General features: G+C 41.6%; 48 protein-coding genes, 2 long non-coding RNA genes and 1 pseudogene across 115 annotated transcripts; 21 read left to right on the forward strand and 30 right to left on the reverse strand.

The window, feature by feature from the left end:
• The first annotated feature begins 14,176 nt into the window (after positions 1-14,176).
• hnrnpa3 (heterogeneous nuclear ribonucleoprotein A3) lies at positions 14,177-20,113 on the forward strand. 2 transcript variants are annotated; one of them, XM_035174174.2, is made up of 11 exons: positions 14,177-14,334; positions 15,085-15,207; positions 15,305-15,451; positions 15,529-15,739; positions 15,835-15,924; positions 16,007-16,084; positions 16,459-16,506; positions 16,650-16,787; positions 16,898-17,014; positions 17,095-17,165; positions 18,610-20,113. In XM_035174174.2, the coding sequence occupies exons 1-10, from the start codon at positions 14,329-14,331 to the stop codon at positions 17,148-17,150; spliced, it is 1,014 nt and encodes a 337-aa protein (XP_035030065.2). In that variant the 5' UTR covers positions 14,177-14,328; the 3' UTR covers positions 17,151-17,165; positions 18,610-20,113. The 2 variants fall into 2 exon arrangements, with proteins under 2 accessions (XP_035030065.2, XP_035030063.2); XM_035174172.2 differs by lacking the exon at positions 18,610-20,113 and adding an exon at positions 17,267-17,920.
• A 670-nt stretch (positions 20,114-20,783) lies between these two features.
• nfe2l2a (nfe2 like bZIP transcription factor 2a) lies at positions 20,784-27,718 on the reverse strand. Its single transcript, XM_035174171.2, has 5 exons — positions 27,470-27,718; positions 24,231-24,500; positions 23,918-24,010; positions 23,633-23,830; positions 20,784-22,429 (listed from the first exon to the last, which is right to left on the reverse strand). Exons 1-5 carry the CDS (start codon positions 27,506-27,508, stop codon positions 21,164-21,166), a joined length of 1,866 nt encoding a protein of 621 aa, XP_035030062.1. The 5' UTR covers positions 27,509-27,718; the 3' UTR covers positions 20,784-21,163.
• A 1,777-nt stretch (positions 27,719-29,495) lies between these two features.
• Positions 29,496-30,889, forward strand: LOC118120178. Its single transcript, XR_004698186.2, has 2 exons — positions 29,496-29,815; positions 30,595-30,889. It is a non-coding gene; the product is annotated as an uncharacterized LOC118120178 (long non-coding RNA).
• A 1,378-nt stretch (positions 30,890-32,267) lies between these two features.
• agps (alkylglycerone phosphate synthase) lies at positions 32,268-60,091 on the forward strand. Its single transcript, XM_035174658.2, has 20 exons — positions 32,268-32,531; positions 35,856-35,945; positions 37,119-37,209; positions 37,307-37,427; positions 37,596-37,670; positions 38,625-38,696; positions 39,333-39,412; positions 40,821-40,901; positions 41,895-42,020; positions 42,315-42,423; positions 46,301-46,428; positions 46,948-46,999; positions 48,559-48,635; positions 48,728-48,840; positions 50,927-50,996; positions 51,753-51,814; positions 52,661-52,750; positions 54,518-54,617; positions 54,787-54,844; positions 58,416-60,091. The coding sequence occupies exons 1-20, from the start codon at positions 32,344-32,346 to the stop codon at positions 58,535-58,537; spliced, it is 1,905 nt and encodes a 634-aa protein (XP_035030549.1). The 5' UTR covers positions 32,268-32,343; the 3' UTR covers positions 58,538-60,091.
• Positions 60,092-61,441: 1,350 nt separating this feature from the next.
• Positions 61,442-103,775, reverse strand: pde11a (phosphodiesterase 11a). The gene is made up of 20 exons (XM_035175243.2): positions 102,546-103,775; positions 101,509-101,667; positions 91,034-91,123; positions 90,352-90,492; positions 90,143-90,207; positions 88,506-88,638; positions 87,552-87,627; positions 83,543-83,610; positions 83,351-83,443; positions 80,737-80,787; positions 78,375-78,521; positions 78,153-78,260; positions 76,300-76,409; positions 75,059-75,149; positions 72,011-72,111; positions 71,776-71,853; positions 71,609-71,672; positions 71,209-71,283; positions 69,408-69,491; positions 61,442-64,306 (listed from the first exon to the last, which is right to left on the reverse strand). The coding sequence occupies exons 1-20, from the start codon at positions 103,350-103,352 to the stop codon at positions 64,070-64,072; spliced, it is 2,778 nt and encodes a 925-aa protein (XP_035031134.1). The 5' UTR covers positions 103,353-103,775; the 3' UTR covers positions 61,442-64,069.
• Positions 103,776-105,424: 1,649 nt separating this feature from the next.
• LOC118120387 (cytochrome c) lies at positions 105,425-107,056 on the reverse strand. The gene is made up of 3 exons (XM_035175244.1): positions 106,909-107,056; positions 106,113-106,289; positions 105,425-106,013 (listed from the first exon to the last, which is right to left on the reverse strand). Exons 2-3 carry the CDS (start codon positions 106,282-106,284, stop codon positions 105,868-105,870), a joined length of 318 nt encoding a protein of 105 aa, XP_035031135.1. The 5' UTR covers positions 106,285-106,289; positions 106,909-107,056; the 3' UTR covers positions 105,425-105,867.
• A 3,449-nt stretch (positions 107,057-110,505) lies between these two features.
• Positions 110,506-149,140, forward strand: osbpl6 (oxysterol binding protein-like 6). 2 transcript variants are annotated; one of them, XM_035175508.2, is made up of 23 exons: positions 110,507-110,897; positions 119,688-119,938; positions 127,630-127,752; positions 128,147-128,200; positions 128,739-128,852; positions 128,940-129,110; positions 131,511-131,655; positions 131,835-131,938; positions 132,476-132,568; positions 134,040-134,208; positions 134,983-135,113; positions 137,189-137,296; positions 137,681-137,812; positions 138,892-138,979; positions 140,015-140,268; positions 140,583-140,720; positions 141,815-141,878; positions 142,090-142,168; positions 143,158-143,302; positions 143,855-143,999; positions 144,168-144,294; positions 144,459-144,581; positions 145,860-149,140. In XM_035175508.2, the coding sequence occupies exons 2-23, from the start codon at positions 119,792-119,794 to the stop codon at positions 145,969-145,971; spliced, it is 2,766 nt and encodes a 921-aa protein (XP_035031399.1). In that variant the 5' UTR covers positions 110,507-110,897; positions 119,688-119,791; the 3' UTR covers positions 145,972-149,140. The 2 variants fall into 2 exon arrangements, with proteins under 2 accessions (XP_035031401.1, XP_035031399.1); XM_035175510.2 differs by lacking the exon at positions 132,476-132,568 and having other exon boundaries at positions 110,506-110,897.
• A 1,091-nt stretch (positions 149,141-150,231) lies between these two features.
• prkra (protein kinase, interferon-inducible double stranded RNA dependent activator) lies at positions 150,232-179,240 on the reverse strand. Of its 8 annotated transcripts, XM_035175513.2 has the most exons (10): positions 164,532-164,785; positions 162,760-162,935; positions 161,334-161,616; positions 160,676-160,781; positions 159,708-159,843; positions 159,014-159,079; positions 158,824-158,903; positions 157,603-157,717; positions 157,006-157,498; positions 156,093-156,781 (listed from the first exon to the last, which is right to left on the reverse strand). In XM_035175513.2, exons 1-10 carry the CDS (start codon positions 164,582-164,584, stop codon positions 156,616-156,618), a joined length of 1,674 nt encoding a protein of 557 aa, XP_035031404.2. In that variant the 5' UTR covers positions 164,585-164,785; the 3' UTR covers positions 156,093-156,615. The 8 variants fall into 8 exon arrangements, with proteins under 8 accessions (XP_047198679.1, XP_035031412.2, XP_035031404.2 ...); XM_047342723.1 differs by lacking the exons at positions 156,093-156,781; positions 157,006-157,498; positions 157,603-157,717; ... (4 more) ...; positions 161,334-161,616; positions 162,760-162,935 and adding exons at positions 150,232-151,200; positions 152,690-152,852; positions 152,947-153,041; ... (3 more) ...; positions 154,892-155,067; positions 162,072-162,077; XM_047342719.1 differs by lacking the exons at positions 162,760-162,935; positions 164,532-164,785 and adding an exon at positions 179,015-179,240 and having other exon boundaries at positions 161,334-162,043.
• Positions 165,131-179,565, reverse strand: LOC118120505 (caspase-8). Of its 3 annotated transcripts, none has more exons than XM_035175520.2 (9): positions 179,435-179,565; positions 177,827-178,109; positions 177,166-177,271; positions 176,150-176,285; positions 168,065-168,109; positions 167,875-167,954; positions 166,653-166,767; positions 166,058-166,550; positions 165,131-165,833 (listed from the first exon to the last, which is right to left on the reverse strand). In XM_035175520.2, the coding sequence occupies exons 2-9, from the start codon at positions 178,099-178,101 to the stop codon at positions 165,668-165,670; spliced, it is 1,416 nt and encodes a 471-aa protein (XP_035031411.1). In that variant the 5' UTR covers positions 178,102-178,109; positions 179,435-179,565; the 3' UTR covers positions 165,131-165,667. The 3 variants fall into 3 exon arrangements, with proteins under 3 accessions (XP_035031411.1, XP_035031410.1, XP_035031409.1); XM_035175519.2 differs by having other exon boundaries at positions 168,065-168,130; XM_035175518.2 differs by having other exon boundaries at positions 168,065-168,142.
• Positions 179,566-181,649: 2,084 nt separating this feature from the next.
• LOC118120228 (protein FAM237A-like) lies at positions 181,650-183,344 on the reverse strand. The gene is made up of 2 exons (XM_035174998.1): positions 182,978-183,344; positions 181,650-181,774 (listed from the first exon to the last, which is right to left on the reverse strand). Exons 1-2 carry the CDS (start codon positions 183,342-183,344, stop codon positions 181,650-181,652), a joined length of 492 nt encoding a protein of 163 aa, XP_035030889.1.
• Positions 183,345-186,364: 3,020 nt separating this feature from the next.
• Positions 186,365-209,937, reverse strand: LOC118120484 (disintegrin and metalloproteinase domain-containing protein 23). 8 transcript variants are annotated; one of them, XR_004698216.2, is made up of 27 exons: positions 209,571-209,936; positions 208,657-208,874; positions 208,180-208,256; positions 204,515-204,578; positions 203,098-203,180; positions 202,902-202,965; positions 202,127-202,199; positions 200,031-200,098; positions 199,811-199,876; positions 199,492-199,560; positions 199,119-199,285; positions 197,896-197,980; positions 197,723-197,810; positions 196,550-196,601; positions 195,556-195,655; positions 195,391-195,462; positions 195,214-195,300; positions 195,043-195,123; positions 194,877-194,927; positions 194,688-194,751; positions 194,489-194,594; positions 193,151-193,270; positions 192,874-193,042; positions 191,717-191,828; positions 190,269-190,359; positions 189,188-189,419; positions 188,117-188,253 (listed from the first exon to the last, which is right to left on the reverse strand). XR_004698216.2 is itself a non-coding variant. In XM_035175472.2 (26 exons), exons 1-26 carry the CDS (start codon positions 209,644-209,646, stop codon positions 188,208-188,210), a joined length of 2,349 nt encoding a protein of 782 aa, XP_035031363.1. In that variant the 5' UTR covers positions 209,647-209,937; the 3' UTR covers positions 188,072-188,207. The 8 variants fall into 8 exon arrangements, 6 of the variants coding, with proteins under 6 accessions (XP_035031367.1, XP_035031363.1, XP_035031362.1 ...); XR_004698217.2 differs by lacking the exon at positions 189,188-189,419 and adding an exon at positions 191,492-191,582 and having other exon boundaries at positions 188,203-188,253; positions 209,571-209,934; XM_035175472.2 differs by lacking the exons at positions 189,188-189,419; positions 190,269-190,359 and adding an exon at positions 191,172-191,262 and having other exon boundaries at positions 188,072-188,253; positions 209,571-209,937.
• Positions 209,938-213,320: 3,383 nt separating this feature from the next.
• Positions 213,321-216,733, forward strand: cmklr2 (chemerin chemokine-like receptor 2). Of its 2 annotated transcripts, none has more exons than XM_035174114.2 (3): positions 213,321-213,601; positions 214,582-214,765; positions 214,851-216,733. In XM_035174114.2, exon 3 carries the CDS (start codon positions 214,870-214,872, stop codon positions 215,947-215,949), a length of 1,080 nt encoding a protein of 359 aa, XP_035030005.1. In that variant the 5' UTR covers positions 213,321-213,601; positions 214,582-214,765; positions 214,851-214,869; the 3' UTR covers positions 215,950-216,733. The 2 variants fall into 2 exon arrangements, with proteins under 2 accessions (XP_035030005.1, XP_035030006.1); XM_035174115.2 differs by having other exon boundaries at positions 214,649-214,765.
• On the reverse strand, positions 213,971-218,097 carry LOC118119801. 2 transcript variants are annotated; one of them, XR_004698131.1, is made up of 4 exons: positions 217,957-218,097; positions 216,774-217,006; positions 214,580-214,691; positions 213,971-214,453 (listed from the first exon to the last, which is right to left on the reverse strand). It is a non-coding gene; the product is annotated as an uncharacterized LOC118119801 (long non-coding RNA). The 2 variants fall into 2 exon arrangements; XR_004698130.2 differs by having other exon boundaries at positions 217,733-218,097.
• On the forward strand, positions 217,214-224,060 carry LOC118119797 (NADH-ubiquinone oxidoreductase 75 kDa subunit, mitochondrial-like). The gene is made up of 19 exons (XM_035174112.2): positions 217,214-217,421; positions 218,044-218,123; positions 218,472-218,566; positions 218,665-218,772; positions 218,927-219,003; positions 219,272-219,353; positions 219,472-219,602; positions 219,694-219,879; positions 219,970-220,104; positions 220,191-220,305; positions 220,388-220,533; positions 220,621-220,749; positions 220,871-221,000; positions 221,076-221,236; positions 221,339-221,493; positions 221,854-222,029; positions 222,111-222,245; positions 222,391-222,463; positions 223,548-224,060. The coding sequence occupies exons 1-19, from the start codon at positions 217,237-217,239 to the stop codon at positions 223,637-223,639; spliced, it is 2,391 nt and encodes a 796-aa protein (XP_035030003.2). The 5' UTR covers positions 217,214-217,236; the 3' UTR covers positions 223,640-224,060.
• Positions 224,061-224,168: 108 nt separating this feature from the next.
• LOC118119796 (INO80 complex subunit D) lies at positions 224,169-233,368 on the forward strand. 2 transcript variants are annotated; one of them, XM_035174111.2, is made up of 10 exons: positions 224,169-224,478; positions 226,400-226,646; positions 226,731-227,542; positions 227,640-227,739; positions 227,828-228,052; positions 228,210-228,319; positions 228,524-228,657; positions 229,219-229,442; positions 229,594-229,751; positions 229,868-233,368. In XM_035174111.2, exons 2-10 carry the CDS (start codon positions 226,429-226,431, stop codon positions 230,899-230,901), a joined length of 3,015 nt encoding a protein of 1,004 aa, XP_035030002.1. In that variant the 5' UTR covers positions 224,169-224,478; positions 226,400-226,428; the 3' UTR covers positions 230,902-233,368. The 2 variants fall into 2 exon arrangements, with proteins under 2 accessions (XP_035030002.1, XP_035030001.1); XM_035174110.2 differs by lacking the exon at positions 224,169-224,478 and adding an exon at positions 224,489-224,779.
• Positions 233,369-234,705: 1,337 nt separating this feature from the next.
• On the reverse strand, positions 234,706-248,429 carry LOC118119798 (serine/threonine-protein kinase 24). The gene is made up of 11 exons (XM_035174113.1): positions 247,875-248,429; positions 245,020-245,250; positions 241,969-242,025; positions 241,708-241,816; positions 240,827-240,984; positions 239,854-240,039; positions 239,611-239,756; positions 239,354-239,486; positions 239,161-239,229; positions 238,835-238,971; positions 234,706-237,664 (listed from the first exon to the last, which is right to left on the reverse strand). The coding sequence occupies exons 1-11, from the start codon at positions 247,914-247,916 to the stop codon at positions 237,631-237,633; spliced, it is 1,302 nt and encodes a 433-aa protein (XP_035030004.1). The 5' UTR covers positions 247,917-248,429; the 3' UTR covers positions 234,706-237,630.
• Positions 248,430-249,506: 1,077 nt separating this feature from the next.
• slc15a1a (solute carrier family 15 member 1a) lies at positions 249,507-258,085 on the reverse strand. Its single transcript, XM_047342673.1, has 23 exons — positions 258,079-258,085; positions 257,939-257,976; positions 257,160-257,247; positions 256,147-256,288; positions 255,183-255,302; positions 254,980-255,079; positions 254,567-254,695; positions 254,386-254,437; positions 254,190-254,272; positions 254,004-254,090; positions 253,824-253,913; positions 253,704-253,748; positions 253,583-253,615; positions 253,403-253,491; positions 252,857-252,938; positions 252,586-252,705; positions 252,281-252,418; positions 252,145-252,191; positions 251,894-252,001; positions 251,677-251,788; positions 250,504-250,641; positions 250,224-250,331; positions 249,507-250,066 (listed from the first exon to the last, which is right to left on the reverse strand). The coding sequence occupies exons 1-23, from the start codon at positions 258,083-258,085 to the stop codon at positions 249,824-249,826; spliced, it is 2,199 nt and encodes a 732-aa protein (XP_047198629.1). The 3' UTR covers positions 249,507-249,823.
• A 367-nt stretch (positions 258,086-258,452) lies between these two features.
• LOC118119795 (dedicator of cytokinesis protein 9) lies at positions 258,453-335,453 on the reverse strand. 9 transcript variants are annotated; one of them, XM_035174100.2, is made up of 55 exons: positions 335,017-335,453; positions 299,883-299,999; positions 294,210-294,299; positions 292,517-292,599; positions 291,159-291,228; positions 289,579-289,674; positions 288,517-288,651; positions 285,509-285,683; positions 284,043-284,095; positions 282,881-282,955; positions 282,642-282,782; positions 281,439-281,651; positions 281,199-281,321; positions 280,919-281,001; positions 280,358-280,480; positions 280,035-280,114; positions 279,752-279,939; positions 279,131-279,196; positions 278,946-279,038; positions 278,641-278,764; positions 278,357-278,475; positions 277,664-277,753; positions 277,427-277,516; positions 276,709-276,824; positions 276,157-276,226; positions 275,801-275,926; positions 275,627-275,698; positions 275,046-275,192; positions 274,807-274,890; positions 274,534-274,645; positions 273,219-273,397; positions 272,983-273,099; positions 272,375-272,486; positions 272,143-272,276; positions 269,716-269,830; positions 269,539-269,605; positions 269,396-269,443; positions 268,234-268,370; positions 267,152-267,267; positions 266,723-266,860; positions 266,450-266,632; positions 266,237-266,350; positions 265,903-266,118; positions 265,598-265,655; positions 265,309-265,415; positions 264,876-264,998; positions 264,660-264,773; positions 264,409-264,414; positions 263,591-263,620; positions 262,865-263,011; positions 262,567-262,777; positions 261,677-261,867; positions 261,480-261,580; positions 261,129-261,267; positions 258,453-259,587 (listed from the first exon to the last, which is right to left on the reverse strand). In XM_035174100.2, the coding sequence occupies exons 1-55, from the start codon at positions 335,134-335,136 to the stop codon at positions 259,462-259,464; spliced, it is 6,303 nt and encodes a 2,100-aa protein (XP_035029991.1). In that variant the 5' UTR covers positions 335,137-335,453; the 3' UTR covers positions 258,453-259,461. The 9 variants fall into 9 exon arrangements, with proteins under 9 accessions (XP_035029991.1, XP_035029986.1, XP_047198459.1 ...); XM_035174095.2 differs by lacking the exon at positions 335,017-335,453 and adding an exon at positions 313,439-313,949; XM_047342503.1 differs by lacking the exon at positions 263,591-263,620.
• A 1,263-nt stretch (positions 335,454-336,716) lies between these two features.
• LOC118119957 (FERM, ARHGEF and pleckstrin domain-containing protein 1) lies at positions 336,717-392,705 on the reverse strand. Its single transcript, XM_035174459.2, is given in 28 exon segments — positions 336,717-337,957; positions 338,442-338,593; positions 339,374-339,481; positions 341,800-341,966; positions 342,212-342,324; positions 343,394-343,476; positions 343,843-343,932; positions 344,246-344,314; positions 344,914-345,044; positions 345,140-345,377; positions 345,481-345,562; positions 346,977-347,110; positions 349,210-349,299; positions 349,587-349,644; positions 349,646-349,772; positions 355,453-355,663; positions 356,619-356,694; positions 356,778-356,846; positions 356,965-357,128; positions 357,220-357,315; positions 357,462-357,609; positions 359,918-360,032; positions 360,493-360,590; positions 362,342-362,420; positions 362,551-362,593; positions 362,686-362,790; positions 388,779-388,996; positions 392,213-392,705. Coding segments are annotated over 27 exon segments (3,108 nt in total). The 5' UTR covers positions 388,959-388,996; positions 392,213-392,705; the 3' UTR covers positions 336,717-337,875.
• Positions 392,706-399,921: 7,216 nt separating this feature from the next.
• On the reverse strand, positions 399,922-411,187 carry LOC118119659 (ras-related protein Rap-2a). The gene is made up of 2 exons (XM_035173786.2): positions 410,189-411,187; positions 399,922-401,527 (listed from the first exon to the last, which is right to left on the reverse strand). Exons 1-2 carry the CDS (start codon positions 410,500-410,502, stop codon positions 401,290-401,292), a joined length of 552 nt encoding a protein of 183 aa, XP_035029677.1. The 5' UTR covers positions 410,503-411,187; the 3' UTR covers positions 399,922-401,289.
• Positions 411,188-412,709: 1,522 nt separating this feature from the next.
• LOC118119658 (muscleblind-like protein 2a) lies at positions 412,710-430,729 on the reverse strand. Of its 9 annotated transcripts, none has more exons than XM_035173779.2 (10): positions 430,481-430,729; positions 427,222-427,283; positions 426,618-426,923; positions 422,138-422,302; positions 421,634-421,831; positions 421,249-421,509; positions 419,775-419,828; positions 419,251-419,416; positions 417,790-417,825; positions 412,710-415,753 (listed from the first exon to the last, which is right to left on the reverse strand). In XM_035173779.2, exons 3-10 carry the CDS (start codon positions 426,789-426,791, stop codon positions 415,629-415,631), a joined length of 1,179 nt encoding a protein of 392 aa, XP_035029670.1. In that variant the 5' UTR covers positions 426,792-426,923; positions 427,222-427,283; positions 430,481-430,729; the 3' UTR covers positions 412,710-415,628. The 9 variants fall into 9 exon arrangements, with proteins under 9 accessions (XP_035029670.1, XP_035029673.1, XP_035029672.1 ...); XM_035173782.2 differs by adding an exon at positions 417,020-417,114 and having other exon boundaries at positions 426,618-427,283; positions 430,481-430,728; XM_035173781.2 differs by lacking the exon at positions 430,481-430,729 and adding an exon at positions 428,842-429,758.
• A 4,810-nt stretch (positions 430,730-435,539) lies between these two features.
• On the reverse strand, positions 435,540-498,803 carry hs6st3b (heparan sulfate 6-O-sulfotransferase 3b). Its single transcript, XM_035173820.2, has 2 exons — positions 497,713-498,803; positions 435,540-441,173 (listed from the first exon to the last, which is right to left on the reverse strand). Exons 1-2 carry the CDS (start codon positions 498,255-498,257, stop codon positions 440,405-440,407), a joined length of 1,314 nt encoding a protein of 437 aa, XP_035029711.1. The 5' UTR covers positions 498,258-498,803; the 3' UTR covers positions 435,540-440,404.
• Positions 498,804-501,184: 2,381 nt separating this feature from the next.
• Positions 501,185-538,019, forward strand: uggt2 (UDP-glucose glycoprotein glucosyltransferase 2). Of its 5 annotated transcripts, none has more exons than XM_035174056.2 (41): positions 501,185-501,300; positions 501,689-501,839; positions 502,901-502,983; positions 503,106-503,236; positions 504,654-504,766; positions 504,906-505,083; positions 505,731-505,827; positions 505,906-505,975; positions 506,113-506,213; positions 506,428-506,527; positions 506,981-507,041; positions 507,330-507,421; positions 507,598-507,748; positions 508,694-508,813; positions 509,093-509,178; positions 509,310-509,445; positions 510,009-510,140; positions 510,235-510,399; positions 510,998-511,121; positions 511,209-511,307; positions 512,170-512,264; positions 512,693-512,899; positions 515,764-515,895; positions 516,454-516,584; positions 518,241-518,336; positions 518,542-518,644; positions 519,403-519,482; positions 521,735-521,924; positions 522,042-522,200; positions 522,331-522,416; positions 525,302-525,386; positions 525,574-525,656; positions 525,803-525,883; positions 531,489-531,593; positions 531,722-531,806; positions 532,730-532,912; positions 533,143-533,303; positions 534,528-534,642; positions 534,774-534,890; positions 535,943-536,108; positions 536,277-538,019. In XM_035174056.2, exons 2-41 carry the CDS (start codon positions 501,715-501,717, stop codon positions 536,300-536,302), a joined length of 4,650 nt encoding a protein of 1,549 aa, XP_035029947.1. In that variant the 5' UTR covers positions 501,185-501,300; positions 501,689-501,714; the 3' UTR covers positions 536,303-538,019. The 5 variants fall into 5 exon arrangements, 4 of the variants coding, with proteins under 4 accessions (XP_035029947.1, XP_035029950.1, XP_035029951.1 ...); XM_035174059.2 differs by lacking the exon at positions 525,803-525,883 and adding an exon at positions 525,977-526,000; XM_035174058.2 differs by lacking the exon at positions 501,185-501,300 and adding an exon at positions 501,319-501,532.
• A 200-nt stretch (positions 538,020-538,219) lies between these two features.
• On the reverse strand, positions 538,220-547,844 carry dnajc3a (DnaJ (Hsp40) homolog, subfamily C, member 3a). Its single transcript, XM_035174061.2, has 12 exons — positions 547,562-547,844; positions 546,894-547,004; positions 546,661-546,785; positions 546,121-546,195; positions 544,574-544,726; positions 544,283-544,464; positions 543,773-543,892; positions 543,407-543,512; positions 543,197-543,317; positions 539,403-539,535; positions 539,179-539,327; positions 538,220-538,762 (listed from the first exon to the last, which is right to left on the reverse strand). The coding sequence occupies exons 1-12, from the start codon at positions 547,641-547,643 to the stop codon at positions 538,620-538,622; spliced, it is 1,500 nt and encodes a 499-aa protein (XP_035029952.1). The 5' UTR covers positions 547,644-547,844; the 3' UTR covers positions 538,220-538,619.
• Positions 547,845-551,358: 3,514 nt separating this feature from the next.
• LOC118120107 (claudin-10) lies at positions 551,359-553,343 on the reverse strand. 3 transcript variants are annotated; one of them, XM_035174814.2, is made up of 5 exons: positions 552,991-553,343; positions 552,739-552,837; positions 552,564-552,645; positions 552,350-552,457; positions 551,359-552,245 (listed from the first exon to the last, which is right to left on the reverse strand). In XM_035174814.2, exons 1-5 carry the CDS (start codon positions 553,220-553,222, stop codon positions 552,011-552,013), a joined length of 756 nt encoding a protein of 251 aa, XP_035030705.1. In that variant the 5' UTR covers positions 553,223-553,343; the 3' UTR covers positions 551,359-552,010. The 3 variants fall into 3 exon arrangements, with proteins under 3 accessions (XP_035030705.1, XP_035030704.1, XP_035030703.1); XM_035174813.2 differs by having other exon boundaries at positions 552,564-552,594; positions 552,739-552,900; positions 552,991-553,341; XM_035174812.2 differs by having other exon boundaries at positions 552,739-552,900; positions 552,991-553,339.
• Positions 553,344-554,913: 1,570 nt separating this feature from the next.
• LOC118120236 lies at positions 554,914-556,326 on the reverse strand (annotated as a pseudogene).
• A 1,109-nt stretch (positions 556,327-557,435) lies between these two features.
• Positions 557,436-560,229, reverse strand: LOC118120117 (claudin-10). The gene is made up of 5 exons (XM_035174827.1): positions 559,845-560,229; positions 558,404-558,565; positions 558,214-558,301; positions 558,031-558,138; positions 557,436-557,948 (listed from the first exon to the last, which is right to left on the reverse strand). The coding sequence occupies exons 1-5, from the start codon at positions 560,074-560,076 to the stop codon at positions 557,756-557,758; spliced, it is 783 nt and encodes a 260-aa protein (XP_035030718.1). The 5' UTR covers positions 560,077-560,229; the 3' UTR covers positions 557,436-557,755.
• A 1,084-nt stretch (positions 560,230-561,313) lies between these two features.
• On the reverse strand, positions 561,314-565,116 carry LOC118120191 (claudin-10). Of its 4 annotated transcripts, none has more exons than XM_035174950.1 (5): positions 564,903-565,116; positions 561,946-562,107; positions 561,782-561,863; positions 561,591-561,695; positions 561,314-561,482 (listed from the first exon to the last, which is right to left on the reverse strand). In XM_035174950.1, the coding sequence occupies exons 1-5, from the start codon at positions 565,114-565,116 to the stop codon at positions 561,326-561,328; spliced, it is 720 nt and encodes a 239-aa protein (XP_035030841.1). In that variant the 3' UTR covers positions 561,314-561,325. The 4 variants fall into 4 exon arrangements, with proteins under 4 accessions (XP_035030841.1, XP_035030843.1, XP_035030840.1 ...); XM_035174952.2 differs by lacking the exon at positions 564,903-565,116 and adding an exon at positions 562,757-562,976 and having other exon boundaries at positions 561,314-561,476; XM_035174949.2 differs by lacking the exon at positions 564,903-565,116 and adding an exon at positions 562,757-562,976.
• Positions 565,117-569,341: 4,225 nt separating this feature from the next.
• On the forward strand, positions 569,342-608,493 carry LOC118119815 (ATP-binding cassette sub-family C member 4). Of its 2 annotated transcripts, XM_035174137.2 has the most exons (31): positions 569,344-569,676; positions 570,561-570,671; positions 572,732-572,852; positions 572,942-573,166; positions 573,235-573,324; positions 573,422-573,585; positions 573,840-573,965; positions 574,152-574,401; positions 574,496-574,603; positions 574,807-574,896; positions 576,352-576,543; positions 576,703-576,797; positions 576,895-576,981; positions 577,063-577,159; positions 578,077-578,307; positions 578,539-578,670; positions 578,801-578,838; positions 579,159-579,253; positions 579,666-579,812; positions 585,434-585,513; positions 592,577-592,727; positions 593,318-593,437; positions 593,545-593,655; positions 593,779-593,879; positions 594,390-594,581; positions 597,993-598,148; positions 602,648-602,737; positions 603,196-603,368; positions 604,098-604,203; positions 605,928-606,062; positions 607,528-608,493. In XM_035174137.2, exons 1-31 carry the CDS (start codon positions 569,603-569,605, stop codon positions 607,603-607,605), a joined length of 3,966 nt encoding a protein of 1,321 aa, XP_035030028.2. In that variant the 5' UTR covers positions 569,344-569,602; the 3' UTR covers positions 607,606-608,493. The 2 variants fall into 2 exon arrangements, with proteins under 2 accessions (XP_035030030.2, XP_035030028.2); XM_035174139.2 differs by lacking the exon at positions 602,648-602,737 and having other exon boundaries at positions 569,342-569,676.
• Positions 608,494-632,784: 24,291 nt separating this feature from the next.
• On the forward strand, positions 632,785-636,606 carry sox21b (SRY-box transcription factor 21b). The gene is made up of 2 exons (XM_035173649.2): positions 632,785-633,948; positions 634,107-636,606. Exon 2 carries the CDS (start codon positions 634,125-634,127, stop codon positions 634,863-634,865), a length of 741 nt encoding a protein of 246 aa, XP_035029540.1. The 5' UTR covers positions 632,785-633,948; positions 634,107-634,124; the 3' UTR covers positions 634,866-636,606.
• A 16,154-nt stretch (positions 636,607-652,760) lies between these two features.
• Positions 652,761-657,554, forward strand: dct (dopachrome tautomerase). Its single transcript, XM_035175286.2, has 8 exons — positions 652,761-653,269; positions 653,367-653,666; positions 654,084-654,184; positions 654,882-655,048; positions 655,182-655,361; positions 655,452-655,587; positions 655,982-656,180; positions 657,041-657,554. Exons 1-8 carry the CDS (start codon positions 652,894-652,896, stop codon positions 657,214-657,216), a joined length of 1,635 nt encoding a protein of 544 aa, XP_035031177.1. The 5' UTR covers positions 652,761-652,893; the 3' UTR covers positions 657,217-657,554.
• gpc6b (glypican 6b) lies at positions 657,541-740,187 on the reverse strand. Of its 2 annotated transcripts, XM_035175283.2 has the most exons (10): positions 739,656-740,187; positions 718,937-719,095; positions 708,745-709,136; positions 703,675-703,840; positions 687,769-687,899; positions 686,950-687,093; positions 685,898-685,927; positions 662,295-662,431; positions 661,083-661,258; positions 657,541-660,053 (listed from the first exon to the last, which is right to left on the reverse strand). In XM_035175283.2, the coding sequence occupies exons 1-10, from the start codon at positions 739,804-739,806 to the stop codon at positions 659,848-659,850; spliced, it is 1,692 nt and encodes a 563-aa protein (XP_035031174.1). In that variant the 5' UTR covers positions 739,807-740,187; the 3' UTR covers positions 657,541-659,847. The 2 variants fall into 2 exon arrangements, with proteins under 2 accessions (XP_035031174.1, XP_035031176.1); XM_035175285.2 differs by lacking the exon at positions 685,898-685,927 and having other exon boundaries at positions 739,656-740,186.
• A 37,310-nt stretch (positions 740,188-777,497) lies between these two features.
• On the forward strand, positions 777,498-781,643 carry LOC118120558 (FAST kinase domain-containing protein 5, mitochondrial). The gene is made up of 2 exons (XM_035175642.2): positions 777,498-777,588; positions 778,961-781,643. Exon 2 carries the CDS (start codon positions 778,973-778,975, stop codon positions 781,406-781,408), a length of 2,436 nt encoding a protein of 811 aa, XP_035031533.2. The 5' UTR covers positions 777,498-777,588; positions 778,961-778,972; the 3' UTR covers positions 781,409-781,643.
• Positions 781,644-798,924: 17,281 nt separating this feature from the next.
• Positions 798,925-805,699, reverse strand: slitrk5b (SLIT and NTRK-like family, member 5b). The gene is made up of 2 exons (XM_035173726.2): positions 805,443-805,699; positions 798,925-805,037 (listed from the first exon to the last, which is right to left on the reverse strand). Exon 2 carries the CDS (start codon positions 804,973-804,975, stop codon positions 802,372-802,374), a length of 2,604 nt encoding a protein of 867 aa, XP_035029617.2. The 5' UTR covers positions 804,976-805,037; positions 805,443-805,699; the 3' UTR covers positions 798,925-802,371.
• A 24,356-nt stretch (positions 805,700-830,055) lies between these two features.
• On the reverse strand, positions 830,056-843,801 carry LOC118119628 (protocadherin-17). Its single transcript, XM_035173739.2, has 4 exons — positions 840,148-843,801; positions 838,922-838,980; positions 838,608-838,777; positions 830,056-831,374 (listed from the first exon to the last, which is right to left on the reverse strand). The coding sequence occupies exons 1-4, from the start codon at positions 842,614-842,616 to the stop codon at positions 830,797-830,799; spliced, it is 3,276 nt and encodes a 1,091-aa protein (XP_035029630.1). The 5' UTR covers positions 842,617-843,801; the 3' UTR covers positions 830,056-830,796.
• A 14,693-nt stretch (positions 843,802-858,494) lies between these two features.
• On the reverse strand, positions 858,495-862,276 carry pcdh8 (protocadherin 8). Its single transcript, XM_035173845.2, has 4 exons — positions 859,776-862,276; positions 859,574-859,644; positions 859,187-859,320; positions 858,495-859,029 (listed from the first exon to the last, which is right to left on the reverse strand). The coding sequence occupies exons 1-4, from the start codon at positions 862,134-862,136 to the stop codon at positions 858,680-858,682; spliced, it is 2,916 nt and encodes a 971-aa protein (XP_035029736.2). The 5' UTR covers positions 862,137-862,276; the 3' UTR covers positions 858,495-858,679.
• Positions 862,277-886,182: 23,906 nt separating this feature from the next.
• si:ch211-199f5.1 (protocadherin-8) lies at positions 886,183-890,077 on the forward strand. Of its 2 annotated transcripts, none has more exons than XM_035174799.2 (3): positions 886,183-888,938; positions 889,047-889,248; positions 889,394-890,077. In XM_035174799.2, exons 1-3 carry the CDS (start codon positions 886,473-886,475, stop codon positions 889,705-889,707), a joined length of 2,982 nt encoding a protein of 993 aa, XP_035030690.1. In that variant the 5' UTR covers positions 886,183-886,472; the 3' UTR covers positions 889,708-890,077. The 2 variants fall into 2 exon arrangements, with proteins under 2 accessions (XP_035030690.1, XP_035030691.1); XM_035174800.2 differs by having other exon boundaries at positions 889,050-889,248.
• A 1,071-nt stretch (positions 890,078-891,148) lies between these two features.
• Positions 891,149-893,985, forward strand: cnmd (chondromodulin). Its single transcript, XM_035175012.1, has 7 exons — positions 891,149-891,220; positions 891,386-891,523; positions 892,003-892,143; positions 892,270-892,383; positions 892,482-892,635; positions 893,028-893,221; positions 893,758-893,985. Exons 1-7 carry the CDS (start codon positions 891,149-891,151, stop codon positions 893,983-893,985), a joined length of 1,041 nt encoding a protein of 346 aa, XP_035030903.1.
• Positions 893,986-900,894: 6,909 nt separating this feature from the next.
• LOC118120045 (endothelin receptor type B-like) lies at positions 900,895-904,574 on the reverse strand. The gene is made up of 7 exons (XM_035174653.2): positions 904,155-904,574; positions 903,916-904,028; positions 903,561-903,765; positions 903,165-903,305; positions 902,932-903,065; positions 901,917-902,025; positions 900,895-901,065 (listed from the first exon to the last, which is right to left on the reverse strand). Exons 1-7 carry the CDS (start codon positions 904,572-904,574, stop codon positions 900,895-900,897), a joined length of 1,293 nt encoding a protein of 430 aa, XP_035030544.2.
• Positions 904,575-917,529: 12,955 nt separating this feature from the next.
• Positions 917,530-932,076, reverse strand: cog3 (component of oligomeric golgi complex 3). The gene is made up of 23 exons (XM_035174003.2): positions 931,858-932,076; positions 931,446-931,592; positions 931,278-931,339; positions 929,882-930,047; positions 926,622-926,696; positions 926,092-926,184; positions 925,468-925,593; positions 925,276-925,356; positions 925,142-925,185; positions 924,912-925,038; positions 924,145-924,236; positions 923,670-923,809; positions 922,928-923,088; positions 922,374-922,482; positions 922,164-922,282; positions 921,949-922,038; positions 921,236-921,356; positions 920,851-920,939; positions 920,602-920,736; positions 919,752-919,827; positions 919,496-919,623; positions 918,749-918,847; positions 917,530-918,637 (listed from the first exon to the last, which is right to left on the reverse strand). Exons 1-23 carry the CDS (start codon positions 932,023-932,025, stop codon positions 918,608-918,610), a joined length of 2,478 nt encoding a protein of 825 aa, XP_035029894.1. The 5' UTR covers positions 932,026-932,076; the 3' UTR covers positions 917,530-918,607.
• Positions 932,077-934,173: 2,097 nt separating this feature from the next.
• On the reverse strand, positions 934,174-964,138 carry mid1 (midline 1). 6 transcript variants are annotated; one of them, XM_035174006.2, is made up of 11 exons: positions 964,026-964,138; positions 947,339-948,060; positions 944,454-944,513; positions 940,579-940,674; positions 939,911-940,018; positions 938,144-938,292; positions 937,931-938,058; positions 937,213-937,356; positions 936,379-936,540; positions 936,085-936,292; positions 934,174-935,283 (listed from the first exon to the last, which is right to left on the reverse strand). In XM_035174006.2, the coding sequence occupies exons 2-11, from the start codon at positions 948,002-948,004 to the stop codon at positions 934,935-934,937; spliced, it is 2,070 nt and encodes a 689-aa protein (XP_035029897.1). In that variant the 5' UTR covers positions 948,005-948,060; positions 964,026-964,138; the 3' UTR covers positions 934,174-934,934. The 6 variants fall into 6 exon arrangements, with proteins under 6 accessions (XP_035029897.1, XP_035029898.1, XP_035029899.1 ...); XM_035174007.2 differs by lacking the exon at positions 964,026-964,138 and adding an exon at positions 959,753-959,884; XM_035174008.2 differs by lacking the exon at positions 964,026-964,138 and adding an exon at positions 957,219-957,342.
• A 7,670-nt stretch (positions 964,139-971,808) lies between these two features.
• LOC118120529 (rho GTPase-activating protein 6) lies at positions 971,809-990,526 on the reverse strand. 2 transcript variants are annotated; one of them, XM_035175571.2, is made up of 13 exons: positions 990,261-990,526; positions 980,159-980,318; positions 979,606-979,674; positions 978,171-978,433; positions 977,807-978,002; positions 977,611-977,666; positions 977,377-977,527; positions 977,114-977,262; positions 974,669-974,845; positions 974,099-974,196; positions 973,778-973,995; positions 973,201-973,287; positions 971,809-973,112 (listed from the first exon to the last, which is right to left on the reverse strand). In XM_035175571.2, the coding sequence occupies exons 1-13, from the start codon at positions 990,405-990,407 to the stop codon at positions 972,553-972,555; spliced, it is 2,331 nt and encodes a 776-aa protein (XP_035031462.1). In that variant the 5' UTR covers positions 990,408-990,526; the 3' UTR covers positions 971,809-972,552. The 2 variants fall into 2 exon arrangements, with proteins under 2 accessions (XP_035031462.1, XP_035031463.1); XM_035175572.2 differs by lacking the exon at positions 990,261-990,526 and adding an exon at positions 984,072-984,288.
• Positions 990,527-997,431: 6,905 nt separating this feature from the next.
• On the forward strand, positions 997,432-1,029,492 carry frmpd4 (FERM and PDZ domain containing 4). 5 transcript variants are annotated; one of them, XM_035175600.2, is made up of 17 exons: positions 997,432-997,647; positions 1,009,929-1,010,045; positions 1,016,075-1,016,235; positions 1,016,530-1,016,650; positions 1,018,102-1,018,147; positions 1,019,069-1,019,173; positions 1,020,163-1,020,270; positions 1,020,641-1,020,772; positions 1,022,219-1,022,338; positions 1,022,448-1,022,584; positions 1,022,916-1,023,042; positions 1,023,277-1,023,366; positions 1,023,497-1,023,679; positions 1,023,827-1,023,959; positions 1,024,047-1,025,024; positions 1,025,553-1,026,704; positions 1,027,743-1,029,492. In XM_035175600.2, the coding sequence occupies exons 1-17, from the start codon at positions 997,604-997,606 to the stop codon at positions 1,028,978-1,028,980; spliced, it is 4,992 nt and encodes a 1,663-aa protein (XP_035031491.1). In that variant the 5' UTR covers positions 997,432-997,603; the 3' UTR covers positions 1,028,981-1,029,492. The 5 variants fall into 5 exon arrangements, with proteins under 5 accessions (XP_035031491.1, XP_035031493.1, XP_035031492.1 ...); XM_035175602.2 differs by having other exon boundaries at positions 1,016,530-1,016,632; XM_035175601.2 differs by lacking the exon at positions 997,432-997,647 and adding an exon at positions 1,002,567-1,003,043.
• Positions 1,029,493-1,031,207: 1,715 nt separating this feature from the next.
• On the forward strand, positions 1,031,208-1,034,844 carry tlr7 (toll-like receptor 7). Its single transcript, XM_035175370.2, has 2 exons — positions 1,031,208-1,031,454; positions 1,031,705-1,034,844. Exons 1-2 carry the CDS (start codon positions 1,031,440-1,031,442, stop codon positions 1,034,840-1,034,842), a joined length of 3,153 nt encoding a protein of 1,050 aa, XP_035031261.1. The 5' UTR covers positions 1,031,208-1,031,439; the 3' UTR covers positions 1,034,843-1,034,844.
• Positions 1,034,845-1,034,915: 71 nt separating this feature from the next.
• LOC118120442 (toll-like receptor 8) lies at positions 1,034,916-1,040,330 on the forward strand. The gene is made up of 2 exons (XM_035175371.2): positions 1,034,916-1,035,265; positions 1,036,989-1,040,330. The coding sequence occupies exons 1-2, from the start codon at positions 1,035,263-1,035,265 to the stop codon at positions 1,040,061-1,040,063; spliced, it is 3,078 nt and encodes a 1,025-aa protein (XP_035031262.2). The 5' UTR covers positions 1,034,916-1,035,262; the 3' UTR covers positions 1,040,064-1,040,330.
• Positions 1,040,331-1,041,369: 1,039 nt separating this feature from the next.
• tmsb4x (thymosin beta 4 X-linked) lies at positions 1,041,370-1,042,813 on the forward strand. The gene is made up of 3 exons (XM_035175551.2): positions 1,041,370-1,041,523; positions 1,042,234-1,042,345; positions 1,042,441-1,042,813. Exons 2-3 carry the CDS (start codon positions 1,042,246-1,042,248, stop codon positions 1,042,464-1,042,466), a joined length of 126 nt encoding a protein of 41 aa, XP_035031442.1. The 5' UTR covers positions 1,041,370-1,041,523; positions 1,042,234-1,042,245; the 3' UTR covers positions 1,042,467-1,042,813.
• Positions 1,042,814-1,056,841: 14,028 nt separating this feature from the next.
• Positions 1,056,842-1,066,712, forward strand: egfl6 (EGF-like-domain, multiple 6). Of its 2 annotated transcripts, XM_035175126.1 has the most exons (13): positions 1,056,842-1,057,248; positions 1,058,523-1,058,629; positions 1,058,974-1,059,066; positions 1,059,279-1,059,398; positions 1,059,510-1,059,629; positions 1,060,884-1,061,018; positions 1,061,107-1,061,229; positions 1,061,654-1,061,716; positions 1,063,269-1,063,532; positions 1,064,891-1,064,965; positions 1,065,056-1,065,151; positions 1,065,253-1,065,515; positions 1,066,033-1,066,712. In XM_035175126.1, the coding sequence occupies exons 1-13, from the start codon at positions 1,057,175-1,057,177 to the stop codon at positions 1,066,138-1,066,140; spliced, it is 1,641 nt and encodes a 546-aa protein (XP_035031017.1). In that variant the 5' UTR covers positions 1,056,842-1,057,174; the 3' UTR covers positions 1,066,141-1,066,712. The 2 variants fall into 2 exon arrangements, with proteins under 2 accessions (XP_035031017.1, XP_035031018.1); XM_035175127.1 differs by lacking the exons at positions 1,061,107-1,061,229; positions 1,061,654-1,061,716.
• A 1,409-nt stretch (positions 1,066,713-1,068,121) lies between these two features.
• On the forward strand, positions 1,068,122-1,070,841 carry rab9a (RAB9A, member RAS oncogene family). 2 transcript variants are annotated; one of them, XM_035175433.1, is made up of 3 exons: positions 1,068,122-1,068,529; positions 1,068,860-1,069,018; positions 1,069,104-1,070,841. In XM_035175433.1, the coding sequence occupies exon 3, from the start codon at positions 1,069,143-1,069,145 to the stop codon at positions 1,069,749-1,069,751; it is 609 nt and encodes a 202-aa protein (XP_035031324.1). In that variant the 5' UTR covers positions 1,068,122-1,068,529; positions 1,068,860-1,069,018; positions 1,069,104-1,069,142; the 3' UTR covers positions 1,069,752-1,070,841. The 2 variants fall into 2 exon arrangements, with proteins under 2 accessions (XP_035031324.1, XP_035031323.1); XM_035175432.1 differs by having other exon boundaries at positions 1,068,132-1,068,529; positions 1,068,860-1,068,980.
• A 72-nt stretch (positions 1,070,842-1,070,913) lies between these two features.
• On the reverse strand, positions 1,070,914-1,072,854 carry trappc2 (trafficking protein particle complex subunit 2). Its single transcript, XM_035175434.2, has 5 exons — positions 1,072,637-1,072,854; positions 1,072,255-1,072,362; positions 1,071,873-1,072,017; positions 1,071,244-1,071,329; positions 1,070,914-1,071,160 (listed from the first exon to the last, which is right to left on the reverse strand). Exons 2-5 carry the CDS (start codon positions 1,072,345-1,072,347, stop codon positions 1,071,062-1,071,064), a joined length of 423 nt encoding a protein of 140 aa, XP_035031325.2. The 5' UTR covers positions 1,072,348-1,072,362; positions 1,072,637-1,072,854; the 3' UTR covers positions 1,070,914-1,071,061.
• Positions 1,072,855-1,073,068: 214 nt separating this feature from the next.
• On the forward strand, positions 1,073,069-1,081,344 carry ofd1 (OFD1 centriole and centriolar satellite protein). Of its 3 annotated transcripts, none has more exons than XM_035175425.2 (23): positions 1,073,069-1,073,230; positions 1,073,329-1,073,468; positions 1,073,564-1,073,767; positions 1,073,853-1,073,921; positions 1,074,001-1,074,028; positions 1,074,125-1,074,232; positions 1,074,321-1,074,457; positions 1,074,635-1,074,808; positions 1,074,962-1,075,068; positions 1,075,148-1,075,267; positions 1,075,631-1,075,704; positions 1,075,792-1,075,883; positions 1,076,502-1,076,691; positions 1,077,383-1,077,513; positions 1,077,655-1,077,766; positions 1,078,182-1,078,901; positions 1,079,116-1,079,272; positions 1,079,379-1,079,470; positions 1,079,862-1,079,990; positions 1,080,190-1,080,356; positions 1,080,476-1,080,646; positions 1,080,738-1,080,808; positions 1,081,131-1,081,344. In XM_035175425.2, the coding sequence occupies exons 2-23, from the start codon at positions 1,073,373-1,073,375 to the stop codon at positions 1,081,174-1,081,176; spliced, it is 3,195 nt and encodes a 1,064-aa protein (XP_035031316.1). In that variant the 5' UTR covers positions 1,073,069-1,073,230; positions 1,073,329-1,073,372; the 3' UTR covers positions 1,081,177-1,081,344. The 3 variants fall into 3 exon arrangements, with proteins under 3 accessions (XP_035031316.1, XP_035031318.1, XP_047198662.1); XM_035175427.2 differs by having other exon boundaries at positions 1,073,371-1,073,468; XM_047342706.1 differs by having other exon boundaries at positions 1,073,069-1,073,468.
• Positions 1,081,345-1,081,391: 47 nt separating this feature from the next.
• gpm6bb (glycoprotein M6Bb) lies at positions 1,081,392-1,115,010 on the reverse strand. 3 transcript variants are annotated; one of them, XM_035175429.2, is made up of 7 exons: positions 1,114,858-1,115,010; positions 1,089,780-1,089,966; positions 1,088,739-1,088,895; positions 1,088,347-1,088,515; positions 1,086,467-1,086,540; positions 1,086,313-1,086,378; positions 1,081,392-1,083,524 (listed from the first exon to the last, which is right to left on the reverse strand). In XM_035175429.2, the coding sequence occupies exons 1-7, from the start codon at positions 1,114,859-1,114,861 to the stop codon at positions 1,083,375-1,083,377; spliced, it is 807 nt and encodes a 268-aa protein (XP_035031320.1). In that variant the 5' UTR covers positions 1,114,862-1,115,010; the 3' UTR covers positions 1,081,392-1,083,374. The 3 variants fall into 3 exon arrangements, with proteins under 3 accessions (XP_035031320.1, XP_035031321.1, XP_035031322.1); XM_035175430.2 differs by lacking the exon at positions 1,114,858-1,115,010 and adding an exon at positions 1,098,172-1,098,311; XM_035175431.2 differs by lacking the exons at positions 1,081,392-1,083,524; positions 1,114,858-1,115,010 and adding exons at positions 1,083,902-1,085,858; positions 1,098,172-1,098,307.
• Positions 1,115,011-1,130,919: the final 15,909 nt, after the last annotated feature.

Consider the following 1,130,919-nt stretch of genomic DNA (forward strand, 5'->3'; position numbering starts at 1 on the left):
ATTACAGCACAGAGAACAGATAACACAGCTCTGATCATGAAGTAGTCCATTAGATTTGTTCTTGCTTACCATCACGGGTGATATTTAAATTGTGCTGATATTCAAGGGGAGCGCGCAGATTGTGTAACAACAATGCAGTGGAACTAGTTATTCGACTCATTAATAATACACCTTAACTAAATCATAGCCAGCAGTTCAGTCTATTGTTTGGTTTTCAACATTCCAACAACAGTGATGATGAATAATGATTCATTCTAACCTCCTGGATTTTCTAAGAACCTATGGCATGCCTTATTAAAGACAAAATAGGTAGAAGACTAATTAAGCAGACCAAATAGGAATGACGGCATGCCCAACTGCCAGAGCCAAGTAAGAGCTTGAAAAATGGCTCCTCTGCAATTTCAATTAATCAGTTGTATTTTGCTTAATTTTGTTTGACGTTGGCAGAGGAAACGTCCTCTGGGAGTATCTGTCCTTTGACCACTAATGCTTTAGTAATTCTTCCATCAGTACAAGCCATGATTGAAACAATCAAGTGTGTGTGTGTGTGTGTGTGTGTGGGTGTGTGGGTGTGGGTGTGGGTGTGTGTGTGTGTGGTCCAAGTATTACTCATGTTGTGGGGAACGTGAATATGTTTACTTACACAGTCACATTTTGGGGACTTATCTTCCGTGTGGGGACGAAAAACAAGTCCCCTTCACGTAAATTATACAATTTTAAGGTGAAGACATGTTTTGAGGAAGGGTTAGGGTTAGGGTTAGGGTCAGACTCCAGGAAATCAATGTAATATCCTCTGAAGTCATGACACACGACATGTTTGTGTGTGTGTGTGTGTGTGTGTGTGTGTGTGTGTGTGTCCGTGTGCGTGCGTGTGGTCCAAGTGTTACTCATGTTGTTGGGACATAAATCTATTTACACAGTCACATTATGGGGACTTGTCACCCTTGTGGAGACAAAAGAAACAAATCTCTGGTACATAAATCATTCCATTTTAAGGTGAAGATGGATATGGTTATGGTTGCCTAAGTCTCCAGTAAATTACTGAAAGGCCCTGTCCCAATTCCTCTCCTTTGGCCCTACTCCACTGGGAGTGTCTCCCTCCAAACTGAGCCCCTGCAAGAAAATCTTCCCCTAGGAATTGGGACACCACTCGCTACGTCATCAGCAGCCAACCTACGTTACTACAGTGACAAACAATACAAACAAAGTTTTTTTCAAGCTTCATAAACAGGACACAGGAGTAAGGAACGATTTTCCTGAAACTCTTGTCACAGTGTTTCAATAACATTTTCATTTGCTACTGGATTTAAACAAGATATTCCACTGGATTAAGAAATACTTTAATAATATTTTTAATTTATTTTACAAGATTCTATAATCACATTTATGAGCACTTTACCGGCAGTGGTCGCCATCTTGTTTCACTTCACCCGTTCGTAAAGCATTCAGGAATTTCCGTCTACCCCTTCATTTATAGGGTGATTCTGAATCCCCGATTTGACGGGGTGTTTGGAGGGTTAGATGGCCACTTCCCCTACATAGAGAAATGGGACACTACCCCTTCAGTTGGGCCAATTAATTTGTAATTTTCTCTAAAGCAATGCAACCATGTGTGTGTGTGGCCAGATTTTGTCTGCATATCCCTGTATGACTGTATTTTGACCTACATACCGTGAATACTACAGATGTGAAGAGCAGAGCAGTATTCATCATCCATCTGCCTTTCAATCATTTACCGTGTGTTTTTCATTTCTCTTCCTCTGCAGGTTGATTGCAAAGCCCACACAACTGAGAGTAGAACCTGATTAACCTTACAGTGACTCCACAAGCATGTGACCACCGCTGTTTCCCTCCTCTCCAACCCATATAGCCCAGGAAGGAGATGTTGAACTTAACCTCTGCCACAGTGATGAATTAACAATAGAACAATTCAGTGCCCCAGTAATTACCAAACACTTTGGACACGGCAACATTTTTCAGCTCTGCCACACAGGTTTGTCGGCATTGGTGGCTTTCACCTGGAATCCTGGGGCTCTTTGCTCTTCCTAACTTTGTTTTCTCTGACGCAGATTAGATCTGCCACCCCATTACAGATTCATTTTCCTAATTTTTCATGTCTGCGCCGCGCCCCATCTGCACAGGGCTGATAATTGTGGGGACCAGCCCTGGTGATTAACATCAGCAGAATTAATTACGCCCGCCATTAAGGCTCCAGGTTGCACACAATGATCAAGAGAAATTAACTTTCTCCCAGGCCCCTAAATCATCTCACCTTCAAGTGGAGTGATGGCAAAGAGACAGGCCTGGAGTCCTGGACCCCGCTCGCCACCTTCTTAACCAAACACGAACTGCGCATCCTGCACCCGCGCCGCTTCCCACCGAGGAGATTACAGCCACAGCTGATGGGTATCAATTACGCTACCTTATGTGGTGGGATGAGCGAGAGGTGTCCAGGGTCTGGTGACTAATGGACCTGGGTTGGAGCCACCCTGCAGCTGCAGACCAGGGAGCTGATGGCTTCTCTGGCCAGGGACGACCCGCCAGATGCTGAGGGGCGCGGTTCACCGGCCTGACACACACAGGTATATATCTGCACAGCACATTTGCCTGCACACTGTGGAGCAGGGTGGCTGTGTGATTGCAGAATAGCCAGAAGCTGAAAAGAAAAAAATACTTGGTCAGTTAAGTCATGCAGAACTGCTGGATTAGTTTATCTGTTTGGTTTCCTGTGTGGAATATTAGTTATAGCTCAAGAGGAGGCCCAATTATAAAATTATAAGAGACGAGAAAGTCTTTTTTTTAAAAGCCTTTTAAGATGTTATATTGTTATTGTGTTGGGGCGTTAAGGCATCCACAGACGAGTGTGGCTCCTCAGAGGGAGAGAGTGATGTGTTTGTAAGCTATGCTAATGGAGCAGGCCCCATGCCCCCGCAGCAGGGAGAGCAGTGGTAATGTCAGGAGGAGATAAGCAAATTGCGTCTGTATCATATTGACTTGTCAAGGTTAAGCAGTGTGAGCGAGGGGAGGAGTGAAGAGGGGAGAAAACTCTCCATCCTCCTCACTTCCCTTTTCTCCTGAAAAAGATGCATGGGAGGCAGCGGAGGAGGGTGAAGAAGTGAACGCGAGCAGACAGAAAGGTGGCTTTACTTTGAAGCAACACCGGCACAACATCCAAAAGATAGCGATCGCACGGAGCAGACAACAGACACGCGTTTGTGCGGGGAGGGTTTGGCTCGCCGCTCTCGTTTAGACTGATTTGATTTAGCTCCACGGGATCTAATTAAGCTCAGACCCAAACCTCTTTGGATTTTCAGCAGCCATATTGTGAATGTCAGGCTCTGAGAAATGTCCACGAGCGATCAAACCCTGTGTATGTGTGTTTTTATGAACACGCATCAACAGTGAAGGAATAATGGCCGTCAATGGATTTATGCTCATAAAAAGTGACGATCATTATGCATAAGGAGCCGTATAAATTTTGATGACGGCAAATGCAACGTGTTGTAAAAATTATAACCAAAGCACTAACAATGATGGTGCTGCCAAGTTAACTTGCACAAAACAAGAGAAAAATTGCAGTGAGAAAAAAAAAAATCCACCGCCTGAGGTCCGTCCCATGGTGATTGTCACCGTGCTTCCCTCTCCCTCTAATTAGCTGTTGCAGTTTTGCTTGAATTCGGTGTATAATCCCCTGGACGAGGTGCAGTCAGCATCTTTCCTGTTCCTAAAAGCACGAGAGGTGCAGTATCATCAACTCCATCTTCACTCCAACACTGCCTCTGGATGATTTAATAAGGTTAAAAGACTAGTCAGCAATTACCCCCCGCTCAGTGGAGGAAAACTCGGAAACACAATCGCATTACAGCCGTAGACAAGACACCACATCCGCACAGAAAGTGGCTATCTCTGCTTTTTACAGTCCAGGCATGTAAGACTTTTTTTTATTTTAGTTAGGGTTTTGTTAACAAGTCATTTTACTTTTGTGTTGTTGTTGTTTGTTTTTTTTGCCGCGTGCGTTTGTGAATCCCAGAGCCTTGTAATGGTCAGGGTGAGACAGTCCAGAGAGTGTCATGGGGTGACATTTACTGCTTGTGCTGTGGGGAAACAGGTAAGCAGAGCACACCATCTACAAAGTAAGTCCCCTTTGACACCGGCACTCCACAAATCAGGGCTGAAGGGCAGGCCAGAACGGGGGGCACTGACACAGAGGTCCTTTAGAGTTCTATCGCGGCCCAGGAATGTGGCAAAGCGAAGGCAGCTGGGACAGAACAACCAGACGTCTGGGATTCGTCTGGCACCATGTTTGCTTTTACGAAACCCAAAATGAGACAACTCAAGAGGAGAGAAGAGTCTGGTCAGGGTTTGTCCTACTAAACTCTGTAGTTGCTTTCTAATTATAGTAGTTCCTAACTGGGTTATCCTCTCTACCACTAGAGGCTCAAGCTCTGCTCGTGGGAGGTAACAGCTCTATTGAAATTAGTCCTCCTTGTTGCTCTTATTAGATAATACTTCCTGTATTAGTGGGGCGGCTGTGATAGCAGGCAGATTTACAGCCCTCTGCAGCAGGCCGCTCACTTTTAACATGGGCCGTGTTAACTCTGCTCATTAAACAGAGGATGTCATCACTCCACGCCACCGCTGCATGTTACATGTCACACGTATCCTCCACAGGCCAGCCTCTGTCCACCGCCGTCCACAACATCCTCTAAATCTGTCATTGCCACCTGGACAACGAGTTCCAACGTTTGACCACAACGGACAACGGCTTCAGCTTCGCTGTGTGCATGTGTTGGGCACATGTGGAGTGAGACACACAGGTGTTTGTGTGTCTGACAGAGCATTGCACCCCCTCCCCACCGACGCCCCCTCCAGCTATTGTATGTGTGGACGGACGTGTGGGACAGCGCTCGGTCCGTCCACATGGGGAGAGGTGTAGGCGTGACGTTCATTACAGAGCCAACTCTGTACACAGGCCAGATAAGCAGAACAGGACAAGATAAGGAAGCGTGACTGGCCACAGCGGAGCGCAGCCAGATATTCGGATGCCACCACTAGATGAAACTGCACCCAGTACATTTACCGTGTTGTTTATCCATGACAACACTATTTTAGTTACAGCTTCCTTTTTGTCCCTGCACTCAGAAGCTACTTGCACGTTGATGAATCTGCATGCTTTGCTTACAACGTTTTTTACTCCTAGAAAAAAGTATGAGATTAAAGAAAATACACACAAAGATATCTCTGGATATCTCGCAATTCTCCCAATCAGCATTTATATAAAGTACATGAATACACAGCATTTTAATCTCATTACTGTGCATATTTTATTCTATTTTAGAAAACATCATTAAATTCTTAATTGTTTATTTTTAATATCAACATAATATCAAGAAGGAACATTCCATCGATATCTTTTTCTTTTTAATACCATTATTTGCCTAAGAGAAAGAGAGAGAGGCTAATAGCATGTGGGCGTTCAGTTTGGGTTCAGCCTCATGCTTCAGGCTCCCTCCAAAGTTGTGTCTAAGCATTGCATGGGATTTTATTCATGGCTTCCTCATCCAGTTTGTGGTTCCTAAACTGTTCCTGGCATGGCCCCTACCTATAACCCCACCTCACAATTTTTTTATCAATCATTAACAATGATACGAAAAGCAACCAATAACAGATACAAGTTGAATTTCAGTGAAATAAAGGTCAGTGCGATTTCATCAGCCCAACTTTATTTTTCCAACATAAATCACATTCATTGGACTTAGTTCCACTCTATACTTATTTTCCGCTGTCCTTTCTTTGCACAACACAAAATGTTCTGCAATGAAAAAAGTCACATTTGTGAAAGTTAAACCTCATCATTGAATCAAAGTTGCATTCCACGGGTGGAAAAAAATAAATCTTAATTTAATTCAGTTCAGTAAATAAAAGTATTAAAACATTTGCCTGAAGTGAGGACAAACATATCACACTTCAAAAGAATCTTTGGCATTATTGGGGTTTGATTATTTGCCATATTACTGTGACAGCTGTTTCAAAAGTTTCCTACAACACAATTTTTCCATCTTCAGGATATAATTTGATTAAATAATTTGTTGAACAGTCATTTTTCTAACTGGATAACAGACCATAGAGGATTTGCCTGGGTCGACTTGCAGAATGACCCGTGCCAGCACCAGCTATTATACAACATTAGTCATCGACTCCCGGGACCACGAAGACCTTATGGTTATTCTTGTTTTAAATGGAGAATCGTCCGATTCCAAACATTACAACATGTTTGCCTGTGTGTGCATGACAATGTTATTTTGTGTGTGTGTTCATGTGTGTGCGAGTGAGTTTGTGTAAATGCCTATTTTGAGGTTTATATGTTTGTATTTTTGCTTGTACATGTATGTACATGCTTGTATTTGCCTCTGTGTGTGTTTGTGTGTGTGTGTGTGAGAGTGTGAGTGTGTGCGATCACCAGGTGCGGAGGTCATAATTCAGCTGCTTCATAGTGATGCAGATAGTGTTTACTGTGTGCAAGTGGAGCCATTAGACATCATGTCTCCAGAAATTTAGCCATTGCCTCTCATCCAATAAATTGCTCCTCTCATCATCAACAGTGCAATCATTCTCAGTGATGGTAAAGCACAGGGGAGGGACGAGGAGCCGGCCCTCCAAGATGGATGTGTGTTATTGTTTGTGGGATGACAGTGTGTTTCAATCAGGTCCTCTGTGCTCTAATCCCAGGTAGAGCTCTTGAAGTGCTGAGTCAGTTACTGCTTCATCGATCCATCACAGTGGGTTAGTAGTGGGCAGGTGTACTCCTCGGCTCCCGGGAGACAGAGGAAACACCTGCCCCGCACTGCTCGGGACTTCATCATCCCGCCATTCCTTTGTCTCGTTCTGCCGGGAGCTCAACGTCTGGCCACAGAAAACTGTGAAAGCAGCACTTTTGTGGTCGTTTGTTGCCTGTACACAAAAATTAGGGGAAAGGAGAGATGGTTTTCCCTTGACTCCCACACCTGCCCCCACCCTCCCCTTTAGTTCTCACCCAGGAAGAGGGGACATGCTCTGAATGGACCGCACACAACTGCCTTCGGAGCTGCTGCACAGATTACTACGAGCTCTTTTAGCAGAGAGCAGACATGCACAGAAACACGTTCCCCAAATCTTCTATTTATTATTACTCAGTCAAAATGAATACTCCTTTACAATGGATGTGGAGAACAATGACATTGGAAGTACATTGAGAGAAAGCCTAGTGGTTATTATTACATCTGAGAGTAGTGCACCAGCGAGGGGTGAGAGTCTATGTTTCTCCTGCTGCAGGCAGTCAATTAGTGCCAGAGGGAAACAGCTCTCCTCTGTTGCTCTCCGCTGAGGAGCTGTAAATAAAGGTTTTTATTACACCATACTATCTGCGTCTCTTCTCTGGACATCAATAGGCCAATGCATTGGACTGTCCCCCGGCATAATCCCACCTCCTCCTTCCATTTTACCTGAAAAGGCAAGAGGGAAGTTCACTCTCGCGATATTAAAATCACAAGAATTAGACAATTTTTGTGATTTATTTCACACAAATGTCTTGAATCCCAGCAGAATGCATTATCCATTTAGAAAAGGATTGACAAAGCATATAGAGCCGAGCGCACTTTATTGCTCCCATAGAGCATTCGGAGGGAACGTGTAATTATTTGTCCATGTACAGGAGAAGGGGAGAGGTGCTCCGAGCTCATCCTGACCTGTGGCTCATTTAAAAGGCTCTGTCAGTATCAATACACAGTGTGATGGCCACCATGTATCAGACAAGAGCAACACGTCGATATTAAAACGCAAACAAAGTGCATCCGTTTTCTTAGAAACTAATGTGTGTCGTGTCAGGCAAAACAAATAACTGAGTAAAGGTGAAGAGGGATTAAGTATCAACAGCCATTCCTTTATATAAAGTTATTTATCTCTCATTTATATTAAGTGTAAAAACTAAAAACTCCAAAACTCTAACATTAACTTCTATCTTGATCTCATGGTGTAATTTCATCATTCTCATATCTACAGTACAGGTTAAAACACAAGCATCATCTTAAAATGGTTTTCTTAATTGTTAATTTCATTGAATATGTCCCAGGAAATTAAATATAATGCGATTACAAGGTAATAAGTAGAATATTTCATGGCCAAGACAATCTTTCTAAAATTCAGAAGCATTATATCAATATTATAGTGACACATATTTTATGACCAGCTATGCCAAGAAAAATATATTTTTGCATTTATTCAAGTTTACGATGTTGGGATGATATAGCGAATCCAGATCCCTTATTTAATTTACCTCATAGGATTTATATTAAAATGCTACACAACTCTAAAACCCTCTTTTAATCATAATGCTGGAGGCTGCTGTTTATTTGGACTTTAGGGGTTATTCTAGAAGATATAGTTATCATCCTTATAAAAATGTGTGATATATAACATTTTGTGCAATATTCCTGCAGAACATGTCGTTCTGGGCTAAGGAACACAAACTATTCTTGCTGTATTTAATTAGTAACATTATTGTCATGTCACGCATTTGAATTCAGTTATCGCCTTTATGTCCTCTATCAACTCTCAAATATTCTCGCAAATATTACAACATGTCATTGAGGGCGAGGAGCAAAAAGCAAGGCCACAGTGACCAACTTTAGCTCCTGTAAATTGAATGCTGATTCTATTTATATTTGGTGTGATTTACACCCGGTTTCCTCCATGAGAGTGAACAGGAAACAGATGCTCGGAATTGTTCTCTCCCCAAATTCCTCAGAGAGAGATTCTCGTCAACACCAGCATCTGAGATTGGCTTTGTACTTGCATGTGAAAAGGTAGTAGACAGTGACTAAATTGACTCCCTGGTTTCCCTGCTCCGAATCTCCATTTCCTCAGAGTTTCCATTTGCGTATGTCCGTCTGCCCAAACCCAGGTTATGGCAGGCGGGCTTCCCTAATGGAGTCCTGGAGCCAAGTCTACGCTTTCTGTGGACAAGGTCAACCTCGACACCCGGGCTCCGTGGGCAGTGGAGGGCTGGGGTTTGTGAGGAGCGATTGGGCCATTAAAAATATTTCACGTGATAAATGTTAAGACAAAGCAAACGTATATGACTTGTGTCTCAAAAAATAAGAAAAACAAACTGCTGCAGTGTGATCGTCTGATACGTTTCTCAAAGTCACAAACTTATGCCTAAATAAATCAGTAAGTTTTCCTCAGTCTGCCTCTTGAAGTATATTTTTGTGATGCAACAGCTGATGGGCCAATAACAAAAAAATCCATTCACCATAATTGCATCAATTATGTGAACAAATAGAAACAAATATAATTACGTCTTTTCGGTGATTGTTTATAATCAAGGAGGCAGACATGTGACACATGGGAAAAATAATAATTTAGTTTTGGGGAATATTGTTTGACATTTACAAGGTGAGATAATTTGGTAGTAAAATGCTCTTCTTCTCGTGGACCATGGTGCCATCTAGAGGACACACTGGAAACAAGAGGACAATGAGGCAAAACAAAAAAGGCCCTTATTATTAGAGGTTCTTTGTGTAAGTAATCCTAATGCAGATATTTGCTATGTGCAAATTGCAAAAAAACTGTTTCAAGGCATGTGTGTGATTATTATCCAGAGGAAAATTGTTATTTTATTTTAGTTAAAGTGGATTAAAAGGTCGATTAGCAGTTCTTGTGTCTGATCCTTGACTCTGGCACATGTGGAGCATTGTGATGTGGTGCCACCTACTGTTGGATCACTTCCTCTATAACCTCAGTGATGAAGAATACAAACAGGGGCAGTAATCAGATTAATATCCTCAAATTAAAGTAATACAAAGGTCAAAAGTCTTTACAGTTATATAAATGAGTGTGTATAAATGAGTGTGTTTGTGAGTGTTTTTCCATACTGTGTGTTTTCATCCGTGCCACCTGATCAGAACGTGGGGGGGGGGGAGGTTATATTCATGTCACCCCCTCACCTCGCGACCATGATTTGCAGCCGCTGGCTCCTCCCTCGCAAAGATTTACTGTACATTACATTTTTGCTGACACGGTTCTCCTCAGTGGCTGTTTCCCAGATATATGGCGAACCATAATTTGGAAGTGTAAAATGGGTATAAAACCTGTATTAATTATTTAATCACGGTTCTAAGTGCTTCCTTTTAGTCCACACCAGGAACGACATCCCCCTCTATTTCAGGGGGTCGTTATATCACTCACTTGTCGCGGGGAAAAATTACAATCAAGGCCGAGATTGTGTAAATCACAGCAAACCAAGACGTCTTTACGAGTGTCATTAACTAATAATTTAATTCATCTTTTAATCCATTTGATGTAAATGAATTTCTAATTGCATTTAAATCTCCGTCTTCTTGCACCGGACCTACAGTTGAAGGCCTTACCAGCATATGCAGCTGTGATACATACCTCAAACATACAATGACAAAACAGATGCTGATACTGACTTAGAAATAAAACCCCTTTTTTCCCACCGGTGTTGGCAGAGCAGTCACCAAAAGTGTACAAAATAGAAATGTCCCTGGCAGGTAGCGGTGTGTGGGACCTGTGATAGATCTTTGTGTCAGGGGGCAGTTTGGTACAAAGACCAGGGGATGTGATCAACAACCAAACAAACATGTTGTCCTGAGGTTGGGGCGTGGGGGGTGTACACAGAGCATCCGTCAAACTCCGCCTGCGAGAGGCTGATACTGCACCGTTTACTCTCAGCTCAGCTTCTCCATCTTCGACCATGAGATTCTTCGTCAGCTTCTCAGTGGAGATCACAGGGCTTCGGTTCATAATTACAAGTGTGTTTGGGATGTAAGAATGAAAAACATGGGGCTTAAGTGTCCTGTGTTTTGTCCTTTTTGTGTATTTGTATACTGTCTGTATTTGTTAATTGTACTGCATCAGTCTTACTTTCTTTATTTATCTTGCTTTTTGTAATTTTATAATTAATTATATTGTTCATTAAAGTGCTCTATCCCCATCAAATAAACAAATACATTTAAAAAAACAACACAAAATTAGGTACAATTGTCAAGTGTCTAGTTACGTTATTTACTTATACGGTTGTTTGATGATGTTGATCAACATTACTTTGCATTTTGAACCATGCTGTTCTTCAAATGTCACTGATTCTTGACCATAAGTCTAAAAACTGCAATTTCATTACATGTGTTTCATTACAAATAAAAGTGTTGTATATTTTAAAACCTATTCACAGTGCATTAAGTATTTAGACCCCTTCATTGTTTTCACATTTTCTTATTTTGTAGCCTGATGAATCAGTTGTCAGAGCAACACTGGAGTAAAATCACATCATCTCTCGAGAATGTAATGGAAGTAGCTACACAGAGAAACTAAAAACTCAAGAAATAACTGTACGTAATTACATTCCACCACTGACTTTTGCTAATAGATTTTAAGTTACTGTAATTATTCAAAAAATTTAAATTACAAAGTGTGAAATAAATTAAAATACATAATTATATTGACATAAATATGTGTTTTATGGCTTTTTGCTTCAGGACAACCGCCGGCAGTGGTCAAATGTGTGCATCATAATGATAATATAGGAGGTAAATATTAGGTTACTGGAGCAAAAAAATGTGTTTCTATCCATTCATCCATCCATCCATCTGTTATCTATACCGCTTATTCTTTGGGGGTCACAGGGGGAGTTGGAGCCGAACTCAGCTGACATTGGGTGAAAGGCACAAACCTATATGATCACTTTAGAGTTAGTTTATATGTGATAATAAATAATAATTAGATTAAAGAATAAAATAAAATTTATCTCAGTAACAAAGTTTCAGTTTCTGAAGCATGCAGGTAAAGACGTGATTTATTTTACGGCACAACTGTTATATAATGTTTCCTAAGGCTTGTTGGGATTGTAACTCCTGTTTATTCCAAAACAAACAAGGGAAAAAAACTATCACGACATTTGGACCATATTCTCCACCATCTGCTCCAGTTGAACATCGGAGGCGCTCACAGGCTCCACGTGCCAAGTGTGACAACGGTCTTGCAGAACAGGTGTCGACTGCAAATGCACAGATAAAATACGGCTTTTTATCGTCAGCAGAACCATCAGCGTTCCTCAAACGGTCCAACAGGGTCCAATTTTCAGAGCAGAAGATGGTTTTCTCATGATCACACATGGCGGGACAGCGAATATAAATTAATAAAACAATAAAAATAGGACAGTGGTGATATTACTGCTTTAAATAATCTCCACTGAGCAAGGCTGGCCTACTGTATATGCTCTGAAGTGAAAACCATGTTACCATTACACTTAGTGGGAGGTAATACTGCACTGTAAAAGCTATAACATGTCTATTATCTCCAAGCAAATACAGTTACTGCAGCGGAATAAAAAGGTGCAAAACACAAATTGGCTCTTGAATGTGAACTATGGTCCGATCATAAATACTCATCAATATTATTGTCAGAAAAACATTACCCTTTTATTGGGGCTGCATTTCCCCTCACACACACGACAATAAAGTTAATGACAGACATTGTCTCAACCATAAAACAGTCATATATTTGGAGATGCTGGTCAGCCTCAACAAGGCTCAGTCGCACGGACCATAGATCATACTTCCGTCCGATGAAGTATTCTTGTCAGCAAGATCTGACTCGGACTGAAAACGCAGATGTGGGCCACATTTCCACAATTACAGCTGACGGCTGAGGCTAAATCTGTAGCGCCACAACAGTTTACAATACAAGGATGGAAAGTTAACAATGTGGGAGCTACTTAAGATGATGAACAAAGCAATAAGTCAAACAATTCACGTCTGTCTGCAGTGAAAATACACTTTCATGACATCACCCAGATTTATTGAGTTCTTTATTCCATTCCCTGTTGATAGTTGTTTGACTTAAAAAAAATTGTGTTGCATCTCTTTTAGTCAGTGTTTTTGACAAGCGTGTTTGCAGTGTCGGTAACTGATGCATAAAGCAGGCCAGCTAGACTTGTCTTGTAGAGGGGCCCGGTGTTGAAATTCACTAAAAGAGATATATTATTTTTGTTTGAGCTATGTTTTCAAGTTGCACATTTCTATAAACATGTCCCGTTAAGTCTAATAAATTCAAATGGCCACAAGCTATGTATCATTCCAGCACAAGAGCAGCATTTTCACTTAATTTAATGGGAACTTTGAGGGAGCGGTGTTAATTTGTTTGTAGTTTTATACGTCACTTTTAGGCTTTTGTCACAATGTTCATCTGGCTCACATCTGAACCTGTCACATGATATTTGTTTTCTACAGCCAGGTTTTTTTTTTTTTAATGTTTGTTGGCTTTGACAATAAACCACATAAAATTCATTCAAATTAAGTTAGATTATTAGAGCAGCTTCTTTTCCCTTCTGCTGTTTACTTAAGGCCCAAGGGATAAGCAACCAAAACCGGACAGGATTATTTGCTTCCTGCAAAACCAGTAATAAATGATTATCATCTCAATCCAGCTGTCTCCAAGTTTTTGACTCATGTGGGGGGGAAAAATGCATCGAAGTGAAGATGGTTTCAAACATCTTTTTCATACATGAACTTCATACAGTGTGCAATAAATCCACATTTTCTTGCCCCTGAAACAGTATAATTTTTCCTTGGGACACATGTGAACCTTTTTTCAAGGTATACTTTTCATGTAGGTCGTTCCATGTATTTTGCCACTATTCTGTTGTGTCTCAGTGTCTTCTCGTGTAATCCCAGACTGACTTGTGGGACCAGGGCTCTGTGGGGCTCACTCATCTGTTGCAGGACTCCTTGTTCTTCTTGTCCCTGAAGACGAGCCTTTATGTCTGTGGCTGCAGACTCGAAGTCGTCCTCGTGCTCCAGAATGAATTTTGGACCAATAAGACAAATACCAGATGATGCTATTGCACGGGAGAAATATTAAAAACGCTTTGAACAGTATTGTGTATTTTCTTCTTGGAGACAAGCAGCGTAACGTTTACTCTTTTGAATGAAAAGCTGTAGCCATGAAGGGCTGAGGTCTGCCCCAACAGATCAGGGTCTGATGAGGAGTCTTTGTTTTTCTTTTAACCAGTAGATGGCACAAATTTTCGCTTTTTTTGTACTAACGTATAGCTAAATAAGATTGAACCGTAGAATAAAAAGTCTCATATGAGTAGAATAAGACGTTAGAGTTCGTACACGTGCGCCACAGAAGCTAGTCTGTGCTGTATTTGTACTGAAAGGTCCAGGTTGGACAGAGCAGACATTCTGCAGCAGCATCCTCATCATCATCGCTCTCCTCGTCACATGACCCGCTCACGTCTGCGCCTGCGAAACCACGGACATCAGCGAAATGGAGGTGAGTTGCTCGCAAATGTTGCAAATTAAACCAACGTGCATGTACAAATGGTGCAACCCCACTGGTGTACTGTGACACACGTGCAAAACCGGTGAAGGACTGTGCGGTGTTGCGGTTTCGTGTGCGGGTGTTCTGCAGCTGAAACGCAGCTCAAGAGCTAGCTTACAGCCCCAGCTAAGCTAAGCTAAGCTAAGGGCTGTCAAAAATGCTACAAGCTAAGTGGGCGGTGTTGGCACCTGACGGCTCTCCGTTGGGTTTTGGATAGTTGTCATGATTCTCCCTTATCACAGTTAATGTATTAATGCTGCTATTTGTTGTAGTGTATATATATATATTAATTATGTAATAGCACAGTAGTGGATCTGCGGCTATCCCGGAGAAGGCTAGCTTGTTGCTAAAGCTAACTAGGCCTCTCAGTTGGTTTTACGCACCGTTAGCTTCGCCCTGGTGATTTTCTGCTTCGATATCACATGATTTATTTGATGAAGAAGATAAAATGTCGGTCTGTTGCCTCAAATAAAATTTAAGTTGACCTTTTACAAGCGCAGTTAGCTTGGCCTGGTGCCACCGCTGGAATAACCTCAACGTATCGGCTGTCAAGGATATAGTGACGGATACAAGCACATTTTCTACTGTAATAGTGAAGTAACGTTATGTAACCATGGTTATGACGTATGTGGTGCTATTCTGTAACAGCATTTACGATATAACTTAATTTCTTCTCTTGTTTTGCTTCTTCTTTTTTTTTAGGACTGTGAATCTAAGGAGCCTGAGCAGCTCAGGAAACTCTTCATTGGAGGGCTGAGCTTTGAAACCACGGAGGAGAGTTTACGGGCCCATTTTGAGCAATGGGGAAGCCTCACGGACTGTGTGGTACGTATCTGTAACTTCTGAGAATACACACAGGACATTAAAAACATAGCCACACGCCCCTCCAGCTGTTGACATGAGCCAGTGTGTCGTTTTCCAGGTGATGAGGGACCCCAGCAGCAAGCGGTCGAGGGGGTTCGGCTTTGTAACGTATTCCTCCGTAATTGAAGTCGACGAAGCCATGAAAGCGAGGCCGCACAAAGTAGACGGCCGCGTCGTTGAACCCAAGAGGGCTGTGTCCAGAGAGGTAAACGAGTCCCAGACCAGACGCCAGATTCCAACAGTTAATATTTAATGTGCGCTCACTGATGCACTCGGTTTCAGGACTCCAACAAACCTGGTGCCCATATGACGGTGAAAAAGATCTTTGTTGGGGGAATCAAGGAGGACACCGAGGAGTACCACATCCGGGAGCATTTTGAGAACTACGGGAAGATCGAATGCATCGACATCATGGAGGAACGCTCCACTGGGAAGAAGAGAGGGTTCTGCTTCGTCTCCTTTGATGACCACGACACTGTAGATAAAATTGTTGGTATGTGGTTGTTAAGACTTCAGAGATATCTTGGCTGTTAGGAAATGTTAAGCAATGGTGTAGAGCTACATTCTTTCTCTTCTTTGTCCTTGCAGCTCAGAAGTTCCACTCGATCAACTCCCACAATTGTGAGGTCAGGAAAGCTCTGTCAAAACAGGAAATGTGCGCCATGTCCAACAACAGAGGTAAGTGCACATCACATTACACTATTATATATTTTTAAGTATCTAATCTTGTTTTAAAAATTGGCAACCTTGTTCATATCAGACAGGAGTGGAGGATCTGGAAACTTCATGGGCAGAGGGAGTAATTTTGGAGGTGGTGGCAACTTCAGTGGCGGCAGAGGTGAGTCGTATTCACTTATCTGATGAAAGTGTCTGGTCTCAAAAATGTAAGCAAATTAATGGGCACGGTCATAACCAACTAAACCAGGTACTCAACTTGGCCTGCCCAGACTACAGTTCTATTCTGTGCCTGTGAACTCTCCCTTCGTGTGTTCAAGTGGTTACAGAGCCAGAAGCGATGGATGTTTGTCTTGGTTATATTTTTGAAATGTTAATGATCAACATATGTCAGCATTTTATAAATACTACTACCCTGCAGAACCTCAACACAACAGTGGCCTTATCATATTTACCTGGTCTCATCTGTGACAAGACTTGAAGAATAAACAAAGAAATCACTGTTGTTATAATAAATGTTACCATCCTCATTTTCAGGTGGCTATGGCGGAGGCAGAGGGGGTTACGGTGATGATTTTGACAATGGTGAGTTGTTAATAAATCTTTAGGATGTATAAAATGTATAAATGTCTTCCGAAAGGGTTTTACAACTATGTTATGTAAATACCACACATGAGTTGATTATGTCACGTTAATAAATAAGGTTTGCATGTTTTTCACCATTTTAGGACCAGGAGGAAATTATGGAGGAGGTCAAGGTTATGGAGGAGGCCGAGGGGGCTACGGAGGTGGTGGCCCAGGGTACGGCAACCAGGGAGGAGGATTTGGTGGCGGCTGCGATGGAGGCTATGGAGGCAATGGTGGAGGTAAAAATGAAATTGAAACTAGAATTCTGCATGTTACATTTAGTGCTATGCACGAGCATGAGACAGCTGGAATCAAGTCTGGCCATAATATGGACATTTGGCATCTTCAGGTTATGGAGGAGGTGGAAATTACAACGATTTTGGAAATTATAGTGGACAGCAGTCCAGCTATGGGCCCATGAAGGGAAACAACTTTGGTGGCAGAAACTCGGGAGGACCGTATGGAGGTGAGATTTACCCTCCTAACTCTTCGTGTCACACACGGATCTCAAAACGACACATCCAGTGACCAAATCCTTCCCTGCAGGTGGCTACAACTCTGGTGGCGGTGGTGGTGGTAGCTACGGCTCGCGGCGGTATTAAATATTTCATGTTTTGGTAAGTAGCGTTCAGTTTCACATCTCCCTCTTAGCACAGTACAGAGTGAGCTCATGAAAGTGCAGAATAACTATTTGTTCTATCCTGTATCCATTCAACAGGCTTCAGTTCTTAGCAGGAGAGGCGAGGAGGTGAGCAAAGGAATGGTCAGGAAAGCTGCAGGTTACTTTGAGGCAGTCATCTGAAAGCATTAGAGGAACACACAAGTCAGACTTTACTGAAGCAAGAAGGACTGTATACACAAGACATGAGTGCAGATGATACCCTTCCCTAATTGTGATAGATGTTTCCCGACGAAGACATTTTCCTTTTGTGCGCTGAAGTGTGTGTATATTGTGCCTATGGTATCAGGAGTGAAGATTAAATTGTTGTATTTTTTTTATTTTTTTTTTAAGTCCGATCTTAAACATCATGGAAAGTTTTCTGCTGGGCAATTAATTTTGTCTTTTAATTTGGTTTTTGTCAAATAACATAGTTGCATCAGGCCCTCAGATGAGCTAGAATTACACCACTTTGCTTTCTCACGTTATTATGAGTGCTCAATTCCAAGTGTCAAGTGTATTTTTGATTTTTTTTTTTTGTATGTGAAGCACAGTATGTAAATGGTTCATAGTACCAATGTCAAACTCATGAGGAATCTGGATTAGAATTAAGGGAATCCCTCACTCTTCTTGTTCCTAGCAAACCGAATTCTAGATTTGTTCAAATATTTTGATTAGTAGAAAAAGAGTGAATAAAACTGTATAGTAAAGTAACACGAGGTTCAGTGCGTCATTGGTTCAGAAAAAAAAGATGAAATGAGTTGTTATCTGTTGTCTTCTCTTTTATCAATGTGAAGTTTAGCAAACCAGCCTGTCCAAAACTTTCTTCACCTTCCGGGAGTTTTATTTCAGACGTAATGTGGGTGAATGCAGTGTGTTCATATTCAATGTATTTACTTGAATGAAGGTCAATGACAAGGGAGTCTTGGGTAGTCCTAGTGCAAGGGCCCATACACCACATATGCCAGTGTTGAGCAAGTAGGAGTTTAACAGCCACAAGCACCTGCAGTGTGGCCCTCAGCATCGCTAGTGTGGAAGATTGCAGATGACTGTCAGACAGGACGTCTTCAGCCCCCAGCACAGTGGACCAGTCAGCATTTTGAGAGAGAAAGGAGAAGGCAGCATCGACGCCCATGGAGGAAGCTTGCAGTGTCGGGCCTGGTAGTGAGCATCAATCATCATTGTTTTCCAGGCTAGCTAAACCCTTCAGCAGCCGGTGCTAGCGAAGAAAGACTAGTTCCCGGACACATTGGAGATCCACTCTTTAAGTCAGAGATACTTCAGTTTTGCCAGCCAATGCTAGAGTTGAGACATTAACGAGGAAAGGGAGTGAGTATATTTCACAAAAAGCTGACTTTAAGAAGATGGAGCAGGTAAGAGTAACCACTTTGCTTGATTTACAGATATGGAAAGAGTCTCTTCTTGCTGAAAATCTGTAAAGACCTGATAACATGGAAGGTTCTGGATGGGTAAGACTTTTTCAAAATATTATCCAAGGCTGCTCATATTGTTATATCAACAGTGCATATGTTATAAGGTCTTCTAAGGTAAACTGAGCAGGATGACCCCCAGTATACTTCCATCTAACCAGAATCGGCCTGAGACCTTGACCATACTGCTTGGTTTACCTGTAGTGATGTTATTATCATTTTATTCTCAGCCAATTCTGATCAATTTGATGGTGATGAATCACTCCAATTAACAATCCAAGAGCTAAAAGCTTTGAATCTATTATAGAAAAGAAAAGATTTTTAAAAAGCAGCAAATTTTAATATTAGACAATGTGGAACTATTAAATGGCTTTTTTCTTGGAAAAAAAATTGAAGGGTCAACCAAATCAGTGGTTGTCAAAACAATTTCTTTTAACGAGCAAACAAGTTAATTTATTCATTTCGACTAATAGCAAGTTATCAGTCAAGACATAAAACTGTCTATATAAATCAAGTCATGTAAGTCACAAGGTCCTTGTCATCGCCTCTGATCACTGAGTGGTAAAGAGAAAAGAAAAAGGCCGCACGAAGAAACACTTATTGCTCAAGAGGCATCTCGATCAATGATTAGACTGCTCATAGCAATATAATAAACTAGTGTTTCATACATTTAAGAGTTGGAGCACTTACATGAGCTGCTTGTTAAGGCAACAGTCAAACAGAGTCAGAAAGAGAAGTCAGATCACCCGAAAAGCTGAACCGAAAACATGTCCAATGTGTGAAGACATCTGCCTCAACTGAGAGCAACTTCAATCACAAGTTCAACTGCTGGTAAGAAACAGGAACATGGCAGGGAATAATAACTGGTTATAAAGTAATCAGCATTCTGTACAGGAAGTGTTAGCTATACATTTTACTCTGGCACATTTGATTGACCTCCTGATAATTCTAAATAAGTTCAAATGTCAAGGGTAGTTTACTCTTAAAAATGCGAACTACTGATTAGCTTTTGCTGAAGTATTTAAGGATAAAGCAATAATATCCCTATTATGTCTATAAATTATTTAGATTTGTATAATTTTTGCCTTTTAAAATGAATACGCCTCAAAAACGATTTTCAACCTTCAATAAACTGAGAATGAGTGAGATATGTTTTGTTTCTGTTGTAGAAATAAAATCCACAAATGTGCTGCTTTAAAGTTTCTTTTTTTTTTAGCATTTTGTATTTGAAAGGATTCACACAGAGGCAGGTCACGTTAGTCTCACAGGGGAAAAGACAAAGACATGTTTTGCAACCAGTTACAGGGTAAGATTTCAACTGAGGAATGTAGAATGATGACTTAATTACACATAAAAGTGTAATGAACGTGAGCTTGGTGAAAGCTCACCAGTGTCAGTGAACAGCTGTTGGTTTAAATGATGTGAATGGAAATGTATTGTCTGTTATATGTTCTTAAATAAAAACTTTTTTTCTTGATGTGAGTATTTATTTTTCCGAAAATCCCTTGAAAGCGACACAATGTTTGTATGATACTTGTATGTTGTCGATCTCAAAAGGTTTTGTTAGATTTTCTTGATTCAGACGACCTGCCTTTGTCCCACTTCAGTTCGACACACACTCTGAGGTTTGAAGTGCAGAACACGCCTGTTGTTCAAAGGGCGGTGTTTGTATGTGAAAGTGCACGTAGAGTGCACGCGGTGATTGCGAAAGGCCCTACCTTTGACTACGCTTGGCCAGTGGGCCATTGTGAAGTTGTCATGCACGGTTCACACTGAGCATGCTCCACCGTGGCTCAACAGTCATGCTCTTTGTTGTGTAGCACAATGAGTGCAGTGGGTGTGATCTTTTATTTTTTTACGAAGGGACTTTTACAGCATTAAAAGATTTGGTTTGCTGTACAAACAAGCTTTGCTCCAATAAAAAGAAAGCAGATTGGGAAAAGTGGATTAAACCTGTGACGAGTTTCATTTTATTCTTGCTTCAATGCTCCTATATGGTAAAGCCTTCGAGTCGAAAACCTCACTTAAACATGTGGTAAGTTATGTAATCATTTCTTATGCTATACATCCATCTGGCATCAATCTGTTACAGGCTGTGGTTGCAGTTCAAAACACAATGTTCTCTTCTCAGGAAACTGGAGACCATATAGCGATGGAATAGTTTATTGAAAAGCAGAGAAATAAAAAAGAAAAAAACCTGGGCAGCAAATCATGAAGTGGAAAGTTATAAAATATAGGTAGCAATGATTGAAACAATCATTAGCATACAGGAATATAATATATATATATATACAATATATATACACACAAATACCACGTAACAGTTAATCTCAAATGCGAGTAAGTGTATATTTACATACAATATTGGATCTGTGAGCGTATCAGAGTACAAAAGTAAAATATCAAAAATATTACACATTCAAGAGGAGTAAACGAAAACTATACAATAGTTCTGAGCTACTGATACTTTAAAGCTGAGCGACTACAAGGTTATTGCATAGTATTACTATGTTAACGCAGTACCATATTACATGGGAGACAAGTAGTTGTCCTCGCCCTTGATGAGAGTCTTTTTAACGCGAGGGACGAGGAAGACGCTGCCGTCGGTCGACTGTTGGAGGGAGTATTCGGACGGCGAGTAGGGATTCCCCTTCTCGTCCCGCAGCATGCTGAAGACCTCCAGGTACAAGCTGTTGACTTGCTGCTTCATCTCCTTCAGGTTTGTGATGTTCTGACTCTTCTCGCTCAGCAGACGCTCCTTCTCATCCTTCAGTGAGTCCAGCTCGCCCTCCAGGCCCACTATGTTCTCCATCTTGCGTTTGCGGCAGTTCTGGGCTGCCACTTTGTTCTTGCCGCGGCGGCGTATGTCTCGGACCAGGGCCAGCTGGGCGTCATTCATTGGGTGCTTTGACATCATCTCGTTGAAGTCGTCAACTGGCATATTGATAATCATGCTCACGCTCATAGGGATTTTGAGGGCCTTGGCCCTCTGCTCGTCTCTGGGGAGACGCACATCCGAGTACATCCTCTGCTTGTCTTTGGTGAAAGGCACGTTGTTGTGGCCACTCTCCTCCGCCAGGTTTGTCTTGTATAGTTTGGGTTTCTTCTCATGACGCAGGTGTGGCTGCCCTATCGGTGCGGATAGAGAAATTACTGTCTGAAGATCATCTGGTTGGAAATTTAGCGAGAGCATCTCTGAGTAGTCGGACTCTGCGCTTCCAGGGTTGTGGTCCATCTCCTCCATGTCGGAATCACTGTAATCATAGGACCCATCTCCGAATGCAGATTTTGCCGGTGAACTAGCATTTGGACTTGTGTTTGAGGAGATGCCTGAATCTGAGTCTGGCATTTCAGCCAATAGATTTTGTTTGCCTCTGTCAAATGCATCTCCGGGCGAGAGGCTGTAAAGGTCCATGGGTGTGAAGGAAGGCTTGTTTGGAATATCAGACATGGTTGAACTTTCATTTCCTTCAAGGCCTTGCTGACTGCTGCTTTCTTCCAGGATGGGGTTGGGGTAAAATATGTCACTGAAACTTTCTGCGCCAAAGTTAGTATTTAACTCAGGAGCTTTCACCTCAATTTGGCTAAGACTGTCCGGTGGAGCCACAGTGGGAACAGGTCCATCGAATGTATTGATGAACTCTGCAGGACAAGCATTTAAACTGTTTGTTTCCCCCTCTGCGAGATTGGTCATGGGGTAAAAAGTGAAGTTTGGATTCTGTACTTCGGGGCTGTTTGGAAGAGAATAAGTGGTCGTCTCCAGTGTGTCCTCCATTTGCATGTTCAGGCATTGCTAGAAGAAAGAGATGAAGAATCTTTTGAATACAATCAACATATGACAGTACAAGTTTGCTGTGATTAGTGGGATACAAGGACTTTAACATGAAGCTGTGTGTGTTACATGTGTTGTGGTTGCATGTACACTGCTCTTTTTGCTTTTCATGATCTGACACAAAAACTTAACTTCTTGTGTAACAGGCTTTCAGACTGACCCCATTATCCACGTGCCAAACTTAAGAAGTGCCATTAATCTCATTCAGAACCAAATATTATAATCTGGGATTTACCGTTTGTGTTGAAATTGCCTTATTCCATTTCAAGCAAGCTTAAACAATAAAGATGTGGTCAGTGAGATCCAGGGTATTTTTAGCTGTGTACTTTTTCCAGCTGACAGATCAGTCAAATTATCATGATACACATGGTATTCTGTGTTGACATGGTAAAAATATATTTTGTAAACATGTGTATTATCTTTCGAAGACGTTTCTCTTGTTGTTATTTCACATAACTAAGTGTAAAAAGATAGGCTGTGTCAAATTATTTTAAGGGACAGACATCTGACAGAACCTCTGATTTATTGTGTGATTTCCACGACAAACTAAAATATCCATTTGATGAAATAGCTCAGTAATCACTTATACCAGTCTCCTAGCTTAGTGTTGTTGTGAAGTTAACCGACCACCTTATCTCCACAAAGCAGCTTCTAAAAACAGAAACTTGTTTGTATGACATGTGTCTTATCAGCAGCCTGCCAGAAGAACTAACGCAGGGCCGCTTGATGGTCATATTTGAGGTTTATTCTCCCTAACGCAGTGAGAGGTCAAGGCTACAAATGGCATAAACACTCCACCCACCGGCTAATGCAAATACGAGCTACCTTGAAACGAAACTGATAAGGCAGCGAATGAAAAACCACCACGAACAAACCTCCACCTTTCTGCCTTCACCTAGCTCTGCTAAATGAAGCTACGGCTACTAACCATAAACACCGGATCATACCTTGAGCACCCACCTCCCTAATGCTCTAGAAGGTCTCAACAATGAAACATAATCACAGTGGTATGAGCTCCACATATGTGAGACCTCGTTCTCATAGGTCACACAAAAACATGTTTGTCCCCTGCTGCAGGGCTCCTGCCGTTGATGCATTCTTTGGGTATTTGTCCAACAACACAAACCACTGTGCCATTGAGGCAATAGAATCCATGTATTATACCTGCAGCTCAGGGAGGGACAAAAGCTCCATCCAGGCCTGCTCCAAATCCAGGGACATCCTCTGTGGTGGTGGCGGCGCCGGTATCGGACCTGGGGAGAGGGTGGCTGGTGGCAGAGGGGGCTGCTCCGGGGACATCATCACGCTGCTCCTGCTGCTGGGCACTGACACAGCAGCTGTGTCCAGGCAAACTGAAGTGTCCTGCGAGAGTGTGAGAGTGTTCAGTTCCAACTCAAAAGTGCGTTAACAGCTAGAAATGTGTGGAAATGACTTGGTCAATATTCTTACCTCAGCTTCCTCTACAGGAAACGTCTCTGCCAGTAGCTGTAAACATTCATCAAACGACATGGCATCACCATTCTCCTCTGTGAAGCTGACATTCTGCAAAACAGGTTAAGGCAAATAATATTAATATACCACAGATTGATTTTATATTTATAGAGCTCAGGTCTCTTCTGCTGCAGAATACACAGATGCAAATACAGACTCACCTGTGTGCCGTCACAGGATATTGTGGTAACCTAGCTACAACACAGCCACAGCCTATCACATGTGGTGGGAGCGGACCACCTCTGAGTAATGAAGCAATAAATGTGCGTACCTGTGTAACCTCTAAAGGTGTGACAGCCGACTGCAGCGGGGTGCCGGGAGGCAGCGGGCGGGGTATGTACTCTCCCGTCTCCTCATCGAGCTGTAGCTGAGCGAGCAGGGCCTTCTCCTGCTCCCGGAGCAGATGCAGCCTCTTCTCTTCCTCCAGCTCCCGCTGCCTCTGCAGCTCATGCTCTTTCTGCCGGTGGTTGTAGTCAAACACCTCTCGCCTGGCTCCGAGATCAATGTCCTGCTTCCACAGTATGTCGATCAGGTCCATGTCCTGGGGAGAGAGAACCACGGATCAGTTGAGGGGAGTTCAGAGCTGCAGCCATGCTGCCCTGCAGCGAGAGTGCGAGCGGCACTGGAGTGAGGGAGAGCGTCCCTGCTGTGAAGCGTGGCTGCTGCACCTGCCACACCCTGTCCCTCAGTGTCTGTTAACTGACAACAGCACTAGCACTAATGTCAACAGGGAGAAGCTGCATGAATAATAGATCAACATCTCTGTTTCCCCTGTTGCCACCTCACACCAGCAAGTAGCCTCACTTGATACCCTTTACCAAAGAGATCATTGCCCATCTGATTACACCGAGGTGTGAGTTTGTTCATCACAATCCAACTAATTTGCCCAAGTGCCTTGGTGTTACAGATAAGTTATCTTAAGGAAGAAAAGTTAAACCCCAAACACTCATATCATATTATAAGACATTTATAAAACCAGGAAGTTATAGGTTTATTAGCTTCGAAATGGAGGTTATGTTTTCATCTGAGTTTGTTTGTTAGTTAGCAGGATTACGCACAAGATTTTGTGAAAGATTTTTATTTTTCTCCCCCTTTCTTTAATATTGTGAGATAAGGCATTTTTCAACATTTCCGTTGGTTTATCAGAGAATAATTGATGAAGGAAAAAATCTGGCATGTTTAGGGGACTGATATTTAGTGTGCAATTTGATATTTAGTGTGCAATCCACATAGAAATCCAGATCTAGTGAATTTAAATGTGGTTCCATTAGGGAACTGTTGGGCCATGGCAGAGGCGTTATAGTTTACGACAGTTTTGTTTTTCATTATTCTGCGATGCTTCGATGCTTTATTATTTAAAGTCATATCTGTTGCTGGGTGGAATTACAAACCTTGTTTCCTTATATTTATCTGTATTGTTATTGTATTCCTTGCTTTGTCCTCAAAGTAAATAAGTCACATTTAGTGTTTACACTTATAATTGAGAGCCCCCTCCATAACAGAATGTTAATACACAGCAAACTTAACAACTCTGACAATATTCTAATAACATGTCCTGTTTATTTTCCCTCCCGGGCCGAATGTTATTGTCATGTTATTTTTGTCTTTAAACCAAGAATGTCTAAGACAAACTGTGTCGGTCTCTTCCTCTGCTCTTTTAATTATTTACAGAAGGAAACCATTTCACAAGGCCCTGGGATGTTGCATAAACCCGGGACACTGGTTCATCAGAATATGTCTGAGCATGTGACTTGTTTGTTCCTCAGGTTTTTTGGTAAATGGCCTCAACTTCATCATGCCTCAAGCAGTCATATGGCTAGTAACAGACGTGCGCTGTGGGAGGCAAGACACAGTAAAAAAGGATGTGAAACAGAGGGGAAGTTTTCCACCCCAGAAAAGCAGTGCGAGTGGTAAACCTTGACGATCTATAATAATAATGATGATAACAGCAAACAGTATGTATTTTAAGACACTGTTGACAGTTTTTGTGACGTCTACTGTGTCACTGGAAAATAAGAACCCACTAACCCTCTTTGCCTCTGTGTTGCATCAGAGGCATGACCGCTGAGGGATTATGCGTTACTAAGGCCGCCTGCAATAAATCACACCCACGGACAGAGGTGAGGACAAAGCCAGACACTGTGGCTTCTGCCGGAATGAGGAAGTGCCCTGAAATGTCCGTGCGGGATATCTGAGCACCACACACCACAAACGTGTCACCTGTGTTTTCACGAATGAAAAAACACTCTTATTGCCTGTTTGGTTTGGTCACGCCTCATAAGCTCATCAGACCAGTCATACGAGTCAACGATCTAAAAATGGTCCTTCACCAGCCCAGGGAAAGTTCAATCACACCCTTTCACTTGTCATTGATTGAGCCGTTATACAACGATGTCACGTAACCAAAATTATACTTTTGCTAATGTTCAGTATCAACAGCACACAGGTTGTGTAAATGTGGGTGTGTCTATGAGATCAGGTTATCAGTATGGTATCTGTGATGCGGATGTCACAAGACCTGTGCACTGGCAGCAAAACAAGGAAACAAGCTCAGAATATCACTTGGAATTCCGAGACCTCTGGAAAAGGCAACAAACAGCCATATATGTAAAAGGGAAAAAACACAGAGACACAGAACATGTTGAAAACAAGCCAACCTCTGGGTGTGATAGAGGAGTGATACAAAAGTGTGTTTGCTTTCAAGTGTGGGTTGTTCATTTACCTCTCCTTCAGCTAAAATGAAGAAAGGGCCTCAAGTGGGGCTTGAGTTTATTACACCTTCACCCAGCCATGACCACAGGTGATGAAACACATGTTCCAAAACAACCCCCTCAGGGTCTCCTCAGTCCACTAGGTACGTCCATTTCTCAGATCAGATTCCAGTAAAGGAAGAATCATCAACACCTCATTCGGTTTGTACGAACACTGCGATTACAAGGTTCTTCGACGGGACATGTGATAAAATACATAACTTCAAAACAAACAGCGAGGACAGAGGAAACAGTGCGGTCTTTACAAGAAATCATTCACAATGCACTGGCTTGTGTGTATTAGACATGGGGTCACATGCTGGGAAGAGGAAGGAGGGGAAGGAAGGGGGGGGCATTTACGAGAAAAACCCAGAGAGTTTTCTTTGAGTTTACCCAACTTGTCAGGATGAAAGAAATAATCAGTCATGTTTGTTTTGTTTTTCATTCTAACAGGACTTTTAGTTACTGAGTTACTGATGACTAGCAGAACAGAAAGAGGCGCAAACTAGATATATCTTCATTTAACCCTGTAATACAAGGTGTTATTATGGTGTTGTCTATATCAGAGCTGTTATTGTTATATAATAATGTCTGATCTGGGCTATAACCAGGCTGTCACTTTATACTGGTGAGAGATATTTAAGAATACAACTTTTACCTGAGCTGTCTCCCTATCAGATCACATTATGAGACAGTCAGCAGGTCCGTGTCAGCCACTTCACCTCCTCTCATGACCCCTTATGACAAACTGCGCGTTTACCTGTTGGCTGGGATGCATCACTTCCATTTCCAGCATCATGGAGATCTGTCCCGCCGCGAAGAGACGCCTTCTGGCCGGTAAACGTGTGCGTGTTATTCCCCAAACGCTAGATTAAAAATGGCGAGCGGTCCCGGGTCTGTCTACAGAGTCCGTCGCAGCAGCTGAGCTGAGGGAAATATTGCTTCCTCTTAATCTAATGAACATCACGGAAGCCGAGGCCCTGCCCACCGAGCTGCGCAGCCGGGATCGTCCCCCTCTCTCCGGCCTATGAGGCTGGAGATGAGGGCGGTGTGTGCATGTGTTGTGGAGCCCGCTGGGCCGAGCGCACACGGCAGCCAGGAAGCAGGCTTCTTACCAAATAAAAACACTACACAACATATTTACATAATTTGTATATATATACATGTTTATATATCGACCCCTAAACATGAACGCACAGGTGATTACAAATAAAGTGAAATGATAAAACAAAGTAGTCCTGGTTGTTACTCTAAGTGAAAACTATTGTTGTCTGCATTTTATATGAGAAGCAGTATTAAGTCTCTATCTGCCAATAAACGAGCTCATGAATCGTAATAAATCTAAAGCTACGTTTCCATTTAAATTTCAACTCCGTCATCTTTAGGGTTTCGTTTGGTGCATAGCGCCCCCTGCTGGTGACCAAGACCAGTGTGGAGCTGGAGGCCCCTGGGGCCCTAATGCCCCGTGAAAAGTCACAAGTCACTCAGGGGGGGAAGTAGTACGAGAAGTACGAGAAGTACAAGTACCACAGTGTGACAATACTCAATAACAATACGGTAGTACTTTTTTGCAGATCGGCCCTCTGTAATTATTATCATATTTAGGATCATTATTATTGATTAATTTACTTGTAAGAGCACTTCAATGTTGTAGTTAATGGAGATGGAGCTAATTTTAACTGCTCTTTAGTTTATTGTATACATATGCACCATGTTATTTTCAGTTATTGATCATATGTATATTGTTTTATATATAAAATCTTAACATGGGCAATAACAAATAAGAGTGCGGCTGTGAAATAAAAGTAGAAAAGTAAAAAGTACAGTTTTCCCAGAAAGTAGTGACAGTATTTAAGTATTTAAAGTACCTCGAAACTGCGCTTAAGAATAAGATATGTCATTTCTATCAAGCACCGTCTTTGATAGCTGTATATTTTAATAGTTTATTTGATTGAGGTACTTTCCTTTACATTTCAGAAGGAGATGTTTGACATTTTACTTAATAATCTACATTTATTTGACAACATACCGTTAAGTTAATGCAGGTGAGTTTTAGATTTTACAGACAAAACACATGATGGGTTTATCAAATGATCCAAACCGACAAACTATGACAATAAAATGATTCGTAGTAAGAATACTACTAAATTGAAGCTATACAAACACGGATGTATCAGGAAACAACAATTTAGTTATATCTTGTAAAGTGATAATAATAACTTTATTTATTTAACACTTTTCTTAACAGTGTTACTTAGTGCTATAGTGGGCCTATACGTTTCACTAACACTTGATGAATATTTCAAATTTTGGTACTTTCAGGACATTTTGTTGATTGCACTTCAGTTCTTTGAATGCTGGGGGCCTTTGCTTGCAACATCTCTATTGTGGTACTGTTGCTTTTGCTGGAGGGAAGGTATTCCGAATACGTTGAACACTGGTGGACAGGCCAGTTGTAAACTTTAAATGGCCTCGCTTTCAGTCATTCACAGATCAGGCTGCAGTTATTTGAGAGAATCTTGGGAAGTTGATCAAACCTGGTCCACTGTGACACCTCGTGCGTCAGATCCAGCTGCAGTTTAAAGTGTGTTCGGAGAGGCTGAGTCTGTCATAACACGTATGTGTGGAGAGCCTCACACTGAAGTGCAGCTCGACTGTGCCACTGCGTGAAATTACACCAAAAAAGCCTCGACTCTACTCCCCTCCCATTCCCCCTTCCTCCCTCCCTCCTCCCTCCCTCCCTCCGTCTCCCCCGTGCGCGCTCACGATCACGCGTTCACGTTTGGCAGCTCCACGTCGACATTCTTCCAGCTGCATATAGTGAACTGCACAGGACCGAGGGGGGGAAGAAGAAGAAGAAGAAAAAGGTGGAAGCGGCGGCGGCGGCAGCGGCAGCAGTGAACCACCTCACCGACCAGAGCAGCTCTGCAAGTCCCGCACCACCGACACGATCCGGGCGGTTTGCACCATGAACCCAGCCATGGTGGATCAGCAGCAGATCAAGCTCCTCTGCTTTTTGCATTTTTTTTTTTAAATCCTCCAGACTGTTTGCCCCCCTCGTGTTGGCTTGCAGCTGCTCCCCCTTACGCGTCCATACCTCCCCCAGGTACAGTATGACTTGCACAACTTACTTTTCCTGCTTCATATCACCTCTGCTGCACGATCACTGTGACCCTCATGTTCGTAATGGGGTGTCATTTTATTCCCTTGTGCTGCACTCACAAAGTTGACTGCTGTTGAAGAGCAGCTGCCTTCAAAAGGTGACAGAAGTGAGGAGCTCATCTGGCCCTCAGCACTTTTCCACATTGCGATCATATCCATCTGCATTGTTTCATGCTGAGCTCACTCACCCTCCATGCAGGGCCTGTTCAATTCACAAAGTTGACTAAGCTCAACAGGTAGAATGGATGACACGCTGGTAGAAAAGTGAAATAAAACCCCCTTTAAAGTAGGATCATCCAAACTGGACACTTCACTCATGTCAGCTCGAGTAGAGATTGGTTAATATGTTAACTTTGCAACCATCCAGATGGTCGTGCTTACTGAGGTAAGTGGATATATTTTAGGATGTTTTTCCACTGCAGGATTTATTATTGAACAATCACAAATGGTATCAAGTCGTTGGATAATTGCTGTAGTGAGTTGACACACGTGTAAAAAGTCTCCATATGGTCTGCTTTACCTGCTCTACAGCGAGCCTCCCTGTAGGCCCACTCACAAGCCAAGCATTCAAGTCTCGGCTACATTTAGCACTCTGCTCTAACCGGTCTCATTCTATAGGGGGAATGTCTTCTTGCACAATTGTGCAGTACATTTTGTGTTAAAGTCAAGTAAAGAAAGAAGATAATCCAAAATGGATGTCCTGTTTCCCCTTTCTTACTGCAGGTTAAAGGAGCACCCGGTCAGGAGGAGGATAAGTGTCTCGACACAAGGACAAACCTATGAGGTGGCACTGTGGCTTTCCAAATAAAGTTCTGTGATACACTCAGACTCTAGCTGCCTGCAGTCAGTGCATTACAGAACTTTGTTTTGGGAGTTAATGCTTTGAACCAGTGGAAAATAAGATCCGTCAAACATCGGGACTTTTCAATTTACAGCATGATTGTTGATGAATTTTGTTTGCAAATGCCTTTTTTTTTTATTTTCAAATAAAGTTTCCTCCCTGTTTTTAAGCATTTTATCACAGTCTCTGTCTTTTTTTGATAATCCAACCACACATCATTTGTATTCTACAGTTTAGCAGCACTGTTTCTCATCATTTGTGCACTGCGACTCTGAGTGAAATCTCACTTTAAGAGCATTGCTGTGTGCCATATGGAAGAAGTAGACATGCGTGTCAGGTGACTCCCTGGAGGTGAGGCAGGAAGGTAAACAGTGAAGTCCCATTGAATCACTTTACTCTCAATTCTCTTTATGAATGTACCCATAAATGAAAACAAACACGTGATGAATTTTGACACTTTGATGATGTTGCTTTTAAGTGACTCAGACCAATTATGGCTTAAATATGTGGCAGACATAAGGGGATTAGTCTTAAACAATAGATATGTTATTACCTGAGGTTAAGCTCATGTTAACTTAAATATACAAGATAATACTTAAATATACAATACACAGGGTGGACACTTAGCAAAAATGTAAAACTGATTAAATTAATAATGTACTTTTTATCTGTTTAAATCTATTTTGTGCACTGGACTTGCTTTCCTGTAGAGCAGCTCAAGTGTTAACACTAGAAGAGTTGAATTTCTACTTTCTCCACTTTACAACTCTACAAACTGGCTTTAAATTCCTTACTCAATGAAAAATATGCAACCAGCCCTTTTTATAACGTCTGTGACCCAGCCGCACGCCGCAAAGCATCCTGGGAAACAGGTAAACTGGTGCATTCAGGAGCTGCTCGTTTTTTGTCTTGGCAGTTGTTTTCTTATGTTTAAAGCTCTTTTTAGAATGAAACGAAGATAATGCATTAGCATATTTAACATAGAAAGATGTGAAAAATATGTTATTATATACATATGAAAATATACAGCGACAATAATATGTGTCCTCACTACAAGTTGAAAAAACTAAAACCAGGAATTGTTGGCATTATTCATGGTGAGATTTTCGAATGAGTTGACCTTTTATTTAATAGTTATCGTCTGAGGGTTTAATCAACCAATAATTTTATCAGCCAACAATTTCAGATCTAGTCCTTATCTAATCTAATGCATACCAGCCTTTTAACATCTGTGTAATTATTATTTTTATTAAGCAACAAAGATGGTTACAGATGAAGACTTTGTATGGAACTTTTCATTGTATAAAATGCAGCTCAAAGTGCAAAGAGCATATTAAGACAGGAAAAGATGTAAACACAATGAGAACTATGAATAAAAATGATCCAAACAAGGCTTCGATCACAATAAAATAAACTCCATGTTTGAATTAATAATATATTGTATTATAATGTATAAATGTAAAACCCAGAGTTGGCAAAGGAGAAACAATCCAGATTATAGGTCTATAAAAACAGCGGTGGTCATTCGAAGCTGATATTTCCGACGGGCCCTGAACGCGGGGCACTTTCCCTGTGCTGACCTCTGACAGGCTCATGGATCCGCTCCCCCCATTCACAAACACGGAAGCAGCATGGCGGCCAACGGCAGCGGCGGCGGCGGCTCCGACAGGCAGCGGGTGGCCCAGCAGAGACTGAGGATCATCGCCGGACATTTACGGAGGCCGGCGGACGACGACTCGGACGTCCGGGCCGCGGAGTGCAAAGCCCCGCAGAGCGAGTCAGACGCCTCCGCTGAGGGGAAGACGGTGCCCCGGAGAAGGTACACGGCTGTGATGGAGCGGCGGATACGAGTCCACTCTCTGTGGCCTTAGCTCGTTAATAAGTCAAACAGCTGCCGGCTCCACGCTGAACAAACACACCGGGGATGACACACACTGACACACCGGCTTCCTCCATCTTCAAAACACACACATAACACAGGGAGACACGGCTAAGGCAGCTAGCCTGCTAGCTAACCTAACAGAGGAGCCATTCATTTCGGTGGGTGCGGCTGGGTTTACCCTCAGTTTAACGTTGGCGTGGTCGACTTTTCTCCAAGTTGTCTCAGCCGCAACCTTCTTTATGTGGCTCATAACTCACCATTTTATTTGTCCTGTGCTATTTGTCAGCGTCAGTGATGATTTAGTTGCTACAACAGAAGCGTCGCCTCCCTGGTTCCAGCACTTTCTGTTGCTTTCAGACAAGAAAGTGGCTGAATCGAAATTTGGCGACATTTTACGTACGAGACGTTGCAGAATACCCCCTTACGTGTTAATGTGACGTACAGCTGTCACTCGTACGTTAATTTGTAAGTGTAAATTATATTACGTGCAACTGTTGCTGTGAATGTCAGTGTTACGTCCAGCTCTTACCGTAAATGTCACGCACAGGCCTTACTGTAATCGTTACTGCAATTACTACTACTAATGGTGATGTCACGGTAACAGCTTATTATAGTAGTTCATGCCACGTACAAATGTACGTCTGTTACGGCCGTTACGTCACTAGCTTCAATACTCAATAGCTGTACATTGGCTGCTTGGGCTGTTGCACCTGATGCATTTGGTAGTAGTAGTTACATGTTATTACGGAAGTCATCATTTCAAGATGTGTGTGAGGAGTGAAACTTCTGTCTTCTCTGGTGATGTAACTGTCCAGGACTCTACGACACTGGGCTGGTGTGTCAGTCTGAAACAACAAGCGCAATAGTTTGGGGGTTTTGGCCTTGTGAAAGACATCTTGTTCTTTTCTGGTCTCAACAACACATTGGTTATATCTTGGCCCTGTCTTCTCCCCCCCCCAGATGACGAGCTGGACTATAGTCATTTTTTTTTATATCAGCAACAGTTGGATAGTTCAGGAAAACAGTGAATAGTTCAGTGCTGCATGGCGCACCCGCCTTTTCTTTCAAAACAAATAAAAAAACAAAGATCCTTGTAGGTTGGTGGATCCTTAAAAACAATCCATACATTTGTTTTCTTTTTCTTTTTTATGCTTTAATTCCTGCTACTTGTTTGGGAAAGTACCAAGAGACTTCCTCACTCAAAGTCTTCTCTAGTGACACATTTTTTGCATAGTTAGAATGGTTTCAGTTCCAGTTTGACAAGCTTTTTGGTCAAGATAATATCACATTTATTGAAACCACCACTGATGCATTGGATAAGTGGTCTCCATATTGTTTTCATTTGGATTACTTATATAATATTAACATGTTATTATATACAGTTTGCTTAAACTTGCTACAGTCTTGTATATATCCTACATTTAGTGACTGTTAAAAATATTGCATGTTTTTTCTTAGACGTGTTGTAAAGACCTTTTTGGAGGCTGTTGAGGTTTTGTTGAATTGTATTCCATTTTACTGAGAGGTATGTTGAATTTTTATCAAGTGTAATAACACATAAAAGCAATTAAGATATGAACTATATATGTATACTTCTCAGCTAATATCAAGATTGATTGACATTATGTACAACTTTTCAAGTCTTTCTGTCCAAAGAAGATCATATGTATCAATTTATGTTTTCACAATTTACGCGTGAAATGCACCTTTCACACATTATGGGTGTCACACTTTACAAAGGTAGTGCAAAATATACATAACAATGTTGGGAATACAATCGTTTTTAGTATTGATTGAAAAAATTAATCAAAAAAGGTTTTCCCTAGCTGTATAGCTTAATACACCCTCTGTGCTTAGACCTGCAATTCAGACAAGGAAAACCTCCCTTCAAAACATCTTTATGGTGAAAAAGTCAAGATGCATGCTGATTGTGAAAAGCTCATTTTATCAGGACAGATTCATTTAGCGCAACTGTTGTGTTTTTAATCAGAACCTCTCTAATGGCCTGAAATTGTCCCTCGGTAATGGCTGTCCGTACCCGCTGACCTTGCCAAGTACTTGGCCCATTTATTGATTCATTTTTAGTCAGTATGTTCTACACCTATGACAGCACATCAGTGGTGGTGAGGATTCATTAAAGTGTGACTCGGTGTGTCACTCTCATTTCTGTTCCCACTCTAAATTTATTGGAAACTCAATTTTGGCAGGTATTAATCTTAATTATGGCTTTTACGCCACTGTGTTAGCATCCCATCCCGAGCGACTCATGATGAGTTATGGCTGCTCTGAGTGGTGGTCGAGCTGCAGCGGGTCCAAGCACAGTGTGCAAGCTCTGTACAGTGTCACAGCACAGACAGTGCAGCCACATCTTTGGTTATGCTGCTGGTCGTTACCTTGGAATATCCCTCACTAATGGCATAGTAGCATTTGTGTGAGAAATTCCACGTCTTTGGATAGTGAGCTCAGCCATTTTGGGGGAACACCTTTTAGTCACTGCTGGCTGCATTCCAATGTGTTTATTGCTTTCACAGCTAAGACCTGATGCGTGTGTGCTATTTAAGTGGATTTCTGTGCTAAATGATTAGCTGGAGTTTCTAAGACCAGGGCATACGATGGGACCCGATCATAAACACTGAGCGGTATTCAAAGCAGCTTTGGCTAAGACGGCCTGCCAGGTGTCATAAATGTGAAATATTTTAGTGCGTTAAATGGGAAAAGGCACGGGGAGAGTTTGTAGCTTCCTCTGTTGATTGATATGCTGTTTGAATGTGTCCCTTCTGCTTCTCCATGGCTATGTCAACGAGCCGTTTGTTTGCGAGCCTTCCTGCAGATTGTAGTTTAGTCGTAAGCACCACAGGGAATATTGTAGGTGTGCCCGTCTGCTGCCTTTCCTACTGTAAATTTGCCAACTGATAGCAAGCCCTGCCTTATACGAATCAAATGGTTGTGAATGAAACAACAAATGAATGAAACATTTTCTCAATGCCATTGGTCGGTTTGTTCCAATATCAGCATGAAGTATCAGATTGCTAGGAAAGACTGTCTCTTATTTTATCTCTGGGGAAATTGCTTATACTATCTCATAACAGCCCAGAGGGACTGTGGTGCAAATTACGAATTTGAGCGGGTTGCCGCCCCAAGGAATAACCTTCACATGTGTTTTTGTAACTACCTCTCATGATATTTCATGTCATGTCTTAACTTTAATGTAAGGCATGTGAGTTCTAAAGTCAACCTGTGCCAATATTTACCTTTCCACAGGCAGGAGATTATGAAATGGAATGGCTGGGGATATAACGATACAAGATTCCTCTTCAATAAGAAAGGTCAAACAGAATTTACTGGCAAAAGGTACAGTATACTGTTACACCACACTCTACATTTCATATTTAAAGACATCAATTAATAACAGACTCTGATTTAATTTTAGCACAGCCGTGTTAAGCTTCAGCATTCACACTTGGTGTGATTTGAGTCTGTAGTTCTGCTTTGAACAAAATTGACAGCCCATACTGTGAACCCAGCATTTTGAAATCCAGTTGCTGTCTCCTTCCTACGCTTACAGCAATGTGGTGCTACTGCCACCTTGTGGCTGGCATTTGAACTGTTAATTGTCATCTGAGAAGGTCACTGGATGGGATTTTCAGCTTTCCCAAACTCTGTTGCTCATTAACAGAAAACTCTCTCCAATCTGTTCAAAAATGGAACATATTATGTTTGTAATTATTGACGTGTCCCTGGGCAGTTTTGGGTAAACACAGTTTTTTTCACTAAGAGTTTGAAAAAAAAACAATTAAGTTTGAATGTCTGTGGGTGTGCAGAAACAAAGCCATATGCCCTCAAACTCACCGAATATAACAAAGAATATCTCTCTCTGCTCCTTTATCCTCGTCTATCATGACAAGAGCAGAATTAGAAAGGGTCTTTATATTTTAATCATGACATACGACTGTGCCTTTCCTGTCAAATTGTACACACAGAGACATGGCACAGGGTACATGAGGATGTATTTTGACTAATGACTGGAGCTGAACAGGATGTTGCACAGCAAATGGTTTCCTCCTGTTCGAGCAGTCGCCACAAACTGCCCCGCTCCCCCCTCCAACTGAAAAGCTACCTTCGGTGGTGTACAGTGACTGAGGCTGGGGCACAGTTGAGTGAATGTCAAAGATGGTACTCTCCTCCTCTGCGCTCAATGTGACAGAGGCTTTTTTCATTCTGGGGTGTGTTTCATGGTCTCTTGGACAAAGGCACACCACAGTCCTCTGATAGGCTGGCCCAGGCCGTGCCAGCAGCTCAATTATGCAAGGGATGGCGAGAGCGGTCACATGGACAGCACTGTCACTATTGCTCTGCTTGCCTAATAACCTCGCTGGTCCCAACTGTCACACTCTATTCTTATTAGACACAGGTTTGGTTTTCCAAGTAAAAATGACCAGTCAAGCAATAAAATATATCTTCAGTTCAGGATTTGGACTTAAAGTTGAGTATCCTCACCGACCTGTCTTATTTTACACAATCCAGGTATAGGCTAAGTGGTATGATCCTCCCTGGTCTGCAAGATTGGTTTGAAAACACATTTGGAGCCAGTGTGCATCATAAATCCCCCGCAACAGTGAGTAAATGTCCTGTTTATTTATTGTGTCCTCAGTGAACGGTAAAGAAGAGCACTCAGTCAGAGTTCATGACCACAATGGCTTGTTTTGTTTCAGACCATTCTGAATAGCAGTGCTGTGCAGCCTCCCACTCTTAATGAGGCCTTCGTCGAAGAGCTGAAATCCACAGGTGTTCCCTTCTCTCACGATGCAGAGGACAGAGTGTTTCGCGCTAACGGTAAGTCACGCTCTTCACCCCCCCGACCCAAAAACAAATTTAAAAAATCACATTGCAACCTTTTATTGTTCGTACACGGCAACCTGTGTAACTCTAGATTTTTTTATTTAACAATATTCACATTCATTTGTGATGAACTTGATGTCTCATTCGTTTGTTTTCTTTCAGGCCATTGCTTACACGAGATCTTTCCCCTCCGAGAAGGGAAAATTGGTCGAGTTCCAGATACGGTGGTATGGCCAAGTGAGTTCAGAATCTGTGTTATCTGTTTTTTGTTTCTCTTTTTTTTTTTTATTCTCCTCCCACATAGCATCACTGATCCCCCTGACTGGCTGAGGTGATTTAAAGGGTTAATCTCAGCAGAGGAAGCGATATTAAAATGTATGAGTGAAAGCTTAATAAGAAGTGTCAGGGGGAGGATGGTTGACACCCAATACTCCACAGTCTGCTCCCTGCACAGTTCGCCCATGAATTATGATTCTGAGATTGGTTTTCTGTTGTTATGGCTGGCACTATTTTATCATGCAAATGAGTGTTGACTGATGGTTGAAACTTGATTAGCAGCCTCCCAAATGGGCAGCAAATCACCAAGCAACTGTAGACTGTTTCCCCCCGCTATGGCACCAAATCTTTATCTTACTGACCTCGCAAATGCTCTCTCATTTATGATAGTTTGTTGAACTGTAATCCGTAAGCCAACGCTGTGTGTTTAATTGGATGGCAAAATGTATTAGAACACGGGCATTTCTCACTGCCTCCAAAAGCACTTGAGGCCAGTCATGCACATCCATGTAGGTGGGTATTGCTACTCCTCCCACTCACTCACCACTCCGCTGTGAATGGAAGCGGGCTTCGTGATTGGCTGAAGCGTGCTCGTATTGATCCTGCACATCTCACCCCAGAGAGCGTAGCTTCATGCAGTCTGACTCCGCCTAAGGAAAGCCCCGGGCAAATCACAACCATCAGGCAAATCAAAATGCGCCCTGCCTCTCCCCTAGTCCCCTGCTCTAATGGCCCAGCCCATATAAATTTGTTTATTGTCTTCTGTATATATTTAGCATTTTGTGCCATATTTTATATCCTTTACAATGTGTCGACTCTTGCTATTATGAGCACACGTAATTTATGAACGCAATAAAGGACAATAAATGGCAAAATTCCCCTTCTAATTTCAAAATGATGTTGTTTTTTTTTCAGACTGCCACAATGATGTAGTGAAAATTGTGGAACTGGCGTGCAAACATAATGTGTGTTTGATACCATTTGGAGGTGAGTCGTGACATTAAAGTTTCTAACCAGCATAATAACATATCATTAATAAGACCCTAGATGTTTATTTACATTTAATGCTCTTGAAGACATTATGTTTGCCAATCCCCTGCTCGTGAAATAAATTTTTCTGTTAATGAAACCACATATGAATGAACCAGGTATATAATGCACTGATGCTGCCCCTCACTGTCTCTTATCTTTTACTGCAAAATTTAAGCTTATATGGTATTAGAGGAGTTTGTGAACTGGTTCATGATTAGCAATAAAAGGCAGTCCCACAAAGTGTCCTTGTCATTTCTGTCAAAGAATAATTTTATCCAAACGACTGTTTACACTGCACAAACTGTGTTTTTTAACACTCAATGCTACAGGCATATTTCTGTCTATAAGCAGGAAGTATTTAGGTTTGGTACCCAGACATAGCTTTACATATACATATATAGATATGTGATGCCAGAGCCTCTGCTTGTGCAGGATATAGAAGGTAGTTGCGTGTACATATACTGAATACAGTATACTCTATGTGTGTGTTTAAATATCTGAAACCAGGAAACCGTCCAATATATTCAAATGGTCCGTATGAAGGCTTCTCGACCATTAACTCCTCCTCATACTGCTGTTTTTCTCTTTCAGGAGGGACGAGTGTCTCTAGCGCTCTAGAGTGCCCCCCTGAGGAAACTCGCTCCATTGTTTCTCTGGATACCTCACAGATGGTACGTAAACGCTTGTGTCTGCTATATGTCACAAGTGTTGATCTGCACTAATGATGAGAAAACCTGAAATAAAATGAAATGCAATCTGATATATAAGTTTAACAAAAACTATCTCTGGGAAAGAGAGATCATTATTCTGGCTTACATTAAATGAAAGATGATACATTTTCAGTCTCCCATGAATGTAAATGAAGAGTGACAAACAATTTAAATCATATGCCATCGATATATAATGTAATGTTACATACCACTATCATAAAGTAGCCTCAAAATCCATCATAGTATAGCACTAATTCAACATGCTTTGACACCATCTTAACTGGGATTAAATCGTTTTTCAAAGCAGGTAACTGAAGGGCTCATGTTTTAACTTGTATTACACTGGTGCAACTGGTTTTATAATGGTCTGAAGAAAGACTCATTCAGTTTCACTATTCTTACTCAGACACACCAGGCCATGAATTAAGAGGGATATTTTGTCATAACATGAAAAAACATGCATATTTAAACATGTATTTTTTTTCTGAATATCTTTTTATATATTAGGAATGCATTACTAATTTTGAAAGCAAAAAAATGTCTCCAGTGTGTATTTAATGTGCAGTTTAGGCACATTTATGATTCTTCGACATCAGCCATTAATCTTATGTGGATACCACTGCCCTCACAGTGAACATGATAACGTTTCATTGGTTATAACATAAAATGGTGACTATTGTCACCAGTACAGTACGGCCCTTTGATCCACGCGCACACAGAGGTGATATATAAGCTGTCTGGATGCCGCGAGCCCACCAGTCATTGAGTTTGGAGCCACAGACACCAGTGACCAGTGTTCTGTGTCAGGGGTCAGAGGTGGGGTGGCTCCAGTGGAAGCACATGAAAGGAGCAGTATGGTAGGAACATAAAGTTTATTACCTCTGGAGAATAATTGATGGCAGGTGTGAAATGGCCTCCTGCAGGTAGGGGTAGGCCAAGTGCCCAACGGCCCAAATAAGTGGCATATATAGAATTAGATGTTAAATTGAGTTTAACCTTGAGGAAACCGACCCTTTCCTCTGTCCCCTAGCCCCTCTGCACACATTTATCCTCAAGACATGTGACCGTCAGACTGGAAGGACACACTGCTGCGAAACTTTCAGTATTGTGAGCAAACGGCCAAGGGACTGTCTGCGTGGACTGCTGTTGAGGGCAGTGTTTATATCAGAGATATTTTAAGTCAACATAACAGATGTCGGCAGGTTTAGAGTTCAGATGACCGACATGGTGATAAACAAAAAAAAATCTTTTAATCCTGTAACCTACGTCAAATGAATGGTGTGATTTTCATGTTTGCAAATGATACAAACAACATTACATTGTATTTTTTTAATATTGTAATGACAGAATGTTTTATTTTTTATGGCAGAACCGCATTCTGTGGATTGATGAGAAAAATTTAACTGCCCATGTGGAAGCTGGCATCATCGGTCAGGATCTGGAGAGACTAGTAAGTACCGCTCATATATATTCATGTTCATCACCCGAAAGAGCTTTGCGTTACTGTAGAATGTGCCAGCAGTCGAGCTGTGTGACCATTCACATGCAGGTTGTCCGTGCTCAGTCACCTTGGTACTCTTTGCTCAGAGGATGGAACAGGGCTTAGGCAGGAGTTTGAGACGGGAGCAGAGTGCTGAAGGGGGGAGATTAGAGAGTGAGGCTGTGGTCATGAGCAGATGGCACCATCAAGCTAATTCAGAAAAATGGAGAAGGAGCGGGCGTTTGATGTAGAGGAATGCGTGAGCTGCATCTAAAGCAGACTCCACCTCTGCATTTAGACCGGGCCATTTTGATGGAGCAGATGGGTCTGCATTATAAACTGCCTTCCAGGGGAGTGCTGTGATAAAACAGGGCCTGATTTCACCCCCATATTGTGCTTCTGGTGGGGGTTGTTGTACTTTAAGATCCTTATTATTATTATTATTATGACTATTGAATGTTTCTGTGGGCAGAAACAATCCTTCGGGGGCTGGACTGCCTTGAGGAGAACGTGTGGGGTTCTGAATGACCCCTGAGGAATAATTGTCATTTTATTTGAATGAATAAAAAAGGCTGAAACGTGTCCTCTGGAAGTGTGCAGCCATCATTTTTCATGTGACATCAGTGCTCCAGTCAGGCAGTGGAATTTGACACAGCTCAAAACCGCACTGATCTCTCTTCCTTGTCTTTTCATGCTCTGTTTTTCCGCGCCGTTTATTTTAGGCTTTTGTAAAAAAAAAAAACTTCAATGCCATAAAATCTGGGGTTTAGCATTGCAGCATAACAAGAGCAGTGAAATTCAGCTGCAGAGTAGCAATTATATTTTTTTCTCTATTGCTTGCTGTTTCTTTTCAGCTGTTATTAAAACATTCTTGTGGGTTTACAATGAGATTGTTTTCCAAACATTTAAGGCTCATGTTTATTGTAACTACGAAAGCACTTTTTTTCCCCTTTCTTTTCACAGCTTAATGAGAGTGGCTACTGTACAGGGCATGAGCCCGACTCCATGGAGTTCAGCTCCTTGGGGGGTTGGGTCGCAACCAGAGCATCGGGCATGAAGAAGAACATCTACGGCAACATAGAGGACCTGGTAAGTGTCCCACCCTCACCTTTACCTTCCTGCTCATGTTTGTTCCAGAGAACAGTCAGGACACAGCCGTTACTGTACAGCAATTAGGAAGAACATTATTAGCGAGAGTGTTTTGGACTTTACCCTCACCTCTAAATGCAGTGGTCACAGTATCAGTCATTAAATATGTTGAAACCTGTGGCACACATTACAATATCCAAATTCAGTTTTCAACTTTTGTAGAACTGAAAGAAAATTTTGCTTCACTTGAATATTTGGTAAAAAATTGTTTCTTGCTGTTTTCTGCCTGAATAGGTCGTCCACCTAAAGATGGTGACCCCTCAAGGTGTAATTGAAAAGAGTTGTCAGGGCCCACGCATGTCCACAGGCCCAGATATTCACCACTTCATCCTGGGCTCAGAAGGTTTGCCACCTCTCTCATGTGATTTCAGTACACCGGAGCACGTGTTTGAGGTTGTGTGTTAACGTGGGTCTGTCAAATCTTTGCGATAAAACGGTAACATCAGGACGGTTCTCATGCTACTGGGTTTCTTACACATTAACCAGCTTTCGTCAAGACGTGATCCTGAGGGGTGTTAGTTAGGAACCAGCCAGTGTCCTCCCCACCCCATCTGCAGTGCCCTGTCCTTGTGAACGCCCACAGAGAATACTGCCATATGCCAGGTTCCCCCCTACATAATGAGGAGGTTCAGAGACTCTTGGCATCGTTATGTTAAACAGCTGTGGATACAAACTTTATATTCGCCCTACAAAGCTCAGCAATCTGCTCCCTGACTGGGCTTGGATCAGAGCAGAAGTCTCCATTTGTACCCATTAGAAATGATTCCAGTACCATGAGAACACCAGTGTCAGATCAAAATCAAATGTGTTTTAAAGAATGTTGTTATTTATTGCTAAATTACTAGTAATACTATTTCAGAAGAGCAACATTTTAAGATGTTGCTCACGACTCTTGTGGTTAACTCTGAGTTATACAGTATAAGCCACTCTGTGAGTCAACCTAGACCTGTGTAAACTGGTCTTAGTCAGACATCTCATTTTGACTGACCTTTGTTATGTTTCGGTTGTTTTATGTTAAGTCAGCCACATTTATTTTTCATTTTGATTCAGTCAGCACACACTAAATAAGCTTATGAATAGAATTTTGTATATGCCTGAAATATTTTCATGTGGTTATATAACGTTTATGTAGTTTCCCTTTATCTTACTTCTCTGAAATGAAGATTTAAAGGACAGTGACAGCAGTGAACACAGGACTGTACATCAGGGCTCTGCATCTGCCTCCTTATATAAAATCCTAAAATATGAAGAGTGTTATGAATGGGTGAGTCTAATGTCAGATTCTCAAGTGTTAAAACTTTGTAGTTTATTAATTAGGGCCCGAGCACCGACAGTGGGAGGCCGTATTGAATTTGTAAGGATTATTTATAATTTATAATCATAGTAATAATGATATATTAATTTTGCTACACATAAGAGTATGTATAATAGAACCTTTGATGTTGATTTTGCTGCTGGGGATTGGTGCATATGTAGAGATGGGAGAGGACCACACAACTGTGGGAGGGCATGTTCTTCTGGGAGGCTGAACACTGGAGCTGAGAGGTCATACCAACGCTCGGCTTCATTAAAATTATCTATCTCCTCACCCCAGAAATCCCATCCTGCATTCTGACAGTAGGCCACAGCAACAACAACAACAACTGAGCAGCACTCTAAAACCCTCACATCCGCTCTGCATGTTAAGTGGAACGCATCCATTTAGTTAGAAATGACTGTGAAACCTCCAGTTTTTAATTCACCGCACAACAACAGGGTCTCTCTATCTCTCTGACCTCAAAGTAGCCGGAATGCAAAGTATTTTCTTCTCCCTCGCTGCAACCAGTGTAATGGATGATTAGAATAATCAATGCTAATCCCTTTGTCCTCTATACTCCTCAAACATGGAGGATGAAATGTTTGTTTGTGAAGCCAATTCATGTCTTGTCCATTTTTTGATTGTAAATTGGTGGTTTCACATTGGTCAACGTTGCCTTCAGAGCTTTTCTATCTCAAGTTTTTTATATTCCTTTTCCACAAATACTAATCGTGTAAAATGAGTTTGGTTTAATACCATCAGTCATGGATAAAAATGCTTAAGTTGCACCACAGCATTTCTTGCATTTCATTCACCCAAGGGACAATGTTTTTCTGACCTTGCTGTTCTTTTTACCTCCTTTTACCTCCACCCCTTTTCTCTCTCTCTCTCTCTCTCTCTCTCTCTCTCTCTCTCTCTCTCTCTCTCTCTCTCTCTCTCTCTCTCTCTCTCTCTCTCTCTCTCTCTCTCTCTTTGACTCCTCCTTTCCATTATCAAAACCTAATTAAGTCACATGTTTTCTAGTGGACCACTAGGGAGCAGCATGTGGCATGTAGTGTCACATTTAACAACATTCAGGCTGAGGGGAAATGTTTGATACAATTCACTGTGATATATTTTGTTTGTTTATTCATTAACATAATTGATGAATCCCTGAGCCAACTAAATGTCCTAAATGCCCATCACAAGTTGCAACAGTCCAAAACCCAAATATATTCAATTTGTTGTAATACAAAACTGAAAAAAACTGATTTGAGATTATCAAAACATTTATTTACTGTCAGTCGACAAATTGTTCCTGCACTACTTGAAATGACTGCAGTGCAGTGTTAATACATCATAAAGTTTGCATCTATGCAAGTTAAAAAATGTGAGCAAAGGTATTGTGACAATTATTTTGTCCAGTAGCTTGAAAACTGTGATTCAAAGTTGGCTGATTAGTTGTATTGTTCCTCGTGCTGGAAGGAAACAAAGTTTCATCAATGCAATAAAAACATTAAGTAAAGCATAGTCATAAATCAGCAAATAAAGAATAGAAAAGAGTAAAATACATATTCACCATATGTCCCACATAATGGGATACATAGTCTCAGGTGGATACTATCATGACGAGCTTGTTTAGCAACAATTTAAACTTTTTTAATTTTTAACGACCACAATGAAAACAAACCTTCAGGCGTCATAGTCTTTTTATCTTCTGTGATTTTAATGTCTATAATAATGTGTTTTTAATCATCAAATAACTTGATTCACTACGCTAGTAAAGCTAGTTAAAATAAATGGATTTCCCTCAGGTGTTGGTTTTTGTGTGAATATTTATGTGGTCTCACAAACACAGCAGAGGCAACGTCAGTTTTACTGTTATGGAAGTTGCCATTAGCAGTTGCTACTAGCCACTGATATTACTACTGAGCTGCTGGTGTCAGGATAAGCAGTAAATTTAAGATGACATATGCTTAAACGTATCATCTCTTTAAAATCTCTCACGTTCTGTCGGCTGTTCTATTGTTCTCTGTTGTTGTCTATGATGATGATTCACACTGTGTTTACTGAGACATTTGTCATTTTTAATGAAAGTAGTTAATTATTGTAGTTGGGTCGGATGTTATGACATAGTCTCTATTTAGTGTTTTCTCATCAAGATGAAAATCTGACTAGAGTTCTTGTTGTTGAGATTTATCGTGGTCCAAACTGAGTTGTGCATTTTCTTCTACCGTGCTCTGGGTGCGTGTCTTTTTTCTGCGTGGCGTTTATGTCCACTTTTCATCCACTCCTTGTTGAGGATTTTCCACTTTGTTTATTATGCAAATGTTTAAAAGAACAATCTTGTATTAGTCTCCATTGTGTCAAAGCTTATGAAACCGTGGGTGCTGGAAAATAACTTTTGACACAACCTAAATTGTTTTGGTGTTTATAATAAATAGTATTAATGGTGCAGGCTTAGGGGATGGCGAATGGCGCTCCCTAGCTACAGTTTACTTTCATCTTGGATACTTGTATAAGAAGAATGAAACTCAGACACATTTGCAGTGTGAGTGGGGAGTTGTTTCGGGTATTCAATATGACTCCTTCCGCAGCAGCAGCTAACGACCGACAGTTTTGCGGGTCTTAAGGTCAGCCAGGGTTCCCTTGTACCTGTGCATGTGCTGCTGCTGTTGCCTCTCGCTGCCTTTGATAGAGCACTGCTTTATTTCCTCGTGCTCTTAAAGCTGATAAATCTTAGTTGCTCCCCAGTGTGTGGTAGAAAACCAGATCTGCTTGGTGAAATGTGAGACAAAGGTCACCTCCAAAAAACCCTTGGGACGTGTACGAGAGCCCTGTAAAACAGCCTTAAGTTCCGCTAAGGGTGGGGGTTAGGCCATGTAAATTATGGGAACTGATTTACTTCTCTCTACTTAAAATCTCTCACTGTGATTTTCCACAGGAACCTTGGGCGTGGTCACTGAGGTAACCATGAAGATTCGTCCAGTGCCAGAGTATCAGAAATACGGCTCTGTTGTTTTCCCAGATTTTGAGCAGGGGGTTGCCTGTCTCCGAGAGGTCGCCAGACAGGTATCAAGTTCATCTATCCTTTAACATGTTGTGCTTTGTTTCTGCTTTCACACTGAGAAGGTAAAACACAAAAATGTGTCTATAAAATATTTTGCTCCACAACATTCACTCAGGAGCAAAAATATGCCAATTATTTCAACTTTAAAGAAATAATGTGACATTTATCATGTTAATTATCAATAGTTAATGCTTAATTGATAATTATTAAATTCAACATTTTTATCTTGATATATGCTGAATTTCTTTACTGCCAAGACACTACATGTTGTCTTTTTATTAACAACCTATCAAAAGTATCTTTTATTGCTTTACTTGTGGGTAGGGTTAGAGTTAGGGTTGGGGTTAAGTATTTACCACTGTTGCCTTAAGACCCTGACTCACCAAACCCACTTGGGCAATGTCCTACATCCCTGGTTCTCCTCAACATAAATTCTTGATGTCAGTAAATTCACACATGTAGATCCTTCTCTGTTATTTAGCAGGAACTATGATTCTGACAAACTAATCTTTTTTCCCCAGAGGTGTGCTCCAGCATCTATACGACTCATGGATAATAAACAGTTTCAATTTGGTAAGTTTCGTTAGATTGTTCATGTTATATCCATATCACTGCTGTCATTACATCTTGTGTGCAAACATAACTCTCATTTAAGGCCTGAATGTTTTGTGGTAACTCTTCACTACACGAGTCCGCTTCTTATTTGACCTGAATTCTTTTCAGCCCCAACACAACCTCTGGCTTTAATCAGAAAGCTTCGCAACATGTGGCACATGACAGGCTTTTAACCAACAGCAAAAGAGTTATCGAGTTTATTTAGAGTCACATTTTGTTTCACGTTCTTATTTTCTTTCCAATGTTTGGGCTGGTGTTACATTGATGTACTGTGTACCTCAGGCTCTGACAGGAGAACAATGAATGGGATTGGTACAGAATGCATTGATTTTACATTCTACAGAACTGAATTGTTAAATTGATTATTATTTCTGTGGCAAAATAGCTGCAGACACACACACACACACACACACACACACACACTCACGCGCGCAGAACAAATTGAACGAGATAAAAAAATGACCCTGGCCAAAATTAAGTAGTTGTTCCATTGAAGTTTTATAATGTTGTTTCTTAAGGTTTAGTTGGATGCATCGGGCATAACCAGAGATCTCTGTAAAGTTCCCCAGTCTCCAGGGATCTCATTATCTCCACTATATTTCCACTTTTCACAGAGTAGGCACTTCTTAGCATTAAGTAGGGAAGATGAAGCGAGCAGGTTTTTCACTAATAACTAAAACTCATGGCTCTGTGATACCTTCTTGGGCTTATTAGTGGCTTGTCCTCTCTTTTAATCATGTTGGCTGTTGAGTAAGGAGAGTTGATGTATTCACAGGTCTTTTTTCAGATTGGGACTACAAGTACAATTTAGCACTGCCTGTCTTGATACACAAGATGAAAAATGAGAACATTGTAGTAAGTAGCAGGGTGTGTTGATATGCAAAAAAAAGAAACTAACCAAACCACTGAGGGGAGAGTTAAAAGTGAAAAGTATGCACAGTGTAGGTGTAATTTTCTCTCTCTGGATGTTCAGTATTTAATTAACGAGTATGATGGCTGTGAGAGACCTAAAGACCTGCAATCAAATTTTGGAATGGAAACAATTAGGACACTAAGTGATGAAGAGACTTGAGCATGGAGGGAAATAAATGAACTGTTAAGTCTCGGCGACATCACCCGTGACTTCCCCGCTGTGATTGATAACCATCCCATTGGCCCCAGCCCCTCATTTTCGCTTGTCCACAGGCGCTTTTGTGCGTCCGATCAGGAATAAATCAAAAAGTGTGGGTGAGGAAGACGGATATCACTGTGTCAACCCCACTTCCCTTCGGAAACCTTCTGATTTATAGTCGCTGTCGCTGGCAGCCACTGGCCAGTTGTAAAGTTATTCAAATGCTACCATTTGTTTTTCCTCCTTTTGTTTGAAACCCCCAAATAAATCTGACTGACTTGCCCTCCTCAGAACGCTGAGGGACGCAGGCAGGAGCGGGGTATGACTAATGTGTGAAAAATATTCTGTTTTTAATCTCACTTGTTGTTGAATAAACAGAGCTGATTTTTATCTGACATTTTCTCAGGTCACGCCCTGAAGCCTCAAGTGTCTTCGATTTTCACATCTTTTTTGGACGGCTTGAAGAAATTTTACATCACCAAGGTAAAAAATGAAGTAATTAGAAGTGAACTTCACACCGTTTTCTTGCCGCAGGTGTTTTTCATGAAAAATGTATCCAACTCTTTAATCGCCAGTTCAAAGGGTTCGACCCCAACCGCTTGTGTGTGGCCACCCTGCTGTTCGAGGGAGACCGTGAGAAGGTCCTGCAGCATGAAAAGCAAGTTTATGACATTGCTGCCAAATTTGGGTGAGTAGTTCTCCCGCCTCCTCCCTGTTTTTAGAACGATGCATTGCTCACAGATCACGCCCGTGTACGAGAACAGAAATGAAAAGGTGCAGTTGGGTGGGATTTTGAACATGATTGGGAGCTGCCTCAGGCGTCCACGTCACTTTATTTAACCAGCCATTAGAGTGAAAAAGGATGGAGAAGCACAGTTACACACTTCAGACTTGGTCTTCCACTCAGTAGTTTGTCTCTGTGTGGATTGATGGATCACCCGTGGACGTCCTCGTGTCAGCTTTTATGTTAAAGTAGGTGTGGTGTGGGCGGTGATAGCGGGACACAGGTCCCCTCAGGCAGCGCAGGGCGAGAGGACACAGCCTGGAAGTGCTTCCTTTCGCTGTTGTCATTGATCATGAAACGGATCAATGAGGACTTTTTGGTGGAGATCAGTTACCTGTCAGCCTGAGAGCACTGTTCTCTCTATCCTGAGCCTGTTTTAAAAACCCTTAACAGGAGCATCACAGATGGGTTCATCCAAACATTCATTAACCTTTGTGCCATTCAACTGCTTATAATGATCAATTATGTTTTTTATTGGTTATGGCTGTGAATTCATTATTCAACACATTGTTGCAGTGAAGTGTTTTATTTAATCTTTAACAAATAGCAGTAATTTCTAGATAGCTGTCCTTTAAGAGAATTGATGTGTGAGAATGTTTGGTCTCTTTCCTTTATGCTTCTGCTGTTTTCTTTCTTTCTATGAGAATCTAATTTTGAAGTCATTATCTGCAGTGTTACCTCTCTGTTGTACAATTATTTCTTGTTTCTTTTGTGCTGATTTTCATTTTCCAGTTTTCTCTTTTCATTGTTTTATTACACCAGAAGATGTTTTCTTAACTTTACAGGTCTTCTTTTGCTCAAAACTGTTTGGGCAGCTCCTTCTCAAAGAAAGAAATTAGCCAATTGTTGTACCTTGTGATACAAAATCCACCTGAAAATCACAATTATGCTTATTTACAGAAATCTGAGAATTGTATCTCTTGAAAGTTAGAATAAAAAAAAGATCTATATTAAGAGATGATATATAAATTAAGTTTCCATTTAAATATAAAAATAAAAGTTTGCTTCAACGGAAGTATGGATGCAAATCGATCAGTCAGACTTTATTTGTATAGCCCATATACAAATAACCATTTTCCTCATAAGGCTTAACAATCTGTACAAGGTGCAACATCCTCTGCCTTATACTCTTGAATAGGCTGAGGAATATCGACTAAAACCCTTTTAACAGGAGGATTACTGCAGAAATAAGAAACAAGTGAGGGATCCCTCTCCCTGGACAAACAATGATGTTGTGTGTAACAGAGCATAACATAACAATATTTAAAACATTTTAGAGAAAAGACAGTCTAACATAAATATGAAAATATAACTGTTTTTCTTTCATTGTTTCAAATATGAACACTTAATTCTTTATACATTTAAACTATTACGGTATTGAATGTGACCTTAATCAGTCAGAAATCAGCAGTTCATTACAGCTTCACTTTAATCAGGGATCCTCAGTCCTCCTCACTGGACGATGTCCCTGATTTCTTCCTGGGGGATTCGGACTGATTATGTATTACTGTTGTTAGCCTCACTGTTTGGCTCTGCACCCAGATTTGCAGGTAGCTGGAGCACTGCCCTGGCAATGGCCAGCAATTAAATCATAAGAAACTTGTCAGTTACATGCAGCAGCCTCTGCTTTATTGCATTATTTCAAATAAATCGTGATCACCCATCAGATCAAGTGCCAGTGATGGATTAGTGCGGTTCTGTGCGGAATTTTTTCTTCTGGTGTTTGGAAACAGGAAGAAGGGCAAAAATCAATATAGTGATTTTCTAATGAGCTTGGCCTGATTAGTTTGGGTGGTAGATGAAAATCTGATTACCCACTGCAGGTGATGGATGTGTGGCTGACCTGTGGCGATGCATGGAGCATAGCTTCATTGATCTGTACAATGTCGGAGTGACAGGCTCCCAGGCAGCTGTTGTGAGAGGGAGCAGTCGGACCAACAAAGCTAAGAGAAAAGAGCTGTTAAATATTAACCCTGTTATCTGCTTCTAGGGGCCTGGCAGCTGGAGAGGACAATGGTCAAAGGGGTTACATGCTGACCTTCGTCATCGCTTACCTCCGGGTGGGTCACTCCTCTGGGGTTTTTTTTTCAGCCCGAGCTGATGGGCAGGTGGGGTGGGCGGGGTGACACGGTCTGACAGCAGATAGGATAGCAAGCAACACAGAGAAGCAGCAGAATGTGACCTCGGGAGATCTTTGATTTGATCTGGTCACAGTGGTTGTCAGGGGGTCTAACACCGAGGTGTCTGCATCATGAGGACAGCATAGTGGCTGCAGCCACAATGACAATGGAGAGTTCTCTGAGGTCACTTCTGTCAGAGGCCTGTCGAATAACCACCGACATGTATAACTGGACTTCTTAAAGCTCTGTGATGTGACTGTTGTGACACTATTCATACAAAAGCTTTTATGTTATCAGTGGAGGGTATTTCTCCTGGTGGATTTGTCCAGAAGAAAGTTGTCTTCAGACAGAAAATATCCCATTGACAGCAGCAGAATAAATCATTACAGATATAAAATAATCTAATTCAAAGGCTTCTAACACTCTTCAACCTCTTCCTACTGCTACAACTAAGAAAACAGTTTTCTGTCAATGATGCCGTTGAAATCAATAAGCCTCATTTGCAAAATAAGGTTGGGGATGATTACTAGCCAGAAAATTTGCCAGCACCTGGATTTTATAGTGACATGGTTACAGTGCATGTAAGTGTTATCCAGTTGCCTATACAACCCCAGTATACTGACTTTTTATGTGCAGGTATACATAACTGATTGACCACTTATCATCATTATAATGCTAATATTGTATTGCTCGCAGGACTTGGGGTTGGACTACTATGTGATTGCGGAGTCCTTTGAAACCTCTGTGCCTTGGGACAGGTAAACACACTGATTAGATCTTTTAAATTTCAATTGATATTAACATTTTTCTTTAGTCACCTCCCACCCATTCAGTCCTGAGACTCTGCTGTAATAACTCATGCTTTTCCCTTCTTTCTTCTATTTCTCATCGCTCCTGTCTTTGACGTTCACCTTCATGCCTTTTCTCCCCCTATTAACCAGCTCTGTGTTGGCGGAAGCTTTGCTTCCTCAGCCTATAAACCCGCCATTATAGATGCGCACACACACACACACACACACACACACACACACACACACACACACACACACACACACACACACACACACACACACACACACACACACACACAAACACACAAACTCACACATGCAGAGGATCTGTGTGTGTTCAGTGTGGGGATATGTTGGCACCAGATTCATCTCCTATTCACATGTGGTCTTTTCTGCATGTTTTCATCGTTGTTTTTTCTTTACACACACGCAACAAACGAGAGCACACACAGAGCTCCGTGTCGTGTAACATGCCTGACGGCAGGGACCAAGAGATCAGGCACTGAAGCGAGCATATGTGCCTGGCTCATTACCCACCCTCCTTCCCCATCCTCCACATTCCACACACGGCTGCACATGCTTAGGACTGGCGGCCATTTCCACACCACAATGGTCATCATGTTAGTCACTCACTCCTCTTCACTGGCCCTTTTCTATGTAATACTTTTACAGTACTAATTGATTCATATTGCTTTTTTAATAGACAAATATCACAGTTCGGAGTTGTGACATGACAAAGTCTCATTTTGCTTCTGTTTTTTCTTATTCAGACGTGACTTTTTTAATCTGCCATTTATTGCACTTTATTTGCAGGGTGTTGGACGTTTGCCGGAATGTAAAGGCACGCATTGTCCGAGAGTGTAAAGAGAAAGGAGTGCAGTTTTCACCATTATCCACATGCAGGTACAGTTAAGAATAACAGTTTAAACACAAGTTGAGCCTGAAGATTTTGCAGACTCACAATATTCAATGGGTCTCCAACACATCTACTAGTACAGATAATACCTAATTTTCCATTCACACTCCAAAACAGCAAATCTTCTCTAACCGGGCTGCGAATTGTGATTTCTTCTTTTATGAATTAATCTATTGATTAATTATCACCAATGAATCAATTTATATTAAATTGTCAGAAATTTTGGGAAATTATGCCTCGACTTGCTCATTCTGTCCAACCAACTGGAAAAACTAGCAAATGTGATATATTTTTTTCTCAAAAAATTACTAAAACAATAAATTAGATTTTATTTATTTTTTTATCAACAAATCAATTATTTAAACTATAATATGTTTTTATCTGCAAACCCCCTTTTACCAAAAATGCTTTCAAATGTTTTTAAGGGTCAAGGCTTCCACTCGGCCCGATGCCTGTTCATCCAAACCAAAGATATGAACTTTGTCTTTAGCTAACAGGGAGTTGTAGGTTTTAGCAAACTTAAACTATAAATAGTGTTTTTGTTGGGGGTTGCTTTCGCATTAAATGCTTCCCTAGAGTGTTAGCATGTATTTACAGCAGCATTTAGGGGTATGTGGCACTCATTCCTAATAAACTACAATAGTGTGAAGGATCATTTCATCTTGTAGCAGTGTGGCTCACTGATGTCTTTTTAATAGTTCTCGGACAATGATGGAGGTCTGAGGAAGAGCATGTGCAAGGCTTTGATCTACAGGAAAACTTGATGTTCAAAATGTCTAAACAAAAAACTGAAACCCTACAGTCAATGAAATAATTGTCTACTGCAATTCAGGATAAGAATGGTCTAATGAATCTGACCGTTCATTGCTAACTTTCAATATTGAGGTTGCATGCCCAGGCCTCCCCCCACACCCCCAGTGAGTTAGCAAAGCCACGCGGACAGACAGACAGACGGCGAGCCGGTTGAGGAGCAGCAGGCTGCCGCTCGCCGATTGAGGAGCGATTAGGCCTCAGCCTGATTATGCTACAGCCATTCATTTCCCGGCTGCGGTCTGTCACATGATTGATTTGTCCATTTAACCTCTAGAACAGTCAGTGTGCCAGGTGATGGGCCATGTCAAATGAACAAGGGCTCTGCACCCTGCTCCTCCACGGGGAACAAGGCCATAGAGGAGACATGCAAACTGAAGAAGCATTTTATTCTCAACAAAAAGAGCATAACACACGTTCAGGCTGCATTCTTGTTTAGAGGCAGCCACATGAAGTAAAATGAAGATTGTTTTGGTCTTTAGAAAACAACAAACTGATCTTCTGTTCCACATCAGAGGGACAGTTGAGTCATCCTGTTACCTGCAGTACAAATAGTTATTATTCACTTTTAATCATCCAGTATTTATCCACTTTCTTATAACTCAGTTTTCACAGCCGTTAACCGGTTCACCGTCCTTTTACAGTTATAAAGACTACTTTTACTTTAGAATTTTAGAATACTGCACAGATTTTCATCTGTCTGTGGATATTGCACTGATGTCATTATTGTGTTCTTTCTTGTTTTTACTTGTTGTCTTGACATTCTCTCTGTGCCTTAGAATTGCCCTCTGGGGACAAATCTTTTTTTTAAATTTTTTTTTTATTGAATTGATAAAAGAACTTAATGTCTGATAATGTTATGTTATTAAAGGTGACAGTGCCTCCACACAGCCTCCGCTGTCTGGAAAACATGTCTTTGTTTAACATTTAAACGTTTCTCACAGGGTGACTCAGACATACGACGCTGGTGCCTGTGTCTACTTTTACTTTGCCTTCAACTACAGAGGACTCAGTGATCCAATACATGTGTTCGAACAAGTGGAGGTAGGTCCAGCTGTATTTTTATCAACATGATACCACCGTTCAGTCTTTTCATAGAAAATAATTACATCTGATGTGATGATGGTTTGTCTCTGCTGCACCAAATGTCAGATTATTATATTATGTAACATGACAGAAATGAGTGTGGTTATATTTTGTTTTTATCTCCCAGCATGCAGCTAGAGAAGAAATCCTTGCCAATGGAGGAAGCTTGTCACATCACCATGGAGGTACTAAGAACTAAGAATCTCGTGTTAAAAATATCAAGTCTGTTCTAACACATTATTCACGTGTAGCACTGTGACAGTTTTGTAACGGGAGCATTTATATTTGCACCTTCTCCTAAATTACAATTTGTGAAAAGCGGTTGTTCTGAGTGGCAGCGACAGCACCGCGAGCGATCCCAGCGTGCTCTTCCATGCTGCCGAGCAAGAGGCCAGTTCTGCTGCATATGTGCATTTGGTCAGGCGTCTTTCATTGGCTGTACAAAATATCTTCCTGCAGCGTGGATGAACGCCTCTGACTCTGCTATTTGTTCATTTCACCAGCGACCAAATGAAACGTGAGCAGGGGAGCGGAGGAGGGGGGGTGGAACAACTCTCCGGGCCCCATCAGGGCTAACCGAAATGGCTGCCTTATCTATATTGCCATCCGCCTCGCTGTTTTCATACATCACTTCAGGCTATTCATCAAACCTGTCAAAAACAGTATGCAGTGAATCAGCTGTGATATTAAATCACAATTTTTCCTGAAGGCGGGGACAGGTTCAAAATTAAAAGATTGCTAATAAAAAGGAGGCGGCGGGTCGGGGTAAATGATGCAGCCGTTATCACCGGCTGTATACTGACCTCCAAACGGTGGCCCGGCCACCCCGAGCAGCGCGGGGAGGTGACAGGGGGGAGAGGAGGGGATATTGATGCAGCTCCCGTGTGCGAGGCCCACTCTGTAATTGTGATTAATAACAGTGGGGCTCGCTATCTGGGCGCAGACAGGCCGGTTTGTCTGCCCACAATCAGCGCTTGACAAATGGAGCTAGTTTCACTGTTTTTGTGTATCAAACAAAACAGATGTAGTCAAGGATGGTGAGGTGGGAGGGCACCGGAGGAAATATACATTTGTGTGGCCCTGTGTTTACAGCAGGTCAGCGCTGTGCTGCGTTGGCGTAGGTACGAGAATCTGGGTGTGTAGAGCTCTTTCTCTGCAGGACATAATACTCAGCTCACCTCGCCATGTGTTGACTGCTTCACCTTCGCATCATGGTGAGTGTATAATCAGAGCGACTGATATTTCTCACACTTACTCACAGACAAAACACGTGTTACACGTTCTAATATTCTTTGGTTCAGAAAGCCAGGATCCTGGGAGAAATGTTCTCTTTAACTAGGTCACCAATGTCGCCGCGGTGAAGAGTTGTTGAACATCCATCACCGGGAGAGTCATCCATCTATCAGCCCTGCACCTCCTCAGCCAATACTCTGCCTCGACCATATCACAGGAGCGCAGGGCCACTGCCTTACCCCGTCTTTCTTGTCCCGACCTCCATTTGTCAGGGAAAGCCGCTGAGGTTGAGAACAGCGTGTCACCGGGGTGAAGCTCATCCTCACCCTCTACAATATCTCCTCTGTATTGGGGCCACCCCTGGGTGCCAGGCATTGTCCCCCCACCTTGTGGCTCCACAGAGCTCCAATCTCTCTAAGTCTATATCTCCACAGAGGTCATTGCACTCAGGAGACAGAAAATATGACCTGATTTGGTGAAGTTCCCCTCGTGCCATCCGCCCTGTACTTTCCCACACAAGAGAATTATGCCACCTTAAAAAAAAAAAATACTGTCATTTAAAATAACTACCTGCACTTCTTTGCATGTCTCAGCTGCACAGACCAAGCACGGGGAGATTGATTGCAATAGCAAGCAAAAAAGAGAGACTATGACAAGATAGATGTGTAAATTATCACAGTGATGGAGGCAATGATGCAGTCCCAGCACCTTCTGTTTTCCCTCCTCGGAGGAGGGAGGGATGGAGGTGGAACAAGGGGGAAGGACTAAGGCGGAGGAGGTGGTGGAGAGCAGGCGACTTCTTTTAGTTATTGGGCAGCAGCTGATTGGTCCCTCTGTCACCATCTGGAGGTCTGTGTGGTGTGAGAGTCTCTGGTGACCCCGCTGTCTGCCCTGTTTTGTCAGGAGACGGGCCTCACTAGCCTCATGGCCGATCCCCATCTGGGTTTCCTGGCTTTGCTCTGATAACACGGCGCTCCGACGCGTCAGGGTGGCCACCTCCCTCACATGCCCTACTAACACAGGGGCATCACACGCCTGCCTATATTTTCAGGTCTCCGTATCTAATCTCATGCGATTACGCTGCTGGTTGTAAGTGTTTACCCAGCGAGCAGCAGCTGTTCCAGGCTGGTCTGTTCTCAAATTTATCTTTTGGAGGTTTGGAGGAAAGATAAAGTGTAAAGTTACTTCAGACTGACTTTTAGTTATTATATTTGTATTTAGTCAGGTTTGTTTCTTTCTTAATCTAACCAATGTAGAGTCCTCTTATAAAAAGCCTCTGTTTTATTCAACCACATTAAACCGTCTGATAATTTTTTATTGTTTTTAAACTGATTTTCTCTGAGACATTATAATAATATGAGCTCCGGGTCATAAAATATGCATCAGCCTTAGATGATATTGTTCCTCAGTAATTCAGATTCCTTAAAAAAATGTACAGGTAATTCATTTATTTCTTGGGCCCCTTGGTAGTTGTTGGTTTAGCCCAGTTGTTAATCCAGCTTCGCTACTTTCTTATTCTCTGCCCACATTTTGTGTTTCTGTCTAAACCATCAAATATAACAAAATGCCAGCAAATATATACAACCCTTAAAGAAATACATTTAAAAACTCAACATCTTTGTGTGACTGCATTTCCTCTGCTGCATTCTTCAGGTTAAAAAGTCAAAATATAAACGCTCACAGATTGCGCCTGAGTTTACACATTGTGCAGCTTAATTCGCTCGTAGAAAACCAAAGTTTCTATTTCGCTTGAAGTTTCCCTTGGAGTTTGGCTGCAGTGCCGTCCCCCAGTCCTCCGCAGTCACCAGACCTCTCACTGGCTCCAGACTCTCCGCAAAGAACCTGTCGGGTGCAGGCGCTGTGGAGTGTGTCGGACTGGACAGCTGGCGAAGCTATGGGCACCCTCACTAGGCTTCATGCCACGCTCGCTCCTCAGGTTGGGAGGGTTTGGGGGAGGGTACAGAGCAGCCGAGAGCCAAAGTCCTGCTGACAGAGGACCATTGTGTGGGCGCTCCACGGTTGGCTTTGGCACCCTGTTGGCGATCAGGCCAGTGTCGGAGGGCGCAGAGCGACGTTCAAGACAAGCAAGCCCCGCCACCCTCACAGGTCAGCTGGAGGAGCGCGCTCGTGTGCACAATGAGACAGAAAACGTGCACAGAAAAGGCCCCGGTGACTCTGGAGGGGGGGGGGGACTGGAGGGGACTGCTGGCTCAAACAGTGAGGCAGTCGGGGACGGCCCGCTCCAACCGCCAGCCGGCCTCCTCCTCTGGGAACACACAGAGCCTAATGAGTTTGATAGTCTGCTGAGCTCCATAAATCATGCCATGCAAAACATTTCTCCTCTCTGAATAAAAGCATTTATCACCCTCTGTTTATTCACTCACTCTCACAAGATTGATTGGCTCCCAGCAGCCCGCTGAGCAATCAGCCGTGCCGATTCCTCTATTTCTCCCCCTTCGGTCTTTTTCCTTGAGTTTAGTATATCTATTTATTTATTTTTTTCCTCTCCCGTGTGTCATTCAGTGGGGAAACTTCGGAAGCAGTGGATGAGAGACACCGTCTCCAATGTCGGCATCGGAATGCTCAAGTCCGTCAAGGACTACCTGGACCCCAATAACATCTTTGGCAACAGGAACCTCTATTGATTCCCCGCTCCTGTCCATCTTTAGCTCACCTTTTTCTAAAAAAAATGTGTGTTTTGGATTAATCAAAACTAAATGTAAATTTAAAATTGACAGTGCCATTTATTGATTCACCCAAACCTTTTTCTTTGGCTTTATATTGCACTTAATATGCTGTAACAATCATTGTCGGTCATGTTGAAGCTCATTTTTGCTGTTGTGTCGTGTCCTCAGCTTGTCAGAGCCACGGACACGATGCATCACGACATCATGCAACAAAACCTTGATATTTGTTTTTGTCATATTTGCTCTTGTTTAACATTTTCCTACATATCCTTGCCAATATAGTTGACCATTAAATTTGTTTTTATTTTACTCTTTTTGTGTGTGTGCGTGTGTGTGTGGCACTTCTTTAGTGGTAAGTTCTAGACGAATAAGCTTTCTAAAGCTCTGTGCCTTTCTAAAGCTTGTCTCTGCCTTCCCCTTCTCGTGCACACCACTCGTGCACAGTGAGTCCCTATGTGAAGCAAAACAAACTCAGACATGATGTTTTCACTGTCTCCTGTTTGTCTTTTTCATTCCCTCAGGCCTTTTGTTGTACTGAACTATTGCCATAAGACACTTTGTCGAGTGTGTGTCTGTGTGTGTGCGTGCGTGTGCGTGTGCGTGTGTGTGTGTGTGTGCCTCTCCTGACTAAACTGAAAAGCCCACACCTTCAGCCACCCACCAAAATTGAACCCTCCGAGAAGTACAATATGATTACAAAGAGAGAAATTCCTTGTGTGTTATGTTTTTGTACTAAAATTACTTTTGTTTGCATGGTTTGTTAGTGAGAATTTGACGTGGGGGGGTGGGGGGGAGCCATTGTGTGTTTGGAATCCCGTCTGCTTCAGTGTGACCGCGTTTGCAGTTTGAAAGGTCTCCTGTATCCCGGCGCTCACGTTGTACCAAAGACTCAAACACGTCAGACCATGCAGACAAAGTGTAAACATCTGTTTGACTATATTTGATCACATCATGCACAGCTAACCCACATTTCTTTTAAAATCTACATCAATATGCAAAGGTAACCTCTGAAAGCCGTGAAGTGTAGATATTTGTTACTGTTACATGTGCTGAAACTTTGTATTAAAGTCGATGAAGTTCATGTTTGCTCTCTTCAAGACACTGTACTTGTTTCTGCTCCATTCTAATTGGTGTTGCCCAGAGATTCCTCAGCTCCCGAGGTGGTTGAACTTGTTAACCGCCCCCTTTGTTATCTGTATTGTATTAAAGGTTTTTGGAATGGTAACATACTGCAATTTGATATCTGACATTTAACTAATGGTTTTGAAGCCAAGTTTTGCTTTTTTTTCCTTCTGATGTGTGCTTCACTTTCCCGGACCACCACATCCTTTTTTATTCTCAATATTCCCCAATTTTAACCCCTGTGTCAAAAAACATGTGAGAGCTTTTGAATGTTATGGATGTACCTTTATATTTTGTTATTTTCCACTTAACAATGTAGTAACATCCATGTACATTCTGTCCACGCTGTTTGTGCAATAAATTGAATAAAATTCAACTAAAAACCTCCCAGTTGCTGGTTTTTCATTGAGAGCACATTGAGTGCAGACCACCCCCCACCACCTTTTCTCTTCTCAGAGATCATTTCCTATTCAGCTCGTCAATAGTGGCCTTTATTTCTGCTGTCAGGCAGAGCTGGGAGGGTCAACTAGTCCTGGGAGCTGCTTTTTATTTGCTCTCCCCCTCGACCTCGTGTTGCCGCACTGAGCTCACGGTAATCCTGCACAGAGGAGTTTAGCAGAGCTCGTCTTCTGCTCCTTGACTTATTTATTTATTATACACACAGGCTCATTTGGGAATCGTCTTCACCCACACAGCCACCCACACACTGACGTCAGCGCCACCTATCAACAGCAATAGAGCTCAGCTTTGGCCAGTGAAACACACACTGGCTGTAACACTCCTCACTCTGCAGTTCATTACCCAGGACTGTGAATGAATATGTTGCATATTAATATGAAGGATTTAGACTTTAATGTTATTTCTTATTCATCACTGATGAGCTGTCATCGTTGCATAATATACCCTTGTTTTTTCAGCTATAGCTCTTATTTCCTGCTTAAATGTTTATAGCTTCCTTATCTGACTGCATCATTCTTTTTTTTCTTTTTTCTTAATGGCTTTGAATGTGTCTCAATGAAATCCTCTTACCACCAGCGTTTCATTGAGGGATACAGCTTGTGTGTAAAGATACATTTGTCCACATGAGGGCAGCACTGCACTGGGAGAAATACTGTGTAAACTGAATCAGCAGAGGAGGAAGAGTCAAGGCTATTTAATAATTTAGAAAGTAAAAGTGGCAGAACTGGGAAATACAAATCCTCCATGAGAAGTAAAATTATCAATGTAAAATGCCCCTGTCAGTGTTTAGTGTTATATAATGTATTAAAAGTTTATATGCTTCTATATACATTTGAGTAAATCATATGTTATGAACTCATCATATGTGCCATTTTAATCCATAAGTGAACTTGACAGATTAATGTAATGGAGTAAAAAGTACAATATAACATGTCATTGAGTTTTATAAAGTAACAAAATAGAAATACATGAGAACAAGTACCTGAAACTTGCACTTGAGTAAATGTACTTAGTTCCAGTGGAGTTACACCACTTATATTCTACACCCTACCTGTCTACGTAGGTGATTGCTATTTTTATATTTCATTATCTTTATATTGCATGATGACGTGTTTATTACTTTATTACCGACGCTTCTTTTTAACTGTCCCCTTTGCTCCTGCAATATAGGAAATGTCCCCATTTTGTGACTAATAAAAGAATAAAGTAATTAAAAATAAAAATGAATAATGGAATACATCATCTGCTATTGGTTGATGTCAGAATAAACTGGAGCACACGTAGCAGCATCTTTTTATTTAAACTCTGAACAGAAACATTGCACATTTGCCTTTTCATGCCTTAAAGATTCCTTCAGTTTAGCCCGCCGTAAATAAATCCAGAGTCCAAACTGAGAGGGGAGAAGAAATACAAGAAGCACGTTACATTGCAAAAAAGACGAGTAGAAGTCGGCCACGTCTGGAGACCTAATAGAAAAATAGAACAACGATATCCATAATTCACGTAACATGATGCAATAGAATTTAAGTCATGCATTTCTCCCGATGAGATAGTGTGTTTTACTGGTGAAGTTCAAAGTACGAGGTATTTGTCGGCTCACATGTTTGCTACATTAGCAAGTGGTTGGATTTAATACTGCATAAAACATGCAATTCATAATTCTTCTGGTTGACTTCAATTCAGCTCTTCAACTAAAATACAGTAGAGCACACAGATCCATGCCACACGATGACACAGTCCAATTAACACAATTCCAATTAACAAAGGTACAACACAATTCATAAGGCATACAAACCCCCATTTAAAAAATACTTAGAATAATAATCATCAAAGGAAAATAACAGTTTGTGACTACATGGGCACTTCAGTACTACAGGTCTTCAGTCTTCTATTAAATTAGGGAGCTTTGAGAAAAGACACAAAAAGAAATTTAAGGAAAAGTCTTAGGAAATTCACATATTCGCTTTCTGAGTAAAGGTTGAACGAGGGGATATAAGTCTCATATCTGTCCGTTGAATAATGCTACAGTGAGCAAACTAGCCTGGTCCTGTACAACCATAAACTGTATATAAAGATGGACGACATGACCGCTTCCCTGAAGTGAAGCCAAAGCGTCTCGATCGCCTCCTGCTGGCTGGCTGCGGTATGGATCATAAACCCTGCCTCCTCCATGTTAAGGCTTGTTTATGCTGCCCATGTGTATAAATAGAGATTTGTCCGTTTCAAACGATGTTACCATCACTGCCCACATACTTCCATGTGTCTTTTACAATGGCATGGTTGTTAAGTCATACATCCACTAGAGGGCAGCGCAGAGTGGAGAGTTTCTGACAACAAACGGTGGAGGAGTATGTGATAATGTTCCTGGACGATGAATTCTTTGTTAAAATGTCTTCGTCGAGTCCTATGGCTGTCTCTCTTGAACTATTGGCTGCAGTGCCCCCCCACAATTGCTGGTGGTACTGCATGCTTTAAGGTACTTCCTCTCACACTGATTGTTCAAGTGTTTGGATTTCCATTTTTGGATGGGACCTCGTGGCTGTGGCTTTATTGGCCGATCGAGACTGCGCAGACTCTGGCCTGAAATGACGTGATCTGTGCAAGATGGCAGCATTCGGGATGCTTCGGCTTCATTTCGGAATAGTGGGAGGAAAAGGGGATGCGTCGTCCATCTTTATTTGCGGCCTGTGAAACAGAATCCGTCTACCAACACCTCTAAAGCTCATTAATTAACACGTTGAATCTACTTTATTTAAAAAGTATAAAACAAAATGTGTGAAAAGGACAATTTGCTGGCTAGCTGTTTCCCTTTATTTCCAGTCTTTATGCTAAGCTAAGTGGCTGTTAGCACATTTGAGTGCGACTGACCTTATCTGACTCCAACAGAAAGCGACTAAGTGTATTCCTGAGAACTTTGGTGTACTTCTGTTGCATTAGGAACTACTGTGTGTTACTGTATGTTTGAGCTGTCAGTGTTTAATCAGTAGATGGGTAGAAATTTATTTATCTATGATTCCAGAATATCTTCATCAAGGCACATTGTGTGTGTATGTGTTTGTGTGACAAGTGAGACCCTGCATTTATAAAACTGGGCAAAATAGATTTTCCATACGTATATATAATGTCAGTGCGTTGTGGCTAACATGGGGTCGAGACAAAACTGCAGTCATTGGTTTTACAAATTCCGGCAAAAGAAACACAACGTCATGGTTCAACATGGATTTCCATACTATCTAAGAATCTAGGTGAGGAGGCCATGCATTTCCATTAGGATCTTAAAACAAGGCACAGGAAGGGGGGGGCGGAGCACTCAATTTGCATTGCAAGCATTGTCACAGGTCCTGCTGTTCCTGCACCGCTTTATCCTTCAGAGACTCTACAGCCATACAATCCAGAGCCTTTTCAAACAGCACTTAACTCAACTGCCTATGTACAAATTTACAAAAACAGATCTCTGTCACCCCGGACAAAATGTGAGCAACAAGGAGGTACCGGGAGCGAGAAAACCAACCACAGCAGAGGCGAATGTTCCTCTGCGATATTCTTCATGCCTTTTTGTGCAGAAAATGTGTGCAATGCCCAGAATAGTTGGAGTTAGCTCACTGGTTGACATGTTGACACAGTGCTTTGAGTTTCCTTTCTGACATGGTGTCATCAGCTGATTCGTGGCAGCTCCGACAAGCGTGCCAAACACAGCTCTGTCAGCCCTCAGCACACGGGAAGACTGAAGGGAGCAGAAAAACCTCTACGATAGCGCCGCACTCAAGTCTAAAGCTCATCTCTAGTAGCAAAAGCGAAGAGGAGCAGAGCCCAACAACCTCTGCATGCACTGCACTGCACTGCCTCTGTTGCAGGCTGCATTTAAGAGGAAAGAAGCCTAAGACATCAACTCGCAGGTGGCGACAGAAGCTAACTAACAGGTTTGGATGTTGTGCCGTCGGCATCGCCACCGCTGCAGCAGGGTGAGCTGCCGGTTTTGGCCACGGTGCAGCCGCTGGTCTCTGTGCCGTCGACGCTGCACGGGCTGGAGGGCGCAGACACGCTCTGGCCACGTTGTCTCTTCTTGTTCAGTTCCTCCCATTTGTCCCTGTTCGCTCTGATCATGTCGAGCATTGGCTGGAGTTTGGGATTCAACTTGACCAAAGTCTGGAGAGAGAAAGAGGGAGAGAGGAGAACACTTAATGTCTATAGTGTTATAGTGTAGTATATAGTCTTAAAAACCTCATCTACCTCCATCGAGGAGGTCATTTGTTAGGATTACACAAAAACTACGGGACGGATTATAACGGAACTTGGAACTCAGGCAAGAAACCGTTACATTTTGGTGCAGACTCTTTAACATTGTGAGATCGGGCATTTTTTAAAACATTTTCTTCAATTTTTCAGAGAATAATTCATGGATGTTGATGAAAAAAATCAGGATCTAGTGAATTTAAATGTTGTTTGATAAGGAGACTGTTGGACCCTGGCGGCAGTATCATCTCTCTTGAGTGCCATTCTAGTTATATACTGGTTTTAAAACATGGACGTGTGCATGGACTTAAATTGAACTGGAAAAAGCAAAAGCACCACTAGCATAAAAAGGAGCAGAATCTGTGACTCATAAATTACAATCACATTATATTCACAGACCTAAAGCATTGTTTTTCTTAAAATTAAATGCTTTGTGATGCTAGCAATGCTAATTTGGTAATGGTAACCTACTACAAACACAAGCTTCAGCTAATGCTATGGGTAATGTGATTGGATATTGAAGTATTAAGGTAATTAACCTAAGTATTGGACAAGCTAAAAAAATCTGACCTGATGATGGCGCTAGTCAGGAGATCGTGAAAATGACCACATATTATCCTGAGGGCAACATCAAGTATCTGATATGATTTCCGTGTCAGTATTTCATTCAAAGCTGCAAATGTATACCTCATGGTGGCGCTAGAGGAAATATCAGGGATCACCAACGTCACTAATTTTACAATTTGAGAATTGGAATTTAAAAAATCTTCTTCGAGAATGTGACGCTCAGCTCAAAGACTTGAATGTACATGAGCGGCACACACCAGTGTATGTAAACTAGAGAAGCAGCACATTGTTCATCAAACGCAGCATTCAGTATATGTGCAAAGCAAATTAAACAAAAACACACAAGGCCCGGCAACACACAGTCGCTTGATAGCAGCGTTCCATTAAATGGCTGCTCTTTAAAGATTAGACGCACATGTATGACTGAGATTAGCTGCATTTGTCTTTTTTTTTTCTGCGCCAAAACTGTAAATGACAGATAAGTAAAATAAATTACCTGCAGGTAATTTATTAAAATGACAGGAGGGATTGTGTTCCCTCTGTTCTGCTAACACTGTCGCCTGCTGGATTTCCAGGGACGCCTGTGTGATAACTTATTGTTTCATTAACCCCGTTTCATGTGGAAATATAACACATGGGCCTGGGTCCCACATTAGAAACAATACAGTCTTTCATTTATTCACACACATGTATAGGAGGAGAATGGACAGCCATTGTATAAATGAGTAAAATAAATAGGTGCATCTACTGGAGGTTGTTTTTTTTGCATGAAAAAGGGAAAATCAAATCTGCAGCTGCCATTTAACTGAAGTATAAATGAAGGCCGACAGTTTGCATTTATCGTCAGAGAGAGTGTTTTCACTATGTAAGAACAATACGATGAAAAAAAAAAGATGTTGGCGATCAACTAGAATTAAACTCTAGAACGTGGCCAAGTTAAGAAATCAAGAACACATTCTTTTATTGATGGAAAATTCATAATTTCTACTCAGGTGTGACGTAATAATTCATAATGTAGTAACTGCAGGAATGTGTGTGCTACTAATCATGAAGCCGTTCATCTGTGATCAACATTAGAGCGCAGGATGGATTTCCATTTCTACGATTTGAGATAAAGCCGATGCACATTTCTGGAGTCAGGCTGCCTCTGCTCCGCTTCCTGCTCCTGATGTATGTATGTGTCATGTGTCTGTGCACCAATGTAGAACTGAAATGATTCATTAAACATCTGGATCAACAGAAAATGAATCCACAGCTTTTTTGGTGAATAATTCTTTCGGTAATGTTTTTGGTTTTAGCAAAAAAGGTCAAATGTCTGATTTCCGGTCCTGAAATGAAAGGATTTGATGCTTAATGAGATTGTAAATCAGTGATTTGGGGGTTTGGACCATCGATCGAAGAAAATAAGATATATATTATCTCTCTCCTCCTGATCTCCCACCCAGCTCTCCTCTCACCCACACCGGTCGAGGCAGCCAGCCGCCCACACTGGTTCGGTTGTTCTCTCCATAGTCGCTCGCATATGTTTGCTTGTTGTGGGAACTGTTGGGTTTCTCTATCATTTTGAATGGTCTTGATCTAACTATGTAAAATGCCTTGAGATAATGTATGTTGTGATTTGGTGCAATACAAATAAAATTGAATAGAATTATCTAAACACATCAACAAGACATGGGCTTTAGGAAACTGGCATTTTCCACTATTATCCGACATTTGCTGTGGTGGGTTAATTAATTAATCATTCATTTTTCTATTATTATTACTGTTATTATTATTAACTCAGAACAGATAATCAGTAAGAGTTACATTTTTATCAGATTCACTTTAAGAATGTTTGTTAACCTCCATGTTTAGTGTTTATACTAATCAAGAAAACCATCAACAGATTAAACTATATTAAAACAAAATGTAATACATCAGTATACAAACATGCAATAAAGGATTTATAACATATTACAATGTAGTTGTATGCAAATGTAGGGACGTTTTTTTAAGTGTCAATGCAAAATACATATCAGTAATCATGAAATATTTATATTATATATAACGTATGATGATATAATTATACATCAGCAACGACTCATGGAGTAGTACAGGAAGATTTATGGTTGTCAACAAATAATGAATAAATACTTATATCTACTTATAACTGTGTCATAGGGTAAAATAAACCATCTGTTACACCTTTGTGTTGAGTTTAAGTTGTGTCTCATGTGCATCAGTGAAGGCACATTTGAACTTTTGAAGGCATCATCACACTGCGATGGCATGTGGCCTACATCCATCAACAAACTACAAAACACGAAGTCACTGATTCTTTACAGATTTGTCTCGTCTGCGGGTTAAAAGAACATGATCCTCTGGAGGAGAACAGTTCCACCTCTCTCTCTCTCTCTCTCTCTCTCTCTCTCTCTCTCTCTGCAGAACACGTCCCCTCTGTGGGACACTGTCACTGGTTTGCAAAGCATTATTATTCCACTGATGTAGGAAGGAGAGAGGAAGCGAGAGAGACTGTCATATTCTGGGGTGTGGAGATGGAAGGTTATATAATGGGGGGGATTAATATTCCACAAAGTAGCGAGCCACCACCAGGAGGAGGAGATCAGTGAGATCAAGAACGAGATCTCTTCCGCCCACGGACAAAAAACCCTGTCGCCTCCGAACTTCCTCTCCTCTCCCCCTTGCAAGTTTAATTGGCAGCAGCAGCGTGATCGTAAGCTTCCATATCTGCATTCTCCAAACATCACATGGAGCAGTGTGGAGACAACCCCCCACACACACACACACACACACACACACACACACACACACACACACACACATGCAGACAACACACACCACTTTGAAGCCTTTTTATCTGCACTACACAGACAGCAACAATGGTGAAAGCAGAGCACAGATCACAGTCTGCTCCAACTTTACACCCTGATTCTGAGATAATTCAATAGACGTGAGGATGATCTATTGTTTGTTGACTAAAACTAATGTGTGTTTTAATATGACAGCACAAAGGAGGAGGAGGTCTGATGCTACAAAAGCAGACAAATCGCCCTGTTGCTCAGAGAATGAATGAACTATTTCATCCTCGACTTCTTTCACGACTCCTCCTCGTGTTTGACTTTCATGAATTTGCCTTCGACGCTCCTCAGCTCTTAACAGACCTCATCTCCTCAGTGAAGTCGGCCTTCTTCCTCCCACACAGCCACCGCTGCCGGCAAGAGGGAGGGGCAGGTGAGCGCTCTTGACGTCATTCAGTAGCACAGGCGCACGCATTGCTATACCAGCAAGGACTGCTGTATAGATTTCCATTATCTGTGCAGGGTATAATTCCCTCAAAGATAATCTCTAGCTCTCACTCTGCTGGCTTCTTACAATAAAATCAGTTTGTTTTTCTTTATACGTCTCAAAAGAAAAGCATGCAGTCAAGAGCGAGTCCTTATTTCATTACTGTGCAGGGAAGCTGTTTTGGGCCCAGATTTGGCCCACATCCGGCCCACATCCGGCCCACATCCGGCCCACATAAACAACAAGAGGTGCCAAAGATGGCCCGAATTAGTTTTGTGCTATTTGGGCCATGTTCACCATTCAGCACATGGGCCACTTTGGGTTCACATCCAAATTACAGCCTGCCTAGAGCACCACGTTTGCCAAAAAAGGCTCAGATTTGTTTTGGGATATTTGGGCCACATTTTGTATTTTACAAATGGGCCACTTTAGGCTCACATCCATTTTGTCCAGGCCAAAAGAAGGCCAGAAGTGCCGCATCATTGCCAGGGATGGCCCACATCCATATACTGTCTTACAGGAATTAACTAGACTAACATCAAAGCTCTTTTCACACACTCTACTACCTTAGAGCTAACGTTGCAAAGTTAGTTTGGCCCAGATTTGGCATTAAACACTACCATCCGGCCCACATACCCCGTGGAATGATGGCACTTGGGCGGTCCACTTCTGTTTGCCAGATCTGGGCCACAAGTAAGCCATAGCAATACCGCGCATTACACAAAGGAGCCAAAGGTGGCCAGAATTAGTTTTGAGCTATTTGGACTGTATTCACCATTAACCACATGGGCCAATTTAGGCGCACACCTATTTTCTCGGGGCCAGAAGTGCAGCATCATTGCCTGAATTGGCCCACATCCATACGCTATTTTACCGCCGAGCGATTTAACCCGACTAAAATCACAGCTCTGTTCACACAAGAGTTTTTTTTCTGCAGTTGGAAAGTGCGCACTCATTCTGCTAGGATGAGACCTTGGAGTTGTTTCAATGAGAAATCTGTGGCTGCAAAGAAAAGCTGAATAGCTGTTAGTGACAGTTTCATTGCTGGCGTCAATCGAGGGGGGACAATAACCCAGGAAGGACGGCAGCTCAGCACTATAGTCCGAGGCTGATGTGTGTGTCAAGTGCGACACAAAGGAGGCCCGAGAGCGTCAAGTGTTACCTCGTACAGCGGCGCGCAAATTCCGTCAATCCACTCCAGTTGTAGCCCCGGCAACTCGTCCTTCCGGTTCCGATCAAAGATGGCCTGAAACACAGCAGACAAGAAAATTTAAGTTGCACCTACATTTGTGCTCACACTGGAGAAACAAAGGGGAAATGTGGTTCCTATGTTTACTATGAAATCAGGCTCATGCTCCCTAATGTGCCGCTTTGGTTAAAGACAACTGAGTTTATTTCATGTGATGTATTTTTCTATTCTTCTTCATTCTCCTGCAGCCGAAAACTTAAAGAGGCTCCACCGAGGCTGCGCTTTAGAGATAGTTACTGGGCTACGACTTTAGAAGTTAATATTTAATTTCCAACGCCCACACACGGAGTGTTTAAGGTTTGACACAAGCGGCGGACCGGAGGCTACTGCATTAGTTATTTCAGAGGGGAAGCAATGTGGCCTGGCTCGATTAGTCAACAGCCATTAATTGCAAACAGAAAGGCTGCTGGTTTTTTTCCCTCCCCTTTAAGAACTTGCAACACAGTTGAGCCTTCAAAGCTCCTCAATCAAACAGACAGTGGGCTACTCTGCTCCTGTGCTGTGGCTTTGAGGATGATATGAATAAGTCATGAATTAAGACAAACATCTTCATTAGGGCCAAAGTCTCTTTCTGTTTTTATTATTATTATTATTACTCTGGATGAGAAAATAAATGTATTTATTACCTCTGCAAAGGACATCATGTGTTCACCCCTGTCTGTTTGTTTGTAAGTTGGTTTGTGTGTTTGTGAGCAGGATTACACAAAAACTACTGAACAGATTACCACAAAATTTGGTGAAAGGATGTAGTATGGGTCAGGGAGGAGCCCATTCAATTTAGGTGCGAATCCGGATCAGGGGGTGGATCCATGATTTTTTTTCCTTCTTTTGCGAGATAAGGCATTTTTAAAAATGTTCGCCATTTTCCCAAGAAATGATTCATGGATATTGATGGAAAAAAATTAGGCACATTTAGGGAACTGACATTTCTGAGTGAATGCAGCTTGATTAAATTGTAGGGACTGTTGGGGTTTGGCGGAGGTGTGCGCTCTACTCAGTACGATTCTAGTGTTTTCATTTGGGTTTGTTTGTTAGTTTGCAGAATTATGCAAAAATCACTTAACTGAATTCAATGTCACTTGGTGGAAGGATGCTTTATGGGAGAACCGGTAATTTTTTACTGCAAATCCAGGATTTTGTTTCACTTTCTTCAACATCACGAGGTGTTTTTCAACATCTACCTTGATTTCTCTGAGAATAATTCATGGATGTCCATGAAAAAATCTGGCATATTTGGGGAACTGGTATTTATGAGTGTGTGCAATTTGGTGAAAATCCAAATAAAAATCGGGATCTAGTAATTTAAATGTTTCATAAGGCTGTGGACTGCTGGGCCTTGGCGGAGTGTAGAAGAGCTTCAATACAACAAAAAGCCTCCTGTGTTTACAGCTAAATGAATAGAAAGGTCAGTGTTTGTTGTGAATCCTATGCAGAAGGTTTTTTATTGTTTGTTTTTTTTAAAGAATGATTGTCCGCAGTTTTGCTCTGGGCACAGCAGAGAGGCAGTGGAGCGGTCAAGCTGACAATACACTTTTCTCACACAGAGACACAAGCGCTCATGTCTCCTACGCAGTCAGTGTATATATATATTTATATACAAATGTATAGAACTGCAAGAAAATATATCTCCAGCACCATCAGCCTGCAGGTCACAGAGGTGAGACAAACTGCAAAAAGCACTAAGCTGCAGAAGGAGACGGCTCGGTGCACTCACCGAGGGTGTGAGCTTCAGCTCAGATCTCTCTCTGTCGCCCTGCTCGAAGAACTCGCTGGTCACCAACTCTGCCACCTGAAAACACAGAGGCAGGACAGCAACTGTTTTCATGGTCCTGTAGTCTGTCAGCTGAATGCTGAAAGATGAATGAGCTCAATGCATCACATCACCCTGGTCTGTAAACTTTGCCCTCACAGTTTTCTAAAGCCCAAATATACCACATTGCTTGTTTTGCCCAAACAACAGTCCACACAAAAACATTTGTTTCTAATTACACAAGACAAAGAAAAGCAGCAGTTCCTCACAATTAGATTCTGGAACAAGGACAATATCTGATGTTTTGTCATGAAAAATTATCATTTATAGCTGAGTAGACCGATTTTATATTTATATTTCCCACCTTGCGTGATATTTCCCAAGGTTTAGTGACAGCACCGAGATCACACGCCGTCATCATCATGGACCTGAGGGAATCAGACACACAGGTTTATTTCATTTGGTTTATATCAGACTCTTTTTATTCTTAAGAAGACAAAGTTGTTGTTATCTCTGTGTGCAGGATGTTACCTGCACATGTCTCTATGAGCCTTTACATTCCAGTTGTATTCTCCTTTGCTGACCAGCTCAAAGAACGTGTTTCTGTTCCTGCAGGGAAACACAATGTCCACTCATGAAGGTGTACATTACACAATATCCACAAGGGGGCGGTACTAGCTAAAAGAAGCCTACAACAAACAGCATGAAGGAACTGGGCAGTTTATTGTGAAAGTGGAGATTTAACAGTTTAATAAGCAGAACATACTCAAAGTAGAGTGTGAGGTCTGTGGCCAGAATGGACTGTTTGAGCAGCTGCATGAGGTCCCCGTACTCCGTGGAGGACAGGTTGGAGAAGATGTTGTGACCCTGTGGAGAAAAACACTGCATGTCACTTTTCTGCCTGGACACAAAGGGCCTGAAATAACAGGTTACAGCTCCCATTTCTGTTCCCTTTTTTGCAATTAATTAATAATATAAATAACATAATTCAACAACAACTTGTCTGTTGTATCAAGCTGATCTGTCATAGTCTAGTCTATCATAGATTATTATTCTGTTTCTGCCACAATGTTTTTGACGCAATTATTGCTAAATGTGTAAATCTTTAGGATTTAGGAATATTCTTTTTTTATTATTAGACTTAATATTTATAATCAATTATCATCTCCAAATAATCCAGTTGTTACCCAGATTTGCTCACTGTTTGCTTCGTACAGGGATTTTGGATTAACGGGTAAATGTCTACTACAAATTACCATCTGTGTCAACAACAGATGTATCACAGAGATAAAGAAAACTTTATCTCAGATTGTCTTTGTTGAAAGTTTTAAATGGTTTTGTATTTGTGCAGCTCAGTTTAAGCTACAGCCTGGTTCCACACCTCTTAATTCTGCAAAGCAATTCAGTAATTTAATTATTCAAATTAATAAAATCAGTATGATAATAGTTTTAGCACAATGGTCAAATCATTAAGATTATCAAGATGTACTTGATTTACTCACTCCTGCTTTGGTCAAAGTCAACTTTTCCGTTGGTTAAATTACATCACAAATGCAGTATATCGACCTTAGTAGACATTTTGGTCTGTTATATAAAGGAAAGCACATTACTAACAACATGAAGAATGGTTCTGGTGTTCGAAGACAACAGGGAGCCAACATGCACAAACGTACATTCCACTGATTTATTTGTGTATATAGTGTGAGTATATATATATATATATATATATTGGTGTATATTGATCCCTACAATGGAGTGAAAGAAAATGGCATCACTAATCTCTGAAAGCAATCCCACAATGCAATGTGTCACATTTAATAGATGTGAAAATTACAGTTGTGCAACCCCACAGCTGTCAGTGGTAATGACACGATGACAGTGATTCATAATCTCAATGTACTTCGCACTGTAGAGTAAAGTGTTGAGTGTTTATGAATGGAATAATGAATCGGTGAGCGAGGGAGGCGATTCCGCTTTTCTACTTTGACTCTTTCATTAATAAAGAAAGTTTGCACAAGGTACAAACATATGAATGGATCTGTGGTGGACAGTAGGGATTCCAGCAGCTCGGCTCTTAATAAGTGAGCAGCATCTCTCACTGGAGACTCTACGATTAAAACAGGCCTCTCCCTGCTATGTATTATACATTCATTCACTACTTAGACACTTCCCTCTGGAGGATGAAGAGCATCTGTGGAGAGCATGGAGGATGAAGAGGTGATGACAGTGAAGGGCCAGAATGAGACGATTGATAATGAGCCATAAAAATAAAATAAAATAATATCTTTTAAACTGACTGCTTTCTTTCAAAAGCTGACAATTCCAGTATGAAGCCTGTCTCAGCACCCCCACCCCCGTGAATCCCTTTCATCAGCTCGTGTGCTCACATGAAATATTGAACCAGGCAACAGCAGAGACACATCACACTTCTCTCGTTCTGTCACAACTGGAGCCGGTGGAGGAGGGTGGCGAGTGAAATAGGAAGTGGAACCGGCGAGAGGAAAGTGATGGGTACAAAAGGGAGCGGGTGACGTTCAAAGGTTTACATTTTAATTAGTGGTTGGAGAGGGCCGGCCGATTGAATCTCGAGCTTTCTCCTCGACTTGAGTTAGCCCCGCTATTCATTTATATGCTAATAGGACAGTGGTAGTTCAGACCCAGTATCAACGGAAACCATTATGATGTTCCGAGCAAACATTTGTCAGCTTATACTGTGTTGTCAGCACCAGGATAATGAAGACGCTGGAACCTAAGCCTCATGTGAGCTGCTCCCGCCAAACATCTTTAATTACAAGCGCATGCAAACCCAGTCACCTGGTAAAATGTCTCTCTCAGCCAATTACCACCAAATCTATCGCTTCTGTAATTACATTGATTTGAGGGCAGAGCGAACGATTTTTTACTCGCTCACATACAACAGACATGGAGCCACCATGTGGTTACCTTCAGGCTCACAAACTCTTCATCTTTCTAAGGAAAGGTGGACTTCAACTTTTTGATTTATGTACATGCTTCTAGAGAGTAAAGAGAAAGATATAGTATGTAAGAAAACTTTGAAACTTTGATACTAGGCAGCAGAAAATCCAAACTTGTCCATTTAAAAAAAGATTTATACTAATTTATCAACCCATCGAGTTCATGGTAGCTGGATAGAACCTTAGGACAGAACAAGGCTAGCTGTTTCCCCTTGTTTCCAGCCTTTATGCTAAGCTAAGCTAACCTTACACTGTGTTACAAGCCATGTTCAATCAATAAATGTAGATTTTTTAAAATAAATTTGTTGCGAATTGTGATTTTGTTTCATCAGAGAACAGTAATTTAATTTAGTTTACAGCTTAAAAACAACATTTAGGTGCATATAGTTTCTCTTTAAGTGCTTTTCATGTAGAGAAAAAAAAACAAATTCTATCAATGTGTTAACCGGAGTTCTGACTGTGTCTCACTGAACTGAAACACGATTCAACTATGGATATTACCCATGATCCCCGGCTCCCTGAACAAGAAGAGCTGCTGCGGTAACAAATACTCCAAACTCTGTTCAGAAATCTTACTTGTTCATACTGAATATTGGAGATAAACTCTGGTTTTTAATGACTTCAGAGTCTTTTTAACCGATTCACAGTTCAGCATTACTCTTGAAGACCAAACTTAGACCTTAAAAATATGTCTTCTCCACAGGTGGAACAGTGTTAAAGGGTTTAATACTCAGTGGTAAATGCTGTTTGAAAATCATAACACAAAGTGTATCGCACCATTACAACATGCAGTTATGGAACGCAATTATGGCAGAAGCTTCATGAAAACGTTAGCGCACCTCACTCTGCAGGATCATAACAGCGTGGTTGAAGTGGTGGTGCTCCAGTGTAGCAGAGGTCCCATAAAGCAGAGCGAGGGCTGAGCCCGTCCTGACACACACACACACACACACACACACACACACACACACACACACACACACACACACACACACACACACACACACACACAGGGATCAAGAAGAGGGATAACATCATCAGCATTCAACACATACTGAGAAGCAACGTCTGCTGTTGAGTCTGTTGTAATTCCCTCAACCAATTCACTCTGCACGCTGTCGCCAACTTATGGCTCAGTAATAACAGAGTCATAAACCTAAACTGCAGTTGAATTTCAACTCATCAACATTGACTATGATCATAATTTCAATTGGAGTAGAAATACTGAGGCTTGTATAGTCAGTCAATAGAGCCAAGGTGTTTAAGTTTGGGAAATGCTGTGTTTTTGTAATATTCATTCAGCATTCTTTCATTTTTCATTTTGATATAAATTCCACAGTTAAAAAAACAGTGAAATGCTCCCAATGAAAATTTAAAAAGAGAACAAACAACACCTCAAACTACAAGAACTGAAGATGGCTGCAGTAGGTCAGAGAGAACATCACAAAAAAGATGTTCAATGTGAACATCAAAGTGAAAAGACGAGAGCTTTATTATTTGTTCCTTTGTCTTTTGTCTCCAGAAGCAAATTTTGAACTCAACAGTCGTCTATATTCAGATCATTTATATCAATATAATGATCAAACTCTATTTCTCACAGCTGATGTGATGAAACTGGCAACAGAAGCATTTCACCAGTTAGACGAGTCCTCATGGAGCCAAATAAATCAGTCAATTGGGACGTGATCAACAAAATTAAAAAAGATTCTGTGTCTGTGGATAAAAATATCTAAACTATTTCCATTAAAATTTCTAATTGAGCTCATGATTATGTGTCCACCTGGTTTTCCTCTTGCTTTCAGATTCATTATTACCATAATAACCTCAGTGAGGGAAGAGAATACAAACTTTGAGCAACAGTTTTAGCTGCTGATCTAAATGTGCTCAGAGTCTGCAGTGTTTACTGGCTCTTCGTTAGGCAGGCCCTTATATAAGCCTTACACAACTTCCCTCTTGACTCTTGCTGATCTGGGCTGAACTGACAGCTGCAGGTGGGAAAACACACGGTAAACTGTGTGTGGGAGGGAGCGTGTTTACGTGTGTGTTTGACACCGAAGGACAGGAAGTGGGGAACACTCACTTTGCCTGAAAAGCGTTGTTGGTGCCCCTGTGGTCCAAGTCGTGGCACACACAACCGACTATAAGCGCTAAGATCTCCACCTCTGTCAGAGTCTCCTGGAAGCCCGCCGTCTGATTGGCACAGATGAGAAAACACACACACACTATGAGGAACACAGCCGCATCTCTTCGTCTCTTATTCTGCGAAGCTGTGAGGAGAACATTGAATAAAAATGGAAAACACTCCAACAGCAGCAGCAGCATCCTAAAGAAGAAAAAACAGTATCTCCCTAAAATGCCAGTGGGACTGCGGTAACGCAGTCACACTGGGAGATTTATGGCTTGGATGAATGGGTTCTGGAGGCCATGTGCTGAGTGAGTCACTATAGGTCATTGTCGGGGTAGAGGCAAAGATAGCACAGCCCTCTCTCTCATTAAAACACATGGCAGGAGAGTGCAGGGCTCCAGAACAGCTTACACACTACTATTTCATTTTCCTCTGCCAATAATCAATTCAGATGGGACACCGTGTATTAATGCAGCGCTTGATTTAATGAACTACACCGTGCTGTTTGTGTTAAAGTGTGTGTTATAGTGTGTTGCCCCAAGGACCGTGATAAAATGCATGAAGTCATTCTCCTGGGGTCTCTATTTAAATAAACACCTCTGTTTGGCTCTGCACAGAATGGGCTGTCTGTGCCATTAGCAATGCAAAGAAGTCGCTGTTTAACTCGCTGTTTAACTCGCTGTTTAACTGATTCAGAAATGAATCATCAGCCGTCTCACCTTGACATAACAGGGCATCGATAAGCACTGAAGTGGTGCATCATAACCGGACACTTGATTAACCTTAACTCCATTTGCTGCAGCTCCCTCCGCCTCACTGACCTCCAGTGGTCGAACAAGTATTAAGCTTGTTTATTTGAATAGAAGCAGAGCTAAGATAATGTCAGGGAAAGAAAAGCTGTGATACACAGATTTTTATTCCATCATCGGAGTTTTATGAAATATTTGCAAAATATAGCAGGTTTAGAGGGGATACTTGTTAAATTTGACAAGATGCTGCGTTTAACCTCAGCCAAGCAGGTTATGTTTTCACCCCTGTCCGTTTGTTTGTCAGTTGGTTTGTTTGTAAACAAGATTACGCATGAAATTTGTTGGAAGGATCACTCAGCCATTGTCACAACGAATTAGTTTGTATCTCTGCTTTTGCTGAGGGCGTCATTTGAGTGGGCGGCCCATCATTGTAGCTCAGGAAACCATTAAGATACACACTGGCAAAGTAATGTGGCCACATGTCTCCCAGACCACCTCTGATGGTCTTCTGAGTGATGCATCTTGGGTGTGTTCACGCCGGGAATTATAATACTTTAACGTGTAACAATTTGGAAAAATGACCTCCGGACTGGAAAGCCACCTCAAGTTGGAACAACAACGCAGACAGCTGACTTAAGTTTTGGTATGAGTTGCTGGTGTCGTCACTTATAAACCAATCAACATCATTTTACAGTCAGCTTTAAAAAGTAGCTTCCAATGTGAATGTGTTAATGTTAAATTTAGGTCAGTTCCATCTCTCTGAAGCGCTAAACACCAAACTTTTGAGCACAATACTGATGTTTTTATGATTCATTTGAACATGTTTTAGATTATATCCTTTTTCTTTGGGCATCGTAATCATGCACATATTGGAAAGAGGTGTCAAGGTGTTGTTTAAATAAAACACATTTTGTCCCACCAACATATGTTTTTTCCACATTTTGACTTCACAGCAAATGAAGACCCCGAAGTCGGACCAATGACTTCACAACTGTGGAAATGAAGAGCATGTGAACGTGTCTGACTCATATACTGATCTGGAGTTAGTATGATCTTTACCGTTAACATGGCAAACATGCACTGGCAGACGTTGAAGGCGTGTCTCCAGTTGTGGTAAAGGACCATTCTGTAGTTTTTTCTGACAGTCAGCAGCCATCTGCACAGCGTCTGGAGGGGAAGACCGAAGAAAGAGACGAGCACAGCGGTCAGCAGTCGAGTTCTGGGGGGAAATTCTGTCAAGTATGCAAAGGAAATAGACAAAGAAAGTCGGTGGTCTTATACCTCGTAGTCAATCTTGAATTTCTGCACCATTCCCAGCTCCATGAACATCCTCAGAGCGGCTGTTATCATGGCGTCGACGTCCAGAGAGAAATCGTCAAAGGACAGCTTGTCGATGCCCAGCTCGCAAACCAGGGGGATGTTAGCAGCCTGTTTCGTCATGTTAGGATATGAAAAAAATACATAGAGGAAAAAGAGAATGGGAGTTCAGAGAGGTCAGAGGATGCTCTGCCATTTTCTCATGATACGTGGAAATATGGAGACATGCTAATTAAGACTCCGAGGACTCATTTGGTGAGGGTTAAGATTAATGAGGGAGGATTTCACTGTTATTTTCATTTCAGAGCTCATTGACACACACACACAGTAATACAGTAGTGCGGCAGTAATCAACAGCTCCCCCGCCCCCCCCACAATTAAACAAACAAAAACAAAAACACACAACACATACGTGATTCCAATTAACCCGAAGCAACCATGTCTCCTCTCTTCAAAGTGGTCTAATGAGGACGACGCACAGATATTTCCTCTATGGCTCTTGTCAGCATTTATATCATGTCGTGACGTAACCTGGATTTCATAACAAGGAGTCAAAGCTGTCTGAGAAAAATCGGTGTTACACTTTCAGTCCACTCTGTTCCCTGCCCGTGTGACAGCCACCAGAGCCGCGGTGTTTCCCTCTCAAACGTTTGCCTGTCAGGTCAGCATGTCTTCTCCTCTCTCTTAATTCACGGCCCCAGGTTAAAAAAAAATGTGTCAGCCAGGTCTGTGTGCCGGCGCTTAGGCTCGACTCCGAATGTAGAGCAGTTACGAAAGAAAGTGGGGGGGGGGAAGGCAGGAGGCAGAGCTCGACGCTGGATGAGGGGGCTGGGAGATCACACAATCACACTGGAAAGCAGGGTTCCTACTTCACGGTAATGGCCACAGGGGAAAATCCTACACATGAAAGTGCAGGAAAATAGGTCATATCTATATTTCAGAAATGTCACGCCAATTAAAAATGTAGATATTTTCATTTTTCATCTGTGTAAATAATGCATTGGGAATGATTGCCTGTTGATTGGAGTAATCCATTTCAAATAGCACAATTAGTTTATTTTCACTGGGGAATTCTTGGCCCATATTTATGCTTTACGTGCCTGCCGCGGTTCTTTGGAGGAACCCGAGAATGAAGTCTGGATGACAGGCTGTCAATAATTCCTCTGTGTTGCCATAGATTTTTTTTCTTCCCCATTAAAGTTAATGAGATATTGTTATTTAATTAGAAAGTATATCTTAATTAAAAGGCCCATGAGCAACACAAATGCATTGTGGGCTAAATGTCCGAGAGTTTACCTTCCTGTAAACCATTACATTTAAACATCAGATAAATCTATTTTACTGCAGTTGTTTTTGTTTCACACTTTAATAAAACATAGGGGTTCAGTCAAATTATGATGCACCTTTAATACTGTTATTGTCTGTAATATGTCTTAATTGATATACCAAAACTACATATAAGGGAACACAGTGAGAAGGAGAACAATGAAATTATATTACTGCAATTATCTGCACCACCAGAGAAAACCTGATAATCATAAATTGTAATCCACACCAGGAGTAAACACACACTGCAGACTACAGGAGACGCCGTCCGCAGCAGAAAGCAGGCAATGACGTATGCAACCTATTTTGTCAAAGGATGTGTTGGATTACTCCAGGTCACTAGGGTGTAAGAAAAGAGTCCAAATCATCCCTCTTCCTCTGCTTTGTGGGAGAAGAGTCTTTGTGTACAGTTACTCAGCTGCAATTTCCCTTTTAGCAACATTAAGGGAAAATACACTAAAAGGAGGTCAGTAGTTAATCAGAGAACAGCATATAAACCCCATTGAAATTCATGGATACTCGTGGACATAGAGGTACGTTTCTCCTTGAAAATGCACCAGAATATCTTAGTTGCAGATAGGGGGTGTAATGGAAATAAGCGAACAAAGAGAACCTGTGCTCACTGGAGTTTTACTCTCTTACTCCCTCTAAAATTACAACTTTATTTTTGTAACATCACAACATTATTCTATTTTCGTAATATTATGACTTTATTCTCACAATATTACGACTTTACTCTCATTATAATGTGACTTTGTACTCATAACATTAGAATAGCAATTTTACAATATTATGAGCTCACAATGCAGGAATGAGATACTTAAGGCTCTAGTTAAACAGACAAAGGCTTCAGAACAACAGTGTCATGAAATGTGACTTTAATATCTGTGCTGAGCACAGAGTTTGAAAAACGAATCCCCCAGACCACTGTAAATATTGAGAGAAACAAATAGGATTTGCTGAGACAAATGTAATAAAGGCAAATGTGAATATCTGTTACCTTGAATTTGTCAACTTCAGTCTTGGAGCAAGTGGCATGGTAAGACAGCACCTGCAAAAATAATGACACGGTGTCACTCAGGATATTTTTCAGTTTATTAAAAATAACCAGTAGGGCTCCAGGAGCAGGACTGTGGCCACGGATGAGACTGCTGCACATTTGTATCCCTGCATTTCGGCAGATCTTCCAGAAAAGGAAGCTAACACTCGCCTCTAGAACAGTCTACAAGAGCAGAAGCGCCATCCCGGATTCCATCGCCATGTTCCATCGCCATGTTCCCTTCATTTCCTGAGAGAAATATCTCGCACAGACCTGCAGTTGCTTATTTGATCATAAACGCTCATGTTTATTCAGTGCTGCCAGGAGCGATGCATCTACATATTAGTGCATTCTGTTTCCCTCCTTTGACTGCTCTATATCTCTCTGTTCTCCACGTCTTCTATCTTGAAACAGAGCAGTGCTAACTAACTATAATGCACCCGAAAGCTCCCTATTTTAATCTAAGGACAAACTGTTGGGCCAGTGTGCTGGACGGCCACATACTGCAGGGCAGATGAGGGATTGCTTTTCACCGCCTCTCATTAATTTTCAATAAAACCTTTGTGGGGAAGGTTATGTGCAAAAAGAGATCAGCACTTTTTTTCAGGCGCACATTCTTGTAGAAATATGAGACTAAGAAGTGGAGCCAAGCACGAGGACCCCCTGAGAGAGAATAAGTCAGATCTTATATTAGCCCTATACAGCAGCCATTGTTTCCTGTGAGTTCTGGGTAAATGTTTCAGCGCGAAGCGTATGTTGACAGGGAAGGAAAAATAAGATAATGAAATAGAAGAACAAATAAGATGAGCAGCGAAAAAATCCTCTGAGTGAGGGCATGAGGCTAACATAAACACAATGAACATACAGGCATGGCAAATGGAGACTGAAGAAGACTAACAAATTATACAGCAGTCAAAATAATATATAATAATATATTTTGATTTTATATTTGTGTATAATGTTTTTAGAATTACACAAAATCTGTGTAAATAGTTATTACATCTATGACATGTATATGTGATGGATTGATTTTATTGAGAATTAAAAACAGCCATTGGGACAAAATGGAATTGATTTATAAACAGGTGAGAATGTAAAATGTCTCATAAAATCAAAGTTTCATTAAAAAAGTGTCTAAATTCAGTAAAGAGGTTAAAATATATTTTAAAAAAAGGATGAATAGGGTTAAAACCTTAAAAAGAAAACAATACCTGAGAAGAGTTACCTATAATCTGTGGTAGTCTGTGATCTACCTGTTCAGCCTTTGCTCGTGATTGATTGGTGATGCCTGCAGAGTCCGGAAGGGGGAGCTCTCGGTGACGCGCCCTCAGAGGAAGTGTCGTATTTACATTTGCACCTTTTCCAGGTACGTTACTAGCACGTTAGCTCTTGAACTTTTTAATATGTTCACTGTGTTGTTTCCTCTGTGTTTTGTTGACTCACTGACCGAACGATGAGTGGGGTTTTGAAGCAGGATTTTTCTTTGTAATGAGTTAATTGACATATTCTTCAGCAGTTAGCTAAAACTCATGACGTTAGCATGACTGCTACACATATTGTATGTTGATGGTGCACAGCCCAGTGATAAGGTAATTGACATACGCTATGTTTGTGTGTGATAAATTAGTAATGAATCTGTGTGTTCATTTCTTAAGTCATTGTCCATTTTAAGAAACAGCTAATTCAGCGACAAATGTTATATACGTTAGTTTTTAAAATTTGCAATGCTTTGTAGTTTGGCAATTTAATTGGGTTTATTAATTCATAGACCATTTTCATGTGTAGCTGTCACATTAGATTTTACCTGCTTAAGAGAAATATTTTATTATATCGAATGGAAATGCACTTTATTGTGTAAACGCTTAAGGAACCTAAAGTTATTGTGTAATTATGTTGTTTAAATTGTGTAGGTGCTTCACTTATGACCGCAGTTGAGCGGAGGATTTTGTGTTTAAATGGCCTGTTGCCCTTTTTGCTGTTGTACTCCATGGGAGAGCTTATGTAAAAATGTAGTTGTAGAAATTTCCATATTTTAGTCTGTTATTACGTTAATACGTTTACTTGCATATTTCTGTTGTTTGTTTTGTGTAGGGGCTTTACTCACGTATACAATTGACCAGAGGACTTTGTTATTTGGCTCTTTTCGTCAGGTATGTTTTATGGGTTTCAATGTCCTGTTTTACTCCACTGCAGAGGTATGTGACATTTTTTGTCATAGAAATGTCTGTATTTTAGCCTCTGTTAGTACATTTGTGGGTTTACTTACTATCTTAAAGTTAGTGTGTAGCATGCTAACATATTTCTCTTGTTTAATTTGCGAGGGGGTTGTGTAGGGGCATGAGAATAAATGAGATCGCCTCCAAAGATATTTGATCTAATCAGAATGCACACACTGCTAGACTCCGTCGGTTGTAGTAGGGAGCAGGAGCAGTACAGAATCCACTGAAGTCAACTCTCTGAAGCAGCATTACAGTTTGCATGGTAATGTTTTCATGCAATTTGAAGGAGAGATGATGATTTGTTTTTAATAACTTGGAAGGCAGGCAGGAAGTCAAATGAGATGTTGTGTTCTTACATCCAAAGCCACGGACTGTTTGGCCCAAGACTTCTTCACCTGGTCGTACATGATAGTGTTGTTGATGCCCAGTCCACAAAAGATCACAAACGCCTAAGAACAGAATTAAAAACACAAACACTTTACCACAACCATTTCTACTACGGCCACATAATACTTTACATAGAAAATGTACAAATACAGGTATAATACCTCAAAGAGACGCTGGTCTGCATCATAAAATGGTTTCCTGTCAAGCCTGTTCAGAACTTGAGCGACACCTGGTACACAAAGTGAGTTTATTCATACAATAGGAACTTAACAATCAAGTTTTAAAGCTTGGTATTTGCAAGGCTCTGGTGCATATATCCTGCCTCCAATTAAAAGAGGATCAGACCCACACACTCTATGCCATTGACTAACATGCATTATTAATGGCAATTAAGCACAGAAACAACATCCCCTCACATAAATAGCAATGGTGGTATCTGTTGTGTCAAACTATATTAAAAATACCAGGAGGCTTGGTGAAAACAGTTATAGTGATGAGCACACCACTACATATAAATTAACACTGACACATGGTTATGACAAACTAAATGCTGGATGTGTAATTCAATCAATGATCTTTTTGAAAGGAATTCAGTCACGGTGCTGCCAAGCCTCTTTATGTGACAGCAGTATTCCTTGTTTAGATGACTTCTCTTATCATCTAAGTGAAAACAGAAAAAGGTTTCGGTTGATAAAGCACACATGTATAATTAGTATGATGAAACTGACATTTCTTGTCACACAAAAATAATTATGGCTCCATTCTAAAACTTTATTTCAAAACTCAGTTTTAAAATGATCTCTGTCTAGACTAGCAGTTAGGCTGTGTATCAGAAGTAGTCTGCCTCCATACCAACACACCTGAAAATGCATATCATTATGCATATACACTGGGAACAGGAAGCAGGAAGTAAACAGAAAGCAGATAGTCTATTTACTGTTGCTTGCAGCAAACACTGAGAACAAGAAACAGCAATGGTGAGAAGAAAAACCAGGGGTCTCTTTTCTTGGACCAACAGCTGGTTAGCGAGCTGTGATTGATAAGAATGAGACGATGCGTCATTTTTTTCCAAATATGTTTCTGCCAGTTTCTGTCCCGTTTTCAAACTATGACGGGACCGGCAGCGATTCCAAAGTTCCCCGTTTCAGGGGCTCAAAAACTCCCGGAGTAGTGTGGATGGCAGACGTAAACAAAGGAACAGTAATGCATTAAAAAGAAGAATTAGTGTGGATGTAGCCTATACTAAAAATTACAGATGAGTGTTAAGGCCATAAGTAAGCATGTCAAGCATTATAATGTGGAAATGTTGGGAATAAAGTTGAACTAAATCCATCTTTTTCTTTTATTTGTCAAATTGAGAATAAAGTCAAAATGATGGGAACAAACTTAAACTTTCAAGATCAAAGTCAACTTTTAAGATTAAATTAAACTACCTAGTTTTGTAGATGAATTGGTGAAGTTGTGCTTTGTCTTAGTAACAAGGACATTCTTTCTCTTTTATCAGTGTTCTTCGAAGAGATTGTGCCGAAAGCTGCGTCTGTTCAGAAGAAGAAACCAGGCAAACTTGGAGGAGGTGGCCACATTTGTGCAAGAAATAAGTGATAATTGACAAATGCAAGGTAATCGATAGTTACACCTTTACACTCTGAGGATGTAATGTTCCTACAGATTGCAGTCACTCCTGTAAGGACTAATGAACCAATTGACTTTATTCACAACATTTCTACTTTTTCCCAAAATGAAAAAAAAAAGCCTTAACACCCTTCCATATAAAAAGCAATTGCTCAAAAATGTCTATTTTATTAATCTCCAGGAGGTCAGACAAACCTGCCACAGAAACATTTTCTACAGAGGTGAACAGATTAGTAAGAACAATTTTCATCGTGGTGTCATTAAATTTAAAGTACAGGGTTGATGTTGTCTCTCATCAATTATTGCCGTCTCTGTAATTAGCATGTAGTTTGTGACGAGTTAAAGCGTAGGTGGCCCCAAGCATTTAAGCAAATGAAATGGCTGCTTCGAGCCCTGTGGCCATCACATAATCTTTAACTACACCACATTCCCACTGTCACAAGTGTTGTTTTCCATTATCATGAAAGATAATCAAAAACCATAACATGATAATTACTCACAGCTCCATTATTAGTTTTTATGCAAACCCACAGTGTTTGTGTAGCTGTACAACGCTGTTTATCTATTGGGTGGTTTTCTGCTTACTACATTAAAACTCTCGAGGGAACACACCACATTACAAACAACTAAACTGACCCTAACCAAACTCAACTCACAGTAATCTTAATAAAGTAGCTGTTTATTATAATGGAACATGCAATGAATGCTTTTTCCATATTGTGGAACAACAAACAGAGTTGTATAAAATACCCTCTGTCTCTCAGGGACAAATTTAGTTTAAGATCCTTGTGAAGTGTGAGGCGGCTCAGCATCACATATCGAATATGCTAATCGTGATCATAATCTGATCCATCCATTCCTGGTGCACCCTTAGTTTATCAGAGGGCTGCCAATAACCATCTGTTACCATTGACATCTTTAATGTGATGAAAATGCTGATTTGATGCTAATTGTGCATCACATAATAATCTGACAAACGTCTGTGGTGATCTGCTCTGTTTTGAGTGTTGAGTATGATCTCGATAATTCGTCATAATCAAACTGGAGTTACCAAAATACTAAGTCAATTTAGCAAAATAATTAATTTACTTATTTAAATGTTACCTTGTTGTGACGTAATGAATTTATGACAAAAATTGATCTGTGATTCTCTGACTCGCCTTATCTCCAATTTTGATAGAAACAAAAAGGAAATGGCTATTTAATCTGATTGTTTGATATTTTAAGAGAACCAGCTCCATTTATGTCAGTGAATTTTGCTACATGTTGCTAAAAAAAAGTGCTAAAATGGATTTTCCTCACATTTGATATTTGACAATAAACCTCATTCTTTTGGTTTAATCATAACAGTATTTCTTGCCATCACATTCTGAAGGAGTTGGCTGAGACCTTGGCAGATGACACAAGGACATTTGTTTTCTAACTGAATGAATCCTTGACTTGAGAATTTCATCCCCTGCTGCTGTGTTTGTATAATGGTTTTTCACTCCGGATCCTCAGGTGCCGCCCACACACACACGCCATTTCTTTCCCCCTTCACTGCTTCTTCTCTCTCCCCTCCCCGACAAATGCACTTACACCTACGCAAAAAAATGTGTATACATGGACATAATACACACACACATACACACACACAGGTTTTAACCAACCAGCTAAAAAAAATATGCTGATCACTTTCCGATTAAATAAAAACCTAACATTCAGCTGCTGTCATTGCTCCTCCCTGCAATATCAAGCACGCAAACCAGATGAGAGATCAATGATTTATCAGAGTGTCAGTGTGGTGTTGGCCCGGGGGCTGATTCACAAACACAAAGCACACAGCCAGGAGAGGGGAACTCCACCTCCAGTGATGGTGCAGCATGGATCTAATCACACACATGCAGCTTCAGCTGATCGCACGCTCAGGCTCCGCATCCCCTATTGTCTGCTATGCAGCAATAATGGAAGAAAAGACATTTAAAACCTACATTATAGAGCATGTAAGTGCAGCACAATGTCAGTGCTGAATATGAATCTGAAACATAGAAACGTGTGGCCACAAGTATGTGAGCACTTTTGTTTTTTGCGTTATTTTTTTTTGCATTCCCAATCAAAAAAGCGTTTATTGCTACAACATACAGTGACATTTTAGATAATTATGTACTTCCAAAATCCTAGCAACAGTTTGTAGAAGGTCCTTCACTGTTTGTACATGACCATGCCCATGTAAGGAGAGGTCTAAGAGATGTTTTTCCCAGTTTGGTGTGGAAGAACTGTCGTGGACCACACACAGCCATGACTTCAGCACCATCTGACACCTTTGATAAGAGCCAGAAGGCCGACTGCGAGCCTCGCAATCAGTGACAACATCACTAATGCTCCTGTGGCTTCAAATGAAAACAAATCCCTGTGGCTCTGTACGTAGCCACATTCTTTGGCCACAAAGTGTATTAGACTTCTCCAAATTTAATCACCTCATACCAACATAAATATCTATTTTTATATTCATCTATCAAGTAAGATCAGCAACGAAGGAAGCCCTGTTTGTTAACTTACCAATGATTTGGTGATTGCTGTTCCATATCGGAACACAAAGCACAGAGCGGATGTGGAAGTCCGAGAACTGGTCTGCCTAGAATTAAAGGGTGTAAATACAGTGATAGTATGAAGACTAACATTCATCCTCATAAAAAACACATTTCCATGAACATTATACTGAGAAAGGTAATCGAACTTCAATAAAAATCTCCATAATCACCCAAAAAGAAATTAGAAGACATCACCTTGGGTTTCAGGAAACAGTGATGGACCTGTTTCAGTATTTTCCTAACTTTTATGGACCAATTTATTAATCAAGGTGATGAGTGGTTAAATTAATTAATCATAACAAAAATTCTAATAGTTTACATGTTTTCAATCTGCTTTTTTCCAAATAAGTCCCATTTTTTCACTTTTAATTTTATTTAGAGAAAACTGCTTCCAATACGTTTGCTCTGCTACAGCATTAAAAACTAAAATAAGTTAATATTCCTAAAAGTAGGGTACTCAAATCTTTACCAATTCATAAACACAAGACGTGTGTCGGCACACATAGTGAAAGTCCCACAGCGGACTGCTGTGCTGTACCTATGCAGCATCATCAACGGCTGGGGTGGTTATCGTTTCCTGGTCTGAAAGGGTCTTTACCCTACAGAGATCAATAGTGCTCCTATCCAGAATATTTTGGCTTCATTTCTGTGTAGTGGGAGGAAGTGGAGACGCTTCGTCCACATTTCTATACAGTCTATGGTGTAAACAACACCGATATAGGTTCAAAGCACCACAGCAGCCAGTGGAACTAAACAGGCCTCTTTGACGAAAGGTGAAATGTCCTCATCACCAAGCGGTAAGTCTAGTTATGATGTCATACTCAAAGATATTAATTATAAATGTGTAACTGTGACTTGTACTCAGATAAAATCCCTTTGACGTCAACTCTGAAAAAGAGCATATATGTGTGTGTGTGTTCACCTCAGCATCAAAGCGTGGATCCTGATAGGCGTCGCTAATGTTCACAGGGAGTCCTGTGGAGGCTACCAGCTCCGCAATGCTGTTGTTGATGAGCCAGTCTGAGTAAGAGGATTTCTCCATACTGTCTTTAAAACTGGGGTCAGGGAATAAGAGGGAAAGAAGACACAACAAATAGAAAAGGGGAAACTGTTAAACCAAATGTGTTCACTTGCTTTTACCCAGAAGAGGTTAAAATATTTTTCCAACACACAACATTCACTGATGAAAATAAAGAATACCCCTTTTATTTCTTCCAAAGTAAAAAAAAACCTTATTCTCTATCACATCTAAACTGCAAGCTTGCAGAAGGCCTCTGTTATTCCCCCTTGTGGACCCTGTTTCTTTACGTCGACTTTCATTTAATGAAGTTCTCCTACAGTAGATATCGGTGAGCTTCTCCTGCAGCTTATGAAGTAATGAAAAGTTAATTGTGTGATTGTCTTCCTCATTGCCAGACGCCCCCACACTCTGCCACAGAAACACCTGCAGCCCTGCTCAGGCTTCCCATTTACATTTATTGCAGCAGGCTGTCACTGACTTCATACCTTCAAACACAACATGGTAAATGTTCAGTGCGGCTCATTAGAATAAACACGGAGAGACGCTGATGTCAGATCTTTCGAATCCTTTTGATCTAGTGACGCAGCTTTGAATCTGAAACCCACGGTGAATGAACCTCATGAGTGAGATGGCAAGATACCTCACCCCTCCTCTTTTTCTGTCTTTCTTTCCTCCTCTCTCCATTCTCGAGTCATTTAGCTACCTCAGACACACGAGCAGCACGTTACACTCGCTCAACATTATCCTGCCCAGGGGGGCGGCGGGGGATTGTGAGGCACATTAGAAAAACCTACAGTTCGCTGCTCGCCTTTTGACACCAAATTCATTCACCTAATTACACACATGAATCCTGCACAGCCGCTTTTGTTATTCAGATGAACCTTTGGGAAGACTGTGGGTCATCGCAGAGAAGCTGTGCTTTTTGTAATTTCAGCTTTATATCAAGCGCCGTGTAGTTTTATCACTTGAAATCACAAACTGGCTGTTTATTAAATTATGTGTCACCAGAAACACAGACCACTAGGGAGCATGTTTAGCCAGTCGGACTAAATTGGCCGGTCAAGCAAACTTGACATTTCTTTGACTACCACTCATCTCTTATGATTCTTGTCTTATGATGGTTGTTGTGGCCGTCACTTCTGACTCGAAGTGACCATCAGATATGGCAAGTGCAGGGCTTGGGAGATAATTTGTCTTCCTTTCAGCGTTTGGTTTTCATCCATAAACATCCCACACAATATTAAGCCTCTCCTCCTCCACTCAGCCATGCCTTGCAGAGGAGAGCAGCAGCGAAAACCCAATTAATTAGGGCTCCTACAGTATGCCTTCTATTCAGAATCAGCATCTTACTCCCACAACACTACGGTGTATTCAATTTGTATACTTCCCTTACTTTTTGTCCTTGATGGAGGCTTTACAGATTCAGACAAAGCTATGAGCAGAATTTACAGGTGCTGTGGTTCCAAAAGCAAATAAAGGCGAAGGCATGCTTATTTAGTACGAAGGTTACATCAGGGCAGATGTTACACCATACATACCTGTTTTCAGTGTCTGCACTACACTTAGGAGACAGCAGCTCAAACGACTTGGTGAACTTCACCACCTGAGAAATTTGAAACAGAACGATTTACTAAAGATCTTGAGAAAATGCTTATAACTAATACACACAGAAAGCACAGAAATGCCCATGCACAAATGTTCAGAAAGACGGATATACACAGTTGGACAGCAGAGATAAAATCAGTACCGGTGACTCGATATCCTCCAGCAATTGAACAGAGCAGCGCTCGCACTTTAGCAATGTCTGGGCACGGTGCATGATCTTCCTGACAATCTTCTCCAGGTCAGTCTGCTCCTCAAACAGGTCATTGACGACCTCCAAGAGTGACTGGACACATGCAACAGAAAAAACACTGGCATTGAAAGTCGTAATGGGGACCTTTTAAATAAAACTCTGCCTTGCCATTATTATTATTATTAGTATTATTTCTTTCAAACCATAAACCAAGAGGATGATATATCAGGATCATTTCCCCAATAAAAGTAAATTGGGCCCTATATCTAGGGCACTGCCAATACAACTTAAAAGACATCAAAATCATATGGTGTCTCCTCATTTCTCCCTCAGTTCTCTGGAACTGTGTTCTCATTATGTTATCTTCCATCATAAATCAATTTATGACATGAATTAGTGCATCTCTTAACATTCCCTGGGAGATTGAGATTAGGGAGGAGGCCCTCATCTGGATACAGGCCCATCCCCCTCCGCTACACATCCAGAGAAAAGGTCCATGCTGGGCTGCTCCGCAAAACCAAGTGGGCTGCACCTGATCAATATTCAGCCGCAATGGCAGCGTCAGGGGGAGGAAGTAATGATCCCAGGGATCTGGGGTGGGTCTGTGGGGGGGTAGGCTTGTTCGTGGGCTTACCCGACTCCTGTCATACTCCTTCCTTGAGGCTGCGAAGAGTTGGGCATTGGAGATTGCGATACCACAAAATGGCAGGTACATCTGCAGCACCTGTAGACATATTGAACAGAGTCATTACTGAGCTACGTACAGAAACTACAATTACCAGCTCTATGTGTGATCCTGAGCTATGGCGCTTGAATACTGGCCAGAAAAGTGTTTTTGCAGAACATAATGATGTAACATGGAAGTTGAGCTTAGGGCGACGTTCGTACGTAAAATGTTTGTATATAAAAATCACTTCTCGGTTTTATCCAATCGACATTTTTGTTCTATTTTGTTTGTTAAATTTCATAATCACCATATGAATCTTGGGTTATAGCCAGAAGTGAGTTTTGTGAAGTGACAGTGATTAAGTTTACATGGACTCCAGTATTTTGACGATTGGCCTTATTCAGAATAAGACATTACTCAGATTATGATGTTTGCATTAGTTGCTAATAGACAATCCCATTCATATTCCAGTTTACAGGTTATAAAGCATAGTGTGATTATGACTCATATCATCATTACGTCCACTAGGCCATACGATGTTCCTGCAAACTTTTATAAAATATTGCCAATGTGATGTTTGCGCCTAAACACTTGAAAGTATCAATTTCCCTTAAAATAAGTAGCTTAACCACGGTTTCTCCTTCACCCGGTTTCTTGTCATCAGTATCGTCTAAGTTTACATGGACTTTAATGATCCAATATTAACCTCATCAAGATAATCGTCTGGATAAGACACTGCCAAGTAAAAGGCATTTTATGATTGTCTAACTAAAGTCATACTTGTAATAAGCAAATGAAGACGTGGAATAATCTGATTTTAGTTGCATTTTGTAGACATCTTCATCACATTATAATTGAGGTAAGTTTTTCACATAATTTCGCAACATCGACAAGCTACAACCGCTTGACGTCATAATCAGAATATGCTTTGTAAAATAAGATGGAATATGAAATATTCTATTAGCAACTCGTGCAATCGTCATATTTGAAATAATGTTTTTTTTTTTCAGAATAAGGTCAGTAGTCAGAGTACTGGGTATGTCATCCAATATTGATACAGTACCTCCTGGAACATTTCTGCCAAATTTGAAGGAATTCCCTCAAGACAATTCTGAGATTTCACATTCACAAGAACAAACCAGGAATGTGCAAAGGGCAAACAAAAAAGGCTGCAAAGATCAAGAATGATGGCTGTTAAACTCGATTATTAACATTGTTGAAATTTAAAACACATACCGACATGAAACATTTACTAATGTGTAATGAGGAAGCATTCAACAAGGTCTCAGAAGTTAGAGCGGGTTGTACAACAACCAGAAAGTCGGTGGTTTGATCCCCAGCTCCTCCAGTATGCATTTTTCAAGTGTCCTTGGGCAAGATACTGAAACCCCAATTTCCCCGCATGGCTGTGAATGGTGTCACCATTTTCCTTTGCTAAAAAAGTTTGTAATGTTATATTTTTGAACCGTCAATATAATTAAAGCTGTTAGAAGAAAAAAAACGGGTTCTATTTGCATCCGAGAAAACTTAAGCTTTTCAACTGGAACAAATAAGAAATGGCCTTTCATTGGCATCATTACTCGCTAGGACAAATAAATCAATCTAACTGACATTTTACCATTTGACTGAATAGTCATACACACTTACGCCTTGGGCTGATTCTATAAATACATTTTTTTCACTCATATTTTCTTCACATAAATAATGTAATCACTTGATGTGGCCTAATGACTATAGTTAATATGTGTCCTGAAATCGATTCAGCGTCTCACTTGTTTGGAATCAAACTACATTTCTTTCCTTCCTCAGCGCTGTTGATGCATAATGAACAACAATATGCACGGACGTCTGCAGAAGACGCAAAGAGGTGGCTGCAGTGCATACAATACACAGGTTGAATTCTACACAACTGCAATTACTCCGCAATGTGGCCTTATCTGGGAGACACTCGGGACCCGGTAACATGGAATCAATAGGATTTAGGGTTGTGTGCTTCCTTACTCTGCCTCTTTGTTTGGATATCTATATTTAGCATCTGTGCTGCTGTGTAAACAATACAATCAGTGCAACAAACCCACTTATATTTACCAGCCCTCAGTGCGACCTGAGGGTAGGGACACTACGACAATAAATGAATGGGAAGTTACTCAGCTGTGGCTGCTGATACAGGGATATATCTCTTTTCACCTTTCAGAAAAGATAATGTATCACTTACTCATCAGCCCCAAATGACCATGTAAGGGGCGCAATCTTATCGCACTGTGATGAAAATGTGAAGCGTGTACCTCTGACCGCTCAAAATATTTTTTAGGTAGTCCACAGGTTCACAGGCTTGAGTTCTAGGCCTACGTGAGGATTTAGATCATGAACATTTGAACAAATCAATACATGGTTTCCACTGGGTCAAAAAATGGTCTTAAATTGAATTATCTGAATTTTAGGCCTTAAATTAGACTAGGTCTTGAATACGTTTAGGTTAGTCTAAATTATGTTAATTTCCATTCAACAGTACTTCTGTTGCACTTTAGATCTGTTTTTCATGAGGAACGTTTTGGCAGCATGCATAGTTTGTAATGTCTCCATGTATTTTAGGTCTTTCCTAGCAGTACATAATTAGAATGCTGCAATAATACTACTAACTAAGAATTTTTCGCAGTATAACAATCTTAAATCATGGGGTAAGTTATTCTGGTACTCAGATAATGTGTCAAACTTAATATAGTTCCAAAATTTCATTCATTGAGGTCTTCAAAATTCATTAATTTAACTAGTTGAAACCTGCAGGAACCCATAGTCCAATATGGGTTATTTATATTTTTGTGATATACTTGAGTAAAAGTAAATACAAAACGTGCATTAGTATTTAAGTATCATACATGTGGAGCTTACTCTGCTTTCACTGTTGATAAAAACCACATGTCGACTTTTCAACTCCTAATTGCAGGGTTCACGATCATCGCAGACGTAAAATGGCACCGCAGACATAAAAAGGCTGTGAAACCTTGGCTCTAATTGCCACAGTTTCTCTTTACAATCAAACAGGTCTCCTGGGTTAGCGACATGAATTTAATTTATCACTCTATATTTCAATGGTGGTACCGCTATCTGAATTTAAAAAGCATGTTGGCCACCACAAGAAATAATTGTTGAAGCAAAGGTATACATGCAAACGTGGATAAGGAAAAACATACATGATTGTATATAAATCCTGCTCCAAACCCTCAGTAATGTGTAAAGCAGATCTTATAATGAGAGGAAAACATCACATCTGTTATTCTCTTGTTGAAAGAACACATGTTTAACTGGTTTTATAGTTTTGTTTTGTTGAACTTTGAAGCACCACAATGAAGTTACCCATTTGGCTTTATTGTGTTTTTATCCTGAATGATTCTAACTATGAAGATGAAAGATATAGTATTGTGCTTATTTCAAAAACAAATTCAATAGAATTCCTCTGCTCTAACATGACACACTGATGTGCATATTATGACACTGTTAATTAAATCACTAAATCAAAATCCTTTCTAATCATAACATAAGAAATATTAGTCTGTCACTCTAATGAGTAAATTAAATTTATGCACTTAATTCAGTCATTATACATAATCAAGTGCCTCGTGCAATTGTTTTCAGACACGGAAAACAGATGACGCGGAGCGATAAGCTCTGACATAATGCTATTTCAGCTGTCCTTTGGAATTGTCTAATAATGATCTTCCAGAGAGGCAGTGGCCATCAATAGCCCCAGCAGGAGCAGATTCATTAGCGAGCTGGACTTTGGGGATCTGGCTATGGATCTGCCCGCGGAACTAACAGGCAAACCCGAGAAAAGCACTGCTTCCTCTAATTACATTCTGTCAGCCAGGCCATTATACAAGGTTGCATTACAAACAAGACGTTTTTGCCCGTGGACTGACCAGTAAAGAGTGGTTTAATAACCAAAGAAACTGACCGAGTCATTAAGCTCAGGCGGCTCCTGAAACTTCAACAACTTCCTTTGGCACAACTGGAATTTCATACGAGGCAAACCAAGATAAATTGCGACTCCAACACTTTCCTTGTCCACTTACTCCTGCAAACTACAACTACCAGTTCATTTAAAAAGCTGTGCTCACTTTGCACATGGGGTAAGATGAAGCCATTGTTGCTTTGCCAAGAATTGCTCTCAGGAAAAAAAAAAAGAAGGAAAAAGGTCTCCATTTTCTCCAATCTCATATGGACCCCCCGCTGGTGTCAGCAGAGCAAACAGCAGTTTTACAAATCCACTAAGCAATGATTGCTTCTTTTGAAGGTAACATCAAATATTTATGCAACAGGAATACACACCTCATTAAATTTCACAAAAATGAAGTCACTGTTTCAGAACATGAATATCTACATAAACAGCAGCATGAATAACATTAATCAATCAAGCAAATTTTATTTGTATAGCCCATATTCAGAAGTCACAATTTTTCTCATAGGGGTTGACAAGGTGCGACATCCTCTGTCCTTAACCCTCAACAGGAGTAAGGAAAAACTACCAAAAAACCCACGACAATCAGATGCCCCTACGATCCACAATCCACCATCACGATCCATGATCCGCCATCACTATCTCTGATTCTCGATCCATCATCATGATCTATGGTCCATGATCATGCAACATGCAATATAAGGTATGTCACAGAGCAGGTGGAAAAGAACGATTTGCAACCCCTAATTTCATACAACCAAACATTTACAATATTGTGCATGGTCTGGTTGAGATCAAGGGGCTTTTTTTTTATTTAATTTTTTTTACAAGACATCAAATAAACACTGTACAACACCTGCAGTGCTGCTATATTCATTATTATAAAATAGTTCTACACATGTATGCAGGTATACATGAAAAAAAAAGCTAGGAGCAAAGGAGAGGTCACAATAACTGAACAGCAGATGTTGCATCAGTTCAGTAACATTGGTCAGGTTTTGTAAACGTTTATGGCTCCTCAGGTGAATCTCCCTGTGGCCAATGAGAAAACTTTTCTACCGAGTTAAAGAGACTTTTCCAACTACAGCATCTCTTTTGAGGTTTTCTTGCACTTTGTAAAACGGTCTGCACACAACCTAAAAAGAAATATATCCTTTCTGTGTAAACTGTGAAATAATTGGTGATTTACAACAATCATGTCTTCCAGCCTACTCGTTATCTAAACCTCAGTTATTGACTGTAAGATAACAATGCAGTGTGGCAAAGCACCACAGGGCAATGTTCAGTTCTAAAAAAAAAATCCTCTGTTCATTTAAATTATCGATTAAAAATGCAATTTGAAAACTGTACATGGAATATTTGTTTTCTTTAATTACTAAACAGGTAACTCGTTGAAACTAGAGTGCAGTGCCGGAGTCTGCTTCTCAGTTCCCCTCAGACCTCGTCTCCCGCCTGTGCTCATGGTTCCTAGAACACGTTATGTTATGAACACGTTATGAACACGTTATGAACCTCCCCTCAGCTCCTCAGACCTGCCATGCTCCTTTCACCCATCAGGCGTCCTCAGTCCTGCCTCTTCTGTTCCCATTCTCCTCCTGTGATCTCCCCTTTTCTCACACCTGTTTCCACCCTCCTCTGCTACCTTCTTGTGCATGTTGCATCCTGTTTTCTGTTCCTGTCATCTCTCCTGCCTGTTCACCCATTCACCTGTAAGGCTGTTAATTCAATTCAAAAGCCACTGTACCAGTAAAACATACTGCATATAAACATATTCTGTATTTTCTGCAATTACAGCCGCCTACCTATATCTACCCACAGACTGAATTAGCTGTTATTGATATATCAGTAAAGCTAATATGGGCCAATAACAACACTGCAATGTATTGATCAGGCTTTGATCCAGAGAAAAGGGTGGAGACGGAACATAATGCCTTCTCCTCAAACAATGTCAATATTCCATCCAGCTGTTGGTTTTGAGGGGAACTTGGACATCATTATTTGAGTTTGTCTTAAATTTTTGGACACCTGTGTTTGGATGACTCAGGGGCATTGAGCTGCATTGGTATGAATCATGTTAGAAATAGGTTTTCATTCTAAATGTTCTGCACTTCCTAAATTGATTGGTTAAAGTAAACATGCAGTTGCACAGTCACACACATCCTTGATTCAAAAAACACACAAACATTTTGAACTTGCCCTATTGAAGGCAAACAATAATCCCTATCTGCCTGACACATGGCTGCATCTTTTCTTACTCTGCATCACTTCATGTTTTACTTGTTTTGAGAGCTGTCCACTCAAATATCACTATTTGTTGCAGATGACTACAATGTCCTAATCTGGCATCCCCAAGGCACAGTTGTAGGTCCACAAATAAGTTTTTTCTCTGACTAATTTGCAAACAAAAAATAACTTTGGTAGGGCTATATTAAAAAATGAATACCCAATAAGAAGTCTGTATTGAAGTCCAGACCATAACCTTAAGGCTCTTAATCATAATAATAATAAAGATTTAAAAAAACTTTTTATGGTCATATATATATTAATGAATTAAACACATGCGATATCAGAAGAAATTGTGTTCTCTCCTTTAGCTGTAGATTTACATTGGGGATGTGTGTGAAAGTAGTTATTACAGATTTGCTTTGAGACAATTTGACAGCGAGTCTGGAAGCCAGAGGGAGCACAGCGGTGAGGGGAAAATGCTATTTTCCAATCAACACACACAGATGTTAAACTGGTTTGGCAGATGGAACCTACATGGTGCAACTTTCATCTTATTAAAGGGAAATTGATCAAAATGCCAACCTGTGAATAATACATTTTACATGTAAAATGATAAAAGGTGTGCAAAGTGAAAGACCAGTTAAATTGTGATAACACTGCAAGATATAGAAACAACAGGAGGAGATCAGCTTATACACTTAAATTAAGTCAATCAGTATATTCCTCCATAGAAGATAATGAGACAGTGCAATTATGCATGGGCTGAACCATTATCCAAGCTCCCCATCAGATTGCAATACTGCAGGGTATATACAATTAAGGCAGCGTGGGATGTAAAACCAGCCCTAAAATGTGCTTAAATATCCTGTAAGGTTTCAGTATACGGCGAATATCATTTATTTTAATAAAGATACACTAAAGTCTCTAATGACTTCTGCTGTTGCAGCATCATTTAATGCTTTTAAAATTCTGATATATTTTCCTATTACATTACATTCCCTATAAAAGCAGAGCTGCAGCTGTGCTGTGCTGGGAGCTCACTGTGATGCTAGCATTGCATTTCATTACTAATTCAGCTGTAGCCATCTCACGCATTAGTGTGATGTTAATGCAATGTGAAACATACTCAAAACAAGGGAAAGAAAGAGGAATTCCTGATCTGCTATGAACAATGGATGGAATCTAGGGATGGAATTTTGACAGTAGAGCTCCAATGGAGAAAGAAAAAAAAATATGATGGATTAAAAAAACTGCAGCCATTTGCTTCAGTGGAAACTTAACTATAAAATAAAGGCACAGCAAGATTTGTGCTTTCATGTTCCATCTTTTCCACCCTTCGGGGGCTCGTAGCTGCAATAACAGAACAAGTCAGTGTGTGTGCTTGTCACAGCCCTTCTGCTACATCTATTTAAAGTGTGCTGATGGACAAACACATGCTCTGCGTGTATTTCTGATGATATTAAAAAGTCAAATAAAAGACATATTAGATTTGTACAATACACCATACAAAGTTGTTATTCTTGGTGGTATCACATCAGGGCCCTGGCCCTTTGGAAGATACTGCCTTTGGAAAACTGGACGATGCTGAGAGACGGCCTATGATCCAGCAAGGAACTGAGACTGTGTTTGAGGGCAAATATGCTATTTTTAAATAAAAAATACTAGTTACATTCAGACAGGACAAAGAAACTGAGAAATAATAAAACCATCTGTCACTACAAGATGTTTGTGATATATTCAGTTTCCAAAAAAGAGGAGGTAAGAGGTAAAGACAGATGTGACTGCAGAGCAGGAGCTAAATTCAAACCCTGAGGACAATATGTGATGTGGATATCATCCCAGGTAATGGTGCTTATCTGTTCAAAAGTGGGTATTGTTTTTTCATTGTGTTTCATTATACTCTGTCGTCGCAGAATATTGTTACCAACACAACACATAAAAATCTGAATCAAATGTAAAATTAATCAACAACCAACATCTCCAGAGCCAACTCTATAAAGACACTCAACAAAACAGGTTTCATATTTTTTCTGACTGTGATGATGAACTTTTTCATGTTTCAGGAAAACAAACGTGTGCCAACTGTTTTTGCATATCCCCAACTGGGCAGCTATATTGAATGTATAAATAAATACAGTCTAAAGTAATGCCACTTAATCAATACGCCTTTGAATTATTAACCATGACTTTTCTGAAAAGAAAATATATCACTCCTCCACCTACACTCTGCAGTGATGTCCTCTCGGTGCCAATTTGGAAACAAATTTTGAAATACTCACTTTGAGTTGTTGTTTTGTTCTATTATTATTAATATAAACTTAATATGGTAACCTTTTCTCCTTGTGTTTATTCCATTATTATGCTCTGTGTTTGAGCCATGCAGCCATAACATCTGTTAATGTGAAACCGGATACAGAATATAGGCTTCAATAGATTATTGAGCAAAACATACAATCTAGTAATAATTCAAAATTCCTGGGCTAAACAGAGGAAAGCATCTACATTTAGGACAAGCATGAAACAGAAATTATAGAAAGAAACAGTCATCTTCAACTCATAATAAACTGCAATGACAGAAATCTTCCATAGTATGTTCCATAGTCAGGCCACAATGCAACTTACAACATGCAAATGGCCTAAATATGAGAAAAGTCCCCTTTTCACTCAGAGAAGTCCATCTTTACTTTAATATACCTACTGTTGCAAAAATGTATAAGAACAGGGACATAAAATTTGACAGCTCTGATACACTTGTGCACCACTAACACTTTGAAAAAGTATTCCCTTTAAAAGAAACGGAGCACCATCTTTGAAATGCCACACATGAATCACGAAGAAACTGAGCATTTACTTCAGGCCTCTGCTCTTTCCCTCTGCTCCTCACTTCTCTGTGCTGCAACAATAACAAGACTACAAGAGTCGGAAGCCACGCTAGCAGCTCTGCAAAGCTGCACCACTGCACCTATAGTGCTAATGTCAGCAGAACAACATGCTTACAATGATGTTTCTTACATGCTGATGGTGAGCAGGTAATGTTGACCATGTTCACTGTCTTTGTTTGGTGCGTTAGGATTTGCAATTAATTTTCTATTCCTGCAGATGGAGATGTCGCTAATTAACCACCTAGTAGTCGAAAACTTCCCATTAACCTAATGGTGGCGCCAGAGGAAAAGTCAGGCAATCATCAAAGTGATTGTCAGGGAACCATGAAGGTCTGAACCAGATTTTGAGCCAATCAACAAGGCAGATGTGGAGCTATTTCACATTTCACCACCATTGCTATCCCTATATCCCTGCTGTGTGAGGATAAAAGCTGTAACCAAATTATCATTTTGCCATTTGAACCAAGTGGAAATATAGTTATTTGTGTTTAACGAAAGTTTGATACAAAGTCCCCAAAAAAATCCTTATCTTGTTTTCTCATTTGCTATCCCATTACATGAAATAGTGTATACATCAATCTTTCCCTCCGCTAAGGGGTGATGTTTTCGTCTGCGTTCATTTGTTTGTCTGTTTGACAAAAAAGAAATACTGTACAGATTACCATGAAACTTGGTTGGAGGATGAGGTATGGGTCGGGGAAGAATCTATATCATTTTTGGTGCGGATCAGGATCAGGATTGGATCTAGGAGGTTTTTTTCACTTTCTTCAAAATTTTGAGATACACTGTAGGTTTGGAAAAAAAGATGTTAAAACACTTGAGAGACTGCTGTTTGGAATGTGTGGAAACAACATTCTGAGACACAGTGTTTTTCAACATATTCAGTGATTTTTCAGAGAATAATTCATGGATCTTGATGGGGAAAAAAATGTGCATTGTTAAGGGGACTGCTATTTGTGATTGTGTGCAATTTGTTGCATATCCAACTAAATATCTGGATCTACTCACTGTAAATGTGGTTTCATGAGGGGACTGTTGTGGATTGGTGCCATTCTGGTTTCATTAATTTATTCAAAAAGCTAAACACAAAAGCATAAGGATATACAACTGTTGAGCTACATTACCAAACCAGTGTCATTAACAGTCCATTTAGTGCCTCTTTAGATGAATGATAAAGCTGATTGATTCAGACATACAAAAACTCTGGGGGGTTTCGAGAAGATGGACGTTTACCTTTAACATGTGAGGAGAACATGTAGACTAATGCACAAGGACTGGTGGGATCACACATGTTATAATCCCGTATATAGGCCAAGCAGGCAGCAGGATACATATCCATCCATTGTTTTCACTCACAGCCACAATGATGAAGAAATTACCTTTTCATTATCTTCGGTGAAGAGTTCTCCACAGGAGTTCTTGTTGATGGCCTGAGCGACTCCAATGATCTCTCCGTCGCTGTTGTGAATGGGCATGCAGAGGAGCGACCTGGTTTTATAGCCTGTCAGCTTGTCGATTTCCTCACTGAACCGACGATCCTGCAATAATCCAGGAGGTACGGTGTGAAACAGGTGTCGCACAGATTGCAAAAAGTTAAGATTTCCCTTTTTTAAATTTTCAGATGTCAGTGCAGTTAGATGGACATAAATTGACCAGTAACATGGTTGAGGATTGTTCTGGAAACTGTTGCCTGTGTCAAAGTGTCATACCTGAGGTTTTGCTGAGGCAGCTGCTGTTGTGTTTCGACAGTAAAGCAACAAAACTCTACATTTGCACTGTAATTGTCTGGACAGCAAATAACAGGTCTGCTGTTGGCTTTCCTTCTACTCTAATAAGGGGCTTTTGGTATAACTTATCTAGTATAACTTTTTTAAACTCAAGACAAACACAGTGGAAGTGTTAAATCTTCAAGAGAATAACACGGGGCCCCAACCCTCTAAAGTAGTTTCCCTGAGGAACTCCTACTTGAAACTATCACTGTAATCCCTTGAAACATACTTTTACCGAATGGCTTTTACTTTTGCCAAAACTTGTGTTTTGTTTATGCTTTTCTTTTCTCATTACTTTTAAGAGATGTATTATTTTGTCTGCTGCCTTTGATTTTAAATGACATGTTATTTTGCCTGTGGCCTTTGATGTTTTGTATTTGTGTTTTTATTTGTCCTCCACTTTGTAAAGATGCTACATAAATAAAGTTATTATTATCATTATGGCCTGTGTCAGTGATGATTTGTGTGAACCTGTAGTTCTGACTGTTGGTGGTGATTCCCATGCATCAACTCATGTTGCACAGTTTGCCTGATGACTGACTGTGACAGATACAACCACAGACTTGATCTGTCTGTCTTTCTGTGACTCATGCGAAATTGCACAAACTAGCACGCACGCGCACGCATGCACGAGGAGGAGCGGGCACCTGGTAAGCGTCAGGGATGTTCACGGTCTCTCCGTGCTCGGCCACGTATCCAATGATCCCTTTCCCCCACGGCACCTGAACTTCGCCAGAATTCATCGAGGGCAAAACTGTGGTTCCTGCGTGCACGTCAAAGAATTTGGACACCAGTGCCTTCTTGTTGCCGGTCCCCTCCACCAAGAACAAGGAGCACCGGTCCGCGTCCACCATAATACAAACAAACACGAGGATTTTGTAGCTGAGGCTCGTTAGATCCAGGTCGTTGGATATGTCCTTTACAAGCTCCAGGAAAAACTCCCTCTCGTTGTGTTCCTTGAGGTAATATTTGAAATCCACGGCTGTGGACGGGTACTGGGGGATGTTGACTCTGGACTCCAGCAGTGCGCTCAGGATGTGCGCAGTGGTCGGGGGCAAGGAGCTCGCCTTCCTCAGCAGAGCTCTCCTCCTCATGCTCGTCAGCGGCTCCTGGGCCCTGGAGTTGACGTGCTCGTCGTATGTCCGGTTCACGTTCATGGCCTTGGACCTGGCGAAAGTTTTGCGCAGCTCCTTCTGCGAGGCTCTCCGCTTCAGCCCGTCGCATTTGCTCGCCCAGCTGCTGTCCTTACCCACGCCGCTCTTGTCCTCCCTCGTCTCGGCGCCAGGAGCCGCAGCCGCCACCGCCACCGGACTTTTGCTCGCCTGGTGGTGGTTCTTGAGCCATTTCTCCACCATGCTATAATTCCCCTTTCTGTTCAGGTATTCCTCGAATAACTCGGGATGCGAGTCCAAGAAACTTTCCACGTCGGAGAACACCATATTCGGCACTGCCATGTCTCTTCTTCTGGTGGCCCTCAGTGAACCAAACCCACGAAGGCGCGCAGAGAAATCGCATCTGCCAGGCTTTTACTGAGGGTTAAAGTGGAGAACTGTTTGAATGCCACAACTTCCGAGACGCAGACGCTGAGAACACCCCCCGGAGCTCCGGCTGCATGTCCAGTTTCCACTCTGTGGGGAGAAGGACGGAGAATCCCTTTGCGCACCAGCAGCGCAGCCCTCCACAGCATCTCCACACCGTGCGCTTAATTCAAAACAGTCAAATCCCATCTAGTAAAAAAAATTAAAAAAAACAGAAACATGGAAGCAAATTCATGCTCGTGTAGGGCAAATGAGAAAAATCCAACACAGAGCCACTACCGAGCATCACCGTCGTTGGGGTCTTCTTGTGCGCAAATGACGCTGGCTGTGGTTGGCTCTGTCCCGCTGACGCTCGCCTCGTCACACAGACAGGAGCGCAGACTTGCCTCAGCATCAGCCTGTGGCCATCTGAACCGCTTGCCCTCCTCAGAGAGGCGCTCCGAGTGTGATGATGACGAAGATGATGATGGTGATGATGATGGTGATGATAACTGGGGTAAATCCATCCATCATCTCCTCACCATGCACAACATCACATGTTAAATGTAAAATATACTTCAAAATAGTGGATTAGTGGTGCATGTGTTTGCTATTTGATTATTATTACACTTAGCAATAATCCACTGGTATTCCTTCATAAAAGCTTAAGACCAAAGGTGGCTGCATTATAATTTAATGACAATATGCTTCAGTGTCGTCCACATAATGGATTCCCATGAGGGCTTTGGTGACGGTGCTGCAGAGCCGACAAGTGTATTCAAAGTGAGTGACTGTCGCCTGAGCGAGCCTGTGTTTCAGAGCATCAATAATAGATTGATGCAACCCGACATTGCATTTATCTCACATCTCAGCCCAACTTTGGAGGAAACGTGGGAATCTGCAGAGGTCCGTGTTGTCTAGTTGTGTAACAGCGACGGTTGTTGGCGGAGGGAGGTCTTCCCGAAAATCAAATTCCTTCAGATGCGATTCGTGAATATGTGCGGCATCTGGACGCTAGAGGGAGCAACACTCCACAACTTGGAATGGAAATACAGACGCTCAGGTCAATTCTGCAGTCATTGTTAGTAACCTACGATAGAGGTTGTGGTATTTACTGTAAGCAGCTCATGACACCAAGACAAACTCATACCGGCTTTTATCAGCTTGATCCAACAAATTCACCCATAAACTGTCACAATCAGCATCGAGCATTACCTGCTCTAACTTTGTTTGAGGCCAAACAACCTAACAACATCCTAAAAAATATAGAGCCATTTAAGATAAGATATGACTTACACGCCATTTTCCAACATGTAACACTTTTTTTTAATTAAGAAAATGCATGCAAATAGAAAAAACACATGCAAACTAAGAAAACAACTTCCATCAATTTGACGTCACATGCAGTGCAAGAAGTCACACCACATTGAAATACAGAAACGCGCTGCAAATACCAAAAATGACAACGGAAATGTTTCAGGGGACCTGAAAAGTGATGAACCTGGCTGTAGTTCAATGCTTTGTGATGTAATTGAAGTCTGCTACTCATCAGTGGAGATGGAACTTCCCAAAGCATTGAACTACAGCCAGGTTCATCACTTTTTTGGGTACCCTGGAAACATTTCAGATGTCGTTTTCACTTAATTTGTACGTGTTTTTTCTATTTGCATGCATTGAGCTCTATCGGCCCCCGTAGAAAAGGGGGATAAAACTCTCCTCTGTAAAAGAACCACACATGTGTACAGTAAGGGCTGTATCTCTCTGTGTGTGTATGTCACATGATACATATGAAAGCAGCACCGAGTCACACCAATAGTATTCCAGTCTTGCAGTCTGGCATATATCACGTAGCATTTTAGCTTGATTCACAAATCTGCTACATTACCTAAGTATAGTAAAAATAAGGGGGAAAAATACTTTGAAAGCTGCCATTATCCCCCAAAGCATGTATTTAGTCTGACAGTTATATATTCACTTTCAGGGACATAACCTCTCAAACACGTTCCAACAAACTTTTAGTCTTACTTTTATTCAACTTGAATATTCAAAATGGACACATTAAAAGACTGTAGAGGAAATCCAAAACAGACCGGCATTATTATTCTTGGAACAAATTAAGACAACTTCAGTACAATCTATGAATCTATGGAGAAACAACTAGATGACAGTCAATCAGCGAACTTAATACACAGCGTTCAGTCCCTACATTCAGAATACAACAGTATATGGTTTGATAATTTATGTTAGAAAAGGAACCTGTTAAAACCAGGGGATATAGTTTGCTCCACGTCAGAGAACGGAGGTACAATGGTGACAAAGATTGGCCACGAGTGCCAACATCTCTCAGACTGCTGGCTGCTCTCCCTGATTTTGAAAGAACGACAAGTCCTGGCATCTTGAGCAGTTTGTCCTGACACAACACAGACGGCACCGTGTGACAAAGTAGAGTTCTTTATGAAGTCGCAGACTTGAGATATGCTATGAGATCGGCACGCTCGTTCTTCTTTTTGATGCCGGCGAAGATCATCTTTGTTCCTGGGATGTATTTCTTGGGGTTTTCCAAATAAACCGTCAGGGTGTCCTCGCCCCAGATGATACCTGGAAATAAAGTGAATAGACACAGAGGAGAAACATGTTTTAGCCAAACAGCACGATTTCTGCTTAAAATACCTTGAATTCACACATACAAGTTCTTACCTTTGCTTTTGTTGGCATCAGTGTAGGAGTAGCCCTCTCCCTGGCCTGTTTTGCGGCCGAACAGACCCCAAAGGTTGGGTCCAACCTTGTGCTTTCCACCATTCTCCACAGTATGGCACTGGGCACACTTCTGGACAAATGCCTTCTTGCCTTTGTTAATGTCTACTGGCATATTGTCTATTCAGAGAAAGACAGGACAATTGCACTTAATTGCCTTACTAGAATTACATTTATAACAATCACAATGATAAACGATTATAACAATCAAGTATTCAAGGTTACTTTCATCAATCAAATTTCTGCTTGTGTAAGACTATAAAAAGTATTTTCTCCTTCAGCCGCTGGGGGGCGTTCCAGCATAGCCTTGGTATTGTTAACAAACTGTTTTAGTTACATCACTTTTAACATTTTTACACAATAAAAGGAAACATTCTTGAGTATCACTGTTTATGTATGTTTCTACTATTAAGATTAACGGGAAAACATAATGTACACCGGGCCTATTCTATACAGGCAAATCATGTTGGTATATAAAAAGAGGAAAAACACGTTTGTGAGTTATAAAGAGAAAGTATCATAAACTAGTGTGAATAAAATGGAGGGATGTTTAAAGTGAAAACGAGGCTGAGATAATCAAATGAAAAGAGAAGGGACAGTCTCCGGAAACACCGGCCGGCGTTAGACCACGTTGCACATGAATGAAACCGGCAAAGACGGATTGAAGTCGCATTAAAAAGACCCTAAGCCTGGTGAAAACAAAGAGAAGAGCCTTTTAAATAAAAGTTAAGGGTCTTACCTTTTCTTTGGGTCTTCAGACGACTTACTGAGATGTTTTAACTCCGGGAGGTGTCCTCTGCTGCCTCGGTCACTACTACAGACTGTGTGACTCACTAACGTACGGTTTCCTCTGTGTAGAGGTACACCCTCTGACGTCATCTGTCAGCTGACCTGTGTCATCACGCCGTTCACTGGGAGCTGTTGTGAAACTGGGCAATGTCAAACTACCACTAACGCCTCTACTTGTCTGAGTATCACTCTCAACCGGATTCATAGGACTGATCTCGAGTCAGTGCATAGAAACTTAGAAAGACATAAAAAGATCTTGTTGGTAGGTACTAATGAAAGGCTGTGGAGGAAAAATTACTCAAACACTCTACTTCAGTGAAAGTACAAATATAGGCAACTAGAATGACACTAACTAGAGCACATACCTCCACCGAGGCCAAACTGTCCCCTTATGAAACCACCACAAATGTGCACCAGATTGCACACACACATAAACATCAGTCCCCTAAACATGTCAGATTTAATTTTTTCATTAAGATCCATGAATTATTTCCAGTCCCTGTCAAAAAGGGGAATCTTTTCTTTTCATTATATTTTTTATCGCTGTGTAACACACATTGACACAATGTTTGAATATTTTGGTCCTGAGTTTCATACATGTCCTTTAATGACACATTGAAAAGCAAAGATCTTGTCAAATGGGGGGGGGGTCCGTGGTCTAGTTTGTGTCTGCTAAGGGGTCCTCGAAGAGAAACAGTTTGAGAACGACTACTCTAAGAAATCAATGAAAATGTTGCTAAATGCCCTATGTCTGTTAAATAAAGTCATGCCCCACCCCTCCACACAATTCATGGAAATCAGTTGAGTAGTTTTTGTATAATCCTGCTAAAAAAACAAGTTAGCAGTATAAGTATAAACAGTTAAACTAAGTATAAACTTGCTCCTAAATATACTTAGAAGCATTTGCCGAGTGTCTCCTATTTTATTCCCTAATGCAATTGTCTACCAAATCATTATCGTCAAGTCTTATTATGGCAGTGGCCTTTTCCAAATCCATTTGAGGTGTTTCTATACATGTGACGGCTGTAGACTCTCAAAATGACTCACCTTCATCTTCCTGGTTCCTGTTTTAAAATGGGATCATTGACACATAACATGTAAACACCAATAACACAACAGTTGTCGCTGACCCATCTTAGGTCATATGTTACCAAACGGGAGCCTATGCACATATTACACAGTGTGATGTGATTTACGTCACAGTGTTACATTGTAACATATTTAGTTTTTCCTATTATTAGATATTGAAAAAACAATCTTTCAGATGTGATTTTATTTAAATTACATTGGCTGGGATTATTCATCTCTTTACCAACAGAACAGTAAACTGCACAGAGTGTGTTATGTCATCCTGCAGGAGCCGACAACAGCAAAGGTATTGTCACCAAAAGTAAACTTACAGACTTGTAATTCATGCTCTGTCTTTTGCCTTCCCACCCACTCAGTCTCACTGATTCCTGCCCACACAGGATTCATGCAGTTCCCCCTCCTCTCCTACAATAGAACGCCATAACATGGAAACGGTCAGTCGTGACCAGGACTATTCTGGTAACAACAAGCTTTTGGGCAGGGGAGGGGAAAGCTCAAATTGGTGCATGTCAAGAGTTCAGAGCGCCAGCCGTGAAATCTGATATCCAACCATTTTTGAGACTGGCACAGACAGATGAGAAGAGTTTATTGCTCAACTTGCCAACAGGCGACTTCTCAAGTTACTTTTACACATACAACCCTCTCTCCGTAAACTGCACAGGTTTCCAAGAAAAAATGCCACTGCTGCATAAAAAGTCACTTTAACCAGCTAAATGTATTTAAAGGCCTTACCCACCCACACATGTATTTCCATTTACTCTCTTAAACCTTAACACAGGCCGATGTTTTTGTGTGACCGAACACTATATCCTAATAAGAATAGGAGTGTAAAAGTTTCTGCCCCAAAAACTCAACTAACATTATCATGAGGGACTTTTAATAAATCACACTCTGTATCTTATACTTCCACAAAGTCTTGAGAGGACGTCTTACCAAGCGACACAAGATTGGGTGAAATATAAGTGTGTATGGGCTTAAATTAAAGTACTCATATATGCATGAATGTCCCTTTTCATCATGTGAATGGGTGTTAATTATTATTTATTTGATACATTACTGGTGCATTGATGTGTAGTCAGCATTTGTTGTCATTTTATCATGTTTAACAGGCTTTTCACTGAATTACAGGATAATCAATAATTGAATTATGTTGGAAATATTCATTCAATCCCGCTGACCACAAGATACAACATCACATCAAATGCATGAATGTGCACGTCCACGTCGTCACTCTGCATCACGGGATCTGACAGAGCGCATGTTTGCAGCTCATTAACTCTAAGGATAGGTTGGTGAGAGCCGTTGCCAGGCAACCATACATTCTATGGTTATACATGGCATAGATAAAACGAAAAGGTTAGAGCAGCAAAAAGCCTCGGATTTTTGTACAGAAAAAACATTCACATTCCCTATAGTCCCTAGTGTGCCTGCAGTGGCAGCATTGCACCATGTTTGACCTCAGAGCTGCTTATGTAATCTGTGACGTATGGAGGGTTGAGTTCATCACTGGAGGTATCATAGTCTGTGCCATAATAATTCCTGATAAGGAATTTCAAGTGGCGGTCTGATAAGCACAATACCTGGAGGTAAAGGCAGATTTCTAGGGATCTTCCCATGGCCGGATTACCCCCGGGCAAAAATATTAATTATCAACCCCCATTTCAACATCAGTCAATCAAATTGGATTTGAAAAATCCATATTTGCTAATCACAATTTCCTGCATAGGGTTTAAAAAATATGTACAAGATCAACCCTCGACTATAGGGTGAGGAAAAAACAGGGGGGCACCCTAAAACTGACCAGTGCTCATGAGCTCATTAGTTGATCATATTTGTTCTTGCTAAAATGTCACTGGTACCAGCTTTACAATAGTGAATATTTCTGCAGTTTTCTACGATCGTTAAAACTCAATATTTTGTATGTCAGTCAAAATGAACAAGTTTTGTTGACTGAACAATCAGTTGGTGAGCCTAAATGTCTGCTACTGGAAGCACACCCGCGTGCGCCCTTGGGCGAGTAGCTTGTGTGCGGTGTTAATGTGTGAACATGAACCAACTCCAGAGAAGGGTATCAGAGGACATTAAGGCTAATCATGGTTTAAATGATGTCGTTTTGAGTCTAATTTGAATGCCGGGGCTTACGGACACTTGGGTGACATTTTGTGTTTTTTCCTGTCGTTTTGATACGTTTGAAGAATCGCTCCCCCACTTCAATTGTATTGGATTTGGCTGCAACACTGTTTTTCCCTGAAACTCCAGAAGTGTTTTGTGGACTCAAACACTTTTCACCCACCACCTCCATCGGCAGAGTGGTGAGTAGACAATGGGTGGATTTCCCTTTTCCGGTGAACTCTCCCTTTAAGACGCTGCGCAGCCTCTGTTTAGCAGCCGATCCCCTTTTGGCACCAGAGTGTGTCCGCTCCGAGTCCGAGGACTTTGTGCGCGTCCGCCTCCACGTTTTGCGACCCGCCGCCGGCCGCCTGCCTCGGATCCACTCCGGTGATTAGTTCCCGCTCAAAGCCGATCTTGCTGCAGGGAGGAGCGAGCGGAGGAGGAGTGAAGCGGAGCCGAGCATCACAGCTCCGCATTCAAGGAAACACCAACACGGCACTTTTGTATTTCCACCCTCCACCATGATCCAGCCTCCGTGCGCCCATCGTCTCCGGTGAGAAGCGGCGGATAGAAGCGGACGCGGGCCCCCGCTGAGGCCGCTTGTCTCTGAGGAGCTGGGGAATCTCTGGCCGGCCAAAGGAAGGGAGACCCCCCCACCCCCACCCCCACCACCTCCTCCCCAATTGTTTCCTGCGCCAAGAAGAACTGTAAAGACATGGTCATCACCCCGCGGCTGTGGTAAGGACATACTGAGCTTTATCCCTCCTCTCTGTGTCCACACAACCTCTACAGCTCATACAGAGGAAACCATGAGAAGAAAAGGGGCGGGGGGCAGGGTTCATTCATCGACGTTCATTCAATACCCCCCCCCTTCACCAGCAGTATTTGCATCCGAGGACCAGTCAGACATGAGCACATAGCCCGAGCTAGCTAGAGATGGAGACCCACACATCATCACAATTACAGGGGCATCATCCTCATCCAGGACCCCCACCCTCCTCCTCCTCCTCCTCCTTCCTCATCTCCCAACTAACACAGGCCTCCTCCAAAGAAACATGGATGCTGTATGTTGGGGGTGGATGGGTGGGTGGGGGGGTTGGTGTAGGGTTGGTGTAAACCAGCCAACTCTAAATTTGAACATGTAACCATGATGCGTCACTGGCACATTTTCACCCTGTTTTCGTGGCTTCTCCCATCTTCCCATTCAACCCAGCTGTCATCACAGATCAGGAGACTATTCACGAGCACGATCTCCCCCCGTTACCCTCTGTTTCCCCACCCATCGTGTCGTCAGGGTTGAGAACCCGCTGAAAGTTGGCCAACTTCCTCTCCGTCACTCTTCTCGCCTGCTCTTGCAAACTGAAGGTCAGACAGTGACTTTGCAGAGGTTTAAAATTGCACCGATTTCACATAAATTACAGAGCAAGACCGAAGAGGAGGACTTGGGGGGTTGTCATTCGTCAATGCTCTCGTGGAATTGATCAGCAGTGGGGGATTGATTTTCTGATGGGCTTTAATAATTCTTGGCCTGGCCTGAGGGGATCTCCGGCTGAAGGTGTCCTCGTCCCATTAGATGAGCTTTGAAAGTGAGAGGAGATCAAGCCGAGGCCAACTTCCCTGTGATGCTGTAGATTCACCCTTGTCTTTTTACCCCCACAGGTTTTTGATATTAACAGTGAGGACTAACACACTCAATTGTGGATTTTACAAATTTAATTAGCTGCCATGTTCAACTAATACTACTACTACTAATAAACTAATAGCTAATACATGGTGTTAAAGCCCATGACTCATCTATAACAGTCCGTTTTGTTTGGGTTAATCAGCAGCATTACACATGTTCACTCTGTTATTAGCCTGATTAGTTTTGGGTTCTTTTGTTGCGCTGGGCATCATTAAAAATGTATAGACAACCGTCTACAACATGATGCCTGATACTTAGTTGCAATAGCAAAACAATTCTTTCTGTTATGTTTTTGTGAGAGGCCGACCAATATGGCAATACTGATATTAGGGAGTAAAATATGTCCTAAACCGATATACTGGCTAATATATATTCTCAAAATGTCCTTATCAAACCCTTATGATGAAGAAATTTAATTGAGGCTTCATATTTTACAGTCTACCCTTAAACTTTATTGTAAATAGCTAAATATAAAGAAGACACAAACACATATAGATATCATTTGAATTAAGAAAATAAACATAATTTTTTTATGTAAACTCTAAACATGAATGCACACCTTTTCTGTATTGTTTATTCTGTAAAAACAAAAGTTTTCTTGTCGACACACGTGAGCAAACATACCCCGATGTCTGTGAAAGGCTCAAATTGGCAGATTCTATTGTCCAACTAATACATTTATGTGCAGAGTGTAAACAAAAACTCTTCTATGCCATTTAACAAAGTAAACCAAACATCTACAGCTAAAGATTGTGTTGTCTGGACAGAAACACAAGATACAGTATAAAGTGAATGACTTGGAATAAACTGCCCACAGAATTGGTGTCAGCTTTCACCTCCTGAGAGTTTCCAATGTGGGCCCAGGTCAGGCAGAATTAAAAAAGTCTTGCAGTGTGATACCCAGCTCTACCTCGATGATGTAATGTTTGCAGCGCAGGATAAACTGGCTCTGTCCAGTTGGTGTTGTTTAAAAAAAAAAAAAAAAAGAAAGGGAAAAAGAGACAGGCCTATTTTAAAGAGATGTGCTCACTGCCTCCAGATGTCACGCACGATCAGCTTGATCCATTTAGCCTGATACCGTATACCCAGGTAAATGGTGAAAGCCCCGCTGTGCTGATCGATACGCATTATTAGTCAGTTGTACATCCAGACAACGGCTGTCCTCAAAGTCCCCTGTAATATAATCTTGGGACATGAGTCTGTTTTTGTTGGCCCACTTTAATTATGCAACAGAGAGGGGGGGATCAGCAAACTTGGTGGAGACGGCCGGTCGATAATGTGTTATTGTGGCTGCTTTGGATGTGTTGACAACACAAACATAAAGGTTTTTCCTCACTCCTACTAACGCACAGTCACCATCCTGCTTCATGGTATTACATATTTGCGATGCCATTAACATTTTTGTGGTTTTATGTGCACTAACAGCAACCAACCTCCAAATCATACAATATGAAGTGATCAGCGATTCACCATTTCCTCCTCTTACCCTTCATATGTTTATTAATGAGGCCAAAGAGGTTACATTTTCACCCCTGTCCGTTTGTTTGTTTGTTTGTGTGTTTGTGAGCAAGATTATGCAAAAGCCACTGGATGGATTACCTCAAAACTTGGTGGAGGGATGGGACACTGGAATCTTGCACGTACAGATTTTGATTAAACGAAATCAGGTATCACACTTAGGGGACTGATAGCTATGAGTGTGTGCAATTTGGTGCGGATCCAAATACTAATCCAGATCTTGTAGATTTAAATGTGGGGCCATAAGGGGTCTCTTGGGCCTTGGTGGAGGTATGTGATCTACTGAGTACCATTCTAGTTGGACTTTGGGTCTTGCAGTGCTGCTTGACACATTGAGTGCTGGAATCTGAAGTTTATTTTCTTCATCGCCGTGAGATCTCTTAGAGCATTGCACAGGGATAGAGGGGATTTCTTTGGTCCTTTAAACCTCTTCAGACCGCTCTGCTTTGCTCCTCTTGCCTCGACCCACATGATGACCGATGATACTCACTGCTTTATTTGTGACACGCTATTGATCCCTCATCCCTCAGAAATGTGACTTTTCACTTGCCACCACCACTAAAGTCACAGCACATATTTAGCCATAAAACAGCCCTGGAGAGGAATTTTAACATCTTGTTTCAAGACATTTCACTGGTGCAGGTGAATAAGCCACACTGTTCGAGCTTCATTTAGAGTCTCACCACTTTATAGTTGAAAGTAGAATAATTCACCAAAATTAAAACATGATCACAGCCGCCGCAAATGTATTAGCTGGACCATAAAAAGTACTCACCAATACTACATTCCTGTGTTCCAGTGACACAAATATTAGGAACTAATAAACTATCTAACACTTGAACGCCAACACTTTATTAAGATGTGTTAATAAACAATCAGAGCAATTTTTGGTTTATCTAAAATTACAGATTACAGAAGTATGCAATACTACCATTAATCTGTTTGTTTGCGTAGTAGCTCTCCAAGGGAGACTTGGACACTTTACAAATATTTATTTGCTGCAGAATCAGTTGACTAACACAGCAAGAACAGAATAAAGTGGATCTGCTCCACCAGGTCTCACATGCTCTTCTCTAATAGGAACAAATAACAAACATTTTCTTTTGTTACCTTTAATTCACCACTTCAACACTAGAAATCGTTCTACAGTCATTTAATATTGATACATTATTCAACAATAAACATACTGGGTAAATGTTGCTGATATGCTGCCAGTGCAGACAACACACTAGTCACAAGTGAGGCCTTGTCTCCTGCTAATGGAAACTCATTGAGCTGTTTACTCAGCTTGTTTTAAGAGTCTCCAGAGTCTAATTTAATAAACCTTGTGTAAATCTCTGACCCGGAATCTCAATAATAATCAGATGACAGCACCGGACAGAGGTCAGAACATCTCTGACAGTTTTCATCATTACCTTTTGGTTTCTGAAAATCCCTCTTCCTAAATGATGTTGTTTTTTTGTCGCGCATGAAATGAGACGGAGACGATTAATGGATGTGACCGAGCTGAGGGTGCATTCTGGGGGGAAACGAGAGACGGGAAAGGGAAGTGAACGTTTTTTTCTTGCCTATCGAGACACTTCATGGAGGTGGAGCCAAACAACTGTGGGCCTTAAGCGGTTTTGAGGAAATTAGACAGAGGGAAGGCTCATTTTCATAAAGAAATCTTTGTAGTGTGTAAAGCATCAGCATAAAAAAGAGGCTGCATGTTGCAGAAATTAATTATTTAAAATCAGTGTGAAAATTGAGATCAGTAGTAGAGCTTTTCACACATCCTCCTTTCAACTATTGCGAGCAGTTAACTTTTTATAATTTTTATTCCATCACCATTGATGTAAACATACATATTGTTTTCTGTAATGATGTGTCATTATATTACTTGTGTTGCACAATTACTTTTGCAGTAAGTAAATTGGTGGTGATTGCATGTTAAGACTACAACTCACTGAAGCAGTGAATGTGGGGAAGTTGTTGGAGGTGGTGGAATTTTACTCCAACTTGAGGCATTGAAAGAATTTCGACAGAAGGGTCTTTTCCTCTGACTCTTACATACTAGTGTCATTGTTGCTTCTCGCCACTGAAGGCTCGTCTTTGTCTAGATATGTATTGAAACTCTGCCGCCACAGTCGACTATCTGATCCTCAGACTCTCAGAAAATGAGTTTGAGCGTAAAGTGTGTCAAGAGAAATGATCTCTGCTATGTGCATGAGTCTAGAGAATATTGGAGTAATCTGTCTGACTTATTACTCTAAAAAAACATTTGAAAGATAGATAGAATCATTTTCTGACCTAGGTTTCTCATACATATCATATATCACATTTTGAATATTCCATTTTAGTGGTCCCAGCTTCAGTAGCACCAGGCAAAATATTTTAACGATATCAAATCTGTAAAAAATTAGTTCTGCATTCTTCAGAGTGAATGTTGAAGCAATAACTTCTCACTAGAACGGTTTTTACAATGCATTTCATCTAAAAAAATGAATCAGACCATAACACCATGTTATATTCACAACAAAACACACATTATCATCTAATAACTACAGCGTTATGAGGACAGTGTTTGGTTTGCCACTGGCCAGGGTGTTTGAGAAGTGTCGCAGTAGTATCCACGTGGCAGCGCCGGCCTCCTGCTTAGAGCTCCATAATCATGGTTACTGGATTTAGAAGATTAAGCTCATGACTAATCAAGTCCTGTGCGGACGCTCCCCCCAACATGGCAACTGGGTTCATGTGGAGCAATGTCGCTGAGCTCTGTGTTTGTTTGACTGCGCTGGAGCCAAACACACTGTTCACAGAGGTTTGTCAAATTTTTCAGAAAGTGGCAGGTTTACTCTGTGGAAGTTTACGTCGGTTTACACTACAGATCACATAAGTTGCATGTAGATTGGTTTGGTTTAGTTGTTTTGATTCTATTTACAGTGTCACAACATAAGAATTGCATTATTAGGGAAGTAATATGTTCTGCAAAACTGAAAGGTTGTAATTTCAATAGCCATACTTGTAAGTTGTCAGCCCCACTTTTACTTACAGCAGCTTTATGTCTGTTTTAGTATCTTTCTGTCATTTTCATCTGTTGTTGTTACCTGTTTATGTTTTTAAATGTACAGTAAAAATGTCGCAGTAAATTTGAGCTCACATAGTACAGGAAATCTCCTGCAGTCAGAGGTTAACAGTGTGGTTAAAACAGGAGGTTTACCCTGAAAGTACTCCTTGCTCGTGCTTCCTTATTAGGTCAAGGAGTGGGGATGCATTAAATAGGCTAAGTGGCACACACTATCTGAACGGACTTAGCACATAGTCTCGCAGTAGCTTAGCTCCTCATAGGCTTAAGACGGGGCGGGGACTGGGATGTTGTCAAAGGATCTGAAATATAGATGATTTAGTGTGTGTGAGTATACTGCACCATCGCATGTGAACTTGCCTACCGCTGGAATGTGCAGAGCTGCTCAGTGGAGTTTCCCAGGCCTGTGGGGGAGCCTATATCGCAAACGTGTAGTTGAAACCACAGGAGGCTCCAGAGTCGTATACAATGCACGTGAACAGAAACAGTCTGTGGTGAGATGTCGAAACTCTGCACTGCTGTACAGTTTTATGTTCCAGTATCATATTGTGTCCTGACCTGAGACCTGATGTCTGATTTGCTGACCATAACTGGGACTACAACTAATGATTAATTACCTCCGCCAGTTTTCACCCTGTCCACTTGTTTGTCAGAAAAATATCAGATTAATGAAGCAGCTCCACGATCAATCATGCATGGAAGAAGCATTGTTTTAACTGATGCTGCATTTCATGTTGGGAAAAGCAGTATTTTCAGTCTTTTTGTCATTACTCTGCGATTCAGGCTCACATTCACACTTATGGTCATTTTAAAGTCTGCAATTAACATAACCCCAATCTGCATGTCTTTGGAATGTGGGAGGAAGCAAGAGTACCTTAGAAAACACACAGAGAACATGCAAACGTCCAAACCAGAATCGTTGAACAATTGATAAGTTTATTGACATAAATCAAAACAAAATGTTTTATCAAATGTTTTAAGTGATATTTTCAATTAGAAATTTGAAACGTACCCTGTTTACAGCATCTTAATTGTGATCATTTGCTGCTGTTTTGTCTCATATGATACTAAACTAAATATTTTTAGACTCAAAAGCAAAAGCAGTTGGATGAAGTAACCTAGACTTGGGCTTTTGGACATTTTGACGAGAATTTTATCATCTTTTCTGACAATTTATATTGCTGATTAATAAATAAAATAAACTAGAATGTCACTTGATAGAGCAGATACCTCCATCAAGGCCCAACAGTCCCCTTAAATTATATCAAACCTAGTTTCACATACTCACAGTTCCCTAAATAGGTCAGATGTCTTTCTCATCAAGATGCGTGAAAAACTCCCTGAGAAAATGGTGAAAATGTCAAAAAAATGCTCCATCTAGCAATGTTAAAGAAAATGAACCATGAATGTCTCTCACCATGTGTTGATTACATCCACATTATTCATATCTGTTTCCCAACTCGTGTGTAAATTCTGCATCCTCTGAATCTTGGAGGTATTCAATTAGAAATAGAAATATTCTGTTATTTGTGCTCGTACGGGTCCACTAGCATCCTCATCATTTCACCAAGCTGAACAGAGTTTGTTTATCTGTTTGTTTCCTACGCTCTTGGCATTGATGTATGTTTTATCAGTGCTGGGAGCTCCTGAGAGCTCAGTTCTTCTGCAGGAAGTGTTATTGGTGTCAGCGTCGAGCAACACGGTGCCGTCACTAATGATGAGGAAGAGCTCTCCCAGTTACTGCCTCAACAGTAATCTTTACCAGACATTTAATATCTAGTATGTTTATTTAAACTATGACTCTATACCAGAGGATATTATTGTCATCCTCAATGTTTTGTATAAGTTTTCATATATATATTCTGCTATCCTCACTTATTACCGTCATTATCTTAGTGGTAATTAGATGTTTAAGGATTTATGTCACATAAGCAGTTCTTTGGGACGATCTCCATCTTCCGCAGTGAAGGCAGTGACACTCAACAGTCATGAATTTACCACATTTCTCTAATTGTACAAAGATCTACTGTTTTCCGTTAAGCCGAAGTAAATGGGTGGACACAGTTAGAGGCTCAGGTCAATATAGGTTATGGACTGCGTTTTTATAGTGCTTTTCTTGTCTTAACAGGCAATCACATGGGTGGAGCGAGTCGTCCGCTAACCAGAGGGTTTGTGGTTCAATCCTTTGTGGCTCCAGTCTACATTCTGAAGTGTCTTTGAGCAAGATACCGAGCCCCAAATTGCGCCGTGTAAAGCTGTGTGTGTGTGTAAATGGATGAATAGATGAGTTGTAGTGAAAAGTGCTTTGAGTGGTTGATAATCGCTATAGAACTGCAGGCCATTACCATTTACTCAAAGTGTTATTCACTACCAGTCACTTTCAAACACGCATTCACCCAGCGTTTTAAATGTCATGCTTTTGTATCACACGTCATTCCCATTCTGACGAAACAGCTGTTCAAGGACACTTAGGCATTCGGACTGGAGGAGCCAGGGATGGAACCACTGACTCTCTGTTTAGTGGACGACGTGCTCTACCTCAGGAACCACGGCCACTTAGAGATTAGAGATGGCAGGGCTGTAACAATTGGTCGGTTATTTGAGGTATTGATCGACAAAAATAACTGGAAACTATTTTGAATATCAACTTATGGTTTCGGCAGTTAAATAAGCAACTATCGTAAAAACGTGCCATAATTTCTCAGGTTTCCGCTTCTCTAACAGGATTATTTCTTGCTCAGATCTTAGTAAAGTGAATATCTCTGGGTTTTGAACCACTGGACAGAAGAAAAAAAAAGAAGAAGACGTCACTGTGGGCTCATGAAAGTTGTGATCGTGGAATTTTTCCAATATTTCTGACATTTCATTTATCAATAATCAACATTATTAGGTTCAGTTTGGGTTTGAAATCATTTGGTGCATACCTCTGCTAAATGCAGTGTGTTGAGTAATCCTGAGTGGCAGCAACCGCACAGCCACCATATTGAAAGGCTTATTCAGAAATGCATGTGTAATGAAAAGAATCTTAAACCCCCCCATGCTTCAAAGAAAAGCTCCAGGTGTCTGAGCATCTGTGAGTCAGGTGAACTCACTGAAACTGGTTCTGAAAGTACAGGAGACGCCCACACACTCGTCTCTAATGGGGACAAAGTGGCGTTTGACCAGTGACAGTGTGGCTCAGTGTTTGGTGTAAACGATAGACTGAGGAAGTGATAATTTTTTGCCTAAATATAAATTCCTTTGTTATATCTTTGTTTTTCAGATGAACAGTGAGCAGTGAGAGTGAGGACGTGTCAGACGATGCTCCTGATCTGCTGGGCCCAGTGCTGAGGGAGATCCACAGAGCCAAACTGGTCGGTGCCCACCATGTCTTACCACCAACACTACCAGCGTGGCCCCCACGGCCGCACCATGAGCTCTGAGGATAGGAGCGCCACGCCGGTCAACAAGTCCTGCACGCCAGTTCACAAGAGCGCCTCCTCCTCTTCTTCTTCCCAGCGCGACAGCCGGCAGGTAATTTTCAGGCCGCGCGAGGAGACGTTTTCCATCAGGAAAAAACTGTAAAACAACATCAAAGCAGAAAATGGCTCTGAACAAGAGAATACAAAGATGGTTTTGGTTGGTTAGGAAGAACCCAGTCTGGTTCTGACATGTTAACCACATAACAGTGTACTTTTTAACCAACACATCCCCCAATCAGCGATTTAAAAACTTTAAAAGGATTTACAAGAAATCAAAAAGAAAAAGGGGTTTTAAAATATGTATTTACATATTTTAAAACCCCTTTTTTCTGTGGAGAGCGGCATTTTGAATGAAGTAGCCGAGGTAATATAAGTAGGAGTGAACATTATTTTGAGGCAGGCAGATAGAAAGGAAATCATGAAGATATTTATTCAGCAGACTAAGTGTGTTAAACAGTAATGGCCATTGTGATGTGACGACCAAGACAGTTTGAAAAAAACTAAACCAGCTTTAAAATATCAGCTTTCATTTCCCATCTGAACGAGAACCATGTGAACTAGACGGTTTAATCTCTTTGTTCCCTAAACACGTCTTTAAATGAAACCATCAGAATAATTTAAAGGGCAGGGGAACGGAAATATATTTTCACCAGAAAATGGAAGTACAGTACATATAAGTACATATACTGTATATTTACAGTACTGAGTAAATATACAGTACTGTCATGATGTGGGTGAAAGTAAACACAGAACCACTGATTGATTTGGTTCACTGACAATTTCTGTAAATTTCAAACAGTGCAACTCTATCCTCATGTTGACAAACACAAAAAGCAATATTACCTCCACCAATGACGTTATGTTTTCACCCCTGCTTGTTTGTTGGTTGGTTTCTGTGAGTGAAATTTGGCGCAGCTTGATTGAATGTAAGGGGACTGTTGGGACTTGGTGGAGGGATGTGCTCTCACCGTGCCACTCTAGTTTCGTTCTTAATTTTACCGTTAATGGAAAGCAAGGACAAATATTGGCAGATGGATGGGAAGGTTCAGATTTCGGCTACAGCAGCCGCACCGTGTAGAACAGCACCGAACACAATCGTGCAGCAACAATCGATGTGGCAGAAATGTGCAATTTTGAAATTAGCCAGGAGCATTTGCTTTGACCGTGTTTAGTAGAATCCGTCAAGTGTTTCTGTATTTACGATTCAGAGATGATTCTGTGAAAATGTCCATTGAAAGAAAACAAAAAACTAACCGTCATCTCTGAAAGACGTTATCGACTGATTGGGTGACTAAGAGAGAGCATTCCTAAATCCCTGGTTAGTAAGTAAAAACCTTGCAGAGACATGGTAAACAATAAGATGAGCTCTTATTTCACGGTTCACGGGACAAGTATTTAAAGTTAACTCCCACAGAAAGCCACCTGAAGCCCCCCCGGTCCTCCTTACCTCACCAAGCTGCTGCTGTGTCACTGTGGCCGCACAGAAACTGGACACCGAAAACTGCAGTCTCTGACATCACAGCTTTTCCGTCGGCACCGGGTCATGAATATTTCATGAGGCACAGGCGGAGGCTTGGTGCTCCACTGAACATGTGGCACGCTCTGGTATGCCGTGTGGGAGCCCAGCTTGTGTCCGCGGGAGACGGCTCTCCGAGGAGAAAAGGGAGCTGGTCTTAAGAAACGGGGACAGTTTGAAAAGCGTAGTCGAAGCCTGCTGCTTGATCAGGATGACAGTTAACCGCACAGACAGACGCTTCGGTTCATTGTTCCCTTCCTTAATGTCGCCTACCTCCTTTTGATAACAAGGCCCTCAGGGGTAAAAGGGTTCGACCTTTTCATTTTCTGACGCTTCTTAATCTTACAGCCAAGTTAATCTCAAAGCACCTATTAGCACTTTTTTTCGTATTCATCCCTTTTCGTTCGGTTAATGATGTCAGGTACTTGCCAAAGACGTAGCTGCAGAGATAGCAACCAATTAAGTGTTTGACTGGTAGATTCCCTTAGTTTTATGCACCTGCTCGGCCAATACCTCCAGATAAGTCAACGCCGAATAGAGGGAATCAGCAGAAAGACCAGAATGTAATTGGGAGTTCGTTCTTGATCTTTGCAGCTGTTTGGTTTCACGGTTTGAAGTGGTTGTGTCTGTGGATGATACAGACAAGTTATTTAGTATAACAGTGGCAGGTGTATCATTCAAAAACAGTTCCTGAAACCTCATTGTTTTGTAGTGATTGTGGAAGATGATGTGGGAAGGAGATTCATATTCCTACATTGTATATTCTGTAAGCGAGTATATTTCTAAGAGACACTGACTTTAAAATAAGTGAAAGTGTCTGTAGTCGATATAATGTGATGTATTTCTGAGTGAAATTGAGTATGTATGGCATAGGGTGTAGCTAGGATTCCTCAGATTTCATTAGATCGCTCCAAACTGGATGTTATTCTATGTCGACAAAACAGTCTCACCAAAAGCTCCTTTTAGTGTCTGTTCTGGAGCTTTTGATTGCATGACATGTTTTTCCTGTACATGTGTGGTCTAACCCAGTTGACATCAAATTTCCATTTTACTTTGCACTTAAGGTAATTCTCACCCATAACCATGACTGCGGATACATTTTTGAACGGATATTTCCCCCCGTCCACACAACCTTTGTTTTAAGAAATATCTCCATCCAGACGAGATCACAAAAACTACTACAAACACGCAACCAAGCATGCCGGGCCAGTAGGTGGCAATAAAGTGTACATCAACGATCCGTCAAATTAGGACACTGTCAGCATGCTCAGTGACCTTGTTCTACTTTGGTGGTAAAAACTGAAAAACCAGCACAAGCACTTTTACATGTACACACAGAAACTGGATTTTTTTTTTTTTAAATCAACACTTTGCAAGGCGATTGTGAAAATCTGCATTTAAGTGACGTTAAACAGCATTTGTGTGGCCCGAACACAGAGGAAAAGTTTGTTTAGCAAAATACCTGCATTAGGCTTGAATTGTGTGGGTGGTCTCCATGCAGAGATAAGTTTCTTTGAACTCAATTCACATTATGCAAAGTTATGCATAACTCTTAGTTGTGTATTATGGCAGCATTATGCTGCGTCACTGTCTGTGAGTTTCCAGTGTAAAGAACACACAGCACAGTGCATCAGTCCTGAGGGATAACCTGAGGAAGCACAGCAGACGCTGAGAAAGACCTGAGCTGGCTTTGGCTGAGCCTCAGTTTTTGAGGAAAAATGAGAGTGTGGCATTTTGTCGGGGGGGAAAGCCTTAATGAGATCCAGCCCCCATTTTCAAATCAATACGTGTCACTTTCTCCTCTGCTGTTCACTCTGGAGACCCACATGAGAGCAATTAGAGGCACAACCTGCAGTCAGCACATGCACACACACTCACAGACACACAGTTTGTAGATCAAGACATTGCATGATGATTCAAGATGTTTCTACAAATATCCACTTTGTTATTTCATGCTTGGGTGTGACATTTTGGCTGAGATATAGTACGAGGGATACATCAGTGGTAAGTATTTGTGAAATATCTCTTTGATAAATGCGAGTAGTGAAATCGGTGATGTGATTATCGGTTGCTATAAAACGATATAGTGGCTGTTTTCAGGGTCTCAACACAACATATATGTTACTATAGATATTAACTTTTGCAGCCGGTCTGCCATATTCACGTCAGTGCACGTGAGTCTCTCCCTGTAAACATGAAACGTGATTAGAGACGACAGATCCATTTTAGCAGTAGCTCCTCTGTACACAGGTTAATTTATTCTCTTCTGCCTCTGGCTGTGTGTTTATGGGCAACTTTCACGGGGCTTCACGACGCTCATAGATTGTGTTTAGTCAACATCGTGCTGCGGGTGGGGCCGATGAAAGGTTTGTTGGGGTCAGGGATACTGGTGCCAGTGCGACATCTGGAGGCAGTGAATATCATATATAACCTTTAACTTGCCATCCATGTGGCAGCCCCCCGTCCTACTCTAAGATATACTGATGAGCCAACTAGACACTGGCTCAGCAGAGTCAGGTTGAAATATCAATAGTTCCTGAAACCTCATTGTTTTGTAGTGATTGTGGAAGATGATGTGAGCAGGAGTTTTATATTCTTATACTGTATATTCTATAAGCATTCAGGACATATCCTACTCTATGCTGAATGTGTTTTGTATTGTGTTTTGTATAGAACAAATTAGTGTGCTCCTAATATATCATGCACTGTTGGTTTTGTATACAGTTAAGTCCCCTATAAAACTCTATAATGGTTGCTCTTGGATGGTGTTTTCAGAACCGTTAAAAAGTCATCATGGGCTTTTATATGTGTGTATGCTTTATGTTTGTGTCATGGTTTTTATTGCTGATTTCCATCTTTAGAAGACGTAGTACCAGACATTCTAATTTATCCCTGATATCGACATCACAAGTTGATTGTTCCGTTATCTTGAGATCACAATATCTCGCTTATGATATTGTTAATTATTATCAGTTAGTCTGCTGGATATTTTCTAGATTATTCAATTAATAATTTGGAATATTAAAAGTAAAAAAATTAGAAAAAACACCTCTGATTATATCTTGTGCTTATCTGTCTAAAAGCGGATTATAATAAATCTGCAATTAAATAAAGAAAAGCAGCAAATAATAAGTTATAAGAATAGTTACAGATACATTTTCTGATTAATTTTCATTCAATAATCATGAATTTAAAAGAAATTTGAATAGTCATTATCACATGTAAACAACCTTTTATCCAACAATCTCTAGCAACCAAGCTGTTGTTTCTCTGAGATAAGTGAAAACGAGCTTGTTATTATCCCAGAGATAATTAACAAGGTAATTAACTTGCTAACTAAAGATAATGGGAGAAAATAAACCGACTGCAAATACGACTATGTTCTTCTGTAGCCATCCTCTGTGAACTGTGACTGGATGTTGTTCAATGTAACAAGGACATTTTCTAGCCTTTTGTATTTTGTGTGTTTAATGATTGTGTAACTCCAATGAAAACGTAACGGACTTTGTTTATTTCACTACGCATCATTATATCTCTCTGGGGTCTAAGTACAAAAAGCATTAAGGATGTGGTTGAGTTGGCCAGAGTCAGTCCTGTTACTCTACCTGTACATCAGTGTCTATGGGAGATGAAGGATGTGCCGGACACACTCGTCGTCAGAAGTCGTCTGTTGTACTGATATTTATAGAGCTGATTTAGCCCTTAAGTGTCTCCGTGGAGTGTTTGTCCTTCCTCTTACTCAGGTAGACCTTAACTGTAAGAGTTTGATTCATGGCAGCATTAAAAGGTCTCTTGTGCTACACTGCTGAGTGTCGATGCAGGTGGTGGATCCCGTAACACTTGGCCTATGAAACCCACACAGGTACAGGTTGACTGTTTAATTTAGTTGATGATCAGGATGAAACAAATCCTTTCGCTGTTCAGTGTCTTTTCTTCATGCCTCCACGCCGGCGACTGCCAGTGGCCAGAGGCATTATGTATTCAGGTTGTCTGTCCGTCCAACTGTCCAATCTTTGTGAACATGAAAGCTCAAGAACACCTTGAGGGAATATCTTCACATTTTGTACAAACATTTGCTTGCTCTGATTAGAATTTGTCTGCCTTGAAGGAATTTCTTTAACTTTTGACCAGTTGTCACTTGGAATCAAAGATGAACTGATTAGATTTCAGTGGTTAAAGGTCACGGTGTCCTAATATGAGTCCGGGAAAGAAAAAATGTTGTAGATTGAAACTGCACTGGTTGGCAGAGGCATACAACCACCGGCAATTCTAGTTTAATATACTGACATCTCATTAATACTGACAACTGACTGAGATTCTTCCCGGGGAAAAAGCCTTCAGTAAATCAAGTTAATCTTATCTCCATATCAAACAAACAGGCTCAACACAAGAGCGGATTGTTTATAGCTGAGTGTGCCACAAGATCCTTCATTATGGAAGGAAGCTCAATGAGAAGGACCCGCTCATTCAGCTTTAAATTATTCTGCATCGAGATCAATGAATGTGAGCAGAGTGCAGGAAATCACTTTGGCTCACTTCCATTCTGTTTCCAGGGTCAGATAACAAAAGCACATTCTCTGACTGTAGCAATAAACTCCATACATACCCACATTTGTTATATACTTAGATTTTTACTATATACATGGAACCAGAGGCTGTGTGGACTGTTCCACATGAGCAATCAGTGGATTCGTATTGTTGATTAGTTCGGAGCTTAAAACGATATAGAGGAAATTGATTGAATTGGAATATTTGCCGCACGAGCCGTTCTTTATTTAGTGCAGAATTGATTTATCAATTTAGAGCCAGTTAAAGTCTGTAATGGTTCAGATAAGACGCAGGAAGTCTGCCTGGAGGGTTGCTGCCGGTTTGAGAGGCTGCTCATCATCTTAAAGGTTGTTATGAAAAGTGTTGAAGTATTGATCATTTCACAGGCAACTTTTTACAGTTGAGTTTTTCAAATGGCAAAGACCTAATCGCTCTGAGTATAATGAGCAGCCCGCTGGCTTTTTACGATATGATTGCTCTGAACTGTGAGGTACTCTTTGTTAATGAAGTTGATCTCCTCTTCCCTATAGTTGCTCCGGGCCACTGAGAGGAGGGGCTGCCGTCGGCGGCGGAGAAACTCGACCTTATAACCAGACAGATCCATTTGCGTGCTCATTAGATTAAACAAACTGTTGTCTCCTTTTGTTAAATGTCCTGCGAACCAAGGTCGGGTGTCGTCATGCTGTCTTAAAGATTGCAGCGTCACATGGAGCAGTGAATAGACAGGCTGTTGCTTGTTTTGGCAGAGCAGCTTGCGCATGTTAATTTGTAGATTTTGCCTTAAAGGCTGCGCTCTCTAATGATTCAAGTATAAAATTACAAATCTACAACATTACTTGCAAATGAATAGTGATTCTGATGTACTCAGCCTCCCTGGGAGGATAGATGGATGATACAAAACTTCCCAAAATCAAATAGGGTGAAACCAATCCCATCTGACATTGGGCAAGAGTCGTGGTACAGCCTAAACAGGTTGCCAGCGTATCGCAGGACAGATTACTGTAGCTGTGTTCAGACATGAATTCTGGATAATCAGGACATATGGTTCAAGACGTTATCTGGACTTTGCCTTTTTCTTTATTTCCTTTTAGAAACAAATGGAACACTCATAACAATAAACAAGCATAAATACAATAAAATAAACATTAGGGAGAAAATAAAATAGATACAAATAAAATAATTAAAAATAAAAAGAGCTAAAGAGATCATTTACCTAGTAGGGATACATTTTTTTGAATTAAAGATGACATTACATTACATTACATATCATTTAGATGACGCTTTTATCCAAAGCGGCAAGAACAACAGGACTTTCTTCCATCACCCATTATTTGGTGATGTGGAGGTGGGGGGCAGGGTCAGACAGGGTCAGGTAGGGGCCTTACCTGACCTTGCCGTCGCTCTGCTCCAGAGGTGTCACTTTGATTTACAGGCCCACGAGAAGCAGGAAGAGCACAGACAGGAGAAACTAATGGAGTGAAAATGCTGAGAGAGCAGGTGGAATGTGAATGGGGCAGTATTTCTTTAAATGTGTATCCCTGTTGTTTTCCTCTATCTGTAGACTGTCTGCATGACAGCAGTTTTTTTTTATACAGCAGGCGTATTCCCTGTATTCTTAATCTTTTGGCGTTGTAAGTGAATTAGTTCTGACACAGCGCTGTACGTCTTTCCGTTTCTAGGAGGCCGACAGCTGGGAAATCATCGAAGGGTTGAAAATCGGTCAGAGCAACGTCCAGAGGCCAGATAAACACGAGGGTTTCATGTTGAAGAAGCGGAAATGGCCCCTGAAAGGCTGGCACAAGGTAAGATACACAGGAAAAGCTCATGGAAACAAAACAGACGTTCGTTCCCTGAATGTTAAACAGTTTGTTTTCCAGTGAAGTGATGTTACTGGTAAGAAGTTCCCCCTTTTCCTCCACCTCGCTTCACCCTCGCTGGGCCTCTCTTCCACAAGCTTAGTGGAATTTTGCCACCGTCAGCATCGGCTTCACTGTTGTTTTCTCAAAACACGTGAATACTGGTGGAAACCTGTTCTTGTTGTGACCATATTTGAACCCACAACATGAATGTCCTACAGACACAGTGGACCAATTTGTATTCAACCTACAATCTGAACAGGTCCATTGTGTCCTATATTGAATGTTCGCCCTTCCTCTTATTTAACAACCTTTTTTTCTGTGCTCATTTTCTCTGCAGCGGTTTTTTGTTCTGGACAATGGTATCCTGAAGTACTCAAAATCCCCCATTGATGTAAGTAATCCTGACTATAACCCACAGGCACACGCAGGGCAGGCTGGCCTGACATCAGCTCGGCTTAGCAATGACTCAGCAGAAACATCTGCAGCATGGACCATGATATTCAGTTGGTTTCAGGACACAATGTCGCTTAAATGATAAAATGTGAATACCTTGAAGAAGCTAAAGAAAACCTAGACACCGTCTTGCACCCATTGGTAATCTTATTTGTGTGTTTTCCTCAAATCATATTTTATGAGCTACTTAACAATATTCCCATATTCCTTCAGGCCAGAGTCTTGCACGTCCATTTTTACAAATTTGCAACAGCCTGCACACGCTCCGTACTGGACCCAACCCGTTGACCACAATTATCTCCAAGTCAAATCCGGATCCGCCCGCACCCATTCACATATGTCCCAGGACTCAACCTGTCACCCGTGATTAAACACAGTCGCTCACATCAAATGGGTTCTGGCCTCCTCAGCCTCCTGTTTTGGTGAGTTTTGTTTGAAAAGTAAACTGAAAACTATTTGTCTTTCACTTATCTCAGATCCAGAGAGGCAAACTTCATGGCAGCATCGATGTCGGCCTCTCCGTCATGTCGATCAAAAAACGGGCCCGTCGCATCGACCTGGACACCGAGGAGCATATCTATCACCTGAAGGTAACACTGATGAGAGGAGTCAACACTGTCACTTCAGGGTCAGCGGATGACAGAGATTAACACTCTCCTCCGCCTGCTCCTCTTTAGGTCAAATCTCAAGAAATCTTTGATGTCTGGTTTTCCAAGTTGCGTCATCACAGACTCTACAGACAGAATGAGATTGTGCGATCTCCCCGAGACGCCACCATTCGAACATTTCCGCCCCCAGCTGCCATGGAGTCTCCCCAACCTGCCGCGAGCGTGGTCAATGAAGCAAAGGTGAGTCCTTAAAGCCCCCGATACTATCTTAACTGTTCTTACCCACCTGTCAGCGGCCCAATGGGCGGCTGTGGCTGAGGGGTAGAGCGGTCGTCCTCCAACCAGAAGGTCGGCGGTTTGATCCTCAGTCCCCATCTGCATGCCGAAGTGTCCTTGGGCAAGATACTGAACCACCTAAATGGCCCCTCGTAGATGTTGAATGCACTAATTGTAAGTCGCTTTGGATAAAAGTGTCCGCCAAATGACATGTGATGATGTGAAGCGGAAACAGAACAAGCTCCCCATCCGTCTTCATGTCTCTCCTCCATAGTCAGACTGACTGGGACAAATCTTTCTGGGCTGTCAAACGGCCGTTACAATGTTGGACCTCCAAAACACTTAATTAATCAGCACAGCTTTTCTCTTAAGTCAGGTGTATGAGCATGACCGCTTCCTGGTGCTGATTGGTTGTAATAATATTGTGTGGCTCAGTCCCTGCCACAGCCAGAGCTGTGTAGATTCTTTGGTCTGGGCAGCTAGTGGGCCGTGAGGAGTTATTAACTGAATCCTACAAAAAGTGCATTGAATTAGAATCACATTCTCTACCTTTAACAGTCAAGTCAGTGTTTTTCATACCTCTCCTGTATTTCAGGCATAAAATGAGTTTCTGGCTGTGCTCCGAGCAGAGTCCAATTACTTATTCAAGAGGGGTATGTCATGGGGAATGAGAGATCGCCTTACTCTATTTTTTTTTTTTTAACTAGGATAGTCTACCAAAATATCATCCAGAAGAGAGGAAGTAAAATTCACTCTATGCTCAGACAAGATTGTGTCTGTTTGTTGTTCTTCCCGGTGTGGAAGCCACTGTTCTACCAGGGGTGATTTTAGCACTTGTTTTTGTTTCCATGCCTCAGATCTGTCCACTGTGGCTAATTATCAGACTAATGAATGTGAACATGTAGACAGACATCTGCCTGATGCAGTAAAGCAGACTGGACAGGTAATTGTATCCAGATCATTAGAAAAACAAAAAGGCTTGTTGGTCTAGACTGTTTCCAGTTCAGTCTGAATCTCTAGTCCTTGGCAACGTGGCTGATTTGCTAACGCGGGTTCTCCTGGGAGTGACACTCCGTGCTTCAAACAGGCCATTAGAGGTGATCACATGGATGTGGAGTCACAGAAGCTGCCGCCTGATGAGCTCTCTCAGAAAAAAAAAGATTAAATGAAAGTCACAAACACACAAATTGATTGTTACGTCAGAGACATAGGAGGAAGATATTCAAGATCTGCTGCACAAACCAAGGAAAGCTTCTACTGGTTAACTGACCTGTTCAAGGACAAATCACATAAAGAATCTTTACAGATTTGCTCTAAAATGAGTGTAATTTTGTAATTTATCAAACAAAAATGCTAAATATTTGATTCTTTTGGGTTCTCAAATATGAGCATTTGCTTCATTTAACGAGTGACTGTGTGTGTGTGTGTGTGTGTGTGTGTGTGTGTGTGTGTGTGTGTGTGTGTGTGTTATAGATGAAGAACAGAGGAAACAGTGTGGTAAAGAGATGTATTTCACAAACTAGTTTACTTACCACTAGTCTGACTCAGCACCACTGTCTGCTCAGCTGTGACGTGCACTAGACAGATGTGCTGCAGACATCGCTGACTGAGAGAATTATAAACAATGAAGTCGGAGGGCGCTCTACCGGACAAACTACGTGATGATAGCACTTTTAAATTACCTTAAGCGTCTTTTATTGTATTATGCTATGTAAAGAAAAGTTTTCATATATTAATACATATCAGTCAACACATACACTGATACCAATGTGTCTGTGATAGGCCAATATCATCAAGTAAAATCAGATCACTGATATTTGGTCTGGCTCTACTTTTCTCTTCATTTTATCATTTTACATGCTGCAAATCGACATTGTTTTTGGGACTGTATCTGTTTGTATCTGACTGTTTGTGCTTTGACTGACAGATTTACTCAATGAGCATCACCTCCTCTATAATACACTGTCAAAAACGCTGCTGAAAACCGGCAACTAACCTGAACTCTGATTATGTTGCATCTCAGAAATCTTGTTTGGTTATTGACTGATTTGGCTTCTGTGGACCAGTAGGTAGAACAGGTTTTCGGTTACCAGGAGGTCAGTGGTTCGATCCCCTTTTTCCTAAAGTGTACTTTGGCAAGATACTGAACCCCAAATTGTCCCTGGCGGCTGGGCTGGCAGTGTGTGACTAAGGTGTGATAGAGAATGTGCTGCAAGTTGATTCATTATTTGTGTGAATGGCAAAACTGCACTGAAAAGCTTTTGGTCATAAAGTCTAGAAAAACGCTGTGTAAATACAGACCATTCACCATTTACATTAATTCCACACATTGTTGATTCTGTGTCTGCTCCTGTATCACCACAGCAGGCCAAGCCGGGCAGCCTGCCTTGGCAGCCGGTGGCCACCAGCAACAACAGCAATAGCAACCTGCCTGCCTCCTACAGTAACGGCCAGAGCAAGGTGGTTGCTTGGCTGCAGGAATCAGAGGAGATGGACAAGTGTGCAGAGGGTGAGAGCAAGATCCTGTTTTAATGCTGGCAACAAATCAGATTTGACAAAGGAGTGGATTAGATCAAGCCTGAGGCCTTTACGATAAGTCCGTCGAAAAAACCCTCAGAGGAGGATTGATCACCATTTCATGACATGCAACACTGAATGTGTCTGTGTGGGTGTGAATTTCATTTTCAGAGCTCGCTCGATGCCACTCGAACCTGACCGAGCTGAGCCGGTTACTGCAGAGCCTGGAGATTCTGCAAAGGACTCAGTCAGCACCCAACTTCACAGATATGCAGGTAAAACCCACACACTCACTCTCACACACACACAAACAACGAAGAGTAGGCGAAGCAATCTCATTTAGCAGTTTCTTTCAATACTGTATTGTGGACACTGTGTGTGTGCGTGCGTGCGTGCGTGCGTGCGTGGGCGCGGCGTGCGGGCGCGGCGTGCGCGCGCGCGTGCGCGTATGTGCGTGCGTGCGTGGCGTGTGTGTGTGTTGCTCAGAAGCCCATTTATACTCAGTTAATGACTTAGATGTGTCATTCTAAGAAAAGCTACTAACTTTAAAACCTCAGGCTTCATTACCTGAAGACTGGATTCAGTTGTGCTCACTGAACAGCTACCTGCTTCTATTTAATTTATATTTTTTATTATATTTTTTGGCTGAAATGCATCTTTTAACACCACACTTTGCATTCGCCTCTTAATTTTAGTTTGCTGCCCATTTGTGGGAGTGTTGTCCTTTTTTTGTGTGTAAAGATTGCTTTCTTTGTGATGTGTTTGTCCTATTAACCGCACTTTGCATATTTTGCTCCATGTGTGCCACAAAGTCCAATTGTGTAGAATTGTCAAAGAAAGAAAAGCGCTTGAACAGAAGATGGAGAACAAAAAGTGTCGGCAAAGATGCAAAATTCCAGCTTCAGGTACCTCTCTTCAGATTTCTGCTCCGTCTCTATTATGTACAGACCATAGACTATATAATAATAAAACTATATAAAGATGGACAACGGGTCTCCACTTCCAAAAAAAACACTACAGAAATGAAGCCAAAATTCCCCACATATGAACACTGCATGAAAGATTTTCATGTCATTTGGAGCCAGAGTAGTAGTAGTAGTAGAAGTAGTAGTAGTAGTAGTGATCTTAAAGTGGAGCTGCAGTATCAAGTTCCCACCACTACTCTTCAACAAAATTAATTTGAAGTGTAGTACTTCTACTTTTTAGTTTGGTCCGTGTCCCATCTATTTACATGAAGGATACCGGGTAAATGACCTATACTGCAGCCTGCCACCAGGTGGCGATCAATAGGCTTTGGCTTCACCCTTGGGAGCTGTCGACCATCTTTATATCAAATCTATTTGTACAGACACAAACACACAGACAGGATTTTGATCATAAGAGGGTTTTATTATGCATTAATGAATGAGTCAGGGCACAGAAATCTGATCATTAACAACTGAACTTATTTATGGAATCTTTCCAGGACAAACGGCAAAGATTCACAACATTAAGCTGCTCGAATCTGAAAATCTGCAGCTTCTCTCTGTTTAACTATCATTTAAGATTTAATGTGTTTGAGTTTGAAGAATCTGAACAACAGAATACTTAGTCAAGATAACGACAGCTAAACTGCATTCATTGAAAATTGTGCTTCGTTGAAGAAGATGCTTTTAATTTTTTTTTTATGCTTTTGTTCTTTTTTGTTGTTTAATCACTCTGCTCTACAACTGACACTTATTGGTGTGGTGTGTCGAGGCCTGAATAATGATTTCTCCATCTTTGCTAATTCACCCTGATTTTGCGTAATATATTAATCTGTGCTTCTAAATATGCCTAAATTTACACCAGAGCCTGAATGATATAGATTATTGTGTAGTGACGCTGATGCCGATATCTAAAAAAAAATTGGCAACAATTCCCAAGATGTTGTTCTCAAATCATGTAAATCATGAAATGTAACTGAGGTTTGATATTTTAAACCTTATCATGAATGGAAAATACAAATAAAACCAAATATATACAGAGCTTGAATTAGGAAACTGTTTTTTAATGTGAAATATAAACATAGATGTTCATCTTTTCTGTAAAAGACTAATATCGTTAAATTTTTAATGGCAAATCCAATAATCTGTCAGGCTCTATTTCACAATGGTTTTTCACAGTGAAGGGAGATTTAAATCATTCTTTTTCCTGAACATATTAGTGATGAATAAAGCCTCTTTAGTAGTTCACTATATACATTTCTTAAACTTAAACAAGCCATTCAAAGACAACCAGACATGCTGTTTGGCCGGTGGTTTGCCCTGTTCTGGCTCTCAGTCACACACCACATGACCATTTGTGAGCCTCGTGCTGGATTGACAGTGGTTCTCTCTGGTCTTCATTTCCCTCCAGGTCCCTCTGTCTACCAGCATGTCCCCTGTCCGCCTCCACTCATCCAATCCCAACCTGTGCGCCGAGCTGGTGGACTTTCAGCCCCCTGTCTCCCGGCTGACAGACAGCGTCGAGTGTGCCAGCGACTACATTAAACTTCAGGAGGAATTCTGCACCATCGCACAGAAAGGTAAGCAGGCAGTGTACATGGCTGCAGCACCAGAGTGGTTATCAGGTGAGAGACGTCGCAGAAAATGTACGTCATCTTAAAGGTTTATTCTGGTTTACGACAATCTAGATCTTTTATTCGCAGAGGCCTTCTGTTGATGTTATGATAATGTACCTCCAAAAGTCACTGTTGAGATTTCAGAACACTGCAACGTCTGTCATGAGCATCAAACACAAGCAGTCCAACGTTTAGCCAGTTTTTAAACAAAACTGCACATTAGATAAACATAGTTGGTGGATAAAATAAATACGAACAGTACATTTTTTTAACCATCACCTGTCACAGACGACTTGTTGGTTCAACGCTGACCCTCCATACTGTCAGTAGTGATGTGCAAAGAGTGTAATTGTGCAGAGAGGGAGGACATTTTGGGTGAATAGTGCACAAAGTTCACAGAAATGCTGACCTGTATGATGATCTGAAAACGTGACTTTCACCAGTTAGACTTTGTTTTACTGTAGCTACATCACAGCAGGATTCACACAACATCATCTTAACAAAACTCAAGAGTGGAGTGCATTTAAAGGCAATCAAGACCAGTTAAATAAAAGAAGAAAACCCACTACCGTTTTTGAAGACTGTGAAAGTTACAGGAAATATATGTAGAAATATGTACACGGAAACTTCACTGGTTGGCGGAGACACACAGCCGCAGTGTGGTAATTCTAGTTAGGATTGTCTCTGTGTAAGGATGCAGAGGATAAACATCTTTCCTTTTGCTCTATCCCTGTACAGTCCACTCTCTGTTGAAGTCGGCCTTCAACACTGTGGCCATAGAGAAAGAGAAGATCAAACAGATCCTGTCTGACCAGGAGCAGCCGGATCAGTCGACGCAGATCAACTCTCTCAGGAAGTCTCTGTCACAGGTAATGAGCCGTGTTTACCCCCCGATTGCTCTTCAGTAAATCTGAACCTTTGTCCCACTTAAGCCCCTTTCAGACATGAACTTAGGAAAATGTCCCAAAAATTGGGTAGAGCCTACAGGAGGCGGGACATGACGTATAAATTCAGCTGCAGAAATCTGTGTTTTTGTTTACATCACATCGACACTGGTGTCTGCCCTTATCACCAATCTCTTGACTCTACCTTTATCTTTCAAAGTCGACATCTTCGTCTGCAGCTTCTACTTGTACGGCACCTTTCTGCCATGAGATATTTGTGTTCTTCTAGTTTTGCGTCTGTACCGTGATAGAAAAGCCCACTCCCCTGCTGCTCTTACGATGCTTACGATTTTCCTGCTGTACTCTCACATGAGCTCACTCTGACATTTTCCAAACATTTCACCAGGGAACTGGCAAGAAAAGTTCCGGAGAATGGAGCAACTCGAACATTTGCATAATTCTAGAAGAATGTCCGGGATTTAATCCATGTCTGAAAGCATTAATACAGCATTTGGTTACTTTATATTGATATGCTCTGGTGCCTTTTTATCATCGCATTACTCAAGAAATTACTGCAGTAATTTGAGCAATGTCTCTTTGGTGTCTTTAAAAACAAATCTTTGTAGTTGTCATGTTTTAAGATACGCTCATGACGACAGGCTGTCAGATAAAACACACAAGCTGCAGTTTATTCCGAGCAGTCAAGACAATCTAAATAATTGAAAATGATGATGAGAGCAGTGGTAAGTGAGTCGAGAAAGCCCAATCATTTTTTCCCCATATTAATTGGTGACAGAGAGAAATGTAAACTCCAGTTCATTAGCTCTGCTCCTCAGGGCCGCTTCTCAACCCCACTGATTTAATTGGCCTGGAGCTCTGCTAACAGTTGACATCATTTCAGTGAAATGTTTCTGCTGCTTTATCTCTTCTTTGTGCCTAATTGGATGCTTGTGTGACAAAGTTGGCAAAGGCAGGAAGACTGGTTTTTTATGACAAAGTTTATGGTCAGGAGCTGAGGTTGTTGTAGCTGCAGCCGCTGATGTGACCTATTTTAATCCCTGCAGGGAGGTACTGAGGGATGTTGTCTTCCTTTTGAATTTCTTTATTTAACACATACAAACGTACTTGAACCGATTAGTTTGGTCTGTTAGTGGCAACAGAAACAAGCTCTTAAGACAACTTGTTGACATAAATCACCTCAGCTTAAAGGGATAGTTCACAGAAAAATTCAGTCATTATCTACTCAGCACTGAGCCGATGGAGGGCTGGGTGAAGTGTCTGAGTCCACAAAACACTTTTGTAGTCTCAGGGGTAAACAGTGTTGCAGCCAAATCCAATACAATTGAAGTAAACAGGACTTCTTCTTCAGACGTAAAAAAAACAACTGAAAAAAAACCATGCCTCCATACGGCTCCTGTGGATTCATCCATGTGTCAGCAAGCACCGACATTCATATTTGACTCGAAACTGTGTCATTTACACCGTGTTTTAGGCCTAAATGTCCCCTGATATCCTCCTCAGAGGCGTGTTCACATTCTCATGGACACACCGGAAAACTGCACACACTCTCATGTTCGCATCGCTGCGACCATTAGCATCACCACTTCCGGTATTACACTGACTTTTACACTTATGAATGTCGGGGATTGCGGACACTTGGATGACACGTCTGATTCACGTCTGAAGAAGGAGTCACCAGTTACTTCAATTGTATTTCGGTGAACTATCCCTTTAACATTGATAGGGCTCATGTTTTAACAACGAGCAGTTAAGAGGCTAAGTTATTATTCATTTCGGTCATTTCTGTGGACAGAATAACGACTGTGGATTTTGTCCCCCATCTCTTCCTGTTTAGTTTCTTTAGTAAGCGATAGTGATCTGTTCTTAGCTGGTATGGTACGAAGAAGCAACCAAAGAAAAACTTTCCGTGAGTTCTCTGTATTGATAGGAATATCAGCTCAACCCTAAATGAAACAACCATTGAAAACCTATTGTCCTGTGGCGAGATATCAGCGTATAGTTTCATATCAAATTTAGAAAAATTGTTTTTTGTCATCCAGGCCCTGTCCCAAAACGCAGAGCTTCGAACTCGACTCAGCCGCATCCACTCTGAATCTGTCCTGGGTGAACAAGTTGTCAGTGTGAACATCATCTCCACGCCTGATGAGGTACGTCACTTGGAACATCTGTCACTGATGAAGCTCATTTCTGACTCCCTGTTTTACAGAAACTCCAGGTAGTTTGTTTGGTTGCTTCCTGTATTTGTTGATTGCATTAGTGATTCCAGTCCTTATAGACTGATGGTCTTTCCAGGTCGCCCTGGCAGGTAAGCTAATAGATCATCATTCTATGCAGAACCGGACATCAAGGTTAATGGCAAAAAATTACAAATTAGTAATGGATGGGAGCTTGCCCTCTGGCAAGGATACACATGCTGCGAGATGAAGTCTGTGCTGTCATCTGAAGGTGTTTGTGTTTGTTCAGGGCTGTTTTTGGTTCTGAGCTGTCACCACAGCCAGGGAACAGTGAACGTCTCGTGTGTTTGCCTGCAGGCCGTGGAACAGATGGGGATCCCTCTGACTCAGCAGGCCTCTAATGAGAGCCGACTCTCCATGTCAGAGTCAGTCTCTGAGTTCTTTGACGCCCAGGAAGTGCTTCTGTCAGCCAGCTCGTCGGAGAATGAGGTAAAACAGGGGACGGTTGAGACGGGAATAAGAACTATAAGGAGCAGAATTGGATCAAAGATAGCGGGGGGCTGAATTTGTCCTGCTGCTGGGAAAATAGAGCTACATCCACACATCGTCAGGATCCTATCACATGACCCCCTTCACTTTCAGTTACAGCTCCTCCTCGTAATCGTTCCAAGCTAATAAACCCCTGCTCATGCTTTTAGCCATTGCTGATCCTCGTTGGCTGCTTAGCTCTTTCTGCGACTAACAAGAAAATGTTTCCTGCATACACTGGCACGCGCATGCCTAGTTTACATAAGAGGTCACGAGTATGGACATGGATTAAAACTGATTCAGACAGAGATTGTTTTCAAATGTAGTCGTGTGGATGTACCCCAGATAAAAGCTGGAGTTAGCCTGCAGTTAATGAGGGCAGAAAGTAAAGCAGAAATAGCTTATAACGAAATCTCGGGCACTCAGGAGGGCTATTTTTTGTGTCTGAGAATAATAACTCTCCTCTTCTGTCGGTTTCTCTTGATTTGCAGCGTCTGGCTTTGTTAAAAAGGACGTTTGTTCCATCACTTGAAACAATCATTTCCCCTTGTCTCCCCTTTTAACTCCTGTGAACACCCTGCTCCAAATATAGTGGTCTCTGCGGAGCCATTAAGCATCGGAGCTCTCCAGGCCTTACACTGAGCCATGTTGAAGGATTGAATCATCAACCCTCCGCTCCACACACACACACAGTCCTGTAGCTCAAACAGCAGACCCACTCAGACCGGTGGTACACTGCCAGCTGAATGTTCCCCAGCAGCAGGCGACTGTAGTAGAGTGGTGACAATATGCTCCTCTTCAGCAACGTCAATGGCCTTATGGTGTTTATATATATATATATATATAGTATGAAAATGCTGCAGTGTCTTGTCTCATGATTACTGCAGTGGGACAGATAGCCGGCGACTGCTGCAGTTTGTTCGCCACTGGCAACGTTGAGTGTGTGTGTGTGTGTGTGTGTGTGTGTGTGTGTGTGTGTGTGGCTGAGGCAGTTCTGCTGTTCTGATTCTGACTCCGCTCTGTACCTGTTCCCCTCAAAGGGCTCAGACGATGAGTCATATGTCAGCGATGTGAGCGATAACATTTCCGAGGACAACGCCAGTGTGACTGATAACGTCTCCAGACAAAGTAAGTCTAATTCTGCACTGTCACCGGCCTTCGCGCCTCCACTTCTACAGTACTGTGGCCAAAAGCATGAACAAAAGCAGTAACAAAGGAGAGGATCCCGCTCAGTGCTCCTCACACACACAGACACAAACTCATTTATCTGAGCGGCCGAGGAGGTTGACCTTGCAGTGTTGCTCTGTGCCAAGGATTCCTCCTCCTCGACTTATTAAAAGCAACAGCTCTGTGTAAGGGGAGATGGGATCTCCCTCCTACATCTTTGTCACATACCACACAGGGATATAAAACCTGATATTTCTAAATATGTGATGTTTGGAACTATGACCCTACAGCTGTCAGACCACGTCACACTGGTTGACCTCCCTACACTGGCCCTCTGACCTCCCTATACTGGCCCTCAGTTTGTCTTTTAGGGTCTGATTTTAAAATCGTATTGATTAGTGCAAAGCCTCTTAGTGACCTGGCTCCTCGCTGTATCTCAGAACTTCAAGTCCAATTCGATTCAGTATGAAGCTTCTTGAGAACCTCAGGCAGACGAAGAGTATTATATCCCACAGTCTGCATCGTACCAGGCTAACAAGCTGAGGACACAGCCTTTCCTGTTCTAATCCTGCAACTCTGGAACAACCTGTCCTCAGGAAGCTGAGTGACTGAGTCCACCTCAACTTTTAAATCTCTTGGAAAAAACATTGTTTTAACAGGAGCTCAGCCTGATGTAGCTTGAGTTTTCTCTTTTACCTGATATTATTTGAATTGTCTTTAATTCTTAAATAGGTTGAAAAATACCAGAATCCCCCTTCAAACAGATTTTCTTGCCATGAATAAAAATATCTCATTTTAGCTGCTGGAATTAAAGAATTTATTTGGCATTTGTACATAAAAGTGACAATGAATAAATCGTGAAAATATTTGCTGATAAATTTTCTGTCGATCAACTAAACTCATTAAATAAATTCCTCTTATTCTATAAATATTTCAGAGCATGTTGTCATCGACTGCCCTGGCAGGTGTAAATGTTGTAACCTCTTGTTTTCCCAGTGGCCAACGGAGACTTTGCTGGCAGCGCCTTCCGCAATGGGCGACGCACCTGCCTGCCGGCGCCGTGTCCCGACACCAGCAACATCAACCTCTGGAACATCTTGAGAAACAACATCGGCAAAGATCTGTCCAAAGTGTCCATGCCAGTGGAGCTCAACGAGCCCCTCAATACCCTGCAGCGCATGTGTGAAGAGCTGGAGTACAGCGAGCTGCTGGACAAGGCTGCGGAGACCGAGGACCCCTTCGAACGCATGGTAAAGTGTCACATACGTCATAAACGAGTACTTTGTACGGAGAACATGGTAACTATCCCCTATCTAATGTTTTATTTTTCTCTGTAGATGTTTCTACTCACATCTTAAGTTTCTCCTGTTTGTCAGTCACAAGCCAACGCACAATTTCTCATTCATGTCTGAGACGTGACAGCACGCTCTGATGTAGCTGTTCACCTCAGATCCTCCTACTTTCATCTGTCTTTATCTTTTTAGTGGAATCAAATGAATCCTGATGTTCAGTTTGTTAATATGAGCTGGTTCATCTCATCTTTGTCTTGTTTTGACTCCCACAGGTTATTGTTGCCGCTTTTGCCATCTCAGGCTACTCATCCACTTACTATAGAGCAGGAAGTAAGCCATTCAACCCTCTACTCGGAGAGACCTATGAATGTATTCGTGAAGACAAGGGCTTCTGTTTTTTCTCGGAACAGGTACGTTTGTTCACAGATTTCTGAAACAGTGGTTTCAAAACTGTCTGGCTACTTAAAACAAAACCAATCTTTACTTGCATTTTATTTCTTAAAATCTGCTGATGAGATCAACGAAAGACAGTTCATTGCCTTTATTTCTAAGAATTTTAGCCCTGAAAACATGAAATTATTGATTCAATAAATACAAACTTTTAACTTAAAAAAAAAAAGGAAATTAAAAAAATAAGGACAACTTAACGCTGCATAAACCATAAAGACAATTTTCATTTTCTGTTAATAATCCCACAACCATCCGGTTAATCCCCAAGTTTAGATATACTGGAATAAAAAATGCTATTTGAGCTTCGGAGTTCTTTTTTGAAACAGCGACCACTAAAACAATTTCAGCACCAGGTCCAGTTAACAGCTGTTTTATCATATGGAAATAGAATCTGTACAGTTGTCATGGAAATTGTGGACATTTCCCCATCAACAGTTTTTGTATTGGCGATGATGTCACATCTCGTTCATTTTAGGTAAAATTTGAGCTTCAAATATGAGCTTCAAAATTCTCTTCTGAACTTGGGAACAGTCGTATTTAATTACCATGTATTTATCTCCTTTATGATGGTGTAGCTGTGGGTATTGTGTTGGTCAAACCATTATGTTTACATACTTTATTTCTGCTGTCATAGGCACCATCACTTAGATGTAGTCACACAAATCTTGACACATGCTCTGATATGTATTGTATTGTATTCATACTGTACATATATTCTTCACATTTCACTGAACTTCTTAAGGTTGCTCTCTTAATACTTTAGGTATATAGTAAACCCAGGCTCTAATTAATAGTTATATTAATTATGGATTAGTCGGATTCTTTTCTTGAATAATCAAGTAATTTTCAATGTCCTTGACAGGTTCCTCAGTTGCCAGGGCAACAAAGAGATCCAAACAATGTTCTGTTTACTGGCACATATAAGACAAAGAAAAGATGAAAATCTTCAGCCTTTTCCCAGATCATTCAAACCAGCTACTGTATATGATGTGTAATCTAAACAACAACAACAACAACAGCTGTCAGACTGTATCTATTTAATCTTCTCTCAAAGGTGAGCCACCACCCTCCCATCTCCACCTGTCACTGTGAGTCCAAGAACTTCACCTTATGGCAAGGTACGTTACCTTTCTAATTAGTGAGGGATTTTACTCATGGGGAACTGAGGCTTAGCAGATGACACAGAACGACTAATTTAACCTCTTTAATATCCAGATTAATCTTTACAGAAGAAACAGATTCCGTTCCTTAAATTTTCAGAAAAATATACAGAAATTGGGAAGTATGCTGTTCTTTCTTTTCTGATGTTTTTACTATTTTGCTTTTCAGATGTGAGATGGAAAAACAAATTCTGGGGCAAGTCGATGGAGATTTTGCCGATAGGGAGCGTGAACCTCACGATTCCCAGGTAACTGATCCAGATAGTTTGTTTCTTGGTTTAAACCTGAAGTCCGAAGCTTCATGTCAACAATTAAGCCATTAAATCATCTTAGCTACTGAGCTGATTCATGTCATCTGTGTTCTTATAATTACCAGTTTATAACTTTTAAATTGCGCTCACATCAACATCCAAATTATAATTATGACTCTGAGGGATTGATTTTTTTCTGGAAACTGAGTTTGCACTAAACCAGCTGTTTGGAGTTTGGTACACACCCATATGGCTCAGTGGTAATTAAACCCCTTAAACCTGAAAACAAATAGTTTTATCAGTGCTACCGGCTCCCTGACAGCTCTGAATAATACATACCTGTAACTGAAAACCAAATAATTAGATACTTCTCACCAACTAAAAGTACATGTCAATACAAATGTGTGGCTCAGAGGAATCCACAAGAGGATGCAGCTCATGAATAAACTTGACTGGGACGTTTGAGGAGGCGTGCACTGATATTTTTATCACTCAAATCATTTAGACATGAATACTGAAAATGCTATTAGATAAGCTGCATGATCAAACTAGATCAAGGTTTTCTTCTTTAGCGATCAACATGTGTCTTTCCAAGAAAAGAAACCAGACTAATCTGGAATAAAACCAAGAAAAACAAGTAGGGTGCTCAGCCACTAAATATCCCTGCCAAGGCTGATTGGCCTCTTTATCACCTCATATTGAGAAGGTGAAAGATAATTCCTGGATCCGCTTCAACAAACACTGTCAACAAACGCCCTAATAATAATAAATCCCCCTGATCTGGATCTGCAACAAAATTAAATGGGTTGTTTCCTGACCCATACCACATCCTTCCATCAAGTTTCATGTGAAGCCATCCTGCGGCTTTTGTGTAATGCTGCTAAATTACAAATGCAGATGAAAACATAGGTAGTAAGGTTTTTATTGAGTTCCTGCTCATATTGTTTAGCAGCTCGAGGGGATCACCTGCTGTTGTGTCTCTCTAGGTTTGGCGATCACTACGAGTGGAACAAAGTCACCACCTGCGTACACAACATCCTAAGCGGACGACGGTGGATCGAACACTACGGAGAGATCACCATCAGAAACACAAAGAGCAGCGCCTGCCTCTGCAAACTCACATTTGTCAAGGTACAGAGATGTTCCTGTCAGTTATCACGGGGCTTCTGCCGCGTATCACTCATATAATATATTTATTTCCCTTTTCACTGTTACACTGGCCAAAGAAGATGGAAAACCAGTAGGATATATAAGGCAGGGAATTATTTTTTAAGTACATTAACATTTATATCCCATTTTTGTCTGTAATACACAGCTTAAAAAGTACAGTATAATTAATCAGTTCATGTGACCTGGACCCAGGAAAATGGCAAATAATGTTTAAATGGATAAACCAAATAAAAATGAATTGTCCTTTATCAAATGTTCTGATAATGAAGCGATGAAACAGGTCTGATGCTGCAGACTGAAACTTAAACACTCTTAAACAATCCACTGCTGAACTAGTGTTGCTTGTAGTTTATAGATGAATAATGTCTCAGCGCTGCACATACAAATATTATAACTAATGTTTCTGCCCACAACAGGCAAAAAGAAAATATTCACTATATAAGTTTTAATATAAGATTCTCTCTGAACTTTTGTTTTTAAATCTAAGCTGATGGAGTTGGATTTGTCTTTCAGGGAAACTACTGGAGTTCTAATGTGAATGAGGTTCAAGGATTTGTGATGGATCAAGAAGGGAAAGTGATTCACAGGCTTTTTGGGAAATGGCACGAGGGCCTTTACTGCGGCGTCCCGCCTTCTGCCAAATGCGTCTGGAGGCCAGGTAGACATCACTTCTTCACCCACACTCATATCTGGATGTTTAACCGGTCGTTTAAAATGCACTGGAAGTTTTTAGGGCCAAAGAAATTTGATCTTGCACCTGACACAAGCCAGTGGATGTTGTTCCAGTGATTTTAAGATGATGTTCATGTCGCTCTCTCCTCGTCAGGCTCCATGCCCACAGACTATGAGCTGTACTACGGCTTCACCAGGTTCGCTATTGAACTGAATGAGCTTTGCCCCGAGTTAAAGGATGTTTTGCCGCGTACTGATGCCAGATTCAGGCCCGATCAAAGGTACAGCATTTCCCCAAAATTAGACTGTAACATCAGCGAATTGTTTTTGTTTGATGATGTCCTAGCTCAATATTGAGTCTCGAGACCTTTTGTGAAGGAACCTCATGTGGCCGTCTGATTCTCTGTATGCGTTCGCTGAGACATTTCCTTTTTCGGTCACGCAGGCATCTTGAAGAAGGGAACTTGGAGATGGCGTCCTCAGAGAAGCAGCGTATAGAGGACATGCAGAGAGCCCGGAGGAAGTGGAGCGATGAGAACGACATCAAACAGGAGCCGCGCTTCTTCAAGTAAGAACAGAGGGCAGTGAGCAGATGTGTGAGGCTCTTACCTGAAACTGTGTGAACGCTCATAGACTGAAATATACAGATTCATGTTTCCGTCACGTTTATAGAACAGCACACACATCGTTCAGTAGTTGTCAGAAAAGACACACAAGGCTTGATCTTTACTCCCATTGTTATTTGTCAAGAATTCTGCCTGTGAATGAAAAGTAACTCAGTCGTGTCATTTAACTGATTGTGTCACATTTGCAACACTAGTACCTGTTTTTATCATTAATTCACTAAATGTGCCTGTAAACCATCATCAGCTTTTATATCTCATTATATTTCTTCATCATTAAACTTTAGAATCATAGTGATCAGTGATTTGTTGCTATTTGAGTCTATCATTAAACAGGATGAACGGAATAAGGTGCAAACAGTGAAATGAAATCATGCTTACTGTTTAAATACATTATACCAATTATTAAAATGAATCACAGTAGTTAATCAAAATGTATTATTTCTAATAATAATAATATTAAAAGTGAATAATTATACATCACCTTGTTTTTCCACCTGAATCTTATCATAGCATCACCTCAGTGTTCTCTTAGTGCAGTGTGTAACTGTGGTGTGTAAACTCTGGCCATATATAGTTTTTTATGAAAACAAGGTAAAGGTGAAATTGACTGTCTTTGTTTTCCACACACAATACTCAGTATACAGGAGAATGTATTTGTGTTCCTTCTGTGCCAAACATTCTCACCTCACAAATAAGCTTATTTTTCTTAGTTTCAAATGCCAGCTTTATATTTGAATGTGAACAAGTTAAACAGTGTGAGGTTGATGGGGACTTTCTGTCAAGCTGAATATCAGTTTATGTTCAGGAGATACTGTAGGTTTTTGGGGTTATTAGTTATTTGCTGGCCAGGATAACTTCAGCCTGATCGTTCCTCCGTATGTTTGTGAATAACATTTTTACGCCTCAGTGCTAATTAGTATTTGGCGGCCAAAGTGTGTTGTGAAAGCGATTTTTGCCATGTGAGCGTGTTATCTTCAGAACCCCTTGAGAGAATCCTTTGAAATTTGGCACAAATGTTCACGTAGTGTCACAAGTGAACTGATTCGATTTCAGTGATCAAAGGTCAAAGTGACCTCATATTATTGTGATGCAATAAGTCAGGAATACCTGGATGGGCTGAAACTACACTGCTCTGCGGGGGGCCTACAATGACAGGGCGATAATTCTAGTTTGGTTTCAGCTTTATCACTTACAACTGTCACTTGTGTGTTTTCTTCCAGGAAAGTGGTTGATGCCAATCACAGGGAGAGGTGGGTCTCCAACAACATGTACTGGGAGCTGCGCAAGAACCCCGGCTTCATCAACATGGAATCCACAGTGAACCTGTGGTAGCAAACGGATAATATGGTCCATCGTATCATCATCACACACAGGAAGGCTGTTACCTATGCACAATAAGGTGTGAAGAGAAACGTGTGAAGGATAAAACATCAGTGTGCATGGAGAGGAGCGGCTGCAGAGCTGAATGATGGCCTGCTGACCAGCGGCCCTGTCGGGGGTTCTGTGGCACCGTCCCACGGTCATCCACCCATGGAAACATCCAGTAGGATCACCTTCATCGTGCTTCTCCGAGCTGGGTTGTCAGGGCAACAATCGTAACACTCCTATGTAGATCTTTTCCTCAGCTCCTTGGTTGTCTGAGTATGTCCTTGCCTTAAAACGACACGTCACACGATTTAGCGCGTTTTAGTTGAAGCCATTGGATTTCCGACAAGCCGTTTGGGTTAGACTAGTCTCTGAAGTAGACGTTTTGATTACCTACAATACTGTGCATGTTTAGAGAGCAGCTTTCACTGGCATAAAGCCGCATTTACTGTATCATCAATTATTGTAGAAAAAAAAGAGGTATTTTTATAAAATATCTTGGACTCAGAATTTAGTGGAAAAGGACTATGTGAATTGGCAGATTTGATTTATTCTTGCCTTTTAATACTGTTGAATCTGTGTGATAGCAGTACTGTCTCTCGGGAAGCAGCTCATTTACATTCTGAAACCCCCCCCTTCCCCAACTGGGCCTTGCCTCGCTTCGGTCATCACTCCTTGCCCTCCCCTGTCCCACGGCCTAATTAAAAAACACAGTCACATGAAACCATCGTATGGTTACATAATTACATACATACATCAGTGTGTCTTCTGAACGTGGTGCAGTAAATGTTTCAGTGAAATAACATAAGACGCTCTTAGATGTTCAATCGTCTCAGTACCAAGGACGTAAGAAAAGATGGTGCTGTAGCCTGTACATATTCTAATCCATCTGAGACACTCTGTGCTTTTAAGAGAAATCACAGAGAAACACTCACATGAAACATGACTAATTCTTATAGTGGAGCTAGAAAGACACTCAGTAGAATGCATACTGCGCATCCACCAACTGTCCCCTTATAAAAAACACATTTAAATTCACTAGATCCAGATTTATGTCTGATTTGACCTTACAATGTTCAAGAAAGTAAATAAGAATTATTGATCCCTGATCCAGATCTGCACCAAAATGTAAAGGAATCTTCCGTGACTTATACTGCATCCTTCCATCAGGTTTTAGTGGAAATCCGTTCAGAATTTTGTGTAACCCTTCAAACTAACAGCCAAACAAACGAAAGCAGGCGTAAACACAACCTCCTTGACGGTAATTAGGAGGGCGACTGGAGAGTGCATTCCTCTGCCAAGGCTAATGCCCTCTCTCTGTATATAAATACATATCTCGGTAATGTTATTTGCAACTGCGTAATCCTACCAACGAATAAACAGTCAAACAAATGCAGATGAAAACATGATGAATATAAAGAAAAAAAGAAAGAATTTAAAATTATTTATTTGTGATAAAACATTGTCCTTAATAGTGGAAAATTAAGGTATGTGCATTATTCCTTGAAAAAATAACAAACATGTTGAAAAATGCCCTGTGTTGTGATGTTGAAAAGAAAACTGAATCCGAGATCTGCCCCTTAATCCACATCAGAACCAAAAATATAATGTTCTGAAACAAAGAAAAGTAGTAAATCCTACCAGCAAATATTCTATTTGCAAAATCGCCTACATTATTATTTAGTTATCAAAACAATGATTGTGATTGATTAATTAATCGCCTGCATACAGCAATGAAACACCAGAGACACCTAGAGGTCATCTTATGAAAATGCAGCTTCAGGAAACTAGGATATTTAAACAAACACTCTGTACAGTATTAATGAAAATACTGTACAAGCTTTAAAGCTTTTAACTTAATGTGTCTGATTCCCCAGAGACTCGACTGCTATGATGATTCTGCAAAGCACCAGTTACTTATTTCTGTATTTATTGCAAAGCAGATTAGCTTTAACACTTTTGTGTTATAGAGTAAGAAAATATAACGCAGGGTTTCAGATTGAAATCAACCCTGACACCCGCGAGCGGCCACACGTTGTCCACGTGTCCGGGAGCACACGTCCTCGCTCAGGACGGCAGGCTGACGGCGTGAATATATAAATATGTAGAGTGAAAACTATGTGAAGCAACTCCATCCTGTGTGCACTGTTCACATGGTACTGTAGATTACAAAACCAAAAACATGTTACTGCTTTGCATCCATAGACTCTTTTCTTTACGTATGAATATGTGCTTTTAATTTGATCCCAGGTCACAAACTCCAATGCTACGACTCGTCAGTTTCACTCGCTGTGCCTTAACGCATTTTATTAATGCCTCACAAACACACTGCTGATGAGAAGCCCCCCCCCACACACACACACACACACACACGCCAAGAAGAAGGTACGCCATTAACAAATCCGACTCAGCACATTCTCCAGTCTCCACCTGCCTGCACATGATCCAGTATATCAAGGAGTTAGCTGTTGATTCGTTTGGGAGAGGTTATTGATGTTGTAGGTGGGAAAAAAAAGGTTTTATGTGACGCTCGCCGTGTTCACAGATTGTGTCCCACTGCTCCGCTACTCCAACATGTAATCAGTACTGTTTTGGGGCGATCACTGTAAATACAGCACATTTTAAAGGAAGATGGGCGGTTCCTCCTACATCAACTGAATTCTTTTTAATGAGACTGAATCTCAGCAGTTGTGAGTGGAGGAGAAGGGCGATGATTAGTAGTGTTTGGAATCATAGTGTCAGACTGTAGTGAAAAAGAAAAGAAAAAAAAAAAAAGAAATCATGAAATCCTTCCATGCTTTCTTTGTCCATTATTCAACCTGCATGTCAACACAACTTAGCCTGCCAATGAATGTTGCAGATGCCTTAGAAAAAAGACGTTTTTCTTTTTCAATTGGACTCTCATGGGTTTTTTTTGGTTTTGTTTCGGACTGACATGTATCACAATTTTTTTTTCAATCCTTTAAATCCTAATGGGTACCTTCTAAAGTGCAATTTTAACAAAGTACATATCTTTCCATGAACACCGTACACTGCTGCTACATAGTGCTTGTTCTAATAAAACTGTAAAACAATTGACAAACACGTGGTTTGTATGTAAAAGATATGGTCATAAAAGTTCATGTTCAATAAGGAAGACTTTCTCTATGTCCCGTTCATTCACAATTCTCTCTCCCTCCTTCACAGCCTCTTTCAATCAGCTGCGATCAGTAATCCAATCAGATTTTGCCATGATCTCGATCAGCCAATCATGTTGTTGTTGTTAAACTTTAAATCTGTTCTCCTCTATGTCGTCAGCTGATATTCTGTGTAAAATCACTCAAAACAGTGCAAAGCGACAAATATTCCAGATTTGAAGCGAAAACTACGATTGTTGCGCAAAGATTTTAATGATTGATCAGTTGCTGTTCCTTTGTCACTGCATCGACAAATTTTTATTCTAATTGTAAAAACTCCATAAATCTAAACCGCTTGTTTGAGTTTCTAGTCATGTAGAAGCAAGAACTAGAATTACAACACTGCAGTTGTATGCCAACAGCAATCCATAAATTTATATAAGGTCACTGTGACCTTTGACCACTTTATCTTTGAGTCCAAGTCACAACTGATTTCCTCAAGCGCTCTCCAGAGATCAAAAACATGTCTTTTGAGGCCGCCTTGACGTTTGACCTCCGAAATCTAATCAGTGAGTCCAAGTGAATTGTACCAGATGTAATGACATTTCCTATGGACAGTCCTTATATGTCAAATTCGCTGGGATTTGAGGTCACTGTGACCTTGACCTTTGACCTCCAGGCACCAAAATCTAATCAGTTCACCTTTGGGTCCAAGTGAACATTTGTACCAGATCTGAAGACATTCCCTGGAGGCATATCGTGTTCGTGAGATTGGGACGGACAGACAACCCTGAAAATATAATGCTTCCGCCCACTGGCTCTTGCCGCCGTGGAGGCATGAAAATGTGTAATTTTTCTCAGTATTAATGTATCTTATTAAATACAACACAGACCACAAATACAGGTCAAGTTACATTTTGTGCATTTAATAAAAAATAATATATTACCCCAATTAGAATTACAATTGCAAAACTAATCCGAAAAATCTTAATTTTCCTCACATTTGCGCTGCCTTCGTGAATTGATGACCAACAAGTGGTCGGTTCCCACAAGCAATCTGCTCTCTCTCAATACCTTCTGTTGTATGACCACTGACAGAAAACAACACGTGTTATCGTTTAGAGTTTGGATTTATTTTCTGGATTTTTACACGTCGTTGCAGCTTTTTTCTCCCAACAATGTCCATACAGCTGAGGACACCATCAGTTACTGTATTAATACATCACAGGTTTTACGTCTAGGTTCTATGATGCACAATGCAGACCAACAGACCAACAGGAACAGCAAACAGTAAAATAAAGAGGTTGTATCTTTTGTGAGTGTCGACGAGGTAACGACAGTGGGGGTCTGTACTGTAGACTGCACGGCAGAAGGAAAAGGGATAATCTCTCCTCATCAATTCCCTTTCATATTCAGCTCACTTCCGTTTGTTTAAGTTAAACCTAAAGGGATCTTTATTTAAATTGAAAGTTCGTGGTCTTCTATTGGCTGGCATAAAACTTAATACACCACTGCAGAGGAAAATCTAAGTCACATAAAAAAATCCACTGGAATGTAAATAAAAGCATCTCTACTAAAAAAAGGCTAAATACTTGTAATATGTAATATGGAGGATAAATAATCAATAAAACAGCTATACCGAGGCATGTAGAAACATCAAGAGGAAGTGCTTTATAAAATTCATTGTTGTGTTCTCACTTGTCTCACCTTAAATATGTGGAACTTCCTGTGTAATACATGATTGATTTTGATCTTATTATTAAGTTATTGCGGACCATGATCTGATTTGTGATATATATTATTATAAAAAAATAAACCTTAACCTCATCTTGACCTCGAGCAGGAAGAACATGACATGGACATCAGCAGATATACGGTATGTGACAACGTGGGTGAAGCGGCAGTTGCGACCGCTGAGGCGTTTACTTGGAGGAGGCCATGATCTTGATGTACTGGAGGGCGCTGTGTGCCGCGTCGTTGTGCGCGTTGCTACAGGAAATGCCCGTGCCGTGGCAGACGGTGACCGGGGACGTGGACAGCTCTGCCAGACACTGGTACTGGCCGTTCACCGTCAGCTCAGCTGCCAAAGACACACACACAGTTTACAAAGCGACACAGCAGACAAAAATGAATATAAAACAGTGATTAATTTCTCTTGGGTGCCTTATCCCCAGCCTGTGACCTGAAGGTCCATGGAGAAATCGCCATTGTTAAGGATTTTCCAATTCCTTAAATGTGCAATATGTTACTTTAGCCACTAGGGGTCTCTCAATCAAAAATAATAACAAAAGACCAAGAAAAGATGAAAACCTACCTGACATGACTGATCGTCTTCATGGATGAGTAAATGTATTAAAGTCATATTCATGTTGCCCAGCAAACGGGAATGAATAATTGTGATCCATTACGAGTGACATGAAGTTAAAGCAGATATGGGTAAAGTGGATATTCAATCCAAAGAGGTTTTGGTTATGTTTGGTTGAGTTCAACTTGTGTTCTTTATTGCTTAGTTGGCCTCTTTTTGAGTTAGTGCCCTTAATGTTGTAGCTCTTTATTTGTTTCTTTTGTTACATAGAATTTACTTACTTACCAATTGTCAGGGACCATTCAAAAAGGCACAAGGGCAAGAAGTAAATAGTACAATTTCTCCTTTAATATCGAAAGTTGCTAGCAAGTCACAAAAGTAAGTCAATTCTATGTAACAAAAGAAACTAATAAAGAGTTACACAATTAAGGGCACTAACTCAAAAAGAGGCCAACTAAGCAATAAAGAACACAAGTTTAACTGAACCAAAACAAGCTAAACTGACCTCCTCCCACATGACCCAGGGATCTTATAGAGACATGGACTAATCCCAGACAAACACAAGTACTGTACTATGTACTAATCTTAGTTAACTAACAAACTTAAGATGTGCAAACATACAATATATCAAAAGAAACCAATCTACAAGGAAATTTGAGTGTAAAGCAAATGATAAAGAGAGCAGCGGTGGACAAAAGACGGACATCAGACTGGAAGGTCGCTGGTTCGAGGCCACGGATGGACCAGACCTGGACCTGTTCAAGTCCAAGAGGACTCTCCCCCCCCACTGTCTAAGTGCCCCTGTGTGTGCTGTGTTCACACAGATGGGTCAAAAAGCAGAGGACAAATTTCCCCCATTGCATGTAGTGTGTGCAGGACCAATAAAGGGATCGTAATCTTAAATGCAATGTGCAATTAAAAGGCGACCAAAATGAAACACCCCAATAACTTGAATAAAATTGTGGATTTCTCTGGGTTTGAACACTGTTGGAAACAAGTCAACAAAGTAAATATCATTGATCTAGTTGTTTTTAGACATTTTATGAAGAATTGTAACATATTTTATCTTTAGCCTGCAACTATTTTTGTTGTTGTTGCAGAGATTCACCCAAAACTTTCTAGAAATGTCTAGAACAGACACCTAAATGAGCTGCTACAGTCAATATTTCAATAAAAATATTGACGCCGTTTTAAAGTTACACTCTTTAAGATTGCCATGAAATCTGATCAGATAGAAACACAGATGAAGTGTGGTCTGTCTCACCGATGTCGAAGTACGTGACCTCAAAGCCTTGCTCGTTGGACAGCTCTAACATCATCTGGATGTAATCAGTGTTAGGAATGCTCAGAGGGTTTCTTCTCAGTAAACACATCTTCTCTGTTGAGGAGTTCTTCAAGTTCTCAAATCGGACACTTGGTGTAGGCATCTGGAAATGAAAAATGTAATGTTAAAACAGAACACTCAATGTGTTGACGCAGTGGTGACACAAAAACCCCAAACATAAGAAATATGCAACATACCCATGTGATTTCAGAACAGCCTGACAGATTTAGTAGCTTTGCAAACATTTTTTCCGCAGCTGCCTTTTTAGCCACCTTTTTTGAATTTCCTACAGCTTCAAAGCACAACACAGAGACGAAGAACAGGATGAACAAAGACTAATGAACGTCACTTTAAAGGATTTTACATGAAGGTCACTCGAACCTTTCTCTGACAGGGACTCCAGCCGGCAGGTAACAGTGAACTCTCTCTTGTGTGGTGGACCACACTCCATTAAAACTGAGTATTCAGGTAGACGCCATCCTCGGTGCAACGCTAGCTCCTATTAAAAGCCAAAAAGAAAACTGAATGAGAGGGAGAAAAACAGAGTTGGTATTTTATTCATTTTGTGACAATCACGCATGTGAAAACACACACAAACATGCATCCACAAACAATGAAAGAACATAAAAACAGCACAGCCATGATTCACACACCTGCAGTATCCCCACTGAGTTTGGATGAGTGTGAGTTTCTGCTGCGACACCATTAACCTCAGACTTCGCAGAAATGATCCTGGTGGGAAATAGAGCAAAGTGTTTACCACAGCTGCAACACACCAACATTCACATCAGGCTGTCAGATGTATATGCAACAGTGTGGGCGTCAACTGAATATTGTTTTCCTCATTGATTTATTTTCCAATGACTTTCTCAATTAATTGCTTTGGAAAAAAATAATAAGAAAATAATTAATTCTATTTCGTGGTTTCAAAATACCCATGGACATCTTACAATACACCATAAGTAACACAAAAGGTTGAAATCAAATTAGAGAGGGCTGGACAAGATAAGATGAGGTTATGTTAAGTAAGCTGATCTCAACAGTTGTGTTTAGATTTGTGAGTCTAATAGAATATAGCTGATGGATAAGAGATGGCAGAGACTTGAAGAGTCACGGTGCAGAGCAGCTGAAGGCCCCGGCACTTATTGTGCTGAGTTTAACAGACCAACAAACCGAGGAGCCGACAAGGAAGAGCTTTGGGCTCAGGGGGGGGTGTAGGGATGGAGAGGGTCTGGAAGGAGCCAGGGTCTAGAGAGCTTCAAAGGCCATTTGTGTTGCACTGGAAGCCAGTGAAGCTGGACGAAGATGGATGTGATCACTGGATTTTGTGCGGATGATGATCTTAGCAGCAGAGTTTTGGATGATTTGTCGTAGGAGTATGAGTTTATTGAGTATACCTAAAGAAATATTACAGTTACAGTAATCAAATTACCAATGGTAATGTACCAAAGCCCAAGTTAATGTCCTGAAGTTCATGACATTTTCACCCAATAAATGTATGAAACCCAAAACAACAATGACTCACACTTCTACATTGTCTTTTTGCAGAATAATCAGGGCAGCTTCTGCAGCCTGGTGTTTAGCAGACTTTTTACTCAAACCTTGACCTGCAATACAACACAAATAAACACAGTTACAGATAATGTAACACACTATTTTTTAAAGCACAGACAATCTCAAAAGACAAGTTAGATGACAAAATAAATAAATCCCCTGTTTTAAACTCTGGAAGCCCACAAGGACACTTTATTCAATTTAGTATTGATGTAACACCCAAGAAACAATAAAACAAAGATTGAAATTTGAATGAAAATAATTGAACTTGTAGGTGTTTAAAGGTGTCAATCAGAGGACTGGATTGTTTCTTAGCAACTCAACACTGAGAGCTTTGAAAATGTCAAACTCTTGTTGGGATCTGCACTGCTCTACATCTGAAGTGAGACACCTTTGTTAACAAAAAAAAAAATTCGAGGACATATTTAAGAGTGAGCTGCAGCAACAGACAGGAGTGACAAGAAGGCAGAAGAGAAAAATAATGTATTGCACAGTGAAAAGAGGAATGTATGATTTTCAAGTCAAATGAAAGGCTTGATTGAGCGTCAGGCAGCGATCAGCACAGCAGGGGTGGGACTGCTAATGTACCTGTGCTGCTCACGTCTCCGATCGTCACGCTGAAGACGAAGCTGGGCTGGTGAGCCTCTCCCTCGGCCTTCTCCATCACATACACAGGAAGACTTCCCGTTTTGGTGCCATATTCATGCAGGATTTGTATCGGTGTTTTCCCAGGAATGTTCCTCTGCGTTTCAACTGGGCTCAAGCTGCGTGTATTAATGAAACCAGTTAAATTAACCAGAAGCACAATAATAACTGTGCTGTTGCCATAAATCTCTTACCAAAAATAGTGAAAGCAAATGATATGACCTATTTACAGGAGGGAATAACTAATGCAGCATAAACCTAACAATTTTCCCAACAGGTTTCGGAAGTTTATTAGATAATGAAACAAAAAAAATCTGTCTAGTATTTAATGGAAGTATTTTTTTTTACTTTTCATGATTCTGGTTTGTAGCGTTACTGTTTATAACAAAAATACTGATTTAGATCAATATTTTTTATTATACATAAATGAGAGAAACCAGTAAGGATGGAATAATTAACCGATTATTCCCACTGTGTATTTAATGGTTGATTCGTCAAACCACTCGAACACTTTAGATAATGAAAGTGATTTTAAAAACAACGTACCCGGAGTCTGCGGTGGTTTTCACAGCTGCTGACGGAAATCCCTCTTGCGCCATGGTTGTTTATGTTTTTGACTTCCTGTTTTCAGCTGGGAAATATCTCACAACACTTCAACATATATTTGAACTGTTCTTCAGGTTGTTATGTGACTGTGAAGAAAATGAAAACATGCATCTTCGTTGTGGCCTGACCGGGGAAATCACCTTCTTTAACAGCATATCAACATCCGGGTCAGCCGCGGGTCAACTAATGTGACTGGCGATAAATTTCTCTACCGCCACCTGCTGGCGATGGAAGGTCACAGAGGGCGTTTCATTCATTGGCGATTTCACGGCGGAAAAAAACACAGGAGAAGTGCAAACAGCAAATCTAAGTAATAATACATGCAGGATAACTGGAATCAGCAAAAGATTGGAAATAAGGTTTAAATTAAAGATGAACCTCCATATAACACTGGAGCAAACTCCATATAGCGCTATAATCAACCGCTGTATACTGATATACCTTTGATGCTCGTGCCAACCAGTGCAGTTCATGTGTACATACATTTTTTTCCAGACTCATATGACCTTAAAACACTGAATGTAATGGACGAACAGAGTAGAGTTTGAAGAGTCCCAGTTTAATACAAACACACAGAATGAATGGATGTTCAATTGACAAAATATTTTCACAATAGCATTGTGTGTATTCTGCTTAAGCAAATATTTGCATATTTTAAATGACAATGGTTGACAAAAAATATTTGAAGAATAAAACTTTGGTAGTTGCCCCAGGAACAATTGGTCCACAGTGTCAGTGTAATTTAAAAGTGCATGTAAAATAAAATGATAATGAAATAAAATAAAGGCTGAGAGCGAGATGATTCATAGATTCGCTACAGCAGACAGTACAAATACTTAGCTTTGAAAATGCTACAACTAGAGGAGCGGGGCTGGTACTTGTGTGTAAACAAACCAGTAAGACTGTGTCATTGAAAAAAAAAAAAAATCATCTCAACTACAGGTTGACTTTCAAGTGTCCAACTACATCGTTGAATAGTAGATGGCCCAGGAGTTATAAGAAAGTATGAACACATTTGGATGAAGCTTCCCTTCGTCCTTGGGGGATCGTTTTAATGTCAATCAAACAGAAGGCAGGCGGGGGGAAGGGGTCTTAGGCACCGGGAAGACCACATTCTTCCTGAGCGTGGAGGCTTGCTGAGGCATTTGCTTTTTTTCACCTTCGGTTTTGGTCTTGAGGCTCACATCATCATTCACTTTGGTCAGGATGGACAAGAGGTCCAAGCCCCTGGAAAAGGAAAAGAGAGGAGAGTGAAATAACCCAAAGCACAACACAGACACCTATGAAAAAGTAAAAAGTTAAATATTTCACTCAGACATAAAATAAATACTATGAAATATAAAGAAATATAAAATGTAGATTGAGAGGTACTTCAGTATTTCTGTACATTTTAAGACACTGAAAAACAAAAATCCATCATCCAACAATATCAGATATTTTGTTTTTCTCACCCTGGCACCAACTCGACGAGGTTTTTGCACAATGACTGAATAAACCAGGTGCCCTTCTTCTTATCTCTGAAAGAGACAAAGGAAGGAACGGTGGCCATCGACATCAGGAAATCAGCCTCTGTTGGGATGGAATCTTTAAGAGCATCATTACAAACAAGACTTGGTTCGGGGCCATCGGCCTCGATGTACACAGCATCCTGCTCCTTTTGGCCCTGGCAAGCCTGGACGAAGAACAGTTTGGGTTTTTCTGCTAAAGTCGGGCAGTTAAGTGCATTCAAAGGCTCCTTCAGATCTTTGATGTCGACAGTTTGAGTGTCTACACCGTAAACTCTTCCCTCCAGGCCGTGGCTGAGAACACAGCACGCCACGCAGTCCATCTGCCTGTGGTCTCTCCCACCGAGCTCCCGCAACACAGACAGCATCTTCTCACTCGTGCAGTCTAGATGTACCTCAACGTCAAAGCCCAGCCACTTAAACACATGGCTCAGACACTCTGGAGGATATAGAGATAGATGGACACACACACATGCAAAAACATGCAGCAGCAGTATCACAGTGGCACAAAGAGATAAATCAGTTCAATAAACATAAGCTCACGTTCATCAACCTTGGTGCCCTCACGATGTTTGAGGCTGGGCCGAGAGAAATTGCAGTTGTTGATAATCAAGCAGATACCTCTCTTTGCTTGAGTCATGGAATATCTTCTCAAAGCCTACAAACATAAATCCACAACCCAGATTAAACAATCAGATTATTACTGTCCATGTTTTGCGAAAAAGCTACAATTCAGAGTATAGTGTTTGGGCGTTTCACACCAGAGTCTGAACCATGGTCCAAATCAAGGTTCATGATGTTTAAATGTGATCTGTTAATTTCAGTTTCACATTGCAATTTAGGGAGCAGACTAAAGACTTTTGTATGACATATGTATGTCCTGTCATCATACCTACATTGGTTTGTAGGTTTGATTGGTTTGTATACGGGCGTGTGTCTGACGTTGGCGTGTTGTCAGTTATTTTCAGTTCTTTTGTCAGCACAATATTTCAGTCTTTCCATTTGAAATGAGGAAATGAATGAAGCTGTCCATATCTTTGTTTCGTTGCCGTTATAATATCATTATTAGTACCAGCATCTCCAACTTCAGACTCAGTACCCCACACTAGTTCAAATGAACGTCCTCGTCATTCAATCATTATACTGTCGGCAGTGAAGACTACAAATCATCCTCTTATTCTTCGTCTTCTATTGTTAAATGCTTTCTCAACTTCCTGCAATTGGTCTAAAAGTCTGAACTGTCCCCAACAAAATTTCCACACTGCAAATGATCCAAACCACGGTTTCGTTTAATCCAGACCGAGACCACCTCTTCGGTCCAGACCAAATTTTGGTCCATTGTTCTGGATCGGTGTCCGAGGCACCTTTCACACCTGTTATTTTGGTTAAGACTAAAACTTCCAGACCAAACAAGGTAGGTGTGAAAGCGCCCCTTACGTTAAAATGAGCAGTGGGGCCCATATCCATTCTAGTAATCTAGATCTTCTTATTCCCACAGTGTGAAATATGTGAAATATGAATCAAACACAGATTTTCACAGAGCCCCTCAACAAGAAAGGGCCTCAATATAAACTGACAATGCAGGAGCCAGTTTATTTTCTACATTAGCTTTTTTGACCAAACATAATCAACGTGAATCATGTGATGACAGGGGTTTTAGAGCCCCTAAGGGTCCATGACTGGGGCAGTTGACCATTTTACTATGGAAGTAATTCAGCCTTGAACACATGAACTTGTATAACTGAGAGGAAATAAATCACACACCTTACTGTTTGTAGATGTCTGATTTTCAGAGAAGGTCCTGTTTTCTTGAGAACCCGAAACGTCTACAGTATCACTGCACACTGTGAGACAGACGATCGAAGGGTGGAAGATCAGTGTCGTCATTTTCCACAAAGATAATTTAACAGTCTGTCGTGTTCTTTTAATACAGCTCACTGTGGAAAATACTTACAATAACTTAGTGAGCAGGCACTGTTGCTTGCTTCAGTGCTTAAAGGTAAAGTCGTAAAAGAGGATTCTGAAAAGATGAATGCATATGAAATGAAAAAAGTTTCATTTGTTAAACATCAAATCTGACTCAGAACTCACGCAGAACGGTGGTGTGTGAATCATTGGAAGACTGCAGGGCACGAGAGAAATTAAAAATAAAATAAACCACAAGACAAAATAAATCTGTTTCATCGTCATATAAGTGACTCTGTATTTTCTTACTAGAGTCAATGACTGGAGGGCTTGTAAGAAGAAGGAGAACTAATGATTTTGCATTATAATTTTACATAAATTGATTGAAATGAAACAGCAGATGTTTACATATGTATCAAATTTACAGCAATATAATTAGACATGTTCGGGAGTGGGAAAAAGTATAGAAGCTTGTGTGGACAAAATAAAAGTCCCCTCACTGTAAATATCTATTAGGGTTAAGACAAAGCTTTAGGTTAAGGCTGAAATGGTTTTAGGCGTGTAGGTGTAAGGTGACCTAATGGAAGCCATGTCATTTCCTGTGCTTTAATGTGCCTGACTTCAGAACCAGCCCAGTTAATCACTGAAATAAACTCTTTGAAAGTAAACCTGCTGTCTCTAACTTTTGCTTTTGTGTTGTCAGTTGTTGATGACATTTGGAGAGAGAGTTTTCTGTAGCTTACCCTGCTGTGCCTTGAACTGGGTGATCTGTACTTTCAGCCTGGGACAGACTGGGTGAATGATATTCTCCAGTTTGTTTAAGTTATTGTCACCCAGGAGGTTCATCTGCTCCATCCTCAGGAAGACTTCCAGCAAAGACTGAAAAGTTGAGCAAATTTACACTTACACTTAACTTATCATAAGATAGTGTGATACAGGCTTAACAGCAGAAGCAAAGTCAGGCAACAGATATTGTTGAATTTTATTGATGATTTAAAAAATATATATATTTCCGTCAAGAAGACTATGTTTTCACCCCTGTCCTGTTTGTTAGATCTTAGGCAAGATTACGCAAAAACTACTCAACAGATTCGGACCAGGGGGCAGAAAGAGGATTTTTTTTGTCTTTGTTTAACATTGTGAGATTTTTGAGGTGTTTTGTGACAGTATCACTGATTTTCCAGAGAGTAACTCATGGACTAGATGAAAATAAACTGGCAAAATTATGGTACTGATATCGATGAGTGTGTGAAATTTGGGGCCACTTGAAGGAATTTAAGGGGACTGTTGGGACTTGGCGGAGGAATGTGCCCTACTGAGTGCCATTCTAGTTTTATAGAAATTGAATGAACTGTATTTATACAGGACTTTCAAGCCAAGCTACAAGCCACATTCACCCATATTCTTACAGCGCTTACAGTGTTTTAGGCTTATTCTTTCAGGCACCATTTCAGGGAAATTTGGGGTTCAGTATTTTACCCAAGGACACTCTGGCATACATAAAGGAGGAGCCGTGGACTGAACAACCGACCACCTGGCTAGTGGATGTCCTGCTCCACCTCCTGAGCCAATGCCGACCCTGTATTATTAGCCAATCAATGCAAAAAGTTGTAGAACTATTTATAGTTTGCATGTTTATAACTATGGCTGATTGTCTCTTGTCTCCTCAAACACGGGATTCAAATGTTGACAATCAGAAGAACCAACTCACAGTTTTTTCATCCAGTATTCTTTTTGGGAGCTCATCGTTCAACAAGAACTTCACATTACTCGAGTCGTCAGTAGTCAACTCCTCGGACAGGTTGTAGAGGAGCTTCCTGGAATGAGAGACAGTACAACTGTAGTTGGCCTGTTGCTTGACTGGACATGCTAGAGGGTCACCGTTGTATGTTAGTATTCTGAGACCATTCTAAGCAATGAGCAATTGCACTTTTCCATAGATATCAATGATATATATGATACATTTATGATATATATGACTGTTGTTTGGACAAAACAAGACAGGAGTGACCCCGGACTCCAATAAATTGCTATGGGATATTTCTTGTATGTCTATTTTGTGACTTTTCAGAGACCACTGATATAAATCTTATTCAAACAACCGATTTAAATTACATATCCCAAATTTGTATTTCTTCTATATAATGAAGTTCACAGTTGAAAACATTTCTAAACATGTCATCAATGTTCATCAAGTTCCTACCCAATCCATTAATAAGCCTTGCACTGTCTCTGATACTGATCCTATGCTTTATATGTATTATATGTAGAAGGTGTATCCCTATTAAGCGTGAGTGTTTTCAAATACTTTCCTGTAACCATAATTATTGAATGATTTACTTAAAAGCAGCAAAATGTGAGCAGCCCACCTGTAGGGAGAGATGAGGCTTGTAGGTTCTCCGTCGTTGAGATGGAATTTTCTGACTAGGTCGATGCGTTGTATGGTGCGCAGAAGCTCAGTCAGCAGGTATGGTCGCTCTTGCGAGAGATGGTCTTGTTCCACCAGACGAGAGAAGAGGTCATTGGCTGACTTCACAGATTCCGTGTTTCGGTTCAGGATGTTGGTGCAAAGAAATGCTAGAGCTTTTACATTGTCCGTACTCAGGGCCTTCCCCACTTCCAACAGCAGCTGCTGGAACTCCATTCCCTGCACTAAAAACAAGGTAAACTCACTCAGATGTCTGTTTTTTTCTGGTATAACATAATGCCTGGTGGTCCCTAACATCTGCTGGTGGTCACTAACATCTGCTGGTCGTTGGCAACCTATCATCAAACTAGTAGGGAAGGCCCAAACATCTGATGCGGACCAGTAACATCTGCTGGTGGTCCCCGACATTATCTATTGATCCCTGATATCCTCTGGTGATCCCTGACATCTGCTGGTTATCCTTGACATCTGCTGGTGGTCCCTGACATCTGCTGGTGGTCCCTGACATCTGCTGGTGGTCCCTGACATCTGCTGGTGGTCCCTAACATCTGCTGCTGCTCCCTAACATCTGCTGGTGCTCCCTAACATCTGCTGGTGGTCCCAGACATCTGCTGGTCATTGGCAACCTATCATCAAACTAGTAGGGAAGACCTTCAATCTTATAACTTATATTTACCACCTTGTCCTATGTTATAGAACTTATTGTAGTTGGTAATCAACACCCCAGAAGAATATTATCTGACTTTCACTCCCACATAAATCAATATGACAGCCTTCTTCCACTTGCATACAAATGAGAAACACCCTGACTTTAACCGATATATAGAAACACGAGTCTGTGCATTTGTCACCTTCAGAGAACAGTAGTGACTTAACTCTGTGATCTATTGATCCAAAATACTGCAGTGTGAATCCGGATAAATAAATAAATAAATCCCCTGTTTTAAACTCTGGAAGCCCACAAGGACACTTTACTCAATTTAGTTTTGATATAACACCCAAGAAACAATAAAACAAAGATTGAAATTTGAATGAAAATAATTGAACTTGTAGGTGTTTAAAGGTGTCAATCATAAGACTGGATTGTTTCTTAGCAACTCAACACTGAGAGCTTTGAAAATGTCAAACTCTTGTTGGGATCTGCACTGCTCTACGTCTGAAGTGAGGCACCTTTGTTAACAAAAAAAAAAACTCGAGGACATATTTAAGAGTGAGCTGCAGCAACAGACAGGAGTGACAAGAAGGCAGAAGAGAAAAATAATGTATTGCACAGTGAAAAGAGGAATGTATGATTTTCAAGTCAAATAAAAGGCTTGATTGAGCGTCAGGCAGCGATCAGCACAGCAGGGGTGGGACTGCTAATGTACCTGTGCTGCTCACGTCTCCGATCGTCACGCTGGAGACGAAGCTGGGCTGGTGAGCCTCTCCCTCGGCCTTCTCCATCACATACACAGGAAGACTTCCCGTTTTGGTGCCATATTCATGCAGGATTTGTATCGGTGTTTTCCCAGGAATGTTCCTCTGCGTTTCAACTGGGCTCAAGCTGCGTGTATTAATGAAACCAGTTAAATTAACCAGAAGCACAATAATAACTGTGCTGTTGCCATAAATCTCTTACCAAAAATAGTGAAAGCAAATGATATGACCTATTTACAGGAGGGAATAACGAATGCAGCATAAACCTAACAATTTTCCCAAAAGGTGATGGAAGTTTATTAGATAATGAAACATATGAACCATCAAAAAAATTCTGTCTAGTATTTAATGGAAGTATTTTTTTTTTTTCTTTTCAGGATTCTGGTTTGTAGCGTTACTGTTTATAACAGATCCAAAAATACTGATTTAGAGCGATATTTTTTTACTATCAATAAATGAGAGATTCATTACAAATCAAACAACAGAAACAAGCTGTTGATTTTCACATGTGAGAAGCTGAAACCTGTAAGAATTGAATAATTAACCGATTATCCCCACTGTGTATTTAATGGTTGATTCGTCAAACCTGAACGTCACTCAGTAGAGCTCACATTTTCGCCATAGACCAACACAATCCCCTCAAATTAAAAACTCCACTTTTTACCTTTAGTTTAACACTCAAACACTTTAGATCAGGGGTATTCAACTAAAATGTAAAGAGGTCCAGTTAGAGAAAATTTCTTGAAGCAAAGGTCCGGAAGATCATAATGTCTAACTATTTAGTGTGATATATATTTAAGTAGCCTAGTAGTTGTATCAACATCTGCATGTACTAAATACCTGACTGTCAAATCAAATGAATTCAGTACGATTCAAAAACTTTGACATAGAACGTAACATAGAACTGAACATATATGTATGATTGCAGATATGTATAATGTTCTCTCATTAACTAAATAAAAGTAGGGCTGCATTTCAAAATATGAGAAAATGAATAAAATGTGAAAATTGTGCATGTTCAAATAAAGGGCTTAACTTCAGAAAAATTAAATAAAGGGAGCAAAAGCTTGAATTTCCCTTTTTCTGTTTCACATCTTGACTCAAAAGTCTCAACCAATTTTACAGATAATAAATCTCAACACATCTCAACAATTGAACAGTTTTAGAATCACTTTCTTCCCCTCTTATATCCCACTCCCCCACTTTGTTCGTCTATTTCTCTCCCTTTCTCCGTCTCACTCCTGTTTCTCCACTTTCTCCGTCTCACTCCTGTTTCTCTCCCTTTCTCCGTCTCACTCCTGTTTCTCTCCCTTTCTCCGTCTCACTCCTCTGTATCTCTCCCTTTGTTTTCTCTACCTGTATCTCTATTTTTCTACCGTCTTTTCATGTGTAACTTGCCTCTAACTCTCTCATCTGTCTGCACTGTAGAGTCGCAATGTTTACCGTCTGGAATGCACAGACTTGATTGGCTGAGTGGTATCACGTGGGATGGCTTAACTCGCATGCAATTGGTCTGTGCGTTTCTCATCCGCTAAACCACTACCGTGAAGACTACAGAAGCTGCGCTGATTACAAATAGAAGCGCCCCGTCAGGTTTTAAATCATAACCTTCTGTTTTGGCTGTAGGTCCGGGTCCGTACGGGACGGCTTCTGGGTCCGGACCGCGGTCCGCCTGTTAGTGACCCCTGCTTTAGATAATGAAAGTGATTTAAAAACAACGTACCCGGAGTCTGCGGTGGTTTTCACAGCTGCTGACGGAAATCCCTCTTGCGCCATGGTTGTTTATGTTTTTGACTTCCTGTTTTCAGCTGGGAAATATCTCACAACACTTCAACATATATTTGAACTGTGCGTCAGGTTGTTATGTGACTGTGAAGAAAATGAAAACATACATCTTCGTTGTGGCCTGACCGGGGAAATCACCTTCTTTAACAACATATCAACATCCGGGTCAGCCGCGGGTCAACTAATTTGACTGGCGTTAAATTTCTCTACCGCCACCTGCTGGCGATAGAAGGTCACAGAGGGCGTTTCATTCATTGGTGATTTCACTGCGGAAAAAAACACAGGAGAAGTGCAAACAGTAAATCTAAGTAATAATACATGCAGGATATCTGGAATCAGCAAAAGATTGGAAATAAGGTTTAAATTAAAGATGAACCTCCATATAAACACTGGAGCAAACTCCATATAGCGCTATAATCAACCGCTGTATACTGATATACTTTTGATGCTCGTGCCAACCAGTGCAGTTCGTGTGTACATACATTTTTTTCCAGACTCATATGACCTTAAAACACTGAATGTAATGGACGAACAGAGTAGAGTTTGAAGAGTCCCAGTTTAATACAAACACACAGAATGAATGGATGTTCAATTGACAAAATATTTTCACAATAGCATTAAAGATTTCCTGGATTTATGATGTGGGACAACCTTGTGGACCGTATTTGCATATTTTAAATGACAATGGTTGACAAAAAACATTTGAAGAATAAAACTTTGGTAGTTGCCCCAGGAACAATTGGTCCACAGTGTCAGTGTAATTTAAAAGTGCATGTAAAATAAAATGATAATGAAATAAAATAAAGGCTGAGAGCGAGATGATTCATAGATTCGCTACAGCAGACAGTACAAATACTTAGCTTTGAAAATGCTACAACTAGAGGAGCAGGGCTGGTACTTGTGTGTAAACAAACCAGTAAGACTGTGTCATTGAAAAAAAATCATCTCAACTACAGGTTGACTTTCAAGTGTCCAACTACATCGTTGAATAGTAGATGGCCCAGGAGTTATAAGAAGTATGAACACATTTGGATGAAGCTTCCCTTCGTCCTTGGGGGATCGTTTTAATGTCAATCAAACAGAAGGCAGGTGGGGGGAAGGGGTCTTAGGCACCGGGAAGACCACATTCTTCCTGAGCGTGGAGGCTTGCTGAGGCATCTGCTTTTTTTCACCTTCGGTTTTGGTCTTGAGGCTCACATCATCATTCACTTTGGTCAGGATGGACAAGAGGTCCAAGCCCCTGGAAAAGGAAAAGAGAGGAGAGTGAAATAACCCAAAGCACAACACAGACACCTATGAAAAAGTAAAAAGTTAAATATTTCACTCAGACATAAAATAAATACTATGAAATATAAAGAAATATAAAATGTAGATTGAGAGGTACTTCAGTATTTCTGTACATTTTAAGACACTGAAAAACAAAAATCCATCATCCAACAATATCAGATATTTAGTTTTTCTCACCCTGGCACCAACTCGACGAGGTTTTTGCACAATGACTGAATAAACCAGGTGCCCTTCTTCTTATCTCTGAAAGAGACAAAGGAAGGAACGGTGGCCATCGACATCAGGAAATCAGCCTCTGCTGGGATGGAATCTTTAAGAGCATCACTACAAACAAGACTTGGTTCGGGGCCATCGGCCTCGATGTACACAGCATCCTGCTCCTTTTGGCCCTGGCAAGCCTGGACGAAGAACAGTTTGGGTTTTTCTGCTAAAGTCGGGCAGTTAAGTGCATTCAAAGGCTCCTTCAGAACTTTGATGTCGACAGTTTGAGTGTCTACACCGTAAACGCTTCCCTCCTGGCCGTGGCTGAGAACACAGCACGCCACGCAGTCCATCTGCCTGTGGTCTCTCCCACCGAGCTCCCGCAACACAGACAGCATCTTCTCACTCGTGCAGTCTAGATGTACCTCAACGTCAAAGCCCAGCCACTTAAACACATGGCTCAGACACTCTGGAGGATATAGAGATAGATGGACACACACATGCAAAAAAATGCATCAGCAGTATCACAGTGGCACAAAGAGATAAATCAGTTCAATAAACATAAGCTCACGTTCATCAACCATGGTGCCCGCACGATATTTGAGGCTGGACCGAGAGAAATTGCAGTTGTTGATAATCAAGCAGATACCTCTCTTTGCTTGAGTCATGGAATATCTTCTCAAAGCCTACAAACATAAATCCACAACCCAGATTAAACAATCAGATTATTACTGTCCATGTTTTGCGAAAAAGCTACAAGTTCAGAGTATAGTGTTTGGGCGTTTCACACCAGAGTCTGAACCATGGTCCAAATCAAGGTTCATGATGTTTAAATGTGATCTGTTAATTTCAGTTTCACATTGCAATTTAGGGAGCAGACTAAAGACTTTTGTATGACATATGTATGTCCTGTCATCATACCTACATTGGTTTGTAAGTTTGATTGGTTTGTATACGGGCGTGTGTCTGACGTTGGCGTGTTGTCAGTTATTTTCAGTTCTTTTGTAAGCGCAATATTTCAGTCTTTCCGTTTGAAATGAGGAAATGAATGAACCTGTCCATATCTTTGTTTCGTTGCCGTTATAATATCATTATTAGTACCAGCATCTCCAACTTCAGACTCAGTACCCCACACTAGTTCAAATGAACGTCCTCGTCATTCAATCATTATACTGTCGGCAGTGAAGACTACAAATCATCCTCTTATTCTTCGTCTTCTATTGTTAAATGCTTTCTCAACTTCCTGCAATTGGTCTAAAAGTCTGAACTGTCCCCAACAAAATTTCCACACTGCAAATGATCCAAACCACGGTTTCGTTTAATCCAGACCGAGACCACCTCTTCGGTCCAGACCAAATTTTGGTCCATTGTTCTGGATCGGTGTCCGAGGCACCTTTCACACCTGTTATTTTGGTTAAGACTAAAACTTCCAGACCAAACAAGGTAGGTGTGAAAGCGCCCCTTACGTTAAAATGAGCAGTGGGGCCCATATCCATTCTAGTAATCTAGATCTTCTTATTCCCACAGTGTGAAATATGTGAAATATGAATCAAACACAGATTTTCACAGAGCCCCTCAACAAGAAAGGGCCTCAATATAAACTGACAATGCAGGAGCCAGTTTATTTTCTACATTAGCTTTTTTGACCAAACATAATCAACGTGAATCATGTGATGACAGGGGTTTTAGAGCCCCTAAGGGTCCATGACTGGGGCAGTTGACCATTTTACTATGGAAGTAATTCAGCCTTGAACACATGAACTTGTATAACTGAGAGGAAATAAATCACACACCTTACTGTTTGTAGATGTCTGATTTTCAGAGAAGGTCCTGTTTTCTTGAGAACCCGAAACGTCTACAGTATCACTGCACACTGTGAGACAGACGATCGAAGGGTGGAAGATCAGTGTCGTCATTTTCCACAAAGATAATTTAACAGTCTGTCGTGTTCTTTTAATACAGCTCACTGTGGAAAATACTTACAATAACCTGGTGAGCAGGCACTGTTGCTTGCTTCAGTGCTTAAACCTATAGTCGTAAAAGAGGATTCTGAAAAGATGACTGCATATGAAATGAAAAAAGTTTCATTTGTTAAACATCAAATCCGACTCAGAACTCACGCAGAACGGTGGTGAGAGAATCATTGGAAGACTGCAGGGCACGAGAGAAATTAAAAATAAAATAAACCACAAGACAAAATAAATCCGTTTCATCGTCATATAAGTTACTCGGTATTTTCTTACTAGAGTCAATGACTGGAGGGCTTGTAAGAAGAAGGAGAACTAATGATTTTGCATTATAATTTTACATAAATTGATTGAAATGAAACAGCAGATGTTTACATATGTATCAAATTTACAGCAATATAATTAGACATGTTCGGGAGTGGGAAATAGTATAGAAGCTTGTGTGGACAAAATAAAAGTCCCCTCACTGTAAATATCTATTAGGGTAAAGACAAAGCTTTAGGTTAAGGCTGAAATGGTTTTAGGTGTGTAGGTGTAAGGTGACCTAATGGAAGCCATGTCATTTCCTGTGCTTTAATGTGCCTGACTTCAGAACCAGCCCAGTTAATCACTGAAATAAACTCTTTGAAAGTTGTCGTGGCAATTTCTGCAATCCCACCTTAACAACGAGGAACGAGACACAATTCTCTTACAGTATTGTCACACTTTAATGCTCAGAGCATGGTGCATACGACAAAGGTTAGTTTGTAATATGCACACCGATGGGAAACAGTTCTTTGTCTTTATACATTTGGCTCATCCCTCCCACTCTGGTTGGGTTTGTTACAAAGTCAAAGGTCAGGATCTTCTGATGACATCAAGGCAACAATGCCTTAGTTAAAGCAATCAGGCCAAGATTCATTCAGTTGTACAGGATACAGCATGATCAAGGTTACATTGTATGAGATTCAATCATGATCAATCAAAGGGGAAATTAACATGATCATATTGTGGTCAAAATGTTACATTTCCTTACAATCCCCCTTTTGATCATGTTGGATCAACGCTAAAGTAAACACTTTATAAGGTGGGGAATACCACTGTCAGGGGTTGACCGATTGAGGTTACTTCAGTTGTGTGCCAAGATCATCAACATTAGATGGTGGAATCCAGTCTGGGATAGGGTAGAGGTCAATTTGCATAGCAGTAACAATGGCCTTAGTGCATTGTTTGTGTATCAGACCAATCATACAAGTGATAACAGAAATAGCACTCAAAAACATGACAATGCTTACAATCAATGTGCGAAAGAACGATGTACCCATGGATGACAGGGGCCAAACACCTTCGAAAAGGGTCCCACCCATGCACATCATGCAGATCTTTATCCTTTGTTCAGTATTCTGTTTTAGCTTAGTTATCTCTGTCATTACTAGCAATATAGGAACAACATTCAGTATGAATAACTTGACATACACCACCCTGAGAGGCCAGCAAAAGGTCCAAGGCCATTCTGTTTTCTGTTGCTACCCGTGCTACATCGTCTAAGCGCCTTGATGTAGCTGTTATGGTGACTGTAGAAAGATTCATGTGACGTTCTAACACTGTGGATAGTGACTGAATCTCTTCTTGGGACATAAACACCCCATATGAGGGTATTAGGAGTCCTAATACACGTTGGGTGGTTGTTATTGTGCGTCTGGCCCTGCGGTGGAGTGATGATAGCTCTGCTGCAGATACTTCTCTGATTAGGGTACTAAACTGGACTGTCTGTTAAAAGAAACAGTCTTTGTTTGATTACAATAAGTAATATTTGCTGTAATTATGTGGCTAGGATCCTGTACACATAAAGAAACATTTGACAGAGGATGCACTCGCAGAGGAGGCCAAGCGACTGAACAGTTGCGGGCTGAGGATTTAGCTGAAAATATAGGCTTTGAACAATTACGTACATTTAAATCCTAAGAACATTATTTGGGTTTGAGTTTTCCACGGGGCTATCCACACTCCTGCCATGATGCTATAAGTATATTCTGTATTGCTTACTGGCCAGCATTCTGTCTCATTGCAGCTAGCAGGCACAGCTAGGAATTCTACACGATGTTGGACCATTGCATGCACAATGGTCTCGAACTTGGATATTTTCCACAGTACTGCAGTTTTTAACTCACTTGGTCTGTAGCGCTCTGTTAAATTCTGATAAGATAAAATAAATGATGTCCATTTCACTCAGGTCGGTTATGATGAGTTAGCCCTGGAATATAACAGTCTGAGAAGGTCTCTGTAATTTTTGCAACTTTAAATACTTTAAGGTCTGCTACTGATAATGGTACAGGCATTACCATAGGTGTCTGTGATAATGTAGGTAAATGTTGGCAGATCCAGCAATCAGAAATGTTTCGGCAGTAAACCCATACTTGCATCATAGTGATGACTAAATTGTCTTTATCAATTATGTATCGTCTCATTCGCTTGTATTGTTGATTTGCAGGAGGTGTGGACTTTGTTGTGTTTTTACAAATTTGTGACTGGTGGCCAATCGCGTCCATACGGCATGTAGGTCGTTCCTTGTGTTTTTGACACCAGATTACAGATTGTTTCAGATATTTAGCTGTGTTGAGCTCATTGTACGGCAACATGTTGTTCGTTCAAGATCACGGACTGTCTCCCCAAAGGGGTGCTGGAGTCTATAGTCAGGCATTGATATTTAGCCCTAACCCTCCCCCTTTTTCTTTTTTCTTTTTTTTTTTTTTGTTCCTTCTGTCTTCTTTTGCTGTTTCTTCCTTGGTCTGCAACAGCTGTTGGTTGTTGGTAGGTTTTTACACCCCAGTGAGAGCAGCCGTCTTTCTTCTGCTTCTGTTCCTTGTCTGTGAGTGGAGCGGGACTCTCTCCTGGGCCTCCGTCTCAAGTGGCGGCACCTTTCTGCAATGGCTGGCATGTGTCCCGGTGGTTCTTTCTTTCACATTAACTGCTGTAGGTTATCAGCACCCAGTCTCCTGGTTTCAGGTTATGCAACTGGCCCTCTGCTGGTTGCGGTAGTGTTGCTTTTACCTGTGTGTATAAGGCTCAACATTTTGGTTAAGTGCACACAGTAACTAAGCATCACATCTTCTAGGAGTTCTGAGTTGAGGACTTGATTTTCTTGGGGGAGGGCCATCTCGGTATTCATAGGTCTGCCTGGAAGAATTTCAAATGGTGACAGACCTGTTCTGGCCCTTCCCCTCCCTCTCATGGCCATTAACACTACCGGTAGTGCTTTTATCCATGAGAGTCCTGTGTCATCACAGCATTTGACCAGTTTGTTTTTAATTGTTCCATTTTCTCTTTCAACTGCTCCACCACTCTGTGGATGATAGGTGCAATGCTGTTTCAGATTGATACCTAAAAATGTTGAAAGTTGATTATTTGCATTATTTACAAAAGTTCCGTTATCACTGTTGATTTTATGTGGGATTCCCAATGGGGGAATGATTTCTCGCACTAACACCTTTGCCACTGCAGAGGCATCTGCTTTACCTGTAGGGAAAACTTCAACCCATTTAGAAAACATGTCAACAGCCACAAGACAATATTTCTTTCCTTCACATGGTGTTAGTTCAATGAAATCCATTTGCAAGTGATCAAACGGTTGGCCAGGGGCTTGTATGTCCTGGCCTCTTGTAGTGTTGCTTGTCAGACAAATTAAACATTTTGGAAAAAACATTGTGAGTAATTTGTGAAACCCGACAATTTTCAAAAAACAAAAAACAAACAAACAACAAATAAACATTTAAACAGACATGGACGGCCGTCCTCAGATTGACATACATTGTTAACATATGTACATTCAGCCCTTTTACAGGCTGCTTTCTCTATGTTGTTAGCATGGCTCTGTGCTTCTGCTAAATCTGTGAGAGAAAGGCAAGAGGAGTATCAATCAATTGTGACATTTACAGTATGTTGGTTAGTTGTGCCGCTTCCTTTGCTGCTGTATCTGCTTGAGCATTACCTGTTGAAACAGAATCACTTTTAGTGTGAGCCTCACACTTACAGACAGATATCGCTGTAGGGAGTAAAATGGCTGTTAATAGAATTAGGTTGTTGCTCTAGCAGAATAGAAGATACAGAATATGGCACTAACAATGTGACCTCTTGATATCCTTTCTGCTTAGACAGAGAGGCTGACCCAATGCCAAGCTATCAAATTTTTTAAAAATTTTTTTTTTAGGAGAAATACGCCACTGGTCGTTGTACTCTACTGTTGTCATGAAACCCCCTTTCTCATTTACAGTCTGTGTAAATGATCTGTTTTGATCCGGTAGTCCCAGTGTAGGTGTAGAAGTCAGTCTGTTGTAGCTGGGTAAATGCTGTGTCAGCGTCTGTCGTCCACGTCAGGTTGTCTGTTGGTCTCAGTCCTTGGCCATGCATAACATACAAGAGTGGAGCCTCAGGGATGCATAATCACAGATCCACTGTCTACAGTAGCCTGTCATCCCTAAAAATGACATTAATTGTCTTTGGTACGCGGTTTTGGAATCTTGAGGATGGCTTCCACTCGTTTTGAGCTCAATGTTTTACCGCTGCTAGAAATTTCGTGTCCTAGGAAAGTTACACTTTTCTGGACAAATTGCAGCTTAGCCAGGCTGGCCTTGTGGCCCTGGTCTGCAAGATATTTTAGCAATGCTACTGTGTCGACTTTTACAGGCCTGTTTTGTTGGTGAACAAATCATCAACTCATCAACATATTGTATCAGCGCTTCCCGCTGGGTAACTACAAGTCCTCAAGACTTGCATATAACACCTGTGAGTCGACTGCAGGGATTCCACAAAACCTTGGGACATACATCTAAATGTATATGATTTGCCCTGGAATGTGAAAGCAAACCAATACTGAGAGTCCGGATGAACTGGGACACTGAAAATGCATTAGCCAAATCAACAATTGAAAAAAACAAAAAAACACGTGCTTTCTGGTGGAACTAGAGAAACTTGTATATTATCTTTCTCTCTTTTTTAAATTTTAATTCATTTAATAGGCATTCTTACTGGTGAGTGTGCACATGGAATGATGACTGCGGTTTTACCAGGTTTTTAAATACTGGTGTTATCCCTGCTAATGCTTCTGGTTTGAGTGGATGTTGTGCTTGACATAAACGGTATGTGCTTTTTGGTGTCACATTGAGAGGTTCAGTCTCTTTAACTAATCCCAGATCATACTTATCATTAGCCCATAACTTTTGTTGCACTTCTTGTAACTCTGAAGAGTCAATGGTTAACTGAGAAAAATGTATCCAAACCTTTAGTTTAAATTTAGCAGTTTGTGCTAAATGCACAGTTTGTTTTCCCCAGAAAAGTGCTCTGAAATGGGCATCTGTATGTTTGCATTCGGGGTGAATATTGAATTCCTTCTCCCTATCCTCCCATGTACAATCTCGTGAACACCGAGTGACCCAGGGTGCCAAATTTTCCCACTGCACATCATTTGCTTTAGCTAGAGACACATGTGGTGATGAGTTATGTATATTAAAGAATTTGGCTACTGCGGGGGTCAACACAACAGTCAATGCGCACATTCTATTATTGTAATACACCCAATCACTAGTAATAAAATTGCTTTCTTTATCTTCCTGGAACCAGCTTTTTCAAACTCTGTGTCTGGTCCTTCACTAACTGTGGCTGTGCAATGTAAATCAGGTGCTTGCATGACGTCGTGTGTGTGTGCTATTTCAAGCAGATCTTAGGTTATGTACCTGGGCCCCGGGGTAACAGGTCCCATTGGTATATGTACAGTGGCTTACCATGATCTGGTTGTACATATTCACCTGGGATATCTCATGTTCTGGTGACTTTAACCCCTTCCTCTGTACAATGCAAAATCAAGCCTAAAACACACATTAGGTCTCTTGCTAACAAATTTACAAGTCAACATTTACTTTTATATCCCCATCTGTTTTGGTAACAGACAGTGGTGTGGTATATGATTATTTAATTGTGGTGCCTGATGCCCCAACAGTGAAAATATATATACCACTCAATTTTGGAAGATAATTTTTGTTTTATGGCCCCAGAATCAACCAGAAATGTGATATTTTTCCTGCTACCTGTAGAGTTATTTCAGGTAAAACTTCAGATCCACTTGTTTTTTTGTCATGTTAAACAATTCTTTGTAATGTTTGTACGTGTATGTGGTGTTGGGGGTGCGTTCACCTGAATCTGGAGTCTCCTCTGCCTCTGCCGCAAGCCATGCCTCATCCTCTGTGCAGTCTCCGGGATAAGTGAAAAAGAAGTCCAGTGGATCCCCTTTTCAGCCTTGTTCTGTTACAGTCTCTCGCACAGTGCTCAGGGTCTTCTGGTGGCAACATTCAGCTGTTTTCTTTGAAGACTTTCATCAATCTGACCACCTATTCAGCAGGCTGTTCTCATAAAGTCTCTCCACATGTCCGCGATACACAGCATCTGTTCTCCAGTCATAGCGCATGTCTGTCTCTGGCCAGTCTCCTTATACTTTGCCCCATTTCAGTTTCATGCTGTGGAGCAAGAGACTTCTGGTTTCTCTCAAATTCTGCCTTTACTGTTGTACAATTTGGGCCAGTACTTCAACAACTGCAGCCCATCCTTGTGTGGCTATGTCTGGCAGTTCACTGGAAATTCAGCGCATCTCCTCTGGTGTCCAGGCTCTGTAGACATACATCACTGCATCGGCGTCTGCTCTTGGATTAGGCACCTCAATCATTGGGAGATTGTGGACATCTCGTGCTCTTGTTCTTGTGGATATGGGACTTGTGCCGCGATGGTTGCAGCGGCCTCACTATGGGGTTGGAGCGGATGCTGCGCCTGATTTGGTGTTCTGTTGCGGCCGACTGTACTTGGATGTCTCGGTATGAGATAGCAGGCTGTTGGTTCAGGTGACTCTGATGTGCGGCTGAGGCAGGAGGAGATCCAGTTCTTTCTGTGAATGTGAGAGCTGAGGACATTGATTAGTTTCCTCCCCTCCTCTTGCGCCCTGCTCACTACTTTGTTGTCGGTGTCTTTTTCTTTTTTTTTCCTGATTCACACATCATAAATGCTCTCTGATTTATTTTGGTTTTACCCTTTATTTTGTCATATTGTCCCAATTTATTTTGGAGCGTCTGTATATGATTTATACTAAAACTACCATTCTCAGAAAATTCAAACTTTCCTACCCACAACAGAAGCTGTTTACAGGAGTCATCACCATGTTTCTCACACATAATTTTTGCACATCCCATTAGATCAGAAACTTCAGTAAAGGTTTGCTACTAAGTTTCCCCATTTCGATATTAATTCGCAGTCACTCACTTACCAGCAAACAGAGATCTCTCTCAGACATGACATTCATTGATATTATTCATTATTTCCTTTATCAATGGGTCGTCACCCTAAGTAATGTCACTCTACCTCAGACGTCACCCGTGGTCTTCAATACTGTATCCTCCTTAAAAAATTTTAGATGCCGTATCGAACTATCTTCATTCCAAGATCTCACAAGCAGCCTCTTCTCACCCTGGGAGTCGATTACGACTTGCCCTCAGGAGAGAAAGACTTCTGGTTCTTGGGCAATTTAGAATCCCCTCACCGACTGCCGCAGATTTATACTTGGTCTTGAAAGTGGTTTGAAGCGTGAATGAGTTAGGCATCCCGGACGAGCCCCCAAATTGTCGTGGCAATTTCTGCAATCCCACCTTAACAACGAGGAACAGACACAATTCTCTTACAGTATTGTCACACTTTAATGCTCAGAGCATGGTGCATACGACAAAGGTTAGTTTGTAATATGCACACCGATGGGAAACAGTTCTTTGTCTTTATACATTTGGCTCATCCCTCCCACTCTGGTTGGGTTTGTTACAAAGTCAAAGGTCAGGATCTTCTGATGACATCAAGGCAACAATGCCTTAGTTAAAGCAATCAGGCCAAGATTCATTCAGTTGTACAGGATACAGCATGATCAAGGTTACATTGTATGAGATTCAATCATGATCAATCAAAGGGGAAATTAACATGATCATATTGTGGTCAAAATGTTACATTTCCCTTACAAAGTAAACCTGCTGTCTCTAACTTTTGCTTTTGTGTTGTCAGTTGTTGATGACATTTGGAGACAGAGTTTTCTGTAGCTTACCCTGCTGTGCCTTGAACTGGGTGATCTGTACTTTTAGCCTGGGACAGACTCGCTCAATCTTATCCTCCAGTAGGTTTAAGTTATTGTCACCCAGGAGGTCCCTCTGCTCCATACACAGGAAGACTTCCAGCAAAGACTGAAAAGTTGAGCAAATTTACACTTACACTTAACTTATCATAAGATAGTGTGATACAGGCTTAACAGCAGAAGCAAAGTCAAAGTCAGGCAACAGATATTGTTGAATTTTATTGATGATTTAAAAATGTTTTTACTTCCGTCAAGGAGACTATGTTTTCACCCCTGTCCATTTGTTTGTTGGTTGGTTTGTATGTTTGTTAGTTCTTAGGCAAGATTACGCAAAAACTACTCAACAGATTCGGACCAGGGGGCAGATAGAGGATTTCTTTTCTCTTTGTTTAACATTGTGAGATTTTTTGAGGTGTTTTTTGACAGTATCACTGATTTTCCAGAGAGTAAGTCATGGACTAGATGAAAAAAAACTGGCAAAATTATGGTACTGATATCGATGAGTGTGTGAAATTTGGTGCCACTTGAAGGAATTTAAGGGGACTGTTGGGACTTGGCGGAGGAAAGTGCTCTACTGAGTGCCATTCTAGTTTTATAGAAATTGAATGAACTGTATTTATACAGGACCTTCAAGCCAAGCTACAAGCCACATTCACCCATTCACACACATTCTTACAGCGTTTACAGTGTTTTAGGCTTATTCTTTCAGGCACCATTTCAGGCATCGCAGGGGGAAATTTGGGGTTCAGTATTTTACCCAAGGACACTTTGGCATACATAAAGGAGGAGCCGTGGACTGAACAACCGACCATCTGGCTAGTGGATGTCCTGCTCCACCTCCTGAGCCAATGCCGACCCTGTATTATTAGCCAATCAATGCATAAAGTTGTAGAACTATTTATAGTTTGCATGTTTATAACTATGGCTGATTGTCTCTTGTCTCCTCAAACACAGGATTCAACCGTTGACAATCAGAAGAACCAACTCACAGTATTTTCCTCCACTGCTTTGCTTGGGAGCATCTTGTTCAACAAGAACTTCATTTCCTTCAAGTGGTCAGTAGTCAACTCCTCGGACAGGTTGTAGAGGAGCTTCCTGGAATGAGAGACAGTACAACTGTAGTTGGCCTGTTGCTTGACTGGACATGCTAGAGGGTCACCGTTGTATGTTAGGATTCTGAGACCATTCTAAGCAATGAGCAATTGCACTTTTCCATAGATGTCAATGATATATATGATACATTTATGATATATATGACTGTTGTTTGGACAAAACAAGACAGGAGTGACCCCGGACTCCAATAAATTGCTATGGGATATTTCTTGTATGTCTATTTTGTGACTTTTCAGAGACCACTGATATAAATCTTATTCAAACAACCGATTTAAATTACATATCCCAAATTTTTATTTCTTCTATATAATGAAGTTCACAGTTGAAAACATTTCTAAACATCATGTCATCAATGTTCATCAAGTTCCTACCCAATCCATTAATAAGCCTTGCACTGTCTCTGATACTGATCCTATGCTTTATATGTATTATATGTAGAAGGTGTATCCCTATTAAGCGTGAGTGTTTTCAAATACTTTCCTGTAACCATAATTATTGAATGATTTACTTAAAAGCAGCAAAATGTGAGCAGCCCACCTGTAGGGAGAGATGAGGCTTGTAGGTTCTCTGTTGTTGAGATGGAATTCTCTGACTAGGTCGATGCGTTGTATGGTGCGCAGAAGCTCAGTCAGCAGGTATGGTCGCTCTTGCGAGAGATGGTCTTGTTGCATCAGACGAGTGAAGAGGTCAGTGGGTGACTTCACAGATTCCGTGTTTCGTTTCAGGATGTCGGTGCAAAGAAATGCTAGAGCTTTTACATTGTCCGTAGTCAGGGCCTTCCCCACGTTATGCAGCAGCTGCTGGAACTCCATTCCCTGCACTAAAAACAAGGTAAACGCACTCAGATGTCTGTTTTTTTCTGGTATAACATGATGCCTGTCATTATTACCGTTTGGTGTGGTGAAATTGATCAGATAATAACAATAACATTTGATGGCATTCTGGAGGAGGTTGTGTGAATTCATTATAGCTTTCACGCCAGATTGAGATAAAGGCCGGGATTACCTGTTGATCTTTTTACCCAATCACACTAGGTACCCAACTGATGATATGTCACCAACATCTGCTGGTGATCCCTAACATCTGCTGGTGGTCCCTAACATCCTCTGGTTGTCCCTAACATCTGCTTTGGATCAGTAACATCTGCTGGTGGTCCCCGACATTCTCTGGTGATCCCTGACATCTGCTGGTGATCCCTAACATCTGCTGGTGATCCCTGACAACTGCTGATGATTCCTAACATCTGCTGGTGATCCCAGACATCCGCTGGTGATCCCTAACATCTGCTGGTGATCCCTGACAACTGCTGGTGGTCCTTAACATCGGCTGGTGATCCCTGAAGTCTGCTGGTGATCCCTAACATCTGCTGGTGGTCCCTAACATCTGCTGGTGGTCACTAACATCTGCTGGTCGTTGGCAACCTATCATCAAACTAGTAGGGAAGACCCAAACATCTGATGCGGACCAGTAACATCTGCTGGTGGTCCCCGACATTATCTATTGATCCCTGATATCCTCTGGTGATCCCTGACATAATTTGGTGATCCCTGACATCTGCTGGTTATCCCTAACATCTGCTGGTGATCCCTAACATCTGCTGGTGGTCCCTAACATCTGCTGGTTATCCCTGACATCTGCTGGTGATCCTTGACATCTGCTGGTGGTCCCTAACATCTGCTGGTGATCCCTAACATCTGCTGGTGGTCCCTAACTAGTAGGGAAGACCTTCAATCTTATAACTTATATTTACCACCTTGTCCTATGTTATAGAACTTATTGTAGTTGGTAATCAACACCCCAGAAGAATATTATCTGACTTTCACTCCCACATAAATTAATATGACAGCGTTCTTCCACTTGTATACAAATGAGAAACACCCTGACTTTAACCGATATAGAAACACGAGTCTGTGCATTTGTCACCTTCAGAGAACAGTAGTGACTTAACTCTGTGATCTATTGATCCAAAATACTGCAGTGTGAATCCGGAAGTAGAAAAAGAGCTGAGTAACAGGAGCTTACTATTACTGCTACACACCTCACAACTCTCTAAGTGTCAATAAAGTTTGATTAAATGAGAATTTCTTTATAATTTAACGATAGAAATATGATCTTAACACGAACATGTCGCTCAGTGTTACCCACCTGTCTGGAGGAGTTTTCACTAAGTCTGATGAAGCCTTGTAGAAGTAGAAAACTTCTATATTACTTCCCAAACACGGACCTGGGCGCACCTCGTCAAACCAGAGGAGCAAGTACAAACCGAAAGTAAAAAAAAGTTACCAGATGAACGCTTATTATCGTTATTTTAAGATAATTTCATTTTGTATTTGTATTTTTTATTTATTGTTATTGTTTTCTCAGATGTGAATCGTGTACGATCTTTTTATCATTTTAAATACTCGGGTACGATATTTGAACATTTCCTGTCTGGCAGCCTGACAACCAATCACGGAGCCTGGATCATGTTTCACGGGGGGGGGGCATGTGCATTACACGACACCTGTGTGATGCGCATGCCCTTATTTGGACATGAGTCAGCAGCGCGCAGAATCCGGAGCAGGCCGTGACGTCAGGATCAGGAACATCAGGTGATACTTCCTGTCAAAAATCCAGGTTCAACTATGAGCTCAGTTTCAGACAATCAGCTTTAACTTCCCAAACTAACAGTTGATATTTGACTGGATTTGTATTTTCCCCAGTGACCCAGCAGGTAGATGCTGAATGTTCTGTGTTCATAAAGTGCTTCTCTAGTCTTGATGACCACTCAAAGCGCGGTAGAGTACACAATCTTACAGTGCAGCACTTTCTCTATCACACATCACTCACACACTGTCAGCAGTTCAGTATCTTGCCCATGGACACTTCGGCACGCAGCATGGGGGAGATTGGGATCAAACCACCAACCCTCTAGTTAGAGGACGACCCGCTCTACCTTCTGATTTCTAATTTACACAAATATTAAAATAACCATTCGACTATATTTAGTTGAATATAGAATGGCCACTGTGAGCCAGAATGTATTGACAGCATATTAAGGGTCAAACAGGGGTCAAGATGTGATTTATTTAGTCTTAGTTCAAACTAATGTGGCACTCATTTGGATTTGCACCAAATTGCACACACCCATAAATATCAGTCCCCTCAACATGCCTGATTTTATTCATCAAGATCGATGCATTATTTTGTAATCTGGATCTGTGCCAAAATTACAGTTTTAATTCAATCACCAGCAGATGTTGGTAGATAATTTAATCAATAATTAAATAATATTATTTTATAAAATGTTTCTATTTGAATTAAATATTGTTTATTATATATAATTTCATAAAATAAAAAGAATGAGTCAAGGATAAACCACCTACAATTATGATACATTCTTTTATTGCACATAAAATGCACATAAATTAACTAACAAACATTTAATGACAGTTTTGACAAGAATCCACTATTGTTCATACACTGTTGCATTGATTCTGATTGGGGTAAATCACAAGAACATATGAAAAAAAAGCTTTCAAATAAAGCACAAAAAATAAAAAGTTGGGTACAGTGGTGTGCAATGTGTATTAAGCTGCAGGTAACCATAGCAACAATGCATTTATTCGTGGAGTATCACTATTAATACACAGAAACGAGAGGATTAGAACTACATAAACACAAACTATAAAAAAGGACAACATTATGAAAACTTAACTTACTTTTTACGTTTTCCTAATGCAGTATAAAGTGATAATAGTCTTCAAGATGTGCTGATTCAAAACCCTAAGGTGGTCAATTGATGTTTGAGTCCAATATTTTCATTTATCATGGCACGTAATTGTGCAGTAACATAATGAAAATATGATAGTGTGTCAACAAATCACAATTGTATACAATGTTAAGCTAAAAAAATGCATGGGGGGAGCATGGATGTATTAAAAAATGTGTTAACTATAATTTAAAACATTTAGATTTGTGTAATTTCATTTTCCACTTTAGTCAAAGTTAACTACTGCTACTTTTCTAGGTTAGACAATAATGGATTTAGCTGCTGCCTAATTTCTACAGGACAAACTTCATCATCAATATATGTATTCATTAAAACTGATATATTTCAATATCAGGAAACAGCTGGGGAGGAATTAAACTTGCGAGCTTAAATTGGTTTGGTTTTAAGTTGGATTTTGTTGTTTATGACAACCACTTTAAGAAAATTATACATGAAATAAAAATTTATAGGGGAAAAAATTAATTTCAAAACTACCTTTCAACTGTAAACATGTAGTGATGTCCCCTCAGGGATAGATGATAATGGTGACATGTTTTGTTCAGAAGGAAAAAAATATTGATGAAGATTGTGAAGTAAAAACCTGGTGAATTATTTGTGGTAATGTTTGTTTGATTTGGGTTTGGTCTTCAGGGTCTTCATGTGTCCTCTGCGTCTCACTCTGACGCTGAGCCACGACTGAGAGTTCAAGCCGGAGCTGTTGAACCTGAAGGACTCTATGGAGGACACAAGCACGCACACAGAGAAGAAGGCAAAGCACGAAACATCATTTATTGGAAAACAGCATTTTTCCAGTCAGCCACATCTGCAAAAACCCTTTTTGATATAGGCTATACGTCATATATCCAGGCCAGATAACTTTTACTGCACCGTGGTCAAACTGTTCTGTCACCTTTCATGCAACACCACAGCTGTAGCACCATCATGAGTCATGACCCCAACTCTGAATCAAAGCTAACATGAAACCGACGTAACTCATATTCACAAAAGGCAATTAGGTTTAGGGTCAAAGCGGGTTTCCGTCCTGCTCAGGGCTCACAAGGTCGACAGTGTGCGGAGAGAGCGCACCGATACTTCAGGGATGAATTCTTCAGCTAATGAGATCCACCGTGTCACCGGAGGACTCATCAATGTTGATAATAATTCCCCCTCCTCAGCCCTTTTGAGCATCAGACTAAGAGAGCAGCCCCAGACCCACAGTTGTAAGAGAACTGAAGTATACATTTAACCGCAAGGCAACAGGACTTGTTGTGCTTTAGTCTCTTGACCCAAAGCAAGGTTTATGTCTACCCTCAGTGCGACTGCGTGGGTAAATACAGGTTATCTGACTGGCTGGTAGGTATTCCCACCTTTTCTTCTTGTTTGCAGCAAGAGTGAAAGCAGGATTTAAAATTGTATAACATTAAATACATCATTTAAAAAGGTTTCATGGCTGACACTTGGTTTTAAAATATTCATATTTAAGATCAAATAGATCTGTATGAATAGGTATACAATGTCTTTTACAGGTGTAAATCTGAAAGTTTGATTGTAGAATTTGTGATGTAAAGAATGTGCAGCAAATATAATATTACAAATATTTATTTTAGATGCAAGATTTGAGAAACTCCAAGTAGGGGTTTGAGACGGTGTGTATCAACGAGGATTCACAGTTATTAGGATTGAAGAATATGGAAGTAATCAGCAAAATATTTACTTTCTTCACCATAAACAAAGAATGGCCATTTTGACTTATAGGTATTGAGAAAGATTAAAAAACAAAAATAAATAAAGATTTAAACGACTTTACTTTATACATTTGGCAACTTACTGAACCAAATGATCTCCCTTGTATTCTTGCCACAAACATGAGAGACCAGGTCCCACTGTTAAGTACAAATATTTAGGTGTAGTACAAAGTGTGTGTATTTGTCACTCACTGTCAGTGATGAGGGAGTGTACGGCGGTGACGTGTCTCCGGCCCAGGCCGTGGCTCCTGGACAGCACACAGTCCACGTACATGTCCCAGAAGACCCGGGCCAGGTCCCAGAAGAGATCCGTGTGTTTGCTGTTGTCTGACGCCCTGAGGAAAACCATCAGGTCCCAGAAGGCGGGCACCGTGTCTGCGATCCTCGGGGAGCGCATCTCCAGCAGCAGCGCCGAGGAGGAGTCCCAGCACTTCGGGTTGGAGCGCTGGGCCGCCAGGGGGTCCACCTGACCCGGCTTCTGGCCCCGGAGCGGCACGGCACACATGGAGCTCAGTATAAACACTGCGGCCAACGGTGCGTTCAGGAGCACAGGGACCATCTGCACAGGACACAACGCAGAAAGTTCACTTTAATATTGAGCAGCATGCAGACTATTGATCAGGTTTGATTCTTCACAAAACACATAAAATATCACATACATCACTTACAAATAGTTATATATATATATATATATATATATATATATAACATATATCCTAACATTGAGCTTAAACATTTCTCAATCTTAATTCTTTTTTAAGGCAATATTGTGCAGATCATACCTAAATACAAACTATAAAATATTAAAATATGAACCTAGATAAAAAGCAGTCAGACTAGTTTTTATAATCAAATAATGCACTTACCACTAAAGCTGGGCGCACTGACCACACTCTAATGTTTATTGGAGTTTGGTAAATATCTGTTGGCTGTTAATTGACGTCAGTGCCTCCCTCCTTTGCGCAGAGTTAGTGTAACCGTGCTGCTTCATGCTTTCACTCACTGGTTTGATAAGCGACTGCACTTATATTACGTCTCAGTTTTTGTCGTGTTTTGGTTGCATTTCATTTACAGGTAGAATAGACCGATTAATGACAGGCTCGGTATTGTTAATATTCCATCTCATATATATTGTTGTACACTGAGCAAAATGTTCAACATCTGCTGGAGCTGGAGCAAATCTAACTGTTGAATGACACATTATTATTAAATGGGAAAAATATATAGTTTTTTGTGAGCACTTTTCATCGATAAAGGGAATTCTAGTTTAAGATCCTGCTCAACAAGAGAAATTGTGTTTAACTTTCATGTCTGGACTGATTTTGATGCCACAAAGAAAAGCTATTGATTCAAAGGATTACATATTTTCATTATTATTTTGCTGGTTATTTTCTTCATTAATCTATTTGTTGTTCTTTACAATGTCAGAAAATAATGCAAATGTGAATCACTATTCACTGTAGCCCAATTGGACATCTTCAGGTTTCTTTTTATTACCGACCAAGAGTCTGAATCCCAAAGAAATTCAATTTATCATGTAAAAAAAGGACAATCAGTAAGTGGTCACTTTTTGGACACTTGTAGATGATTTATATGATTGATCAATTTTTTTAAAAAGTTGCCATTTAATTTGCTGTTATCGATTAATCATCTAACCAGTTAATCCACCTTATTGTGCAAAATGCTTTCTAAAATTCAGATTTAAGTCTTCTCCAGTCTGTGGTAGTCAAATTTAATTTTGCTCAAATTAAAAACAAATGTAATTTTTCTGACCGTATCCTCCACCAAAATCTATTTTTCTTTTTAAATAATATTACAGAGTCTTTATTCAGAGGTTTAATGCAATGTGGTATGTTGAGCTTAATGCAAATCTAGGACTTACATTTTCAGTTCAGGATGAAGAGCAAGCACGTAACATAAGCAGTCTGACCCCAGAAACTTGCACAGGTCTCCTGTCTGTAAAAACAGGCTCAGTGATGAATGGTGTTCCAGAGAACAGTGCACGAGTTACATTTCTATGCTTTTACTGAAATGTCACATGCATACTTGATCTCAAATATAATTACTTTAGCAGTGGGAGGCAGACGCTAAATGTACAGGGTGGTTTTCTTACGCAGTCATTCACACTTTCCGCTACAAGGCCTAAATTATAACTTTCAAAGAAATACCATTTTCATATTGAGACACAAAATTTAATGCTAGGATGTCTCTGGAACAGAAGTGCGGCATTAAGGTACAAATTATTATCATTAAATGAGAAAAATTCGAAATTATTATTGGTCAGCGGATGTTATGGATGAAAAAACATTTCAAAGATGGGTGATCTTTTCTCTACACTCTAATCAACCCATGGTTATATCAGTGATTTACCAACCAGTGGTATTTGTTCTGGGGGGGAGGGGGGGCACTACTATTACAGCTGCCAGCGGGTATGTGGATTGAGGAGTGGCTCAATTAATAGGAAAAAAATTGAATGCACAGTTTGATTAAAAAAAACAACTATATACTATAAACTATAATAATAATTTTTAAGTTTGCTTAATATAAAAATAACTCAATAACCGTTATCTAAACATACATAATTATCAGTTGAAATAAAATAACCAATACAAAGTTTCAATAGGCTGCTTAAGTTTATAGCTAAATTGTTGAAATAATAATCCCTCAGAAAACATACAGCAATATTTGTGTCAATAGTGTTTAAGTCAATCTGATGAGACCAATATTCCCTTTCCTTTTATCACTGGTTTGGTCTCCTCCACTTTTTGATATACCTGCCATTTTATCTGCAAATGATCAGTTGATGAATTCTCTACTGGGGCTATGACAGTGCCTCTGTGGATAAAAGGCTTAAAGGTAATGGCCCTGACTGAAACAAGAACAATGCAGTAATATATCCTGTGGTCAAATAATGTAGTCTACTAATATGTTTAAGATGTAAATCAGGCTTATTTTATTTTGGTAATTGTTGGGGAATACAACTCAAATACACATGTTAATACATAAAATATTCACTTAATAGTCTTTTTAATTAGTCTTGGTTATAAGTCCTTTTGGTTTTGGAAGCAAAGAAAGGGTGAAGAGCAAAGTCTCTATTGATTAAATCCATTGATATATAGTTATATTGCTGTGTATTATACCCTCTTAACAAAATTCATACACATAACGTGTTTATATCTCAGATATTTATTTATTAAACATCTTACATTTTTTAAATTCGAAAGCAATTTTATTTTTTCTTTTGTAAAACTGTAATATATCACTTTTTAAAAATGTTATTTTGAAAACTATTCCACAAATTCACCCGTTTAATTGATCATCTTTACTTTGCATTTGTTACAATCTTTGTTTAGCCTGCAGGCACCTTATTGTTTATGTTATTATACAATAACTGAGCTTTTGAAGTCATCTTTAAATCTAAGAGAAAAGGAGTTCATAAATACAGTAATAAACTTAATGTTGACCTTTGCAAAGATCATTAATTGTACAAATTCTGCTGCATGTTTCTGCAGCAGTGTGACTCCAGGAGATGAAATCAGGTCAGTGGGAATTTGACGGAGAAAGAAAGCGAAGCACAGATAAAATTTGTCAGTCGTTTATTCATCGGTCCAACTGTACATGATGCAGTGAGAGAGGGACACCAGACGATGAGTAACATGGAGGATTACAACGATGCCAGTGCTATGGCAGCACCTGGAACACACCAACTATCAGCTGGACGGGAAATAATAGCCCTGCACAAGGAAACTGTTCAGGCCTCGATATGTACAGGCACCATACAGTGTGTTGTGTGTGTGTGTGTGTACACGTGTGTGATTAAAAACATCAGACTCAATGAAAAACACACAAAAATGATTTTTCAGTCCCACAAATGTAAAAGGGTGCTCTCATGTTTATCATTTGAAATATTAATCCAGTGTTGTTGTTTTCTTAATGTTATTTCTCCATTCGTAATTTGAGTACGTTGAAGCGAAATAAAACAAGACGTGTAGGAGTGGCCAGATACAAAAGATAGTAGCTGATAAGCAGACGTTTTCTTGTAATTCCATGTCTACATCGATATCATTATTACCCATACTTTTTGTGCAATATCTCTCTTTGCATAGTAAATAAAAGTTAAATGTTTTCTGTTGTTGACATGCACCTACCTTTTTGTAGCATATTTTTGTTGCAGATTTTGGGGACTCCCATATAGAATTATAAGCCCACTATAGTGATTGCATGCAGCGTTACCAGTAGAGCGGATCTTGATCTTCTATTAAGAGGTAATGAGAGCGAAAGGCTAAGCCAGTATAGTGGGTGTTGATGAGGACTGTTAAGTAAGACCTGGCTGGACAGGTGAGTGCCTGCGTGGAAAGACTTCATGCCCTCAGCAGTAGGAGAGGCACCGCTGGCTGCAGACAGAGAGGGGAAAGTGCTCTGTGTGCAACAACATCCATATGTTCAGGTGATTGGATCTTTGGCTTTTGAGTCACTGTTGAAGATACTCGAGGGGGGGGGGGGGGGATCTCGTGATTGCGATCTCAGTCCGAATCCCTCTAGAACTGACATGCTTCTCCTCGACACCACAGCCGCTTTGTCCGCTGAGGTGTGATCTGACCTTTGACCTCAGCCCCGACAATCCCAGCCGGCTGTGCAGCGTGCGGCGAAAACTTTAGGCCCAAATCATAAGTGCAGTTTTTTTCTTTTTCCTTTTTTTCCCGTAACATTGCCAAAAACACCCGCTATACAACATGCTAAGATAAAAACAGAAGCAATTGATGTCCTTTGAAAATATGCTGATAATTCCAAACCTGAACTCCTTATTTATGTACAATTGTGTGTGTGTGGGTGTGCATTCACTATGTGGTCTGCACTGCCCTTGTAGGTCCTCACATGCAGCCTCCTTTATTCATCTACAGCACCTAAAAGTGAACTATAGGAGCTTCGACCAGCTTTCCACTGAGTTTGTTTTTTAACGAGGCTATCTCCTCTGTTGGATTTTTTTCTCTTTGTATGTTTTTTTGTTGGGTTTTTTTGCGGTATATTCATAGCTTTCGTAGCCATGCAGAGCCCTGTAAAGAGGACTCTTCATGCCGGGGGGGCCAGCAAGCAGCACGCTTTGTGCGGATAGTCATGCCAGGTGAGAGAGTGGTGTGGATTCCGCCTGAACGCCTGTGCACTGGCACTAAAAGGATTAAAGAGGAGCTCTGTCAGATCAGGGTGAGTGGGTGGGCGGGTGGGGTCGTTACATGAGTGAGGTGATGTCGAAAAAGGCTGCGTTTCTTATGTCACTACGATGGAATTTGTTAAAATGTCCACTATGTCTGGTTCAAGTAAATCTAATGCCAAAGATCAGCAGCAGTAAGTGCAGTCCAGCTGTCAGGTAGCCAACTAAGGAAGCCTTGGAGGAGTCCGTCTGTGATTGCCATCTCTCCCTGGGTTAAATGGCTGAGGCGTTGGGGTCGTACCGCCGTTTCTTCACATTTCTTATTGGGAGACAAGAAACAAGAGTCAGTGCGTGCGATGGTCACATCTGTCAACACAGCTAGTGCAACCTGGACAAGCATCTGCACTCATCTCTTCAGTTCACAGTCATACTCACAAGCAAATGCTTTAAACATTTCTGTTGTATTCAGTGAAATGAGATGACAACATTCACTGTTGTTATCTATGCAATTTCTTTTTTTGAGGACTTCCAAGATCAAGATGCTGAAGACACTGAAGTGAGGAAAGGCTGGCCCACGTTGACCAGTTCGACCTTGACTGCAGAGACGGTCAAAGGTATTTATATTCACAAGCTTTGTACGGTTTTCTCTTTATATTGCAAAACCACGCTGAAGACCAAGAGATTATTTTGGTCTAGGATCCAATCTGCTTCCAATTATTCTGTGTAAACACAAGAGGACTGGATAGAAGTGACCTACATAAAAACGTCCACTCAATTTAGTGAGATAAAATTGAATTTGACCTTTGAATATTGAAGCTGTGTGAAGATAAATATCCTTTGTTGCCCTCTGGCAGACAAGTGCTGCCTGGCTTGTGCGTGCAACATCAGTTTACAAGGTGAGAAAGTGTCGGCGACATGTCTCATCACCAGTTTTGATGGGAAAGACATTAGTTCCACGCAAAAAACATAACCATCTGGGAGGATAGAGCTAACATAAAATATACTCTATAAAAGGAGGGAAAGAGGAGACAACCACATAAACGACAACCACAGCAGCAGAAGCAACAATAACTACTACCACAACAGTGGAACGACAACGAATACGACAACAGGAGTGATGTATAACCTCCCCGTACTGTGGCTTGTTGTGGGGCTTCTATCACTCTGTCATGCACCAGTTCCAATAGTAGGCCAGTTGAGGGTGGCACTATTGCTGTGCGTGGTTCATGCAGTGCGATGCGCTGTGTCTGTACCAGGTCTGTGAAGCAGGCAGCAATGGCAGCCGGTGTGGGCGGGTCCGAGAGAGGTCCTGCTCTGCTCTAGGGGTGCAGCCTGGCCCTCCAGGTGGGTGTGGCTAGCCATGGCACAAAGGCTGCGACCAACAAAAACGTCCTGGCTTCTCTCTGTGTGAGTGTCTCTCTCTCTCTCTCTCTCTCTGTCGCTCTCACCACTCCATTTAAAGTCTCACCCTCAAACAGTAACGGACTGAGGAAAAGATCATGGAAGTGGTGAGAGCAGGACAACCCTGGACCAAATCACTGTGGGTTTGGCTCAGCCTTTGTGCAATGAACTGACCTCCTCCGAGTCAACAAGTCAACATGCAGAAATGTTTTGTTTCTTCGTCTTTTTTTTTTTCTGTCTTTTTTTTGTTTTGGTGACAAACATGATGCTTTGCTACCTGGCATGCTTTGGTGGCTGCAGGATTATATTTCTCTTTGACTCCTTTGGCCTTTTTATCATTAAAATGTGTAACACCCCTGTTGCTCAAGACATCAGGCTAATAATTGGTAGATTGGAACTTATTGAACATAATCTATTGTACAATCAAGTACATATCCTGGCTACACAGAGATATGTTAGGCCTATTGTTGCATTTAAGAGGGGAAGTAAAACTTTAACTTATTAATACTCTCAAACACAATATTTTTTAAACCATTAGCTGTTAACAATATTAATCCCCCTCTATCTCTGTTATTAGGTCCTTCACTGAACATGCACGTCAAGCATTGAGCTCTGCCCGTCCAATCAGTTTGAGGTTCTGCTACTGACGCACAGACGACACCTAGTGTCTCTCCAAATGTACACGTCGATACCCCGCCCTCTTCAGGAAAACCACCAGGAGTGTACGCTGGATGAAGAAACATGATCAGAAACATGTCAAACATGTTCGTCTCAGTGCTCTCACACTTTTAAGAAAAACATTATTCAATATGAAAAGCTTTTGCATTGTCCACCCGGGTGTCCGTATTCGATAGCAGAAGCTCAAACCCTGGTGTCTAGAAGCAGCAGGGATGCTAGAGTTAGAGCAGGAGAGGCATGCGGCGTGTTGCTTACTTAAAGCCCCATCCAGTCCCCCCCAGCACTATGGCAGCCACAAGGATGGCTCCGGCGATGGAGCCTATTATTAGATTGGTGGCACTAGGACCTGTAAAAGGTTATGGGGAAAAAGACATGAGTTTCTGCACTCACTTACTGTATCAATAACACGTAACTGTACAATGACGATTTCACATGGAACAGAAAACATAACCAGAAGTATACTATCACAGTAACATGACTTGAGTCTGAAGAGATGTTTTTTGCATGCTTTTCAGCCCCCTTTAATCTTGAAGATAATGAAGTTAGAGGCGCTGGGATTATTTACATTTATCAGGTGTCAGTTGACATAGGGATTATCAGTGGTCTGTTTGTGCACGAGACTAGACCCTGGGTATCCATCACTGTAGAGGTGTATTTAAGCAGAGATCGGCAGGTGCTGTGTATATGTGGCAGTAGAAAAATGTTTTTAGGGGTCCCAGTCACCACACAGCCTACCACTGACTTACAAGCCAGGTCACTAACTGGACACTTCTCAGGACTGTTTTCCATCTAAATGCCCCACATGCCCCAGAAAGGAGAGGATCACAGGAGCAACCACATAACGACTAAGAAGAAGAGAAAGAAACGGGATAAGAAGAGGAGGAAGGAGGATGAGAGAGAGGCTGGTAGTAATGGGGAACGACAGGAAGTGGCAGGAGAGGAGGAGGAGGAGGAGGAGGCAGGAAGGGGAATCCATCAATCAATCACACAACATTGAAAACATCCAATAACATGACAATTATATGTTCATCACCAACACACAAGAAAAACACAAAGCCACCGGGACGCACACACGGGCTCAGGCCGGCTCACGAGACCGCCCGCACACTGAGGCACCACTATGAGAGGAAGAGCTGTGAAAGGGTTAAAGATGCTTACTCTATTCCCCACCCTGTGCCTCCAAAAATCACCCCCAGGGCCAGAATGGTCCCTGCTACTGCCCCTATCAGCCTGTTAGTGGCCACGCTCACTGTGCAGAGGGGAAAAGGAGCAATTATTACCACCCTGTCAAAAACAAACAGCAGGCTTCTGCTTCAGAGGCAAGGATGAAGTGAAACGGTTCCCCTCTGTGACACTCCCGCCCCCTTAGCCACCTCCCCGTCTCCCCTATAGGCAAACCATCAGGTGTACAGCTGAATAGTGTGTTTTGTCATCATCTGGATCAAACTAATCAAATGCAACACTGCTTTCATATTCACCTTCGGCTGCTACGTTACATGTAAAGTCTCGAGTTCACCTGAGAAACTCACACATCTAGGAATCTGTGCTGACTCGGCTCTAGCCGTGTGACTGAGGAGGACAAAATATACAGTATTTACTCATATGTCAGGGTGAATCTTGGCTGAATTTAACCAGTGCATATGAACTTGTGTGTTATTCATTATTCTATCAGATGTCAGAGGTTGAAAGAGGTGGAAACCGACCCTTGGGCCCTTCGTCCTGAGTGGCCTCAGGCTCTTTAGGCGGGTCAGGCATGCTACAGTCTGTCCCTGCCCAGGTGGTGTCGCACGTGCATGTGGCTTCATTGTTGCACACCTGTACGAATGAAACAGAAACAGATGAGGTGATGACGGGCACGCGAGAGCTTTAAATAAAGTTGCTGACACACAACAACCCCAGAAGCTGTCTCAACACTGGACATGTTTAGGTTTTTGTTCATCCACAGATAACACATGCCTCCACATAAACACTTATACCATAGACTGTATATAAAGATGGACAACATGTCGGCCCCCCCAAAAGTAAAGCCTAGTGGCTGCAGTATAGGTCATAAACCTACACTCTTGGTTTGAATTCGTTATTTGATGCTATACAAACACGGTGGACGACACCTGAGACTGACTCTCAATTGTCGAGTGCAGGACCTCAATACTACGCAGAAAAGATGGCAGCCTTCGTATCTGGGATATTTTGGCTTCGTTTCTGGATAGTGCGAGGAAGTGGAGATGTGTCGTCCATTTTTATATAAAGTCCATGGTCTTAACGAACAGTTAAAGATCAAGATGTGTGGCGAGTTGGCCAACTGAGAGCTACTATGGAGTCATTACCTTTCACTAGGGTTAGAGTTAGGGTTGCTGTATTTGACCTCTCCTGAGAACTGCATGTACAAACTGTGATTGGCTGTCAGGGTGCGGAAACTCAGTCTGTACAGGAAGTCGCAGTAATCTGAACATCCTGTTTAATTAAATGTTAAAATGTCAGCTGTGAACAAGGACGATACAGATGAACTGTAGCAGGTTATGAGCAAATCAGGCTTAGTTAGATACGAGCTGACTGATGATGGGACAAATTATTTGCCTCATCACAGCCCTTGTGAACAACTACAATCTACAAAAGCATTGTTGAGCAAATGCACAAACAAGTTTGCCAATACTTTATTTGGAAGATGACTTTGGTGTGGTTTAGATTAAATTTGGCATCTGCAGAACAGCTGCCATGTTTGTTTGTTTTCAGTTTGAGAATCTGAAGAATCATAGAGAATCATCTTTTCTCCAGATGTGTTGTTTCCGTTTCTCGTCAATTTACGTTGCACCTCAGTGGGTGCAGCGTAAATTGTGGGTCAGTGTGAACTGGGACTCACCCCATGGGCAGAGCACACCTGTCCATTAGGTCCACTGGGGCAGGTGCTCATGTTGAGTGACTGGATGGGCAGACACTTGTGGTCAAGGCACATCATTGACGGCCCACAGGGAGACCCATCCTCCACGTAGCCTAAATCAGTATCATCGTCCAAAAGGACGTGGCCCCCACTGAGGAGAGGAGGGAGGGAAGGAAATGGGGAGAACGACAGAGGAGAGGTGAGGAAGGGAATTTCAAGTACATGAACAGCTTAAGTGATAAAGTAAACATAAATTTACCTGCAATCTATCTGCCCATGTTTCTGGGTAAAGAAAATGGTGGTTAATTCCCCTTTCATCATTCCGATGCGTGGGTTGCGGCCAATGTTCGTACACAAAAGGTAACCGCAGAACACGTCACTGGAAAAGACAAGCAGACATTCATCTGTACTGAAAACGGTGTTTTACTTAGTATAAATTATAACTGGTCAGGTTTTTATCCTTCTGTTGCCACTTAAAATTCTGTGTTAAGGCCCATCTTTTTACAACCAGCCCTCTCATTAAAAAACATCTAGCTATGCTTTATTTTTATGGTTCTCTGTTTTTACTGAAATATTTCTCGTCTTCTTTTTTACATTTTTATCATTTGTTTTTATGAATAAAAAAAATTAACTTATTTACTTTTCATTTTATACTTATATTTTATTATTATTATTATTATATGTTTTTTAAATTTCTGATCATTTCTGATTTTATTCACCTTCATCTCATGTGTTTCATCTTGTGTATCTTTACTTTTCATCCTAAAGTACTATGCCTGTCATATGAAACATGCAATATAAATAAACTTGACTTTTTTAACGACATTATTATATTTAACTTTGATACAGCTATTTATTTTCATTTTAATAATTTAATTTAAAGTTACACTTCTTTGTATTTCAACATTTGCTGTAAGTTAATATGCTACATGTACAAAATTGACTAGTTTTACTGGATGGTCCCTTCACAGTTAACCGAACTGGAATCACTTCTGCTGGCAAAATTATAATATGGCAACAAAAAACTGAAATAAAGTTGTTGACAGGAAACTCATAATTGAAAACATAGTCGAATACTTCTCCAATACTGCTCTAAAACAGCTGCAGTTTCATGTTTGTAAAGAAATAAAAATGTAAACTCTGTGGTCCAGGCCTATTGAAATTTAATTCAAAAATGTTTAAGAAGTAAGTATTACAAGAAATAATAATAATAATAATCATATTTAAAAAAATACAATAATATAAAATAAGAATGCTCAATATGAGGACATAACAATATTGTACATAATACAGTAAATATAAGACATAATAAGGACAAATATATATGTAATAACAGTGAGAGGCTGCATTTTTGTGAGTATTGCACAGTGGGCTACGTAACATTAAAACAAAACTGCAGGAGGAAAAGCTTTTCGATGAACATCTTTCATTCTCTCTGTTGCCCTCTACTGGTTGAATTCAAAACTTCTCTCCTCACTTGTCACAAATAAAAGATCATAGGGAACGGCCTCCATGCAGAAACAGACAGTCCTACCTCTCTGACCTGTATGGGTGAAAAAACATTGTTAATGTAATTTGATCTTTCTTTAGAACTCACTGTTTACTACACTGGGTCCATTTCTCTCCATCTTTCCCACAGTTGCCCTTCTCTGTGCCCTCCGTGTTGAGCTTCTCGTAGCAGAACTTCTCGGAGCCTCCGGCCTCTGAAGAACAGAGAGCAGGGCTGAAATGCTGCGCGGCCCCCGGCCACACCAGTGACACTCTGATACTGTGCTAATGTGAAGTGTTAATCTTACTTGACCCCCAGATGTATTTACACTGGTTCTCTCTGGTCTTGCACTCTCCATTGTAGCAGCGACCCTTCAGACGGTTGAAGGAGAAATGAAATGAATTATTTACATTTTCTGTCTGCTGCCTCCAAACTGCTATTCTGGTACATGGGTGCTCTTGTTTGGAGAAGTAAAAAGATCCATCAGTCTGCGTACCTGGTTGACCTGGCAGAGGTAACCATCCTGTTTATGTAGGTTGGGAGGGCACTGGAATGAAAGTGATTAACATGTGACTTTATAACCATGCGCATTAATGTAAAAAAGCAAAGAATGACAGAGATAAGCTGAAATAAAGAAATGTTGCAGTGCTACACAAAAACACCTGTCCAGAGTCTCCAGAGCAGGTCTCTGAGATATCACAGTCGTTCACAGCGTAGCGGCAACTGTAACCTCGTGGATAGAACTGGCAAGAAAAGATAAGAGAAGTCAAAATTCATGTTTCACAAATGCAAATTTTGTGCTCTAGATCTTTAAGATAATGCAAAGCTCCTACCAGACATGTGTTATTGCAGCAGGGGCCGTCGCTGCAGTGCGCCCCGTTGGAGAGGGAACACTTCTTGCAGCATTCCTTGTAGCACTCCTGCAAACAAACAGGGAACAAGCTTCACCCATCTGAGCAAACACGACGACAGCAAACAGACGTGACTCGCTGAAGTAAAAAGACACTCACCGCTCTCCCTCCGCAGTCACACTCCTCTCCCACCTCGACAAATCCATTCCCACACTCTGTTGTCTCGAACAGCTGCACAAGAGAGGACGAGAGCGTTTGGAGGATAAGGTGAGATTTATGACATGTGACACGTGAGGAAAGGGGCAGAGTGGCGCAGCCTCTAACCTTGGTCGGCCTGTTAAACAGACAAGAGCCTCCACCTTTCAAGAGGAACTCCTTGTAGTCCGAGATGCTGCATTTGGAGAATTTCCGTGGTCGTTGGACACTGAGGAGAAAGAATATCAGGTGATAATTAACCAGAACTGGAAGCAGACAAAAACAAAACAGTGTGTGTGTGTACAGAGGAAACAAATTCATTAAATACAATTTTGGGTCAGACAGATCCTATCTATACCTGGCGTTAACATAAGCTGCTTTCAGACATGCACTGATAATCTCCGGACATTCTCCAGAGGACGTGTATGTGTGAACGCAAATGTCTGAGAGGCTCTGGACCTTCTCCGGACTTTCTCCAGCCAGCCCCCTGGTAAAAACTCTGCAGAAAGTCCAAAGAAGCCGATGTGAGAAAACAGCAGGAGATCCTCCGCAGGGTTCACGGCAAGTGGGTGGGCGTGTTGATGACGTTTCTTACCCGCGACGGGGGCAAAAAATTAAATAAAATAAAAATCTCAGAATGAAAGAGCTGTGCCTTACTCGTAGAAGACACCTACGAAGATCAAGAGAGCTGTTGGTGACAAGGGCAGGCGCCATTGCTGAAATGCAGCGAAATGTGCACGTTTATCCTGCCTGATGCACCACCCCTCACCTGAATGCTCCAGATCTGTTGTGAACGTGTCTGAACGGGGAATGTGTGATGGGCAAACTCTGCAGAAAGTCCGGACCGGAGTTCATGTCTTAAAACAGCGATACTGTACATATCATCTCACTGGTTTACATGTACTTTTGCTGACCAGATACCTAGACTACTTAAACTGTTTATAACACTGCAAAAACAACAAGGGTATAGTGTTTCTGAAAGATGAAAAATATGTCAGCACATCTATCTACCACATCTTCAGATTAAAAGTCTGATAACATCATTTCCACACTCCCTACTACATTAATGAATGTATGTGTGTGTGTGTGTGTGTGTGTCTCAAAGGGACATGTTGGACATTACCCAGTATCCTCCATTATGCAGCCCGTCCACGTGTCAGCACAACCACATTCCTCTGCGAATAAGAACGAGAGAACAGTTAAAACCACAGAGATTAAGCGAGATGTAACACTGTGCAGAAAAAAGAAATTACATTCAAGATTGAATATTTAAATAAAGTATATTCATATGATTATATTTCCACTAATAGAGAATCAGAGTGAACTGAATTCAGCACCTGATTTGCGCAGCTTTCTGTAAAGATCATTTCTTTTCTCACACTTTCCAATCAAGCATCTCCTACATGGCATCTGTTTGACGACACTGCCTCAATAAGCACTGTGATATTAAACGCTGACGGCATATATCCTGACTCTACATCATCTAACTCTTGGACAACTTCTTCAAGGACAATCTGTGCATCTCTCCATCTGTCACTCCTGGCATTCAGCTGCAGAGGCACCTTTTATGTTTTACAGGCGCCATCTGCTGTTGTGAATGATTTAAGACATTGAAATGTTTGGACTTTAAATATCTATCAACCCCGCATTTTTCAAATATAATTAAGAGGGAAAAGCTGCTTTCATCTAAGTGAGACGTTCGGCCCTTGCTAATGGTATGTAGCTAACCACGCCAGCAATTTGGGTGTATTTGCTGAAGTTTTGAGATATTTGCTGTCACACCGATACAATGGAAGCTAATCTAATGAACAGACTAGAGCTGATAAATTCTGAAGAAACATTCCTCTTTAAACAACCATGTCTCCAATTAAACAGATCGAACCACAAACCTCTTATGGACAATTAGAGAAATACTTTATACTGGACATTTAAAAAAATATGGGGGGAAAAACACAATAGAGACCTCAGAGACGTTTATCTCAAAACCTCAGGGAATTATATAACAGTCAATTGGCAGACAAATTTGGCCAAAACAACTTCAAATAAGTGAATTCAAGAACTAGATGTTATCAAGGACTAATAGAGGACTAGAGTTCCTTCCACCACAGTGGATCTAGGAGAAAGACGAGCATCGCCTAACCATGGCTCCTGAATGAAACTAAAATGACATGAATATCACATGGGTGAGGGGATTTTTGGGGGAATGTGAAGGACCTGAACCTTGTTATTTTGGCTCTAAACAGAACACCCTCCCTGGCTATCTTATACTAGATAAGAGTGTCTATTTCATGTATACTTCTCCTGGATGCTGGGTCCCACTGGATGCCCAGATTCTGCGCCAGGCTCTGGCACAGAGACACTGCCATGGACACGGTGGTGCCGTACTGTGGACACACACAACAGAGACCTGGAGATTATTCACTCGCAATCACACGCTGTGACACTAGACGTTAAGACAGCAAATCTGACCTCATTGACGCCGACCCCACGGCTCATAGAGCACGTGCCCCCGAAGTACGCCGCGCTGCTTCTGCGATAGTGGAAAGTCACATTTCTGCAAGAATAACAGGAGACAAAGAAGAAGGTGTGAACAACAGATGCAAGATAGAAAAACATCATAGAGAATCAGATCAGTTGAAAAAAGCCTAAACCATGATGTAACATAACTAAATGGGAACTTAGAGGGTGGCTATTTTATCCCCATATTGTATATACATATATTATATATACCGTGGACACAGACGTTTTCCTTAAACTGTTTACATTAAATCCAGAAAAAATGTCCACTCTCTGATATAGTTGAAAGGAAATTTTGTTACAGTAACTGAATAGAAATAATGCCCCTAAAAATACTGGATCAACAAATTTCACCTGTTTATTGACAGTTTTTTTTCACATTAAGATCTCTGCATTATTTTCAGAGTAATTCACCAAAATGATGAAAAATGATCATCCTGCAATGTTAAAGAAAGTGAAAAAAAATTATCCCGCTTCCACCCCCCTTAATCGAATCTGCTCCAAGAGTTAAAGTGTCCTTCCTTTGCTCATACCCCTCTGTTCCACCAAGTTTCAAGATAAGCGGTTCAGTAGTTTCAGACAAACGGTGATGAAAACATAACCTCCTTGGCAGAGGTAAATATCCATGCATGCACACACAGCACTGTTTGTTGTACACGTAGCTGCAGTGAGCACAGATGTGATGAGAGCACTGTGAACTTACAAAGACAAACAAAGAGAATAATATGTGATCAAATGTGGATCAGGCCATGTTACACAAAGAGTGAAGTACAAAGAATACAAACAGTACAACTATGACAAGACAATGTTGCCCAGCAGGAATAAAGTACAACAGAAATGACTTCAACAGAGCAAAAACATCAACCTCCTTCATAACAAGGAGGTTCGAACCCTGGTAGGTTCCTGGGTCTTATTGTGTGGAGTTTGCATGTTCTCCTCTTGTCTGCGTGGGTTTTTGATGGATGGATGGATGGATGGATGGATGGATGGATGGATGGATGGCTTAAACAGTTCTTTGCCAAGTATTTTTTCCAATTATTCCATTTACATGCCTTTTTTATAATTAAACTAAATACACATCCAGAGAAAAATAAATACTATGTAAATCGTTAAGTCTGCTAACGTCAACTTTTTTTTTTACGCACATGAAGAAATGAGAGTTTTGTTTCGCTTACGAGAAAAGGTGCACAGCGTCTGCGTGATGCTTGATGCTCTGCTGCCGGTACTTGGAGAAATCCCGCAGCATTTCCAGCGGCCTCACGCTGATGGGGATCTGATCCTTGTCGGTCCAGATCTCCACGGCAACGAGCACCACACGTGTATGTAGCTGCTCTTTGAAGATCTGCCAATGGAAGGAAAAAAAAAAGACAGAGAGGGAGGCAGAGAGAGACAGAGGAAGCACAGGAAGAGGATGAGAATTTGGAGCAGGACAGATGCAGGATGCAGGACCAAGTGGGGATTGTTGATCTGTACATTCTGAAATGGATCTAGATCTGTATTAAAGAACGGAAACACATTTTACAAGATGTAACTTAAGCATTTACTCACAGCATCCACAAGATTCACCACAGACTTGGCAAAATTCCTCGTGTGCTGCTTGGTCTTGTGTCGTTTATACTGCAGACACAAACAACAAGAACAAAAGAGGAGATGAGGAAGAGATAAGTGAGTGATTTGTAAATGCAAACATGACACATTCACTGACACTGCTCCCTGTTGTGGGACAAAAGCAGAGATGATCTAAAATATGAATTAATTTTGACAAATATATATAATAAACTAACATATATATAGAGTCAGAAAGGATAAAAGAAAATCAAAGCAGGCATTTCATATTGTTGTTATTGCATTTAATGGTAATACGTACCATACTGTGGTCACTGACAATCATGATCTCTAAATATTTGATCTCCTCAAACACACTGCGAGGCATCTGCAAATCAAAACCAGAGACAATCAGCAATAACTAGTATATTTCAAGCATAAGCATACATATTGTAAAGTTTGTTTTATTGTAAACTCGCTGTGCAGCAAGTCAAGGGTGGTGGAACTAACATTTGTTGCATTAAGTGAGATCGGAGACTTACAGCTCGCTTTTTCCTGCGCTTCAGCCAGGACAAGTCATCGAGCACCGAGAAGAGCTGCCCCTCCTCATCTGCGAACACACACACACACACACAAAAGGAAAGAGTGACAACTCACATATTAAGAATTTTTACAAGTTTGGACGTTCAAGCCGAGAGCAACCTGTTTTTTCCTGATTTCACTCCTGAGAATTTCAAAAAAATTGTTTCTCTGAATTTCCAATTGAGCACTACGGATGCTCACCGCGAGTAGAGATATGAAACTTGGTGTAATGGTAAAAGCAGGAGCAACATAACATCTAATGCTTAAATCAGCTGGTCTGATTTTTAACAACATCAATTTCTAACACTTTCAGGTGTTATCACTTTTGTACTATATATGGATGGTGAGTTTCTGACTGGTTTCTATACACCTACTGGTTCTGGGCATGTATGTGTGTTTGCCTTGTCGCCGTATTGCCTCCTCTCCCTGTCAGTGCCCCATCTGCTTATCCACACCACCCCTGACTGCAGTACATAACGTCTGGTTGGATCACTACCCCCTTGCCAGAATATCGTGGTACTTGGTTCGTGTCGGAATAATTGGACAAATTAGTCCCAGACTGGGATAATTCATGTGATCTGCATTTTAAGTCGGAAAACAACAACTCAGAGAGTCTGCAAAAATGTTGGCACATGAATTGCTGTTTTCCTAACTTAGAAACCAATTAACATAATTGTACTTACAGCTTCAAATAGTAGATTCTCATGTGAACCATTGTCACTTAAACTGCACGTCCATCTCTCAAAAGCACGTGACACGAGGCTTTTTAGACAATACAGACGTGTTTATGATTAATGTGCAAAGGTTTTAAATTATTAATCAGGCGGTCACACCTGATCCTTTTTCTTTGTTCTTTGTTTTCATGCAAATATTAAAAAGATGTGTCAAGGTGTTGTTTAAACGCCCTAAACACATAAATACAACACATTAAGTTTACAGGAAACATGTTTTTCCACATTCTGGCACATGAGAACACAAAAAGTCGGAACAAAAATCTCTCAGCAAGGGAAATGGGACCTTCCGAGAAGCATGTGAACCATAGATGTGAACGCACAGTCACTCTTTGGCAAGCTCTTGCTTGCTAGTATGATAATTGAATGCACTGCCTTCTTTCTGTGCCTGCCTGCTTGGCGCGAACCCTGTCTTGTCCGTCTGCCAGGATGACCTACTCACGCTCGGTTCCAGGCACGCTCAGCCACCTCCCCAGCTAAACCACCCTTCTGGATTCTCTGGAAATCCCCTGGATCCCTTCGAACTCACTCTGCTCTGTGCCCCCTTGACTCTCCCTGTTCCTTCCCCACCCTTGCTTTGATAGTTTCCCTTTGTTATGGGTCAGGCCTTCCCTGTGCACATTTTTCTGTTCAGCACATTTGTCATTGTCATTGATCTATTCAGCTTGTGTTTCTGAGTCCAGCCATACCACCATACCACTAATCATAACAGACTAAAAAAAACTAGGATTACCGGCCTTAGATTGCACTGCTTCAGCCACCACTGCAGTTTCAGTCTACATACATTTTTGTCCAGAGTCATGAGGTCACCATGACCTTTGACCACTGAAATCTAATCTTTAATCTTTAAATCCAGGTGACAGCTGGTCAGAAAAGAAATTCCCTACAGGCAAACGTGAGATATCATGTTCAAGTCGCCAAAAACATGTTTTGTCAGGCCACATGACCTCGAACTTTGACCTTTGACCACCAAAATCATATCAGTTCATTTTTGCTTCCAAGTGAACATTTGTACAAATCTTGAAACAATTCAACTCAAGACATTCTTGAGCTATTATGTTCAAAAAGCAAAGAAATTGATTTTTGAGGTTACAATGACCTTGACGTTTGACCTTGGACCAACGAAACCTAACCAGACTTTCTTGAGAAACCATATTCACAAGCATGGCTCATACAGATGAAAGGACTTCTCGAAAATGCATGTTGTGTTCTGAACACTGACTTTCCAAGGGAAAGGTAACAACAGGATGGAGCAGAGGTGTGGTGATAGTTAAAGTTGTGGATGTTTAATGGTGGAGGTGAAGGAGAGTGATGAAAACCCTTACCCTGCTCCTCTCGATCATTGTTCCAGTGAAGGGAGGCTGCTCTTCTTAAACTGTGAGCCCTTGCAGCTGTATCCTGCAGGGGTGAGGCACACAAGTGTTAAAAGATTGAAGAGGTGCTGGAGAGGGAAAGGGTTATGGACACTGTTAAGGAAGATTCAACTTCAAACCTAGTGTAGCAAATGAATATGTAAAACAAACATAAACTGTGTGCCATACATGATGAGGTAGAAATAGTGATGACAGCAACACTGCTAATGAGGCCTGAAGGCTAATTCAACAATATTGTTAAAATCAACCGTGCTTCCTCCATGTTAGTGGATGGGAGATGGACCACAAAAAAAAAATCACAGTACACATTAAATTCCTTTTCTGATGATTTCTGTTATTTTAAGTAGTTCCAATAAAGTATAAAAGGTTTGGTCATTTGATGCGATTAAAAACAGGGTGAAAAGTTATAATTGACAGCCGAGGCTCAATTAAGGGAACTGATATTTAGATGGTGTGCAAGTTGGGGAAGCTTGATTGAATTTAAGATGGGCTGTTGGGCCTTGGCAGAGGTATGTGCTGTGCTGAGTTCCACTCGATACTTATCTCAAGTGTCTCAGCTCCTTCCTTTAAAAAAAAGGAATGTCCTTGGAGTGTTGAGGATATCCTCAGATACAAATGTAAAAGCGGAGCGTGTGGTGCATTGTGTGCTGACGCTACATGAGCAGAAAGCAACAAAAAAACATCTGAGTGATACATATTTGGGTTCTAGGCGAAGGGAATAACTTACGATCGAATGAGTCTGTTCTATGGGCTCAATTAGATACACATAGACTCCATCGTCAAACATCCCGCTGCCGGCCAGAGAGAGAAGAAAAGGGAGAGAAGCCATTCGATACTGAGTCAATAGGACGCTGAGACGAGTGCATCCACAGATATTCTGACACACACAGCGAGGAGTGCACACAACCCTGCTGTTCACTTACTGCAGCCCGTTGCAGGTAGATAAGGCCACGTGGGAGTTATCGTTCCCTCTCAACTGGCCGTGGTAGTAACAGTGCTCACCGCCCTGAGGGGAAGACAACACAGCGCTAAAGAAACATCATAGCAAACCAGGGCTATAAATAAAGCAGCAATACAACGCACAAAACTGTGTGTACCGTTCATTCCATGGTGAATGTGTCACTTTTGTACTTAATTATCTTGAGCATTTCTGACGATGGAACAGCCTGTCTCACAGATGTTGGGTTTGGCTTTTATGCGGTTCATTCCTGCATTTCCGTCGATGCTTGTTAACATGTGTGTGTGTTAAGACGTTAAGGTGGGTCCTGGTACTGTCTGTGACTCAGCTGTCAGACCCGGGGTGAACAGAGGACAGCCCCCCACCCCCACCCCCAACCTCTCCCTCCCTCCTCCTCTCTCACACTTCATCCATCCCACGCTGCACTGCTACTGCAGAGTGCTCTCTCTCCCTGGTCACATGACCAGAGCTCCAGCAGGAGGCTGCAGGGGAGCGAAACCCTGCTGATTCAGCTTCAGTACGCCCAGCCCAGCCCTCTGCCTGAATCAGCAGCAGCTGCAGCAGCAGGAGCCAGCTCTCATTCCTAACCTGTTTTCTTCTCTACCTCTGTCTATATGCTCTTATCTATCTTTTTACTTTTTTTACCTTTCTATCTATCTGCCTTTTATTTCTGTCTTGTAAAAATCATGCACTTCCCAAATCTATCTATCTATCTATCTATCTATCTATCTATCTATCTATCTATCTATCTATCTATCTATCTATCTATCTATCTATCTATCTATCTATCTATCTACCTATCTTTTCATTCCTTCTGTTTTATTAAATGATAAACTTCCACGTTCCTCTGTCCATCTATCCATCCATCTATCCACTCTCCTTCGATTTTATAAACATCATGTACTCCCATGTTCCACTATCTATTATCCATCCATCTATGTGCATTGATCCATCCATCCATCCACATGCTGTCCTTCTGTTTCATGTTCCAATATCTATCTATCTATCTATCTATCTATCTATCTATCTATCTATCTATCTATCTATCTATCTATCTATCTATCTATCTATCTATCTATCTATCTATCTATCTATCTCAGTCTTCATCTTGTACATTTTGTTCTTTTCCTCAGTCTAAATATATCTGCAGTTTTTTGTTTGACAGCTGCTGTGTTAATTTGGTGACAGATTTGCAGAAGTAATACAAGACAAAAGCAAACCGATTCACAGGCCGTCAACACACATCTGTCTTTAATTTAAAAAAGTTGTGCCTTTAGCTTTACCAACGATGTACAAGACTGTCTAGAGGAAACAGAAAACCACACTCCAGCAACAAAAGAAGATATTTTAACATTCTTTGTTAAAACTACAGAAGATGTTACCTTTGATAGAACAGGTTTGCCCCCTTCATAATGGATCTCAACATAATCTGAAGACAGCAAGCCGCTGAAAAGGGAAAAACAGGGATTGAAGTTGGTTAAATCGAAAGGATATGATGCAGCGACAGTAAAAACAACACAACAGTCTGTCTGTGTTTGCTTTCTCTGACTCACATAGTAGTGTGGTTTCAAATGAGCGGTGAGCACTGCTTTGGTTGGAGTTTAAACAAGAACACTCATAACCACAGTGCCTGGATTAGTCTGCACAAACATGACATGGCTCATGGCATCTCAAAAGAGCACCGCAGATGGTAAATGTCCCCCGCCCTCGGGAAAAAATTTGAATTCACTTTACTTGTGAGATGCTGCACAAACAAGACTGTATTGGAAAAAATGATAAATCTTTCAAAAACATACACATTCTGTCATAATAAGATGCTAAATAGAGACTCACACACAGTTACGCACTCATTCTAAAAGTAGATTTACAGTAATTCAAGTTATTTAAAAGAAATTGTAAAACATTACTCTCAAACTTCTTTTTACAAAACATCGTCTTCCTCAATTTCCCCAAAATTAAATCAGTGGTTGAGAAACAGCACGAGTAACAGGAACCGAAACAAGTAACTACGTCTGAAATCTGCGTAATAAATGATTGGGAGCCATCGGCTTCACCTTGAACACAGCGGTCAACTTCCCTCTGTTTGAGTCAGCGTCCCTCACCGTTACACACACTCAATCTGTTAGCTGACAGCTGATTTCAAGAGGTTGCCATTTTTGCCACAACTGCGTTTTTTTTCCTTCTGAGTAATCTTGCAAATAAAAAAAAAACACACCCTCCTATCTATAGAGATGTGGAGGTGTTGCGGCAGAAAATAAAATAAAATTGAAAATAAAAAGCGAGGAATTCGTCTTGTGACACCGGCAGCGTGAAGCCGTCGTTGAGTGATGCTCGGCAGCATGTGAGCAGGAAGTGCACTCGGATGAGGGGAAGTGTCGAGGCAGGGTCAGCGTGTGAGAGAGATTCCTGAGTGAGGGCCCTATTTTTAGTTGGACATAAGAGAGTAAGAGTGTATACCGGTGTGTTAGTGTGTGTGTGGGTGGTGGGGAGCACCGCCAAGCATGGAGGGGTAAAGCATTAGTGTTTCGAGATGTGTGTGTGTGTGTGTGTGTGTGTGTGTGTGTTTGAGTCAGAGAGAACTATGAATCTGTGTGTGGAGGCAGCACTGTCCTGCCCTGAGGTTACTGTAGTCCAGAGGCAACTGAGTGCCTCAATGCAGCAGCAGGAGCAGCAGCAGCAGAGGAAAGCGAGACAGAAGCAAGGCAGAGATAAAAAATCTAAAAACTGCAAGGGGGGTGTTCTCCTGTCTGGCACCACATGAAATGCAGCTCTGAATCCTGTCGCGACACACAACGCCGTCATATCACAATGTTTAAACTCTTAACAAATAGAAATAATCTTATATTTTATATATTCAACTCCAAGGAAGAGTTAGCAGCGAAAAAGATATTCACAGCAGGATATCTTAAAAATAACTAAGGGTCCTTTACAGGGGAAGCTACTGGTCCTATTCATGATACACTACATGAAAAGGGATGTGCTTTCAATCAATATATATGTCCTCCAGTGGGAAAACCTGCTTCCCCAGTTAACAATCCCAGGTACAGTGAGAGGTGAGGAGATAAAGAAGCGCCCATTGGCAGGTTGCAGACCCATCTATATTTAGATCCGTACTGTCGCAGCTACAACACCAAGCAGAATTCAAACCCCTGTTCTCACATGAAAAGAGAGGAACACAGGAAGAGTGAAGTTGGCTCATGTATCTCACAGATGACCTACAGTGCAGGCACACAGCTGGGAACCAAGGTCACACTCCCGTCCCCCGTTGGGCCTCGAGCAGTAGCCGCTCACTTCACATATGTGGCTTCTACAAAACAAATTCAACATTGCCGGAGTCTGTACCACGTACATTTTTATTCATACAGCAATTTTCAAGTCTAACCCTAACCCTTTCTTATCCACCACTCGAAGCACTTTAAGTCACGAGCCATATTCATCCATTCACACAAACATTCATACAGCGCTACTACATACTGCGCTTTTTCTATCACACAGCATTCGCGCACGGCTGTGAATTTGGGGTTCAGCATTTTGCCCAAGTACACTTCAGAATGCAGACCGGAGAATCCAGGGATCGAACCACCGACTATCTGGTTAGATGACCCACTCTACCTCCTGAGCTACAGCCGCCCCATCAATGTCATCTGACCCAAAGAAAAAAAAACTATTTGATATAACACTATTCAGAAAGCTGCGCGATACCAGCTTCTATGTTGGCACTGAAATATTCTAATTACTGTGTGTCAGCAGCTATCATACAAAATGAAAATGTAATAAAAAAAAATGTAAGCTTAAATTGTAAAATTATGCATTGAAGGTGGAATTGCAGCATTTTAGCAATAACTAGACAGTAAGATCAACATCTAACGACACTCAGACGTACACAATATAAAATTTCAACATTTCACAGCAGAATCCAGAATCCAGCTTCAAATCCAATAAAAGGGACCGAAATCCAATCAGCATTTCTAAGTCCCTGTACACATGCACATTAAGCCTTCACATATGTAGACCAGCTACTTTGTGAGGGGGGTAAATCAATATCATTGAGTGTCCAGAGCCTTGTGTCTCTGAATGGGACAGTGATCACAGAGCATAGCCGCTCTGCTCCTTTATGATGGAAACCAATTAAAGATATGGACTCTTTTCAAGATCTTTTTCCAAAAAAACTGTTTGTCCTTGTGTGTAAACTGGCAGCTGAACTAAGATTTCTCTAAACATTTGCAGGATTCTGGCAACCAGTACTCTGCCCTATTTAGTTACAGCTTCCCTGAATACATTCCCTTAGACTGACGCTGAAATAATGACTAATCTGACATATAATAACACATATCAGTTACAAACAGCAGTCAGCCACAGACAGGAATCCCATGCTTGCTCATAAGTATCCTGCCCAGAAACACCCAAGGACGATCTTGGTCGTGTTGGCGCCCAAGGTCAGACAACCACTGTCGCCTCTACGGGATTTGATCTTCACAATAAAACAAGTTTGTTGTTAAGATAAACTTTTTAAAATCTCGCTGTACTTCTGCTTTGTGTCATGGGGTTCATCCATGCACATGTCTACATGCATATTAGTGTGCTGATTTTGAATCTTACTCTGATTTCAATCATATTTTTTCAGGATTATAAATCCAATATTTATTTTTATTGGAGAATATTTAAAAGCCCTGAATTTCAAAAATAAAAAAAAATTCTATATCATAGCTTATCATAGAAATGTTTTCTATAACATCTACAGTATCAGTGTGGGTCTGCTGTAGAATGGATGTTCAGACAGCGTTTGCTGTCTTAACACTAAGATGAATATAGCTGCTGATGTTGTGCCATTTTCTACCATCTGCACAATAAAACATTACACCACAACCCTGACAGGAGACACTGCTGAACTGCACATCCAAATCCCTATCACAGGAAGTTAAACCACAGCCAAACAGTCTGTTACAATTAACGACCACAGCGGCCGGCTTTCATCTCTAAAATCAATCGTTTTAGCTTTAATGAATTACTGTAGTTGGTTAGTTAGATGAGGCGAAGAAGGACCTACTTGTTCAACTTTAGATCCAGGACAAATCTGGAGCCAAACGCCTCTAACTGGAAACTGGCCTGGGCAAGGTGGACTGCCTGTTAATGGAGAAGAGAGTGGTCACTGCAGAGGATGATGGCGACCTCAGGGTAGAGGATTGATTAAGTCAGTCTACAGAGCAAAAGTCCACATCATCTACAGAACAGCGAGCAAAGAGCAGAAGTGGTGGATAAAGGACAGATGGTAAAGTACAGTGGGAGAAATGCTTCCTTCAGCATGGTCGCTCTGACGTGATGCACACAAAGCATGTCTGTGAATGTGCTGCGTGTGTCTGTGGCTATCTTTGTTATACCAGAAGCTGTGCAGCAAAATGGCATCAAAGACAGAATTACACAGGCTATAATACGGACTTACAACTTCAAAACCTGTACCAGGTGGCCGGACTCTTGATATAAAATATCTTCCCACCACACCCCGGTATCACCTGCCCCGGCTTACCTGGCCCTCCACGGCCTGGCTCTGGACTCGCGTGTCCAGGTCATGGTAGGTGCTCTCCGAGTCCTCGTTCAGGTAGTAGATCAGCCGCGAGGGGTAGGTGATCTCATGCTCTGCTGCATGGTGGGTTGTGTTGTCTGTGGCAGGTGCTGCAGTCGCCTGTTGCTTCAGCAGCACTGGCACCGCATGCCTCTCAACCTTGTCCTCTACTCCTTGAGAAACTGCAAAGAGAATCCCCATTGCACCGCCGTGAGAAAAACACACACACACACACAGGAACACACACATAGAGTATTCAAAGGGCCAGCTGTCATCCTTTATTCATGAAACGCATTGATAACACTGAGGCAAGTAGCCACAGCTTCATTGCGATTCTTCAGGACCCACTTCGGCAAGGTTGCACATAGAATAATAACATACTGACAACCACAAACGGCTGTTAGGGCGACTGAGAATAAAGAAAATATGATGCTTTAATTCGCTGAAATCTACTTTTGATGTGCTTATCGCTAGAAGTGGAAAACTCTGCACCAGACGGATGAATGCAGTTCCTGTTATGCAATATGAATCCAAACAGCCCCAGACAGTAACAGCAGGTTAGATTATGCACGTCAGGAAAAATCAGGTTTGCAGTGGTTGTTCGTTCAAATGTGGAGATCATACATAATGAAGAGCACTGTTTCATATCAGGCTGAACAAAAGCTGCCGGGATGCTGTGGTGTGCCTCAATGCACCATCATGTTCGAGAACACCGCATATTCAACACAACACATCCCTGCGTTTTATCGCGGAGAGGAAACACAGAGCGATGCACCTGCAGTCCACCGCCAGTCAGCGTTTAAGTCAAAGTGGAGGGTGGAGGCTATTTCCTGACATCAAAGTGACAAAAAAGGCAGCAGGACGCGGCCAATACGTACCGGATGACGCTAGAGATGGATGAAGCCAGGGCGAGAGGACGCTGACGAGCAAAGTGGCCAGAAATATCAAATGCATGATTCATATTTGAATAAGTGGAATATCTCGATATCAACACAGCAACGCAGTGGAAGGCTTGCGGCCCATCGCGGCGGGGAGGGAGCCGTGCGGGAGGGAGTTCTTCATGGATCCGGGAGGCACCGCGATGCTGCTGCTGCAGTAGCTGCTGAGGAAGAGGAGGAGGAGGAGGAGGAGGATGGATGGTTGATGGGTGGGGGAAGAGGCAGAGAGAAGGCGGCGGCCAGTCACAGCTACTGGAAGTCAAGCTGCAGGCTCCTCCTCGAAACATAGCAAACATGTCCTCCCTCCCCTCCAGGTGACTTCCACAGGCATGGGCTGCAGATCCCAACAACCTGACAGGAGCTCTCTCTCTCTCACACACACACACACTAGAAAAACATATGGCACTCAGGGATGATAAATAAATAAATAAATAATGTATATAATAAATAAAACATTGTTTTGCATTGTTTTCATCATATAGCATAATATAGGGCTGGGGGGATATGGCCAAAAAATGATATCAAGACGACATCGATAATTACCACAATAAATATAAATGTCACATTATTATTTATTTTATTTTTAATGGGATAGTTCACCCAAAAATGAAAATTCACTCATTATCTACTAACCACTATGCCGATGGAGGTGGAGGGTGAAGTGCTTGAGTCCACAAAACACTTTTGGAGTGTCAGGGGTAAACGACGTTGCAGCCAAATTCAATACAATTGAAGAAAATGAGGAGCACCTCTTCAAACGTAAAGGAACAACAGAAAATTGCCTCCATACTGCTCCTGTGGTGTCATCCAAGTGTCTGTAAGCCCCGACATTCACATTTGACTCGAAACAAGGTCATTTACACACATTTTCTGGGCTAAATGTCCGCTGTGACCGGAGGAGGATAAGAGCAGACATTAAAAAGATGCCTTGATACCTGCACAATGCTTAAGAAATGTATTGATATGTATTGGAACGTTGTTACATTTTTTATGAAAACTGTATTGCTATTATTATAATATTTTGTATCACCAAGCCCTATAGCACAATATTTAATATACATAGTCTCTATTTAGTGACCGCTTTGAACCGTAAAGGTCTTTAGATTTAGTTTTAAATACATGTCTTTTTCACTTACTAAAACCCATATGACATTTTACAGTTTTATATGATCCTTTTTAGTTGTAGAATCACTTTTAGCAAAACCATATTGGAAAAAAACTCCACAAATAAAACTGCGGCAATCATTATTTTTATGCAGTAGATTAAAATATGTAATGTTACAGGAGGTCATTATCTATTGATCAGATTAATAGTTAAGCATCAGCAGTTTAACTGATAACAATGTATAGAAGCGGATCATTTTTTGATACTCGCACAAAAATAGTTTTTTAAAATTTATTACAAAAACATGGGAAAAAACACATCTTAGGTGTCACTGAGGAAGCATAATGAAAAGGAAACTAGAGCAGTTAAACGCAATTCACCCATCATTAATTTTATTATTGGCCTCTGTGCTGACGTCTGTGAAAAAGACCTTCATAGTATATCTGGTCAATGTGGACCTATTGACCTTTATCCTTCAGGACGTCATCCACCTCAGAATATGAGATCTCTCATAAATCACATAAAAGCTGCACAAAATCTGCATTTATGTTTTTATTTATGTGATGCATATAGTTTAGTGTTTGTGTGCTAAAAAAGGCCAACTCCATCCCAGAGTTTCTCCTATTATTGTGACGGTAAGGTAAGGTTCGTGAATGTTATGTGTGATCAATTGTTGTATGAAGAATGGCAGTAACACAATGTTCTACATTACAATTTCTTGACTGTTCCAATTTGAAAATAATGCCTTCATAAGGGGAACAGACATGTTAAATCATTGGTAATGTTGCCTTGGCACAAATCAGAGTGTCATATGGACAATGTGGACTTTTCTAGTGTTGACTGGAGCATCAGTAGTGGATAGAACTGAAAGCATTGATTAATTGATAAATGTTGAAATGACATTTTAAAAAGAAAACAATTGGTGATTAGTTTCAGCCTCCAGGTTTTTGGGGTCTTAAATAATTGTCCATTTAGTAAACTGAAATGTTTTGGGTTTTGAACAACTGGTGAGACAAAGCAAACAAGTTTAACCTGTCGGGTGACTCCTCAGATACAGTGATAGGCATTTTACACAATTGAGACACGTGGATTAAGTGATGTGACTAAGTGTTAAATAGAAAAAGGAAGTGAGTGATTGGATTGGAAGATAGTGTGTTCAGACAGTACGTTCGGAAAAGCATGAACGCTGTTGTGTAAGTGAAGATGATTGCTCCCAGTGGTTTGGTGAAAAGTCCCAGTGGGGACTGACGGAAGACACTGTTCGTGTCATTTTGAGGAAGCAGCATATCTCCAAGGGAGACTGCGTCACAGCGGCGACAGATTATAATCAGTGCTTGTCATGACTTGTCGTCTTGATTATAAGGCTACGCAGAACACACAGACAGACATGTGCACACTCAGCGGAGCTATTAAAGGATTTGACAGCCCCCAGGGCTGAATGATCCACAGAAGGATAGGATGGTCACTATGAGGTCGCTGGAGATTGAGACGAGATGAGTGAGCAGCAGTGTCCACATGAGTCTTTCTTACATCAACCTGCATCAGTTTGAAAAAAAAAAGCATCTGACTTCATTAAAATTGATGGATTGAATATGAACACATCAAAGACCGTATATAAAGATGGACGGCATGACAGCTCCCCAAAAGTGAAGCCAAAGTGCATTGTCAATGTAATTAACTTCTTGTTCAGAGTATAAAAGATGTAATTCCCCAATGAACTGCAACACAGAAAGTTGAAAAGTTCAACCCATAGAGAAGAAGTCTCCATCAGGGACGTGACAGCAAGAGTCTGGTGTTGAGTGGGGTGTGTTCAGAAGAGCAACACTAAATGTTCAAATTTACACCCAGAGAGAGCAGTGTGGCAACAATGATGACAGACTTATTCTTGATTAACAGTAAACCTGTTTCACACACCTTTTGTTTGGACATTTGGCAGGTAGAGAGGGGTCTAATTTAGGAGTCAATTGAGGGGCATTATGGGACTAGTAGGATGAAGCCTTTTGGATCAAGACTCATTCAATGGCCTAAAAGTTTAGATATTTCAATATCTATTTTGAAAATTCTTTTATTTATCCGTGATGACAAGAAAGTCACTTACAGTTACATAATCTCTGTTTTAACCAAACATTAAATGCTGTGTCAATGTTTTAATCTGCATTCTAAAAGTCAACCAAGGTTATGGGAATCCACTGAGTAAATGCACTGGTGTTCCCCTTATTAAACTCTTAGCCCTGTGGCTTTAATGGTCCGGTATCTGGAGACATGGTGGAAATATAGTAAATCCAGCAAACGTTTTATAGTGTAATCAAGTTAGTCTGCACATCCACATTCAAAGCACGGAGGCCTGCCACGAGTTTACTCTGTTTTAATGAGCAGCAAAGTGCTGAATGAACGAGTTCAGCAAGTGGCTGGTGGGAAGGAAGCAGATGCAAAAGCAGTTTGCTGAACAGGAAGTTTCTGTGTTTCTGTTGTTTGGGAGAAAAAAAAAAATCCCTGCCTATCAACAACAAAATCGGCAACATTAAAAAAAACGTTCCCCTTTACTCACAGAGCAGGGAATTGGTTTTTGCTCGGCAGCTTCTCTGAATGAAAGCTTTCTTCTTCTGCTCCGAGCCGAGGACCAATAACCTCTCTCAGTTCATGTCTGACGCGTCAGCCTGGCGCGCCCACGGCACCTCGCCGCTCCTCCAGCCCTGGAACCACAGTTCCCAGCTTAGTTTGGATGAGGACTGCACATGCAACACAGAGACCGAGAGGAGAAGTCACGGATAAGACCAGGCCCCGCACACCGGAGCTAACCGAGGCTAAGCAGCCGTGTGTTGACCCAGAAAGTGTTTTTTAGAAAACGGGGCGCTCCGACTTTTAGGTGAGAAGCCTCTTCATGTTTATTCCATTAGTATTCAAACAGTGCCTATGTGGCACTGAGTGAATGGTGAACTATGACCGTTTCTGTAATGTTAACTGATGATTGTATATAGATGTTGTTTCAATAGTGTAGGCTCTACTTTTCTATTTGTTTATTAGTTTTAAAGTCTCTAAAGTTTTTTTTTCTGTCCAGTCTAATGTTTCCATTTACCATAAATGTGTTGTTGTTTACATTCTCTTTTAAGAGTGTTTCCTCCTATTGATCAGTTTTACATTTTACAATATATAAGTCAATTTGATCTATATAGATGTATAGAAATTGAGTAGAGTACAATAGAATAGAAAGTCTTTATTGTCATTGTACAAAAGAAAGCAGTACAACAGATTTAGAGATGCTTCTACAGAAAAATTGGGACAATAAATACTGTTATCTTATGTTATTTAAATCCTATTCTTATTGTTGTTCTAATAGTTCTCATAATTACTTATAATCTGATTCGGGATTGTTTAGTGCTTGTCTTTTTTCCTTATTTACGGACATCTTCATTATTATTTGTGGATTGCACTGATTCTTGCATTTAGCATTTTGTCCATGTAGTCTTTAACAGTTTGTCAGTTTTTATCTTTTCACAAACAAATTTGGGCAAAGTTGCAGCTATTCCTCTGCATTTGAAGACGTTCTTTTCATGACATTCCTTTACAGTGTAATTGTAGTGTAGAGTAGAGATAGAAGATAAACACTGGAATCAAATTGTGGCGGTGATGAGTTCCGTTTTGGCCTTGATGACGATACCAATATTTCAGATATGTGCAAAAGTAGGACTCTTCTCGCAGTTTATTTCTGATTTCGTCCCTGGAGAAGATAAACAATGACATAAAGGTTTTTTTTATTTCTATCAGCCAGACAATATCATTGTGCCTCCACATTCATAAATTATGTCACAATACAGTATGTGTCAGCTCTTCCATGTTTACTTACAGAACAAACAACATGAATCACACTACGAGGGATCTGTTGATCTAGATGGATGTTGACACTGTGTTCCAGGGTTTCTCGGGACACACCCTTTCCCAGCCTCAACACGCCGGAGCTGAGTGATTGGAAAAGAGGGGCGGGATACACAATTGGGTCCTTTTGAGGAGCATACGTCATAAAGGGTGTGAGGTAAGAACAAACAGGGATTCTTTAAGATACTGCATCACCATATTGAGAATAAATCTTATCATGACATTTTTTTGTCTTCTCACAGAATAACAATCCTTGCAGTAATGGATGAGTCCATCGATGACTATGGAAACTACACTTATGATTATTACCTGGAGTATGGCGACTTGGAAGATCTTAAAGTAGAACACAGGCAAGGGGAGACTATGCACATCATCTCAGTGGTGATCTATATTATTTCCTTTGTGCTTGGGCTGATCGGAAACGGGACTGTTATTTGGGTGACGGCGTTCAAAAGCAAAAAGACTGTCAACAGCGTGTGGCTGCTCAATCTTGCCATTGCGGACTTTGTGTTTGTGCTTTTCCTGCCCTTCTACATCGATTACATTCTGCGGGACTTCCACTGGGACTTTGGTTTGGCCATGTGTAAGCTCAACTCATTTGTGTCCGTGATGAACATGTACGCCAGCGTGCTCTTCCTCACGGTGCTCAGCATAGACAGGTACGTGTCACTGGTCCACCTCAACTGGTCTCAGAGGCATCGAACTGTAAAGAGAGCCTGGGTCACGTGTGGCTGCATATGGGCACTAGCCGGCACTATGAGCTGCCCTGCGCTGATTTTCCGTGAGACCATGCGCTTGCACGACAAGGTGGTGTGCTTCAACAACTTCCACACACAGGATGCACACACAGCAGCCTTGAGACACATTGTAATAGTGGTCATCCGCACCACTGTGGGCTTCTTCCTGCCGTTTACCGCTATATGTGTGACAGGCATACTTCTCACAATCAAAGCTAATCGATCTCAGGGCTCGTTTCGCCTGTCTAGCTTCTCCAAAACAGTCACGGCTGTAATCCTGGCCTTCTTTTTATGCTGGGCACCTTTTCATACCTTCAGCTTAATGGAGTTATCAATACATTCCTCACTGTACCTACACGACATACTGAAAGCTGGGTTTCCCCTTGCCACCAGCTTAGGTTTTTTCAACAGCTGCATTAACCCCCTGCTGTATATGCTCTTGGGTAAAAAGGTTCGTCACATCCTGAAGCGTGCATGTCTGAACATTACCAAGAGTTCACTAAGAGAGCTCAGCCAGTCAGTGTCTGCCACTGAGATGGAGTCTGTGCCAGGACATTATCAGGACAGTGTCCCAGAGGAGCCTGTGGAGTCATCAATTCTATGATCGCAATCGTCCTCAGACTCTTGTAGCAGTCCATGAAAAACATGAGGGTGGCTGACTGTTACTTAAATGAAATGGGGGAGGATCACACGCCCATTCTTTCCAGCTGTAATGTTCAGATTTTCCCTGTTGTGTTTCATTTGGATGGAGTTACACCTACTTCAGCTATTAGTCTCAATGGAAAAACTGAGGGAAACGGTATTATGTGCACAGAGTTAGTATCTTTGCATATATTTTTCATTTGCAAGTGATCTCTCGAGAAACAGGCAAGATCAAAATATAGCTGAAACTATCCTGATCATTAATTTTGTCAATTTACAAATAAAAAACCCTGCCTTTCTCTGGGTCCAGCTTCTCCACTGTGAGGATTTGCTGCTTTCCCTTGTCTTCTGCAATACTAAACTGCATATCTCCGGGTGTTGGACAGCTGGTCCGAAAAACAAGCAATTTGCAGATGTGTCTTCAGGCGGTGGAAAATGTGCTGGAAATTATTTGTTAAACTATTTTGGGGGAAATCATGAGACATGCATCTTTCACATTTGGATTGTACTCCTTTGAATCAAGGGCATCTGCTCATCCATGCTCGATCGGCTGTTTAGATCCTTACAAATGTGCATATATCTGATAGTAGCTTAATATGATTATGTTTTTATACAGTTTGATACTACAGTCATCTATTAATGTATTGGTTTTATAATTAGTTGAGAGTTGTACAAATGTTTTATTTTAATATATTACAAGTAAATAGCCTATATGTTAATAAAATAGCTCCTCTGAGCACACACTGTACTGTCTTATATTATTTGACTTGATGTCATCGTGGTTACCTCATGATGGGGAAGGCTTTTGAAGTTTAACACACACACACCAGGTTTCCAGCAGGATTTACACACTCCTCACAACTATGCACAAGCCCGAGGAGCGTCCAGATGCTGCATTTCCTTCTCCCTTTTCCTGAGGGTCTGTTTACAAATCGAGCCGCGTCCTGTTATTCATCTCTGGTGAACTCTGACTTGTGAGGATTACATCACTGTTGGATTAGAGACACACTGACATCCTGCTGTGGAGACACATGTGAAAAATTACACAGGAAGCATATTTGACCCCGATCTTCAACGAGGAAGCAAAGGTCATTCGCACCTCTGACCCACTTTGTTGTTACTGTGAATAAATGGCACATTAAAAAGATTGAGAATAATCCACCTTTGTATCCAAAGCAAATAGTGAATCAGAGAGAAAATCCCTGCAGTTGCTGCCACATCACCGCAGACTGTCACAGTTAGGGTGCAGATGAGAATCTACTACGGAGATGCTACATTACTTCACCTGCTCAGTACTAATAGTGGAGTACTCAGGGTGACGCAGCCCTCCTGTGTGGATTATAGCACACTGGATTACTTAATCCGTGACGCAGCACAACAGCAACACACAGTGCGCAATCTGCGTAGCAAACAGTCTCCCGAGGACACCGGCAAGTAAGTGACACCGCAATAATCTCTATCTGCTGCAGAACGTGCATAACTTGGATGCTACCACCGCAACGTCTTACATTGTTTTTGTAGCATGGGTTAGCCAGTGAGGTTAGCCTATTGACGTCTGTCACTTTAGCTTGTTTTTAGCCACCATGCTAAGTAGTGGGTTTAACGTCTATAGTAGTTATAACAGATTCACGCACACTCAATAAGTAACGTTATGAAAGCGGCTAAAGCAACATTTGCTAACGTTAACACACAAGTTGGCGAGTGACGTTACGCAGTTTCTGTTGATATTTAACGAACTGTACAACCTTTTACGCGCTGTCAACACCCGACACAGTCATGTATACATGTAGAGCGTTTATATACAGAGCCCAGTGGGTAGTGTCTATATGTTGTTTTTAGTAATTAGCCGCTCCCTTAGCCAACAGCTACAAGTAAGCTAGCTTGCTAACAGCTATTCTGCTGTGTGTTGGTGTTGGAGAGCATGTGTGGGTGAGCAGCACGCTTCTCCATGTTTTACATCATCACGCACCAACTTTGAATGTGTTGTCGACACTCGGGAGAATGTGCCTGTCAGACCAGCTAGAGCTCACACGTGATGTCGCCCCTCTTCCTCCAGCATGCTGCGTTTGCCTGCTGTGAGTCGGAGTCTCTTTCCAGCAGCTGTAGCCAAAGGAGGTGCGGTCGCAGCCAATAATGGTAAGTAACCTTATTTATATACATGTGCTACTCCATCGTCTTATTAACGGATCGGTTTGTGGCACGTCTCTTGCATTTATACAGAATAGCCATTTTGTTTGTTTTGTGTCCGAATGTCCATGTAACCTTGTTCCACTGGTGGATTATGGGCAGGATTACAGATTTGCCAGGTAATAGGTTTGGTGCCAGGCTGCTGCCTCTGATTAGCAAATAATGATCAGTGTCACTACTTTGCCACCACGATGAAATATCAGGATTTCCTTATTGTAGCACAAGGGATTCATTGTGTGGGGGATTTCTCATTTAATGACAACAGTAATCATCCCTGTTTTCTGTCATTGCTTGAAGCTCGTACTGCAGCAACAGCAGCTGCCAGCAGCTTCCTGGAGGTGTTTGTGGATGGGAAGCCTGTCATGGTGGAGCCAGGAACCACTGTGCTGCAGGTAACATGATGGATTCCTGTTGCCATTTACATACAGCAATTCCCTGACATCTTGAGTCATAATATTATATTTTACATTGTGGCTGTATTCTATCGCAGGCGTGTGAGAAGGCAGGCATGCAAATTCCTCGCTTCTGCTACCATGAACGTCTGTCAGTGGCGGGAAACTGTCGCATGTGTCTTGTGGAGATAGAGAAAGTTCCCAAGGTAAAGGTTTAAGTTGCACGTTTGTTTTATTTCTACTCCAGAAATCAATGCATATCTGTCAGTCTTGTGTTTCTTCTTCATAATTTTACTGGGACTAAGAGATGCCTTCTTAAAGTAATAATATGTAATATTTTTGCATGTACCTACCTTCTAGCCTGTGGCAGCATGTGCTATGCCTGTTATGAAGGGCTGGAACATTTTAACCAACTCTGACAAAACAAAGAAGGCAAGGTAGGATCAAACTCACAACTAGCATCATTGTAGACTTAGAGATGATATACATTTTATTTAAATAATGCTCTTTAATTATATCCAATTGTCTGATAGGTGGTGTTTAAGATTTTATGATTATAAAGCCCACTTTCATATTTGTGTTATTATGGGTTACCTATATTTATATTATATCAGCTTTCTCCCAAGGAAAAAACAACGTGTATATTCTCTCATATGAAAGTAACCTGACCCGATGTAATTAAAAATGGTTGTTTAATTTTCACAGAGAGGGAGTGATGGAGTTTCTGCTGGCTAACCACCCATTAGATTGTCCAATCTGTGACCAAGGAGGGGAGTGTGATCTGCAGGTAAATAAAAGATGACTGTGTTTTCATTAGTCTGTAACTGGGCCTGTACTGTGTACGACAGAGTCTCACTGTTATTTGTAAGACTGATTAACCGAGTTGAATATGATTTTGTGTGAAGGACCAGTCCATGCAATTTGGCAGCGACAGGAGTCGTTTCACAGAGGGCAAAAGAGCTGTGGAAGACAAGAATATTGGTCCACTCATCAAAACCATTATGACTCGCTGTATCCAGTGCACCCGCTGCGTGCGGTGAGTCACTCCTGAATATCTTGAGTAAGCTGAGTTGTTGTGCAAATTAAGAATATTAAAAATCCCTTTTTGGACTTTTTACTTACTACAGCTTTGCCAGTGAGATAGCAGGGGTGGAGGACCTGGGCACCACCGGCAGAGGCAATGACCTGCAGATTGGGACCTATGTGGAGAAGATGTTCATGTCTGAGTTGTCTGGGAATGTGATTGATATATGCCCAGTGGGAGCCCTGACTTCTAAACCATATGCATTCACTGCTCGTCCTTGGGAGACAAGGTTTATTGATTGTTCTCTATATTTTTATTAACTTACTAAGATCTAAATTTTGTTCTCCTCATATATCCTAATTTTTCTCGCTTTCTACAGGAAGACTGAATCCATTGACGTTCTGGATGCTGTGGGTAGTAACATTGTGGTGACCACTCGTGGTGGTGAGGTGATGAGAATCCTCCCTCGTCTTAATGAGGACATAAATGAGGAGTGGATCTCAGACAAAACCAGGTTCCTTTCATATCACACAACACAGACCTATATTTGTGTCTGATGTTGGCATGTTGTTGACCTGTTCTTTGCTTCCATCCTGACAGGTTTGCTTATGATGGACTCAAGAGACAGAGGCTTACTCAGCCGATGGTGAAAAATGAGTCTGGGCAGTTGGTTCCCACAACCTGGGAAGATGCGCTGACTCAAGTTGCAGGAGCAGTAAGTGATTTATAATGAAGCCTCCTTCTGTAACAGTGTATGAAAACTTGGCCAGTCCTGAAAAACATCTGTTATTTGACAGTTGCAAGGAGTTGAGGCAAATGATCTTGCTGCTGTCGTTGGAGGGATGGTGGATGCAGAGGCTCTAATTTCACTGAAAGATTTGCTGAACTGTTTGAATAGTGACAACCTGTGCACTGAGGAGGTGTTCCCAATGAGTGGAGCTGGGTAAGACAAGACAGAGACAAACTAAATATGCTGCAAAACTAGTTGAACTAGAGCTGATAGTAGGTTTCTGTTTTGAACTTGACTTAGATCTGACCTGCGTTCCAACTATCTTCTGAATACTGGGATTGCTGGTATTGAAGAAGCTGACCTGCTAGTTCTGGTAGGCACCAACCCACGCTATGAGGCTCCTCTTTTCAATGCACGAATCAGAAAAGGGTATGTTTGATGTTGTTAAAACAGTGTTTCTGTTTATTTAACGATGTTGAAGTTGGAAATCTGAGGGACCTTAAATTTATAAAGCATGTTTTTTTTAATATAAATGTTGACTCTTTTTTAGCTGGCTGCACAATGAGTTGCAAGTGGCTCTTGTGGGAAAGGAAGTGGACTTAGGTTACACCTATGACCATCTTGGGGATTCTGCCATGGTTCTTCAAGAACTTGCATCAGGAACTCACCCGTTCTCACAGGTAATTCTCGCTTATGTAAATGTTATCAGTCAACTCAAATGTCTCTCTTATTTGTGTATTTATCTCCTATTGCAGGTCTTGGCTGAAGCAAAACATCCTGTTGTTGTGATTGGTAGCGGTTGCCTGCAGAGAGAGGATGGAGCTGCTATAATGGCGGCTGTGTCAACCATTGCTCAGAACGCTCGTGTCAGTAGTGGTGTGGAGGAAACCTGGAAGGTTCTCAATGTGCTGCACAGGTAATTGTCTCGGGAAAATTTGAGGAAACGCTTCCTGTAGCAGGGCAGTGTTCATGAGGGATTTTTTCATTTTAAAACATTCTGTTTTGCCTGTGTGCTCAGGGTTGCCAGTCAAGTGGCTGCACTTGATCTTGGGTACAAGCCGGGAGTGGAAACTATCAGGAAGAATCCGCCCAAAGTACTGTTCCTCCTTGGGGCTGATGCAGGCTGCATTACTCGCCAAGACCTCCCTAAGGATAGTTTCATAATTTATCAAGGTCAGCTGTCTTACTGCACAGCAGCAGAAGGCTTGTTCACAGCATCTCTCATTTACATCAATGCATGTAGTGAGGCAGTCTTAATTCCTGACATACAGTTATTCGCAGGCACAGAAGAGTTACAGAGAAAAACCTGAGTAAATAAGAAACACATTGAATGCAGAGTGCACAAGGGTTTACTTTAAGGTTTGATGAGTAATCACAACAGATAAGCATTTAAACACCAACAGTAGACGGTGTAGGTTAACTTGAAAATACCTCACCAAGATAGTTAATGTCAAATTTTCATTAAATTGGTCACCACTCTGTATATATTCATGTGAGGGTTACATTTCAATTCTCTGTGCCCTAACTGCCCAGGTCACCATGGCGATGTTGGTGCACCCATGGCTGATGTCATTCTCCCCGGAGCTGCATACACTGAGAAATGTGGCACCTATGTGAACACTGAGGGCCGTGCCCAGCAGACCAAGGTGGCAGTGACTGCTCCGGGCATGGCCAGGGAGGACTGGAGGATCATCAGAGCAATTTCTGAGGTGAACTCCAACTCAAGATTTATGTCATATAAAGCAGTAAGAAATAAGATTAAATGCTGTGAAATCTCTATTCTGATTTAGCTTGCCGGAGTGTCTCTGCCCTATGATACTCTTGACGAAGTGCGAGAGAGACTGGCAGATGTTTCCCCAAATCTGGTGCGATATGATGAAGTTGAGGAGGCCAACTATTTCAAGCAGGCCAATGAACTGTCTAAGGTCAGCTGTTGATTTTTTTAGTGTGTGTTTAGTTAATTGTAGAGAATTGCGTAATTAAGTGTTATTAAAATGTTTTCTTGTACAGTTTATCTCAGTTTATTTCCAGCTGTCTTGTTGATGTTAATGTGTGGCTTATTTATTTCAGGCAGGGAACCTGGCTTTCCTAACGGAACCATTAGTCCCTCAACAGCTTACAGTGAAGGACTTTTATATGACAGGTGAGTCACTGGTACTTAATTCAAGTGTTTCTTCTCTCACAAAACAAAATCTCCATCTTCCTCATCTGTTTTATTTTTTTTCAATTTCAAAATCATCCATTCTCCTTACTATATCAACATTTGTAAGTAGACATTATTATGTATCAATACTTATAATGCCACATTAAGTATTTATAGTCTAAGCTCATTTGCAATGTGCCCGTCTTTGCATTTGCTGACTGCTGTTGAGTTTTTTTTCCCCAAATCAATACAAAATTCTTGCAAAACAAATAATTATTGCTTAATTAAGTAACAATTTGATATGTCATTTTTTATACTCATAAGGAAGGAGGTTTCTATAGAGTACAATGCCAAATCCAGCTCTACATGTAGAAAAAACTTGACAAACATGAAACTGATTTAACTGCTTTTTCCCTTCTATATATTAATATTCCTATTTAATTTATATTATTATAAGTCTATTACATAGACAAGCACAGGCTGTACATGATCTGGGTGTTTATTATATGACCATTTTATACAGTCATCATTTTGAAGAAATCTTCAGAATGATTTCTCTATACGCTGATGAAGCTTTTACTCAAATTAACTAAGGATTAAAAGGCTCCTTTTAAATGCAGTTATTGTGATACCATAGTCTGTGTGGATACTATAGTATCCACATTTTAATTGCCCTAATTTTCAGAGTGGCAGAAGTATTTTGACATCATATGCTTAATCTGTAGTTGGAGAAAACAAAGATAACTGGTCATTTAGCTATTCTCAGAGCACCACAAATAAATCGTGCTGTGTTGTGGGGTAACATGGTCATTAAATCAATAATTTACTTCATGTGGATTTTAATTTGTGGTCGGCAGTTTTAGTTGCATGATACATTGTGTTTTGACACAAAAGCAAAATCACAAATTACAGAAAAAATCTATTACTTTAAGAGAAATATTTAATATTTATAACATATCATTTCGTATATGTTTTCAAATTAATATTCTTATGTAGCATTAAATGTGTAATTAATACTTATTTTTAACAAACACCCAGTAATTTCATTGCAAATTTGAAATCTGCTTTCCGTCTTCACCCACAGATCCAATAAGCAGAGCCTCGCAGACGATGGCCAAGTGTGTGAAAGCCGTCACAGAGGGAGCGCAAGCTGTCGACGAGCCAGCCATATGCTAATGGTCACAATGGATAGCCATCCAGTTCTTTAAAAAAATATATACGCACAACTACTCTATTTGCACATTCCCAGGAACATATTTATTTGCACTTGTGGTTGACTGTAGCAGATGTGTTACTATAGTTTATCCTGCACTTTACTAACCTGCAGTAACATGTTTTATGCCTAGTGAAAATTTAAGCTTACGTTTGACAAATCTCCAGATATGCAGTTTATGTTTGCACATGTGTGGAAATTCTCACTTAAGTAGTTGCGAGCAAAGGTTCAAAAATATTTATCTTCCAAAGATAAATTTAGAGACTTGTCTTCCTTTTAAATTTAAAAGTGTTACATTTATATTTTTCTAAAAGGTACAATGAGTTTTAGTATTGCAAATGTAGCTTATTGTAAATGTGATATTTAATAAATCCGTTTTCTGTAGTAAGCCTAATTAATCTTTGCCAACCCCCTATTTAACTGTATGCTCTTATTTAAAATGAATGTAAAAGTATTAAAAATGTTGCACCGCTACCATAGGTGATATTTTCATGTTTCGACACTTCTCAAGTGGGGAGCTCCGGGATGTGAGTGGCACGTGGTCCATCACCAGTGAACAGCAACAGTGTGGCGGCAGCAGCTGATAAGTCCCTCATATGGAGGATGATAGCCGGGGTCCAGGTGGATTTCACACCGCAACACATCCCTGGACCTCTCCCTCAATGTTTTACACCCAGAGGTTCAAAGTGTGGCCCATCCAAACTGCAGCACCCTTCACACAAACTGCCATTCCTCCCGTAACGCGACGAACAGGACTGTTGTAGTCTGCGGAGGCGTTTAACAAAGTTGAATTTCCAATATGGTAGGAGAGGTTGTTGTTGTCGAGCGGCTTGTTGTCATGTCCCCGCGGTGCCTGTAGTGGTGCTGTGAGGAGTCTGCTGTGGCTCCAGCTAAAATCCTCAGCAGCCTACCTACTGCTTGTAATTCGCTCCGGATAGCTTCTATTTCCATGCATCCTTATTTCAAGATACACCGAGCTCGATGAAGATAACTGTTCCTCTCCTGTCGCGAATATCGATGCACGGAATAGCCTAGCTGATTCGAATAGACATTTCGGCCGTCTATCTGGAGCGAATACCTTACACAGCCCATACCAATTCAAGGTAAGCGAAATCCTATCCAGCCTCGGCCTCGATTTCTGCTGCTACCGTTTCGCAGAGGCTTCAGTCGGCCAGCAGTTCTACGAGAGGCCGCTGTGCTGTCCAAGCTAACAGGCCTCTCGCATATGACTTCATTATTTTAAAAGTTGTGGTCAAACCAAACGACCCAGTGCCTTAAGAGGATGCGTGGACTGGTGCAATGGTGGCAGTTTTAAGTATTTTAGCCATTTAATGTAATATTATGTGACTATAGTTGATATCGATTATTACCGAGGCCTTCGATGACAGGCCTGAAGCCTATGAAGACCCTTTGTTTGAAAGTATTTTACTATAATGTTTGCGTACATTAAAATCCCACGATTTATGGCGACAGTGTATTGTTTCCATCTGATGATTCCACCCTCAGTTTTTAAATAAATCATGACAGAGAATTGTCCTTTACAGTGTTACTATTTGCTTATGTTTCCGTTTCCTGGTTAGCTACCGCCTACTAATTTATGTTTTTAGCTTCGCTAGCGTGTTAGCTAACAGGGATCATTTGGCTTTTAGCGGATGTTGTGTGTCGACAACAACTTATTTCTGCCTGGAGATGGATCCAGTTGTGTTTTATGGACTCATATATATGTTGCACGTAGATGTGTTTATATTATTATACTACAAAGTTGAGCATGTCTATCGGCTCCAAGCTAAAGCTAGCAAGCTAGCTCCCCAGACTCAATCGGTAGTCACGCTAGCGGGCGTTAGTCACCGTATGTTGCCCGTCCGGTTCTCCTTATTTAGCCAAAGGTGTTAATTTAAGCTAATCGGGTCATTATGATCGACTTAAATGTGACCAACATGCAGCTGAGCAGTCAGCGCCGCAGCTGTTTGGGAACCAACTTAAAAGCACAAAGTTATGAGGCAGCAGCAACTAAGCTACAACTGGAGCTGAGCAGCTAAAGCTACAACTATGATCACGGTGTGTTGTGATAAACCAGCAGCAGTCGGACTGTACGGCTGTTTATTATGACGTGAAAACAGATAGTGTGTTCCTCGTTGGTTCACTGGAGAAAGGAGACTTTTAGAGCAACGCCTGTGTTCAGCTGAGCTGCAGTGATGCCTGCACACCAGCCAGTGGTTTGTTTTTGGTTCTTAACTTTGTCCGGCAGACTGATGTCATACAAACTGTTTCAACCCTGACATGTGGTCCTGTAGGTGCTAGGATCCAAACCCTCTCTGTTTACTAGCAGTTTCACAATAAGAGACTTTGACACAGGAAAGTTATACAGTCTGGGAGCACTTATGCTTTGCTCTCAAACGAGTATCTTTATTCATTCACTTTGTCAGAGTTTACTGAACTAGCAACAATGAATTAAACCAGCCTTAAGTCTTTGAATGTCATTTAAGTTCTGACTTTACACAACATGTTTAAGCAGCAAATCATATTTCACAACTATCTTTGCTTTCTGAACTTTTAATCTCATTAAAGAACTATATAAATCATCAATTTATCGAGACAGCAATCACCTGCAGAGGTGATGATATCCCTGCCTCATAACCTCGTAACAATGCAAGCATGGTTACCTCTTTGGTGTGAAATGTTTGTGATGTAATTCTTGGTTTTCTCTGACTTTATCCCATCAGCTGATGTTGTCAAGGACAAGAGTCACGTGATGTACGAAGGCAAACACATACACTTCTCAGAGGTGGACAATAAGCCGTTGTGCTCGTACAGCCCAAAGCTCTGCAAGCAGCGCAGACTGAACGGCTATGCTTTCTGTATACGGCACGTTCTGGAGGACAAGACGGCCCCCTTCAAGCAATGTGAATATGTGGCTAAGTACAATAGCCAGCGATGTACCAACCCCATCCCCAAGTCTGAGGACCGCAGGTCTGTATGATTGTCTGTATATGTGAGAGATTCCATATGTTACATGTGTGCACTGTGTGCTGAGGATGTGTTCTGGTTTTCCAGGTACTGCAACAGTCACCTGCAGGTCCTCGGTTTTATCCCCAAGAAGGAGCGGAAAAAGAAACACGATGCTTTGGAGGAAATGCGCTCACGGGCTCACCTGGAGTCCGTGGCTCTCAACATAACTGTGCCCTCTCTAGCTCTGAAAGCTCCCAATGGCCTAGATGAACTTCCACCATCTCCCCCCTGTTCACGTCTGTTACCCCTCCCTGATGGGGAACTCCCGGACCCTTTTGCCTTTTATGAGGACGACACTGATGGGGAGGAGGTGGGTACTCCTCGGAAGAGCAACGCCATCAAGAAGAAATTACAGAGTCGGCTGGTGCTCAACCAGAAACTCTGCCACGACACGGACCTTTTCCAGCCACCTCCTGAGCACTTTAGTCCCTCCCCTGTCCCCCGGGTCCACCCTTCCTCACCGCTCAACACTCATCTCCCACGGCAGCCGTCAGGTCTTCTCCAGCCACCCCAGCACTCCAGCGCAACATCCTTCATCTTCCCAGGACAGCAGCAGGGTTTATTATGCAATCCACCACCACCTCAGTCAGTCAACTTTCTGCCTCCAGGGATGCCCGCAAATGCAGCACCCAGTCCAGTGCAACTGTCTGGGCCATCACTTAGCAGGAAAACGCCTTTCGCTGCTACTCACTTGCCGGTCAGTTGCAAGGACAGTGGCAGTAGCAATCAGCGGCAAGTGGTTGTCATGCGTCCCACTGCCTTCTCACCATCTGCCAGCTGTTTAGCCAGGTTGCAACATCTGGTGCAGCTCTGTGCCAAGAGACACCGGGAGCATGGAGACCTCTTTCCACATCTAGGTATACATTTTAATGTATTTAACAACAGTTTTCAATCTCTGTCTGTTCGTCCTTATAAAACAAATGGATGAGTTGCTCTAACAAGTTGCTCCTTCAGGTTTGGACTGGTCAGAAGATAGTGCGGATGAAGATGATGATGAGGAAGAGGAGGCAGAGAGATTTGTTCCTTTTCAGACCTCATGGAGACCACAGAACAGGTTGGTATCAATACTTCACCTCGCAGCATGAACTTTAACCTGGCATCTCTTTTTTTGTACTGACTGCTTTCAATCGTTTCCCAAACAGGTTGGAAGACGACTGCGGTTCCTCTCGGAGAACACGGTTACTTAGGCTTTGCTCGTACCTCCGGGAGAAATACAAGCACATGTGCAGGCAGGAGAGGGCGAGTATCCGCCAGAAGAGATACCGCTATGCCTTCCGCAAAGCCTTGCTGCATGCCGCCAGTAACAACCCAGACTGTGCTGGGCAGCTGATCCAGGACTTTGGTGGTGCCTCTCGATGCTCTTCAAGGTATTAATGTCATATTAGTCATTTTGCTATCTCTAATAGGAATACTGTCAGATTAACAGATGAACTATTTATTGCATCCTTGATTTCCTTATTTGAAAAGCACAAAACACGACAAATGTGGAGTCAGTTTTCTCAGTGCGGCTGTCTGTCTTCACAGTGTGGCTCCAGTAAAGCAGGAGAACACGAACACGGGGACCTGCACGGGCAGCACTAAGGGCCAGGCCTGCAACAACAGAGCGCTGCCTTTCACTCAACACTGCTTTCAGCGTATCCTTCCATGAGCCACCAACAGCTGGTCCCTACAAGTGCAGCACCATGGCTGTGACTCTGTTATCTCTCTTTTTTGAAATGTCAGTTTTACATGCTTTCTTTGTGTATACTGTTATGTACAATGTCCAGGCTTGATGGAGTGGCATGATCACATGCCCTCTCTCTAGTATATTATTTAATTTCCTTCACTGTTCTCTGTAGACATTCTATTGAATCGTTCCCAGCAGCTCTTTGCTAGTTGCACAGCCAAATTTGCAGACGGTCAGCAGTGCTCCATCCCGGTGTTCGATATCACGCACCAGACGCCCCTCTGTGAAGAACATGCCAAAAAGATGGTGAGCTCAGTGTTTACAGGAAAAATTCAGCACTTTGGGCCTTTTCACTTAATTGCTGAAAGTTAGATGAGAAGATTAATGGATTTCGCTAACTTAGCTCAGTATTAAGACTGGAAACAGGGGAAAACAGATGGCTCTGTCCAAAGGTAACAAAATCTGTCCACCAGCATATGTAAAGCTCACTGATAAACACGTTTCTAGTATTCAGTAATTCAGCAAACAGCTCAGACTCCAGGAAGTTACTGGTATTAAACAAGAAATAGTCTGACCCATAACCCTGTGTAGAAAGTAGGATTTTTAGTTTTTATACACAAATTTTTGTTCAGATTAAACTAATGATATACAAGATGTTAATGGAGGAGTTACAGAGATACGGGGAGGTGCTAATAAGCTAAAGGCTTCTGCTAAAACAATTTAATTACACTACATACATGAGAGGGATTTTAGTCATCTCAACTAACTCTAGAATGAAAACGAGTGAGCTTATATCCCTTAATGTCTTGATTTAATAATGTCTCATGTCAAGATGACTCACCGTGCCCCTCCGTTCATTCCGCACAGGATAACTTCCTGCGTGGAGATGGAAACCGACGAGTGCAGCACCACGCGCAGCAACAGCGAAAGCCACGTAAAAAGACCAAACCCGCGGCGCTCACCAAAAAACACAAGAAGAAGAGGAGGAGAGGGCCGCGGAGGCCTCAGAAACCCATCCCTCCAGCGTTGCCACAGGGGAACCTGGGAATGCCTTCTACAAGCCTAGCGATGCCCTCACAGGCCAGCATCAGGTGCGCTTCAGCTGTTGAGTCAAAGATCAAGATCCACATTCCAGTAGAATATCCTCACTCACAGGCTCTCGTGTCACACACCTTCACTACGGTGCTTTGTTGTGTATATATATATATATATATATTTCATCACCTCTCCTTGTTGTTGCAGGAGCCCTTCAACTCCAGACTTAAGTACAGAGGAGCTTCCTGATGACATCACCAATGAAATGGCAGACATTCCAAATGACCTTGAGCTGAACCAGGAGGATTTCTCCGACGTGTTACCCAGACTACCTGAAGACCTGCAGGACTTTGACTTGTTCGAAGGTTCCTACAGCTTATACTTGTGCACCACTCTGCTTATTATGTGTATAATAACAAGTCCCCTTCTCTGTGATTTCAAATCATAATTGTAGCATGTGTGTTTGTGTGTTTGTGTGTAGGTAAGAACGGGGAGCTCCTGCCCACCACAGAGGAGGCTGAGGAGCTGGTGCGTGCACTGCAGGCTATGGGGTCCTATCCAGACTCTTTAGTGTGCCTGACCTCCCTGGGAGACCTGGCCCCATCTGAAGGAGTGGACCATCGAGCCATGACCGTGTTCCCAGGTCCGGTCCAGACGGGGACCATGGGGGATCTGCTCAGCAGCCGCATCCCTACAGAGAATTTCACCAGTCTTGAGTTGGAGGAAAACATACTGCAGTCGACTGGGGGACACTTTCCGCCCTCGCCGCCGTCTCAGCCTGCTAACCAGCCCCCAAGGTCATGCTCCAACCTGACCTCATCTTCCTCCACCGTAGCCCCCGCCACCACCTCACTGCTCACTCAGACCTCGATAGCAGAGCGAACGTTTTCTCGGACACACACATCCCACGTCCTGGCCAAGTCGGACGCGCCCACGTCGTCTCCCCAAGGCAGCCACTACAGCAGTGAGCATGTGCCATCCCCATACAGTGACCACATATCCTCCCCCCATACCACCTCTTATCAGACTGACTCCCCTCTGCTGCTGGAAGTCCCTCTCAGCGGGGTACCGGGACCCCCGCGCTCATCATGGAATAATCTCCCTCTTCCCCTCACTGACCCCACACAGTTTGGCAATCTCATAGGATCGGAGACTCATCTCATATCCACCTCCCTGTCCACTCCCCCCGCCACCACCACCCACTCTGTGACGCTGCAGCCAATGGCTGCGCTCTCAGCGATGCCTCAGAGCGGTTTGACGGGTCTAACAACGCCCCCCGCCCCCTCGTCCTCCCTCCCATCGTCCTCACACGATCTTCTGACCTCCACACAGCCCAAGCAACAGCTCCCTCAGTTCAGCGCGGCCTTCGGTCATCAATTGGCCTCCCACAGTGGCATCCCGAAAGACGTGCAGCCCAGCCACAGCTCCACAGCGCCTCCTGCTGGCTTCTCCATAGTTAGTGCCACTGCTGCAAGTGCCAACAGCGCCACACCACCCTTCACGCAAAGTAAATGAGAGCAGGCGGCCCGCAGCTGCAGGACGATGGTCTGTGGACTCAGCCACTTACAATCCAGCCGACTGGCTTCAGATTGCCCCCTCTTCATCTGCTACATGTGTGCAATGTGGTTCTAGTGCACTATTTGATAATGAATTTGCACAACCTCAGATTTTCCTCTATTTTCATTCTTTTGCTCTGTAGCCAGACGGTTCCTTCGGATTTGAAGTCAGTGTGAGTCCACTCGTTTGATGCCTTGTGGTCTCGTAAGCAGCAGGTTAGAGTCAGATTGTGATTAATATAAACGGGTGAAAATTGGCAGAAGGACCTGAGAAGAGATTATCTGTGTCACAGTGCTCAGAATCATTGAAGCTTCAGTCGGTGGTCAGTTTCGTTTTGCTTTGCCAGTTTAAGTCCTGTCTTAAGATGATAATCAACTGTACCCTGCCTTGCTCAGATGGCCATTGCTTTGTTTTTAATTTCTCCACCTTTTTCATACACTGCTTCTGCCCCCGAGAACCAGTACAAGTTGTGACATTTGTGACCCATTACGTTTCAAGCTATTTAACTGTTATCATGATATAGAATCTTACTGAGTCAGATTTCACAGTCATGTGAATTTACCAAAAATACTTTTAAACAGCTGTTTTTATATTGTGTATACTATATATGTGCTCATTTATTTGTTTGCTCAGACGTCAAAATCTCTGACCTCACCGTTGGTTGTGGGACTCCGAGTGGCCTAGTAGACACTTGAACATAGTTTCTTAAAGCAATAAACACATTAACATAACTCTAGCATTGTAAGATATTTTATTGGTCTCATTACATGTAGCTTCACTCGCTAAATCCGGACTGCATCGAGAACCTTTGGCCTCTGGACACAGACCCACGATCAGGTCGGCCTAACGTCTTGTGGATTTGTGAGGCTAATAAATGAGTTTCAGTGTTATAGCATGGGTAATGACGGGTAATCCAGGGATTTAAGTGTCTACTATCGAAGGTGCTCTCTGATCCACACACACAATGGTCTTTAGTGACTTGCATGTCTCGTAAAAGGACTCCCACTATTAAAACGTCGAGGCCGCGAATTGGCACTGGAAATTGACATTTTACCCATTAGCTCGGTGTAGTGTGATGATATACACAGATGTGTTGTCGAGCAAATCTGGAGCAAAGCACCGTCTGTTTTACTCAAGTCACACGAGGATTTTTAAACTAAATGATGCAAACCCACGGTCTGGATTGGATTTTTGGAGAAGGACACAGCAGTACAACCATGGCGTTTGATGGTATATTAGACATTTGACAGAACAGTCAGACATTGTTGAGTATTAAGTATATAGAGTAGCAGTCTCTATCTTCGGGTTTGTTGGTGAATTATTGAGTAGCAATGGATTGAAATTGTATTTTTGCAACGTATCCAGTGGAATCTGTCTTGTAGAATGAGTCTCTTGTTTTTTAATGGCTATCAAAATGGTGGTAAGTTCAGTTTTAAGTCCGAGGGATCAACGTTTCTATGCTGTGTACGCCGTCATTACGCGTTTTTAAATAATGTTCCGATGGAGACTGTTTTTTTTGATAGCTATTAAACTCCAGGATGAAGTTTGAGATTGCACGGGGCTGTGACATTTAGTGTGAGAGGATTATAATATCAATATTGGATCATGGTCATTTGGTTGTATGAAACATTGGAATATATGCATCGCCTTTTCACGTCATTATGTGGAGATCAACGTACAATATGTTGCTTTTTTCTATATAGATTTGCACAGGAGTGGATGAGGCCGGTGGTTGTTTCACATGTCCCGTGTTCGTCTTTTCCTCTTTTTCCTTTTCTTCCTCCTCCGCTTGGACGCTCATTAAACAAACAGGTGCCATCATTACCAGCTTTTAGCCTGCACCACACCGCCCCCCCCCCCCACCTGTTTCCAGCTGTGAGAAGGCCCAGTTCTGTCTCTTCCCTTCCAAAGAGAAAAACACACGTTACCAAGTGTAAACCTGTAGCTTCACCAGAGACGACGGGGCTTCTTAGTGACTGCAGTGTTTCTCACAATCAGGTTGGAAGGAAAAAACAAAATCTTTGCAAGGCAATACTGTTGTATCCACATTACATGAGATTAGTCGCTACACCAGTTTACTCTCCCAACAACCACGTAGAACAAAATTCACAGGGCTCATAGGCACATGTAACTGCTTGAATTCAGAGATGGCTGACAAATTCCTATACTCATTGAATGTACTGTATTACTGTTTTTAAAGATAGGATGAGCTAATCTAGTCACCTTTTGTTATTGGTCCTTGTTTAATTTGTCTAAGGTATTTTTTGTATACAAAGGTTTACATTTTTATGTATATTTTTCTTGTGTACAAATTATGTAATATGTGTACAAACACTGTATGTAATATCTGTATATAGTGTGAGAAATTTGATCTTTTGTTTTTGGATGTATAAATAAAACTTGCTGTGAGGTATTTGCTGACACAGTTTAATGTGTTTTCTTTATTTGTTTTCTTACCAGACACAAATCATTTCCACTATACGTTGACAATGTTGATTCCCAGTGTCCCGTTTATCCCACAAAAATCCAAACCCGGTTTTAACGTCACAACTGTTATGCTGCAATATTTAATCAGTCACTTTTTTTCACTAACTTCTGGTATTTTACAGACGAAACAAGATGATTGAGAAAATAAGTCAGCAGATGATTTAATAATTAAAATAATTGTTAGATACAGGCCTGAAACACTGAACCTTAACACCGTAACGAACGTAGAAGAGGTAAGTTTTAAGTGCTCAGAAATGAATGGAAAATTCCATCTGTTTCAATGGCTACCATCAAATTCTGCTGATGAAAATCCTGTCATCAAAAGCTCCAGAGCAGCTACTAAATGGACCTTTCTGTAAGATCAGTTAGTGCCAGCTAGCTTGGTGTAGTCTACAGCAAAACTGCCAGTACTAACTAAATGCAAACAAATATTTTGGCATCAATCTTTGGTGTAAAGAGGCAATTAACCAGATTACATCCCACAGAAATACTGACGGTTCCTGGACTAAACCTTACAAATCATGTTTGTTGTTGTGATGTGTGTGAGGATGGTTCACATGGAATTTAAAACCGCTGTCTGAGCCTCAAATATAATACAACACCCTCTAAAAAAAGACATTGAGCTGCAAGATAATTAGTTATTTTAACACCTCGGAATTCATATTAAATAGAAACTATACTTTTCAGCAATTGTTCCCTCTGAACCATGATTTGTCTGTCCACTTAATTATAATCCAGAAATTATTTGTTATTCTACTGACTTAACCCATCATAGAAAGAACTGACAGCTGTTCAAATCTTGCAGTTTTTCTACTCTACTTGAAGCCGTTTGGTTTTCTGCTCCTTTGTTGTACTTGAAGATAGTTGCAAAGTAATTTGGTTGCATGTCTCTAACAGCTGTTACATCTGTCCTTAAATCCAAAGAGAAGAGAACTCAGACATTCAAAAAGAGTTTGGAGCGTTCAGTTTGTGCAGTGTCACTGGGACTAGACTAAATCATTTACTCAGTAAGTAATATATCTCTAAATATTTAATAATAAATAAACTAAATAACCTTGATTAACTTGTGCATTTCAAAACCATACCACCATCACAGGCTACAAGTTAATTACAACTAAAAGTGTAATAAGGTAGAGGAATCAGCGAGGGTGATATTTCCAAGACACTGCAGGTTGACGTGTACATTGACATTTAACCAGCTCTGAATCACAGGCAAACACATTTTAAATAAGGTCATGTGAAGATGTAGGACTTGGTCAAATAAAGGCAAAACTGTTCAGATTTGTATTGAATTTTTATTTTTATTTTCCTTAACCATTTGACAACTTCCAATAAAACCCAACAGCACTGGCCTGATTAGCATGAACACGTATACTGGATTATAAACGGTCAGCAGAGTCACACAGAATGAAATGTACCTTTTAAGTGATTGCTATCCAGTGTTTAGTGAAACTCGAACACATCACAGAACCTAACGTCGACTCCCTCTATTACATAATACTGCTTCTCTTGGGTTATAAAAATAGTTCAATAGAATATATGCCTACTTGTGCCAAGAAGAAATGACTTCTCACCATCACACCGCTTTCAAACTGCCATACGACAAACGAGGAGGGGGAGGAGGAGGTGTTACTGCGACATACTGAAGCCTTGTTAAGTACCATAATAAAGAAGAGTTGTACAAAGTGCAACACAAAAGATGAGTCATTTCGGACCACGAAACGTTAAAGGTGCAAACGATGGTGATTTTGTGTCTCAGTTTGGGGAGGAGGGCAAACACGGCACACTTCATATGAGAAGTTTGAATAAAGAGTCATTTAAAAGTCAAATATAGAACAGGTACGAAAATGATCGCGATTACTTATTTGACCGTTACTCATTTAACTGTAATTCCATAATAAGCAGACAGAACAGAACAATTTATATGTACTTGGACATTCATTGGAAGAATGGCTATCCACACGTTGATTCGTCAAGTTTCTGGGGGCTGAGAGTGAGATGAGACGGACTTCACAGTAAATATCAAACTAAAGAGAGCAGCCAGTTATCTTAACTTAGCATAATACTGGGATGGAGGAAAGAGCGAGTCTTACTCTGTCCAATCAGCTCTTATTGAGCAGTTGCCAGGCCACCAGCAGAAAGTCAGTCATGTTAATGAATACAACAGCACTGCCATAAAATCCTCAGGTTTTGTTGACGTGATTGGAAATTCAATTATACGTTTATCATTATTATATACAACAGCAGGACTGTTGTATTGAATTGCATTAGATTGTACAGGTGACCATTGAGTATATATTTAATGGAAAGCTGTGACAGTGGGGTAAATATTCTCATCTAATTCTCAGCTTGAAAGTGAATACATGCGTTTCCTATTGATGTCTAAAGCTCCTTGAACTTGTGCCATGTGGAAAAAAATAATTATATATCTGACCCCACAAGATGCATCTCTCTTCTGAGAAGTTTTGATCTTTTCTCATTTGTCATTTTAAGTATCGCCACATGTGCATTTTAATACCGGAGGGAGGGAGGGAGTGGGGGGGAGGGAATCACAACAAAAACATTTGCTCTAACATTTTAAAGCTGACACTATTCATTCCATTCACAACAAATACTCTAAGGCTGCGTCAACTCTGTTCAGGAATCAACATTACTCCAGTGCTGTAGAAGTATGCTACAACGCATACTGCTCAGGCCGACCAACGGGCTCCGTCATGCACATTCATTTTTAACGAGTCAGAAGTAGTAGCAGTGCCGCTGGTCTCTGAGCACCTCCTGGCTTTAATATGTACATCTGAGAGCAGTGTCGTCTACTGTGTGAGAAGTCTGCGTCTATATGCATCTACTGTACAGCTGAAAAAACTCTCACACGTCCCAAATGGAAAGATACAGCCAGGCAAATGTTACACTGCATCACCAACTCCAGAGTCCAAGCTGTGAGACTTCAGGTGGACCTTTTTGTCCCAGGTAGTTTGGTGCATACCTGCAAAATACTCTAAGTCTCCTGCTACTGTTTTTATGGCTACTTTGTTTATAGTAAAAGGCATTTTATACTTGAAGTGCAATTAAAGATGTAGGTACGCTGAGGAGATAGTACCACTGCAGCTCCTAGGAAGACCAACAGAGTCTTTATGAGTGATAAAATACATGATGGCGTCGCCCTGTAAATGGAATGAATGGACGAAACCTCAGTCTATCTGATCAATCAAAAGCGCACAGCAAAAAAGATGGGAATGAGGCAAAGTCCAAAAAACCCCAACACCAACTCAAGGCCTTGTGGAATCAGGACTGGAAACAGAGCATCCAGTGTTAAAAACTGGTGTGGGCTTACATGATCCAGCCACTTACATTCTCATACATTATTACAGCCACAGACAGAGTGTGAAACCAAAAAATTAAAGAGAATTAAGAAATATATAATAAATCTAAACATGATAGAGGGCAGCCATTTTCATTCACTGGATGAGTACTTAGAAATCAAAGATCGATACACAAAAGAACAAGTACAAAGGCAAGGCAATCTCATTTATGGCCATTTTAGTCTCTCAAAATATTTACCTCACAACCATTATCTACAGTCGCATTTGGCCATTTGTACACAGTGGTTCCATTACAAACGCTCCATTGTTTTTTCATGAATCTGTAGAAATTTGCTTATATACAAGTTTGTACAACCACCCTATAGAGCTCTTTCCATCTCCCAGAGGACCCAATCCACTTAAAGCAGGATACCTGAGTTTTCAATAGAACGCGTCAGCCCACTCCACACTCTTCACTGCAGGATATCTCGCACAGCCACACACACATGCACAAGATTAATTAAGCAAGGAACTTTCTCCAGAGTGTAAACCTTTGTGAAAAAAAAACCAAACTCACCAAAAACCCAAGTCCTTGCAGAAAAGATATGGAACACCACCCTTAAAATAAAGCCTTCGTGAAGGAGGTATTGAGAAAGGACATCTTACAGCAGTTGGCAGTCATGGTGGCAGCTCACAGGCTGGCCACTGACTGTCCTGAATGGGACCCACTGGTGGTGCGCTAGCCTAAAAACAGACATTAAGTAGGGCCAGGATTTGCTTCAAGCAAATGAGCGATGGAGACCTTCCTGGGAGACTTCATCCTGGCTGTGGAGGTCAGAGGAAAAGATCTGACTGCGGCCACCAGGGTGGAGAAACAGAGCGGAGCTGGATGTAGCTCCTCTCACTGAGCGGCAGCTGCATGTGGCACAGAAAACCTGACAAAAAGGAAAGAAAAAATGTACCTACTGAAACGGCCACAGTTTAAAACAAGACTAAACATCTATGGTAACAGAAGTGACTGTAACACATACACTGCTGGCAGGATAATGGCCTCATCACTATTCCTTTGTCCATGTGGCAAAACATATTGTCCTGTACTGAAGGTGGAAGAAAGTTTATCTCCTATACAGTTCCCATTTAAAAACTTTTGTTGGTGAGGCTCAAATCTATATGGCCCGACCTGACTAAACTTTTATCTGTCCGAGATTAGCTTCCTGCTGAAAGACCACATTAGCATGCTAACACACTTACAGCTAACATCCAAACATTTAGAATGTTGCTAACTATGTTTTGAGGTATATAGTCATAAACAAGTGTTTGCTGTTGGTCACACTAAATGAAAATTCATGCAATCACTGCAAGTTATTCAAGTCTACACTCTAAGAACCATGAATAACCAGTATGAATGTACAGATTTTTAGCCATGCTAGTGACATGGCTGTCGGGTTGATGTCGGTTTGTTATCCTGTCGACGAATCACCATTGACCTATCTCAAAACCTATTGGATAGATAACTTCTCAAGTTTGTCCACACATTCATGGTCCCCAGATGAGCACGACTAACTCTTACCACTAGGAGCACCATAATGTTCAAATAAGTGGTTCTGAAAAAAACATCTGTACAGCTGCTGGATGGATCGCCATTGACATCTGATTCAGACAGGAATATAATCACATGGTGATGCATCCATACACACACAGTTTAATGAGGACAAACTTTTAATCTGACGTTCCCATCAGCCTCTGTTGTAAATAGGGCTCATTTGCTAAACATCAGCACCGTGAGCATGCTTGCATGCAGAAGTTAGCATTAAGTTTACCACCGTGCTCCTCACAGAGCCACAAACCTTGGCTGTGCACAGGTTTGACAGGTAATCAATGCAATCCACTTAATTCTGAGGAGACATTTCCCGGTGGAACAAAGTCTCAGACTGATGGACCAATAGACTATGGATATCCCTTGATGCTGTTAAATATGGCTTTAAATGGGGAATTAAACCTTAACAGCCTCACCTTAACAACCTGTTTCAATCTCAAACCATTTTTTTTACTTATCCATGAGAAATAACAGTATAATGTGATGTAATGATATGAACTTGAATTACCTCTGAAGTCTCTGCACTAGTTCAGCCACCAGCGAGTCACAGATGCCAGGGTGTGTTTCTTCTGCCAGGAAAATAGCCTTCCGTAGCTCCTCTGCAACCTCTGGCTTCCCATTACTTGTCTCACTCTTTTCTTTCAGCTGTAACCATGACAACTTTTAGATAACATTGTAATGGGATGGTCTGCACAAATATTGTATCTGTTGAGTATTTTCCAACAAAGATTGGATAGATTTAATACTGGCAGAGCAACAAATAACTTATTTACATGTACTTTGATAGTTTTGTTTGCAATTACCCATGCAGCAAAGAATAGTTAGTAACATTACCTCAGAAAACAATGGAGAAAATATTGATGATAAGCTTTGTGACAAAGGCCTCTTTGGACTCTCCTCCACCTGGAAAGGAAGATGGGTGAAAAGGGAAATCTGAGTGAGTTCTGACACAAAGGAAACTTACCAAGTAGGGATGCTCCACTACAAATAAATTATATTCTTCCTCTACAATGTTGTAGAATCTCACCTCTGTCCTCTCTGGCTCAGCAGGCTGTGCTGCCCCATTCAGAATCTTTTTCCGGTCCTTCTTCGTGATGGTGTTGAAAATCCAGTCATCATTGGTGGCGTCGTTGCCTCCAGATGCTTGGTCTTCTGGCTCGCTATAGTGACACATGATTTTAGGAACCTCATTAATGCAAGCAGCTGCAAGTTTTTCCTTCAGGCTGTAAACTTGCTGTGTCCTGATATTCACTGAGCTGGATAATGACGGTGCAGACAACTTACTCATCAGATCCCTCAGAGCTGGATTCATCTCGAGACTGCTCCGATTTCCACCTCTTGTATCTGTCGATCAGCTCGGTCAGATAGGAATTTTTTTTGGCGTGCCTTACTATGTACTTGTGCTTTAACAGCTCTTTGGCAGTTGGCCTCTAAAGAAAACACATAACACAGACATGGCCGTGAATATCAAAATTAGAGTTTTCTTTGCATTGTTTAACAGAGTGTACAAGAGACTTTTTAACTTACAAAACTAGGCTCCTTATTTAAACAGGCTTCAACAAATTCCTTCAGTGGTTTACTGTAGCTTCCTTCCAGTGTCGGGGGATTGTTCTTTGGGATGAGGAATAAAACCTTCATAGGGTGAAGCTCAGAGTGGGGCGGCTCTCCTTTAGCCATCTCTATTGCAGTTATTCCTAATGACCAGATGTCGGCCTATAAAACAAAGAGACGAGCGACAAAAAAAACAATGCTTTTATCAGTGCAACAGAATCTCACACACTTTTTCACACACACACACACACACACAGACACAATGCTGTAAAGTGACATTTAAACTGGCTGATTTTAGCTGCATTGGTGTGTTTGAGGAAGCTCAAACTAAAGATGGTGACATTGTGGTTGTGTTGACGAGCCACTCTGACTCATTTTGTGGCTATTCCAAAAATATGTTCACAGTCATTTAGGACCAATCATCTTGAAAATGTTCCACACAGCCAGTACATTTCTCAAATCTCATATTGATACTAAGAGTCAGAACAGTTGCTTTATCACCTGGGTATTTTCTTATGACCATCAGTCAACATAACCTCATTCATACAGAAGATATAAGCATATTATCTCAACTGATTTGCAGTATCCTGTACGGAACCTATTCATACAAAAAAAATGTGCCTACATATTCTGCATATTAACATGTATAATCTGTTTAGGACATTATTATTATTGTATAACCTCAAATGTTTCTCAACTGTGTAAACGTTGGAAATACTTTTAGGGGATTGGTATGAATAGTGAATTCCACCATTTTCCTGATAACAACTAGTCTAACAGTTCTTGAATACAAAAGTATATAAAACGATTCCTGGTTTCTTTCTCCTGCCCCCCCCCCACACAACATTACTCACAGATGACATCATACATTTGAACATGTTCAGACCACATCATTAATAAAGCACTGAACTTGACTGTGATCACAGGAAACATTGAGAGAATTTTTAACCTTTGAATCGTAGGCAGATTGCTTTATAACTTCAGGTGCCATCCAAAAAGGTGTTCCGACAAATGTGTTCCTCTTTATCTGTGTGTCTGTCAACTGGCCAGCGACTCCGAAGTCTGCCAGCTTCACTTCGCCTTGTTCGGACAGCAAGACGTTGGCAGCTAAAAGCAAGACACACCAGAAGATGACATGATTTTAGTGCATATATACACATTCAGATCTTTAAAAAGACAAAGCACCAACCACTTTGGTAATATAATAGTTCCAAACATCTGGCAGTAACCTTGTTTCTAGAATGGAAGATCAATGTCTTTATTATCTGGCAAAGTAAAGTGTTAACCATGTTGCCTAGTGTTTTTATTTGCAACACAAAGAGGACATTGAAAATAGACAAGAGAACTGAAGTGGGCTAGACGACGACAGTTGAGCGGGTGCTCCATCAATGAGGCCCAGGTCGCATTTGTGATCTCAAATGCTTTCACACAAGTCTAAACAGAGCTGATGAAGCATTGCACAAAAAAAGCTGTATAAACTAAGCTCCTATCTACACAACTCTTAACACAGCAACATATGTTTGCTTCAGTGCTGTAAATGTCAACGAATAAAATGTCTTCCTCTATTACCCATCACTGTTATACACAACGTTTATTTGATCCTACAAAAAGACACATCAAAGACAGACTGCTGCATTTACACACAATATACATTTAAAAGTGAATTGTGGGCAAACGTTATTCAAATGACTTGTGTTTGGATCTGATGAAAAACAATGCACTGAAACAAGGTTTACTGATAATCATACATTCTCTGAAATTGAGAAAAAAACTAAACACAGATGCCAGAGCACAAAAAGTTGGATCTGCTCGTGGCTAAGACAAGGTTACCTTTGATATCTCTGTGGATTTTCTTTTCAGAGTGAAGATACTCAAGACCCTTGAGGATTTCTCTCAGGATCGTGGCAATCTGCGTCTCATCCAGAGCACCTGGTTCCAACTAGAAGATATGACAACTGGTAAATGTGGGACGACTCCAAAAGATGGCACAAATGTTACATTGTATTTGAACATAATGAAACTGTAATAATTGTCAACAAATGGAAAAAAAGGAAAATCAAATTGTAAAAAATTTTTTTGAGATCAACTTACCAAATCAAGGGCTGATCCTCCACCCAAATATTCCATAATAATCCATAATTTTGTACCCTGAAAAGTAAAACAGATATTAGCTACTCAGTCTAGATTGTGTTCATAGCTTCAGCTGTAATTACGACAGATTGAAATTTTATATTCACCATTTTCACTATTACAAAACTATATTAAAATAAATTAATGACAAATTCCCAGTAGATTAAAGTTGCACTAGCTTTGTTTTGTGGTTATATAAACTTCACCGATAACATGAAGGAACTATTATGACAAATATTAAATATTTGGTCATGCCATTTTTTACTATATGCTACCCGCTTGCCTTAGAAAAATACATGTATGTGAATATGATAGCAACTAGGCATAATGACATTCAACATATGCTAAATTATGTATGCAGTAACACAGCATACTACTTGTTCTGTACATGGCTGAATTGGCAATGATTAGTCCAGTGTGTTCAGTCTGTTAGAGAAACCGACACTTCATAATAAGAAGTCGGTTGATAATTGACCAACATAAGTCTTATTTTTGCCTCATCAGTCATTTGTGAAGCACTTTGTACTGCACTGTATGAAAGGTGCTGTAAAAATAAAGTTTGATTGATTGATATCATTATCTGTTTATCGACCAACACTCCCACTATTAATAATTAAATATCTCATTAGAACAGGCTGGTGTAAGCTTTTCCAGCAGCTGAGTCTACTCCTCATTAATCTGTCACATGCATTTACACTGAACAGGCAAAGCAGGTAGGTTAAAATTCAACCTAATGAAAAAGGAAACTATTACAGGAAACCAGATGTACAAACAATCTTTCATCTCAATACTCAAAAAACATTTTTCAAAGTCTTATCTTCAGTGGGCAGGAGCACTGAGGTAAAATCCTCAGTATAATATGATCATAGATTATGAAAAATGTTTTTAAAAAGTAAGACCACATCCTCTGTAGGTGAATCCTGCGTGTGTCGGAAACACCAGATGCATCTCAGCTGTCTGATCCAGTTGTGCTCAGGAGTCTTGTGTAATACCATCACTGCAACTCTAAATCTATGGATATGACATCTGAGTTTATGTGCTGTGATTTCCAGGTGCACTCAGTCGACTTAGGATGTCAAACTTACTCAGACTATCTCGGCTGCTGCTGCTGCCCACACTGACAGGAGCAGTGACATCTTTATGAGCCTTCCACAGATATACCGGTATCTGTTTTTGTTTCTTGATATAAAAAACTTTTATTTTACAGAGTAAACCATGCAGAAAAGATTGTATTCATGTTACATTCAGAAATGTGTTTGTTTTCATAATTCAAATGTCTTATTTGGTTGTATTGGGTTTTCTTTTTATTTAGTTATATATATAATAAAGTTTAGGTTAAACTGTAAAATATCATGGCTAAATTATATGGAATTGTAATAAGGGATGATAAGACCATCTTAGGAATCACTGCCTATTTTTTTATGTATATATCTAATACATCAGTTTCTGAAATTTGGTAGTCTCTAACATGTCTTGCATCTTTTCAGGGACAATTAATGCTCTGCGTTTGGGAATAGCTGCTTCTGGGAGAAGGAATTTAAAGCTGCTGTGGATTCAGTGAGGAATATGTTGTGGGCTACAACTTTTTGAGCCTAAAACACAAAAACAGATTTATGAACTTTGTAGTGGACATTGGAAATACAAGTCTAGATTGATGTTAAAATATTTGTATTGTGTATGTGTTGAGATTTGGCTGAGATCATGACTTTCGACACAAATTAAAAGATTCAGGCACTAAGACTTTTAAAGCATCTTAATTGCCTCCATGAGCAGTGTGTTACCAACCACTGCTGCTCCAACTGCTTTAGTAGAGAGTAAGCAGAGGAAAATCAGCAGGTCAAACTAAAGTAACTAACTTGTTGTTGGTTTAGAGGACCAGCATGCACCTTGTTGTTAGAGTTTTTTGGGGGAATAAATGAAACTGCCATTAACATGATCAATGGTTGCCACCACTACTACTAACCAGGCAAGAAGAATATGATCTAAATCCCCACAGAAAACTCCTATGGATCAAATGGCTACCAACATGTACTAAAGTTTGTTTAATAAACATATACATAACACACAAAACAAATGCCATGTTTGTACACACAAATAAAACTTAATTCTCCATTTCAGCCAGCAGCAAGTAATGGACCACCACGTCTCCTTACTGCTGCCAAGTACCACAGTAAATGATGTGAGAGGCTTTCTTAGCACAGTCACATGTGAAGTGAAAGTCTACTGTAATTAGAAAACATGTTTTACCACAGAGTGATGCTGTTAATACATTTCTCACAGACACTGACCTGATACATTTGCATTTTCTTTTTTTGTCCTATGCTGACTTGAGTCGTGTACAGAGCAGCTGTAAGGCTCTAAGGGTTGTTAAGGTAGTTTACATTCACAGCAGACGAATATTGCAGGGCCTGTACACTTGTAGGCCATGCTGCACTTTTCTATGCAATAAAGGGCTGGAATTCATTCATTGTTCACCCTATATGCCAGGGTTTTTCCTGCATCGGTCGGTTTGGCTTGATTTGGACACAGAGAGGAGCAGTGAATTACTGACAGAGCTAGTAAAAACTATTAAAAATTCCACTTTTTAACAGTCCAAATGAATGAAAAGACCCAAAATGAACACTGTAAGCGGACTTAGTGGAGCTGTGCACGGCTCCCTGGGTGTCTGCCCTGGGCTTGGTGGCGCCAGTAAAAACCCTGTATGCATGTGATACCTGATATTAAAGCTGAAAGTCAGCACATGAACCTCATAGTCATTGCAAATCCAATCTGAGTACAGAGCAAAAGGTACAAAACATTTCAATGTCCAAATGGTCATAATCCAACAGGTATATATGTTAGCAATGTTGGCCCTTTTCTGGTTGTTCTACTGTCAATCGTGCCATATTACACAGGCAATACTTTTCCCTTTAGCCATAGCTATTGTCTATTGACCTTCTTTGCAAATTAGAGCATTATGTCAATAAGGAGCTATGACAAGTTCACAAAATGATTCCTAAGGTTAAAGCTTACCTTGAGATAAGATCCAAAATACTTGGTGATAAATGGACTGTCACACTGGCTGAGAACAGTGATTTCCTGTTGAATGTCCTCTATGTCGTCCTCTGCTTCTTCCAGATCAATGATTTTAATAGCTACAACTTTCTGAGTCCGATTGTCGATGCCTTTAAAAACTTCTCCAAAAGAGCCTTTTCCTATTCTCTCCAGCTTGGTAAATAGCTCCTCCGGGTTGGCTCTGAAATTCTGTGTGACAGAGAGATAATGCATTTTAGTGCTTTTTAAATAATGCAGAACACATCCTGTTTGCTTGGTTTGTCCAACCAACAGTCTAAAACTTTAATATACAGTACTCAATTACATGACAAGGAGAAGCAGCATTATATTCTTATATTTGAGACACTGGACCCAGAGAATGTTTAGCATTTTTGCTTATAAAAATTATTAAAACAATTAAGCTATTATCAGAATGGTTCCCAATTAATTTTGAGTCATTATCTTGGCTACACTCACCATAGCAGTTTTTGATAAGGTTAATAAACCTCACAGTCTGGCAGCTGCTTACTTTGCCTCCATAATATACAAAGTCAATGCAAACACAGATAGTGGGTTAATACATCAGCACACGTATATAATGTTTTGCCAAAAATGTAGCCTGGTTGTGTTGCGAAACCCTGTCAGCAACATTCTCCTGACTTGTACATTACAACTTCTGTACTTTGCAGTTTATCTCAGACCAATTTTGAGGGTTAGAGTAACACTTAAATCATTAGACAGCAAAACACAGACATAAATAAGGCTTGATGACCTCTCCCATAGAGGCCAAACAGAATCTGAAGCACTACACCCTGCTTATTGACTGAACTAAATGGCTTATTTCCCTGTGGAACACCAAAGGAGGGAATAATGGTCTTCTAGTTGGCCACTTCAATTTCCCTTTGTGAGTCATTAGCCTAAACTGCTTGAGTAGTGTTTGCAGTGCCATACATTTTATGATAAAGGTTGTGCAAAAATTAGTCTATCTTGAAAAAGTAGCATTTTTATTAAACATTTCCCAAAAATTTGACATGCAAGAAATTGCATTTTTGCATTAGATTTAATAAGAAAGAATTTAGGCAATTAAGCTTGATGCCTAAGTTACCAGGTAACCCTGCCATTAGAGGATGATCTGTTGGCTCAGGCTGCACATTGCTTTAGAGTCCCCTCAGAGAATCGTTTCCTGTAAAAGAGCTAATGCATGGTGTGGTCAAGCCAATATGGAAGGGGAGAGATGAGCAGCTGCACTTTGAAAAACTGGCAAAGAGGGGGCTGCAGAATAATCGGACAGCAAAGGGAATTTACATCAAAGACAAAGAGGCAGAGCAGTGCAGAATAAAGCAGAGTAGAAACAACACGGCCAAATTACTATCATAACACTGGTGTGGTCAGTCATCCAGGTGAAAATTAAAATGTCGAGGCCGACCTCTGTAAAAACAATGGGAAAATCAACAAGGGCACTGTGACCACAGACTACACAAGATGGGAATGTACTTGCCATAGCCACAGTCAGCAGGTTTACAGCAACAAACTAAAGCTGCCTGAACCTCGCTCTAAAAGCATGTGTTTGATGCCCTCCCATCTGCAGCACACAACTGTGTAGTCTAGTGTCAACCACACACCACAACCCTGAAAACTGAAGGCTTGCTGCCAGGTCTCCATCTGCTAACACCGCTCTGCAAAGTAACCTGTGGTTTCAGATCTGCTGCTTTCCCTCTAAACCTGTATTTGTCTGTGAATATACTAATGAAGCATTCATAGTTCAAGATAAAATAGCCATATAAACGTGCTGTCAAAGGAATAATCATGCATGTTCTGGGCAGGTTGTCAGCACAGGGACTGTAGTGTGACCTACTTTGTACAAACTCTTCAACCAGGACATGTGGTGACAGACAGCCAGTGGCATTGGCAGCCAATAAAAATGCACTTCACTGATAATGAAATAATGACAAAAAATGTGTCAACATAGCTGAAGTCATTGATATTGTTGATGGAAGAAAGATTTTGATGAAAGTGCTAAAACAATTAGTAAACTCATTAGCTCTGGTCTCAGCTTTCAATACATAAAGATGGACTGCCTTTCTCAATTTGAATTACAATATTTGGAATATTTTTCCTGTTGTTCACAAGATAAACACCTTAAGGACAGATCAGAAAATTCTGACAAGGATTTCTGGATTTTCTGACATTTTATAGAGTGACCCATCAAATAAATGATTGAATGATTGACAACATATTTGCCATATTATTTGCTTGGCTAAGTGACTGCCGAGCCAATTTTAGCAAAAACGAGAAATATGAGACATGTTTCCATCTTGTCACATTTGAGAATTGGCAGCTTCTTCCTATTTGACATCGCATTACAGTGTGTATCTCTGAGTTGGTCACTGTTGGACACACAACACCACAACTTGTGAATGATTGTGAGGAAACTGTGACGTGCATTTTTAGTCTATAATGGCTGCATGGATGTCTATGAATTATGTTCAGTCTCAGTCAGAAAAAGGGCATTGTGGTTACACGGGCTGTCTGTCATTTAGAGGCATTATATTTCCCAACAGAGAGACACAATGAGATGACAGCAGTGTTTATTGATAGCTTAGATCACAGTCATTCTGGACTTTGACAAATAAGAGCATTTATCACTGCAAAGCAAAGGTTGGTAGCGATGCAGTGGCCCTTGTGAGGTCAAGATAAAGTTATTAACAGGCTGATTCTTCAGGTTCCGAGCTACAGGCGAGGGGGGACATTAAAGTAAACAAGTGTTGTGGCTCTAAACTAAAAGAACTTGCCTCTGAAAGTTGGCTTTTTGAGTGATAACATCATGTATTTACCTGAATCCCCGGCAGTCCAATCTGAATAGGAGAGTGAGCCATGGCGTCAGGTCGGCAAAGATGACGCCTTTCCTCGGCTTTTCAGTTTGTCTTATCAGCGGTTAAACGTTGATTTCCCCCGCGGGCCGCCGGCTCGAATGACCCGGTCCGTGTTACAAGCTGGTTACTGTCTCGAACGGAGATGTCGGCAGCTTCTAAAAAAGATAAGCTCGACTTGTCAGCTCGCACTTTGAGCTGCCTGCCCGCTCCCCACTCGCCTTCCGCAGTTAGCTAGCCTTCGCTGTGCTAGCTACTTTAGCAGCTAGTTAGCAAACAGTTAGCTGAACGATTTTATCTCCCGCTGCGGTCTCTCTCGGCGGGTGGTCAGCGGTTTCCCGACGCTGGGCTGGAGGTCTGGTCTGAAATAGTCGCACACGGTCAATGAATGCGCACTGCTGTGTAGATTATATCGCTTGTTGTTCTATTATCTTCTTACTTTTCTCCGTCGCCCGCCGCCATCTTGGCTAATGTTATTTTCATTTTCCGCAGGGCCAATCACAGGAGGACGTGCACGTTTCGTCATTCGTAAACTGACTAACGTCACAGGAAGAAGGACGTTCTCACAGGTGCCAGACACACGTGGTCTAACACTGTTCAAGCTGAATTAGCAGTTTTGCAAAGTAACTAAGTACATTTACTAAAGTAAAATGCTGAAGCTCACCGTTCAGGTACTAATGTATTTTTGCTACGCATTTGGTCACCACCATTCAGAGGAAAACAGTGCATGCTTTTTATGTGTGGCCCAAATCTGATCTGTTTAATGACAATGTGAACAGCACAAATCACATGGAATCTGATCTTTTCAAATCAAATTTGAGACCACTTTCGTATATGTGGTTCTAAATCAGATACAGATCAGATTTTTTGAAAGTCTGAACAGCCATGTGACCTGTATCAGAATTCAATGTGACTTTTACGTCACCCTATATCGACATTCCTCATAATTTTGCACAGGAGAAAGGGTGGGTGGGTGTCACCCGGTGAAAAAACCAAGACAGCTGCGACAGAAGGAGTCAGTGAAAGGACAGTGAGGTGAAGTATTTGGGGGGACATGTCTGTACAAGCATAACTTGAGGGGTCGTATCTTGACCGGTCAGTGTCTGAAAGCATCAAGAGAAAAATGAAACCGTAAACGCTCACATCTGTGGCCTCCATGTTTATCACAGACTTCTTCTCCTTGTTTACTTCCGTACCCAGCGTGTTGCGTGTGACGTCTTGTTGTTCTTCAAACCGGCGGGTCACATCAGGGCCATGACTAGTTCACATTGGAGTCTGATATTGGCCACATTTCACTAGGTAGTGCATCTTCCCAAATTGTTGTTAATTTCTCAAGAAACAATGCTGAGATCTTGATTTAAAAAAAATCAGGTCTACTAAGAGGACTGATATCTATGTTAACAGTATTTTTCTCAATATAGGAAATTCAGGATTAGCCAAGCACACGTACTGCAAAAAAAACCCCACACAGTCTGGAAGTATATGAGCCACATGATATTCACAGCTGGAAGAGTGGCATGAGCAACAATTTATATATTTATATTCATATATATGCTATTTTGGAGGAAGATATCAAGAAAAGCCTCATTAATGATAAAACACAGCAAAAAATTTGTTTTATTTTTTTCTTTGGCACAACTTACACATAAATATAAAAGAGGAGTTACATCCAATGATATGATAATGTTAGGAAACAATAGCATTTACCCGCTCTTGTCGTAATTTACAGCTAACATATTATTTCCTTATTTTTAATACAAAGAGCTCAGCGTGCATTATCATTTTACTATTTGAATATAAAACATTTCACACACACACACAAAATACTGGCAAAATTACTGTACATTTTCCCTCGTGTTGATGTTAAACTTTGAATATAAGCCAATTATGGGCATTATGGATAACTTGACTGTTCACATTTGGGTCCGTTTGTCTTTATTGCTGTCATCATCGCTATCATCATGACTGTCATCCGAGTCTTTCCTGACCATCTCAACCTCTGTCTTTTTTTTATCGTCATCGTCATCGTCGATAATGCTCTTCTTGAACTGGGCCTCAATTTCTGTGGGGTCGATGTAGGTGTAGAAATAGGCCATGATGGAGAAGATGATGCACACTGCAACCAGGAGGGAGGCAAAGAGGATGTACTCTGCCCACTTAAAAAGAGCAGGTAAGAGACAAAGGGACATATTAATGCATCATCATGTGTTATTGTCATTACATGACACTAAAATACACACATGTCTGATATATATACTAGAAATATTGAGTCACTGATAATTAGTTTAATAAGTGAAAGTATTTTTTGTTTACCTGTTTGGGAAGCTTTGCAAGCTCGGCCACAATCAGTACGATGAAGTTACCGATAGCAACAGTGAACAACCAGCCGGCTTGCAGCACGGCTTTCATGTTACTGGGCGCCTTTCAAATAGAAACGTACATAAAATAAAACAAGACAGCAAACAAAGGACATTAACGAGAACTATTATTTGGAAATAGATAAAATTAAATATTCTAATCGATGTGTCCTTTACTTTCTGGAGGAAGTTGCAGTATTGGAATCAATTTGTGAAAACCGCTCTAACACAATTACCTGTGAGTAGGAGAACGCCAGACCAGTAACAGAAAACATCACTTCACCAGCAGTAATAAAGAAGTACTGTGGGATCTGCAGGGCCATGGAAACCGAGTTGGGCTTGATGTCTTCTGCTGCAGTAATGGACTCCTGGCACTAAAATAAGAAATAATCTTAATAGCAGTAGTTATAATGACTGCCGGAGCACACACATTTCTCCATACGTTGCCTGTTTGTACAATTAAAGTCTGTGTTGGACCTTTTCTGTCACTTTAAGAAAACTATGATTTGACATTTTCGCTCCCACTTCAAGCTGTGATTGTCCAGCTGTGCAGAGGTGAGAGAGGTACCTTTGCACTCCATTATCCTCATATTTAAATTATTATACGCCTCTGCCCAGCTATGTCAACAAGCTTTTAACCCTGTTTTCCAGTGTGGGAGTTTTCAACAGCTATGAACATTTTGGATTTGGATTTGAATGTGTTTAGGCAACATCTCATACAAACTAGACTTTTAGAGCTAATACTTCATGCCTTCTCAACACTGCCCGTGGCCACCCCAGCCCCATTCATACCCTCATGAGATATACATCTTGAAAAATGGGTCAAAACATTGAAGCTATAAGGTTTTATGACTGCCTAAAACAACTGGGCATTGAACTTGTTTTAATCAAATTATACTTAAATATAGGAGTAAGGATTACATTTGTTGGTGACAATTTTCAGCAGTGGATTAATGCTCATTAAGGAATATCTATAAAACCAGGACAGTGTATGGGAGTGACTTATAATAAACTGCAGTTCCCTTGTTGATTAAGTTACACATTGGAGAAAACTGAACATGTTTTTAAAGGCATTTGAACAACAATGGAGCTGTGGGGTGCAGAGGAATACTGAGTAAAAATACAACACGATAGGACAAAAATGGAAAATCAGCTTACTTATCCTTGAAGCATAAGATTTTTTTTACCTATATTAATTCAGTTTTCAAATATATTACAGATAAAATGTATGAATGAAGTAAGATTTAACTCAACTGTTCTTAATAAATTGGCAAAAATAATAAATAGAATACAAGAAGTATTTTGCATGAAGGTTTAGCGAACTATGTTGCAATGACATTTAACACAGTAGGATGTCACTGCACAGCCGGCTGTAATTCATGACATCAGGAATCATATGCAACACTTACAGTGGGTCCAAAGACCAAAGTGCTGGGGATAAAGAAAGTGTATGAACTTCCATATCCAAACTCTTTGCTATATTCACACGACTGTGAACCACTCCATATTTCGAACAGGATCCTGAAATAAGAAAAAGATCATTTGTCTAGTAAAGTGTATTGTGGTTTGAAAAAAAGAAAAAGATTTTTGGGGAAATCAGTGAAGATGAAAAAAACCGATCCTTACTTTCCGTTTTTTATATTGGAGTAGTTTGAGTAGTATGATGGCTCAATTGGTTCAAATTTGGCCGCAGATGTCGATATATTCACTGTTATATTCATTCCATTTATAAATCTAAAAGTGTGAGACAACGAAAATATTAAAAACAGAACATTTTAGAAAAAACATGGAACACCATACATGTAATCCTTTTCAACAATTTTCTTTTGGTCAACTTATCAATTCATTGTACATTTATTTTAGATTAAATACTTTACCGAATTGCATTGTTGCCCTCTTGTGGTTTGGAAGTCAAACCACCAGACTGAAAAAAAGCACGATTTTGATTAATTAAATCATTATTAAAAGATATCCTTGTGTCTTTATTTTCATTGTTTTGTGAGTCACACTAACCAGTAGCCATTCCTCAGAGATGTTTGAGGGAATGAGAAGAGTTTGTCGTGCTCCATTTGCCAAAGCAATATTTTTTGTCACTTCTCCAATTGAAACACTGATGTCTCCTGCTTCAAATGTGAAGAATTCCTCACTGGTCTGCAACACAAAGAGCTTACTGTAAATGTGCAAACACCAGGGACAGTGTCCAGTGGGGATATGGGTTCATGCAACTGATTTTCTTTTAACTTATAACTTAAAAAAAAAAGTTTAAACCCCGCTTTTAATCAAAGTTTCATGTTACAGGTGATGATAAGAAGACATACCTGAGCTGCGGGAAGAGTCAGTGCATCGTTCCCAGGCAACTTAACTGAGACTGGATTAGAGCCCATGTTGAGTAATTTCACCTGACTCTGGGAGGTTGATGGGAAGGTGGGTAACGTTTTCTGAAAACGAGTAAAGAAGTCCTTGTTATAATCTCTAGAAGTAATACTTGTTACTTGTAATCCTAATTATAAATTCAAAATAAATTAATTGCTGAGCTGGTGTGTATTTTACAGTACATATAGAGATGAGTAGTAATTGGTATGTACTTACATCGATTTCAATCTGAACCAGAGCAGCGCAGACAAAAGCTATAGCTGCCATAAGCATCCCCACTGTCATTCTCCTCAGAGGTCTGTTGAATTAACATGAAGTTCCCTCTTTGGTCATTACATAATCACTGTGAAATCAGCATTTTCAACATTGTTGTGGCTGTTGTGGCTCGGCTTGATCACCGTTTGAACCTCAACTGTCTGATGACGCTACTTTTTCTACTATGCTCCATTATGTAGTTTTCTTGGTTAGTTCAAGGGATAGTGTGACACACTTATTTACCGTCTTTCTGCAAATTTGCATATCTTAACAATAAGACTGAAGAATGGGAAAACAGCTGACTTTTTTCTTGTTTTTTTATTCACCAAAAGAGTAAAAGTGACAATTTGCTGTAACGTGGAGATATCCAATCACATTTTCCCAAGTTGTTGAACTAAAAGTAAATGCTATCAAATAATCCCATCAATGTTAAATAATCCCTATGACATAATGAAGAGCACTGTATTGTGACTTGTGGCTGTCTGACTCAGTTTCAGGAAAACTTACGTGAAGTTCAGGCCACATTTTTTGATCAGAGGGTAGATGAGACTGTCCATGATGGGCACCAGAGTCAGGATCAGGATGGGGTTGACAGTCTTTTAAACACATACATCGCACAATGACAATTTTCTCCGATAAAATCCAGCACCTCAGTTCAAGCAAACATGATAAAGACTCTTAACTTACCTGCATCTGATCAGGCTGTATCACCAGTAACCCCTGCAGACACAACAAAATCATTAGAACAGGATCACTTTGCTATAGTTAATAAGAATATATTAAGATTTGGGTTTATCTCCATACGTACAAAGTTTCCATCCATGTTGGTGGCTTGCAGAGTCCATCTAGAACCCTTTAAGAGAGATGCAAAATTTAGCATAGTTTCCACAATGACACTGCCTTTTAGGAAGTAAAATAACTGAGGTACCTTTTGGTCAAACAGGGTCCAGAACATTGGCAGTGGGATGTATAAAAACAGGACCTTCAGCACCATTTTGATTTGAGCAATAAGGAGTTTCTACATCACAGAAAGACAGAATATGAACAGTTATTTCTTTTTGACACAGCGCTTTAGTCACTTTATAGAATTAACTTAAATAAAACATACGCTATATTTAGCCTCAGCCCAGTCCATCCAGTGCTGCTTCTTTGGGTATTGTTGGCTTCTGTGCCTGTAGCGGTTTTTAATGGCAAACTGCTCAGGAATAAGTGAAAGAAAAACATGTTTTTAGAAACGCTAAGAACCGCTGATGGTTCACACTAATATAAATGTGTTGGTGTAAACCAGACTCACCCCAATGCATTTACACACATCCAGCATGATGTTTCCCTCTGGTTCAGCTTTGTAGTACATACCGCTCCCACTGATAAACACCACTGTTAGGGGCATCACAGGCAAAACATTGGTATTAATGTAGAGTAGCTGTTCCAAACCTTTATATTTTTAAATTATGAAAATAATTCCAGTGTCTACATGTGTTAAAGCGTACACAGTGCAACCAACATCAGTGCTGCAGGGACGCCGAAGGCCAGAGAGTAACACTTCTCCTGACTGTAGATGCCACAGTTCTGAGCTGCAGATGGAGACATTGGTAACTCAGTCACAATCTCAATTTCACTCACATTCAAGCACTGATATCAACGATAATTACATACACTCGTGTTTATGGCACTGTTTGTTGTCAACTTTATATCCTGCTTATATCTACCTCTGAGGATTGGAGTGATTATGGTCGACAGGAGACTTCCACCATTGATGCACAGGTAGAAAACGGAGAAGAAAGTTCTCCTTTGCTTTTCCTGCACATAGACATATGTCAGTGAACTGTCATGTGCAAACATGTTATGCAATGCAATGCTGGATATTATGTCAATCTGAACTACTTTGGTCCCATAACATAGGTAAGCTATTCATGGTTCCCAGAGGATGAATTTATACCTGCTATACACCACCACACTGTCACTGTCATTGTGAGCATGCAGAGGTTTTTGAGACTATTTCTATAGCTTAGGTATTATAGCATTCCTGCCTATATTCGGATGGTGGAATAAGCGTCAGCTCAAGATTGGAGTAATCTTCTAACCTGGTTGTCATTGAATTGGTCTCCACCAAAGGCAGCCACACAGGGTTTGATGCCACCTGTGCCCAGAGCGATGAGGAAGAGACCCAACATAGACAACACACTGAATGGAAAGAGGAATATCTGCATGAGCAAGGAAGTTGATCGAAATACGTGAAGAAAACTGCTTATCCAAATGCTATGTCCTTGTTATCACAGCAACTCACACGTGAAAGGTCATGTTGTTTGGTGTCCCATCTCTGTCTGTGTCAGTGATGTCATGGACCGCACTGACAGCCATCGTAACCTGACCAATCGCATAGACAACGGACAAGTAGATGATAGTCCTGAGGGAGAGAGAGGAAAAATATAGCAATGGTGGATGAAGTACTATCTTATCCTTATGCCAAAGTACCACTATACTAATGAAGTATTGCAGCTTTTTGAAAAAGGCACTACTTGGACTGTCGGAGGAACCGGGAGTCCTCGGACACAGACACGAGGAGAACATGTAAACTCCTTACAGTAAGGCCCCGGCCAAAATGTAACCAGGAAACGTCTCCATGGGAGGCAACAGTGCTGACCACTGCATCAATAGCATCTCATACTCTAATTTGCAAGAAAAAAAGCCCACAGTGAAACCTGAATATCCTATTGAGTTTGAATATCTGCTTAAAGCACTTGGTGACAGGTTAAGGACATGAAAAGTTAAAAAAATGGAACTAAAGATATTTGCTAAACTGCTTAATAGGGAGAAAGCTAATGTGTCTGACAACCTACAATAGGAAATCGTTGAGCTGCAAAGCAACGGCAAGCTCAAAGCAACAGTACAACAACCTTCCTCTCTGCTCGAGTTCTATAAACCGGATTTTCCATTCTGAGAACTCATGCTCTGAGGTTTGACACAAATACTACTGTATTCAGTTCTTTACAAATCTGACTCTTGCAAAGACTCGGTGCCACTCAAAACGGACCGACCCAAACCTGGAAAACCAAGTGTGAGTAGCATCATCATCACTACCATTTGACATCAGATGTCTCGTCCCAGCCATCACCTTAGAAAGGTTAGTGTAATATATGTGTTCAATAATTTAGCTTGACCCTCAAAGGTTGTTATTGAAAGTAAAATGACCCTTGAAAGTAAAGCGAGCATTCATTTAAATTTGAAAAGAACATGAGACAATAACTCACTTAAACTTTCCCAGCCAGGAGTCGGCCACAATGGCCCCGAGGATTGGGGTGAGGTAGCAGAGAGCCACAAAGGTGTGGTAGATGGAAGTGGCCAGGTCATCGTCCCAGTGCAAGAAGTACTTGAAGTACAGCACAAGCACAGCTGTGGACAGGCAGAGAAAAAGTAGGTTTCTTCTAGTTTTTATGAATATAATTGTCAATCTAACACACAGTATCAACTCTCAAAAGATTTAGTGTTGTACATGAAATATCAAACAAGCTTTACAAATCAGACAACAAAATTCTCTTTTTTCCAGTTAATTTAGTTCATATTACCTTCATAAAAATTATAAAATTCATTTCATTTTGAAACAGGTTAGAGAAGTTAATATAACGATGATGCAAGTATATATATTGATATGACTATGATCATCTTGGACACTGCAGTTTGTTAAAGGACGTGTATTATACAAAGAGGTATTTGTGTTATTTACCCTGCCCTATTGTGGCCAAACTAATAGAAACTAATAGAAACACCTGCCAGTATAACACAATAAAATTGGACAGTGCCATAAACAGTCCCCAAATTGATAAAGTTAAATGAATACAAAATTGAACCATATAACCTTGCAGGTAGCTTAGTACCGTAATGTTGAGTTAGATTGAGTTCTAGTTGGGTCTAATATAGTGTGGGTCTTTGTTTCCTCTTGGATTGTGCTTTTTCTCACAATAACCTGAACTTGAACTTGTCCTTAACCCCAGCCTTATCTCTGCCTTCTTTACAACCTTTGCATATATTGTTTCCTGTGTGTCTTTGACAACACATAGACATTTTCTGATCTAGTGCCCCTATCTGCAGGATGACATGTTTTGTCTTTGCCTTGCAAAACCATTAATTTGTTTTATTATGTGACTTTGCCATATTTATCTAGGGATCATGAAACTGTTGTTAATTAAGGCGAGAGACGAGAGTTTTGTCATCATGGTTATATAATAAATCACATGGTTTAGTTTGTAGAAGGAAATATTCTCACCTCGCATTCCATAGTATGAGAACCTCTCACAGAACTCATTCACAACGATAAAGAAGATGCTGAGTGGGTAGCCGCACACCTCTTTGCTCTGGTGGAGAAATCAAACGGCAGCATTGTGTTAAACGGTGCTAAAGTAGAAATACTGAAGTAAAAATATAAAGTGAGTTGTCTTGAATTCAAAACTCTAAAAGGTATTTACACCAAAATTCAAAATGGTAAATTTCAGAATAATGTATATAATATTAATCAGTGGTGAGTACTGCTGCATTCATTTGGAACTTAAATGCTGCAGTTGGTAAAGTTTTTATAAATTCAATTAGGTCTATTTTACTGCTGAGTAGTTTGTGACTCCTCCTTCAGATCAATAAAGTTTTATTGTGACTCATATTATTACATTATTAATTATTATTGATTATATTTTGATAAGTTATTAAATAATTGTAGTGGCTTAACCTCAAAAAACTACAGCACCGCTCAGTAAAACATCCTGTTTTATATAATTAACATATTTTTGATTTAAAATCTTTATCTGCAAAGTAAACAGTAACTATAGCTGTAAGATAAATGTAATAAAAAGGTAAAAAGTACATTTCCCTTTGAAACGCAATGGATCAGCATGTGGAAATACACAAGTCAAATTCAAGCCCCTCAAAATCATGTATACTAGTATTAAAGTAAGTGGCATATTGAGGCTGGTTGCTTAGTTGTTACGATTATCATTTCATGTCACTGAGCAAATAAAAACGACATAGACATCATTAGATGAATCAGTACTTTACCGTTCCTCTGCTCTGCTTCCCCTTCTTGGGATCCTCATCTGCGCACAAGATAAAACACATTTAAATAATAATAAAAAGAGACGATACGTGTATATTTTCCTCACGCTCAAGCTGCTTAGTATTTGTACACACAAACTCACCCGCCATGGTGTCTTAGTGAGAATGCAGCTGCTTTACGCTGCAGTTGTAGAAGTAGATATTCCTTGAGACTCCTGCAGGGAGCAGCTGATAGTTTATCCTTCACTCTTCACCAGTGGCAGTGGGAGTGTTTCTTGTATTATTGCTTCTTATTAGCACCTTGATCTGTCTTTCACACTGCTGACTGTGTTGCTTTTACGATGGGTGGGAACACGTGATGCAGCAGATAGGAAGTCTGCTCTAGTCTGTCCCTGACATCTCATTAAAAGAAAAGTATGAATTCCCAAGAACTTTAGACCTGAAGTAGATGTAAGAGTGAGCTCAAGAACAACACATTTAATAAAGCAGTAAATCAATAAGGACTCATGAGTACAAGTGCAGAGAAATGAGTGCATTTTATTTAAAAGAAAAGCATAAAGGAACATCTGTTTACAGCAGAACAGTGAATTTGTGTTAAATAAAATTTTTATAAAACCATCGTCGCCCAAATATAAAACAATTTATTGAACATTTGAACACTACAATGGTAAAAGCTTCATATCACTCCCACAGTAGGCAAAGTTTTTGGTTCCCCACCTCATTGCTTTGGCAAGAAGGTGAACATGTCTTTACAGTGTATAAGCCCCACACAGCAAGAAACTTTGCAAATATTGCACACACTCCTTTTTTTATATACATTAATAACAACTTGGAATATACTTTTTTTTGTATGCAATGGCTTTAAATATTTAAAAACTCTTGCCGCTCTAAGACATTGTAGTGATTTAAGGTTGAATAATAAACACAGGAGGCCCTTTTTCAAACTTGCACACCGGTAGAAACAGAGCTTCATGTGCAGGTAGATGAGCGTCGATGTATGCAGCGTATACTGTTCATCAAGACATCAATACAGTGGCTTATAAAAGTGGAATACTGCACATAAAAAACACAATGTGTAACATTATCAAAATAAACAAAACAATGGGCTGTTGAGAGGGTGTATTGTAATGACATGCATATGAAAGAGCCCAACGTGAATTTCTCTGTAGAAAAACTGCCCAGTCTTCTCATGTGAAGGAGACAACAGGTTTGTGATGTGTGGCGATGGCGCGGGGGGTTTCCTGCTCAGCCGCCTCAGGGCTCATGCCTCAACCGCAATGTTTGTCGAGGAAAATAAAATTGGCCACACCGAGCACATCCAGTTTCCACACATACTGTATTAATTAAAAAGGTCCAGTGCCTTGGTCATGGTCCACTGAGAAGAGTTGGATTTGTATGTGCCCTCGTCGGTTTCTCTTTTGAGCCGACAGAAGTGAAGCAGGATTCAGGTTTAGAAGTGACCGCATGGATTCACAGGCATGTCCGGTGTGGGGGGGCGCTGAGGTCAAGGTTAACCCAGCTCAGCATCACACCACAGAGGAAGAGCTGGGGATGCCCTGGATGGTGGCACTGGTTGGCGTGCCACTGATAGCATTAAAGATGTGAAGCGAGTCTGGAAGAACGCTCTTCATGCCATCTTCCACAGGACTGATCTGAAAGAAAAAGGAGGAGGAATGAGAGATTCGTTTGGATCCACGAGAACGTTAATTACTGTAAAACCAGGCCCATATTTAAAAGGAATAGTTTGACATTTTTAGATTTCTTGCAGAAAGTTAGATAAGAAGATAAATACCACTTTTACATTTTAAGGATAAAAAAAGAAACTCCACCTTTCAGTGCCTCGAAGACTCATTTACATAAAATGTTTTTGTTTATCTGTACAAAAAATGTGTCGATGACTTGCCTGTGTTGGCCGGGATTACTAACTTGCCTGGTAAATTGTCTTTTCTGTTAACTGCTTTCAGCCAAGAAATACAAAATCCCCACTCCTGGTAAAACCACTCTTTGTTGTTCTTTCACTCCACCTGAAAATGTGCCAGTAGGCTATTTTCGTCACCTTTGCACAGTCAGCCAAGCTCTTCCCCCTGCTGTCATTATTTGTGCTAAGCTAAGTCGCTGCAGGCTGTGTACCTTCATATTTACGCACAGATACAGTTTGAGAGTAGAGTCAACTTTCTCATCTGACTCTCTGCAAGAAAGTGAAGAATCTGAATAAGTTGGGAATTTAGAAACCCTTAAAAACTGAAAACAAATAAATAAAAACCACCATTACGTATAGAAAACCATCAATACATCTGTGTAAGTCACGTACACGAAAACAAAAGTAAATGCTCAAACACACACATTCAGATGCAAGTACATACAGTATTCTGTCCATACAAGTACAAATGTACTATATGCACATGCACACAGAGTGAACACTGTAAACACATGCAAAAACATACATTTACGTAAAGAGATAAGTGCAGAAGTAAATGTTGGTCTAGCCAGTTAGATTCCGATTGTTAGTGGTAGAGAAAGGTGTTGTTTTCCTGACAGAGAGTGGACATGTCGGCTATGACGTGTCAGAATACTTAACTTGTAGCTGATCTCTTATTTATTGCTGCTGTGAAAAGATAAGGCCGGTGATCTCTGATCTAATCTGGTAACTGTCATATATTTTCAGTCTTATTTCAGGTCAAGGGAGGGACTTTAGAATTAGCTTGAGATCAAGTGGTATCATATGATTACTTACTATTACCAAGTTTTAATACAACAATAAATGAAAGTATTAAGGTTTCTGCTTTAACCAGGTACAAAAGGTCAGATTAAAGATATGTTGCCGAAATCTAAAAGTGTTGCTCTAATTGAAGGGTCAAGAAGTACTTAAACATCAAGATCTGTTTGAAATGAAAAGTCAACTGTCGTCAGTGTATCAAATAATATCTGAGATCATGTGTCTGTGTCTGGCTGGACCAACAATCAACAGTTTCATTCTAATGCTTCTTGTATTACCATTCAATCTGCTCATGTCAGCAAAGGGGAAAAACAGAGAACGGTGTTATCAAAAAAACATGAGATATCTCATTATCAAACACTTCACTTGCTAAAACCCGTCTCAGAGGCAGATTACAGCGGTGACATTAGTGATGCAGACAGTAATTACAGCCGTACTTGTGCTAAGTAACAGTGGCCAGAGCAATAATGTACTTACTTGCTCATGCATGATGATGGACAGCTCTCTGGCAAGGTCTCTATAGTTGGCTTTCATCTCATCATGATACTCCTGTTGGTCCTCTTTGATTAGCCGCTCGTTAATGCCTAAGCCATGGCCACACGCCTCCACAAAATGCCTGCTCGGGAATTCATGTAAACAGGTGTTAAAAGGAACCAGGAAATTGACACCAACCTGATCAAACTTCTCTCTCACACACACACACACACACACACACACACACACACACACACACACACACACACACACACACACACACACACACACACACACACACACACACACACACACACACACACACACACACACACAACACCATTGACATCTCACCTGAAGACCTCTTTCAACTGTTTGACCTTGTTGTCAGGATTCTTTTTGGCGCTCGCGTCGTCCAGAAAAGCTCGGGCATATGCAAGCGGCCCTGCATTTACCTGAAGGAGGATGTAGTAGCCATGTTACATATTTTTTTTGTCATGATAATTTCATAAGGTATTTCCTGTTTGTGTAAGTGTTTTCCAAGCAGGCACCTGAACACTGATGCTGCCCTGCAGTTTGAGCTGCAGGCGGATCATGTCCACCTCACTGGAGGAGCAGAGCTGCTGGATCTCAGCCACCTTCTTGCTCATCTCATCGATGGCCACCTCGATGGGGCTCAGGTCAGTGTGGTGTTGATACATCACTGCAATACGTTTCTTTACATATGGGAAGCAATGTGTGGCTGCGGGACAGAAACACAGTGAGGAGAGGAGTTAACAGTTTGCTTCTCAGCTCAGGAAACTTTATGCATGTTTTACAACTCAGGATCCACTCAAATGTACTGGACATCCTTTCAAAGCTCTCAGATAATGACGATAAGAAGATAAGGTTGGACCTTTGGATGTGTAGCACCGTAAAACAATAAAACTGTGATTAAAAAGGTCCTTGACAAACGGCTGACATGTCGAGAATCTAATCAAGATCCACTCGTGCACAGGAAGGCGCACGACATCAGATTGTCATGTGTGACAATCTGATGCACATGTGACAGGATTCTACACATTGGCTCTTTTGAGAGGAAAATCTGAAAAACACTTCGGTAAATAATGTTTTTCACTTTTTAGATTATTGACATTATTTGATGAGGAAGTTACCAACATGTTGTTTTACAGCTATGTTTTATCAGAAGGGTTAAAGAGTAACACAACAACATAATTACTTTTTGAACTCTGATAAAATATCCCTGATAACCTAAACAGTAATCTTAGCTGTAGTAATGGAAAGACACAGGAAAGGTCAGACAAACAAAATCTTAGCAGCAAAATAATTAAATTGATTTTTTTTATTATGTCCCTCGCACGTCTACAATTTTGTTGTACAACAGTTATCAGTGTTTCCCCTCTTATGTTCCACTGCCACACCTACATACAGGGTTACGTACTGGTTAGTATGGTCCTGCGTTTGCACTGCTCCTCCACGCCGCCTTGCTTTTTGCCCGATATGGTGAAAGGCATCTCAAACACGAAGCGACGGATGTTGTGGCTCTTTTCAAAGTCAGTCTTCCTGTCCACCAGCTCCTTCTCCTCCAGGTAAGGGGTCACATGTGTCACTTGGATGTATGCATACTTTGAATCCAAGTCTTTGGGGTTAATCTGCAAAATTACAAGTTGTCATTACAAGAGGTCAATAACAGGTTGTGGAAACGTCCGTGGCACAAATTAATATCGAGAAAGTCTCACCCTTCCAGAGTCTTGAATCATCTTCACGTTCTCCTGACCGAACTTGTCGGAGTAGAGTTTGAGCAGCCGCTGAGATGTTTCAGCCAGGGGGGTGAATTTGGGCTCTTTGTAGATGTACTCTTTACCGTCTTCATCCTCGAAGAAGCCCTGAAAAAACATCAAACAGACCATGAATGCATAAACAATTGTGTGTTTATCTAAAAAGAAGCAAACAGTGCCACGTCAAACCACACAAGGGTTGTGAGCGGGAGTCATTATGACGGTTTGTTAAATAAAATGGTGAAAAGTTCTGGTCTGAAAAGTTGTGTCAGACTCCACAAATACACAATCCTCTATCTAAGGGCCAAGCACAAAGAAAACAGAAAACTACAACTAGTGTCAGTTCAATGAGATGTGAGACGAAACCAGAGGACAGAGAGAGGGGGGCATGGACTTCACACCATCAGTGGGAACACTTGAGATTAATCCATTTCTTGTACGTGAACGGTAAAAAGTCCCATGAACCGATGAGGTGAAGCCATGCATTCACACAGTGAGAGATGAATTCTGCTATTAGCCCATTAGAGGGGTTTCATCCTATGATTAGGAACAGCACTGACACTAGAGTAGAGGAGGAGTTAAAGGGCCGCACGATAAGCAACACAGCGACTGCATTAGCGAAGGAGCACAAACATCACAGCCTAAAACATCACTGCAGACTGTCCAGCTGCTTTCACACTGATTTACCTCAGCATCTGAGTCAGTAAACTGGTACTGCTACAAGGTGTGTGGACAACAGAAAGTAAAATCATTATTTCATGCATAAATTATAAATGTAACACTTAGACTACCCTTTTAAGACAGACATGGATCTGTGGATCTCTAGAGCTGCTTTCAGACATGCACTGAAGGGGCTGTTTGTGAAAACACAAACGTCCGAGTGAGGAGCTCCAGACTTTCTGCGGAGTTTCTTCTGCCAGCCCCTTAATGAAATGTAATGTAATGGGAACTTCGAAGAATGTACAAATGAGCCAATGTGAGAACACAGCAGGAGATCCTCTGGAGGAGTCACCGCAAGCAAGTGGGCGTGTTGATGATGGTTCTAACGAGACACTTGGAAGGATTTATACTCTACGTCCTGCCTCTGCGCCACCCCTCGCCTGAACACTTTGTCAAGGTAACCTCCAGAGAAAGTCTGGACACAATAATGCCGACATCCTCCGGAGTTCATGTCTGAAACGGCTTACCAGAGTACACAGGAAGAGGTAACCACACCCAATGAATCATTTCTAAAATTTCTAATAAAAATAAGAGTCACTACTAAACTCTTACACACTTAGATCTGTAACACGAAAGCAGAAACAGCGATATGAGTGGAGAAGTGGACAGGTGCCATGCAACGCAGTCCCAAAAACATCAAGCGGAAGAGGGGACTTGATTGTTACTGTAACTCGAAGCAGCAAACTATGATCGAGGAGACAAAGTGCAATGGATTACAGCAGCACCGACACCACACAGACTCAGGCTGCTGGAGAAAAGCAAGCGAGGGCTACTGCACAACTTACCGCTGCCTTCAAAGAGGATGGGAAGCAGAGAGGGGAATTAGAAATGCCACAGCATGTGGTCATGCTCTTAAAGATAAAAACAGCCCCTGTGTGGAACGTGAATTACTTTGCCAAACCAGCGACAGCAATTTAATGGCTGTGCTCTTTTGTTAACACATAAAATAGATAATCGTGAGGCTTAGGAAAATGTATTTATCTAACACACCATGTTAAGTTCACACATTCTAGTGTAGCTTGAGATTTGAACTCACCTGTCCAAAGAAAGCCACTCTGAAATAGGTGCCCAGCAGCCTCTTGCCCGTGTGCATGACCTCTGTAACTTTGCTGTATGCACGATGCAGCGTGTCATACAGGTGCGCCAGTTTCTGTACAAAAATAACCCGGTTAGAATCTGTACATGCTAATGGTTACTGGCCGAGGCAACATTAGAGGGGAAAATAAAATTTCCAGATGACAGAATTTCGCACCTCAAAGTCCCTGCGCTTCTCATAAATGGGAATTATGAGCTTGTAGATGTCGGAGATGAGCTCGTAACGCTCGGCTTTCCACAGTCCGTCCGCACACTCCTCCAAAAGCTCCATTAGGACATCCTGAGGGAACAAGAGCAGGGACGAATGGGAATTTAGCTTTAAAAAAGTGTCTGATTTGAAAATTCCTCCTCTATCATGACCAAATGTGAAGACTAGAAGTTTTGGATAAAACTGCACATCTACGTGTACAGACAGAAAATATAGATGATTTTTTTGAGGATAGCAATATGTGCCTAAACATAAATTCAAACAAGTTAAACAACTACATCATACTTAATAATAAAATCAATACATTGATGGCCTCTTCTCAGGATTTACATTTTTTTACAAGAAATATACTTCAAATATGTCCTATTTCAAAATTAAGTACTTCATTGAAATGGACATCCTGCATGCCGACGTCCTCCATCATCGCTGCTTCTTCATCGATGTTTGGAGTCACCACACGGAAAGCTGAGCAGCCCTGCTTGAACATGCCTGCACGAGACGAGACAGGGTTTTAACGTATGAGCTCAAAACCTTTCTTAGGACAAAATAAAAAAACATTTGTACAATTTCTAGAAACAGTACATCAAATGTCAATGTTTTCCATACAGATAAAATGCTGCACATGCTGCTGCAGCTGTGCGGCATTTAAGAGGAATGGATTATTTCAGCACCTTTTCTCCGCAGGTATTCTGCCACGAGCGCTGCAACGTGCACGTAGCACATGGCCGCCTGAAAACAAGGAGAGCATTTAAGGTCAGATAAGCAAAGTTGTGTTGATATTACTAATTATGCAACATGACAGTATCAACCACAACATCAATGCATAAGAAACCGGATTAAAATTAAGTCAGTACTTGATATTTGAAAACAGAGAAACAGAATATAAGACACAAATCAAAAGCTACTTTATCCCACGTTAAAATAAAAGCTCAACCTATTCAACCACACAGACCGAGCAGCGTCTCTCATCACACACCTCTGACAGGTCTCCATTCTTCACGTGGATTCGGGCCATGCTGTCCAGCCAGGTCTTGCGTAGCTCGGGCGTGCTGGCGTAGGACTTGGCCAGGCTGTACTGCAGGTCCACCAGCATCTCCGGGTCCCTCTCGTGCTCCTTCATCTGAGCCGTGGCCATCAGAACCGTCCTGATGCGCTTGGTCAGGTCCTTCACATCCGACGGGAACGCCGTGTTCTGTTGTGGAGCAATTAGAGCAGCCAGTTGTGGTGTTGCTTGATGAAGCACTTATTTATTTAAGTGTTTATTTAAGAATATGAGGTGGAATCATTATGAACACAAATGACTCGCTGACCTTAATAGTCTTGTCACTGTTGGCGCAGGTGTTGATGACTGACAGAGACTGCTGGAAGCGGGTACTTCCAATCCCAATGACGTCAGCGATCAGCTGACTGACAGCGATCACCACCTACAGAAAAGGAAAGAAGAATGATCAAATATTCTTGTGTTGACGGCTTTAATTTCTTCATCATTGTTTTGAATCTGTTGCTTTATTCGTCTATCTTACCTGTAAGTGCGTCCGGACGAAGGATTTGCGACCCGTGTAGTCAAAGTTGCTCTTCATGAGGAAGTACAGCAGATGGGCTGCGTCGCTGCGGATGGAGCTCAGCTTGGAGTTACAACACTTCAAGATCTCGTAGCAGAACGCGGCACACATGTCAGCACGGCCTTCGAAGAATGTGCAGGGAAACTAGAGGGTAGAAGAAGACAAGTTAAGTCATAGGCTACTGTGTAGGGCTGATAGAGTTTTGTTAAATAAGACATCAAAGGTGTGTCTAACCTTGTAGATGAAGGTGCGCAGGGAGGTGAAGACCTGCTTGAGGGCCGTTTCTGACTGGTTGATTCGCAGGAAACAGAGGTGGACTTCAAACACCTTCTTCATCAGTGGACTGTGGCCGTGGTCCGAGCACAGCTGAGTCTGAAGAGACAGAGAGCATCAGCTTGAAAACAGAGTCTCATTTAGAAACCAATGGAGGATAGTTCATATTAATTTGCCCTGAAATTATCATTACATAACCTAGATATAGTATTTTTGGGGCATTTCGCCTTTATTGAAAGGACAGTTCAAGTGTAAAATGGGGGGAGAGAAAGGGGGAAGGAGCAAAGGGCTGAGTCCGAACCTGCAGGGGGACTCAAGCCTTCGTATGCAGGGTACCCACAAAAAAGTTTAGTAATAACATAAGTATTATTCTATATAACAGAAAGTTACCTTGAAACCCATGATGAAGATACTGAGGGTGTCCAGGACAGTCAGGCACACTTCAGTGGCGATGTTGGCCTCCAGCAACGACTGATTCAACACGTCAGCATCCGAGTGACTGTAAGCTGAGAAGAGACATCATATCATATCACATCATATCAAATATGAGACCTTAGTGTTAAAAGCAAAGCTGTTGCTAAAAGGATGAACATTTTCATTAAGTTGAAATGATAAAGTTTTATTCCAAACTTTTTTTTTCATTCTTTTACCTCTGCCGAGATGTTAATCTTTTTAAATTTTCTTGAACATTGCTAGATTTTGCAGCATTTTCCTGGAAAATGATGTGTGGATCTTCAGAAATATTTAGCGGGGGTTATCGATGAGTGTTTGCAACCTCAAATAAAATTTTTTATGTGGTTTCATAGTGGTGGAGACTTTTTTCAGCCGCTGTATGGTAACAGATAGGGTTAGAAACCCGGCTGGGTCTTGGTGGAAGTAGAGTGCCATTCGAATACTTATGAATGAATTGTAAGCTAGATTTGTCTGAAATGCACATGTTGTATTTTGGAATAAAACCTTTATTATTTTACACAGATTCTTTCTGAAATGTAAAATGAAGTTCAGAGCAGATGAGCTGAGCAGAGGGATGAGAAGGTTTTAGAGGCTGATGTTCAGTTAAAACAGTCATGCTCTCAATTCCACCAAATGAACAGAGCTCAGTCGGACTATAAAACTGACGCTGCACATTCTTACCAGGTTCTACAGATATTCCAAGAATACTTGAAATCTTTCTTACACTGAAAACACAGAGACACTTTATTAAATGATGCTGTTAACAGACTCATCACACAGTTTAGGTTAAACCAGTGTAAAGCGACCCACAGCGACTTTGGCCCCAATTTTATTCGATTAACTGATGGCGCCCTCGTGTCTCCTGCAGCACTTCCTGCTTTAAAGTGGGCTGGGTTTAAACAGAGGATGAGGAGGAGGATGATGCTGATGATATTGAAAAGCATGAGGAGTCAAGACTACGGCGGAGGAGGACGGGTTGGGGGTCGTTTGCTGATGCCGTACAGTATGGGGACACTTACTGTGGTTAAAAGTGTATGAGTTATCCAGGCTGCTGAGCTGCTGTAAGCGGGCATGCATCATTCCTGCCCTGTTACGGGACACGGGCAGAGTCTGAGACTTCCGCTCATGAGCTACGGGTCCTGCCCCATCCTGGTTCCTGACGAGGAAACAGGACAATGTTAGATGAACGGCTGATGACCAGCGGAGTTAGTGAAGCGCAGGTGAATAACACACTGTTTTTACACACGTGTGTTTCACCACACACACACACACACACACACACACAAATGTCCTTAGAGCTACAGTAGATTTATAATAATTGAGGTAAAACGGAAATATCTACTGGAAAATATAATACATGAACATTTTGGGATTTATGCATGTACCTACTGTATGTAGAAGAGCAAAGATTGTAATTGTAATTAATGCAGATTGCTTGTTTGGCATGCAACATGATATAAAATTATTAAAGTGGCACAGCAGCATCAAAGCAGTGAGTTACAGCCCAAGCCATGCATGTCAGAAAGAGGCTGCATGGGAGTTTAGAGAGAATTATTTCATGCAGCTGGTTTGAGAAAGTCAGTTCCACCTTCAGGCTTACCCAAGCAGGAGGGGGCAGGAGCCAGGTTTTATTTCATTATGTTAAACTTGCCAGCATTTAGGTGAATAGAGATAGAAACAGTGGTGACAGGTTAGAGTGAGTGGACACCCAAAGACCCCCGGGAGCCGAGGCCAGAGCTCCCAACACATCAGAGACAGACTAAACTATGCGTGTTGGGATACGTTTTAATTACTGAAAGAAATAACTGTGCTGAAAAATACAATCACACTCTTCAACAATCACATATCATATTTTACTCTTGACAAAAAAAAGTCAACAAGTAGCTACAGTCCTGTCATATACAGCTTCAGGTTTAATCGACAATTAATGTACAGTGGGAAAAAGAATAACTTTGTCTTTCATGTATATAATTGACAACACTGTGAGACCATTTGTGGTGTCAATAGAGAGTTACTTGTGTTCGTCTGTTACGGGGAGTTTGGGGAAAAAAAGTTTGGAAACCACTGAACCAGAGGCCGGAAATCTCTGATCAAAAAATTCAACCACATATAAAATAAAAATAAAAAGAGTATAAACAATTGTAACCATGCAGCAGATCGAAACACTGACACCAGTATTACCTTGCGATGTATCGCTTCCCCATGTATCTGAACTGATGGAGGCAAACTCTGAGAGGGAAGACAAGTGAGGAATCAGTCAGGATACATTTTTCATCGTCACTCACGATGTCACCGTGCACGATGGAAATGTCAAGACGTCTTACTCGACTAGAGTGAAGAAGTCCATTAGCTCAGCAGATGAGGCCTTGTTCCAGTAAGTGAACAGAGCATCTGGAGGAGACAGTGGTTGACATTGTAAGGACAGGGAGTTTTCTTGGCTGTGAGTGAACACAGTGTTTAAGTCTCACGCAGACAGCTGAGAGAAAGATGGTGGTTTTTACCCTCAGACATGCTTTTAAGCACATGTAAGAAACACATGAGGAGGCTCTTGATCTCCGCCTGGTCCAGTTTGTCACATCGCAGCAGGGGGCTTCCCAGGGTGGAGGGAGTCTGGTTCTGAGGGACAGAGAAGGACGGCCAGACACAGACATGATCAAAACATACATAATGCTGTCAAGCTCATTCTGCCTTGAAATAAACCCAAGTACAGAAAAGACAAGGGGCATTTAGCACAACAATTTCTGTGTGCTATACTTTATTATGTTCAGATTAGGTTTCTTTTAATGCACTATAGGCACTTAAATACTATTCTCTCTCTATGTCATTATTCTATTTTTGTATATACATCTTTCTATTTATTTCTCGTCTCTTTTATTTTGCCATTTGAATTCAAGTCTTTTTAAAAACTCTGCCTCCAGTGTTTCCTCATTGGTATGTTCGGGAGTTGTGCGGCTGGGCTTGCTTGCACTTTGTGTTACTTTTTGTTCATATGAAAAGTGCTTTATTAATAAAGTCGTATTGATTTATTGATTGATTGATATGTGTTAGTGGTCATTGATCAAAGCCCTCATTCAGACCTGGTATTAAAGTCAATCCTGAGTGATCAGATCAGAAGTGGTCAGCGCTAAGTACAGGTCTGAACGCACCCATTAGTGTCCTCAATGCGTCCTGAGATCTGATCACTTCTACATCGGTGGTCTGGGACACATGTGGCCACATGACCACACTGAAGGACCTCGGACATCCTCTGACCCGCTACCGTTTCACAGTGAAACAAAAGTGTTTCGAGGCTTCTCAGTGACCATGTGTTGATTTATTAGCATCAACATGATCACCACATGATGATTTCAACTTTTTTTTCAGTGTAATGCTCATTGATTAATTTAGTCCCTCCTGACTCAGCCTGCTCTCTTTCTCTCTCTTGCTCACACACATTCACAAACACTGTCATCGGACATATCTGTAAACTCACACTGGGTGAACAGAACATCATTTGGTCAAATGACACATGTGAGTATTTTGATATAGAGCGGGGAAGTGCGATCTGATCACAAGTGGTCACAGGAGACACATTCAGGAGTGAACAGACTTTACACTGTCCACTTGTGATCGGATCTCTCAGGACGGATGTTAATACCAGGTCTGAACAGGGCCTAAGTCAAGAAAAGTGAGTCTTGATATGTGTTGGAGACGCTGTGTTAGATGATTTACAGTACAGAGTATTTATGACGTGATTAGCGTGAGTTCTCTGAAGATCTGAAATTACAGCGGCGAAGCTACGCGCAGCCACGCACGCTCTATTTGTGGTGCACAGACTGCAAGTGGTAATTCCTCTGCAGTGGAGTAACACCACAGCAAAGGGGTTGGCTATATACCAAGCATTTTCCTCTGCCAGCACTTAGTCTAGACCATGAAAGTTGCTTGGGATGACTTCATGGAAAGCACAAGGCCGTGGCTTAGGCTTTTTATTGGGTGTTTTGGCCTTGAGGCTAAAGTTAGTTTTTCCAAAAAGCTGGACAGAAATTGTGAAGCTGTAGTTCAGTTAATTTTTGTATTTTCATTTGTGTCTTTTTAACGTCTAAAATAGAGAGATTTTCGTGTTTGTACCATGTGTAATTTACACCACTTTACATTCCCCATTTCTTGTTATATATGTTGTGATAAATGCCACCTCGCATCACAAATCAAAACAGAAGATTAAACAAACGGCAGCAGGGACAGAGAAAATACAATCCTTTGTGTTAATGGGCTTCTTCACAGATTTAGCTCGAGGCTGTTTATCTGTGGAGGTGAAAAATGACACTGCACACATGAGAGGAGCTGAAAAGTGAGAAGTCCCTTACGCATGCATGCTCGACATTAACATCTGGAAACTGAGCAGAGACAAACCCTGTGAGGCCCTGTGTCGCAGCGCGTCTGATTTATGGCACCAGAGAACAAACAAGCAAAAAGCCTGAGAACCATCGGGTAGAGGCAGGGCTCAGAGTTGAGGACACTCTCACACACACACTTTCACAAGCCCAGAGGAGAGAATCCGAGGAGGGAGCGTGACTGGGTGAAGGAAGGTGGCGTTTTTGTACTTGGAGTGAAATGCTGGGGTGCATGGTGCTGTGTAAAACACAGGGGACAGAGAGCAGGGAGAAGTCCACGGTGGCACGCTTTGTGTTCAGGGAGAGCTCCTCCGTAAAGAAACGCAGGAGGCTGACAGAGTGTCTCCGTACGAACTTCTCCGTCTGCCACGACCAGCCGTACAGAGAAGGTGGAGGGAGTTAATGGTACAAGTTAACAAGGAGTGACTCTCTGTGGCACTTTGGTTATGACAGGGGGAGGTGTGGTGTAAGCCTCAGGCACAGTGAAAAGGAAAAATATAAATGCATGTTTCAGGAAATTTAATATTCAGGCACCTTGCAGCCTTTTCTGAGATGTACCTTTTCCAGAGAGTTTCCCTTTTCCATGTTCTTCTCATGCAGGCTGCTGGTCGAGTCGGTGCTGATGAGGGAGCCGCGAGAGTCCGCGTGGCGCACAGAACTGATGTTGGGGGTAGATGACGTGTGAGGGGAAGCTGTAAAAAAAAAAGTAAATAAATAAAAAATATAATTTTATATTAATATGAAAACAAAAGTATATTTATTTTCAGCCCCATTTCTCCTCCTCCCTCACCGGTGCCTGAGATGACTCCAAACACATCTTTGTGTAAGCTGGTGTCCAGGAAGGTGCTGGACCTGGGAGGTGTCATCAACACGTTGGTATAGAGTGAATCTTCTCTCCCGTTCTGAATGAAAAACAGGGAAAGATATTAATGGACACAGATCCCCATTAAACACTGACTGTTTTTATAAAAAGTCCAGTGTGTTCAGGACTTATTGGGGGGGGGTGTCCCCTGACCTAAAATCTAAAAGTCCTGATCGCAGGTTTTCCAGTGTTATTGGGACATTTACGATGCAATTAACCCGTAATCCATAACTTGTTATCTTAGGTTGGTAAATGTTTATATATAATAAAACATTAATTTTTACTATAAATACGCTAAAACGTATATAAAATATGCTAAAACGTTTTTTATTATTTTTTAAAAGATATTTTTTGGGCTTCAGGCCTTTATTTGACAGGACAGAATTGAGCGTGAAAGGGGGATACTATATTTATCTTTCTCTTATTATATTGTAAATATTGTATTTCACTTTTCTAAAGGTGTAGATGTTTCGGTGTGGGCCTTGTGTAGCTTGGATGGTTTTCATTCAGAAGAAGCCACTAGGTGGCGCCCTTACATTGTTGGAGTGGTTGATGGTGAAAGGAGTTACTTCCTTCACATTCAGCCTGTTCACGTTCTCTTGGAGAAGACCAAACAAGGGCAAGTACAGGGTAGCCATCCTGGCCTGTTGGCTCTGGAAAACAAACCAAACCAAACCAGTCAGCATAATATCTCAACATCACACACACACACACAGAGACAGACACACACACAGAGAGACAGACAGACTTACAGTACGAAGGCACCACTTACCTTGGAGGTGTAGCGGTCATCAAACGTGTGTTTGACCATCAGGTTCTTCAACACCTGGATGGAAACCTGACGAACCTCCCTGAACTCCTGCAGAGCTGCACCGACCTCTTTGAGCAGCAGCCCGACCAGGAAGTGGTTCTTACAGAAGTCGTCTGTCAGCGAGTAATCCAGCTGAAGGTCTGAGGAAGAGGAGGAAGAAGAGATTAGAACAGGCTAACTGAAAACTGAGTTGAGATGTTAGAGGAGTCACAGACGGCACTAAATAATGAGAGCAGTGTAAATTGATCATATATTAGAACCCTCACAAGAAAAGTAGCCAGGATTAAAAATCAACTCTTCAAAAACTTCTAAGATCATCTTTAAAGTGAGAGGAGATTCAAATTTTCAAACTTAAAGCACACACTTCTTTGAAAAATGTTTTATAATAATAAATTCACTGCATTTTTAATCTATTTTAGTGTTTTCAGAGTCAATCATTTCCAACCAATTGTATTCCATGTAAACAATCATTGGAAATAATGATTTTCACGTCAACACTTGTTACACTGTTTTGATTTCAATGTAACTATATGAGGGAAAAGAAATACAGAAATACAGAGAAGCTTAGAGTCTCGTGTCGAACACATGAAGGCTGCTCCTCCACATCACAAGTGATCAGTGTGGAGAAGACAAACAGGATTAAAGGGAGTGATTGAACGGCAGCAGCTGTTCACAGATCGTTTCCAACAGCATCGAAGACCAGTAAGGCAATCCCATAATCACACACACACACACACACACACACGCACACGCACACACACACACACACACACACACAACACACACAACACACACACACACACACACACACACACACACACACACAGATCAAATCAAAGGCTGTTTCAAACCTTCATTTCAAGCATGCACGTACTGAAAAGAATCTCATCACTGGTCGCAGACATCACACTAAAAAATCACCCAAACCTACACAAACAGCCAAGTCTTATCTAACAGTTTAATGTTTCTGTGCCATGTAAATCATTCCACATCAACCAGTTCCCATTAGAGATGGAAGACGACTGATTAAATCTGATTTCAGAAGGGATTTGCAACTTTCTGCTCATGGCTTAAATTGGTTCTTTTTGGAGAAGACATACAAGCAGCACAACTTGCACCTACCTACTGGAGTATCGTATGACTCCACTGTATCATATGGAGATAATAAAGCTAGTTGAGGAACACACAAAAAAAGAAGCAGTACCTGCTGTAAAATCAAAGACGGCAACAATAGACTTTGTACTTGACTCTCAGATAAATGGGATCATCTTCTCACCTTGAAATCTCAGTATCCTTCCCTTTCCAAATGGCATGGGCAGGTTTAAGGGGACGTAGTGCTCGTGGTTGCACACCACACGCAGGAACTCAAACTTGAACTCAAAGAGCGTCTGCATTGACAAACAGCAGAAACGAGTGAGGCAGCTTTAACACAACATTTCCTGCACTGGGATGCAGGCGGATTTTAAGTCTTTCCTTTATCAGTCATCTTAAAAACAAGCCGTCGCATGATTTGTTTCTATGAATTTTGTAACTGGTTGTATTGTCGTACTTTTGTGTCTCCAGGCATAAAACCGTTGATGTAGTTGTTGATCTGCTTGAACACAAAGCCTCTGTCCATCAGGTTGAAACAACGCTGCAGAGGGAAGGAGAAGGATTCTTTCATTATTTATAGCAAACAAGAAAATCTATATATTTACATAAACCAGGACTGACTGCACTGTAAAAACCTTCTCTAGCTTTAACTTGAAATCACGCTGTTTTCCTGAAGACGTAACTGTGGATCCTGACCTTGATGAAGACGGCCAGACTGTGGTTGGCGTTCCTGGCGGCATCCAGGTTGTCTTTGTACTTCTGTGTGATGTGTGGCATCATCATGTTGACCAATGTCTCCACCGTGTGATGGAAAGATGCAGAGAAGCGCTGATTCCTGGACAACTGAGAGATATAACCAGAATGTTGAGTAGAGACGGATTAAAGTATAATTGTTTTTGCTCTTTCAATGGAATTTGTTGATATTAACAGAAAATGATAAAGAATATCGCCAGCCTAGTAATGAAACTAGAACCTCACAGAACATGGAGGTTCATGCAGTTTTTCCAGACTGGAGTGACCGACTCATCTGGAGCTTCCGCTGTGGCCTCCACATGATGCCAGTGGAGGTTAAACACAGGGATGTGGTTGTTTATGGGGTACGAACAAATGCAGCCAATTAAACTGCACAGCTGTGTGGGACAGGCCGCGGATACACGATACGCTGACTGTGGTGCTGTGGCTGTCCACAAGACTTGGCATGTCGGGAGCCACAAGTGAGGAAGCTAAGCTGTGATGAGACACTTGTGAGTCAAACGCACATGTTGGGGCAGACGTACCTTCACTTTACAGCTCTCAATCAAGTACTGAGCCATGGACTTCCCTAAGGCTTCAAAGAAATACCAGGAGTACTGCAGGGCACACAAACATCAATCAGAGAATGAGACAGACGATATAGACGTCAAATATAATTACACACCGTGTCATCCTTTAACACTGTACAAAGATGTTACCTTCAGCAGTTTGTTACTCGTGAGGAAGTCAGTGGAAGGCTTCAGGATGGCGGTCATGGCTTTGGCCAGCTCCTCGTGCACTAATCGGGCGGTGGACGACGTGTACGGCTCAGTCTTGAATACAAACTGTAAGAGACACAGCGAGGGACGTGTTAATCCTCCACTGCAAACATGACACATATAATGTATATAAAGATGGACGACATGACAGCTCCCAAAAGTGAAGCTTAAGTGTTTTGACCTTAAACACCCCCCTCCATGTTAGTGGATGGGATATGGACCAAACAAAGAACAGGTCAAATACATTTTTCTCAAAGATGCTGTCTGTCATTTTCGTAGTAGCATGACATTTTTACCTTCACGTATGATCTCAGATAATGTTCCAACCCTTCCTCATGGCACTGGGCAACAATGTGAATCATGACTCTAAAAGGAAACAACAGCAAAGGAAAGCACGAGTGAGGACGTGGTCATAAATGGACTAAATTAGAGCTTTGCACTTATATTCTCAGTTCACAACACTATCCACGTTTTGTTTTATATTAAGATCATTATAACAAAGATCTTGGGCACCAGAAAATCTAATTGAGAGATGTGTTGGATCAACTGAACTGTGAAAAAACGTAATATCTGTAACTGTAAGAAAACTACGTTTTTGTTCTTAGATATTGATCAGGAAAATTATAACCATCTTTTTGGTGTTTTTTCTATTTTAAATGTCCTTTTTTCCTTTCTATTCATGCACACGTTACATCACACGTACAACATACAAAGTAAATGATATAAAAAACAACAGAACAAATAAATTAATTGTATAATTTGATATTTCGAATTCTTTATCAATTTGTTTATCGATATTGACATGAAATGACTCATTTGAAGCCGTTGTTGGTTTCAGAGACACTTGCCTGGTGACGTTGACTGCCACGTCCTCTTGGGTGGCACTGGTGAGCACCCTGAACAGCTGATTCAGGGTGGTGGGCAGGAACTTGATCATCACATGACTCTCCATGGCGTGCAGACTCTGACGACGCAAACGTCAAAAGCACATGTTTACGAAGAGTTCAGTGACACAGCTAATGCACAGTTAGAAGAATACATGTGTAATGTCTTCTTTTATTGCCTTTAAGAAGAGAACAGAAGCTGGACAAAAAATTACATGACAGGAAACTAATCAGGACACGAGTGAACAACATTGTGTTAATCTCCCTCACTATCTGCTCCAGTGTAAGTGGAACATGGCAGAAAGTAGGTACCCGTGCATCCCTGCCTGTGTGCAGGAAACTAACACAAGCCCAGCCAAAGTCATTTGGCGAGCGTCCATTCGACACGGCTGACCTGCTGTTTCACCCTCCAGCTATTGTTCATGTTCACTGCTGTGTTTTCACTAGAACCCAAGAGATACACTGGAACAAGTGTGGCTTTCCATGTCAACGTCCACCAGGGGAACAGTGAACTGAGATTCCCATGGACCGGAAAAAGTAATAACCGAGCTACTGCTGCAGCAGAATACAAAATAAATGGAAAAGGAATCACGCCAGCTATGAAAAGACTTCTGAAAGGCTTACTGGTATCAAACTAATATTTGGTCCCGAGGGAAATGTAATCTTATTCTCATTGTTTTACCTTCAGGTATTTGACCAGCTCTCCTCCTGACGCCTGGGCTTCAGACGTGACCATCTCACAGTGATGAAAGAAATTGTGTAAATGTTGATCCTGAAACGTTGAGATACAAACAAATAAAGGTTATACGCAGAAGGTTATTCATAATGAAATCACAGCACAAGTTCAGACGTGATGCATTCGATTTCATAGGACGTACACAAATCAAGAGACTTTTGCAGCGTGTATGTTAAAACCAACCTGAGTGTAGACAGTGGAAACAAGGTGAGCAGACACCTTGAACAAAGGCTTCCCTCCATCCACCCACTTGACTTCAGGACCTGACCCATGCTGTAAGAAAACAGATAAACAATCCTTGGGTGAGTAACACAGTAAATATTAGGCACTATATCATTATACCATCATCTCGAAAGATATGTTAGACTCAATATTTTATTAGGTTTATATAAAGTAGGCTGTGATGCGTTTTTTCCACCTAAAATTGTCACCTCCTCCAAGAAGGTTATATTTTCACCTTTGACCATTTTGTTTGAATTTAAGCATGAATACACAATAACTACTGGACACGTTACCATGAAACTTGGTGGGAGGTTGTTTTATGGGTCAGGGAGGACGCATTCAACTTTGCAGATCTGGATCAGAGGGGGAATCTAGGGATCTTTTATCACATTCTTTAAATGTGAGAGAGGGTGTTGTTTTCCCAAAGAGTAGGTCATTGATCTTGATGAAAAAACAATTAGGTATATTCAGGGGACAGATATCTGTGTGTGGGTGTAATTTGGTGCAGCTTGATTTAATTTGAGGGGAGTATTGGGCCTTGGAGGAGGTAAGCGCTCGACTCTACTAGGAGAGATTCAAAAAGAAAGAAACACTTAAACTCTGAGTAGATGAAGCCAAGTCATTACTGCTCCACAACTTGACGATGCACTCTACCTTGCCAGCTCCCTCCTGACTGCTGAGGTATCCAGCCGGCAGGTTGGCAGCCACCGGGATCTGACTCTCATTCATGATCACCCGGCCGTCCTTCAGCAAGGGGAGCCAGGCGTAGCCCACTGAGAGGAGACAGAGGAGAGGCTAGTCAGCTAACAGTCTGACGCTTCAAGCCAGAAACATCAATAACACACCCAACTGTATTCGCAGCAGTCAAATGGAAAAAAACAATGAATTTAGCAAAGGGGTTTTGAACTGTGAAGACTCAGTGCTGCAGTTTTTTTTACCTTGTGTCTCAACCAGTTCTCTCTTTTTGGTGCTGGCCTTGCTGTTGCTGTCACAGCCGACGTGGTAGAGGGTGAAGAGCAGGTGGTGTTTCTCATGGAGCTGCGTCGGCAGCTCAATCTTGAACTAATGGATATGAGGCAAGGCAAGATGAATTTATTTATATAGCACATTATCGAACATAGAGGTCATTCAATGTGCGTAACAGGAATAAAAGATGCCAAAAAAGAAGCATATACACACATTTAGAAAAAGTATAAAGAGCACAAATCAACATCCCAATAACATCCTGCACACAGTGTCCTACCTCATCATAAAATTCAGGGTTTTGCTGGTGATGCAGGACGGCAGCAAAGGCATTCTTGGTAAACAATGGTCCTCCAGGTCGACCATAGATGCACTGTAGAAAACAATAGTTGATTAGTTCCTATGGCGGGTGGGGTTTTCCTTCTGGGTTTTTAGAGCTCCTCCAGGACACATTTGCGTGTTTACCTTCAGTGAAACAGCCTCTTCTTCATCGGAGTCCTTGAACTCAATGCAGACAGCGATGTTTCGAGCCTAAAGACAACGAGTCGATACAGTTAGTCACACTGAGGAAATGCAGAAATACCATGCCTCTGCAAACATGTGTAGTTTCCAGTTATATACGAGGTTACCATCACCTTTGAACACTGAAAATCTAAAACAATTAATAAATCTGAGTCTAAGTGAACATTTGTGCTAAATTTGAAAGGATTCTTTCAAGGCGTTCTGAAGATAACAGGTTCACAGGGCTGTTTCGTGAGGTCATGGTAGCCTTGACCTTTGACCTCCAATTGCTACTATGAGTTTCTGATATATATCAATGTTCACAAGAACATGAGGTCATCATGACCTTGACCCTTGACCTTCAACAACTAAAAACTAATCAGTTCATTTTTGAGTCCAAGTGAACATTTGAACCAAATTTAAAGAAATAATATCGTGTTCACAAGAATGGGATGGACGGATAACCAGCAAACATGCGTCTGGCCACCGGGTGTCGCCGACATGGGAGTATAAAAAATGAAATCAAATGAAACAACAATGGAAATTCCTGCTCCGATGACAACGTGCAGTAGTCATGTGATGTACCTTTGCGAATGACTTCTGGCTGTCGTACTTCAAGTGCTTCGGGTAGACGTAGAGGTGATTGTTGTAGATGGTGAAAGGCTGAGAACATTTGGCTATATACGGCACAAACTCCTCCACTTCGAAGAAGACGCTGCTCTTCTCGCCGAATTCAAACTGCTTCACAGGAATGTAGGATGAGGTAACACAATCTACACACAGAAGCAGGAGGGAGAGAGACCAAATAAACAGCCTGCTGCAGAAAACATAGACGATCGGGTCTGATTGGCTGCTCCGAGCGACTTACTTGTCAAGTCAGGGGCTACGCTGTCGATGGTAACATCAAGGTTTCCGAGGATAACAGGCAGCTTGGCCATCTTCTCTGGCCTGAGGGAAGGAAAAATAAACTCTGGTTAAGCCTTTGCTATCATCTACCAAAGGCAGACAGCCTGGACGTGGACAAACGGTTAATGACCACATTCACAGATGTGAGCAAAGCATCTTTACTTTCAAAAATGACAGGCGGTTTCCAAGCTATAGGAACATATTTTCCATACTTTCATTTCCAGGAAATCTGCAAGATTACTCAAGCTCTTTATAACAGAGTGCACTCATAGAAACATTACTAACTTTCTGAAGTCAGCCAGCAGCTTGAGCATATCGTCGTTGGACAGCTTGTTGCTGTCCTGTCTGTACAGAGCTGAGAAACGTGCACTTTTGTCAAGCGTCCCTGAAGCGTCTTTGAACAAAGGCCTGTGAGGAAAAAAAAGACAATTCAGGAACATTTCTCTTCAGCAGCACACAAATACACCCAAGATTATGTTTTATCAGACGAAAGAAAGAATATTTAGAGTCGAGGGCTGCAACTCACAAATATTTCCATTACTGTACTCAAAATAATCCTTACATTGCTTTATAAATACAGCATATTTAATCTAAACTGATAGTTGTAAAAACACAGAAAATGTTCAGTATTTTTGTTTGATGAAGAACTTTACAGGTTAACTGAATATCAAAATTACTACAAATTAAAAACTGTTATTTTCTATATGGAATATACTGATTGGGAAGTTTAAATAGGTTGCTATGTTGAATCACTTTCGTACAGTTCAGACAAAATGGTAAATGTGACTTTTCATCATGGCACAATGACAACTGCTATTTTGGGGACAGAACACAAAGCCTCATTACCTTGCTGCCCAGGCAAAAGGCATCTTGTACTGGCCTAACCGGCTACATGCCAGCTTGGCATTTTTCAGGACCTTCTGTGCCACCTGGTGGAAAACAGGAGCACACACTTGGAGCTTCAACAGAGACACGTGCACTGTAACATCGAGTATTCAGCATGTTCCCAGTCTTAACACGGGTACACACACGCTTGAAATATACACAGAGATACTCCGAAAAACCCTCAGTCCTGCCACCACTGTGTTTGTTTGCAAGCGATGAAAATTCGTAGGTTGGTCAGTACCTTGGTGGAGTCTGAACTCTTCATGTACGGCTCAGCACAGTGGTTGATTGCCCCCTGAAGCACCTTCTCTATACGAGCCACCAGGAAGATATCTGGGTGAGGACATGTTACTGAGAACACCCCCTGCAGACAGATTTAAATATGTTTTGGTAGACATTAACATAGTGCTGTTGTGGAACTGCAAAAAAAGCAAACAATTTATTATTTCGATGCTTTAGTGACTTAAAAAACATAGTTCACCTGTTTGGGATACTGCATGGCTGCCTCCGGCACCCCATGGACCAACCGGGGCCCCTCAGGGTGGGTGTCCCCTCCTCCGTTCATGTACTGGCTGGTGTTACTGGGCACCAAGCCCCGCACAGACGGGTGGTTCAAGTCCACCTGGAAGTCAGAGGAGATCTTCCTCCCATTCTGGATATCAAACAGTGAGAGAGTGACGTAGAAGGGCTCCACCTAGAGAGCAAACAGAAGAATGATTCTGTATTAAGACAGATGAAGAGGATGATGATATTTAGACTTGTGCATTAAAAAAAAAATAATAATCACATTTTGTCAACTAGTGTGAATGACACCACCATAACAGCGTGTAATGTCTGTTATTCAGTTCAACGTTAGCTGTTAACTGTAAACTGTTGCATTACAACAGCTTTTGGGACTTAAAGTAAAAATCCACTTTCATAAAATAAAACTGGTGCATTGAAAATCCACCTTGGTAAAGTAAAACTCGACTTCGGAAAATAAAAATCTACAAATGAATATAGGTAAATTAAAACTTTACTTTGCTAAAGTAAAAATTCACTATGGTGAAGTAAATCTTTCTCTTTGGTAAAGTAAAGATTTCCCTCTGAACGCGGCTCAGCAGTCAAAGCAATGCACTGGCCCATCACTCTGTCATCTTAAACAATGAGGCACACTACAGACAATGTTTCTTCTTGATCCCCATCTAAACAAAACTAAGGACATTTTTAACTACACTTGTTTTGTGGATAAGTTACTTTACAAAAAAAATTACTCAAATTATTTCCACACAGTGGTGCACGAAATCGGTGCACGACCGTTTTCTGCATAACGAGAGGCAGTTGCAAGTAAATTGTGGTGAAAGAAGCTGAGTGAACATTCACAGTATCTGCCCTGTGTGTGTGTGTGTGTGTGTGTGTGTGTGTGTGTGTGTGTGTGTGTGTGTGTGTGTGTGTGTGTGTGTGTGTGTGTGTGTGTGGAGACAGAGCATGTTTAGCCTTTAACAGACAGCTTCTGCTGGGCGGGACAGCAGGACATCGGACTCCATTACTGAGTCTTTAGCAGGTTGCTATGTCAACAGGAGTCCTCCTGCATCTCAAATAATGAGTCCATCCGGTCTGCCCTTTACAAACTGTTTCCTCCGTGCTTAATCCTGCAAATAATGATATTTCTGTTATTCAGGGCCAGAAAAAGATTTAGTCTTACGTTGGTCGTCGGCCCTTCTTCGTTTTCGGCCACGCAGCTTTGCAGATTGAACGAGAGGTCGTTGCAGTTCACCAGAACACGTTTGCCAAACTTCTCCTCAAACGTCTTCACATCCGGTTCTATTCCTGAGAAATCTAGCTTCTAACAGACGGCACAAAAGATTTTATTATGCGGTGGTAAGTTGGCTCCTGCTACCACCTGGGAATGAGTGAACTTAAATTCACTTTAGGTTTAATTACCTGTGTGTCAGGGTCCAGGGTGAACAGCTTCAATCTGGTCTCGTTCCTCATCCTGGACTCTATCTCTCTGGTGCTCTGCGGAGAGGAGAGGCATTTCCTAAATCCATTTAAACCAAAAACCTGTCTGAAGGCCAGAGCTGCTGTGTGAGAGATTTGCACTCAGTTGGTTTTATCATTAGGACATTTTTGTCTTTTGCGCCCATCTGGAAATGAAGCTTGATATTTTATTGGCTCGGCGGGGAGAGTCAGGTGGTACCAGTATACATTTCTGCACACTGGAACCTGTCAAGCTGTTTTCCAGCGAACAGTTACCACCAGTTTCCATCCACATATGGCTTTACTATATTGCGTACCACTCAGCGCTTGAGCTTTTTTCCTGAAACATCAAATATCCATTCAGGGAGGAAGGAAAACTCCTCTGGAGTTTGTAAGTCAACAGTTTGTAAATAAAGAAACGCAGATTATATATGACAGTTTCGATCATCAAGTTTTATTACTCTTGATGCAGGTGTCGTTATGTACATATATTATGGCCATATTGAAGCTCTTGAGATTTTGAGAATAGAGTATTTTGTTATTTGTGAAACAAAACCAAAGTATAACCGAACAAGATGCTCCACATACCAAATTCTAACACAGGAGACAGGCTGATCCTCTAACACAACACATAACCAAATACTCCGACTTTATTCTCGTTTTTATTGACGTAAAATTACGACTTCTTTCTTATTAAACTTTATTTTCAAAACGTCAGAATCTTTTTTCCCCTTTAACTGGCCCTAATACTCCATTGTAGTTATGTAATTTTCTTTGGATGTTGTTGGATGAATGTTTAACAGCCAGATGTTTAATTTGCTGGGTTGGTTTTTTGGATGAAACCCAAAGTTAAACTGAATGCAAAACGTCATATTGTAGAAATGCAGTTTAGTTTTAGTTAATCGCATGACGACAGGTCTGTGTTCAATTTCAGATCTGAGCTGCAATAACAAATGGATGCCGGAGAAATTAGGTGTGTAACCAGTGACTTTGAAACCCAAATTCAAGCCAAATGTTAAGAGGCCGTCGTACTTACAGCCTCAGTGAGGAAGAGGGGTTTAGTGCTTCGGCTTCGTGTGATGATGTAATGAATGCGTGATCATCGTGCAGAGAGAGCAGGACCTACCTGAAAGCTGTCCATGCTGCCAGAGGAACTGTCGGACTTTCCAAGATCATCATCTGAAAGAAAAACGTAAGAAATCATGGGATCCAGGTCACAAACTATAGATTTAATACCAACACCACCTTTTGTTGTAAAACCTCTTTAATCACTTACTGACACGTGAAAGTTCAGTAAACACTAATTCACCCGTGCAGGACTCAGTCAGGATTGAGAGACAGACACGGCAGGTCTCTGCGGTACATTTTCAGAAATCTACCACATCTCCTCAAGCAGAATCGGATCTTTTCTTTCACATTCACGGCTTGATGAATACAAACTGGAGGGAGCTGGAAAGATTAGTGGAGTATTTTTTTTGTGCAGAGGTATTCAGCCTCTTTCCTCCTCAGCTAAGCCTCCTATGAGACAGTAGGTGAGTATTAAAAGCCTGGGTGGTCCAGTATCAGGTTAACCACACACACAGAGACAGAGAGACAGAGAGAGAGAGAGAGAGAGAGAGAGAGAGAGAGAGACAGAGAGAGTAACAGAGAACTGGGAGGAGACGTTGTTGTGAATGAGCAGTGTCTCTTTAAAAACATCCTCAAGTGCAGAGGGCATCCCAGAATAAATAAACTCGGAACGAGTGGATTTACTAAATCTTATAAGTAGTTGATTATTATTATGGATAAAATAAATGAGGGAAATCTTCAACTTAGAGACTAAGCTTAGATAATAGGCATAATTGATGCCTCTATTATCAGATATATTAATGAAATACTTTCTAGATTACAAATTCAGTTTAAGTTAAATACGAGTATATCAAAGGTTTATTTAACTTTTCGGGTTACAAATTGTTTTAGTCTATGTAAACTGTCTTAAAGTAAAATGTATTATTATAATTGTTATTATACATTTCTTATACATTTGCTGTTATTTCTTTGAGCTATAGAAAGTCAAACGCCTTTGAAAAATGCCCATCGCAAACTCCAAAGGTCATGTCTTCACTTCTGATAAACAGTTCAAAGCCCAAATATATTCAGATTGAAACCAAAGAATATTGAAGAATACGGGAATAAGACAATATTCTAATTCATGGCAATGGAACCACATAAAAAAAGAGAAAGAAATCAAATCACTAAATCAATTATTAAAATAGTCGTACGTAAATTTTCTGGTGTTTGACAAACTGATTAATTGTCACAGAAAAGAATATGTTAGCTGGACTATCACAGTCAACTTTAACATGTGAAAAAAACACTTCATATTCTTCTATAATACTTAAATACCAGAACATTTGTATTATTCACATAATTTGTTCAGACATATTTCAGTCTGCCAAAGATATATTGACTAAATCATGGATATTTCTGCAAGAGAAAAATGATTTCTTATCAGTAAGTGGATAATTATATTTTGACAGGACTAACTCAACAACACATCATTTCACATTAATGTGTCCTTAAAGTGCTGAACACACATAGATTCTCACGCACCATCGTGAACGTCTCCATTCCGCTTTTCCTGCATGGCGATTTCAAAGCTGCTGTGCAGTATCTTGTTGAGGGTGTTGATCCAGTCCTCCATCTCTCCCTCGCTGTCCGAAGCCAGCAGGTAGGTGCTCTTATCCTGCATCTTCAGCTCGAAGGCAAACCTCCGAACCTTGGTGTTCTGCAGAAGAGAGAAGAGAGCGAGGGGAGGAAAATCTTAAGATACAAAACAAAAGTTGCAGATGGACTACGTTTAATTCTTAAATCTAATATCTCTCTGTTGAACTGTAGCAGGACAAAGGAAATGTCACTGAATCATCGCCAGCTGACCAGGAGGTAGCTGATGTAAGGTTTTATGATTTTTTACTTTAATAATGACTTTCTTTATTTGTATTCCTCCCTCATCCCTGCATTTTGCTGTTTGAGTCTGTAAACACAGAATTTACAGCTATCTAAAATCAATATTCAATTCTAAACTCTGAACTAACAGTGACACCACTTGGCGACGAATGGGAGTCATTTCCAAAAGACGGAAAGTTAAACTCAGATTTAATTTAACTGCAGCTGAAAGCGACTGGACAGTGAGTGAAGGCTGGACGGAGTGTTTCCATCTGTGTAACGAAGCCTCCAGCTCTGCCAGGACCACAGCAGAGACTTTACAAAGTGAGATGAAGTCACAGAGAATGAGCTGGATCTGCAGGGATGAACTTTGATCTCCAAAAACCTCCAAAAAGAGCGACGTCACCCTCCCGTTTGGGCTTGAGCTATTTCAGCCCATTCAGAACCCGAAGGTGCTGAATCAGCGGCGGTTCGTGTGTCGATGATTTCCCCACTGACTATCCAGTTTAATAAAATATTCAAGCATTATTTCTTATCGTGGAACAGCGAAGTCGACTCATTATTGTCAGCAGTGAGTGGATTGCGGTGCTGTGGTTATCACAGTGTCCTGCTGGCAGTGTCGAACCAGCAGAGTGGGAGTGGTGGGGAGGGAGAGTGATTATCTGCAGACTGGATGAGTAAACATGGAGAGGGATGTTCAGGACAGAAATAAAACGGGAGTCAGGATAAACCCACTTAATCACCTTAAAGACAAACAGTTTTCCAGACAACACATTGCACTAATCCCCAGGAAAACACCCTCAAAATAGTTTTTCATATTGTTAGTATCCGTGCTCGTGTTTCTGACAGTGAGTAAAGAGAAGAGAAAATAAGAGATTGAAAAAAAAAAAAGGCCAAACCACATTTTAAAGCCATTTTGATCCATTTTAACCTAATGGGACCATGCTCTGTATGTTTAAGGAAACAATATTTTGGCATCTTCTTACGGGTCGAGGCCCAGTGTGATGTCACTCCACAGCTGCAGAGTTAAACATCTGCCGCTCTGCTCATAGAACCCTCACAACCATAGACTGTATATAAAAATGGACGACATGATGGTTTCCCCAAAGTGAAGCCAAAGCATCTCCCCTGGTGGCTGGCTGCAGTATAGGTCATAAATCCCGCCTCCTCAATGTTAGTGGATGGGACATGAGCCAAACTAAAAAGTCAAAGGACACGTCAAATACATTTTCTCCAAGATGTTTTTTGTCTTTTCAGATAGTTCTCATGAGAATGATATTTGTTCAAGACTGACTCATGATGTGCATCAGCGGGACCTTGATACCGATCCCCCCACAAGATGGAAGCATTCATATACAGGATAGTTTAGCTTCATTCCTGGAAAGTGGGAGGAAGTGGAGACGTGCTGTCCATCTGTATATACACTCTATGCTGTATATTATCAAATTATATTGTATATATCAGGGTCTGTGCAATGCAATCAAGTGAATTTAAAACTATGTTGCTGCCCAGAAGACAACTGGAAGCTACGTTCTGACCAAGCCTTTTGCTGCATTGTCTCCCTCACTCTCTCTACCCATTCACACTTACGCTTTCCTATCAATAAAGGCACAAATGGTGAATGTATCTAATGCTTTTCTAGTCTTATCTTACACTTAAAGACGCATTCGCCCATTCACACAGCGCTTCTATACGCAGTGCTTTTTCTATCACACACCTTTCCCACACTGTCTGAGCAAGGGGTAATTAGGGGTTCGGTATCTTGCCCAAGGACACTTTTGGATGACTGAAGGTGCCGGGGATCGAATAACCAACCTTCTGGTAAGTAGACGACCCGCTCTACCTCCTGAGCCACAGCCGCCTTTTTTATGTATCCCTTTGTAAACATAAAAGTGTTAAAAAAGAAGACAGAAGATCTTGCTCTGTGTCTTCCACCACTTAGGAATGTAACAGATGGAAGGTCTGTGGTTAAAAAGCTGGGTGCTGTGGAGGTCGGGGATCTCAATGAACGGCACTGCATTAAAATGTTAGTGCACCTCAATCCTCCTCCACATGATAAGAATCAGGCAGTGCTGTCAAACTTCATGATGCCTGATCTACGTCAGCTGGACGCCTCCTCAGTAACACCAGGTTCTTTCCCTCTTCTGACGTGATGGACAGATAATAATGCACCCTGTGAGTCTCGGGCCGGCATTTAGACACGTGGCATTGATTGTGGGGCCGACGCAAAGTACATGGAAGTGAGGCTTCAGCATTCACCTTGATTCACCAGAGGAGAGTCAGCAGTAAAATGTGACCTCGGGGAGGAGAGAGAGAGCTCAGGTTTCAGGGAAATGCACCAGAGATGGTCTCACGGAGGCTTTTCAGCAGCCGTCCATCACAGTCAGAGTCATTTGTGTTGACGCTGTGCCAGTTATAGTTTACGCTTTAGCCTGCATGTTGGGAAATTAATTTATAGACACAGGAATTGTAAAGAGGAAGTGACTCTGTCCATAGTCATATCCATATTCCTGGTTAATAGCGGTTTAATTTGCACTGGGGCCCTGGCTACACCCTGTGCTAACGGCAACAGGGATATCCCGTCTGGCAAAGCAGGTGACGGATCATCTGGAGTCATTGTAGTTTAACAATCACTGCGTTCGTGCCAGAGATAGCTGGAATATTTTGGAGCGTACCTGAACCACACCCATGCAGGAGTCCAAGAAGATGGTTCCTTTGGGCTCTTTGGAGATCTTCTCATCCTTGTAGAAGTTTAAATTGTACGAGCCGTCCCCGAGCTGGGTTAGGTGGAAATACCTCCTCTTGAATGACTGGAACAAAGGGAAGAAATAATATTTAATTTGAATCATCTACACCCTCAGAATGATACAGCATAAGATTAAGATATTGTTACATGTTACATTAAAACAAATAACTTAAAGTTAATAAGTTACATTAACACAATCGATAAGTTTGATTTGAAATTTTTTTTTGTTTTTTCAGTGCATTCTCTCTTGACTTTATGAGTTTTTCTTAATTTCATACATTTTTCATCAACTAGTACAAATTCAACATATGATGAATTACACAGTTATAAAATCTTGCTTAGGGCCACGACTAACACTTAGTATTCACAGAGGTTATGTTTTCATTACTCAAAACCTACTAAGATGATTTATATTTTGTGGAGAGGTGAGACATGACGCAAGGAAAAAACAATTACATTTCAGATATAGAGCGTTGGACTTTTAGTGTCTTTCTACTTTTTACTTTACATTCATGAATCAATTATTTTCTACATTAATCCATTGATCACCTTTTTCTTCCAATGCCTTCACTACACTGAACTCAGATGAACACCGACAGACTTTGGTTTAATGCAATCCTTCTCCCATCATTCATGTGTAATACCATATCAATGTTATATATACTGTATGGCTATAAATATATATATATACTTATATTATATTATTCATTTTATTAGGTGTTCTTTTTAAATTATTTATATAATTTTTTGAATGCACCAAAGAGGAGAACCAGTCCTAAATTTTATATATGCACCACTTACAATGACAAAGGCTTTTTGATTACTGAAAAATGCCCATCACAAGTTTCGAGACCAAGGTGACACCATGTGTTTGACAAACATAAATTTGCAAGTCATCATATAAAACAAAAAAAAGTAGCAAATTCTCATGTTTGAGGAGCTGGAACAGAAGAATGTCAGAGACTCAAATGATTCATCACCACTATCTCACCCTCATGGTGACGCTGATGGCACTGTTCATGTTGCCTTTATACAGCCAGCCATGTTTGGTGATCCCACCTTTCTGGGACCCTAGGGAGGCCGTGTCCTGCAGGAGACACAAAGACACAAGATCAGGTGATTATAAAACACTGCAAAGGAAAAGAATATCAGCAATTCAGGAGACAATGCACAACAAATAATGGATCAAATCATGAGGACAAGATCACGTCACCTGTTTCAAAGGAGAAAAACAATATACAGTATTTTGGCAGATTCTGTGTTGAGACGACTCAGAATGTGCGGGAAGCCTTTGATGCTGTGGTTTGAGACGACACAGAGGCCGACACCGTGTAGGTCCGTCTCAGTCCAAACAAGCAGACGGAGGAAAATTACACAAACTGAGACTGAAAACCCAAATAAACACCTGGATCTTCACAGCAGATCCACGACACATGGAGCGCATCATCTCGCACTTGTGAGGTGGGTGAGCATGAGATCACGCACTGGCCTTGCACGTATGGCTAAGCTACAATGATCCAGCAGCGATCACGATTTATTCAAATAAACCAATAAGGGAGGGTAATGAAGGAAGAGGATCTGGGGAGGAACTCTGCAGCCCTGCTCTGGTTTGGATCAGCGCTGAATGAACAGAAGACGCGTCGTCTGCAGTTACACTTCCCGACTTTGAAAGTCGACAGAAAGGAACCGTTTCGCACAACGAAACCAGTGAATGGCCTTTCAAGATGTCATCATACTGATCCTGTATCACTTATCCTTCTTCTTCTCCCAGTCTAATAACGCAAAGGGACTTTTCAAAGCGCTGGCAGGAATATACAAGACATTCAATGTGCCTTGCGGAGGGATCTAAAAAGCATCTGGAAAGATTCAGTGCCTGTTTCTCCTCATCAGTGTCTAGACAACATTCACTGGTCCGCAGAGAGGCAGGCAAATCACAGAGTTCATTCTGTGTGAACTCCAGTTTGCGCTAGAAAACTTCGTAAAGGATTTTTTTAAAGTAGCAAACAAACCAAAGTCGGTCAAAGAGAAGATGAAGCAAATCACACAGAAAATGTTGTGTTGTTCAAAATAATAAAAATGAAAACAAAAATGATTAATCCTGGATATTATAGAGGAGAAGTTAAATTCCTTTAATTTCATCTGTAAAAGCATCCTCCCTGTTTGAAAACCCCGAATAACAGCTGCTGTGGCTAGATGGAGGACAGAGGGAGCGGTAGGAGATGAATGAGGGGTCATTTGGATCTTGTCATCTGTTGCTCCTGCCCTGTCAGAGGTGAGGTTGACTGTGAGGCTGAGAAGGACGGACCCTAACCCCTGACCTCCTGGAACCGCCTCAGTCTGAAGAATGCGTTTCGCTCAATCAGCAATAAAACACAGTCTTGTGCAATCTTTTTCTGGGCAGGTTGATATTAATAAAACATAATCTAAAAACAGGATAACTCACTGTTGTGCTCTAAACATGCAACTAATTACTAAGTGCTTTTTAGGCATTTAAGGCAGAATGGAGAAAATAAGCAACAGGTTTTCACACTGTTAAAGTCTTTTGACAGAGGAAGTAGAACGTGAACTCACCTCATCTTTGTCAACGTCCTCGTCCACTTCAAACACATGGACCGCCAGTTTGTCAGGCCGCGATACTTTGCTGGGAAAATATGATCAATACACATTAGCAAGCATCTACAGTGTTAATGAGACACGGTACAAGAGATGATCACAGGAGGAGGTTAATAAACACTCTGAAATGGCTGTATAATTATTACATACTGACACTTTAATGTCTGCATCTTCAAATTTCAATCTCCTAAATTGAATAAAGATAAAGACAGTTGATCCAATGATGATAGCTACTTAGAAGATTAGGATTTTACATGTAAACATACAAGCTCATATAATTTAATGTATTTAAATGTTTGACATTTTAAAAGACAGTTTTTTGTGACTTTTGATATTGAGATACGTTTTAATGCTAATGTAGCACTTTACTTTTAATTGACACTTTATATCTGCTCTGTCTGTCACCAATTTAAGTTCAAATCTAACGTACTTTGTGAATTTCTATTTTGTGATTTTTCCTTATGTTTTTGTCAATTTTTTGCAAGTAATTTTTACCAGCTATGTCAGCATGGCGTGTATGTGTGTGTGCGTCACGACCGTGCAAGATGCAGTCATGAGTGTTAGCAGGTGTTCACTTGGTTCTGAGCCAACCGGTCAGAACTGTGCGCTCGCTCGTAATGACCACTGAGTGCCGATAGGTTGGATGGACAACATGTCGACGGACATCGTGACTGGCGTGATCGCATCATGAGATGGTCTCGTGTGCGTATTTGCAGTTGTTTCAAAGGAGTGAGACATCAGGTTCAAAGCAGATTCCAGCAGTGATGGAAAGCAGCACTCGGCTGCTCATGGAAACACATTACTGTGCCAATTGTAAGAAACACTTGAAATAAGTGTAAAAAATTTTAACAGAGCAATCCACGTCACGGCGTATTGTTTCAACTTCCCCAGATTTACTGTCAAGGTCGCTGTCAACTGGTATTCTGACATATTGTCAGTAAAGCAGATGCTCTCCAGGGAGCAGGCTGGAGCTGATGACACAATCTGCAGACAATGAGGGTGGTTTCCACTCTGGCTGCAGTCGGGAATTATCCAGTGCATCGTGACAAAAAGGAAACACTCTTTTGTTGCGAGGAAATAAGAATTATTTCTCTGCTGTGCGTTTCCTCTTCCTTGTTATTAAGTCACAACATCGTGTGCGAGGCAGGAGACAAAAAGTTCAAACTGCGTGTGATTGTTTTAGTTTCAAATCGGTGGAGTCCATGTATTATGTAGAGCCGCTGTGTTGTTACTTGCCCATCCTAAGAATGTCTTGGCACACGACCACATCACCTCTGTAAACACAGTGGTGCGGAGGTTTTGAACTACAGACTTACTGTGGAAGCTGTCGAAAGTCTCCTGAATAATCCTCATACTTGTAGTTGACCACGTGCCAGTCAGACTTGTAGGTCTTGATGCACTGAGGAGGACACAAGGCAAGAGAATTACAAACCACCATGACATGTCAACACAGTGCAATATACAGAGCAGTTGTACTCAAGGGGTTGTGGTAAAGTATCTGGATGTTTGAAACTAACTGGTTTCTAAGATGAGTCACAATTAATGTAATTTAGAAGAAACGAAAGCCTCTCTGGAGTACAATCCTCCCAGAGAAGAAGAGTGCACTGTGCGGTGACCTCAGTCTGCCCATGCACGGACTCAAACTCAGAGGGAGTGAATCTCTATCAGCCTTTACTGGGAAAGCAGACATCTGTTCATTGTTAGAGTCGGTGATAGGAGCAGCTCCCTGATATCTTTCTACAGAAGTCCGTGCCTTTTACAGTAAACGCCCCGACAGGAAGACGAGATGCAACCTGATCAGGAGAGCGATCGGAAACAGAGACGGCTCTCGCTGGGCTAATCTCCACAGCTGTCCTGGTGACGTCACACAACACGGCACTGGGAGTTTTTGTATCTTTATGACTTCAGATGGAGGCTCGATAAACGTTCACCTTTGACCTAGAAGGTGAACTGTCAGCAACCAGTTGTTCTCTGGCTTAGGGAGACAGTGTGAGCAGTGTGCCTGGGCTGGAGGGTAAAACCACTGCGCTGGTTTAGAGGAAATAAACACACTCCCCCCCTCACACAGTCATAATTCAACATTTTATCAGCACCAACTGAAAATATTATTTCTTTCTTTTCTGTCGAACTGCAACTAAATTCTAAAAAAAGATGAACGAACTGCAGCTGAACCACTGAACAGTCGACATGCTCATGACTCAGCTGACAGAAAATAACCAGAGGTTTGATAAACTTGTGGGTTGTAGAAATTAATTGCACTTTAACATTCCATAGCCCCCTGGTGTAAATAGACTTTTTGGTGAAAAAAATAGTCCAGTTGCCTCCTGCAAAAAGACATAATGAGCCCATTTACTATTCACACAACAATTTCTGGAAGCCACACAAAGCTACATGAATCCTGTGTCGAGCTGCACACATGAAATAAAGAGGTTTCCTAATCCACTGTGAACGTCTTTAGACTCACTGAACCAAAATGGAACTGAACGGTGGATATTACCCATGATCCCCAGCTTCCCGAGCCTGTAGGGATGCCGCTGTAACAAATACACCAGGAATTCTTGATATTTTAAAATTTTGCTGGCTGAAGATTCGAAAAAAAAGTTGTTTTTTAATGACTTCTAAGTAATTTCAACTGATATAAGGTTCAGTATTACTCTTGAACATGCTGGACGTGTTTCACATTTCTCACAGCAGGCCGTACCTACTCACTTCTTACATATAAGAGCAGATGTTCAGGGTGAGGCGTGGGAATAGAAATGTCAGGTATCCTTGTTATATAAATGTACAAAGCCCCTTAAAACCATTTTTTTGTAAAGAGATTCATACTTAAAATTCAACTGTGTGTCTGTGATTGACGTTAGCCTGGTATCAGATTTTGACTAAAATGTTTCTTAAAATGACCCAAACTTTTCTAACTTTGGAAGGGTACTGTGTGGTCATGACTCGATTGCTCAAACCAAAACGTTGATTGAGATAACCACATTTTTCAGGCTGTTTAAATCCGCTCACCTCTTGGACAAACAAACTCTGGGCTCCTCTCTCTGCGTTTTCAGGCACTGTGGGGTAGAGCGTTCTCCCCTGCCTCCTCAGAGTCGAAATCTGCAAAACAAAGAAAGATTTTTACTCAGCATGAGAAACAAAGACTTTACAACCATAAGAAAACAAAACATAGTAAAAGTGAAATTGAAACAAAATGTGGAGGACATTTCTCTTTTTTTCAGTATTACAGTTTGTGGTCACAGCTGGACACTGTTGCCCTGGGTGTTCAGTTAAATATTGTTCTGCACTCGGGAATGAGCTGATGTCTTCCTGAGAGTTCAAAGAGGCAGAGTGTGAGGGAGGCAGGATGCTTATCCATGCTGTTCAGCTCCAGGACCCACGGACACACCCCGAGTCTGGCTCTCTGCCGCTGCACAGACACTGTGGGTAAACAGCGTCCCAGCAACTCAAATGTTTTGTTGAACCCTTTAAAAAGTGACTAACAAGAATTTCACAGCAGAAACAGAAAACAAGGCTCCGCAGCGTAAATCCCCACGATCATATTCAGAAAAAACGCAATTCAACATATAAAGTGAAAAACATCATAGACAAACAATCAATGTGTTTACTTTCAACCTCCGCTAAGGAGATTATGTTTTTACCCCTGTCTGTTGGTTTGTTTGTTTGTTTGTTAGATAGCAGAATTATGCAAAAAAAAAGATTTCCACAAAACTTGTTGGAAGGATTCGGTATGGGTCAGAGAAGAAACCAATTCAATTTTGGTGTGGATCTGGATCAGAGTGGGGGTGGGGGTGGTATCCAGTAACTTTTTTCACTTTCTTTATCATTGTGAGATTTTTCCACCTTTTCGCTGTTTTCTCAGGGAACAATTCATGGATCTTGATGAAAAACATCCGGCATACTTAGGTAACTGATATCTATGAGTGTGTGAAATTTGGTAATTCATTTCCTCAAAGTTTTCTTAACAAAGTCTCAAAGTAATAACATCCACTCTGACCAACTGTAACTGACCTATAAGGAGGAATAATACTGTTTGTGCTCTTATGGATGATGTGAAATTCTCCAGATATAAATGCAACCCACTTTTGAACTTTCAGATGTAGACCCCCTACAAGACAAAAAAGGTTTGGAGATCTGTTCTGTTCTTTTTCATTTACAGAACAAGACACAGATACAAACAGTGTCTTGGAAACCACAATAAATAAATCCAAACACTAATAATCTTTACACTCCCTTCTTACATATTCCATTTGTTATAATTCAGGACCTCTTTAGAGGAGATGTACTTGCGGTGACTAATGCCAGAATAGATTTTGTGATTACAGCCGTACTTCAAAACTGAAATAAGCTTTTCAAAGTTCATAAAATATTACACCGCAGTTTGAAAGCTAGATCTCATTTTAAACTCTGAATGCCCCGAGTGAAAAACTGCAACCAGCCCCATCACCACCATCAGGCCTTGGCAGGAGGATTAGGTCTGACTGTAAAAATAAAGAGCATCTGATCGCACGTTAATCCCTGCCAGTGAAATATAAATACAACCATTAAGTGATCGCAGTGCAGCTGACCGAGTTAGGGGGAAACAACAGCGATCTGGTTTTGTGCAAGTCAAATGCTCGTCAGCTGTAAGTGTGAGCTGCGTTTCTACGACTGTGGGGGATTTAATACAATACCTCCATTATCTTTTATAGATCCTCTTTTTTTCTAACCAAAGGTGCTTAGAGCAGAAATATGTTCCATGTTGTTAGTTTACAGTACAGTCCACCACAGATTCAATCTAGTGAACAGTTTGAACTCTTTGTTTATATTGTTTTTACAATTTCCGAAACAATATAACATCTTAACTACTACTAAAGGGAAAATTGGCACAGGAATCTATAGGAACATAGCATAGGATACGATAACATAGTATGATAACGTAACAAAACACACCACTGCTTAACACAACACAAACATAACTTGGCGTAGCATCATGTAGCATAACCTAATGTAGCATAACACAATGTAGCATAGCATAATGTAGCGTTATGTAACGTAGCATAGAACAGCATAACAAAACATGACTAAATAATATAGCATAACATAAACCATAGCACAGCACAACCTAACATAGCACAGCATAGCAATATAACATTACATAGCATAGCACAGCACAGCACATCATAGCACCTCACATCATCACTCGAAAATATTATTCAAATAAATAAAATGTTCCCATTTTATGATCAAATATATTGTGCAGTAAATTGTCAGAGTTACAGTGTATGTTTCCATCTCTTCCCACATAGAAGTGATAACTTGTCTAACAATAGTTATGTATTTACTTAGTCTTTCTAGTTTGTGCTGTTGATGTTTTAATACTGGACAAAAAGGAATAAAGGAGATATATGACTGAGGTAAGAAAAAACATTAATTTATACAATAATCGTGATCAGTCATAACTGATCAACCTCTGTCTTTCCTGATATCTGGAGTGACACAAAGATAAAAATGCTAAGTTTCTGCCATTATCCCCTGCTCACAATGTCCTTGTATTTGGTGCTGTATACTTATACTTGTATAGTGGTTGTGTCTCGACACATTCCAGCGTGTATTTGTGAGCCAGAGGTCATCTTCTTCCTCTCTGCCAGGTTTCCTGTAGGGACGATGCTAATCTTTACAGTCCAAGCAGGCGAAATAAACAGCCATGGAGGTGAGAGGGAGCCGGGGAGTGGGAAACAGGAAGTGTTTAATTGGGCTTAAAGTCACCGGGGAGATTCTTTCATGAAATAAGTCTTAAATTAGCTTTGATTACAGCGGCACTCAGCACAGCTCCATCAACAACATTTTGGGATCTATTTTAACAATCTATGCACATGGGCTACAGTGCATGGAGCAAGTGCATTTAGGGTGTGTCCAAATCCACTTTTGCTACTTTAATGGTGGAAAAACAGGCTGAAGGGTCCAGTGCATGGTTGAAATGGGTTGTACTTAGTCTTAATGTTTATTTCAAGTAAGGAGCATAAGTGGAAAGGGCAGGGGTTCGCCAAAGTCATTAAGATACATTACGTGCATCTAAAAGTCTTTGAGATATATTAGCCTGGACCAAAACAATGGAGCCATACGAGCATAGCTAATATATATATTTTTGGGACCCATTTTTTATTTTTAGGTTTATAGCGTCAGTAGGAACCAACAGATCTCGGGGCTGAGGGCCACAGACATCAGCATGTTTTGATAGACTCAAAAACACAGAACATTACCAACCTAATATGTTCAAGCCTCACAGCATGTGGTGTATTTCAAAACCCTTTGGAAACTGTGAATTGGTTCAAGAAAAGAAAAAGAAAATACTGTTCTGATCTGATCTGTGGTCTTATGTTGCAGGGATGGGCCTTCACCTCGATTCCACCTCCGAATCGAGGAGAGAAAGGAAATTGGGGCCCCCCTCCTGGAAATCCAGGACAAATTTCTCCAGAACTCTTGCACAGAGAGCACACACAGACCCCAGAGTACCTTGTGCCAACAGCTCCCAGATCCAAAACAGATGGAGATGAACACTGGCTCCACTAAAGAACAGTACCAACACATGACTTTAGAGTTGCCAGTGGGGAAGAGACCTGATAGTTGTTTTTACTACTGAGGAACAGCCAAGGATTCATACAAAAATAACACAGACAAAGACGCTCTCTCAGTCTGTTTTGGCCTTGACTTAGCACCAACTCTTTTCCGTATGAACACACTCACAAAAAGCTCCAACCATCGAAAGCTCCTTGACTGATTAAGCACTTGCTTAAACAGGAGCCTGGCGAGGCAGAAACAGATGTTACGTTCGATCACTGTGCCTCTTGTGTGCGTGTGAGGTTTTTTTGTGTGTTTCTCAGGCAGAATCACCTGTCCGCCCCTGACAACGCACCGTCTTTGTTTGACGCTGGTATGTTGTGTTCATAGCAGCGGGCTGCAGGAGTGTGATACTAGAGAAGACAAAGTCAAGGCTGCCCTTCGCTGTCACTGAGCACCCAGCTGCCAGGCAGGCCCTTCACACTGTTAACAACTGCTTACTTAGAAACAAACTTTGTTTTTATCATTTTCACCTTTACTCTATTCCACACTGCCACTGTTATGTCTCATTAAGGAGAGTTTGTACACTTTACTATGGAATATAGAAAATTTACTGCACTAAAGACAAGATACACAATTAACCAGCATCACTGCCAGGTTTAGTTATCTGGGTTGGATCGTGGTTTTGGTCAACAAACATCCCTTTTACACCTCCCATGTGATAAGACCATCTGATATACTGTAATTCAAATTAGCCTCAGATGCGTTTACAAAATTCTGTTCTATTTTTGTAAAAGTGGTTACATGGTAATACATGAAAAGGCAGCCTGAATATTTCCATATAACCCGTAAATAAACATATAGCTCTTTAAAGCCAGCAACTCACAAAATAACCTTAAAACTATATTGTCCTATATACATATAAACCCTATACAAAAAACTAATAATGTCATTATGAAACACTTATGACAAAGTAAGGTAATTGAGGCTTGATATTATACCCGCATAAATATTAGTATAAATATCTTTTATGTAAAACTTAAACATGAAGACTGAATTGTTTATTCTGTAAAATAAAAGTTGTCTGTCAAAGGCTTCAGTTGATTTTTATCTGCCAACAGATAAACCAATCAGGCTCTAGCCCACACACGTATGATGTATGAGAATGAGTAACAGTTGTAAAAAGAAAAGTGTATTACCAGTGTGTTTTGGGGAATATTGTGTCCAAATTTGAAAGAAAAGACAAAGATGAGATAGATGACAGTCCTGAGCGGATGTTGTAGATGCTGTGGTTACTAGTATCTTTACCTCACAGGGATTTCTAATCTCCAGGGTGTAAACATTCAGACAACGGATGTTTAAGTGATGATGGTTGGTGAAACAAAGACTTTTCTTCCTACAAGGGCAATAATAACAATAAAAGACAAAAAGACCAGACTCAATAAAAGTTCCAGTGGAGCGTGAGACAAGTTGGCAGGGTCAGATCTGAGGATGCACTCTATGTCTCATCGCTGCTGTCGGTATAAACATGTTCCAAAGAGACGTCGTTTCCTGGAGAACCCGCACTGTGGCCAGATTTCCATTCTGGACTTTCCACCCTCAGTGTTGGAGGGAGCGTGCGTCCTGTTCATTGCGGTCCCAGCTAACATTTGCTCAATCACAACATAGGAGACAGAATGAGCCAATTAAACAGATGGCCTCTGACTCCTGTCTCGCTATAGCATGCGAGGACGTAAACAAAAGGAAAGCCTCTGTGAGCGACCCCACCCAGTTTTCACAACAGCGGCCACGCCTGGGTCGAAGGAAAAGACTGCGAAGTCCAAACAAACACAACAAAAGAAAACACGCAAGTGGGTGGGAAAACAATGATGTTGGACGGATAACAATAAATACTTTGACCTTGTATGCTTACATAGCACAGTCTCAAAAAACTTAAATGAGTTACTATGTAGGCAGTTGAACTGATTTCTACCATTATTTATGGGATATCTTTCCCAGAGTAGTTGCATTCCACCACTAAAACCTTATTCCTCACCAGTATAACCCAGCTACATCATCCACAGCCATATTTACTCTAGTATCATTTTTAGAGGATGGATGACGCTTTCCGGGAAACAGGAGGTAATCGGGTGTGAAACTCACCTCGAAGTCCTCATGGGGGAACTGCAGCATGTCTCTGAGGACATCGCTGAGGATCTGTGTCTTTCTTTGCACCAGCACACTTTCATAGTCCAGCGGCTCGATCACCTTGGGTTTCACCTGGAAAATAAAACACAGAGGAAGCACTCAGTTATTCAAGTAATTGTTTGTAAGTTTGTAAATGATTTCCAGTCTAAAATGAACTAATGTGCATCGAAAAATACAGATTTTATGAGGGAACATTTTTTTTGTATGCCTTTCTTATCTACATGAGAGGAAATAAAGGGATAGAAAGATGGGTAATGAAAGAGACAGACTACAATCCTTCATAATCTACTGAATGAGACTGAAATTGGACTTGATCTATGGTGCAAACTTACATAACGTGAGACAGTGGCACACAGTGTGACATGAATTAATTAAAATATAAAAAACTCAGACTAAATTCCACCATTGATGATAATACTTTAACTTTTATTCTGAATTCATTTAAAATCTGCTTTATAGGCTCAGACAAAAAGAAACCATCTCTACTTTATGTTATCTGGCTGAATTTGATATTTGTGAATTATCCAAAGTAAATCCAATAATCCTGGAAAGACCTTTCTGGTTCAAACAACTGGATTTGAACACAACTTTCAATATAGGAGCAAAAAAATAGAAGTTTAAGTGTCAGAGCAATGATGTCTTTAGTCATATCATCACATACATGAGTGCAATAAACTGTATGCTGCAAAAACTATAATAATATAAAAATATGCCATAATATTATAATATTCTTAGTGCAAGCATATACCCATGCATAGAAACAGATATGGTGCAGTGCACAGACTTGACTCTACATTGAGCCCGAGTGACCTAATTGTGCTGTCATAATGGGCGATAGCACAAACACGCCTTCTGTTAGATACAATGTGATAAATCTATCAGGGCGAATACATCAGACTGAGCAGTGAGAAGGTCTGGACGAGCTTATGTCTCCAAGAGAACAAACACGCACGGCACGAAAATGATAAAATAATCACGCTTCACGCTTTACTTTAAACACATACTTGATTATCCTCTGCCGTTTCAAACAAACCCTCATCATCCTCTTTTACTTTAGTGTACTCACAAGAATTCATAATCAGATGATAGTTTGAGTTCATGAACTCGATGTGGTGTTTATAGCTGACTCTCGAGAGCAGATGTGGCTATACGATCCAAGGTGATTATGGATTTCTGGTAAATCAACTCATAGGATCTGCATAATGTTACAGTGTTAACCCACTAAACTCCAGTGGCCAAAGTAAGCTGCGCAGATACTGAGGCCATGGAAAATAAGCTGTCAACACTTGCAGCTGATGGGACAGGAGGATAAATGTCACAGCCGGGGACTCAGCGAAGTAAAGAATAAAAAAATCAACAGTGACAGATCGCTAAACTTGAGGGCTGAGCGACAGCGCGGCTCACGGGCTGCGTCCACATCTGGGACTGATAACACGAGCATGATCTCAGAGGGAGAGTCATGGATATTGACCTGCCTAAATACATGTTTCTAGCAACCTCTGATCATAACAGAGCTCAGCCCACGCCGAGGTCGACAGAGGGGGCAGGAGCTGCTTGTATCAGCTTCAAGGACAAGGAAGAGGATAGCTGAGTGGAGAGGGTGCCACCGTGTCTGCCAGCTGAAGCAGCTCATCACATTATCAGTTGACAGCTCATGTGGGTACAACACGCATGTAGTTACAATTAAATGCAGTCGCACTTCAGTAAAATATTTCACCTCAACCACAGGAGAGATGAATGCAGACAGGACAAGTCGATCAGGAAGAAGTTAAAGATGAGATAGGGTGTATGTTTGTGTCTATGTCTTCCAGGTAAAACATATGACACAAACACACACACACACAACTTATTTTTCCTATTGAGCAATTCCCAAGACACTAGAACAGAGTGCATACCTCTGTCAAGAGTCTCCTTATGAAACCACACTTAAATTCACTAGATCCAGATTTCTATTTGGATCAGCATCAAATTGCTCACACTCATAAATATTTCCATATATTTTTTCATCAAGATCCAGGAAATATTTTCAGAGAATGCAATAACAACTTTGAAAAACACCCCATCTCACAATGTTAAATAAAGTGAAACAAAATTTTTGAATAGTCAGCTAAATCTAATTAGCCCCTTCCTTGTGTCATGTCCATAGACTGTAAAAAAAAGTGTGTTTACATATAAAAAGTCATGTCCCATCCCTCATCAAAATTTCATGGAAATCAGTGGAGCAGGTTTTGCGTAATCCTGCAAACTAACCAACAAATGCAGATGAAAACGAAACCTCTTAGGCGGATGTAAAGCCTAAATAAACCAGGGGAATTACCAAACACCTCCGACAAGTGAGAGTGAGTTTTTGTTACAGAAGTGACAGGAGTTAATAATGAGCAGCCTCGGGGCGTTCGACACCCTCTCACCACAACGATGAGGAGGAGAAAGTAAGAAAACTGCAAAAACTCCTATAGCACAAGTATGTGGAGCTGAAGCTGCAGAACTAAGGCCCTCTGCAATTAAAGTGCTTTCACTATTCAGATCTTTTAAAAACGCAGCTGGTGTAAGATCTGACCTCACTGCAGGGATGGTGCCCTCATCTCACCAGTGATGGAGTGTGTCGTCACTGACTATTGTCCCTTTTCGAGCTCTCTGGGCTCCTCCACTTTGCTTTGTCAGGGGCTCAAGGTGGTCAACCACACGGTAAACTCAGCACCGAGTAAGAAACACAAACATTTACCAGCAAGAGCTCCGTCATTCCCCTCAGACCACAGTGCTGACACACTATAGTCCCGATTTTATATTGTTTTGCTGTTCTGGGAATGGTTTTTATCTTTGTCACTTTGGTCAGAAAATATTGCAACCTTGAATGCAGTAGAGCACGAACCTCCACCATGTCAACAACAGTCCCCTTAAATTTAATCAAGCTGCCCCAAATTTCATACACTCATAGATATCAGTCTCCTTAATGTGCTTGATTTGTTTCCATCAAGATCCATGAGTTTAGTTGGCAAAGTCAGTGTCCTCTTTTATATCACTGCTCAAAACTTGTTTTTACAATTGTTTTTATCTTGACTGTGTGTTATTTCTCACATTGTGTCGCTTTTATATTGAGTGTGAGCTCTGTTTGATTTTGCTCTGAAAAGCACTTTGTTACTGTGTTTTGAAAAGTGTTTATTATTATAAATTACTTCCTTGGAAATTTGTGAAATTGTAAAAAAAAACACCTCGTAATGTTATAGAAATAACATTTTTTTCCCTGATCTGGATCTGCACCAAGATTTAATAGTCTCTTCCCTGACTCCTATTACATCCTTCCACTAAGTTTTTTGGTCATCTGTTTAATAGTTTTTGCACAATCTTGTTCACAAACAAACTGGGGCGACAACATAACCTCCTTGGTAAAGGTGATAAATCAAACCAAAACAATATGAACTGCATGTTTCACTTCTGTATCACTACACTCTGTCATCCCAGGAGGGAGCATAAAACAGAAACTTATGAAACCATCTCCTCCACTCCTTCTTCTCCACAGCAAAGCAGCTGTTAAGCTGCGGCTCCCACTCCGCCCATCACTGCCTGAAACAATGGGGCTGTGTAAAGTTCCTCCCTGAGAACTGCTACATCAAATCTGTTGCTGCCGACTGTCCAGAAGACTGTAAAAACACTGGGCTGACGTTTGAGCCGTATAAAAATGTTTTACAAGCCAAGGTAACCTTTCAGAATAAACTTGAGGAAATGGTGTGCTACGTCCCAAGTGCTGGTAGAGTTCAACATTCCTCTTTGCCGGTGCTCACGCTGCAGATTTCTAATGAGCTGCCACTGTTGTAAAGAGATGAAAAACCACCTGACACCTGCCTCAGGACTTTATGACTGACTTTATGACATTTACAGCACAGTGTAAGATGTGCTTGTTCAGCAGAACAGCCAAAGCCAAAGCAGATACATCAAATACATCTTACACATCTATCCTAAGTGTATATGAAGTCCATGAATGACTTACCACCACCTGCGGCACCGAGTCTACTTCAGCCTCAGCCGCAGTCAAACTCTTGTACTGCTGCGGACTCTCAATGACCAGCTCCTTCTTTGGAGCTTTACCAGCCCTTCCTTGCATTGTCAACGGCCACAGTGAAATATCTCAGAGCTGGATCCCAAAGAGAAGTGGACAGCCAGCATATCCGAAAAGTTTCTCCCCTTTCTCAGACTCACACTCCCCTCCTCACACCGCTCCCTGCTCTGACTGAGAGCAGGGGACTCACTCACACACCCAGGCTGAGGAGGTGGCCCCTCCTACACTCAGCTGTGCTGCCTGGGGGAGTTCAACACACAGACACACAAACACACACACACATGCACACGCACACTAACACACACACTAATACACACATCATAGCTATCTGACCCCACACTACCCACCTGCATGGTGACACAGGGTTGACAAAGGCAAACAAAAGACACACATTCCTCAAGTATTACAGTCTGGTCAGGGACCGTCCACACCTTGTTCAGGGCAGCTGAAACAAGAGCTGGATTCAATTTCATCATCAGCAACGAGGTACGACGGAGCGAGAAAACAATGGGGTAGTTCAATCGCCCGCTTGCAGCCGTGTGTCCGAAATGAAACAGTCAAAGCATCTGCGGAATACACACAGCATGAGGGCGCCTTCAAATTCCACCTACAGATAAGACTGAGCACATCAGATCAGACGACATGGATACATCAACCGTAAAGTTTAAGATCTCTAATCTACGTGTCAGTGAGGAGTGCGGTGTCACAAATTAGCCCCAAACTGTGACGAGCGTGATTCACTACAGATTTTATTGCTGGCCCACTCGCTGCATGACTGCAGCTGAGACAGGAACAGGGCCAATTCTGTGATTACCATCAGTTAAGAGTCTCGCGCCTTGTTGATGCAACTGCTTGAGGGGCATTCCAACATGACGCAGCCCCAGTCAACCCACCTGGGAGTGGGCCCGACCTACAGATTCCTCGGTGGGCCACAGCAGGGGAGGATGTTATTTCTTCTCGCCTGCTTCTGCGCTAAAAGGCAAAAGGGGGGAGGGCAGCTGCTCCTCCCACTGTCACATGCATCTACGGGCCCCACACAGGGATCGGTTATCAATACACTGATTATTAATAACAAGGTTTTCTCACATCATCATATGTCAAAATGAAGCTAATTTAAGCCCAATTACATCAATAATCAAATGGATGTTGGTTGGAAACATTTCTAAATGCAGCAGGATTTGTTTAAATGTGAACAGTAGGCTATAAGATCATTATAGATCGATTTTACAGATCCATTGAAAGTCAGTACATTTTGATATATAGGCTACATATATGTATTAATCTAAATATATTGACAAAATATATTAATGAGTAGACAACCTGAATATAAACAACAAAACAAAAAAAGCTGATTAATTAATATCGATATTAGTCGCAGCCCTAATTAAAATCAGCCCTTAGTCCAAGATGTTTATGAGACCTCAACCACTTTCCAAGGTCCAAATCCCACAGCTGACTTGTTACAGAACTCAGTGGCCTCAGGACATATGAAATATTTAAATACTTAATTTTTGATGTTGGCCTCAATCTATTATAAATTATATCAATTATAAACATGGACAATATGAACAGTCAAGCAGTACAGGGCTCAGGTTTCAGTGGCCTCTGACTCTCACTGTTAACAACTTATTTCAGTACAACACAACACTATAAATAATATTTCTTATCACACTTAACCCTGTCCAGGTTTGTTTTTAATCAGTTATTTGATGCTATAAAAACTGGGTTAAACATAATGATTGACAGCCGAGACTGACTCGCGATTGGTTGAGCTTGCGTATCTGTGGGACCTTGATATCAGGCTCCGCTCCATAATCACCACTGTGCAGAATCTGGCTCCAAATTACGCAAGTAGAAGCTTGCAGCTACTGTATGAGGGATAGACAGTAGCTGCATCCATCTTTATATAAAGTCTATGGACAGCACATATGGCAAAGTTGAAGTTAGATGAAGGCCCAGCTCTAATACTCACACTCCACCACTGGTGTTAATATGGTATGAGGCTTGAAAACCATGCTACATTTCACCTTATCTCAACCTGAACCCTGTGCTACGTGGAAAATGTGGATACTTTGACACACGACCAGGTCAGTTGTGTGTAGTGCATCGTAAAGCCACATCCTGACGACTAAATAAAGCTGCCAGAGCACTGCCCTCCGTCAGAGACCATGATCAGACTGTCTATGTGTGTTTAAGAGAGAGATCAGGTGACAGCAGGCTCCATAGTGGGAATGAACAGCAGGGAGGTGATCATACATTTCCTGCTTCAGTCGGATTCAAGAGCAAATCTTGTAAACAGCAAGCAGATGATATCTAGAAAACCCCAAAAAGCAAGACAAAACATGAATAAAGGATTACATTTACTGTTATTTCAACTTGATATTAGAGTGGGTGTTTACCAGAACCATATATCCAGTTGGGATGCTCCCTTCAGACAATGCTGTGCAATACTCCCCCCTCCAACCACAATCCTGTGGCCACTTTTTATCATCTTTGTAAAAACACACGCTGGTTTACTTTATGACGCTCCCTGATGTGGTTGAACACTGTTTTGATCTCTGTATGTACAGCTGGACTTTCTCCACTGGACATTTCATTGCAGCAGCAATACGAGATAAATACATGTATAAATACACGTACAAATCCTCTCTACACAGCAACCCTGGTACTTTAATCCCAAGTACCAACGTGGAGCTGGTGACTGCACTCGAGTCCGACCTTATGTCGAATATATTCAGATTGTTCAGTGGAAACCGATACAAATGTATTTGTTTGTGGCCAGCTGGCACTTTGGTGTAAGTAGACCCACTGAGTGCCTTTAAGTGACCGAACAAACGTGTGCTGAGCAACAACTGGCTTCAGTTGCCAGCAGCAGACCAACCGGATGCATTGGACAAAAGTGTATTGTCAAATGGTCAAATGCAGTTTTATGTGCCCTCTGCTCAGTGGAAATGGACGTGCAGGACATAAGTACAAAACGTTGATGACCACATGTGCCGTTTCTGTAATAAAATAAACTATTTCTTTTTGGCAACATTTTAAATGAGAGAATAAAGTTATTTCAATGACATGTCCCAATTTTAGGCTACAGGTTTAGGCTTCTAAAGGCAGGTGTAAACCAAGCAGGAAGTCGATATATATATTTAGATATAGTAAATTAAAAGGTTTTGCTGTTGCTCTTTTGAGCCCTTCAAGTTTTATTGGCCATCACTGACTCATTATATTACAGTAATCCGAAGGGAGTTTATTTAGGTTTAGATGATGTTGCACATGACTCACATTATATAAGTCATCCATCTAGCACCTACCCAAAGCTGACATTAGGTGAGAGTTGTCAGCGTATCACAGGGCCAACGTACAGACAAACAACATTCACATTGACACCTACGGACAATTTTGTGTCTCTGAATAACCTAACCCCTATTGGCATGTCTGGACTGTGAAAGGGAGCTGGAGAAAACCCAGGTAGACACGAGGAGAACATGCAAACTCCACACTGAAAGACACTGGCCTGAACTGGGATCTGAACCGGGAACCTTCTTGTTGTCAGTGCTAACCTTTGCCTTCTGCCACCCTACATACAGTCCCTGACAAAAGTCTTGTCACTTATCCATTTTGTAGAAACAACAGCTTATAACCTGACTTTTAATTCATCCATTGGTTTTAGAAATGGCTCATATGAAAGCTAAAACCCTCCCAAATGATGTTTAATATACTAAAATAAATTTGCTTCACTGAAGAAAGATTGATCATTTAATGAACACAGAAAGGTCAGATTTTGGCAAGACAAAAGTTTTGTCGCCTACAGAGAGTAATGTGAAAATTGAACAAATAATTTACTTCAAATACAAAAATATGTTGCATAACATCAGTGAATTAAGTAGTGGTGCTTTGAGATCCATATTTAATACCTTGTATGACTTCCATGAGCTTGAAGGACTGCATCCATGCGGTTCGACAATGATTCATACAATTTATTGATGAAGTCATCAGGAATAGCAAAGAAAGCAGTCTTACATGCCTCCCAGAGTTCATCAAGATTCTTTGGTTTCGTCTTCCATGCTTCCTCTTTCATTCTACCCCAGACATGCTCAATGATGTTCATGTCTGGTGACTGGGCTGGCCAGTCCTGGAGCACCTTGATCTTCTTCGCCTTGAGGAACTTTGATGTAGAGATGGAAGTATGCGATGGAGCACCATCCTGCTGCAAAATTTGACCCCAAAAACATCTCCAGTCTCTTCAAATCTTTTTCTTATTCTTTGTACTTGACACTGAGACACATTGAAGGTGTCAGCCACCTCAGCAGTGGATCTGGTCTTCAGCCTCTTGATAATCAACGCTTTGGTCTCAGGGTGAATCTTAGGCATGTTGTCAGAGGTCAAGTTGCAGTTGATGTGAAGGTCTGGTGTGCTGGGGTTCTTTTTATACACACCCACTAATTGATTGATCAATTATTGATCACAGGTGAGGCTGTAATCTAGGATTGGGTGCATCATATGACAAGGCGACAAGACTTTTGTCTTTGCAAAAACTGACTCAGTGGGCTTTACCAAGCTGTGAACGTTAGAATGCTTTTCAGCAGTTTCGTTTGGCACCAAAACATTATTTCAAAAGCTGTTGGGATTGAAATTAGCCATTTCTTGTAAAAAAAAATTGATTACAAATATATTTGAGGGGCAATTAAGGTCAACTTGTACCCAAGCGACAAGACTTTTGTCAGGGACTGTATATATATATATATATATATATAATATATATATATATATATATATATATAATATATATATATATATATATATATATCATGATACAAAAGATTGATTATATCATTTTAAATGTTGTATTGTCAAAGAGCATACACATTATTTAACCTCTCTGATGCAATGCTGACCAAACTTACTTTGGAGTTGCATTTGTCACAGCTGTATACTGCTGTAACGACTCAATTGTAGTACACATCAGTACTATATTAACATTTTGTTCAGTTTTGGAAAAGTGATAGATCCATTTTTTCTCCCTATTTCAATTTGTCTGTTGTCTCTGCCGTCATTGTGTAACTGTTTGATTTTATCTTGTGTAAAATTGTGATGGCAACCTATACTAAGCAAGAAAAGCTATGAACCACATTTATCAAGTGGCCAGCACAAGACTTTGACTGGACTTCTCAGTTGCATAACAAGGCTTGATGCAATCGGACGACTTTCCCAGCATGAGCCAAAGAAAAAAATAGGGTGTAACGTGGAATGTAACAAAACCACGGCCCCCGCCTCGCCACCCTGCTACAGCAGCAGCACCGGGACCCGCCGTCCTGCAGCCTGATTTTATGTTCACCTCCCCAGAGAGTTTTGAGACTAACATTTTAACATGGAGGTGATTATGACACTATGCTATGGCTACACTCTCTTATAATAACGTCATAGTAGGATGTGGGATACAATAGCATCAAAAATAACAGGATGTAAACAAGCTGCAGACAGTTGTCTCCCATAGCAGAGGTAGAAAATTTAAAATAAGTCATGCACTCAGTATTAAGATCTGAATGTATCATTGACAAAATACTAAAGCCAATTACAGGTCATGAGCAAGACAGTTTTATCAATCAATACAAGCCTTAAGTGTAACTAACAGTATTGAATTTGAAAAATGCCGCCCTGCAATCTGTGGGAAAAATCAAACCCCTGTTGCCAGATTGTCTTTTAAGCACATGGGCCTGAGTGCTGGAGATAATGGTCCCATGTATCATTCAGCAAGTAAGCGCGCACACACACACACACACACACAAGTGCATGCGCAAATGCAACACATCAATGCTGTGATGTCCGAAACCCTGAGAGCAACTTCAGGTTGTTTGAAATATCTCACAAGTACGGAGCAAAGTGTCCTGTTGTTTTAAATCCATCAGGCAAAGACACAGGAGCTGTAGGTGATAACATTAGTTATCTGACATTCTCAAAGATGTGAGGGTGAATGTGGAGTTTACGTAAAACACTTAAATGGAAAATGGAAAGTGGGCCAGGTTAAGAGAGAGAGATATCAAAGAGAAAATTAGCATTGCAGACCAATTTTGAAGCACAGATGTGCACTTAGAATACAGGAATAGATAAATAGATACATTTTCTAATTAACTGAAAAGTGAATAATTCATTTAGAAATATTCCAATTAATAATTAAAAGAAAAAAATGTATATAGATAGATTAATAGATAACCCTAACCCTTTATGGAAATTATACAAAATAAATGCTAATAATAATAATACATATGTAAATTAAACATATGTAAAGAAATTAAATGTAAAAGGACATATTAGCAAGCTGCAAGACCTTTCCCATTGGTAATAAATATAGTCCAAATGTAGAACATATATATATTTTTTAAAAGGTAAATATATACAAATACATGTATCAATAAAATCTAGATGGGAAAACATGTAAAAGTAAATTAAATTCATCTATTTATTTATCGGTGTGTGAATTCGTGGGTCCAAGTTAGAAGCATAACTCCCAAAACATCAATGGATAAAAGTCACTTTCATCTTTGAGCTGCAGGCTGACTTCATCACTTTCTATCTTTCCATGTAACAAAATTCCTCTGATAAAACAAAGTTGTCAGTTTGGCACTTCTGTTCCAGCATCATCGGAGACATTTAATGAAAATAATGGAGGGAAGGTGAACCTCTAAGAAAGCAAAGAATGATGACACATAGCTTTTTTTTCAGAGCAAGAAAGAAACATGACACTGAAGAACTACAACAGTGTGCGACTCGATGTATTATCTCATATCTGGGACTTTCATTGTTAAAGGCAGATCCCCTCCTGAGGAAAATCATGTGTGAGTTCCCATGAGGAAGGAAAAGGCAGAGCTGTTATAATCAGTGAGTGAAGTAACAGAGCAGCCAGAACAGGACATTTAATTACTCTCTCCGTGCCTCGATCAGTGAGCGTGAGCCTGACCTACAACCTCATTCTTTGTTTTCCAGCAATAATGACCTGCTGCAATCAGAAGGAATTAAAATGGCAAACACAATGGGTTGCATCTATTTTTAACAGCAGGCCTAATGGATTAAAAAGGTGAAAATAGTGATGAATAATGAGAAAGACAGAACTATTTCATCCAATAACTATACATTAGAAGCTCTTTAAAAAAAAAAATCTTGTACAAACTAGGGTTGGTGTCCACAAACCAAGATGTTGGATTCCTGACACCAACAATACAAAAGCAATGAATGTTTTCAGACGAGTCAAAATTGTAGCCTTTTTTTTTTTAACATATAACCATCAGGCTGTAAACTTCAATTTAGCCTTAGCCTCGCTAACTGAAGCGCAATGAATCATGGGATATGTTGGGCCGTGAAGGATCTATCCAGTGGAGCCTCCATTGCTCGGCGATGGAAGGACACATCGCAATTGGAGGAGCCTTCGAATTGGGACAGTCTAGTCGCGCCGTTTTGACGCAATAGGTCTACGAATTCAGCTGACGAAGGATGCGGCCCCTAAATTGAGACACAGGTAATACTTCTTGTAGGAAATCTAAAACTAGCGTAACTGTGGTAACAATAGGTGAACCATTTTAGGTAGCAGCTAAAGCTAATCTAAAGTAAATCAAAACTGACTCTTACACTATTGAGCTAAAAAAAATGCGTAATTCAAATGGAAATTGTGGGTTTGTGGTTGTGTTGTATACATGACATTCAAGTGGTTAAATCGTGAGAACCGCGCTGCTGGGCAACAGTGACATGGACGGTAATATTAATAATATTAACATTACTGCTTAAGGCTAAAGATTTCACAAGCTCGCATAAATAGATCCTAATGCAGGAAAGGCAAATTTTTACAGGAGGGAAAAGATAGGACAATTTGGAATATCAACATTTTCCAGATGTATGAAATTCTGAAGAAAAACTTCCACTTTTCATTCAACAAAAAATGAACTTCCATTGCCTCCACCATTTCTGAAAATGTTGGCAAACACATCACAACTGGTAAAGTTTGGAGCTTTCAAAGAATTACTCTCCAGGCAACATGGTGGGAAATTAAACATTGCTCATCTACATATACTATTGATATTGTAAAAATACAAAGCGAGTTGAAAATTGGTGAAGTTCCCATTTAACCGATTGAATTACTTGTTGTTTAGTTATATTTTAAGATATAACCTTTTACTTCCTTATGTCAGTTTCAAAGATCCACACACTTGCACTCCTGCAGAAATGTGTCAAGCAAACGACCGGCAGCTCACAGTTAACAATTGATTTGCAAGACTGCTAAATGCTGACAGAGGATTAATTGACCCTGCCTGAATTATAAGAGCATGCCTGAGCCAAGAGAAGCAACCATGCCCTTGACCTAATTCCCTGCTCTCAGCCTGGACCACTGTCACTCAGCTCTGATGAAGCAGCGACAGGATGGAGAAACCACACACACACATTCACAGAAGTGAGTAAACACAAACAAGAAGAGCAAGACAAGCTGGTACGGGGCAGCAGAAGCCCTGCCAAGCCCGCCGCTTCCCAGATGAAGAGCGGTGATTGATTTCCAGCAGACACAAGGCTCACTGTCCCGTCCCCCCCGCCCACCCCTTGCCCCCATCCCTGCCCACAGAGGCTTTAACCCGTGTGGTGCTTAGCGACAGGCAAGATGCAGCGCTCCCACTGCCCTACATTTTATACTGCCGCCACTCATGGATACATAGTCACATGTCTGAAATGAGAACGCAGATGATTCGTATTGCTCCCGTTGATTTTGCTGAATAAATGAATCTGACAAAACATGAAAAACACGATTACCAGTGCAAAGAAATTCCGGCAGCAGTTGTAGTTTGATGTCAAAATAAGGACGATTCTTTGACGTACTCAGAGAACCTGCACTCACGCACTGTATTCTAATATTTCTACAATCTGAATAATTTACTATAACCATGTCGTGCATTTTACACCATTTAACAGAAGAAATCATGGAAGGAATGCAGTGTAAACATTCAATTAAATGCCCCACTTAAGACAGTATATGTTTATGTTTAAGGAATTTAATACAGGACTCCATACACTGCCCGTACTGTATGTGGTAGTGCTACAGTTACAACCCAACGGAAAATGAATCCACAACAATTTGATCATTCATGCATGAAGCAAAAATGAAAAACACTAGCAGCTTCCCGCTTCTCGTATAAGAGGATTTTCTGCTTTTCTGTTTTCTAATTTGCTGTTACCTTAACCAGAAGTACTTTATACGATTCAGCAGCATTATTCAGCATAAATCAGCCTTTTCACCAAACACGTTTTCTCCCAGAGCTTCTGTTTTATAGACAAAATGATGAATTGATTTCATACAAAAATAAAGAAATTGATCAGTAAATGACTGCACAGTATATTTACATAATTTTGTCTATTTGGATGAAATATTTGAATGAAATATAAACACATAAATAGACATTTTCTCAGCACACGTGCACACACACACCTTAAGTACTCTTGGTGTTGGCAGTGCACGCGACTCTCTCCGACTCAGCGCTCGCTCAGCCTCAGATGGCCCAATGGACTCGGCTGCTCCCTTACAGATGTAGCCACTACAGTTCCTCTCCAACACCGTGCGCAGCCCGTCATACACAACTGTGCTGGTGGTGCACCCCATTCCTCCAGGTCCAAACGGGCATCAGTCAGGAGAGCCTGCCCGTGACCCAGTTTCCTCGATCGTCCTCTACTCGTCCCCGGTCCATGATTTAACTCTGACCCACAAATCCACCGCTTCTGACCCGAGGAGAGAGTGCCAGTCTCCGGGCAAAAAAAGAGAGGAGAGCCAGGGAGGACACTTTGAGAGTGAAATTTATTCACACACACACACAAGAAAAAAAAGAGAGTCACTGTAATTCCAAGCTGCCCCTGTCTGAATACCTCAGTCAGCAGAAGATACAGTGAGTGAGTGAGAAAGGTGGAGCAGAGAACGAGGGATGGGGGGGATGAAGGATGCTGTGCGAGCTCTGCTGCAGCTCCAGCCAATGCTGAGCTTCGCTGCAGCGCAGGCTTGAGTGTGCGCATCTGTCTCTCTCACTCATTCAGTTCACTCCTCTGAGCCCCCACGAGCATTTCCAAATTCCATCCTTTCTTTTATGCTTTTCATTTCCACATTTGCACCCGGTTGTTTTTGACTACACATGAAAGGAATCACCCTCTTTCATTTTAGCCCCGCAAAACGAGACTCCTTTCAGGAGCCGGATGAATAATTGTGAAATAAATGGGTTACAGTAAATGCAGTCCTATATCCAGAGGGAGACTGTGATTCCATGTGTCAGGCAAACAGCAATATGGCTGAATGCTTATTTAGTTCAGCAGAGAAACCAAGGCCAGTGGCAGAATAATCGGATGAATCATATTGAGGAGATGCCATGGAATATGCAGCAGTCTGCAGCCATGTGTTACAATAAAGATGTGAGATCTGAGAGTGTCTATTAAATCAAATCAAATCAAATACACAGAAAAAGAAATTTTCTGAAATAAAATGACATGCCCAAATCTCCTTGGAAACCCAGTGACCTGACTCCAGCGTCAAAGAAATCTCTATTTACAAAACACACCAAGGACACGGGAGGATTTAAACCTTTTAGGTCAAGACATCAAATAGGGAGGTTTTTTCTATAAAAGATTAGCTGCTGCTTGATCACAGCCTGGCTGCTCTGCCAAGTACACAGATAGAAATGGGAGGGGAACGACAAAATGTGATCATACACAGGCTCTTAGAAATCCCAGGGAATTATTCATCCGCTCGTATGGCCTTTGGTAAAAATGTCTCCGGTCTGCGATCAGGAAGAGAAAAGCAGGGAAAAGTGAAATATCATAAATCCTGTTCCTGCTCCTTCATTTGCAAAGGCAGTCAATTTAATTCCAACAAAGTCCTTCTTGGAATAAATTTCCCCGGTTGGTCAAAATTGTGTTAAATCATTCACCAGACCAACACAGACACACACATCCTGGATATGAGGAGAAGATGAGGAAACAGAGCCGCGTCCAGTTTGGTTTATTTATCACCGTCTCTTCCTGCAGCTGCAAGTTTTACATTTAAAAAGACTTCAGAGGGGAAATATCCCAAAAAATACTTCTTGACAGTGGCCTGTAGCTGCCCCCCTGGCATCAGCTGTGTTTGTGTGCAACCGCAGCATACTGGCATCCATCTGGAAACTTCCACTCAGAGATCTACCTTTCTTTAAGTTACACTAAAAGGGGCACACACATACACCCACGCAAACACATTACCACACACGCACGTCTGGAGAAAGCAGAGTGCTCCCTTACATCATGATGGTGCACTAAGCCATAAACGCTTGCACACATTTCTGCTTGCTTGCCTTGTTAATATTTCAGCAGTGCTTGACACACTGAACTACATTCGAGTGTGTGATGAGAAGAAGAGGAGCTGCAGGGGAAGGCAGCTGAGCCCGTGGATGAGGGGGGATTCAGGGGGGAAAAGAGGGAAAGAGAAAGACTGGGCGAAGGAGGGAGACGTCTCTTATTTTTGCCCATTGATCTGTTTGGAAATACACATCCTAAATCTCCCCCTTCTCCCACCTCGGATCCACTCTGCGTCCCTCCGACACTGCAAAGAGGGATTTTAGGCTCAGACTATGTAGAAGAACAAGACGCAATCTGGAGTAAAACTGGTAAAACTGCAAAGTCATAATTCCACTTTTTGTGGATCTGTAAGCCAGCGGCAGCAACACAGATCTTACACTTGAGCATCTTCTCTTTTAGGTCACATTGTGCAATTCTACCATGAGGCTTTTTGAGTTATTGCTGCAACTTAAAACAAAATGAGTACCAACATAAACTGGAGAATGACAACAAGCAGACAATGTTTGAAGTATCACAGCTGGTGATTGTAAATCTTCAGCCATGAGGACACAAATTCTTCTCGTGCATGTAAAGACGTGTGTGCAACAATGTGACGAGGCAGCAGGCTGTGAGGGTGTTGTTGTATGGGATTTCCCCAAACGTGGGGAAAATAATGGCGGTAATTTAAGCTTGCAGCAGTAGAGGTGCATTACAAATTAGGTTTTACACGATATGTGTTTTTTATGTTAAATGTTAATATAGTAGGCACTTAACAACTAAAGCAGAATAACCCCAAAACAGGTGACTAGTTAGCGTGAATGAGTTCCAATGTCAAGGGTCTAACATAAGAAGTGAGGGAGAAAGAGATCAACACAAACTATAGATACATGTCAAGTGAAATATTTAGTATTCTGTGTAACCCAATTAAAATTAAGCCTCCTGGGGCAAATCTTTGGGCAGTAAAAATTGAAATGCCCATGAGGAGCTAAAGCACATTTAATGCATCTTGAGGAGATCAGTCCCTTATTCATTGTATATACATATTTTTTTGACATATCCTATTCTAATATTTTTTATAGTTTCTATTTAGCGGTTTATCCTTTACTTTAAAGTCTCAATTTGTGTGTGTTACCTACTGAGGCATCTACAGGCCTGCTCCACAACATGTCTTTGTACTTGCACAGTAACAATGAAGATCTCTTAAATCTTTTGAATCTTTAATGTTGGATTTGTTACCCATGTAATGAGCACATCCCAGGTTTGAATCACTCCCATATTCAATGGAGAAAGAAGAGGCACAATGCTAAGAAAAGGTTAAATGCCCCAGGTTTCCGTGAGTTGTACTGTACACTGCACTTGGTATGAATTATTAAGATTACATGGAGAGATCGCTGAATCATTAACTGTAGCGGTGTTACTTTCTACTGGCTTTGTGTCAGACGGCACAATCTGGAACAAGCCACCTCACAACTATTAATATTGTTAGAGAAGTAAAAAATATCCTTTACATCAGAAGCTATACATTGACACACTGCCTCGTTATGAGCAATATGAAATAAAATAAATGAGTGCCTGACATGGAACACATTCCAGTGGCCGTGTTCAGCTTGAGGAAGTCTATTCTGTGCATGTCTGACAGATGAAGTGGCGTTGCAGCCTCCAGCAGAACACAGTCGGACTGTGTCAGCCATGCTAAATCATGAGCTGGAGCTGCAGGCATTGCTGCACAGTGACGGGTAGAGTGTTCAAGGAACAGCAAGGGTCAATCTGTGGAAGTTCATGTGTGAGCATCCTCTGTGGGATGTGGAAGCTGCACAGCTCTGCTCCAATCTGCAGCAGCTGCACAGGAGATAAGAGGCGGCCGGGAACAGCGTCGCGTCCGTGGAGCGGCACGGATTAATGTTGCTCTTGTTAGTGGACAGCAAGGCTTCATTCTCTGCAGCGGGCTACACTTCCTGGCATGGTATTAAGCATGACCCCTATAAAGTGCAGATAATGCTGTTGACTGTTGAACCCTTCCGATTACACATCAAGTATCCAGCACATATCAATAAATGACTAAAGGTGTCTGCATTTTTAAATTGTTGTTTTATTTTAGCAGTTGATATTGAAGGAAGGAACTATTTTGAAAGTGGCTTAAACTGTGGCACCACACAGTGGATGAAGGGAGGCCTGCCGGAGGGGCATTTCAGCAGTAAAGATGGGGGATGACCATGACAGCTCCAGAAAAGTGAAGCCAAAGCATCTCCATCTCTACCTGGTGGCTGGTTGCAGTAAAGGTCATAAAGTCCCACCTCCTTCTACATGTTAATGGAAGGGGACCTGGGCCAAACTAAAAAGCCAAAGTACACTTCAAATGATTTTTTTGTCAAGGATGGTTTCGGTCATTTTAGGTAGTTCTTCTATAAGTGTTTTGCCGGAAAATTTGATGCAATAAAAACGGGTTGAAACACACGGCTGAGACTTACTCGCGATTGGTCGAGTATCAGCAGGACCTCGCTACCGCGGCTCCATCTGCCATCTGCTTCGCGCAAAAAGCTCTGTTCCACTAATGTTCACATTACTGTATGAACAATGTGACCACAGACCCAGAGACACTGATGTGTTTGTATGTAACACAGCAGTGATGTCAGGTCACCACACTGACTCTCTCTTATTGGTAAAACAGCAAATTAAATGACTGTTTTCTCTTCTCCACCTGGTCTCACTGACCCCGGTTACAACATCTCCACATATGGACGCCATCACTGGCCTGCAGTGTCCCGCAGAATAACACCACTTGTAGTAATGCAGTAGTTACACGCTGTTAACAGCAAGTGATGGGTGGAGTCAAATTAAAAGACATCAAAGCCGGCACATGTGGATACGGAGGGGTCAACATGTCATGAGTTATATGCTGAGTGGTGGACAATCCGACAAAGCCCGAAATTTCCCTGCGTGGCTTGGAGGAGTGAAGCGGAGTTCAGGAGGAGTTGGAATCTCATCTGAGAAGCCCCCGCTACGATGAAGGTCAGGTCCACAGCTGTTCGTGTTTCCATGCTGTGGGGCTCTGCGGGGAGACGTATGTGCGTCTCTGCAGAGAGAGGCCACAACGTGGTGCACTGCAGTGACATCACCCACATGTGCGGCAGTGCAGGCCCGATAAAACCGGCTGGCTCCCATGTGGAGCTCTCCGGGGACAGCAAAAAGGAAGTGGCTGTTTCCTGCTGATGTGTGTAAACCGTGTCATAACAAAGCCGCCTCTCGCTGCCCACTTTCCTTCAAACTCAATCAAAACTCGGGAGCCGCGGAGAGTTTTGTGGGCATTTGCGGTGAGAGTAATGCTGACCTCCTCCAAGATTCAAAAACACAAATGGGAGGAATAAACTTTTATTATAGGTGCACAAAGCCAGGAGAATCATTAACCCGTGACAGGTTGGAGTAAGAATTTGAATTGGTTTCTCAAGGGTTTTTGTTTAAGAGAGAAAGAGTAAAGAGAGAAGTTATTTGGGGGCCGTCAAACCCTTACACGTGTAGGTGGGCTACATATATAGGCCTGGAATTTCAATAAGCCAAGTACTTCACATTCTAGATACCGAGTCACAAGCCCAAAATACTTGACACACGAGACAAAGGAGTGAGTGTGGAGTCAAATCATTGTCCAAACAGTCTGTTGCATGGATTGCATTGATTAAACTCCAGTCTCTGTTTGACCTGGAGCTGAAACCCAGGTTATCCTGTCCGTCTTTAAATGGTACAAAACAAATACAACAGGGGCCACATCCTCTTCCTTTTGCACTTGGTATTTTTGGTTTGGTTTATTTATCCCAGGAGAAGAAAATGGCCCATTTTTCCTGAGAGGCACCACTTCCTTTGCTTTGTAGTGGTGCAGAATAAGTATACGTTGCACGGAAGACACATGCGCAAATCAGAAAGTATGTACACAAAAATGTGCAAACCATGAATCTGCATCAGTATGCAGTTCTGTGGGGTGTGCAGGGATCGAGTAAAGTTGCTGGAGTGGATTCAGGTTGTCGTTAATAGATGCTGCTAATCAAATTGTGTCTTTCCTCCGCCGCAGCACCAGCTCAGAGGCAGTGCCAAGCCCAGAGGGCCTGCAGTCACACTCAAACTTACCGCTGCCAACTGTGCCTTGGCCTCACTAAACACAACAAAAAGTAATCTCATAAAAAAAAATAAAACCTGCTTTCTCAAACAAGCCAGTGCACCACAAAACTGATCTCGCTGCAAAATTACCTCCGGTCAAAAACACGCTGCTGCCTTGACTTCAGGTTTGTTTTCTTATTGGAAAATAAATGAATAACTGCTGGTCTCTGCAGATCACACAATAAAACAACCACAGGGGAGAATTTGAAATGTAAACAGTGATTGAAACAACTTAATTTCTAATCATGTTTCATCTGAAAGCTTAAAATAACTTTTCAAATACTGTTCACCCACCATGCATGATAAAGTATGGAGCGCTACAGACCCCTCCTGAGAAGTGAAAGGTGGGAAAACAGAGTGTATGAATGATGTTACTGCCACCTGCAGGCAGAGCATGCACACAGGTTTTTACACAATCTAAATCAGATTGAAATAAGACTTGATATTGAGGAATCAAAACATCCCATGATTATGGATTATTCAATAAAAACACTCGGATTCACTGGAGATTCAGAAAGTGATGGTTCTCCCTGCAGCGCCTACACCGCTGCTGTGTGACACCATAGTCTATAGAAACACCCGGCTGCACTTTCCTTCCTGCTCTCATTAGTATAATGCGGACATTGTTTTGTCACATTCGTGATATTTCCAGCAGCCCAGTGTGGAAACAATCACTCCACACACTGGAGCCACTATAGTGGAAGAAGAGGTGACCGTATACAAATTGGACTGTAAAGGAAGAGAGAGTTACAAGAGGCCAGCTAACGGTATTTTCTCAGCTCATTCAGATCACACACACAAACACACACGAGGCAGAGATGACGAGGCCGACACTTTAATCCACTATGTGGCAGGAAATACAAAATATCCAGGTAGCAGGATTTGCACAGAGAGAAAAAATGTTGCCTTCATGACAAGCTGTCATCACTCGTGTGTGTGTGTGTCATCACACATTGTGGTGACAACCGTTTGGTCTAAACAACCCTCACTGGGTCAGTGGCTGGTGCCCAGGTGTGAAGGGGGTGTTTGGAGGCAGTGTGTCATCGTGGTCAGGCGCCAACACGCAGCCAGGAAGCTGGGAGATTAGCGATCGTGAAACAAGCCCACACTGGCCTGACATGAGGCCATCAGCTACATTCTGTTAGTCACAACTGCAGGTCCAGCATTGTTTTAAAAAGTGTGAATGAACCACAGACGTACAGCACTCAGTGAGGTCTCTGTATTCTCAGTGTAGTCCGTGTGCTACTGAAACATACTGAGGTTCAACTTCATAAATTTAACATTATGTAGGGCTCAGGCAATATTCTGTCTATTTTCTAAACTAATAAGGAATCGATTAATTATGAATGATTAATTAGTAACTCATTAAGTTGAACTGTACATGACTCATGACAGCACACTGCTTTTTACAAAGACTTGGGATGAAATAATATTATGCTGTGTCATAAATGAAATACATATTAAGATATGCCTGTCTTGCATGAACATGTATTTAAACTGCAGACCATGTTTTTGCAACTAATCTAAAACCACTACATTAGACTCACAGAGTTATGCCTATACTTTCAGAAAAATAAATACCCAGAAATCTTTGCAAGACCCAGAGGGTTATTTTACATATTTACAGACTCATCTAATGTTCTGGATCAAAATATGTTCCATTTGACCCGCTTTCCAATTTGTGCGTTATCCAGATAAACAGAAATAACAATAGAAAAGCACAGGCAAATTATTTCTTTGACAATACAAAATAAAGTGGAAAGTAATATAAAAATCACATTTTGAATTATGAATCATGCTCCACAGATTTTTGTCTCTGAATGTGGATGGAATATTTTTTATTGGGGCTTAAGCATGTGATTCAAGTGGAATGAGAGGCACAAACAGGGTCTGATGAGTCACTCAACATTTACTGCAGGATGTCAGGTGACATTATGAAAAACCCGTTAATAATAAAAACTTCTTATCAGCCAACAACAGGGAGATGACACATTAAGTGACTTCTTAATAACAAATGGAAGCAATGAGCAGTTAAAGATTAATCCAGGTGCTTTGCTTTCGGTTTGGATCAGATTTAAGATTATATCAATCAGCCTTAGAAGAAGATCTTGTCCAACAGATGGTCCGCACCAAGATTTACTCGAATATCCCACAATGAAAGCCAGTTAGACTGAGCTGATTAAACTGCAGCTCCCTCACTTTCAACACGGCCACACAGGAGCATGATACTGAGCATCTCACTGCTGGAGTGTGTAGAAAGAGTCAGGTGAGGGAAACACAGCAGAACGCTGGGAACTTATCGTTATCCAACCTATAGGGGGTTCTGGGAGGGAAGTGTAAACACAGTCCGAGATGTATAGAGAAGAGAGATTAATCTTTATAGCCTCTAAACCGCAGATCAGCATGAAACAGTATTTAATGTGAAAGTGGAACCAAAGACAAACAGGGTGCGGCACTAGGAGAGCACAACAAAGCAGAAAACAGGTCATTTAGATAAAAGGTTAGATTAACACAAGCTAACTCAAGACAAACAGAGTTTTCTCTGACTTGGCAGCGACTCGACAGTGCCGCGCTGCAGGGAGAAGCGAGTGGGGGGTAATTGGGTGGGGAGGCAGGACTTCGGGAACCCTTCAGGATCAGCTAATCTCACTATAGGCGCTTTGTTTGTAATCAGTGGAAATCCTCTTGAGCCCGGTTCAATGAGCGCTGCTGACAATCAAGGGAAACGGAGGATGGAGGACGGAGATGAACGCATGTCCGTGCACCTGCACCAGTAAAGTGGCAGTGGGTTTAGCAGTAATACGGTGCCACACAGCTCCCCAGAGAGGCCACGGACAGCTGCTACAAGAGGCTGTCGCACGGGACGGCTCCGGTGGACACAGATCATGTTTGCATTGTGCAGATACAGGAAGATGTTTTGTAATCCAAACAGCATCAATATTAGATGTAAAGATAGATAATATATAAAAGGTATTGATAGAATTTTAATATAAGGTGATATTGCAGAGAAAAATCAATAACCAGGACGGTATTACAGCAATACAGTAATGTGATAAATACTAAATATGAATTTTGGATTGTGTTTTGACTTGATTTGGTAGATAAGCCCAAAAAGACATTCTTATCAGGTTATTTAATCCATAAACATTCATTATCCATAATTATCTCAGGATAGGGATTACGGATTCAGATTCCACAGACAAATTATGTATTAATATTGATTACTGTGATTCGCTCCAGTGCTATGGATAATGGATGGTTACCAATTTGTACCTCAAATACCAGTTGCATCCAGTAAATCAGGGAACTCAAATTGTGCATAATACACTGATGCAATAAATGTGCACTTTAGTTTTTAGGATGAATTTAGTCAAACAATGAAAAACTAAATCTGTTGTCATTAGTAATTTATCAGCCGTGTGGTTATTTTTCATTGCTTGACACACGTGGGTCTGGCTTTAAAAAAAATCCAGGAGTGGTTCACTGCCTTCTTCCTGTTGGAGCCACATTTGCTGGTACTGGACCGAGTCACAAGCCACGCCCCGACACCCCCCTCTCAGAGGTCCCCACCCTTCCTGACAGAGGAAACACATGTTATGGGATACATCCCTGTTTTAGAACTGCTCCACTTGGACAGTCAATATTGAACTACACGCTTTGTCTCCGTCACTTTTCACTTTTTTCACAACAGTCCCTCACACACGGTGCAGCAGAACTCTCTCATGGCAAGAAGAAAAAAGAAATCTCATTATTTGCTGCTGATCCGGCCCCTGTAGTTGGCATTTTGTGAGATTTAACTTGCCTCACGGATCAGGCTAATACCTCAATGAGCAGGGTGGCTGCTATGGCAACTAAGATGGATTTGACATTTCTGCGAGTCTTAAGTGAGTCACTTGACAAAGTGTCAAGAAAAGGAAAAAATGAATAATCGCCGCAAATAGAATCCGTCAATCCAAGTTCAAAAATGGCTCAGGAGGTTTATCTGTCGTGCAATACTTTGTATGAAATATTTTTGAAACAACGCAGAAGGGCTGTCAATGGACTTTCTCGTGTTTTCTCTGATTTTGTGACACACAAACGTTGATCGCAGCTAATCAGATGGTTGTAGTAGATTCAGCACACTGCTCTGTGAGTGGGGGTTGGCGTCGAGTGGAGTCTCTAATTGGAGATTAAGTCAAGTCAGGGATATTGGGCTGTTTATCTGCATGGCGGTGTGCACGCTGAAGAACAGGGATGTGATCCTGCGTGTTCAAAGCGCTCACCATCCTGCAGGGCGCCTGTTTTTAGCCACTTCAGTACAACATAACATGAGTGTCAGCGTTGCACTGTTCAGGGTCCAGGATCGCTTTGTTTACCGCCATCACAAACCAGTGTGATTAAAAACAGGCCTTCAGCCGCACCGCCGCCCCTCCATCAACACCACAGCGCTAACTTTATTTATCCCTCCAGGCGAGGGACCTTACGGTAGCACAGAAGCACACTCAGTACAACCCTGCCTCCTCATGTTAAATCCCTGCAAAACAAACAGGGAGCAAACATAAACAGCGTGGAGGAGAGCTCCGTCTCTGCTGTAGCTACAGACCCTGACAGAAAACCCAAACAGTTATCACCGAGGTCACATGACTTCCTCCTGCGTAACACTCCCATTAATGTCCTCAAGCTATTGTCTGGTGTTTCTCCGTCTCGTTTTTCTGAATGTCAGCTAACACAACAGCAGGCGAACCGAATTTGTATGTATAAAAGGCCTCAAACCTCAGTGCAGTTGTCACTCTATACAGAGCTCAGTTGTTTATCGTGGGCTGAGAGCGCACAATGGGCTCGTTTCGGCTTTCAAAGAAAATAAGAGGGAGCTCAGTGTTTCATGTAAATGTTTCTTGAATGGGCAACTCGTGAAAATTCATTTTGCATTGAATAACTTGTCTGAACGTTGTACTGTAACCGTGTTGGACAGAATGTGTCTCAGCTAGTGGAGGAAAGAAGCTGAGCAACTTTACTTATGTGTCAAGTACAGTTATAAGCTGCTTCTACTTTACTGGAGTAATTTAATTTTATGACACATAAAAACGTACATACCTCAACTCATTTAGGAGGAAAATATTGGATTACTGCATTTATCTGATGGCAAGAGTTACTGCCAACTTTTGAAATTAAAAGTTCATATTTAAAAAAAAGCATATCACAATGTTATGAAATACAATTGACTGCTAAAAAGAAACCAGTTTAAATTTTTTTATTTATTAGTATTATTTATACATATATATTAGCATTTTATCTTTGTTGAATTGAATAGCCGGAGGAGAGGCCTTGGAGGTCGGGAGAATTTGTATCAGAACTAAGTTTATATAGAAATTCAAAAGGTGGGATGAAAACCCTGCCTCCAAAACCACGATCTCCTCAGCTCCACCCTCTGTAGGTTGTGCCCCTCCCGCTCCCGCCCTCTCCGGCCTACGGCGTGTGAGAGCGAGGAATGTCAACTATGCGGCCGACACTGGTGAAAAGTCATTACAGTTTATCCCCTCGGGCTGCGGCAGGTCCCATCCACACGCTGCACAAACCCACGAGAGCGAGCGCCGAGGAGTGCAGAGGTTTAAACTTCGGTTTAATTAAGCAAACAGCAGGCACTGTGGGAAACATCACGGGGCAGGGTTAACGCCACGCTGAGGAACCTCTGACTTCTATCTGTTTACATAACGCTGCATTTACCCGCCTCCGCTCGGCTGCCCCGGTGGACTGGAATAAGTGGCCTGAACTTTCAGGGAAATCCCAGATGAACGATAACTGCGTCAATAGTAACTTTCATAGCGGTCAGATCGCAGCACGGAGCAGGAATGTTAAGTAGTTCCTGACAGAAGCCCTCCATCTTCAATGCAGAGGAAAGAAACACTTGACAATCATTTCTATTCCAGTGAAAAACAAACCTAATATCTGCCTCTCCTCTGCCTCCAGCGGCATTTTAACTACAAAACTTTTAATCGGGTCAGTTTTCATGCTATTCATGAATCCTTTATAAAGGTATTAGCTCTAAATCTCAATGGGAAACTGGCTTTTGTGTGGGCTAATTGTATGCTAATCCATCCCTCTGGGTTTCGCCACATCCGACAGCAGCTGATCCTGGTGTGATCTGCATGGAGAGTGTGAAAGGGAGGTCAGCACGATGTCGGAGGGAACAGAAGGAGAGATATAGTGTCCAAAGCAGATCAACCTATAGAGAGTGGGCCTTCAGCCTGACACTAAACCCTGCGAGTCCCATTAGTCACACAGAAGAGACTAAAGAACAAAAGGAGGAAATGTGTTTGTTCATTAAGGGTTATCCCTTTATCCCTTTTAAGCAAAGTGTTAAAGTTTAAAAAATAGAAAGTTTGAACTTGTAAGTTGAAAATTGTATATGTGCTTGATATATTTCAAAAATATTTGCTTTTTCTGAACGTTATGGTAAAAGACAGGGGATCGCCAAAGTCATGAGAGACATTTTCAGACATGAATTCCAGAAAATATCTTGAAAATTGGGTCCGAACACTTTCTGGAGATTGTCTTTCACATTATGAAGAACGCAGCAGTAGATTGTGCAGGTCGGACACGTTCACAAGAACAGGAACATTTCCAGAAGATTGAGACGAGGGTGCTGTGTTTTTGTTTTACAGCAAAACGACACAGGCCCTTATTGCCAAAGTTCTCGAATGTCATTGTCTTTCAAATTGTCTTTTGCAAGTTGAGGAAGTGTGGCACAATTTTTTTATCCTGCGAAATTTCTATTCTTCCCGTTTCATGTCTGAATCTGAATGTCTGTATGTTCCGGGGGGCTGGCAGGAAGGGTTCAAGAAACTCTGCAGTAACCAACTCGCACTTTTGCTTTCTCACATATGTAAAATTTCCTGACTCCAGAGCATGGCTATATTCATCCCTGGGAACATTAACGTCTGTACAAAGTCCCATGACAATAAAGTCAGCAGTTGCTTGGATATTTATAGTGAACCGACAGAATAATGGACTGACATTGCTACACCTATGGAGCTACGCCACTGGCATGGCTAAAAATAACACTTTTAGTACAAGAACTCATGTTCATCAAGGGTATCAGAGTTCAAACAACGCTGGAGTGTAGCATACGGTTACAGCACATCAAAGAATCACGTCAACCCCACACTCATCCAGTAGAAGAGTGATGCTCCGCACGGAGCAGAAAGCAAATCCTATTATTGGCACCGACTCAAAAATGGAGAAAATGCCATCCATCAAGCGAGGAAAAAAAATAATGACAAGGTTACGCGTGTTATTCGGCAGCGCACCCTTCAATCTCCTCTGTTACGGTAGCAGCATATCCCGCCAATTACACGTTAATGGTCAGTTGCAGTGAAGCATGGGAGGGAAACGTTACTTTTATAGACAAATTGAGGAGGCACCTCAGAAAAAAATAACGCACAGACACAAGGACTTAAAAGGAAATGTGCAAGTCGTTAGTCTGCTCTTTCTAGACATTTCTCCACCAGCCAACGTGGATGTGTTGCCCGGTCTCCAGTCAGGAGTGCTGTAGTGCTTTTCAGGGCTTTAATCCGATGAGCTTAATCTGTGGGTCAGGTGCGTGTGGTGCTTTAGGCTCGGCCGGTGTCACCTCATGGCTAATACTCTGGGTGACCGCTCGCAAAATGAATGAATCAGTGATGGCAGGCGGAGCAGTGTCCACCTTCACTTCACATACTGCATTTCTCTTTCATTGAACAAGGTTTTTTTTTTATATGACGCCACAATTATTCCCTGGGAAAATTCCCGAAAATGTTGAAAAATGCCCTAACTCACAATCGAAGGAAAAGTGAAAGCCATTTCCTGGACCTTTCCCCTGATCCAGATCTGCACCAACATGTAATGGATTCTTTCCTGACCCATACCACATCCTTCCACCAAGTTTCGCGGAAATCTGTTCAGTTGTTTTTTGGCAATCTTGCTCACAAACAAACAAACAAACAAACCAACAAACAAAGGGACAAAGTTAATAAACAGCAATTACCTGGGTCTAATTCGGTGTCAACACTTTCCTTAAAGGATGATATTTAGCGCTGAGGAAAAGTCAGGTGATCCAGACAAAGGGGCACATTTTTCCTCACTTTCTATGACATTGTGAGATTTACATTTTTATTGTTTTCCCAGGGAATAATGCATTGATATTGATGAAAAAGAACAGGCATATTTTGGTCAGCAATTTGGTGGAGCTTTATTAAATGTAAGGGGACAAATGGGCCTTGGGGGAGTTATTCGCCCTGCATTGATGACCAATAATCACCACTCATGCTGCCAGCATGGCTACAAACTCTTCTTCAGCCGGACTTCAAAGATACCCGACAGATGTCTTAAAGTCATTTGTGCAACATGTAAACTTCAATCTCTATTCTATTCATTCAAATCCTCTGTTGCTTATTGCATCAGAGATGATGATGATGATGGCAGAGTTGTTATCAGTTTACAGAGAAAGACAAACGAGATTAACCGCATAACAGTCAGAGGAGAATAAAAGCCAGAGGGGTTGAGGATCAGTAAGTCTTGCACAGATGCACGTAGGTAGGTGTGTGTGTGTGTGTGTGTGTGTGTGTGTGTGTGTGTGTGTGTGTGTGTGTGTGTGTGTGTGTGTGTGTGTGTGTGTGTGCCCGGCTGGCTCAAAAATAGCAACGTTAATGGCCTCAAGGATGGAAGCAAACCAATGCCCCACTTTATTGCTAATTTGTTGATGATAATGTACTGCATGCATCCGTGGCTCTGTGGCTCCATAGTTCCTGTACAAGTGTGACAGGAACTTGGATTCGCAGTGATGTGCTAAATGTATGAAGGGAGCTTATCAAAAGCAACGCTGGGATGCTTCTGTAACAGCGACCACCCAGTGGCGCCGCACTAGTCTCCATTTGGATGAATAAGAGAGTGCCAAAGACAAACAAGCCGTCAGAGGTGCAGAGAAATGATTCCTGCCTTCATCAAAACAAACTGCTCCTCAGCAACAAGCCATGACGGGACACAGAGAAACTCCTTCATTGTCATCATTGTTTTAGGAATAATTGAAAACTGGAACAGGCAAGTTGAGACCTGTCGGATTTGGGGAATTTGGGGAATTCACGTGTTCTGTGGAGGTGAGTGTATAACACGTCCAGAGCGCTGCCGCACATACACTCGCTGACAGGAAAACAACCACTGGCCACGCTCCTCGGCAGCCACTTTGTTATGGTAACCTCTCCTGAGCTCCAAAACAGCCGTGCTCCATCAGGCAGAGCGCTCAGACGGAGTGGGCGGTTCAAGAGCGAGCCCTGCCCGAAACTTCTGTTCAGCCCAAATACAGCCAACAGGAAACCTGCTCTATCTAGGAAAAGACAGGCCCCTGCTCTCCCACACGCTGATGAAAGACAGGAAGTTATGGGCACTTCCCGCTCGGGCAGGATGGAAAGAGTTCGGAGACTTAACTCAAGGTGCCAGTGACTATTCCTCTATCCCTCTATTCTGAGAAAAGAAAAAGAAATGTAAAACAACTCTGACATCCATCTTTACATACAATACTCTACCCAAAGCACAGCTGCGGAGTGGAAATGCCAATAAAAAATGAGAACATTATGCAACAACCATGAAATCAGAGCACAGACGTGGATGTCAGTGTGAAGCCACTGAAGCAGAAATCAATGGATTACAGATTACACTGTACACAGATTATATAGAGGACAAAAGCAGCAAAACATTATTTAATATAACATAATCATTCTTATTACTATTTGTAAGATTCTTTGTATTATTATAATAAGACTATTATTATTATAGTTGTAGGTTATTCATATTTAAGATTATTATTATCCACCTATAAAGCCTCAAGAACTTGATGATGCCACATTATGAGAATTGAGTTTTTGTAAAATGGTGTGTTGCCATGGTAGCACGCGAGTTTAGATTTTTCGCCATGGACCAGGAAGTACGTTGTAACTCAAGCATATTTCGTCCAGTCTGCTCGAAACTTTATGTGTTTGCTAAAAGTGTCTGCCTGAAATCATCTACATAGCAATATTCAGTTATAGCGCCACCTACTGGCTACAAGAACTACGGCTCATGTCACAATCATCATTCCATTTAAATAAAATGTTCATAGTCTGGTCTATATGTTATACACGACAACAAAATGCATGTTTGGTGCATGCTCTTACTCATCCGCGCAGTGTTTGATGGTAGCGATAGCATGTAGCCGTGTCCACCTGCGTCCTGCCCGTACCTCCCACCTGTGTTCACGGTTCCGGTCCCCCTTGTGTTGTTTTGTCAATGTCAAGGTTAAATTTAAAAGAAAGAAAAACGAATTATTACATTATTTCCCGAACCCAGCAAAGAAAATGTTAAATAATCTCCTGATGTGAGCACAAACCAATTATTTGGATTCAGTCTTTGATTGACGTTCACATTAAACTCTTTATTTTGAACGTGTTGAAATATATTCTGGCACAATGAGGCAATTGACCAACAGCTGTCCCACGGAGATAAGCCAAGTGCTCTTCATGTCCATGATGTTTAATCAGTATTCATTTGCACTGGAACCAAATCTGTCTGTCTGGCCACCGGATCATTTGCGTTGGCTTGGTTACCGCAGGATTTATGTGCGCCAACCAGACTCGGTCCGAGCTGGACGGAGGAAAACTTTTCGGTTTCTGACAGAGTGCTCTACATTATCCCGATACGTGCTCAGCTGAGGAGTTCTCTCCAGTTTCCCACTCTGGCTGAGAGAGTGGCGAATCTGGTTTAGATTAAAACCACAACTGCCAAGAGGCATGCCCGAACCCAAGCAGACAAATTTTATAGTGAGTTTGATGGGTGTGTTTCATTTCTCACTTTCCCTGAAGCCTTCGCCCCACAAACAATGTGTCACTGCTCAGTACTTGGGTCTCGCAGAGTTGAAATTTTTCCACCTCGGTTACTGTGGGATGCATTTACACATTCGGAGCGTTCACTTAAAAACATTTAGAGACCATAAACTCTCTAACAGCTGGTGTGTCTCGTCTCCATGGTTGTTAGGTAGAAGGGAGTCTGCCCAAGTTTCCACATGACAACAAGTCATCTGACGTACCACACCAGGACTTCTCCTTCTCCGAAAACTGAAAAAAACAAAATCTTTCAGTCATCGATCTTATAATCTGTCTGTGGCTCAAATATCTCGAGAACCGTTCATATTATCGGCTTCACAGGCGGCATGTGTATTTTTTAAAAAGGGCCTGAGGAAGTGCAGGGTTGAATGTTCTGATTTGGACACTTGGAATAAACAAGAGACCAGAGCTCTATAGCATTAGCGGCTGGGATCGATTACTAGTCGAGCACTTTAACTGGTGTGTTCACGACAACTGATTCACCAGTTCGGAGTTCTGCATACTGAGTGGAGGTGCAGCTTCGGGATTCTGCGGACTGAGTCCTGCAGCCGGTCTCCACTTACTGCAATTCCTTTTCTGCAGGTCACTGACAGTTTCACAAAGCTGCCACCACAGGCCAAACAACCTGTTCCAAACAGGCAGGTTTAGAACAGGCACTGCTCTAGTTTTCAATGGTTTAGCCATCAAAATTGGCAAAAACATATACAGGAAGTGAACTTTGCATCAATGCTGCTGTTGCTGCAATCGTGTCGATTAGTACAATGAATAACTTCCTGTTATTTTCAGATCACCTGCTTACACCGGTCCCTTTCACCTCATGCAGTTTCTTTGCATCTCTCCCCACGCCTTCCTTTGAAAACCTGGGGAACTTTTCTTGAGTAGAAACCGCCCTGATAGGACGAAAAGTAACATTCCAATTTCTGAACGAGGAGATTTACACAAGACACATTGAGAGGCTGGGAAAGTTTAGTTTGGAATTTTAAACCCAGTGTTATCAAAGTTTTGTTCTCGTACAATCCTCAGCAGAGGAAAGAGAGAGCGTTTTAATGGGTGCACTGGTTACAAGAGCAGCCTCATGTATTATTGACCCATTCGGGGAACTCGCTCGCATCTCTACCCCCCTGGGTTTGTTGTTCAGCATTTACTGTCACACTAACAAAAGGCAACTCATGCAGCCTGTTAGTCTGATACCAACATACTGAGACCGAGGAGTACAGAGGGTGGTCGAGCTGCTTCGGCCTCACACCATCGACAGGCCCGTAATCTTATGACCGCTTCGATATAACATCCGCTTTAGTTTCTTGCAATTAGGTAGAACCAATGATACACGATGAGAGGTTATCAAACTTTTACCATTATAGTCACTCAACTAATTCCGGTTCTTCCAGGTGAATCTTGAAATCTACCAAACACATTGTTTGTTGAATGACATGAAGAACAAACCCAAGCTTTCAGGTCATGAGAGAACATGACTTTACCTCTGCTAACGATCAGCACAGACATGTTCAGGCAGAACTAGGAGTTGAAAAAAGTCTGTGACACACTTACTGAAAATTAGGTAATCCTGGGGGGAAAAAAGTGCGATCAAGAGCGTACTGTAGTTTAACTTGCAAAGCAGCAGACGAGGCCGTGATTCGTAATGTTAACCTCAGAAAATCTAACACTCTCTTCAAAGCACTGCAGGAATGTTTGACTGGAGCAAACAAAATGTAACGTCACGCGATGCAGGAAGACGTCGCTCAGGTAAGAGCAGGTAAAAGAGATTGGAAATGGGGCGTTTACATGCATCAAGTGAGGATGAACGACCTCGGCTTCTCAACGTTTTGATTGGGAGGAAACATAAGACAGGAACAATGCTGTACACCTGCCAAAGAGATTAAAAAGCATCTAAAATGTCCATCGGCCATCTACAGAAACACAAAACGCTTCCATGAGGCACAGAGAATCCTGTCAGAGCAGCTCAGCCTGCAAATGGGACTTTTCCCACAAAGTTTTAATGCCTAACAACGGGGCTAAGTAGCAACATGTGTACTCTGTTGATGGTTTGTCTGCATTGCAACATTGTAATGTTTGTTTCTCTCACACACACACGTACACACACACCAGAGCTCCACTTTCCCTCACGGTCGCAAAGTGTGTCAGTTATGTGTGTGTGTTGCCGTGGACACTTAATGGCATCACTCTTACATAATAACGCCCATCTGGTGGGCACCTCCACATGTGTGGGTCAGCCACACGGCAGGAACACTCAGGATCTCAGTGCGTCACCAGTAGGTGGCACGCAGTTAAGACTATCGATTACAATTACACAACTGCTCCCCAGCTGCTTCATACAATGTGCACACAACATAAACATCAACCAACTGTCATTGATTTGTCATATGCCCATACAGCCGATACATTACTGACGTCTAAAGGCCGTGGAGGGCGGACAGTTGAAGAAAGTCCCAGCAGAACACTACACACTGGGATTGGTAATCCTGGAAAAGCTACGAAGGGCAGGCTACACTTACAAATGCAACCGATACATCCTCACAAGCTGCAAACTGAAAACACACAAAGCTACACTGCCTGACAACTGCTAGGAGACGACTTTTCCGTGTGCCACTCTATTATTACAGCAGTGTGAAGGCCACAGGCACCAACTTTTTTTTCTTCTTTTTTAGGCAACTTAATTTACTAATGGTTATCGGGACATGAAGAGGATTTCAACAAATAAGTGTTTCAGGAATAAATTACCTTTAACACGTTACTCTAAATAATGTAGAGGTAGCAGGGAAGTGTCTTGTGTTGCAACTAAGCGTTGAAAACAAATTCAAAGCCGATGACAGCTGTCATGGAGCTGACAGTGTTCTCAGGCTGAAGTGGGGGGGGACACAGAGGGACGGCTCAGCTGAGCGCTCTGGCCTGTTACACGTCTCTCTGCTCTCCACTCAAACAATAAACAAAGAGGCTCTGGCCAGTGTGAGTCTTGGTGAAAATGCACAAGCAGCACTGTGCACTTGACTTGAAATGTCTGCATGATACGTAGATATGGCTGTACGATCTTCTGAAGTTGCTTCTCTCTGGATGCTTTCAAAGACAGAAACATTTGTGTTTCAAGTCAAAAAAACATTATCATAGGAATCAGACCGGGTGACGATGGCCACAATCTTCCCTTTATTGTCCCTGCATCCCTCCACTGCTGTGTACACTTTTCATGCAGGAATTAATTATAAACCGCATGGACAGAGGTCTTGTGTGTGCAGAAACATTCTTGTCCCACTGAGAAGCTTCAGCAAACACTTGAACTCAACAACACGTCCGTCCATATGCTCCATCCCTATAGCTCACATATCCAGGGGCGGGGCCAGACAAATGACGAAAAGGTGGCACGGGCCCCACGGACCAGAACCAGTGGATGGAGTGTGGATATTTCTTGTTGGAAAGTCACAAAAACGACCACAAAGACAGAGAAAATGGACACATTGTCGCACAATATAATTACAAAGAGAGACAACACAACCACCACCACCACAAAGAAATGCGAAACGATCACAGAGACGAGAAACTACAACAAAGAAATGAAAAACGAACAGTGAGACATGAACAAGAATCCCCAAACCCAACCAAAGGACGTAAAATGACAACAAATATTTGCAAGAAGACCACCATGCAAAATGAAAAAAATTCATTCAAAAGTTTCTGCCAACAAGTTTACCAAACGAATGATCTGCTCAACTCCTGCTGATACAAACACAAAAGCAAAGTCCCAGAACTTCAAGTTTGCTCAGCGCTCCTTCAGCCTGCTGATTTCTCAACATGCATTCTTGGATCCATCCCTGCTCTCTTCCCTCGGGCGTCTGGCAGTGCACCAGGGACAGAATGAATAAATAATACGAAGGTGTGGTTGGATGTCTGGAATCCTGACTCAGGATTCCATTTCCCTGACAGAGGGGCCTGGCCGGTGTACGTTTCAGTCACCTAGCAACTTCTTCCTGAAAATACTGGAGCAATCAGACGGAGAAGGAGCAAACACCCAAACACACTCGGACACAACAAAGGGCTCGGCTCCTTTCTTCCTCTGTGGAAAGCTGATACCGAGGAGGTACGGTGCAGGTCCTCGTCACCCAGATGTTCTCAGAGTGGACGGTCCAATTCAGCATTATGTCAGTGTCACTGGACACGGCCTGGAGCGTGAAATCCAAGACACATGCTTTCCCCTGTGAGGAGGTAATGTGGCATCTCAGTGCCTCCCGGAGACACAGAGTACAAAACACCTCGATCATGCACTGATTCTTTATGGCCTCTGAGGGAAATAAGACACTTGGGCTGAATGGCAGAAGTGAGGATGAAAGTGAAGGTGTGGAGTGACTTTGTGGCTTTGGATCAAAGAGTATCAAATGTTCTGTATACGCTACAAAGAAAAGTATTTTGAAAATTGTGCCATATAGGCAAAATTCCACATGGAAAACTCCACTAACTCCATTCTTCAGTCCCATATAAACACTAGTCTCACATGTGCAGGTCAGAGTCACTCCCTCATACTTTGACCTGTACTTGTCCACCCATGGAGCCCACATGTGTTCCCACCTGGCTGGTCCAAACTCAGCTGCCTCTTCAACGTGCGCGAGAACTCAGGTGACCTCCTGCCGCACAGCGGTTTAGGCAGACATTATAACACAGTGTTAAGGAGGAGGAAGAGGAGGAGGTGTGGACTTACAATCAGCACGGACGTCCTCACCACCTCCGAGACGCTCTGCCTGAGCTCGGCCGCGGTGCCGGGTTTACCCAGACCACGCGTAAATCTCCTGGTCTCCGGGTGCGCAGGAGTCGTCGCCATCGCTGCGCGCAACACTTTGCATCAATGACACGTCCGAAATCCCGAGTTGAAGGAAGCAGGCTTTACAGGAGGGTCATCCCCGGTTTGTTACCCGTCTCTCGGATCCACACAAGTACTGCGCACAGCTAGTTTGAGGCTGACTCATGTTGTGGCGCGGCGGTCGCCTCGCTCCAACCTCCGGGTCTCATGGTTGTCGTCTCTAAAAAGTGAACGCGTTCAGCTCGGTCTTCTCCCGCGTGTTGTCATGTTACGAGTCTCCTCTCCACGAGAGTTGTCCCGCACGTTCAGCGCCAAACAGAAACACAGGAGGTGTTTAATCTGCTGGTTGCCTCCTCGGCGCGCTCCGCCCCTTACCGGCGTAAAGGCCCGCCCACTGGCGTGCTTGTGTGTGTGTTTGTGCGTGTGCGTGCGTGCGTGCGTGCTGAGCCTGGACTTTGGACAGTGAGTATTTAACCGCATGAATGACTGAATCAATATTTTCCTATGACGACAAAAAAATCCCAACACTGGAGAACAGGGTCATTGTTAAAACATGTTTAGTTGAGTTTCTGTTGGTGTCTCTGATTATAACCGCTTGTAACTTACACCAAAGGATATAGTCACTGAATAACAAGAGAATAAAAGTGGGTAAATAGCATCTAATCAAGCTGGTTGATAGAAGCAGAACAGATTAGATTTACTATACAAGACTTTTATGTGATTGATTAACACCAAATATGAGCTTTAGTGCTATAAGTTGTAAGTTGGAGGAAGACAAGTCCCCATAATGTGACTTTGTAAACAGGTTTAGATCCCCACAACATGAGTAATACCCAGACCACACACACAAACACACCTTATATTTCTATCTTGGTGATGACACTCACTGGTATAATTTATCCCCCTAGCTCAGAACCCTAACCTCAACCTTATTCTAACCTCATACCTAAAAGCACGTCTTAAAACGCCCTCAGAAACTGGTCTGGTCACTTTCCAGTAATGTCCTCAGGCTTAGGTTCTAGGCTCAAAATGGTCCTCACAAAGATTTCTGTAAAAGTACGTACACATGTGTACACGCGGACAGGCAGTAGATTAGAGGATATTGTGCCTGAAACCGCATTGCAATATTGTATGTTGCTTAAAACATTATCTTTTGAAATTACCTTATTCCTTTAACAAAACATCTTTATGTCATCTATTAGAGTTATAAGGTTACACACACACACTGGTACTTCATCAAGATTTCATATCTGAGCTTTCTAAAATCATAATGTAGTTCCGGTGTGTCTCGATGCTGGGATACACATTAGTCTCTGTTTCAACATGAAAACCTTGTGCAGGTTTAGATGGTTTGAAAATAAAAAAGATTTTTTAATTTTGAGCCAGACAGCATTCACTGTACAGAACAAAAACAAGGCTCTGCACATTGCTTGTCATTGTTTGCATTGCTATAGAACACCACACTATACAATGCTATAGCAGTGTGGCTGAAGCGAACTTCTTGATGAATGACGCCATCTGTAGGTCACAGCTGTAAACACACTCGCACAAATAAGTCTCCTGCCTGTGGAGCTGCAACACAAAACACAAGCGAACACAAATCAAAGTGTGAATATGTGTTTTATTGCTTTCATTTCCACAGAGCTCTCTGACGTCTGGAAAAACGCTGCGATTCCAAAGCAGAACAGAGGTTTTTTCCGTCTCATTCACTTCACTGCAAAACCCTGTCGAATGCACATTTCCATTCATTTATACCCATAAAAATATGTGGGCGTCTTCGTTCAGGAGGCAGCCTGTAGTTCAGTGAGGGCGACAGCACTTAGAACTGAAAGTTTCTATTTTGTCTCACACATAATCTTTAAAGCTTTCACTGACACACGTCTTCATAATACGATGATTATGAACATTTCTCACATTTTGTCATTTCACTGCTGAAGGGAAACGGAAGATTTCAAAAGAAGATAAACAGTCTTGAGACCTATTCGTACAACAAACATCAGCAGATAGAATATTTACTTGAAATGGAGTTAGTGGTGATGGCAGCTACCTCTGGCCACATCGTGATCAATCCTAGGATTATGTTGAATAATACAACAAAAATAATTTCATATTTTCATCACTTTCTTTTTTTTTTAAACAAGAACACATTGTGCCGGTCCAGGTGCGAACACAGCGTTGACCTTTAAAAGGTGGCCTGTTTTACATGATTTTAAATGACATGGTTTGTAGCATAGGAGACACTCCTTTATCCCCAGTGTAACAAAATACCGTTAAAAAGTCCAGGATGTCGCTATAAACCAGTTTTGGCACCAAGTTGGCAAGACAGTTTTCAAAGCAGCTGTTTTCAATAAAATGAACCAAGTAGACAAAAGTGTTGTGACAATGTAGTGATAGTTTAACCATCTATGAAAGAATGCTGAGCTTCTATATCAACATGTTCCTGCTGATGGCAAAAATGTTAAAACCAGAAAGATAAGAAGTGGTTGAGACCATTAGAAAACAGTATAAAATGACATCCGTAAAAAGAGGTTTCAGAGTTGAGAGTAAAAATGCCAAAAAAATGCAGTCTCTGATGCAGTCTAAACCAGCGGACATGTCACCATTAAAGCATTAAAAAGCACCAAATGTGCATGGACACGTGTACAAATGTCCCGGATATACTGTATGTAGACAAGAAAAAAGCAAAGAGTCCAGGAGGGGGGGTGGGGGAGGAAGAGCGGACGCCACCCGAAGGAGACAAGTGTGTGGAAGCGAGTCGACTCAGTGAAGATGAGACTCCTTGTTGTTCAGGAAGCGAGCGCGGCCGGAGGGGACCGTGGCGCTGCGGATGACCTCCATCCACCTGTGGGCAGAGAGAGATGTTTCATGAGTCCTCTGACGTCTGGAGTGCCACAAAACGGCAAAAGCTGCTTTCAGACATGCACTGAACTCTGGACAGTTTTATTTGAAATTTCCTGCTTGGGCTGTATGTAAAAACGCAAATGTCTGAGTCAGTTGCTCCGGACATTTTCCAAGTGAGCCCATGTGAGAAAGCCGCAGGAAAATGTTGATGTGTGATGATGTTTCTAACATAGACGGATGCAAAACTGGAATAATACAAATATCTCAGGGTGAAAAAGAGGAGCCATAAATGTAGAAGAAGTTGCCGAAGATGTCAACTTGGAGAGTCAACGAGATTAGAGAGCTTTCGGTGGTAAGACCGTCCTCAATGTGTTGTAAAAAAACATTTGAAACTCCAGAAAATGTTTGGACCTAATTTTCCTGATATTTCCCTGAGTTCATGTCTGAGAGCAGCTTTAGCAAATGCGAGTGTGGACAATAAATACCTCTCAAAAGTATATTCACTCTCCGTTCGGAAGTAATAGACGTGGGACTTGAAATGCAGTTTGAAGACGTAGTCCTTGTGAATGTTTTCGGAGTCTGAGGGGACGGTGACAGAGTAACCCAGCAGAGGAAGGCTGGCCAGTGGATAATCATCCTGAGGAGACAGAGACATGATAAAGGACACTGAATTAAAAGTGACATGTAAATAAAAGGCTCACTGGCATAAAAGAAAAATAGCTCAAATAAGGACCAACAGTGGATGACATATTCAAAAGATGTTTTCTGAATAGTTTTACAGCTTTTTAATTGTTATTTAAAAAGAGGAAATGTCTCATTGGTGGAACTGCTTAGAACTAATAGACAACTAAAATGTCACAATCCCCAACTAGACTCAGGGTTTAAGATTCCTCTACTGATACATCTTGTATAAGAAAGTAAAAAATATTGGGTTTCAGCTCCTCAACATTGCAGCAATAAATGATAATAGTATGTGTTGGGCTCATCTTGTGTTTACAGTTAATGGCCACTGGCTTAATCATTAAACTTGTTATTTATAAGCAAATTATAATATGTAAAGCAGGACGAGCTGTCTGGTTGATGCTTCTTTTTATAAAAGAAGTATAAAAATATTATTTTTTATTGATTACAGAATTTAAAACTTGCTTATGCTGAAAAACTCACAGGATGTGTTGCACAAAGAGCAACGCAATGTTTTCTGGGGTAAAAAGCGAGGTGACAAACTGCATGGGAAAGTGTGTTCACCACTAATATGACACAGAGATTTGACATTCAATACAAAGGTGTGATGCTTCTCCAGAGGAGAAACAACCCTTTGACAGGCTCAGAACGAGGAGGAGGAGGAGGAGGAGGAGGAGGAGGAGGAGGAGGAGGAGGAATGACTCTGGTGTGTTCTCTGTGTTCACTGGACAATCACCTGGTGAGATTTGTAGAAAAACAGGCTGAAGTTGGTGAAGACCACCCAGAGCTTCTGCCAGCCGTTACTGTTCTTGAACTTCCTCAGTAAATTTCCTGACAGTTGATTCTGGAAATAAGGAAAAAAGGACAAGTTTGAAATTAACAACAAAACCAAGTCATAGACATTTAGGCTCTTAAACATTCTCTCTTTTATTCTATTCTATTCTATTCTGGACTCTAAATCTACTGTTAGCACCATAACATGAACCATTACAGTCTAACAATTAAAAAACAGATACAATATATCCACACAGCTCTAGCAAGAGACAGTGTAATCACCAATTCATCAACACTACCTCTCATGTTCTAATTGTTTTCACTTAATTAATTAACTTAAATATCTTTAATTTTTTGTGTTTATTTTACTATGCACAAATATGTAGATATATAATATACACGTAGATATATGTTTGTTTAAGTGAACTATAAATAACTATTTTCCTATTGGGACAATACCCCCTGAGTAGAAATGGTTGGGAATCACTGTTCAGAACTATAACTATAAAACTGTATTCTTCCGTTTCTTCTCAGTCAGATTCTGTTTTATGATCATGGTGTTTTTACCAGCAATTTCATTTTGAATCTTCAGCTGTCAAATTCCTATTAAAGGAATTGATGGATTACTATACTAAATACAACACGAGGCACCACAGCTAGTTCTATTCTATTTTTGTTCCTGTGAAGCCTTTGGTAACATTGCCTGATGGAGCAGTGGAATTAAACACACACACACACACACACACACACACACACACACACACACACACACACACACACACACACACACACACACACACACACACACACACACACACACACACACACACACACACACACACACACACACACACACACACACACACACACAGGGCCTCTCCTGTCTGCCTGGCTCCTTTACCTCTAGACTCCTGCAGGATTCACTAAAGGAGAGGCTCTGAACACGGTACCAGCAGATAACAGACAGAGGCACCGGTCCCTGGCCACTGGGGGGCCCCACCGAGGGGGCCATATTCCCACTGACTGGACTAGGGTCCTCTACCATGGAGGAACGCACAGACGCATGGGGAAGAGAGACAGAGAGAGAAAAAACAGACAGGGAGGGAAGGACAGAAACACAGAGACTGAGTCGGTGAAACACAGGCATGCAGTGGCAGGGGTTAACACATCAGTCACATGGTGAGTGTCCAGGCAAGGCTGTGAAGAGGACGCGGTTACAGAGGAAGAGCAGAGCTAGACCCGGACACAGCTGGGTTGTAAGGAGGCTACATCCCAAAACAGGATCCCATCTGTGAGTGCGAGATCAGGAACGTTTAGCAGATCTAGGTGCTGCTCTCTCTCTATTTATAGACATTCAGACATTTCAAGTGCCAGGAGGGGAGAGAGAGGACAGAGCCACACAGGAAAAGCCACAGTTTAGAGTTTGGATAAAGGAAAATTGGCTACGCTGAGCCACAGGAGGGAACAGGTGGGAACGGTATTTTCACTGAGGCTGCAAATAAATCGTCTTTAACACACAGTGACTGGAAATGAGCATTTATCAGATGTAAGAATAGCTCAAATATTGAGTTGTAAGGCTCATTGTTTTCAGTTTTTAAAACTAAAATTACCTGATTTTTAAAGAGCACATTAAAAACGTGACCTCTGGAGTTTTTGTAGACTAGTAGCACCACAGAGCATCTCTTCTACATGAGGACGTCCCATTTTGTTTGTATTGTTGATTAAGCACCATGTATGTGGGTGGCGTGATTCACATCCCGTCATTGGTTTCATGCTATTCTGCTGATCGACAGTTGGTGGCGGTAACGTGCAAAGAAAAACTAGCAGGAGAGAAGAGGAAAGCAGAGGTCGCTCTGCATTCTTCTTCTTCAAAGGGCTCACTAGCTCGATATTTTTGTATTGAATATGTAAAAATAATGTGACAACAGGCACAGCGTAGAAAATCAGTTATGCAAAAAAGGATAAATGTAAACAAACTGTTGATCATCTATCTTAGATTTTTTTAGAAGAAAAATGTTATTAGAGTTCTTGCATTGTAAATTTCAGTTATCGAACAAATTTGTAACACCAATGTTTCGGTGATTAGGTCTCAGATTCTTAACCAATATTTTATTTTTTTTAGGTATTTAGGTGTTTTGTAATTGGGAAAACTAAAAAGTGAAAAGAATGAGCCTTAAAATTAATCAAATATATTAAAATTATATCCTTAAGCATAGTTAAGGTGATGCAGTGCAGCACAGGAGGATACTGTTACCACGGAGACATAATCACAGTGTATTCAGATACAGACACACACTCAGAAACAGTCAGAAGGAAGAAAACAGCGAGGCAGGAGGTGGGAGGAGGGAGGAGCAGGTCTGAGGTTGAGTGCTGAGGTTTGGCCGGTACCTCCACAGCTATGCTAAAGTCCACCATGGACACACTGGTGTTCCTGTGCCAGCACACGTGCACCATGGTGTTACCACGGTGAGGGGTGGGCCTCTCCGGCGCGGCGTGCTGCAGGGCGGTCATATCGTCCTCGGACTCCACCTCCGCCGGGGAGTCCTCAGGGCATTCTGGGAAAGTCAGGAGGTTGTTACTGCTAGAAGACGAGTGGGGCGGTGAGGGGAGATGGGCTCAAACACAGACAGAGTCAGATTATTCACAAAGCAAAGGGAGTCCTGGATTTCAGACGGTGTACTCATAGTATTTTGTGACAGCGACTGATGATGCACTGTTTGTTTTTCACTCCTCGATGGATCAACTCTGGAGACTGAATCATACGTTTCATATTGAACTGCATGTTTATGTCGTAACTTACTGTTGTCGGTCAGATTGCAGGTCCCCAGGTCAGACGAAGTCCCGTTGCTGGTTTTTGTCATTTCTACCGCCATCTTTATGTCCTCCATCCACTTCTCCATCTCCGTCACTGAACTAGAGTAAAAACACACACATTTTAAAAAGTGTTTGTTGGTCAGGAAAAGTGTTTAAAAATATCTCACAATCAAAGAAATATTGTGTTAAAACAAATTAGTAAATAAAAACCGATGAAAATACATGAAAAAAACTACACACATTGTGATATTATTGATAGTTTAACAACAATTATCAGATGAATTCAGCATATGTTTTTGAGAATATTAACATAAATAAAAACTATGTATTCAATCCGCCCAAAATGTGCTTCTTTGGTACGCTTTCATCTGTCATCTCTTGAATTTGATGGGACTGTTGAGCCTTAGTGAAGTTATGAACTTCACCTTCTGGTTAAAACTGTGATTAAAAACATTGTAATGCAATTTTGCAAGTAAAAGTGAAAGTAACATTGAAAAATAATGTTTTAAAGAAATGTAAAGAGAAGTTTTCAGTCCCACATTTACACACAGCTCCTCCTGTCAGGCAGGTAAGGCCGAGGACTGAGCCTGAGAGGCAGAACGCAGGGAATAGAAAGAGGCTCTGCCCATGAATCTTAATTGCTGTGAGCTCACTGTAATTAAAAGTGATGAGCACACACATACACAACTGTAAACATCAGGGGAACCATATCAGGATTTTGAAAACTATGGAAACACACCCCCGCCATCCCCAATGGAAATTCCACCGTAATGGATCAACTCCTGAGGCTGAATCAATAATAAAAAAATAATAATAATGTGCCTATTATAGTTTAATATATTTGCGAGAACTCAGCTGTGCATGTCTAGTGATTCCCAGACAGCTCCATATATAAACTCTCCACACTCCAGAAAAAGAAACACACACACACAAGGGTTAGTTTTAGGTCTAGGTACAAGGTGTCTGTGGTGGACAGACACACACACACACACACACACACACACACACACACACACACACACACACACACACACACACACACACACACACACACACACACACACACACACACACACACACACACACACACACACACACACACACACACACACACACACACACACTCACCACCACTCACACTCACTCACTCACTCACTCACCCCATCACCTTGCTGCCACCACCACCGACTGTCGCTCTCCAACCAGCGTGAAGGCGTGAGGAACGCCCCACTCGTCTTCACTCTCCCTGATCTGGCAGAAGAACGCACGAAAAAAACCCCAGACACAGATAAAACATTAGAGGAGAGCGGTATCTGGGACAGAACGGACCGAAATAGACAGAACAGCAGAGAAGGAGGAGTGAGAGAGAAGGATTTGTGAAGATGTCCTGAGAGTGTGTGTGAGTGCGACTGTATGAATATGAATATGTATGTGTGTGTGTGTGTGTGTGTGTGTGTGTGTGTGTGTGTGTGTGTGTGTGTGTGTGTGTGTGGAGGCAATCCCTGAAAGAGCAGCGGCAGCCGCTCAGCCGTTAAAAGCAGTTTATTCGCAGTAATGACAAACTGGTGACAGCTGTTTGCAGCACTTTGTGTTCAGTGAAAGTAACACAGCTCTTACTTTCATGCCATGTAGCGGCAGCTGTCCGTGCACTTTGAACTGATTGGTCGTCGTCATCCCCCGACTCGTGTACAAAATGACGTCGTTGAACTACAGCCAGAAAGAGGGAAAAGAGAAAAGGGGCATTTACAGTCTTTTAAATCAAAACAAAAATAAATTCCAACAGTTAATTACTTTTCTTCACCACAATGTTCCACTGTACAAATATACTCCAACATTTTTATTGCTCTGTTTACAAGTTACATTTCGAACCATAACGACAGAGCCTGAACAACTTGTTATGCTTCCCTGCCAACACCATCTGATTTATGTATAGGTGGGAAGATAAAAGTCAAATTATTTTTCCGCTGAGCTCACTCAACTAAATAATTAGATCAGTAATTTCTCAGAAAGTGGGCGTTACCAGGAAGAACATTCGTTGCTGTAGGCCTTTTCCAGACAGTTTGCTGAGGCAGCCTAACCTGATGAACTCCTGAGAAAGAGAACATGGAAAAATAACACGCACATTATTTATTAGATACAAACTACAAAGGAAGTAAAAAAACAAACAAACTTACAAGCCGTTTTTTTGGGCATTTTTACCTCCACCGAGCAAGTTACTTTTGTTGTTGTGAGCACGATTACGCAAAAAGTACTGAACAGGATTTCAAGAAACTTGGTGGAAGGGTGGGAATTTGGCCGAGAAAGAACCCATTTGATTTTGGCACAGATCTGGACAAAGGGGCGGATTCAGGAATGTTTTAAAATCCCTTTCTTTAATATTACTGGATTTTTAAAAATATTTTCACCAATTTCCCAAGGCACTAATTCATGGATCTTGGTCGGAAAAAATTCTGGTGTATTAAGGGGACTGATTTCTATGAGTGTGTGAAATTTGGTGAGGATCAAAATAACAATTCAGCGTGTGGTTTGGTGACGGTTGGGTTAATCGTCTGAACCAACGAGAAGTCGAGCCACCTGCTGCTCAAGGCACATTCGTCCATATGATATGTGCCCACAAGGTCGTCCTGTCTCTAAAAACGTAGGTAGATGTTTGAAAGTCTGACACAGAATCAAATTTCCTCAACTCACCCGACCAGGAACAACAAGATTGTCAATGCCAATCAAATCCTTCTTCAACTCCAGAAGCTTCTGGAAGTTCTCCATCTTGATTAAACTTCCCTGGAGCAGCTCCACCACCTCAGACACATCAGCCAGAGCAGCTGCAGAAAAAAACCACAGGTAATTCGTCACTGAATATCATCTGTTGGATTATTCTGCTGCTCCAGACCTATCAACATAGGTGTGAGTGTCACACCTCTGCAGTCCCTGAAGTCCACGTGAGTAGCGGCGTAGTGTTTGCACAGGCGCTCCAGGATCTGCTTGTAGTGAGCGAGGCGATGCAGCGGCCGCAGGATGAAGACGTTCAGGGGGACGTAGCAGACCTTCTGCAGCTCAAAGTCCCTGCAGAGACCCTCTAACTTGCGGGACGCCCTGCACGCCTTCTCCAGCTCTAACAGGACTTCAGACTGCTTGTGCAGGTTTGCCGTCAGCGGCTGGGGACACATTTAAGTTGGGAAAATGCCAAAAACACATGAGTGTGGATGCATTTCAGTTTTTACAGATATGCAAGAGTTTTAAAACCAATCTGTGCTTCACCTTCAAACCTTGCAGATTCTTCAACATAACATCTCCAATGCGCTGATAGTCTCCTTTAATGTGAGCGTTGGAGCGTCCTTCCCTACAACAGATACACAGCAGCTTCATTAGGTTAAGATTTTTAGTTTTTGCTTTTAAAACACCTCAACTTTAGAACGACTAGACTGAGGAACCAAGATACTGTGGAAGCATATTTATATCAAAAAGCTTACTCTTCTGTCTTCTGTCTGTTTGTATTTTGCTTCTGAAAATGTGTTTTTTTAAATAACCTTTATCAATTTGGATTCAATCCTCCTTGCAAAGCAAATTTTACTTCAGCTTCAAGGAGGTTATGGTTTCAGCCCTGGCCACTTGTTTGTTGGTAGGTTAGTTTGTAAGCAAGGTTACGCAAAAACTACTCAAATGATTATCATGAAACCTGGAAGGATGTGATTTGGATCAAGAAAAAAACCACTCAAATTTTGGTACAGATCCAAATCAGGGGGGAAATCCAGGATTTTTGTTATCACTTTCTTAAACAGGGTGATAGGGTGTTTGAAACATCTGCTTTTGACAGCTGCCTTCTCCTTAAACTTAGTTATTATGGTTATTACTGTTGAGAGTGGAGTAACTGACACAACAGCACTTCCTGCTTATTGATTATTCACATGCGTTTCACCTCATCTCAAGTTGGAGAGAACTTTGAGAGGGACCCACCAGCAGGTGTCTCCCTTGAGCATGACTCTCCCCACATAGGGAGTAATTTGCTGCCACTGTATTCACTCAGAATATGTATTTTTAACAGTGCATTTAAGGAAACATCTCTCAGTCTGTAAAACACACTCATCTTCATCTGTGACAGACTGATCTATAATGTTGGTCACAATGACAGAGGTACATACATCTACTGGAATGTTTGAATATGCAAAGAGAATAGAGAGACACGTGTAGTGCTGGATAATTTACATTCACATTTGAATCTGGTTCTTTATCAGCAGCTTTGACTAATTCTTACTTCCGGCTTTAATTTGAAGCTCTAACAAAGATTTGCTATAATAGGCACGTAAGTAAACATATATTACTGCACGTCTGCAGTTAATGGTCATACATTTTACAGTCTGACAGGCTTTATGAATCACTGTCTGCACATCTGAATGTGTGTGTGTGTGTGTGTGTGTGTGTGTGTGTGTGTGTGTGTGTGTGTGTGTGTTGTGTGTGTGTGTGTCTGTGTGATTCAGTGTAAGTTCGATAAAGCACAACATCATTAAGGAGGTCAGACAGCAGAAACCCACAGGCAAAAAAAAAGGCCGGCGACAGTGTAGAGCGACTGTTGCTATGGAGACGATAGCTCCTCAGGTCAACTAAAGGGACCAGTGTCGCCCCCCCCCTCTCTCAAACTAAATGCCAATGAAACTCATTAAAAATGGTGGAAGTTGAAGTAGATCTGGAAAAACAAACCGACACATCACTGGAAGAGTTCTTGACCCTGCACGGAAACATCGGGGGACGACACTCACCACATCGCCAGCCGCTGCTCCACCTCCCTGAGAAAACCTGCATGAAACTTGTGCAGAGGCTCGAAGGTGGAGTGGACGGTGCTCTTCAAAGAGTCTGGAGTCGCCTCGTCTTCACCCACTGCACTCTGAAAAGACTGCCATCAAAACACACACACACACACACACAGTTAGAGAAAAGGTCCGCCAGTGCCATCATTGGTACTTTTGCTTAATGTGGTGTTGGAGTAGCTTCAAATGCTTCATAACTCTACAATCTGTGTAACCTAAGCTAAAAGGTTAAATTGTCAATAAACCATAATAAATAATGAAAAGTATTAAAATTGTATTTGAAATGTAAAAATACAAAAATCTGATATATTCTTTCATTGAATTTTGCTCAAATAAACACAGAAAACATATTGATCCAAAAGATTTCCAAATATAGAAACATTAACCAAATATTTCTAAACAACCCATAAGTTATTTGAACGATATACATTTTTTAGTTGTTGAGAGCACATAAAGAAGCATAACAACGTTAGCATGAGCGTACAACGTTACAAGGACAGAGGTCTGGGCTTTCTGCTGCAGAAAGAATGAATGTTATAGCTATTGTTTTTATTTTCGATCGATTCCAACACAATCACGCAAACGACAATCTCCCATAGTGAGTCAGGGGGCCACCAGCAGGAGGGTTAAGGGAAATCTATAATTATACATATTTTACACCCAGTAATGAGGGTTTATGTTGTAAAGTTAGAAACCTGTGGTGAAACCCCTCATACTGTGATGAATTTGGGGGGGTTAACTTTCTACACTTTGAAAACAACACAACAAAAAAAAACCTTTCCTATCTGAATCGAAAGTCTACAAATAGAGGATGTGGTGTGCTGCACAGATTGCAAAGCCCTTCAAGGCAGATTTGTGACTCGAGATAAGAAAAAAGTACTTGGCTCATCTACAGCACCACAACTACCAAGAGAGACACCACACGGGGTTTTCCAGAGGGGGTTTTCTTGTTCAGAACAAATAAATCCAAGACATTTAATAAACCTGGATGCAGCAGGTATAAAAAAGTAAGTAATGTGCTTTGTCCCATGTATTTCTTGAGTCCGTTTGGGGTTTTTGTGTCAAGGCCCTTCTACTCTGTTCCAATTCGTACTCAGCACTGAAAGATGTTGCGTTAAAGCAGCTTTTCACTGGACGCTTCCAGGAGCCGTCTGTCTGTGCCGTTGCCCGTCAGCTCAGTGACGTCTTTAATCCTTTCATCGCCTGAGGACGAGCGCAGGAATCAGAAGCCAATCACTCTTAACACATATAGCTTCATTAAGTCAAATGTTGCATGTGTGTGTGTGTCAGGTGATAGCGGACACAGCTTTATTTAGCTGACGGGATGGGAAAGGGAAGTGGCTTTTAGGAAACCTGAGTGTTTCGAGAAGAGTTTGTGAGAGATAAAAAAAAAAAGCACCGGCTGTTGCTCTGATGACTTCACCCCAAAAAGTGGTCTTACCAACTAGTGTGTGGAAGGACACACACACACACACACACACACACACACACACACACACACACACACACACACACACACACACACACACACACACACACACACACACACACACACACACACACACACACACACACACACACACACACACACACACACACACACACACACACAGCTGAAACAAGAACGAGGACACGAGCCAACCCAAATATTTATGAGATGCCTGAGAGGCTTCTCTGAAAATTACAAGACAAGAAAAGATGCAGCCTTTGAACCCGCCAGTGAAAAGAAGTGATGCTTTTTCTCCGCGTGCGTGTCGAGAATCAGACGAGCGGCTTCAATAAGAACATCCCTCCTTGTTTTCAGCAGAACGAGCTGCACCGCACATTTAATATCCTGTTTTCGCGACGCTTTGTCCTTTGCAATGTTATCAAATGAAATGGTGTCCGTGTGCTCGAAGCGAGCCGGCGAAATCTGAAGGAACAGGCTGAAACAGGAAGTCGCACGCTGCTAAATCCATCCATCTCTTTAAACACAAACACAGTTTAGTATTCACAGCCTTCAGTGAGACAGATAAATGTGTTTTCAGGGCACAGAGTGTGTTGAATGAATAAAAAATGGATTCACATCTGCCAAAATATCCCCGTATCACCGCCTGACGCCGTGTTTTTTAGCGGAATAATCGATGTTTTCTACCCGGAGGACAGCGAATGGGAAAACAAACGGCGGACTTGGACTTGGTCTTACCACAGTTATCACCTCCAGGTCCTTCAGATAGGTTCGCTCTGTGGTCAGCAGCTCCTTGGCGATGAAATAGGCCCGATCTGTTGGAAACCTCTGCGAAGACAACACAACAGAGAGAGGATGCTGAGCAGGGGAGACTGAGCCATCTAACTGTGAGCAGGTCCAACAGTATTTGGTGCCTCATCAGTTGTTTTACTCGTCTAACCCATTTCTCTGGTGAATATTCTCAGCCTCAGCCCCAGTGGAGGTTTATTTAGGACATGTAATCTAGGTCCACTGCTATTTTCAGTATCTCACGATGGCTTTGCAGCACAACTTTAGGGAAGACAATCTTAATTACTGATGGAACAAAGTTATGAAAGCGCTCCTTGGTGACCGACCTTCCTCCGAGCCTCGTCTTCGTCGTCGGTGCGAACGCTGCCGGCGTCGTTGAGCAGCGCTGGTGAGTGGGGAGGGCAGCCGGTCGTCGGGACTGTGGCCGCACAGCTCCAGTGACTTCTGACCGTTGACCATGCCGTGGGAGTGAGCGGAGGACGCGGACAGGTGGGGACTGTTGGATGCCACAGCTGCCCGGTGTCCCGTGGTGGTGAGCAGCAAGACGAGAGAAGATCAAAGTTAGAGTGAGGCAAATATGAATAAAACAACAATAAACTTTTGCTTTCACCTACTTTAACTCACAGATGAGTAGATTTGGGTTTCTAGTATAAATATTTCAAATAAGAAAAATCTCCAAATGTGTCTTTGTGCCAATTTCTCAATTGTGAGGATTTGATGCGTTTGTGCGTTTTCTATCACGGTGAAATGTATCTCTTTGGTTTAAAGGTGTCACCATGTACACCTTGTAGAGATCTTTTTTTTTTAAATGGATTAAGAGAAAATGATCTGCAGATTAGTGATAAAGAAAATAATCATTACTCACAGCTCCACTAAATCCAGAGACACTGTGACATTTCGATACTAATTAAAGTTTCCGGCATTCATTTCATCATCCGACACTGCTAACACCATCCACTGGGAAGCTACACCAGACTACTTTAGTCCTTATTTACAGTCAGTCTTACAGGATCAGAGTCTTCCTCACAGGAAACACTATCACGTCTAACTGGGAGAATCTGCCGGGAAAAAAGTGAAAAGTCAGCCGTGACTCACTTGACAGTCCAGACGGCTCTGGCAGCCTTTTGTGCCCATGTCAATCAATACACAAGCTGAGACACGTACTGCAGGATGATTAAGCGGAATGAGTTACTTACTGTCGTCTACATGGACGATCTTCACTCAGCTATACTTACTATATTACAGCTGCAACCTACCCCCCCTTTCTCTGCTGCCCTGTGGTGTGTCAGCACAAACACAACAGTGATGCACACAGAACAGTGCAACCCATGACTGCAATTAGATCAACGTGCCTGGGGAAAGAGTCTCAAACAACTACGGAAGGGATCGACTCAGACAGACTGCAACAAGTGAGTAAAGAAATAAACACATGCACCAAACAACACCACAAAACTACAGGGAGGAAGATGAGGAAAGTCCAACGTCTAAAATCAAACACCAGACACTGACTTACTGAAAGAAGATTCAGAGGTCTCTCTTCATTAAGGTCATTTTTATTGACTCTAAAGTGACATATAAACACTCCAGTGAAGTTATGTAGCAGCATAAAAAGGTCAGTGAAAGACAGAGTTAAGGGGAAAGATGTGTGAACTCATACCAAGACTTCTAGTGTGTTACCTATCATTAAAATTAAGTTTTTTTTCCTGTCTTTATTCACGATTTATTCCTTGTGGGTGCGTTCCCTTTACTTCTTTAAGAGTCCCGTACAGGTGGTTACTTTAACCCGGTTCCTGCTCTTCCATCCTCAACGGCTTTAGTACATGCATTTAGCTTGCTTCATCTACACACCCATTACAAGGGCGGGACTATTTCATCTGTCAACGGCAAACCTGGCATTCTATTGTTTGGGACATTTTGACAGACTTGTTGCACAAAACAATCCAACGGCATGAGCTCGAGGAGAGGAGCTGAAGCTGGAGCGCAGGGAATCGGTCCGAGCAACGAAATATCTGAGTGCAAGAGCACAGTTTGAGCACAAGCGGAGCAAATCTAAGCACAAGCAGAGGCTATTTGAGTGCAAGCATTACAAAATCTGAACGTGAAATGAAGCCCTACTCTCAAATGGAAAGACCCTGCTCTCGAATAAAGATAGGAAAAAACAAACAAATGAAATATAAAAAATATATTTTAGAATGTAAAGGATTCCTATAAACAACCACAGTTGTGACACAATCCGTGTTGCATCCATATTACTCATTAAAGTGACAGTGAATCATAAAAATACTGAATATAAATATGCTATTTTAAATTTACTCACTGAAATATTGCATAATTCCCTTTGTTTTAAAACCTGCTATAACAACAGAGTCTTTAATCTGTAGGATAATGACAGTGTGGTGACTGTGATCACTACCTGTATGTTACAGTACATTCAGTTCAGCACATGCAGAGAGCAGCCAGGGCAGCGCAGTACAATGCGCACCAGAACTCTTCTGTTCTGGTTTAGCACAGCATGCATTGGAAACAAAATCCTAAAGGACATCAGTGGTTAGAATACACACACAGGTTTCACCTACAGACCTGAGACGCAGAGCCGAACAAACACGTGTTAAAGGGTTTGGAGTTTAAAGAGTCAATTTACATCCGCTCCAAATTATTCAGTTGTTGTGCAGCACTGTTTCTCCTGGTCTGTGGCAGAGCTGTGTGCACCAGGGAGGCTTCCCCTCCCGCTGCAGCGATCCAGCAACCCCCACAAAAAACAAATATGTATTCCCTCTTCATAATTTTGCATTAATGCATGTCGACGACGATGTTGAAACACCAAATAATTTAGAAATCTAGATTCATAAATATTCAAACACAGCTTCGGTTTTTGATGTAGATGCTAAAATAACATTTGGGAGCAGTCGACTGTGACGGATGAGCCAAGAGCCTGTGTACTTTGAGGAGTTGCCTTTAAACTGCCTATCACATGCACAGTTCACACACACACGCACACAAACACACACATTTACAAAATCCCCTCTTCTATTTGCCCGTATATTCCCAAGCTCCTGTCATCCTTAACCCAAACGCTCTCTCTCACTGTCCTCTGGAATAATGACGTGTTATCTGGATCACTGCAGAGAAAGGAAACCCACATACTGCTGATCTTGATTTACACAGACACTGGTGAGTGACAGAACAGGTTGTCATGCAGTAACAGAAAAGATACAACAGTTTCATGCTGACAGACAAGTGCATACACTGGACAAAGAAAAAAAAAAAAAAGCAGGAATGTGACATAAAAATCATTATTTTAACAGAACTAAACATGAAGACGGAAGTGAAAGCAAGAAACTGGAAAAGAAAAAGAATAAAAGTGCAGCTGCATTTTGTTATGAAGATTGCAAAATTGCTGGCAGCCACCACAGCTGTCGGAGGAGTTTGTGAAACCAAATTATTGGGCAGAGACACTCGAGCGTGAGTCAAGTGCAGAGGGAGATGTCGGCGGTGAACATAAGAGCTATAAACTGTAGTGAAGTGGCAAAACTGCCAGTGCAACAGACATTTACTCTCAACTCAGCCTAAACAAGCCACCACTGGTCTCTAATGCTATTAGACAACAGACACTAAAATACCCTGAGGTTATATTCAGACCTGTGGCTGCATTTCTTGTCAATAACAACAACTTTAGTGACTAAAAAAGCTAATTTCACATTAGAATCATTCCAAGGTCAAATCATCACACTTTTGTTTTGCACCTTTACAGATCTTAATATAATTTTGTGTGTTGATTTGGTCAAATGACAAACCTACGGAACCGACATGTCATATGTGCAACAAATCAAACACCAAAAGCCGAACTTCCTGGAGGATTTGATGAAATTAAAAAAACATCTTTGGTAAAAATCTGACAAATTTCTAAATATATACGTTTTGAAATTGAACAGTTATAATCACTCAGAATGCTGTTATTTACAGCCTGAAAAGTGTCAATAACAAAAGTGTGATGATTTGACACGGAATGACTCTTTAGTAAAGTTGTAGCAGGGGGAGCTGTTTACATAAACAATAGTTGGAATCGGTATTTGCAGCATATTCATCAGTTTCCACACTGACACTGAACACACAACAGATGTTTCATAAATAGTATTCATTACACAAAGAGATGTAAAGATAATCCACGATATTCAACACAGCTTAGAAACTTTCACTGTCCACAGACATTTTAGACCTCAAAGTCTGTTTTGCAGAAATCTGCACAAAGTTTGACAACAACAATCGTCAAATCATCCGGTACAAAATAGATCTGACTACAGACAATACTGTTTGTGTATTTCCCTACGGGAGATCATAAGGCAACAGAAACTGAACTGAGCGTTCAACAACTCCACAAAACACTGACTGAACAATGACGTCTACGACAAAGTCGAGTAAAGTCAAAAGTGTGCAACTGGAACATCTTTGAGTTCATCTTTGAGTTTAAAACCCACATAAACAGAGACAACAATAGTTTTTATCCATTAGTGTTAAATCCTAAATTGGCACTTGTTAACACAAGAGGCAGAATGATAACGATGAACTCCCTCCATGCAGCAAACAAGAAAACACTGATACACCCCTTCCATCCCTCAGTCTTACAAAGGAAACAACTTCTCAATAAACGAAAGAGAGGGTTTAAAAGTGCTCTGAGTAGGAAGTAGAATACTTAAACTGAGATTAGAGTAGACTTGAGAAAAATCATCTGACACCGCTTTCCTCAAAAGAATCACCTCTTTTTCTTATTTGGTCCGCAAAAGTTTGACAATAAATCAAAACCAAAAAGAACACTTTGCATAATAACACAAGAGATTTCGAGCTTGGTGTTTTGCTCTGTTGCTGCATTGTGTTTATTATTTTATTTGCAGCGTGTTTGCTCGTCCTTGTTATTGTCATCATCCATAAAGTTTTTACCCTCCATGCAGTCAGACCTCATAGTTGCAGCTGCAGTTGTGCATGTACCCACAATCAGCATGCGATGTAGTTCTCTCACTCTCGCGCAATAACTTATCTTCCACTTTTTAGTCTCAGTACCTGTCACTCGGAATCTGTCGCGCGTAAGACAACGTTCATCATTGTGTACGTGCACCCAGATGATCACCAAACGCCAAACGCTGGCTTTCCCTACACCATCTGAACCCAAACTAAACCCTTCAAACCATCCTGTGCATGTTCTGAAGCTCTCTCTGCGCTAGCAGCTGAAAATCTGTCCACTATCGTCATCGCTGAAGACATTATTGTCCTCATCTGCCTCCTCGTCCAGCTGGAGGCTGCCAAAGGAGAACTTGTTTCTGGGTAAAGGGGAATTGGAGCCGGCCTCCGCAGCGTTACCAAACATCAGGGGGCTGCTGCAGTTGCCCCTGTTTGTCTCCACCTCAGACTCACTGGACTCTGAGCCACTGGTATTGGAGCATTCGTTCATCTGAACCGCCCCCACGTGTGTGGCACCAGCCTGCCCCAAGCGTTTCTTCCCGGGGCCGGCCCTGGATCTGCCCGGTGCCGAGAGCCCATTGGCCACCATGCGGCGCTCGAGAGCAGCCATACGCTCGGCCCGAGACAGGACGGGATGCGACTCCTGCCCTGTCAAGGACGCTCCCTGGTCTGGGTCTGTGTCAATGTGTTGCATTTTGTGGAGCTTCTGTAAGTGCGAAGAGCGACTGGGCATGGGGGAGTGCCCCCCCTCGTCAAAGTGAGGGTGAGCAGAGCTGTAGCCATTCTGCTCAGCATGATTGAGGGAAGGTGCCGGATGAGAAGCGTCCGGGGCAGGAGGGGTGACGCCGCTCCTCGAGCCCATCATATGTGGGACTGTGAGAGGGCTGCAGCTCTGCCTCTCTCTGCTCTGAGCACTGATGTCTGCCATGGTGCCATAGACAAGGCTTTGGTCAGACCTTTCGTATGACCGAGACTGATCTAACTCGTGACTCGGTGTGAGCGGTGGTTTAGAAGGTGAAGCAGACTCCCTGTGCTGCATCCTACCCGTAAAGTTTTCCTGCTGAGCCTGAACATCACCATTCATGTTCTCAAACCCAGACGCCTGGTGGAGCACGGCCTTCTCCCTGTGATTCATCCTAATGTCCTGATCCCTGCACGTGTTATAGTCATAATCTATATCATTCCAGCCAATGTAGTGGAGGGAAGAGCTGCTGGCTGTAGCAGCACGAGGTGGCAGACCTGTACTCTGATGTTCTTGGTGGGTCTGTCGCGTCGGGCCTCTTGTCTCCTCCGTCCTGGACACAGACCCCGTTCTCTCCTCGTGGCCGTTCTCCTGGTGGGAGGGGCTCGCCCTGGTTGTGCGTGAGGCGTTTTCTGCGCTCACCAACACCGACTCTTTCCAGTGACGCTGAGGAGGAGAGTCGACTCTGTCCATGGGAGGAGGACCCCTCTGACAGAGACACACAGACGCAGAGAGTTAAAGCATTTCAAGACTTTTGTGTTTTATCTATCTATTAAAATAACCAAAAACTGTTTATAATTCTGTATGACTTGATGGTAGAGTTGTTTTGATGATTAAGTTTGTACATAAGGTGGCAAAAGAGACATTTCTGCTGTTGGCTTTGCTGATCTGTGATGTTAATGTGCCACTAAATGTTACACAAAGCCAGAAGACATATCCCAGCTGATGTAAATGTGTGTGTCACCTGTCTGAATAGATCCTAAACGTTTGGTCTTTTGTTCATTTGGATAAGCACACAGACAAGTGGAGTGTGACGCACTTAAAACCATCTATATACCGCTTATCCTGAAAGGGTCGCTGGAGCCAATCGCTGCTGACATTGGGGCGAAGGGCGGGGTAAACTCTGGACAGGTTGCCAGAGTATCACACAACTATTCACACACAATTTAGACTCTCCAATCAAGTGAACCCTGAGGAGGCCCGAGTGCCCGATAAGACCCACGCAGACACAGGGAGAACATGCAAAGTCCACACAGAAAAGCCCCTTGCCAAAACCCGAGTTCGAACCAAGACCCTGCTAGCTGTGAGGCTAACCACTGCACCACCATGCCTCCCTACATACTTAATAGGCAAAAATGAAAAGGAACATAGCAACATTTTTTTTCAATATTATACATTATATATAGTATTATGTAGTGTGACATATAGGAAAATTATGTGATCTGGAATAACTTAAAAGATTGTTTAGTGTTGATTGTATTGAACAATGCAAGTTTTGAAACATTGACATGACAATGACAATGTAACGCAACTGTGAGAAAACTCCACAGGGGACGATAAAGGCTTTCTTTGTATAAATAGAAGCATAATAATGAGATTCATTGATATGACACAGACTTCATGCGACCCGCTACAGATGCACTTCAGAGGCTAAGACACTCACTTCTGTTGGCACTTCATGGTGACGCGGAGAAGGCAACGGCGACAGGCGGCTGTTGTGTTGGACCCGACTGTGTTTCCTGGCAGAGAGAGGGTTGACTGTCAGTGTTAAGCACTCACACAGAACCAATGAGTCAAACATACACGCGTCTGCAGCCTTTACCTTTCAAACGGGATCTTTTTAAACTCGGACTCCCTCACATGATCAATCACCTGCTTCTGTGTGCGACCGCTGCAGAGAAGAAGCACAGCGGAGACGATGATAATGAGCTGCAGTCGACTGTTTAAGTGATGAGACATTGGGACATTGGGACTGGAGACAGAGACACAGACACAGAGACTCCCTCTACCTGAATCTGAAGGAGGAACCTCGTGTGAAGAGCACAGGCTTGGGTTTGGCCTTCGGTTCCTCAAAGAGGCGGAAGAAGGCGTGGTACTCGACACAGATCTTCCAGAAGACTTTACAACAGTCTCTGCTCGCCATCAGGAACTCCAGAGTGTCCTGGTATGAACTCTGGTGCAACGCAGAACATTTATTACATTTAGTGGATTCGATTTGTTACGTTATTTAATTATACACAGTAGAGCCTAGCAACACAACTTACATTTAAATCTGGCCTCAGCTTGATGAGGAAACGTTTCCTCTTGAAGCTCAGTTTACGAACTTTAGACCAGTTGAAGGCGTTGATCCTTGTGTGTCCCTGCAGCGACAAAAACAATGAACCGACTTTTAATCAGGCTTTTACAAGAAATACCACTTAACACAACCCAATTTATCTCAATCGCACCCCCATGGTTTGCACATTCACCTCTTAAATCATTGACCTTACAAACCAGCAGCACTGACCTGAATGACCAGGACGCCGGTGTGCGCCGCAGTCAAGCCTAAATCCGTGCCCTCACGATCCTTGGCAGGGTGAAGGCGGATCCCGTACATCTCCAGCCGACGCGCCACTTCTAGTAACTGATAGTCTGATTCTGAAGGTGTTTGACCTCTGCAACAGAAAACACGACAACAAGGTTAAATCACAACAAGAAGAAGTTCAAGAATGAGGCTGGGAATATTCTGTTTCCCTTATTGTTGACAAATCTACTAATAATTAGTTGATTCTAATAAGAAGTGTTGCATATGTAGCCAAAGACTGATAGAGATGATGATTCTGCTGTAAGGGTTTAATATCATTGTAGCAAAAAATTTCACCAGGTTTAATCTGCAGGGGAAAATGTGAAATAATGCACATGTCCATCCACTACAGTTATGAGAATATTGTGATTGACATAAACAGCTGGCGGCACAAGTTTTCACTCTGGTTGTGATTAAAGATGATGATGGAATTAAATGGTAAATGGACTGTATTCATATAACACTTCTCTAGTCTTTATACAGCACTGGAGCAATTTGAGTGGTTCAGTGTCTTGCCCGCCGACACTTCCTCATGCGACATTTGAACCACCGACCTTCTGCTTAGTGGATGACCCGCTCTACCTCCTGTGCATGGAAAGCAGTGTGTAAAAAGGTGATGGAAATGTTGTATTAATCACGGAACGTTACTGTTTGCTACTTGGCCCACAAATATCTGATGTTTCCTTTTTTCTTATTTATGAGTACGACATAATCAGCCAAGTGCAAAAACATTTCCTGCAATACTTCAACTTAATAAACTTAATTTACTTGTATTACCTCGGCCAAGGAGGTTATGTTTTCTCCCACGTCTGTTTTTTATTTATTTTTTTATTTAGCAGGATTATGCAAAAAGCAAACATAACAGCATTAGTTGTACTTGCAGGTTTTAATACTTGGATTTAACAAGAGCAAACCACAGCATTCATTATCCTTTCAGAACATTTTGGGAAATAAATGAAACCCTGGCTTATCCTCCTGCTGTGAGTCTCTTTAATTGAGGTGAAAGAACGAGTCCAAGTGGATCCAGTTTCCCTCGTGTTTATCTGAGTTTTTGGAGCAGCGGTGGTGGGAGGTTGGGGAGGGGCTGCGCACGCTAACTAACTTTCCTAATTCGTATCAGCGGACCCGTTTCCTGCGTGTGGTACTTAATAAGAGATTTAACTCGGCGTGGCATCCGAGCAGAAGGAGTGCAGTTACAGTTATCAACGGAGAAAGCCTCGGGGGGAAAAGAAGAAAAAGCGAGTCAAAGAGGGCAGTCAAATCTAATCTAGCTGCTTTCATGTAGCAGGAGCCGCCCACTGTGAGTCCATCTCTGACACAGCTCACTGTAACACAGAGGTGAGACGAGGGTTGGCAAAGATTTGGCTCGTACTCAAACGTGTGCACGGATGATTTTGACATTTTGTGGCAGGATGGTGGGAGGAGATCTGGAAGGTTTCCAGTGATATACTCCCAGCAGCTTGTCGCTCTTAAACTTGAGGCAGAAAAATACTGGAAAGAGCCAAGTTCAATAACCATCTCCGCTTGGTATAAGCTTCACATTAGACATCTGAGTATACGCTCTGAGAATGTGCGTTTTTAACCTTCGAAGCCAGCTGACAAAAGCTGTGCGAGTCATGTGGTGGGATGAAGGAAGCTTCCAGGCCTCTTTTGTTGTTGTTGGAGAAATACTGAAACTCCAGAAGCTGTAAAACAACTTACAAAAGACGGGCTCTTCTGAGCTGATCTACGATAAAGAGCTGCACGGAGCGCTCCTGAGAAAGAACCCATTTATTCAGCAGCTGCTTTCCTGAAGGTGTCACCTGTATAATAAAATTTCCCCTACAGGACGTGCACAAGGCCTGACGCAACTTTTACTGTTCACGGGCGAACAGAATAATTTGTGTTTAGCGATGGCTTCAGTGACTTTAAGAGCAGAGTTAAAAACACTGGATCCATTGAGTGTCTCAGTTTAATGTTGTGTACACCTCATAGTTCTTCCTGGGTTTCTTCATGCGAGGACCTATTGCCAAGTAGAACGATATGAAGGAATATCTGAGTCCCAGAATTACTTACACTTCCCCATAACTGAGGATAAGGTGAAGTAGCTGAGTAGAGAATAACCCTTGAAACGCCACATTATCTCACAAACAACAGACAGAGACAGTCGCTATCCATCCAGTGTTCTGAGACAAATTCTAACTGGGGTGTTTGTAGACTCAGTTATCAGTTCCATGTTGGTCTGGTTTGTAGTAAAGCATCATTTTAAACTATGCATACCAGCAAAAAATGTATCTTAAAAAACTAATTTTAAAGCTCGACAGAAGGATCGTTAAATGAATGCAAACATGATTAAACTCATACGTAATAAGTCAAACAATTTTAAGACATTTAAAGGCCTAAAACTTCCAGAAACTCACATATTCTTTGAGTGAAACTCCATGATCTTGTCGATCAGGGGCATCTGATCTGGGATGTAGTTGTTGTTGAGGAGGTGCGACCGGCACTGACTCTCCTCAAAGTCCCCAATCTCAGCTGAAAAGAAAAGAAAAAAAAGACGTTATTGTAGAAATACTTGCTACAAGATACTGGCCGGTTATAAAAACACACTTCAGCGCTGCTTGGCACAGAATGAAACGCCATTCGTCCACTAGATATTCCCTCATAAGAACATAGCTGTGGTAAATTGTGTCAACATGATTTTGTGCGTATGCAAGTTGAACTGATTTCCATCCTTGCTCGTGTTGTTTTTGATCACTACTGAATAACGGGCTGAGAAACGCCAGGTTGAGAAAATGCTCAGTATTTCCTGGCGTGGCACCGTGAGGCTGCTCTGAATCAGTTCTGCAAGATTATGTCCAGGCAGCTTGACTGAAAGGTATCCATAGAAACGCACACAAGATCCTGTTAGCAATGGTATACAGTGTGCTACACGACAGCGTTTGTCGTGGTTTTGGAGTCTCTTGAGCTAAATGAGGAGCCGTGAGGGACTTACACTGGATAATGTGGGAGACAATCAGTGCCGCGCTGCTGTCGTTGCAGGTCAGTCGTCCAGAGGAAAGGTCCTGTTTGATCTGGAGGGCAAACAGGTACCTGGACACAGACACAAACTGCTTTAACAAGGTAGAACAGGGCAGATGTGGTGGTGGTTTCCAGCAAGAGAACAAGACAAATACAAAAACCTCAGGATCAGCTCAGAAACAACATCTACCCCTGAATCTAAATGAGCTGCTGCAGCTAAACGTCTGAATAAACACAATGTACTCCGGCTCTTTTTATTTTGCACAAGACTTTTAGTCAAATAGAGTTGGCAAAGTGCACATTTTGGATTCAGTAAGTAATGACGCTGCACCGCTGCTTCTCTTGGATGAGAGCCAGAGCGAGGACCAATAAAGTCGGGAATAACAGGCTTAGAATTTGTTAAAATGATAAAAGATAAAGTAGGAGTATATACTTGAGAATTTTGCCTTTGTTGGAGGGTGAAGATGCAGACAGGAAACAGGCTGAGAGAGAGATGAGGTATGACATGAGACAAAGGTTCCTCACTGGACTCAAACTGTGTACGTCATGGTTATGTGGCATGTGTTGTAACAATTTGGCAAGCTCGATAATCTGTGTCCCCATCTCAATGCGTCAAATACATAGTCTGCTTTGGAGGATGGTTTGTGCCGTAGTGACCCTGAACAAAATGTGTAGACATATGGAGATGGAGCATACCAATACTAATATTAGGGTGTAAAAAAAGTCCAATATATCAGTCAATATATGTACATGTATAAAATGTTTTTATTATCCAACCCATATGACAAAGACATTTATATGAGGCTTGGTATTTTACAGTTAACAAGTTAAACTGCATTATAAATAACTAAAGAGAAAACCAAAGCTGCTTTGTTTATTCAGTAAAATGAAAGTTTTCATATCGCTTCATGTCAGCAAACATAAACGCCGAAACAGATGCGTCTGTGAAAGGCTCATATTCAGCTGATATCATCGGTCAACCATTAAATGGGTCAGGCTCATATATTTCTAGATATTTAAGCGTGTGTACAGTATGCAAGTATATGAGGGGTTATCTGTAGCGGGATGTATTTGTGCTTTTGGGGCAGTAAATTGATTTTCATTATTTAATGATCTATCACTGATTGTTTTGTCTATAAAAAAGTCAGAAAACCATGAAAAATGGAATTCCAGTTTCCCTGAGCCCAAGGCGAAATCTTCGCATGTCTTATTGGACCAACAAAAAAATCCACAAACAAAATATATTCAATTTAAAACGACATAAAACAGAGAAACCAAATAAATCCACACACCCAAGAGGAATTAAATATCCTCCTGGGACATTGAGACAGCTGCACTATTCACATACTACACATACAATAAAAATATTGATCGATAATTATCATTATCAAACACCATGTATATCAGTGTAAAGATCAGAGAGCTACCATATATAAGTATACCTAGAGTATATTTATCTATACTAATATCATAAAGAATCATTCAACACAGTTGCCTAATATTTCTCCTCTCTGCCTCTGAAAACATGTCATGACACAGCTCTACAAAAAGCCCACAGACACCAGGAAGTCATTAGTGCCACGCTCATCTGCAGAGAGCTAAATCAGAAACATGGCAGCCATGACATGACAATTACAAAGCCGAGGAGGGAATAAATCTTATAAGAAGCGGAGCGCATGTTTGCTTGTGCGCTTCCACAATCGCTTCCACTCACAGCTGAAGTCATTTACTCTGACATGTCCTACGTAAATGGTTTTCAATAAATGCCAACAGGAAGATGGGTGTACAATGTGGAGATTTATTCAGGTAAAAGAGGAGCTCACCTTGTCAACTCCTCCAGTAGCTGTGCGTGGTCTGGAGGGAAGAACTTCACGGCAAACCTCAGGATCGTGTGCTTCGGTCCTAGTGTTGTAATAACGCCACAAAAATATATTACTTTTTGATTGGTTGCGAAAAACCCAGCACATTTCCATTCTCATCACAAAAAAAAGATTCCTTGAAAGAAGATGTGACAGCATTTTGACACACTTACGTCTGAGCTGCTTGATAATGGGCTTGATGTGATCCAACCAAACCTGTAGAAAAGAGGAGAGAAATATGCAGTGTTCTGAATTCTGGGATGTATCAGAAGAGGCTCCATTTCACTTTCATTTTCCTCCTCACTCACCATCATCTTTTGATGGTTCTGAAACTCCAAGCCAAAGTAGTCGCCCTCGATGAGGTTCATGTGGGAACACACCAGGTCAAACAGCACTTTGCCCGAGGCTTTTTGCTGTGAACAAGAGGAAAGAACGGCAAAGAATTCTGGTTAAAATAAAGTTTTTTATGACCATGTACAATAACCACATCTATTTTTAAAGTGAACTTTTGTTCCAGTGAAATGGCTCGGTGACATTTAATACTCTTTATTTAAAAGAAAGACGACCAGACTTCAGGAAACAGAGGAGCTGCCAGAAACAAAAGAGGGTTGGGCTTTGTGGACCTGTCAATCTCTGCGGTCGCTGATTTCAACCAGATACATGACGGCTCCTGTGTCCTCCCTCCTTCTGTCCTGACATTCCAAAGCTCAGTTGGCTAAAATCTGCTGCAGCTGGAGGGAGGGGGGGGGCCCTGTACTGTATTTGATCTGTCTTTTCAGTGTCACTGATGATGGACCAGCAGGCTTTAGAGGATGATACAGCATCAGGGATAAAGAGGGAGTCTCCCCACCACCTCTGTCCTCGCTTACCCCACAAGCAAGCACACGCAAACACTTGGAAGTACGATTAATCCGCAAACTTTTTTAACAAACAACAACAATGTGACAACACATTAAAACCCCCATAGGAACCACCTCAGAAACGTTTCCCATGTAAGGTCACGTAAATGTCAGGGATTTCCACAGAAACAACCTCTGTTCCCCTCTCCCTGAGGAAACACAGAGTTCTGTCAGCCACACAGCGGGAGAATTTCTGCCTGGCTGCACCCCCCCTGCTCCCCCCGTGACTGGTCTGCACCAGCGCAGAGCGTAACACGGGAGTGTTTAGAGTCGCAGTTTCCGCCTGGTTTGGTTAATGAACCAGTGCTGAGTCTGAGAGGGTTTCAAGGAAGCAGCTTCTGCCTTAATACAAACGGAGAGTCAGTTTCTTTGGCACAGACACTAATACCACATGTCTCCTCACGCAGCTGAACTGTGCTGACATCCGAGTGTAAATCTGTGTAGTTTTAAAGAACCACACTGTCTGTGTTCCTATTAATGCTGAACGAATACAAAGTTAATCTCCACCAGCTTAGTGAGGGGGTTTTACACTTCCACAACCGAATCCATAATCTTCCCTAAACATGCCTCCCCACTCTCGCTGCTCCTCCCCGTGCGAGGCGCTGCAGAGAGTGTCCAACCACCGAGGAGCAGCTGTTTCCATATGGTGACGGAACGGAGCTGGTGAGGGAGGCCACAAAAAGGCTGGGGGGGGGGTCAAAGAGGTCATCAGCCAAAAAAGACCCTTCAAATACACACTCACACACACATGGCTTTCTAATGAGGTGCTGCAACAAGTGGGCGAAACGACCAGCTGAATGAATTTCTACAGTGCGAGCAAAGCAAGTCGGGCAAAGAAAACAAAGCTGAATGCAGTGGAGGCTGCAGATTGTTTCTGTCTCGCCGGAGCACGCTCACATGCAGCCCCATAAATCTGCAGAGTGAAATGACCACGAGCCGGAGCAGAGATGGGTATAAGGCTGATTAGAGCCAGGCAGCGCTTGATTAAACACAGCTGTTGCAGGCCGGAGTTGTGGGGCTGGCGTTTGACGCCGCCGCAGCCGACACGACGAGACGGCTGGTTTTCATGGAGCACGAGTCAGAGAGAGAGCGCCGGCCATCATGACACACCCAATCAGACGACAGAATAAAACACAGAAATCGCTCTATAATTTCTTTCTTTTTATTAACGATGAAACCTGGAGTAACGTTCTTTTACGTGGATAAAACTAGAGAGTGCATTCCTCCGCCAAGGCCCAACAGCCCCCTTAATGAAACTATTTATTATTATTTGCATCTCCACCAAATTGCACAAACTCATGAATATCATTTCCATCTGGATCTGCACCAAATTTCCCTGACCCATACCGCGTCCTTCCACTAATTTCGTGGTAATCCACCATGTAGTTTTTCCCCTAATCCTGCTGACTAACAAACAAACACAGATAACCATCAGCGTTAATCTGCTGCTAGAACAGCCCCTGCTCTTCTGGAAAGGCTTTCCAAGATTTTGCAAACAGGCTGCAGGGGGCTTCATCCCAACAAACCCCTTTCTTTATGGACCTGGATTTGTGCACATGTGGAACATTCATGTTGAAACAGTCGAAGCTATTCCACAAAACCATTCTTTATTGAAAGATCATTGTCTGCTGCAGGATTATCCCAAAGCTGTCCGCCTCCCGAACACTTTTGCATGCGGGTCGCAGCTGCTGATCGCCCGACAGGTGCTAGTGTCTTATCTAAACATTTCATACTATGAGGTTTCATTTATTTAAAAATCAAGATGTATTATTCTATTCTGTTTAAGGGCTTTTCTCACATTTTCCTCACGGGTTAATACATACTGACACATTTGATCTAAGGCTATAGGCTCTTTTCACAGCAGAGTAGTAACAGGTATTTCTAATAACTCTTAACTGTAGAATATTCGTTCTGTCTGGGCAATACAATGGTTCATGTGCAATCCATTCACTGTACATATTCTCACAAGTATTATTATCCTTACACTTAAGTATTGCATGTTACTTATTGTTTACTGATGCCTACTTTTGCTGCTGTGATATTGCAAATTCCCCCATTGTGGGACTAATGCCTCTGTTCTAGTCATTGGTCCAATTAAGCCATGATGACAGAAGACACATTTACATGGACACCAATATTCTGATATTAACCAGGTTTAACCAATCGTCTGAATAAGACACTGAAAACAGTATTTTCTGAGTACCTTAACCTGAGTAAGGTAATACTATTTACACCTGTACTTTTCCTTCTGTGACTTGTCAAAAGGTTTCCTGTGACAAAAGGTCCATTGAGTCTTTTCATAACGGCATCATGTTGTGGCTGCACAGATAAGTGCAGCCACAACGTCTCCTCGGGGGGGCCTCCACTGAACGGTTAACACATCAGGACTCACACAATAGCACATTTTATTGATAGCTGGTAATAGCTGCCAAATGGGACTGGTGAATGTTTTCAAACACAATAGAAAGGATCTCGAGCCAGACCAGCAGACGTGTGAGGCCCTGCACTGAGATAAATGCTGGTGTCAGCGTGCTGTCAAGATCAAACTCACTTTACAGCCACGTAAACCTGTGGGGAGCATTTCACGTTGTTGTGGCCACTTCAATACATCCCACTTATTTAAATGTTGTCCTGATAGTGGCACTAAATGAATGTTAAGAGAGGTATCACCAAAGTTATTAACATTCATCCAGAGGGGAAGATTAAACTCTGCACAAAATTTTATAGCAAGCCATAAAATAATTATTGGGATTTTTCAAACTGAACCAAATTCCAGAAAACTGTTTTTCTAATTACATTACAACTTTATTCTTGTAATATTATGACCATCTTCTCAACCACAAATTTAATCTTGTAATAAACCTCAACAGATAGTTTTACAAATGTTACCTTATTGAACAGTTCATTTTTATATATTATATATTATAGCACCGGCAGTGAGACTGTGTGATTTCCCCGCTCATCTAGACTATAAAATACACTGCAGTGTTCACTGTAACAACTGTGCGTAAATGGAGACACTGTAAAAGCTGACTATATTTATCAGCAAGTGGACAGTTGAACTTTAAATTTAAATTAAAAACAGGAGTCCCACAATCGCACAGAGCAGACGTGAGGCCTCTCCCTCGGCGGAAAGGTCACAGCAGCTGGCATTTCTTCCATCACGTACGATGCCAATAAAATACCACCAATCTACCACCAGGCCATACATCCTGACGCATGGGGAGTGTCTGTCTTGTCTCATTCGGTTTCGACGTAGGCCCCTAGACAGCTACTTCAGTACACACGTCTATGTGCACTAGCACTGTTGCCCTGACCTCTACATGCTGTGACAGGACAAGGCTAAATAAAGATGACAGCGACGTCTGCACACATGTACGCGTAGGTTTCCACTCGAGGGTATAGAACGAGTGACCACCCCCACTCTTATCCTCCCCTCAACCCCCGTCCCTTGTTAGCAGGCTCCTGTCAGCAACCAAAACATAAAGGTCAGGCGCAAAGCAGCTTTGTGTTCCCTCGACTGCTCCCCCTCCAGGAGTTGTTGGTATGGTCCACTTCACTTGCGGTAAGCCAGGCGAGGCGGTGCTCACCAAACTTCTCCGGGGGCAGTGTCGAGGGTGGGTGTGGGTGGTAACGGTGGTGAACAGGCTGGCACTGGCTTTGGAACAAAGGGAATGGCTTCTGATAAAGTACTAGAGAAGTCAATGATTGATTTCGAGCAGAGTGGTCAGCCATTTTTAAAAAAGGGGCATGACGACTTTTTTTTTTCTCGTGAGCTGGTTGCTTTCGGGTCCAGTGCAGATTCTCTTATACATTATATATGGAGCAGTCAGTGCACGCCGGGAGGTTTTCAGCTGTGACATTCAGCCACATCACAGGAGGCTGATCAAGGTCTGAAGATGAAAGAGGCTGTGATTTAAAGGAAGGGAAAAGAAAATGGAGAAGTGGGGGAAAGGTCACTTTCAGGAATCAAACTATCAGAAGTGCTCATCAGATAAGACGGCCAAAATTGGCTTGGGCAAAAGAAAAGAAAAAGAACGTTCTTGAACTGACTTCAGGGGATGAAGTTTCATGAGTCACAACTCCCACATAGATCATGTGAAGAAGAAGTTGCAGTGGAAAATACCAGGAATGATTTCAGATTCTTTTAAGTGAACCACGGCTCTTATGACCCCAGTGGCAAGTTGATATACAATCTCGCATTGAATCCTCACAACGCTGTCATTGAAAACACATGTGCAGCCACCGCTGTGTGTTTCTGTGGCTTCTGTGGCAATTTAGCAAGAGCAAAGCTGATCGAGGTACCTCAGAACATACAAACATACATGTATTTGTTTTATTTCCCTGTCTGTCCCCTAATTGACAAACATGTACATCTTCTTCTGGTATTACCAGTAGCTGGTAGGAGGGATGAGAGGGGCTGCAGTCCCTTTAAACCAAAGACCAAAAATCATCCCCCTTTAATAATCTGCCATTCCCTCTCAGCCACCCTATGAGAGCGAGTGCTACATGCGCAGATAGAGAATTTGTGTGTGCAGGTGAGCAACCTATAGTTTGTGCAGGTAATTAAATCAGAGGATGTGCAGTTCATTTTAAAAGATGACACAATGGCATTGAAAAGAACAGTAAGACAGCGCTCTGTGCCTCGCTCCATCACACAAACACACTGAACGTCTTGTCAGAGTCAGATTAACCATCAGCAGTACTGGCAAAAAACTATTAAAGTTAAAACATCCATAAAGAGGTTATAGTCTTCTGCAGGCAGGTAGGATTCAGCATAAACACACAAAAAAAGGAAAATGAAATGATCACATACATAACTTTACCAAATCATCTATAAAATGATTTGATATAGACCTTATTTTTCTTCTGCTCGGCTTTCTCCAGGTAGCTATATTTTATGAACTTACAACACACAGCATCATGCAGTTCACAATGAAAATGGCCCGTTCAAAAACAAAATGAAACTAACTTCCAACATGATTTACACAACACATTGGACATTGGACAGATACACTTTTCTTCCTCTAAAATAATGTCATAATATCGTCCAGTTTCCACAGTCAAAGCACATGTGGAAATCTGCGGATGTGCTGCAGATGCGCAGGCGTGTATGCGCGTGTGTGCATGAGCATATATAATGTGCACTGTAAGGGAAGCATAAGACAGAGAGGTCAGTGGCAGCTGAAGCTCATTGAGATTCAGGTCATGTGCTGCAGAGGTTCCCAGGGTGACTCGACTACAGCGGGAGGCTGACAAAGAGAGAACAGCGGAGGGCGGCAAACAAACTGATAATCCTGTCAAATTACCTGCATGCCATGTGTGACCATGCATATGTTCGCAGCATAATTAGGACAACTTTAATGCCACTGTGCCTTAAATTAAACATGAAATGAAAGAACACACACACACACACACAAACACACAGAGGCAGTGTTTTGATTAAAGGAAATCTGTTAGTGGTGAAACTGTTTCAGGATTCAAGATTCCGCCGCTTTCTTTGTTTTTTCCTCTGAAACGTTCCGAGCAGCAGAGGAAAAATATGAAAGCAAAAGTGATGATTGGGCTGCCACAGCTGTCAGAGCCATTCTGTCACAGTAGGACAGCCTCTAGGCCCCGAGAGGACAACCGTGGAAATAATGTCCCCCGGATTCAATAGAGGGTTGAGAGAGAGAGAGAGAGAGATGAAGGTGTAGCTGCCCAACACCCTCCTCCTCTTGTAAAAATGTCCCTCCACTTTCCTTGCCTAATCTCCTCCTACAAGCAACATATTGATTTTACATAAATAATAATCAAGCGTCCTGTTGTGACTGTTGTGCTGCTGAATACAGAACATTGCGGAGCGCTGTTCATTAATGCAGGGACGTCCCTCTGCTTGTCAGAGCCCCATAAATCAGAAGAGACATCTAATAGGTTTCATCATTAGCGCAGATAGTAAAAAAAGCAGCAGCACAGACCGGACCAACATGCTTTCTAAATATGAAGCCATGATATAATGTTAAACATGCGCTGATGCAACACACCACATCATTCTGTCACGTCTGCATGAGCCTAACTAGAGACTATCATTAAAATAAGCAGAGGGCTGGAAGGGGGGTTTAAGGCAGCTGGAATTACCACAAAGATTGGCCTCTTTTTTTTCCTTCATCTGCCTGAATCTCTTTCACAGCGTCTGAAACTCCGGACCCATGCTGGTTAGTCCCCACTCGCACCCCCCCCCCACTGAACCGAGGATTACAGTCACTCAGGGGGAGGATGCGTCACTTCACATTTAGGCACGAAACTCCATGTTAGGTTTCGTTAAGCAAGATAAAGGCCCGAATGAAGAACTGCATAATACATTCTAAACTGCTGATATCACATAAGCATGAGGAATATCAAGAGTAAAACAACATGAAAAGACCCTTGTTCCAAAATTAAATATTCATTGTTAAGGAAATATATTCTCAAATCACAACTAATGTCAAGATATTTTTTTGAAATGATTTTTCAATGTATCATTTTTTTAAGTGAAAATGCTAAAAATTAGCTGGTTCCAGATTTCATTGTGAGCGTCTGATGTTTTTCTTTTTCGTGTATGATATTAAAATTCAAATATCACTGGGTAGGATATTATTATTGAATTATGCAAACTATCTGAACCCATCCCCTCAGGCTGTGAGAAATTATCATGCACATTTTTCAATATTTTCTGACATTTTATAGAAGAAAGATGAATCAGTTAATTGGGGAATTAATTGATAATGAAAGTAATTAGTTTCAGCCTTAATATACATGATTTTGGATTAAGCAGCAACCAAGACCAAGTACATGTAATTACAGTTGTCTTCCGCTTGTGACTTATTTTCTACCACCTGCAAAATTAAGACACAGTGTGCTCCCCTCATGTAGCTGTGAATACTGTAGAGCCCTGTAACTGTGAAAGTACAGGAAATCAATAGGTTAATTAAGAGATTAATTAAGTGTAACTGTGAGAGACCACTACAAAAGGTCAGGCCAAGAAAAAGACACAAGCCTTTCATATAATCTGAACACAAAATGGTGTCATGGAGGTGATTCTTAATGATTTGGATTGATTAAACAGTCTGTAGGCTCCAGCCATGACCTACTTAACCTGCAGGTCACATGGTGTTGTTACACAACACACCAGAGAGCCGCAGATTATCACGTGAACCATCCAGTTTGATTAAACTCCTGATAACACACTATATCAGGAGCATTCACATTGTGCGAAAAGATTAAAAATCAAACAAAATAAATGCAGCATGAAGTAAATTCGGAAAAAATCAGGAGCTGGAGGAAAAACCCAGTCATCCAGAATGGCACTAATTCTCCATCAGTCATCTGCATAACAAGCTGGAAAAACCGCAACCCCGAAAAAAATCCCATTCAATCCACCGTCTGTCACAGTCGACCAAGCTCAAGCACAAACCAGGCAGGGCTACCTTCCAGCTTCATGCATCTATTCCCAGTAAAACAACCCAGTGCAAACCAGGAGCCTCTAAATCCTCACTGAGCACACTGCATGCTACTCAGTTGCGGGACAGTAAAGCAGAAATGTACGACAGTGCCTGTTTCTTAGTTTCCTGATTTCAAGTACAGACACTGCTGGGAAAGAAAGACAAGATCAGACGTCTCAAATTAGCGTCAGAGTGCGTTTAAGAGGAAGTCAAACAGCTATCGAATTAGAAATCTGGGCATTGGCTCGGGCTGGAGCCGAGACGGGCCAGCTACACTTCACCAAACTCAAGCCCGCACAAATCTACCAGATACAAAACAGATGGGAAACATTCTTGTGGAAGAATTAAAATCCAAAGTATGTTAATTAAATATAAGTAAATGTGCCACCGTGCCTGTATAAACAGCCGCCTGCTAATATTGGAGCAGACAGGCTGATCTACATAATCACTGTGATGTCTGATGAGGTGCTGTGTGTGTGTGTGTTGGACGGATCAAGAGTGAGCACAGTAATAATATAGGACGCCATTAAACCACAGCGCATAAGCATAGGAGCATAATTACTATGTAGATCCTGGCTTGGCAAAACTTCATAGCCCAGTACATTAATAATCATAACGCATACAAATTCAAAGACGGTAACAACTGACTGTAGAATCGAAACAATCTATACTTAGACAGCAAGTCAGGATGCATAGATATATAAATATTGATATTGTGAACATTAATGTATTATTAACACATCTTGAGCTGGCACGGTGACGTATGGTCGAAGGGGATGTGAACAGTTCCAAACTCTTGGAAACGCCACTGGCAGCTGATGGTGGAATGATGGATATTTAGATCTGGAAGTGACAATGATCGGGTTAACAATCCTGTCATGTTCTGAAGCTGTACAACTGGACATAAGCAACTGGAAAAGCAAAGCCTATGCACATTTGTACAACTTGCGAAGATACAATTACTTGGACGACTGAGAAAATTGCATGATCGCTCATAGCTCAAGAGACATTGTGACGTTTGACAGAATTTGACATCTTGTAGTGGCCTTTTATTGCGACCAGTCCAAGACAAACACTGACAAACCTGTGCAATAGTCAGGCTGTGTGATCAGCATCTGGATAAGCAGATCTGTCAGGTGGATGAATTACCTCGGCAAAGGGGGGAGTGCTCACTAACATTGATTTAAAGAGTTTGAGAACAGAACTGGAAGGATATAGGCCTTTTGTTAGCTTAGAAAAAGTCTTTACATCATTCATTTTAACTCATGAAATAGTATTGAGTTTATGTATTTGTTCAGTATTTTATATGCTGGTCGTTGTCATCTATACAATAGACGTCTGTATATACTTTCCCATTCACTTGGACGATCTCAGACTTTTAAATATATATGATATATACGATGAAGTTAGCTTGAATAAAACATTTCTCTCTGCTTATTTTATCATTATTTAATATTATTTTTAAATCACACATGCAATCACAATAAAAACTGAAAATATTCTATGAACCAACATCAAACAGATCAGAGAAATAACTCACAGGACACAACGTGTGTACAATGTAAATGTGTCGGTCAGTTGCTTCGGTGCCAAAGAAAAAGATGTCACTATGGCATCTAAATGTCGTCTGGAGACGAAGTGTAGCTGCACCACTGATCAACTTCAGGCTGGAGAGCAGTTCCCTGCCTCACTACGACTTCAGACCACCACAGACTTTGTGAGGAGGACACACTGGGAGAAAGATGAGATTTGGGAGCTTGTGTGGGGTTAAAGAGATTCTTTCCGGAGGATGGAGGAGACAAGTTTCAGGTCTTGAGGGAAGCTGTGGGTTGATGGTACTGTCCTGCTGCACGCTCCCTCCACACATAATCTCCACCCGTAATAAATAATGACAGCGGCACATGCTGCTTTACTCCTGAGGCCAATCAATTGGCCTCCTCGAGATTAGCCTTAAACCACTTAGCCCTGTGTGCCGCAAATCCAGAGCCCCTCTGCCCCGTGATGTGTTTGAGTCACTGTATTGATAACAACTGTCGTGAGCTGACGTCACAGAAACAAGGTCAGACGAGGAGGAACGTCTGACCTTGGGCACACGCACGCACGTACACGCACGAACGAACGCACGCACGAATGCACGCACACAAGCTAGCAGTCCATAAGATGCAAACACACTGTCTGCACGGATACTCAGGCCACAAAAACCACATTATATTTAATGTATTCATTTTGGAATCTATACAAGGCTTTTTACAATGAACCTCAAATGATCACCCGGTCAGTCTGCTGGGATTTCCCTGTCAGAATATAGTTGACCTTAGATCACGCAGATGTAGAGACAAAAGCCTGAGACCAAGGCTGCGCTTCCTGTGGATGAGGATTAAGGTCAACTGCCAAGAAAGAACTCCGGGCTTAAAAAAGCAACAGGCGTATAGTAAGATACCTGCTGAGTGGCCCTGCTCACAACTGGCATTAACCTGCGTCCTGAGTGATCACAAGTGGACAGCTCTCAGGCTACAGCCAGACCAGAGAGAACGATCTCTGTCCACACGAGCATTTGAGCTCCAGATGTGTAGTAATCCAACACACCTGAAAAAACCCATCACATGATCATCCACGTACACTGGGCATGTGGGTATCGGTGTAAACAGGAAGCAGGAAGCCAATGCTAGTGACTATGCCATCGTTTTTAAACTTCTCCGCTTCTTGCCGGAGTTTTCAAACTAAAAAGGACCCTGCAGTGTTTCTAAACTTCTCTGTTTTAGACCCTGTCCACCCTAATGCAGATATTTTACTAAAATAAAATAAAATAAAAATCTCTGTTTCGGCCTCTCATTCACATGCAAGCAGCGCTTTAAGTCGCTAAAATGGCGTCTACGGGAGTGCAGATTTTCAAAAACTCTGAACTTTAAAGCGCTTGAAATTGGCCACGAATTCTATTTAAAAAGAACCACAATGCTAACAGGGTGAATAATGCTTCACTGCATGGATTGTTTTTGGAATTGATGTGATTGAGATAAAAGAGCTGACAATGTGTATGTGCATCTGAAAAGCTAAGTTAAGTGGGATACCTGCTTTGATGAATGCAGTTGTGATTTAGAAAGATTCTGAGGCACCAACCTGAACGGTTTTGTTCCAGGGGTCGAGTCATTTAAACACATGATATTCAGTGCAGCATTACACCGCTCATGTTAATGGAGCACAGTTTTAAACCTTCAGCCCTCTGCGTGAACCACCCTGTGGCGGGAGCATTACCGCTCGCTCTCCACGGCGTGACAAATGTGGACGCCGTCGGTGAAATCCCACAGTTGGGGCCAGTGGTGGAGAAACTCGGGCACGTACGGCGACGAGCCAGGAAATAAACTCGAGAGCGCACACAGGCTCGGCAAAAGAATGCAGCTGTTGCTCTGCATCTGCAGGTCACTGGGTCCGGCAGTTATTAAGGCCCGTGCTACAGAATACCAATTCCTCTCCACTGGAAGACAGAGCAAGACCAGTAACCATGGCAACATAAAGAAAATGGTGATTCATGATCTCTAGGAGAAACAAAAACCCATAGAGAGAAATCATCTACAGATGTAGGGAATCTTGTGGTTAAGGTTAAAACACATTTAATCATCTTTATCTACAAAGATACCATTTTAATCCTTCTAGGCGTAACGTGTGCTCTACTTTTAGAGTTCAGCTGTATTCGACTGTGTTATAAAGTCATTACTGCGACCATAAGCATGGTGGTGGTGGAAGCCAAAACACAGAGGGTGGAAAACACCACACCCTGCTCTGCTTCTCCTGCTTCGCAAAGCACACCCAAAAAACCGTGTCTATCTGCTGCTGGGATCAGTGGGACTGTGGAAATGTGAACACTGGTCTCAGTGGCTGAATGGTTCTCAGAGATTGAAACAACCCCACTCGGACTCATTTAAACAATAGGTAAGATGTGACTGAGACTAACAGGTTGAATACAACACAAGTGTTTTTAGGATTGAACGCAGGCCTGGTTTGTTTCACCCGGTGAGGTTAGAGAGCAAACACTGGGCGGTCATTCACTCTCACAAGTCTGGCTCATTTTCTAACGGAGGAGGATCTCCATGGTAACCTGACAGTATGCAGCATGGCTACCCTGCGCTGGGGAGGGTCTTTTTCTTTTTTAGAGGAATGGATCAAAACTGTGCAAAGAGGCGTTCGACTAACTAATCATGACACGGCTAAAGCTGAGGGGAAAATGTGCGTGAATAAAAGCAAAATGTGACGTGCATGAAGATCTGTATGGAGCAATGAGGAAACTGTAAAAAAACTCAAATTCATGTATTAAATGAACAGAAATGCCGTATTTACATCTCTTTGTTTTCCATTGTTTGAGATGTGACTGCATCTTTTTCAAACTACATCACCATCATCATGTCCTCTTCTTCTATAATTTTTAATAGCACCTGACTAGAGGGTCACCAGCTGTTTTCATGATGTGCTGAACTCCAATAATGGATAGAAACAAATGTATCTGCATTGTGTTCATTTATGGGAAATTCCCTGTAACACTGCATTTAAATGAAAACATGGCCCAACAACTCACATCAACATCTGATACTAGACAGCAAGTTAAGGATTTAATCAATTAAAAAGAAAACAGGAAAATATTAATTCTATAGCTCATGTTATGTTATCTGGACTGAAATTAAACTGAAATTGAAAATATATATTACTAGGCTTTATACTAGCTGCATGTTTACCCTTTGCTGTTGTAATGAACCACTTGTATTGCTTTTCTACACTGTATCACACTTTAGTGGATCAGTTGGTCTTGTATGTTTTGTGTTTGAACCCAGCCTCTTTTTATGTTTAGCATAATGTGCTGGTTTGATGAATCTCGGGTTAACTCCCTGAAATATTAAACAAATGGTGACTCAGCCTTCACACTTTGAATGCACTGCTGGTAGAAACATTCTATTCAAACAGTGAAGGTCACATTTGACTCGGCAGCGTCACCACTTCTCTTACGTCACAGTCACTCAAGTGTAATTTTACTAACCCAATTCATCTTTATTAGGCTAAATGCTTCCATGCTGCCTTTCTGTTTAAAGACGACTAACTGAGCTTACATGAACGAGCACCCACACAACATCACTATGTAATGGACATAAATTAAATCAACAGAGTGTGTCGTAACAAAACCACAAGACCAGCAGAAACAAGATTAGCCAGTTTGCCTCGAAACTAAAAATGAGCAAATATCTGCAGATTATGCATCTAATCACAAAAATACAAAGTATAATACGACAATCATGAACAGTTTTTCCACCCTAACTCCGGAAAATGCCCAGAACGTTGGATTCAGACATTTCTCTGAATTTATTTTTCACATATGAAGAACACAGCAGAAGATTATTCTGGTCAGGCCGGTTCAAAACAACAGGAATGCATCCGGAACATTCCGGTGAAGAGTGGTATCTGGGTAGAGCAGGGTCAGCAAATCAACACCGACGTCTGCCCCTTATCAACAAAATCTCTCGAAACACGTCGTCTTTTCAAGTTAATTTACGTCCCCCAGGTACATGGCACATCTTTTTCATCCTGAGATATTTGTAATGTTTTTTTCAGTTTTGTGTCTGCTGCTCGCTGTGAATTTCCTGCTGTATTCTCGCATTGGGCTCACTCTGACAGCTTACAATCGGGCTGGCAGGAGAAAATGTCCGGACCAACTGGCTCGGACATTTGCCTTCTCACAATGTTATAAATCAGGAAAATGTCTGGACTTCAGCGCATGTCAGAAAACAGCGATATAGTGCATTAAAATGACATAAAGGATTTTTAACTGCAGCATTATTAAAACAGAACGCAACCATCTCTTAACATGGCTGACTCTGCCATTCAAATTCTGCAGCTCACAAAGACCCACAACAGGAAGGATTCATTTTATGATCTGCTAAAGCGAGCTATTCTTCAAGCCCTTGCAGTGACAAACACGCCGAGGGAGTCATTTGCCAACGTTGAGACCCTCCGGAGACCTGAAATATCTATAACCGACCATCCCCCGCTGGTTTACGTGAAAGCCAACGTCCGCTGGGACAAATTCTTTGATGACTATTAAGGGGCATTCCCACACGGACACCGGGCCTCAGTGACAGAGCTTTGATTCTTTGAGAGCCAGACTTCCGCTCATCACTTATCAATAAAGAAAAGCTGAAGAGTGGAGTCTGAAGCTCAAAATGACCCAACACGCCTAAAGAGAGTGGAAACGGAAAAGTGGGGGAACCTGAGCAAAGCTGTGTGAGTTTGGATGTGTTGCTCCAGGACATATTCCGGGGGAATCTAATGCAACAGTTCTATGTTGGAGTGAAGTGTTGTCCCTGTTAATACCTCTCCAGCAGGCATGTGCACAGCTCGGGCTATGGTTTGAGATTTCACACTTCTTCTTCTCTGACACCCACACACACACGCACACGCACACGCACTGAGGTCCCTCCCTCAATATTTGCTCCATTCATCCCGACTCTCCCTCCCACACGTCTCCCCTATCTGCCCAAGAGACCCCAAATTCAATTACTGCCCGGCTGCAGCGGGGAGGTGGGCTCAGCTGCACAGGTAGAGCTGAGAGGAATTCTGATATGCAACATGTCAAGCAAATGCATCAAGGGAAAGACTTCTACTGCGGGCGGAGCTGCAACACTGACAAAAAAAAACACAGCCAGGGTGAAAATGCTGCAATTTCTGTTTTAATTACCAATGAAGCATGGCAGAAAATATCATGAGAGCAGTGTACATGTGGTGCAGCGACACATTTCTTTCTCACTGATGAGACCATTTGAGGAGATGAGGGCAGGAAAGGTGAGGCCAGAGCAGCTGGGTTAAAATAAAGGTACCACAGGAAGAGGATAATCCAGTGAAATCACCCTGCTAGTCCCGAATGACATGTTAATTATCCCCCTGAATCTAAATGAGAAATTCATAATTCATTGAGGAGGTTTGGTGCTGCTGTGAAGCCTCAGAGGCAAAGCGGCTCCCATGAGGATTTAACTCTTTATTCCAGACCAGGAAGGACATCACAGAGCCAAGAGCAGCGCTGCCGCCACACCCATCGTGTGCCGTGACGTCTACCTACCCTGCTGCCGCTCAGTCAGATTCAGAGCCACAGTTCAAGAGCTTAATGAAAGGATCTGAACGCCGTCATCAAAGGGCTAAGCTCGGTGGAATAATGTATGTGCACGGGCATGAAATGTCAGATGATCCACCTTCATGCCTCCGTCACAAAGGGATCACAGGTGACGTTTGCATTCATTGGCCTTGTCTCTCCTTTGTGAAGTGATGAAGGCAAAGAGTCGCACAAACAGACACAGTCGACTTCGCTGCCGTCTGAGCCAAACAAACGTGAGCCTGTTCCACAAAGACACATCCGTCTTGGTTACCATAGGAACAAGACTTATTATAAAGGCACGTCTTCTTCCAAAGCACCTGTGCACAGTATAGAAAGCAGTGCAGCAGAATGCTGTCAGACATAAGCTTCGATCGTTTTTGTCTGTGCAGGATTGTCTCACTATGACCTGCACCACTATGTGTTCACAGCTTTAGTGCTTTATAGAAAACGAAGAGCTGACATATGATTAAAGTTAAAAATTCATACCGATGTCACTTGCTCATGTAGAAGACATGACCACACACATTCCCACCAGATTCCTGATGGATATCTAATCTAGCATGCGGTTAGGAATATCTTCACAGTGTGGGAGTCTGCTTTCATCGGGTTTTGTCAACTGGACATCAGTCTCGGAGCCCATCGACGATAGTCTGAGGACGAATTAGCCTCTGGGCTTCAGGTGTAGACAGCGAACGGATCGAACGTTTCTTCAAAAAAACAAAAGCAATGATACTTTTTATAGATGTTTTAGGTCCAGATGACGTTTTGTCTAATCTCTATTAAAACCTATCTGCATTGAATAAAGATAAATTTAAAAGCAGATAGTTGCCTTGGAGAGCCTCCTTTGCTCTCCAAGGCAACCAAAGCTTGCTCAAACGTGATTGGTCAAACTATAAACGGAAACCAGAAGGCTTCCTGCTCAAAACCTCGTCCCTCCACGTCTCCAAACTCTGGATATTGACATGCAGAATCTGTTCATAGAGATTAATGGACTTTAACAGAACCAGAAACACTTTAAAGATGTATGCGTTGCTTTTTGTTATCTATTTAGGTTAAACTTAAATCCTCACACTCTACATTGTGACACTTTATTAAGACACAGGTTGGTTGGACAGTGGTGCATGTTGTGTAGTATGTCTATCACGGCTGGAAGGTTACTGGTTGCCCTGACAACAGATTCTTGCAATCTCACTGCTGTACTGATTCCGATGTAACTCTTTCTGATGAGGACAATTCAATGAAACATATCTTTGTCTTTACGTCTCAGATCAAGCTGTGTGGGGTTCCAGACTCCTCTAACGTGTTTGTATTCTTAACCATCAGCCTCGAGATAAATTCCCCCTGTTGCTCCTCTCCTGTGGCTCCCAAGACCCGATTACATTTCAGGATGCGGAGGGAGGAAGATGGCTGTATGTGGGAAATCAACCAACCAACTCAACCCCTCCACCCCCACATCCTGCTGCGGGATTTCAATTTCGTGCCACGAGAGAAGAGCCAACCGAGGGGTTCAGAGTTCATGTGAGGAAAAGCATGAGAATGCCGTCAGTCAGTCAGTGCAAGAATGATGTAAGACACATGAATAGCGTTGGTCACATTACCCAACACTTTGAACATTTTCAAGCTCCAACGTGTTTTATTCACCAGTGGAAAATCTGAAAAAAAAGGGGGGTCTTTGTGATGCTCTTGTGAGCCCTCGAAACCACAGCACTGCCTCTGCAGTCGCACACAAATCTTCCATTTATGCTTTAATGATGACACTAAGCATATGACCCAACCCCCTCAAAAAAAATCCCCAATCCCTGCCACCTCCAACACAATGCCATCTTTCAAGGGAAACTGGGTCAACCAGCGGTGACACCTACAAGAGCTAATATTTCTTTTTAAAAAATGAATATCTGTCATATTTTTAGTCGTGGTATTTGTATGCAAAAAGGCAGACGTACCCGCAGCACACAGCGAGCTGGGCTGCGTCTCCTGAATACGTTAGTCATAATTGGTGTGCAGCAGCGAATCCCTACGCTGGCGCACTACACTCACATTAATGCTCTGCATGGAGACCACCCCCTGCGCCTCCCCCCTACTCCTCCGTGGCAGATATCAGTGGAAGACAGAACTCTGCAGCACAGCAACCGAGCTCCGACGCTCCTCGTCCTCCTCCATGTGTAGCCATGGCAACTCACACACAGGCCAGCGTGTGGCCTTTCAAAGATTAACTTGTATAGGGTTGAAATTCACAGCAGTCAATGTATGTTAATGGCAACGGCATCGTGCAAGGATCCAAACCACCACCTCAGAGGTAGTAGACTGTATGCTGCAGCTCAAAGGTCATGGCAGTTGCCCCGATGTAGAGCTTCCAGCAGCGGAGAGAGGGATGAGAAATGACAGGTAATTCCTTTCAATGGCAGGAGGCCACGTTAAGTAGCTGCATGGAGAATAAGCACAGATTTAAGTGGGCTGAATCAATACAATCGGGACATCAGGGTTTATTAAGAGAAATAAGAAATCTTTCTCTGATTCCGAGGCTCCCAAAAGTGAACAAATGTGACATGTGAGAAGAACAGACGCCAGTGACAAACATTAGACGACTAGATGTTGGCAATTCCCGTCTCTGACTGTCTCCCCAGTCAGGGGAACATGGGAAACAAAAACACACAGTCACTATTTATTACCTCTGCTATGGAAGTTATGCTTTCATCTGTTTATTAGTCTGTATTTTTAGCAGGATTACGCAAAATCTACAAAACTAATTAACCTTACTTAATTAACACAACGAAACTTGGTGGAAGGACTTGGTATGGGTCAACGGAGAAGCCATTCGATTTTGGTGCAGTTCCGGGATGGGTTTCATTTTCGTTGATTTCTCAGAATAATTCATGAGTCTTAATGGAAAAAAAATCATCTAAATTCAAATGTAGCAGATGTATATGCATTCTAATGTAATTCTAGTTTTTACATCGTCTCTAACAATCCTTTCATTCACCACTGTCTTTCAAGACCAGCTAAATCTTCAGCAGAGGGGATATTGCCATGGTCACCATCTTGCATGGTTCTCCTACATAGCTCCTTTAAAATCCATTCTCCACAACAGAAGCGCACTTGGGCTGAAAACAACCATCTGCGGTAGAGGAGCCACAGCACTGTTAATCTAAATAGATCTCACTGTCACCCATGCATGACTCATATTAGTGAAAGGATATAGTGACAGTAATGGATTTAGAAAACTCACTGACATGGTCCAAAATGGGTGAGAGTCGGATTCGTTGCTCTGGGCCGCGCAGCTCCTGCCCCGTTCTCCCGAATGCTCTAAACAGCCAATCAAATCCCATTTGTATTCATTTTTTGGCCAATGACAGCTCATCAAGCAGTGCTGGTGCCAAATTATCCTCTGTGCCCAATTTATTCAAGCACCACCTCAGTTCTCCAACCTAAAAACGCTGTGAGGCTGGGGAAGCAGACCGTGTCCCCACCACAGTGCCGACTCTAACAGGATTTAGCACAGAGCTTGGAGACCTCTCTCTGTGCTCTGCCTTCCCTTACAGTCCACGTGTCATATTTTTCAAACACACAACATGAAACATTATAGTGGGAATGTTTGGTGGACTGTAATGTGTGTTGAATTTCAATTATTTTAACCTGTCTCACGGTGCAGCGGCAATTTAGCCGCTAGTGGAAATCCACGAGAGTCTCTTCACATTTGTACAAGTGAGCTAGAACTCCATGGTTTTATTGTTTGTGCTCATGTATCTATTCTTTGTCCTATTAATAGTTTCTAATAAAAGCTACAATAACAAAGAAATCTGATGTGAAATAAATCAAGGAATATGGTTAAGGCCAGAAATAATCGTTATTTTCATTAGCATTAAATCTGCTTAATCATTCGGTCAATAAAATGTCAGAAAGCTAATTAAAAACTTGACGTTGGGTCATCAACTTATTTTTTATGGTCAGCCTGGAGTCCAAAGAAGAAAGATATTCAGATTATTATAAAATGAGAGAAGCACATCAATTATAGCTGAGATTCTGGCACGACAGAATGTTTGGCACATATACTTGAAATGTGACTTAAATGAGTTGCTGAATAATTTTTCAATTCACGGACTCATTATTTCAGCTCAAGTCTGTAGCAGACAGACTGGTTCTGGCTGTGGCGCTCCTCTGTGTCTAACCCTGTTTAAATCAGTGTCAGGGAACCTTTTACTAATGTTTCTGCAGTGAGGAAAACTATGATAATCCACATCCACAATCTTATATCATGAATGTTTTAACTAATGTAAAAAAAACAAGATTTTTAATTTCAAACTAACACTATAACACAAAATCTGTATTCTATTTAAAATTAGCGCAAGAAGTGTATTTTATGAATATTACACTTTGCATCCAGTTGTCTTCAAACTGCATATGTCACTTGAATATTTTGGTGGTCAGGGGTGTGGTATAAATTAGGCTAATAAGCTCAGATGGATAATAACCATGAGATTGTGGAACCTCCGGGCACATTCAAGTCAGCAGCAACATAGCCGAGGTATGAACTGAACCGTGAATAAAATTGAGGTCTGAACCAAAACATGGATTTGGAGAATCGTTAACTCCCTGTTATTCAGATTGGTGTTATCCATCCGTGCACTTTTACTACCCAGACTCTCCATGTGTATCTGATCATTGATCCACAGGAGACAACAAAGCAGAAAAATCCCAGTTCCCCTCTGAACTGCTGGTCACTCGGTCGCCGAAGAACCACACAGCCTCCGCTGAAGACAGAGCTGAAAGAAGCCCTTCATCATGTTTCTACTCATTAAGTCAGGACCTCATTGCCATTCAGCGGAAAGCGAGGCACTCTGGAGCCGCTCTAATTGTTTGCCATCACAATGAATGGCTGACAGCAGAATACGGGGAAAAGAGCAGCGAGTGGAGGGTTGATGTTAAGCCCTCTGGACTGGTGTGAGAGTCTTGCTCTAAAGCAGGAAGGTCCTTCCTCTTGTGACCTTGCCCCCTTTAGTCTGGGTGGTCCCTGCTGTAAACGCTGGCTGTAAACCTGCTTTACAGTTAGTTATGGGGATGGGGAATCTTCCTTGTGCATCAGATCTTATTTTGTGTGGTCACAATTTGGTTAAATTTAACTGGTTACGAGCATTGGAAGCCAAGTAAGTAGCTGCTGCATGTCATATCTCACTCTGTGCACGCCTGTATCTTCTCTTCTGTGACCAATGTTGATATGGGAGTGATAAACTGTGGGCTCCCACCATGAGAATGATGCACTGAGATCATGGGCAGCACGGCCAGCTTCTCAGTAAGAGATAAATTACACCCTGACACATGAAGTCTGCAGCTAATACTGTGACTCAGAGGGTCCACCTCAAACCTGAGTATTGCATGGGCATGTGTATTAAGTAATCGAGGATTATGGGCTTCCATGTTTTCTCGTATCTGCAGAGTATTTTATGTTAAAATGATGGATTATTACAGGGCAACACTGACTAAGTACAAACGGGGTGTCCAAAAACATGTTTGTGATCTGAACTCGCTAATCAAAAGCTGATGCTCAGTGTATCAGCCCCACATGCAGCACCGATGCTCCCCACCGGCTGCGTGCCGTGTTCAGAAAACAATGCAAGAACATTTCCCTCTTTGTTCTGGTGTTATTAACATACAGTCTCGTGGCTTTGCAGGGAAATTGAAACAAGACTATTTTACAATCTAAAGCACATGGAGCGAAGCGCATTCAGGGCATCGTACAACAGCCCTGTCCACGCTAATGTGGATATTTTCCAAAATAAACCTACCTCTGCGTTTGACGTAACTGAAACAGAGAATTTCACAAACACCTTCCAAAGTGCAGATTTTCAAAAACTCTGGTTTCTGCTTGTTTGAGCGTTTTTCATCGTTTTGGAATTATTGTCTTGACGGAGATATTTTGTAAAGACAAGACAGAGATTGTTTTGAAAACCAGGGGGGAAATATTAACTCCAATAATATCTGCAGGAGTGTAGACAAGGCCTTAATTAATCATCGGTGTGTTTGAAGCATGGCATGCAATGAACCAATCAGAGTGCCATCTCCCATTCCATTTAAAATCCAAGTGCGTTTGCACCTTGGTGAATTATTGCGGATTTGCCAGGTAGTAAGACCGAACGGTTCTCTGCAGAGGAAACAGGTCTGTTTGGTTTAAATACCTTTGTGTATTGCCATGGCTGTTCAAATAATTATCCAATTTCATTCATCATTACTGCTGCACGGCCCTGTGTGTGTGTGTGTGTGTGTGTGTGTGTGTGTGTGTGTGTGTGTGTGTGTGTGTGTGTGTGTGTGTAGAAGCAAAATGTACGAGTGCTGTGTACCTGCCTTGGCGCACGTTACTATGAAGATAAAGCTCCATTAAAATAACAGTTAAAATAGTGATGTCTTCTGCTTCAGTCCGGGTTTTTGTCAATCGTTTTCTGCTGCCTCAAGATACCAGGAATCAACAATACTCCCTCACTTTAAGAGCTCTACACTGGGGTGCATTTGCTACTTAAACATGATTGATATACAGACAATTTTTTAGAGCATCGGTCTGAAACTAGCAAAGATGCCTGTTTTGTGCTTGGCGCTGGGTGTAAGGGCCCAAACAAGAGTCCAGCGCCATGTTTCACTTAATTACAGTGGTGCTTTGAGCTAAATGTTCACAATGGCAATGCTTAAATGCTGATATTTACCATTGTACTCACCTTAGAACTAAACACAATGCACAGTGACATTTTTGATTAAGTTACTTTTATCGTGAGTGAACAAAACTCTCGAGCCATGCATCCAGCAGCTGCTGGGACATTTTCTAATGGGAAAAAATTCATGGGAACAAGGGAATCATCCAAATCATTAGGGTTCATCCTCCGAGGACCATGAATGGGCATAATTTCATGACAATCCACTATATTTCAGTTTCAATCAGATTAGCTTTATTTGTGCCTGTATATTCATTTGCTGGTGACTGTATTGGTGAGTATGAAAGTCAAACTAATTCAGAGTGGTCTAACGAGACAGACCATTCTCATATGGAAAGCATATGGGTTTGCTATTAATGAATTTCTTTTCACAGTAGCCTTTTACTGGGGCTGAACCGTGACTGTAATGGATAAAGCGATGGCTGGGGAGGACAGACGGCAGTCCTCAGTGGCTCGTTATGGAGAGAGAGGTCGAATCGGAGCAGAAGTGTTAAGTGAGAAACACAGTGTGTGTCTGAATTCCTAATGTTAGAGTCTTTGCTGCTCGTGTCAGGACTGAATGAGAATACCGGACATTCCATATTAGGTTGTATTTGTTGGTCTTTTACCAATAAGGTTTGGCTTGATTCACAGGAATGAGCATGACTCCCCTCCCTCTCTCCCTCCCTCTGCTCTGTCATCATCACCCCATCCCCCTTCTTCTAACCCCGAAATCCATGCTACAGTCACTCTCTTCACAGGCAACTTCTGCAGAGCGCCCACCAGCCATCAGCAAACATAAGCATCAAAACATCGGCGCAGACATTGCTGGTGTGTGTTAGCCTGAGGACTGCGAGACAGACGGGCGGCTGCAGTTCGGGATTTCCTGCTCTACTGAACTCTGCACGAGTAATGTAGGCAGAAGCAAGCGTCCGATGTCGACTTGAAAATAATTCCTTAAAAAATCAATAATAAATAGGTGCAATCAGAGAGGCTTTTTTCTGAGCTTTCTGAAATCATTGCCAGTCCAGCGTCCTCCAGGTTTGTGGAGCCAGACATCGTCAGCATCAACACAAGTGTGTTCACAGCCACAGTGCTAAGTAGGCCACAGCATGGTATGTGACCCACGAGATGGCTCGATGGCCCCTTTTTGTTTCTCAACCATCTGATACTCTGCCCGCTGAGGTGGAAACTTACCCCTCTGAACCAGAGGAACCGAGCTGAAGCCTCCAGTATCGGTGACAGTGTGAGGGCGGGACGTTTTATCTTTTTTCTTAAAGAGAAAACCGAGAAGAAAAGTCCTGCCTCCTCACTTTGACTATAAAAACATGGGAGATTAACTACTTCTTGAACAACGGCGTATGTTCTGGCTGCTAAAAGCAAAGACTGGATAATTGCTTGACAGTTGTGTGTTGTAGACCGTGCAGTTATCTCACCCCACCGCTGCAGGGGGAGAGATTAAGAGATCAGATGCAGGATCTGAGCTATGTTGATGTATGTTTTTTTTGTGTCTTCTCTCTCAGGTGCCCCAAGACAAGATGAGATTTGTGGGATAATACTGGGTTAATAAAAATAAACTCCTAGGATCCATACGCCCTTGCCAAGTCAAACTCTTGAGAGGCGTCTATGCCTTCAAAAGGGTCACGTCTTTATCAACACCATACGTTTGGAATATTATAAACCCATTTTGCCTTGACTTTTACTTTGTACTTTAATTCAATGCGAGAAAGGATTCAACCGTAGCACTGAGCTAAAAAAAAACTTGACCATGTTTCATGTTTTGCACTGATTTTCTTTTACGATAACTGATTTTTCCACCTTGGAATGTGAGCTCATGAGTGAGGAAAATGTGTCCTTGGATACCTCTGGGCAGAAACAATATCAAGCCCACTGAGATTTATATCTCAAATGCTGACTTTGGGATAGATAGCGGATAAAATGTGTGTTAAATTGAGCATGAATAAAGCTCTGTGTTACCGCAGGGTTTTTGTTACCCTCTCCTGAGCAGCATCTTGCCTGATGAAGTGCCAGAAATTGTATCTAGTATAATCTCTACAGCACCAAACCATTATGGCATGTTTGAGGTCCACCCAAAGCTCAGCGAGGCATGAGAGCCAGGGTCACATATGTGTCACATTTCTGCTGCGGCATTTGTTCGTAAAAAGTTTCACTGTGTTTATCCCAGTGTCAGAGCTGCTGTTCGGTTGACTGATTCCGAGGGGGCTTTCACACCTGAAAGTCCAGAGCAAGGTCCAATCCAATGTTAGTGTCTTTGTTACATTGTTAATATTTGATCCGGTTAGTTTTGGTTTCCCATTGCAGTTTAGGGAGCAAGCTAAAGAGTTTTGTATGACTAACTGGTTTGTAGACGAGCATCAGCTGACGTAGGCGTGTTGTCAATTCGTCGAGTAGCAGTCATGAATGATCCACTTCATTTGATTGATTTTGTTGCCACTGTAATATCATTTTGGTATTACAACCAGCATCACCCACTTCAGGCGCAGTACTCAACACTAGTTTGAATTGGCCTCATCATTCCAATATCATATCATCAGAGGCGAAGCTGCAAGCAAAACCTGAGAGCCTGTGCAACTCCGTTTAATGCTGCAATTGTTCTGCAAATCGGTCGGAATTATTCAAAAGCGTGTTTTCACTCTGCAAATGAACCAAAGCATGGTTCAGTTGGATCTGGACTGAGACCACCTCTTTTACTTAATTTTGGTCCATTCGTCCCGACAGTGGTCCGAGGCACCTTTCACACCTGATATTTGGGTTTGAACCAAACTGAAAAGTCAAACCAGGTAGGTGTGAAAGCGTCACACAACTTTATAAAAAGCTACTGTATGCTAACGAAACTCAGCTTGAGCACTGTATTTGACTACAGGCTTGATTCCCTTCTCCATCTGCTCTACCTGGTATCAGATGTAGGCATCACTGGCTGGATGATAATCTGTTTTTAAAGACGAGAATTGACGAGAGGCAGCACGTAAGCTTACTGTCTTTCAAACACTTGAGCGCACATTCCCAAGAATTTTGTCTTGTTAAACAAAAACAAATTAGGCTTTAATGCCTCACCTAACCCGGAGCATACACAAAACAGTGTCGTCTAAATGAGGCCAATCAAATGGGATCTCAATGTGAGAATCTAGCGAGCCTTAAGTATTTAGTACAACACATGATACCACTAGAAAGATTAGCAGTCATGCACGGGGAGCTCCGCCGCCAGCTTTGAACAACATTTACCCATACTGCCTTGGGAAACAGCCAGAAGGGCACATCTACTACCCTACACTTCACACTCTCTAACTGGCAGTAAAGCTGCGGAGCTTTACTGCCAAACCCCATTCATACACATTAAATGAGTCCCCTGTGACTGCTGCTGAATCCGTTTCACCAACCCACCTCCACGGTCCTCTACCTCATCTCGCTCACGTGTGGGCTGGACAGATTGTGGTCAGAGAATATGGCTCGTTCTTTTATTTTAAAACAAATGACTGTCTTTTCACATGCTCCACCCGGTGTTTCTGCCCAAGTGTGCAGTTGTATCTTATCATCTTCTGTTATTTCATGTATTTTTCCTGCCTTTTTACAATTTCCACAGAGTCCAGAAACAATATTCAGTTTCTAGGGCTTTGAGACATCTCTAATTTCAGATTTTAGGTTTCACGCTAATAAAATAATAGGTAATTAACAATCAGTATCTATTTTTAGCTCCATTTACATAATCCATCGTCACATAATCTGTGCAAGTGGATTAGACCAGTGTCTATATTTGGGTGTCTGTGATGAGAAAGTTAATCCTCGGTATTCTGACAGTATGAATGGAATTCAAAAAGCAAACCGACTTCTTCAAAAGATATTTTAAGAATTGTTGTGGGTCTTGTCCAAGGTTTCCAAGGAAAATCTTTCCAAGGTTTTCAGGAGGTCACAGGGGAAGAAAACTTGAGTTGCAATAGCAGAGGCACAAGTTTAAGATTGTTTGGGATATTTAAATGCAATTATCAGAATATACAACCACAATAAACTGGAAGAACCTCGATATTATGAGAAAGATTCTATTCTCATCCATGTATTCACCATCATGCAGTTGCCATGCCAACCTGTTACCAGACTGCTTCTGCTGCTGCTATGACGAAAATGGGAAAAGCTTCTTGGCCATTGTGCAATAATGAAAAGTCACCTTCTGGCATTAGTATTCCCACTGAGATAACAGGCTTGGCCGAGAAAGCAATAACAACTCACCGAGATGTCAAAGAGCTCCTCTGTGTCGTCCAGCATACGGACCCTGATGGTAACGTGTCGTCCGGCGGGCATGGCCGGGGGTCTGTGCCCGGGGTCCAACGTGCTGATGCCAAGGGTCTCTGGGGCTCCGAGACGCTGCCCTGCTCCAGACGCCATTTGTTCTGGGTCAGGCTCTACCATGGTACACTGCACTGCTCACTGCCCGGCCTGCAGAGAAGCTGAGACAACATAAAGTCAGAGATACAGAAATGTGTTCACACACTCAATCACCTGCACAAGAAGACACAAAAATGCAGTAAAAATGAACCCAGTAGTAAGAAACCTCCTCTAACAGAGCATCAATGGTGCAGAAGGTGAAATACAATGAATCCATCGGGGCCCAGAGGACAAGGCTGCACCACCCTGTGTGTCACACCAACAGAGTAATTGCAAACGCAGTATTTGCACGTTCCCCACTAATGGCTGATAATTCCTGCCTGTGGGAGAACCAATTACTGTAAAAAAAAAAAAGAAAGAAAGATCCAAGCGTGTTCTTGGTTTCAAAGCAGAAATCGGGGAGGCATAATTTGATTTGACAAACGAGTCACGGGGCCAGAGTGTAAAATCAAAGAGTCAATACGATCACAATTGATTTGGGAAGTCGTAAAAGCAAGGCATTAGGGCCAAAGACGCACAGTGTCACAGACATATTTAGTTTTAACAGGTCTCAAGGGGAAATGTCAAATTTCTAATGTGAACTGACTGAGCGGTAAATTGGACTAATTAAAGACCACGTGTAAAATGCATTAACAGAGAATACGAACTACTGTATTTAGATTCCTCTGTGACTTGAGCCCACCTACATTTATTTTACTTGTATCCACATATTGATTTACATTCAGACTGACAGGTCTATACAGTTGGCTAGACAGAATGGATAATGGTTGAAATAGAAAGCTGACGGATATTGATCAGAGTTAACCAAAGGACAAACAGTAGCTTTAAACTAAGGGATACATGGAATAAACAGTTTGACAGAAGATCCAAAATCCCAAAGATAATGGATACATGGTTTAAAAAGCTCTCTTAAAGAAGGCCATCATTTAAATAATTCACTAAAATTAAAATATAGCTAAATGGTAAATGTTGCTATCTACAGCTAAAACTAATACAAAAACTACTGAAATTGTTTGCTTTGAGTAATAGATAATGTAAATCAGCTCAAAGTAATGGATTGATGTTAGAAATAAATAAATAAATAAAAGGTTTATCTGACACAACTGTAGGTATACATCTGATAAAAGATATAGGGAATCACTGCCCTTTCACTTCCAGCTATGGACAGTCCCATCTAATATTCCATTAGAGGCCAAGGTGGACCGATCTGCACAGTCACACAGCGCCTGTGTTTGTCTCAGGTGGAGGACTGTTGGGACAGAGTCAAGGACTCATTCGTTGTGGGTTGACACGTGAGCAGGACACTCTCCACTCCCCCCCATGTATCCACAGCCAGATCCCTCCAGGCCGTGCTGTCCTGCTTAATTCTCTTTTCATTGCACATTCCAGCAGGGCTGATGTCATCCTGAGACCTCACCAAGTGGTTCATCGGGGTAGTGGAGCCAGTGGGCAGTTGTTCAGCCACCGCAGAGGTGAGTGACTGCTGCCAAGTTTAAGCTGAGAGCTGAATAAGGCATTTGGAGAAGGAGTGGATAATGCAATCCGTCTAAGTGCACGGGGAAAATAGGCCGAGGACAGTTAGTGTGATGATGGTTTGTCTGATGCTCGTAGGAGAGGCTCCCTGAAAGGTTCCAGTAAAACACTGCAGCTGGAGTGGGGTTGCAATGAATGATCATTTTCATTCATTCGTCAATTAGTCTTGCAAACAAAAAAAAATGCATATGTTTGGCATTTTCCCTTGATTATCAAAATGATTCTCCTTCAATCAACTCACAAATGAACGGACAATCTGTCATTTAACTAATCATGAAATGTGTAATACGAGTTTTAATTACACGAATGGTTGAACGTTTTACTTTCAGTTTTTGTGATCTCCTTTGTAACTTTAGAAGTTGTTCGACCCCGACCGTAAAGCCGCTGAGCTCAGAGAGCATATTTCACTATTTGCACCTGCCTGAGCACTGTCATCACGGCGCGGTGGGTGCGAGATGTTGGAGTTTTCCAGCTGAAGTGCACACTCACACTCCCTTGGGTTGATGGAAACCAGACCTCGATGCTGTCACCGGGGGCGTGAGTGGAAAAGAGGCTGATTTTTCAATTCACGGCCCAGTCGTTTGCGACATTTGATCCCGACACAGTCATCACTCCGTGGCCCTTGATTATTGGCAAGTGTCTCTTGTGCAGGCTGTAAACCCATGCCTTATATGACCTGCACGCCACGTAACTGGACACCCTTCAAACAAAGCAGCAGTGAAACAGAGGCCGGTGAAAGAGTAGACAGTGATTATTTCAGCCCACATGTCCCCTCCCCTGCACCAGGGGATCGTGAATCAACTAGTCAAGAGCCTGGGTCTGCGTGCACCTCTGAATAGGTAGCTCTGGTGCAAACAAACACACAAATAAGGCACCAGTCGTACAGCTGGCACCTTGTTCACTGGGTGTGACATACAACATAGCAGCCTCCCCCCCAGCATGGCTGCAATACCAGGAGGGACAGTTACAGACCCCTGAGTGTTCCTCCTGGTAAACCTGCCCTGCTTTTGAACTTGTTTGCTTGAAATTCCCCACAAGAGTGCAACAAGGGGCTGGGACTGCTGGGTCACAGGCTCGCAACAGTGGCTCCTCTGTGTGCACGGGGCACACAGGGCCCCCTCAATGAAGGCCCAGTGCTGCAGCAGCTGGAATCCTTTAGTGACAGCTGAAGGGCCAGAGGCTGGGCTGGGGGGGGGGGGGCTGATCCAGGCAGCTGTCTCTCTACCTGCAGGCAAACCTCCAAAAACTAAATCTGATTTCCCTCTGCAGCCCACAGACACTGACACCTGGGTGTGGCTGGCGTTGCGTGAATCAATACAGGTTCCCAGTGGATTGTTGGCAGCGTGACATGTGTGCATGGGAGGGAAGAGGAATGACAGCCACCAGGGTTCAGCCTCTGGGGAACATGCCTGGGGTGAAAATGGGTGAATCCTCGCCTCACACAGTGGCTGGGCACCGAGGTGCTCTCGCCACTCGTATAATGTAGGTTAATAGAGCAGGCTGCTGTAATCCTGCAGGACATTACCAGCCGGAACAGGAGACGTGACATTAACGCACTGATGCATGCACTCACCTGAGCAGCCTCTGGAAACCACACTGTCACATATATGTAAATATTTTATTTTTAAATGCACGTTTCCTGACGACATTAAAGCTTTTTTCAACCAACCACCGCAGCGCGCACATCCACCGCCTGTGTGAGATCAGTCATGTGCAATGCAAGGACACACAGGACACTTACTTACTGCACAATGTAGATGTCTCCACACACTCACACACACACAGGGTGATAGTTGTGTCCCCCTCCTTCGAAATCCACAGGATCACAAGAAACAACAGGGCAAAGATACTCCCGGGACTTATCCCTAATCTCCTCAAACAAGTTGAATCACTTCCCCGTCAGGAGCACACGAGCAGGGGCGAGAGAGAGGAGGACTTGGCTGCGCGATTCTTCAACACTCTTCTCCTCAAATGCGGCTTTTTTTCTTTTAATATCCACGCGTTTGTGCGTCCGAGCTGCGGGAAGAAGTCACATCCACGTCCAGAGAAGAGAGGAGGAGGAATGAAGGATCCCGGAGGAGTTTTTCAGATGGTGCAGGAGAGGAGGAGGAGGAGGAGGAGGAGGCTTTCTGCGGTCGCCATGGCGGACGACTGAGCGTGTGAGCCGTGCAGAGAGACGGGATTAGAGTGAGGCGAGCGGCGGATCCACTCCCGGTGCCTCCGCTCAGACAATGAAGGAGGTGCAGCACCTCCACCTTCTGCTCAGCTGCACCGGGGAGACACATGGAGCAACAGCACCATCCAGCGGCGGCTGCAGGAACAACTCTAGTCCCAATAATAATAATAATAATAATAATAATAATAATAATAATAACAACAACAATAATAATCACCTTCATAATCTTAACAATAAAAATAATTATGATCGTAATAATAATAGTAATGCTCATAATAGTAATAATTACAACAAGAATAATGTTCATAATACTACTAATAAAAATGATCATTATTTTTATTATTATTATCATTACTACTACTATTATTAGTAGTATTAGTATTAATATTATTACTACTAGTATTATTATTAAAATCCTGCTTAAATAAAAGTTACAATACCACATTGTAGAACTAGAATGTCCCTCAGGGGAGGCACCCCCACCAAGGCCCAACAGTCCTCTTATGAAACCATATTTAAAGTCCAATCTGCATGAGTTTGGCCTGTGGGAGGAAAAGAAAACCTATGCAGATAAAATGGGATTCGCACGAATATCCAATGAATCAATCAATCAATCTTAAATGTTTGTGTGTAGGTGAATTGCTGGATAATTACTTTTATTATTTGTCCCAAACAATTGTTTAATTAAACCATCTGGGGAGTTTAGAGAATAAACTGCTGCTAACATCTCATACAGACTCCAATTAGACACTGATTTTATCTGAAGAATTGGAAACCACTGGTTTAAACTTCAACAATATGTTGTGTTTTATTAGAGTAACAAATGTATTTACGTAAAATTGTATGAAAAAAATACTATCATGTTAAAAGGTGTCAAGTAAACGTGGTGCTGTAAAAAGAACAGTGTTTCCACTGATATGTATTGGGGTAGAATAGAATGAAAACACTCAAGTAATGTACAAGTATTTCAAATCATACAGTTCTTAAGTGAATGTACTAATCTATATTCCAGGGAGGCAAACTGATTTTTGGGGGGATATGTCAGAGCTGGCCACCCCCCTGCAGGCACCAATCCTGGATTGATCAATTGATATTTGAACTGTTTTAGTCTGAATTATGTAACCATACAGATGTACAGCTCATCTCCTCCTGTGGCTCAGTTGCTATTCCCTGGTTGTGCTTTTTCATGGCTGGTGGCCTGGGGCTCTGGCTGTGACTGGCGCCTCCACATCGCCCACTCCTCCATGTAAGTAGCTGCATGAAGGGACGGGGATGAAAGACGAGCTGTGTGGTGGAAAGCTGGAGCTTTTCTTTTTCCCCTTGTCTCTATTTCATGTCTTCTGCCTGTCCACCTTCTTTCTCACCGACAGGAAGAGAAGTCTCCTCCACCTTCGTGATGTGGGACTGGAGGAGCAGAACTCACACTCTGTGTCCTGGCAGCTTCGGAGGCCTGCGGGGGGCGCTGACTTGGGACTGAGGCAAAGAGAGAAAAAGGAAACAAGCAAGAGACAATTCTGTTTTAGATCAGTTATGTATGTATTTAAGATTTTGTGCCACGTTCTCAGTGACCCCTCATCCAGTTATGTAATAAGGTCAGTGTGAAGAGTCACCATGGACACCATTCATTTACACTACATCTTTTAGATTTTTTACATTTATCTCATTCATTCAATCATCATGTGAAATGAAAGGTCGGACATATACAGTCTTCAGTGAAGGTCTTTTAGATTTAGGTGTCCAGGACGGATACTTGACCGTGTTTGGCAGCAGAGGTGAACTCATCCCTGGAAACATGCAGTAACTGACATGTAGAGGAGGGTGGATGTTATATCTGATCAAACAGAGGGAGGGAAGCTGTTTCTCTACAAAGAGAACGTCCAAGATTCAGGAAAGAAAATTTCCTCCGCTTTGACATGAGCGCTGTGGAGCTCCTGCTGAGACCCCCTCCTCAACTAGAGGAGGAAACCAGCAGGGGGGACTCATCACATGCTCCATTAAAGAAAGACAGAAAGAAAAATAGAACAGGAAAAGATAAACTGTTCTCATCCATTGCCCCAATGAAAGATGTGTAGGTTTGTATAAGCTGGGATAGATATGGTTTCCTCCAGGGAAACACACAGTGGGGATTCCTTGTTATCAAACATGTACACTACTGTATATTTGGTTGTGTTTCTCAAACACTACTTTATCTTTTATTTTGATGTATTAATAGCTCAGTCACATGTTTTTTTTCTTGTTGTCAGCTTGTGAGTATTTTCTCTGATCCCGTGTACAGGAATACACAAAATCCTTTCGCTGTTGTCTAAATCCATCTAATTAGTATTTCACTTCATAGCGTCAGATGACTTCGTAATAGACACAGATGGTAAAGCTTGGGGCCTCGAGTCTGTGAGAACAATTCCACCACAATTACCAAGATGTAAGTGCAACAAACAAATACCCATCAGAGACGTTTTTACACAAAACTGTGAATTACTCCCTCACAGCTTTTCTGCCTTCCTGAGGGTTTCTTATTAAACAGGGTTTTCTCCAATTCAGGTTGGAGAACAGAACATAGGAAACGAGGGAGTGGAGATTTTTAATTAAACTGTACAACCTTACAAAAGAAGAAGTTTGACCACTAAACATTTTACAATAAGCACAAGGGATGTAGGAGGGAGTCATCGATGAACACACAATAACATGAGGAGTCCTTAAAGGTTCAGTGTGTAAGATTTAGGTGAAAGGGATCTATTGGCAGAAAGTGAAATAAAATAATCCTAGTGATGTTTTCTCTAGTGTATTTCATCTAAATTGTGTGAATTATTGTTTTCTTCACCCTAGAATGGCCTATTTATATTTAAATACTTTATATTTACATCAGGAGTGGGTCCTCTCTACGGAGGCCTTCATGTTTTTTACAGTAGCCCAAACTGAACAGACTAAACACCTTTTGAGTTGTTATGACAACTGAAGGCTACCACAGGTTCTCTTTCATGTTTGGAAAGGGGGGGTGAGGTGAGGGGTATTGAGCTGCAACATGCAGCTTCACCACTAGATGTCACTAAATTTTACACACTGAACCTCTAAAATTGGATTTAGCGCACAGATGAACTACATTATAACCTCTGCGAAGAAGAATATGTTTCGATTGATGTCTGTTCATTTATGGTCCGATTTCTAGCAGGATTTTGCAACACAAAAGCTAGCGAACTGATTTCCTTGTAACTTGATGGAGTGGTGGGGGACGGGCAAGAAAATAACCCATTAAATTTTGGGGCAGATCCAAATAAACAGACAGATCCAGGAATTTTCTATATCACTTATCTTTAACATTGTGACATTTTTGCCAATTTCTAGTGAATAAATCATGGATCTTGATGAAAACCATCAGGCTTATTAAGGAGACTGATACCTATGAGTGAGAACACTTCAGTGCAGCTTGATTGAATTCAAGGGGACTGTTGGGCCTTGGCGGAGGTATGTGCTTTACTACCATTCTAATTTGTATGGGCTGTTTCCTGTTCCCTTTATACCCAGTGCATTCCCTTTGTAGCTTGTGATTTCTCTAAAACATTGAGCAGAGATTTCAGTTTTACAACCTTAATGTGGCTACAACACATTTACAAGACCTAAAGGGTCAGTAAAAAAAAACTACTATATTTTTTCCAGCTTACTTAAAAAAAAAAGTGTGTGTGTGTGTGTGTGCGTGTGTGTGTGTGTTACTGTGTTACTGTGTTACTCTGTTACAGCCGCAAATTGGACTGTGAAATTGACAACTCATGTTGCCATCAGGTTGCCATGACACCCAGTTATTAGGCTTTCTGACGGCCGTCCTGTTTGTTCAAGCCTCAGAGGGGGGTTGAGCGTGTGGGCTGATAACAGTTCGGCTTTCTTCAGTGTTGGTGACTTCCAGCGAAGGTACAGCACAGGAAATAAATACTGTTGTCCCTCTCTGCGTTCTGCCACAAGCACGTCGTCTTGTGTTGCCAACTCCTATAGGCAGACATGAACATTATCACAGTGACAATACCTTAAACATGACGATATAATGTGTGAAAACATTCGCCTCTTCACATTCCACTCTATTGATTTCCACATTATCTCTCTGCTGCAAAGGTACAAAGGCCTTTGTCCTCCACATTTCAGCCTCCGTCTGGACCATTGAGACTTTAATGCTCCACTGATCAATGAGAGGATTAAAGTAATTTAAAGGCTCCTTTGTTTGGTTTGTGCACTGGAATCCCCTTCATCCCCGAACCCCCTGGGACGCCAGGTTCCTCCAGTCCTCAGGACGACGGCCTCGTGGTCTTTCGTCTCCTGGAGTAAAAGTGCACAAGGTTGACATGCACCCTTTTGTCATGGGCTCCCTCATGGACACCCCCAGGCTGCAGTCTGTAGCACTGTGGGTGAGGGTGTTGTTGTGATTCATGCAGCTCCCACTTTCCTCTTGACATTTGACATATTGAAGTAGAGGATCTCGGCTGGAACAAACACGATGTGTTGTGTCACGGCCGCAACGTCTGCCTCTGAGTCGAGAACAGGTAACGATGAGTCAGCCCCTATTTTATTCATATACTGGCACTGTGGAACCCCCAGGGGTTGTTTTCAAGCTGACTTTCTTTCTATTTTACAGCCTGTTCCCTGCTGAGGATTCAGAATCTCACGATGCTACCTAGCATGGCATTCTTTGAAAGTTGTTCTTGATATGACTTTGCAAGGACTTCAGGAAAGAGGGGAAGTGAAGAGCACATAAAAAAAAAGAGGAGAAACAGCCCAGGAGATAAGGCTGCACAGCTATTAGGCTGATTCCTGTAAAGCATCTGGTAATCCATTCTCATTAAATCTCTCTCACTGGTCAACAAGGTGCCACATTTACCACAAACACATTATGCTGCTCAAGACTGAGTGATGCCACAGGGATGCTGGCTCCTAATGAACCCCACTGAGACCCCTCACCATCGGGTTCTGTCTCATCAGGGTGGATAAAGCACCTCAGCGAGCAGGAAAGCATGAGCATAAACACACCACACACACACACACACACACACACACACACACACACACACACACACACACACACACACACACACACACACACACACACACACACACGCTCTTCACCAGTCCGCTCTCATCAGGTGGCTGGAGGTTGATGTTGACAGGCGCCTCAGAGGAGAAGCTGGCACACACATCTCCGGATCTATTAACTGACTTTTTTTTTTTACCCCCAATCAGGCCATTTCCACTCTGCATCAGCGATTCAAAACTATCTCTAAAACTAGTCCAAAGGCAAACCAGAGAAAAAGAAACAAAACATAGAGACTCCAACTTTTTTTTTAAATAATCTCCGAAAATGATTTTGTCTTTGAATCTAATTTTTGGTTTCCTCACCCTCCCTGACATGAGGGATTAACTCCAAATCCATGATACATTCACTAAATATGCTTTATGTTCTCCCATTTCTGGATAGCACAGAGTTAGTGTGTTCTGTGTTTCATCAGATTCAGCGATCTAACTTTAAATTACAGGCTGAGAGAGTTAAAAGTTTGGTACAAATATTCTGTCTTAAAAAAAAAAAGCTCGTAGGGTGAGGTTGATAAAAAATACACTTTTGCAAATGCAGTTTGCACTTCACTTAAAAAAATGCATCAATAAATGATAAGCTTGAGTTGATTTAGAGTTATTTTATGTGTGTTTAAGCCCCTTCTTTATTTTTAATGTTTGTGACATCGCCTGCACTTTACCAGCACTTGATTGAATTATTCTGTTTATGTGTTTATAACATTTAAAAATAGCTCAAAAGCAGTTACCAAATTCAAGCAAACAGCTCCAAGGAATTCTATCTATCCTCAAACAATCTGTATCTACAACATCCATTATATAAACAATTAGTCTATTGCGATAATTCATGATATATCAATAAATTTGTTTCTATCCTGGTCATAAAACTGTGGTCTCAATAGTTTTCATTCATTAGTATATTCAGGTGCATCGGCAAAACTTATCTACACAACATTCAGCTCTTTGAAACTTAAGTTTAAAATCATGATGCGTAGAAAACAAGATACAAGGCTGTACTGGACGGAAATTAACAAACTCTCAAGGCCGACATTTTGTTTTATGCCATTATGTCTTATGACATTTATAAGTAGCATAGATATATTTGATAGATGGTTTATAACACACTAGAATGTAGTTGTAAGCAGATGAGACAGTGTGCAGGAATGTAAATAATCAGAGTATAATAACAACCCTAAACTGGAGTCATATGTATAAACAGCTATTGAATGATAAAATAGTAAAACACAGTTGTATTAATATAAAATATGGATTCAAAGGAGGAATTATAACTGCTGATAATTTGTGTATATTACATATAATGAAACAACAGTGTTTCTATGTGCTATGTGCAATTATATAAAAAATTATTATGTCTTTATTTGGAGATTCTAAACAGAAGTCAAGTGTTACCATATTCCCTGCTCTAATATATTAATCTGGACATGGGTTAAAACAGTGAATACACAAAGCAACAGAAAATCCTGTCCAATCTTACTGGACACAGTACAGTTCATTTAAAGTCCGTTGATGAAGCTGTTCCTGATTTTTTGGGTGAAAACATTGTTCAGATAGAAGTGCACTGTTAACAGAAAGTATATCAATTGAAAGTCAAGATAAAATTTGCATTGCTGTGTCAGTTTTCCCATCCCCCCCCTTTCCAAGCTGTTCCTGTGACGTCCACAATCTATTTCCTCAGAGGATTTTTGTCTTTAAGTGTATTTTCTAAAAAAGGAGAAAAGAACCAGGATGTTTGTTCATATTCTAGTGGACAGTAAATCTGGATTTTCATGGCCTCTCCCATGAGTTTTAGTCACTTTAAGAGTCTCACAGGAGCTGTGGTCTATTAGCTGAAAACAGATGAGTTATCTTTAGCACAGATGATTAATCGTTTCCTGAGACGTTTGTAACATCTGGGTGCAAAATCTGAAAAGCTAGAATAGAAACCCCTCTGGATTCTCACTGTAATAAAAACCTAATAGAACAGACAACCATAGGAACTTCCTTTTTATTTTTTTTAATTCTGACTTTGTAATTGTTGTTGCTGTTCTCCTTTTCCCTCGGCAGATACGTCTTTTGTCCAAATGTAAATTTCTTTTCACTGAAAAAGCTACAAACAAATCTGGTAAAGCCTCTGTGAAATATAAAAGAAATGTCCACATAATTAGTGTGTAGTGTAGAGAAAGAGCAGCGGAAAATAATCAGTTTGAGTCACAGAACATAGAGATGAACCAATCCTTCACTTTAAGCCTGGCAGGCTTGGTTGAGTGTTGAACGCACTTTTATTGTTTAGGTGTCAAATGTAACAGTGTCACCATTCAGAGAGGGAATAAAGAGTAAATGGTCACATAAAAAAATATAAAATCAACAATGAAAATGGCCACACGGGGAGAGTCAGGTTCCCGCGGCAACGTAGATGTACAGTTGAGACAATGTCCAGATCCAGACGTGTATGTGTTTGGTTTGCACGTTTCCACAGCCTATGTTAATCTCAAACGATTAGAGTCCTTTTTTTTTGTTTTGTTTACTAGCCATGCATACAGTTGACAATTCCACGTGTTGAGTCAGTGTCTTCACAGGAGCTGGCACTTTCAATACAAAATATTTACACTACCATTTATTATTCTCAGGATCACGGCCTTTGTCGTCACTAGTTCTTACTATGGACTGGAATACTCTGAGCACGTAAAGAATGAAACTCTTCAGCAGCTCAGCTCATACTGACACTGGAGGAGAAACAAAAAGAAATATGTTACGTATGGCAAGTGTTGGCAGCTTCACTTTAAATGCTGTGAAAGGAGTTTGGAGAGATCGTCCGTAGAGAGAATCAAACACTGACAAGATGAACTCTTTGTTGCAATCTGCTGGAAGAGACGTCCTAGAGTCCTACTATTAAATCTCAAAAGTGAGAAAAAAAAAGGAAAGAATTTAATGTTTCAAGAAAGACACTGACTCATCTACCTTTTTCTCTCCATTTCCTTTTTTTTTTAACGGCTGAGGAAGAAAAAATATATATATAAGACAGTGGAGGTGCTTTCATTTCACCTCTTTGGTTCAGCCCTATGATGAATAGAAACTCATATTTTACATACTGCAAATTAAAAACACTCCTCCGTATTTGAAAAACATCCCAGAAATCTGTTATAGGGTCAGTTTACAGTAGCTACTCATGGTCACAAAAAGAAAATGCATCTTGGTGTTTTGTGCGAAACAGACGAAACCTGGGAAAAAAAAACTCATTCTTATCACATTGTTTAAGTGCAGAGATCCTGACAGGGGATTCTTTGCTGATGAAAGGGTAAAAACAAACAACTAAAGAGAGTAAAATAAGGCGAGGGCATGTTCCTTTTTGTTGTTTGTCAATTTCTCTTGCAGCATTCCTCATTCAAAACATATTCATTACTCACATGTCGTCATTATTAATCATGTCACTGCAGATTGTACGCTCCGTAGAGTTAACCTCCATTGCGTTCAACCATGGATTCAACTTCCGTTTAATTGGCATGTGCATGTCTGAGCGTGTGTGTCTCTCTGCTGCGTTGTCGTAGCAGCTTCCTCTAAGTAGACTTTTTTTCCCTGGCCCTTTTTTCCTCGAGGCCCCCGGGGCTATTGTATATTGCAAGAGGAGCAGCAGGGGTCATCCTTGTCCGGCTGGGCAGCGTAGTCCATCTGCCGAACAATCTCAGCGAACAGTTCGTCTACCATGGTTTTGCTCTTGGCCGACGTCTCCATGAACGGGCAGCCCCACTCCTCGGCCAGCGCCTGGCCCTCGCTGGACGAGACCTCCCTCTCGCTCTCCAGGTCCACCTTGTTCCCCACCAGGATGACGGGGACCTTCTCGTACCTGGGGGCAGAAACAGAAGCGTGAATACGACAGAATTAAAAGCTGGTGCTGAGGAGCAGTAATGGAATCAATCAGCGCGTTTCTTTTCATGCCTTCACAGTTAAACAGGCAATTACTCTTTCAGAACTTGGCAACAATGACACTCGCTTCATGCTTCAGAAGGTTTTAATTGCACTGCTGCACGAACCTTTACTATTTGCATGAGGAAATCCTTTAGTTAATGATATTATTTCATTATCCGTAATTTTCACTTTGTATTAAAACCGACTGAAAAAGGACGACACTGCTAAAACACACAGCATAACCTCATTTCAGAATTTTCTTGACCTGCTTTCCTTTGTTTAGGTGAGCCGGGCATTTTGGGGCTAGAAGGCAGGGAGGCAACCTGACCGGGTCCCGATCATTACAGGTTAGACATTAATTCCCCTTAATCTGAGCAACCATCCATCTACTGTGTACCGCTCATCCTCTGAGGATCGCAGAGGGACTAGAGCCAATCCCAGCTGACATTGGGTGAGAGGCGGGGTGCACCCTGGACAGGTCGCCAGCGTATGACAGGACCAACGCACAGAGACTATGGTCAGTTTAGAATCACCAACTAACCCGACCTCAATCTAAATGTCTTTGGACTGCAGGAGGAAGGCCCCCCCCCTTATTTGCGAAACTCAAAGTGTTGAGAATAGACAAATAAGTAACCACAGAGAGAATTGGCAGTGAAATTGCTGTTCTTAGCAAAGGTTGACAATCACATCCCAGCGTTGTTTCCTCTGCTGTTTCACACCATGAAATCAGCCCCGGCTGTTTCAAAAATCACCCGCTTGGTAAAGTATTTCCAAAAAGCTCAGCTGGGTGCAAAATGTGGGCTCCCTGTGGGTGGATCCATGTCCAAAACGGAAATAAATGTTTCTATTTTGACTGGTCTCTGACTGTGGGAGGCAGCTTTCCACATAAAGAACCAGGACGGCACCTTCTTGCTGCGAGGCACTTAGTGCTGAGCCTTCAAACCACCCACCCTGCCTCGTGTATACACCAGAGCTGTTTTTAGATATGCACTGAAGTCCTGAAATCTTCTGGTGGGGCAGTATGTGAGATCGTATATGTTCAAGTCAGTTTGTTCTGGACATTTCCCAGAACCTTTCCTGCCAGCCCCCTAGTAAAACGTCTGAGTGAGCCCACAGTGAGAATACAGCGGGACAATGTTGGATGCGAAACTGGAAGGATAAAAATATGTCAGTTATACACGTAGAAGACGCAGACAAAGGTGTCAACTTGTAAAAAGATTCAAGAGCTTTTGGTGACAAAGTACCAACAAGTTGCAGGGACGACAAAAGACTCGGTCTGAGTGGTCTGAAGATTTTCCTGTTGTGCAGAATCTCCTGCTGAGTTCTTCATCGGTGAAAGGCAAAGGCCCAGACCCAATTCTCCGGACATTTTCCTGAGTCTGTGTCTGAAAACGGCTTAAGTCTAAACCTTGACCTCGCAGACAACAGGAATGAGTAGTATAATATAACCTTGAGCCCCCGGAGGGTCAGAGCGCAGGAAGTGACCATAATCTTTTGAGCTTTGAGCTCCGTGCTGTGGAGCTGGGTCACAACATATCTCTGAGGAACTGCAGCCACAGCAGACGGTCAGTTGAACTCAATAGACTTCTGCACTCTAATTATTTAGAGGAACAACTGGGATGTTGTTTCACTGATATAATCGCGACATCGGTTTTTATATCAGGGAACATGGTTAGCCTCTGAGGCCGTTTGTACATATCAGAGGAGAAACAAAGATCAAACACATCACAGAGATAACACACTGTGCGTATTCACATCCTTTGGTGAACAACAGGTTATTTCTTTCATCCTTATCGGTATGAGGTGAGCGAGGGAGCGGGTTCCATCTGTGGGAGCCATCGTTTGAGTTTAAATGTCTCTGACCACGACACCGAGCCACGTTGTCACATCTAACCAGTTATTGCCCCCCCGAACACCCACCAACATCATTAGGGGTTTTAAAATACTGTCCTTACTCTTTGATACATGCTCCTAATTATTTATAGAGGGGATCCTAAATCGCTATGGTAACAGGTATACATGGGGAATGAGTAACACTGGAGAGAAGACGTAAGTTTCATACTTCATACTTGAGCCCTGCTTACAGGCCAGGGGCTGCAGGTTTCAGCATTAAATAAGCTTAAACTTGCCCGAGAATAGGAAGCCAACTTTGATCTAGTCATGAATATATTATACAGAGTGAACTTTAATCACAATCCCGTCCTGCTCCCAGGATTGGCTCACCAGCCGAGAAGGAGCAACCAGGATTTAGGAGATGATCTCAGAGGTTCCTCTGTGTGTTGCCCTTGAGCTTCAAAGATAACTTGTATGAGAAAGTACAGCAGCCAAGTCTCATTCACTGCATTCCTGGGGTCAATAAAAAACAGTAAGGACGTGATTTTCCCGACTATTTTCGGACCACTTCTAGCTGGTGGTAGGCAGCTCTCGCCCAGAACTTTATATTCCCTTTCCACCGTCACTGAAAAAAACCTTAAACATAGATGTCGGTGAGCAGATTGAAAGCCAGAACCTTCACTTTTATAGCTGTTCCCATTCAGGAGACGCCACAGGGGGCTCTGGGTTTAGGTGGGGTAATGGTACCATTTGGTTTCTGTCTTTCCTGCCCCACAAAGTGGTTTTAACTCAAATCTCCCACTTTAAATCTCTTGCGGAAGCCGGTGGTCAACTAACTACCTCATGTATTATCTACCATCACATGCTGTTTCATAGCAGCTTTCACTTTCCTGCCCCAAATGTCTCTTGTTATAGGAAAAAACCCAGTTCAAGTTGGTTAGTACCTGAACTCTGTGTATGGAGCACGGGCTAAAAAGTGAATCATCATTATTAGCATAAATTTAACAAGGGGCTGACACCAAATATGAGTTTCTTCATTAATGAATCTGCCATCTTCTTCTCTATTATTAGTTTGGTCTGCAGAATTTGTAGAACCAATTAGTTTAGTACAAAGTAGTAAAAAATCCAAATACATTCAGTTTGTGAAGATAAAACCAGTGAATTTTTGACATTTTTAACAGAAAAAATCCTCCTAATGATTAACTAGTCATCAAAATACCCGGTGATAATTTTCTGTCTATTGACTAACCAATACATTTTCCGCTAAGGAGATTATGCCCCCCTACCCTCGTCAATTTGTGTTTTGGATGGTTGGGTTTTTGTTTGTGAGCAAGATTACGCAAAAAAAGATATTCACAAAACTTGGTGGGAGGACGTCGTATGGGTCAAATTGTGGTGCAGTTCCAAAGAAATCACTTCCTTCAATATTGCGAGACTTTAAACATTTACATAATTTGCCTAGGCAATAATTCATAGATGTTAAAGCCAAATACATTCCATTTTTGAAGCTAGAACTTGTGAATTTTAATTTTTTTTGTTATAATCATTCCAGTGATTAACCAATCATCAAAATACTTGATGATGCTAATTGTCTCTCTACTGACTAATCAATTAATTGACTAATTGCTCACAGCAGGAGGAATTCCAGTAAAGTCAGTCCAGACACTCTTTTGGTTTGGTCGGCTGTAGTTGAGTTAAGCTGCTCATTCAGGCCTCATCATAGCAGGAGCAGAAGCACAAAGACATCTGGTAGCAAAGGCGAGTTTCTATATATAGTCATAATAACAGAGGAGGAAACCGGCAGTCCCACGAGGTGTGAGATGGTGGCTGCCACAGATACCGAGGCTCCCCTGGCCTCGGTGATAGAGGGTGTCGGCCACACTGTGTCTGGACCCAACGGTGGCTGATGCAAGCGGGCCGGGCTCGTCCGTAACACAGAACACACACAGAGCAGGTTATGTGGTCGTAGACACCAGCCGCAAAACGACAAAATGAATAACCGAGTCGGGTCGTGTTAGTGCCGTGACACAAACAGCTCAAGCAACGTGTCACGCTTTAGCCCTCGGCTCGTGAGCCTGACGGAGACGGCGCTGGAGCACTCTGAGTGCAAACACCCATCTGAGCTCACCCAGATACACCTTATCTATAATGCATGATGCATCAACTCACTGAGGCCTTGCTGACGGACGGCCGAGCCCGGCGGCCCACGAGTCTCTGAATTTGACTCCAGCCAACGTCGTCAGGACGAGGGAGGGAGCGAATGGGCCTTTTCCCAACGGCCCTTTTGAGGGAGGTCTTCAGTTCAGCCAGAGGAAAGAATTCAGCTGAGTCAGAGAGCAGAAAGAAAAACTCGGAAAGATCAGAAAGGGACTTCTGGGTAGTCTTTTAGAAACAGGCTACGACAACCACATAAAGATTTCTGCTATTTAAAATTAAACTTCAAGTCTCTTTTAGATTCTCTGAAGGTTATAAGAACTAATTCCCTACTTCACGTTACCCTCAAACCGTGATGCTATTCACCGGCCATGAAATGTCAAAATGGACGAGATAGATGAGAACTGAACCCGACACACTGTACAGTCATCCTTGGATCAAATGTATTACAGCAACAATACAGCCGGCTGCCATCTCCCTGGGGGTAATTATGCTGTCTGAAACAAATTCCTCCCCTTACTGAACAAAGTCCAAGGCTGAAAATCTGAAATTCAAAGTGCACACTGCATCAAAAATGAGTTCAGACTCCCTTTCCATAAGACGGTGGTGAGAAAGGAGTGGAATAAGCTTTTAACAGTTCACAGACTCATTCACAAGTTCAATAGAGAAATGTGGCCCGAGTGACTCGTTCCACATCCTCCACTGAAAATAAAACTTTACACTGAGGATCTTATTCCAGTATTGACACTAGTCTGACCACCAGCCTAATATCAGAGAGACTAGGATTTCAATTTAAATTAGACCACCATACAGTGCAATGTTTCAGTTTGTTGTCTTCAGCATTTACACTCACTGAGCACTTTATTAGGAACACCACGGTTCTACTGGGTAGTCCCCCCCCCTGTCTAAACAGCCTCAGTTCTTCCTGTCATGGATTTCACAAGATGTTTGAGTCATTCCTTTGAGATTTTGCTTCATGTTGACTCGATTGCAATTTTCTTCGGATTTGTCAGCTTGACATTCATACTGGGAATCTCCCATTCTACCACATCACTTTGTTTTTTTATTGGACTCAGATCTGGTGACTGGGGAGGACACTGAAGTTCACTGAACTCTTGCTTTGTGGCTTTAACAAGCTGAAAGTAGCCACTTTGCACGAAAGGAATAGTTCAACAAATTGGTATTTTCAAACTTGTCAAGGAAGGACACGAGGGCACAAACCCGAAAGTAAAACTGTCATTGTTCAAACAAGTGAGCAAAAATATAGGCAATAGATATTTTAGCAGACAACAATCGTCATCAGTTGCCATCATCATTTTTGCTTCCTTCAAATAGAATGGGGCCGTTAGAAACATCAACAAGTTCTTAAAAGGTATGAAGCTAGAGACGCAGAGTGCTAAACGCTAACGCTTCCATGGCAACTTGTTCACTGTGACAATCATAATACATCAAAGGTGATGTTTGACTTGTTCACCGGCTTTATTTAGCAGTTTAGCTAAATATAATGAAACAAATCAGGCAGACCCACCGTGGACTCTCTTCATGGACATTCTGACGGAGTACATGAGTACACGGTCGAAATCCACACACTACATCAGTGGGAACACTGTGTACATGCTATAAGACAAATACGTGTACTAACTGAGGTTTCTGATTTGAGTCACTGAACTTCAGCTCAGTTCTTCTGTCCAGTTTTCACAACAGGCAAAGAAACAGATGAAAGAGGATCTGTTTGGGTGAATTGCTGCTCCTCCAGTTAGTGATCTTAATCTCTTCAGCCATTTGGCACATGAAAAAGCCCTGAATGAAATCTCCACAGTTTGGCACAACATTGACATTAGTACATAAGAGATGCTGACAACATCAGCACAACATCAATTGTAAAATCTTGGTATTATTTCCCCTCCTTCTTCGTCTGTTAACCTCCCACCATGGTGCTTGTATCGAAAAGGCTTCTGAATTCACCAATCACAACGTATCCCTGGCGTACAGTTACCGGCAGCTGAACTGGGGAGTGACGAGGTCGCCGGCAGACAACAGGCAGGCCAGGGTGTAACCGTGTGCACCCATGGCCTCTGTGCCGAAGCCCGTCTCTGCCACTCACAGCAGGTACTGATAGATGCTGACAGGAGTCAGAGTGAGAGTGACGCACCGCAGTGCCTTTGACCGGGGCGCATGCCGATACGGACATGATGGGTCACCAGTGTTTTTGCCGCGAGGACGGACGAACAGGCAAGACAAGCAATAACAAGGGATTAAGGTAAACGAACAGTCTGACTGCTGAGGGTTCACATGGAAAAAATCCCATTTTAAAAATAAAGGGACCGAACTCAGCCATTTGTAACTGCTAGAGCTGCAGTTCAAACATATTAAAGGAAAATTCCACCCTGTTACAAGTGATCGTTTGTGTGATTTTGTGGCTATTCTGACCTTTAGCAATAAATTAAATTATGGATTGTCACGGTAAAGGGCTGTCAAATGTATTGTCTCCTGTGTTGATCTTTGATGGTTATAGAAAGAAGAGAATAGACTTACAATACGTGGTCTGTAAATTGTCTTTTGACCTAAAATCTTTCGCTCTGTGTCAGATTTGTTGTCCCATTTTCAGCCTCCTGCTTCTTTGTCGGCGTGAGGGAATTTTTCCTATTTCTAGTCAATCCTTGTCTCTATTGTTGTTGCCGTGTGAGTTGAGTTTACTATGTACAGCCTCTCAGGACGTCCCCTGCAGTCAACAGAAGCTTTTAGTGACTGAAAACTTACATGTATGTATGAAAAGGCTAAAACAAACAACAGAATAAAGCTAAGTTTTTCCTATCTTGGAACAAAAAGGATCAATGAAATGTTTTTGATGCCAGGCTGGTCGGTCAACTGATGTTAGATGGAGGATGCTGGGGTATTTTACACATCAGCTCTTAGAAATACTTTGATTTGTCGCCTCTTTGAAAATGTAATACAGCAGCAGGAGACACAGTGTTCGGTGTGAAATTACATAACAGCCCGGCTGCATCTGCTGTGTGAGCACACATGTAAACATGTACATATAAAAACATGTCTACTTCGACACACACTATCCCCAGGGGGGCGCTCTATATGAGGCAGTCCCTTGTCCCCTAACCCTAACCATCACATCCGAACTCAATTCAACCCTACCCCGTACGAAAACTGAATCTTTATCGTCAAAAAACAGTTTGTACCCGTTGGGGCCTCAATTTTCATCCCTACGGGTTTGTGTGTTTTCAGGATGAAGGCCCCATTGGGACTTCAACACACACACACAAACACACACACACACACACACACACAGACACACACTGTAGACTGGAAGTACCTCTCCACATTCTCAACCCATACGGGGGAAACATGTTGACCTCATTCTTTCATCCACAGATTTATAGGATTGTTTGTAAGGTGCATGTGGAAAAGGGAAAAACTGAAATTGTATTTTTAGACGACAGAAACTTGCGAAAACAGCAAAACGTGCTACACCTTGATCACACTCCGTATGCTGGGCTTCACCTGAAGTCGTTACCTGCGCCTGTAAACAGTGTGTGTGTGTGTAAACTGACTTTAATATGCTTCATCATCACACTGCTTTGTGTCCCCGGAGCCCACTGGACTCCCTGAATTGACTGCAACACATCGACTGACACCTACCATGACTGATGAACCCACACAGTCACAGCTCAGTGCACGCTGCCCGCACAATATAACAGGAACTAACCGATCGCCGATGATTATCCAACCACCATGACACTGTGTATTTAGGGTTTTATACAATCGTGCCGGGTCATCAGGTGAAAATACAATACAGTGTATCCGCGCAGTACATTGGCCCCGAGCTACAGGAACACCAATATCATGACGGCAGAAGCCCAGCAGCAGCCTCGGCTAACCTCCTGTATCAATCAGCCGCTCGCTCCGGTGACCTCACATCGGGATCGTCCGTGTAGCAGACATCAGACGATCTCACACTTTCAGTTGTGCTGCTCTTCCTAAAGAGCTTGGGCAGCTTGTTAATTAAAAAACATGGCCTCCCGTTCAGCAGAAGCCGGGCTCAAGCCAGTGAGCTGCCTCTCTCCCTGCCTCCAGCCCCTACAGGGTTTTTTGAGCTGTGCCTCCTTGAAGCTCTCGCTGCAGTGAATCCCGGGTATCCCCCCGGTCGGGTGTTTCACTGAGGTTGCAGCATCTGGCTCTAGGAAGACACTGACAGATCACAGGCGGCGTCTAGCACGTTGTGGCTGGAGGACACACTGGTGCCGGCGGGTCAGCACTGCTGGTGTCTGTCCTCCCTAAGATGTAGCCGTCTAGACTGGGACATTAGAAAGTCTTACAGGAGACTTGAGGACGCTCTGGAGACCACACATGACTTCTAAAGATGCTGGGGCTGCAGATTTGCCTACCAACAACCACTGAGGCTGAGACCTGGCACACCAAAATAGAACAGGCGTGCGGTGTTGCCCTGAAGACACACAGCATCTCCATCCAAGCACAGTCCTCACAGCAGGGCCGAGGCCCATCTCTCAACTACAGGGCCCCGGAGAACAAGCTCCAGCATCCAATACACTCCACTACTTGGCCACAATAGGTTTTCCTGCTGATTTTTTAAACCAACCTTTTCACTCTTATGATCTGATCCCTCATCGGCTTTATGTCCTGGAAGCTCTGCTGGTTGACAAGGCTGTAGACCAGTATGAACCCCTGGCCGTTTTTGATGTAGAGGTCCCGCATGGAGGCGAACTGCTCGGTGCCGGCGGTGTCCAGGATCTCCAGCACCGACGGCGAGGAGTCCACCTCGATCTCCTTGCGGTAGAAATCCTCGATGGTCGGGTCGTACTTCTCGATGAACGTCCCGGTGACGAACTGCACGGTGAGGGCGGACTTCCCGACCCCGCCGCTGCCCAGGACCACCACTTTGTACTCGCGCATCGTGGATTTTGAATTCGAGTCGTTAAGGTGCCAAGAGTCCGCGCGTCATTGAAATGAACCCAAAACAATCACCGCCCGTGTGCCATGTCGGACGGGCTGTCAAGAAACGCGCGCTACGGTCCCGCTCGCCTTGCTGCTTGGCTACGGCAGAGCACAAAGACTCGGTGCCCCCAACACGGGTCTCATTGTAGAAATTACCCCACGCAGGCCAGACACTGACCGCTGTACGAGCATCCGAGCGCCGCGATCGTCCCAAACGTGCACCGGGGGAGGCGGAGGAGAATATCGGCCGAGGATGTGGACCGGACCGGTTCTCATCTGCTTAGCCTCACTCCTCTCTGGGCATCAGGAGAGAAAAATGTCACAAACTTGCTCCATCGAGGGGGAGAAAGGACGCTGGGCTTCGACCCGACAATGAACCGCAGCCGGTGAGGCCTCCGCGGGAACAACAAGTCAAAGTCTCTGGACACCTGCTCGGAACAACTTGCGTTTTTCTTTGTTTCTCCTTTCACCATCGCGAGCATGTCTCCGTCTCTCCCCCGCTCTCCTGCGCGATCCCAGCCGCCATACTCTCGGGTGGAGACCCACGGCCGCTGCGTAACCAGCCGGTCCCCACTCGGCTCCCGTACTGAGGCTGAAAGAAGAAAAAAAAAAAGAAAACACCACCACCCTCCCTCCTCGGGCGGACGGATGTGCGAGCTGTCCAATGGCAGCCCCCCCGCTCCCCGCTGCCTTGAATGGGAGCAGAGACGCTGACGTTCAGCGGCTGCGTTTCCGTTCATGTGTTAAAATTCCCATCATTCGGTTGCCCCAGTGACATCCAAAGAGAGCTCGTCCAATCACAGCGGCGCCTCCAGAATGCACATCCAAGAAGAGGATAATGCGCCGGATGATGTTGCCATGGTAACGCAGCATTTTCTGTGTGTGTTGCTGCTGCTGCTGTTCGAATGAGTCCAAAAGATCTGTCTGGGGTTTATTATTTATTGATGACACAGACAGTACGTGTGTTTGTCGTCTGGATAATGTTTAAAAATACTTTCACTTATAATTAGAGTCACACAGGACCTGAATGTGATCACTTATCTAAATTTATGAAGCAATTTATAAAAGATAAATATGATCTGCCAGCATTTTTCTTTGTTTTCTTCTCCTTTTATTATTTCCAAAAGTTTACAATAGCCAAGATCAAAAGAGCATTTCTTATGACTTTTATGGGTTATATTTGTCTCTACAAATAAGTACTAAAGTTATAATCAGCTAAATAGAGTTTATTTGTACAAGGATTGACTCAGATTGAATTTTGCCCCTTTTTTTGTTTTTTTTCCAAACAAAAAAATTCATAGAATATGCAAATCTCTTTTTGGGGTCTGAGAATGCGTCTGGCATTAAATGTATTCAAAATAAATACACAATACAAAATAAAAAAACATAACTGACAGCATTGAATGTACATGACATTTATTTATTTATTTATTTGTTTGCAATATTAGATTTTACACAATTTTGAATTTACATGAACAAAACTATCCACATGAAATGCTTAATTATGCACAAATAAAATTATTTTCACAATAATTTTCAAAAGCATAAAAAAAAAAAGAGGGAAAGTTTATATTCAGGCCAGAATGTAATCAAATAACACGGGCTTCATCAGAAATCTGTTAAATTTGAAAATAACCTTAAAGCAATTTAGTCTTATTAGCATCAAGCTTCAGGCTAGTGTTAAGGTTTGTTTTTACAATCTTTCATTGTGGCCTTAAATAAAAAATAAAAAAAACACGTAGCGACAATTTCACAAATTGGTTTTAGTTACTCAACAATATTGAACTCACAATTACTGAACAAATGCAAACTTAGGAACAGGTTCTAAGATAAGGCAAAGTTCACAAAAAGCATGTCTTCTCAGTCATCTGACTGTCGACAAAGTGCTTAAGACAAATGTTTCTGTCAGTCAGTCAGACCAAACATTCTTACTGTCCATTTAATTTAGACTAGGTGATCAAAATATCATAACAACCTCCATATGCAGGTGTATAGTGACATTCAAGCTTTTTGCCAAAACATGAAACAAACATTCAGAAATATGCCTTTTATATAATAAATTAGGGAAACTATCTGTCTAATGACAACCTAAACTTTGAAAGTAATCATATATATATATATATATATATATATATATATATATATATATATATATATATATATATATATATATATATATATATATATATATATATTTATAGAAAAAAAGTTTAAAACAATGTAGTTCAATCTGCTGTGGATTATTTTTTTAAGATGTTCACATACAGAGGAAACTATGTAAAACAAATAAATTCGGATTATTTCTTTATGCACTGGCTCACTTACAGTGTTTCACCATGGCTTAATAAAGTCAAATATCTGACAGTACAATCTAATGTGTTATTGTGAGGAGTGAACAAACAGAGAACAAGTTTGTCAAATGTGGTACGAACGATACACTCTTGTACATAAAAACTATTCCATTGCCTCGATCGTACAAAGGTTGGTTTTCCCTCACAGGTGACAAGGCAGTGACAAGGATGAAACGTCTGAAGCTACTCTTTGCTCCAACATCTCATCCCTCAACAGAGACGACTTTTCAAAGGCTAAAACAACAGATCACGGCCCTTTGAGGAACCTGCGGCAGCGCTAACGTCACTTTAATAAATTACATTCATCGTAAAATAGAAGTGAATACATTTTAAATGTGTTCTTAGCTAAGGTTAAACTAGTAAAATACTGTATGCAAGTATACTCCATATATTCATATCCAATAATGTGTACATTTTCACAATGAAAATACATAATGAAAAATGTCAACAAATGCAGTTTCTCTTGGTGGATTGTCTGAGTTAATCACACGTGTACACACACATTTAAACTTGAAAAGACGTCGGATAGCATTAAAATAAAGGTTGATATTTTCACACACGGCAAAACAGGGAGCTAAAACTTATATAAAAGATGTTCAAGAGAACATACATATATGAGTGAAAACTATTTTTAACATCAGTTTTGTTTTTCACTTAACCAGACATGACGCCACCTCGGTTTGCTCTGAGTTTTAAACAAAGACAGCCAATTGCATATTGTGGTTCCACTCATACACAACTACGCGTCACCAAAATGTTTACTCACTTAAATTCTACTTTACTACATAAAGTATTTTACTGTGTGCATTTAACTAGTTCAACAGTACTTAATCATCTTAAATGTGAAACAAAATAAAAGGTAAGCTGAATATTCATTCGTATACATTGTACATACAGTACATACACATTGGAGTGAATTTCACAAAAGTGAAAATGATTTGAAAGACTAAATCTAAACAGGTGCACACACAACATACTAATGCACTGACATGGCATCGCTAAATATTTCTTCCTAACTGTGAGTTACGTTGAGTAGATTTAATTGAACAGTTTTTCCACACAAACCCTTTTTAAATATGCTTTGATGTAATTGCATGCAGAATTCATTAGGCACTTGTAAATTTCAAATAATACAGTACTGACAGCTGACTGTCATATTAAGACTAACAGCTCACACACACCATTCAACTCAAACGTTATAGGATCACAGGAGTCACACAGTACTCACACACCCCGTTACTGAGTTAACTATAATGGCTGTGGAGGCTCGTCTTCAAGCCAGGGGCTGGTTTCACAAAGATCTATCAGACTGGTTTGTAGCATGAGTTATATTTTGTGTCACGCACATACAAGGTCCCAGCCCACATGAGCTTAATGACACTGAAACCTTTGTCAGGACAAAAATTTGAGGTTTTCTTGTAATGTTGTGGAGTAATAAGAAGGGTTTTGCTCATGGAAGCTTTTCTAAACCCGAGGGATAAGTTAACAGAGGTTCTGAATCCGTTAAGGAGCCACAGTAGCTCATCTCTGCTGCGCTGCATTGACATGTTATACTATTATACGTGTCTTTGTTCACTTAGTGTTACAGTCTTCACTGAACATTCCCGGTAAAATGTCCCGTAACTGAGAAAGTCTTTCACAAAACAAAAGATTTTCAAGCTGAACAGAACAATACAGGAACCTCATGAAAGATCTTAATTTGCCCAATTAGTCCCACTTCCTACAGCAAATAACCAAACAGCTTTGTACAACAAAGAATCAAGGATCAATCTGAAGTCTGAATATATTAAGTTATAAGTTTGATCTAATTGAGACAGAGTCAAAGACTATCTTTGTGAGACCTGCCCGAGAAGAGAAAACCACCACCCGGATACATCAATGAGTCGACCATCACGTTGCCCAATAATCCACAAAGTTTTTTCTTTTTTTTGGATAACAAAAGGTGGGGGAAATTAACAGTTTGAATTACTGCTGCTTTACTTCCTACCAACAAATATTATGTACAGTATATGCAATGCAAAGGCACACCAGGAGGTGGAGCACTGATCCTGCTTTCTGGGGATAACTAGGGAAAAAACACAGACCGACTACCCCCACAGCCTGCTGTCCAATGAAATTTGTACATTTGAGTTTAAAGTTAAAATAAGTGCTTTTTATGAGTAAGCTTAGAATAATGAAATCTGGCACTAGATAAACAATCATTTATGTGAAAAAACTTAGGTTATATGAGACATTCAAATAAGAAATATATGTTGATAGAATTTAAACAAGCTCCAATATAGGTCCCCATTACACCTGGCATTAACATGTTCTGTGGACACACTGAAAACTGATCTCAGATTAGATGTGCAATGCTCAACTCGTACACTCTTAGTGTAACTTACACTTGTGAGTGAAATAAATTTTGGTCTGGTTTCCATCTGTTTCCTGTTTGACTTAGTCAAGAAAAGCTCATTTTTATTCATGAGGCTGTGATAAGAGAATTTGAGACACGGTGGATTCAGCTCATTAAGAGGCTGAACGCCCCTCTGACCATGTCAGAATTGGTTTGGGAAATAGGAACCAGGATGTTCTGCACATTACTGAGGATGCATGTTAATTCAGGTGCAAAGGCATGCACATACAATAATCTTCTGTGACATTTATCTAGCAGAGTATAATCCTAGTAATCCTTACGTCATTTATTACCATAGATTAAAGTTGAGTCTACAAGTTTTCCACCAGTGATGTTTATCAGCATGCAGCTTGTTGTGTGTGGTGTGTGGCGTTCACAGAGTATTTACAGATCGGCTGTTTGGGACCTTTAACAGCAGCAACATGGCACTGACTCCTGTTTCTGGTGGTTACTTGAGGATGATCTGTTTCAAGGGAAAAAGACAAACATTATCAGTTTCACACAATAAACACAGACCTGGGCCAAATGGCTACATGGTTACATGACAAGGATCATAAAGTTCTCATCATGATTTCCTGTCAGAATGGATAGAAAATGATAAGATTAGATGAAATTAAAACCTACACACCTTAAACTTGAGGTATTTGTCCTAAATCCCCCTTAACTTTACTTTAAATTGAAACTCTTTTTGACTTTATTTCTTTTATGGCTGCATTATTAATTCAAAACAAAATATTCGTACCATTGTCATTATATAGTTTTTTTCTTCTTGAGTTACGCTCAGCTCCACAACATACATTTTTGTACATGTTATGAAACTACATGCACAATAACAAAAATATAAGTTGAGGAAGCAAGGTGATCAACAAAATAAAGATGATTGTTTTTGAAGACCAAATATTTTACAATAGATACGTTTACATGGACATCAATATTCAGATATTAACCAGATTACGAGAATACTATAACCTTATTCACATTATGTAGAAATGTATACGTCTCAAATCACTGTATAACATCATACACTAGGTTTGAGTGTAAACAAGTAGTAGGACATAATGTTGACAAGAGTCATAATCAGACTGTGCTCTCTAACATGTAAATAGGAATATGAATGGAATATTCTATTAGCAATGAATGCATGTAAACATCATGATTGAAATAACCTCTTATTCAGAAAGAGGTCATTAGTTGGAATATTGGAGTCCATGTAAACGTATAGTAACTGACTCCGCTACAAACTCTTCCATCAAAACCATCAAATACTTTACTCTGAGCAGCCGAGGCCAAAACATAAAATCTAAATAATGTCGCACCACAATACTGAAAAGGTTTCTCATTGTGAAACTCCAGATTAACTAATTAATAAAACTAGTGTAACAGGACCCTACTTCAATTGTGTTGTAAGCATTTGCCGTTCACTTAATATTATCACAGCAATGAAAAAGACACCAATAACCAACAAAGCAAAAAACATGCAGTAAAGAAGATGTGCAAAAAAACAGTATTTGCAGATGGAAGACCTTTATATAAGAGCTGTTTGTCGTGAGGGGAGAGGGTGAGATGCAGCCTAGTAGTTCTACTGAAGGTCCACAGGTAAATGAAGCTTAATGACAGGCGATGCAAGCAGGGCAGCGCTATGGCGACGAAGCAACTCCCTTGATTCAAAGATGAAGCGCTTATTCAGAGCTCAAGGTTTTATGAAAGAAAGCTTTAAAAAGGAGCAAACCTGATTGGCTGTTGCTGTTGCTGCGTAGGGGACACTTGTGGCGGGAGTAGTTGCTGCAGAGACAGTAGCAGGCGTAGCACTGTACATCATGGGGACTTTTTCAGGAAGGGAACCATGAAAGCAATGAAAAGGGAGGTGGAGCATTATGGTAACCATAGCAATGTTTTTCACTCTCTCTTGCCAAGCATATATAAAATGAAATTAGCAGCAAGCCATCATTGGGTTAGACCAGCAGATGGCATACGATCAAACAGAAAAAGCGAGACAGCAGGGGAGAACACAAAAGGAGGGCCGATAAAAGATACAATTAGGAAATCTGTCCATACTAAGACAGCCCGAAAGAAAGCGTGTACTGCGATGCCACCAAACAGGAGCAAAGTGGGTTTTATATAACATTTAGAAGGTTTAAATGATGAAAAACATTATAGAGTATGAAAAGAAATCATTAAATTGAATCTCAGGGATGCTGATCAAATTTCCTAATCCATGAGTGGAAATTCTCCCCCAAAAAATCCACTGAAATGCTTAAATTTGCAAACTGCTTTCAAAATTTGGAATAACTGGGATTCATTTTACAAGCAAACATTTATTAGAAATATTTACAGAGAGAAAGTCAAATTTTTAAATGTGGGCTCCTGATAGTTGAATCCTGATTTAATCTTTTTCTTTTCCTATAATATAACAACAAGAACATCTTTCGCAAACAGTAACTGTGCTTGTTTCCCATTGACTGTGAGACATAGTTTATGAAAATGAGGGAAGGCACCTACCCATGCTGTTATGTGGAGCCATGCAAAAGACAGACCCTGTGTGAGAATGAAATGGAGAGAGAAGATTTACTTTAGTGAGATAAACACATATCAATATGATAGAAAGTCACATAGAGTCCACATAAATACATCTTAGTTTAGTGAAGGACAATAATGTTTTCAGAAAGTCGCAGGTGAAATCAAACAGACAGTATTTGCATCACGAAGTCTACATTTGAAGCTGAAGACCTGATACATTTAAATTTTTTCAACTTACTCCAAGAATAGTAGGATTTTTTTCTAGAAATGCAATTGATTACTTCATTGTATAGTATAAGAAATATTTCACCAAGAGCCTTTTTACAGCAGACATTTGTATTTGTCATAACAATATGGCTGAATTTACTTTTCAGGTTCCTGTTTTTGTGCGTGTTGATTCACCGTATGCGCCTGGATACACCAGGATTTAAACCCAATCAATGCAAAATCTAATTCTGCCAAAAGAGTTTGAAGGGCGGAAATGAATCATCAGGAACATTTAGTGATCTTTGACATGCAAATTTGTGCCATCGATCAATGGCAAGCTATCTTGACAGTGCTGACCTAAAGCGGACCGAGGGTCCAAAATAGAGTAAGCTATCATATCTTATTGGCGGTGTTGCACCAGTGACATTTACCTTTTCCACAGTGGAAAAATGATTTGGAGACAGATTGAAGTCAATGATTAAACTTTGTGTGTGAAGTTATCGTCATGTTTGCGAATAACCTAATGAGCTGACATGTTAACTAACCGACTGCTTGTTCAGAGAGCTTTTGTTACCCTCTTCAATCAAATTTTAGTAATGACATAGGTGTACAGTGGTGAACAAAGTGGAAGAGGAAAAGTAAAAAACCTGAGAGAGAAAATTGAAAGAAATTCTCTCAGACTAGCTGGGCTAGCGAGTTAACAGTTGGCCCTTCAGCCACAGCAGTTCACCAGTACCCTACAAGTACTCGCAAAATCACCAAGCATCTGGTCTCAACTATTTCACATGGATGAGTGACTTTGTGGTGTGACTGCTGCATGCACTGCTAAAGCTTACTGGGACAGAGCCTTTTCTCAATGTAAGTTACACCTCTTCTTTTTATGCTATGACAAGCCAAAATGTCTGCTGTGAAAAAGTTCTATAGCATTAGGCTGAAGTTAATTTATTTTTGGATATGGCTCTGGTTTATTTAGGTAAAGTGCCAGTGGATCAATAGATGAAATACTGTAATATATACATTTAGCTTTATAAGGTCATTTTCATCTGTTGTCCCTTGCCAGTTTTTACAAGGCAACCTGAAGTGAAATAAAATAAAATTACCCGTCTTATATAATTACAAATATCTATGGATAATAATGTGTTCCACCTCCTTATGAGCAGTGTCCTTCTGCAGCATGGATATAGATGTAATTTAAAATGGAAGGTTGTATGAATCCATGACCTGTGTAACAATTACCTGTGGGGTAAAATGCTGTCGTAGGCTGCTGCATCTGCTGCATCTGCGCATTGGCCAGAGCCTGATGGTAGTGCAAAAAACTGGGGCTAAGGAGAGAGCTGACCCAGCCGCTCTTCTCTAGGGCTTGTCTCTTTGGTAGGGATTGCAGGATACTGTGGGGAAAGGCCTGAAAAGGGACAAGAGCAGACTTCAAACACCAAAATCTCCCACAATTCCAGTCTCTCTCTATTCAGCTACATTTTACACACCCTTAATATTTAGTATTCACAAATACAACTACATGAATAAACAATAAAGGTGGCTGTTATTACAAGATGGAAAAAATAATAAGGCATAGTTGTAGAATACAGAATATGAATGGAATAATGTATTCACCAAGATTTAACAACTTAAGCACTTAAAGATACTGATGTTGACTGTCTACACAAAGACTACATGAAACTTGAAGAGGCCACAGTGACAAAAATTAAAAGTTTTTTTACAGTACAATTAACAGCTACATGCAAAGCAAAAGGTGAAAATACCAGGTCTACAGTTGCCTCGAGGGGTCGCTTCATTGCTTTGGCAGTCGACTGAGTCTTTTAATAGCAGGCAGCGAGCACATGATGGCAGTGGGCCAATGGGATTCAAGCGTATTAACATACAGGTAACAGCAAGCAGAGGTGCATCATGGGGGACAGCATTGTGGATAGGTGAGAAGGGGAAAACAAAACAAAATAATCTGAATGTAGTATACCACATAAAACACAATATGCATGCACAGTAAACAAAATAATCAATTAAAGGAAACACTAACTTAAGATTTCTGAATTAGTAGTTGAGCAGAATTGGCAGCTATGGCAACCAACACTTACAATGATATGGTACAGTCCTGTACACTGTTTACATTGTATATTGATCAACTTCTTACACTTGATCAGGACTTTATATTATAATCAAAACACTATGACTACCATGATGCAATTACAGCCTGACTGATTTATCGGTTGGATGTTGAAATTTGAAATATAAATATAAAAAAATATGATATATTTTCTTAATTCAAGTTCTATATATTTGGTTGAATTTGGGTTTTCTTTCTTTTTGTATTTGGTTAAACTGTGAGATATCAAGCCTCAATAGAAATGTCTTTGTCATAAGGATTTGATAACATCATCTTAGGAATCTTAGAAAATCCATATCGGTCAGGCTCTAGATGCAATCAGGTCAACAATGCACACAATCATGATTTTAAAATACATAAATTGTTTTTTTAAACCTTATAGGAAGAATGTAATACAATTGTATTCATTGTTAAATGAAAAATGTCCTGGTTTTATGAGAGTTAGTCACAAGGATCAATAATCTTACTGGCAGAGGCTTCCTCTATGTCTATACAAAACCTATTATACATACTGTATAGTACAGTATAAAAATGTTCATCAATACTTTTCTCTATTAACTACAATGATCTGCTTTCAATGGGCCTGTTTAAAGACACAATCATTGAAATGTAAATCAAAACGACGTCTCCACTACAAAAACTAAACAATGCAAGCCTGCTACTGGTTTCAATTTGATTGACGGGTCTTTTAATAAAGGGACAAAGCCCATCATTAATCTGAATTTCAACTAATCCCATCCTTAATATTAATGTGTTGCGATTTACATTTGTAGCGTTTGTAAACACCGGATTAAAACAGCCGTATGTTCTTAAATATTCAATGAGAGAGAGATAAAGTGAAGGTTTTCCATTTATTACTAAAATATATAAATATACCCTAAAATTGATCTGGTCTTCAGATTTCTTCAGTATTAAATTAATTCAGTAGTAGATATTCATCTAACTGCTGATAGCAAATTTAGTTAACATTTTGCCAAAGAAAACATGTTATCACAGTAGGAAAGGCACAATACTAATGTTATCACTGTGGCAAGAGATAATGTCTGCTATGAAAAATGGTCATTGTATTTCTTTCAAATGAAAAGACTTTTCAGAGGGAAAATTCGGTGTCTTACCGCGGCTGCTGCAGCTGCGGCCTGGGCTGCGACGGCTGACTGACTGACTTGTTGTTGTTGACTGGACTTGATTTTGGCCTGCAAGTGTGCAGGCGGGTGAAAATACTTGCACTTCTCCCGGGAGCAGCGGCTCTTGATATAGTCCATGCAAACAGTGACAGTGTTGTCAGTGGTGTCAATCATGGGACTGTCGCTGGGGTGAGCAAAGCGGCAATCTGTCTCCCCTCTCGCACAGTTCCCCCGCTGAAACTCGCGACAGACCTGAGAGGAGCAGTTATAAAGACAGCGAGAGGAATTCAACTCTCAAGATTAGGCCAGATAAGGTTATTACCTGGATAAGTACTGATATCTTTAATTAGGAATTTCATATGGTGCTTAATTTTACCTCTAGTTTGTCTGAACGCTGCAGCTTCTGTGAGGGAGAGGAAGAGGAGGAAGAAGAGGAACTGTGGACTGTCAAAGGTTGACTCCCGGGAACAAGAACTGAGGTGTTTTGGAGGATGTCTGAGGGAACCAGGCTCATTCCATGGCTCAATGGTGTCATGTATGAACCATAACCAAGACCGGAATTTGTGCCAAGTCCCTGTGTAACAGGAAAAAAAAACAGGCTTTCAGGGAAGATTTAATATATTACAAGTGAGATGTTCATTGACCTTCAGGGCGTTAAGGCTTAAAAAGCCATGATGTTTGTGTACTTGTTGTTTTTTACATCTTGGGAACGAGCAATCTTTTCTTCATATCCTGCAAGATGCCACAAATGTGCTAAAAAACAAAAAGGAAAACTCCTCTACTAGCAATGGGAAAGGAGTCAATTGCCCTTTTTTAGGGGTTTTACGCATGTTTAAAACATTTGCATATACCTGGTAAAATTGGTGCATTAGGACCTTACCACAGGCTGCAGACTAGGTCCAGGCATCACAAGCTGCATCTGTTGGGCGAGTACAGCAGCTGCAGTCTTCTGCTGGATTAAATTGTTGCGCCCATTTATCTCTAACTGGGTTTTTAAGTGCGAAGGTGGATGAAGGTACTTGCAGTTTTCTCTTGAGCATCGGCCCTGGATTCAGAGCAAATACAAAAGCATTAGGAAGACTCAAGATCGAGACGGACATAATGTTACAGTGACTCCTTGAAACAGAGGGGAAAAAAAACTTTTTATCAACTTAACCAAAAAAGTCACAGAGTCATAAAAAGTGTCTCGTTACATGGTTCAAAAGGATTTTTTTTATGGGACAACAGAACTGTTGGAAGCTAAAGGCTGCTCCAGCACCAGGAACACCGAGAAGAGCTTCAAGGCAAAATTTCTCCTGCAGTATTAATCATCATGGTCTTTTTTTCCTGCACTCCACTCCCACTCAGATTCCTCGCACACATCTACAGTGTCAGTGGAGTCATCAATGTGCTTATCTACATGATGCGATTGCGCTAGAATAAAATCCTTCTGCACAGCACTGAATGCTGCGGCTAGAAAAGCTGCATCAAGCATGCACACAACTTTGCTTATAGTGTGGCTTGTCTGAAAACACCTCCAGTGGATTTCCTTCAGTTTTTATACATGTTACTATCTTATAAATTTACTTTTAAATAGATGAAATCACATTTTCTACTTTTCATAAGCCTTATTGACAAAGCAAAGAGACACTTCCAAAAATGTTTTAGCTATTTAATGAAAATCTAAAACCGGAATCTTTCATTAACAGAAGACCATTAAATCAATACTCTTTGGCTGCAATCACCGCTTTAAGTCTTCTTGGGTAAGTCTCTACAAGCTTTGCACACCTGGATTTGAGCAGTTTATCTCTCATTCTTTCTGGCAGATCGTCTCAAGCTCTGTCAGATTGGATGCGAAGAGTCTCTGAGCTGCCATAATCAGGTCCCTCCTCAGATGTTCTGTGGGGCTTAAGCCTTTGGCACTGTTGTTCAAGGACAGTCGGAGATTTGTCCCCAAGCCACTCCAGCTCTGTCTTGTATGTAAGCGTCACGATGTTTTGGTTCTAAAATGTGAACCATTGCACAGATCTGAGGTTGTGTGCACTTTGGAGCAGGTTTCCCACATGGACTTGTTACGGTTAGTCAATATTCGTCTGTTTGTTTATATTTAGCAGGATTACACGTAAACTACTAGGCGATCTTCCGTGAAATTTTGTGGAAGGGTTTGTGCATGACTGAAGAAAGAACCAATTCAATTTGGAGCAAATCTCGATAAAAAGGCAGATTCAGGAATTTGTTTTTCACTTTAATGTGCTCTCCCAGCCCTTCTAGTTTCTATTTTGCTTCATTAATCTTGCCCTCAGTTTACCTGTCCCTGCCAACAAGAAGCCCCCCACAGCATAATGCTTCCACCACCATGTTTCACTGCAGGGATGGTATTAGCCAGCACATAAACAGTGCCAAATGTTTTCAGACAGTGCTTTTGAGTTCTGCATGTCATGTCATGTCATGTCATGGTGGTTCCAAACTTCTACTAATTTGATTATTGGGGTCACTGAGCTGGTCAAAGCTTAAGGGATGGTTTTATACCCTCACCCTGACCTGTGCCTTACCACAATTCTATAACAGAGGTCTGCAGAGAGTTTCTTTGACTTCATTGCTTGATTTTTGGTGCTTTTCTAAACTGTCCAATGCATTTGATTTGCCATAGGCGGACTCAAGTTTAGGGCACATCTTAAGGAGAATTATTATTGCATATGACCACATATTGAAGTGCCCCAGCAAATTGTCTATTTTTGTAAATAAGAAATCAATATCTGCACTTTCAAAAATATTTAGGACTGAAAAATATAATGTTTATGGCAAATTAATTATAGTACAGGTAACTTGGGTTAAAGTATGTTTAGGGTGTTATTTTAGTGTAGTTATATACTATATCATTTTATATATTGGCAGCAAATGTTTTGGTCTTTAAAGAGCATGACTGAGATGAGGACCAGTCACTTATCGATTCCCTGTGCCATCTTTATGACTACACTGTGGCTGTAATGAGAGAAGTTAATGACTGGCTACATAAGACATCCCTGAGGTTGTCAGCTGTGAGAATCCATTGTTGGTTTGTTTGATACTTCAATAATCTGATGATTAAACCTAACTCGTTCTATCTCTTTTTAGACTTTAAAATGAAGATACCAACATTATTAGCCTAATGAGTGGTCAACTTCCTTCAGCCTACATATTCAAATCCTTTAAGTCAACTCATTTAATTTCATCTCATTTGCATTTGTCCCAAGAGATTCATCTTAATTATCTTCAGCCAATGTGGCTTTGACTGTTATCAATATCTCATTACTCTTTATGAGAAAATACACTGTCAACAGAAACCATTTCTAATGTACATACTGGCAATGGCTTCATATGTCACATGGTATGGAGACTGTGTTTTCTCAGTTTTTAATATAATTAGTTTTGTGAAGTGGAGCTAAAAGGGCAACCTGTACAGAGTGTAACCCCTTTAAAAGAAAGCAGAGGAAACAGCTCCACTTTAAAAAAAAAAGGAGCTGTCAACATACTTCGCGTGTGCCTTCCCGTCTCAGCTGATTTTTTTTCTTGAGTCATGAGATACTTGTTACAACAGCATGTGCACATACTTTGCTATAATAAAATTAACTCTAAAGCTAATGTCATCAATGGAGAAGCCAAAACAGCAAAGTAAGAGGAAAACAACAATTGTTTAGAATGCACAATTTGGCCAATGAGCTCAATTTGTCTTTTAATACTGTACATAAAGAATAATGCCGAGTTAGTAGCTGACAGGATAAAAGTAGATTTGACAAAAACCTGTTCTTTAAGAAGACCTGGGACACAACAGCTTCTCATTAGGTTGCTGACCTATTCTTTCCACTTCCAATATGTGATTCTAGGTAGTTGTTTAATTGATTTGTCAGTCAACATAAAAATAATCCAAAACTATTTTGTTAATCGATTTATCATTAAAATGACTTTAAGACTTAAAATGGCTAATCGTACACAGATCTGCTGCTTTTTTTGTCATATGTGGCAATACATTTAATAATTCAGCATGATTACTGATCCAACACCCAATAAATGGAACCATCTTATGTACAGTATGAGCTTTATTTATGACCAAAGCAATGCAGTGCATGGTACCACTATGGATTAAAATACTGTAGATGTCAGAAGTAAAAATGTCTGTAGTGAAACACTGTTTCACTTTCTTTAACATGGAGAGTCAGAGTGTTTTGTGATCTCCAGGTCTAGTTAACATCTGAAATGACCCGCAGACAGGTGACAAATTAAAGGAAAAACCAGCATGAAGTGTCTTAGTAAGGTTTTGGACCATCACATGCTACCAGCTCGAGTGCACCCTGAAATAGATTCTCTGGATTCTACTGGAGGCACAAACACCGTTCTGAAAGATATTCTTTCATGAGATTTGGTATCGGTGATGAATTAGGTTGGGATCTGGTGACTGCACAAGATACAGCACGTAATTTATATTTTCATACAGCAGTCTGTGCTAAAACTTTAGCCTTAAACGTATTGCTTCTTCTCAATAATCTACTGAACAACATGCAAGATGAATGATAAATGTTGTTTTTTGATAACGGAATACGGATGCTCTTCGTGTTGATACTTCCAGGCTCTTGACCACTGGGGCACAGACAAGCTGTGTTTTAACTGCCAACAGTGAGGAGACAAGACAATGACTCAGCATGACAACAATCCTGGGGGCAAAGCTGTATTGTGTTGTGATGGTGAATGTGTGAGAGTGGATTAAGTCAACCCTGGCCTCACACAGGACGACTGAGCAAACAGGCTAATAAACTGGCTGAAATCCAAGTGGAAGCCGGATCTACTTTTACTAGCTAGTTAAAAATGTGCCTGTCCGTGCGAACAGATCGCTCACTGGTTTCTTAAGTATCTCCATAAAACGTTGCGCTTGACACTGGACTTGAATTGGTCCTGAGCAATACATCTGAACTGACATAATTCAGTTCCACCTTTCTTAAAACACTGGTTTGTGTGTGCTGTAAATTGTCTGGGTGTAGCGTCTGCCTTTTTCTTCACATAAAGTAACATGTAGAAAAGCAATGTCTGAAGTTCCCTCTCTCTCTCTCTCTCTCTCTCTCTCTCTCTCTCTCTCTCTCTCTCTCTCTCTCTCTCTCTCTCTCTCTCTCTCTCTCTCTCTCTCTCTCTCTCTCTCTCTCTCTCTCTCTCTCTCTCTCTCTCTCTCTCTCTCTCTCTCTCACTTCAAGGGCAATTTAGGTCACAGTACCTTTCCCATCATGTAAAATTACGTTCTTCATTTTACAGGGTTTGTAAAGTTTCCTACTCCTTTATATATGGGCAACATTTTCATACATTCAGTAAAGGATCATTAAGCTGTCACAGATAATCACATGTGCAATATTTCTTACCTTCAGCGAGTCAAAGCAGGCGATAACTCGACCATTTTCAACTTGGCAGCTCTTCGGCGGGTGAGCAAATTTGCATTCGTCATCCCTACGAGAACAGTTTCCCCGCTGAAACTGCCGACACACCTCCAGAGTTAGCCATTTTGTGTCTCTTACTGAAGAGAGGTTCAACGCCATGTCCAAAGGTTTTACTAGTGCATTAAATTTTAAAAGTCAATCTTGTTGTTGTGCGCCTCATGCACTGAAAGCTGTAGGTTGACCGTATGAACAAAGTCCTGTTTTAAGACAACCTGGTGAGTCCTCCATCAGCTGGAACAGAAAGATGAGATAGCCGAGAAATCACCCATCAATGGGAAATAATGGTAGTTGTGTTTTCTTTTTTTTATGTCAACTTCAAGTGTGTATTGCCCATAAATATCAGTCAAGTGAGTGAAATTGAATGTAGACTTGTTCCTTTAGTCATTCTCAGGTCATAATTCACAATTATGGCTCTATTTTAGCTAAATATCAGGTGCTAAAACTGTGCAAAGTGGTGGTGAAGTGCTTGCAGCTGAGGTATCCTGTGCTGGTGCTTGAGTCTGGTCTTAAAAACAGCATAGACACAGACCAATGTACACAGATCAACTTCAAGTTGGGGATATCTTCTCAAAGGCACTTTCTATTGGTGATCTGAAAGACAAAAACATACATATTACAAAGATTGTACCAAAATCAACAGTATCATTTAAGTATTATTATTCTGCTGTTGGACTTTTCATTCTTTAACACATGTGACTGTGGAATTAGTCAAGTTATACGTAGTCATTTCAGACTCTCAAGAGACAAACGCATAACCACTTAGAGAGCAACAGTAATAAAGCTATAGTAGTTTTATTCAGCCTGTCCCTGGAAATTATAATTTCCTTTATAAAATCAGTAATTTACCAAGTCACTGGACTTAAGTTGCAACAAATCATCTAACATCTCATTAAAGAAATTCTTCTCTACTTCAAAATAGCAGTTGTGCTGTACTGCCACTAGCAAGTATCATACTGTTTTTTAAGAGGCAAAGAAGAAGTGATTTCTGGTGGTGTCGCGTTAGCCAGAGCTAGCTAATGTCAGCCAATATGTCATGCTAATTAAAAGGAAGTAATTGTTGTGTATTCCTAGATTTATTTATTTTGTGTTACTTTTATCACTGAAACTAGAAAGTAAAAGAAGGTCAAAGCATTTAACTTGAGCCAGGACATACAACAATGATATTATTCATCACTTCCATACAGGGTAAGTAGCATATAGCTGTTAAAATACAAGTTATTTTCTTTAAATGCATCATTATCAGATCGATAATTTGTATTAGCTGATACAAAAAGTCCAGAATCGGTATCGCGCAGGGAAAAATGGTATCAGAACAACTCTACTGATAATTATGAATTGTGTAAAAATAGTGCTGGTTGCAGCCTAACAATAAATTTAACACTAGTTTGAATCAGCACAAAAAATAATAGTATTTTTCCAAGCCTTGCTTCAATAAAAATGCCTGACACAAACAAAGCAACTGTGCTGCTGGTTGGGGAGGTGTGGCTGGGGGGGTGTCATGGTAATCAATTAAATCAATAAGAGGAAATTAACATTTCCACAGCTCAAATCCATAGAACAATTAGATGTGGGTTATGCTAACAACATTGGTTGATCAGTATTCACTAAAATAGAATGCCAGGCAAAACTATATTCAATCTTAATATTTTATTCTATTAATTATGTACTTCCTCTCACCACTGTCTATTCTCAAATACACTGCGACCCTCAGTTTGCAAACAGCATGACATGAACACTTGGTGCTAAAGTGCTACGGTAACACACACATGTAGGTTGTGTGAAGCACAGCCAAGCTTAAACACACAGTGTTGGGAGTTGAACACAGGACAGGACACTCAGACATGTATACTAAGTGGGAAAACACACAGGAAGTTGCTGAGCAGGCAGAAAAGGTAGTAAACCCATGAGCTGGATAAACCTCTGTGTGTGTGTGTGTGTCTGTGAGCTGAAATGTGTCTCAAATGAGAGCAATAAGCAAAGCCTACGAATGTACAAGAAGTCAAAAGGCACAGATTTAGAATAAACTCTGCTTTTGTTGACCCAGATCGCCCACTGTAGCAGCCTCAGAGCCTTGCTGCATGCTATCCCGTGGCATTACTGCAGCAAATTCCTTTAGGCGCAAGCAAGGAAACGGAGCAGGAAAACCTACCTCTCCCACGACATGCAGCACTAAAGAAGTTCTGTTCCACACCGAGGATCTACGACAGAGCTACAACTTTAAAGGAAGCTCGTTTGGGAAGATGTTGACAGCAAGAACAGCCTGTATCCTCCTATCTGTCCCGAGGATTCAGTTCGCAAAGATCTTCTCTTCACAACAGTGAAAAACAGTCTGTCCAACTGTGGCTGAAACATTTCCAGCCACCCCCCTTCCTGCCTGGGTGCCGGCCTCCGGGAGGACCCTCCCTGTCAGAAACTGGCCAATAGAAAACCAGAGGCTGTTGTACTCAGTGAATGCTGGCTGCACTGCTTGGAGAAAGTCATGGCTGGTGTCAGTGAAGAGAAATGTGTAGTAAAATGGAGAAATATGTTGTAGTAACATGTAGTACAATTTTCTAAATTCAGCTCAGACGATAGCCTCCTGTTGCAGAGCTTAGTTTATGTTGCTTGAGGTGGAAAAGATTTACTAGTACTAGAAATATAGTTGAAAGCAGTTTATTTCATTATATTGACAGATGCACATGCTTAAGACTTTAAAAGGACGATAGGGGATGTGGAAAGGAAAATTTTAATTTTGCATGACCGGTAATAGATACAATATCCACAAAACATTATTGTTGTATTCTATATGTTTCTGATATAAAACTAATTTAGTACTTTGATTATTTAGTACAAAATTAAGATACTTACTTTACTTGAGTATTTTCTTTCAATATTTCTACTCTTTACTCCACGACATTTATCTAATAGCTACTAGTTACTTTACTTTTGCATTAAAACCAGATAAAGACTAAATATGAAGCTTGATTACAGATACAACTACCCAACAGTACATACAAATACAGGAACATTTTTAAAAATAAACTAATTTAGTACTCTAATTATTTAGTACAAATTTAAGGTACTTTCACTTTACTTGAGTATTTTTCTTTCAATACCACTTTATATTTCTACTCAGATAAAACTACCCAACAGTACATACAAATAAAGAAAGAATGAAGTCTTCTGACAGAAAATAATAAATAAAAACAATAAATATAAATTGACAAATGCCTTGATGACATTTTTAAATAACTTTTCACCAACCAGATAATGAATCTAGAAGATAATCCACAGCGTGCATAACCATTACTTTGTAATTACACATAAACTAACTGGGTATAAATCCCCACCTGAATCCATGGCAACAGTAAAATGCCTCATTTAATGATAGAGTAACAATAAAATAATGACATTAAAATGTAAAAGTCCCAGGAGACTTTTATTTTCTTGAGTACTTTTACTTCTGACACAGTACTTTTACTTGTAATGGAGCCTCTTCCCAGACCAGCACGAGATCTTCTCTGTAGGCACATCATGAATACTTGCTGCACCAATGCTAATGAACTACGACAGTGTGTGTACCTGGCACTTTAGCTTGATGGTAGCTGGTACAGTCGCTCGGGTTTTCAGTCCCTTATTTCGCCTTCTCATCGCCGGGCTACCTCGGCTAGGCTAACCCACGACCACGCAGCTAGCTAGCGCGGCCGGACGCACGCAGCTGTCACGGGCTAACATCTGACCGTACGCGAACGGTAACGTTTATTAGCCCGTGTTAGCATGACTGTTAGCCGAGGAGTGCACCTGCTTACCTCATCATCCCGGAGGAGACGGCGATCACGCAGCAGCAGCAGCAGCTCGGGCAGGGACGACGCGGCGGCGGCGGCGGCACCGCACTGGAGCTGCGGACAACGGGGTGTCAAGTGTCCCCGGGAGAGATGGACTCAACCGCACTTTAGTTTCCACTCGTTCACAGATTTAACGCTGGTTGTTTCCTCCGGACTTTGTGTCACTGCACAGATTTAAGCAACAAGCTTCTGACAGCTTACTGTACCTCCGTCAGTCGGATGCGACGAGGGGGTGCACCTGGGTCGACCGAGCACCGTAAGACTGTCAATAATCAGAAACACCACAATTATACTAACATTTATTGATTATCACTCAAATATTAGACTGATTAAATAGAGATGAACGTCCCAGTGACTAAAAAACGAGGTTTTATAATGGTATCTCCTAACGCCCCACCCCCCTCCGACAGACGCAAAGTGGTACGATCCACACGAATGCCAGTAGGCTAAGAGGGCAAGGGTTTGCTTGTTACCAAGGGAACAGCAATAAAAGCGTGTGAGATTTTCTGGATTATTTTAATGACAACACGCTTTCACACACAAATGTAAACATCGGATGAGATAAATCAAATGTGTTAAAATAGATTCGACACAGATAAGTCCATTTTCAGCCCAGGCATTTGCAGTATAGATGAGGAAATATGCCACATATATGGCATAAAAATGCAACTGTCTGTATGAGAAATAATGATCGTGGAATAATTTGTGAGGGTAAAAACGTTTGATGTGTGTGATATAAGAATCGAACAGACTAACGATGGCCGAGTGTCATCGCTGCTCAAGGTCAAGTAAGAGGGATGCTGCTAACCCAGGTAACGTCAGGCAGAGGACAGAGAGGAAAGGAGAGGGAGGAGGAAAAAAGAGGGATATGTTTAATAACATTCATCTGAATATAAAGATGAAAAATAACACAATGTCAAAGTGCCTTACATTACAGAGTATCCTGCGTCAGTTGCATGGCTAGCAGTTTTTTTCCATGTCCTTTATTTGCCCTAATGGATAATCTTTTCCCTGTGGCAACATAATATCCCAATTCCATCTTGTTAAACAAGTTTAATTTAATGTAAATTAATTTGACATCTTATTATATTCTATTTTGGATAACAACATTATACATCCATGTATCAATGTATGGTTTGGTGTTAAAGCTGTCTGATTTTAGGAAATAACTTTGTGTATAAGCTTGTTTGTGTTTAAAAGTGCTATATAAATACACTTACCACTGTCATATTATATTGTATTATTATTATTTTGTGCAAAATTGGTACAGGGAGAGCATTTACATACATATAACATCAAAACCACACATCAAAGCAGAGAAAAGGATAAGAAGCCTGTCAATGAATTCTGTTGTTGTGATGGTCATACTCCACCTAAATAGCAAACAAACCTCATACAAAGATTTCTTTGTGCTGAGGATGGTGGCAGCAGCTCTTTCTAGCTCCAGCAGAGAAAAGTGAAAGCTTCCACACACATTCAAAAACGTGAATACTTTGGATGTTTATTCAGCAGGAAATGTGCAGTACATTAGTCATTTAGTTGAGTAATTTAGTAAATAAACAACGTTGTGACCGTTGTGTTCAGCAACTGGCAAATAATCAAAAATATCGATGAAGTTTAAAAAAAATAAACAAAACACACACACGTGCACACACACACACACACACACACAGTTTTGACTAATTGATTCAGTGCCTCTTCTAAGTTTCTCGTGGTTTCTTCCAACAACAGACGAGATTCATCTGACCTGTCAGACCGGAGACGTGGCATCGAGGGCCACATGGAAAGGTCACCATTTGAATCCCTTTGAGGGAAATGTCACTGTCAGACTGAATCAGATATAAGAACAAAGAGAAGGCTTTCATTCCGTTGACCTTCATGCTGTTTGTTGTTCCCACAGTTTGTTATTTACTGTCCATTTAAGTGGCATCGCTCCCCAACTGGGCATCTTTAGTCAATGTCTGCGTTCTTTATATTGCGATGCCTCACACAATCATCTAAATCTTCAAAACCATCTCTTGGACTAAACTGTGTATTTTATATCAATAAGAAAAGCTTTCAATATTTACTGCTGTGCTTTTCCTTGTCACTTGTTTTGGGAAGTCATTTTAAGTTCAATTTAAAGTTTGTCACTCTATAAATAACAAAGAATTATGAACTGAACTTTTCCTTTTCATAATTATAAAACAAAAATGTTGAAACTTTTTGGAATTACTGGAATTCTAAAACTGTATCTTGTATTATATACAACACACAGCACCAATAGCACAATTAATTATTATCATGATTAATTATTAATTATTGAGAGCAACATAAAGTGGTGAAAAATTACAAAAGATTTGAATGAGATTTTCTTAGACCATCTACAAAATGTAACTGTTTAAACAGGAAACAGTTTAACCAGTTTAACCAGATTAACCAGGTGAGACAAGAAAAGTAGCAACTCTATCTTACCTCCAGTAGATGTCAGTGTTCTCTAAATTATGACGTTCACAATCTCACAAATGTCAACATGATGGAGTTGTCGGCAACTTTTCTGATTCAAGCACTATCACGTCCTGACCTCACCCCAGGCGTGCATTGTGGGTAAGTAGACGACCTGCATGAGAATCCATACACTTCATTATTGATTCCAGAGTCCTGCTTTAATATTCTCTGATCTGACCTCTCCACTGTGGCAGAGGAGACGTTCGACCGAGCCAGATTCATTGAATGCAGTGAACATCAGTAAAAGCAAACCACATACTTTTGCTTTTTATTATCTATTAAAAGTCACACAATTGTACTAACATTATTGTGATCCAAAAATAAATAGATATGATCTAGTGATGTCTTTATACCCCTTTCATCTTTTGGGGTTGTTTTATTGAAGACTAAAAACATCATAATTCTTATCCCTTCATATCTGAATAGTGCAGTCCTGAATCACTGCTGAAAACGACGTTGGTACTAAATGTTTTAAATCACATTTTCCTTTTGTGTACCAGTGTTTGGTATCAGGCCCCAGATCTTGTGCTGACAATAGAAGCTCAGAAAGTGGAGCACTGTCTTCGAGCAGTGCGGCTGTTTTATTTTCTTTAAATCAAGTCATTACACACATCCTGCGGTTAAATATCGCAGATAATAGTCTGCGTACCATCTGGAAAGGATTTTCTGCAGTCGCCGACTGAAATGCTGAGCCAGCCATCCATACTGTACAACCTGAGGGGGAACAGACGGCTCTGTGTGTCAGAAGATACCGAGCTGTAATGTTAACTGTGTCTCACAAAACACCAAATTGTCTTCATGATGAGCACTGGACCACTTAGGTTTAATCGTGAAAGGGTGTTAATGTTACTTTCTGGCAATATTGTGGCACTTGTTTAAGCCCAAATCAATGATCTCATAACAATAACATTTAGTTTGCTACATTTCATTGCTTTTCAGGGCGAAAGAACAATATGTGTGACATGAAAGGTTTAGCTAATCGACAGTAAACGTCTTTTTACGATTTTACTGCCCCATGTTACTTTCTCTCAAGAAATCGTTGGCGATTAGAGCGAATGTCTTGAATGTCATCACAAAGAAGCTTACCGTGGTAATACTAGTGCGGGTAAAGATATCAGATATAGACTTTGTCTCAATAGGGAGGAAACAGACGCAAAAAGCTGGTCCAGAGGGAATCATTCTGGTTGTATACACTGAGCAACGCAATACCCTGGTTTACATGGGGAACTTGATTTCTCTCCTTTTCTGTAATTGTGTTTTAGGCATCTGATCCTTTCGAAAACTTTTTTTTTTATCAGTATGTATTAGGTATCTCAGTAATCATAAGATGTAAGATGATGTGCATGTATTGATTTATTTGCATATGATCCATCATGTGACTGTCTGCACTGATCATGTGACTGCTTACGTGTCTGCATTGATCATATGATGATTCAGAGGCCATGAGACTACAAAGGTTTTTTAACTAACCACCTTCTTGGGTGCCTCAGATCCCTTCCGATTGTCCATAGTGAATTTGTGTTTATTGATTATTATCGTTTACATGAATTGAAATAGGTGAAAATATCTGTGTAAAAGGCCCATATACCATCTAACCTTCTTCACATGAGAAGAAGTTATATTATTCAGATGAATGTGCGCCAGAGTTTGCTATTTCTGAGTGAACATACGTTGTGTTAATTACTTCTTGACCTTTTACGAGATGAAAAATTAAAAGCAAAGTAGTGTTATAGAGGATTAATTTTCTTTTAATTGGCTGGCAGATGAAACAGAAAGTTTATTACACTGTACAGGACTATTGATTAAATCTTTCCTTGTATAGATCGCACATGGTCTAAAATATGGTGAAAGTCAGAATATTACACGATCTACTCAGTTGATACTGTCATTGAGTAACTTTGAAAACTTTTTGTATGATTCTAAAAGCACTTTTGTCTGTGTTTGAAATATCTCATAGGGGGGAGATAAATTCATCCCTGCTAATTCATCAGTGGCTTTTTTGCTTGCTATTAAAACTTTAAATTAAATTAAATTAAATTATTTATTGCCATGTCAACATAGACAAGAAGAAAATGCACACACACTCCAAACACCATAGATTATGACACCCAGAAATAAAATCGGAGCTCTTAAAAAGAAGGGAATAATTAGAATAACTATAAACCAAAATATTTTAAATAAATAAAACAAAGATCAATACAGCATTAATATTCTGACCAGTTGAATCTATATATACGCCTAAATGTTTTGGTTAAAAATATGTATGTATATGTATATATATATATATATACCTTAGTGTAATATTTACCAGATGTATTGATAGACTGATGTCCTCCCCTGTGTTTTTCCCAATGAATGCTGGGACAGATTCCATCCTCCCCCTCCCAGATAAGCGGACAGAGCAGATAGATCTATCTTGACTATCTTCCAACAGAATCTAGTCCAGCATGTGAGCATTTGCTTCTTTTTTTAATCGAACTGTCTATATACAGTAAATAACTTGACTGAGAAAATAAAAGCAACACACATCAGGATGTCATGACCATTCAATGCTTTTATTTCTGATATCTTAAGCAGAATTCACTCTTTTTTTTATCAGGTCAAACAAGAAAAATGGCAGATTAAATATTACAGGCCAAAAGGCCTTTTTCATTTCATCACAAGACTTTTAACATGTACATAGAAATTCTTACACCAAGAAAGCTCTCTTCCACTTATTATCACTGAGGTGTTGGTAATACTGGTAGTTTCCATCAGGCAAAGCCATTCTATAGCAACAGTTAAAATCATAGGAATAAAGAAATGAATACAGATAAATCAGCTTCACAGAGAGACGCGCTTTCATGGAGTGGCAGTAGATATTTATTAAATTGCTCCTTTGCCACAGTTTCCCGGGAATGGCAGTATAAGTACGCGTGAGAATGCATGTTTGTTTTTATTCATTGTATTATTTACACCACAATCGGAGAGTTTGTACTTGGTAGAAAGCCTTTTAGGTGAAGCAAATATTTTTGAAATCACAGAAATAAAAAAAGCCTGGATTTTGAAAGAATGCTCTCATTTTATTTGTAATTTTTTTTGGAGCAGTTTAAATGTATTTTCTGTGCTCAGATATGCAATAAGCAGAAAGGGATGACAGGTAAAGCAAAGGTGGGAAATAGACCCTGACCTCTACAAATTAATTATTCACAAGCACCCTTAAAATGAGTGAGTTTAAAGTGAGTTTCCTATCTGCACATCGTTGTTGATGCAAAGGCAATGAATTAATGCACAGTCAATGATTTTAATAACACAATGATCCCACATGCAACATTTTATTCATCCCTTCATTTACACAACATTTAAACTTTGTTAGTGCTCACGACACACACACACACACACACACACACACACACACACACAACGCGCGCACACACACACACACACTGTATAACACATTTACAACACAAGAAGAAGTGTTTCATTAGTAGCCATACAGCTCTTGTACTGCTCATGGCATCTGTCACAGAGGAGCTTATCACACAGTTATTTAAAGAAATGTCCAAAAACAAGTGGCCTTAGGCGACTGCCATTTTAAAATAGAAATCGAATTAGCAGTACATTCAAAACACTGCATATCTGATTATAGAAGTATTCAGATTATTTGGCTAAGAAAAAGTAGCAGTATAATAACAGGCAGACATATTACTAGTTATTAAAGCAAAGGTTTTTAGTAATAACATTAATTATGGCTCTGTTCTGCTCCCTTTTGGCCAAGACACCAATACCAATTCAATTCAATTCCATACATTTAATCACGTAGGCTACGTTAAATTTCGAATCCACTACATTTAAAGAAGATTTTTTCTTTTTACCTCACTACGTTTACACTTTGATGAGATTTAACCAGTGGTTCCCAATATGTTTTGGCTTGTTATTTAAAGAAAAATTGTTTCACATTAGTTGATTACAATGCTTCTATATCTCTACAGTGGTAATACAGAACATTTACCCATAACAGCATTAGCATTTATATATTTCTGTCAGGATCTGCTCCAATGCTGGACTTCATGTCGGGCCTTGTTTTTGCAATTTCACGGGCTTTGAACTTTCATTTCATTTTGTTGGACTTTATATTTCCTTGAGTTTGAGGGTTTGGATTTGTGGATTTATAGTTCAGCTTGGATTTGTCAGTTCCTGTTCTACTTTGAAGTTTCTTTCCTTATGTGTCGATCTGTTGCTTTACTTCCTGTCTTTGTCTGGTTTCCGTCCTGTGTGATTGCCTGCCCAGCCCTCATGTGTTCTACCTGTGTTTAATTATCTTCAGCATCATTGAGCATTAAGTGTCTGCGGAGCTCCTCAGTTGTCTTTGTCGGTTTTTATATTTGTTTCTTGTTCAGCTCAGTGGCTCAGTGTAGTCGTTCCCTGGAGTTTCTTTACGTTTCAGTTTATTACCCATTCCTGTTATTTGCCCTCTGAGTTTGGATGATTGTTCTTTGGGTTTCCAGCTCCCTCCCACCCTGCTATGAAACACTAAAAGTAAGTACATTTAATGACATTTCTTCACTGCTATTATCTGCCTCCATTACTGCAAACCCCACAGTTGTTGTTCTGGTGCTTTTGCTTAACTAAAGGATCTGAGTAGGTTGTGCACCACTGAACAGCTCTGATTAAACCCCACCCACACAGTCCTGATAATATGAAGGTTTTTTTAAGGTTAAATTCTTAATTAAAATGCTCAGGAATGTAGTTTAACCACACTTAAAAGACGATGTTGCATGAATAGCATGTGAACCGTACGACAAATTATTAGGGCCATATTGAAGACAACTTTTTGGAGATGTCCAGAATAAAGTCGTAATTGAGAATAAAGTCCTAATTTAATGAAAATAAGTCATAATAACTTAAAAAATAAAATCTTAATTTAACTAGAAAAAAACTCAAGAGTATGAGAATACCCTCATGTTTTAATGAGAAAAATCATAATTTACGAGGATGAACTCTTCACTCAATAAGAAACTCAGTGCAAGATTAAAGTCATAATTTAATTAGGAAAAAGTCTTAATAGTCATAATCTCCCGATTAAGTGGCACTAATACTCTAGAAACCTCTATTGTATAACTGCAGTGAAATTTAATAACATTTTAAATCTATTGGATAGAGAATAATAAAATTGCATAAACATAATCTTATTGCAAAAGTTACATATAATGTTTTCCGGGTAAAATTGCAAATATCCCAAATGTACCTATTTGAGATGACAGTAAATCAGATTTTGTTGTTATTTCAGTCTTACATCACAAACTGCATGACGATGGATTTAGTTCAGATTCAACCTCCCAGACTGATTCAGTATTCAGAGCTGTAGCTGGCACCTACGTGTGAAACACTTGATCGAGTGTCATCGATGTGATGAACACAACTCACCTTTGTTCCGCCCCATCTATCCACACTGAAGTGCACCAATACAGCTCAAACAATCAAACCTTGCGTTCATTCAACTCATTCACTGCATCAGTGCGTAAATCATCCGAACACGACAAAACACGAGTGAGTCCTGAAAATTTAAGAAAAACACGTCATCTGAGGTATTTGAAGAAACATGAGAAATGAACAGCAGCAGGTAAATGACTTCAGTGTTGACATCTAGTGAACATTTAATTTGATAAGCAGGGATTTTGACTGAGAGAGATGAGGCATAAAACGCATCACTGAGGCCTATTTAACCATATGAAAGCAGGAACCTCTCTCATCCTCGTGTGTTGCTCCGCTGATTGGATTTGAGGGACTGGAAATGATCGGGCAGGAGAAATGACAGAGTGTTTTATTTCTCCACTGTCTGCTTTGAGGCTGGTCTTTGTAGGCTGGCACTCATGCTGGCATGAGAGCGCCCTGGCTGCCCACGGTGCGGCTGCAGTCAGCTCTACAAACATGTAAAAGCAGACAGTGTGACGGGGAGGGGCATGAGCACTGAATGCTGATCATCTCATTTACAGTCGAGCCACACACCAGCCATGCTGACACATTTCATCACCTGGACTATTTACTAACTTCTTATCCGCAACCCACCACTTCAGAAAACGTGTGTGCTCGTCTCATTGCACGGTACTTGTTTCCATTTCTGATATTAAAAGAAAAAAACACAAAGTTCTTGCAAAGGTACTGGGAGACACATTTTTCTCAGCAGGATGTCCCCATTGTGACAAGCTTTATGTGCACACCGTGATGTCTTTGGGAGAAGTGTTCTCCTGCCAAGTATTGCACTTTGAAAATAATACTGTTTATGTTGCACTGCAACAAAAATATTAGCATCAGTATTGTAAAATTTGGTTTAAAAAGTGGGTACTGCATGCATAATAACGCTGGACTGACACGTGTGCGTTGGGAGGCGTCAACCACAATGCGGCTCATTGACTTTGAACGGGGTGACGTCATGCGTTGCCGAACTGCATTCTGGTTCAGTTGCATCACGTTGCTCAGAGATCAACTTTTCATGTACCAGCCAATCAAATTGTGTTTAAACAAATATTCAAGCATCTATCAGATCACATAGTGCGGATGAGGCAGCTGGTGCGTGTTCATCCGATTGTGGAATTACTTCGCTTTAGCATTGTATAGATAGCTAGCATGACACATTAGCACGAAAACCGGCTATGTTGTGTGTCCCAAGCGTGAAACATGTGATTGTTGTCGTTATGGCGATTCCTGCCGGCACCAAACGTCGGACACACCCACCGCCGAGCGTAAACACAACGCACCCTTGTGAGTCCAGCGTTAGAGAGGGTTTCATTGGCATTAAATTAAAAGCAAATATATTCTGTATATTGTTTATTCCTTTTGGTTTACAGTACTGTATATCTTTTGGAAAAGGATTATCCCCAATTAGAAGTAAAACATGTGACATGCAACCATCAGTTCTACAACTACAACTTTCAAATGGAAAATGTTTTCTACCAGTTGCAACAAAGACAATGACTTCAGTGACCTTATTTAATTTTGCACTTCATGTCAAAATTGAAAGCATTGCAGTCTATGGCAGGTTCTTTTGATTGTGTTTTTCCTTTCACCTCAGTTTACTGTCTTTTTCCCCCCCAACAAATGATAAACAACAAAGGCAAAAATTAATGACAACAAAATATATAAACGGCATTTAAAGATTTAAGACACCAAAAGGCAGTCCAAGGCAGAGCTGCTGTGAGACTCACAGACTTGGCAGTTTTCGTAAAGAAACAGCAGAGCGCTTGGATCACACTGAAGCTGAGAGACGGATAGATGCAGGAGACAGATTAATGGTGAGACGGGAAGAGAGAGACATAGGATGTGCAAGAGAGCGTCAAAGGAAATGTTTGATGTAGTCTGTGAGGAATCTCCATCGGCTGCTCTCTCTCTCTTTTGCTCCTCTCTCTTTATGGGACCAAAGCTTCACCAGCGGGCCACTTGGCTTGTGTAGTCCTCAGTAGTGGTCGGAAAGTCACCATCAGTCCCTTTCTCAAAACCTCCTCCCGCTCTCTCGCCTCTGTCTCCACCTCCTCTGTATTTGGGTTGCCACGGCCTGCCCTGCTCCCTCTGCTCCCTCAGCCAACGCCTCTCCTCGCGCCTCTTCAAGCGCACCTCCTGGTGCTCCCTCTGGCGGGTGAACTGGAATCGCTGGAGGAACAAGTCCTTCGCGTACTCGTACAACTGCACGTCCAAGAAGTTGAGCTCCTCGATGTGTCTGCGCACGGGCTCGCTCAGGTCCACGTTGGCGGCTCGCGTGCTGTTGATCTGCGTGAACGCGGAGATGAAACGCAGGCTGAACGTCCGCTCAAACAGGTACTGCGTCTTGCGCTGAAACTCCGTCAGGCCGTAGAAGGCCATGTTCTTCAAGTTGCTCATGGCGCTGCTCAACAGGATGTGGTTCCGCTGGCTCTCGTTCATCGAGGACAGGTTGTAGCAGCCCACCAGGCTCAGGTCAGCCAGCATGCGGACCTGCCGGTTATTGGCCAAGTTGGACGGGCAGTTCATGAACTCCGTCAGGGTGACACCAGACCAGTCATCCCCGCTGTAGCAGGTGGGCAGCTCATCCTGGGTGGGTGAGCGTCCGTCACACATATGGAGGGCGGTCTTCCATGTGGCGCCACGCTGAACATGCTTCCACTCGCTCAGGTAGCGGGAGACTGGGTCGCGCAGCATGGTGATGTAGTAGAAGTTTCTGCAGCCAAAACAAACAGTTAGAGAGCTGTGAGCACATCATCATCATCACCACAGAGGGCGGCCCCACAATATGCTGACAGATGGTGACTTTTGTCTGTGCATGAAACTTCAAGGTTGAAAGCTAACTGGCAAACTAAAACTCTCCCTAATGATATTGTTATGAGTTTCTATATATTGCCCTTGCATCAGAGCAACTATTTGAACAAATATTGGGCAACTACAGTTTCCATTCTGCAGATGTCCCACCTGCCATCATTGAGAATAAATTGGAATATAGCTACGATAATAACCATTGGACATAGTGAGAGTGAATAAAGCTGACCCAACTGAATCCCAAACATGTCACTGCGACAAAATAATGAGGAAATACTTTTTGTACCTCGAATCAGCGTCACCTTTAACTGGGTAATCTACCCATCCTTTGTCAGGCAACTGCAGCAGAGCATTTTTACAGAGAAAAAAAACTGGTAAATGAGCACTATTATTTTTTAAAAACCTGTTTCTCCAGTGAATATGCCAATGGGAGCAGACTGAAACAATAATTCAGGCTGGGAATTACACATCCATTCTAGGCCACCTATGCAAACCACAGATAATTAATTTTGATGGATAAAAAATGATAAATTTAGCCACTATATGTGTTTTTGAGTCACATGTGACTTGTACTACAAAGCAGAATTTAAGGTTATTGAGGTGACTTCAGGTTTAGTTCAAGTTTGTCAGTGCGATGAAGCTGGTTCACTTCTTACTTGGGTAAATCACCATGGGAACTTATGCTGAACCGGTATAACCTGATTTGGAGCAGATTAAGTTTGTGGGTTAAGTGAAGTCAGATAATGAAATGATATCCTGGGTATGATGAACTTGTTTCGTAGTACAGGCCACTGGTCTCTTACTGGCGGACATGTTTATTTTTACCTAAAAATGCGGCAAGGGCCAGAGGAACCTCAAGACACCCATGGTACATGGTGCCAGACATTAACTGAACATTGAAGACAAATGTCGAAGCTTAACTTTGATAAATCAGTTTTCTGCAGAGGAGTCTGATAAAGCCCTTTGGCCAAGACATCCAGGAAAGCAGACAGTCCTGACAATAAAATTATGTATAATACATTTTTTAAATCATATAACTGCATGGGTAAGAATAATGGATGATTGATGACAATTTGTTTGAGAGGGAAACTATCTGCCCTTGATGCCAAGGTTGAAGACCTTCAAGGACATCTCCTCTGCTGAGACACGTCTTCATATGTCAAAGCGCATTCTGATGGAAAACAAAGAATCCGACAGGTGTTGGCCAGGTAAACCTCTCCGAAGATGAAGTCCTGTGAGTGCCGTGTGAATATTTAATGGCACAAACCCCTCTCTGGAGGACGGTCTGGGCAGATAAAGTGGAATGTGGCGCTGAGCTTTCACACAGACGCCAAGGCTGCTCTCAATGCTGCTTCAGTTGATTCCACACAGAAAGCCTTGACTAAGACTCACCCAGAAGTGGAAAATAAAACAGACGCCTGTGCTTATACTTGCTTGTCCTTCAGAGTTGCAGCCATTGCGGATGATAGGCTAAAAGCTAATCTGAAATTGTGCAGTCAGTAGAATATTTTGACCAAACCTCATTCAGGCTGTTGATAGCGGTAAATTTACTTTTTGGTCTGTTTCCTTTCTTCTTTTAACTATAACTTGATAAATCATCTAAATGTTCTCGATAATAAAAACTAGATTATATTATGGTATCATTAGATATCAAGCAGAAAGGAGATAAGTTTTAGACCTAAAAAAGTTATTTAAACAACTACTTGATAAAGAGAAATACAATTATTTTGATCACTGATTAATCACTTTGGCCAGTTTCTAAGCAAAACCTCTAAGATTCTCTGTCTCAAGCATTTTCAATATGAGGATTTGCTGCTTTTGTCTAAATCCATATCCATGTCTGCACATCCATATGTTAGGGTTTTGGATTTGGAGACTAAATAACATGGATCATTTAAAGATGGACGACATGACTGCTCCCCAGTCAAAGTGTATCAATCCCCACCTGTTGGCTGGCTGCAGTGTAGGCCTCCTCTATTTTAATGGATGGGATATCGACCAAAATATAAAGTCAAATAAAGTTTTCTCAAAGAAGGCGTCAGTCAGTTTAGGTTATTCTTATCAGAGAGATGTATGTTGGGATGTTTAGCTTTAATTAGTTATTTGATGGCTTAAATATGGGTTGAAATGTCATGATTGACAGCGGAGACTGACTTGCGATTTGTCAGGCGGTTTTATAAGCAAGCATTGACAGGTCCTCGATACCTCGGCTCCATCCCCCGATCACTACTGTGCAGACTCTGGCTCTAAATGCGCAAGATGTCCGCGTTAGTCGTCCATCTTTATTCACAGCCTATGGTTTTAGACTGTTGGTTTGACAAAACAAGACATTGAAGGATATTGTTTTGGACTCTGGCAAACTGATGGACATCTCTCACTGTTTTCTAACCTTTTAAGGACAAACAATGAAGAGATTTGAAAGAAGGAAATTCTAGTATTCTTGCACTTGAAACCCAAACTTGGTCTAGTGAGTACAATATGGCTGCGGTATGTCTCCGAGCACCCGCAGGAATCGTATGAATCAAACATTTTCTTTGATATCACTCAGATATGTTTTTTAATGAGCACACACACTATGATACGCTTTGAGTGTATCTGTGTGCACTAATAGTAATATTATTTGACATCATTTTGAACACACCACAAGATTGCCAATAATACGTCTTGAGAGTATCCGGGAGAGATTTGTCCTAACTTTGCTGCTAGAATGCCTCCTCCGTGACAACGTTACCCGAAATGAGTCACTCAAGAAGCCGTGTGATTAGAGCCCTGGTGACAGCAGCTGTATCCTAGCACTTGCTCCTGCAGTTGGCTGGCTGGCAGATACATCCTCATTAGACTGTCTCTGGGACATAAACACATGCAGCAAGTGTTGTTTGAGTGCACTCGACAGCCCAAAGGTCAGTTGTGTGCACCATCAGTGTCAAAATGCATCAGGATCAACGGGTCTGTGGAGCTGTCTCGAGGAGGCTTTCCCTGAGTGATGCAGATGGCTGTTGAAGAGGGAGGGGGTGAGCTTTCAGGCTTCTCTTACCTCTGGCCTCTGTTATCATCAATACCACCCCTCCCATAATTTCACACTCACTATCAAAAACCACTGTGAGAAGTTGACACTGTGCCGCCGCTTTCCAGTAGATGTTTTAGCAAAGAGCGCAGGAGGCAGCTTTGATGCAACATTTTAATATTGTACTATTTTGCATGGCAAAGCTGTGACACAGCCGCATCGCTTCAACAGCCTCCTTCAGTGTGTGGAAGTCGAGAACCCAGCTAAACTCTTGGTAATCATGGATCAATAATGGATAGGAGGCGCATCGCAACTCATCCTGCCCCCAAATTCTCATCTCCACAGCAGCAGCGCCAGCAGCCAGTCTTCAGTGGAGCACAAACTAAATAGGGGTCATTAAATAGAGATGGAGGAGGAATTCAAAAGTATGTATAAAATGGAATGATGAGGAGAGCAGATGAAGGAGCCGCCGCAGACAGGAATACTAAAGCTTAGTGTAATCTAAATATATGTGGTTAATGGATGTGGAAAGCGTTTGATAAATACATGCATGAAAGCTGTCTGTTCTGTCTCTGGTTCGACTGCTTTTTCAATTATAAGCTCAACGCTGGTAACGAATTATTAAAGAGTTACTTTGAGAATGAAGAAAACAGGATATACTCAGACATATCACAATCCACACCTATTCTACGCAGGTTATAGTGTGATAACACTGGAAAACTGCCAAAAAGGTACATTCAGCGTTCACAGCAAAAAGCCCTGAATTCTCAATTGTGCTGTTGATTGACACTTTCCTCCAACAATGCAATGGATGGTGAAAAGACCTAATGTGTCAAAAGAACACTGTTCACTTTCTGTCTCTTTGGCAGGTTTAACAGGCAGAAGCTTTCTTCCATCACCTTTGCACGTCCTACAAATTGCACATTTCCTCTTTGCAGTTTAGTAAGTCAGTACCCTGCGCTATCCTAAAGGAAAGTATAGTGCAGTATTTGTATATATACTGTATACAATTAATGCTACTACACTTAGCATAGACTGTATACAAAGATGGATGACGCGTCTCCACGTCCTCCCATTATCCAGAAATGAAGCCAAAATATCCCGGATACGAACGCCGCTATCTTTCAGAGTCTGTGCAGTAGCAATTGGGGGATGGAGCCTTGAGTCCCAACTGTCAATAATGACGTCTCACCCCATTTCTTATAGCATCACATAACCAATTAAAACTAAACTTACCACAAAAAGTGTTCGGACATATAATAACTAACAAAAATAACAAACCATTTTTGAGAAATATTTATTTGATGTGTACTTTGACTCAGTTTGGCCCATGTCCCATCCACTAACACGGAGGAGGCGGCATTTATGGCTCATACTGCAGCGGGCCACCAGGCACTTTGGCTTTACTTTTGGGGAGCTGTCATGTCCAGCCATGCAAACAGCTCTGTGAGGCACAGCTGTGGTGCTTGGCGCTGAATCAGCATCCTTACATGCTAACACGAAGCCCGGGCTTATCTGGCTAATTATCTGGTATAATGTTGACCAGGTTCACCATCTCAGTGTGTTAGCATGCAACAGATGTGCTTTGGCGACCTGTCCAAGGTGTTTCCTGCCTATCGCCCAATATCAGCTCCCACACGACCCTCAAAGGATAAGCACTGTAGCTGATGGATGATTGATATTCCCTAAAAAACTAAATCTTAGCTTGATGTTGCTGCTAGATAAAAAAAACAAGTCAGAGAAATCACCAAATTCACCCTCTGTACATTTGCCACATCAGTAGCCTAAAAAAGCTCCATGTGACATTTTCTGTGATTTGATTGGAGAGCAAAGTAAATAAATAAGCTCAAGTGAACAGTTGGTGCAACACGTTTTACATCAGTGCAACAGGCAACTGGCTTTTAATTGCCCATTATTAGCCTCACTGACATTCAGCCCACTGCCTCAAACTGATTACAGGCTGCTAGAATAAAGGGGACATCACACGTTGAGCCTGGGCACACAGTGTTTGGGAGTGGATGAAGTGAATTGTCTCATTAGGACCTTCATGTGTGGGAGTGGGACGTTGCTGCAGGTGCTCGAGGGGGGGGAAAGACAACAGGAAAGAGCAACACAATACGTCTCTGTGAGCGGGGCGGAACATAGAATGGAGCAAAGGCTGTAACACAAAGAGCAGTAAATAAGTAAAGAGTACCTGTGTACGACAGTGGGACTCACTGATGTTGTTGATGTAACGTGGTCGATTCTGGTTTTCTAGAGACTAAGCAACTACGTGAAGACCTTTAAATCTCACATGTGTGAAAGAGCCGTAGAGACTATAGGTTAACATATCACATTTAATGCCTATTTCATTATGTTCTGTTTCTTTCAATAGTATCAATTACATTTTTATATTAGTTACTCAAATCAGTGAATCGTTTTTCAGCAACAGGTCTGATGTTTTAACATGGATGAGCTGGGCACATCATTGACAGTTTCCACAGGTTGGAGTGAATGAATCAGAATTTAACAGGTGGAAAAAAGAATGGAGAGACCATCTTCCTGCACAGCTACCCAGCAAAATACAGTTCCCCCCCATAGCAGCTGTTCAATTTGCAGAAAGTTGATAAAAGCTGCTTTTCAGACATCTGACCCAGACAATCTCCATGTGTTCTTCACTTGTGAAATTCTGGATATGTCTGAAAACCTAATTAAAGTATTATACATTTTTTACTGCGACTAACTTCGTGCTCTTTGAGTAACAGATATTGAATGATATTGACAAATTCGTATGATTTGAAACAACCATATCTGATAAATAAAAATACTGCTTTCAGTGATTTACTTTAGGTTTCCAGAGCTAATTTGAATCTTTAACACAGTATTTTTTCACATTGCTCTGAATAAGTGACGAAGCCATAATGCTACAATACATACTACACACACACACACACACACACACACACACACACACACACACACACACATATATATACTTTACTATACAGCATTATTCTGCAGTATTGCCCTTTCAAAGATTAGTTCAGAGGGCATATTTTCTGTTGCTTTAACACTGAGTCAGTGTTATTCAAATGATGTTGGAAAAGGCCAGTGTGTCAGTTATAACATTCAGTGCCATTACCCCTGATGTAAAACACACCACATCATTGAGAGGACGTTTCCCTGAGCACTTTCCTGGTGACACAGGCCAGGTTACAGTAAACCTCCCCATCGAAAACAGGGCATTCCTGTAACTTTGCAGCTCACTTGACTCCTGCCCTTTTATCCACTCTGCTTCTCCTCCATGTCCTACAGACATTAGCGTTCCCCGCGGATCCATAACCTTTTCTTAAAGGTTGTCACATTAATCACGCCACTGATTTCACCCGTCAGTCTCCCTGTGCATCGCTGGTGTTTATCTCTCGCTATGCTGTGCATCTTCTCTCTTCGCTGCCCTCCACTTGAGGCACTGCATATAAAACAAGCATCACTCTCCTCTCCTCTCCTCTCCTGTCCACCCGCTTTATTTTATCGTCCCTTTCATTCAGGTAAATCATGGTAATGATAAGAGTTGATGAGAGAGGAAGGCAACATGGTGATAGTTAGATGGATTCAATCTCAGCAAATGACTTCAGTCTGCTAGTTCATTCATTTTATTTTAAGATTTGAAATCAACCTGTGGAACGTAAGAACTCTTGCGACCCGCTTCGGAGGAAATGAGATTTTATGAAAAACCATGGTGACCACGGAGCGCATTATAAAACAGGTTTTCTGAGTGCACACAGACTTTTTATATCATGTTATAAACTCTGTTTTAGAGAAACTACATTTATATGCCAAGAAATATCATATCCTCGGAAGAAAAACGCAGACCAGATTATATTCTCAATAAAACATGATGAAATTTTACATGATGAAAGTCGCAAAAACTATCATAATTAACTTAATTGCAAAAACAGTCTATTGTTATATACAGTACAAATTTTACTTCCAATAATCAGTTTTGAACATTGAAAAGATGACTAAGACGTCTCAACAGGTCATATCTGGTTGAGTTGTTCCACAGCCCATCTGATCACACTCGGTTGTCAGCAGTGGCACTGAATGGGATTGTGGGTACGCCTGTGGCACGGCCCTCAGCTAAACAACCTCAGCTCTCAGTGAGATGGTCCCAGCATTCCCCCTAAAACCAATACACAGCAGTGGGGTTGCAACACGAGCACTTCAAACACACACAGGTATGCATGGATACACTGGCAGTACGTGTGACAGTGCAGAGTTGATGAAAAGCTTGGCTTCATGCAGAGGCTTTAAAAAAGTGTTTGCGTCCTTAATGCAGTTTGAATCATGAGAAAGAAATTTGTTCAGCGGCAAGTGTGACAGCGTGATTTTGCAGTATGACTCATCTATAGAGCCTTTGTGTTAGAAGTACACAACACAGAAGTAAAGGCTAACAACACGGCTGCAGCTGCAGGGGTTTTTTCCTCTCTGCCAGGAGTGGATGTGTACATGAGACACTCTCAATATTGGTGAAGAATGCATGTTTTACTTTACTTGTTTTTCTGCCTCACAAATATGAATGAGATGAATCAAACATGCGGTCTACGTTTTAAAATTCCACATAAATGCGGTGAAGACTCGGATGCATGGATTTTCCAAAAGCATTTTCAGTGAACCCAGAATGAATTTTGTGGAGAGTGAAGAGGGCGTCAAAACTCCAAAGTCAAATGGAAAGCAATTCGTACATGTCAGGCGATTTGTGCGCACACGTGATAATCTGTGCAGCTGCAAAATATCCACAAAGCGTGTGTGAACATCACCAGTGACTCACAAAATCACGCCCAATTATAAATCTTTGTTTTTTTATTCGTGGTTGATAAAAAACGACACTGAGACTAATATCGCTTAAGATATCCCAGTTAGTGTGCTCTTGAGTATCGAATGGTAAAACATTATGGTGTAGTTTTAGTAAATACACCCCCACTCATACTCAAATATCCTCTGACACTGATATTTTTGACATTTTTATGTGAAAATAGAGTGAAAATCCTAATATCCATGGTACTGTGTCTATTAATCTACAGGGAAAACAATACCAGTCCGACCAGAGAGATCAGATTACAGCCGTCAAAAGAAGTCTGAATTTAGCTTAGAAAGAAACAGAGATCGAAAGAAAAGAAAGGGACAAAAGATAGAACCCTTAAAGTGATGTGTCCTTCCAGAATCTGCTCTTCTTTATTGCATTTTATCAGCGTCGTCCCTCTGTAGTGTCAAGGACGAACAATGTCAGACTGAACCGCTTATCTTTTTTTGTTCAGTGTTAAAAAACGATTTCACTTGGCAAAAAAAGAGACCTTTATTTTACCTGCAATTCCTAATATTCAGTGTTTTGTATAAGCAGGAGCGGTTCAAGGAGTTTAAAACTATCAAGCTTTTGGCAGAAAGGGGGTTTTCACAAAATTGTTGTTGCTGTGGATTTGCCGCTGTCGGGGGGGCTCCCTTCTCAGCTGAGGCCCAAGGTAATTGCCTGATTTACCTACTCTGTGGTGAGACATCCTGACAAATGTCTAATTTAGGCTATTAACACAATGACATAAACTAATTGTTTGCCTGTAAATCTGGAAACTAGATTCACCTCCTCCTGTTATTTAATAAAGACAACCCAGTGACTGGTGTCTCCTGGTTTCCTAGAGCTCCTAATTTATCAGGTAGTGAAAAAACTCTCACATCATGAAGATTGTTATAGTACATTTGGCAGAATGTAATTGAAAGCGAAAATAAACCTTATGCCAAACTGACCTCGGTTTCTTAAAAGTTACACATTGACAGAAGTGGCCCCGGCTCACTGGAATTACAGGAAGAGGAGAAAAGAAAACACTTAAGCAGACAAATGTTTCTAATCTAGTTAGCAGCTCATTATGACAGAGTGTTTAGTGAGAAAATGTAGTTTTAGGAGCTGTTGTTTTATACGAGTGTGAGACTGAAGGGCCTCGGAAACCTACCAAACAGATATTTTACTCTTAACTACATGTACCTGGTCAAGAGAAATACAATTTAAACAGTATTATAGGGTTTTATATCCACATCAAATTGTACACGCTCAGACATTGGCACACTAAATATGTTAGACTTTTAAATTAAGACATATGAAGAAATAACAAAAATATTGAAAAATGCTCAATGTGGCAATTTTAAAGAAAGTGAACAAAATTTCTGGATGGGCTCATTAATCTGCATCGGCTCCACAACTTAATGGGTTCGTCCCAGGCCCCATCCCTCCACCAAAGTTTAGAGGAAATCAATTTAGTTGGTTTTGCATCTGATAAAAAATAAACCAATACCTAGAACAAACCATTTTGCCATGTTATAGAAATTGGAAAAACAAAAAGACATAATTTATCTGGTTCCAAAATTTGTCTCGGCTTATGCCCAGACCCTAACATACTATGCCACAGTATAATGATTTAACCTCTTAAAAAGGGAGATTCTCCATATTCAACACTTTTACTTTTTGATACTCGAAGTACATTCTGCTGACAAATCACATTCTCATACTCATGTTCAGCGAAATGTCAAATACACGACTTTCACATCTGTGAAAAAGGAGCTCGGACAAGAGACTGAGTGACGCCGCAGAGCGTGAGCAGCAGCTGCCTGCGAACATCTGTCAGAGCGTCAACTGGGAAAAGGTCAAGAGTCATCAACTGGGAGTCGGAGTGAACGTTCAGAGAAATGTCAAGTGGGACATTTGCATGTTCTCAGTGACGGACAGGAGTTATGATCTCCTCCCACACAGGACCACCAAATTGTCACGTGATCCCATTTTGCGCTCGTATAGATCACATGAAGACAAGTGAGCCATCTCCATGACAACTGCACTATTCTGCGGACCTTGCTTTAACATCATTAACACGATAAGGTGAGAACATTTTGTGCTGTTTTTTTTTTTTTTAGTTTCAGTGCTGCTGTAGCTGTCAAACCACAGAACGAGGAAAGAGTGGAGAGGTGCTTTGCTCTTAGGAGAAAAAGAAAAAGATATTAAAAACGTGATACCCTGCGCTGTTGCTGTCACAGACCTGGCTGTTTCTGAGGATGTTTTAGATGTTACTTCCACCAAAGGAATCATCTCCTGCACAATACCAGGGCCTAGTCACTCTCCATCAAAAGGATACAGCGGGTTGCGCTGTTGCGTGGGAGCCTGGCAGTTTGTGACATGCACTGTAATGAAACTGTTGTGGCTCTGGTATAAAATCTGCATTTTGTTCATCACTTTTTTGAAACATTTCCCAGCAGAGAGTAGAGCACCGCTCGCTCGCTCGCTTGCTCGGCACGTTTCGTCACGTGGTCGTCGGTGTGAATCCTGATGCAGCTGCCCGTGGCCCACAATGTGCCAAGGAACATTTAGCTGTCTGGTTTACATACTCTGCAAAGCTTTCATTTGCACAAAAATCATAGCGTAAGAAGTCAATTTGGCTCTCTCATTAAAAAGACATAAACGCCTCTGAACTTAATGGCATCTCACAGTAAATGAGTGAGCCTTTGGAGTTTCGAGATTACATTTTTAGGATTGTCACGCGAATAGAAAAATTAATAAAAGCAAAAGGGGCGTTTTACCTTTGGTTATCTGCACCTTTCTCTATGAGAGCTTTCACACGGGGGATCAGGCAAAGCAGAGGAGCTAAGACTTTTCTGCACGTGTTCGGTTTCCACGGTGCAGAACAAGAATTTAAAAATGCATTTGAGAATGATTCATCTTGATTAGTGCTATCTTTTACCACTTTAAAAATGTTACAGTACGTGATGTGTGCTCAACCTTGTGAGGCGGAAAAAAAAAAACAGGCACAGCACTGCACTGTGAGCAAAGACGCTTAAAGAGAAATTACTTCTCTAGGTAATGACTTCCTCCGTCCCTGAGGTCTTTAATTTTGGCAGTCATGAATTGATAATACCAGCAGTGAGGTGATGACGGAGACTGATGGGGACTCCATACTTTATCAGTCCATTTTATGAACTGTACCATTACGAATATTCCTGACTCAGGACAATAAAGATATTCACAATCTGCCGTTACAAGTGAAGGATGCAAATGTGTTTCTGCAGCTTTGTTGCAGTTGTTCATACGGTTGTTAAACGGCTTTCGAGAGGGTTTATATGGCGGGTTGTCTCCCTCGCCACTTCTCTGGTGAGGAGATGTCCTTGGTCTGTGAGAGCGCGTGCGTTATTCAACATGCGAGGTCTCTGCGGTGCATCTGTACATCCCCACGCTGTCCTGTTTTTTCTCTCAGACAAGACGAGAATGAGACCGGAGACATGCATTATTTGTAACCGATACCACTCCGTAATGGTGTCTGCGCTCCCCCCTGGCAGCCTATAATGGACCGTTTTTGAGGATCTCGGCGTCTTGTTTGGCTTTTTGATGGTGACGGAATGGGGACAGTGGGTGTCACCTGGGGAGGAAACAAGAAGAACGATGGGACCCTTCATTTACTTGTCATGAAACTGGCACTTGACATGGTGTGCATACAGAGGAGTGCTCGTTCGAGGAGTGGCAGATAAAAACAAGGGGGATTGCCCTTCAAAGGAGAAACATGTCATTCTTTATTGTAAAATAAAGAAACAAAGGACAAATGTGACATATCTAAAGGAGGAAATCATGGTTCATTCATCAAATAACTGTCGGCACTAATAACTATAACAGACCCTTTGTAATGGTTTGTAAGAAAAAAGATTTTCAAGAATTGCTAATTTTTTGATAGCATTCATAATTTATTTTTGCAGCAAAATTCATTTTATTATTACCCCTTTGACGTAGTTTCCTTTGTTTGGGGCTGTGTCTCTAATTCCTCATGCAAATTCATCTACAAAAGAAGACAATATCCTTTGTAGGCTCCAGGCTGCACACCTCACACTGCAACAAACCCGACTGAGGCCTGCTGTTGAGTGGAAAACTTATCCAGCTGTGTGCAGCACCAAATCACAGTGACAATTATTTTTGACAGACTTTTGAGCGACACTAAAACAACGTGAGTTTGTTTGGCGGCGCTATAAACAGAGCTTCCTCTTCTCATGATTGACAAAATAGCTGCTCTGTTGTATTAAACTTCCTTTGCCGTTGCCGCCGGTGACGCTGGGTGTCGCTGCGTGGACTGGGGACGAAACACCAGGCGCTAAAACTTTCAACCCCTGCTTTTAACCAGCAGATTCCTACATCCGATTCTCAGACAGTTGGTATTACGGCACGGCGGCTCCGAATGTAATGTCGATGTAGGTGAAATCAGACATGAAATACACTGCGAGCCGGGCAATCACACGCCTCTCTGGCTGAAAGCTCTTTGTGATTTCCATGCACCCCGCAGTCTGACACAAAGGGGCCTGATTCACAGACACAAAACGTAACCTTGCCTCAACGAGCAGCAGCATATAAGAGCAGGGAGGGAAAATCTTTACCGGGGGCAAGACCTAAATTACAAGCTGTATACTCGGCTTGTAAGATGAATGAATAGACCTCTGGAGGGATCATCTGAGGACACAGCTAAGAGATTTAACCATCTTCTCTAAAACCTGAATGGCTGCGGACCTCCACTGAGATCTGTCATTTCAATTTAGCTACCGGGACGACACCCATGTGCTCATCAGGCTGCAGATAACACAGGTTGAAGTGGAATAAAGCAGCACTGATACCGGTGTCATTATAATAGTTCCTGATGACTTGTTGTAATGCACAAATAGAACTATTTACTGCCATGTAAGGACCTCTAAGTGGGGTACTCTACATGGAAAATGACCGTAAGGGGTTTTCAGACAATTCCAGACACTGAATAAATATCTTCAGAAGAAAAAGAGGGCCCATACATGTAGAAGACACCAATGAAGATATCTGTGAAGATTCTCAGCCATCCATGGTGTCCACGAGCTGGTGGGGGGTTTCAATGACTGTTCAACATAAGGACTCTCAAAAAGACCCAGAGAGGCTAAATACCTGAAAGCTCCCATTAGTGAGTTAGAGCTGAAGAAGCCTTTTGGATAAGAGTTGAAATGTTTTCAATAAACTGCGTACTCTCACACAACTTCTGTAGACACCATGAAGACGTCAACTTGGAAAGACAATGAGATTCAGAAGCTTTAGGTGATCAGGTCCAACGTCGCTGTCGATGTGCGGCAAACAAGACACGGTGGACTTTATATTCTGTCCACCTACACGCTCTACCCGGGCCACAGCCCTCGCCTGAATGTGCCGGGCATATTCCTGTTGTTGTGAACACGTCTGACGTCCTCATATGAATAAAGGAAATGTCACAGAGTTCATGTCTGACAATGACAGTAAGAGACAATGAGTTGCACATAAAAGACGACACAATAACAGGACAAGATGTGAGATAAAACATACAGGTTGGACAGGAACTCTGACCGTCCCTTTACATTGAAAAGCTCACTGGCGCTAACTGCTTCGCCGTTGTTTGAAACCAATTAGACGCTGTTATATGACGGCTTGGCTTCAATTACCATGATAGTGGAAAATCCCTCTGTCTAATTATGCCCTGCTTTTAATCTTTCTCTTTCAAAGATCTCTTGAAGAGACAGCGGGGGAGGAGACGAGGCATGTACTCACATGGTCCCTGAATTAATAATACAGCCGGCGAAGAGGCACAAGTCGACTGGCAGTGGGAACCACAGGACGTGTCACATCACATAATGCAGCACTGAGGAAACTGAGAGCTGCGCCTGCTGACATGAGAGTCTCACGTGAGAGTCTCCACGATGCTCACACAACTTCAGCATTTCCTCCTCTCAGTGGTTCAACATGCACAGTTTAATGTCCCAAAATATAACTCAACCTCAGCAGCAGTGATTAACCTCATCATGGAATTTCATTATCATCTCAGGACCATGACCATCATCATCACCGGGATGGTTTGAGTAATACGGTGAATGCTGAGGCGGCAATCTCTGGGCGTTGAGGAGGGATGGGGAAATATTAATGATATCAGCAACTATCCACAGGCGCTGACATAAAAATACTGTCTAGTGATACTCCTCTTTGGAAGCTTACTGTTGCTGTATCTCTATACACAGTTCTGGACATGGTTTAGGAGTGGAAATATCCTTCTGTTCTCCACTTTGAGCTCAAAAGAAAGATTGCAACGACTTTCAGATGTCTAAAGCTACAGGCTCACTGAAGATGAATTCCATCAAATTACTTTTTTTCTAGCGCCACCATGAGGTTGGCATTTTTCAATTTAAGTGAAATGTTAATAGGTGAAACTTTAGGATCGATTACCATGAAATCCATGTGCGAGTTGGCATGGATTCCAAGAGAAATGCTCCAGTCAGACACAAACTTCGGAAAAAATGTCCCGAAAATGGGTTCCTGGGATTTGAGTTTGCCTTTCACATATGAAAAATGCAACAATAGGAAAATATTCAGAACATTCAGACGAGGGGTGGCAGGACATGTCGTAGGAATTCTGTTTTGTGCGTGTTTTTGCTTACAGTACATTGACAACAATACTAGAAGCATTAGGACGTATCTGCAAAATCAATAAAAGAGTTACAAAATAATATACAAACAGTTCTGCATTTGTTGCATGTTGGAAACTTCATCAAATGTTCCTGCTGTATTCTCACATATAGGCTCACTCGGACATTTCACTTGTGGGGCTGGCAGGAAAACTTACAAGTAACTGACGAGACATTCACATTCTCAGACAGACAATACGGACAATTTTCGATTTGTGGCCACAGAGCAACACTCAAATGTTATCGCTCTGGTTAATAATACAGAGCAACATTAGCATTCGTGCGGAGTTGTGTTTTTGGCCACCCGATAAAAGTCCAACATTGACTCCATTATAGCTCCTTTTCTAAACTCTTGTTTAAAGACTCTACAGCTGTGAAATACTCAGTTATATTTATATTGCAGTCTCTACTTTGGTCCTTCTATTGTTTGGTGCTGAGCAGGTTGAATACAGTGGGTTTATCTAAGGTTTTTCATTGAGGATAGCAGCAAAATCAAATGAAGTGCAGCTTCAAAGGAATAGTTTGACATTTGGGGATATTTATTCGTTAGCATTCTTACCAGGAGTTAGATGAGAAGATGATATGAACCTAGGGACTGTAAACAGGGTGAAACAGCCTTGCTCAGTCCAGAGCAAATGGAATCTGCCTGCTGGCAAATCTAAAGCTCACTATGAGTGACATCTCAGGGTCTCACAGCCTCCACCAGTTGCCTGGAAACCTCCAGGAAGTCAATCTGCCCGTCCAAGAAATACTCAGACAACAGGCGTCATTCTATATTTGCACGTAGTATTATTTTTTGGGGTTGAGAGTCTTTAATAATAAGAGAATAAGAACATTGCATAGTGAATTAACTTTAAGTAACTCAAATACACTCATGCTTCTCTAAGTCAACTGCACTGTGTCCACTACTCAGAGTTAATAATCTTTAAATCCCATAAAGTGGACAGGGACAGTCTCCAGATAATTCATACAATAACTTCCTGTCTGAAGTGCTTTTATGGTTCCTGCCCATCGAGCCAGACAAAGTAATGATGAATACATTTAATCAAGAACAGTGGAGCTGACGCTGATTTTATGACCGTATGATTTTACCGTAACTGACTGGGTGGTCCGCAGCACTTTGGCTTTATTTGAACTGCATCGGCCGAGAGCTGAAATTAGCTCTGTGAGAAGGAGACTGTAATATTTTCATGCTATTCTCACTACTTACCATTACACTATATGGTCGACATAACTTGTTCTTTTAATAATTACTTCATTTAGCTTTTCCAGAGTGTGTAGCAGCTGTAATCATGATATATACATTTTAATTTAAATGGACTGACTCCTCTGCCAATTCAGCTGTCAGCCATGTTGGATAAACAGACGGAGGAACTTTTACTGAATTAGCGTTACTTTAGTTTGATTGTTACTTTATGCTGCAATCGATACCTCACAAGTTGCTACTTTTGGACCAGAAATGTGTCTTCTCAGTGTTTGAACTAATTGGCGTCCAACCAGGTGGGACTTGAGGATTTAAAGTAAACGAGTGCCTCATAAATATTAGTGTGGCTGAGAGAGAGAGTCATGTAGATGTATGCAGATTATCGCTGTTTTGGCACAGAGGGTCGAGCCAGAAGCCTTGGACTATAATCTCTGCCCTGCTCTTCGTGTGTTCATGCAAGATTGAGAAAAAATGCTAGGAGGCTAGAGAAGAAAAAAACTAGAAAACTAGTAAACTAGTAAAACTAGTAAAAAAAATAGATACAACAAGAGAAGATATAGTAAACATGTATTGTTTAATTCATGCACATATATGTGGAGCTGAAACAGTCCGTTGATCAGTCAGTTGGTTAATGGCCATGATATTACATTAATTTGAGAATGCATTAAGACATTAATAAACTAAAATGCTAAAGATTGTTATCAATTGATTGTATTTAATGGGATCAGTAATGAGCTTGTGTGCAATGACCATCCATAGAAGGACCTTTATAATACACAAAACAAAAAATTATTTATACATTAAAGCGCAAAACACAAAAAAACATTATATGGATCCAGCTTCTTAAAGCTTCAGCTTGTGTTTGCCTATGATACAAAACTGATGATATGTTAAATATTCATTTTGGTCAATGAGCAAGTTGAACACATCCCCTTCGGTGTCTCAGATGTTGTGATGAGCTTTTTGTGGTTACTGGGATTATTAACGACTGAATTAATGTATTGACAACACAAGTTGCTTTTAAGTAATTAAATAAGGTTTTATTGAATTAGTGTGTAGAGCTTAATGACACTTTCCTCAAGATAAACTACTCAAAACGCCTCTTCTCAATTATTAGACCATCCCTCCATCCATCCATGGAGCCAATCCTAGCTGACACTGAGCGAGAGGTGGGGTGCACCCTGGACCGGTCGCCACATACGTTCAATTTAGAGTCAATCAATAATCACACAAATTTTTAACATAAATTATCGTTTTTAGCAATTATCACAATAATACAAAATTCCTGGGCAACATTTCACTTTCCCAACACAACCAGCGGTGAATTCAAACACGATTGTATACGACACAATAACGCAAGAATGAAAAGCTCAGTAACACAAACGCAAAACCTACAATAGTTTGAATGTGGCGCGGTGCCCAGCTGCCGTCTGTAATGAGTCTGGCTCTGTGTGAGCAGGATGTGCAAGATGAGACTCTGCTGTGCCAAGCAGCGACCAAACACTTGTATTTACAGACAGCAGACCGAAAAAAAATAAAAAAATCCCACTGGCTCCGACAGATCAGCAGGTTAATCAAACAACAGACAGTTTTGGGATCCGAGATTTCGAAGAATAAATTATTCACAACAGTTACAGACTTTCGGAGAGACGGGCTGGGGATGGAGTTGGCGATGTGGTGCATGTGTCTGCCTGTGAGATGCAGTGTGTCGCTTCAGTGGGTAAAATAGTCTCGGTTTGGAATGTTATATCAGGAACAGTCTATTCTTAGAGAGCAATAAAAGAACAGTAGGAAAAAAAAGTCCTTTATGACAAAGTATTAAATATGATGAGAACACCCCCAGGACTACCAGATCATTGCAATATGCAAAGTAGTGAATACAATGAAAGTGTAAGAAGATCCCAAGTGGAAATACCTGCTTGTTATCTAATGAAATATTCAACAGGTTGATTTCGGTGAGATCCAAGAAGAAAAAAGTTTATTCTATGCACTTGGCCTCTGACTGTGAGTCAAATAAAAACAGTACATTTGTGCATGAGGCAGGACTTTGCTTTGGTCGATGATCTGTTTAAGCGATGCTGGTAAAGCCAAAGCGCTGATCTTGTCTGGAAGACAACGTGTTTGTCAGAGGCACAGTTCTGCCACATTAGGCAATTATTCATACAGACTTTGATGTACGGCATCATACTGACAGCCGGGCAGACGGAAAAGGCTCCTCTTTGCTCCACTTACTCCATCAGCCCCCAAAAAAGACAAACCACAGAGCTTCAGTGGGCCACAGCTCTGTATGAGTTCACAGCTCAGTCCTGTCAATCTTTCTGCAGCCAACAGGTCCACTGACAAAGCTCTGATGCTTCACTTTCCTAATCACATGGGAAAAAGGCAAATATCCCCACTTTTTAATGGTCTAGGGACACTGACTCGCCATTGATCCGTATGCATGTACCCAAAGAAGGTCACAGGTCCATGCCTCCACCTGGACACCAAAATCGACTAAAGCGATTATTTTAAGAGACGGACATAACATCCAATATCGACAATATTTGATTTATTCATGACCGCAAAAAGTTGTGCAGTGTGTCGACTGCGTTGGTCACATTGGATGAGTCCTACTGAGCTTGACGATTCACTAACTTCTCCTATAGCGCCACCGAGAGGTTGACATTTTGGTTGATTGTCTCAATAACTGTTCAATGTATTTAATTCCATGTCCCCCTCAGGATGAACTCTGACCACTTTGGAGATGCGCTGACTTCCCTTCTACCAATCAGGTCAAAATTTTAATTAGCAGAACACTTATTTATGGATAAATACCAGAGGCCGACTGAAATGGATTTTTGGGGCTGATATCGATATAAGGGAGTTAAAAAATGTCAGATACTGACAAATCGATTGGTATTTATAGAAAGAAATATGGAGATGATTCCAAAGACGTCATTGTCAAACCCTTATTACAAAGAAATGTAATTGAGGCTTGATATTTTACAGTTTAACCATAAACTTTATTATAGATAACTATAAATAAAGAAAAAAATTAAATACATTTTTTACTATGAATACCGTGTTTTTAGTACGAATACCGTGTTTTTCGTGAACATGGTAAACATGCCTACTTCCCATCAACATGTCAGTGTTGCTCTTATGCACGCTGACATTGAGGCTGCAGAGTGAAAACTACATCGACATAAAAGTACCAAGACTCTTGTCGTTTCAGTAATGTTAAAGTGGGATTCTGCGTTTGTCTTTAAAACTATAGCAAAGGGAAGACTAGTTTGGCCTGGGGACATTTCTGCATCTTTAATGAGTCTTGTCCCCTGCAGTGCAGCTTGCTTCATTTATGGTGGGAAGAGTGCATTGTTAGAAATGAAAAGAACAGTTTCAGACAGTTAAAGCGGCTTCTTATATAAATAACAGCTCCAGCTCCCTGCTAACAGTAATCTGCGACTTTGTGCAATGCCCTACTCCACACTTTCATTCTGCTTCCTTTCTGTTTGCTGGCTTTGGTTTATAATTAATACTGCACGAATCAACACAGTCTCAATGATCTGTGTTACCAACTTGCTAATACTATTTTCAAACAGAGGCATAATTGAGGATTTTTTTTGGTTGTGTGATTGGATGTGTGATGTGCATGCAAATGTGCATGGAATTCGATCTAAAGCTCATGTTTTCCTCTTCAGGTATTATAAGCACACAGGTTGATTTAGTAATGTTGGCTGTCAACTTAAGATGGGATTTTCATGATGAAATTAACTGGGACACCGGTGTCTTGTTTAGTAAATGGAATTCTATTGATTGTATGAAGAGCGTCATCAGGGCTTTAAATGGCTTTGTCTGTTTCTCACCCTCACAGCTTCGGGAAGACACTGCAATTGTGAGACGAAGCCTCTGAAATCAATATCTGCAGTGGCACATTGTAGTGGCGTCATTAACACTCAAGATCTCTACAAATACGAGCGCCCGTCGTGGAGACGAGAGTAAATGAAAGGGAATGGAGTAAATCTGTCATGTCGATGTTGCCTTATTCAGAAGACATCCCATAATCTTCATCTGCAGCCATAGAATTCTTCTGTTTCAGATTTGTGAAAAGAGCCTGACCGATAAGGAATTTTAAGGGTTTAAGAGTTTTCATATCGACAAACAAACTCTGATGCTAAAAGGTCCGTGAAAGGCTCATAAACTAAATTGGTCCGGCTCTATTTGTAAATATAAACTTTCTTTTCCAAGAATAATAAAGATGTGAGACAATAGTTTGACAGACAAACCCCAAATTAGTCCAATCCTATTTTCAAACCTAAAATTGCAAACATAACAAAAAAGAATAATTCAATTTTGAAAATGCAAATGCAATAATTTTTCCAAAGATAAGGCCTCTGTTATTTCACTGAAAATGCTGTCAACAGTTTTAAAAGGAGACGTTTCTTTAGTGAGAAAATGAGCAATTCTGATTAAAATGAAAATCGACTGAGTGTAATTTTACAATGTTGCGAGCATCACAAACTAAATTCTCTCCAACACCTCTCTTGTGTTAAGGTGCAGGCAGTGAAGTCAAGGACAGATTCCTCAAACCTGGACAAATACAATGGGAAGAATCTGCGTGGCCAGACAGACACCAGGAGAGATAAGTGAGAAAATATGTTTTTGTCATTTGGGTGAACAGATGCTTTGAATGCAGATGAGATGCAGCCAGCATGTGTGTGTATGTATGAGACTGTTTCAGCACAAACACTGTGTGTGTGTGTGTGTGTGTGTGTGTGTGTGTGTGTGTGTGTGTGTGTGTGTATACACACATAGAGATACACAATCTATAACCTTGGTAGGTAGCTTTTGACAGACTGCAGATTTTAATGGTCAGGAACTGTAAAAAATCTGAAAACAGACATTACAAATAGGCCGTGGGAAACTGTTCAGTCCAGATCCAGACATTTCTTTGTGCGACAAATTTACTTATGTTAGTAAAACAATTGCCACAATTGTTGGAATGTTTGTTGTGTGGTATTTTTTGCATTTAATAACACCTAAGCTCTAGTCTCTTAATATTCTATTTTACTAGTGCAGTGGTGGTTCTAAACCTGCCTGTCTGGAATGGGCTGTTTGCTTGTCCTGTTGCGTTGCTGGTTGCAGCTTTCTTTCTGAACTGTAAATGCGATCTTCAGTAATTGAACAGCGGAAAGTAAAGACCAGCCCTTGGACTGATTCCCCAGAGCCCTGAAGCTGTGCCCCCGCTGCTGCACAAACAGCTGTTCACCTGTGTGCAGTTTTTTCAAGCTCAACTCAGTACACAGATCCCTGAACTGGAAAATCTGTTGTAATTATCTGTGTTTTGAACGCACTGTTTTCGCTATTGACAACATTACTTGCGATAAGTCCCAGCGACCACTGCTAAAGAGTGCTGGTCACCTGTTTATTTGTATTTTACTAATTTTGGACATATCTGGTGACCAACTTCGACACTGCACTTCCTTGGGCCCTTAACAATACACATACCTAAAGTGAAGTGGATAACATAAACGGTTCTCGAGATATGCGGACAGAGATTTCTGTTTTTTTGAGTACAGGACAAGATGTTAACTTTCCCCCTTATGTTTGAAGATCTCTCTTCCTCTAGACATACGGTCTGTGGTCTCTGAAGATGTTTTTAAAAAGCAACTGTAGACCCATCTTATTAAAGTGGCCTTTGTTTCACCATAAGATGCCCCTTAATTGTTCTTATGTGTGTTTTTATTTGGAGTCCCCTGTTGCCTGTTTGGATGTTTCTTTTTAGGTATTTTATTAAAAATTGTCTTTTTACCATGTGGCTTTTGTTTTTATTGCTTGTTTGTTTTTATGTTATAATAAATACATTATTATTATTATCTTCTGCATAGTTAGTAGGTGTTAGCGGCCACCTGCGGATGTTAGGGACATATCTTCAGTTGTGCACCTTAGCGTCATCAACTGTTTTGGCCTTGTAATCAATGATACAGGCCGTATTTGAGGGTACACTGAGCCTACAGGTAAATCTGAAAATTATTAGATAACTAAAACACATTTATCATTTGGTAACATTTTAGAATGTGCTCGACAACATCAACCCCTGATGTAGCTTAAGAAATAACACGAGAAAAAAAAAGCTTCACTCATCCAGTTTTGTTTTTTGTGTTACAAATGTTTTATTGTGTTACTGGAGTTGGTCTTTGAATCAGGCTATAAAACTCTAAACCCCTGTATTGGGTCTTTCTCGTCATCCTTGTGGTGAGTCTGCCGTCACATCAACAAAGCAAAGCCAAGGTTACGACCCCTTGGTCTCGCTGGTTTTTCTTTCTTTTTTTTTTACAAGGCTGCCAGCTCAGGTCAGGATGAAGGGGGACAAGGCTGCAGGAGTGGAAAAACCTATCAACCTGCTCCGTCTGTGAGACCTTCAACATCTCGACACAGTGGTCTTGGACAGAAAGTACTACTTTATATGTTATAGGGGAAGCATTCACAAAAAAAGCTTTAAGAGCTGCTGGCTGCAATGCGTTGAGAAATATAGATGTGTTTTATGACTTGACAGCAGATGCAATCTAAAGCTCTGTTAAACAGAAAAGCAGAACAGAGAAGAACAACTCCTGCATAAATCTGTATCTAACACAGTAAATTGTGTTGCATCTCATCAAATTACTTTAAAACTTTGAAAACTTTCACGCATGTCATCCAAATATATCACAGTGGCTGTGGAAAAATAAGACAGAGGGAGCAACCTTGGTACACGATTTTCTATTACATCCCCGTATCAAAGTTAATGAGTTCAATAAGCCTTTGAGGACCTGTTTCCAGCCGTATTACTAATGTTACAAATATAGCCCTGCCATGCTGTCAGTTAACAAGAGATGTGAGCTATCTGTCACAGCACATTTCCCAAAGTTGAATTCAGAAAGCAGAAGATTGATACAAATACCCACTGTTTCAATAATTTAGGCTCATCATGGCCAGATGAAGACGGTTCTGTCATTATTGCATTGCAGTGAGACTGATTAGCTTGGGTGAATGTCAGAATGCATATTTAATGTCTGTAGATAATATTTTCCATTCCAGCTTTCTACCTTAAGTCATGTTCAAGGATATGCTCCCCTCTGCTCCCTATAATGGAATACATCATTAAATAAACAGCTGCATTATGGGTAGATTCTTTTATGCTCTTTGGAAACTATTACTCAGCTCATATACTCGACAGGGAACTTGTTTACTGGGTGGTGGCTCTTAGAACTTGGCCACCATGAATGGCAAAGTATCCTTGAGCAAGGCACCAAACTACTTCTGGGCAAAGCACAGCCACACTTTGATATTGTGTTTGTGGAAGACAGAGCAGAGAAGTGACATGCAAACACAAGGATCACAGACATTAAGGAAGCGATGCATACCCTTGGGATGTATTGTATATAGGCCACTTTATACACTATATATATACACACTATATGCCAGAGTTTTATAACTAAAGTAAATGTTTTTACACAACATAAAATGTGTCATACCTAGTGTTTTGCACCATTGCTTCATCCTAGAGCAGTGTGCGGTGTTGCTCTCTCTCTCTCTCTCTCTCTCTCTCTCTCTCTCTCTCTCTCTCTCTCTCTCTCACACACACACACACACAATCCGACCATAGGCTGCACTGGGAGATATCCCGCCCCTAGACTGTGGTTTTCGAAATAGCCATAAAGTTTTTACCATCCTTTGCAGACAGGCAGGATTCAGCATTAACTCAGTAGCAGGCAGACTTAACAACTTAACAGCCCTGCTCTTGAAAAGTGTATTATGTGTATGTAATGTCCCCCCCCCATAACCGATCCCCTCCAAGAGTTAAGCATACCAATCAATTATTCATACCCTCCCAAGTAATATTCCACTAAGTTTGGTAAAAATCTGTCATTGCGTTTTTGAGTTATTTTGCGCGCGCACACACACACACACACACACACACACACACACACACACACACACACACACACACACACACACACACACACACACACACACACACACACACACACACACACACACACATTTTACACAAGTGCAAACACTAGGCCTTTTTTAAACTTTTTTAAAGTGATCTATAGAAAACTTTCTCGAGCTTTAACCAAATGAAAAGAAACAAAGACCTCCTGTGTCAGCTCATTGAAGGTGTTAAAGATATAGAGGTAGCAAACATTTGACTCTGAAAAGTGTGAAGTCACACGGGAAGAGACACACCTGGAGTGCAACCGGGGATGTGCCGAAATGGAAGCAAGACATACAGCTGTGATGTACATGTGTGAATGCGAGGTGGGAAAGTCTGCAAAGGCAACAATGGTGCATTATACACAGAACATCAGTGATTTTTCCTCTGATATTACATTACTTTAGATAATTTAGTGGTGATAAACCTAAGTGAAGAAATAGACAGGCTGGTCATATATCAGAATCTTTAGTGATATCCACATACTCGTCAGACATCCCAGATAAAAGAAAAGCTTTGTTTGACAAATTCAGCCACTTCCTGTCCTCAGTGAGTTTGACCTAGACATGGTTCTACACCTCTCTTCATCCCCACTTATATGAATGGAAAGATAGAAATTTGATTTTCTTGGATGAGTGTCTCATGAACCTGCTGCACAATAGTATACTGAAACCTCATATTTTCCCCAGATATAACACTACAACCTAATTTGAAAGCTGTTGCCCTCCATCAATTTTTCCAACCTGATATTCACACATGCCCACACCTCACAGCTGCATCTCTTCTCTCTCTCCGCTTATATTTTATGATACAGCGATGCCAGCCTTGTGTGTCTGTTCACATGTGACTTCATCCTGATTATAGAGTCTCCTGCATATTTTTGCACAGTGAACGAGCAGGAGCAGATTTCTCTTCATTAGGAACAAGAGCAAGAACAGCAGACGGAATCTTCAACTGTCGTACAGTAAATGTTTTCCAATTTAAGTGCAGAAAACCAGAAATCATTAAAAGTGGAGGGAGAGTTTCACTGCTTTGCAGTTTAAAGGACTGTTGCCATGAGAACATATTTGAATTAATTATTAATTTAAAAGCACTTCTTAATTGAGCTTGACAGTTTATCCTTAAAAGAGTAGTTCCACAGCCACCAGACAACTTTTGTATAGTAAAAATATTGGCAGCTCCCCTAAAGAGAAGCCAAAGCGTAATTTTGGTATTGAAACGGGTAAAATTAATGATGGTGGAGCATGTGCATCAACGGGACCTGGATAACACGGCTCCATTCCCTGACCGCTACTGCGCAGACTCTGGCTCCAAATGACATCATTGGCATCAGATGGTAGCATTCGTATGCAAGATATTTTTGCTTTATTTTCGGATAATAGTAGGAAGTGGAAATGCGTCGTCCATCTTTATAAACAGTCTATGTTTTATCATAATTCATCTGAAGAGGAGAAAAGAAAATATTTTTGTACAACATAGCCTGTAGCGTAAAGGGGATAGTTCACCCAAAAATGAAAATTCACTCATTATCTACTCACCACTATGACTATGGAGGGGTGGGTGAAGTGTTTGAGTCCACAAAACACTTCTAGATTTTCAGGGGTTAACAGCGTTGCAGCCAAATCTAATACGATTGAAGTAAATGGCGACCGCTTCTTAAAACGTAAAAAAGACAACAACAAAACAACATAAAATGCCTCCATACTGCGTGTCCGTAAGCCGACTCAACTCGAAACGGCGTCATTTATACCATGTTTTTAGCCTAAATGTCCGCTGTGGTCCTCCTTCTAGTTATAACAAATTTTCGCAATACTTGTGAGTTCTCGCGAGACGAGGTCAGCGAGAACTCACGATAGCTGCAGTTTCTGCTGCAGTATGGAATCAATTAGCGGTGAATTCTGGTCGACAGTCATATTTTCAGATGTTAACATGTTAAATTATTCAGTTTAACTTTTTACATGTTGACGTCATTAGACCGGAGGAGAATGAGATTGGAATGATAGCTCTGGCTTATTACCACGTTCGTCTAATTGTGCCGCCGCCATCACTGTTAGGATGTGAGGCCCCAGCCAGCAGCAGGATGACAAGGTTTTCTTGTATAAGCGAACATCCAGCTAATCCATCTCCTCATGCCTCATCTTCCGCTCAGTACGTGCAGGTTCAAAGAGGCGAATGCTCGGTCCTATTAGAGCAGTCCTCCAAGGACCCGATGCAAAATGAGACAAATTCAGATGGATCCCTATTTGATGTATGTGCTGCACACTGTATCTCAACACATCTTTCCTGGCGAAAGAAGTTGTCGCCGGATTCATTAAAATGCATGAATTTCTTCACATTAATCTTACACTATCTCGCTTGGTTTTTCTGTGTTCTGCCTCAAAAGCCATCTCAGCATGTGCTTTGAATATGTATATAGAGCAAAATGGGATCCAAGGAGGACTGTGGTGAAGGATGAAATGTCCTCGGCTACTGTAATGTATCACTTATTTCCTCCGTGCTGCAGTGGAGACAGATCCAGTGCGGACTGGATGGAGCGTTCAGATAAAAATCAAAGAATGAAGCTCCATTTCACAACACCGTCCCCCCAGGCAATGTTCATGGAGAGCAAAAGGAGGGGTTTGCAAAAGGTGCAGCGGCGAGCTGGTTGCACTCTGAGTGCAGTGTCCTTGAGCTACGCTGGGTTAGTAGCCCTCCATCGCTAATTACCACACAGAGACCATGCTGCTTAGTTTGACACCTCACTCTGCACAATGCTGAGATCTCAACATGAACACTGACACATGAACACCACTATAATCACAAAATCCTGGAAGAACAAAACAAAAAAATATGTACTTACAATGTAGTATAGGGCCAACTACAACTATGTTCTTGTGAAATTTCAACTTTATTCACGTAATATTACAACTTTAATCTTGTAAAATCATGACTTGATTCTCGCAGTTATAACTTAATGCTCGTATAGCTACGACTGTTCTTGTGAAGTTATAGTTTTTTCTACTTGATCTAACCACAGGAGAATCAGGAAGAAAAACCCCTTGTCTGCTGTCAATGTCTTGTACTTTGTATGCATGTTAACATTAATTCATAATTAGCAAACAATATGTAATCAAGTATAACTGAGACTGTTGAGACTGATGGGCATGTCACATTAATTGTGTCGATACTTAATTTGTAGGAGACAGAGCATCAATTTCACTTCTTTGTGAAGTATTCTGTCTCTTTTACTAACATTTGCGCTATAAAGGGAAACAGTAACACTGTTGAAGTGTGAAACTACTTTTTGCTCTGGCATAGAGTGTAAAACCCCAGAGCCCAGTGGGATGAGTGGCACAGAAGGCTGGATATCTCTGATTCAGTCTCTCTCTGTATCAGCTGAACCCCACAGCTTTCCTAAAGCTCCACTTTGCCACGAATTAAGCCTTAATGCGACTCCTCTGTCTATTGATTTGTTAGCCATGCATTTCCTGTCCTGCTTTGATGTCATTGTGGTGTCAGTGTATGGAAGATCCCAGATAAAATTATGGAGGGTTTTAGCTTTTAAGCTTGTTATTTCAGGGGATTATTCGGCCGCAGTTGAATTAACATTTTTTATTCATTTTTTTTTTTTGGGGCCACAATTATTATTCGACTCTTTTCTGCAGAGGCGATATCGAATGCCCATCACTGATACGCTGCTGCCATGAACCCCCTCCACGGCGGAGGAGACCAGTGCTGATTGGGTCTGGGGAGAGCGATGTGTAGAGGATTTTAGCAGCTTGGCCTACAAGCTCTGCAGCACAGTACAGAGCGAAACTGGGCCGCAGAGTCAGGGATCTGAGCGAAATAAAACACATTCACCAAATGTAGCACAAAGAGATCATTATGTATTACAGTGGAATTATTCACTGCTGCAGCGGCTCTGTTGTTATATTATTATTATTTCTAAGCTCTGGCATTATTATTTCTTATTGACTGAACTAACCCAAAGTCTACCGCTGTTTTGGTTCAACGTTAGTGAAATTGAAAAAAAAAAAAAAATCATTCTTGCTTTCTGTTGACCTGCAGGGACCCTATCACAACTATGCTGGGAAAGAGCTGAACTTCTGCAGGAAAATAACCCCCGCCTGTGTTCGGCGGACTGGATGTGGTCCACTGGTCCCTCCGCAGAGCCCAAATGCACTCTGCATGGGAACAGAGCGAGCAACAGTGCAAAGCACCAAAATACAATACAAACAAAAGGCAGATTAATGGCCAGGATAATCACAACCCAGAGATTTGTCCCCGTTTGTGTTTGTATTTTCTGACTCAACAGTTTCTGCCCAGAATAGAACTGAAAGTCAGAATCGCAGACACAGCTGGGCTTCGGAGTCTCGTCCCTGTCCTTATGTGAGGCAGCAGATGCAACTAACGTCGCCGTTAAAGCACCAGTGAGCTGCAAAAATGGCATTCACCACCAATCTTATCAGGAGAAAGTGGCATTCTTTTCTGGCAGCACAAAAGGGACTATATGGAAGTTATTAGAGTAAGAGAGGGGATCAGAAGAAAGGGGAAGGGTACTGTCATTTTTCTTTTGGCTGAGATTATCTTTTGGAGAAAAGGGAAGGGTCTTTTTTTCCCTCACCCTAAAATGTAATTTATTTTAACATTTCAACATTATTTTAACAAAGATAGTCAATTATTACACCGGAAGAGATTTGTGTCTGTGCTGGGGTTTTATTAAAATGTATTAACAAACTATGCAAACTATTCACTTCCCAGCTATCCAAACAATGATCGTCTAAAAACAAATTACTTGAGGAAGAAATTGAATACTGAATAATTTAATTGAAATACACACATACAGATGTTCTACTAACATATAAAGGTTTAATGATAAATTATTTAAGATGCAATGACTAAATGTTTTTATTTTCGGGCCAATGGGGATTAGTGGAGACAAGTTGTGAATTGAATATTGACATACAGTAACAGTTGAGGATTTACACAGTTGAGTCATGCTAGTGGCCGTCAACTTAATGAGAGTCAATAGTTACTCTTTTTAAGCTCTGGTTTTGGTCTCCACCAACTCCTGATGGAAATATCTGGCTCCTGAGCTGATAAATGCTCCACTTTCCACCAGCTCGTATCTGTCTGGTGTCCGGAGCAGGTGGTCTACACTGAGTTTTCCTTATTTTTCACTCTAAACTGCTTCCTGCTGCTCCTGAAAGGCTACGAGAGGCACAAGACCAGCACAATAAAGTTGTCGGGTCAGAAGTCAAAACAATGAGCTGAAACTCCCAATAACTCTCTGTGTGATATTTTGACTTTTATTCATATTACATTATTGTTATGGTGAAGGTTTTACTGTTTTTTATTCTTAAGTCAGGAGAAGGGTTTTTTTACGCAGTCTTTAAAACAGTAAAAATCACAGGGAGTGTGTCTGCTTACAGTCCAGCAGATTTAATTGTACTGAACCACAGTGGACCACGCACATATTTGATTACTGAGAGAACACTTTTTATGGCAACCCAATTATGTTTAATTCCATTTCTGACCTTTTATAAATGAACATAATTATTATCAGCTTCCCCATTATAAGCACAATGGTTCTTGGCACCATGTCACACCTTTATAACAGCTCATTATCTGCTTTAAATGCCTATTTATAAAACACAGCGTTTTTATATTTAGCTGCTGTTCAGTGGTTTTACTAGATGTGTTTTTATTAACATCATGAGTTATCGGGTTTAGGTCTGTGGAGGGAGGTGAGCGAGAAGCTGGATCAACAAACAGTATAATGGTGTTAGGTCTATATAGCTGGATATCAATAGACCTTTACTCCACTTTAAGGAGTCAATGAGCTGCCATGAATGTGTTATAGCCTTATAAAAAGCTCATTTCCCCTTCATTACAGCAACAGAAAGCACCATTACTGATATAACTCCTTATGGCCTCTGATGCTAAATGGGTAGAGTTATCAAAGTGCACTTGGCAATGTGATGTTCAATTATAATTTATAACTTGTGATAAGAGATGAATTATTACTCACATAGACTCAGAGTCACACCTGAATTTACAGGCCATGGTCTGAACCAAGGTTTATGGCTTTGTTACATTGTTTTACATTCGATCCAGTTAGTCTTGGTTCCACTTTGCTATTCAGGGAGCAGACTAAACACTGTTTGTTTAACATTCATCTATACACCTATAGGTATCTAAAGTAGGTGTTAAAGCACCATTAAATAAAGTTTCTTTTACGCTTTGGAACCTAATAAATAATCGATTTTCATTATAATTAAAATTCACTGGATGCTTCTTGTCTGCAGGTCTCCAATTAAATCCATTTTGTCTTAAAGAAGCGTTAAAATAAATGAATACAGTCATACAGCGTGACTGCTGAGTCATCCCCAGGAATCTCCTGAGATCTTCCCATGGAGGGTTTGATTTGGGTTGAAATCACTTTGAATTGGATATTGCTTTTGTGTAGCTGCTATTTTTTTTTCTTTTCTTCATTCACATCATGCAAATTAGGTCTTTTTTACCACGAGTTGAATGAATAAAAGTTTAATAATGAAAAAACACAAAAGGGAGAAAATGAAATGTAATGGAATCAGGGAAATGAAAAGCACTGATGAATAGGAAAATAATTTCCTTGGGGCAGTGAATAGAGTTCCTGCCGTCACCTATAAAACAGACTTATACTTCATAATAAAGTGGTTAGCAATGAGAATGTAAGATGTGATTTCTTATCGCACAGGTAAACTGGTCATAGGTGACGGCTTTATTCAGAGAAGTCACATGTGGTAGTGATAGACCTGCTGTCAAGGCCTTAGAGGCAATCAAATAACATTAACTAGTTGAAGAAATCACTTAAAATCGTATTTTACCGGGTACAATCCTCAATGATGAAAACTAAGGTTCCACCTCTTTGGTCCAGACTGAAATATCTCAACAGAGTATTAATGATCTCCTGAAGTTTACCATTACGTAGACATGTATACGTCTTATATTACATTATAACGTCCTAGTGGAGTTTTTCACAAAATCGGCATATGGCAGTTACCAACTGATTTACGATGCATGGTCTGGGTTTGAGGGTAAACAAGTAAGTAGGACGTAATAATGTCACGAGTCATAATCAGGCTATGCTCTGTAAAATGAAAACAGGAATATGAATGGAATATTCTATTAACACATGTAAAGTCTTAATCAGGTTAAGGTTAATAGTCAGAATATTGGTGTCCGTGTAAACATAGTCATTGTGAGCATGGTTGGATGATAACTTTTCTTAACTCTTCTGCTGTAAATATATAATCCAGTTTCCAACATGACACTTTATGTCCAGTTTAATGTACACAGCACTGTAATGATAATGCAATTATATACAGTATATCTACATACATGTCAGTCATATTATAATCTCTGCACATATGATATATATATATATGTACCGGACAGGTTTTAGTAATATGAGTGATACTAAATGCAATCATGCCTTTCAACCACTAAAAAGTAATTGACATTGCTTCCTGCCTGCTACACCTTCACTCAAGCCCAACATGCCCACTGCCATTGTCCTGTGAAAAAAATCCAGAAACAAGCGAGGACCCAAAGCAATAAGACAAAACAGGTTTGAGAGAAAAAAAAAAGGCAAAGGAATCCAGAAAACAGAGGCAGGACGAAAAGGTCAAAAAACATAGATTGGTAATAAACAAACCAGGGAGAGCACAAGGAAACGGCTGGAACTCTCACACTAACAAGACGAACTGCCGATGAGGTCAAGGAAACACAAGATTAAAAACATGAGCCAACAAGACACAGGTGAAACTAATAAGGGCGGAGCAGGTCATCGGCTAAGAAGGGAAACAGGAAACAGGAAATAACGAACTCAAGGTGCAAAAAACACAACAGAGACACAAATCCCCCAAAAACGAACGCAAGGAAAACAACAAGGCAAGAGTCCAGAAATAAAAACAAGAATTCAAACAAAAGATCCACAAAGAAATCAGACATAAGTCTAAAAGTTTCACCAAAAGCTGAACAGACCATTTAATGTGTGTCTCTCTGCTGTATTTATCAAAAAATAAAGGCAAAATGACAAATGATGTGCTAAGAAAAACAACCTTTTCAGAGAAACTGTTGGGTTTTACATGTTTTTCAACTTAAGAGGAAAGTGAACTTTTCAATATTCATAAAGGAAAACTAAATTCTTTAGTTTAGTTCTAAAAATACATATGGTATTTTATGAAATATAGTTCATATTTGCTTTTGGAGAATGATTTAAATCTGGCAAACATACGCACATTTTTCTTATCTTGATTGGAATACAAAGATATGTCAGGAGTAGAACATTTTACAGTTGAAAAATAAATGTGTGGATGCCAACTAGTGGACAATTCATGTATTGTAGCATAACTGGTGAAAGCCATAGACTGTATATAAAGAGAAGAACACTAACTCAAACATACTGCAGTTGATCTATATTTATATCTATATATATCTATGTACTAATTTACAATAAAGTAATATATCTTCAGTGAGCCATTACTGGTTAATACATCAGGACAATCTACAGGTCGCCAGCTATTGTAGGACATTTGTTTCAGAAACAGTGTTAATTTTGTTGCATGAAAAGTGTAACAGATCACACCTGCTCTCTAGACACCTGCTGTTTGGTTCTTCATGTCTGTGTTAGAGGTGAAGTGACCTTCGCTTCTATAACACTTTTAATTTTGTGCTTGTTCACGCATAGATCCAACCAATAAAAACTGCTGCTTTAACATCTCGTGTTGTTATCACTGCGGCGGCGTCTGATACCCACAACCATCAGTTCCTGGCCTCGGACTTGAACGAGATCGTCATTATGTTCTCGCCCTGGCTGCGCGACGATTTGTTCTCCGGCTCGTGCGCCACACTGTGCGAGGGGATTCAGTAAAAATATGAAACTGTCGAAATGACCTTTTCCCAGGACTCACCGGGACTGCTCTAATTGGCACATTTTAATGTTTTCAACAGAGGCAAACAAAAAAAAACTTCTCTCTGCAACGCTAGGCTGCCGTTTCACAAAAGATGAAAAAAGGAAATTCAGAAACGTCTGGTTTAAAATGAAATATAATATTGTATTCGGGTCTTTATCGATCCATGTAATGTCTCACAGATAAAAATCCTTACGGCGGTTTATTTCACTGCTTGGCCTCAAAATGGTACAAGATCAATACCAGAGGAGGAAAATAAACGGTGTGCTTCATGGATATAATGTGTATAGCTATAATCGATCTCATCATGCAACACTATAGGAAAGGTCATACCTCAAAAACAGTGAGGCTTCTCCGCAATCGTTCAATCAATACTGACATTTTATCCACAGAAATAGAGTTGGGAGACATTTGGCTGCGGTGCGACACTGTAGTTAGCCGGGCGTTTAACCTTTAACTGGACACACGCTGACACACATACAGAAACCACAACTGTCCAAAGACGCCCACTCACAAATTCGAAGCACACAGGATCACAAAGTCGGACTCTGACCTTCCCTCTGTTCATCCCAGAGACTAACTTGCTTCCTCCGCCCTCGAAATGCTTCCTGTCACATTTCCAGCGTAGCAACTCAATCGTGTGCCGCTCTGCGTTATCTCATGTTGGGTCATGTCGTGAGCATAATCTTGATTTTGGGTTCGGTGTCCTCAATTAGACAGCCGCTCTCAGCGCTGCGTTCCCTTCACATCGCACCAGATGGACCCACAGATGGACACAGCGACGCTCATATTCCATCGGCTCAGTCGGCAGCCAGCGCGTCATAATTCGGTCTATCATGTCTCTGGGTCCAAATCCCTGAATTAGATTTTCATTTGCCTGTAAATCACAGAGACAAACAATAAAAGCGAAAGAGGCAGAATGTGTTGGGACACCCAGCAGATGTCTGACACCTCCGGCACGGCACCCGCCAGCAACAAATGGATCCCGTTTTGTTTTGAGGGCAATGCTTCAGATGCTTGTTAGTGTAGTGGAGCTGTGGAGTATGTCAGGGGCTCTGACAAGGTCAGGTGAAACTCGTACTGTTTGGAGAGATGCTGGTGTCAGATCCCGCTCCTGCCTCCCACTCTGCTGTGCACAGTTGGCATCTGCCGAGAACGACTGGAGAGATAGGAGTTTCTGACCATCATTATCAGACAAATATAGCAAGCGCTCAGTCTTGCATTGTGGGATTTGATAGCTTCTCTCGCTTGGTGCTCAATAGCAGTAATAGCTATCAGCTTGGGGCATCTCTGAAGAGCAGAGCTATTCAGCTTCCCCGATCACCTACAGAGCAAAAGGGCACGAGCGTGGCCCCCGGATCTTAACCTGATAACATCCATGATTTATCTTCTTCATGTCCTGCTGCTGTAACACAGTCTGGTGGGAGACAGCAGCCGGGCCCTGGGCTGAGAGGCCTCACAGCTCCTTGGGCTTTTGTTGCAGCCCAATCAGCTCAGATTACAGGATGAGCCTCAAAAAGGATCCCAGGCATGTAACTTAAACTACTCTACTGTCAAAAAGAGAGGATAGCATGAAGGGGGATGATCGGGGGCAGTTACATGTAAATCTTATCCAATCTATAGTTAAATCTCAGAGAGAAAGAAAAAAAGAGAAATATGCAGGCTTGTACCCTCGACAGGTCACTAGAGTATCGCAGAGTTGACTTAAACCCTCTAACATCTGGCTTTTGTCTGGAGTGGGAATGGATACTATCAACATTAACTCCCCGGTCAAATGACTCTGCAGTAGAATCTCGTTTTTATTGTCTGGAAACACCCGGGTGAATGCGCTAATCTGGCCAGACAGCGAGGTGAGAGCGCTTCTCGAGTTTTGGTGCATTTGTGACGTCGAGCATGAAGCACATGGGGTAAAAACAGAGAGGCAAACTCCTCTAGTGGCAGTGAGAAAGGAGTTAATCACCTTTTTTAACGGCTTTACCCACATTTGAAAAACCTGCGTGTACCTATTAACTTTGGTGTAAAAGACGTACAGACGGAAGAGAACATGCAAACTCCTCACAGAAATTATTAATATTATAAATATTAATATACTGGGCTGACCATTAGAGTTTTATGCCGATCCGAGATGTAGAAGTGTTTCTAGACTGATGTGCAACAATGTCCTATAACCGCAGGGGTAGCTGGAATAAAAGCCTCATTCTTCACTCCTTACATAGGGACAATGCAAACATTAAGATGTAGGAGGCATAATACAGCCGTTAGCTGAGGCTGATGGGAAAATCTGGAGTGTCAGTAGGATTCATCCTGTGGGGATGACTGCTATCTGAACAAAATTTAAACAATCCATTGAGTTGATGTTGAGATATTTCAATCCAAAATAAAGTGGTGGAACACTTTCTCTTTGGCGTGTATTTCAGTTCTGCTTATACCCATCGGCCCGTAGTTTTACCTGCAGTTTAATTATATCTTATTCCTTGATATCTGCTACTTCAGTGCTGCTTCACTTTTTTCTACTTAAATCAATATCAGTTATAGTAATAACCAAATCCCTGCTGCATTTCCAGTTCAATTAACGCCGCCGCAGACGAAAGAAAAAGTACAACTTAATCTGTGAGCATATATTATCAACACGGCTGGTTCAATCACAGTCCAGGTCAAAATGCACGTCCAAATATATGTATTGCTCCACCTGCTCAATAGACATCAAATATTTCTCAATGAATTACTCCTGACTTGTAGAAAAGGCAGCTGCGGAAAGAGGATCCTTCTCCAGCCTCGCTATTATCAGAAGGCAGAGCGTAACTGCTGTGTCTGACAGATGAGTGGGACTTTGAGTGCTTAACTGGTTCGCAGACACAAAGTTTCATTGACACTCCGAGTACAACGGCTCGCTCAGCGAACAAGGCTTCGGCGGCGCTGACAGGCTGATCAAGGGCTGCGGGGAGAAGTAAAAGACAGGCAGAGGCGCGATGGAGAACGAGACAAAGAGGGAGAGAGTGAGGGACAGAAAGAAAGAGGAGACTGACGTGTTTGTGTAATATCTTTGTTGCTCTCTCGCTTCTGATCCTGTCGCTGCCGCTCTGCAGATGATGAAACTTCGTCGGCGTCATCAACACAAGTTACTGCAGCGCTCGGAGCAACAGGGGAACACTGACAAGTCTGGTTATATCCCTATGAGGAAAACCCCTCCTCTCCATCACGCCAGCGTCTCAACGATGCCGCACGCGCCACCTCTGAAAACCTTCAGTTCTCATGGAGCAAAAAGCCGCTCAAAGTCTGCTGTGTGCCGAGTCGTAACGGTTCAAGAGGGCTGAACAAACAGCCGGGCTGATAGATATAACGCTGTGAAGGGTGCATGAAATAATCTTTGTGGCTGTTCTCGTGACGCTGCACACCACAGAAGTGACTCAGAGGTTGAGCTCCTTTGAGAAACCATAAGTCAGGAGCTTTTTCCTCCACATTACTCCTTGTTTATGTCTCCTATAGAGAGATCTCTTTCCTGGGGTTGATTAACTTTGGCTTCCAACTGTAGAAAAGCTATGGAATACACTCACACTTCATCGACTCTGCACCTTTATGGCTCCCATTGGGTCATATGAAGTTGTGTTTTGCAGCTCGGCAGAAACTTTCCTACGTTTTACTGCCCGCTATATGCCTTTAATCCATAGGTACCGGGGATGTGTCAGCGAAATACTGATACACTCAGGTTATACTCAAACAGCAGTTTTTAAAAACGATTATAAAGATTGGTGAAAGTACAATAAATCCACAACTATTTTGCTCATCACATTATTGTATTTTTTCAAGCAAAAACTGCAAACACTCTTCAATTCCATTATCTCCTATATGAGAATTTACTGCTCTTGTTGTTTCCTATGAACAGAATATCTCTGGGTTTTGGACAGATACTGTACCCGTGAAATATGCCCATCACAATTTCTTTAATCCTAAAATGATGTTATCCAACAGCGTAATTTCCCTGACCCAAAATGATATGAGATATGAGATATTCAGTTAACTAGGATGAAAGTAAGATATGATAATAAGAATAAGAAAACAAACATTTGATAGGCTGGAACAACAGAATTTTTTGCCTTTTCATTTGCAAATTACTATTTTAAGCACACAGCCTTATCCTGTGTGTGTCCACATATATGAAAATGAATCAGAGAGCTAAGAACCTGCATCCATGCATGCTATGATAATCATCATCATAAAATGCTATGGCCATCTTCTCAGTCTAATACTTTGAAGTTCTGTTATTATTCTTTGTCTGGTTTGTTTCACCTGTGCCAGAGGCTCACCTGCTACACTCCACCCGCCTCTCTCTATTGGAAGCCCTTTAGTTTGGATACCGCTCTGCTCCGTCAGTTCGATTCGGTCCGGGATGTGAAACTCTGACAATCGGAAAACTCTCTTGCCCTGCAACCTGCCCTTCCACTTACCTGTTCACGTTCAATTTCCTGCTGCAAGTTTTATAATCAATCCTCTGAAACTGAGTTTGTGTCTGACCTCGTGCTCCGAGCGAAGCCAATTCTCTAACCCTCACAGAACTGTGAAATCTCACAGCTGGCACAAACGGCTGTGTTTCCGTGTACTGTATAATTTCATTGTTAATTGTATAAAAGTGAGACTAAGTGAACTGATTTGCTGCATCACTGTTGGCTGACCACGATGCATATTGCAGGCTATTCTAATCAGAGATATTTATATGCTTAAAACATCCGAAGGAAGAAAAAAAAATCTGTAATATTGGAGCAACTGCCCTGAAAGCAGCTCATGAGCTCTGCCAACATACAGAAGCCACGCTGCAGGCACAATATGCCAGAATAAAGCCGCGCCAAATTGTTTGTCTAAACTGATTTCAGGAAGAAAATGGAGGTTAACAGAAGAAGAAAAAAAGGGCTGTTACTTTCTGACCTCAAGTCAAAAAAAGGAAAAAGGTCTTGCCAATTAAGTGGCCCTGGCAAATGAGGATTTGAGAACAATGTCTTTGCAGTTTCTCCCCGTTGGCGTATCGCACAAAACACACTTCCGAACACATTGATCTCGCCTCACAGGGGAGACTTTACAGTACCTGCTTCCCAATTACTTGCATAGGCTTATTCCTCCGACACATTCTCTGGGAAAATCACACTGGATTGGCTGCTCGTCATGACAGAAAAGCTTAGTGGAGGCAAATTTGCGGGCAGGGTGGGAGCGCTGCCAGCCTCCGATGCCACGGCTGCACCGCTCTGCACTCTGAGAGGCAGATTTACCGACTGCCGGCCTCTGTGTGTTTGTCCTGTCTCCAGCGGCTGACTGAGGACCTTGCTCGCTCAACAAAAACACTGTCAGAGATAGCTCAGCCAGGCATGAAATTGATTTTGTATTAACAAACAAGGGGATCTGTTTCTCCTATGCTGTTAATCAAATCATTTCGAGGAATGAGGGGAAGATGAGAGTAAAATCATTAACTTCCAACAGTAAATCAGGTTCACTGCCAACCTGTTGTCCCATTAACCCTGAAACCTGTTCAATAGCTAATTAAGGCAATTACTTCAGGCATGACACGCCAGTTAATCATGAGCGACTAGCCCATTTATAGTGGTGGCTTCATTACCATTGGCAGCGCTAACTTATGGCCCCCCTCATTCGCCACACACGGAGAAAATACTCAGGATAAACGTGACTGCTGGTCCCTCTCCCACCCATTCCCCATTTGCAGGGCTGTTACTAAAATGGATGGAGGAATGAAAGAAGCGTGCTTGGCGAGTTGTGCGCTAAAGATTCGAGAAGCTCCGGCTGCCATCAATATCCATCTTTTATACTGAGCTTCAAGGTTTTTAAATGTCGATTTTTTTATGTTTGTGGATATTTTATGTTTTCAGTTGTCAGTAAGAAAGGAAGTGAATGGAGAGAATGGCAATGTGTGCAACCAAGGTCTCTGCTTAGACATGAACTGAGGACAATGAGGTTTATGGCTGAAAAAAAAGGCTTTCAAAATCATTCTTTCGAAAAAATTATAAATTAAAACATTTTAATCATTTAAATATTAAGCAAAACAATTATAAATAGAAATCAATATGTATACTAGATACTGTAGATGTAGTTTTAAATAAAATCCAATAACTTAAAGTCCAATATGTGCTAATGGTGGTGTTAAAATGAGTAATTGCCTGCCACACACACACACACGCACGCACACACACACACACACACACACACACAGGTTTGCGCATCGACATTTGCATCGACTTCCATTCATTGCCAAACCTAAACTTTATCCCCAACCTTAACCATGAACAATTCATGACTAACCCTAACTTTATCTAAACCACAATTCACATCTTACTCCAAAGCTTAACCAGGAGCTCAGAAATGACATTTTGCCTCATTAGGATCCGGCTTCGGTCCCCATGAGGTCTGCTGGTTCTGACAAGGTAAGAGTTTATACTGAAAAATTTCCTAAATGAGAACACACACACACACACACACACACACACACACACACACACACACACACACACACACACACACACACACACTAATTTCATGCTCCTAGGAACCTAATGAGAATGTATATGTGATGCAAAAAAGGAGGCAGATAAGCTTTGGGCGAACAGAGTTCTGTGTCTCTGGTGTTCCGGATCTGTCCGTGAACAAGACTTTACTTGTGTGATCAGTGTGCTCTGACACCTACTGTGTCAGCAGTTCCTTCCCATCTCGCTTGAGGGACTGACTCTGACAGACAGGGGCGCTGAGGGAGGCCCTTGTAGTGAACTGTCCTGAGTGGGAGTATTGATTTTCCTGTTTGTCTCCCCTGACTGGAGGCAAGGTGGAGGCTGGCTGAAATAACTCCCTCAGCTCGGTGGACCATTCCTCTCAGCCCCCCTGAGCGCCCTGTAAAGACCAGCTGAACACTGTAAGTATCGCTGGTTTTTATAGGGTCGTGCACCTTGTATATGTGCGAGGGTGTTTGCTGCATTCAAGCCAGTCAGACACTCTTCCTCCCCTCCGCTGCACATCAGTGAGTGGTACTGCAGGACACCCCTTGTGCTTGCTCCATTTCTATTTGCAGCCGTGAATACAAATTTCTGAATGACCTACCGCTCTTGTGGAGACAGTGAGATTTTCCTTTTCTGCTGTTCCATTGAGCTGAGGCCTCAAAATGTTGGCGGACATTAAAAAAGCTGCATATTCCCATAGCGGCTCTCATATATATATATAGAGGAGAAAATTCAAGACAGCCCAAAGCTCATCTCAGTTGCACAGTGCTGGGATGTCTTTGACTTTCTACTTTCACCACATGACAAGTTTATTGCTGTGATTGTGAGTGTGGTGCGTTAATTAAAAACAGCAGTGGTTGAGCCCTCGCTTCGAGGTTGTTTGTCTTCTTAACGTGACAAAACATGGCCGCTCGACAAAGCTGGGGGCATCTGTTTGCTCTAAGTCATCGAGCATCACGGCGAAGGTCCCACAGGACTGCGCCTTGCGCCTTCACTTTAAAACAATTACACCAGGAGTCGGACAAGTAGCCACGCTCGGTCACACTTTACATTTCAGTGTAAATGTCAGACAGATACATCTTGTGCTATAAGACTCCCCCCGGGGAAAAAAACTTGTTGTCTCTGGTTCAGCTTTTGAACACAATAGCAACAGATTACACGCAAAGAGAGTTTGTGAGATGTGATGGTAACTCATAGCCTACAGAGATAATTGATTAACTATCTAATGGGTCCATCCGAGAGGAGACAGACGCATCAATTCCAAATTACACAAAGGTGCAATCAAGGATGAAACTGTAAGTCAATGTCAACCACAACAAAAAAATTGTTTAAATGAGTTCTTTTCTCACTGTTACAGCCAAATATAAAAATCTCATAAGCTGCAGACCATAAAAAAAAAGATCATCATAACCTTTTTTTTTTTATATTCTCTGCTCTTTTTTTAATCAATTTTTATGTAAAGCACTTTAACTGCCTGTGTGTATGAGATGTACAGTTAAAATAAACTTGCTTTGCCTTACAACAATAATTATAGACAGAACATGTGTCCCAATGGAAGACTTAACATCACCCCTGCAGGTGTAGCTTTTAAAGGGATAGTTCCCAGAAAAAAATGAAAATTCACTCATTATCTACTCACCACTGTGCCGATGGAGGTGGTGGGTGAAGTGTTTGAGTCCTGAAAACACTTTAGGAGTCTCAGGGGTAAACAGCGTTGCAGCCAAGGTGACCTTCTCTTCAGACATAATAAAACAACAGAAAAAACACAACATGCCTCCATACTGCTCATGTGGTGTCATCCAAGTGTCCGTGAGAACATGAACGCGCCTCCGAAGAGGATATCAGAGGAAATGGTGTAAATGACGCCGTTTCGAGTTGAATCTGAATGTCGGGGCTTGCTGACACTTGGATGACACCACACGCGCAGTATGGAGGCATGTTACGTTTATTTTCTGTTGTTTCTTATGTCCGGAGAAGAGGTCCCATTTACTTCAATTGTATTGGATTTGGCTGCAACGTTGTTTATCCCCGAGACTCCAAAAGTGATTTGTGGACTCAGACACTTCACCCACCCCTCCATCGGCAGAGTGGTGAGTAGATAATGAGTGAAATTACATTTTTCGGTTACCTATCCTTTTAAGGTGTAATAACAGAAGGTTGTAAAGACTCTCCAAATTTTTTGTTTGGTTCAATTGTTCGTTTTTTTATTGCATTCTAGTTTTAATTATTTTTAATTTTAATTCAAACATTTTTTTGTAAAGTGAACTCAACAGGTTTTGCTGTATCATGGTTCTGTTATCATGTCTTGTGATTCGAGGTTGTGGACATTTGCATTGCGGTTACAGTCGTGGTTTCAGAACGGGTTGCACTCCCGGCTGCTGTAGTTCTTTACATCAAAGCACTTCCTCCTGGGACAACACCACCAGAGAGCCGTGACATTGGTCCAGGTAAAAAAAATAAAAAATACTACTGAGGATATTCCAAGGACTTATCCGAAAGTCTCTTTAAACCCCTGTTCTTTGCTTCTCACTTTTTCTTTGGAACATCCCCCTCTTACACAGAAAATGAATGTGGTGGCGCTCTGCACGGCTGCTTTTTCGTGGACCTGGATGGATTGCATGCAAGCGATGAGATTGGTTTCAGTGTTCCCCGTGGACTCAAGCCTTTGGTGTTTGGTGATAAATGCCTCCTGTGTGGTAATACAGTGTGATTAACGGACACAGCCCAAAGCCTGATCCCTCCTCTCCCTCCTCGCCGCACCTGAATCAATCATCTACATGGAAAGACCCCAGTCTTGTGCAGGAACAGCTGCTCGGAGCGCCGCTCTCTCCTCTCTCACTTTGGTCGAGCAGGGATGGCTGCAGGACTCACTCTGAGATGGAGTAGATACGAATAGATCAAGCACACGCAGCCGTTTGCGGTGGTGACTGTTTGCTCGTGCTTGTGTTGCATGCATTTTTAAAGACACATTCAATCCATAGTCCGATAATCACGAATAAAGATGTTTATGTTCAGCTGAATGTGTTTTTTTTTACCAGAGCCATGTTTTAATCACATGATTTCCTTGCACCCAAGCCCTGGGTAAGTCTTTTAAATCTCTTTTCATTCTGTGAGTCATGAAGAAGTCCTATGAAAAAACCAAAATAAACCAGTGATATTTAAAAAGAAAAGAATAAAAGTTGTCACAGCAAAACAGCTTGGAAAATTGCTTATCTGCTTTTCTCTGGCCTTGATTTTTTTCCTGGCTTTAATCTAAACTAGTGCAGCACCCAATATAAACCTGATTGTTTGGAATGGGCTGTTTGTTTGGTTTGTGGTGATGGTTGCTTCTTTCTTTCTGAATGTGTAAAAGTGACCTGCAAGGAAAGACCGGCTGAGGGGGGGCTCTGAAGCTGCACCACCGCTGCTGCAGAAAGAACTGTTCACCTGTTTATTCAAACTTCAGTGAAGCTTGTTCAGTATACAGAACCACGATCTGGAGAATCGTTGCCGTTGCCGTAATCGACCATGTCCCTTGCATCGATGAGTCACAGCTGCTATAGAGCGCTGGTCACCTGTTTATTCAAAAATGATTTATATTGAACGTATTGCGTGTTCAAATTGCACCTAATTCGACACAGCGCCTCTTTGGGCCGTTAACAATACGCATACTTCTGAAATTATTAGATAGATGTTTTGCAATGCTTCTTTCGTTTTCACTTTACATAAGATATTTTAAAAGCATACAAAAAAATAATCTTACAACCCTTTGTGCCACCTACTCTGAACATCCACATAATGGATACATCCACATTCTTTGGATGCGGAGGTGACACGGTGGGTTGAATTGAAAAGAGTTACTCCACACATGGCTCCTCTCTGAGCAGCCAGCGTGATCAAATTTGAGATTACAAGTGACATTAAAAAAAAGGCTGCAGCAGCAGTTTTACAAATAGCCATGAAACCACATCATTGGGTGGGAGATTATGGCAGTGGCATAAGCAGTCAAATCAATCCCTGAGTATTTCTGTGCGAGTCGATAGGGGATCCAGGTTTGGCCCATTAGTCATGTTGGCACCTCGCATTGCATTCCCAGGCCTGATACAACCCTGCAACTTCTCTGCACAATGGTGTTGCTGAAGGCTCCAATATAATATAATACACTGACTTTTATAGGTGTGTGAGAACTGGAATCAATGCTAATTTATGTCATGTGGCATTAATATGTATGGGTTTGTTCTCCATCTTGAAATATTTAACACAGGCGTAATCACCTTCTTTATGGCATTGGGCAGGAACAAGCCATTTGCTGAAAATTCACGTGTATTGCTCAAAATGAGGCACTCAAAGACACTTAATACTGTTCCTTCCTCTGTACGTTATTATTATTCACAGACATGCCTGGCATCACAAGTGGAGCAAATGCCTCCAGTGTTAAGACAATTTCCTTTCACCACACTCGAAGAGAAAGTAAATAAATTCACAGCTCAGTTTCCAAACATGAGAACGGAGGCACGCGCAGAATGATGAATGAGGCAAAGTTCACCCTCCGTTGCAGAATGAGGCCTGATGAGAAGTTAACTGATCCCCGGATTTGTGAGTGGGATTTACAGCTCTGTTTTGTAGCCGCTCATCCGGCACCTCGAGAGGACCGCCTCACATTGAGGGACATCGTATTCCTATGATGAGGTTGATGTGCTGTATCACAACATGCGCTGCGACATAATGCTATTTGTTCCACACCAGCACTCTGCGATGCCGCAAGATGTTCCTCGACTCTCCAGTGCCGTACTGTTGTTAGGACGGATTTTCAATCCATACTTATTATACTGTGGCCTGGGATCCAATTTAAGCTGCAATATCGTTGGTGGGTGTGAACAGAAATTGATCAAAAGGTGGAAATTCTGCTCCTTCGGGATATAAACTACTGATTAGTCACCATAACATACAACAAAAAAACACCATATCTGAAGCTTCTGTATAGAAAACATTACACTTGCGTAAATGTCAAATCAGACAATTACAGATAGTTGGGAATTTCTAGATTATAAAAACTTGTTTTAATATGTGACAAGTAGAGCGCTTACCTCAGCCAAGAGCCTAACAGACCCCTCGAATTGAATCAAGCTGCACCAAACACACTCATAGATATCAGCTCTCTAAACATGACGGAATTTTTTCATCAAGATCCATGAAATATTCTCAGAGAATTTAACGAAAATGCTGCAAAACGCCCTCTCTCCTAATGATAAAGAAAGTGAAAAACAATGTCTGGATCCACACCAAAATTGTAATGGATTCCTGCCCGTCATTCCGCCAAGTTTCATGAAAATCTGTTCACAAACCAACCCACAAACAAGAGGACGGGGTAAAAACATAACCTCATTGGTGAACGTGATTAAAAGGTGCTCTTGCTTTACATGCTGGCTTTATGTTAAATTCTAAATTGAACAGTAATGAAGACAAGTATCTGTCTTTAACTAAGTGCACTGCCGCTCGAATATCCGTAATCATTTCCCAAAACAAACAAGGAACAAGCACCTATTTATAAATGCAGGAATTTAGGAGGCAATCTGGACTGCAATCTGTTCAGTGAGATTATTCCAATCTCTCCCGCAGCACGGCTGACTGATGCAGCGGCACAAGGAAGACGCAGGAGACATCAGCGGTAAAGATGTTATACAGTCAACATCTTTTATTGATTACTATTTTATTGCATATGTGCCAGAAGATGTTGGATCGCCAGCACAATGTAAAGGTGACTCTACCTGTGCTCACACTGTGAATGTGCTAGGTGCTCAGTCAACCATTGAGTCCAAATTGGGGGAGCAGTCAGAGCGAAGCAGGCGGCCCGAGCTAACCTCCCCACAGTATAACTTACCTGTCACCAGCTTGGCCCACATAAGGACAGATGACTTCTCCCCGGGTTGTTATAATAAATCAACTACAGAGGTGGTTATTCCTGGCACTGCCCCCTCGTCCGCTCTTACAGGTATCAGTCGAGAAACAACACCGCTCTGCTGGAGTTTTCCCGTGTCACTGTTCACTGGTACGTCAATGCTTCAAGTAAACGACATACACGGCCAGTCGCCCACACACAGGCAAGAAAAATTCCTCTGTGAATTAAAAAGGAAGCTCACCAGGTCTGCCTTCTTGATGTGATTGCAGAACATTTTGTTTTGCTCTTCTTTTCTGTGATTCTTGGAATTACAAAAATACCAAAAATACAAACTGAGCGCTAATTAAAACATAAGGTTTGCCTCTTTACTTTGACTCTTGAGTCTAAAAGTGGTGACACAACCGGTGGAAAATACTGAGTCTGAGGCCAAATATTTGTAGAACACAGCATAAAAGAAGCACCAGCCAATTGTCTTCAAAGCAGTTTCAGGAACTTGCTGATCAGGCAGCTCCTGATCAACAAACACTTAAGAATTTATGGTAGAAGAAATATTCAAGTTTCTCACAATTACCTTTTTATGGACTGTTTAAAGCACAGAGGTAGAATGTTCTTTTCTCAATTAAGGGGAAAAGAGAGCCAAAGTTAATTGCCCCTCTGATAACAGGAGCACTTGCGCGGCACAGACACCAAACAGGCCTCATGGGGACATTAAACACAGGATCTTTGAATTGCTGCACCAGCTGACTCATTCTCATCACACTGATGACTGCATTTAACTAGATCAGTATGAGGTGCTTTGCTTCTCTTCTTTTTTACTCCAGTCTAGGGGGTGATCACAGCCTGATCACAAGCTGACTGGGAAGTGGGAGTTAAGATCCATGACAGCACATCTGGGATCCGAGCGTCGTGATGTCACATGGTTCAGAACTAGCACAGGGTATTTATCACGTGTAATGATAAAGATCAAAAATGAGAAAACAGCCAAGTCTTCATAGTGTCATTGGTTTAAGAGAGAAAACTGAGGCACAAAGAATGCTCTACATTTCGGTTCCTGTTACGACAATGTCAGTTCTTACAAGATCTAAAGGCTCATTTATGCTGCCTTTATGCATGAAAAGATGAAATAATGTAATGTCACTTTCGAAACATAAATTAATCCGTTGCATTGGCATGGTTGTGAAGCAATACATAAACTAGAGGGTAGCGCACGGTTGAGAGTGTCTGACATAAAAAACATGGCAGCATTGGAGGAGGTTATGATAATTTATATCTTAAGAAAGAAGCAAAAGTGGATGCGTTGTAAACAATGATCCAACCACAGAGTCGCAGTCTCTCCTGAAAGATCTTTCATTGTGGAAATTTATTTCCCATGTCATATGGTCTTCTTGCTTAAGCTATCAGCTACACTGCCCCCCAGAATTTCTGGTGGTACTGCTCCATTTGGTCGGTTTCATCCGTTTCCGGAAGACTTAACGAGATGTGCACAGATACCGACAAAATGAACGTTTTGTCCGTATGAATGGACAAAATGAAAGTGTAAAGGTGAGTATGGACAGAAAGCTCCGTCCATTTCCGTAAACGTATCTCGAGTATAAATGAGCCTCAAGTCTCCCCAAGTCAGCTCCCAGAAAACTGTGGATCACAAAGGTCGGAGCCAACCTCTTGACCAAATGTCACACTTTAATCACACTATAAAAGCTGAATCAGGCAATTGGAGACTCATATTTGCCAGACCAGCAAGTATTTGACAGCGGCAGCAAAGCTACAAGAATGCTCTGGCGAGCCGCATGGCTTTCATTAACTAGAGTGGCTTTTAGAGGAGGACACTAACTTCCATCCATACTACATCTCAAACAGTCCCAAGCCAAATGGACAAAGACAAATATTCATTATAACTCATACACATGCAAAGCTTATTCATCTTTCCCAAATGGTAATACTGCAATGGCCTATAAGGGCTTACAGTTATTCAATCAATGTGCCCTGAGCAGTAATGCGTGAAGACAACTCAGGGCTCCCTGTTTGGTGCATCATGCATCAAGCAGCAGATTTCTGTGTGGAACTGGGGCAGCAACGGAAGACAGACATTACATGGCAAAAAAAAGAAATCTTCCTGATTTAAATTTCTGAAAACTGGGTACACACTCACATAAAGTAATACACATCTTTACTCAGCAAAGCATTGTGTGAGAAAACAAGGATTACCCTGGAGATTCTAGTCAGGGGAAAAGATTATTCTGACTCATAGCTCTTAAAGTTTGTCTCATCATCTGAGCACAATTTCCTCCAGTTTTTCTGCAGTATGAAACTATTGTATTACTTCCTATTTTTAAGTGCTCTGACAAAATGTTTAATGAAACCTGCACGCGTCAGGATTCATCTGGAGTTGCGCCTGATAATTGTAAATCCAATATTCACTTTGTTCAAACATTCACTCTGTTTTTGGTCTCTACCGCCTCTTCAATTAAATATCTAGTCTTTCAGCTTCTGAACACTCCACTGTCTGTACGGCTGCGCTGGGCAGGTCTTGGTTTTTTTTGACCTTTTTTGATTGTGTCTGGAAACAAGGTTAAGAAGCACAGAGTGAAATAAAACAAAAGTTGTGTGCTGAGCAGAACTGAGGAGAGCTGCAAAGCTGGGTGATAAAACCGTTTATTCATTACCACAAGCAGTCCCTTGTCCATTATACTTGATCATTGCATCTATTATTGTCAAAAATATTAATTAGAGCAGCTCTTACGTTTTTAACATAAATAAATGAATCTGCCCCATTTAACCCAGGCCTTATAGCCTTTCTTGTAAAGTTGACTTTAAATGTGAAACACGTAAGTAGTGTATGTTTAAACAGCCAATGTGATGGAGGGAAGATGGTTGAAGCAAAGAGGTACAGGAACCACTTTAGGAATTTCATTTCATAGTTCTTACCCCTGAGAGTCCATCTGTTTGATATAGTATCAAACCTCTTATCAAATATTAATGTCCGAGCCCAAACCAACAGTCGGACAAGGTTAAGTTAAGCATGAGCTCTTCTTCTCAACCTCCGCTGGAATATCGGCTTCAAACTATTCTCTTTCTGCAAGCAAGTTCTGTTCCTCTTGAAAAATGAAAAATAGCACTCCACAATTTGTCTGCCATTGTCTAATTGGGACAACACTGACTTCCTTCACAGCTTCATTTTCTGTTTAACAATGGTGAACAAATGACTGGTATATGCTGTCGCACTCTCTCTAGAGGTAACACTTACAGTAATTATCAAACCAACTGCGACTACCGCTCAGGCCTGCCAGCGATGACGACTTGAATTAATGACACATGAAAAGCAATATCAGCGCCCTGGAAGTTCAAGGCCTGCAAGGGCACTCTCAGCCTCCACACATAATAAACATCCCATCATTGTGGTGAGCACTTTGCCTCCCACATCTAAGAATATGACCAGAACTGTAAATCTGCTCAACTTTCCTCCCTCGGGTTCATCTGCGTCTGTGGGGGCTTCCATTACCCTGCTGCTTCACTTTGTCTCTTTGAGGTCTTTCAGTGTCACTCTCACACGAAGAAAGAGAAGAAAAGTCCATAAAATGTAACGAGAGAATCTATCAATTTACTGATCTTAATGTTTTTAATTAAATGTTCAAATTTGGGCTTTTCTGTCCTGCCTCACACATCCAACCGATATTCTCAACCATAGACTGTGTGAAGACAGACGACATGACGTGAAGCCAAATCATCTCGAACAACCCCTGGTGGCTGGCTGCTGTATAGGATATAAACAAACAACTCCTCCATGTTAGTAGATGGGACATGTGCCAAACTTAGTCAAACTCCATGTTAAATAAACATTTCTCAAAGATGGTGTCTGTCATTTTAGGTAGTTGTTTTCACATCGATGTATATGCTCAGGTGTTAATTTTTCTGGTATGTTTGGTCTTATGATTAACAGCTGAGATGGACTCGCGGTTGGTTGAGTGCCTGTATCCAGGATATTTTTATACGGGAGGAAGGGGAGACGCGCCATCCAACTTAATGTACAGTCTATGTTCCCAATACAGGTTGGATATTTTAAGTAAGCTATGAATTAATACTTATTTTACCTTTATATCTTGAGGAGCTCAGAGGAAAATGGAAATATTACACTGTAGAGTTGAATGACAACAAGGCAAACTCAGTCTGATGAGAAGCCCACCATGTAATAATAGAACAGTTAGAGTGAAAAATTGTTTTCTGAACTGATATTTCCAAGAGAAGAGATATATAAGTTGTATGAAGTCAAATATACAGACAAGATATTGACTGTGTAGTTACCAAAGAATCTATGTGAGTGTCGGCAAATGTAAAATACAACAGCTCTCAGCATTCAAGTTCATTTGGGTCAGCTTAGTAATGAGTCCCTCCCACAAGCTGGTTCAGGGAGAAGCGCTGCAGTGGTACATGTCATGCACAGGTAGCAGACAGAGTGAGAGAAGCATGGTTTAGTGCTCAGAGCTGTAAGTATTAATGACCACACAGTAATTGCAGCTCTCTCTGCATCACTTGTTATGAATAAAATATGATGTGAAGTGTTTTTTCAGCCAAGGATCAGGCCGTGTCATCAGTGCGCCATGTAAATAATAACAATGTATTACTGCTCCTGCTGGACCGTTGGAGGAAAGATAGAGAATGTGAATAGGTTATTGTGGTGACTGGTGGCGGGGGGGGGGACCTTACTTCATAGATTTGCGGTTCTACGAAATAAGTAGATGAGATACACATAGTTTCAGATACTTATAAAGTTGCATAATTAAAGCAAGGAAACATGATTAATAAAGCATGATCTCAGCCAAGCAGATAATTCCTTTAAAGTAATGCTATCCATCATTCAAACTCTGAGCTGGAGTGACTATTAACACGCTGCTTTGAGACATGCACTGAACTCCGGATATTCTCCTGAAATTATCTGGAGGGGCCGTGTATGATAATAAAAATGTCCGAGTCAGTTGCCAAGGACATTCTATGCAGACTTTTTCCGGCCAGCTCCCCAGTAAAGACGTTGGCGAATGTTACAATACAGCAGGATATTGTCCTGAGAATAAACAGAGAGTGAGTGGGCATGTTGATGACGTTTCTAACATGCAACACATGAAAAAACAACAAAACAAAAGAAATATATCTCATCAAAATATCTCCATATGTTCCATACACGTATGTCAAAGTCTGGGTTGTCTCACCCGCAGACACACACACTGACACCAACTCAGCTGACGTCTCTGAGACGCTACAGTTTAAATGTCCATTTGTTTGAAATGACCGCCACAATATCACGATGGCACCGTCCATCAGCCCAACTACTTCCAATAAAAGCGTTTGAAAGAATCTGAAAAGGAATTGAGATAAGAACAAAACCAAAATCAATGCAATCTTCATAATCAAGAGTGATACTTAAATGTCCTATTTTCTAATTCTTCTGTCTTTTTATTCTGATTCACACTGCAGACACCCTTGGTAACACCGTTCTCCCAGTCTACGTAACATCAACCTTAGAGGAGACTGCGACGCAAACATCCAGAATCACAGCGGACGACATCTTCCTCTGCCGCTGCTTAATAGGCACATCTCTCGCTCTCTGCGTTTCATCAAAGAGGGGCATCGAGTGTCCGTATTTTACCCGTGTTCTGGCTCGGGTCTCTTTGTACTTCTAAACCGAGCATTCATTATGCATAAGCAACAAGAAAGTTGCTAATGAAGATTTTTTTAATTGATAAAAACTGCAACATCAGCATCTGCATGGAATTACCATGAGGCCACAGTTAAAAGGGAGGGAACTAAGACGAACTGAAAAGGGGGACAAAGGCAGACTGTCCAATGAGGGTCGACTCTCAAACGTATTTATATTGATGCAGCTGCTCTGAATATTGTCCACATCCTCCGTGTGGATGTTTATGGTCTAAACAAATCATAAATTGATGCACCTGCCAAACAGGTAGGAAATGGATGAAGCAGGATAAAATAAAACAGACCGGTTTGCTTCTGAAAAGCAAACAACTATAAAAACCAATCAATTGTTAATTTGGTGTCTCTACATTTATTGAAATTTCTCTTGATTGTATTTTCAAACCAAACTCCCATTTTCAACGACACGTAGTGACAAAAATGTCTTCATGAATTGAAATGTAGGCAGGAGATAATTTACTTGTTTGTAATTACTAGCTCGACAATTAAAAGGTGTGCACTGTGCAAACACTGCTGCGCACCACTGACTATATTAGTTACTGAAAAAATACCTCCTCAATATCTTCAATTTCCATGTGAGCATCTTTTAATCTTGCTGGGGTTGATTGGGAGGATGTAGCTGTGTTTGTCTGATACCACTCATACTAATTTAAAAAAGAATTATAATACATTTATTATAATATAATAATACAGGATGGTTTGATAAGCATCTGATTGTTCATGAAAACACAGAGAGAGAGAATACTATGGCTTTGTACAAGGATGAGTCATTTACATCTGTCCGCGTGTGACAGCTTTATCTAATGTCGACTTAAATTTGTACCTATTTTTTGTTTTTGTTTATTTTTATAATTTCTATTAATGTTTAACAATAGTGTCTCTTTTGATTTGCGAGCAGCAGGAACAGCGCGACCTGTCGTACAAATGTTTATACGAGCAGGAAAGAGAATCACAGCATAAACTACTGAAAACAAGTTTATTTCTACATTTTAATATGGTTATTCAACATGTTTTTGACCTCAAAGTATTGATACTAAATGGAGAATAAATATTTAGTATTAAACTGTGAAAATTAATTGCAGGATTTTCCACCGGCCGACGTTGCTGTTTCACGTCATACCCATAACCCTAACCCATTTACGTTGTTATGGACACAAAGAAAATACACCGCGCCTTTTTTTCTTTTCCTGATGATCTCACTAGTCCTCTACATAGTAAAGTAGGGGTTAGTAGTTAGGACGCGTGTTCCTGTTACCTTCCCTGCTACCTGCTTCAAGGTACCTGTTACTTGTCTGCTTATATACCTGTTCTTCTTCATTTATTTTTATTAAAGTAGCTTCACTGCATCTGTGAACTACCTGTTTGACGGTTTGACAGCGCTGGGCTGCTCCTTGGCTGAGCTCCTACCACCCGCTGTGATTTTTGTATGAATGGTGTTGTCATGCATGAATGTTTTTGTGTTCTGGTCCAATGACCTTGGCACTACACGGAAGCTGCCTCTTCTCAGTGTCTCTGATTCATGTGTCTCTTCCACCATTAATGACATGACTGCTGCAGAAATATCTTAAATTGTTTTTTTTTCTAAATCATGATCAGATGGGAGAGTTTGACAGAACTGTGAGATAAACAAATGTACTATTATTGTCTATCATCCACAGGGGACATTTAAAATGAATGTGGCTGATATTTGCTCATGTACAATTCTGTGGACATTAAACTTAGATGATAATAAAGATATTTATACATGGAAGATTGGACAGCCCTACGTCTTATACAGCTGATTTATTCAAGGTGTATATTGTAAGCTTCACTGGAGACTTCCGGCTGTATGTTTGATAATCACATTTCCTCACCTCAGACCTGCAGCTGTATCAATAAAACTGTGGTTGTTGTTTTTTTTCTAATCTCAATGACATATTCTGACGGTACAAGGATGGAAACCGAGGGTAAAATATTGCAGAAACTGAATAAGGTTGCTCTCAATTCAATAGAAGACAACATCAAATGTTTCTCTGATATTGACCTGCAACCTTTTACTACACATGCAAATACTCTTCAGAAGACATGGTTTACTCAGACCTTGCGTTATGCATTGGTATATATATTGGTAAAAACAAATTCTTCCTTGTTTTGTGATCTGGTGTCATACTGAATAAAGTGCATTTGGAAACTATGCAGACTCCTTTACTCTTTTTTTATTCCAGCCTTAAAGCAAAATAGATTTTTAGACATTTAGTCATTTAAAATTGAAAAAGAATCATTTATATGGACACAAAACTTAATTTATATGGACACAATATTCCAATATTAACCCAATCATACAATAGCATTGTAAATTACATTGTTTCAAGTTGGGGTTTGAAAACTGGCGGAATATCGCTGGACGTAATGACATAGTGGAAGCAATCATGATATGATGAGTCATAATCAGACTATGCTTTGTAACATGTTAACGGGAATAGGAATGGAATATTCCATTACCAACACATGTAAAGACCATGACCAAAATAAAGTCTTATTCTAAATAAGATCAATGGTTGGATTATTGGTGTATATGTATATGTAGTATAGTTGGTGACATAAGTATTCAGAACCTTTGCTCTGACAAGCACTTGACTGGAGTCCACCTGTGTTAGAGTCAATTGATTGGGTATGATTTAAATAGTCCCACATGTCTATCTCACGTCTCACAGATGATCATGCATGTCAGAGCAAGCTATAACGTTGAATGAACGGCTGTGGGGCTCAGAGACAGGATTGCGTCAATGGAGTAATGAATGTAAATTGGTGAGGGATTATTTTTAGGGCTGCAACAAAACAATGTGGAAAAAGTAAATGGATCTGAATACTTAGAAATGTAAGTCAGAAAGGATTTCAGCCCTCCACAATGCCGGCCTCTGAAATGACATGGTAGGAAGGCAATCTGCTCAACAAGCCCGGCTTCATCCAGCTGAACATGGCTGAAACCATGATTCTCTCTCCCCACGCAGAGAGCAACTTCAGACGACATCACTTAGAAGTATGTTTCTCCAGAAAACACCCCTGAAGAAACCCAGCCTAGCTGTACCTGCTCCACTTCTGCCGCTCACTGACTGACGGCACACTCCAGAGGAACCACGCTGCAGGACACACACACTGATCCGGGCTGACGCGGCTGACCTTTCTGCGCGGCTGGTTCGCTGTGCTGCGCTCCCTAGCCCGGCTGAAAAGGCCATGCAGTGCCATGCAGGCAGGGCCATCGCAGCCCACCACGCCCCACCTCCACCTCTCGGTGCCACCTCAGGAGCTGGCAAGGTGAATGGCTGAGACTGCAGAAAAGACAGCCACTCAATCTGAGAGCCTTTCAACCAGATAACAAGGGCATGCCATCTGAATTTGGCAGTGATGTATGATTGGTATTCCCCATTGCACCCTTAGGTGGCATAAAGATTTTTCTAGAAGTGGATTATTTTAGTTTCCATTACAAATTATGTATTTTGCAGTGCAAAGGAGTAAATGCTTTTCTGTATTGCTTTGGCCTTATATCATTTAGTATATTTTAATTAAGGCATCGCTTATACACAAAATGATGATGAAGATGAAATTTGCATAATGCTTTTAGTCATCCCTCTTAGGAAATGTGCCGCGTGCAGTGGATGCTTAGCGAGGGGTCTAACGGGTGCGTCTGCCAACAGTCATGGTCGAGGCAGAATCATCTCAGAATAGATGCAGCGGGAGCCCACTAAAGAACAAGGGGCGAGGGGACGGTAAGTGCAGAATAGATGCTGCAGCTGTGAAATGAAGAGCTGTCACATCCAGTGAGCACTTTCCAGAGTAAAGGAAATACTTGGCACAGCAGAAATAAATCATGTGCTCTTGTAGTTTCAGTGTGTGATTGTATTTTTCCAAACAGAGAAGGAAATTGTTCGATGTTCAAAAATGCAGCGTGTGCCTGGAAAGATATTCTGTTTACTTGTGAGAGAATCTTTGAGGATTTATGACCGACTGATGGATGTTTAACATTTGGATTCATGGACAGATGTGATGCTATCAAAAGTTAGTGACTCCAAAAACAATCACTGCATTGAAAAATACATACGTGCATCCACTCAGCTGAGTGAGGACATGCACAAACTGTATACAATGCATGCAATGAAATGTATTTCCATCTGCAATTACTGCTGAAAAACAGCTAATGCATTGCACATGAAGTGGTTCTTAGCTTTTCCTCTCAGATAACTTCATCATCTTGCAATAATTCGAACTCCTGAGATGATGCGGCATCAAATATCAAGCCTGAATGTGGTGCGATAGTAGCGACTACAATATTTTCTGGCCATTTTCCATAGCTGCAATTAGAGCTTTGATCCAGCGACAATGAAACCACCACAGGGTTGTGGAACATTTGAACCGTGTAATTTCTTCCATGAAAGGTGAGTTCTGTAGACGGCTCTGAACTATTGGTAAATGACAGTCAGGGGGAATAACGGCAGCAGCTGGGCAGGAACAAGTTCACTGTGTGTGAAGGGCTGATGTGAGCACAAAGGACAAACATGGGTGATTTATACGATGGTCGAGCAAACAAAAGGTTATCCGGAATGCTGTTTTGGTGTTTTCTATCACTGTGTGATGCACAGTGCAATGCAAATGTAAAGAATCCGATGCTGGGTGATTGGACTTGTTTTACAGTATCTGTTTGTGGAAACTTACAGTAGTCACTGATATAGACTGCTGATAGAAAGTTATGGCTCTATTGTTCCACACTTCCTGACTTAACTACAATATATCTCTTCCGGTGGAGATTGTGAGTGAGCACCCATTCCATCCTGGGCCATGTTCCATCGCCGCTCACTTCAAGGCTCAAGACTGAAGTCTGGATTAGAGGTTAAGGACGCATATTAACGCCAGGTGTGAACAGGGTCAAAGTTACGTGTGGAATGAATCATGAGGCCCCTGTGGTTTTGGGGCCACAAAGCATGAGTATTACAGATTTGTGACCCTGGGAGTACAGTGTGGGGACCACAGTGACTTTAGAGGACATTACCATGACTTGCATTGATTTCCTGTAGACTTACTCAAACCTTAACTATAGTTACGGAAACCTAACCTCAACCAAAACATTATTTTTGCCCCTATAATGTGACTGGGCCACTACTTGGACCACACACACACACACACACACACACACACACACACACACACACACACACACACACACACACACACACACACACACACACACACACACACACACACACACACACACAGTTGTGTATCCATTACTTTGAAGGACCTTATATTTCCTTCAGTGATTTTCTGGAGACTTAACCTTAACCATAACCTTAACCACCTTAACCATAGTTACTACTTGTCTAAACCCTACCCTTATCCCTGCTCTTTGCCCGAGACTTAACCTAAACCTAAACTTCACTTACCCTTAAAACCCTAGCATTTAATGGTTTACATTATGGGCACTCTCTTTTTGTCCCATAGGAAAGACAAGTCCCCACAGTGTTGCTGTTTAAACAGATTTACTCAACATGAATACCGGGACACCACACACACACACACACATACGGACTCATCGTGACTTTGAAGGACGTTATATTTACTTACAGTGATTTCCTGGACACTTACTCTAACCTTACTACTTGTCTTAAACCCTTAACCTAACCTTAACTTAGGGTCAATGTGCCTTCATTTAAATATTTAATAGTTTAAACAGATTTACTCAACATGACTAATACCTGGACCACACACACACACACACACACACACACACACACACGCACTCTGTACCTCTTGTTCCTCTGGGCCTCCTTCTTATCCATAATGACGGGCACACAGTTCGTCAGCTCGGTCCAGTCTGCGTGCAGCCCGCAGCTCCAGCCCGTGGAGAAGCGGGAGAAGAGCCAGGACTCGTCTCTGCCCGGCCGGTGACATGTGCACTTCTTCTGGCCCGGCTTGCAGTCGCACGGCTGCTCCAGGCGAATATTCCTCACCAGGTGCCTCCCGAAAGTGGTGCCCCCGGTCTTCTGGATGTGCAGGAACGCGATCACGTCGTCCCCTTTGATGTTGAACTCCACGTGTCTGTCCAGGTCCCGCTCGGTGAAGTTGAATTTGGAGGGCAGCTTCGCGGGGCTGTCGTCCTCCAGGTCCTGGTCCCTGTAGAAATCGTCCGTGTCCTGGTCCGGGCTGGAGAGCAGGCTCACCCCCTTCAGCTTCTCCCCGGGCTTGAAGTGGCACGAATTGCTGCCTGCGGGACATATATACTGGTAACCAATCATAACAAACAGCACCGCCAGGATAGGGACCAACATGAGCTTACTGGATCTATCATCCATTGTATCGAGGAGAGTGTCTTCATTCCATTACTGTGAATCAGAAGCGTGCATTTCTCCTCTGGATCAATACCCCTCCATGCCTCAAGGCACATTAAAGGTGCATTTTATTTAAGTGCATCATGTTCATGAAATATCCAGAGACACATAATCTGCACACAAAAGCACGGGTCCGCCTATTTGCTCTGTTCTTCTGCACTGCGCTGTAAATCTTGTCCAAAGTCCACATTCATGGCATTGAAAATGTTTGTCTGTCCAACTTCTGCAGCCGACTCCCATGCTCCGGTGTCAAGTTGAAAATTGATGCAATAAAGAGGAGTTTTTTTCTCACGAATAGTTTTGTTTTAAATCGCAGCGGCAGCAGGATTCGGACTCATTCCTGCAGAGACGTCGCACGGCTCGTCTCGCGGTGACGGGCTGGATCCGGCAGCATCCTGCACATCAGCATCCGCTGACCGCCTGTGCAGACTGAAGCAGTGACTGTGAGAGGATGCTGCATCCCATCCGACAGACCAGGCTATATGCGTTATATGCTCTCATCGTGCTGCTGGTGGTTGGGGGATGCGAAAAGCCCCCCCACACACATCCCATATCCCGTCTAGCCCGTAATCTCGTTCAACACGCAGCAAAGCCAGAAAGTGACACTGAACTGAGACAACACGGAGATTTAAGCACTTATAAATACTAAATCCGGCTGTAACTTTTTTTCTTTTTTTTCGTTGAGGCGCATTCATTCGAGTGTGACCTCTGGTGATTAAAGAGAAAGCACTGCCCTCTGATTACAGCCTGCACGGTTGCCAGTTTTAAGAGTACAGACTTATTTAATAGTCCAATAATGTCCAGTATCTGCTGAAAACGCAGTAGTGTTAGGAAAAGCAATTAAAAGTGAATAAGCCACTTCCTCTGCAGCAGTAAGTCATAATAAAAGAATAATCTATCTATCTATCTATCTATCTATCTATCTATCTATCTATCTATCTATCTATCTATCTATCTATCTATCTATCTATCTATCTATCTATCTATCTATCTATCTATCTATCTATCTATCTATCCATCTACCTATCCATCCATCCATCCATCCATCCATCCAAATGTTTTTATTTGAATTATGTGTAATTTAGTAGCCTAATTAGTATTCCTCTTTCATTAAGTCACCTAATCTTGGATTTAATTAAGCACTACGGCAAATGCTGCATGTGCTATGAGTTCATTAGTATTTAAAATGTCACCAGTGGCCAACTGCCAAAACATGAAATGGAGAAAGGTAGCAGAAACTCGAACCTTTGAAATTATGCCAAAATTGGGATTAAATGGACAGCCCACCCATTTTATACAGGAGTGTTAGTTCACTGGGGGAAGTACAACTCAAGCCACAGAAATGCCATCTGCAGATGGGAGGAACTATGCAGAAAATCCCCCTGAGAATGTCATCAAGGCTTATTTAGGTATTGAAACTGTAATTTTTCTTTTAACAGAAAAGCTTTAAAAGACAGTTGCTTGCAGTCACAAAGAAGTGAATATTTGCTATGGTTGCCAGGTAGTCATAAACAATAAGGTTGTTATCCTTGCATCTTCTGCAATAGTTGATTTCGATAATGCTTTTCAAAATGTGTTTCGCATAAATTCACCAACTTTATGAAAGTCAAGCCCAATATCACAAATCATAAAATTGACTATACGGAACTTTTCCAAGTCTAATGCACATGCCATTCTTTATCCTTGACTCTCACGTTGGAATAAGGACAAAATTCCCCATCGTGGATGAAAAGAACCTCCCCTCCATGGCAGATGTACAATAAATGTAGTGTGTTATAAAACTCTTAAAACTCATATGCAGACGTAATGGTCTACGTCTTGACATTAGCTCATAGTAAAACTTATGTTACTTTATCTGTGACTACATGATACCTGAGAACATGCAAAGAGTGGAGTAAAAATCGTGCAAAAATTTTACAAGCTAGTGGAGTGAGTAACTCCATTCAATAACATTAATATCAAATTTTACATACTTTTGAAAACAGGCCTACTATAAGTATTTAAGGTGAACTGTTTGAGATCAGAAAGGTAAAATTATGAAAGCAGAGGTTCAAACCAGTTCGTTATAGATTAATGTATGCGAAATTCACCAAGAATGATCAAAGACGGGACTAAGTATGAAATCTCAGCACAGATTCATCACATCAAAACCAATCTACACATTAATTCTCATTTTCGTACTAATAATACACTTTTTTTCCCGAAAAAAATCTGAATTAAAAGGCGCCTGCTAAAATTGATGCTGAAACTTTGTAAGATACTTCTTTAAACAACATTTCTATTGTATGTTGAACAAAAGGAAGCCTTTTCTCCCTGTATATCACCGACAATAGCAGACCAGTCTGTTACTGAAGTTCCTTCAAAATATCCATACTTTTAATTTACATGAGCTAAAATGTTTATTCTGAAATTACAATCCCTAACAATATAAGGAGGACCAGTGGAAACCACCATAAAAAGAAAATCTAACTATTTTTGTGTTTTTAGTGGCTCAACAAATTTTTGAAGGGATTCTGAATTAACCAAAACAACCAAAATCATTAGTAATGACACTGATTTCCTTTTTAATATAATGTGATCCTTATTACAGATAAATTATGTGTGTAGACTAAAATTGTGTTAATACTAATTAGCAGGTTGTTAAAAAAGTTGACCAACTCAACATTTCATTTTTTGAGACACAGTCACTACAGCTTCAGCGTCTGTCTCTTTAGCTGTCTGCCGTTGTGCCAGATTAAAATCCCTCTATAGCATCATGTTTTATTTAATTTGACACACGTTTATATTTACTCTGAACGTGAATATAATGTTAAAAGCTGTGCCTGAAAACAATTACACACAATGCGTGGTTTTTCACCGTGAGGTTTTTCCAGACGTGAGTAGCGGCCAGCTTCAGCCACCCGGATACCCAGGCAGCTTGCTAGCTGCACCGGTTAGCCAGCTAGCTTTCCCAAAATACCTACCTGGAGCTTTTGCTTTGTATGGAAGCGGCTAGCATCAGTTGGTGGTGAGGGATATATTATTGGAAACTTGCTATGTGCTACTACTCCCACTGTTATTTAACACAAGCGGTATTTGTTCGGGTTAAATCCCGCTAGCGTATCGTAACGTTTTCATTCACGGTTAAAGTTAACTTTGATCTGAACGCTACTCAACGTTAATCACGTCTTGTCACCTCGACGTGTTTTTCTCCCGCAGCTTCCTCAGCAACGTTGAATTTGTGAGGTTTTTAAACAGTTGTACGTTATTTTCTTTACATACATGTTGACCTAAGCGTCATTGTTTAGCAGTGTTGTGTTTTTCTGACAATAAGTCCCAGTAACTACGTGGCAGTGGCTCTCAAAGGGCACAGAGGAGCCGTGCTGACCCCCCCAGTGTGCTCCTTCTCTCCGCAGGCTCATGACACGTCGCCCCGGACATCATGAGGACTGTTATCGTGCTGTCACTGCTGCTGCTGAACATACATCATGTCACCGGGGCACCCAAAGGAGTCACTGCCAGCCTGAGAGCCAAATGGAGCATGACGCCTTTCCTCCTGGAGACGAGGTAACTCACCGTCCCCCTGGACCCGCTTTCAAACACATCTGCCCTGAACAGGGCTGTGTGGGGGCCCCTGTTCAATGTAGCTCCAATGGGAACTTTAGATCTTAGTAATTGGATGGGGAATATCCAGAGAAATAACGGTATTGTTTCTGGATAGAGGTGCTGCTGTTTCAGTTAGAGGTTATTATACCCTAATTACTAATCCGTGTTTCTAGTATTATTCAATTCAACTCATCAACAGATGATATGCACAAGGTTTCTGCTGGGTCTTAAACAGTCTAAAATTCAGCAATCTGAATGTTTAAATTGACCTAGATATGTTTAAATCTATTTTACCTAGATTTCTTGTGTCTTTGTGTATTTTTCTGTTTCTATGTTTATGCAGCACTTTATAAACTTGTTTTTGAAAAGTGCAGTGTAAATAAAGTTGTATTATTATTAAATATTTTGCACTAGGTCTTCAATACATTCAGGTATTAATCATGTTAAAGGTCATTTAACATTTCTTCTGTTGTGCTTTAGAGCAAGTTTTCTTTTTGCAAGAAATGTTTCCGTGGCGTGCACATTTTGTTATTGTTCTTTCTCAATGGTACGGATATTATTATACAACTACAAATAAGATCAACGTGGAACTGATAATCTACTACCGCCTTGGTCAGAATCTGTCTCGGTACAGTCAGCTTGACTGTGGGAAAGATGGATGCCTGTTGTCTCTGTCTGTAGTTTGTGAGATAATGTGGACGTTTCAAGGGTTATTCTCTAGTAGACTACTTCACCACAACTTCAATTAAGGGGAAGTGTAAGTAATTCCGGGACTCTGATCTTTCCTTCCAATGTGTTGTACTTGGCCTACGTCCTCAATTTCATTCATTATGGTCTTAAAAAAGTCTTAAATTATTCTTGATGAAACCCTGCTGTAAGGTCAGTGTGGTACTTCACATAGACACTATGGAGCCGACAAGATGGGCATAATTATTGCTAGAAAATCTAATATGATTATGTGGTCGGGCAGTCAGTTACTTTCTTATGCTGACTAATATCATCATTTTCTCATTTTCTTGCAGCGAATTTATTGCAGAAGACGGGAATGAAAAATTCTGGCAGTTTGTCGACACTGTGAAAGAACTCACTGTCTACAAGCAAGGAGGTATGTTTTTGGAAACCAAGACTTCAGAAGTATGCTAACAAATGATATATAATTTTGCACCACAAGAGGTGTTCTTCTCTTCTAAAAAGCCTCACTATTACAAATGTTGATGTATCTTGCAGAGTCTGTGCGCTCCTACTATAACTTGGTCATAAAGAAGGCTGGCCAGTTCCTCACGGATCTTCAAGTGAATCTTCTCAAATTTGCCCTGGCTCTACGGTGTCACTCACCAGCTGTTCATGCATCCCAGCAGGTATGTTATGATCAAATTCTTCCTACAAGCAGCTTCAGAATAAAGGAGAAGAGCAATTCTCCATCTCTTGTTATGGATGATTATATTGTCTCAAGCCAGGTTGCTCCGCAGGCCTTACTTTAGGTTTTTTCTCGACCACTTTGGGGCACAGCCATTAATGACGATAATTATAGTCGGACCACTGTGTTGAATCCTCCTCATCAATAACTTATTTTCTCACAACAATGCTCGGGTGTCTCTGTGGTTTCTTCCAGAATGTGTAATGATAATTATCTATAATTTATTCAGTGACAAGCAGAGTCATCCATGGTTCCCTTTGGATTACTCTCAGATGCCTTCATTTACATGCTCATTTATTAAAACGAATGAATGTGACTTTCAGCCTTTTTAGTTTAGCTTATTTCATGTTGTCATATGTAGCTTACAGGTTTCTCAAAATCCTTCATACTGCAGTTTTAGGCACCACAATTCTAGAATATGGACCCTGTAGATATAGGAGAGGACGACATCCTGCTCATACCAGGGAGAGAGGGTGGTCTTAAAAACGCATGATGGTTTGAAGGCAGGGAGAGGTGGACAGAGAGGACAGAGAATCGATGCTTATTTTCAATCCATAACCTCAGGGGCCCACTGTTTCCCACAGTGGACAAATATGAGACCTTAAAATCTCTGTTGTTAGGAAAAGCATAGTTGTGGAAGTTACTTACATTCTGGATTTTTGTAATACTTCCTGATTTACTTTACATTAATGTATTGTGTGGGACATTTATCTTTACTGTATATTTGATATTACTGTTTAAGGTGTAATTTAAGAATGATTTAAGTACATGCTGAGAAACCTGTAAAAATGAATGTAAGCTTTTTATTTGACATGAGATTGTTCTTAGTTTGTTCTTGACTAAATTTGACTATTTAGTAGTTACATATAATTCCAGTGCTTCCTATGTCCACAACTTCTTAGTATTTTGATTGTGTAGGTTTCAGCAGTGATAAGGAGAAACTTCATCTTTATGACAGTGATGCACTGCGATGATGAATTTCCCTCATTTAAAAATGTGTTAAATATTTGAGTGAGTAATGGCCTTTTTGCGGGTGAAATTAAGTTTTGTGCCACACAATGTAAATCGGTGTGATGATTGCTGGAGAGTACTGGGAATAAATCAATCAGGCTTCAGATTTAACTGATTAACTTTGGCCCATGTTAAAGAGTGGGAGGGTGGCAGTGCTGGACTTTGTAATTAAAGACTTGCCATGATGCATTTGTCTTTTATGCAAACTGAATCGCATCTCTGTGGTCACATGCATTTTAATGTGTGTAGCCCTTTATGAGAACAAAACCACCAGGTCCTGGCAGCATGAGCATCATGTGTGTAGACAGTGTGTTAGAAAACATTTCTCTCCCTCCTGCCCTGAACAGATAGCCAGTGATGAACCGCCACCTGAGGCTTGTCCTGCCTTTGTCTCCATCCATGGACAACTTAGCTGCAGCACCAAGGACATCAAGAAGCTCCTGAAGGCAGCTGCAGGCAGGTAACATATACTGTCTTCCTTTTGTAGACGCCCTAACATTTAGTTTGCATAATGAACTTGTTATAAATCGTATTGCTTGATGCTTTCACTCACTGTAATTAACCTGTGGTGATGTTTTTCCATTTCTAAATGTTTTCAGGCCAAAGCCATTTTTGTACAAGAGTGATCACACATATCCCGGACTCAATAAAACAGATGTGCCAGTTGTGATCCTCTATGCTGAGATTGGAACCAAGAAGTTCACGTCTTTTCACAAGGCGCTCTCCGAGAAAGCCCAAGAGGGCACACTCATGTATGTGCTCCGGCATTTTGTAGCGGTGAGTAGCAATGGTATTACAGCCATTTTGAAGTGGTGTCCCAAAGATTACACTGACTGACGTTTTAGTGGATAAGCTATTTATTGATCTGACCCGATGAATATTTTTATCCCTCTGAGAAGTAAAGCCTAATATAACTTATATTTAAATTTAGACCTCCATGGTTTCATCTTTTTATAGAAGTGGGTTTGGAACCTCTGACCTCCAGGTCATATACGGCCCATCAGAAAGTTACCCTCTTTGACAGAGTTAGGGTGCCTGACCAGCCGCTTTTATGAAACCACATTCCAACAGATACAATGTTATGTTGGAAAGTTTCATGGTGAGCTAGCTTTGATGAAACTTGTAGGTTGAATTTATGTCAAAAATTTTAGACTCATTGTGATTCAAATGGTTATCATTGAAAAGTACATTTTTTCATGAGTTTTCATGAGTTTAGGCTTGTTAGCAATGGGTGCGGCTGAAACTGTTGAACCCACTAATTAGTGACCTATAATTTTGGCCATATAGTATATATAGATATTGGGCAAAAACGTCTCCTCTTGGGTGGATCTCAGTTGATAATTGTTTGTAATTGACGTCTGGTACATAAATAAACCTCTACTTTGTTTGCGTTTAATTCATCACTCTGCTTCTCACTGCTGCAGGATCCTAAACCTCAAAAGATGCTTTTATCAGGCTACAGTGTTGAGCTGGCTATCAAAAGCACAGAATACAAAGCTGTGGATGACACCAAAGTAAAAGGTCAGTAGTTGACTAATCGAACGTGTGCTGGACCTCACTGTGGCCAAAGAAATGAAACACACATCTTTTGCTTTATAGATCCAAAGACATCTTTAAATACAGAGGAGGAGGAAAATGATGTACAAGGATTCTTTTTTGGAAAATTAAAGTAAGTAGCTTAACCACAACATGCTAATTTCTTGTATTCCTGGTTTTGCTGCATTGCATCCTGTCCTGTGTGAGACTTTATTAAGAAAGGATTTGCCTTATAATTGAAATGTAATCTCTTCTTTTACCTCTTCTAAGAAAATCTCATCCAGAACTGCAGGAAGAACTCGTTGAGCTTCGCAAACATCTTCTGGAGAGCACCAATGACATGGCCCCTCTCAAAGTGTGGGAAATGCAAGGTATCAATTCTATATTTCATATATTCAGTGATTGTAAGAAAAACTGTTCATCAATATACATGGTTATTATATTATTACCCTATTGTGGCATCTCACTTAATATAGTTCCCTTTGTTGCCTCGTGTAGATTCATGTTGTGTAAACGTTATGTGAATTTGTGTGTGTGTGTGTGCACATATATGTACATTTGATTTTGTTTTCGTGATCTCTACAGATCTAAGTTTCCAAGCAGCTGACAGAATCATGTCTGTGCCAAAGTATGATGCTTTGAAGCTCCTGCGAGACCTCAGTCAGAATTTTCCAAGCAAAGCCAGGTAAGTAAATCCATCTTTTTTTCTCTCGATCTGCCTGAGTGGCTTACACATTCGGTGCTGTTTCAAAATTTAGTTTTTTTTAGCCCTACTCTGTGTTTAAATGTGTGAACCATCCACAGCAAATGCTGTTATTTAATTGCACAGGAAATATGCTCTTTAAAAACCCGTGTGTTTGAGCATTATTACTTTCCCTGTGACACCTATTACTTCCACAATAAATACTTCTATTGCACAGATCTAATCAGCCTTTTTTGAAGCTCGCTTATTTTGGCTCAGGCAGCTTGTAATAACACCAAAAAGCGCTGAGTAAGAGTTGTGTGTACACAGGGAATTGACTGCAAATGTACCATCTTGAAGCCCACAGGTTTTTGGAGATTAAAACTGGCATTTTACAGCCGGCTGGGGATATGGTAAAAGCTGATGGTGACTGGACATGTTTTACTGTTCCCACAGATCACTGACAAGAGTGGCCGTAAAGCAGGAAATGAGAAAAGAAATTGAGGAGAACCAAAAGGTACGATATCATAAGCAGCATTCCCACATGAAAGTGCTGGAGGTTTTCTTTGATAACATCCATTAACCGCTGCGCAAGTTTTGTATTAGAGAATGGGTTTCTAATCTATATCTGAAATAAATCCACTAACAACATCAAATGCAACATTTTATTCCGGCTTTTCTCTTATTCTCCACACTTTGTGTTTTATGCTTCCTGCTGCAGTCTCCGTGCAAATTCTTTCTTGTAGAGAGATCAGACATAAAAGGGCTTTGGCATTCGATTAACACTTTGAGTTTGTTCTTTCAGCATCTCAGTGAGACCGTTGGTGTTCACCCGGGAGATGGGGAGCTCTTCATCAATGGACTGCACATTGATCTGGACGTCCACAACCCTTTCAGGTAGAAACTCAGCAGGAGGGGCCAGCCGTCTGCTTCCCAGCCCCCCCCAAAAAACCTCAGACCTTCATCAGCTCAGTAATCCCTTTTATAGCAAGATCAGAGGTGGCTGCATTTCAAAGCCACTGCTGCACGGCTAATATTTGTTTAGGAAATAACCTGTGGTCTTAATTTTACAGCATTTTGGACATCCTCAGAGGAGAGGCCAGGGTCTTGGAGGGGCTTCATAACCTAGGCATAAAGGGAGAACATCAGGGCAAGCTTTTGAAGTTACCTGTGAATGCTGTGGATGACAACTACGCCTTAGATATCAGACATCCAGCCATAATGGTGAGTTATGTCCAGAATAATTATTCATCTGGCCCAGATCAATACTGAAGATGTTTTTTCTTCATTGTGTACTTGCACCAGGGTGTGAATTAGTGGATCGGTCATCAGGCTATTGCCACCGTCTCGATCCTACCAGAAACCCCAATTATTAACTTGGAAGTCAACCAATCAAATTAAAAACTAGCAAGTTTTCATTTTAGCCCCTCTGGCCATTTTAAAATTCATGTCATTTCAACTTTCATCCCTACCCTCCAGAGACGATGTACTACCTATAATATGTAAAATATAAGTGTCTGAGAGAGAGAGAGACAATGAAGGAGAGAGAAGACAGTGTATAATAGCTTTATAACAAGTGAAAATGTTAAATGTATACACATCAGCTTGCAATATATGTCTTTCCATAAAACTGTACAGTGATACAACATCATACTGGTGTCTACTGAGCAGGCTGGTTACTCTAGTTAAAATATATATGTCAGTTGATTCCATACACCTTCTACTTTCTTCCATCCATCATCTATACCGCCTATCCTTTGATGCTTGAGAGGTGTACACCCTGAACAGGCCTCCAGCATATCGCCTACACACAGAGACACACCATTCAATCTCACATTTCACACCTTGGGTCAATCTAGATGTCTCCAATCAACCTAAGGCTCCAGTCAAGCTGGGTTTTGAACTGGGAACATTCTTTCTCTGAGGCTAACTACTGCACCTACGGCTTTTTCAGACTTCCTACTCAACTGACCTCAGTTTCATCATGAACCAAATATATTTTTATTCTTCTCAGTGTTTCCCATACATTGATTTATTTGTGGCGGCCCACCACAATATCAACATGTACCACCACATATTGATTTTCTTCTTTTTTTTAACGTTGCAAATGGCCAAAATGTCATTTCATTGTAGAGCTCTTGAATAATATAATTTTCCTTTGCTTTCCAGTGGATAAATGACATAGAGAATGACCCAATGTACCGCAGCTGGCCAACCGGTATACAGGAACTGCTCAGAGCCACCTTTCCTGGCGTGATCCGGCAGATCCGACGCAATTTCTTCAACCTGGTGAGTTGACAGCAGGAGATATAGGAATTAAGGACAGTGCTCATTGTAGTGGAGTTGTTATGTTGAATCAGCTGAACACTTTGAAATTCTTTGGATACGTCTGACTCTATTAGATACCTTTTGTCAGGTTTTGGTCATTTACTATTATAACATCTCATACATGACATAAATGAGCATACAGAGTACATTTGGAATGCTTCAGATTGGTTTTGATTATCAAGATAGTCTGAGACGGGGTGTACTGTTCTGTCGTCTCTCTGATTATACCGTTGTTGTTAGGTGCTGTTCCTGGATCCCGTACAAGAAGAAAGTGTCGAACTGGTGAAACTAGCCGAGCTTTTCTACAAGCATAAGATCCCCCTGAGGTCGGTGCTGTTATTTCTCACACATCCACAGCTGTTTATGTGATCAACTCTTTGTATTTATATCTTTACCAGGTAGTGATTCTCATTTCACCTGCAAATTGAATACTTGTTTTTGTCCCCCTTTCTTATAGAATTGGATTTGTGTTTGTTGTCAACACCAAGGACGAGATTGATGGCTTCTCAGATGCAGGGGTTGGATTCTACCGACTGCTGAATTACATTGCAGACGAGTATGATTTATCCCAGGCTCTGATGTCCATGGTCTCAGTAAGTAAATCACATATATAAATCTGTTTTTTTAGCGAGCACTTATTGAAGAATAACGAAAGCTGTTTCCTCATTTTAACTCTTGAGAATCAGGTCCAGATATCGACCGGAGTTGCCCTTTCACACAGACAGGAGACTGTTTATGTGGAATACTTGTTTGGTTCTGGTGGGGGGGGGGGTCGCGGCCGTGGCTGGGTAGAGCATGTAGGGGGCAGGAAATTATGAAAAAGGCTGCTGCGTTGACCCTTCTTCTTTACTCTTGAATGCTTGAATTCTTCCGGTTACACACCAGTGACATGATGAAACTTCATCAACACAACATACAGCTCCTCCACTCAATGTCGTGATAAGATTAGCGTTCCAGAACTTGTTTTGAAAGCATGATGATGCTCACCCCACGTTCGCTCATATCTCTTTGTGCCTCAGAAGTCAGTTGTTTAATTGTACCCTGTGTTATCCTATTATTGGACTACATGAGTCAGTTGGATTTTTCTCCCGGGATCAGCTCTTGGAACAGAACTTATAAATGGTTAAATCTCATTCCACTGTCCAATTTCTTGCAGATGTACAACCAAGTAGATGTTGGGAAGTCGCTTTCTGTCGATACAATCTCTTCTTACATGAAGAGGAAATTTCCTAGCGCCAATGCTGAGAGGATTCTAGGTTTAGAATCTGAGTATGATTACAAAAGAAACGTAAGTTATTTAAATTGTTCATTCTTTTGTCTTTGTTTTCATTGGAATTGATGATTAGGACTTAATGTTTGATTCCATGTTTTGTTTGCTTCAGGAGGGGGCCCTCTTCTACAAACAGAGCGGCCTGGGTGCTCTACCTCTGGCTTTATTTAACGGAGTCCCTCTGAGCTCTGATGAGATGGACCCAGATGAGCTGGAGACTATCCTCCTGCAGCGCATAATGGACACGACCACCGCTTTCCAGAGAGCTGCCTTTATGGTACGACACACCTTTATGCTTAGGGAGACACTCATCTTCTCCCTTCCAGAGTTTGTTTTTGTACAATGAAGAACCATTTATATAATACACATGCATGAGTCTGGGTAAACAGACTTAAGAACTCTACCAGTTTATTTGTTCTTATAGCATGCACACAAGAAATATTTCACATACTAGCCGGGGGTTCCTGTTCAGTGGATTAGCAAGTAGTTACCATTGACACTCCTTGATAAATAAAGAAGCATATGCAGTATATTACATGGCTCTGTTCTGTGAAGTATCAAACGTAGATTTGGATGAAATTTGAATGATCACTGGTTCATTGCAGCAGCCGCGTATAGAATATAGGCTCAGCTGATACTGTGTGTAGTAATGTGGTAAATAATTAAAAGCATAATAAGTAATTGATCAATAGCCAACTTTTCTTTCTGCTAGATTTGCAAGATAGCAGGACAGTAAGCACTTAAATATCCCTCCACATTATTGTATTCATAGATACGGTTACAATGTTAACTGTTCAGTCACAAGATCCAATTCATCCTGGTGGATTGATGCTCTAAGCATTGTAACTCTATTCCTTTTTCTCCCTCGCCTACAGGGTCAGTTAACTGAGGGCTCAGATGTGGTGGACTATCTAATGGAGCAGGCCAATGTGGTTCCGAGGATGAACCCTCTCATTCTGAGCACCGACCGAAAGTACCTCGACTTCACTTCCACGCCAGGTGACCTGCACTACTCGTCGTACACCATCTACCACCATGTACTGTATGCCTTGCACGTTTTTTAACTTCTCCTCTCTTGCTTTGTAGTTGTGGACGATTGGGAGGACACAACTATGTTTTCATTCCTGGAAGGCAGAGACAAAACGGCTGTGGTGGCTCAGAGAATGAAGTACTTTAGAAATAACGGTAAGCTATTACCTGAAATTTCATGCCTTGCTTTTCCAATGAACACCATTACAGAGGAATGCTCACCGTGTCATTTCCAGTTACACGTGACTTGCAACAGTATAAATAACTTAGTTAAGCATTTGCATCTTGTCCTCTAAAGTGGAACAGCTATTGTACATTTGCTTGTTGAAATGAATAAAAAAAGGGAAATGAGGCCTGCATTGCTTTACTGATCTATTAAAGTGTGAAATTGACCTTTGTTAAGGCAGACAGGTTCTGCCTCCAATAAGATATTTACTGGGCCTGCTGTCGGGCGTTCAGCCATAAGAGCTGCATTTCACAGCTCAGGCCCAGAGTGTAGGTGTCTCATTGAGGCTGAGGTGGCTGATTGCCATCCCTCCTCTGTGGACTAGCTGGCCAGCAGCTATTCCGACTGTTTAAGAGAAGGTATTATAACAATGACTGGTGGCACAGCTCTCCTCTAATATCCTCATCCCTCTTCTGCCAGATGTCGCATCCTCTTTTACCTCTCACACTCAAACTGAACATTCACTGTAACGTCTGCGCCTCATTTTCCTTCCTACTTTCATCTGATTGTCAGTGTTATAACCAGGGTGAGGACTCTCTAAAATCTACATAAGAATTAAAGTTGACATTGGAGCTCAAAAATACATTTGCCCTCCACTCTTGTTGTGATTATATATTCAGTATTGAGTACACCTGTACTCCAGCTTCTTAATATCTAGGAAGCTTCAACCATCTGCAGGGTAGCAGCTTTTTTTAACCATAATCTTCCAGTCACTGGTTATAATAGGATGTTTAAATTGAAAGCAGTGTGATATGTACTCTATGTAATTGATTTTTTGCTCTTCTGTCTTAGATGAGGATGGGATGAGCACTGTGACCATGTGGATAGCCGGAGATTTTGAGACGGTCTCAGGAAGAAAGCTGTTACTCAATGCTCTGAAACATGTGGTGAGTATTGTCACCACTTCTCCCCATTCTGTCCTCTCATGACTTAGCTTGTGTAATCTTGTAATTATATAACAAGCCATACAAATTTAGAAGGATTGGTAAAGTTACCCTAAAAATTATATTTATTTCCTCCTCTGTGCTTTCTCAGAAATCATCCATACAGATATCTTTAAAATTGAATATTCTCTGTAAATACAGATTACTTTGTTGTAACACAGAAAGCAAATATTTTCTGCTTTTGATGGAGGACAAAATATATTTTCTGGTATATTAAGTGAAATTCAAGAAACTATAACTGTAAAGCACTCTACACTCCTTCCTCTCTGCCTCAGTCAAACCTGCATTTTCTGGAAATATGAGAATGTGTGATATTTGTCTGTGAATTATATCACTGCTGTTTGTGTGTGTGTGTGTGCATGTGCAAGCAGAAGGCCAGCCGTGGAGTGCGAGTGGGGGTGATAGATAACCCCAGCGGAAAGCCCACTGAAGATAACACTGTGCTGTACAGGGCTATCTGGGCCTCCTTCCTCACCCAGAAGAATAAGGCTACAGTCGAGTTTGTGCAAAAGCTCCTGAAAGAGGAAAGCAGCCGGCTCCTCCAGCAGGGGAGCAAGATGAAGGACTTACTGATGCAGGTAAAGAAGGGATTAAGAAATGCTGTTCTGTATTTTTTTTTTTTGGTCACGTCAGATTCCAAACATTTCATTTGCATTTCTTTTATGTTTCAATAACAAATGGGACCCTTTTATATCTCTTGCCATCACCTGAAGGTACTGTAGAACTGAGATTCAGGAACAGCATGGCAATTATTTGCTGAAGATATTTTTATATGATATTTACATGAAGTAAATTTGTACATGTGCAGAATATCTCCTGTCTGCTGAAGTGTGTCTAGATTGGCAGTAAACATATAAATCTTGTGATGCCGTTAGTCGATACTTATTAATTAAAATGTATTATCTGCTGAATGCATTTGAGCTGATGTGGCAAAAATCATATTTCTTGCTTCCTTTTGACATGACAAGAATTTGTCAGAAGATCCATGCCCATCCAAGTAAACTAGGAAGCATAGAATCAATGCAAGAATAGTGTTCGTGTGATAATATATCAAAATATATCAATATATATCACAAAATATATCAAATCAGCAAGTGAGACACCATCAAAAAAATACACAATGCATATGTTGTGGAGCTTACATGTCTCAGTGAAAGTAAAGCATAATAATAAATAATCAAGATAAAAAGAAATCATGGAATTTAAATCCTAAATTTTGTCTAAATTCAGTCAGTTAATTCAGCAGCCCACCACCGTCATCAGGTTGTTTTCGTTTCTACATTAGAAATTACATATTATTTGGAAAGTTCATCCTAACACTGTAGCAGAAGTTCCCAGAAATGTGTTGCACTTGTAGTTTGCTTTGCTTTCGCCATCCGTCCAGTCTATACTGAACCAGCTCTGTGGGATTTAAGTCTGGAGACTGTGCTGCTCCTCTATCATGTGAAGCCACCGTCTGGTTCTTCTCTTCTAACGGTTTGGATCGTTATCTTGCTGTAGGATGAACCCCTGACCAACCAGTCTGTCTTCCTTTCGTTACTTTTTCTCACCTTAGGTTTTTCCTTGCCATTCTGATAGTTATATACAGTACTACTTCCTGCAGTGCAGTGTTGTCCTAATAATGCATCAGAGAGTGTAATGACACAGTTTGTTCCATTACTGCCTGAAGACACACAGAGGCTTTGAAAGTAATTAACAAAAGTTGGGACAACTTAAGGAATTGTTTGCATTAACTTTTATTTAAATCCATTGTTGCAGGAAAGAAACCAATTAAGTTAACCAATTCAATAATTGTCTTATAAAATTAACATGATTTTGTTTATTAACTTTGTACCATTTAAGGTCATTCACTGGACTCTTTTTACTCTCGTCTGATTACATTTTTATAAAAATTGGGAGTAAAAAGAAGGCGTTCCAAAACTCTGAATCAGTAGTGTATGAAGTCCCTGACAAATAAAGTACTTCATCTTTTTTATGCATAATCTTATAAATTGAAAACTGCCATTAAACAGTCTGACTGATTGATTTGCAACACTTCATGCGATAGACTAATACAAGTAGAGATACTAAAGAAATACCTGCATGAATATAAATAGTGTAGCTAAAGCTCCCAGAGCTGATAGATTTATATTGTCTCGTGGTATTGTGTCATATATTCCATACCCTGAAAGTTACACAAGTCTACAGTGGGAGAGTTAGTGCTTAGAAAAGAAGGTAAATCGTTTTTTGACTGATTATTTGATTTTAGCTTGGTCGTCTTGATTGAAAGGTGTCTCTTTGAGAAAGGGATAATGAGCACGATGGTAAAAAGTAGGAAAATGAAGGTTGTCTATAACCACTTGCAGAGATTTGTCTGCCCCTGCTTTCTTGATTTAAGTGCACAGTCGGGGAAAATGGTGATTGATGAGCCCAACTTCTCGTTCCTCTCATGCACGATGCTCCACACTCTGTGGATACCAAGGCAAGCGGTCTACTCACTTAAGGTTCCACATGATCTGTCACAGGGACCAACACAAAGCAGGCTCCACACTGAATCTTTAAGTTAAAAAGCACTGGGGGAAATCTGGTCTCTAGGACCTGATGAATAGTTCCCGCACACTATTTGTGATTGTGTGAGCGACGTGTGTTCAGCCAAGCCTGACTATCACTGTGCTGCTGTAAGCAGTCTACAGCCGCTCGTGTTCTCTGCGCTGTAGCGTGCAGAATCCACCCACGCAGCGTTGCACATAAGAAAACAAATTCACAGGCACTAATCAGCTGACGGGAGAGCTTGTTTCTCCCCCGTCAGGATAAGTCATATAGCACAGGTTACATATGGGACCATCCATAACAAACCGGCCTGCAGGTATACCAGCCTTAACAATGAGGAGACAATGGGTTGGAAATAGCAGTGGAACGAGAGGAAGGATGTGGCTGTGTGAGTTGAGACCCAGAGTCGAGGGATAGGAGTTTATTATTGGCTGCCAGACAGACTTGCTGACTGGATTGTGCTGACATTATTGGTATTTCACCTGTTCTCCCGAGGAGTGAAATGTTAGAGAAACTAATAACTTGACTCCGCAAACCTCCAAACTCCCACCCCCTAATTTGTTATAGACAAAAATGGCAGAGGCTTAATTAAGAGTTTGTTGTATTAATTACAAATTGATTAATCTCATTTTCACACATGTGCATTTCTGACAGCTTGCTCCTCCGGAGCTGCAGTGATTACACTGATGAAAGGCATCGATGATATTGTGAATAATTGTTTTTGCCTCATACATCATTCCTCATGCCAATACATCACTCAGATTTTGTTTTGGACAGACTGTAAAAGCAGAAAGGTCCTTGAGCTAGTCTACTGGATCATTCAGTACATCAGAATTTTTTTGGGGAATGTTTGTGTTAACAGAGCAATCAATGTATCTAACACCCTGAACAAACTTTTGTTTTTCTGCTATAGGGCATGGACGCAGATGCCTTCGAGAAAAAGTTCAACACACTGGAAGTGGATTTCATCCTCAGTCAGCAGCTGTTCTGTAGAGAGGTCATGAAACTGAGGCCTGGAGAGCGTGCAGTGATCAGCAACGGCAGGGTCAGTGGACTTCACCTGTGTTAGAAGAGACTAATTTATATAGTAAGCGAGACAAATAATCGGTCAAATGTTGTTGTTATTGTTTGCTACAGAGAAGCAGGATCCTTTAAGATGCTGCACTTTGGAAGTTTTTCCCTCCAGTGACTTCAGAGCGCTTCCTTAGTACTGTCAAATCAGCATGATGTCTGTTTCTTAAAGGTCACAGGTGGCACCAACAGCACCACGCGTGTTTGTTTGTTTGAGTGTCTCTGTATCTGCTGACTGTAGGTGTGCACTGTCTCAGCAGCAGCAGCAGCAGCAGCGATGCTGACAGTAATGGATGAAGAGGCCAGCCTCTGAGATGGCAGTAACAATTAATATCATTTTACATTCCTCTGCTGCAGTGGCAGTGCCCTACTCCAAAAATAGAAAGGAGGCAAACACATCACTTTAAGTGGATAAAACACTATGTTACGATCACATTATATTTAACACCCCCCCGGGTGAGTAGTAAATAATACATGCTGGGATATGAATTGGAAAAGTTTTGTTCTGACCGACTTATTTTCTCCATGTTAGATCCTTGGCCCGTTTGAGGAGCAGGAGGAATTCACTGTGGAAGATTTCCAATTGCTGGAGAAGATTACACTGAGTGGTTCTGCAGAGAAAGTCAAAGCCAAAGTTAAACAGATGCAGATGAAGCCAAAGCAGTAAGTTTGGGTTTAGTTTCAAACTCGTTATTTGACACAAAAAGTTATTTTTTGACATATTTGTGTCCTTATAATCTATTTCTCTATTATTACATTTGATTGAAAGGATCTAAAAACAAGGAGTCCTCTTACTTACAGTGGTTTTAGAAAGTATTCACACTCCCTCACTGTCTCCACACTTCACTTCATTGTAAATTTAATTTAATTTAATTTGTAAATTGATCTAATTGCCATTTTCCCCGTCAGTCTACTCTGAATAATTCCTACAACAAAGTGAAAAATACACTTTTAGAAGGTTTTGCATATTTGTTAATATTGAAAAAGTATATTCTCATTTATAAAAGTATTTCGACTCTTTGCTGTGACACTTCAAATTATGATCTTTCATTTTCTTTGAGATGTGTCAAAGATCACACATAGTTTAAAAAAGACAGAATAGTGTATACAAGGTCCCACACTGCATGTCAAAACAAAAACCCAGCCATGAAGTTCAGAGGAACTCTGTAGACCTCTGATACAATTGTTGTGAGGCACAGGTCAGGGCGAGGGTGTAAAACCATCTCTGAAGTTCTGAGTGTTTCCAGTAGCTCAGTGACCTCAATAATTGTCAAATAAAAAGAAGTTTTGAAGAATTAGTCGTGTGGCCAAACTGAGCAAAAGGGCAAGAAGGGCCTTGGTGAGGGAGGTGACATGAAAACCCAACAATCCCTTTAACTTAGCTTCAGAAGTCCACTGCAAATATCAGAGAACCTGCCAAAGAAACAAAACTAGTTTGTTGAGACAGAAATGGAACTCTTTGGATGTCTGGCGAAAACCAGGCATGGCTTGTTAAGTGGCTAAATGCATCTCTATGGAGAAGCATGGCGATGGTAGCATCATACTATGGGGGGGCTTCTTTGCGATACAGGGGAGAGTTGGGAGAATGAATGAAGCCAAGTACTTCAAAGTACTGAGAGTTCCTTGAAGAAAAACCTGCCCCAGAGAGCACTCAACGTCAGACTGACACGCCGGGTCACCTTTCAGTTCAGCAATAGCCCCAAGCAAACAACACTGGAGTGGCTTCGGGACAAGTCTCTGACTGTCCTTGAGTGACCCAACCAGGAGAGACCTAAGTATGGCAGCTCACAGATGCTTTCCATCCAATCTGACAGATGTTGAGATGATATGTCAGGAAGAATGAGATAAACTGCTCAAATTCAGGTGTTTCAAACCTTCTCGAGGGTTTACCCAAGAAGACTTAAAGCTTTAAGTGCTGCCAAAGAGACTTCTCCCAAAGAGTGCTGATTGAAAGGTGTGAATACTTCAATAAACTCCAGATTTCGGTCTTTGGCTTCTAAAGAATGTCATAAAAATATATTGTAACACCTTTTTATTGAAGGTAGATAGGGCAAAAACTTTAGTTTCATCTATTTAAAATTAAATCTACAATACAAAATGTGGGAAAAGTGAGTGTGTCTGAATACTTATTATTTAAAAACCAGTCATTCTGAAATTAAGACGGTATGATTTCCTCTGTTTGAAGTTAGGCTTCACTGATTTATGAAGCTACCTTGTTAACAGCTTGACATCACAGTACATGAGCTGTGTTTGACATCTCTGCTAACACGTACCATTAATAAATGATGGAGTGACCCTGCTACACCTCTTTTCCCTCAGCGCCAGCGACTTAGTCATGAAAGTTGATGCCCTCCTAAGTGCAGCCCCGAAAGGAGAGGTCAGGAGGGATGTTCACTTTATCAAAGACAGCCACAGGTGGGCAATGTTTTCTTTTCTCCTGTTTACTGTCCTGTCGGCTCTGCAGTTTCATTCTCTTTTGTTATATTACATCTGAAAATCGCCACACCATCGTTTCAAGCAGCCCAGAAAGGCAAATCTTTGGATTTTCAGTTCTGCTGAATAAGTGTTGTATAACCTTTGTTGCTGAATTCACTTTGATGTGCTTTTTCCTCCTCCTCAGTATTCTCCGTCTCTCACCGCGGGAAAACGAGGTGTTCTACGATGTGGTGGCCATCGTTGACCCCCTCACTAGAGTGGCACAGAAGATGTCCTCTCTGCTGATGGTAAGCTGCATTCTTCTCCCTTTGCTTCTCCTCTTTTCTGCATCGATTCCTAACAAAGCAAGGATTCCCTAAAATAACTACAAGTGAGAACACAGGAGCAAAAAGTTCAGATTTGTTTATAATCATCAAAAGTTCCATTGTTGTATTCCTCTATGCACTTTATTTCCCTTTGTTGAAGGTATGGCTTTGTGTGCTAAAACAAGTCTGCTTATATTTCATTTGACCTGATGAGGTTATTTTGAAGCTTTTTTCTTTAGTGGCTTAGTTTCACTGAATCCCACTTGCTGTCTGCAGCTGTCTTGCTGGAGGCTTGCTGTGCTGGAGAATTCGACTTGGGGAGGATATAAAAATATGACTCACCATGTCTTTACAGAGCAGCCAGCGAGACTGCCACCTTCAGTAGCCGTTGTTTGCAGTGTGCGCTTTTCAGAAGTCTACTGCTGCATACAGTAGAAAGTATGATGCCGGCATATCAACATCATAGCTGGTCGTGAGGGAGGCAGCTCACTGTGCCTGTATCCACTTGCTCATTATTTTTTTGACTGCTGTTATATCATAAAAGTTTGTTACGTTAGAATGTCTGTGTTCAGTTATTTGAGAACCCTGTTAAACTGAGTATAATAAGAATAATGTGCAGTGAAACTACAAGGTACCTGCCTTCCCTTTGTGTGTGTCCTGTGCTCGTTTCTCATCTGTTGGTCTATTATCTGCTTTTCTCCTGATTTCTGGCCGGGTCTCGTCTTCTGTCCCTCCTGCAGGTGCTCAGTCAAGTGGTCAATGTGAGACTGCAGGTGTTTATGAATTGCAGGGCCAAGTTGTCCGAGATGCCCCTCAAGAGGTAAGCTCGAGCTCCAACAGTAATTAAATGTTCCTGTTTGGCTTGTTTGTGTATCCTCTGTCCGCTGCAGACTTAGCATCTCTGCCTCGCTCCTTCCCTTTGTTAAATTATACTGCACAGATGCAATCTGCTTAATAACACCACCTTATTGCTTTGGGCCTCCCCTCGCATCTCTTGTAAATTGCTTACAGCTTGCACCTTTGCAGCTCAAGTCATGCAGTAAAAACAACCAAATAAAAATAAAAAAAAAACCACCAACAACAAATAAAAGGTTAAAATTGTCCATTATAAACACACCACTTCCCAAATGTTAGTCATTATGTAATTTGAGGTGTTTTCTCTTTTAATTTGTCCCACAACGGGTTGAGTCATGTGTAGTGCAAGTAAACTGAAAAAGCTCAAATGTTATTGTCTCTGCATGAAATGGCAGGAAATGTCATGGACGTTTGTGCTCACCTTGAATGAACTATATACATCATAACCTTTACTAACCTCTGTTAGAGATCAGCTGGAAATAAACCTCCCCCCTACAAATGACTCACATGCACCACCCACCCACCCTCCCATCACTCTTCCCGTCCCCCTGAGTGATAATTGCATATAATTAACGCAGATGGCTATATTATATTTTCACATGAGAGATAACTAAGCTGGAAGTCTGCAATCAAGCTGCTACTAGTAGCCAGTCCAGTATATCACAGTGCAGACATGTCTCTGTTATTTGCCTTTGTTAATCAAATGTCTTGTGTTGCTGGTCGATTTCCTAAAGCCCCTTACTCCTCTTCAGCCATTGACAACTTGAGAACCTGAGGATAATACAGGAGATAGACAGAAATGCTAACACTTTGTCAGCCCTATGAAATTTCTGTTTGAGGAAATTAAAAGGCCCAAAAGTCTGCTTTAATTAAATCAAGCTGCACTCAATTCCTCACACTCTTAGATATGAGTTCTCTAAATGTGCCTACTTCTTTTCTTCAAGATCCATGAATTATTCCCTTGGAAATGGGGAATCTCTCTATGTTAAAGAAAGTGGAAAAAATATGGCCCAGAATTTAATGGGCTCTTGACTGACCTATTCTGCATCCTTCCACTAAGGTTCATAGTAATCCGTCCAGTTGTTTTTGTGTATTCTTGCTAACAAACAAACATACAAATCAACCTACAAACAAACAGATACGGGTGAAAACATAACCTCATTGGCGGAGTTCAACATTTTAACTAAAATCTAAGGCAATGGAGCTTTATTCCGTTTTTTGGCTTTCATCATTAGAATCCTGAGAATAACGATGTCTAGTTTAAAACGGCAGACGAGTTTTGCAATGACAAAGCTCGTCTGCTTCATGTCCCTTTTTAGAGTCATATTTTAACCTTGGTAATCTTATAGCCCACCCTTAGCGATACGGCTGTCAGCGGGTGCACATGAATCCTGTTCTGAGTCAGTGGGTTCATTTTGTTAACTGTTATACGTCTCATAGTGGAAGTGAGGCCGCAGGGCTGCTCATCTCCTTGCTCTCACTTTTCTTCTCGCGGTGAATTGTATTTCTCCACCTTAACTACACCCTTCCCCTCACCGCTTTCCTGTGCGATGGTAGCAGCTCCTTCACCCCACGGTTCATCAGACACTATTTAAGTGCCCTGCTCTGGTCCTCAGGAACACGGCTGCTGTGGTGGGAATTAAGTTTTGAGAAATGTCCCTGTGAATAGAGAATGTGTTGACGCACATTTGAGGGTCAGAAGGCATTCTAAATAAAACTGATTAGCATTGGTAATGTTTATCATTTTCCATGTTATCTGCACTCATTATGACTCCTCCGTGTCAGAGGGCGCGCTGAGTAAAAGCGATTAGCATAAACATTAGCCCAAAGCTGGCCTCCGTGAAAACTCCAGGTAATAAAGTGGAAAGAGAACAATTCTGTTGCACATATCTCTGCTACTGGCTGAGCAGGAACACTGGCAGTAATAGTATTAGATCCCTCACTTTGAAGAGATTGTATATACCCAACTGTCACAATAGAGCACATCTCTCCTGTCCTAGAAAGGAGAGTGTTGCACAACATGTCATCATTTTAGTGCTTGCTGAGGAGCACAGAGCATCTGTTTGATGGAATTGTTGTTTCGAACCGGTGACAAAACGTCCTGCAACATACCCGCCATGTTCAGGCTCACTACGCTGTTGTTGGATATTGTGTCAATTTGCAGTTAATTGTAAAGCACCTAAACTTTTGATCATTTCTTTTTATGTATCTTTGCAGCTTTTACCGCTTTGTCTTGGAGTCTGATGTGGCTTTCTTGGCCAATGACACAGTGTCACCAGGACCAGTTGCCCGCTTCCTGGAGCTCCCAGAATCTCCCCTCCTCACCCTCAATATGATCACACCAGAGAGCTGGATGGTGCAGGCAGTGCGCAGCCCCCATGACTTGGATAACATCCACCTGCAGGAGGTATCCCACACCATAGTCGCTTCTCCCCAGCAATCTTATCCATCCCACCCTCTTGGTAGGGTTGAGATATTCCCATGAATAACTGCCCCATGATTTGTCATCTCTTCTTTGCTCCAGGTTAATGGGATAGTGACGGCAGAGTATGAACTTGAGCACCTTCTGCTGGAGGGCCACTGCTTTGACCTGTCAACTGGCCAGCCTCCCCGTGGACTCCAGTTTACCCTCGGCACGAGTCGGGACCCGCTCATGTATGACACCATTGTCATGGCTAACCTGGTCAGCAGTCTTTCTCTTCAATACTAGAGTTACCAAGACAGTTTTCTTGCACTGTAGATATCATAGTAGTCAATTGACTTGTATTCTTACCATTGATACTTGAGACTCTCCCTTTTTTTAACCACAACAGGGATATTTCCAGCTGAAAGCCAATCCCGGTGCCTGGATCCTAAAATTACGTAAAGGGAGATCAGAGGATATCTATCAGGTCCTCACGTGAGTATTAACCAGTACATATAGACTTTTCTTTAATGCCAGTGTAGTCTATCCTATCCTGTCCTTCCCTAACCTTCCCTGCCCTGTCATGTCCTACTTTGTTCTATTCCATCCCACCCCATCCTGTCATATCATATCCTATCCTATATTCTATCCCATCCCATTCCCTGCTGATATTGGGGTAAAAGTTAGATAATGATGCTAATTAGAAGACTTCATCAGTAGCTCAGCATCAAGGTTGTTCACAGCCACCTCTCTATTTCCTACTGGTATCTGTGAAAATCATCACTATGGTAACATGGAGAGCTGCTGACACTAGCAGCTCAAGGTTTTGATGAATGCAGGGAGTTCTGCTCAGCGCAGAGGGGAGAGAGACAGGTAGGAGGAAAGGGATGCTATTATAGAGAAGACAGAGTGTTGGGATGATTCAGCTGGTCACCTTCCATTCCATCCACCTCAGACTGCAGAATACCAGCAGCAGCAGCATGTGTTTTAGTTAGGATGGCGTATGTGTCAAAGGCTGCGTGTACTAGACAGAGTGAGTTGGTGTTGTTTAATTTCCCTGGATGAATAGAAACAGTGTTGTGCTTTGGTTGGTTTGATACATTTTCTTAAAAAATGCAATATCTGTTTTTGTGTTTTGGCATTTTACCTTTATTTGGCAGTCAGTACAGAGACAGACAGGAAACAATTAGAAAGAAAGGGGTAATGACATGCAACAGTTTTACTGTGGTTACAATGTACTCTGACACGTTCTGCTTGGCACAAGTCAAATTCCTATTTTTCAATGGAACTTTTCCCTGTATATTCCCAATAATTTCTATGTGACATAACAGAGAACAATATCCCTCACATTCAATTTGCAATAATCCCAACCATGTACGTGAGTCTGCACAGGCAGCTGTAGTGCACCATACTAGATGTCCCTACAATCACAGATATTGTCCTCTCTAGCTATCCATAAGATTTAGGACACATACAGCCCTCGGTTCCCCTGAAATCATATCAGACAACCAAGATTTATTCCCCAATCCTCCAGGTGAAGCTAAGAGGTGATGTCATTTTTCACCTTGGCAGTGTCATTATTCTTGTGGTTAGCGGCACTCTGCTCTGGTTAGGTGGCCGATCAGAGCCTAGTGGGAGTGTCTGTGCTCTCCGGTCCCCAAGCCTGCATTTTCCTCATGCACCCTGTGCCACTGCGCCTCGCCCTGACAGCGATGAATGAGATGGCCAGCTCTCCTCTCCTCAGAGCAGGGATACAGATTGATCTCTGGCGCTTTCTAACACAAGCCCTAAGGGCTGAGTTGCACCAGTGACAGCAGAGCGGACAAAGCACGAGCAACACTTGAGCAAAGGGGGATGCACTTATGGCCAAATGAGGAGGGGGCATTTATCATAGTGATAAGGTTACTTTTTTTGCCTTTAGTAAGCATTGTGGTCGTAATGGCTAGCAGTGCATCATGGCCTATTGCTCATCTCTGGCTGAAGTTTGCTCTCTGGTGTTTTACCATCAGACCCCTGCAGATCCTGGCTGCCAAAACAAATTCGCAGCCGGACAAATCAGTCCTAAAACAATTACAGTGAAAGGCCAGTGTTATGCAGTCAATACCGTACAGACTTTCTCATTAAATCTACCACTATATACGGCATGCCTGGGAACTAGTGATGGATAAAATAATGGTAAGGTGATTTCTAATGTTGATGGAGGGTAATGAATTTGGTCAGAGTGTGACCCTGGCCGCTTTCCCAGTTTCTGCTTTTATGTGTGTGCTCTCACTCTCTATCAGTGGTCTGTCTGTTAGCTGCTGTTGTCTCCCTCATAGTGCAGACTGTACTGTGTATGCTGTGTTTTTTTATTTTAAGCTCCTTCTATGGCTAAAACATGTCAGCCAGACACAAAAAATTGAATTAATTAAAATGTGTGCTGAATGACACTATTAGCATGTAAATCAAAGTCAAATTGATTAGTTGAGTTGTTCTATGAATGCTAATATATACATACATTATACAGATATACATTCAGTGGTTCAAGTAAACTTACCTGCAAATAACAACGTTGTTTTATTGAGATGGTAAATGTTCTGGCCCTTATTCTTCAAATCCACCGATACATTTTAGTTTTAAGACCAAGCTACAGTTACTGGCGTTTGTTTTCATTGAATCTCTGCCCCTGCCTCCTCGTCAACTGCAAACAAACCTTTACGCTAAAGGAGGCTTTAAAGGAGAATTTCCTGTAAATCACCAAAGATCTATTTTTTTTACAGCGTTTATATTTGGTGCAACAACAATTATTTTAAGAGGACTGTTGGGCAGGCGCTCTATCGAGTGACATTTAAGTTAGTTTCCTTTATAAATAAAAAGTATTCATATCAGTAAATGTATTGATTGCAAAATGCGATCATTCTGGGGGTTTCGGTTAAACTTTAAGATCGGCAAAAAGGCTTTTTGATAACCTATAAAACTGAATGTTGTATGTGTGATAGCAGAGTCAACTGGACTTTTTTCTGCACTAGAAAAATTAGGATCCTTACCCCAACCCAAATGCTTAAACAGATTTAATCTATTACTGATTTCTAGTTCAGAACTTTGTGTCTAGGTTATTTATTGATATGGATGTATTATTTATGTAGTACTCAAATGGGTAGATTGCTTAAAAGTATCAAACAAATTAGGTTTTCAGTTATATTGAATTGCTGTTATTTTGTGAATTACGTAATTTTTCCATTTTGATACATTTTATCCCCCAGTCGGATAAGTTTCAGTCTCCAGGCGGGGCCTTCCCTGTGTTAGTCTAACCAGCTGCTGATCCATTGCTGAGATTTCATAATAATTGATTTTTACTCAGCGATGGTAATCAATGTCTCGCTCTTTATCCACTTTTTCAGGCACGATGGAACCGACTCCCCTGCAGATGCTGGTGATGTTATTGTTATGCTGAACAGTTTCCACAGTAAGATTATCAAAGTCAGAGTGAGTGTGTTTCATATGTACGTTAAACGCTTCATAGCTCTGAACATTATTGAACTTACAGTAAAATGTTTTAACAGTTTTTATGACGCGTTTGTCTTTCACAGGTCATAAATGAATTATTTTACACAGTCACACATCAGACATCAGAAAAAAATAGCATCGCTTTGTGTCTCTTTTGTCGTTGTAGGTGCAGAAAAGAGCAGAGAAAATCCACGAAGATCTTCTTAGTGAAGCAAGTGAAAGCAAAGGCATATGGGACTCCATAGCAAGGTTGGTAATCTATTCTCACAAACAGCTCAAATTTGGTTGTTTTCAGTTGGTTTAAAATCTTCCCGCAGCAGTAACAACTGTTTGCTCATTGACTGGTGGGTTTGTTGACGTGCCTTCTGTTTGTCAATTATACATTGCGGTTCCAGGAGATCTTATTCCTCCCCTGGATCCAGACTGCGATATTATGCTGTAAGATCTAGTCTTGCAAAAAATATGTGCTTCTGTAGGTATGTGTGTGTGTGTGCGTTTGTGTGTGTTTTTCCCCCAACGCTTCCTAACTGTGTGATCCTGTCTCCTCACTTAATGCTTGCTGTATGAAGTGTTTGGAGCACTTTTGAGAAAAGGTAGGCAGTGTTGCTGCAACCCATTTAACACCTATAACTTCTATATCATACTCATTAGCATGCAGTGTTTATTGGTTGCTTTCAACTGCTGTGCTACTCTTTAGTTTTGTAACGAATCCAAATGACTTATTATTTTGAAACACAATATAGTAACATTGTAAAGCTATGTTTATATAAGATATTCACATGTTCATGTTTTCGTCATCATTTTTTTATTTGTTTATTCATCATTGTGGTCCTTTTACAACATTACAGGATTTGTCGTATACATGTATGTATTCATGCAAAAGTGCATAATCTATAATGCACAGTTACATACAACCATACATCTACAGAGTTTTTTGATGCAATGTGAATTCCTATTCATCATCAACTAAGGTGTCACTGATCAGATCTGAGTGTGGTTTGTCACCTGTCAGGTGGAGAAAGAGCCTTAAGAAGGGAAGAAGATAAAACATTATCATGAAATAAATCTGTAGTCATCTTAATGCAGAGTAGAAGCTCTGGAACCACAATCTTGGGTAGGGGCCGGACAGTTTGTCTCTCTGGAGTTGAATATGGTGAGATGGGTCACTTTGATGCAGGGTTGCTTTTGAGCCGCTGGCTGAAACAACTCAGTGTAGGCGTTTTCCCAAGAGAAAAGGATGACCACTTGTGTGAGGTCTGTGCCTCTGCGCTGAATAACAATTCAGAGCACTTTGCCTTATTGGAGTCTTTATTTGAGACCCTGGTGAAGGCACCACATAGGAACTCCAAAGTTCTGCAGACCTTTGTTCTCATATGGATAACCCCGGACAGGGTTTGTATGGGAAGCACAGCCTATATATATACCTGACATTAGAGAAATCTTAGACCAAATATGAATGATTAACTCAGTAGTTTCATTGGCAGCTGTTGCCATATGTCTTGGACACTAAAATGAATAGAGGACACCAGTAGTGCAGGAAGCCTTGACATAACGTTAAAGGAGACAGATTGAACCTCACATTCAGTCGGTTCAGTCATGGAAACATGGACCAGCTTCTCACTCTCCTGAAACCTAACCCCAATCTGCATTTCTTTGGGAGGTAGCTTGGGTACCCAGAGAAAATCTATGCAGAAAGAGAGAACATGCAAAGTCCACAAAAAAGGGTTTGAACCAGGATTTGAACCGAGAACCTTCTTGCTGTGGGACAACAGTGCTACCCACTACAATTGGAAGGGTTGTGCTCATGTAAATTAGGAGTATCTTGCTGTTGCAATGAGCCATCTGGTCCTTGGATAATTGAAGTGAAAGCTGGGTCTGTATCATGAAATAAAGCGCAAACTCAAAGTTCAATCACTGCCCTTTACATTGAAAAAAGCTAATTCAGGTGGTTGGGCTCCCTGATCAGGAAGCTTCCTGGACACGTCCTGTAGAAGTATTCTTGTCCCCTCCGACTGGGAGCATATGCCAAGGCACACCCAGAACAAGCTGAGAAGATTACAAATCCCTCCTGGTCTTGGCATCTGTTAATTAGGTGTTTCACTGGGGAAAACAAAACTTGGGTTACCCTTTGTAGCCTAATCCTGCCTTGACCAGGAGAAGATTAAAAGCGGAAAGTGGCCGGATAGATGGACCAATACATTTAAAGTTGAATGTAATTTTTAGACCATTTCCCATGGTATGCTTACATTTGAATAATGCAAGTACTCAACAACATTAAGAGGTTAAAAAAAAAAGATCAAATAAGATTAATAAGCTTTAACACAATTGCCCCGTAAGTGCTAGAGATGAACGGATCTAAAATTAACTTGCATTTGACTGCATTTGGAGAGAGTAGAGTACTTTCATCTGGCAAGATTCCAGTATATCTTCCTTCCGAAATGAGAGTTCATAAATCTTAAGATGTAGAAGCCACTCATCACATTAAGCAGAAAATCTAACCATATATGCTACATTGTGCTTGTAGCTACTATCCAGAATAAATAATGATGCTATGGAGAGTCTAACCTCAGCATCCTACGTTGTTACAAACCACCAAACACAATTTCTTTTCCAGTAACAAATGATACAAAATGCTGAGACAATATTAAATAGTTTGACAGTTAAACCCTAACAAGAAAATATGTTTCTCTAAAAGAACGCAATGACAGTCCCAGAGAAATAAACATTGGAATAAAAGGTTTTCAAATGTGCTGAATATTTCAACAAAGACGTTGTGCGTAGACCTTGACCCTCAAAATATTGTTGTTTGAAAAGTTAAGACATTTTTCTTTCGTTCCGCACATTGCTTTGTTTTTTTATACTGAATGCTTTGAGAGATTCGTCGTTGAGGGCGGGACTGAAGGCCACGCATTGATCTAACACCTCTAAAGAATTAGTGAGGTGGATCCATCCATCAGCAAGCATCAGTAAGTCTAAGTGACACAGTTGTTACAAGTTCTCTCTCTGTTTAGAGGGAGCTTTATTTCTATTGAGCCATAATGAGCCTGACTGAAAATAGATGCTTTCTTACATCTTGGCTTCTTACTCCTGCTTTGTTTCTCCATTTCTTCCCTTTTTGTGCTCTCTCTCTTTGTCTTTGTTTGAAGGAAAGTTGTCCTTTCTTGCTACGCTCAGCCTGGGGAACTCTTGATGGTTTTATGTCCTTTATGCTGCTTTTAGAAATCCGAAACATCAGGGCCACACAGAATGTTGGTGGTGAAAGAGTAACTCGGGGGTGGGGTGTAGAAGCTTCCTCTTGCTAAGCAGTCGTCAGACCTTCAGTGGAGTGAGGCGGGCTCTTGGCCATTCATGTTCTTTTGTTTCCCAAACTTAATCCGGAGAATAGAAAGAGATGCGCTGTATCTTTTAATTCCAATGTTTTTAATGTCTGAGATTTGTGTAAAGAATCAAGTGGTTTTGTCTGAGGCTTAATTATATGTGCTGGGCAAAAGCAAGAAGTGTTTGCACACCATATAACGGATAAAGTGAACCACAGTATTAGGTTGCTGTGATGAGGATGCTGCCCATGGTTGTGGTTTTATCCGTCATGGTTGAAATATTTTGCCATCATGCTGCTCATTAATGACCTGTTCTTACTATCTATTTTTGTACTACTTTACACATTTAACTGGATGCCACGACCAGACTTTATTTTCTAAAAGTGGTTTTACTCTTGCAGGATTTTTCTGCTTTGTTAGGGTTTCTGAAGTTTTTACAGGACATGATTTTTAGACCAATCATTGGTCAGCATGACAAATAGCTCATCATGCTTGTAGTCACAAATACAGCAACATCTATGGCGCTCTCTCACCTCACTGTCTTGCCAAAATAAGGATGTTCACCCGGGGATCTCATTTCCACCACTGCTGATTGGAGTCAGAGCCCATTTAGACCCGTGTCTACTGCAGAGTTGTTTGACCTGGGAGTGAATGCCGATTTATCCATTCCCATTGCAGACAAAAGCCAGATGTTAGCGTGGTTTTTGGACACTTCAGTGTCACGGTTTTGCACATGGACAATCTGCCTTTTGGTCTTTTATCTAACTACAGTTTTGTCTGGTTAGTGCTGTCAACTGTAGCCTTGTGGATCCTTCCAGAGGTCCAGATTATTATGGGGGCATCAGCCAAGTGGGCTCTCACCTGACCCACGAAAGCTGCTTTATCTGAGCTGGGCCCCACTGTGGTGCTGGAGGCCCTTCAAAAGGCTGACTTAGTTGTGGCAGACAGGAGTTATTCCCACGTGTGTGTAGCGACTCCTCAGAAGCAAATGAAAAATGTGTTGTATTGCAGGTAGAGAAATGAATTAAATGTTGTGTGTGTGTGCGCGTGCGTGCGTGCGTGTGTGTGTGTGTGTGAGTTGGTTTTAGAGGACGTGTTGAGAAAAACATTATGCTCCCTCACCTCCCTCTCACTCACTGGTGTCCTCCTGGAGCCTCGGGCCGTGGCAGTGCTTGTGATTGAATGTGGGAGAGAGACTCTTTCCTCATCAGCAGTCTGTTTTAGACAAGGACACACAGTTTGACTGCAGACACATCTACCCTGCAGCACAAGTCCTGATTTCTGTCCGCTAAATGTGCCGCGCATCATGAACCACTGCTCTTTAATAGCGGTCGGGGAGGTAGCGGTGCGTTCACAAATGAGAGGATTGTCCTTTTATTCTGATACATTTTCTGACTTACTCTATAACTCAGTCTGAAAAGTAAAAGACTGACCTAATGGGCTCTATCTTTGTGTGGAAAGAGATGTTTTGCACCGTTTTTTTTTCTAAGGCACAATTGAGTATATTTTGTTGCTTTGTGGTTTGGTAAATATTTAGCTTGGCATAAATCACATTGGACTTTCAGGCATCTGCCACGTACAGGGTGGACTCTTCAAAATCACACAACAGCACAACACGCCAGAAATTATGAGCAACAACTTTTGTGTGAAAAATTAATAAATGTATTAGTTGTAATAACTTTTAAGACATTGTCTGAAAATATACTAATCACTTAAATAGCTGCTAACACCACTACTTTATGCAGTGTAAATAAACAGTGTGAACAGGGAGTGTTGCATCTACAGGGCAACTTAAACTTCTCTCTCTTCTCATCACTAAACTCCATCAGGACCATCCATTTTCACAAGTTCTTTAGCTTCATTCCCATCCCAACTCCATTAGGTCGCCGGGGGAACAGCCATGTGTCTCTATCTATCCGGAGTCTTTTAGAAAAAACATCTGCCCTCCGCACAATAGGCTGCTGTACATTTACTTACGTTCCACAGCAGGATTATGTGTCTCTTCTCAGGTTCCTCACTACGAGTTATTGTTGGGCTTGATTTTTACAGACCATTGACCCAAGTACATATAACGTATCGTATGTATCTGTCTCCTGCACCAAAATTGAATGGGTTCTGTCTTGGGTCAAGTCCCTCCCCTCCACAAAGTTGCATGTGAATCGGTGTAGTAGTTTTTGCGTAATCCTGCTATCAAACAAACAAATGCAGTTGAAAACAGAACCTTCTTGGCTGAGGTTTTATATCCTGTTTACTGCTGCAGTGATGTAGGCATCCAATTAGGAATGCAACACAAAAATACTTTTCATTTTTATGTTGCTTTTACAAAAAAATGTAGATCCCATGACATTTGTCTCCAATTTAAAACTTAAAAGACCATATTTGTCTCTTATTCTTTACCTCATGCAGTGAGTTGTTTTAGTGTCACAGCTGCCTTCACCGCATCTGTTATGATGTTGATTATTTCCGCTCCGAGTGTCAGCACACGAACTGAACCGCTGTTGAAACCATCCGAGAACCTAATCTTTTCCAGAGCATCGTCATCGCCTATATCACGGCTCCATTTAAATAAAACACCTCCAGTTTGCTGCACAGTGATGCATGGTTTGTTTGAAAATGTTTTCTGCTGGGAGGTATAACCATTATTACCCCCCTGCTTTACGAAGGCATGGTGGCGACTGGCTTAGTCCTGATTTACTGTCAGTGTGTGAAAAAACAGGCATCAATCACTACACAACAACCTCATGTATTATGGTGTCGTTTACAGCATCACAGGTGGCGGCTCCAAGAAGGATGATGGAGAGAAGAAGAAAGAAGATGTTCTAAACATATTTTCTGTTGCCTCAGGCCACCTGTATGAACGCTTTCTCAGGTCGGTCTTTTTTACTTCACACTAACACACACACACACAAGAAGTTATTTTCCTGGTCCGACACGGATTACATTCCTTTCAGCCCTGATCCTGAGACTCACCTCTCAATCTTTCTATCTCCATCTCAGAATAATGATGCTGTCCGTCCTTCGGCATACCAAAACACCTGTCAAGTTCTGGTTCCTCAAGAATTACCTCTCTCCGTCTTTCAAGGTACTGCCCTGATTTCATGATTTCTTTATTTGCATTATTTCCACTGCTTTTTCAAAGTAACGTGACCCGCAGTTCTTCAGACATTCAATTCTTCTCAATGGAGAAAATACCAGTGGATGGCTCCTTCCTTTGTGATGGCATGTGCTTAATCTCAAGGTTTTCGCAAATGAAATTGCCTAAAGGAGTTGCATTTTTTATTTTAATGGCATCTTCAGTGAATTCATCTTCATTTATCTAGTGTTTTAAAATGGCTTACACAATATATTATTCCACTGTTAATGAAATAAAGCTCATGATTTGTCTTACCAGCATTTCCTATGTCAAAAGGATGCTAATGTCTCAGAATACAGTCGCCTAAGTGCATGTCCTCAGTAATCGGATCGAACCTTATCCTTAAAATTGTCTATGTCATACTATAATTGTCTCAACAGCTAATTTGAGCCCAACTGATAAATTGCTTGGACTTTAATATTGGCCGATATGAGCCTTTTCACAGACATATCCATATTCGTTTCTGCTGATATGAACCCCCATGACAATATTTACTTTACAGAATAAACTATTTAGAAAGCATGTGCATTTATGATACATTTTACATAACATTTAAAAATGTAACTTTATGTTTATTTTCTTAGTTGAAGTACTATGTATTTGTATTTATGTTTTCTTTTTTTTATCTGTAGTCATTTATACAATAGTTTATGGTTAAACTGTAAAATATGAATTCGATTTCTTGGTCATAAGGGTTGGTCGGGCCCTACAGCTAACCATAAATTGTAATGAAAACAAATATTCCATTGTATAGTTCTCGGTTGCATGTAAATAAATGTATGTGTGGTATAGTGGAATGGATTTAGATAAGAAAACATGCTCTTGTACTTGATTGACTTTGACCTTTGGTGTTTTGTTCCCGGTGCGGTTAGGAGACCATCTCTTTCATGGCCGAGTCGTACGGCTTTCAGTATGAATTAGTGCAGTACAAGTGGCCGCGGTGGCTCCACCAGCAGACTGAGAAGCAGCGTATCATCTGGGGACACAAGATCCTGTTCTTGGACGTTCTGTTCCCCTTGGCGGTAGACAAGATCATCTTTGTGGACGCCGACCAGGTGAGGATCCAATTGCACTGAGAGGAAAGAGAAAAGTGTGCGGCTGAAAGTGAGAGACTCCTCTGGAACTGTTTCAGAGCTGTGTGTGACATTTGGATGAGATTCCGAACACCCCTGCGGAGTCGTCAGTCGTTCTCAGTCCTCACAGATGTTCTCTCTCTCTCTCTCTCTCTCTCTCTCTCTCTCTCTCTCTCTCTCTCTCTCTCTCTCTCTCTCTCTCTCTCTCACAGATCGTCCGGGCTGATCTGAAGGACCTGAGGGATTTAGACCTGGAGGGCGCTCCCTATGGCTACACACCGTTCTGTGATAGCCGCAGAGAGATGGATGGCTATCGCTTCTGGAAAACCGGCTATTGGGCCTCACATCTGGGACACAGAAAATACCACATCAGGTATTTTTCAACAGCAAACTGTTGGAGATTAAAGCCGCATATATAGAAATTCTGACATTTAAAAAATGAAACAATAACACAATAATCACTCCCTGTAACATATGCAGCAGAATTAATCCATGCATTTTAAAATAGTAACATTCAGAACACTGTGTTTCTACAGACACGTTCTTCCCTGTGGGCTATTCAGCCAGTTTATTTAGTCAGGGACATTCGTGAGTTGCTTTTGCACTTTGCAGAGCAGAATGAAAAGAGTCTAAAAACATCTGTCACTATTACATTTATTTTCCTTTACATTAGCTTGGATTCAGTAATTCATCAGGAATCCTTCATTATTCTGCAAGAGTTTTCTTTAATTCTTCTTAACTCAAAAATATGAAGAAAAGAACTAAACAATGTATTTTTATATGTAGAGGCTCAAGATGCTATTCTTGTTTTTGTTGTTCTTTATCTTTCAATTTAATTGTTAAATTTAGGGGAAAGCTAAAACTTTCATTAGGTTTTTAAAACATTATTTTACTCAGGCAATTCTTTTCATTTAAACAATCCACCAGAGATTGGCTCTATAAGAAATGTGCGTGATTGTTAGAGAATTAAAATGATTTCCCCCAGATTCCTTTGCACAAGCTGAAATCAACAAATCCATATTGGATCTAAACTAATTTAACTTCTCTTTCAAATAAAAAATAAGCATGATACAGATTAAATTAATCTTGATATTAAAAAATGTTAAATAGTTCAGCTCCTTGCTGGACGTAAGGACTTGTACTTCTGTCAGTGTGATGACTAATCAGGTGGCAGCTAGCAGGCGAACACAGCTGCCATGATAGCGTCTCTCTTTTTGGCCAATGAAGACTGAAAAAGACGAGTCCGAAACTATAGTGATTCGATGGGATGTCGGCGTGCCGCTCCGCTCTGTGGTACGTCATCCGGAAAGCAGAGAGATGATCCATATCATGAGCCCAGGGAAACATAAGGTCGTGAATTTCCTCTGGCAGTCTTACATCTAATAAGTGAGAAGTGAAAATGCAGAGTTCACACCTTCAGGTTTATTAATATGCCAAGTTGGGTACAATTATCCAAATGTGCCTGGGGTATTTATCTTGAGTCATTTCTATTAAGTCCCTCCTCCAGGGCTTCTTCCTTTAGGAAATGGTTTTGTCACACCTCTCTCTCTCTTTCTCTCTCTCTCTCTCCCTCTCTCCTCTCCCATATTTCACCCAGTGCTCTGTATGTCGTCGATTTAAAGAAGTTTCGTAAGATTGCAGCCGGGGACCGATTACGAGGCCAGTACCAAGCCCTGAGCCAAGACCCTAACAGCCTGTCCAACCTGGACCAGGTACATATATCAGAGAACAACACAATTACTTTATATGATACAGAGTTTCTTCTTGTAGCACTACTACTACTATTACTATAACTTTGTTCATGTATCATATTTTTAATACACCTTAAATATTTTGTTTCTAGGACCTTCCTAACAACATGATCCACCAGGTGGCCATCAAGTCTCTTCCTCAGGAGTGGCTGTGGTGTGAGACGTGGTGCGACAACGCCTCCAAAGTCACAGCGAAGACGATAGACCTGGTGAGTCCCGGAGCAGTTGGCTCAGTCTATAGCCGGTTTAAGACATGAACTCTGGAAAACATCCGTAAAAATTGGGTCAGGACATCTTCTGGAGTTTGTCGTTCTCATATGAACAACGTAGCAGGAGAATGTAGACGCGTTCACAGCAACAGGAAAATGTCCGGAGATAGCAGGAGGCGGGACATGATGTATAAATTCTGCTCCAGAAATCACGTTATTGTTCACAGCACATCGACACCAGCGCCGGTCCTTATCTCTAAAAGCTCTCGAATCTCGTTTTCTTTCCAAGATGACAACTTCATCTGTGTCTTCTGCATGTACGACTTTTCCTCTGGAGACACAGTATGTGTCACCAATGTCACCAACATGCTTGCTGTGATTTTCTTGAAATTTTCCTGCTGTCTTCTCACATTGTACATTTACCGGACATTTTATTTCGGGGGCTGGAAGAAACATTTTTTTTAAAGATTCTGTAAAATGTCTCCTCAGATACAGCCCCACTGGAAAATGTAACAAAAATGTGCAGATTTCAGTGCAGGTCTGAAAGCAGCTTGCGTAATATGTGGAGTTACACCAGAAAACTAACCAGGATTACTGAATAATTCATCATCAAATCGAATTATTCAGTTTTAATAGTGAAGTCCTTCCGTATTATTTATTCAGATCATTATATTGCTTGTGTAAACAGGCGGATAAGAGGAATAATATTGTTGCTATGTATTTTTACCAGAGCATTTTTCCAGTCACTAATGTCCATGAGACGCTCTACATTTAGGAGACAACTGAAGAGCAATCCCGTAGCCTCCTAAACTAATTTAGAGAATTACAGTGCAGGCTCCATTCCACTGAATTAGGAAGCATTGTCTCATTGTGGTATAGGACACCACTTGGTAATTCAGACAGTAGACATGGCCTAACATCCTTTTAACGGAATTGGAAATCAAATTAGGTTCAAATGCTGCCACAGACAGTGCTGGCAATGACCATCTGACTTGTCGGGAGAAAGTGGCTCTGGTGGCGTGAGTGATGCTTTGTCTGCTTTTCTGCCGCAGTGTAATAACCCCAAGACCAAGGAGCCCAAGCTGACGGCCGCGGCCAGGATTGTGCCTGAGTGGGTCGAGTATGACAATGAGATAAAACGGCTGCTGAGACGAGTCGAGGAACAGGGAGACGCAGAGAAAGAAGAACACAGTCCCTCTGCCTCACAGCATAAAAAAGGTTGATGGAGAAAAAAAGAATATTGCCTGTGCCTACAATATGTGCTTATTTTTAGCCGACTGAGAATTCAAACTGTAACACCTACCTATTCAACCTTGTGATCAAATTTCTTTTTCCCAGTGCGCTCACTTTCCTAATTTCCGTCCAATGTTTCTTCCCCCTGCACAGACGACAACCTGCGTGATGAACTTTAGTGTCTGCCAGCGCCCTGCTGGAGAGGAGGGAGGCAGCACCTTCCGCACGCAGGCCACCTGCTGAAGCCTGAAGACAGACCGTTCCATCTAAACATAGCCATGCAGGACAAGGATGTTGTAGAGATCTCAGAGATGCCATAACTGCTGCTGCTGCTGCAGTCGAATACGTCGTGATGTAAGTGTGAGCTGCCAGCTGTGAACTCCTGGTGCACCACCAGCACCAGGCAGGCCTCGGTTGGTACGTTGTTACTGGAAAAATGAAGCGAGGGTCAGTCAAACCATTCAATTCAGTGTGCGTGAGGGAGAAATAGTTGGCGTTTGTGGCACTGTTGACTTATGCAAAGAATCTTAAAAGGCACATCTCTCAGCCTACGTCCACATTGCTATGTTTTAGTTTATTTTGTTGCTACGTTTACGCCCGCTGTCCAAACTACTCCAGTTTGAGTGCCTAAGGCTGAAGTTTGGAAACGCTGCTTCTCCTGTTTTAGTTTGAAAACTCTGGGGCTGCGTTTTAGTCTGAACAGGCGGAAACGGAGATGTTTGAAAACGATGATGCAGTCATCCGCCTTTCCTTCCTCATTCTTACAGTTCCATCTCATTGTTGGTAAAGAAATCTCTTGTCTTACTTTTCATCATTGCTGTTCCTTCATTCATTGTATTTTCTATAACCAAGCAACCAACCACAGAGTAAACAATGTGCTTCCTGATTATGATGTTCAAATGTTTTCTGCTGTGTTAGTATGGACGGGTATTATTATCATGTGGAAGTCTTAAAATTAAAGCGTACTAGTGTGGATGTAGCCTGAGAACCTAATCTTAAATCAAATTTGTATGTTCTTTGTTCAAAGCTTTTTCAGAAAGGCATTATTTTTACATTTCTCTTCATTTGACTTTGCAAACTTGGACTTTGATCACATTTTGACTGAAATGCCAAAACCAAAGTTGTAACTGTTGTATTTTGAAATTTTACTTAAATTAAATGCAAAGTTGTTACAGTGGAGCAGCAGTTAGCGCTGTCAGCTTTACAGTTTGCTAAGTCCCGCCCCCATGAGTTGTGTTAAAATGAATAACATTTATTTCGGTGTGGTGCAAAAACACCAGGAATACTTGAGCAGAGCTTCTCCTTCATTTCAATATGGATCATCCACTGGTGACCATGCAAATGTTGCATCAGAATCATATCTCGCTGCTCATAGAGCCGTCATGTCCACACGTTAGACACGTCGCTGGTGGAGATGAGAAGCCTGCACTGCCTTTTTACAAGCTCATAAGAAGATACCTTCAGGGGGCGGGGCCTAGCGAACAGTCACCTGTCTGTTTACCTTTGGCTCAGCAGAGCAGGCTGAGCTGCTTTTGTTGCCAAGATGTGGATGGAAGAATCCTCATTTGCACTCTACAGGTCATGGTCTATGTGAAGAATATAGGATTTTAACTTATTTCACTATGTTTATTTCTTATGTGCGTTCACCTTTCACTGTTTCACATGTTAAGAAAGAACATTTCAATATTTAAATTCCCCAGTGACCCAGTGTTTTGTCTCAGGAATTAGACGAGTGCTGCTGCTTGATGAAGCCAGGAGCAGGTTTTTTTCTTCTGTATCATAAATAAAAATGGGTGTAGGACGTCTGGGCACCCATCTGTCAATGCGCTGTGTCACAGAAATGTTTATACTACTATGTGATGGAATAAATAAATAAACCTTTGATACAAAACCGTAGCTACAAAAAGCGGTTTGTGGATTTTCTTTCCCTGTGGATGTGGAGGGGTTCGTTCTTCACTCTGAACCACTTCATTGTGTGAAAATACACATGTGGAAGAAGCTGTGAGGATATCTGCCGTCAGGGGGAAGTTTAGATGTAATGAGTGTCATTTCTCAAACTGTTGCTTCAGTCTGTCAATGTAGTAAATTACTCCACATTTTAACTTCCTCGTTTTAATGTACATAAATAGCTCTTTATTTACACTTCAGAAAAGCTCCATATAAAAATAGCACTGTACCTATGTACAAACTGAAAGGATGTGAATTGTACAGCGTACAATACATGGAGAGGATGGAGAATGATCATTTGGTCTTGACAGATAAAAGCTGCTTCGCACTCGGCAGTGATTTGTTAGCATAGCAACAGTCCTTCCCCAAACGGAATCTGAAGTTGTATTATTCAACAACGAAGATGTGTCTTAAATTAATGTCGCTGAATTTAAGTGACGATTGGCTCCACATTGGAATGCGCTGGCACGCCTGGTGTCAGCGATCTCCCTTTTAAATAGGGAGGAAAATACAAACAATCCCCTCAGGCAGTGCTGGACCGGAGCCTCCTCAGTTGAAGTTGAATTTAAAGTTAAAGGGTCCAGAACCGAAGGGATTGAAACCAGAGTGACCTCCATGGAAGTTCTGATGGTGACTCTGCTGGCTCTCTGGATCCATGGGGTCCTCTCCGTGGTCGAACTTGGTTCTCATCTCTGCAAAACACAAATTGAAATGTGGGTGCAATGCTTTGAAAAGACTAAAGTGGAAGCCTGTCAACGGTTGACATGGAGGAGTTGTGCACTTGGCTCATACGGGTTTAGTTCATTTCACCTGATACTAAATTTGATGCATTTTTGCTGGAAAATGTATTTAATTAATCATTTCTGTGCACTTTTCTAATTTAGTTTGGTCAGTTAAGTTTACAAATTGCACCAAACTAGAGAGGATTGTGTTGATATAGTGGAAAGCATTAATACAAATTCTTGGAGGAAAGGCTGTGTGTACTGCAGACCCTAAAAATCGGTATATCAGTAATGTTTGCTGACATGAAAAGTTTATTTTACAGAATAAACAATGCAGAAGAGATTTTTGTTTACATATTTGTAAAGTAGACAGGACTCCTCGTTACCTGGGTCAGTGAGAACCTCTTTGGCCTGAGCGATGTCTATGAACCTCTTCTCCGCCTTCTTCTTTTCCTCCGGATTTTGGAAGTTGTCCGGATGCCACTGTTGTGCCAGTTTCCTGTAGGCTTTGATGATCTCCTTTTTCTGGGCATTTCTGTGACCAGGGGGGAGACGATGATCAGCACATTTAGCCCAGAGTTCTTTTGAGATTCCAGTGATCAGTGCTCACCTCTTCACGCCCAGGATCTTATAATAATCCCTCCGCAGCGACTGCTTGAGGAGTCGCTGAGCTTTGTCCATGCCTTCTTTAATCTGACGGTCATTCTCACTGTGTTTAGCCGCCGTCTCATAGTCACGGATAGCTGCAAAACAAAAAGCAAATAGGGCGGGTTAGGAACAGCCAATGGGAGTGAATTACAGTATCAACAGGACACGACAGGCTCTAAGTCCTCGAGCATTGAGTGATAAAGTTTCTTTGAGCAAGGCACCGAGCAGGTTGTGGGGTTAATGTTTTGTGTGGGAGACTCCACTCAGATGATGAACCTTCTGAACTTAAAATAACTGTCTGAGGCTGATAGGTTAAAGATTTCCTTTTGTACAGAAGTTTGGGATGAAGTGTTTAATAGAATAAAAAAAAGGAGTAAATAAAAAAGGACAACGTGCCGCCATCTTGTGCTTCTGGATCCAGAGTCTGTGCAGTAGTGATCGTGGTGAGGAGCCGCGGTATCGAGCCGATACTCACTCCACCAAACATGAGTCAGTCTCACCTGTCAATCAGGACGTTTTTAAAACAGTAAATAATTAAAACCAAGAACTACCTAAAAAGACAGAAAATGTATTTTAACCTGTAATTTAACTTCTTAGTTTGGACCATGTCCCATCTGGAGGAGGCGGGGTTCATGACCTATACTGCAGCCAGTCACCAGGGGGCGTTTAAAAGAATTTGGCTTGCCTTTTTGATTTCAAAAAATCTATTTGTTTGTAGAATCATTGACAATGTCCTCACTTTTACAAACTCCACATGACCAAACATCTGAAAGTGACTGATCTTGTACTGTGGTCATGATGTGAACCACTTTATCCAGAAAGCCCCATCACATGCGGATAATGTTGCAGCAGCTCCAGGCCGTGTGTGTGTGTGAGTGTGAGTGAGCTCATGCGTGTGTGTGTGTGTGCGTGTGTGTGTGTGTGTGAGCTCATGTGTGTGTGCGTGTGCGTGTGTGCGTGTGTGTGTGTGCGTACACGTCTGGGTGCTCAGAGGCTTGTTTACCCTGTGAGATGTACTGAGGTGAATTTAAAACCCACGGGTTCTGACAGTTTAAAAGCCCACATGAGGTCGGCAGTTCCCACCTGCTGATGTGCTCGTGGTCAGACAGCGTCTCCTGCGGTTGCAGAACTGATGGGGTCTTGGTAAACGATGTTATTACTCTGGCTCTGACCTGCCTGCAGGGTCGCCGCTGTTAATTGTGGATTTAATTGGATTTACATGCGTGTGTGTGTGTGTGTTTGTGAGAGAGATAGTGAATGTTCTTTTCTCTTTTTGAATTTTACATGACTTGTTTTGTCCTCTCGGCGTAAAATAGAAGTTAAATTCACATTTGTGGAAGTGACACTATAGATGGACAATATATGAACTCAATGAAAGCTGACAGGGCTTTAATCTGACTGATTTCTTTCCTCTACTAAACCACTTGGACGATTATTATTGTACTTATAGAGGATACGCATCTAATTCTTACCACCCACCCACCCACAGCCTGTACCACCCAGCGCTGTATAACTACAGCCTCTCCTTCCAGCTGATCCTCTGCCTGTCCAGCTCCCTGAGGTGTGAGGAAGGTTGTCTATAATGTAAATGACGTACGTTGTCAACAGATCCAATGGCGTTCTGAGTTCGATTCAGGCGTCAACCTACAGCCGACTGTTCTAAAAAATACACTCCTCCTGAATGTATCATCCTGGTCGGTTATGAGTCATTACTTTAGGTTTTATTTTAGTCTATGCAGCTCAAATCAATAGGAGTGTTGGAGACGGACGCACTGGAATCAGCTGAAAACGTCATAAAAACTGTTAAGATAGAAAATGAGAGTGTTGGCTCGGCCCAGGTTTTCAGTTCTGCACCTCAACACTGAATAACTACCAATACTGATACCAATCCTGTACTTACTTATCCTATTACGCACACTGCAGCACTATGACGAACTTTCAGGGGATATTTCTAATTGTTTGTATTGAATTTACAGCTTGTATAAAAAGAAGAACAAACACTTCCATAACCTTTCTGGCAACTCTACAAACACTCGTAGTGAGAATAAGAGAGTTTCAAGTTCTTATACAAAGAACAGCTGATGTAAAAATGATTCTATAGGAACCAGGGTTTGGATGTTGCACTGAAAATCTACACAAACACACTGAAGGGAGATGAATGGTTTAGAATTGATTTCAAACCTAATTGTAAGATAAATGTGAGGGATTCTGACGATCTCGGAGCCAATCGGTTGACGTCTGACCACGAATTAACCTCTGGGGGCAACGGCCAATATTTTGTCGGCAAATTGGAACCCAAACTCTGTTCGGCGCACTCGTTTACATTCTGATGAGTCCACACCAATCGAACGTTTCTCCACACAAACAGCGATCCTTTTTGTTGGTGTTTTAGGTCCAGACAACACTGTGTCTAATCTCTATTAGCAGCTATCGGCATATGAAGACAGCTAAATTAAAGCGCTGGTAGCTGATGCACTTCGGTCAATGTGTTCTGCCTCTTTTGCTCTCCATACAGACTGTGTACCTGCGGACAAGCAAACCCTGCTCAAATGTGATCGGTCGAGCTAGAAAACAGAAAGCCTCCTGTTGTCCCCCACCTACAGATTCAGCATATTCACGAGGAGAATCTGTTCATAAAGAATAGCATGGTAACAGCAGACCAGGTGACAGGCATCACGACGGCTGGGAGGTGATTTAACGACACGTCGAGGAAAGTGTTGTTTCGTGCTAATCCTGCCTCTGCCTCCACGGGCTTAATGAGGATACTCAAAGCTGCAACTTCTGCATGATGTCAGCTCTTCATCTTGTAGACTACACTTACTTCTAACACACTGATGATGAGGATCTTTGAGTTTTTTTCGGGCTTTAGAAATAGTTAAGTGCTCGTTGTGTTTATTGACATTTAGGCTTTAATTTGCTTTTTTCAAATTCACAGTCACAAGAGATTTACTTCGTAGCGACTGTGTTGAATGAGACAGAATTTAATGATCAGGTTAAAGAAGCTGATGAGCCATTACTTTACTTCACTGTGCATAGTGTTACAGGGACCCCTTGTGGTAAGCTATTGACATGACATCAAATAGTTAGGCCTCTCAAGTGAAGTAGAGGTTATTGCAACATACACTCAGTGATATGGATTGCATTAAATTAAAAGTGGTCAGAAATTTCAGAGCCACTCAAGCTGCTTTCAGACATTTACTGAACTCCAGATAATCTCCTGAAATCTGATGGGGCTGTGAACACAAATGTCCGAGTCAGTTACTGCGGAGATTCTCCTGAGTTTCTCCTGCCAGCCCCTAGTAAAAACTCTGGATAGTGTATGAATGAGCCCATATGAGAGAACAGAAGGAAATTATCTGGAGTAAGACATTTCTAACATGCAACAGATGCATAAAATATCGGATTTCTGTGTTGTTGTGAGCGTGTCTGACCAGCACAATCTCCTGCTGTGTTCTTTATTTGTGAAAGGCAAACGCCGGAGAATGTCTGGACCCCGGTGTGTGGACATTTTCCGGAGTTCATGTCTAAAAAGTCTTTAAAGGCAGATAAAATTGTGTGAAGCGAGCACATTTAATTGTGGTTGTTGAGTAAAGTTACAACAATCTGCACAACAGCTGTGTCACAGGTGAGTCCTTCTTTAACAAAAAACATGTCCAAGGACATTCACTGCTGAAATCAATGAATTCCCAGCAGAGAGTGTGAGACCGACTCCACTAAACTGCAAAAATAAGACACGGCTACATCTGACAGTCTTACCTTCCTCATACTGCTCGTCCTGGATAAACGCCTCAGCTCTGTCCTTCAGCACGTTTACATTCTCTGGGTCCGACTCGAGGACTTCACTACACACCGAGATAGCCTTGCTACCGTGCTGGCCCTGGTCACAGCACGTAGAAAACGCGATGGTCAGATACAGTGTATCACGGGTGAGTTACTACATCATGTGGCAGCAGGGAGAGGTCTTACCTGTGCCAGCGCATGGCAGATGCGCCCCTTGGCAAGGAGAGAGAACTGGTGAACTTTGGGCTCAGTCTTCATCACCGTCTCGTATTTACTCACAGCTTCTTCATATCTAAAAGAACAAGAGGCACTCTGTCATTCTCTCCATTTAGTCTCGGGAACATATCTTGGGTGTGTCAAGTATAATGTGACATCCATTCACATTTAAATGTGTTTTCCATGCCTGCCTGTCAGAGCAGAAAAATGCCGGAGGATGAGGACACAGTCATTCTACAGCTAACACAATCCATGGAATTCAGAGGGGATGTTATTTTGATTATTTACACAGATACACAACTGCCTGAACACATACAGACATACACCCACACACACCTCTGCTCTTGGATGAGCTCCTCTGCAGACTGGATCTGTTTGTTGAGCTTCTTGACCTGCTTGTAATGGCTGTAACACTGCTTGTGATCAGGATCCAGCTTCAGGCACTCGCGCACTTCACTGCAGATCAGAGGAGGAAGAAAAGGGAGTGTGGTTACAACAGGCGCATGTTTGATGTTACTGCATGTGCTTTACACACGCACACACAACAGTCCAGCAGGAACATAAGTTTGGGTGAAGCTCAAGCTGATATGATTTTATTTTTGAAGCCACACTTTGCATTGTTTTTTTGTTTTTCCTTGTGGCCCTCGTTCTGCTTTGGCTTCTGATCTTAGCTGTTGTGCTCCAGATGTTTTCTTTTCTCACTTTTTTGCTTCACACCACATAATGAAATATCGATGGTTGACGTGTATTCTATTATTTGAGACAGCTTAGTAATTAGGAGGGTCTCTCATAGTGACACTTTTACCCTGGTCCTGCAAAATATTGTAGTCTGCAAGTTGTTCTTACTTGAGGGACATCTCATGGTCTCCCAGGTTATAGTAGATGTTGCTGAGTTTGTAGAAAGCCTGGGTGTTGTCATTCTTTAACTTAGACGCAGCTTTAAGGTCGCTGATGGCCTTCCCCATCTCTCCCATTTGGATAAAACACTCGGCTCGCATCTCACGAGAAGTCACATCCCATACGCAAGTCTGTCACAGGAGGACGGGAACTCTTACAAACTGCAGGACTGATTATAACGACTACACCAATGCTTGCAGGAAAAAAAATCAGGCAATGCTGACGAGGTACGTCGCTCACCTCGATGATTGTGTCGAGCTGGACAGTGGCTGTCACGTAATCCTGGCTGCTGTAGCTGCTGCGTGCCTGAGCCACCAGCCGCTGAATTTCATCCGACTTTGTCAGCTGACTCTGGGCTTCTCTCTCGTCTTTGTCGCTGGGGTGGGACTTCAGCTGGAAGATTGCAAGGTAAGACATTACATCAGCTACTTATAAACAAAATTAAGTGTGTGGAGTAAGAGATGGTATAACTATAGACTCTGTGTGCTTAAGTGAATTTTGTTCTCTCCCTCCCCAATGTGTTCCAATATGAGCTCTTATATTTCTGAAGAGATCCCTGTGCCAATTACAGCAGTGCTTACCATACCTGACACCCATTACATTACTATCATCTCCATCAAAGAGGTCATCATATTCACAAGAGCAATCTCAGCTAATGATACATCCTTTACGAGGAGACCTGGCAACCCCATGAGTGTTTCCTGCTGGCTCAGCTAAAGAAAGAGTGTAGAGCATAAATGTGAAGCATTACACCAGGCCGGTGTGGTGGACTGCTGAAGCAGCAGGACAACATGCAGCTCAGGTCAGATTCTTTGACATTATACTCGCAGAATATTGTCCATATAAATCTTTACAAGCTCAAATGCCAATAGGCCTCAACGGGGAATGTAAGTCCTTGCTATCTTGAAGCAGGAGGAAGTTGAAGCTGATTGCAAGTGTAAAACTTTCTAGGCTTTGCACCGTGACTGTTTAACCTCTGACTGTTTAACTTAATAGTAGATATAAAAAGGGCATTTGTGTCTTCTGGGGTCTAACATGGTAAATCCAATGAAAAATGCATTAGCGAGTCGTAATCCTTAATAAGCACCTACAAATGGTCCCTGAAGGCCCGAATGAGAGCCCACTCAATTTAATCTTGTAAGATGGCTTATGGATGCAGCATGTTTCATATTGTATTATGTGTATTTTGTGTATCCCTTAACTCCCAACTCGAGTTTTGTTAACGGTTGAGTAAGCAAATCTAATCCAATAAACATTAATTGCAAATCAGTTGAAGGAGAGGGACCGTTCAACCTTTCCATCACTGAAAGACCATGTGTCTGCAGACAAGAGACCGCCAGAAGGAAAGTGAATGGAAGGAGTGTTTACCAGTGATGCTGGGATGGCGTGTGGAGCGTGTAAAAACTTACAAAAAACAATATGGATCCCTGGATGGTCCAGTGTTGGAGCAGCTCACTTGATTTCTTCTTTCGTAAAAACAATCTAAACAACTGACTCAGGCTGTTTTTTTACTCCATAGTGTTTTGGATGCTGTGTTTGTCTGCATGTCATTTGCTTGACAAAGTTTAATATTATGAAGTTTGTCTTGCGACAGCTTTCAGAAAGTATTCAAATCCGCACAGACGTAAGACGCTCTGGATTCCGTCGTTGTGTTGTTGTCTTAGCGATGTGCATATATGAACGTGGGAGATGGAGCACTGAAGACAGGGGATTATTGCTTCTGAACTGATTCCTCCTGGTGTCTATTATGACCTCTTCTCAGTCACATTAACCTGGATGTTACTCACCACCTTCTTGAAGTCACTCTCTGCTTCGTCGAGTCTCCCCTGCTTCAGAAGGAGGTTTCCTCTCTGAAGTCGTGCCTGTGGGGAGAGTGAGAGAGCAAGCAGAGTCAGGACAGACTGAATGAATGATTGTGCAGCTCTATTAAGAAGAAAGGTTTTAACAGTTTAGAGAAGTATCATTATGAAGAGCTTGGTGTTGATATTGTGGTGGTGGCTACAAACAAATCAATGTTAAATCACTGAGAAGCATAAAGACACTTTCGATTCATTGTGAAACTGGGTCAGCTGGACGTCAGCTGTGTAGGTGATCCTTCATATGTGGAACAGGAGGCGTTAGTGTTCACACGGTGAAAAGAGTGTGGCCACATGCATCCCACACCCTCTTCAGAGTGATCGGATCTCAGGACACAGCGAGGACGCATTGAGAGTGCATTCAGACAGATACCAGGTCTGAACTGGGTCACAGTTTATATCTCTGGTGAGGGTGCAGTACGACACATGGAAATAAGATTCAAGACAAATCGATGAGCAGCAGAAATGTACCGATGTGAAGTCCGGCTTGAGCTCTATGACTCTGCTCAAATCTGGCAGCGCCGACTTTGACTTCCCCATTGCCAGAAACACCGTCGCTCTCCTGTAGAAGGCCATGTAGTTCTTGGGATCTCCGTCTGACGACACACAATGGAGACAAATGAGTGCAAAAACCTTTGCACTGCAATTTCTAATGTCACAAAAAAATGTAAACACCGCTAACTCTGCATGTTGACGACACTTACCCACAGCAGCGTGGAAATGAGAGAGGGCATCAGCTAACTGTCCAGCAGCCAGCAGCTTCTTCCCCATCTCCATGTGATTGTCCACACTCCCATCCCGACCACAGGTCACCCCTGAAACACACACACACACACACACACACACACACACACACACACACACACACACACACACACACACACACACACACACACACACACACACACACACACACACACACACACACACACACACACAACTGAGCATATCCTGCCACACTACAGTGACGTGTTCTCGCTTGACAGGCAGCACTGACAGGCAGCACTGACAGACCACTGACACGCTGGACATGACTTTGACATGTAGCTAGCTTGACGTTGTTCAAGTTAACAACTAGTTAGCTTACACCTAAGGGTGGCTAGCGTTAGCATGGGGGCAGTTGTGGTAGTTTTGAAATCTCCCGTGGGCAAAAACAACCTGAACACTGTAACTAATAATAAGCAGATAAAGGGTTACTTTCAAAACAGTGATTAGCTAGCTTAGCGTTAGCCAACACTGTAGTGGAGCTGTTGACATTAGCATTAAAGCTAATAACAGGCGGTTTCGACTAGGCTAACATTGTTGTACGGATAACCTGTGTTACTGTCAGTTTGTCTAGTAAAGTTCGGTTTAAGTTAACTCAGCCTCTTACCTTCGTATCTCATGTCAACCAGGACAAGAACATATGGGATGTAAGTCAGTATTTTGTGAGCTACATGCTCAATGGACACCATGGTTCAGTTCGTGTCCGACGAGTCCTCGTGCTCCCGATGTCCCACAGAAACGAGCCCGCGTGGTTTCAGCTGTAGTTTGTCTCGTTGAGTGTCCACAGTCCCATCACAGGAGAGTCCCGCAGCATGGTCTCTGTCTCGGTCTCTGTCCCACTCAGGACAGCAACCCACCCGATCGTGGGGGACACTGATTGGCTGGATGCGCCGGCCAGCCCCGCCCACCTCCGCTGGTTCAACTGAGAGGAGCCACGGCAGCATAAAGAGAGAGAGAGAGAGGAGAGAGGGAGGGGGCAGGGAGAGAGAGGAGGAGAGAGAGAGGGAGGGAGAGAGGGAGAGGGAGAGGGGGCAGGGAGAGCGAGAGGAAGGAGAGAGAGAGAGAGGGAGGGGGCAGAGAGAGCGAGAGGGAGGGAGAGAGGGAGAGAGGGGGGGGAGAGAGAGAGAGAGAGAGAGAGAGAGAGAGAGAGGGAGAGAGGGGGAAGAGACATAGAGAGAGAGGGGAGGGAGAGAGAGGGAGAGGGGGCAGAGAGAGAGAGAGGGAGGAGAGAGAGGGAGGGAGAGAGAGGGGGAGGGGGGTCAGAGAGAGAGAGAGGTGGGAGAGAGAGAGAGAGACAGAGAGATAGAGAGTTAGAGAGAGAGAGGGAGAGAGGGAGAGAGGGAAGGAGAGGGGGGGGAGAGTGTCACAATGTTTAAATCATGATGTTTAACTAATATTTAAATATCAACATGAAAGGAAATATATATGACATGCAAGGTAACAAAATGTAAAAAAAAGGGCTTTGATCTAATTGGCTATGAAAGCATATAATACACATAAAACTCCACAAAGTTCACTTTCCCTGGATCAACCCTCTGTGAGTTGAATAGTTTCCACCTGACACTTGTTGAATTAAGCAGATTAAGTATCTTATTACAATTATTACAAAGTGTGTAGTTACAATTTGAGCTTGGTGGGAGTAAAAGGTTGAGAAATAATATTTTTATGTGTCATTAATAGTTTTATCTTCACATATATTTTACTTAGTAGACTAATTTTTAATTGTTTACACTAGATATGTACATGTCATAGGAGTAGTATTAGTGATAGAAGCACACACTATTTATTGGTTTGTAATGTATCTTTGATTGAAGCAGTAGTTTTAGTTATAAAATGACTGAGCTTGATGCATTGTCTAAATTCCTTCTTTTCTATTCTCCTGAGAGATTATTGAAATCAACAGCAGAATCGTTCTGTCACCATGTCTCAAAAAAGGGGGTTAAAAATCAAAAAAGGGGATTTGATCCCCTCCCCCACTACACAGTACCAGGTGCAGAAGTACCTGGGCTGTGGCGCCTACGGAATCGTCGTCCGATGCAGGGATGTGAGCACAAATGAAAAGGTGGCTTTAAAAATGATTAAAAGCACGGCATGCACTCAGTGTGAGGCGGAAGAGGTGGTCACCCTTCAAACCTTGAAGGAGCTCCACTCAGACATGTTCAACATCGTCAGATTGAACGACTCCTTCACCTACATGGAAAATCACTACTTCGTATTTGAGCACCTGGATATAGATCTGCACAAATTCATGAAGACCAACCCGGGTCGACATCTTGAGCTGAAGCAGATCCGCCCCATTCTGCAGCAGGTTTGTTTCTTAGACTAACTGCTTTGTAGGGTGAAGGGTGAACTTTGAAATGTGTCTGTTACAGTTTTTGTCAAAATCCCTGTTCCAATAAAATGCAGTTTTTTTGTTTCAGTAACAGCTAATAAAAGATGCTTGCACTATGTTAAGTAAAATAATGTCCTTAAAAACTAGAGATACCTTCAGTTCTTCCAATCATCCTATTTAGTGTGTGCAATCACCAGTGCTGTGTATGTTGGTCTATCTCCAAACTATCTTGTTAACCTGTTCCTATAGTCGACAGTGCGAGTTTGTAATATCTGACTAATACTCAGTTGTTTCAGTTTTTTCTGTCATCAATGAGTGTTTTTGTAAATTAGTTTTTCATGATTTCAGCTTGGTACATCCCTGGAATTCCTGAAAAGTGCAGGGATTATTCATGCAGATTTGAAGCCACAAAATATTATGATGGTGGATCACATCAGAAAGCCGCTGAAAGTAAAAGTCATTGACTTTGGCTCAGCCTGCAACAATCCTGAGGAGCAGATAGGTGACATCCTCCAGAGTTTGTGGTACAGGTAAGTAGCTGAAAGCACATCTGTATACCTGGGACAGCTGTGTTTGCTGTGATGAATTAAATTAAATTAAATATGTTTGTGTTTCTCTTCTTCTTCTAAGATCTCCCGAGATTCTGCAGAAAACTGCTTTCAACGAGGCCATCGACGTATGGTCTCTAGGCTGCATTGCTGCCGAGCTGTTTATGGGCAAACCACTGTTCAGCGCCTGGAATGAGACTGGCATGGTCATTATCACACGTACTGCACTGAAAACACTAGAAACATGCCTGCCGTGATTTCATTTGTATTTGTAAATCCAAATTTAAGTTCACTGATTTCTACAATTGTATTGATGAGACTACAAACTAGAGACACTTCATCCAAATGTCTCAGTAATAGAAGTGCACCTGATCAACATATGATGAGTTTGCATACTTGACGTTAACTAACTCTTACTACACAGAAAAGGCAAATTTATTTTGCAACTGGAAAGCCACTGCATGAAGGAGACTATAATCCATATTGGTTCTGGCCAAAATACTGGATGGAAACCAGATTTATGGTAAGAAATTAGTTAACCATCGCATAGCTGTGTTTATAGCTCACTAATTATGGTTCCTTCAGTCTGTGTTTCTTTCCCCTGTGCCATCCACTGCCTTGGGAGCAAACTATGAGACAATTCTTCATTTCAGTCAATAGTTTAAATTCTTTTTTGTGATCAACAGCCTGGATGAATATAATGGAACAACATATCTTTACCAAACAATATTTTTTTCTCATCTTGTTAAAGACGATTCCTCGGCTCTGGGGAGATGATGACCAGGTCGAAGTATCTGACCTGGAGTGCTTTGTCGGCCTACTGGAACAGATGCTGATGATGAATCAGTTTGAAAGGATTACCCCCAGACAAATTCTCCAGCATCCGTACGTCACGATGAGCCACTTTGAGGGTCCATTCAGAAACAGCTCCTAGTAAGTGTGTGCTTAGATGGTCTGTGTACATCTGTGCTGATAGATATGGGAACAAACTATATGAGATATAAGGAGATGAAGGTGTTTGGCTCAGCAGTTTAATTTGTCTTCCAGTGTCAAATTGTGTCAGGATCTGATGGACGTCTGCCAGGACCAGAGCTCTCAGACCGGTTTTATGCTCACTAGAGGAGGACGGTTCACTGGTCCTTCATTTTAAAACTCCATGTGTGTATGTGAGACATGTAGTTTTATTTTGTAAACTATTATCTGATTGAAGTGTTATTTATTACTTTTTGCTGATGCCATTATTGGAAAGATCTTGAAATGATCTAAATAAAGGTTAATCTTAAAAGTCAAAAGTCTCTCTCTCTCTCTCTCTCTCTCTCTCTCTCTCTCTCTCTCTCTCTCTCTCTTCTTTCTCTGTGTTTTGCCCCCAAAGGTAGCCAATAAGAAAAAAACACACACACATACATCCTTGTATCCTTTTCTTTGTAGGGACTGGTTTAAAGGGGGGCATAAGGGGAAAGTGAGGACCTTTTGGATGGTCCTCACAACGTAAGAGGGCTGTATGAGAATTAAGACTCGGTTAGGTTTAGGTTACAATTAGGTTTATTTTAATATTAAATCCGGGTTAGGGTTAGACAATTTATCAGTGGTTAAATTTGAAAGATTTCCATAAATATTTGTTTTAAGTCACTGGATTCAGTCATTAAGCAGCATTTCCACTAATGCCCATGAATATTCTCATGCTCACGTCAAACAAATCTTTTCTTTTATGAATCAATATCAAAGGTTTGTTTTATTTTACATTTCAAAAATATCTTACAACATCTAACAATGTCTCGTGACAGCATTCTGTGTTCATGCATGATATTGCAGTTTATTTCTACTCCTAAAATAAACAATGATTTTTAACATAACCATGAAACTATATATATATTATAAATGTCATCATACTGAACGATTATTCTACCTACAGAGAAAATATGCATAACGCATGGGAGAAAACAGATCTTCTACAAAGCACACATTTTATAATACAGTTGAAAAATCACCTGTGAATATTAAAATGTTTATTTAGCACAATTAGTTCAGCGTTTTTTTATTGTTATTGTGCTTTTTCTCCTATGAAAAGTCCAAATGTCAGTTATGAACAGGCCAACATTTTGAAGGCTACCATTAAAGCTCAAGTGTGGACTTACTAATGTTAATTTACGTTTAAAAATAAATCCACCCGTTGTTTTTACACGTATGCGTTGGTTGCTGTCGTCTTGGTGATGCTGCTGACCCCGGATGCATTACTCAATGTCGTCTTGGTGACACTAGTGACGCCAGAGATACTGCTGACTCCGCTTTCACTGGTGTTCCTGGATTTCCTGCTGTCGCTCATCTCTGTGCGGGCCAATGACGCCGGGGCCCTTTTCGTCGGGACGACTGCGTAGGCGTCAGGGAACTGGTATGGTGGGTAGCGTTCGGAGCTGTGGAGATGAAACCCAAGAGATGTATGGTTATGTATGTTTGTTTTTCCTCTGGGTGGAAGGGTGGGTGGAACCACACATTGGATCTTGCTGGAACATTTTACCTTGATCGACATCCTTCCCTCCCGGCAAAGATACTGTAAATAAGCCCTCCAACAACAAGTAAGGTGGAGCCTCCCCAGCCGATAAAGACACCAACACCTATTTCAAACCTGGCATTAAATAAAATAAGAAGTCATTAAGGTGCAGTTTTTCCCCTCATAGATTATTATGATGGATGTTGGTTAGTTTGTCATTTTAATTTTCTATTGTACTTACTTCTGAGCTTTGTAATTTGGGTCTTGAAATTCTGAAATAATTTTGTTTCCATAATAAGAGAAAGCGACCATAGAACACATCCCTGTAACAACACACGTTCTTATTAATGATTAATCGCACAGTGACTATTCTTATTGTTTTTTTTCAAATAACCCTCTACCAAATAACACTTTACCTCCGATGAAGTAGTTCATCCCCCCAGCAAAGGTTACTCTTGCATTAGCAATCTCCGATCCCCCAATCTTAGTGCACTTCATCCCCACTAAGACCAGGACTGATCCAAAGAAAGACAGAATGATGGAGATGATGATGAGAGCTCTGCACATGTGAATGTCCCCTGTCCAGAAGCAGCACACACAATGTTTAGTACGCACACTACAAAATGCTCGTTGGAATGCTGCATTAAATCAATCATTGTTTTACTCACAGTTGAGTGCCAGCATGGATGGAATTCCCTTGCAGTCAGATACTCCAGTCGAATCAGATATACAATCCTTCCACAGGTTGGAGAAATAGTTGGAAGTGGTCAGGACGATGCTGTCCACCTCGGACCACGTCCAGATTTCTGTTGGCATCGTTGAACACACCAGGATCCAGCCGGACACACAGACGACAAAGCAGCCGATCTCCATGTACATCACCACAGTCCTGTAACCCATTTTTGTATTGAAGTTTAACCAGAGAAAAGACAATTCACAGGCTCGACACCAGCTCCTGAGCACAAACTGTGGGACACGTGTCCGTCACCATCACCCACACAGGACAAACAAGGTCTGTGTACACCATCACATGTTTTGCCTTGGACTTTTTCCAAGTCATTTTGTGAAGGTCAATTTGATGATGTGTTTGTTGTCGGTACCCAGGAGCCTGACAAGCATGGCTTCAGCTTTGTGCACCACTGATGCATGTCACATACAGTATATAAATGGTAAAAGATTTGAAGATCCCACTTATCCAAGATATATGGGAGGTACTTGATCATACCTGAATATTTAAATAATACATATATACCAGATTTGTACTGTGTTATTATGAAATTAAAGGTGGCCGTTTTTACATTTAAAGCTTAATGGTATGCAGTGGCCTACTATGGATAAATTAAAAAATAAAATTCCACTTCTCTGGCAGCAAAGGTTACTGCGGCGATCCTGTTGATGTATAAGCAGGTGGAGGCAATATCCTTGTGAAGATTTGTTTATTTCGATATTCTTTATTCTTTATTCGTTCAAAGGCGCTTACATTAGCTTTAATAGATACAGTTGTGTTTTCACCTGAACAACAACAGTCATTTTAAACAGGTCTGCGATGAAAACTCTTTTAAAGCTTGTGTGCTTCTCTCAGTCTAAAAAAACCTGTACTTATAATATTTTGAGGTGCGTAAAATAATATCACATGCTATGAAAAGTGTATCTTAAAGGAATAGTTCACCCAAAAATAAAAATTCACTCATTATCCACTCACCACCATACACATCCACATAAGACTGGTGTTTTCTGGGGTGTTTTATTATTAATAAATGAATATTATACTCCTGATTGGGTACAGCTTCCCTGTCAACAAATATTTCGATTAGATAAAAAATCTAAATATCAGGTCAGGTCTACCCTCCCTCCCTCCACGACTCCTGCACAGTGGTGAGCAATAGAGCTGTGGACATTTCTTGATTCTGCATCGACGCAGTGACAGAACATAATCGATTCATGTTGTTTTTAGTGATGTCCCACCGCTGAATAATTATAACCATCGCTGCTCCAGGATCAGGACAGACGCTCATTAAAGGTCCGGTCTGTGTCAGAGTCTCTGTCGGAGTCTGTTTCCTCCTCGCTCCTCCTCTGACCTGCGCTCACTTTGAACTTTAACAATAAACACTATCACTCATCACAAGTTATTAGGACACATACAGGACTGACGTTTACCTTGTGTATGTTTGATTCTCTAGAGTTTATGAGGAATGTTTAAACCTGCTACACAACACGAGACGTAAGGTGACGCACATTAAAATTCTGTTTGAAGCGTTGTTTTTAGCCATAACAGATAAGAAAGTGAAGCTGTACATTATTTACTACACACTTTTTTAAACACAAAGACAAGATGCAGCAGTTTTTTTTCAACTTTAAATTTACTTATTACAAAATGGTACTTGATGGTCAAATAATTACAAACAAGAAATCTGTGTCCGACACAGTTTACAGATTAACAGCATGTACAGATTTTTTACAGTTAAAGATACAACCAACAGATCAATTGTTGCAATATACAGCTGATAAAATAGAATCAATTTAAATGTATTCAAGACAGAAACCACCAATATTCATTTATCTTTCTGTGTATTACGGAAGTAGTACATCTTCTAGGACCTGCCAGTGGCTTCAACTAAAAGTCTTTTACATCCACATTCCTCAAAAATATAAGGCACATTCTTATCAAAGTGCTGAATCCAGCAGGTTTGCAGGTTTGCATTGCTTGCCCGCCCTCTTGGGTTCGAGGAGATATGAAAACGTCAGGCTGCATCTTTGTAGATAGAGTTTTCCTGACTGTGACCGTGAAGTGAAAAAAAACACAGATTTACAGTTTCTTCACAAATCAGACACCCACAGTATACGACTCATCAAAATTGATAAACACAGCAGGTTATTTGCAACAAGTGTCTTCTATAAAAATGTTAACATAGCATGTTTTACTCACACAAACCTTTTGGTGAAGGAATGTGTGATGGAGAAACAGAGCATGCTGCCTCCAATGATACAGAGGACTGAGCCTCCGAAGCCAATATATAGAGCAGCTCCCAGTTAATACCTATACAGACAAAGAGCAAAGCAGCAATGTCACTGAATTCTTTTTTTTTTTTAATACATTATGGATATACTGTATTGCCACAATGTTCTTACTTTTGTCCAAAAAACTTTGGGTCAAAAAACTCTGATGTGATCTGATTTGCGTAAATGGAGAACGCTGACAGTGAGCAGAGGCCTGAGACCAACAAGAAGAAGTCAAAGTAGAAAATAAATAAATTTAATATAAAATGCTATTACATAAATAATTCCACCAGCCCACTTATACTCACCACTTAGAATGAAATCAACACCAGCAACGCAGGTGATCCTCCCGTTGGTTCTTTCACTTCCTCCGATTTTGGTGCATTTCATTCCAAACAGGGCAAATGCAGAACCAAAGAAACCCAAACAGACGGCAGCAATCATCAGTCCCCTGCATGTGTGGATGTAACCTGCAAACATAAAACAGAGCTCAGTGCACGAGCAGTTAAAAATAACTCCTTCTACTGTTTGTGTTTGGCTTCTAACTCACATATGCACGCGCAAATGTCAATGAGTTCAAGGGATTTTGACTGATTTACACATCAGGCAAAGAAATACAATAAACGTCAAATATTACCACATGCTCCTTTGCTAAGAAACAAACACTGATGAAGTGCACAGTTAAACAAGTCAAGAAATAAGCATGGCAGGAAAACCAAACGTTCAACCAAGCATTCAATCAACATAAAAAAGAGCCAACCATCCAACGCCAGCAAGGAGGGAAAGCCTTTGCAGTCGGAGACTCCTGTCAAATCGGTGACACAGGTCTTCCACAGATTGGACCAGTAGGTAGCAGTGGCTAAAACTGTTCCATCTAGTGAGTACACCTTCCAGTAGTCCGTCGGCAAGGTGGAGCACACCAGCACCCACCCAGAAATGTTTAATATGAAGGCCACGATCTCCACATAAATGTTGCTCATGCTGCACAGAAGAGTTCTCCACACAACAGAGGCTGGCTCCTATGTTGATCGTTGGACTCAAAATTGATCAATGGTTCCCTGGCCGGTAAAGTTTGTTAAAATTAGGCTCGGCACTGCACGAGCAAGTTCAATGAAAAGCTTATGATTTATAGTTACTGGGCTGTGGACTGTCATATACACTTGGGAGGAGTTTCTTCCATCGTTAACCTCAGCCAATGGTCTATTAAAGTATCTTCCAACCCCTCACACAGTTCACACCACTGTGAAACACACATAATAATAATAATAATAATAATAATAATAATAATAATAATAATAATAATAATAATAATAATAATAATAATAATAATAGTAATAATTATAATAATTATAATAATAACAATAATAACAATAATAATAACACTTATGATCATTGTTATAATTTTTGTTATCATTATTATGATAATATATCAACTAATAATAAACATTATTTTATAGCACCTTTCAATACCAGTTTCAAAGTAAAGAACAACATTAAAACGTAAAAAGTACAATATTAGTTGTATATAATATATAATACGAGTTTGGCACAATTGTCCTCTGTCCAAAAACAGCTAAGCACACGCAACAAAATGCAGGTACATTCATTTAATCATCATGCCTTGTGCTGAAATAGATTTTACTTAATGCAAGCATTGATGGTATGCCACCGGCAGTCATATAATCCAATTAACACATGTCAGGCACTGTTGGCCTGAAAGAGCCTCCTCAGGTACTGGATGCAAAAGGAAACACACACTTACACACACACATACACACACACACACACGCACACAACAGGGTTTGTGTACATCATCACATGTTATGCCTTGTTTAGTGAAGGTCACTTTGATGATGTGTTTGAAATGTGTTTGTTGTTGGTAGTCAGGAGTCTGGCCGTTTTATGTAACTTTTTAGTTTTTAATTACAAATGGCATGTTCCACTATAACAATGATGCTGATATAATTTGTATTTAATACACAATGCAGAGTGATGAAATAACTTGCATTTTTTCGAAAACTGAGGGTACACTGGTGTAACATAGGTTCTGCCATGAGCAATATCTTTATGTAATACACTACATTTTAATCAAAGAAATAATTGTGAAGGCTCATTGTTAGGTGCAAAGTTCATTTTTAATTACATATTAATGCATAGCGATCCCAGTGATGTTCCCAGTTGTACATGTTGTTGATTAAATGACAACAAAGTTAATGAATGCAGCGTAAACACAGTTTATTTACTACAGAATGTGACCAGCTTTATGAAAACAAACATCACAAGTGAATAACAACAACACAAACTTAAAAATATACATATGCTGCTCTGAAGAGAAGGCTGAAGGAAATTAATCCACAATATGCTCATTGTCATCAGAACTGCTGCTTTGTGCTCGTCTCTTGGATAAAATATACACAACAAAATAGATTGGAGATATTAAACAAATGCATCTCTTTCTGAGATTTTAGTCGGTGTTGTTTGAGAGAGCTTTGAGATCTTGGAGCTGTTGGACCGTCCTGAGCCAAGGTAAGATCCGTATTGCAACGAGGGTCTGTAGTATCCAGTGTACGTTTGTCCTCTGGAGCGAGGGACCATGTATGTGCCTCCTTGATAGACATAAACCCCTTTACTGTAAAACATCGACAAATGTAGTTAGGCACTATGACTTTTGCAAGTACAGAAAAAAGGATAAAGGTGGATGGTTTAGATACCTTTTAGGCCATATTGCTCTGCAGACTGTCACAGCATAAAACATTGCACCCAACAGGATTAAGAAACATCCCATCAATCCAAGAAATATGGGAGTTCCTAGGTCATACCTGGAGGGCACAACAAAGTCCTCTGAAGTTCAAAGTTAACACTTGTAAAAATATTGCGGAAGTGTAAAAAAGTACCGTAAGACTCCTGGTCCTATACTGTCCGCAAAGGTTGTTCTGGCAACCCTGTTGATGTATAAGCAGTAGCCAGCAATATCCGCTACACCTGTGTGCAGAGGTTTCGTTGAAACCAAGAAACAATGAGGGTTAAAAGTTTCCGTCATTCACAAAGACAAACACACACACGCACGCAATGATCTGTACTCACTCCCAACCACGTGGAATACTGCACCGGCGAAAACCATTTTGTCCTTGGTTTTATCAGCTCCACCGATAAAAGTGCACTCCATCCCAAGAAAGCAAAGCACCACAGCAAAGGATCCAAACGTTAACCCGAACATCAGCAATCCTCGAACTCCCTGGACGAAAGCTGAGGGAAACAGGAAGAGTTTGGTTTTGACAAAATACAAAAAATGATTCAGCAGAAAAGGTTAAATTTCCAGAGTTCGCTTTCTGTCAGACTGAAAAGAGGCTGATGTGAGACTGAAATCAAATCTCTCCCTCCCTCCGGCCATCCTTCCATCCATCCATCCATCCATCCATGCGTCCATCCTTATCAGATGTCTCAACAACCTGGATATTGGAAGCCCCTTAACCTACCGCTTAGGCTGTGTCTGGCCAACCGATTGAGGAAAATCATTGTATTTGCAATCTTGCTCTTTCAGTTACAATCCAAAGCTCATGAAGGTGAAGTTTGATATGAAGATCAACCGCCTTTCGGCTTAGATCCTACTTTCCTTCAACAGTCTGGTACAGCACCTGAATGTTCTGCACCTCTCTTCACCCGTGTGTCCAATACATACGGCCGAGATCAGATGATACCGCCACAAAGTTGTTCATTGATCTTAGGCCTATAGGGTGTGCTGGTACCAAATATATTTAACAACCACCTCATGCTCAATCATGGTGTTATGTCCAGTATCTGTTAAGGTTTAACTGGTGTAAACTAAATGCTGCTGAGGCCCAGTTTAAACCTGGTATGAACATTCCCCCTGAGAGATCCAATCACAATTCGACAGCTCCGAGCACACGTTTATTCACTCAGCCCCTGTTGATGCTGATCCCTCCCTCTATCTCCGACACACAAACATTTTGACCACGGAAACAGTTTGCCCACAGAAATGACATATATGTGTATCTACATATAGAGGAGGAAAGTGAGATTCGATCACAAGTCATCACAGGAGTCGTTCATTCAGGACACATTTTATTGGGTTGAACAGAGGAACTTTGAGCTGTTGACTTCTTTGGACGGATGTTAATACCAGGTCTGAACAGGGTCTAAGAGAACGTTTTTACCTAAAAACATTATTACCAGGCAATTGATTGTAACTTAAGCTATTATTCTGAAGTTATGAGGTATAATATTTCCATGAATTTCCATAGATTCTCACAAAACATGTTAGATTACCATAATGCTTTATGTAGAATTTAAACCAATATCTAAGGTCTACTATTCAAATTTTGAGAAAATGTTAATGTTTTCTTGCCTATTGTGAATTAGTCAAAGGCTTAAAAGATAACCAGACGTATTACTCTACTATCATTAAATTTAACTTTGTTAGAAATTGCAGATTAAAACCTTTGTCAAACTGAAGCAGAATTGGACAAACTTGTTGTGAGGTATATCAAACACATAGAGCACTTACGGGTGACGGTCCAGAGCACAGGGAAGTCTCTGCAGTTGGTGATAGCGGTGGAATCAGTAAAACAGTCCTTCCACAGGTTGGACCAGTACCAGGCCACTCTGATGATGAAGGAGCCCCCTTGTCCTCCCAACTGTGTGATCCTCCAGTAGTCCATGGCCATAGTGCACAGCACAAACAACCATCCCAGGGACGAAATCAAGAAGCCAAGTATTTGTACCAGTCGTTTCTTCATGTCTGGAGTCGCTCAGTTAAAGCAGGTAGCGTCCACTGAGCTGGGTAATTACGCTTTTTCACATAAGTGCAATGCAGAAAGTGCATTAAGGTTTAATCTCCTGCTCAGCGGTCAGCAGAAGCAAGAGGTAAGATGATGCTGGAGTGAGGCGTGGAGGGTGTGACAGTGTGCTGTTAGTGTTGATGAGGGCGCTGCACCACTGTGTGAGATGTTTACTGTAAACTCCCTGGAGTGTGCCTCCTTCTTTCGATATTTCACATCACTTTTCAGGTTTACATCCCTTTTACACTGTGGTACGAAGCGACAACACATTTAATATCCACTTATAGTAAAAATAGGCATATAGGCTTGCACCCTCCTATACATGTTTGATCATTCTTATCTACCACCTTTACACATTAAAGTAAAGAGATTCTGATGGAGCATCTCAGTATAAAGTGTAAACAATGACGTGCAGGTGAAACATCATCTGTTGACAAAACGAGACACAAAGTCAACTCTGCTGCATTACTTTTATTTTAATCAGTTTTGTTCCTATTTCTTTGAGACTGCTCATAATTCTCTACACGCTTCTGAACTCACAGAAACAATAACTTTACTTAATATAAAATCATACAAAAAACAATTTTGCATTTACAGCTACAAGGTCCAACCACCAAAGGAAATGTCTACAAAACTACTACAATAGAAAATGATGCAGGCATTACAAGTGCTTTGGATTATTTGCCATGTAATTATAAGACACATCTTTTTCATTTATCTCTGCCAAAGAAGTTGTTTGTCAGTTTGTTTGAATGTTACGAGGATTGCGTGAGAACTACTGAACGGATTTACTCTACAATTTTATGTTTTGGGGGCGGATCCAGACAATGGGGTGGATCCAGGACTTGTTTTTCACTTTGGTTAACATTGCAAAATAGACATTTTTAATTAATGTGGCACACTACTAAGTGCCATATTAATAAAAAAAATATTTAATGTACAGCAATATGTAGAACTGGTAAATACAGACATGCAGAAATGTTATGGAAAATATCAATTCCCAGCAAAGTAAAATGTCATATACCTTTGAACTAACATACACCTGGAAGAAACACAAATGTGTTTAACTTAATTCCTGGTGGGTCATAGATGAATATCAGCAAATGTTGCTGATGGTAGACAAACCAACTTTCGTTCATGTCTCAAAGACTTATCTATATTAGACTCACCAGTGGCTTCAACTAATAGTGTTTCATATTCACATTCTTCAAACATATGCATTCTTATCAAAGTGCTGACTCCCAGGGGAGCTGCTGTAGTCTGGAGGCAGCCTCTGGTTTACAGAGGTCGCCTGCCCTCTTGGGTGCGACGAGATATGAGAGTGTGAGGTTGCACCTCTGTAGATATATTTGGCCTGACTGCGGCTGTGGAGAGAGGGAGAGAACACAGATTCATCTTCATCAGACAGAATATATGACACAACAAAAAACATTCACTCAGGAGGTTATTTATAACATATATCTCATACAAACCTTTTGGTGCAGGAATCTGTGATGGAGAAACAGAAAATGCTGCCTCCAATGATACAGAGGACTGAACCTGCCCATCCGATAAAAAGAGCAGCTCCCAGTTCGTACCTAGGGACAAAGACGGATGCATTAATGTCACTGAGTTGGTTGAGTTACATTTAAACATTATGGATATACAGATACATGGTGCTTACTTCTGTGCAATATACATTGGGTCGAAAAACTCTTGTGTTATCCGATGTGCGTAAAGGGAACACGCCGACAACGAGCAGAGGCCTGAGACGAATATGAAAAAGTGAAATTAGATCAACAGAAAAATGCTGTAACACAAATAGTTCCACAGGTCTGCTGTACTTACCACTAAGAATGAAATTAACTCCAGCAAAGCAGGCGATCTTGGCTTTGACTTTGTCCGTTCCTCCAATTTTGGTGCATTTCATTCCAACGAGGGCAAATATGGAACCGAAGAAACCCAGACAGATGGCCGCGATCATCAGCCCCCTGCAGGCCTGGATGAAACCTGCAAACACAAAACAGAGCTCAGTGCACGTGCCGTCTGAATTATTCTCTGTGCTTGTGCTCTCTGGTGTCCCTCACTTCCGCCCACAACAAGGTCAATGAGTCATTGACCTTCTGGCCGATTTACACATGAAACACAATTTGTCACGAGTGACCATAATTATCTTTAAGCACTCCTGCTAGTGTGGTGTCTGCCCTGGTATGAAATGTCCCATTCAGATGTGATGTTGGGGTAAATATTACCTCGGCGGTTAACCTGCTGAAACCATTCAGCCGTGGTAGAAACTGCCTCAGGTTCCCAGTAAATCTCCTTCACAGCTTTCAGGCTCAGAGAGCTGAGGCTAAACATTGACACATTTGGAGGTAAATGAGCCGTTCCTCTGGGACTTGAATTCAACTGTAGGATTTATAATTGGCTTGCAATAAGCTTTAACCTGAATTTTTCAAGCAAATTTTAGAGAATCAGCGATAGAACAGAAAAGTGTGATAAAAGAAATATGAAAATATCAGATATTACCATGTGCTCTTCAGCTGGAAATAAACAGAAGCTTAAGTCAACACGATCGATCGAAACCATTAAAAACTTGAAGTAATGAGCTGAGTCACAGGCAGGAAAAATAAGCATTCAACCAACATGAAAAAGAGCTGACCATCCAGTGCCAGCAAGGAGGGAAAGTCTTTGCAGTTGGAGACTCCTGTTGAATCGGTGACACAAGCCTTCCACAGATTGGACCAGTAGGTAGCAGTGGTGATGACTGTTCCATCAAGTGAAGACACCTTCCAGTAGTCCGTCGGCAGAGTGGAGGAAACCAGCACCCACCCTGAGGTGCTGAATATGAAGGCCACGATCTCCTGAAACATGCTGCTCATACCGCAAAGAGGAGGTTTTCTGCGCTCCAGTTGCTGTTGGACTTAGAATTGATCAGCGGTCCCCTGGCTGGTAAAGCTTGTTGAAAATGTGGCTCGGCTCCGCACAAGCAAGTTCAATGGAGAGGCTGTGATTGATGGTTAATGTGTTGCGAAGACTCGAATTCTGAAGGGAGGAGTTTGGCCCGGACCATCAACAAGTAGCCAATAGTGTATAGCGACTTCCACCCCCTCAACCAGTACACGTGACACACAGAGAGATGATTGGGACTGAAGCAACACAGAAAAGTATTGTTGTGGTGGCATCGTGTCCAGTACTATTACAATCATTTGATTAATATGTTACAATAATACCATAACGGGAAAGTACTTCAGTAATTTTTGCTTTTGTAATATTTTTAAAACTGTCTATATCGTCTGAAAGCTAGTACAACAGGACAAAAGCAATTAACAAGGCATTCAGAATGCATACACAATGTATATTAGAGCTTCGCACCTACCTATAATGATCAATAAATAACTAAACTATTCTATATATTTCATTTTTCATTTTTCTACATATTTAATTATTGAATTCTACATTTATTTATTTCTGCATAATTGACACCGTGAAAAAAGAGTCAAGATTCTCAGCTCTATCTGATGGGGGCAGTAGTGTGATGACAGGAACGACAGTGTGTACTGTGGAGGATTTAAACATATACACGCACCAAGTTAAATGTAGATAAATGTAGAGATGAATAAGCAACTCAATAATATACAACTCAATAGAATAAATACAATGAACCTTACATTATATTTGTCTCCTAATTCATTGATGAGACGGTTAATGCACTCAGGTGTGTTAAAAATTAAGATGACAACAACAATAACCTGTTTGGTAAATGTTTTTAGAAAATGCAAAGAAAACAAAATGTAAAAATCCAAGACTAAATGGACAACGTAATGTCGAACTGATCAACTGAACTGGTAAACTGATAGATAAAAAAAGTTAATAAATACAGTAACAAAAGGAAAATCATGAACAAAATGCCAAAATAAATATTAAGTATAAATGCTGCAATGACAAAACAAAAAAAATAACGATTTGACAACACATTTCATTAAATATTGTAATTTGTCTTTGTCTCTTGCTGACCCAATACTGTTGTTTACTTCCTGTTTACTTGACCTCTGCTGAACCTTCTGTGACTCAGACACTCTCAGTTGGATATTTCCAACAAAAGATTACACATTTACACAAACCCAAAATGAGGGCAATCATCTGGAACATAAATTACATTAACAAATGCTTTGATTATTTCTTTTTTCAGTTTACCTTTACAAAGTTAGTTATCAGAATATATCATGACCATTTACCCTTTTTAGAACAAAGACAATTTAAGTCTATTCCTGACAATACACTGTCAGACAGAATCCTAAAATAGAGATATTTATGTAAGAACAATAAGCTTCCTTTGCAAAACAGACATAAATCCGCCAATAATCTTCAAGAGTCATTATAAATTATACATTAAATCCGTATTCAGAGTGGTAATGTGTATTGTAGTAAGATGTTTAAATGTCTTCTACACCAGAATATGCTGTGAATTTACCCTTCGAATTTTGAGTTTTGAAAGAATTGGCAGCAGTTTAATTACTTTACACATCATCAATAAGCTTTTGGAAACAAGGTGATTCATGTCTTTTTGTAGGGAATAGTTTTTAGTGCCTTACACTGAAAACTATTCAAAAACTATTAGGGATATTTCATAAAGCATCTCCCCTGAATGTACACAGTGTTACCATAACTTTATATGTATGTGCACACACTAGACAAATAACATAATTTACTCATCAAGGTATTTAACGATGAATGTTTTCAGGAAAGACTGAACAGATTTTGTGTGTGTGTGTGTGTGTGTGGCAGTCGAGACACTCTGAACTTACCCTCCAGCCCAAAGATGGTGTGATGTGGTCTGCAATGCAGAGCTCCAATTGCATTTCCAGCACAGTTTTTCCACAGACCCTGAAGGATCCAGGTCGCTGTGATGACCGAGGACGCCCGGCTGGTGACCCTCCATTCATTGGACACTGTGGCACCAATAGTGGCCCCCAGCCCGGCAAGGCCGCTGAGAAAAGCCACGATCTGCAAACCTGCCATGTGGCGGGTTAGAATGTGTATAATGGCCTTTTAGTAGATTCAAGAAAAAAAAAGAGAGGAAATAAAATCACCCCAGGCAGGGAAATTACACGGTGGACATGTGTTTCACTGAGATGATTTACAGACAACATATCTTGTCTTCATCTCTAGTGGTGAGGGAGAGACACAGGTCTCTGAGAGTGATGAGGTAAAGAACACATGAGCTGGCAGTTAGTCATTACGTTTTGGCGAGAAGCATTTGAAAGGCTTCCTTTGTGTGCCCGTGTTATAGTGTGAAAAAAGAGACCGGGTATGACATTAACATCAAAAATAATAAAGGAGTAATGAGTAATCCTAAAAAAAAGAGGCGATGTGACAAAGTCCGGTTACTAGTTCATCTATTTGGGCAAATGACTAATGATTACCAGTTCATACGTGAACATATATGTTGTTTTTCATGTCCACTATTCTCATCCATCGGAGTTTTCCATCGAAAAAAAAAAAACAGAGTCACTTATAATGCAGCGATAATGAATCAGCCCACTGACCAACTGAGTTTAAAACATTCCTGCTCTAAATCTTTTTAGGTAGTCAGGCCACATGGCGTTAATAATGGGAGACAACAGATTTTATCAAAAAACATCATGTCCGCAATGAGCAGGGACACAGGAAGTCAGTCAGACCTGGGGTTCCTGAGACAAAGTGTAATCAATGACGTCATATTAAATGCAGCAACGCAGCAGTACAACATTTCTGTCTTGACTTGAATGGTTAACAACATTTTATACCAGTTATTAGAACATTTTAAACTACAACAGACAGCAAACTTTAATGGCTTTAGGGCTTCTAAAGAAAACCTCTTGGTTGCTACCTAACATTATCTAAGTCATGTTCTATGTTTCATTGTATCAGGGTATACACAAAAGTGTATTTTGTCTAAAACAAAATCAGATATAAAAAAAATCTGAATGGCTTTATTTTTGGCCTGATGCTCATCTAAAAATGTTTCTCACAGTTCCAGTCTGTCGCCTGTAGAGGGTGCTGCAGCCCCCTCAGCACTGCTACTTCCAGCGTCCCTGGCCATAAGCTACTCTTACATGCTGAGTCAGGTATACTTCAGATGAAACCTCTTCCCAAAGGTCGTCACAGTTGACTTGGGTGATAATCAATGGAGTTGAATTATATGGGACAGTATCCAGACAGTCATATCCAATGATAGATTCTGTTCCTACCATCTGCAGCCTCAGCAGAAATCCAGATCATCAGGCCGGGCTACGTTTTTTTCAGTCTTCATCTGTCCAGGTTTTGTGAGCCTGTGTCCACGGCAGCCTCAGATTTCTGTTCTCGATCCTGATGGCTCCTGTAGCTCGTTCCCCTCAGGCTTCCATGTGTCATTCTTTCCTGCTCACCTCCGTTGTAAAAACGTGGTGACCTGAGTTAGCCCTTCTGTCGTCTCGAGCCGAGTCCGGCCATTCTTCTCCTGACGTTGAGTAACTTGACAGACTCACTGTCGTGTGTGAAAATCTCAGGAGATCAGCAGTTTCAGAAATACTCAAACCAATCATGGTCAAAGTCGCTGAGATCCCATCTTCCCCCCATTCTCAGGGTTGATGTGAACATTAACTGCAGCTCCTGACCCGTATCTGTATGATTTTATTCATTGCACTTCTGCCACATGATTAGTAACTGCAGATATAAATAGGTGTACAGGTTTCTAATAGAGTGCTTGGTGAGTGTATAACATGTAGACCACAGCAAGTACCCAACACATATATAACTGAAACAGATTGAGTGAACGAGGCCTCACGTTACTGTTGGACAGAAATCCAGAAAACTAAAAAATCTAAAATAACTACTTAGGTATTTATTATTTTTTTCAGAATCAGGGAAAGTTGGAAAAAATAATTAAATTTACCATATATATGAATCTGCTTAACTTTTTAATCTACATGATCACCTTTTGATAACTAATATTATTTCACTCTCATTCACTGAGCCTCACCTGAAACTGTCTGGAGCCACTTTGAAAACCTGTGGCCGACAATCATGGACGTGTTATAAGAACATTCTGTGTGTATGTGTACTTATAGTAACCTTATATATTATACCCTATACTACTTTATACTTAGAAAGTATGTATTACCTTAGAATACATTTTATTAGACTTAAGACATAAAATCATCATTAAATATAATTGTTGTATATTATGTTTGACTATATGATAATTTTGTATGAACATTAATGAAAATTAGTTTTCTCATTTACATTCCTGTTGTTTTAGTTTTCTACCTTTTTTCTTTTATTACATTTTTTAGCCACACCTTACCACACCTGTGACCACGCCTACTCATCGTTCTGCCAATGAGATTGTGCCCTGCTCTGGACTGGCCCCGCCTTTCTAACTGAAAATACGGAAGAGTAAAACTCGTGATAGCGCCTCCCTCTGGAGAGGAGTGTGTCTCATTGATCATCTGTTCCAGCAGCAGTGACACCTGCAGGTTTGTCTCTGAACCAACACTGGATCTCAGGCTCTTCTCTCCTGTGAGTATGAAGACATGAGGTCAGTCCTGCACACGCTCAGCTTCTCACTCTCCTCATCGGACATCTTCTGTGGCTCTGTTTGGTTCACTAATGGAGAACTGAAACATTCACAGAGATATTTTATTGTTTGGGCCTCACTCAGCGTGAATTCAAGATACCAAATGATTTGAAGTGGGTTTTTGTGTTTGTTGTTGTTCATTCCATGTTTGGTTGTTGATCTCTGAACTCTTGACTTGTCTGAAAGGTTGTTAATTCAACATGAAATAAAAAAGTTTCTCCAACAGTCACAATTTAAATGTTGAAATAAAAACCACTGAATCCTTAAGGGTCATGTTTTTAAGGGTCTTTAATCCTTATTGTCTCAGTAGGCCGGCAGCCTACTTTCCCTCCTAAAGATTTTAAAGTCGACAAGGATATGTAACAACCACTGTTGGAGAAGGGACATGTGCGTTTTACATAAAACACAATTTCACTGTGATGCATTTAGCTTCTCTGGATTTAGATGAATACAAAAAAGTAAGTTTTGATGAAAAGAGGAAGTGAATTTTGGAGGCAAACTGCAAATGGGAGAAGGGTTTGGATTCGACCTCAATAATGAGGAGGAGGAGACACAAACTGGCAGACAAGAATTTTCACGTTCTGTCACTGCACAGAGGAGTCCAACTTTAAGGTAAATTTTAAATGCTTTTTTATTTTTGAATGGGATTAAATTTGACTTTTACTTTTTTTGTCACAAACACAAAGTTGTGTTAAATACAACCACTGTAAATGTATTATATACTGGACAGATGATAATTTAAGGTGAATCAAATGTTGTAATTGAGCAAGGAAAGTATTGTTAGGATGGTATTTCACTCACTGTTTAATATACTGTATTTCTCCTTTTATATGTTTGATATTTTAAGACACATTTAATGAGTTTGTTAGTTGCTGTTTGTTAATCTTCGACTTTCACTTTTCCAAATGAAAACAAGTACTTTTTATAAATTTAGGGGATTAGGAAAATGTATGAAAGACATTTCAAAGGTCTGGATTCTGGTTGATGAATGTAATATATTAAAGTCAAAATCAACTGAAATGTAATCTGTGGCATCCTTGACGGGAATGAATGAATCAGTGTAGATCCAGGGGGTTTAAATTACTGATTAAATGATTGAAAGTCTTGTGTTTATTCATTGAATAACATGACATCCTGTCTCCCTGTGCTTATTATGCAGGTATGACTCAGATGTTGCCTGATCCAGACCGGCCACTAAATTGTGGTTTACATACGCTGATAAATGAAAGGATATATTGGTCCTATCGATTACAGCAGAAGATGTAAGAAGAGTCAGTCACTTCTTTGGTGTTTTGACTTCGAGTCTATATCAGCAACTGTATGACATCAAATAAGACCTCAAGCCTCATTTACCTTTACTTTGAAGATCTTATTATAATATTATTATTAAGTTATTGATACAGTTTCTGGATTTCCTTGTCCAATTTTCCTCTCTCGGGTCTGATAAAGGAACAAGTTTCAAGTCTTTTCATTTGAATTTTAAAAGTATTTGCACGGTGTGGACTTGATTTTCATTTAAGCATCTTTCTACTTTCACCACGGGTCCAAAGGTCTTCTAGTTTGTGTGCAAATCCCAAACAAATCTACCAGTGTTTCCCTAAAAGAAGTAAAACTAAATACGATTGGATGAAGACGGGATGGAGTCCATGTGGTGGGAAATGATGGACACTCGTGTCGGCCAATCCAGAGGCGGTGGGCGGGATTACGCAGCGCCGTGTTCACTTGACAGTGGAGTGTTTCTGCTGGAATAATCCCTGAGTCCTGAGAGGTGAAGTACTGACAGACTGTTGGAGTTTACAGACGCTGCTCTATCACTGTTTTCTTCTCTGAGTCTTTAGTCGATATCCCTCCTGCCACACAGCCTGCAGACTAACTCCTCAGGTTGTGTTTTTGGACGTCCTGGTGCGGATGGAACCTCCGCCGAAGGAGGCGAAGGATAATCCGTCGGCCTCAGCTAATCTTCTCTCCAAGATTTTCTTCTGGTAAGAAAAGGTGGCAGCCGTGTTTGACATGAGTTGAATGGAGAGAGCTCTCCTGTGTGACGGGCTGTGGAGAGGCTGTCCCCTGGGTGTGAAGTGGCAGGTAGCTGCGGAGCATCCGTCCATGCGTAAACAACATCATGACCCACACACACTGGAGAGGAGAGAGCTCAGGCCGCACTATGGCTTGAATTAAGTCCAGCAGAAATGTGCAGACAAACCAAAATTAGTAAAACTATTCAAATACCTTTGTCTAACACATGGTTACAAACATGTTTTAAACCCCCAAAATCTCAGTAAATTAACTAAGCTGTGTCAATACATTTCATGGTATTTTAATGTGGCAGCTTGTTCAGGTGATTCCACATCCACATTGTTGTCTCAATGTGAAAGTTGATTTTAATTTTCTCTGGTCGAACAATGTTAAGAAAGTTTCAGATATTTTATTTATCCTGTATATCCATTAATGTAATGAGGGTATATAACATGAAGAACTTAGTAAGCAGGAAAACAAAAGTGGCCCACAGGATTTACATCGGAATTAGGGCTGGGGACACATGGCCAAAAATTCTGTTGATAAGAATTTTGAATGACAAACACTTTACATCTTTTCTAAGTATGCCTCTTTACTGTGGTTGCAGAATGAATAAGCATTATATCATTATATGTCATATTGTCGATTGTTGTTGATTAAAATTTGATTGTGACAAGAATTGACATCGTTTTACTGTTCAGCCCTAATCTGAGTCATACTGCAGTAAAAAGTAGCCTACTGCTGTCTGATTTTAAAACTGTACATATTTACTTCAATACATGTACTTACTACCCATGAATGTCTGTCATTTCAGTAATTATTTTCACTACTATATGTTTTTTTTTATCTCCAGTTGGCTGAATCCCTTGTTCAGAATCGGCTACAAGAAGAAATTGGAGGAAGATGACATGTATAAAGTTCTACCCGAGGATGCGTCCCATAGACTTGGGGAGGAACTACAGGGGTATGACATTAAATACTTTAGTTTTTTTGCTATTTGCATGTGTTTCAGTGTCATCTAATAGTATTGAGATGCACATTTCCAGCTTTCTTCTTTGACAGGATAGACACCACAGTAATCTGCATTTTACAGAAAGTCGACCTTTGATATCAAGCAGTATAATCTACTGTTCAAACATGGTCAGGAGCTATAATGCTTGTCCTCTCTATACAACTCCCACAATGAGAATATGGGCTTTGTAACCCCTGCACATGCAAGTTTGCGGCCTGCCAGTACCAGCCAGGCCCTTTACGAGCTGGTTACCATGACTGCAGCTCTCCCCCCACTTCACAGGTTTTCAGGAGGACATGCAAAAATACCGACTGACCTTTTCCCAGTATCGACTTTCATGATGGAGGGTCTACCTCAGTACATTTTATGGTACCAGAAACTGAACCAACCACCTCCATAGTAACACCTTCTTTACTATTATCCGCACAATAGTGCTCGGGCGGAATTTTTCTGTCAGAACTCGCCCGAACCCGAGACAAAGATTCTTTGTTCGTTAAAGGTGGATCACTGTAACTTAAGGTCTCACTTTGCTTTTCCTCCAGTCGCACAGAATTAACCGACCCTGACTGGACGGGCACGTTTTTTGTGTCAGAACCTAACCAGAGCCTGATGCAGTTAATATGAGCTCCACTGTGTAATCCTGTCCCTGACACGTATGGTTATTGCTTGTTTTCCTAGATTGTAGGCGGTGTAAAAAAGCTCAGTCAAATGTGACTGATCCAAACTCAAATTTCATGTTTTTTGGGGCCTGTCAGGACTGCCACGGGTCAGGTAGCCACACCTTATTGTGAATGTAGACTAACAACACAGGACTCAGGTTTAGATGGGAGAGGCCTCTCTTGACATCCAGCCCACAACAAGGTTTCTAGTCATCAACGATAACTTAAAGTGCCTCTGAAGGAAAATAGTAAGAAGAAAGCTCTGGCACTCTCACCCGTATGTAAACCACACTCATAGCTTTACTCCCAGAAATAACTTATAAATATTAAAATGACCACTTCTCCTCAAGGAGAATATAGCCAGAATTGTAGCCAACCAGAGACTCTAGTGTCTCCACCACCTCCTGACTCTCCTCAGCCTGGACCCTCCCTAAATAGCAGAGTGACCACGACCTGTGACATCAGACTTGTTCTGTGTGGAGAGGAACCTACTTATATATAAATAGTACTGTCCGACCTGTCACATGAGAGGGGGCTCTTCCCCCACACTGACCTTGAGTCAGGAGAAGCCATATGCTACTTTAAATCTGTGTGTGAACACAACGCGAGTCTGGCAGGAGGCCTTTGAGTTGAGAGCTTAATTGTGGATTTAAGTGCAGTTGGCTCGTAGCAGATACAGTTTTCTTACTGAAATGTCACCATTATTAAACACTGCAGCAATTTACAACTTGGTGTGTCTTCACCAAAATGGAGGAACACATACCTTATGGATGATAACATTTTCCAAAAAATAGATATGCTGGCTACACTAAAATAAACTAATTAATTAATTAACCAAATGAATGGAAGAACATTTTTATTATTATTAAATGACATGATTTAAAAGAACCAATTAATTAATGTAATTTAAAAAATAATAATAATTGAATTAACTTTATCAATCAATCAAATTTTATTTGTATAGCTCATATTCACAAATTACAATGTCTCATGGGGCTTAACAAAGTGCGACATCCTCTGTTCTTAACCCTCAACAAAGGACATTTCAACAAATTAATTAGTTTAAAATTCAAAATAGAGTTTTGATAATATTTTCTCATTATGTTGGTCTCAGAAATATTTATATACATATTCAATTTTGAAGTTGTACTAGAATTGATCCCATGCAGGTAACATCCTCACAAGCTGTATATTGACGGTTATGCTACTTAATGAAGCGATTCCTTACGAGAAGCTTTCAGTAGCATTGCTTTCTTGGGAATAACCCGCATTGTGTTAATTTGACTAAGTTTGCTTTGTTAAAGAATAGTGACTAAATGTAACTGTGGCTTTTCTTGTCACTTCTTTTCAAAGGTACTGGAATCGCGAAGTTCAACAGGCAGCGAAAGAAATGCGCCCGCCGAAGCTTTCCAAAGTTCTTGTTCGGTGCTACTGGAAATCGTACTCGCTAATTGGAATATTCATCTTCATAGAGGTACAGTGTTGTCACAAAGTGAAACCCAACATTAAGATGTGTTTTAATGCAGCACATTAATGTCTGCCTTGCCTCCCACTCTCTATCAGGAAGTGATCATAGTGATTCAGCCGTTGCTCCTCGGGAAGCTGATCGAATACTTTGAGAGGAGTGAGCCGATCGACACAGCTGCAGTCCATGAGGCCTACATGTGTGCTGCAGGCATCTCACTGTCAGCCATGCTCCTGGCTGTCCTTCATCATCTCTATTTCTACCATGTCCAGCGAGCAGGCATGAAGATCCGTGTGGCCATGTGCCACATGATCTATCGGAAGGTCCGTCACTGTGTATAAATAATTCCCGTTGTTTTTATAACTTGATAGAACTCTTTTGTTCTGCACAGGCTCTGCATCTTAGCAACAAGGCATTTGCCAAAACTACCACAGGACAAATTGTCAACCTTGTTTCCAATGACGTCAACAAATTTGATGAGGTGATTATCTGAAATTTTACATTTGACTTATTAGTTCAACATTCCAGATCTTACATTCGCATTTATATATATATCATTTTTTTATTTTATTTTACAGGTAACCTTGTACTTGCATTTTTTGTGGGTGGCCCCCCTACAAGCAGCTACTGTGGTATTACTGTTGATGTATACGATCGGCCCATCATGCCTTGCGGGAATGGCCGTCTTCTTCTTCCTGATGCCAGTACAAACCATGTTCGGACGTCTGTTCTCTAGACTAAGGTCTGTAGTCATGCACCCGATTAATCAAAGATTTTCCTGATTTATAAAGTTGAATTAATTTAATTGAGTAAATTCAAATGAATGAACAAAATTTAATTGACCATCTAATTTTATTGTTTTATTTAAAGAAATAGATTTAATTGAAATAAAAACCCAATTAAATATCATGAATGAACTTTTTCAATTCTTCCTGCTATTGTAAGTTGCTGTTGCACTGGCGCCAACACTACTGTTGTTCTCTGTCGCTGTTGCAGGGCTGAAACAGCAGTGTTAACAGACGAGAGAATACGCACGATGAATGAAGTCGTCACTGGGATCCGTGTGATAAAGATGTACGGGTGGGAGAAGCCTTTCGTTGCATTGGTGGATGAGATCAGAAGGTAATTGATGATATTTTTCTGTTTTCTTTTCTTTCAGGGAACTTGCTAAAAAGAAAAGTAGCAAGTCTCTCTCATTAACAAACATATAAACAAACAACTAGTCGTATATGATGCGAAAAATAAACAATACTAATATACATACAGTAAATCAGCATTTTCTGATGGACGTGTCTCGTCATTGCACAGAATGGAAATCTCCAAGATCATGAAAAGCTCCTACCTGCGTGGCCTGAACATGGCGTCTTTCTTCGTCGCCAGCAAGATCATCATCTTCAACACCGTGTGCGTTTACGTACTCACAGGGAACACGTTGTCCTCGAGCAGAGTGTTCATGGCTGTTTCCTTCTACGGGGCCGTCAGACTCACCATCACACTCTTCTTCCCCTTCGCCATAGAGAAGGTCTCGGAGTCTCTCATCAGCATCCGAAGGATTCAGGTAAATGCGCCACGTCAGGAGACATATTTACGTAAAGTGTGTGTTAATTATCGTCTGTGAAAACTGAAGCTCCGAATGTGACTCTTCCTCAAAGAATTTTTTGCTGTTGGATGAAGTAGCTACTCAACATCGGGGACTTCCTGGGGCAGATAAGAAGGACTGTGTGGTGAAGATTCAGGATTTAATATGCTACTGGGATAAAGTAAGGAGCATTGTGGAAAATGGGTCACACTCTTTTATCTTAAATATGTATCACATGAAGTAATCCTTAGATGCCTCGATGGTCTAAGCTTAGATGGTGTCACATGCTACACAGATTGTTAAATCCATGGGAAAACCAGACTTTAACATATTGCATAGTCAGGACATGGCCGTGTTTAAGTTCATTTCCTTTTTTTTTTACAGATGATAGAGAATCCAACTTTACAGAATGTGTCTTTCACTGTGAGGCCCGAGCAGCTCTTGGCAGTAATTGGACCTGTCGGTGCTGGAAAGGTCAGGTCTGTTCCCTAGTCACACGTTTATTTTCATGCACACACGTGATTCAAACCTGAGACGCATCGTCTGAACAGTTCATATTGTAAAATCAACTTTATTTACCATGAATGACATTAACGTTCTCAGCTTAAATGCCGTATCAAATGCAACTGAGGCAAAGTTGACTGATACAAAGAGACATTCAATATTTTCAGTGAATTCAAGTTACATAACATATTGTTTACCTGACGCTTTTATCCAAAGGGAATTACAATAAGTGCATTAAAAAGTTTATTAACTGAACTAGAAATTATACTTATCTTTGCAATTGCTTGTTCATCATTGGTGTGCATTAGGAATGGATCTATAACTGGGAGATGATGCTTAGTGAGCAGTAATTCGTTTTCTGTTATGTATGTGTTTGATGGGAGAAGTTTCAGGAAAACCCAGTTGTCTTAAAATCTGCAGTGCTTTTGTCTCCCCCTTCTGGCAGTGAGAGTAATAACAGTCATCATGACCTTACCTCATACTTCTAATTTAGTCTGTAATCTTTACTCGTCAAGTTCATTTTATCTTTTAGCATCAGAAACTTTTCTTGGACCTTTCCTAGCCTTTATTCCATCATCGCCGCCACCATGCTGCTATTTGCTGTTGCTTACTCCCCCCTCCGTCGCTATGGTTACTCCCTAATACTCTACTACCAGTGTGTCAACACAGACTTGTTGCCACAGAAACCAAATTTAAAACAACCGTGTATTCCTAAATAAAAAGAGAATTACCAGGTGGTGATTGGCTTCACCAGAGTTGTGTGAACCAGATGTCAACATGAGTTTATTCTTCATTGAACCACATCACACCCACCTGTGAAGCAATATCTTACCTAGGTCATACTGTAAATTCTCAAATTCTGTCCTGTTTAGAGCAGCATTGTGTCACTTATTGACCCTGAGACAGTTTGTTATGGCTGTTTACCTCCTCCACTGGACACTCTATTGTAACTGTGGTTGTTATGGCAACTGCCAGTAGATTTTGGACAGCCGTGTCTTCAGAGCCATGCTGAAAGTGAGCATAGCTTTTTGTTCAGGCCGGTCACGACGTCAAGCTCAGCCCCGATCCAGCACATCAGCTGACGGCAGCAGATCCTTGTGCCTGCTCACATCAGCTGACGGCTCAGCTGATCCCCTCCTATTTCATTCGGTTGGTAAAGCTCACATTGCGCCCTGTATTTAAGCTGCTTTAGCTTCCTTCTCTTCCTGGAAGTGTGCTCTCTCTAACTTGGGATTTTCATGGAAGAGCAGGGGGATCCCAGAACTTGTTGCGGTTTTTTAAATCCAATACATTGGTACATACAAAATTGTTTCTGACTGAAGGGCAGTTTTTATAAAGTGACATCGGCATCAACCTGTGCTGAAACATTGCTTCAATAACGTCAAAGACACTAATGATGTGTGTTTGTGTGTTGGTACATGTCAGTCCTCACTTCTCAGTGCCATCCTGGGAGAACTGAGTAAGGAGAGTGGTGTGGTCAAAGTCAAAGGAGAGCTCACCTACACTTCTCAGCAGCCCTGGATTTTACCCGGAACGATTCGAAGCAACATCCTTTTTGGAAAAGAGCTCAACCCCAAGAAGTATGATCGAGTTCTGAGAGCCTGCGCCCTCAAGAGAGTGAGAATCACTTTGAGTCATGTTCCCAAATAATCCCATTTCCCGTTGTACTTTCACGCTATGCCGGCCAGTTATCTGCACAGTTTTAGCACGTGTAACCTGCAGTGACCTCGGTGTGAATGTGAATAACTGGTAAAGTTGCACTTGGACCCTGCTCAGGACATAGACCTGATGCCAGGTGGTGACCTGGCGATGGTCGGGGACAGAGGGGCCAACCTTAGTGGAGGACAGAAGGCCAGGATTAGTTTAGCCAGGTGTGTTGAATAACTTTCCAGTAATTTGTATCTGTGGTGTGACTCACAAAGCTAACCTTCATATACGTGTGTGTGTGTGTGTGTTTGTGTGTTTCAGAGCAGTGTATCAGGATGCAGATATCTACCTGCTGGACGACCCACTCAGTGCTGTGGATGCTGAGGTTGGCCGGCACCTCTTTGAAGAGTAAGTCTGGTTCAACACGTTTCCCCCCTTGTTTTCATTCACGGTTTGTCATTTCCTCTCAAAATGACTTGTTTCACTCAGGTGCATCTGTGGACTTTTGAGGAAGAAGCCTCGCATCTTGGTTACGCACCAACTGCAGTATCTGAAGGCTGCGGATCATATAGTGGTCTTAAAGGAGGTTTGTTCTTAATTGTGTTTGTATCAAGTAAAGTTTTCATGTCCAAGAGAATTGCTCACAATGACACTAGGGATGAAACGGTTACTAGTCACTAAGACACAGGCGCAATAAGCAATGTGCGGTTGTAGTAAAAAACACAGTGTCAGAGCTACAGATTTATTTCAGTTGTCTAAGCGGACAACGTCGGAAGTGTTCTCTAATTTGCTGTCTTCAGCATTTAAAAATTTGAAATTACCACTATTCCTCCTTTTTAATGTTGCACATTTTATATGGTACTTCATATATGCTATGTTATTTTATTTCTAAGGAATTTTTGTTTTGAGCATTTAGCACAGTTTAAAAATACCTTGACAATACTGATAACCATACTGGTTATGACGCTTTAAGTATTCAAAGTATTTTCTATAAAAAATATTTTAAACACAGCACACGTTAGCATTGTTTGATTCTACTGTACAGTCTCTGCCTCATAGCATCATTTTTAGTTATTCAACACCCAAAGTCTGCATCATGAGAATCACACATTCTCTCTTGAAGACTTGAAGGTTTCTTTTTAAAGGTTGGTAGTTACCTGAGTTCTGCAGCTGCAGTCAGAATAGTACATAATAGCTATAGCAGATTTAACAGATCTGATCAATCCACGTCCACATCACCCTGATTATCAGTAAATAAATAAAGGAAAAACACCACTATTTTACAGGGCCGCTAAAACTCTGTGAAGGATTTTACCCTTGTACTTAATTAATATATATTATCTATAAAGATTACATCAATTTGTTATTTTAATTACTAATAGAGAAGCCTCTATTAGGATATCAGATTATGAGATGAGTGTAAATCGATATCATCAATACTGGCAGCGATACATGTTCTTCAGGTTGAATATCACGTCAGTTTCTCTTCTCTGTCGTGGTCAGGGCCAGATGGTGGCACAAGGGACCTACAGGGAGCTGCAGAGCTGTGGACTGGACTTCACCTCCCTGCTTAAGGAGGAGGAGAACCAGGAGGAGGAGAGACAAGGAACAACTCCCATCCCGGGGACTGTCTCCCGCTTCTCCCATACACTGTCTGACAACTCCATGTCCTCCATGTCCTCCCTTTCCTCCTCTCGTTACTCCCTGATCGAAGGAGGAGAGCCACCTTCAGCGGTAGGTACATTTCAGACCTTTGAGTAAATCATTTAATTGCGTAGTTTTGAGTTTGAGAAGCTCAAATCAGTTGTCATCTATACTTTTTAGCATCTCGTGGTGGAGGGAAAAAGGCCAGTTGTGCATCCGTTCGACCACTAGAGAGCAGAAGATACTCACATTTTCTCTGTCGGTTGTAGCTTGATGTTGTGCGGTGCTGAGTGACTGGTTGACACGAGCGTCTATCTGCAGGTCGTGCGACCAACAGAGGAGGAGACGCGCTCAGAGGGAAACGTCGGCCTGCGTCTGTATGTGCAATATTTCATGGCAGGTGCTAACATCCTGGTCCTCTTGGTGCTCCTTTTACTCAATGCCTTAGCACATGTGAGTTTTTCTTCACTTGATTTTGGTCTGTATTTGATATAATACTGAATAATTGCCAAGATAAGAAGTTTAATGTGATTTTATTTTTGTTTTTCTCTGTTTCTCAAAATTTGTTGTCATTTTTGTGTAGATCACATTCGTGCTGCAGGACTGGTGGCTTGCTTGCTGGTGAGATTTTGTTTCTTTTACACCCTGGACCAAAATAAATAAAAAAAATCTTGCAAAAGAAAAACGATGGATAACAGGTCCTGTGAGCCAAACTGACATATTTCCACAGACTGGAAGTGGTTGATATTTTAATAGAAGACAACTGAACAAAAACTGTTTTTCTTGGCATTATCTGTCACTTGTTGAAACTGACCTTGTACTTTAGGATGGGAGGAATGTGTTTTGTCTCTTTTGCCTTCATGTTGCAGCTTTATTTTGTTCCTTGTGTTTACTTGTCCTTGTGGATTTTTTTGTTTGTGTCTTTTGTGGCCGACTCGCAGGGCCTCTGAACAGAAGCACGTCAATGTGACAGAGCACCTCAATGGCAGCCTCCCTCGGCAGCTGGACCTTGACCTGTACCTAGGTGTTTACGCAGGTGAAGCCCACGAAGCGCACATACCTTTTTATGTACTGTGAGGCTCTCAATTCGCCGCCATTCAGTGAACAGACCCACAGTTCTTTGGCTGTGGCCCAAGGCCTTCAAGGCCCAGTGTATGTGTACATGGGCCTCAGCTGTACAGGGAGATAGCAGCGCCTTTCTTGTTAGCTGCTGTTGGATTGCTCCGATTATCTTCCTGTGTGACTCCCACCCTTTTCCCTCGTTCAGCCTTTGTATCCACAGTGATGGATCAGCATTCAAGTCAAAAAATCATGATTGAGAGACCCCGAAGTGGAAGACATATGTTTTGGCTTAATAATGTCACCTTAATTGTGGAAGCTAATATTGGAACAGGTGCATGTGTAGCGTTGTGGTGTGCTGATGCATTATCTCCCTCTGCTTTCCTCAGGTCTAACAGCCTCTTCAGTTGTTTTCGGCTTCCTCCGCAGCTTGGTTTTCTTTAATGTCCTGGTGAGCTCGTCCCAAACCCTGCACAACAGCATGTTCACCGCCATCTTGCGGACCCCGGTGCACTTCTTCGACATCAATCCAATCGGTAAGCCGCTCTCCACCTCATCAGGTATTCATCTGAATAACTGATAACCGATTTGTAGCATTTGTCAGGGTTGTATGAGCGATGAGCCGATTGTGACGTCTAGTTTGCACTTGTTGTGGAAGTTATTGTTTTGACATCTCACCACTAGAGAGCAGACTGTTACTTGATTTTGTGGCGTCGTGATCCACTTAACAAACATCCGTGTGCCTGCCCTTTAACTCTAGTGTTTGTCATTTCTATCAAGTTGTGTATCTTACAACAAGAAATGGCACATTAAAATGTAAAATTCACATAAAATGATAGATATTATTTTATATTATGCACATTTAAAAATTAAATAAATATAATAAAATGTTGTTGATTTTAATTAAATTACAAAATATATAATGATATTGAATTTTTTTATTTGGCTTAATGCTTTTCTCGGGTTTTAGATCTAATTGTTAACGAACTGGCATCATATAAGTTGCATTTGGGAAGTAAAGCATTTTTTGTCAAAAACAAAAACACTTGTAACGTGACTTTATATTACCCATAATGCGTTTTAAAATGAGCAGAGGGAGTGTTATCGTCCTTATTAAGAGCCCATACAAATAAAGCAAACAGTCATGCAGAATAAATACTGTTTGCAGTAGATCTTGGACAGTGTTGTGTTTGGATAAGAGAGCCGTGCAAATACAGACGTATTTGTCTTGTGCACTGTATCAGAAATCTTTGATTATTTCATTAGCTTTGTAGGCCGTAGCCGCCCGCTCAATGGAGTGGACAGATGGACACGATATTAAAAGTGAGCAAACACTTCAAATATGTCTGTCTTTACTCAGGGAGGACTGCTGTTTCTTTTTTTGTTTTGTATTTCTGCAGGTGTGTTTTCACGTCACCTCAAATAACAAGCGATTAAAACTGCGAGAATAATTCAAGTTATGTTTGAATCCTTTGTGAAACCTTCTGCTCCTCTTGATTTAACATGATTTTCTTGGTATTAATTAAAAAACGCTCTTTTAATCAGGTGAAATCATGTCAGCACTGTCTGTCGTTCGTATCCACAGTCAACTGTCGAGTGGCCCACTTCGATAACTTAAATTTTTCTGCAGCATTGTTCACCTGTCAACAGATAATTACTCAGCCTAATCTTTTCATAGTGGAGGTGCATGTACGACACAATCAGCTCGGGTGGGAATTCTCAGCAAGTAGGGAACCTGACTCTGTATAATGACTCATAATAAGCTGGTAACACAAGTCTAAATATGATTTGTGGGTGTTGAGGAGCTTGCGGTTTCCACTGGCATTAGCAGTGGGTGTAGCAACAAAGCTTTCCTTTGCGAAGCAGTGTTTGGTGCAAACACCACAGGTCTTAATCTTTGGGCTTTTGTTTTTACTGCCGCCGTTGTGTTGCGTATTTGACTACCTGGCAGCTTATCTGGGTGTGCCCCTGCCCGGTAATCTACACACAGGAGGAGAACAAACACTTTGAATAATGTAATAATCTGTTTAATAGTGCAGCAAAGGAGAGGCTTAACAGACACTGCTATCTGATTGCTGTTGTGCCGCTATCAGTAACTATTGTATGACCAGTCCAGTCATTACAGCTCGGCCTCTAGGCTGGCAAACAGCACGGTGTGTCTGACTGGATTTATAGACAACTGCCCCACACACCGTTTCTTTTATCCTGTCAACACTAGATTAAGAATGAACCTGACCTCTTTCTTTTTAGAACTTTCACTGAATTGTGTTCCTTTTATTCTCCTGCTCTGTATTTTTGGGTGATTCATTCACTTTATCAAACCTCAAGACAGAGACAGCTGTTGTCAACTCTGCCGTTTTCTCTTCTTTCCTCCTTGTTGTCCCCCTTCTGTCTAAAGTACTTTTACTCTCCCTTTTTTAAAAATAACTGTCACCACCTTGTCACTGCTGCTTCCACGTCCACTCTTGTATTGCCGTGAGTGCGAGTAATTCCTACTGTGTGCCGATGTGTTGTTAAGGATTTGACAAATGTTTACATGTGTCTCAGGGATGTGTGTGCTGCCGCTGAATGGGCCCCAGTGTGTGTGTGTGTGTGTGTGTGTGTGTGTGTGTGTGTGTGTGTGTGTGTGTGTGTGTGTGTGTGTGTGTGTGTGTGTGTGTGTGTGTGTGTGTGTGTGTGTGTGTGTGTGTGTGTGCGAGGGCGTGTTGTGTGTGAGTGATAGCTGTCCTCAGAGTTAAAGGTTACCATTTCAGGCCTCGCTGCACAAAGGTCTTATTTGTTATTCTGTGAATGTGGTTTGTAACAATAGAGTACAGCAGTGGTGAATTATGATTGACGGAGAGCCACTGTAGCTCCTCTGTATCAGCCGCTGAATGCCTCTGCGCCGTTTGAATCGTGTTTCTGTGTTATCTTTTGTGCTGTGTGGAGATAGTTGATTTCCAAGTTGGGGCTTTTTGGTGATTAAAACCTTTATATGTTGCGACAATACTATTCGATAACTTGTATGATAGCGAGAAGCCTGTCGATCCCAATGCAAGGCTGAAATTACCTCCATTATGTGGATTTGCCCGACTTAATATATTCGCGTTGCTCAATTTTGCTAATAAGTACAGACTTATTACAGCTGTTCATCCAAATTTGATCCAGTTAGAGCAGCACAGACAGTGGTGGATGTGTTGAGCTGATGTTGATCCCTGTAATTTAGTGTCATTGAGTGGGCTAATCCCCTCAGAGACTGCAGGCCAGGGCTTCAGCTCATCAGCACAGTGAAGGAGTGGAGTTTCAGACAACACACACACACACACACACACACACACACACACACACACACACACACGCCTCTACCATCCCTCCGTTCACGTCGGCATAGTGGGGCCATCTCAGCGCCTGGTGTCACTCAGCTGCCGTCGACACTGGGAACTTTAGATTTTCTGTCGCCGGTGATGTGAGATTCTAATTGTGTTTACAGAGGCAGTGTTTTTAATGTCTGTATTTCAGCTCTGGCTGGTGTCGAGAGCAAAGTGGAGGGAGTAGTGCAGAGAGGATGATGATATCGAAGTGTGTAAATTGAATGTGGAGATGGAGCCGTGTGTGTGTGTGCAGTGTGGCTGATAGGGCTCCCCCTCGCTCGGCACTTCCACTATTTAATTGCATGAAAGGGAAGGAGAGGAGATTGCAGGAGCCTGGCGGTGTGAGCGGAGAGAATGGATTTAGAATGTATTAGTATTGGCAGCAAGGTGCCGGCGGTGGGAGGCTGCCCCGGGCTGCTGCGGGCCCTTCATGGAAGTGCAGGTGAGCTGTGCCACCTCCAGCCTTGGCAGCCCCCTCCCCTGTCTTCCTTCATTATCGTGCTCGCTTCACTGAAAGGCCCCTCCAACTGCACCGGGGCCCACACATGGAGCGGCTCTGAGTTGTCCCCTTATCTTGATGTTTACAGGGAACAGCGATTTGCCACACGCCCCGCTCTAGCCGGACCCCACTGTTCCACTTCTTTAAGTGTGATTGGGGGCCCTGCTCAACTAATATCTCCACCTGAAGGGGCCACCTTAGTTGGGAGGGCTTGATATTTCCCAATCTGAAAAAAGTGGTGCAAATCACCCCTGGAGTCTTAAACCATGAGAAATTGTTTGATACTAATGCTGCTGATATCCTGAAACGTCTATACCCCTCTCTGCACAATAGGTGATATTGTTGACAACCACCCATAGTGATTGAAGCCATTGTCCCACACCGATCTTACCTCATAGGCATTGCCATGCAGTGAATGTCTTTGTGTAACTGCATCACTGTAATGTATCCCCTCTATAGTCTGTGCAGGATGGAGAAAGGCCTTTACTTCATCCCCTCTGATACTCTCTGTTAACTGAGCCGCTTGTCAAACAGCTGATAGCTGAGTGATGTGCTCTGCTCCAACACCCTCCAACCATGGTATGATGTAACCCGCAGAAACCTAGCCTTTTCTTATTGGCATTGTTTGCCAAATATGCATGGATTTGGGTCATCTATGGCTTAGACAGTGAAATTACATAAAATATTATTGGATCTTGCACAAACACAGTTTGACAAGCACTCCCCCTATTCCCCAGACTACAGAAGTGATATTCTTCTCTCGTACAGCGCAGCAGCTCTGCCCCCTTGCTTGAACCTTCCCCTCAGGATGTCTGTATGCTAAAGGGGCACTCACACTGTGAATAAGATTAGTCTGCCTCCGAGTGTACAACATGCTTATGCCACTTGACTTTGAATCAGCGCTGATTTGGAGCATTGCTAGGTTGTTGTGGGGAATAATGCTCTGGCTGGGTTTATGCAATGGCTGTTATGGGGAGCCCGGCCTCGTCTGCATGCATGTTTTTAGGCGGGTGCAACATTTTGGATAAAGCTGTAAGCTGCTTACGGCCGTGGAGAGAGGTGATTACAGGGCCCACCTCCGTAGGACCGAGCAGGAGGCTGGGAGGCAACTTTTAGGTCAGTGATGCTATGGCTGCACAACGCCTCGAGTGTGCAATACCGTCACGTTTTGCCAACGTGCCTCTCCGCCATCCCTCCCTGTTTCACGGCCTTTTCTGTGAGCCTGGATAAACTCATCGACATGCCCGTTTGGTTTCACTTAATCAGGGGTTGTAGCCTAAATGTGCTGCTTTATTTACCCTATCCTCTGACAGATATTATTGTCTGCTTGGCGATATGTCACTGTGTGAAACAATTGGTTTATTTAGTACATTATGAAACGTGACGCCATTTTGTAGTAACGTTGACACAGAATAAACACTTACTACAAGCAGCTTATTGTCTTCTAACTGAAGCTCGAGCTGTATCACTGCTGCCACGGCTCTGGTTCTTGTGTGACTCCGAGAGTCTGGGGGCTTCCTTCACGGACCGAGATAGAAAAATCCTTTCTGTCTTGCCTCTCCCTTGCGCGTTGTCTTGTAAGTGGATTGGCTATCACTGACCCTGCAGTAAATAGTGTGTGAACCCAGCCAGGATGTAATCTTATGTGCTGTGGGATCCAAAATAGAGGGAGGGGGCAAAGTTACTAAAGGAGTGACAATAGAGGGCCGCCACAGCACCTGCCGAGCCACTAGCCAAAATAATGAACACCTGAGCAGATTGGAGGCAACTCAATTAACGTCACTGACACTGGCAGTCGGAAAATAAAGGCAGGTACGCGGCTTCTGTTGCCCTTTTGTTCCCGCACAAAAGGTTCCCTTACGTATTCAGCCGAGCAGGGCAGTCTCTACGTAACGCTAGATAAATAATGATTCATTGTTTGATCTAGATTGGCCTGTGTTTTTCATCTGTTATCACACTCTGTGTATAAGCTCCGTTCTAATAAGTCGAAAGGTACTTTGGTAACAGTTGCTTGGTAATAGTAAATTAAAGCAAATAAAATTGTTTTTATAGGGTGTGGAGAAGCTTAAGAATATAAAGCTTTATAAATCTTTATTTGATTTAGATTTAATAAATATAATAAATACCCAATGTGTAATCTCACACTGAACAATTAAACATCACCTTTTTCAGCGGATTTTCCTGCATCAATTCTGATGGAATACTTGGTATCCAATAGAAAATCTGCTGTGTAATATGTGCTTCTATCATGCCCAGATCCACTCTGATCTCATCTGATCTGCTCATTTGTGTCTGTGTTGTTTCCCAGGAAGAATCCTCAACAGGTTTTCAAAGGACATCGGTTACCTGGACTCTCTGCTCCCGTGGACGTTTGTGGACTTTATCCAGGTGAGTCTCACCTCGGCAGGTTTGGTCGCTGGCGCTGCGGCATGGGGAGGCCATTTCATGCCTGGCTAAACCTGCTTTGTGGTCTGGGCCCCCTAATCTGGAAACAATTACTGTAGGATTACCCGGCAGCGCGGCCCAGCGCCTGCACAGATTTAATAAAAGTGTGCACATAGGCTGAGGGCGTGGCCCCCTCAATGTGACACAACAGAAACGGCATCTTCTGAGAACACGTATGGAGACTACGGAGCAAGAGAAAAGGAGCCAAAGAGGAAAATGAAGGCCACGGGATGATGGGTCAGATGTGGAGGAAAACAGTGGGGAGGAGGAGCAGCGGGCGGGGGGTGACAAGGATGATGTGTTGAGTGTCAAAGAGAAAAAGTGTGATCAGCAGGCGTACAGTAGTGGAACTGGGTGCGTGGTGGTGGAGGGGGAAGGGGACGGGTCAGGTGGATCACATCCAGAGTGGGACTTGCCTACTCTCAGCGCAATTCACCTCTAAGGTTCTACGGTCTTACAGGCCCGGTAGCCAAGGGCCACCCTGGTGCGTAACCAGGTTAGGTTACCAAATGCCACCCTGCCACTGTGACAGCCATCTCCCACGAAAGCCTGCGGAGATGAGCCAGCTCATGCACCTATAGCGCCACAAAGAAGGGAATGTTCGCTGCACAATTCGAGGTAGAGGAGCAGGCGTGGCTCCTTGGTTCGGGCCAAAGAATAGAACAAAGGCGCGCTGAAAAAGAATCCCCCCCTCACAATGCCTGAGTGATGTTTGTGGCAGATACCCATCTCACGCTAGACAAAAGCCATCTTAAATGCTGAAAGCACAAAAGATCATTCGCACAAAAGCTTTTTGTCTGCTATAGTTCCCCTCATTTTGATAATAAGGTGAATAATGGCTGGAGTAAAATAATAACTTTGTAGACGGCCCATAAGGTCCAACAAAACACAGGGGAAAGTAGAATAGGTCATGACTGAAAACAGACTTGCGTTGCACATACTTTACTTCATACATGACGTACAATCCGACATATTAATACATACTGGGTCTTCTACTTACTGATTACAAAGGTAAGGATAAAGTCCGTATAATAAGCAAACAGTGTTAAAAAAAGACTAAATGTTTCCTGTGGATGTTGTTTCTGGGTGTTTTCGCTGCACTAGAAAGTGGGAGGTGATTGTGACGGTGGACAAAGGTGGCATCTTTTTGGACAAAACACTTTTGTGTGCGCTCTTTTCTTGCTCTTGTTTGCAGGTGTCTTTCACAGGGCAGCCTTTAATGCTTTCAGGAAGGAAGATTTTCCCCCTTTTTATTCTATCCAAGTATCAGAAAGGCAGAAAAGCCACTGATCCCGACTATTGTTGCTCACTCGCGGAGGGACATTTTCCTATAGTCATTGTTTAAATGGTTGTCAGTGGGGGAATAAAGTGAAACTTCATAAACAATTGCCCTAACTGGTTTATCTCTCCCTATGGGGAGAGGCTGCTTCTGTGCGGGGATTTGCACTGGAGCTTCCTCCTTTATGGTGGAGTAAGCACTTCACAGCCTCTCAGCACTGCCCCCATACCCGCCTAACAAGGGGATTCCCTCAAGCTGGGTGAACCTGGTTAAACCCCAGAGCCTGATTTCTTCCACAGGTCTCATTTAGTAGTAATTTAGTATATTGGGAAAAAAGGGCTCTTTCTCTCTGCTCTTTATGGATGGGGGACAAAGACAGAAATGTCAATTAAAAACACCTCAGGCTTTCGGGACCGTCGGCTTTTGTGCGGACTTGACCTTTAAATCCCGGGTTGCCTCTATTTTCACAGAGGGCGTAGAGGAGGAGGGCAAGACAATGAGGGGTGAGCACGGGGGTCTGTCAGCGGAGGATTTTGTGTGAAGGCTCTTGACCAAGTCACACCACTAACTGTGGGGTCCGTGGCCACATTCACAGGTCTTCTTAACCACCCATGCAAATTCAGAATGTCAGGATGTTTATGCTGAGACTCCACCTGCTCACGCCCGTGTTAATGTCATATAAGCGCACATAAACATTTGCTCGTCAATCATTACAGCAGTAACACCCATACAAACATCTGGAGGGGGTAAATATTTTTTTGTGTGGGTGTGCAGGTCTATTCAGACACCAACCCAGCACAGGAGCGCACACACACACTTAGCAATGATGGCTATTATCTAAGAACAGTGGCGGGTGGATTGTGTGAGTCTGTATATTGTAGCACATTGTGTGTCCGGCCTCTTCAGTGGCTTTGTGGGATATGAGAACTGCTGACGTAACTGTGAGCGCTGTGGGATGGGATTTCACCGGCTTTCTCTGCTCCTTTACTGCGCTGGTGACAGAGGAGGTGAGGAATGCACTGGCTCCAGGCGTTACACAGGTTCACCTGAGAAACACAGGGGATGGTCCTCTGTGGAAATATATAGGCTGTGCCATAAATCCCCCTCTGACCATTGTTTTATGACAGTGCCATTGTGTCCTCCAACAAGGTGGAAAAACACAAGTGACACACAAAGGTGAGAAACCTAAAGACGAATTTATACCAATATCTATCAACACTTGTTCAGTGCATCAGTGCAAATCTAAACCAGAACACAAAAAAAATGGGTTTGTCCGTCCAGGTATTACTCATGTTGCGGGGACCTAAATCTGGGGGACAAAAAGCTAGTCCCCTATAATGTAAATAGTCAAATTCTAAGGTTTGGCGAATAGTAACCATGGTTTAAAGATTCAGTGTATAAGATTTAGGTAAAAGGGGATCTATTCGCAGAAATTGAATATAAAATAATCCTAGTGATGTTTCACTAGTGTGTTTCATCCAAATTATACAAATTGTTGTTTTCTTCACCCTTTTATATTTAAATACTTTATATTTACATCAGGAGCAGGTCCTCTCTATGGAGGCCGCCATGTTTTTTACAGTAGCCCAGACTGGACAAACTAAACACCTTTTGAGTTTTTATGACAACTGGAGGCTACCACAGGTTCTCCTTCATGTTTGGAAAGGGAGGGTGAGGTGAGGGGTATTCAGCTGCAATGTGAAAATACACCTCTAGATGTCACTAAATTCTACACACTGAACCTTTAAGTTAAAGTTGGTCTACAGGAAATTGATGTAAGACAATGTAATGTCCTCAGAAGTTACGGAGACACGTGTGTGTGTGTGTGTGTGTGTGTGTGTGTGTGTGTGTGTGTGTGTGTGTGTGTGTGTGTGTGTGTGTGTGTGTGTGTGTGTGTTGTCTTAACTGGCCACTCAGCAATACCAGTCATGGTCATTTGATGGCGAGCACTGGCCAGCAAAAGCTTCCTCTGTGTGGGTTTGTGTGTGTGGTCTTCCTTGATGCTGATGCGGTCCAGCACCTCAGCCGCCGCTCTGACTCAGACTACAGGCCGGGTCTGGGGTCGTTTTTAGGGAACTTACATAACAAAGTCGCAATCTCATCTCCAATCTCACCTCATGTCAGTATGATGAGGATAATGAGTTCTGTGCTTTCTGTGAGTGACTTTTGTTTGTGTTGAATGGCTGGTTTTTGTGTATTTGAAAAGTTTTTGTTGTTATCACAAGGAAGAGAAAGGAGCAATGATTGAATGAATGAATTTGCCGGACACTAGTGATTTATAGTGAGGGAGGGAGAGTGTTTGTGAGAGCGAGACTGCATTTCAAAGCCTTTCTCTTATTTCCAAAATGGGGTTGGAAATCAGCAGCTTGACTGAGCCCAAATAAGTGACTTCTTTTACCTTTTCACTCCACACAAAGGCCTAATCCTAGGACTACTTGAGCCACCAATGTAGACAGCGACTGAGACCACCGCAGTATGTGTCAGACCCTCCTCACCGCACACAAAACACATTGACTGCAGCTTTATGAAGTGAAAATGGCCAAGAAAGGGGAAAATGTGAAGGAGGTGTCCACAGTCATTTCTCCCAAAGAAAAGCCACAGCATCTTGGCATTTAATGCTAAAATAAAGCGGAGAATGGTTTGGGTCACTTCCATTGTTCCAGGGCCCGAGTGGAACGGCCCTGTTTTTGTTTCAGTACCACTGACCCTTGCAACTTATTGTGTGGCTCTGTCATGGAAAGTGTGGAATAAGAGGGAAAAAAAGAAAATTCCAGCAGTGACAGAGGACTTCTTTTGAGGAATTTCCTTTACGAATACAATTTTCCTCATTTCCTGTTTTGTTTGCACGTCTTTCCTCGTGGCAAAATACTGCACAGTGACAGTAAATAAAGGGAGGATGAAAAAGGGGCTTGTTAAAAAAAAAAGCGTACTGCTTCCTCATGTCCAGAGGGATGTTTAATTAAAGGGAAGTGTTTATGTTCTGCTGCGGAACAACAGTCGCTATCATTGCCGAACACAAATATGGCAATTAACTTCAATTTTCTACGTTTATTTGGACATCAAAGAGATGATAGGATCATTGAGAAAATAAAGCAATTAGGGTCAGCAGAGATCTGAATGGTCTTTGGACACAGCAGCGCGCCCAGTTTGCTTGAGCGATTGAATCACATGCGTGCGGTAGCTTTCTTTTCTTGCTAAAGAGCAATTAGCGGTAATTCTTTATTTAAACTGTTTGTATACAGAGCCTTTCATCCTTTTCTCCACTTTTATGTGCAGTGGGATGTGGCTGTGGGAGTTTTCGGTTCCTGTGTGGTTTCAGAGGAGATATGGATGTGGTCCGGGCAGGGTGAAGAGTAAGCTTGTAGGACGGGTTTATCGGAGTCATCTTGTGTGTAGTGTGGGTGGGGGGCCACGGTGTTCCCGATGCTGACATGATAAGCGCCAAATGGATCACATCAAACGGGGGCCATGGCGACAGAGGCCCTTGGGAGCAGGAGGAGGCAAGACTCCTATCTAATGGTTCCTGCTCCTCCTCCGTCCCCTCAGACGACCCCGCTGTCAGATAAGCCGGCCTCGGCCCGGACCTGCGCGGCCCCCGCTGAAATGGGCCCAATTAGAATTCAAATTAACCAACCAGCAAACATGAATGGGCAGTGTCACTGTGTCACCAACCAGCAGCGGCAGAGTGAAAGAAAAACAGCACGATAAGACATTTGTTCAGTTAATATTTGCTCCCCTCAAGGGAAGGATGGATAACACGCTGTAATGGACCATGTGCCACCATCTCACTTTGCAGTCTGGTAGCCTTCCATCAAGACTAAGATTGAAACTTATGTACTGTGAAATTCTCGGGATCAGTTGTGCTCAGCAGCTCCCACTTACTGTTTGATTGTGGTGGCTCCTCTATGGCAATGGTTAGACTCGTAATACCCTCTTATCTGAACGGCAAATGGGATTGAGTGGCTTTTCATCGTAAAACTACGACTGAAAGTGATCAAGCTTAAATGTGTGCTTAAGTGGCAGATAGCATCTGTAATTAAGGTGCTAAATTAAATTTTCATCTCTCTGGGCTAGTGTGAGACCACTGAAGGTAACCTCACGATCCTAATCTCCACGTCTTATACGATTCGTCTCTTAGGATGTGTCTAATTTCAGGGTGCGAGGCTTCAATTTTATCATGTGCCAATCGAACATGAAATGTGTAACACAGTTAAGCTTTCAGTTTCGAACGATTGGCCTCAAGCGTAGTACTTAATGAATTTATTTGGTTACTTTAATTTCAGCTATTGGTCAGAGCAAGGTAGTTTTTATATTCAGGCATGGCTGCAGACCTAACTTGTCATTACCTCCACCAAGGAGGCTATGTTTTTTTTGTATCTGTGTTTGTTTGTCTCTTAGTTAGCAGCATTACCAAAACATAACTGGACATATTACCACACATTGGTGGAAGGATGCATTATGGGTCAGGGAAGAAGCCGATATATTTTGATCTGGATCAGGGGGCGGATACAGGATATCTTTCCTCCACTTTCTTTAATGTCGTGAGTGAACGTTTTTGGTAATTTTTGTGAATTTCTCAAGTAATAATGCAGATTTCTTTATGAGAAAAATCAGGCATTTGCAAAATGCTAATATCTGTGAACAGGTGAAAGTTGGTGCAGATCTGGATCATGATCCAGATTTTGTGGATCAAAATGAGTATTTTTAGGGGGATGATCTCAGTTGCCGTACAGTAACAAATATTCCTTTTGACTGTATCAGAGAATGGATATATTTGCCTGCGTTTAGAAGTTTGCAGAAAATCCTTTGTACAATATGGTATGTTACTTGAATGAAACTACAAAGTGAGATAATTTTTGAAAAAATGTAAAGTGCAGAAATTGCAGAATAGTGTGATTATGAAATCACCTTTACATTATAGTTTAGTCTATAAGGAGTCATCATAAGTCTTATCATATATTTTGAAAACAGAAATCTTAATCTGCAAAGTCACCTGTCAGATAAATGTGCTGGAGTAAAAAGTGTGTTTCCCTCTTAAATGTATTGAAGTAGAAGTACAACATTGCGTACCTCAAACTTGTCGGTCATTACAGTCTTTACTATCAAGTAGGCTTTGTGTAAAATCAGTCAATCTTTAATATTAATGGCCACGACGATCCTTTGTCAGATGCTCATTGTTCTAAACACGGTGCATGTGTGGGTGCTTTGCTGTTGTCACACTCGCTGCCTCCAATCCTGTTTAGGCAGCTCTGGTATCCTGGTCTGTGTGTGTGTGTGTCACGGAGCCACTAAGACAGGTGATGAGTCACCGTGTTGTTGAGGGCTGTGTGGTTTCAGTGTGATGTATCAGACACCCACAGTGTGGTTCCCAGCGCTCTCTGCCAGTCACTGTGGCCATGCCCGTTGGCTGGCTGCTCTGCCAGGGAGGCTTACCGGGCCAGAAGTGTTGAAGGGAAAGCCCAGGGGAGCCGGGGATATGAGCTGCAATGGCCAAGTGGTAAATTCTCACCTGTTACTAAGTGAGAATTAGTGCCGTGATCGTTTTCCTTTCACACTGTGAGTCACATAAGCTCAGTCCCACAACCTGCTGTTACCTTTCTCTGTGTCCATTTTGGTCTCGCACAAATAGAGCTGAAAGACTTTCTCTTGTTCCCACACAGCAGCAGCGGAGCTTTCGATTCTGCTTTTTAATTAATATTGTGCTCACATCCTCTCCCTCCGTCCCAGGTTTTTCTCCAAGTCATCGGAGTGATCGTGGTGGCCGCCGTCATCATCCCCTGGATCCTCATTCCTATCGTCCCTCTTCTCACCGTTTTCCTGTTTCTGAGATGCTACTTCCTGCGAACCTCCAGGGACATCAAGCGCCTCGAGTCTACCAGTAAATGTTTCTTTTCCGTGTGGGTTGGGGGGGGGCGTGGACATGTCCATTTGAGCCAAAAGACAAAAAGGGACCACAGGAATGCTAATAGACCATTGAAGAAAGCCCTGGTCATTAGCATAAAGGCCAAAGGTGGTGGCGGCCTATGGCTCGGCCACACGCAGTTTCCTCTAGAGACGGGAGTTCATGACATCACATACAATGGGGGAAAAATGCCAAGTGTGTATGACTAGGCCAGTGCAGGCTTTAGTTTATCTTTTTTATTCTGGGCCGAGCGCTCAAATGCACTTTGATAAAAGTGTTGTTCTTTATCACGAGGGAACCAGTCTGCCAAAGAGCTCAGAGGAAACATTTAGGTTTTTATTTGTTTTTTGTAAAATGAACAAATACAAATTTAGGACCAGTTAATCAGAAACTTAGAGCTAAAGTGCATATACTGCTGATTACCAAATTACCCATTTCAGGCAGAACACCTCAAAACATTAGTCCTGAATAGTTTATAATGATTTCTGGCTCACTTAGATAGACAGCTGACTTTACAGTTGAATGTGATCAGATGGTTGACGCTGGTCTGTATCCTTGTCTTTCAGCTCGGAGTCCCGTCTTCTCCCACCTCTCCTCCTCTCTCCAAGGCCTGAGCACAATCCGAGCCTTCAAGGTTCAGGAGAGGTTCCAGCAAATGTTTGATGAATATCAAGATCTTCACTCAGGTGAAAGAAAAATGAATACTTTAACATACACATTTAAACTAATGTTACACTTTTTAATTTCATGTAATTAATATTGTGTGTATTATCTAAACTCTGGTTGTTTACAGAGGCCTGGTTCTTGTTCCTGACTACTTCTCGTTGGTTGGCTGTGCGCCTTGATGGAATCTGCTCCATTTTTGTCACCATCACTGCTTTTGGCTGCATTTACCTCAGGGATGGTACTGTATGTTATTTATTTTTTTGGGGGAAAAACATATAACACTTTATTGACATGTGACACCATAATAGTGAGCTCATAACTGTGGGACTGTATGTTTTTACATGTGTTTCTGATATTACAGGGTTGGAGCCAGGTGCGGTGGGTCTGATTCTGTCTTATGCTGTTACGCTCACCGGCATGTTTCAGTGGGGGGTCAGACAGAGCGCAGAGATCGAGAACATGGTGGGGATATTCACGTTCGAACACTTAACTCATATTGACCAAACCTACAATTTGTGTAAATCATATCATGATTTCCTCTCTGAAATGTTTCAATAAATGTTAAATATATTTCAGTCTCACCAAGATGCACCACAGGAAGTCATTCCCTCCTGTCGTCATCAGACTTATCAATTCCTCTCTGGGAGTGTTAGACACTCTGAGTCAATAGACCAGTCCTGGACGTATTTCACCCTGTCAGCACATGACACCCTATTTATGATATGTTATCTTCTGTTCTGTAAAGACTGTATTATTGTATATACTGCATATTTTATTGTTTTGGCGTCTGTTTATATGTTGTAATATAATGCACATATGTTTTCACAATCTCTTAATTTTATACTCTTACCTATATTGTGTATTTCTATTTATTGTTATTGTCTTGGTCTCTACATATTTCTATTCCGATCCCCCCGGGGATGTAATATTTTGTTATTCTAGTTTTTCAGTAAATCGTTGTATTTTCCGTAGATGACGTCGGTGGAGAGGGTGGTTGAGTATGCAGAGCTGGAGAGTGAAGCACCATGGGAGACGGACAAACAGCTTCCACATGACTGGCCGAGGAGAGGCTCCATCACCTTCGACAGAGTCGCCTTCTCTTACAGTGCCACTGAGCCTTTGGTCCTGAAGAACCTGACTGTTGTCTTCACATCCAGAGAAAAGGTTCTTGTCTTTATTCCCACCTGTGCATGCTCACTGGTGTGCACAGCCCATGACCCGGGTTGATATGCAGCCAGTGTAGAAGGTGTGGTGCGATTCTTTTTTTTTTATGTGGCATTATTTTTCAAATCAATTATTAAAGGGACAGGATATTGTGCTGCTGAATCTTGAGGACTATACCATTTGTGATTCATGGAATACATATCATGTAATTAAGACTGTTCAAGTGGATCCATTTGTTCCCAATTTGCATTTTGAGCTACCTGATGGTGACAACAGTTTATTCACTCCAGAGGGAGAAGAGGCCAAGGTAGAGGGGCGAGGAAAGAGAGAGTGGAAGGCAGAGGGAGATGGTTGAGGATGATTGAAATTGTGTTTAATGCTGGGGGTGTATTTTGCATGGCTATGGTTGGCCAGGGCGGCTGATTTCACAATGGATGGGTTGATAAGTGTAGAGCCCCTGGCTCTGACAGCCCCTGGGAGGGATCTCTGCCGGATGCCATGGGGGTGAAAGGCTTTGTGCATCCTGACAGTTCCCCTGACACCCTTTCACAAGGAAAACTGCACCTACCACCTACAGTACAAGATGCATTCACTGTGTCCCTCACTCTACAGTCATATGCTTCACATAATCATATAAAAGCACTCGACTGTCCACAACATCTCAGCTGACCTTCTGTTGTTTGGAGAGAAATATCTCGCTAAAGGATTACTATTTATCTCTAGACTCAGAAAATCAAGATCACCAGTTATCATGCTACACATGAACTGTGTGTGTTTTTATGTTCATTGTTTGTCAGAAATAAGAGGAAAAGGTAGAATATTTTCATCTTTGAATAATGATCACCAATGAAAGTGAGACTCATCCACCCCGACAACTGTTTAAAATGTTCGTTCTTTTTCATGGCTGAGAGTGACCTTGTTCGCATTCACTGCCAATCGGGAAACATAGTGGCATTGAGGTGAATAGACGATATCTATACAAAGGCTCTGGGTTCACATCATTTATCCTGCTCACAGTCAATGCTCAGTCCTTTTCCTGTAAAGATGAGATCAGAAATCACTAAAAGGGATAGTTCACCCAAAAATGAAAATTCACTCATTATCTACTCCCCACTATGCCGACGGAGGGTTGGGTGAAGTGTGTCCACAAAACATTTTTGGAGTTTCAGGGGTAAACAGCTTTGCAGCTAAATCCAATACAATTGAGGTAAATGGTGACCACAAAAATTTATAAAAATGAAACCCCTCAAAGATGGTTTCTGTCATTTTAGACAGGTGAATGTCCAAGTGCTCATTTTACCGATAGGTTTGTTAGTTCTTTCACGCTTTATGAACAGGGGTTAAATGTCATGAGTGACAACAGGGACTGACGTGTGATTGGTCGCGTGTATGTATCGGTTGGACCTCACTCTGTGCAGACTCTGGCTCCAAATGCAAAAGACGGTGGCCTTCATATCCAGGATATTTTGGCTTCATTCCTGGGTATGGGGCAGCGCATTGCCAATCTTTGGTGTATGTTTGTCACTTTGTGTGTGTTTTTAAACTGGTGTAAGTTGCTGGTCTAGGCTTATGTATTCTCTTACACACTCCTATAGCCTTTGCCCTTAGGTCCCACATGAGAGGGTGATGTGTTTTGGGTTAGTAACTGTATTTTTACCACAGGTAGTCAACCTTTTGGACAGTCCTCCTTTCGGGATTGGTTTGCCAGAGTTGGCGTTGTGGCCAGGCCAGGATAGGTGGGACTAACTCAAGCCTAGTTGAAATTTATGGTGTGATATTAAAGGTCCCCACGTTTTCTGTCCTTGGGCTTCAGGTTGTTAAGGGCAAGGTCCTTATACTTGCAACTGAGAACATTTTCTTCTAAAGCACTTTTCCAAACAAAGATGCTTTACAGTCAGAAAGCATACAAGACTGAATACTGTACATATTCTGAATAGGGGAAGTCTAGACAATTGAACCACTTGTTGACTAGCATAGGTCTAAGTGATGTTTGCTGGAGAGGGACGACCCTTTGTCTGTAATAACTGTTCAATAGCGCTTTTAGTGTGAGGATCTTTTTATAAGGAACATGTAAACATTCTCAACTTTGCTACCACCTGAGTGGAATGTCTATAGATCAGTCCTGAGAGGAGCAGCTTTAGTCATAGCTGTGCACTCACACAGCAGCTTATGCAGAATGATACTAGTCACATTTCATTGCTGGTATTTCTGCTCTTGGTTTTGTGACAAGATTGTTTCTTACTAGAACTAGATGGAGATACCCAGTGGTTTGTCATGTGATTATCACCAGTGTTGGCTTTTTTTTTTAGAGGAATTGATTTTATCCCATTCTATCTAAGTTTACTGTCATTTCAAATAACTCACTCAGAAACAAACCCAGTCATAAACATCTTGATCCTTTCCACTCCAAAAGTTAGTGGGCAGAAGGGGACAAAACTGTGTGCGAGAGGTGTGTTGCACCTTCTGTTTGTGTTGGCATGTTATGAGCAAAACGGTTCTTTGTTATGCAAGCAATGTGGTTGGTAATCTACTGTCTAAACAAAGGTTTTCCCATTGACTGTGTCGTGGCATATAAAAGGCCTACATGTTGACACGTAGCCGTGTGTGCCATCAGCAGCTCAATTGAACAAGTGACAAATATCGAGACCATTCCTATTCATTGGGTTCGACCAACAGAGTTTTGCTTATTGTCAGTACTCTGGACTGGTCATAGTTTCTAATACATGAAATTAAATATAAATTGTCATCTTTGAAGGAGCCTGACTTTCAAGTTTTCCCATTTAGCCACATGAAACGGTCCCTTAGTGTCAGGACCATTGACTGTATATAAAGATGAATGGCGCGTCTCCACCTCGTCCCACTATCCAGACACAAAGACAGAATGTCCCATATACTGAAAATACGCTGCCATCTTGGGCCGATGACATCATTTGGAGCCAGAGCCTGCGCAGTAGCCAACAGGGGATGGAGGTCCTGTGTCAAACACTTGAACAAACATCAGTGTGATTAAAAACAACTTAAAATGACAGAAACTATCATTAAAAAAATATATTTAACTGCTAAAATGGTGGAGGCAGGGTTTATGGCCTATGATGCAGCCAGCCACCAGGGGACAAACGAGACGCTTTGGCTTCACTTTTAGGGAGCTGTTGTGTTGTCTGTTTTTATATACAGGCTATGATCATGACTAAGATGGCAGCGTTCATTTACAAGATATGTTTGGCTTCATTTCTGGATAGTGGGAGGAAGCGTAGACAATGCAACCATCTTTATTGACAGTCTATGGTCATGATACTTAAAAAGCACTAGTGTCATTAATAATCTGAAAGAGCTCAACAATAATATTTCCTCTTTTTGTAACCTGATGTATTTTTTTTAGAGATTTTAAAATAACTCATCTCCTCACTGCAGGTGGGCATCGTCGGACGCACTGGTGCCGGTAAAAGCTCCCTGATCTCTGCCTTGTTCCGGCTGGCAGAACCTGAGGGAAGAATAAGGATTGATGGCGTTCTGACCTCCTCAATCGGTCTGCACACTCTGCGCCAGAAAATGTCCATAATACCACAGGTGACTCTTTTTTAAATGCTACAGTCTCAGCTGATAGATATCATCATTTATTCAGAAATGAAGTTCTGCAATCACTCTTTTGTACCTTTTCTGAAACTACTGGACTTTTCCCTTGACATCTGTGAGCCTCTGTTATGTCTCACGCTTGAGAAATGTCGGCGATGTCAGATGAACACTGGTGACAGAAACCTTCATGCTCCGGCTCTCTTTTTATACGCCTGGCTTTTAAAAAGCTAAAACAAGTGAGGAGAATTACAGTCATCACTCAGGGGATTTCGGAAAGTGAGACAAACGGATGCCTTGAGACAGTTTAACTTTATTTCCGCTTGTTGAAACTGATACGGCATTAAGAAAATGCCAGCCTGCGGGTGAGTGTCAGCCGAGTGGAGGGAAGGGAGAAGACTCCCACGGCCTGTAATGTGAAGAGAGCAGTTCCCCCATCCCTGACAGAGGATTAGCCCTCTACCCCCCAAACATGGGAAAGCTGCTTAGACGAAGTCTCCCCCATCCTCACAGTCAGAGTCCCCTTGTACGCCGTCACTTAGTCCAAGTCTCAAACATTTCTAGGGTGACGCCAAGATGCCCAAAAACGGTTTCATTAAGGCTGCTGCTTTGGATTTGATGGGTTTCTGGCATTGCTACTACTTAAGATAAACTTTAACTTCCTGGTCCAAACTAGTTCGAGATGGATGTGATGTGTGTTTGATGTGATTTTGTTTACTCCTACTGTGTCTCCTTGAGGGGGAGACTCGCACAAAGTGGCGGGTTACAAGTCAGAGCTTCAGCTGCGTGCCAGTCTCTGTCACATACTGGATTTCCATGACACAGTCTCACAGCATTCGGAAGAGTCAAGTTTCTCTGCACTGTGCTCTTAGTTTTTACAAACTTATATAGAGAGAAGTCTCTTGCATTTATACACATTCACCTGAAAGCCTTTTATTCTTCTGCCAGACGTCAGAGATAAAGCGATATTCATTCAGCCTTTCACTCGGAGAAAAAAAAATCTCTATAAATTGCCAGTTGCTTTACTATTTCACGAGGAGTGTGATATGTATGCTATACATCGCCAGTGAGGAGTTCCATTATGTGCCACCCACAGATTTGATTATGATAAGCTTTTATTAACATATGGCATTAAAAAAGGATCCATTTCATTTTCTATTGAATCCTCAGGAATGACTTACTAAAAAATGAATTCTGCGGCAAACAGAGGGCTTAGAATTGCTGGAGCACATAATCGGTCTATGGAAAGCTGTGCTTGAAAGCAGTTTTTTTCCCCCGACCTAACATTGAATCCTCAATTAAAGTGTGTCACAAAACTAGTTTGAATTGGGACTTCAGCTGGCTTAATGACAAGGCGGTATTTCTGTGACAGAGGGAAAAGCTCATTGGAAGTAAGGAGGCGGAACATTTTCACAGACACAGGTAGCAGGGATGAAGTCCTGAAATCTGAATGCATTTTTTTTTTTTTGTTGGAAACAGAGCAGTTGGTCCTGAGTCCTCTGACCTACACGAAGGTTTGTTGAGACATGATGTTTTGTATTTGAGGTGTGTATTATAAATTTGTGTGCTCCACACTTCCGGTGAATTGCCGTCACAGCCCTGGCTTTCAGCTGAGCTGTACACCTGCTTTCAGCCATGCACTAAACTCTCCGGACATTCACTGGACATTCTCCAGATAGGCCGTATGTGAGCCTGCTGACCTTTTCCAGAGTTTCTAAGGCCAGCTACCTAGAAAAAACAAAAGACAGTGTCTGAATGAGTCAATGTGAGAACATAGCAGGAAGATCGCTGTAGGATTCGCCGCGAGCGAGTGGGTGTGTTTCTAACACGCGTCGGACAACATTCCCAATTCTGCGGACATTCTCCGAAGTTCATGTCTGAAACCCACTCAAGAGAGCAGAGGCGAAGGTGTCTGCTCCGCGTCCCTGATCGGCACCTGGTGGCTTGCTGCGGTATAGATCATAAATCTTGCCTCCTCCATGTTAGCAGGTGGGACCAAACTGGACTTAAGTCTATTGGACAAAAGTCAAAGTACACGTCACATAAACTTTTCTCAAGGACAGTTTCTGTCATTTGAGGAAGTTGTTATCATACTGTTGTTTGTTCATTTTCGTTTTATTTTTTATTTGATGCTATAAAAACATGAAGGTTTATTGAGACATGATTTTTCTATTTGAGGTGTTTGTATTATAAATGTGTGTCTGTATTTATAAAGCACTTTTCTAGTGTTTATGACCACTCAGTGTTTTACAGTGCAGTTTTGCCATTCACCCATACATACACACATTCATACAGTGCATCTATGAGCAGGGGGGCATCTAACCACCGACCTTTCTGGTTAGTGGACGACCCGCTCCACCTCCTGAGTCAAGCCATAACGTAAACGCAGTCTTCCACTGTATCGCTGTCACAACCCTGGCTTCGAGTTGACCTGTACGAGAGCAGAGATGAAGGTGTGGATAGTGAGTCACACTCAGACTAGTAGCTCCGTAATCTTAATGCAGGACGCTGAACCTTTTAGAGCCATTGTACACTTTACTCTTTTACTGCTGGTCTAATCTCACAGGTGCCAGGTGAACATTTACTATCATGATTTTGAGGTCAGATTCATATCTTGAGTAAGCTGGAGTCATCACATTGCCTTGACTGTGATGAGGATACAATGGAAGCCTATCGATTTTTGTTGAGGCAGAGCTGCTTGCTGCTTTGAGTCACCTCTTTTGCTTTGATATACGCTGTCACACCTCATAAAACATTTTATTCAAGTGGTCATTATAACCATTTAGCAGTTGTAAATGTTTCAAAGGTAGGTCCAGCTGTATTTGTTCGCAGATAAAACAATGTGAAAGTGATGCCGTATGAAAACCTTATCTGCCGCAGCTCTGTACAATATGACAACACAAGATAGTGTCTTTAGAACCACCTGCAGTAAATGTTCAGTCAATCAACATCGGAACAGGATTAACAAATAAATATCCCGACATGATAATCACGTTTACCACAAACAAGAGTGGCGTGTTGGAACGGTGCCCGTCGACTCGCGGCCTCGTTCCTCTGCACTGTAATAAAGAGCTTAACGCGCTTGCTTAAAGATGGCTGTGCGGCTGAAGCCTGATGCAGGTGTGTGGCTCGCCATAAATACATATCTGTAAAAGTCCAAGCTGTCTCGGATCTGAGGCTGGCCTTTCATGAGGGTAAATCAAATGGTGTGGTTACTAGAGATGAAATGGTGTGAACGTTTGGTGTCACGATTGTGGTGACCAAAACGAAAGTATTATTGCGGTATCGTTAAAAGAAAGTACTGATACACAAACTGGTGCTGTAGATAAATATATTATCTACTTAAACTTGGTGAAATTACTTCAATTTGTCTACCATGTAAAAGCACAAAGTTTGTCTTGTTGCTGCAATGTTTTATATCCAGTTAAAGCAAATGTGGACTTGGGTCTGAAGATTGTGTCGATTGCGTAGCAGACCTCTGAAATAGCTGACATGGAATAAATGACAACACCAGTTGAATCAATCATTTATATGAGCCACACATTTGAACAATAATGAAGCCAATTCATTATCCTTTAATTTCATGAAAACTAGAGAATCGGTGCTTCACTGAAGATAAACCAGGCAGCACAAACACAAAGATTTCTAACTTTTCTCTGCACTATAGACTGTACATAAAAAGCTCTGCACACAATGTCTAGAACACAGATAATAAAAAAGTGACAGTACATGTTAGAATTGTTTGAAAAGGACTCACTAATGAAGATTTCTGAACTAGTCCAAGGAAACGGCTCATTCCAAACAGCCATGTTTAAAACGGGCACGGCACTAGTATGTGAACAAATCCGATGTTAGGTGTTGATGACATATTGTGTAACAACACAAAACAGGCAAAGTGAAGGTTGACGGCGACTCTGAAGTGCAGACGTCGACCCAAAATGTTTGAGAATCAGGACAAATAGCCGGTTGTTAAGCGCACACAATTTGGTGACAGTGGATTCTAACAGTTGCTAACTATGGCCAGAGCCCAGGCAGCTCATGCCGTTACAGTGCCAATCAAATCACCACGATAATCACCGTAGTTAAAGATAAAGAAACAACTAACTGTCAGGAACCATTTCATCACCAGTGGTGACCCCTGTTGACTTATCTCAGCACACATTTTGAGATGATCATTTTCTAATACAGCCACTGTATGAAATCAGATGCCACGTTTTTTGTGGCAGATATTCAGACGAACCTCGCTCGGCTATTCACCGCCAACACCGGTGCACAAGCTTTTGGTTTTCCAAGTAAAAAGATCAACTTATTCAAGAAAAGTTGCACCGAGCACTGAATAGATCTCCTGAGTGTAGCAAGCCCTTTGTGAACATCTTCCCCTCACACATTGCCCAACGGCGCTCTATGAAGCCTGTCTTAACCCTTTCATACATCTTCCCCCTTGTCATTATCTTAACTGGCTACGGCCATCTCTTTCGATATCCATTTATCCACAGGACCCAGTTCTCTTCACGGGGACCATGAGGAAGAATCTGGACCCTTTCAGGCAGCACACAGATGAGGACCTGTGGAATGCACTCCAAGAGGTACTCCAGCGTGGCTCTGAATGATTCCCCCTCGCCAGCCCAGGGGGGATCCCTCTGTCCCCCTGTACAATGCTGCCATTCAGCCTCCCTGCTCGCCACAAGTCATGGGGGGAAATCCCATTAGGGCCATGGGGCCCAGCTCAATGTGCGGCTTGTAACTGGGAACCATTGAAAGTGCTGGGGGAGATGTGTTTGGGCAGTCAGGCCAACCAGGATGAAGGCTCCCCCCACAGTGAAGGGCTTCAGCTCCTGGTCCTGCCTCTGAATGGGTTTGGTGGCCTGGATTAAAGCTAGAGGCTGGCCACAAGAGAGCACTGGCCAAGGTCATCAGTGGACCTGGCCCTGCATTGTGCCAGGCGGTTAATGGGTGTGTTTGGATGGCTCTTTAAAGACATCCCCACAGGAAGCCTTTATTCAGGAGTAATGAAGGGTTGGGGCTCTGCTCTCCCTCTCCACAGGTGCAGATGAAGGCTGTGGTAGAGGAGCTGCCCAATAAGCTGGAGACGCTGCTGATGGAGTCGGGCTCGAACTTCAGTGTGGGCCAGAGGCAGCTGGTGTGTTTGGCGCGGGCCATCCTCCGCAAGAACCGCATCCTCATCATTGATGAGGCCACAGCCAATGTGGACCCAAGGTCAGGGGACGCTGGAGTGTATTAGAAAAACATTTTACGTCGATGTTACATGTCAAGTCCTTGTGTTGTTTGTTTACTGTAAAGTAGTCACTTCATGACCTGTGCTTTTATCTGGATTTAATAAAGCAGCACCATTACCACTACGTCCCTGTAGAGTCATTCAAACAAACTAGTCGTAAAACTAGACTGAGCATCTGCGTAAATATATCGGTGAAATGAAACACTTCATGAAAGGTTGCAAACACACATTAAGTGTAATGTACTTTGCTTGGTGTAAACTGAGTATATAAAAGAATTATTTCCACTTAATGTTAATGCGTGGTTGAATTATAAAAGCAGAACAATCACTTCTCAGAGTGCACATCTTACCAGTGCTCTTCAGTGACTGATGGATGAACATCCATGTGTTAAATTCTGTTGTAACATGGACATTAAACAATAACGCCATTATTACGACTTCCGAAAAATGGAAATATGGTCATCAACATGGGAGATAATCAGAACTAGTTATAATACATATGTAAAACACAAGTCAAAACAAACCCGAATCCATCTTTGTAAATTTGTGGACCTGTCATATCCTTTATTTGTGTGCGTACTGCTGCACATACCTCAGCGCTGATGAGCCATTGTTCTGTGCAGAGTAAAATCCCTGCCCAAGGCTCTATAGGAAGAGAGTTTGTTCTTTTTGTTTAGTGCTGAGGTGTTGTGTTCCCTTCTCCCTTTTAGAACTGACAGCCTCATCCAGCAGACGATCCGGGACAAGTTTCAGGAGTGTACGGTGCTCACCATTGCTCACAGGCTCAACACGATCATTGACTGTGACAGAATACTGGTAAGTAAGGAAATTTCCACTGCACGACAGCCGGTGTTATAAAATGAGACCACTCACCTTTGGTACTGTGGAAAGTTTTCCCCAATGACAGACAGAAAACAGAAACAACGTCCCCCTAGCTACTTCCTAATTGTTTGAGAAGACCTGCAATGAACTCCGGATAATCATTCTTCGGAGAGGGGCTGTATGTGAAAACAGAAACGTTTGAGTCAGTTGCCCTCTGAATTTCTCCTGCCAGGCCCCTAGTAAAAACTCTGGATAATGTCCGAATGAGCCCATGTGAGAATACAGCAGGATATCCTCTGGAGGAGGCTTAAAACGCACCTAAAAACTGAAAGAAAACCCCACAAATATCTCAATGTCAATTTAGAAAGATGATGAGATTAGACGCTGGTGTTGATGATCTCTCGCCTGAAAGTTCCGGAGATTGCTCTGTTCCTGTGAACGTGTCTGAGCGGAGAATCTCCTGCTGCGTCGCTCGTACGTGAAAGGAAAACACATTCTCTGGGCATACGTGTCTGATAACGTCCTTGTAAAACCCCCTCATGACAAGCTGAGCTTCTACTTATTGAATTTGCGGCGTAATGTGAAGTAGCTTGCAAAGATGTGTTCCCTTGTATTCACTTACACCACCGCACATTCAACACACCTGAGCTCCAGAGCTTACAAACACCTCTTTTTATAACCGTCGGAGGCTTTCTACGCCGCGCTTACAGGATTTTAATTCACTCGCCCATTTTAGCAACAGCTGGGCTGAGTTCTCCCTCACAGCGTTCGCCCCTCGTTGAGCCTGCGCTAGTGCCACTTGATCTTTGGCCCTTTCCTGCCGCTGCCTGCAGAGGTGCCAATTAGTGCCATTTGTGGCAGCATTTGTTAAGCGTCTGCGGCGGACAGGGGCACGACCTGGCGGCTTTCCCGTCACCAAGAGGGTTGCTGAGGAAAGTCAAATATCAACACAGCGGGGCCTGTTTCACACCTACACTCGTGTTAAACGCCCCCGGATTGACTCTGGGCGGACAAAACTGGAAGAGTCGCCCTCTCCAAGTTTTAAGCTGTGCCACATTCAGACGTTTTTTCCAAGATGCAAACTTTTATCTCCTCGTATCCTGTTCCTCAACTGTTGATTATGACAACAGCTGCAGAAGTTCCCACTGAACACTCCCTCAAACCGTGCGTTAATGATAACAAACTGCTCATCTCGCTGTTAAAGGGATCGAGTTTGTTAAAATTTGTCTGTGATATAATTGCAGTCTTTTTCCAAACTGCTTGAACTGGCACTATTCTTTGTGTGGTTGGCACAGCGCGCGATGACACTGAAATGATGGTTATTTTCTACAGTGTCTTAAAGGTGTGATTGTTGGATTTGACTGAGGACCACCCCTGAGCCGCTGAAATGCCAGGATAAGTACACGGCTAAATCACAGCTGATCTTCAGTCTGTCGGAGTCAGCGCAGTCGACTTCCCCGCTGCTCACGGGCTACGCTCATTGTCCGCGAGCAGAGAAAGGCACCGGTGTTTGCTGTTGTATGAGTCACGTTAAAATGGATGGTTCAGGGGTGCAGAGAGCTGCTGTTTCCCCCCCCCATTCATCTTGCACCGTCTGCATGCATCACTCAGCAGAGAAACAGCTGAAATGTCTGTTTTCTCAGAAGTAAAGTATACAGGTGGTGTGCCTCACACAGGCACACACACACACACACCCAGCATTGTTGGTATGATTGCAGGTTCTGGACGCCGGCAGGATCCGGGAGTATGACGAGCCCTATGTGCTGCTGCAGAACCAGGATGGGCTCTTTTACCAGATGGTCCAACAGACTGGCCGAGCTGAGGCCGCCTCGCTGCTGCACACAGCCAAACAGGTAACCACACCCACCTTTTGTCCCCGGGACGAGCTGCTGTGGCTAAATAAGAGCCCAGTGGAGGCACACTAATCCCAGACTCTCCCTCTAACCCCAGACTTCATTGCTCACCTCCAAAATAACACAGTACGGCAACAGAAGATGTGCATAGCCCTGACAATGCAAAGACACTTGATTACCATTTTAATTTAAAGTGCCTACTCGGAGCAATGCGACGACATAACATTAATTTCAAGAGGGAGATTGTCCCCTTTGTAGATTCACATCCGTCGATTTTATCGCCCAAACTCTCTGTATAATCTTCCTTCCTCATAATGTAATTTCGAGATCATTTTGGAGATGATTCTAGAAAAGCAGCTTTCTTTTTGCGCAATATCTATTTTGAAATATTGGGTTTAACTTCATCGCGATTTGGGATAAACTTTCTATGGGGATTACTGTAATGGAGAATGTCCATATTTCTTCCCTGTGAAATTCATTTGTGATGTATTTCCCCTTCAGACACTGCACAGATAAGAGGCGGCTATTCATTGTTCAATTCCATTTTATGTGCATCTGTCTGGGACTACAGATACCATATTGCAACTTCAAACAGGTCTTTGTGAAATAAGAAAAAGTGGGCATCATTTCATTTTCTCTCTGTCCCTCGCACAAATTTATCAGCGGAACTGTATCTGCTCAGCCAGAGGAGTGAAATGAGTAAAATACTGATTTCAAAGACTCAGCACACTGTGGTATTATTTGGTATCGTCTTACCCTGCACACTGGCGGATTGGTAGTGACATTGTTCGAGCCCTTACGTTTCTCCTTTCTTTATTGTACGCTGCTCTCCTTGGATCAGATTACCGCGGCATCCATAACTGTCTAGCACCACTTATTAAATACTGAGATGGTCCACATGTTGTGTGTCAAGTTTCTATAGTTGTCCGTCAAGGTTTAAATACATTCAATAATCTGATATCAACCTCTGGCTCCTTTGTCCACGTTGAAAGGGAATCTCGGAGAAGACAGTATAGCTGTGGCCAACCTGGTTTTCTTTCTTTTTTTAACACGTTTCGCCTCTTTTTTCCTCCAACTTTCCCTTATTGAAATCGTTGGTTTGTCTGAGCTGCTTTGTGTAAATAAATCAAGCATTTTGTCGACACTTAAAGCAAACATTGATATCTCTGAGGACCGTTTTCCTTTCCAAATATGATCACGCAGCTCGGCTCAGAAGCCACTGTTGGGGAAAATTAACTCCAATAAAACAAATAATTTTCGGTGATTATCTCTGATATTTTCTCCCCGGAATTTCACAGTTGTTTATGAGGCTAAATAAGCCACTTTTGCACGCCTCGACGAGTGACAAATCCCCTCGCCTGCCTCTGACTGGATCTGTCATAAAACACAGCGTAACAGATCGTAGCTTAAGATTGGACCGTGTGCTTGTATTCTGTGACACTTGCTTCCCCTGATACACTTCCAGGTTTACGCGAACAAAAAGCGGCTGACAGATGTGTGCCGTGCCAAGGACATCTGTGTCATCTTCGAGACGTCTCTGTGACGGTTTGGAGAGGCGCTGTGGCCATCACTGACCAGAAATCCTTTACCAGACACACTCAAGTTCCTTTCACTGTGCAGTCACACATTCAAATGTGCTCAGACTTCCAGCAGACGTAGTGCAGTGTGTGCCGCGTTCGATTGTCATAGTGTGGAGCCGAAAAGAGGCGAGTATCCGAGGCAGGCTGTGCCTTTTATTGACAGCATATCACCGCATGGCTGTTTATCGATCACACTCCACAATGTTTATTTATGTGCGCTCTGGCCTCTTGGGTAACTTCACTCCTGCACTGGTGCAGACTAGAGTGCAGATGTCGGGTGTGTTTACCCTGGTGCAATAAATTATTAGTGGCTTAAATTATTCGTGTGAAGAACTAGGGTCTATTTTTTATCATTGGGGCAAAACAGCTTGACAAGACAAGGAGAAACTGAGCGGAGACAGCCGTGTTTCCAGTCATTATCATTGTGCCTTAATCAGACTATTGATTCTCTGTAATTGCACTGTCTTCCTGCACTTTGACCACAGTGGTTTTCTGTCTACCTCAGGAAAGAACAGCAAAGTAAAAATGTCTTTTATTGGCACACAAGGAAACGTGGGGTCAGAAGTTTTAATTTGTGTGCAGATTTAATTTTTTTGTTTAAGCGTAAAATCAACTTTCTCACGCAAGCTTTTAATGAATTAGCTGTGAAAATGTCGCACTTTCTACTTTGGCAATAATGTGAAGTTCAGTATGACCATTTATAGTTGTGTATTTAATTAATGACATATTTGTGTATGTTTTTTAAGCACATATTGTGTTGTTAAAGGTCATTGCCCTTGTTTAGTCATAAATATGTGGTTACAGAAGATGAAAATTGAAATGACTTCTAATAAAAGAGTATTTCCAATGTTTCCGTGCTGTCTTCATTTTACTTTTACAACATTGTTGTCTCCTTTTTTACGCTGACTCACTGACCATTTCCTCCCACTGCTGCTCATCCTGTGTTCGGTTGTCTGAATGGTGTGTGTTTGCCTCAGGTCGGTGATTACAACTGGACCACTCGACCACGATGCTACAAATTGGCGAGTGGTTGAGAAAAACAACCCGGTGATTATTGTGTTGAGTCAAGTGATTTATTTATATATTTTCTAATTTAGTTTGACGGTGGAGAGACTGTGCCGCTATTTACTCCATTATTCTAACAGGTTGGTGTCATGCGACATGACCATTAAATCCTAATTACAATGTAATTTTTTGTATTCACCGCCAGCTCAAACAGACAAGAGCTGTTTAATTTGCGCTCATACAGACAAGAGCAGAGCAGGTGATTACACACTCGGAGATGGCTGTCAGCGAACACTTAGCCGGGTGTGAAAGGCAGCATTTAACCAGGCCTGGATTTGGGTTGTGAACTGCAGGACACCAGTTCCTTTAAAAGCTGAGTGATTTACACAATTCATTAAAGCCAGTGAATCTTCAGCCAGCGTCATATTAAATGGTTACTTACTCTCAAATAGCCCCTCGGGAGTTGAATTGTTGGCTTGCGAATAGATTAAAGTTTACATTGAAAAGAGAAATTGAATTCAGGGGTAATCAATAGCATAATGGGCCAGTGAGAGGAGCCGGCTGCCTGAAATGAAATTACCATATTTTTAATCTTAATTTTCCACTCTGTTTATCTGACAGTGTGGATGTGCAATCCAAACAGATAATGAGAGAGTGGGATATTGACAGTGGGGTCCTCTGGAGTGCTTGTTTCAGTGATTAAACGCTGTGATCTGTGATTACTTTGTGTCGGGTGTCAGGCTGGCGGCCAGGGCCCATGGAGACGCAGGCACAGAGCAGCTGGAGCATCATGGGTCTCCGAGGTGCTAATGCACCTGACACAGCATTGACAGCACACGAAACCCTATCAGGGACCGCACCGCACGGCAGCTGCCACAATAGGAATACTCGTGGCACTATCTACATCAGAGTCAGCATATATCCTCTCAGCTCTCCCCCTCGATAACAGCCCACGCAAGAATGGCGACAACAAAGTTTACACAATAAGTATTATTAACCAGATACCTTCCTGCGTTGCCCAATAATGCTGCCATTTTAAGACATATCTGAATAGGTGTGTAAATAGCAATGCGGCATAGTGCTGATATGGCTTTAATAAATATTGTGTCTGAGAAAACCTGGCTGCCCACACAATGAAGTTTCATCCCAAAGAAATAAAACACAAAATAACAGTCAGCACAATGTGGCGGCGGTGAATGAAATGATGAATTCAAGCTGTAGCATCCACACTTTAAGAGAAAAGTGATACGTCGGTGCTGATTTGAGGACACGATACAAGCTCCATTCAGTTGTCTCGTCAGTTTAGAGAAGAACAATGCGAAAAGTATTTATAACAGCTGAAAGTGGTGTAAATTGTTTAAGGTGGTTTTGTCACGGGCCAATAAATAAGTAGTCCCGGGGCCTTTTTTTTTTTATTTTCTCCGCTCGAGGAGACAAATGTTTTTTCACAAACTTTCTGTCGTGCCAGCGATTCCTTTTGTGATGGATATACTGCTGTTTGACAAATGGAAACAAATTGCATGGTGCGGGCGTCTGAATGGCAGGGAGTTGGGGAGTGTCACACCCGGCGCTGAAAGACGATGAAGCGAGAGCCTCAGGTTTTTTTGTGGGGCGACTCAGACCTGACTGATCCCGGCATAAAGTACTTGTTGAAGAGAAGGAGAAAAGGAGAACGGGATTTCGACAGGCTGCAGTGAAATTAGGAGAATTGACTATGGCGGCTTTGTTCGCGGCTGGTGACACGGGGTGGGGGGGTAGACAGGGGGAAGACTGCAGCAATTCCCCAGAGACTCTGCGCTCAGCCTTTCTACAAGCGAACTACAAACTGAATATCTGACAAGTTCCCAAGACCTGACACGACTGTGTGTAGAGCTGAGAAAAACAAACATGGATACATTCTTCACGACACATGTGCCGACAGTGGATGCAGTGTAATAGAAAATGGCTTTTTATCTCGTTAAAAATAGGCTCTCAATTTGGAATATGTTGTTGCTATATTTTCTTTTTTTTTCAAGCGACGCGACAACCTAGTTAGAACCAAGTTTCTCCTGTGACTTTATGAAAGTGGAAAGTGTTGAAGCTCCAACTTCTCACTTGTTCGTCTTTGGTGCAGCATCACAACACAACCACAGACAGGGACAGAAAGTTGTTTCCTCCCAGTGAGCAAGTTTTAATAAGCCGCACTGTCTCATGGTGCCTCAGCAGTTTGGTGACCACCCCGGCCCTGGCAGACTAACACTGCTGCAAACAGTAATTATGGTCATGTAATGGATGATGCTTCATAAACTCTCCTGGTTGTGGTGTTTCCTTCTAACTCTGTTGAGTGTGATTTGTATTTAAAATTCAGTGGGTGAGTAAGTCCATCTGTTGAAATGGAAAACCCCCCCCCCAAAAAAAAGCCGTACTCTTTGGTCTCAAAGGGAGCTTGGGTTTTCGTAATTGTACCTGACCCTTGCTACTTTGAACTAAACTGGCTAATGTGGCCCTTTTGAAAAGCCACCAAATAGGAAACCTCTTTGCATGCTTCAGCCTTAAATCCCGGGCATGCTCCGTCACCTTCCAAAAGTGCCGTTTGATTCTTCGACTGCGAGAAGAAGAAGCAAAGTGGAGGGCGAGACAATGGCACGGGGCTTATCTCATCAGTAAATAAGGCTTATTGCTTAAAGCTATAAAAGGCTATGCTTATTGGTGATGTCATGCCTTTGTGGAAGATTGATGAACCTTGTGGCAGGGGGCATAATGTGAGGGGGAATGTGTGTGTGTGTCAGTGTGTGTGTGTGTGTGTCAGTGTTCAGTGTCTGTGTGTGTGTGTGTGTGTGTGTGTGTGTGTGTGTGTCAGTGTGTGGAAGAAGAGGCCTGGTGAACCAAACTCAAGACTTCCTAACTTTACCCCGCAGAGTTTGATATAATTTAAAATGTATGACATATACTTTAAGTTCTGCTGCACTAAAATTGCCATCTTTGGTGGTAAACGAACCCAAATGTACTTCAAAGTTCCATCTGGCCAGGGGGCTTTTATCCTTGGCCATGAGAGCGGTTGATGTTCTGTGCATGTAAACGTGCAGCTTTGGGTAAAGGTGGGGACAGCTTGTGTCCCCCCATTATTGTCTGGTTGCATTTACGTGGGTCCAAGGGCCCACTGTGTCTTTTCGGGTTACTTTCTCATCATTTCTCCTAATGTAGAGACCCACAGGGTTGGTGGCAAGCGCACAATGCGGCTGTTGTATGGTTACTGTCAGCCCTCTCAAATAAGGCTTCCTGTTCATTAGACTTCTTTTCACCTCCGCACAATGCGCCGGCTTTGCAGCAATAGTGAGTCGACGCCCATCTCTTCAATGCCATGTGAATAGTTCTAAATAGTGTTTATGCAAGCCATTGTTGTCCTTTGTGTGTTCGGTCTTAATGCACAGTGATTTGCCTGCTTTTGTAGCCTGGGATACATTATCTTGCTTATGTGGCTTCAGATGCATGCCTGGCCTTTGAGCCAGTAAACAGTCTAAAAGTTAACTCCCTATTGACAATGCTGGAGATGCCTGATAAATTGGGAAAGAACTGGCCCACTTCATTTCCCTACAATTACTCAAATGGCTTCTTCCTATCTTTTATAAACCTTGTCGTTCCATAATTTCTTTCCACGGGAAAAAAGTCAGTCACCTCTCACATTTCAACGACTTGTGTTTTGTCTCCCTATGAAATGAAGCAATTAAAAGAAAGTTTCGAAAAGAGAGTTAAAGTTTTCTATGAACACCATTCAATTTTTTAAATTAATACCCGGTGAAGTTGATGCTGTTGCTTTCAGAGATTAGACAGACGTTATCTGTGGCACATCTGGTGAAGAATGTCTATTCAGGGCGGGAGATGTATTTAAACCCTGTGTCTTTATTCTCCAAACCATCAGTGTGAAAATGAAAGGGTAACACAGACAGACAGCCGGCTGGTTTAATCTGACATACGTCACAGTCACAGAATAAAAACTTTTATATCTCACAGATAATGTCACACTGATGTGTCTCGTAATGGAAATTGTATGTCTCATGACAGTTAGTTACTTTCATATGGATTTTCTGTTGTTGCCATAGAGGTTGTGTTTTAATCCTTTTCTGTTTGTTTGTTTGTTTGGTTTGTGTGTTTGTTTGTTACCAAGATTACACAAAAACAACTGAACGGATTAACATGGAAATTGGTGTGAGCTTGTGGAATGGGTCAGGGAAGAACCCATTAAATTCTGGTGGGGATCCGGATTCTTTAACATTGTGAGATGTGGGTGTTTTTCAACATTTTCATTGTTTTCAAGGAATAATTCATGGGTTTAGATGGGTAATATCAGACACTTTTTGGGGAACTGATATCTATGAGTGTGTGTGTGGGGGGGTTGTTGGGTCTTGGCAGAGCTATGTGCTATAATGAGTGCCATTCTAGTTACATGTGTGTTTACACTACAGCTTTATTTCAGTTTACGCACATTTGACTTTTGAAATATATTTCCTGTTTGTGTTACTATTAAAAAATAAAATGGTTCCTGTTCTGTTTTTCTGGCTAATAAGTGTTAAAAATGTAATTTATTAAGTTTGATTCAAACATGAGCGTTTACCTCTTTCTCTAAAGTATCAAATAATAGTTGGTGGCACCTAAAGTGTTTTTCCAAAACAAAATAACCCTGAAAAACGAGAGTAGGAATGAGAAGCATATTATAGCCTTCATCTGTTTGTGGCATTGTTCTAGAGAGAGTATACATCACCTCCAGAGAGTAACTGATAGGCCCGGCCATTCACTGCTTGGATAGATGCACAAAAGCAGAAGATATCTGCGGCACATATTACATTATACTCATTTCAAAAGCATTCACAGTCGAGTATGCAGAGCAGAAAAAAAAGATGCTTTTAATGCCGGCCAATGATTACAGGTGAGAGATGTAACTGATAGTTGGCCCATTATTGTTCGCAGATTTGGTGTGCTTGACCCCCTAAAGCATTCTGCTGCCAAGGGAATCTCAAACAAGCCCGGGACTCGGAGGGGAAAGGAATGTTATGATTGCTTTTCAGTGACACTGATACAACACTGTCACGACTCCAGATGACGGAGAGAAGTCTTCGCTGTGACGGTGCCGCGTCTCACCACACCAGCACTTAGCAGCAGGCATTTCATTAACCTGTCAGAGAGAGCCTATGGTGCTGCTTTGTCTCCCATCGCCACATCACCTTACACTCACGCTGCTGCCTATAGGTTTGACCTCCATTAGCCCACCAGGTGTGCTTCACATTTGATTTAATGAACTCTAGTCGTGAGGTAATTCCCGCACTGCAACAATACTCCTCCGAGCAAGTTTTTTCTTTTTTTTTGTTTCTTTTCGCACCAAAGTGGAGATGTTGACTCGCGTCGCTCCTGGGCAGAAATGTTCATTAAAGGCATTCTTATCAAATAATGAAATAAAGAAATCTGTTGCTAGCCCACTGCTATTACCTCCCACAACTCAAAAGGTTTCCAGTGTAACGTCTTGCTTCCCATGCTAGGTAATTAGGTAGCTTTGTCCTACATACTAATGCTACTTTCATGAGAATAATCTGAGACAATAAACCTGTCTCTTTTGTGTCCTTTCGCAAGCCCTCTTAATTAATACCAGCAAACACACACCAAAGTTAATTGAAATTTGACCATCCTATCTTTACAGTTTACAATAACACAATCGCTATAGCTGGTATCATATCTCTATTTAGTATTGCATCGATCGCACTTGGGGATGCAGCGGAAATATAAAAGAAAGAAATGTCTTAACTATGAGTAAACACAGGAGGCAATGTATGCAACCCCCGGCATTGATTTAGAGCGACACATTAATATTCACACTCTTCCAGATAATCACAAGCGAGGTCGGACATGATTTGTTTTCATTGATTAAGTGACATTTTCGCAGCTTCTCCCGCCGTGGTTATTAATATAGTTTGCATTGATATTATTCCGGCATTAACAACAATTTCAACCAAGTGGAGGAGATTACAGGTCTGATGCAAAAGAGTAGCGTCTCGGCGGCAGGATGGCTTTAATCAGAGCCCCTTCTGATGCAAAATCTTTACAACTCTAATCAATCTTTATGGACGAGCTTTTCAAACTGTATATGCAAGTTTGAATAGCGCCGTTTCAAAGAGGCCTGTGCCCTCCTGTCAGATATCTGATGCGTTTTGCAAATTACAAATCCTTCAAGGAATATGAATTAGGCTGCGCGACCTGAGTGCTCCTCTCCATTCATGGTGAGACACTCAAGATTTCACTTGGTTTTGCGTGAACTCTTGGTAGCAGCGAATGTAATGAGGCCAACAATCCCCATCCAGCGTGGGACTGTAGTGTACACAACCCTCAACAAAGCGTAATCTGGCACGCTACTATTTCAGTAGGGTTTTTTTTTTCTTCTTGTGAGCACACTTCTTTTGTCGTATTGGCCCGTGCACAGAAATAGCTAAACAAAATAAATAAATAGATAAACAGTGGGTTGCCTTTATAGTCTTTATGCATTGGTATGTCTGAGCCAAGGACATTTCTGAAGTTAACAGTATTTATGTTCCGGTAGCGTTGGTCACAGTCTGTCACACATTATTTGCATCTGCATGTCCGATTAACAAATATGACATATTCCTAAGATCAGGCTCCTAGCACTCTAACCACCCACCATGGCAATTAACTGTCTACTAAGCTAACAGGCGTAACACACATGCCTGATGCAAGCCACTCTCCGCACGAAACGTACCCCCGGTTTACCCTGTCGATCCACTGCGAACACATGTGCAGGCTAATTCGTTTCAAATGCTAATTAACTCGGGGCTCTGGACGGAGGAGCTTTGCTCTCACTGGTATCAATACGGGGTTTATGCTGGAGTGCGACTGGCATCTGAAATCAACTACACCGATTGAGAGAGCTGTCACCCACATAAGGGACTGGGGAGGAGAAGAACTCGCAGATGAATTCTCTGAGTCTTGAGGACTGTGAATATGATCAGCCTCTGACGTGCTTAAATCTGGCTGATTTGTCCCCCGCGCAGGCTTATCGCTGCTAATGCAAATGGCAAAAAAAGGAGCTCACAGTAATGAAGAAAGAATACTGTTCAGTAAACAGTTCTGTATTCATATTGCTCTTTTCTAGTCTTGATGACCACTCAAAGAGCTTCAGTTTCGCCATTCACACAGTGCATCTACAGTATGTGCAACACATTCTCTATCCCAGATCACTCATTCGCTGCTGGCACAGTCATCGGGGGCAATTGAGGGTTTAGCATCGTGCTCAAAGGAAACTTCAACACGCAGAATGGGATATCGAACCGCCAACCTTCTGGTTAGTGGACAACCTGCTCTCCCCTCCTGAGCCACAGCCGCCCCCACTCTCAGGCCTTGTTATTGTGAGCCAAGTTAAAGCGGCTAGATTTACAAGAGGCCACTTACACCAGTACATGCTGTTCATCACAGGACAGAAATAAAATTAAGTACAAACCCACATTATGTTTGTTCCACATAATGTTCCACTCCATTCCACATTTGGTTGTTCAACACTGACATCACTGCAGAATTAGATCACAGATGTCATTTCACTTCGGGTTCAATGCCTTTATCGAACGTAGCATCTGAATCTGAAGGTAGACGGGTTTTGTAAATACAGATCGTTTTTCATCGCCACCAAACCAAACTATCTGTTCTACTTATTTCTAAAAAAGCATTGACCGTTGGGGCATAGCCAATATGGAGGTTAATCCATTCTAGTGTCTATACTATGGGATGCTTATGGAAGCATATTCGCTTAGGGCAGCCATGCAAATTATTACTTACTGCCCTGTAAGCTGATAACACAAATTAGATACCCATTAAAGTTGAACAATGTATATAGAATGTGGAGAGATCGCAAGTGATACCTGAAGGGGCGCTTAAGTCGTATGGCACTAAAATATGCCTCATGCTTGCAAACTTCAAAAGTGGGGAGATGTTTATCCTTGGGATTGGAAGATGCATAATAGTAATCTCATATGCACAGAGGCAGCTGCCAGGTGGAGGATAGCACACTGCATGTTTATGAATAGAAAATCATTACAGGGACTGGGGAGCATGCCGCCATGAACCAGTGACACAGAACTTTTTTTTATCGTCTACCCAACGCACACCACAGCTCTTAAAAGTTCATGTGATGAAAGGTTTAGTGTGGCATTATTTTTTTTTAGCTGTGGTCATTTTGGCCGATTGTCTCTCGAAACTTTTAAGTCCTGACCTTAACGCTGTTTGCACCTGGGAACAACCAAGCTGTCGATTTGATCCTGTCCCCTGAGGGACCTGAGGCCACATCCATACTACTACATTTCTGTTTGCTATGGATACGCCCGGCAGCCACTATGAACAGAGACATATTCAAGCTAAAACGGGGTCAGTGGCGTTTTCAAAATCCAGGGTACTGTTTTTTTTTTTTTGTCTGGACCGACAGAAACCGAGATGTTTGGAAACGATGACGTAGACACTCAGCAGCCGCTTGCTGATTGGGTCTTTTCGGTCACGATGTAGCTTTTGTTTGATTTGTCAGGCTCCTGTCACATGACCCCCTCTGGAAGAAAACAACCGGCCTTGACTAACAGTGTAGAACACAACATGGATAATTAATTACAAGGGTTGCTGACCCTGTTGTCTTTGCTAACAGCTGCTGTGCAGTTATATTTAGCATCTTACTATGATACAACCGCTTACATACGTAGTAGACAAGCTTTTATTTGAGCTATCTTCAAAAATGCCTGTGTGGAGCGGGACGCGCGTGCCTGGAGCGATATGAGCATTTTCAGGCGTGTTAGTATGGACGGAAATTAAAACTGATATGGAGCCAAAGCACTGGTGTGGACAATGCAGTGAAAATGCGGTTTTCTAAGGAAAATGTAGTATTATGGATATAACCGGAGAAATTTACAAACATTCAATTTTTAACTCCAGCGGGTCTTTATCCTCTGCTCTTATCAGATGAGCCCCTTTAATTCAGTGCAAACACAAATGTTCAGCAGCTTTTAAGAGGTGGAAGCACTGTTTTTTTTTTGTTGTTGTGAAGAGAGAGGAAGTGCTTCAGGCCTGTTTGGGAACCCAGGCTAATTCTACCTTTGACTTGCCCGTTGTTGTCTTTGAGCCCCTTTCCCTTTCTGCTCCTCTGGCCGGCTGATAGTTAGGGATTCATCTTAAACCCCCCTCCCTTTGTCTGACGGACCGCGGAGTCAGCAGTTATTCTTCAACTGACAACTTTCAATGCTCTGGCGTTGAAAGAGATGAAGCTGAAACACAAAGGCAAATTAAGGGTACAAAAACACTCGCCATTGTCCCATTGTCGAGGGTCACAAATCGTCAAGTAAAAGCAACACAGCGTGGTTGAAATGTATTCGCCTCTATCCCTCTCTCCCCCCTCCCTCCCCCTCCTCTCTTTATATTCATTAGATTCATTATAGGCCACAAAGGATTGCCAACAAAACAGCTTGTGATTTTAGTTGAATTCATCCCCCTCTGAGGCCTGCAGGGAAATTAAAGTAGGTGACTATCACTGGAGGGGGAGCGGGCTTGACACATCTGAAGCTTTCAGTGATGCTAATAGCCAAGCGTATCCAAAATACACAGGAGCTGACCTCAAACAGATTGTGGAGGTTTAAAATCATTAGTTTGCAAATGAAGCGAAAGTACATTGCTTCTATGGCGGAATCATCCCACTCTGAACCTTTGATTAGTGTTTGTCAACTCCCCTTTCTCTTCATAGTCCCCCGCCCACTTGCGATCCAGAAATTAATAAAGGAGACATAGCGACACTTTGGAGGGGAGCGCTTGCATCTGCAGCACCTGTTAAACAAATGCACTTTAGGCAGGAAACAAATTGCAGGCAGGTTTAAATTGGTGTAAAATCTTCATTTAGATGATGTCCCCGGGGCCCGCTTATTACTTGAGATTTATATAGCATTAGTTCTGCCTCGCAAATGTGGTGCACCATTCCACCTCAGTGAAATATGAAGAGGTTTGATAAAAAAGCTACAACAGATTCTCTCATTAAAAAAAAAAACCTAAACCCTTTAAAAGATTCATTAATTTAACTTGTGGCACGCAGCTCTGACATGCACACAGATCTGTGCCTGTGCCCCTGAGCGCTGTATGTTACACGGTGTGTGCAAGATGTTGTCGTGTCTCGTCTGCATACGTCTCAGAGAAGAAGTGCGCTGACAAATTAGGCTACCTGCAACGCCGCATACGTCTCATTGCATTGCCGATGTTCATTTTAAAGCATGAAATAACGCTAGGATGAGTTAAATGTGAGGAATTTTGTCGGAGGCTTTGCACCTGTTCCGTTTTTTTTTTGGGCCAAATGTGATGTCGCTATCACATGTCACGTTTGTGAGTGACATACATCATAGTGAAAGATGGTAGGAAATGACCACAAAGCCATTTCATTTGTAGCAGTGCCCCCATTGAGTATGTCTGTTTCACTCACCAATCTGTTTTGTTCTCCGTCCCTTTCAATTTGTTTACATTTGGCCCCTACTGGAGAGGGACAGTCTATTGATTTATTGTCCCCGCTTCCTGAGAGTGGCGTTAAGAGTGCACAAGGCCCCCCCGTCTTCAGGCCCTGCTCTCACATTGTGTCGCCCGGTTGCTGGCTTCTGTTACAGAGACGGGCCGGGGAAAGGCCCTCCCAGAGCATCACAAGGACCTCACAAGGAAGAAAAAAAAGCCTCAGCCGTGCAAGGCCTGAGAGACAGCACCGCAGCACAATGTGGTTCAGAGTGAATAGCAGACGCTGTGGGACATTTGCCTCCCACAGAGTTTTCTTCTTCTTCTATTTTCCACCAAAACTGTTCAGGTTTAGGTGATACATCCACCTAATAATAATATTATAATTCTAATAGATAGTAATGTAAAATGTACATTTCATGTATATGATAAATACATAAACATTAAATATATATGTATATACACATATTAAATATATATGTATACACATACACATGCACATTTACATAGAAACATATTTTTATACACATATGTATTTATCTTAAATGGTGTGTGTGTGTGTGTGTGTGTGTGTGTGTGTGTGTGTATATATGTATGAATATATACACACACATATGGTTTATAAGTATGTGTGCTTGTGTGTGTGTATATAGGCTATACATATTTTTTTTCTACTCGGTGGCTTCTATTCATGTGACAACTCTTTTCTGCAGATTGAAATTTTTTATGAAAAGCATCTGTCTGAAATTCTACAGAACAATTTATATGAGTGAAAAGAATCATTTCAGATGAAAGTAGAAATGCTATTGTAGAATGGCCTTTCTCTCCTTTCGCTTGAAGATAAACAATTTCCCATGAATATATGGCCGGGGCCCCTATCTATCACAAAAATCAGAATGTGTCCCATACTGAGCCTATTGTAGTCTATTAAAAGAAATCCTTCCCTGTGGCAACCATTTTGCAGGTTTCAAGTAGATAAATGCCTTCCAAGAGGGATAAGAATGCATTTCTACAAAACTGCATTAAAGAGTAATGTTTGTCAACTACTCCGATAAAAACTTCACAGTCACAATTCTGTTTGGAGGCGCCAAATGCATTGGCAATGTGTAAAGCTGATTGGTCTGGGGAGGCTGCCTACAGGTTAGCAGGCCTCATTTCCAATCTCTGACAGCAATATGTGTCGCCGCGCGCTTCATCCCGATTGCTCATGTTGAACACAAACCATGGTCACTCTATATATGGAAATCTCTGTCTTCGGGGCGAAAAAAAATTAAAAAGGTGAGATTGGCACTTTAACCTCCGTGCCCCCCTCAAAATATGTTTTAGTCTGATACATTATACTACTGCGAATTATTTATCAAGAAGATACAAGCTTGATATTCCAGAAAAATAATGAGATGTTGAGGTGGCAGCTGGAATGTTCCGGTCCAGTGAGCAGCATCTATGAATCGGGGGAAATGAAGTAAATATGGCGGGCAGCAGGGACACACCATGTGCTGAATGTGAAAGAGCGGAGCATTGTGTTCAGGTGGCACTGACCAAAAAAAGAAAAACTTCAAATCTTTTCTCTCTCGCTCAGTGAAACCAAATGTTTGCTGCACCGGTTAATAGAACAATCACATAATTCTGAATTTAAGTTTTAAAAAGGAATATAAATATTTTTTTTTAACTAACTGATTAAAACGTCTATCTATTCCACGAATAACGTTGCCTGTTTGGGGTTATCGGACGGCTCAGAAGACGTGAAGCCTGGAGTCTGCCAGGCAAACGCGAAAACAATAGTTGTGCTAGGCTGAGTTGAAAGAGCCCACCTGTCGACACGCTGCGCTCGGAGAACAAGTCATCCAGTTGTTGCAGGTCATACAAAGCGAGTGGAGGGAAGAAAACCATTCACACACTCTGAATACAGTTGGAGTGTGTCTCTCCTCTCACTGTTATTTGAAAGGGCAGGGAAAAAAAGAGAAAGGATGTGTATTAATTCACCATTTGACGATAATGCGGTAATCGAGGTGAACCGACGGTGACTCGCATATTTTGCTTTAGAGATGATTTTAGGGAGATGATTGTTCTCTAAAGTCATTTATGAGATCATTCCCTTTTTTGTGCCGTTCGTGTAAGACTCAAATGTGACTGCGTTTACATTATATTTATTGTTAATGTGTACAAAACATTAATATTAGGCCTATATTGAGACTGAGTTAGTCAAATCGTATAACAAGAAAATAAATTGGTTAGTGTCGGAGTGTCCCCTCTCCCCACCCCAAACTCTCGCCTTTGTTTTGATTTATTTCATCCTCTCGGAGCATCCCGTCGCTTTTCAGGGCCCCTTTTGTTCTTGGTGAAGGGATCTTTTATTTGGGAGAAATCTCCCATCTCAGACCAGCGCTTTGCCTTGATGCAGATCTTCATTAATCTCCAGGGCTGCGGCGGGCTCTGCAGCAGCCTGCATGCCCCGTTTTGATGGGAATTGAATTTGATACCGTATTGTGGCTCGCACCGAGGCTGACAATGGCCTGTGTTCCTTCCTGTGTCTGTGCACAATCAGAGAGACCCAATTAAATAATTTGGTACAATAAAGGGGGACAAAAGGATACCCGGGCATAAAGTGAGGGGCTCCAACATTTGCATTCTACCTATTTCTGTATCGTGTTAATTAATTCGCTTTGAAACCACAGGGGGAGGCACAATGAGGAACAGTGCAGCTCATTTCAAAGTAGGACAGAGGATGCTTTATATTCAGGTGACGTGCTAAATCAACACTTTACAATGGGAAATTAATTTTTCTGTGGAGCAGCAGACAGCCGAAAAGTGACTTTTCTTTATTTCAATATAGCTCCTTTACATAGGTTTTAACTTTATTCTAGACAGAAATTCTTTCAGATTTACACTCTTCCTATTTGTCCATGTTTTTTCTTGTAAATTATAAAATGATGTCTGTGGCTCAGAGGAATAATCCCACCTCTGTTTGAATGGTTTCAAGATAACATTCTCTTGGTGAACAATGTGTGAATTGTGTAATGTATAACAGCCTTTGTTGTTGGTAATATATCATATTCAATTAAGGGTAAATGAATTATCCACAAGTGGGCCAGTGATAAGCGGTGATGGGACCCATATGGATCTGTCAGTGGACTGCTGGTGGGCTCTCTCCGTCCAGCCGCTGTAATTGAAAGAAATGAGCCATGGAGCTGACACATTAGCAGTCTCCCCAGAGATGGACCAACACACACAGACACACACACACACACTTTTCCCTCACACCCCCACTTTTTTTTTTTTTTATACATCATCTGCACAAACTCTCTCACTGAAAGCAAAACCCAGACAATGTTAGGCTGCCTTGCGCAGGCCAGCGCCCCTACTGTAAGCGAGACGGGGTGTAAGATTGGGTAGGTCTCCGTCTGGGTTAACGGGATAATGAGAAACTGCCCTGCAGTGAGTTAATCAGCTCATCGCTCTCCCAGCACTGCCATTTATTTGCTGTTTATTCCCCAGCACAGAGGCCCCAGGGGGGAGGCCTGTCTGTGAGGCAGCACCTGCAGCTTCCCCCGTGCTTGATTTAGTGCTGTAAATGCTTGCGGGCCAGATTACGCTGGACAGTGATCAAACCTTATTTGCACTCTGATTAGACGAACTGCTCCCTGCACTGACCAGGCTAAAGCAATTCTCCTTTAGCAATTTGATACTGCTGCCCTGCGTGAAAATGATTAACACTGCCTGGATGGATGTGGCAGCCATATTCCTGCCTATGGCCCTGAGTATCAGCTTTACTGCTCTACGCCCATTGTTGGAATCATAACCATGCATTTGATTTTCATCCCAACCACCGGGAATTATCATAGAGGTTACATGCTGCTGCTCAAATTGATCACAACAGAGTGAGCAAGGAGGCATTAGTGTCAGTGCATGTTTGATTATGTCAACTTGATCTTATCGCGCAGTTTATTGTCTTGAGTTGATATAAATGATCAAAATGAATATCTGTAATAAAAACAACATTTCATTTGAATTAAATCACATAGATTTTATGTATGTCTTAAATAATTGTCCAAGATGATTCCTTTTGTAATTACAAATTTACATACAATATTATGAAATACTGCATCTCACACACACACACACACACATACAGAGCACAGGTATCATCATATAAACCTCAAAATAAGCATTTACACACACGCATACAGACAATAACATTTTCATGCACACAGAGGCAAACATGTTGTAATGTTTGTAATCGGACGATTCTCCATTTAAAACAAGAATAACCATAAGGTCTTCGTGGTCCCAGCAGTCGATGACTAATATTGTATCATAGCTGGTGCTGGCACGGGTCATTCTGCAAGTCGACCCAGGCAAATCCTCTATGGTCTGTTAACCAGTTAGAAAGTGATTGTTCAACAAATTATTTAATCAACTTATATCCTGAAGATGGAAAAATTGTGTTGTAGGAAAGTTGTCATTGTAATATGGCAAATAATCAAACCCCAATATTGCCAAAAATATCGTACACAAACACAGTTGTGTTTTCATGACTTCAGAAGATATCACATTGACATACATTGGTTTCCTGGAGACCTATGCTCACCTTAACCATAGTTACTACTTAATTACTCTTAGTTACCCTTAACCTGACCTTAACATAACCTTAAAACATGTCTTCTCCTTAAAATCTAATGATTTACGTTATGGGAACTTGCTTTTTGTCCCCATACTGTGTCTTTCTAAACAGATTTAGGTCCCCACAACATAAATTATATAAATATTATATTTATATCATAAATTTTAAATATCCGGAGCTCAGAAAGCCTCAAAGAAAAATATTGCTAAAAAGGGTGAGTTGTACTATATTAAAAGCCAATTTGCAGAACTTATCAGCTGGACCCCAGGTCCACAGTGTCACAGCACATGGACCTGTTCACATCTAACAGCCCTTCAAGAACCACTTTTAATGCATTTGTCAGAAACTGCTCAATCATACAACATATAAAGAGTGAAGTCCGGAAAATCACCACAAAGCCAGTGCTACATATGCTTGTGCTCGACAAATTACATGTAAGTGACGTATATGCTAATAGGGCCCACCTTCATATCAATGTTTGCCATCTTGTTCCCTCCAGGCTCAAGCAGTTGTTAAGCAGCTGTTCGGTCATGCTAAGAGGCCAAAACCTTTTTAAAATGCTCCACAATACAATAAGACTCAGGTATCTTCTTAACATTGTTTACATTATTCTGTCCACCTCCGATGTACAACCTCTGCACATGCATGCCAGACGCGCACACGCATTCGCACACATGTACACACTCCCCAAGAGCAGACAATAACAATAACCTTCAAATGTATTGTGTTGAGGGAAGGTCCCATACTGCATTCAGAGTGGAAGGCACTCCAGCTTGGTCATTGTACAACAGATTTTCATGCTTAGGTGCTACACAAAGCAAAGGCACCTGAGACTGAATAGGTATGTATGTAGTGCACTGGCAAGGTCTCTTTTCTTTCATCTACTTCTGTGCAGAGGCTAGCAAAGTACTAATGAAGCCGTTTTCTGATCTGCTATTTTCTTCACTGTGATCCTCCCTCCGAATGCCTCTCCATCATTTTTGTAGTATTTACTGTATTACCGTAACCCTGATGCAAGGCCCATTTAGATTTGTGCTCCAGCGACCGGCAAGCATATTAAGGCGAAAAGGAATTATTGTGAAGGAAATGTACAGCATAAAAAGCTGAAAAGAGTAGAGGGCAATGCTCATAATGGAATCTGAAAGCTTTCATTTTTCCCCTCATTGTCTCTCCCTCCTTCTCTAAACAACCTTCCTTTTTTCAGCTATCAGAGCAAAGTTCTCAGAGAGAAAATGAAGTGCATTCATGCATCCTGAAAGACGCTTTTAAGCTTGAGTACCGCACAAACAAAAAGGGTGAGCCTGAGCACGATTCCGCATCTATAACCTTGCCATGCAGAATTTAAGAAGGCTGAGGAAGTGAATGGAGTTGGCGATGAAGCACATCTGAGCCTCAAACCTGGAGACGCGCTGATCGTCTCTAGCGCGTTTGTCTGGGCTGCTGAACTGATGTGGACGTGCTGCAGGTTTTGTGAGGTTTCTCTGGATAGTTAAACTCAAGCATTCAAAGAAAACTGTTGATGATTTTGAGTTGAAGAATGGATATCTTTTCCCTCCCTGAAAGAAATCATTCTTGGAATCATGTCATTGTCTTCTTATTGATTTAGAGCACTAGAATGATATGCATCTCCAAGATGAATGTATGGTTACGATAAGACACAAAGAGCATTTCTCTTTGCTGTCACACCCCCTCCCATTGCTCCCAGCCCCTTTCTCTCTTCATTTTGCTAACCGGTGCTCAAAGCCTCTCCTCCGCTGACCAAGCATCAGTTTCCCTGTGCTGATAAATGGGCTTCTTTGAATTGATGGCAGGCTGGAGGAAAAAGAGATACTCCTAGATAATGTGGACACAGTTTTCATTTCTTGTCACCCAATTAAACTGCAATTATCCCAAGTGCAGGAGAGGAGCAAAGTGGAAAGAATGGCCAAAGAATGGGGGAGCGGGGCTCCCTGGGACACTCTCTACCAGACACATTAGCCCAGATTTGCTCCGTCCTGATAAAAGAGACTCATTTCTTACACTTGACAGTGCACAGCGAGTGGCAGACCAGCTGCATCCTGGGGTTCAGAGAAGAATGCCTGCACGATGTTTGTGCCATGCCTCAAAAAGAAGAAAAAAGATCAAAATGTATACAGGTTGTCGCCCTATTAAAGCAGCGTGGTGTTTGTGTGGTGCTCCATGTGTCTTTAGCTGAGTACATCAAGGTTTTATCCCTTAATAGCCCATATAGGTTTTTTATATTATTATTATGCTAATGCCCTACATTGTCACAGGGAACAAAAGTGCATATTCCGCGAAACCTTTGTGATCATTGACCAGTGTAAGAACCCTGGAGTTGACTACACGGGAACCTTCAAACAAAACCTTTAGCATATCCAAAAGTGCTTTGACCGGGGGCTTGTGTGCACCTACTGTTCCTTAAAAGAATCGACTGCTGCTTTGAAAAAAAAGAGGACGCTTCCTCTGTGAATTGTTTGCCTCCAGATGAATTAGGGCTGCGGGTGAAACCCTTTCCCCCTGGCACAGAATCTAAGAAGTAAATTAATGTCTTTTGTAATTACTGTTCCTCTCTGTAATTATCACACGGGACAATTTATGGATTAACATATTGATTTCACTTGACCCTTGGCGAGGCTTAATTTGGACAGAGGAGATACTTTTGGCTTGTGCTGCCAAACGCAAACAGCCCCCGGGGCCCCTGCTGGAGCTCGGCTCTTTAGGCGTGTCACAGCAAATGTCCCACGGGAGGGTGATCTGACTCTCGCAGGGTCCTGGCCTTTGGGTTATAGCTATCTCTCTAGTGTGCAGCTCTGCGTAGGTATTGATTTGAGCCAAACTGCACAAGTGAAAAACTGAGCCGAGCGTTCGTTAAGAGTAATTCATTAATCTTCACGCAGGCGATTAGTGCTTTGAAGTGTTTAATTTTGAAAAGCCGTGTTCCCTTGGTTTACTATCCCTCCCCTCTCAGGCTGTTTAGATAAACACTGCGAGTAAACAGATTAGCTGAAAAATTGTTAGGCAAACATCTCCACACACAGGCTGTCTGCTTTGGAATGCTGATAAGTGTAACCCTTCTGCAATGGCATCTAATGATGCTTAGCACAGGTATCAGCGGCGGGTGTGTAAAGCATTGCTGACTATGGATGGGGGATACTCTGTCAAAATATGATCAATATTTCCTATAAGTGCCTTTCGCCGCTCTGCATGAGTAATGGCCTGATTAAGTGAGCGACACGAGAGAGGCCAGTGTGAGCGCGGCCTCTCCTACTGCGGTGTCCATCAAATAATGAGATCACCTGAGACAGCCACCGTCAGACCCCCCCACCTCCACCACCTCCACCTCCACCTCAGCGAACAGGACGTGCTGACAGGACACTTGCCCTCCCATTGATCATATTGTCATTCAAACCGGCGCTTATAGGAGGACACGCACGTCCACGCCCGAGCGCGGCACGGTCCAGGATGCAGTGCGACCATCACCAGTCCTTCTCCGTCTGCAAAATGAACTCATCCAGTTGTTGGAATGGACACATGTCTTGTCCCCCGAGGTGTGTAAGACAACACTGCCGCAAACTGCAGCGACGAGCCATCTGCAGGAACTCAGTCATTTCACTCTTTTCAGAAGTGTAGGACTTTTTCTTTTTTTTTGTCCTCTCTCAATTACATGGTTATTATCCTGGTCAGTTAATCTCCTCACATAAGATTGATTTCTCTTTTCAGCCTGCGTTGGAGTGCCTCTGTCAGAATGAGCCCAGGCCATGGGAACCATAGAGCTCCAATGCATCCTCACAATTTTCCCATTTGATGGAGGTCACAGTCACTATAAGGCTGTTTCTTTGACATACTGATGAGTAGAGGCACAAAGGCCCTTTCATTGTTACAAGTGATGGAGAAGAGCAGGGGCCGCTCGCACAATGCATGACAGGAAAAGATGCAGGATGGCGATTGTGACATACAAATGCAAACGCACACTCTGTATTGTCAGACAATTATACGCTCGGAAAATAAAAAACCAAGTGGCAGGAGAGGTGCGATCATTCTTTTGTCCTGTCAGCAAGTCAAAGAACGTCAACATTTTATTTATTTCCCTTTATCTCAAAGGTTTTTCGGAAAACTCTATGAAAGTTAATTAATATCGCTTCCATAGATCTCATTTCACTTGTTGCAATTGGACATACTCCTCACCACACATCATTTCACAACATTTAAAGTCACGTTCTCTGAAAGAAAGAAGTAATTTTATTTATGCTTTTGCCTTGGCTGTTTCATCCGACAATGGGCGACGATTTCTGCGGAGGAGAAAAAAAAAAAGAAATCACAAAGGTCACCTTTAATAGCAGAGCTGTGAATAATTTGAGTTTGATTTTTATCATATTTAACTTTCACTTGTCATTTTTGCAGACGTGTGTCTACAAAAGACTGAATCTGAATAAATCTTGACCTTTCATCTCAACTTTTCAGCGCATTCACCAGCGTTCATTCAGCCCAGATGAACACAAATCCATAGATTCACTGCTTCATTTCCTATTCATAACGCCGCGGAAACTTGCGAGAAGGGTTAAAGGTGGTTAATAAGCTGGAAGCACTATACTGTCAACTTTTATGCAAGTGTCTTTCCTGTTGTGCAGTGTTAAAGATGAACAAGTCACCCTCTGGATTGTTTCCCCCCCCTCTTTCTCTCAAGGACGATGGCACACTATGAAAAGCCCAAATAGCATGTTACTGCCCTGCCATGGGTTCAAGGAGATTGGATCACTTTTTGTTTGTGGAGCAGCCTCAATTCAGCCTCCACATAAAGAGCGGGAGACTGGGAGAGGACTGAGAGAGAGCAGTCTTTGTGGGGGTTGAAGGGAAGGGGTGGATAAAAAAATTGCCTTGGTGCATCAGTTTTCTCTGATCCCAACTGCAACTATAAATGTATCTGAGATGAGCTATCTGTTGCAGGCTGTGCCACAAGCAGGCCTTTTCTTCCCTCTGTCCCTGTGATGAGTTAGCAGGACCTGGAGTGATAAAGCTGATAGAAGGGCCGCTATCAGGTGGCAGTCTGGGTAATTACAACTCTCTATTTGGGGGCTTTGCAGCGATGCTGCGGCGATAAGGGGAATATAATGAGGAAGAAAGGCTAGCGATAATGTATCTGCTAAATGGTTCAAAATAGTCTATCATGGGAAAAGTCATCTCAGCGCCTGGAGGAAAACAAGTATCTGTGGATTTGAACCACAGGACTCGTGCAACGGAGAAGATGCGGCAGGTTTAAGCTAAACACACACGCCCCGTGGGGGGTAGCGGCAGTCAGAGTTCAAAAATCAGACTTCTGCACAGGGTAGGGTAGGTCGTTTTTTTCCCTCTTCTTTTCTTTAATGATCCAGGGAGTCGTGTGATTGCAGCTGCTATTTTGTTTGCCCCTCGGGGTCTGGAGATATTCTGCAGTGTGAGATTACACATAATACTTTGACAAGCGGCGGTTTAAAGATGAAGGTCTTATCAACCTCACGGACTCCACATCCTTCTGTGTAGCCATTCTCCCTCCATAATGTGCTTTCAAAGTTTGTTGTATCTGTCAGTTCAGGTCCTCCAAGATCGAACTGACAATCACTCCTCTTTCCTCCCTCTTCACCATCATTCAAGCATTGACACACGCACACACACACACACACACACACACACACACACACACACACACACACACACACACACACACACACACACACACACACACACACACACACACACACACACACACACACACACACACACACACACACACACACACACACACTCTCTCACACTCCTCAGGGCCATTTGCCTGTTCCAGGCCCCAGTCTTTAATACACACTCCAGTGTGTTCTATCTTGTATGGCTGTTTTATTGTGAATCACAGATTCCCTCACTAGGGATCATGACCACTATCAATAGTATTTTGACTAATGTGATTAAGTTAATACTGCGCTCTATGAGGGGATTATTTCTCAATTCCTCTTGATATGCGTAATATTTAGGTTGTGGTTGAGTAAATATTTTGGTTCTTCACCAAAATAATTCCCACTGAGACAAAGACGTGAAAGTCTGCCCTAAGGAGCAATAAAGACTGTATAATTAGAGCGATTAAAGAACTGCACAACTCATTTGGCACTTATTGAATATATTTTCAGAACACAACGTTCAAAATAGGTCACATCTTTAAACCACAAAAACAAATATTAACTTTATTCACATTAATTATGTATTTATTCAGACATTCTGTGTGACTCATTTGAAGTGGCGCTGAAGTCGGGCATTGTCTCCTCACCAATCCGATCATTACATTGCCTTGCACTTAAGCATATTTTCTACATATTGTGGGAGCTCTAAAGAAACCTCATTAGACAAAATGACTTCTAATCTAAATGCAATCATCTTTAAATAGTAATCAATTGGATCCCTTGCAACGCTAAACTGTTTGTCATTAGCACTTTATCAAAGGCTCACTTAAGATAAGATCCTGCAGCTAATGGTGTGTGATAGTGACACATTGACTTTCAATATACCCTCCACATCATGCAGTGAACACTTGTGTCCTTCAGCTTATATTACATGTTTGCTTTGCTGGAAAAAATTCATTCACATCTATTTTATTTTTATTTTTATTTCCTTATTGAAAAATCTCTTTATTAAATGAATTTCTTTGTCCTCATCATCCGCGACTGGAGTCTATTTATATAAATAGGCAACGTGATGAAAGAGAGTTAACAGAAAGTGTACAGTGATTGTAAAAGAAAGTACATTATATTTATTCCCCCTTACATCTCCAGCGTTATATCAGTCATGCTTTTAAATAGGGCTTCAGCTAAATTAATGAAATATTTCGTCCCACATTTGTGCTGCTTATCTGCGGAGTAAATCCTTAATCAGGAGATCATCTGGAAAAAGTGGAGCAATTGGCACGAGCATTAGTGGAAATTACCAGATGGAAACCGAGAGGACTTTCGACTGTGGAGGTGCGTCTGCCTTATTGGGCCCCGGCCTCCGTGCGTGAGAGCAGCCGAGCTGAAAAAGGGGAAGAAAAAAAAAAGAATAAGAAGGGAGGAAGATCCTGGCAGAGCTGTGATCAGACAAGCTGAAAAGGAAACCACATCAGGTACACAATCAGGACCCCTCCCTCTCCCTTTCTTCAGACCTCCTCGGTAATGAGCAAACTTTCATGTGGCAGTAAATACTCTCCACTCTGTGGGGTTTGAAGTGGCAAACAGCAGATATTGTTGTTTACCCATGCTCACAAGGAAAAGCCATCTGATAGCAGGAGGTCAACCTGTGTTCCCTTGAAATCAATTTACTTTAAAACTTGACTCCCCTCCCACCACTTCCAACGGGAGAATAACACTGAACACCTCATAAAGAAAGAGGAGGTGAAGTAGACATCCTGCAATATTCTTTATAGACGGGGCCTCTTTATACAAACTGGGATTATCCAGGGATCCTCATCAACCCTCTCCATAATTTGTTTCTGCTTTATCCCAGAGTTATGTGGAGTGCTGGGGAGCGAATAAACTGTTTGGTGCTGCTATCATGAAGATTCTTGCACCTCCAGGGGCTCCTATTTCAGAGTGATGGCTTTAGCACTTTGGAGTGAACTGTGTGCGATCTCTGCCGGGGTATAGGAATATGTCCCCGTGGGCTTGTTGTTGCTGCTGTCTGCCTTCTATTTGCATGATATTTTTCTATTCAGTCTTATCAACCGTGTGCTGTGAGGTGGGAGTGCTGGCTCCGTCTCAGAGGCTGGACTCAGGTTTTATCGGCAGGTAATTCTCCCACTCTCACTAACTCATCTTGAATTATTTAAGTGTTATTTTCAACACCCAGGCATCTGTAAAAAAAAAGAAAAAGAAAAGAGGGGGCAACACAGACAGGAGGTGTTACTATTATTATTATTACATTAATATTATTTGAGTCTAATCTCAGCTAAATTACTAAATTGGATAAATTAATGTTTTCTCTCCCTGCAAATTTATTTTTGCAATAAATACAACGAATCTTGACATTTTTTTTATGAGTAGGAAATGCACTGGGTGGATTCACCTCCTGTTCATGCTGCAGCCTCAACTACAGGCCCAGGCATCATCATCATCATGTAATAGCCTCAAACACATGTTAATAAAAAACACACTGAGGCAGAAGGTGAGACAGTGAGAAGATGTGATAAAAAAATTTTACTCAATAAAAATAATAGAACAGGGAAAGTGATACGAAATTAAGAAATACCCCAAATAGGCCAGTTTAGATTCTGGCATGTGCGCAAAATTACGCACCTGTGACGGTCCACTCCAGATATGAACTTTTTCGCCGTAACTTATTCACATAATTCACGGCACATATATATATATATATTTTTCTCCCCCCAGGTTTGTGTCATGAGAGGCAGATGCTCCTGCGGAGTGAGAGCACGGAGCGCGTCATTGCAGGAATGTTATCGAGGGGAATGACAAGCCGACAAAGAGGCGCGCACGGTGTCGAGAGATGCTGCGGCTGCAGAGTTTATACAGGCTGCAGCAGCAGGTCTGTCTGTTTTTCTCCATGGCGTGGATCATCCTCACCTTGTCAGGTACTTGAGACAAAAGAATGGTGCCTCACTCAGACAGCTTTATTTTTAAGTTCACAGAAAGAAAAAAAATCCACATTAAACGGGACATTTACGCGCAGCAGGAATTAAGGGCGCTGTTGGAAATTACGCACAATTTCAGTGGAATTGGTCGTCACTCAACTTACACCCCACGTTATTGGGCCTATTATTTATCCAACGTTTATTATTATTCATAATAATAATAATAACTCCATGTTGTGTAAACTCTCCCTAAATAGGCTGAACTGTTAAATAAAAAAGAACAACAGTGCATGAATTGAATTTGACATCCATTTGTATCGACCTACAGCCTAATTCCTCATTTATGATATTGTTCCATGCAGCCTCCTCTCTTATTTCTTTCTTTCTTTTTTTTCCATACACATGCACTGTATATAATTATGTACAACGGGGAAGGTGCGAGAACAAACCACTTAAACCTACAATTTACTCAACAAGTCCTGCAGATAGCTGTAATTGCTTAGTTGAATATTCGACAACCTAATTCCAGTTGTCGATTCGCTGCCCTTGGGAAGGTCCTTTGAAGTGAAAGTGAAAAGGGGGGATTTCAGGAAAGTAATTAATTTCCACCGCGCGCGATTAGAAACACTTCAGACCTCCTCAGCATTTTAGTATTTACGCCAAAATGCCACAATATCTAGAAAATTAAAGAAGACGTTCCTTTACTTTTTCTTGTCTCTCTCTTTCACACACACAAACACACACACTCTCCACTTTTTTTCTTTCTTCCCAATGGCAGTGCCACCCATGGGGAAGGGAAGGGACAGAAGTGACAGCAGCCGATTCAAGCCTGTGAGATTGTCAATTAAACAAATGGAACAGAGAGGAAGTGGTGATTAGGCGTGTAATGACAAGTGTTTTTTTAATAATAAGAGGGGGGGAAAAGAAAGAGGGGGCAACTGCTTTTTAAGAGTTAGATGACTCAGATTCCATCCATGCACCCTGACTGTGCTGCAGCCACCTTCATAAGATGTGTGTGTTAAAGAGGCTCATTCCCTCCTTCATCCATGTGAAGAAGAGCAATTGAATTTTTTTTTTTTAGAAAAAGGCCTAATTCCATTTTGACACGTTCCTCATTAGAATAAACAATAATCCACCAAATTAGACCAATGAGCTCAGGCGGCAGGCGAGGTCACCACTCCGAGTTCAAACGCCCTTAATAAAGATATATAATAATAATAATGAAGAGGTGCCTTTTCTTTTCGAACTCGGGGTGGGATTTGAGGGAGAGAGAAAAAAAAAAAAATCGCTCAACACTGGGATGCGCGTCCTGCTGCTGTTGCGCATGCGCCACCGGCACTTTCACTACCTGCCACACAAATCCTCGTATTTCACATGGGGCGAGCGGGAGTTGTCATCCACTTGCGTAAACGCTGCTGCTGTTGACAGTCTCAGGCGACAGGACCGTGTGTTTTCTCCCTCCCTCCACCCCGCTTTGCTAAAGGCGCACAGGCTTTCGCTGATGGATGCCACCATGGAGCAGAAAACATAAGCTGAGCGCACGCAAGGACGCAGCCACTTGTACTTTTCAGTAGATTGTACAACGGAGGGATGAGGAACTGAACTCTTTCAGTAAGTATAGGCGAAACGCGAGCTGTGGTTGTTGTGGATTGTGGAGTGAATTTGAATGAGCGTCCAGAACTTTTGTTTGGGATTTGCTGTGCGTAAAGTTGTTTAGTCTTTGGGTTTCTTTTATTTTAAACTGCGTTTTTGTCTTTTTTTTTTTCTAGAATCGCTTTTGTGCCAACATGTCTAAACCAATGGATCACGTCAAACGCCCGATGAACGCTTTCATGGTCTGGTCCAGAGCCCAGCGCAGGAAGATGGCCCAGGAGAACCCCAAAATGCACAACTCCGAGATCAGCAAACGACTGGGAGCGGAGTGGAAACTTCTCACCGAGTCCGAGAAGAGGCCGTTCATCGACGAAGCCAAGCGGCTGCGAGCGATGCACATGAAGGAGCATCCAGACTACAAATACAGACCGAGACGGAAGCCCAAGACTCTGATGAAGAAAGATAAGTTTTCCTTCCCCATGCCCTACAACCTCGGGGAGCACGACGCGCTCAAAGTGAGCGGGCTTTCCATGGGAGCGCTTTCCGACTCCGTCATGGGGCACGCGGACAAGGCGGCGGCGGCTGCTGCGGCCGCGGCGGCGAGGGTCTTCTTCAACCCGTCCATGTCCGCGAACCCTTACTCCTTTTTCGACCTGGGATCCAAGATGTCAGAGCTTTCCCAGCCTTCCTTTCAGTACGCGTCCCCGCTGGGCTACCCGCCGGGAGCCGCCGCGGCGTTCGCCGGGAGTGTAGGTGGCGGGACGCACGCCCACACTCACTCACACCCGTCCCCTGGAAACCCGGGCTACATGATCCCCTGTAACTGTTCGGCCTGGCCCTCAGCGGGACTCCAGCCGCCCTTAGCGTACATTCTGCTCCCCGGGATGGGGAAACCTCAACTTGAACCGTACCCGGCGTACGCTGCGGCGTTATGATAGGGCCAGTTTGGACTTCTATAAGAAATTCATTCAAACAAAAAAGTTATCCATGCAAGAGTTTTATTATGCATGCACAAACTTGTACATGTGATGAAGTGCTCGTCGTCTCAGATATCACATGTGTATGTACATTGATTAACGCCTTTATCTAAGGTAATGCTTATTTAGAGAACTCTCTAATCTATTATTACGCAGCCGTCCCCCTGTGTGCGCGCAGAGGGAGGACTGGAGGATGGCACACACACACACACACACACGGCACACGTTGGAGAGGAAGGGGCATCAGAACAATTTGTGAAAACTCATTTTGAAAGGTGGTCGATTTCTACCGTTTTTTTTTGTTTTTGTTTTTGTTTTTGCAAGTTGCACCTGCTTGAGCCCGTTGGAACCGAGGGCTGCAGCCTGTAGCCTCCAATGACACTGTCAATCACGGGACCACCGCGTTTCCTCTCAGATGTCATGTTGTAGGGGTCTAATTCATGGATCAAGGAGGATTGTCACAACACCACCGCTCCATCCTCTCTCTTGAGTGACTGTAAATGTGTACAGATAAAAATGACTCTAGTTTATTTGCCGTTATAGGCTTAGTGTTTGAGACATAGGGCCAGGAAACCTAGAAATCCGGTGTATATTTTGAGTTTTTAAACCGTTTTATAGATGTCTGTAATATTTATTGTTTAGTGGAATCTATGGTGAACCCAGACCTTTTCTTTTTTCTTTTTTTTTCTAAAGAGGACAATACCAGTTCTGTAATATTTGCACATGAGACGGATGTAATTTATTTTGAAGGTGGTATTCAATTTCCAGTGCATTGCAAACTTTCGGGTTTAAAGAAAAGTACAAACATTTTAAAAATGCAAATGGGAGTTTAGCCTTCTCAATTTTATTTTTTTCTTGATCCCTCACTCTACAACTCCTGGTATCGTGTGCAGGAGGAGGAGAAGAAGAAGAAGACGAAGAAGAAGAAGAAGAAAAACATTTTTATCTAACTCTTATGGAATTTGTATGTTTTTTTGTGTTTTCTTTAACCTCCGTTCTGTACTTCAAACCTATTGCTACTGTTCACTTGTTGAGCAAAAAAAGGACTACACAATAAAGCGTCTTCGGATTGATAAAAAAACAAAAAACGGAAGGGGATCGCAGGCTGTAGTTCTTGGTGAGATGAACAAGATTGTTATCTTTTCTCTTTCTCTGCTCCTCGGTCCAGGTGAAGTGTAAGGTATCCTCCAAAGGCCGCTTTTGTCCGCGCTGTGAATGGCATCACTTGTGGTGGTGGGTGGGTGGTGGTGGGGGGGAGGAAATCTAAATCAGCCCATTGTAATCAAGAGCCAAAAAAAAAAAAAAAACCCCTTATTTATCACAATTTTAATCGTGAATGGGGGAAGATAAAACTCTTGAGCTTTCGCTTCCCAGGAAAAAAAAGGAGAGGAAGAAAGAGGGAGTACGAGAGAGAGAGAGAGAGAGAGAGAGAGAGGGATGGAGAGAGGGATGCTTTTGCTGCAGAACACTCGTCTTTGGGGCTTTAAAAAACAACCTGTGCGCTCCCAAGTCGGCACAAAAAAAAAGCGCATTTACTTGGCCTATAATTAAAAATGCTCACCTGTCCTGAGGGGGTGCACGCCCTCACGTGCACGACAGGTGCATGGTGTGTGTGTGTGTGTGTGTTGCTGCGTGCACGTTGACTTTCACCACCATTAGATCTCTCGCGTAATGCGCGTTATTTAAGAACGTTCTCCTTCTCCTCCCTCCTAGATTACACTGAGAGATTAATTCATAAGGATCAGAGCGATTATGCAAAACTAATTTGGACAGTCCAGGGATAATTATCTCCGTCACGGTTAATTACACCCTTTCACCGCTATGTTCTCCATTGTGTCGCCCCGATCACTTCTCTCCACGGAACTTCCTTCTTATTGGGCCCCGAAAATAACGCGCAAGTGACCTTTAGTGCGATTTATTTACAGCCTCATGGAAGTAAAAAAAAAATAAAAAATAAAAAAAACTGGTGGTATTTACACTTCATTTTCTAATATTCAAAAAAATGTTAAGGTTATTTTTCTTTCAGTAATTTTTGTTTTTACGTTAATTCAAATCCTTGGTGTATTTTTGTTTTGTTGAGCCAGAAAATGAAATGGATTTGTGTTAAATTAAAAAAACAAAAAAAACAAAATCCAGATTGTTGAAATGAATTCTAGGTGTCATGAAAGGGGGTGAATCCAGCCTGTGTCTGATTAAAACACAGAGCTCTGCATAAAAGAACTTGCATTATGAGTTCAGTGGCCATTTCTTTCTCTTTCTTTTGGCCCTTTTTTTTTATTATATTTTCTTTTTCCTTGAGGAGAAAGGAAAAAGAAGAGAAAGGAGGTGGGGTGGGTGGGTTGGTTGAGGGGGATGCTGAAAGAACTTTTTTTCAACTCTGGGAGCGTTTAGACGGTCGAGGAGTTTTTGTCTGGGAACAAAACGTGGGTTGGGAGGTTTTGTGAGAGTGTTGTTTGTTGAAGTGGAGCTCAGCAAAAGCGGCTGCTTTCCCTCATTGTGATGAAAGCAATCAGTGGTATTTGGAAAACTGTTAGCATTGTGCACTTCTTCTGTGTCCATTGTGGAGGATTTCTTTTCACAAGGTTTTTTTTTTTTTTCTCAGCCGATCCAGCTGGCCGGAGTGAATAGCACTGCAATGTGTACACGCTTTGTCCCTGCGAGCCCTTCAAGTAGCCCACAGTGAATAGAGTGAGTTGACACTGCATGACAGTGAAACAACATAATAAAAAATACATGAGCGCATGAATGGAAGCAGGCGCATAAATAAATAAAATGGGTGGCCAGAACTGGATAAACTGAATGACAAAACGGTGAAAGGGGAACAAAAAGATATTTAACACGCCAGATTAGCATTAGAATGCAATCTACAAGCCAGAACAATTGATGAATGGGTTTACCGGCCAAGAAAGAAATGGACTAAATGCCTTTTGAATAGATATAGCCTATGTTTTTTTTTTGTTTTCTTCCAAGATGGGAGCTGAGTGGGAAAGGTGGACATGCAACTATGGAGACGAGTGGGGAGGAAACTTTTTCTGATGAAATATTTCTCTCCTTTAATTCCTATATACTCAACACAACAGGGGGGTAAAATCTGAATCGCAGGTTAAGACTGAAGGTTGAAATCATTTTGTAATTCTTGTATAAAAGTTTATTTAAACCAAAACCAAATAAAGACCCTGAACAGAAGTCATGTCTTTTGGTTGTCAGCCTTCACTTTGGCTTTTCTTGAATTCCTTCATCTCATTTCACAAATACGTTTTGCAGGTTTACTTTTTCATATGTACTTGCACATTGGTCCAGAATCTAAATATTCTCATAACAACACATTTACTCAAATGAGAATCAGTGTTATTAATGAGTAGATGATGAGTGACTGTAAATGGTTGTATAGTGATGAGCATCAGGCCCTGGTGTAAAAAATAAATGTTGTGAAGGTGCTGAGCAACTCTTGGAAAACACAAAAAATGTGTTGTTTAAATTAAATAAAGATTTCAATTGAATTGTAAACACTTATAACTTATAAAAAAACCTATATAGCAGCACGCCTGTATCAATTACACTTTCTCTTGTCATCAGGATGATCAGGGATGGGAAAAATAGATTTAATGAGTGATTATGAGCGATAAAGTCTCCTCCTGCAAAACCAGCGTATTTATAATTTAACTACATATTACATGTATGTGTCTTTAATTCAGAAAAAAAGGGAGTGAAGTTGTGAAATGATAATGAAAGTTTTAATAAAAGCTTTATTCATATAGGGAAAATATCACAATATGCAAAAAAGCACAGAAAATGTTGCAGTATTTTAAACTCATAGATGTGATTAAAACAGAAAGCATACATCTTTTAACTGTACTCCAGATGAAATACGAGTTAAGAATGAATTAAGTCTATTTTTTTTAAAGAAAATAAATCCATAGCAATATTTTCCTTTTTTTAAATGTGCATTTTATTTAGTTATATTGACAGTTCATATACAAAGGTTTCACATTTAAAGCCCAGGTTGCCTCATGTTTTCATAAGCTCCCCCCGTCTGATGCCCTGATATCATTATGTCTTAGTGTTAAACCCTTTATGTGCCTGTAAGACATTTGTAGAAGTGAGATTAGGCAAATTAACATACATATGTATCACCGGTTCAACTCATGTTGACCTTAGAGGGACGTACAATGGTTTCCTCATCCCTAATTCGCCCAGGGCTGCCCCACAAGCATGTGGATTATCACCTGGCTTCAATGGCTTGAGATGGATCATTTCGGTATTTTTTTCTCTCTCTCTGACATGAATTATACATCAATATCACCTCTTCTTTGAGGATATTTTCCGCAGTTTGTTTGCAGGAGTCTGTTTCTCGCTCGCCCCGGTTGTCATAGCACGTGTGTGCATGTGTCCAACGCTGCGAGATACAGAGCCAGCGCTGGCCCCTCAGTGAGGAACCTCAAAGAGTCTGATCACCGGCTTCTCCATCTCATTTTAGGCAAATCAAAGTGTGAAAAGTCTCTCCCCGAGCAATATCTGTATGATCAGGCTGGGTCAAGAATGTTTATGAAGGCTGTGTGCCATATTACCTGTAATCTCCAGAGTGGGAGCTGCTGTATTTCTTACTCCTCTATGCTCCCAGGAGGGGTGAAAAAAAAAAAAAGCCAAAATTATCTTGCATTGCACCTTTTCCGCAACACCTGAACGTGGCAAATCAAAGCTTGGAAAAAAAACCCGTACATGTCACTGTGCCCAAGGTCACCAAAAGAAATGAGAAATCTCTGTGTACTGTACAAGTCCATCCCCATAAACATGCCACACAGCCTCTGAAGTCTGACTCTGCTGTTAAGAAGTGCAAGTTTGTTTAATAGTACATAATGCAATAAGTGGATGGACCCCTGCTGGAGTTCAGAGAGGGAACGCTTGAATTAGGTTGGGGGCAGCCGGGCGGTGGTGATGAGCTGAGGGGGGAGTTGAGGTAATCATGAGTTTTGCAGGTGAGACGAGGGAACTGCACTCAGGGTGTCTGCCAGGATGTCTGGCATTAACACATCCATTGTTACAGCAACAATATAATTGTTTATTATTATGTGTTAATATACACGTTAAAGCACTTTTTATATTAGAGGAACAAACGTATTTTATTTCGACACCCTGGCTGAAGATGATGAAATCGTACTCTGTGTGTGGAAACACTTAGGGATGTCACCGTTGATGGGAGAATACAGGATTTTCCGTGTCAACCACATTGTGTTGTTTTTGAGTAGTTAAAAAAATACATTCAGTTTAATACTTCATGAATTAAAACCCTTAAAATTGTAGAGAATGGATTTTTGACACAACGTACTACAAAAATCCATCACAAAAATAAAAAGTCAGTTTTATTTTTGCTTTGAGAGATTCAGGGTTTGTTCATAAAAAAAAAAAGTCTTAACCCTAAATAATGACTTTTGGCAAATAAATTAAATATCTTTCTATAAACCCATAAAATATATAAAGCAGAAAATATGTCTATAATAAGAGTGTTTTATGTTTATTACCTTGTTTCTAAAAGTCCAGTTAAAGGGAAGGGTTACCGCTTCAGTCCTTCTCCACACACACAAGGTCAGAAGAAAAGAAAATATTTAAAGGGAAAAAAAGGGGAATTGATTTTTTGCGCTTTTTTTAGTGTTATTTTTCTTGCACATATGACATTGGGATTTATGGGTCTGCAAACAAAGAGGAAGTAAAGCCAATGTCAACAAAACACAGAAGTTACATTTTCTCATCAGACTCATCTAAGCGGGGGAAAAAAAGGAAAACAAAAAGCCAATATCCATGACCTCCCAAATTTCAAAGATTTCGGTAGATTTTAACCTTCGCCTCTGAATTTTTTTTTAAAGTCTTTCTGAACACCTAAGTGGAAACAGTGTTGAGAGTTGTTCTGAAGACCAACCTGAGGATGTCTGTTCCAAGTCAGTTTAAAGGCAGGAGGGAATTTGCAAAGAGAGAGGCGGTGGAACTCTAAAGCTCCCACTGCTGTCTAAAGGAACTCATTGCACTAATAACTCCACATTCATATCCAGTGTTATTCAATGGGATTATTATTTTACAAGCCACGTTCAGACGTTACAAAGGCTGGTTTGGAAAATATACAAAATGAGAACACTATGTACAAACATAAATACGGAAACTTTTGAGTCAATATGTTGTGCAGTGACACAATCAAATGTTTGGCAATGTTTTAGATCTGCTTAAAAAAAAAATATCCTTTAGCTGTTAGCTGCAAATCATTAAGTTAATAACCCGAAACATGAGGCACCGGATTATTCTATGAATCCATCAATAAATTAGAATAATGCCAGTGAGCAGCCTTAAAATATGTTCTTTAAACTGACATGACATTTTTTGTTCCATTTCCAAATGACCGCTGGCAGAGATTGCTGGCTCTCGTATTAATTCTCAGGTTTTCAAGGAGAAAAAAAAAAATATATATATATATCTATCATAAGTAGAAATAATGAAGTTGAAGAGCTGATGCCCCGGGGAGAAGTCACAAAGAATTATATCTTTCTATAACACAGGACACAGGCAAAAAGATAAGTACCTGTCAGTTGGCATACTCTCTGCTACATGTGCCTATCAATAAAAGAGATTATTTTCCCCAGTTATTACAACAAAGATCTGGGGGGCTCGGAGATTGCACCTTTAATGAGAAGGAATGATTTCCTCATGCACACTCACAACCCCACTTGAAATGAGTGAGCTGTAATGCCATCAATTCCCCCCCTCTCTCCCCTCCATTTTACAAGAACTTATTAAAATGAAATATTGCCAACATTAACTCACAGGGATTATTTATTACATTTTAACAGGATTACGGCGTGCAAAGCTTGATTTGGGATTCACACCCCGCATTGTGATATCGGGGGTTTTAGCAGTCAAATTTCTGCAGACTTGTTGTAATTAACAGTGGCAAAATAGATCATTGCCAAATGATATGTCGCTCCATAACTAATCTTTGTGTACCGAAATGCTGGAGTGCTGGAGAATGCGTTCGGTGGATGGAAACTGGGATTTGGTGGACGGCTTGTCGCTCTGCTCGCCGCACTTTCCTGCTAAAGGGACGCCGGTCCAAACGGCACAGGGGTGATTTCCTCATGGCTGTTATTGAGTTTTAAAGTGTAAGGTGCTTGTTCTAGTAGAGCTGACACTGATCTCATGTCTGTCAGATTATTTTTTTCTTCCCCACACACTTTTTTCGAGCCACGGTGTAATGCACTGGAACAACCATATAGATGCCTTAATAATAACAACACATAAAGAACCACGAATGCATGTAGCTGGATGACAGCAAAGCAATAATTCGTATGACCGCCTTATCATATTCAGCAGCAAATCCAACACTTGCACAACACGTCTTTAATCTGAAAACATGGCCGCCTCGTGAATCGTGCCATTAGTTATACTGATGAAGGAGCATGACTTCATACCTTAATTGGGAGGCAATGTGAAGGTCTTCAGAACAAATCTATTATGAATGGTCCCACGAGATATCACATGCAGGGGTCCTTCAGACATGCCATACTCTTTAGCCACACCATCGCACTTTGCCTATAGTCATATTGTGTCGAGGGAAATTTTCCATCTTCTTTGTTACCACAAATGTGGGCTACACTGAAGGTAATGGCTTTTGAACAGAGCATTTATTCTCGCTTTGTTTGCCTCTGTGCAGGAAGAAAGGGGATCTATGAAAAGATGTGAGACGGGGAAAGCAATCAAAAGTCTGGCCTTCACTCTCACTGTGCTGCAAACAAAAATGTTACAAGGCTAGGAGCCGCTGAAGTACCTGCAGACACAGAGACATCTCTGTCCCTTTACTCTCTCTCTCTCTCTCTCTCTCTCTCTCTCTCTCTCTCTCTCTCTGTGTGTGCTCCCTCTGAGCCACTGAGAGCTTCTCATCTCTAAATGTTTTCCTTAATTATTCCACATGTAAGAGACATGGTTTTTATTCAGGCTGTCTTAGTTACCACTAGCAATTAAAAGTGCGGCGCAAACGAAGAATAGAAGCACATCACATTGAACTGTCGTCTGCTGCTGCTGCTTCTTCTGCTGCTGCTGCTGCTGCTGCTGCTGGTGCTACTGCTGCTGCCATGTATGACACATCCGTGGCAGCAAAGTCTGGAACTTTCAATATGTAAATTCAAGCTCACTGGAGTTGTTTGTCTGAGAACTAAAATGGGTCAAGTGGAACAGTGCCCTTTGACAGTCCTTTTCAAAATGGAATGAAACCTGGGAATGGCACCATGTTTTTTTCTCCCCCTCCTCAAAGAGATGGAACCCATACAAACTCTTCCAGGAGACACAAATGAACTTGAATCTCTAAAAGAAACCCCCTGCACTTTGATATTAGTTCAGACAGGTGTAAAAATATACATCGCTAACACAGAGCAATAATAAGAGATTTATGTATGTGGGGCGCAAAAAAAAAAGAAACGCCAAGCGATGCCTGCTGCTGTCAGGCTCACTTTCCTGTTGCGTCATTCACCGTGCCCGTGCACGACGGAGCCAAATATGGCAGCATCCTCTGTTTTTCTCGTACCACGTGGCTCGTGAGCTCTTGTCAGGCAAAGAGACGTCTGAGCGCCATGAATTGTCGGATGTTTGTATATGTATGTGAGAAATGAGTAAACAAGTTGAAATATTCCCCCCTTAATTTGACGCACAATGCATCTTGACAGCTAATTCAATTCATGCAGATTCAAGCGCCGGTGTCACATGTCAGGTCCTTTCTGCTCAGATAAGTACGTTAGCTCAGCGGCAGCCGGGCTAATAACGCAACATCGCCACTCGACGCGGGGGGATCAGGCGTCTTCTATTTGTCCTGTAATATTATCACTGGGTTTTGACCCTATCTAACCTTTTACCTGTACAGTCAATACACTCAGAGGTGATAAAAGACCACGGGAGAATGAAGTGTGTGTGTGTAATGTTGCAGCCAGCAGCGATAACAGAGGTAACATGAACACTTGGAAGCAACACTGAGACGGGGCTTTTTGTGCCTCCTAAATTGCTGGACAGCTCCGGGGCTGACATTTAAAACACAACATCACCAAACAAAAACACATTAAAAGAGAAAAGCTGAGCAGGGGGCTTTGAGCGAAACCTGAAATTCAACTTTTGGCGACGGCGACTGACCCAAATTTCCTGCCCCTTCTTTTCCTTAACATGCTTCTGCAAGCCCGGGCCCTGGGGTGACGTATCCCTTACACAGGGATTGCCAGTGCATTTACATAGCATGGTTAATGAGAGATCAACACCAGCAAAGCGCCTTGAATATAAAGCTTTCTTGTAAAAATAATGAGCGAGCGATTGATCCATACTCAAACAAGCCGGTTTGCTGGGTTAATACCAAAGGCAGATTATAGCCAGTGCCAAAAGTGCCCTGGCGTGCGACGCCTTTTGCTTAGAGGGTCCCCAAACTTGTCATCACATTAGTACATGGTCAAGGAGTACATCCTACCACTCTCATAATCTGCTTTCCTGCACAATTAGCCTCCTATAATAAGGCAGCTGCCTGAGAGCCGCCAGGGAGAAAAGAGGAAAACCACTGGGTTTCACATAAGATGGATGGATCGCTCGCTGCCGCCGAATTATAGACTCGGAGGTGATTCTCTCTCCAACTCATCACCTTCTACTGGTCCTCATATTAGGTCCTGAATGTTATGACAACATGGAGACTTGCTCCTCTTTATTGTGCCAAGCATCTATTGCACTTTGATGAAGCCAGACAAAGGAGGGAAAGGGAGGAGGGCGAGGGAGAGAGAGAGGCAGAGAATATAAGAGAAAGAGAGAGAGAGTGAGGGCACCGTGGCCGGGGTGGATGTGTTTTAGCCCAGAAAATCTGGGAGAATCAGATGTTGGAGAGGGTAGAATGACGGGGATAGCAATTTTTCAGAATAAAATAATAGATAATTTCATTTTGACAAAGGCGAGGAAACTATGGGCAAGAGAACAAAATAGCAGGAAGGGATGGAGAAGGGAAGGGGTTTGAAAAGAATAAGAAGAATTCAGTGCTGCTTCTTGCAAGGCAAAAGAAAAAAAAAACATTGATGACACCCGGTTCCATTCTTCCGCTCTCCCCTTTCTCTGCTCCTCGCCTCGCAGCACGGCGGGCTAAGCTGGGAGCTGTAATGTCATTAAATTGCAAATGCTTTTTTTTTTCATTTCCGACACACACTGTTTACTTATCTGGCAAAAACATATGTTGGAAGGAATCCGTTAAATTCTGCCCATTGCCTTGGGTGAAAGTGCAATAGAAACGGGCCCACTGAGCTCCTTCTGTCGTCTCCTTTTAGCACTTTGCCTTATCTACAAGGCTGCTTAGCAGCAAACTGGCGAGTTCAATGAAAAATGAAGATACAGTGCAAGATTAGGGAAGAACAGTGAGGGGAGAAATGCTTGGAGAGAGGGTCATCCCATTGCAAATGATTTCACTCCTCTCCATCTGCATAAATGACTATTTTTAAGGCATCTCCAGCGTCTGTATATTTTTCTCACTCTGCCACACATTTAATTTCACGCCCCGTGTTCTGAATATGCTTAAATGCATATCTCTGATGCACCTTTAAGCCAGAGGAAAGAGGATGGGGGGGAGTGGGGAGGGTACGAAAGCAAAATTAAAGATAAAATGGTGTGATTTGCACTACAAGTCTATTACTTTATGGCATTTACATATAGTTTACCTCTGCAATTCCAAGATTTTTTTCCCCCTGCCACCTTCCTATCAGTATTTGGGCTTGTATAAATATGTATAAATCTTTGTTGAGAAGAAATAGAATTCCTAGCACTGCACTGGAAAGTTTGAAGGGTGCACTTTTCTTGCTTCAACTTCGTCTCGCGCTCCCATGAGACTGTCAGCATATCTGTTGGGGGTGTTCTCCCCCAGCTTGCCCCCAACAAAGGCGCAGGCTTCAAGCACTTTGTACCCCACGATGCCCAGATACTCCTCCCCTCGGTGGAACGACTGGGGAGCGGGATCCCCAGGTCAAGGCTTGGCCATGGCTTTTCGAGGAAGGGCCCGATTCAAGTGAGGAGCTGCATCCTTGTCAAACAAGTGGGTGAAAAGCTGTGTGAGAGCACAACACTGACTTTGAGTATGTGTTTGATGATCGTCATATTTACAGACCCTGGCCTCCCACACAGGTCTCTCACAGGTACATGATGAATGGTGCCTACATGTGTGCCGCCACTGTGCGATCAGGTGGATGTGTTGTTCTACAGTGGCGAGGAAGTTTGAGCTGCGAGTGGAGAGCCCGCCCCTAACAGCAGAGAAGAGGAAGGCTGTGGATTGGCCTGGGAATGAAAAGGAGAGAGAGAGGCTATTCAGAGCACGATTCCTTTCCCTCATTGTCTGCCCGCTTAGATTTGAATACGCTCACTCAAAGCAGACGAGGAAAATGCTTCAGCCCCTCGCATTGTTGGCTTTCTCTCTCTTCTTTTCTATTTGCAATTAAATGCATTTCAAATGGAACAACTGTACAGAAAGCATTTGTGATAAGGAGGAATTCCATTGCCTTTAACCTCCTTTGTAATGGCTTTGCAATTTTGGAGCACTCTCATTATGGGCATTGCACAATCAAAACATATCTGTGAATACAAAATGCCATACAACTTAAGTATTGCTTCATTGAAAATTAAATTGCATTTAAAAATCATTTTTAGTCGCCTGTGTGCCTCATTTCCTAAGCCAGTCTCGTGTGTTTCTGTTTTGTGGCTTTGTGTATACAAGCAAACATTGTGCCTTGACAGGACCCTTGTGTCCTGAGCAGCATCACACACACTGGTCCTGAGCATGGGATGAGATCAGTCAATTAGAATTAATGTCATCTGGTCATTTACGGCTAAACACCCTCCGTGCGTATTGTGTTTGCTTTGTGTGCAAAGCATCAACTGCAAAACCAATCTCATCCTCCAGACATGAATTTTTGAAGGATTTGAACGCTGTAAATAACTCCAAACCCTCTCTTACGAGGTTTACCCCTGGAGCACTTTGTAACTTATCAGGGCTGCCTTGTGCCTCCTCTAATGCTTGCATTATGCTCAAATGTAAATCGGTAAGCTGCCAGAGAGGTGGGCGGGAATCACTGAAGAAAGAATCACTGAAGGGTCTAGCCAATATTCTGATTGGGGCATAGCAATATAAACAGTATAGTTTTTTTGTTGTTGTTTGTTTGTTGTTCTTGGGAGCCAGCTGAACAAAAATGTATCACACTGGTCTGTTATATTCGCGAACAATTGTTCTGTTAGTGTCCTGAGATTTGAGCTCGAGCGATAAAAAGTCAGACTCCTGCCGTCGGAATATTAAAGTATTAAAAGTCTCCGGAGTTGTGGGTCGTCACTTTCAAAATGCCAACACTAGTATAACAGGAGAGTGCGATATATTCCGAGTAAATGACGCCCAGGGGTCTGTTTTGTATTTTCTAATTTCCATCTCTAATGGTACAAGAGACTGATTAGTAATTAGGACCGACCCATTTAATTGCATGTAATGAGCATTATAGGTTCGACATATACTTTGCACTTCATACCGATGGATAACAGATAGCATCTCCGTCAATTTGAACGCATGTTGACCTTTAGTGGCGATTAATCTACAACACAGCTCTTCATGCTGCATGTCCTTGAATTGGCTTTAAATAGCGTAATGAGTTTATCCTCGGAATCTCCCAAATAATTGACCTGAAGCGTGTTTTACAGCAGAACTAGGCCTATTAATCTTATTTTCCAGTGAATAATTTGATCAGTTTGCTGGAGAAGTGGGTTACACAAGCACAAACTGGTGCAGCGGGATACGTGGCCCCTAGATATTAATTTGGAGATGGATAGGAGTCTTAAAGAGGATTAAAACTCCATACAGGCTGCTCATTTCACAAGACCACATACCACCCAGTCCACGGTATATACTGTCAGTCACCGCTCGGCATGGTTGAGATTCGAAATGGTGACAGTTAAAGTACAAAGATGTCCAATCCGACACTATTTCATGGCATATTTGGTGGAGCATCCTGAAGGAAATGCAAACGGTTCAGGCCAGTCATCCCGCTGAACCACGGCCAACCAGGAACAGCAAGACTGCCCCCTGCTACTGTCTGCGGATACTGCAGCTCCCTCACACGGTGGCACTTTCTCTTAGACGTGTTCAATACTGTCAAACTGAACAAAAAGGAGAAACACAACAGCAACCATTGCTCATGTTTGCCTTTGTGCACACTGTTCACGTTTTTCATGGGCACAAAATGGATAAAACGTGATGATTTGAAACTTCCAGAGCTAGAAACACTATTACATGACATCTACATTTTAATCAGGAAAAACAGGAGAAAATATAAATAAGACACTGGAAACACATCTGTGGCTATTGTTGGAGATTTACACTGTGATGTTTGGGAATGTGAACAGAGAAAGTCTGTTACATAACAAGGTTATTCAGGCAAAAACGTTATTTTTAAATAGATATAATGCAAATAAACACAAATAAATAAGCGAATACATTTGGCTAATAGAATAATACTCAGTGGTGAGAAGGCTGTGGATTTGGACATGTTCTTGAGAACTGTAAGAAAGGACATCTTAAAATATTTCGAAAAATTTCTCAATGTTGGAATGATTACAATTATTGTGTATTTTGTAAATGAATTTGTTAAATATATGTCATGAAATCGTCACACACATATGATGTACAGGTGGTCATTTGACCTGTTCTACATTTTTAGACTATAGGATCTTTTAATTTGTATCTAAAACAGTGATAATCATAAAACATTATTATAATTAGGATTTAATTTGTATTTGACTGATCTACAACCAGGAATACATTACCTGTTCTCCATTTTTCTTTCAGTCTTGAAGAATATGTGCAATACTTAAGAATTGGTATATGGGCCGATAGATGAATATGGAGAGAAAAGCCCCGAAGCCCTGGAGGATTTGTTAAGTGGCTCCTCACATTACATGCCATTGATAAAAACGTAAAATACAAAACCAGGAAAAACATTTAAAGTGGTCGGTTTTCACCAGTTTCTAGGACACAGAGCTGTGCTCTCTGCAGATGCAGCTGAAGTGGTCTGAATTGAACATTTTAAAAGGCCTCCTATTATTTAGCCAACACATACTCCTATAAAACTTATGCAAAGTGGGAAAGGGGTTGAGTGCAATATTTGCAAAGTTGTCAAGGAAATTGATTCATTTCTCCAGGTACATGGTAACAAGTAGATTACGCCTCCATCTGCGTTGAAAGAGCATTTCTATCGGTCCCACTTCAAAGATGCATTAGGGACCATTATGCTCATCCTTAGGTTGAAGCTGAGAACAGAAACTCATTGTGAAAATAAATAATAGTGAAAGCTCTATAATGAGTAAGTGATATGCAAATCAAATTCACTCCTGCAATATATGAGTTTTCCATGGTCTCTTTCCATGATCGTCTTTGTAATGACAGTAGAAATATATAATAAATTATATCGGCAGTAAGCTGGTTCTGAGTCAGATTTTCTGAAACAGGTCACAAGAAGCTTCCAGTTAGTTTTTTTTATTAACACCTCTAATATCTTATTATAAGACGTATTTTTCGCTCACACAGACAGCGTCTTGCATACCATTAAACAGAATAGCTTATTTCTGCATGGCTCTCTGGCACCATCCTGTGTTTCTTTAGGAAAGATGGATTCTGTTCATCTGCACATGTTGTAGACGTCAGTTCTGGGTCGTTCAAATAACAGAAATCAAAAATATCAATGCCTTCATTGTCAATACACAGTGTAAAATCAAATGAAGTGTCTCAGTGGTGCAGATAATAACATACAGACAAAGTGGACACATTTCAGTCTAATAAATAAATATAAAAAACAAATTAATAGACTGAATTGTCAGGTATTGCACATGATGATAGTCCACAGTTAGAATGATATTGCACTTGGCTCAGTTCACTTGGCAGCGGTGTGAAAAGATGCTGAACTAGGTTGGATGAGTCACCTATGTTTGCTGCAAGCTCTGTGATATTGAGATTTTTCTTCTGTCATCATTTTCAGTACATTACGAAATCTAAAACTGCCACCATAATCCACTGTTAAGTAATCTACTTATCTACTAATTCTGTTTTGTTTGGAATAAAAAAACTTTGGAATAAAGACTATTTGCAGCAAATAAGTTAAAACTGAACTTATCGAGCACATCTCCAAAGACATGACTGTTAAAGGACAAAAGTCGGTGATATGTGTAACGCAATAAGACATATACTCTGTTTGAAGGTGTCCTTTTTCATCTAAATCTGTCTTTAAGTGAGTTTGTTTTTTTCTCTTGGTGCTTTTTGATTTTTATCTCGCCTCGGATTCGTTTTAAGTTCCCGTACTGCCTCGAAATGGATTACGTTACTTTTCCAACGCAGAACATCGCATTTTCCTTCCGGATGACGAGCCATGACCGCGATGAGCAACAATGAAATTAGAAGGTTTGCATTTATCTCTCTCTCACTTGACACGCCCGCAGACTCATTTTATGAAATAAAATGTGAAATTGTTTTTACAGAGACATTCCAGTTGACTTCCAGGAATTCTGCTCACTAATCCTGTTGAGTGCAGTGAACCACACAGGACCCGTTGTGTAAAAGACTCGGTGGTCACACGTGAATTTTCTCACAGGGCCGTGTTTACGTCTGCTCCAGATACATACTTAGGTTTGTCTGGTACTTTACCTCTTTAAAGATACATTGGACTTGAATCTGTGAATTTTCTCCAAACGTAATCACCTCAGAAATAAGTATTTCTTGATATTGAACATGACGTTTAGTTTGGCCCTTATAGACAATATTAACCAAGCAGAAATGTGTTGTAGCATTTGATAGGTGATGTTTTGAACCATACAGAAAACATACCTCTTCATTTACTCTTGATTTTGTGTCAGTAACCTAATGCTGTACTTGTAAAGCATTAAAAGGTAAAGAGTAAAGAGTGCCCCCCCCCCCTTTAATCTTAAAAACTTCATATAGTTAAACCGTCAGTGGTCACATGCCGAGCCTCTGGAATGTATCAGGAGTGCGGGTTGAACAGACCAGCCCAGGCATTATCATGACATAAAATGGGGTTTGAAGTTTTCTGCTTCTGAGAAACAGTCTGCATCTGACTGTATCCTTTCTACAGGGAAGTGAGGACGGAAAACAGAAGAGCAAGTGATCATCTGGGTTTTTATGTCACAAGTGCAAACCTCATGGATGCTCGAGTGTGAATGCGTGGGCAGTCCTTTATTTCTCTATATGGTGTGAGTGTCAAAAAATAAAACAGGGACACAGAAAGAAATCAGCTGGTTTATTCATTTGCTTTTTATTGGCACCCAATGGTTTTTACAAAGACAATTACAAATGTTTTACTTTATATAATTATTCACAACAAAAAAAAACGTTGCATTTATATATTGGTAGTTTTAATAGTTATCTAAGTTCGCCTGTGGATCGCGACGCTGACACATTCATATTTGCATATTTCATAGGCGTCAGTTTCTGGTACCAACCTTAACTATGAACAAAACAAAATAAAACAGGAGGAATAGTAGAATTTGAGTTATGCACATCTCATATGTAAAATCTTGTCCAATAGGCCGGATGAAGTCAATCCACCCACAAAATCTATGCATTTGAACCCTATTACTTTCCATGTCCCACTTCTCCTTTATACACAATGCCTCCTCTGGGTTTATTCCAATTTAAAAACATTTTTATCAACAGAACTTCATGTATTATTGATAGGAAATGCACACAGATAGTCACACAACAGAGGCCATCTACGAAATCCGTGTGTGTCCTTCATGTCTAAATCCCTGAAAACCTCTATTACTGTCTGTGATGAAAGAGTCATTCTGCCACAATATGATCAGTTATGTAACATCACTATCAGTTAATCAGTTCTTCTGCCTTCGGGGAGTTACTAGAATTCGGACTCTTCAAACTCACTGCTTTTAAAGGGAAGTTTCATATTTTTATTTTCTTTTTAGTTTGGATCAAGGAGTTTGGATCAAGGAGTTTGGATCAAGAGTAGTGACAGAATTGAACAAAGTACCACTGTGTAGTTAAATACAGAGATACTTGTAATTCTAGTGGTATTTCAGTTTACTACTACTTTACTCCACTTAAATGATAGATAGAGATAAACATTGTACTTTGCTGTATGTATTTGACAATTTGAATTACTATAGTTATATTTCAAAATGAGATTAACATTACAAAATATCATCACAGTATTAATTATGATGTAGTATTATAGGTTAAGAAGTTAATATTACTAGGGTATAGGGAACAGCTACACACCACACGGCATTAAATTAATTAAAATTGATGCAAATACTTTACTACTACTACTTTTAAGTACATGGAAACTCTTAAGTACATGAAACCACTGTTTCATATATCAGACAAAGCAACATCTTTTAATTAGTTTCTTAAAACTAATGTTTGAACACTTTGTATATGAGGTTATTTAATGTACATTTAGTTTTTTACACTGAAATATATCACGGTGTGTGAGAGATAAGTTGTTGATGTTTTAAACTAGGACGTCAAGTCCCACAAGTCCTACTTTGTCCTTTCCTCACCTGACACGCTCTGCAGCAGAGGGTGTCAGCTGAGGAGCGGATGAAACGTTTGGGTCAATGGAAGCTTGCGGAGCTTCTAATTTACGACGTGACACAATTTAGTCTTTTGCTACAAAGTAGCCATGCAACAAGCCAGTGGTCCCTCCAGGGCGCGCAGGCAGGCAGCCAGCTCTTTAGTCCAGCTCACAGCTCGGCTGTCAGGTGATCATCACAAGACTAATGACTTAATCCCCCCCAGCCCTACAAAAGCAAGAGCAAAAATTACAGGCTTTCTTAATGTGCATGTAACCAACTGGAACACAACATGATCTGGGTCTAAGTGCTGTTTTTCCACCGATGTACCACTGAGTCTAATTCGAAGACACACTCCATAGCCGAGTGCGATTCTATGCTCATCTGGGGAAACGAATTCTCTGCAAAGTTGATCTACAAACCGATCCGTCACCGTCGACTGGAGGAAACAAGCAGGTGCAATATGAAGAACGTCCTGGGTCTTGGTTTTCTTTGTTTACTCCTCTGGCCTGAGCCGGCAGAGGCCCAGTTTCCACGAGTATGCTGCACGGTGGAGGGGATCCAGTCCAAGCAGTGTTGCCCTGCTCTGGGCTCTGATCCTGCCAACGTGTGCGGCTCTCTGTCGGGGAGAGGGGGCTGCTCTGCGGTCCGAGTCGACAGCAAACCCTGGGGAGGACCGTACCGACTGAGAAATGTGGACGACAGAGAGAGGTGGCCCACCAAATTCTTCAACCAGACCTGCAGATGTACCGGTGGGTTGCTCTTCAGTTTCATCCAGATTCTAAAACAGTGAGTAAAAGTGGATTGAACTAGATCATCTAAAACATGAAACTCCCTTCTGTTTTGCAGGTAACTTTGCAGGTCATGACTGTGGCCAGTGTAAGTTTGGCTGGACTGGTCCAAACTGTGACCAGAGGAAAGCTCCAGTGGTGCGCAAGAACCTCCATGACCTGACCCCCGAGGAGGTGGAGGAGTTCCTCAACGCCCTGGAACTGGCCAAGACCACCATCCAGCCAGACTATGTTATTGCCACCCAACACTGGCTGGGACTCCTGGGACCAAACGGAACCGAGCCACAGATTGCCAACATCTCCATCTACGACTTCTTTGTGTGGCAACACTACTACTCAGTGCGAGACACTCTTCTTGGTAAATGATCGCGCTCACATTTCTTGATTAAAAAACGTTTCGATTTTTTAAATAACAACATGATAATATCAGGAATATTAGCAATATAAATTAGGTAAAGATGCGAGTAGAGAAACTGATATTTTTTCTTACAATTTAAAACCATTTCATTTAAATGTTTTATTGAACAGTTGAATCTTTACATATTGTCCCATTTCTTCTTCTAAATGAAATATGGATTCTATTACTTTGTATTTATGAACGTTGTTGTGTGGTTAACAAACAACTGAAAAAAGAGAAAATTTGTTGTTGTCTCATAATTTATTTAAGAAAGAACTGTTTCTCTAATATTATCTTTTTAACACGAGGCTAAATAAGTCATTCGTTTCCTCTGAATCCCACAAAGACGAGCTCATCGAACACTTCATCTTCCTGCAGGTCCTGGTCGCCCATTCAAAGCCATTGACTTCTCCCACAAAGGTCCAGCGTTTATCACCTGGCACAGGTATCACCTTCTGAGCTTGGAGAGAGAGCTGCAGGTACGACAAATCTTCAGAGAAAAACAGGCTATTACACGGTTTTATTTGTTTTATTTTACTCAAATAGGTTTGGGTTGACAAAGATTATTGAAACAGTTGGTTTGGAATGTAAAGTACATCTTTGATCTTTGTATAAAATGTATATTTAAGATTTATATAAAATCCCCCACTTTGGGTTTATCCCATTTTTATTGTGTTATTTCTTTGTATTATAATATTTGACTTTGCACTTCAGTTTAAATCCTAAATTGGGCTTTTGTTAAACACTGTATTTTGTATTGTTTAATCAGTGTCTGATGTATAAGAGGTATGATGCTGGTAGCTACATAAAAAGCATGTAAAAATACGTTAAAGCTCTAAAAAAATGACTTTACTGTGCAGCATATCTATTATTATTAATGTGTCACAGACACAAATACATCACAGAGACTGCCTCACTAAACTTATTAAGTGAATTACTGCCTTAAGCAACAGATGCCTGCCTAAAGAAATTCTATTTCCTTTTCAAGAAAAAAGAAATGAGGATGAAACGTTTTTTAAATGCTTACTATTTGATGATTATTTATCTATATCTAAAAATCTTTGAAAAAGAGGGAATGATAGATGACAGACCGCATACACAGGAAATAGAAAAAACAGGAGAGTTCGCACAAGGATCATCTGATAATGTAAATGATCATGTGTCTGTTCCTTGCAGAGGCTGACGGGCAATGAGAACTTTGCGATCCCTTACTGGAACTTTGCCACAGGGCAGAATGACTGTGACGTGTGCACCGACTCGCTGCTCGGCGGCCGACACCCAGACAACCCCTCTCTCATCAGCAACCAGTCCAGATTCTCTAAGTGGGGGGTGGTGTGCGACAGGTCAGCACAAAATACCACAGTCACAAAAGAAAGAACGCCAGAACTGTTGCTAAGATTATAGTGAAATAAATGTTAATAAGTATGTTTTTATATCGTCAAGCATTTTAATGTTTCAATTGTTTTCCCGTTGAAGTCTGGATGACTACAATCGCCTGGTGACTCTGTGTAACGGCACCAGCGAGGGCTTCATTCAGAGAGGCATCATGGAGCAAAGCAACATGTCTCTGCCCACGATGAATGACGTCAGAAGCTGCCTTGGAATCAGAGACTTCGACAGCCCTCCGTATTTCACCAACTCCTCCTTTAGTTTCAGGTATAATTCCGCTGTTGGGCATCAATGATCGTTTTAAAATTCATACCTGCTACTTCGCCCTGACGACACACTGCGCCTTGCAACCCACAGAAATGCACTTGAAGGGTACGAAAAACCCGACGGAGAACTGGACGACTCGGTCAACAACCTTCACAACCTCGTCCACTCCCTGCTCAATGGAACCAGCTCTCTGTCCCACTCCGCAGCCAACGACCCCATCTTTCTGGTCAGACTCTGCCTTAAAGGTTCAGTGTGTAGAATTTAGTGATATCTAGTGGTGAAGTTACATGTTGCAGCTGAATACCCCTCCCCTTCCGTCCAGTCTGGGCTACTGTAAAAAACATGGCGGCCTCTGTAGAGAGGACCCGCTCCTGATGTAAATATAGAGTATTTAAATATGAAGGGCTCATTCTAGGGTAAAGAAAACTAAATTCATACAATTTAAATGATCACAAACAAGTGAAAATATCACTAGGAATATTTTATATTCAATTTTTGCCAATAAATCCCTTTCACCTAAATCTTACACACTGGACATTTAATGGTTTTACGGTGACATGACACAGTGGAGTTGTTGTTACTGTTAAAAATAACCCTGTGGTGTTTATTTGACCTCGCAGGTGCTCCACACTTTCACCGATGCCATTTTCGACGAGTGGATGCGGAGGATTGCTCCGACTAACTCCACCTACCCGGACGAGATGGCGCCCATCGGTCACAACCGAGACTACAACATGGTTCCCTTCTTCCCTCCAATCACCAACGAGGAGATCTACGTCACATCTGAACAGCTGGGATATTCCTACGCCATCGCCCTCGGTGAGCAAGAGTTAAAAGGACGGGTTTGAAGGAACAGCTTGACATTTTGGGGAATTCTGAACATTTTTATATTATTGTTGAGAGTTAGATGAGAAAATTGATACCACTCTCATGCTACAGCTTGTCAGTTATCTTAGCTAATCTGGCTCTGTCCACTATTTAACTTCCTTCTGACCTCAGATTAAAGCATCTCTCTTTCTATTCAAGTTTTTGGGCCATTATGAAGAGAAACAACATTTTTGACACAATGTTACTAGAATTAAGTCATAATTTAATGAGGATGAAGTCATAACATTACAAGAATTAAGTCGTAATTTAAGCAGAAAAGAGTCAAAATGCTTTGAGATAATTAAAAACTCTGAAACTCCTCTATCACGAGCGGCAGCCTAAAATTACTACGTGACTTCATTCTCATAATATTAAGACTTTATTCTTCTTATATTACGACTACATTTTTGTAATATTATGACCTAACTCTCAAACCCCCTAATATTCAGACGTACTGCTGCCAGCCTGTAGTTGTCCAACAGTGTAGAGCACTGATAAATACTGTAATCATCCTGGTTTTGCTTAAGAGCAAACACATGCTTATGTCACTACCCCTCTGTTGTTGTGCAGTTCAGTCTTTAAATGGACTAATTGGATATTTTTGTTGCAAACCACAGAATTCTGCTTCAATTTAGTTTTTAAATCACAGACACTGGTTCACAGACATTAAATCAATCACATCTCTCTCTGTTATGTGGCGCTACACTTTTAAACATCCAGCTTTAATAACGCAAATGATATTTACATGTTTTATTTCCTGCAGTAAAAAAACGAGGTTTCCATGTTAATCTCCACGTGCTTCATGTTCACAGACGCAGACAGCGGAGCGACTGCGTTCGTGCTGGGCTCCACTCTTGGGGGAGTCTTCATCGGTCTCCTGGCGCTTCTCCTTATCTTCGTGCTCTACCTGCGTCAGCGGAGAAACAGAGGCTTTGAACCTTTAATAAAAGCAGACTTCACGAATAGGAAGTACACAGACGAAGCCTAGATTTCACCTGCTGCCGGAGAGATGGAGCAGCCACTCTGCAATGTTCTGCACAACCCCAGCACTGAAGCAAGACATAAATATTAATCATTTTTAAATGAGTGCTTCTTGTACTTTGTAGATATTAAGGCTAATTTCAAACAATAATAATGTGAATTGTACGATCCACTGAAAAATTATTATTGACTTGCTGCACATTTCAAATGAAACCAATCAAAAATAAACATGTACCTGAACTGGTAATTGAGTACAATCTTTTCAGCCGACGTAGCAAAATGTAAAGAATTTGTATATGTGCTTTTTTTAAACCCTCGCCACAAATAAAAATCTATTGGAATGTTTTTAATAAATATTTATTCTCAAGAACAGTAACAAAACACAAATGCATTCATCTTAATTGCACTGAAAAACAGTAAGGCATATTTGTTCATCTAGCTCCTCGTCCCCTCAGTTTGAAATTATGTTCAAACTCCAAACAAACTTTAACGTCGTCATGACTTGAATTCATCCTGCAACGCATCATTGGTAAAAAAAATGCTGACTCGTAGCGTTTTCCTGCTAATTCTATTTTTCAGATCATTTGTCTGACCAGACAACCATTTTCAACGTTTTTATTGCAAAAATATTACCATTAAAAGTTCAATGATACAAAACATAAAAAGGGCCTCCTGTACGTTCAAAGTTCATACCAAAGAGTCCTTTCAAATGACATATTTCACACATTTTCTCCGTATTTTTTGTTTCCTGCAATGTGGATGCAAATGCTGACGTAAATGCAACAAAAATAAAAGCTTGACAAATATTCATGGCTATACTGCGGAGGCTATAACAAGGGCTATGTAGGCAGGATATGTAAGCTTAGCTGGCCCGCCGGTGATGGAGCTGACGGGCTCTCAGAGAACAGTGGACGTACATACAGGCTGGTTTTGTCCGCCCCCCTCAGCAGTGCCAGGCCTCTCACATTCTCTGTAAGTACGCTCTACTGAGGAGCTTCAGCGGAGCATTCAGCCCTGTCCGGTCTCCACATATTCTCATTTCACAGGTGACTGTGGTCGGCTTCAAGCCTGTCTGTGCTGCAGACATAACCATTCAAGCTTTGCAGATAAATTTAGGGACCCTTTCTTTGCATTTCTAGTGCCCACTGTGTGCTGTTTGCTGCTTCCTCTCCTAATAATTCCCTCTTCTTTTGCATAACTGTGGAAAATAATCTATTTTTTTTAAAATAGTTTGATTTCACAACTTGACTTTTAAAACTGTATGACAAGGTTTTGTTGCCACGATGCACAGTTTAATGATAACTTTATCCAACCTGTTGCAACAGTAACAGAATAAGGTTTGGCAATAGTATTTATCAAATACTTGTAATTCTAGTATTTATCAAATATTTTAAAAATCAAAACGTTCAGGCCTAAATTACTGTGAATGATTACAGAGATTGTATTGAATTGATCAGATTTTCATGGCTTTCCTTTTACTTTGTGGGACTTCCTTTATAAGGCATTATGATATTATTTGAAGCACTATTTAAAGATCTTTTAAAAACAAACGATATGTGTAAGTGGCTGTGCATGCAGGTCACTCATTCTTTACAGTGGTTAGGTGGACGCACACTGTGTAAACAGCGACTTAAAGACGACATAAACCCCTACTAATAAAAAAAATACATTCAAATCATAAGAAGTACATTAGTAAGGGTCAGAATTGGTTTTGCCCACTTGTGTCATGCATCACTATCACACTGGTGGCACCTTCTCTGTGCGACAATAACTTACCCCTGAAGCCGAGCCTGACAAACCAGCATAACATGAGAATATTTTGCAGATGATAAATCTGTTACAAGGCTAATGAGTAGTTGTTTCCCTTTTAACATAACGTGAGATGTAGCACAAGGCGGCTGTTGAACAGTGTCATGGATCAGAGCAGGCACATGATCAACCCATGACTAACTGAACCTACACATCTTGCCAAATGTCACAAGGTTAATGCAAAACACAGGAGGAAGCAACATGAAAACACGACTCCTCTCAAAAAAAACATAATTGGCACGTGAGTTAATGACAGTGGAACAAAGAATCAGTTCAAAATTTAGGTGGAAAACCAAATGTTCCTGAATTTGACGTCATTTGGATAAACCCTTTGTTTTTGTTGTTTATTAAACATGTATGAAACCTATTGTGCCTCTTTTAGGTGCAGCAAACAACCACATTCACATTTCAACACACAAACAGGTTTTGCATTTAAAAGAATCAAAACAATCAAAAGTGCGTGTTACATTTTTCCACATTACCTACTAAAAACCTGCCATATGTGCAAGAAACACCTTTTTTTTTTTTACAATCTCTGTAACAGAGTTTGTTGAGTTGGGGGGGGGGGCAGCATCGGTGTTAGATGGTGAAGTGATGCCATGAAATCAAGTCCAAGGATGGCACTGCATGATCTTTGGGAAAGAGGGAAATCATGATGCGTGACTGCTCTGGTTTTCAGAGCAGACTCCTCTAGCCTCGAGGCTGGCAGCCTGAATACTGTCTGCTTGACCGTAGCTCCAATCTGCCTGAATACAAAAAAAAATGCAAAAAAAAAAAAAAAAGGAAAAAAAAAGACCCTGCTGTTCATGTTTGGCCCATTCCTCCTGCATTATCTCCATTGTCGGTGGAGTGCCAGGGCTGACAAGGCCAGCATGGTTGGCAGGGCTACAGAGGGTGCGTGAGGCGGGGCAGAGTCACCCACGGGCCCGCTCCGGTCGGCTTTCACCACTGGGGCTTCGGTGGCAGCGCCCTCCATGTCTGTGGGGCAGACGTCTGTGCAGCCGCTGCCACTGCCTGAGCCACTGCCCTCATCACCTGCAGCACCATGACAAAACACAGGCCAGACACGCCTCAATGAAACAGCAAAGTAACATTAGTCAATAATTCAACCAGATCTCAACAATACTAAACGGTCACTTCAAAGCTACAGCACTCATGTATCTCAGAGTAGGAGCAAAGCTACAATAATGTGTTTCATATTAATATTAAGAGTGGCTCAAATGATTATATCTTTTATGTCAATAAATCTATTGAGTTAGTTATTTAGTATCAATCTCTTTGGCACATTCTCACTTCTGTCATCAGCATTGTTCCCTCCACCCTTATGTTTTTGTCTGCGTTTTTATTGTCTACTACTCTACGAATTACTACGAATTTAAATGGTGTGATATGGATCAGGGAAGAACCCATTTAAAGGCTGAATCCAGATCAGGGGGCAGATCCAGGATTCACCATCTTTAACATTGTGAAATTGGGTGTTTTGTAACATTTTCCTGGATTTCTCAGAGAATAATTCATGGATCTCGAGTTGAAAAGAATCTGACATGTTTACGGGACAGATATTAATGACTGTGTGCAATTTGGTGTAGATCCAGACCTTTTAAATGTGGTTTCATAATGGGGCTGTATGTGGTGATATCAAATCAGTGTATTATAAAAAATACAACTCACAATACCAGCCCCCGTCTCCATGAGACACTAATTTCTGTGAATCCCAATTTGACATTTGAACCAAACCTTTTTTAATGTGGGTTAATGTGGTGGGTTCTTTTAAAGTGTATTTAAAGAGAATACAGCATATTAAAGCAAGAGTGGGGCTATTTCCATTGTGTGTTGTTTTGACTTGCAGATGGCCTTGTTTTTCTCGTGACTTTTGTGCTAATTACCGCTGTGTCAAGGTTAGGTGTTGTTTCAGAGGGACAGCTTATCAACATGAGTGACAAGCTGTTGCATTAACTTGACCAAGCAGGGCAGGGATGGCGAGACTAAAAATACATTTCCTGCCTAAAGAGAGAAAGAAAAAATGTGCACGTTGTCACATGTGTCTGCATGGCAATAACTTACTCGAGTCTTGAAAGTAGATATCATTGCCGTTGTAGGCGTTTTTCAGTTTGTTGGTCATCACCCTCAGAGCCATGATCTGCTGGCGGATGAAGGTGTCTGGGCGGGTGATGTCCACGGCCACCTCGGGGTTATTCACCTGGTTGGTCAGTCCGTCCTTTTGGACTTCAGGGAAATACCTGATAGTTTGAAAAGACAGTGAATTCAATAAATAGAGTGACGTCACTTTCTTTTTGACAAGGTGCTTGGGAAAGGGAAAAGAGAGAAGCTGTTTGTGAGTAAAAATGTATGACGCCACACAACCTCATCATACGAGTCCTCTGAATCGGACAGTCTCACGTCTACGAAGAACAATGACAGAGAGGATAACACACAAACATTTGCTTGACAAGTGCTCTTTGAGGAGAAGCAGTTCGGGCCTGATGAACATTTGACCTAATCATCTTGGGTAACGTTCCGACATAGTTGGGAGCTGTTTCTCCAGGGAAAACATGTCAGCTGCCTGCATTCTGGTTTGATATATAAGCAGCACGTCGTCACGTGAGGGCATTCCACAAACCGTCTGACACAACAACATTTGTTTTCCCTAAGCCCAAGCCACTCCGGATAATATAGACCTCTGAAATCTTTGAAGAGGTCCTGTTTCATTTCCACGAGGGATTTGTCTTTTTGATCGCAGCAAATTAAAGCAGCTGACAGATAGAACACCAATAAACAGCGGTAAAGTATTAGTAATAGGGGTTATTTTAAGAATTTGAATGCTGAACGGCTTGGAATCACACGGTTGACAAAACACATACAAGTAGCTCACATCACTTAATGGCTTTAGGCGTTTGCTTGGGCAAATATTTGCCTTGAAAATTTAATCAGATTAATTGAAGAAACACCACGCTGGTAGCACATTTTAAGGAAGAATGAAAAAACAGTTCAATAGAATGACACCAGCAAAAAAAATCAAAATAGCGTTAAAAGCAAAATAGGACTGAAATGATCAACGCTCTATTTTTTAAGAGAACAAATCACATTTCTTTAGTTCAGGAGTCACAGTTATGCAAAGCACTGGCTGGGCTGAGTTTAAGACAGAGAAAGTAAATAATCTGGTTTCCCTAATTCTAGGATTAGACTGATTAACAACGGGCGGGCTGAACAGACTTTGGGCTTCTTAACAACCTTTTGTTCAAGCCTGCGTCAGCCCCGGTGCCCCGGTGCCCTCACCTGCCCTTGGCGTGTCCATTCCAGCACTCCTCATCGCTGGCATTTCCGGCGGTCACTCTGTCCTCCACGCACATCGCCTCGGGAAGGTTGGACCAAAATTTCTTGGACAGCTTCAGCTTCTCTTTTATGTCGACCACCTAGGCAAAGACAGGGGTCATTACATGGGAAAAGGAAGAGAAAACTAACTGTATAAAGAAGTCTACAGGCACAGAGAGAAACTATTTTAAGATTTAAGATCATATTTGTAATATTGTCTAAAAGTGAAATATGAATTGGATGCACATTTAATTAGATGTTATTCCTATTGAGTGATGCAATAAATTACAAAACATATAACACACATTTTCGATCAATGCATTTTCTTTTAAAATTAGATAAAAACCTCCCACACGCACTTTACTTTATTTACGCTTGAAACCTCGATGCCCTTACAACTGTTCCTCATTACCATTTATCCTTGTAAAAGCATATGAAAGACAATTACAGGCAATGAAAGAAAGTATATGAAAGGTTTGAATTGACCAGATTTCATTTTCTTTACTCGTAAAATTAATTATGTGTAAATTCATTACAACATTTCCCCACTCTCACTTATTACCTAATATTATCAAAGAGGTTTTTAAATCATGGGAGCTAACCCTGAGAAATCTTAACCCCTGACTTTCACTGGATTTAATTCCCCCCCTCCGTGATGACTGTGAAGCTTTGCATTGAGAAAAGTACGGGACCAAAGTACAGCAGCAGCGATTTCTCAGCCTGAATGTCAGACCTAAACGATCCTTTGCATCCCGGCCATGTGACACAGGCAGATATCGCTTCCCGACTTGAGCCTGTTGAACTCCAATCTTTCATCAAACACACAGAATTTGACATATTTCACTGGAGCTGAGGGGGAAGCCTGATAGCGGCGGGGTTGACCCATTATCTTTTTCCGTCTGACTTGCTGTTGGCTTACGTGAAATTGTGGTGAACCTGAGCAGAACATGAAAGGTGCTGTACTGAGTGTGTGACGCTGCTGTAGGCCCCGACAGTGCTTTTGATGTGTTAATCCTGTCACACTGATGCCAAAGCACTTCAGCAGCTCTGATACTGCCCAGAGGGTCAGGGCTGCGCTCAATGCGAGAGATTGACTGGCAATGTTTGACTAAAGCTCACACATTAAGTTTAGTTTATCAAGTGAGGGATTCACAGTTTTTCGTGGGGTCTGCCAGCAAAAAAAAAAAAAACGGGGCCTGTGAGAATGAGTGAATTACACCTGGAATGACAAACTCACATTTTCATACTGTAACCTATATTAAACATGCTGCCGCCGCCGCGCAGTTTCATGTAGTTGAAAATATGTAAACAGTTTCATCACATTCTCAGATTATTTTCTCAATGTGCAGTATTGACCCCAAAAAGCCTCAACAAACAAGTATTGTCAGATGCATAAAACTCAATAAACACAATAAAAGTACATTGTGAATCTAATACCTCAAATGTCCGATGCTTACAAGAGTAAAAAAAAAGAAAAAGGATAAACCCTTTCACACTCGGCCTCTCACTTCGTTGCATTGCCCATGAATAAATAATAGGACTGCAACAAGCCAGCCCAGCATGCAACCTGCCACAACGCACACTAGATGGCACTACGTCTTTGAGAAATAGAGCCGCTGACAGCAACTGGAGAGAAAATGCACAAAGCAAATAAAAGAGAGAACCAACTTGTCAAATATAAAGCAATTATGTTTTGCTATTAATGCTTCTTTCACATCATGGCGTCTTCATGTGGTCTCACAGAGAGGGAGGACTTGCCATGGAAACAGACGAATGAAAGACGCAAGAATAAGAGCAATAAAGCAGAGAGGCACGTGAGCAGAGCAAAGATCTTCATCAACAACAATGTAGATATTCTCATTAGAAATCAAGAGGAAGATCAGAGGCACCCCCCCGTCACCTCACATCATGATGTCATTCTGTCGTCGGTCTGATTCCCAATGACATATGAGTTATTAGTTTGTGATGCACGGCCGCTGACAGAAGCATTTACTCACTGGATGTTGAAACCATGATCATTAATATCTGATTATTTTTTCATTCAAAGGAATTCAATAACTCCAACAAACAAAATATAAAACAATACAAAACAAGGTTTCAAAAAGACAGACATGCATTTGTTCTCACTGCACACTGTCACTGACGAGGACTGATGTTTTAAATTTGACAGATAAATTAAGACTTTGTTCACTTTCTTAGCCTTTCTCCCTCTCACGCACGCACACACACACACACACACACACACACACACACACACACACACACACACACACACACACACACACACACACACACACACACAGTTTTCACACTGGATATAATTAGATCATTACCCTCAATGCAACTTTTCACACTTCTTAATGTGCCTTTTATAAAAAAATGATTTCCCTTTTTCTTTCTTTCCATCTAATTGCACTGAAATTACTCTGTAATTGATGATATGTATTATATTGTAATTGTATTATAAATGTTCTGTCACATCAGGGTTTATTGTTGTGTAGGCTATCATGTGTGATGATGGGGGCTCATCCTACTGGGGTCTGTGGCGTTGTTCTCTGCCCTGTTTTATGCATCACATCATCCATATTCTATGTTTCTTGAAGGCATAATGTAGATATGGTGCCTTACACTTTAATGAAAACGTGTGCTTACATATGCCCAAGAAAGAACCAGAATATCCTGCTTCACATTCGAGGCAATGAAGGTTCACAGTCTCCCAGGTAGTAGGATATATAGATAAGTGGTTTTATCTATTCATAAAAAAAAGACAAAGTACCGTTAGATATTCACATTAAGGAAATAAACACATTGCAAATGTTCGTGAATGTAAAGTTGTGGAGAGCAGCAGGACCCAAACGCAGGAGCCATCATTTCAAAAAGAAACAGGAAACGGAGAACACTGAATAAAAAAACAACCAAACACAAAGAAAAACTAAGGTAAATGTCCATGAACAAGAAGTCCATGAGCAGATAACTGGGACCGGAGTTGATTCAGATTTCATATATTTGTCTCAAACTTTGCCCGAAATACACTGAACACATGTTGATCTTAACAAATGGCTTCAAAGTATATAGTCAAATTTTTCTCAACAGTTTCCTGAATCAGCTGGACACAAACAGAAGTAAACTGTGTAATTGTCGGGTACTATTTTTCACGAGGGAATTATTCCACATTTAACGCTCTAATGGGTATTTGAAGCAGCAGGGTGGTGTATGTGGGCTTCATTCAAAAAAATCTATTATGAGTTGGCCAGGTTTATAGTAGTGAAGGAGAACATGGCAACAGTGAGGTTCAATACTGATCGGCGGCATATAAGAACTAAAACTGAACTCAGTAGCAAGCACCTTGTACGTCAACACTAATATATATGTATCTACTTAATTTAGACACAATACTTTTAGCTCCATTTTGTGTCAGCACCAACTCTTGAGAAAAGTATCTGTCTGTATTTCCCACTATGTTTTCCACCTAGCTGCTAACTATGTCTGGTGCTGGGCAGGAAATGTACAGTGGGTTTGTGGAGCTGCATTTGAAAACTAGAAGGGCACCAGCATACATCTGCCAAGGCACAACAGTCCCCATATCAAAGCACATTTGAATTCACCATAGATCCATATTTCATTTGGATCTTTGTTTTTGAATTGCACACAAGTCGAAGATATCGGTCCCCTAAACAAGTCTGATTTCTTTTCATTCAAGATCCATGAATTATTCTCTGCGAAATCAAGGAAAATGTTGAAAAATGCCCTGTCAAAGTAAAAAAAAAAAAGGTGCTGCATCAAAATGTATGGCTTCTCTCCTGATCCCACCACACCCGTCTACCAAGTCTTGTGCTGATCCGCTCGGTGGTTTTTTGCGTAATCCGGCAAACAAACAAACGCAGAGGAAAACGTATCCCCCTTGCATGGCGGAGGTAATGAGCTGTGTCAGGCTTTAGCTGCATGATCAACAGTTGTTAGTATAGAATCAATACATTGCTGGATTTTACATGGGATTGCATGACAATATCGATCAGGACGTTTCACCAGACAGGCTTTAAAGGTGCTCGGGTTTAGGCAGATAGATTATTAATCGAAGCCTTGGGGAGAGAAACCTGCAGCATGAGGTGAAGTTGGGCCTTCTCTCTCTTTTCCCCTTGAGCCATGTTCTCTTCTCTTTTGCCCTTCGTCTCCCTGCTTCTCCTCACGAGCCGTATTTTACTTCATTGTGTTTCTTTCTCTCCCTGCCTCCTCTCCTCTCCTCCCTCTTTGGCCTTTCCCTCCCTTACCTCAGTCCTAAGTGAAAGTGAAGGTTTCATGGCCACAGCCGACCCCCGCGATCTCAGACTGGACTCGGATGAGCTCTGTGAATAAAGCCTCTGGTCTCTCTCGGTGCTCTGTGATATATATACGCTTAGTCATCTCCGGACTCCTCCACCCTTTCGCCACGTCTTCACTTTAAACATCCTGAGAATCATGATCTAAATGAATTGTAGGGGACAGTTGCTCCTAATTCCTCCACACATCTCTCGTCGGGAACGGGGGAAGCAGGCGGTAAAACACAATACAGAAGATTAATTCAGCACGGTGAAGTAGCCTCTGATGTATTACAGCTCACATGGCTTAGTTATAATCTTGTCTTTGTTCTCGTTTTCACCGCAAATGAAATCCACCTATAAAAATACAGTGTTTACCCACTGTTAAAAGGCTTATTTGAATGAACAAACATGTATGTTTACATGGAATAATTATGCCTCCAAAAAAACTAACCAGACTACGACGGTGCTCGCAGGCTTAAAACCTGCGTGTTTGCAGACACTCAAAGTATTTCTTACAATGTTTACCCTCCGTCATGTCTCTGTGTGCGTGCGTAGCAGAGGGCAAACACAGGCGGCTCCAGGTCATGACATTTTTTTCTTTTCTTCTTCATGCATGTTAACAGGGGTGGCAGCTGCGTTCGTGCCACCTTTCCGCTCGGGATATTTTGCGAGCAAGCTGTACTTTGACCAGTGGTTCGCAGATGCCCACGCCTATTCCTCAGATCAAAAGCTGACGTGTCGCTGGCTTTGAAGCTGCAGTCGCTCTCCTGGCAACAGCGTGATGTGAGGGGCCTGAGCTCTTATCCGCCTGTGGGATGATGCCCCCGCGTTCTATCTGCCTTTCAGTAATAAAAAAAACCCCAAACTGAAATCGTGTGTGTGTGGCCAGACTTTCTATCTAAGTTTTACTGTGAGAAAAACACACAAATCATGCTTGCAGCGCTGCCAGAGCTGAGCTACAGCGCTCAGTCTCCCCCCCCCCCTGGCTCCTCTGTCAGCTGCTGAATCTCCCTTTCTCTCTCAAAAACCAGAAAAGAAAATATTGGGGATTCTGTCTCTGATAGTTAAAACACCTCGATCCTGTAAAACAACAATTATCATATTTCAAGCTCCTATCTGGGGCCTGTAATCGCTGCTCTTATCCCTCTGGTGGAAGTCTCTGCTAAATTAGTGCATGTTGGGGCTAATCATAGACTCGGCAGCAGGTCTTACCACCAAACCACAAGGAGCAGACAACTCCTCGATCAACTTATTTTCCCTGGCAACTGCTGCCCCAGTCTGCGTTAAAATAGTTTTTCATTTGATACGAATGCAGTATTCTTCCTGCATCTCAATTACAGAGGTCAGGGAGTCAGCCCTGCTCATACCGAGGCCTTGGCCGTGCCGTGAGTCTCTCCCCTGACCAGTGACCACTTTGGGGACAGACCAAATACTTTCTCACAAGCAGGAAGGCCGCAGTAAGAATAACTCTGCCTCTTCATCACATTCTCGTTCCGAGTTATATTGTTGAGCGAGCCAGTCCTAAAAAACTAATGCGCTCCCCCGTCCAAGTGTGGGAGCGGTAACGTAGCCAAAAGCTTGACTGCCGCAGTGTCGAGTATCAGGGGGCAGAGGCCCCGCGGGTGTAGATCCCTCGGACACAGCTACTTAATCCGGTGTCTAACACGTCATAAAGCACTCCTCATTGGTTCAGGTCTGTCCATAAACAGCAGATTCTCTCAACCAAGACCTGCCGTCTGGCATATAAAAGAAATTAGAAATTATATTGGCCAGCCATAAGCAAACCCAGTGAATCACCTCAGTGCTAATGTTTTGAATGACACTTGTCTCCAATTTGTCACGTCTCCTCTGACCTTGTCTGAAAAGGTGACTGGCAGTTGTTGCTCAGAGCAGGTGACTAGCAGAGTGCATATAGATGTGGGCTGTTCTCATCCAATCAATATCCATCAACAAAGGGCGAGAGCAAATGTTTCCCCTCTGCGCCTTCACAATAGACGAGACTGGGAAGACAGTCAGCTGTTTGTGCTGCAGCTCTCACACACAGACGGGAAGGGGACACACCAAAGCAAATCATGGTCAGAAAACAGCACACAAACCACTTGCAAACTGCACATGGTTTGATGGGACAGTTGCAGTGCTGGTTTTTTGTCCTCCGCTGCCGGGCCACACGCCATGCGTTCATTATAAAGCCATTTTTGGCACCGCTTTGTGGGCCATTGAACTCTCGTACACTCTCGGCTGAAGCCACCCTCCTTGTTTCCCTTGATTACGACTGATTATGTCGCAGCATAAATCTGCCACTGCAGAATATTACAGCGTGATTTACTGTGGACATCTCGACAAAGACCTCAGCCGGAGCGGCGCATAAATCTTTCTAACATCTCCCGGTGACAGCGCAGTCAGTGACAACACTGTGAGATTGTTATTACGCTGCTTTCTGGGAATAGATACTTGACATCGAGTTAAGTTTTATTGCGGTTATTTTACTTTTTTGATTTAGATTTTGCAGCTTGGGGTTCAAAAGCAGAACAGAAACTGAGAAACAATAAAAAAAAAAAACGAATACATATTTATCACTTATTAATGCTACACATACTTTAAGATTCAACTGCTCCTGTAAAAAACACTGTACAGTGCGTTGATGTAATTGCACAGCGCATTATATTTGATTTGCTGCCACACTGTCGGAATATGTTGTCAAATTCATCTTTGATTCCGTACTTCAGTGAGAGAAAGTTGAATACTGAGTTGAATCGTTCACTTCTGTGACACCCTGGAGACGTAACTTTACTGTCAACTTCTCAACAGTCTTCATAATCGTTAATTTACTGTGACGGTGAATCTCTATGTATCTTGAAAAAAGAAAAAAAAAGAAAGAAAAGAAAACACTGATTCCAAAAATAGCAGAAATGGCGTCGATAGAAGAGATTACAACCCAAAAGATATGGTGTTGTTAAGAATGAATAAATAGAAAAATCTAACTGAAAAACTCAAAAAATACATATCTTAACTATAAAAAAATTATTCTTCATACACCTCTAACAACTAAAGTTTCTATCTATATTTCACGCAGCATGATCACGTCTTTTAATAAATCCCTATATGTTGTGTAGCTGATGTTGAATTTACATAGACCATCGGTGTACAGCACTGTAGGTCATATCCAGTGGACCCTAGTGGGCCACAAACCATTTCCCTCAGTCCCATGGTAACTACAAGTTTAGGTGCTGTGGTTTATAATGGTGAGTAAAATTTATCACACAATGATCCCACTGTGAGGAAAAAGTGACAGAATATTGATGAAACAGTGGTGAGTGTGCGCTTGTGATTTGCCCGAGGCTACAACAGCAGAAGTTTGAAAAGGGGAGATGATTAAAGGGAAGCTATGCTCTGTGGAGAACAGAGCAATCATTGGCAGGCCCAGGCTCTCCCTGCTGCCCTCGTTCCCCCGAGAGGCAGGCAGCCTAGAGTGTAATGGGGCCAATGTGCCTCATTAATGCATTGACAGATATGAAAAGTAGCAGTGCCTTTATGGCACCGGCGTGAGTCGCTGAGGAAGAAGGGACGACGTGTGGAAGGGCCGAGGTGTTAGCGATGTGGCTGCTGTTCGCCTTCGAGAAATGAAATGAACTAGTTGAGGTTATTGTCACGATGATCGTGGATGAAAACCTGAAACATTTTACCTGAGCTATTACAAAATACATTTTTAAATACACCACGTTCAAATTCTCTCTCCTCCATCTTTATTTGCCTCAGTTTAACAAACCTTTATAGTTTATTAACGTGTATCAACTACAAAAACTGCGGTGGCCCAGAAGCACAAAACCTAACAATAAATGACATAAAATTATAATTAATCCCAAAATTCGAAACACAACTGCAAATAAGTTGTGGTTGTGATTTGTTGTAGGGTTTTCCGATTTGTCGTTGTGTTTTGCACTTCAGGGCCACCGTAAAAACACACAGAGCAGCTACAATACAACCACATCATTCGTTTTTTCTACAACTCCTGAAACCCTGTTAACACTTGTCATTTTATCTTGGCCACATACTGTAGAACATATACATACTTGTAGGGTAGATGAGCGTTAACCTTTTAACGAGATCTGACCACAATATGAGCCTGATTAATCCCAATCAGCAGGTTTTTACATCTTGGAGGCCTGTATGTGTGCTTCCAGTCAACCCACTGGTTTGTGAACAGCTGTTTTGAAGTCTTGAAGACCAGCCAGCACCATTTTGGTTTTTAATGAAGTAACCATATTTAGAGGAGCGGGGGTCAGACTGAGCTCGAGGACACTGCATGCCCACCTACACCTGTGACCTGCACCCATTGGACGGTACTAACTGTGACTTTAAATGGGACCATCGTTTATAGAGTGTACCATAAACTCTGAATGAAGAGGTTTACTGACGTTACAAATTAAGTAGAGTAATTTTCTCACAACTGTAATGGCTATTAGAAGCAGCTTCAATATTGTTGTGTAAATTCAACAAACTTAGCTTCAAATAAAACGTAATCCTTTAATAGTGCATTGCTGACTTTTCCAATTTTCTGCTGTAATATTGATCAATGTGTTAAAATAAATTCAGCAGCCTGTGTGGGTGAGCCTAAAAAAATCTCACGGAAATAATTTAAAAGGTTTTGAGAAACTGCTGTATCTAATATTGATTACCTAGAGTGTCTGTATCCATATTAATGTTAATTCAAAAGAGATTTTAAGAATAACAGAACACAAATTAAAGCTTACTGCGTTCTACTTGCATATATTCAATAAAAACATATGACCCAATAAAGAAGCATGGGTTTGAATGAAAGATGTTGAGTTGATGTTGAAGGTTGAAGTTGATGTTGAAAACTTTATGAAACAGGATGTAAAAATCCATCGTTTCTCATCATTCATCATCAAAACAAAGGACATCCAACAAACAGCAGGATCATAGTTGAGCGTACATAGTAAATCATATGTCGAGTATGAATAGCATTTGCAGCTTTAACATTATTTTCACTGGAGATGAAACATGTTATGACTTTATGAACTGACAACTGAGCAAAACCCACGGAGACCCAGGTCCTATATTTATCAAACAGTAGAACAATGAAAGAGGCTTGAATGCAGCTTTGAGATACTCACGGAAAAAAATATTATTTAAAAACGATTTATCATCAGGCACTAATTTTGTCTATATATTCCTTACATCTTTTTCTTTGTAATTATCAATGTGTTACTGTACTCACCATACGCTTTCTCTGATGCTGCAGCACAGATTTACGCGTCTATATTCCACAGTTGTGTATAATTTCATTGCTTTTGATTTAACTTCATCCACAGTTGGCGGCATCAAAGAATAAAATATACTGATTACATGTAATGATTTTTTAAATAATGGACAGTTTGTGGTAAATCCTTGCGCCTGACCGTCAAAAGAGCGACTTTTAGAGATGACTCTTTGCTTTAAGCGAAACTTGAGTAGATTTATAGCTTCGTCTTGTTTTTGCTTTAGAACAGTTTTTTCCTAACCCGACCCCTGAGAGCATTCTTAAATGTACTTATTAGACCCATTGGACAAATATGACCCAGAACTCACTTTGTGAAGTGGACTCCACTTTACTTTGAACCATGTTGGAGTGCAGACTCTGGCAATGTTGAAAGATGCCGAATGTGCGAATGGTTTTGAAAGTGTTTTACACACACACACATGCATTAAATATTTGTCTCAGAGAATCAATGACTCTGATACATTTTTAATACTAGTGAATTGCATTACATTTACTTCTCTTCCTTTGACCCTGTTAAGGCTCAAGTTCAGCTCAACGTTAGATACGTGTACAGAAATGTAAAGGACGCACAGAATTACATGATGTCAGGGAAGGCTACATCATTTGAAAGGGATAAATCTCTTTTTGTGTGTAAAGACAGCATAAATTAGCCTTCAGCAGTAGTGTTCCTGCTCTGGCCATCTTCTTGATAACATTATTATAGTGTTGACTTGAGAATGACAACAGTGAACAGCGGATAAAGTATTCGGAGTATTCTGTGTTTTGCACCTTTTAGCTTGACGTCTTCATTTCACTATAGGATCAAGGTGATGGAGGTGATGGAGCTTTGCTGCACTTTATAGCTGTAATACAAAATATATTATTTATATCGAGTTATCTTAGCCAACATACTAGATTGAGATGTGTCTCTCTGAGCTACGTCTCTCTTCACGTTCGTCAGATGCATTATTGAATTATGCCTCCTGACACACCCCCTGATGGATGTGTGATGAAGAGGGGGCTCTCTCAACCATTATTTTACATGCACAGTTTGTTTCTGTCTCTGAATAGATGAGACTTTTCACTCTTATAACCAGAGACTCTGACAGCTGAAAACTCTCTGTTACCCTAAAACCATTCCTATTGAACAACAATGAAGGTTTACACCCAACAGATTTTTGTTGAAATATAAAAAAAATCCCCGATACCCTTCATAAACTGCCTGTCTGACATAAATGTAACCTGTCAATTCTGTGCCAGACGCCGTACAGACATTATTGCCCCGGTGCCGTTCACATCGTGTTCAGTATTCATGCTCTATCACTGTGTGTCCCAACTCAGGTGAGGTAAAATACAGGTTTCATCTCCCCCGCTCTCCAGCATCACATTGCTTTACAGCGCACGTTGGACTTGTCCCTGTCCTGTGATGCAGCGAGGCTTTGTAAGATGTGGACAGCGAGTGACTGAGAGCCGCTTTGCCTTGGTGGTTGTAGCCTGTGTGTGTCAGTGTGTGATCACAAATTACAAATGCACATTAAGAAACTCTATCAATTCTTCAACACCAGATAGTGAAACACAATAAAGTGCTTTTTTTAAGAACCAGTTACACCAGAGATAGTCACTGGTGCTTAATAATTATGTCCCATCCCAATTAGGAAAAAGCCCAAATACCTCTGTCTTTTTCACTACATAGTTTACACCAAGAGAGTAATTTTGTAGACGATTTAAAAAATATATAATGTTATATTTTCTTGGGGGCTAAGGGGGCATCTTACTCTTGCTGTTGTTGTATTATCTCTGTAAGAGTCCAAAAACTTTGACACTGCATATTTTACAATGGGGAATTAACTGTGTACCATTAGTATCTGCCATGTTCAAGGAAACTAGCCTTGACTCCTCCATCTTCTAACCGTAGGGTGCTTGTCTCTGTACTATAGCAGCAGGCATATCAGACCTTTGTTGTTATGGTGCAAATAATATGATCTCTGGGAGAGTACCAACATCAGGTGTATCCAGGGAGTTCCTGACCACGGTAACAATAATAAACATGTGGTTGAGGTTGTGGAAAGTTTACGGTTTAGTAATGATTAGGCACCAAAACTACTTGGTAAGGTCTAGGAAACGTTTGCGGTTCGGGGTCGAAAAAAGCGCCTCCTTAAGTTGAGAGGACATCTGTCGTCATGGTTACAATAATAAACATGTGGTCAAGGTTACGGGATGGTCGTGGAGAAAGAGGGACAATGATGACTTATCAGTTTCACATGGGAAACAAGCGGCGGTCTCCTTTTTGTTGACCAGTGCATCCACCCTCCTATCTCCTCCCAGCACGGATACACCACGTCACATGACTTCCTACTTTGCTCTCATCATAAGTCCTCAAACCTTTCAAAGTCATCTCACAATAAAACTATGGATCGTAGTAACGTGCTTATACAGATGACAGTCTCCTGATTTAACCGCAGAACTATGTGACCTCTCACCCTTCACCATCCAGAGCAACACACATCTGTCCGGGAATCTAACAGATGAATGAGAGAGAGCGAGTTGTTTCAGTTTAAAACAAACGTGAAAAGACACTTGAAAGACCCTGAAGCTTATTGTCATTTTCAAAATCTAATACCGCTACTTGTTTTTTTGGCCTCAACAAGCCAACTGCAGGCAAATCAAATCCTGCATTTATCCACATCTGAATTTTAAATGCAGATGTGCACATGACATAGTGCATGCTTTCATCATTCCCTCAACATTCCTGTGCAGCACAAACACAACACGTGTCTGCATGTCAGTTACACTAACTACTCCATTAACAGTAATAATATAATATAAAAAGCTACAGATTAATGCTATTATGCAGGTCTGCTATGATACGTTTTGATTTGATATAAATACTATTTATACATTTCTTTTAAATATACACTAATTGCACTGACGTGAGGAAGACAGACCAAACACTAATCTAAATTCTGATCATTTATTAACAGCATAAATAATGCAGGAGCTTCCTCTGGCTGGGGACTTGAAGGTATACTACTGATCGCTGCCGTCTCGTGTTATAATTAGTATTCAGAGAGTATAATCTCTCTGTAACTGTTCTGTTTAGATAAACAAGTGTAGAAGTGCTGTATGCAGCAGCTCCTCTTAAGTAAGGATGATAACTGTATTGGAATTTAATATATTACATTGTAAAATTATCATAAAATCATCAGTATGTGGTGTCGTTATATCAGATAACTTATATTTTTGCCGTTATGATAACAGTTAAAAAAAAAAAAAACCTTCCATTGTCTCTCTTTTTCACCTATTTAATAATTTGTACTTCAGAATGTGCAGCCACCACTTCATTATACAAAACAGTCTCCTGAGACATACACTTGTTAAAAATGGTACCAGCGGGAGGCGACGCTACAGAGATAGAAAAAACCTGGACTCATGGGTGTGGCAGCATTTCAATGAAAGAGTTGCTGAGAAGACAAAGACTATCTGTAAGGTTGTGGTAGACAACAATGCCTGACACAACAGAAAACACAACCAACATGAACAAGAAGTCATCCCCACCGCTACCATGACACGACAAAGGAAAAGGCCACATTGGAAAAACTGCAACGTGACCAAACGACACTGCAGAAAGTAGTTTATATCCTATTCCTGCTCCTTTTGGCAACATGAAACTAACCTGACGCCATCTATTGTAGTAGCAAGCGAGGGCTTCAGAGTTCTACCAAGAAAATGCTTTATCTAGTGTAGACGCACCGAATCGTGACAGAGACCAAGTGTGATGGAAAGCTTGAAAGAGCCTAACTGCTTTTCACTGGACCTGAACACTGATCTTCCGCTGGGAAATAAAACGTTGATTGAGCTCAGGACTCTTTCTGAGAATTGATGCAATGCTAAAAACAAATTTAACGGGAAATCATAGAACATTAATCCCTGTGCCACGTGCGTTAAAACTAATAAAATCCCTTGTTGCTGCAGGTTTCTTTTTCCAGAAAGCTGTCGCAGATTTGAGAGAGAGAAATCACAGGAAGTCACAGGATCTCAATTCCTGGCATCCGTCTCTGTCCCGTATCAGCTCCACCCAAGCTCCCTCATTTCTCCCACAGGCAACAAACCCTCAGCATGTTGTTTTTTTGAGACACAATGTTCAATGCTTGGGGGAAAAAAAAGCAGAACATACAGTGCTACCACTGCTGTGAGGGAAGGAACAGTGCAGCTGCACATATACGAGTGTCTTCAGTCCTTTGTTAAATGGAGGACATCTGCATGCGTTGTCCTGCCACGGCTTTGTTAGCACACCAGAATATCATACTTAAAATGGATGTTACTTCCTTTTTTTTAGAAAGGTGGTTCATTTGAAAAGGGAAGTGATCGTGATTTCAACCTTTAAAAGACGTCTCTGATTCTGCGTTTTTTGTTTTCCAAGTAAATCCATAAAGTTTTTGGGTTGCACACAAAACTACTCAGTTAAACGTATGCGATGCCGATAGGGGTCTCTGAATCAAAAGAAAATCTACCTGATGTGACTCAGGCACGAAACATGTTCATAGATGAGGTGATTTATCAAATTTCTATTCAGGTAAACGCAGAAAATAATCATGATCCATTTCAAAGGACCAATACAAACAGGGAAAAACATGTCATTTTCCCCCAGAAGTTACAGCAAAGATGGACTAAACCACAGGTAAAGCAGATATGAGGCAATTAAAAGGCAACCGAAATACAATGTCCTGTTAGCTTGAAGAAAATCTAGGATTTTTCTGGGCTTTTAACATTGTTGGAATCGTTTTTGATAGTCTAAAAGCGCAAGTCAGCAAAAATACACAACATGGTCATTTCAGACATATAAAATGAAGAATGGTTACATATTAAATCTTTAAACCCATTAAGTGCAGCAGAAAAAGTGTGATTTAAAAGGTATATTTAGAGTTTGTCAGGCTTTAATTTGAATGGTCAAACATGAATCCACCTCAAGCCCGGGGTATTGTTAAGCTTACCCTCAAACGATGCCCTGAAGCCTCATGCCACATGTGCACTTCTACACTATTTATTTTTGTGTGGTCTTAGAAGAAGTATGAGTTATGTTAGAATCCGTGGAATCTCCATAATTGCATACCTCGGGTAAGAGTCGGCGCATACATTGCAACAGCCCAGAGGACGGTGCTGTGGATAGGCCCACTTTACTTCCATTAAGCTGTATCCAAAACAAGAATGTTTCAGTGGCTTGACATGTTCCTGGACTGCACAGACATAATGCCAGGGTCAGGATTTGGGGAAAGGAGTGGTTGTGCCTTTTTTTTCCCCTCCTCTGACAACCGACTTTACAAACCACACGCGGATGTTTTACCCAGTGTTTCCGACCGAGCGCGGCAAAGAATGAGAGCAAAAAAGATTGTGTGCAGGCGTATTTATTTTTACTTAATGTTACACGCCGTCCGTGTTCCAACAGTTTGGATACATAATTCCTCCTAACATGAAGGCGAGCAGAGAATTCGAGTGATATCCCAGTTTACTCCACATACCAAACATACAGTATGTTCTCCTCACACATTCACTCCTATCTCATGAAAGCCTGAAGCTCAAGTATTTCCTGAAAACAAAGAAAACCCGCCTGACGGACCACTGGTCTGTTACAAAGTTAACAAACACAGACAATCACACAGTCGCACCTAATATAAATGTATTGACCTGGCGTGCCACGGTGGTTGGAGACTGGAGGAACTAGAGAAAAAGAGAAATCACAAACACAAGGAAAACCAACATTCTCGCGCAAAAAACTTTCTTGCTGCGAGGCAGCAATTCTAAGCATTGATCCACTGGGCTGCCACCTTTTCTTATCAAGAGGGCAAGTCAAGAGAAAAACAGTGACTGCCTGTTTTTAACTTGACTCTGTTCCAGCTGCTGAGATGGACACGAGCAAGATGAAGAATGAATCAGACCTGAGGACACAGCGCACAATGAATTGTACTTGATCTAATGTCACGGTGAGAGTGAGGGTGTTTGGTTTTTCTTTATAAAGTCCACTTCGACTAAAAATAATGTATTTTGCTTAGTGTTCCTGATCTTGGAAGTTTGACCTTCACTGTGCAGAATGATGTACATGTATGGAACCTTCAGAGTTTGACACTAGAAGGTTGTTTTTACCTCCATCTGCTGATGGATGGAAGTTTGTCTGTGCTCACCTTTAATCTGAGTTAAAGAAACTGGTGCAGTGCCGGTCACTAACCGAATCTAATAGGCTGTTTGTTTTCTGGGGTGATGCTGGTTGCTGCTTTCTTTCTGAAAACTGTAAAAGAGACCTGCAGTAATTGAGCTGCCGAAAGTTAAGACCGATCGCAGTCCACAGAACCCTGAAGCTTAACCACCGCTGCTGCACAAAGAGCTGTTCACCTGATAATTCAAAAGTCAGTGAAACTCGACTCAGTAACTGGGGAATCAGTTGTCGTGGCCATTGTTGTCGTGAACGTGTTCTCGGCATCGTCAATGTCATTTACGTATCACACGTCCACATCACAACAAATTTGACGCTGCACTGAAGGGACCTTAACAACTCACATGCCACGTGTGAAGCCATAAAGATGAACGGTTCTTGAGATACAAGATGCGAGCTACATACACACAGACAGACAGACAGACAGACAGACAGACAGACAGACAGACAGACAGACAGACAGACAGACAGACACACAGACAGACAGACAGACACACAGACAGACAGACAGACACACAGACACATAGACAGATATAGAGTACTTTATGTATAGAATTCTACTGAGGGACGAGTTGATGCAATTTTAAGATTTGAGCCAATTTAATTGAATTTTTTGTAGAAAACAAAACATTATTCCAAGCTTTCCTGAAACAAATTTTCAGATGATTTCATTTGAATAAATACATATGAGAGGCCCTGAAGAGGCACCAAAATAAACACATCTATTTTGTTTACCTCGTTAATCCTCCTGTAAATCCCTCATATTTATCTTGTGACCCGAGGTTAGAAACCACTGTGAGTGTTTGTCCAGCAGTTTGCTTTATTAACATTTTCCACAATGTTTTGCACAAGTGTTTTTTCTGTTCTGAGCACAAGTCAGGAATTAATGTGGCAAGTTTATGACTATAACCTTGGGATGTATGCCTAAATGCCTGCTGGGTATAGCCACTATTGATTGACATTGGGTTTTAGAAAAAAAATGTTATCCAACTGTAGAGAAGTAAAGTTTGACAGGGTGAGACGGGCAGAGCGAGGCAGAGCGGGAGAGACGGAGAAGGTCAGGAGTAAATTATGTCTGCACAGATTAACAGCGGCTGTAATTTCTTCATAATTATAGCTTTTCCATTTGATGCTCTTTGTCACAATATTAAATCTTCTATCAGTTTTGCGTGCACAGACAAACAAAAATATCAATATTACAAAAGAGCTGAGAATTTAATTCGACAAAATACAATCCATCAATTTATAATTACAACCTCAACTGTATTATCATTTCGCTTCAATTATTGGGGGCATTTCTTTGGAACTTGTTGCGAGAAGACTTAGTGAAATTTGAAAGTGGTCAAAACCAGTGAGAATCATTATTGAAAAATAAAGAAAATAAAGATATTTCTCAGCAAAATAATTAAATAGAAATAAGTAAGCATAAACATATAAGAGAGCTTTCCATATCGATCAAATATGAACGGACAAATTCTGCCTCTAGTCTCATCTATTCGGTTTGTGTGCATGTTTGAAGTCTATAATGATGTCTTAAAGATTTAACTACAAATACCTTATCGGACACATCTCATTGAATTTCAATTCTGTATCTTCTAAAAGCTGCGGAGGAAGGTCCAATACTATTTACAAAAACACAAAGCCACGGATCAGAGGATTGCAATCTGTCAAATATTGCTCCCTACAGTCGCCTTCTACAGTCTGATCTTGTTTGTGTTTGGCTCTCATTGTTTCTAGTGCCATACCGATAAAATATGAACCGTGTATTACACAGGGGCGACAAAGAAGACCAATAAAACTGCTCTAAATTGAACCACAGAAAACTTGTTACAAGTGTCAAATTAAAAGCAGCACCTCTTATCTTTAATGTGCCTCTAAGCCTGACAGTCTGTTGTGCCTTTATCCCCGCTTTGGACTTTGAAATCTCCATTTCTCTCGGAGCTTTGAGGGTGTGTGCGCTCTGACAGAATGTCAGGCAATTAAACAGTCATGGCTCATTGAGCTGGAGGTGGGCCCGCTCCTCCAGGCTCCTCTATAGGCAACAGAAGAAATGAATGCACTCCCTTACCTTTCCCTTTCGCAGAGGCAAGGAGTTCTTATCAAAGGACACTTTTAACTATTGTCAACTTTCACAAGGCGAAGCAGTGTCACTGTCATGGGTAATTATGCCATGTCAGAATGGAAACGAGGACAGTGTGTGGGACAACAAAGATGTGCTCTCACGGGGGACCCAGTCATGTCCCTACTAAAGGATTAACGCATAAATAATGTCACATTAGTGGTGAAAATGAGGCAGCGGCAAGATACGACAGGCACCTTTACAAATACTCCTAATGTACAGAACACAGGTATGAAACCTAAATAACAAGGAGCCGTTTCAATTAAGACAAACTGAGTTTCAGGTCAAACTAAACTCACTCTGTTACTATATTTTTTATATATTTCTCCCTAAGCCTCCAGTGAGCTGTGACTGGTCAGAACCTGCGTTTTTGTTCGTGCTGGACAAAGAAAGGAAAAATGAAAACCTCTGATTAATCCTTCCCGGTCACAACGGCTGCAGACACGCATCTCTATCTGCAAAATATTGAACAAAGTATCTGTTCGACATCCGAGAACCTTTTTCGTAAAAAACATTACCAGCAAACTATTGAGGCGCTGCAGTGTTGCCATATTGAAGGGGAGAGGCAGATTCATGAATAACGGTGGCTAATTAATTGCTGTTCATAAATCAGTTACCACAATCGAGTGGTTTCCTCCCCCAGAACACCTGTCTCATCTCCGCTCTGAGGAACCACAGCGAGGGGAAGTTTGCGGAAATATACGTGATGGCTACTGCCACGACTCAGCTGCTCATGTGTCAAACAAATAACAGCAAGTATCCTTATCTAAACTCGGCCCTAATGGTGGATCCTGAAAGGTGAAAGGGCCTGGTGAAATATGGATGATGTAACCCCGGGTCTTCAGGTGTTCTGGGTGAGACGCCCTCGCCCAGGCGACCCAGCCGGTGGCGGTCAGCCCGCCGCTTGTGTCACTCGTGTAGCTCAGGGATCGCCCTGCTTGATACACAGCCATCTTGATGCCTTCTCTGCAGCACCAGTGATTTTCTTAAAGGCTCTCCTGTTGTGCAGTCCCTTGATTGCCAGGGTCCTCTGTGCCCTGTGGAGCAAATGGCCTGCAAAGCCTCTGCATCGGATCCTCCACCCGCTGCTTCGACATTTGCTTGCCAGCCCCCTCATATTTTTACCATCTTCTTCTCAAAGGCCTTCTTCATCTTGGTTTCCTGATTTATTTTATTCTAAGATATGTAATTTAATTTTGAGTGGTGAAAAAAATGTCTAACTAGTATTGAAGTTTGAATATCCCTTATACTCAGAATAACATATATATATACAGTATATGTCGATGTTTTCATTGAGCAGCTTAAAGAGATACTTCTGTGCAGGACTCAAACATATTGGGACATAAGATAAGCATGTTCCTGCCTGTTGTATTAATCTTGACGTTATTAGTTGTGCTTTCTTATTGAATATACTTGAATACCTAAAAGCAGTGCCACACATCAGTGATGGCTACAAGAAGACAGGACGAGTGTGCATCCATCTATCCATTCATTAACTATGCTATCATACTCTAGGGGTCATGGGGAGGCTGGAGCCAATCGCAACTGACATTAGGCGAGAGGCGGGGTGCATCATGGGCAGGTCTCCAGTCCATCACCGGGCTGACAAATTACCATTCACGCTCATATTCACACCTCGAGCAGTTGAGAGTCTGTAATGAATATAAGCTGCATGTCTTTGGACTGTGGGAAGAAGCCGGAGTACCCAGAGAAAACCCACATCGGCACAGGGAGAACCGGGCTAATACCAGAGAGCTGCACCAACACCAGTGCTCAGTAGTTTCACATTTTGTATAATAATATTATTACAAGACACTAAACTTTGGTAAGATATTGTCAGAACCACATTGCTACTCTTTGAATCATATTAAACTTCATGTATTTTCCGCCACTTTAAATGCATACGGAATGTTAGATCAAATACGCTTATATTTTATGCATTATCACCTTAGGCTATTTAAGTGCATTTGCTGAAACACTTTAATTTGCTCTTATCGATTAAACACCCGAGGTGCCCCAAAGTAAAACTGCTTCAGAAACACAAGTGGGTGGGCCTGCAGTCTGAATGACCTCTGAGTTCGACATAACTTACAGAGACAATGAATGCATTAGACTCCTGGCGGGCCGGACCATTTACTGCTTGTCCCTCCTTCACTGGGTCCAGCAAAAGTAAAGACCTAAAATAAATGATTCTTTTTTTAGATGATTACTTTATAGGTACTCCGTCTTTTTGCGATGTTTTTCTCCACATGCGTGACATTGTGGAAATTTCCTTTGACTAGTTCATCTCATGTGATCGAGCAGCCTCAGCAGTGGGTTCTGACACATCTATATTCTGCAAGATCGAGAATTGCACTCCCTGCCAGTGTGGCGGCTGCTGCAACCCCTCAATGGAAATTCATTTAATTTTTCACAAGTTTGAAATTTAAGGTTATAACTAGGGCAGCTATGCATTTTCATGGCAGTTTGATGTATGACCTTACCACGCCTTTGCATGCTTATGTGTGTTAACTGCCAACGTTATACTGTTAGAGGTTTGACAGCTTGAGGTAGGCTGCAGCAGGACAAAGCAAACACGTGTGACATCTAAAACGCATGACCTCAACCAACATAGTTCGGTGTTATAATTCGAAAATAATACATGCTGACTAATAACTGTGCCACTGTTTAATTTAGTGTATAATCACAAACTACATAAGCACTCAATCAGTTTTTTAATTATGAGAGGAAAGACTTATTAAACACATAATCGTATCACACCATTGATTTATTCCACTTGTCCAAAGTTGGGTCATGGTAACAGCAGGTTAAATGAGGTGTTTCAGATATCGCTCTCCCCAGCTACACTTTATCGCTCCTCCTGGAGGATGATGAAGAATTCACAGGCCAGACTGGGTCCCTCCGGGGAATCCTGGGTCTACTCCAGTGCCCGGGAAATCTCCAATGAAAGTAGTCTAGGGCACATTCTCATCAGATGGCCCAACCACATCAACTTTTGACGCAAAAGAATGTCCGAACTGCTCACCCTATCCAGGCTGGAGAGAAAGCTCACTTTGACAGCCAATGATCTCATTCTCTTGGTCGCCCAAAGCTCATGATCAAAGGTGAGGGTCTGAATGTGGATTGACTAGTAAACTGAATGGATCAGTGCCTTCTTCCCTCTCCACTACCACCTGGGACCCTGTACTCCTACACTACCCACCACAGGGCCCCCAGGGGGACATGGTTTACACCTTCTCCAAGTCTACAAAACACTTGTAGACTGGATGATGAGACTCCCATGATCCTCTAACACCCCATTGAGGGAAAAGAACTGTTACACAATCAGGACAGAATCCGTATATTGCTCCCTTTGAATCTGGGGTTCAACAATTGATCCTTTCCAGTAGCCTAGAGTAGACGTTCCATAAGGGATGGGTTGTGTGATTTCACATTGGATCTAAAAAGAAAAAACCTGTCTGTTATTCTACAGTTACTGTCTCCAACCAATGAAGAGGCATATCAGCCATTAATGCCCAACAATGTCCAGATTTTTCAGCATCTCAAGGGGGAAGCTCATCCACACCAGGCACCTTGCCACAAAAGAGCTTCTTGACTTGACATGTGACCTCTGCCACAGAAGACGTGTTCAGGAGCTGCTCAAAGGGCCCTTCAATAACCCAGACAACCAAGAATCCCTGCAGTCTCTGTCAGCAGCTCTTTTCCCGGACTGAACACAGTCTGCACCAAGCCCTGCTTTCCCCTCCTTCCTTTCCTGAGACTCACCAGAAGCCAAGGTACAAGTTAAAGTGAAGAATGCAGGATAATTGTTAAAATAAAACCTAGATGGGACCCTAAAGGACTTAGGAGATAATGAAAAAGGGCGAAAGCCTGTTTTCTCATGTTATCTTGAAAAATTAAGAATATATTGCCCCACACTTTATCTTCTACTGTGAATGATGAGCTTCTCCAGTTATCATGACCTCTCAGCAAGTCTTTAAGTGAATTGATAAAAAAAATTACTTTGTGTTATATGACTGTATTATTACCTTCTTTGGTTGAAACAGAGACGTAAGAAGAGGAGACGATGATATTGTAAAAAAGTTCACAGCTGAAATCTAACTAACATTGTCATTAATAACGCAATTAACCGCACAACCACCAGTACACTCCTGTGCTTATTATTTCATCATGAAGTCCAAACTCTGTAACGTTAACTGTCTCAGATTTACAGGTGTTGTGCTGCTTTAGTTGTAATATTTTCAGTATCCAACACATCTTTTGACAGCTCATTATCAGAAATAACATCCAGAGGTACAGCAAACAAGGACAACATCGCTGTTGTTTATATATACACACACACATTAATTTAATATATCAGTATATCTATTACAACTGTAATCAACACTTTCATATTAACAATATGAAGTGTTAACAATGCGCAAGGTGTTCTCAGAGTGATGAACCACAAGGGATTAATCACCTGACTCTGCAGTTCCCCTCAGAGCATCTTTCATCTAACTCTTTTCTGTTCACTCTCACCAACTTCATAGTGTCATTTTTTCTTGGCTGCAGTAGACAGCTCTTCTCAGTAAAAAGCTCTGATAACGCCAGCGAACACTTCCTGATATGGAAGACAAAGAGCTGGTGGACATTGTGAAGCATTTTGTTGCTAACAAAAAAGTGAAACGAGGTTAAGTAAAGTATTATAAGTTATACTACTTTAAATGTCAGTGAAGATTTACGGATGGTTTCAAGTGACCAAAAAAAGTTAGTGTTTGATGCTTTAATGTTAGTGAAGCTTAATATGCATTTTCTTGCTACTATCTTGAAACATTTAAACTCTGAAAATTTAAAAGTTATTCCTCTTCATTTAAAAAAAAAAAAATTCTAAACACATAAACAGACATAAAAGACACAATTTGCAGCTTCCTGTGGCAACACCAGCTTGGATTCCTCTGGGACATGTTTATAATGGTATATCCTACTCCGGTACACAGAGTAGTGCAGTTATGGAAAGTCGAAAATAAGCCCCTGTCACCGACCTCCATTTTGCAGGACTCTCCGAGCAGGCTAATTGCCCAGTTATTCCTGAGTAGTCTGGAGCCCCCACATCGCTGTATTAGCGCAGATGCTGTTTGTATCACTCCCACACCGGCTCTTCACGGCTCTCCCCTCTGCCTGCTCTGACGGCGCAGGTCACATGTCGATTGGTTGGCTTCCTCGAGGAGCTGACTCTATTAGCTATATGGCAATGAGGGTCTGAGACTGGAATGCGAATGGAATAGATATAGTGGTCGACCAAGGTTCACGCTCGATCTCCAGAGAGAAATTCTCACTAGCCAAGGACACCGTGGCACCTGTTCAATTATCCCTCCCGGAGTTTGCAGCTTGACTTACGGTGTTTAACAGCTGATACTCTGATGCCATAATACACCACAGTGGCCATTATCAACCTCTGGACAGTTCCCGCTTGAGAGCCCCGGATAAATTAATGGAAAATGCTCCTTCATGGCAAATTCAAAGACAGTGTGTGACACTGAATCCCGTGAGAGATGATAATTTGACTATAACTGACACTTACCGCTGGGAGTAACAGGTCACGAGGCTTGTTTTTTTTCCCATTTTTTAACTTCCAGTCATGATACATAAAACAGCACGAGACAAAAAAAACGACTGAAATGAGTATAAAATTATGAACCTTACACTGTGTTGCATCGCATTCCAAACAATCCTCTGGTTTGCAGCATAGAGGCAGGGAAACAGAAAGCCTTAATTAATTCAGTGTAGGTGGAAGAAATCGTTGATGGACATACAGAGCTACAAAGGCAAGGTCTCTATATAAAACATCAAAAATATGTGGAGAATGAATTAGGTTGTGTAAAAACATAATTAGTATTGAAAAAAAAAACACAAATAACTCCAGGAGCCAGATGGAAACAAAGCGGCTGGTTTGCTAATTATGTATTCATTAAATAGATAACATGTTATTAACCTGCAAGATGGTGCGTCGACATTTGATTAAGTGTGTTTGAAGCACTGTGGGAGAGACGGCCATTCCGCTACACTGATTTAATACATCTGGTACTTTTCAAGGGTCAATAATGGAAAATATTTTACGAGGGTTCCTGATAAAAGTAGCTCTAACTACCAACATAACTGAGACGTGGCTTGAAGGGATTCCTTTTGAAAGGGGCTATGGGGGAGAAAGGAAGGGCACCGTGGCTGCAGAGGTAATCCATGATGAGAACTGTCTCTCACCTGAATTGGGCTGTCAGCTCCACGTTAACCTTTACCCCTGAGGCAGCATTTCAGGCTTCAAGGTTGTTTGAGATGAAAATCCATGTATCAAGATCCAATCCAGCAAACATACAACTAATCTGATAGAAAATAAAGGCGCGCTTTACAGCAAACAATTGATATGGTCAGCCACGCAAAATCTATCCATCTATCCATCTATCCGCTTTCATCCCCTTCTCTTCTGTTGTCCGAGTACACAGAGATGAGACGGGCACTGAATGCAGCGCACCGCACCCTTCCACTGCCCTCTTGGGGTAAGGTTGTTGATTCGTTAACAAACACAAATCAATAGAGGGGCCTGAATGGAGGACAGGTACAAAGAATTAATTTCCGGCTCCAGGGGCTTACGACGGAAAATCACCAGCTTTAATCAACAGTGTCAAGTCAGAAAGACAAATGATGTTTACACTGAAGCGGTGTCTTGCCTGAAAATAGCAGCATGGGCTCTGTCTCCTTACCAGTCTGTCTAGGCTTGTGCCAGCTGCAGTGGTAGGCCGCTCCTCTGGGCTGTACGGCCTGAAGCGGGCGTTGAACACATCCGAAACACCACGGGTAGACCTAGTCATTCCTGCGGGCTTCGGCTGGCCACAACCTTGAAAAACCTGCAATTACAAAAACACGGGCACCCAATTGTCAGAGGCCTAAAGTGCTTTGGATGCGGAAAAATAGGGGGGGAAACATGCTGTTTTGTTAAGGTCCTGTGAAGCAGTCGCCCCCGCGTTACCAGCCTGACAGGGCTCTACGTCAAGTTGAGGTAACCACGTTGATAGGTGACTCGACTAGGAGCTGTGACCAGTGCTATTTAAGATGACAGAGTTTAGTTTTTACAGGCCTTTGGGGAAAACACCACATATACTTAAACCATAAACATAAACTGCATCTGTTGCATGGGAAAGCCAACAGAGCATTTAACTTTGAATGAAAACTGGCATCCAAAAGTGTGTGGGCAGAAGAAAAAAAATGTCTTCACGACCACCTACATTTTTTTTTCTTCCTGACTCCCATTTTGTGGGCACAGAAAAATGCAGTAAAACACAGGAAACACATTAAGTACTGTTAGTTGAACTCGGGTTTTCTGACCAAACTGAAACATATAATTCAAATACAAGACCTAAACTTGGACATAATTAGAACGTGTTGGACTGCACACCTAAGACACAGCTCAGCGTGGCTTACAGCCCACTTCCTCACTCTTCAGCATGTCAGGAGTTGGACTTCCACAATCTGTCGGAGGTGTTACTTTTGTTCTCCGGGGGGAATAAACCTAAGTGACATACCCTGTAGGAGACCTGGGCACTGTTTTCTTGCATATTCATGATGGCCTCGGAAATCTTGACATCAATGGGCTCCATGACGGATTCAATGTTGAAAGGTCCCTCCAGCCTCTGCGCCACCAGCAGCATGGCATCTGTCATAACAGTGGTAAAAAAGAGGTGGGGTGTTGAAAAGTGGAGGAGGACATGTATTCAGTTAGGAAACAGGCACTTACATACAAAATAACCTGCAATATGTTGTTTCTTGTTTTTTTTAACAGCCGGTGCATTGATTTTAATCTACTTGCGAAACGACTGGATTTTTATCAATACAATTCTGTCAATATTTGTGGTAAGATGTCTGATCCCATTCAAAAGCGATGCATTCCCGATGTGGCAGAGTCCAAAATTTGTTCCACTGGAGAGAACACAGTGCACTGCAACTTATGAACATACGATTAAAAGGTAAAACCACATTCACTCGTTTAGGATTTCACGTTTAGAAATCAACTGAAAATGTGGAAAATGATTCAAGAAAAACAAGAATTGTTCCACTCATGCCCACAGATAATAGGTTTCTATTGTGATTCTTTGATTCTATTCCCTTTTTTTTCTTAATTTCTGCACTGGATTGACATAACCCTAAGCTTAACGCTAGCCCTCCATCTATTTGACTGTGGTTTAATGTTTAAATGCTTTATCTACAAAAATACGTTGATTGAAAAGAGATTTCCCAGCTGCTAAAATGCCCATAAATGTTTAAGTATGTTTTTTTCTGGTTTTATCTGTTTTACATAATTGCAATTAAATATGAAAGTGTTCCGGACCTTTTCATTGGATAAAAAAACGAAATCTGAACAACCTAATTTGGGGTTCTGAGCGAAACAAATGATCAGTTAATGCAAACAATAATGTAAATAGTAAGAATAATTCAATGCAACCTTTCACTGGACGTCACATTTTCTAACACTCAACCGTTGTGTCTTGGCTTCTGATGACTACACAGTAAATTCAATTACCTCTGCCTTCACATCACAGTCCACCAGCACACACTTACGAGGCTCCAGTCCTTCTTGGGGCAAATTCAATTTTTATGTAGATCAATTTAACAAAGTCAACAGAATGTTGTGAGGCTGCATGTAGCGAGTGGTGCTGATGAGTCACAGATTTAATAGAACTTCCGAAAGCAGAGCGCTTACTTAAATCTGCTGTGGGCAACGGAAACTAAAAGGTCAACGGCTCATTATTATCCCTGTGTGTGAACACAAGCCAGAAGGCCTTGTTGAACATAATACACATTCCATTATCATCTCCACTGAGTCCATTTGTTTTGAACACTCTCAATTAGCACCTGTGATCGCTTCAGAAATCTTCTAAATATCTAATATTTATAACTGTGATGGACTGGCACAGCAGCTAAAACCGGCTAGGCAAACATTTACCGGTCGTGTGTGTTGATTGATATCGCCACGCAACAGTGCTCTAAAGTGCTCTAAACCCCACAGGTTCTTTGTTAATATGCCAAAGTCTTTGTAATGGCAGTTCTGCATTTTAATGGGGATGCCACGGGGAGTTGGACATCACCAAACCACCAGCTGATAACTGTGTGAGTTTCAGACCTGGAGACAGCCTGTAGACAGTCTGTCAGGAGAGGTCTCTCCATCCACAGACCTCCCAGCATCAGACCTCACCAGCAGGCTGTCATAATGACTCTACAATTGCCTCCTCAGTAAATTAGGTCATCCTGTCGTTGGGAGACTACACAGAAACAATGGCGTGCCCACGAGTGACTGCTCGTTTGATCGGCACTAAAACACAATAAACAGCTTGTTGTCTTTTGAGCAACATCTAATATCATCTAATTCCAGAAATCTCAGTCTGCCTGTGGCTCGCAAATATCGGGAACCTTTCATTGCATCGGCCTTAAACTTGCCACGTGTATTGTTAGGTGTCCAAGGAAGTGCAGGGTGGACTTTGGTGCGATTTGGACACGCGATACATACAAAATCAATAAACGCTCTCTGGTTGGAACTCATCAACGAAAGTGACATTGTCGATTAAGACGACAGCACGTTCACGACAACAGGCAAGTTCACGACAACAGGCAAGTTCACGACAGCGGCGACAACAACTGAATCTCGCTGCAGCTCAATTACAGCAGGTCACTTTTACACTTTCAGAAAGACAGCTGCAACCAGCATCACCACAGAACAAGCAAACAGCCCATTCCACACAGGCAGGTTTAGAACGGGCACCCCACTAGTTTATATAATGTTGCTTGCTGCTTTAATCACAAGAGAGAATGACACATGGTGATATTTCAGAGAACAGACCAAAGACCAGTTACATAACTATATAAAAAGACAAGGGACCCTAATCTAAAACATATACTTGTATATGGCGTGTAAGGCAGTGAAAGAGTTAAAGAAGAAATGGGAGATAAATACTCTAGAAGAAAAGAAAATCCTAATTACTCTGCTGTTCTTTGACAGCAGACCTGTCCGGATTTTTATTCTTCTGGGACCTGCGCTCACTAATGGCAGAGGAAAAGAGCCGAAAAACATTAGCTCAGCTCTGGCTCCATTTCCTTTCCAATTATGTTGAAGTCTGAGCCTTTGAAGAGCTCTTCTGTTTGTTTACACTGTGGATTGCAAATGGCCTGTGATGCTCACTTAGATTTGAATATAGGTGACGGACTACAGTATGTCAGTGCCAAATGGTTTTCTACTGTCGCCGTTCCATCGCAGCACTGTGCGACCGTGCGGAGAAGTGTAGATGCCCCAGCAGAGGAAACAGTTGCTTCTTGTCTTTTATCATTGATGCATATCAGTTGTCATAATGTTCCTCTTGACTCTGAACTGCAATTAAGGCTGAACCTTTCCTTTTTGCCTTTTGTAGCTCCTGAAAAACATAAATTTGAATGTGCTATAGCCACGCAGGCTGCTTTTCAATCTCATTATGATGTAAATGCATTCAGCTGCCTCAGGTACGTCTGCTTACTTTATAACAAACACAAACACATGAGAAAAAAAAGCTCAAAAAACTGTCAAGTGCAAATACTGAAAATTTAGGTCAAGGGAGCCAAGTGGGAACAGCTCATATTTCATAATAAGAGAAAAGAAGAGAGCGCCTGCAGCATCAGAGGCGATGGAAATCTTTCCCAAACAATGGTGACTTATCTGCAACTTATCAGATGGGCTCGACAAACAGAGGGAGCTTTATACCTAACAGAGACAGACAAGGGAGAGACTGGAGGAGAGAGAATGAAGACAGACGAGAGAGAGAGAGAGGGGAATGAGAAGTGGTCCTGACTGGGTTGAGTAGGGCCAGGGTACGGACTCCCCCCCCCAAGAGGAAGAGGGGCTCCTGCACCACGTGTGAAGAAATTCTACCTACATGCAGAATTAATGACTCTCATTTACCAAAAGTGCATGAAGTCCAGTCCGCAGTGGCCTCGCTGCTACTCGGAGCCAAATGTTCCCCGCGTCACTTTTGCAGCACGGAGATAGGCCACTGGCCAGCCGGAGGAAATCTTGTTATCACCATGTCACAGCCATGCAAATAGACGCGTCTCGTCCCGTTCTGAGCCGAGGTTTTAAAAAATTAAACACAACTGAGATTGCGTCTCAGTGGATACAGACATGTAGAGGCTAAACCCCCCCCCACGCTATGTGTGTTATTCACATATTGTGTTTCATACTGGAGGTCAATGTCTCACTTTGTGATGTGAAACATGCTTATTTGTGCTGTCTTGCTAAACGGCGAACAAAAAAAAAAAGGAAAAAAAGAAATCTGCAGAGGTAATATTACTCTGGGCTCTGCCTCTTTATCGAGATTGATGTCCACTTAAATTCAGGCTATGTCGGCCAGCGGCAGGCCTCCAGCAGACAAGGACAAATAAGGAAAGTGAAAAAGCCCATCTATGACTCTTTGCCTGTGAAGAGCTGCGCAGGATGAAAAATGGCTCTGGTGTAATTTGGATTCTGTAAAGCACAGCTCATCTGTGGCTCAGTCAACCAGCTAATGGTGCCGCGTGGAATGGTGTGAAAATGGAACAGGAAAAAAAGGCATGTTGTCATTTGGCCGCACTTTGTACATAATACGTATGTACTGTATATGTGCACAGGTACACAAAGAGACACACACACACACACGTTGAAAAAGATTGAACCTTTAAAGTATTAACGACAATAAAACAGACGAGACACTTAGACGACAAAGAACAACATCTTCTCCTCAGACTTTAAAAGCATTTTGAAAATAGTTTTCTCATGAAAAGAAACCACCTCATATAATAGAAGTTAAATTCCTGCAAGGCTGCTAGAGAAGAGCTGGTGATCATGTTGATTATCTTTGTCGACCTTCAGCGAATTGTAAGGCCAGTCATAGAAAAACTTAATATTTTATATAAATATTTTATATCAAGAGTTTCCGCCACTGATACAAAGACACATGTATTACAAAGGGAATGTTGTGACTACACATAAAGATAAATAAATAAAATACATACACAATAACATTTTTTAGAAGATGTATTTGGCTCTTGCAACAAACTGCTTTTAAAAGGATTGTAGCCACATTGGCGGTACAGATCTTTGGATTGTAAACAGGTCTGTGAATTACTTTGTGACCAAAGTGAAATATCTCAAAATCTATTGGATTCATTATCCCCAGAAGATGAATCTCAATGTTTTTAATCATCCATTGACTCTTCTATGAGTTAGAGATGTTTGTTTCAGAAGCAATTTCTTGACAAATGTTAAATAAATGGATGTGAACATTTTGAGTGTTTTTAGTTTTTAGTCTCAGAGGAGGACTCTATTTATTCATTTCTCAAACCTTTTAGAGGCATTTTATCTCCTTTACTTATCAAATTAAATATCTCTACATCTACACCATTGACTTTAAAAGGTTTACTACTGTTTTCTTACAGCTTCTCTGCTTTCCAAACATTGTATCCTCAGTTTTTAGTCTCCTGCTTTCACAACAAGGTTTACATTTGGTGTTTTGAGTGAAAAGTCTGATTTTCATTAAAATTTGCGACACCATTTTAAGCCCCCTTTCGGTTTTAGGATCAACAGACCTGTGTTATACATTCTGTTGACTTGTGTACTTACATTATTCAAAATGTTTCCAACAACGTTTAGACACGTTTAGAGAAATCCACAATTTTACTCGAGGTAATAGGACGTTTCATTTTGATGGCTTTTTAATTGCGTCATATATACTTTGCCTGTCACGATCATTCAATGCCGTTTACCATGTAAAGTGAACATGATTTGCACTTGAGTCGAGTATTTTCATTAACAATAGAGGTGAAAACAACAACTCCCATGATCCCTCGCTTCTTCATCAAACTTGTTTATTTGCCATTGTTTTGCGTAAGAGACCCCTAGCATCCGAAGTGCCATGTTTTACGTTTAACTTAAGTAACTTTGGTGATCCCTGATTGGATTAGAATGCTAACTGTGGAAGCTAAAATAAAGAAAATAGGAAATATTACCTGCTAAACATCAGCCTCTTTTGCAGGTAATTTATGCCCATGTTGGCATTTAACTGGACACATGGCCGGAGACTCTCTGTCTTGTTTAAAAATAAAACATGACTCATGCATCACCGTTCTTTTTCCATTACTCCTGAACAGAGACGTGATGATAACACACACGCTGACAGACAGCTGCACAGTAAGCGTGGCAATTAATGCTAAACCCATGCTAGAGCAACACTGATGCTGCACTGCACTGCTAATGAAACCCAGCAGCAAAATCCAATAATGAGCCGTTCACAAGCACACCGTCGTCACATGGTGTTATTAATGGAGCTTGAGGTGTCATGTAATTTAAAGAAATCGACCCCCACCCCTCCAGTCACCTTCCTCGCTTGCACTTTGCGAAAACCCAAGTGTTAGCGGAGCACTTCACCGTGATCCGTACCAGCTGAGCGGCCGAGCAGCTCGGGGGCAAAAGCAACGAGGGGCCTCGCTGCTCGTAAAGACACCGGAGAGAGAATTGTTCCTCTCCCTTCGCCAAGTTTCCCTCTTTCTGCAGATTCATAACTGCACAGGTGGGAAGAGAATCTGTAATTAGATCCGCTCAACTAACTGAGAGCGATTAGACGGAGCGAAGAACTACGAGACAAAATGGAATTGAGCGTTGTAGATACAGGTGCGTTTGCGTGTGAAACAGAACGAGGGAACAACGCTCACCTGGTGCGGTCGTGTCAAGGAGCACAGACTGTTCTATATTTGTCTGTCTGTAATTGGGCGATATCGACTGGGTCTATAATGTGCCAGTGATAACTTCACTGTGAAGGGAATATACTGTACAGTTTATAATCTAATGCCATTTCCTCAGCTCTCAGTTTTCAAGTTTACGGTTTACCTGCAGCTGGGACCATTAATCTACAATTTAAATTCATCGCAAAAAGACCAATGAAAAATACAACGTATATTATTTTATGTATTAGATTTATTAGATATAATCTTATTCCTATTCAAGAGCATTTAGCTTGTCAGGCACTTTCTCAAACTTTTTTCATTTACCATTTTTCAGCATGAGCAGAAAAGTGTGTTTTGCATGATTTTCACATACATCCTGAAGCTCGGCCTGTCCAGGGTGTAGCCCGCCTCTCGCCCAATGCCAGGAGGGATTGTAGCCCCCTCCCACATGACCCTCAGAGGATGAGCAGTATAGATAATGGGTGGACGGATATTTGATGGATGGATGGATGGAACCCCATTTAGAAAAGTGGACGGCTCCACTTATTTCAAGAGTCAGAACGTCTATTGGACAAAAATGTTTCAAACTGCTCTCTTCACTGGCTGAAATTTATTACAAAATGAGCAGGGTACTTTAAAAAATATAAATGAAGAGATCAGTTTTTTCAAGTCATCTTAATTATTCATCAGACTTAAATTACTTCATTACGTTAAAAGCTCCCAAAGGTCCAGTTTTAGAATAAGACTGACAATAAAAAACTTAAATGCGACTGCCAGAATAAAGTTCCTATATTGATCTGAATAATTCAGATGGCTGAAGCCTGACGTTTGCTTTAACTGAACTTTAAGGAATAATTAATGATTTTGAGAAATACCCTTATTCACAGATAGTTAGCTTAGCATAAAGACTGGGACCTGAAAGAACAGCCCTGTTCAACAAGTTCACTAACCCACACATCATATATTATTACTTTAATCCATATAAAAAGAAAGTGTATAAATGGCAATACATGTTTTGCAGGTATCTATAAGCTGGAGTGCGGGTTGCCAGGAAACTGGCAGGAACTCCATAAAGTAACTGCCCCCAGAAGACTGTGGATTTGACCCAATCTTTTACAGTGTATACGGTATCGTTTCATGGTCAGTACATCAGGAGCATATAAAAACTGCCTTCTCATAAAAATCATAGGCAGACTGCTGCACTCGTATTCAAAAAACGTCAACGTACTCATGGAATACTGTTAAACGAGTGAGCCTCATTTTAAGAGCGCCTGGATTCTCAGTGAAAGAAAAATCATCTAAATTTTAGCAGCTTCAGTCTCAGTATATTGAAGTCTGTTTTTAAAAACTAAATGTAAAGTTTTTCTGCTAATTCCAATAAGTTATCAGGTCATTTGTAGTTGCTCTGTTAACAGATTGTATGTCTTAAACAAGCACCTCTTTGTATCTTACAGGATATTTTGAGTGCTGGCAGAAGGGATATTTTCTTTTACTGTGGTGCTTTGTATTTACTTAACCTATTGCCCATGGGTGGTGAAACAAGCTGCAAAGATTAGACAGTGCAAACAACTATTAAAAATCCATTTAACTCGAGGTGTGGGTGAAATGGCTTTTAGGCACCGCTGTTCTAAATCATTCATGTTCAAAAACATATATCCTCTGGACAGATGGAAATTCAGAAATCCACAAACTATTTTGCAGACATACTTGATGCTAATTTCGATTTATATCGGATGGAAGGTGAAGACGGTGATCTGAGATATTCAGTAACATTATTTTACATGTGGGTGTTTCAAGTCTAGCAGCCTGACATGCAAACTAAATATAATCGCCCGTGGCTTCGTACGAGAGTTGAAGCTCTAAAGTTTTAAATCCACTGTAGCTCTGATGGCCATATGATGATTTATTACACAAATATCAGATCTGTTTATTCTTTCCTTAGAGACAATTATACAGAAGAAGCAAAGCTTGGAGGCTCATCAAGAGATCTGTCGACAATCATAGAAATGTCATGACAATGTGTTAGGGGTTAAAAACTGCACGTAATAATGCTGATTAAAAGTGGCTTCAGGGTCATAATTTTAAAGAAGCTCAGAGCTGATTCATGATCTTAAGGAGAGAAAACTCTCATCACTTGCTTCTCTGTCTTTGCCCGTTGTATTATCACTAAAATGTATTATTTTATTTCCTGTGCTGGAATGTAGTTTAGGACATCTACTTTTACCTAGCTACTGTTGTTAAGTAACACAATGTGCTGTACTTAATGACAAAGATGAGATGAACCATATGTACCAATCAGCTACCACATCTTTAAAGTATATAAGTTTCACCCAGATCAAACTGTGATTTTCTTTTCCCCGATAATCACTTGAAAACCAAGTGCTAGCTGCAATTCAATTTAATAATATTTCTCAGTGGGAAGTCAAGGGTTTCAAGGGCCGGCAATAGTGTTACTAATAATAGAAAATATGCAAAGTCGGTATCAAGAAGTGAGAAATGATAACGGAACATCTCGAAGGTTAAGGAAAGGATCTGAATACTTAATTAATTAATCAGTGATTATTTCATTTCGCAGGTTAATCGTGGCTCTCACCATTCACAGTGACTCAAGTCTCCTTTCACAGTTACATCACTTAAGTACCAATTGATTCAATGGACTTGCTCTCTCTCTCTCTCTCTCTCTCTCTCTCTCTCTCTCTCTCTCTCTCTCTCCTCTCTCTCTCTCTCTCTTTCTTTGTCAGATCAGTTGCAGAGTGGATTAAATATATTTTAATCATTAATAAAACTCAATTCAATTCCTGCTCTATTCTATTCTGGTTGCAGAAATGCCTGTTGACAAAGGCTATGTGTTGTCAGAACAACATTCAACATTAAGCGAATGTTTCAAATATCAAGTCACTGGATTCCCTTAATCATAGTGAAGTTCAAATGTGTGAGACACAGAATATTAGTGTGTGATTGATGCTGGTAAAAGCACAAAATTCAAAACTCTTCCTCACCCTCACGAGCAGGCAAATACTTTGGTCTGTGTGCGGTCCGACTGTCCACTCCCTGTGTGTTAGGGAAGGTTATTTTCCAGTCAATATTTTATTCATGAGGAATTTTTCACACAGGGAAGAATATGTTTCGCTGGCTTCAATTTTCATAAACAGTGAGGTTGTTGCTGGCTCCGGTTACCGAGTGAAACAAATCACCTAATTAAAAAGGAATGAGCAGATAGAATCGATGCAGATCACTTGCGATGTGGTGACACGTCTCTCCGGAGAGAGCGGTAACAGCCTGTAAACACCAATCCGACAAGAGTGCAAATAACGCTGCTCCACACTCAAGTTTACTTAAAAAATGACTTTAAGCCAACAGCAGGTCTGAGAATTGTGATGGAAAAAATCCACTGATGTCAAGTATGTTTCAGAACAAAGAAAATAAGAAAATACATGTGGGGTGTAAACTGCAGAGGACAATATTTATCACCGCGACGTGTGACTGATATTCAAATGATCAGAGAGGAAGAGGAAATCGATTTGTGCCGACAGCTTGATAAATAACATCGAAAACGGTTAGAAAACAGTCTGCGTCGACGAAAAGAACACACGACCAGGAGCTGGTTTCTTTTCAGCAACGACACAAATCAAACAAACCGCCAAAGCGATCATCTCCAAGCAGACACGCAGTGATTTATGCAGAGAGAGTGATGCTCCGTTTATCTCCCAGGGTTTGCTGTGCGGGGCCTAATTATGTTTAGTGCCGATTTCTCAGGTGCCGGGAACAGACTGACAGCTGTTCATCAGCAGCTCCGTGCTAAAGATAATTCTCGTAGTTAAAATCGAAGCACACTCTTCATCTCATCAAATTGCACATTTTGAAATGCAACGTTTCGGAAAGGGTACGGAGTGCATCAGAAGAATAATACAAATTCACTTCTAAATCAAATTATGGTATTTGCAATCATTTTATTGCAATAATTAATAAAATACACAGCTTAAAATTTTTTTTTTTATAAGCATCTGTTTTCATAATGAATGCGCCGAGCCAGTCTCGTGATTAGGAGCAGAATGGGGAGAGAGGTCAGCGAGGATTTGTTCTCCAGTGGGAACGAATGGATTAGAGAGTGGCTACTCAGCAGAGCACATTTAATCTACTCTATGGCTCCATTTAGCTTATGTTTACGTTATATTATTCCCGTTTTAGCTGCTGCAGGAACAAAAAGATGCACTGTATGTATCACATGCATACAAATGCAGTACGGATGATGTGATTTAGGGTGGCAATTTCTCCATCATTTATGCTTGACTGGTCTCAACAACAAATAATTAATTTCTGAGAAAACTGGAACATTACAGCAGACTCTTGAACCATTACTGCTTTTCTTCTACAGGCAAAACAAAAAGGAAGAAAAAATAAATTCAGAAGAATACATTTTTGAGACATTTCACTTCCCCACATCTGTTAGCCGTGCAGCTGTTCTTAATACACACGTCTAGTTAAGTTTCTCTGGCAGTGCCACAACAGTCCGGGTTCATTTCACACTCATATAACGTACACACGAGTGTGAGAACCTAGTTATTGTGAAGTGGTGTCAGTACTTTTTGTTCAAGTTCAGTCGCAGGTTTGACTCTATTTAATCATAGGGTGTTGTTTCAAGTGGAAGTCATGCAGTGAGAAGTAATGGGGGGAAAAAATCATTGCTATCAGGGGCACAGCCTCCAGATTTAAAGGATTTCTTCGTCTTTGGCTGGATAAATCTCCACCTCCCCAATATCTGGTCATCTCTGGTCAGTGGAGCAAGTATATGATGTCGGTGTTAATGGATGCCACAGAATTTAAGAGGAATATCTTCGCTACAAGTCTGTTTCAGCAATGCAGGACCCTCAGCAGTTTCCCCCAATCTTCCTCAAGCCAAATACTTACTCTCTTTCAGTAACTATGGCACTTACCTACACTATGGCCCCATAGTCCCCTTAAATTCAAACATCAAGACCCTAAGAAATCAGTCCCCTAAATATGCCTAGTTTATTTCATCAAGATCCATGAATCCTTGTTTGGGAAATCAGTAAAAATTTCAAAAATGTATAAAGATAATGTCTAATAACCATCGTCAACTCTGGTGTTTATATTTAAAAGATAAATAAAAATTCTGTTTAGTTGCAATTATATTGCACTTATATGTAGAACTTGTAGTTTGGCTTTTTTGAAGGTAATGTACTTATTTGATTCTTGCTGTTCTGGGTTTGTTCCCTCATGATTGAATGCACTTATTGTGAAGGAGCTCTATTCCACTTCTGTCCCCCCTGGGAGAGGGAGCCCTCACATGTGGCTCTCTGAGCTTTCTACGTTCTTTTCCCCCTGTAAAATATTTGTATTGTAGGTTTTCCTTACTCTTGTTGAGGGTTAAGGGCAGAGGATGTCACACCTATGAGACAAATTGTGATTTGTGAATATGGGCTATACAGATACAATTTGATTGATGATTGATTGACATATTGTAAGTCGCTTTGGATAAAAGCGCCAGCTTAATGAAATGTAATGTAATTATTCTGACCCCTGCTGCAGATCTGACCCTACATTTAATGGGTTCTTCCCTGACATATACCACATCCTTCCACCAGGTTCCGTAGTAAACTGTCCAATAGTTTTTACGTAATCTTGCTTACCAGCAAACAAACAAATCAACGAACCAATGGACAGGGGTGAAAACATAACCTCCTTGGTGGAGGTGGGCTAATAATGTAATATAACCCGCTTTATTTGACCGCTACACATAAACGAGGTCAAGATGAATAAAAGCCACGTCTGAGATATAACATTTAATTTGTAAATCAGGATTCATACTAACATACTCCTCATGTACATGGCATATTACACATTACACTGATCTGACTGTCTGTGCGGAACGGGAAGGAGCGTTCCTGACAATTTAACTCCCATGGCCGAGTCAATACCGCTTTTGTGGTTAGACCTTAAGCTAGTTGGAAAATCTTTCATCCCATAATGAGCATGAAATGTCAGCGCCAAAAGATATAGAGCTGGCATTTATCACAGAGGAACAATAATCCAATTGACAAGAGCTCTGATAAAGACAGAACGAACGTTGCCCAGGGATGGATGGCAGACATGAGAAGATGTCACACTGAAGAGGAGCTGTGTCCACATTTAAATTATTTAATTGGTCAATTTAGACATATAGTTGGACCAACTTAAAACAAATACTTCAATTTGTACCACATATATAAAAAAATGTCAAATTAAAGTGTGTTTTTATAACTTGGTAACTTTGATTTGAACCACCTTAATTCATTTGTCCAACAATGTAGATTTATTCAGCCAGAAAGAGGGATTGTAAAATGAACTGAAATATATTGTAGTAGAGACACAGTTGTCTCATGCAGTCCAAAGAAATGTATTCAAGGTGAAAGGACTGTCACACGATAACTGGCTTTGAAATTGGAAAGAGATTATTTTTGTAATATTTATACAAACACGAAAACAGACGGACGCTGCTTTGCCTGTTGAAACTGTAGTTAACGGACGTGCTGTTGCGGCTTGTGATGGAGCCATGTTTACTTTGTGGATTGTTGAATGTACTGTAAGCTCTGACAGGTGTTTCTTAGCAACCAATGTTGTACATTAGTGGGTCTTTAAGAGGCAATTGTCTACATGCAGCATTTTATATAGGTACAGTCTTATTCTCGTGGTTGTAATGAGCTTCGGATTACAATAAACTTAAATTCAAGTAATTTTAATAGTTTGAACTTAATCTAAAATCTCTTAAATATTTTCTATTTATGAATATAATATATGGAATAATGTAGGAAAAAAATGGAACGGTTGGATGGTTAACATACAGTTTGATCATTTTCCGACGGATGTGTTGTGACTGTTAGATAATATAGATAAAGCGAATCTGTGTTGTGATACGATGCCACAAATAACACAATAAATTCAGGAAAAACTCAAATCTGGAAAGCTCTGTTGAGGCAGCTTGTCATGTGTTTGCCTGGATGAACAAAAACAACAAATCCTCACAAATCAAAATGATCATTTCACAAAACATCGTGGGATAAAGTGTCGGTTTTAAAGACAAACATGCATCAAGCTGTTCTTTCACATTCGTCAGTTTGGTTTAAAATGTTTGACAACATCACTTTTGGGGAACAAAAATACTGGAAGCCTCTTTGTGATTTTATTTTTATTGAACAAAGTACCTCTGCATCTTTCAAATAACATATGTCCAGCCCTGACAATCTGCACCAGCCAATTCTGCTGCGCTTACCTCCGATAAGTGTTCACTTTTGTTTCCACTTGTGAGAATACAATGAGCCACTGGTAGACTGAGTGCGAAAAAGAAAAAGTCTGAGAGAGCACGGTGGGATTTACATACGCTGTGAGGCCCCTTCAGGTATTGACGGGTCAGTTAAGTTGATTAATGTGGCTTCCCCAACACAACCCAAGCCGGCATCTGTCAGTCTTGACGTTTCTCCTGCCGCAGTGCAGCTGCTCTGCTCTGCCCTGCGCTCGCTGATCACGCCGAACCGTTCAGGCCACCGTGGAAAATACGTAAAACAGATCTGCACAGCGTGGACAGGCCTGCTAATGTTGTTTTCTTTGCTGCCTGACAGGCAATGACCGATCCCACAAATGAACTGTCAGATATAATGCATAGTATAAACAGTATTGTATTATATAATCATAGTAATCTGTTAAGGCTGGGCGTTTTCGTTTGTTTTGCAAACCTACCACTGACCTAATAAATTACTACAAATACATAGTGTGATATAAAGTGATCTGCTCTTATAAACATGAACAAAATATATAAAAGAAAGAAGTATGAAGGAATTTCTTATACTGAGATTCAATGCACAATCAATCAATAAAGGGACTTTCTTATACTGAAGAAATTCCCTTATATTCTCCTTCTTGTAATTGCTCATATTTAGAGCTTCCCTGTAGAGGCCGTTGCTGATTCTACTCTTACTGTCTTCTTCAAAGTCTACATGTCTACATTAATTAAATACTTTTTTATCTTTTAAGTGTCATTAAGATACATTTCCTATAATAACCACAAATCAAATGACTCCTTACAACATAAACAAAATTGGTGCTGCAAATCCAACCCGAGGCTCTTTGCAGCTTTTTTTTATTTGACTTTGTTTCTTTAATTGTACTTTAAAACGCCAATACTAAAACCACTAAATCTCTCCTCTCCTGCCCATTATTCTCTGCTCACCCCCACCGGTCGAGGATGGCCGCCCACACTGAGTCTGGTTCTACTGGAGGCTTCTTCCAGTTAATGAGGGAGTTTTCCAAAGTGCCTTGAGATAATGTATATTATGATTGATGAACTGAATTAAATCATAATTTCCTCATCAACAGTCCATACGAAATTTCAGTGTATTCTTTCCCACCGATTTTCTAAGCAGCAGCCACAGCTCACTCTTCCATTCCCCACATCAGCCTATAATCACTTTCTCTCTGTCACTGCTCCCGTTCAATCCTGGAGGATGAGCTTATTCAGCTGACAGCCGAAAACATCTGTGTGACACACTTTTATTAAATATTAAACAAATATATAAATATTCCATTCATGTTTGTAGTCTTTGTCTCTGAGCCGAACAAGTTCCCGATGAACGTCTCTTTACAGAACTAGACACTCCCTGTGGTGCTCTTCTGCCCTATTACATGTCCCCGTTTGGCCCAGCAGGAGAGAAGATCACATGAATGGAATCATTTCATGCAGGAAAATGTTGATACAAGAACAAAAATAAAGAAGCTTCGCCGAGGGCCCGTGTGTCAATGAAACTGTTAAAATATTATAACGACACAGCTTTAGCTGTAAACTAAACATAGATAGTCACACTCTAACATAATATAGAATATTATAGTCCTGACGACTTATAAGGTTTAAGAATGGATTTAAACCACTTTTTACATTTTATTTATCATATCAATAATTATTTACAAAAGATCGACATGAATATAAAGAAAACACAGATTGACCCAAATATATATAAACTTAAATTAAGAAAGAAAAACTTGTAACATAAATGTATTTCTGCATTGTTTATTCTTCAAAATAAGATTGCTACTGACCAACTGATAAATCAGTGGGGCTTATCAAAGACAATAATTTGTGACGTTCATACCGAATTGTGAAACGTGAATTATTCGAAAATTCAGTGAGTCAAACTGAAACCACATAAAAACATTATTTATGAAGTAAAAAGTACTTAAATGCTATATAATCTATGGTATTAAAATAAAAATGTTGAATTCCATTTCTAATTATTACAGTCTTTATGAAAGATTTAAATTGAATCCAGTTACTCCATGTGTTGTAAAAGACTTGCAGCTATTGCCAATCTCCCAAAATCCACCACCCGGTCTTCAGCTTCCAGCTCGTGCTTTGAACTGCCTTCACTGTTGTACTGTGTCGGTTCAAAACATGCAGCTTATTCAACTCATGCTTTTATTGGTACAGTTTTTAAAGTAATTCGTGTTATTTTCTGGACTCGGCCCAGCAATTAAAATGCAACACTGTAAAGCAGCAAATGCTCGGACGGTGAAGGTGAAAGAACTTAATCTATGAATATGCCTCATTATTGTGAGCGCTAATACAATGTGATACTCTGCGCTTCTCCCCCCTGTCAAACACATGCATTATTAAGCCACACAACCCGAGATAAACACACAGAAAAAGAAACATCTATAAGACTTACCAATGTACTGGTTCCACTCTGGATCCAGGTCCGCCTGATTGGCCAGGCAGCCCTTCATGACATTCAGGCAGTAGTTCTTACAGGGTTTAACTGCTGGCATGCCCTGACAAAAAGGGCAGTAAAGCATCTTTGTCAGCGCTCGCATACAAGCTGGAGTGCTGCTGACCTGCAAGGACACAGAGTGGGACAGCGGTCATTAGCATCTGGGCAGCTCCAACGAAACACGTCATCATTTTAACCATATTTTCTCATTTTTCGTTACACGGAATTTGAATATTTGCCATTTCACATTGCCAGAATTGTTCAGAGAAGTCAAATACAGTATGTAAACTTTTTTAAAGTTTTATCTGGAGATGTTCCAACACCAGCACTGGAAATTGGCGTCAGGCGCGAGTCATCAGTTCTAACTGACCTGTGGGAGGTTTCAGGTACAGACCCACAGAGGCGCAATACCTGAAACCTCCAGAACTGAAGAAGCCTCTCGGATGAGGGAAGAAACGTCTTCAAGAAACACAAGCAAGTCCAATTGCCTATGTATACTCGTACAGCTTCTGAAGAGCTGCTAAAGTAAGTCATGAATCTTGTTACTTTTGAAAATATAGTGGTATCAGATCGGTACTCAGTATCGGCCTTTATACGTAAAGTCCAGGAAACGGAATCGGTAACAGGAAGTGGAAAATGGAATTGGAACATCTCTTATTTTATCAGAAAACTGCTGTTGGTTTATTATTTAGAAAGAAATCTTTTGTCATAGATTTTTCTACATGTTCAGAAAGAAAAGAGTGAGTTCCCTCCGTCCAAAACACGTTGCATGCAGTCACTGTCAATCACAGCCTGTGAGATGATTGTCAGAGAATTTGCCCTGAATTAAAATTAAATATTTATTCGCTCCCTTTTCTGCCAGAATTAGCTGTCAAACATTTTGCTCTTCAAATATTCATCTTTCTATATTTAATTTTTCATTCAACCTAATTTCACAAACAACAAACTACATGACGCTATTGTGTGACTGCTGGAGACTGAAGAGTCAGTCAGTAGAGACTAAATAGCGTGAAACAACACAGGGGAAGCCATAAACGTGCAGAGGAATGACTTGTCCCCTGATTCAGGTTCTCTACTTGCTACGAGAGTGGAAGGATCGAGGGTTGAAGAATGTTGTAGATATTGTTAAAATCCTGTTAGATCAATGTTTGATTGAAGCTTCATTCAGGAAACACCATGAGATCGAAGAAATGCCCACAGACTAGACCAGAGGACTACGACGGCCATTGGCTGGATTAGCTGTGCAAGGTGCAAAATCGTATTAGTGTTGTGTGAGCCAGTACAGTGGTATTTTTAGACAGCGAACACAAACTTGACTGCGTGACCCACTAAAACAGACTTTATTACATGATTTCTAAAGAGCAGCACTCAACAGTCCCATTGTAAACACTTGAATACTTGCACTCTTGAAGACCTGTCAAGAGGTTCGGAATCAAAGCTCCTGGGTCACAGCTAATGGACTTTTTTTTCTTTTCTGTGTTCCATGAAGCACCAACAAGTATTTTATTAAACATCTTACAGGCTGCGAATCTGCCTTTAAAAGCGTCTCCCTGACACTTATTAATGTCTCATTTCCTTAAGAAAATAAAATCTAAATCCGGTGCAATAACACTGTGGTGTTGAGGAAAAAAAATGCTCCATAAATTTTTGGTGACATCTTACTTAAGAGAATTATAGCAATTTGTGAATGTCATTAAAAAAAACGTGTTGCATCAAGGATGGAGGAGCTTTTTCTTCTTATCCTCTTTAACAAGACTGGTTTTCCAGGTTTGAGTCAGTCGGTCTTGGGAGGAGCGTTTGCATGGGTCAGTTTGGAAAAGAAGAAGTACAAGTCCTTCCACCTTAATGATCATAGGTAGATTGGCCCTATAACCACAGATATGTATAAGAACTTTGGTAAAAGTCCGGAAAATTGGATCTGGACATTTTCACACTGGCTCACTCTGACTTTTTCCAGACATTTTACTAGGGAACTGGCAGGAAAAACTCCAGAGAAAGTCCAGAGGAACTGACTCAGACATTTGCATTGCCACATACATACAGTCTGAGCAGCAGGGGTTCCAGACCTTTGTCATCATGGTCACATTCACAGGCAGTTAAGGTTGCTGTCATAGTTTTATTAAATTAGAACTTTATTGCTCTATGTGCTACATACACTATACTATACCTAGAGGTTGACTAACAATAAAACTTATGGTCGTAACAAGCTGCAGACGACCTGTGAGGTTGTTTTTTTAGAGGAAGGCAGTTTCAATATTCTCCAAAAAGACCCAAATGCAAAATGATTCTTCTCATAATATTTTGTTATGCATCCATCGACCTTTACGACCAAGGTTTTTTTCCGTGGGTATAAATTCAGGGACTGAGGCGGCAAATCAAGGACATTCCAGAAACAATTCTAGGAACTTACTGTCTTACATGTCCAGTGATTACAAAGCTTCTACTTCAAACTAAGAGCACCATAATCTTCTTCAAAATGTCTTTCTATTTCGAAGAATCCATGATGCCAGTGACACGGTCAAAGTTTAACCACTTCCTGGAGCGAAACAGAAAACACCCCCATAACAGGATGGACCTTGTGTGTTCATGCTGGACTGTTGGGATGTTCTTCAGGTCTTGTTTTGCCGAATGGTCTTTATCCAAACAAACTGCTGATCCAAACAGTTGCAACTCCAAGAACGATGCAACTTTTCCTTGCATATTCCAGCTAAGTTTTTATATAACACAAAGTAAGTTCTTGTTGAAATGATAGTCTCTACTGCCTTCTTTGGCAGTAATTGGAGGTTTTTATCAGATGCTGCTTTCAAAAGTCTGATTCTCCCCGGAGAAGTTTTGCTCTTTCTTACGAGCTAAGGATGGTTTTCCAGCTGTAACATACTTTTTAAACTTGCGTATCCTGCTGCCAAACATGTTTCTTGGAAATCATCCTGCAACATGTGACTTTTTGGACTAAATGAATAATTTCTTGTCGTAGCTGTATATATTTATGCAGCTTGGCCGACCTGGGTTTATATCTCAAAGGCTTTAGTGTGTTTTACAACAATTTGCTGGTCTTACATACAAACAAGTGATTTAAAAACACCATTATTGGATATTGGTTTAATAATTATGATTGGTCTGTATTGTAATGTAAGTACAGTCCCAACAGTCAGGTAACTCCTGTGAACTAATAGAAAAAGCTAATCAAAGCATAATCATATGGCTTCATCTCTCTTGTCATATTTCTAGTCGTTGAAGAAAATAGTAACATTAATGTAAAGCCATTTGTTCAACACAAAATTATGGAAAGTAAATTGGCTAAGTAAGATTATACTTATTTATAAAACACAAAGTATAAATAACCAAAGGTTAAAATGAAATAAGAATGCAATGACACTTTAAACAATAAAGCATAAGCCATTATAATAATTAAATTATCATGTACTATAAATAATGATTAACAACAGCAGCAAAGAGGGGAAGGAACTAATAAACAATTTCATTTTTTTTTTTCTATAAAACACTGCGACTGTCTATGCATCCGTTGGATACCTTGCTATCTTCCCACAGTGAGTTTATTCAGATAATAAATGTAGTCTATTTAGTAACCAATAAGAGATTACAATTCTACAATTCAAAAACTAGACAAATAATGATAAGATTTTAATCACTTTGGATAAACAGAGGCAGATGCACTGTTTGGGAAATGATCCAGAATAACTTTGAGCTTTGTTTGTGAGACACAAACTCCTGAAACTAAAATCTGCTCACACAAAACTCTGCCCGGGTTTTTGTGTTTTGTCTCTTAAGCTGCAAAGAGAAATTAAATAATACATCATCTGCTTGTATTCAATATACACTCGTATATCCCAGCAGCAATAAGTATGGATGCCACATCTTAGTGACAGCGAGCAACAGACCCCCTCTAGCAGGGTGTCTTATTCCATTAGGCTTACACCCAATCCCTCATGATGAGTTTATACCCTGGGGATCAAAGGGTTGTGGTCCCAGACACATGACCTGGATCTCAGGTCCCACTGAAATGTCAAAAGGTGACGCTGGGACATGCTGGAATGTACGAAACGCGGGGTGTAACTCAGTAAACGCATACTAAGAACACATCCTTTGTGGACGTGTCTAAATGAGCCTCTCTCACTACTACTGGTAAGAGGGGGGGGGGCTTGTGCTACAGACGGCGAGGGGAACGCGTTCAAAGTTCAACAAGTGCACTGTGGTGGGACCGGCAGGAAAAGAACGCTGGAAGAGGATCGGTGTCTTTCTCTCCCTCTCCGATGATTGAGGGTTGGTTTCATTGGTGTCCGTGTCTGTACTTTACAGCAGAACCTATAAATATTTATCATCGTGTTGATTATCCAATCTGACTCATATTAATACAGTAGCGAAGAGAAAGCAGGGTGGCAGGGGATTTACAGTGTAGTGCTTATCAGCGCTTCCCTTTGCCCAGAATGAGGCTCGCAGTCCTGTTGTTGTCGAGGGTGAATAAATCCAAGCCTTAGCCTTCCTGCTCTCCCTTTTAATCTTTCTTTGTACACGATCAAAACCACACACACTCCCAGGGTAGCAGGATATACTGCAGAAGCAACATTAAGATTACATCGCATCAAACAGAATACTGAGCCTACAGCACGATTAATGGCTGCTGCGTAGTGGGCGAAACAAATATTAGGCAAGACAGCGATAAACAGTGATGGGCAAGGTTTTTCTTTGTTTCTCTGTTTTCAGCGTCTAGGGGTATTTCTCCTCGGCACTGTTTTTCTAGACTGCACCTGAACAAGCCGCCGTGAGCCCCAAACTTCCTGAGGACATGCACCAGGAGAGCCCACATTAGTCAGAGAAGTATCTGGCAGGAGCTGTGTTCATGCGTTAAACCAAGGGGAAATGTGTGCACGGTGCATAAACACAAAACAAAAACCTTGAGCCTGTTCAAATTTATTTTAAGTCTTAATTCCATCTGAGGTCAAATGCTGATTATTTAGCAGGTGATAGGGTGTTTTACCATCCGTTACCTAAAAGAGTGACACCATTTACCTTTGACACTCTCTGTGCCACCTCCCGGCCGACAGAGAGCCCCTGGACGAATGTGCGAGCGGCGATGAATGCCCGCGTAACCTGAGCCTTGAGCTTCCTGGGCACGTCTCCAAAGGGCTTGAGCTGGTCGGTGTACTTACTGATACACTCCAGATAGTCCTCTGTGATGACATACTGGGAGTTGAGCAGCGTGAACATACGCTCCAGTAGCCGCGACCAAAAGTCATTAAGCATTTCCTCCAGGTTAACGTTCCCCCCGGTGTAATAGCGCTTCAGCTCAGCAAACAGGTTCTCGAAGACCTCCGAGTTCTGCATGTACGGTTTGCCGTAAGTCCTCACGAACATCTCGTTCAGGGACCTCTCCGTGTTCTCCAGGAGCTCCAGGAAGAATTCTGAGTTGGGAAGAAAGGAAAAAAAAGTGTTAAGTTATTGTCTGATCTTCTTTCAAAAGTGGATGTGTTGGTGTAAATGATTCTGTACCTGGCACAAATAAAGTAGATATGCCTCGGTACCTGTGCAAACCCTCCCTACCATGTGGTTACTAGTGCAGTGCCTGTTTGCTTGGCCTGTGGTGATGCTGGTTGCACCTTTCTTTCTGAAACTGTAAAAGTGACCTGCAGTAATTTAGCAAGTAAAGCCCAACTACTGCTTAGTTGGTTAGTTATTGGAATTCCAGCTAAATCACAGTATATACATGCCTCTTTTCATTTAAGATAGAATGTTGCCTAAACAGGAAACTTGCTCAATTGCAATTCCAACAGCAAATGTAGAGACAACCCAAAAAATTCTAAAACATCATATCAGTGAGGGCGTTATGATGTTGATTATATTTTGAAGAGACCTCACAGCTTTGTTGATTTTTTATCTCCAGTAAACTCCTTTTGACTTTGCAATAGGAGCCTTCCTCATATATTTCTGCAAAGCAATAAGTTCTGTGTTTGCAGTGCATGAAGTCCGACTTGTCCATATTGCACCTTTAAACCCCCAATATATTAATGTACCCTGATAGACAGCACACATCTGGGTGGATAAATCCTAAATACAGATTCTGACTGGAGTATATCATAATATACTGGAAGCATAAGGCGTTCAGATGATGTGAAATAATTGATCCTCCTATATGATAGTCTGTCTATAGGGTTTGCAGCCTTGTTGTTTTTCTCATGATTTCATGTGATTCACCAGAAACAGATCGAGATGAGATGATTACATTTCTGTAATGAAAGTGCTGCCTTTCAAGGACCAAGATTAATATTTAAATAGTCTCTGAAACTCTAAACATTTAACTGCAAAATGAGTTCAAGTCTAGTATGAGAGACTCCAATCCTATAAAGGAGAGTGGTGATTACAAAAAAGCTTTTATATTCCTAAATTTCTGTTCTTTATAGGGCAATATGCTGAACCCAAAGCATTATGGCGGCATTAATTGATTTTTTTGGGCCACTTGATGGTGGTGGAAAGAGCTGTAAACACAATATTCACGTGTTAATATCTCATACATATAATTCACCCAGCCACTTCTGGACACAATATAAATTTAAGTGCAATATATAATCTCTATTATTTCGTATTATTAATCCTGGCTCTCTCGACAGCTCTTTGTGGATTTGTCACTATAAGCGACATACTACTTGTTATATATCAATCACACATTGCCCAATGAATAACTTGATGTGTTCCCATTTCTGGCCTGTGGAAGTTACATGGGCACATTCGTAAAAAAAAAAAAGTTACCCATGGTACTTCAATACGGCCTTGCTTACTCATAATCATTAATTATTCATTAATAAAACATATTGATTGGTGAAGCTTTAAAGCCTCCAGCTTCTCACTGGTATGGGGATGTGGTAAGAGCAGTAAATGTGTGGACGCAGCCAGCTGTAAAACATTCAAATGCTGGGACAATTAAAAATAATGAGCTGCGTGGGTTGTCCCTGTAAAAGCACGTCGGTTATTAATACCGTTAACCCTGTTCCTACTACTGTCATCATCAGAGATGTGGACGATACTGATGTTTTAGTATGGTTGGAGCATTTAACAGTAGCTTTGTCCATCTCAACAAACTAGTCCTTCAACCTCAATGACGATAGAGGTAATTTATTCCAACCCTCAGATTTCCGATACCAGACCTTTGTCGTCATGGTAACAATAACGACTGAGGATAAAGGTAACACTAATGACTAATGGTTTCATATGGTCCACGAATGGCGCTATCATGTGTGAAAGTCCATCCATCCATCCATCCACTACGTTACCCAACTTCCACCTTTTGCCACCGCCATAATGTCTCCAGCTGTTACAGGTCAGTCGTTTCCTGTATTAGCAGCTGTAACACATCTGTGGAGCAGTGGATGGTAGCTAGGTCACATGTAATACTCAGAACAGATCCATGTGCCCCCTCCCTCCCTGCGCACATTACAGTCACTTATCAGAATGGACCTGACAAAGCTGTAATGGTTCTCAAGTGGTCATCAGTGCGCAGCGATTCAGGTGAAATGACAGATCACACAATCGGGGAGAGAAAATGCTGCGACTCTCCATGATCGAAAACACATGTGATTTGTTGTCGCACACCAGCAACGTGATTAACACATTCAGTGGATATGCTACATTCACACGTGTGTTTCTTCCTTCTTCTGACAGGATCTGACCTCCACAGTATCCAGGACTTGTGGTGTTGGCCAATACGGTTACTGTGAGTATTCTCTGGACTCCATTGGGATTGACAGACGACAGTGAGCAGTTTGTTAAATATGCAAATCTCCAAACATGATTTGTGCCTCAGTGACTGGTTTTTGGTAATGAAAACTGTCAGTGGCGCTGAGCGATGTGTACACTGATTAATGGCACTTTCAAAACTAATTTCATTTAAATTTAAAAAAAAACTTTATTTTAGATACATCAGTCAAAAGTGTCAGCTGAGATAAACATCTAATGTGATTAAGACAAAATGTCTGGGTAATGCAGAAAGTATATTTGATATAATTCTACGCTTTGTTTTGGAGTGATTACTATTAATAATAACATTATGGATGAACTCGGTATGAGTCAGTGACAACACTGTTAAGTTAAAATAGACATTTTAATCTAATTAGTGGAAATTCATGAGAGGGATCATATTCTATAATTGCAAATTTAGGGAAATCTATGAGAATAGAAATGAGCAGGAGAGTTGACATAAATCATTAAAACGATGTAGTAATTAAGACGTCTGTTTAAATGAAAAGCTGGAAAAGCTGCAACAATGGGATAACAATGCTGAAATGCTGTAACAGAGGTGATTCTAATGCACCCAACTTGCAGAAACATTTTGCTGATTTAGTTCAGTTTGGCTCCAGTTCCTCAATGTGCACTCAGAGCTGTGCAGGAGGTTTCACACAGCCTTTCTCTGTGGTGAAGAGGGAATCTGTGTGTCTGCTGACGGATGATCAGCTTCATGGCAGACATGTGTCTTCAGACAGACCAATCTCAGAGGGAGCTGATGAAAAAAGACAAGCTGCGTTCTTTTCCCTCAGAAATAAACCACAACTTTTGGACACAATAGATGCTTTGGCGTGAAACATGATTTGGTTTGAGGAACAAAACCAGTGGAGGCATCTGTGGACGGAATACAGCTGAAAAGACACTCAAGGGAAAGTTGCCAGCAGTAATAATAGCCAAGTCTCCTGCACTGTGACCAGCCATGACCATAGAGGAGGATGCAAATGGTTGGTTAAACAGCAAAATGCACTCAGGGGGTCAGGAAACTGTGGCATTTGCCTTCCGGACTATATTCTGATAGAGAGTGGACACCTGATCCGAGCCCCTCGGGATCCACCAGGACCCCCCGGGACCCCTCTGGACCCCTCTGGACCCCTCGGGACCCCTCTGGAACCCTCGGGACCTGCCTGGAGCCGTCGGGCTGAATTTCCAACAAAAATATTGAAATTAAGTTTGGTCAAGTTGGCTGGTTTATCTACTTGATATAATTTTTCCGCACGAGCTTGTAATCAGGGAAAACTAGACTTGGGTCTCACTACTTCGGGTCTGGCTCAGCTGATTATCTCAAAGGCTTGGTTGGGTTTGGATTTATATTTGTGCACAAACAGAGTAATCAAAAACATGCAGTAAATCCAGGTCTGTGTCAACTTAACCCAGACAAATTGCAGATAAATAGAATGCATGCAAGGATGCGAGCTTCCATAGATGTGAACCGCGCCTTAGAGCAAAGTGCAAATTAAGAATCGATACACTGAGTCACAAGATCATTTGTTCATCTTCATTTGACAAAACTAGGGCCTCAGTGATGTATCAAATTTGTTAAATGGAGGATGTTAAAAATTCGTGAGGTTGTAGGATAATGGTGATTCAATAAAACATTTTGGGGGCAAGGTCTTAACAGATTTGCGGGGTCAATTTTTTGGTCTGTTGAGGTCCAGGATGGAGTTTGTTTGACCGGCGATTGTAAAACGTCAACACAATTTTTTAATTTCAAGGCCAAACACCAATGAAAGGTACCAAAAGAGACAAATACACAATTCTCTTCTGGTAATTTGTCAGAGGTCTGCTTTGCAAAACAAATTCTTGTAAACACATTGTCAGAACTATGTGTAATTTATAAGTCTACCCGGAGCAAACTGCTAATCTGAAAAGGTTTGTTGGCCCTCATGCACCCGAGTAAACAGCTTGTTATCTCAACCGGAGCCTCTCAGTCTCTTTTCCTACAGGACCACAGCTCATCAAAAAGGGAGCCGACTTTCTGATTTTTAAATCCGCATTATAGAAAGTATGCAGCTATAGGTTTCCAGCCCCTTGGAGCTGGAGGTTGAGCTGGCAATTTGGCTGCCAAAAGGAGCACTTTGAACGTCACATGTCAGTCAGGAGCTGGGTCATTGATTGGTCTGTCAGGAATAACTGGTCTACGGAGGGCTGCTTTGAGAGCCGGCACACCGCCGCACTGTGACAGTTAAAAGCAAAGGCTTCCAATAAAATCCCAGTTGCTGACAAAAAAAGAAGTAAATGATATGCTGGCATGTCAAAGATATTCAACAAAAAGGTCTAATGCATTGTAAAGCCAACTAATCTAATGTCGTCTCATCGAATTTGAAAGTTACCCTATTCAGAAATAGAGAAAAGGGTTTTGTTTGGAATTTGACATTCTGCCCTCTACCACACGGAATCCTGTGAAAACTCCTATACAACAGCTAGGCCTGTCAGTCAGAGACCCCACTGAGGGTTGATTCAGTCGCAGACATGTCCGTGTAAAAATCCTCTGAAAAACCCTGTGGAGAGACGTGCACTGTGGAATTCCTACCTGGATCCTACACACTCTTACTGGATGGTCCAATAGGATTTCTTAGATAAAGAATGGCTTTGCTGAGCAAGCATGCCCTTTTCAGAATCGTCCGGCTCCACATTCATCTAGTCACACACACATCCACACGCGGCAGCGGCCAGCGCTGTGTCTGCTCCTCTCTGCTCGGCAGCCTCTTTGGAGTCACTCTGAGTTAGGTTCTTTGCTCAAGGGCACATGGACTATATGCGGCTGCTGAGGGGAGAGGGGAATTCACTTTTGTATATTCTTGTATAAGTATACAAACTCCAACATCCTTGTGTGTGAGTTGGTAACTTCACAAAAGATCAATCGTGGAGGGTGGACCGCATTAATATTCTGTTTGGCCGCCCAGCACCATGGTGTTCGTGGTGAGGGCCAACAATTGATTTGCAATTAAGACGAATGATTTAGTCTTTAATAAGCAAAGCAGAAAAATAACTCTGGAGTTTCCTGTGGTTTTAGGCTGTGTATAACCACGATAACAATATTCAGACGTGCTGCTCGATACATAAATTAGCACATTAAATGATAGATTGCGGCGTGTTTGACATTGATTTTTCCGACGATGCCGTTTCTCTGCAAGACTCATACAGCTGTGCGTCGGGGTTGTTGTGGATATTCCTGTATCGCTGCTCAAATGGTCTCGGCATAGTCGAGACTGTGCAAAGACCACTGTGACACATAGGCTGCGGTGTCAGGTATGCGTGGGCTGGCCAGCTTCTGTCAGCTACAGTAACACTCATCACAAACTCTGCATAAAGAGAAGGAAATATACACATACACTGACTCTGTGTGGGCGGAACTACACAGCCAGGTGCTAAATAGATAGTAAAGAGCGTCTCACTGAATCAACAACGCTGTATTGTTTGAATCTTCACTTTTCTGGCTCACTCTCAAGGCCCAAACCATTATTTTGCATTTGAAATAATACCTGAAATACAAAGCTGTGTATTTCATTTTTTCTAACAGCAGTGGTGCATCGAATCTTAGGTAATGTCTCCTGCTCAAAACTATTCACAACGAACACTTCAAACACTCAGATTCAATTCATGACGAATAAATACTAAGGTGAAAATCTAATTTCAAATCAAAAGCATATTTCCATATAGCGGGTGGTCAGTCAGGACCCCTGAGCAGACACAGAGTCTCCAGACAGCAGAGGAGCCGCGGAGCTGAAACCTGCACGCGGCATCTGCTCTGACGCGGATGAAATTATGGAGAGTGGCAGCAAGCCCCGAGAGGAGGGAAGGGTGCCTGGAGTCATGCGTCTAAGTGCTGCTGGACAAACCCCATTTCCTCCCTCACTGGAGTCCTCCTCATGACATTCACCATCCTGACAGCAGCTGATCAAAATATCACTTGTTTATTTATGCATGCTTCCAGGAATCACATGCTGGCTATAGAAGTCTATGTTCCTGGAAAAAAAAACAAATAAAAAAAACCAGACAGACATCTCCCAGTCGTTGTGACATTGAGCTTCTGGGCAAAGTGCAATCATCTGAGAGTCGCATACTGTAACTCAATAGTATTTGTTTCATACAATATGTTTACACAGTTTGAAAGGAATGGCCATAGAAAGACTAGACATTGACTGTTGAGTATTAAATTGCTCTATTAATCACTCAAACATTATTTCATAGTGGCACTGGATATATTTAGATCGCCCAACATGCAAATCTATGCTCTCTGGTTTAGGGCAAAGATTAGAGTTACTTTTGGATCAGCTGAATCTTTGGGGGTGTTGCTGTTCAACCCTAAGATGTAGATCTAGGGGAGAGGTGTTCTGTTATAAATAACAGAACACCATGGTAGAGCGGTCGTCCTCCAACCAGAAGGTCGGCAGTTCCCCATCTGAATGCCGAAGTGTCCTTGGGCAAGATACTGAACACCGAATGGCCCCTCATAGACAAAAAAAAAAGAAGTGCTGCCCATAGATGCAGTGTATGAATGTGTGTGTGAATGGGTGAAGGGCAAAAAAACTGTACTGTAAAGCGCTTTGAGTGGTCCTCAAGACTAGAAAAGCGCTTTATAAATACAGACCATTTACTATTTATATAAATAATATATTAAAATGGGCTAGACTCAAAAAAGATGTCACAATATGTCCATATAAACCTGAATTAAAATCAGGCCTATGCAATATGACAATATCTATATCGTTTATTGTTATTCATTTATCTTGATGTGCTGCTCTAGCAACAATGTTTTCCTTCATTTGGTCAATGCTTTGCGTTCATCCAAGTGGATACAGGGATGAAATCAGCAATAACGAAACACAAACAAACAAAGAGGAGCTTGAACCTGACACTTAACGGGGTAATTCCAAACAGGGGAAGGACTCCCGACAACTTTTGTTGCGTGGACGTAGTTTTGGCATCAGAAGTCTGAAAAGGACCACTACAAACACACTAACCTTTTTAATCACCCACGCCACGACCATATCAAACGGTTACGGAGAGAGTCCACGGATGAGAGCTTCAAAAGTACAGTCAAGTGCTCAAAACAAACCACAGACGTTACAAGAGGCTTTCGCCTGCAGCACAACATATGGTAAAGAATCACAAAGGTGGAAGGAGAGAACAGCTGCCACTGCAACTTAACATCTGCAGAGACACGGCCCCAATTTACACAGTCGAGACAAAGTTGGAGTCAGGAGTAAACACATGTATCATTATGTGGATCTAAGATAACATCTGTCAGGATATGATTAACGGGCTTAATCCCTAAAATCAAAGATGCCGATGTTCACTGATACTAAGAATATCCAAAAACTGTGTGATCTTTTAATTTAGTTAATGTGTCAGTTGTGTTGTATAAAGACCATATTGTCACTTGTGTGTCTCTTAGTCTGACTGGCTCCTGTTGCTTGTGCACCTGTGAAGACCCTGAATAGAAGCAGCTGTAAAGCACCATCAGCTCAGTCATCTCGACTCATCTACGTGCGACTACGCGACTCTGCACCAGTTTTGAATTCAGAGACGGTTCAAGATTCATCGCCCATAGACTTCTCCGTTTTTTAAGAGATTGCTGTTTTGCAATTTAAATCCTATGGATGACGAGCGGGAAAATAGATCTGTGACAAAAGAGCAGGAAAAATGTCAGCGAAAGTTCAGCTTCCAGATGATAGATTTGCTAATAACGCTCAAAAAATTCACTCGGAGCCCCGTTGTTTATGTGCATGTGTTACTAGATGACAGGAGAAAGCTTGTTTTTCTGCTGCTGTATATGCAACACATGCATGTCTCAGGCGACAGACAACAGACAACACTATGTATAACTCCTGTATATAGATGAGACCTGTATACAGGAATGAGGAGTGAATTAGCCTCTTCTTTATAGGTTATACGTGCAGATGGCAACACGTTGGCATTAAATTAACTGTGCAATACTCATTTTATGTCAATGCAACTTCAATATCTTATACGTGCCGTGTACATTGTAAATATTCTGTTTGCAAATGTATTTTTTAGTACCTTTATGTTTCTTTGTGTTCATACACTTTACTGTCCCTCTTGTTGCAGTGCACATTCCCCTGTAGTGGGACTTATAAAGGTTTATTTTATCTTATCTTATACAATATCCTTTTATTAAGGTGATTCTGCGTTTTTTCTGTTGCTGCTCATAAACTGTGGAATTGTCTCAGCTCACTTGTGCAAAGCTCTTTAAACTTTCTACTCCCTCTGCCCTTTGGCTATTCCAGATTTTATAACTTTATATTGTGTTGTTTCAGAATTTCTCGGTTCTTTCTCCTGCGAGAAACTTTGGGTTGGCGAGTGCATTAATAAATAAAGTTTTGCTCACTCTGAAACTGATGTTTGACCATTAGTTTGGTAAAGGTTGCCAAAGTTTCACGGTTACAGACAGCTTTCCTGATTCTTCACAATTACAGTGGGAAATTACACTAAAATAAACATTTATCACCTACAGGTGGAAAATTTCAAGCCGTGGTTTTAAATAAAATGGTTTGTCTTATATACAGGCCATGGATTAAATAATAATAATAATAATAATCCATTGCATTTTATTTGTATTCTGTGTGTGACCTGAATATAATCACATTACTATCCGAACATTAGGTGGTATTTTGAAGAATAGATGAGTTCTGTTCTGCCACTCATTTGGAGAAAAATACATTTCATACTCAGTAATCTTAAAAAAGCTTTTTCAGTGGTATCTCATTAAAAGGTTTCACGCTAGATCCCTAATGCATTTTTTGACAATGCCGGCAAGTGGCCGTGGTTGACAATTTTCACCTCCACCACCCTTCACCGTCGTCCACAGTGATAAGCTGCCTCTTCTCCACACGGTCTAATGTTGAGGGCCGGGGCAGGAGGGATTATTATTTCTCATTAAACTGTATCTACAAGGAGGTGCACTCTATGGGGAGGGATACCGAACCGGGAGAGGTGCAGAGGTAGAATGAGCTTGGTTCAGTAATGGGCACACTCGGCCGCTCCCATGGCTGAGGCTCAGTGGATGTGCGGTGGTCAAGGCAGTCACCGTGGGGCCGAGACAAGATCACACACTGCACAAAAAAAACCCAAACAACCTTAATAATGCAGAGTTTGACAGTGTGCCGCTGTTCAGGCTGTCAGTCTGCTGTGCAAGAAACCATGTTTGTCTAATCCAACAAGAGGGCTCTCCACTCCAAGGCATGTTAATGAGATTTTCCCATCTCATCTCCTCTGGAGGGAGGACAGCTACGAACGCCCAAACGGAGAAGCCTTTCAAATTAACACATACAGTCTCAATCCCTTCATTTACCTGTTTTGTGGATATGTATTCTACCGTGAATGACCACTATAGCATAAATTACATACAAATGGGAACATTTATAAGCATAAAGAACGAAGTAAAATAAATAGACTTGAGACTTACCGTCAAATCTCTTGTGTCTGGAAACAAAGGTGCTCCTCAATTCATGACTCATTTCATCGACCAGATTTTCAAAGTCCTGTTTACTCTGTTGGCCGAATGTGTCCTCCATTTCCTGGGTGCAACACGTGTTTCCTTGGGGACATACACGAAGATGTTCACCTGCAAAGGGGAAAAAAAGAGTTTATGACTGTTTAAACGTACTCTTTCTAACATATTAACATATTTACCTATTTATATAAATTCAGAACATTTCCCAAATTAGTACACCACTTCACTAAATCAATAGTTAAAGTTGAATTAAGTTACTTCCATCAATATTAAATTCAAAGTTGCACTCAAATCAAAAACCTCTCACTTACAGCAGGTTAGATGCTTAAAACTACTGATTCAATGAGAACATGATCATCTAAGTTGATTGATCATTATGTATCTGTTTTCCCATGATCCATGTTAAAATACATAAATTTAAAAAGTATAGATGACAAAACTGCTGTAAAGATGAGTATGAAAGTACGATTTAAAGTTGTCAGCAGACCTGAGCTAAGTGGAAAGCTCCTCAGAAACAAAACAAATATAACACAACAAAAGTTCCTGTATTTTAACCTCCAGTGTGGAACAGTTAGACTCAAACAAGCAGATGCTTGGTTCAAACAAAGCCTTAGTGTTTTTAATTGAACTCTGAGGAGACTTGCAGTCGGAGTCAGGAAGCTAACAGTGGTGTGATGTGCGAAAAAATGCATCTTTTAGCCAAAATCGTTCAATGAGGCAGTCGATCGCCTTGAAGGCTCCACTGAGGTGCATCAATGCCATGAAGTTTACAAACCCCAAATAAATATCGCTGCTTTTGTAGAAGTTGGTCTAGCACTACCTTTTTTTTAAAGGATTTTTTTTAATTTAGAAATTGACTGTTTTAAGTCCGCGAGCTCTAGATCAGGTCTCTTCTGCAGTAGTGGAACAGGTGCAGCCTTACAAAAGATCATATTTGAAGACAAAGAACTATTAATGATGAGAAAACAGACCGGGGTGTATCTGTATCTCTGTGTTTTGAGGGATAATATCGAGGGGACTTGATGAGGGTATCACATCTGACACAGTTTTCATCAGATCATGCATCAAACTATTCGATAAACTCAAAGAGGGGAGACGGAGGTTTGTTGCAGTGACATATATCCTGTTAAGATGTATTTTATGTTTAACTTTTTGACATTTTGACATAGTAGTAGCTGGGGTAGTATAGTGTGTGTGTTTGAATGGTAGACATGAGTGAGCACATGGGCCAACTCTGTGTATTGAATGTGTGCGCTGCAGGACAGTGTACGTGTGTATGTAACTAGGTCTTTTTCATGAGATGTGTCTCGCTCGAGATAGTGGATTAGGAAAGCTAGAATTCGAACTCTTCTTCAAGACAGATAAACACCCTTCATGTGTTTGTGCTTTTTCATTGTCTTATCATAGACAACAGACTCCTTAAAAACGGCAACATCCAAAACATGTGTTACATTCAAAAGCTGCTGGACATTTTTTTGAGATATGCCACCAAAAAAAAAAAAGAGAGCTGCTGACTGTGTGAAGATGGTGATGAACTACTTGGTAAACAAAAATGTGACTTTGAGCCACTTTGGTTAAGAAGAGTCTCCTTAAAACGGATTTCAACATCTTCAGAAACAAAGCAAACGAGGCTGAGTCAGTGTGACTAAACAAAATGCCAATGAAATATAGTAACACTTAGTTTGTCAGATGTGTAGCTTACAAACCCAGCGACAGTTATCCTCACATGGAATGAGATTTATAGTGTATGTAATTAACTGAAAAATACAGAAAAAGAGTTTCTAATTCCAGAAGCAGCTTCTGCCTTTAACATTATAAGAAGAGGAACAATGGTTGTGTTTCTTATTTGGCCTGACAACAATCAGCCTCATTTTTTATGGGTGTTTTCAAATCGATAAAGAAAACAGACAGCATATTCTTCTAACAAATTCTCTTGCACATTACATAATTGATGACACTGGGGAAATATTTCAGTGAATCAAAACTTAATGATCTACATCGTTCCATTTTGCCGAGCAGTCTTTTTTTTTAAAAGAGTCGGATGATGCAGACTCATTCTGCGGCAGGATTTATGTCTTAAACCCAGCATCACTGTGGGAGGGTGAGCGCAACAAGAAATGAAATGGAAATACAATCGCGGCGTAGTAATGATTATCACGTCGTAATGCCAGTGGAGACATCAAACGGTATTCAGCATGAACTGACGGATTTTTCCAAAATCACCTTTGCAACTGTCTTTAGCACATAACATGAATTTAAGCTGTGTCAGTGCATTTCGTAGATTTTTCAGTTGTGTCCCCCACACGCCCATTGTACTCTCAAATCAGATTTCAGTTTCCCAAATGCAAATTTGATGTACATCATCAGCGATGAGCATCTGTAAAGCAGCTGTAAAATCCTCACCGCATGCAGCAGCAGACAGACACCAGCAGTAAACAAGAACAACCTAGTTCCCTGAGGGAGGGAACAATAGCACAAGATCAGGTTTGCAGATTAATGTGAAAAAAAATAAGGAAATGTTGAAAGATTTGAAGAAATTAGACCAACACACAAATAATTCTAAATATAAGTATAAATATAAATGAATATTAACCTCTCTACTAAAAACATACTAAAAAGGCTGAGGTTACATCCATACGACCTTTTCAATTATCAACTCTGCTTTGGATTTGTCTGACGTCCACGCTACTCCTGAGTGTTAGAGCCAGTAAAACTCTGCAGTGTTTTAATCTGGACGTAGACACTGACAACCGCTTGCTGATTGAGTCCTTTCAGTCATAATGAAGCTTCCGCAGATTCATCAGGCTCCTGTCACACACCCTTCCGTAAGAAAACAACCGGCATCAGCCTCAGCAACCAGTGAAGAACATGGACAATCAATTACAAGCCTAGTTGACCCTGTTGACAGTTAACAGCTGCTGTGCAGTTCAATTCTGCATTTTACAATGATTCAGCTGCCTACATGGGAGATGAGCTATTATTCAAGCAATCTGCGACAATTTTGCAACTAACAACTAAACGCTTCCTGTTTCCACCGGCATGTGCACGTGTGTATGGATCAGGATTACAATGGAAACAAAGCCAAAAAACGCTCGTGTGGACAGAATAATTTTAGTTTGAATAAGCCATTTTCAAACAATTTTAGAATTGGATGTAGCCTGCAGAGGGAATTTTCAATAAACAGGATTCAACAGCTTTCCGGGGAACAAGCACGTCACAACCACTTCCTTTGTCTCTGTGTGTGGAGTTGCATGTTCTCCACGTGTCTGTGTGGGTTTTCTCCAGGTACTAAGGTTTCCGCCCAAAGTCCAAAGACATGCAGATTGGGTTTGGGTTATAAAAAGACAGAAATTTGACTGTAGTCAAAGTCGAATGCTGCTATTGTTGCCTTGGTGACATGTTAAAGGGTCAATTCAATCACAGACGAACATGTGAAAGGAGTTCGAGATAAGTACGCATACTCAAAAAGGCAAACATGAATTATTAGCCTACTTCTTTGGGTATGACTAAGCTGCCAACTCTTTACAAATTCATGATTAACAGTCGCAGTCTGTTGCACTTCTGGTGACTTTAGAGAACGAAGGAGCATGTGCCGCCTGGAGTCTGCAGATCAAAGCAGATCAAGAAAAACACACAGGATGGTGACGACAGCGTGCGACAAAGTATTATCAACTAAATGTCAACTCTCCAGTGCATCCCAGAGTCATCGTCAGTGAATGAAAAGGCCTCGTTACATCATCACATGACCTATAGATAAAATGTGTTCCATTCCCTGATGAAGACTGGGAGATGTGGTTGAAAGCCTTGAGATGAGATTATTTTGTTACGCATATTAATCCCAGTAAAAATGAATTTAATTAAATTAGAGGTATAGTACTATAGTAACATATTTTGTTTAGCAGGAAATGATCTTAATATAAAAGAGAATCAGGTGATTTATGTTTGCCCTTTATCATGCTTAATATTGATTATTAAAACAGAATAGAAACCCAGTGTGTAGTGATGATAATTGCATTTAAATTATGTTCACAAAGTATAGTAATTGATATTATAAATGCTTTTGGTGGCTATAGAACAACAGGGGCTGTAAAATAAAAAGCAGTGCAGCGAATGTTTTCTTTCCCTCCATGAACTGAACATTAATCTTATTTTTCAGCAGCAGATTAACTCTGTAAAAATAGCGTTTTGCGAGGGAACATCTTTGTGTGTGAGGGTGGTAAAGAGAACGCATCTATTTCAAACACCCATCTATAAAGTAGGAAATTTGACTTTTGAAATGTATCGGTATTTTTACCATGGGTCTTTATTTCCATTAAAAACCTATTAATCAATCAAATAAACAGCAAACGGATTGCAAATCCTGAGACAAGGTTCTATTACCACGTTATAAGTAAATTCAATTAATTTATTAGGGTTTATGGTTAATTTCTGTGAAAATGTGCATTTTCATGGTTCTGGTGAACAGGAACATTGTGTGAAGACAGAGAGAAAACAGAACAGCTGCTGTCAAAATATAGAAACATTAACACAAAGTATAATCTGGGGTACGCACCAATAAAAAGGCTCTGATCTTTGAGGAGGGAGGAGGGAATTCTGTGTTAATATGTCACTGGAGCGTTCAGGTGGATCCCTCCCATTGCAGATGTTTTGTTGAATAAGACATATGAGACTCACAATTCCAGCACAACTCATCAGGCCTGCACAATCTAAAAAGCAGGTGATATATTTGATATATTTACCACATATTTAAACAAATACAGCCCTGCAGATGGGAGCCTCCTCCAACCAGTGCAGTTTCAGTCTAAATCCATTGTTTTCCAGACCAATATGAGGTCCCCATGATCTATATCTTTGATCATTCAGTTTATTTGTGAGTCCAAGGAAACATTTGAAAGAATTCTCTCAGGGTGTTAAGGTCACTATGACCATGACCTTTGACCTTCGACCACCAAAATCTTATAAGATCATCTGTAAGTCTGAATAAACAATTGTATCAAATTTGAAAGGATTCCCCAGAGGTGTTCCTGAGCTATCACGTTCACAAGGTAAACATGTGTTTTTGTGAGCTCAGAGTTCATCCTTGAGTGCAACTGAATGTTTGGAGCAAATTTGAAGAAATTCTCTGAAGGTGTTCTTCAGGTATCACGTTCACAAGAATGTGACAGACATGCGTACCAATGTACGTACATAGGGACTGACGGACATCCCAGGAACAAAATGCTCCTGTCCAGTTGCGGTCGCTGGCACGGAGGCACAAAAAGTTACAAAATTGTAAAAAATATGGATGTGGGCACTTCGTAACATCACAAGCTGTCTTCAGAGGCAGATGTTACTGGGAAGTCCCTGGGGCTCCAAACGTTGAGTGCAGCCTTTTCATCAGATATATCAAGAACAGACAAATAATCCATCTTGACACAACAAGCCTACTCCGGCTCCAGTCGTCTCAACAGAGCAAAAAAAATCACTCAAAAATAAGAATGTCGTACATCAACATTGAGGAAATGGATATCAAGGGACTTCACCAAGCAAAGAGCCACGACCTTCCGAGCCAAGGTCAAACCAGCACAGAGAACTACAGACCATTAGCAGCAGACAGGAACAGACTCTGTTTTTTCAACAGAAACACTCATGTGACATCAAGGTCTTTCTTCATTTTTACATTGTTATTTTTTTACCTAATAAAAATTATTTTGGTGATATTTCAGATAAATCCATTGTCAACAACATCAAAACTGAAACCAACAATGACTTCATTCAACCGGTAAGTACTGCCTGCACAGCAAAGCCTGATTTGTGACACACTGCTGCCTACCCACACACATTGATGGAACAGTCTAACCACTTTTCTAGACTTTCCAAATGTGATTGGAGAGATTGGATCAAACTTGGCAGCATTTTACTGCTGCTCCTTTTCTAAACAAAAACGCTTTCGGGGCCAGTGGGATGAACACAGATGTTGTAGTAACCTGCTTCAGCCACTATACCAAATATACGCTTCCCATGTGACCTCACCTCTTCTTGGTTAATACGATGCGATGGATGCAGACTCCTCTCATTAGACTGCGGATCACGAAACACAACACACAATTTACCTGTCAACTCTTTTCACTAATTATACTTCCACCTACACGTCAGTTCCTCTGAGTACACACACTTCCACTGAGTCTTCTCTTATCTTCCTATAATACTTATACATGCCATGTTACAAGCCCATGGGTCGTCCGTGCAGCAGCTTTTACAACCCATTGTTACATTTTGTTGTTATGCAACCTCTAACATGCGATGTGCTAGCAGGGAAGTGGGTGATGCAATATATAGAGCAACAAAAATCCCTGCTTGGAGGAGATTGGGGGTGAAGCAACATATAGGACTTAAGAATTTGTCTCAATCAAAACAATAACTCAGGAAAAAGTATGATGTCATCGTGAAGCAACGTGGGATCATGGGAGTTGCAGATGAAAGTTGACCTGACGCGACTCAGGTGCAATTCACCTCCACAGAGGAAGTAACATATTAAAGCTGTATTCATGCTACGCAGCAAACGGCAAAGAATAATCACGATCCTTTATTAGGGAGAAATACAAACAAGGAAGGAAAACACACCTAACTAACTAGCAGTGTGTTTTCCGTCATCTTACGTCGTTTGCCCTGGAAGTCACAGCAGAGACAGACAAAGTCATGAAAAAAAATAACTAAATTAAACTTCCTGCTCCCTTGAATTAAACAGAGGATTTCTCTGGGTTTGACACAAGTCAACAAAATAAAAAAGATGGATCTGGTCGTTTTTAGACTTTTAATTAATCCATTAACATGATATTTTGGTGCAACATTCCTGGAGTTAGAGATTTGATTTCTTTCCCACTGCAGTTATTTATAGAGAATATAGATCAGTACTTTAAGTCATAAGTCACACTTCTAGAATGGAGACAATGAGCATTTGTATTGCTGGTTTCACAGCCCTGGGGAAAAGATAGGAAAAAAAAAAAATCTGCTGTGCTATGAGGAGCAGGAGATGGTGGTGAACTCAAGTCCGCCGCCAGACATTATTGGCTGAATACAATTCCATTATTATAATTTCTGTGGAACTCAGCCTCTTTCTACAAACAAGCTGCGAACTGGCACAGATACAGCAGCCCACCGTACTTTGTTACAAATACAGTTTTCTACGTCATAGCTGCAAAGGTGAACCATTAAACAGCCTTGTTGACATTTCTAAATAGTGCTTCTCTCTTCTTTATCATGAAATCATTATACACTTATTTTATTGCAACATCCCAGCCCTTCAGATTTAGATTGGTACCCTACGATGAAGTCTCCCATAGCTTGAAGCTTTTATCAGCTTGTCTATCACCACATGTCCCATCTTTCAAACAGAAAAATAGGTCGATGTGAGTGGAGACCCCTGAGAGTTGCGATGTTTTCTCTTTTTTTTTGGGGAAGCACTTGTGAAAACAAAAGTATCCTTCAAGTAAATGTCTCAGCGCAGCTTTGGGATCTTTCCTAACTTGTTTGGTCTGCACCAAGCCAAGTCTTGTGCAGATGGAGTTTTTGTTTGCTTTTTGGTTACCAAATATAATTTCCACCTCGAGCTGTCTGTGATCCCGAGCAAGCTGCACTTCAAGGGGCTGAAAGGGAATTTTTCCCCCCACTAATAAAAAAAAACGGTGAGTTATTCAGTAACCACAGCACACTGAAGGTGACACAAGGAGACTCGTCCCAGTCTCACCCCGCCGAACAATCCCAGTCCCTCCATTGGTGCAGCACTAACATGATGATGCGTAACTTCGCTTCACGTCAAGCCATGGCCTCAGATCGTGTTAAGCATGGATTCACAACAGCAGATGCTACTCATATTAATACACAAACAACGGAACAAGCAACACTTGCAAGCAGAACATACAAATGTAACACTGTAAAGATGAGTTTTAATGAAAGAGATGTATCCAAACGCGCTGCATAATGCCTATAAATATATATAATAACTATAGATTGCAATCACTTCACGTCAGTCCCATGTCTGTAATCAAATGGAGTGTCAGTCAAATCATTATCTTTGCAAATGAAGCGCTCTTATTAGAAGCTCTATTCTTCTTCCTACCTGCTGAGATGAGATTTTTCAGTGGTTTTTAATGCTTAATATTTCATATTATTTATCATGGTCTGCAATGAGAAAATGAAAAAAATCGTTTTCAAAGTGAGGTTTCTTGATGTTCCTACATGATATACAGTATAGGGCATGTGTATAGCATGCAACTTTACAGGGCGTTTTATTGGACATGACTATGCATTATAAGCTTTCGTTTGTCATTTGCTCCCACGTGTGATTTAATGCAGTTTTACTTTGAGTCAGGGGCTAATGTTAATCATTAGAGGAGTTACACGGCGTGAAATGACCCACAGGACCCATAACCCAGAATCTAACTGCTGTGAGGCGACAGTGCTAACAACTGCACCACCCTGCCGACCCATCCATAATAGGTCTCATAGCAAATTACCAGTGTAAAAATATTTACATTTTTAGCGAAGTTCCATTTGCACAGCCTTCTCCTTGCCTAAGAGTCAAAATGTCGGTGCATCAATGTCGTTCGGTTCATTCTTGCAGCGGTGCACGGGTAAAGCAATTTTCCCTTTCATATCCCTTTAAATAAATTATAACACAACTAATGAAATGTTCAATGTATCTTTAATATGTTCTCATATGAAGATACAGTATTTATGCAATCATTGTGACATACACGTCAGTTTTGAGAAGAAAGTGTCCGAGTACCTGTGGTTACCAGCGAAGGTAGACCAACTCTCAGAAGTATTCATCAGTGTACCTGGTCGAAGAGACCTGCAGCATATGTGCTCTGCCATCTGCCGTGTCCCCGTGCTTCCCCCTGACGAACTTTTTATGCATTCAGACCTGAAGCCATATTCGGTCCTAATGAGATCAGCATTGCTAATGTCAGTGGAGTTTCATCTTCCTTGTCTCGTCACTTCATCAGCATGAGACAGCTGCAAAGTGCTCTGAATATCAGGGGCTTGATAGCAGCTCTCAGTTCTGATCTTACGGCCCAACAAGTCCTCCAGTCTGAACGACCTAAACCCTCTTATACAAGGCGGCAGCCGTACTGAACCCTGGTCATCACGGTTACTATAATACACATGCAGTCAAGCGTATGGAATGATGGAACGGTCATGGTTTAGGAAAAGACCGTGGTATGGATCAAAATAAATACTTCCTTATGATTAGGGGACTTTCATTGTCACGGTCCCAATAATAAAAACAGGATTATGGTTGGGTGGATAAAAGAAGCTATTGGTTTCACACTGGAAACAAACAGCATTCTCCTGTGTGAACATCATCCTATAATGTAGTCTATGTCACTCTTTATACCACATCACCTGACTTCCTCCTTTGCTACTGTTACTATGACCACAAGAGATCGTTTGATGGTAACATTTTATTATAGCTCCTGCACCCTGCTGGTTTGTATTTACAGGACAGTCTCGATGGGAACATGTTTTTAGTAAGAATGTATCAATTCCTTTGTATTTTGGGACAATTTTAATGATCCAAAACTCTGCACATGTCAATAGTATCGTAGTCATCAATAACAAAGTCAGAAGAAAGTGTTTGTCTTGGGTTAATCAACGTGCGTACCATCACAGCACTCTTTCTCTCCTTCGAGAAGTAAAGTGGGTCCAAGTATCGGCCCACTTCTTTCCCACCAAATGCTCTCGTTTCTATTATCAATTTCATTTATCATTATTTATTTATGCCAAGTTTGGAAATGTCCTTATTTATTCACCCATATGCATGTAAAACTGTGACACATCTTCTACACAATTTTAACCATTCTCAATGTTTATCTGTCCAATATGTAACATCATTAATATTTGCAACACTTCCTGTACCCGCTTCAAGGTAAAAGGACCTAAAGGACTGAATCCATTCATCTGTTTTGACAAGGTGTTTATTATTATTACAGGGTTGGAAGATGCACGGCTTCATACTGTAGGGTCCTGGAATTTAGTTGCGTATATAGCCAAATACTTATATTTGAGGAAATACAGTATTCACACCAGAAGCCCCAGGAAGCAGCTCAGGTGCAGACACACTTCCTGTGTGAACAACAGACGCCCACGGCACGCAGCAGATCATCGGCGCAGCCGTCATGTGCCGCTCACGCACAATTATTCCATTCAGTTAATGCCATATGCTTTCAGACATGCAACACAGCTAATGTACAGAGATTATATAGGGAACATTCACTATTTCTGTTTCACCGCTCAGTGTGTGTGACACTCCGCCCCCTGACTGATGGATGATCAGACTTTCACGTGAAAGCTCCCTGCAAAAGGCTGATCATATCCTCAGGAACCACACAAGAACACAATGCATTGCATGTGAGCATTAGCATGATTCTATAAATCTGCATAGTCTGCACAGCCCCTCCACTTTTTAATAATGTCTCTGGAGGCCTTTGTGTACAGAATAGCCAGGTTTCTCTCTCAGGTTGGAACCTGCATCAATCACGAATGAATGACAGTATTCCTATCACATTTTGGGTCATGTCAGAAGTCCTAATGAAAGCCGTGCTCCTGTTTTTAAATAACTGGAGGATGCACATACAGAGGAGTGTATGTCCTTGGGTGAACGAGGACAGGTTCAAGAGGAAATGAAATCTCACCGACATAAAACAGTCGACAATAAAAGCAGCACAGTACAATGGTATGATGGTTTCATCCTCAGGAGAGTCGGCGTGAAGGAAAAAAGGACAGGAATAAAGATGTTGGAACAGTTTCATACTCCCTGCAAATGTGTCAGTATTTTTTTGTAGATATGTCAAGATATTCCGCTGCAACATGCCATATGCAGGGCTGTGTGCATGATAAAACAGCCGAGTGTTGACTCAACGGTATGGAGCTTCATAGTGGAATATTTCTAAGAGTACCATAAAAAAAAAAAACTGTTTGAAGGAAGGAATATAAATGCATAACTGCCCTCTGTCACTATACGGAGGAAGAATTTTAAAGCGGCTTTTGAAGAAATTGTTGTCGTTCACAAAACTCAGCTTCACATAAAAAAAACGTTCCTGCAACTGATACTGACTCCTCCGGGGTCGAAGACGGAAACGCTGGGTAATGGAGTACAGAGGAGGTGACCGTACAAGTTAAAGGTGTTGGCAATTCACTGGAGCTTAAATTAATCATTCCCCTCGATCTACAAAAAAATCAACAACTCTGATGACTGATTAACAGTTTCAGCCAATTTCAATCAAATAGCAAGAGCGAAAAAAGATTTTCTGCCTCCAGTTTGTGGAATACGAGGATTTGCTCATTTTCTTTGTTATATATCATCATAAACGGATTATTTTGAAAGTTTGGACTGTTAAGGTGGAATGTTTTTCAGCGTGTGTCTCTTGACGCATGAGTTGACGTTAATATACTTGTCATTATGTCAATAATGTCAATAGGACAACGTTGGCTATTCCCTTGGGTTTCATTGGCTCTCTCGCATGACATGATTTAGTAATGATTTGGAACTTCTCTTAAAACAATACACTCATTTTAAAGATTTAACCTTGCATAATTATTTACAGAGACCACAAATAAACAACCAAAATGTACAATATGTTTGACCTTGTGGTGAGTATGGAGCTAATAACTATGGAATATTCATGTGTCATACCCTCCCGCACTAAAATCATTACAGCAAAGATTAATGTATGGATTTCCTTAACACCATGTGCAGCACATTTACAAATGACAGGCACAGCATAATCAGCATTATGTGGCTTTGATATTTATTCAGAAGTATGTAATAAAAAGCCTTGTGAACGCATGAGAAGATCAGTGTGGATATTCGATCCGTGCGGGCAGCATGCCTAGACCCCCCCGGAGAATTGGACCCGAGCAGGCAAGCCACTCTCTCCTGCGTCACCTTGCTAAGTAGAGCATGGCAGAGGTCCACGCTACAGGTAGCAGCTGGCGGCTGTTTGGAGACCTGGAGGGAGCAGCCTCAAACCCCCACTGATCGTTACTTTTCACTCAGCATTTACAGCTTAGTTTACCAACACCGGCCTTTATTAGTTCTGATACCTTGTTACCGCGCAAGTGCCCTCTACTCGGCTTCACCGCGAGGAGGAGGACTCGACTCCACTGCACGACGCAGAGCTCCCCACGGCGGCTTGCTGCAACGCAGCGCACTGAATCATCCTCAGGAGCAGTGTGAAGGCAGACATCCTCTCCAGTTGCACATCAGGTCTAGTCAGACGTTGTCAACAAGACAGGGAGTGGCAGACGTGTGGCTAAAGATAGATCCAACGACGGCAACAAGGCATTCGAGGGGGCTTTATTTCATGATGGCTAGGTTTTTGACAGGCAGATGAGGTGTTGGGGAAAAGTACCAGCTATATGTCACAGCCAGAAGCCTAAAATGTGATTCTCACGTCAATGACGGAACACACATAGGAACCTGGGGATTGTTTTCTGAAATGTCAGTGATGATTCATGGATGGAAAAGATGTTGTCAACTACTGGAAGCAGTGTAGACAATTCTAACAAATACATAATAGATAGAATAATTATTTGTAGGCAGATAACAAGTTAGAGACATGTGCCACAAATGGCTGAACAATGACTGCAGACGTCTGACAGTCACACACTCACATACCTGGTGGCATTTTTATGATCTGGGATTCTGAGGTAACACGTCTCAACTATCTTCCACTTCAATATGAGAAAATTACATTTTGAGCCTGAGAGTATGGGAGCATATTGATGTCGACTGTATCAGTGGAATTTGATTAGAATAGATTATTTTACTGTAAGAGGTAACCTATGAGGGGGAGCTGAAGCTAAATCAGTCTTTAGTCTACACTGATAGGGAATAGGAAGCAAAACTGTGGCTGTATCCGAATTGTATTGAAGGTATTGAAATCATGGATGATTCTCAACAATTTCTACTGGGTTTATAATTTTTTTTAATCTACATTGTATGTAAAGCACTTTGAGCTGCATTTCTTGAAGGTGCTCTACATATACATTTAACTATTACTATTATTATCATCATTATTATTGTTATATACAAAATGTACATGGTAAGCACCAAAGATTAGTGTCTCCATTAAAGTATCTGACCAAATGATAAAAATAGGGTCATAATCTCTCCTTCTGTTCCTGAGTTATAACGTTAAACAAGAAAAGTGTTGTCATGACGTCATAGTGAAGTTGACCTTTGACCTTTTGGGATACAAAATGATATCACTTCATAATTTCAACCCATTAAACAATTGCGTGTAACATATTAAGCACATTGTTATGTTATTGCAACGAAAAAAATTGGAGATTGCCTCGACATTGACCTTTCACCGCTAAAATCATATCAGTTTATTCTTCAGTTCCGTTGAACACGTTCGCCATAAATGAGGAAATTCTCTCAAGGCGTCCCTGATAACGAGAACAGGACGTGCGGACGGAAAAACCTGAAAACACGATGCCTCCGGCCACGGCTGTCTCCGGCGCGGAGGCATAACAATAGGATGAATGAATAGTGGAAATGTGTTTATAAATTCTCAGTGGCTCCAGGTGAAAGTTTAATTGGGCAGTTGTTGACAAGATCAGAATAACATCCATTCAAGCTCTTGTTGACAGCACGAGCGCTCATTCCTTCACATTTCAAATGATTCCTAAACCTTTAAACAGCTCCCGCCACAGCGTCTCGGGAGAACACCTTCAATCTATTTCCTTGTGTTTCACAGTAGATTTATCTCAAATGGGTTTGACACATATTAATTCTCCGTGGCTGTGTTCGCACCATCTTTCCATCAGTAATCTATACGACAACTGCTGATTATCAACAGTATAAACATGGCACATTAGGCTTATAGTATATTTAATAGCCCAGAGTCTCTTTCATGTTTTTACATTTTAATATATTCAAACAATACATGTTGCAAGTGAAGAAGTAGGCTTTCTTATTATACAGGTGAAATTCATGTGAAGATATCTGAATAATGATTTTAGATCACACACACTTTTTAGTGGCAGTGTTAACAACTGCCCAGCTAACAACTAAAATCCCTTCAAGCTTTAAAATGTGTGGGCTGCATTAAAATTTCAGCGACCAGGGTTATGAGCAACAGAAAGCTGGACACGGACCCCGCTGAAGGTCACAACCAAAATAAACAGAAGACTTAGGTCACAGACAGGATTAGGATTTAGAAATATTATCCAGAAAGTTATTTAGGTCTTTGGAAAAAGACAGTAACCTTTAAGTCTTTTTTCCTCCTTCCTAAACTCAAAATTCACAGACCTGAGGATATCTTCCTCTTGGGAGCCGCAAAAAAAGAGCAACATTCCATTTACTGGAGGTTCCAGAGTTCTAGAGTAAAATAATTTAGTGTGAAAAACTTTGCATGGGCGGTGCATGTCAGTGTTGCATTCAAATTAAAATGCTTATATTAGGAAATGTATCGTGGCGTCCCTGACAGTGATGAAGATACTGTGATTATCAGCTAATGATGCAACATCTGAGTAAGGAACAGACACTGCATGTACATCAAACATAAGAATAATTTTAATCAGTTTATTTGGGACATCTATCCCCACTGTGTATTTAAAAATGTTCTTTAATAAAATGCAGCCTTAAAATGAAATAGGTGTAACAAAGTGTGCACATCCAAAGTTTTACGATGAATGGATTTAGTTTATTAGGGATGCAATTGATTATGTTTCTTTATTACGGATTAATAAGCAGATTAATTTTAGATAAACATTTATCAATTAAATGTCAAAATATAGCGGAAAATACGCAATTACAACTTCATCAACACTCCAAGGTGACTTCTTCAAATGTCTTGCAAGAGGAGAGAAGCCTTTTGAGAAGCTGGAACAACACAATATGTGGCAGAATAGTTGGCTAATTGATTAATCAAGCAATGGTTTTAGTTTTAATTAAACGCCCCCTGACAACCTGGTTTCAAATTTGTCAATTACATGAAATATTTCTGAGTAAATAAGCAACTGGAAGGACGCTCTGAGAGCACAAACCTCCACCAAGGCTAATGCCGTATCTGGCCATGTCAAAGCAGTCCTTCAATTATAAAGACTGCCGGCCCACCATGTTCTAATTTGTTGTGCCACTGTTTCATAATGAACAGAACTAAATATTAACACTTTTCATAATAAATTTACAGATATCAAACTTGGTGTTTTGCTTTGTTGATGCATTGTCTAGCAGTGTACAGCGCTATTGCCCATAAAGTTTTTACCATCCACGCAGACAGTCAGACCTCATTGTTTCAGCTCCAGCTGTGCGCATAGCCGCAATGCAATGCAGTTCTCTCTCACACACGAGAACCTTTTCTGTTCTGAAAACTCATGGATCCGCCCCTTTCATTCGGATCAGTTCGGAAATATAATGGGTTCTTCCCTCGGCCATGTCCCACCCCTCCGCTAAACTTCATGGAAATCGGCTTTGTAGGTTTTACGTAAGCTTGCTAACTAATAAAGAAACAAATGATGAAAACATAACCACCTCGATGGAGGTACAGAGAAAAACATCTGTCCATCTCTAACTCTTATCCTAGTTGTGGAGAAGTTGGAGTGTCACAGTTGACATTTGGCAAAAAGGTGCACCCTGGACTGGTCGCCAGTAAAAAATGAAAGAAGTATTCTTAATTTTACACTCAACAAATTCTGCTTCATCCAGTCTTTGTCAGTAGTTTGAGTTCATGGACCATAGGCTAGAAACTGAATAAACCCTCTTTAAGATTTGGATTCCAATGTTGCTCTAATTACAAGTTCATGCCTTTATCCAGCTAAGATCTGTCTAATTCCAATAAGAAAGAAAAGTAAAGCAAAACCTTAATATATAATTCAACTAACTGAGAAAAAAAGTTCTTTAATGTTAGACTAATGTGTTGGATGTACTATTAAATTGTACAGGTGCACTGTGATTAATGCATCTCTGCCTTCCCCACAATATCACAAATTCAATCAGTGCTAAAGCAAATTGTAAGATGACATAATCCTTAGAAGTCCCACAACGGGGAAATTTGAATCTCATCAATTTACGCCGAAAGACAACAGTGAACGAACGAAATGAGATTAATCAAACGTTCCTCTACATGAGCTTCTTGATATGCTGTGAGAGCCGCGTCGCTCTGCTTCCAACGCTGTGACGCGGAAACACAAGCAGGACAAAATGTTTCCTACAGCTCTCAGAGGGAACACCCGCAGAGTCGGCCCATCATGTGGTCATTTTGGCATTCATGAGCATGATTGATGACACGGCGATGGAGGCAGCGTTTGAGAAATCCCCCTCTGCTGCGGGACAAGACATGATTGTTTGGCTTCTTTCTTTGCTGATGGTATCCCCCTCTGCTTCTCCGTAGGACACATTCCCATTGTGTGACCGTATGTGGCAGAATGCGGCCTCAAACACTGGCGCTTCACACAAACTCAATCAACCACTGCCAATCCCAAAAGATCAATTATCTGCTGTTTTATCATGAATAGTATGAAGTTTGCATGGGGGAAATGTAAAAGCATAAACCCACAAGCAACAGCTGTGATCCTGCAGGACTCTAGTCCCGTGCAGATCTGCTGTATCTCCATGTGTGACTGACAGGAAGGTCACAATAATCTGACAATACATCACAGCAATCCTGACGTATGCTGCAGGGGCTAACAAAGTCACCTGGCCGTTCCCTCACACAGGCACTCCCATTTAGCCCTTTTTAATCCCCTACATCCCATTACACGACAGCGGAGAACCCGTGCACATTACACGCTTCGGCGGAGATCGTTTTGCCTCATTGTTCAGGCAGCCAAGGATCACATAAAATATCAGCAACGTTATTTCTTTCCCCCCCGTCTCTCCATCTCCAGGCTGGGAGTAAACAGCGCCGGACGTCAGATGAGTAGTCGACAGAATACGACATGTTAAGAAGTTCCACTGAAACCTGCAGTCAGCCGTGTGACTCACTTTCCACATCTTCCCATCTTGTCTCAGACGTTGGGTATTCCACTGGATATTGAGACGGTGAGGGCAAGACTAGGAGCAGGTCTCGTTTTTAACCAGAGCGACTGGTTTTTAAATTGGTTTAAAGCAAAATTGTAAGGATTTTAAATGCTAAAAATGTGTGACTTTGGTAGTGATCAAACTAGATCAGAATAAAGTACAGTGTGCTGTGGGGAGGGAGAGACTCTGGACATTTTAAGATGTGTGATCACTCCAAAGACTTTTAGAGAAATCTGATGCTCATGCTCCCATGTTTCAGAAATGCCTTTACCGTGTTGCTGCTGACAGCCTCCAGTCTGCCCCGGTCAGCAGGCAGAGGCATCGGCCGAGTCTTGTGGAATCACTGTATCATCTGAGCCTTTAGACTTCAGATAATAGCAACATTTCAGTCAATATCACTGACTCCACTGCTGTCATTCCACCTGACCTGGTTCCTTCTGTTTGACCAAACACCAACGGCAGCAAAAAACTGGCAATTTGAAGCTTTTTGCTCGTATCCGCACACAAAATACACACGGTAGCTGTGGCTGAGCATTTTAACTGGTGCTGTGAAAACTATATCCTGCTGTTACTCTTATATTCGCTATAATTGAACCGTCACAAACACAATTGATTTTTGGCAAGATGAGGTTCTCATATTGAAAAAAGGCTGAATGAAAGTATTTATTAACATAGATGTGATAAAGATTCAAACTTCATACATAAAGCATGGTCTCTATGTTGAATCTCACATCAAAAGAAGCCAGAGCTCACACATCTGTCACGTTGAAGGCTCTGCCTATATCAGCTAATGCTGATTTCACGAAACCAAACAGCAAAGAGCTGTCATTTAACATGAATGTATAGTACGTCATGCTGGGGCAGTGAAGGCATCATTTATATACAGCAGGTGTAGCACTTACATCAAGGCTGACATTTTTCTCAAATCATTAGTGAGTTAATAGAGTGTGATGGCAGCTGTAAGGCTGACAGGAACAATAAGGTATACGGGAAGCTTTAAGAGCCGCTCTCCACCGAGTCCCACGAGGACCCACTAATCTACAAGTACTGGAATATTATCTCCAAACTAATGTCAAGAATGAACATGCTCCCCATCTGCCACAGGGGGGGCTCTTAACCCATTCAGTGCCACCTCCTAGTAGTTCATATTACACACCAGTGATATGAAATGAAATTACAATGAAGATCACGAAAACGCGTGCAGTTTTGTTATGATATTGGGTAATCTGTCAGTAAAACCCCCAAATCTTCAATGTAGTTCATAGAGCCTTTAACTTCACATTAATTACATAGAATAATATTAAAATAATACTTTAAAACCTTTAATACTGAGTACACTTGCTGGATTTTCCACTAAAATTAACTATTAATACCAAGAAACTACCAAATTGTCAATATACCAGAGCAAAGTACCACCAGTGAGATAAATGTTATGAATTTCCACAGTTTAACACAGTGAAGGATGAAGATCTCCACAGAGAACATGTCGTGCATTCTTCCCGCTGATACTTGAAACACGTATTGTCAGATTTTTGATTAGAAAATGAAGCATTTCCACCTTTACTTCAGTCAAGCATTGGCTTAACCCTGATGTTGTTTGCACGAGTGAAAGGCAGTCTGTCGGAGGCCTGAAGGACATGCCCATCACCATTTGAATTTTGCTGAGGTGCTGATAATGTGTTGTCTCTCCAGGCAGACGTGAATAAGGTTATAGGACCCATTCAAAGAGCTGATCAAAAGACGTTTATTCAGGGTGACATCATCTGGAGATGAGAGAGATTGCGTGTTTCACTCGTTTGGGAGATTAGTTGCGATGTCAGGGACCCGGATCCAAAGGATTTAATCAGGTTGTTATTCAACCCATCTCTGAGCAGGTGTGCCCATTGTCACATACGCAGCCTTATTCCACTTGTGCCAGATTTGCTGCTTCTACACAAAGGGTCATTGGCCCTGAAGCATAACAATGATGACCTGGAGAGAAACCCCGCCTGGGTTAATAGGAAACAAACACCTTTCACTGTCCTTTGGGTGAAGACATATAGTCACATAAATAACAACTGTGCTAAGAGTGGCCCTAAAGGACATCCTGTAAATCACAGAAATGTACAAATTAATATCATGTACCTTTAGAATTTAGTCGGGGATAGATATATGGTGTACACAGTGCACAGGAGTCATTTTTATTAATATAGTTACAAGGGATAAAAGATGAATTATCAAGTATTCCCAGGTTCTTACAGTCAACAGAGAATCCAATTTTAAATCATTCAATCTGAATTATAACCTCTTCCGATCTCTGTCTGTTTCATACCTTGGACTGTCCATACAGGCTTGAATGTGTCATTTAGTCAATTAGGAATTAAATTAGATAACCGCTCAGTATGGGGCGGCGGCTGGAATTAAGTACAACGGGTGATTCATGGTTATGGACTGGAGCGTTGCCAGAGCCAGCAGTTCCACTTCACCTTATCACCTCATTCTCGCAGGAATCAGAGTTAATCTGCAGAGTTGACCGTTTCATTATCTCTGCTTGGTTAGTGCTGTCAGGGACCTCTGCTGGACACACTCGTCCCAGCACAGCAGGTTTCACATGGAGTGTCGATGCCGGCTGATATTAATCCAGTTCTATTTTATTTAGTATGACACCAAATAGCAACATACATTACAACAAGGCACTTTACACAGTAATTTACAATAATATAGAGAAATCCAAAAGTTCCCACAATGAGCAAACATTGATTGTGGAGAGAAAAGGACAAAACCGCTAGAAGAACCAGACTCAATGTGCCTCGGCCGGTTCAGACATCATTATAGGCTGCAATCACCAAGCTGCACATTAAAGTAATAGTTCACCCAAAAAATGAAAATACACACCTTATTTACTCACCACTATGCCGATGAAGGGGTGGGTAAAGTGTTTGAGTCCACAAAATACTTTTGGTGTTACAGGGGTAAACAGCGTTGCAGGTAAATCCAATACAATTGAAGTAAATGGTGACCACTTCAAACATAAAAAAAAAACAAAAGGGAAAAAAATGTAAATGAGTCGGATTTGAATATCGGGCTTACGGGCACTTGATGACACCACCGGAGCAATATGGACACATTTTCAGTTTTTTTCTGTTGTTTTTTTAAAGAATTGATCACCAGTTATTTCAATCATATTGGATTTGGCTGCAACGCTGTTTACCCCTGAAACTCCAAAAGTGCTTTGTGGATTCAAACACTTCAACCCACCCCTCTATCGGCACAGTGCTGAGTAGATAATGAGTGAATTTTAATTTTCAGGTGAACTATCCCTTTAAACTATAGTGCTGTGCGCCCTGTCCTGTCAGTGTAGGACGCAGGAGCCCGCTCCAGATGTTGGTCACCACCCTGTCAGGTCAATTAGGACAATTTGGCATCTGAGCTCATCCCTTGTGTGCGGTTTAAAAACTTCTCTCGGTGACTCGCAGCTACTTCAGAGAGTGACAGGTGGTGGATGCTGTCAGCAGGACGCTCCTGCACCATAAAAGCATTTTTTTGCATCTTCAATGAGTTGCAGCGGGATCATTAGTTCAACATCAAAAAGCATCGCACAGAAGCTCTCAACATGCACACTTCAAATAAAAATGCAGAAATGCTGCATTTGGAAGGTGTTGACCCGGGCAGCCTTACCTGGGATCTCCTGGAGAGGAACATGTGCGAAGCTGAAGCCTTTCCCGACGCACGCCTCCCTCACCTCGCTGCAATTCCGGGCTTTAAAATCTGCCCTCGCCGCAACATAGAGCACAGACAAAGTGCACAGGATGGTCTCTAGTCTGAGCATGGTTCACTTCGGCAACAGATCCCTTAATGTGTCCGGTTCTCTGCAGCGGGGTCCCGCTTGCTGGTGAAACTCCAAATGCAGCAGCAGCAGCAGATCCGCAGGTATACACTTGATGAAGCCTTTCCCAACTAAACTGCGAGTGAAAACATTTCCCACCTCTCCTCAAGAAAGAAAAAAAAGAAGCTAAACGGGGCTGTGCTGCAGCCGAGAGTGGTGAGTCAAAGTCCCCCCGGCGCCGCAGACAAGAGAACCGAGAGGGTCGAGGAGCCACATGAATCCAGGCGGTGCGCAATTCTCCCTCAGGGCGCGTTGACTCCAACTTCGCGGAGCGCACGGAGCCTCCTGGTCTCTGCTGCGCTGGAGTGGAAGTGCTGTGTGGAGTCAGTGTGTGTTCGGATCAGATGCACTGGCGGAATACAAAATATGGAGTGGAATCCAGCCTCATCCATTCCAGTGGGTGGGGGGGCTGCCAGTCGGCACCTACCACCGGGGATGTGTTGGGAAGTAAACCAGAAAATCATATAGGGGTCCAGGGGAGCGTGGACCATGGGGTGTAATAAAAATATCAGAGAGGAGAGAAGATGTACCTGATTTATGTGAAGTTTTACCAGTTAAGGTACAAACAGCATCAGAACAGTTTTGCTTTAGACTCCCTGGTAAATCTTTGAGACACAGCTGGAGTGTTTGGGGATATATAACAGTTATATAGCAAAAATACTACATCACTATAAACCCTAATGGGTGTATTTTACTTGCTTTAAAATAATGTTTAAAAAGTGCCAGTTTTATTGCTACTTAAGAGGTTACGTTTCCACCTGCATTTGTTTGTTTGTTTGCTATATCAGGCTTACGCAAATTGCTGATTAATCACGTGGCTTCAGGAATTTAGTTTTAAATTTTCTTTTGTATTTAGTATTTTATTTTATTGATTTCATGGCAGTGGCGGATCTAGACATTTTCTGAATCAGGTGCCATAATTCATGGATCTTGATGAAAAAAGTCATGTTTATGGGACAGATCTATTGGTGTGTGCAATTTGGTGCAGAAACAAATAAAAATCTAGGTTTAGTGAATTTATATGTAGTTGTATGAGGGGACTGCTGGGCCTTGGTGGATGTATACATGTATATTCTACTGAGTGTCATTCTAATTTGTGAATCAACTTCTTCAACCATTATTTGGCCTTTACTATGATAATGTTCCATTGGTGTGGATTTTTCAGAATTCAGAAAATGTAACTATTGGCAGTTTTCTTTCACATTCATGCGACACCAAAGCAAAACACCAGAAGCACAGAATCAAACCGTATTAACTTGAGGATCTCAAGGATTCGACGAGGACCAGAAGGCAAGCATTCGTGGCTTTATTGATTTTGGAACAGCCTGATCCTCGGGTAGATCAACAGTGGATTAACATGGGCTGCAATGAATTCCTATTGGTATGATGCCACATTTTGAAAGGTACTTTAAAGTGACAGCTTCCTTCAGTGCAGGATGCTGCCCTGCACGATTTTGGATTAGATGTGTAAATCCTCAGGATCAGGTTTAGAAGAGATAGATTCTCATTTTCTGTGGTGAAAGAGTCTCAACTTCCCGTTCATGGGGTCACATGTATAATTTCAGGAGATAAATTATATAAAATACATTGATTTAATGCTCAATATGTCCCTGATTTTATCTCCCTTGGGTGGTAATGACAAATTTAGAAAAAAACTTGTTGGTCTTTATTATTTTAGATCAGAACTAGACTTTGTCTGTGAAAACTATTGTCTGTACATATAAATGAAAAATTTGCATTTGGACATAGTGTGTGATAAGAACCAACTTAAATGACAGAAACTATCCTTGAAAAAAATTTATAAGACATGTTTTAGGCAGTGTCTTCCCACTAACATGGAGGAGGTAGGGTTTGTGGCCTATATTGCAGTCTGCCACCAGGGGGCAAATGAGAGACTTTGGCTTCACTTTTGGGGCGCTCTCATGTCAACCATCTTCTTATAGCCTGCAGTCTATGGAGAACAAATCTTACACTAAATATACACGTGTCTTCATGTCTCAGATGTCATGTCTTGCTGCTTTATGCTCTTGTCCATGATGCACTTACAGACATTACAAAAACCTGCTCAAACTCTATAGTTAACATAATCTGAAGAACAAATGTAGTGTCTAAAATAGGACATCTAATTAAAGGATGACAGAAGCAGTGGTTAGTCTGAGGGATCCCTCAGCTCCACTTCTATGGGGAGACTTCTTGACCTGGACATGTCAAAGTTAATTAACGTATATCCAACTCTGAAACTCAAGGGACAGTTTCAGCCAATGAACAATTTTAATACAATGAAAAATTCATTTAATGGGGAAATTCTGCTGCCAAGATCGCTGTCAAGTTGACTAACGAGACTGTGAAGGACTCCATGAATGGTTTCTGTGTGTGTGTGTGTGTGTATGTATATGCGTTGCCTTCAGTGCTATGTGTGCATCCCATTTGTGATATATTTTGTTATTTTTTTCCTTCAGCAGCTTCCTCCAGCTCTTCCTGGGATTCCCAGGCGCTCCCAGAGATGTAGTCCGTCCTATGTGTTGTGAGCTTTGCTCGGGGTTTGCTGCATTTGTGTTTGTTTACACCAAATAGTCACAAACACAAATGCAGATAAAAGGTCAGAGAATGAGGATGCAGCGACACGCTCCTTGGAATAACAGTTGAACGCTACAGCCATCAAGGTAAATAAATTAAATATTTTGAATACAACCAGCAGAACTTGGATAGAGCTGATCTGAGCTGCCTCACTTGCAGTACTTACAATGAAGAAATTATCAGTTGAAGGAACGCAAGCTCCTCAGCAACCAGGAGATATAACACAGAACATACATATACCAGAACCACATTAACAGGCAAATTCAGGGGCTGAGTCATTATCTTGGGACTTCTTCTCAGACATTGTGACACAGGAACCACACTGAGCACCTGGAACAGCTCACTGGCAACTGACAGCGATGTGATCAGCACCCTGGAGAGCGCCGCGTCCTGAGCTGAGCACCTGAGCCGCCTCACCTGGTTTCTTCTGACATGGAAAATGTGACCGCTGCAACGAGATCCTCTAAAGGCAACAGACATTTTCAGCAGAGCACAGAATGAGACCAACCACCTGCAAGACTTCCTCCTCTTCAGGTACAATCTCGTTCTATTGGTTATCGGCCAAATCTTGGGCTGATGAGGGCTGGAGATGCACCAGGTTATAGGTTATGTTGATGTACATTGTTTTATGTGAGTTTATAGGGATTTTTGGCATTTGACCTACACACTTTTATGAAAGGCTGAATTACCCCCACGTGGAGCATTTATTTGTCCGATTATTTGTCTGTTATTTAGCAACATTACACAAAAATACTGGAGGGATTTCCACGAAATGGATGAATAACTTGATGCAGGATTTTTTCCCCCACTTTCTATAATTTAAGGGAGATAGGGCAAGTCAATAAAGTTAAAGCTGCCCTTTTACCTCATGCTTAATAGCATTGTGCAGTTTTGTCAACCAAACTATAATTGCAATTATTATAGAATTGAACACATTTTATTTAAATTCACTACTCATATCCAGGTGGATGGAGAAGAATAATAAAACAAACCACAATCAATTAGTTAAGAGGATGATCATCTCTAAGTCAAGAGTGGAAGGGAAAAGGTTTGAAGTGGAGGAAAAGAAAAAAGATTAAATCGAGTGTAGGATTGGTGGTAAAAATTGATACAGAGAAAGTTTTCACAACTTTTCACAAACTTTCAAACCTAATTTCCCTGGAGTCATGACAACAGAAACAAGACAATTGCTGAATATTTGAACATGAGTAAATGTGTTCTCCCAGGCTGGCATACTCATGGGCTTTGATTTCACTCCTATATACTATACCTACAGTGGGTCTATAGTTGGGGCAGCTGCTCCCGCTCACTTCTCATATGGCTGAGAAAATCCATGTTTATTCTAGGCAGCAACCAAGGTGTTAGAATTGGAGGCGTGGAGACACGCTGAGCTGATGCCATGATCTAATGAAACCAGAATCATCTGCAAATAACAGTGACTCAAAACTCCCGTTGTTGTTCCACAGTGTCCATGGATATGATAAACAGTGAAGCAGTGTAAAGCACATGCTTTTATGGATCTCATGTTATATATATATGTGGCAAGCACAGAGCATGCTTGACTTAATGCCAAGAATCTGAATAGGGCTATCTCTCTCATTGTATGGGGACAACTTTACTCATGGTACCTGACACAATATACATGTGCAGTATAAATTCAACAAATCCTCAATACGTGTGGACATAATCAGACATAATCCCTGCGACTCCATTATTGTCTTTGCTGGAGTGAAAACCCTGTTTGTTGTTCTGCAGTGTGATATTACTCTTCACTCAAAGGTTCAAGCAGCAGCACGGATCTCCTGTCATGCATGTCTGGCATAGAGGGTTTTTCATATTGGCTGTGTAGTATCTGTGCAGCTCGGCCTGTGTTGCTCCACAGAGGAGGCAGGTTCAACTCTAAATTTAAATATATATATATTATTTGAATCAGTGTGTCACATACGAATGTCATGCTATAAACCAGTTGGTCAAAGCCTTGTGAAGAAAAATGTCCAATGTTGCAGGTTTGTCTTTGAAGACAGCCTCAATCTTAACATCAGATCAGCTGATAGTTCATTTACAGGATATAGATATGCTCTCAGATCTGATTAAATAAAACAAAATACAGGTAAGTTTAGCATTCACCATGAGGATAGTTTAAACATGTGTGTGTTTTGCCTCTAATGCAGGGGTCTTTTGTTGTTGTTTTCTGCACCACATTAAGTAAACTTATATCTGTGTTATATTTATGTAATATTAACAAAGATTTAGGGAAATGTTCATTGGGTGTGATTGCTGATTATATAACTTTGCGCTAACTATAGCACTTTTCCCAGTATGCAGAAATGAAGCCAAAATATCCTGGATACAAACGCTGTCATCTTGGGACTTTGTAGCCAGAGTCTATGTATCTCTAAGGGGGCACGGAGCCGTGTTATCAACCAACTTTGAGAAAAAGGTATATGATGTGTAATATGAATTTTTAGTTTTACCCATCTGCCATCCACAAACATGGAGGAGGCGGGGATTACGAGTTATACTGCAGCCAGCCACCAGGGGGTGACCGAAATGCTTTGGCTTCAATTTTGAGAAGCAGTCACTTTCTCTATCCTTACATACAGTCTATGGTGTGCACCAAGGACACGATCTATACTGTCTCTGTTTTCTACTCTTAATATAACGACTGCCAATCCCAGTGTTTGTGTCCCCGGATGGTTCAAGCCAATAATATGCATAGGATACTTCAATATTAAAGCTTCCTGATGCTGCGATCTTCTCTCTGTCCAGTAATCCCCATCCCCGCCGCTGTTACAGTCTGTGTATTGGCAATAAGCCTGACACAAAATGAATCTTCAGAGGGGGTGACTCAATTCAAAGTGTTTCCTCAGAACACAAAAGTTACAAGATTCGCTCTGCGTGTGCTCGACTCGGCACAGCGGTCAAAAGCTGGCTCGCTTCGCTCACTGACTATAAAGTCCAACTGAGCGCTGGAGGCTTTGGTGTACTGTATCTATGGCCAAAGGAGCCGTTGAACATTTTTACTACTCTATAAGTCACTCATTGCCTTCAGTATTATTCAATTCTAAGGTCCTTTTCTTTATAATCTTTGTTCTAATCCTCGCCACAGTTCAGCCATTTAATAAACAAAGTAAACAGCCAAACTCTTAACCCCCCACTCTTAGTTATTTACCTCAAGATAATGATCAGATACAACTATCAGTTAAAGTAATGAAATCACTGCATTAGTCCAGTTAAGATGTTTACATGGTTACTTATCAGTAATCCTGGATTCCTGTCAAGTGGATTGTATGAATAAACGTCTGAAGGCTCCCATTTTAAATGATATTTCTAAAACTTCAAGTTTCTGTTGGGGTTGTAATGTTCGTCTCACAGAGATACAGATGCAGACTAACCACTCTACATTTAAATCACTTTTTTAGCTATACATTTCATAGACGCATCAGAATAGAACATGTACAAAATTTGTCTTTTGCAGAAAAAGGACAAAATATACAGCTGGAGGAACAAGAAGTTTGCTCGTAGCTCAGTTTTGGAGAAAAACTGAAAAACTGAAATGTTTCATCAGGTCTCTCATCACTTTGTCCGGTTTATTTCCTTATCACACTGACTTTAATACAAAGGAATATATATTCCTTCAAAAGTTCAATTTAGCTTTTGCTGATAAAATGTATGAATAACACTGACTACTGTGCTATGGTCCTGTATACAGTTATATTGACATTCTAGATTATATTTTGAATGTTAAATCATGTTTTACTGCAGCTCAAAAATCTTATATGGAATGAAGTCACTGGAAGCAATGTATGACTTATATACCTTCACTGTCATTATCTTGTTAAATTGCTCGTCTCATTTTCTTATCGGATCATCTGCATTGATAAACTGCAGCATCCAGAGAGTCAGTCCTTATCACAGGTGAAGCACCATTTGCAAACAAGGCTCCCTGGCCTTGGGTCAATTTACAAAAGAATCATCTTTTCAAACTGCTGTAATTCACACTTGCCCTTCTTTTAAAAAATTATTAATCAAAATGTTGAAGCTTAAAACAAAGTTCAGGTCTCTCTTGATAGAAATGTTCTTCAGGAGGTATTTTGGTGTCACGGAGATGATTCATGAGTGATGAGAGAGAGGAGAGAGCTGAGCAATAAACCTTGACATTAAACTCGTTATCACAAGTTAAAACATTAATTATCTCCAAGAAAAAGGTTTTAGTATATTGTAATGAAATGCACCAACCTCTTAAATCAACATCCACGGTATATTAAAGAGCAAATTTCAACGAAGTATTTTAGAAGTAAAAATCTACTTTTTTCCGTTTGACTCTGAACCACAAGTGGAAAAAAACTCATCGCAAACCAACTTCAAACCGCGTTCTTCAGAACAGTCGGTGAGAAAATCATTTTCTTTCAACTATTTTTTGTAGTGAACTTCAAAACTCACTCCCACCCTCACTGAGGGAATCAGAACTGTGTAAACTGGGAATCAAGCACACACACACACACAAAACAAAAAAACGTTTCCTGTGTTTGCATTTTCTTTCTCTGGAAAATTCCTCCAGCCTATTTGATGTGTGTATATTTATAGTTGTGTTGTTGGTGATGTCGTTCGTTGAAAAATTGAAATCCTTCCTGAGAGACACATAGTCTCTATCAGTCTGTGGCTTCGGCAGATGTGCCCTCGTTCAAATTTCCCTGAGCAGTCTGGAGCTGTGGGGAGACATAACAGCTCCTGCTGCACCGAACAGCTGCTCAGAGGACAGCGACTCTTAATCCACTCTCAGTGAAACGAGCCGCCGTGACTCAGCAGAGCTGCGAGGGAGAAAAGGAAAAGACAGACACTCCAGCGGTAAATAATCAATCAAAAATAATTAGACAGGTCTTGAACTAAAGGGGTTACCAAACCCTTGACTGTGTGCTCCGCGCCCGAGCCTGCACTGGAAGTGGACACCAGGGTCTTTTAGTCCTGGAGAGGGGCTTCTTGAATTGCTTTCTGTGTGGACCTCAACCTGAGACCACTTTGACTTGGGTTACAGAGCCATGAGTCTCACAAACCCTTTCACCATAATAAGGCTGCAATTTCGGGAGGAGAATGACGAAAGAATCTGTTCAACCCCGTCTTATTCTCACCGTCCCACATGTCCCAAATAGAAGAAAATGAAGCATGTCAACATCAATAACACAAAGCCCGTTTTAAGAAGATAAAAAACACTCTTTTAAACCCAAATAAGTTGGTATATGCGTTTTTCTGTTCTATTCTCTTTTTTTCCCATTTTGAGTCATGTTAAATGTCAAGATCGCACTGGAAACTGAGAAGCTTTTTCACCTCATGTCTTGCGAGTCTGTCATCTTGCACTATACGAATAAAAAAAACACAATTTGTCTTATGCAGTAAAGATGTAACACAAACGTTCATAAATAGCGGCCAACGCCTGGAAGTTCAATTCGCGTTACAACATTGCGTCTGGAAAGGTGCAGTGTCAGCGTCTAGACTAAAAATATAATAAATTATCACATTCACCTGGTTGTCATATTTCCATTGCTGCTGATTGTAGGTCAGAGTCATTTGACCCATGAGTGAATGCCATTGCAGACAAAAGCCAGATGATTGTGGGTATTGGTGTTTTTTTTGTCCAGTGGAAGAGGAGCTTGAGCTAGAAAGGAAGATTTTTCTGAAAATAATTCATCCGTGTCTGTTTGTTTGTTGATTGGTTTGTGTCTTTGTAATAAATTATACACAAAAACAACTGAACAGATTTTGGTGCATCCCAGATAAAGGGGCAGATCCAAGAATCCAGATAAGAAGAAAACTCTGGTTTCACAAGGGGACTATTGGGCCTTGGTGGAGGCAGGTACTCTAAGAAGTGACATTCTATTTCACACATGCAATTCAAAAATATATTGAAACTTTGCTGTGTAAAGATTTGAAAATGATCAAATAATGAAACAGTCAGAGGGGTTCGATCAAAATGCTAAAAAAGCTTAAAGCTCAAACAGCATGAAAATAAAAATGAATACGTTTCAGTATAAATGTGTTGATTTATGTGTAAGCGCTGTGAGAAGTTGTGGACACGTTTGAACACTTGAAGAGCGAGAAATGAAAACAGTGGAAATGTCTGTAGTCGATGTGGAACGGCTGAAAGCAGTGGAAGTGTCGTTTGAGGAAGGGGGGGGGGTGGACGACACCAGCTGAATTGTCATCTGAGGAGTGAAAGATGAAAGCGGCTGCGTTTCAGTTCATGCGTCGCTGGTAAAAGTCGCTGAGATTTCAGCTCAAGAATGAAAATGAACTCAAGTGTTAACTGACATGTAAGAGGTGAAAGTTTCAGAGAGAGTGTAAATGACGAAAGGGCAAGACATTTTAGAAAGTCTACGATAATTAGACAGTAACTGGTATGGGTTATTAGGATTAACAATGTAATAACATGGACAATCATTAAGGAGTCACTGGGAACATTTTTCTTATTATTTGGAGAATTACTTTACCTTTTGATATATTTTCTGATTGGAGGATTTTAAATACAGAATAAACAGTTAAAATGTAGTATTTCTACATTGCGGTATTTGGGATCCGAGTTCTTTTTACTACTGTCACAGGAGATTTAATTGCAGGACCAAATGACCACAAACAAAAAGCTGATGCAAATGAATGTGTATCTTGTCAATCTTAATGCTAAATGATTGTGCTTTGCCAATTATAAAATGAAATATAATTAGAATTATATATTAGATTATTTTATATTACAGTATATTATATTATATTATATTAGTTTACGCTGTAATTGTGTTACATTAAACAAATGCAACAGACATTATTGCTGTCACCTGAAATCAGATCAAGAGATTCTAATTAAATCAGCATAATGAACTGAGGGTTTCCTTATTGCAGATTTTACTGCGCACAGTAATAATCTGCCATCGTCATCCATCAACACTGAGATGTTTATGAGCTCACGCCCAGAATGTTCAGATTATTTTATAAACGCTTGTTATCGTATACATTCATTAAAAATGTGAAAACCCTAATTACGTGGAGGAAATCTGAAGTAACATGAACCCTGATGATGTATATTTTTCATTCCTTCTGGGCTTTGTTGTAATGTGAACCTTTAATCTTGTTATCATTATGAGGAAACTACATTGGAAATCAAGTATCTTGCTAAAAAGGCCCATAACCTACACAGCTCATATGTGGGTTATATGGACATTGGTATTAGCGTATATGTTTTCATTGATAAGAGGTTTAAAGCATTTCAGTCGTGCAGATTCATTCATTTCTCAAAACCTTTCATTGACTTCATGACCGGAATTAGAAAGAACTTCCCCTGTGGCACCATTCTGATACACACAATACTTTAAGTGCATGGCATATTTCTTATATAACTACATGAACAAATTGGTACATGTATAATAATTTTGCAGTGTAAAGAGATTTCTAATTATATACTTTAAACTCCTCATGACACTAATTAAACATTAAATTTGTAACAACAATAACCTGCAGGTACAGGATAAAAATACTGTGTGAAGTAGTAGCGCTCCTTTCTTGCTGTGCTTCACCAATGAGGTTTCAGTAAAGTACGGCCACTGAGCTCCCACACGTGCTCCACAAGGCCCGAGGCAAGGGAAGACTGAATATATTTTCATTTCTCATTCATCATCATCTCAGCAATTGTTCACTGCATTAGAAACAAACACGTCTTTGGGGCACGTCTTGGGCTGACTATGAGAAATGAATCCATTATATAATGAAGAATGATCAACAGTTACAGTATGCAAATACAGCAAACAACAAAACAAATTTCCCGCATGATAAATCCTGTCTGCGCCACAGTCGACTGAAGTGCGTATAGCCCTGTGTCAGCCGAACCAAAATGTTTGCTGGTTTCTCAGAAACGATTGAAAGGAACACAGTTACAACTAGAAAGGCACCCGGGGGCCTTTTCACACCTGAAAGTCTGAACCAGGGTTCATGTCATTTAAAATTGATTATTTGGGCTTCAAATTATAATTTACGACTTTGTTTGACATAAATATGTCCTGTCATCATCTATTTGGATTTGACATTGATGGGTTTGAAGACGGGCGGGCGTCTAACGTCAAAGTGTTGTGAATATGGCAGGTAGTAGTCTTTCAATCTAAATGGATGATATGAACCGGTCCATTTGCTGTATCCCGCTGTAATATCTTTATGTGATCACTACAAGCATTAACAACTCCAGGCACGGTACTCAAGACACTAGTTTGAATTTGACAAATAAACATCCTAGTCGCTCAAACATTACATCGTCAGAGGCGAAGACTGCAACAAATCCTGCGAGCCACCTCCAGTTGTTTTTCTTCTTCTCTCGATTAATGCTGTCCCAACTTCCTGCAATTGGCCCGAAAGTCTGCAACCGATCCAAACCATGGTTCAGTTGGATCCAGACCAGGACCACCTCTTTTGGTCCGTTGGTCTGGACCATGGTATGTGACACGTTTCACACCTGTTATTTTAGTCTGGACTAAACTTAAAAGTTCAAAGGTTAAGTCAGTTGAGCGAATGCCTTCATCAAGGGCCAAGAGTTCCCTTAAATTCAATCAAGCTGCGGCAAATTGGACACAGTCGTAGAAATCAGTCTCCTCAATGTGAGTTTCTTCATCAAGATCCATCTTAGAAATCTTTGAAAAAATGTCCAAAAGTGCCCCATCTTGCAATGTCAAGAAAAGTATGACAAAATCTTGCATCCCCCCCCTTTGTCTGTATTCATGCCAAATTGAATGTGTTCTTTCTCTGCCCATATTGCATCCTCCCACTAAGTTTGCTGATATACATCTGGTAGTTTTCGCGGAATCCTGCTGACAAACAAACATACGGGGGCGAAAACACAACCTCGCTGGCCGAGTTAAAAATTCACAGCTTATAATCATTATCATTTCTGACCTTGCACAAAAGCAAACCCCGAGCGCCTGCCTCCCCCGGGCCCACTGAAAATTAATTAGGAAAACTACGGTAACACTGGACTTGCAGTCTAATCTGACTCTGGACCACGGAGAGATTCCACCTGAGGGAACCTGCAAACACCAGCAAACAGGCCTGGTAAAGCAATAAAGCCCGGGTAGATTAGCACATAAAGATAAGTGTGGTGTCATTAAACCGGACCGTTTCAATGATTTATCTGTAGTCTGAAGGCCTTGGCTGCCCAAAGTCTAGTCTGGACTTTTTTATAGTGTTTAATTCAAGTGCAAATACTTAGCCGGCTGTAATCAAGAGCTGTCAGGTATGTTGCTGTAGATTTTAAGACGACTGACAACTAAAACGCGTCAATAATTAAATTCAACGCTGAGTAAATACTGTAACTTAATTCTCCGTAATTAGTCCATAATCGTTTTTACATGGAAGATACTAAGTCAGACACTAACTGAATCATGCAGGGACGGCAGAAGGACATGAACAGGTGACAAAGCAACAAAAATCCATGAATGAAATCCCCCATACGTACAGTTTATTGTACCTTATATATATATCCCTGCCTGCTTTTCATGCTCCCCTCCATTCCCTGTGATTGCAACGAGTTCAAAATCAGTCCTTTTCAACCAGTGACTTTTCTTCTTTTTTTTTTTTTATCTGCATTTGAATCTTCATGGGATTTCTCCATTCTACTGATGTTCAGCGAGGCCGGTTTAATATGCAGCACAGTCCTTCAAGCTCTGCCCCTTCCCTCCTCCCAGGGCATCTAATGAATCAGTGGCAGATACTCTTAGATAAAGCCTGTGTCAGCGTCAATGCTATGGATCCATGAAACTTTCATAAATGATCCAAAACATGTCATGCATTTGTATACCGCTTGGCCGCTTTGTTCTAAATGTCAGATGAATATTCCGAGACGTGCACTGGGCTCTGTGCTGGTTAATGTCAGAGACTCAGAGCAGCAGCAATTAAAGCCACATAAAGTAAAGTGATGGCTGGAAACTAAAAACTAAGGATTCAGGGCAGGATCAGGATTGTTAATCTTTTTTCATTCATACTCCTTCACCTGCAATATTTCCTTGAGTTATACAACAAGTGATTTAAATTCTTATGAACAGAATATAAATGTTAATTAAAGGGAACATAGACTAAAAACTAAACATAAAGTTAAAGGTTTGGTTATGACATTGTTTACAGCAATAGAACAAATCAACATTTTATTATGCATTATGGCATTTCCCCAAAATATCATATTATATTTTAAATGAAAAAAAACCTCTCTGTTAAATTTTAAAAGACCACCTCCTTTTTTCTTGAAATACCCCAAATGAACTGATTGATGCAATAACACAATTTGATCACTGATAATGTTGATTTGAAGATGCAGATCAGTAACATATAGTTCGGGTACAGTTGGTACATAAACTTCCCATTAACATTATTATTGTTTATGAATTTAGTTTGATGAGCTAGTGAGCAAAGATAATGTAAAGTTACTTTTTCATGAAAATACACTCATTGTTGCATTCATCATTCCTTTTCATGAAAAAATATTGTTTTTAATTTAATCTTTCTTAAATTATTTTCATAAAATAAAAAAGACATTGCAAAAATGTATTTATTTATATAAAAGTATTTTAATGATAGGAAAAAGACATTTCAAGGAGTTTCAATTTCTTTTCTTTAAATAATTTTTTTCAAAGATATTGAATTGATTTTTCCCCCTCATTTGGGATTTAGCTGAAATAACAAACTGAACTGGTTGAAAATCTTCTAACAACTGTGAAACAAAACAGCCTGTTAATCATTTCATTTCTTCCCCTTAAGTATCATCAATTTTCTCGATGTGTCCACGTTGGCTCAGAACAGTCAACTCAACTTAACTCCAAGCAACATTTAGTTGGTTGCTCCAAGGTTTTTGATTCAGTGCAGCGGAATGATATTCATCATGGCTGAGCTGTCATGAGCCGGAGCAGCGTGGATCAATACAACCCAATTAGACACACAGTATCTCTCGGATCAAAGGCCTTCTCCGATCTTAGGAATCTGACTACGAGACAATACGTTCATATAGAACCCAGTTGTTCCAGTGACAGCAGTATCCCCTCCTTTGACACTGTTCCAACGCCCCTGCCAGAATACCAACAGCCCTCTCATTGTTAGAGCAATCAATTTCAATCTAAGGCTAGTGGTCAATCACTCTCCAGTGGTGGACACACGGAGCCTGCAGATGAGCGTGAGAGGAGATAAAGCTCCCGACGTCCGACGCCTCTCATGCTGTCCGTGGTCTGCTGTGCTGTGCTGAGTGGACCACAGCACAGGGGGTTGTAAACAACACAGCTGGGACAAACAAACCAAATCCTGACACCGCTCGCCTCCTCTACGGCTAAATTCCCCCAGCTCCACGTCTGCCAGAAACCATAATGATTTGGACTATTCAGGCGGCGGCAAGATGTTGTGAAAATATATTGCAAGTCAAATTTCCTCTGGGAATCAGCACGACACAACACACCTGACGTCTTACAAGACGAGATGGATGGGAACAGAGGAGGAGCACCACGATGCAAACTGTGCTGTATGGAAATGTCTGAGCGTCTCGTTGGTGCTACTCTGTGCACAGATATGTTTTTGAAAAAAGAGACAGGACAAAGTGTGTTGTGTGGTTATGCGAGCGCATGTGTGAGTGCGTGAAGGGGATTGAGGTTATTTTGGTCTCTAGGGTCCAAGAGATAGTTTTCAAAACAAAAATATCACTTAAAAATCACATATTTCCGACCGAGACCAACAATCAAGGTTAAACTTTGACATTTTGGTCACTTCATACTGTTGATGACCGATTAAACTCCCACGAATTCTAATAATTAAACTAAATGATGTAAACAAACACATTAGAACCTTTTTTTGTCTTTTGATCAAATCTAGTTTTTTATTTTACACATTCTAGTAGGATAAGACCCTCTTTTTGGTGTTTACGTCAAATAAAAAAAAGGTTTTCTCATCTGACGTATCCTTATTCATGCCCTCTGTCCACTTGGGGATAATCAGGCTGATTTTGGGTCTGATTCACCTTTACTAACAATCATGGGGGTGCTGGGTGCTGGAACTGATTTTAACAGATTATCTGTCCAAATAATCCTGTAGCATGAGGAGTTCACAGACATAATCGTAATGTCACAGACTGAATCGATATATCAAACATGTTTGATGTTAACAATTCGATTTGAAATCCGGGAGGCTCGTGTGATATGAAATGAACCATTGGCCGAGTGAGCAGAAACCCACAATAGCCAGTGTGAGAGCGAGCTGACTGGAAAGTGTCACCAACCAGATATTGCCTACTTGTGTTTAGAGCCGAAACTGCCAACGGATATAACACATTTGTCTCCCCTATCAGATGGACAACTTGTAGAATTAGGAAACTGTATGAGAGCTGGTTTTCTCTTTTATCACACTTTTCAGTGAAAAACGTTACACAAACAAGCACATCTAGCAGACAACAGCCCACTTCCATGTTTGTTTTTATCCAGAAGTCGTGTTTGATCACACAGATTTCTTCAAGAGTCCAGTCTCGTTTAAACGCCAAGTGTGTTGTCCTGCTTCTTGACTGGATTGTCTAGAAGCGTGTGTGTTTTCACGATTAAAATGTTTAAAATGAGTTACACCAATCATTGTGTTTGTGGTTTCCCAGGATTTTTGAAATCTGTTAAGATTTGAAAATCCTCAGCAGGACTTATTCCAATTCCTCTGCTATAAATGTAAAAAAAAGATCATTACCTTCCTTTCTGTGGCTCAACAACGGCCTCCGCAGAAAATTTAAATATTGATAGTTACTCATATTTCACAGATGCACCATCAAAAATAATTTTGCATACATTGCTCTAACCTGGGAACTGCACCAAACTGTTTTGGTACATTGCTCAAGATAAACGCTGTCAACACAAACCTGTTTCAATGACCTGTGTTTATCCAAGTATGCATCCAAGTTGGATTTTATTCACTTTGTCTGGTGTTCCCAGTTCATGGAAGAAAATGTTGCCTTGTTAAATCGTGCACATCTATTTTTCAAATGCAGTTATCAATTAACTAATATTTTACACATATATTTGATCTTAGTTTCATGTTTCTGTCATAATCTCTTCATGTTGCAACATCAAAGTGTGTCTGCATCACCCCCGGGCTTGAAGTGTATCAAGGTTGAGTGCAACAACGAAGTAATCATCTGATTTTGTGTGTGCCTGCACCAGATTAATAACCGATTTAATAACACGTCGTAGAGTATTTAACTGATACACTTGAACATCTCTTGGTTACAGGTGCAAAATGTGTTATCTGACACACCCCGAAAACAAATCAAAAAGCTGTGAACGAGTCCAGAGGGGCTGTGAATCTCCTTCTGATTAAAGTGAATTTCCATCAAGGAAATGACATGCTCTGAGAATCCAAACGCCAGCATGCAAGGGTCCAGGCACCTTGGGGACCCCGAGTCTAATTTGCTTCAGACCTAAAAGGCAGATAATAGTGCTGATCTGACAGGCGGCCAATTCCCAGATTCCCTCATCAAGAATACATTCAATTTCAAACATCAAACTGCTCGCAACAAAAATGAAAAAAACCCCTCTTTGAATGACTGAAAGTTGGATGTGGGGGGGGGAGGAGGAACCTTGAGGAATTCTTGATACACTTGACAAGTTTGAAACAGTGTCGGCCTCAGCGCTCTGAGCTCCTGCACGGTCCGAAACGTTAATTACGTAGAAAATGAAGGGAATATGTATCTGTCTTCACAGAAAATGAATTTACTCGGCTGATGTTTCACTTTTGAATCACAAACTTGTTCGATGGTGATAAATTCTTGCTAAAAGATTTAAATCTGCATCTACAGCTTGAGCTCCTGGCAAGCATATATTTAAGTATTTCAGTGAGTGAAATTACAAGCAACAAGTTTATTTATGTGCAGAGTGAGTGATTGTATCGACTCTGACCTCATCGCTCCCCATATCCATTCACCGAGCTGAGGTCAGCAGTGATTGGAAAGTGGCAACAGCAAAGTCCTTGAAAGCGATTGCCACAGTGTTACAGTTTCAACGCACAGGAGATATTAATGGCAGCTCTGGCCCACGACTACGATCAAATCATCGTAGTCACAAGCTGAGGCAAATCACATGCACATTTCTTATGATCTCTAAGCTTCACCAGCTCATTCTTATTTCCATCCCACCACAACCTGACACGACGCTTTCCCACCCTAACCTGTAATCTGTCAAAGTTTTAAATGCTCTCTCTCTCTCTCTCTCTCTCTCTCTCTCTCTCTCTCTCTCTCTCTCTCTCTCTCTCCTGGTGCTCGCTCCGCCGCTGCACCCCCTCAACTCCAGATGCATGATCATCTCCCATCAAACCCTCCAACCAGAATGATCTACTTCCTGTCCGGAGTCTGAGCGCCAACATCTATTCCTCCTGCTCATCTGTTTCTCTATAAAGCTGCTTTCAGACATGCACTGAACTCGGGGCATTCTTATGAAATTTTCCAGAGGGGCTGTATGTGAGAACGCAAATGTCCGAGTCAGTTTCTCCAGACATTTTCCGTTACCTTTTTAAAAAAAAATTCAGAGTTAGTGGCCGTGCCGATTACATTTCTTACAAACGCAAAACAAATATCTCAGGATGAAAACTAAGTGCTACACAAGTAGAAGACGCCGACAAAGATGTCAACTCGGAATTACAACTATAATGATACACATCATGTCCTGCCTCCCGCTGCTCTACACAGCACCCGGCCCACACATGGATGTTACAGAAACATTCCTGTTGTTAAGAACGCGTCTAACCCGGCAATCCCATGCTGCATTCTTCATATGTGAAAGACAAACTCGAGAAAATGTTTAAATCCAATTTTGCGTGCATATGAATTGAGTCTGAAAATGCTTAAAACACTGATTGGAATAGCTGTGAAATAACAATGACTTGTTCCTGGACACAACCGGCAGGGGAAAGAGTTGGATCATTTCATACTGCAGGTAAAATCAATTCTGCTGCAATCAAAGACAAAAGGGCAAGAAGATAATGGAATTAAAAAAATAAATGGTGCATTAATCGACCTCTGTATGTAGCCAAGGCATCGCATCAGCAATCGACAGACTTCTGGCAGTTTACAGTGGCCTGTAATTGAAATAAATAAGTCGGGCCGGTAAACCAGCTAATTAAAGAAGAGAATCAATGCAGCGGAGCAGAGATCTAATGAGAAAGCCATGTGGCCCACGTCGTAATGAAAAATTCTACCATTATCATGCTTGGCCGTTATGGAAAGTGAGATTGAAGCTTTGGGGATCAGCATCTATTAAGGTCATTTTGTGCCACGAGGCAGAAATAACCTTACCCATAATATCCTTACTTTGAGGGAAGTTGAGTGGTTGAATGACTGTTGCAGAGTGTTGATGACTGTTTCTAGATTATAGCACATAGTTGAGAATATGTGTTGTTTGGCTGGATGGGACCTAGTGGGGGATTTTATTTTGTCAAGCACATTGTAACTCTGGTTTTGAAAGGCATAAAGTATGTTTTTTTATTATTTGTTATAAGGCCGTATATTATTTGTTAATATATTTGCCGCTCTGAGCTAAAATCACATTTCTCTCCACATTTTCAGACCCACCTGGTGTCTCAGAGCCTGTCACAACATGTTCCTCGTGTCCGTCATCTGCCTCCTGGTTCTTACACCATCCACTTGCTCCTGTCAGTGTCAGATCATCTGATTGTGTCTCTGTGTGCCTGCTACCTGCATGTGTCGTTTGTCTGCTGTCGTGGCAATTTTTGCAATCCAACTCTGACAACGAGGAACGAGACACAAATCTCTTGTCACACTTTAATGCTCAGAGCATGGTGCGCAAGACAAAGGTTGTTTTGTGATATGCACACCGATGGGAAGCTGTTCTTTCTCTTTATACCTTTGGCTCGCTCCCCCCCCTCTGGTTGAGGTTGTGTCTGGAGCCAAATGTCAGGATCTAGGTGGGCAACAGTGCCTTACTTTAGGCAATCAGGCCAAGATTCATTGACATTCTACAGGGTCCAACATGATCAATACAAAGGGGAAATGAACATGATAACAGTGTGCATGATCAAGGTTACATTGTATAAGATTCAATCATGATCAATCATAGGGGAAATGGCCATGAATACATTGTGTATGATCAAAAGGTTACATATCCCTTACACTGCTTATCCATCAGTGTGTTTGTAAGAATTCTCCTCTCTCTTTTGCCCGATAAAGTTCCCCCCCGCCTGCCTGTGCTGCTGCCTCCAGCAGCCTTGACGGAGCCTTTTGCTCAGTTACAGGGAGATGATGTGAACTTGCTTCACCACCATGATGACCCTGCCACTGAGGATACAGCTCATTAATTCAAAGCGTGTGGTTTCATACTGGCATGACGGAGGTTAAGGTCTTGGTTTGCCGAAGAACAGACGGGACTGCTAAGAGATGTTATAACTTTCAGATTGGCTGAATTATTGTGTACGGTTCTTACACAGGGCTAAATATACATATCTGTTGAACGGGCAGCTTTTACCAAATTATTAAATCTCCCTTTAATGTAATAAAATCTATTTTTTTTCTAATGAAGAATAGTCACCCTGGAACACTGCGCTATAGATGCACTAATGCAGGTTTATTCCATGAGTTCAAACCACCCACTAATTAATCAATAAGGTCCTGGAGCCTGCTGTAATCCCACGCATTTCTATAGTTGGACTTCTTTGATTTCCTCTGCTCTCTTACAACGGAATTCGTGCATACAGCAATAAAGCAATTCAACTCAACACTGACGTGCAATTAAGCGGTGATGTCCATTGTGTAAAGAGTGCAATATATTTTCCATTATGTTATAAAACAAAATGGGCAGGATTGAGCCGGTGAGGCGGGTAAACTTTACAGGCCCCGTTCACTACGACGGCTGCGTCTCCGGCGGGGGGGCAAGTCACATAAGTCCTATCGCAAGTCACTCTGGCAGCTCTGCCAAGTTTCATGTCAAAACTGTCCACATAAAGTAAATCTTGAGGAGACTTTATGAGAAGTGCTTGGATCACATTAGCACACAGACTGTTTTTTTTTTTGCACATCTAGGACAAAGGGCACGTCAGAGCCACGGCTGTGTGTGTGCGCGTACCACAGGACACCTCTCCAGTCGAGCATATGTTCAGAAGTGCCTCGCAGTCATTATGAAATGTAGCGGAACAGAGGGCTGCTGCTTCTGCTGCTGGGAGGAAATATTAGTTTATTTCTGACAAATGGTACATCTTTAGCAGCGGTCGGTGACGTGCGTCATCCAGAGTTAGCCCCAGCTGTCTCATTTGACATTGCCTGCAGGAGTACGAGTGTCAAGTGTGATTTTCAGACGAGCGAGGTCAAACCATCAATTCCCCCGACTGAAGTTGGTGACAGATAATTGCTCGCAGCCTCACGTTGTAAACTTGGATGGAGCCGGAATATTATGCTAATTCGTCCCGAGTAATTAGGAGACGTAGTAATCTCGTCTCAGTGGGGAATCACTCTGTGATGACAAATTATGTGATTCATTGTCCACAGAGGGACTGTAAATGCATCTTCCCACTGCAAATGATGAAGGGGGATTCTCACAAATGCTCCTGTATATATATCTTCAGCAGTAATATTCATTTACGAGGATTGATACATGAAAATAATTGTTTTTGCATTTTACAACATGGGATGAACCAGTTTACATTTGGAGGCAGAGAGGATGAGATACATGTAGGTCAAACTTTTTTCAGGTAAAACCAAAAGAACCACAATTACTTTTGTAGGATTTTTTTTTAATATACTTTAAATTAATATGAATTAAAAGTAAAAGTGCCTGCAGATTGTAGCCTATTCCAAATGCAACGGTCAACTACATGATTAACTGTGTCTACTGTATATTCTGTGTAATACAAGAATAATAACCATAACGTTAGGCACACCCATCAATGAACAGTAAGGAAGAAGGGAACATCAACACAGACAACATTATCCAAAAAGTCTATCAAAGACTGTTTTTCCCGAAACAACTTAAAGATTCAAAGTAAGACACCTCTTCCTTGCGAGTTTGGTGCAGCAGCCTCAGCAGTCAATCACCTGAAAAAAACTACAACGCAAAGTCAACAAATTACCATAGATCCTTGGCAGCCGCCTCCATCTGTGAATCACTATGCTACAAACGCACAATCACAAGGGCACAAAATAGTACACTCTGACCCCTCCCATACTGCTCATCACCTGTCATCCTCTAAGGGGCGCTACAGATCCTTATCCACCAAATCATTCGGTTTCAAAAACAGCTTTTCCCCCCACAACCGTAGACTTTTGCCTCTCTGCAACAATCACGATGTGCATGCACTTTAAACACTCGGCACTTCTATGTTACTGTTTGTGATATTGTCCCGTCAGCTTATTCCAAGTTGTAGGAACTCCAGCAACTTGGTTGTGTGGTTCAGACTCATACAGATTCCGTCATACAAGTAAAGAATGCTGCAGATGATGCTACAGAAAACATTTACATTGTCATTCATTGAATCCATTTCAGGGGTAACGCGATGCATTGTACAAACGTATTGGAGTAGAAAGTACAGATATTTGATGATATATGTGGAGTAACATTGAAATGTACCTAAAAATAAATCTACTTAAGCAAAAAGTACAGATACATGAAAAATGTGCTTAAATACAGTCACCAAGTAAATGTACTTTGTTACATCCCACCACCAGATATATGTATAGTTTGACATATTTGATCCAAAGAGTCAAAGGGCTTGAGTGTTGCACATAATCAAAATGTAACTTGATTGCATCTGACAAACAGGCAGCGGTTTTATAGATGTGTTCTGCTTCTCACCCACACTGCCCACAACCGAACATTGGATGAAGTGTTACAAGACCTCTTCCTTCCCCCTTTGAGACAATTCATTAATTAATGAGACACTGCTCGCGTCCTCCTCTCTTCTCAGTTGGCCTCCTCGAGAGAAAAATCAATGTGTCATCCGAGCTGTTAATAAAACTCTCCCGTCACTGGGTTTTCTTTTCCCAGAGACTTGTGAATGAGAGGTTTCATATATAGTGTGCAGCGAGGCAAAGGGAAATGTCAGGCGGTGAGATAATACATCCCCACAGATTGTCTGAGATCAGGGCTTGTTTCAAAAGGCTCTCAAGCTCTTCTTATGCTTGTTTATAGAATAATAATGCATTTTTCAAACCTTAGCCCCAAACGGAACAAGTAACAGTTCTACCATGCAACGGCTAAACGGAATCGGGTCAAAGTTGAAATTCTGCAATGATTGTCTGAAGACAGGATTCAGTATCTGCGTATTGTCAAGGGCCCAAGGAAGAGCAGTGTTGAATTTGTGCCATTTGGATACGTGATACTTGATATTTTATTAAACACGCGACCGGCATCTACAAGGGTGCCTACAACTGATTCTCTAGTTCGAGGTTCGGCGTTCTGAGTCAAACTTAACTGAGCTTTGAATGAACAGGTGAGCAGCTCTGTGTGCAGCAGTAGCTTCAGGGATCTGCGGACTGACTGCGGCTCACTTGCTTTAGGTACATTTTACAGTTCCAGAGACAAAGCTACAACCAGCATCTTCCAAACAGACGTATTTAGAAAAAAAATTCTCTTCGTTTGCCGGCCACCACTTTTTTTTTTCCAAACTTCACAGCTTCCATAGTCATTGCTCTCTGCTCTCCTTTTTTTTTAAGCCAGATTCATTGTGCATGGTGTGAAATCTGTCAACGCTTACTAAGGCGGCCAATCACCACTACCCCTAATTGACGATGCGGCAACAAAAACCAACCATCAATATGTGTTACCTCAGATGACAGACGACTCCACAGCTCTCCTCCAAAGCCTTGTCAGGCGGTGCTCAGCGCTGGTGAGCCATGGAGAGACTGGAATAAAGTAACCTCCATGAGCGGGTAGAGTTCTGCCAATTCAACTATATCACAACAGTCAACACAATCGATGGAGCATCCCTGGAGTTGATCTGCTGTCACCGTGACATCCTGAAATTTAGACTATCGTCAATGGATGCACAACGTGAAAGATTTGACACCAAAGGGAGATTTTCTTCAAGCGGAAGACACTCAGAGGGAGAATATGTCCTTTGAGGGGATATGAGTTTTTCTCAGAAGTGAAAAGAAAGCCCTGCCTAACTCTCTCAGAGAAATGCCTTAAGTGAGATAAGGCTAAGCCAATGTTTCATGTTGCCATTATAACACACGAGATTGAGCGGAAAAGATTTAACTGCCATCTTTTCTTCTCCGTGTCTGTAAATAAATTGCACATTCCTCTAAGAAATGTGTTGCAGACACAGCGCCACGGCGAAGCACAGTCTCCTGTCATTCATCTCACATTATAATGTTGTCGGCGGCCATGACTAGTGTCTGAGGATAAAGAGCGAGGTGACAATTGCGTGACACCGCTTGTGAGGAGTTGTTAGGCGCTATTGTTGCCAAGTGTGAATATGCTTTCAGCTCATTCAGTAAACAGAGAATGTAATATACTGCAGTGATCTTGTGTTAATAAAGCTGTATAAAGAAGAGACAGCATTTGAGATACATGTTACCTTTTCTCGTCATTGCAATGTGTAATCAAAGGAACGTTTATTACAGCGAGAAACCGTTCATTTTTTTAATTAGGATCTTCACTTCAAAGTACTATTTCTCTTTTCTAAGGAGGAAATACATTGAAATGATTTCTGTGTTGGCTTCCTCTTCATCCACCATCTGCTGTTCAGAAACCTTCTGAAAACATTTGCTGTATTTGCTCTGGGAACAGCCCACTTCCTGTTTTGTATTACACAGTAATCCGGCAGATTTCTCCCACAAAACCCAGTCTGGTGGCAAAATACCATTAAAAAAAACGCTGTGCATGGCCATTTTCTTGCAGTTAAAATTCAATGCTTTGCATGTGTACCACTGCTGTAGTGAGGTAACATGCTGTTTGAGTAGCTGGATTTCACAATGTCGGCCGTGATATGTGACTGTTGAACCTCCAGCTGTGCTGCCCTTTGTTGCTCTCTTGATGTGAGAGATCTATATATGGTGACTTCAAATAACATATTTACATAGGTTATATAACATTTTTCATACTACTGGAAATGAAAAAATGGAGCGACGCCGGCGAGCTAGTTCTGGCAGGCAACTCGAGCTGCGCTGTTTCAATCGTGTGACACTCATCATGTGACACACTTCATGTGACATACATCATGTGACATACATCATGTGACATACTTCACTCGCCACTACCATCTACAGTACTCATCCACCTCATTAGGCGGTCTATTTAAGCAGAGGGAATTCCCATCCCTCTCTCTGCTTCCTAACTACTACGCAGTATCACAGACAATTGTCTCAGCCCCTCCACCACCCCAGCATCCACCTGTAGGCTCCGACAGGGGGTTACAGTATTAGCTCATCACTCCCATCATTCCTGTGTATCATATGGGGGAGTGATTAAGTCGGAGCCTAGACGCCAAACACTAAACCTGTTCTACTGTTGAATAAACATTCAAACGTGAGTTGTCTGACTGAACTAGGCTATAATATTATTATAATTGGCTTCCAAAGATCAAAATAGTCCACATATTCATATAAAAATAAAGATCAATGAAATATGAACCCATTGGTCAGTAAAGACAATCTTCTAACAATATTAGAACTGATTTAACATTACCATTGAGTTTATGCAGGTACAAGAAATCCATGCTCCCCCCTCCTCTTGTGGGCAAATGTAACATCCCACCTGAGACAATACCAAGTCACTCAATGTATAGGGGCTTAAATTTGGCTGGAATATCAAACCACACCATTACACACATAGCGATGAGGTAATGTAGCGTAATTCTCATTCTGATCTCATCCATCTATGTTTGTAAGAGACGTGGAGTCGGCGATGAACAGACCCGGGACCACTGGTCTGTACTGGTTAGCCTTTAGCCTAGCGTATAGCCCGGCTCGCTTCCCCCGCTTCTGTTTCCTCTCCCTCCACCTAAACATAAAAATGTCCAGCCTGAGTGTGAATCGTTGCTCTGACCTCGCAGCTAATCTGTCCCGACCACAAAGCCAATGACTGTCTCATTAGGCACTGTTGTAGGTCATAAAGAGGCAGCAATATTGAAATAAGACCGTTTAATGAGAAGTTAAATATGAAATTCTTATGATCGCCCACCGTATAATAAGAAATACCTCAAATGATATTAAAATATTTTGAGAAGTTTTAATTTTGCACGTACTTTGGTCCTTGTCTTGTCCACTTTTTCAGGATTTATGACCTATACTGCAGCCAGCCAGCAGGGGATGATCGAGACACTTTGGGTTCACTTTTTGAGACGCTGGCATGTCACCCATCTTTAAATACAATCTGTGGTTTAGCCATACTCTTACCAACAAATACTGACAGGAAAATATCATATTTCTGGTTTAAAAAAACAATGAGGTTGGATTTTCGGCTCAGATATTTCCCCCCAACCCTGCTGTTCCCTTCAGCTCTGTGTGGAAGTGCAGAGTCTTTCAGTTCTGAGTGACTTTCAGTTAAGTGTTTTGGGATTTCAGGATCACAACTTTGCTCTCATGAACATGTTTCCATCAGCAGCCGGCAACTGTTTTCACGGAAAAAGCCTAATAAAACCCACTTCACTTCAGTGAGGTACAGCCAGTATATGCTTGTGGGTTATTTCTGCTAGGATAACACACATGAACCCGAGATATTCTACCGAAGATAATATCACATTGGAAAAACACAAACATGGGACCAACACAAGATAGTGTTCGACTGCTTTATTCTCTGTGAATGGGACCATGAGCCCAGATGGTTCATTTTGGATTGTTCACTCCATATAATACTGATGGAATACTCATATATGTTTCATTACCATTACCCCTGTGTGGTCTGTCTGAAATCCAAACCCAGGAAATAGCAGCCAATTAAACTGGCTCATTATATTCGGCCATACTGCAATTTGGACAGAAACCCCTCAGAAGATAAAGCTTCTTTACGACAGATATATCTTGAACAGGATTAATCGAAGTGGCCGACAACTGGCTGCTTGAGAGGCACACAATCACAAACACATATACCACTTACCCCACACTTAAAAACCCCTGAAATCATCTCTCAGGCTGCAGGAGCAGAAAAATATGGAACAGTTGGTGCTTCAGCTTCTGCAGTGCCGGATTCTCTGCCAGTGCGTCTCACTGGCTGACCCACTGGAAATGAGTTGAGCAGATGAAAACAGCTCGGAGAGGTTTTTCAAGCCAAAGGGAACTTTGACTCCTTAAGGACAGGAAATGAGAGACAGGTGACAGAAAGGTTGAGTGAAAAATAGGACACAGATTGGTGGCTGTGAAGTAGCATGGTTAAACATGTGATTTTGCAGCCCTGTGTATAACCACAGCAGTGTTCTGTCTTGCACACATTGCCTTTGGATCCCTATACTTGAAACTGCAGCTTCCCACACTTATCCCCAAACTGGCCTATATTTTACAAGGACGTTTTTTTTAAGAGATTTATACATCCACATCTAACTCGCAAAACAATTTTCAAATCACAAGTTTATGTTGTAAGAGTACTTAAATTGTAATAGTGTTTCATAAAACATAATATTGCTGGAATATGTGCCACATCTAGGATTTTTCTAAAACCGGGGGCCATAAAGTGGCCACATACTCAGAGGGGCCAATTATATGTCCAACATTCATGCCCAATTCCTGATTCCATAAATAATTCCTTGTTTACTGTTAGCACTATAGCTCTGAGCACAGCCACACATCATTCAATATATTTTGTATTTCAAAATAAATGTGAAAATATTTCTTAACAAATTGTCATATCTATTGTTAGTATTGTGACAAGACAAGTTGTTTAAGACTACTGACGGGAAAGGGGCCAATCAGATTTCAGCTGAGGCTGTGCCCCCCTGGTCCCAACCCTATATCCACCCCTGGTTGGAATCACCTGACAACATTGTTCTGGTTTCCTGAATATTATGCCATTCTTATTAAAGAAACTCATTCAAAGTGTAAAAGCAGTTTGAATTTCTTCGTGTCACTCCTCCAACTTGTAAGGTGTGTATGGCAAACCCTTTATTTTGGAAGATGCGTAAGCAAGAATTAGGAACTTAGTAATAACTGTATCGCTAATTCTAACTGCAATAAATCACAAGGGGTTGTCTTGACATCGCAACAGATCAAGTGTGTGTACGGTATAATAAACAGGCAAAAGACTGTTTCTTAATCTTGAATGAACATTCTTTAAATTCTGTGCATGTCTCACTTCACAAGGCACACAGTCAGCAAGTGCTCCTCCACAAAACATTGTGATTAAGCTCCTTGTGAAAACCCATGATCAACCTGTTCAGAAAATTAATTGTTTTTCATGGCTAATTCAACAGCGCATCAGCATAAACTGACAGCTGCGGCGTGCCGTGTGCATACGCAAATGCAGAGTTCATTCTCCGGTCGGGCACGATCCCGGAGATACAGCCAAGGTTAATTCTCAGAGGTCAGCTGAAGGAGCAGACCCCCCATCAGAGTGAATGCCAGCGGTGAAGTGCAGCCTCAGCAGCGTGGCTGACACAGCCTTTTTGTGTCTGTTAGCAGAATTAAACAATCCCCTGAGACATAACATCAACACACACAAGGTCCCTCCTGAATATTCAATTAAACCCAACAAGTAGGGAGGAGCTCACCAGGTTCCTGCTGCAAGTACTACTCACATAAAGTACTCTCCAGGTTTAAGTCTCTTACAGCTAAAAACAAATCAATATCTGCTGAACTGTGACCATCATGAGTGGCTCACATTACTCGCTAGTTATCGATGGACACAGTTGGGGTTGGGTATAGTTACAATCAGGACAGGAGTCTGTGTTCAGGACTTATGTTGATTAATAATTGGGGCCATCTGCAGAGAATTGTGGGGGAGCTACTAAATGTTGATGAAACCAACAGCAGCAAACATCCACAAAGAATGACTCATACCCAGACACATGCAGCCGCCTTCTCTTTAATCCTTGACAAATTCACAACTATAATTGCACCGCGGATCCCAAATAATTAAAGCACGGACAAAAAGATTCCCATCAGGCACATCCTCAAGGAATCCCGGCACACAGATTTTTTTGTTTGTTTCCTGTTTGTTTTGAGTTTGCTATAGAGGTCACATTGCATCTGAATAATGAATTAGCAGCCTTTTGCTTGGAGATGTGTATATGATCCATATGATCTCCTCAACGCCAAAGGACAGCAGTGGGGGCAATACTCGGTCACAAAAAAGTCACTTTCCATGAGGTTTAACTGAAACATTTCTGTCATGGGTTAAAATGCTCATAACGTTTCTATTATTTCTATACACAGATGAGGAGAGAGAGGGACAGAATGAACTCTGAATACAGATTAGGGAGGAACGGGTCCATGATGAACAACATAAGAAGGCAGAAAGCCCAACGCATCTTGCAAAGAGCTCTTTTGTACTGAGAGGATTGGGTCTTCATAAGAGTCCTTTCAACGACTTGAGACAACTGGCATCTGTAAAGACACAGCCGCTTATATTCCACGGCTCCAGCTAATAGCTTCTGGACATTTATTCTCTCACTACCATCTCACTGCAAATATAAAACTGTGGCATTTCCCACCAAAAAACATGTTCAAATATTTAATAACTGCAGTGAGTGTGTTGTTCTCATCAGTACAATTTACATTCTGTGAAGTGCTCCCTCTTGATTTCCACTCTAAACCAAGTTAAGCCTATTTCTAATAAAATGAGATTATGCCAACAGTTAATACACAATTATTCAAATGAATGAATTGTTGCTTTTCTTTGTAAAATAATGGCACTGGTACATTCGCCTCAGTGCTAAGTGCTAATAAGCAAATATTAGCATGCTTACAAGCTAATCTAAGCTGATAAACATTGTAGAGATGGTACTTCAAGATGTTAGCTCTGTCAGCACGTCTGTTAGCATGACACCATTTGGAAGATAGGATTTGGAAGTGCTTTGAGTTAAATCCTAACATCATCATGGAGTCACGCTAACTCAGAAAAAACTAACATGCTGATTTTGAGCAAATACAATTTTCACAATGTTCATATCTTAGTTTAGCGTGTTAGCATGAAAACATTTGCTAACTAGCACCATACATATACTGTAGTATAACTGAGGCTGATGGTTATGAAGCGCAGTACGAGACAAACAATTCTGATGCGATAAACCCAAAAATATTAATGTCATGGTTTAAATAGAGGAAACGTCTGGAGATCAAGTCATTTAAGATTCATGTTCTGAGAACTATTATTGTCTCTGGGAACTTTGATGGTAATCCAACTTTGTATAGTTCAATCTAAAGGCACGGACGACCTGACGGGCTATAGAGCTAGCTAACGTGTCTAAAACGTATGTAATGTCTCGTGTGTACTTATAAGATGGGCCTGTGGGCGGGCAGTGTCTCATTAAAATATTCTGAATTTGAAATAAGTGGCATGCACCATTGGTTTATTTCTGACAGCGTTGGGCTACATTAGCAAACCAACTCGAAAACACCAGTTGGCATCTACCTGACAACCCACAATCATGCAGAATTCTCTGTCTAATAAAGGCATACGATTTCCGAGGCATCAGAGTAAATGGAGGTTGCCAGAGCAATCAGCATGGGCTGACAAGCAGAGATGCATCTTTGAGTCCATGTCCTTTCTGGATGCTTCCCATTTATCTTGTCTGTCAAGTAAAGAGGACACGATAATGAAAGGTGAGCACTCCTGCGAGCTCTCTCTCTGCCGGCCGACCATCCGATGCAGAATAATGAAAACTCTGCTCGTTGGCCAGAGGTTGGCTGGGTCTGGATGTGTGTGCGTGCATGCAATGTGTGGAACAGGTTAATATCTCTAACCTGCTTGTGACATTTAGCCTAAGTAAATTTAAATCAACTTGATCAAAACACTAAACTTAAGCTGCAATTTTACTCAAAAAAAACATCTTACGCTGAAATATTCATGTTAACTTAAAATGTTTCTTTATTTAGTTTGTATTAAAACTTTATTCCCAACATAGTACTCAAACAATACACTCAACACACATTGGCCAGTCTGAACTAAACGGAAACTTTTAAGTAAAGAGATGCCTCCCTCTGCTGGGGAAAGGCCTGACTGCACTCCCTGCAGGTTTAAAGGAACCTTCCACACAAACAGGAAAACAAAACCTCACTATTAAATTTCTAAACACAGGATTGAAGTTTGTCACCACTCCCACATTGACTGATGTGCCTTATATAAAATGGATACAAACCTATAACATTTGCCTCCTGTTCTCTTCTAAAGTTGTTGAGTAACATACCTCCTGCAGTGCACATGTAAATTATGCAACACACGTATATACACACACTTAGACAGCTATTTTCTGATTTCTGCTAATCATGTATTTCAACACTGCTCAACCAGCCATGGTCTCTATAAAACAATGAGACACGAAGATTTTAGATTAAACTCCTAAAATAGAAACCCCACAATAGGGTGTTATGAACATGACGTTACAAAAAATATCTAAACTATTTTAATATTCTAAATAATTTGAGGGTGCCTACATCGGATGTTTTAAAGGAAAAATGAACCAAAAATATGGGTAAACCTTTAAAAAATGTTATGCAACAGTATTTTAGCAACACTTGACTGACTTGAAATGAAACAGAAATAGTATTTAAAAGGGTGAGTATATTTATAACAATTTAAAGCAACATTGTTTAATGAAGCTGCTCAGCTTTTCAACCAGGTGATCATTAGAGATTTACAGCAGTCAGGAACCCAGATCACTTTTGTTAAAAGTCAACTCTTCAAACCTCACACATACATATTGAAAAAGCAAACGATACCTTAGTGAGTTAATACAAATTTTATTTTCAAAACACATCAGAGGATCATTGCAGTAGGACACATTTTTGTGAAAGTAAACAGTTCTGTAGATGTTTATATAAGGATATGTAAAGAAATAAGTGGCTGAGTATAACTATGACGCAAACAAAGTGACATACATTTAGTTGTTAGTTTGATTGTGTTAGATAACAGCACAACAGACAAAATAGTGATAGCAATACAAGGCTGATACTGAAAAAGACATTCTTGATTGATTAAGGCCATTTCAGAGAAGACGCTGGTGAAGAGCAATTCCCCATGTCCTAAACAGGCCGGGACAAGTGCAATACCACACAAGTATAGAGCATTGCTACCTCTCCCAACCTGCACAGAAAGGGATCACGTCTGATTGATTCATTTCAGTTCTATGGTCAGTTTTGCATGGATTTGCACAGCAGTACAGTAAAAAGCTGAAAGCAAACCAGCAAAACTAACCAGAGACCCATTGTGCACAATCTACGTCTGCAGTTTTCCAGAGAAGAGACACGTGTCTAGAAGTACTTTAAGTGCTCACACTGCAGTAGAATTTGATACAACTACCTGCACTATAAGCACTTTAATACTACTGAAACCTGTCTTTTTCCTTATCAAGAGAGCTGCATTGGAAACATCATTAAGGAGAGAGGGCGGGACGTTCGCTTAAGGGTTTCGGATGGAAACACAGGTCACCATCAGTTTTGCATAGATTTGCACAACTTATTTTTCTTGCAGCGCAACTATGCAAAACTAACAGAGAACTGCCACAATTAAAAATGTGTAGTCACACACACAAACGCAGACACAAAAAGACAGAGCAGATGAGGGTCCCAGCACCTTATGCCAGAAGGAGCACTTAGGGCAGTAGGTGCTAGTCTACTTCACTATCTGCACTAGATGCACCTTAGCACAGGTACTAGAGGGAGAAGCGAAAGGTCGAGCTACGCCAAACACGCATACAAAAAAAAAAATTGTCACCGTATGCACACAAAAAAACAATTAAAAGGTTGTTAGTTAATTAAAAGAAAACAGTTAAGTCTCAGCAGCCTCAGATTTCATGCACCGGTAAATGCTGAAGTGTCACTATGCACAGTGACAGGATGCATAATGCCTCATACATGTTTTATAAAAGGGGACTCGCTCCAGACAGTTGCTTCGCTCAGGACTAGCGGGGCGCCCAACCTCACAGCGGGATGGAGATGAAGTCCTGCCAGATGTGTATTTGGATTGAGTCTATGCAGAAGTGGCATAAACCAGGCCCGTCTTTGTGAATAAGCCACCTCCTTTAGTTAACATGATCAGAATAGTGCTGAAAGTGCCTTCACTGCAGTAGACTCTTTAAAACTACCTGCACTGTAAGCACTTTGACACTACAGTGACTTGAGGAGTTTTCATTCACAGAATGGATTACGGTGCCTTTAGATCCACAATGGGGGGCTTTCCAGGGGGGGATGGAGATGTGCACAGGGGGTCTGCAAGCAAAAATGAAAGATGGTATCAAGAGTGTGTCAGCAACTTCAATTCAGGCCTTAACATCAACTAAAGTACATTAATAACATATATAGTCTGTAAAAAGTCATGAAATTTTGAAAAATACCAGTTGTACGTTTGCAAAGTTTGTCTTACATGTGCTCGTTCCCTTGGACCAACAGTCCAAAACTCAGATGTTTGTTTTCCGAGGTTACAAAACAGGTGCACGCAGCACATCCTTACATTTGACAAACGGAATCCAGTGTGTTGGATGTTTTTGACGTTATTAAAGACTAAAATGAGTAAAATGTGTTAGAATACTTATGTTAATCTGATAACTTAAATACTGCTTCAAAATGGGAGTAAAAACTAAAATGATCCATGTTGTGATTGTGACCTCAACCAAAGATGTTGTGTTTGCACTAGTTTTTAAAAGAGAAAAATATAAACAGCTTACATGGGTGATGATAACTGAGAACTCATAACCTTTTGCTCGTATATACTGAACTAATCTCTCTGTCCATTTTATAAAACTTGATTTTCCTGCAACACGAGTCATTCGTGTTACATTAGAAAAATCTGGATGGGGCACTTCAGAAAGACTGAGGAAAAAAAAATAATATAACAATTGGACCTTGGTGAGCAAGAGACTGATTCACTTTGCGTTTTGCACATTCATCCTTGCATAAAGCCCTGACACAGGGAGCATGGCGGTATTGCCCAATAACGCGCCTCATTGGCCATTGCCATGCAACTCGACACAGATATGGATCCAGATCACAACCCAGAAAGAAAACGTTGTGTTAAAGCTGGCGCGTGGATTTATCGCATACGACCACGTGTAGAAGTGTGTGTATATAACTAAGTTGAATGGGGGGGGGAGAGAAACGTGAGTGTGGATAGAAACACTTGTGCTCCGGTCGGTCACATTGCCGTACCCCTCCCCCACGCACTAACATGGCGCCCAGGAGTCTGCGTTTTGAACATTTAATCTATGTCCTGGGCGACAGCACACCAGTGCAGCTGCATCGGCTGCGTGTCCGCGCGCTTTACGCTAAAAGCAGGTGCAGGTGAAAGTGTGCGCCCGTGTGGAGTTCGCGCACGAGGCGTGCGATACGAGCTACTGCAACCAAAAAAAAAAAAACTTGAGGCAGAATCCAGCACACAACAAGCTAGCAGCACCCCAGGGCTCCATCAAAACAACGATGCAAGCATGTGTTAGCTAGCGGCTAACGCGTGCAGCCCGCGATCGTGGTCATCTTCCGCTAAATGTTATTACCCGATCCCGATGTAATACTACACATATATTAGTTATGATGGGAGATATGGTTCGGGGGGGAAATGGCTTTAAAAGCAATAAGGAGTTAGCGGAATAGCGTTAACTCTGCGTCCACTTCAAAGCAACGCTCTCCCTTAGCCACGTTAGCTCCCCGTCAGTGTAGCTTACTCACACACGCCAACATTAAGCATCAGCGTGTTCCCGGGTGCTTGTAGACTCAAACACTTCCCTCCTATCCGCACACAGCATGGCGAGTCAAGCTAATGTCAATAAAGCAACTTAACGCCATCTTCCTCGTCGCCGTGTTAGCATTAGCCGCTAGCTCGGTGGCTCGCGGGATAGCGAGGGCGCGCGGCCTGCTTGGAGCCCCATGTGCTGCCGTGCTTTGTTCTGGAGCCACTTCCAGCAGCGCGCACACACGCCGCGGAAAACTTCGCAAAATCCGGCCGACGCGAGGGGCGACGGCGAGCGGCCCCACGACTCGACAAACTCGCGGGCCACCACCGAAGCGCGGCATGGCACAAATTCGCTCCCCCAACTAAACGCGCCTCGCTAACCCCGAGGCAGCGAGGGACGGAGCAGGATGAGGTGCAGCAGCAGCAGCAGCAGCAGCTTTTTCAAATCTCCCTCATTCTCCAAACCGTGGAGGAGAGGAGGCTTCCGTGCGCTCCCCCTCTTCTACAACGCCGCTTTTCAAAATGCGGAAACTGGCGATTAAAAAACGGGGGTTTGTTCTCCACCGAGCGCGAGGCGTCAAAGTGCGGGGCTCCGGTGCGGCTCGCGGTGCTGGAGCCTTCCACTTTTCCGGACGTTTCACCCGCGACATCGCCAACAACAGGTTTCTCGCCGATAACGTGCGCGTAATAAGACACAATAAGAAAAAAAAAATTTCATAATAAAGAAATCCACCATCTTCACTCACTTGTTCACACTTACCGTTCACTCACGCTGTTTCGGTGGATTCCTGGAAAACTGGTGGGGGGAGAAGAAGAGATGGTGGAAGGAGGCACAAAAAAAAAGGGACTCGGCTGGTTGAACAGCAGCCAGGTCGAGGGATCCATGTGCTGCTATTATGGTTTGCCAGGAGTTTGGGGGAATCGTAGTAAGATTGCGAAAGTGGCGCGAGTAGAGTCTGGCTTTAACCATGTGGTGAATGAAGGGCGGCTCCCAGCCAGCGTAGCTAAACCCCAACTCCTTCATTAGCATAAATCAACTACTTCCTCTCCAAGAGCCGCGCTCAAGTTTCACCAGGCTGTTGATAAACACGCGGGGACGGTGGTGGGATGCGTTCGGGAATCCATTTATACTTCAATAAATAAAAAAAATTAAAAAAAAGGAAAATATAATTGTCATAAAAATGAAGAAAACAGAGAGGATGCGATCAGAGGAAACATAAAAACAAGTGTTAGTCTTAAAGTTAAAAAATCTGCATAATGCTTACAAAGAAATATCTTCAATGTATTTAAACACTGGATATTGAAAACCTCCCGTTATTCTGAGGAAGAATAATTTTCTCTGTTTGGTTTGTTAAGTGAAGTTTCATATTTGTAATTATTTTTGGTTTATTCAATCAAACATGTACATTATGTTTTAGTTACTTTTAACTTTAACTTTTAGGACTCCCAGTAATGATTGGTGTTTTTCAGTTAGTAGCTGTACTGTTTGTAAAAGTCAAACTGAGATACTAAACTAAATTCAAGCCTTAATCATAAAAAGTTGCAATAATTTTACAAGAACATTTGCCTCACAAATTAATAAGTGCAGTATAATTGTAATATTTAGATAGATCGAACTATAAACAAATAATGATGATAATAATAATACATTTTATTTATCCAGCACCTTTCATACAGAAAAAATGCACCTCAAAGTGCTTTACAATAAAATCAAAGACATGAAATAAGATAAATCAATAAGAACACGTTAGCAATAAAACATAGACTTAGGATCAAAGCATAAAACTAGCAAAAGGTATAAAAAGAAGTACACATTTATAAAAAAGACAATGGTGTTAAAAACGAGACAATTAATTAAAAGCAAGATCATAGAAATATGTCCTGAGTTGTTTCTTAAAACTATCAACAGAAGTAGCCTGTCTGATGTGTGGGGGAAGTTTGTTCACAAACTTTGATGCATAGCAACAGACAGCTGCTTCCCCAAACCTTTTGTGGTTCATTTTGTGGATATTTAGCAAGACCTTAAACTGATGTATTAGGGTTCTCGCTGCTGAAACAATTGTTTCCCCTTTTATTTGGTATATTAAGTTATAGTTAACTGTAAAATACAAACCATTAACTTATGAATATTTGTGGGGACAGACAGCCATCCATTTCAATAACAAAACTATCATACGAATATTGTGACATAACACATACAACATTAATAACAACGGAACACTATATGATCCCATTGTGTGAGTTTGGATCATTTTTTTGGATCACAAAAAAACAAACATATTGAGGTAAAACAAAATTAAAAAGGCTGTGGTGGTTTATTATGAACAGCTGTTGTGTTATCTTGAACAAACAAACTACTCCCTACAACTCAAGGCTGCACATTTCTTTTTTGATGGAAACAATGTAGCTCTTTGTAGTATAAAAACATTAAGTATGCAGTATTCAACTTATGTTCAATCAAAATGTTGATGAGTACAGAAGGAAAACAATTCTTTAATATAATAGATGATTAAGTATATGTTCCCTTCATGCTCGTCCCGTTGAAAGAGAACAAATTTTCAAAATAAACCGATGCATTTCTGTACTATACAAAACATTGGTGTACTGAGGAGGTGGGCTAATAAATGGTTTTTTTTCTAAGGCCGTCAAAGGTTTGTTTATCTACTTCTTTAAGCACAGAACTTAAAATGGATCAGTTGAGAATCATACATTGTTATGGATCTATAATCTAAATTCATCAATTATGTGGATTTGATACGTAAACTTTTAAGACATCTCTTTTAAACAAGTTTGCCACAGATCATCCATTGGTCCACTGGAAGGGAAAATACAGTTGAAAACATACTTTTGATATATTTTAAATAGCTTAGTTTACTCTAAAAAATATGGTTCTAAAAAGTGAAGAGACATAAAGTATGTGACGTTTAAAAATGTTTACATGTTTGCATAAGACTTATTTTCCTTTCCCCATGTTTCAAAAATAAAAGCTCCATTCTAAAGAGTAAATTCCTCTGATTCATATGCAAAGAAATTAAGAAATAAAAAAAAATAATTATAGACTAAACCACTCTTGATGTGTAACCTTTCTACTTCTGATTCATACAGAACACAAATAAACATATAGTGTTACAGGCCACTGTTGCTTCCAAGTTCTGTTGGAAACAGTTAACACCACGCACACAAAATAAAGCAGGATTATGTTTTTTATGGAAAAGACTAATGAAAACGAGTGTAGTTACTTTTAATATTTTGTTATCGAATATGCAGTAACAGTCTAAACCTTTTCTGATTAGCTGTAAATCAACATTGATATATCTTTGCTCAATAGTAACCTCACAACAAAACTACAATGACCCGAAGCATAGCTCCTGATATATATTCAGCATATAAAAAGATAATTATTATATTCTGTATAAATCATAATTTGCTCCCTCCATGGCTTCTAAACCACAGGATCTTGTTGTTATAAAATGTGCAAATATTCTGACTCATCACATCAGCAGAGGTTCTGTTTATTGTGTCCCATTTGACGCAGTTAAAGTTAATAAATCAGTTTTTGACTTAATTGTTGATGATTTTAAGACATGCTTTTAAGCTAAATCTACCTTTATCAGTAACTCAGCTTTGTAAAGAAGTAGTATAATAACTTCTCTCAAATCTTGGCCAAAATCAATAATAAGTGTTATATAGTAATACAAAATTTAATATATATTTATATATATATATATATATTTTTCAGATACAGATTTTTTTAAGAAAGATAATAGATAATAATAGTTAAAGTTTGAATTATATAAAACATCAGATTGTATTGGGTAATATCTTATCAAATATTTGTTTTGCATATATTGTAGGATGAATAATTATCTTTTGTTTTCTTTTCCTTTCTCTTCTCTTCTCTTCTCTTCTCTTCTCTTCTCTTCTCTTCTCTTCTTTTCTTTTCTCTTCTCTTCTCTTCTCTGTTTTTCTTTTCCCTCCCTCAGGATGTTTGATCCCACCCAGCTACCGTAGGTCATATTCTGTTCAGTCATGGCGGCTCTCCACGGAAACTACATCAGCCTGCCACAATAAAATACAGCAAGGTCCGAAACGACACTTTATAACAATTAATCCTAGAATCCAATGGTATTACTGCACCTTTAGATATATAATAAACATTATTTACAACACAACACGAAGTCTTATCTGGATTTTACTACATCGATGGTTCCAGCATCTAGCAAACAATGTCTGGCTTCTTTTGTTTTGAAGGTGGACTTACTGGTTTTCCGGTGTAATGTCTGTTTCCTCCTCTCTCAGCCACATGAGGTTAAATAGATATGTTCCTGCTGCATCATGAACTGATTCATGCATTGAGCGTTAAAAGGTGAGATCAACGTTGTATTATGATCATGATCACATTCACGCAGTTTAGTTTACATCTGCAGGAAGTGTTACCGGTCGCTCTCGTGCAGGGAAACAGTGTTTAGACGGAACGTGTGAAGTTGCATGAGCAGACCATGTCACTTTCAGCCTAGGAAGTGACAGACACAGTAAATGTATTAACTGCAGAGAGGGATTTGTCTCAGCAGGAATAATCTATAACCAGGGTTTAGACTGAAGAGGCAAAGAGACGCCAGGTTAGTTGAGCTCTGTGTGGCATCATTCAGTTCATCTATTACTGTGTATTGACACATGGATGCTTTTAGACACACAACTGGGTTTGTGAGTTTCAGGTACAAAATAGTCAGAGTTGTTCATTGCAAGAAATCTAAGTAGACAGATTATTTAGTTTCCTGTGTCCATGGTTTTCATTACAGGAATAAAATAGTTCATAGAACTTTATTGATCCACACACCAGGGGGAATTCAGTTTGTACAGCAGCAGGTAAGTCAGACTGAGGTAGATAAGAGAATGAAAATATGAAAAGGCAATAGAATAAAAAGAAAAAGCAGAGTTTGTACATAATATACATTTCACTGTTGAATTGGTTTGTATAGAAATGTTATTGATTAAAGTGCAGTGGCACAGGGTGATTGCACGAGCAAGTAAGAAACTGTACATAAGTATAAGGAGGACACCTATGTGGAAAATTATATATTCATTATATGAATGTCTTATAATCATAGACTGTTTATAAAGATGGATGACGTGTCTCTTCTTCCTCCCATTATCCATAAATGAAGGTAAAATATCCCTCATATGAAAGTGGCCATCTTGCGTATTTGAATCCAGAGTCTGCGCAGTAGCGATCAGGGGATGGAGACGTTATTGAGGTCCCGTCGATACACGCGTTGACCAATCGTGAGTCAGTCTCAGCTGTCAATCGTGACGTTTCACCCCATTTTTATAGCATCAAATAGCAAATTAAAACCAAATTTACCGGAAAGATTAGAGTTTGAACAACAGCAGTGTGATTAGAACTACCTTAAATGACAGAAACTATCTCAAACTACTTTTTAGATTGGGTCTATGTCCCATCCATTAACATGGAGGAGGTGTGCAATCAAGACACTTTGGCTTCACTTTCGTGGAACACTCATGTCATCCATCTTATACAGTCTATGCTTAAAACTGGGTCACAACATTTCTTTGTCCTCCATTCATGATTTAGGAGCACCATTATTTTGGCCCCTGGCATCCCTGAAAAAAATTAGGGATGCCAGGGGCAATAAACATCTTGTGTATTATTTGCTTAAATTATTTGCAAATTAGAAATCAGATGTTTGGTTGACTTAACGTGTATGTTCTCTTTTTAGTGTTGCATATTGATGGCTGCCTGTGTGCTGTGTCAACGTGGGCCCAGGCTGCGCTGCCTCAGAGGCTTGAGAAATAATTTTACCCAGGCTCAACCCCTCTATGGCAAAACAGAGGATGAGGCAGACGAGCAGGAGGGGAAGAAAGGGGCATTTCAACACCAGGAGGCCTCTCTCCATGGAGGTTACAGGCTGTATTACAACCCGTCGTCATATCATCGCTCTGAGAGGAACGCTGCAACCTCTGGGAGCCAGGCAGATAATGATGAGGACGAAAGGTGTCTCTCCTTTCTCGCACCTTCCTTCTGGCAACAGAGCAACCGCTACAGCGTCAGTTCCTCGCGGCATCTCTCCAGCGCAAAAAACACACTTCTGGACTTAGCTTTCAACAAGAGCTCTGAACCCGAGAGGCCGCCAACAGTGTCACCGTACCATGGACAACCCATAACTCCGGACGTTAAAGTGGATCCACGTGTTTTCAACAAATGCCGGCCTGAGTACGCCTCCATGACCCTTGACCTCACCCAGCGGCCTCACCCAGTAGAATGGGACGATTTGTCCCCGCTGCTCCAAAAAGTGGCTTTTTTAAAAGGCAGCATGAAGCCATCCGATGTGTCTCAGTTTCTCGTGGAGCTCAGCCGCGTGGACCCGGAGAAGACGTCGTTGATGAGGAGTAACCAGCGCTTTGTCATGCTCCTGCGATACTCTGTGGAAAACCTGCGCCTCTTCACTGACCTGCAGCTGCTGGAAGTGCTGCAGTCGTTTGTGTGGCTGGATATGCCCTCTGACCACACGGTGCTCGGGCTGTACGAGACCGAGCTGAGCCGCCGGGCCAACCAGATGACTTTGCACCAGTTGCTGTTAGCTGCTGATTTGTGGCGCTGTATCGGGAGACAGGTCCCCCAGTTCTTACAGCACCTCTATGACTCAATCCATCTGTACGTGGGACAGATGGGGGCCCCTGAACTAGTCCAGCTGTTGTATATAATGGGAGAAGGTAGGCAGTGCCCAAGAGGCTTAATCCATCCTGTACAACAGCTCCTTTTGCACCATTTGCAGCAATTATACCCAGAGGAGGTTGGTGTCGTGTGCTTGGGGCTTTTTAAAACCCAAACTTCAATATCTCAGAGTGCAGTGGCTTCTATTGTTGATAAGGCAGTCTCCTCTGTGAGAGAGATGAGTGACTTTGCGATGGTGAATGTGCTGAAACTCTTGCGTTTCAGTTATTTGTACCACAGAGGGTGGATGGAGGCCATGACACAGGAAGTTCCTCGACGGGCCCCCGGGATGGGCGTTCAGGGGCTGATGCACGTGGCGTTGGCCTGCTCAGCACTGCATTATCGTAATGATGACATCCTTGTTGCCGTGGCTGAAAGAGTGCCCTCGCTCGTGCCACACTGCAGGAGCAAGGACTCATGCAAACTGCTCTGGGCCCTCAGCACATTAAGGTTTCTCCCAGCTCAGAGTCCGAGCTTCTATCCAAGCCTGACCGAAGCCCTGAGACAGAGGAAGGCAGAATTCCAACGGTACCCAGAGCATCTGCTCACTGGTCTGCTAGGCCTGGCCTTTGTCTCTCAGTTCCCAGAGGACTTGATTGCATTAGCTCTGAGCCCTGACTTTGTCAAGCAAGCGCTGAAAGCAACACAGCTGGAGCTGAAAAAAGACTTGCTGACTTTGGATGGAGCTGTGGCTCTGGAGCTGCCTCAGTGGACCGGGCCGCGGTTAAGCCCTGAACTTAGGGAGGAGATAGCTGAGCTGCTGTGGACGTTCGCTCAGTCAGATGTGTGCCACAAACCTGAGGTTCAGGAGGCAGAATCCGCTCTCCACGATCTGCTCGGAGGAGAGGAATTTGTGTGTAAGAGAATGATTCTGCCTCACACTCGCTCCATTGACCTGGAAGTGCATCTTGACTCCACGGGAAAGCCGATACCTGTTAACCCAACATCCCACTCAACCACCTTATATCCTGAAAAGGATTCATCCAAAGTAACTTTAAACCAAGGGTGGGGGAAAATGAATCTAGGGGCAACTATAACTGATGAACTTTTAGCACAGCTGATGAACATTAAAAACACAACAGAACCTTTAACTCCATCTCCTAAGACTACACCTCTTCCCAGAGAAAGACTTGATGATGGGAGACTGTTTGTCACAGGCCTTGACCTGACTAGTGACCTGATAGAAACTCTTACCAAACAAAGTGCCCCTGCAGACTCAGACCCAAAGGAGGCCAAAGCCACAGTCAAACTTGCAATCCAGGTTTCCAGCAGGAACCACTACTGCTGCCATTCACAGCAGCTGTTGGGTCTTCATGCCATGAAGAGACGACATTTGAAGTTGGCAGGCTACAAGGTCGTGGAGCTGAGCCGTCATGAGTGGTTTCCCTTGCTGAGGAAAAGCAGGGCCGAGAAGCTGGCATACCTGCACTGCAAAGTCTATGACAGTCTGTAATCACTCTGTGACCTGCAACAACCAAAAGAAAACACAGAGATGATGTTGGCGCTCGGACTTCTGGGTAATATTTATTCTGCTTTGGTCTTGTCCAAAGGTCTGATAAGGACATGGGCAAATATTCCTTTGTCTCCACCTTCCACTGATTCTTTTGTACATGTTCAGGATGTTGTAAAAATGTGACATTTCAAGATATTTTTGTGAGAAGAATGCAAATTAAAAATATTTAACAGAACACTGTCCTGGTCAAGGTCATGTAGGTTTGCACTAGACATATTTATTTTTATCTCCCAAGATCTGCAGAAGAAGAATAAAAATCGAAAACAATCTTTTGTATTATATTTGACAGATTTCACTCAAGCGTGAGGGTTGTTTTAGAGGTCAGTGCTTCTCTTTCAAGTGTCATGAGATTTCCTCCCCACTTCTGTACGTCAAAATCATAACGTTTTCAATGAAATGAAACAGTTGTTTGCTGGCATTGCTGCTGCCCCCGAACATTAAACCTGTTGCATAATTTAACAAAAGAAGGTTTAAGATGGTCCATCAGTTTCAACCAAAGGAAGCAAAAATCAATGGTAAAGATTGTGAATTCAATGCAGCTCCTGATACAGAAGTTACCTCTCACAAAGCCCAGACAGACTTACTTCATCACGGTTTTCTTGCAGGCTTTGTAGTAAATGAGGAGGTAAATTCCTGCACTAGTTCAGGCGAATGGCTTTTGTTCTGCAAAACCATTTCCCATTTTTATTTCTTCTTACAGTGATGTTTCTGACACTTGTTCCTTTTCATGTTCTAAGCAAAACTGGCAGCTGCGCTGCTGAAGTTCCTCTTACACGTTGAACACCTTTTATTTGAGACCAGTATGACAAGGACTTAATAAAACCCACAATCCCAGGAGGTATTTTAAATGGCGGCCCTGTCTCAAAGCTTTGTGCGAGCAGAAATGGATGACTGTCTGGTCCAACTTTATGTGACTGCCAGCTTGTGTTTAAATAGAACAACTGTTTATTTTATTTTTAAAAAAAGGACCCTTGTTGCAGGGTACAGATCCTGAAAATATTCTTTTAATATTGATTTTAAACAATTCACAGATTTGTTTCTTGCAGTGGACAATCACATCCTCTTTAAATTAAGCTGGAGTGAAAATGTTAAACAAGAGGAAATCATTTGAAGTGTGTGGATATCCTGAATCAAATAAACATTGCAAGATCCGGAGCCAAAACTATGTAACAGCTGCTTTTTCAGTTGAGTAATTGGAGCTTAACAACAAAAAAAGAACATAATCTAGCATTCATGCCACTATATCATGTTTTGTTAATGCAGAATGTGATTCATATGCCATGTTATGCAACACTGTAAATACTGCTTTAGAAAGTGGGTGAGTATACTAAGTGTCTGACAGGTCAAGACCCCACTTACTCTGAAAAATGAATCCTTTCACACTGGATTTAACTGATGTTCTAAGACTTGGCCATTTAGACTATATTTATCACGTTAAGAGCTGTATCTCCCACACAGCTCTTTCTTAATGATGTAAACCTACTTAAATTGAAACTGAGATGTGGCACTTTAATGTAGTGTCCATTTTTTTTATTTCAAGTGAAGCACAAACTCGTCTAACTGTCTAAAGTCTAATGGTCTGCACTGAAATTTGAATAGTCGTAGAGGAGCAACTTATTGCAAAGAGCTGTCAAATACTCCTCATGTTTGTCTATTGTTATATGTAATGGTATTGTTATGATGTTGGTGTCTTCAGCCGCAGGCCTTTTCTTTCCTTTGTGAGCCAGGTATTGATAGTGTTGATGCTTTGATCCTTCCAGCCGTCTCAAAACTGGAGGAAACAAAAAGCAGCTTCAGGGTCTCAAACAAGGAAACATTGTCAGGAAAACGTCCTTCAGTGCCCAGAAAACCTTCTGACCGTGCTCGACTAAAGTTCTTCAAACCATCTCAAAATTCAGTCTCAGAAATGAAGAATAAATCCTACTGTGTAAAAGCCTAAAAGTAGCCAATTATGGATAATATGTCCATATGTATGTTTATTTTCAAATTAATGCAATAGCAGAAAAGTGTGAAGGTATAAAAGTGAATGATGTATGTGACGAGATACGAGTGCAGAAAAGGTAACTTTAAGTAAGTTTGTGGGTGTGTACTAATTTTTATTACCTCTAGGACTTTTTTCCAGCAGATCATTTTTGCAATCGATCAATAAGTCAATTCCTTCTTGGGGGGGGGATTATTCCCTCAGGTAATCATGTTCTTTCCCAGCAACAGTAGAAAATGACGAAAAGGTGATGAGATGAAACCCAAACTGCTCCCAAATGTTTTCCTGTCAGTCAATTAACAAAACCAATAAACTGATCGTTAGCAATCTAGTTGTTGTGCTTGAGTTTTCAAGGACACAGACTTTTTTAATGAGACCAGAAAACCTCTCTTCACCTCTGTCTCCCTCCTGCATTTACTTTTCTTCCCTTCGCTTCCTGACGGGAGACAAGCAGCTTAAAGGGATGGAGAGGAACGGATTAGAGGCAAAGACATATTCAGTCAACACTGAATCTGTTAGCATGTGTGGAAGTGCTCGATGATCCCTCAGGAAGAGAAGGAGGAAGCTGCAGGAAAAAAAAGAAAAAAAGGGTAGTTAAGGCTGCTGGGCTGCTCCCTGATCGGGTTGAATACAGAAGAATAAATGGATGGAGGGGGAGGGGGGGGAAGTGTTGTGCTGTTTGACCTGCAGGGGGCACTCTCCACCAAGGAAACTACACATCAGGGCTGACTGACGTTGATGCAATAGCCCAAACATGACTTCTTTATTTAAATGTAGAATATTTACATGTAACTCACATTGATAAAAATGCAGAGTATGAATCTCATGGGTTCAGAATACCCATGTTGTTCCAGAATAACATATTAATTAAAGGGAACACTCTTTTTGCACGTCAGCAACACTTAATAAACATAATTAATTAGCAACAAAGGGCACACAGACACATCCGGGGACAGTAAGTTCATATTAATGAGGCGGAGAAGCGTCAGTAAACACCTCTCCTCTTCTTCACAGATCAGAAAGAAAACTATTAAAAACCATATTTGCGCTCTTTCAAGTTGGTGCCGTCCCCGCAGCTACAAATTTCACACCTCAGAGTGTGCAGGGAGCAGGCTTTTGAAGTGAAGATGATTCACTTTCTCATTTAGCACCATTTTCTTTGGATTCCTATGCAACTCCCTGCATGGGCCAAAATAGTTCCCTTATACGGTCACATATAGGTAGAGAAATGTTTCCTTCCCTCACAGATGTGGTGTCAGCTCCATTGTGTTTTCAGGGTGATGCTAACAAGGGCAAACATGTTTTGGGAATTGGGACTGCCTGCCACAGCACAACAGTTTATTAGAGTGTGCTTAGTAATGGGAGCGATTATCGGCTTAGATTGGATCATTATGCCGCGGTTATATTGTTTTCCAGCAGGCAGGTTCAAAACGCTCCCCTCGTTTGCTCATATCTCGCTGATGACGAGACATGTATTGAGTTATTAACTGACTCTAAACAACAGTAAGTGCGGAGAGAATAATCATTAGGCTTAGATCCTTTTTTTTTTTTCCTTTAAGCGTGACCCCTCTTTTCTGCCGTTAATGGAAGAGGCTCTGCCAGAGTGAATGCTCTCTCAGTAATCCCTGTCCTATTTGCATTTCAATTCTTTATGCTTTTTTTCCTTTTCCAAACCTGCAAGCTAATCCAGCGCAGTCTGAATGTGGCCTATAAGCTTGCGCCAACATTTCTTAAATGATCTCAATGCAGAGATATGTCTGTCTGCCATAATTCCCTTCCCTTGGCGTTTCCTTTCTCTCTACAAAACAGACAAATCCTTATGTCACATATTCTTTAAGCGTTGATGCAACAGCCGTGCTACCACTCGTCACATAAGAAGTCCACTTCAGACCTCTGCAGCCTCCCAAGTGAGGGAAACAGGTTAATCTGTAACTGCAGATGCATGCAAACGATTTTCCCTGCAGAGACCCATCACATACTTTCTGCAGCACGATGGCACTAACTACTCTGCCAGTGTGCTGAAGGTGTCTGTATCTCCCTTTCACCGCCGCTTCCTTTTTGACCCCTTCACTGGCATTCAATAATGTGCCTGGATCCCCTGCCTTTAAGATTCCAAACACACGCACGCTCTGCTAAACCCCCAAGTGCAGCGGGGACCAGACTGAAAGGGAGCGTCTGCATTCAGCGCTCGTCCTCGCTGCTATTGATAGACCTTTATTAACTTAACTCAGATCAAGATTTGTAGCCGGGTTCCTCATTCATCAGAGGATAAACCTTCCCACCTCAAGGACACAGTGGATTTGGCTGGGTTTTGATTGTTGCTGTTGCTTTTTCCTTTTGTTCCTATTAAAAAAAAAGAATGTTTGGGAGAAATGTCGTGCGCGGTTACCCAAGCCACCACTCCTCCTGGTCTGAGAAGTATAAGATATGACCGTCCTCGCGCGGCACTGATATTCTATTACAGCATTTGACATGACACAGCAGCAGGATGCTAAAGGTTAAGGATGGCTGAAGCTAATTCATACTATCTATAGGAACATTAGCAACCGGACCATGAACAGATCCATCATGACCAGAAGGCACAGTGAAGAGATGGATGGAACAGTAATAATGATAAATACGCAGCCGGGTCACTCAGTTCAAACATGAAAAACAGAAATATACATTTGCAAGAGAAATTCCATTAATTAAAGCTTGTGCTGTTGTAATTATAAACCCTCTCAATCATACTGCATACACTATTCTTGGCTTTTAAATAATGAAGATATTATTGTAATGTGTTTTCGAGCTAATTAACATTATGTGACCCCCCCCCCCTTCTCAGTTTATGTGTGAGAAGTTCAAGATGACACTTGTGCAAGCTGCATCGTGTTGCATAACCGCGTCGCTGTCCCTCTGAAGTTGTCATGTGGTCACACAGATCGTTACAGCTCAAAGCAGGATTGATGTGTGTGTGTGTGTGTGTGTGTGTGTGTGTGTGTGTGTGTGTGTGTGTGTGTGTGTGTGTGTGTGTGTGTGTGTAGCACTATGATACAGCTCCACTCTGGGGTTTGCAGGGAGGTCGGGCCATTATAATACCTCATAATCATGTAAATACTGTTGGCACATCAGAAGACTTTTCAAGGTCGGTTTTGGTTTATTGCACGACACGCAACAACATCGCGTGAAGGTTTTTGTTTTTTTCCCCAAAGCAAATCCCAATTTTGATATCATATTTGTCTTTCCCTATTTTTAGCGGAAAGCCATTCTGTACACTGTAATTGCTTCTGTTTTGTAGTTTCATTGTTACTGATAGGGTTTTCTGCTGTTGGGCTGCTGCCAACACACAAGACTTTGCAGGAAATGATGGACATTTTAGAAATATGTGGGAGCACTGGCGGATCCGGATTTACACAGAGGGCCCAATTACATGTCCAGCATCCATGCACAATTCCTAATTCAGGAAGGTGCACATTTAAATCCTTCCTGTTAGTTCTATAGCTTTGAGCCAAGCCACACATCATTGATTATATTTGGAAAGTTGGTCCCTTGTTTAAGCACATTGTGTACTTAAAAAAAAAAAAAGAATAAAGAAAATAAAAATGTCTTAACAATTGTCGTTGTTGTTGTTAGAAAGTGTCTAGTTTATTAAAACAGACCCCTGACCCTGTGTGGGAGGCAACATCCTGTGTCAGACAACATAAAACATGAATTTTGTAAAACATTCTCAAGATATGAATGTTAAAACAATACACTCTTAAAAATGGTTAAAGCAAAAATAATAGTCCACAGGGACTCAAAGATTTGATTTTACTGGCCAGTTGCAGGCAGTGCAACAGCACCTAATGAACTAGATACAGTAAATGTGTTACTAAATAACTGGTCTCCACCGACTCCGGCTGGAGAGATCTCTTTAGCTGCTGTAACTGTGCCACTCTGTTCACCAGCTCGTTACTGCTTACTGCCGTTTGTGTTGCCGTGCAGAAACCGCCTGTTACTGCTGGAATCGAGGCTGAAGAGAGCGGTGAGAGTTTTGGGCTGTAAAATCCTAACGATGAGCAGAAGGATGCTCAAATGATCTGAGGGGGGGAACTGGGTGATAATGATCTTTTAATCTGTCTTCACAGGTTTCAATTTACACATTACACATCATCATTTTCTTAAATAAAAAGAAAAAAAAAACTCTTTGCTTTTTGTTGCTAATTATGCTGCTGAAATGCAAAACAAGAGAAGAATGCTAAATCAACACCCATGTACAAGGGCTATGGCTGCGTGAATTCTGTTTTTATTGGTAAGACTTTCAATAGCAGCTGAGTCACTGCACTGAAACTTCAATCGATCGCTCCAAAAAAATCAATCAATCAAATGTATTTTACAAATCACAATGTATCTCATAGGGCTTAAAACAGTGAGACCTGAGGAAATACTACCAAAGAAATAAAAAGCTAAAACCTTAGAGAGAGTCCCAAGTGAAGGATCCTCCCTCCCAGGACGGACAGAGGTGCACGTCAGAATTCAGTTTAACATATCCTCCGAAGATGAGACACCGAAGAGGAGTTGTAATTTTGACATGTAGCGCATGAGACAAGGATCTTCCTCAGACAAAAGAGCTTTAGTAATTTACAAGGAACAGAAGAGTAGGTCTGCGGCAACTATGTCCATATAAAGACTGTGGATCTTTTATTTCATTCAAATGTGAGTCAACAACAGAACTGAGTTCACCTACTTATCTATTCCAACACAAGATCATCTTCCCTCGGAACGTTTCACTCCATCTAAGGGTAATTAATGTTTTATGGTGCAACAAACTTTGGACTTTCACAGTAATGTTCAGGCTGCTACATGATCAAATACTCCTTTGATCCAGCTGCATCCTGCGAATCCCTCCTTATGTTTGGACAGATTAAAGGTCACAGTGTTCGGAAACCAGGACGTTCTGATTCCAAAAGGTCAGGAGGCCCTCAGTTTAGGCAATAAATCTTATTGCTTAAATATCAGAGTCGCTCCATTACTTCACAAATATTACCATATGGTGTGATTAGAACAAATTACATGGCATGAAATAATTCTACCTTATAGGCTCCCAGCATCATGATTTGTCTTTATCTTTATCAAATTTACCAAACCTGGAGCACTTGGAACCTTTAACGTTTGACTTATTCCTTTCAAACCCTTCCTTCCAAATGTAAGAAGTGGAGTAGTTATGTGTTGGTGATTAGACACCATGTATTTGAGTGGCTGCACAACATGATCAATGACTCTTACTTTGGCCACATTGAGTAAAAGCTCGGTGCACCAGAAGTTCTTATATAAGGACATAGAGCGATTTCAGGGTTTCGTATTAATATGTTAATCTATTCCAGGGCATCCGGCCATTACTTTAAAGACACAGGCAGCGTAACGGTCCTTAAAACATGCAGAGAGCATCGTTAAAGTGTACATTGATTAACTATTTATTAATAATCTTTACATGGACCTGTTTTTAAGCTCGGTCGAGGAACATGAAGGAAAAACTGAAAAACGAACATATTCCCATGAAACAGTCCGTCTATTTCTCCTTATGTGGTTAAGTAAGTTGTCATCACCATCATACTGTATGTTCATATGTGAGAAAGACCAACATAGAATAGTTAATATCATATTTTCATATTGGCTAAATCCAACTTTGGATATAATGAAAAAAACTAAATAGCATCTCAACAGACTTCCTAACTATTTTACCTCAATCTTTTATAAAACAAATATGCTGTATGTCAAATCTACTGTTAATGGAATTTCTTTTTTATTTAATAGCATCATGTATGAGGTTTATTTGGGATGAATACACAATATATATTTATAACTTACATATACTTAAACCCTGAAATATTAATGGAGCAGTTATTGGAATACCGGAGGCGTCTCTCATTGTGTTATAGACATTGAACTTCCTGGCTAATGCCAATATGTGACTATAAAGTAATGTTAGCAGTTGAAATTAGACTAACGGGCACAAGGTTCCTCTGTCTGACAAAAGTATAATGTATTTATAGTATGCGTAATTATATTTTTTTGTGCTATGATGAATAGAAGCAGAAATGTCACAAAGAGGTGATGCACCACCTGCGGGCAGAGAGAGACGCTCCATCACTCCCCTGACATCCCGCAAAATGCTGCAAAAGCATAATCAGAATGTGTCTCATAAAATTAAGGAGTGTATTATATATGTATTATCCTTAAATGGTGCATAGCCAACCCCTGAGCATAAATTAAACCTGTCCACTGGCTCTTAAGCACAGGGAAATCATCCTCTGCTTAAATGGAATTCATATTTTAGTCAGTAATTAGACCTTAGTTACCCTCATAGACAAATTTAAAGTGACGTCTTAATGATTGCGTGATGATTAACTACATTATCTCCGACAGTCAGGAGTCAGGTTAAGATGTGAGGGGGGGTGGGAGCAATTGCACACACACACACACACACACACACAGACACTCACACAAACAGGCAGCACACAGACAAACGCACACACTGGGAAACACTGCTCCCAGTGCTGTTTGTAAATGAATTCTGTCCCTACAACATTATATCATCAAGAGACATGCTGATGTCGGCATTCGGCATCAGATGATGAAAGAGCCGGAGAAATTTAAAATCTTTCCAGTGTTCCAACTCCTGTTTGTAAATAATTGATGGATTTTACAGTACATTCACATTGGCTTGACATTGCAAAACATTGTGCTCCGCTGCACATTATTGTAGAACATTTCCATTTCATGACCGTGGCAGAGAGGGGGGGGGGAGAGAGATGGAAATACTCATGATAATGGTGTATTGTAATGTCTGTGGTATTCATTACTTTCTGAGTCATACCCACCTTATGGGAAATAAAGACCAATGCTCAATTGGATTGAGTCGTGTGCAGGGGAGGCATTTCCCAGGCTACACTGGGTGCTAATTAAGTGATATCGGACTAAAAGGAACATTTGAAATCTGTTTTCTTTTCTCAAACAGTCAATAAGAAGATCTACCCAAAAAGGAAAAGGACAAATGTCAGAGTACACTGGAGAGAAGATTGAAAAATAGGAGCTATTTTAAGTTGCTCAGAAATGTCAAGTGTTTGCTGTCTTGTCTTGCACAGACATATTCTTTTACTTTCCCAGAAATAAGAGAAAATCAATGACACTGTGGGAGTGAAGGACATTTTCCTGTTGTTTTGTTCCCTCGCTGTGTAATGTGTTTGCACACAGACTCGGAGCCAGCGCAGGTTTCCACATGCTGCTGTCAAACCCACATATTTAATGGATTTGACTACATGGAAGCCCGACGTGCTTGACCTCATTCTTGGAGGATTGATGCATTATGGGATGCTTGTGATCAGGAGAGGAGGTTTTTAATGATTTCCTGACTTTGTGGCTTAATGCTTATCATCGCATCCTTCTGCTGATTAGGCTGCGTCCCTGCTTTAATCCAGACAACTTAATTATACAGGAGATGTCAGGCTTCCAAGGACGCTCTCATTCCGAGTGTGGTAAATCCAAGTGTGAATATTTGATGTCGCCATCATTCTTTGCCACGGAAATTCAGACTCATGGGAAGGGCAGGGGGGCATAAAAGCAGAGTAAATATGATCCGTGCATGAAAAAAATATCATGTTCAAACAATAATAATCTGAACCATACATACATCAACATGTTTTATAGATAATGTACAGCGTTGAAAACAATACTTTTATAATATCTGTAAATAAGGCAATAAATCTGGAAAACAAACCTGCTGCCGGCATCTGCATCGTCACAGCAGGTGTTGTCGTACGACCGAGAGCTGAGGTTGATCAATGTTGATAATATGGCTTCAGTCCCAGTAATGAAATTGTAGCACAACACTGTACAAGAAGTGGTGTAAGTTGCTATGGCAACCAACTTTTCCCCCCCCTGCCTGACTGTTTTCCAGTGAGTGGATTTTGCTTTGATCGAGTAGCCAGTAGCTAGGTGAGGAGCTGAACTGTGCTATCACCCGAGGGAGATTTCCCCCAGTGGGAAATAAAAAAGAAGAAACTGTCAAGATCGCAATCAACTCCCTGGATGAAGGAGAGGATGCTGAATGCAATATGAGGGAGTATTTCATTGTCATTTAACTGAACACAGGGACAAGAAACAACATATAGATCTTCTACTTTTTTGTTGTTGTTGCATGGAAGCTCAGAATTTCTGAATCAAATCGACACTGTAAATGCGCACCTCCTTGCAAACTCAGGTATTTCCACGCATGCAGGGATACGTGATTAATTATTAACAGACATTGTGAAATCTAAAATAGTGTCTTTGAATAATTCATCTAACATTCCTATGAGTTTGTCATCATGAACCGGTGGCAGGACTGATTTGTTATACCACACGCTTTTAAAGAATTGGTATTAATTTAACATCACTCTAAATTAACTGTAATAAGCTCGGTGTGCCGAGGAGCGTCGTGGTGAAGCGGCTCTGAGGAGGTTGTTCACACGCTCGGCGAGCTCAGCTGCAGCAGGTGGCTCTTCGGTTAAAGAGTAGATGGAAATATTATTTCCTGTTGATGCTTTCCAGAGGGGGGATCACTTACTTCACACCTGAGGTTCGTCGCCACACAAACTGTATTTTCAGAGGCCCGAGGTGGATAACTCACTTTCACATTCTCTCTCATTGTGTTGCACCGACCTAAAAAACACTTTAATTTGAACTAGGAGGAGATTTAATGAGATTTTCTGAGGCATAGGCACTGATGGATATTGTGTTAGTTAAGTGATCTGTGATCTGAGTGTGTGCCAGGCCTGCAGTCACCTGAGTTGTTGTCGCTGATGCTGCAGAGGCAGATACAGCTGTGTTCACCGTTCATCAGGGATTCTCTATTGTGTGTTCTGACCCTTTTTTTTTTTTGTGCGAACCTCAGCTCCATTTGTGATGCTGCTCCCGAGCCTGAAAACGTCAGAGCTTCTTTTAGATTTTGTTTGAGGATGATGTATGATGGAAAAACATTATCCATCCTTTAGATATAGTTTTAGCCTTCGTTGTTATTGGGAATATGTCAGGGATGATGAAGACTTGAACCTCATCATGTGCAAAAGTCTGAATCGTGCAATAACAAATTTCAAGTAGAATGTCAGAGATATTCAAGTGTATTTCCTGAATCACAGCTTGTCTGCTGCATATCTTCTTTTGACAATTATCAAATGTTCGGCAAGCCATCCTGTTTATTTCAGCTTTATTTCTTTGAATTTTCATGCCGATTTTTCAGAATTAAAAGAATTAAAGAGAACTTGCCCAGATAGCAAATGGATTCGTCCCACTTCAGGCAATGATGCACCACTTCTTGTCTGCTTGTGGACCGCACAAAATGGATGTGAGCTTAATGTGGCCCAAATATCCCAAAACAAATCGGGGCCATTTTTGGCAAACACGTGGTGCTCTAGGAAAATTGTAATCTGGATGTGAACCTAAAGTGTGTTCATGTGTTAAATGATGAATATGGCCCAAATAGCACAAAACAAATCTTTGGCACCTCTGCTTGACATTGGCTTACTTGTGGCCCAGATCTGGCAAACAGGAGAGGAGCCATCATTTCATGCGGTATGTGGGCCGGATGTGGGTTGTGTGGGTTGTGTGGGATGTCGACTAAATCTGGGCCAAAACAATATTGCTGTGTGGGCGGGGCATTTTTAAGCCACTATTTGCAGATTTCTTCCTGATGTTTTGACAATAAATGCCTCCGTGTTTGTTTGTAGAGAAAAAGAAAAAAAACAATCCTTGTCAAAAGTGCCAGAGTCTTTGCGGTGGTTGGGTGGACACATTTGACACGTCTTTCGGGAAATCTGGGAAATCTCGGCAGTCGCCCAACAATAGCTTGTCAATTATCCAGTCAACGGTGAAGAGCGGAAGCAGCGTCTTACATAAAATCGCGATGAGCTTCATCAGTATTTCAGCTGACACATAAAGAGCTCTGGCAGAGAGTCCTCCCAGTCTTCTGGCTTGTTTGGAGTTGGTACTTAGGGAACTTGAAAGAAGTGTTTTGATGCACTCGCCACCGGCCTAAAGCACACAAGCCTTCAGCAAATAATGCATCCCAGTGTGGTTAATGAGGAAAGATATGAATGGTCAAATGTAGTTAATGCTGAGGAATTGGCTCACCACTCTTTGATGTGCTGCTTTTTGAATATTAATGATTTCCATGACCTATTTGCTACTGCACTTTATGGAAATTCCTGATGGCCCTGTTGCCCTGATGCTTTCACGGAGGATGCTGTCGGCACAGCAACGATATAATTAACAAGCGAGTGTGTGCATGAGTCTCATAGCAAAACTCACAAATGTGGCTCTAACGCCACATTCACTGTTCTTTTTGGATGCCTGAACAATTGTGAAAATGAATGTCAAAGTCCCAATCTCATTATACTACAACAAATACAAGTCAGGGCGAAGACATTTGCTTGACAGCTTGTGTATGGCAGGGCTCCCTAAGGTTCAGAGGAAACCCGACACCCCCCACCTTGCCATCTGTCTCCATCCATTGTAGCTCGTTGTAAATCCCACGAGCGTACTCGGAGCGGGGAGAGACAGAAACACGGAAAAGTGCTTTTGAGAACCACAACGCACACTGAGCCTGTCACGAGGGTTGATGGCATGAGAATCTTGTTGTTGTGCCTTGAACTCTACACTTCCTGAAAAGTTATCGTCAGGTTTAAGTATAATCACGTCTGACCGGCCACCAGCTAAGATACAGGAAAGTTCTTTTCTTGCAGGCTTGTGGAAAATGCTGTTTACATCTATATATATCTATATATATCTATATATATCTGAGTGGTTCTACAGTTGACCGAAAGATGTGGTCATACATGATGAAGTTCTGCCAAGGTCCAATAGAAATGGTATGGAGGCTACAGATGTGAGCGTTTACGCGGTTAAGTTTTAGGTTATTGTGCAGTGAGAGCAGGCGATAGTGGAAGCAGAGGATGAGGAGAAGAATGAAGAGAAGGAGAGGTGATAGTTCTGTACAGAGTTGGGAGTGGTGGGGTCGTGACGTGAATGGCTTCAATGACACAGATTCCATCCACAATTTCAGGATGTCAAGAGCTACTTTCAACTCCAGGGGTGAAAATAGAACCTCCTTGGCGGTGGTAATGAAGGAGCAGCAGGACAGAGATAAAAACACAGGAATTCAAAAATAACTAGCAGGTATTTGCATTGTTATGAGGCGTCTTAAAGATAAGGATGATTTAAGTGGACAACCGCCCTTGTCAGGGTTTATGTTGCAGTGTTTGTTGAACCGTGTCCTGTGCTGTTAAGTTACCGAACAAGACGCCGACAGCAAGATGCCAAGTGCTTGGTGATGAGGGTCACATAGGTTCTCCTGTCACCCTGAATGTTTATTCTGCTGCCGTGTCCTTGAGCAAGACACCAAATCCTTATCAGCTCGGGAGTTTGCATCATTTATCTGACACTGGCGCCGGGGTAAAAAATACTGCATTTGCAAAGAAAAGGGGAAAAAAAGAGTTAAAGAGCTTTTACTCAAATGGTCTCATCCTGTGATTAATCTGTATTCAAACATGACTTAACTCAATAAGAACATCTAATACTTCCTGAAAGCTTCGTCTTATCAGCTTCACATTTGGCAGGTGTATTTCTCAGGGTCCAAGGAAGTGCAGTGTTGAATTTGGTGCAGTTTGGACTCGTGATACGTTCAATATTATTAAACTATTCAACAGCTCAATCACTGCAGGTGACTTTTTCTGTTTGATACACTAAGCTGCAACCAGCATCACCACAGCCCATTCAAACAGGCAGGTTTAAAACAGGCAGTGCACTAGTTAAACATATGTCCACCGCCCCAAAAAATGTAATAGTGCTACCAACTTATATTAAAATGGAAAACTGATGTCAAACGAAGACAGCGAAGGCGCTGCACACTCACAATCCATTTAACCTTCGACTACACTTCTACAGCTACATGCACTGGACCACAATAGTTAGATAAGAGGCACCAGCCGGTCTTTGCTGCAGTGCCCTCAACTCCCTACAGAGAGTTATGATTGAGGTTCTGGAGATATAGTATTTGAAATGCACAGCGCTGTGGTCGAAGCCTTTTCCAGTTACTTTGCAGGAAGTTCAGTTCTGACAGTATAGAGCAGAAGCTGATGTAGAAATCCAATGATAACCTTGGGAAGCGTGAACTAATAAAAGTATTTCCGAAATAACCAAATGACACAGTTTTATCCATGAGTTGTGAATCCCTACACTGTAACACTGCACTGTTTCTATGCTTAGCTGTTATCACTGATTATCCATCTGATGTATGAACTCCCACTGTAAAGATTAATTGTGGATTAAACATCGTTATCAGATAGAAGACACGACGGAGGCGATATTGCGTGAACGCAATTTAGTCATTTGTTGCAAATTAGTCATTTGTAAGAAATGTTCTCAACAGTAAAATGGGAGAATAATTATTATAATTAGTTTAGGTCTTGAAAGGTAGGATCAGATTAACTGCCGCTTGTCGGAGCGAGCTGAACACGTTCAGCATTAGCAGGCGAGCGGTTAGCTGCCTTCCTCCAGTTGTCAGTTTGCTTTTTCGGAGACGGCTGCAGGAAAGAGAAGAAGGGAAATGTGCAACAGTGCAGCAGAGGCTGAATTTAAATTCATCCTGCCACAGTACAGTCTGTAATAGTCCACTCACACTTCACAGCTCTTGACTCAACAGCTTTACAGCAAAGTCCGATTTATCGCAGTGTGTGAGATTATGAAATTATGACGCGTGTAACGAATAAGTGCTCTAAAATATACAAAAATAAATGGTTTTGTCTGTGAAAATATGTCCTGATTTTTATAAATAACGCCATTAAAACCAGTTGCTGGTGTTTATGCTGTGGCTGGTCATGTGTAATCTTGCCCTTCAGCTTTGTTTAAGTGGTCAGTTGTCATTGCCTCTGCAGAAAAACCATGCCCTTTGCAGATGTCTCTTATCTTGAGTATGCCGTTATTGTTCAGGCAGCGCTGCTTTTTCATTGTGCCTCTCTCAACTGAATGAGGAAACACGAACAAGGCCTTTTCAGGTCACATCTTTTCATATCAGGAGGAGACATGAGGGATACACTGGTGTGCTGCATTTATAAATAAATCCACCATGAGACAAAAAAACCCCTCTTCTTTGTTTCCACACAAAAACATATTTTATAACATATTCACAAACACAAGCATGCCGTCCATCTGGTCCGGTTTGTTTTCATTATAAATTACAGGCCAAACAAGCATGTCACTCTGTTATTGCAGCTATTGTGACACTCCAGGCCAACAGAGGAGGACGTGCCCTTGATGTGCTGAAGAGCCACGAGGAAAAAAGGGGGCTGATAAAAAAGAGTGCGGGTACGGGGGCACTGGGCAGAGGTTAATGCGAGAGGAGCGACTCTGCAGGGCAGGATGAGCTGCACAGTATGCTGGTGACTGAAGGAGGGAAAACATGATATTCAGGGTGGAAAATATATTCAGGGAATATTAGTAATTTATCTTGATGGCGTCGGGAAATCTCAGCCAACAGTTGAGCTGCGAAAGCCTCTTATAAACATCAATTTGCTGTATTCTCAACACCACAATTTATTTTGCTTTGTGCCAAAGCTTTTATCTTTGCTTTATGGGGAATATCACTCTGGTGTTTAGTGTAGAGGAGTATAAACGGGGGGGGGGATGAGGGAGGATTTTGTCACTTTTCTCACTCATAAGCCTGGATAAGCCCTCATAAATATTACTGTGTTTCACGCATGCTGTTTCCAGTTGTTGCAAATGTACTGGCAAAGTTGAGCACGTCCCAAATTCCAAATCCTCCTCTCTAGGTTTTGTAAATAGCAGCCAAATCGCAGCAGCATGTAATTTCTATTCAAATCAATCCAAAACAATGGGCTCGACCCGGACATGCATCATTCACAGGCACACTGGACATAGATAAATGGCAGTTTATGTTCAAGATGTAGCACATGAATTATTACTGAGGAGCTTTATTTGCTTGTGAGGAATTGCGGAAGGTTTTTTTTGACACAAAGAATCTTGAAAGACAAAAAGAGGTCATAAAGGTATCGCCACTTTGGTTGACTGAAGCCTTTGAGCATGAATACACTCTGAGTCAATAATTTATGCACCCAGACACACACATTCAAACACACACACACAGACACACACATGAAGGGAAAGAGGGAGACAGAGAGAGAGAGAGGGAAACAGAAGACCGAAAAAGCTTCAGGGACAGAAACAGTCTGAGACTAACAACTGGAAACCATACATATGTCGCCAGATGTGAGATTCTATTTTTCTCTCCGCTGTAAAAGAAGCAGAGTTTTTTTTTTACAAACGAACGTCTGACTCAGAGTTATTTCTATAGAGTTTGCTCTCCTGATGTAAGCAGGTAGTGGAGGTTTTTTCTTTTGGTGAATGCTTACAGTCACACGCTCTCTTCACACAGCCTGACACATCTCTTCAAGCTTACATAATGCAGATCTGCCCTAATTTCCCCCTCCACAGCAAAATCCGGGGTCCTCAAGAAGCTGAGCCACACGAAACCATCAGCCCGAGTCAAAGGGCGTCCACGCGGGCTGGGCGTCCTATCAAAGTGGACACTCCTCAGAAACAGATCGCGCATTTAACGGTCAGGCACAAACGCGGCGCAGGGAGATGGATTTCCTGCGAGTCGTCTCCGATCTAGTCCCAAACAAAGTGAGCGACATGCAGCACACAGTGATCACACATCTGGGTAAAAAACAGAGGTACAAATGAGACTACTCAGTGGTGGTGTGGTACCTCTTGTCCCTGAATAGTTTCTATTTTTTTTTTCTTTCTGTGTCAGGTAATTGGATGTTTCCATGGATACTGGCTCTCCTGAAAGCGCTGTCTGCGAAGAATATGGTTTCACTCTAAGTGGCTGCTGCCATATGCATGCAGATGTGTGCATATTGCACAGTTACAGCCATTTCAAATTCTCTTATCCCAGCTTCAAACACAGGGAATATATTCATCTTTCCTGCGATGGGAAGCCGGAGATCAAACATTTTGAATTCAAACTTCAGAAACTCAAATTCGGTGTACGTGCACATATTGTGATAGCGCCCCGGGTGTGTTCTGCTGCCACTGTTTGTGCAGCTGCTTGAGCACTTTGGGGCATTTTATAATTACCAAATTTATACAGAAGGGAAGTGATCATTTAACTTTTTAGTCAAAATGTCTGTGGGTGAAGCTAAGGCAACATAAAGTACTTTTAATGCCATCTCCAGGTTGATTATATAACTCAGCGCCTCTTGTTATTTTCCGTTGGCCTAATTGAAACCATAACAATGGCGTTATCTGAATATTTGACTCTGAGATTTTAATTTCAGTAACATTCTGAAAAAATGCCAATGGGGTTTTTGTGTGGCATTTTAAACTGTGTCCCCGAAGGTGCACTGTGACATGTTCTGTATGTGCCACACTGAGGGAGCACACAAAACAAGGCTACGTCAAATGAATGCATATCTTTTATTCATCAGCTAACAGCTAAAGAAACAACACACTGTAGATATATTTACCCCACATATTCCTAGTTGCACTGGTTTTCTTTGCAATATGAGACCAGGTTTTTTTTCTTTTTCAGAGCCGACACGAGTTGGTAAAATGCTGATGAATGTGTTCTATTTACAAATTAGAGGTTGACATTGAAAAAAAGAAAATCGGTGTTATGTAATCATATGAAAACCAACAAACAATAGGAGTAAGACACTGACTGGATCTCTTCTCCTTTGCAAATCTAACATTTTGCGCATCACCCCAGGATAGTCACATTTCTTTTTGGATTACAAGTATTCACAATCTCATGTGTGACAGATAAAATAAAACAAAAAAAATCATCACTTTCTTCATCAATTACAAAAAGATACAAGAAAGAAAGAAAAAATACAAATTGCTTATATATACAGCGCATACTGTTTCCATTGCACAGTAACCTTGACAAAATTGCAAACAAATAAAATGTTAAAATTCTTCTCAGAAGGATTTTTCTGATTGCAAAAGGCAATTATTTGTCCTGCACACATTTGTTATTACCTCCGCCATGAAGGTTACGTTTTCACCCCTGTCTGTCTGAGAACACGATTACGCAAAAACTACAAAACGGATTTCCACGAAATTTGGTGGAGGGATGAAAAACAGGCCAAGAGGGGTCCCATTAAATTTTGAAATCCAGGAGTTTTTATTTTCACTGTCTTTTACATTTTCTCCAATTAACCAAATAATTCATGGATCCTGCAGCTTGATTGAATTTAAAGGGGCTGTTGGGCCTTGGCGGAGGTACATTTTATTGTTTACATACTGCATTAGTTTGGTTGTACAAAATTTACATTATAAAAGATCAACTTCAGAGTTCAGACTAGTATCCAAATACCAGCCACTGTTCACAATTTCAAAAACCACGGTGTGTATGTGCCTGCGCATGTTTGCAGGTTTACAGTGTTTTCACCACTAACTTCACAGCGACATATTGATACAAAACAAATCCTACACGCAGCACGTTTCATCGCCCCCAAACCCCCGTGCAGGTTCACACCACCATGCAATCACTTTGTGGATTTCATTTCATTTGTTCTGCGGAATTTCCAGAGAGCAGAGACGGGTCAAGTGACAAAATAATCACGGAATGGCAGAGAAATGTGAAAGGCAACAAACCAAGACTGTATCCTTGATAAACACTGTGACTAATGCTGCAGTGCAATACTTGGTGACGTGCTGACAGGGTCCAGATACACCATGTCCGCTAATTAGCTGAGTTAAGATGACAGGCTCAGTGCATTATACTGCATGGGATGTGAATTCACGCCGTGTATTAAACTCTCAGGGAAAGTCACATTTTCTTGGCTTACAGTATTGACCCAGAAATTGGTTAGACTGCATTATGACTGGATGATGTGCTTACTTTCCTTTCGGAGCATTGGACATGTTCATGCATAAACATGACTCCACTCATTCAGCTTCTGCTATTCGTTCGTTGTGCTTTTCAGTCCAACAGCTAAAGCTCTCGCACCCCATGTGTAGCAGCACATATCAATCCTCCGTAAAAAGAGAGAGAGACCGCCGGATTTCATACCACACAGAGAAAAGACGAGATAAACAATGATGCGTAATGACGCCGTGTTTCTCATTGCAATGCAGTATGTACAAAATCATATAAAGTTTCAGAAAAGCATGAGCTGTGGGATTGTCTAAGTATAATCTATATATATATATATATATATATATATATATCTATGCATAGTGCAACATTATTTTTCTACCATGTGTTACTTGTTTGTATGCAGTTATCAAACCTACTTCTATGGCTCTATGCACGTGTTACCATGGCGTGCATTTCAGAAAGTGACATCGTTGTTGACCTGTAGAAGTCAATAGTGCATTTTCTTTCCAGAAGAAAAAGGAGGAAAGAAAAGAAAGAACAGCCAAAAAAAATCAATATCCACATTTGTTTGTATAAAAATATGCAGTCATTTAAAATATGTATACATAAGCCTGAGGCTCATATACGATTTAAACGTTTTAAAACTCAAACAGAGGAGTATGGAGAGTTTTTTACTCATATTGTATTGTAAATGTGATCAGATGCATTGTAACTGGATGACAATTGCAGTTGTAGCCAGACTTAACGAAGAGAGCATGTGGTATTATGTGTTTAATATAACACAGGATAGTGTTTTCATGCACTCTTTTGGGTGTCAAAGTTTGCATACGCTGATCAGCTGATTCCTGTAGTACTTTGGTCGTGGCATGAATGAAGACGCTCATTATCCTTCATGAATTATAGACAGCAAGTGTGTTTTCAGGCTGCGTGTTCATGTAAAAATGCCAGAAAATGCATTTGCAGACATATGGGACATTTAAAGCTTATTTTTCTTTGTTTGGATAATCTTTTAGTTACAACATCTCCGTGAACAGCTACAATACTGACGTTCAAAACCAATACAACACGTGTCTTTAATCCAAAAGTGCTGGAGATGTGGAGGGAGACTCACAGGGGAACACCACTGATTTTCACAGATTACCCTGTGGTACAAGCAGCAGGTTGCTTCGGTTTATTTTTAGCACACACACTAATTATTCTTGTCCAAATCTGCAAACACGAGAGCACAAGAGATTTACTGGCCTCATAAGCTGTGATTTGAGATAATGCATTAGAATATGTTGCATGATCTCATGGTTAGAATGTTATGATCCCAGAGCTGTGCTTCCTGTGGGAAGAAATACCTCTGTACATGACTGGAGCACAACATGTCGTCACACAGGACGCGTGGGCACACACGACTCTTGTTCCCGCCTACACTCTGGTCACAGATAGATTTACTTGCAGAATTAATTTGTTTTAGTCTCATGTGTGAGTTTCATCGTGAATAAATTTGAGGAGGGAAAAAACAAAAAAACAGAGCTCGGAGTCATGCACATGTTTGCAAAACAAACCTGGTTTATTTTGGGAAGAGAACACGCTTCATTGACACTTTGGAAATACAGCTAATTTTACTGGTAAAAGCTTCGGTCTCACATCAAGCCAATGAGGCGGCTCCAGGATGTATTTTATGATGGGTTGAGTCATTGGTATTTGTGAATGTGTTTCTTTCATGAATCATAGAAGAAAATATCTAAACGCACATCGCAAGGTGCATAAGTGATCAGGCTCTTCTTTGTTTTTGTTTATGACTTATAACCAAACTGTTTAAACAGAGCGTGATAAAGTTATGCTTTGAAATTGAGTAGTGTTCCCCTTTATTAATCAATTCTGTAAAGCACGATTCCCAGAAATGCATACTGTTAATGTTCTGTCATAATAAAGGTGAGAAAATAGTTTTGTCAGTCTTTTTTTAAACATGGTTTCCTGATTAAAATAGATCCATTGCTTCGATGCATCCACGATGACCGACAGGGGTCGAGTCTCTCAGAACTGTGTAAATGTGGTTCTCTTTTCGAGAACCTCAAGGTAATCAGGATCAATGTGGAGCTTTGCCTTAAGTTCCCAGTACTCGCTCCTGTTGGGCTCCACATAAACAGTACTTGGTGCCGTGCAATAGAGTATTGTCTGTTGTATTCTCTCTGGCTGCACGTACTGGTGCCTTGCATCAAAGTCTGAGGTATACTGACTCGATGCATGCGCTGTGTGCCTGCATGGTAGCGTATTGCTGTAGCGTGTGTGCTTGTCAGGCTCGTGTGCGTCTCTGTAGTAACACGGGCCGTCTTGGTGAGGGGTGGACGGCTTGTTAAGAGGCTCTGGAGTAGTGGCACTGTATTCTGGGCTTATTACATTACTGACGGCCTCCTCGTCCGAGTTGCCCAGAAAGGCGCCGCTCAACTCATCAAAGTCCCTAAATCCATCCACTGATTTGTTGTCCGTCGGCGTGGGAGCGGCAGTTCTGCATGCGGTGTCTGTGGGAGGTGGGATGTACTCATACACGTGTCCAGCGGACGTCCTGACTTTGGGGATGGATGCCTTCTTGTAAAGGCCGTACTCCATGTTGAGAGAGCTGATGCAAGCGTTCATGGAGTTGTTGTGCTCATTCTCATTCTTCTGATGTCTCTTTTTCATCGTCACGAACAATCCTGCGGCCACAAACACAGACACGATGAACATGAGGAGGAGGGCAAGAATCATCACGGATAAAGGGATGGCACTGTACTGTGTGTCAGAGTCCAGGGATGTTTCTATGGTGATAGTGCTTCCAGGGAAAGACTCCTCCGAGGGTGGGATCATGGAGGCAAGTATATCAGAGTTATTAGGGCAGAAATTAGATGTCTTAATGTATCTCATATCCTCCCCGGCTAGTTTCTTAGGCGAGCCACAGATGACATTGTTTAGAACCGTGCCTGTGCTGAGCTGCTCCAGCCACATCTTCAGCTCCAGGATGGTGCAAGAGCATTCCCAGGGATTCTCAAACAAGTCGACTTGCACCAGGGCCGTGAGCTGATCCAGCACGCCGCTGACTGGCAGGTAGCGCAGGTGGTTGCTGCGAAGATTTAGCCTGGCTAGCGTCAGGCCCTTGAACGTCCCCACTGGTAACGTTTTCAGGAGGTTGTTGTTGAGAAAAAGAAGCTGAAGTTTGGGCACGTGCTGAAAGGTGTCGGGGGAAACCTCTTTGATGACGTTGTATTCTAAATATAAGAACTGTAAGGTTTCCAAACCGTAAAACATGTCCGCTTTGAGGCGGTCTATCAAATTCCCATTGAGGTAAAGTCTTCTCAGATGTGTCAGATCGCCAAACGCTCTGTCGTGTATGCGAGCTATGCGATTGTTGCCAAGATGAAGCAAATCTAACCCAGTCGACTCAATAAAATCTGATCGACGCACGACAGGGATGTAATTCCCAGTGAGATACATCTTTTTGGGGTTGTAGGGTTTGGGATTTAAGTCAGATATATGCTCAATCTTTTTCTCCTGGCAGTTCACGTTCAGGCCGAGGTCTGAAATCTGAAGATTGCAGGTGCAGGCAGTCGGGCAGTCTAAAGGCACGGGGGATTTGGTCTGATATGAAATGATTTGTCCATAATTTTGTGGCTTATTAGACGGGACGCGAGCTGTGGGTCTTGCTTTTAATTTGCCAGATTGTCGAGGTGCCTTGGTGGGTCTTGATGAGGACCGCGCGATCCCCGATGAAGTGAAGGAAGCTGTAACAAGACTTGGCGTGGTCCTGAAGTATGCATCGCTGCTCAAATGTGGCAGGGGTGGCATCTCATATTCAGCGATGGCTCTCCTCGGGCACAACTCCTGTTTTGAGACCTCATCAACATCCCTGCCGTGGAGCCGAAATGGGAACTCGCAGACGACGTCGCCGACCAGAGCCATGTACGATATGCTCTCCAGCCAGGTTTTGAGGGCGATCAGCTCGCAGGAGCAGTTCCACGGGTTCTCCTCCAGCTGTAGCTCCACAACGCCGTTCATGTGCTCCAGCAGACCTGAGTAGGGGAGCACTTTGAGCTGATTCCCCCTCAAGTCCAAATGAGTCAACGGCACGTGCTGGAAAATATTCACCGGCAGAGCTGATATCAAGTTGTCATTCAGAATCAGGACCTCCAGATGCCGCAGCCCGCCGAAGGCGTTGGGCGCCACATGGGTGATATAATTATAATCGAGTTGTAGATATTCCAAACTTTCAAGGCCAAAGAAAAACTCTTCCTTCAAGGCATCAATTTTGTTATTGTTCAGATGCAAGCGCTTTAATCCCTGAAGTCCGTTAAAAGCTCCTGCTTCAACCTCTGATATGTCGTTATTTCCCAGATGCAATATCGTAAGTCCCTTGTACTCGACAAGATCATCGGCAGACAGCTTTTTCAGTAGATTCCCTGTGAGCAGCAGATGATACTGGGGGAAGAACACCGGGGTTACGTCTGCGAGACTCACAATTCCTCTGTTTTCGCAGCTCACTGTAAGTATCCCCTCTCTCTCCTCGCAGGCACACAGTCTTTGACACATCTCCCCATAAGTGCCAATCATGTCGGCCGTGCACACTGACGCTGCACTTAGCAAAACATACGAAATCCAGGGATGCATTTTCCTGCAAAGAAGGGTTGGCCGAGCTCACAGTCCTGCTATAGGTATATCCCCAATGTCATCTAGAAATAAAAGACACATCAGCAAATGAATGCAATGGGAACAAACAAAAACTTCCACACAACAAGCTGTGTCTACGCACATGTATGCCTGCATGAGTCAAGACTTCATTTGCCTTTTTCTATGCCCAGAGGTAACTTTCTGGGCTGCGTGATCTAAAATGGCTCAAACAAAATAAAGATAGAAAGCAACTCCTTGAAGCTATGGAGCAGAAAGCAAGGTCAGAGCAAGACACAGAACAATTGTCTAAATCCGCTGTGAGGGGGAGAAGCCACGTTGCATCTGCTTGTGAAGACACGAAGACAAACAAATGCAATTTAAAGGCTGCTTTGCATAAGAGGCTGCATGCGTGTGAGGTTTACAGGGATCGTGCGCGCGTAATTAAAGTCCTCACGGAGAATACGTACCTTTAACGCACATTGGTGAAGATGTGGGCTCGTTAGGTTTTGCGGCGCATCTTTCTTTTCTCTCTCTCTTTTTTTTTAATCCGTTACAAAAAATGGAAACAGGATCCGTTCACCTCGCGCGCGGCCGTCGCGTGCCTCGGATGCACTTGAGAGGATGAAAGGAGCGTTGATCGACCATAACCGCCAAATGCGTCTCTCTTCACACCACCATGCGCGACTGAGCCGGAGGAGACACGGAGATGCCTGGAAACTCAAAGTTACATATTCTCTCTCTCTCTCTCTCTCTCTCTCTCTCTCTCTCTCTCTCTCTCTCTCTCTCTCTTTGTGTGTGTCTCTCTCTCTCTCTCTCTCTCTCTTTCTCTCTCTCTCTCTCTCTCTCTCTCCCTCCCCCTCTCTCTCTGTGGTGAGAGGACGTCAAGTCATTTCATGCACAAATGAATCAGCCCACTGGAGCATCACCACTCCGAGGAGGTGCTTCCCCTAATCCACCCCCCCCCAGAAGATGTTGACCTACCCGCAGAAAACATGAACGAAAATTTAAAAAATAAGTCAAAATAAAAATAAACTACACTCATACATCAATAATTGACCGGGCCCCGGCTCGTCTCCTCCGTGCGCTCAGACGGTTTGGTAGGCCGCTTATCATGTCATTCACTCCGAAAACAAACCCTTCACCGGAACGCCAAGTTACATCAGCTTCTTCATAATCTGTCAATCCTGCAAGGGAAGGTGGAGAAGAAGAGAGAGAGAGAGAGAGAGAGAGAGAGAGAGAGAGAGAGAGAGAGAGAGAGAGAGAGAGAGAGAGAGAGACTTAAAACAAGTTGTTTGTTTTCAACCTGACAGCAACCGCTTCCATCTCTGCAACATCACACAGCTCTTCATCTATTTGAGCTTTTGAAATAGTTTGGTCGACCTAAAAGAAGGGAGGGAAACATTCAGCAGTGCAATGCAAACAATAATCCACCAAATGTAAGTTATTGTATTAAACTTAGTATAATAATAAACTTAGGATACTTACACTATATACTTCATAAACTCATTGGCCCCTTAACTGCCCCGGTACTGTCAAATAGTCTTAAAACAAAAGATAGTCACTTACTTACTAAAACAATAAATATTAAAATTTATATTTTTCATTTTCGAACCTTTTTTGAAGTCGAAAATGTGCTTGACCAAAGACTGATTTTCAAAATATATTCAATAATGTGTGGCGAAGCTACAGCGCTAGCAGTAAACAAGGGATGACTTAAATGTGCACCTCACTGGATCAGGAATCGTGTTTGGATGTTTGACTTCATGGCTTCTGATTTTCAAAAAGCTTGGATCTGCCACTGGATAAAAGAAAGAAAGGCTGTCTGCTAGATTACTAAGCAGTCCCTTTATGAAAACCATGTTTAATACACATTCATATATATCAGTGCCCTAAACACGCTTTTTGCTGATGCTGTTTTTTTTTGTCATCAAGATCCATGATCTGGGAAATCAAGGAAAATGTTGAAAAACGATGTTCAAGAAAGATCCAGCCGCTGATCCAGATCTGCACCAAAATTTAATGGGTTCTCTTCTGATCCGTCTCTGCATCCTTCTGCCAAGTTTCCCGGTAATCCAAAACAGACGTTTCTGTGTAAACCTGCTAAATAACAATCAAACACCAGTGAAAACCTCCTTGGCAAATGCAATAAGCACACAACTCAGATAAAAGCAGGAAAGGCTTTTTGGATGAAGTGCATTGTAAGAAGGGACTCAAAAGGTGGCACTGACTCTGCCAGCTGAATCACCTCAGGCAGGTCATTCCAGAGCATCAGGGCCGTGACTGCCAAGACTCAGTCCCCTTCAGTTTTTAACCTAAATAGAGACGGACCCAGCTGTTGTTGAGTTTCTTTTGCCTCCTGACCAATCAAGTCACGACAAAAGCACTTTTTTTTAAATCTTCAAATTGATCTCCTCTGTCAAAGGTCAGAGGTCGTTGAGTTTCATGGTTGGAATACTTTGTTAAAATCAAGGTGACAGAACACCCCCCCCCTCCCCTCCCCCGCTGAACTGTGTCACAGTGATCCCATCTCATCGTAGCGACAGCAGCAGCAGCTCTATCTGGCCTGTGCAGAACCGCCTTAATAATCGTGTCATCCATTTCACGACGCAGCACATGAACACGCTGGGACTGTGCCATGACAGTGTGATGTGAATCGATCCAGCCGCAGTGCGCCAGCAGAGGGAAGTTATACTGCTGGGAATGGGTAATATTTACCTCCAGGTTTATTAATCCCTCCTCCCTGAGTGTGATCTCACCTGTGGTCGTGAAGTAAAACCAGGGGTAAAATTAAGAGTGAATCATTCATGTGTCTCACAGATGCAGCATGTGGACCGTTAGCACGTTACATGCACTAAACACAATGAGTTTACTGACAGAGGAAATGGTAGAACAAATAAAAGAAGAAGCCAATGTCATGCGTTGCTCAACATGATGTGGTGGCACTCGTGTGGAAACACGTCAAGTATCATTGAATATAGCCGTGTCCTCGTGGAGCTTTATCCATCAACCTCTCCATTTGGCTCCCGCTCACATGGGAGGAGAGCGGGCACATCAGGGACACCGCCTGTGGCTCATATTAAAGTGAATTAAGGCTTCACTCAGGCTACATGCGTTTCATTTGTGCTTCTGTTTGCTCTGACTCCAGAGATTTGTGTTGCATATCGGGCTGCACGATCAGCAACAGCTAAACCTCGCCATTACACCCCTATTTACCGCATGCATTAGCATTCGTGTTTGTTGCAGCAAGGGAAAATGTAGTTGGCTGGACGTTACTGCAGAAAGAAAAGCTGACGTCCCAATTATCTTTTTGGGATCCGGAAATGTTTGCATCTCTGGGCACTGTGACATTTATGTTTACCCCTCGTCACGTTGTGCAGAGGGAACACGAGGCGCACAGGCGATGCATGACAGGAGCCTCATTTAACGTCTCTCCAAGTCTTCCATGACACTGAACATGATCTTCACCAACTGGGGAGCAGAAGACGGCACTACACACTCACACACACACACACACACACAAGAGGAATCAGCATAAGAAATGTCCGGGAAAAAAATGATGATGACTAACAATCATGCGCTCCAAGGTCAGAAATACACAAATGGAGTTGGAGCCGGGCCACAGAGGATGATGGGTAGCGGTTCTGATGTACGCTCCTTTACAGATGGTCCAGCTGGAGCGTGCACGAGAACAATCGGCATCACCCTTTGAACTTTCCTGTCTCTGTCTGGCAGCAGCATCACTTTCAGGGAGCTCACAAGCCTTTGTTGCATCAGCGGTCATGTTACACAACACACGGCTACACAACTACAGTATAGCACATTGTGTGAGGATTTTCTTTGTGTGATAGTAATAAGTCATGTGAGCTTCAGTTTACTGTGACGGCACTGTAAAGCTGTTACTGTAATATTTTTATAAAACACTTTATAAAACAGTGTGAGATTTACAGCGTCTATTTCATCAGTCAGTTAGCAATAAAATGTGGTAGCGTGTTGGGGGTGGATGGCCGGGGCCTCCCAGAATGCCTTGAGGCAATGCTGTGGGTTGTGGGTTGCGCTCTGTGACGTGGATGTACATTGCATGTTCTTCTTCTATTTATTCTGTATTGGTTACAGAATGGGAATATGGATTTAGTCAATGGATTTGGTTGATCTAATAAACATGGCGGTTCCTGCAAAATCACTGAATCACTGAATTCTTACTGCTGAGAATATTCATTTTATTACAACACTTAAACCATGGGGGAACAAGGGGAGTAAGAATTGGGTACTCTAACAGTAATGATAAGTGAATTATTAAGTATGTCATGTAAATACTTGGAACCTAACTGTGTTATCAAAATTGACTCTCTTCAACCAATCAAATTTTACATGCATAGCTCATCTTCACAAATCTCCATGTGGCTCATAGATCTTAACAAGGTGCGACATCCTCTGCCCCTTAACCCTCGACTGGAGTTGCAAATGAGGGATTCCTCTCCCAGGACGGACAGACGTGCGATAGATGTGACAGAGCACATCAACAAAATGAAAACTGACAACATTCATGAGAAAGGACAGCACATCTAACATACATGGAGAGGTGTAGCAATGTTTTTTTACGGTATTTACCCAAAGGAACATGTTGAAGGGAGCAGTAATGACAGTTGTCAGTAGTATATGTGGGCAGGCATATTGTAAATCTAAACAATCTATAGATGTAATCATAATCCACGATCAGATCAGATGCCTCCGCGATCCACACTCCACGATCGACAGTCCATGTAGCTGCGATCCTGGATCTGCAAACGATAACGCACGGACAAGGACTCCGGGGAAGAAGTCAAGTCATGTATTGATGAGACATTAATGTGATGAAGAGGAAGAGGAGGTGAGAGAAGGTCCATGTGTCATTTGTCCCCCCCGCAATCGAGGCCTATAGCAGCATAACAAGAGCTGGTCCAAGGCAGACGTGAGGTTTTAGTCGAAAGTCTTTCAAATATTTGCATAAATTGTCATTGAAAGTAAATGAATACGAAATGAGAAAGACACACTCCCTCATCAATAAGCATTCCCTGTATTTGAACCTTGCTACAAAGTTAAAACTGTATTCGCAGCCGCGCGCAGCTGCACTAGCCGACGCTGAGGAGATGGCGAGATGAGGCTTCGAGAGGTCTCCTCAAAACAACAGGGAACTGTGGGCTGCAAGGGCAGAACATTGCAGACAGACACTCTGACATGGAATAGATAATCCTCAAAAAACACTGAGGCTTTTCATGTCGGGGACGCAGAGGCGCTGCGGTGGGCCGAGCAGACACAAAAGAACAGCAAGGACGAGAACTGTTGAAGGAGGAAGACTGAGGACAGACTGCAGCAGGAGAATGTGAGTGAGTTTATGGGGGCATGAAAAACATCACTGGATACAAGAAACCCTAACAGCAGGCTGTCCGAGAACATGCCTCCCAGGGCTTTTTCTTTTCTTCCCCCGACCTCCCCCGAGAAGGTGGGGGTGAAATAGATGATGGCTACATCATCAGCCATCATGGTCGACACCTCTTATCCTCCGCAAGGATCCAAAAAGTGCCCAGGGCGGCTCCCTCCGTGGTGCGGCGCCATAAATAACGGCACACTATGGCATATTTTTAATCTCCGCTGCCACAAAGTTCCACCATCACCGCTGTTCTCAGGAGACTCTATTAATCCCCGAACAAAAAAATAAAACATAATTCTACATAATATCTTGTTTCAGAACCATTAATCTGAGTGTTCACTACACTAATCCTCCGGAACAGCTGCTCCGACATACGCTGCTGTTGAATATTGTTGATCTTAGAACAGCTATTATCTATTTACATGTCTTCTCGTTTATTTCACTGGACTCACGCGTCTTTAATTCATCTATTTTTCTTCCATGCATGCGTTAATACGACTCTTTACTGTGCTGCTCTATAAATCCAGACTCTGGATCCCCCCCCCACCCACCCACCCGCATCCAGCATGACTCCACCAACCTGCACACTCATACCTCATCTGCCCTGACACATGACATATCCCCTAACATCACCAACCAGGCACTCTGAACTGATATTAAACTAGGCTCTGGGCTGTATTCCATTTGACCTTCAGCAGACACCCCGCTGGTTTCTTTTTTATACCTGACATTTCTCTAACTACAGCTCTTTTTACACCCTCAGACACCTGAGAAAGGAGGGTCTGGCTCGGAGTTGGTGCTATAAGTGGTAAAAGTCCAAATTTTCTTGTAGGAGGTGAAGGATTTTCCTTGAAACTGTTACTACTGTGGACACAAAGAGTCCTTTCATACCGATGTAGTGTTATACATCAGCATATATAACATAGTGCACAAATGAATAAAATCTTGATTCAATTTGTTCGAATGTCTAATGTCATAACAACATAATTTTATGTACAGGTACATCCGGGCATATTATTGGTGTTTATATATTATTATATTTCTCAGTTTTGCTAGATGACCCTGCTGCTACTTTAATGTTCCCTTTTTAGTTGTTTTGATTTCTGCCATGATTGCACAGTGGTCACAGGAAGAAGGTTTCCCAGTTTGATTCCCAGTTCGGTTTGGGGTATTTCTGTGTGGAGCTTGTATGTTCTCCATGGCTTTTGTAGGATTTCACTCCGGCGTCCAAAGACATGCAGATTGGGGGTTAGCTTAATTGGAGAGTGAATGGCTGTGTTTGTCTCTCTGTGTCAGCCGTGTCATACGCTGGCGACCTGGTGTATCCTGCCTCTCGCCCAATGTCAGCTGGAATTGACTCCAGCCTATCCTAATCATCTATGCAAATTGAATCTTTAGGAGAGGTTGTGTGTGGTATGGTTTGTGATGTGGGTGGCAGTAACACTGTCAGTAACCTGTAGCTCTCCCACATGTTGACTGGGACTTAATGGAAATGTTCCACGGCCCTCAGTGTGGTCCATGAACCTCGGTGTGGAGAGAATCAGAGCCTGTGTCCTTACCAGCTGCTCTATCGCCATCTGTTGATCATCTTGAAGAAATACACAACGCTTATCAAAATAACAGGACAAAGGAAGATACTTGCTATGTATATTTATGAGCAGGAAAATTATCTGGTTGACATGTTTCCAAATGATCATCTCTTAGGCATCCTAAGAGAGGAAAAGGTTTTTTACGAAAAATGAGAGGTGTCAGAAAAGATTTTGTGACCTTTAATACATTTTAATGACCAATTTAATCAGCTGCTCAACTATTTATATTCGTTTTTATCCGTACAGATGACAAAGGGATGGCATTTTGCAATGAAAAGTCAAATGCCATGTTACCAAGGGGCAAGGTGAATATATCGCTGAGGTATATGAGAGGGCGAAAACATGCTTCCTTGCGTCATCTTGATTTTTATACAATTTTAAAATGTTTGTGCCTTTTTTGTTTTCTTAGTCTTGTATTATTCTTACTATCATTACAATTATTCCTCTCATTCCTGTTGCTGATGGAATGATATGGTTTGCTGATCATCCTCCACCACCAGAGTCATGTGATTTTACCTCAAACCTCAAGGTGTCACTGCTGACTCACGAAAGACACATGTTTGTCTTCCTTCTGTATTCCTTTGTTGTTCCTGCCATCACCAGGGTATATGCACATGTGCTGGTTCACAGCTGGAATAAGTATAAAGCTAATATAGACAGATTATGTCAAGACGAAATATATATAAAACGGATGGACCAGCTTTAAAAACTGTCAGGTGATTAAATGCTTAGTATAATTCTCGATGCTATGATTTGACTGCGAAATTTTTTGTTTGAAAATGATGAATTTACATGATGCCCATGTATATTCTGTTTAAAGCAGATGTATTCCCCTTAAATTACTCATGAACTGGCAGCACAGCCTGGGAAAAATATTCTTAAATCCATAACAGATTCTGTGCATTTCATTTCTTTCTGACACACATATGCTGGCGACAGACACTGCAAAACGAAGCAAAAACTTAATTTGGCCGCGCAGAAGCCAAAACACGACACACATTAATTGACATTTCAGTATATTAAAAACACTATGACAGGAAGCATTAAATAATGTCGCCTCATTTGGCTGGAAAATAAAAAAAAACTGTGTAATCTTCCACTTGAAAACGGTACAAGGTCTGTTTGTACAAATCAAAGGGCTTGTCTGAGAGCACAGCTATTTACAGTCTTCACAACTCCTGCTCAGGGCTGATGGGAGCGAGATAAAGTCTTGACATGTTCACTAAGGTCAATTGCCGCGTGGTGTCTGTATGCACCCAGATACCAGGAGGGCTTCTTAATTAAATACTACATTCACCTTATCTCAGTTCCTCATGCTGACAAGACTCTCCTGCAAACTGAAGACATCCCTTTCTCCGGCTGACAGATCAAATGCTAATGAATAAACAAACAAGCAACAATCGCGATGCTGGTCGGGTGTGAACACCTGTGCTGCGGCTCTCTCCGAGGATAATCTGATGTAGGGAGATCTCTGCAGGGCTTTATCTTTGACTCCGATGACTCGAGAGCCGAGGTAATTACCTTGGTCAGGGAGGTCATTGTGGAGCATAATGGAAAAGTAACTGTGCAGGCGGCTGAACTTCAGTTTTAACCAAGCAAGGACACCGAATTAAAATGGCAGGAAGGGGGAAAGGAAGCGTCACCTTTGTGACTCGGTGTCGGCAAATCAGTCGGTAAATGAGGGAGCAGGGTTGAATATCAACTCGCCTTAAATCACAATGTGACAGTTTTGTTGGTCTGTTGTCGGAGGGATTGTTTTAAAACGAGCGCAGAGCTATTCTTTGATTGTGGAGTGTTGATACTTTGCCTAGTCCCCCCCGTAGAAACAGGTTGTTACAGAATTCCCAACAGAGAGGAGAGAGGAAAAAAAAACAACGACAGTGGATTGTAAAAGTGTGGCAACTGAGCACTTGCTTTATTTAGCCGTGTGCCTTTTATTCACAGGGGGGTTGGGTGCAATGTTGATTGTTCACAACCACAGCATTAAAAAAAATGGAGGTCTCAATGATGTTGCCACGGAAACCCACATTGTGCCTTTAATGACAGGCTCTGCTCACATCTTGTTGGTGATCATTTGCAGCCATGACAGCATCCAACCCACACAACACCTTTTTTTTTCTTTTTTTACGTTTTAAATAAGTTATGGGGCTGCATTTGTTTTAATATGCATTTTTTTCTAATGGGAAACGTATTGTGTCATTTGTGTGTTTACACGTGGTAATTACCTCCCAGCGTGCGTGTTTGCATGCGTGTTGTGTCATGTTGTCTGACAGCGTGCCGATGTGCGTCTATCTGCATACATGTATGGACACATGTTGCTGTTGCTCGGCGTCGTGTCCCCTGTTCTGCACCAGCGATGATCATGCAGCTGACCATCACCTCTCTCCCTGCTCCCATGTGGATCCAGTTATAAAAAATAGCAGGTGGGGGAGAGAAAGAGAGAGAGAGAGAGAGAGAGAGAGAGAGAGAGAGAGAGAGAGAGAGAGAGAACCGACCTGAGACGACATAGACAGCATGAGTATTTCTATCACGTTTATCAAACCATCCACCATCCAAACAGTTATGGAGTTGCTTTCATTTTCGGCTCATATTTGTATAGCCTCGGGCACTAACCCAGAGTGATACCTGGTGGCAGGCAGGACTCAGATAGTTGTACATCACTGACGTATTAATGCCTCGGCTCAATTTTGTGAAATGTTATTCCTCCTAATAGAGCCGGCTTCTTGCTGCCATTCATAATCAATATTTCATCTGGATATGCATCGAACTAGGGAACATATGCCAGGATCCTCATTTAGCCCGGATCCTCTGTAGAAGATGACAGTCTGCACTGGGTACTTAATTGAAAATTCAGAGGATGAGGGGATAATAACTTGTGTGTGCGCTTGAACGTGCGAATGTGTGAGACGGATCCGCAGCCCGGCAATGCAACTCAAGGTCTTCCTAAAATAGAGACAAATTTTCATTTTAACACATTATCACCCCATTAAGTCATTTGGAAATTGGTAGCGAGCTCAGTCTGTTCATCCTCAGAGCTCTATAGACTATATTTATGGCTGCCCTGAGGCATCCATGTGTGTTTGCGCCATCTTGTTGAACCCCCCCCCCCCCCTTCTTCATTTAGTTAGTTGTGTCGCTACGATTCAAACAGGGACACACGACTATTAGTTCCCGAGGTAATCTTTGGAAGTTTAGTTTTGGCCTCAGCGCACCTTCGCTCAAAGAACAGGTTTGTTTATCGTTTAAAATCCTTTAAATTACACACTTTTCCCGCACTTTTGGGATTTGTTTTGACCTGTTGGAATTTCAAAGAGAGAGTGTTTCAGCCGTGGGCTACCTCACAGGACCCCAAATACTTAAAAGGACCATGTATTCACTTATTTCGGGGGGGATTGTTTTGGGGCCTTGGATTTTTACGACGACTTCAAAGTATAATGGGATAATTACTGCATTTACCCCCAGAGGGAGAGAGAGACGGGTAGAGAGGAAGACACGAACACACACACACACACACACACACACACACACACACACACACACACACACACACACACACACACACACACGCGCGCACACACACACACACACGCACACACACACACACAAAGAGAGAGAGGAGCTACGAGGGAGAACGAGACTAATGTGTGTTCAAAACAGACAATAAATCTAATAGAGTGCAAATTGAATGGAAATATGCTTCCACGGAAACATCAAATCTGTGATTATTATTCCCCACTTTGATGTTTTCTCCCTTTTCGTTGGTTTTACTCTGTTTATTTAATGAGAATTACACATTGTTAGAGTTTGGAAATGGCTGTATTTGTTTTTTTTTCTTTCTTTCAATCCTCCCCTTCAGCCCAAGCAGGTAAGACAAGAAACAGCTGGTGCGAGCGTGGCTGATAGCAGCATGCTCACACTGATTAAATTGCAATCGATTTGAGCAGAATGTCAGGAAACGCTGGGGTCCAGTGCCATTTAATGTGCGTCAGATGAGAGCTGAAGGTAAGGGTCTGTGTTATCACTCATGTCACAGAATGTGGAGAATGACAGGGTGGTGCCAGGGGTTTAATTGGCGTTAGTAACACTTGTAGTGGAGAGCGTCGGGCTGAGTCTCCTAGGCGATGGCCAGTCAATGCAAGTCAAGAGAGCCACTCAACAGGGCTTTTGAAGGGAAGCAGTTATATTTACTTATTGAGATGGATTTTTCGGGGGGAATTTCCACAAAGCCTCACCACCGCCGGAAAGAGCGGCGGGAGGCGTGCAATTCAAAAAGATATAAAAACAGAAGACAATAACTTGAGCACACACAGATCAGAATCAGTCAACACTAGGGCTCTCCTGAGCAAAAGGAATCCTTAGCAGATAAAAACTGATTTTGTTGACTAATAAAACAGAGCCTATGATCAATATCGCTGTAAATTGCTTTTGTTGGATAAGGCGCCACCAGAACTGAATAAATATAATCATGCAAAATAGCCTCTCTAGATCTATTGGTTATATAGAAGCTAGTCAAACATGGCCGTGATGGGCTCATGACTTACTATGGAATAACCCATGAGCGAATACAAATGAGGAGCAACACAACCGACTCATCTTGGGTGACAAAAACCATAAATACTAATTAGCCCCGTAATTGACCAGGAGGGGACGGTCAGCCCTGGTCACCCTGATCGTTTTTAAGGTTTCAATGACGTGAGGAGATTATTCCTCAGAATTACCCAAATGGCTTTGCGGCGGAAAAAGCCATTAATCAAAATCACCCTTTGGTAGCTCCCCACAAAAAAAAAAAATCCACAACCTTCTCATGACAGCGCAGAGATTTCTGGCCGAGCTGTAAAGCACTGTGTCATGAATGACTGGCCCCACTCCAAGCCCATTAATGATGTGATGATTGAACTCTCATTCACACAATAACCCGAGACTCTCAAAATGTCATATCAGGTTTGTCAGCAGAGATTGTTCTGACACACCAAGGTCACGGAGTCGAGACGTGGCCTCCGTGTCGCTAATTAACTTTTTGACTTTTTAGGGGGAAAAATGCTGCGGTGTGTTGTTTTTTGGGGGGGGGAGAGAATGATGGACGGCACTTCTACGCACATTCCGCCAACATGGACCTTTAATGTTTTTAATCATACATAATAACAATTTGACTGCCGGCCCATTAGCCATTGTCAAACAAAACAACTCTGACAAACAACTGCAATGATATACTGCGTCTCTCACACCAAAGAACAACCCATTCGCCTTTTTATCTGCAGCATTTTCCTGTCACAAGATTTTCACAAAATGATATGTTACTCCACAAGTGAAGCTGATGTTTCCTTCATGTGAGTGTCTGTCCTCTGGATGCCATCCTCCTTAGAGTTAACGAGGGGGGGGGGGGGATCTGCAAAATTCCCACTCGAGCCGTGACAGATAAATTAAGCGGAATTCAGTCGGAAGTTGTCTGAAACAAAAGATAATTTATTCCCCTTTGTTTCCTTGTTTTTCCGTCTTCCCCACAAGGGGTAGGAAATGCAAACATCCAGCATAAAGAGCGGGTTAATTTGTCACACACAAAACAATCCAGAGGAATATCTGATGGAAATGATGCATAACTTATTGTGTATGAATTATGTGGCCTGTATGTTTTGGAGAGAACGGTGAAGTTGGGATTCTTCGCAAAGCTGCGAGAGTCATGGACGAGGTGGATGTGGTGGAAGGTGTTTATCTGGGGGCCGAGACATCTCACACAAGCACCTCCTAAGAACACAGGGATGCAAGAGTGACAAGACGACTACAAAAGCCACACAACGGAAACACAACCACAGCGGGAGTGAGCAACCAGCGGATGCTGACAATGAAACAAGTCACTCACTTCGGTCGGGTGAGCTGTGGTTTGTGAAAGCCTGGATGAGCGAGCTGCCGTTTAAGTTTGATGCTAATTTGAAGTGGTCCAGTAAAGGTGCTTGGAGCGTTTAGATATTTCTACTTTATTTCTAAAAATGTTAGGATACAAACTTTTTGCTTAATTCGTTTTGGCTGCTCACACTTCAAACAGAGAAGCTTCACATTTTTAAGTGGCGGCTGGCTTGACCGGGTTTTCACTCATGCCAGCTCCCTCAACCACAAAAAGTAACTCCGCTCGTTTCATGGTCAACATTTGTTGTCGCTCATTTCCGTCGTGGTTGCGTTTACGTTGTGTGGCTTATGTAGTTGTTTTTGTCACATTTGCATTTGTGTTATTGCTTTTGCATTCATGTTGTTGCTTGTGTAATTATGACGTCACTTTTGCATTCGGGTTTAAGAGTCTGCATTCATTATGTGGTGTTTGCATTCGTGTTGTGGCGTTTACATTTGTGTTGTGATGTTTGCATTTGTGTTGTGGCGTTTACATTTGTGTTGTGGCGTTTACATTTGTGTTGTGGCGTTTACATTTGTGTTGTGACGTTTGCATTTCTGTCGTTGCTACTGTAATTGTGTTGTCACTTTTGCATACATGTTGTGGCTTTTGTCCGTTAACGCGCCATGAGAGACGTCTCGGTCACCGTAGTTTTCTGTATTAGTCCCAAAAACACTTTTCACGAAAAAGAAACTACACTTTCTTATCCAGTCTCAGTTCTGAGAATAATTTGTGACCTATAAATTGCATCAGAAGATACATTATGGTTCCCCTCGACTCAAATGGCCAATTACCTTTTGCACTGTGGTGTTGCTGCCTCCTCGTAGGTTCTTGGCTTGTGGAGGGCGAGGGCAGCCAGCAGTCTCAGGATCGCTGTGCCATCCCGCTCTCATGGGAGGTGTAGCTGCTGAATGCTGGCAAAATAATTGCTGTGTTATTTTAGTACTACAAATATATGAGCTGATCGAGTCATTTGTGGCAAGAACAAAGGCTAAATTTAGCCGAGGATATTGGAGAGAGGGGGAAAAAAACGTGGTTATCGTGTTACAGCTTTTTAGAAAGGCTAAAAAAAAACCTCCATGTGAGAAAAACGTATTGAGCAGGGAGCTGAGGCCAGTGGAACAAAGAGTCGCTTAGAAGAAGGGGGTGAGACTTCTGTGCTCTATGCAAAACTGCCTTAAGATAAAGTTCTTAAAGTAGCTGTCAGATGCTGCACTGAAGTCAATAGCAAGAATCCCATATGAAGTCCTTCAGGCCTCACTTTTATTTCCTTCAGCCTAGAGGGAGAGAAAAAAACAATGTCCTGAAAAGACGGAGATATTGCTGTCCCTGCATGTTCTCTCCCCGGCAATATTCTTAAAGATGACTCTCAATTCAGGTGTCAGCTCGAACTACTGTCACTTCATTACAGTATATGCCAAGTTTTCTTTTAGCTGGATTATTACAGCACTCAGCTCGCCTCTCCCCCACCACAACTTGCAATTTCCCTGCCGCGTGTTTTCTTGACCTCATGACGCGGTTCCATCAAGGTCAAAGCGAGAGAGAGAGAGAAGTGCTATTGAAAGGAGGAAGGAGAAAAAAAACAACAGCATTCAGATCCGGCTCTAATCTCCCTTCTCAAGATGACGGGAGGAAAAGGATCACATATGACAGAAGAGTCTTTATATTGGATTGGAGGAAAGAAAAAGATGACGAGAGCCCACGCAATCAATCCACCCTCTGGTGCAAGAGCCGGATCCCCGAAGGAAACTCCTCATAAACATTCAATTTGTTCAAGGCTGCTCAAAAGTGTGTTTTTCATTTATTGTACCTTTGGTGCGTATCCGGTGGAATCCGCTGTGGTCGACCAACGTCATCGCTGTTATGATTTCCACCGCCCTGACAGGCCGGTTTAATTCAATTGAGCTAAATCTTACTTTGAATTAATTATTATTTCAGTTGATTTGGGTTTTTATTTTTTATTTTACATCAGCGTGAACGTTCATTGAGCTGTTGGACTGGGAGGCTTTGCACGTCATGCTGAATGGTTGCGTCTCGCATCCCGCACTAAAGGGAGAAAAAAATAAGGGGATCAAGGGAATGTAAATGCTCCCACATCTCATCTAAGCCAGAGCGAGACTCCACTTTGGCTGCCATTCTCGTCCACATATGGAGTTTGCAGGAAAAAGAGAAAATGCATTTTGGCTTCACAAACCCCATGAATTCCTGCCCAGGAGTTTGATGATGCGGGTTCAGGGTTGGAAGAGTGACACCCGTTGTTTGTACGTGAAACTTTAGGTATGTGCCATGAATGAACGTATGATTTTTGAGGTAATTGACCAGTTACTAATCTTGAATTCAGAGTGTTTCCTTTATGATATTTTCACATGGAGTGGACTCGATGGAGTGTAAACCAGCTCTATGATTATGATCATATGTGTCAGGGGAAGAAAAAAACTAAAAGGACATCACGAGGTGCAAGGTGGTCCGAAGAAATTCAACAATAACAAAGTAGAGCCTGCACACTTGTGTCACTCCGCACCACAGAGAATTTAATTAAACACGGTTTCGATCCGGAGAGGGATCTTCATCGGGTTTTTTCTTGGTTGCATAGATGAATGTAGGTAATATTGATATCCTGATGAGGAGACAATCTGAACGATCGGTTGAAAGCTATTTATAGATAATATATTATGAATCATGTATTTTACCATGGAGCTCTGATGATATCATTGCCTCTTTGCCTCTTTGCCTCTTTGCCTCTTTGGCTTTTGGGGATTTTGGGGATTTTTTTGATGACTCATTGTTGACGTTGTGATCTTTTATATCTGAATTGTATTGACGAATTGAATTATTGTATTTGCTGGTAGATGTGTTTCACTTGAAGTGGTTGAAATAGTTAACCACACCCGCCACCACTGAGCCCATCAGCCCACTGGGGTACATTATAAATATAGATGAACGTCTGTGTATATGCATGACTTGTCTTGATGATGTAAGTGAATATAGACCCTGTGTCTGTTTTTATTTTTAACCATCTCTTTTCACGTGAAGTCTTTCCAGCCAATCAAGATAGGATAAGATAAGAAGAGTTAAGCTTTATAGATCCCACGTCAGGGAAATTCACCTGTTACAGCAGTAGACAGTCGGAATGAGGTAGACGAGAGAACATGCGAGTGTGTAGAATAATAAAATAAAATGAAAAATCTAACAAAATAAAATGCAGATATTAAGTATAAATATACACCTTTCACTATAAGACGGACATATTATTTGTAGAGAAACGTACTTGACTGAAGTGCAGTTGCACAGGATGATTGCACAAGGATGTTACTGTATTTGTGCATTAGTATAAGGAGAAATTAAAATAAATATATAGATATATGCATATACAGACTGTATATTACTATATACTATAGGCAGGTATGGTATACAAAATAAAGTGGGAGTTATTTTGTATGTGGCTAGATTTGTAGGGGGTGTCAGATTTATTTAAAACAATTTATCTATTGATTATATAATGTTCTTTTTTACTTAAATATGACGTGTACAAGGATTTTCACTAAATTCCGATAAATTGTACGATACTTCAACATTTCCAACCTGGCAACGCTGCCACGATGAGAATAGAGGTGAGGAGGTTCTGCATCACAGTCCAATGCAGGCTTGAAAAGGGGGATGCAGATCATTTGAGTCTAGCTGCCTTTTGTTTTTGGCTCTGTTTATTTGAGGTAAACAACAAACAGACCTCAAATGATCCGACTGTGGATGTTTGACGGCACAGTTATTCCCCAAATGGACCATTTGTAAAAGCCTAATTGATGAATGTGTCATTATATCGTGACAAATTCTGGGAGGAGTGCGGCCAGATTGGCGAGAGGCGGAGCCGCTAAAGCTGGATCTCACTGTATTGTCGTGGCTCTGGGGTCAATACTGCAAACAGTGTTTCGGCTCCAACACAAACAGTTGTGATCCGAGGGCTCCCACTGATCCAAACATTTACTTATCTAAATTTACTCCCTGTCACAGCCTGAAAACACAAAGGGGCCTTTTGTCCGGCGGAGTGCGGACACTGTAAAAAGATGTTCCAGATGATGGATGACTTAACGTTTGACATGTTATCCGTCAGCTAGTTCTACGATTGAGTTTTTTTTATTGCTCTCGTACTGACTTTCTACTGACACAAATTAAGATTCAGGTCAACGTTGAGACCTTTTGAACCTCTAATCAGCATACCTGTAGCACTATGCAAGCACGGAGTGTCCTGACTTTAGTTATAGACTATTATTATAATTTTGAGACAAACACTGAGGTCACTGAAATTGACCCTTACATTTCTTTTTGTTCTCACTTCTGACTAATCTTTTAAATCATTAATGTCTGCTGATATCTTCCGACGAGGCAATTCAGGGACCGTCGGAAATGCTAACGTGTGCTAGCTTAGTTACTCCTGGTGGACTTTTAGGCATAAAACACGTTGAGATGACCTAGTTTCAAGACCAATATGAATGTCAGGGCTTGCAGTTACTTGGATGAAACCATACGAGACTAAAAGTCCAACAGAATTGGCTAAGCTAGCGGTCGTTAGCATTTCTGACGGTCCCTGAATGTACCTCGTTGGAAGATATCAGCGGACATTGATGCTTTACAACTCGGTGTCAATGGCCTCGTTTAGAGTCGAATATGAATGTCGGGGCTTGTGGACACTTGGATGACACCACAGGAGCAGTATGGAGGCATTTTGTGTTTTTTTTTCTGTTGTTGTTTTTACGTCTGAAGATAAGTCCCTAATATCTTCAGTTGTATTGGATTCGGCTGCTACACTGTTTACCCCTGAAACTCCAGCAGTGTTTTGTGGACTCAAACACTTCACCCACTCCTCTATCGGCATAGGGGTGAGGAGATTATGAGTGAATTATCCTTTTCGGGTGAACTATTCCTTTAAGCTCCTCCTGCTGGCGTGGAGCCGGAGCCCAGAGCGAAGCGTCTTCTCAACAGGCGAGGTGCGTTTTAAAAATCGCATGGAAAGATGAGCAGACACATTTGATTAAAGGTCATAAGGGTTTAGAAGTTACAGTGACGATGAGCACAGATGAGATGCATCCAGAAAAGAGATATAATAGCATTGCATGCAATTAGATTCAAACCCATGCATGAGCTGAAAATGGATGATTTCCCAGGGGGTTGTTCTAATCCACTGAAGTGCCATGGCACCTTGTCATTCGCTTCTTTAAACAAATCATATTTTTATCCTGGCGCGAGGTCACACTATTTACATGCATTTGGGGCTGCTGCCAAAATTATTAGATCTGGGGTCTCTTATTAAAACATTCTATAGACGGTAAAAGCTTCACCGCGTGTGTCAAGGCTGTGGATCCGAAAATTCCATTGAGGTGGATTTAATGTGTTTTGTGAGACGCCGTCATCAAGCAGCTGCTGGTGAAACTGAAAAGACGAGGCAACGAGCAGTCATCAATACTTGAACATAAATTGAAGTGTGTCGTGAATAAATAGGTTCCATATAATTATGAGCGCCCCAAAGATGTGATCCACTGTATCAGCACAGATGCTTACCATGGGTTTATCTGTGCTGCCAGACTGATGCATGAGCCGCGTCAGGCACCGGCTTGTATTTGCATTTAACTGAGTTACTCGAGTAACTTGACTTTTAGGTCAATACGAGGAGCTGCTGTAACCGGCCCAGAATAGTTCATATAGACAAATGCTCCCATTACGAGGTTAAGAAGCTTGTCTCGCTGCGATATTTACCCGACTTGCACAGCGTTATGGTTAACCTACTTTCGCTCATTCAAAGAGGGAGCGGGGTCGCTGCCAGCTGCTTTTCATACTTTTATGCCAGCGGACTGATCTTTCTGTGGGTGCAGCGCCGTGATAGGTGGATAAGGATATTCTCTCAAATGCTTTATTCACGATGACAGCGCCTCTCATTTAAAGGGGGCATCAAAGTTGCATGAAAACAGCTTAACCTATGTACCCTAACCAGGATAAGGCTAATAGCCAGATTATCTGTGAATAAAAATCCCCCAGTGTGCGAGACACATCCGTAGATATACTTGGAATCTCTCAGTCTACCTGTTACTGCACACCGGCGAAACCTTAAACACGCTGTTGCTGTTTGATTTCCCTGCTGATTTGTAACCAGCTGACAATCAAGGCAAACTTCCTTGTAGTCACATTGTGACATGTTTAATGTTTTATTGACTGAGCCGTGCAATGAGATAGTATGACTGTGACTTCTACTCACCCCTTGCAACTAATATAAACGTTGTCTTTTCAGCATTATACTACAGCGAATGTAAAAATCCATATTTGATGTGTTTAAATAGACAAACAATGAACAAATCAGAATAAGCAATTATTGGAAAAGCTGCACAACAGCAGAACTCCTTTTAGGGCGATGTTAAAGAGAGTGGAAGAAAAGGCAACTCAGGAATAATTTAAGTTCCTGTGCAAACTCAGGGGTTGAGAACTTAAACTCAATCACATAGAAACAGTAAATCTTTGTTGTTACTGTTGATTTTACTTTCCAAGTAGCGCGTAGATATCAGATGCGGCAGGCGATCCACGCAAGTGAACTTTCATCACAGTGAGTCTGCACATGTTTTGTGTATGTCATGTTCCGACTTCTTTTAATCTGATCTTTTTGAGAAACTCTATGTGCTAACAGTCATGAAGGTGTAAATTGACTGACCCCATCAGGCACCAACAGGAGAGAGAGATAGTTGTCACTTGAACACGCCCACGCAGTCCTAATGACACACGGTTTTAATCAACCGCGGCTGAACAGAGGCTTTAATCAAATCACACTTTTAAATGCGAGAAAATGAAATCACTTCACATTATCCTTTCCACAGCATCAATACCCTCTTGTTTTATTATCTCCTGAGTTTGATTTTCTGACATTACCGGTCACAAGTGCAATGTTTTTGTTATTTTTTGAGAGCAGACAAGGACTTATTTTTATTTTTTTCGAGTGCACAAAGAAGAGGTTTGGTACATTCGCAAGTGCAACAACAGAACGATGAATAACTCGAACAAAGTAAATACATCTGCATTGTGACACGGCGCGCTGGAATGAGTCAGTTCTCCGCGAGCTCATTTAGAAAAGGGATTGAAAGGGAGAGAAATCAGTGGCTTCGAATGGCGTGTTTAGATCCAAAACCATATAGTTAATGTATTAATGCATGCAGAAAAAACCCCACCTAACTCAGACCACCTCCACCTCCACGTCCACCGCCAGCTGCATTACGAACTGCAGCGCTGACTCTAAATTAGATTAAATGTTAATGAGAGCCCTGCTCTTCAACAATTACAAAAGCTCCACAAATGTGCCGTATACAGAGGCTTTGCAGCAGCCTCTACTTTCGCTGTTACCTTCACAGTGTCGAACAGCCCGGCAGCGTGAGGCCTGCTGTGTCTGAAAAGCAGTCATGCCTGCACGACACTTAATCAGGCCATCCTGTTCAATGTCTCCCACTTTAATCAGACAGACAGGTTTTGCACTACACCAAACTGTGCATTGATTCAATAAACTGTCTATTGATTTTAAAAGGCTGCCCCATGATTCCATACGACGCCGGGCTCCTTCTCCTCACCTTTAAATTTCCCATCGCATTTGTGGTGGCAGACAAAGCACTTAAAGGGTGACGCTTTTTAGACTCCGAGCTGCAGAGGATATGACAGGATGCATTAGCTTTTCCACTTTATGCAGATATTGGCCCACTTTGTCAGTAAAAAGGCGGAGGACTATTTTTGCCCAATTCAAAGTAAAGAAAGTGTGTCATGACCCAGTAACACAAAGCGAAAAACCTGTGTGAAGTCCTGCCGGATCGCTCCCCCGTGCTATATCCTTACTTGGCGTGGAAACGTTAAGCGTTGATTGACAGATTGGCAATCGTTTGAACCCCCTCCCAGTGGAGATCGCCATTAGTAACACCTTTTAAACAAGCACTCAAAATAAAAAACGGTTGTGTAGTCTGGAATTTCACCGTCAGACGGGGTCAGTGGAAGGAGTGTTAATTCCTATGGGTATGAATAAAAACTAAATGCAGTCAACAGTGTCATGCTCCGCGAACGGGAGCAGTGTACAAAGGACGTTTTGCAAAAAAAAGCCTCCGGACCGCCCTGTCAAGACTGTGTACAGTCACAAAGGGGGAATAAATTGTGAGAGTGCAGCCGCTTCAACACATGCATATTATTACAGTGCTACTTGGAATCCAAATTAGGGAAATCATTACTGAATCACACAAAAGTTGGCATCTGCATTTATTTCCATTTCACTCTGCTTGGTAGGAAATTTAACAACACATTACTGAAATTGGTTAACAGTTCGGGCTTTTACTGGCTGTGTTTTCGCAGGATGTTTTCACAGCCACCTCTTTTGTGTGGTGCGCTTTTAGCTTTGTCACTGTAACGGCTGCGTCCGCGCTTTTGTGTGCGTGCGTCCATGCACAAGGACGTGGAGCTTCAATGAGGACAGTGAATATGGAATAATTCGACATCACCCAATGCCCAATATTTCTCTCGAATTTCCTTGGAAGGCACAAACAAGGTGAAAGCCTATGTAGTTCCAAATGTGAATCATATTCCGCCATGAGCTCTATAATTTGCGTACGTATAATCTGTTGATGAAGCAACACGTGTTCTGAAACGGCAGACGTGGATTTGCATGGAGAACTTACGACTTGAAACAGAGGGAATGGTCGACCTGTTTGGACACCGTGCTAGTTGTGTTTTGTATTTCTTGGCAAAAAAGCTACAATTTGTCCTTTTGTGTATTTTTTGTGTGTGCTAAAAAAGGATGCAGCACGGGTTGTGGTGCGGATCAGGGGTCGGATCCAGGATTTTCACTTTCTGTAAAGTTGTATAAAAAAGGCTATTTTTCACATTTTCCTTTGATTTCTCAGAAAATAGTTCATGGATCTTTATGCCAGACAAAATCCGACAAGTTTAAGGGTTTGTACATTTGGCCCAGGTCCAAATAAAAAACTGGATCTATTAAATTTAAATGCAGTTTCATAAGGAGAGGCCTTGACGGAGGTGTGCACTGTATTGAGCATCATTCTAGTTGCCTCAACCTAGGAGGTAAAGGTTTGAATGAAATTGCATGCAACTCGATTATACAGTATGTGTATTTAGCAGGATTACGCAAAAAACCACTCTTATCGATTTCCATATGTTCTGGAGGGGTGAGGCATGAACCCACAGAACCAGGATTTTTTTCCACTTTCTTTATCATTGCGAGATATACGTTTTTCAACATTTAAATTTTTTTCCCAACAGAATTGATTTGGCGCAGATAAAAGTATTCTTTTTGGGATCTAGTGAATTTAAATGTGGTTTCAGAAGGGGACTGTTGGGCCTTGGCAGAGGTCCTAAGTGCCCTTCAGGTTGATTTAGATTTTCTCTGTGAAGACAAATATCTCAAGCTTCACATAATCATGTTCTCATAACATAAGCGTGGTATTGATGAAAAATCCTTTTCCCCCAAAATGTGTCACTTTTCAAACTCATAAAAATGACAGAATATCTTGTTTGTCTTCATAAATCACCTATTACTGTCATCTTATAGGTCATATCCAGACATCCTGTCACCCGGTGGGATGATTCTGGTTAAAGAGACATGTGATACCCGCTCACGCCACCGAGGGCTTCTCTTTGAACAAGTCCAACAATTGCTTCATTAAAAATGAATGCATGTGTATATTAATAACTGAGTAGGATAATTAAAATTGTGTGTTCTTGTGTGAAATCATGCTCAAATTGCAAATTCTTTAACAATGAATTCAGACGCATCAAACTCGAACTACCAAACTGGGTGCAGTTTTATTGATGTGCAAGTTGGTTTTCTTCATATACAACAATCACGCAAATAAACCCAGAGGCAGCGTTTTAATATGTTTGCCCCGAAGGCGTTCACGCTGCGTTCAACGACGTCTCCTGGTTAAAAGGAAAAGTACAATCTCAATACTGTTTGTGTGTTGTGGTTTGGCTGTTGTTTCCCCACCAACAGTTTTCAGCCAAGTGGAACCATCTCCCATAGCATTCGGTGGAGGTGGGAGACGAGCTCTTAATCGGCTGCGTTATTGAATTATTGAATTATTGAATTAAAAGCTTAAGTAATCAGGGTGAGCATGTCAATTTTTCACAACTGAATGGTACAGTGCTCATTCCATTTCCGTCTGAATGGATCATTTGTGTATGTAAAATGTCGAAGAATGGAGGTATTACACAGATCAGTTTCATTGTCTGTAATTCCCTTTCAATATGACTGTAATCATTCTGAGAGACAAGTCATATTCATCCAAACGCCGCATGCCGGTCCTTAATCTGCATTCAGCTCCCCTCCACAACAGCACTTTTCTGTCAAGCAGCTGTACTGTAGCATAGCGTTAATTAAGAAAGGGTTTGCTTCAAAGCAAATTTTGTGTAATTATGGCAGAAGTGGAAGTTTAACCTGCTTTACATCCCTAAGTGACAGTGTGTTAAAAAAAAAAAATTGGAGGCGTAAGTGTTGCGGCAAAATGGTTCAACCCCCTTCTACTTGACATTCCGCTCACCTGTCTTCATCCCCCCGTGTTCTGCAAACCCCGGGACTGATACAGATAAAATGATGTGATGTTTCTGTCTGTATTTCAATGGGATGAGTTGCTGTGTGACCCACGCAATCTCCCTCTCAAAGAGTATTTCAACTTATGCAGATGAGCTCATCAGAGCTGCCTGCTGAGATGAGACATCTAGGTCTGGAATTGTGTCAATACCGGCACCAAAACAAATGCAAATCAAAATCCAAATTAATGTGTTTTCCCCGAGGAGAAACTGAGTCGTACTTATAGTCGGCTCTCAGTAGATGACAGGATTCTGTTATCCCGAGCTCGCGAAAAACAAGGCGTTCTCAAACTGCTCGCTGAGCCGCGGGTACAGAAGTCAGTGTCTCCAGATGGAGAAACGAAACTAAACTAAGTAAAAAGAAACAGAAAAGGCTTTTGTGTGATTGTTTTACTGGCGAAAAAACACAAAACATTTATACATTTCCAGGATCCCGAAGTTATAGTGATGCGTCTCAGTAAACATACATCACTGTTTATACTTAATCGCTCTGTATAGAACTTGTCGAGCAGATGTAGTGGATGTGCTCTGTTTGTTTGTTTTTTAATAGTATTACTCTGGTCACAGCAACTTTTATGTTCTTAATCCTCAAATAAGCAGGAAACATTGCGGGGGAGAGAAATGAGCCTGTGGATGGATTGCAGAGGTTCAGACTGATGTAATATGTCTGTGGATCACGGCCTTCTGTCACCACACCCCCCCGCTCTGTATTTGATTCAACAGTAAAGAGCGCATAATGCATATAAACCACAAATTTGCACCGGTGCTCCTGTAAATCATCCAGGAAGAGAGCAAATGATGGACATTTTGTGCACTCAGTGAAAAACTGATGAAAACTCAGATGTTATAAACGCCCCCTAACCTTAAAATCCTTGTGCTTAAAGATGCTGTATTGTTTGTATCTGTTGTCTAATTCTGTGTGTGTGTGTGTGTGTGTGTTTTATTTTTTTACTCATGATAACCTTCAATCCTTTATTTGCTCAATCCTCTGCTGCCGCAATGACCCATTTCCCCCCACAGGGATCATTAAATTTTCATTTTATCTAATCAAAGAATTCATGGCAAAACGTCTTTGCTTGTAACCGCTCGTCGCGGCTGAATGTTAAGTTTTTCATTTTTTGTTAGATTCATGTCTTGTAATTTGTCAGACACATTCATATTTAAATAAAGCTATAATCACAAGTAGACGCTAACTGACAGCGGCTGTGATGACTTTGAATTGAGGGTGAGGGAGCGGGAGCATGGAGCAGGATTTCCATCTCCACCAAATGATGGATGCTTATTGCACAGTGTCGGCGTTGAGCAGAGGAAGTCATCTCGTCTTTCTGTTGGGTGCTAATACACGGCGACTGTTTTTATTTTGAGTTTTTTGTTTTAATGAATAGCTGTTTAAAATGCCATTTCCCCCTCACTGGGATGTAGACTGCTGCTACAGAACATGCGCTGCTATACAGTGCACGGGCACGATTGTAGAGTCGCTGTGATGTTTGTCATTAACACGTCCTCTGCACCTCGCAGACATATGCACTTCCTCCACATAAAACACACGTCAACTTCAGAAGTTGTCACTCGTCAAAATAATTGCCTCCTGTGCACACGGTGTATAGAAATTTAATAAAATACACAACAAGTACAGAAGCCCACATTCACGTGTAAGCTCGGCTTATTTTCACACAAACTGCGGAGAGGACGACAATAAAATTACAAATACATTCTTAAAAAATTGTAGTTGATTTTTTTTTTTTTACAGGAACCTCGAATGGTTTTTATGAAAAGGGACATTCCCTGTTGCACCACCATTAACAGTTCATAAGACACTTCACTTTTTGTATGTAACGTCACTGATATGTGTTTTTCCTGTGATACTCAAAGAGATGTTCCTTATACACTAAATGGAGACAGAAAGCTTCACTGTACAAAAGCAGACGGGACTCAATACCTTAACAGTAGCAATTTGTTCAATAGCCTCACAAAATTGGAGCTTGAAATGTGTAAAATACAGACATCTAAACTGACAGGTACGGAACACCATGAAAACACTTGAAGTCAGGTAAGCGCTGATTTCTCCCCCCAAACCTTCACAGCAGTCAAGGACACATATTTCCACTGGAACACAACAAGTCACAGACTCGAAAAGAAATAAAAGAACATACACAGCAGATGGTTTTTGGTTATACAATGCGTGTCTGGACACCTCTGTGGGTCGAAGAAGAAGAAGTAGAAGAAGAAGAAGAAGAAGAAGAAGAAAAAGAAGAGTATATCACCTCCCGGCCATTAATCTGTGATATCATCAGCTCACCTCAGGCAGGTGAGAGCGAGCGAGATCCTCTGACCTGTCAGTTGCCAGTGTCCCGCGGGTCGAGAGCGTAATCTGACCCCCCGCACTCCTGGCTGATGACGGAGCTGTGAATGAGACTGCTGGACAGGGACTTGGGCCTGAGCTCGCAGGTCAGGTAGGACGGCTCCTCCAATTCAGTGTGCAGTGGGGAGCACTGGCCATCTGGAGGGCCGTAGGCACTGCTGTTTGAACCCCCCTCCCTCTCCTCTTTGGACCCTTGGTTGGCCAAGTCCAGGGGCATGCTGCTCTTGCTGGGACTGCTGGACGCAGATGGACTCTCCTGTAGCGGTGGGCTTAGTGCACGCTGCGATTTTAAGTAAGGTTTGACATTGGCCACGAGGATTGTACTGTCCCGCTGCTCCTTCCCAAACGTGCTGAGGGTTTTTCTGCTGCTGCAACTGATGGTGCCATAAATCTCTGTCTCTACCATGGCATCCATTCCCACAGGGATGAAAAGGTTGGTGCGATTATCGGCGCTGTCTGCTTGGCTTCCTACCCGTAACTTTGGCATCCAGCATCTGTCAGAATGTCCCAGTGCACGACATTCATCGGTGCAGTGGACTGATTTGTCTTGCTCTGCAAAAACAGTTAAACATTTGTTATTGGAGCCTGCTGTGGCACGGATAAACAACCTGGAAGAAAACATGGATGAAACTATGAAGGATGAGCCGCAACACTAAAACACTGCAGACGAGCTCCAGAGTTATTCTTGAAATCCGACTGTAGTATCCGTCTTCATGTAAGTTATGTAGTATGCATGAGAAGAATTTTACAGAATAAAGTACGAACAGGCAGCCTGTTGCAGCAGATATGCTGTTTTGAATAACTCCAGTATATTTTCCATTGGAGAAATTACTCACAACGAGATGATGATGTATGAACAACCATGAAATCATAAACAACCTTGTTACCAAAAAAAAGTTCATTTTGCAATTTTTTTTCCCGTTTGCTTCTCAATGGAGCCATGGATGATTCAATCTATTCAGGAACAGTATCTGTATGTGCTATTCTCAACATGTGTAGGTGTTTTCCTGGAGAAAATAAACATCATCTGGTGCAGAGGAAGTGATGAAGTGTTTTTTTTACATATACATTTGCAGGAGCAGAGGTTTGTGTGGAGCTGAAAAAAAGAACTGTGAAAAATGCATGAGCAGTGATTCTCACCATTTCTGATCAGAAAGTGGGTGAGACACGGTGTTGTCAGGAGGTTGGTTGGGATAATGCTGGGGCTCATTATAGTCATTCTTTTTAAAAATAATTTATAGGTGTTAAGTTTGGAAGTTTAAAAACCGGGAGAGAATCTGAAAAAAAACGAAATCTGGAAGAGAACACACTGGAGGAATTGGATTTTGGAAACTACACCATCAGCAGCACAAACACTCATTAGTTTGACCTGCAGGAATTTTTTTCTAATCACTCTGTTGAATAATCAGCAGCTAATTAGCATTTTATGGCCCTTTTTCAGCGATCAACATGTCTTTTCTTGCTGCAAAAAAAAAAAATGGAAAGAAAACAAAATTAAAATGATTTTGAAGTAGCTTGGTCCGAGCAGAAGAATGCATGTACCCTTTTCTTCCTGACATGATACCGGTAATTGAGGTGGATCGCTGATTATACCATCACTCCGGCAGCTTCAGCTTGCATTAGCCGATGCTGCTCGCCAAAGCCAGACACCACAGGACTGCACAACGTGTACGTGTGACCGTGTGTTGGCATCAGCGGTAAAAGGTGGAAGGCTCCGTCTCTGTGCCCTCTGCTCTCGGTCTTTCACATTTCAGAGCACATGCAATCCCAGCAGACACACAGAAGGAGCCAATTTCCATGGTGCTGCGAAGTAGAAGGTGTTACTTCTCTGTAGCCACTACACGACGCCGTCAAAATTAGGTTTGACGATGATGCATCGGGGGTGTTTTGAGTGTAGGGGCATGAAGCAAAAAACGTCAAACATGTCTTTGTAAATTGGTGGAAAATTATCATTTTTCTTCATTTGTTATACATGAGAGCATAACAGCCTTTTCATTTGTTAAAGTGTAAATCGAATGTTGCTGTTGTTCTGTCGACTGATGAGACTTTAATAAATGTGTTGTCTTGGCTCTGACTGTCACCCGATGACAATCCCTTATGCTTGATATGAGGTGATACAAATTTAGAATAATGATCAAGGACCTGAGCAGAATTTAGTTGGGCTTCTTCTTCTTCCTGCCAGTCGTCTAGTAAAATGTCCAGAAAATTTCTGTATAAGCCCACGTAGGTAGTCGGTAAATGTCCGCAAAATTCCCAGCGAGGGAGTCGGTGACGTTTCTAACACACGACGGACGTAAAACTGAAAAGAAACCCAATAGAATAGAAATATCTCAGGATGAAAAAGAGGGGCCATAAACGTAGAAGATACAGACGAAGATGTAAACTTGGAAAGACAAACAAATTGGAGAACCTCTGGTGATTGGAACCGACACCGGTGTCGATGTGATGTGAAGATAAATGTGATTTTGTGTAAGGCTGCGGACATTTCCCCTCGTTCTGAACGTGTGGTACACCGACAATCTCCCGCTGTGTTCTTCATTTGTGAAAAGGCAAAGTGGTCCGTACCCAATTTTCTGGACATTTTCCGCAGTTCATGTCTGACGGAAAACATTAAAGCAGCCTGTGATGCACATACGGACAAACGCAAACAACACTAACCACATCTGCAGCATCTCCCTTTTCATGTAGTTGTTTACAATACTTCATCTAATCACACGATAACTTGATTATACACAGATAAGCTCCCATCTATAAATAAGCCTCGTCTATCTTGCTCACATGCCATTCTATGAAATCAAAGACCTTGAGCGACGTGACTGACTGTGAATGAGGCACTTGATCTCATTTTGAAAACCGGGGGAACAAGGGGGAGCTCCGCATGACGAGGCCCTTCCTCGCAGAGGCGGGGAGATCCTCCTGTTCAAAGGCGACCAGCCTCACGCACACCAGCCTCGGTCAGTTTGCCGGAGGACACGCAAACCAGAGGAGGAGGTTCAAACGAGAAGAGGAAAAACCATCTCTGTGCCACAAAGCCCCGAGAGATGAGGAAACTGGCACCACGAGCCACACGTAGAATCCCAGCTCATTTACAAACTGAAGTACATGCGGATACTATGCTACTCAAGTCCATAAACACCTACGCAAACACACCCACACACACACACTTGTACCCATAGGACAAAATGGAGCTGTCAACATGCCATGACTGGACAGAGATTAAACAAATTGAATTGAGCTGTTAATTATGCAACAGATCTGTTTTTGAGGATTAACACAATATATATTTACATTGAGGACGTTGAAGGAAAATTCACTTTTAACACGAACAAAAGTAGTCACATATTACCTGTAGTACTTGTCCATATAATGTGTTTTTACATGCATGGGGAAATTCTGGAATAATGGCTGCCATTTTGTATCATGTGATCAAACCTAATTGTAAGTGGAGCTGTCACATTGTGTCTGAATGCAGCTTTTTGTTCCCACAGACGTTTGCCCATGATGTGTTTCTGGTTCCGCAGCTGTACCCAGCTGGAGGAGCACACTCTGCTGCTTGCTTTGCATAAACAATGTTCTCATGACAACAAATGTGGTTTGATTCCAAATTAAATTAAATTGTTTTTTAAACAGAAACAGAGCCGATACAAAATGTTTCCATGAAAACAAAAACCTGAAGGAGTCTTTATTAGTGTTATGTTTAATGTGAAATAATATGTATAGAATTATATGTAATAAATCATACATACAGAAGTGACGTTTCCACTGCATGAGACAGATGGTACATTACAATAATCAGTTGTAAAGTCCCTTTTTAAAGATCTGGGGAATAGTACGCTTGGTTAATGTGTTTTCTTTGATGGTATGATCATATGTGCATCTTAATAGAAATTGACCATAGTCTTTTATTGTATCTCACCTGGATATTTTATGATCTTGTTTGTATTTTCTGTTGTAATAGTATTTAAGTGCTACCCTCTAAGCAAAGTCTCTCTTGAAAGGGACATTTTAATCTCAATTACGAATTTATCTCTGTGAATAAAGAGACATTAAATGATCAAAATCATTTACAATACGTTGATTAAATGGCTTGGGACAGATTACAATTAGATTGGATTAGATCACAATTAGACACAATTATTATAATTTGATCTACGACACTTTCATCAGGTGCTGGGGTGGTGGATAACAAACAGGGTATAACATGCAGACGATGACTTCAGTGTTAAAGTCTGATTTTAATAATTAATTGGCCCCACATCAGTATTAAATTAGTGGCGCACCAAACTGTATCGGTGTTTTTCTTTTTCCTCTCAGACTTAAGGTTACACTCACGTTCACATTCTTTGCATGGACCATTTTAATGATATCTTTGTAAGGACCCAGCTCAAGAGAACATGCGCATTTAAGCTCAAAATGGATTCAACATCAAAAGGGAGAACTTAATGATGGCTTTGAATTGACCGAAAGGAAACATAGGTTCCTGCTTATTATAAAGTGCTACACTTTGAAGCGTCATTACATTACATTACAGTCCGTCTTCCAGCCCCATGGAAAAAAAAAGTCTTTCCATGGGGCCAGAACAGTAAGCATGAGCCAGGAGAAGCAGGGGGAGGCTGAATTCATTTCAGTGGTATAGCTGCCAACTACACTGCAGATGATGCTGGTGCAAGCAGATGCATGTGCTCAGAAACTACAGAGTGAGCTGTGTTTGTCATTTCTGTTCTTGTGTCTTGTGATATAACCAGAATTAAACATGGGCGCACGTTTCAATATAATTCTGAATATAGACGGCCAATTTATCGTTTGACCGATATCAGCCTTTCACGGACATAGAAACACCTTTATGTTACAGTGTGCCGAAAATATGTGCATCCATTTGTGTTTTCATTTAAATATGATTTGTTGTCTTTATGGTTAAACTGTGAAATATAAAGCCTCAATTACATTTCTTTGTCATGAGGGTTTGATAACGACATCTTAGGAGTCACTGACCATTCACCAACATATATAGATGTGTCGATATTGGTTTTGGAATGTTTTTATTTTCTAATAACCATTTCAGGCTCTAATTCATAATGCTATGACACTTTAAGTCTCCGTCATCCATTTACCATCAACTTTAATTAGCAGTATGTATATGCTCCATAAATTGTTTACAACCCACTCTACTGTAGTTGTAACCAGATAATGGCATCTGTGAGTAATTATGAAGTTTAGTATTAGTCATCAATTCTCTCTCCTCCTATCAAAACGATCATTGTTTAGTATAAATATATTACATTATCAGGTACATGTGTTTTACTGCATTGTCATTTATTATCTGTTTATATAGCCTCATGAGGACGCACAGAAACAGATAATAAATAAATCAATATACCTGCATAAAACTATAGAGTGTTAGAAGCCATTAAATAAATGTTTATATATATATGAATATTGAAATTAAATCATTTGTAGTTTTTTCTCTGTTATATACTGTATATATATATATATATATATATATATATATATATATATATATATATATATATATATATATATATATATATATATATATATATATAAAACCTTTCTGGTCACATGTGGTGTATAAACAAGCTTTTCACCACCACACATATTTTGGATAGAATAAATATTTTACTGTAGTCTAGGCCTACTACATATTTGGTACAGGATTTAGGGATTTCGAATTCATATATTATATATGAAAAAAAAGCTGAAGATAGGAAGAGAAGGTACATTTTGTATCTGTGGTGTCTGAGATGGGCGTTCAATTTCTATCGTTAATTTCATCACTGGATAAAAACAGTGTTAAATATTAGCTCTGAAGTGACACATTTAAACAAGGGCTCTATATAGTCCAGTACATTTACATAGTCACATAATGGAATTATGACAAAGTAGCTGTGATCTTACGGGTGAAGTGTGAGTGGAAGAATAAGATGCTCAAAAACAAAGAAACTGCCTGCCCATTATAAATAGAATCAGAGAAAACCAAGCAACATACCCACTGTGCATCTGGTGTCTGTGAGAGTGAATAAATATTCAGAGTGCATGATAGTGGGAGCTGCACAGGTGCATATATTACCTGTATCAAAGCAGCCAGGAGACTAGAGGGAAGGTAAAGGTAAAGACATAAAAGCAATGCTACTTAACCCACAAGCTTTTGTGTTGCTGCGGAACTACAATTCTGTGGTGTCTCCATTTTGGATAATAGCTCTGTCTTGTCAAAATCTGCAAAACAGTGGCTTTGTTGTTCAATAAATTTACCTGTGTGTGTGTGTGTGTGAGACAGAAGGAGTGTGTGGGTTAGAAGGTGACATTTTGTGTGTAATCAGGTCTAAGACATTATGCATCCTCTTCCATCTTGCAGTCATCAGACAGTGACACCATTTAATGCTCAACTCACTAACCCCATAAGAGAGAAAAAGCATTTAATCTAATCATTAGTTTTGCCTTTTAAACAGATTTCGCCCACAGAAGGGCGGCATCAGCAAAACCCATTAATATTAAAAGCAATACCTCACATTTCTCTTATCTTACCAATGCAGGTCTATAAATTGACTGACGTTCCTGTCAAGCGAGCGTCAGCGGCGCACATGTAAATTTCCGCATGTCTCGCATGTACAAAACATCTCTTCCAATATCTTTGCATGTGATTGGCCTTAGAGCTTGGGCTGAATCAGATTCAGAAATGTGCTGCAAAAAAAATTGTGATTGAATTCACACCTCCCACAGAGTCAAGTTTGGTCTGCCATAATTCCTCATAGCACACACGCACAAGCACGCACACAGACACGCACACACACACTGAAGTGAGATAGAAAGAGAGTGATTCACACATCCTCCTGGCATCCACAAGAGTGTCTCCATCTCTGCCCTCCTGAGCAAGCCATAAACAAACAGTTCATAGCAATGTAAATGGTGTGGAAAGTACTGCATAGGGACCGTGATGACCAGAGCCATTCTCCACCACGGCTCACACGAGGAAATGATAAACATCACCACTTCATCCCGCCATCATCTTTTATCTCACCAGCGAGAGTTGCTCTCATATTTCCATTCCTTATCCGCAACAGCTAAATATATTAGTCCCTACCAGGTCAAACAGGTTGCAACAGATTGACAATCATCTCTGATTAAACTCCCGCCGCTTCGGATTGTTTCAAGTTTGCGACACAAAAATTCCACATTTCTATTTTCAGTTGTAAAGTAAAGCTCCTTTCAAAAGAGTGTAACCATGGCAAAACTGATAATAACTGCGGAAATCTCTCCAAGCAAAAGGTGGAAACACTCTGTCATGTTGCACCCGAAATACCTGTCATTTTGTGCTGCGAGTGTCTATCGTGCTTTCTTGTCCCTGTCGTGCTATTCAAGACATGCATGCGGCGAGGCGCTGTTCAAATAATGCCATGATCAAAACAGATACAGACGGAGGTACACTTTGTAGTTTGTTTGATGGCTAAATCAAACGCAAGATGTTTGAACGTTCTCGCTTCAGCCAATGGACTCTTTTATCCCTTTAAACTACCTTCCACTCAGGTGCCTTCATGTCATCTTTGCAACACAGATCAGGCTGTCTGCAAATGTAAAGCAGTGCAAACCAACATTACCCCGAATCTAATAACGGTTAAATGAGTATTCTGAACCCAGACGCTGGTGGACCTGCACTTAAACACCAGAGAGCTGCATGCATGCCTTCAGTGCATACAGCAACAAACAATGCCTCTTACAAGAGTCAGTTAGGCATCTTCAAGATGTCAGGAAGAGAGTGTGTCTGCTCACCCTGCTCAAAAGGCTGGCCATTTACCGCTGTTGCTTTCATCTTGAGGGCCTCTCTGGCAGACGTGTCGCAGTGTGAGCCTTTATTAGTATCCTGGTCACTATCAGCCTGGTCACTATCACCATGGCCACTGTCTCGGAGGCTTGCTCGTTCTGCATCCTTAAATGTTGAGCTGCAGCAGAATGGAAGGAAGAAGGGAAAAAAAACATAACTTACCATTACCTGCGCATGAGTGTTCCTATTTGGCAGCCCAAGTTAGCTGGCTGGATACAACGCTAAATGCACAGGTCAGAAAGCCTTTGAATGGAGCTCTTACCTTTGAACGAACGGTTGCCTGCTGCCAGCGTAATTGGACTCTGAGGTGAAATTTTCTGTCTAGAAATGAAAGAAAGAACAGTATATTTTGCATTGACTGTGTTTAAATTTTCATGCAATTCTCAGCAATGCCCGGAGTAACATGACGTTCAGGAAGGTAAAGAAAGTTTTTTATTTTTTTCTGTTAGAATCTATTATTAAGCCACCCGAAAGATGTCAATTAAGGCCAAAGAGCACCTGCAAGTGGTGACAGACGAAACACAACACACATCTCCATCGTGACCATATGTGCCTCTTTGGCAAGGCGACGGAGTCGAGCATTAACCACTGTAATCAGCATCCTTTTCCCCCCCTATCTTGAGAATAATGTGTTTGTGTTGATCACACCCACATACACTAGTGACTGGTGACAGTGCCAGGCCTTGTCATCTGTGTTATCATCTCCAAATGAGACTGTCTGTGAGACTGCCCTAGATATTTACATGGTTTACAACAGATAATTCTGGTGTGTTCAACAGCACTACGAGCCCGTGCTGTCAAATTAGCGCGTTAGCTGCCTTGTGTATTCAACCCTGCCATCTCTACAAGGCAAGGCTGGGCCCTATTAATGGCCTTATTGTGCCAACTTTGGATGCGGCTGGGCGAATCTGGCCCATATTTGTGGGGAGCGAAAAATGCGATTGTAAGGTTATGCTGTGTGCATCTAGCTGCCTGGCGCACATTGGTTCGGTAATGTGATCGGACAAGCTGCTCAAACACCTGTCCAATCCCACATTTCAGGCAGGGTTTTGTTTTCACTCTATAGCGGTGGATCTGGCAGGGTCACAGCAGCCTTGTTCAAGACTCACACTGTTTGCATGTCTAGCTGAGAGGACTTTCTGATTATGCAGACCACCTGTACCATTTTGCAAGCGAGGGCTCACAATGGAGCGGCTTCTAAAATGATTCTGATTCCTTGGAAAAGAACAGGAAAAAAACCCTCTTTGGTGAAATGCCATACGCGCTGTGACACAGAGTTGCTATATCATGCTTCCTATACAGAGAATACCTCATACTGTCATGACAGGGAAAGAAAGAAATAAACGATAATAATAATGATATCTGCTCACAGTCAGTCTCTTTCTCAGTCAATTACCTTTCTTTTGTCAGATTTGTATGGTAAAGCAGCAGGTGCAGATAAGCGAGAATAAAGGGCAGATAAAGAATACAGTGCAGCATCCTCCTTACCTGTATCACTGACATCCTATTCGCTGGAGTGTCTGTGCTAAGCCCGGCAAAGCTGGAGTGGCAACCTGCCCTGGGGACTGTCAGGCTGTTTGGGGTGGTTTTCAGGTACATGACCTCTGACCTGGGCAGCGTGAGTGGCAGAGGGCTCTGGTAGTCAAAACATATGGGTGAAGTGATGAGAGAGGGGCTGCTCACCACGTTCATCCGGCTCGCGGAATCTCTCTCCTCCATCTCACTCTGCACCAGCATGATGTCACTCTTGTTGATCCTTTTCTTTTTGCCCTTCCCCACTGGAGGATTGGAGTACTCAGCCATGCGGCAGTTATAATTCCCAGTCTCCTTATCTTGATGCTTGGACTTGACAGCGATGGCGGTCATGACTGCTAAGAGCATGACAGAGATAATGCAGAGGGTAACTATGAGGGGCAGGGATACATCCCAGTGCTGCTGTTCCCCGCTCGTGCTGGCACCCCCTCCTGGTGCCGTTTCTGTGTTCGCCTTAATGATCAGCTTAGCAACGGCAGATAAGGGGGGCTTGCCATGGTCAGTTACCTTCACCACCAGCTCAACCACTGGGGCGACTTCCTCCCACAGAGCATGGGCAGTTCTGACCTCTCCTCCCACTGGATCCATTTCAAACAGGTGGTCGTCGTTTCCCTCTGTGATCTCGTAGGTTAAATGGCCACTTTCTCCGTGGTCGTGGTCCACCGCTTTCACAGTAGTAACAATGTAGCCAATACCTACATTTCTAGGCACTGGGATTTCCGCTGTATCATTCTGCAGGAGGGGTAAAATAATAACTGGGAGATTGTCGTTAACGTCAAGGATGTTGACCCTGACTATAGAAGTGCTCTCCATGTGGGGAGATCCTCCGTCTTTCGCCTGAACTTTGAACTCAAAGGATTTTGTTTGCTCATAATTGAAAGAGCGCGAGGCATATATGGCTCCATTAGTGGGATTAACAGACACATAGGTGTACACTGAAACATCTCCGATATGCGATGGCAGAATGGAGTACGACACTGTTCCATTTCGACCAACATCTGGGTCGTGGGCTAGAACGGAGCCCAGATACTCCCCCGGGATGTTGTTCTCAGGCACCTGTAGCACATAAATAGTCTTTGTAAAGCGTGGCGGATTGTCGTTCTCATCCAAGATTTTCACAGTAAATGACTTGGTGTAGTTCAAAGAGGGGATCCCATTATCTCTCGCCACTATTGTCACATTGTATTCATCTTTCATTTCCCTGTCCAGAGGTCTGTCTGTGAGAAGCGTATAAAAATTGTCGTTGTTCTCCTGCAGCCTGAAGGGGACGTTTCCCAGCACTCGGCACTGAAGCTGACCGTTTCGTCCAGAATCTTTATCCGTCACCCTGACCAGCGCTATGACGGATTCTGAAGGTGCCGCCTCGCTGATGGCACCTTGTCGGACGGAAACAAAACTTATAATTGGCGAGTTGTCATTTTTATCCAGCACTTTGACTGTAATTTTACAGTGGCCGGGTATCGGGTTGGGCCCCAAATCTTTAGCCTGCACGTCGAACTCTATGATTGGATTCTCTTCATAGTCAATTTCTCCCTGGACCTTGATTACACCGGTATTGGGGTCAATGGAGAACAAATCTTGGATTCTCTCGGATGCATATCCAGTGAAGGAATAGACCACCTGGCCGTTGCTGCCCTCATCTTGATCAGTGGCATTCAAATCTATAAGTACTTTTCCAGGCGGTGAATTCTCTGGAATCTCTATTATGTACGAGGATTTTTCAAAAACGGGGCTATTGTCATTGGAATCAGTCACTCTGACGTTGATCTGCATGGAGCCTGATCTTGGATACTCCCCACCGTCAATTGCTGTGAGGAGGAGGGTGTGATGACTCTGATCCTCCCTATCCAGAGGTCTCTGAACCACCAGCTCTGGATATATAGTCCCATCACCCCTCACTTTTAAATCCAAAGAGAAGGTATTGTAATCATCTCTGGTGACCTGGTAGGTCTTTATCCCATTTTCCCCAGAATCCGAGTCATGTGCAATAGTCAGGGGGAAGCGTGTGCCAGCAGCTGCGTTTTCCGAGATGTCAATGTTAACGTGATCTGAAGGAAAACCGGGCGAGTTGTCATTTATGTCCTGTATATCAATCTTGATCATGCATATTTCCTTGTCATTGGCAAACACCTCCATTGAGAGCTGGCACTTGGGGTTTCGTCTGCACAACGTCTCCCTGTCAATCCTTTGTTTGGTGAAGATAAGTCCACTCTCCGGGTCAACGTCCACCAGGTGTGGTGCAGAATTCTCCAGAACTCTGAAGTTGGACTTCTTCCCCCGCTCCATAGTCCCATACCCGGCGTCTTTTGCTATATTGCCTATAACAGTGCCGGGTCCCTGCTCCTCGGGGACGGAATAATTGAGATTTTTCAATGTCAGGGCTTTAACCCACAGTAGAAAGAAAATGGGTACAGAGAGACGCATCCCTTCAACTGGATATGTGTGGCAGGCAGGAGAAGAAAAAAAAATCCTCGTTGACTTTCAACCTGTTGATTACAGCAGAATCCTACAGGACTAAACCCAAACCAGGCATGTGGCTGACACGGACCTCGCACTAATTGGGTATTAAATCGATCCCCGAATCGTTATCTCCTTTCAATCGGTGCATTAACCTCTTCCAACATGCCACAACCGGGCTATGATGAACTCTCTGTGTAAACAAAGATGACCGCCCGACGACACATGATGCATGAATTAAACATCAAATCCAACATAGTGTCGGAAGAACATGCTTTGTTGTTTCTTTTTTTCTCTCTCTCCCCCACCTCTTAATGAATAATCGATGACTATAAAGTATTAATATTCCCCACTGCTTTCCAAGGTTAAAGCGTTTGGATCTGCTTCGCTGAAGGTTAGACCGTAGCCTCACAAAAGCGCATTGCCCTCATGCGACATCTACACCTCGGCGTGAAAACCCCGGACACACATGCCCGTTTCAAAATGCTGCATTTTGCCCCGCTGCTACACCGCAGCCACGGTCGCGTTTACTTTCTTTCCTCCGGTGCGGCACACTGTTGCATATGGGCTCCGCTCGCCGTTGCATACGCAGCCTGCCCATGCCACAAAGTGGAACAGGGGCTGTTACTCCTCTCTCCAAACCTTTTGTGCTCCCCCGTCATTCAAGAGCATCTGTGGCACGGCCGCGACTTTCTTTCTCTTCTTTTGGCGTGCGCGCCCGACGATTGTCCTGCAATAATCAGTCCGCTGATGATGATACTAATAATCCCATAATCCAGCGCAATTGGAACCGGTGCTCTTACATCCTTCATCCGGACAATGCTCCCGTGCACTGGCCCCCCCCTTGCAAGAGGAAAAAGACAAAAAAAAGGGGAGAAAAGGGAGAGATAATCAAAATGAATCGCTTTTTTTTTTCTTCCTCCTCTGCGCTCAGTTCTCTCCGCGTCAACTGTTGAAACCTGCTCCCTCCACACTGAGATCCGAGCGGAATCCTCCCGACGCCTCCTTTATGACAGAGCCCGGCGCATCGCTTGGCGCATTTAACATAGTTTCCGGATGCTCTCCCGGCAAATGAGTGAGCGGTGACAGATCGTGCCCGGAGGGGGGGTGTTTTCTCCTACGGGTCTGGGGCAAGATCGCGCGAAGAAGGGCTGTTCTAGTGCTACGTGATTCATTTACTGATGTGCGCGCACGGAGTGGATCAGCGGCAGCATCACACAGAGAGAGAGAGAAGGGGGGAGATGGAGATGGAGAAAGAGACGTGGAGGGGGTGGGTGGGGAGGAAACGTGCTGGAGGCTGTTGCTCCTTATACATGTGGATGTGAAAGTAGGGGGATTATGAATAGATCGATGTTAGACCGAGGGAAAAGCATGTGAGGACTTGTCAAGTGGTCAAGTGGATAATTTGGTGTGGAAAAGGAAAAAAAAAAACGAAGCATTAAAGCTCTCAAACTGTTCTGGTGCCCCCCCCCCCATCATCTCAGGATCAATCCCTGGATATTCAGAACTAAAGATTCCTATCAATAATGAAAACAACACCACCTGTCTGCTGTGCTGCACCTCCTTGTAACTCCAGTTTGGAAACATTTCCAGTCACAAAGCTGGGAAAAGAAAAAAGAAAAAAAGAAAAAAGAAAAGACAGACAGTCTGGGGGCTTTTTTTTGGCGATAATATCTGTAAAGGACGTAAGAGAATTGCTTATTCTTCTCAAACAAAAAAAAAGGAGAGAAGAAGGGAGGCTTATTTCACAGCTCAAATATCACAGCTGTTGGTATAACCTGCCTGCTGTAGCTATCACACTTGCCTTCAATAGCCTATTCACATCAATCTCATATCTCATACTGAAAACGATGGACTGACATTTAGTTCACTCGCTATTTCAACAATATTTCTGGCATTTGCATTTTTATTCGCACTTGACCGCACCTCGCCGATGCATCCGCAGGCTCCTCGGCGATGCAGGTGTACCCTGTGTGCCGGTGATGTTGAGAGGAAGCTGTGTCAACATTAAGCCACGATCGGTGTGGCCCGGTTCCGCATTTAATTCAATGTAGCTCTGGATCTAAATCAACCTTGAGTCGTCCCCGAGTTCAATCCCATTGTCTGAAAACATGGCTGCTTTCCTCCTCTGGGGAGCCTCAACTTTGCCTGGCCAGGGTGCAGCCTGCATAAATTGGCCATTTCTGCAGGTAAGAGATAAGGACAACAAAGGGAAACTAATTATCATTCAGTCTATGTTAAAACCTGAGGAAAGGACTGCTATTGACAATTGTGTCTGTATTGTCACACTCATACCATTTAATATTTGAACCCAGTGTGAGATATCCATTATAAATAGGCCACGTCTAAATGTGGCTGCCTTGTTTTTGCAGAAAGTAACGACTTTGTCACGGATAACTTTCGCTAATGAGTCCAATGCACCTGCCCCGGAATGAACTGCAGTCACGGCTGCTTCATAGACGTTAAAAACAGATGCATCAGTTGTTTCATGACAAATTCATTTCTACCTGAAAGCACATTATTCTGCTGGTGTAAGAAAAAAAAAAAAATCATACCTGTTGTAATCCCACAGATGCTGAAAAGACAAACAGTAACTATATAGATGCTCGTTTAAGGGCGCCCACAATATTATCTCTCTCATGCGATTCACTTACCACTCTGCGCAAGCGTGATTAGAAGTGAGATTAAGTTGTTTGTCATTCTGTTTTTGCACCCGTTGCCGGTTGCACCACACCTCAAGCTGCACACTGGAATACTGATGGTGGTGAGTGGGAATAATGATCAACGTGAGCCACTGAGTTTTGCCGCAGAGTGAATGCATGGGACTTTGTGCAAGACTTGAGAATGACATAGACAAAAGAACATGAACAGTTAGGAAGGAGTTTGGGAACATAAGTCTCAGTAGTCACAGAGAAAAAAACTTAGAACGGTCAACCTACGTCATCTTATTCATAAAATCAGACAAAACTGTCAGAGTGAAGACAGATAATGAGACAGTTGGAGAAATATCAATCCCTCAACTACCACTACTGCTTTAATAAAACAATATTTACCATTTCTCACGGCGTACGATTATGTTTCTTTTATCTGGTAATAATGAGCTATATTCCTGCATATTCCATTCGTCATGACTCCTCAGCAGTGTAACCATCTCCAGTAAAGCAGTCCATTCACTCAGTTCTCTCTCTCACACACACACACACACACACACACACACAAAAGCCCTATTACTATAGAGATGTAGTAGTTTTATGTGTCAAGGTTCTGAGAAATGTACAGCTGAAACCTCTGCACTTCAATGGAGGTGAAGGGAATTTCAATTTTGCTGCTCAGAGAACTGAAGAAAACACGTTTGAACAACTCATCAGAACCAATTTCCAAGTTACCTTCTACAATTTCTATGTGCAATTACGCGAACATGTTGTCCACACTTTTCTCTGGGAATATTTCCTCCTGCCGGAAAGTGCAGTTCAGATGAAAAAACCGGCCACGGAGGTCTGTGGATTATCCAAAGCGACCAGGACTTTATTTTTAGGGAGAAAAAACAAATAAAACTAAAACAAAAGTGCAGTTGTCGCATGTAATTACATTTTCCCTTGACCAGGTTAGGAAAACAAAAGTGCATACATTCTGTTTGGGCGGTGGCAGAACAGAAGGATATCTTGAAAATGCAGCAGATCAAAGTGACGATGTTGATTTTGTGAAGTGACCAGTAACGTGTCCAGTAATATCTCACTTAAGCCGAGGTTTGTGGAGAAACTTGTGTGGTCATGAATTAAAGCATAAGTGTGGCTGTACTTTATATTTGTCTTAATGTCTACAAATTTCTTAAAACGAGGAAAAAACTAAGAACCAGCAAGGACATGATTTGATGAGCAGGTATTGTTTGTGTTGTCAAAGCCTGATGTAGTTTATTCCTCGGAGCCCCGACGTTCGTCTGTTTCTAAAACAAATGCATGAGTCACACTCACAGAAATTGTATTTATACAGACATGTGTTTGTGGTGATGAAGCACTAGATTGAAGAACAATCAGACATGCAGGTGGGTGGATGGGGTTAAGTCTCAGCAACAAAAGCAAAAGTATAGTTTTGGTTTAATGTAAATGAACATGTTTTTCCTTGAGTGAGTGCATCATGTGAATCTGGTCGACATCACATTCTGTACGTTAACCTATTTTCCAGCAGACAGCTGTTGCACTGCACGACATGTTCTTTCATGAAGACGAACACGGCCACTGTAGTCTATTTTTAGTGGATCCTATAAACACCATCAGCTGCCAAGCCTATCAAACACTATGTATTAATCCTGAGCTAAAAATAGTTCAAAAATAAATGCTTGGTCTAATGTTTAGTTGTGTTGAGAAACATTTCTTTAAAAAAAAAAACGATACAGTATCAAACTAAAGGTCACATTGTGTATGTTGAAATGCAGAGTGGCACAGTGAGAATGAATGGGAGAATTACGACGGTGTGTATATTGGCTTAGTGTTTGAGTGAGCTGTTAATAGCAAAGTCCAGCCGATAGACGGTTTGTTTTCATCAGTGTTTGTCAGGTTGTCTGTTAGAAGCACGGAACCTGCTGAAAGTTTGTATTATGGGTCACGGAAGAAGATATTCAGGAATTGTTTCTGACATTTTTTTTAACGTTCCAAGATGTAGCATGTTCCAACATGTTCTCACTGTAACTTTACTGATACGTAACTGCATTGTTCAAGGCACACTCAGACTTCTGCTGCACGTCATTCTCATCGATTTCTTGCCTTGTCCCTGAATTCGTCTGCCGTCATCTATAGAAATCAGCAAAAAAAAGGATGTTTGATTGTTTGTGGGACTACATGCGAGGTAGAGGACAGCGATGTTTTATTTCACTGGTTTTCTTTTTACACCAGAAGCAGGCACTGTCAGTAGACTCATGTCACTGCTCTTCCATTTCTGTGGGTTGTCAATCACTACAAGGATCCTCAACGTGCACCTACGCAGGTAGAGCCGCTTGTCTGAGTGTGGATGCGGCAAAAGGAGCCTCAGACATCTCGCAAGCCTTGTTATCATGTTACATGTTGCGTAAATTATTTGTGTTGCAGAACAGCTGTGGATTTGCATGAAAATGTAAATCCTCCATGTGCCAGTTCACTAACATTTCAATTCTGAATCTAAACTAAGGACTCGGGCCTTGCTCTCCTGAGCACACAGGTTAAAGAGCTGATGTTTTTGCATTTGACAAACTTTCCCTCACCCCCAGGAGCTCAAACAACTTTCTGCCAAATTCCATAAAGTGAAAGTCCAACTTGAAAGTATTTTGCAGTCTTTATAGCATTTGGTGGGGTTTCAGTTTGTGGTGGGTAAGATGGGTTTAATAAATCCAGAATTTAATCTGTATGTGAGGGGAAGAAGCTATATATGAGTGTGACTGTCTGCTGAGATTGTGCAATTTTTATAGGGTTCATGCACAGATGCATCTAAAAACTCACAAATTACCTGCTCATCAATCAGTGTGGAAAGCAAGCATGTGATGCACTCCTCCGGTCCCCAACACAAAACACGTCAGGATTGTAAAAACTAACAGGTTCTTGCAGGAGCAGAATTCACATTCATTCCACATCCAAAGATTGAGGCTGGTATCATGAATATAATTACGAGAAGAGAAGAAAACAAACCGCATAGCCGGCGATGCATTAACAATCCCCCGAGTTTCTATACAGACAATACGTGAAAGGCAGAGTCGGAGCATATAGTGATGTTCTGGGGTCAGACTTACATGGAAGCATCTCTGACAAATTACTAATTGCTTTCAAATGAGCCAGAATATAAGTAGGTCAAACATGTTAACAATTATCGTCAGGAGGCAATGTGAGGCTTTGCTTTGTGTCGTGGTTTCTGGTTTTATCTCTCGTTGACAACACACATCACAACCCCGGTTATTAATTAGATCTTCATGACAAACTAGTGAACACATTACTCTAATGCAGTCGGTCACCGTCAGCTATTAGTACAGCTGTATTTGTGAAATGGTGAAGTTAAACACGCGATATAAATATTTCAGCAAATATTAAACTACTTACAATTGAATCAAGTGGGTTTCATTAGGGAATCTGGAATTTGTATTACAAATTAGTCATGTTAATGTAAATAGCCGGAGCTTTGAAAACAAGAGTTGCAGCCGTAAGGAGGAATCGCACCCATCCTGTAAGTACATTGATTATTCATCTCAGTAATGACCTCCTGTCCTAAGTTGTTAGACTTCAGTAAACTCAGCACGCAGCTCCAGAGAATCCTGTAACAATTTACAACACGAGCTCACAGTTATACAAAGAGGCTTTGATGATAGTCAGAACGTCGTATATTATTGTGAAGTGTGAATTTTTGATTTGGGCTCTCAACCGTTCTGCTGAAGGTATATTCCCCCCCCCCCCTGTCTCACATATTGTAACAAAGGAATATGTGGCCAAAGTCACAAGGAGTCAGCACTGACCACAAATCATTCAACACCTTAACATCGGCGCCGGTGCACCCTAAAAATAGCCCCCATGCACCCTGGAGTGAAAAACTGGAACGGTGTATGACATTACATGTGACAACTCCGGGGACCATTACACTGATGAAATGGGAAGCACCCTGAGCTGGAGACTGAATGGAAACTCCCCCCCCCAAAAAAAAAAAAGATAACATCGGATGTCTGTGAACACCAGACCAAAAAAAAGAAAGAAAGAAATCAGAAACAGCATGGACAGGGAAGAGGTCAAAGTTCATCGAGCAGGAGGCTGGAGAGGGATCACAGAGGCCGTCACATCCTGCGCCAGAGAACCTCACTGCACAGCGGTAGGATTGACGTTGTTCATACTTCAGTTATTTCAGTAATTTCTGAGCCCTACATAGCCGGACTATGAGTCACCCTGATTTTTCGTTGTCCGAGATTTAATGGAATAGTTTGACATTTATTTGCTTCCCTTTACTGTGGGCATAGAAGGGGAAAAAAAGATTGTTACCACTTGTCAAGTCTTTGCATTGTGTATGAGTCGATAAGCTTACAGCATAAAGACTTGGCGAACCTTTAAAGCTCACTAAATAACACAGCGTATCTCGTTTGTTTAATCTGGACACAAGCAGCGATGTGGATATTACAAACACATGGGCTTTAAGAGGGAGTTAACACGGCGCGGCAACGGTTTCTTTATCTATTTGACCAGCGTTTCTGCATGCGGCATCGTCGCCGGTTGCCAGGCAACCTCGCCGTCACGGAAAGGTAACCAAGAAAAAGTGACATCACGCATGTTCCCTGTGATGCAAAATTGTAATTGTTTTGACATTTCTGTTTGTGTAGGGATTCAAAAACAAGACAGGATGCATTCGTGTATGAGCTTTAAAGATGCTGCTGGATGTGCGTTTAGATCTAGACCTTTATGGTAAGCTAACTTAATTTCCTCCTGGCGGCAGCACCACATTTGGAACATCAACATAAACGAAATCAATCAGAAAGAAAGAGTCTTTTCCAAAGAACTCCTTGGAAAAATCATCCATTCATCCATCATCTTTATTATCATTTTTATGATTGTGGGGGGAGCTGGAGCCAATCCCAGCTGACATTAGGCAAAACACGGGGTCCACCCTGGACAGGTTGCCGGCGGACCGCAGGGCTAAACAGAAAACCATTCACTCTCACATCTCCACCCACAGTTGTTTTGGAGTCTCCAAAATCCAATGCATGTGTTTAGATGGAAGCCGTAGCACCCAGAGAAAACCCACGCAGACAAGGATGGAACAAGCAAACTCCACACAGAAAGACCCCTGTTGAACCATGGATTCAAAACCTTCTTATCTTAAGTGTTTATTTAGCGGAACAAGCTCAAATAGAGACGTATAGATTTATTTTTGAAATCTGTTTTCTCACACCCTGCTCTCGATATTGAAGAGAGGGTCTAATTTGTGCCGCGATAGATCTACCATATATATTATGAGGGATAAATATAACATGTGTGCCACTTTATTTTTGGGGGTCCTCAGTCTAAATATCGCAGAGCCGAAATCTAGTGCAGTCTCGCAGAAAAGGCTGTGCCAGATGTCTGGTCTCGCTCTTAGCTCAAGTGTCCCACATACAGTGGGAGAGAATTGCTGGTTACACTGCTCTTAGGACTGGCAGAGAAGCAGCAGGTTAGAAAAAAAACCACCTCCCAGGAGAAATGATTCAGGGTATTGGAGAAGCGGAGAGGCGAATAAAGTGAATGCAATTTCAAAAGGGAAATAATGGAGGTCATGGCGTTTGATGTTCCTGCACTGGCCACGAAAATAACTTGGTTGATGATGGAATCAATCACACCTCCGTGGCACTGAATGTTAATGAGGATGTGTTTATTTGTTTTTTTGCATTTTTAATAAGAGTGTTAACATCAAACCTAGCCACCCATTACTCCAAACAGAATGAAGTGTAGTTATCTGCACTGTGCCGGTTGATACCAGCTGACTGAAGCAATAATATCAGAAATTTAACGGGGTTTTTTTTCCTTTCTTTTTTTCTGTTGCTGTTCTTCTCTTGTTTTTCGTTGTGACGAGCCAACACGAGATCAAAACGGAGTTTATCCTCTATCACCTGCCAGTCTAGACGAGAGAACTGCTCACTCGACGTGACATCACTTGTGTGTCTGCACTCGGCATGCCACTACATCTTTCATTTCCTGTGCGCTAAAATTTACAACTTATCCTTTGACAGGAGGAGTAAACATTTGTAATATGACCCCGGCCGTGATCTCTCCGGGTAAACAAAGGAAAACCTGCCACAGCCTCCTCTATTCTTGACAATCCCAAAGAAAACAAAGCACTCCTTTGTTTTTACACATTTCATATTGTAGACATATGTCTAAAAAGCCCCTTGAGAGGAGCATTGATTTCAGGGCATTAATCAAAATGAACAAAAACCATAACATTAATGAATTAATTGAGGGCTAATATGTGTGATGTTGACGATGAGTCAATTTCAGTCGTCTGTGCTGGATTACCTGAAGGTGAGAGCCGCTGAAGGAGCAGCGCTAACGCATTCAGATGGAGACAGTGATAACAGCAGTGGTGATTTGGGACAGCTCATGAAATGTCCTTCTTCTTTCTGCAGTGGCACTTTATCTCAGGCCGGGGAAGTTATTTAGTATGCAACGGATCAATCACCATCCTCAAAAAGCCATTTAAATTAACTTCTCGGACAGCTATCTATCCAGCAAAATGGCCGACAGAGGAAAGGGACTATCAGAAAATTAAAAAGGACATGACTTCTTTTTTTTGTCCCCGTGTGAAACTGAAATAGAGCAGAAAACACGCAAAACAATCCGAGATGTTTTTCTTCTTTGTCTTTGGAGGTTTTTCCTTTAAATTCAAACCATGAGGAGCCGACTTTTTCCTCTCGGACTCATCATTTCTTCACCGACACCACATTCAGCCGCTCTGACAACCACACCAGCCGTCTGCTGGTGATTGTGTCTGTAGCGCAGATACGGTAGTCGTCACAACCATGACAGCTAAATTCATTTTTCAGTGAAACACTGTCCGACTTATTAATACTTAATAGGAACGGAGGGTAAAACCTCTGCACAGAGTGTGGCACGGTCTCTCTTTTTCAAATTAAGAGGAGTCGAAAGTGAATGTTTGATTCTCACTAAATAAAAATAAGCCGGTGGCCACGCGGTGCGTGTCTAATTGCAGATGAAGCATCAAATTAAAATGTCAGGGACTACTTGGAGGAGCAGTGGCTACGGAGCTCCAGTGTTTAAATTTATGTTAGAGATTATACCATTTTCAAGGAAGGTGTAATTTGTGCCGCAGTATTACCCGAGCAACACCATGTTATTAGTTTCGACAATTCTCAGTCATGTTAATGTCGGGAAGGAAGGGAAGCAGCATGCCACCTAGTGGGATGTGAATAACCCATATATCTCATCCCCAATTAGTATGAGGCTGTACTGTAAAGTGACAGGAAGCTAATTCATAAATACCGTAGTAACATGGAAGGGGAGGGAAGCCATCCAAAGAAGAAAAATAAACTGTCAGTCCCGTACAGATAGAGGAACATCAACCAAGGCTTTCCAATTACTTCAAGGTTAACTGTGAAGCACTAATAACTTCAGGGAACCGGAGAAACAAAACATTGTTAGCTAATTACATAAGCAAGTCATTTAGACTGATTGATGCAACATATTATTCCGTGCTCCCTTTCTCTCCCCTCCCTAATTTTCCCTTCCTTACAGTGGCGTGCAACATAAAGGCTCCATTTCTTTTTGGCAGCCGTCTCCATGACGGCCCATGCTGACACAATGAGACGCTCTCCCTGCTCAGCAGTAAACCACAATCAACTGGTGAACAACTGGCACAGATTTATCTTCATCAACCCAGGACCAAAGCGCGATGTGCGAGCTGCCACACTCTGCAGACAGAGAACCGCAGGTAGTGCCATTACTGTTTAAGAGAGAGGTCGAGCAGTCTGTTGCGGGGCCGGGAAACAGCAGCAGTGACTCAATGTGTCCATTTAACAAACTAAATTAATATTCCCACGGTGGATGAGATGAAGCCCTTTGTTTTTCAACTGGTTTTTACACAGATGCCATATTACAAAGAGGCTTAGAGGGAGATCGGTTATATCTATTGTTTATTTCTCCTGCTTCTGTCACTGTAACATCCAGAGTTCAGTCATGCACGCAATGATATTTGTTATTTATAAAGACGCGTAATAACAGCTCATCCTGCTCAGGCCCGGACGGGATTTGAGCCTTTGTTGTACAATATTGTAAATATGCTCAACAGAAAAAGTTATCCCCCGTGCTTTTATTTAGTCGTGTATATGATTTACAGTAAAGGGGGGGGGGCTGAATATTAATTTCTCTCTACAGAGTGTGTGGGTTGGGCAATTGGTTCAGTGTAAGATAACAAGAAAGGAGAGAAGTATGGGATTTGTGTCACTGAATCATTCGTGTATGTGCTTCAGCTGACAATGAGAGCTCAATGCTCTGATCGCTCGAGCCCATCAAAGTGCGCTCGTCCTCTTTTTTTCTTTGAATGCAACATCTCCCCATTAACAGTATATTCAAATCTCCTGTAGCGCTTCGTGAAATTGCGTGCGACTGGACAATGGCTGCAGTGGAGAACCTGCCACTGAATGCACGGGCCACACAAAGAGCGGCCACGTCCGACAACAGCGACGAGAACGTAAAAGCAGCGACGCTTTACTCCTACGTTACCTGATGTTGTTGCCGAACGCAGGCTTCCCCTTGACACTCAGTGAAACTCCATTAAAACTGATGATTTGTGATGGCGACAGCAAGAGCTCATGAATTGCACTTCCCCCCCGAAAGATTTTCTTGTTCTAATGAACCAATCCCAACAGCAGTAAATTGAATATGTCTCTTCAATTTGTTCAATCATATTGTTGGGATCACATCTAAGCCACCCTGCTGTATAAACAACTGTGGCCCATGTGTTTTTTTTTTTTTTTTGGAGGTTGCATAGAATGATGTTTCCCCCTAGTGGTATGAGAACCAAAGGAGAACAGACCGACATTAGTAATGTTATTAAGTGTTGCCTCATACTGTACATCATATACTCATTAATCAAGCCATAATAGTTTTTAAAATAACCACTGAGGGTTTAAGCTTTCACCTGTATGAATCTATGATTGCTGGATATAGTTTGCAGAAACATGAGGTGTAATAAAACCTTATTACTTTTATTATAAATCACCCTGTGTCCAAGCATAACTGAAAACCTGACATTTTCCTCCTTTTAAACATGTACACTTTGAGGAAGAACCTACAATATCAAAGTATAATCATCTAAAAGCAGTTTGATGGTGAAGATGAAACGACTACAACACCTCTGCATTATATCGCCTGGCAACGTTTGCTTTGAAATGAACCTTTAGATTCTTTTTCACTATCTTTGATGTCGGGGTGCTTCTATCTATTTTTCATCGTATATATCTGACTGCTGAGATATGAAAGAAATCTAACACGTCGTATTAAAGCAATAAAGGAGTAAATTCACAATCACGCAAGCAGCGGGGATGATAATGTTGCATGGCAACTCATTTCTTATCTTTATCTAAATCATATTTGTATCTTTGAATGCTCAGAGGCTTTTCACTAAGGGGAAACAGAAACTCCTTGTTTCTGTCTTTCATTCATAAGCATTGAGTGGACATGCATGACATTTGATTTTACAAGCATCACCTCCCAGTTTAGTTATAATTTGAACATAATATCATGAAACATCATTAAAGGCATCACTGTGTTTTTAAAAAATGTAATCATATATAAAATGTTTTATAAATCTCACTTTAGTGGCAAAGCCCCAAAAATATGACTTACAATCAGTTGCTGCCATATGTCCTCAGTCATTCATCTCAGTAACACATCGCTCAAAAGTGCCATTAAGAAACCCAACAGATGAACAAAATGCTATTGATTAGACAAAAAAGCTGTATTATATAAGTATATAAATACACAAGTATATAAGTGCATAAGTATTGGTGTTATCTGATTACCAGCTGCCAACTTGACACCTAGCCAGGGACCACCGATGAAAATAAGCCTCAGGGCTGACTTTGGCATATTTATAGTTTTGTTATTAGCCTGCACAGTAACTGACAAATAAACTTGATGAGTACAAAATTATTAATATTTTATGGGTATTATGGGAATTAATGAAAATAAACGTTTGTATTCTCTGAGAGTACTTTTTACCTTTATGGAGCTCAGTTTACAAATAGTGATGAAAAGATGTTACAAAGGTAACTAGATATTTTGATACCTTAAAATAAAAATTCTTTAACATCTCAGGGGTCATGTGTGAGCAGCTAAATGTCAATGTGGTTCAGTAAACTGAGAAGGCAGCACCATGTCGAACTGAGGTTCTGACACGGCAGCTCGGTGCTCGTGATCCAAACCCTGGACCCAGATTCCCTCTTGAACATCCGTCTTACTATCAGGCACAAGCATATGGCATAATTTGGCGTGGAGAGAAAACAATGCTCTGAGCTCAGATTAGCATAATTTGAATATTTTTCAAACAATCCAAGTGTGCAAGAAAAACAGGAGAGAGTGTGTCCTTGATAGGTGAATCTCAGGTTAAAATAAGCATTTGAGGGAATACACTAATCCGAGTGAGCGCACTTTCTAAAAATACTGGAGATTACTTCCAGCAACTGATTAAATTCAGGAAGGTTTCAGTGTCTAAACTATAAACTTGTGTTTGAAAGTAAGAAAATTGCAAACAGGAGTTGTCTCCTCGACATATGTTGCATTGTGAACATGAATATTATCCTCAAGCTACACTTGAAATTGCTGCTTTTTCTTACTTATGTCATGCTTCAACTCTACTAAAGTATCATGACATGAATATGCATGCATTTGATTTGTTATTGTAAACGATGCAAATTACACCTCAGGGATGAATAAACTTCGTCGGATTTTCTGGGAAAACTTTCAGGAGACAAATTGTGTGTTTTTCTTTTAGGTCAGCTCCAAAACTCAAAGCATCCACATGTCAATATCTACACTTGGCACTTCAGACGAAGATGAAGATGAGACACAACTAGTACAAAAACGCTGCGTTGTGTGATGGGCCTGAAGCACAAAACGATATCGACTCGGAGAAGCTCCATCTTTACATGCTGGGTGACAGTGGGGAATTGTGCCCCCAAAGTTGTAATGTTGAGGGGGCCATAAAGAATAATCACATTCACGTCCATTTGTCATAAATAAATCTAACACCATCAGGTGCAGAGGCTAGAGATGGCATGCAGCTCTGACTCATTTGTCAGTGGACTACTGATGAGCTGAAAACCAGCTCTAAAACACTTGCTGTCTATCACCCTGGGAGATTTGAAATGTTCTGTGAGAGCTGCTGCAGGACATTAATGTGAAGTCCATTTGGATATGAATAAACACTCCGTCTCTCAGCCGCCGCGGCCGCAGACACACAAGCCATGCAAGTGAATGTACCTTGTGGCACAAATTGTCAGGTCATTGCACAACTGTTTGACCTACAAGGAGCACATGAAGCGATGATGAAGGGAACGATATTGTATTGACTGATAAATGCATTTTCCCTCTGTGTACAATTGGCTATCTGTCAGACCAGTGCACATCACTGGGGGCACAAATATGACCTTCTTTCTTATTGCTTGTCTTTTGCCCTGCGTGGCCTTGAATCCTCCGCAGACTCTGTGCTTAAAATAAAGTTATTAACTTTGCCAAACTGTAGTGACTTTGCAGAGTCGAAGTATTAAATAAAACGGGTCGTCGGGTCAGCATAAATATGGAATTAGTTTTGAACATCTTCTTCTTTTCCTGAGGCATATTGTGGTTATCGTGTGAGAACTCTGTTTAGCGCTTTATAGTTGTGCAAGAGGCATCTAATCCACTCTATTCCCTCTTTTATCACAGCTATCTAAAAACCACAAAAGCAGGTATTTATGCTTATGCAAATGAGCACAGCTCTTAGCCCTCTTTGCCTGCAGATGAGCAGGGAAAAAAAATAATGGCTCATGCTGCCATCAGCTTCTGCTGATAGCTCTTCCTTGGCAGCAGATTTAGAAAGTATTTATTTTCTCTTCAGGACTGGCCCCCAGATGACTATTATGTAATGTGTAACGGCCCTTTACTCTTGTCTCATTTACTTTCACACATCACAGGATCATTTAAAGTGACCTTAAAAATAATGAGGACAGAATAGTGTGACAAACTCACACATGAGCCGATGAAAATAAGCAGGGTTTGAATATTGTTAAAAATGCATATGCTCAGTTGAGTTAATCGGCTCCACAGCAAGTTCTGCAAAGTTGACGAAGCGCATTATTAAATGGGGCCTGTACATTTGAAGTTGTTGATGAAAACCCACCCTGTGCTTCCCCATGGACACTGTCCCTTGAATGGAAGATGCATTTAATTGATTTTATTTTGCATAATTTAGTTACAGACTCTGGTTTCTTGCAACTGTGTGTCCTGGATTTACTTTGATATGATCCTGTTGCTGTGCTATTTTTGGGAGATATGAGTAAAACATGGGCTTTAAATTTGAAATCACTACGGACGCTGAGTAACTCGTCTGCCACAGCTACATATAAAAGATGAAGAACTAATAACCAGTATTCAGGCTGATGTCGGCCGGTGCCAGATATGGTTTTAAAGCTCATCAATATCTCATCAATAAACCATTTGGCACCAAACAGAGTTTGCACTTAACCTACATATTCAGTGTTGAAGTTAATAACGGTAACCAGATCTGAAAAAATATGATGGTACGGCCGAGGAAGCAAGTTTGTTTTTTGATGTTAGAATATTCCGATGAAGCAAACTGTAGTTCTGTCCCATTTGCTAAGACTAACACATTTCCATCCAGAAATTGAACATCTAATGGCAACAAATTACGGTCAGGAATTCGTGAAGCATAGTCATACGTGTTGCATTGCGTTGTGTGAATAATGCAGGAGACCTGAAGCAGGTGTGAGAGCAGCCAGCAGGATTTTGTAGAAATAATGGTTTTTACTTTATTTTCCACTTGAACATCAGCTCCGCTGGCTGTCATTTGCATGCAAGGAACTCAGCAGAGCAACCTGAGCCTTCAAAGCCGGTCTCCAGGTAATGGTGCTGCTTGAGATTTTACATCTGATCATCACTGACGGGGGTTTTGATCATGCAGACTCAAACTCTACTCTCTGGCTCTACGTGTTTACAAATGCAGACTGGGATTTCTGATGGCAGGGGGATAATATTTCATCTTCAAAATATTGTATTTCTCAATTTAAAACGATTCCCACGTCATTACATTGGTCACATAATCACATTTGAGAAAATTGTTGAATAAATGAACATTTGTCATTGTTTCAATTACCTTTTTATTAGAAAAAAAGAAACACCAGTGGGCCTCATAACAACATTTGGTACAGAAATTCAAATAACGTCACATAATTAAACATACTATTTATATATAAATATATTTATAATCAGTTTAAAGAATATTTACATCCTCCAGGAGCATCTTAATCAGCTTAACAGTTTTCTTAAAAGATGGTTGCAACTTCTGATCCCGTAGCCACAGTTACAAATGTTGGACCCTGCGTGTGGATTTCAGGACCTTCCACACCGGTGTCGTGCTGCTGCTGAGGAAAGTAGGAGGGGAGGGTCCCGGCCCTGGAGAAGTTCTGCATGCCGCTCCTTGATTTCGGCAGATTTGTGCCGTAGCCGCAGTCTTTCCAGGGGTGGGGATAGCCGTGAGGATTGCTGAACACCGGCACTGGGGAGAAGCCGATTGTGTACGCATTGTCTCTGGCGGTTCTGAAGCTCTGTGATGGTATTGCACAGTAGTTGCCTTGGCAATCCCCTGATAAACTGTTAGCGGCGCTGGATGAACCTGACATGAAAGAGAGATGGATACAAAATAAAAAATAAGGATGAGAAATTGTGGATGCAGATGTTATATTTTTTATAATTTATGCCATTCTAGTGGATGTTTATGTTTTATTCAGTTCGCATGCGATGTCAGAAACTTCAAGAGTGGAAAAACTCACCTTTTAGTCTCGGCTGGAAGGTGCTGAAGTTCTTTTTGCCTCCGTCGCCACTGATATCAGAGTCACTGTCATTGAAGTCACTGTCCCCTTTGCCACTGTCCTTCACGCTCAGCTGGTCCGTGTGTCCGATGCCACTGCAAATACAATCAACAGATACAGAATGAGCCTCCACTGTGACACATTAGCTTGATTATTGATTTTTCTTTTTTTTTCCTTCCAAACACGAGGCCCTGTCTCTCTGCCAAACATTTAACTTCATTCCACCAGACCGCCACGAGCAGCAGAATGTATGCACGGTGCATGTTAACTACTGTCTCTGTTAAGTGAGATTTGACTGGTGAAATATGATCCTGTTTGAGAAGGAGAAATTACATTCGGTTGTCTCACCTCACTTGCAGGCAGTATTTGTCACCTTGCCACACAGATGTTGGTTGGAAATGCTTGGAGGGCAGGAACATCTGAGGGAACAAACAAAAATGACAGCAGTGAGCTTAGTTTCCATTTCTGGCACAAAGATCAAGGAGGCACTTGGGAACATCATCTGCATAGGAAAATAAAAGATGAAAGAATGCTGTGGCGGTTCACTCACCTTTGTCTCCGAGTCCCCGCTCCTCTCCTCGTACAGGCAGGAGTCATCCAGGGATGAGGGCGTCCTCTCGTGGAAGAAGCCTCGCTGACCCGTGTAGATGTTTGGCTGTGCGGAGCCGAGGATGGGTATTGGCCTGCTGTCAAACAGGCTGTGACACACTTCTCTCTTGGTGCCACGGCTTCTACCCCCGCGGCTGAGCTTGCACGTGACAACGACGACAACTATTGCAATCAGCAACAGCGCACAACCCCCACTGAGCATGATAATGACTATTAGCGAGCCATCCAGGCCGGAGCCTTCTTCATCACTCGACTGCATCACAATGACGACCTGTTCGTCACTGGGCTCTGTGTCTGTGACCACGAACCTAATAGTGGCACCGCTGGAAAGCGGGGACCTGCCATTGTCACTCACTGCGATTTTGATTTCCAGCACGTCTCCAATTTCAGACGTCAGCCATTGTTTCAAAGCAATCTCCCCGGTGTGTTTGTTCATTGTGAAAAAGTGCGGGTCACCTTGCACGATCTGGTAGGAAAACTCGCCATTCACTCCCTCGTCCTCATCTTCGGCTGAGACGCGGAGGGCGAGGTAGCCAGCAGGGGCGTTGAAAGGCAGGGGGATGTCAGCAGAGTCGTTGAGGAGCATGGGGAAGGTGAAGTACGGGTAGTTGTCGTTCTGATCCACTACTCTGATCCTGATTGTTGATGTGCTGGAGAGAGAGGGCGAGCCTCTGTCCTCCGCTTGGATCACCAGCTCAATCTGCTGAAGAGTCTCATAATCAAACGACCTCAAAGTGAACAGTGAGCCTGAGAGGGAGTCGACAGAAACATAAGTGGACACTGGGGATCCTGACACTTCTGAGTCTAAGAGTTTGTAGGAAACTTTGGCATTTTTCCCCACGTCAGGATCTCTGGCAACAACGGTGGTCACATAGGAACCCGGGATGTTATTTTCCAGGACTGAAACTTCATAAAGTGACTTACTGAAGAGAGGGCGGTTGTCGTTCTCATCCGTCACTCGGATGGTGTACTGCCTGACAGTTTTGAAAGGCGGACTGCCCAGGTCCTCTGCCACCACAGTCAAGTTATACTCTTGGATCCTCTCTCTGTCTAAAGTGGTGGTGGTGACAATCATGAAGGTGTCTCCATACGCCTGCTGCAGGGTGAAATGCTCGTGCCCGAGGAGGCTGATGCGCACGTACCCGTTGGAGCCGGAGTCTCTGTCCGAGGTGCTGATCAGAGCCACGAAGCTCTCCTCGGCCGCAGCCTCCGTGATGTACGCGACCCCGTCGCTGCTGGAGGTCATGGGTTTGATGCTGATCTCGGGCGCGTTGTCGTTCACGTCCACGATGTCGATGACGACCCTGCAGCTGGACGGCACAGAGTTCGAGCCCAGGTCCGCTGCTCGGATGTTCAGGTCGTACGACCTCCTCTTCTCGAAATCCACCAGCGCCTTCAAGGTCACGTCGCCGGAGTACGGGTCGACGTGGAAAAGTCGCGCAGCCCCCGGTGCCAGGTCGTCCGCGAACGCGTACATCACCTCCCCGTTGGCACCGTCGTCGGGGTCAAACGCGTGCACTCTGAGGACTCTGTGACCCACCGGCGCGTCCTCGTTCAGCTCCACTTTCAGAGAGCTGTGCTCGAACGTCGGGCTGTTGTCGTTGAAGTCCAGCACTTTGATAGTCACCGTCATGGAGCCGGACTTTGCGGGAGCGCCTCCGTCGGACGCGGTGACTTGGATGGTGTAGGAGTCCTCCACCTCCCTGTCGAGCTCCCGCACCAGCACCAGCTCCGCGCACTTCACTCCATCCTCCCTGACGCGCACCTCGACGGCAAAGTGAGCGGAGGGGGAGATGTTGTAGCTCTGGATGTAGTTCTCACCCACGTCCTGGTCCAGAGCGACCTGCAGGGGGAACCTGGAGTCCAGCGGGACGTTCTCCACTATGTCCAGGTGCGTCTCGTTGCGCGCGAAGTGCGGAGCGTGGTCGTTGATGTCCCTCACCTCGATCTCGACGTGGATGAGCTGGAACTTTTCTCTGGACAAGGCCACGATGTCGAAGGAGATGAAGCAGCGCGGGGACCGGGGGCAGAGCTGCTCCCGGTCGATTGTCTCTGAAACACTCAGGAGTCCGTCGATCTCCCTCATTTGGATAACGGAGGAATTGCTCTCCTGCATGAAGCGGAACGACGTGTCGGGGTCATCGGCTGGATCAATCTTTAAATCCCGGGACAAATTGCCTATCTCCGTCCCCGATGCATCCTCCTCATAGGTGAAATACTTTGTAGTTGTGCAGAGAGCAGAGTTCAGGAATAAAGCAAACACGATGCACCGTGCAACTCCTGCAATGTTGCAAAAACCCATGTTGAGGGGCTGAAAAAGTAGAGCCCAGGAAAATCATATAAATGGTGAAAAGAGATGTGCAATAAGTCTGATCCAGTCAACTCTTTTCAACTCTGCTCAACTCTGACTCTGCTGTGGGACTATAAGCCCCGGTATATGCAAATAGCCTGCCCCCACCGACCAATGGCCTTCCAGCCAGTGGTCCACCAAAAGGAAAGCGTCTGTCTCTGCAGCAAACGGCTCCTCACTGTGTTTTTTTTTTGTTTTTTCTTCAATGCAAATGGTTGAGTAGATAAAGTGATTGTGGAGCTTTAATCAGTCTGATAACACTGTTGAACAAATCTGCACATTGCAATTAATTAACTAATCACTTAGAGGACTGTATTTTATGGGCTTACGTGCCATGGGAGGATGTTGAAGTCTTGTCTGTTGGAAACCTGAGGGATTGACACCCAGTCAGAGGAAATATTATAGAAGCAAAAGAACTAAAAATGCTAAAATCCACATAAATGTATAACCTAATAGGTGGTAATTGCAGCAAACTTTAACAGTGGCTCATAAAGAAACCACTGCAAGCACTACAGGTTCCCTAAAAGTACTTTTTCTTTGCTGGAAGGTACTCAGGCCACATTTTCAGATGGATTCATGCATTTCAACATTTTATTCGAGGATTAGAAATATTCTCTGTAGAAGGCACATAAAGCATTAAAAGTATTATGGGGCAGATTGACTGCTTAGTGGTTCATAATTTATATGTTTTGTACGAGCATTGCAGCTTCACGTACTTGGTCCACGTGGAGCTAATTTGAACTGTCTTGTATTTGCCAAGTTTTTCAACAATGTATCATATATTATTGGAGCGAATGGTTTAAATCATGTATCTTAATCTGGGAAATTTAAGCTGTCAGAGAACATTAGCTCAGTAAAAAAGTGTAATAGTTTTCCCCTGAAAAATGGCGGAGGAGAAATAAAATAATGAATCAAATGCAAATACATTCAGTACAAGAGACCCACAGCTATATTTCAATGCGTATGTGACTTTCCACCACTGGATAAAAGCAGGAGGAAAGTCACATGGAACCGTATATATTGCAAATTACACTGCTTATTCTGTCGAAGAAACCGTGATGTTTATTTTAAAACATTTGTCTTCCAGTCATGTAAACACTGCCCATAATGTATGCGCACAATAAAGGAAAAAGCAGAAACCTGTGGAGCATGTGTCATGAACTGTGCTGAAGGAAACTCACTGAGTAGTGTTGTTGCAGACTAATTGCATACAGAATATTACTGTGGCTCCAGTGTTTGAGGAGGTCAGAAGGATAAATAAGCCAGAAGAAAGAAAAAAATAAAGTGATCCACACAATAGCAACAACTCATCGTGATAACAGAAGAGCACGAGTCAGGCAGGCCTTTGTTAACATATGGACGATTATCTTGTGCTGATTAAAAGGCGTCTACGGCCCCTTCAAAGGACTCTTCACACCTCACAACAGTTTGGGTCAAATTTGTCTGAGCCCCAGAGCCCCACAGCCCCGCAAAGGGCACATACAGCAAGGTGTTAAAACCCACACAATACAGAGCGGCCAGGATACATGTGATGCTGCAGCAAGAGGCGATAAGGGGCTCCGCTCTGCCATTTCCAAAGTGTTATACAAGCCTGAGAGCACCAGGCAGTGTTAAGACAAACTGTAACAAACAGAAGCTGCCGTATTTTGATATTGGACTCAGAACACGCTTCAGTCAAATTACTATACAGAGCAGAAGTAAACGCTCAGAGTTTTTTTTTTTTTTAAATCCTCCCAGGCAACAAGTGGTTTTCCCCCGTGCTGGATCCCACATTACGCCACGGTTCATTAAAATTAAGTGGTATTTTGGAGTGTAAGCTGAAGCAGGCCAATGCAAAACTTAAATCGTTAATCTCGGAAGTGCAGCAGCGTTGCATCATCACTTGTGCCACTCAACACGGAGGGAGAAATACTCCAGAGCGAATTTAAATTTAAAAATATCGCCTTCATCTCTGAATAATCGACTTCTTTCCTGGTTATCTTCAACAGCTCGCTGTCTATATTTTCAACCCTTTTGTTAAAAACAAGATAATGCTGAACATATGACGGTAGAGAGGGAGGGAGTGGGGGATCAAACATAAGATACTTTTCTGCCATTACCAGACACACAAAGCCATCAACTCCACAGGTCCCATGCTGGCTGGGTGTTGAAATCCAGGATTGTATGGGTGTGAGGAGTCAGAAGGTAAAGCAGAATTATTAGCCAAATTACTTGTTTGCCACTAAGAGGATTACGCTTTAATCTTATCAAACGTCTCACGCACTTACCACTTTGTGTGGCAACAGTTTTAGGGGCAACAACCGAGCAGATGTAGATGAAAATATTTCGGGCTACAATTAAAGCGACAACGTTGACGATTAAAGCAGCGGCTGGACGGACAGTGACAAGTAGTTTATCCGCGCATCACACGTCATGTTCGATCCATCTGCCTCTACGGAAAACACCCCGAAAAACACTGAGTCACGTTCCGGTGTGTTTTCTTCCAATCAGTGCATCAATACAGGGTCACCAGAGGCCATGGCACAAACAAAGCCGCGGCTAACACAGGAGTGATACTTGTTTGTCACCTAAGTCAGGTGATTAATGCAGATCACAGCTTGATTAAGACGTGTGTGGTGACAGTAAGAGCATTACAGCAGATTAATGGCTTTGGCCATCTGTTCTCTCACTGAGGTGATTTTAATTAATGGTAAGAATATTGTTAATCTCGACATCGCAGCCATCGCAACGGTGGCCAGACATCAGTCTGATGTCAGCCGCCCCGTCCGGCAGTCGTTTCAGATCGGGCCATTTGAAGATTTGTTTGTCTCCCCCTCACACGCCACCATGCAGGTAGAGGAGGCAGGACAAGCATTTGGTGACACCGGGAGCAGTAATCCTGGCATATGCCACTGGGAACAAATGTCTCCGAGGCCCACCTCCTGGATAACAGCCACCGTGTCACCCACTACTAGAAAATTGCCTTCCAGCTTTTTTCTATCTTTCTTTCTTTCTTTCTTTCTTTCTTTCTTTCATGGTCTACAGGTCCCCCATGATTTTCAATAAAATATTTATATTAAAAACATCAATTTTATCTGCTTGTTTTCTCTTTTGAATGTTTACAGCCTAATTCTGTCATCCTCACCAAGGTTATTCTGCGGGCTCTGTTACTGTTTTCTTTTTTAACATTGTCAAAATATACAGTTTCAATCAACAGGTGGAGTGTGAACAGTGGAGTTTTATTTATGAGTATTGGATTTTTCTGTCATAAAACCATAAATATCACATGCCCACAAAAAAACAAAGAGAAAAGCACAGACAGGATAGAGACAAACAAATACAGTTATGCATATGGATAAATACAAAGTGGACAAATGTCATGGAACACAAACGTACAATGACAACAACACAGAATGCCATAACTATAATAATTACAACTAACATATAAACCTATTATTATGGTATGGCTGGAGGGTGCAAATTTAGCAAACACTACATTTTAACTATAGTTTTTACTTGAAATATTCAAGAAATTCCCCAATTTGAGATCACTCCATTTCAATTTATAAAGCACTTCTTTTTAAAGACTCTTATGAAATTTGAAATGATCATTTAACTTACTTTTACAAATGCTGTTGCAATTCAAGAATCAGTTCCATGAATTATGACTGAAATCTTATTATCGCAGCATATTGATCTCTGGTGTTTTTAATCAAATATCTTCAAACCTGACATTGGCCCTGATACTAAATACCTAAACGGATTGTGTGAACATTACAAAGGGAGACAGACCCGTGTTCACCACACAGAATATTAATTTATCCCATCTGTATGGGCACGGACTTTCCGCTAAGGCTGGGAACTCATGCAGCCATTTTCAGGTCAGGCCCCTTATCAGTTTCCTCATCTCACTTTAACCTTAGGTGCTCTAATAAACTGGTGGTGTACATGTCACCGCTCCGGCCGTGAGGGTCATGTGGAGGGTTTAATCTCGGCCATTTAGGCTGTCTGAAAGGCAGATAAAACAGGATTATCCCGTGCTCGGCGCCTGCCCTCGGTTGAGACAAGAGGGTGGACGCATGTGAGCAGCAGCTGTGGAGGTGCCAAACAGTCAGACTGGCTGGTGGTCTCTGTTGCTTTTGGCACCTCCTGCGGCATCACACAGATAACCCCCACACACACACACACAGTCCGACCACAGCTCATCCTCGCTGCTTTCCAAATGATCGCAACTGGCCAAATGTTTAACATACTGTCCCTAATCGCACTTAACATTCTGTCACAATATGTTCCTGAATAGCTTTTAGGGCCACATAAATCTCAAAGGTGCTTATAGCCTTGATGTTATTAGGTCTAATTGTCTTTTCTTCCTGTTTCTTCCACAGCTCTGTGACTAATGCTGTCAGATCGTTTAAGGAGGGAGGAATTCTCTTCTCCGCAGCCGAATGTAGGACATGTGTGGGGCAACTTAAAAAGATATATTTGTAAAACAAAGACCAATTATGGAAATAAATGCATAACATAAGAAAATCATATAATGCCTCACTATTTTATGATAAATTAATTAGTCTATTAGGGCTGAGCATGAATAATACAGAGTTTCCCTGTAATTAGATCTCAGTGGACTTCATGTTTTAAACAAATCCAGAACATTAATATGGATGCCATGTAAACATGTTTCCAGGATTTCTTCATGTTGGCCACAAAAGGCTGAGTCTATTAAGAAATTTGGAAAAGACAGATTTTGTTGTTTAAATCTCCTAAAAGCCGAGGCAGATCAAAAGAGGCATTAGTATTCAGAGACAAATCATGTTTGGCTGAGATTCCTCTACCCCCACTCAACTCCTACCGTTCCCCACTGTGTAACTAATGCTCGCTGCCTGAGAACGATTGGAACAACAGTTGCTAGCTGCACTCCATTATGCAGCAGCGTTCCCTGAATAAGCTCTGACCATATGTACAAACAGGTAGGCTACTGTTGCATAAAATATTTGACATTATAATTTAAGACTTTAAGACGTGTCCAAATTGCACAATCCTAACTCAACGCCGTTGACAAAAGAGAGAAACGCACGTTAAGGAATCATTATGACAAACAAAGCAGAACAGGTTTCACGACCGAGTCCTGTCATTTCAAAACAGGGAGGCGACCCTGAAGGTTTGGACCAAAACCAGGGACGAGAGTGCCATCTACAGGTTGAGATTTTGCCATGGTAACGTCAGATGACTTGCATGCAATAACAAACCCTGGGAGCGTGTGCAGGCTATATTTTCCAGAAAATGTTTTTTTGAGGCTGAAAGGATCTTTAATTGTCTTATTAATAATATAAATATTACAATCTGATATTTGAAGCACCCCTGAAGAAACATGAGGTTCTGGTAAAGCGTCCGACAGGCTAATTAGAGCAGGGACCATCAACCTCTGGCAGGCGACTGGACTCTCTGCTTGAAATCCGCTCTGCTCCCCTCACAATAGAGTGTGGACTCTGTGTGTGTTTTAGACTTTCTGCTGGTAAAGGATCCACTATGGGTTTCAATCCAATTAGGATGACTACTCCACATTTCATGCTTCATATTGAATTTCACCGCCTTGAGCTACATGGATGAGGGCCACAAAAGATCAGCAGGCCTGCACATTAACCTCCAGTGATATTCTGTCTGTGATGATTGCAGGCACATATTTGACTTGACATATCCCTATCCAACTTTCACTTTGATTTCCATTCTCCACATCACCGCTGAACTGGTCACAGCAGATACTACACCACTGAAAATCCACTTGTTTCAGTACATCCGCGGTGAGGGTGTACACACACACACACACACACACACTTGCTATCCATATTCCCGGGTTTTTGGGTGTTACTATATCAGGTGAGGTAAATACAAATTTGCTTGGTAGTCCAGGCGCTGAATAAATTTGATTCTCTCTAGGACGGTTATGTTATTCAAAGCAGGGAAGATTAAGTACAACCTCCTTGCTTGTGTGTGTGTGTGTGTGTCTGCAAATATAAAAAATGTGTGTGCATGGATGTATTTATATGTGCCTCTCTGTCTGTGTGAGAGTGCAAGTGCGTGTGCGCGCGTGTGTGTATGTCAATGCTAATGTGCGCTTTTTCAAGGACCAGGTCCCTCTCCTCCTCCTCCTCCTTGAATATATTTCACATCTCCATATTGCCATCCTAGAATGTCGCCTCCTTGAAGCAATTTCCTCTCAGCCATTATCTGATGGGTAAGAACTGTTTCCCATTGGCAGGTGCAGATGACACTTGGGCAGGGCAGGAGCTGGCTGTTAAACGTGGGACTGGCTCCTTACCAAGCCCCAGCTCTGCCCGGTCCTGACAGCCCCCACAGGGCTGGCCACTGGGGGCGGACTGTTGGGCCAACTGGCCACTGAGGGGTGTAATCACTCCCCCTGACATATTTGGCACAAGCTATCCATTTGCTCCACAGCAGAAAAAAAGAAAAAGAAAAAAGGCCTGTGTGAATGTCTTGCTTAATCCTGTTAGGCCAGGAGATGGCAACATTGAGGTGGGAGATCCACATTCGAAAACACTCCGACACTGTAATCGTTCATATGATATATTAGAGGCTAAAGAGAGAAAGAAATTATTTAACCATCATGACAATTTAGAATGAAAGGAGGTATAATATAATTCAATATCTGATAACGTTAGAAAACACAGCTAAAAGACACAGCGGTGAGTAAATATGACTCGATATAAGCTTCAGAAATCTAGAATTGAGACTATAGAAGTGACAGATCAGTATATTGACAAGAGGTGGATGCATACATTGTGTATACTGAGTAGTATTCATAGAAAAGTGGTTAGATATTCTGTATGGAGACAAAACTACCTTGTTTTTCTGTCGTCACTTAAGAGTGTTTACAATTACCAATGCAAAAATTGCAACAAAGGCGATAAAGAGGATGCCTGTGTGTGCGTGTGCATGTGTGCGCGCACGAGCCCATGAGTGGAGCAGTGAGATAGATTCGGAGGCATCAGCTTAGAGGATGTTTTGTTTCCCCACTGTGTGCCGAGTGCAGAGGGGAGTTAAGGGATTCCAATCTGGTCGCCGAGTCCTGCGGTGCGAAGAATGTTTGGAGTGTGCTTGGTGATAGCGGACTCCATTACGGGGCTGAGTCTCAGGGTAGCCCGCCATTGTGCTGGCAAGCGAGGAGGTTAATCAGATCCCAGCTCCATTATGAATGCCTGCTATTTCTAAAGGGCTCTATGAATAGAATACTGTAAGCTCTCGTAAAAATGAATCTGGGCTCTGTGCTTTTACAGAACAAGGCCTGATAAAGAATAGTGTTGGTGTACATTTTGAAGAGCCGCACATCCTCCAGAGAAAAACCAAATTAGTGTTTTATGGGAGCCGAGTTATTAATTATCTGAGATTAAGAAATTCTCATTCCGGCTCTGCCGCTATGTTTCTCGTGTCTGCTTTGTTTGCTTTAAAGGACAGATTAGCTTAATTGATTTCTTTTAAGCAATAAATTAATTTCATATTTTGAGTCAATGACATGTGCTTGCACCAACTGATTAGTATTTTATCAGGCCCTGCTCATTAAAGTTTCTAAACATCCTTTTTTAGGCACTCTTGGACTGTCGTTTTTTCAGAGTTGTGGTGTGCGTTAGCAGTTTTATAAGTCTGGTAGCGGTTGATAAACTTGGTTGGCTGTAGGACCCTAACAGGGGAGTCACGCTCCCTTCTTGTAACCTTTCACATTCACAGACACACATATGGTTGGTATCTTTAAGCCAAACTCAACAAAACATCACAGGCACCTTCTTGATGGCACCTCCGACGTGTCTCTACTCACACATCCAGCTGTAAATCTTTGGGCTTGTGCACGTCGCCGTTTGTCTGACGGCCCTGCAGATTTACGACTGCGATATCCTGTGTGCTTAACGTTTCAGGGATCAAATGATCGTAATGGACGATGACAATGTTCAATTGCTTTTACCACTTTTATTAATATGTTTTGGTTCATTTTACCTCATCTCTTGTCTTCTCTGTCTTTTTTATTTATCTGGTGAAGCTCTTAAAAATACAATTTGAAAAAGTGCACTATAAATAAAAGAGCATTATAACGGCTACAATCACATAATGCTGTTTTTTTTTTAGCAGGGGAAGGGGATTGAAAAATATTTACTGTGAATCACAATCCTACTCATAATACCACATGTCTGAGTAGAGAAGTGAATGAGGACAATAAGACGTGGGATTTGGGGGAATCATTCAGCTGTCTCGCCATCGCAAGCACATGTACCCTAACTGTGATTTAAAGGGGAATAAAAGTGGTGCCTAATAGGACGGTTCACATTTCACACAGTTTGTAGGGAAATCTAATTTCTTCCGTGAAGGCGCATGAGGCTAAAATTCAACTAAGCTTTGTAGAACAACAGAGCACTTATCTGGAGGAAATGTGTTAATGGCCCAGACAGCCCTGTTCTCAGAAAAAGAGGTATTTAAGTACTGAAGATGAAGTGAGATGGAAAATCTAATTTCCATAAGAGAACAGGGGAAAACAGTCTGTCAGAAGGTGCTTTTTTTTTCTTTTTCTTCTTCCCTTTTCCGTTGAATTGTCAGAGCAATCACGGTCGAGCCACAGCCAGGGCAACAGACTAGCGGGAGGGGGGAGGGGGGTGGGGGGTTTGAGGGAGGGCGGGGGGGGGTAGGGGTTGTGAGCACCCTTTCCCAAAATATGTAGAAATGAACTTCAACAATCTTACTCACACACACACACACACAAGCATGCAAAAACACACACACACACACACACGCACAGCAGTATATACACACAGATGCAGGGATGCACAAACAGTGCTTAGTCTCAGAGGAGCAGACAGTGAGCACATTATGCAAACAGGGGCTTTGTGTGTGCGCCGCCGAATGTGTCTGTGTGCTGGAGAGAGAAATTAGACTGATTAAAAATCAGGAGGAAGAAAAAAGAAGAAAAAAAAAAATCACAAACCGTTAGATGGATCTCCTAGGGGCTAATTAGTATGTGGAATTTTCAGCTGGAAACTCTGTTAAACAAATCTGCAAATGTAGGTAGAGTCGTTCACTTTTGTTGTTGTTGTTGTTGTTGTTTTCCCAAACCCATTTTAAACGTTGGACATGTTTACATTAGGAATCCGAAGAGCAGGAGAAATGCAGTCTGGATTTCTGCGGCATGGCATTCTCTCCTTTTTTTTATTCTTCCTTCCGCATGATTTGGTTCTTTGCCGTATAGAGAAGCTGAATGTGCAATGCGAGGATCCTGTGTACCTTTGGGTTATGAGTTACTATTGTGTGGAGTGAAGTACGAGGGGATACGGACGATGAGCAGCGGGTCAGTCGGTCTGCGAGAATGAGATCAACTCTCATGTTGAAGCCCAGGTAACAGTGGAATACATTCTTGCTGCTTGTGGAGCAGGAAATGAACTATATTGTTCGTTTTTTCCTCCCATTGTGAGTTACGCAGTAGAACGAGTAAAAGAGCCTGCGGGAGCGAAATGAAATGACCCTACTCCAAAACAACAGAATAAATATTTAATTCCAGCCGAAGAATAGACTATCGCAGGATGTTTCTTCCTTGACCATAAGATGAGGCCCGAAGATATTAATTCAAGGGAGAGAACAAATAATCTGTGCACGAGCCAATTCTGTTCACTTTATAAAAGGAGATTCTGAACAGTTCCCCCGCTCTTCACTCTATCATTCATAAACTTAATTTTTTTTCATGCACCTGCTATCAACACAGTCAGCCAGCCCATATGAATATATTCAACGCCACACAAAGGCAGCGAACAGAAGGGGATCTGTTTTATGTTTCGAGTACAGGCTGATTCCTGCTTTAATATTTAAACCATTCTTCCAGTCTGAAGCTTTCAGTATACTCCTCGGTGTGCGACTCGTCTTGTAGTCCCCGTGTTCATAGAACTACGCTGCCTATAGTAGGTTGAACAGCCCTGACATGCCAATCAATTGCGCAAACATATTATGTGCAAAAAAAAGAAAAGCTATCAACTCCTATACATGATCTGTTTCGTATTTCATGTTGTCAAGTGTTTTAGACTCGAAATTGAACACTTGCATTATAGAGTTCACTGTATCATTTTCCTCACTGTGTATATCTCACTCCAATGACCCCGGCTACCGCTCGAGCAAATGGTCCACACACGCAGCAGCACACATGAATGAGACAAAGCAGACTATACATAGTGTTTTAGAACACCATTCACTCTCTGGTTCTGCCACGTGGGGATGGGTTTGTGTCTCTGGAGAAAATCCAATGATTGCAGGGAGTGATTTCATTGGATGCCTCCGTCTTTGCTGGGAGCTGGTGTCTCTGGTTGGAGCTGCGTGGCCGGCGGGGCATGCACCGCGCTTCCGGAAAGAGCCACGAGGAATCCGGCGGGTCAGCGAATCCCACCTGTGCCTAATTAACCTCTGTGTGTGTCTGCATGTGTGTGCCAGACTGAACCGGGGACACGAGGCTGCTACAACCAAATGTTAGGTTTAACCCCATAAGAGGAACACCGAGGTAGAGTCTACTCTGGAGGAGGAGCAGAGATTTAAACATGTGCACAGTAACTAGGAGCCATCAGACAAAGGATGAATACAAAAAGGACACGAACCAACACTAAAATAGGACAGGAACCGGCTGTAAAAAAGGACAAAAACCGAGTGTATTAAAGGACAATAAGTGACCGTAAAGCAGAGCAACTTACGACTTTAAGAAAGGACAAGAACCGACGGTAAAACAGGATAAGAAGCGAGTGTAAAAAAGGACAAGATCCGAGTGTAATAAAGGACAATAAGTGACTGTAAAACAGAACATGCGTCATTAAGAAAGGACAAGAACCGACGGTAAACGAGGATAAGAAGTGAGTGTAATAAAGGACATGAACCGACAGTAAGAAAGGTAAAAAAATGATGGTAAGAAAGGTTAAGAACCGACTCAAAACCAGTTCCGGAACCGACAGTTAAGGGGACAAGAACCGACTGTAAACCAGGTCAAGAACCGACAGTTAAAAAGAACAAGAACCGAGTTTAAAAAAGGACAAGAAAGAGTATAAAAAAAGAAACGACTGTCAACTGGATCAAGAACCGACTGTAAGGTGTTGTTAACCTCAGCTCAAAAGAGATTGGGGGAACACAAAGATCTCTCATGCAGCAGTTGTGGTATATTCCAGTGGGTTTATTCCTTTGACAGTGGTAGGGATTATTAGTTTCCCTTGATGAATAAACATGCACTTTAACCTAAATTCTCTAATGTGACATATTTGTATTTTCCTAAATTTGTTATAGTCGTGCTCTTCCGCTTGCCTTGAATTGCCCCTGGAGGGACGATAATGTATTTTAAATTGAATTGAAATGAATTCAATTGTGCAGCCTGGCCTTAATATCTCCTAATCTAGTACATGAATGTATCAATCAATACACCAATCAAACTTCATTTCCATTGGTGACAAGGATAAATCTGCAGATCCTTCAAGAAAAAGGGGCTAAACAAGAGGAGATGGACACTGACGGTTGATTTGTCCCACTTCAGGTCAAAATACTCTTTCTGTGTGACCCATATATACCTCCTCACACTTCTGGTATATAGAAGTGTGAGGACTGTCAAGTGCCACACCTAAATGGAATCCGTCCTAAATGTATCCACAGTGGGAACCAAGCGGAAGAGCTATAGTCTTGAAATATTAAAAACCACAGTGCCAAAAGAGAGAAAGACAGAAAAAAAAATACAATCTTGCAGATAATAATCTGTGCTTGACTGGAAATACAAGACACTGACAGTTAGACAGGACTACAGCATGAAAGTAAATTATTTCACATGCCCTCCGGCTTGTACATACTGTCTGTTTCACAGATATTCACCCAGCCAGTGCACCCACAGGTCTGCCCAACCTCAGGGCACAGCTCCGGTCTCCACGAATCACTACGCAGGAACCAAAGCAACAAAAAAAACAACCAATGCTCCATATTTACAGAACATTAACATAACACAACACAACATGTACAACCCACGACTAAGCTCCAGACCGGTTCAGTTTTATTTATTACTGATGTTAAATTATTGTTGCCATGTCCCTCACAGCCTCTCTGGCAAGGAAACACACGTGAGGCCCAATTAAACAGTTACTTTAACTTTCACTATGTTCTTGGTGTATCGAGTCAAACCAGCTCTCTTCAGGAAAACACAAATGTTTGAGTTCAGGACTGAAAGGTTGATTTTCAGATTCATTCTGCAGCTTTTATCTTCACAAAGTAGATGTTGTTCCTTCAAAGCCATTGGCAAAGGAAACCAATATCGGTCCAAATACCATTGGCAGTTCCCAAACAAATCTGGTAATGATATTGTAAGAATTTTATATTTTTAATCCTCAAAACATAACAATTGATAACTATTTCATTCTTTCCTCCATTAAATTATCCTCAATTTTTGTCTAAAACCTAATAAAAACACACAAATGAGCAACACCGTTGACATGTTGAAATATTCCTTCATCAAACTTTACATGGACACGATAATGACTATGTTTACATGGACAGCAATATTCTGACAAGATATTTTTTTGGATACGATCTTTATATGAGTTGCTAATATGTTTCAGTCACATTCCCGTTTACATGTCACAATAGTCTGAATAGGAGTTATGTCAACAGACGGTATATAAAGATGGACGACACGTCTCCACTTCCTCCCACTACCCAGAAATAAAGGCAAAATATCCGGGATTAAAACGCTGCCATTAAAACCAACCTTACCAAAAAAAGTAATTAATACAGCAATTGAACAGACACCAGTTTGATAAGAGTGACCTAAAATGACATCTTTGAGAAAAAATATTTTGCTTTGACTATTTAGTTAGGTCCATGTCGCAATTTATAACCTATACTGCAGCCAGCCACTAGGTGGTGATCAAGACACTTTGGCTTCACTTTTTGGGGGGAATGTCATGATGTCCATCTTTATATACACTCTCTGGTTAAAACTCAAACCCATGGCAGGTGCTGTCAAAATGTTGTGAAAACTACAAGAACATGTTATAATGCGATTGTAAGAAGTTTAAATGTCTACAAAATGCAACTAAGATCGTAAAACTCCACATCTCTTAATTTGATTATTGCTTACTCCAGATTATGACCTCATTCAAGGTGTGGTAATGAGAAAAGTCTGTTTATGTGTCAGTATCCTATTTGAACTATTGTCTTTGTTGGACATATTGGTGTCCATGTAAACGTGGATTATTTAGAGTCAGTCCTGCAAACACTCCTGTGCCATAAATGCAGACTAGCACATTGTATCTGCAAATGAAAACATGGGCCACGATGATATTTTACTATTTATTAGTATGAAACAATATATGTGTTGATCTGTTTTTGAAGATTCTTGTCCTGAATGGGAATGAATGGGCTCTGGGACTGAGAGCTACAGACGCAGTTGTTGATTCATAACAAAAATATCATCAGCCTTGTTCATTAGGAAAGAATATATGTGTTTTGCTTGATAATTTTAGGGAACTAACCCTTGAAGGTGTCAAACCGTCACTTCAGTCTATGTTCGTCTTTGTGATCCACATTTTGTCCACATACTTGAAGCAAATTTCTCCACTGTTGTTTCCTACCTGTACACTCTGAGAGCTGTCACAGCCTGTCACCGCAAAAATCAAGCAGAGAACTCTGTTGTCAGCCCAAATCACTTCCTCCGATGCTCCCTCATGTTCAGAGCCTCCGTCTTGGTTCCATGTTTCCATACAAACCGCTGTGCACAGCGAGATACCACGGAAATCTGTGCGGTTTGCTTAGGCTATGCGGACACGCTGTCAGAAGAGATGTGCCGAATCGAACTGACGATTCAGACACATGAAAAATACCCCAAGATTTTGTGGATAAAGGGCTGATCGTCCTCAATACCAGTTGGTTGCGAAAATGTTGATAAAGTACTCAAACCTTGCTGGAGGAACAGCTGTGTAAACTCATATCGGTTTGCCCTCCAATGTTTTCCCCTCAAAGCTTTTTGAAGAGCACGCAAATCTTCTCAACACCACAAGACATTTCAAATAAATTCTTCATAGGCCTGTCAAAATGCCTTTCCTCTCCCCTCAACACCAGCAAGAGACTACCGGGATCTACTATGAAATGGCCTCATTGTGCAGGGCATCAAAGATTCTCCCGCTCCATCTCCGGGTGTGCTGTGAACTGTGAATTTCAGATTCAGACAGCCCAAGGCCCAAGGCCATGAGCCGCGAGCGCTGCTGAAGCACTCTGTTGCTTTACACATCTGAAATTGGCTGACATGTTTAAGTTTGCTGTACCTTTGCTCAATCGTCGTGTGATTGCTCCGTGGAAACCAAGTAAAGCCAAGTGACTCAAGACCTACATGTGTCAGGGCAATAACTTTCCCCCACGTTCTCTAATATTCGTCGGAATCTCCAGAACTGCCGCATACACACATTTGGACCAGATTTGTAGCATACACAGAAAGGCTGTTAGACACATCAGCATGTAACGTGGTAATCTGAGGGGGGGTGTTTGACAGATAGTTTGCCATTCCCTCTCAAATGGTGCTGTAATCCCTTAATATCTTACCAATAACTATTAAGGATTTAATGTCACCCGCGCTCTGTTGGTGTTTGACTTGATCCTCTCGGTTATCCTGAACCCAGGACACAGCTGAGACTGACTGAGCCCATAAAATCTTTAAAGTCTCCTCTCACGGGTCGCAGAATCCGCCGTGCAGGGACAGGACGTTCGGCGGCTCTGTTTAGCAAGAAGTCAGGGTGACCATTTCGACCCGAGTCGGTGTAACCGTGTCAAGTTAACCTCCATCGACTTGCTTTTGAGAACGAGACGTGACGTAATATCCCAACGCTGGTGCTGGGCAAATAAAGGCAGACAACCTTTATAATGTTCTCTGAAATTAAGGGCGTTTAAGATCCATTTAAGATTCATTGCCGTTGCATTGAATGACGCTTTCTCCGCCAAAGTGTTCAAATTCGAGCTCAGACTAAAGTCAGTAAGAGTGTTGAAAAATGTAGATCACATCATCTGAGAGATGGGAGAGGGGGAAAAAAAAAAAACTCCACATTTTCAGTCTCCTCAAAAATACCCCAGTTAATTTTTCATGGCTGTACCTTTTAAGAGACATGTCAGTTTGATTTAATGTTCGCCTGACAGTTATTGGTTTTTGGTGTTTACCTCTTATCACTTCAGAAAACTGAGGAGGCCAATTTATACTCTGGATGCACATAACGCGGCATCAAAAATTAAGATCTTGACGCCCTAGAAACATTATAAAAGCTTTCTATAATGCCGCTCTGTGTGTAATTGGTTGTGTTCTGTGTGTGTGTGTGCGCGTGCGTGTGAGAGAGGATGGCAGGGGCTTTAAAATTTATCAGTATTTTCTCTATTCTGTGTTTGGACTGACGTACCGTCACACAGCACAGCGCCATTTCTAATGCCCCCGTTTTTCTTCCGGCTGCCTCATCTGCAGCTCCGCTCGCTCACTCACCGAAAACCGCAGACAGTTTGCATCTGGATGATGGAAGTGTGGGCCTGGCTCTTGATGTTTTTTGTTGTTGTTTTTTTGTTGTTTTTTTGAGTTGACTTTTGTCAAGTCCTGAATTTAACATAACAAAAACAATCAGGCCGCAATGAGTGTTCATCCACACAGATGCTGGCGCACGGGGCAAAATCTCTCAGAGGGAAAGATTTGCAGGGAGAAAATTGTCTTGAGTGGTCTCTGAAGATTTGAAGTGGAAGAAGAGAGGATTGATGTTGTGCGCGGTGAGCCCCCGAGTAGAACCGGCCCAGGGTCTAATCAGAGACCAACAACGCCCCCCTCCCCTCCCCCTCCGCCGACAACCCCCTCCACCCCCACCCCTCCGTACAGCCACAGGATTTTCTTCTCACTATTCAGGGGCTGATAGATGAGCCTCTCTTTGTATTTCAACCGTGTTCTTTCTTAAATCTGAAAAGCCAATTCATCTTGGGCAAAAAAAAAACGCACGAGGAGGAGGAGAGAGTAAAAAGGGAAAACTTCAAAACTCGTTTTTTTTCCGCATTTCCTCTCCTCCACCGCCGCTTGAGTGTCATTCTCAAGCTTCTTTTTGTGTCTCCGTCATTAAGTGTTTTCCGGGTGTTTCAACCTGCGCCACGTCACGTGCCTCGACTACAACCGGAAGCTGAGGGAATAGTAACTTGGCCCCCGCCCCCCACCCTCACCACGCACTGTCTTGTCCACAAGTTCAGTGGATAAGGAACCAGTGTGCACAAGCCGTTTCATTGAGGCAAGATATCAAACAAACAAAAAACAAACAAACACACACACACACACACACACACACACACACACACACACACACACACACACACACACAACACACACACACACACACACACACACACACACACACACACACACACACACACACAAGGGGGGGGGGGGATGTGTTTGTTTCCTGGTGGACTGGATTAATCTTTGCTTTTCAGGTACAGTGCTTTTCAGACATTCAGGCAAAGTAGTTTATCTATGCTCGCTGTCAAACAGAATTCAAGCATTTAGCGAGCCAGACAAATAACCAGCGCAATAAATCACGGCTCTCTCCCGGTGTGTGTGGGAGGGCATCAGAGAAGCTGCTGCGTGGACAGGCTGTTTGAAGTTAAGGCACTTCCATTACACACATGTCAACAACCTGTACAAAGTTTAATGGTCCTGTAGTGAACTCTGGAGCTGATTTTTTACACTTCCAGCAGCAAACTGAAAGCCGATTTTTTTTTTTCTCTCCCCCTCCAAGAAGATTATTTTTCAGCCTGAAATACATCATACACCAGAGTATTTTTTTCTCCTTCTTCTAAATCCCACAGTGTCTCACCGGGCCCATGTGTTGAGGAAGAAACGGTGTCATGTTTAATTAGCAAATTCTCACAGTGAACGTGGACACCTTGTTGACACATCCATTCCACATGAGCTATTGCTGATTCCTTTGAATACAATTTACATAATTATACCTCATCCAGTCCCGTGAAGCACACGCCTCAAACACCATGTTGCTCGCAGCAAAACAGCATGGAGGAGAGGCAGCCATATTAATGCTCGTGGCAAGAAAACACTACATGTTGAAGCTGCTTCCTCCATCTGCATTATGTGAGACATGATGGTCCTGCTGCATTACAGATACCCCCCAACCCCCTCGTATAAACACTTACACACACACATGCACGTAACGCTGCCTGCTCTTAAAAAACACACACACAAAGAGGGAGAAATCTCGCTGCCTGAGAATGATGACCTAAATTTCTACAATGCTTAGTACTTACTGTACATATTTAAGTTGATCCGCCTTCAATATGCAAAACCTATAGTGCACCACTTCATTCCAAACCATAAATTCTAATTTGAATTCACACAATATTTCAAAAAAAAAAAAAAAAACTGCCACTCGCCACCGGTGAGTGCAGAAGCTCTAGTGTAACATTCAAAGTCAAACACCAGCCCATCCTCCCCACAGAACAATGATGCGTGACAGTCTGATTTGCGGGATCGAGCTCCAGAGCTCACTGGCGCTGAATATCCCTCTGAATCCTGTGCCGCTCGTCTAATAACTTTGTTTATGTCTACTGTGGGACACGTCTGGTGAGACACCTCGAACACTGGGATACAGCACTCAGTCCAAACATAAAGGGGAGAATGAAATATTCACTCGCCTTATTGTCTCCGAACTCCAGGAGCAGAATCAATAAAGCATAACATTGGCTCCTCTCTGAGTTTAAGACTTCCGATGAGGTTTGAAACCCCCATGTGACGTCGGAGGCTTTACCCGCGCATACGAAAACACCAGAGTTTTATTTTTGATGTTTGAATTAATCAGCGGAGACCATCTTCAGAACAAAAAGATCTGATGTTGCCTCTGGGATCCGCGGCCATCGGAGATTTCACAGCCTGTATTTAAAAGGGTGTTTTGAAGAAACGTATTTCAACAGCCCATAATAAGCCAGGACGATCCAAAGTGCCTCTCGTATCTGGTCTATAAAACTCAGCCAATCTTTTTTTCCCCCCTTATAAACCACAGACTTTTTTATGTCCTGATCTCTCCCTTTGGTGAGTAAAATTGACTTCAAAGGCTGGCGTTGAGAACAGTAGCAGAGTACAGCGTGTTTAAACGCAGCCTGCAAGTGAAGGTTAAAGCCCTGTGAAGTGTGTCACTTCTGACAACACAATGGGGCAATTACGCGGACCAGGTCAACATATGTAGATACCAGAGGGGGACAAAGGACACGGCTATAATGGGAGGCGATGGTGACCCCATTACCATGTTATCTCAGATGGAAAAGAAAATCCTTTCAGCTGCCAAATCTAAATAACAGTTTGGAGGAAAAACAGCGTTCTGACTTTGTTCACGTGGGCCGAGTCTGGCTCGCTGTTCCCCCTTTTGTTCTGAGCCCAGATAACCGTCTGCTTATTTACACATAGACGTGAACACGGTACTTTACGCCCTTTTTCAGAAAATGGCCAGAAAAATTGGGTTTGGACGTTTTCTGGAGTTTGCCTCTCACGCATGAAGAAGACAGCAGGAGATTGTCCAGGTCAGACATGTTCAAAACAACAGGAAAATGTCCCAAACAATCAATTCCACTGCGGGTATCACATGTTTTTTTGGTTATAGCACATTGACTGACATAGGCCCTTATCTCCAAAAGCTCTCGAATCTTGTCGTCTTTCCAAGTTGACATCGTCGTCGTCTTCTATGTGCACGACACGTCTTTTTCATCCCATCCAAGTTATTTGTATTCTTTTTTGGTTTTCGGTTTTTGCCTCCTGTCAGAAATGCATCAAGAGCAGGAGGCGGAAGATGAAATACATTCCGCTGCGGAGATCACGTGGTTTTGTTTACAGCACATCGACACCAGCGTCGTGCCTTTTATCTCTAAAAGCTCTCGAATCTTGTTTTCGTGTTCGGCACCTCTCTTTCATCCTGAGACATTTGTATTCTTTACAAATGTGTAGTCTTTCTCGCTGGGAATTTTCCAGACATTTTCCTGCTGTGTTCCCTGGGCTCACTCGGACATATTACCATGAGGGCTGGCCGGAAAGTTCAGGGACAACGTCCGGAGCAACTGACTCGGACATTTGCCAGAAAATGGCCGGAGTTCAGTGCATGTCTGAACGCAGCGTGAAAAACTGTTTAGAAAAGACAGACGCCAGCAGCACTGTAGACAGAGCCTGGCCTTTTTAAATCCTTTTGTCTTAAGGTAAGCCAACTGTCTGCTTATTTACACACAGACATGCAAATCTCATTCTCAATCTCTAGGGCAAGGAAGTGAAAAAGCGCGTTTCCCCCCAAATTGTTGATTGATTTAACAATTCCTCCTGAGCAAGAACGAAAAACTTGATTGAAAACGCGTTAATCTCCTTTGCCGATGTGTCGGAAAGCCCGCTTGCTGAAACGTAACTCGAGTGTCATATTTTACTGTCAAGTTAACAACATGGGCAGAGAAACTGTCGGGGAACACAAAGAGAAGGAGAGAGAGAGGGAGCGACGGAGGGAGAGAGCAGAGAGTCTGGCATCTCAAAGACACGGAGTTGTGAGTTCTTAAGGCGAGCGATCTCCCACCAGAGCAATATTCCGTCGAGCTGAGCCTCACCACACTGTAATTTGCCTCTGATTTCTAATCTTTGTAAAAGAATGCGGAGCTAAGTGCCTTCCACAAACGCAGACTATCATGGCATTTCTTCAGGCATATTATGGACCGGAGTGATTAGAGAACTTAAAATGCAAAGGCATCCCTTGAAACTGAATGCATTTACAATCCCATTAAATATGGAATTGTGTCTGTGGGCCAACAGTAAATTCAAAATATCTTCCCCTGCAACAGTTTTTTTTTTCTCCTCTTCTCATACATTTTCCATTTGCCACTTGCTTCCTTCACTCTCTTGGAGAATCTGTTTGAGGCTGTGAATAATACGCCGGTAACTTTCATGAAAATGGCAACACTCGGCACAATTATACTGCATTAATCACAAAAAACACCGTCACGATTTTTCATAAGCGTCATGAAGATGTCTTTTTTAAGATTGATGATAGTGATAGTTGGTTGATTTCACTGTAAGAAGAAACTATTTTGACGAAATACCACAAAAGATATGAAATGAAATACAATATGAATATAAAATCGAGCTTGGATTGAAAGCCTGCGATGCAGAGTTAAGTCTTCCAGGAGAAGCGACCTTGAGCTCATCTATTAGAATATATATATTTTTTTTTTTGAGGGGGGGGATATCACACTCTGCTCTCTGTGTTATTATCATCTCTAACTGTTGATGTGAAACTCATGTAAAAAAAAAAGCTTGAACCCCCGGCAGGTCATAACGAGCGGAAAATCCACTGATGTGAAAAAACACAACAAAAAACCAAAACATCCACTATCACATTTCAGACCATCAAACAACACAATTACATGTACTATGCAAATCGAGCCACAACAAACCGTGAAATTTGCACAACGCAATGAAAACAACCATCTGCTAAAGAACCTCGCGCAAACCATAAACAACCATTTACTTATCATAAATTCACATAAACTCCTCCGCGTCCCAGTTCAAAAACTAATGCTGTATTGTGGTGTGATAATCCATCCATCAGCGCAGCCATTTGACCCGGTTTAATGTAATCCAAAGAGAATCGCCCACACTGAATCTATGATCACCTTTGTTCTCATTAGAGGGAAAAATCTGCCCACGTAATGTGGCTCGGAATTGAGCTGAAAGAGGAAACATCTGTTTGGAAACCTGTTTAATGAACCATCCTCGGTGGGCCCCCGCGCTTCCCTGTGCTGCAGTAAAGGTGCGTTACGACGTCGCCCCGACACATCTGCATTCAAACGGATGTGAAACGCTCGCTTCGTGTAAATTTGATGTGACATTGTAAATTGTTATCTTAATTTTTGTGCAGACATTCACGGCCTCGGGAGACGGGTTAATTATCGACTTTACCCGGACTTTTCCTCCTTCCTGTCCCTGCTGTGAGGTCACATTTTGCAGTTTGAAGTTGTGTCTTCACAACTATCGACTGGTCATTTAATGAGGTACAGACATTGCACAGTTGGGCAGATGAGATTTTTTTGGGTGAAAACCTTTGTCTGTTGCATGTGGAAATGAGATCAGTGACAGTGAACCAAAACAGCTGCAAAACTATCACACCAAAACAATTCAACTGCTTTATAAAACGAGTGCAGTGCCCGTTCTAAACCTGCGTGTGTGGGATGAGCCGTGTGCTTGGACTGTGGTGATGCTGATTGCAGCTTTTCTTTGTGATACTGTAAAAGTGACCGTTCACCCGTTTATTCAAAGTTCAGAGAATCAGTCGTCGTTGTCGAGAACGTGCTGTTGTCATGATCGATGATGTCACTTATGTTGCTTGCTGTTTATTCAAAATTGCATCAATATGGAAAGTATCACATGTCCAATTTGGATGAAATTTGAAACTGCACTTTAGAGCCTTAACTATACACATGTCAAGCGTGAATGTGATAAGATAAACAGTTCTCAAGATAGACGTTCCACACAGACAGAAGCATTTCTGGAATTAGTAGATAGAAGACGAGTAGATAAATACTTTCCGTACATTTCAGTTGCATGAACGTACTGTACAGTCCCCATATCTATAACACAAAGGATTAGGGATGGGGACACTGAATTATGAAGCGGCTGAACTCCGGGAATCTTGACATTTCAGAACATGTATTAACCCCTGCACACTGTAACACAACCTCACTGCAGCCTCCAGGATTTCAGTCGGATTCTGGAAGCTTTTCATAGTGAGTCCGATGAGTATTTACATGGTTAGTTCTGTGTTACTGTTTCAGTGCTGTAGACAAAGCTCCCTGTGGACTAATCAATTCATGAGAGCAAAACACGCCCATCTATTCCAACAGCTCTCCTCCACTCTGCTGGAGAAGTTCATATTAAGAGATAAATTGTTTGGCAGATTCCACTTAAGGTACTGGGTGAAAGAACATTCATACACTGCGATTTCCAGCAGAACAAAGAGGTGCAAAAAAGTAATAATTATTTCCGGCGAATAAAATTCACTCAGACAAATCTTATAAGCTTCAGTAGAGGTTTGACAGAACATCTGAAAAGAAGGAAGTGCAGGGCAAGCACACACATTTTTTGGAAACTAAATAAGACAAAAAAATAACAAATAAAACAGGAAATTAGCTTATCACAGGTTTGAAACTGTTTAAACTGTGCACACTTAAAAAATTACAAGAAAATCTGTGGATATGTTGCTATAGTCAGTATTCCTGCAGCATAAGTGGCGAGCGACTGTGCTAGTGTTGACCGTACAGATGCGACAATGCAAACATACAGCAGCATTATGTGTCAAGGAATCCAATGTGCATTTTAATTCATTTTATTGTTATAATTAGACAAAATATTTGCACATAGTGGCATGCACAGGCCTGCATTGTGTATTGTGGAACGTTTGAAGTCCTGTTCCCCACACGTCCACTATGGGGAACACCTCCTTGTAAGGGTGTGTCTCACAGTTTTTGCATGTTGGCTTCTCTTTTTTTGTCAGTTGAAAGTCATGCTATCATATGCTAACCTACCTCTGATGTTTAATTTGTGTTGCTCCACATATGTAAAGACTGATCAATCTGAAGATTTGTTTTTTACGCTTGGTTTGTCAGAATAAACGGGGTCCAGCGCTTCCATCTAACAAATCACAGCACAGACATTGACTCCACCAGTTACACAGGCTGTGGTGTTTATGTCCAACCTTTGACATGCATGGTTCACTACACAGCCAAAAGTCAGTGGACACCTGAACAAAGTATATGCGAACAGCTCATTGAATGGTTTTGGGACATGTCATTCCAAAACTATTGGAGTAAACAATCTGTCTCAAACACCCTCAGCCTCATGGAAAGGATAGTTTACAGGACTGGGGATCCTACATGCAGAGGTTTTCTCTTGCAGAGGTTGGTGAGGTCGGGCGCTGATACTAGCTGATGAGGTCATCTCAGGATTCCAGATTCATTCAGTGCTACAGGGCGGAGATGATTGCTTCTTGCAGACTAGTGCAGCTCTTCCACAACATACTCAGAAATCCTTCTTCATGGACTATTGTCATGTTGAAAAGGGAAAAGTGTCTTCCCCAAACTATTTTCAGAATTACTGCTCAAATATTATCTACAGTTATCCTCTAAAACGTATAATAGCAGTAAATTGGGACTAAAGCTCGACCTGAAACTAAAACTTCAAGAAAGTACTGCATATGTGGACGCCGCCGTCTACATTGGTGAGGCCATATGGAGATTCCAATCTTCGTGTTAATCCATGCATTAAAGGGTGCAGGAAATAAATGGTAATATCACAGAGCACCGAGTCCAAGTTGAATTTAAAGGTATTTGAAATTCATAACAGCTGGGAGTCAAGCTGTGCCTTCACAGTGGGGGGGTTGTTGTTTAAACCCCGCAGATAAACATTTATTACTTTTCAATATGTTTCCCATGAATCAGGGGGAGATGGAGTTGAGGTCTCAACTTGAATTTGGAAAGATAAACAATCTCTTGATCTCGAAATTGAGAGAACTTATCTCTTCAAAATCTCTTCTGATACATTTCTCATCTGCTCTTATCCGGTTAAACAATTTAATTGGTGGATACAGACATTGTCTTTCTGTTCCGGGGGATAAAACCACGAAAAACAGTCTGCTATTGTTATATCAAGAGATTGATCCAGCATCACTTCAGAGCGAGTGGAAGATAATTAAGCTGTTCTCAAATGAGCAGCTCTCCAAAAACAACTGAGACGCTCTTTGCGAGCGCACGCACGCGTACACACGCACACCTACTCTTGCACTTGCACGCTCAACAGACAATAACCTAGACATCAAAAGAACGAAAAGGGGAGCTTTGCTAAATAAAACCATCACTCGGTAATGGCTGTGGCGAGACGATAAAGAGTGCAGGGACTATCTCCAAGCGGTGCCATATCTCCCTGCGCCTTTTTTTCATATTTGAGCAACTTTCCTCTAAAAACAGGCTTATAGCTCTTTTTTCATAAGAGGGTATTTTTAATTCTAAAGTGAGGGATTGGCCACACTTGGTCTCATTAGCATGAGGAGCCGTATAAACCCCCCGCCGCGGCAGAATTTGGAGCTGTGTCGGAGGCGAGGCAACAAGCGTGTCTGACTGGCTGCGCGCAAGAGGAGCGAGTAACTTTCACTTTCAGCACATCTCAGTTGGTACAGGCGGGGGCTGCATGGAGAGCCAGAGGTCTCGTCGGCTGCGCACACAATGAGGCTGCCCACCGAGGGGAAGATCACCGCGAAGATGATGCGGGGGAGATTTATAACTTATTGGTACCGGTGGATTATTATGTTTTCCATCCATCAGTTTTTATTCGCCTCGGTGGCACAGGGCGACGGGAATACTATACGATACCAGACCAACGAGGAGGACGCGCCGGGCACGGTCATTGGAAACCTCGCCAAGGACATGTCCTTGAGTCCGTCTCACTCCTCCAAGACCAATTTTAGGATGATGAAACAATTCAACGACTCGTTCATCAGGGTGCGGGAAAGCGACGGGCAGCTCACCGTCGTGGAGCGCATCGACCGGGAGAGGATGTGCAGACACACTCCACAGTGCCTCATCACTTTTGACGTGGTGAATTTCTCCAAAGAGCGCTACAAATTGATCCACGTCGAGGTGGAGGTGAAGGACATCAACGACAACTCTCCGGAGTTCCCGAGCAGGGAGTCCATAGTGGATATCTCGGAGAACGCAGCGGTGGGGTCCCGGGTCCCTCTGGACCCAGCCGCGGACGCAGACGTCGGGTCAAACTACATCCAAAGCTACCAGATCTCCGTCAACAGTCACTTCACCATTGACGTGCTCCTGAGAGCGGATGGGGTTAAATATGCGGAATTGGTGCTAATGAAGGAGCTAGACAGGGAGACTCAGGCGTCATACACCGTGGAGCTGGTGGCCACGGACGGGGGGAACCCGCACAGATCGGGGTCAACAAAGATCAACATCAGAGTGACGGACTTTAACGACAATAGCCCCGTTTTTGACCAGAACAGCTTCTCGGTGAGTTTGCCCGAGGACGCACCGGTTGGCACAGTCATCCTGAGCCTGAACGCGGTGGACGCGGACGAGGGTTCGAACGGGGAGGTGGTGTACGGGTTCGGGAAACAGGTCCCCCGCGAGATCCGAGAACTTTTCCACGTGGATAGTAAATCGGGCCGCCTGACGCTCAGGAGCCCCGTGGATTTCGAGGACAAACGCACCTACGAGCTGGACGTGCAGGCGACCGACCTGGGAGCCAACCCGACCCCCTCCGTGTGCAAAATCATCATCCACGTCACCGACGTTAACGACAATGCCCCGGAGATCAGCATCACCCCCATGACCTCCATCACCACGGGCATCGCGCACATCAGCGAGGCGGCGGAGAGGGACAGCCTGGTGGCGCTGATCAGCACCTTGGACAGGGACTCGGGTGTGAACAGCCAGGTCCACTGCACCTTGTTCGGCCACGACCACTTCAAGCTGCGCCAGGCGTACGAGGACAGCTACATGATAGTGACCGCGGCCGTCCTGGACCGGGAGAGGATCAGCGAGTACAACCTGACGGTCATGGCCGAGGACTTTGGGTCGCCCCCGCTGAGGAAGATCACCCAGTACACCGTCAGGCTCACCGACGTGAATGACAACGCCCCTCACTTTGCGAAGGCTGTGTACGAAGTTTCCGTGGTGGAGAACAACGCCCCGGGCGCGTACATCACCACGGTGGAGGCCAGCGACGCGGATCTGGGCAACAATGGCAAGATCACATACAGGCTCGTGGACAGCGTCATCATGGGCTCCCCGGTGAACACCTTTGTGTCTCTTAACTCGGTGTCTGGCTCCATATACGCACTGAGGAGTTTTAATTACGAGGTGATGAAAGTGCTGGACGTGCACATCCAAGCCAGCGACGGGGGGTCACCACAGCTGCAGAGCACAGCTGTCGTCCGGCTAAAGATAGTTGATCAAAATGACAACCAGCCCTCCATCATCGAGCCCCCGCTTTACAAAGGCTCTGCTGAGGTGTTCCTGCCCAAAGATGCACCTGCGGGTTATGTGGTAACCCAGATAAAGGCCACAGATGCCGATGAGGGCATAAACGCACAGCTGTCCTATAAAATCACAGAGGGGGGGCACCTGGGCTTCTCCATCAACAAGGAGACAGGGAAGGTGCACGTGAGCAGACAGCTGACATATGATCTCACAGACAATGTCAAAGTCACGGTGGCGGTCAGTGACAATGGAACCCCCGCACTCACCTCCACAGCCATTATACATTTGAGCTTTATAGAAGGGACCCTCCCGAGCTTGCCTTCCTTCGCCCCCAATGGTGGCGAGGAGCTCTTTGAATGGGACATGTCCATAGCCATAATCATTGTACTGGCAGGGAGCTGCTCTCTCCTCCTGCTGGCTATCATTCTCATTACAACCATTTGCAGCCGCAGGAGGAAAGAGACGAGGGAGAGGGGGTGCGATGAAAAAGAAGACATGCCCAACGTGGAGAAAGTGGAGAGCGGGCACATCGATTCAGTGATTGCCAACCACAAAGGGAAAGTGTTTGATGCCCATCCATTTCCAGAGAAGCCGCAGTTGGCCAACAGCAACACAACAGACACAGGCTGCGAAGATGGCAGGCAGACAGCAGGCATCTTTGAGTCAAACAGCAGGGTGGCGGAGGGTAAATTAAAGGTACGTTATTATTATTTTTTTCAGAGATATTTCACAGTTTGTCACATACTGCGGGTGACTTTTTTGCAGTTTGACTCATAAATCTCTGCAACTTTCTGTCTGTGCTAGCAGGGTTATTCTACGTTGCCAGGATATGGGAAGGAAACCGTCAGGCCCATAACGATATGGAAGGGTAATTCCTTCACAACAATCTCAGCAAGAGATCCTCACATCAGCGGCAAGGACAGTGGGAAAGGGGACAGCGACTTCAACGACAGCGACTCGGACTTGAGTGCGGACGTGCACAAAAAGGAGTCGCCGCCAATGAACAGTGAGTATCACAAAAGCACAATGAAAATCAATAAAATAGGAATTCAGATTGGAGCCAAATGAAAGTATGTAAAGATTAAATCTAAGCCACACACTCAACAGATTGCATCCCGTCGCATTATGACTGATCTGGTTGTTTCCCGCAGGTCTCTGGGCGTGCACGAGCGAGTGCAAAGTGCTGGGACACTCGGACCGATGCTGGAGCCCCTCGGCCACAAGGCCCAACACGAGCCTGGCCTGCGCGCCACACCTGTCCACGTTCTCCAAGACAGCTTCGCTCCCCCGGGACAGCAGGAGGGAGAACTACTACCCGGCTCACGTGAACAAACCCACCGGGCTGCAGAGCGTGTACGAAAAAGTCCAACACCAGGAATTTGATTACATTCTCGTTGGCCCGCCGACCCCGGCCAGAATACAGGAAGCGGACGAGATATCGATTCCGGAGTATGCAAACTCTTAAAAATGAAAAAAAAAATGGAACTCTTTATACTGTACAGTACTTTTATCTTAACTGACTCTATGTTGGATTGTTGCAGTGTTTTGTAGTTTGTCATGTGTCCTTTGGCTCATGTAAGACTGTTCATTTTCTCATGTGTAATATGCAAGATTTTGTACATTAATAATATATTTTTCATAATGATTCAGTGTAAAGACAAATTTTATTATGACTTTTCAAGAGCATGCATTATTATTTATGGGGCATGACCTATATGGACACTGAGGCTGAATGGGGCCTTTCTCTCTGCAGTGGAAAACAATCAATATGAAGGATTACCATGTTTATGGTAGATTTTGTCACATTGTTACACAAATAAACGGCTTAAATTAAAGCTAGTTGTTTTGCTTTTTCGACAACAGTTCAGTTATCTGGGCTTACATGGATTCAAATGTTATCGGACTGTCTTGAGGAAATGCTCACAAAAGACACAGCCTAACCTCAATTAGCCAAGTGAATGCATTTAATTTGCCTTAAAGGCTTATGAGCCACAATAAATCAAATGGTGCTCCGCAGCTAAATTGATAGCAAGCATAAGTCAATGTCATATTCCGCTCGTGGTGCACAATGCTGTTACTGTGTCGCCTCAATTTGCATGCAAATACTCCATTTCTGATCAAATGCTGTTACAATTACATATTTCAAAGGTCAAAGAATCCCTTCACCTTTTCTGATTGCCTCGCAGCTCCGCAATTATCCAAAAGAAACGCCGTTCAATCTGTTTCCAAGCAACAGCAGCGTCGCACGTTTGAATGTGTTTTTCTTTCAGTGTTTCTTCCTTTTATGTTCTGATAAGGACCAAGTAACCTTGACCACAAAACTACAATTTCTCACATTTTCAAATCAGGAACTACACAATTAAAGTTATTTCGGTGTGTGTGTGTGTGTGTGTGTAAATACGTGTGATTTTGCAAGTCAGTACAGCACACTGTAAGAATATGAAGACCAGAGAAGCCTTGGTCCTGCAGATGAGTTTGACTACTGGTAGTGCAATGCTCATTACTGCTGAGACCTGTCACCAGCACAGGAAATCCTAATACTCCTTATTAATTTCTGCAAGTCATCCTGATTGACATTAAACTATTTGAGGCTAAAAAGTATTAAAACGCTTCTCAGGTTAGACACCAATCATTCAACCAACCGCTGCCTGTAAAACACGACGCCAGCCAATCTGCGATGAGCCGTGAATTGCTCCAAAACTCTGGTTTTAGTTTGGTACCACAGGATGGCCACCTCGCCTCAGGCAACCTGCACCTACAGGTAACATTCAGACGAAGAATTTAGCTCAAAGAATTTATATCAACTGCACGTCATTCACACTCAGGCGTCACATAGTCCTCCCGTCGGATAGCCCGATTCTCCAAAGAGAGGTAACAGTACCAGAGAGGAGATTATAGAGGCCAGCATGGAAGAGACTGTGGAAAAAGTCCATAATACCACTCATGGATACGGCTGTTTTGAACACTGCACTCCTCTGGTAAGACAGGCCTATTGAGCTTTGTTGGTTTAAATCAAAATGCAATTGGCACCCATGGCATGTAGCAAACTGTCCAATGTTGAGGTTTCCAGGAGTTTTTACTTTTATCCTGGATGCTGTTCGCCGGGTGTGATTTTCTTCCTTCTGCTCACTGCGAACTTTAAGGGACACAGCACATCCGGCACCTCTGCTCCGGTCAGTCGCCTCCTGAGATGTGGCGCCGCGGTTCTCATCGTCGGTGCCGTGTTGATGCTGTGTGCGTCCGCGGCTGCTCTCTACCTGTGGAAAGTCAGTGATAAAAATGTGAGTGGCGTCCAAGGACTATGCTGCAGTTTCATGGTGCAATAACAGATATTGGAAAGGAAATTGTCAGAAGAGATATTCAGGTTAAGACCAGAGATTCCCTGTAAATAACTAACACAATGCAGGATTACACTTTAATTTGATCTACAATACATATACACACACAATTCATAAATGGTCTCTCACTCCATCCTGTAAGAATTATGTTTATTTGTGTCCTAATGAGCTCACATGTAGGGCAAACACCCCCATCAAGGTCTGCAATAGCATCTCCTGTGGCGCTTCACTCAAATTCTCAGTGTGCTAATGCAGGATTTCTGTTGGAGAAGAAACATCAAAAACACAGAGCAGGGGAATAAGTAGCATGAAGCTTTTTGTTTTTTTTCCTTCTGTATCTCACGTCTTTTGTGTTTCCCTCAGTGTGATTTACATAACTCCACTAATCAGTCATTTTAACATTCCACTGTGATTGCTGCCAGGTTTATAATGTTCGTTACAGCATGAACATCAATGGGGAGGTGAGGGAGGGCTCCGTGGAAATTGATTCCGACAACAACCTGGAGAGATTCAAAACTGGGAGCGGAGCCGGGGAAGCGGTGGAGATTCATGACTTTCAAATAGTGAGTGAGTTTTGTCCTTGTTCTCTCTTCCTGGGGTTTAGTTCAGCGGAGATTTCTCCTGTGTGTGCTCGGGAAAAATAAATAAATAGAAGCTGTCAGTGTAAACATCTCTGTGACTCGGTGCAGGGGATTACTGGAATTCGCTTCTTCGGAGGTGACAAGTGCTACATTAAATCTCAAATCAAAGCCAACCTTCCACACGTGGGAGCTCACAACAAAGAGACGCTAATGTTCGACCTGGTACGTACACAGCACTGCTTAAACATCGCAAACTGGAGACATTCCGGCTGCTGTCAACACTGATTTCTATGATATTATCTTTATTTTTCTCTTTGCAGATGGATGAATTAATGCCAGTGAGGTTTGACGAGGGGTTCCTGGTTTGGGTCGCAGGAGGACAGCCGCTGACGGACACCAGTTTTCTGAGCAACAAGATTCTGGGTCTTTGTGGTGAACTTCCCATTTACTGGCTCCAACCTGCTTTCCCCAAAGGTCGTCTTCTCTTTATCTTCCCCTTTTTCATTCATTCCATCACACAGGTTGTATAGAAAAAACATCCTGCTACCATGCATCATACATTTCTTCATAGTTTTGTCTCGCCTCATTCTCGCTGACACAGTCTTGCCTGAGAAGTTTGTGAAGCACCTGAACATCTCAAACATTATGAACTACATTTAGAGCCGTGCACCCAAAAGAAGGCACCAGTCGTCTATTAAAAAAGAATGATCTTGAAATATGCAAGAGTGCCTGATATCACTGCTGCTGATTGAATTATTCAGGACGCCTGAGACAGACCCAGCTATGTGGGATTGAGCTCTGAGGACACGTATGTCGTCTTGTGGATGTTGACCCAATACTCTCGTCTCTCGTGGCCGCCGTAACAGATGGGGAAAGGAGAAAGAGAGACACGCAGCGAGCCAAGCGGCAGTTTAGCGTGGAGGAGTTGGAGGCGCCTGCCGAGGCGAGGGACCCGGTGAGTCACGCCGAGGTCGACGCCTCCAGAGTGGTGGAAGGAGACGAGGAGGAGGGGGCTCAGTCGACGGCAGGGTCGGCATACAATCCTGAAAACCCCTATCATGTGAGTAGCGAGTTCGTCAACAACGCTGTTTGTGATAAACAAGACTCCAGAGCTGGTAAACTGATTAACTATCAAGGGGCACAAACTGAGGCCTGAAGCAACCCCTGAAGTAACATTAATTTAAGAAGTTAAGTTTTCTCGGTTTTGTCAACACTTTTTACAGATGAATGCATAAAATCCTCAAGGAGCCAGCCTTGTTAAAAATGCATTCTCGCAGAAATAGAAGTTCACGGCGTGGAAACGTGCTAAACTGGATCTATTCCTCCAGTCAGCGGGGTGGGTCTTCACCGGTGCTGCTGTTTGGGGATGTGTCACATTAGTAACTGTAATCACAGGTCACCGGGGGTAACAGCCGCGAACCAAAGTGAAAATTCCCACCGGTTATAAAAATTCATGTTGCCTGAGAGAGCCGGAGTCACGTGTTTTAAGAGGATGAGAAGTTGTTTTTTTTTGACAACATTTGAATTGCAAATGTGAGTTCAAGTTGAAAAAAGAAAGACTGCTCTTCAAAATTAACTCTGCTTCACAAACTGCAGCGCAGCGGAGCGGCCGGAGAGGAGGGCGCCGTGACCTTTGACTCCATGTTAGACCACCAGGGGATCTGCTGCTCGGATTGCCAACGCAGCTACACTCACTGTCAGAGGATATGCGAGCCTCTGCGCGGCTACTGGCCTTGGCCTTACCACTACAGAGGGTGCCAGGTAGCCTGCCGAGTCATTATGCCCTGTCGCTGGTGGGTGGCTCGCATCTTGGGTGTTGTGTGAGGAGAAAAGCACGCCACATCTGTGAGGGAACATTGCTTCTTGTTTTCCTCCCAAAGATGAAAGAAATATCTCTACATTCTCAGCTTTGATGCGGTTATTTATTTTCCGGCTTTGACTGTAAATACCATCAGAGCTACACCTGTTACGTGAATGTATGATTATCTGTGCCCTAATCCGGGCTGTACGACACATTTCACACATAGATGTTACATAGAAACAGCTGCTTTCTCTTTGTAGGCTTGCACCGCTGCTTTACATAGCTACAGTAAAACCAGGACACATAAATGACATATTCCTATTTGCAGCGACACGCTCACAAATGATTCATTTTTTTGCATCTTGTAATACGCCGGCTTAATGCACTGTAGTGTGTTTAATGGAGGGTGTGGGACTGAGTCCAAGCGCTCGGCAGATCATGTACCTTTTCTGACTGAATAGGCTTCAATAAATTCTAATTACAGTATATGCTGGCTTTGATGTAGCTTATTTTGTGTGTGTGCGTATTTGTGCATCTGTGTGTGTGTCTGTGTGTGTGTGTTTGTTGTTTAGGTGTTACTCAGGTTGTGGGGACCTAAATCTGTTTACACCCTCACATTATGGGGTCTTGTCTTTGTCACGGGGGGAGAAAAAGCAAGTCCCCCGCCTGCAGGACATGAATCGTTAAATGTCAAAGTAATAGGTTAATGGTTAGAAATGCATGTAGGTTACGGTTGGATTAGGTCTCTAAGAAATGTCCTCTGAAGTCATGAAGACCCAATGTGTGTGTGTGTGTGTGTGTGTGTGTGTGTGTGTGTGTGTGTGTGTGTGTGTGTGTGTGTGTGTGCATCACATGTTGTTTCCATGGTTCCACAGGGTGCTTTTCTGATAAAACTGAAGTGACAGCAATGGTTGCCATAACTTACATTCACAGCTCAGAATCAGTTTGAGGGCAATGCAATTTGTGCACACTGTCATCTGCATTGGTGTAATGTGAGATGAGTGTCATGGCAATGATGGAAAAATATTTCCACAAAAGTGACATTTTTATTAAATAAATAAATCAATGTTTTTTTTTTTTTTTTCCTCTATGAGAAGAGGAGGAGGGACGATGCTTCCAAATAACACGATCACAGAGACAGGCTTTTTCCTTTTCTATTTTTTTTTTTTCTCGCACAGCTGCTATTGGGACTTGTGGCATAGCCATTCTGAAAACCTCAAAATCAAAAGAAATCAGATTACTATCTCCAAAGCCATATGCCAACTTTCTAAATAATTGAAAGGACCCATGTTGCGATCAAGACGATTTCACAGGGGGTGATCCAGGCACATCAAATTACAACAGATGTGAAATTGCACCATATCTGCCACTAAAACCACATTGAAACACACAAAGAGATGCTTGTCTCTTTGCTTGGAGATCTTCCCCGGTTTTCATGGGGGTAGAGGTGCTTATCACATCGGCAGTGCTGATAAGACGGCCTCTGTGCTTCCGTAGGCTATATAATATTAATCCCTCTCCCACGTCTGCAGATGCACTTAAAGGAAGGTGACAAGCATGACATATCCAGGACCTCCTGATGGCTCATGCTCTGGAGTGCAGCCGCTAAAAGAGCCCCAAGTACCCTCAAGTGATGTAAATTTGCAGGGGGAGTCCAATTTCCATCACAGCGCTGTCACTGCCATGGTCATTAAACTAAATCATCCCGCTGTGTGTCACACGGCTCCCATTTTAAAGTCCTCTCAATAATGGAGTTATACTTGGACTGCAGATTGCAGCACAACAGTGACCTAACAGCAGCCACAAGAGTTTCCTACACATTAATTCGTCTTCAGAAATCGCAGGAACACAGTGTATATGTGGTTAGGAGATTACCTAGAAATTATTTATTAATTGAGAAACGTCTCAGCAGCACCAGTTTCACTTCAACAGGTCGGCTTCTGAAGTCAGCAACTGGAGCTGGAATCTAAATATTACGCGTCATGTGCCTGTTGCTGTCGGCGGTTTTCCTTGGGTTTCACTCACGCTGTTGATGCAGCAGCGAAAGACAAAGAGCTCCGAGTCTATGCAAGAAGAAGAAGATGAGAAGCACACAGCGAAAAGGGGGAGAGAAAGAAAACACATCAACACAAGCAACAGCTCAAAATGGCATTTAAACCGAGAAAAAAAACACATAGCTCAGAACAACAGCAGTTTTGTTATCCCGAGGCCCTGTCTCTAAAAAAAAAAAACTTGTTTCCTTTTACAATTCCTCTCCTAAGAAGAGAAATGTACCCCCGTCGAGTAGAAAAGACGAATGTGTCGGAGAGCAGCTTCAGTGTGTGAGACAGTGGTGCCTTTTTGTTTGTCTCCCCTCTGGAGCCAAGCTTACCCTGGGAGCCCTGCAGGCCAGGGAACAAACAGAGCTCTGTGAGCACTGACCCACTGTGCCCAGCAGCCAGACTGCAAACCTCCACTCCTGCGCTAATAGGAAACCACAGACGAGGAGTCCGCAGCGGGGGGAGCTTTCTCGCATCCACCTGTGCTTTCATCATTGCCCATCAAAACAAGCAAAGGCAGGCAGGGAGCTCTGGTGCTCTGGTGACCACTGAATCAAAAGCTTTTGCACCAACATCCCCATGGCACACAAACACTTTGTGAGCAGAAAGCTTCTGGGATGCCGTAGCTTGCTGGTTTATCTCGTGTAGCATGGATTTGGGCTAATCAAGCCCGTGCACTGGCTGGAGCTCCCTATGAATACGTCAACAGCCTGTCATAAATTTGCCTGTAGTTGCCCAAGAGGCATTAGAAGTGTGAATAGAAGTGTGAAGTGAACCACTCTAGTAAACGTGTCCTACATTTGATTGCGTGTTTTCCATTACGTCCCGACATGAATGAAATAAACAGTAGTGACAGTCCATTTTGCACCTTAACCAGAACACAGAAACCCTTTTAGGCAAGCTCATTATGTTTTTCTGCAAGAAAGCACCGCAGTACGTTTATAGATGTTGGCGTTGTGAAAAACCTGTTACCCGCAGTTTTGCACCGGCAGTAACAAGCCGGGCACAGAGTATTTGTCTTTTCTCCCGAATGGTCAGAAATAACATGGTGGGACGGAAAAAAGCAGGGGGAGGGGACGGTTCGGTACAAGGCTTAAATGATTTTTAATCCCATGGTTGAGTGACCACTTGCAGCTCTGCCCAGTAAGTCTGACTCTGCCTGCCATTTGCAGGTCTCTCGGAAATTTCTTTGCCATTGGCTCGAGTGTCCGCTTCACTCTCTCCCTCTCCCTCCTATTTAGTATGCAGGCTCCAAATGGCCCTTAATTAAATGCCTGCTGGTATTGTATAAAGATCTCTGTTGTGTTTATTTCATTTAGTTAAAACTGTGAATAGTCGACGCACCTACTCGCATTCAGTGAATTACACTTTCTATGTAATGGAGCACTATAGCCATCCTCCTGGGAGACTCCATTAGTCTGTGCACACTGCAGGGATTTCTTTATATTTCACTTGGTTGCATGGTGTCCTTTTTTGTCTTGAGACGTGCTGTATGTGTGACAGCGGCGGAGGCATCCAACCTGCAGTGGATGTCAAGAGTTCCTCACCGGAGGTGGGCAGTTATCTTTTACTACACAGCAGGCATGAGCTCCCTGCAAGGACACGGCATAATCAACAACATAAATCATCCTGCCTCACCCACATCATTCTCCTCTGCCTGTTAGTGAAGTTTGATTTTTGAAAAGAAACGCCAACGGGATCAATGTTAAAAAGATTTCCCAACAAAATATGACATTTGAGAAAAAAAAGTTCACTCATCCTAGGACGAACCCCAGAAACGTACACATCCTCTGGTGGAGTGCTTAAAATGAGCTATAGATAGCTCAGAGCGGAATCAAATCAAGACTTCACATCGACACACTGCGAGAGAGAGAGAAGAGAAAGAAAAAAAAAACATCTCCTCCACAAAGCAATGTCAAGAGGCTTGCCACATGAAAGCAGAAGTTGTCCAAAGAGTAACAGGAAGTACTGACAAAGTTTATGAGGAAAAAAAAAAAGTAGTGTGTTTTTAATCCTCAGCAGCACATGCAACAATGAGGGAGCCCGAGTGCTTAGATATGCCACCCCGGGGGCAGGCTCTATACTTAAGGCTTACAACAGCCTCATTATCTCCCTCAACTCACATCAGATCCTAGCAGCAGTTTGTCACAGGCAGGCTCCTCTCTGCCAGTAGGCATCAGACCAATCCTTCTGCAACACTACTGTACATAATTGCCATATGGACAGCATTTTGAGCCAGACTGAAGACTAAAAAGCCCTCCAGGCAGATTCCCCAGATAACTAAATGAATATTTTATCTCATTTCCATCTAATTTGCACCACATTATTATACAGAAGTGAATTTTTTAATTAATTGATAGAACAGATCAAACACAGGTTTACACTTTGATTTTCGAGAGCTGTTATTTTGATAATTTGCATGGCTCTTTTCGCATGCCAAGCTTTTTTAATCTCCCAGAATTTGAGCATCTCTATATAGAAACACTATAATAAAACATACAGCGAATTAATAACTGTCAGCGCACATGAAATGCCTGTCTTGGTTGTGTGAGCAGCTCCGGCGAGAAGTTCTTTTACCTGCCACTCGACTGATTAATTAATTTCACACTGTTTAATTAAATCCACAGTCTGGGGAGTCTGGGCGGCACTGTGGGGAGCCCTATCTGAGCCGCGTGTGTACAGAGATTACTAAAGAAGGTCTCACCATCCGCTCGCCCACTAATGTTGACACTGACGTCACCCTCCTCTGGATACCGGAGCCGGATTGTGTCAATGTCATCCAGCAGTTGTGAGCTTTTACTGCTGGGGACATGATAGCCTTGCACCATTTGTTGATTATCTGCTGGCATTTACAGTAACAAAAGGACACCGGAGCGCTTGACTGCATTTGACACAAATTAATATTTGACAGAAAGTGTCAAACGAAATGTGTTGGTGCAATTTGTAAACCTTGGATTCGCCGTAAGAGATATTTAACTGTACAAACACAAATAAAGGGCATCTAAATGGCCATAAATGCAATTAGCTGCAGCGTAAATGTACATGTTTAACATTGTTGTAACCAACAGTCAGAGACGCTGTGTCTCTTAAGTCAGAACAGAGAGGTGTTCAAATGTGTAGCACAGCAAGCAATATGCATTTAACATATTTTTGGCATCTCTAATCAAAAGCAAACACATTTTGATTGTGTGGCTCAAATCGGCCTTTTACAGCACAACTTAAAAAACAAGATGAAATTGAAACGCAATCCGATGTTTGTATTTTGACGAAGACGATACCGTATGTATTCGCGCAACAAAAAATTAAAAGGGATCATGTTGATCCTCGCCCCTTTAATACCTCACAATAACAAACCAAACCCTGATGCGAGCCGCTGCTCGCTCCGTTTAATGTTCGTACATCGAGGAAAGCAGAGCTAATCGATTAGGTAGAAAAAGATGCAGCCTGCTGGTCTGATGTGATGTGACGTGGAACCAGTATTTCCTTGTGCTCTCTATTTGATGTGCCAAGAGCGATTAGGGCAACAAACACATCCCCCGATGGCGACGACGTGAAGAAGTCATCATACAAAACAGAATTTACATTTTTACATGCATGGTTGAATTTGAAATATAAAAATAAAATAAAAAGTTTCAAGCGTGTGTTTCTGTCTTATTTCCAACTGAAAAGCAAAGAGCAGTTTCTGTTAACTAGGGTGTAAATAAGGCTTCTCCTCTGTTTATACTGCTTGACAATAATGGAACAAGACAAAAGTTTAATATGAGCAACAAACAAGAGTTGACTTGAAACTTTAATTAGCTTTAGTAAATGTCACTGTCATCATTGCACCTCTCCACAAACACCACAAGGAGTCAGACGCTTTTATTCAAATGAACTGTTGAATCTTTACACACCGTCGAGACTTGTTGTCTCCACTCAGACGAGAGGGACTTTTTACAATCACTCCGGCACACGGCATCAAGGCATGTTTGTGAACTGATGCAGCATAAGCTGGAGGAGCAGCCCCCTATTTGTGCTTGCCTTGTCCTGTGACAGGGAGACCTATCAGGTGCTCATCTCTGCTACCCCCCCCACAACCCGCCTCCTCCCATCGCTGTCTCCTCCTGACCTCATTCTGTCATCTTCGTTTTCCTTCTTCCCCACTCTCAGGTCTTTTATAAAGTGTCTCCATGCATTACACATTTAACAATGCATTAAAAATAGGCCACCATCAATCAGTCATTCAGCAGCGCAGACGGGGATCTACTTGTGGCACCAATTTGATATGATTCTCGAGGTTCAAGCACGGAACGGGGAATGCTCTAAACTCCTGGGTTGCTTCCTATGGGGTGGGGGGTGAACTTAACAGAGAGAAAAACACACGTTTATGTGCTAATAATACGCCACATCCCCGAAAAACCCACCGCAACCACTATTCTTTTTTTTTTTTAAATCCCCATTGGTTTGATTTACTGTGGCACACTGTCTTTCCGGAATCCAGAAACAGAATCAGAATAATATGCAGAAGCGGAGGCCGTGACAAGATCCCTGGTGATGGGTGCCAGGTTAACATGGTGCCCGAAACAATGGTTTGAGAACTGTGATGCATGATACAGGAAAGGTACTAGGTAGAAATCTGATGTAATGGTCGGGAGTGAGTCAAGCCCTGAGGGGAAACAGTCTGAACAGTCTGACTCCGGGTTGCTCATGCCAAAGCAGATGTTCAAGCTGACGACAGCGGCACACAGAACGACAGCGCTACATGTTATTCGCAAAAGAAAAGGTATCTTATATGATTAGGACGGCACGTCAAGTTTGCGGGAGCCGCCGCTTTGGTATCTGCTTTCAGAGCACATTGTACTGCTCGTTTAATAATGAAACGCTGAGAAACTCACAGTTTCCGCGCGAGTTTTGTTAACACAGTAAGGAGTTCTCCTGCTCGGGCTGAGGCGCGCACGTCTGCTTGTGAGCTTTGATGCTGCTGCTCTGCTCCGAGGCCTGATCCTGCATCCTGGACTTGGAAACAGACTGCACTTCGTCATGGGTAACAGCTTGGAGAGGTAGACACAAACTGCACAGACACTCCTGAAGGACCACACACACACACACAAAGACACACACAAAGACACACAAAGACGTTCGGTCAGTGGGCAAAAAACACATTTACCGTTAGCTTCAGATGGAGAAAAACGGCTCCTTGGTAAATCCATTTATGTGTGGAGGAATCCCGGAGAAATTGAAGTGGAAGGCAGCATTGCCTATGTTGTAATAATAACAATCCAATGTATGAAGCCTTAATTCAATTAGAGAGAGCGAACTGGAAACTGTTGAGTTTCATTTCTCTGCGTCGGGCCATGTTGAAAGGTTTTGGTTTTCAATCTTGTAAATGAAGTCAAAAGGACGTATTTATTGAAGAAAAAAAGTATATCATTTCTTTTTACATACATATTAATATGTATAATTGCATGGAGTAGATCATATTAATAATAATTGAAGGGGTTAGGGTTGAAAACCTGATGACAGCCCAATGGAACCAAAGAATGTTTTAGATTTCGGCTTCTGAGGGAGTAATACAATAAAGCCTTTTAAATTCCTTACCTTGAAAATTGCCTTCAATCTATGTTTTCTCTTTCTTCCAAACACATCACTGTGATTCAGTGACAGACTGTCTGGTACAATGCCAAATGGGTGGGTGAGCGCTTTTCTTTTTTCTCTCATTCCTGACAATGTTTTTCCAGACCATTTCTACTCATTACCCCCTCAGGCCATCACTTGCTCCAGTCTGGCCATTACACAGACATGACTCCATACGTCCTTGATGACACCCACAATGGCTCATCCAGCGTGGATCAAATTGTTTTCACCCCCCCCCAACCCCCCCCACCAGCTTTGTGTAGAATAGAATCGGGCCATAGGAGAATCACGGTAAATCTCACCTTGAAACATATCTGGAACCTTTTGCTGACGATGTACAACGCGATGGGGTTGATGCACGAGTTGAGCGACGCCATGTTGATGCCAAAGTAGTCCAGGACAAGAAAGGCACTGAAAAAAGGAATAATTGAGTAAATCATACAAAACGGCACAGAGCAGGTGATGATGCTTTAAATATTGATACACTGCTCCGTCTATGTTAGACACTGTTATTTCTCATGAATGTTTAAACATAGTTATTTTGTTGATGTCCTCTTTCACACGCAACGTCTATTGCACTTCTTCTTTCAGATAAGATAAAACTTCATTGATCCAGACACATGGGGAAATTCACGTGTTACGGCAGCAGACAAGTCAGAATGAGGTAGACAAGAGAATACAAATATAAAAAGGCAATAAAATATATATTTTTTTATTAAATAAACAATTCTGAATATTACAAAATACATCTTCAATACAGATATATTGGTTTGAACAGAAATGTTATTGGGTGAAATGATTGCACAAGCATGCAAATCTGTATTTGTGCATAAGTATAAGGAGATGTTGAGATAGAATTGTCCATATATGTGCAGATAGAACTGTTTATACATATAGAGTCAGATATGGTATACACAAAAGAATACGAGTAGAATATGTAGAATATGAGCATAAGTTGTTTTTATCATTTTTGTCTTCTATTTTATTCTTTTCTTGTATTTTACATCGGTTCTTGTTTTATTATGCATCACTCTGTAAACTGCTTCTGTTCCTAAATGTGCTGTATAAATAAACTTGACTTCTGTCTGTCCTGAGAGAGGGATCCTTCACCAGCGAATCTCCCTGAGGCTTCTGCAGTTTTGTCCCCGTTAGAAAGTTTTCTTTTCCTTTAAAGGTTTTTTTCTCACACTAGTCAAGGGTTAAAGACAGAGGAGGTTGCACCTTGTCCACTTTGTTAAGCCCCGTGAGGCAAATTGTGATTTGTACATATGGGCTGCTATACAAATACAATTTGATTTGACTTTATAAACTTCTCACCTCAGCAGTTGACACCTGTTGGGATCTTTCTCGTCATATATGGTTAATTTCAAGATCCTGCTCAGGTACAGAGGCAGCCAGCAGAGAGCAAACACAACCACCAGGCAGAAGACCGTTTTTGCGACTTCTAGTCTCTGTAAACGAAAAAGATATCATCATTATAAACATTTACGTTAACTTCAACATTTGACATGTGTTGTGAAATGTATTTAAGTAGAAGATTAGTTAATAACCTGCTTGGTGTGGTCACTCAACACATTCTGAGTCTTTCGCAGCATCTTCCGGGTCATGAGCGCGTAGAAGACGGCGGTCCAAACCAGTGGCATGCAGAAGTAAAAGCCAAAGAGCCACCAGTCTTTCACTGATTTATAAAACTGTTGATGGAACACGACAGAAGCCCACAGACAGTCAGTGCTGCAGAACCAGAGATGATCAATGGTTGCCATGTTAAAGCACAGAAAGAAAAAAAAACTGCTCTGCTCTATAAAGACACCTACAACGACGTGTTGGTATCTGCAGCGTGAACTTTCCTTCCAGATGTTATAAATACAACTATGTCGTATATATGAAAGTACAATCAAATCAAACGCAGGTTTCATCCTGTTGCACACTGGAGACAATTACATCACCTGCATGAACCGTGTGGTTTGCATGGGCTGAAGCAGACATATTCTCAGATGCTTGTCTCTATAGTTCATCGTTATCATGTCAAAGCCGACAAGTTCAGGCGCAGCCAGCAGGATCGAGACGACCCATATCAGAGTTATTTCAATCGCTGTCCACACCGACACCCCGATGCCTTTGATTCTATTCCAGGAAACCACAGCGCGGTATCTGCGGGAAATCAACGGGAAAATGTTATGACTTCTCTACAATGTTACATTACGAGTGCTAATGCAAAACAAATCTGCTCCCTTGATGAAATACAGATATGAAAATGGTTCTCTCTCGGGGCACGGGACACAGCGCCGCTTATCTCCTTACCTGTCAACACTCAGGGCACACAGGCTCAACACTGTGATTCCAACAGAGGTTTTCTGTATGAAGGGGACGAGTTTGCACAGCACTAAACCAAAAGGCCAATCCTCTGCCATGAGCTGAAACCAAAGCCAAAACATATTTTCAGTGGAGAAAAAAAAAGAAAGAGAAGGAAAACACAGACACATGATGCAAGCTCAGTCGTAAAAAGTGCAGAGAAAGGTGTGGCATTGATAACAACTCACCCTGTATGCGTTTATTGGGATGTCTATCACAATGTGGATCAGATCGCCCAAAGCCAGACTCCCGATGAGTATGTTGGGTCCACTCCTCATGCTTTTGTTCACATAGATGATTCTCAGCAAGGTTATGTTCCCAACTATTCCAACAACAAACACCAGCAGTGAAACCACAGTATTGACATATTTGAAGGCGTCTCTGATCCCCGCTGACTCCAGGCACATAGGAGGGTGCGGCGTTTTTGGTCCCGCTGCGTCCGCCGAATGGATCGAGCCGTTGGATTCCTGCTTTTCTCGTATTAAAATACCCGGGGAGGCCGTTTCAGAGGGTTCAGTTCCAGGCCCCCGCTCTGAATGCTGATCGCTGGCCTCTCCTCCGATGAGGACATTCCCCAAACAAAGAGCAAGAACCACGGCCCACATCATTGACGACTTTCCTCAAAAAAGGACCCTGAAATGTTTGTTTTCCCCGGCACTGGATTGAAAACGAGAGTGAGAATAATTAACTCGGCACCGCGGCTCTGAGAATTCACAACAAAGCATTTCGACGATGGGGAAGGATTTGGTTAATTTACTGATCAAAAGGCGACATGAAATACATTAACAGCAATGATACAGTGAATTATGCCAGCTTACCTTCAGATGCAAACTCAACTCAGCATGAAATCAATCTGCAATAGCTACAGAACAGGCTGCAGGTTGAAAGGACTGATCTTTGTTGTTGTGGCTGCTATAAATGTTAGAACCCTGCAGCTGGAAATCAGGGTTTTATAGACTGAGGTGCTGCTGTCAGCGTTAGTCATCCATTCGTCAGTCGTGACTGTAATTACTTCCCTTGATGCATCGCCCCAAATAAAAGGATGGTGTTGAAGGGTATTGTTTGCTATCACAGAGTGAGATCATTGTTCCTCAGTGGAGATATTATGTAGTTGTTTTTTCCACCTACAAGTTGGCGTCTTGAAATTCAGATTCCACAGAAAATCCAAATGTAGCCAAAATGCCTTTTTTTTTTTTCTCTCTTCTTTTCTTACAGTCACAAAGCTTTTATCACTAAGTCATCAGTGGTCGTAACAGGATGGGGAAAAGCCGTGCTCTGAAACAGGATGACATTTTGGATGTACATGAGCCTGATGCACTCCTACTGCACTTGAACAACAACAAAAATGATACAAATGGAAGCGTGCATTATTCAGCGAGAGTCCTCTGGAGAGTTCGCTCCAGTTGTCATATCACGTTTTTTAAAAGATGAGTCAGTCTACATCCTAGCGCAGAGATACTGCCTCTGCATCTCCCAAGAGTCCCAAAAAAGGTGATTTCTCCGCTCGACAACTTGACAACCCGAGGAGCCCGGAGGAACACGAAACATGTGACGACCGCGAGCGCCTGGAGGAACACGAGACGTGTGACGACCAGAAATTTCTCATTGTTAATATCATACCTGACAACCACTGCTGCAGCTCTCTTTCTTATGAAGCCTCAATTCTGTGCTCCGCCAGCAACAAATGACCTTGAGAGAACTGAGCGCTGTCGTGTTTCCACGAGAACAACTGATTAGGACATGTAAGTTGGTGGAGTTTGAGGTGAGAAACTTTTCACATCTCGGCTATAAATTCCACATTAATATAAACTTAGATTAATTCCCATATAAGTCTTTGGACAGAACCAAGATGCTCAAGTTCATTATCTATAAATCAGAAACAGCAAAGAGCTGTAATTTACAGGAGCCTAAACATGGTAATATTGTTCCCGTAAGAAATCAGTGTCTTCTTAATGACCGTGTCATTGACCTACAGTTTTGCAATTTAATCCCCCGTAGTATTTATGTGGTTGTTACTTGTTTTATGCAGATTTTAATTTAAAATGCTTTAACATTTATCTGAAATCATTTGGTGGTGATTGCAATATAATGACATCTTGCAAGTCAAGCTGGTCAGAGTGATTTAAAAGCTTTTTATTCTGAGTTTATATCAGGGTTATAATGAGGCCTTAGAGCTCCACTAACTAACATTTTAATATTGCAATTACGGACTGTTGTTCAGGGTTTTAGCAGTGCCTTGTATTATTACTGCTACTTTCATCTTAGCAGGTATTTGCGCACCAATATATCGTCGCCTATGGGTGAGTATTCTACAGATTGACAAAGTTAGCAACTAGCTGGTCTTTAAATACTATCTAAACAAGATATTTGCCTTGAGAGTTGATTGAGAGCAAAACAGAGCAATGAAAAATGTGCAATTACATTAATTTAGTGTTGCCCCATGGCTGCTGAATATGAAAATACAAAAATAAATACATTTAAAAAGGCAAAACCACGTTACCAGACAACTAGAACGGGACTCAAAGAGTGCACACCTTCGCCAAGGCTGTTTTATCAATATATTGCATATTGAGATCAGATGCATACACCACGTACATAGGAATGTACAGTAACTGAAAAAAGACCACCCCCCCCCTTATTTTGATTCACAAAATCTGGATAATTTTACAAATATAGATATTACACACGTCTGATTTTTGTCATAAAGATTTCTGCATTGTTCGACAAATTCACAAAACTGTAAAAAAAAAACACCAGAATGTTAAAGAAAGTAAAAAAAGGTGTAGATCTAGATCCTCTGATCTAGATCTACACCAAAATTGCATGGGTTCCCTTCTGATGCATAACACATCCTTCCACCACAGGTTTCGTGGTAATTTGCTCAGCTATTTTTTGTGCAATCTTGCCTGCAAACAAACAAATAGAACAACAAACGCAGGTGAGACATAACCTCCTTGGCAGAGGTAAATCATATGCCAGAGGTGCCTGTTTTTCGTGTGTGATAAAACGTCCCTCTGCCTCCAAGAGGACAAACAATCAATACAGCTTTGAGAATAATCGAATTGCTCTGGTAAAGTCTTAATTGCTGTGACTTCCTGTCTTTGTGTCTCGAGCGGTCCGGTCTTACCCGAGTTCATGGAGAAGCGCGCGCTGGACGGACGGTGTGCTGCTGAAAAGGAGATTGAAGATCTCCAGCTGTTGCAGGCGGAGGTGGGTGAGAATAGACACTGTCCCCGATTCCTCAGAGGTATCTGCTCACGGCAAAAAAATGTATGTTATGCAAAGTCAAGTCAGGTCAGGTCATTGACATTTCTAAAGCCCATAATTGTAAAAATTGTTTCAAAGACCATTACCGGCGCAAAACCCTTTCCACATTTTTCATTTCAGTGGTTTTTCACAATCTACAGAATGCGTTTCTGCTATTCCCATCACGAGGCGGAAGATGAAAAGATAACAGAGAGGGAGCCAGATGCCCCTCGTAGGTCTGACTCGTCTCAGCATACAGACCAGAGCCCAACCAAACTCCTCGTGTTCACAAGGTACCATTGACTTAGTGCATTAGCTCTGTATTACCCGCGGAGCCTGGAAATAATGACGGCCCTTTTTCATCCTCCCGCAGTAATAGCGGTGTGTGGAGGCTATAATATCAGAGGTGGAGAGGTGATTGCGAATCTGTTCTGTGCTGCACTGCAGGTTCCCGAGGATGAATCTTAACAGGATGTGCATCTCGCTCAGTGTGACTACTGCCAGCAGCGATGTCAGCCCTTCATACACGGCGAACTGCAGGAAAATGAAACCCAACTTTGAGGGAGTAAGTGCGGCTTGTTTACCTCCGACAAGAAATTGAAAATGAATTCATTACCGAAAGCGACTGTTCGGATAACCTCTCCGCGGAAAAGGAATCATCCTCATTTGCGGCGGGTTCATTGGAGAGATGAGTGCTCTAAGTAAAAGCCTGAGCAAAACAAGAAATGTTGAAAGTTTCTTTTATTGAGTTGCTCTGTTGTGAGCAAGCAAAACAAAAGAGAGCATATCCTGGAAAACAGGAGTCTGATAAATAAAATAAATGTTCGTGAACTTTCGTGCACTCAGCATAAGTGAAGAGAGGGAAGCTGCTAAAGAGCAAACAAGGGACACGACATGCGAGCTCCATCCTGACAACATGTAGCAGATATACTGTGTTGCATTGAATTGATTGTACAAGGCTGCATGGCATTAAGAGACTCCATGTCTCCTTGGGTTTGCTATATAGGGGAAAAAATGTCCTCCAACTTTTGCTTGTATTTTGCACGTTTCACTTTTCCATCACGTGCACGCTCCATCCTGCAGATATACTGTACTGCACATACTGTATGTTGACTGTTGCATGGCGATGACGAGACTCTGTTTCTCCTCGTGTTTGCCACAGCGGAAAATAGGAGGTGGCACCTGAATTTGATTCTCATCATGCCTTTCAACTTTTGCTTGTATTGCACTTTTCAATTTATTTTTTTCCAATGTAGGCTTGGATTGAGAAAAAAACCTAAGGCAACTTGAATGAAGACGCACGTAAGAACGCAACCCAGGGGCCCTCGTCTAGACAAACAAGTACATATCAAGACGTAGTTATCTTTATTCTGCTCAGGCCATATTGAGATCAAACATAAAACGCACTCCTACAGGCTGTCAAAAGAGATTCCCCACATCAGTGATGAGCCTCATATCCCTCACTTAGATATTTAAAAAAAAAAAAAAAAGAAGCTACTGGCATGTTTACACCACAAGAGAAGACAGCTGGCAAGCTAAAAGTATGTTTGTGCTGTCGTAGTGACATCGCTGTTGCTTTGGTCGGCCCCTAAAGCGGAATGGCTGTTTTATCATCAGTGTATTTTGCCTCCATAAATAATCCAACTATCACAGCAGAAACAACAACAAAAAAAAGAACAGAGGCAAAGAAGAAGTTCTACAAAAGTGGGGAATGTTTTCTGACCTTGTGTCCAGATGGAGCGGCTCATGTTTTTGTAGCCTTTAGAGCAGAGCACAAAGTGGAGGATCAAAGATGGAGTCAGAGCACTAATGAGAGGATGCACGCTTGTCCCGTGTAATTGAAGGTTTGCACAGTGTTAATTATACTTAATAGACAAAGTTATCCTTTCGGGAGAGCGGCTATTATAATATCCTCTGCAGAAGCCTCCGAGTCATGTAATCTATGGAGGACAAGGACGTAGCGTCCAGCATCAAAGACTATTTTAAAGGCTGCTGCACATGCCACTATCCCACAGAATGGTATAATTTTAACTCCATAGTAACTATTAACGTACACATGTGTTATAAATATAACTGTTAGCTATTATACTACAAACAAAGACCGTGCTAAACCCGTACCTCATCTCAACGGTGATGGCTCTCTTTGGGGAGGCGTCTGATGTCAGATGGCAGCGATGATGGCGCTACTCACAGCTGGTTTTCCAAGTTTGGATCAGTCAGTCTTGAGTAGAAACAAGTCTTTGGAAGAGTCAGTTCAGACAACAATCTAGCCACAGCAAACAGAAATGCAAATGTCAGTGTTGTTTTTCCTCTTGGTGGAAATTATCCCGAGGACAAAAAGGACTTGAGCAGATGGAGGTTGTTGTACTGTAGCTTTGAGCTCGCCATTGTTCTGCAGGTGAGTGGTTTCTGTTTGTCAGACACATCAGCTGGTTCCACATTAAACAGCTTAACAAATATGCCCAGTTCCTTTTATCCACTTTTCATGTCCTGAAACCTGCACAACTTTGTCTCCGTCTGAACGTGGACGTGTGAAAGCTGCTGGTTGGACACACAAACTGTCCCTTGTCCTTCCTTCCAGCTGTTATGATGCTCAACGTTTGTATTTTTCATCACTGGCAGTCTGCGCACGCTAAAGAGGGACACTGGGTTGTGTTTTTACTTCAGCAACAAACAACAACACTGATCATTTGTCCATTTCTTTTAGAAAGTGCAACATTCTCTTCTCTTCTTGACAGTCGTCATGATGCTTGTCAGCGATGACACGACTACTCGTGCGCGTTTCGTTGCACCTTGACAGGGATCTGACAGGCGTACACGGAGAAGGGACCATCCTGAGGGACATGTTAGCCTAATATGTTATTTTCTTTCCTTAGTTTCTTTCTTCCCTTCGAGCCTCTGTGCCGACATGTGAGTACATACAGTACATTTACAAGAACACGTGTACTGTATGACACCTTTGCACATCAGGCAAACAGTGCACGTCAATTAGGGGGTTAAAGCTTATAGTAGCTATCGATTAATGCAGTAGAATTTGTACACAAAGTGATATGTTTTAAATGTTTGTCTCCTCTACATGAAGTAAACAAGAGTATCTAAGTCAAACTACACGCAGCAGTCATTCATTTAGCTGAATGTGCACATGACGAGAGGAAACCTATTTTGAAATTTCATGCATCTCATTTGTCCGGAGAATAATGACAAGCCAAGACGTTCTGCAGACGGAGATACACGTCCAAATGAGGAGCTCACAGTTTCACTCTCCGGTTGGCCGAGTGCAGACATGCATGTCCCACAACCCGTCTGCAAAACGAAGCCACAGAATTACTGTTTCATTTCCCAGACACAGCAGCTTATAACAGCAAATGGAAAAAAGAAATCCCTCAAAGAGAAAAAGGCCCCTCGTATATATCAAAAGAAAAAGAAAGAATTGGCAAATGCTGATATCATTTATGGCAGTGAAACAACTTCCAGCCTTTATAGCCTTATATTATTCTAAATCTTTTGAGTATCTGGTGCTAATTGCCATTAACAGTCAGAGTTTGGGGTTTGGATTAATTGCTCTGCCAAACAAGACATTTCAGAAAACATTAGAAATCAGTTCATTGTCGAAAATCTCCTACCAAGAACAAATCTGGAGAGAAATCCAGCAAAAAAAAAAGAAAGAAACAAGCTTGTCTGGTTTGTTTTTATGAAACTGAAGCAGTGCACCGCCGAATTGAATGATGACTGAGAAACTTGTGAAATGAACTTAATACTTTTTCCCTCTCAGCGTGAGCGGGACCTTCAACACTTCAGGAGGCCACAGTAATATTTCCAACACCTGATTTGATTTTGCAGCTGGTTATTGATCTTGGTTTTTCCAAACAGTAAAGCACAAATTGCACATACATCATTTTTTTGCTATATGAAGAAAACCAAAAGGTCGACTGCTGCCGCAAACGCTACAACCACAAATATTCAGATTATTGTCTGAATTTTTATTACTCTCTCCATCAGATCACATCTGCCCCTCAGAAAAATGACGTGCCATCAACTTTATATTTCTTTAGACTCTCATTTCTTATTATTGTAAGAATTAAATAGAGTGAACTGCACTGTACCTAAAGGCTTCCATGTTGCAGACAGGGTAGATGTGAACGGAGACGGAGAAGGAAAACATGACAGAAGCTGAAGATCTTATACAAACTGATTTGTGGTTCGCACCATATCCAAACGACTAATCAGGATTCTTGTGATAAATTAATGATCTTCTCTTAAGATCCCACAGGATTTGTAGTCATCACACTCATGCAGTGTCAAAAGGAACTTGCAGTGAATATTGTATAGAGAATCGTTTACATTTAGGAAGATCCGCTTCATTTCAATGCATCTTTGATTTCTATTTAGCTGATGGCAACATTCATGCAATGTCTGATAAACTTAACAGTCAATCGACTGCTGTACTTTATTGTCCTTATCTAGATACTATATATGACGTTCAAGGAGACTGCTAATTAGTGTTATTCCCAGGCCTCTGAATTATTGAGCTCATACGACCACTGAGTGTTGGTATGTGAGTGGGTTACACTTCAGTTTCCAGCAGCCAGATGGTGAAAACAAGATCTCTATAGAGAGGAGATTCCTATCTTTTAAATTTTTTATCATTATTTTATATTCACTTTATAATTCCTATAGGGAGGTACACTTCACAAGCCTAATTACGCACAGTACCCCTGAAGAGGATTGCACAACGTTTGCAATCCAGCCAGCTTTGTCAGAACAATAATCATTGATATTTTTAAAGAAAGAATTCGACAATTTTTTGTGAACACGGCTACAAATGACAAAAATCTAATAGCATATAGCATCAGGGAGCGGCCGGATCAGACTCCAACTCACCCTGCAGCCTCACGACGAGCCCAAACATGCAGCCCGAGTCATCGCCATCTTCAGCCACAAGAAAAACAAGGAGTCATTAAACAGATGGTGAGGCCCCCTCAAGCCCTGATCGACACATCATGGAGTCAGTCTGGGACGACATGAAGAGACAGAAGACTCAGAGACAGACTGAATACACACAAGAGCTGAGGTAGCTTCTGCAGCATGCTCGGAAACAACCTATACCTGCCAAGTGTATTCATAAAACTACAAACGTAAAAGAAAACCCTGTATACTGAAGAGAACGGGTGCTGTTTTAAAGACAAATGATAGATTTGATTTAGGTTTCCCCTTTTTACTGCACATTGTATGAAGTATATATGAACATGATTGAAAAAGATAATAGATTTGTGCTTTATATATATATTTTTTTACACTATTACATATAAACAGACACACTAGACATCAAGTATCTCAGTGTACTATTATCAACTTATCAACTAAATGTCATGGCGATGGTGAGAACTATAGAAGAAAAGCGATTTAATGAAAGAGAAGGTGGATTTTGAACCTCCGTACAATCTCTCCCTTTCTCTCGTCCCCGATGATGTGTCAACCGTGGTTGAGTGCTGCTCATTGTTCTATGGTTGCTATGATACACTAGCACAAAGACAAAATATGTGATGTTCTTATTTGACCAACAGAAGCATATTTTTTTAATTTCCTTCTAAATGTTTCATTTGCTATCTGCAGTTTCTCTGCTCACCTTCGTTTGATAATGAGTCAAGGTCACCGCAGAGAGAGAGATGCAAAAACATGACTCTACAGGCAAAAAAAAAAATCAAAGGAAATGGATTCAACAAAAGATCCTGGAATTGTAAAGAAAATAGGTTAGTAGGTGAGGTGAGGAAATAAAGGCCACCACACATTGGCAGAGTTATGTAACACAAACAGGGAATGTAGATGAGCAGATACAAAGCAGCGCCACAAATGAAAAGCCGAGGCAGACAATCAAGAGATTGACAAATTAGAGAGTAATGTGTACAACTCTGAAAAAAGAAATGAGAAGACCAGGTCCAGATCCGTCTTAAATCTGCATCTCTACACGCAGCTATCATTCCAGTGACTATTTAAGAAATGTTGTCAGTAGTTTAAAGAATAGAACAAAAGTTTTCCTTTTATTTTAACACATACCTGAATGAATAGCAAAACTGAAAATCTTAAATATACAGAATATCCAGTAAAAGTATTATTTAGATAAACATGTAAACATTTTAGCCATATGATTAAATCTCAAAAATGTATGTTATGCTTTTCATACTGTTGGTATAGCTAACAGGGTAATGTAGGGCAGATGTACTGCACTGCATTCTATTGTACAGGTGCTTGAGTTATTGCACCCCCAACCCCCCGGTGCATGCTGGGCTTATTAAGCTGATAATGAAGAAGAGGCTCTGGTGTGAGCTCACGTGAATATCCGATGAGCTGTGCAGTTGATAGCGTTGGTACATAGACTGGAGACATGAGGACGAGTGCAGCCGAGGTGCAGCTTCCTCACATCCCACCATGATAATTATGGATCTCTGACCTTGACTGGTAAATGACTTGTGAAAGCCTCAGATCATTAGTATTATTAATCATTTCTACTTTCAGTTGCACACTATAAATACCTGAACCAGGAAAGTAGCAAGAATTCGCCGGGTGACATCAGAGCAGTTGAGTGGGTGGGGGTTTGGAGAGGGTTTACTACAACAAGTCGAGGTGAACTTAACTCGACACACTCCTGAATGTTAAACTGGTCTTTATCAATCAAAAGCGACGGAATGTCATTGACAAAAATGGACATCACTGAAGGAGAGGCTCCTCTGAGCCGACTGTTTTCATGTTAAACTAACATTAGAAATTCCCTTTGTGCGGAGACAAGCGATGAAACGCAATTAACAGATACTGCACGAGCTCTTTCTGCGTGTTTTAGGGCTAATTTCACTCTCGCTGTAGACACCGACTGTGAGTTTCCATAGACTTGTCCTTCCTTGTCACAATGTACGTTTCATCTTCTGAAAGACGATATGACATGGTATCCAGAGACATGGTTTTCCAAGGTTCTGATTTATTCATGAGGCGCAAAACTGAAGACCTCAAAGAATTTATTAAATTATCAATATATATATATATATTTATATATTATCTTTTTTTGTCTTCAGAGTGCATCTTCAAAAATGAAGTCTGACTTGGAGCTATCCCCAGATAATGAAGAGTTGGATTCGCTCAGCAAGGAAACCCCCTCAGTCTGCCAAGGAGGAACTCAAGAGTCTTTGACTAATCAGGACAAGGTACAGAGGAAAATGCCACTTTTAAACTGCTCTTTTCCCTCTCCCAGTATAAATACTAATATATTAATGGAACATGCAATTACTCTGCGTTCGTCTCGTATCATAACGTGTCTGTCACCGCTGCCGCTTCTTTTAAAACATGCCAGACAGCAACACGGGTTCTGAATACCCCATTAAGTGGATTTTTTGGATGGTGACAGAGCCCTTTTTAAAAAGAATATAAGTAGAAAGACAGAAATAAAAGTGTCCTTTCCATCCAATAATATTTTCAGGACCCGACCTCGAGTGGATCGGAGTGTTGAACAGTAAGCTCTGCCAGCAGCTGAAGAAATCCCCAGCGGCCACTGGTCAGATCTGTTGACCCAAAAGAGGTGAGAGAGAGAGTCAGCAGCTACCACTTGAGAGAACAGTTAATACGGTGACACATAAGTGACTGAAGGGGAAAAACAAAAATGGGGTTTTGTTCTTCAGGGTCATTGAACGCAGCCTTGGGTTGGGGGATGATTATCGAAGGAAATAATAGCCATAAAAATATAAAAGGTATATGAAGAAACTTGGAATTCATAGCGTTTAAATATTTTACAACAAAGCCCATCTCACGTATTTATTTATGTCAGAATTAAGCTGGTTTTTGATTTCCCTCTGGATCTCAAGAAGAGCAACTTGAGTCAGCGTGGCTCACAGGATTGCAAGTCTGTTCCGGAACAGACTGAGAAAACATTCATGGTCCTTTCTTTGACACCATGGCTTTGACATTTGAGGTTCAGAAATGTCTTAATGACCATTGACCGGTTTCCCATTAAACTGGTGCCAAGAAGACAACATCTAATGACTTTATCTTGTATTTTGTCTAATGACCAAATTGCAGCAAACCCAATAGCATCAGCTGTGCATTGATTTTGTGCTAAATGACAAATGTTTGCATTGCCACTTTGACCATTTTGGCACGTTTACAATATCAGAGCCCTGAGCTTTGCTGTATCGGCTCAGTAATCTTTTAGTTTTCAAATTCACTTTCAATATCCAGTGTTTCAGATGTTCTGGCGTCTGTTCTGTCAAGAGAACGTTCAAATCAGTTTCGACAACCTCATTATTTTTACACCACAATTTGACTCACTGGATTTGAACAACTTAAATACTTTTGAATGACACTTAAACTTTCTGAACTTTCCAAAATCAAGATTTCTTTAAGAATAAATTCCTACTGAAATCACAGAGGAATTCAACCATGTCAATTCAGTTGGGTTTTAAATTAAAACATTTAATTACATATTTAATAATTATAAATCAATCAAAAATAATCATATTGTATAAGTAGATAAATGATTTAACGACTTAACATGTGAAATTAAAGTTAGAATTTGACAAGAAAATCGAAATTTGAAAATTTACATTAGGCTTTTTGTGTCAATTTCTCTGCTGTGAGACGACATGGACGTTACTAGAGATGTTGCAGTGGCCATAAATCACAGCTGATGTAGGGTTGCAGCAGCGTGCAGAGACTAAAGGTCAGGATCGCTCTGGTCCATTATTGGCTCCTAACACTATATGGTTTTCAAATTAAAGTCTAAGCAATCGATCCTCTGATGATACCTTTTCGATGACACACTGCAGGTTACGAGGTTTGGATTCAGATAGATCATGATCCGATCATCGGATCTCTAATGCGGGTTACACACCCCATCTACCGCTGGGCCATATCTCACCCAGATTGCACTATAAGCGCTTATCTTTCCCTTTATTTCATCCATGATATGACACCTGCATTGCAGCACAACTGCACGCCACTTCACAGATTACATTGTCAGACGATGCCTGGACAGCTGAGGAACGAGCTTCATTCACCGGAATAGAAATCGTGGATTCTGAACACGCGTTTTCTTCCGATGGAGAAAATGCTGGACATATGTGCAAATATAAGAGTCAAGCTTGCAGAGTGCCCTAAGATGACTGCGGACTGAGAGCATGCATCAATTAATAAGTGCGTTTGGCTCAAGGACAAGACTGCCATCAATCACTACAACAGGGGTCAAACATCCAGACGCAACTTGGCAGGTGTTGCATCCTTGGAGGAGAATCTAACTGACAATAAACTGATATCATAAATACTTAATGTTTCATTGTTCCCCTCAGTAATATTTAAAAGCTTCCTATCAGGGAGGCTTGTTATTCTTGTATCGGCTGCTCAATCAGCTGACTGGTCTTGTGTGGTGGTCTCAGACGAGCAGTCTCACAAGCGGACGTTTTTCCTCGACAAGAAAACAGGCTACCTGCTATCACAGCAATGTCTGTGTTTGGTACGATTGTAATTTTTATTTCGCACTGTAAATAAACCCGACATTAAATCAGCTTATTACCTTGTAATTAGATTCTATTTTATCGTCCCCAGCTCTGTGTAGAAGCATTTCGAGTAGAGTTTAATTATTGATGGAATTGGCAGCAGACAGATATGAAAACCTGTCGGGGTGAGACAATAAACCCCCCCCCCGAGAGGCTTATTGTTCACAAGCCGCTTCTCTTTATTAGGGCGAACCCGACTCTGTGGGGAGGTACCTCCACTGCAGTGACACAGGAGATTTGACGAGACAGCGGAGCAGGCTGGGCAATAACCATCATGTTCAGGCTCCGCCCTACCAGACGCTCTGCCCCACACCGAGCCCCCAATGTCAACATCTGCATAGAATCCTGAGAGCACAGCTGGATCACGTTTAGCTCTCGAAAAACGCATCGAACAGCTAAATGCGGGGGGCAGAATAAAGTAAGTATATGTTAAAAGATCAATATTATTTTGGAGAAACAGCAGAAATACAAGAGATGAAGAGTAGGCGGAATTTTTGGATTCCAATTTACTTTATAGTGGCTTCCTTCACAGCTGCATCAAGGCAATGGTCTGACTTCAGAGGTGTCTGCAGCCGTCCTGCTCCAGAACATCCAGTCCCTCACCACCTATCAAAGCACCGTCAGCCCACAGAAGGTCGAGCCCCGGCAAAGCCTCATCTCGCAGATGGAAGGACGACGGCTGCCAATGAAACAGTGACGGTCTGCCAAGAAGACCCCCTTAAGCATCATTTATGAGAAGTGACACCTAATTGTTCCCCGAGTTTGAATCCAATGACACAGAAGGTCATTATTTGTCTTTTTAATCAGAATGTTCATAAATAATTTAACTGTACACGTCATTTTACATGGGACACGCCAAAGCAAATGTTAGATTGACCGTGTCCTGTTAGCTATGCTGCTCTGTGAGGACCTGTAGGAAAGATGCCCATGAATCATATACAGTGCAAAAACAGCAACGGTCCACAGTCCGTTATATGTTTGCCTAAAGTAAAAGCAGAGCAGTTTTGACCAACCTAGTTATAAAAAGGAAAGAAAAGTATAAAACATAGGATTTCATTGTTTACATATTTGCAACAGAATAACAAAACAAAACAAAACATTCACACGAAGAAAAGTAGAACAATCTTTAAGAAAACATCTGACGGGGGGGGAGAGAGAGCTGAGGGGATTTTGCTATGATCAAAGTTGGACCTGAGCATCCTGTAGCACTTCAGGCCATCATTAAGTTTTATTGAATGTGTTATGAAGATGGCTACAATTTAAAAAGGGAGGAATAAGATATTTTGCAGCATTTTTCTCTTGTAATCCTTTCAATACCCAACAAGGGAATCAAGGCATCTGAATGGGAGCCTGCGTACTGGCCAGTAGCTACCTGACGATGAACCCTTTTAGTGCTTTTATTTCCTTTTTGCCCACCCGGTGTTCTTGTCTGAACACTTTGCCCCCCACCCTCACATTGTGTGCAAATGCTTTTTATTCAAAACGATTTGAGCTGTCAACGTTCCCACCCTTCGTCAAAGTGGATTCCTCCAACATGAAAACAACCTTTAACACAACAACACCCTTAAATTTAGTCGTGCAAAACAACCAGCTCGGAAACCCAAAACAACACCCTCCGCTTCCCAGTGTGTCATGGACTTCCAACGCGAATACCTGAACCTCTTCATATCTGGAGCTGCTTGAGCGTCTGAGAATCTTTGGCCTTGTGCAGGAGTGTTTTTTTTTATTATCTTTGCCGTCAAGTTCAACATTCCTGGTTCAGCTTGCAGCTCAGTTGCAGTTCTCTGGTCACGGCTGGAGTCGGAGCATTGCTTTGCTATCCAGGGGCTGTTCACCGGCATCGCCACGCCAAAACCGGGGCATTACTTATTTACAGACAGCAGCAGGTTGATCTGAAAGAGATCCATGAAAAAATATCAGTTTCCCCACTGTGGTTGGTCTAAGCAGTATTGCTAAAACCATGTCACATGCCTTTGGGCTGTGCTAATCCCAGTGAACCGTACCTGCTCCATAGATGGACATGCGATGATTTGCAGGTCTTCTCCGCTGTATTCCTCCTGAAGCAAGGCGAGCAGTCTTTGGAAAACCTGCTGTATGTTATTCTGCAAAGGGAAAATAAAAAAACATCCATTTACTGAGCGCTGCAGGGAAATTATTACTACATCTCCTTCTGGCCTACGTCCCCTCACTATCTTGTTTCCATGTCAACAGCATAATTTTGTTTTCTCCATCATCCAGCTTCACCTGGCTCCGTGATGAACACTACACAGACAGGACCAGGATTTCACTGTTCCAGTTCAATCACACTGACAAATTTAGAACTAAAGCCACAATCTCAGCCCGATGTAAATAAGAGGGGAAGCCAAACATGGAATTGTTATCTATATTTCTCTGGAATTGATTGGCAGGGATTTTACTACAGAGAACAAGACTCACTAATGAATAAATGTAAGCCACAGATGATTTGTGATGCAGCAACAGGTTTGTTTACATCAACACCTCAGTAAAAGAGCTCTGTAAATTCTACATCTGCCAGGAAAGAAAAACAAAAATGTTTTTTACGTGTAAGCTAAGCCCTTCAGCCATAAAACATCGTATTTAGGAATAAATCATTTAAAATGTCATTGACTGTATGTGAACATGGTACATCTACTTTGTAAATGCCAACTGAAAGGATTCTTTACGTTTAAACAATGCCACGAAAAGAAATTGTCTCGTGCAGTACATGGGTTAGTGTTTCTGCCACCCACCCGGACAGGCTTGAAAAGGATGAACTCCGTGTCTCTATTGGCCAAGTACAAGGACATGCTCTGTAAAGTGCTTGGCAGCTTGCTCTTCATCACACGGTAGGTAGCCATCACTATATCGTTGATCTTTGCTGAAAAGAGGAAGAAAAAAAAACACTATTGAGTAAAGAAAGAAAAAAAACAAAGCCCTGTAGCATTCACTTCACAAGTTTTGATGAATTGCAGCGTGATGCTAAGTGTGTCCTGAGACAAATCTTACCTGGCTGTGCCCAAGGTTGCTGAGACAGACTGTATGTGGGACCACCTTGGATAGCCATAGTTTTAAGAGCTGCAACCTGAGTGCAACAGACAATCAAAACAAAAGCCAAAAAATGTAAAGGACTTTATTTGTGCTAGTAATCAATACTGAGAAATAAGAGGCTGTGCTGCAACTCGAGACAATTCAGCTCAGTCTTGAATTATATAGAGCTGTGCTAACATGAACAGAAAACACATGCTGCTTACAGACATGCGCAAAGCTTGAGATATTCTGAAATTATCTGGAGGGGCTGTATGCGAGAACGAAAACTGTCCCTGTCAGTTGCTCTGAAACAGCTTCTGAGGTTTGTGACAGTGAAATGCAGCAGGATATTGTCCGCAGAGAATGGGCCAATTTATGATGTTTTTATCATGTCACAGGCACAAATGTGGAAAAAAACATTAATACATCATGTGCTGCCTCCTAAATGCTCTACCCAGACGCCCCCCCTCCCCTGAACCCTCCTGAGATTATCCTGTTGTTTTTGATGCACCTGACACAGACAATCTCCTGCTGCGTTCTTCACATGTGAAAGGCAAAGTCCTGAGATGGTCCAGACCCAATTATGCTGACATTTTCAGTTCATATCTGAAAACGGCTTCAGTGTGGAGGGTAAAAATCATGACAGATACACATGCCTTGCAACAGAATTAGATATCCTACATTTAAAAAAATAATTCATTGCCCTTCACTGACAAATAAGCAAAGGACTTTTTAGGTTTAAGGTTTCTGAAGGTAAAAGTGAAAAAAATGAAGGTCAGAATGAGACATAACTGCCTGAGGGTAACTCTGTCTTCGCTCTAACATTCACCTTGGTGAGGAACTCCTCAAGGTTCCCCACGAAGATCTGAGTCTGCTGCTGGATGAACTGCTCACAGCTGAACTTCAGGTGTCGGTCCACATCCTTCTTAGAGTCAATGTAGTGCTCCTTTATCTCTGGTGTTCCCTGGAGACCACAGAGAAAAAAGGGCTTCAGCAATCCAAAGAGTATGAAGTGCGCAGTATGTTTAATAGAAAAAAAAAAAAGAGCAGAAAGGAAACAGAAAGGAAAAAACAGTACCTCCAACAGGAATTCGAGGATGGCATTGTGACTGTTAAATCGGAAGAATTTGGGAACAGCCTTAGGGTTCATCATTTTGAAGGCGGCATCTTAACACAAAGCAGAGAGAACACATCTGGGCTGGTGTAGAATTAGAGTGCCCTCTAGTGGTACAACTTTAATATGACCTTGACTGAGATGGGGGGTGAGAGGAGGAGGAGGAGCGAGTCTGCCCTGTGAGCCATTGGTTAATGTACATTACGGGGCTGGATTACACTGTAATTTCCACATTAATTGTTGCCACTGGTGCATGTGATAGGCACAAGTTGCTTAATGAGCATGAGAATGTAATGACTGGCTTTATGGAGCTGAACACCAATTTTCCCACCACCTTTAATTATCTTACCTCGCGTTTTCTTCAGGTCCAGTGAGATTTCCTTGATGGCAAAATCGGTGTGAAATGGGGCAATCTGTTCACGCATTATCAGCAGGTGCTTGATCAGGAAAAGTTGCCCGTCTATTTGCGTCTACAGAAAGTGATAGCAGACTGTTAACTCCACACCGCAGGCTGCCAAAACAAAAGGGCATCTGCTGACTCTCCGAGCTTCAGAGAGCATTAAAAAAAAAGCACGAGCTCTGAGACGATAAGAGAATATGTTTAATTAATAACCGCTGATTAAGCATAGTTAGAAAGGGACATGCCACTGTGAAAAAAACAAAACGTTTATTGCTCTGCTAGAAATAGACATCATCGACATGGGATGGGAACATATCCTCTGACCGATGCTGGCGCTTTAATTTGAAGTGAGAGGTAGAAACGTGCCAGTTAGCTCAGATATTGACAGCAAATTTGAAGATAACAGCAGCCATTAAATAAAGGACGGTCTGCTGAACACTATGGGGTGTAATAAAGCTGTTAAAAAAAAACTGTAATGACATTCCAGCTACTTTACTTAATGATCCTGTAGCCTGAAGAAATTTGAAAAAAAAAAACTGAATGGCATTGTTTAGGTAACGGCTCTTATAAACGATGTCAAAAACAGCTACTTATCCAGCTAGTGTGATAATAACAATCTAAAAAGAAATAACAAAGCTCTACTCATAACCATTCGTGCCAACCTTGTTTTTGAGGATGATATCAGAGGCTTTAAGAAGTGACTGGATGCAGGCAGATAAGGCTTCTTGAGATAAACCCTGGAAGACTGCTCTCTGGAAAAAGACCAAGTCACAGAAAGCAACGCATGAATAAGAAATGCTAAAGTGGAAAATCTATATATACACACCACATGGGAGGAGAGTGTAAATGAGCTGATGAATAAAGATGGAAGACTCACGTCTATACATCTGTAAAGCTTGGACAGGCAAACCAATGTCCGTCTGACAGTGGGGTACCACATGCCGTGCAGATCAGCAGGGGAAATGGACGGCTGCAGGCGCGATGCTTCTACATTCCCTGTGTTCGAGAAGGAGGAAAAGCCGTCAGGAAAATAACAATAACCCCAAGAGCTGCAAAAGCGTCAGGGTCACAATGTGGAAACACTGACCAGCATTACTGTTTCTTCTACCATCGGGATTCTCAAGCTGTACATCAGAAAACATGGACTCCTGCGTCACATGCTTCATCTGCTCTTCCTTCAAGCTCTGAGCAATTCTCTGTTTAGTACAAGAGAGAAAAGGCAAAAGGTCATATGAAATAAGGTTCAGGTGCTGTAGAGGCATGTTTTTTCTATTTTTGCTTCAATAAGAGGCCGACAGGTTAAATCATTATTGAGACTAATCAGATTGTTTGTTGGAAAGTCACTTCTTTCCTTTGCGTTAATAGCAAGTGGACAGGTTTAACAGGTTTGTTTTGACAGGTTGAATTGTATCTGTCAGATTTAATACACAAAAAAAGTTCACATTAAAAAAACGACTATTTCTTGACATACTATAAACTTAACAGTTGATCAAAATAAATTAATGGATGCAAACACAAATACATGAACAAAAGATAGAGACATTTTATGTAAGACTGCCTGAGTCGAGTTTTAGCTGTAGTGTATTTTCCTTTGTGCAGATAAAGAAAGAGAAAATATCCCTCTGAGGATACAAGACCAACCTCCATCATCTCCAGTTTCTCAGGATAGGCCAGATCCCCTGGAGCTGGGTTGTAGCCTGTGATATCAGTCTGGATGTAAATGTGGGTCCTGTAGACCAGCCGCTCTTGGACATCCTCCAGCATCTGCTTCACCAACCCATCAAAAGCCCCCAACTGAACAGCTGCACGGAGGCACACACGGGTCAATTTACAGTTCAACCTCCAGTTCAAGCTTATATAGTTCAACACTTTGTTGTGAATAGATCCAACAAACACAAGTGCTGCAGGGTCGAAGCAGAAACGTGTGTACGTGTGATGTAGTGTTGAGTGATGCTGGATGTGGTGGGAAATCAGACCAGCAAAATGAGTAGTACTACAACATAGAAACCCATCATGTTCATTTGCTTCTTTTGAGTATAATAAAACAAGCTACAACTAAAGTCATTTATGAGTGAGCTGATCCACATTGTCTCGTATTTAGTGAGGTCATGTTTTCTGGTTTTGTGTTGGCAAATAGACAAAATGAGTAATCCCATTATTCATTTATTTTTATCTCATTGATTGTGTAAAAAAAAAATGTTAATTCAAGACAAAAAAAAAAAAAAAGATTTCACTGGAAAGATAATTTTGTGGCACAAAGTGCAAAAACTGAAAGGTTTTCCCCCCCAAACAAATCCTGGCACAGCTGCATCCGGGCGACTCAATCGTAAACACGCCATGCGTCACACAAGAAGCTTTCAGGAGAACAAAAGCTGTAACCTACCATTATTGTGAACATGGTCTTCCAGCATCTCATTGTTGAGAATGCTGCAGAGCTCGGACAGGGTTTCCAGGTGGATAATGTGGATGATTAGAGGCCGCAGGACATCATACAGGGACAAACATAACTTCTCTAGCAGCTCGCTGTTAAGACATTAAAGAAAGAAACAAAAAACACTGATTGCTTTGGTGCGAGAAGACTAAAAACTACAATTTCTGAACAGTTTCCTTTATGTTAGGAAAAAACATACGCAAAAGGTTTTTGCTCTTTAATAATAATAATACAAATTGTAGCCATACTGTTTAAATAATAACAATAAGAATTTATACAGTGCCTATCAAGGTACCCAAGGCTGCTCAACAGAGATAGGAAAAAAAATAAGTATTTCAAACACTGAACACATTCAAACACAAACGAGACAATGGCTCTGTGTGTGTGTGTGCGCGCTCATGTTACTAGTGAGGCGGGTGTTACTCACTCCAGTTGAGGTGTAGGCTTGGAGAAGAACTCGTTGTAAAGTTGGTGCTCATCCTGGCACACGTGAACCATAAAGGCACAGCCACTGCGAACCTGCTCAAACACAAAACACACATCATGATCGAGCGCTGCACTGCCGCCAAATACTTTGTTACGGCTCCACTTCAAACAAGCACATGCATCCTCCCACATAAAAATACTGCGGGCGCTAACTGTATTACAGCAATCATTAACAAGACGCATAACCTTTCAAGTTTCATTTAAAAAAAATAAAAAGGCAGACATGTAGTGTGGCTGTTATAATGTTTCATTGCAGGAAATTCTGACCTTTAATTATAGCATCCCATCAAGCCAATTAGTCAAGTGTTTTAAATGCCACAACCGTGTCGGACACTGGCCGCCCAGGTGCCGGAATATGATCCGTTTCGTCTGAAGTATTCATTTGAATAAATATAGTTCGCCATTAGTTAGGTCTGTTAAATCTTTGCAACACAGGAGGAACACCAGGATAATAAATTACAGCTTTATGGATGAGATATAACCGAGTGTGCAACAACAACACAGAGTCCCTGCACAGCAGTAAGTCCTAGATGCCTGCTGTACAGAATCTTAGCTTGTGCTCATTTATCAAGTGCACAGCTTTGTGTCCGTACAAAACACTCCAGTAAATTTCCCAGAGGGTCCATACTGGGCATTCTTTGCAAGCTAAAAGTGTCATTTTTACAATATCTAAAGGGCAGTTCACGCTTTGAACCACTCATGCCTTACCAGAGCACAGTGGTCTTTGCTGTTCTGGTTCGTCAGGTCAGTAATGGTGGATGTGATGCTGGGACTGAGCAGCTGCTCTCGCTGGTCAAGGTAGCACTGGTGGATTTCATCGAGGAGCTGATGGTATCTGCTCGCATCAATACAAGGAGGCATGAGTTGATTTCCAACAAAAGCTGAAGAAAGAAAATATATAACTGGAGCATCAGCGCCGGAGAAATGCCAATACTCACTCTGGAATCTTCTCTGCTCGCTGTTCAACCTGTTCAATCAGTGACTGAGAGAGAAAATAAATGTCAAAGAAAATCTCATTTGAATACAGAAAAGGGTTCATGCAAAACGATGTGCTGCATTAAAAAATACTCACCCTAACTTTTGGTGAAGCTGCTCTAAACTTAACATAATAAAGTGTAAAGGCGTTGTCTGCGTTAGTCAAACCCATTGGATCCTGAGGGGCAGAAAAAAGGGTCAAGTATTGACTGTATCTGCACATACAGTATCTGTGCTTCCATACAGAGCTGTGGACTGTGTAGGAGGAGGAAATGTGAGGTTTTCTCACCCTTTTCGTTAACTGGCTTGTAAGATGCTGCAACGTGTTGACAATGTGGATCTTCATGAAGTGCATAGCTTTAGAAAGACAGTGTTTAAACTTGGCCAAATAAACCGGGTAGTCCTTGAAGTTGGGCTGCAATCCAAAAAAGATAAGCATTAGACAGTTTTAAGTGTTGTCAGATAATGCATGGATTATATTATAAGCACATTTCTGCAGTAATAACATTGTTCAACAATATAGTTAGTTTAGTCTTGGTCAAAATTTCACATTGGAAAAAAATAGATTGACTGTGATTTCATTGTTTCCCAAACGCTCCATTTTACACGTACACACAGATACACAGAAACAGGAACTTTGAAAATCCGCACTCTGGAAAGCATTTGTAAAAATCTACGTTTTGGACAGGAGGCTCAAACACAAAGCACATATAAATATGATTTTGCAAAATATCTGCATTAGTGGAGACTGGGTGTTAATGTGCAATTATTTCACAGGAGGTATACATACACATTTTGTTCTTGAAAACAAAAAAACATGATCTAGTATATCATTTTTACAACGCTGGCAGTAAAATGGGATCAAGACAAACACAAAACAGAAAACTCTCTGCCAAGAGTGGAAGCTGCTTACATGTGAAGAAACATATTCAATGCAGTCATCCAATTTCGACAGCATTGGTATGAAGCCTTCACTATTTACAGACAAGGTTGGCGAGTTCAGTTTCTGCAACGACAAAGAAAATGTTAGGTTGGAAGTCTTAACAAAAACAATTATAATCTTCAAGCTCTTGAATTATGATCCAAAAAATATTTTTTTTCTTTTTCGTTTGCATAGTCACCACTGCAATGATGTGTTGTTTGTAATTTTAGACCAGGCTGAATTACACAATCTTTTTTCTATATTTCACAGCTTTCAGGTGGGGTGGAAAAATGCATTAAATGTCTTATTCGGTAAATACATTTTTATAAAACTCTTAGATTAGAAACGTAGCTTACATCAAAGTTCTTGAGAATAATGTTTTTAATCTGGAACATAGCTGCTGGCTGGTTCATTATTAAATTGGGCTTATACACAATTAAACAATGAACTGAGATGTCATTGACGCATACATCAGTTTACAAATGTTTAAAGTTGTACACACAAAAAGAAATACAGCCTACCGTGTTGATGTTCTCCAACTCATTAAAATATGACAGTTTCTGCTGTATGCTCTCTGCCAGGTCAACAAGCCCCGACTGCAAAGAAAGAACCACAAACCAAAGTTGACACAGTTTCTACAAACCAATGTGATTGGAAAGTTCTCAGGCCACTTGAACTTGTGTCACAGTTATTATGCTGTAACCTTATGCTATAAATCAAACAGAAATTCACTTTTTCTATCATTCAGTCAAAATGTTTACCGGCAGCGACAACATGGCTTGTAACATGAGCCTTGGGTGTGTGAGTGTGTGTGTGTGCGCCATCATAAAATGTGTTCCTGCAGAAACAGAGAGTAGCAGGAACTAGCACAGAGGTGTTTGAGAACCTTGGCAGCTCTCTAAACAAATATTTGGACAGCGACTCAATGGATTTGAAACAAAGCCATCAAGATATCATTGAAGTCTGTACTTTCAACAATATTTCAAGGAGTTTAATAAAACATCACATCAAAGATGTAGGAATTACAGCCATTTAAAACTGTTTTGTTATTTCTCCTATTAGTCTTCGGCTTCAGAAGCTCTAACGCAATAAGACAATTGACATCAGTCAATCAGTTTCATGGCCAGGCATGGTGTTCCCTCATTATTTCATGACAAACTAATCAGACAAAAAAAAAGCCTGGACTTGATTCCAAGTGTGAAATTTGCATTTGGTAGCTGTTCCAAGAGATCTCTCAATATTCGGTCCAAAGAGTTGCTGGTGCAGGGTGAAGGAGGCCATCATTAGAGTGCGGAACCAAAACAAACCTCTCAGACAGATGGCAGAAACTTTACGAGTGGCCAAATCAACTATTTGGTTCAGTTCTAAACAGAGGGAAGGCACTGGCAGGCTCAGCAACACCAAACCGCCTGGAAGACCACTGAATACAACTGAAGTGGATGGTGGCAGGGACTCTCCCCTTGGTAAACAAAACTTTTTCACATGAACGAGCCGGTCTCGAGGAGGTAGCCATTGTCCGCAAGTGTACAATCAGGAGAGGCCTTCATGAAAGTAAATGAAGAGCGTTTACCACAAGGTGCAAAACACCATAACACTCGAAAACAAAAAGTCCGGAGTAGACTTATCCAGAACAAAGCCCTGAGCCTGCCATGGTCTGGAACTCGATTCTTTAGACAGATGGAAACAAGATGAACTTGTACCAGAATGATAGGAAGAGAATATGGAGAAGGAAAGGAACGGCTCAATATCTAAATCATACCACACCATCTGACAAACATGGTGCAGGCAGTTTTATGGCCTCAGCATGCACGGCTTCTAATGGAGTTGGGTCACTGGTTCGTTGATGATGTGACCACTGGGATGAATTCTGATGTAAAGGGATATACTACCTGGACATATTCAGCCAAATGCAGCAAAACTAATAGGATGGTGCTTTACAGAACAGATGGATAATGACCCAAAACAAAACAACCCAAGAGCTTCTCAAGGAGAGAGAAAATAAATTGGGTTTTCTTCAATGACCAAGTCATTCACCCGAGCTCAAGCCAACCGAGGAAGCGTGTCACTTGCTGTAAACAATACGTACGGCAGAAAGACCCACAAGCAGGCAGCAAACAAAGGCAGCTGCAGGAAGCGTTTAGCAAAGCATTTCAAGGGAGGAAACGCCAAGTATTAAAAATGAATAATTATGTTTCCAAATGGGTGAACAAACATGAAAAGATACATTATTTGTGTGGGGTTTTGAGTCCTGCCACACTTATTATTTTATGCCAATAATCAGTCAAGAAACAGCCACCAGCAAAATAGTGGATTAGTTAGAGGGTGCTACGTAAACCACAATGTTCAGATCAACAACAGTATGTAATTGGCCGGATCAGAACAGAAAATGATAATAAGCAGATTGGCTGTTTCATAAATGACATTATATGTATTGAAAGTATTCAATAACCTAAAGTCATAGTGGGTTGATATTAAAGGAAAAACAATAAATATAAAATAGTCTGACAATAAATCACAACATGATTTGGATGATAAATAAACCTGGTTAAACAATGTTAAACCTGAGAGTTGCTATTCCCGGGAATGAAAAGGCATCGTCACAGTCGAACAACTGCGACTCAGTACTAACAAACTGGATGATGAATGTCCTCACTTATAACTAACCTAATGGCTGCTGTACTTTTAATGTTTTACAGGAATGAATAAAGATTACTCCATAAGCAGATTGATTTTATCCAATGTCATCTCAAATTAAGCACTACTTTTTTGCAGGTGGCCTTTTTCGACTCAGGAATTAACATGAAACAACCATTTACAGATAACATGCACCTCTCATTTAGCCTGTATGAGAAAATTAGAGAACAAAAACCATGATAATGGAAGTGCTGAACTGAGCAGTTGGATGAAAGGGAGAAAAAAAAAAATCACTACATGGAGCGATGCTTACTTAAAAATGACTGGAAACACAATAAACTATCGAGCTCAGAACATCATGACACGGATAAAAGCTCTTCTGAAAATAAAATTGCTACCCAGCATTCTGCAGTCTGCTCTTTCTGGGGCGTATTTAATATGTTATTGACTCTGCAGTTTTCATTGTTTTTCTATCTATTTGTTGCCTTTTTGTATTTATTAGAAAGTAACAGTGAAAGTGTGCCAGGGAACTGGGTGAAAGAATAAGAGAATGACACACAGTAAAATGATACCGCCAGGAGTGGAATCTGCTGTTTAAGGCGTATGCGCCCACGTACTGATGGCTCTAACTCTTCTCCAATCGGTTAGGGCCAACTTCTCATTGTTTTGCAGGCTCATGCTCACAGATATAATGATCATTTATGAGTCCACCTTGTCATGAAACTGACTGAATGATGTAAATTGTCCAAAAGACTTTTGAGCTTCTGAAAACTGAGGGACTAGGCATAAAAATGGCTGTAATTGTATATCCATCCATCCAACCGTCCTATATGTCTACACACCACTTGTTCTTTGAGTGTCTTAGGGGGGATGGGGGGGACTGGAGCCAAACCCAGGCGACACGGGAGAAGAGGCACTATACACATTTTTAATTTGTGTCAATGTCCAAATACCTATGTTGTACGTGCTACTGTTGGTAGTTTGCCATAACACACACACATACGCACAAGAACAAATCACTGGGTGAAAACAAAATCAGCCATGCTGTTGACACTGGTAAACATTTCCCATCGATCATGTCTCACCCAGAGACTTATCGTTTAAATAAAGCAGGATTTAAACACAGAAAGGACAGTGTTCTTCCTACCTGTTCTTTTAGGAGTTGTTCACAGGCTTCGTGCAGGGTCCCCGTCTTGTTGGACACAAAGAGGTATTGTTTCTGAAGGGAGTCCAAGTGCTCCAGAGCGGCACTGACATCTGTCAGAATAGCATCACATTGTTCCTGGTAGCAGTATAGATCATCTCTGGTTCTCCTGAAGGGAAAAGCGTCATCTGTTATGTTTTGCACAGCAGTGTTATAACTTTTTTTTACCTTGAGCAGAAAAGTTTATGCCGTGTTCCCTACTATGACAATTTTCAAGATAAGCTTGAAAGCACTTCTCAATGTGCAATAAAAACAAGGGTGTCAACGCAGATGTATTCTACCAGCTGCTGTGAAGTCAATACTGGGCATGGTGTTCAGGAGGGACGGTTACACAGCAGGGCAGTAACAGATTTATACCTCATACTGTTTGTCATTTAGATCGTACTCTGTGGAAAACAGCAGGGTGGGCTACAATGTGCGACGACAGTGTCAACATCAAAAACACAAACTTCAAACATTTCTGTCTCAGTCATATGATCAGTTCTTGTATGTGTTTGTCTGTGCATGTTTGTGTCTGTAGGTCAGGTTCAGTTAGCTTGATAATGATCTGATAGTTAACATCCGTCCAGAAAGATCCAATCAGAAGTTGTCCGCTCCAAGTTTGTCTGTTTTACACCAGGCATTCAAATGTGTCTCCTGTGATGTGGGATGTCACTTCCTGGTTCTAGGTGCGTGTGTGTGTGTGTGTGTGTGTGTGTGTGTGTGTGTGTGTGTGTGTGTGTGTGTGTGTGTGTGTGTGTGTGTGTGTGTGTGTGTGTGTGTGTTGTGTGTGTGTGTGTGTGTGTGTGTGTGGGCACAAGTGAGAGAGAAAGAGAGTGAGCATGATCAGGAGGGATTGAATTAATCAATGCGCAGGTCTGTTATGAAGAAAAGTATCAAACAAATAAATGCATGGGCAGTGAGAGGCATAATAATATGTTTGATTCATTGTGAAACTGTAGCAGGTCAGAGGACGTCAGCTGAGCTGGTGGTCCTTCTTATACGGCCCCGGATGCACTTGCGTTCACAGAGCTTAAGTACTGTGGCCACGTGTGTCCCAGACCACCTCTGAATGGGGTCTGATGGATCAGATCTTGAGATGCATTCAGGCATTTGGGTGCGTTCAGACCTGAACGTGGAGCTGACCACTTGTGATCAGATCAATCAGGACAGATGTTGACACGAGGTCTGATACCAGGCGAGTAGATGAATGATTTGTGGAGCAGATGTGAGTTTTTACTCTCCATGGGTGAGTAGAAGTTTAAGTGTCTCTGCTTTGAAGTAGTTTGTTTCAGGACACATTACTCAATTAGAAACATGACAACGACATCTTGGATGAAGCATTTAAAAATGTAAGCACCTGTATTTCGCGTGGTCATCCTGGTCCATGTTCGTCTGTAGCTTGGCGAACCAGGCGAAAAACTGAAACACAAACAGACATGATGTGAAACCCCACACATCTCGTGATGGTGCAGCGAGCCTCACCAGTAGCTTCAGCCCTGTTCGACTTCTGACAAACACAAGTCACCTGCTGGGCAGTTTGTATCCTGTCGCTCTCCATGTCCAGCATCTGGAAACCTTTGAGCAGGACGTCCTCCGTTGAGGCGGGGACAGTGGCTGTGAACGGGGACTGCAGGGACCGGGACGACAGGCTGCACAGGTCCTCAATGGGAAGCTGCACAAAACAAAACAAGAGATCATCCAGCAGCCTGGAGGAGATGCTAGCTGGTTTAGCTTGACGTGGCGGGGCGCGAGTGTAAATACAAGCTTACTGGCTCGCCAACAGCTTATTATTCCGTCAGATATTTAATATCTTGTCAACATGGCACCGGTTTGAACAAAGTTCGTACAGAGGCTGCTTCTTAGTTAGCTTCACCTCCCTCGCGTTTGGAAAGTAAGGTTAGCAACACTGTTAGCTAGCTAGCTGGGTCACGTCTCACCTCGGAGGGGACAGCGAGCGTCTCGGCTGCGGATCGGATCTCCAGCATGGAGTCCATCTGTTTCTCCGTGAGAGGGGCCGTGGCGTCGGCGCGGCGGTCCCACAGCGACAGCTTCTCCCGGGTTTCCTTCTCCGTCAGGTCCAGCAGCGACTGATCCGTGGACGCCATCGTCGCGTCGGACAGCGGCAACGTCAGCAGCCACGCACAGGTACTTCCTGTCCCGGGAGCGTGGGCGGGGCTTCGAGAGGAGGCTGAACCGGAGTTCACGTGTTATTATGAGTTTATTTACAAAAAAATACATTTAAATTATATTATATTATATTAAAACATATTATATTATATCATATCATATCATATCATATCATATCATATCATATTATATTATATTATATTATATTATATTATATTATATTATATTATATTATATTATTGTTTAGCTCAGTGGTTTCCAACCAAGTAGCGGACATCCCCAAGAGGTCACAGGATAAATCTGGAGAGTTGTGAAATGATTCATAAGAGAGGGAAGAAAAAAATAAACCAAAGATCCAATGCCTAGACTATTCTGTCTAATCTTTGCATTTTTATCTTTTAAACATTTTTTGTTGAGTGTTACATCCGACAGTCATTCAAATTAGAGCCAATTTACAAGTTTAGATTGAAAATGTTCTCTTTGTTGCAGTTGCAAACAACAAACGACGAGGGGCTACAACATTGGCTCCAAGTCAAAAAAGTTTTCGGGAGCCTCTGACTTACTTAAATATTATTTTGTAAACTTATTATATTGTTTGATATAAAATCTAAATCTGAAAATGAACTACAGCTGTCAGGTCAGTGAACTATAAGATGTACAATATTTGCCTCTGAAGTGTGGTGGAGTTGAAGTAAAAGGCAGTAAAAGGTAAAATTGCATTACTCAAATAAAGAAAAAGGATGTCTCGTTTATATAAAAATATCTATACTAGTAGTACCGGCAATAAACAAATGTCAATTAAACAAATTTCTTGTTTGAGTATATTTTAATTACATTTTATACATTTTGTCTTTGCATTTTAAAGTCCTGTGCTGTATTTAATATGTTTGTTATTTTTTTCATTTAGTTTTCTTTTCACTCTATTTTTCATGTTGTATTTGGACAGATGTTTTTATATGCATGTCGGTTATAACATAATAAAAATCAGTCACTTTGTAATAAAATGTATAATTAATGTATCATCAATTCTCTTCACATATCACTGCATTAAAGCTGTAGCCTAGTATCTCTATACTGCTCATATCACATGACCATTAGATTTGATCAATGGGATTTCTGGGTGGGGACAGACTGGCTTCAAAATGTCACAAAAAACTCAAGTCCAGTAGGTGGAGCCCTGGGGTGCATTTTAAGTAGGCTACTGTAAACTGATATATTCACTAAACTCTAGCATTTCATCAGATTCACTGTGAGCAGTAAAGTCACAGTTTTTATTTTCCTCCAACAAACTTAAGTTTCTGCCAACTCAACGTTGTCTGTCTTTGTTTAGGCATATAGAGGATAAAGCAGCGAAGAACAAAATGAAGGCCTTTGTCTGGATGTGTTTTTGCCACAATACAAAAACATAAAAAATTGTTCTACAATATGCTATGAATAGGATAAATAATAATTAAAAAAAAAACAATTTAAAACAGTTTTTGCAGTGAATCATATTTTGAATGATGCACTTACTGTATATTATTTTAATTATTACACTGTCAAAATAATTAAATCATCTTAACTTCAATACTTTCATGTAATTATTTTATAGTCAAACCCAGAACTATGCTTGGGGATTAATTCTATTTACAGAAATGTCTTTCAGTACTACTTCAAAAATGCACACATCTCAGGATCTAACACAATCCTGGTGGCGTTACACGGAGGTGGTCGTGTTCACATGTTCCAGCTCTGTCCGCAGGGTGTCTTATGTGGAGGTCACACTGAGTTCAGTTTTTTTTTTCTTTTTCTTTCATTTCTGCTCATCAACCGGAGTTGAAAAGAGTCGCTGCCGAATTCAAGCCACGTTACTCCAGTACAAAAAGAGACGTCAAAGCAAATCTTGTCAGACACTGTATTTTGGCTCAGAGTGTGGGTCAGTGTGAGCGCTGTAAAACAAGACTGACACGTCTCTCTGCGGCGGTGCGGGCGCTTTCTTTTCACTGCAGCATTGTTCGAGCTTGTTCGAGCTTTAATGAGAGATCAGGTATAAATGAGTGTAAACAAGTGAACAGTGTATTCAATTATCGTCATACTGAGGCACAGTTTTAGTGTCTTAAAACGAGGAGGACGAATCACACGGGTCATCAAATAAAGTCACTTTTATTGTATCTTATCGGACAGAAATAAAATGTGGAAACTGTGATGCTGTGTTCTTCTGAAATTTCTACAGTAAAAAAAAAAAGTATGATCTCTTAATGCTGACCTGTATTAGAGCATTTGCATATGAATGAGCCGACACATTTCAAATTAAAATGTCTACGTTAAACTGTGAACTACTCTTATCTGATCAATCCAAGTGCATTTTCCTTACAAAACAATGTCAAGCAAACATTTGTGTTATACAAGTGGCATAGAAAGACATTTTTTAGAGAGACAACTTTGTCTCCTCAAGGTGCTATGAATTAAACAAGATTTCAAGAACCTGACATTTACCTTATAACACAACCTGTCACTTGTGTTTAAAGATTTATCACTGCCCATAAAAAACACAGGAATGGAAAACATGAAATGTGATCTTTGAAATAAAAGCAAAATCTCCACAGAGTAAAAACCGTAAGCAAACCCTTGAAACCATCCAGCTGAGTAACGTACATGAATGTGCAAAGCAAAGAAATACAATTACAGATGCCTGTAAAACATTTCTTAAATAAGTCCAATTAATTTCAACATAGGCTTGATTTGGAATGTACACCGGGGGCAGTAAATGCATCGTGTTCGGCAGCTGTTCTTGTTTTTGCCAACATAAGGAATGTGGTCATCACAGTCAAAGAGGTGCAGGTAGTCTGGTGCTTTCTTTTGTTGGGGGGCACACAAAGAAAATCCAGCAGCAGGACAGGTTTTTTCGTCAGTTGTTGAAATCCGCCCCCTCTAGGTGATCTGGGATGGGCAGACCCGTGAGGATTGTCAAACACTTGTTCCACACATTGAACACGGGGCAAACCGGCTGAGCAAAGGCGATGTCGAACGTATACAAGTGCTGGGAGCTGATGGCATCGTGGAAAGACAGGGATCCAGAGTCGTAGTCCAACAGTATTCCGACACGCCGCAGGTGGGGCGAAGGCTCGATCGGCATCTCCTTGCAGTTGTGACGCACCACCCACGAGTTGTTGCAGCGAGACAGCACCCAGGACGCGGAGTTTTTGCCAATCCACTCCTGTTTTGGTGCCGACTTGTAAGCAATGCCCATTGCAAACCTGTGTAACAAGTGAAAGGTAGAAGATGTTGGTAAATACTGGTACGTTTCCGGCATCTTAAAGGAGAAAAAATGATGCCCCTATTTAGGTTCATAATTTGAATTTGGGTTGTTACTTGAAAATGTTTACAAGCTCCGATGTCCATAACTGTCAGCTCCTCTTTTAAGCCTCTTGTCTCTTTAAGCCTCTTGTTTCTTTAAGCCCCCCCCCCCACACACACACACACACACACATATAGAGTCCACTCTGCTCTGAATGGCTAGCAGGCCCACCTTGTCGTGATTGGTCAGACACTTCCTGTGTGTGTAGGAAATGTTTGCCTCCACTCTCACTTTATCTGGATTTGTAAGGGGATGTGTCCGATTAGCAAATACAGGGCATTGTAACGATGTCGTGTCACATCACAGTGATGCAGAATTATCGGCCAGGCCACTACTGAGGAGTTTCAGTTGCAGTGTTCTTTAACTTCTCAGACTTTTTATATACACATAAAATCTATATAACTCACTAGAAGAAAGAAAAACTGAAAAAGGTATGACATGTCTCCTTTAAATCCGAACCATTACTCATGATGAAATAAATAAAACTAAAGGTCTAAAGCCCTGGTAGCAGCTCCGTGTACTTGGGGACAGTGGTGCTTTTTTCTTAATCTGATGATGGTGCTTGAGGACATTTTAGGGGATCACCAAACTGAAAGAAATAAGTTGCTGAGATACTTTAGCCGGTAATTAAACCAACAAACCATCAGACATTAACAGCTACACACTGCGAGCATGGTCGAAAACAAGTTAATGTTTTTACCATGTGCTTCCTCCTATCAGAGCCTCCCAGTAGTGGCGGCCGCTGTCGATGTAGACGTTTCCTGTGACTCCGTAGCTGCTGTGGCTGGAGAAGCGGTCCTGACTGTGGCTCTTCTTGGACAATGTCTCGTCCCTCTCCACTGTCAGGTTGTCGTGGGACACCCTCAGCTTCCGGTGAGCGGACTTTGCGTCCAACTTGAAGGGCTGACCTTGAGAAGAAAATTAGGTTTTTAAAACACCGACGCATTATAGAATTCTCAGTGACACTTCTGGATGGTTACTGAACCTGACGCACTGTTTGTCTTGAGCTTCCCTGGTTCACTGCTGCGGCTTCCGGCCTGGTTTATGGCCTTCACTATGAAGATGTACTTGGTGCCACACTGGAGTCCGTGCACAGTGTAGTGATTCTGTTTGATGTTTGGTACGATCATCCAGCTATCAGCAGAGTTGCATAAACCTGCAGCACGCACACACACACACACACACACACACACACACACACACACACACACACACACACACACACACACACACAGAGAGAGAGAGAGAGAGCGTGACTCACTGACAAAGAACAAATCACACAAACTCTTGAATTAGTGCCTCTTTCAGGGTTTGAAATTAAGAAGTGCAGCTGCACTACAACAGCATTCAGCGCCCTCGATCTGTAGCTGCCATTTTGAATCATCAAATACAGTCGCATTACCGCTCATCCAAGTGTGCTTGAGCGCTGAGGCGGATGAGAATAAATTGTTTGATAAAGCATGCTGTGACCTTGTTAGAGGAATCAATTCAAACAGCCTGCTGCTCAATTCCACCCAGGGATAATATAGGGCATATGAAATACATCTGGAAGTAAATCTAGGCTGACTGGGATTCTTATTTTCCCCGTATAGTCACTGTAAATGTTGCAGTATATTTCTATATCATCTAATTACCCATTAGAGCCAGGACAGAGCTCTCCTCTCCTGCTGTTGCAAAACAATATTACGTTTGGATCCTGTAACATAGCCCCCAAACAATTTAAAGTCATTGAGTGAAATCCTTTTTCAAATCCCTCCATCATCCTTCCTGTTTTCCAACTCAAACATTATACCCTGCTCCCACCAGAGCGCCGCTTATAGAGACTTACTGACGACATTCGATTGGCTGGTGAAGATGGCGTACTGAAGTTCATACGACACGACAACGAACTCATCGTCTGATGTCCAGTGAACTGTGATCGTGTCGTACGAAGCTGTGCACAGCTCCTCGCGGATTGCTGGCGGGTCTGGAGCTGCGGTCGGAAAAACAAAAGGCAAAATGTTGCTTCTAAATTATGAATGGGAGCTGCGTGGATGCTATTCTGCACACAGCAGCATAAAGGTAACAAACAGGAAAATCTCAGAGACCTGTGGTGGTAAACGGCAGCATTCATTTGTGTTTTTAGCTTGACAAGTGTAATTAGGCAGTTCCTCTAGCTGTTATAGCTACAGCCCCCACGCAGAGTTAAATTCACGCTGCACAACGGGCGGCGAACTTAAAACAATCAAACCTGTTTCATTCAGCGGGAAAAAAAAAAATCTTAAATGCTGTCTGGCATTTTTAGATTCTGTTGTTTTTTTTGTCACTCGCTAAAAGGCACAATTAAAGCTGAAATATAAACTCCCTGCTTCTATCCACGCCAGAACTTTTTAATTGCATGAATCCATAATTGAAGGATAAGTTGGGGATAATTGTAATTGCACTGTTTTGATAAATGAACACAGAAAATCCTCTAAAATATTCAGGTGAACATAGATTTCCTGCCAAACCATAAAATAATCAATACAAATATCTGTGCTCACCACAAACCAACCACTTCCACTCACCTGTGAGGTAATCCAAGCTTTCCAGCATTTTCTTCTCCCTCGTGAAGTCCAGAGCAAAACTATCAAACGTGTCATTCAGATTGATTTCTGGTAACAGGATTTGAGAGGAGGCCGTTGCCATCGATACTCTGCAATAAAGAGGTACATACAAGACAGGTGTTTTAATCCTGTACATCCTCTATTGATGGCATTGCCTCTTTACCGTTCTCTCACCTCTCGCAGGTACTTTTGGCCGTCTGCAGGAAGCGAGTGTGGTCCGTCTCCTTCAGGGTTTGATCGGCTTGAGTGATGAGGGAGGAAGACCTCTCGATGCACTGCTTGCAGCTGGCTATCTGCTGGGCCAGCTTCCTCATTCGCAAAGACTGGGCAGAAAACAAGACATGTTGGTAAATAAAGAGCTTTGTAAATAAACCAATCAATGTATGACCATGGGGCACCAATCTGCTAGATGGTTGATTTGGTTTCACGTCGGCAATTATAAAATCCTTCTGGGCGAGAAACAGTTAGATTTTTCTGTTTTTTAAAAACCTACTCTGCTCGAGCAATGTATATATGAAACATCCCTTATAACACTTGTCACAGGAACCAGACCCCCCCCCCCCCCTTCCGTGCCTCCCTGCCTGAAAGCGACCTCACAACTTGACATGAGGCACGGGGTGAGGAAGGAAAGAGTCTTTCTCCAGGGACGGTCATCACAGGAAGCAGGGCTGATCTCAGTCTGACACTGAACACAGCACAGTGCCACCGCCGCTCTAATGGCATCTAACGGGGGGGGGGGAAGGAAGGGAAGAATTCAATTCGGCATCGCACGTATGGACACTGTGTCAGACGTACCCCAGAGCTGTGGGCTGATACTACACACAGCAAGAAAACAAAGCAATTCATGCTGCAGTCTGGTTAGTGTCTCAGTGCATGTATTTTATGTAGAGTAATACAATCAATCAAATAAACGAATTTTCCCAAACAGATGTCACCAGCAGCGGTCTGGGCATCAACGTCAGAAGAAGAGGAGATTTTAAATAGCTGTGATTTCAGAAAACTTTCTCTGAACTACTAGGACATTGTACATTTTCTCATGCAATCTAAACTACCCTGGGCAACAAATATACAAAGAAAGAAAAAAAGTATGTTAGGGAAGCACTAGTTTGCAATAGTTTGACTATTTAAGGACATACAGTATGTGTTTCCAATTTAAATGTATAAGAACATAATTTACTACTGTGAACTTGTAACACTCAGTAACACTCACTTACATGTACTATTCACATTACTTAGATTCTCTAAACTCTAATCATCAGGCAGCATTCCTGCATTTCCTATTGCAGACAGTTGGAATTAATGTACCGTGTTGGTGCTGTTTTTGTTAAATGTAAGAAATAAAGTCCCATTGTTTGGATTAAGAAAAGAAAAATGGAGCATTTGTTCGATGTTTGATTTTTATCATGCAAGAGAACATTTAGTCTTTGAGGATTCACCTTCAGAACAATGTAAAATGCTGTTAAAGGTGCAGGCCCACGAATGAGGTATAATTAATCTACAGTGGTTCATGTTGTTTATTGAAAAATGTCACTTTATCTCCCATAATTTAATTGCTCTACTTGCGCAAAGGACATTTGCATTTGCACAAGCAGGACAATGACATTACCCAATACGCTCTTCACTGGCATTTTTCAATATAAAACGTGAACAACTGCAGATTATAATCCAAGAATTGAAATGATGATTTGTAAAATGATAAATGTGTTATTGAATCTTACGTAACATACCCTTGCTTTGAAGGGTAACATTTTGAAGATGCAAGGTTTTACCCAGCAATGGTGATTTGTCACCACCGGATACAGAAAAACAACAGCGTGCTCGTGGTGTCTGAGTCGTGAGCTACTGTAGCCTGTCAGCCGCGTGGGGAGGCAAACTTATCGGGACACGCAAGGTGATACACAAACAAAGGTTATCGCGACGCAAAAAGGTGATGAACAGTACCTTCCCCTCCTTTATCTTGGTGGCTATGATTTGTCTCCGCTGCTGTATGATGTTAATCAGCAGCTCACACTCCTCAAGCAGCTTGTTCTCTTGTCGCGATGCATTTACCTGGACAGGACACGGGGCACGTAAAGATAAGAGACAGTCAGCACAGGGAGACCAATTCATTTGCTTTAAAAAAAATGTTATACTGCACATATCAATGTGTTGAATTCTTATAACATGCATTACTAACAGTGACATTAATTTGTAATTGGCAGGAAAACAACATGTCACGTCTTTGCATGTTGGGCCACAGTGCCAATCAGCTCACCTCGTTCATTAAGTGTTTTTACAGCAGCATGACCAAGTAAATGCAGCATATTACAACTGGATTTAATGTTGTGGCTGAGCAGTGTAAATATGTGGAGCGTCTTGCTGTGGAAACACTCAATTTGCAGCAAACCGCATGCATAATCACAGAAATTAATGATCTATTACCTAATGAGCAATTAATCTTGTTGACATGGTGAAAAGCCACTCTGAGGTACAGCAGTTCATCATGCAGGTGTTAATAATCGAGTTTTTCTTTTTCCTCCCCATGAAATGCCACACGCACACACACTCACACAAGCTCACGCACGTACACACACACACACACCTGAGAGAGAACAGATAAACAACCTCACCTCCACGTTTTGGCAGGTTTGGATAAGTTTGCCCATCAGACTTTCCAACTCACTGGTCCTCTTGATTAGATTGCTGAGGTTGGAATCCAGGGCTTGCTGCAAAAACAGAATTGAAAGAGGTATATTTCATTACACACTAAACCCGGCATAAAACTGTAAACAGCTGAATAAATCTTGGAGGAGAGCTAGGTGAATGGGAACATAAGGACCACGTCTGTAACGGGCACGGGAGAGGACGCGCAAGGCCCGCCACTGCATATGACTGGCCACATTCTGGGCTTTGATCGGCGTGGAGCGCCGCCTCCATCCCCAGGCCTCCCCATGTGCCAGAGATCCCATCATACTGCCTGCTGAGGCCACAGAGCTTAGCAGAGCATCTGCCAGTGATTTGGACAACTAAACCCCGGCTGTGTTAATCACTGACTCAGATCAGAGGCTTATGTTTCAAACTAAATCTCTCACTGTAATTGGGCAGCATGATTACTGTGTACGACGGTGGTGCAAAAGAATCCTCTGATATTGCAAGTAGAAGTATTCTTAAGCAAAAGATGTACGTGCAATCAATCATTTGAAGCAAAAGTGTGGTCCAACCGAAAGAAGAAAGAGTTTTTGCATCTGTGGACAAAAGAAATCCGTATATAAGCATTAGAAAACCTTGTTTTTCAACTGATATTAATAGATAAAAACAGGAGGAAAGGCTTGTTTTAATATTTGATGATATGTGAATTGATTCGAGATTTTAAATAATTCACGACTGATATGGATTTTTAAGTTGAAAGCACAACATATTTTGTAATTTCAAATATGGCCCCCGATTTTCTTTTGTCAGGAGAAAAAGTCAGAGAAGAGGAGAACAAAAAGATAAGAGAGGACTTCAAAGATCCAAAGCCCGGAGCAAATGGTTGTGAGACCTTGTTAAGCCTCGATGTTTCACATTGTGATTTTATAAGGCGTGTGCATCACCGCGTACTGAAATAGCAGAGGCCTTATTCTACTGCTCTCACTATACACTATGATTTATTCATACGGAAAGGAAAGTGATGAAAGCCATTTCAGACGCTGAGTCGCAGGTGAAGGTGAGGTGGGTTCAAAACTTTTAAAATTGAACATAACATATGGATCAAACTGATGCCGACCACGGAAGTCTACACTGTCTCTGTGAATGGATTATGACAAGTATCCCATACTGTGAGTAAAGATCATACAGAGAGAGAGGGAGAGAGAAGGAGAACAAAGCGTGGGAGACAAAGAGAGTCCTCTCTCCCTCTCTCTCTCATTGTGGTGTACTGGATTTCACAATGTGCTTAAAATACGGCTTCTCCTGCAACATTTATACTCCTCGTGTGTTTGGAGGGCTCTCTCTAATGGAAGTCTCTTTCCTAAAACCATTTAGGGCTGATGAGAGGAAAGAATAGCGGCTTCCTTTTGTGAATGTGAGTGCTTCTGGTCCCACAACTTTGCTTTGGCCAGTCTCTCTTCCTTCCTCTCGCCGTCCTGACAGGTCACCATCAGGACCTGATGGTTTATCCTGTGTCAACATCAGAAACCTCATCCATTGTCAAAGGTTGTTACACTATCCTGTGAGCTGCACAGGCCCTCAGACTCATTTGTACATTTTTTACTTAAATGGAGGGCAGTTTAGTTTCTCATTGAATTTCACAAATACAAAAACAAAGAGGTGCACTGTGCATTAGTTGTTTATAGTCATGAATTAAAGGTAAAATTGTAACAATTCTTTAGAGGCAAGAAGAGTTAATCTTCTGATATTTTGTTGTACAAATATCACTGATGCATGCAGGTATTCAAACTTTATTTCCATTATATTTAACTTTAATTTTACAGGATAAACATGCAGACAGTAAATTTAACTTGTTTAATTTCTTATCTCAAGCTCTACATGTTTGGTTGTATTTGTGTTTTCTTATTATTTATAGTTATTTAGGGTTAACCTGTAAAATATCTCAACTACATTGCCATTCATGAGGGCTTGATAATAACATCTTAGGAATTTTTGCTGCTTTTTTATATGAATATGTATCGGCTGATAAATCGGTATCAGAAATTTGTTACTCCTTAATAACGGTATCGGCACCACCAGTGAAAAATCCATATTGGCCCGGCTCTAATTGTGGTAGATAAAGACGATTCAGCAAGAATCCTAAAGTGTAATCAAATGATCGATACTGAATAAGATCTTGACACATACAGTTTAGAAGAACTGAAAAAGGCCAAGTGGATCATTTGAGAACCCTCATGATATTTTGTTTTTTGTTCTTGTCAAGGACTTTTTTTATTATTATTATAAGATGTTGACTTTCTTTGGTTTTTCAGGAGCTTTTCAGGAACGTTTGGGTTAGTTTATGTGAGATTAAATGAAAAATTCACTGATATATAGGTTTGGATTTAAGAGACTAGTGATGAGAAACAATCTTTTAAAAATTATTCTTTAAGTAAGATTCAATTTCTATTTGAATGACTATAACTACATATATTAGATATTTTAATGTGTCAGCATTGTAGTTCAGTGATCGGCGATGCTGAGCATGAATTTGATTCCTGGTGCTTTATGTGTTTCTTCCCACAGTCAGACTTCAACTTGCTTGTTAGTGTTTTTATAATTTGCATTATATAAATAATGGATGATGGACAGATAATAACACATGCCAGACCCAGGGTCATATAATACTGAGGCACGCATGTGCTCTCATACACAGACGCACACTCAAGCCTTTACAATGTCACACTATCCCATTGTGAGGGACTGGCAGAGAAATGTGAGGCAGTAGTGGCTGTAAACATGTGTTTGGAAAAACCAACAACTATAAACAAACTCAGCTGCACGCCACCTGGGTTCTGCCCTGCGTGCCGTGAGAAAAAAACGATTTCTCTCTAAAGATGGAAATTCGTTTTTCCTCTGTCACTTGAGGCTTCTAGCAATGCAGCTAACTACACATAATATACAGTAAGGGTAAGCAAGACACAAAAACAAGTAAAGACATAGATTAGTAGCAGGATATGTCTTGTTGTAAAAGTGACATTGAGCAACTAAAGAGGAGAAGAGAAAAACAACGATAGCTATTAGATGGACTCTATTCATCTCAGTCTGTCCAATACACTACTGTCTTTTATAACTTGGAGAATGTGTTTGTTAAAAAAGAAAGAACGGTACATTAACTACAACATTGTGCATTTTCTGCATAAAGCAGAATGTAACCATTGTCACCTTAATAACCCCTTAAGGCTCATTTATGCTGCCATTACATACGGAAAAAGATATGTCCGTTTCAAACGATGTAACCGTCACTGCCCACATACTTCAATGCATCCTTTACGTTGGCATGATTGTGAAGCAATACATCCACTAGTGGGCAGCACAGAGTTAAGTGTTTCTGACGATAACAAATATGCCGACCGTGGAGGAGGTTGTGATAATGTAGCTCTTGAGAAATAGACAAAAATGTCTGTTTGCCACATGCTTTTAGTTTCCTACCAACTTGCGAAATCTCGCCTCAAAAAATTCCTCGCTTTTGAAAGATGTGCACAAATATGGATGGAATGAACGCAGAGCACGGACAAAAGACGGCGTCTATTTCTGTATAAGTGTCTAAAGTTGAGCATAAATGAGCCTTAAGGCTACAATACCATGTGCCTTTGTCATGTGACTCACCCGATGCATCAGGTGTCAAATGTATTTTGCTCCCATGTCACTCGTTCTTTTGGTTTAGGGTTTGGGTTAACCCCTAAACCAACCCTAACCCTTGTTCAAGGGTCAACTAAAACAACTGGAGCCCTTGAACAGTAGGATTCAGGTTTAGGTTGTTCCATAACATAACGTCTGTCCCTGAATGTGTAGTTAAAGAAATGATGCTGATCACCTGGTCCGTCTCCTGGTGTGAATGTTCACTCCCCACACAGAGAAAGCGGCCAGAAGATTTCTGCACAACGACAGCATGATCAGACAAAGGAGACAGGTTAAGACTGGTCCACCGACCCGACGCGCCAAAATGTAAAAGTGCAAAAGATTGGTTGTGTCCAAACTCGTGAGTCAGAGAAACAGGCACGACAGGGTTTCGGGTGTTACTTGGGATAAAGTAAACCTTCCCTCTGTGAGTCATGCGTGGACATGGTGGGTGTCTGACAGGAGGAGGGGCCCTCGTCTTTTCTTCATGCAAGTCTACTTCATGCAATTCTCGGGAAAAAACTTTAGGATGAACTTGAGGAAACTTTGAGCTAAAAAGCGCGATCCAGCTGAGTTCAATAGTACATAGACATTTTGAAGATTTGAAAAGAAATTGCCTCGCTTGCTTGCGGCCCGGCAGCGTGATTGCCTTGTCATGGTCATAAAATGATCCCAGGAGGTTGCTGGAGACCAACTGTGTTGTCAAACTGCTGACCCGATGAGTCGAAATCTCTTACAGGAGAAACTCATTCGGGGCTCCAATGGCAGGAATGCAGAGGCACCTTTTCATGCTCCAGCAAACAGCATCTTCTCATGTCTTATTGATGTCAGCCCATCTGCTGGAAGTGAGCGGTCCCACTTCGCATAAAACTGTGAGAGCAGTCTCCTGCATTGGGTGTCATTACATTGACAAGTGGCCAAGTGTCCGACGGCTTCCAACTCACTTCACTTCTATTTCAAGTTCTATTTATACGTGTTTAACACAAAGATATTTCTTATGAACACATTTGCTCTCAAAGGATAAAACTGCTTATATTCTAATATTCTCGTACTTTCGTTGTGGTAAACAAATCCCATGAAAAGACCAAATATAGAGATCTTTGAAAACAGGTCGTGAATATAATGTTTTCTGTTCTTTCAAAGGAATTTTTTTTTTAAATAAATTTGCTAGGCACTGTAGTTTTTAGCAAATGTGAATCAATCTGTTTTTTATGATCTGAGTTCGGAGAGGGGAGCAATATTCCAAGAAAAAAATATATAATTTCTGAGTTAAAAAATTATATTTTCCAAGAAAATAAAGTCATAATTGTTGAAGAAAAATCACACCACATGATTCTGCTTGCTGTGAATTATGCCTAATCAAATTATATTTTTTCGATCAGATTGAGCAATGGGGAAGTTCTCTCAAACTGTTCGGGCAGAATAACCACATTATTTTATAATTTTGGATTACACCTTGTTCCGTTCTCATATTTCCTGCCACCTCTTCCCTTGCCTCTTGTGTGTTGTTTTTCTACTTTCCTCTGTCCATGTTAGTGTGTGTGTGGTGGGCTGCACGTGACTTCCTAGTTCCTGTTTTTCCCTCCAGCTCACCTGCACCTCAGCCATGCTATCATCTACTCATACCTGAAGCTGCATATAAAGGCTGGTTAATCCCACAAGACTCGTCATGCTCTCTCGGGGGGGGAGACACACTACGGCTGCTTCTCTGTCCAGTCCAATGAAGATTTGTTATTCTGCTTGTTAATACCTCTTCTGCCTGTGCGCCGCATCGCCGGCCTCTCTCCGCGCTCAGCCTACCACGCTCTGTATGGATGCTTTGTCTGGACGCCTGCCTGCTCAGTTACCTGTCAGACTGGACTCTTACACCTTGAGCCTTTCCACTTTCATGCTGTTTATATAAAAAAAACACACATCTGCCTTTGTTTCAAGTCAAGCTTAATTCAAATTCCAAACACACGAGCATCCAGTCTTTCAAGAAATCCCATGAACCGTATCGCTTCGAATCGCAAGGTTGTTTCAACCCACCAGAGAACTACGGACGTCTTTGCATCTGTTCTAGCATTAAAGTTGCTGATGCACACAAGCTATCACCTCATCCATGTGCTCTCCAGGTTCCTCTCACGGGTCTGGTGAGTTGGCCCCGTAGGTGTGCGACTTTAAGTGTGAATAGTTGAGTTTCTCTGTGTGTCAGACCTGTGATAGACCGTCGATCTGTCTCGGCCGTACCCTGCCTCTCACCACAGCTGGTGAACCCTCTGTGACCCTCAAAGGATAAGCATATGGATGAATGGGTTTGGTATGCTAATGGTAAATTGAGGTAGAAATAGTAAACTAAGTGGGATTGACTGAAAATAAACTGCGGTGTTCATTTTCATTGAAGGAACGTGCCACCTAGTACAATAGCACAGTAAATGGAATACTAGAGGAGGCTTTGACTGCATAAATTTGTAAGAAAGATGTATGAACTGTTTATTTTGGTCTTTTCGTGGGATTTTTATAAAATATTACCACACAAGAACACTATTATAAAATCTAAAGGAAGTCCAATTTGGAGGGTTATTTGTTTGCTATGCGGCTGTAGATTTGTTTACTTACAATATACAATGTTTGACAGAGATGCAAATAATTTGCAACAACATTATTCAGTATTAACTTATTTGCATTTGCAAGGAAGATCACAGATGACAATGCATGTTTCGAGTTTCCACTATTTGCCGAGTTTCCTCGTCAATTATTCAATATCACAGATGCACAGTCAAAAACATAATAAAATCTATGCATGAAATGTAGGTTGTTAGAAATTAGAATTATAAGCAGAACATAATCGTCAAAACTTATTAACTGTGTGCACAGTGTGTGCACACATTTCTACATCAACAAGCTCAAACATCAGCTTATATCTTTTACAAAATGGAAATTCAACAAATTAGCAATAGCTGTCTGGCTGTCGTACTGTGATACTGAATAAACTGCGAGGTGGAGTTGAACAAGTGTTTCTCGGGGCTAAAATTAGTAGGAACAGTTTCTCTGTGAATCGTAGATCATTGAGCATTCCTCAAGCTACACGTCACGTCTTACCTTGAGTTTGTCGTATCGGTCGCCGAGGGCTGCCACTTGGTGGTCTCGGTGTCGGCCAACCAGCTTACACAATGCACAGATCAACTGCTCATCTGTCACACAGTACATGTTGACCTTCTCGTCCTCGTGCTCCAGACACATAAGCCCCCGCAGATGGGAATCCAGCAAGGGCTCAATTAGACGGTGGCCCGTGAAGGGCTTCTTGTTGGGGTGGGTGGCCTTAAGACACTCGTCACAGTACGACACCTCACAAGTGACGCAGGTCTTCACGGCGTCCTGTGGAGGGTCCTGCTCGCAGAATTGACACTGCACCCGGGCACTGGGAGAGGTCATGGCTTTGCTGGTGGGGACGACTCGCTCGCGCCGGGTCTCGTTCGGAGAGTTAGGTCCACTTAGAGAAGCTTTCTGGTAGCGGTCGATGATGTTCTGTAACGTAACGTTGCGCTTGAGTCCCTCTAGGCCCCTCTGGTTGAGGGTGATGACATAGCGACACGTAGGGCACTGGAAGGCGCTGATTGACTGAATTGGCTCGCTGGGGGTGCAGTGAGACACCAGGATGCGGTGGGCGCAGTTGAAACAAAGGCTGTGAGCGCAGGGCAAGAGCAGCGGGTCCTCGAAGAGCTCCAGACAGATTGGGCAGGTCAGCTCAGACTCCAGTGTTTCCATCTTCAGGCGAAACAAAGAGGGGTTGTCTGCGAAATCCAGGGAAGCTGATCAGCTATCTGCAAAGATGACAGGGAAACAAATCAGAAGTGATTGGAATGAAAAGAGTTCAACTGTGGAAGTTGTTTGGCCTCAGTAGAGCGGAGTATTAGTCCCCCCCTTAGAAAATAAATAGACAACTAATTTTCTGACAAATAACCAGAAGATTTGTTTGTTTCAGCTTCTCCATTGGGAAGATTTTAGACTTTCATTTTGGCTACAAGCTATGTGAAGACGTAACCTTTGTTTTCGGAAAATCTTATCATTATTAGGCATTTTTTAAAATTTTCTTAAAATCTTAATAGTAAATACGAAATTAATTGATCAACAAAGCAATCATCAGATGAACCTAAGAAAAAAATGGTTCTCATAGCCCAATGTCCAGGTTTAGACAAGCGTCCTTGAAATTTTTTTTTTCAAAAATTTGAAAAAAAACAACATGCATCTTTTGTGTATATTATTAAGTGCTTGTAAACATTTACATAATATTTAAATTCCTATCCTATTTGATTTCCAATGTCAAATATGGATATCAATATGATCTGAGTAGATATATAAGATATCTGATTATTGAAATGAAGCAAATTGGAAAATTAAACCGAGTAGGCTGCAGTGTTTGCATATGATGTGTACATACATGACAGACTTGTGTATGCTCTATTTGGCCGAACTTACAACTTTTAAGAATGCCGCAGCGGCTCATTTCAATTTGGCACAGGAACAGTCTAGCTTGTCCCCATGTGTTCCACTCTCTACTGTATAGTTCGCAGGCCTGTGAGGACTGACAGCTCAGCCAAGCAGAAGTCTATTGGCCTGCTTGCTGATGGCTGGGGCTCCACACTATCACAGACACTAAGCCTTTGTTCCCGGCCGGTCAGACACCCCAGCTGCGAGTGGACACACTGTGCTCACAGCGTCGCTCTATGCGAAACCCTCTACCTCCACTCATTATGTGCGAAGAAGGCAAAAGCTCATTATCAGGAGAGTCCGACACAAGTAGCTTTTTTGAAGTTTTGAGGATAGAGCAATTACCTCTGAGCCACAGACCTGGGTCTGTTCCTTGCCATTCTATTCAAATCTCCACAGACATCATCCTACGGCACTGTACAAAACAAGAGGCGATTGTTGCACTTGTCTCTGGAGGCTGTGATGCATCTGTGGGCCTTTGTTTCCTGTGCAAGTTTGTTTTTTAAAAAAGAAATGTCTAAAAGTTCTGAGAGGAGTACGGTCTTAAATCAAATATGTTAAACATCATGCCTCTTGACATATATATCATTTTAACGTTTGTATTTAAACATTCATCCTCTTTCATATTTCAGATCATTTCATGAACTCTGCTCACAAGTAACTCCCGAAATCCAACTGTGACACATGAAACTTCAGGTTTCAAGGTTTCACTCTGAAACCCGAGACAACTTCAAATCATTTTCAGCAAGAGCTCCCAGCAACAACATAGCGGCCCCTGTGGTTCTGCAGGTCTCGTCAAACAGGTTGAGTTGTCAGTTCAGCCCGGCAGACCTGAATACTGAAAACTGACTAAAGAGCTTTGTGTTGCGAACACAATGCAAAGACGCTTATCCTCTGATGTCATCACCAAGTTACAGAAACAGCTTGTAAAATAACACTGAGCCCCGAGTCAAGTATGCACTCCACAAAAGCTCTTCCATTCATACACAGTTTACTTTACCCACCGATGGATCTCGCCCCATTTTGCTCTTCCGAGACATTTCTGCTGAAGGAAAACTTCTGACCTGAATCATGAAAATATATTTATGACAACAAACGCAGCAGCCGTTGGCCCCAGCATGCTGCGGAGAGTGGCGTCCAGATGGCTCCAGTCTTCGCAGCCCCCCTAGTAATCCTGCAGCCGAGCTGTCATTAAAGCAAGAGATTGAGCAAGCGGTAAAGCAAGCACAACAGGAAAAGTTGCCCGACAATTCCAGGAAAGCCAGCTCCACCTACAGCTGGAGCTCTGGCCAGTACTGGAAGGAGAGAGAGAGAGAGAGAGAGAGAGAGAGAGAGAGAGAGAGAGAGAGAGAGAGAGAGAGTGAGTGCAGACAGAAGTGAGAGGGACTGAGCAAGAGAGAGAGAGGGAGAGGGAGAGAGTAGGAGATAGAGCGAGAGAGGCAGAGAGAGAGAGAGAGAGAGAGAGAGAGAGAGAGAGAGAGAGAGAGAGGCGGGTCAAATCATCAAATAAGCAGAGGCTGCAGGATTATGCAGAGCCCCAGACAGTGTCCTCACAGGCAGGTTAGTGTCCTCTCAGCCTGGCCCATTTAGAAACACAAAGCGTTTCAGGTTTCAATGTGCGATCATCCCTCTGCTTCTAGACACACAATGCTGTGGAAGAGTGGATTGGAACTTTTCTTGGGTTTTGCCTCTGGGGATTTAGAGAGAAAGGCTGAAGACACAAACGTGGATGAGAGGCAGCGGGACTCAACCGTAACGTGGGAAAAAAGAGAATTGGGGGCGAAGTGGAAGCACGTTTATGACATCACCTGATGTTGTCTGTCCCTCCAGAGGCTTATGAAGTGCAATACACATCATGGGTGTTTTAAAATCATAAACCTCTGCAGGCTTTAAAGGTTCAGTGTGTAGAATTTAGTGACATCTAGTGGTGGAGTTGCATGTTGCAGCTGAATACCCCTCACTTCACCCTCCCCTTCCAAACATGAGAACCTGTGGTAGCCTTCAGTTGTCATAAAAACTCAAGAGGAGTTTAGTTTGTCCAGTTTGGTCTAATGTAAGAAACATGGCGGCCGCCGTAGAGAGGACCCGCTCCTGATGTTTATATAAAGTATTTAAATATAAAAGGTCCCATTCTAGGGTAAAGAAAACTTGCTTGATGAAACACACAAGGAAACATCACAAGGATTATTTTATATTCAATTTCTGCCAATAATCCCTTTCACCCAAATCTTACACACTGAACCTCTCTGCCTAACAATCAGAACAAAATCCCCATTCAGCCTCCTGACAGCTGAAGGACACTGAGCATCCACTCTGACGGACGTGTCCACAAATAAAGACAGACTCTGCACAACATCATCTGCTGCATCCTCGCCTGCCCCAGTTGGCCCTTGTGTGGGGATCGCAGAGGAACCATCTGCTGACCATGTGTGTCTATTTCCAGACACCCCCCCGCTGTGCTGCGTTTGAGTTCTCCTGTCATTCAAAGGCATCTCCTGAGTGACTATCCTTTTTTCCCGAAAGACAGATACGCACTGTTAATATTAAAGGCACTCTTCAGACAAAGCGATGGGGATGAGCTCTGGAGATGCCGATGTGACTGGAATAACCCAGGTTTCCTCTGTATGATCTACTACTGGGATGGAATTTTCTGATGATGACATCGGTGAGGGAACTGTGTAACTTTTTTTTTTTTTTTCCAAGGAGAACCATAAGAGAAGATTTACAAGAATGGCATTCCGTAGAGCTCATACCTCTACCAAGGCTGAGCAGTTCCCTTAAACAAAAGCATGCTAGGCCAAATTACATGCACTCATAGATATCAGTCGAATATGCCAGATTTTTTTCATCAAGATCCATGAAGATCCAAAATCTCACAATGGTAAAGACAGTCATAAAATAAAAACCCTAGATCCGTCCCCATGCCGAGATCCATGCCAAATTTGAAAGTTTGCGTAATCTTCTAAAAACCAATAAACATCCCGACAGACTGAGGTGAAAACATAACCTCCGTGTCAGCTGAGTTTGTGCTGCAGCTGCTGCTGTTTCATGTACAGAACAAATGTCTATGCAATACTAAACTTTAAATGCAGGACCAAGTAAAAATGGAGTGGGTGAAGTTTCATAACTTTATATACGCCTACCAGTGTTCGGTGTGTGTGCTGTTTTAAGTTCACTATTCTTACACTGCTCCAAAAGTTGAGAAAGCATCAGATATAACAACCAATCGGATTCATATAGTTCAGTTCACTCAACAACAACAAATTAACTTTAAGACAAGGACATGACAAAAACTCAATAAGAGTATATAATAACCAAGATCATATATAAAATCATAGTTTCCTATCACAAAAACGATAATACATCTATATACCACTAAAGCCAGATTAGTTTATGTGTTTCACAGCAGAATCATGATGCTAAAAGCATCAGCAGGTATGACAGGTGTGATACACCGGCACTTTGTCAAATGATGATGAACTCGAGCAGGAACGTAACATTCTGAGTTTTACTTGATGAGGGAATAATGGGTCATTTAGAGATGAAACAATTACAATGTCTCAGATAGGAAGACAATTTCCCGCTCAAGCACTTTCTAATCCCTTTGGTCATGGTTTTTTATCAGCCTTAATCACAGCTCCGAAGCGCGTATTTAGCGACTGAGGGAGTGCGATTGCTCTTTGTCTTCTTTCCCGGGGCAGACACCTAACATATTTATCTGTAATCCTGTCTTCACAGCATAGCTGTGACCAATGCGTGGCCTGTTGCTGCTCCCTTTAAAATGCAGCCAGCTCAGCAGCGGCGCGCTCAGGCCTAATGTGATTTACAGCTGGAGCAGCACGGGCCAAATGATTAGACTGACAAATGTACCTGGTCTGCAGCTGCACACATTACTGAGATTAACTGTGCAAGGTTCCTGGCCACGACCAAAACCCTTTATTATTGCTATTTAAACGATTATGGACGGAAAGTTAATTACAAATCCAAACATTTGGTCCAGTGAATTTTTTTAATCTGTCAAACAGGATCACATGGGAGATAATGACAGTGCCAGAGGAAGTTTTCACTCTGCACTGAAGTGGGAAACTCGTGTTAAACACAGACTGCAAATAAAGATGGACCACGTGTTTCCACTTCCTCTCACGATACAGAAACGAAGCTGAAACATCCTGGATACGAATGCAGCCATCTTGCAGCCTGAATCTGTGCAGTCGCATTTAGAGGGGATCCAGGGATGAAGCTGAGGCAGAATGTACCTGTCGATACATGAGCTCGACCAATCACGAGTCAGTCTCAGCTGTCAATCCTGACCTCTCACCCCGTTTTCCTGACATCAGATAACGAATTAAAACCAAACTTATTAGAAAAATTAACACTTGAACATCAGTGTGATAAGAACTACTTAAAATGACAGAGACCATCTTTGAGAAAAATAATTTATCCTGTACTCTGACCTTTAATTATAGTCCATGTCCTATCCATTAAACCAGAAGAGGAATACTGTAGACAGCCACCAGATGGCGATCGAGATGGTCTGGCTTTACTTGAGGGAGCTGCTTTAAATACAGTCTATGGATCTGAATCAGATAAGTAAAATATGTTGCTGTTTATCTAGTGTTTGTCATTTGTTCTCTGCTCATAAAAGAATTTTAAAACTAGAAGTCATTTCCTCTCTCAGAAGCAAAATGCAAATATTTAAACTTATATTAATTAACAATGTGACAAGTATTGTGATGATTATTGATACTTACTGATATAAAATAGTTTATCTTGATATAACTGTCGGCCATATTTCCCAGCCCCGGACTCAAGTCTTCCTTCACATTAACAGGATGTTTTATCTCCACATGAAGAAAGGTCTGTAATGTTTGTAGCTGCTGTGTGTCTCACAGACTGAGACGTGGAAACGAGTTCTAAAGGTCAGTTCAACTTTCTCTCTGTGTGTTTTCTGTCTGTGCAGGTCATGGTGGTCAGCAGCACAAACTGCACCCAGCTCTCATTTCCTCTCTGCGGCTTGGCAGGTGGCATCAGCGGGAAAACACCGTCTCCTCCCCACAACCACAGGAGCTCCACAGAAAGTCAGTCACTCTCCAAACATGGCGGCTGCAGCCTGCTGCTGCTGTAAAGTCCATTTTTACAAAAAGACTCGTCTCACGCCGAGCCCTGACCTATGAGGAAGGAGCGTTTATCATGAAACGACTGACTGACACAGTGAGGTTATAAAGCCGGAGGGAAAACATTCACAGAGCGACATCTTGTGGCAGATGTGTGACACACAGCAAATGCCTTAAGTATTAATTTAATTTAATTAAAATTTGTATGCTCTTCTAATCTGTAACCGTTTTATTATTAGTAGGTATATATTATTATATTATATTATATTGTTTTATCTTATATGATATAATATCATTTTTTGTTTTATGTTGTTTTCTACTGTTCTTTCTATTTTTATAATTTCTATTTAATTATTATCTTTTGAGTTTTTTCTTATCTGTAACATTTTTTCAATTCAGTTCTATTCTACTCTATTTTTCAAATATTTTTTAATCCAATTCTCTACTATGTTTTCTATTAAATTTTTCATTTCTAACGTGTAAAGCACCTTGCAACTGTATATATATAATAAACGTTATTGGTAGTAACTACCCTGAGCGGTGACAAAGTACCTTTAACTCTAAATAGGTTTCAAATGTATTAAATTCCAACAATACATTATTTTATATTCCTTCCAGTACCACAAGTTCAAAAAACCAGACAGTAACAACATTACTATTCACAAACTCCCCCTCCAGTTAATCTCAGTTAACCCTTCACTTAAAATCAATGCCGTGTGTTGTTTTCTCTACTGAGACCTCTAAATGTGCTGCCATGGTGACAGCTTAATATCTATTTGTCACGGCAGCAATCAGAAGCCTGGGTGGGAAGATGTCTAGCATTCCTCCTCACCAGAACAAGATAAGTTACTAATTAATAAGGGATCCGACAACAGACCCCAACTGCAACGTCCCACTTTTTACCATCCGTTATCTCCCTGTAACAAGACTCCTGTGTGCTTTTATGTGTGTCGGCCTGTCACAAACTGGGGCCAGATTTATTACCGCGGCACATATGGATGTTGAACGGGGAGAAACGTCTGTATCTTTTTATCTTATCCGCGAAGCAAATGTTGTGTTGCTGCCAGATTATGGATAAAAGGCTGGTTTTTGTCTCCCTCGGTGCTTCGGCTGATCCTTTTAAGTTTGAGTAGAGGTAATAAATATACTTTTATGATGAAACAAGAGGAGGAATGTGACTGTAAATTCAGGAATAACCGGATTACCCTAACCAAAATACATTCTTTCAGCCAGAGCCCACGTAGAAAAGTATATTTCAGGAAACTGCAGACAAACTGAATTTGAATCTCTCTTCAGTGCTATTTAAAAATGTCAAAATTCCCCTTGGCCTCCTCACTTAGTCACCTTATCCCTTAAGGATTACCCACAGTTGAAAACATGCAGGAATCTGTGATCACAACAAGGCCGAACAGACTCAGCACTTGTACAGAAAACTGCTGCCTGGAAACTTGTAAATATGTGATGACTCAGTGTTTAGGCAGCAACACACAGAGGCACAGCAACATAAAGTAAAGAACAGACTGAATTAAAAGTGACCCTGTGACTTACCCGCCACATGATTACATCCATTAACAGGCAGCGGAGGAAAAGAACCACCTTCAAACGCCAGTGTAGATTATTTGGGGGTCTCTGCACAGATCATCCACTGCAGAGGTCAGAGCTCGGATCAATGAGTGACTGGTCTCTGCTGCTCCATGTGAGGCACTGACCCTCTAACCCGGTTCTCTGCGTCTGCTGCCTGTCAGCAGGGGGATCGAAACTTTCCACCCCTTTTCCCTTCCTCTCACTGAGAACTGTACCTAACTCATCCACCAACGCAGTGGGCTGCAAATTGTTGCATTAGCCAATCGTGGGAGAGGGGCAGGACTTCTCCAGTGGTTTGGTCTATCACACAGTGCTATCAGAGCATGGAGTCCTGCCATAACGCTCATTAAAAAGAAAACTTTCATCCTCAAATAAACATGTTCGAAAAGGCTGAGTTGCACACCACAAAAACAACCCGTGGATAAAAAAACACATTTCTGTGCAAAGTTTGGTGAGATGACATTCACAGATAATATCGACCACGACTGCTTTGCCTTTCCTATCAACAAACGTGGTCTGGATCATTGCTGTTGGACACATGTTTCATACTTGAGGTGAGTTCAAAATACACTCAAATGAATCTGGAATAAAATACTTGAAACATTGTGACACTTGTGTGAGACACTGTCTTTTCTCGTGAATGTTGTAAGACGTGTTATTTTGTTGATGCATGTTCAACAGGTTTTTTTTGGGGTATTTTTTTCCTCTCTCTTGTCGAGGGCTAAGGACACAGGATGTTGCCCTGGGAAGTAAAATGTGATTCATGAAAATGGGCTATACAAATAAAATGTCTTTGATGATTGATTGATTGACTTATTGAATGTAAACGCAAAAAGATCTCCAGAGCAAATTCCAACTAGGATAAACAGAGGTAAATTCAGAGACCTTTCATTGTTTCCCACACAACAACCATGTCTTTAAGCAGTTGGTTGGTCCAGATGTTGATCAAGAAAACCGCACTAACTCGACAACTTAAGTTCTTATCAGTGATCCCAGCCTTTAGTTTTCTCATGGAAACACATTCACGGAAAACATGAACACGCAGGAATGTGCTGCGGCTCAGACAGCTGACTTACAGAGAGCAGCAAGTTGCCTCAGATTCGTGACATCTGTTCAGCAGTCTTCAGCTACATGGAAAATGTTCCCCAACATGTGCTGGCTGACACACTTGGCATCCAAACAACGGCGATGCTGATCACATAATGAGGTACCATCGATTTCCTCGGCTCTGTGTCTGAGAACACGCTCGCTGTGAAACTGTTGAGGTCTGAGGTTTGTAGTTGGAGGCGTCTTTTACCTGAGAAGACCTTGTCAGCCACGTCAAATCAGCGTTGTTGATACAGTAACTCTGTGTAAAGCAAATGTTTTTGTTATGCGGTAAAACCGGCGCACACGAGACACGGATTGATTTGGAATAGCAGCGACTCCGGGCGCCTGCCAGGAGTTCTTGTGTTGCAGTTTCGCCTGCAGGGTTCAATAAAGTATGAAGGCGAAAGGTGAGAGCAATGAAAACAACTTAGATTGTAAAGTATGAGAGGGCAGATAAAGACCTGAAGAGTCACATAAACACACTGGTATCTTGGTGATTCCATGACACCCAGTGCAAAATACAATAGGAGCCTCAGTATGTGCATAATGTGCTAAGTAATTGATTTCAAAATGTCAAAAATCTGCGTGGAGAAAAGTGCACGCATGGATACAGCAATGCACATTTATTCAAGTGCACCAAAACTTTCTCAAGTCCAAAGTCGACTTTAAAGTGTCCCCCACTGGAATTACAGATCATCCCTTACCTCTCGGTCTGTTAGTCAGTCAGTCAGCCGGTCCATAGTCCAGGTGACGAACAGCAATAAAGCCCGGGAAGAGATTTCTCTGAATACACTGGCTTTCCTCAGAAGCCTCCCCTCAGCTCCTGCTTTCTGTCTGGGCTCTGCTGCTTCATCTGTCTCACCGTTTATCTCTGAAAGTCCCTTCACACAGTTTCTTCTCCTCCTCTAATCCTCTCTAAAGGAAGCCCAAACTGCTCCAAATGCTTCAACCCCGGCGCAGACTTCTCAGGCTTTCTCCCTCGCTTTGTATTATTTTGTTGGCTGGGATCATTAACTTACTCCCATGAGAACATAGGGAGGTAAATAACCCCCCTCCCTCCTTCCTGTGGGATGCTGTCAATCACGTCTGATGATGAGGCGGCGAGGGGGGTGGGTGCTTTCAGCCACACGAGGAGGCGCTCCTGATTGGTCACCGGGGAGCAGAGGTGCCCTGCATGACAAATGGGAGCGACGGGGATGGATGGGCCTGTCGAGATGCTCAGCTGAGGTTACGTGAACCTGTATAATAGACTTTTTAATGCAGCGCGCTCATTTACATGTCATTCAAGAGGAAAATAAAGCCGCGGAAATGAGTGAGTAATCAAACGCTGGCGTCGCAAAGGTCTCGTTAACGCAGGGGAACCTAAGAAGGAGCCATTTACGTTGTAACATGATTAACTGCAGGTGAACGCCGGGGTCAACGTGGAGAATCACAAGCACTTTAAATGGCTCTTTGGTACAGTCTGGACACTCGCTGGGGAGACTGGGAGAGCGGCGCAAAGCTTCCGTTGCCATGACAGTGTGGCGAAAGCAGCGATGCATCTTGGCACTCGAGCCAGATGCCACTCTAATCTTTTCACTGGCAAACCTTCCGCTCGCTCTTCACAGCCTCAGTTTGTTCCTCAGTCAAGCCCACTGCTGTCTGTCACTCTTTCCGACGTCCCCTGCCAATCTAAAGACGGCTGCGTTTTGTCGGGGAAAAAGACACATATTGTGACATTGTTAGCAGGACATTGTTAGCGGGACCTGAGAGGGGGTCACTCTACTCCCACTGACCACAACTCCCCTCTTAAGGCCCACAAGCCAGGAGAGGCAACGGTCGATTCAAGCACGGCCTCTTGTGTGAGTTATTCTGCCCACGTCACTAACACACTAATGGATTTGTAAACAGCACAGCACAAATCAATTTCCCGTGTAAAACACACAGACAGCGATGCTACATTATCCTCACACCGCTAATCAGATGTGCGCCGCAGATTCGGTAATTTACAGCGGCAAAGGGAATCTGGACGAGTAAGTATTTGCAGCGCCGCCCAAGGCCTCGCAGCGCCCCGCAACGGGATAATGACCTCGCCACTTCACACGTTCACATCAAGATTCATTTCACTGCAATAAGACGCCATAAAACCCATGATATTTACATGGATTGTGGAGTAATGGTGACATTTGAGGCCAGTGTTTTTTTTTTTTGAAAGGTGAAAATGGTTTACTGCTCCAGGATCCATCCAAACTCGCATCCCCTCTCTGAACTGTAAGAAGCATTAAGTGTAAAAAAAAAAATGTCTCCCTCTGTTTTAGACATCCCTAAAAACTTGTCTGGGCTGTGGTCTGAGTGTCTGTCCCCACCTCGCCCACTGGAAACCCAAATCCAGGCTAACACACAAAGTCTCTGTCTGCAGAAATTGACGAAAATACCAGCTGAACTTCCAGCACTCCAAACAAATATCATGCACAGTTTATAAATCCAAATATTTGACATCTTCGACAAAAGAGAAACTGAATGTTCCAGCATAGCAATTAATAGGACATAAAGTCATGATTTAATCCAGTCCAGATGTTGGGAGGCTGACAATAACAGTTATATGTTGTGTTAATGTATTTGTATAAGTGACAATCAAGATGTTTATGTTCTAGGTTTAATCCCTGCAAAATTACTTCTGGAAATTATAGAAAAAAACATCTTGGATTATGCTGTACATATATTCCCTTATCAATAAGTAACAGCACTGTTGAAATAATTATTCAAAACAAATGAATATTCATCCCCACTAAATAAGGCCATTTGCTGCCTGAGGCGGTTCTCTCAGTGGCGGCTGGCACATCAAGCTGTATTAATTGGGAAAAGACCTGAAAAGGGCCAGAAAAGGCCTCCTGAAGGAGAAGATAAGAAGTTGGAACAAAATAGGCTGTGAAATATGATGATGGGGGAGAAAAAGGAAACAGGATTTCTCCCAGGGAGCAGACTAGCAGACATTTGTAAGCTTCATCATTCTGTTAGAGGGTTTATTCCTCACCTTGCTGCAGCAGCCATTAGAAAGTGCACTGAACAAAGGAGTCCTTCAATATAAATGTAATCTGAGGCGTTCAAAATCGACGTTACGCAGAAAAGAGAGAAAGAGGAGACACATCTGATCAGCAGAAGGATAAACTCCAGCAGATATTGCTGACTGAATCCAATCATTGCAACTTTTCCAATGACACAGCAGCCATAAAAAATAAGCTGAATAAGCCTGACTTACGTGCTATTGTCCGGGGTGATCCTCTAAAGCCCAGGAAGATGCAACTCCCTCTGATGCCTCTTTCTCTTTCAGTTGCACATGGGCGGAAGACAAAACAAAACATGCAGTAGCATCCTGGCTACACTCGTCTCCTTCCACACTCCCTCCCTCATGGCTAGAGCTCCCCAACCCTACCCCGCCCCGCCCTGCCCGAGCCCTGAGTTCACGCAAGCGTAAAACATGTCCAGGAAGCATCACTTGCACTGGGCCATCTCATGGATGCTGTGTCCATTAAGACTCAGGTCCACCAACCAACCAACCAACCAACCAACCCCCTCCTCCTCATCTCTGGGGTTGTGTGCTCTTGCCCCGGGCTCCCCGCCCTCTCAGCAATAAAACAAAGAGGTAACAAATGGAGAGACAAAGGGGGGTGGGGGGGTTGCATAAACCTTGGGGACCACATTGTGATGAGTTCCTGACTACACAGGCAGGCCCCGAACAGATGGGATCAGTCTCCAGGGCTGTGCTGCGTCGATGCATTTCATATTCGGCTCTACACAAACTGGGGGAAAAAAATGCACTCATCAGATTGTGCACCACATCCGAGCAAAAGGACAAAACAGAACATCTTCATCATGTCGTGTTTGTCATTGAGCTCTCAGCAATTAAACTCTGACTGCACACGTCTAATTGAGTTAGCGCACGGTCGTCTTTTTCCAGAGCAAACCCTGATCTGAGCGGAGATAATTGTTTTCCCCAACTAGGACGAGTCCAAAGCCGCCACTCCTTGTTTTGCCAGTGAACAATAAGATGAGCGCATGGCCGGACCTCATCGTGGCAAAGGCTCAAGATTTTAATTGCTTTCATCCCCGGGGAAAATAACCAAGCAACACAACAAACATCATTAAATAAATGAACACGTTAGTACCGAGCCAATTAACACTTACCGCAATTTATCTCCAACTCTCAACACAGAGGTGTTACTCGAGGTGATATCCCTGAGACTTTAATTGCTAAATGCTGTTTATTGCAAGCATTCTGGGTAGAATCCAGAGTGTGCAAAAGAGCTGCTGAGCCAATCGCATCGGCCACTGTCTACATGCATTCAGAGCGCTTTATGATTAGCTGGCAGAACATATAGGACTGTTGAGGGCATTGACCCGGAATTGATTCTTTTCCCCTGAAAATGCTGCAGCCTTGTTGGCGCTGTGTTGGTCGTTTTGCCAACAACAGGATCGATGCTCCGTCCAGTCCTCCTCTCTGATGCGTTGTAGGAAACAAATAAATGCTGTGGTGCAGACTGGTGTGATTGAATTTTGTGTAAAAGAATCTGTCTGAGGCCTCGGCGCCGGTCTGTGTTTCTGTCACTGAGTGCTATTAACAGTTGAAAACTCGATCCCCGTGCCCAAAATAAACCTTATGCAAAAACCATGGACAACACAAACCCTAACTCTAACCTACAGGCGCAAACAACTACTGAATATTCAAATTAGATTTGTTGTCACACTCCATTGTCGTTCCTTTTGTATGTTCGGATTGGATCATCTGGTGCAGGGGCGGATCCAGTAGCCCCTGGCCCCAGCTGAATCTAATTGGCCACTGAAGTGCCCCTTTCCTGTCACTAGTCACTTACTAACAACACTAACAATAAATATGACAATTTGTTATGTTTTGAAAAAACAACAAGGAATGACTTTGGACTTACTAAATCAGGAAATTGTGCATTGATGTTGGGCATATAAATGGCCCCTTTGTGTAAATTGTGGCCCCTTTATGGCCCCTGATGTAGAAAAATCGAAGATCTGCCATTGATCCGGAGTGACATGAAATTCAGCCCTGACTGTGCTGGCACACTTGGGTGCTTGATGGTCTCGGTTGGTTCCCGAGCCCATGTAGCACCTATGGAATCTTCACCTGGTAATTGTAATGAGCAGGACCATTGAGACACTTTGATAATGTTTGAAGTGGTGTATGAAATTGGTTTATGATCTGGCCCTCGTTGAATGATTAAAACAAAGTTATGATATGATCAAAGATCACAGACCATAACAACCAGTTGTTCTTTGAATGCAACACAATTACTGTCTGGAACTGTCTCATCGGAAATAAAACAGCGACTGAGTTTTGGGAAAGTAAGGTCATGTCTTATATTTAGTCCTCACCACATCCTCATAGCCTGAAAGTCTCTGCTTTTATTTTGTATTTTTTCATGAAAAAAAGAAAAAGATTCTTATGAAAGGGTGCGGTGAACGTCTGCTACATTCTTTGCTGCTGGGAGAAGCCTGTAATTGCTTCCAGCTTCTGAGGGATAGGAGAAAAAAAATCTGAGCGTCACATCTTTATCAAGAATCTCCCTTCAACAACACTTATGTTATCTTATCGTGCTGCTGAAACACTCAACCACCCTCGCGTCTGCAAACTCCAGCCGAAACCCAGCTCCTGAATACACAGTCACATCAGCAGTGGCTTTAAAGACATTATATATTCAATGTAGCCAGGTATAAAACTGCTAAGAGGACTTTTGAGACCCACACACTGTTCTCTCTGTCCTCCTATTCAGAGAAAATGAGACCTCCTACACCAAGAAATGCTGGAGGAGGGCTGAACATCTGTTGTGGTTTGTCGTGTTCATGTGTCCAAGGAGACCGTCGGAGCCAGAGGCAGAGGTCCAGCTGTCGGTATCTGGGTCGGCTGCATCCGAGCTGAGGGACGATTTCAAAACACCCTCTGTTCAGGGAGAGCGACTTCCAACAGCGTTTTCCACTGCTGCAGCTTGCACCATCAGCGATAACCGGTGTACAAAGAGAATAGATGCAAGAGGCCGGTCTCTGCAGCGTTACTCGATGCTCCGAAGGTTAAAAGACAGTCAGAGCGATCAGTTTTCTCCCTGGTTTCAGTGTGGCCCTAGGAAATATTCCCACTTTACTCTCCATCTACATGTCAACAAAGCATTCCTTCAAGACTGAGGAGAGCACATTCCTCCGTCTTGGCCTGAGAAGCACATTCTTTGGAGTTCAACGTGGATTAAACATTTGCTCTTCCCGCGGAGGTATCGTTGATATAAGAATATTCTTCACACACACACACACACACACACGCACGCACACACACGCACACACACACACACACACACACACACACACACACACACACACACACACACACACACACACACACGCCACTTCCATGAACAGTTATTGGCTCTAACAATGAGACTGTACCAGCTTCCGCTCGCGCCCTGTCACAACAAGCAGGCCCGGAGATTTCACAGCTGCTGATGGAGCTGGCACCGCTGACCTGACGGAGACAGTCGTGTTTATCACTCGGGGGAAAAAGGGAAAGAAGACACAGAGCTGCGCGAGATTCAAATCACCATACGTCCAACGCACTGAGGGAAAATAATAGTACAGTGAATTGTCTTCTCTTCACGGGCCAGTTCATACAATGGATCTAATTCACAAAACAGAAATAGCAAGAAAGAAAACTTAGGTTTTTATTCTCTCCAAACTGAGGGAATGAGGGCATCTCAGCGCAATAGCAGAACCAGATGTGTGCATGGGGGGAACCAAAATGAATTAACCAGAGTTCCCTATCCGCAGCTATTTGGCACAATTACGCCTTCTGTTCTCGCTCAGGCCGACATAACATTGCTTAAGTTCACACCAAAAAAAAGAAAAAGAACTTGCCGAGTCATTGAAAATCCACGTTTACGCTTGTAAAAAATACAAAAGAACCTTGCACACAATGACAGAAACGACGAGCAATTGTTCCCCATGCTCAAGAAATGTTTTTGTATTTTGGGCTATAATAATTATTTGCCAGCAGCACCTTTATGAGGAGGCAGATTTCTCCTGTCAGCAGTTGTGCCGCATGTGCAAACAAGACTGAACTTGATAACATATCTGGCTCTGTCTCTGAATTAACTTTCCCATACAAAGAAACACAAACAACCAACACTCCTTCAGTGATTGTGTAAAATGTGCTGCCTTCGTCTTGTGAAAACCGGGTTGTGCATGAGTGTGCATTTAATATTTTCCTGACTGTGCGGCATGTAGAGAAATCCTGGTATTACACATAATGTGAAGTTAATGATGTGTATTGCAGGAGAACTATTACAAATCTTTTCCAAGGCAGGAAGTTGATTGGGCTTAATGCATCAGCATTATTTCTGATTTAACATCAAGTCCCACAGGATTGTTTTTTTATTGCTATTCTGTGAAACAAAATTTAAGACCCAGCGCTGATTAAACTCATTTAACTCAATACCACTTACTGTTTCTTTATCAGATCTTACCTGCTTCCCCATGGCTGCAGTGTTAAGTGTCTCTCCCTGGTGAATAAATACTAGGCTGCTACAGAGCATGACTGTTGAGCAGCTGGCACTTCCCCTGAGGTGAAACAGACAGGAGGCTGAAGGTGCACTGTCTGCATGTACACTCCCTTTTCGTCGGGGTGTACACACACACACACAGACACACACACACCTCCCCCCACACACACACACACACATACCTCACTGACACACACTTCTTGCTACTCATCTGCTCTACAGGTTTGCACAGGAGACTGGAAACACTTAACCCTTTGGTGAGCTGGCGTTGCATGGAACAAAAGAGGAGGACGCTCATTAACTCCACATATCATCCTGAAAATCAGCCAAAAACTCGTATCTGATCACTGACAATGGCAATGGTGCTTTTAATAATTAGATTTCCACATAATATGCAGGTGAAGAGAAAACGAAAAAAATGTGAAAGTGTGTGCGAGGCTGGATTGGGTGGTGATATATTGTAAATCACCATCTGATAATAGGGATAAAGTGCTTCTCCCCTGCGCCACAGGCAGCTCCATTGAGTTACCAAGCGCAGAAAACATAAGGCTCAAGCTTAAGCATCTACAGAAGCCTGCAGCAGGCAGAGAGCAGCAGAGAGAAAAAAAATGCTATTAAGCAAGAGAGAATTGGTTTCTCCGCCCTAATGAGAATTCATCATGAGACGGATGAGTCAGCCTGCAAACACAACTCCATACTTGCAATAATGAGATCATATTTGAGGAATGGGGTGTTCATCCCTCAAAATACAGAGTCAAGGGTACAGAGAAGTTCAGCAGAACTTAACTGATCAGCTCCTGAAACTTCTAAACGTTCGTTTTTCGTGTGGCATATGTAAACCAAGGTGTTATGAGGTTGTGATCTGCACCACATCAGAAAAAGAGAAATCGCATTAATGCAAAGAAAACTGACATTTTCTCTCGGTATATTTTCTTTTCTTCTGGGGCGCAAAATTTAAAGCCTGTGTGGTCGCGCAGGCTCTGGCCAAAGAAAAGCTGTGAGCCACACATTAAAAACAAAAACTGAAAAACGGATTGGAGCGCTGTGGAGAATGAAAAGGGGCTTGGGGGGGGGGTCAGAAACCTGGGACTCTATATAAGCCCGGGTAGGTTATTTTGGATTAGACACAGCAGAGTTTCAAACCACACAGGAGCTCCGATAAATACGGCTAAAGCCACTTTATTTGCAGAAATAATAAAATGGTGCAAAACCTCCTGGCTTACCGCCCGTCCACACAATAAGACGTCCCGTTTAACCTTGATTTTGGAGGGATTGTGGGAGGAAATTGCAAAATAGTACATGAAACGAGGCTATTATACTTTTTAATGTCCCTGACCATCGCCTGAATATTTGAGGTCACATTAAACTCAGAGACCAACACAGATATTGGTCTTGAGAAATCTAAGAGCTGCTCGACAAAGACTCTGCCGATGCTCGAACTGGTCGGAGATTTTCACCTCCACCAGGGAGGTGTGGATTTCACCCCTGTCTGTTTATTGGTTTGTTTGATTGTGAACAAGATTACACGAAATCTACTGGCTGGAATAACAAGAAACCAGGTGGAAGCGTGCAGTATGAAACCGGAAGGAATCCATCAAATCTTCTTGTGTCAGTTGTATATTTTCTAAACTGCAGCCTGCTCTTGTTAGCTGTTCCAGGATTACCAACACTTTCTTTAATAAATAGAGTCAATCCGAACAAAGCAGCCTCGACAGTTTTCTATACACGCTTACATTCAGCCTTTTAGTTTGATCTATTTCTTCATCCTTTCCTGTCGTCTTCTGAAAAAACACTTTCTCCTGTTACTTGTTCTTCCTCTGACAAAGTGACAGTTACGCAAGGTGCCACGGCTGCAGGGGTGGAGTTCGTGCTCCTGCAGTTCAAACTTGTTTTTCCTGGAGACGGATACGAAAAAGTCTTCGTCTTTTATTGTTGTGGGATTCAGGGATTAAAACTAGTCACTGGAGATTCATAAGAAAATATTTGAAACTGAATTTGGAGTCTCTCTGTTGCATCGATCTGGTCTTGCTCTGAAGGACTGACTGAATATTGGATCACCCATCAGTGTTAGTGATTTGTCCATTAGGACAGATCAGCATGGATTGAAATAAACACCAACCGCAGCAGACGTCTGATCAAGCGGATTAACAGGAAAGCATGGCCGCGCATGTGAGAGCCAAGAGTGTGTGGTTATTATTGTGAGGCTGAGACAAACAGATTGTGCGTGTCTGTTTTGTGAATGACATGTTGGTCATGTCACATTGTTCAGAGAGATAAAGGAAATAATGGAACATTTTCACATGACATGCTTGGAGGCCGATGTGCTGTTGGGATTATACAGGCCATCATTCGTACTTTGGCCTTCTGGGACAAGAAAATAAGAGATAACTTTTCATAAAAAACCCCGAAGGCCACTGTAAGCATATGTTCCATTCTGCCGAAACTAATGCCAGACTTTTAGTGAAAGATATTCAGATTGTGAAAATATCTATTCAAATTTAAGAAGATATAAAATCCATGTTTCTGGTTATTACAGAAAAACATTCACCGCTTTGTTCTAAGGTTCATCCTTCTCCGTATGAGGGCCCTCATACATGGGTTCCACTGAAACGTCAATGATCTTTAGAGATGATACATTACCATAACAGTTTACACCGAGGTGAGGTTGACTCAGATAAAGGAAACACAACTTTTAAATCATGAAACTTCTCCAAACTTTAAGAGTTTAAAATTGGTTCAACAACTGTTGATATGGACTTAATTCTTTCCATTTCTTAAATGTTATGCCAGGTAACCTTAACCCCATTCCTTAAAAAAAAAAATGTTTTTCAACAATGCGAGACGTCATTCATTGTGAAGTCTTCATGATTTATCACTTCAGACATCATCTGATGGGGAATAATTATCTGATCAATATCAGCTTCAGATTGTCTCTTACTCTATTTTTTATCTTGGAAAATGTGTTTTTCTGACGATGTCTTTGTTGACCGTGACCTTTGACCGATCAGCTCCAAAAGGTAATCATCTGGAGATATCTAATAATCCCACCAAGTTTGATGGAAATCTGCCCATGGGCTGTTGAGTTATTTTGAACACATACACACACACACACACACACACACACCCACACTTACACAGACAGGGTTGAAAATAACATCCTGCCTTCGGCTACACCAGCACGGAGAGTAATGTAACGTTTAAAACTTATATATTTACGATAAAAAAAGGTGGAGTAATTTGCAGTTTATAGTGTGTTTCTATATGTTTGGTGGTTTTGTCCGGTGAGAGCTTCAGGCGACGTTAGTTGTTGCGGGGGATGATTGGTCGTGGTTGTTTAAGTGCTTTTAACAGATATTGAACTACCGGATTGAATCAGCAGCCTGGAAATCAGTGCACTGCATGTCTGTTTCATAAGTGTTGGCAGGAAGCAGGAAAAACATATCAGAAAATTAAGAAAATAAAGATGAAACAACAATAGAGGAAGAATCTGCCTGCAGGAAACTGGAGGACACAGAGAGAACTTCATCTTCGGAACATCGGTGTGACGTCTTAAAGGTGCCGATGAAATCCTCTCTTTCCTCGTGGGTACACGGTCATACTGAGTATTTGTGAGTTTGCATTTTAACTCTTTGACGCTCTGTGATAATTTCAGAGGTCCATCCTCTTCTTTTTTTCCCTGATGTATAGAAATCATGATAGTGTGATTGAAGCTGGATTTGAAGCTGTGTCTTCTGAGCAGCAGCTTCTCTTGAAATCAACGTTCATGGGGGAATTACATGAAATTTTAATAAACCAGAGAATCTACAGCACGATGAGAACTGCTTCTCTCCAGGAACTCAACAACTTTGGTATTTTGTCATCATAATCAATAGCTTTTGCTGTGTAGCAAAGCTTTTATTGTCCATATTTTGGTTTCCTTCACCTTTTTCCATGATGTTTCTTGTATATATAAAACATTTCACATTATAGAACTGTGTCGTATAAGTTCTAAAATGGACGTATAGGCCATTGAGAGGAGTAAGGCTATAAAAATATCTCTTGCTCTCTCTCACACACACACACACACCCACACACACACATTTTGCAGGTTCGCTGAGCGAGAATCACATTGGATCTGTGAGTGTGCGTATGTGTCCCATGAAACAAGCCTGATAACGACGAGCTACAGAAGGAAACATCTGGATGCTGTAATTCCTGATGCCGCCCGGGAGTCTTTGTTTCAGCCACATAATTTTCGGTTTGTTGCGAAACCGCCTGCTGCAAACTGCCTTTCGGTGTCTGTGCAAATGGAGCTCTGCTAACACGACTCAAGTAGTGAAGTATTCACAAACCAGTCTGCAAAAAGTAGCCCACTGATTTACTGAGGTTGACCCGACGTGATCCCCAGCGGCACCATCTGAAACACAGCCGGCATCCCAGCTAACCTGCTTCATATCAGAGTAAAGAAAACCATTGATGGGAATGTGTGCACTAAAATCCTTGGTGTATGTGTGGCAGTCCTGCTACATGCTCAACTACTCACAGTCTGTATTCCATAGGATGTATATGTACACTGATCTGTTTGAAAACAAACACTCAAATGAACAACTGTAGCTGCAGGTTCTGGGTGAAATGTGGACCTTGTTTCGGAATGAGGTAATATTAATCAGATATATCCCAACTGGAGCATGAGGCAGAGCAGATGGGGGGGAATCAAATGAGATTTTGCGAGTTTGCGGGCTGCATAAACAACAGCTCGTCATTGAGATCATAGAAAACAGGAGGGAGGAGAAAAATGTTTCCCTGGGTGTGTAATCTAAAACCATATAAATAAATCGTTCTGGAAAACTAGAGAAATCTAAGTAGAAAGCATGAATTCAAACATCACCACACCTCCGAGGAAGAGGGAGGCGTCGCTCAGAATCAAAAGCAAGTTGATCAAATGCTTGAACTTGTCTTTCAAATTCCAGTGAATCACTTGTGAAACTTTTACATCTTGTTCAGGAAGTGTTGAACTAAGCGGTTGATCATACTTGAAAATGTATTTTTCTTGAAATAAACTTTATCACCCACTTAAGACCACAGACTGTTTATAAGGATGGATGACACGTCTCCACTTCCTCCCACTACCCAGAAATGAAAATATCAATCAAAGGCAGTCTCAGCTGTCAATCGTGATGTTACACCCTGTTTCTTTCTTGCATCAAATAACTAATAATTAATTAAAACCAGAAAGTATCTTTGAGAAAAATGTATTGAATGTGTACATTTACTTGTATCTATTACATGTACTGTAGCCAGCCACCAGGTGGCGATCGATACACTTTGGCTTCACTTTTGAGGAGATATGTCGGCCATCTTTATATACGGTCAATAGGAATGAGACGTATAAGCTGTTAAGTGTTTCTCTACAGTTTATATTCTTCGTCTGTTTTTACATTTCCAACTGCTTTCAGCTGCTTCTTCTGCTAAGTCAGACCCACAGACTCAACTCAACTCTGAAGAAAATACTTTCTCAAATAAAACAGAGGACAAGAGGAAACAGTAACGGCAAAAAAGAACTTATTCTCTAAACTTCCGGAAATGTAACTGCAGCACATGAACTTAATGTGACGGTGTTAATGGTACACTCGTACGATGAAACATTAGCAGTAATCTGGAAGCAAAATGTGATTAAACTGGATACGTGTCCGCTGTTTGACGATGAAACAAAGACGGCGAATGAATTCATGAGGTCAGTAACCGTTAAAATGAACGGCAAGTGAATGAAAAGCTGATTTTATCATCTTAAATCCAGGTTTTGGTAATAAATGATAAACAATGTACTGAGGCTTGGTAGCATTTGCTTTAAAGGTATCTTGTGCCTAATGAGCTCCACTGAGCCCCGTTTTTCGCTCTTCGGAGATTTGTACATCAATCTCGACCTTGAGGCCCCGGGGCCGCCGCTCTCTTGTTTCTGGACATTCAGCCTCATTTTGGTCTGCGACCTTCCTCCGTCCTCCCTGCAGCTGCTCCTGATGCCAGCGAGTGCACTCAGACCGGATGGACCCCCGGCTGGGAACAGTCGCGGCCCTCTGCCAGAGGATCATTTCACATCCATCAGTGCTGCAGAAAGATAAGACGCCAAATGAAATATTCGATCTTGACTGTTTGTTTTCAGGAGGCAGGTCACAAATGAACTAAACAAAGCATCTCCAGGTGATTTTTCCCCCTCATGTTTGAGCTGTTAGTGATCAGGATAATGAGCGTCGAGAAAATCTGGTGCAACTGTGATGCAGATGCACGAGTAAAAGCAAACAACCGTGAGGTTGGATTCTCAGTAAAACGCATCCAGATATCCTGTTCTGCTCTGTCTCCGTGCTCTCATCAGAATGTGACTAAGCGGTGGCCAAACACAGCTCGGCCCACACACAGCTGCGGAGCCAGAAAGTAAAATCCGGAATTTGCAGTGCTGAGGAAATCCCCCGGCTTTGTTTTAGCAAGGGATGAGTTTCATATCAGGGCGAAGAGCTTCACTGTCAAAAGATAATCAGCTTACTTATGACTTATGCTTCGAGTGAGGGGGTGTCCCTCTTTATCTGCAGGAATCTCTCAAGGACTCGTCTTTTCTTCTGAGATCACCTCCTCCTCTTACACCCTTACATGCTTTACTTGCACCTACTGTGACATTTCTCCAGCTGAATTCCTTGTACTTTGTCTTATTTGACAGATTTAGCATTTAGTGCACACTTGTAAGTGGCTTTGGAATCAAGTAATACTTTAAAAGTCAAACTAATAAATTACACAATTCCTTAAAGTGATAAAGAACATCACTTTAAGGAAAGTAATCATTTGTTTTGCATTATTGCGTACTCACTGTGAGTACTTCTTGCATGTCCAGTACTTTAAATGATCATATTTTGTCATATTTTACTCTATATTCATCATCTCAGCTCAGTTTTCAAATTTGTATCCCCGTGAAGAATTATTGTTGACAGAACAAAACGTACTTCTAAAAGAGATTGTGTATTATGAAAAATACCTGAAACTACCACTGTCCCCGTCACGGCTGGTAAAGGGAGTTTAACAAGAATTAAATCTAACTACCAGCTGTTCACTGTGCGATGAGTCATGACACATCGATATTACACCTGGGTTACAGTTTCCTGGTCTTATGCTGCTCTCTTGTGGCTGATGTTGTAATTGTTTCACCTAAGAGAAGAATCCAGATCAATCACAATTAACTGACCTGTAAATAAACCCCCCCAGTGGAAGGTCAGTTTCCCTCAATGGTATAAATCAATATGTAGGAGATAGTAATAAAAGCATAGAATAAAACTCACGTCTTAATTTCCCACAAGGATACGATGGGAACAGACAGAGAATCCCATCAGGTTCTATTTTCTTTGTATAATACAATTACCTTGTATTTCTTTGCAGTGATGTAGATGCATACACACAAATAGGCATGAGTATGATTTGCAATACCATAGCACTAAATTTCGGTTAAGTGCGACTCCAGTCTGAAGTAACAGAGGGGTCTTATGAATTATGAGTGTTGAGGATCTCATACCACATCACAACTGCATGTTTAATTGTTGCTAAACTTGGAATACGGCTGTGGTGTAGGAGCTAAAACAAACTTAGACTAATATCAACAGACTAGCTGTTGTGTCCTCGGGAGCCTGGCCAATAAAAAACCAAGGCAATGATAAAAGCAAATAATAACGATAACAATTCACTTTAAGTGCTTTAGTTTCCATTTCATTTAGATGTATCAGACGGGAGAGGCTGATATTAGTTTAAGGAGAAAAATGAGGAACAAATCACAGTTGATGTATTAAGCGGCGACTGGAGAAAAGAAAGATAATTAAATAACAAAGTATTGTCAATTTACAGATAATATAAATCTGTGTAAGTGCTGCTGCTTAACAGTGATCGCTGCATCGCAAACAGAAAAGGTCCAGGAGTGTATGAAGAGAAAATGAGTGCTTATATGTGACAATTAACACACTTCATTCAAATCTAGAAATATAATATAAATAGAGTACATCATATAATGTATAGATTAATATATATCTCTAGTTTCAGATTTCTGAATGAAATAAATAACGCCTCAGATGGTAAATAGGCTGCAGAATTTCCGCTACTAAGAAGATTACAATTGGATCCTATAGTTAAATCAAAATTAAAGTAGATTGAATACATATCAAAAACAAACTGTACAGTTGTATATTTACATTCAGCATTAAAAAAACATTCATGGCTTCAAATTAGGCATCAATAACATTCAAGTGTGATTATTACATTCGAGTCTAATACGAGTTTTTCTATTTTGGATGGATACATAACCGAATTACATAAAGCAATTAAAAAAAAAAAAAAAGTCGGTGCAAAGTTCTATGAGCCTATAAAAGATACAAACGTGAACTGGTGCTGAAATTAAACATAAATAGACGCATTTCAGCATCTTATGATATAAAAAGAAAGATCTAAACATTATCTTCACTGTAGTTTAGAGTCAACTTGTGCATCACACCAAGGTTTCCGGCAGGGCCTCGGAGTTTTCCTTTGACAGTATCTGCCATATATGCCACCTCTCTGTCTGCCAGTCTGGCGTACTGGACTTTCGTTGTCCATGTCTGGAGGCGTCTGTCATATCTCCAGTCTGGGAAGCAGAGCTCTGCTGGGACTGTTGGGGTGTGTGCGGGTCAGACGGACACGTGAAGAGGGAGGGCGTGGAGTGAGATATATGGGTCTCCCTCAGAGGTCGGGAGTAGTGAAGGGGAGACAAACTCCCCACCCTGACCTTTAATAACGGACATGAAGGGTTTCCTGTCCTTGCCGCTAAGTCGTCTGAGCTAATGGCTCCTGATTGGCTGCTCAGCCCTTGATGTAACGACGATCCCGACCGTCTCTGTCCTTGCTGGTCAGGCCCGCTGCTGCGGCGAGTCACCGGGAGGTGTGGTCTGCATTCCAGCACACCCAATGAGCTGTGGGTTGGTCCGACGGGCAACTTGTGGTTACCTTGGTGACTGCTCAGCCCCTCTGAAGATCCATACGACTCACACTCCGACACGTCTCCGAGGGAGCCTGGGAGAAAGCTTTCATTAACACCCAGCATTCATCACGTATCCCATAAATCCTCTGCAACAACTTAAAGTAAAGAGGGTTGTGTTACCAGTGACGTGACGGCCGCTGAAATCTTTGTTTAACAGCTCGTGCCAGGTGTCCCAGAAATTGTCACTGCCAGAAATAGTTGAGGCCGCTGAGAGAGACAAAAGAATTCAGAGGATTATTTACTTTAGTTTAACAGGGCGTGTGTTTCTGTGTTGTGAAAATCACCATGGACACAGATTCAAGATGTAGTTCAACATTTTTGGAAATAAGCTCACTCACCTTCTCAGAGGGACTTAGATGGGAATAACGTTACCACAATCACATGTATATAAATTAAAACTACAGGGAAAACAGCTAATCTCCTCAGTATAAAGACAACAAAAATATAGATTATGTTATAGGACTCTTTAGAATATATATATTCTTACAGTGGTTCGCGCTGCCGACTCACTGAAAGAAGGTTCTTGCATCGAATGTCAGGCTTTCTGTGCGTTTGTAGCATTAATCTCCACATCTGAATATCATCAAAACATTCAACAAAATGTCAAACTAATCTTTTAAAAGACACTAATTATAATAATGCTGACCATATGCTACAGTATCATATAATACCACATGCTGCATTGAATTTAGTTCACCTTTAGAAAGTGTCGGAGAGGTGCTGCCCGATCTGTCTTTTGAATTAGCAGACAGTCGGGGGACTCTGTCTGAGAGAGGACTCGTGCCCTCTGGGTATTTCCACAGCGGCCCATCCGACAGGACAGGAGAGTTGTTGTCGTAGGGAGACACCTCTCCACTCGATGCTTTGGAGTCACTGGACAAGCGTCGCTCAGTCGGGGAGAAGGACTCTTCTGCTCTGAGACCCCAAAACAGTTTGCGTAAAGAGCACGGTATCTTAAAATTGCACACGACTGTAATCATGAGCGATGAACACACGAGACAAAAAGGTGGAAACTCACGAGCAGTGCGACCCCTTCCTCCTGAGCAAATAATCGACAACATCCGGATCTGATTCCAGTAAACTCATCAGCATCTCATTCTGCAGGTCGGCGGGAACCTGCGGGAACCAAAACTCTGTCTCACACAGGCTCATACTAAACGGTGACAGTTCTAAAAATTACAGTGTTTAATTAATCACACTTCAACTGACCTGAAATGAACAATCACACACCTCTCCATTGTAACTAATTACTGTGTCTGCGCTGGATGCAAATAACTAATTAGCACCAGAGCAGAACATTTCATTAAAACGTTAAACAGTTTTTTTGTTCCCAGTATTTACTACGGTATTATCTACGTTTACAATATGCTCTGTAAGAGGAACCTCATGATACTTGTATGATTTAAAGAGAAAATAATGAATGATCGTTTAGAAAAGCAGCTTTAATGATGCAGAGAAACTGTCTGATGGGCTTTTACTTACTTCTGAATTCCTTTTGATTACTGTTACGCTTCTAGTGAGAAAGCAAGGAAACATAAAGTAGAAGCCCTGTTTGCGTGACTTTTGGTTTTCACTGGCCACTTCTTACCATAAACAGCGAATGGTACGTATGGATCATCCTTTGGACCACGCTGATGATGGCCGTGCTCTCCTCTGCACGAGCAAAACTCTGCACCGCAAACTCTTTGTCCTTTTTCTGCTTGTGCAAGAGGTTGGGTCCGAAGATGGTCGCCAGATTGAGTGATGTCATCTTGTTTCCTGTTACCTTAACAAGACAGAAGACGGAATTTATACGACCGGACAGTCTGAGCACAAACACACATGCATGTACAGACACTTTCCCTGGATATTTAGATATGGGGGGGGACAGTTCAGAAGTTACAGAAATGTAAGAATCTGAGCAAGCCAAGTGAAATCAGTTTGATCTATATTTCTTTTTAACCAATAATCATGAAGTTAAAACAAAAAACAATCTTATTCAGCAGATTTACCAACATGACTGGGAACAATGGAGTTCAACTTTTCTAGATTACTAACTCCACCATGGAAGTTATGTTTTCATTTGTTTGTTAGTAAGCAGGATTACGCAAAATCGACTCCACCGATATCCATGAAATTTTGTATATTGGTGGGGCACAAGGAAAAACCCATTAAATGTTGGCGCAGATCTGGAATCGGGGGTGGATCCGGGAATTTGTGCCGATCCAAACAAACATCCAGGTCTAGCGAATTTAACGTTGCTTGGATCTTAGAGGTGGAGATCCGGAGGTATGCGCTCTACTGAGTCAAATCGTTGTCTTTTCATTCCTCGTGCATGAAAACTCTTATATGCATCAAGTAATGTACGTATAAAGATTCTTTTACAGTAGACAGACTCTCCCCCGCACCTAGGTTATGTTGGGAATGTGCACGTAACACAAACCAAGACCAAGCAGTCTATTCCCTTAATATAAGAGTATGTGTGCTGTAGGAACCGAGGTCAGGAATTAACTGGTTTTAAATGCATGAGAAAGTAAGTATCTCCATTGGGATTGTTAGTGTTCAAAAAAGAAGATTAAACACAAAAGGGCCTTTGGATCCACATTCACCAGCAGAACTGCAATGGTGCGTGCAAAGTGCAAGGTCGTGATGCACTAAAGGACAATGAGTTCATACTTCAACACATCACGCTATGCATAGAAATATGGAGTCAAACGGAATATAGAAATGTCGCAGTGATGAAAATAAATCATATACTGAGTAGTCACAGCGCTTATCTCAGAACTTGTAACCAGCTATTTCAATGTGCATGGCAGAAATGGTTCACCAGACAAAGTCCTGACTGGAATAGATGGAATGGAAAATACATTATCTGGAAGGTGCAGAGTGAAAAGATGCAAATGTGTAGATGGTGTGATAGGCAGTCTGTTCACAGAGCGTTTCCCCACAATGTGACATTTCCCCACACTTCATGGTTACAACACATCAGCTGGAGGAAATAACAAATTATGACTGAACAGAAATGATGCTCGCAGAGGCACAATGTTTGTGTAGTTATTGTTAAGCAGGGCGAAGCTGGTTGTGCATCATTTAGTCGCGATTCCCACAATGGATCATCGTGCATATTGGTGCTACGCGTTGGCAAAGCACTTTCTTCAAATTAGAAGCTGCAGCTGTGACAAACATCTGTCTTACTGCCTTTTGAGGCCTGTTGGGATTCATTGTAATCCCATTGAAATTGTAAAATTACAGCATTATTCTTTGATAGCTGCTTTGTTTTTCGAAAACTATTTGACCTTGTGTTTGTATAAAATAGACATCCCCCAATGTTTAATATGGTCAAATCTGCCCCCCCAATAAACTGAATTGTAAACTGGCCGAATAATAATAATAAAACTATTATTGGAGTGGAGAGGAGGAGAAGAGAGAGGAGAAGAGAAGAGTGGAGTGGAGAGGAGAGGGAGAGAGGAGAAGAGAAGAGGGAGGGAGGGGAGGAGGAGATGAGGAGAAGAGAGAGCAGAAGAGAAGAGTGGAGGAGGAGAAGAGATAACTGAAGAGAAGGTTAGTGTAGGATCAATCAAAAATAATTTACGAAACCTTTTGCTAAAATAACTGTACTTGTCTTCATAGATCTATAGCAATGCAGATATTTCTGTTCATTAAAAAATAATACAATAAAATATGAAAGATTGTGGGCCCTAATGTGTTTGCTGTCTTATGTCTTAAGTCTAATGTATACATGCTAATTTAAAGATATTTATGTAAATGTTTTATAATTTCATATACTTATGTAATTGTATTTTAAAAAATATAAAAAATAAATATGTAAAGTTATATACAATACACATAAACATGTATAAATTACCAAGCACACATTAGACTTACAATACAGTATTAAACATGAATTCATCTCATGTTAATAACAAGTTGTGAGATTTTGGTCCCCCCAATGTTCACTTCATGACTAGGGCCTTGATAAAATGTGTCTGCGACCTCGTTACAGACCACACTTGTTACACTGCCATAAGAAACGGGGCATGTCGAGTTTCTTTACCTCCTGTCCCTCGCTGTCCAGGCTGTCTTCAGCGTGTGCAGCCACAGTGGACAGCAAGCAGAGGAGACGCTGCAGCGTGTCGCTGTTACAGGGAGGAAGCAGAAACATCAGGAGCTGGATGGCGCTCTCTTGTTCCGAATGATCCAGCACTGCAGAAAAACAAGCCACAGGTTGACATTAGTTTTCAAATGAATCACAGAAGAATTGTGCGAGTTGTTGTTGTTGTGTGTGTGTGTGGTGTACAGAATGTGTTTTCTCCTCACACATTGTGTTGATGAAGGCAGTGTACAGTTCTCTGGTCAGCAGCGGATCGGGCATGTCTCGGAGGAATTCTTTCAGCAGCGCAGCGACATCGTGGACACTGTGCTCCTCATCCAGGCTCACCTCCCACCCCTGGTCAAACTCCTCACGCAGCTGGAGGAAACATTGGGACAGTTAATGAGGCGAATATGTTGCTCACGGCTTGATGCAACTTGAGCAAAGTGAAGAAACCTCACCTGTCGTACTCTCTTCTTGGAACTCCCTACCCGGAATATTCCAACCGTCTGCAGGCCTAAACACAAAGATGCTCGCTTAGTGCCAAGATTGTGGCTAAACATTATCATCAAATGGATTTAAATTGGATGATTTACAAACTGTGTCCTGCACAATTTGCACACAGTTACTTTTGATAATAACTCTGATTACGTGTACCGTGTTTTTCCAGGTGCTGGCAGCAGAGATCCACCGCCCTGGGCACCTGTCTGTAAATAGGGTTAAGGCTGAGCTTTTTGTCGTGGCGCTTCTTCCTTTTGCCAGCTGCCTCTTCTGGCAGAGACAGCTGGAGGGCCTCCAAGAGCCGAGACTGGTTATCATCAAGGTCAGTGATGCAATCCACAGACACTCCACCCTGTCAAGCAGATGGGTGACAACCACAAATTCAGCCACCGCTGCCAGTGACACAATAAGGTGCAGCCGTTTATCCGCCCAGTGAGTTGACTGTTCAGAAAAGCTGCGAATTCCCAGAGAATCCTAAAGTGTGATTGGACAGATCGGGTGTGTTGACGGACGAGCCTACCCTCCTGCGTGTCCGCGGGGCTGCGTCCGGCGCGCTCAGGGGAGGAAACTCGTTTGGGGTCTCGGAGGCGGAGCTGAGCGACGACGTGCTGCTGGAGAGCTCTTTATTGGCCCTTTTGAAGCTGGAGGTGAGGTGAAGGAAGGATAACATCAGTTCGGAGGGGTCACTGTGCTCCTCCCGCGGGAGATCGTGCCGCTGCTTGTGCGTGCGGTCGTTTGAAATGACCTGCGACAGCGGAATGCCAAACGCCTGGGGCACGGCCTCTGTACGAGAGGGCAGAGAGAGAGAGAAAGAGACAGACAGGAAGACTTAAAGTTCATCTCTTTGGCTCCAAGTCAACAGGGAAACGTTAAATTACACTATAGACGTGTGTCTGTCATGGATCAAACTTTTTCTGCTCAACAGCATCATTCTTTGTATACAAACTTTGACTTTTAAACAGACGCTGCTCAAAATAAATGAGTAATTCAGAGAGCATGCTCTGAAATGCACAGTCAGTATTCAAGAATCAGGGAGCACATACTTTCTGAAATGCCTCTGTAAACAAACACGGAAAAAGAGGAAAGAAGGGGCCGGCCCTGCCTGAGGATACGCTTTAATGAATGTGCCACCACTTAAGATTGTTTTTGTTATTTCCCCCGACTGACAGAGAACATCACTTTCCTGCCAGATTGTTGCAGCGGGGCGGGGCTGAGCGGCGGTTGAAGAGCACCGCTCCCTCTGAGACGTCTTTTGCCGAACTGTAAAGATTCTGATCGCTGGGTTCTCAGTGAGTATAAACAACTGAGGACGACCGACTGCACTGAGTCAACGCAGGTTCAGCCAAAAGGATCAAATCCACTCTTTTCAAGTATCAGAGAAGGCTGGAAACTAATATCCACACTAGAATTTAAACGTGTGATGCTGCAACAAGACCCTTAAACCTACGTAACAAAAGGCAAATTGGACTAATACAAGCTACTACTACTACTAAACTAATACTACAGTATTCAACATACTCCATCCAAAGCACTGAGGGCAACTGACCTGATGTCTCTGCATGTCCCGAGATACAGGTTTAAATATAAGGGGTGACCGGGCCTTTGCATTGGCTGCATCTAATCTCTGGAACAGTTTAACTCTTCATATCAGAACCGCTCAGACCATAGAAACGTTGAAATCATTGCTGAAGACCCACTTCTTCTCGCTCGCTTTCAATTTGAGTTGAGTTTGAGACCTTGATTTCATCTGCTTTTGTGCTATATTTGATTCTCAAATATTTATGATGTTTAATGTTTTATTGCTTTTGTATTTTCTATAAATTTATATTTGTATATCCTTTTATTTTCGTATTTCAAGCCTGTGAAGTGTGGTCATTTTAAACGTACTATATAAACAAACTCTGACTTGACTACATATATAGAGATAATTAAGAATATATTTAAACCCACATTACCTTTGTCTTTACTCTTCTCTTTCGATAAAGAATCCAACTTCTTCTTGAGGGATTTTTTGGGCTTGTGGCCTGAAAACAGACAACGGTAACACAGTTTAACAAAAATCCTACCATGTTCCAGTTTTTACTTGCTCCACCTGAAGTTCTTAGACTCATTTCCTAATTCAGAGGAGTTGACGAACACAGGAAAACTGCAGAAAAGTCACGACAAAGATGTGGAACGCAACTCATGATTCATAACACAATCGAGGAGAATGCTTTTTGTTCATTTTCCCCATACTTTACGTATGGATAAGAAAGAAAACTGTTTTTAAGTGTTCTCAGGGGTCAGCAATGACTCGGCCCTTTGCTGTGTAGTGAAGGAAATGAAATCAATCAAGCAACATGAGCGTTAAACCTTTTACACAGCAAGAAGAAAGAGAGGGAACGTTTGTCGTCCTTTATGCTGCTCGAAATAATATATAAAACATTCTGTCACAAGATTTTTGCCTGTGAGAAGGGGACTATGTGTGTGTGTTTGTGTGTGTGTGTGTGTTTGTTTGCGTTCAAATACATTTAGGGATGGTGATGTGGCAGCCGAGGTCGCGATCCCGGAGCAATCGCCTAAAGGCCACATCCTGGAGGCGAACCCTTTCCAGCTCTGAGAGGCTTTGCAAGTGGACTGGCTTCAGGCCAACGCTGCATCCTGACACGCTGTTCCAGGTGAAGTCACCCTGAGGACGCACACACACACACACACACACACACACACACACACACACTCAGAAACATCTATCATTGCTGTCACATGTTAGGTTCATGACCGACTCTCCTCAGACCCCCAGCGAGCGAGGAACTGACAGGTCTCTCTGCTTCACTTGTCAGCTGAAGAAACGACGACGACGACATTAATCTGCTGTTTCCCCTGACAGAAACTGACAGTTTGTTTTCAGAGGTGTCAACTACATTGTGTTAGCAAGCAGAACTTTGTACTGTGCGTTTTTTGTTGACTCACATAAATGTGTTTTTTCTGATTGTACTAAGTGAGAATTGAGAGGTCATGACATTAGGAAAACAGCCTGACACAACTTCTGTGTCCCCGGAAAAGAGAGTAACAGTTTTTTGTAAGTAATTTCAAAAAAACAAAAGCTGAATGTTTTACAAGAAAAGAGCAGCGAAACTGTGTAGATCGTCTCCAAATGGAATATAAAGTGTAAATCATGAACAATACTTCATTAGCAAACCTCGCTGCAGATGAGTCACCCTGCGGCTTTAGCACTGTACTAATGACGGGGCAAATAATATCATCTGAAATCCTCAACCTTTGAGCATCTCCATGCCGGAGATTACGGCGCTTTGATCCCGCACAGTCAAGCCAATCATATGAGCCATGTACCAAAGAGGCTTAGTAACTCATTATCAGGATAAGGCTTACACTAAAGTGGCTCACTCGCATTAAATCAGAATTAGGACTGTTCGACGGTAGCACACTTTTTTTTTTTGGGTAGACATACAGTACAGTATAAATACGCATTGGAGGACACGAGATGACGGAGACATCGCGGCTGTTTGTCCAGAGCACAGAGGCAGTGGTCACCAGCCTGTGCACAGTTTGTGTGTGGGAAGCAGGTGAGAAATAATGTAACTTGTGTCTAATACCATTAGCAAACTAATGCCTTAACTGCACAAAGACATAATATTTGTTAATATGGCTATTTCAGTCCATATTATAATAACCGTGGGCCTTCACTAATCATTCCTTTCATCACAGGTGTCCACTAACCAGCAGGTCGGCGGTTTGACTGGGATCGACCCGCCGACCTCCTGGACATTCTGTGTTCCAAAGTGTCCTCGGGCAAGATAGTGAACCCCCACTATCTGATGACGGTGCCAGGAGGGTGTGATTGATCCATGATGGAGAAAGTGCTGCACATAGATGCACTGTATGAATGTATGAGTGGCTTGATCATCAATTAATCATTTGGCCTAAATAAAAAATATATGAGCAACAGTCCAAAATATTAAGATACTCAAATTACACCAAAAAAACAAAACACCCATCCATCTAAATTCTCACTACCTATGAATTGTCAGCATGAGTTCAGACAGACAGTAGCTTCCTTTCTGAAGTGTAAATTTTAACTAGTACCCGAGATAACGGTCATTTACATTATTGTTAGGTATTCAACTGATATACTTGGTACCTTGAATCCACATCTCCTTGTAATTCTGCATTTTAAAAGAAACCTACTAAACCATGCAGCGGCAGAAACAAACACAGGCACAGGGTGAGGGGCCACACAGACTCAACACTGTTATTCCTTCATGTAAGTGATGCAAGACAAACACACGACCAGAAAAAGCACCAAATACAGTACAGGAAAATACAGAGGAAACAGTTTCATGTCGGCCACTATTTGTACTGTAGTCCATGTCAAATGCAAAGAGTTATGCCGTGTCTGCTGTTATCTGCCCATTTCTTTCGGACATTCCTCTGCTGTGACTGCATGGGAGTGGGCATGTTCCTCGTATCTGATGCGATGGTAAACTGCGTTCCCACACTTACTCTCCGTCAGCAAAGTGACTTCCTTAAAAATCATTGCGTACAATATTTTACCCCCCCCCCCCCAAAAAAAAAACCTTCAGCTTTCATAGCAACAGGTTTCAGTTCGCCCTGTCCAGACACGAAACGTGAGTGAACAACACCGAAACTCGCTTGTATCGTATTATACCTGTCAGGAGATGGATGAGTGAGTCCAATACACACAAATCCACTAACCTGGTAAACAGTCAGAGTCAAAGAAGCTACTGATTCTTATCTTACTGACAAATCAAATACTTTATCCTTTTAAATGAAAGTAAGAAATTTGTCCTATAGCTGCCCGTCTACAACAACATGACCTGTGTCTTTGCAGAAAGAAACCAGCTTCAAGGTGATTGTTGTTGTCTTTTTACATAGGAAATATATGCTGATAAAAAAAAGCCACTTATTCCATTTAAATATCAATATTAACAATCAATCAATTCAGTTTTTAGAGTTTTAAACTGTTCATTATGAAGTCATTTTTATAATTTTACAATAAAGCCACCAATAAAGAATTCCTTCAAATATGTCAATGATAATTATTTAGAATTATTAGATTTGTCATCATTATCATTATATTCACATTACATATCATTTAGCTGACGCTTTGTTCCCAAGCGACTTACAATACGTGCATTCAACCATCAGGGTACAAACCCAGAACAGCAAGAATCATGCAAGTACAAATCTTACTGATTTAAGAAATAATTCAAACTCATCTAAACTCTCTGGCATTTCAGTGCATACACAGCAGGGTGCACTTTAAGTCCGAGCCTCCCTGAAACCTAGAGATTTCATGAGCCACCCCTGGAACACAAAGACAGGAAACGTGCAAGGTAGTTCCTACAATAAAACCAGATTGAGAGCTGAGATTACACCAAGCAGCCGCACTCGAGCCAGATCCAGGGAGGCGATGAATATTCCTCAGTTCTCAGGAAGCCATTCAATGGGGGCATTATGCAAGCGTTTTCCATGGTTTGCTGTGTTTCAGTTTCTGTGTTACTTGTCCCTGCTTGTCTTCATGTTTTATACTTCAATGCTGCCCGTGTTGAACCAGGACACCAGAGCTGGACCTTCCTGGTTAAATAAAGGATCAAGAAAAGTGCCCTTGTGTCCTGTCTGCAGTTTGTTTAGAGTAGATTTAATTGTCTCCCCTCACACCCACTGTCTTTTCATTTTTCAGTAATAAATAAATCAAAAAGGTGACGAAACAAAAACACCCTAACCCTGGAGTGTCCATCAAAACGTGGAAACTAGCAGCACCGACACAAAGTCCGTCAATCGCTCACATCCTGTTCTTCAAATTAAAATAGGCACTCCAGTAAACCCATTGTTTCACACACAACGACATGCGCTATAGTTTTATTCGGCTTTCAAGGTGATGTCATTGAGTAGATCTCTTACTAATTTAAGAAATACCACAAATTATACATTACGTTCTTAATCTGTTTTGCGAGAAGTAGATTTTTTGGTTATTATTATTATTATAATAAGGCCCATTATGTGTTATTATTATTATTATAGCTCGGGGAGTAGGTGAAGTCTCTTTTCCATAAAATTACAATATGTTTATTGTGAAAAATCACTTAAAAAACAAGAGGTTAAACTTCTTATTCTCACACGCTCTTACGTTTAAACTTAACATAAAGTTACATCTCTGTGTCCATAGATGTTTACTATCAATACCATTATTTAAGATAAAGCCTTAACTGTTGAAAGACATGATTTAATCCATTATAGTCGAGAAGTTATTTTTAGTCCATCTAATCACATAATTAAATCAACTGTGCAGATTATTTTCATCACAGGTTAATCTGCAAATTCATTGATAGATCATTTTTGCATTTGACCGTATTTCCTCCACTTCAGTGAGACTTTGAGAACAGAAGCAGCAGCTACTCACAGGGAAGGTGATGCTCCGGCGAGGAAGCGGATCCTCCATCGGAAGGAACAGACAGAAGCAAAACACTGGTCACCACAGACGAGATGTCACCGCTCGCGCTGTCTCACCACACTGACTCCGCGGAGAACCGACGCCATTAGACCCCAGGCGAAACGCCCCAGATAAACAAACACAGACCCACGTGGTGCCGGACTCGGTCTGGACGCAGCCGAGGAGTACAACAAGTTCAGGGACTGATTCAACCCTCAGTCAGTGAGGAACACGACCACAGGGGGGCGCTGTTCTCTCCGCCGCCTCACCTGATCACATACAACCAGGTAACAGCGGCGTTTCAAGCTCGTTTGGGGGCCCCAAGCAAAAGGAACCTGGGGGGGTCCCTACATCAACCCCCCCCCCCCAAAAAAACCTAACCACTTAAAAATAAAAAAAAACACATGATATTTAACACCTTCTTCCAATCTTCAAACTCATTGTTTTAGAATCTAAATTATTATGGAATAAGGATGGTTCTTAAGAGCACATTCATGTCCTTCGGTCATATTTTTATATAATAATTTAATATGATTTTGGACAATATTGTCTCTCTTTGTTAAACTAATGGTAGAACAATCTTAAACTTTCTTTTGCATCCTTACAGGCGCCAATATCACGGTTTTACTCCTGTCCCACATCCAGACTTCTAAAATTCAACAAAGAAAATAGAGCTTCTGAATATGATTAATCTGAAACCTTTTACTGTGCCTGAATAACGTAACACTAAAACAATAAAAGCGTATTCCAGTATTTAATGTGAGACATTTATCAACATTATTTTTTTGATTAAAATGTAGCCGTACATAGTAAAGTCAAAGTGCAAACCCCCACCACAACAAGCCCAGACACATCAGATGTTCTATTGTAGTCAACAAAGACAAAGTGAGCAGCTGCTATGTGACACACCCAGTTATGTATTCACAATCATCAATTATCAACTTGAAGCTTAATCTTCAGCCAGCTCAAGTTTGAATTTTTTAGCTTAGTGACTGGATGTTCAGATAACAAACACCAAGATGTGGAAATCTCATGGACTTTAAATATCTTAAAGTCATTCATTGTGAGGAAACTTTAAAAACACTTAAGACTGCACAGTGTCTTTAATTTCCTTTGGTGAGATTATGTGCAATTTATTTATCTTATCTTGAATAACATACCATGTTGATGGTAAATTGACTTGTAATAGGGAGAATGGTGCTGGTTTCATTACCACTCCGTGTCCCTGACACCTCATGTTGTTGCACAACTTTGGTGAGCAGGTACATTCTCCCATGACAAGTGTGTAACTGACTCAAGGTGCCGGAATCAGGCCCAGCAAGTTTAAGAGTATTGCCAAATTGTACAAGAAAAAGTGTTCGTCTCAGTCAGGACACGTAAATATGAAGAAATATGGAGTTTGGCAGGTTTATTGCAGAGACAGAGGTTCTGGATTGGGAAGCCTGGGATGAGAAAACATACAGTTTGGCTGCAGCTTTGTAACAGAGATCAGTTTTCATATTCCTACAAGCTGCTTCTGCTTCAGGCTATATGAGCTCCTCCAGAGCTCAGACTAATGTAGACGAGTTTTCATCTTAATCACTACAGACTTTACCCTCTGTGCGTCGGTCATCATTCAGCCTGTGTATATTTAAGGAGTAGTAAGACACTCTCATCACACAGTGTAGTTTACAGTTCAATCAGAATTAGGCTCACAGTTTTGTTTAATAAATAGAAAATAAACTTGTAGCTATATTTCATTAATAATATGAATCAACAAACGCCTTCAGTGACTCCGATGTAGTGAAAAACCGTCACACAGGTAAAAAACAAATAGATCATAATCTAGAAGATTATAACTTTTAATTCACTCTCCTCCAGCCTGAGATGAAGGGAATGACAATAACGTTAATATAACATTTTAAATATTAATAAAAAGCCCGAGCTACTTTAACACACAACATAAACTAACTAACGAGGCAACATGCCACAGTACTCGTTTGATATAAGATCTGTGCACACATCTTTGGATTCTCCCTCGTGTCGAACCCTTAATCTACGTCCCAGTGATTAATGTCCGCATTTGGTCACTTCATCACGACATCAGAATGATGAATGACTCCCTCTAAAGGCTTTATAAGTTCCTGCACTTCCCTACGGGAGGCTTGTGAGAGCCTGTGTTGAGATAGGCTGTTTTGCATCTGATCAGGCTCTTTAGAGCGACACACAAAGTATCGCTTGAAGTGTTTTGCATTACACCGAATGAATGAAGATGACAAGAGACGCTGCCTGGGCCCCGTCTCCCACAGACACAATTTCACGTGGACACTGTTACAGCAGACTGTGGAAAAAGGAAAAAGACACTGAGCATATAAAAGGTTTTTCTTTTTTACTTTTCATGGATTTATCCAGGATGCAAAATGTTCCAATATTTCACAAAGTCTTCATGTCCAGAGGATAGTCCGAGAACAGCCCGAAATGAAATGCATAAATAAGCTAAAATTAATCTAAAACATTGCCATGACCAATGCACTTGGGGAGATCCACCATACAGACAGTAGCTGAACTGCAGGGAACGGTGATTCCTATACTGTCATAATAATTAAGGGCATGCAGAACACTTCAAGATCAGTTTTATAATAAAATGCCAGAAGATGTAAACTGAGTCCAGGAGGTCAGGAGGTTTTACTGCACTGGAAACAAGAACTAGAGATCTTGGGAAAAGTAATATATATATAGAGCCATATCAACATGGATTTCAGGGGCTTACAGTAGATAATAAAAATACCAACACATATACGTATGATATCTTTATTTAAAAAAAATTGGCAATGATTCCGAAGTTGTTATTAAAACCTTATGAGGAAAAAATGTAATTGCGGCTTGATCATTTTCAGATTAACTTCAAACTTTATTATAAATAACTATGAAGTACAAGCAAATACTTGAATTAGGAAAATGAACATACTTATTTTTATGTTAAGTATAAAAATAAATACACATCATTTCTGCCTCCTTTATCATGTAAAATAAGATTTTTCATATGGGTAAACAAAATTGCAGTTACAGATTAGAGTTAGACCAAACCCAACTGAGCCTGACCCGAACCCGACTAGCATTCTGTTTTTTGTGTCCGAACCTGACACAAGCCTGGCGTTGTCCAAGATCGAAGGCACGTGCAGCGTAAAAAAAATCAAGTGACTGAACCCGACACAAACACATGCAAACACAGTAATGTGCTGCAAATAGCAAAAACAACACTGGACATGTTTCCAGGGGACCCAAAAAAGTGATGAACCTGGCTGTAGTTCAATGCTTTGTAAGGTTCCATCACCACTGACGAGTATAATGGAACATTTTAAACCCCAAAACTGAACCCATTTGGTACCATTTCATGCCGCCAGAGTCATATTCTGTATCAGGGAGACTCAGAAGTTGTTTTGGTTGTTCAGTGGAAGTCTCCAGTTACTGAGGCTGGCAAAGCCTTTCCCATACATCATGCAGATCATACACTATACGTCAGTTATGTCATCATACAAAGGTGCTTGAAACAATTATTTTACCTCGGTGTTTACATCCAAGTCACCGTGTAATGTTACTGCGAGCGGACGCGGGCTGGATGCTGCGGCTGCGAGCCAGCAGCTTTAGCTCCGTGCCATGCAAACGGCCAGTCTCCTGTGGGAAGAAATATGTGCCTGAGGGACCGTAGCCAAGGATCAGGTCATGCTGTTGTACTGTGAGAAGTAAGAGTTGAGGCGTTCTTCATGTAAACCAGATGTCTCTGCTTTTCATCCGAGCTCAGACTGCTGAGAGCCTGGGTTACTGCGCTTCTAATGGAGCCCAGTGACATCCAGCCTATGGAAAACATAAGGTCATTTTACGACATCGATCACAAATACCACTATGACAGGATGTGTTTTCGTGTCGGGACTGCACTACAGCAAGTTGTGGTTTGAATCTAATGCACATGAGCTAAACGCTGAGGTTCAAACAGATAATAAACTCCTCATCAGCACGCTCTGATGCCTGGTATGCATTTTAACAAGAGGCCTGAATGGCTCGAGACATCGCACATCTCATAAAGTCTTGTATAGTAAGTGCAGCTGCATGGGGCTGTGGGGCTGGAGGTGCAGCGTTTTTTGTGCAGAGGGTGAAATCCTGACCAACTGACTTCCCCCCCGTGTTACTGCGACTGTGTCTTGGATACTATTGTCCCTGAATGAACTGTTTGCACAGAATGAGTCATTTACTTACTGTCAGCGTAAGCCGACAGCTTGGTCATGTGAGTCTCCAGGAGAGACCTGCACACCTTAGACCGCAGCTGAGTTTCCCTCAGTCTGTTAGGAGCTCTATTTGGAAATGTCTTAGCAGTAGTAAAAAAGTAACAGTTATTAATGAGAACTACTATTGGAACTTCAGTTTTGTAATATTTCTGTTGTTAACTGCAGTGAAGTTAATTCTTTGGGCTTTAAAATGCTTTGTAAAAACTAGAGTGCGGTGCAGCAGCTCTCAGAGCATAATGGCGTGGGCAGCAAACGAGCACTCCCCAAAGTTATAAATCACATTAAATATCCTCTCTGACACTGAGCTGTCTCCAATATTAATCGGCTTCATTCAGATTTACTGTGATTACATTTCTAAGGGCTCTGGCTCAGTGAGGATCTGGCCTCTTGTTGATGGCTGAAAGAAGAGACCAGATACCTGGTATTCATTACAAGCCTATTATAGTGTCACATCTGTGATACATTTCCATTATACTAAACAAACAGTGTAACCATGAGGACCAGCTTTGGCGCAGCAGCACAGATTGGCTGAAATTGGCCAAAATTGTGAACATGTGACATAGCTATTATACTATAAATCTAGAGATTTAAAGACATGAAAATGGACATTTTAAAGAATTTTATACTAAACATGTGTTGAAATATTTCCACTTGTTTTCTGCTTATTAAAAGATTTAGCGAGGCACCTTCTAATAAAGACAAGAACCATCTTCTTTCATGTCTACAGGCCCTAAAATCCAATAATATGAATGGTGATTTGTTTTCTTTGGTAAAACCTACAAGAACAGAAATGCCAGTGCTTTTAACTGTGCATTTACTGCACTAATAACTATTGCTTTGCATGATGTGGTGATAAATTAAATAAATATCTTGGCCTTCTAATAAAGTAGTACATAAAAACATCTGGAAGATTAAGAGGGATTTTTAAAAAAAAAACTCACTTTAAATGAAAACAGTTTAAAGAGAAAACATTTACGATGGAATGACCCAGAATTTTGTTTTGTTTTTTGCATTTGGCACAGATTCAGAATCAACACATTTTCCGACTTGGGATCATTTCATCATGCAGCTGTTTACCATGTTATCAAATCAAAAGCTTGATATGGCTCGAGAAATTAGTACATCTACAACCACTTTCCCACCTTTAAGTTTGTATTAGATGTGATATTTTTCATGTTGAGTGAGACACACTTTTGCCAAGTGTGACAAAGTTCTCCGGTCACACCTCTTCCATCAGACACCAGCATGTCAGCACATGCAAGCGCTCCTGCTGACATAGCTCCAGCAGCAGGAATGAGTTGAATCACTTGTAGTTAACCAGTGACACAGCAACGCAATTATAATAGAACTCCTGCATCAGAAGTCCACACATAATGTGTGTCCTATTACTCACAGACTGGGCGATGTTGAAATCATGTGAGAAAAAAACATTTCCTTGAGGATTTCTTTCCCAGTACAATGAGGTAATCGCATGAGAGCATATGGAATGTGCAGCCAGCTCACTCTGAAACGTTTTCATAAGGACATTGAAGGAAAACACTGACAGTAGTGCTTGGATAAACATCCTTTAAGGTCCACTTGTTGAGCTGTGCGCACAGGATCTGTTTAATTCTTGTATTTGTATGTATGCAATTATCACAACAGCATAAAAAATGACCATAACAAAGCTTTAAGGTGATTTCGAGCTCTTTCTCCATTGAAACTTCTACCGTCAAATCATCATCTAATGCAAACAACTCCTACAATCTTATGACAGTGACCTGATCTTGACAGATGGGTCAGGTCCTCTTGAGTCCAGTCATCCGGAGAGAACAACAGTCCCTCTGCAGTCTGACATGACAGGAAATCAAACCTGAAAACAGGTGCATCCACCTGAAGCCGTCTGTTGGTAACTGACCTTGTACGGAGACTCCTCGGCGTCTGTGCCGTGGTGTCGCATCAGCACCGGGTCCAGGCTCCGGGTCTGCCTCAGCCGGCGCTTGGAGATACTTTTGGGGCTCAGAGAGCACGAGAACACGCTGCTTAACAATCCTTGAGCGGACATGCCTCCTTTCAGTTTTTTGGGGATTTATTCGTCGGGACAGGTTGTGGGTGAAGCGGAGCAGAAGGAGATCCACATCTCACGGGTCCAAAGCGGAGCGGAGGAGCAGCACCGTCCCCTGTGCGTCACCGTGCGTAGTATTATGAAACAGGCGCCTGGAGTCCCCCTGTCACCCCTTCCACCTCCCACACTCTCTGACTCACCACTTCAGTTCCTCCTCTCCCCTCATATACTGACTGTTAGCTACCATTGTAAACAACGACCCGGTGTATATATGTTCCTTTTAATTACGAGCCGTTGGGGGGAAAAGCCTTGCTGTTAAAAAAAGGGGGATCAGGACGCACAGCAGTAGAGAGATAAAACAAAAACACTTCATTATCAACTCATTAAAAATACATTAAATACCCAAGGAGGTCTATTAATGGCATTTATATAACATCATTTACTATTGAAACGAAGATAATCATGTTAGTTTATGATCAAAACAAGACACTACAAAGTATATCTAAACAATATGTAAAACATAATTTATCATATTTAGCCTTTATATAATCACTGATAAAATAAATTAGTAAAAAAAACGAAATAATACTATTGCTTTATATGTCATTTTACAACTATGTTGATTAAACTAATGTTAAAGATTTCAGTGTGTAATAAATGGCTGTTGTCTGAATTGCTGGTGGCCAAACAAGCCATGATACATCTGAATACTTAACTAAGAACTGTTAAAACGAGAATGGCACTCAGTAGAGCCCACACGTCTGCCGGGGCCCAATGGCCCCCTTAAATTCAATCAAGCTGCACCGAGCTGCAAACACACTCTTAAATACCACTTCCCCAAATGTGCCTTTTTAGATGAAGATCTATGTATTAGTCTCTGGAAAAACTGGGAAAAACAAAAAGACAAAAAAAACACCCAAACTCACAATCTTAGGGGGTGAGGGGGTGATAACATAACCTCCTTGTCGCAGTTACTGAACCTTTTTTTAATTAGGCTCCCTCGTGCAGTGTCGAGTAGTAAGAGACCCTCACAGTGATAGAAACACTGGACAGACCCATTTCCCCCCCACACTGTAAGGCAGTTGAGATACTTGGCATGTAGTGCCCGGGGAAATGACTCTTCCTGTGGGAGCCCCGGGGAAGGGACCTGTGTGATAACATGACATGTGAACCAGCACTGTATGGCCAGGATAAGGATTCATCAGATACCAGAGTCCACCAAACAGACAGGGGAAGTGGTGATAAGAGGGCGGCTTTGTGTTTGATCCACTTATTTGGTGGTGCCGAGGTTTGGAGTAAGAGTCCAGGCAGATTCTCATCAGACTTCCTGTAATGTCATTTCTCAGTGATAAGTGCAGCCTTGGGAGCTTACATCCACTAAACCCGGTATGTCAGAGTAAATGTTCGGCCCACACACCTCCTATATGAGAAGGCTTTGGTTTTGGGTTTCAGATATTTACGTAGGAAGATGCCATTCTTTACAGGTTTCCCATGTTATTGCCACGACAATGAAATGTAACGGATACCTCTCTGAAGGTAAATGATAATTGTTTTCTTCCCAGGGGCTCTTCAGCAGCCTGTAGGCGGGAATGCTGTATTTTAGAATATAGGACAGGATGGTGAATATCCCTTGTACGTTTGAAGATCTTCTGCACAATTTAAGTTACCAACTACTACTGCTGTTAGCAGGTGTTAGTGGCCACCAGCGGATGTTAGGGACATACATGTAACTTCAGTTGTGCACCTTAGCGTCATCAAGTGTTCTGGCCGTGTGAAATCAGCGATACAGGCCGAACTTGAGGGTACACTGAGGTTAAAGGTAAATCTGACTGGATCCTGGCCTGTATAAGACTGTTGTCTCACTGGGACAGCAAAGGTCTCTGAGGATGTATGGGCCAAGTCATTTTTTCTACTGGTTATAAAGTCAGTTGTCTGTGATGATAATATGACTACCAAAATATCCACCTACAATACTGCCAGTTGCTGATAAGATATTTTTAGAGACCTATATGTTAATATTACTTGGTCATTGCTGATTGGCCACGGTATCATCATGTTGCATATACAGTACATGCATGATATCATATATATATACCACGTACACAGCAAACTGTGTGGACACAGGCAAAATATCCATTCTCTGATTTAGTTGAAATAAATACTTATTTTGATTTCACCAAATCACCCTGTACAATATGGCCGCTAGATGGCAGTAACACACCGACATTTCTCAAGCATTGACTGAGTTGGAGCTGATGATAAATTTGGAGAATTTACTTGTGTTGACCACATTGAGCTGCTTTGAGACAAATGAGCAGCAGGCTCCTCCACTCCACCACTTTCCTGTGCTTTGTATTCATTATTATTTCTACTTGAAAAGTGCATTTGTCCATACACTAATTAAACTATCAGTGTGCACCATCAGGTCACCTCAAATCAGGTAACATGGCAGGATCCACATAGGTATAGTGATGCATATATTATTCCTTTATTCCAGAATTACAGTCACTCTTATGGCCTCAAACCAACAGTCACTCAGGGAGCCTGGGGGAGTCTGGGCCCCTGGGGTCTCAGGGCAGTCGGACATGCTGACATAAACTGGACTTAGACACATTAAATACAATACCTGCACAGTTCAATACAATAAGAGCAGATTTATACATATAAAGAAAGCCATATATCATGTTAATTTGTGTTCAGTTCACTAAAGTGACAGATGCACTGATTCAAAGCAGATTTTATGCCCTGGTTTGTCTGGTTGGATTGAATTTATTTTATAGAATATAAAATAATTTATGGAGCAAATTTACTGCCCAAAGTAAAAGTTAAATGTGAAAAAAGTAAATTGCATAAACTTCACAAATTAACTATCATATAAGATGTATTTTACTCCAGGAAACCTTGTAAGATAAAAAATTAACTTGAAATATGCTGAAATATATAGATGGATATATACATATAGATATTGCTTTGGTTTGCGTCAGACTGCGAACATTTCAAATTTACATACATTCTAATCTCTGAAGTCAAACTCGTGTTGCTGCTGTCCAACATGACACAGACAACTTGTGCTCAAAGTACACAACATCCTGTTAATGGAAAGCTTAGCCCGGATTTTATGCAGTGCCTCCTCTCTGACACTTGTCTGTGCTGGTGCACATGTTTAGTGCACTGAATTATGACGTCATGAACCCTCAGTATTACAGATTAAGGTTATAATCTGTCAGTGCGGCACCAAAGGAGAGGGACATTTTACGGCACCTATTTGTTTGTCATTAGTGTAAAGACACTGAGAAACGACTCTGATGTGCTGCATCAAACTGCAGCAGTAAAAGTCCTGTAGACAGGAAGTACAGTTTGATTGCAACATGATGCCATTTTTCTTCTTATCCACCCACAACACCAACCTAGAAGAAGTCAAATGAGGCAGTTGACTTTTGGAAGCCGAGACCTTAAGACAAAACACCAGTTTCCATCCCCTAACTAGAGTGCTTTCAGATTGGTGACTACTATTATTGCTCTGATTAGCATCTCCTGCATTTGATAGCACATCTTCTCCACAGTGAAGGGGGAAGATGGGGGTACTGGTGAGGGGGAAAATGCAATCTAGATGTCAGACAAGCGTTTGATTAACCACTTACAGAGGCTGTCTCTGCAGCAGGGCAAGGCCATGCCATCTCACATTTCCACTCAGTCCCATCCCTCAAACATTACTGGCCACAAAGTATCGATTTTTCATTCTTCTCAATATCCCCTTGCCGTTAATAGAATTTACACCAGACTATCAATGTCTCAAGGAGGCCTCCCCTCCCCTCACAGCCCTGCCGGGATGTTCTCATCCTCGGCGAGGGCACACTCGAAGCTCGCCCTCCATTAGCTCCAGTTGTGGGTAACTACCTGAGAGAGAGAGACGACATGGAAATTGACAATATAGCCGAGAATGAAATGTGTGTAAGCAGTGATTTGGACAAAAACCAAGAGGAGGAGAGGTGAGTCTGAGGGTTTTATTTAATTTTTTCCGCCACAAATTTCAAAATGATTGACGACAGAGATATTCAGTAAGAAGAGATTTGCAATGTTAAGGGTCCCGTACCCATCAGTATTAAAATCTGTTTCCTAAATCTGTTCCTGCACCAGTTTAGAATGTGCGATGGGGAATTCTGAGTTCAAGTTCAAAAAGTGAAGATGTTTAGTTTCTTTATGACTCGGGTTGTGTAATGCAAATGTTTATATAACTATAAAAAACAATACACATTATGTATACTGTATATGTGTATAACAGTGTAGGCCTATATGGATAACTTTAAAAAAAGAATACAGATTGTGTACACCATATTTATGTATAACAATATAAGTAATACAGATTGTGTATACCATATTTATGTCTAACTATAGAAATAATACAGATTATGTATACTGTATATATGTACAAATATAAAACACTGTTAAACAGTTAAAAATAAATAGTGTTTCCTCAGGACAGAGGCTAGAGACAAAATCAACGAAGTTCTGTGAAATTATTTCAATTTAACATGACGGTTTTGATCAGTATTAATAGTTGACTGAAATCATTCTGCCGTGATCACATCACATATCTTCCATATCATCAGTCTAATAGTTATCATAATCCGTAGCATCACAAACGAAGCGTGTTCTCACAGATCCTGGTTGATGGGTTCCGAGCCCAGCCTGCAGCGACGCACTGTTTTCTGATTCAAGTGCGCTGGAGTCAGCTTGGTGACCTTAGCAGCTGTCCATGGGCACATTGATTTTTCTCCCACATTACAGATAATTGCTGGATGCTGTGAATCCTATCCTCCCAGGGCAGCGGGGAGGAGCCTCGCTTGTGTGTTGACACGAGTGCGGCTATCTGATTTGAGGAATGTGATATCCTGGGATCTCATTGACTGTGATTGACTTCTGTGTACTTCCTGTCTATGGTATGAGTAACAGCTCACAGAGAGAGAGCTGTACTTTTCGTCCTAGTTGAAAGTACAATGATGAGGGATTTTCGGAAAAGGCAGTTTCATCAAATAGTGCACTTTAATGTGAGTGTTTGATTTAGCAGCGGGAACACCTTATAGACTTTAATGAGAGCGAGGGCTCTGTCCAACACTGTTAATGGGTTTCCAACCTGTTTAATTAATTATGATTAATGACCTATTTGGCATTCTTCTGTGATGGCAAAAAAAGATAATGATCCTGATTCCCAAGTTGTGGCCAAATGGTGTAAATCACATTATTGGAATGAATGTTTTACAAACACGTCTGTAAACTTTGGTGCGGGCCAAGCAGCAGCTCTTATCATATTATTATGAGTTCTCCTGTTCTGCATGGAGCGACTCTCATCATTTTATGCAAATGGGTGCATCTACTGTTTGTTCTGCTCCATAAAGTAATGAAAAAGTCACTTTCACTGTTATTATGTGAGGAACAAATCTGTTATAATGGACTGAAAATCGACTGGAATCTCTTGCTTTGCATTTTCATAACTTTTGCATGTTTGCACGTGGAGGCAACTTTTGTTTTAAGCTAAACCGTTCCTCTCTTGTTTTGGTATTGAAGCAGAGTACTGGAACGTGTTTGTTAGTGTATTCACTAATTAATCAGTGCACTGCAGTCATGTGAGCCGTCGGAGCAATTAACAAAGAAACATGCGGCTTCACATTGTTCTGAGGAAACAAATGAGCCATTCAGCCACATGCAGCGAGCAGCACATTAAATCAGATGAGTCTCAGAACGCACACTGCCTATCATCACCCTCTTAAATCATCACTGTTGTGACCCCCCCCCCAAGACAACGTGCAAACCGCGATTCTCGGTCGTGTGCAATGTGACGGGGTTGTTGCACTTTGCACGTCCCCACTCTAAGTGCTGCGGCCTGTGTGTCACGGAAAAAGAAAAAAAAACAGGGCAGTGATGCAGTGCGCCAAGGCCCAGGGGCAAGTGTTAGGCCACATGATGGAACGGATTCATGCGCAGTATTTATCTCAAAGGTCTGCTTGAGTCCGCCTCAACCTCGCACAGCGTTCCATTGTGGCCATATGTTCATGCACGGCTACTATGTATGATTAAAGAGAAGCCGTGTGCACGATTTGCAGTGCAGGAAGAGCTTTAGCAATAATATGGCACTTGCATATGTGTATATGTTCTTCTTGTGGTACCGGCGGCTGAACTTCCAGTTGTCGTAGCTGGCTACATGGAATGGGATGTGTTATGCAAGCACTTCCATTTGCTCGCGGAGGCAAAGACACGTGCCTCTGTTCATAACTAATGGAAGACTGTGTATGCCATTCATGCATGAAAGAGCCTGCATGGCATAATCCAGCGTGAACTATCATGATGCTAAAATGCTGTGGCTTTATGCGAGAATGCCCCAAAAAACGTGAATATGCAATATATTGTATTATCAGATTCAAAATACATTGAAAAATATGTAAACTACAGTAATACCTGATGCAACTGTATAACATTTAGGTCTAATTCCATGGTTTATATAGAGCTTAGGTTTGGATCCGTTAAGGGTGACAGTTGGCAGATAGCGATAGAGTTTGGATTACGGCTGAAGCTTAATTTTTTAAGCTCTCATGGATGATAAAACACATGCCATTTCCAAATGACTCATACAGGAATCAGATTCATATTTGAGATACCGTGATTTGGTCGTGTGCAGAAAGGTTGTAAATAATACCATCAAAAAGAAAAGGGGAAAAAAACTCTGCCATTGCCTGAACTGGAAACTCTCGACTCTCCTGCTATGACCAGTGGAACAGAGTTGAACTATGAAAACACAACATGCAGGTGAATTTAATGCAATGCTATTTTTGTATCATTGCTCATTGAGGCGGCCTTAACGAGCACAGCAACCTATTGGAGTCCAGCTGTTCAGCATTGATCCCTCTGTGTTTTCTGATGCACTGGCCCGGAATGTGATGTTGTTTCATTACTGAGGCAGAAGCGACAAGCTCAGTCTCCTCCCCCGGGGCACTGGCCACTCACTTAGACACTGTATGTAATCATAACTGAATGCCTGAGTCAGACAAGCTCAGTTGCCTATATGGAAAGTCCAAATCAAGCAGGGGAGAAAGTTTGGAGTCAGGAGAAAAGGACGCGAGCACACATCACTGAAAGAGGCTTGAGAGGCCTGGACAGGGAAACACAGAAACAAGTGCTGCATTAAAGAATTGTCATCGGCTATGGACCCAGATGACAATGAACTTGGCGTCTTCACTGTCATTCAGTGAGTAGTGTGCTGTGCTCCGGTGCTCTGTGCTTGTATTAACATTCAGACAGGGCTGATTACTGATTACACAACTGTCATATCTCGAAGGATGAGCGCGGTAGTTATTGTGCAAAGACCTTTGCTTTTCACGTCAAATAAGAATTAATTATTGACTCGATTAATGCTTTTGAGAATTTGTTTGCATTGTGCTTTTGTTGCTATGTGGATTGTTTCTGACTGAAGGTCATGGGTTACCTAACGTGTTCTTGATCGCTGACTAACAGTAATGATGTATTGTATGTTTCTGTGGCATTGGTGAGGTTTTCCCTTGAATTGAAAGCTATTTAAAAATAACCGGTGTTTCCATCTTTCAGAGGAACTGAGGAGGAGTATCTCACTGAAACCAGCATTTTTACACAAAAACATCAGTGTTGCAAGGCTAATGATTATATTGTAGATGCTCGATGTATTAAAACATCTATAGCCTTTTGATTTAGAGCCAGATTTTGAAAGGTCATTGAAGAGCAAAGCAGTAACTGTAATAAGTCGATGTCCATATAGATGTCAGTTCAAGGGTTCAGGTATTGTGTGTACTTGCTCACTGGCTTGGTTTATTAGGGTACTTAAATCTGCAATAACTGATTTTTTTTTGTCAATTGGTGGCACTGGAAAAAGTTGCAGACATCAATGACATATCCTCACTTTAAAGTTATTATGGTGAAGTTGTTAGCAAACGTTATTATTATTTGAAGCCACGGGTGTTACTGGCCACCTGTTGAATGCAAGTTCTCTGTTATCTCTGTTTTGGGTCTCTACCAACTCCTAATGGAAACATCTGGCTCTTTAGCTCCACTATGTTCACCTGCTAGACGCCAACTGTGTCTAATCTGCAAGTGTGAAGGGTGCAGTGGGTTTTCAGAGCTTTTTGTGGAAAACAGCCACCTGCTCTGGCTGAAAACGACACTTTAAGAAGCGACAACTCGCCAATGAGCTGAAACTCACAATGAAGCTGTGTTAAGCTGCAAGAGAGCTGCAGACTCTGAAAGTCCAAGGCTATGAGTAACCCCTTTCCAATTATAACAATGTTTTCGTAAACACATTAGACAGATTGATGTTAAAATATTGATTAGAGCTCTATTAATTTTCCTTTGACGGCAAGTCAAAATGGTTGCTGTGAAAAGGGCCAATATGTGGGCGTATTCCATTGGTACACAGATTTTGCATTAAAGGTTCAGTGTGTAGAATTTAGTGACATCTAGTGGTGAAGTTGCATGTGGCAGCTGAATACTCTTCAGCTCACCCTCCCCTTCCAAACATGAAAAATAACCTGTGGCAGCCTTCAGCTGTTATAAAACTCAAAAGGTGTTTAGTTTGTCCAGTTAGGGCTACTGTAAAAAACATGGTGGCCTCTGTAGAGAGGACCTACTCCTGATGTAAATATAAAGTATTTAAATATAAAAGGGCCCATTCTAGGGTAAAGAACACAATAATTCGTACAATTTGATGAAATCATCACTAGGATTATTTTATATTCACTTTCTGCCAGTAGATCACTTTCACCTAGATCTTACACACTGGACCTTTAAGAAGGATATAGAATATTCACACATGTATGTGACAGATTGGTAAATGTCTATACTTGTCCAATTGCCCAATGCATACTGGGAAAGGTTTCAGCCTGCAGCGACCCTGAACAGTATGAGCAGATGTGGAAGATGGATGGATGGATGGATGGATAGATGGATAGATGCTTGGATGACCTGCCAATGACACATACGAGGACATATAATTACCAGCACACACAGAACCAGTGGGTGTGGAGTATCTTGACAGTATCCTCATTAAGTTGCCACACACACACTCAGAATAGGCCACGGAGTCTCAGTATTACTTTAAACTTCATCAGCAGGTGTGGTGAAAGTAGCAAACCAAATCCATAATCGTTTCAAAGACTTGCATAACTCAGCCACAGAACACTTGACTTCCCATCCCAATTATTCAGACCATTGAATATTCATGGAAAAAAAACACCACTCAGATCTTTAAACTTCCTCCTTAAAGCGGTTTAATTCACTGAGTAAATCAGCTGCGGTACGGGCATAATTAGTGCCGCAACAGATTGGGAAAAGTTGAGGTTCTGACGTGGCTCATAGGCAGATACGTGTTGACAAACACCCCTTAACAAACCCAGCGCTGTGCGTGAGACGGTTAAGTGTGGTCTCTGGGGGCCATCGTGACCACTGACACACACACACATGTGGATGATGTCCAGAGGCCACTTATACTAAGTTGGGATCAGAGGGTAGTAAAAGCTACGAGTCACGTCACTGTGCTGCATGGAGGGGTTTATAATGCAAACTGCAGTATAACATCACATGAAAGCAGGATTCCACAGTTACACTCTATGGACGTCCATCCATCAATGCATCCATCCATGTTCTATACGCTCATCTTTTTGAGGGTGGTGGTGGGGCTGGAGCAAATCCCATCTCACACTAGGCAAGAGGTGGGGTACACCCTGGACAGGTCACCGGTGTAGCGACATATAGAGACAAACAACTTTTCATGCTCACATTCCAACATCCAAATCTTACCCAGAGAAAACCCACAGAAATACAGGGAGCACACAGGAATTCGAACCTAGAAGCTCCTTTGCCGTGTGGCTGAACACTGCCACCACACTCCATGCACAGTTCCTTAGAAAACCTGGTGTAATGATGTTTTCAGTTGCTACATTTATGCCCTTGCTATCTTGCATGGTTAGCTATTCATGCAGAGTGACTCCTTTGAATGCTACGTAGCAAGGTTGTGCTCCATGGTTTTAGTTATGCTGTCCTTTTTTTAGCTTCTAAAGGCAAAACAACGTGACCCAAAGGCAGGGCTTGCAGAATTTAAGCACCACTGGCTTTTAAGTGGCCAAGTGGGCCAGAAGGACTGAAATCAGCTCTTTTAAAAAGGGACTCAGGGAGAGGAGAGTTGGGGATCAGCAGGGCAGCTGGGTTTTATCGGTCAAAGCCTCGACCATAGTCTCCTTAGATCGCGCTTCTGTCTGACCCTAATATGCTTTGCCACTCATGTTGGCCTCTGGGCCGCAAGCCCAACTGGACAAACATTACTGTCCAAAATACGCTGAGTCTCTCAATCCTCCCATCACAGGCCACCGTGGCTGCGTTTGAAGCAAACTGTCGGACACGCTCTCAGCGCTCACAGAGCAGCCCTCATGTCTTATGTTGTTCATATTCTGATGTGTTTCAGAATGTGATTAATATAACGACCGTATTTTTTAAGACAATTGGGCTCTCACACATTTTTTTTGGAACAAATTCAAATCTGTCAGGACAGATCAGCCTTGTTCACCTTTTTACCCATCCGGTCCCATCTTCAATGGCAGCAAACAAATCTGAGCCTGACCCTGAGTGGATGTGACAACATTCTTTACTGCGTGTATCACTCTCAGCAAAGGCACATTGAATCACCCTGCAGAGCGTTACAAGTTGTGGCATTTAAATACAGGATGGCTGCTACTCGACTGCTGAAGTAGTTTGCAAATTGAGGCTCGAAATCTCCTCAACTAGTATTTGTATTCTGCGTATCCATTGTTTGTTTATTTATTCATTGCTATCTGACAGTGTTTATCGATCGGTCAGTTTGTTATTCTGTCAAGCTCCCAGGAGGGATTCAGCCTGAATATAACTAGATAGGGGATTATCTCCATTTAACCCTTAAAATTGTTAAATTTTGACTTTATTGCAAAATACCTGAACAAGCAGAGTGTTATGTTTCTGCAATTTCCACAGTTTATTGACTGTCTGGGCTAAAATTATTATCATTATCACAGTAAATAGCAGTATTCAAACACCCAGTTGATGAAGTGGAGCAGATGCCTTTTGAAGAATACGTTCATAAGGCACGTCACAGATCAGGATAACAGAAAAACGTGTCTGCTTTCCTGTGAGAACTTCCTTTCATCAAAGCCACTCGCAGAGATATCAAACCTCCTCGGTTCTGAGACGAAGCTAATTGTCGCTTGGTGGTGTTCGACAGAGGTGCCTCATCTGTGGCGTTTGATTTATGAATGGTGGTGCTTCCTCTTTGGGATAAAAGACGCGTGGTGATTCTTCATCTGGAGACGGGGACAGAATGTGATGCTGCCGGAGTTATCTTAGAAAATTAGATCCCTCCTGCTTATTTATCAGCATTTGAAACCCTGACACAAAATGGAAAAAAAACACACACACACACACACTGAAATGGCCCTACATCTAAGATATGAAAATTTATGGAGATGTATTTCAATCTAAAGAAATAACACAGAGCAAATGAGATGCTGGGAGCATCTGTTAGTATGCAGCCGACTACATCACAACAGCCCTCACCTTCGATTAATCTCACAAACCCATTTCTGTGTATTCTGATGTCCTTTAAAATCACCGTATCATCAGCTCCGTGTTTGTTCGGGGGTTGGGTGGTTTTGTTAAAATGTTTAGAGACCTCTCGTGAATTGCCCCATTGAGGGTAAGAATTTAGCAGCTGAAGTGTTTTGAAAGGTCGAAACAAATGCAGTTTACAGTATGGGCATCCTAATGTGCAGCTGTGCAGCTGTGAGGTGGAGACCTCAGCTGGGGAGGGGGCACGTTGGGTCCTCCTGTCTCCTCTGTTGCTCCTGCTCCACAGTGTGACTCTGTCATTTAGTCTCTTTATCATTCTCAACCCTTCACTGCTTTCTGGTAACACATGGCCGAGGATTGATGAGACCATCCTCTGGGGAATTCTTGGAAGCTGGCTGCATCCCTTAGCAGCAATTCCCGTGGCCCTTCCTACGACACACACACACACACACCACACACACACACACACACACACACACACACACACACACACACACACACACACACACACACACACACACACACATCTTTGCACATTCCTCTCCCCTCCACGCTCATCTCCCACCACCATTGCCACCCCTGTCCCTCCCTCCCTGCCTCTGCCCCTCGCTCTGGCTCTCTCTGCCTGTCTCCAAAGCTGTTGTTACTGTGCGGCTCCCGCACATCATTCCACCGTGATGGAAATTAAATGAAGGTGGCTTAACACAGCTAACAGAGGCATGCTTTGAAGGATGTAACCGAGGGGAAGCTGCGCTGCCAGATCCTTTTCCATGGGCTGTGGATTTGCGCTGTTGAGGCGAGGACAAGCAATCACTCAGCCATGCAGAAGCCCAGACAACAGGACTAATCTCTCCACCTGACTTGTGGAAGCTCCACTTTTTTCCCCTGAATTATTTATTCCCTGATGCAAAAGACAGTGTGGGACAATGGAGCCGGAGTGAAGTACATGGTGAATTTGTAGCTCTGACTGCAGTCTGCAGCACACATGGATGTGTTCAGCTTTGTGAAGATGCCAAAGCTGTCAGGGTGAGTCCGACGGATGCTGCTGCGTGTGTGCCTGTCTGTGGATGTGGCCGCTCGCTCTCCAGGAGCTGGTGCCTCGTATGTTCCGAGGCACCATTCGGAGAATGACACAGGAGTTATGGATTGCTCAAGAGAGCAAGTTGTGCAGTCATGTATGATGTGAAGTGAATGAGCAAGTGTGGTGGATAGAGGTGGGGGTGGATGCAGAAGCGGATGCGGTTCACGTATCTAAACTGTATCTCCAGTAAGTTCATCAATCCCTTATTCTGCAGACAGTGGGTATGGTTTGTTGCATTACGTGTTTTGTAATGTCATGAAACCAACGCATATTTAAACACCATGAAAACCTATAGTTGTTTCAGATTATAAATCACATCAGTTAAAGGGCCCCCGGGTTCTCACATTTTAGTACATAATCGTCTTAACATGAATAAATAATGTTATCGCTCATATTATGAGTGTTCAAGTTCACATGTGGCCAGAGCAGGAGGAGGAGGAACTTAGAAGCAGGGGGAACAATTCAAATTTAGTTTTTTGAATATAGAAAACATTAAATTGATAAATTGATAAATACAATGCAGTTTTCATTTTCATATTTAGAATGTAAGACAATTAAAAATGCAGTTGCTGTTTTTAAGAGTTGCTGTTTTTTTTTATAAAGTTGTGCGTGTGATGTGTACCACATTAAACTCCAAGTCCAGAGGAATTCATTCATTGCCAGGGCAGGCACCTCACCTTACGCACCCATGGGTCTGCTAGATTGAGCTGATCTGCCCCAGTGGACTGTAATCCTCCTGGGGGATTTGGCACCTTCAGGGACACGACAGACCACTGGTGTTGGAAACACGTGATCATAAGAGGGAAATATTAAATCAGATACTGGATGAGTCACCAACATGCCCAGTTGGTGCGTTTCATTCCATTTATGAATCATCTACTGACTGTTTATTTTTTTGCTGAGCTGAAAAATCTCATCAAAACTAAAATAGTCTGCAGTTTAATGAAGCTTTAGTAGTATTGCATTCGGGTGCATTTGGGACATTATGTTTTTTATAAGATACAAGGTTGGTAGCTGGGATTTTTCTATCAGATGAAAGGATGTTTTCCAGTTAGGCTCCCTTCACGGCAGCATTTATGATGCAGCTCCCAGTGGACCGCCGACGTCACTGCATCCTGTCACTGTTAATAACACCACACAATGCTTTCCCCCAATTATGAGCTACCACTGCTACTGTGGCTTTTTCTATTTTTCATTTTCTCCCTCTCAACTGCCAGCGCGTATTAAAGTCAGCAGGAGGCTGTTTCGCTATAAGGTTTCTCTGAAAAAAATGTTTTTCAGAGAAACCCACTGTAGAGATCTACAAGCAAAGCAACAGTCCCCCTCATTCTTTTCTTCCTCCTGCCTCCAGACGCCCCCACATGTGTCTGCTTTCAGAAACAGGAGCATGCTCTCGCTTTCATTTTATTCGGTTGTGGTTTAATTTAAATCCACCCAGGGTTTTCACTCTCGATGTTCCTTTGCTGAGGGATAACTAACCCTCGCCCTCCATGTCTTCTTGCATCCTGAAGAGAAAGTTTGAGCCGTTTGACCAAAGTTGTCTTAATGTATATGTATATGTGCAGAACTTTCTTACGAAGCGCCGCTACACTTCTCATGCATCCTGTGGGTGCTGCAAATGGTTTGTCGGCTGTGGCGATAACGAACATGGATGTCAACTATTTATGTAGAAAGTGTCAATTATCACTCGATCACAGTGATCGCCTGATTCCGTGGGGTCGCTGGAATGTGTGTGCAGGTGACAGCTTATCATGCTTATAGTGCATGCATTAAAAAAAGGTGTAACTTTTGTTATTGTATGTTGATAAAGCAGTTTTTGTCGCACTAATATTCATGTTTTTATTCACATAAACGTTTTTTTTTGTGATGCTGATTTTTTCCTGACCTTGATTAACATGGAGGAACAGTTTCTGCTGCTGCTTGTTGGCTTTGTTCACCCCAAGCTTTGCATGTTAGTGTGTGTGTGTGTGTGTGTGTGTTGTTCCTAAATCCATTATGGGAACCGTTGTTTGACATGTTTTGACGGCAAACTTTTTGCACAGGAAATCACTGGTCTGGACACAAATTGATTAGCCTAAATGTTCATCAGAGTATGCAAAGAGCAAAAGATATGTCATAGTTAGCCATTCAAATCAGCAGCGGCTCTCAGGGAAGAGTGGATCAGAAATGGCTCAGGGTCAGATGCGCGAGCCAGCTGGCTGGTGGTTGAGTTCTCGGGCAACCATTTATTTTGCTCTGTCCTTTAGAGGCTTTTAGCATAAAAGCAGTGTCACACAATGAGGTGCAGGATAATCCAACTCTGGTTCACTGCCCAAGGGGTTAGTTTATCACTATATTTGGTTAACGAGAGTACTGTGGAGCAAGGGAGGCCTGATGCCATGTAATAATGAAATAATAATGAAAACACACAATGTCTGTTTTTCTGCAGCTGGATATAAAACTATTAATAAAACAAGCAAAGTCATACATGTGGTCAAATGAGAAACGTAGGACGCATGTATGCAGTCATGCACCTCAGGTTTCTGATTAGTTATTGTTGCAGGATAAAATAAAGCCTATATCAAGGAGTGGCCCTAATGCAAAATGGTGGCGTATTGCTTTTTAACAGGTAAACCAGAGACTCAGATGCTTACTTACTGTAAAATAGCAGGAGGATCAAGGTGGGTGGGCTGTTTCCCAGATGCTGTTTTTCTTCCACCCAGAGAAGATTAACTAACCAAAAACCTTTCTATACAGAGGCACCACAGAGCTGCTCAGGAATAGTGTGGTTGCCCATAGCAACAATATCAGTGCTTTCAAAGACAAACACAGAAATACAATATTCAGTTGCAATGGGGGAAACAGACAGTAGTGAGTGTAGAGATGTTCAATATCACAGCATGATGCCAGTAAATGGGGCAAAGCACACATTCTAGACACCTCTGGCTGCGTGATTTGGTTGTGTTGATGTTATGTCATCATTGTTAGCTTCATATGAATGTGGTTTCTTCCATGCGGAGACGTTTTCTTCTCCGAAGATGCATAAACACAATGTGAAGTGTATAAAACTTCTCTTCAAGTCACAAAACAACAGAGAGATTATGTGTAACTACAAGGTCAGCTTCACATTAACAGTGGCATATAAATTGGAGACACAATATAAATGCAAGTACGGACAAGATTGGAGAATCGTGCTGCCATACTGACCGCAGCATTTGAGCCAAGGTGGTGGTTGAGGGAAGTCAAGGAGAGGGCAGACGTTTTCTTAAAGGGGCACGTTTGTATCCTCAGCAGGATGGAGACAGTCTGAAAGAGGAGCGGAGGAAGACGGCCTTTAATCAGAGAGGTTCCTCTCTGTCTGTGCCACTGCTCCGCTCCCCTGCCTCCTCCCAGGAGATGGTCATCTCATCTGCTGCGTCTCCACAGATTTCATATCCAAACAGAATTACATTAGCGGTCTATCTCGTCATAAATGTCGCGCTTTAATTCAAGAGCACAGAGGAAGTAGTGTCACGGCGTCTTCACCGTGCATCTCGAGTCATAGATTTCACTCCGTCAAACAAGGAAATAAATAAAAAAATAATGTCTTAAATGTATTTAAACCAGTCGCGCTGTCTCTATGTTCCTGCCCGGTAATACACTGCCAACCCGTCGAGGGTGTACCCCGCCTCTCACCCAATGTCAGCTGGGATTGGCTCCAGCTCCCCGCCATGACCCTCAGAAGGTTAAGCGGTATAGCTAATGGATGGATGGACTGCCAGTAATGTAATTGTGACAGTGTGATTGTATGAAGCGTGTGACATTGTGTGTATTCATGCAACAGAAACTGTGTAGAATGTTGAAAGATGAGATATTAGCTTGTTAGTAGATCCTGTACGGGACTGGATTCATATGAAATCACACACACGACTGTCAAGAGTAAAGCGATGTTTCATTCATGATGGCATATGTTAACAAAAAAGCTGAGTATTTGTCTCTGGACGTGGGGATACTCAGCCAATGCATGCTGGTCAAGTCATAACAACCAATAAGGAAAATGATTGGTCATCTGGTAATCAGCACATAAATGTTGGTAAAAGTTTGCCATCAAGTGGAAATCGTTGACATTCACAATGGCAGGCACGGGGCGCCGCAGCACGGTTTCATGTAGCCCAGCCTCATGGAGGTTGTGTAAATTATTCACACTAACTTGAGTGTCTGTGTTGGAATGTGCTCTTCTCGGCCTTGGCTTGTCTATAATGCAGCGTGACTCCCTGAATTTCGCATTTCAGCCTTCGTGACTCACCAAGGTGCTTCTTCACAAACCTGCCTGTATTCAGAGGGATGAAAGCGAAAGTGAACCACCGTGATAAAGCAAGGATCACATTGTCCATGCAACTTTTATGAAGGACTGATAAGTGATCTTATCCCGTGTGTCAGACGGCACAATAACACTCACATCATGTTAAAGTTCAAGATGAACTTGGCAGACAGGTTACTGATGCTGTTCATCCAAATGAAGATATCGGCATAGATGCACAAAACCAAGATACTGTTGAAAACCTTCAAATTTAGAGTATGCTGAATTTAGTTGCCGTAGCGAAGCCTCATTGTTATTGTAAAATATTGATGCTATTGTTATTTTTATGAGCTGTGAATCCTTTTTTGCTTTTCCTTTTTGTTGTCATTGCCTTTGAAAGAGTAGTTTTTGAATCCTACTGAATTATAAAATAAGCACCATCCGAAGAAATGTGCCAAATACAAAAAAAGTCGAGATGCATTTTGTACTTTTGGGGCAATTTGTCCTGCGAGGTTTTCTTCAGGAACCTACACTTTGCTTGCAGCTTCTTGTTCTAATTGTCCTCGCTCTGACTCTTGGATAACCTGTTCATGAATTGTGCAGCATGGCTTGCCCACTTGGCGCTCAATTACTTAGTCCGATGTGACTGCGCGGCCATCACTTATTAATGCTGGCTGAGGAGGATCAGTTTCACTGTCCACCAGCGGAGTGAAACTTTTCAGCCTCTCTGTTCAGCGGGAGTGCGGCAACTCAATGGCATAATGTACCTGCCGCCTGCCGACAAAAGAAATCAAAGATCACAGTGTCCAGAACTGTGCTGTTAATACGGAGACGTTGCGGCTGAGACGCAGAAAATGGATTTTGAGGAACAGTTTATGAGCTCAGAGAAATATGCTAAAGGCAAAGCACCTGGAACTGTAAGTACAAAACATTTGACTGTGTTGTGGACCTTTAGAGAAATGTCAAACATTGCAGAGCTTAAGGTGTAATCCTGCAAAAATATAAGATATAATTGAAATGCTACTGTCGATGACCTTTCTTCATATTACATTCGACGACTAAACCCGTGACATCAAACGCACGATTGTGTTAACACGGCGGCAGGGTCAATCCCAGAATCTGAAATTAGAGGGTACGGCGGGACCCATCGATGAGGGGAACATGGCTCCAAAAGTGTCAAACAGCATCCAGTTGTGCCCACACACATCATTTGAGCTGCAGGAAATGTGTTCTAAATATACACCATGGAGGGCCTGCTCCCAGCTAATGTACTGTGGGTCAGATAAATCCATATCCATGTGGAAACACTAATATCCCCCCAAACACAGCGCGGTACTGGGTTAGACATCAAATCGCTTCCTGTGTGTCCAATTTCAAAATCTAGAGCACAAAAGAAATAAGACAATTATCAGCTGTAGTACTTGTCCATCCGTGAATTATGATTTAATGCACTAAGTGGCACATATAGTTAATTAGTTTATGTGATGTCAGAGCTGTACTGTAGTTCCCAGTTGCATGATTTTGTTTTGCACTTTGGCTTTAAAGCATTGCGTAACCCTTCTCCTATAGCTCGTATATTGCGCGTTGATGAGCCGGCAATATTTTATTCATATCTCATGAAAAGGGCACGTGACAGGCATGCTCACAGACACACCCACACCAGGACGCACGCTCTCGCACAGATACATGCACGCTGCAGCCGCACACAATTTATTATCAGCAGTACAGTGACTGGGGAAACATTTAGAGGCAAAGAAAGAGGGGCTTTGAATAATGAATGCGAAGAGCCGTGTTACACGGCAGACAAGCCTTTGAAGTGACATAACTTACTGCCACCGCTTTCATAGCATCACCAGTGTGCAGACACAAAGACAGAGATAAAGGGGAGACAAGGAAGAGGGGCGCAGATGAAAAACAAGACTGATGAAAACATTTTAACCAATTACAGTTCTCCCTGAATACCTGGCAACTTGTGGCGCAGGACGTGGTTGGGTTTTGTCGGCAAAATCTGAAAATCAGCTGAGAATTGAGGTTTTCCACAGGCTCTTCACAATAGAACTGTTAACGTGCCTGGTGTTTGGCCGTAGCCGGTTGTGTTCCCTGATAAACTTTATCGAATCATCTTGGCGTTGAGCAAATCAAAGGGCGTCTTTATAAAGAGAATTCCTCCAGGCTTCTTTTATAAATAATATGCTGACATCTAGAAATAAAACCAATTTCATGCCTATCAAAGCACAAGAGTGAGGCATGACAACTCCGCCAGTGTGTCTGGCTTACGTAATTAATTTGATTTGTATTCACTGAGTGAACTGCGGCTATGGGACATTGTTCATCCCGCAGGAATCAGGCATTCTCTTATCACTTGGGTTCAATCCCCTCACATGAGCCCACGACTCATTTATTTCTATTACGATTTGAATACCTTTAAAATTAAGATTATTTTGAACTCCCTTTGCAGTTGGATTAACTGATGTTCTCTTGGAGCTCGATAATGCAGCGGTCATTATGCAAGTAGGTTTGAATGAAACCACGAATGACGACTTTACTTCTCTCCCCTTTTCTTCCTGTGCAGCCACAGGACCAGATCCTCAGGCTGGCCGCCCCCTTCAGGGACCTGGAGTGCTTCACAGGGACCCCCCAATGGATGGGACATGGGCTCCAATAGAGAGGGGCGTGACTGCTACATCAAGTAAGTGCCCTGTGTTTAAAGAGACCGAGGGGGGGGTCTTACTCTGTCCCAGATGTTTAAGACGCTTTGCCAACCCGTGATTATTCCAGCCACGTCACTGCCTCCACACTGTCTCCATCTGTGCATTCAGAATACTGATTCTCTGTTCTCTCTCCGCTGCTGCGCACACTCTGCCCCTGCCTACTCTCACTCTGTCTCTCTCTCCCTCCCTCACACTCTCACACACACACAATACTCCTCATGCAGTCTGTACCAAATGCAGAAGAAGAGCTTTTGAGTGTATGTGCGTGTCTGCTGCCGAAAGAAGAAATCCACCTGAGCAGGGACTTGTTTTGATCTGGGAGGCAGCGCGTTCCACCGAGGATGCTGGCTCGGTGTTATCAGTGTAATTGAGCCTTGGTAATTGGCACTTCTGGATATTTGCACTGGCAGGTAAAAAGGAAACTCTCTGCTGCTTCTTGATATGTTTGTGCGCACATGTCCTGATGTAACAAGTGAGTGTTTGCTCGTTTCATCTGTTGTGTTGATTCAGCTGGGCTTACCTTGGATGTGCAATGTGCATCCAAACTAGATCAGAAATAATATTGCTGCCTTTATGAAACACTGTGCATACTAGATTCCGTCTTGCACATTTGATCTCCTCTCGTGTGTCCACTAGATCGTTTCTTCCTCTCACTGATATCCATTAGGATAGAATCTAACATGTACCACTGCACGGCTGTGTTCTGTTCAAGATGCATGTTGAAAATGTGAAAAAAATCAGTCACTCTGCGCGATATACGGAATCGAAGGTGAGCACTTTTCACACATGGGTTACAACATGAGAGTCGTGATGTCAGAGGAGTTATATAAGAAGTAAGGAGCGGTGGAAGTGCTGGATGCACACTGTGTCTGCGTGAGGCAGGCAGATCATGGAGGATGTTTTGGCTCCAGATTTAGCTCTATAATTTTGAGAAAGGCTCATGAATAATCAAACGTCGGTTCCTGTGACTGTCAGGGACCATCTGAATCTCCAAAGTGTCCCGGGTGGTGACAGCAAATTGTTGTATTTCTCAGTGAAACACATGTCTAGTCAGCGTGACAGGAGCACATGAATAAAGCAGTAGTAGGCATTCAAAATTAACATTGTGAGACAGAACATTTAAAGGACCAGTGTGTAGGATTTAAGTCAGACATTGGATGTATAAAATTCCGGATTTTGTCTTCATTTGTATATATTCACCTGAATCTAACAGGCATGGGGGTTCTGCTACCTTAGAATGAGCCAGAGGGAGCCCACTGACCTGTCAGGCAATAGCCCTGAATGGACAAAACAAACACTTACTCCAGAGAGGGCATTTGTTTGCCTGAAGGCCACCACTGATTCCCCCTACACTCTCGGTAAGGGAAGGTTAATCAGTTGGTTACAATCTGCTCCCTGAACACTAGATGTCACAAAATCGTACACCCTGGTCCTTTATCATATGATTGATCGCACGTCACGTAGCATTCACCTCCCATTCGGCCTTTTGCTGTGTTCAAATTCTCTTTTGCTAAAGGAAACACATCAACCTCTGCGCTAGCACACTACTTGTTGAAAATGGCAAGTTTTTATTGGTCATTTTCGATCGCCTCCCCGAGAACCAACATATTACCGACACAAGCCCCCCTGCCACATTAATTAGCATTGGCCAGGATGACTGTGATTGGTTCAATGAGGACGATTGTCCAACCCTGACATAGCGCAGTGTGGAGATAGTTTGGTTATGAGAGACTATGGAGCGCTATAACAGTATACTGCAGGAGTGTGTAACCGAGTGGATCAATAATATCAGAAAAATACCAGGTCTAACAGAGATGTGGTGTTAAATCAACTCATTGTGAAGACATGTGCATGAGTGCAGTTTGTTTTCACAGTACATTAAGCTGTAAAGTGAACCATGGCTCCATCATAAATTAAAATAACTTCAATAAAAGCTAGATTTGCATTTAGGTAAATTAACAACAGCCAAGCACCTCTAAATATGGAGTAATACAGCAAACATATGCCATTAAGAACTGACTGTGATTCCATCATGTTTCAACAAAAGAAGAAAGAAAAATACAACCCCCCTCAGCATGAATGCTAAAGAGTATTTTCTACTGGTATGTTTGCTGATACGATCCAACAAGTACGTCCACACTGACAAGAGCATTTGCCTTCTCCCGCCCACTCATCTTTCTTATGTTCCCAGAAAATCACCACCAGCCATATATGAAAGCATTTCATTACATAATTAAGAACTCACTTGGGCATCATGTGACGTTTAGCTTTAAGCAACGCAGATAGTTACTGACTGACGTGTTTTTATGCTTGTGGCTAACTGGAGCATTACATGCTGTACATACAAGCCCACACCAGCTTTTGCATAATATTCTGCGTCCCTGGAACTTCCTGAACTGCCTGCACATCGAATAATGCCGACAAGCTTTGACCCTCATCTGATTTATTCATGGGCCAAATTCAGACGGTTGACGTAAGAAGTGCAACAGTACATTTAGCAGTCCATACCCAGTATCGATGGAATAAACACTGCAAAGCATCCCTTGAGAAGAGTAAGCTGATATTATTTTCAGAAATAAACCCACTCCAGTGTAAGACAAGAGGGATGAAAATTTGACCAGTATTTCTTTTCACTTCTCCTTTTTTAAAACTGTATAACACAATGTGGCTCGTGATTTCTGTATACAGCCTTGAGGAGCTACCCTAGCAGCTAATGGGTATTATTAGGCGGCCATTAGATGCATGGCTCTCTGCATAATGGGAATCTTGCCATGTTTAGCAGGTGGCCATGCAGGGTAGGAGACAGCACTCTTCCTGCATGCACAGGTCCATATGGTTGTGATTTGTGCACAATCTGTTTAGTTTGTTTTTTAAGAGACAAAACTGACACACAAATCAAAACTAGATGTGGCCCTCGGAGATTTAAGGAGTTGACAGTTTGTAGAATTATGTGTGAAAATCAAAAAAATGTTTGGAACCAAAATGAAACAGATTCCATGTTTTATTTTTGAGGGGAGAAAGATGATCACTGGCAATAGAACAAAGATTTTTTGAAAGAAATAAGGGAAGACAATAAAAGATAAGAGATGTTTGATTCTTATGTAAGGAGGCATCAGTGTGTAAATAATTATTGATCTCATTTTATTTAATGCATTTGTAAAACGGTCTGGTTGTTTCTTCAACCAAAATAAACAATATCTGGCAAATTAGTCAGTGCACCAATTGAAAAACATTATATTTTGGCTTCCTGTTTGCACTGTCCCATGCTGATTATCTTGAGAACATGTTGCACAGACATCCAGCCCCTTTTATGTTTATTCTAAGCCTCGTAGCCTGATTATTTTTCACTGGATTTGGTTGAAATGTGTCACATCCACCTTCTACATGCAATTGCCAGAAACATGGGGTCACATAACTAACAGACCAACCTTCCATCCTGTGTCAGGTGGGATTATCTGCATTATTGTTTCCTAATGGTACAAGTTAACGATATCAGGTATTCAGAAGTGTTTGAAACTCTGAACTTATATACAGTGGAGTCCACAAGTCTGACACAAGAAGAGAAATGGTGAAATTCAGCTCCAAGGGGTCAAACTTCAGAAGAGTAATGACAGTACAGTGAACGAAAGTATATGAAAGGTAGAATATGAAACCTGCAGCTTTAATGACAAAAACATCAATACATAATGACACATTGTACATTTAGGGTGATTGTGGTTTTGTGTGGTCAAACTTGTTAAATAAGTCTCCTCAGGAAAGTAAACATGAACTCATTTCCTTCTCGGAAAACCTCGTTTAAATCTGGTACAGGGAGATTAATGCAGCTCATTATTTTAGGTTACTTCCTTCTTTTTATGGTCTTTTTACTTTGCACATACCATTATGAGTGCTCACTGAAAAACTGCCACTCTTATTCTGTTAGGTGACTTCCTCTCCTATCTTTCATCACAACTACCTTCTGCTCTGCTTGGTCCACAGTTAAATCGCTGTTTTGAGGACACAGTAAGTCATTGGGGTAAATGTCGTACAGTTGTTGCAGAGTAGAGTTTGTGACTGAAAAACATCTGAGAGAATCTCACTGTAAGATTAATGAGTTTTGCCTTTGGCTGCCTGGTAGCCATTTTAAAGGCTGTGTTTACTGACGACAACACAAGTGCAGTAGGCACAAATGTTTTGCTTTTCATATTTGCAGAGGAAGAAATAATGGTTGACTGCATCACATAAGGATATTTTTGGTTTTCAACAAAAGACTACTTTGACATTTTTTTTATTAATATACATATCAAGCAAAGACAGCCTCACTCCACTACAGGAAAGAGAGAAGACGTGTAGTAAGACTTGGAGCTATGTCATTTATAATTGAAAACAGGATAGAATCTTTATTGTGAATACATTATAGCCACTGCATAATACTCATGAAGTAAGGCATTACATTAGGCTGTTGTCTATCATTTTAATTGAATCTGTAGCACATTACTTTTGCATCATTTCTTTTATTATCATTAAAAAGAAAAAAACAAGATTGGCTGCCCCTGCCAGCCTCTGTGTGCCGGTTCAGATTTTGCACAGGATTTAATTTACAACACTAATAATATTCTTTACTGTACACAAGGGAGCTTTTTCATAATTGTTTTGTGAGTAAGCTTGTGTATGTGCACGGCTGCATTTTTGTTTTCCTTGACAAAGAGCACTGTGGGATTTATGTAAAATGATAGCTTAAGACATCTTGTCTTGTCTTTTATTCTTTTAGGTAAAGGTGAATGGGAGTGAAAGACATATATTAGGTTAATTTCTAGTTCACTGCTGCATCCTAAAGACAGATCACAGTTCATGTTTTTTAGCTCTGGAGAATAATTGTTGAATACCCCAAAATATCAGTTGACAGTCACTTCGCTTTGAACATCTTGTCGTGCTCTGTGTTGCTTTTTTTTTTCTTCTCATGGTATCGGGACTGCGATTGACAGATCTCGCTGTGTCTTTGTGCCGTGAAAGATTAATTGTAAGTATTTAGCGGTGAATAGCACATGTGTCAAGAATAACTGTGAATTACACAGTCTGCCCACAGCTTTAATTAACCAACATTGTTGGCACCATACAGAGCTGCTGCTGGTGCTGCTTCTGCAGCCAGGCAGAAAGGAGGGAGGAGCACTGTTAAAACTCTGATTACAGGAAATGTGGAAGCGACTTACAGTTTGTGCTCATATTTTTAACTTGAGACGAAAAAAAATCCGCTGATCAGAGGAACCGAAGTTTAAAGGTTAAAACTGTGGAATTTTTATTTGAAGCCAGCAAATGATCTCCGAGACAGAAAAATTCAATCTCATGGAGTTGGGAGATTTCAACTGCATGATGCTCCTAATTTAAAATTCTGTATCTTCATTAGTGTGGCATGTGCCATGTGTAACACATTACAGTATGAGTACTACGCAGTACATTGAGTTCGCTCAGTGAAGCTCACAGTGGATATAAACAATGTGAGAATACAAACATTGGAGCTTGATTGCTGTCGCCCCCGTGATCTATTCTTGCAGCACTGCACTTCCTCATTTTTAGACTCTGGCATCCTGTCTTTACACTTTACACTTATATTCCTTATATAAAACACCAAGGAAAGGTGATTAACAAATCGACCAATCAGCTAACTGAAGGGTAATCCAGTTTAATATATAACAGTTTACATTTATGCTTCTCCTGAAACACTGTCAACAATTTAATATATAATATAACTTTATTTGTATGGCACTTATCTAAACAAGACAAAGTGCTTCACAAAATCCATGTCAAAAAATGAGTGGACTAAAATAAATGGTTTTCCATTCAGTTCAATTTTAAGAGACAAATCATAACATATTAGGGTTGAGACCTTAAAATTTATGGAGAAACCCAACAGTTCCCCAAGTAGTATTATTTACTACTACTCCACACAAACAACTTAAGTACTTTTCAATAAAACTAAAGCAACCAAACATGATGGTGAAAACAGCATCTTTTTTTATCATTCCCACAGCCACTTCTCCCACAGCAGCTCCCTGGAGGAGATTCGTCTGGACGGAGACAAGTTTGTGCCACCAGCTCCCCGGAAGGTGGAGATGCGACGGGACCCAGTGCTGGGCTTTGGTTTTGTGGCAGGCAGTGAGAAACCTGTGGTGGTACGCTCAGTCACACCAGGTAAAGTAAACCAGCCCCATACAAGGAGCTCTAATATACAGTAGCAGTGACGCAGTAGATCCCTCGACTTTATCAGCGTATTCCCCAAAGAAGATGAAACCTTCCTAGAAAGGAAAAGAGGAAACCCACACCGGCTGTAGTTTACTTTGATGATTCATCGGTTTAAACAGCACCGAATGATTAAGCTTTAATTCCAGCCTTGAGCGACGAGACAGGAAACCAAGAAAATCAAGAGAAATGGTATGACTGTGCAAGGTTTGTAGCACTTAATTCTTGTTTGGTGTGCGTTGGCAGGGGGTCCATCGGAAGGAAAGCTGATCCCAGGGGACGAGATCATCATGATTAATGATGAGCCGGTCAGTTCTGCGCCCAGAGAGAGGGTTATTGACCTTGTCAGGTATGACGACACCCTAAGGTGAGGTGCCATTTGTCTGCTGTTAAAGCTGTTGTTGGTAACTCGATAGCTGTGTCCCAATTCAGGGGCCCCATTCTTTGGAGGACCTGTGGCCCACGAAGAAGGCGGGCCTTTGTGGGCTGCGTGGACCGCGAAGGCAGAACCCGAAATAAGAGTATGGTCTATGGAGGATTTTCTTGATCGGCTTCACCAGCTTGTGCCGCCCTCACCACGGTCACCTAGCAACAAGAGCTGCAGTGCAAAACTACAAGAACGTTTTAATACCCCATGGTTTTTGTATTTTGTGTATCGTTAGTTCTTGAGATGAGTGAAGCCTTAAACTTAGGGATCCACACATCGAAGGCTTCGTTGCTCGGGCACGAAGGGACGCATTTTTGAGGGCTAATTGTGTCACAATCGGCCCTCAAATCCAGCCTCCACAGGAGTCGGCCCCTGAACTTGGACACAGTTTATATTCCCCCTTTTTGGGAAGTTTCTCAACTTTTATTGTCTCACACCATTAAATCAGAGTAGATTTATTGTGCGTTTTGACACTGCTCAACAGAAAACTGACCCTTTAATGTCAAAGTAAAAGCAGGTCTCTACAAAATGATCTAAATATTTACAAATACAAAATACTTGCCCTAAATACTGGAGCAGCAAGTTGGTTTATCTTAAATGGAGGCTATATGTTTGTGTTCAAAGGGCTTACAGTTGGTTGTAGTATAAATACAAGTTTTGGCGATTTAGTATAGTGTCAAAACTATTAGCATTGTGCCTTCATTCTACCTCACTGTTCTGTATAAAAGGTAGAACATGTAGTGGGGGGGTGTTTCCTGTTCCAGCCTAATGCCGGCAGCAGAGGGAGTCACTGCCGCATAAATCAAATATATTTTCTCACAGTTTAAGGACATGTTGTACTGTTCACTTTCTATCCAGATTAAGAAAAAAACCACAACTAGTTTATTTAGTTTTTTATTTGTATTTATCAAGCTTCATTAAACCAAATATTTCAACTGAATAAATATGGCACATTATTGCAGCCACCTGCTCAAATGACTGCCGTTTAACTGCACGCTGGTGCTGATGTTTTCTCATGCGTCTCATTAGATTAATGTCACTGAAACAGCTGAGTGGCTGGCTCTGAGCGCTTTGGTCCTCGTGCGAACTGTGCACCCGGGTGTAAACTGCAGATTACAACAGGTAGAAGTGCTCACGTGGACACTCCCTCACAGCTCCTGTGGCCCTGACTGAGCTCTGTCGCCGCAGTAAAACTCTGCACTAGGCAGCCCGGAGCGCCACCGGGACACAGTGTTCCTCCTCCACCGTGATGTCTCAGAAACCATAACTGATCCCAGGGCAACTACAACATTTCTTAATTTGATTGACCTTAACCACGGTATTATTATTTCATTGTTTTCATCCTTCATTAATAATTAATCCTATATTTATTTATTTATTCATTTCTGCAGGAGTTGCAAGGAGTCCATATTGTTGACCGTTGTTCAGCCGTACCCAGTAAGTTTCCCCATCCTCTATGAATCAAATCGAGTACATTACATTAGGCTGTTTGGTGTGATTATTTGTTTTTCGGTGACTGTTTGAAAGCAAATCTTTAACCGTGCCATATGTTTGTGCTGGCACTGTACCAGTAATGCCGTAGCTGCGTGTCAGACCCAGGCAAACTCAAAGGGAATCCAAATCCACTGCAGTCTTTCTCATGTCCGATCTTCGCAAAACCTCAGATAAACCTGACACATCCACATTTACTAAGGTCAGGGAGCACCAGATGGTGGTGAGCGAACTGCACCAGGAGCATATAATCGGCCTTTGTTTACAGTCACGTAATAAGTCAGTGGAAATTGAATTATGCTTGAATTCCCTCCAAAAATAGACCAAGGCGTGAGTGTGTGCTCGCAGAAAACAACACTGGCAGGGAACCAGCGAGACAGTAATTATAATATTTTATATCATGCAACATTTCCTAACACTAAAAATCTAATGTTATTAAATTGATTGATTGATGACATTTCATATAAGCATGTTGTATGTGTCAGTATAGACTCTCATCACGGTGAGTCTCTTTATAAGCAGCTAAAAAGAAACAGGAAAAAATGAGTGTAATATTCCATAATACCCAGAGGACCAAGGAGGAATTATAATCCATCAGGTAATTATGGCCATTCACCAGGTGTTTCTTTGCAGGCTCAAAGAAACGGCAGCAGTGAGGGCGTTCTCTCTCACATGCCGATACATAGTGCCACTCTAATCACATCAGTGCAGAGTGGAGAAATGGGCCGTCGTCATGTTTCAAGAGGGAAATGTCCTTGACTTTGTGTGGGGCGATGAAACAAATACATGACTCATCTCTGAAAGGGCGGATTGTCCTTTAAATCTCTGTTTCCTTTTTTGTCTATTTTTCTGCTTTCCCTCCAAAAGTCACCAAAATCGGCATTCATCAGCGCAGCCAAAAAGGCCAAGTTAAAGACTAATCCCGTTAAAGTGCGCTTCGCCGAAGAGGTCATCATCAATGGCCAGGTCCCGGTAAGTCACGTTGGACACAGATTCATACTGTGCATATCAAGGTTCTGCACAAGACACAACAACAGCAGACTACAACTCTTACAGCACAGAACAAGTCAAAAGAGTTTTGTAGATATATTCACTATCTAAGATAAAACAAAGAAGAAAAAAAAAGGCATTTCTTCTTCATTTCCATTTTCATCAGCTAGCGCATGTGGGTACGATTGAAAGTAAAAAAAAAAAAGGAGGAACCTTCGACAGAGAGCTTCCCCAATTTTTGGATGTGTCACAGATAGATTCGATTTCTGAGAAGTTGCTTTTTCAGAAAGCTTGCTTGCCTTTCTCAGATGGGAAGGAAACCATCAGGCGATCATACCCTCTGAAATGATGACAGCAGCAGTGATCATCAAGGAGGATGCATCATTATGTTTCTCTCTCTACAATAAGCTCAGAAAAATGTTGTGCAGATGAAATTGAATAAAACAAACCGAAACAAGTCCCATGAACATTTAGAGAATTGGTTATAAGTTAGCTATGTTGGAGATGGTTAGCTTAGCACAAAAGTAGGAACCAGTAAGCTAGCCGGCTCTGTCCAAACATTTAAAAAAAATAGTAGTTGCTAATCATGAAAATATATAATTCATATTCAGAGTTTGGTCATGATTGTGAAATACAGCACATTATTTAATGAGCCTTAGAGGTGGATTGTGTTGGTTTTGGAGCTAACTGTTTCCCCCTGTTCCCGGTCTTTACGATAAGCTGAGCTACGCTAGTCATCTTGTCTGTGGTCTTGAACCTTACGTATGGTAATGGTAGCAATCTTTTCGTTCCCGTAATTATCTTTTAATCATCAATCGCCGTATATCTATATATTTGAATGTGCAATCACTTCTTTGCAAATCTTGTTATTGCTGATATTTTCATGTCCTGATGCATTTTATCTGCTGTATGTAAACAACCTTCGGCAAGAAAGAGATTTGTTGATCAAATTATTCTCATTTCATCCTCAGGAAACGGTGAAGGACAACTCCCTTCTTTTTATGCCAAATGTTCTGAAGGTGTACCTGGAGAATGGGCAGACTAAATCATTTAGATTTGACAGCAACACATCCATTAAGGTAGGTGCTCGAGGGGACCCTGCTTAGCGGTGAAATGCTGCTGCACAATCGGAAGTGATGTTCAGTTTAAATGTTGAATGTTATTCACAGCTGCTCTGTGCATTATAAAGTTTAAACTCCTCTCTTCACTGTGGCCTTCAGAACCAAACAGAATGCAGCTAAATCACAGTAAACTGGAGCAGGGAGCTTTCACGTGGTTATTTGCATTTCCCTCTTTTCTCCACTGCAGTTTAAAATCTAATTGAATGTTCAAGAAGGTTCTCGTTGTTGTGTGTGTTCAGTCGTGAGAATGACTCACGGCTATGGCTGTTAGCTGAGCAGGCTGCATGGTTCTCATGTTGTATTAACAATGACTTCATCCATGTGAAAGGACGTCATCTTGACCCTGCAAGAAAAGCTATCCATAAAGAGCATTGAGCACTTCTCTCTGATGCTGGAGCACAGAGCTGATGGATCTGCCAGCAAACTCATGCTCCTGCATGAGCAGGAGATGCTAATTCAGGTGAGACTCTATCGTATAATCAAGTATTTGTCTTATGCCACTGGGTATTGCCCGGTGATGCTGTGGTTAGCGCTGCAGCCTCACATCAAGAGGGTTCTGGTTTTATACCTGATGACTGGGGCCTGTAAGTGTGGAGTTTGCATGTTGTCCCCATGTCTGTGTGGGGTTTCTCTGGCTTCCTCCAACAGGCCGTGGCATGCAGAGCGGGGTTAGTTTAATTGGAGATTTTGTGTGAATGTGGATGTGAATAGTTGTTTGTCTCTAAATGTTGGCCCTACAATTCGCTGGCAATCTGTCCAGGGTGTATCCTGCCTCTCGCGCTGGGATTGGCTCCAGCTCCTGCGACCTTCACAGGATAAGGGCTCTGGATGGATGAGTGGATGGATGGATTCCAACTGTCCTGTACTGTACAGTTCAGTATATGAACGAAGTCGCATTGACTTTTTTGGCATGCTTTTGACAAATTATTGTTTACATTCTTGCCAAGTATTCAGTAATTTCCTTTTAATTGTCTGTTGATTAAACAGATTAAGGCATAATATATTATCTTAGCTAGTAGCATAGCATAAGTGCATAAACTCCAGGGGAGACAATGCTAACAGCCAAGAAAACAATTTGGGGTTTGAATGGATTAAAGCGACACACTGTAACTTTAGCTGAGGAACAGCGCTCTCTGCAGCCACAAGTGGTAATTCATTCTTTCAGGCTGCAAGTCATAGCAATATAATGTTTTTTTATATACATAAATAAAGGAAATTAATTTATTGAAGGTAGTGCCGACCTCACTGTGACGATGGCATATACTTCGGGAAGAGTTGTCGCAAAAACAAACAAGCTATCAATTTAGAGTTTTCTTGGTGAATAAATTTATAAAAAGTTTAAAGGCTGGTTTTATTAGACTCTTATCTACACTGCAGCAATACTAATTAACTTGCTGGGCATGATTCCAGTAGATTCACCTGCCATACCCACTCACCAAAGTTAGATGATACAGGCATTCAAAGCACAGAGAATAAAAGAAAGAGACTCAGTTCTCCCAATTAGAAGTCAGTGTACCAACAGAAATTATTTGAAGCTGTACTTTTAGGCTAAAGAAGTGGCACAATGTGTTTCAAACTAAATAAACAAATTGTATTTGCCGTGATCTTTAATGGTACTTGAAGGTAACTTCTGGCTCCAGTTTCATATTTAACATACACATCAAATGAACATGTAATCCAATGTCCCTGTTTTTTGTGGCTTTTTTACTTAGATCCTCAATAAAGTCACTAAGTCTTTATTCTAAAGGTCCTTTGGGTCCACTTCAACCCTGTTCATTCGAATAATTGTAATAATAGTAATTATAATAAGGAAATTGAAAGATATGTAAGAACTTGTGAATAAACATTTCGCGGACACACACTCCATGACTAATAACACCCTCCTTATCTTCGACTCGTACTCCAGGTGACACAGAGGCCAGGGTCCCACAAGATGAAGTGTTTTTTTCGAATCACATTCGTCCCAAAGGATCCTCTGGAGCTGCTGAGGAGAGATGGGGTCGCATTTGAGTACCTCTACGTTCAGGTGAATATTAAGTCAATAGCCTCAGTAAACACATGGTTGTTGTCGGTGTGGCGTTGTTTTGTATGTAACCTCTGCCTGCTCTCTCTCTCTCTCTCTCTGGCTCCTCTAGAGCTGTAATGATGTGGTATTGGAGAGATTTGGGTCAGAGCTGAAATACGACACGGCCCTCCGACTGGCTGCCCTGCAAATGTACATTCTAACCATCAATACCAAGCAGTCCCAGAAAGTTTCCCTGAAGTATATAGAGTAAGTGGATGAATTTCACACTTCAAGCTCAAGTTGGACTCAGTCTTATGTCTCCTATCTACAGAGACATTTTGTTTGTAACGTCTTTTTCCTGCTGTGGGAACTCATCCAGAATGCTGTTATTCAATATCAGCATAATGCTCTTGATGTATTGTTCTGCTGCAATGCCAAAAGGTACATCCCTGCTGGCTGGTTAATAATTCTGATTGTAGCCTGCCAGTTGATCAATAGACCACCTGTAGGAGAACAGAATCAATCGCCAGTCAAAATGATGACTTGACTGTTTTTCAATGTGAACCTTATTTAATATTTTCGAATTGTGCGTCTGCAGAAAGGAGTGGGGTTTGGCGTTGTTCCTGCCTCCTGCGGTGCTGTCGAGCATGAAAGAGAAGAACATCAAAAAAGCGCTCACTCACATCCTCAAAACCAACCAGAACCTGGTGCCGCCTGGCAAAAAGGTAAAGTCTTTATGTGTATCTCACACGATCCATCCAGCACTCTGTTTGCCCTGCACCACATTTGACTTGAAAGGACTCTTGACCACCACCTAGTGGAGGATGGAATTTCAAAAATAACAGTGCTGAGTGGTGGCTTGAACAAATAACATTAACTCAGTTGGATGTTTCTGCTGTGAATGGCTGTTTTAAATGATTTCATCTTGTATCTTTTCCTACGCCTTTTATTTTTTCCAGCTGACTGCCTTGCAGGCAAAGGTCCATTATCTGAAGTATCTCAGTGACTTGAGGCTGTATGGAGGACGGGTGTTTAAATCGACACTAATTGTGAGTCAAACCATCTTGCAGTGTGCAGCGAGTGTGTGAAACAAAAACAAAAAAAGTTCAGGTCACTGCTGTTAATTTTCATGCAGAAAGGGATGTGAGCACTGACCTTCTCTCGCTGTTTTGTTCACAGCAAGGCGAGAAGCACACAGAAGTGACATTGCTGGTGGGGCCCAAGTACGGTATCAGTCATGTGATTAACACCAAAACAAACCTGGTGGCTCTTCTGGCGGATTTCAGTCATGTGAATCGCATTGAGATGTATACGGAAGATGACCACAGGGTTAGAGTGGATCTACATGTCCTGGATGTAAAGGTTAACAAACCTTATTCCCCTCGCTCTTTGTGAACATTTTCTATGGATTTTGCACAAACAATACCAAGTCTGTTCAGTAGACATTATCAACTCTATCAACTCACTCTCCCATTAGTTTGCACTCATTGTCATCTGCCTTTTCCACAGCCCATCACTCTCTTAATGGAGTCTGTTGATGCAATGAATCTGGCTTGTTTGACTGCTGGCTACTACAGATTGCTGGTGGACTCCCGACGCTCAATCTTTAACGTGGCCAAGAATACGGACAACGTGGAAACAAGTATGACTGCAACGATCGCAAGATGACTCATCGGAACAATGTTGTTTTTAAATAGACTTGTGTCATTTTTTTGCTTCCTCTTTGCAGGCCATGCAGCGAGAGTAAAGCAGAACTATCAGGCCATCGAGTGCACGTACAGCACACCCCATAAAGCCTATGAGGACAGAAATAACCAGAGGTGCAGCCACGATTATTCTGACCAAGAGTGCGAGTACCTTGACCATGGGAGGTGTGAAGTGCAACCAGTCTACATAACGGAGATACACCAGGCCCAGCACTCAATGCACATGGCAGAGAGAGCGGAGTGCTGCAGAATCCCTTGCTCCCAAACGTACCTCAACATCCCCAGGCCCAAATCCCAAGACTCTTCCAGGAGCGCAAAGGTCTCCTTCATATTTGGAGATCCTCCCTTAGACAGTGTAAACCCCCAAAATCTGGGCTACCAGAGACTGATGGATGAAGGCCCAGAGATGCTAGACAATCACAGCCACATGTACAGGCGTCTTGAGGAGGACTATAGGATGATGGATGCCATAGAAGATGGGGATGGGTATCAGTACACCACCAAAATCTTCAGTCCCACTGAGTGCATTGAGGAGCCGCTGCTGCACGACATCTGCTACGCAGAGACAACAGACGATGCAGAGGATGAGGATGAAATCAGCTGTGAGGAGGACATGTTGATGAGCGACATAGACAAGCCTATGTTACTGTCACTCTCGGGGTCCAGCGATGACATCATTGACTTGACCTCCCTCCCTCCCCCACCAGAGGGTAATGACGAGGAGAACAATGACGTGCTGCTGCACTCTCTTAACCTGGCCATTGCTGCTCCTCCTCCCGGCTTCAGGGACAGCTCCGATGAGGAGGAGCAGCAGGGAGCCGGGACTCACGCCCAGGGCGGCCGAAATGACATCCCAGTGTCCCTCATAGATTCGATGCCCACCCACGGAGCAGAGGGCCCCGGACAGCCTCTGGACAGTGCGGTGGTGTCCACTTTACAGGCGCTCGAAGCCCTCGCTGCATCCGAGGAACCAAGTCCAGCACAGTCAGAGAGTAGCACAGGTTCTTCTTTCACTATTGTAACGTTCATTCATTAACACCACGCATGTTCCAGCCATTCACTTTTGATTTGTCGTTGTTAAGTTTTTTTCAATAAAGCCCATTTTGTTCTATGTTTCCATTTGTGCGTGTATTATTTCATTAATTGTGATCATGCAGACAGCTGTGTTCATTACAGTATCATTCATTTTTGTTGAAATTTGTTGTTTTGTTTGTTTTCTCAAAGGCAGATGCACAGGGTCAGATGTTTGTTGCTAATATAGAAACTCATTTTGAATAGCCATCTTTGGTTTGCTAGTACTGTATCATTTTCTTAACATTTTTCTATTGGAATTTTAAGTAGAATGTGATTAAGAAGTGAATCACAGGCCTCTTTATTATTTTCATTGTTATCTTAAAGGAACTAATTTACTCTTGTTCTCACTTCATGCTAATTTACAGTGTCATTACCATCTCTCCATAGTCTGTGATATTTTCCATTTGCCTCAAAGGGGGTTGTTAACGCTGTTTTTGTCTTTCTGTGGCACGCAGGTGTAGAAATATCACGAGCATTTAGTCCCGATTCCTCAGATTCTGGCAATGAGACAAACTCCTCCGAGATGACAGAAAGCTCCGAGCTGGCCAGCGCTCAGAGACACACAGAGAGCCACCTGAGGATGCATGTCGCCACGACAGAAGGCTACCACGCCACGAGTGAGGAGAAGGTGGAAGCGACTGCACAGAGCGACGGCAGAACAGGAGCCGTGCAGTACAATCCCCAGGAGCATCAGGAGGACGAGGCAAAATCTTCTGCCGTCGCCTCCTCCCAGATATTTCACTCAGATGGTGGGGAGATGGAGCCAGAGACAATGGAGATCAAATCAGTTAGTGAATACTTCACTAAGTTGCACATGGGCTCAGTAATGAGCAGGCAGAGGGGGAAACAGAGGGGGGCAGAGAGCAGGGTCGAAGGGGAGGCCTGTGAATCCCCTGACAGGGTGCACTCAGCCAAAGAGGAGCCCACTCATCTTGTTGGGAAGTATAACGCTTTCACTGTGAGAGATTCCTATTACATGAATCAACTTGATCTGGGGCGAACACACTTTAAAGACAGGCATCAAATGTCTCCAGAATGTGTGAGTGACTCGCAGGCTTCCCTCGTAGACAGGTTGACAGTAAAGGGAGAGAAACAGGACTCGGATGACAAAAGCCAAAAGATAAATGTCCATCTCCGCTCCCCATCCAGAGGCCCCATGTCCGTAGAGGGAAACGCCACCTCACAGGATATAGAGCAGCAGAAAGTTAAGATTCCAGCCTCAGAGCAAGAAGCCACGCGGTTATATGAATACCACATGAGCAAGCGTATGTCGTCGATACAGAGCGAGGGCGTCCATTCCCTCCAAAGCTCACAGTGTTCCTCTATAGATGCCGGTTGCAGCACAGGCAGCAGCAGCTGTGCCACGCCGATGGATTCTCCCCTTTGTGCCACAGACAATATGCACGTACTGTCAGAGTCATCGCTCAAGGGGCTGAGTTATGTAACTGCTGAGGAGAAAGCTCACGGGCCTCCAGGCCAGGGGAAGGCGGGTCATCCCATGGACCCCACCCTGCTGAGGAAGATCCACGCAGCGACCAGTGCTGAGCCTGGATTCACGATTGCACGGGATGGAAGTCACAGGATGCCGAAGATTAAAGAAACCACAGGTAAAACTATACAGGAGGGTGCTCTTTCTTTTTTTTAAATCTGTGTTTAGTGCATGTGAGCAACAATAGGGACATTTAAGGAAGTTGGTCATTGCAGGCAAATAAGGGCAGGCGCAAATGTCAAGGGATTAAGTTGTAAAAGGTCAAATATATTGTTTCCCTTATGTCTAGTAGCATGTAGCCATAGGGATAGTTTATAGGATATTTGTCCAGATTTCGGGATATTTTTCCCGGAGGATTTCTACCTTAACCTCGCTAAATAGAGGTGAGTGGAATTATTAAATGTGGTCTGCACACTTCACTGTGAGCAGTTTTCATTGGAGTCATTTTACTGAGAGAATAGTCCCTATGTGCAAAAAGTGTGTTGTGTGGAATATTTGCAGAAAAACTGAATTAGATGAGAAGACCGAAACCACTATGATATCTGTCCATGACATATGTAGCTGTAGCCAGCAGCAGGTCACCTTCGCTTAGAATAAATACCAGAAACAGGGACACTTGAGGTTTCTCTGAAGTTATGTGAAGGACTGTATTTTGGCCATGTACAGTGACTTCCTGTTGTATTTCCCCCACTGTTAGGACGACAGGAAACCAATGGAGACTGTAAGAAGCTCATCCAAGTATTAGTCCAGATGATAATCCTCTGTAAATCCACAACTTCTAATTTTGATACTTTGATTAAGCAAATGAGAAACAACATGTTGATTTGTGAACCTTAGAGGTACAGATTTTGTTACCTTCAGACAGCTGTTAAGCTAAGCTAACCCGCTGCTGATTCAACGTCATGCCGACTGAACAGATGTTAGAGTGGAATCAATCTTCTCATTAACACCAGGAGTAGATCCCAAATCGTCAGATTATTTGCTTTAATGTCAATGTATGTGAATTCAGTTTGAAGAAAAGCCATTTCATTATTTTAGATCTACGAATAACTGCACCAATAACATTTACAAATAAAATCATTTTATTACAGATGAAGATGTGCTGTCAGGGAGATGCTTCACAGTTCTCTTTATTTTTCTCCTACCCCTAGTGTAGCTTGCACACAGCTGAAGAAGGCTGGAGAAGAGTCATCTTTAGCTCTCTGTAATGAGACCAGAACCACCGCCAACACCATGTCACCATCATCATTACAAAGTAGCACAGAGCCCAGCCAGCTTACACGGGCCAGCCCCGAACCCGACTCGTACGCCCTGGCTTCCCCCTCATGCGGACCTTCGTGTGACCCCACAGCAGGCAGCCTCAGGAAGCCACGCAGGGTTCGGATGCTGAGGAGGAGCTGGAGCACCCTAATGCCAGGTTCTAGGGGCCTGGAAGCACTGATAGAGAAGACCAAAGCCACACTCACAGGGAAAAGTGGTGGTCAGAATTTCCAGTCTCAAGATGCCCCAAAAGTGCAAAGGATATTCGCTGCCAAAACCTTGCCCAAGAGCTTGTCCCAGGGCTCAATCGCCACCTCTAATTCATCTGGTAGGGGGCTGCAAAGAGGAGCCTCCCCGCTGCAGCCAGAGTCAACAGCGCAGAGGCTGGATGCTGGTTCCTGGAGGTGCCGTGGGCCGTTCAGTCACTGCTTCGTCAGGAGAAAGACTGATAGTGATAACGAAGGCAGAAAGACGCCCTCAGATGCTCCGTGTTCTGCCAGCTCAGTTTCTTTCATCCGCGAGGGAAACACTAAGCGGAAAGCAGACCGTAAAGCTGAGAAGAGTAATAAGGCTACTGCTGCGAATGACATGAGCCTTAAAGCAAGGTTAGCTCGCGTGAATTCAATGAAGGGAAAAACCTACAGCCTTCACACGGGCTTCGCACTTGCACGAAAGGATGCCTTAGACATTATCAGTGTGTTGCGGTCCAGTGTAGGCCACTTGTCCAGAGGCGAGAGGCCTGAGGTCAACAAGGCCGACATGGAAACCTTCTCCCAGCTGCTTACCGTGCAGGCCACTGTGCTGGGCGGCGCCTGCAGTCAGATGGCCGTGGAGTACGGCAGCCCAGAGGAGTTGCTGCTCACTCTGACACACAGCTTCCACACACTCTGCTGCCTAACACAAGCCTGCATGTCACTAGTGGAAGGCATGAGCACCAAGAGAGAGCGGCGCGAGGTGGTGGACAAGGTGGACGAGGTCGTCATGAACTATGTGTATCTGCTGAGAGCGGCCGAGGCGGCGTCAGGAGGCTCCCCCAGTGACCAAAGTGTGAATGCATTGACACATCACTCTGCCACCATGTCTGCTATTATAAACGCACTAATTCACTCACTGAATACCCAGCTCAACAAATAAACTGTTGTTATTTTGTCTTGAATATTGATTTTAAAGCCATACATAAAGAGACATGGGTTTAACAACCAATGTGAACTGCTGTGAAAAAAAGAAATCTTGCCTTGTGTATACAATATTTTATTATGTAAAGTAAAAATTAAATTATATGAATCATTTACATTTTAAATAGATTATATGAAGGCCTATATGAAGAATAATACAACCCTCCTCAAGAGTATATAATATTACATAATAGGGATTATTTTAATGATTTATTGGTAACATGTAGAATATTACAACCTTGTTAGAACCTTGTTTATAAATTGTCAAAATATACATTATGTTGGAAAATGCATACACTATACAGCTGTAGACAAATCATTGCACAGAACAAGACGTGATGAGATTAAAAGTAATTCATATGACTTTTTAATTTGCTGGATTCACCTTAATTTAATGAATACTTTACACATGGACACTAAGTACTTTCCTGTTATTTTTTTGTCAACATCATTAAAGAAATTTAAACTTTATTTCAAATGTTTTTTGGTCTATTTGTGTTTGACCCCAGTCTTGTGTGTGGTTCTGTGCAACCTCTCACACAAAGCCAAATTTCATTTCTGCTTTTGTTCAGTGGTGCGGGCAAATTCATTACTTAATTTTTATTTCAGTTGATCACCGAAGCATTAAACCAGAATAACACAAGCTGACAGATTTACTTTTCTAGAGTGTACACGCTTGTTTTTAAAATTGCATTATTCATACAGAAAAGTTGCTAAACCCATGTTTAGTTGTATAACTTATGTTGAATAATTTATTGGTTTACCATTTACTCCAGACTGAGTGGTGGCAATGCTTTTTGCATTAATAATGATGATTGCCCATTTCACCTTCAGGGCTAGAGACAGTGTTTGCACTGTGTTATACGTGAGAGAAGACAAGCATATGTTGCACGACGTGTGTGCATCTGAAAAGCAGAGGTCGACTCTGTGAGGCTGTAATGAGGTACAGCATTGCTTTGAGCTAAATGCTAAGGTCAGCATGCTAACATTTGCTGATTGCTATGAAACACAAAGTCCAGCTGAGGCTGACAGGAATGTTATTAGTTTTGCAGCTATTGGGTCATAAACCAATGTGTTGGACTAATTCAAAGTTTGACACCAGAGGAAAAAACGAATGATCTTCATAGTCATTAGAATTCATCGTCTGGGGCCCATGATTGTCTACACCACATCCAATTTCAAGCCATCCAACAGTTGTCGAGAGGTTTCAGACATGACAGGTTGATATTGCAATGCCTGAAACCATGCAGCTACTGCTAATTAGCCACTTTCATATCAATCAAACTTTATTTAAATAGCCCCTTTCAAACAAATTGAATGCAATGTGCTTTACATGGGATTGACAAAACATAGGATGTTAGAAAATAATTAACAATGAGATAAAAGCATTCAGATTTAGAGAAAAGTTACTACAATCAAATATACATAATCAACACAAACATTTTAGTCAGAAAAAATAGAAAGGGGATAAATAATTATGATAAAAAATAAGTGTAAATAATCAAACCAAAAAAATACAAAAACACTATATAAAAGTAAGAATGAAACAGCCTCTTGGAGGTTGCTCCAGTGACGCAGAACATTATGGCTGAAATTAGCATCACCAAATGTTTTGGTTCTGCTTTGTGGAAAAACTAAAAGGGAAGAACCCGAGGATCTGAGGGGCCTGTTTGTTGATAAACCGCGAGCATTTCTGATCAGTGGTCTGGTGAAAGTCCATGTAGGCCATTATAAACTGAAAATCAATTAGATAACTGGTACCTAGTGTTGAGACTTTTACAGTGCGTGTTGTACAATGTCCTTTTGGTCTTGACAGAAGTCGTGGAGCAGAGTTTTGGAGGAAATCAAGCTGATTATCTTGTCATCATTTCTATGCAAGATACTGATCGGCACATGCATTTAGTCAGTCAAGTAAATATTGAAATATATATATATACTATCAGGCCAGATCATGAAATCTACAACCCACAGCAAACATAGGTTACAGAAGAAGGGCCTGAAGAGCATGCTCACCATGTAAGATGGTAAACCTAAAGCAAGGCTTGGCTTCACCTTCCCCTGCAGGCCTATGAGAAATGAAATAGCTCTTTCCACTGGTGACGGCGACCCAAGCATGGACCCACAGAGTAACGTACAACTCCCCTAGATGTGCAGCTATAATAATGTACCATAGGAGCAAGAGACGACTCTATCCTCCTATTACTAAGGCAGCATCTTCATGGAAATCTAAAAGCACTCGTGCCTTATTGAAATGGGGAAGTGATGCTGCCTAATTATATTCACATAGGTTGAACCCAGCCACCTGCTACTTTCATCCCATCAGTAACCAACGTATCATCAATGTTACATTTCTTTCAGTACCCAACTTGACAACAGGACTCAAAGCAGGATATCTCTTTTTATTCTCTCACATGAACAATGCTCTTCCACCTGGTGAGTGTTTTATCTTTGTTAATATATACAACTTGCATCTTAGAATCTAGAAGAAGAAGAAGATGAATTCTAATTCCTGGCTGTATTATGAAGTAAAATATGCTGTACATTCCTTGCTGTTACTTGCATTACTTATATGACTGAATGTCCTGCTGAATGTTTGGTATGTGAAAGGTGAGTGTGTTTTATTAGTAAATGTAACTTTACACCTGCAAACATTTCTCAGAGAACTGCCTCTGTTTTTGCACAGATGTGTTTGGCACTGCCGGCCCTGTGGCGTTGTCTCTGCGCATCAACAGCCACCGTCTCTTACCCGAAAACGCTGCCGTGCGATGTTAGCGAGGCCAGCAACGGCAGCGTGGTAACAGTGGACTGCACCGAGAGGGGCCTGAAAGAAATCCCCCGTGGCATCCCCAGGGAAACCACCAATCTGACGCTTACCATCAACCACATTCCAAAATTAAACTCCTCCTCCTTCCACGGGCTGGTGAACCTGACTGAGATCGACATGAGGTGCAACTGCGTGCCCATCAAAATTGGCCCCAAAGACCGAGTGTGTACCAAGAGTGTGACGATAGAGGAAAACACCTTCACGAGTATGAGGAGCCTGCGCGCGTTGTATCTAGATGGCAATCAGCTCTTCAGTATACCTAAAGGTCTGCCGCCAAACCTGATCCTGCTGAGTTTGGAAGTGAATCACATTTATTATATTTCCAAAGCGAACTTCTCTGACCTCGGGAACGTTCAGATGCTTTATCTTGGCCAGAACTGCTATTATCGTAACCCCTGTAACGTGTCCTACGATATAGAGAACGGTACGTTTTCCCAGCTTCACAACTTAACATTGTTATCCCTTAAATCAAATAATTTATCTGATATTCCTCGTGATCTACCCACAAGTCTGAAGGAGTTGTATCTTTACAACAATAATATTCAAAAAGTCACTAGTGAGGATTTCAAAAACTTAACAAACCTTGAGATTCTAGATATTAGTGGAAACTGTCCTCGATGTTACAATGCCCCCTTCCCTTGTCAACCGTGCCCAAATAATTCACCGCTACAAATCAGCAGAACTGCATTTAAAATGTTAACCAAACTTAAGACGCTCCGCTTGCACAGCAACTCTCTGTACCATGTGCCACCCGAGTGGTTTGCCACCACAACAGAACTGAGAGTGCTTGACCTCTCCTCAAACTTTTTAGCAAGAGAGATAGGAGTCTCATATTTCCCCAAATTCCTGGGAAGTCTGGAAGAACTGGACCTTTCGTTTAACTATGAGTTTCAGCGCTATCCTGAGACACTGAGACTGAGTGGCAGTTTCTCCTCCCTCAAATCCCTCAAGATTCTCCGACTAAAGGCTTTTGTGTTCCATCAGCTAAAAGCAGAGAGTATTGCTCCTTTAAAAGATCTGGCAAACCTTGAGGTTGTAGATTTTGGTGAAAACTTCATAAAAATGACAAACTTCAGCATTCTGATGGAGTTAAAAAGCTTTAAAGTAATAAACTTGTCTGACAACAAAATATCTTTGCCCTCTGATGGCCAAGATGCTGTGGGATTCGCTGGAGGAGAGCCCTTGCACTGGTCTCCAATGTCAGCTCGGTATCAGAGTAATGAAGTGAGAGAGATTCATTACTTCAGATATGACGAATATGCACGCAGCTGCAAACATAAAGACAAAGAAATAGGAGTTGTTACATACTTTGTCAAAAGAGAATGTAGTCAGTTTGGCAAAACCCTGGATGTGAGTAGAAACAACATTTTCTTCTTGCATTCAAAATTTTTAAACCTCAGAGAGCTGAGGTGCCTCAATCTGTCTGGAAATGCGATGAGCCAAAGTCTGAATGGCTCTGAATTCACCCATCTGACTAATTTACAATATCTGGACTTCTCCCTGAATCGCCTGGACCTGCTCTACTCCACCGCATTCCAAGAGCTAAAAAGTCTGGTCATCCTGGATATAAGTTACAACAACCATTATTTTGAATCCGAGGGCTTGACTCACATGCTTAATTTCACTAAACACTTAAAGAATCTCAAAATATTGCTGATGAATCACAATAAGATCTCTACTTCTACAAACACAGAGCTGGAGAGCCAGTCTCTTGAGAGGTTAGAGTTCATAGATAACCGGTTAGATATGTTGTGGAGGGATGGGGACACAAGATACGTAAATTTCTTCAAGAAATTACTCAACCTGACTGTCCTCGACATCTCTAGTAACAACCTCAATTTCATTCCAGACGCAGTGTATAGCAATCTACCAGACAAGCTTTCTGAGCTCTACATCAAAAACAACGAATTAAAATCCTTTGCCTGGGATAAACTGCAACTTCTACGTTCTTTAAAAGTCTTAGATCTCAGTGGAAACAGTTTAGATCATGTTCCAGTGCTGTCTAACTGCACCAAATATCTCAAGAAACTAATTTTACATAAAAACCTAATTTTTAAACTCGCGCCAGATTTCCTCAAAGATGCTTACAACTTGAAATATCTGGATCTCAGTTCTAATCGCATACAGCACATTGAAAAGTCGAGCTTTCCAGATGATGTTGTTAATAGGATGGACATGCTGCTCCTGCAGGACAATAGATTTGTATGCACTTGCAACGTGTCTTGGTTTGTAACATGGCTCAACAGGACCACAGTGACCATCCCCCGGCTTGCCACAGACGTGACCTGTGCCGCACCAGAGGCGCAAACAGGTCACCCAGTAATCTCAGTGGACCTGCTGGCCTGCCAGCACAACAGCCTGTCGATCATTCTCTACACCCTCATGACTTCCCTCATCCTCAGCTTCCTCACCCTGTCCATTGCTAGCCATCTCTTCCTGTGGGACGTCTGGTACATATACCATTTCTGCAGGGCCAAGGTCAAAGGCTATGGCCGCCTGTACTCCCAGAGCTCTGTCTATGATGCCTTCGTCATGTATGATAAGGAGGATCCCGAAGTGTCGGAGTGGGTGATGAGGGAAATGTGCGTTCATCTGGAGGACAGCGGAGACCATTGCCTTTCACTGTGTTTGGAGGAGCGGGACTGGCTGCCGGGATGCCCCCTGATCGACAACCTCTCCCAGAGCATCCACAGGAGCAAAAGGACCGTGTTTATTCTCACTGACAAATACATCAAAAGCGGCAACTTCAAGACGGCTTTCTACATGGCCCACCAAAGGCTGATGGATGAAAAAGACGACGTCATCGTACTGATCTTCCTGCAGAAGGTACCCTGCAATTCAAAGTACCTGAGGCTACGGAAGAGACTGTACAAGGGCTCTGTGCTGGAGTGGCCAACGAACCCTCAGGCCCAGCCGTACTTCTGGTTCAGCCTGAGAAGTGTATTAGCAACTGAAAGTCACAAACAATACAGCAACCTCTTTAAAGAGACACTGTAAATACCAGAATACACCGTAATACTTCAATGACTTATATGTGTACTTCTGTGTATGAATTACAACATGTGAAAATCCCACCAATGAAACTGTCAGCAGATCATGAAACGGGGAAATGAAACAGACGCACTTCCCCATTTCAAATGCTACTTCTGTCTGAGGGTCTGTCTTCTTGTTGCTTTCGTTTGACTTTAGCAACAGGGTTTTTTTTCTTGTTGTTGTGTCTGCTGTATATTAAAAATGAAGAAAACTGAGATATAAGTGGGTATTTTGCTCTGTGGTGACTTGACGAAGCTCATGACAGGCACCGTTTTTACAGTTAGTTCATTTTGATTCATTTTGAAAGATTCCAAAGTGCAGAAACCTCGCCTGTTTCATGGTTGTCGTTTGAGGATTGTGAGGGATCAATACGATACATGCACGATGGTGAGTTTTATTAACACAAGCTGTACTTTTGAAGCATTGCTCAGCTGGTGTTAGGGAGTTACTTGTTACTCGCGTGTGCCTTAAAATGAATGTTTCTCTGACATTATCTTTAATGATTTTGTGCTTCTATGAGTGTGTGCTGAGAGCTTAAGAAGACTTGATAATAATTGGTCTATTATGTGCATGAATCTATTTGGCTGTTCATATTATTCCTTGTACTTTTTTTTGACATGTTTGATAAATGAGTGTTGTACAGTAAATACATCAAATAAAAGTTTCCTCAAACTAGTGTGGGAAGAAAAAATATAGCATATCATGTTTATTCTTTTACCATGGATCTTTAGACAGAAACAGTTAACCTCTCTATGCTACTCTATCAGACTAGTGTTGCCCAGTCATTTTAAATTCTAGTGTAGATCAAAAAGTTTAAAAAGATGCCAAATGTATCTAGCTGAAACTTTGACAAACATATCTAAAATGGTTCAGAAAATATTTAGATTACACTAAATTATATTTGTGTGTCAATGGTGTCAAACAGAATAGTTTTACCAACATTACAGCTACTTCCGGGGACATAAAGGGGAAACCAGAAGTTAAGTGAGACTATGTTCTTCTATCTTTTGTAGGAAAATATTCCAAATGTATTTACTTACAAATAAAAAGGATGAAATTGTTGAGCTCAGTGCACTCAGTGTTTTGCTGTCACATATTATGCTGGCTAATATTTGTAGATAAAGATTACTGTGCGTTTGACATTATTGAGTAAGTTCACAGACTGTATGATATGTGCTACTGTTGCAGCATCTTAGCATTTACCGTCTTCTCACAAATGTCACATGTGGCCTCTCAACACAATGTCCATTGTTCAGCAAACATGAATTTAGTCTCCCTGTAAGAGATCAATGAAGATTATAATTCTGACAAAATGCCAAGAGCAGATCCTCCAGTTGAGCAGCTGCCACCTGCTGGTTAGAAGGGGCATTCTGAAATGTAGGTAACCCTAACCCTGTTCACAAATGAAAGCATACATTTACAATATTTATGTCAACACTGAAACTGGTTTTGCTTGCTGTAATAAATTCTCCTATGCAAGCTGTTCAGACTGGACAAAATCCATATAGATATACAGATATTGAAGACTGCCAAAGCCCCATATTAACTTTGGAAAACATTTCCCCTTGGGCTGGACGATAAGGCAACATGTATATTAAGAGAAACATTTTAATACCAGTCAATATTGATAAACATCTCAAAAAACTTCACAATAGTTTAAAAAAAATTAATTCAAAGACCAATTTTTGCTCCTGAGTGTAAGCAGTGGTTTTAAACTCTTATTTGATAAACAGCAAAATGTTTGATAAATCTGAGATGGATCGATTATGTGTTAAACCTGCTCACTGTGTTTTCACAATGCATAAGCATTATATTGATATATGTTGAACTTTGGTTATATTGATATAGACAAACATTATTATTGGAATTGCAAAAAATTTTGATATTGTTCTATTGCCCGGCCCTAATTTTAACAAACAGTTAGGACTGTGGATTTTTATCCATATCACTAATATTGAAAGCACAATAGTAAAATTAAACAACTCTTAATGTCCAGTCTTAACAAGAGGGATGACAAAACATGTACATCTACCCTTTTCCTAACAAAAACCTGTATGTCAGACTGCATTATTAGTTTCCTCATCTTACAAATGTTGTTGTTTGTCTGCAGACTGTCACATGTTGGATGCAGTTGCTGCTCCTCTGGGTGTGTTGCCATTATGAGGTCCAGCCTTCTTCTTCGTTTAAACCCATGTGGATGTCGCCGCGGTTCCCGTGTGACGTCAAAGTCAGCAACGACTCTAGGATCAAGTTTGACTGCAGAGGGCGTCATCTGCATAGAGTACCTTTTGGAATAACTAGGAACGCCACTGTGATCGACTTGTCAGAAAATTACATCGCAAACATTTCAGGGCATGTGTTTTCTAAACTGCAGAATCTGACCACACTCTATCTGAACTGGGCGAACAAGCAAAAAGTACTGCGGATCGGTGACAATGTCTTCAAAAATCTCACCAAACTGAATCATCTGGGGCTGACTGGAAACTCTCTGACGGAAATTCCTGGCAATCTCCCTCCCAGTGTAGAAATCCTTGATCTAGGGATAAACAAGCTCCAGCTGGACAACATGAATCTATCAGGCTTAACAAACGTGACACAACTGTGGCTCGCCAAAAACTGCTACATATGGAATCCATGTCAAAGAAATGTGACCATTATGCACAGCCCCTTTGCAGTTATGACCAAACTGCAGATTCTGGAGTTGTCGTTTAATAATTTAACCCACGTTCCCCGAGGATTCCCTCCTTCATTAATGGAGTTACGGCTGGCTTCTAACAAAATACAATACATATCTGACGACGATTTCAAAGGGCTGCATAATTTAAAAACCCTACACATTCAAGGGAACTGTCCAAGGTGCCAAAATGCACCATACCCATGTGTCCCTTGCCAAAATCTTTCTCTTGGCATCCATCCTTATGCATTTCACAATCTGACAGAGCTTGAGATACTGCACATGGGAGGAAACTCGCTGGAGTTCCTGCATCCTAACTGGTTTAGTAGGCTGAACAAGCTGAAAGATTTGTTCCTGTCATTTAACTTCTTGCTAAAAGTAATAACTGGGGATGCAACATTTCTAAGATACCTTCCCAACTTAGAAAAAATAGATCTGTCCTTCAACTTTGGTCTCAAGGTATACCCTACGTCCTTAAATCTTTCAAAGGATTTTGCTTATCTCAAGTCACTTAGAACTTTGCATCTAGAGGCTTTAGTCTTTCAGAGTATTGGACCGTACACGCTCCGTCCTCTGTATAAGCTCAAAAATCTGACTGCACTGAATTTAGGGACTAACTTCATTATTGACTCTGATTCTAATATATTCCACAACCTCTCTCAGGTGAAATTAATATACCTCGCAGAAAACAGGCTGTATCCCATTCTGGTAAAAAGTTCCAGATATCTGAGTGACGAAAACAATCAGAGGTCAGACTTTTCCATTTCACCCCGTCCTAAAGACCCTACTTTTGAGGTATCACACTACTTTGTCAAGAAAGAGTGCTTTGAATCGGGCCGAGTGCTAAGCCTTAGCTCAAATAATATCTTCTTCATTTCTCGAAACCAATTTGAGGGCTATGAAAATATTGCATGTCTCAACCTCTCAAGAAATGGATTTTCTGCAGCACTTAACGGCACAGAGTTCCACTCGCTTCCTGATCTGACATACCTGGACCTATCTTTCAACAAGATTGACCTGGCCTATGACAACGCCTTCAAAGAACTGCAGAAACTTCAAGTACTCGACCTCAGTTACAACCCACACTACTTTCTATCATACGGGATAACGCACAATTTAAATTTCATAAGAAACCTGCCTGTCCTGAGAGTGCTGAATATGAGTCACAATGCCATTTCCACGTTAACAACAAAACAGCTGTGCAGCCAATCTTTGTCTGAACTTCAGTTTACGGATAACAATCTTGGAATTCTTTGGAAAGAAAAGGATGTCACGTACAACATGCTTTTTACTAATCTCACCAATTTAACGTATTTAGATATATCCGATAACAAAATTGGCAAAATTCCAGACAATATATATCAATATATTCCGCGTAACCTCACCAAACTATGCATAAGCCATAACTTGCTCACTGGTTTTAAATGGGACGCAATTAAGTATTTCCACCAACTTCAAGTTTTAGACCTGAGCTTCAATTCTTTATCTGACGTGACGGGTATAAATTCAAACTTCACTCAGACTTTGATTTTCCTTGACTTGAGCCATAACTACATTTTCCACCTGGACGATGGATTCATAAAGGGTCCGAGGAGCCTTAGCATTCTCAGCCTTAGCTACAACAAACTCACCACCATCAATCAATCTACCTTCCAGTCCAGACCCGATAATCAGATTCAGATTTTGTACTTGCAAGGGAATCCGTTCCAATGTACCTGTGACTCATTAGATTTCATTCTGTGGATTGAAGACAGTAACGTAAAAATCCCAAGACTGACCACTGAGGTGATATGTGAAACGCCAGCAAACCAGAAGGATCAAGCACTGATATACTTTGATATAAAACAGTGTGTAAATGACAGTCAGGCATTTCTGATGTACATCCTCACTACCTCCTTCATTATTGCTTTTATGTTTGTGGCAACTACTGCTCACTTATTTTACTGGGATGCCTCCTATGTGATACACTATATGATAGCGAAGCTGAAGGGGTACAGATCCTTGAACTCATCTAACAGCTTTTATGACGCCTTTGTGACTTATGACAACAGAGATCCACATGTCTCTGAGTGGGTAATGAGCAATCTTCGGGTGAAACTGGAAGAGGAAGGAGAGAAGTCTCTTCCTCTGTGTCTGGAGGAGAGGGACTGGGTGCCAGGAGTCCCGGTGCTGGACAACCTCACCTACAGCATCCAATACAGCCGCAAGACCCTGTTTGTCTTAACGGAGGGCTACGTTAAGACCGGGGTTTTCAAGCTGGCGATGTATCTGGCCCACCAAAGACTAATGGATGAAAATGTGGATGTGATTGTGCTGCTGATGCTGGAGCCCGTCCTGCAGCACTCGCAGTTCCTGCGCCTCAGGAGGAGGCTGTGCGGGGAAAGTGTTGTTGAGTGGCCGAGGACAGCGGCCGCTGAGCCCTGGTTTTGGCAAAACCTGAGGAATGTCGTGAGGGTGGACAATCAGCTTATGTACAACCAGACTTATTCAAAATACCTCACCAGCCGGTAAAGCAGGACAAACGTCATGACTCTCTGGAAAGATTTTATAAATTCAAGATGTGGACAAATACTTTGAGCTTCTTTTGAATTCACTGTTATACAGCAATATTGATTTTGGTCCTTCACAACTTATATCACTATGCCTGGGACTTAATACAAGATAACTAAAGACATGATCTGTTGAGTTTTGTTTATACATGGGCAATGGTACTGCATCTCTTGTAACTTGTGAATTAAATATGAAAGTATGTGAATAAATAAATCCTTTAAAAAAATGTGCAAATTAGTAAGTGTGATTGTTTCAATCTATTATCTCATCTCTATCTGATATAGAAAATACCTTAAGGGTCAGCATAAAAAGGAACAAGTGTTTACTAATGGTTTTATGTTTATGGTACATTATTTCTGAATGAAAAAGAACAAATTGGCAAGTTTAGCACATCTTTAACTATTTTAATGTTAGAACAAATGCATGTTAATCTTAAGGCTGGTCAATAAACCAATATTAACAATTATCGCAATATACCTTTTATCATTAGCAGTATAGAAAAAGTCCATTATATATGGATATAATGCGTATGGTATTTTCTATATCAAAAATCCATCTTGTTTGTCTTCCTGTAAAACGGTTTCAACGGTCTGATGATTCCTCCTGCACTGTAGCATTTGCTAATATTGCATCCAATAGTCTAAAGTTATTAACTCTCTCGATATGATCTATAAATATACGTAAATTACATAATTGAGTCACCTCAAATCTGTCAAATGTGTTGGTATTAATAAGTGTTTGTGTTTTTTAACTCTTCAGAGCAGAGAATGACAACCTTCACTCAGGAGCAAAATTTAGTCCTTTAAAACTAAAAAGAAACAAATAATGTGACATATTTCGTTATAGTTAATTTTTCTTCTTTTAATCTTGATATATTGTCTGGCCATAGCGTCCCAGCCCTTAGTCTGCATACAACCCCCTAACAAATCCTTCACTATTTTTTCTCCCCCTGGTAATAACTACATTTGTCCGCATGGTGTCGCTAGTGATGCAGTTTTAATAGGAGCACTTTGCAAATTTATCCCCAAACTTCCACTTAATAACCACTTATTAACCCACGTTTGGTGCGGTATGCCACACAAACAAACATCTGGAGACAAACAAACATCTGCAGAAATCTTACCAGCCAAACTTTCACATGAAGAGGAGAAACTGGCCTCACTCAAATAATGCGATATAATAAATAACAAACACATGCGCAGCGATCGATGAAGCTGCGTTGTTTAGAAACAGTGTCATTGTTTTTAGACCCTGCAAGAAAACAACATATTTGTTCAAAGGCAGGGTTTGGAGGCGGTGGGCGTGGCGTCATGGGGCTCATTTGCATAGTGCGCAGTATATAAAGGGCGCATGAGGCTGCGGACATCACTCTGCCGCTTCGCCTGATCCGTTCTTCTCACATCAGTGTGTCTGAAAACCTGGTGAGTCTACTTCCGCTTCTCGTTTTTAATCGTACATGTATCGACTCGGATTGTACTGTTCACCCGAGTTTTACTACGTCGTTTGTTTTCCAACCTTCGAAGCGTTGGCTGCATCAGACGCTTTCTGCTGCACCAGATGCGCCGACGCTTATGAAACCCGAACATCTGGAACGAATAAGAGTGGCCAAAGTGTGACGTGCTAAAACGCAGAAATGCCACGGAGCTGACCGAAGGGGCTCAGCGTCACATTGCTGGTTTTTGTGTGCGTGTGTGTGTCTGTGGAAACTACACAAACGCCGCGTGATTGCTGTGAATTATCAATTTGGCTCTGCGCGTTTTTTTTTTGTTTTTTTTTTCATCACATGTTGCAAAGCGCCCGTTTATCCGGAATCTTCGGTTTATTGTTCAGATGTTTCAGAGGAGGTGGGATTGGTACTTGAAGCCAGTGCGATCGTCTAGATTGCTCAAAAGGGCGGTGGTCCCTCACGCTGTTGCACACATGAACTGAGTGACACAAAGCTTTTTCTCCCCCCACCCCCCACCCGCTCTCAAATCGGCCTCTTGAGACTCATGGGGCGTGTTTTGGGATGAATAGTTTGAGTTGCACTTAAAAATTGCATCACACCTTCTTTTTTTTTTTTTTTAGAGTTCTCACTGGCCTTGTATGTACCCAGGTGTTTCAAATTTAACTCTTTGTCTCCTCTGTTCAGATCTCTGCAAACATGTCTGACAAACCCGATATCTCAGAAGTCGAGAACTTCGACAAGACCAAGCTGAAGAAGACTGACACTGTGGAAAAGAACCCACTGCCAACCAAAGAGAGTATGTGCCATTCTGTGTTAACGTGATTCCAGATCATTTGGTGGCCAAAACTCTGGCTCTAAATAATGCTGAACTTTCTTCCCCTCCACTTGCAGTGATCGAGCAGGAGAAGACAGGATGAAGGCCCGGCCTCCTGCACGCTGTACATTCCACATGCCTTACCCTTTTTTATCAACCTTTCCCACATGCATTCTCAGTTGCAGCACTCTGATTCGACAAATTGCTGCACAACCACACACCAAACCTGTCACTTGCCTAAAATGTTCACCGTAAGGAAGCGTGGTTCAGTGACGGCATGGGTTCCTTGTCATCTGTTTTGCTGTGGCTGAAAGTCGAGGTGTGTTCTGAAACAACTGAGGGACCTGCGCTTTACCAGCTGTGAATGCTCACAAAGCAGTTCTCTATTTTTTTTTTTTCTGAACTGGAATGCACAAGTTTAAATATGCAAAAATAAAAACTGTAAATTGACTAATGTGTCCTTGTAATTTTTACACTGGAAGGCCTTTAGTTTAATCAACCGTCCTGGGTTATACAGGAACACTTGCGGTACCACATAGTGACTGCTGAGGGCAAAAGCAGTCTGGCTGTAAATCAATGATGAGGCATTTCAAATTTTTCACTCTAAACTGCATGTGCACTTAAAATCTAGATTGCAATCCTAGATTTGTGACCCATCTGCTTCAGCAGGTTTCTTTTTTTTTTTTTTTTAACATGCAGCAGTTTGCTGTGCTTGTAGACGTCTATGCAGCCCCAGGTGAACATCGAACCTCACGTGTGACAAAAGCATTTATTCCCATTGTGAGAACTCTGGGCTGTTTCCAACTTGCTGCATTAAAACATGTAGGGATAAAAACTAACTTGTGATTTTATTTTTAAAAAAAATCTCAAACTTCCTGTCATACTTGACATTAAGTCAGGCCTGTACAGTGCACTAGTTTCAGCCAACCCTGGGCAACAGCACATCCAGTCCCTCCCTTCTTCCAGCTGTGGCTACAGCAGCTTCACACTGAAACTGCAAAGAGGTACTCATGAGAATTCCTGACCACAACCTCACCTTGAATGATCTCAGGTGCTGGATTCGGGCAGGAACATTGTGTCTCAATCTCACTTACGCCCATGTTGGCTTTAAATCAGGTGCTGCAGTATTTTGGAATTGCTTAAAAGTAAAAAAACACTTGATATTTTGTTTGCAGCGATCATTGCCTGGGCTGTAATCAGAGATGAACAATGTACTACTTGGCCTGTTGAGGCCGATTTCTGGAACATGCCCTGAGGTCTTGCATGCTCACAAACGTAAGAAGTATTACATCTTGTACTGCTGGCTGAGGCTGCATACCAACGGATTGAGAACTGTGTTCTGACAGGCTTTCTGCTGTTAGCCTTCATGAAACCAAAAGCATGCAAAAAGTCACATTTTTGATGTGTATGACAAATCATTCAAGACTGTGATGACTACATATTGAATTTTTGGGGGACCTCATCAATGTGTAAACCACAGCACCAACGAGGCTGCCACGAAGTTTCTAAAAATATATATATTTTAATGTCTAATTAAAAAAGAAAAATAGACAACCTTGTTGTGCAGCACGGAGGCGACAGCTGTATCTCATGTGAGAGAGAGAGGGTGGGAGGGAGAGATTATGTAACTGCTATGTGTCCATACAGTAGACCATAACAGCTGTGCCGGAACAACAATAGGCTGTGCTGAGAGACTGGCACAATGTCACATTCATTCTCTTTCCCATGAGGCTGCATTTAATCTGAAGTCATTTTTAGTATGGGAAAAAGGACGTGTTGGTTTTGTTTTAGTAGTATTTACATATTTCCAGTCTTATTGACGAATCAGAGCGCTTCATAGTAGAAGCCACATTCACCCATTGGTGAAACTATTCGTACAGTGCTTCTATACGCACGCAGCGCTTTTTCTGTCACACACCATTCATATACTGTCGCCGTAGCCGTCAGGGGCAATTTGGGATTCAGTGTCGTGTCCATAAGACACTTTGGAACGCAGACTGGAGGAGCCTGGGATTGAACCACCAACCTTCAACTGCTGAGGTAGAGAAGTAACAAATGGGCACACTGTTTATACACACATCTGTAATGCCAGCCCGAGTCTCAGACCTTATGAGCAGTCCGGTCACACAGCTCCTCATTGTCCAGTAACAACATGTGTCTATAACATTACCCAGTGCTGCACAATACAAGACACTAAACTACACACTTTGTTTTAATATCCTTGTGGCCCATTAGACAGACTTGACAACTTCATAATACGCATATAGCTGAAGGGCACAGCATGTTCCTCAAGAAGACTTCAAAGGGAGACAGACTGGAAAGCTCAAACCTGAGTTAACACGTTTTTTTTTTTAACTATTGTCTGCATTCCATGATGATTTGAGCCGGGTCAAGAACTAAAAAAAAAAACTGTCCATGAAAAGGGATGCAAATGAAAGTGACGTGACACTAAGGGCTGATTGTGGTGCACTCGGCTTGAGGCACCACGAGGCCATCTGCCAGTGTTGTGATGGGCACCCTCTGGACTGACTGACCGCAGCCTGAATATGGCCGCATACGTAATGTGCGTTGAGAATGACAGCACTCAGGAGCGTCAGCTTCCCCACAGAGGGCTTATACTGCATATCAACAATCACATTGTACTGTTACATGGCAAAGAAGCACCACATCCCAGAGGTTCTATTGGATTAAGATCTGGTGACTCGGGGAGGGCACTGAAGTACACTGAAGTCATTGCCGTGAAACCACTTCGAGACGCATTTTACTTTGTGATGTGGAGCATTATCGTCATTAGAAGATGGGTACATTGGGCCTATAAAGGGACGCACATGGTCAGTAACAATTCAGAAATACTCCAAACATTTAACATTTACAGGTGATCTGCATGATGCATTTATATACATATGCATTTATACACATTATTTTGTTCTCACCCTGTTGATTCTAATTTTGTTCCTTTAAAAACACGTTGGGCTTTATTTTATCCCCTCATAGTATGAGCCATGTAGTCTCCTTAAAAACAAAGTGGTTGATCTTATGTTTGCAGTCTCAGTTGAGTGCGAGGGCCTTGAGGGTCACGGGGGAGAGGCTGAAGCCAATCGGAGCCGACCCTGGATGAGATGCGGTTGACGCCCTGGACAGGTCACCAGCTAATCACAGGGCCAACATACAGAGACAGACAACCATTCCACATTCACACCTACGGACAATTTACTCCAGTTAACCGAACCCAAAGTCTCTGGACTGTGGGAGGAAGTAACTGGAATTATTATATATATTTTTTTATATATATATATATATATACTGCTTTGCTATAATATTAATGTGCCCTCCAAGCCCTGCTGATCCATCTTCTTTCAAGGATATATGTTAAATGAATCCCTTATAACTAGTAATTAGTCCCAATGTGAACTAAGAAGAAGAGCAGATAAACCCTTGCCTTTTGGGGTTTTAAACAAAAATTTGGCACAAGACATTGCTAACCCATACAAGCAGTAGATGTATGGACCATCATGAGAAAAGCGTGTCTCGACAGGTTATTGTTTAAACAAGCCAGGGGAAGTGACAGGATCTCACAGCTGCGAGCAGAAGCAATGAGAGACTCCTCCCTGTGCTTCTGCTCCTTCCTCGTGTTCGGTCTGAAAACCTGGCCGCCGCCCGGTCTATCTTTCTTCTGCCCTGTTTCCATGGCAGCAGACAGGAGATTTTAGGTTTTCACACGTTATCAGAGACAGTTATGTTGACTACTTCATATCCAACAGTAATCCAGACAAAATGATAGGGAATGAGTATTCATGATGACCATAATTAACTAATAAATTGATGACAATATAGCAGTTTTGCTGTCTGTGTGGAGTAGGTCTCTGTCATATGATCATCAATATCGACATCTTCTAACATTTGTTTATTTTTTTCCTCTTTAAATCAGTGTCAGGTGTGCTATCAGCTGTTATGTGAAAAAATATACAGCTATTAAAATAAAGGCTTGTAGGTCAGTCCAACCCCTGCAAGGGGAAGTGACACATGAGAAACTCAACTCCCCAGTGAACTATTTTCCACTGTTTTGTTCACACAGTGCAGGTCAAGAGAATCCTTGGGGGAGAAAGAAAAATGTTTAAATCATCGACCTGTTCAAGCCTGGTTCTCCTGTTTCACAAATTGTTGTTGGGCAATGTGTAAGTGTTGTGCTCTGCATTATTGTGAAAGAATGCAGAGATGTTTGTTATAGCCAGCCAGTTAGTCGTTGTGTATACTTCGAGATAAAATGACCAAAACACTTTCTGAATCCTTCTAAAGGTTAAAAAATATACACATTTGAAAAAGGGAAACAAGCATTTGTGAAAAGCTCACGCCCAGTTTTTTATAGTGGCTGTGCAGTGCTATTCTCACTATGAATCAGCACTGATTTAACAAATTACCAGTCCTCCAGATGGTCACACACCAGTACAAGCTCTTTGTTTTGAACTGGGATGTAACGAGGATGTAATTTCACTAAAATGTTATTTGAGCAGAACACTTCTGTGTCTTTAAGTTATTACAAAAGACCTGAGTCAAACATTTAAACCAATCCGTGTGGCACCAAATAGGTGTGGTGTTATGGTGTCAAGTTATATGTTTTGTCGCGAGCATTGAATAACAGAGCAGAGTACTGGCAGAGTGACAGAATCATTGTAAATATATTCATATATGCATTAGGAGGAGAGACATTATGGCTTGTTATGTAAACTCTAACACTGTCGAAATATATGTGAAATTCTTATTAGCGCAGTCATTAATAATCACAGCAGTAGTAGTAGAAGCTCAGTCAGTACAGAAGCAGATAAAAACCATGGACTAACATGGATTCACATTGTTAAAAAAACATTAAAGATCAATTTAATCTATCAGTTTTATTGATTTATATGAGAAAATGCATACAGGTATAATAAAACTGAGGCCAGGACTAAAAATGCCACTCATCTATATGTGGAGGTTCAGCATCTTTATGTTCTTAACTCAGAGTGTGTCACGAAAGGGACAATTCATCTTTGTCTTCATTATTATACCCACGGTGGGAAAAAGCAGCGCCGCTATTGTGTGATAGGTAGACACAAAAGCTGAGGGCGTGTGCTGGCCAATCCAGTATCACGCCATAATGGTTGCTATGTGTGACAGAGAAACTCCACAAAATGTGCCTTGTGTGATACTTGAGATTTGTGGCAGAGAGAGAAAATATCTATCCGACTTAAAAACTGATCACCAAGAATCTATAAAAACTTTAAAATAGCTTTTAGAAACGGAGCAAATACAAAGGCCGAGTAAATAGTGAGATGATGTTGCCCAACCGGTTCCTTGTTCTCTGAAAGATGCTAACCTTTACTTACCGTAATGAACAGTTGCTTAGAGAATATCTTGCGCTCATTGCAGAAATAACAAGAATAGTGAAACAATTATCTGTAAGTCAACACAGACAAATCAGAATGAGGACAAACGGGATGCACCAACACGAGACATTATCGCCAAAAGATGTGATATGAACATTAGGCCATGGCATAAAAAAGAGCTCAAAAACCTAACTAATCGAGACAGACCGATTTTCGGGGCGTTGATGCTGATACGGATATTAGGGAGTTAACACTTTCCAATACCGATATATTGGGCAATATATATATATTTTAATGTGGCAATGATTCCTAAGATGTCGTTATCGAACCCTTATAACAAAGAAATGTAAGTGACTTTATCATAAATAAATAAATACAAAGCAAACGCAAATACAACCAAATATACAGAACCTGAAAAAAGGAATTAGTCATTTTTTACATAAAATGTAAACATGAGTGCACATCTTCTCTCCATTCTGTAAAAGTGTATATGTCTATAAAAGGCTCCTGTTGGCAAATCAGTTGGGCTCTGTTTAATAAGTTACAGGTTGAGTTAGGAAAAAGTCCTAAATTCCATAAAGAAATAGACTTCTACTTATCCGGCTTGCTGGACTGGATTTTTATAAAATGATTAGCTAAGCACACGTGTCTGGAGGGCACTGACAGAGATGCAGTGCTGTGTGATTCAATGTGACATGTGCATGCGTGTGCATTGCAGCTGCAAGTATCACCCCCAGTGTGCACGGTAACACGCCACCTACGAGCCTGGCAAACCAAATACTCCAGATCAGCCCCAGCATGCCCATGTAGGTGCAGTAAATGTGTCCAACCGGGAGGAATTCACAGTATTACGAGCTCTTGCTTTGTGATGTCCAGTATATGCCACACATGCAGCAGAGTGGGAACAAGGTGAGGCGTCAAGCTTGCATGATAACAGTGATCGTGTGTGACAGGAAGCATTTAATGGAGGTGGCAAACTTGTGTGATGGAAAGCATTTTCGGTGTAAGCACCGGAAGTGGAGGTTTAAGGTCGAAGCAGTAGAGGAATATGTCTGAGCTGCAGCCGAGACTGACAGAGACGTGTAAAGAGAAACAGACGTGGGAGATGAGGAAAGCGACAACAATTTGTTATGTAAAAACCTGTGATCAGTGATCAAATCGGCATACTGCATCGACTTTCTCTAGTTCGAGCTAAAGGAAACTGCAAATGTTTGAAAAGCAGAACTGCAAGCAAACACTGCGGTGTACATGCAGATGTGATCAAACTAGAGTTGTTCCCTCACAGGTTCCCTAACAGATCTTTTCATTTTGTAATGGCATATAAACCCTCATAAACATGGCCTCTATAGGTCCCACCATTACTAGGCCACTGGGTGGATGAGTTTAGAGACAGAACAAGGACTTTTCTTATTTGAATGCTCTGTCCAAGTCACAAGTTTAGTCTGAAAACTGCTGAGGGCTGGTGTGCACTGCAGGAAACAAAGTAGTTCCCTTTTTTTTTAGAAAAGACTAAATGCCTTTCTGACCAGACTTTCAGGACTGACCAGAAGTTCCTCCCAGAAACACAACAAGGCACAACACAACCCTCGGTTTAGTTCAGTCTCACCACTTAGACGTTACATTTATGGAGATTTCCCCCCCACAAATAATAGCACAGGGCATTGATATATGACTTTAGCCAAAGCTCCCCTAATAACGTTGCTCTCGAGTTAGGTCCTTTGGGCTGGTATACATCATCATACCAGAGCAGAATAATGCTCTCGACAAATCATCAGAGCTCCACCATGTCTCAACTTCTCCTCCTCCCACTTATGCACACAAACGGTTTCTCAAACATACAGTACAGTTTCCCACAGTGCTCTTTACACTGCCTGCATATGGGATGATCATTTATCTGAAATGAATCATCATAACTTTGTGTGCACTTATAATGTGCTATTTTAAAAACATGTTAGCATTAGATACTGGTCCTACAATAGCACTTAAGAACAGCAAAACAAATCGTTTTTATTGCTCATCTGATCGTGCTGCATTTAGAGTTTCAATGCGTGTTACAGCAGCCCGTTTCTCATCTGAACTAAGAGGTTTCAAAGGTGTGTAAGAGGATGTGGTTAGAGAGTTGCAGTGCCTCAAAGTAGAAGCAAAACTCCACAGATGAATCAGCCGTGCTGGTGGACTTGCACTTGAACAGCTTTGAGTCAAAGCTGGAGATTTTGCTGAGCTGATTCCAAATTTTCTGAATCTATATATGTTATTTGAGCTCGCTCATCACGATACACATGCATACTTTAACATGACATAAAAAGCACACAGTATTCTGTATGTTGGTTTCATCTGTGCTCAGGAGGCTTTGAACAACCCTGTCTTCTGGTGTAGGTGAAGCAACATCATCAGGATGTTTTAGTATTTTACAAGGGTTTTACAATCACTTCTTTCCTATGACCCTCAGTATAAATTGCCTGAAATACCAGCCTCTGGTAAGGAACTTTATATGCCAGCTACTTGATGTACGGAACAGCTTGATCTCTGTGCCAGTGACTCCTACCACAAGCTGCACACATCGAATTATACTTGTCAAGACATGTAATGCTGCAGGAGTCTAATGATATATTTTGAGACTAGTTCTGTCCGTCCTTTATCTAAACCACCTATCATGGTGGGAGCAAGAGCCAATCCCAGCTGACATTGGGCGTGAGGCAGGGCACAACCTGGACAGGTCGCCAGCACATCGCAGGGTCAGCATCCAGAAACAAACAACTCCTCTCGTTTAAATTCACAGGTAATTCTTGTCATACATGTATTGGACAGTAGGAGGAAGCCAAAGTACCTGGAGAAAAGGAACCCTATGTTTTTTTGTATCTTTTACCTCTATGCGCCGTGGTCCAGAGTGGGGTGAACTGAGCTCTTCAGACAGAACCACAGTAGCCTGTTGGATTCGCAGCTTGTTGAAAACCACCTGAGGAATGTGCTTAGCTACCTGTGGTCTGACAGTCAACATGTCTCAACTAAATGTACAGCATCCTGTAATGACCAAGGGGATTTCCTTTGAAAAAGATATTAAGATTTGTGATAAAGCCATAAAGGCACACAAACTTGCAGCACTGGTCTAAAAAAAAGCTTCTTGTGAAACAAGGCCCCTAAATCTACGGCATTCTGATTCGTCTGAGAGCGGTTTAATCTTGCTTTAATCGGTGTGGATCAGCACATGGAAGTCTCTGTGCCTGGGTGCATGTGTTTGTGTGTTTGTGGGCCTGCGGAAGCCGTGAAGACAAAGCCTAGGCCAACCTTTTTAAACCGGTACTTCAGACTTCTGCTATTTGTGACATTTTCTCTCTTCCCTTTGTTGAGGGCTGCTTCCACCTCATACTGTGCACACACTGAAACAGAGAAGCCTCATTCCTGTCTGCTCGGACCTACAATATATGCAAATGTGAACCAAGCAGAATGTGCACGTACGAGTATGTATATGTTTAAACACCAAAACATAAATCAACTATTAATGTATTATTGATTTTATTTCATTGTGTTTATTTGCTACTTCTGCTTAGTTTTTAGATTCTAGGTTTCCAGGTTTCATTGCTGCTTACCGGGACCTCAGTACTCAGTTTCGTTACCTCTCATGTACCTCATGTTTTGGAATGACAATAAATCTTCTTGAATCTTATACTCATATCTTGGAGTTTTTTTAACAAATCATTCTAAAATGACTTTGCCTGTAGAGTGTCTTGTGCTCCTGCAACTAGAAACAGGAAATTAAATTTGTTTGACCTTTACAAATAACCACACAGCACAACTGTTTTAAAAGAATGTCCGGCCGCCTTTAATCCCTGCATAGAGAGAGTCAAGGCACCTTAGAGACACAGTAATAACCTGAAGGAGATACTGCAGCATGTCGCATCATGTTAGGCATGCAGGTTGCACAATCATTGTATTAAGGTGAGCTGGTTTCTCTTCTTTGTATAACTGTGTAATTATATCCAGCATGAACCTCACCAGCTCAGAAGAGTAAAGGACGGTATTTAAACTCTAACCTTTGGGGTCCTGACACTTGAAGAGGTTAAATGTTAAATTGTGCCCCTGCACACATAAAAGAACAATGCAAATTCCAGTTACAGCTTCATTATCACAGTGCCGTGTCCCTTCATAATTGTAGCTTTGGTAAGAACAGCAGGGAAAATATGTTGTAGGTGTTGTGTTTGCACCGAAAAACAACATGCCAAGGCAGTGCAGGTTTTATTCATGTACCAGGTAGAAACATAAGTAGAATACAGCAAACACAAAGAGTAAAACAAGACAGCACAAATGATTAATACAAAAAAGTTGTTAAAAGTGTAATGCACAACCTTGTGTGCAAGGGTGGTTAAATAAAAGAGGCTGTTTGAAAAGTACATGTATGTAGATGTGGCAGGAAGTGCAGAGGGGAAGTTCCCCATTAGACCCAGCCAAAGATTTAAGGAAATAGAAGTTACACGCAACATCTTTAGTCCTGTATGGACTGGAGTATATGTGATGTTTTTTAGTGGTGTTTGGAATGTAGTCAGTATGCACCCAGGAAGATGACTCACAAGAAAACATGTGTGGCAATGCATTGCTTAAATAAACCAAACTGAAAAGTCAGCATTAATGCGGCAGACAAAGGCCTGTCCCCCCTCTAATGCAGGAGGACAACGCAAAGTAATTGACGTAGTTTGGTTTTATTTCAGGAGAGTGGCCAGAATTGACGACTGACAGGCTGGTACATTACTGTAACGTCCCTGACCAGACAAGCCCATCAATAAATAATGGTGTGCCACACATCAAGCGTCTTGAGAGCTCTGGGTCTTCCCTCACCGCATGGTACAGTGGTGTCCACTGCTACATTATTAATAAGAGGGGGACGGGTGCCCAGCTGATGCCAGAGCTTGTGTTTAGTCTGTCACGCTCGTCACGTCGAGGGGCAAAAGTGTCTGTGTGACCTGAATCCCCCAAGGTCAGAGTTTTCTGTTGGGTCACAAATAGAAAAGAGCCATAAAATCACAACATTGAGAAAATAAAAAAATGAAATCTGATATTTTGATGTAAACTGATATTTAAGATATGGATACTTCTGGACACCTAATGTTGAAAATTGTTTCTCTCTCTCTTATCATACAAGAGGGTATGTGTACAATCCTCTGTCTTTACTACGGATTATATTATGGATACTCCATTTCAAATTGCACACGTCCACCCAGTCAAACAGATTTCTTAAGGTCACATTTAATATTGCAAGAGGAAGTCACAGTTTCACTGCCTGCACAACTGCAGTCTTACAAGTGTTGGTTGGTCAGGTTTAGGGTTTTTAGAATAACCACACTGCAAATTAACACAAAATATCGTAAATAATTATTGATGAATGTGTAGCTTTAGCAGATTTAAAAGAAAGTGCACCAATGATCTTTGTACACAGCCTTTTTTAAACGTGACTTGTGGGCTGTAGACAACCTAGAAGTCAATCTTTTGAGAGCATTGATTAAAAGTATTTAAACACACCCTCTGAAATAGTGTTTATCACAAACGATAACCTTTCGATGAGCAGAGGCTCATTTTCATTGCTGTCAGTGCTCTCTGCAGTGCAGTCATTGCTCATGTCATCTCCCACTCAGGGCAGGATGTGGTCGTGTACACATCACTTTCAAAATAACCCTTCAACAGCCATGTTTATCCTTTTATAGTAAAAGTCTTGCTCAATGTATCATTGGCCACAGTGAGGGACTCATCAGAGCTGATCAGATTTTCCCCCAAAAAAGGGAAATGCTTGTTTCAGGGCGGTTAAACTACAGATTGTAAAGCCCAGTTATCAGCAGCTTTATCAAACGATAGCTTGATCGACTCGAGTTAAGTAAGAGGAGAGTGAATTGTCAGACGTGGGTAAGTGGGAAGTGTCCTGAAGGCTGCGATGTCGCAAAGAAGCGCTGTGCCACTTGAGCCTTGTTTTGTAGCAACTTTAAAAACATAAGGAAACGAGGACACAACTTGCTTCCTCATTCCAAAGGCAACAGATGAAAAAAGCCAGAAGTGACACTCAAATGCTAAAACTAACCCAGGTTCAATGTCTATGTTAATGTCCACGAAACGGTAAAGTAAACCACTGACCAATCAGTGGCCACCTCTCTTTGTAATGTGCGGGTCATTCAGGATATGATGCAGCTTTCTTCAGTCAACATAACCAAACAGATGTGGACCTCTTGTGACAGAAATGTGACAAAGCACACTCTAAATCACCGTGCTGGTAAATTTCCACTCACACACATCAGAGATCTCTGTTCAAAACTAGTCACAGCACATTAAACCATAAATCACGTTTGGACACACTGATGTCTGATGCATAATCATAACGGAATGAAGGTGAAACTCCAGCTCAGTTACAAGTTGAATGCAATAGTAATTTTCCAATAGTAGCAAGTGTTGAACTATGTTTCCCCCTCCTGGACAAAAAGTGTAATAAAAAAGGGTTAGGGAACAGCTGAGAGTAATCTGGACGTTGTGCTCCTTAAGGGAAAGTTTATTTGCACTAGGAACTAAGTGGACTCAAGAATTAAACTATAAAAACATGTCAGAATAAACAACACATACCTGTACTATTAAAATAAACTATTTGTAGTTTAAGTTGTGGCTTTTGTAAAAGCTCAAGAGTCTAAATGTGCTGAATCACCAACAGCACAGTGCACTTTATGGCTGCCATAAATTAAGCAATCCTTGTGTTATTCACTCATGTATAATAAATTGATAATACTGTATCAGCATTGAAGGAAAACATTGAATTGCTGTAAGCCACTATGCTGCACAATTTCAGTCGGGACAGCTGGTGGCGCTGTTCACTTGAAAACTATCTTATAGCACAGAGAGCGCGCACACACACACACACACACACACACATACACACAAACAGACAAAGTTGTGTCTCCATGACTTCAGGGGAAACCACATTGACTTACATTGATTTCCTGGAAACTTACTCCGACCTTAACCATAGTTAGTAATTGCCTGACCCTAATCATTACCCTAACCAAACCTAACCTTTAACTAAACCTAACCTTTAAGTAAACCTAACCTTAACCTAACCTTACAACATGTCTTCATGAATTACATGAATTAAGTTCCAGGGACGTCTTTTATTGGTCCCCAAAGGGAAGACAAGTCCCCATAAAGTTACTGTGAACAGATTTTGGTTCCCAAAAGAGTTTGCCACACACACACACATAAAGCCAGCACACAGCTTTGATGTATAGGATGCATGACCCACATTCTTGAGATGTCAGTAGTATAGTCGGGTTGCAGGCTAGAAATTGGACACACAGAGAGAAGTGTGTGTTTGTGTGGTGAAGGTCTATGTGTCTTTCCAAGAATTGAGGTTGTGAAGATGTTGTGCATCTAGCGACATGACTGCATGTGACGCTATCACTTACTTCTTTGTTCAATGCAACACCACAGGCAAGAGCAGGACATTTAACAACACTTCACTTTCTGATTAAAGCTCTTATATCTTCCTCATAATATATGAAAGGATTCAGCATAATGTCACTCACCAGACAATAACATTGCTTAAGTAAACCCACCCATCACCGACAACTGTTAAAGTTTTAAAAAGGCAGTTGACGTGATCTTGTAAAAGTTTGCCTTTTTTTGTTGAACATACTCTCCAACTATTTGGCTCCTCAAATGATCCAATCAGCTGTGCACACATGCAGCCACTGCCTGCATCCCTCCCCCACCCTCCTCTGCCTCTCAATCTTCCTCCTGCATTAGCATTTAAGAGTTTTCTGTATGTGGATCCTGCAATATGAGCAATATGAGCAGTAGCCTATGTGTATCCCTTGCTCTGTTAAAATGTGTATGAGTATGAGTTTGTCCCCCCGGAGAAAACATGTCTACACCTCTCATTATAACATAGGAGATCTGTATCTTTGTGTTTTGCTTTGTCGCTGCATTGCACAGCTGCGTACAATGCTATTTGCCGCATACTCGCTCAGGCTATCCTCCATATAAAGTTGTTACCATCCACGCAGACAGTAAAGAGATGATGTGTAATGTGCCTCATCAGGCAATTATCATTTGCCTGCATTTACATATGTGTGACCCCTAAGTATGTGTACCTATCATTTGAAATCCAGTGCATGTGAGAGCACCCCCGCTACCATCACAAATGAAAAGAATTCTGAGGGAAACTCTGCAGGGACAGTGATCCTGGATCCACCCATTTATTCGGATGTAACTGGTTCTTTCGTGACCAATACCGCATCCCGATAGACAGACATAAAAACACATAATCTCTTTGGCAGAGGTCCTTGGTAATTATTGTTGCGATAAATGGGTTCAACTGACCTAATTTTGATCTCTCGCTATGTAAAAAATGAGATATAACCAACCCTTGCTCAAACTTTTTTACATCCTGACGTGATATCTGGTAAAATAATTGTTGCGCTAAACTACAGTGTCGAACCACAGACTTCCTCCTCATCTGAGAACTATTTCCATTGCAGTTATCGCCACTGTAAACCTCTTCTGGTGGTGTAGCACTGGATAGACATTTCAATTGTAAAAAGAAGCAGTGCTTAAATGACCCCTGTCATCCAAAACCTGGGAGATGTATTTCAACGACAAATGTAAACAAAACCCTGAAGCTCCTGCATAAAACATCACCTGTCCATTTCTGAGGGGAACAGGACCAGATGTCGGAGCTGACTTTGAAAGCATGAAAACCACTTACACGTTTTTTATGGCCGAATTTGGAATTAGCACGTGTGAGAGTGCAAAGCTTTATGTGCTACCTGGGAGTAAGACATCAAAGAGCACTGCAGCTGCTAATGACAGGCCTATGCACGTCTGAGTTCCACAATTAGCCGATAAGAGCTAATTATCCAAAAAATACCCGACATAGGCTGCCTGTCGAACAGATCCATGTAAAGCTCGTGTTATTTCAGGAAAGAGAGAAAATCGAATTATCCTGCATTTCACATTTGTGCGTTATGATTTTTCCTGCTGGTGATTCACAGGAAGAGTTACATGTGGTCCTGTATAAGGTTTCAGTGAAGGAGAGCAGCACCCCTAAACGAAATCCCCACCCCCCTTTCAAACACACTCCTACCTTCAAAAGTCACAACCTATCCCTCTCAGTGCAGTGTCATTTCACAGAGTGTCAACCCACCTCTGGAATTTTACATAGGGAGACGTGGAAAATTATGGGACACTCCGACTAACTGCTGCATGAAGAGAGCAAGATTTTTTTTTTCTTCCTTGGAGGAGACTCTGACTTTGTGCTCTGGAAATACATTAAATCCGGCGTGCCTTGAGTAGAGGCTCAACTGAGACCTGTTCCTGTCTAAGCATTTTAATGAGCGTAAGCCCCCAGGAGGAGTAGTCAGAACTCACAGCGACCAAAGTCAGCCCCGTGGGAAACAAAGCGCTCCGGCTGCTCACAGTCACAGACATGCAGCCATTCGCCTTGGTCAGTGCTGTTCTCCTGCTGATCTGCATCTCCTCTGGTAGCACAGCAACCCATAGGTAAGTCGATGAAGTTGAGCCAGCGATTGTTTTAAAGTTGCATGGTATGGGCCTGCAGCAGGTGTAATATTTGCTCGGTTAAGAGTCAAAAAAAGGAATGTCAGAGAGATTCCTGTGTGCTATAAAGTTACTGTCACATTGCAACGAGCCTGAAATGTTCTGATATCAATAACAAACCAAAAATTCGACCTATGGTATTGGCTAATGTGCAATCTGATCCACTTCCTGTCGCCAAAAAAAGAATTACTACCACATTAACTTCAAGTTCCTCCACACACTGTTATTCTAAGTGCAGCAGCTCAATGAGTAACCTGAACCTCCCTACTTTGCACTGAATTATGTGCTTTAAAGTCGTTACAGGGAAGACTGTTGTTTTGATGGTTTGTACACACTGCTGCCGCTGCCAACAGGGTACCATGGGAGCTATGGCCGTGTGTCAGCTAAATGCGGCGCAGCAACTGTTAATAACTGAAGAGCACCTGTCACACTTAGGAGTCCCTCTTCTCCGAGCTATTCTGGTTGAATTCTACCAGGTCTCAGATTCCTCCAGTCCCATTGGAGCCGAGGCTGCTTTTAGGATGCTGCCCCTGCGACACCTTAACATCTGGAACATTAGAGCCTGGAACTGAGCAGGATCGAGATGCTGGAAACTGTCAAATTAGATTTGGATGTGTTATTCCGGCATCCATTTACCTATTTACACATTAGCATTTTAATCTAATTGACAGGTTAAAAATATGCACATGCAATGTTATGTCTATAAACTATACTGTAAGTTATTTAATCCACAACTGAGAATAACTCTCACACTAGATTCTCGTCTGATTCCGGTAACAAGAGTCAGATGAAGTTAAACAGAGGAAACAGAGTCGTCCAATAGGTATCAATGTGCGACACAGGAAATGTCTGATTAGTGTGTTTTTCTCCATCTGTTGCCAACATCCTGTCAGATGGCTGTTGCTTCACAGGGAGTCCTACTTTTATTTGGGAGCATGTGAGGGGACTCTTTATTTAGGTTGTTTGTTCTTTTCACACCACACCACCATTGGAGCCGCTAATCAGAAACGGATGCCTGGAAGCCTCCATTTGGCAGCTTGAAAGCAAAACGATCGTGAATCTGTGATAAACTGAACGCGGGTTTCATTGTGGTCAGGGTTTATGGCCAGATTTGCTATTTAATGTTCCACGCATTACCAGGTTGGGTTATGAATACTGCTGAGACTGTGAAATCACAGATCTTACCTTCTACTCTCTCTCTCTCTTCCTCTACAAAGGCACTACCGACAAGTCCTTACTGGAAACCAACCAGGTGTGTGCCGCTATGGTGGGAGACTGGAGTGTTGCTATGGCTGGAAGAAAAACAGTAAAGGGCATTGTGAGGGTAAGGATTAATCCGAAGACTGATTTGCAATGAGTGGATTACAGTTTTGATATAAGAACACCAACCATTATATTCACATTCCATTTTGCATACAACGCTTTCTGAATGAGCAAGAAACACATAGATGGAAAAGTCTAAATTTACTCCCACAATATATGTGCCTAAACAATTGTTGTTCTTTTCATGAGGGATATTTTCCTAACCGAGAAAATGTGGAGGAAATCCCACATCTTGATTGAAAAACCTCTCCTGCGTAATAGAATGTGTGGTTTGACTCCAGTCCATCATCCTCAAAACCACTGATATTTCTGATGGTATATTCTCCGCTTTAAATGTTTTACCAGCTCAGTGTGACCACGGCTGCAAGCACGGAGAGTGTGTTGGCCCCAACAAATGCAAGTGCTTCCCCGGATACACCGGAAAGACGTGTAATCAAGGTGAGTGATTGGGGTCAGTGAAGAGGGTCTGGAAAACCTGGGTCAAACTGGGTACAGGGTGATCGAATTTCCGCCTCATAACTTGCTTTCCTTGCTGCCTTGAGGTATGCTTTTAAGAAAGTCTTCACGCTGTGTTAAGGTTGAATTCCAGGTTTGACCTTAAGAAAAGTTGGTGTTGTGGCCAAGAACATGAAGATGACTCTTACTTCCAGATTCAAATGAGTGCGGCTTGAAACCTCGTCCCTGTGAACATCGTTGCATGAACACCTACGGCAGTTACAAGTGCTACTGTCTCAATGGATACACCTTGATGCCTGACGGATCTTGTGCCAGTAAGTTTCACCTTGCTACTATTCGTACTTCCCTTGAGTTGCAGTTGCAAACAGTTTCAGAATTTGCATATTTGTAAATGTGTGTTTACTGGTTTGTGCCCATGCATGTAGATTCCAGAACTTGCTCTCTTGCTCACTGTCAGTACGGATGTGAGGAGGTTCAGGGGGAGATTCGCTGCCTCTGCCCATCTGGGGGGCTTCAACTGGGGCACGATGAGAGGACTTGTGTCGGTGAGCGACCACAAACACAGTGATTGAATGTGTTTTTGATGTTGCCCAAGAAAAACCTAAAATATTCAAATATTTAACAAGAATAAGCATGAGCAAACTGTAGAAAGTACAAAAACAGATGTAGAAATACCCTTGATCTCAATAATGTAGCGGGAAATGTTTCTACTATGTGGCTTTGGCATGCTTGGCTTGTAAATCAAATGGATGCAATTAAGTTATTTTTCTTCCCACAAAAGTTCTTGAGCTGTGACAGAGCCAGTCTGACATACTAATCACACAGGGGAAGTAATATAATAGTTTAAAGAGCATTTTTATTTCATGATGACTATGGATCTAACACACTGAAAATAGACTCACAGCAGAAATACACTTTGACTATGAAAATGCAGCAATGAGATGTTTCTCAGACACACATGAGCCACAACGGACAAATAATAGATTGTCATGATACAGACACATATCTAATCTATCCAACATGGGATACTATCTTTAATATTTCAAAAATACAAATTTGAACCTTAGCTTAATGTCTTTTAATCTGCACTCTGCGATAGACCTCCAACTATAGCTGAGGGCACATACATTAAGTTGCTGACTACAAGTAGGAACATGTGAAACCATGCATTTTAGATATACATAAAATAGCAAAATGATATGACTGAATTTAAACATATTGGTATATATATTCATCAAAACACTGATAGGCTGACTGCTATGACTATATGGCATGTGCAAAAGCATCATTAATGGTGCAAGCTATGTTTCGTCCACACCAAAATCAATAACTCAGAACTGCACATAATGAAAAGAGTACTTCCAGCTGACCTAGGCACCACATCAAGCTCATTAGTAGTGTTGGCTGGTGGGAAGCCAGTGAGGGATCATTTTCACGATGCCCCTCTTACACCAGGATAGAGACGCTCCATGCTGAAGGATGAAGAAAGAGGAGCCGATAATTCCCTGTGAATTAGAGGAAACACACAGCTGGCTACACCCCAACCAGGATGAGAGTCGGCAGGAGGTGTCAAGGATTTGGAGTAATAGGAATAAAGTTAACCATTACAAAAAACGTTAAAAATGCTGATGTGGCTTGTTTTGTCTAAAGGTTCTCAGCTCATATTCAGCACATGAAAAACTTGCAGTTTAGGGTAATGTGATGTACTTTCGTAGTGTATTGCCATATCAAGTTTTTCACTAAGGTGTGTCCAGGTATGTGATGCACTTAAAATCTTGCCCTGTTTTGTTTCCCTGCAGATATTGATGAATGTGTTACCGGGAAGAACCTCTGCCCATACAACAGAGAATGTGTGAACACCTTTGGCAGCTACTACTGCAAGTGCCAGGACGGCTACGATCTGAAATATGTTGACGGCAAATATGACTGTGTAGGTAAGGTAAACCAATTTATTAAGGGGAAATAGTTTTTGTGATCAGTTCTGCTCCTTAAAGGTACAAATAGGCTTCTTCTAAATTCCAGACAACGATGAGTGTGCAGCCGGCACCCACAAGTGCAGCCACCACGCTGTCTGTCTGAACACTCAAGGATCCTTCAAGTGCAGGTGCAAGTCTGGCTTCAGGGGCAATGGCTTTGAATGCTCTGGTGAGATCTTAATTAATTTAAGAAATATCTTTAACTAGGTACTAAAACACAAAAGCCTATGTCTCAGGCTTTTCCCAGATGAGAGCAGCCAGTCAGTTAGGTCGGGAGTCATTTTTACAGCCACATGTTTCATTTGGAGGGTTAAACACCGGCAAATCACAGTCCTGCCAAGGGCAGTTTCCTGCTTTCCTGACTCTACTCCTCTTCACAGATGTTAGCAATGAAGAGCCACAGATTAAAAACACACCTGTGTAGATATATGACACTGTATGGTAGCCAGCCAACTGAAGTAGAAGGGAAAAGACAGGTTGTGTTGACCCTCTTTGAACCAGATGATAGCAAGTGAAGCCTCTTGTAGCCAACTCACATAAAAAAAGCAGAGGCCAGATTTCAGCTTGAATGAAGATGCCTTTATGTTTTGTAGTCAAGCCGTTTTATCAGAAGTCGTGGGATGGAGACAAAGGCAGTGCAGATGATTTCCTCAATGGTGAGACTGAGTGGAATCCGAGACCCTGCTTCCGCTGCTCACTCCCTGCCCTGCATCCCCATTCATCCTTCCCTCTCACTTACTTTTAAGAACACCTCCCCTGACACTTGCTTGCTCATGGCTGAACATGTTGTATGTCCACAGCGCACACAGGCTTGATGTGAGAACTAGAATCTTCAGCATGACCCTTAAAGTGAAGAACATAAAGAAAATATGCAGACCCCTTCACTCTTTGCACATTTTGGAAATGTATTAAAAAGGAAAAACAGAAATATCACATTGATAGAAGTATTCAGTCGATTTGCTATGACAGTTGAAATGCAAGGAGCCTCTCGTTTATCTTGATGTGTCTGTATAGATTATAAGTAATCCAGATCATAAAGACAAATGCTTGAAGGTCTCTCATCCGTTTAACCTCTCGTGGGGCCAATTTGTGAGTCATTGACTGTCTTCTCTGGCCAAAATTTGTACATCTGGAATGTATATTGGTCTCAATTCTCAATGGTCACTCTGGCTAAACTCCAGAGATTGGAGAAATGTCCAGAAGCACAATCATCAGTGCGACAGTCCAGTAATCTGGGCTTCACGGTGGCCACAGTGTCCAGATGGAAACCTCTCCTTAGACACATGAAAGCACCTAAAAGTCTCTCAGACCATGGGAAGCAAGGTTCTCTGCTTTGATGAAACCAGTTGTTTCTCAGCATCATGTCTGGAAGAAACCAGACACTGCTCATTACCTACCCAACAGCAATCCAAGGGTTAAGCATGGTAGACAACAAAGAGGCTTGAGCGTTGAGGGAAAGCTAATCAGAGCAAAGTACAGAGGTATCCTTGATGAAAACCTGGACCAGAGAACACAAGATCGCAACATCTCCAGAGAGACTTGACGGTGAGTGTCCACCGAGGGTCCCCATCCAACACAACATGGCTTGGGATGATATGCAGGGAATAAATGCAGAGAATTCCCAAATCAAGGCAAGCAAAACATGTCACACCATACCCAAGACCGCTTGAGGCCATGGTCAGTGCCAAAGGTGTTTCAACTTGGTGTTGAGCTAAAGGTCTGAATTCTTATGTCACTGTGATATTTCAGTTTTTCCTTTTTAATAAATTTGCAAAATATGTCTGTAACTCTGTTTTCACTTTATTATGGGACATTGAGTGTATATTGATTAGGAAACTTTAAACAATTTTAACCATAAGGCACCAACATAACAAAATGAGACAAGACGAAGGGGTCTGAATACTGTCTGAATGCACTGTATGTGACAAAATGCTTGTGTTCGAACAACGAATGTCGGCCATGCATCAGCATGGAAAAGGATATTCCCATCAACTGTTTTAGCATGTTCTGTAGTTTACTGCCTGCAGTGGAAATGTAATGCATTTCACAAATAAACTGGTAAGTAACTGCACGGAAGAGATTATCAAGACCAGCAGCTGCAAAATACATGACGATAAACAACATATGCACCTGAAACCTAAAATACTGTACTTCCCACTCGTGATTGCAGTTCCACCTGTCTAATATGCTTCCTCATCCTGCCTGCAGCCATCCCAGACTCCCAAGCGAGGCCCGGGACTTTGGGAGGTAACCCGGACGAGGGAATCAAGAACATTATCCCTGAACCAGTCGCAACTTCACCCCCTAGGATCAATCAGCAGCCATTCGACTATGATGGAGAGGTCTACATTGGCGCCCAGACAGAGGGGAGACGAGAGGACGAATTTCTTGATGAAGAGCAGGAGGAGGAAGAGGAGGAGGAGGAGGAGGTAGATGAAGACAACCAGCTCAATCCAAGAGGAGACGTTTTCAGTTAAGTGTGGCCGCCTGGCAATAATTGTTTTTCTAGTATTCCGGGTGGTCTGCGTGTTTCTATAGAGATTTTGTTCTTGTGTCTACACAGCATCTGATCACAATAATCAACTTTCTAGTCGGCAGCTGAGATAAGAATAAAATAGTAGAAAAGGTCTGAGCCTTTGCTTCATGTCCATTGTCGACCAAAATTTGCTGCCAAAATCTATACTCTTCTTGGAAAGCTTACTTATAATAATGCACATTTCCAGTTTTGGTGGCATGGACATAGATCACTCTGTAGTGACCAACATAATACATGGTTAGCTGAAGAAATCCCAGTCATGCTGATTATTTCCACAAAGAACTGGAAGCTGCATTGTTTGTCAAGAGTCCCTAATCCTTCAGCCAGGACATATCAGCTTAAATGCAATCTTTCTTTACATTGAATCTTTGGCTAAATCAAAAGAAAAATGTTCTTCAATAAAAACACTGCACTATAAAAAATAATGATGACGGTTTCTAGCACATGACATTTTGGCCTGTGTCGTGTTTGCTTGTTCTGGTTACAGATTGAGACACTTTCATCAGTTAAAAGTGTAGAGTGGGCAGTCTGACTATTCAGTGGTATGCATCTCACTGAAACACCCCATAAATGTATCCACCATCACTCTTGATCTTTATGGAAACACAGAGTGTGTTTAGGAACCAGCAAGAGGAGACAGGCCCCAAGACATCCATCACCTCCAGGGAGGAATGTTACGCTGTCGGTATGCGATAGCCCAGGGATACGAGTCATCCAGGGCCTGCTTCCCATCTCCTGGGAGGAGGAGGAGGAGGAGGAGGAGGAAGGGAGGGAGGTTACGAAGCCCCCGAGCCTTTTATTATGTTTTCCCCAAAACAGCTGTTGTGCAAACACACTTGACTGCTATTTGGAGAGTCTGTCATCAGCATTGGAGACCTCTCTACCACTAGCTCGCCCTGGGTGAGCAGGTTAAATAACCCCAGCTGTCATTCGTCTGACTGTCGAAGGCTGCTTGCCATGGGGCTGGTTCACTGAAAGAGCTTTAAAAGGCTTGGGGGGGGCTGTATCCTTAAGTCGTAGTTCCATCTCGAGACATGAGTGACAGCAGGGCAGGTCTACACCTGTTGGTTAAAAGCCCCTTTCTGGCTTTTGTTTCATTGGGGAAAATCTCTTTGCTGCATAATTATGGAAGGTTTTTTTTTAAGATCACATATTTCTTTAGGAATTCATAGACAAAAAGTTTTATGACGTGTTATCCTGGTCCAGCTGTGTCTACCTTTATTCATCAATTGTCATTTTTGACATTAATTATCCACACTGAATTTTTTTTTTCCCGTTTAATCTCTAATCACAGTATCAGAGGACTTTGAATCGGTTTTCGGCCCAGCCACAGAAGTCAAAGAAATCCAAATAGCTCCAGTTCAGGAAGGTAATGAAATATCTGTTTATGAGCCATTGTTTTATAATGACTGGTTGCATGATTCATTTGCTGTTGTGCCCCTGTCTTTTTACCTTGTAGAATTTATCATGGATTGCAACTTTGACCAGGGAGCATGTGAGTGGGTCCAAGACAAAGCTGATGACATGGACTGGAGTGTAGCCTACCACGAGACTGGTAATAACACCAAGACACTCTGTTTTCAAATATGAATTAAGATGAATTATTTTGCACAGTCAGATGCAGTTGTTAATCAGAGCTACTGCAATTTCTCTCAGGTGCAGAGTACTACATGGCTATGACTGGGCTCCTCGGGGAGAAGGAGAATATGGCCAAGCTGAAGTTGCTTCTCAATGACCGGGTGCAGCAGGGCAGCTTCTGCCTCAACTTTGACTACCATGTGGTGGGACGCAACGTGGGCAGTCTCAAGGTGCTGCTGGATAACAATGCTTACCCAGTGTGGGAGCAGAGCCAAAGCAGAGACCAGGGCTGGCAGACAGAGCTCCTCACCGTTGCCTGGAAAGAAGAGGCCCCAGAATCTGTGAGTCATGCACTCAATTCATTAGACATGTCAAAGGCACAACAATGTCAAACAAAAGCAGTAGTTACTAATAATAACAATATTTGTGGCTCAAAAACTTCTGAAAAGAGTTTGAATGTGCCTGCTGCTTGGTACGTATCCAGGACAATCAGCTGCTCTGCATTCCAGATCGAGGCGCATGTCAATAAGTTGTAATTATGTGCATGCCCAAATTTGTATGAAACAGGTGAAGGTTTGATTGCCTTTTCCTACTGAAGCTAAAAAGTGCTGGTGGATTTTACTGGGGTAAACTGACACATTTCAAACTCCTTATTTGAGGCCTTGTTGTATATGGGGGCTTTAACTTTTAAAATCCAGCCTACTAGGCACATAATAACAATAATAATAGCTATCATACAAAAGCGGTAAAAACAGCACACATTTTATATCATTAATATATGCAGTACTTATGTTACTATTCTATTGATTCCATGTGGCGCAAACTAGAGTTGTAATTGTACCTTTGGATGTCTTTCAGATTATCTTCGAAGCTCAGCGCGGCACAGGTGTCGGAGGAGAGATAGGGCTGGACAACGTTGTGCTGACCTCAGGGCCCTGTCAAGAAGACGTCAGCCTGCTCTTTTAGGAATCTCCACCTTTTGAACCAACAATTTGAGAATCTCCTCAAAATGACACGTGTCAAAGATTCCCCGTTTCCTGTCTGCATTATGGTCTCCCGGTTGTGGAGTTTTTTTCTCAGTGTTCTTGCACGGCATTGCCTCGGGACATCCACACAAAGATACAGACACATGTTTTCAGGAGGAGATTATGTGCAATCAGTGCATGCATGTTTACTTTGTCACCATGCTACAACATCAGCACACCCTGCCATTATCTCTACTGTGGTTTTTTAAACTACACTCTTACAGTACAGATAACTCAGATCTCAGGAAAAGGTGGAAATGCTAACTTTGTCTGTTAGTTATGTTTAACAGTCTTGTGCTTAGTCCTGTGTTATGCAATAGAGCATTGCTGAAGTTAACTGAAAATAATCAGTAACATGTGATGTGAATTTCTTAAGTGAAATGTTTGCTGAAATTCGAAAACTTTTTTGAAGGCTAGTTAGTTTAAATGATAAAACGTATCAGTGCATAACTGCTGTAAATTTTGCTTTCATATTATACTATACTATTACATTAAAACTGATTGTTTTTCTAACCCTGTCTACCAATCTGTTTGTTCTTCATAAAGGCATATGCACAATTAGAGGTTCCCAAACTTTTTAGCCCATGACCCCATTATCCCAAAGGTTATTGATTTGAGCGAATTCACTATAAAATCACTGATGTGCACGTGTTGAAATGTTTCCTGTGGTCCTGTGAACTGACCTGCTGTTACTGATTTTGCGACCCCCAGTTTGGGAACCACCGATCTAGATCCTGTAATTTATGGATGTCAACAGCTATGTTTTATTATAGAAACTTGATGGAGTAGTCGATGCACACTCAAAGTGAATAAGACAAAACATATTTCATAATAATAGAGATATGTAGATTTAAAGGGGGAAAGGTTTATTATAACTTGTTAAAAACCATAATGTTATGAAATCAATAAAAATAAAGTAGTAGTAGACATGTGCTTTGTGTGGTCATCAAGACTAGAAAAGTGCTAATTAAATATAGACCATTTGCCATTAATCAATTTCCATTAATCACCTCACATTCCCTCATATACGTAGATCTGGTGACCATTTGGATGAGACATTCAGGTTAGGAACCACTGGACCAAACCACCATTGTACATAAAACAGTTAAAACCAGCTCCATCTTGACAACAATAAAATGCTGCTTAGGTAGGAATGCACCAGTATTAAGAAACTAATAACACAGGATTTCAGACAGAAGGATTCATTTTACAGCAGAACTACTTATATTACTGCTGATATTTGCATACCTCTGGATGATAGTGCTTGTGTACTTTTACTTAAGTGGAGTTTGGAATGCAGTTTTTGTATTTACTTTGTGGGAGAGGTCATTTTGCTTAAAGGTTCAGTGTGTAAAACTTGATATCTAGAGGTGGAGTTGCTTGTTGCAGCTGAATATCCCTCACCTCACCCTCACCTCACCCTCCCCTTCCAAACATGACAGAGAACCTGTGGCAGCCTTCAGTTGTCATAAAAACTCAAAAGGTGTTTAGTTCGTCCAGTTTGGGCTACTGTAAAAAAAACATGGCGGCCTCCGTAGAGAGGACCCGCTCCTGATGTAAATATAAAGTATTTAAATATAAAGAGCCCTTTCTAATGTAAATATAACATTTTGCAATTTAGATGATTACACACTGGTGAAAACATCACTAGGATTAATTTATATTCAATTTCTGCCTATAGATCCCTTTCACCTAAATCTTACACACTGAACCTTTAATTAAAAGATTCAAACACTTATTTTGTGGTGTAAATCTATTTTATTTAGATTTTAGCTGTTCAGGTGCAAATCCACTTACATGCAAAAGCCTGTTAGCTAATCCTGCATCCATTATTTATCACTGAAACGTATCTGTGGACTATTCCCTTTGTCACAGTCTGCTGTTGGAACAGTCAGCAGCTGCTGGGGTGTTGGCTGGTGACAGCCAGTGTCGCTCTCTGGTGTTGGTGCGTGAATATTACAAAGAAGGGAACTATAGTAGCAGCCGAGGGACCTAGTAGCTCGCTAATATCAATATGAACCCTCAGTAGAGCTAAGTGCTGCTCGGTTTCACAGTAAATGTGAGTGTTTTAACCCGGTTGATCGGTGAACAGCGCATCACGTGTAGAAGGGACTGAAACGTTACCTCAGCATTCGTTGGCTGCTCTCGCCTCGCACGATCACATGATCCGCGGCTAGCTGCGGTTAGCTTGTTAGCACGGAGCCTGTCGGAGCTCACCAGGAAACGCTGCGAGCCGACGTGATCTCGAGCTGTCAAACATATGCGTTACTATTCCTCCAGCTGTTTCGTGTTTTATACCTCGTCGGACTCCGCAGGGAAGAAAGTGCGAGGTGAGTTATTGGCGTTACGTTTCCTGCAAGTAAGGCAGAGCTAGCCGGTGGAAGTATATTGCACAAAAGTCCAGCTGTGTTTTTGTTTTTCCATCTTCGCACTGCTTAGCTAGCACTTAGCTTGGCTCGCGCATATTTCACATCCTCCCGACGAGCATGTTGCTGTTATAACTTCAATACCATGGACGTGCTGTGTGTACATTCTCACACAATGAGAGCCCACCAGCGTCACAGGGGAAATATGTTAGCAAATGATTGATGCTACTCAGCTAACTGCTGTCCTGTACGGTCTGTTAATGACAAACCTGTTTGTTGATCACTGTGTTCCAGCCGTTTGAACGTCACCTACATGGCTGTTCACTTCAACATCATACACACGAGCATGTGACCGAGGACCAGGGTCTACAGCACATGATCTGGACCAGAGGAGGAGGCCAACAATCAGTCAGGGGTGAGAGGAAGAGGCACATGTCATCCACTTAAAAACTGGTGATTGGTCACAATGTTTTTTTTTTATTTATATGTAAGTGTTGTAAATATGAAATATCTCTCAATCATTGCATGTCTCCACCAGGTGAATTATTTCTTAGTGGTCGACCGGGAGTGAATAGCCATGACGACAAAGACATCCCTGTTGAAAGTCATTCTGCTGGGCGACGGTGGTGTAGGGAAAAGCTCGCTCATGAATCGCTACGTCACCAACAAGTTCGACGCGCACCTTTTCCACACCATCGGCGTGGAGTTCCTCAACAGGGACCTGGAGGTAGACGGCCACCAGGTGACCCTGCAGATCTGGGACACGGCCGGCCAGGAGCGCTTCCGTAGCCTGAGGACTCCTTTCTATCGGGGCTCTGACTGCTGCCTGCTCACTTTTAGTGTCGATGACAACCAGAGTTTCCTCAACTTAGGCAACTGGAAGAAGGAGTTCATTTACTACGCGGATGTCAAGGAGCCGGAGAAGTTCCCTTTTGTAATCCTGGGCAACAAACTGGACGTGACGGAGCGGCAGGTGTCTACTGAGGAGGCTCAGCGGTGGTGCCAGGAGAACGGCAACTACCCCTATTACGAGACCAGTGCCAAGGATGCCACCAATGTAGCCGTGGCCTTTGAGGAAGCAGTGCGCAGAGTGTTGGCAATGGATGAAAGAACAGACCACCTCATCCCCACAGACACAGTCAAGCTCCACAGAAAACCTCGCTCTGCTGCCAGTTGCTGTTCATAACGTCCAGGAGTTTTCACTAACATTAATTTGCTGTTATGCCTAACATGCATCAAGGCTGTAGGTGTACAATGCTGTAGTAATCCTATTTAAACAAATTATGCTACTGGCTTTGTGATTTATTATACTGTTAATGGTTTGATGATGCTTATAGTTGGACATTGGTTTAAAGAGAGGGAGAGAGATGAAACACTAAATTCATCCGAGACTACAAATAAACAAGAAGCACTGAATCATTCAGCTCTGCCACAGTTCAAACAGAAGAGTTTAAAAGGATCGCAAAGAAATAAACTATTTCATGTGGGCCCAAGACTACCCGTGAGGAACTAAATAATTGCATGACTGAGCAAAGGCATTATAAAGGTTTCACTTCACTCTGTTTTAAATATTCCATTCCATCATGAAGTTAAATTATAATGTGACTCACTGATAATATGTTGTGCTATCTCAGTAGTGCACTTGTTATTGTATCCTTGAACTTCACTCCAGAATGTGACAGTGCCGATAAAGTAATGACCTGTTTATTTATACTTTGAAAATAATGCTTTACACAGCCCAATAACCTTATTTCTGAGAATTAAAAAGTAGCTAAGGCACTACTCAATGAAACTAACAAATTCAGGCTTGTTGTAACTATACCTCAAGGTCTTGTTTGTGCACATTTTTCAAAATGAATAGATGATGGCTGTGTACTGAAAGCACTGAGGGACGAGATCCCTAACAGAAGATAAATATTCAAGCAAAGTTAACATGCATGGCATTTGGTGTATGTTGTGGAAACATTTTTATTTTGTATCCGTTTTTACCTTAAAAAAAATCACTGAATCAAGCTACAATATTTTCTTTAGAGGTCAGATTAAATAGTGGTTATGATTGAGTAAATCTTTTTTTATATCATTATTTTTTAAAACTCATGTGGATCTTAAAATCACTCAACATTTTATCCTCACAGTTTTTAGCCCCTAGGTATATAGATACTTTTGAAAATGATGAACCATTCCTTTTCTTTGACTGTTTCTCGTCCGGATTTCATTTCCATTTAAAAAGATGTACCTCTGGTTTACCAAATGATAAATAAACCCCTTTGAGAATTGTTGGTTAAAGCATGTTTTCTCTGGACACTGCCCACCACATGCAAGAAATAAACATAAGCTTAGAAAGAATGTCAGACAGAAAAATCTTTATAGAAAATCCAGATTTATGTTACATTTGACAAACATGAAAAGACTAAGCCGCAGACATCAAACAAGCATGTTAGGTATATGTACAGCGAAGAGACAATATACATCCGTATCCCCGTGCATGAGATGTGATTAACTCAGCAGATGTTTCTTTCCAAGAAACTGGACTTTCCTCTCAAAAGCCGTTGAGCGGACCGGTGCATTGATTTCATAGAAAGGATTCATTGCAAACTGGAAGAGAGACAAAAAAAGATTAATTTTTAACACTGAAAGAAAAGTTTCTTGATTTTATCATTTCATGGATGACAACTTACCTTAATGTACAAGTCATATACATCATTAAAAAAGTTTTTGATTCCATCTTCTTGACGTGCGTCATGCAGCATGATGAATCTTATATGTGGGGAAAATAGTTAAGGTGAATAAACCTATACCAATACATTATTTGATGCCATTGAGCATATTGACAACATTAAAATAATAATACACTGCAAACGAGAAGGTTAGATAAAGGTAGCAGGGGTACAACAAAAAACTTTTTAATTTTAAATCTTTGAGTTCTCCAATAAATGTGTAATCTCTAAAATGGAAGTAAAAAACTTGTCCTAAAGACTAAGGTGACTTCTTACAACTGATATTTTTCCAATCTAAATATATAACGAAATAAATTTAAATTGCAGTGATTAAAGACAAAGAAAAAAAACTATGTTAAAGAAGCTCTTTGGGGTTATTTTCTTTATGAATGACTTAACAACCAAATATCAAAACAGTTGATTAACAGTCTGTAAGTTAATTAAGTGATTATCATTGCGTCATATCTACATTTCCGATTAACCTCTGAAATCAGATAATCAAACATGACTATACCGGCCATTCTGACAGTTTTTCCTGTAGCCCTAAATATTAAAAACAATCACATATTCTGCAACAGCATAAAGGATATGTCCTGCAGTGACGAAGGCAGAAACAAACCACTCGTTGAACTTGTCCACAGTTTTCAGGTACATATTGTTGGACAGCCACATGTTTTCATCCACCAGGTCGAGGGCTGCATGTGCAATGAACTGGTTCAGGTGACGGTGATCATCCTGTGGTCAAAGAACAAAATCTTATCAAGCAAGATGATACATAAACATACACTATTAATAGTATTATTATTATTATTATTATTATTAAGCCTTGAGGCCCCTGACAGTAAAGACAATTGGAGATTATATGTCTACTATTATGTCCAAGTCTGTGGTTAGTTTAATGAATAACCACTATCCAGAAGGAAATATACAATGACTTAATTGATGCTGTTATTATTAACGAAGCCCCTTTACCTTGGACTCTGATTTCCCAGCTGGCAGGAACTCCATCTCAAACACGGGGTTGTCGTGATGACCAACCATGACGAAATAAAAACTTCCAGACATCGTTTCCCCTTTGTCCTAGCGAAGCCAAGCGGCCATGAAATCAACAGGAACCAAAAGAAACAACGTTAAACCATCAAATCGTTCAAAAATGTCACCGTCACTATCACCAGAAAGACTGCAAACCTCCAGCTAGCAAGCTAACCGCATCTCGACAGACGCTTGTCACCGTCCGAGACTTTTATAGAGTCTCGTAAAGCTCTAATAACTATAACGCCACTTGAAATATTACGATAAAGCGACAATGACAACAAAGACGGCGTTTTAATTTGGTCAATTTGCGTTTGTTTACCTGTCAGCTTGGTTTCCTGGAGGGTCAATAGAGAAGTCGCGGGTAGATGACGTCATAGCCAAGTTGCCAAATACACTTACCGTATAATGTGAATTATTGTAAAACTGATGTGTCAGTAAGTGTCATGAAATAATTAGATCACGACTCATACTATACATTGTTCAATTGTAAAAAATAAATAAAAACACTACTTACAGACTAATAGATCTGTTCAGGTCAAAAACACTCTTGTCTCTTCAGATCGTGTAAATATTTCACCTTTGCATCATCTAAGATATCTAAGGAATCCATGACCACTGACTCTGACATTGTGCAGATACAACAACCTCGTGTTGTGATGGCGGGTGATCAAACTTTGACGCTACGGTCACAGCGGTGCTCGGACCCGAATTCTTTTATTTCCTGCGTCATAACTGTGGGACAGCCCGGAACAAAAGTTTCCGTTGACGGATTTAAATGACAGGGGCACACCTCCTGGAGAGAGAGACGCTTTCTGGTCGTCAGGCGGGTTCATGGATGGGTTGTAATTGTCTTGTTTGGATCCCTGTTGTTGCAGATGTGTAAAAGGGGAGTTAAACTATAGTCCAACTCCAGGTAAGAGAAATTTAAAATTAAAATTATCTGTAAAGTGATGTCTGTGCTCTCTAAGCCGACCATGTTAGCATCATTTTGCTGTTGTTTTCCTGCTTCAGCATTTCTCTTCTGTCCCGGGGTCCTGCAAAAACACTCTCCAGTCATGTACGCGACCAAGGAGGACTCCCTGTCCCCGGACGAGCTGAGGAAGAGGCTCTATCAAACCTTTAAAAACAAGGGAGTGCTCGATACACTCAAAGTAAGTTAGTCCGGATTCTTTTTTGTTGTTGTTGTTGTTGTTGTCGTTAAATCTGCCCGGTGTCAGTTGCATTTCTTTTTTTCTCTCGGCTCCAGACTCAGCTGCGGAATCAGCTCATCCAGGAGTTACAACACCGTCCTGTGACCGGAGGACAACCGGTCCCCAGACCAGTGCCCGGGAAATCCGAGCCTCTCATGGTCACAGCGTGTAACAGCATCGTGGCTGATCACCTGAGCTCTTCGGGGTATGAGTACAGCCTATCTGTGTTCTACCCTGAGAGTAGCCTCTGCAAGGAGAAGGTGAGTGTGACGACTGCATGTGTTGAATTCACTGTAGCACTACGTGTATAGAACATTGTTGATAAAAAAAAATCCATTTTGGCAGGTTTTCACTAAAGAGAATCTTCTCCAACTTCTTAAAATTAGTCCCGAATCATCCCTGTACAGATCCCTGGTAAGTAAATACTGCGATTAACGATGTTACACATTTAGAAATAAAAATGTTGTTAGTTATAATGTATTTTTTTTCACAGTCTTCAAATAAAGACAACAATGACAAAGGTATGTGGAGTATATGATTTTTCTTTAAATAGAGCAGCTTCTACCACCACTTCCTGATGTAGATGAGCATATGTATACTTTGTCTTTGTCTTCCAGGGTTCCTGATCAACCTTCTAACGCAGCTAACACACCATTACACTCACGGCCTGTGCCATGATGCCGACACGCAGACAACAAGCGTAGCGAGTTACGGAGAGTCTCTTGGTACGGGGAACTGATCTCTCGAATCTTATCTTAAATATCTTAAATCAGTGCATAGTTTCTAATGTTCTCTGTCTATCTTTGATTACAGTCGACAAGATGAAAATGATTGATAAGGAATATGAGAACTTAAGCTGTAGTGGAGACAAATTGTTTCCACTCCAATCAAAACTGGCTGCATACAGAAAAGAAATCGAAGCACAGCTGCAGGCAGAAATGAGCACACAGGTACATAGATGTTTCTACCAAGTAAATGAATAAGTAATTGTCCCTGCAAGCAGGTATTGACCTGCTGGACACTCATATCTGCAATAAATATATTCTAATTAAAAGATATTAATGCTGTATTAGAATGGCTAACATATGATCGCTAATATGTGAACATCTCTGTTTTTGGATCCTAAGCTTCAACATTTTAAAGACGTTGAGATTGCCAAGGTGAAGATGGAAGAAAAGTCTAAATTTCATAAAGAATTTGATAAGCTGAAGCAAGAGCTGGACAGGACTTATGAAATGAAGACAAAGGCATTGATGGAGCGGGAGAAAAATGCCATTGATCGCTTGCAAAAACAACAAGAGGTAGGTTGCTGCTTTTTTCCCCTGAAAGATAAATCACTCTTATTTCAATTGGTACATTGTGGGAGGCTCTCAGCATCAGTATTCATTGGTTTACTTGACAGTTGCTTAAATGCAAGTCTTGTGATGTTTCTTTTGTGTTTCTCTTTTCTTTAGATAGAAGAAAAAAATGTGTATATGCACAGACAATTGTTACTGAAAGAAATTGAAACACAACGGAACAGAGAAAATGAGCTGAGGATGAGAATGGAGGCGTTTGAAAAGTGAGAGCTTTTTAATTTAAACAATTTTTGTTAGTAAAGGGCTGCTGTGCTGAATCTTACTGTTGCTGTACAACAACAGGACTTGTCAAATTCACGAGGAGAAGGTCAAGGCCACAGAAGAGCTGATGAGGAGGAGAGAACTGGGCGTGAGGACAATGGAGGACACGCACGACCAAAGGCTGAAGAATGAACTCTCCAGGTATTTTCATGCTGAACACAAGAATGTCTCTCTTTTGCTTAAATTACACACAAGTCATTTATATTGTCTGTTCATTCTGGTAGTTTTTTATCTCTCAAGTTACTCCTAGTTTAAGTGTAGACTCATTGTGTGTAGTGCTGGAGTAAAAACCCTCCTGTGTGTATATAATATAAAAGGTCACTGAACTGTTTGAATGCCAGTGAGAGTCCGAAATGATTTTTGTCCTGCTTGACAGAGGCACACAACACAAACACAAAAATGAAACTCCACAGATGCAGACGTCTGCTGCCATGAAAAAACAGTTTCTCAGATGTCTTGTCAGACCTCTTTTGAATTGTCAATCCTATGTCTTTGTGAAATTAGGTGTCAGTTTGAATTAAAAGAAGAATTCCTCAAGAGAACAGAGAAACTAACGGAGAACGAGAACAGAAACAAAGGTGAGTATTTAAATGAATGTCGTGTTACTGAGTAGCTCATTACTGCCTGCTTATGTTTACAATCTTTTTTGTGTTTTTTCCTCTCAGCGGAAACGGCTCGTATCCAAAGGGAGTCAGCGGTACTTGATTCCCAGTTAGAGGAGCACAGTAGAGCCTGTTCAGAGCTGAGACGGCTGCAGGTGAGCGTCACTACCCCAGACACCCAGCAGAGGACGCGTTTACATAGACACCAATATTATGTTGATCCGATTAAGACCATAGTCTGAATAAGACACTGCCATAAAAACAGCATTTTCTGATTTACCTTAACCTAAATAAAGTCATGGTCGGAATAAACAATAATCAAATTAAGGCATGTGGAGTTATCCGACCTTAGTCACATTATATGGACATTCGTACGTCAAAATCACATTAGAATGTACATTGGAGTTTTCACATCATTTTGAGATATCGGCATACTTGTTAATACGTAGTTGGACATAATTGTAATGAGTCATAATCAACCATGCTCATAATTAGGGTCAATAGTTTATATTATTAATTCGATATTACTGTCGATACAAACAGTCAATGTTAACTTTACTGTCTTCACTGGGCACCTGGCGACATGGGCAAGAGTTTCATTCATTCAGTGTGATATTCTGTTATAAGTTTACAGTAGACGGTCTAGTTGATGTGTTCACATGTGATGTACCGTTGGTATCTTTGCCTCTTGACCTGATTTTGAACCTTCGTTTTACTTTACTCTGTAGCTTCATTTGAGCTTTTCTTTCAATGGCTCTTCTGTTGTTGCCCAGGTGGAGCTCGACACAGCACAGCAGCAGATTCCTCTGCTGACTCAACAGAAGGAGCTGCTGAGAGAGAGAGTGGAGACCATGAGTGACTACACCAGCCTGAAAAGAGAGAAGGCAGAACTGCAGGGGCAGCTGCGTCCGCTAAAGAACCAGCTGGATGAGGCCCAAGAGGAGAACCGGCTTCTCCATGCAGGTGAGGAGCGGCTGCTGTTCCCAAGTACCTCTCTGGGGTGTTACCGTGCCTCAGTGTCCCCATCAGAGAATAAGAGGCTCAGTGTTTTCTGTCGGTCTGAAATTTTAATGTCTGAGAGTTATTGCTCATCTTAGCCTAGAGATTCAGAACCTGAGAATAATTGTAGCTGCTTTTCTTTAATATTGGATAAATCCAGTTCCCACAGAGTGCTTGAGACTGGGCTCCCTGTGAGCTGTGGGAGATGAAGTGTACTGCGAAGTGACACTGCTTCAGGGTCAGCTTTTTGAATGCATCTTTCTTGCCAATGTGGGGCGTCTGAGTTGTTCTTGTAGCTTTGCAGACAACTCTCTAAACTGGACCGGAGGGGGGGCGGGGTAACAATGAGCAGAGACAGAGGGCTACTTGTACCCATTGCAGAGAACCAAACCTTTCCTCTATCTCAAGGTTGCACTGTATTTTCCTACGACAGGGTGTGGCAGTGGAGCCCTAAAAAAAGCTACTGTCCTATGTGCTGTGCTCTAACGTCCTCAGATCTGTACAAAAACATTTTAAAATGACTTGTTGAATCATAACTTCTGCACATCACCTCCCGCTCTATCATCACACAATTTCCCAACTAAAGTAGATGCAGCATTGGGAAATAACGTTTGCTTTTTAGGTTATGTTTTGACTTTAATAACCCCTTTCTCAGATTTGAGTAAGCCGTCCAAAGAACAGCTGTCCTTGCAGTTGGAGCTTCTCAGGTTGCAGAGCGCTCGCAGACTGGATGAGGAAGAGTTCAACAGCCAGAAGCAGGAGCTGCAGGCTCGGCTCCAGAGGGAGGTCAGTCAGCCTCTCACTGAGCGTGGGAAACTTTGTGTTCAGATTTTGTCTCACCTATGAATTTTTTTTTTTCTTGAAATGTAAAGTCACTTATTTTATTACTTATTTACTTCGTTTGTGTAAATTGTGGCTTTCCTGCAGGTGGAGCACTGCACTCAGCTCAAGGCTCAGCTGATTGAGTGCGAGGAGAAGTTGCAGTGGATTAAAAACCATGTAGAAGACGTCAAGATAAAGCTTCGCCAAACACAGCAAGGTACTGTGATGTGCATCTTCTCCACATCTTAGTGGGATTAGTAACTAAAGTTAAATCATACTGGTGTCCAGTGTATTTTGTGTTATAATCAGTGATATACCCCTTCTGTAGTTGACTGTGATTCCGTTGTTCAGTTGAACATTAAATCTTCTTTGTGTTTCAATCAGCTTAATAGATAGTTTAATAAAAACAAGAAGGAACGCCATATTGAAGTAGTAGCAATTGGGTTATAGGTGTAGATGCAGATAGAAAACCTTTAGAAATGAAAAACAAACCTTTCTCTCAGAGGTTTTCTCAGATCCTGCTCTTTTATGGTGTTTGGTATTCTGTACTGGTTCTCAACTCTCCTCTTGTTTGCTCTTCCGTTTCTTTCCACTTCCCCTTTTCTATTCTGCGATCCATGCGATCGTGGCAGCTCTTGAAAATGAAGTGCTGTGTAACTCCAAGCTCTCACTTGTCGATCGCTCAGTGCTGGAGCTCCACGCTGACAAGCTGGTCCCGCCTGACATCTATGTGAACAGAGCTCTGCTGAGGGCCAGGGCGGGTTATGATGATATTTGTGGAGCAGGTGGGCCCCTGCGAAGACTTAAGTCTCCCCGGAGTGACTCTCCAGACTCTGACATGGAGCTGGTGGCTGAAGCCAAGGCTCGCATCCAGGAGCTGCAGAGGGAGGAAACCTTGGAGGAAGCCTACAGGAACTACCAGCAGAGGGCAGTGCTCTCCACCATCTCTCATATGCTTCCCCTGAGACCCCTCTCCCCACAACAACCACATCCTTCACATCGTCCCAGCTCTCCTCCAAGGAGACAGGTCTCTCACCATTCTTACGCCCGCTCCCCCCACAAATCAAAGGTTTCACACAGACCGTCGTCTCCCCAAAGTTTACAAACACCCTCCTCTTCAGCGTATGACACCAGAAACACCTTACCACCTGCACAGCCAAGAGTGACCTTCTTAGAAGCCCACAACCAACCCCAGTCCACAGTTTTCACTGAGCACAGTCTCCATTCATTGACGGAACCTGTGTTTCTAAGTGATGGACACCGTCAGGATGAAATCTCTGCTCCAACCAGACGTCTGTCCTCCACACCACACTCCCCCTCCAGGAAAAAGCTTCAAAGAGAAACTGTAGAAGGTATGCATAAATACACGCATTCAAAGTAATAATTAAATGTATCTGTTAAGGCATAACTAATGAAATAGTCGCAGCACGTTTAACACATACTGTACATATTTTATTAAAGTTCCAGAGAATAAAAACAGTTTAAACATTATATTTCATGTCAGTCTGGATAATGATCTTCCTCCCATATTTGTATCTTCTAACATTAAGTCTTTGCTCCTGATAGAGCCAGTTGTGTCTCCGGTGCCGTTCCCAGAGCTGTCGTCTGACAGGCAGCTCCCTCTCGCCCCCCGCGAGGAGGGGGTGACCTCAGGTGACTCTTCCTCCGAGTTCAGTTCACCTCGCAGCCCTCAGCTGAAGAGCACAGCACGAGACCAGCCCAGGTACCATCTGCCATATCACTGGCAAGGACAGTGCATCATTGTCATACACTTACACAAAGAGATAATGAATAGCAGTGCCCTCATCTTGTCTCTTTTGTCTCTTCAGTCCACCACAGATGCAGCCGGTCCTCACCAGCTCGGACTCGTCCCCACAACCTGACAGAATAAGCCTTGAAGACCTGACGGGGATTTTGTCAGGTACTTAGGAATAGTATTTTGTTTTTTGTCCCTGTACAGACCTTCTCCAGTCTCCACCTTGATATAAAGTGCTGTTGACAAAAACTGTAATCAAATGGGAACTTTACAATATTTCAACATGATGTACTTTATTGCATTTGTCCTGATTGTTTTCATGTGATTAATTTAAACAAAATCCCAGTACCAAAATCAGCATATCCGGTGTGGAGGTTTTGGATTTTTGAAAGGCTGCTTTTTAATGAGTGTGTGACTGGCCTCCAAAGTGTCCTTTCAGTGGCCCCGCACAATGGTGAAGATGAAGGGCAGCTGATTATGTATTCTGTGCTGGTTCTCTGTCCCTGTTGCATTATGGTGCAGCATAAAAGATCTCTTTGTGCGTGTCTCCCTCCAGAGCCCGGCCACATTCCAGAGCTTCTCCTGGACACTGCCGTCCCTCTCACTGAGGAGGCCCCTGATGGCCCCGCTGTCCCCCGCCCACGGGACCTCCCAGAAGACCCGATGGACTCGCAGGGCCCTGCGGGTGAGTCGCTAGGCCCCAAGTCCACTAATGCATAATTGTGACCCCCAAATGACAAGGACAGCCTTCTACTGTAAAAAGAAGTCAGACCTGTTCGCCCTCTACTGATAACCATCAGTCTCATGGATCGCTCTGTACAGTGCAAACCATAAGGAAGACAGGAACTTTACTTACAACTTGTGTCTTTCCATATGTTTTGCAGAAGTCCCACAAACCGCAGGTGATTCTGCGAGGGAAGAAGAAGATGACGAGGCTGAGGAGCAGAGGTGGGAAAGAGAGCGAAAAGAAAGACAAGAGCGAAGGCAAAGGGAGCAAGAGGAAGCACGATGGAGGGAGCTGCATGAACTTGAAAGACTAGAGAAAGAGACGGTAATGATGATCTTTCACCAAGTTCTACTAAAACATCTCTTTCAGATCTTCACTTTTTTGTGTCTCCTGAGAAAAGTTAGTCTGATGTATGAGTCCTGACAGTGTCTTTCTCTAACAAGGTCATGCAAGAGGAGGAGCATCCAGGACAGGAAGAGGAAGAAGAAGAAAGAGGGAATAAGACGGAAGGAGATGAAGAGCAGGAGGATGATGTAGAGGAGCCTGAAGGTGAAAATCCACTGGAGAAGTACATGAAAATGGTCCTGGAGGCCAGAGAGAAGCAGCCCACACAGGTGAGTTTGTCCCAAAATCCTGAGAATACAGTACAACTTTGCTTTCATAAAGAAAAACTTTGTTTTAAACTGAGTGGTTTTTTTTTTTCAGAGCTCTGGAAGAGAAGAAGCCGGACACACAAGCCCAGAGGCCAAGAGTCTGTTTGAGGACAAAGAAGACAGGTAACTTTCTCCCACAGTTATTTATATATTGACTCTAATTAAATCTACTTTAATTGTATTATCCTTTTTACCAACCTGAATGTGCTGAAGTGGAGCTCGAAGAACAAAGAAAGTTCAACTGTCCTGGGTACTTACCGTCCGGACTGTGTATAAGCCGACATAAGCCTCTTTCAAAAGCAATTTCTTTCAGGATTTCTTATCATCTCTTCATCTTTATAGTATTATTTGTTGTGGATTTACATTGTCTTAAGGATGACTTAATTGAGAAATTACTTTCTGTCCCTCGAGACTTTTCACTGACTGGATTTTTTGGTTTTCCCAGCATCGCAGCATTTTCTCACAAGGATGAGGACGATGAGTTCTGGTGAGCTGGACTTCCCGGACTGCAAACATGAACTCATAGTCATAAACTGATGAATCATACAAGCCTTTCTACTCTTGTTTTAAGTGTGATCTTTATTTTTTTGTTTAATATCCATCGGATACTTTTTTACATTGACTGAATATGTATGAATAAATCCTGATCTACATTTTAACTTGCTGTACAAGAGTTTCTGTCATTCAAAAAAAGGAGACATCAAAATAGAGGGGAATTATTATTTTTTATTTCCATAAAAACAGTCATGTCATAAAGGGATTTCCAGTCAGACAGGATACTGGAATTTTTATCCTTCTGGTGATTGATAGGTAGCGTTTTTTTCTTTAGTTTTTCTTTTGGTTCATTCAACAGGAATCATGGCGGACAAAGATGAGATGTGATAGAACCCCTGCTTCATGTAGATCCATCATATCGGCCTCTGCACACCCGTGGTTATATGGTCACATTGGCATTTACACTGTGGCTGATTTGACCATTTCGATTAAGTTTTATAAATGGCCGGTGTGGCGATTGTTGTTTCCAAAATGTAAGCTTCAGTAATTTACGGGGGAAGCCCTTGACATTCACAGAAAATACAGGAACAAAACAATATAAGACTTATAGAAGTTTGACTAGAAGCTAAAAAGACATCTACAACTAATCGGCTACATAAAATAGATTAATTAATCGGTTAGAAAGAAAAAAAAGTTAACAGGCAAACACTGCCTACTAATGACATCAGTATAAATGACTGTACATCACATGTGTGTTGCTGCAGAAACAGGTTTTTCTCCATGCAACAAAGAAACATTATTCCTGTAACTCAACTAGCAGACAAAAGATTACACGAGTAATTATGTCAGAATCATGACAATTGCACATCAAAAAAAGATGCAAATATAGAAAATTAAGAAAAAGTGTTGTTTTTTTTGTCTTTAGTAAAAATAAGAAAAAACCCTGGCTCGTAATTTACAGCTCATATCTTAAGATCTGTTTGGATCAACAGGTTTTTCAAAGTACCAATACACATGGGACATAATTCTGTTTGTTTCAGTTTTCAAAACCAAGTAAGGTTTAATTCTTGGTATCGTACAGATGTTAGTTATTGACAATAAGCCAATATCTGTAGCTCTTTCCATCAGCAAACCTTGATTTTTCTTTTTTCACCAAACATTTAAGATATTAAATAAAACAAATATCTTTCTATGTCATTATTGGCAGAGGTCCACGTTTAGCAAGTGATTTATTCTAATGAAATTACTCGTAAAAACAAATCAAACAACACGATGCTGTTACAATGAGGAGCTCCTGAAGTGTGTGTGTATTTGTGTGTCTGTATGTGTGTGTGCGCTTGGTTTAATTAACAGGTACCTAAATATATACTTGTGTTCGAGGCGTCTCTTTGCAGTTGAAGTGGGATTTTGAAACCATAGCTTTACAAAGGGAGAAGTGTTCCAGAGGCTCTATAGTGCACACCTGAGGTAGTGTTAATGTAGGCCATGAAAGGTCTGTGCGGGTTTTACGCAGCTCTATGACGAAAATTAGAATCTAGAACCGATAATCAACAATCAAATGATCCAGACTAATACACTTAAGTACTTAAGTATAATGGACTTTAGAGAATACATAAAATAACCACTTTTCCGACAGGATGTGATACATTATGTATATTTGACCTGTGAAGTAAAACAATCTTGGACGTAAGGCCTTTCACGTGTATAATTTATCTGCATTTCTGATTGAGAAAGAGCAAAACAAATTTAAATATAAAGGTTGTACATTCCTTTGTTGAAAACTGGCCCCACCCGTTCAGAAAAGACAGAGCAAGACTGTGAAAAAACAAACTGTGTTGTATATGAATAGTGCAATGTCTCAAGCTTCACCAGCAAAAAATGGTTATAAAAGAAGGGTGAGAGAAAATGAAATGACAACAGAGAATTTGTTTTCTCTCTCTAGAAAAATAGAAAATATAAAATCAGCATGAATGAAACTTGACATAGGAGATCTAAAACACTTCTTGGTAAGTTAGTGCAGAAAGCAACACTGATGCATTAGTGTGTTAGGAGCCTGGTTAGTACTGCACAGTGTCAGGGGCAGTCGGCAGGTGGTTTTAGCGTTGTCTTGGTCCAACAGGGCCACGGTGGTTGACCGCAGTGTCTAATGTGTGTGTGTGTGTGTGTGTTTATGTGGCGTGTGCGTGTAATATCCTTATGTGTAGGAATTGAGGCATTCCTTTGAGCGTGAGGTGATGTCCTGCAGCTCCCGCTCTTCCTTCATTTTGATGTCTTGGTAGGCATGCATTTGACTGGCGTCCTTAAGGTAGGCCCAGTTTGCGGAGAGAATCATGAGGAAGTGGATCTGGAAGAGAAGGGTGAGGTGGATGGCCGGTGAGCATGTCAGAGAGACGCAAAGCAAGCTACAGGAGTCAGAGCTACAGTACGTACATCGTAGACACACACAAAGTTAAGCTTCTCAGATAAAAGACCTCACACACAGGGGGTGACGTTAACAGGTATTGTAACGTTATTGTGATGATCATGACTGGTGCTACAGAAATGAAAGTTTAAAGGCGTGATTGGTGAGCAGAGGAAGTGAGTTATACATGCAACCTTAATGCAGCTGAAAAACACTGGAGGTTAGTGCAAAGCATGAGACCCTGCTTCGTATGCATGTCGAGTTGTATACGTCTGAAACACTCGCTTTTAGGTTAATAATAAATAGACCAAGTAGGGGTATTTTTTGTAAACAAAGATTGTTTATTTTATAAAGAAAGTAAAAGCTACAGTCTTCAAAAAAAGAGAAAATTAAATATATGAAATATGGAGTATAAGTAGCTATAAACAGATCAAGGAGTCCTTGAGAATGTAAGCATGCAGGCTCAGTGTTAAAGGTAAAAACAAATGGCTCTTTAATGGCACTTCGAGAGAGAATAAAAGGTAAGAAACAAAACATCAACTTCATAGCCGAGGCCGTACCAGCATCAGCGCTCATAGAAAAAAAAAATATTACACGTGTGCTCTACTCTAAAATAGGAGAATTTCTTCTTTTGTAAAATACATGGAATTAAAAGTGAGACCTCATGCAGAAGGATACCCCTGGTACTGGCCTAACCCTCCATCATGTGCTGCGCTACGTACGTGCTGTTACTCTGAAATCTACAACACACACCGTAATACTCGCCCGCATAATACAGTCGATAAACGTTTTTGTTTTTTTAGTTAAGTTTAGAATCTAACTCGTGACAAAGGTAAATAATACTTGATGTTTTTTTTGCGTAACACTTCATGGTACCAAACATTTTAAGGCAGAGCAAATAAATCAAAGAAATAAAAGGACGAGGCACTTGGCCACTGCAGCTAGTCCTTTCACAAATGCTTTTCATCTTCACCAAAACTACTAATCTGGCAGTCAAAAATATGGAGCCTGAGAACACCTTCGATATTTGTCATCAGATGTGGACCGAGATTTATACTGTACATACTATTCATACTATATATATATCTATAAGGGCTCTGTCCGGTCTATAGCTGTGTCTCAGTTCAGGGGTTGCATCCTTCAGAGGCTACATCGGAAGACCGGTTGCGACAAAGTGCTCAAAGTCTCCTTCAAATGCGTCCTTCTATCCCCGACAAACAGAAGCTCCAACGGGTAGATCCTTCCTAGCCGAACATAAGATAAGGCCAAACCTATCCCAGGGTTCACTGCGCCGCAGTGACGAACCACTTTTCAAAGAGGTAATGGCAACGGCAAGCGACGAGACGTTCAATGCTTGAGTATCAGGCTTCAACTCAATCGAACAGCTAACGAATGAAATCACAAGGGGCTTTAAAACGTTCTAACTGTCTGACTTTAGTGCCGTTGCTAGGCCACAGCAGTCCCGTTCGCGGAAAGCCTCTGTAGACTAGGCCGTCTCATTTTGATTCGGCCTTCGCGGCCTCCAAGGGTCAGGTGGGCCGCGTCCTCCCAAGGATGTAGCCCCTGAATTGAAACACAGCTTATCTCTTGGTGAAAACTTAGAATAGTCTCGACTCTCATTTAGATTTCCTTTTTTGGAATCATGTGCAACAACCTGCACAAATATCTTATATTTAGGTTTCACAAGAGCCTCAGGAGTGAGCGAACAAATTTGCATTTCAGCTCCGACTGCACTGCACTGATGCTCATCCTCTTATGCAGGTGAAATACTGCATAAATTCTAAATACAGTTTTGTTTTGTTTTTTTATTCGAAAATCTCCTGCAGTTGAGGCCTTTGTGCAGGTCCAATCAGCTTCACACATTAGGACTGTATATAATAACACTGGTGAGGATTTCTAGCTGTGCACGTTTCTTATAAAAATCGATAAGTCAGTGCCAAGGAAAGCAGAACAAACCCAAACCTCCCTCTACGCTCTGAAGACAACTCTCATCTGGTGTCCTCAGACCAGCAATATCCCTGGATACCAAACGCTAAAGGAAACAGATCAGCTATTTACACTTCATGTGATTACTACTGGAGAGATTTTTTTTTTTCCTACTCTCGTTTTTTTTCTTTTTAGTTCATTTGTTGTCAGTGGCAACTGTCTCTACTCAGTGCAGCCTCGGACGCTGCGACCGGGCTCCTAAAAACCCTTTTAAAACTTAGTGCAGCAGTCTTCTCGACTCTTAAACTTCAAAACAGCAAAGTTATAAGTGGTAGCCATCATGTAGATCAGCTGGTGGAAGAGAGACAACAGAGAAGGATGTAAGAGAACATGCCGGTGACCTCATCACCACTAGTTAGTAAAGTGACCAATCATTTTCCAGTAGTTAAAGTATAGAGAAGTAAAGGAAAACAAAATATTAAAAGTATAATCTTATCATATTATATTTGGGATTTTATAGCTCAAGATTATGATTTTCTTTAATTACTCATTTACAAAATAGCAAGTTCAAACTGCACCATCCTAGAGCAAAATCAGGGCCATGTGCTTCTAAGCAGATGGGAAACAGCAAATGGAACGGGAGCTGAGAAAAAGCCTGAGTAACAGTCCTTAGTGCGATTACATAGACCATATGGGAATGACAAGAGGACCACTTCACACAGGATCCGTTGATACAAACCATGCAAAGATGAGCTAAAGAAAAAAATAATAAAAACAGAGATGGAGCGACTGGAGGGAAACTTACCAGAGCGATCACGGTGGCTCCTGCCCCAGCGCACGCTACGATGTACAGGTGATAGGACAGGTAGAACTGCAGGAAGACAAGCAAGAGGGATTATTTCTCCATTTCCTCACCACCCACTGCTGGTGTGTGAATGAAGAGGAGAGCAGCATCTCACCTCATTGGTGTTGCAGATGTCACCTAGCGTAGATCCGCAGGCCTTGCCTGGCGTGGCATTCCATGGGATGATTCCTGCAGCCATGAAATGAAACGTTTTCATACACACTCAAAAACAATGTACCATGTGAATAATGATGCAAAAGTCTATTCAGTTAAAGGTTCAGTGTGTAGAATTTAGTGAAATCTAGTGGTGAAGTTGCTTCCAAACATTAAAGGGAACCTGTAGTAGCTTTCAGTTTTCATAAAAACTCAAAAGGTGTTTAGTCTGTCCAGTTTGGACGACTGTAATAAAACATGGCGGCCTCCATAAAGAGGACCCGCTCCCGGTGTTAATATAAAGTATTTTAATTAAAGGGCTCATTCTAGGGTAAAGAAAACAACAATTCGTACAATTTGGATGAAACACACTAGTGAAAACATCACTAGGATTATTTTATATTCAATTTCTGCCAATAGATCCCGTTCACCTAAGTCTCACACACTGAACCTTTAATGCCAAGTACGAGTACAGAGAATAAGATGATTCGATTTTATTGCTAATTTTTCTAAATCTTCGTAGTGGTCCTGACAGCAGAAGGAATATTAAGTCAACCCGACCATGTACTTTTCAGGGAATTCTCAGTTATGCCCTCAGACCGACGCCATTATGCACCCGCATGAAAAACAAATCGTTACATTTATTCCTCTCGCCATCAGGCTACTAAATACTGATAGTAGCCAACCTGCAGATATCTAAGCCGCCCCTCTACATGATGCTAATTATCTCCTACTTTATACTGTTGATCTGAGCTGGTTCCTCATGCAAGCTCACATATACACCAGGAGAGAGAGAGCCAGAGTGGGGTCATGGTTTCTGTCGTAGAAATTACCCTTTTGGGATTAATAAAGTATTCTGAATCTGAAAAAAACAGATATAAAGGGGCACTCCAACATGTTTACACATGAAGATGAGTTAGATTATTAGGAAGAGTCCTCCTGAGCCTGAGAAAGCAACAAACAACAAAGATGGAGAAAAAAAATTGATGTGGTTTCACTTTAGATAAGAGAGTTTACAGGAATATTAAATGAAAAAACACAAAACCAATTCTTCAGGCCTTTAAAAGTAACTCTGAGGTTAATCTGGTCACACTCAGAGCATATGCAGCATGTGATCAGAGGGGTCAGAGAGGATTACAAGTGTCTCTGAGCTAATAATAAATATTAAGTCTGGACTTGAAACCATACAGCTGTTTCAGATTCAGTCAACTTTCATATTCAACTTATCCCATTCACGATCACACAAAAAACGTCCAATTTGATACGTGTCAAAAAGCACAGGTCAACAAACAATTAGAGGTCGGTGAAGGAAAACAAGAAAAAGATTAAGGAGGTAAAATAAAAAGCAATAAAAGACAATAATTAGATAATAAATTGCCACATGTGTTACCCTGTAAAAAAACACAGTCATAAAAGATGTCATTTAAAACTACAGCTGTCTGAGTTTAGTAGCCTGATGGCAGAAGGAATGAAAGATTTGGAGTCTTGGTCAGTTCTCCTCGGAGGTACATGATAATGGAGGCCTGAAGGCATCACCGTGAACTCATGAGATTTTAAAAAGGTTCAGGTTGGCTGATAATATTCTTTGCCTTCTTTTTCACCTGACTCTCCCAGAGGGAACATCCGGCTGGCCCTCCCTTATATCAGTTCCAATCCTGATGGACCAGGGCATCAGTGTTTTACCAGCCCTCTCTGGCCCTCTGCGTGTTCTGGACTAGCGAATCCCAACCAAGTTTAAACCCTCACTGACCCAGCACCGCCCTGGTCCCTGGGGCAAAATATCTCTCCCAGTGAGTGGAGCCTGATCTCCTCAACAAGACATTCCTATGACTATCCTCTTACCATATTGACGAACATCCACGCAGATGGAGTCGATGTCGGTGAGGTTGGCAATGGAAGACTTCATGGCAGCACAGGTGGACCACATGTTGTAGAAGAGGAAGACGGGCACCGCGGAGAAGCCGAACACACCGAGCCAGGCCACGCCCAGGATGTATGTGAGGAAGACAAACTGAGGACGCAGCGGTGGAACAATGTTAGCGTCACCGGACAACCATGAAACTGGAATCAGGAGTAAAATGGTAACAATTACACTCTTCCCCATCCCACCTTTTTTTCCCCTCACACTTTTTTCCAACAAATTTGAATCACATGGCATGAAAGCATTGTTTTAAAGCAATCAGTGTATAAAAATCAGGATTACACCTGGCACGGTGGTTTTTGTGTGAACATACCATTCCACTGATGCAGCGTCCACAGATGGTGGTCTTGAACTCGCTGTGCAGCTCCTTGACTGCACTGGTTGTGTAGAAGCCCTCGGCCAGCAGAATGATCCCGTACAGGAAGAAAAAGGAAGCGATGCCATAGATGACGTACTGCATCAGCTGTACTCTGTTAAGGAACAATGTTAAACACACATGAGTTTTGCCAGTAAAGTAGTTGAAGTGGGTTCAAAACAGCAGAACAAATCAACCGCCATCATGTGTTTAGCCCTGGAGAAGCCTACTAAAAATGTCAGGTTAAGTAACTGTGTGGAACACCACCGACCGTCTGGTGTAAAAACACATGAGTAAACTGGGGCTGGCAGATTAATCATAAACAGATGGATATGATGGAGATAGCAGCCCAGCTTCCCTAAGGCCAAATGTGGAGATAACAGGTGATGCACGTCTCTGGAAAGCGTCCACCGAGAGACAGACTGCCTCTGTGGACATTAAATTAAACAGTGCACTCCAAATCTACACCAACATAAAACATATGTGCATTCCTGTCTCTTGTCATTGCTCTTTTATTGTCTGGACTAATGGATGCTCTGAAACGGGGGGAAAAGTCCATATTAGGACTCATCTCCAGGATAAGGTGAATGTAGGAGACCATATCGGCTAAAAATAGTCCACATAAACTCACCCTGATTTAAAGTGTTATTTCACTTTAGACTGGACCTCTTTTTATTTTCCAGTTAACATTATTTGTAGAGCCAGCTGATGCTGATGCTGATACTGATAGGGAGTAAAACATTTCCAACACCAATAAATCAGCCCATATTTATATTTAAAAAACTGGGCAATGATTCCAAATGACTCGTTATCAAACCCTTACGACAAAGAATTTAATTGAGGCTTGATATTTGATATTTCTACGATAAAAGTTACTATAAATAACTCAGAAAACCCAATTCCAATTCATTACAAGGATCTCGTTTTTATGTTTCTCACACACTGGATGGCATCACAGGCAGCCATGTAAGTACACGCATACAGTGTGAGGTCACTTACACATCAGTCAGCATGGCGTGATCACTGGTGACCTGGGAGAAGTGGGTTTCCAGGATGGTCACGGTGCCAGTGAGCGCCACGTGGCCACATCCGCAGAACAAGGCGACACCTGAGAAGCAGAGGATCGTGGCCACCAGCGACGCGTACGGCACGCCGCCTAGACATTTGATGCAGCACTCGAAGCAACCTGTGCAAAAAAACAAGAGGAATTGAGTCAGTGATTGGCGTCATTTGTTAGAATGAAACTTTTTTCAAATTTAAAAAGGCAATAAAGTCCATTCTATCCCAATATTGGCCCAAAAATCAAATGACTGTGTTTCACTAGGTGGCCAGGAAGTGATCTCAGGGAAATTGAATGTGAGATCCCAGCATGCAGTGGGGGAGAGGCAGGGTATCATGGTGCCATGTGAATAATTTTGCATGACTCATCAGGGCTCGTTAAAAAGATTGCGAAACTTTAAAATGCTGCGAGGGAAACAGTGCAGACATGTTTCATTAAAATTTGTCTGCGGTCACTCGTGATGCTTCCTTCCCCCTCCGCGATGCAAAGCAGCAGCAGACACACTGCAGTTGCTGTGTTGCCGCTGAGGTTCTACACTCCTCACCGCCCTTTAATGTTTCGTTTGACAATTCATCACTACACTTAAAAGGGCAATAATGGCCGTCCAGCAGGTCAGAGCAATGGGTGCCTGCCAAGCCGTAATGGGAATCAATGGCAACCCGCACTGGGGAGAATGAAATGACCCAGATGAGCCTGTCTCATCCAATGTGTCTCTCCGGCTTGTGAAATGGAGCCGCTCGCCGCAATGTACTGTCTGTGGACGCTCAAGGAAACAAACCCCAGTGTGCTCACAATCACATCCACATGTGTTTGACAGGATGTTGTATGGAGTCATGGGAAATTCAGGTCAGTAGCTGTTTATGTTTTAAAGCTTTCACAAAAGCCTGATATCAGACTGAGAATTTATCTATAATTGATATAATTGATATTTTTGATTGGATGTGAGAAGTGACAGAGCAAACTCTGCTGTTTCCCTCAGCTCTACGGAGTGTTTTAGCTTCTTTAAACCATTGTTTTGGTTTTGTGGTGCACGTCACAGCAGCAGACAGTTGTTTTAACCTAGAAGCTCAAGTATCACGATTGACAGCTCAGACAGCCTCACGTTAGGCCAAGCATGTGTATAGGCGGGACCTGGATACCGTGGCCCTAGTTCACAACCACTACTGCGCTGACTCTGACCCTGAATGACATCAAAAGTACAAAACGGCAGCATCCGTATCCGGAATATTTTGGCTTCATTTTTGTACAGGAAGTTGAGTCCAATCATACACAAAAACATGTCCCTAAATATATGCTAATATTGCTCCAGTTTGCTGACATGTTTGCTGTATCACAAAGTTACACTGCACCCTAGTGAACAAAGCTTATCTTATTCCAGGGTTGAGAAATCCTAGAGGGAAAATAAGCTTATTTGTAATTTTCTGCAACAATACCACAATAATCATCAGTGAAATGAGACTTTGGATTTTGACAATGTTTCCACTGTAAATTACATAATCTGAGCCACAGCAAAGCCAATGTGCATTAAACAAGATGCGTTATCTTTACAAAAGCCTCAATAAAACCTGTGCATATTATTCCATTAAATATCAACAGCAAAAGAGACTGACTTCTAGTTAGAGCAACAAGTTACTCTGAAGAATCCTTGAAGGAATACAGATTTCCTGTTTCAGCTATTTCTTGTGTGTGGTAGGAAGAAGACTAACATGTTGGGCGGCAGCAGACAACACGAGCAAATCTTTGCTCAACGCGACGTCAAGTTTGTCTCAAAGAAAACAGAGCAGAAATTCTTTCCTCCTCTTCTCGCTTCCTCTACGAGGTGACAGTTCCTGAAAGTTCATCTGTGTTTGTGCTCTTTGCCGTGACAAAGGATATTAAAGCAGATATACTGCTGCTGGGCCCGTCCACTTTTGCAGTCAGACGCTTCATCCTGACTGTTTGTGTAGTGCAGGGAGATAAAAAACATTTTTCTGTCCCATGGTGGGTGAACAAGAGTTGCTATGGCAGCGCGTTAACCACAACTCAATGAGTGCGCCCGGAGCGGAGTCGCTAACTTCCACCGCAGCCCACATTTCACTGATGAGTGTGTGTTGGGGAGGGCCAGTGGGCTGCTGGGAGTGCTCCACAGGATATTGAGCCCAGCTGCAAAGTAAATACAGTCCATTTAAAGGAAGAGCAGCTCTGGTAGTGGATGTCACCGTCAGGTTGCTCTGATCCAGACGCACACTATATCTCGGCCATAAGTCGACAAGCTCCTCAGGTTTGAAGCTGAGTCGGACTGGATCCTCAGCCTCGAAATGCTTTCCTGGCAATGGAAGTCCCTCATTCTGGAGAGGGTAAAAGTTTCCATTTGAAAAGTGTGTCAGAAAATGAGACATTACAACAGTCATGTGATTGCAATAAGTTGTGTTGTGTCATGAGTAACCTTGTATAACTGTCCAAGTGTCTGTTTGGTTTAAAACCCGCTTTGAAATGCAACACTGTTCCCGGTTGTTAAACTCTCTAAAAACCTGACACCACAGTTCTGGACGCCATGATTCACTATGACAGTCAGTCTACTCGTTTTCCGGAATTTTTACTGGATCTGAAAATAAGAATAAAACGAGGATAGATGGGGAGCTTTGAAGCAGAAAGAAACTAAAATATCGTTGGGTAGTTTGTACCTTGAGTTAGAGACAATTTGAATACTTTAAAACATCTCATTGACTGTGTAACCACCCTCCCCTGCAGCCTGTCACGCAGAAGGTCAGGCTGACATGCCTGCATCTCCCACACTCCTGTAACTCTGCGCAGTTAGAGAGAGAAAAGGTACACTTTTTAATAAGCCATCTGCTCAGGGAGTCTACAGCTAGATACAAGTTAAAATGTCAAATTGAATTTAAGACCAAACTTGCCATGACAATACACACTAAAAGGGGAAAATATTATTGATTCCCATTATCCCAGGTTCTGACGCAGTTTGCTTCATAAGCACTTCCAGGCTTTCACCACCGCAAGTACTCATCCCTCTCAAGCCACTTAGCTACCTACCACCTAGCGAGCAGGCTGGCTAGAGAGGTATTAGTTTGACACACCAACGTAACCAGAGACGTACTAACGATGCAGCAAACACCAGAACTGATAATTCTTCTTCTCTGGATGGCTTTGTTGAGCAATCTGAATTCAAGACAGTCAAATACTATTGACCATATTCACAAATCACAATTTGTCTCATAGGGCTTAACAAAGTGTGACATCCTCTCTCCTTAACCCTCGATAAGAGTGAGGAAATACTACCAAAGAAAACTTATTAACGAGGGGTTCTTAAAGAGATGTTCTTTTGTTAAGGGCCCAAAGAAGAGAAGTGTCGAATTCGGTGCGATTTGACACAATACATGTTCAATATTGTATCTAATAAACAGGCGACCAGTGTTTTGTAGCAGCGGAGGCTAGGACTCATCAACGTAAGTGACGTTGTGGATCACAACAACGGAAATGACAACTGATTCTCCAGTCCGAGGAACTTCATACTGCTGAAGAAAAGCCGCAACCAGCATCACTGCAGGCCGCACAAACAGCCCAGTCCAAACAGGCATGTTTAGAAGGGACACTATACTAGTGCATGTTAAATCTAATTAAAGGCATTTCAAGACGGACCCACAAGCAGCTTGATTAGTATCCATTAAACTGGAGTGGCTTGCTTTACAGGCTGTCCGTCCATCCAGGTTGAATGTGTTGGTTCTCCACCTCCCTCTCTCTTGTGTCACTTACCGGGTGTTATGCCTAATAACACAATAAATCCGAGGTTGTATTTTCACAGCTGGACTCAACATGTTGGCAGGTTAGTATAACTCTGTTCTGGCTGACTGAAACAACACTGGCACACGGACAGACTGGCTGCCGCGGTTCACCTATTAGTGACCTCAGGAATACGGCTCTGTTCACAAAAGGGCCTCTGTGCAAGCTTTAGCCTCAGTATTGGACATCAGGGGAGACAGAGACAACATCAAAGCTCAACACCAACTTCAACCAGTCCTGCAAAAAAAGCACCACGGGGACAGCAGTCAAATAAGACTTCTTCAGTAGATGGATTCAAAGCAGAGGTGGAATTATGAAGTAACCGTAGGATCAGTGGAAAGTTGCACGTGTTCTTATCAGTCAATCTGCTGGCTTTAAAGAAGGGTGTAGGCCTACATTTCAGAATGAGTTCTTCACACCATCTTGTTTTTTTGCATCCATCTAATAATTCTAGAAATCTCTCTCCGTCTCTCTGTAGCTCGTGCATCTCGAGAACCGTTCGTCTTAACGGCTTCACACTTATCATGTGTATTGTTACGAGCCCAAGAAAGTGCAGAGTCAAATGTCTATATTAATAAATCAGGCTACGAGCGCTCTGAAGTTTCTCCAAATGTCAAACTAAATCTGGTTCAAAGAGCATGATAGATTCTGCATTTAGACTGATGGGTTACATGTTACATGTTACATGTTATGTCTACATGATCGTCAACCAATATCATTACAATCTACCAGGCAGCAAAATGCAGACTGTATTCTCTGAGTGCACCGCGTGGGATTAGTGCAGGAGTACAGGATATTGCAGTGTAAACTTCAGCTCAAATCTTCCTCCTCCACAGGCAATAACAGAAGGAGCCGGTGACTCTAAACAACAACAACAAGCCTGTAACTAAAGGGATCTTGCTGGCTGGTTCTGAGCAGAGCACTGTAAATGAAAATCACGCTTTTCCCCTCTGATGACTTTCACATGGTCCCTGACTATTAGACCCGGTTAGACCTCCAGCCGCCCCGAGACTCTCCATTCGTCGTCTCATTGCTCCTGTGCATGAATGAGAGGCGGAGAGACAGAATGAAAAACGGCTTGAAAGAGAGAAACACAGACAAATTAGTGACTGTTTATAATGACAATGTCGGGCCTTACAGCAAAGGCTAGACTTCAGGATCACGAGGAGAGAGGAAGAAAAAGCTGCTTGTGTGAGAAAGAGTGTGTGTGTGTGTCTGTTTGTGTGACAGTGTTTGAGGGAGATAGAAAAAAAAAAGAGAGACCGAGAAAGAGTCCAAGAAACTCTGACACAAAGAGCCAGTGTCTGCAGCCCGGGACTGTCCATCACACTGGACTCTCAGGGGCCATTGAGAACGGCAGTGAACCACGGCCCTGCGCTTCCGGCCCAAAGGCTGGAGGCCCAGGACAAGCCCACCGCTGAGCTCCATCCTGTGTGCCCCTCCAGCACCGCACACAGCTTGGCCACAATGGGCCCGAGCAGCCACTTCACACTCCGGGAGGATCCTGTTATTCTAAGCATCTCAAGTCAGCCAATGTGTGAATCAGATGGCTCGGCGAGACGAACATGATTTGCAGGTTAACGGGGATACCGACTGGCAGACAGACACAAAACCCCCTTTTTCCACTGGTCAAACCAACTAACAACCGCTGACTCCTGTCTGCATTGGGAATGGATTCAATCGGCATTCACTCCCGGGTCAAATTATCCTGTAGTAGACACAGGTTTTTATCTGCTCGGCTCCGATCTACACTGATGGAGACGTGAACGTGCTGATTTGCCCACGTTTAAAAAACTAACCCACAAACCACCAGGATACTTTGATTTGGGGTAATTTAGGCGCCCAACCAGTGGGTGCTCCGTGGCTCCAGCACCCACATGTGCCGGCATACTGTCTGGGCCAAATTTACATTGATATGATGTCAAACTTCACAGTTGGTGATTGACTGGATCAACTGGGGGGGGGACTAAACGTCAGCCCCCTGCTCCAAACTCTAACCACCAATCAGAGCGTCACTCCAAGATAAATCAGCGCCTATGAACACTAGAGTACAAATGATTCTTGCATTATTTGATATGCATGTGGCCCTCTGTAAAAATCCTATTTGAAAACCTTTGTTATATTTGTGTATGTTGCGTTACTACAGAATTTTTGTTCCATTAAGTTATACCACATAGTAACAGACAGAGAGAAAAGCCCTAACCCCTGCAGCTGGCCCTGCTTCATCACAAGCCTCCATCCTTCAACAGCATCCATCACGTGAACAGGGAACGTCATCACCACAAAGCTGAAATCTTCCAACAACTGCAGGGCCGTCAGTGGGAAGTAAAAAACGCATGTCTAAATCCTCCTTTTACTGCAGAGAAGAATTATAATATGATTTAATGTGCACACCAGACACAAGCCCGCTCGCATACACCCAAACAAAAAAACCCACATGCAAGGATGTATAGTAAGGGTATGCATTTCATATACAAAATAAATCCCACACGCACAAATAAACACACATGGACACGCACAATTTGAGACTCTTCCATTTTATCCATGAGTCCTAAACAACAAACTGGCTCCCAGCTCCATTGAAACTGGCATTTAGGTTTAATCTCACATCTAGCCTCATTGCAAACAGATGTGTCTGTTTACAGCTAATGCTAAAGTGTTGTTGTTTGTTGCTCCGTTGGGGGCGAACTGCCAAAACACCATTTATGAGAAACAGGCTCATTTTCCACACTCTCCACTTCGAGAGGAACAAAAACTTTTAAAACGCCATAATGGCTGTAATGGCCGCTCCCAAGGGACGGGGGAGATCTGAGCCTGCAAATTTGTCGAGAGTGGTCTTGCTGTTTACTTACCCAACGTCGGAAACTTACTCTGTCTCAGCTAATTGCTGTGTGCGAATGAGGCTGAGAGAAGTGTGGGATGATGATTAATGTGCTCACAGACAATAAGAGGCAATGATGGTCATAATGGACAATATTCTATGTGCATTTGGAGGAACGTTTAAATCTCTCTACTAACAGGCCAATATCGAAATCTCTCCATCAACATTCCCGACCTGACCCGCGGTTTATAAGTGAAGGTACAGCTCCTCATAAAAGGACAGATTAAGGCGCCAAAGTGGTCTGAGGGTTTGAGGCGCCAACCACGTAATTACAACATGGCTGGCCTAAATCAGGTCGGGCCGGGGACCTTTGTGCCGTGTCCTTCGACCCCGTCTCCCTCCGGCCTCATTTCCTGTCAGACTTCTACTGTCTGCTCCCGAAAATGCCAAGCAAATATAGAAAAAGAAGAAGACACATTAATTAAAAGCTGGCATTGGCAGGTACAGAAAATAATGAGAATGTTGGAGGTGTTTAGTATAGACATAGAAAACCCAGATGAAAAAGAAGAGAAATGGATCGTAAATAATAACATCTTATTTCATAAAAGATTAAAGAATAAAAAACGTATGACAGAAATCTAAGCATGACCACCCATTACAATAATAAAACTACAATGAGGTGATGGTAAAGTACGTTTTAGGTAAATAAATGGATTTGGAGAAACGTTACGCCCAAATTCATCGAGAGACAATACTAATATTTGGTGTTTCCAGCTGCTCAAATGTGAGGAAGTGCTGCTTTTATCGGTTTTGCATCACTGTCAAATTTATATTTGTGTCTTATCTGTCGGTAACTCTGCCTCTGGGTGTGACGAGCGGTTCTGACGGATCAGACACGACAGGCTTTTACTACTATTGGTCTGACATTATTAGAATACATGTAACAAATAAAGAGCAAAAAGAAAAATCAATGACTCCCTGCTGATTTCTACAAGTAGGCGGGGATGAGTAAGTTAATGACACTGTCGCTTTAGTGTTTGCAGCCCTCATGACTCTCTGTTTGTGAGACTGGTAATAGCTGATCCATTTATCTTCGTCCTTGCCAGCCCCTCATTCGCCTCATTTATCATCTGTCCGCCACGAAAGAACAACTCACACGCACCCTGAGCTTTGATTGATCTGCCGCGGATCCTGCAACAGGCTCAATGTCCTTAGAAGTGACACTCGTGTGATGATGAACAGCGGCAACACACACACACACACACGCACACACACACACACACACACACACACACACACACACACACACACACACACACACACACACACACACACACACACACACACACACACACACACACACACACACACACACACACACACACACACAGCATCACCCCTGCAGCAGTGTGTGACTTCCACTAATTAGATCATAAAACAAGCACAAAGCAAAAACACACTCCTCACATGACATCAGCAGCAGGTTTACAGAGGCAGCGATGCACGATTTGCTAATAAAATATCATTTGCAAAACGTTAAGTTTCGTGCATGCAAACACTGACACAAGGAGGCTGCTTTGACGTTTAAAAAAAAAAAAAAAAGCCCCTGCTGAGAAAGAAATCTACCCAACTATTGTGCTGAGTGAAACCAAGCAGCCTGGAGTAGGTCAAAGCCCCAGTAAACACAGCGGTGAAAAGATCTGCACTGGCTCTTTGTCAGTGCTCGTTGGTACCTCTTTTGTCCTGACCCTGCTCCTGGTTTTCCTCTGATGGAGTTTCCATGGTTGGTTTTCTCCCATCCAGCAAAAATGCTTCCTTGCAGCAAATTCTCTCTTCCTCTCTGTCCCTCTGTACTCTCTCCTCTCTCAGCTCTCTCTCTCTCTCTCTCTCTCCCTCTCTGCTCTCTCTCTCTCTCCCTCTCTCGCTCCTCCACTTTTGCGTTTCCGTCTCGTCCACCGCTCCACTGTACATCACAGTTCCTTTCCAAGATGCAGAAGTGGTTCTCTCGAGCTTATTTGCATGGAATTCGCTACTTCCAGTTAGCACTCAAGTCACCGGTGTACTGATAGGAATAAAAAGCATTACAAAAAGTCCAACTTTGATTATTGTTCTTTAAATTAATTCTCAATGGGTCTAATATGTGTATTACCCAATGATAGGATGACATAATAATATAATGTGCATCATTAAAATCCAAACGTGTGGCTATTAGGAATCTCATGATTGGTTTGGGGGATTCATTTAGAGTCAAATTAATTTGTCCTGTTATTGACGTACAAATCATTGTACATGTCCTGAACACTGCGCTCCCTCGCTTGTGTTACAATGAATAGTAACCTGAAGAAAGCAGCCTGGTGAGAGCAGGCTTGTTATATCAGTGAGGGGAGCGTAGGGGGCCCCTACTTTAGTTGTGGGTGAAAACCACTCTTTGCTGCACAATCACCTTTTTCTAATTCATGTGTGTGTGTGTGTGTGTGTGTGTGTGTGTGTGTGTGTGTGTGTGTGTGTTCCTTCATCTCCTGATTGGCACCATATGCCCTCTGCTCCTGCAGCATACATTAGCAAACTTTGACCGCTGTCCTTCCTCCATCTGGTGGCTCTGAACTCACATAAAGAAAAGAGACAGGAAAGGAAAAGCAGAGCAACATTTCCTAAACAGAGAGAACGGGCGTCCTCTGGGCCGATATAAACACCAGAGGAAACACGATGCGAAAATGGAAGAGGGGTGGAAAAGTGAAATGAAATTTAAGAAGGGTCAAGGAGCTGATAAAGAAGGGAGAAATGGGAGAATGCAACAAACACAAAAGGGGGGATGATGCAGTGGGACACGACCTGTCAAAAATAACAGAGGCAAGGGGAAGATGGACGGTGAGAGACGACCAGAGGAACAGACAGTGAGAGGGAGATGAGGAGGAAAAATCTTGGCCTGTGTTTGTTTGGCAACAGCAGGCTGAGGAGCCCCAGGGGCATGCTAATGAGAGAGGGGCCTTTCAGCGGTGAGGGGGAGAGTTCTGCTGGAGAGGGGGCTTCTCACGGACACCAGACCTCAGAGAGGAGAGGGATCAGCAGGGGAGGGGGAGCCTCGGGGGTCAGGGAAGTGAACTTAGCGGGGATCCCACAACAACAAGTGCCACACTAATCTGAAAGCTTTTTCACCGTTCGCCCTGTAAAACGCCAGGAGAACTGACATCATCCTTGTAAAGTGGGGGGGAACGGAGCCCGTATATGGACGTGATGGTTCTTTGAACGCTTTATAAGAGACATACAGCTGTTTTTGGAGGTGGCCGCACTTGTGTTCTCTGCATTAAATTACACTAAAGAGCTCAAGTGAAGCTTAAAAAGAGGACTAAATGTATATCACACTAAAGCAGCTCAAACGTACCGATTATGCCAAAGTCAAAAACAACGTGATGATCCATCTGCAAACATTTAAGAGTGTGGACAACAAGATGTTTGAGTTTACTGCAGAGAGGATTTCAGCATCTGGGATCCCATTGCAAGAGCTAATGTGAAGCCCCACTCCCATAAAACTTAAAAGAGAAACAGAAAATGTGAGGAATTAACAGGAATTGTATTCAGACTGCATAAGAAACAGCTTAAACAATGCCCTCAAAATAGATAAACAACAAAGGGAATACTGGTTTGTAAAGTAACTATACCCCCGCAGCGAGGTCGAGAAATCTTTATCAGCCCCAAAGGACAATTTGTTGCACAGCCAGCAATCAGTGCATGACAAAACAGACGATCAAAAAAGCATAATGTTGTTAAATACAATATAAAACCCCCCCCAAAAAAAGACTGGTCCTTCTACAAAGATCTCTTCTTGTGTGAGTCAGTGATGTCCCAGCGATTTCCCAACGATGCCCTGAATTCGGTTTTTATCCCTTATGGACAATAATCCGAAACCGAGAGACAGATAAATATGTTACGAAACATATGAAGTCTTATGTGCATGTGTTTATTGAGTAGTCTCAGCTTTCTGAGAAAGGTTTAGTGAGAAAGTGTGGTCAAAATGTCAAATCAGTGCAAACAGCTGTTGAAAGATGTGTCTCTAAAGGCAAATCATGAAGACCGTTTTATCAGTGATTGTGAAACGTTCATATTCTTCATCTTGACCTCTGCTTCAATCAGACACATGCCTGGAAGGTCCACTGAGACAAACGCTTATAAAGCTGATTGGGCAGAAAAAAGCTTTGCTCTTTGCCTTCTGGAGCAACAACAAAACTTTACAGGGAGAATGAAGCCCATTAGTTTCATACATTTGATCTCAGTTCAATCAGCAATATCAAAATCATAGCTCATAGGTTTGGGTGGTGTAAGGCAATTGGCTCTGACACAAAAGGTTATGACGGCCATGCAGCACAGTACAACTGTATGAATATCATTTGACGTCAATTGGTATTCATGCAGCTAATGAAGGACCCAGTTATTGTGAAACATGAATGAACGGGTTGGTGACAGTCAGCAAATGCACGCAGGACCCGTCTGATTCTACGGATCCAATGAGTCGTCAAGTCGAGTGATACCACTACATAACAACATATGCTTAACTTTATCAATGGTAGTTATATCATTCAATGATGTGATACCCATCACTAATAAGATAATATTAATGGCTAATAATAATATCTACGATGCTGCACGATTAGGAGTCCAACATTGGCATCCATTGAGAATTCTGTTTTAATATTGGTCCAGAATTTACTCTGCTCCAACTCTCTTCCCCAGCGAGTCAATAACTTCTGTCTGCTGTCGTCTACTTTATGTTTATTAGAGATTTTTGCTGAAAGCCGAGCTGAGAGGGTCTGTAAAACTAAAACAATAAAAAAAACACATGAAACAGATTAAAGCTGCAGAGTTTTGTGTATTTGTCCCTCTGATAAGTTCATTTCATATGTCATATCATCATTTGACAAACTGTGTTGATTAGTGGAGCTTTAATTGAAATTGAATGACAACATGTTATGTAAAGCAGTGAAGAATGAATGAAGAAAGACCCATTCAGAGCAGAAGACTGACCAGACTAGTGATTAGACATCACCATGCTGCTGTCACCAGTGCTGTGTCAGGCTGAGTGGCAGTGGGAATAATCATGTGAACGTCGGAGGTGAGGCCTGAGTGCGGCGTGCTCAGCCCCAGTGCGAGACAGCGCCACTCCCCTACTCGAGGACACAATCTGAATGATGATGAAGCTCATACAAATGGAGTGGGGAGGGGGATTCGTTGTGGGTCAGCCTTTTATGCTGTGAGAGACTGGGGGCCCTGGGAGCTCCTCAGTGTTCAGTCACCCGTGAGGACCTGCACCCTGCTCCGCTCACACTGGAGGAAGGATTTCTCAAGGAGTGCAGTCTGTGTCCTGGGCCCGAGCACCCACTTAAAAACACTGACGACAGACTGGGAAAGCTCAAGCTCAACTCCAAAGGCTGTGTGGAGCGGCCCGTATGAGCTATGACTGATTGTGAAGGACGAAGTCTGTTAAAAAGCAAAACAATAAACCAAACCAACCGTCCAAATATCCCTGAATATTTTGCCACTCTTGTCTAAAAAGCTTCTATTATCTTGTTTTTAAACTTGGAATCCAGGGACACTGAGATTTTTGTTGATTCCTCTTTGGCAGTTTGTTGAAGTCAACATCATTCCAATGAACTGTGGTGGAATTACTGACCTAGATTCAAAGGCAGGCCCTCTATAGGTCAATCTGTCCTGTATGTCTGCCATCATGTTTGACGTGATGAGTCCAAGTCATCGATTGGTTTACAAAAAGCACTGCACTCACCTCAAAACCCATTATTCAGATCCATACGCTTGTTCGCTGACCCATTTCCCCCCCGTAGGTCGACAGCAGAACAAAAATAACACAACTTCTCTGTGACTTTTACTGAACAATTCAACATATGATTTATTATAACACTCCATAAAGTGTATGCCTCAAATTTACCCTATAAGTTAAACTTATTTTGCCATATGATGAAACAATCTACTCTACAGGCTCTGCATTCGTATGAAAAAGAGATTCCTCAGTCTGCAATGGAAAAATAAACATGCTAACTGTCTATCATTCACTTTAGTAAGACATGTGACTGTGAGAAAGAAAACCACAATGGGCTGAATTATAATGAGCCCTGTGGTTCCTTCTGGCTGCCTCGAAAAACTATAAATTCAGAAGAATCATGAAATTCAATACACTCAGTCTTTGAGTGTAAAAGGTTAAAAGGCATTTAATCCCTTTATGGTGAAAAAAAAGACTTTTCAAACTTTATACTTGACCTTGAATGAGTAATTTGGATTCGGACTAAGTTCCAAACCCTGTGGTATTGAATGTCAAAATTGTGAAAAATGTCCATCACAATTTCCTTTTTGAATAACACACAACCCTCCCCCCCAAATGGTTGGTTAACTATTACATGAGAAAAAGAAGCAAGGATCTCCGCCTGGTTGCTTGACTCCAGCAACCAGTCAACTTGAAGGTCACAATATCTCCTTCTCTTCCAGAGTTATGTGAAATATTGCCCATTAGTTAGAATTGGTGGATTCATTCCTGAGTTATGGCCATCAGAATGACCTTGACCTTCGACTGCCAACATCTGAACATTTCAGCCTTGGGTCCAACTGAATTGTTTGTGCTGAATTTAAGAAAAAGAAGAAAAAAAGACCTGAAAACATTTCTGAGATATCATGTTCACGAGAAATTGGACGAATGGACAGACAACCCCGAAAAAATATTTCCTCTTGTCAACAGCCAACCTCTGTGGGGGATCATAAAGAGCAAAATACCTCTTTTTACCCACAATGTCTGGAAATCAAATATATCCTGCGATCTCTGACTGAAAAACTATATTATAATTATAAGATAGTGTGAATGATTTCCTCACCACAGGAATTGAAGTTACTCGCCTAAATTATATTTGTTATTGTCCATTCACCCAACTGAGAGTTTATCAGTTCCGATATTAAATATTTGGATTTTATGAACCCAAGACCTCATAATTGTAACCTGCCATCATCCAACCTCAAAATCAAAGTGCTAAACCAAACTCCTTCATCCTTGTAGTGCTGCAATTTATTCTTCCTACTTTTAAGTTCTTGGTGGAAATCCAACTCCTCTATTCAATTTCAACCAGTTCTAATAGAGGCATTCTTAATGACTTGACATTTCTTCTACTGTATAATTTCCACGTTGATTTCTTTTTGTCTTTACTGTAATTATGAGTGTTTGACCAAACAATGCCCCGGGTATCTGACTCAGCACTTCACTAATTGCATGTTTGTGTTACTATCGTGTTAGGCCTGGAAAACGAAGCGACGCTCGCTCGCGGATGCCTGGCAGCCATGTTTTTTTCCTTTAAAAATGACCTCACATCCCTGACTCTCTGGCACCTCCACAGCCACTGCGGTTTTGGCCCATAAGCCTGTTGCGGGGAGAGTGGGAGACGCAGATGCTTCATATTATCCCGGCTCCCATGCTTATATGGTGCCTTGGAAACAGCCACCATGGCTTGGCCGGACAGAAAACCCCATTGCAATATCAAAACCTAAAGAGTTTCAGAATTTCAGTTTGGAGTCAATAGAGCAAAGCGAAGCCAGGAAACAGAAAGAGAAACTTGGAAACGAGTGAAAGAGGGATACAGACAGAGGGAGGGAGGGAGGGAAAGAGGAGTCGTTCATAATAGCCGTACCCCACCACCCCTTATTAAGGCCGCGAACTTCTGCCATTTTACAGGAAAGTAGAGGTCTTTGCATAATTGTTTGTTTTTATTTCACTGTGTATTAAATATTTTAATGATGCCTCTGGTCCAAGAGAGGCTTTGCCGTCTTTGTGGTCTGCTCGCCGAGTTACATTATGGAGCCAGCGAACCGGGAGCCAGGAGGTACTGCAAACAAATACCTCCATTATATCGCCATTATCCAGTTAGAATAATGCTACATAATAACTTCTTGTCTATTGTGATAAGAACAATGAAAATACCCAGATACGCTGGAATAGATGAAAAAAATGAGGGTTATATAAAAACAATTTTCTCCCCGGGGGATGACACAGCAGCAGCAGTTTCTCTTAATGGTAAAAGGTCCATTCTATAAGCAGGCAAGCACTTAGCAACAATGCAGCCTCTGATATTACCAAATGTGACGATAAACGTACACTCATTGTTTACGGTGTCGATTCTTAAAGGTGCAACAGCAAAACAGATTCTGGCCACTTGGGGGCTGTTTAGGTTTTGAGCTAATATGTCAAACACACAGTAGCAAAAAGTTGACTATTCACATACATCCGTGACCGAGCAATGTTAGAGCGAGCCAATGAGATCACGTTAATCCGAAAGAGGAGGCTGAGGAAGCAGGTGTGTTCATCTGGTCTTGGATATTATTTCTCTTGCACTTCTCCTTAGTATTGCATCGATAGCTAGCATTGAATGGTTGCATGAAAGTCGCCTATATTATGTCCCGAGCACGACACTGTGATTTTTGTTGTAACGACACAAGGACCACCGAGTTGCTTCTAATGCTACTTGAGTGATCTGACAGCAGTCAGCCTGAATCCTCATGGAAGGAAATGTATTTGTTTTATCTTGTGCTGCACAGATTGAATACAAGCATGGATATCCTGCAGGCAAATGAAGCAAAAAGCTAAATCAGGCATGCTATCTATTTTTTATAATCTGATATGTTTTAATTTGATGTCTCGCACTCTTTTGTGTCCATTTTACACGGTCAAGGACCTCCACACATCAGATGTTCTCACACTCAAGCTGCTGTGATGGCAAACAACACAGGGCTGGAGGCCGTCCTTCATTTCCCTACTTGTTGCCGTGTTGCACGGTGCATAAGCATGTGAACACACACACACACACACACACACACACACACACACACACACACACACACACACACACACACACACACAAACACACACACACACACACACACACACACACACACACACACACACACACACACACACACACACACACAATAGAGTCATAATGAAGCACAGAGACGGGAAGACAGCAGACGAGACTCTCCAGCTAATCTCGGGTTACTTCCCATGAACAGCCCCCACACCCTCCCCCAGCTGCTGGGATCCCTTTCTCTGCGTCGCTCCCGCCGGTCCCATTGTCCTCTTGCCTCACACTGCTAACCTATCACCCCTTGACCCGAGACTTTACCCTTTTCAAACCCTCCAGCACAATCCCATCCCTCAATAGAAGGAGCAGAAGCCTCCTCCTTTCAGCCAGGCCCAGTTGCTAGCCTCGTCGGACCAGCCAGCCAGACCCCACCGTGTCAGGATTCACCGTCAGCGCTATGACAACAGAGCAGCCAGCGAGCATATCACTTTAATGCAATTGTTCCATGAGGCGCTCCTTCCCGTGTCTCTAAGCCCTGCGTCCTGGGGCTGGATCCTGGAAGGGCTAAGAGTCGTTCGTAGCCTGAAACTGACACTTCCAGCCCCGCAGAGATGGTGTTTGTCCTCAGATTCATCACAGAATCGGATTAGACGTGGACTTAAGTGCCAATAACCAATTACCAATAAGTACAAAGTACAGGACATAACAAGAGAAAGGTGGAGGCTATTCTCTCTAGTGGTTTGTACAGTATATGTTCCACCCTGGCTGACCTCTGCGAGAGTGGGTCAATCCATTATATTAATACTTTAAGCACTGGTAGGCAGCTCACCAACAGCAGAGACTTTGCTGTCCTATTGTCCAACACACTGGACACTAGAAAGCAACTGTGCAACGTAGAACCCATCTATGGCTCAATCTGAAGTGATGTAGTCTCTATATCAGTATCACTGACATATACACTGTGACAAATGTATTCTTTGCACAATCCAACACTGAAATTATGTGGAAATACATGATGCATACTGCAAACACAAAGAGAACCCCTGCACCAATACAGAGAATAGACAAGAGGAGAACGCTGATTCTTAAAACTTGTGTTTGGTTTATAAATGCAACTGTTTCACCTTTCACCTCCAAGAATTCTGTGTTCACATGTTCAGATCCCAAGCCAAATTTCTTGGCTGTAAATGAATAAATAAAACACTGTTTACTTTGTTCCTTTTTTGAACATTTGCTCCTTACAGTGGAGAAAGAAGCAGGACAATCACCTGCCCAGCAACAGCAAACACAAGACAATCCACACAAACTGCCATTGGGTGCTGTACACTTCAAAAGGCATGAAACAACTTGGGAGAAACTGTATGAGACACTTTATGTGAAAGCTTTCACACACTGCCACACTATCTCTCTCTAGACACACACATGCAGGATCATGTGCTGATTTGCAGACAGCTTGCTCTGTTCATTCCAGATGCTTCCACTCCGTCGCAACATCACTTACGTATACTTCCAGCTGTGGCCACTCTATTGTTACAGTATTGTTTTCCTCATAGCGTGGAGGTCAAAAGCTAAGATGACTTAGGAGACCACTCGGTGGTGTAGCTGTATTATTACTACTGCTCTCTGATCTCTCCACTGGTCTGTGTGTGGTTACTGTGTCAAGGGTGTCAAGCTGTTTCTCAGGCCGAAACATCTGGGATTTCCTCACCACTGTAGTGGGAAAGTGACACAAAAACCTGGCAAATGGTAGACGCGTCTCACATTGAAGAATGACTCAGTCGAGCGGATACTGGGGATTCCAAGTTGAATTTATAAAATGTTTCTTCTTTCAGCATTTAGTCAAATTAAATCTATCTTAGGAAACCACCAAACAGTCTGTCTGTAAGGCAAACAGCTTCCCCCCAAAACAGTCTCTCTCAGCTATTGCGTTTCCTGCAGCTGTCGCTTTAGAATAGCTCAGCTATTTCAGATTTGCATCTGCTTTGCAGAAGTGCCTCTTCCTGCCGATCAAGCCTTTCTCTGTAGGATAATGTGCCGAGAATAAAAACTGTCACTTGGAATTTTTTTTTTTTTTTTAAATAGAAAAATGATTCATGTCAGGAGAGAGAGAGACAGAGAGTGTGTCAAAGTGGCCTCTTAACTTTGGTTTCACTGTGTCACATGCAGCATCACATCACAACAACATGAGTAAACAGGGAGTCATGTGCATTTGCCTCATCAAAAGCAACACAAGAAGCAGTGGGGACAGATCTGTTTTTGTGGCTTAGTATTTAAGCAAAAAAATATAATAATATTAATATCTCATGTGGGATATAGGAGTAAAGAAAAAGTCAAGGGTTACATGGCTACTCATTGAAATTCCTGATTAATTCATCCCGAGCGTAGCATTTGGCTGCATCCAAATGGTCTCTGGCACGGCTCTTCATATGGTGAGCATTTCTCATTGGTCTGCTGGGGTACCCCAGATGCTTTTGTCTTACGGTTGTTTAGCAGCTGCGTAAAAGCGCAGAGGACAAAGACCTATCTGTGGAGGGTTGAATACGCTCAGCGGGCACTCGGCCAACAGCTCAATCCTACAGGCTCCCACAGTTGAAAAGCAGACCAATGCATTCTGCTGTCGCTCCTCACAGATGATCTTGCAGGGGAATTTAGCCGGAGCCCCTATTGTTTCTTCTCATTTCACTTAACTACTTTCAGGACTGAAGTGCAGTCACGTTGATCTCCTACATATTAATCTATAAAGAAGTTGTTGAAACTTTAGATTAGTACATGCACTTATGCACTTTCCACCCAAATGGGTAGAATGAACACATTGTGTTGAAATTGTCAACCATCTTATCTGGAAACACCTCTCACCCTTATCTCTGATCTGAGTGTAGAAAATTGTCAATGAAGCATCTGTGACAACTCCAGCAGGTTTCTAAAGGACCGTCTGGGACTTTTAAGGACGCTTTCACACCAAATTCAGACTGTTTGGTTTAGTCCAACCCAAAACAGCAGTAAAAAGTGCCTCGGACCACGGCCTGGACCAACGGACCACAATTTAGACAGACCAAAAGAGGTGGTCTCATTCTGAATCAAATTGTACCACAGTTTAGATCGTTTGCAGTGTGATCATTTACACTTTTTTGGATAGTACAACTGAAGTTGGTGATGCTGGTAGTAATACTATAATGACATTACAGTGGCAACAAAATCAACCAGTTTATTGATTTTCTCCCTTCAAATCGAAAAGACTAATATCCGCCAATGTCAGACACACGCCCGTCTATAAACCAATCAATGCTAGTGTGCTTCAATTTGCAAAGTAAAACCAAAACTAAGCAGTTAAAATGTAACAAAGACATAAACCTTAATTCAGACTTTGAGATGTAAAAATCTCCAAAGTTTACTACTTTGAATTTATATTGTGAAAAATGGTGTAGAAGCCTTAATGGAGCTAAATGGGACAAGTGAGGAACATCCAATGTTTGGGAAACTGACCACAACAGGCTGAGACACTTATATGTCCGAACATTCACTATATGGACAAAAGTAATGGGACACACCTCTTCACATCATCAAATTCAGGAGTTTCATTCAGTCCCTTTGCCCCTGGTTGGATTAGGCCCCTTAGTTCGAGTGACGGGAAATCTTAATGCCTTAGCTTACCAAGATATTTTGGACAATTCTATGCTTCCAACTTTGTGGGCACAGTTTGAGGAAGCCTGCCCCAGTGCTCAAAGCAAGGTCCATAAAGGCATGTTTGGATGAGCTTGGTGTGGTAGAACTTGACTGGCCCGCCCGGAGCCCTGACCTCAACCCCATCGAACACCTTTGGGATGAACTAGAATGGGGATTAGGAGCCAGGTTTTCTGGATGAATGGGCAGAAATTCCCAAGGACACACTTGCAGAAAGCCTTCCAAGAAGAGTGGAAGCTGTTACAGCTGCAAAGAGGGGGACCAACTCCATATTAATGCCTATGGATTTAGAGTGGGATGTCATGAAAGCTCCTGTAGGGGCAATGTGCAGGTGTCCCAATACCTTTGTCCATATAGTGTAGCTTAGTTGACTTTAAGCAATGAATTGAACTTTGTTCAAATTCACAATTTTAAAAAGTTGGTAATCAGCAAACATTTAGTGGTTTAAGGCTAAAGTGCTCAAAACCGACTAGTTCATATGGCGCAGTGAGGCAAAAATATTTATGGATCTTCTGAACAGCCACACTCGAAGGCGCGGTAAAAAGCCTGCAATTATAGAGAGTGGCGAGATGCAATAACTGGAATAAAGGCTCACCGTTTTTGACAGCCTTTCCCCAAAGGCTTTGATAATGTTTTGCACTTAGTTATGACAGAAGTAGTGGTGTGAACTGATGAATGAAAAAGAGAGAGATAAGGACAAACCTGTACAAACCTGTACAAACCCACACACACACACACACACACACACACACACACACACACACACACACACACACACACACACACACACACACACACACACACACACACACACACACACACACACACACACACACACACACACACACACACAAATCAATTGTTGTTTTAACTTCATAAACATGTACACAACAGTTTTTGGAAGATACGGTCGTGAAGCAAACAGCGTTCATGATACATATCTGTATCTGAGTGGCCACCACGTCATCTTATTGAACTTACTTGATGTCACAGTGCAGACAACACTTGAACCAGGTTCAACCTTTTCACGAACCGACCCTGCAGGAACAAAGTCAGTCTAAACATGGTCGTACCGTGCAACTTCTGAAACTGGCTTCAGTGTTTAATACTCGTTGTCAACTCATGGCTCTAACGCTCTGACTCACATCGTGTGTCCATCACAGGGAGGAGTCATTAGCTGGCACAGGCTTCTCTGCCATAGGCGTCACTTCATGTGGGCAAGAGAAAATAGGTCGTTCTGGGAACAACGTTATTGACCATTTAGTCAATGTCCCCATCATGTGATATGGAGAGAGTGACTCAAAGCACAGGCACTATGATGGTTTTATACTCCTCCTCTCTTTTTTCATCTCTCAACCCAACCGATCGAGGCAGACGGCCACTAATCATGTGTTTAGGTTTCTACTTGTTACAAATGGCTTTCTGTTTTCCACTGTCGCCAAGGACTGGCTCATGGGGGAAAACAATATTATAAAGAGTACAATCATGACCTGCCCTATATCAAAGTGCCCTGAACTGACTTTTGTTTTGATTTGTGGCTACATAAATACAATAAACTTAACTTGGCATTTTCTTTGGTGCCGTCAGTGCTGCAGTGGGGCTGAAAGCCTGTTGAATGAGTGAGTGAATGTTCATCAGCTGCCGGGGCTGATCCCATTATTTTACCACAGGCCTTCTGGAACAGTCATCTGACCGTGAACAAAACACTGATACAGATTGCTGCTCCTCTACGGACATGCACAGACGCCAACATATTGTAAAACTGAAGAGAAAATTCAAATCAGGCCTTATTATGCATATATTTGGCAGTTTAACCTTGGTAAATCGTGGGTGTTTTTTTCCCTGAAGCCATGCAGATAAGATAAAGGACAGATTGTATCTCTGGCATATTTCATACAACCCCAGGGTTCAGCTGCCTTTGCATGTCTCAGAAGCTGTGGTCTTTTGCATTTAGTGAGTATTTTCAGATATTTATATGCCGTCCGGGTTCTGCCATGCAGCAGTGGGACTGTGACATCTCTCTAACAAGGGGGAAACTTGCACACACACACAGAGAGAGAGAGAGTCACCCACTTTCATCCCTTCTGTTCAGCTGTGAAAAGGCTTTTAGTAAAAGTGACGACCAAGGCACATGCTTGAACAAGCATCCACTCTCGGGAACCTCTATTCCGATCATTTCATGTCACAATACTCAATGGCGCTCTTTGTCGTCGGAGGAGTTATTAAGCTCAAAAAATATACATGACTGTTCTGGCAGACCTGCAGTGCTGAAGGGGAACAAAAACATATATAGATAAAGGAAGAGGAAAGCAAAGCAGCGACGATCAGAGAGAAATGTAGAACCAGAGAGAGAAGAGGGGAAGTTCAGAGGAGTGCAGCAGGAAGGGAAGCAGAAGAGGAATGAAATCTTGACTGAGCTGAAGTGGCCTCTTTTTCTAGAGCTGCACTGTAAGAGCCTCATCTATTGTGTGATTACCAAATCTTATGCCAGATGGAAAAAAGCCCAGAAATCATGTAACTGTGACAGCAACTTTCCCATTACGGTGAATATTTACTGTAATTATTTGCAAAGCACAGACAAAAAAAGCAATCAAGGGTTTAATGATGGTGACACGGAAACGTGGGGTAAGCTGTAAAAAAAAGCTTAGCACAAACTCCATTAGGACTGGTTCACATCCTCGACTGCGGAAATTCAAGGAAAGCATGTTTTTGGAGTTAAGGAGAAATTCCTTTGATTCAAGGAAAAACAGCCAAGTTCAATTTTTTGTTCCAGACACCTCTGCAGTGACTCATTCTCACTGTGTTCTTCTCTGCATCTCTTGGCAAAACAAGCATGAGCATGTGACCGTCAGATAAAAAAACAGCCGACCCCCTGTTATTGCTCATTAGTTTGACACAATGTTGATAGCAAACACCTCCGCTGGCTCAGCGTTAGCGGCCGTAGTTCTTTCCTCCCCCTCAGACTCCAGGATGAGAGGTCACGGCGCATGCTGTCCACGGCCATGTGTCGGTGACAGTAATCGCTGCTGATGCATGGGCTGCATAATCAAGACACTTTCCAGACATCCTTATATCCTCAAAAAGCTGAAGGAAGGCTACTACATTAAAGACAAGCTGACACCTCGGAGACACGTCCCAGACACACTGTATGTAAAAATCATTATCACGGACACTGTCCAGCTCGTCTGTGCGTGTGTGTGTGTGTGTGTGTGTGTGTGTGTGTGTGTGTGTGTGTGTGTGTGTGTGTGTGTGTGTGTGTGTGTGTGTGTGAGACTGAGTGAACCAAACTGATCAGATTTTAGCGTGTGGTTTTCCACCATGATAACCAAGCTGTTAACACTTGACACCATTGTATGTACGCTAGCAAACGATGAGTCAGTAACAGCTGAGCCGCAGCACTACGGCGAGATGTTTAATTAAAGACACATTCAAAACCGTCAGCTGCGATTAACCCTCCTATACTTGAATATACTCAAGAACAATGAGGTCACATTTGGATCTGGTTCGCAACCAGCCTCGAGGACCTTTTTCCACAAGGCCGCCACACAGAATGCAAAACACCCTGAGCTGAAGTGGATGAGTTTCCATAAGGAAAAACAATCTTTCCTTCTTTCTTTTTTCCCCCTGTTTTACAATCAGGATCTGGCTCCGAGAAAAAGAGATAGTGTCCGTAATTTGCTGAATTTGATTAGTTGAATCTCCTGTCATAGGATAGCCTCAGATTTCAAACACATAACTAAATTGTCTCTATAATATGAGATTGAAGAGATAGTTCATTTAGTTAAGACTTAGAGAGCTTGTAAACTGTTTTTTCAAATTGTGTCTGAAACGCTGCCAGGGACTTTAGTGGACTGAAAACTCTGCTTGTTTTGGACATGTTTGTTCTCTGTAGTTAAGAGGTCGCATGTTTGCGGCGAGGGGAAGTTATTACACATTTTTCTGCAGAAATACGTCAGGCTTTTCTTGATAAAAAAGAGAACATGATCGCAAGAGAGAACATTTTTATCTTCGGGCCAAAGATAAAATGTCCAAGTTGAACTGAAGCCACTTTTTTTCCCCCTCTGTGTTTAGTCAACAAAGAGACTCATTGCATCAAATGTGGGTAATTTTCACAGGAAAGAACCAAACAAGATATTTGTGGAAAATGACTCCTTGTGAACTGAGCTCATGTGGACGGAGGCCAGGTCATCCTCCCACATCCTTAACTCGGGCCTGTCCGCTGTTACATCGCTCACGGCCAGGACAGAGGAGAGTGTCATCACCGGACTGAGGTTCTCCGTAAAGTCAAATCAGACATCATTTATATAACCTCTGAGTGACATCTTCACTTCACAGCTCCACACACACAATCACTCTCAACACATCCTGTTTACATTGGGCGGAAGGGTTCCGTGCACACACATGATCCTGTCCTCTGTTTTCAAAGCTATTTCTCATGAAACAGAGAATCACAGCACAGCAGGGCCGCATCTGTTTCTCTTGACACAACAAAAAAGCAAGTGTCCAAATCAATCTCCTGGTGCACGCAACAACGAAACCAATGACATGTCTTCACTGGAAAGGGCCATAAAGAATCTTTGAATATAAAATGGGAGCTTTTGCAACTCGACAATGCACAGAGGTCATTTGCCATGCAGAGCAATATCTTCTGTGAGAAAGTGTGTGTGTGTGGGGGGTCTAGTTCACAAGGCGTCCACTCTGAAGCTTCACTGAGCTTCTCTCTCTCTTTCTACATTAAGAGCCGCTGAAGTCGCACAAAGGAGCAGCTCCAAATTAGGAGCACAAAGACGCCTCTGTGAGAACTTCAGAGCGAATTAATGAGCACTGATACACATTCTCACACTACAGTGTTCTTCCCCGGGCCTCAGCTGCACCGCCGCAAACAACGCAAGTCCCTAAATGCAGCACAGAGGGTTTAAAACTGACCTTCTCTGTCTTTTTACTGTTAAATATCAGAGTCCAGCGAAGGGTGAGGACATGCTGGGAGTGAAAGTGTTATTCCTGTGCGCTGTCCCATCTGGTTCACAGCTCATCTGAGATTTTGTTATTTTAGAAGTCCTAAAGTCAGCGAGAAGTTATAGTAAACATACGTGCATGCATTGAACGCCTCATTCCTGCAGAGCATCCCAGCCTCCAGGTTGGTGGGAGCACACATGGCCAACACTTGGGACTGATTTAAAGATGGGACTGTGTCAGCTCAGCGCCTCAGATAGTAATTACCAACTGTGGCATAACACACACACACACACACACACACACACACACACACACACACACACACACACACACACACACACACACACACACACACACACACACACACACACACACACACACACCATTTGACTAATGCAATATGTTGCCTCTTCTAGTGTTTTTCCCGTTATTCTTAAGTTAAGCAGCAAATCATTGCTGTGCAGTTTGGTCAGGAAATACCACAAAAACAACCTTTCACCTTTAAGACAATGATTAGAATCAACATGATCAATAATGATCAATAATGATCACAGTGAAAGGTGTGGCCATGTGGGCACCGCAGGACTGTAGTAAGGGACAGTGGAGGCACCCAGCTGATCTGGACTTTTAAACACCTCCACACAGACTCGAGCAGAGGGATCCTGTCAGACTTAATCTCTCTAATCGCTTTCCTCAGGTCCTTCAGCAGACGGCTCTAATGCCGATTCTCCACAAACCGGGTCAGAGGAACGACCTGGTTTGAAAATCAGTTCAGTTTTACGCAGCAGGTCGGCGCGCCCCGAGAAGTTTGGAGCGACAATAATAAAAAAAAAAATAGTGTGAAGCACGCTGTCACCGCCACGCAAAGAGCGACACTCGTCTTTGAAGCCGCACAAACACTCACACACACACACACTGGAACATTTGTTACTAACTCACCCATGTTTTCTGTTGTTGTAAGTTTCCCCCACAAAGTTCCCGATCGGCTGAAAGTTGGAGCTCCTGCAGCAGCTACACTGGTGATGCGTCCTGGGATGCGCACTGGCCGCCTGGCTGCTCCAACACCCGACGCTGCGTCCCCTTGGAGAGGCAGCCTTAGTGACGTCACCACGGAGGAGGAGGAGGAGGAGGGTGGGGGGTGTTACTGATGGAAGGAGGGAGCCTTCATCAGGAAGTTTTCAGGGGTCCACTCAAGCCTTCACGGTGCCCTATAAGCATGAGCTTCTATAACCTAAATTCATTCGAAGCTTATTAGATTCAAGCATTGTCGTAATCATTATAATTAAAGGTTCAGTGTGTAAGATTTAGGTGAAAGGGATCTATTGGCAGAAATCGAATAAATAAAATAATGGTGTTCTCACTAGCGTGTAGTCGTCTAAATTGTAGAAATTGTTATTTTCTTTACCCTAGAATGGACTCTTTATTTAATCAGGAGCGGGTCCGCTCTACGGAGGCAGCCATGTTTTTAACAGTAGCCCAGACTGGACAAACTAATCACTATTTGAGTTTTTATAACAACTGAAGTCTACCACAGGTTCTCTTTCATGTTTGGAAGGGGAGGGTGAAGTGAGGGGTATTCAGCTGCAACATGCAACTTCACCACTAGATGTCACTAAATTCTACATACTGAACCTGTAAATAATACATACGGTCAACTTGTTTTAAACTGTGTATTTTCTTTTGTTGTTGTCATTGTACACACGTGCTGCTCAGATTATGTAAAATTTCACAGTGAATAGGTCTTAGTGACATACCCACACCTGTTAACCACCATTTTAGAACTGCCATCACCACAGAGGAGGAGCCCTCATCAGGATGTGTTCACCGGTTCACTCAAAAGGTGTTCGAGCAATCCTGAGCTTAAAGTCCTCCAGTAAACAAAGGAGAGATATGTCTGGATTATTTTAAACATCATCATCACATAATCTGACTTCAATCAAGATTATTCCATGCAACTCAAGACATAGATTTCTGTGAGCGACTATGTTGTCCACAACAAACAACAGAGAAAGACAGTGATGAAGATAAAGTTGTTGCTATCAGGTCAGCTGAGGTATTTTCACAGGTCAGAGAACATCCAAGTCACAGAACATAACATTAGTTTAATGATTTTTGACGAGCATAGAAGCTTATTGACAACACTTCACAGAGGCTGTTCTGATTAAGAGTTTGTTCTGAGTTTAATACTGTGGCTTGAATGTAAATGTGAGATTATGATAATTCTGCTGTCCTGTAAAGTGTTTCTCAAGAGGATCTCGGCAAAAAATATTTTTGATTGTTAATTAACTTCAATTAGATGGACTGCATTACAAAAACCTTTTTGAAAAACTGTATTACGTAATGAAAATACAAATGCAGATTACTTCTTCATACCCAGTGAAGTGTAAAGACTAAAATCTTTACAGCCACCTGCATGAATCAGGACATACATTGTAATCTATGCACATGAAGACAGTTATAACTATAAGCCCATTGTTTGAGGAAGCCTTTATTTCTGCCCACATACACATCATGGGTGTTTGATCTTACAGATGTCTCTCATGTTCGACTTTACCTCTGTGATAACTGACAGCCTTTCACAAAGATGAAGCCTTCACAGAAACAATGCCAGTCATCATCAGTCCAGTGTGCTGGTATCCGGTATCCAAGGAGGTCCGAGAGCACCCCCTCCCCCTAATCCAGTCAAGTCTTTTCACTGTTGGCCAAGTGGGCATTTCTCAATGGGTTGTTTCATGGTCAAACAGGGCAACTGCCCAACATGGCAAAAACAGCCTCAGAAAGACAAATATTTGACCGGACAACTTCAGAGTTTCAAAGACAGCATCGTTTTTCAAAAGTACATATTTATTTTAATTCTGAAATCCACAGTTTCTGTGTCACTTTCAGGCTGCAATTGTTTAAGTTTTCAGGTTTTCTATTCGGAATATTTTGTTACTCTTTCATTTTCACATAAACAAATCTGTGTTTCTACAAATATTTGACTGGTAATCTGTAGTTTTGGTCACTCATCATTCGGCATCAGTGCTGTAGTGTGCTTCAGTTTATAGATGATTTCTTTATGTGTGATTTACCACATACAGTAGAGGTGCAGTGCACGAAATGTTTGGCTGAGGCATCTTCAGTTTGTTGTCAGGAATCTGCATCAACTAAAAGTTCCACAGTCGCTTTCTTTCTGCCAGCGTGGACAGGTCACCGTGTGTGTGTGTGTGTGTGTGTGTGTGTGTGTGTGTGTGTGTGTGTGTGTGTGTGTGTGTGTGTGTGTGTGTGTGTGTGTGTGTGTGTGTGTGCGCGTGTGAATAGAGGATCTGCATGGGAACATTCCAGCGCTGTGCTGCCTGTTACACACAGCTGGCAGACAGCAGGCATGCAACTGTTATTAGGGCGGGCGGTGGCAAAACAAAACACATCAGACAAAGCCCTGTTTCATCTGACGTTTTACTGTACATGTGGACATGTCACTTACAAAGAAATACATAGAGGACGTGACGAGATCATCTGGAGAACATTTGATCAACAGGTGAAATACAGACGTTTAAAACAAATTTTGGAAATACTTGTCAGATTTAGCTTTCTGGACAAAGCAGTTGAAGCTGTCAAAATATTTATTGAGTGTTTGACTGGTTTAATATGTAATTTCATTATAGTCTCATACATACAAATTTGTACAACTGTTTCTATGTTCATTGCCTTCATGTCATGTAAAGAACTTTGAACTGCTTTCCATGTATAAAAGTACTAAATATATATAGTTTATTATTATGATTGTTTTTCTTATTATTATCAGTAATATAAAGCAAATTGATTGTACATTAATATTGATATTGACTATTCGTCTCCTAAGCTTTCATTGAAATGTGTCATAGTGTTTTGTTTTCGTGTAACTTTATTTACATTTATTCAACTTTATCTTATTCTCCTCTTTTTTTAATTGCTACTTGTTTATTTCCATTTGTGTTCTTTCTGTTAAGCGCTCTGTAACTTAACTAAGAAAATAGATCTATAAATACATTTTATTATCAATATCATACTTCTGTCTGATAGTGTTTTCTTATGAAAGAGGGAAGTAGTTACAGCTGCAGACTGAAAGTTTCAATTTGAACAGTTTTAATTGGTGTTATGTTTCTAATTACAAAATATGGTGAAACAGGGCTGATGTCAGCAGGCGGTGACATCATGGTAATCCTGCAGCGTCTAGTTACGAATAAAGAAGACCTGCTGAACAGCCTCCATGGTTACAGACCAGTGTGAAAATGGCAGACACTGTGAATGGAGTCAAATTGAGAGGCAGCTTAAAGCATATACAGAGAGAAGTTGGCATCACTTTGAATGCTGAATGACTTGATTGGACAATACCGGCCTATGAGGAGTTCCTCGACGTGTCAGCTCATAACGCTGCACAGCTGAACTTGTGTAACAAATCTTATTACCACAAAGGATTTGTTTCCCCTGAGTTACTGAGGTCTAGTATTGATTGCATTGTCAAGATAATTTGATTGATCACTTCAGTTTTTCCAAATTCCTTTCTTGAGGTAAACAGATGTTGAGAAAGGGGCAACTTTTAGGTCTGAAGTTTAGCTCAAGGATAAGCTGCTAAAATAAGTTGTTGAATAATATTATCAACTCTTAAAAACATCTAAAACCTCAGAGACTATTGTCAAAGATGTGTGTACATGCTCTCTTCATTCAAACATAGCAAGGAAGTCAATGGAAAAAGATTATCAATGAACACAATGTGGTTCTATGTAAAAACCAGATCCCCTTTGAATTCAGAGAAAACTTCCTGATACTTTGACCTCGTAGTGAAGTGAACAACATGTGAGGTTTAAGTGTGGAATCAACATCTGGTTTAGTATTTGAGAAGAAGTGGAAAATGATGTTTCGTTGCCATCTCAGGGAAAATACAGAGGGAACATGTTGTTTACCACGGACCACAAGTTGAAAGCATATGCCACCCAGGGACAGAATATGTTTGTGCTTGAATCTCTCATCCAAAGTTTTTACAAACACATCCTCAACTTTTCAGGGTGTCTGATCATGTCGACCCTGAGAGACTCACAAATGGCCTCTAATTTAGAATTTAACAAAATAAAAGTCATATCTTAGAGGAGTTTTATCATTTGTCAGACTCTGCTGGAGGTTCTGCAAACACAAAGCGTCAACAGTGCTTGCGGTGACCTCGCTACCTCCGAGGCCCCAGGCAGAAGGCGGTCAAAAAAAAAAACAGCTTCACACACAGCTGGGGGCTGAACAGGAAGTTGCATCCAGGCTAGTTATCTCCTCAAGCTTATATGTGCAAAATGAGAGGATGTAAAAAGAGAACTGAAATCAAGAGTGGGTCAAAACACAACTCAGCTTCGGTGGAACATCACTGTAAACTGTGTGTCTCATGTCTGGTGGTGCTAAAGAACGAAAGGAGTTGGGAGTGGCCCGATTCAGACTCAACTTAACTTTGGGGAATGGAAAAACAAAGAGCAACTGTGCACACCCTCGTGACTCAGCCTGCAGAGATAATTGGGTCACTGCAGCTCATTCGGGATGCATCATTCAATCCAGCATTGATTGTGTGCTGAAGATAATTATATTGATTCCATCAGTTTTTCCAGATACCTTTCTAGGGGAAGAACAGATGTCAAGAAACAAGGGAAGCAAAGTTATTGCACACACTCACGGACAAAGACCCCGTGAGGTTGGTGCACACACACGACACGGGTCCCAGCTCACATGTTTGTATGATGCATCATGAAGAAAAGTGTCAGCTGTGATTCGAATGTTCATTGAACTTCCTGCAGAAACTAGACGCAGGAAGGAAGTTGAAACAGACGTGGATCAGATTTACTCTCTGACCTAAACTCCTGCTGGTCTCCTCCACCACTCCCATCACTTGTTGGCTGGCAGCTACTATAAATTAAAGTTGGTAGTTAGTCAACATTTTATTTTTTAAGTTGTTTCACTGAGAACATGTTTCGTGTGAGTCTGTTTTTTATTGGTTAAGATCCTTTTAATTGATTCTTGTGACTGAACTGATGACAGTTTTCACATTAGTCTATACTGTGCTGCCACCTAGTGGGTCATTTTATGGTGGCCTCAAGGTGTCAGGTGCCAAAAACTGAACATACAGTATTTTCTGAAAAGTTTGAGTTGTCCTTTTGCCTGCAACATTGGAAAAATTATGTTTTCAAGTTTGTTTCGTCACATAAACACGTGCTTTCAGAAGGTCTCCTGCCCCATCCAGGAATATATCAAAAATCTTTTTTTTGTTGTCAAATGAAGGTGATGTATTAAACCTGTTTTTACTGCTTTGCTGGAAATAGAAAATAGTTTGTTTCACCTATGATAAAAACATTCACCTCTGTTTTTTCCATGCCCTCAAAATCATGCGTTCTCTCACTCTTCTCTATTCAACACAAATATTCACAGTCTCACTCATTAGTTGATTTGAACCGATAGAAGTGAAGACACCTACACGTGAAAAACGCAGCCTTTGTTGTCCTTTTGTCAACAGATTACTCTGCATTTTCAATTAATAAATGGCATAAATGTGATTTTTTTTCTTCCCATCACAAATGTTGAAAGTCACCTTTCTCCTGAGGACGGCTGTTATGTTACTTGAGAGATTAAGAAAGCGGCGCGCTTGACTTTACCTGAGGGAAATTATCAGCTCCTTGGATGACAGGAGACTTATGTCATTTGAATGGTATCGCCTCCGAGCAGCTGCTCTCCTGTTGACTCTCCTGAGTCCTGGATAAAAGCATGTAGTCGTGTGTGTGTGTGTGTGTGTGTGTGTGTGTGTGTGTGTGTGTGTGTGTGTGTGTGTGTGTGTGTGTGTGTGTGTGTGTGTGTGTGTGTGTGTGTGTGTGTGTGCTTTACATCTCTGTCCCGTTTCAGCTCTTCAGATTTACATTTATGAAAAAGTAATAGAGATCCAGGGTACAAGGAGCTGATTGCTGGATTATGAAAACTCGCTAACATTTATTTCCCATTTATTTTTGGGGATATTTTACTGATATTAACGTAGGATATTGTGCTGATATTTGTCCGATGTTTCACAAATAATTGTTTCTGATATACAAGAAATATTTGTGAGTCATTTAACTGATATTTGTGGAGAGTTTGCAGATTTATTTTTGATACTATCTTTTTGTAGGACATTTCATTAACATTTTTCAGACATTATGAGGTTATTGTTGAATAATAAAATCAACATTTTTGTTAGATATTTGATGCTTTTTTCAAATATTTAAATGATTTTTAATTAAAAAAAATACAAAAGAATATATAATTTAAATACAAATTTCCAGTATTGTATTTAGATGCTTCAAACAGCTTGTTAACTACTGCAAAGGATGAAAGCTCATCCGCCTTTGAGCTGATGGCATGTTCTTGTTTATTTTAAGTTTAGTGTTATTTTAAGTTTTGCATCTTCTACTATGCCTGAAAATCGGTTTCACTTCTGAAACTGTGAGAATTGCACATTCAACCAAATCACATATAGATGTAGTCACCAAATCAATATATTGAATAGAGTGTGGATGGACAACCTTCAAACGCTCATCTCTAAACACTTGTTGTCTTTGAAACGACCGTTCCCAAAGCAATTGTGCCAAATTGAAGAGCAGCATCATTCAAGCTTTGTATTGACCTAATGCACCATAGTGTCAATTTGCAGACTGACTCTCCACCGGCCTTCATCATAATGTCCCTGCCGCGTCTTTCACAAACTCAATGTCAATATCAATCAGACATAAAAGCATCCTTTCATGTTTTAGTCACTTGCATACATTTGGTGACCTTTAAACGGAAACACTTCAATGTGGGTTTGTACTCACGTCAACAAAGAGGACTCTCAGTGAAGCCATTAGCCATTAGCAATCTAATACGTCATTCACACCCTGCAGAGTGTGAGCTCCCTGCTCTGTTGTTCACTTATTTGACAAATGGATTTTATCTACACGCTCAGTCCGTGCATGAAGTATAATTCATCTTCAGTTGTTCACGTTGCATATTTACAGGAAAGTTTCCGAACGTCATTGTCTTTCGTGTACATATGCAAATGATGTTGATGGTTGTGATGGTTGAGTAGCTGATATCATGACACTTTTCCTGGTGCTGTCACAAGATAAGATAAGATAAGATAAGAGAGGACACGATAAGATAAGATAAGATAAGATAAGATAAGATACGATACGATACGATACGATACGATACGATTACGATACGTCTGCGATACGATAAGATGTACCTTTACTGATCCTCTGTAGAGGAAATTCACAATGGACACAGCAGCACAAGGAAGTAGCAGCACAAGGGAAATAATGAGAATAAAAATAAGAATAGAGTAGAAATACTATATACCATAACAGTAACAATATTAATATATATTCAAGTCTGTTTTCTGTATGTGCAAAAGAGGGAACAAAAGAGGGAATACATTTTGGATAATTGTGCAATCTGTACAGTTCTTTGTAGTATAAAATACACAATATGTGCGGCCGTCTCTGCTCACCAGATCTCACAAAATGAGGTGACTGAGAAGTGGCAGCGCTCGCCACATTAATGTCAGTGTGACGCAGACGAACCTATTACATTAGGAAGCACTTTGTTTTCCTTATGATCACATTAGATTGTGCACCTCAACATGATCTATATGCTCTGCTCTCACTCTACTGTGATGTTTATGTTGATATGTTTGTGTGAACTCATTCTTGCCTGCAGCTCCTCTGTATCATGGGAAATTGAGTTTTAATCGAGAGCATAATGTTAGACTGTGTCTTGCTGACCTGGTGATAGCAGGGCTTCATTACCATTTTCAATTATTTCACTGAAACTGACTTTAGCATCTGGCAGACCGGACCAATTTGACCCAAATTTACTTTAGATGTAGCAGTTTAAGGCAGGGACTATTGAAAAGAGTGAATTCTCTCATTTCACTTCACACATTTAATTTCCTTTGGAACATAAAATAGCTTTTACAGGATGTTTGAACTTGTGTGTTATTAAGTATCTGTGTTATTAAACACTCTCTGCTCAGCCACAGAGGCCAGTGTCATGATTATCTCTGGAGGCTCGTCATTAGAAAACAGACCCTTCAGAATTCCAGTGAAAAAAAGACTTCATCAATTAGTCTCATTCACATTGATCCTCACTCAGTGCAGCAACAGAATGAGAAATGTGTGTGTGTGTGTGTGTGTGTGTGTGTGTGTGTGTGTGTGTGTGTGTGTGTGTGTGTGTTCCCGTTGTTCAGTCTTTAGGACCTTTTTCAATACAAACACTGACCTTGTCAGGACCAGCAGACCTCATGGGGACCAAAGTCGGGTCATGAGGCTAAACTTAATTCCTAGTTAAGGTTACAGGTAAGATGTGAATTGTGGGTAGGTTAAGGTTAGAGTTATGCATAAATTGGTTTAGGTATATAAACTTAGGGATAAGATAAGAAAAAAAGCTGCACAATTACTGTGAGTGTGTGAGTGTGTGTGTGTGTGTGTGTGTGTGTGTGTGTGTGTGTGTGTGTGTGTGTGTGTGTGTGTGTGTGTGTGTGTGTGTGTGTGTGTGTGTGTAACGTCCAAGTATTACTCATGTTGTGGGGACCTGTTCTTAATGTCACATTGTGGGGACATAAGCAAGCAAGTCCCCATAAGGTTAATCATCAAATGTTAAGGTGAGGCCATGTTTTAAGGATAGTTAGATAGATGGTTAAAGCCACATCTATGTGTGTGTGTGTGTGTGTGTGTGTGTGTGTGTGTGTGTGTGTGTGTGTGTGTGTGTGTGTGTGTGTGTGTGTGTGTGTGTGTGTGTGTGTGTGTGTGTGTGTCCTACATATACAGAACAGTTAATGATGGTATTTCATCGCCCAGTTTTTTACTGCTTCACTTTTCATCATGCTGTGGATGAAGCTGCACGTTCTCAGACCTTTTCAGGATCCACGAGAGTCACGGAGGGGAGACGTGCTACTGTGATGCAAAGCATCTCTCACGACAGCATCAGTTGCTCTCTGATCAAGTTGTTCTCTCTCTTCTCTGTGTGTGTCCGCACAACAGCTGAGTCTCATTCTATAACCCTGGGAGACATGGGACACAGTGTAAATATAGTCTCCTGGTGTAACGTTTTCTCAGATCCACTCCAGACGATTACAACACGCTGCTTGATATAATAAGATAGTGTCAGATCTGGGGGGTTTTCGAGAAAGGAAAAAAAGTTCCATTACCTTGTTAAGAAAAAATATTGACCAACTAATCCTTCACCCTTATCCTAAAATCTAGAAACTGTATGGAAGCTAATCCTAACCCTAACCCTAACCCCAAATCCAACAATATGCACTAAAAACATAAGCAAACATAGATTATTTAGGCTAAAATTTTAATTCCAAGCTTCTTAAATGTTATTTAGTTGTTTCCATTATTAGTTCTAACACACCTAGACCTTTCTGTGTCTCCTTCTTCAACTGCTTGAGGATATTGACTGACGCCAAATTAAACGTTGCCTGATTGTTTCTCTGCAGCCTGATGAGAACAGCTGCACCGGATCAATATATCCATTTGTAAAGTAAAATCAAATTGGAAATTGTTGCCCATTTGCGGCTGCTCTCAGACACGCAGGCAGAGGCGCTGGCAGGCAGGCGGCGAGGCAGAGCCAGAGGGTGCTTTTGGCCCAACCAGATAAGAGTCGTTTGTTATCTGCCTCATGATGCGAAATCAAACAGATTCCTCCGCTTATGTGGATCCCTCTTCTCGAATATATATTGGCTGCATTTAATTGTTTTCGAAAGCCGAAGCCCCCCCCCCTCAGCTTTTGAGGTTCCATTCGTCATCAGAAAAATACAGCTGCTCCAATCCGCTTATCAATGTGTGTCTATGTGATGTTTCCATGGAAACTGTGTTTACTGCCCCACAGTGTTCTAAAAATGGTTCCAAACTATAGTGAGAGCAGGAGGCGAAGACGCGAGGGACAATGACTGACACTGTAAAAACTGAAATTTAAATGTAAAATTAAAACATATTCTGCATCTATAAATGTCATACCTGACACTGTAACATGTCAAATTATTTGGCTTTATCCATTTTCGTCTCAAATGGTAAATTTAAATATCTCTCCCTTCTTCTCCTTCATAAATCTTGCTGGCTTCTCTGGAGAAGTGCACAATTTAGATATAGAAGCAAATTAGAAATTGAGTTTGACCTTGTGTCAGTCTGTGTGCTGTGAAATAGTGGAATTAAAATAATGTTGATATTTCTTTTTACCAGCACAAACTTGGACACTTAGGCATATTTCTTTTTTATGCCAGGAGAAGATGTTTTGTGAGTGTGACAGCGTCCTCCTCGTCTCCACATGCTGATTATTCCCCCTTCAAAGCTTTCACCTGAAGGTGGAGGACATGATTGAAATTTTCAGCCAATTTTCTTTTTCAAAGACGAGAAGAAAGCACACGTAAACAAACCACTTGTATCCACGGTCATCTGGTAATTATCTATCGGATTGTGTCTGATTCTCTGCACTTTTATATTTTGAATATAACGCGAACACTATGAGACATCTTCAGGAGAAGACAATTATAAGCTGTCTCACATGGAGGAGACAGTTACAGCTCCGTTCCCATGGTAATCAGCTCGGAGGAAATAACTTTGCATTCATCAAGTTCAGAGTTGGATTAAAGTAGCAGGAAACTGGGATTCAGCAAAACTATAAACTATTTCAAATAAATTGATCTTAATGGCAGGGATTTATTTTATAGAAATGTTTTAGTGCAATAAAATTCCTTATTTTCCTCAGTAGCTATTCAACATGAAGTTAAATGTACTTTGCAGCAGAACTGCGAGTAGATGAGAGAATGTAGTTTCTGGTCACTGTATGATGCCTCTCGAAGTAAGCGTGATGCACGACTGTGAATAAATGAAAGAAAAGGCTGTGATGGTTCTTATTAAATAATGTATGAGTTCAGACCAGTGACCAGTCCGACAGTGAACCCAGTCAACCTTTGACTTAATGTAAGTGGAGCTGCGAGCTGTCAGGCACGTCCACTCCGAGCGTCTCTCAGCAGCCGAGGATCTGACCGCTACACATTACGACCGCCAGCCGACGAGAAACCAAACACTTCATCACATCTGGACAATTTAACTGTATAATATATGACGCTTTGATTGAGTAATTCTCTCTTGATATATTCATACTAGTGGATTATCTATTACTTAAAGTTATACAGTAACAACAACAAAAATTACATAATCTCTTAATTGTCCAATTTTAAACCAATATATAGCATGTTTAGAAAATGTTGTATGTTTATTATTATATTTAATTTTTGTTATATGCGAGGGTGGTTTTCATATAAGCCATATGTGGATTTTACTATATTCCATATTTTTTACATTTCATTTATGTATTTTGTATTAGTGTAATTTGAAATTAACTGAACGAAACAAATTTATGTTTTGTTTTTCTCATTTAATTTTACATTAAACAGACTGTACCAGTTTGTCATGGGACGCTGATAGCTTTATCAATAGTTAATGAATGTGTTATACTTTGTAAATCAGTTGTGAATAATTAATGAGAATACTTTTTGGTTTGACATGCCTTACTAGTAACCTATCAAGAATTTGAAATGACTCCTTTTGTAACAGAATATAAAGGTTTTGGTTTTGAGAATATTGTAGCTGGAATAACTGTACAAACATACAGCCCATATAGATATAAATTCAATGTATTTTTAATGTGGTGAGAAATCTTGTTTTATTTTTTATCCTTTGTAACATTGTGTTTCAGCAGATTTCATTTGTGAATGAGCCTTTAAATTCTGAGCCAAAATGTTAATCACAATTTAACATCTATCCCCAGTAGTAACATAGAGAGTGATTCATGAAAAATATTACAGCTGAATTCTCTAGATCCAGATTTCTATCAAACACAATTAGAAATATGAGTCAACGAAACATGTCCGATATTTTTGATCAAAATCACTGAAACATGTCGTGTGAAACCAGTGAAAATTTCAAAGAATGCGCCTTCGCATTGTTAAATCGATCTGAATCGGCACCAACATTTTATGGGTTCTTCTCTAACCCAAACCACATCCTTACACTTAAGATTGTATGGTTATCTATACAGTTTAAGCTTAATCTTGCTTGCAAATACTAAAATGAATAGGGGTGAAAACAAACGTAATGAAACAAAAACATTGACATTTCGAGGTCGACCTAAAGGTATTTATTGGTAGTCTCAAGAGAAAAAAAATGGACGCCCCTCTATCTAGTCCAGTTCATGACACACAACGGTGCCAGTTTTGAGGGGAAACTTTGTGGTGGCACAGCTGTGGATATTGTCAACCTGCATCCCTTTCTAACAGTTTTAAGACAAACGTGATGAAAAGGAGAAGAGACACAGCAAGTGTCCAGTCAACAAGATACTGATGCTTGATAATAGAGAGCAGTGTTTTCTACACGCAGCAGTCACATGGACAACCCTCCCTCCCCGGTACTGTACTCTGCTCACATCTATAGAACTGTATTCTCTTTAAGTGTGACAGTCAGTCATCTTTAATGTGCTCTTCAGTTTGACAGGCTGCATGCTAATCACTTTTGCGAAGCCATGTTTGTGCAAGCACATCGTGTCCAGTGTTCTAACAGAGACACTTAAACGGTATAGCTGAGCGCACACACTCCACAGTGGTAACGTAACCTGTTTCTTCTGACAGACCTGGAGAGATGCTGCTGCTGCTGCCACAGGAATTGTCCTCCACCACATTAAGTTGGAGTATCATCACATGCACATGGATATTCAACATATAAGAGCTTTTTCCTCCCAATCTAAAGAAAAACAAACAGAATAAGCACTGTCCTTCTCATGCGTAATTGGTCCCGTGACATACATCAAGCTCCCCTGGAAGGAAAAGCTGATGTAAACCAGTTAAGCAATCGAAATCGCGTTCAATCTTCAATCTATTCTTGCATCACTTTGACAGCTGCACAACTCCAGTGACAACGCTCAGCGAGACAAGCCCGCGAGCTGGAAATAGATAAATTGTGAGCCAGTGTCAACACGGAGCAGCCGGGGAGCTGCATGTGTATATGTGCTGCTGCTGCTGCTGCTTAAGATCTGGGTGACTGCACAGACACTGGGACTCGGAGGAGACGTCCCTGACATGCAGATGTGGATGAAAAACATGAATACTCGAGGAGTAATTGCTTAACAAACTGTACACGGTCATTAATGCTGGATGTGACGCACACTTTGTGTCATTTTTCGTTGGACTGATTGAACGTGGTGAGACAGAGGGGCTGCATGTGGAGCTGTGTATCAGTGTGGGGAGGGTCTAGACTGGGGGGGATCAGCGGGTTTTCAGTGCTCAGTGATGGAGAAAGGCTCTGTGGCTGTCAGGGGGCTCCCACTGATGGAGGAGGGCTGTGATTGACAGATAAGTCACAGAGAAGAGCTGCTCTCTTCACTTGGCCCGAGGGAAGAAATGACCTAAGGAGTGGAGCATTTAGGCCATCCAATCAGCCGTGTCTCATATGACTCTGTAGCTTCTATAAATCTAGAGAGGCGTAGCTTAAACATGTTTGTGTTGCAACCAGAGTGGGTGTATAATCTATACATGTGTATCTCTCTCATGTGTGTATAGGTGCCTCAATTTAGCTTCTTTTTGCTACGACGGGGAGCTTATGATAATTGTGTTGCGGCACTGGAGAATTCTCAAATCCTTTGCTTCTTTTCAAGAATCCACTCATTAAATCCTGTGCATTCTTCCTCGGGAAAAGAACGTTTGCATGTTCTCATCAAAAGAAAAAAAGCTCCTCCCGCCACAAGTTACTGTCTGCGCATCCCCCTCGCTATAGGCCGCAGATCAGCTCCATGAGTTGAATTATAGAGCGAAAAAGTCATTAAGTGGGATAAAGATACAAGGAATCGATGGGGGGGCAATGGATACTCCTGCAGCTCTCAATCGTCTCCAGTCCAGTGCACATGAGCATCAGGGTGTTAAAGCCTGCTTGTTGTTTCCAGGTGAGCTGTCCGGCCGATTCACAACTCCTCGATTCACTGAGGAGGAGGAAGATCAATTACAACAGACTACATGGAGCTTCCAGCGGGTTTACTGCCCCGACATTATTAAAAGAAAAAGGTTTGTGTGCAAATATAGACGCAGAAATGACAGGCTAACTTGCTGCGTTGGTTATTTTGGGATGTGGTATTGGACTGCACAAGAGGAAAACCTCCGGATTTTATTTTAAAGTTGTAAATCGTGCTGGAAATCCTTTTAGACAACACAATAAGCCAGATGATGTAAACCCCTTAATTCCCAGCGGAATAACAGGCAGCGGCAACCAATCTTTGTTGTGTGTGGGCAGCTTTAAAATAGCTCCTGTCTCGAGCCTCTGAATTTAATGGCCGTGCGGAAACTTGCTGGATAAATGAGACAGACGGACAGCTCCTGTCTGAAGAATCGTTCGGCTTTATCCACTCCTTTAGAGGTACACTACATCTCCCTCGCCCTCTCTCTCTCTCTCTCTCGCCTTTAATGGCACACAGATTTGACTTGTCCTCCTTTAATTATGTGACCCACCTGGCCCAAAGACTTCCCTTATGGAAACTAATGGCCAATTGAAGCTCTGGCTCGTTGTCATTACACAGACGAGCCAAGTGCGGCTGTCTCAGGGATGGGTAATAAGTGACTTGAGTGCAAAGAGGATTTTGGCTCTCGCCGGCAGGAAATGTATTCATTAAAGAGACGTCACAGAATATCAGCTTTTATCGATGTTGTTTTTCGGCTTGGATCAGACACAGTGACACCAGAGTCATCTACATAATATTTCCACAAACGTCTGTCTGTGTGTATTAAGAACGAATATCTCATGAACCGTTCATCTTATCAACTCCACACTTAGCATCTGTATTGATTCCTTCCAAGGGAAGTGCTGTTTGGTGCCATTTGGACACATGTTACGTTCAATATTAATAAAAACAAACTAAACAGACGACCAACACTCTGTCCGTTGGGGTGGGGCAGTGTGCGTTCAGTCTGTGGACCGAGTTACATCCCCAACAACTAGCGGCATGCAGCCAATAATATCTGTCCTGCCAATCATTTCGGACTGACGAAGACATCCACGGGAGTCTGATCTCCATCATGGCAGCAACATTCATAGAATCACTTCCTCTTTAGCAAGTTGTTTTCAAAGTAAAAGCACAATGTTAATTTGGTTGATTTAACGGATTATGTCAAGGTTTTATTTTGAAAAGTTGTGAACTTCGGTCTGAAGATTGTGTCGATGCATTGTATACAAAAATGACAAAGTTTGGTGAATCATTAAATCTATACAATACACATGTGAAAGACAAATTCAGTTTCATTTTCTGAAAAAATATTGACAATTAAATCTTCATTGCAGATAAACCAGGTAGGATGAACACAAAGATGTCTTGCTTCACTCTGCACCATAAACAAACAAACACAGGTTTATAGATAGAACACAGGTTTACAACGGGCACTGTATAGTAAATCTGGACGATGCACTGCTATACATGCGGGACAAAGCTATGTTTGTTTGTTGATTAAGAACAAAACAACATGTACATGTGCCTGCAGGTAAATAATTCACACTGGACATCCAGTATTCATGGTGGCGAACATGCTGTAGAATACGCCATGCACACGACCCCTGATGACACTCTAATGCTAAATCCCCAGACCCGAGCATGAAGCCATACATTCCCGAGCATGAGATAGGACGTGACACTTTTTTAATTTGGACCTAAGCATTAAAGGGGAGGAGAGCACTGAGGCTGAGACAGGACCGAGCTCCGCTGCAAACTGGTCAGTAAACCGAGTGTCAGGCTGAGGTGTAATATGGCCCGGAGCATGTCACGGTGCTGAGGCATGTGATGCGCTGACAGTAATCTCACAACTCGACGCCTGTGGTTCACTTGATGTGAATTAAATACTTTTGTTGTGCCTCACTAAGTTTAGCTGGTTCCTCCGCAGCACATGCCTGTGTATTCGTGTGGAATGAGTCA

The sequence above is a fragment of the Hippoglossus stenolepis genome, chromosome 13 (genome assembly GCF_022539355.2).
Source record: "Hippoglossus stenolepis isolate QCI-W04-F060 chromosome 13, HSTE1.2, whole genome shotgun sequence".
NCBI lineage: Eukaryota > Metazoa > Chordata > Actinopteri > Pleuronectiformes > Pleuronectidae > Hippoglossus > Hippoglossus stenolepis.

Coding starts and splice junctions, on each gene's coding strand:
- hnrnpa3 (XM_035174174.2), top strand. Junction 15,208..15,304: donor GAAGCCTCACGGACTGTGTG/GTACGTATCTGT, acceptor GTCGTTTTCCAG/GTGATGAGGGACCCCAGCAG. Junction 16,507..16,649: donor CGGTGATGATTTTGACAATG/GTGAGTTGTTAA, acceptor TCACCATTTTAG/GACCAGGAGGAAATTATGGA.
- nfe2l2a (XM_035174171.2), bottom strand. CDS start 27,508: ATGATGCTGGAAATGGAAGTGATGCATCCCAGCCAACAG. Junction 23,831..23,917: donor TTCCTGTAGAGGAAGCTGAG/GTAAGAATATTG, acceptor ACACTCTCGCAG/GACACTTCAGTTTGCCTGGA. Junction 22,430..23,632: donor TGTCCCTCCCTGAGCTGCAG/GTATAATACATG, acceptor TCTTTCTTCTAG/CAATGCCTGAACATGCAAAT.
- agps (XM_035174658.2), top strand. CDS start 32,344: ATGGCGGCCAACGGCAGCGGCGGCGGCGGCTCCGACAGGCAGCGGGTG. Junction 47,000..48,558: donor TAATAAACAGTTTCAATTTG/GTAAGTTTCGTT, acceptor ACATTTTCTCAG/GTCACGCCCTGAAGCCTCAA. Junction 50,997..51,752: donor TCGTCATCGCTTACCTCCGG/GTGGGTCACTCC, acceptor TATTGCTCGCAG/GACTTGGGGTTGGACTACTA.
- pde11a (XM_035175243.2), bottom strand. CDS start 103,352: ATGGCAGTGCCGAATATGGTGTTCTCCGACGTGGAAAGTTTCTTGGAC. Junction 72,112..75,058: donor TTATGATCCTGCAGAGTGAG/GTGCGCTAACGT, acceptor TTTTCTCCACAG/GGTCACAACATCTTCTCCAA. Junction 71,284..71,608: donor CTTGGGAAATATCACGCAAG/GTGGGAAATATA, acceptor CTGTGTTTTCAG/GTGGCAGAGTTGGTGACCAG.
- LOC118120387 (XM_035175244.1), bottom strand. CDS start 106,284: ATGCCAGTAGACATTAACAAAGGCAAGAAGGCATTTGTCCAGAAGTGT. Junction 106,014..106,112: donor TGATGCCAACAAAAGCAAAG/GTAAGAACTTGT, acceptor CTTTATTTCCAG/GTATCATCTGGGGCGAGGAC.
- osbpl6 (XM_035175508.2), top strand. CDS start 119,792: ATGTCTTACCACCAACACTACCAGCGTGGCCCCCACGGCCGCACCATG. Junction 131,939..132,475: donor CCAACTTCACAGATATGCAG/GTAAAACCCACA, acceptor TGTGCCACAAAG/TCCAATTGTGTAGAATTGTC. Junction 142,169..143,157: donor GTGAACCTCACGATTCCCAG/GTAACTGATCCA, acceptor GTGTCTCTCTAG/GTTTGGCGATCACTACGAGT.
- prkra (XM_035175513.2), bottom strand. CDS start 164,584: ATGGCGCAAGAGGGATTTCCGTCAGCAGCTGTGAAAACCACCGCAGAC. Junction 162,936..164,531: donor AAAACCACCGCAGACTCCGG/GTACGTTGTTTT, acceptor TAATACACGCAG/CTTGAGCCCAGTTGAAACGC. Junction 157,499..157,602: donor GGGCACCAAGGTTGATGAAC/GTGAGCTTATGT, acceptor TATATCCTCCAG/AGTGTCTGAGCCATGTGTTT.
- LOC118120505 (XM_035175518.2), bottom strand. CDS start 178,101: ATGGAGTTCCAGCAGCTGCTGCATAACGTGGGGAAGGCCCTGACTACG. Junction 177,272..177,826: donor AGCCTCATCTCTCCCTACAG/GTGGGCTGCTCA, acceptor CTCTCATTCCAG/GAAGCTCCTCTACAACCTGT. Junction 165,834..166,057: donor CTCGTCGAGTTGGTGCCAGG/GTGAGAAAAACT, acceptor TTCCTTTTCCAG/GGGCTTGGACCTCTTGTCCA.
- LOC118120228 (XM_035174998.1), bottom strand. CDS start 183,344: ATGGTCCCTGTGCTCCTGAACGCACCGTTGGCCGCAGTGTTTATACTG. Junction 181,775..182,977: donor ACACTCCCTCATCACTGACA/GTGAGTGACAAA, acceptor TGTCCTCCATAG/AGTCCTTCAGGTTCAACAGC.
- LOC118120484 (XM_035175472.2), bottom strand. CDS start 209,646: ATGCATTTGATATTTCTGGCCACTTTGCTCGTCAGCGTCCTCTCGCCC. Junction 194,928..195,042: donor GCTCTGGAGACTCTGGACAG/GTGTTTTTGTGT, acceptor CTTTCATTCCAG/TGCCCTCCCAACCTACATAA. Junction 191,263..191,716: donor TCAGGACGAAGGGCCCAAGG/GTCGGTTTCCAC, acceptor CCCTCTGCACAG/TGAGCGTGGCCACTAACAGG.
- cmklr2 (XM_035174114.2), top strand. CDS start 214,870: ATGGATGAGTCCATCGATGACTATGGAAACTACACTTATGATTATTAC.
- LOC118119797 (XM_035174112.2), top strand. CDS start 217,237: ATGAGAATCTACTACGGAGATGCTACATTACTTCACCTGCTCAGTACT. Junction 219,354..219,471: donor GAGGGGAGTGTGATCTGCAG/GTAAATAAAAGA, acceptor TTTTGTGTGAAG/GACCAGTCCATGCAATTTGG. Junction 220,534..220,620: donor TTCCCAATGAGTGGAGCTGG/GTAAGACAAGAC, acceptor AACTTGACTTAG/ATCTGACCTGCGTTCCAACT.
- LOC118119796 (XM_035174111.2), top strand. CDS start 226,429: ATGTACGAAGGCAAACACATACACTTCTCAGAGGTGGACAATAAGCCG. Junction 227,740..227,827: donor TCATGGAGACCACAGAACAG/GTTGGTATCAAT, acceptor TTTCCCAAACAG/GTTGGAAGACGACTGCGGTT. Junction 228,053..228,209: donor GCCTCTCGATGCTCTTCAAG/GTATTAATGTCA, acceptor CTGTCTTCACAG/TGTGGCTCCAGTAAAGCAGG.
- LOC118119798 (XM_035174113.1), bottom strand. CDS start 247,916: ATGGCTCACTCTCCTATTCAGATTGGACTGCCGGGGATTCAG. Junction 245,251..247,874: donor TTGGACTGCCGGGGATTCAG/GTAAATACATGA, acceptor TCTGTCACACAG/AATTTCAGAGCCAACCCGGA. Junction 241,817..241,968: donor GAGGATCAGCCCTTGATTTG/GTAAGTTGATCT, acceptor CATATCTTCTAG/TTGGAACCAGGTGCTCTGGA.
- slc15a1a (XM_047342673.1), bottom strand. Junction 257,248..257,938: donor GGAAGCAGAGCAGAGGAACG/GTAAAGTACTGA, acceptor TTTCTCCACCAG/AGCAAAGAGGTGTGCGGCTA. Junction 253,492..253,582: donor TACAGCCTGATCAGATGCAG/GTAAGTTAAGAG, acceptor TGTGTTTAAAAG/ACTGTCAACCCCATCCTGAT.
- LOC118119795 (XM_035174095.2), bottom strand. CDS start 313,609: ATGGGGTGCACCACCAGCACAGTTGTGTATGACGGGCTGCGCACGGTG. Junction 275,927..276,156: donor ATCTGAGATCATACGTGAAG/GTAAAAATGTCA, acceptor TGTCTCTTACAG/TTTGTATTCAAGACTGAGCC. Junction 273,100..273,218: donor ATGACCGCTACACCTCCAAG/GTAAGTGGTGCC, acceptor TTTGTTTTCCAG/AGCCAACAGGCCAGGATGGC.
- LOC118119659 (XM_035173786.2), bottom strand. CDS start 410,502: ATGCGCGAGTACAAAGTGGTGGTCCTGGGCAGCGGCGGGGTCGGGAAG. Junction 401,528..410,188: donor CAGATCATAAGAGTGAAAAG/GTTGGTTTAAAA, acceptor TTCTGCCCCCAG/GTACGAGAAGGTCCCCGTCA.
- LOC118119658 (XM_035173779.2), bottom strand. CDS start 426,791: ATGGCGTTGAACCTCTCTTCAGTAAGAGACACAAAATGGCTAACTCTG. Junction 419,417..419,774: donor TCGAGGCAACTGTAGACCTG/GTATTTTCACCT, acceptor GTCCCTTTTCAG/GCCTTTCCCCACAGTATCCT. Junction 415,754..417,789: donor GGCTCCACATAACAGCATGG/GTAGGTGCCTTC, acceptor CCCTTGAAACAG/ATCATCCTCAAGTAACCACC.
- hs6st3b (XM_035173820.2), bottom strand. CDS start 498,257: ATGGATGATAGATCCAGTAAGCTCATGTTGGTCCCTATCCTGGCGGTG. Junction 441,174..497,712: donor GAGGCCCAGAGGAACAAGAG/GTACAGAGTGCG, acceptor TTTTGGCTGCAG/AAACTTCTACTACATCACCA.
- uggt2 (XM_035174056.2), top strand. CDS start 501,715: ATGAGGACTGTTATCGTGCTGTCACTGCTGCTGCTGAACATACATCAT. Junction 508,814..509,092: donor GACGCAATTTCTTCAACCTG/GTGAGTTGACAG, acceptor CGTTGTTGTTAG/GTGCTGTTCCTGGATCCCGT. Junction 531,807..532,729: donor ACCTCTCTCCGTCTTTCAAG/GTACTGCCCTGA, acceptor CGGTGCGGTTAG/GAGACCATCTCTTTCATGGC.
- dnajc3a (XM_035174061.2), bottom strand. CDS start 547,643: ATGGTGTCCATTGAGCATGTAGCTCACAAAATACTGACTTACATCCCA. Junction 539,536..543,196: donor GGACGAGCAGTATGAGGAAG/GTAAGACTGTCA, acceptor TTTGTTTTGCAG/CTATCCGTGACTATGAGACG. Junction 539,328..539,402: donor AAGATCCTGGGCGTGAAGAG/GTGAGCACTGAT, acceptor CCCTGGTCACAG/AAATGCCCAGAAAAAGGAGA.
- LOC118120107 (XM_035174812.2), bottom strand. CDS start 553,222: ATGGGTTACAGGACTGTGGTGATGTACATGGAGATCGGCTGCTTTGTC. Junction 552,458..552,563: donor CCAAATTACAAAGCTCAGAA/GTAAGTACAATA, acceptor ATTTAATGCCAG/GTTTGAAATAGGTGTTGGTG. Junction 552,246..552,349: donor AGGGAAGGATGTCGATCAAG/GTAAAATGTTCC, acceptor TCATCTCCACAG/CTCCGAACGCTACCCACCAT.
- LOC118120117 (XM_035174827.1), bottom strand. CDS start 560,076: ATGAAGAAACGACTGGTACAAATACTTGGCTTCTTGATTTCGTCCCTG. Junction 558,566..559,844: donor TGTGCTCTGGACCGTCACCC/GTAAGTGCTCTA, acceptor TGTTTCCCTCAG/CTTTCGTCCAGGGAGTTCGA. Junction 558,302..558,403: donor AGTATTCCACGTGGTTGGGA/GTGAGTACAGAT, acceptor CTCTGCACACAG/GTGTAGCGGATATTGCTGGC.
- LOC118120191 (XM_035174949.2), bottom strand. CDS start 562,976: ATGAGCAGCATGTTTCAGGAGATCGTGGCCTTCATATTCAGCACCTCA. Junction 561,864..561,945: donor AGTTAATTTCATTCTTAGTG/GTAAGTACAGCA, acceptor TATTCGTCTCAG/GCCTCTGCTCGTTGTCGGCG. Junction 561,696..561,781: donor CCAATGTATATTGCACAGAA/GTAAGCACCATG, acceptor CTTTGTCCCTAG/GTACGAACTGGGAGCTGCTC.
- LOC118119815 (XM_035174137.2), top strand. CDS start 569,603: ATGGAACCTCCGCCGAAGGAGGCGAAGGATAATCCGTCGGCCTCAGCT. Junction 578,308..578,538: donor GAGGAGAGCCACCTTCAGCG/GTAGGTACATTT, acceptor GTCTATCTGCAG/GTCGTGCGACCAACAGAGGA. Junction 578,839..579,158: donor GACTGGTGGCTTGCTTGCTG/GTGAGATTTTGT, acceptor GCCGACTCGCAG/GGCCTCTGAACAGAAGCACG.
- sox21b (XM_035173649.2), top strand. CDS start 634,125: ATGTCTAAACCAATGGATCACGTCAAACGCCCGATGAACGCTTTCATG.
- dct (XM_035175286.2), top strand. CDS start 652,894: ATGCTCATCTGGGGAAACGAATTCTCTGCAAAGTTGATCTACAAACCG. Junction 655,588..655,981: donor CCAACGACCCCATCTTTCTG/GTCAGACTCTGC, acceptor TTGACCTCGCAG/GTGCTCCACACTTTCACCGA. Junction 656,181..657,040: donor TTCCTACGCCATCGCCCTCG/GTGAGCAAGAGT, acceptor TCATGTTCACAG/ACGCAGACAGCGGAGCGACT.
- gpc6b (XM_035175283.2), bottom strand. CDS start 739,806: ATGCTCAGACTAGAGACCATCCTGTGCACTTTGTCTGTGCTCTATGTT. Junction 719,096..739,655: donor TCCTCTCCAGGAGATCCCAG/GTAAGGCTGCCC, acceptor TCCCCTTTGCAG/GTGAACATCTTCGTGTATGT. Junction 662,432..685,897: donor GGAATGCGATGCAACACAGT/GTAAGGTTCATA, acceptor GTCTTTGCCTAG/GTGGTCGACATAAAAGAGAA.
- LOC118120558 (XM_035175642.2), top strand. CDS start 778,973: ATGGCTGCCTGTGTGCTGTGTCAACGTGGGCCCAGGCTGCGCTGCCTC.
- slitrk5b (XM_035173726.2), bottom strand. CDS start 804,975: ATGCATCCCTGGATTTCGTATGTTTTGCTAAGTGCAGCGTCAGTGTGC.
- LOC118119628 (XM_035173739.2), bottom strand. CDS start 842,616: ATGCGTCTCTCTGTACCCATTTTCTTTCTACTGTGGGTTAAAGCCCTG. Junction 838,981..840,147: donor ATAGGATGTCAGTGATACAG/GTAAGGAGGATG, acceptor TTTCATTTCTAG/ACAGAAAATTTCACCTCAGA. Junction 831,375..838,607: donor TGGCCAGCCTTTTGAGCAGG/GTGAGCAGACAC, acceptor CTGTTTTTGCAG/AGCAAGACAAATCAGTCCAC.
- pcdh8 (XM_035173845.2), bottom strand. CDS start 862,136: ATGGGTTTTTGCAACATTGCAGGAGTTGCACGGTGCATCGTGTTTGCT. Junction 859,321..859,573: donor AAATACTGCCTGCAAGTGAG/GTGAGACAACCG, acceptor TTGTATTTGCAG/TGGCATCGGACACACGGACC. Junction 859,030..859,186: donor CTTCCAGCCGAGACTAAAAG/GTGAGTTTTTCC, acceptor CTTTCATGTCAG/GTTCATCCAGCGCCGCTAAC.
- si:ch211-199f5.1 (XM_035174799.2), top strand. CDS start 886,473: ATGAGGCTGCCCACCGAGGGGAAGATCACCGCGAAGATGATGCGGGGG. Junction 888,939..889,046: donor TGGCGGAGGGTAAATTAAAG/GTACGTTATTAT, acceptor TGTCTGTGCTAG/CAGGGTTATTCTACGTTGCC. Junction 889,249..889,393: donor GGAGTCGCCGCCAATGAACA/GTGAGTATCACA, acceptor TGTTTCCCGCAG/GTCTCTGGGCGTGCACGAGC.
- cnmd (XM_035175012.1), top strand. CDS start 891,149: ATGGAAGAGACTGTGGAAAAAGTCCATAATACCACTCATGGATACGGC. Junction 892,144..892,269: donor AGATTCATGACTTTCAAATA/GTGAGTGAGTTT, acceptor GACTCGGTGCAG/GGGATTACTGGAATTCGCTT. Junction 892,636..893,027: donor CCAACCTGCTTTCCCCAAAG/GTCGTCTTCTCT, acceptor CCGCCGTAACAG/ATGGGGAAAGGAGAAAGAGA.
- LOC118120045 (XM_035174653.2), bottom strand. CDS start 904,574: ATGATGTGGGCCGTGGTTCTTGCTCTTTGTTTGGGGAATGTCCTCATC. Junction 903,306..903,560: donor AAACCACACGGTTCATGCAG/GTGATGTAATTG, acceptor TTCCATCAACAG/TTTTATAAATCAGTGAAAGA. Junction 901,066..901,916: donor GGTTCCAGATATGTTTCAAG/GTGAGATTTACC, acceptor GTGGTCCTTCAG/GAGTGTCTGTGCAGTTTGTG.
- cog3 (XM_035174003.2), bottom strand. CDS start 932,025: ATGGCGTCCACGGATCAGTCGCTGCTGGACCTGACGGAGAAGGAAACC. Junction 931,593..931,857: donor CGCTCGCTGTCCCCTCCGAG/GTGAGACGTGAC, acceptor TGTTTTGTGCAG/CTTCCCATTGAGGACCTGTG. Junction 921,357..921,948: donor ATATCATCCTCAAAAACAAG/GTTGGCACGAAT, acceptor CACTTTCTGTAG/ACGCAAATAGACGGGCAACT.
- mid1 (XM_035174006.2), bottom strand. CDS start 948,004: ATGGAAACACTGGAGTCTGAGCTGACCTGCCCAATCTGTCTGGAGCTC. Junction 938,293..939,910: donor CCAAGATAAAGGAGGGGAAG/GTACTGTTCATC, acceptor TTTTCTGCCCAG/TCTTTGCGAATGAGGAAGCT. Junction 937,357..937,930: donor AAGCTTGGATTACCTCACAG/GTGAGTGGAAGT, acceptor TTCCGACCGCAG/CTCCAGACCCGCCAGCAATC.
- LOC118120529 (XM_035175571.2), bottom strand. CDS start 990,407: ATGTCCGCTCAAGGATTGTTAAGCAGCGTGTTCTCGTGCTCTCTGAGC. Junction 977,528..977,610: donor CCAAGAAGAGAGTACGACAG/GTGAGGTTTCTT, acceptor TGTTTCCTCCAG/CTGCGTGAGGAGTTTGACCA. Junction 973,996..974,098: donor AGGAAGGGGTCGCACTGCTC/GTGAGTTTCCAC, acceptor TTGGGGTCTCAG/AGCAGAAGAGTCCTTCTCCC.
- frmpd4 (XM_035175600.2), top strand. CDS start 997,604: ATGGACCCAGATGACAATGAACTTGGCGTCTTCACTGTCATTCA. Junction 1,023,043..1,023,276: donor TGGTGCCGCCTGGCAAAAAG/GTAAAGTCTTTA, acceptor TATTTTTTCCAG/CTGACTGCCTTGCAGGCAAA. Junction 1,023,367..1,023,496: donor TGTTTAAATCGACACTAATT/GTGAGTCAAACC, acceptor TTTTGTTCACAG/CAAGGCGAGAAGCACACAGA.
- tmsb4x (XM_035175551.2), top strand. CDS start 1,042,246: ATGTCTGACAAACCCGATATCTCAGAAGTCGAGAACTTCGACAAGACC. Junction 1,042,346..1,042,440: donor CCCACTGCCAACCAAAGAGA/GTATGTGCCATT, acceptor CTCCACTTGCAG/TGATCGAGCAGGAGAAGACA.
- egfl6 (XM_035175126.1), top strand. CDS start 1,057,175: ATGCAGCCATTCGCCTTGGTCAGTGCTGTTCTCCTGCTGATCTGCATC. Junction 1,059,399..1,059,509: donor GCCTGACGGATCTTGTGCCA/GTAAGTTTCACC, acceptor CCATGCATGTAG/ATTCCAGAACTTGCTCTCTT. Junction 1,065,152..1,065,252: donor TGTAGCCTACCACGAGACTG/GTAATAACACCA, acceptor AATTTCTCTCAG/GTGCAGAGTACTACATGGCT.
- rab9a (XM_035175433.1), top strand. CDS start 1,069,143: ATGACGACAAAGACATCCCTGTTGAAAGTCATTCTGCTGGGCGACGGT.
- trappc2 (XM_035175434.2), bottom strand. CDS start 1,072,347: ATGTCTGGAAGTTTTTATTTCGTCATGGTTGGTCATCACGACAACCCC. Junction 1,071,330..1,071,872: donor TGCCTTCGTCACTGCAGGAC/ATATCCTTTATG, acceptor TATTTTCCCCAC/ATATAAGATTCATCATGCTG. Junction 1,071,161..1,071,243: donor TATATGACTTGTACATTAAG/GTAAGTTGTCAT, acceptor TCTCTCTTCCAG/TTTGCAATGAATCCTTTCTA.
- ofd1 (XM_047342706.1), top strand. CDS start 1,073,268: ATGTCTGTGCTCTCTAAGCCGACCATGTTAGCATCATTTTGCTGTTGT. Junction 1,073,768..1,073,852: donor GTAGCCTCTGCAAGGAGAAG/GTGAGTGTGACG, acceptor CCATTTTGGCAG/GTTTTCACTAAAGAGAATCT. Junction 1,075,069..1,075,147: donor AGAATGGAGGCGTTTGAAAA/GTGAGAGCTTTT, acceptor GTACAACAACAG/GACTTGTCAAATTCACGAGG.
- gpm6bb (XM_035175430.2), bottom strand. CDS start 1,098,220: ATGGAAACTCCATCAGAGGAAAACCAGGAGCAGGGTCAGGACAAAAGA. Junction 1,088,896..1,089,779: donor CACGCCATGCTGACTGATGT/GTAAGTGACCTC, acceptor GTTCCTTAACAG/AGTACAGCTGATGCAGTACG. Junction 1,086,379..1,086,466: donor ACATCTGCAACACCAATGAG/GTGAGATGCTGC, acceptor GTCTTCCTGCAG/TTCTACCTGTCCTATCACCT.